At 38.6% G+C, this 1153433-nt stretch overlaps 3 protein-coding genes, 1 long non-coding RNA gene, 1 other non-coding gene and 3 pseudogenes across 17 annotated transcripts; 4 read left to right on the forward strand and 4 right to left on the reverse strand.

The window, feature by feature from the left end:
- Nucleotides 1-79342: 79342 nt before the first annotated feature.
- SF3B5 (splicing factor 3b subunit 5) lies at nt 79343-80073 on the reverse strand. The gene has a single exon (XM_008006772.3). It carries the CDS (start codon nt 79951-79953, stop codon nt 79693-79695), a length of 261 nt encoding a protein of 86 aa, XP_008004963.1. The 5' UTR covers nt 79954-80073; the 3' UTR covers nt 79343-79692.
- Nucleotides 80074-140606: 60533 nt separating this feature from the next.
- STX11 (syntaxin 11) lies at nt 140607-181618 on the forward strand. Of its 3 annotated transcripts, XM_038000764.2 has the most exons (3): nt 140607-141020; nt 141437-141743; nt 176320-178054. In XM_038000764.2, exon 3 carries the CDS (start codon nt 176325-176327, stop codon nt 177186-177188), a length of 864 nt encoding a protein of 287 aa, XP_037856692.1. In that variant the 5' UTR covers nt 140607-141020; nt 141437-141743; nt 176320-176324; the 3' UTR covers nt 177189-178054. The 3 variants fall into 3 exon arrangements, with proteins under 3 accessions (XP_037856692.1, XP_008004960.1, XP_072878646.1); XM_008006769.3 differs by lacking the exon at nt 141437-141743 and having other exon boundaries at nt 140608-141020; nt 176320-181618; XM_073022545.1 differs by lacking the exons at nt 140607-141020; nt 141437-141743 and adding an exon at nt 157191-164479.
- Nucleotides 181619-190268: 8650 nt separating this feature from the next.
- On the reverse strand, nt 190269-190883 carry LOC103240240 (translationally-controlled tumor protein pseudogene; annotated as a pseudogene).
- A 9859-nt stretch (nt 190884-200742) lies between these two features.
- LOC140713172 (uncharacterized) lies at nt 200743-206248 on the reverse strand. Its single transcript, XR_012095069.1, has 3 exons — nt 204437-206248; nt 202498-202885; nt 200743-201512 (listed from the first exon to the last, which is right to left on the reverse strand). It is a non-coding gene; the product is annotated as an uncharacterized lncRNA (long non-coding RNA).
- Nucleotides 206175-206257, forward strand: TRNAL-UAA (transfer RNA leucine (anticodon UAA)). The gene has a single exon. It is a non-coding gene; the product is annotated as a tRNA-Leu (tRNA).
- Nucleotides 206258-246411: 40154 nt separating this feature from the next.
- Nucleotides 246412-253635, reverse strand: LOC119625045 (single-stranded DNA-binding protein, mitochondrial-like; annotated as a pseudogene).
- Nucleotides 253636-273232: 19597 nt separating this feature from the next.
- On the forward strand, nt 273233-867273 carry UTRN (utrophin). 11 transcript variants are annotated; one of them, XM_073022551.1, is made up of 75 exons: nt 273233-273326; nt 279472-279642; nt 394314-394375; nt 412724-412816; nt 414399-414476; nt 414846-414938; nt 417147-417319; nt 419689-419804; nt 420499-420659; nt 425321-425524; nt 426829-427010; nt 427993-428143; nt 429628-429747; nt 433782-433883; nt 436732-436839; nt 437122-437301; nt 438139-438308; nt 442308-442431; nt 445788-445875; nt 450814-451055; nt 451218-451398; nt 453148-453293; nt 454621-454833; nt 464998-465111; nt 465897-466052; nt 471042-471212; nt 473400-473579; nt 476160-476294; nt 478316-478465; nt 479439-479600; nt 480827-480955; nt 481679-481852; nt 484059-484214; nt 489464-489634; nt 501236-501415; nt 504280-504408; nt 505025-505195; nt 506603-506764; nt 507191-507328; nt 512331-512522; nt 513372-513544; nt 521448-521598; nt 523509-523684; nt 527969-528104; nt 529701-529850; nt 533233-533308; nt 539142-539356; nt 541435-541552; nt 545507-545712; nt 547942-548096; nt 567738-567927; nt 673537-673709; nt 694816-694972; nt 730742-730871; nt 748165-748433; nt 751841-751987; nt 754776-754854; nt 757990-758050; nt 772032-772093; nt 774401-774475; nt 781964-782165; nt 794681-794766; nt 799338-799495; nt 809447-809613; nt 814662-814773; nt 833781-833917; nt 840947-840985; nt 841210-841275; nt 842143-842208; nt 849990-850148; nt 850510-850750; nt 853363-853474; nt 854954-855046; nt 861001-861023; nt 865262-867273. In XM_073022551.1, the coding sequence occupies exons 2-75, from the start codon at nt 279564-279566 to the stop codon at nt 865268-865270; spliced, it is 10305 nt and encodes a 3434-aa protein (XP_072878652.1). In that variant the 5' UTR covers nt 273233-273326; nt 279472-279563; the 3' UTR covers nt 865271-867273. The 11 variants fall into 11 exon arrangements, with proteins under 11 accessions (XP_072878652.1, XP_072878651.1, XP_072878653.1 ...); XM_073022550.1 differs by lacking the exon at nt 273233-273326 and adding an exon at nt 273333-273566; XM_073022552.1 differs by lacking the exon at nt 273233-273326 and adding an exon at nt 274140-274296.
- On the forward strand, nt 386874-394293 carry LOC103240234 (rhomboid-related protein 4 pseudogene; annotated as a pseudogene).
- Nucleotides 867274-1153433: the final 286160 nt, after the last annotated feature.

Here is a 1153433-nt window from a genome sequence, read left to right on the forward strand (position 1 = left end):
GCCGCCGGGATGGGCTACCTAAGCCTGATCACACATGAGAAACGCGACAGATGCTAGGACGCTGCAATAGGCCAAACTAACTTACCTCCTGTGCCAGCAGCGCCCAAGTGCAGCTGCCCAAATGTGAGCACTGACCGTGAGCCAGGCACTGTCCTAAGTACTTTGCAGGTAAATACGTGTAATCCTCACAGCAATGTTGGCAGAAAGGACCGTCTCACGGCTGAAGAAACGAAGACGCAGAAAGCGTAGACAGAAATAATTTTATAATTATGGGATCACACTATGTCTGCTTCACACAATTTCAAATTTTTCAATGTTACTGGAATTTAAGAAAAATAAACTGAAAGGAATCTCTATTGCCTTCTTCCCTAAAAGACGTGCTTTTTAAAAGGCCTATAAGCATTACCCAAAAAGATTAAGAGAGGTGTAAGGAGCTCACTACATGTTTGGGTTTAGACAGTTTCATAGCTCTGAAAGATGAAGTTAATTAGCATCATACACCTCCACCTACCTTTACCCCCTGCCTCTCAATTTCCATTACTTCTATTACTTTCAGCTTACTAGCAATGAGAACATTTGCAATTGCTCTGCAACTTTATTTTTCCAGATGTTGTCTTAATTCTCTCTTTAAATGAATTTGATGTTCACTGTAACTTATCCATCCCTGAATTTTTATTTTTATTTAGTTCTTGATGAACTGCCTTCTTTTTCAAGTCATATTCCTAAGGAGGGTTTACAGAGTGCTGCCATGGTTGAGAAAATCTGGCATTTTTCTCTATACATAAAGAAAAACTGAGTTGGGTATTTTCAATTCATACCTTCCTTCAAAACCTAACAGAACAAGATGACAACTGCTTTATTTATTTTTTTTATTATACTTTTAAGTTTTGGGATACATGGACAGAACATGCAGGTTTGTTACACAGGTATACACATCCCATGGTGGTTTGCTGCACCCATCAACCCATCATCTATATTAGGTATTTCTCCTAATGCTATCCCTCCCCTGCTAGTTCCCACCCCTCCCTGTGTCCATGTGTTCTCATTTTTCAACTCCCACTTATGAGTGAGAACATGCAGTGTTTAGTTTTCTGTTCCTGTGTTAGTTTGCTGAGAACGATGGTTTCCAGCTTCATCCATGTCCCTACAAAGGACACGAACTCATCCTTTTTTTATGGCTGCATAGTATTCCATGGTGTATATGTGCCACATTTTCTTAATCCAGTCTATCACTAATGGTTTCAAGTTGGTTTCAAGTCTTTGCTATTGTGAATAGTGCTGCAATAAACATACATGTGCATGTGTCTTTACAGCAGAATGATTTATAATTCTTTGGGTATATACCCAGTAATGGGATTGCTGGATCAAATGTTATTTCTGGTTCTAGATCCTTGAGGAATTGCCACACTGTCTTCCACAATGGTTGAACTAATTTACACTCCCACCAACAGTGTAAAAGCATTCTTATTTTTCCACATCCTCTCCAGCATCTGTTGTTTCCTGGCTTTTTAATGATTATCATTCTAACTGGCATGTTATTGATAAGTAACTTCAGCAAAGTCTCAGGATACAAAAACAATGTGCAAAAATCACAAGCATTACTATATACCAATAATAGACAAACAGAGAGCCAACACATCAGTGAACTCTGATTCATAGTGGAGACAAAGAGAATAAAATGCCTAGGAATACAACTTGCAAGGGATCTGAAGGAGCTCTTCAAGGTGAACTACAAATCACTGCTCAGGGAAATCAGAGAGGACACAAACAAATGGAAAAACGTTCCATGCTCATGGGTAGGAAGAATCAATATCATGAAAATGGCCATACTGTCCAAAGTCATTTATAGACTCAATGCTATCCCCATCAAGCTACCATTGACTTTCTTCACAGAATTAGAAAAAACTACTTTAAATTTTATATGGAACCAAAAAAGAGCCTGTATAGCCAAGGCAATCCTAAACAAAAGGAACAAAGCTGGAGGCATTACACTACCTGACTTCAAACTATACTACAAGGCTACAGTAACCAAAACTGCATGGTACTGGTACCAAAATAGATATATAGACCAATGGAACAGAACAGAGTCATCAGAAATAACACCACACATCTACAACCATCTGATCTTTGACAAACCTGACAAAAACAATCAATAGGTAAAAGATTCCCTGTTTAATAAATAGTGTTGGGAAAAACTGACTAGCCATATGCAGAAAACTGACACTAGACTGCTTCATTACACCTTATACAAAAATTAACTCAAGATGGATTAAAGACTTAAACATCAGACCTAAAACCATAAAAAGCCTAGAAGAAAACCTAGGCAAAATCATTTAGGACATAGGCATGGGCAAAGACTTCACGACTAAAACAACAAAAGCAATGGCAACAAAAGCCAAAATTGACAAATGGGATCTAATGAAACTAAAGAGCTTCTGCACAGCAAAAGAAACTATCATCATAGTGAACAGGCCACCTACAGAATGGGAGAAAATTTTTGTAATCTATCCATCTGACAAAGGGCTAATATCCTGAATCTACAAGGAGCTTAAACAAATTTACAAGAAAAAATCAAACAACTCCATCAAAAAGTGGGCAAAGGGTATGAGCAGACACTTCTCAAAAGAAGACATTTATGTGGCCAACAAACATATGAAAAAAGCTCATCATTACTGGTCATTAGAGAACTGCTTCACTGATTTTTGACACAGAAGATTTCTGTGGAAAGATCTTAATCCCATGTAATTTTCCTCTTGGAGGTGGCTTGATTTTTCTGCTTGGACACCTGAAAAATTCTTTATCATTAATATACCTCTTAATATTCCTATCTGGGCTATGCCTCTGTCAGTTATTCTAGATCAATTTTTCCCCCAGCGTACAGTATGATCTTCTAATTTATAGATTATGTTATTTTCTAATATCCCACGCATATTATATATCTGAATAAACTGCATTTTCAGGGCTGAGTGTTGTTTTTATCTACTTGTTCTGTGAACCGAGGTTTTTCAGACAAGGAGAGGTGGGAGAAAAGGGGATGTGTGGAATCCAGCTCAGACAGAGTATAAAGCTTGCTGGGGGAACTCAACCTTCACATCTGAGATTCCTTTAAGTCCTCTGGCAGCTGGACTTCAAGCTAGCCAAGGGAATATCCCATGCCTCAGAGCTTCAGTTCGTTTGCTCAGTTCAGCACTGTATCCCAGAAAGCGGGAAACCTTCCTGCTTCTGGCAAGATCCAACAGTGGTATGCAAAGGTTCCTCAACATTTCACAGGTGTGCCACTGCCTTTCCACATTGGAGGACATTTGTGAGAATTCTTAGGATTTGGTCTGATCATCTTTTTCCTCAACATGTCTTGCAGTGGTGGGTGGAGGGCTGGGCAGACATAGGTTCGTCTGTACACAAATCACGCCTCCATAGAATCTTCTGTTCTCTTTGCTTTTGCCATCAATTTTCAAAGTTTACATTATAAGGTTGTACTTTTTTCTTCTTTGGTTGCAGCATGTAAGTTTTTTGTTGTTTTCTTTCCTTTGGGAGATTTAATGTTTTGTTTTGTTTTTGAGATAGAGTCTCGCTCTGTCACCCAGACTGGAGTACAGTTGCGTGATCTCGGCTTACCGCAACCTCTGCCTCCCGGGTTCAAGCAATTCTCCTGTCTCAGCCTCCTGAGTAGCTGGGACTACAGGCATGCACCACCATGCCCAGCTAATTTTTGTGTTTTTAGTAGAGGCTGGTATGGGAGGTTGGGCGGGGGGAAGTTCACCATGTTGGCCAGGCTGGCCTCAAACTCCTGACCTCAGTTGATCTGCCTGTCTCAGCCTCCCAAAATGCTAGGATTACAGGCATGAGCCACCCTGCCTGGCTGATTTAGTGTTTTAATTTTGATTTTTTTAGTGCTTTCTTGTGTCGTCTTTATCCAGAAGTCAGTCAAGCAGTCTTTCTTTCTCACTGGTAATGAATTACGTGAAATCCTTTTTTATCTTTAGGTTATTTCCACAGTGGTCTCTTTGAACATGACTATGTTGACCTGGTAGCTGTGACACACTCTTTTTCCCCTAAGCTTTCCCTCGATGACACATGCTTTGGCATTACAGCATGCCCCAGCAAAGTTTCTGGAGCAGGGGTTGCAAACTCAAATCTCTACAAAGTTTAAAACAGTGAGGAACAATGGGACTGTGGTAAAGTGAAAAGGACATTATTTGTGTAAGGGGCAGATGCTCAGCTCAGGCCAATGACTACCATGTTTGAATTCAGGCCAGGGTTGCCACATCTGCATAATTTTCAAGGGAAGTATGCTAGCTAACATTTTAATATAAAATCTCCTAATTTTAGAAACACTGTAGAGGCCACATGAAGTATTTATCCAGGTCAAACTGGACCCAAGGGTTGCCAGCGTGGTCCCTGTTGTAGAGAGAACCCCCCAGGACAAATTCTGTAATCACACTTTTTCTTTAAGTATTTGGAGATTCCATTTTATTCTGCAGACTATTGAATGACTTCTTAAAATTTCTTTAGCAAATGCAGAACAAGAAAATTCATCTGACACATCTATAAGTTGATACAATGTGTCAAGACCCAACACTTTCAGGAACAGGTGTTACCAGGGGTGACAGCTATGATGGGGCTAAAATTAATAACACATGGGCAGATAGTCATACAGATTATGCCCACATTAACAAAATAATGGAGAGAGGAATGTTATTTTCAATTCATGCAAAAAGAACATTTGACAACCACACCCCATCCTAAACCAACTAGGAATGGAATGGAACTTCCTTAGCCTGATAGTGGCTGTATTTTATCCTATAGCTGCCATAACAAATTACCACAAACTGGTGGCATAAAACATGAAATGTATTTTCTGAGTCCCAGAGGCCAGAAGGCTGAAATCAAGATATCAGCAAAGGCCGCAGGCGCCATCTAGTGGCTCTAGTGGAGATTCCTTCCTCACTTCTTCCAGCTTTTAGTGACCATTGGCATTCCCTGGCTTCCTCGGCTTCCTTGGCTTGCGGCCACAGCATGCCAATCTCTGCCTCCATCTTCACAACGCCTTCTCTGTGCGTGTCATGTGGTTTCTCCTGTGTGTGTCTCTCTTATAGGGATAGACGTCACTGTACTTAGGACTCACTGAAATAACTGAAGGTGGTCTCCACATTTCAAGATCCTTAACTTAGTCACATCTGCAAAGACCCTTTTATTCAACTCAGGTTACATTCTGAGATTCCAGAGATTAGGACACAAACAAATATTTTTGAGGGTCATCAGTCAGTCCTCATGTCAAAGTTGATGTGGGCAAAATCCATGTCAGCTTTGCTGTTGAAATTGACAAGCTGATTCTAAACTTTATATGGAAATGAAAAGAACCTAGAAGAGAAAAAATCATCTTAAAAAGAAAAACAAAGTTGGAAGGCTAATTCTATCTGATTTTTAGGCCTACTACTATAAAGCTAGACTAATCAAGACAATGGGGTACCGGCTGGGTGTGGTGGCTCACACCTGTAATCCCAGCACTTTGGGAGGTCGAGGCGGGCAGATCGCTTGAGGTCAGGAGTTCAAGACCAGCCTGGCCAACATGGCAAAACCCCATCTCTACTAAAATGCAAAATTTGCCAGGCATGGTGGTGCACACCTGTAATCCCAACTACTCAGGAGGCTAAGGCAGGAGAATTGCTTTAACCTCAAGGTGGAGGTTGCAGTGAGCCAAGATTGCACCATTGCACTCCAGTCTAGGTGACAGAGCAAGACTCTCTCAAAAAAAAAAAAAAAAAAAAAAGACATAAGGGTACAGACAGTAGGGTACTGACAAAAGACAGCAGGGTACTGACATAAGAAAAAACAATATTGTATTGAGTCCAGAAATAGACACACACATAAGATCTATTGGGTTTTGTTTGTATGTTTGTTTGTTTGTTTTGAGACACAGTCTGGCTCTGTTGCCCAGGCTGGAGTACAGTGACGTGATCTCAGCTCACTGTAGCCTCTGCCTTCTAGTTTCAAGCAATTCCCCTGCCTCAGCCTCCAGAATAGCTGGGACTACAGACAGGTGCCACTGCACCCAGCTGATTTTTGTATTTGTAGTAGAGATAGGGTTTTGCCACGTTGCCCAGGCTGGTTTCAAACTCCTGGGCTCAAGTGATCTGAGCACCTTGGCCTCCCAAGGTTCTGAGATTACAGATGTGAGCCACCGCCCCCAGCCTAGATCTATTGGTATTTTGACAGAGGTATAACATAATTGCATTGGAAAGAGATAAATGGTGTGGGAACTCGTTACCTATATATAGAGAAAAAAAAAAAAGATCAAGTGAAATCTCAGACCTAAATAGAAAGCAGGAACTATAAAACTTCTAGAATCACCCTAGAATCACTTCTAGAATTCAATACAGTACCCATTAGCCATGTATGGCTATTACATATCTAGTCCAAACTGAAATTTGCTATAAGTGTAAAATATACTCCGGCTTTCCAAGATATGGTATTTTTAAAAAATGTAAAATATCCCATTAATTTTTCTATTGATTACATGTTGAAATAATATTTTAGATACATTGCATATAATTCAAATTAACTTAAACTATTTTTAAAACATGGCTATTGGAACATTTTAAATTACCTATGTAGCTCACATGATATTTCTGTTTGACAACACTGTTTCAGAAGAAAACCTAGGGATAGGCAGAGACTGACTGGGCAGGACACAAGAAGCAATGACCCTTAAAGAATAAACTGGCAATTGGATTTTACTAAAAATAAAACGTGATCTTTAAAGGAGACTATTAAGGAAAAAAATCCAAGCCACATGGGAAAAAATCTTCACAATGCATATACATGATATAGGACTTGCACTAAAATATTTGAAGGACTCAATAATACAATAAACAATACACTTCACTAAATGAGATGTGTGAAGGGCCAAGAAGCCCAAGAATGACATTAAATGTCATTTCCCCAATGATTAATGCAAATCAAAACTATAGTGAAATACCACTACATACCCACTGGAAAGGCTGAAGTTGAAAAGACTGACAATACCAGGGTAGGTGACAATGTGGGAAAACTGGAACGCTCACACATTGCTAGAAGAAATATAAAATGATACAACCACTTTAGAAAACAGTTTGAAAGTTTCTTATAAAGTTAAACATACTCTTATTATATGACCCAGCAATCCCAGTTGTAGATTTTATCCAAGAGAAATGATAACATGTCTGTGGAAAGATTTAAATGCAAATATTCATATTCTCTCCAAACTGATAACAACTCAATTGTCAGTAATAAAATGGGCAAACTGCTGATACTGTCAACACAGATGAATTAAAACAATAACAACAGTGTGCGGAGTCAAAGAAATTATATTGTATCATATCAGGGTTCTCTAGAGGAACAGAACTAATAAGATATATATATGTATATATACACTCACACACATATACATATATATATAAAATATATATATGAGTTTATTAAGTATTAATTTACATGATCACAAGGTCCCACAATAGGCCGTCTGCAAGCTAAGGAGCAAGGAGAGCCAGTCCGAGTCCCAAAACTGAAGAACTTGGAGTCTGATGTTAGAGGGCAGGAAGCATCCAGCATGGGAGAAAGATGTAGGCTGGGAGGCTAGGCCAGTCTCTCCTTTTCACATTTTTCTGCCTGCCTTATGTTCATTGGCAGCTGATTAGATTATGCCCTCCAGATTAAGAGTGGATCTGCCTTCTGCCTTCCCCAGACCACTGACTCAAATATTAATCTCTTTTGGCAACACTCTCACAGACACACCCAGGATCAATACATTGTATCTTTCAATCCAATCAAGTTGACGTTCAGTATTAACCATCATAATATGTAAACAACACATGGTCCCATTCATATGAAATTTTAGAAACACAAATTTATAGTCTTTCTAAAGCAGATCAATAATTTTCTACAGTGGAAGGAGGGGAGGTGTTGGGGAATTTTACAAGGTGATAGAAACATTCCACCTCTTGCTTAGTAAGAAGATTACATTGGGGCTATGTATTTGTCATACTGCACTGAATGATACACCTAAAATACATCCATTAGATTACATGCAAATCATCCTTCAATAAATGTCATTAAATTATTTCCTTTCTGATTTGGATAGGATGAGGAGAAATCACGAGATTGGTTTTATCTTATTACCAGCAATTTGAATTAGAATTGACCTTCTGCTACTTTTTTTGCTCTGAGCTTTTTCATTAGCACTCCTTTGTGCATTATTAGTCTGTTTTCTAACCTGCGAGTGTGTCAGTGGCAGTGACCTAGAGCCTTCTCTTGGACTCCTAATCCAGTGTTCTTTTACAATAACAAGCAGCCACAGTGCCTCATTATGGCATTTACAGTCTGCTAAACAGATTATGCACCATAAAAACTCAAAAAAATCTCTTAGTGTGTTCAACTCAACAGATATTCACCAAGTGCCTAGATTTAATTTTCTCTAATCACAATATAAATAACCCCTAAAAACCTATAAACGTGTAGTTTTTTTTTTTAAGGCTCATCACTTCTGGCCAAACTACCTCTCGCTAGTCTTAATGCTGGCCATTCTCAAGCTTCAAATCTCTTTTCCTTTTTTTTTGAAATGGTAATCTTGGCTCAGAGGATTCCTACCCCCTTCCCTCCTCTTGCCACTATTTGCAATGACTTCTCTATCTAGGTATCACTTCCCCACCAGGGCTCCCATGAGATCATCTTAAAATTTTTCCCCAAGCAAAACTGACTAATGTCCATTTCTATCTTCAAGTGACTGACATTTAGTGAACATAGAAGACCCACAAGGTGAAGTTTGGCGCCTCTACTAAAATGTCCTACTTTACGTGATACAGTTTTTCCATAGACTCATTATCGAGCCTGCTCAAGGGATGATTTTGGCACCTGCTGCTTAAATGTCCCCGCTAGTTGCCCCATCATCCTGGGCCAATTAGACAACCATGTGAATTATTCATTCAATAGCCTAGTCTTAGAATTCCTTCACTTCCTCCTAATGGAAAACCTCCTCTCCATTCAAACAGTTCCCTGAATCCATGGCAACCCCCTAGACTTCAACAACCAGGATCTGCTCTCCCCTAGAAATCTTCCAACTCCAAAATTCCCACCACTGATCATAACTTCCAGCTCTTCCTGGTTTCTCACTCTCTTACTCACAGAATGTTTACTCTGACTGCAGTGAGACTCTCCAGTCTCCACTGGACTCCCTCCTTGTTTCCACACCTTCCCTAGCCAGCCTACACCACAAGGTTCAAGACTGTAATCATTTTCTCACCACTGTCCAGATCTTGATATCCTGTCCTTGCACCAAACCAAACTCCAAAGCTGCAGCCCCACTAGTGAATGAGCACAGAAGGAATAATTTAGAAAAGTTACATTTTGTAAACATCATAGTAATAATGAATACATGAATTATCAATGGATGCTAAAACTACTGGGGGGAACATTGAAGAGGAATAGGATATCTACATAGTCTCTATAGTCTCAAAAAATTAAAGAAAGAAATTCTATCGTTTACAACAACATGCATGAGCCTGGAGGACATTATGTTAAGTGAAATAAGTCAGACACAAAGACAAATACAGCATGATCTTTCTTACATGTAGAGTATAAAAAAGTGAAACTCATAGAAGTAGACAGAGAGTAGAATGGTGGTTACCAGGGGCTGGTGGGGGTGAGAGGACGGGGTAGTGGGTATTGGTCAAAGGACACAAAGTTTCAGTAAGGAGGAATAAGTTCAAGATTTCCATTGTACGCCATGGTGACTATAATTAATACAATTTATTGCATACTTGAAAATTGCAGATTTTAAGGAAGTATTCTCACCACAAAAAATAAGTATGTGACGTCAAGGATTTGTTAATTACCTTGATCTAGCCATTTGGCAAGGTATACAAATATAAAAACATGTTAGACACCACAAAATATATTATTTTTATTCATCAATTTATAGAAAAATAATTTTAAAAAAAGTGATGTTCACTCTAACACTGATTTAAATTCTCTCTGCAAGAACTTTAAAAAAAGTTAATATCACCAATAATGCCACAAATTGACATGTACCTCCTAATGCGATATACTGATCAAGACACATCACATATGTACTATTCCTGCCAAAGACACACAAATTAAATCTTAGAATGATGGAGTAATTAGATGGACCAAAATCGAGAGACATTAGGAAAAAATAAAGAGCCAGGCACAGTGGCTCATACCTATAATGCCAGCAACTCAGGAGGCTAAAGTGGGAGGGTCACTTGAGCTCAGAAGATCAAGGCTGCAATGAGTTATGACTGCACCACTACACTCCAGTCTGGGGTATACAGAAAGACCCTATATTTAAAACAACAACAACAAACTAGACTATGTTGCAAAAACATCAATGTTATAAAGACAAAGGCTGAGATTTCAGATTAAATGAGATTACAACCACTACACTGAATGCAATACTTGATTCTAAAATTATCCCTGGATTTAAAAAAAAATGCTATAAAGGCCGGACACTGTGGCTCATGCCTGTAATCTCAGCACTTTGGGAGGCCAAGTGGGTGGATCACGAGGTCAGGAGTTTGAGAACAGCCTGGCCAACATGGTGAAATGCCATCTCTACTAAAAATACAAAAATTGGCCAGGCATGGTGGTGGGTGCCTGTAATCTCAGCTACTCAGGAGGCTGAGGCAGGAGAGTTGCTTGAACCTGGAAGGCGGAGGTTGCAATGAGCCGATATGGCACCACTGCACTGCAGCCTGGGCAATAGAGTGAGACTCTGTCTTGAGGGAAAAAAAAAAAAAATGCTATAAAGACATTGAACAACTGGATAATCTTGAACATGGACTCGACATTGAATAATAATATTGTGCTAATGTTAAATTTCCTGAGTGTAGTAATAGTCCTGTGGTTATGTAGGAGAATGTCATTATTCCTAGGAGACAAATGCTGATGTAGTGAAACAATCGTAAATCCAGTTTAACCTCAATCAGTTCAGCAAAATAAGTAGGTATTCTATATTACTGAATCTAAGTTGGGGGGTAGAGGAGCACATTGTACTGTTCTTCCAGCTTTTTGTTTTGAAAAATTTCAAAACCACAAAAAAGTTACTTAAAAAAAAGGAAAACCCTACAGCTCAGATTCAGCCACCTGATTATGATGTTCCTTTATTCAAGCTGTCAGGAACTGCTGGAACAACTCCCACAAATGTAGAAATGCATAGCTCCCGACTAAGGTATGCCCAATATTGACCAGAAATCTGACTGAATGTTTGAGTACCCATGCAAATAAGTATGTTGAAATCATAATCCCCAATGTGATTGCATTTGAAGATAGGGCCTTTGGGAGGTAATTAGGTTATGAAGGTAGACCCCTCATGATGGGATTAGTGACCTTGCACCAGAGAGCTCACTTCCTCCTTCTCTCCCTCTCTCTCCACTCTGTGAGGAAGCAAGAAGACCGCTGTCCACAAACTAGAAAGACAGCCCTCACCACACACCAAATCTGATAGCATCCTAATCTTGCACTTCCCAGCTCCCAGACTATGGGAAATAAATTCAGGTTGTTTTAGTCACCTACTCTATGGACACTTCCTTGTTTTTTGTTTTTTTTTTTTTGGCAGAGTCTCACCCTGTTACCCAGGCTGGAGTGCAGGGGCACAATCTTGGCTCACTGCTACCTCCGCCTCCCAGGTTCAAGCAAGTCTCCTGCCTCAGCCTCCCGAGTAGCTGGGATTTTAGGTTCAGGTCACCATACCCAGCTAATTTTTTGTATCTTTAGTAGAGATGGAGTTTCACCATGTTGGCCAGGCTAGTCTCGAACTCCTGACCTCATATCCACCCACCTCGGCCTTCCAAAGTGCTGGGATTACAAGCGTGAGCCACCATGCCCGGCCCCTTGTTTGTTTTTAATGTTAATTTTATTTATTTATTTTAGAGACAAGGTCTTACTATGTTGCCCAGGCTGAATTCAAACTCCTGAGTTCTAGTGATCCTCCTGCCTAAGCCTCCCAAGGTGCTCGGATTACAGGTATGAGCCACTGCACCTCTCCACCATCCACTCTATATATTTGTTTTATATATATATCAGCATGTATATATATATATACACACACACACAAAAATATATATATAAACAGATATATAAAACAAATATATAAATATATATGTATATATAAAACAAATATATATAAATATATATGTATATATATAAAACAAATATATCTGTTTTTATATACGTATATATTTGTTTTATATATATTTGTTTTATATATATTTATATATCTGTTTTATATATCTGTTTATATTTGTTATATGTCTGTTACTATATATATGTAATACATTTATATAATATATATCATATATAACATATAATTAATATAATATATAAAAATATATTTTATAATTTATAACAAATACATTTAATATAAAATGATAGATATAAAAAATATATATAAAACAAATATATATGTATATATGAGCTGGCTAAGACATACATGGTACACATGAGGACACAGGGTTTAGGGAGGTTAGGGAATGTGCCAAAAATCTTCCAGCTAGTAAATAATAAAGTTAAAACTCTCTTTGTGATTTCATAGCCTGTGCTATGCTCCTCCCAAAAAATCATTGAGACATGACAACTGGGCATAATGTAGAGCACAAAACAGAACTAAACGGGTAAGAGGTCAAACCTCTGCGGTTTGAGTGAGTTCATAACACATTATACTCGCTGAAGCTGCAAAAGGACTTCACATGCTGGATTTATTTAATAATATTGTAGGGTAGGATAAGAGTCTCTAAAAGTTCTATTTCATCAGGAAATTTTAGCAATTATTATTGTATTTTTGTGTTATTGGGCTAATATTAACATCTTTTTCAAAATTATTCCATCTATAGATAATCTTTAAGGTGCTGTACACTTTGTGAACCTTTCTAATATCATGTGGCAGCTTTCCTGTTCTGCCCTTCAGGGGACATTTTTGCAGGGAGAAAAACAACTTTTATAGAAATGGGACCTGCTTTTTAATGATGGAATAACTATATGGAGGAAGAATGTAGAGCAATTCTATATGCCAAATAGTTTCCTCATCTACTTACAAAGTTTGTAACACATGGTAAACATGGAGGCCATTTCTGAGATCCATTTGATTTTTCTCTTATTGTGATTTTAAAGTCACTGACTGATTTATTTCACTCTGGCAGGCCATCATAACAGTTGAGCTTTTAGGCAGTGGGAGTAATGAAATGCCACAAAGAAATTAAAGACTCTCATTGTCTGGACCACACAGTTCTTTTCCTTTGTGAAAGCAATTAGAATGGTAAAGAGAGCTATTGGTAGCATTCCAGGAAGGTTTCAAATGGTCAGGTAGTCATGGAATCATAAAACTGAAAGATACTGGCTCTCTGGGAGGTAACTTACTATTCCTATTTTATAGATGAGGCAACAAGAGTCTTGCTCTGTTGCCCAGACTGGAGTACAGTGGTTCAATCTTAGCTCACTGCAACCTCCACTCCCAGGCTCAAGTGATTGTTGTGCCTCAGCCTCCGGAGTAGCTGGGATTACAGGCACGTACAACCATGCCCAGCTAATTTTTGTATTTTTAGTAGACACAGGGTTTCACCATGTTGACCAGGCTGGTCTCAAACCCCTGGCCTCAAGCAATCCACCCGCCTTAGCCTCCCAAAGTGCTAAGATTACAGGCCTGAGCCACTGTACCTGACCAGCTTTAGAAAGACATATGTCAATATATAAATATAATTGTAGCTATGTGTGTATGCATAGGTTAGTATCCACCCTTGTATTTCCTAGCTCTGTCTACTGAGAAGGCCTACATACAGTGACACCCTGCTGATGATGAACATATATGGTCAGATTTCTATGTCTAACATTATTCTCCAATAAGAGGAACTACACCCCTTGGAGAAAGCATTCATGTGAGGGGTGGGCAGGGAATATACAAGATGTACCTTGATGATATGGTTTGGCTGTGTCCCCACCCAAATCTCACCTTGAATTGTAATAATCCCCATGTGTCAAGGGCCAGGCCAGGGGGAGATAGTTGAATCATGGGGGCAGTTCCCCCAAACTGTTCTTGTGGTAGTGAATAAGTCTCACAAGATCTGATGGTTTGATAAATGGGAGTTCTCTGCACAAGCTCTCTGGCCTGCCGCCAAGAAAGACGCTCCATGCTCTTCCACCATGATTGTGAGGCCTCCTTAGCCATGTGGAACTGTGAGTCAATTAAACCTCTTTCCTTTATAAATTAAGCAGTCTTACATATGTCTTTATTAGCAGCATGAGAACAGCCTAATACACTTGAGCATCCTGAATACCAGAAAGCAAGGAAGTGCTCAAAAATAAAAACAATAATGGTGATATGTCAAAGGGACACAAGGGCCAACCTGAAAGAGTTCCTAATGACCAAAACTGAAATCATCTGAGCAAACAAATAATTCATGTGCATTGAATTATAATCCAAAGTATAAAATAAACATCCATGTATATCAGTATTATCTCATACTGATATAAATAATTGAATGAATAAGTAAATAAATGAGAGGGAAGAGACAAATCCTATGCAGGAGAATTTCAAATGATTTATGTAGATACTCCGCTCTCAAGGAGATGAGGCATAACTCCCCATTCCTTAAGCATAGGCTGCATGTACAGCCCTCCTTACACTATTATACAGCACATACATTATGGAGTGGGGAGGGGTGACTTTGCCAATGGAGAAACCAGGCAAACATCACCTCAGCCAGGTGACCAAGGTCAATCTCAGCAGCGACAAGTCATAGTCACCGCTGTACCCTTTTCCTTTCTTTTGTAGTCTTCCCCCAAACCCCAGTCTAACCATGAGAAAAAACATTAAACACACCCAAATTGAGGGACTTTCTACAAAATACTTGATCACTACTCTCGAAAACTGTCAGGGTTGTCAAAAGAGAAAAGGAAAATGTGAGAGACTGTCACAGCCAAGAAGTCCCTAAGGAGACTTTGTGACTAAATGTAACGAGGAATCCTGGAATAGAAAAAGGACTTAGGGGGAAATGAGTGGAATCCATCCAAAGTATGAGGTTTACTTAATAATATGTATCACTATTGGTTCATTAATTGTGACACATGTACCATAGAAATGTAAGATGTTAATGCTCGGGGAAACTGGGTGCTAGGTACCTGGAAACTCTCCGTACTGCCTTTGCAACTTTTTTGTAAATCTGAAACTATTCTAAAGTAAAAAGGACACTTTTAAAAAACACCTACTAGATGGGCACAGTGGCTCACACCTGTAATCCTAGCACTTTGGGAGGCCTAGGCCGTTGGATAACTTGAGGTCAGGAGTTTGAGACCAGCCTGGTCAACATAGTGAAACCCTGTCTCTACCTAAAAATACAAAACATTAACTGGATGTGGTGGCGGGCACCTGTAATCCCAACTACTCAGGAGGCTGAGGCAGGAGAATCACTTGAATCCGGAAGGTGGAGGTTGCAGTGGGCCGAGATCATGCCATTGCACTCCAGCCTGGGTGACACAGTGAGACTCCATCTCGAATAAATAAATAAATAACACCTCCTTGCCCAAGTTCTACCTGAAGAGATTTGGATTCAGTCAGTCTGGGAACACTGCCACATATATGAATACTAAGTGACAACTAACAATGGACAAAATCTACCTCTAAAGAATTTCTCTGGTTTATCCCAGCTCCTTATTACTTTCCCGACTTATTCATTCATTCTTGTATTTGATAAGCATTTATAGAGGACCTAACATATCCTAGGACTCTATAAGGTACTGGGAATTAAACACCAATAAACCACTGTTTTGTAAGCAGCAGGTCACAACCCATTAGGAGGTCATGAAATCAAGCTGGTAAGTCATGACTAGCATCTTCTTCCCACTAAAAGAATAAAACCTATCAGAATCCAACTTATATAATAAAAGACTGGGTTGGAAAATTATTTGTTTTGTGTATGTTTGTGTGTCCTGGATATAAAACACAATTCTTAATATAGATTTAAAGCCAAAAGGGTTTGAAATCTACCATAATAAATTATGTTCCTGGCCTCAAGGAGTTTCGGTTTGGCAGAGGAAAAAAGACAAGTAAATCTTAGAAAAAATAGTTTGCTTTAACAATAGCAAAATAGAACTGTTGTCTACAGTTTATACAAAAAAATAGTACTGTGTTAACTAGTTCACAAAACCTTAGCCAAAGAAGTATCACAGCATATTTATACTTATTCATTTATAATTTATTTCACTGTATCTCCAGAAAGAATTTACAGCAGCTGTCTAGTTAAGATAGTCATCCCTGGCTATGAAATTTAGAGACCTGGGGTTCAACTGCCACATAAATCTTCTATACAAATAGCCTAACAAATTTCTGATGGTATATTCTTATAGAAACCCATGTTTTCCAATAATTCATCTATACCCAAGCCAGACTTGTCCAAATTTCTTTGCTTGTTGTTTCAAGTTAGAATAAATACGTATTTTCAATCTCTAGATTACATTCACAAGAATACTGTAGTGCTCAAGCTTAGTTAGTGCTTAATCCTTTGGATGCCCTGCAAACCACTGTAACTACTGGCAAAGCAGATAGGAACATTTATTTCTAAAGACAAAAAAAAAGAAAAGGTAGCTTTTCAATTTCAGACTTCCAGGTTAGATCAATTTGCTTAGACTTCTCAGTGCAAATTAAGCTCATCGATAAAACTTAGTATTAGCATTATTTTGTCCAGATGCAGTGGCTCACACCTGTAATCACGGCACTCTGGGAGGCCGAGGCAGGAGGATCACTCGTGTCCAGGAGTTCGAGACCAGTGTGGGCCACAAAGTAAGACCCCCGACTCTGGAAAAACAGTATTAAAAAATTAGTCAGCCGCAGTGGCATGCATCTGTGATCCCAGTTACTCAGGAGGCTGAGGTGGGAGGATCACTTGAGCCCAGGAGTTTGAGGCTGTGCGGAGCCACGATCATGCCACTGCACTCCAGCCTGGGTGACAGAGAAAGACTCCAACTCAAAAAACAAACGAACGAATGAATGAGAGAAAGGAAAGAAAGAAAGAAAGAAAGAAAGAAAGAAAGAAAGAAAGAAAGAAAGAGAGAGAGAGAGAGAGAGAGAGAGAGAGAGAGAGAGAGAGAGAAAGAAAGAAAGAAAGAAAGAAAGAAAGAAAGAAAGAAAGAAAGAAAGAAAGAGAGAGAAAGAAAGAAAGAGAGAGAAAGAAAGAAGTAGAAAAAAATTTATTGGATCTGCAGTACAATGTCTTTAAGAAGTGAAATCTGTAAGTATTCCGAATAAGAAAGAAAATTGCAGGTGAGGATCTTTTTGTTTCTTCCACGATCCCATGAGAAACAGCTAGAGAAGAAGAGAAAACAGGACAAACTAGTAGGAAGAAATAGAGAAGTAGTTAATAGGAGAAATAGAAGAATGCAAATACCACTCAAGAGTGAGGGAGTAGAACAAAAACAGCTGATATAACAACACTGACCTCCACCTCCCACCATCCTTCAGCACCAACTGCACCCATGGAAAAGGCCCTATAAAAGCACCACAGTAAAATTCTAAGACTGTACAGTGCTTTGATTTACATAAATATAACCTCTTGCTCCAACAGATGAAAGCTTCTTTAAGTGTTCTTGTTCTGAAATAAGGTCAGATATTTTAAATAGTCTCTTTACTGGGAAACACTTCGCTCTGTCAGGGAAATGTTAATCGTATTTGCTCAACTTACTATTATATATCCAATCTAATAATCTCCATTTCTCCAGTCTTGCAAATATGTACACAGATTCACATATAAGATCCTAAAGAAAGGATTTTGCTGATGCTTCCCAATTTTCTCAGAGTGTCTTTCATTTTGATATAAGAATATACAGATGCCTGGCAGCATTTGTTTTTGAAAAAAGAGAGAACAAGGAAATATAAAGTATTCAAAACTCCAAAAATGCACCGGATTGTCCCTTTGAAGTCTCAGCACCTCAAACAATTTAAATAATGGCTCATATGGTTCCTTACCACTCTTACTTATTATAATTTTATGCTATAACCAAAGCAGGCTTTCTTGGTGAAGTTAATTATTTAACTGTATGCAGTTACTATATAAGCCATTAACTTTTCAAACATTTATTCCTTTAGAATACTCTAACTAAAATTAACTATTACTCTTGTAAATGTTCCAAAGTATATTAGTATAAAACACATTATATCTTTTAAATTATGTATTTTAAAAGTCAGTTCTCTGTAGTCCCGTGAAAATGTTCTATCTTAATTGCAGTCACAGCTCCAAGGGTAAACACATTTGTCAAAGTTCAAGCTGAGCATTGAGACTGGCTGCATTTTACTGTGTGTAAACTGTAACTCAGTAAAGCTGATGGGGAAAAAAGACTCTATCAAGTGTGATGAAGATGTGACGAGAGTGGAGCAGGGAAAAGGGCCTAATTTTAAAAGAAAGTCAAATCACCAAGAATTTTAAAGGGAGAAATAAAGATTTACTGTTAAGTGCCAATTTTAGGGTATGGCTATAAAGTGAGCTGCATCTTCTCTCGGTGAAATACATAAAAGAGCACATTTCCTGCAATCCTGATATCTGTCTATAAAAGAAGAAAATCTGGATAAACTAACTATATTCAGGACAAAACAATGATCAGTTTTCTTTGCTCTACTTTTGGCTGCAGAGGGTGTAGAGAATATCAAATACCCAAAGTGAGTGGATCCAAAGCAAATGCGTGTTATCTGCGTGCTGAGACTACAATACCATCCATGACGCTGTGTTTTTTATTATAAAACTACATGCTTGTTTTAGAAGTTTTCAGAGACCGTAGAAACATTTTAAATAAAATAATGTCACTACCAAATTATAGTAATTAATCTGCCTTCCATTTTTTTCTCCTCTTTTTTTATATAATTGAGATGATCTGGAATAATTAGTCTTGATTCTGGTCTCAACTTGTACAAACATAATTCCATGACCTTCATTTGTAAACATTTTATTACTGTATGTTTTGAGGAACTTCCTGTAAATATTATTTATACAAGTTGCATAATAATCTATTGTGTAGCTATATCACAAGTAAAGCACTATTCTTCAGTTGTTGAACTTCTAATTACCTTTTTTAATTTATAAAGAATGGAATGAACATTTTTACATATAAATCTTTCAACATATTTAAAATTATCTCCTGTGGTAAGGAAGGCATTCCCAAGTTTGACACAAACCCCAACAGTCACAGAAAAATGAATAAATTCAACCATGTAACAAAATCAAATTCTCTGTATAAAACATACCATAAACAAAGTCAAAAGACAACAACAACCTGATGGGGTGGGAGCGGGGTAACTGTGATTCACAATAAAGGGCTAATTTCCTTAATATAGAGAAAGCTTCTGCAGATAAGTAAGGAAAAGATTAACTCAATAGAATAATGAACAAAGAATAGGAAAAGACACAGCTCATTTCGTGAAGAATAGAAAGATAGCTCTTAAGTCTATTAAAAGATGCTCCTCATCCTAAGAGAAATGCAAATTAAAATTATGCTGAGATTTTCCACTTATCAGATTGGCAATGATTCAAAAATCTTAACACATACTATGCTGTCTAGCATTTGGAGAAAGGCACTCTCGTCTCTCACATATTGCTGATGGCAGTAGAAACTGGTACAGCCTTATGGAAGGCAACCGGGTAATATCTATCAAAGGTATAAACACGTGCACTGTTTGATCTCACATTTCCACTTTTAAGAATATATTCCGTTGATAAACTAACATGCTCAATATGATAGAAGAACAAGGTTAGGAAATAAAGCTGTATTTCTAATAGCAAAGTTCAATAATAGAAGACATACATTTTAATACAATGGATATAAGTTCATACAATGGAATAAGGTACAGCTTTTTTTATTTTAATTTTTTTATTTCAATAGGTTTTTGGGAAACAGGTGGTGTTTGGTTGCAGGAATAAATTCTTTAGTGGTGATTTCTGAGATTTTGGTGCACCCATCACCTGAGTAGTGTACGCTTTACCCAATGTGTAGTCTTTTATCCCTCACCAAACCCCAACCCATTCCCCCCAAGTCCCCAAAGTCCAATGTATCATTCTTATGCCTTTGTGTCCTCATAGCTTAGCTTCCACATATAAGTGAGAACATGCGATGTTTGTTTTTCCATTCCTGAGTTACATCACTTAGAATAATTGTCTCCAATTCCATCCAGGTTGCTGTGAATGCCATTATTTCATTCCTTTTTATGGCTGAGTAGTAGTCCATGGTATATATATACCACATTTGCTTTATCCACTTGTTGACTGATGGGCATTTGGGCTGGTTCCATGTTTTTGCAATTGTGCTGCTATAAACATGAGTGTACAAGGATCTTTATCATATAATGACTTCTTTTCATCTGGGTAGATACCCAGTAGTGGAATTACTGGATCAAATGGTAGACCTACTTTTAGTTCTTTAAGGAATCTCCACAGTGTTTTCCATAGTGGTTGTACTAGTTTACATTCCTGCCAACAATTTATAAGTGTTCCCTTTCCACTGTATCCACACCAACATCTGCATTTTTTTATTTTTATTTTTATTATGGCCATTCTTGCAGAAGTGAGGTGGTATCACATTGTGGTTTTGATTTGCATTTCTCTGATAGTGATGTGGACCATTTTTCCATATGCTTGGTGGCTATTTGTATATCTTCTTTCGAGAATTGTCTATTGATGTCCTTAGCCCACTTTTTGATAGAATTGTTTGTTTTATTCTTGCTGACTTGTTTGAGTTATTTGTAGATTCTGGATATTATTCTTTGTCAGATATATAGATTGTGAAAAGTTTGTCCCACTCTGTGGGTTGCCTGTTAACTCTGCTGATTGTTTCTTTTGCTGTGCAGAAGTTTTTCAGTTTAATTAAGTCCCATCTATTTATATTTGTTTTTGTTGCTTTTGCTCTTGGATTCTTGGTCATTAAGTCTTTGCTTAAGCCAAGGTCTAGAAGGATTTTTCTGATGTTATCTTCTAGAATTTTTACAGTTTCAGGTCTTAGATTTAAATCTTTGATCCATCTTGAGTTGATTTTTGTATAAGAAAAGAAATGAGGATCCAATTTCATTCTCATACAAGTGGCTTGCAAATTATCCCAGCACCATTTGTGGAATAGGGTGTCTTTCCCCACTTTATGTTTTTGTTTGCTTTGTCAATGATCAGTTGACTGTAAGTATTTGACTTTATTTCTGGGTTCTCTAGTCTTTTCCATCGGTCTATGTACCTATTTTTATACCAGTATCATGCTGTTTCGGTGACTATGGCCTTACAGTATAGTTTGACGTTGAGTAATGTGATGTCTCTAGATTTGTTCTTTTTGCTTAGTCTCGCCTTGGCTATGCAGGCTCTTTTCTGGTTCCATACGAATTTTAGGATTGTTTTTTCTAGTTCTGTGAAGAATGATGGTGGTATTTTAACAGGAATTACATTGAATTTGTAGACTGCTTTTGGTAGTATGGTCAATTTCACAATATTAATTCTACCCATGCATGAGCATGGGATGTGTTTCCATTTCTTTGTGTCATCTATGATTTCTTTCAGCTGTTTTGTAGTTTTCCTTAAAGAGCTCTTTCACATCCTTGGTTAGGTATATTCCTAAGCATTTTGTTGTATTTTTTTTTGCAGTTAATGTGAAAGTGGTTGAGTTCTTGTTTCTCAGCTGTTCAATGTTAGTGTATAGCAGAGCTACTGATTTGTGTACATTAATTTTGTATACTGGAACTTTGCTGAATTCATATACCAGTTCTAGGAACTTCATGGGTGAGTCTTGAGGGTATTCTGGGTATACAATCATATCATCAGCAAACAGTGACAGTTTGACTTCCTCTTTACCAATTTTAATGCCCTTTATTTCTTTCTCTTGTCTGATTGCTCTGGCTAGGACTTCCAGTACTTTGTTGAATAGAAGTGGTGAAAGTGGGCATTTTTGTCTTGTTCCAGTTCTCAGGGGGAATACTTTCAATATTTCCTCATTCAGGAAATTTTTCCTCATTCAAGAAATTGGTATTAGGGTGATAGTGGCTTCATAGAATGACTTGGGGAGCATTCTCGCAAGATCTTCATTATTCCCTTTCTTTTGCTAGGTTTGGGTTTGGATTGTTCTCATTTCTCCATTTCCATGAGGTGTGACCTTAGATTGTCTATTTGTGTTCTTTCAGACTTTTTGATATAGGCATATAATGCTCTGAACTTTCCTCTTAGAAACACTTTTGCGCTAACCCAGAGGCTTTGATATATCATATTATCATTCAGTTCAAATAATTTTTAAATTTCCATCTTGATTTCATTGTTAACTCAACTATCATTCAGGAGCAGGTTACTTAATTTCCATGTATTTGAATGGTTTTGAGGGTTCCTTTTGGAGTTGATTTCCAATTTTATTCCACTGTTGTCTGGGAGAGTACTAATTTTGATTTTCTTAAATTTACTGAGACTTGTTTTGTGGCCTATCATATGTTCTATCTTGGAGAATGTTCTATGAGCTGATGAATAGAATGTATGTTCTGCAGTTGCTGGGTAGAATTCTCTGAAAATATCTGTTAACTCTATTTATTGACTTTCTGTCTTGATGACCAGTCTAGTGCTGTCAGTGGAGTATTCAAGTCCCCCACCATTACTGTGTTGCCATCTATCTCATTTATTAGGTCTAGTAGTAATTGTTTTATAAATTTGGGAGCTCCAGTGTTAGGTGCGTACATGTTTAGAATTGTGATATTTTCCTGTTGGACTAGCCTTTTTATCATTATATAATGTCCCACTTTGTCTTTTTTAACTGCTGTTGCTTTAAAGTTTGTTTTGTTTGATACAAGAATAGTCACTCCTACTTGCTTTTAGCATCCATTTGCATGGAATATATTTTTCCAGCTCTTTACCTTAAGTTTACGTGAGTATGTGTTAGGCGAGTTTCCTGAAGACAGCAGAAACTTGGTTGGTGAATTATTATCCATTCTGTCATTTTGTCTCTTTTAAGTGGAGCATTTACGCCATTTACATTCAATGTTAGTATTGAGATGTCGGTACTACCCTATTATTTGTGCTATTTGCTGCCTGAATAGCTCGTTTGTTTGTTTTCATTGTGTTTTTGTTATATAGGTCCTGTGAGATTCATGTTTTAAGAAGGTTCTATTTTGGTGTATTTTGAGGATTTGTTTCAAGATTTAGAGCTCCCTTTAGCAGCTCTTGTAGTGCTGGCTTGGTAGCAGTGAATTCTCTCAGCATTTGTTTATCTGGAAAAGACTATCTTTCCTTCATTTATGAAGCTTGCTTCACTGGATACAAAATTCTTGGCTGATAATATTGTTTTGTTTAAGAAGGCTATAAATAGGACTCCAATCCCTTCTAACTTGTAGGGTTTTTGCTGAGAAATCTGTTGTTAATCTGATAGGTTTTTCTTTACAGGTTACCTGATGCTTTTGCCTCACAGCTCTTAAGAGTCTTCCCTTTGTAGTGACTTTTAGATAACCTGATGACTATGTGCCTAGGCGATGATCTTTTTGCATGAATTTCTCAGGTGTCCTTTGAGCTTCTCGTATTTAGATGTCTAGATCTCTAGCAAGGCTGGGGAAGTTTTCCTCGATTGTTGCCTCAAATATGTTTTCCAAACTTTTACATTTCTCTTCTTTCTCAGGAATACCAATTATTCTTAGGTTTTGGATGTTTAACATAGTCCCAAACTTCTTGGAGGCTTTATTCATTTTTTAAAATTCTTTTTTGTCTTTGATGGATTGGGTTAATTTAAAAGCCTTGTCTTTGAGCTCTGAAGTTCTTTCTTCTGTTTGTTTGATTCTACTGCTGAGACTTTCCAATGCATTTCATATTCACTAAGTGTGTCCTTGATTTCCAGAAGTTGTGATTGTTTTTTATTTATGCTATTTCACTGAAGAATTTTTCTTTCATATCCTGTGTCATGATTTTGATTTCTTTAAGTTGGACTTCACCTTTCTCTGGTGCCTCCTTTACTAGCTTAATAATCAACCATCTGAATTCTTTTTCTGGCAATTCAGAGATTTTATCTTGGTTGGGATCCATTGCTGGTGAGCTGGTATGATCTTTTGGGGGTGCTAAAGAACCTTGTTTTGTCATATTTCCAGAATTGTTTTTCTGGTTCCTTCTCATTTGGGTAGAGGGAAGATCTGGAACTCAATGGCTGCTGTTCCGATTATTTTGTCCCACCAGGTGCTCCCTTGATGTGTTGCTCTCCTCCTTCTCCTGGAGATGGGGCTTCCTGAGAGATGAACTGCAGTGACTGTTTTTGCTCTTCTGGGTCTAGCCACCCAGAGGAGCTACTGGGCTCCAGGCTGTTACTGGGGAGTGTCTGCAAAGAGTCCTGCAATGTGATCCATCATCACGTCTTGCAGCCGTGGATACTAGTACCTGCTCCAGTGGAGGTAGCGGGGGAGTGAATTGGACTCTGTGAAGGTCCTTGGTTGTGTTTTTGTTTAGTGTGCTGGTTTTGTGTTGGTTGGCCTCCAGCCAGGAGGTAGTGCTTTCAAGGGTGCATCAGCTGCAGGAGTATAGGGAGGATACAAGCTTACCTCCTGCTGTGCAGCCCAGTTCCTAACAGGCCACAGACCGGTAATGGTCCTGGGAGTTGGGGACCCCTGCTTTATGAGACTCTAATGCCTGATGATCTGAGGTTGGACAGTTTCTTCCCAAAACCACCTGCGCCCACCCCCCAACCACTCCATGGAAAAAATGCCTTCCACAAAACTGGTCCCTGGTGGTGCCAAAAAGGTTGAAAACTGCTGATCTAGTCAGAAGGTCTAAAGGTTGTAAGACTGGTAGTAGTATGTGAACATCTTTCCCAGGCATTACAGAGAACATAAGATCCTTATATTTGATAACATGATTAAAAAGAGGTGGCATTATTTTGACTTGCATATACTGATTATTAGTGAGTTTAAGCATTTTCTCAAATTTTGTTAGTTCTTTATATTTGCCCTTTTGTGAGCTACCTAGTCATGATGACCTTTTCACCTTTACCTACTGGGCACAATGGTTTTTATAAAATATATTATACATTATATCAAGCTTCTCCCTACACCTTACTGCAATTTTTTTTCTTTTTTTTTTTTTTTTTTTTTTTTTTTTTTTTTTTTGAGACAGAGTAGCTATCCCTCTGTTGCCCAAGCTGGAGTGCAGTGACACAATCATAGCTCACTGCAGCCTCAACTTCCTGGGCTCAAGCGATCCTCCTGCCCCAGCCTCCTGAGTAGCTGAGACTAGCTGAGACTCCAGGCATGTGCCACCACACCTGGCTTTTTGTTTGTTTGTTTGTTTGTTTTGGTGGAGATGAGGTTTCACTATTTTTCCTAGGCTGGTCTTAAAGTCCTGGGTTCAAGTGATCCTTCCATCTCAGCCCCACAGAGTACTGGAATTTCAGGTGTGAACCACCATGCCCAGCTACTTATTGCAATTTTTAAGCCAGTTTTTATCTGCCTTCTAATTTTTAGCTTCTAGGCAGAAGTTTTAAGTTCTATGTGGTAAAATAGTGTCATAATTTCTTCTACCTCCTAGTTCAGTTTTGGTTGTGTTTTTAGGGTGTTTTTGTTTTGTTTTTTGAGAAGGAGTCTTGGTTTGTCACTTAGGCTGGAGTGCAATGGCACAATCTCAGCTCACTGCAACCTCCACCTCCTGGGTTCTAGCAATTCTCCTGCCTCAGCCTTCCAAGTAGCTGGGATTACAGGCATGTGCCACCATGCCTGGCTAATTTTTGATTTTTAGTAGAGACAGGGTTTCACCATGTTGGCCAGGCTAGTCTCAAACTCCTGACCTCAAGAGATCCAACGTGCTGGGATTACAGGCATGAACCACCATACCCAGCCTACCTAGTTCAGTTCTAAGCATTCTTTGGTTGCTACTATGTTCCAGGCAATTACTAAGTAAACCCTGAGAGGTAAGAGATTAAGAGGGATACCATATCGGGGGCAATAGACATGTGATAGATAATTCTATATGGCATGATAAGTGAACATGAAGGACCACATGCTACTATGGACACACAGATTTGGGCCACTTAGCAGAATTCAGTAGCAGAGCCCACATTTCTAGAAGAAATTATTCATTAGATGAATTTTAGAAGACAGGACACCAGCCAATAAACAAAATGGGAAGAGCATGCTAGGTAAAGGGCATACCACAAGAAGTGCACAGATATGTGAGTGACATGAGGACTACTGCCTGTAATTGCTAAAGCCTGAAATATACAAAGAATGGTGAGAGATGATGTCAGAGCTATTGCAGGGTCATCTTGGACTTTTTATCTACAGACCTAGGACGTAATAAATACTGGGTTTAAGCCACTAAGTTTGTGGCAATTTGTCAGGCCAGCAATAGAAAACTAATATGAACTTTGCTGCCTGGAAGTGGTGTGTTGTTGTAACAAATATCTAAAAATGTGGAAAGCCTTGGAATTGGGGAGTGGGTAGAAGCTGGAAGAATTTTGAGAAACATGATGGAAAAACCTAGATGTCTTCAGCAGACTGAAACACAGACAGGAAAGGTGGTACCAGTGAGAGTTCAGAAGGAAATGAGGAACACGTTACTACAAACTGCAGAAAGGATGATCTTTGTTATATACTAGTAGAATGCTTAGTGAAATGTGTCCTGTAGTTATGTGGAAAGCCAGAAGTGTAAATGGTGGACTGAGATATTTAGCTAAAGAGATGAACAAGTTTAGAACTGATCAGGTAACTTAACTGCATGCCAGAACAAAGTCCAACACTATTCAAAGGAATAAAACAAAATCCAGCATAAAACAATGTAAAATCACAAGGTCTACCTTCACATCAAAAAACTATCGGCATGCAAAAAAGCAGGAAGATAAGATCCATAACTAGAAAAAAAAATCTCTCAAAAGAAATGGTCATTTATAAGTCTGAGGTAAAGAAACTTGAACACAAAAACTGCTATTATAAATATGCTCCAAACACTCAAGAATGTAGAAGAACCCAGATAGAATTGCTAGAGATGAAAGATACACTATCCAAAATCAAAAACACATGGATGCTTTTACTACACTACAGGACATGGTCTCCATGTAGTACATACAAAACTGCAGATTTCAATTTTCATGGAGTGTTTTATACTGTTAATTACATCTCCATGCAGGGCTGAAAAGAATGACCTATGTTTACATGTAAAATCATGTTGTTGGAGGAGGGGGTGCCCCAGCTTAATGAACGCCAGCCTCCCTCCTGGGGTGCCTCACTCCAGGGCTCTTCCATCTTTCTTCAGCTGCCAAGGCCCAGGCTGACGACCCCCCATCCCCACCACACCCCTCTGGGCTAAAACCTCTAGGCCCAGGATTGCTGACTCAGGCTGCTGGGCACACAACCCCCAGGCTGACTAGAAGATGAGGCTCACTGCACACTCATCTCAAGGGCAGCAATGAAGGACTCTCCAGTTTTCCTGTTAACTAAGTAAGCCTCAAGTCCTTTTAGTGTTTGTTTCTCTTCGAGAAAATAAAAGACTTATTTGTTTCCTTTGTATCCTCCTCTCATTCAGGGGGTTCAAGAAATTATATGCCAGAAAGGAAGCATGGAGCTGATTCAGTCCTCCAGCAAAGAAAAGTGGGGGACCCTGAGGAACTGTCATTATGCAATAATGAACCTTGAACAGCCAAAATTTCATCTACAATATCAAACATGGAACTTAACTTTGGAGTTTATTTTATTCTAAAAATCAGGATTTCCCCCTTGCTTTTAAGATTGAAACAAATCTTCCTTGGAGGTGATTGTCATCTTACATAGCTGACAGTAATTTTCAGATTTGTGGAGTTTTGCAAGCTTTAAGTAAAGTAGATGAACCAGGCCCAATGCATCAGCTTTGTTTAACATCACTGAGTAGACTAATACTCCTCCCAGAGCCTGATCTAGGACTTCAGCTGAAGTCTTTCAGGTTTGGACAAAAATCTTTGAGTATTAACTTGGAAATAAGGTAAATTGATGGACAGGTATGTAATACATTGAGAACAGTTAAATGTTAATGATAGAATCTAATGGTAGGTATAAGGGCATTCACTATACAATTCAACTTTCCTGTACATTTCAAAGTTTTTCATACTAAAATGTTTTGGGGGCTGGGTGGTATATTAGAGTTATCTAGAGGCACATAACTAATAGGATAGATGTATATATGAGAGGGAGTTTATTAAGGAGAATTGACTCACACAGTCACAAGGTAGTCACACAACAGGCTGCTTGCAAGCTGAATAGCAAGGAAGCCAGTGGTAGGTAGATCAATACAAGCACCAAAAACTCAAAAATAGGGAAGCTCACAGTGCAGCCTTCAGTCTATGGCCAAAGGCCTGAGAGCCCCTGGAAAACCTCTGGTGTAAGTCCAAGAGTCCAAAAACTCAAGTACTTGGAGTCTGATGTTCGAGGGCAGGAAGCATCTAGCACGGGAGAAGGATGAAGGCAGGAAAACTCAGCAAATCTGCTCTTCCATCTTCTCCTGCCTGCTTTATTCTAGCTGTGCTGGCAGCTGATTAGATGGTGCCCAAGCAGACTGAGGGTGGATCTCCTCTCCTAGTCCACTGACTCAAATGTTAATCGAATTTGGCAACACTCTCACAGACACGCCCAGGAACAATACTTTGCATCCTTCAATCCAATCAAGTTGACATTCAATATTAACCACCACGGGGGCAAGAGGCTTTGTGTCAAATCCTTGTTGCTATGAGTGGTAAGACTAGAACAAAATGCCCAATACTCAAATTACCTTATTTTCTTATTTTTGCCTCTAGATATGATACCTTGTTTTTTTATATGTGTAATGTAGATCATTACTGATCTCACACGGTTGATGAGAAAAATGACAATGTTGAGCATTTCTGGCACTACTAGAGGCCCTCAAATCAAGGGTAGCCAACTGATGGGGCAAAGAAATTCAGGGATCACTGGAGTGGGCTGGTGAGAAACTTCTTTAAGGAGGTGGAGGAGCAGGGGCATTTCTGGGTTTTATTGTGCCCAGAGTGCCATCTGATTATGTGTGGCTTAGCCTGGAAACCCTCAACGCAGGACTCCAACCCCAAGAAAGTGCTTCAAGGACACCCCAGATGGATCCAGAGGGCAGCTGCAAGCCGACTTTTATGCTCTGCCTCCAGAATGCCTCCTTCCAATGCTCACTAATGCTTAGGGACCTGAGGAGAAGTCTTTTATGCCCAGAAATGACAACCACTTCCTCTAAGAATAGTCCATTTAGGCTATTTCATCTTTGCCAGTTTCATTTTAGTAAACGCAAGCCTTATAACAAAATCCTGAGGAAACCAGCTGTGAAATACACAGACTTTGTGCGGAGAAGTGGTACAAGTGTGCAATGCTTCAGTCTTAGTGACTGAGGACAGCCAGCCCACAAGCCCAGTACCAAAGGGGCACATGCTCCAAACCAAATGGGCAAAAATTCCACAGCTGAGCCTGCCCAGAGAAGGGGACCTGCTACACAATTCCTCACCCTTAGCACTTTGTGACATAGGACAATTCCTGCCACGTGACAAGACTCCAGTCCTGGGGCTGCTACCAGGTGCAAGTGGCGCACTGGAAAGAGCGTGGTGGACATCTAGGGGCCAACTCTAGGAACATGCATTTCTGATTCAGAATAGCTTTTTGGTTTTTGTTTGTTTGTTTGTTTTAACTTATGAGGCTTCTTCACTACTCAGGGACAAAAGAAAGCGGAAAGAATGGAAAAAGTGAAAATACAGAAGTTGTGCAACTTTCAGAAAACTGCTCTAAGACAAGCAAAAAGGGAGATGTGTTAAATGCCCATTATGAGACTATTTAACTAAACAGGTTTGAAATACTCTGTCGTAAAATGAAGGCCATCCTTAATGGTTTGTTCTTGGTGTTGGGCAAATCATAAAAGGACCAGACATTGCTGTGATGAATTATATGACCTGGAGACAGGCAGAAAGTGAATATACCACCTTCATTTGCACATGGAAAGGAAAACTAAAGGTAGTACCTTAACTCTTTCCTCTGCACTATCTGCTTGTGTCTTGTCACAGACCACGCCTGCATGTCTTTAAAAGCATGTAATATTTTAGTGCTTTAATTAAGGACACATGTAAAGGCAAGATTCTACCTGATAAAACACTGATTTTTGAGACTGAACTTTATGCTGCGATCAGAGGACCACTGAACCATTTAAACAGAAAGATACCATGACAGACAGCTCTCTAAAACAGAGCTAATCATTACCTAAAAGAGAAGTTTTAAAAAGATGAGAAGCCATGTGACAAGTAAGTCATATCAGAATGCAGTTTTAGGCCAGGCACAGTGGCTCATGTCTGTAATCCCAACATTTTGGGAGGCCAAGGTGGGACAATAACTTGAGCCCAGGAATTCCAGAGCAGCCTGGGCAACACAGCAAAGCCCCATCTCTACAAAAAAAAAAAAAAAAAAAATTAGCTGGGTGTGGCAGTGTGCACCTGTAGTCCCAGCTACTTAGGAGACTGAGATGGTAGGAGTGCTTAAACCCAGGAGTTTGAGACTGCACTGAGCTCTGATATGACTGTGCCACTGCACTCCAGCCTGGGTGACAGAGCGAGACTCCATTTATTTATTTATTTATTTATTTATTTATTTATTTATTTATTTTTGAGATGGAGTCTCGCTCTGTCACCCAGGCTGGAGTGCAGTGACCGGATCTCAGCTCACTGCAAGCTCCGCCTCCTGGGTTTATGCCATTCTCCTGCCTCAGCTTCCCGAGTAGCTGAGACTACAGGTGCCCGCCACCTCGCCCGGCTAGTTTTTTGTATTTTTTTTTTTAGTAGAGATGGGGTTTCACCATATTAGCCAGGATGGTCTCGATCTCCTGACCTCATGATCCGCCCGTCTCGGCCTCCCAAGACTCCATTTTTTAAAAAAGCAAAAACAATGCAATTTTAGAAGATATTTTAAAGGAAAATGATCACGATGGTGATAGTTTCATTTCTTTCAAGGAATACAATGCATATCAATATTATGAACTATAGTATATTTTTATTTCTATATTTTCTTAGCTATTTACTGTCTTTGTTTATAAAATAAAGTCACTTTCATAAGAAAACCCAAACCCAAACTACTGCTTTTGATGTTGTGCTATTGTACATAGAAATGTACACCGCAAAGTTCTGCAATGAAAAGCACAGTACTCTTGAGACTTAGCACTGCTTTGATTCATTGTTCAGGCTACAATTTCCCCCCTTAGAATGTAAGTAAAACTTAGTGCTTGTCACCAATAAATGGTAATACTAAAATGAACTAACTCCCACCTATGCAAAGAGAAAAATAATTGAAAAAATAAGCAAAGTCTCTGAGATCTGTGGGAACAGTATCAAGTTGTCTAACAGATAGTAGTTGGAGTCTCAGATGGAGGATAGTAATAGCATTTGACAAAATAATGGCTGAAAATGCTACACATCTGATGAAAGTGATAAGCCCACACAGATCTATGAATCTTAATAAACCCCAAAGCACAAAAAATAAAGCCATATGTGTTAAGATGGTAATACGACTGAAACTTACCTTCTTATTGTTTGTTTGTTTGAACTTGTGAGGCTTCTTCACTACACTAGGTTGCCCTATCAAGATTTTGGTTAATGTCTTTGTAGAAACTGACAAGCTGTTCATAAAATTCATATGGAAATTCAAGGGAATCAGAATTACCAAAAAATCTTGAAAGAGCATAACAAAGTTAAGGGGTCACCCTTCCTAATTTCAAAAGTTACTACAAAGCTACAGTAATCAAGACAATGAGGTACTGGCATTAAGGCTAGTTATAGATCAATGAATAGAATCAAGCATGCATAAATAAACCCATATGTCTGTACCCAGTAGATTTCTGACAAGAATGCCAAGATAGTTCAATGAGGAAAGAATAGGATTTTTTAATGAATGGATAAATAATGTGATATATCCATACAAAGAAATTCATTTGGCAATAAAAAGAAATGAAGTACTGATACATGCTACAACATGGGTGGCCTTTGAAAACATTATACTGTGTGAATAAATCAATCACAAAGAACCACATATTGTATGATCCCATTTATATGAAATGCCCAGAGTAGCCAAATCTAGAGAGACAGAAAATAGATTAGTGACTGCCTAGGGCTAAAAGTGATGAAAGGTGTGGGGATGATGACTAAAGGGTAAAGGTTTCTTCTTTGGGTAATGAAAAAGTCATAAACTTGATTATGGTGGAAAATGCACAACTCTGTGAATATACTAAAAGCCATTCAAAATGGGTGAATTGTATGATATGTGAACTATATCTCAGTAAGTTGTTTTTTTACAAAAAGAAAAGAAAACGACACCAAGATATATCATAAAATTGCTGAGAGCCAGTGATATTAAAAAATATATCAAAAGTAGCTCAGGGATAAGAGAAAGACATAAAGTAAAAACATGACCCACAAATTTTGGAGATAGGTTTGCTATTCCAGAATTACAAAAAGTTATTACAAATAAATAAGGAAGAGACAATCCAAAAGAAAAACGTGCAAGGCATATAAACAGGTGTTTTACTGAAGAATAAACAGAAATGGCTGTGAAACAAATGAAAAGATGGTTGACTTCATTAGTCATCAGATAATGAAATTTTAAAATATCACATGCTGGCCAGATGCAGTGGCTCACACCTGTAATCCCAACACTTTGGGAGGCAGAAGTGGGTGGATCACTAGAGGCCCAAAGTTTGAAACCAGCCTGGCCAACATGGCAAAACCCCTTCTCTACAAAAAGAATATAAAAATTAACTGGGCATGTTGGCACACACTTGTAATCCCAGCTACTTAGGAGGCTGAGACATGACAATTGCTTGAACCTGGGAGGTGGAGGTTGCAGTGAGCCGAGATCGTGCCACTTCACTCTAACCTGGGTGACAGAGTGAGACTGTGTCTCAAAAATAAAATCAAATAAAATATCACATGCCATTTTACACTCCCAAAATGAAAAAGTTGACAAGAAGAGATTTACATTTCTGGTAGGGGTATTAAATAGCACAACAACAAATTATACAACAATTTGTAATAGCGAATACAAAGGGGTATATACTAAATGCTACAGAAATTCCATTCTTGGGTATAAATCCTAGAAACATTTACACATATATACACCAGGATATATGTGCAAGAAAGTTCATAGCAAATCTGTTTGTAGTAGCAAAAGGCCAAAAGGTCCATCAACAAGAAAATTAATAAATCGTGGCACATAATGGCATTCTTTATGCCAATAAAAATGGATGAAATTATAGTTAGGTTCAAAAGGCAAGCCTCCAGATAATTTATATCATATAATTCCACATACAACATTCAACAACAAGCAAAACTAAACATATACAAATGTTAGGGAAAATGATGAACAGGGTTAGAAAATGATTAATATAAAATTACTGCACAGTGATAACATTTAATGAGAAAAAAAGAGGGAAGGACTTAGGGAGTGACCTACAGGGAACTCCAAAGTTCATGGTAAGTAGTAAATACATAATCAAAGTACTCAAAATAGAAAATATTTTAGTAATGTTTAACTAGTCAATATCTTATTTAAAACAAGGTCTAGGCCAGGCGCGGTGGCTCACACCTGTAATCCCAGCACTTTGGGAGGCTGAGGCGGGTGGATCGCTTAAACCCAGGAGTTCAAGACCAGCCTGGGCAACATAGTGAAACCTTGGCTCTATTAAAAAAAAACCAAAAATTAGCTGGGCATGGTGGCACATGCTTGTAATCCCAGCTACTCAGGATGCTGAGGCAGGCAAATCATTTGAACCCAGGAGGCAGAGGTTGTAGGATCACACCACTGCACTTTACCCTGGGTGACAGAGGGAGACTCAGTCTCAAAAAATAAATAAATATAAAAATAAATAAAACAATGTCTAAAAAATATTAAAAGCTACTAGGAGGTAGCCAGGCACAGTGGCTAACACCTGTAATCCCAGCATTTTGGGAGGCCAAGGCAGGCAGATCACTTGAGGCCGGGAGTTTGCGACCAATCTGGTCAACATGGCAAAACTCTGTTTCTACTAAAAATACAAAAAAAAAAAAAAAAAAAAAAAAAATTGTGTGGTGGCACATGCCTGTAATCCCAGCTACTTGGGAGGCTGAGACATGAGAATTGCTTGAACCTGGGAGGTGGAGGTTGCAGCGAGCTGAGATCACGCCACTGCACTCCAGCTCAGGTGACAGAGTGAGACTCTGTCTCAAAAACAAACAAACAAACAAAAAACCAATAGGAGATGAAGAAGTAAAGATAGCTAACCTTGGATAATCTTTAAAACCCTTAGGTGGGAAAAAGAGAGAATATATTAGTCAGAAAGGGATCTGTGGTCAAGAGAGAGTTTGACTTTATTCTTTTCCAGAACAGGAAATGCTTTGCAGACATATGAGCTGTAGGTTGAAGACCAATGAAAGTTAACAGTAGTAGAAGCCGTAGTAATAGGAAGAGTAAAAGCTAATATTTATTGAGAGTTTGTGGCAGATACTATTCCAACTTTATTTTTTTGGTATATACTTTAAGTTCTAGGGTACACGTACACAATGTGCAAGTTTGTTACATACGTATACATGTGCCATGTTGGTTTGCTGCACCCATTAACTCGTCATTTACATTAGGTATTTCTCCTAAGGCTATCCTCCCCCACACCCCCCCCACCCCAGGCCCCGGTGTGTGATATTCCCCACCCTGTGTCCAAGTGTTCTCATTGTTCAATTCCCACCTATGAGTGAGAACATGCAGTGTTTGGTTTTTTGTCCATGAGAGTTTGCTCATAATGATGGTTTCCAGCTTCATCCATGTCCCTACAAAGGATAGGAACTCATCCTTTTTTATGGCTGCATAGTGCTCCGTGGTGTATATGTGCCACAGTTTCTTAATCCAGTCTATCACTGATGGACTAAGTCTCTTTGTAGGTCTCTAAGGACTTGCTTTATGAATCTGGGTGCTCCTGTATTGGGTGCATATATATTTAGGATAGTTAGTTTTTCTTGTTGAATTGATCCCTTTACCATTATGTAATGGCCTTCTTGTCTCTTTTGATCTTTCTTGGTTTAAAGTCTGTTTTATCAGAGACTAGGATTGCAACCCCTGCTTTTTTTTTCCTTTCCATTTGCTTGGTAGATCTTCCTCCATTCCTTTATTTTGAGCCTATGGGTGTCTCTGCACGTGAGATGGGTCTCCTGAATACAGCACACTGATGGGTATTGACTCTTTATCCAATTTGCCAGTCTGTGTCTTTTAATGGGGGCATTTAGTCCATTTACATTTAAGGTTAATATTGTTATGTGTGAATTTGATCCTGTAGTTATGATGTTAGCTGGTTGTTTTGCCCATTAATTGATGCAGTTTCTTCCTAGCATCAATGGTCTTTACATTTTGGCATGTTTCTGCAGTGGCTAGTACCAGTTGTTCCTTTCCATGTCTAGTGCTTCCTTCAGGAGCTCTTGTAGGGCAGGCCTCGTGGTGACAAAAGCTCTCAGCATTTGCTTGTCTGTAAAGGATTTTATTTCTCCTTCACTTATGAAGCTTAGCCTGGCTGGATATGAAATTCTGGGTTGAAAATTCTTTCCTTTAAGAATGTTGAATATTGGCCCCCACTCTCTTCTGACTTGTAGAGTTTCTGCCAAGAAATCCACTGTTAGTCTGATGGGCTTCCCTTTATGGGTAACCCGACCTTTCTCTCTGGCTGCCCTTAATACTTTTTCCTTCATTTCAACCTTGGTGAATCTGACAATTATGTGTCTTGGCATTGCTCTTCTCGAGGAGTATCTTTGTGGTGTTCTCTGTATTTCCTGAATCTGAATGTTGGCCTGCCTTGCTAGGTTGGGGAAGTTCTGGATAATATCCTGAAGAGTGTTTTCCAGCTTGGTTCCATTCTCCCCACCATTTTCAGGTACACCAATCAAATGTAGATTTGGTTTTTTCACATAGTCCCATATTTCTTGGAGGCTTTGTTTGTTTCTTTTCACTCTTTTTTCTCTAAACTTCTCTTCTCACTTCATTTCATTAATTTGATCTTCGATCACTGATACCCTTTCTTTCACTTGATCGAATTGGCTACTGAAGCTTGTGCATGCATCACGTAGTTCTCGTACCATGGTTTTCAGTTCCATCAGGTCATTTAGGGTCTTCTATATACTGTTTATTCTAGCTAGCTATCATCTAATCTTTTTTCAAGGTTTCTGGCTTCCTTGCGATGGGTTCGAACATCCCCCTTTAGCTCAGAGAAGTCTGTTATTACCGACCTTCTGAAGCCTACTTCTGTCCACTCGTCAAAGTCATTCTCCGTCCAGCTTTGTTCTGTTGCTGGCTAGGATCTGCAAACCTTTGGAGGAGAAGAGGCACTCTGGTTTTTAGAATTTTCAGCTTTTCTGCTCTGGTTTCTCCCCATCTTTGTGGTTTTATCTACCTTTGGTCTTTGATGATGGTGACCTACAGATGGAGTTTTGGTGTGGATGTCTTTTTAGTTGATGTTGATACTATTCCTTTCTGTTTGTTAGTTTTCCTTCTAACAGGTCTCTCAGTTGCAGGTCTGTTGAAGTTTGCTGGAGGTCCACTCCAGACCCTGTTTGCCTGGGTGTCACCAGCAGAAGCTGCAGAAGAACAAATATTGCTGGCTGATTCTTCCTCTGTATGTTATTCTCTTTTCTTCTGTCTGAGGAGAGAAAAATTCTTCTACACTCTTTTAAGGCTGTCCCTTCTTATATGTTTATGTCTCTGTGATTACATTATAGGCTTATTCTATGGAATAAATATCTTATTCCTGCCTTGCAAAGAATAAGCACATGATATTTACACACATCTCTGGGTCAGGTGCAGTGGCTCACGTCTAAAATCCCAGCACTTTGGGAGACCAATGCAGGAGGATCACTTGAGGCCAGGAGTTTGAGACTAGCGTGGGAAACATAGTGAGACCCTGTTTCTACAAAAAAAAAATTTTTTTTAAGTAAATCAGGTGTGGTGGCACATGCCTGTTGTCCCAGCTACTCAGGAGGCTGAGGTGGTAGGATCACTCATCTGGGAGTTCCAGGCTGTAGTAAACTACAATTGTGCCACTGCACTCCAACCTAGATGACAAAGCCAGACTCTGTCTCAAAAACAAAACAAAGCCAAAAACCTTAGGGAACTGTATCTGTTACTCTTTTATTACAAATGATATCTTCAGGCAAAATCTACTGACAAACATTTATCAATTAAATGTAAAAATAAAATCTTAAATCAGCTTTAAAATAATTTGGTATATGATATGTAACAACTCTAAATCAATTTTAACAGTTTGTAATATGTAACAACTTAAAATCTAGACACCTACACACTATCAGATAATGTCTAGGAAATCACCTCAATTACGTACTTTCTCTAAGTTTTCTATATATCACACAATGAAATTACAATAAATTTCAGAAAACGATGAATCAACTCAATACAGGAAATCACAATCAGCAAAAGTACAGGACACAGGGAAACCAATAACTGCAACATGTATGTGCTTAATGAAAAAAGATCCATTCAGGCATATATTCAGATGCCAAATAGCTTCTACTAGTACTTTCCTCACACTAATTCTACTTTACTGCTTTGAATCCTTTTGGTAAACAATACCCACCATGCATGAGGCACACACACAATCAAATAATAACTAAGGACAGTCATTTACCCCTGTTTTTTTTCACAAATGTATCTCATTGGATGTGCTTTAAACCAATATGTTTCAAATGTTTTTACCACAACCAACACTAAGAAAAACATTTCATGTTGCAACCAAGTTCAAACATATTGTATTAGTCTGCTTTCATGCTGCTGATAAAGACATGTCATAACTATGATAGATAGTTAAGACTGGGAAGAAAGAGAGGTTTAATGGACTTACAGTTCCACATTGCTGGGGAGGCCTCACAATCGTGGTGGAAAGTGAGGAGGAGCAAGTCACGTCTTACATGAATGGCAGCAGGCAAGAGAGAGCTTGTGCAGGGGAACTCTCATTTTTAAAACCATCAGATCTCATGAGACTCATTCACTATCATGAGATTAGTGCAGCAAAGACCTTCCCCCATAATTTAATCACCTCCCACTGGGTTACTCCCACGACATGTGAGAATTATGGGAGTTACAATTCAAGATGAAATTTGGGTGGGGACACAGCCAAACCATATCACATATATTTATGAATTACAGTTTAATCTAATAATATTTACCTTACTACTCATGATGTACTGTAATATTTATTTTTATTTTTACTGGTTTCATTTTACCAAATTAAAACTTAAGAGTTTGAAAAATACTGCTCCAATTACTTTACTCAGATATTATTTTTAATGACATGATTATAGGTTGATATTCAGAAAAATAAGTATTTGTCCTAAGATCCTGACAGATAGCATATATGTCCTTCATTCAATACGGCAAGGAAAAGAGCAATGGCAAGAAAAAGACTACCACCAAAGAAGGGCAATCAGTCAATCAATCAATCAGTCAATCAACCAAGGCAGATAGAACATTTTTGCTGATATTCAATCAGGGTCCTTTAAAATTATGTGAGGCAGTGTGATATAAAGGATAGAGTACTGAATTTAAAATGTGTATACTTAGTTCAAGTCCCAGTTCTACCACTTTGGACAAGACATTTTGCAGAGATCTAATTTTTTCTCATTCATAATGAACTTGGGGCAGGGACTGTATTTCCTGTCCAGCACTCTACTCCCAGAGCTTAAACAGTGCTTGACATTTAATAGATGTTGTTAAACAAATAAATGGATGAATACATATCTTGTTCATATGGTTGCAAACAGGATGTCAAACAAATGCTTGATTTTTAAAAATTCAGTCTGAAATAATTGGAAACTCAATATGCTGGCAGCTTCACACTATGCTGATTAAGCGCTTTTCTCTTTCCACAACTCCTAAACCAAAAAAAGAAAAAAAAAAATGTGGGGAAGGGGTTGTGGAGGGACTGATTTTCTGTATTTTTCCTTTTCCAGTAACTAGTCCTTAAGAAAATAAATTCTATCAACAATGTGTTTAAATTCTCCACATCCAGGATATATGCAACATTGGTGCCCTCTTAGACCAAAAACGTAAAAATTGTACTACTCCTTGTTTAAACATTTAAGCCATTTAATTCTTTCTTGGTGTCATGAACTGAGAAGACTGAAGGAGTCACAGAAAAATATTAAAATCACAATACTATATTTTTTCAGGTTAGCATCAATACTTGTAAATGTTTTGATAAACAAGGATGAAATTATTTATTTTAACTGATGCTCATCTATATTGGGTCATCCTAATTAGCTACAACCACACATTGCCAGAATAAATGAATCAATCTTTTTTTTGAGATGGTCTCGCTCTGTAGCCCAGGCTGGAGTGCAGTGGCACAATTTTGGATCACTGCAACCTCTGCTTCCCGGGTTCAAGCAATTCTCCTGCCTCAGTCTCCTGAGTAGCTGGGATTACAGGCATGCACCACCACGCCAAGCTAATTTTTGTAATTTTAGTGGAGACGGGTTACACCTTGTTAGCCAGACTGGTCTCAAACCCCCGACTTCAGGTGATCAGCCACCATGGCCTCCCAAAGTGCTGGGATTACAGGCATGAGTCACCACGCCTGGCCTAATTACTCATTAATTCTTGAGTAGTTCATTCAGGTATAACATCTTGCTACCATCTATGAGGGATACAAAAGGTCCCAGTGCTTGTCATCTTAACATGATTTGTCATGAAACTACTCAATAACTGTGCAAAATACTATTTGATTAAATACAATAGACAGTACATCCAATAAGCCCCTATGGGATTTGGATAAAAAGGAATATACTACATTCATAAAGAAACTTACCACCTAAAAGTCTAGGCTTCAGGGATGGCAAATACATGGAAAATGATCAGCTATTTTCCTCATCCTCTACTATGTCAGGCCAGTTACTGATCATGGTATTCTTGCCCAGTGAACATAGTTATAACCTCAAGATCCTTATCAGCATATCCTTCTAGGCAGCTACAATAAAATACAATGAAACCTATTAGTCATCTCTGGGCTCAGCCTCTTTAAGAAGCTGCAGGAAAGTCTTTGGTTATATTAATTATCACATGAATCCTGTCCAAGTACACACCAAGAAGAACATCATCAACTTCAAAATCCATCAGGAAAGGGATATTCATTTCTCTATATGGTCTAACAAAATGACACTATTTAACTCTAGGTCTTAACTTACTTATGTCAAATGACAATTGTACTTATAAATTCAAAAAAGTACTTTATGATTACAAAGTCTCATTCTATAATGAACCACATGCATGAAATTATAAAATATATGCTCATTTTAACAAACAATACAAAAGTATATAAAGTAAAAACTGAAAGTTTACCAGCCCCTAAAATAGTCCATTCTTCAGAGATAACCAAGACTAAGTTTAGTATATATCTTTCCAAACTTACTTTTTACTTATGCAAGAAAACAATGTGTGTGTCGTATGTTTACTGCAGCACAATTTACAATAGCAAAGACATGGAACCAACCCAAATGTCCATTAATGATGGACTGGATAAAGAAAATGTGGTACATATATACCATGCAATACTATGCAGCCATGAAAAGGAATGAGATCATGTCCCTTGCAGGGGCATGGAATGAAGCTGGAAGCCATCATCCTCAGCAAACTAACACAGGAACAGAAAACCAAACACTGCATGTTCTCACTCATAAGTGGGAGCTGAACAATAAGAACACATGGACGGACAGAGGGCAACAACACACACTGGGGCCTGTCGGGGGTGGGGGGTGAGGGGAGGGAGAGCATTAAGACAAATACCTAATGCATGCAGGGCTTAGAACCTAGATGACAGGTTGATGGGTGCAGCAAACCATGGCACATGTATACCTATGTAACAAACCTGCATGTTCTACACATGTATCCCAGAACTTAAAAGAAAAAAAAAAAAACTAAAAAAGAGAGAGAGCGTGTGTGTCTGTGTCTGTGTGTGTGTGTGTGTGTGTGTGTTCATGTCTAAGGTGTACTAGAGCTAATTTCCTTACAAAATTATTTCTAGCAAAAGTATTTCTTTCCTAAACTTTAAATTTGTAAAAGAAATGCAACATGTAAATAATATAAATTTAATGCCATTTTATTCTGTACTTAACACAGGTCAGTGTTTGGACATGTACAAATTAAAACATGGGGAAAATGCATTAACCCAGAACCTTTTCAACATGAATTGTCATAATAAAGGATTCCATCCAAGTGTTATTGAAGCTCAAAAAATAGAACTTTCTATTGAAAAACACCCTTTACATGTAGTAGTGCCATATATTTTGAAAAAGAAATGTCTAATGAGCCCGGAGAGGCACATCCACAGATATTCATATCCACAGATATTTATGAAAACACACTTACCCAGAAACACAGTGCGTTCAACAGAGAAGAAAGCTCACTGAGTGCTTAGTTCAACACTTTCATTTTACATATAAGGAAGCAGACCCAAAGGTCACAAAGCCAAGAACAGAAGCAGCACCAGAACCACAACCCACCACGACTTGCTGTGCTTGTTATACAAAACCACACTGGCATTCTTTAACATGAGGAATTTTACTATACAGATGAGACTTATGGTTTAAACGGGGGTTCTTATCTGTACTAAATTGTTTTTGTCCCCAAATCTAGCTCCTTGATGCCCTGGGTGCCTCTATCGTAGGACCCCCAACTACCCTCAAGCCTGTGATTCTTTCTCCTCCCTCGAGTCTCATCTCAACAGTCTCTTCCATTGATGGCCCTTGTGCTGGTCTGCCCCTAACCCTGACCTTCACTTTCATCCTTAGCAAAGTTTTGGAGCTTAATAAAGGGAAATGTGTATGTGCTCATCTCCAGATCCAGAACCACAGTTGTCAGAGATATAAATCATAACGATAGGTGCCTTTAGGAAGGTGAAAGCTACATTTACATTATTAATGATAACAAGGCCTGGAAGAAAGAACCTCATCCCCATGAAAGATTACACAGCCACTGTCTTTATTTGGGTACTATATTCACACACACACAGAGATTCATGTTCCAAATACATGATAGTCCTGTGATTCAGGCTAAAATTTAGCCTTCAAAAGCTCATAAAATAGTGGTGCTCTTACTTTTGAAAGCAGATACACCCTTTTCATAATGATATATCAGAAGCTCAACATATAAGACAGAAGTACCACACACAAGTTAAACATGGTAAAAGATTACTCACTTTTCTTTCCCCATCCCTTCCTCCACCCCACCCCTACCTCTGAAGAAATCTAGAGCTCCAAAGGATCAGTTTGAGAATCACTACTTTATATATTTTAACACATTCACTTTTTTAAAAGCCTATTTTTTAAAGCAATTTTATGTTCACAGCAAAATTGAGAAGGAAAGAGACTTCTTACATGTTCCATCCCCCACACATGCACAGCCTCCCCTATTACCAGCATCCCCACCAGGGTGGCACTTTTGTTCCAACTGTTGAATCCACACTGACACACCATTATCATCCAGAATCCATGGTTTACATTCGGGCTCACCTTGATGTTATACGTTCTATGTGTTTGGACAAATTTATAACAGCATATATCTACCAATATAGTGCCATACAGAGTAGTGTCACTGCTCTAAAAAAAAAAAACTCCTCTGTGCTCCATCTGTTTAACCCTTTTTCACCGCTAACCCTTGATAGCCACTGATCTTTTTATTGCCTCCATAGTTCTGCCTTTTCTAGAATGTCATACAGTAGGTAGCCTTTTCAGGTTGGCTTCTTTCACTTAGTAATATGCATTTAAGGTTCCCCTATGTCTTTTCATGGCTGGATAGCTCTTTTTTTTTCTTTTAATTCAGACAGGGTATCGCTGCTGCCCAGGCCAGAGTGCAGTGGCACAATCACTACTCACTGTAGCTACTTCTAAAAATTTTTCTTTATGTTTCTTTATGTTGCCCAGATGTTGCCCAGACTACTGTCAAACTCTCGGGCTCAAGTAATCCTCCTGCCTCAGCCTCCCAAACTGCTGAGCCACTATGCCTGACTCTCATTTCTTTTTAGTGCTAAATAATGTCCTGTTGTCTGGATGAACCACAGTTTATTAATCCATTCACCTACGTATTGGTTGCTTTCAAGTTTTGGAAATTACGAATAAAGCTGCTATTAACATCCTCATACTGGTTTTTGTGTGGACTTCAGTTTTCAACCCCTTTGGGTAAATACCAAGTAGTGCAATCACTGGATTATATGGTAAGAGTATGTATAGTTTTATAAAAAACTGCCCAAAGTTCCGCCAAAGACATGTTCACTTTTACTAAACAACAAGAAGACCTACATAAAGACAAGGCACATGGCACTTTGCAAGCTGCAAATCGGTAATAACCAGCAGTATTCTATTTATCCTTGCTTGATAAAATGTAATGCTTTTACTTCTCCTAAACAAGTTGTTTATAAATATGTTGCTCTGTATTGAGTAATATATTAAAAATCACCTTTCTTCTGACCAGAGGCACCCTACATGTATACCTGGCCAAGGGCTGGCCCATCCGTGGCAGGGGGAAGCATGTGCCAGCACCCACGCCACTGCGGCATGCTGCATACCGCATACAGTGCTCCAGAGAATCCCACCCTTCCCTGCGCCGGCACCATTTCCCAATGTACTCGAAAGATTCCACACCCACAAGCTGATAAAAGATGCTACATTCCCTTCCATCTTTCTCTGAAAATGACACACCCATTAGCTTCATTGGCTCATGTCTCTTGCTCCTCTCCCCAAAAGCCCAGTCTAAGTAGCTGTGCCCCAAGAGAAAAGGAGGAAGTGGCAAATGCCATCCCATGCCTTCCACACCACCACTCATCTCTATTTTTTTAAAACTTCCACATGCTTCGTCTCTCTTCCTTCAGCCCAAAGTCCTCAGGTTCATGGACTCATGCAAATTAATGTCTGAAGGAACCTATTATTACTATTGCAGTTTTAACTTCGGCCAGATCCAAACCAAGATTAGGCTGAGCCAATGAATACTTGACCGTCTCTAATAAGATTGACTCCAAATTTATACACCTATACCAAAGCTAAAACTGGTGTCATTTCCAAAATATCACTTGTGCTAGGCCATCTTTGCATCACTATACAGGAATAACTGAGACTGGTTAATTTACAAAGAAAAGAAGTTTAATTGGTTTATGTGTCTGTAGGCTGTACAAGAAGCATGGTGCTGACATACGCTCAGCTTCTGGTGAGGGCTCAAGGAGCTCTTACTCATGGCAGAAGGTGACAGGGAACCAGCATGTCACATGATTAAGAGCAAGGTAAGGTAGGTGCCACAGCACCATACACTTTTAACAACCAGATCTTGCATGAGCTCATTCATCACCAGGAAGATGGCACTAAGCCATTCCTGAGGGATCCATCCCTATGATCTCAACATCTCTCAGCAGGCCCCACATCCAACACTGAGGATTACATTTCAACATGAGATTTAGAGGGGACGAATTTTCAAACCACATAATTCTGCCCCTGTCCCCCGAAATCTCATGTCCTTCTCACATTACAAAGTGCTATCATCTCTTCTCAACAGTTCATTAAAGTCTTAACTCATTCCAACATCAAGTCCAAAGTCCTAAGTCTCATCTGAGACTCATGACCTTCCATTTTTGGGCCTATAGAAGTAAAACAAATCATTTACTTCCAAAATACAGTGGTGGTACAGATATTGGGTAAACATTCCCATTTCTAAAGGGAGATATTGGCCAAAAGAAAGGGTTAATTTTCATGCGAGTCTGAAACCCAGCAGGGCAGATATTAAATCTTAAAGCTCTGAAATAATCTTCTTTGACTCCATGTCCTGTATCTAGGACACATGGGTGCAAGGAGTGGAACCCCAAGGCCTTGGGAAGCTCTGCCCCTGTGGCTTTGCAAGGTACAGCCCCAGCAGCTGCTCTCACAGGCTGGATTGTGTTGCAGCTTTTCTAGGCAAGAGTGCAAGCTGCTGGTGGATCTAACATTCTGGGGTCTGGAGGGTGGTGGCCCCCTTCCCACAACTCCACTAGGCAGTGCCCTGGGGGTACTCTGTGTGGTGGCTCCAGCCACACATTTCCCCTCCACACTGACCAGGTAGAGTTTCTCTTCAGGGACTCCACCCCTACAGCAGGCTTCTGCCTGTGCACTCAGGCTTTCTGATATGTCATTGGAAATATAGGGGGAAGCTGCCAAGTCTCCTTCATTCTTGCATTCCATGCACCTACAGGCTTAACACCACCTAAGGCTTATGAAACCTTGTATTCCCCAAAGCCATAGCCAGAACTCTACCTGGGGCTCTTTGAACCAAGACTGGACTGCAGCAGTGGAATGTGAGGAACAGCTTCCCAGGGTGGTGCAGGGCAGCAGGGCCCTAGGCCTGGCCCTTTAAGCCATTCTTTCTTCCTAGGCCTCTGGGCCTACAATGTGACTCAGACCTACAGGTCTTGCTAAGGTTCCTCCACCAACTGGGCAGGATTCAAGGGCCTTTGTGTCTGTTAACAAAGCCTCAAATCCTCTCCAGATACTTCCTCTCAATTCTCTTTCCTGGGGATACTGTGACCTCCTGCTCTGTAACCGCCCTTCTCAATAATAGGGAAGAATCACATACATTTTGATAAATACTACTCACAGCCCTAACCCTAACTGTAACTTTCCCAGATATCTTTAATATATTGAGGAAAGGTATTCAGCAAAATTATTCAGCAAATTGCTACCACCCATCGAAGCCACTCATGAAATCTATCACCTATTGTGAATTTAAGGGAATCTTGTCATTGGGTGCATTAAGCTTTGTCTTGCCATTAATAGTATTTTCCATCCCTGAGGCTGCCCTGTAAGTAAACCTGCTTTAGTCTTTTGGGGTACCTGGAGCCATTTTGAGAGATCAGCCTTGAAGTCCATTTTGGGATATAACCTCAAGGTTATTAGTACCTTTACTGTTTATTTCTCTATCCCTAATGCCACTTCACTGTCTCCAGGTGGCTAAGGGTCTGAAAGGTCATTTCCCCCACTCTAGCCAGAGCAAGTCCTCTTTACTCCTTTACGAAGCTTTCTCAAATTTTATGAGAACCCTCTGATCTATCTGTGCAGCCTACCAAGTTCCACCAGGATCAAGTAAAGTGAGATAAGAACAAGAGAGCAGCCACTCCTGAATGTGGCCTTTTCATAGCCAGGTGCCTCTGAAACATCATAGCTGTTAATCCTCACAAGTCTCCTATAGATCATATTATTATATCCCCATTGTACAAAGAGCAGACACAGCTGATTGAGGACCCTGTTCAAGGTCACCAGCCAGTAAGTTATTCAAACTTGTTTAGCCCATGTTTAACCTCCATACTATACTGTCTCCCTCTATATTTTGAAATAACTTTAAAACTACAAATCTACAGTTCTATTAAAATCTATATGAAAAAATGAGTCCCTGAGGAAGAAGTTGGCAGCCAGATTTGATTCACTTATTCCTTTTCTACTCCACACCTCCCACCATCAATTTTATCAAGTTCCTTCCTCCTCCTAATCTCCCTCTTCTAGTTATTCCTTTTTTTATTCTTCTTACGATTTTCCTTTTGTGCACCTCTCCTCTGTTTTCATTCCACCCTTCTGTAATTAACATAATGAGGACAAAAATGCCTACAACTTGAAAGTTCGTGCAATGAAAACAATGTATCAGTTATATTTACTATGAATGTAGGACACATTTTGAACTTTTTCTTTGTTTTTGTTTGTTTATTTGTTTTGTTTTTTAACCACCCCTTTATTGTGTTAACTTTAGACATAGCCGAGACTGTAACGAAGATGAAATGACAGAATGCTTAGAAAACTTAAAAAAGAGACATCACCGGCTGGGTGCGGTGGCTCACACCTGTAATCCCAGAACTATGGGAGGCAAAGGTGGGCAGATCACAAGGTCATGAGATTGAGACAATCCTGGCTAACATTGGAAACCCCGTCTCTACTAAAAATACAAAAACCTAGCCGGGTGTGGTGGCACACACTTGTAGTCCCAGTTACTTGGGAGGCTGAGGCAGGAGAATCACTTGAACAGGGGAGGCAGAGGTTGCAGTGAGCTGAGATCACGCCACTGCACTCCAGCCTGGGTGACAGAGCGAGATTTTGTCTCAAAAAAAAAAAAAAAAAAAAAAAAAAGACATCATGAAACAAAGTAATTTCCATTTTAGATGATCAGCACATAATTACATTAGAATGTTATCAGACTAAAACACACACACACACACACACACAGATTTGACTACACAGTGAATCCTAAATTCTATATGTGGCTAGTACAGAAGGCCAGTGTTTACCCATCCCTATTTTTGCCTCCCTTGGATGCTTTTCCCCCCAAACCTAGGGAGCTGCCCCTCTCTCTGGGCCATGCAGCACTTTGTTCATTTTCTACCTTAGTTATCATCATAGCCGGGTTATATTGCAGGCTGTTTTCACATTAGTCTCCCCAGCTTAACAGAGAGGGCTAGGGAAAAAACAGCATTTATTCATCTTTATATTCCAAGAATGCCTGGTACATGAAGATCCCCAATACATGTCTGCTGAATGATGGAACAGAAATTCAAATTTAGCAGGAAAACATGCAGCCTTCAGACAGACTGGGGTTACCATAGGGCAGGACACATAGGCGATTACTGGTTCTTAATTTGCTTACAGGAAAATAATCTAAAGCCTTTGGTTCTTGAGAATAGGAAGCAGAAATGGTGCATTTTTCAAACCATCCTCCACAGGCTGGAGCTGGCTCACTTTTCAACCTGCTGACAATTTTCTGAGTTACAGTTTACACCAACATTGTCACAGAGCTGATCGCCTGAAAACCAGCCCTCCTTTCCTTCCTGTGGCAAGGGTATCCTGCCATACTCCTCTCAGCGGAAAGATCACTTGCAGAACCAAAGAATGAATTTATTTGTTGCAACCTGCACCGGAACTTTGTATTATTCCAATTTCTCCCTTTTTCAAACACTTCCATAACCCTATTTCACCTCTATTACAAGTTCTCTGGGGCCACTTTACAGATGATAAAACTGGGCTGAAAATGTGTTTAAGGTCACATGAGTGGAACCCAGTTCTTCTCCTTCCTGATCCCTAACTAGGCGTCCCCAGCCACATCCCCGGGGCAGCTTTTACCAAAAGGCACAGGCCAGGGCTTTACCCCCTCATGTGATTCAGGACCTCTGGGGTAGGCCTAATAGGTGTGTTCTGAAAAGCTCTCCAGGTGCTTCTGGGAGGCGCCTTGGGTTAGGCAGCGACGCACAAAACAACATAAAGCCTGTCATATCATTATTTATTCCCTTAACACATCGGAGTTATGTCTTCTTTCAGTGGCCACAAAGATGCTCAATGTCACGACCTTTGAATAACTGCTATAGTTGTCACTTCACTTGGCTTTTTCAATAAAATGAACAGCTCCCGCGCTCCCAGACCTCTGAACACTCCGGAAGCCCCAGGGGTATCGCTGTCCTCGACACAGCCCGGGCCCTACAAACCCAACACAGTTGTCCACCTGCCAAAGTCCCCACGCCCACCACGGCGGGGCGTGTCCTGCCCGCCCCCATCAGGGGAGTCCTGCCCCCGAAATTATCCCGCGCACCGCCGGCAATCCGGGGGGATGTCACGGCCCAGGTCTCTTTTCTCCCGAAGTCTGAGGGGACCTCCCCGCCGCCACTCGGTCACTTTCTTCCTATTAACTCAGTCTCTAGTGGACGGGCTAAGCTGGCACTTGAGATTCTCCCGTTGGGGTGGTTCAGCAATGACCACCCCGCCGTCGGCGCCGACAGCCCCGCCCCCAGCCTCCGCAAGCACTGGACCCCGGAGGCAGCGACAAGCCTCGGCGCGGGGACAGGGGACGGCGGGGCGGGCGCTAGATGGCGGCTGTTCAACTCCCACGTCACCCGGCCCGCCCTCCGCCCAGCGCAGAAGCGAATAGTTGCAGACCGCGGGGAAAAGGGAAGCGCGCCCCAAGCAGCACAAAGGTGGCTGCCGGTGTCCCAAGCACCGACCGCCATCCCCAGCAGGACGCAGGCAGGAGCCTCGGCCAGGCTGCCTCGCCGGGCCCGCGGGCTCCGCGCGGCACGTGGGCACCTGCGACCCGGGTTGGAGCCCCTGCCCCTCGCTCCTACCTGCACGCCGCGCCCCGGGCTTCCCGCCCCGCTGCCAGCCCGTTCTCTCGCTAGCCAGTGCCTCACCTGCCCTTCCTACCGACCCGCCGCCAAGTTTCCCCCGTTTGGAAAGTTCTGGAGTCCGGAGCCCGTGGCCCACTGGGGCAGCTCCGAGGGCGGCGACCGGGTCCGGGCGGCCGCTGGGCGTGCGGCCCGTCTCCTACTCCGCGGCGCGGAAAAGGGGAAGGGGAGGAAGGGGCGGGAGCCTCGGCGGGGCGATCCCCCTCCGACCCCAGCCTGCCCGCGGTAGCCGCCCTGGGGACTTCTGCGCTATGATTATCCGCCCCCGCGTTGGGAACTTTGCCTCTCTTCCGTGAGACTCTTGTCATCGCCGCCCGCGGTTAAGAGTTGGGGCTCCGGGTCGGGCTGCTTCGGTTCAGATCTTGCTCCTCCACTTAGGAGGGTGTGATCTGAGGCAGCCTACTCTACCCCTCTGCAAAAGGAGGGAAATTAATAATAATAACAATAATAATAATTCCTATCCAGGGGCGAATCCACGTGTTGTGGGGCTTGAAACTGAAATAACTGTGAGTGGGGGTGGCGAATCCTCAAGGGAAGTATAAAATGAGATTCTGGGATTAGAAAGCATCTGTGCTCGTGAGGGGGCCCGAAGCTTAAGCTTCATTAGCTTCACGTCTCAAACTGCCTCTGCAATGTTCCTCATGAAACTAATTAAGTGCGAGAATTAAATGAGGTGAGCTGCGAACTGGGCCTAGCATAATGCGGGGCGCACTTAGCAGGTGTTGTTTATAGGGATCATTTCCCTGTAACTGGCCAGGTGGACCTGGGAGAGGAGGAAATAATGCTGATTGTCAGTTATGTGCCAGGTGTTAGAATACGTGTTAAACTCAATTCATATGCCAACGCGTGCGTAAGCAATATGCCAGTTTTATAGCTCAGAACACCGAGGCTCAGAGAAGTCACGTAACTTGCTCATGGTTTTACCGAAAACCCAATTCTGCCACGTTGCAAGGACCCGCTTTTTCCACAGTTCCATCTCACAAATATGAATATGTAACTATGTTACTATAACTTGTTGTTCGGGCAAGAGAAGAAGAAATTCCCCCATGAGAGAACTGTTAATGAATTTTCAGTGCAGAATTTCCCCAGCTCATGCAACGGCAAATGAAGACTTGCCCTGCATATGAAATACCCTCCTGGAAAATCAATCAATTTACTGAAATGTGTTCAGTTTACACATTTGCTTGCTCTGTTAGCACTTTGTAGTTTTTATATTGGTTATTAACACTACTGCATTTCAGATGAATGAGTTTATAAACTATCCTCAAAAGGCTTATAAACGAAGACAACAACATAAGGGAAGGAACTTTCCTTGTTCAAGGTACTTCATTCTTTTTCTCATTGAATTTCAACATCTCTATACTGTAGTTGTAATACCCTCAATTAACTGATGAAAACTCAAAAGTAGATTAAGTTGTCTAAGTTCACACAGATAATCAGGATTTGAACTCACTTGATTTGCCTGAATTCTAAACCTTAGCTCTTTTTTCTACACTCTGGGGTAGAAAAGAAGAAACTATTTTAAATATATGAAGTCAGGCCGGGCACGGTGGCTCACGCCTGTAATCCCAGCACTTTCGGAGGCTGAGGCCGGCAAGTTTGAGACCAGCCTGGCCAATATGGTGAAACCCCTTCTCTACTAAATATACAAAAAAAAATTAGCCAGGCATGCTGGCAGGCTTCTGTAATTCCAGCTACAGGCTGAAGCAGGAGAAGCGCTTGAACCTGGGAGGCAGAGGTTGTAATGAGCCCAGATTGGGCCATTGCACTCCAGCCTGGGCAACAAGAGTGAGACTCCACCTCAAAAAAAATAAATAAAATAAATAAATAAATAAATAAATAAATAAAATACACAAAGTCATTTATGTTTTGCAAAGTGGAAGAAAAAGAGTATATCAAATGCAGGTGGTTATTTTCTTAAGTTTCTATTGCAGGAGAACTATACAGAAAGCTTAGATCCACAACTTAGTTATTTAGGGTGAGGAAGGGAGAGTGCCTACTACAGTGCCAGGCACATTATAGGATATTTGTTGCAAGAATTAATGAATTCATAAAAGAATTAGTGAAATTCTTTTGGGTCTTTGGTTGTGCCTCTTAAGTCACAGCTTTTCAATATGTGCTTCTTATAAAATGCCAGTATCGTGAAGAGATTTTCCCCTTTACCTTTTTTCTCCCTCTTGGGTAATAAAAGGGACGAATCAAATTTTTAGGGTGAGCAAAAGGAGAGTGGAAGAAGGAAAGAACAGAGAAGAATAAAAGGATCGTAGGAATAAGGAGAAGGAGAATGAGACATATCCTTTCTCTTGCCTCCTCAGAGTGAAAAGATTTTTATATCTGTCAGAAACATGAATAAAACTGCAAAAGTGCATTAAATTTTCCAACTAAATTGTGAAATAGTTTGATTGTTATTGTATTATTGTAAAAGCAGCAATATTTTGTTAAGACCGAAAATAAACCTTGCACCCATGTGCACTCCCACCCCACAACATGTGAGTTCAGCTGTGGCTTGGATGGGGTAGACGGATGGGAGGTTGCACATTTAGATAAAGAAGGCAAGTTCACTACCTCTCCCTCAGGCGGGTAGTGAACTTTCATACAGGAAGTGAACTTTCAAAAAATTCAAAAACAAATTCAATAAAGGAAGTGAGAGAGGGAGGATACCTACAACTTTCAAGGAATAGATGATTTTTCCGAAATTTAGAGGAGGGAAGGAAATGATGGCTCTAATGAAAGGAATAAGAACTACCGTTCTAGTCCTTATCCAGGCAAGCTGACCCCAGTGCCCATGTTCTTTCGCCCATGCTGTTGGGCACTTCGCAGGAGAACAAGTTAGACCAACTGATCTAGAAATGGTAGGCTGGAGAATAGAAAGTGAGAGTGAGGAGGGAGGAGGAACTCTGGGTACTTTCTTTTTCTTTCTCTTTTTCTTTTTTTGAGTCAGAGTTTCACTTTTGTTACACAGGCTGGAGTGCAATGGTGCCATCTCGACTCACTGCAACCTGCACCTCGAGGGTTCAAGTGATTCTCCTGCCTTGGCCTCCTGAGTAGCTGGGATTACAGGCACCTGACACCACATTCGATAATTTTTTTGTTTTTTGAAACGAAGTCTCATTCTGTCACTCAGGCTGGAGTGCAGTGGCACAATCCTGGCTCACTGCAACCTCTGCCTCTCAGGTTCAAGAGATTCTCCTGCCTCAGCCTCCTGAGTAGCTTTCTTTCATACACCGAACTCCACACCAACCATTGAGTGATGGGTGTTGCTGTTAGCCACTCAATCAAAAGGAGCACAGACGCCGGGGGTTTGTGGTCCCAACGCCCACCAGCCGGTGCCAAAGAACCGTGTTCTTGGACCTCTGCCTCCACACAGACGGCACTCATGAAGGAGGCTCAGGGGTCATGTCCCAGTGCCTAAAACCTGCTCTCCTGGGTTGGGGAATGGGGTTAGTTCCAGCAGACACAGCCTCAATTCTTTGGTGAAATAATACAATCAAATCCTCTGTAGGTGCAGAAGATGAAGATCCTCACCACCTACCCTGTTCCACCTAAACAATGGCATGATGTTGGTAGTTAGGTTTAATCCACCCAGGTGCCTGGGACATGGGTGGCCTGACCCCAGCAGCTATCTCCCTGCCTGGGGTTCCAGAGTGAGGGCTGACAGGCTAGAACTCTCAGTGGCACCCCTGGCCACTCAAGCCTGAGGAAGTCAGGGCCTACAGAGACCATCATGAGAAATTTTCTAACATCTACATGTTTTTGTTGTTGTTGTTGTTGTTGTTTTGTTTTGTTTTTTTTCTTTTTTGGCTTTAAACACATTTCCAGGAACTCACATTGGTTACCAATGTAAGGGACCGCCTTAATGAACAAATTACTCCAAGGATATAGAATTCCCTTTCGTTGTCACAGCCTCTTTTTCTGCCCACCCTGTCTTGCTTCCTGTTTTAAAAAATGTCTTTGTGACCTTTAATCCCTAGATCCTCTTCCTACTTTCTTAGTTCATTACCTCCATTCTGACTTGCCTTACCTCTCCACTCACTATAGGTCAGTTGTTGTTGCTGTGGTTTTGTGTGTACGTGTGTGCACTTATTTCCTTACCACCATAAGCATGACTCTTCATTTCTTTGACTTCCCTGCATTCCCAGTCAGAAATCTTCCCTCATTCACTTGTTTTGTTACTTTCTCAAATTGTTACATGCCACTGGGACATCAAAAGAGTATGCTGATTGGATCTACTATGAATATAATTTCAGAAGAGCACATACAGCTTTTTAGCATCTTTTTCATCATCTCTTGTATTAGTCCATTTTCATATTGCCATGAAGAAATATCCAAGACTGGGTAATTTCTAAAGGAAAAGAGGTTTAGGCCGGGTGCAGTGACTCATGCCTGTAATCCCAGCACTTTGGGAGGCCAAGGTGGGTGAATCACCTGAGGTCAGGAGTTTGAGACCAGCCTGGCCAACATGTACTAAAAGTACAAAAATTAACTGGGCATGGTGGTGGGCGCCTGTAATCTCAGCTACTCAGGAGGCTGAGGTAGGAGAATTGCTTGAACTCGGGAGGTGGAGGTTGCAGTGAGCCGTGATCGTGCCATTACACTCCAGCCTGGGCAACTGAGTGAGACTCTGTCTCAAAAAAAAAAAAAAAAGAAAAGAAAAAGACGTTTAATGGACTCACAGTTCCACATGATGGCTGGAAAGGCCTCACAATCATGGTGAGGGGCAAAGGAGGAGCAAAGTCATGTCTTACATGGTGGCAGGCAAAAGAAAGTGTGCAGGGAAACTGCCCTTTATAAAACCATCTGATCTTGTGAGACTTATTCACTACCATGAGAACAACATGAGAAAAACCTGCCCCTGTGATTCAATTACCTCTCACTGGGTCCCTCCCATGACACATGGGGTATATGGGAGCTTAATTCAAGATGAAATTTGGGTGGGTACACAGCAAGCCATATCATCTCTTTATTACATTTTCTACCTTTGCAATTCTAAACCTTTTCCATCCAAGATCTCAACTTTTCCTCTTCTTCATTATCAACAGAGTGAGTTGCCTTCTTCTTCAAGTAGAAGTACTTCCCCCTGCAGCTTCCACAAATATTTTTGCATTTTTCCATTATTTATTTTTCTTCTTTCTTCTCTGAGAAAATGGTTCTCCTTGCAAAAGCTAGTTCCTGTGACTTCAACTCAAAACCCCGAACTTCACCAGGATTAGACTATCGGTTGTCACATTTTACTGGCATTTTCAGAGTCCTCCACTGTGTTGACTCTTGGGCCTCTGCTTTCAAGTTTATATCTTCATTATTCTTTAAATAATAATCATGAATATTAATATAAAATTTTCCAGCAGCTTTGCCACTTCCTGAAACTATTGACTTGTAGTTCAGTGCTCCCTTACTACCTGTGAAGTTTAATATTGAGTGTCAACTTGATTGGATTGAAGGATGCGAAGTATTGTTCCTGGATGTGTCTGTGAGGGCATTGCCAAAGGAGGTTAACATTTGATTCTGTGGATTGGGAAAGGCAGACCCACCCTCAATCTGGGTGGGCACCATCTAATCAGCTGCCAGTGTGGCCAGAATAAAAGCAGGCAGAAGAATGTGGAAAGACCAGACTGGTTTAATCTTCTGGCCTACATCTTTCTCCTGTGATGGATGCTTTCTGCACTTGAACATTAGACTCCAAGTTCTTCAGTTTTGGGACTCAGACTGGCTTCTTTGCTCCTCAGCTTGCTGACAGCCTATTGTGGGATCTCACCTTGTGATTGTGAGAGTCAATACTCCTTAGTAAACTCCTCTTATATATACATCTATCCTATTAGTTCTGTCTTTCTAGAGAACCCTGACTAATACACCACCAAACTTTGTCAATGCATGTCTCTGCCCATTACCATTGGTTCTTGTCCCTACTCACTGTGGAACCCCTTAGTATCCACACCTTGCAATCTGGCTTCCCCACCACTCTGCTTTAGCCATTCTTTGCAATCGACAGTGACGTCTTCTAACTGCCAAGCCACTGGGCTCAGTCTTTAGCATCCTCGACTTTTCCAAATGATTTACCATAAAAATGGTTCTGAACCATTTCCCAGGTTGATCTGTGTCTCTCCCTTCACATTCTCTTCCCAAAGTCTCTTTTATAAAAAAGGAAACGGGGGATTTTAAAATTAGCTACGTGATTTAAATTACTGTTATTACTTTTCTTTAACGGTCTTAGTTCCTTTGACGGTCTACCAGTTTGAACACTTCAAAACAAGCCAGACACCTGAGCATCTCATGTCATGCATCAATAATCCCAAATTAGGTAGAATTGTTGCAGGCTGAATGTTTGTATCCGAATGTTTGTATCCCCCCAAAATTTATAGGTTGAATCTTAATCCCCAAAGTGATGCTATTAGGAAGTGGGGGACTTTGGGAGGTAATTAGATCATGAGGACGCCACCTTCATGAATGGGCTTAGTGCCCTTCTAGAAGGGACTTCAGAGATCTCTTGCTCTCTTTCCTCCGTGTGAGGATACAATGAGAAGCCTGCTGTCTGGGACCTGGAAGAGGGCCCTCACCAGAACCCAGTCATGCTGGCACCCTGGTTTTGGAATTCCAGCCTCCAAAACTATGGGAAATAAATTTCTGTTGTCTATAAGCTATGCAGTCTATGGCATTTTTGTTATAGCAGCCTGAACTGAGTAAGACAAATTTTATATACTCTCTCAATCTTTTCTGTCTATACATTTGCTTGAGGAAGGAGGACAGGGCTCTAACTAGCCCCAAGGAAGTAGCTAATAACCCTAAGCAGAGGCAAAGCAATTATCAAGAAATTAAAGGAAATCCTACATGAAATTATCTGTCCATTCAAAGCTGTTATCTCTGCATTGAGGAAATAATTCCAGCCCTAGCAGAAAGTAATTCCTCCATTTGCTTCAGTGATTCTATATCTCCTGGCTCTCCTAACACTCAAAATATTTCTTTATCATCATTCTTTCCTCTTTTCCTTTCTTAAATGTGGTGGTCCTCCAATATTTTATCTTGAGACCTTTTCCTTTATCTTCGCTCATTCTCCTTTCCACTTATGTTCTTAGGAAGCACATAATAAATCACTTCCAGGCATACAGATTCCAAATCGCTAGCCCTTAAAGATCCCCAGTCATAAGATACCTGGTTTTTTTTTATACTGCCTGCTGAACATCTTGCCCTGCATTGCCCACCAGACTTTCTCACTCAACATTCCAAACTGATCTCAGCATCTTATCACTATAACTAGTTTCCTATTTCAATTTTCATAATTCCAGCAGCACTGCCATTCTCCTAGATGCCTACATTTGAAAACTAACTTTGCGCCTCTGTTTCTTCTCCGTCCTTCCCTCCCTGTATTGTATGTCCCAAAGCTATCGAAAGTGCACTTAGACTAAGCTTGGCATGTGTATTCTTATGATACCTATCTTATTCTGTTGGGAATTACACAGATGTGACCATTTTAAGGAAAATCCATAAAAAGAAATGAAATTTAAATAGTAGTATTTAGATACTTAAGTTAATATCAATGGTATTATTCATTCTACAAAAAAAAAAAATACTTCTGTATAACCTCTTGACAAATACGAGATGTAAAATTCAACTTCTACGTCTAATAATTTAATTTTTACAGGCTAAAATTACATGCAGTTATAACATTTTTGCCTACTAGAAGAAAATAGTAACATTTTAAAACTATATATCCGTCATTTGTCAGAGTAATTTTATTTTAATATGAAAAGTTTAAGCATACAAAGAAGAGAAAGTAGTAAAATGAACTCTCATGACCATTGCTCAATTTAATAAATACCAATATTTTGCCATGTGTGCATAATATATTTTTTCTTTTCTTTTATTTGTTAAAGTATTTAAAGCAAAACCCAGACATCAGCTTACTACATTCCTGTTTACTTTGTTATGCTGTTATAATAGTGTTATATAATAGAAGCATATAAGCATATCCATTCTAGCACATAAAGCATGTAATAGTGTTATAATGTAATTATAACACTAGCAAAATTGATGGTCATAACTTGGTGTTGTATAAAACCCATACTGTATTCAAATTTTCTCTATTGTCTCAAAAATGTGTTCTTACAACTGTTTTTTCTTTGGGGGGGGGGATATTGTTTTGTTTTGTTTTAATCAGGGGCCACACAAGTTCTACCGAATGAATTTTGTTGTTATTGCTCATAATTCCTTTTTAGTCTTTTTATTTTCCATACCATTAACTTCTGGAAGAAACCAGATCCATAATATTCAAACATCCCACATTCTGCATTTGTCTGTTTACTTCCTTGTGGTATAGTTTAACAACTTGTTCCTCTACTCTCATAGTTTCTGTAAACCGATGCCACTAGTTTTGTTTTTTGCATTTTGTATATTTTTCCCACTGCCTGTGGGCCACTCAAAAAACTACGTCTTTCAGTGATGCCTTTTTTTCCTGGATTCATCTAAGTTGGGTTTTGATCTTTCAATAGATACCAATTATGATGAATTAGTCATATTCTAGTGATTTCCCTAAGAATAGATTGATGCCTTAATGAGGGATCTGACAACACATAAACATGGGTTGAATAAAAGAAAATTATTTTAGAAGAATTCAGGAAATGACATTAATTGTTTTATATAGCTGAGTTCTTTGATTCAATATGCTGTACTATAAGAACATTCTCTGTGGTGTTATTTTATATATATATATATTTGTTTTTGTCCACTGTTCTGGCTCATACCTCCCATAAGCCCTTGCTACAGTCTTTGTTATAATGTTGGGTGTATTTGGCTTCAGGGATAGGCCTCTGTCTTTCTCCTGCCTTCCTTTCACTCTCCTGTTTCCCCGCGTCTCTGATAGTGGGTGGGTCTTAAGACCCTCCCGGGAGAGGGTCCCACCCTAAACCCTGGGGGAAGGAAAGCTGATGTTATGAAGCTTTCATAAAAAACCCAAGAGGATGCATTCAGAGAGCTTCTAAGTAGCTGAACACACTGAGGTGCCTGCAGGGTGGCCTCCAGGGAGGGCATGGAAGCTCCACGGCCCTTCCCCATAAGTCACCCTACACGCCTCTTCATCTATATTCTTTGCAGTATCCTTTATGATAAACTGGCAAGTGTAAATTAGTGTTTTCCTAAGTTCTGTGAGTGGCTCCAGCAAATTAATTGAACCCAAAGAAGGGGTCATGGGACTTGGGACTGATGTATGTGTAAAGGGAAGCAATCTTGAGACTGAGCCCTCAGCCTGTGGGATCTGAGATTATCTTAGGGTAAATGGTGTCAGAACTGGATTGGAAGACACCCAACTTGTGTCTGTTACTGGTGTGTGGGAAAAAAAATCCCACACATTTGATCACAGAGTCTTCTGTGTTGACTATTGTGTAAGAGTGGAGGGAAAATGTGGTTAGAGAGAGGTTTCTCTACTACATTCTCTTTTTCAAAATTTACTCATTTAAAATAAATAAAACACCTTCACATATCAATTATCATTTTTTATAATGAGAGCTGGGTTTTGAAGTTTTTAGAAGTAAAGATGCGCTAGGCCGGGCACAATGGCTCACGCTTGTAATCCCACCACTTTGGGAGGCTGAGGCGGATGGATCACCTGAGGTCAGGAGTTAGAGACCAGCTTGGGCAACATGGTGAAACCCCTGTCCCTACTAAAAATACAAACATTAGCTGGGCAAGGTAGTGGGTGCCTATAACCCCAGCTACTCAGGAGGCTCAGGCAAGAGAATCGCTTGAACCTGGGAGGTGGAGGTTGCAGTGAGCCAAGATCATGCCACTGCACTCCAGCCTGGGCGACAGACCGAGGCTCTGTCTCAAAAAAAAAAAAAGTAAAGAAGCACTTATTTTTGAGTGATTGGAGGGATTTAACTCCCTTATAAGAGAGCTTTCTTTACAGAAGTCTTTGAAGATCTAAAATGAAATATTCAGCATGAAGGACAAAAAGGCCAAGTGTAACAAGCAACTTTTTACCTAAGCCATTTCACTCTAAACTGGTCTTCAAAATGCAAACTCCAGTCTCCTTAGTGTTTTTGAAAGGCATGGTGGACCAAGGTAATGTGGCTAAACTTACACAGAGCTGGTCTAGATTCCTCCAAGGGCACTTATACCCATTATTTTGTGACCTGCTGCAGTTGCTATAAACTAATGGACTAGTTCCATCTGAAGAGACAAAAGAGGAAAATGCTAGACTCTTTCAAATCTCTCGATGGCAGGGGATTTCCACTGTTCTTCAACAGTTTTCTCAGGTCTATCCCACACTGCCCTATTTGGACGGGGATTCCCTAAAGTCCCTCTGTAACTGGAGAAGTCTGTAACTGGAGAAGTTTCCTGGGGCCACTCTGGAAGGGGACTCTGGCCTACACAAGCTGAGACCTGATGAGTTGCTTCTGCCCACCTCCCCACTTAGCCTACTTTAATGCAAGCTTTGCACAGCATGGAAATTAAGGGCAAAGAGGGCTAAGCTACCTAGATTCAAATCCTGGACCTGAAAGCCCTTGGAAAAGGGACCTAACTGATTTTTGCCTCTGCTTCCTTATTAAATGAGAATAATTCTAAAGCCTATTTCATAGGATTTTTGTAAAGCCTAAAAGGCTTATTACATATATAGAGAATGTAAACATATAAATGGTATATTGTAGGTACTCAATAAATGTAATTATGATATCCTTTATGAAATTTTCATATTCTTGAGTGTAGAGAAAATATTTAGAAACTATATCTTTATTAACAAGTTATATATATTTATGATAAAAATATGACTATAATATCTATATATACTTGGGAAATAAATCACCTTGTTGAGCTTCAGTTTTTATTTATAAAACACAAGATTACCCAGGCGAGATGGGGCTGGGCAATACAAGGGGAAGATGTAATCTGTGAAGGTCGTAGGGGTCAGTAAGGGATTGAAATCCCACGATATGGGTTGTCATACACCCACTTCACACCAGTTGCTCTTATTCTATGCCATCATTTCACAGAAACCTCCCACAAATGCCGAGTGGAATGGCATGATTCTCCTTATTGCAAGATGAGGCTATCTGGAAGGATCCAGTGACTTCCCCAGTGAGTTGGGGGTTACCCAGGCTTTTGTCTCTAAGGGAAGAGCTGTCACTCACTGCACAGGAAGCAGCAGGAGAATAACCAAGTCACGGTCTAAAGTTGGGACACCCAACTGAGATACAGATTTCTGCCTGCACCCATGATACAGGAATTCAGAATAAGGGTGAGATCCTTGTGGGTTCGTGTGATGGTGGCACAGCGATTCATGCTTGATAGAGAAGACAAAACATGAACACTTCTTTAAGACAAAACATGAACACTTTAAGGGCTTCTTGCACAAGTGAAGTGGTTGTGGAAATGTTTTCAAGGAGTAAATGCTTTTTTAATAGAGAAATTTACTTGACTAGTTAGCAGAAGTTTTTCTTGGGTTAAAAGTATTGCTGCTATTATATCCTGAAGCATCTGGCTGCCCTGATGGGGACATATGAGCGCTGCCACAGGCCTGGAATATCCCAGGCGGGTAAGAATAGCCCACAATAAGAGATGACTGCTGCTTGCTCTGCTGGTCACTGTGGTTGTCAGGAATGTTTTGCCTCAGAGGCTTAGGGCTGTCTCAACTTGGAGACAAAAGAACCCATTTCCTACTCCTGGCTTAAACCTTTGCTTTCTTATCTCCAGCTCACAGTTTTAAGTCTTTTGTAGTTAAAGGACACTTATCCAGGCAAGGATTTTTCCACCTCCTTGGAGAACACAGCCCTCCAGTGTCTCCTGCAGCCTGGAGCCTGTAACATTCTGGAAGCATGGAAGGCGTGGACTTGCTAGGGTTTCTCATCATCACACTAAATTGCAATGTGACCATGGTGGTTGAGTATTGGGACTGTCTCCAAACTCCTGCGCAGTTTTTGTTTCCATTGCCATGGTGGAATTGAGTCCTTCTTCTTTTTTTTTTTAATTGTACCTTAAGTTCTAGGGTACATGTGCACAATGTGCAGGATTGTTACATATGTATACATGTGCCATGTTGGTGTACTGCACCCATCAACTCCTCAGCACCCATCAACTCGTCATTTACATCAGGTATAACTCCCAATGCCATCCCTCCCCCCTCCCCCCTCTCCATAATAGGCCCTGGTGTGTGATGTTCCCCTTCCCATGTCCAAGTGATCTCATTGTTCAATTTCCACCTGTGAGTGAGAACATGCGGTGTTTGATTTTCTGTTCTTGCGATAGTTTGCTGAGAATGATGGTTTCCAGCTGCATCCATGTCCCTACAAAGACCACAAACTCATCCTTTTTTATGGCTGCATAGTATTCCATGGTGTATATGTGCCACATTTTCTTAATCCAGTCTGTCACTGATGGACATTTGGGTTGATTCCAAGTCTTTGCTATTCCTTCTATTATTTTTATTTCCATTTATTTCTCAGAGTATTGGCTGTGTTTTTATTTTTCAATGACAGAATTTTCTCCTCCATTCTGTCCCCTGTCCCCTCCACCACCCTTGCCCTTTCTTCTCTATCCAATTCTTTCTGCACATTGATTCTGGGTTAAACTTGTAGTGGCACAACTTAGAGCAAGTAAATCTCTGTGCAAAAATTCCCATTGCCCCCAGAACTGAGTTTTGGCTTCTTGGTTTGGGTTTGGCATTTTGGGCTCTTTTACAATCTGGCCTCCAACAGAGCTTCCCTTAAGAATGCTCTGCTCTTGACTGGCTTTATTCTAAGATACATATATATACTTCCACTTTTTCTTACCTTCTATTCTCTTTTTTCTAGAATACCCTCTCTCATTTATCTTTGTTGACCTGAGCCATATCCTTACTTAAATGCCAAGTTCAAGACCTACTTCTTTCAGGAGAGAGTCCCTATTCATTTCTAGGGGTCTGCTCTCTGCCAGTTATCACTACGTCTTCAGAAACCTTGAATCACTCACTTGTCTTCTTTTACCTACTCTCTTTTAGTAAATGCTGTATATAAGACACAGCAAATAGATGCTGATATGGTTTGGCTGTGTCTCCCACCCCAAAGCTCATCCTAAATTGTAGCTCCCATAATTCCCACATGTTGTGGAAGGGATCCAGTGGGAGACAATTGAGTCATGGGGGCAGTTTCCCTGATACTGTTTTCATGGTAGCAAATAAGTCTCATGAGATCTGTTGATTTTATAAGGGGTTTCCCCTTTTGCTTGGCTCTCTTTCTCTCTTGCTTGCTGCCATGTAAGATGTGCCTTTCACCTTCCACCTTCCACCATGATTGTGAGGCCTCCCCAGCCACTTGGAACTGTGAGTTCATTAAACCTCTTTTTCTTTATAAATTACTCAGTCTCAGGTATGTCTTTATCATCAGTGTGAAAACAGACTAATACAGATGCCTTCACTTTTCAATTAGAGTATAAATTCCTTAAAGGCAAGGTTTATATCATTTACTTTTATGTTATTTTTTATTTTTGCATCCTTACCATCCTGACAAAAACTGGCACTTTATTTCATTGAGTCTAAAATGCTATCAGATACAGGATGCACCATTATTTTATTTATCAGTAGGAGGAAAAAATGTGACTGCTTAACTGAGGGCACAATGCTTTCTTATGTTCTTTGAGGTATCAAGAGTGTTGATGACACAGCATTTCTTCAAAGACTTCATAAAAGAACTAAAAGCCATTGGTGCTGAGCTGTTCAGCTGACTGTGCAAGTATAGAGCAAGAGCTTTTTGACCCTTGCTTCAGAAATGTTGCTAAACATATCAGACTCACTACTTGTCCCTACCCCTCTTCCCATTACAATTTGAGTTCTGAGAGCTAAGAAAGTGATCCCATATTTGTCTCTGGATTTTTTCTCAAGCCACTGACACCCTTTTGGACAGGTCTTGATTTTGGAGTTTTTGACATTTGGGTAAGCACAGTCAAGCCATGTCATGACTGCCATTGGGCCAACAGTGATTATATGATGCTGCCTGATTTTGGAGATATAAAGATGTGAAGAAAAAATATGTACATCTTAAAACACAGGAAATGCAGTATGTAGCATGTAGTTGACAGACTGAATGCTTAACAAATACTATAAGTATCTTTAGGGGACAACTCTGGCTTAGTTTTGTCCAGCATCCATTCAGTCTTCTCCTGATAACTGTCTCCCTCTTTCTGTGAATGGGTCCAACCTCTTGTCTACTGTGGGCTTGGGTACCTCTGAAGGCATTGACTTTGCCTGTGATCCATGGGTGGAACATATGCCCATGGCTAAATTAATCAACATGTTGATGTCCCTGGCCACAATGCTTGGTCCAGGGATCATCTGGGATTTGAACCTGAAGTATATAGCTCTTGGAGCTACTGTCAGCTTCAGGAAATGGAAACAATACTGAGGAATCATAAATGAGAAATTAGCAGAGAACAACAAAGTTCCAGTCACATATTTGAACCGTGGATCTTAAAGCACCAAGACTGAAGCACCTGGATTCGTTGGTGACGTGAGCCCTAAGCTCTTTTTGCCTCAGTCTGTGGATCTCAATGCCCTTCTTTTGTAACTTAAATTATCTTGAATCAGAAGAGGGAAGATAAATCGCTAGGCAGAGAAACACATTCAAGAAATATTTATTGCTTGTCTACTGCATACTGGCACTGTGTTACATCCTGGGCTATAAAAATGAATAAAATCGTTTCTCCATTGAGGTGCTTCCTAGGTTGGAAGATAAAAATCTTTCCACCAACCTTGACCAGGTTAGTTTGGCATTTTCCTTGAACTCTTTTGCACACACTGAAAATGATAAATACTATATTTTGTATTACTGGCTTCATTAGGAGGAATTTCCACAAGTCTGCAACGTAAGAGATAAATTTGGACTTTCCTTAACCACATATTTGTGAGAAACTCCATGTTTTCCATAGCCATAATCTTTTTTTTTTAACAAAAAAATTAAGACATTATACCAATTTATCATGTGCAGCAGTGTGATCATGGCTTACTGCAGCCTCAACCTCCTGGGCTCAAGTGATCCTCCCATCTCAACCTCTAAAGTAGCTGGGACTATAGGCATACATCACCACATCCAGCTAATTTTTTTTTTTTTTTTTTTTTTTTTTTTGAGATGGAGTCCCACTCTGTTGCCCAGGCTGGAGTGCAGTGGCGTGATCTCGGCTCACTGCAAGCTCCACCTCCTGGGTTCATGCCATTCTCCTGCCTCAGCCTCCTGAGTAGCTGGGACTACAGGCACCCGCCACCACGCCTGGCTAATTTTTTGTATTTTTAGTAGAGACAGGGTTTCACCGTGTTCGCCAGGATGGTCTCAATCTCCTGACCTTGTGATCTGCCCGCCTTGGCCTCCCAAAGTGCTGGGATTACAGGCGTGAGCCACTGCGCCTGGCCTGATTTTTGTATTTTTTGTAAAGATGAGGGTTTTGCCATGTTGCCCAGGCTGGTCTTGAACTTCTGGACTCAAGCAATCTGCCCCCCTCAGCCTCCCAAAGTGCTGGGATTACAGGTGTGAGCCAGCTCACCCCTAATACTAGCTTTTAAAATAAGCAGTGCTGTTTCAAGGAAACTGTTACTGAAGGTATGCACAGAGACTCCCAAAGTGCTGGGATTACAAGCATGAGCCACCTCACCCAGCCTAACGTTATCTTTTAAAATAAGCACCACTGTTCCAAGACAGTTGTTACTGAAGATATCCACAGAGACAGTAGAGGGTAGTTTGAATTAAATCTTTTTTAAGTCTATGTACCATGCACTACCGATATTCAAGGTTCAGTTACTTGGTAAAATAGGAAATATTCTGCAGTTTAGGCTGAAGAATAAGAAACGATGTGTCACTTGAGAAATAACGCCTGCTGTACAAATAAATGCCATATTCCTTGCATTGCTTAACATGGCAGAGATAAGCCAACTGATGCTGCTTATTAATGTACTGGGTATTTGAAATTGCATTTTAGCATTCATATAACAGCCTGCCATTGAAAGATTTCAGTAATTTAGAACTGGTTGGAAGAAATTACACTACTTGAAACCCATAAAAATTAGTATCCTCAAGTGTATATTTGAAAAAATGAGTTAGTTAATATTAATACTAATGGGAATTTAAAAAATCAAATGCTAAGTGGGAACACAGGATTTTAGTAAGAGTCTTATATATGTGTAATATATTTGAATATTTGAAACCTAATAAATATGCACATATGAAAGCCAATTTATATTATGCGAATTGTCTAGGACCTTGTGTCTGAGGCAAAAAACAGGCTCTTATACAAATTAGAAATGATATATTAGAATTGAGAGATACTTAAAGACCATGTGGGTGCAGGGAAATCTTCATTTGTAGAGGAGGGCTAAATTGAATAGATCGAATATAATTTTCATGAAGGCGGGAGGTAGCCATTATCTCACAAAGAACAAATGTGAGGCAATTTTACAGGCTTTGACTATCAAAGAAACTTTCTGTATGGGGATAACTATGCATATATTATTGGCTCTTTTTTGAAAAATGGAAAGAGCTTTTCCAGAAATACAACAGTGACATGCACCACCCCCCAAATTTTATCTATTTACAGAATGAGTGTTAGGAGGTCACTTTGGCCTTGCAGTGCCCATGATGCTATCAGAAAGCTGTGCCCAGCTGGGTGCAGTGGCTCACGCCTGTAATCCCAGCACTTTGGAAGGCCGAGGCAGGCAGATCACTCGAGGCCAGGAGTTCAAGACCAGCCTGGCCAACATGATGAAACCCCGTCTCTACTAGAAATACAAAAATTAGTCGGGTGTGGTGGTGTGTGCCTGTAATCAGCTACTCCGGAAGCTGAAGCAAGAGAATCGCTTGAACCCTGGAGGCGGAGGTTGCAGTGAGTGGAGATTGTGCCATTATACTCTTTTGGAGCCAGAGCAAGACTCCGTCTCCAAAAAACACAACCTTTGACTGGCTCTCTGTGAATAGCATCCTGAGAGCTCCATCTGCCTTCCCACTAGAAACATTCCAAGAGTCCTGGCATGGATAGGGATGTTCTTTGAATCCTATAGAATTTGTAGTGAGCAGGCCAGGCACAGTGGCTCACATATGTAATCCCAGCACTTTGGGAGGCTGAGGTGGGCAGATCACTTGAGGTCAGTAGCTCAAGGCCAGCGCAGCCAACAGGGCGAAACCCCATTTCTACCAAAAATACAAAAAAATTAGCCAGGCTTTGTGGCATGTGCCTGTAATCCCAGCTACTCAGGAGGCTGAGACAGGAGAATCACCTGAACGCGGAAGGTGGAGTTGCAGTGAGCCAAGATCAAGCCACTGTACTCCGGCCTGGGCAACAGAGCAACACTGTCTAAAAAAAAAAAAAGAATTTGGAGTGATCAAAGTTGCTAACTTAAAGAGTGAATAAACCCACAAATATGGTCTCTCTTTTTTTCTCTCTCTTTTGAAAAATACTTTTCTTGGCCGGGTGTGGCGGCTCACGCCTGTAATCCCAGCACTTTGGGAGGCCCAGGCAGGTGGATCAGGAGGTCAGGAGATCGAGACCATCCTGGCTAACACGGTGAAACCCCGTCTCTACCAAAAATACAAAAAATTAGCCGGGCGTTGTGGCGGGTGCCTGTAGTCCCAGCTATTTGGGAGGCTGAGGCAGGAGAACAGCATGAACCCAGGAGGCGGAGCTTGCAGTGAGCCAAGATCGTGTCGCCGCACTGCAGCCTGGGCGACAGAAAGAGACTCCGTCTCAAAAATAAACAAACAAACAAAAACCCAAAAAACAAAACAAAACAAAAACAAAAAACCTTTTCTTTTCTTTCTTTCATTCGTTCTTTCTTTCTTTCTTTTCTTTTTTTGGACAGAGTTTCTGCTCTTGTTCCCCATGCCGGAATGCAGTGGTGCGACCTCGACTCACCACAAGGTCCGTTCCCAGGTTCAAGCGATTCTCCTGCTTCAGCCTTCTGAGTAGCTGAGATTACAGGCATGTGCCACCACGCCTGGCTAATTTTCGTGTTTTTAGTAGCGACAGGGTTTCACCATGTTAGGCTGCTCTCGAATTCCTGACCTCCGGTGATCTGCCCACCTCAGCCTCCCAAAGCGCTGGGATTATAGGCATGAGCCACCGCTTCCGGCCTTAAAAATACTTTTCATTAAATAAATTCACCACTTTTAAACTTTTTTTTACAGATTTTTGATACAGAAGCCTGAATAACCAGCTCAAATGCAGTTCATACATTAGGCATTCTCAGGTGCTCCTATGACAAATGAATAACGTCTACAATCTTTTTCTACTGTACCGGTAACAGTATATACATATTATTTAGCATTCAGTTTCCCATTAGTAATGTGTGCTTTATCAAAATAAACTTGTGTTATCAAACGAAGAACTCCTTCATGCACATATGCCTTATTTACCATCTTAAAAATTTCTGTCTGCATGACACAATCTTTGAGGTGTGTGAAATGTAATTACCACCGCATGTCTTAGTATATGAATTTTCAAGAAGTTCTAGGGCTGAGAGAAAAGGGTTAAAGATGTATTGGCTTCACTACACTAATAATCTGTTGTTTCTTATCACAGAACAGCAAGAAAGAGATAAGTGGGAAGAGAGAGAGAACAAAAGCCAGAGAACATGCTGAAGCGCTAGAGGAAAAAAATGAATGTCTAATCAGTTTTCATCCTCATGAGTGTGAATATGTTGGCTTTCCATAATTTGCCTTCCACGAATTTTAAGTCTATTTAAATTAACTGAAAGACAAGGTGCATATTGAGTCCTGTGGTCCCATGTTATAGTCATCACCTCCAAAGTCCTTACTGACATGTATTTACCTCAGATTTCACCTTCCATATATCAGTAATCGTTTTCTTCTGCATATGGGAAACATTTTGGTTTTAGCAATATATTTTTTCTTCAGGAAACTAAAAGAATAGTCATGTGATCCTATAAAAATGGGTATTGTGTCACTTCTTATTCAATCAAATATGTATTTTGAGATTTACTTGGCTTGAGACTTTCATTTTATTATGTGGAATTATCTTATAAGTACCGCGCGCTAACCGATTGCGCCACTGGAGCCACTTATTATGTGGAATTATCAAGTTATTTGAACATTTGGTATTTTCCACACATGCTTATTTATATGCTGACAATAGAAACAAGTGTGTATTTCTTTGAAAGATGTTGAGGTTAGAAAAAAAAACAACCCAAAACCTATGGTGCTTGTCAGACTTGATAAAACTAAAATCACTGAGGTGAGGTTGTTAACACATCAGAAAACATCAGAGTTCCACGTTGAACGTAAAAGGTAGAAAGATTCATAATCAATCCATTTTTAGCATTTTTCTGTGTCCCATCTCAACTTTACCCCATCCTCATTGTTCCTCATGAATTTGTTTGTTCATTTGTTTATTTATTCACTTATTCATCATTCAACAACTAGTTATTGTGTCCACTCTGTGTCGTGCACTACTCTAGAATCTGGAGATGCATTGGTGCACTACATTTTTTTTTTTTTTTTGAGACAGAGTCTCGCTGTGTTGCCCAGGCTGGAGTGCAGTGGCATGATCTTAGCTCACTGCAACCTCCACCTCCCAAGTTCAACTGGTCCTCCTACCTCATCCTCCCAAGTAGCTGGGAATACAGGTGCACCACCGTGCCTGGCTAATTTTTTACTTTTAGTAGAGACGGGGTTTCACCATGTTGGCCAGGCTGGTCTCAAACTCCTGACCTGAAGTGATCTGCCTGCCTTGGCCTCCCAAAGTGCTGGGATTACAGGCATAAGCCACCCTGCCCGGCCTATTACTTTTTTTTTCTTTTTTTTTTTGAGGAAGGGTCTCATTCTGTCGTCCAGGCTAAAGTGCAGTGGTGGCACAATCATGGCTCACGGCAGCCTTGACTTCCTGGACTCAACTGATCCTCCTACCTCGACCTCCTCAGTAGCTGGTACCACAGGTGCGCACCCTCTCACCCAGCTAATTTTTTTTTTTTTTTTTTTTTTTTTTTTTTTTTTTTGTAGAGACGGAATTTTGACATGTTGCCTAGGCTGGACTTAAGCTCCAGAGCTGAAGCGATTTGCCTGCCTCGGCCTCTGATAGTGCTGGCATTACAGGTGTGAGCCACCATGCCCAGCCTCATTTTCTTTATTAATTGTGAGTGCAGGACCTTGTTTTCATAATCTTTGTATCACTCTTTAGTGCTTAGGACTGTGCATTACATGGTCTGACTAGTATTGTCAGTCAAATATTTTTATAGTGTCTATAGTGCATTAAATGCTAAGCTACATAATGAATAGCATCAGCTAAAATTGTTGTTCTTGCTTCATGAGATTTTATCATTTAAAGCAGGGGTTCCAAACCCCTGCTGCAGACCGGTACTCGTCTGTGGCCTGTTAGGAACTGGGTAGCATAGCAGGAGGTGAGCGGTGGGTGAGTGAGCATTACTGCCTCAGCTCCGCCTCCTGTCAGGTCAGTGACAGCATTAGATTCTCATAGGAGCTTGAACCCTATTGTGAACTGTGTATGTGAGGGATCTAGGTTGCACACTCCTGATGAGACTCATGTGGAACAGTTTCATCCCGAACCTCCCACACTCACCCCCTCAACCCTCCAATCTCCCAATTCCCCAACCCTGGTTCATGGAAAAATTGTCTTCCACGAAACTGGTCCTTGGGGCCAAAAAGGTTGGGGACTGCTGATACAAAGTCCAAGTTAACCTAGCAGAAAAACACAAGAAATAAGACATGTCCAGCTCCTAAATTTCACAGGAAAATACACATTTTGCTCTTTCTTTTAAACTGATTTTTAGAAAAATTTATTCTAAGGCTGATACACTTTTTTTGCAAGATGAGATGGATGCAGTAAGGTTAAAGAACCTCTCTTGAAAGAGAGGCTGAGAAAATTAGAAGACTGGTTGAGGAATTTAGATAACAACTAGAAATGGTGGGAGGAAAAGGGGTCAAGCAGAGGAAAGGAAACAGGAGAAGCTGAGGTGGGTCCAGATGAAAAACGGACTGGAAGGAGCTGCTTTGTAGAGATTGAAGTGTTCAAGAGTCCCACCTCTTATTCTAACCAATTGATACGTGCTGCAGACTGTGAGATCCACAGAGGCCGTGACCCCGTTTGCCCCATTGCAGGTTCAATAAACGTGCGTTAAATAAATGGCTAAGAGTTAAGATTCTAAAAATAAGAAGCCTACATTCATATAATACATTAAAGCTTTGAAAACACATGACACACACCTATATACTGAGGACATTTTACCTGCATCTGAGGAGACATGTATGAGAATGTTCGTTGCAGCACTATCTGAAATAATAAAATGGTGGAAACATTCTAAGTGCCCTTAATTAGAGAATGCATGTATAAATTGTGTAGTATATTCCTATGACATAACGTTAAAAAGGAATGAACTACACAACTATAGCTCTCAACTTGGATAGATCTCAAAAATATAATGTGTGGGCCAGGCACAGTGGCTCATGCCTGTAATCCCAGCACTTTGGGAGGCTGAGGTGGGAGAATCTCCTGAGCCCAGGAGTTTGGTATCAGCCGGTGCGACATATGGAGATCCTGGCTCTACCAGTAATAAAAAGAATTAGCCAGGTGTGGTGGCATGCATCTGTGGTCCCAGCTAAGTGAAAGGCTGAGTCAGGAGGATTGCTTGAACCCAGGAGGCTGACGCTGTAGTGAGCTGTGGTTGCACCACTGCACTCCAGCCTGGGCGACAGAGTGAAACCCTGTCTCAAAACAAAAACCAAAAACTATATATATAAACTAAATTATGTATGTAATACCATACTGTATAATACCATACCTTATAATACCATATATAATTCAATTATATATATAATACCATATCTGTATATACCATAATGCAATTATATGTATAATATGTTGGCATATGTATAATACCAGTTATGTGTATAATACCATATATGTATATGTATATGTATACAACCCATACATATATAATACCATATATATCTACTTTAAACAGCTTTATTGAGATATAATTTACATACCACACAATTCGCCCATTTGAAGTGAACGGTTCAGCTGGGCACAGTGGCACACACATGTAGTCCCAGCTGCTCCAGAGGCTGAGGCAGGAGGATTGCTTGAGCCCAGAAGTTCAAGGCTGCAGTGCGCCATGACTGTGCCCATGAATAGCCACTGCACTCTGGCCTAGGCAACATAGCAAAACTCTGTCTCTAGAAAAATAAAATGAAATAAATTTAAAAACAAAGTGAACAATTCAATGGGTTTTGGTAAATGTATTATTAATTTTTAAAATTGCAGTAAAAATATATAACATATAATTTGCCATTTTAATTAAGTTTACAATTAATTCTGTTTCATTAATTACATTCACAATATTGTACAACATCACTACTATGTCATGATTATTTTGGAAATAATTTTCCATTACCCCTAAACAAAAATTCTGTAACCATTAAGCAATAACATGTTATTGCTTCTACACCAAACTTCTAACAACCTCTGTTACTTTCAGTCCTGATGAATTTGGCTATTCTAGGTGCATCATATAAATGAAATTATACCACAAATGTCTTTTTGTGCTTTGCTTATTTCATTTATTTGTTTTTTTCATGTCTTAAGTTCATCTATGTAGTTTGTATCAGAACTTCATTTCTTTTTTATGGCAGAATATTGCATTGTGGGTATATGCCACATTTTGTTTATCCATTCATCTGTTAGTGGACCTGTGGATTTCTTCCACCTTTTGGCTATTGTAGATAATGCTGCATTGAACACTGGCATACAATTATCTATTCCAGTCCTTGCTTTCAATCCCTTTGGTTATATACCTAGAAATGGAATTGTTGAATCACATGATAATTCTTTGTCTAGCTTTTTGAGAAGCTGCCAGATACTTTCATTTGTGTGTGTGTATATAGATGTATATATACATTTGTATACATACATATGCACATACATGTATCTACACAATGTATATATATGCACATATATGTATCTATACATATGTATATATATGCATATGTATTATACACACATATATTTTTAAAAGCATAATAACACTTCTACACATGGTTCCTAGATATGAATATATGTTTATAAAATCTAATGCATATACGGGAAGAACTTACTCATAGAAGTGATTACTTTGGTGGTGGGGGTAGGGATGAATATGAGGACACAGGAGAGACTGGGCTATAAATGGTCAAAGGAGACAATAGTTTTACCTGTAATGCTTCCTTTCAGGTTTAAAAAGGGGCATAGATACATAATTTGCAAATTGTTTTAAAAATAGAAAAAAGGGAAGGAACTTGGACAAAATTTGAGGTAGAGGTATCTCCATGTTATATTATTCTGTGTACCTTTTTTTGTTTAATCAGAAAAAGACAAACTTTTCTACAAGGTACACATCATTCGATTCTCATATCAAAATTGATGAATGAGATAGTATTAATACTAATGATACCGTTTTAAAGGCGGAATTCTGAAACAGACAGCAGTGGACCAGAACCAGAGATGAGTGCCCTAGTCTGCTGGCCCAGGGCTTGGAGGTGAGGAGAGGGGGGCTGAGGTGGTGAACACCCTAAACGCTTTAATGCTGTACCACAGGGCCTCAAATCACCTACTGTATTTTTCCTTCGTTTGTAATGTTACAAAGACACTTCTGCTTTAAAGGCCACTGTTTTTAGAGGAGACATGGAGGAAGCAAGGATAAGGTTCATTGAAATAGGAGAATAGAGTGGTAAGAGGGACGCCTAGAGGACAAGATAACAACTGAGAACAGTGGCTAGGAAATGAAGGAAGTGGAGACGAGGAAGGATTCTGAGCTGATGCAGATCACAGATAGCGCTTGAAAGAGCCATTCCTACCAGACCCTTTGTGTAGTGTGAGAGATGAGATGGACTCTTCAATGTCTTGGTTTCCTACCAGCACTCCCCTGGCTCCAGGTTTCGGTATTTCAGGGTTAATTTAGTGGGCAGGCATGATGGAGCAAATGTGTGTATCGCACATAAGGAAGATGTAGGACAGAGAGAGCTGAAAGAAATGTGCGACGTGAAATGAAAAGCCAGTTAAGAACAAATTGTCATCTCTCCAAAGCAGACCAACTGTTGGCTGCCAGATCATGCAGTACTGATACGTCATCAGTACACATCTTCCAGACATTAATAAAATTAAGGAACAAAATGTATTGGTTTTCTTCTTGCTCTTGTCCTGAAAAAGAATGAGCTGTAGATAGCTTCATAACTAATTTGTGCAATATAATTAATGTCTCCTTTCTTTGTAATATCTTTAATTTGCTAGTCTAAGAGAGGTGGAAAGAATCGGAGCTGAGAACAAAGAATTTCCATTCACAAACGTATTCACTTTCAGCGATGGAATTACAACCCAAGGAAAGGAAAGTTTTCTGTGGCTATGAGTTCCAACCTACACACCGCTGCCAAATTTATCTTCCTTGAGTTCAGGGTTGAATACATCATGTCTCTATTCTAAAATGTTTTCATTACCAAAAGCAGTATCCCTCGAATATTTTTCTCAGAATTATCTTTGTATTTCTTGAGAAAATAAATTCCAGGATTAAATAAATGTAGGAAATGATAGTCAAGCAAAATTTCTTACTGTAAAACTTTAAATAATCTGGAGCATGAATCTCCAAGGTATATGGCATTTCTGAAACTTATTTCAACAAAATAGTCCCCCCACCTTATCCCTAAAAACCAAAACAAAAACAAAATCAAAAAACCCCAAAAAACCATTGATAATTTTTCGAGGAATCAGAATTCTGTAAAACACATTTCTGGAAACCCTCATCGACCCCACGAAGAGACTGGATGCTAGTTTAAGTCCCTGCTCTACCTGTTACTTGCTGATTATATTGGGCAGGACCCTTCAATTGTCCTAATATTTTTGTTTATTAGTGTAATGGGATAATAACTTTCTCAAGTTTGTCATGAAAACTGAGATGTTGATGTTAGTCTTTGGCACATAGTGCACACATAGTAAATAGTAATTGTTATGTTATTGTTATCAACCTAGGATGTAGACCCTGGTTTTCCAGATTTATGAAAGCAGGGGCCAAAGGGTGGGAGGTCTTGTAAGCCATAAGAAGTTATTAGAAGTAATGGAGAGGGTTTTGTTTTTGTTTTTGTTTTTGTTTTTTTGAGATGGAGTCTCACTCTGTCGCCTGGGTTGGAGTACAGTGGTGTAATCTTGGTTCACTGCAACCTCCACCTCCCTGGTTCAAGCAATTCTCCTGCCTCAGCCTCCTGAGAAGCTGGGATTACAGGCATGCACCACCACGCCCAGCTAATTTTTGTATTTTTAGTAGAGACGGGGTTTCACCATGTTGGTCAGGTTGGTCTCGAACTCCTGACCTCGTGATCCACCTGCCTCGGCCTCCCAAAGTGCTGGGATTACAGGCATGAGCCACTGCGCCTGGCCTGGAAAAGGTTTTAATAGAGAAAAGGGATTTGAATTCTGCCCTTATGAGGGCAGCGAAGAAACCTTGCCCTAGTCTTAAATGTGTAAGTTTTGGCTGGGCATAGTGGCTCACACCTGTAATCCCAGCTCTTGGGGAGGCCCAGGTGGGTGGATCATGAGGTCAGGAGTTCAAGACCAGCTTGCTCAATATAGTGAAACCCTGTCTCTACTAAAAATACAAAAAAGTTAGCCGGGTCGGGTGGCGGGTGCCTGTAATCCCAGCTACTTGGGAGGCTGAGGCAAGGAGAATCGCTTGAACCCGGGAGGTGGAGATTGCAGTGAGCCAATGCCACTGCACTGCAGCCTGGGTGACAGTGCAAGACTCAGTCTCAAAAAAAAAAAAAAAAAAAAAAAAAAAGTGTAAGTTTTATTTCATTAGTCAAGGCCCTGGCCAAATGCCTTTCTCAATGCCCTCACCCAGTACCTCACTGGTGGTTTGCAATAATCTCTTCCTGTACATTCCTGTAGCCTTTTTTTCTAAATTTCTTTTTAGCATTTATCACTTGCTACTACATATTAAAATTATTTATGTGCTGCTATATTTATTTCTCCAACTACCATGCTTTCAAAGGGCCCACATCTTGTCCCATACTTTTAAGCATAATACAGTCATCTGTAAAATGATCACTAAAATTTGTCAAATGAAAAACGTGCCCAATTCTTTATAGTTTACAAAGTGGCTTTCTAATTACATCACTCTAAATACACATAGAAACCGCTGATTTGTCTCCGGAGTTATCAGGAACCTGCAAGTTTAGATGTTTTTCTGAAAGTAACTTCCATCTGAGTATCATCTGCTGCCCTCCTGTGTTTGACGCAAATATTATTTTATATGAGAACAAAAAAACAGAATGGCTCAATTAAATTTATTTGGAACGCACTTTTACTTTTAGATACTTGAAATGTTTTTCCACACAAAACAATTATGCTTCCTACTAAGATTATTTTTATTCAATCTTTATTCAATATATTTCAAATTACATTTTTTACTTAGGGTTATAGGAGATCTTTCATATTGGTCTGATATTCTTTCAATATAATCTACTAAACTTTTAGTATTTCGATTTTAAAAATCTGAGACAACTTATTTCAAATTATTCTAATATTATTTTTGTATGCTAGACCTACTTGGGCAACAGTACAAGACTTTGAAAAAACCTGCTTACTAGTTGTGTGATCATGTGCAAATTACTTTTCTGAACCTGTTTCATCTGTAAAATGAAGACAGTACCTCCCAAAGATCACACAAAACACTTAGCACACCATAAAAATGCTCAGTATGTTAGCTGCTATTAATATTATAGGAAGCATGTTTTCAGATAGCTCTTCTTTGGTATTACCTATTATGGTAAAGTTAAAGACTGCCTAAGAACATGAATTAGCATGGGCCCAATATATCACCTAGATTAAGCCCTATCCTTTGATAGTCAACACTTAAGATTTATTGGACACCTGCGATGTGTTAGACATCATTCTAGATACTTAGGATATATTAGTTTGTAAAAAAGACCAAAATCCTTGCCTTTGTGAAACCCCACTCTTCATGGAGGTCTTTAAGTTACTGACTTCCTTCTAAATTCTTACTGTACACATTACTCATTTCTTTATATATGCTATCCCATACCATATATCCAGTCCTTTCCTCTCTATCTCCAATGCAGGCTGTCATCTCTCTTGGTCTACTGCTATAGCCTTGAACTGGGGACAGGAGCTCACTCTAATGACACTTTTTACACCTTTATCAAGTTTTATAAGGATGGTGACTTAGTTTGACTGTGCTATTCTTTAAAGAGGAAAAAAAAAAATTTAGTGTTGACATTTTTATTTAATTGCCAATTATTACAATCTATCCTCTTTCACATTACCCCAGTCTACTCTCAACACAGCAGCCAGAGGGATCATCTGAAACCACAGTTCAACTGTTTTTCTTGAAGTGATGGCCCATTTCATCCATTTTTGATAAAATATCTGCCAAATACCCAAGTGTAAACAACCATAGTTTAATCTCCTATCGGTCATTATTTCCAGTAAAAATGGCAAGAAAGAAATCTCAGGGAAACTGTGAAGCCAAAACTATTTTCATAAAAGTAAGATTTTACTTGCCTTTCTTACCGTCAGCATTTGCACAGATGGTGCAAAAGCAATAGTGATAAAACTACTAGCACTTAGCATAAATCAATGGAGTGGCACAAAAATGTATTCCTGGTCATTGTATACTTCCTTGCCATGCACCCTCAGTAAAAACAAACAAAAACAAAAAACAATTCAGTTTCACTTAACAATGTGCTTGATGAAGCAGTAAAAATTACTAACTTTATGAAATCTTAACCCTTAATATGTCTTTTAATATTCTGTGTGATGAAACTGGTAATACGCATAACGCATTTCTGCTGCCTGCCAAAGGACAATGGTTTTCTCAAGGAAGAACACTTTTTATTATTTGAGTTGCAAACTGAATTGGCTTTTTTTTTTTTTTTTTTAAGGCACGTTTTTACATGAAAAAATAACAAACTGTATCTTGTTACTCAGACTTGGGTATGTATTTGGCAGACATTTTCTTGAAAATGAACCAAGTGTGCCTTTCTCTTAAAGGAAAACAATAATATTTGCCATCAATTTCATGCTTGATAGCTTGGTCAAGTTCAAGCTATCAAGTAAAAACTTAAACTTGTGGAAAACTTATACCTTCACAGTAGGTTTTTCAGTTTCCCAATACTATAAGACCTTCCTGAGACACATTAATCAATGTGATTTTTGATATATATAATGAATGTATCAACATTTGGAAGGCCTGTGTAACTCAGTGACCCGTTATTTTTCAGATGACTGATGCATGATGTTCCAAATCAGGTATGGGTAAAAGATCCATTCAAAGCTCAAGACAGATGAATGAATTTTAATGGAACAGAATAAAAAGTTCATTAAACCAGTTTCAGATTCCATGTTGTAACTAACCTTCAAGAAACTACCACTTGTTGGGTTTTAGTAGAATATCAAAGAAGTATATATACAAGTGTTTGAAAAAGTTAAATATTCCTCCCATACTAAGTATTTATAAGAAGTGGATTTTTTCATACTTCAACAAAAATTTCATATCCCAACAGTTTGAACACAAAAGCAGATATGGGAATCAAGCTGTCTTCTATTAAGCCAAGCACAGAAGACCTCTGAAAAACCAGTTTTTCTTAAAAGCCATTCTTCTCACTAAATTATGTCTTGGTAAATTGTCATTTTTCATAAAACAAGAACTTTTTTGTTAACATGAAATGGTTTTATCATTATTTTTACCATTGACCTGAGAATTGTCCTTGTTTTTCAATGAATTAAAACTTTTGCTTTCATATCTATGGTGAATATCAACAGCCATAATCCACGCAAACGGAGGCTCTTTGGTGTCTTCAACAATTTTCCAGTGTAATGGAAGGTAGGAGTAGTGACTCACACCTGTAATCCCAGCACTTTGGGAGGCTGAGGTGGGTGGATTGCTTGAGCCAGGAGTTCAAGACCAGCCCAGGAAACATGAGACCTCCATCTCTACAAAAAAACGAAGACATGCAAAAATTAGCCGGGCATGGTGGCCCGTGCCTGTAGTCCCAACTACTTGGGAGGCTGAGGTGGGAGGACTGCTTGAGTCCTGGAAGTTGAGGCTGCAGTGAGCCATGATCGTGCCACCACACTTCAGCCTGGAGTTCCAAAGCCACCACTGATCTAAGCTATGCCAGGTCATGTGTCTTCTTTGGGTAAAAACCTTCCAATGGTCTGGAGTGGTGGCTCACACCTGTAATCCTAGCACTTTGGGAAGCTGAGGTGGGAGGACTGCTTGAGGCTAAGAGTTCAAGACCAAGCTGGCCAACATAGCAAGACCCATCTCTTATTTTTAAAAACTAAAATTAAAAAACCCACAACCTTCCAATGGCTCCTCAGAGGTTCATATATTGTCCTACAAGGCTCTACTCGTTTCCCCCTCCATTACTTGTCCCTCTACTTTTCCCCTGGCTCACCGCCTCTAGCCATGCTTGCCTCTTTGCAGGTCCTCCAATAAACCATACATACTCCCAGTGTTAGTACCATTGCACTGGCAGTTCCCTCTTCATGGAAAGCAATTTCTCCAGTTTTCCGCATGGCTATTTCCCTCATTTCCCTAAAGTCTTTGCCCAAATGTCACCATCTTAGTAACTTGTGTATCATATTTAAGATTATGGCCCTACCAACTATTCCCACCTACACCACGTACATTGTTCTCCCCTCCCCGCAGCATCTTCTAACATTTACTTATTACGTCTACAGTGTTTGACCTCCTTTCTCCACCACCAGCATAATGTAAGCCCCAAGAACATGGGAAAATGCCTGTCACATAGAGCTCAACAAATATTTGTTGAATATAGAAAGGATGAACTCACTTGCCAGCTTGTCATTTCTGGAGACATGGCCACAAATTCCCAAGAAAAAGAAAGGGTGCATTTTAAAGAGGCCAAGGAGGACAATGACAGCAAAGACTGCAAAGACTTTTAAAACGGGAGAAAAAGAAGATGGGATACAATAACCACAAACTTCAATACTGAAGGCATTGTGGGCCTGAAAATAACGCTCTTGGGAGAAGTGGCAGTCGGGGAATTAATTATAATGGTAGACAGGACGGATTTAAGTACCTGACCACGGACACTGGCATGCACTCCCTCCCCAGACCCATTTCCCTCTCGGCTCTTTCCAGAGCCCTCCACCCTAACACAGGAATTTCACACCAAGAGACTGAATGATTTCTAAACTTTATGGAAAAAGCCAATGACAATCAATTAGCCAAAAATGAGACGCCAAATCCCATCTCATTCCAGCGCCACGCCCTCTTCTCAAACGCTTGCCGGCTCTAGGCCGTCTTCACCAGCACAGTTCTCAGGAGTTCTGCTGGTCTCCCAGTGCTATTCCAAAGGGTTCACATGAAGGCAGGTCAGGCGGGATTCCCCGGGCAAGCACTTCTGTACGCGGAAAGTAACAGACGCAGAAGCCATGGGGAGCCGGTCCTTTGGAGGCAGAAATAGTCGAAGGGACTGGCCAACCTGAGGAACACTGGGAGAGGTGCCCCGCACAGCGGTGGTAAAGCAGAGTCTCAGTTCTCCTCGGGCTTGTCGGCTGGCGGTCCACAAGGCTGAAGCATCTTCTCCATCAAGTTGAAGCGGACTCGCGCTTTGCTCTCATTCTCTGCAATGGCGAAGTAGTTGAGAAGGTCGAAGTGGCCCATGTAGGAGCAGTACGAGTCGCGATGTTGGTTCACCAGCCACTCCCACTTGGTGGTGTCGGCGTGGCCCGTGCCGATGTACTTGGACTGCAGGTGCTCCAGCTGGCTGTGGATGGTGTAGCGGTCCGTCATCTCGCCGCTTTCCCCTTAGTTCCCAGGACAGAGGACTCAGACAACAAGTCGCCGCTCTGGCGTTTCACGCGGGAGTGAGGCCACTGTGCGGAAGCTCCAGGACCGCGCCGTCGCAGAAGAATGGCGTCACGACGACTAAGTAGCGTAAGTCTCGCTCATAGGGCTCAAAGGCGGAAGCGGAAGCACATTCTGCCACGGAATTGGAGTTGCCGAGGCGACGCCACAAGTGTGTCGCCCCTGTAGAGAGCCCCGCCCCGTCAAAGAGCGTTGCATGATGGTCCACTTGATGGCTATAGGAAGCCCTTTTCCAACAGGGAGCCTTGCATGCTGGGACTTGTGGTCTTGGGAGTTCGTGCTCGTAGGCTTCTGGAACTCCTGGTCTCGTTTTGTTGAGACAGTCTCGCACTGTTGCCGGGACTGCAGTGTAATGGCGCAATCTCGATTCACTGCAACTTAACGCCTCCCGGGTTCACGCGATTCTCCTGCCTCGGCCTCTCCAGTAGCTGGGATTACAGGCGCACACCACCACGCCAGGCCAATTTTTTTTTGTATTTTTAGTAGAGATGGGGTTTCACTGTCTTTGCCTGGCTGGTCTCGTACTCCTGATCTCGTGATCCTCCCTCCTCGGACTTCCAAAATGCTGGGATTACAGGCGTGAGCCACTGCGCCAGGCCCCTGGTCGCGTTTTAAAAGTGATCTGGGGACCTAGTGGAGGGTGATGTCTGGGAGGTGGGGAGCATCCGTAGGTGGCTTGGGGCTGATAGGAAATGGGAAACCCAGGTAGGACTGGACTACAAGCAGCCCCGAAAATAAACTCTTGGTGTTTTTCAAAGCTATCATGGTAGCACAGCCATCCCTTCACAACCAGGGATGGATTACCCAGAAGTCAGCAGGCACAAGTTCTGGTCCCAGCTATGTCTCTTAGGAGTCTGTGGCATAAAAGAGTTATTTCAGCTCTAACCAGAGTGCTTGGTGAGCAAGTACAGCACCAATTCCCACACATTCCAGCTTCCACCTCAAGCTCCTCCTTCCTCTCTAGCCACTTATTTTGATATCCTCCCTCCAAGGCCTCACTGCACCCTACTTGGCCCTTCCATTCAGTGGGTTTTGTTGATTCAACCAACCCAATTGAAAATATTTGGGCAAAAAATCAGTCTGTTCGGAAGTGTAGACTTTTTAAGGTTATTATTCCCTGAACAATACAGTATAACAACTATTTACATAGCATTTACATTGTTTTAGGCATTGTTAAATAATCTGGAGACAAACTATACAGGAGAATGTGCATATGTGCAAATACAAGCCATTTTATATCAGGGACTTGAGCATCCTCTAGTTTTGGTATCCATGGGAGTCCTGGAACAAATCACTCACGGATACTGAGGGACAACTGTACTTCTCTGTGTTACCTGTTGTGCCCATCCCCATTTTCTTGTACAAGCTGTTCCCTCTACATGGAATGTCTGTTCCCTTGGCGAATACATCTCCCAAAAAGGCAGCTCAAATGCATCTCCTTAGAGTTTTCTCTGGCTGCTCCAGACAGATGTAAACTCTCCTTCCTCTTTGCAGGTTATACATCTCTTCCTTGTTATTGCTTTATATCCTACTGTTTGGTTTAATAACTTCCTTACATGGGTAGAAGCTACTTGAAAAAAAAAAATCCAAAACAAAAATTTGATAAATGGTTAAATAACTCTATTACAACAGAAGGGAAGGAAAACTTTACTAGGAGAGAGATAACTTGAAAATTATTTTACTCTGCTGTTTAAACTTTATTGGGTCAGGTTCCAAGATGGCCGAATAGGAACAGCTCCAGGCTACAGCTCCCAGTGTGAGCGACACAGAAGACGGGTGATTTCTGCATTTCCAACTGAGGTACTGGGTTCATCTCACTGGGGCGTGTTGGACACTGGGTGCAGGACAGTGGGTGCAGCCCACCGAGAGAGACAGGACGAGGCATTGCCTTACCAGGGAAGCACAAGGGCTTTCCTAGTCAAGGGAAACCGTGACACACAGCACCTGGAAAATCGGGTCACTCCAACCCTAATACTGTGCTTTTCCAAGGGTCTTAGCAAATGGCACACCAGGAGATTATATCCTGTGTCTGGCTTGGAGGGTCCCACACTGGAGTCTCCCTCATTGCTAGCACAGCAGTCTGATGGCAAGGTGGCAGTGAGACTGGGGGAGGGGCACCCACCATTGCTGAGGCTTGAGTAGGTAAACAAAGCAGCCAGGAAGCTCGAACTGGGTGAAGCCCACTGCAGCTCAAGGAGGCCTGCGTGCCTCTGTAGACTCCACCTCTGGGGTCAGGGCATAGCCAAACAAAAGGCAGTAGAAACCTCTGCAGATTTAAATGTCCCTGTCTCACAGCTTTGGAAAGAGTAGTGGTTCTCCCAGCAGAGTTTGAGATCTGAGAATGGACAGACTGCCTCCTCAAGTGGCTCCTGACCCCTAAGTAGCATAACTGGGAGGTACCCCCCAGTAGGGGCAGATTGACACCTCACACGGCCAGGTACCTCTCTGAGATGAAGCTTCCAGAGGAACGATCAGGCAGCAACATTTGCTGTTCAGCAATATTCACTCTTCTGCAGCTTCTGCTGCTGATACCCAGGCAAACAGGGCCTGGAGTGGACCTCCAGTAAACTCCAACAGACCTGCAGCTGAGGGTCTTGACTGTTAGAAGAAAAACTAACAAACGGAAAGGACATTCACACCAAAATCCCATCTGTACATCACCATCATCAAAGACCAAAGGTAGATAAAACCACAAAGATGGGGGAAAAACAGAGCAAAAGAACTGAGAATTCAAAAAATCAGAGCACCTCTCCCCCTCAAAAGGAATGCAGCTCCTTGCCAGCAACAGAGAAAAGCTGGATGGAGAATGACTTTGACAAGTTGAGAGAAGAAGGCTTCAGATGATCAAACTTCTCCAAGCTAAAGGAGGAAATTTGAACCCATTGCAAAGAAGCTAAAAACCTTGATAAAAGATTAGATGAATGGCTAACTAGAATAACCAATGTAGAGAAGTCCTTAAATCACCTGATAGAGCTGAAAACCATGGCATGAGAACTACATGACAAATTCACAAGCTTCAGTAACCGATTTGATCAACTGGAAGAAAGGGTCTTCAGTAACTGATTCAATAAACTGGAAGAAAGGGTATCAGTGATTGAAGATCAAATGAATGAAAGGAAGTAAGAAGAGAAGTTTAGAGAAAAAGGAGTAAAAAGAAATGAACAAAGCCTCCAAGAAATATGGAACTATGTGAAAAGACCAAATCTACATCTGATTGGTGTCCCTGAAAGTGACAAGGAGAATGGAACCAAGTTGGGAAACACTCTGCAGGATACTATCCAGGAGAACTTCCTCAACCTAGCAAGTCAGGCCAACATTCAAATTCAGGAAATACAGAGAATGCAACAAAGATACTCCTCAAGAAGAACAACTCCAAGACACATAATTGTCAGATTCACCAAAGTTGAAATGAAGGAAAAAATGTCAAGGGCAGCCAGAGAGAAAGGATGGGTTACTCACAAAGGGAAGCCCATCAGACTAAGCGCAAATGTCTCAGCAGAAACTCAACAAGCCAGAAGAGAGTGGGGGCCAATATTCAACATTCTTAAATAAAAGAATTTTCAGCCCAGAATTTCCAGCCAAACCAAGTTTCATAAGTGAAGGAGAAATAAAATCCTTTACAGATAAGCAAATGCTTAGAGATTTTGTCACCACTAGGCCTGCCTTACAAGAGCTCCTAAAGGAAGCACTAAACATGGAAAGGAACAACCGGTACTAGCCACTGCAAAAACATGCCAAATTGTAAAGACAATCGATGCTAGGAAGAAACTACATCAACTAACGAGCAAAATAACCAGCTAACATCATAATGACAGGATCAAATTCACACATAACAATATTAACCTTAAGTGTAAATGGGCTAAATGCTCCAATTAAAAGACATGGACTGGCAAATTGGATAAAGAGTCCATACCCATCAGTGTGCTGTTTTCAGGAGACCCATCTCACGTGCAGAGACACACATAGGATCAAAATAAAGGGATGGAGGAAGATCTACCAAGCAAGTGGAAAACAAAAAATAGCAGGGGTTGCAATCCTAGTCTCTGATAAAACGGACTTTAAACCAACAAAGATCAAAAGAGACAAAGAAGGCCATTACATAATGGTAAAGGGATCAATTCAACAAGAAAAGCTAACTATCCTAAATATATATGCACCCAATACAGGAGCACCCAGATTCATAAAGCAAGTCCTTAGAGACTTACAAAGAGACTTAGACTCCCACACAATAATAATGGGAGACTTTAACACCCCACTGTCAACATTAGAGAGATCAATGAGACAGAAAGTTAACAAGAATATCCAGGAATTGAACTGAACTCTACACCAAGCAGACTAATAGACATCTACAGAACTCTCCACCCCTAATCAACAGAATAGACATTCTTCTCAGCACCACATCACACTTTTTCCAAAATTGACCACCTCATTGGAAGTAAAGAACTCCTCAGCAAATGTAAAAGAACAGAAATTATAACAAACTGTCTCTCAGACCACAGTGCAATCAAACTAGAACTCAGGATTATGAAACTCACTCAAAACCACACAACTACATGGAAACTGAACAACTTGCTCCTGAATGACTACTGGGTACATAACGAAATGAAGGTAGAAATAAAGATGTTCTTTGAAACCAGTGAGAACAAAGATACAACATATCAGAATCTCTGGGACACATTTAAAGCAGTGTGTAGAGGGAAATTTATAGCACTAAATGCCCACAAGAGAAAGCAGGAAAGATCTAAAATTGACACCCTAACATCACAATTAAAAGAACTAGAGAAGCAAGAGCAAACACTTTCAAAAGCTAGCAGAAGGCAAGAAATAACTAAGATCAGAGCAGAACTGAAGGAGACAGAGACACAAAAAACCCTTAAAAAAACATTGAATGCAGGAGCTGGTTTTTTGAAAAGATCAACAAAATTGACAGACCGCTAGCAAGACTAATAAAGAAGGAAAGAGAGAAGAATCAAATAGACACAACAAAAAATGATAAAGGGGATATCACCACCGACCCCACAGAAATACAAACTACCATCAGAGAATACTATAAACACCTCTATGCAAATAAACTAGAAAACCTAGAAGAAATGGATAAATTCCTGGACACATACACTCTCCCAAGACTAAACCAGGAAGAAGTTGAATCCCTGAATAGACCAATAACAGGCTCTGAAATTGAGGCAATAATTAATAGCCTACCAACCAAAAAATGTCCAGGACCAGACGGATTCACAGCTGAATTCTACCAGAGGTACAAAGAGGAGCTGGTACCATTCCTTCTGAAATTATTCCAATCAATAGAAAAAGAGGGAATCCTCCCTAACTCATTTTATGAGGCCAACATCATCCTGATACCAAAGCCTGGCACAGACACAACAAAAAAAGAGAATTTTAGACCAATATCCCTGATGAACATCGATACAAACATCCTCAATAAAATACTGGCAAACCGAATCCAGCAGCACATCAAAAAGCTTATCCACCATGATCAAGTGAGCTTCATCCCTGGGATGCAAGGCTGGTTCAACATACACAAATCAATAAATGTAATCCAGCATATAAACAGAACCAAAGACAAAAACCACATGATTATCTCAATAGATGCAGAAAAGGCCTTTGACAAAATTCAACAGCCCTTCATGCTAAAAACTCTCAATAAATTCTGTATTGATGGAACGTATCTCAAAATAATAAGAGCTATTTATGACATACCCACAGCCAATATCATACTGAATGGGCAAAAACTGGAAGCATTCCCTTAGAAAACTGACATAACACAGGGATGTCCTCTCTCACCACTCCTATTCAACATAGTGTTGGAAGTTCTGGCCAGGGCAATCATGCAGGAGAAAGAAATAAAGGGTATTCAATTAGGCAAAGAGGAAGTCAAATTGTCCCTGTTTGCAGATGACATGATTGTATATTTAGAAAGCCCCATCATCTCAGCCCAAAATCTCCTTAAGCTGATAAGCAACTTCAGCAAAGTCTCAGGATACAAAATCAATGTGCAAAAATTACAAGCATTCTTATACACCAATAACAGACAAACAGAGAACCAAATCATGAGTGAACTCCGATTCGCAATTGTTTCAAATAGAATAAAATACGTAGGAATCCAAATTAGGAGGGATGTGAAGGACCTCTTCAAGGAGAACTACAAACCACTGCTCAATGAAATAAAAGAGGACACAAACAAATGGAAGAACATTCCATACTCATGGATAGGAAGAATCAATATCGTGAAAATGGCTATACTGCCCAAGGTAATCTATAGATGCAATGCCATCCCCATAAAGCTAACAATGACTTTCTTCACAGAATTGGAAGAAACTACTTTAAAGTTCATGTGGAACCAAAAAAGAGCCCAGATAGCCAAGACAATCCTAAGCCAAAAGTGCAAAGCTGGAGGCATCACACTACCTGACTTCAAACTGTGCTACAAGGCTACAGTAACCAAAGCAGCATAGTACTGGTACCAAAACAGACATATAGATCAATGGAACAGAACAGAGCTCTCAGAAATAATACCACACATCTACAACCATCTGATCTTTGAAAAACTTGTCAAAAACAAGAAATGGGAAAAGGATTCCCTATTTAATAAATGGTGCTGGGAAAACTGGCTAGCCATATGTAGAAAGCTGAAACTGGGTCCCTTCCTTACACCTTATATAAAAATTAATTCAAGATGGATTAAAGACTTAAATGTTAGGCCTAAAACCATAAAAACCCTAGAAGAAAACCTAGGCAATACCATTGAGGACATAGGCATGGGCAAAGACTTCATGACTAAAACACCAAAAGCAATGGCAACAAAAGCCAAAATTGACAAATGGGATCTAATTAAACTAAAGAGCTTCTGCATAGCAAAAGAAACTACCATCAGAGTGAACAGGCAACCCACAGAATGGGAGAAAATTTTTGCAATCTACTCATCTGAAAAAGGGCTAATATCCAGAACCTACAGAGAACTCAAACAAATTTACAAGAGAAAAAGAAACAACCCCATCAAAAAGTGGGCAAAGGATATGAACAGACACTTCCCAAAAGAAGACATTTATGCAGCCAACAGACACATGAAAAAATGCTCATCATCGCTGGCCATCAGAGAAGTGCAAATCAAAACCACAATGAGATACCATCTCACACCAGTTAGAATGGCAATCATTAAAAAGTCAGGAAACAACAGGTGCTGGAGAGGATGTGGAGAAATAGGAACACTTTTACACTGTTGGTGGGATTGTAAACTAGTTCAACCATTGTGGAAGACAGTGTGGCGATTCCTCAAGGATCTAGAACTAGAAATACTGTTTGACCCAGCCATCCCATTACTGGGTGTATACGCAAAGGATTATAAATCATGCTGCTGTAAAGTCACATGCACACGTATGTTTATTGCGGCACTATTCACAATAGCAAAGACTTGGAACCAACCCAAATGTCCATCAATGATAGACTGCGTTAAGAAAATGTGGCACATATACACCATGGAATACTATGCAGACATTAAAAAGGATGAGTTCACGTCCTTTGTAGGGACATGGATGCAGCTGGAAACCATCATTCTCAGCAAACTATCACAAGAACGGAAAACTAAACACCGCATCTTCTCACTCATAGGTGGGAATTGAACAATGGAAACACTTGGACACAGGGTAGGGAACATCACACACTGGGGCCTGTCATGGGGTGGAGGTAGCGGGGAGGGATAGCATTAGGAGATATACCTAATGTAAATGATGAGTTAATGGGTGCAGCATGCCAACATGGCACAAGTATACATATGTAACAAACCTGCACGTTGTGCACGTGTACCCTAGAAGTTAAAAGTATAATAAAAAATAAATAAATTAAAAAAAATAAATAATAAAATAAACTCTGTTATAACAAATGTTTCACTCCTAAAATGCAAAGAATTTTGTCAGGCATACTTGTGGGAGATGTATCAAACCTTAACATTTTGCCATTTTTCTATGGAGCCTGTTTTTTTGATTGCTGAAAGTGTGTATCCATGCACAATAGATGTTTTTGTTATGCATGTTTTAAAGCTCTATATAAATAACACTCTGTCTATATTGTTTAAAAAGTTGCTTTTTACCCTTGTCAGTATTCATGTTACATGTTGTGGAACTTTAGTTCATTTTTACTGCTATGTAGTATGTCACTTAATTAGTAAACCATAATATGTCCACTCTCTCAATGATGGGCATTTATTTTCATATTTTTGCGATTAGAAACAATGCTGCAACAAATATTCTCATACATGTGAAGGAGTTTTCTCCAGGGTAGTGGTCCTCAACCTTTTTGGCAGCAGGGACTGGTTTCATGGAAGAAAAGTTTTCCACGGACAGGGGTTAGGGGTGGCAATTGTTTTGGGATGATTCAGGCGCATTACATTTATTGTACACTTTATTTCTGTTATTATTACATTGTAACATATAATGAAATAATTGTACAACTCACCATAATGTAGAATCATCGGGAGCCCTGAGCTTATTTTCTTGCAACTAGACAGTCCCATATAGGGGTGATGGGGGATAGTGACACCCGAAGTGTGTTGCTTATGTCCAGTCTACTCTGTAATCTCAATTTGGTTGTATCACTGCAGAAAACCCTGCTTCACAAAGATAGGATGTTGGAAATGGAAGCAGGGTTTTCCGTGCTTTTGTGGCAATCTGAGGATATTCTGCCTTGACTCTAATCCAGAACACATGGAGATTTGAAGTTTCAAACATACTTTTAAAGGCACCATTATTTGCAGTCTCAAGCAGTTGATCTTCTAGTATGGGCAAAGTTGATTCACGTGTTTTTCTCACAAATGCATCACGGATCCATTCCTTCCCAGTCCAGAGGTCTTTTAGTTGGGAAGTAATGCCCAAACTCTTTTGAATGTGAGACAGATGATCATGCACCTGCTGCAAGAAAGAAGGCCCTGGCTCAGTCTCTTTCAAAATCTCTACTAATCTTTGAAACATCAAAAATCCTGATATTGACTTGTCACCCCCATAATTCCAGTTGAATTTGAATGCAACCACTTTATCTACCAACTTGAACACAGTTGTTCTCCTCTGAAGTGACAGATTGAATTTGCTGAGCAGGTTGAATATGTCACACAAGTAGGTTTTGCCGCCCATCCTGTGTAACTGACGTGCTGCCAGTGATGACTGTTTTTTAAAAGAAATCTCTGTAGCAGCTTATCTAATTCAAAAGCTCTGGCCAGTGATCTATCTTTAGAAAGCCATCTCACCTCTGTGTAGAAGGAAGATGAGTGTACTCTGCGTCCATCTCCTCACAGAGCTGTGCAAACAGACGTGAGTTAAGGGCATATACTTCAATATAGCTGATAATTTTAATCACATCCTGCAAAACGTGATGAAGTTCAGGTGACATTTTTCAGCTAGCCAGCGTTTCTCCATGAACAACACAATGCATAGATACATTCAGAAGCAACCTCTTTGACCCAAGTAGTGAAACCAGAAAGCTGTCCTGTCATGGCAACTGTTCTGTCCATGCATATACCAACAAAAAATGGCCAATTCAGTTTCCTGATGTGTAATCATTTAAAGACTTGAATAGTTCTGCAGCTGTGGTGTTGATTGGCAACAAAAGTACACATAACATATCCTCACACACATCCTCCTGATATTCACAAAAACAAGCGTTGTTGCCTTCTTGTCAGCATTGGTAGACTTGTCAACCTGGATTGTGTACCACGGTGACTTATTAATCCTCTCTAACAATAATGCCTCAATATCCTCTGCTATTGCATCAATTTGTCTAGTTGTGGTGCTAGCCAAAGAGGAATGTGTGTCTCCTTTTGAACTGCAGCCTTTCCTAAAAGTTCACAACAGATGTCCTCAGCAGCAGGGAGGATCAACTCTTCACCAGTAGTAAAGGGCTTCTTATCTCTAGCAATGTGGTTAGCCATTGACTGATGCTGTCAGTACAGACACACTTGATGCAGTAGGGCCTTCAATAATTGCTTCTGTTTGTGCTCATGTTTTTTTTTGTTTTTTTTTTTTCCTTTGAAAACCTCCAAAACCTGGTTTTTAATGCAAGTTTCTTGGTCTCCATGTGGTGAAACAGTTTTGAAGCTTTCGTAGTTTCAGTGGATAGCCAGTTACCAAGTATTATACGAAGTGAGCTTGGAGAATGTGAATAACATGTTGCAAGGAGTAATTTAAGTAGGACTCTTGGTATTTTCTTTTAAATACAGCTTTCTTTTGCTGGCGGTCTTAGAGTCTTCTGTCTCATCATTGGGTCTTTCTCCTTTTTGAAAGAAGCGCTCTAGTGATGTTTGTTTTTTGCTCATGTTGGCTGGGATTAGCTTGTGTGCTTACCAAAACTGTGACTGAGACAAGTGCCAGAAAGAAGCATTGATGGAAGTGGCAAATAAAATAAACGGTGGACCATCCACAGACTAAAATAAGTGTTGAATTGTGACTTAAAGCCTGCCACCAGATGCAGCTGTATAATTGAAGTACATCAACTCACTTGCCACTGTAAAGCCTGCCACCAGATGCAGCTTAATTGTCACTTGCCACTCACTGATAGGGTTTTGATATGAGTCTGCAAGCAATTGATTTATTATAGTTTCTTTACAGTCAAACCTCTGCTAACATTAATCTATATTTGCAGCTGCTCCCCAGTGCAAGCATCCCCACCTCAGCTCCACCTCAGATCATCAGGCATTAGATTTTTACAAGGAGTGCACCACCTAGATCCCTCACATGCGTAGTTCACAATGGGGTTCAAGCTCCTATGAGAATCTAATGCTGCTGCTGATCTGACAGGAGGCGAAGCTCAGGCGGTAATGCCAGTGATGGGGAGTGTCTGTAAATAGAGATGAAGCTTTTCTTGCTTGCTCACTGCTCACCTCCTGCTGTGTGGCCCAGTTACAGGGGTTGTGGACCCCTACTCTAGGGCATATACATAGGAATAAAATTGTTGAGACTTAGGGATGAGTGTCTTCAAGCTTTGCTAAATGTTGCCAAATTGCTTTACAAGTGATTGTACCAATTGGCTCTCCCACCAGCAGAATGAGAATTCCTTTTGCTCCAATACTTGGTGCTGTCAGATATTTTTTAATGTTTCAAGTCTGTTGGATGGAATGGAATTTCACTTTGGCTTTAATTTGCATATCCCTGATTAACTAGGGGGGCTGGAGGTCTTTTTGTTTATTGATCTATTGTATTTCCCTTCTGTGAATTGTGTATTCCTCTTCTGTGAATTGTGTATTCATATACTTTGCCCATTTCCTATTGGATGTTTGTATTTTTCTTGCTAATCTTCAGGAGCTCTTTTTTGAGACAGTCTGGCTCTTTCATCCAGGCTGGAGTGCCGTGGCACAATCTCAGCTAACTGCAACCTCTATCTCCTGGGTTCAAGCAGTTCTCCTGCCTCAGCCTCCCAAGTAGCTGGGATTACAGGCACCCACCACCACACTTGGCTAATTTTTGTATTTTTAGTAGAGACAGGGTTTTGCCATGTTGACCAGGCTGGTGTCAAACTCCTGGGCTCAAGTGATCCACCCAACTCTGCCTCCCAAAGTGTTGGAATTACAGGCGTGAGCCACCGTGCCTGGCCTAGGAGCTCTTTATATATTCAGGATACTAGGCTTGCTGATTATAAGCAATGAAAGTATCTTTTTCCAGTCTATGGCTTTTCTTTACCCTATCTTTAGGATATCTTTTGTCATAGACAAGTTAAGTTTAAAGTAGTCAGATTTATCAGCCCTTCTTTATGGTTTTTTTGCTTTTTGTACTTGGTTTAGAAAATGAAATCAATCAAAGCCCTTTCCTACCAAGGGGCCACAAAAAGAGTTTCCTTTATCATCTTCTAAAAGTTTTAGAATTCTTGTTTTTCATATTTATGACTTTAATCCACCTGGAAGATTTTGTTTTGTTTTGTTTTGATTTATGGATCTAATTTTTAATATTTCCTATTTGACTCTCTGGTTACCAGTGATAACCAATCATTTATTAAATAATACATCTTTTTTTCTACTTATTTAGTGCTTCTATTACATACTTATAGAGCTGGGCATTCTATTCCATTAGTTTATCTGTCTATACCTTTAATAGTAGCACAGGGTCTTAATTACTGAATCCTTACAATAGGTCTTGATATCTGATTGGGTGAAAGCCTGTACAACATTTTTCTTTCATAAATTTATTGACTAGTCTTGATTTTTTGCTTTTCCATGTGAATTTAGAATTGTCAGAATCCTTATGGAAATTGTGATAGAGTCTAACAAAGTCATGAAAATTAATCCAATACTATTTCTATATCATTAAGAATGATTCTAAGAATATGAGAGAATTCCTCACATTCAAAAGCCTTTAGAGGGAAATGGAAAATGCCCTTATGTGTATTAATTAAGAGTCAAGGTATATTAGTTTGTTAATGCTGCCATGACAGAAGTATCACTGGTTGTTTAAGCAACAGAAATTTATTTTCTCACAGTCTAGACCTAGACATCCAAGAGCAAGGTGTTGGCATGGCTGGTTTCATTCTGAGGTATCTCTCCTTGGCTCTCTCTGTGTCTTCACAAAGCTTTCCTTCTGTGCCTGTTTGTGTCCTAATCTCTTATAAAGACACCAGTCATATTGGATTAGGGCTCACCCATATGACCTCATTTTAACTTAATTACCTCTTTAAAGGCACTGTCTCCAAATACAGTCCCATTCTGAGGTACTGGGGGTTAGGAATTTATTTATTTATTTATTTAGAAGGAGTCTTGCTCTGTCGCCCAGGCAGGAGTGCAGTGGCACGATCTCAGCTCACTCCAACCTCCACCTCCCAGGTTCAAGCAATTCTCCTGCCTCAGCCTCCCAAGTAGCTGGATTACAGGCATGCACCACCATGCCCGGCTGATTTTTGTATTTTTAGTAGACTTGGGGTTTCATCATGTTGGCCAGGCTGTAGGATTTTAACATATGAATTTTAGAGGGACACAATTCAGCCATAATAGTTATAAACAGTGACATGTAATACATAAAAGAGCTTGCTTTTTACATATTTGTGAATTTAATTAGATTTATGAAAATAATTGAAATACTTGAAAAGTTTTATTAAATCAGACAATTGCAATACTAACAAGGAACATAAAATATATTAATAACTATGGTTTAGGCCTGGTGTGATAGCTCACGCCTGTAATTCCAGCACTTTGGGAGGCCAAGGTGGGAGGATCTCTTGAGTCCAGGAGTTGGAGACAAGTCTGGGTAATATGGTGAAACCCCGTCTCTACTGCAAATACAAAAATTAGCCGAGCTTGGTGGCCCGTGCTTGTAGTCCCAGCTACTCAGGAGGCTGAGATGGGAGGATTGCTTGAGTCTGGGAGGTTGAGGCTGCGGTGAGCTGAGATCACACTACTGCACTCCAGCCTGGGTGACAGTGAGACCCTGTCTCAAAAAAAAAGGAAAAAAAACCACTATGATTTAAAGTGTTTAAAATAGTTAAACTTTGGAGTAGAACTAAATTTTATTTAAAGTCCCCTTTAAAAGGACTGCTAAAATTTGCTAAACTTTGAAATAGATTAGGATTTTTAACTGAAGTTAAAAGCTTAAGGAAACAAAGGTAGTTTTGCAATTTGCAAGTTTAGTAGATTGAGCATCAGCTTTTAAAACCTAAATAAATGCCTGAATAGTACTTTCTACATTCCCCCAAATGATCCTTAAAGGCACTACAAAGCCTCACGTTTAATGAAGTCAGCTTTCAAATAGCATGAAAACCTTGCTGTAATTTTAATTATATTTAATTTTTAACTTGGAGAGAGGGATCATATACACATACTACATATTTTCACTTACCCTCCCCTCTCCCCTCTCCTCCCCTCCCCTCCCCTTCCCTTCCCTTCCCTTCCCTTGCTCTGTTGCTCAGACTGGAGTGCAGCTGTGGTGTGATCTCGGCTCACTGCAACCTCCACCTCCCAAATTCAAGCAATTATCATGCCGCAGCCTCCCGAGTGGCTGGGATTACAGGCATATGCCCCCATGCTTGGCTTTTTTTTTTTTTTTTTTTTTTTTTTTTAGTACAGACAGGGGCCGCCATATTGGCCAGGCTGGTCTTGAACTCCTGGCCTCAAGGCCACCTCGGCCTCCCAAAGTGCTGGGATTACAGGCGTGAGCTACCGCAACCTAAGTCTACTTTTCTTAATGTAAAATAAAGCTTGTATAATTTTCTCCATTCATATCTTTCCCATATTCTGTTAAGTTTATTCCTGGGTATCTGCCATGTATACTTATATTACCCGTGAATTTTAAATTATGCCCTAATAAGGAATATTACAATTTCTTACACTTGTTGACAATAAAGAATTTTGGTCTGGAAACAGCAATCTTATTGGCAAGACATGCCAGGAGAGCTGTGAGCATTTCCTACCCCAAGATATTACCTCAAGTCAATCCCACCTGTTAGGTTGCTTTATGTAACTATCAAATGTTGTCTCACTAGGTAACTTTGGGGATGAAAAAAAAGTAAACAGAAACCTTAAAAATAAAATTTTACAAATGTTGTCTTACAGTTCAGCATTTGAGTAAGGAAAAATATGCAACAAAAGATTCCACTGGAAAAGTGTATAGAATTTAAAATGTGTAAAGAAAAAATTACATATATTTTTAGACAGAAAATTATATTTTGTTGAATCTTTTTTTCAAGAAAAGTCTTCCTTGTCCTTCTTGGTCTTGTGTTGCAGGCTTTACATTTTTTAAAAAGCCATTTAACATTTTGAATAGTAAAGGCATAATCCACACATAGAGAGCTATAACAAGGAAAGCAGTATCTAACTTACACCATTTCTCAATCCCCATCTTTAATGAGTAACCACACTGTATTAGTTTCTTGTGTATCCTTTGGGAGGTTACATTCATGGATGTATAAGCAAATATAAATATATATAGTATTTTAAAATTCATATGGTAGCAAAATGCTCACCATAAATCTCTACTTTGGTTTTTTTGTGTTGGTTGTTTAATTCTGTTCTATGTTCTTTGATATATCATGGAAATCATTGCATATTAGTACATGAAGAGTTTCCTCATTCTTTTTTTTCTTGTATTATTGCCATATAATATTCCATTGTATGGGTGTATCATACTCCAAGTAACCACCCTTTTATTGATTACCGTTTATGTTGTTTCCACTGCTGCAATGAATAACTTGCTGCAATGACTAATACTATACATATGTTATATTGCACATGCACAAGTATATTCATAGGGTGAATTCCTAGTAGTGGAATTAGAGCATTAATTAAGACAATGAAACTACTGTTGTGCACACACTTAATGCAATCATGAATCTCTAACCATATTGCTTCTCAGTGAATTCCAAATGTCTTGGGCTACCAGAAATTACATTCAAATTTTATTATGATCTAAGAAAGACATGAACTTTAAATAGAAATTAACTAAAGTCACATTTCCCTTGGTGAAAAATTATTTTAGATATCGTTTCTGTCTGTAAGCAAGTATTAAGAGGACTTTCAATATGTCCAGATGTTGAAATAATGTTTCACACTAGGGGTCGCCAAAACAGTATTTAAGGCCAACAAATGGAGCAATGGTTGAGAATATTTTTATAATGAGGCACCCTTGAGCTTCTCAATCATGGTTCGCAGGAAAGACGCCTTGTGACTGAGATGCTAAAAATAATACTTTGGTGTGCTGTATTTTTAAAGGCAACTAAGACTTTGATAATTTAGGAGAAAAGGAAGCAACCATACCCTTATCGTACTTTGGGGACATTACAGAGTAAGTGGTGATGTGGAATTTAGGTGATATGGAATTTAGACAATTTTAAAAATAAATTTGCTAGTTATGATCTTATTTTTCTGTGATTGAAAATGTCTTTATCTTCTAAGTTTCTTTTTCCAACAATTGTGAGTTTCACATATCTGGGCAGATCTAGAACTCTCAATTTTTTAAAGGTTTTACCCCTAATTGGGGATATACTACAAGGTTTAAATTTTCTGTACTTTTCATATAACTTCTCCAGGGGCAGATATGATTGCCATGGGCCTCCATTCTACAACTCGTAAGATTTAATAGGCTGGTTCTTCTCTGTTCCTTAGTGATAACGTTAAATCACAGGCCAGTGCAATTTTAACACAATTTCTCATTGGAGAAATTTTACAAAGAAATATTGAAGCATTGTATGCATGTTCCATTTGTTACAGTAATATGAAATTTACTCTTATAATGGTATTTTTATGAGAACAAGTGTCTTAGTTCAGACTGCTATAACAAAATACCATAAATTGGGTAACTTAATAATAACAGAAATTTATTCCTCACAGTTCTAGAGGCTGGGAAGTCCAAAATTAACGTCCAGTAGATTTAGTGTCTGGTGAGGGTCTGCTTCCTGGTTAATAGACAGACATCCCTTCTCTGTGTCCTACTGTGCCTGAAGGGGCATGGGAGCTTTCTTGGGCCTCTTTTATGAAGGTGCTAATCCCATTCGTGACAGCTCTGCTTTCATGAGCTAACCTCCCAAAAGCCGCACCTTCTAATACCACCACCTTGGAGTTGAAATGTCAACAAATGAGTTTTGGGGAGACGCAAGCATTTAAAGCACAGAAAATAGTTAAGAGTCACAATTTATCATTTTCACAGTTTACCTAAGAGAGGGAAATCATCTTTAAATATATGGTGAGAAGAGGTTTGAAGTCTAAATAAAAGATTTAACTGAAGATTTTTTTGTATCTTCAGTAAAAAGAATAAACAGGGTGCTATGATAAAGAATAATGGGGAAGGAGAAGAGGCATTGAGGAGAAGGTGATTGAGGGAGGCCACTCTAGAGAGGTAACACTTGCATGTGTGCTGAGGAATGACAATAAGCCAGCTATGCCAAGAACTCTGGAAGAGCATTCCAGGCATAGAATAAAGGCCCTGAAGTGGGGAGAAGGTTGAAGGACTCTAGGAACCACCAGACAGTTGGAGCCTAGTGATAGAGAAATAGTTACATTAGATGAGGCTGGACATGGAAGCAGTGGCCAGGCAATTTAGAGTCTTGTTTGAGCTTTTAGTCTATTGGGGAGCAAAGAAAGTTTGAAGCCAGGGGAGCACTATGAAACCCTCATGTGCAGAAAGGGGGCTTTGGGAGTGAAAAAGAGAGTGAGCTAAATCCAGCTGCAATCATAATCTGTGTAAAGATGCGTGTACAAGACTGCCCTGTCATTTCAACCAACTCTTGTTGAACAACTCATTGTTCCAAACACACTGGCCAGAGATGTTTCTATCTAGAGTTATTTTTCTCTTTACTTCCTCTGCCTGGAATTCACTGTCTCCAGATTTCTATGTGGCAAAGGACCTTGGTTCCTTTAGGCCTTTGCTCACAATGACTTTTTAAATGAGTCTTTTTCTGGCCAAATTATCTAAAATTGTAAACCTGTCCCTCCTTTACCAATGTTTCCTCCCCTATTTCCTTTATTTTCCCTTTAGTATTTATTGCTAACATACATGTTTAACTACATGTAAATACATAAATAATGTTTTATTTATCATGTTTATTGTATGTCTCCTTACATAGAATATAAGGTCCGTGAAGACAAGGACTTTTGTGTTTGGTTCATGGTTCTGTCCCCAGCACGAAGTTCAGTGATTGACATAAGTACTAAATTAATGTTTGTGGAGTAAATGAACGAAGAAATGTTCATGACGGCCTCTTGAGTGATAGCAAAGGTTTGGAAACAACGTGAGTGCTAACAAAAAGGAATAATTACATAAATTGTGGTATAATCATAATATGTAGCTTTTAAGAGGCCCACACCTAGTAGATATAAGCAGGCATAAAAATACATCCATTTTATATTAAATGGGAAAAGGAAGTTATAGAAGTTATATAATCCTACCCTTTAAACACACACCACACACACACACACACACACACACTTGTGTCAGCATAGGAAAAGTATTGAAGGAAATATTAACATTGGCCTTGGGGGAATGAGATGGGTGATTAAGGGGAATTTGGTTTGAATCATGCAGTACCTTTGAAATAAAAACAGAAAAATAGACCAAACGAATGTTATTTAAAACCAAAATGTGATTCTACTCCAAGCCTACCAGCATGGATTAACATGTAAAATATTGACAGTATTAGAATATTGCTCTCTTAATGGGGTAGGCAGGAGATAACCAAAATCTCAAAGGATCCCCCAGGAATTAAAACTACTCACTTCAACTTCTCAACCGTCCTTTATCTTAAGCCTAAGAGATGTGGATTTGGGAGGAAATTTTTATTCTATAGAATTAACATCAGAGAAAAAGACCCATGACAAGGCTTTACAAAATTATGAATATACTATTTTTTTTTTATTGTTTTTGAGTTGCTTCAGTGACTTATCTAAGAGGATTGCATGGAACAGTCTTTCCTAGCTGAGTCAGTTCAGCTAAGATCCTTGAACAGCAATAATTACAAATTAGAACCTGGAGTCTGAAAATAAGAGGTGAAATGGATGGGATTGACCTTCTGTGCAAATATTGAACACTTCAGGTTCCTAATTAAAGATGTCATTCATTACAGTCTACCCAGGAGAAAAGTTGCAGGTGAACCCATAAGAAAGGAGCTGAGCTTATACTTTTCTTTGTAGCTGAACTTGAGCAAGTGTAAGATTTGTCTGGTTCCTAGGGAAAGTTTAAGGTCACTTCTCAATCGACATGGGGTAGTTGTTACATTTTGACCTTTTAGAACAGGTATGTGTATAGAAGTGATGACAGGTGCATTCTTATTAGTGTATGGTTTCTTTCATTTTTCACAAGTTGCACTTTCATAAAACAGAACCACGTTTTAAAATCTCCATGTAAATTTTTGCAACATTATTTATTTGTATCATATTTTCTTCACATTCATCTATGAGTGTTTCCTAACTTAGAAGCTCCTAAGGATCTGTGTTTAATACACTGTCTTCAGTGACCCGAAAAGACCATGATGCAGAAGCAAGCCCAATTTTTTTTGTTGTTGTTCATTTGTTTGTGGTAGCTTAAGACCAAAAAAGAATTTGGGGGTGGAGCAGATTGGCACTCACAGCCATAGCTAACTCCTTTTTTTTTTTTTTTGAGATGAAGTCTTGCTCTCTGTTGCCCAGGCTGGAGTGCAATGGTGCGATCTCGGCTCACTGCATCCTCTGCCTCCCGGATTCAAGCAATTCTCCTGCCTCAGTCTCCTAATTAGCTGGGACTACAGGCACATGCCATCATGCCCGGCTAATTTTTGTATTTTTAATAGAGACAGGGTTTCACCATCTTGGCCAGGCTGGTCTTGAACTCCTGACCTCATGATCTGCCCACCTCGGCCTCCCAAAGTGCTGGAATCACAGGAGTGAGCCGCCACCATGCCTGGCCAGCTAACTAATATTAAAGAAAAAATTATTCAATGATACTTGTTGAAGCACAGTAAGGAAGAATTTATTCAGAACCATCAAGATAGGTACAGGGATGACTGCAATAGTGTGTTGCAGTAGGGGAGAGAGATTGGGCTTAACTTCCAATACAGCCTGGGCAAGTGGGAATTTATAACCAAGGAGCAGGGTGGGGGTCAGTGGGTGGAAAACTACTAGGAGGAAATATCAGGGGTAAAGGGGATTCTGGCTAAATCAACCCAACAGGGTTCTTGCTGAAGATAGACCAGGATGATCAGACATCACCTGGAGGAGGATGGAAGACGAGGAACCTGATCAGATATCAAGGATGATCAGATTATCAAGGATAGGGGGTTCTGGTGAAACTGACTTAGCCGAATTCTTTTGCTAAAGCTGGATTTCAGAAGGAAGTGCACAGATGGGCCCAGGAGAAAGTTCAGAAACATGATTAAAGAATCTTTGTCAACCGAGCATGGTGGCTAAAGCCTGTAATCCCAGCACTTTGGTCAGGAGTTCAAGATCAGCCTGACCAACAGGGAGAAACCCCATCTCTACTAAAAATACAAAATTAGCCTGGCATGGTGGCACGTGCCTGTAATCCCAGCTACTCGGGAGGCTGAGGCAAGAGAATCACTTGAACCTGGGAGGCGAATGTTGCAGTGAGCTGAGATCATGCCATTGCACTCCAGCCTGGGCAACAAGAGCAAAACTCCATCTCAGAAAAAAAAAAAAAAGAATCTTTATCAGTGCCTATGGTGCCATTTCCCCACCCATTCTTTTGACATTTTCTTCAGCTTATGTAAGCCACTATGCAAAGCCGTTTCAAGTCTCCCTACTTCTAAGTAGATGTTTCCTTCTAAATCCCTCTTATAAAGACATTCTAGCAGGCTGCTGAGGACCACCTAAATAATGAACTTCAGTGAGTTAGCTGCTTTTGTTGTCTGAGGAACTTATTTATTCTGTTAGAAGCATAAAAATACTTCCAGTCAAAGCCCCATCCTCAAGATAGCGAAATTCTGCTTTGGCATCCTACCATTTCATCTCTATTTTTGGATCTCCTGATTTGCTAGATGGTCTTTCTATTTTGCTTAATCACTTGACTTAAAAAGGTAAGAAAAACACATGGAATTTTGTCCTAGCTGTAGTGCAGTTCTGCCCTGAGAGCAAGGCAAGAGTGGGGCTTTCCCCACACCCCTCACTTTAGAGGGACCTGTTTGGACTCCCCTGTGAGCGTCACCCTTCCATGAGCTGCAGAGTCCATGGATCAAGGGGACATACCCACCTAGGTCCACACCCCCATGCTCCCCACTCTCTCAACCCCTGGCTTGGACACACACAGATTAAGTTTTGAAACACAAATTCCAAGTATGAATGGTCCCAAGCTCACATCCAGGGCTTTGTGCAGGTTTCTTTCCTGCATCTGCCCTCCCAAAGGCTCACTTTGCTGCTCAGGTGCACAGCACTGGGCCTGCAGTGTGCCTAAGGAATGGCTCTTGGCTGGGGTGTTCAACTCGTGAACTCGAAGAGGTAGGTTGAGAAATTCCATCTGAAGAGTTTGGGCTTAGAGCTCCTTCCTAACTTAGAGATGAGTTTTTAAAGGACTCAGGTGTCCATCTTTGGTTCAGAAAAGATGATCTTGTACCTAAATGTCTCCCATGTTGCCATCCCAGTTCTGAAATGTCAAACTGGTAAGTAGCCTTATGGTCATAAATTGTATATTTATCAACAATGACTTGCTCCAGGTGGTAACCTCAGTTCTTTTGAAATAGAACATCTGATCTTGTGATATTAAAGCTTCTTTAACTTCTGATGTTAAAGCTGCTTCCTTTACTAAGTGAGTGACTTTTCAAATCAAAGATTTATATTTAAATGCAAAGCTGGTAAATTATATCATGCCACCAGTATGAATACTTTCATGTTAGGCTTAGGAATAATCTTTTTATGATTTTCTTTAAAGTGTTTATAATATTTAAAAGAGTTTGTCATATTAGACTATCTTACAGATGTCTTATGATTCCATTCATTTAAAACATGTAATTGACATAATTTCAAATTTTAAAAAGTAAGAATGTGAGCAAATGTGTAAGTGGCATAATATTTACGAGAAATGGATTTATCAAATTTATTACTTAAATTGGGATTTACAAGAGCCTTTGAAGTGCTGTGGAAGGTTTTAAAAATAAGATCATGGGCTTGCTTGTTCAGGCATTTGAAATGCTAAAAGTAAATCAAATATATTAAACCCATTAATACAGTTTAAAATGTTTAAGGGGGGTTGCTGGATACAAAAATCAATATTAGAAAGTAATGGTACTTCTATATTCCAGCAACAGGAAAATGAAATGGTCCACATATAAATGAATGCTTGATGTACAACAAAGGTGCACTGCAGGGCAGCGGGAGAAAAAAGTCTTTCCAATAAGTGGTGCTAGGACAATTGTGTACTATGCTAGAAAAAGATGAAATTGAACTCCTAATTCACACAAAACTAAATTCCAGGTGAATATGAGATCTAATGTGTTACAAATTGTTAAGTTATCCAGTGATTAACACAGAAGAATATCTTCGTGACCAGGGGGAGGGGTGGCGAAGGGTTCCTTAAATGAGACACAAAAAACACTAACCATAAAAGTAAAGATTAGTACAATTACATGAAGACAAAACACTTCTGTTCCACAAAAAATGTCATGAAAAAAATAAAAATACAAGCCATAGACTGACAGGAGATATTTGCAACTTATGTAACCAGCTAACAATAAAACAACAAAGCTTATTTCCAATCATATAAAGACCTCTTTTGGTAATTTGGTAAGGAATTTGGTAAGAAAAAAGACAGAAACCCAAATTAAAACTAGGCAAATGACTTGATTATGCATTTCACAATAGAGAAAATCCAAACGGCTACTAAACATGGAAAAATGTTCTTCACATAATTAAAAAACAGAGAGATGCTAATTAAAATAATAAGATGTCACTGAGTACCTACTATATTAGCAAACTTTTTAAAGTTTCATAATATTAAGTACTGATGAAGAGTTCTAATTTTTGGTGGGAATGTACTATAACTTGTACAGTCAGTTTCGTTTTGTTGTTTTGTTTTGTTTTTTGAGACAGGGTCTCACTCTGTCACCCAGGCTGGAGTGCAGTGGTGCGATCTCAGCTCACTTCAACCTCTGCCTCCCAGGTTCAAGCGATTCTCCCATCTCAGCCTCCCAAGTAGCTGGGACTACAGGAGCATACCACTATGACTGGCTAATTTTTGTATTTTTAGTAGGGATGGGGTTTCACCGTGTTAGCCAGGCTGGTCTCGAATTCCTGGACTCAAGCAGTCTGCCTGCCTCGGCCTCCCAAAGTGCTGGGATTACAGACATAGCCACCGCACTTGACCTGTACAGTCACTTTGGAAAACAATTTGGGATTATTTTACTGTGTTGCTTGGAGGAAGCATCACCCCTCTGGGAATCAGGATCTTTAGAAATAATTCCCCAAATAGGCCACTGGTAGTGATAGTGGGACCATTCCAACTTTCAGTTCGTTCCCAGTTCCATGTATTCTATATACTGGGAATACAGCACCATAAACAGTGGCAGATGCTTGAAGGTCTATTCAGTTACCTGAGGATAATGCCCTATCTATTGCAGGGTGTTGCCTCCAAGCCGGCACTTTAGCTGTACCTTCAAGAGGTAATTTCACTACTCTTTCATGATGGCAGTTTCTAGATGGTACGTGATCCACAACCACACGCCCAATGCCATACCTCCGTTGCTATGAAGATGGTCCTGTGGTTCAAAGACAATGTTAGGCGCCATCCCAGGTCAGTAGGTCATACACTTTATGAGCTTACACACAATGGAGATAGCTGAGGCACTACAGACAGGAAAAGTAAAAATGTATCTGGAATATGTGTCAATCCCTTTCAAGATAAAATATTTCTTTTTCCAGAGTTGAATGGAACTGATACAAACAATAGGCCACCAAGTGACTGGTTGGTCACCTGAAGGAAGAATACCGATAAGAAAAATAAGTTCTAGGGATCTGATATACAGCATGGTGACTATAATTGATGCTGTATTTTATACTTGAAATTTGCTTTCAAGATTGCTAAGATCTACTTACGCGTTTTTCTACCACAAAAAGGTAACTACATGAGATGATAGGTGTGTTAATTAGCTTGATTGTGGTTATCATTACACAATATTTATGTTTAAAATTTTTGTGTGTCAGTTATACCTCTATAAGGCTGAAGGGAAAAAGAAGGAATGGTCCCATATCAAGTACTCAGGAGTGATCTTTGTTGCTGGAAGATTAGACATTTAGCAGCAACAGTACGTAGATCAGCCATGGTGAGAGGGAGTTTGTATTGTTGCACCCAAGCTTCAGGGTTGCTCGGAACACAGCAGGAACCTGCTTCAGAGTCTTTTTTGTTCCTGACCCAAGTCAAAATTAGCAGTTTTCCAAATTATTTCAACAGTTTGTTGAAGGAGCCTTCCCAAATATACTATATATTTTGCCTCCAAAATGGCCTGTAAAGTAAGGTGTGACATATAGAAACTTGTTCTTTACCTTGGAAGGAATGTCTCAGCATATTCCAGAATGTTGATGCCTAAAAACTTTATTGAAGTGTGTGGCTGCTAAATCTTTGTAGTGTTTGTCTTCCTCCATTTAGATTACATGTCTTAATAAGATGTCCAGAATAATTGCCATTTCTTGCTCCTAAGGTCCAAATAACATGATGTTTTTCACTTAGTGACCCCAAGTGAAGTTCTGTGGAATGTTCAGATGGCCCAGAACCCTTTGCACTATCACTGCAGAGATCTAGAGAATTGACATAGTGCTTGGACAAGACCATGAGTGTATACTGTTAGCCATCCCGTGTGTGTGTCTTGTCCTGATTGATAGAGAGCAAAATGGAAGCAGATCAATAGCCACTAACCACACAAGTGGCAGTGTGAATCTGCTATAGTAAAGATGTCACATCGAATACAGCAGATGTCATTGAAGTTACTACTTGGAGAAGTTTGTAGTAGTTCAACGTCATATGCTCTGATTCACCTAATTTTCTAGGGGCCAGAATGGTGAAGTATATGGGGTTATAATGAAATCCAGCACCCCTACATCCTTTAAATTTCTGAAGGTAATGCTAACCTCTGCCATGTCACTCCTGGGATGCAATGTTGCTTTTGATTTATAGTCTTGGCGGTGGGGTGAGAACGTAGTTTCAGGGGCTTCTGTTTACCGTTCCTACCACAATAGCTCTTACTCTATATGTCAATGAACTAATATGAAGGTTCTGTAAAATCCTAATATATCTGTTCCAATTATACATTCAGAAACTGGGAAAATGACCTCTGTGTGGATCTGCAGACTGGAGGACACATGTGTCTAGCTAGGACTCCATTAATTACTTGACCCTCATATACTTCTGCTTTACCAAGAAGTCTGTGAAGATGCTTTTGTTCTCTAGGTATCTGCATCAATTCAGACCCTGTATCTAACAGTCATCATAAAATCCACGTATTCCCATTTCGAGAGCATGATACCCTAGTGTATAGCCAAAGACCTTTTGGGGAATAGTTAGAGGAATCACTACTGTATACATTTGTCCTGGTGTCACAAGGTCCTTCCTCATGTGGACCTGGCCTCTCTTTCAGTCAAGGGGAATGTTCTGTTGTGGGTTTGAAGACTGCCTTAGGTTTGAAAACTGGGCAAGGAATCCTGATTTTCTATTGGAGTAGCTGACCACAGTCTTCCACTCATCTACTCTTCGTTTTTCTTTTGATTTTATATATATTGAGCAATATCCTCGATGGCTACACATCTATCTTATCCCTTAGAACATTTTATTCTATTTTTTTAATGAACTGTTCAATTTATATGAATTTTTAGATGAGGCAAACTAATTATTGGTGAAATAAATCAGAACAATGATAGCCTCTGTGGCTGGGGACTTATTGGGGCATAAGACATCCTTTGGGGGTGATCAAAATGAGCTTTCTTCTTTTTGATTTTTAAATTGGCAAATTAAAATTGCATATATTTATGGTGCACAATATGATGTTTTGAAATATCAATGGGTTGTAAAATGGCTAAATCAAGCTAATTAATAAATGCATTCCCTCACATAGCATTTATTTGTGGTGAGAACACTTAACATCTACTGTTAGCAATTTTCAAATAAATAATACATTGTTATTAACTATAGTTATCTTATTGTACAATAGATCTCTTGAACTTGTTCTTCCTGACTGGCTGAAATTTTATATTCTTTGCCCCACATCTCGTCAATCCTCAGCCCTCTCCATGCTAGTTCCTGATAATCATCATTCTATTCTCTGTTTCTGTGAGTTCGACTTTTAAAAATTCCACATACAAGTGTTTTGTGTGGTATTTGTGTTTCTTTCTTTCTGGCTTATTTCACTTAACATAATGTCTTCCAGGTTCATCCATGTTGCGGCAAATTTCCTTCTTTTTAAGGCTGAATAATAAGTTTTTTGTGTGTGTGTGTGTGCAAGTGTATACATACCATATTTTCCTTTTTAAAGTTTTATTTTATTTTCATTTGACACATAATTATACGTATTATTTATGGAGTACAATAAGATGTTTTGATGCATGTATACATTGTGAAATGTTCAAATCAGGGTAAGTAGCACATCCATCACCTCACCTATCTATTTTTTGTTGTTGTTGTGAGAACATTCACAATCCTCTCTTCTAGCTATTTTGAAATATACAATACATTATTGTTAACTATAGTCATTCTGTTGTGCAATAGAACACCAGAACTTATTCCTTCTATCTAGTTGTAACATTATACCTGTTGACAAACCTTCCCCATCCCCACTCCTCACTACCCTCCCAGCCTCTGGGAACCATTATTCAACTTCTATGAGATCAACTTTTTTAGATTCCACATATAAGTGAGGTCAGGCAGTATTGTCTTTCTGTCCCTGGCCTATTTCACCTAACATAATTCTCTGGGTTTATTCATGTTGTCCCAAATAACAGGATTTTATTCTTTTTATGGCAGAATAGTATTCCCCTGTACATATGCATATACCACATTTTCTTTATTCATATGTTGGTGGACACTTAGGTGGATTGCATATCTTGGTTATTGTTATTAGTGCTGCAATCAACATGGGAGTGCCGATTAGCTCTTCGACATACTGATTTCATTGTCTTTGGATATATACCCAGTAGCGAGATTGCTAGATCATATGGTAGCTCTGTTTTTAATTTTTTGAGAAACCTCTATACTATTTTTCATAATGGCTGTACTAATTTAGATTCCCACAAACAATGTAAAAGGATTCCCTTTTTTTCACATCCTCACCAACACTTATCTTTCATCTTTTTTTTTTTTTTCCAGTTTCAAAATTTAATAAAGTGAAAACAGAGCTCCCATACAAAGGGAGGGGACCCAAAGGGGGTTTCCACTCCCTGCTCAAATGCCTGGGTTTATATCCTGATCATTGTCCCTCCCCCTGTGCTCTCAGGTGACAGATGATTGGCTATTTCTTTACCTCCTGTTCTAGCCTAATTAGCGTCTTAGTGAGACCTCTTTACTACCTGATTGGTAGGGTGTGAGCTAAGTTTCAAGCCCCGTGTTTAAAGGTGGATGTGGTCAGTCACCTTCCCAGCTAAGCTTAGGGATCCTTAGTCAGCCTAGGAAATCCAGCTAGTCCTGTCTCTCAGTCCCCCCTCTTAACAGGAAAACCCAAGTGCAGTTGGGGAGGTTGGCTGATGACCACTCTAACTGCTTCCTGCTGAATTGGGGCATAGTAGGAGTCGTACAGTTGAGATTTCCTCAGGAGGGGTGCCTTTGATGTCATTAACATCAGAGCATGGGCCAGCAGGCCAGTCCAGGGGTCCGTGGTAGATCTTAGTCATGGACGGCATCTGGGGCTCCATTTGAAGAACGATTTGTAGTTTTACAGCTTTGATTCTGGAAGAGACAAACTTAAAAAGGAGATCAAAGATACAGGGATTGAAATGTATGGCCTACAGTGCAGGGGATTATTTCTTTGGCACACTTCACAGGTCCTGACTGTCTGCTCGATAGTTTTGAAAAGGCCTGGTCCAGTAAATAATAATTTGGCCATCTGATGGGTGCTATTAATGCCTAAGTGAAAGGTTTGGTGAAGGGTTTTAAGTAACTTCCATTGGTTAGCTGCAGGCAAAAGTATTTTTCCTTCTTTGGTGGCTAGCCATCCTGAGGGGAGGAAACTATGTCCTTGTGAGGTTTCCCATTCTATTTCTTCTGTTGAGTACTGGGTCTTGGTTTCCTGGAGGGGACTACCCGATGCTAGGGGTCCTTCTATAAGCATTTCTAATGGAGGGTCCTGCCTTGCGGCTCTTTTGGCTTAAATATCCGTTTGGTGATTCCCTTCTATTTCCTTTTCCTTTCCTTTCTGATGACCCCAGCAGTGTAAGACTGCCACTTCTTTAGGTTTCTGTACAGCCAATAATAACCTTCTAATTGCTTCCTGATGTTTGATAAATGTTCCCTCGGAAGTTAGGAATTTCCTTTCTCTCCATATTACTGCATGGACATGGAGGACTAGATAAGCATACTTAGAGTCTGTATATATATTTACCCCTTTTCCTTCTCCTAGTTCTAGTGCCTGAGTGAGGGCTATTAGTTCTGCCAGCTGAGTGCTAGTTCCTGGAGTGAGGGGATTACTTTCAAGTGTTCCATTGTCACTGACCACTGCGTACACTGCCTTTCAAAGTCCTTTTTCTACAAAGGAGCATCCATCAGTATATAAGTTGAGGTCAGGATCAGTCAAGGGAACCTCTAGAAGGTCCCCTCAAGCAGCGTAGCTTTGAGCAATCACCTGTTGACAGTTATGTTCTATCTTTTCTTCATTGTTTGGAAGAGACGTGGCTGGGTTAAGAGTTGTACAAGTGCGCAGTAACAGCACTGGTCCTTCAAGTAATAAAGCCTGATATTTAAGCAAATGGTTGTCTTACAGCCACGAGTCTCCTTTTGCAGTGAGTGTGCCATTCGCATCATGAGATGTCCACACAGTAAGATGTCTTCCCTGTATCATTTTAACTGCTAGAGACTAAGACTCCTACTGCCGCCACTACCCATAAACAATGAGGCCAACCCTTTGCCACTATATCACTTTCCTTCCTTAGGTATGCCACGCGTTGCAAGCTGGTCCCTCGGACCTGTGTAAGGACTCCTAGAGCTATTCCTGTTTTTTCTGTGACATATAAAGAAAATGTCTTGCCCTGTTGGAAAGCTTGGGGCTTTGGTTAGGGCCTTCCTTAGGGTCTGAAAAGCCACTTCTGCTTCAGGTGTCCATCTTACTAAATGGGTATTGGCTTTCTGAGTTTCCTTAAACAGTGTATATAATGGCCTGGCTATTTCACCATACCTGGGAATCCACATTTGGCAGAAGCTTGTTTTGCCAAGGAGCCCTCTTAGTTGCTTTAGGGTTTTAGGATGAGGATAAGCCAATATAGGCTGGATACGTTCCTCACTGAGGGCCCTGTTGCCTTTGGATTGTTTTAGCCCTAAGTATTTAACCTGCTGTGAGCAGAGCTGAGCCTTTGGTTTGGAAATCTTGTAGCCACAGGTGGCAAGGAAATTTAAGAGTGCTTGGGTGGCTTGATGGTTCAAGGTTTCTGAACTGGTGGCTAAAAGTAAATCATCCACATACTGAAGGATAAGAGTGTCCAGGTATGAGAACTGACTCAAGTCTTGGGCTAATACCTGGCCAAATAGATGGGGGCTATCCCTGAAGCCTTGGGGTAAAACAGTCCTGGTGAGTCGAGACATTGGGTTCAAAGGATCTTCAAAGGCAAACAAGAATTGAGATGCACAGGAATGCAGAAAAGGGCATCCTTAAGGTCCAGGACTGTAAACCATTCTGTTTCCTCTGGTATTTGGGAAGGCAGAATATAAGCGTTAGGTACAGCTGGGTATAGAGGGACAACGGCTTCATTGATAATCCTGAGATCTTGCACTAACCTCGACTGTCTGTTGGGTTTCTGTACTCCTAAAATTGGAGTATTGCAGGGGCTATTGTGATTTTACTAGGCCTTGAGCTTTTAGGTCCTTAACAATCTTTTAGAGTCCTTGTTGGGCCTCAGGTCTAAGAGGGTACTGCCTTTGGTAGGGAAAGGAGGTGAATCCTTTAGTTTAACTTGAACAGGACAGGCATTCTTTGCTCGTCCATATTGTCCTTCTGTTGCCCAGACTTCAGGATTAATTCCTTCCTCAAGCAGGGGAAAACAAACGGGTGTTCCTTCTCCTATGTTCAGGTGTATACTGCTCTTGCTAGAAAGTCTGTCCCTAACAAGGGAGTGGGGCTTTCAGGCATAATTAGAAAAGCATGTGAAAAGAGTAAAGTTCCCCAATCACAACTTAGTGGCTGGGAGAAGTATCTAGTGACTGGCTGTCCTAGAACCCCATGGATAGTGACAGACCTGGAGGACAGTTGTCTGGGACAGGAGAGTAAGACTGAGAAGGCCGCACCAGTGTCCAGGAGACAGTTAACCTCCTGACCCTCAATGATCAAGCACACCCGGGACTCTGTGAGGGTGATGGCATGGGCTGGCGCTTGCCCTGGGCACCCTCAGTCCTGCTGCTGGATTATCTGCTTAGTGGCTTCTGACTCAGAGGACCTTTGTCCCCTGGGGCAGTGGGCCTTCCAGTGATTCCCTTGACATAAGGGGCATGGACGAGGGGGCGGCTTATTTTTATCTGGACAATCTTCTTCAAAGTGTCCTTGTAGACCACACTGGAAGCAAGCCCTATTAAGCATTTGATTTGCCCAGCTTTTCCCTTTCTAGAGCCTCCAAAGTCTGCTTGCCTGAGGGCCATGACTAAAGTGGTGGCCTGTTTTTTAAATCCCGTTTGTCCCGTTCTGCCTGCTCCTCCTGATCTCTAGTATAAAAAACCAAGGTTGCCAAGTTCAATAGGGTTTCTAAGTTTTACTCCGGGCCTAAGGTGTACTTTTGAAATTTTTTTCTAATGTTTGCAGCTGATTGAGTGATAAACTTATCCTTTAAGATAAGTTGGCCTTCAATAGAGTCAGATGACAGAGAGGTATGCTTCCTCAATGCCTCCCTCAGTCTCTCAAGAAAGGGAGTAGGATTTTCTTCCTCTCCCTGTGTTATAGTGAACATTATTGAATAATTTATAGACAGTTTCCTAGTTTTCCTTAGTCTTTCTAGCACGCAAGTTAGCAAATGTCTGTGGCACCAATCTCCATGTTCTGATTCTGTGTCCCAGTGAGGGTCTACACTGAGAACTGACTGCTGGCCTATGGGGAATTGTTCTTTTCTCTGTTGTCATCCTATTATTGACCTGACTGAGATACCAGAGACTGCCAAACTCTCGGGCTGCAGTTATGGCAGCACTTCTCTCATTTGGGGTTACAGTCTGACTTAGCAGTAACATTATATCTCTCCATGTCAGATCAAAGGACTGTCTTACCCTTGTAAAACATCAATATAGCCAACAGGGTTATCTGAGAATTAACCTAGGTCTATTTTAATTTCTTCATGTCTGAGAGAGAAAAAGGTACATGCACTCCGGCTGGGCTGAATTTTCCTCCTCCCACCGCTTGGAGAAGACATAATTGGGGAATATTGGCACTTTTTGGTTCATTGTTTACCCCTTTGTCTATCTTCTTTTGGACCATTTGGGTTGAAGGGGGGTCCTTATTAGTTGGGGAAGGAGTTGGGGAGATACCGGGGTAGGGAGGCAGACTCTGAGGGCTTCCTGTAGGGCATAAATCACACTTTTTACATAATTGCGAGTTGTCTCTTAATGAAAAGAAAGTTTGTACATATGGCACTCCCTTCCATTTGACTTCTTTTCTACAAAAGAGGTCTAGCTGTAATTTGGTGTTATAATTTATACTTTCCTCAGGAGGCCAGGTTTGTCCCCCTTGAAGAGGATATTGTGGCCTGGCGGTACTGCCGAAGAATATAAGTCATTTCTTTCTTAGCGTCTGAGGGTCAAATTGGTCCCAATTCTCCAGAATACATCTTAGGGGCATTTTTGCCTTGTGGGGAAAGTTTTCCATCGCTTTGGAGGTCCCTTCGTGGTCGCTAACATGTTACCAGGGGTTCTTGTCCTTAGAGCTCCCAAGATGGTGGTGGGCTGCTTCCAAGATGGCGGCAAGCCTCTTCTTCTCTGACTTGGGGTTCTTGTCCTCATGGATTCCAAGGGATGGAATCTTGGGCCATGCAGTGAGTGTTATAGCTCCATTAGAAGCTGTGGATTATGGAAGAGTACCATGGAACCCAGAGACTAGTGTTCAGCTAGATGAGGATGAAACCGGGCACTTAGCCATGCAGGAACAATGGCAAGCCTTTAGCCCGACTGGGAGCAGCAATGGGCGCCTCACTGGATCATGAGCACAGCAGACACCCTGCTGGATCTGGAGGGATGGAAGTCAGCAGCGGGTCTGCAATAGTGGCAAACAGCAGTGGTGTACAGTCAGCCAAAGCTCAGCTTGAGCTGTAACAAACACGGACCAGAAGAGTGTGCAGTGGCAAGATTTAATAGAGTGAAAACAGAGCTCCCATACAAAGGGAGGGGACCAAAGGGGGTTACCCTATCTTTCTTCTTTTTTGTAACAACCATTCTAAGAAATGTGAGGTGATATCTTATTGTGATTTCAATGTGCTGATGAATAGTGATACTGAGTTTTTAAAAATATATCTATTGGCCATATGTATGACTTTTTTTATGAGAAATGACTGTTCAGGTCCTTTATCTATTTTTAGATTGGATTATTTGTTTTCTTAGTATTGAGTTGTTTGAGGTGTTTCATAACATCTATTATTTGAGTTCCTTATATATTTTGCATATTAACCCCTTATCAAATGTATGGTATGCAAATATTTTCTTCCATTCTGTAGGTCGTCTCTCCACACTGTTTCTTTGCTGTGCAGAAGCATCTCAGTTTGATGTAATCTCATTGATCTATTTTTGCTTTTGTTGCCCCTGCTTTGGAGGTTATAGCCAAAAGATCATTGCCCAGACCAACGTCATGGAGATTTTCTCTTCTGGTATCTTCTAGTAGTTTCACAGTTTCAGGCCATATGTTTAAGTCTTTAGTCTACTTTGAATTATGTTTTGCATATGGTGTGAGATAAGGGTTTAATTTAATTCTCGTGCGTGTAGGTATCCATATTTCCCAACACCATTTACTGAAGAGACTGTTCATTTTTCATTGTGTTTTCTTGGCATCTTTGTCCAAAATCAATTGACAGTAAATGTGTGAATCTATTTCTGGGCTCTCCATTCTGTTCCATTGATCTAAGTGTTTGTTTTTATGCCGGTACCGTGATGTTTTGATTATTGTAGCATTGTAGTATACCTTGAAGTCAGGTAGTATGATGCCTCCAGCTTTGTTATTTTTGCTCAGGATTGCTTTGGCTATTTGGAGTCTTTCATGGTTTCATATGAATTTTAGGACTGTTTTTTTCTATTTCTCTGAAAAATGTCATTGGAATTTTGATAGGAATTTCACTGAATCTATAATTCACTCTGGGTAGTATGGACATTTTAACTATATTAATTCTTCTAATCCAGGAACACAAGATATCTTTCCATTTACCTGTGTCTCCTTCAATTTTTTTCATCACTGTTTAATAGTTTTCAGTGTACAGATCTTTCACCTCTTGGCTACATTTACTACTATTTTATTTTTTGATGCTACTGTAGATGGGATTGTCTTTTTAATTTCTTTTTCAGTTAGCTCATTGTTAATGTGTAGAAACACTACTAGTTTTTGTATATTGATTTTGTATCCTGCAATTTACGGAAACATTTTTTTTAGTTCTAAAAGCTTTTCCTCGGTGTCTTTAGGGTTTTTGGTGTATAATATTACATTGCCTGCAAACAGAGATAATGTTTTCTCTGATTTGGATGCCTTTTATTTCCTTTTCTTGCCTAATTGCTCTGGCTAGGACTTTTAATTATTTCACAGAGTTTCTGGTGGTCAGAAATCTGAGGGTGGTTTTGCTGGTTCACTGTTGGTGGTAACATGCTACTGTCTGGCCTCTGGGATCCTGTCGCCCCCATGACTACTACAGAACCCTAGTACTGAAATAGCATCTCTTATCATCAACTCTGGTCTACAGAGGAGAACCACCACTCACCTCAATGACACTGGTGTCCTCTACCAACAATTTCCTTATTGCCTTGATGCATAGAGTCCTCCATGCTCTTTCGGGAATCATATTTAGCTGATAAGTTTCCAGTTTCACGTAGTAGACCCTGTTTAGCATGCTCACGTTCCTGGGCCTTTCAATTCCTTTCTCCACTCTGCCTGGCAACTCTGGCACCTCCACTTGATTTAATATGGGCCATTGCTCTTAAAATCTCCTGAAGTCCAGCCCAGCTAGAACAAAAAATATTGGCTTGATAATTTATTTTCATTTCACCCATATATTTCACTAAACTTTCTTCTGGCTTAGGATTCAGCTGGAGTGTTGTGTGATCCTGAGCTCTGATTGGTGTTCCAATTTTTCCCATACAATTGAGGTTAATACAAAGTGCATGAAATCATTATAATCAGTTCAGTAAAAAGAACTGTGGGCACAAGAAGAGGTCAGAGAGAGCGCAGAAGAGGAACAGACCTGGGAACAAATAGCTTAAACTTACAAAAGAGCTAGCATGAAGTCCTGTTCTTCAGGAAGAAGTGTCTATATAAGGCCAATGTGAGGTCTATTTTCAGGCAATTTATTAATGTTAATTGAGAGCCTTTTCTTCGTTTCAAATACTATAGCCATATTTTTCCTGTATGCACTCAATAAACAGCTAGTAAAATTAGCCAACATGGACAAAAAATTAACACAGAAAAGGCCTGTGGTCATAAAACACATTAACTATTCAGCATTGAGACTATTTTTATTTCTATCTTCTGCCAGAAAATTAGCAGCAATTAAAACTATAATTTAAAAAAAATTTCCATATAGGCCTGAGAGGTTAAAATAGAAAGTTAAATAACATGAGTGACATACCAAATGACCCAGCAAGTGTTTGACTGAGATAAGTTTTAACACTTCTGCTAAAAAATTGAAAAACTGTCACTTCCTTGTTAGAGCTGAAAATAGCTCTTACAAATTGTTCTTCCTGATGCACATCCATATTAAGCTTTGTATTATTAACACAAATCACTCAAAACAATCCCAAATGGGACTTAGGGAGAATTGTGTAATAAATAATACTAGATTGTTGATAAAGCATTTAATCCAGTTTAAATGGGTGCTTTACCCAAAGAGAGCTGACTTGAGGTTTTTTCCTTTCCTGCTATAAATTCAAGGCTTACATACAAATTCAATTTAATAAATATGTATTATGCAGCTGTTAGGTAAAAATTCAGTGACTAGGTGCTCCCAGGACTACAGATATGAAGAAGAGGTAGTGAATACCACGTAAATTACAATGTAATTGTGGTAATGAATATGAAAAATGTATAATTTATTACAATGGAAGACAGCATAAAAACTGACTATTCAGTGAAGGGGTGGATTACTTTTAATGTGATGAAAAAGGAATTTATAAAAGAAATGATATTTGGGGTAGGTTTAGAAGTCTGTGCAGCATTTCAGAAGTTGGTGATGGCCCTTTAGGATGATCATTCTGGGGAAGGGTCTTTCTTTCATGAAACAGTCATGGAGAACGGAAAGCTTATGGTGTGTTCAGGGAACAGCCAGTAGAGGAGAGGAGGAAAGAAGAGAAGGAAGGAAGAAGAAAATCAAGCTGAAATGGTACTATGGGGGCTCTTAATGTTCCATTAAGTCAAATGGTTTGGACTTCATCTGTAAGTAATAGGGAGCCAATGAAGAGTGTGGGACAGGATAGTAATTCAATTCAGTGTGTACTTTGAATTGATGGCTATGATAGTGACTAAGGAGAATTAGAAAGTAGAGGCAGTTAGACTAGTTCGGTGGCTGTAGAAATAGTCTAGGTGGGAGATGAGGTCACATTTCAAAGGGCCTTGAGGAAATGGGCACCTGTGGCAGAGATACTGTGTTATCTCCCAATGTCTGTTTGTTCTTTCTTTCTTTACTTATAACCCCCTCACCTTTCATTGGGTGCATCTCCATTCAGAATAAAGATTAATCCCTCCCTCCCTTGCAGTCAGATGGGGTCATGTGTCTAAGGTCTGGCTAGCAGACATAAATGGAAGTAGTCTGTGCAACTTCTGCAGAATGACCCTAATGGAAGGGATTCACTTTTCTTTATTTTTTCTCCTTTCTGATGGTTGGAGGATGGCCATGGTGGCTACAACCAGAGCAGCCATTTGGGCCATGAAGTGAGTTCAAGGTGGAAACTAAGCACAACCTAGAAGGACCCTGACTCCCTGACACCCTAGTTTACCATACAGGACCTGGACTAATTCCCTCTGGAACTTTATCTGAGAGAAATAAACTTCTGTCTTGCTTAAGCCATTTGTTATGGTGTGTTTCTGTCATATGTAGCCGATGCTAATCCTAATTTTTACATTATCCATCCATAAACTGTGAAGAGCCACAAAAAGTTTTACACAGGGGAATGAAATGATGAATATCATCTATTGCAAGAGATTCTCTGCTCACCATGTCTTCAAAGAACTGGAGAGATGCAATGCTTCAGGCAGCAACACACCTTAGGAGGCCACTGCAGCCACCTGATTTGAGAGGGGACCTGGACTGAAACAAGGCAGCAGGAATGGGCTATCATTCCCTGAAGATGCCCACAGCCCTTTCACAACTCTCACGGTTTTGCTCTTACTATTCCTTCTGATTAAAAAGATCCCACATTCGGCCAGGTGCAGTGACTCACGCCTGTAATCCCAGCACTTTGGGAGGTCGAGGCGGGAGGATCACGAGGTCAGGAGATCAAGACCATCCTGGCTAACACGGTGAAACCCCATCTCTACTAAATATTACAAAAAATTAGACCGGCGTGGTGGCGGACGCTACTCGGAAGGCTGAGTAGTCCCAGCTACTCGAAGAATGAGGCAGGAGAATGGCGTGAACCCGGGAGGCGGAGCTTGCAGTCTCCACCCTGAGTGACAGAGCAAGACTCTGTCTCAAAAAAAAAAAAAAAAAAAAAAAAAAAAAAAAAATCTAACCTTCAAGACCTACCTAGTCCTGAAATGATCTTCAGCATTCTCACAGAGTTTTGTTTTCCTACAAAAGTTTGTTCATTCATTTCTTTGTTCATGCTATTAATGCTCTCTCAAATACATATATAAATCTGGTGGTGTCTTTCCTGGTTAAACTCCCTGGGCAGACAAAGCACTCCAAGAACTAACCATCATGGAGCACTTACTATGCACCTGGCAGATTGTTACGCCCTTTATATGCACTATCTCATTGAGGCCTCTAAACATCTCTATGAGGGGAGTAGCTTCTTTCCAAGAACCCTGGACTTCCCTCAAAATCAACGCTCTCTCCTGGCTACCCTACATAGGCAAGGGGATATGTTGTTGTTGATAGTGATGTTTCTGCCTTGGCACCTCTCAGGTGGCCACTGGGAAGGTGGCTGCCCCTAGAGCTAGAAGCTTCCAAAAGGTAATAGTTAACACCTTTTGTGTTTAGATTTCTGTATTGGCCGCAATTCTCAATAACAAATAAACTCTATGTCATTTATATATTTAAATCACTGATCCAACTTAACAGATATTTACTGAATACTAATTCTGAAATTTACATTCTGCAATTTATTTTGGTGAAGGAAATGAAAAATAACACTTTGATTTTCTTTTTCCATAGATTAGCCAGTTGTTCTAATACCATTTACTGAAAAAATAATAATACTTATTTCCCTCTCTGGTTTGAAATACTATATTAATCATTTATTTTAAACTAATTTCATATGTGTATGTATGTATCAGGATTTTATAAACTCAAATTATTCCTGGGAATATAACCTTGTAATTGTGTGGAGTTTTTAAAACTCTTTTTTTTAAGACAAGGTGTCACTGCATCACCCAGGCTGGAGTGCAGTAGTGCAAATTATAGCTCACTGTAACCTTGAGATCCTGGGCTCAAGTAATCCTCCCAGCTTGCTGTCACAGCCTCCCAAGTAACTAGGACTACCGGTGTGGGCCACGATGCTAGGCTAATTTTTAAATTTTTTTTTTTTTTTTTTTTTTTTTTTTTTTTTTTTTAAAGAAACAGAGTCTTACTATGCTGCCCGAACTGGCCTTGAATTCCTGGCTTCAAGCAGTCCTCCCACCTAAGACTCCAAAAATGCTGAGATTACACGCATGAGTTACCATGCCTGACCCTAACTATTCATTTTGGAATAATTATAGACTCACACAAAGTTGCACAAATAGCTCAGAGTCCTGTGTTCCTTTCCCCCCAGTGGTGACATCTTATATAACTACAATATCAAAACTAGGAAATTGATATTGGCAAATTACTGTTAAATAAGCTACAGCTATTCAATTTTTCACCATTAAAAAACATTCATTCACTATTATGGATGTGTGAATAGTTCTTTGCAATTTTATTCCAATAAACAGATTCACGTAACCACCACCACAATCAAGAAGCAGAACAATTCCATTACCTACTTCTTCATATTTGCACCTGGCCCTCACCTTCTTCCACCTCTTCACCCACTTCTCTGTGTACTGGCAACCTCTAACCTGTCTCCGTTTCTATCCTTTTGTCATTTCGAGAATGCTTTATAAGTAGAATCATTACTGTACATAATTTTTTGACAGTGACATTTTCCACTGAGCATGTTGCCCTTGAAGTCCATCTAAGTTGTTGCATGTATCAATAGTTCATGTTTTTTGGTTGGGCGTGGTGGCTTATGCCTGTAATCCCAGCATTTTGGGAGGCTGAGGTGGGCAGATCACTTGCGGCCAGGAGTTCAAGACCAGCCTCGGCAACAAGAAGAAACTCCATCTCTACTAAAAATACAAGAAATTAGCCACGTGTAGTGGCTTGCACCTGTGGTGCCAGCTAACTTGTGAGGCTGAGGCAGAAGAATCACTTGAACCCAGGAGTCAAAGGTTGCAGTGAGCTGAGCTCGTGCCACTGCACTCTAGCCTGGGTAACAGAATAAGACCTTGTCTCAAAAAAAAAAAAAAAAAAAACTTTTTTGCATTAGTAAGTAGCTTCTTGTATGGATTTGGCAGTTCATTCAACCATTCACCCATTCAAGGACATTTCGATTGTTTGCAATATTTTGCTATTTATAAATAAAATGACTATGAACATTGGTGTACAGATTTTTGTGTTAAGTTTCCATTTCTCTGGGATAAATTCCTAAGATTGCTACTGCCAGGTTATATGCTAAGTGCATGCTTTGTTTCATAAGAAATTGCCAAGTTATTTTCCAGAGTAGCTATACCAGCAATGTATGAGAGATACTGTTTCTCTGCATTCTTAGCAGCATTTAATATTATCACTACCTTTTTTTTTTTTTTTTTTTTTTTTTTTTAATGTGGTGTCTTGTTCTGTCACCCAGGCTGGAGTCAGTGGCATGATCTTGGCTCACTGCAACCTCTGCCTCCCGTGTTCAAGTGGTTCTCCTGCCTCAGCCTCCCGAGTAGCTGGGACTAAAGGCACATGCCACCACGCCCAGCTAATTTTTTTGTATTTTTAGTAGAGACGGGGTTCCACCATGTTAGCCAGGATGGTCTCGATCTACTGACCTCGTGATCCACCTGCCTTGGCCTCCCAAAGTGCTGGGATTACAGGCATGAGCCACCACACCCGGCCATATTATCACTACTTAAAAAAATTGTGATAAAATTCACACATCATAAAACTGACCCTTTTGTGATAAAATTCACACACCACAAACTTGACCCTTTTAAAGTGTGTAATTCAGCTGTTTTTAGTGTATGCACAAAGCTGTGCAGCTATGACCACTATCTAATTCCAGAATATTGTAATCATCCCCCACACACACACACGAACATATCCATAGGCAGTCATCCCCCATTCCCTGTCCCTCCTCTCATCCCCTAGCAACCACCAATAGACTTTCTGTCTCTATAGATTCGCCTATTCTGGACATTTCATGTAAATGGAATTTACGACCTTTTCTATTAATGCTATTTTTAATTTTAGTTGTTGTAACAGGTGTGTAGTGATATCTGATTGTGGTTTTAATTTGTATTTCTTTTATGACTAATAGTGTTGAACATCTTTTCATTTGCTTATATGCCATGAGTATTTCTTTTTTGGTGCAATATTTGTTCATATCTTTTGCCTGTTTTTTAATTGGATTGTTTACTATTGAGTTTTGAGAGTTCTTTATATATTGCAGATAAAAGATCTTTGTCAGACAAGGCTTACAAATAGTTTTTTTTTTTTTTTTTCAGACTGTAGTTTGTCTCTTTATTTCTCTTTACAAGTTATTTCACAGTATAAAAATTTTAGATTTTGCTAATTTATCAATTTTTCTCTTTTATGGATCATGCTTTAGATGACACGTCTAACTAAGAACTCCTTGCCTAGCTCTGTCTCAAATACAAAAACACAAAAGCAAAATCATAATCATAACCCACTGAAAGTTAGTGATATAGAGAAAAATCTCAAAGGAGCTAAGAAAAGAAAAAGCTAAAATGATAAGGACTTATGAACACAAAAAAGGAAATGACAGGCACTGGGTCTACTTGAAGGAAGAGGGTGGAAGGATGGAGAAGAGCAGGAAAGATGACTATTGGATACTGGGCTTAATACCTGGGTGATGAAATCATCTGTACAACAAACCCCCGTGACATGTGTTTACTTATATAAGAAACCTTCACATGTACCCCAAACCTAAAATAAAAGTCCAAGAAAAAAGTTGAATACATATAAGGATGAGATTATCATATTAAAGCCAGAATACATTGGAATGGCATCTTTAAAGTGTGAAAAGGAAGATACGAAAGGAACAATGAATATTTCCTTTCCTATATGCACAGGAAGTTGGTCTTCCACAGTCAGAGCTGGTTAAGCACACTCTGTAAGGTTGATGTCTGTCCTTATGGCCGATGCTGGCGCTGTGGGGATGGCTGTGGCTGATGCAGGGAAGAAAGATGGATGCCAAGAGGATGAGGAGAGCAAGAATAAGCTAAAGCTCACGGAGCAAACTGGAACCATGTCAGCTTCTGTTGCCTCGGGTCTTGGTGATGTGGGTGTCCTGCAGAATCTGAGATTCTTCATGAAGGAGCTAAACACACACTTGGGCCAGAAGTCAGAAAAGGTGAAGGAGGACCTTGGGGAAGGTGGAGCAGTTGAAGGCCTGGCTGCTGTCTCCCACCAGCAAGGAGATCCAGATGATAAATGACAACGTGTATGAGCTACAAAAATGTCTGCTTCTTCATTTCCTCTTAATCTCACATAAGACTCTCCCCTGTGATCCTCGCTAATCAAAAATGCACACTGAGGGGAATTTTAGGAAATGTAATTGAGCTTCACACTCACATGTAGTATTTCAGTTTATTTTAGTAAAATTTTAACAAAGTGGACATGGTGATAAAGATGTCTGGAAATGGCCAGGCATGATGGCTCATTTCTCTAATCCCAGAACCTTGGGAGGCCAAGGTGGGATGATCACTTAAGCCCAAGATTTCAAATCTAGCCTGGGCAACATAGTGAGATCTTGTCTTTACACACACACACACACACACACACAAATATATATATATATATCTCGGTGTGATGACATGCACCTCTAGTCCCAGGTACTGGGAGACCGGGACAGGAAGATTGCTTGAGCCCAGAAGTTCGAGGTTACAGTGAGCCATGATTGCACCACTGCATTCCAGCCTGGGTGACACAGCGAGATCCTGTCTCAAAAAAGGAAGGAAGGAAGGAAGGAAGGAAGGAAGGAAGGAAGGAAGGAAGGAAGGAAAGAAGGGAGGGAAGGAGGGAGGGAGGGAGGCTGAAAACCTTCTGGAAAAAGCAGCATGTATATCTGGTAGCTTTAGATTTGATTTATTGTGGTAACCATGGCCCAGAAATGTTTCATCAACCCTACTTACTGGAGAATATTATCTGGCTGGATCCCAGTAGAAAACAAGTCTTTCCCAGGTGGAATTTTGACAAAAATCTAGTAAATGTACGCAGATAGGGGTAGAGTGAAGCAAAGCAAGAAGGAAAATTGGGGCATTGGAAGAAGCAACAGTAGGAAGTCTTTCCCTCCCAGAGCCCCGTGCAGCCTGGAGCCAAAAGGAGCTGTAGTGTGCAGGGACCCTGCTGGTGCCAGAACCTTGGTGTCACCTGGCAAGAGTAGAGAAATACCCTGACCCAGCCTCATTCTGCCTTCTGATCTCCTGCCAAAGCCTCCCGAGGCTCCAAACAGCAGAGAGAATGGCCGAGAATGGATTTAGGAAGACAGAAAATAGCTGGTGCGAGTGATACCTAATTCAGCCAAACCTCTTGCTGTTTTACCAAAAGAACCTGAAATAGTTGTGACAATAAATAAACTCATGTAGGGTTTATATTTTCTGTGAAATTTGCTCTTTTTCACTGAAGCTAAACCATACTCATCATTTGGACAAATACCATTCATTTTCTTTTTTTCTCAAATGGAACATTGCCCTATAAATTATTTTCATAACAAAAAGTGACTCAACTTTAAATAAAAGTGATGTATGGAAATCTGCCATGTTCTCATTCATAAATTACTCACTATTACTCATAAATTTTCTGACCGTTAGTCAATTTCTCTAAGTGTTCTGAGTCACAATAACTCACAGTTAGGCACTGAAAATACAATTCAACTATTCATATTAGTACAATGGACTAATATGACATTCATGTAATAGTGTAACAAAGCCGTCAGCTCAATGTAGTCAAAGCACTAACTGCATCTAGTTCAAAAAGTTGGCAGATTTAAAACTCATGAATTCAATACTATAACAAAACACTCTCCGAGTGTCTTGCTCTTGAGAATACGTTTACAAGGCTCGACATAGTGGCTCACACCTGTAATCCCAGCAATTTGGGAGGCCGAGGTGGGCAGATCACTTGACTTGAGCTCAGGAGTTTGGGACCAGCCTGGGCAATATGGTAAAATCTGGTCTCTAAAAAAAAAAAAAAAAAAGCATGCACCTGTAGTCCCAGCTACTTCTCATTTGCTTTCAAATGTACTTTGTCTGATATTAATATAGCCACTCTAGCTTTTTGGTTAATTCATGTTAACTTGCTGTATCTTTTCTCATAACTTCACTTGTGTCTTTATTTTATTTTATTTATTTATTTTATTATACTTCAAGTTCTAGGGTACATGTGCACAATGTGCAGGTTTGTTACATATGTATACATGTGCCATGTTGGTGTGCTGCACCCATCAACTCATCAGCACCCATAAACTCATCATTTACATCATGTATAACTCCCAGTGCCATCCCTCTCCCCTCCCCTCTCCCCATAATAGGCCCCGTTGTGTGATGTTCCCCTTCCAGAGTCCAAGTGAAATCATTGTTCAATTCCCACCTATGAGTGAGAACATGTGGTGTTTGTTTTTCTGCTCTCGTGATAGTTTGCTGAGAATGATGGTTTCCAGCTGCATCCATGTCCCTACAAAGGACACGAACTCATCCTTTTTTATGGCTGCATAGTATTCCATGGTGTATATGTGCCACATTTTTTTAATCCAGTCTGTCACTGATGGACATTTGGGTTGATTCCAAGTCTTTGCTATTGTGAATAGTGCCACAATAAACATATGTGTGCATGTGTCCTTATAGCAGCATAATTTATAATCCTTTGGGTATATACCCAGTAATGGGATGGCTGGGTCATATGGTATTTCTAGTTCTAGATCCTTGAGGAATCGCCATACTGTTTTCCACAATGGTTGAACCAGTTTACAATCCTACCAACAGTGTAAAAGTGTTCCTATTTCTCCACATCCTCTCCAGCACCTGTTGTTTCCTGACTTTTTAATGATTGCCATTCTAACTGGTGTGAGATGGTATCTCATTGTGGTTTTGATTTGCATTTCTCTGATGGCCAGTGATGATGAGCATTTTTTCACGTGCCTGTTGGCTTATGCATGTCTTCTTTTGAGAAATGTCTATTCATATCCTTTGCCCACTTTTTGATGGGGTTGTTTGTTTCTTTCTCATAAATTTGTTTGAGTTCTTTGTAGGTTCTGGATATTAGCCCTTTGTCAGATGAGTAGATTGCAAAAATTTTCTCCCATTTTGTAGGTGGCCTGTTCACTCTGATGGTAGTTTCTTTTGCTGTGCAGAAGCTCTTTAGTTTAATTAGATCCCATTTGTCAATTATGGCTTTTGTTGCCATTGCTTTTGGTGTTTTAGTCATTTAGTCCTTGCCCATGCCTATGTCCTGAATGGTATTACCTAGGTTTTCTTCTAGGGTTTTTATGGTTTTAGGTCTAACATTTAAGTCTCTAATCCATCTTGAATTAATTTTCATATAAGGAGTAAGGAAAGGATCCAGTTTCAGCTTTCTACTTATGGCTAGCCAATTTTCCCAGCACCATTTATTAACTAGTGAATCCTTTCCCCATTTCTTGTTTTTCTCAGGTTTGTCAAAGATCAGATGGCTGTAGATGTGTGGTATTTTTTCTGAGGGCTCTGTTCTGTTCCATTGGTCTGTATCTCTGTTTTGGTACCAGTACCATGCTGTTTTGGTTACTGTAGCCTTGTAGTACAGTTTGAAGTCAGGTAGTGTGATACCTCCAGCTTTGTTCTTTTGACTTAGGATTATCTTGGCAATGCAGGGTCTTTTTTGGTTCCATATGAACTTTAAAGCAGTTTTTTCCAATTCCGTGAAGAAAGTCATTGGTAGTTTAATGGGGATGCCATTGAATCTATAGATTACCTTGGGCAGTATGGCCGTTTTCACGATATTGATTCTTCCTATCCATGAGCATGGTATGTTCTTCCATTTATTTGTGCCCTTTTTTATTTCACTGAGCAGTGGTTTGTAGTTCTCCTTGAAGAGGTCCTTTACATCCCTTGTAAATTGGATTCCTAGGTATTTTATTCTCTTTGTAGCAATTGTGAATGGAAGTTCATTCATGATTTGGCCCTCTGTTTGTTTGTTATGGTGTATAAGAATGCTTGTGATTTTTGCACATTGATTTTGTATCCTGAGACCTTGCTGAAGTTGCTTGTCAGCTTAAGGAGATTTTGAGCTGAGATGATGGGGTTTTCTAAATATACAATCATGTCATCTGCAAAGAGGGACAATTTGACTTCTTCTTTTCCTAACTGAATACCCTTGATTTCTTTCTCTTGCCTGATTGCCCTAGCCAGAACTTCCAACACTATGTTGAACAGGAGTGGTGAGAGAGGGCATTCCTGTCTTGTGCCAGTTTTCAAAGGGAATGCTTCCAGTTTTTGCCCATTCAGTATGATATTGGCTGTGGGTATGTCATAAATAGCTCTTATTATTTTGAGATATGTTCCATCAATACCAAATTTATTGAGAGTTTTTAACATGAAGGGCTGTTGAATTTTGTCAAAGGCCTTTTCTGCATCTATTGAGATAATCATGTGGTTTTTGTCTTTGGTTCTGTTTATATGCTGGATTACATTTATTGATTTGCGTATGTTGAACTAACCTTGCATCCTAGGGATGAAGCCCACTTGATCATGGTGCATAAGCTTTTTGATGTGCTGCTGGATTCGGTTTGCCAGTATTTTATTAAGGATTTTTGCATCGATGTTTATCAGGGATATTGGCTTAAAATTCTCTTTTTTTGTTGTGTCTCTGCCAGGCTTTGGTATCAGGATGATGTTGGCTTCATAAAATGAGTTAGGGAGGATTCCTTCTTTTTCTATTGATTGGAATAGTTTCAGAAGGAATGGTACCAACTCCTCCTTGTACCTCCGGTAGAATTTGGCTGTGAATCCATCTGGTCCTGGACTTTTTTTGGTGGGTAGGCTATTAACTATTGCCTCAATTTCAGAGCCTGTTATTGGTCTATTCAGGTATTCAACTTTTTCCTGGTTTAGTCTTGGGAGAGTGTAAGTGTCCAGGAAATTATCCATTTCTTCTAGATTTTCTAGTTTATTTGCATAGAGGTGTTTATAGTATTCTCTGATGGTAGTTTGTATTTCTGTGGGGTTGGTGGTGATATCCCCTTTATCATTTTTTATTGCATCTATTTGATTCTTCTCTCTTTTCTTCTTTATTAGTCTTGTTAGTGGTCTATTGATTTTGTTGATCTTTTCAAAAAACCAGCTCCTGCATTCATTGATTTTTTGGAGGATTTTTTGTGTCTCTATCTCTTCAGTTCTGCTCTGATCTTAGTTATTTCTTGCCTTCTGCTAGCTTTTGAAAGTGTTTGCTCTTGCTTCTCTAGTTCTTTTAACTGTGATGCCAGGGTGTCAATTTTAGATCTTTCCAGCTTTCTCTTGTGGGCATTTAGTGCTATAAATTTCCCTCTACACACTGCTTTAAATGTGTCCCAGAGATTCTGATATGTTGTATCTTTGTTCTCATTGGTTTCAAAGGATATCTTTATTTCTGCCTTCACTTCGTTGTGTACCCAGTAGTCATTCAGGAGCAGGTTGTTCAGTTTCCATGTAGTTGAGCAGTTTTGATTGATTTTCTTAGTCCTGAGTTCTAGTTTGTTTGCACTGTAGTCTGAGAGACAGTTTGTTATAATTTCTGTTCTTGTACATTTGCTGAGGAGTGCTTTACTTCCAACGATGTGGTCAATTTTCAAATAAGTGCAATGTGGTACTGAGAAGAATGTATATTCTGTTGATTTGGGGTGGAGAGTTCTGTAGATGTCTATTAGGTCCGCTTGGTGCAGAGCTGAGTTCAATTCCTGGATATTCTTGTTAACTTTCTGTCTTGTTGATCTAATGTTGACGGTGGGGTGTTGAAGTCTCCCATTATTGTTGTATGGGAGTCTAAATCTCTTTGTAAGTCTCGAAGGACTTGCTTTATGAATCTAGGTGCTCCTGTATTGGGCACATATATATTTAGGATAGTTAGCTTTTCCTGTTGAATTCATCCCTTTACCATTATGTAATGGCCTTCTTTGTCTCTTTTGATCTTTGTTGGTTTAAAGTCTGTTTTATCAGAGACTAGGATTGCAACCCCTGTTTTTTTTTGTTCTCCATTTGCTTGGTAGATCTTCCTCCATCCCTTTATTTTGAGCCTATGTGTGTCTCTGCATGTGAGATGGGTCTCCTGAATACAGCAAACTGATGGGTCTCGAATTTTTATCCAATTTGCCAGTCTGTGTCTTTCAATTGGACCATTTAGTCCATTTACATTTAAGGTTAATATTGTTATGTGTGAACTTGATCCTGTCATTATGATATTAGCTGGTTATTTTGCTCATTAATTAATGCGGTTTCTTCCTAGCATTGATGGTCTTACATTTTGGCATGTTTTTGCAATGGCTGGTACCAGTTGTTCCTTTCCATGTTTAGTGCTTCCTTCAGGGTCTCTTGTAGGGCAGGCCTGGTGGTGACAAAGTCTCTAAGCATTTGCTTGTCTGTAAAGGATTTTATTTCTCCTTCACTGATGAAACTTAGTTTGGCTGGATATGAAATTCTGGGTTGAAAATTCTTTTCTTTAAGAATGTTGAATATTGGCCCCCACTCTCTTCTGGCTTGTAGAGTTTCTTCCAAGAGATCTGCTGTTAGTCTAATGGGCTTCCTTTTGTGGGTAACCCGACCTTTCTCTCTGGCTGCCCTTAACATTTTTTCCTTCATTTCAACTTTGGTGAATCTGACCATTATGTGTCTTGGAGTTGCTCTTCTCGTGGAGTATCTTTGTGGCATTCTTTGTATTTCCTGAATTTGAATGTTGGCCTGCCTTACTAGGTTTGGGAAGTTCTCCTGGATGATATCCTGCAGAGTGTTTTCCAACTTGGTTCCATTCTCCTTGTCACTTTCAGGGACACCAATCTGACGTAGATTTGGTCTTTTCACATAGTCCCACATTTCTTGGAGGCTTTGTTCATTTCTTTTTCCTTTTTTTTTCTCTAGACTTCTCTTCTCATTTCATTTCATTCATTTGATCTTTAATCATTGATACTCTTTCTTCCAGTTGATCGAGTCAGTTACTGAAGCTTGTGCATTTGTCACATATTTCTCGTGTCGTGGTTTTTATCTTGTCAGTTCATTTATGACCTTCTCTGCATTGATTATTCTAGTTATTCATTCATCCATTCTTTTTTCAAGATTTTTAGTTTCTTTGCACTGGGTATGTAGTTTCTCCTTTAGCTCTGAGAAGTTTGATTGACTGAAGCCTTCTTCTCTCAACTTGTCGAAGTCATTCTCCATCCAGCTTTGATCCATTGCTGGCAATGAGCTGCGTTCCTTTGGAGGGGGAGATGTGCTCTGATTTTTTTAATTTTTTGAATTTCCAGCTTTTCTGCCCTGCTTTTTCCCCATCTTTGTGGTTTTATATGCCTTTGGTCTTTGATGCTGGTGATGTACTGATGGGGTTTTAGTGTGGGTGTCCTTTCTGTTTGTTAGTTTTCCTTCTAACAGTCAGGACCCTCAGCTGTAGGTCTGTTGGAGATTGTTTGAGGTCCACTCCAGACCCTGTTTGCCTGGGTATCAGCAGTGGAGGCTGCAGAAGATAGAATATTGCTGAATAGCGAGTGCTGCTGTCTGATTCTTGCTTTGGAAGCTTCGTCTCAGGGGTGTACCCCACCGTGTGAGGTGTGAGGTGTCGGTCTGCACCTAGTGGGGGATGTCCCCCAGTTAGGCTAGTCAAGGGTCAGGGACCCACTTGAGCAGGCAGACTCTCCATTCTCAGATTTCAACCTCCGTGCTGGGAGAGCCACTGCTCTCTTCAAAGCTGTCAGACAGGGTCATTAACATCTGCAGAGGTTTCTGTTGCCTTTTTTTTTTTTTTTTTTTTTTTTTGCTATGCCCTGTCCCCAGAGATGGAGTCTACAGAGACAGGCTCCAATAACTTCCCTCCCTAGACACATGGGGATTACAATTCAAGATGAGATTTGGGTGGAGACACAGCCTAACCACATCAACTTGTGTCAGCTCTGTATGGAGATCTTCTGTTAGTGCCTCCTTCATGTAAGTTCTCTTTCTCTCTTTTTCTTTTTCTTTTCTTTTCCAGGATCTCAGTCTGTCACTCAGACTGCAGTGTAGTGGCATGATCATAGCTCACTGCAACCTCTGCCTCCTGGGCTCATGAGATCCAGCCTCATGAGTAGCTGGAACTACAGTAGGGCACCACCACACCTGACTAATTTTTGTATTTTTTGTAGACACCATGTGGCCCAGGCTGGTCTTGAACTCCTGGGCTCAACCAATATGCCTGCCTCGGCCTCCCAAAGTGCTAGGATTACAGGCATGAGCCACCATACCCAACCAGTTTTTTCTTTTTTAATGCCATATGAAACAGAAGTGTATCTTACAAGCAAAGGTGTCTCATATTAAAGAAAATATAATTTTAACATTTTCATGTTACCGATTAGGAAACTGAGGCACAGAGAAGTTAGTTAGCCAAATTCAAACAACCAAAAATTTGTGGTGCAGTATTGCAGATTGGGTTGTCTAGAAAAATTTGCAGAGACACAGTTTGGGATATAAGATGTTTATTAGGCATCAACACCCATGAAAGGAAGATATTGGAGGCAGAATTGGGCAGAGGAAGAAGTGAAACTGGGATGGAGGACTGACAGATCCTCAATCAACCTGACCGGGAGCTCTGTAGCATACTGTGCTCATCAGAGTATCCTGCATAGAGTTGAGATGGCCCCAACTTTATCCCTAGCACAGGACACAAGCTGCTGGAGGAAGGTGTAACCTCAGAGGAAGCAGCTCTCTGTAGCCAAATTCATATTCAAATATATTCAAAATAAAGAGAATCACATAGCTAACAAGTGAAATACAAAACACCCAAATGACCTTTTTTACTTTTAGAATAAACTTTCGTGGCTGTTTCATCAAAACAATGTTAAATCAATGTTGTTTTATTATTATTATTATTTTGAGACTGGTCTCATTCTGTGGCTCAGGCTGGAGTTTGGTGGTGCAATTATGGCTTACTGCAGCCTTGACCTCAGGTGATCCTCCCACCTCAGCCTCCCAAATAGCTGGGACTACAGGCTTGCACCATCACACCTGGCTAATTTTTGCTTTATTTATTTATTTATTTTTTCTTGTAGAGATGGGGCCTTGCTCAAGCTGGTTTCAAACTCCTGAGCTCAAGAGATCCGCCCATCTCAGCTTCCCAAAGTGTTAGGATTGTAGGCATAAGCCACTGTGCCCCGTCTATTTTAATATTATTATTAATTTTATGCTTTTATTGTGCAAATTGGTTTGGATTTTATAGTTTTTTAAAGGGTCTACAGTCATAAGGAATTTATAGCTTGTTTATGTTTAGTAACACTGTGTTTATATTACATTCAGGTAACACTGTGGTAGAAATAATTTGTCAACACTGGGTGCCACATTGGTTTTATCTTGAAAAGGAACCCACTCATTAATTTGCAGAGATGCTGTGCTAGGTCTGTGTAATAGGTGTAAATAAATTATGTCTAGCACCCACATTTGCACAGTAATCAATTATGAATTCTGGTTTGCATGTGGGCTTTTGTAAATGTTTCTTTGTGACTAGGGATACAGGGTTGTGACAAAAGTTCCTGTTTCATAATTCACCTTTCTTCATCACTGACCTGTAGAAAAATAGGTTTTAAAGAAATCAGCGACAGCAGCATGTTTTCAACACCCTGAGTGATGCAAGCCATGTTAGACCCTACCAAAGATCACTCCTTACACCCGGGGCACACAAGGAAAGGAACTGAGAGGAACATCCGTCAACTTCTGCAAGGTATCAACAAGATCATCACCCACAGAGGCAGATGTCTCAAGGAAAGACTATCCCTTGAATCGGCGAGTTCACTGCTCAGACTTCAACCTGTTTACTCTGCCATTTTTGGTCAATTCATATATATACATACATGTATATGTATGTTTTTTTTTTGTTTTTTTTTTTTTTTTTTTTTTTTTTTTTGAGACAGAATCTCACTCTGTCACCCAGGCTGGAGTGCTATGGCATGATCTTGCCTCACTGCAACCTCTGCTTCTTGTGTTCAAGTGATTCTCCGGCCTCAGCCTCCCAAATAGCCGGGACTATAGGCACATGCCACCATGCCTGGCTAATTTTTGTATTTTTAGTAGAGATGGGGTTTCGCCATGTTGGCCAGGCTGATCTTGAAATCCTGACCTCAAGTGATCCTCCCACCTTGGTCTCCCAAAGTGCTGGAATTACAGGTGTGAACCACCGGGCCTGGCCCAATTCATCATTTGAAACAACTTGTTTTTTGTGGTGCCAGTATTGTACTTTCAAATTTTCTTCAGGGTCATGGAAGTTTGCTAGCAGGCTGTGGTCCATGAACTCACAGAAACTATAAACCATCCGTGAAGAAGGAAGGGGTCCATCTGAAGAGTGCCAAAGGGAAAAGTAAGACAAAGACATGGAGCAGCCTCCAGGGGATGAAATGGAGGAAAGGGAGGAAGAAGAGAAGAAAGCCAGATCTCAGCTTCTTGGCGTGGAAGTTCAGAGTTTCTAAATAGGTGGCACAAATTCATCTAAATGAGCAGAATATGGCTGTGCAAATGTTTAATGTATTTATGAAAATTATACTTTTTGAAAACTAATTATTCACATTCAAAACCAGTATTTCAAGGCTTGTGGCTAAACTATTATCTGTAAAAGCCATGGCTTATGTGTTACATTCTGTTTGTGCTTTTCTGTTTCACTTTTATCTGTTCTGCAGATGAAGGCAATGGTGCAAAAAGGAGTTTACCAGAATAAGTATTGAGTAACAGTCTGATCTTAAAATACTTTTGCAACTTGTTATGCAAAATCACAGTTACAGAAAAATTGGTTTCCATCAAGAGCTATTAAACGGATCAACTAGATTATCTCTAGCTCAGATTTTTTAAAAATCCAATCTCCTTCACAGAAAACTTTTGTTCTACTTGTATACATTAGAGCAACCAGTACATATCAAACTTCAGGCCTCTTACGAGTAAGCAAATATATCAGTTAAAAGTTTTTACTTAATTGAAATCTGGGTTAAAGTAAAGATGCAATAGTGTCAATTCAGGAATTGTAGGCAGGAGGACAATTTAACAAATACCAACATAATACAATTTTTCGCCACATGTTTTCTACCCCTATGGGTGTATCAAGCTTGGAAAAAGAAATGATCTTAGTAAATAACAAGAAGTTTGCTTTTTTCTAAGAGTTATCTGTTACATACTTTTCTTTTTTTTTTTTTTTTTTTTTTTTTTTGAGACGGAGTCTCGCTCTGTCTCCCAGGCTGGAGTGCAGTGGCCGGATCTCAGCTCACTGCAAGCTCCGCCTCCCGGGTTTACTCCATTCTCCTGCCTCAGCCTCCCGAGTAGCTGGGACTACAGGCGCCCGCCACCTCGCCCGGCTAATTTTTTGTATTTTTTAGTAGAGACGGGGTTTCACCGTGTTCGCCAGGATGGTCTCGATCTTATTTTTTCTAAGCTTACCTTGAGTTTCATATTACCCTTTTGTGCAGATAACAGGATGAAAAAAATCATTTGCTTTGGAAAGTCATTATTTTCAGTTTGTTGTTGTTGTTTTGAGACAGGGTCTCATTCCATGGCCCAGGCTGGGGTGCGTGGTGCAATAATGGCTCACTGCAGCCTCGACTTACTGGGCTTAGGTGATTCTCCCAACACAGCCTCCCAGATACACAGTATGTGGGACTACAGACACCAACCACTACACCTGGCTAATTTCTTTGTATTTTTTTGTAGAGACGAGGTTTTGCCATGTTGCTCAAGCTCATTTTGAACTTCTGAGCTCAAGCACTCTGCCCACCTCTGCCTCCCAAAGTGCTGGGATTACAGGCGAGAGCCACTGCCCGGCCTCTTCTGTGGTCTCTAACATTGTTCTTGAATTATTAACGGTGAAGAACCTGGATTTTTGTGTTGCACACTAGTATTTGAATCTGAAGTCTTCTGCTTGTTGTTTCCTGGACAGTGGACAGGAGGCTATATGGCTCAGTCTATTCCTCTCTTAAATAGGGTTGAGTTGTGTACATTTCACAAATTTGTGATGAGAAATTAAATAATATACAACAATGTGAACATGATACTTGGCACATTGTAACCAAAATAATAGTATTGGTTATCTTTAATATTGGTATCAGCATTATTAGGTTTATACTTTTTAATGATCTCATGTTTGCTAAAAATTGTACATTTAAAACAAGCTTCAAGGAATAAAAACTGTGTTCTCTGGTATGTGAGTAATGACGACTTGTTTGCAGTACTGAAACCTTTGCAGATTTCATCACATATCTAGAAGTAATTTAAAATATGCTTATTACATACTGAAATATGTAACACTTTTATTACATATTGAAATATTTAAAACTTTAACAATTAACTTGATTTTACTTTGTAAATTCCCATTTATGGGATAAAGAAAATGTGGTATATAAACACAATGGAATACTATTCAGCCACAAAAGAATGAAATCATGTCATTTGCAGCAAAATGGATGGAACTGAAGGTTATTATGTTAAGTAAAATAAGCCAGATATAGGCAGATTTCACATGTTCTTACTCATGGGAGCTTAAAAGTTCATTTCATCGAGGTATAGAGTAGAATAATAGATACCAGATGCTGGGAAGGTTGTGTGAGTGGAAAGGGGGATGAAGAGAGTCTGGTCAAAGGGTACAAATTACAGTTGCACAAAAGAAGTAAGTTCTAATGTTCCATAACAGTTCATAACTACAGTTAGCAACAATGTATTGTATATTTCAAATTAGCTAAAATAGGGAACTTGAAATGATTCCAACAAATGGAAATGATAAATACTCAAGGTGAAGAATGCCCCAAATACCTGGACTTGATCCTTATACATTCTATGCATGCAATGAAATATCATATGTACCCCATAATATGTAAAATATTAGGTACCAATTCAAAACACAAAAACATTTCTCATTTGTATGTTTCCATAAATTACCTTTTATGTAGAAAAGCTATATGCAAAAGATTTGCCTGTGAATCTGGGAATATATTTCTAGTCTGCTTGTACTGGAGAACAATTTATATGACATACAGTCTGGCTTCTTCATAAAGCTAACAAGTGGATTGAAATAATGATATGATAATATCACTAGGGAACATTTCTGTCAGGATTGTACTTATAAAATTTTCAGAGATGGGATTTAGAGACTATGCTCTAGCTACTAATTAAGAAAACAGTATTAGTTAAAGTCCCAAAGGGAAATGAATGGCATATTCAAATTAGGATAATTCAAGCAGAGGTTTTAAATAAGGGGTCTATCATAAAGATATGGACAGGGTGGAGGGGAGCTGTAATGGAAACTTTGACTGAGAATCACGAGTTTGGAAAAGTATCTGAAACCAGGAAGGGAGAGAGAGACATGTAGAGGAGACCACCTTAGAGGAATTGGGATGTTTTCTTGAGGGGCACACACGAACCTCTATTTGGAATAAATTTCCTGACCTCATTCCCTGCCCCTGGCCTCCTGTCAGAGTTTTCCTATTGGCAGGAAAGCTATGGGCACAGGCAGCTGTCAGAATAATCCATTCAGATCAGACTCCCAAGTCAGAGAACAGGTAGGAGGGAGGCAGAAAGTGGATTGAGGGGCAAAAGGAGATCTCTGCACACATGCTGATGCTATACAAATCTAGAATTCATTTGTTCTCATTATGATATTCACTTATGGTAGCAGGTGTTTACAAATCAGAGTAGTAGCTTTATAAACATGCATTAGACAAGATCCTTATAGGAATTAAATTTTAAGTCATTTTTTAAATAATAGGGAAAAGACCCTAGCTTAAAAATCTATGCTCTGTAAGAAAAAACATCTTTTCTAACTATTAATATGTGAGAGCTAGATAGATATTCCCAGGTCTTGTTATGTCTAGGTGCCTCCCTCCAAAAGGCTGTATCAGGGCCTTAATCTCAGTGCTTACTATGGTCATTCATTAAATTATCTTTCAACAAATATTTATTGAGTGTCTCAAATGGTCTAGGTATTGTGCTAGGCTTTAGGTAAAAAGGAGTAAGTGAAACAGACATAATCCTTGCCTTCTTGAAACTTATGATTTAGTAGGTGAGTTGAATGATATAGACAAAGCTTTAACTAGTTTTGTAAGTCTGCATTCACAGAGGTAATAAAGAGCAACAGATCCACATGACCACTGAGTGTCCAAATACGAAGTTTAAACATGAAAATTAGAGAGTTTACAGAGCAGTCGTTGAGGTACAAAAAAGTCACAGAGTTTTAAGCAGCATACTTTTTCTCTCCTGAAAGAAAGATCTTAAACTTAAATTTAAAGTTGGCCAGTTCTGGAAAAGCTCATTCAAATATTATTTGTAAGATGTCGAGAGGTGGCTACCAGAATCTCGAAAGTGCTGTCCAACATAGAAGCCAAATATTAATAACTGTCTACAATAATGGAAATATTATATTATGCACTGTCCAAAATAGTAGACACTAGTTATGGTGGCTGTTAAGTTCTTAAAATGTTGCTAATGTGGCTGAGGAACTGAATTTTAAATTTTATTTAATTTTAATTCATTTTGATTTAATTAGCCACATGTGGCTATGGTAAAGAACAGCGCAAATCTAGAGCAAGGTGTACTAACTGAGACTTGCTGAGCACAAGTTGCTTCATTTAACCTCATTTCCTTTTTGACAGGATTAATAACAGGGTCAATAATTTACTCATACAGTATCATGTGTCCTGCAGGGTATGAAATAGAAATCAAAGATAGCCTAAGGAAAGTAAGTGTTGGCAAGGAGGTGGAGACATTGGAACCCTTGAGCATTGCAGGTATAAATGTAAAATGGCTTGGTTGTTGTGGAAAATGGTATGGTAACTCTACAAAAAGTTAAACATAGAGTTATCATATGACCCAGCAAATTCATTTCTGGGTATATACCCCCAACAATGAAAGCAGGGACTCTAAGAGATATTTGTACGCTCATGTTCATAGCAGCATTAGCTACAATAACCAAAGGGTGGAAGCAACCTAAGTGTCCATTGACAGGTGAATGGATCAACAAAATCTAGTATATACATACAATGAGATATCACTCAGCCTTAAAAAGGAAGGAAATTCTGACACATGCTCCATACGGCCTGGATAAACATTAAAGACATAATGCCAAGTGAAATAAGCCAGTCACAGAAGGACAAATATTGTATGATTCCACTTACGTGAGGTAGTATGTGAGCAGTCAAATTCATTAAGGCAGAAAGTAAAACGATGGAATCTAGCCATTTTACTACTGGGTATACATCCAAAGGAAATGAAATCAGTATGATGAGATTTCTGCACGTCCATGTTCATTGCTGCATTTTACAATAGCCAAGATATAGAATCAACATAAGTGTTCAACAGTGAATGAATGGATAAAGAAAATGTGATATATATATATACACACAATGGGGTACTTTCAGCCTTACAAAAGAAGGAAATCCTGTCATTGCAACAACAAGAATGAACCTGGAGGACATTATGTTAAGTGAAATAAGCCAGGCACAGAAAAACAAATACCACATGATGACATTTACATGTGGAATCTAAAAACGTTGAACTCATAGAAGCAGAAGTAGAATTGTGGTTATCAAGGACTGAGAGAGATGTTAGTAAAGAAAAAAAGTAGAATGGTGGTTGCTAATGGTAAGAGGGAGGAAAGACTAGGGAGTTAGTGTTTAATGGGTGCAAAGTTTTAGTTGGCAGGATAAAAACGTTCAGGATGGTGGTGATGGTTACACCACAATGTGAATGTACCTGATTTAATGCCACTGTACACTTTAACATAGTTACAATGGTAAATTCTATGTTGTAAATATTTTATCACAACAATACAATAAGTTTAAACACATTCTTTGTCTGCAAAGAGTTCTCAAACTAGCATGAAAAAGAGAAATGGTAGTTGATACGCAATGACTATTTGACTGAGAGCCGTGAAGGAGTTGCACCTCAGAAGGGTGGCTGTGTGCGTTTACGAGCTCTGTAAATTAGGAACGGCACTAGTGTGCAGGATGATGGCTGCGGCTGACGGACCTCCATGCAATGGCCACACCCTGCACCCAGTGCCAGCTCTGCTTTATCTGAGCTTCACTCTAAGGTCCTTATCAGTCATCACCTCTGAAAAACTCCAGACCAGAGGGGAGAGCTAAGGTTTCCAGAAAATCTGTAAAACAAGAATAACCCAAGAATAAGCTGGGGTTTCAGCTGAGTGTGGGCAGATCAACTGCAGAAGATAATTTAGATTGGCCATACGCTAAACCCTGTCATCATGCGCCACCATGCCCAGCTAATTTTGTATTTTTAGTAGTGACAGGGTTTCTCCATGTTGGTCAGGCTGGTCTTGAACTCCTGACCTCAGGTGACCCACCCACCTTAGCCTCTCAAAGTGCTGGGATTACAGGCCTGAGCCACCGTGCCCGGCCTTTGCTTTTAATTTCATTGATAAAATATGTTATTGCCTCCACATTTACCAGCATCTCTGCCACACTTTCCGAGTAGCTGGGACATCAGGTATGCACCACCACACTCGGCTAATTCTTTGATTTTTAGTAAAGATAAGATCTCCCTATGTTGCCCAGGCTGCTCTCCAACTCCGGGGTTCAAGGCACCCTCCTACCTTGGCCTCCCAAAGTGCTAGGTTTACAGGCTACCACACTCAGCTGAGATTAACATTTGCATCCATGAGGACGACTGCCTGAAAAAGTAAATTGCAGATGGGGAAGAAGGGGAAGATTGCTGGGAATTAAGGGTGGCATTTTGGACATGTTCAGTTTGGAGTTGTTTTCTCCTGTTACCAGGGACAAACTCTTTCTTCTATTTTACCCCAAATTTCCATTTGTGCATTGGATTGCACACTTGCTCATCTACTCAAGAACATTGCTCCAGTATGTAACCCATATTTTCGCTCCTGTATTATCCCTCTTTCCTTTCCTTTTGGTTCATGCTGGTGAGTGTACAAACATGTATAACTTCTAAATAAAAAAAAACGAACAAACTGCTTTGACTATATGATTCCTTCCAGTTTCTACTCCATTTCTTTGTCTTCATCTGCCATTTTGATTCTTTCTGGGGTCACTCCAAATAGGCTTTGGTCATCCCCCACTAAAACTCTTCTTACCAAGCTCACCACTGACTTCCATGTGGCCAAGCCCATTGCTCAGTTTTGCATCCTAATTTTACACACTGTAGCAGCATTTGAAAGTTAATCGTTCTTTCTTGCAACATTTTTCTCATTTGGCTTCTGGGAACATGTTCTCTCTTGGTTTATCTATCTCACTAATCAGAACTTCTCATTCTCTTCTTTTTGATTCTCTATCTTCGTAACCTCTGAACTTCGGAGCATGCCAGGACTCAGACTTCAGACATCTCCATCCTGTCTGCACACCATCTATATGCTAAAGAACTCCAAATATATACCACCATCCCAGACTCACCTAACCAACCACCTTGGTGACAACTTGACAACTCCAAACTGAAGGTGTCCAATATGCCACTCTGAATCCCCAGCAATCTTCCCCTTTCTTCCCCATCCACAACTTAGACTCTTTTTCAGTCAGTCTTCTCCATGGATTCAAAGGTTAATCTCAGCTGAGCATGGTAACTGATGCCTGTTAACCCAGCACTTTGGGAGGCCAAGGTGGGAGGATCACTTGACCTAAGGAGTTGGAGACCAGCCCGGGCTAAAAGTAAAAAATTTGCCAAGTGTGGTGGTGCATGTCTGTAGTCCAAGCTACTGAGGGGGCTGAGGCAGGAGGATCACTTGAGCAGGGGAGGTCGAGGCTGCAGGGAGCCATGATCATGCCACTGCACTGCAGCCTGGGCAACAGAGTGAGACACTATCTCAAAAAAACCAAAAAACAAAAAAAAAAAACACCAAATAAAAATAAAAATGTCATCAGCAAGCACCCTCACAGACACACCCAGGATAATGTTTTGCCAAATATCTGGGCACCCCATGGTCCAATAAATTTGACACATCAGATTAACCATCACAGTTTTCTAACTCCCTGGCCTCTTTTCATCTTTGTCCTTTAATCTATCCTCAGCCAAATGGTAGATTAAAAAAACAACCAGCCACATCATTTAGCTTCTCTGTTAAACATTCTTCAGTCTTCCTATCTCAATCAATGTGAAATTTAAAGACTATCATGACTACCAGTGCCCTACATGCTCTATTCCCCACTCCTAGTCCCACTACCATAACTCTTCCTGGACTCTGTTTTGCCCATGCTGATATTTCTCCCAGAAGCCAAGCATGCTCCTGCCTCAGGGCGTTTACCTCCACTGATTCCTAGGCTTGAAATGATCTTAATCCCAATAGCTGCATTGTTTCCTCCCTCAATGATTCTCCTATCACAGAGGGCTTTGCAATATACCTATTTTTAAAAATATAACATACCTCATCCCTCTTATTTCACTTTCTTTTAAAATAAACTATTTTTTAGAACAGTTTTAGAGTTACAGAACAATTGCAAATGTAGTACAGAATTGCCATAGATTCCATTTCAGATTTCCCTATGATTACCATCTTACATTACATTCCTCACAACTAATTAATCAACCTTGATTCTTATTACTAATGAAAGTCCACACTTTATTTAGATTTCCTTAGTTTTTCCCTAAGTCCTTTTTCTGTCCCAGGATCCCACCCAGGATACCACATTACATTTCGTTTCACATCTCCTGAGTTTCTTCTAGGCTGCAGCAGTTTTTCAGACTTTCCTTATTCTAATTTTTTTGTAGAGACAGCATCTCGTTATGTTGGCCAGGCCAGGTCTCGAACTCCTGGCCTCAAGCAATCCTCTCGCTTCAGCCTCTCAAACTGTTGGGATTACAGGCGACAGCCATAAGGTCTGGACTGTACTGTCCTTACTTTTGATAACCTGACAACTTTGAGGAATATTGGTCCAGTATTTTGTAAGATGTCCCGCTGTTGGAAGTTGTTTGATATTTTTCTCATTATGATACTGAGGTTATGGTTTTCGGGGAGGGAGACCACACAGGTAATATGCCATATTCATCACATCATATTGACTACACACCATCAATATGAGTCATGATTGTTGACGTTGACTTAGAACATCTGGTTGGGGTAGTGTCTGTTGGCTTTCTCCATTGTAAAGCTACTCTTTTCCCCTTTCCACATTGTACTATTTTGGAGGAAGTCACTGTGCACAGCCTAGGGTAGATGATCTACATAAATTATTTGGAATTATTCTGTATAGGAGATTTGTCTCCTCTCTGCCATTTATTTATTTATTTATTTATATCAGTGTAGACTCATGGATATTTTTTACTTTGGTTTGTAATCCAGTACTACCTTGTTCATCTTTGGCAACTGGGAGCTCTTTCAGGTGGTTCCTGTGTTTAAACATTCTCCCATCAAGACAGGATTCATTTATTTTTATTTTTTATTTTTTTTCTTATCATTCAGTTGAGGCAGCGTCTCATTCTGTCGCCCAGGCTGGAGTGCAGCGGCGCGATCTCGGCTCACTGCATCCTTGACCTCCCGGCCTCAAGTGATCCTCCCACCTTAGCCTCCCGCGTAGCTGGGCTCACAGCGCGTGCCACCACGCCCAGTTAATTTTTTTTTTATTTTTTGTAGAGATAGGCTTTCACCATATTGCTCTGGCTGGTCTCAAATTCCTGGGCTCAAGAGATCCTCCCCCTTCGGCCTCCCAAAGTTTTAGGATTACAGGCATAAGCTACCGCGCCCGGCCCGATTTTTCCTTTCTTGAGTATCACTTCCTTACTTTTCAGCCTCAGCCTTGTTTTTCAAGGTGCTTTACCATCACCTGACACGATCCACACTTTATGTTTATCTCTTCCCATTAAAATGCCGGGACCTGGAGGGAGAGCCTTGGTAGTGTTTTTGAGCGCGGTGTTATCCTGGGAATACAAAGGGACGCTCAGTTGATATCCAGGGAATGATGAGCCGGGCGGCTGTTGAGGCCGACTGGAGATGGGTTGGCCGGCCGGGTTCTGGGAAGGCTGTGCTCGGCCTCTGTGTGACCGCAGGCTCCTCGCCCGCCTCCTCGAGGGTCCCGCGGATGCAGGACCTGCTGCAGCCTCCGCAGCCACACCCACGCTCAGAGACCGCTTCCAGCGTCCTCGCCGCAGAAACGCACCGTACTGCAAATGTCACCGGCGCAGCGGGGATTCCCGGGGAAAGTCCATCGCACTCCCTGCCCTGGGGACCAGAGGATGAGCGGAGGAAGTGTCTTGGGCGGCTAACATCCCACTCCCCGCGCCGGTCCGCGCCGCCCCGGGGAACGCCCCGGGGCTCGCGGGAGGGGCTGGAGCGAGTCCCCGGCTCCGGGCGGTCCCGAGCGCACGGACTCCGGGTGGGGCGGGAACCCGCGCTCTGTTAGCCGGCTGCTGCCGCGCCCCGGCGCTGTCATCCCGGGGCGGGGCCTGGTCCCCAGCTGTGGTAGCTTCCTAAGCGGCGGGGGCTGAGCCGGCGGCGCCCAGATGCGGCCGCGGCGGCGCGGAGCTCGGGCGGCTGTGGAGGAGCCCAGCCTCGGCCGCAGGAGGCGCCGGGAGCGGAGCCGCCGGGAGTAGCGCAACAGGTTTCCTTCCCCATCGCGGCGCCCACAGGGGACGCGCGCCCTGCGGGGAGAGAAGCTTCTCAGTTCGCGCTCTCGTTCCGGGTCCAGGTTTGTTTTTCTCTCCCTGAGCCCCCATTTCTCTTTCTGACCCCCCATTTCTCTTCCTGACTCTTCCCCGTGCGCGAAGAGATCCGGGAGGCGGGCGGGCCGGGGCGGGGGCACTGTCTGGGCCCGGGACCCGCGGCTGTGCCTTAGTTTGGATTTTGGATCTGGCGCAGGTCTTCACGCCGCCTCTGGGCACCTTCGGAAACACAGGATTGGGTTTCTCATATAAAGCGGAATGATTTTTTAAAATTACTTTTAATTTCAGAGGCTGAGGGACTTAGGATTTAGTGCTTCACAGGAATTATTTTAGGGATACCTGTCGGTAGGCTGCCTTTTTAAAGTGTCCACCTAAGACTACTTTTATTTTAAATCGAAAGACTGAAGTGTTTTTTTGTTATCACCTCTTCACTTCCTATTAGGGTGACTGTGTCAAAAACACCAGAATGGGTACTTCTTGACTTGAACTTGGCAGTGTCACTCAGTAGCCAAGAAAGACGGAGAAATTGATAGAGCCTTGGAGCAGTCCCTTCGCAGCCCACATAAGACTTTGTTTTAGAAAAATGGAGAGAAGTAGTGGCAATGCCTGCGAGAACAACGCCGTCCTGAGAGGGAATTCTGCCTTTTTCTAGACTCCGCTGACACCAGCTGAGATCTGTATTACTTCCTGTGGTTCTCACGCGCTTGTTTCAGCCGTTTCTCAGCAAAGGGAGGAGCTGTTATTTACAGGTATCCAAAAATGAGTCACAGGGCTGCTCTCTTAATTGTGAGACTTTGTTAATGAACTTTTGAAAAGCGAGGCTTGCTCTGTCTGTATTTAAAATGAGACTCTAGATGTGAAATGCCTGCCCTGCTGACCTGGGGCAGTGGTATGGGAAGTGACGATTGAGTTTTCAGTTTCCTAAGGCGCCTGATGTTACAACATGCCAGTAAAGGCCACTGGGTTGATTTAAGATAACCACTAAAATCATGTGCTTTGCCTCAGAAGCCCAAGAGAAAATTAATTTCATTATTCAATGACCATTTTGCTACCATTTTCCCTGAATGGTAGAAATGTATCATTTAATGTGGTGATTGTAAGTAACTCTCTAAAATCAAAATATTTCAGACAGTTTGTTTACTAAATTGGTGCCAAAACCACATGGTGCTTTTTGAAGCGGGTGGGTCCCAGCGGGAGCAGAGAAATTTAAAAGTTGAAGCTGACAGGCCCCACTGTGGTGGGTAGCAGCACCTAGGAAGGGACTGCACACTATCTCAACACGTTAGAGAAGGGAGCACCATCTCTACTGGAGCTGAGTTGAGCTGAATTCAGTCCCAAACAACAGTTAACAGGTACTTTCTCTGTGCCAGCCTCTTCCCTGAACCTTGCTTGTACAACCACGAATAATAGGATCCTGCCGACAAGATGCTAGGATAAATCTGTACCCAGAGTGAAGTTTCTGTCCCAATATAACTCAATCTGCTGGGCTCCAGTGTATTTAAAGAGTAAACCCAGCAGATTACCATCCCTAGATCATTGCAGTCACCTTTAGTTAGCAGCGTGACTTTTAGGAAATGGTATGACTAATTAATAGGTTGTTTTGTTTTGTTTTTTGAGACAGAGTCTTACTCTCTTGCCCCAGACAGGAGTGTAGTGGTGCAATCTTGGCTCACTGCAACCTCCTCCTCCTGCGTTCAAGCAATTCTCGTGTTTCAGCCTTCCAAGTAGCTGGGACTACAGGCACCCACCACAACACCCAGCTGACTTTTGTATTTTTAGTAGGGACAAGTTTGGCCCTGTTGACCAGGCTGGTCTCGAACTACTGACCTCAGGTGATCTGCTTGCCTTGGCCTCCCAAAGTGCTGGGATTGCAGATGTGAGCCACCATGCCCCGCCTAATACTTTATAAATTTGTAACACTATATTGAAGCAAGTTTTTTATCATTGTTTTTGTAGTTCAAATCAAGGTTTTTTTTTAGCACATTATAGCCTTGTGAGCCAAAATGAGTAAATCTACCATATCACAGTTTACTGTTGCAATTGAAATCTGCTGAGACACTTTTGAACTTGATGCCCAAGTATCAAGGTTTCCAAGTTTCCACAGTTTGCTAAGATATCCAACTAATAAAGGCAACACTGCTAAATTTCAGACAACTTTACCTTAATTTCCAAACTTTATTCCTCCTTTGAGCCCTAAAATTACTTTTTCTATGAGAAAGAAAGGGTTGAGTGTGTCATTCAGCATTGTACTCCCTGAACTTGTCCCAGGCTCAATTCATGAGAAGTGTCAGAAAGTGTTTATTGATGAAATAATGAACCTTCATGTAGGAGGATGAATTGGCAGGCAAGTGGAAGGCTCGGTGACCCAGCAGAAGGAACAGCACCCATAGAGAAGTGAAACAGCACTGGACATTCAGGAAACTCCAGCCTGTTTAGTGACAGCACAGAGCGAGGGCTGGGGAGAAGGAAGGGCCAGATCACAGAGGCCCCATGAGGGTTTATAGTACTGAGCCCTTTGAACAAGTGAATGATATTATCAGGTATGTGTTTAAAAAATTATAACAAAAACTAGAATTTAAAAAATCTTACATTAGATGACAGTGGCATTGACTTTAGGGAGACACCTCGGAAACTATTGTCATATTGCAGATGGGACATTAAAGAAGGCCTGAATCGAGCAGTGACAGTGCAGACGGGAAAAGAGGAAAGGGGCTAGTAGAGGTTTAATAGGTGGAACCCAGTCGGGTGTATATTTAGAAGTGGGCAATGAGGAGGTGGGAGAAGTTAAGATGACTCCCACATTTCTAATGAATGACTAGGATAAGAATATCCTACTCAGTGGAAGAGTAGATTTGGGCTAAAAGGTGGTGAGAAGCTCACACAGTACTTGGCACGTAATCAGTGCTCATTAAGATTTTTCAAATGAATGCCAGTAATAGCTAAAATTTGTTGAGTACTTATTATGGGCCACACACTATCCTAGGCTCACTGTGCGCATTAAGCCTTTTACTCCTCAGTACAATCCTGTGAGATAGGCACTCAAATTAACTGCTTTGACTGGTGAAGAAAGTGCAGTGTTAGTAACTGACAGAGTCCGAAATGGATCCCAAGCACTTGGTTCCATAGCTTGCGTTCTGAAGCACTCTGCTTCGATGTGCTGTCTTGATGAATGAATCAATGAAGATTTGGACTTTGTGGTAAGCTCAGGCTGAAGTCACTTTCCTGCCCCTAATAATTCTTCCTTATCCCAAGAATGGCCTTGATGCATAAGATGGGCCCTCAGTGTCCCTACTGTGCTACATGACATCCCACCTCCAACCTTCACTCCAAGAAATACCTGATTCATCTAGGAAGAAACCTGGAATAATCAGACATTTTTATCTTGGGAATTGAAACGTCTTAATGGAGACTCACAGTGTCTGAAGGTTCCAAGTGCTTCAGTCATTGCGTCTCCAGAGCTGCCTTGGTTTCCACCCATCCTAAACACTGATTGCTCAACTTTTCGTATTTCTCAGATGCACTCAATGTTTTGTTGCTAAGATCTTCCATAGGGAAGCAGAAAGGCTAGCAAGGGAGGCATTAATCTACAGAACAGGGTCAAATGGTGGAAGAACCACTAACAAATGCAGACAGGTACATAACAACTCCAGATCTTACATTCCTGACTTGTGATCTGCCTTCTGAATCCAATTTTGTTCTAATTTTACCTTGAAGCAGGTGCCTTACCTGCCTCTAACTTCCAGAATCTTATTAAGTGAGTCTGGCCCTGCTGTGTCTCCTGTCCTCTTGACTTTAACTTGGCAAAATAATTAAAGTATCTTGCATTCAGAACTTGCTTTCTATTTGGGGCACCTGGGTGCATTATTTAGTCTGAACAGCAGTATTTTGACCAACAACCCTGTCCACCCGCCCCCTGCCTCCCAAAAAAATGATCCCAACTCTTAACTGTTCTCATTGTTTGGTGATTCAACCTACCCTGACTTGGATTAATATCCTGATTTTTTGTTCAGCAATCAGGGACTAAGAATTGATCTAGGAAGAAACTGAAACAATCAGACCTTTTCTCCTGGGAATTTCCATTTTAATGGAGACTGTCTGAAGGTTCCTAGAGCTGAAACCATTGTGTCCACAAAGCTACCTTAGTTATCTTTTCCTCAAAGACCTCTACTTTGGACCATGTAAGGTTTAAAACGCCCAGTTAATGTTGTACCCAAACTGAATCAGCAAACTCACTTATTGAAGCTTTAAAATGTTCAAATGTCCACTTTGGGAGGCTGAGGCAGGAGGATTGCTTGAGTCTGGGGGCAGCCGCAGGGGCAGGGGAGAATGTTCACATACCTAAAACTTGAAGTTTTAAAATACGTTCTCCACACATCAATCACATGAATTGAATGTTTTGTTCAGCATTTCTTTAGATTGATTGGCAAATCAGCATATTTATAGTTGCCCATGAAATGAGAGTGACATGACCTTGCAGGGTAATAGAGCCCACATGTCTGCCCCTTGGTCTGAGCTTTTATGTGCCTGCCTATAATTCATTCAGTGCTCAGATGACAAGAAAGGGAAGGGTTTGGTTAATATTTCATGTGGGTTTGTCTTGGCTGTTCTATTCAACTGTGGTTTCCCTGAGAGAAGAGAATAGCTAGAGTTAGGGGCTCTGTTAAGCTACCTCTAAGACTCCTCCCAGTTCTAATAACCATTCTGTGACTTTTACTAATAATGAGACCGTCTGTCAGAGTAAGCCATTTCTTGGCACTCCTTCTGAGTTTATGGATACCAGACATTATCTGTGTATTTCATTCAACTTCTTTGTAAGGTTCCGTAATTTGGTAATTTTTAGAATGATGTAGTTTTAGAATTGGTAATTTTCAGTTGCCCTTCTTGAGCTAATTAAATGTGTTTAAAAAAAAAAAAAAAAAAAAAAAAAAAAAATTTAATCAATCTTTCTTTCTTTCTTTTATTCTTTCTTTTATTCTTTCTTTCTTTCTCTTTCTTTTCTTTCTTTCTTTCTTTCTTTCTTTCTTTCTTTCTTTCTTTCTTTCTTTCTTTCATTCTTTCTTTCTCTCTCTCTCTCTCTCTCTCTCTCTCTCTTCCCTTCCCTTCCCTTCCTTCTCTTTCTCTCTTTCTCCTTTCTTTCTGTCTGTCTTTCTGTCTTTCTTTCCTCAGAGTTTTCGCTCTTATTGCCTAGGTTGGAGTGCAATGGTGCGACCTCCGCTCACCACAACCTCCGCCTCCCTGGTTCAAGTAATTCTCCTGCCTCAGCCTCCTGAGTAGCTGGGATTACAGGGATGCACCATCACAGGTGGCTAATTTTGTATTTTTAGTAGAGATGGGGTTTCTCCATGTTGGTCAGGCTGGTCTCCAACTCCCCACCTCAGGCAACCCACCTGCCTCGGCCTCCCAGAGTGCTGGGATTATAGGCATGAGCCACCATGCCTGGCCTCATTTCCTTCTTTTCAGTGGATAGGACATCAAAATAATCCAGAAAATACTAAGTCTTCTAGAAAAGTATTTCCCATTTTGTATACTTGTTTTACTTGTTCCCTGTTCAAAGATGCAAAGAGATATTCCATTACTCCTTGCAGAACTTATTGTGTAATCATGTCACTTTCAGCTTTTCAGAATAGTGACATAGCTCTGTTTTTATCTTCCTATGGAAACAGTAAGCAAATAGTTCTGTCTTCAGTTTCAGTTTCAGGATTGCAGCAATGTGCATCTCTTTTCATGGTTGTATTTCTAATTTTCTATTATGTACTTCGTTATGTTGATTAGTGACCCAAATCTGTTGATTTGAGGTAAGTAGGACATAGTGTATTAGCTAAATTCCGTAATAGTACAACATTTCCCACCTCCTCCTCCCCTCTTCCTTGACTACTTCATGCTAAACCAACATATAATGATGTTCAGTTGATAATATTATTTAGCTGTTTATTGTTTATGAAGTACTGTCATATATATTATTTCTGTTAATTCTCATAACAGCCAGAAAGAATGGAAAAATAAGAATTCATTGTTGCTGTTGCCATTATCCACATTTTATAGATAAGGTGGGAAACACTTGGAGAGATTAAGCGACCACCCAAGATTGCCCAAGAAGTTAAGTGCAGAGTCCTGCTACATTATGCTGTCAGGACTTGACTGAAAGGCGCAAGTTCAGCGTCTCAGGTCAAGTTGCCAGGAAACAGACCCCGAGACTCGAGATTTCCATACAGGAGGTTTTTATTGGGAAGTGCTCTGCGGACAGCACACTAGGAGGAGAGAGGGAAGCGGGATTACACAGGGGGAGAAACTGAACTGTGGTGCGTGCACAACAGTGGCCTCAGCAGTGAGGAATGTGGAAGCTGAGATTGTTGTTCAGAATTGTTCTGCCTCCTGAGGCAAGAGGCTCAGCATTCGTACCCACATCAACTAATCATTGGATGCAGGCAGCAGCTCCCTTCAGTCCAGGGCAATTTCTGGAACTGGGAGCCTTCAGCAGCCTACCTTCCTAGTACCTGGGGGACTGAGGATCTTGATCTGGAAGGGGATCTGGATACCACATCGTTTACTACATTTGTAGCCAAGAGAGCATCCTCCTCTGCAAAGGCCTTGCTTGTGTCTGATGGCCCAGACCATCACCGTGCAGAGTGGAGCCCAGAAAGTTGTCATTTTTGTCCAAGACCCTTAAGGATTTTAGAGTAACTGACCAGAGAGCAAGACAAAGTAGTCTTAATCCCAAGAAGATTAGGAGCAGAAGAGCCAGGGAGAGTAGGCCGTGGTGAGGGCAGTAGTGGTGTTTAACAAAGAAGGCTAAACTCTGGCATCCAAGTAACAAACAACTGTGGCTGTCCAGACCCAGAACAAAAGTATGACACACACCAGTCCTTGCTGTAATGCTAAGCTTTAACATTGTCAAATGTTAAACAATTTTGTGATAGTGGGATTCCCCCCAATGTCTCTCTCGCTGTCTTTCAAGCCCTTGAAAGTCCTCAAACCAGTCCAGTGTGTCGTCTGTAGATTATAACCTCAGAATCTCACAATCTCAGTATGTAGTCTGTAGATTATAACCTGCAGAATTACCAAGGATATTTCAGTACAAAAAACAGGGGTAAAAGGAAAAAAAGAAAAGAGAAATAAAAGTCCAAGGTCCCATTCTAGATCCACTGGAATAGAATCTAGGGGTGGAACTCATGAAGTGACATTTTCAACACATTTTCCCCAGATGATTTCGATACATGCTATCGTTTGAGAACCTTCACCCTAAACTCTTAGGCCTTACGTGGTGACCAATTCTATTGAGATTTTTTCAGATTATCCAGAAGTCATGGGAACCATGAAACAGCAGAGGAGCACCGGAGCCTTAGTCCCAGCAGGCCTGGTATAGTGAGAGTCATTCCTTGTTTTTCATTTAAGTTCCTGATGTGGCCAACAGACAGCACAGCCCAAATTCCTTTGCTGGCCTCTGACCAAGATTGCAAGAGGGAGAGAGGTGTCCCTGGTTTGGCCTTATACTATCTTAGATAGCAGAGTGAGAGATGCCAAATTTTTTGAATAGTTGCAGATGGGGGACGGGCATCAGTGAACTTAGAGGAATCCGTAAACTTTCTAGGAGAATAAAGAAGGTTTCAGGAAATCTTATGCCAGAGGAAGCTTTGAGGTGCTGTCTTAAAACTTTAATAACTGTCTAATAGGATCAGAGATAACTTACAGGAGAATGTTAAACATTCATAAATGTGGGATAGTATATTATCTGATTCACTGACCTTGGCAATGACTTTTTCTTCGAAAGGAAAAGCACTTTTAAGCTTACCAATTGTTACTCCTGAAACACCAAATTGCTGTGGTTCCTACACATCCCATGCTTCGTGCCTTTGCTGAAGTTGTCTGTGCTTGGGTCCCTTTCCCTTCTCCCTACCAAGCTAACTCCTTTTAAATCTTTTAGGGTAAGCTCAGACACCACCTTCCCTCCCCTTTGGCCAGACTGACTTCTCAAAGTATTCCCATAGATCCCTCAATTATGGCATTTCTTATAATTATTCTCTCTAACAGCCTGTAAGAGCAAGAACAGTCTTTTTCATTTTCGTGTACGAAAGACCTAGCCTCATCAAAAACGAGGGAAAAAAATAACGATTCTGGTGAGCATATTTATTCAACAACTATTTATCGAGGCTTTTCTATATGCCAGGTGCTCTGGGGTACATGGTGCAGATACAACAGGTACAACTCCTGGCCCCATGAAGCTTATGGGCAAGCAGAGAAGATAAGTAACAATTGAATATGTTATCAAACAACTAGCAATAAAATATGGTGAGTACCAGAAAAAGAGAAGTGAAATTATAGAGCTGGAAACCCAGCCTAGTCTAAGGTCAGAGGAAGCGTTTCATTTTCCTGAAATATAATTTATATCAAAATAGAAGTTACGGGGTTGGCTTTGGTTACAAGAGACTACTTTTTAACAAAGGAAGATCTTTTGGTTGAGCTAGTTCAAAATTGATCGTGTGTGTGTGTGTGTGTGTGTGTGTGTGTCCAGTATGTGAAAAAAGAGAGTACGAGAAAACGACACTTTCATTTAATGAGGTAAAATAGGTAACAAGGAATGGAGAGGGAAGTTTCTGTGTGTCTCATTCAATGCACCATTGCTAGAAGGTACTTTGTTAATATTTTAATATGTAATATACAGTGGAAGAAAATAAATGTAAAGCTCTGAAAATCATGAACTTACATCACAGCCTTTTAAAAATTACTCTCAAGGATCTGATTACTATGGCCTAGGAGTGTGCTTGACAGGTTTGCTTTTGGGTCTTGTTGGAGACCGTGGGTGAAGTGCATTGCCCCAGAAGTCCATATCCACTGAGGTTTCTTATCTTTGCAGGTCACTTTTGAAGCCCTGGGTGAAGAGGCCACAACCCCAGTGTTGCAATTTTCAGCCTCCACCCAGCTTGGTGGGTCATGCTGGTCCTTTTTCTCCTTTTCTGGCCTGTTCTTGTTTTTTAAAAAAAATTATGATTTTTGAGAGACAGAGTCTTGCTCTGTCACCCAGGCTGGAATGCAATGGCATGATCTCTGCTCACTGTAACCTCTGCCTTCCGGGTTCAAGTGATTCTCCTGTCTCAGTTTCCCAAGTAGCTAGGACTACAGGTGTGCACCACCACACCCAGCTAATTTTTGTGTTTTTTTAGTAGAGATGGGGTTTCACTATATTTGGCCAGGCTGGTCTCAAACTCCTGACGTCAGGTGAACCGCCTGCCTCAGCCTCACAAAGTGCTTGGATTACAGGAGTGAGCCACTGTGCCTGGCCTTTTTAAAAATTATTTTTGTACCTGCTTATTTCTTCCCATAAATTGTAAGCTTAGGGTAAGGATTGAGACTTCCTGATTTTTAACTTTTGAACCTTTGCAGCTCTTCTGGCTGCAATTTATTTACATGTATTAGATTAAATAGATAAAGGACCTTAAGTTTAATATATAAGTTAGCAGACAAATCTTAGGTTGAAAAAGTAACCAGATTGGTTCTCTAGTGAGAACCTATTTCTTGTTTAACCTGACATCACAAAGCAAATAGGCCAAGTGCTAACATGTGCATATTTAACCTATGAACCTCTACGTTAAGTACTAAGAATACCAACCATTTGGCTGACTGCAGGGAGGGAGGGATTAATTCACCATAAAGTAGCACTTATAGATGTAGGTGGAGTTATGTAATGCTCCGCTGTTTCCCATTTAAGTGGATAAACATATACATACCATTCAGCATCTTGACCACACTGACACCAAAAAAAAAAAAAAAAAAAAAGGAACTAAAAATTATAGTGCTAGTGAAAATTTAACTCAGGCTTGAAGTGTGACTTCACGTGAATGGATGTGTGAGGTCCTGTGATGACCATTTGCCATGTATTTTCATATCTTTCCTCACCTCCTTTGGCATATTCCTTGGTTTATCTCAAGTATAACTTGATTCATGTTCTCATTTTTTGTCTTGCTTTTACCATAAATATTATATGAAGGAGCATATGAATGGTAAGGAAATAATTCTAGACATTTGTTCTTGCACTTTTTATTTTGTATAGGTTGAACTTGGTTCATTGCTGTAGTGTAGGTAGTGATTTTAACCACTGTGAATCCAGTTGAATACTTTATTAACTGCAAATGAGCTCCATTTTTATATTTTCATTAAGAATTTGAATTTTTAAATAAGAAACAATGATGGTAAAATGGAGTATTTTCTCTTTTTGAAAGTAAACTCGTTAGAGGATGAAACGTATTCCTTAAGGAATCGAAGTTATAATAGCGTCACTTCATCTGAAAAGATTAACAGTTAGTGGAGGAAAATCCTGTTTAGTCAGCATATTTTTGGTATTGTTTAATTGGAAAATTTACTTTTTTTTCCTTTGAGACAAAGTCTCACTCTGTTGCCCAGGCTGGAGTGCAGTGACATGATCTCAGCTCACTGCAACCCCCGCCTCCTGGGTTCAAGCAATTCTCGTGCCTCAGCCTCCCTAGTAGCTTACAGGCGCCTGCCACCATGCCTAGCTAATTTTTGCATTTTTAGTAGAGACGAGGTTCCACCATGTTGGTCAGGCTGGTCTCAAACTCCTGACCTCAGGTGATCTACCCACCTCAGCCTCCCAAAGTGCTGGGATTACAGGTGTGAGCCACCACGCCCGGTGGCTTAAGAAAATTTCTGAAGTTATTAACTGCCTTTTGCTGCAACTTCAAGTGCTGTGGATAGTTTGCCTTTCTGCTGACATCTAGATACCTGCACCCACCACTGTCAAGAGCAGCATAAACACAATAAATATTTTTATTCATAGGATGTTTTCTCTCTGAAATTCCTATTATTTGGAATTTGAATGTAAAGGACTGGACCTCTAAGCTCCTTATTTTTACTCTTATTTTTTCACCTCTTTTTTCTTTCTTTCTCCTTTATAGAAAAGGATCTTCTGTTTTTCTGCCTGTAAGATATAGGTCAGTGTGCTGGAAAGTAGGTGAAAGAGGAGGGTTTGAAGGTTCAACATTCCATGTAAAAATATTCACTGAATCGTCCTCTTTTCAGTTGGGTACCTCTACCGCAGTCTAGATTCTCTTTTACCCTGTTCAGAGTCTAATCTGTCATCTGTCTATTCTTCTGCCCAGGTGAAACAGAGGATGGAGGGCACTTCCACTTCTTTAAAAAGCTTCTATCCAAACCCAACTTGTTATTACCCCACCATCACGCCCTTTTCCATAGGTACTCGGCCTTTTATTATGAGTTCTGAGTCTTTAGGAGTTTATTTGATGGTGTAACTTTAGTTGCTTCTTGTACTTCTCCATTGTTCACTGAGGATTTAACTTTCTTAAATCTGCTAGACCAACTTTCGTTTTTCTATTTGCTTCATAATTTCCAAAATTGTGTTGCTGCTTTCTTCTCTCTTATTTATCCTAGTTGGCTTATGCCTTTAGAAAGTTCCTTTAGTGGAGTTTTGGAAGGGAGCAAAAGTAATGTTCAATTTGCTCTTTTATCCAGAATATAGAAAGCATCTTCAAAAATGCAAATATGTTTTCTGGATGGAGGAGTATATTAAGCTATTAGCACTTACAAGCAGATATATTCATCAGAACAGTTGTTTACTGCCTTAAAACGTAGAGGATGGATTATAGGCATGGGATGTTTTGATGGACAAATTTGAATTTGGATAGGGGATGGGAAAGGTTGAGGGACATCTCTGGTTGGAGAACATCTCCAGAAGGAAGGCAGGATAAGGTGGCATGCCATGGTGGAGTTTCTGTAGGCCAAGACAGGTTAAGAGCAGGTAGTAAAAAATTACTTGACTATTATTTATACATTTTCTGGTTGATATTCATAGAAAGTATGTATGTTTACCAACATGAGTGACAACATAAGTATTATCTAAGAAAATACCTGCATTTGTTGAGAACTCATTCACCATGTGTAAATAATTTTTGAGGTTCATTGTCTTATTCTAGTTTGCTCAGTGCTAGGAGTCCCATGCAGGCTTATTCGATTCTGCATCCTTATTTAACCACTAAGCTAGTCTTTGTGTCATAGTTGATACCAGTGATTGAAATTAATAAATTTGTTGTACGTACATAGAAAACTTTGGTTTCAACTGTGTCTATATTTAAAATATCTCATCAGTCTTTCAAATTTATAACATTTTAATTTATTTCTTTAAAAATGCTTTATGGGCTAGGCATCATGGTTTATGCCTGTAATTCCAGCACTTTGGGAGGCCAAGGCAGGAGGATTGCTTGAGCCCATGAGTTTGAGACTATCTTAGGCAACATAGTGTGACCACATCTCTACAAAAATTTTAAAACTTAGCCCATGGCGAGATCCCATCTCTACAAAATATTTTATTTAAAATTTTTTTTTTAAATTTTTGTTTTTTGAGATGGAGTCTTACTCTGTCATCCAGGCTGGAGTATAGTGGTGCAATCTTGGCTGACTTCAACCTCCGCTTCCTGGGTTCAGGCGATTCTCCCTGCCCCTGCCTCCCGAGTAGCTGAGATTACAGGCACTTGCCACCATGCCTGGCTAATTTTTGTATTTTTTTTTTTTTAGTAGAGACGGGGTTTCTCCTGTTGGCCAAGCTGCTCTTGAACTACTGACCTCAGGTGATCCACCCTCCTTGGCCTCCCAAAGTGCTGGTATTACAGGCATGAGCCACTACGCCCAGCCCCAAAATTTAAAAATTAGCTGGGTGTGGTGGCGCATGGCTTGTAGTCCTAGTACTCAGGAGACTGAGGTGGGAGGATTGTTTGAGCCCAGCAGGTGGAGGCTGCAGTAAGTTATGATTGTGCCACTGCACTCAAGTCTGGGTAACAGAGCAAGACCTTTTTTTTTCTCTCTCTCTCATAAAAAGGTTTATGTTAATTTTTTTTTTTTTTTTTTTTTTTTTTTTGCTTATCTAGAAAATATATTTTAAAAGTACTGGGACCACCTATCTTTTGTTCATCCAGCTAACCTCATCATATCCCATGCCTGGCACATAAATACTCAATAAATACTTGTTGAATAAATTCATGAAAGTCCCTGTCAGAGTAACCTATGCAGACATGTGTCCTGAAAGATGTGGATAAGACTATCAATCACATAGTCTACTTTATGAATATTACTTAAAAGCTCGTTAAAAGGCTTCCCAACTTGGTTTATAAAAATAAAATAAAGCTAATGGATGCCATTGTTTCTATGCTGTTGTGTATATTTTAGCTAATAGAATTGAGGTATTTTAATATTATGTTAAAATCAAATGATAAAGAATACTCAACAGTAAGTAAAAGTGAAAGTTACGGTATTTAAAGTTGTATGCATTTCATGATTTCTGGGAATTATTCTGCACGGATACTGATAGTCTGTTCATGAGAGAACAAATTATATTACTCTTTACAGAATTTTCTGCACTTCTGGATGTATAGAAAGATATCTACTGATTCCCATGATAAACATTACCAGTATCACTGCAAACATGCAACATCCCTTTTATCCAAATTAGAAGCTCACATATAAGGGAAAATTAAAATTCTGTTACTACTAAAAAATGTTTAAGATTTTTTCAATACCTATAGATGTTGAGTCTATATAACTTTATTTTATTTTATTTTTTATTTTTTGAGACAGAGTTTTGCTCTTATTGCCTAGGCTGGAGTGCAGTGGCACAATCTCGGCTCACTGTAACCTCAGCCTCATGGGTACCAGCGATTCTCCCGCCTCAGCATCCCAAGCAGCTGGGATTACAGGTACATGCCACTATGCCTGGCTAATTTTTTTTATTTTTGGTAGAGACGGGGTTTCACCATGTTGGCCAGGCTGGTCTCGAACTGCTGACCTCAGGTGATCTGCCTGCCTCGGCCTCCCAAAGTGCTGCAGGTGTGAGCCACCGTGCCCAGCCTATATAGCTTAAAAGAGCACAGTTGCTACATGGAACAGTTTTCATTTGGGGTAAATGTTTAAGAAATTTGATTGACTGCTTTTAAGTTGGTTTTGTTTTGCAAGGAGGTATTGGTTATTTGTCTTCTTTGACAGGTATAATGCAATATATTCACTTTGAAGAAAAATTTTCTTTACAATAAGTGAGTTTGTTTTCTTAGACTCTTTTATATAGTGAGTACAAAGCACCTATCTCCTGTCTTCCTGAAGTTTAGGCTGAATAGAGCATTAATATGCTGTCACTTGAGTCATAGGAGTAATATAAAAACTAATAATAGGATCATTCTTTGGTTTTTTAGAATCATTTTAGATCATATGATCTGCACATGCTTCCAAAGGTGTAGTACTTATAGTATCTTCAAGAAGCTAACTGATAAATTAACTGATTATGGATGGCAGTAGTTCAAAATAATAATTCCTAAGACTGTGTTTGTAAAATACTTTAAAGTTTATGAAGTGCTTTTAGGTACATAACTTACGTTACTTAACAACCAAAAAGTAACCCTTGTGAGGTAAGTAGAGTTATCACCATTTTACAGATGAGGAAACTGTCTGACAGAGATGTTAAATGTCTTGCTCAACTTTATGCAGCTAGAGATGGAAATGGGAATAAGCCCTTGCTTACCAGGCCAAGTACCCTTTCTCCTACATGGCATTTGCTTTTCAAATGATATTAGCAGCAGTAGGAGTATCTACGCTGTGCTTCTTGTTTGGAAATAGTACTTTTAAGGCTTCTATCTGTTAGATGAAGAAAAGATCTTTTCACTACTTGAATCTAAAAAACTAAACACAACCTATCACCACTAACAATGAAGCCTTATTAATTGGTGGTGGGGGTGAGGGGAATACAGCTTACCTTTATGAGACACTTATGAGGAAGAGATGTTCAATGTATATGTGATGCATTAAAATTGTTAACTTGTTTCCAAAAGAAAACCTAGCCACTAATTTTATAAACATTAAGTCTTAAAGAATATCACTCCTCAGACTGGCTTAGACACTTCAAGATTCTTTCGCAATGTGTGGAATTGGGGTAAACATCTTAAGATTCTTAAACATGAAAGCACACGTGAAGATTTTCTTGTATTCTAAAATTTCCTTTCCCAAGTTTCCCTCAGTCTTCCTTTCTTTCTCTTTTCTTTTCTTCTTCTTTTTTTTTTTTTTTTTTTTTTTTTGAGGTGGTCTTACTCTGTTGCCCAGGCTGGATGGAGTACAGTGGTGTGATCTTGGTTCACTGCAACCTCGGCCCCCCAGGTTCAAGTGATTCTCCTGCCGCAGCCTCCCAAGTAGCTGGGATTACAGGCATGTGCCACCATGCCCAGCTAATTTTTGTAGAGACGGAGTTTCACCATGTTGGCCAGGCTGGTCTCGAACTCCTGACCTCAAGTGATCCACCTGTCTTGGCCTCCCAAAGTGCTGGGATTACAGCCATGAGCCACCGTGCCTGGAACCCCCATCGCCCTTCCCACTTCCCTTCCTTTCCTTTGCCCCTTCCCTTCCCTTCCTTTCCTTTGCCCCTTCCCTTCCCTTCCTTTCTTTCCTTCCTTTCTTTCCTCTCTGTCTACCTCTCTCTTTCTTTCTTTTTACCTGACTTTACCTGCACAAAACTTTTGTTTATGGAAAGTACGGTGTGACTTGCCCTGTGGCCCTGCACCTCTGAGGGATGCCCCTGGGAAGAAGAAATCCTAGAGAGTTCCTGTGATTTTCCAGGCAAACAAACTAAATTTCACAGTAGCAGGATTGGTTCTTCTGAACACTGTCTCTTAAGTGTTCGCAACCTCTGGCATTGAAAAGAATCTGGAAGAATATGTATTATATTTTATCATTGGTTATTTTATAGAGTTATTATATATAGTTGTATTAGATGATGGAAAATTTTTGCTTTTCATGTTAAACAATTCTGTCCTATTTGATTTATTATTACAGGTTGAGTATCTCTTATCTGAAATGCTTGGGACTAGAAGTATTTTGGATTTCAAATTTTTTTGGATTTTGGAATATTTGCATATACATCATGAGGTATCTTGGGGATAAGACCCAAATCTAAACATGAAATTTATGTTTCATCATTGAGAACACTTGGACACAGGGTGGGGAACATCACACACCAGGGCCTGTCGTGGAGTGGGGGGCAGCAGGGAAGGATAGCATTAGGAGATATACCTAATGTAAATGACAAGTTAATGGGTGCAGCACACCAACATGGCACGTGTATACATATGTAACAAACCTGCATGTTGTACACATGTACCCTAGAACTTACAGTATAATAAAAAAAGAAACGTATGTTTCATATATACCTATCCACATAGTCTGAAGATAACTGCATACAATGTTTTTAATAATTTTGTGCATGACACAAAGTTTATGTACATTGAACCATCAGAAAACAAAGGTGTGACTATGTCAGGCACCCACATGGACCATCTGTGCTTGCTTGGTATCACTATTATTCCTGACTCTGAGTTTACATGCTACTGATAAGCTATCATTTCTCTCTCTCTTTTTCATTTCTTTTTTATTGTCTTTTTTTGAGACAAGAGCTTGCTCTGTTGCTCAGGTTAGAGTGCAGTGGCACGATCACAGCTCGCTGAAGCCTCAACCTCCTGGGCTCCGGTGATCCTCCCGTCTCAGCCTCCCAAGCAGCTGGGAATACAGGTGTACACCACTGGTCTCAGCTAATTATTGTATTTTGTTGTAAGGGTGGGATTTCACCGTGTTGTCCACGGCTAGTCTTGAACTCCTTGACTCAAACAGCCGGCCCACCTCAGCCTCCCAAAGTGTTAGGATTACAGGTGTGAACCACCACGCCTGACTGTAGTCACTTTCTTAGACTTATTCACACATAAGTACTTAATGGTAAAAAAAAAAAAAATAACATACCATTAATACAGTGAAAAAAATAATGTGTTCAGGGTAACTAAGCCCAGTAGCATCACCAAATACCTGTATCCACGTTAACAGCAACAACAATGGCAGGCTTTCAGTCTCCATGTGCAATTATGTATTTTGATTAAAAAGTTACTGTACACTATATTTTTTTTAGGTGAGAAGAAACATCAGTAATAGTTGAGGGACCAGAGAGTGGGTCCTCTGAGGATGAGGAGGCATCCTGCTGGATGGCCTTTTAAAATGTTTCCTCCAGAGTCATTTGCCTCATTAACATTGGTTTTTGTCTTGGAAGTCTCTTTGACTTTATAAACTGACATCATTTCTTGTTCTGTTATACACGCACACTGCTCTAGTCCTTCAATAAGCTCTTCACATATCCACTATGTCATCTATAGGCACTTTTTCTGCAGTGTTAATGGAATCTTCCTTGTCAGTATTATCACAGTCATTTTCATTGAGAACCATTTCAGCTATTTCATCATCGGTCAATAAATGAAGAACTGTAGCCTTCTTGTTGATGTTAAAAAAAACTTCATTGATATCTTCTTCCAGCTTACTGATTGACTCTGAAGGTATACTTTTTGCATTTGTAAGGAGGTCATACATCATTTTTTCTCTCATCTGATATACGGAATTCCTTCAAAGTCACCACCTTGTTCATCATCATCACTGAACATAGTCACACGCTGGAGCTTGTGCCACGTATGCACAACTGTGTCTTTAGTCACGTGTTCTAAACATTGGCAACAGCATATATGGCATCCTCTCATGCTAAACTCCTTTTGAAAATCTTCTACACTCATGCCTCTGTTCACTGCTGCTAGCATGCTGTTCAAGAAAGCATTATTTACTCCTCATTGATCTAAGGATGCCTTGTCACATGGATGAAGTAGAGAAGTCACGTTTTAGGGAAAGTACATGGCATAAACATTATTTTTTATGAGAATTTCCACTGGAGGATGAGCAGGACAGATGTGAAGGAATAACAAATTCTTGCAGTTGTCATCCAGTCTAACTTCCCTGCAGTGAACACAAGCTCCTGGTACCGAGTGCTTATGAAACTAATCATAAAAGATACCCCTGGTGATCCAAGCCTTTTTAGTAGCATGATAATGGGTTGATAAGAAATTCACTCCTTGGAAACAGTGAAGACACAAGCTTTTGCCTATCAGCCAGATTACACTTATGCATGCCTGCTGTATTAGTACATCCCAGCACAGTTGTTCTGTCCTTGGAATCCTTAATTCCTGTAGGGGCTGTCTCATCAGCTCTAGTCAGTGTCTTTCCGGGGCAATAACACCAAAACGGTGATGTTTTATCAGCATTGTAAACTTGTTCGGCGTCAAATTTTCATCAGCAATGACCTTGGCAAACTCATTAATGAATTTCTCTGCTGATTTGTGATCAGCAGATGCTTCATCACCACACGTCTTTGAAAATTTGATGCTGTGTTTTTTCTTAAATTTCTGCAACCAGCCTTTTGATTGTTTGCAGTTTCCTTCAATTTTCAGTTCACTGTGATAGATCTTGCATGTTTATGATCAGTATACCATTAAGTGGCATGTGTTCACTGTGAGGCTGATGGATCCACCCTTTCAATACATGATCAAGATCTTCATTTCTAGCTTTATACAGTGCTTTCCTCCCTCCCCCCCCTTCCTTTTTTCTCTCTCTTTTCTTTCCTTTCCTTCCTTCCTTCCTTCCTTCCTTCCTTCCTTCCTTCCTTCCTTCCTTCCTTCCTTCCTTCTTTCCAATGAGGTCTTGCTGTGTCACCCAGACTGGAGTGCAGTGGCACAATCATAGCTCACTTCAGCCTCAAACTCCTGGGCTCAAGTGATACTCCCACCTCATCTTCTGAGTAGCTAGGACTGCAGGCACACACCACCACACCTGGCTTTTGTTTGTTTTTCATAGAGCCATAGTCTCACTATGTTGCTAGTATTGAACTCCTGGGCTCAAGTGGTCCTCCCCCCTTGGCCTCCCAACACTCTGAGATTACAGGTGTGAGTCATCATGCATGGAGTGTTTACTATTTTTTAACATTAACTTTTGTTCATCATTTTCAGCATGGAACTTCAACAATTTATCTTTTTGTTTCTTCAGGTCATATAAGGTGGTCATTCCAACACCATATTTTTCTGTCTGGGTTCCCCAGTAGCTTGACTTTCTTTGCTACAGATAAACATAAATGCTTCCCCTTTTTCTTATCACTGTTACTCATAGAAGTATCTGCAGGCCTTTTTGACATTTTCAAAAATGTCAGAGCAGAGTATAAGCAAAGAGTCATAGTGATTAATACATGAAGTTCTTGGTGCCATGTGGGGCATGGTGGAGAATCTGCTGTTGGTGCATCCAGCCTGCTGTACATGTGCCATTTTATTGCCCTTTGTGTGTGTGTGCCCTTGTGAAGGGGTATCTGGGCATGTGAAGAAAAGATATACTGCAGCTGAAGGGGGATAGGAGGGTCTTTTTTTCCCTTGGGAACACTGAGTAAACTGTGTGTTATGTACTTACTTGTGTTTTGACTGCGACTTGTCACATGAGGTCAAGTGTGGAATAGTCCCCTTGTGGCCAATGCTCAAAAAGTTTTAGATTTTGGAGCATTTCAGATTTCAGATTTTCAGATTAGGAATGCTCAATCTGTATTATTATTATTATGATATTTTACAAAGAGCATGGGTTGCTTTAATAATCAGAAAGAGATATTTTGCAATAAAATCGTTGGAAGAAAGGTATTTCAAACCTCAAATAATTGAGTAATGCACAGGTATTAGTGTTCACTTATGATCATAGATGAGACAGAAAATAAACTGTTAGTAGTGTAATTAACAAATGCATCATTTACACAAATAGTTACTAACTCTAAATTAGTTATTTGAGGGAATTTAAATCACAGGAATACATGACCATAGGTAACATATACAGAGTGCTCACTCTCTGCCAAGGTCTAGTCTAAGAGCTTTACATGACTTACCTCATTTAATCCGCTCTGCTATCCTATGAAGTAATTATTTATACATGGGGAAGACCAGGTATAGAGAAGATGGCCTACAACAATACAAAACATAGCAGAGGCTTGAAAAGTACTCATCAGTTAAGAATTGCACTCATCTGTTGAGAATTGCCCTAACTGTTGGGAACCCTGAAACCAATGAGGAAACCCAGGCAAGACCAGGTAGCGTCAGAGGTGAGATGTGGATATGTCTCCACATAATTCCCCAGGCTTGAACACTTAGCCCCTCTCCTGTACGTCCCTGAGTAGATGTGGAGTTCTAAACTGATCCTACAGCTTTGAAAAGAAGTATTCTGATAGCCGTTAACATTTTGAAGGGGGTTAGTAAGGCCATAATAAACTTCTGAAATTCCTTAGAAACCTAGTTCACATCCCACTAATTTTTGCTGTTTTGGGCGTGGCAGCAGGAGACATCTCTGGTCCAGTCTTTGACAAAGAAGGAAACTTTGGGATGTGGCAGTGGAGTTGTGTTGTTTGGGAAGTTGCACTGTGCCTATGTACTGTTTATTTTGGTGAGCTGAATGATAGACTTGTGATATACTTCAAACTATCCACTTCCATTTAAAAACTGGCTGTTCAGGTTCTCAAAACCTCTTATTAGACTGAAACTCAGCCAAGGTTAAAACTGCCAAGTATCTCTGTACTTTCCTGACCCTGCTGCTCAAGGACTCCTATTTAGCACACTGTATTATCGAACAGCTTTTGCAGAGTCTTTGTGTGGAAGCTGTGTGTGTGTGTGAGATAATCTTTTTTTTTAGCATATTTTTTTTCTCCTCACCATGATTATGACCACAGTCTTCAAAAAAACAAACAAAAAAGAAGCGCTGTCTTCAGACATGTTAAGATACATGTGCTTTTAAAAAATGTGTATGCTTTACATTAACTTTTGCATACAATATGAGTAGAATATCACAAAGGTCTACTGAATTAAAATCAAGATATTAATATATACCTTAAGTCACAATTATTGGATAGGTGACATACTTCATAAGGACAACTATTTGGTTCATGTTGCTTATGTTTGTGTTTTAAAATCATAGTAATAAACTTTTGTTTTAAATGCATGACAATTTACTTTCCAGAAATTATAATTTATCCATGATTCACAACAGCCTCCAAGTCTTCTTTAAAGAAGAATACACCTTAAGGAGCATAGAGAAACACAAGGAGAGGTGTATCAGGTAGCTTTGTCAGTATAACAAGCCACCCCCAAATAACAATTTTCTGTTTCTCATGGATGCAAGGATTAAATGAGATAATCCATGTAAACCTTCCACAACAGTCTCTGGCAGATAGTAAGCACTAGTGCTTCTTCCACGGATCTCCCCGGGACTCAGTCATGCAGCTGTAGAGGTGGGTTAGCTGGGGGCTGGCCTAGCTCTCTGTACGGTCTTCATCCTCCAGGAGGCTAACCTGAGCTTTCTCACATAATGGTTTCGGTGCGCCCAGGGCGGATAAGGCCCAAGGTACTAGTGCTGTTGAAGCCTCTGCTTGCTCCATGTTTCCTCCCATCCTCTTGGTCAAAGCAAGTCTCATGGCCAAGGGTAGAGAAACTGATTCAAAGGGCAGAGAGACTGACACCACTTCTTGATGGGAGGTGCTGCTAAGAATTTGTTGCCATTTGTTGTAATCAAGTATAGTCTGTCGCTGACAAAAATTATTCACATTTTTCTTGCAAGACAAATATGCTCACTCCCATCCCAGGATTCCCCGAAGTCTCATCAGATTATAGTATTAGCCTCGAAGTCTAGAGACTCACGCCTGATCTGCATAAGATCTAGATACAGTTCAAACTCCTCAGAGATAGCTCTTCTTATGCTGATCCTCTTGATCCCAAGACAATGAACAGGCTGTCTTTCCCATACACATTCAACATATAATGATGAGATAGGAAAAGGATAACAAAAGTAGACACCCTATTAAAAAAAAATAAAGCCATTAACAGGATTCATATGACAATCACTGGTCCATAGCAATTCTGTCCAAGTACATGTTACCAGGTGCTCCTGCTCCTGGACTAGGCCATGTTCCTTGATTAGGACCCAGCTCTGCTTTTCAGAAGTGGTTTCCTGGTTTATAGTCCTCCACTGCTCTTGGCTCTACCCTCTGAAACTCTTCTTTTCCCACAACAAATGGCTTATTTTTGTTCCTAAATAGCTTTGTTGGTCTAGATCCTGATCATAAAAAGTTGGGGACCCAGAGGCCTCTTTTCCTTTGAAAAGTCTTTGTATTTTTAGGCCAAGGTTGTGTGTGTGCTTGTTAGTAAAATTCTCTTAAAAACTTTATGGATTTCCAAATAATCTAATTAGGCTCCATTCCCCTAAAACCTACGTTCATAATTGTTTTCATGTTAGACCTCTGTCTACTTCAGGCTGAGGGTCAGATTGTTTGAGACAACACACTTAGAGTTTTAGAACTCACTTTGTCTAGCTGAGAAGGTCTTCGAGCCACCTTATTCAATTTTACCAAGGTCTTTAAGGCCATTTCTTCCTTAGAATTGTTTCTTCCAGTTGAAGAAACTGGAGAGATAAAAAGTTTTTATTTTCCTATCTTGTGATAGGATAATAGAGAGAAACCAGAAAAGTTTTCTCTAAATAATGCTCGCAAACTAAATGATTCAATTTTTAGTTTGTCTATATCTTGCAGAACTTCTGTGTAGTTATAGACACACTCAAACACTTTCAATTGTCTGGAGATCTTTGCAGCGAGATGCAAAATTCATACCAACATTTTCAGCCTTTGGAGCTGCCATAGGCAACAGTGTTGTCAAGTGTTTGACTGCCTGTGATATGGGCTGCCTTTTCCCCTGACTGCTCTCGCTGTTTCCTCACCACTGCCACCCTCCTCTGACAGTCTGCATGCCGTCTTTCTAGTTTTCCTTAACAGTTACATCACTGCTTTTTGCCTGCTGTCTGGTGCCAAAGCCAAGGCGGAATGTTTTAGGTTTCTGTTCTGGCAGCGTGCCACTTCTAGGTACCAATTTTTCTGTCTCTTAGCTTATGCTGCATAAGAAACTGCTACCCATTTTGGTGGTTTCAAACACAACGATTTATTATTTTCACTTTCCTGTTGATTGGCTGAGCAGTCTTCTGTTGGGCTCTCCTCGGCTTCTTCATTTTCAATCTTTTGGTGGGTTAGCTGGTGGCTGTGCTCAGCCTCGAGCACTGCTCAGCTGAGCATCATCTTCCTGCAGGCTATCCCAGGCTTCGTCATACAGTGGAATTAAGGTACCCAATAGCAAGCCTTTTTGCACAAGTGCTTTTCAAACCTCTGCTTGCATCATATTTGCTAATATCTCAATACTCAAAGCAAATCTCAGTCTCATAGCCACCCTCAAACTCAAGGAGTTGAGAAATAGTCTGTACCTCTTGATCAGAGAAGCTGCAAAGATTGTGTAATAAGAATATTTTTATTTTTATTTTGAGACAGGGTCACGCTGTCATCCAGGCTGGATTGCAGTGGTGTGATCTCAGCTCATTGCAACCTCTGTGTCCCAGGTTCAAGTGATCTTCCAGCCTTAGCCTCCTGAGTAGCTGGGACTCCAGGTGTGTACCACCACAACCAGCTAATTTTTGTGTTTTTGTAGAGCTGGATTTTGCCGTGTTACCCAGGCTGGTCTTGAACTCCTGAGTGCAAGCGATCCACACACCTTGGCCTCCCAAGCCAGGATTACAGGTATGAGCCCCTATGCCTGGCCAGAAAAATTTTTTTTGCAACCTTTCACAAAGAGTATGTACAAATTCAAGGGGAAAGAATGGGGCCACCTAGGAGGTCAGATCAAGAATGTGGGATGAGAATAGATGCTCACCACATCATGGAAATAATCTTGGTTGATGCTTTCATGGTTCAGATACTATCTGGTACTACAATACTAAATTTAGGCCAGGCAAAGTGGCAGACATCTGTAATTACAGCACTTTGGGAGGTTGAGTCAGAGGGGGATCACTTGCGGTCAGGAGTTGGAGACCAGCCTGGGCAACAGGCAAAACCCCATTTCTACAAAAAATATGTAAATTAGCCCGTAGTCCCAGCTACTCGGATTTGCAGTTTCCGAGTGGATCACTTGAGGCCAAGAGTTCGAGACCAACCTGGCCAATGTAATGAAACCCTGTCTCTACTAACAATGCCAAACATTAGCTGAGCGTGGTGACATACGCCTATAGTTTCAGCTACTCAGGAGGCTTAGGCATTACTAAACATATGAGGCAGAGGCTGCAGTGAGCCATGATTGTGCCACTGTACTCCAGCCTGGACAACAGAGTGAGACCCTGTGTCAAACAATAATAATAATGATAATATAGTAAAATTAGTAGTTATCATTTGTTGAAGTCTCAATATATGCTACTCTCATGAAAATGCTTTATACATGTTAGAATTTTATTGCTATAAATGGAAATGGCAATTACATAAGAGTTTTTTCCACTTTGCTAATAACATTTTTTTTCTTCTGCCTCAGCCTCCCGAGTAACTGGGACTACAGGCATACGCCACCACACCCAGCTAATTTTTGTATTTTTAGTAGAGATGTGGTTTCACCATTTGGCCAGGCTGATCTTGAACTCCTGAACTTAGGTGATCCACTCACTTCGGCCTCCCAAAGTGCTGGGATTGTAGGCATGAGCCACCGCATCTGGCCTTAATAACACTCTTTTAATCATTATTTGTGTGTTAATATAATGAGCCTCTCTTTCCTCATCTTTACAGTGAAGGCACTGTGCAAGTTCATCATTAGTCTTTTTCTGCTCTCACTTCCTTTGATTTTACTTAACATGGTTGTTGGGTTGATTAAGGGAGGAACACAATAAGTAGCTGCCCCTTACCCGCCCGACTTCCACCCCCGTGGAGAAATAAGAAAGGAAAAGCAGGCAGAGGCCAGAGGGTCTCATTAGTGATGATAAAGACAAGGTTGGAAGATGTGGCTTACATCTGGGGGACTGTGCTTTCTGATCTTGAAGCCAGCATTAGCTGGATTTACCCTCCCTGGCCAGAGGTGATTTCACCCACCCCACCCAAGGGTACTGCAGAGACAACACAGTTTCTCTGGTAAACCCACTTTCAGGAAAAAGAAACAAGCAGCCAGGCTACTGCAGACAGGTTCTTCTTTTAGATTCACTAATTAGATAAGCAACTCCATGCCCCTTTGCAGGAGTAGGTGGAGAGGGATGCCAGAGAAGGGAAGAAACAGAGCAGAGAATATTGCTCCTTAACAACACTAGCGCCTCCCAACCTAGCACCTCCCCACACTAGCACCTCCCACCCTAACTCCCCCAACAGCTTCAATGCAGGATTGAGTGGAAAGGGCATGAACTCAGGACCTGGACAGATGTGAGTTTAAATCCTAGCCTTCTCTCTTACTCACTGGGTGAACTTAACTTTTCTGAGACCCAGATAGTAGTAAATTGAAAATGATGTTACCCTCCTCCCAAGGTTATTGTGAGGATTGTGGTGGATTTTATATCAGTTCTCCAGCACAATGACTGGTTTGGGGTGCACACAGTCTGTCACTGAGATTCATTTTTCTTTCCTTGCTTTACGGAGCGGGCTGATTCTAGAGGGCTACAGACCCACGCAGAAGCTTACTATTATTGAATGTTTGCTTCTCAAATTTCTTTGCTTGCCACAATCTGCAAAGGGAGTGAGACGACTGTCAGTGGTAAGTGGAGACAACTGAGGAAGGGTTTGTTATTTTAACTCCCAGGAAAGAGAAACATTTTAAATCAAATAAAACTGTATCACTACATGATTCAAAGATGTTAATAATGGCCATTTGAGTCATCAATAAATTGTGTCCAATACCCTCTTTTTTAAAAAAGCAAGGAAGTGTGTCCATACATTTTAGAAGAGGATTTCCAACAAAGATAAGTAGATGCCTTTGACATTTGAAGGGAGAAACTTCAGTTACTGTAAAGGTTACTTACATGGAAAACCCTCATGCATTGATGATGTTAGATAACTCAGATATTTCTGTACCTTGTATAAAAGATATCAGCCATATATAAGAATATTTTTTTTCTGGAAGAATTTAACATGAGTAACCAGGCAATGAGACTAGAATAAGTGGTTCAAAGGACACTGTTTACGAGAAGGGGGAATAGATAAAGGAATGTAAAAGCTCTGTGAACTTTTCCTTAACTGGTGTTATAAGCTGGAAAAGAAAAGTTCATTGATGATTCTGGAAACTCCATGGGTTTCTCCCTTTAAAAGATACTTCGTGGAATAGTTACAAAATATAAAGGAATTACTTAAAGGCATATACATTTTCCAACTGGACTCAAAATATTCCCCATCATTTTTTAAACATAGATCTTCAGTGTATTTTCCAGGCAAAATTTTGCTTCACATTCTAGGGCCAAAGGGAAATCAGATGTAAGATTACAACAACTGTTTCGGTTTGTAAATACTAATAGAGATACAAGTGGAAAAACTTGCATAGATGACTTGAGCCTGGAGCCTTGACCCTTGAGTGCCCCTGTCTTTATCCCTTAGAAAGCTCATCTACTGGCTGGACACAGTGGCTCACGCCTGTAATCCCTAGCACTTTGGGAGGCTGAGGCAGGTGGATCACAAGGTCAGGAGTTTGAGACCAGCCTGGCCAATATAGTGAAATCCCAACTCTACTAAAAATAGAAAAAAAAAAAAAATTAGCCGGGCATGGTGGCACACACCTCTAATCCTAATAGGAGGCTGAGGCAGGAGAATTGCTTGAATCTGAAAGGCGGAGGTTGTGGTGAGCCAAGATCACATCATTGCACTCCAGCCTGGGAGTCCTTTTTATTCTTCCTCAAAAAAAAAAAAGAAAGAAAGCTCATCTACTGTCCTTTCCTGTTGTGGCTTCTATGCACCCAACTGTAAACTTTATGTCTCCAAGTATCTGTGCTCTGTTATTTCACAGAGTTAATAATTTTATGGATTTTTGGAAAGTTGTGGTGACTTACTCCCTGTTTTTAGGGCTGTAACCACTGAAGTGTTGCAATGTTGGGGAAACTCTGATATGAAGAAACTTGTGTGGGAAAGAAAGTAGTGATTCTAGTGGTGACAATATTTCCATGTGTTAATCCAGATCTAAGAATTAGATGCTAATAATTGTTCCTAATAGAAAAGCACAATTAGGGAATACATTTTCTATTAGACTAACGATTTTAAAAGAAACTTGTGGGGAGTTTAGGAAAAAGAAGCTAGTGTACCTTTGTGGATTACAGATGGACCCTCAAGTCACACTTTTGGGATTTCTATCTCAACTCCATAACTGTGTGACTTTAGGCAAACTGCTTAAACTCATTAGGTCTCAAACCTGTAGACTGGGGATGATGATGATACCTCATAAGGGATAAATGAGTTAATACCTGCACATTGCTGGCACTGCATTTGGCATTTTACAAATACTTAATAAATGTTTACTGTAGAGCAGAATGTATGAAACCTACACAGGAGTAGCTGCTTTGATTTCCCGTGCATTTCTACAGAAAGCATCTGAAAGCGTATTGCTAAAAGTGAAATCCCAACTGCCCACTGGCTGTTTATCAACTGTGCAGATCAAACTGCCTTTTTCTGTTCACACACCGGCAGAAAATTCTGATTGAGGAAACTGAAAAGTGAATTATGTCAGAGGGCATCAAATGAGTAGAGTGATTGAAAAGTAGAGACTGTCTCCTCCAGAAATGCTTTGAATAACTCCTACCTGCTTTCTGCTTTAGAGCAAAGACAAAGCAAGAGACATTTAAAAATGATTTCTTCTAGCCTCAGACTTTTATCGTTATTAAACCATTTCAATTAATACTCTTCAACCTTTCAAATTTTGCTTTGAATGAGCCCTAAGACAATATTAAACGTGTTTTTGCCCAATGCACTTTAAGATACGATACAAGGTTTTTTGTTTTTGTTTTTGTTTTTAATTAACTTTGGAGCAGCAAGAAAACTAGAACTATTCATTAGGAACTTTTTAGTTTTAACCTGTAATGTTTAGATATTCAAAGAATAGTGTTTCCCTCTGTATCAGTCTGTTTTCATGCTGCTGATAAAGACATACCGGAGATTGGGCCATTTACAAAAGAAAGAGGTTTAATGGACTTACAGTTCCACATGGCTGGGGAGACTTCACAATCATGGTGAGGCAATGGTGAGGCATGGTGAATGCAAGAAGAGCAAGTCACATCATACGTGGATGGCGGCAGACAGAGCGAAAAAGATGCAAAAGCGGAAACCCCTAATAAAACCATCAGATCTCATGATACTTATTCACTACCACCAGAACAGTATGGGGGAAACCACCCCCATGATTCAATTATCTCCCACTGGGTCCCTCCCACAACACATGGGAATTATGGGAGTACAATTCAAGATGAGATTTGAGTGGAGACATAGAGTCAAACCATATCACCCTCTTAGATGTGTCATTTTAAATATGAAGAAACAGAGCACCAGTTTTACTCATTTGAGTGAAATTATTGTTTGTGAACCTGTTGGGGAAAGTCCGTTTGCTGTTCTTTAAGGGCTGTGTTACTATGGGGTATGCTAGAAAGGAACTGCTAAATTACAATGACACTGTACCTGTAGAATTTCCAGGTGCCTCTGGTGGCGGGGATTTGTGGGCAGGAGAGACTGGATGAGGTGGTTGAGAAAGGTGTACACAGGGCGACCCCATGGGGCTGTGCAGGTTGTGATCTCACCATGGATGAGAGAGGCTGGCAATCCAACCATGCTCAGCTCACCAGGCCACATGCCCTGGGGCAGGGCCGCATCCACTCACAGAAAGGGGCCCTTTCCTAGCTTTCACAAAGATACTGTATAAGCCCTACACAAAGCCTCATTAAGGCACCCTATAGACCAATAGTGGACCTTCTGATTTGTAATAGTCACTTTAATCATACTTTTACAATTGGTATAAAATTAGGACATAGGAGATATGTTATAGAATCTGAAAATCAGAACTTGGGTACCGTGGGGAAGTCCTGTATGGAGTGTATATCTTGGGGACAGGATCTGTTTTGCTTCTGAAATAACTGAATTCCATTTGCAAAGACTCTCTCTCTTTCTTTCTCTTTCTGTTTCTCTCTCTTTCTCTGTGTGTGTGTGAGACAGAGAGAGAGAGAGAGATGTGTGCGTGTTTCTGTATCTATAAGCTGATCCCCATAATAAGCTTCACAAGGTTTGCTGTGTGCCTTGAGCTGGTCTATATTGCGTATTCCCATATCTGAAAATTTCTCACTACTTGTAAAACCATTTTAACATCTTGCTGTGAAACGGGAAAAGGTTTGTTTCCTGGTTTTGGCAAAATTTGCTGAATGCATATGTTAGTCTTTTGGGGCTGCCTAATAAAGTTTCCCCTTTATGATCGGAGAGATACCATATATTTCATTTATAAATGGTTCCCTTAGAGGCATGTTGGGAACAATGACTTTCACAGTTGTTCTTTGTAGCATCCAGTGTCTTAGTTATTGATGTGTGATATGGTGTGGCTGTGTCTCCACCAAATCTCAACTTGAATCGTATCTCCCAGAATTCCCATGTGTTATGGGAGGGACCCAGGGAAAGGTAATTGAATCACGGGGGTTGGTCTTCCCTGTGCTATTCTCGTGATAGTGAATAAGTCTCATGAGATCTGATGGGTTTATCAGGGGTTTCTGCTTTTGCTCCTTCTTCATTTTCTCTTGCCACCACCATGTCAGAAGTGCCTTTCACCTCCCACTGTGACTCTGGGGCCTCCCCAGCCATGTGGAACTATAAGTCCAATTAAACCTCTTTTCTTCCCAGTCTTGGGTATGTCTTTATCAGCAGTGTGAAAACAGACTAATACAATGTGGTTGTCATCTGCACTCTTTGGTCTTCTGAGGTAGGCAGAAACCTGCTTTCTGAATTGTTCCTTCCTGATATGACAGAAAATTTTAAGATTCTATGTGCCAAATATAGTAGGCTCTTCAAAGCAGGATCTAGGTCTCAATGGCTAGAACATTTAACTAATAGAGTATCACCATCCTTCCTTGTTCCGTGTGAATGCTATCAGAGAATTTATTCATGTACCTGAGGGTGCCTCATCATAGTAAGCTCAGTTTTCTATTTTATTCATACTCTCCTGTAGTCAATGCCTGCAACAATTATAATTTTCCATCATAAAATGAAGGGATCAGAATAAATTATTTCAAATGTTCTTGATTCCTTTTCCTTTTGAGCTTCAGAGATTGTTTTTATGAGAATGAGTTTTCAGCTGCCTTTCTTATTTAGCCTCCATACCAGGGAGCCAGAAGGCAGTGCTTATGAAAGCTATCATCTTTCCAGTGGGGGAGAGAGGCCAGTAGCTACCCCTTTTCCTTCCCTATCAGTTTTTTGCTCATCGAGACTGCCCCCAAGCTATAGGAATTATTATAAGTTCTCCAGAATTGCATGATAATTATGAATAAAAAGCTGACATGGGTCAGGTGCAGTGGCTTATGCCTGTAATACCAGAACTTTGGGAGGCCGAGGCAGGTGGATCACCTGAGATCAAGAGTTTGAGACCAGCTTAGCCAGCATGGTGAAACCCCGTCTCTATTAAAAGTACAAAACTTAGCTGGGCATGGTAGTGCATGCCTGTAATCAAAGCTACACAGGAGGCTAAGGCAGAAGAATCACTTGAACCCGGGAGGTGGAGGTTGCAGTGAGCCGAGATTGTACCACTGCACTCCAGCCTGGGCAACACAGCAAGATCACCTCAAAAAAAAAAAAAAAAAAAAAAAAAAAGAAAAAGAAAAAGCTGACATGATAGGTGGGTATCTATGGAATGGGTCACAAATTTGGGTATGCATTACAATCAGCTGGAGATCATCCCAGGCCTACCAAATCAGAAACTCTAGGTGCCCAGGCATCTGTAATCTTTGAAGCTCTCCAGATGATTCTGTCACCTCCTGCAGACTGAGAACCACTGAGCTGCCATCATCTCTTTGTTCCTTTGTTTTCTCTTACACAAAACTTTATTGCTCAATGAAAAAAGGCTTAAGCAATTCCCCCTTCCTTCCTTATTGGATCTAGTTTTCAGTACAGATTATATGCATGCCTGAAAAGAAAATTAGAAAGCAGAAGCAGATTTTTGGTAGTTGGTTATCAATTTTCTTTTGAATCCTTTACCTCCATGCAAATCGAAGCAGGACTTATTTTTTAGCAACTTAATTAATGCAATTTACCAAAGTTTATTACACTATCCTTTATTATAATAGGACAGGAAGGTCGGTGGAATTGTCTTATTTTTCTTTCTCATTTACCATAGTTTTCTTTCTAGGAATTCATAGTACAGAATCAAGCTATGGGATATATAGGTTATTTTGATGCTCTATTTGTGCCCACTTCTATATTTTTGTAAAACTTCAGCAATGTATACACTTTTAACCTTTTAGGAGACATTCTTAGGAATAGCAGTCTCTTCATTGACTCTCTGTTGTACTTTTCCTAATGTTTGCTCCCTGGTGACCAGAAGACCTTCTGTGTCAGTGCAGGCAACTCATCTGAGGCTGGCTGAGCCAAGAAAGGTGGGCAGGAAGGCAAGGTGAAGGTCCCCTTCTCTCCTTCTTGACCACACCTCAATAGAGAATCTTTACATCTCCCGTACCCTTTCTTTTTCTCTTATTAGCACATTATGGACTTGCGCCTTCACACGAGCTTGGGCCCTTACCTGTTTTATAATTTGTTATCTATGAATTTATGGTTGTTCAATCTTGAGAAGGACTGACTGTCCCTGGACATCTTCCAAAACCATTTTCTATATGGTTGAATTGTACTCGACTCTTCATATTGTGATGAGATGATTTCCCCTAATAGCTTTTTAATGGCTCTAGGAGAGCAATATAGAGCACAGGACCTGTCTAGGATGAGCAGGATACCTACAAATGATCCCTAGTGCCCCAGGGCATGGCACAGTCCCTTATCTCTACCTGTTTCCTTTCATTGAAGTGCCTTGTAAGGCTTGGCCAAGATGTAAGGAAGGAAGGCATCTATCACCTATTCTTGCCTTGTTCATCAAAATGCATCCATTCCATCTCATCCACTTGTTGCAAGGTAGACTATATTGGGTACTAACTTAAGCAGATGGGTACAGCTCAACTCTATGCAAACTAGCTAATGTGCTTTCCCCATGTAGCACAAAATGTTAACTTGATTGCAATGCATAGACTAAGTTGCTAAGGAGTTAGTCCTTTAAACAAATAGTGTTTATTGTTTTGTGTGGGTTTTAAAATTATGAAATCTGTATAGACATTATAAAAATTTTGGAAAATACAGAAAAGCAAAAGGAAGCAATTTAAACCATGTATAATTCCACAACTGAAAGAAAACTATAGTTAACATTTTGATGTGTATTTTTCAAGTCTCTGTTTCAGAATGCTGCACATTCTCTTTCTCCATAACTACTTTTTCTGCCTAACAGAGTATAAATGCTTTTCATGCCATTAGATAGCCTTCTAAACTCTGTGACTTATGTAGAAGCCAGGACCTCATTATTGTGCATTCAACTTATTTCTGAATTTCTGTAAAAACAAGGTGGTGATTAAAATATTTAGAGCAATGAGTTTCATACACTTTTGCATTATATCTTTAGAATAAATGCACATGTCAAAACAAATGCACACTTGAAAAGCTTTTGATACATATTACTAAACTCTTCCAGAAAGATTCTATCAATTACCAATTTTTAAAAATAATTAATAGACTTTATTTGCAAAATCATTAAGTTGCAAAAACAAAGACACCACAGGAGTTTTAAATTAGACTTTTTTTTAATCTAGAAGAAAATTTAATTTAATTGCTTAGTTCAGCAGAACCTGAGAGAGGTCTCAGGACCCTGAATGATAATATTGATTATATTATTTTATTTTATTTCATGTTTTTAAGTTCCGGGGTACACGTGCAAGATGTGCAGGTTTGTTACATAGGTAAATATGTACCATGGTGGTTTGCTGCACGGATCATTCCATCACCTAGGTATTAAGCCCAGCAAGCATCAGCTCTTTTCCCTAATGCTCTCCCCTCCCCCGCCCTTCCCCGACAGGCCCCACTATGTGTTATTCTCCTCCCTGTGTCCAGGTGTTCTCATTGTTCAGCTGCCATTTGTAAGTGAGAACATGCAGTGTTTGGTTTTCTGTTCATGCATTACTTTGCTGAAGATAATGGCTTCCAGCTTCATCCATGTCCCTGCAAAGAACATGATCTCATTCCTCTTTATAGCTGTATAGTACAGTCTAACATTGATGGGCATTTGGGTTGGTTCTGTGTCTCTGCTATTGTGAGTAGGGCTGCAGTGAACATTCACATGCATGTGTCTTTATAATAGAATGATTTATATTCCTTTGGGTATATACCCAGTAATGGGATTGCTGGCTCAAATGGTATTTCTGGTTCTAAATCTTTGAGGAATTGCCACACTGTCTTCCACAATGGTTGAACTAATTTACATTCCCACCAACAGTGTTAAAGCATTCCTATTTCTCCACAGCCTCCACCAGCGTCTGTTGTTTCTTGACATTTTAATAGTCACCATTCTGACTGGCATGAGATGGAATTACCAGTATGTTTTAAGAGTTCCCAGAATGCTTACCCATTTGAAATATTATTGTTTTTAAAAAACTCATGCTAACTCTGTGGGCAAAAAAATTCTCAGTAGTTTAATTTGCATTTCCTTGTTTAATACAGAAGTCTTTTTTGACTATATTTTTATACTTTTGCTAAGGATTATTTTGTGCAGTGGTTAAGTGGTGCTGTTCTAAAGCCTGAGTGTTCACTTACTGGTGACCTTGAGCAAATTCCTTGATCTCCCTATGCTCACACCAACTCTGATAATGGCAGTACCTACTCATAGAATCTGTGTGAAGACTAAAGAGGGTATCACATGAAAGATGCCTAGACAATATCAGGCATATATAACATACGTTTATGTTCTCTGTCATTTATATCTTCTCTGAATTGCCCTTTCACTGTCTTGGGGTAAGTAGATTTTTTGGTAGCTTAGAAATATATATATTAAGTATCTTAACCCATTGTCTGTCGTATATTATAATTTCTCCCCAGTTGGTAGTTTGTCTTTCAATTTTGTTCAAAGTGAGGAAACAGTTGAATATCAAGAAATTCAGACCAAGTGAAGGCATAGTTCTGGTCCTGGATCTTTAATCTGCCTGTCAACCATACTGCTAGGAGAATCATCTTCCCCATCATTGAGAACGTCTGGTATTGATTATAGCCACCAGATATCAGAAATGGTGGCACTTTAAGCAGCTTATATTGTTATATTAAAAATCACCATCATAGAATAAAACTTCTGCTTAATTTATGTAAATGATGATCACAGTAGATGAAAGGCCATGGTTAATATTTCACCATTTTCCATTTATCACCAAATCCAACTTGTCAGCATTCCATTAGTGGTGATATAAAATGAATTACTTCAACTTGAAAGAAGCTTTTAATTTGAGACCAAGAACCCTGATAGACTGTGTAACCATTAAGTGTTATTACTTTTCCCCTCTTTGCTGCAAATTGTGTAGTAGAAAAGGAATCTTTCTCATCATGAAGTCTCATGTATAAACTCAAGATATTCCCTATATTAGCATATATACATGCTACTAAAAGTGGAAGTTTTTTACTTCACTGAAAAACAATATGGACATAGAGACTATTACTTTGCCTTATTAAGCAGAGGAATTACCAGAACCATCCTTGTAAAAACATGAACATTCTGCCTGAGCTGCCAATTTGTTTCAAAAAGGTATTAAAAGTGGGCAAACATTGCTGCTACATGATGAATGAATGGGAATGTGTTATATTATTGCTACTAGGCCACATATGATTGGAATTTTCCATATAAAAGCATTTTAAAAAGCAGTGTTATTTACAATGCTTATCATTAGGGAATGATATTGAAAAGAGGAGTCAGGAAACCTCAACTTCTAAATTTTACACTTAGATTTCTGTATTTTGTTGTTGTCATTTTACTTTAAGCATGTTTTACTTTTACAACATCTTTAAGAGAAAAAAAATTAAATCATGATTTGCATGGTAACTATTTTAAGAGTTGTTAGTATGTACAGGAGGGGATGCTTACCAGTGCTGAAATAGACACAAAATAGGCAACATTTAGATGTTGGCCCCAAGGCCTTGTAGATTGTCCTCAATTAAAAATGCTTAAATTTGCAAGTCTCTCTTCTTTTTTCTTTTTTTTTCTGTGTCTGTTTTAATTTGCGATGATTGAAAAACATAAAGCAAGAAAAAGAGATGGTTTCCCAATGCAATCTAAAATGTTAAATTGTTGATTGAGTTCTAGACGGCTATGATACTGAACTGCAGGTGCAGCCTTAAAATGCAACCGTTTCATGTTGTCCAGTCATCTTATTTATTTCCTTGTAAGCAAAATGTCAGAACATTTAGCTCCTTTAGTGCACTTATTTCCCACACCTAGGAATAAAAAATTGGGACTGCTGAGTAAAATGTTTAAGTTTCAATCCCTTGAAGGCAAATACTTGACTCTCAATAGAGAAATTTAACTGAATTATCTCTACTTGCAGGCAAAATGAAAGACCGGCTAGCAGAACTTCTGGACTTATCCAAGCAATATGACCAGCAGTTCCCAGACGGGGACGATGAATTTGACTCGCCCCACGAGGACATCGTGTTCGAGACGGACCACATCCTGGAGTCCCTGTACCGAGACATCCAGGACATCCAGGATGAAAACCAGTTGCTGGTGGCCGATGTGAAGCGGCTGGGAAAGCAGAACGCCCGCTTCCTCACGTCCATGCGGCGCCTCAGCAGCATCAAGCGCGACACCAACTCCATCGCCAAGGCCATCAAGGCCCGGGGCGAGGTCATCCACTGCAAGCTACACGCCATGAAAGAGCTGAGCGAGGCGGCCGAGGCCCAGCACGGCCCGCACTCAGCGGTGGCGCGCATCTCGCGGGCACAGTACAACGCGCTCACCCTCACCTTCCAGCGCGCCATGCACGACTACAACCAGGCCGAGATGAAGCAGCGCGACAACTGCAAGATCCGCATCCAGCGCCAGCTGGAGATCATGGGGAAGGACGTCTCGGGCGACCAGATCGAGGACATGTTCGAGCAGAGCAAGTGGGATATGTTCTCCGAGAACCTGCTGGCCGATGTAAAAGGCGCGCGGGCAGCCCTCAACGAGATCGAGAGCCGCCACCGCGAGCTGCTGCGCCTGGAGAGCCGCATCCGCGACGTGCACGAGCTCTTCTTGCAGATGGCAGTGCTGGTGGAGAAGCAGGCCGACACCCTGAACGTCATCGAGCTCAACGTACAAAAGACGGTCGACTACACCGGCCAGGCCAAGGCGCAGGTGCGGAAGGCCGTGCAGTACAAGAAAAAGAACCCCTGCCGGACCCTCTGCTGCTTCTGCTGTCCCTGCCTCAAGTAGCAGGCCGGCCCGGGCCGCCACCGCCCATCCCAGACCATGGAGCACGCTGGGAAGGACGCACCATCTCTGCCCTGCAGGGAGTTGCCCCAACTCTTTCCGGAACTCAGTCTTTAGAGAAGAAACGCGAAGTTCAAGAATTGCAAACAAGCCCGTGCTTGGAAAGATGGTTAGTTGATGCCGTCCGATGGTTCTTCAGTAAAGATAGATTTCTACAAAGTTGTGCAATGTCATTGTATGTCACCTTGCACTCTTAGCCTCTAGACAGAAGCCAAGTAAGGAACTGACGTTGTATCTAACTGTAGGGTGAATGTCTGAGGCCTGCCTCCTAATAAAGACTCAAGGAAGGAGTCAGTTGTTCATCTGCTAATAGAATGAACTCATGATGGAAACTTCAGTTCGTTTACTTTGCCCTGAAAATTCCCTGGTTCTGTTCCATTCTGAGCGAAATTGGCCTTGGGAAAAACCACGTTCTTCCTTTCCGATTCTTCATCCGGTCTATGCTATGCGATTCCTCCCCAAATATGGATCTTATTTCTGCTCATTTCCCCTACTTATTAAAATCACACCAAACACTTACTATTTTCTTATCTCTTTCACTTTTTAAATATCTTTCACCAGGTTATATTTTGGGATTATTTTTCCAAACATTTTTAAGCACTGAATCGAACAAGCACTCAAATTGAAGTATTAGTCATGTTTTATGTATTTTTCACTGATAAAAATTATTTAACATTTTTGTTTTTACTTGATTACATATGCACATATATTTGTAAATGTAAAATACTAATATTCACTAACGTATGTACATAATGATCAATTGGTTTAACTTCTTGTATGTAAGTATGGTATATAAATTTCAAGAAGAACACTTTTTTGGCTGTTGGTGTTGGTTTGCTTGTTTTGAGTTTGTTTCACTCCAGTTTGCCCCTTCATAGTCCAGTTTGGGTCAAAACTTCATGTTAAACAACTCTGCATTGGTTATAGTGGTAGACATATGACGGTAGAAAATGTATACAGAGCTAGAGACAACTAACATTCTTGGAAATACTGCTTTTGTTTTACTGTGGACCATTCCTTTCATGCATTGAAATGGAGAAATTTAAAGTAAAAGAATTCAGTTTTTCAAGCAAGCTTAATAAACATTACATTATACATATATTTTTATATATCTGTCTTGATCATTTAGTTTACTTTCTCAATTATTGTCAAAGTTTTTCTTTTTCCTTTTTTTTTTTTTTTTTTTTGAGATGGAGTCTCACTCTGTTGCCTCTGGAGTGCAGTGGCGGGACCTCGGCTCACTGCAACCTCTGCCTCCCAGGTTCAAGCGATTCTCCTGACTCAGCCTCCAGAGTAGCTGGGACTACGGGCACATGCCACCATGCCTGGCTAATTCTTTGTGTTTTTAGTAGAGACAGTGTTTCACCATGTTAGCCAGGATGGTTTTGATCTCCTGACCTCGTGATCTGCCTGCATTGGCCTCCCAAAGTGCTGGGATTACAGGCGTGAGCCACAGTTCCTGACCTTTTTTTTTCGCTTTTGAGACAGAGTCTCCCTTTGTCACCCAGGCTGAAGTGCAGTGGCATAATCATGGCTTACTGCAGCCTTAACCTCCCAGGCTCAAGTGATACTCGCACCTCAGCCTGCAAATAGCTGAGACTACAGATATGTGCCACCATGCCTGGCTAATTTTTGTATTTTCTGTAAACACAGGGTTTGCCATGTTGTCCAGGCTGGTCTCAAACTTGCGAGCTTGAGCAACCCGCCCACGTTGGCCTCCCAAAGTGCTGAGACTACAGGCCTGAGCCACTGCTTCTGGCCAAATTTTTTTCTTCTAGCTACTTGAGGCTGCCACATCTGGATGGAACTGAGTGGAGGGGGAAAAGAATGAAAAACTCAAAAGAGTTCCCATGAGGGTGTCTTGCTTTCTCTCCTGAGTTACAATACTTCAGCAAAATCATCAGGCTTTAGAGATATGGTGTAGTCTGCTAACTTTTTAATGCCCTTACCCACATTTACCATGTTTCCTGGCCTTCCTCTATGTCAACTCTTAGCTTTTCCTAATCATTATTTAATACACGAGTGAGTTTAGTAGTGATCATATTTCTCAGGTCCTTCAAAAGGCGGAATTTTAAAAGAAGTAGGAGGAAGAGTATACGAATTCTTTGGCGCTCACTCCCTGACTTGCTTATGGCCAGGACAATCTATCCCCTGTATCTAATTTTAATTTCATGGTTAAATTTGAGAATTGTGGAAACCAAGTTCCACAATGCTATTCTCAGATTTCTTCCCATTTCTTTTTCAGCTAACTCCAGGGATATGTATCACCTTTGACTTAATTCCCTTTCTCTAAGGGAAAGGGGAAAAAGTATTCACATAGCTCCATTGCGATGTTTTTTATAATGGAGGAGAGATATTGTAAATAGAGACTGCCAACCAGTTTCCACACAAAAAAAATTGAGTTCATAAATTTGACTTGTTTGAACCCATAAAGCATTTTCTTTGCTTAGAACCACTATAAAAGTAAGTGAGTTTTCAGGCTCTGTATACGTTTTAATTCCCCACATTTTATATTGGAGAGTTCAGTACAGACTGTACATCACTGCACCAAAAGAATGAGTGAACTGTTGCCTATGGAGAAGGAACACTTCTTCTTCCTGCTGTCTGGGAACCATCTCAGTGTGGCATAATGGTCAAGAGTACAGATTCCAGACCCTGTTTCTTAGATTTAAATCTTGACTCTGCCACATACTAGCTGTCTGACTTAACCTTAGTTTCTCTGTGCTTCAGTTTCTTCATCTGTAAAATGGAGATACTAGTACTTACCTCATAGAGCTGTTGTGAAAAGTAATGACTGAATATGTAAAAGCACGTAGAACAGTGCCTGGCACATGCTAAGTGCTTTGTTCATTATTGTTGTTATTATGTAATTTTCTCTTAGACTGAGAGCACTGTTAGTGACTCAAGTAAATTTATAGTTTTTAAGTTCAGAGGAAAAAGAGCCTTATTTTTTGTTAACAGTCTTAACAAATAATAACATGGAATAAAGAAACCAAGACCCCATCTTCTGTGAATATTAGGGCTTTTTTTTTTTTTCTGACAGTGATAAACCTGTTTTCACTCTGGCATTTCTATTCCCGTGTATATCCAAACATGTCCTGAAGAAGAAATGAGATGTTCCAGCAAAAACACATAAACAGGAAGTAGCTGTTCTGCTCAGCTTGGCAGGTGTTCTTTCCTAATTCTTCCCAAGCTGTGAGTCAGAAAGTCCTCGAAGGAGTTGTAGGAAGTTGTAGAGACTGGGTCACAGACCTAAGGGAAGGGATCATTTGGCTCACCGCACGTCCTGGCATATTCACCAAAGCCCTTCCTGGCTCTGACTGCCATGCCAGGCAGTGGGTGAAATGCTGGCTTTTTCCTTAAGAAAGTGTGTTCTAGTGCCACCAAGAGATGCAGTAGAGCTGGCTTTACCAATCTCATGATGCTTGCTTGGCAACTCTGAAAGCTGACATGGGCCAAGGGCAATTCTGCCAATTTCATACGCTAATATCTTTTAGGGTACAAAATGAAAGAACAAATCACAAAGAACAATAGATCCTTCCCGGGCTGAAGGTAAGAATCTTTTATAGCTATTTTAACATATACAGTGACTACTTTCTACTAGCCAAATATCAAATTCTACAACTCCAACCAAGCCACAGTTAATAGGTGGTGACAACTCCAGAAATGTCATAACTAGGAAAGGTGCTCATCTAGGGTGCATTGGTATCCAGGATGAGTTAGAATTTTTAAAATGTCAGTCATTCAAAAATATTTGAGCTGTGACATCACAGAAGTAATTTTAAGGCCTTTTAAGGGAACAACTTAGAAAGAGAACAGTGCTCTTTTTATATCAATGCCTTTACATTTATTTAAAAATAGTCCCAATGCTTTATACTGAAATGTCATATGCAAATATGTTCAGGCTCTAACATATAAAGTTCTAACATATAAAGTTCAGGAAACTGCTGAAGATTGTGTACAGCTTAAAAATAATAAAATAGGGTAACTATAGTGTTGATTTTATGTATAAATGCTATCATACTATATTTTGCCATCAGACATATTTCTACTCTTTTCTTTGAAATATGCAAAGTTTCTCCAACAGCAGCATGCAACTCATTCATTTGTAATCAAGATGGTAGTTTGAAACATCCAATTGTAATCAGAGCAACAGTTGACTTACTTTTGATAGCAGAATTGAAAATCATTGCAAGTAATAAAATGGGGCTATTAGAAATGGAAAATGAATAGGATCTACAATGTAACTTCATCATATAAATGATGAGTGTCTTTATTATCAACACGTGTTATTAAGAATGGGCAAGATGTCCTTATATACTAGAAGCTTTTGTAAAGTCATGTATCTATTGGTAATAAAGATTTTCTGAACTGATGTTCTGAGTGAGACTACAAAGGATGCTTTAAAACCAGTGATATCTGGATGGGCATGGTGGCTCGCACCTATACTCCCAGCACTGTGGGAGGCCAAAGTGGGCAGATGACTTGAGGCCAAGAGTTCAAGACCAGCCTGGCCAACATGGTGAAACCCCTTCTCTACTAAAAATATAAAAATTAGCTGGGCTTGGTGGTGCATGCCTGTAATCCCAGCTACCCTGGAGGTTGAGGCATGAGGATCACTTGAACCAAGGAGGCAGAGGTTGCAGTGAGCTGAGATCGTACCACTGCACTCTAGCGTGGGCAACAGAGTGAGAGCCTGTCTCATAAAACAAGCAAACAACAACAACAAAACCGGTGATGTCCTGCATAATGAGGATTGAGAGACAAGTCCCCAACATTATATTTTTAAATTCCTGATGTTTCTTTTTAAGTTCTATTTTATATTCTATTTGAAGCATCCATAGATACTTCTTGGACCTCTTCTATTTTTCTTAATCTATATTTCTACATTTTCATGGTCCTATAGGCAACTCTTTAGACATATCCACCCTTCTGTATCTCAGCATGCCATAATGTTTGATAGAGGGTAAAAATAACAGAGTATACACACACACACACACACTCTCACACAGAATCTACCATTGTCCCCATTCCCTGCTCCTTCTGTCTACCTTAACTTGCAAATGGCAGCATCAATCAACTGCCACCTGCCCAGGTCAGACAATTATCCTCTCTTACTTCCATTACTTCAGCAGCTTTTAATTGGCCTCTGGCCTCTAGTCTTATCTGCTCCAGTCTAATCTCTGTACGATGTTGTAGTACAGTCACAGTGCCTTTTTGTTGTTGTTGTCATTATGTTGCTGTTTTTAATTGCAGCTCCCTTCCTCAATGTTGGGAATTATAATTTGACATGAGATTTGGGTGGGTACACACAAAAACTGCTCATCCTTCCAGCCCCTGGCAACCACCATTCTACTTTCTATCTCTATGAGCTTGAATACTCTAGATACTGCATAGAAGTAGAATAATACAGTATTTGTCCTGTTGTGTCTGGCTTATTTCACTTAGCATTATGTCCTCAAACTTCATCCATCTTGTAGCACGTGTCAGATTTTAAAGCTCAATAATGTGCCATTGTAATATAGAGCACATTTGGTTTAGTCATTCACCTGTCAATGGACACAGGTTGCTCCCACCTTTTGGTGGCTGTGAATAGAGCCGTTCATCTGCTTAAAACTCTGTAATGGGCCGGGCGCGGTGGCTCACGCCTGAATTCCAGCTACTCTGGGAGGCCGAGGGGGGAGCGGATCAGGAGATCAGGAGATCGAGACCATCCTGGCTAACACAGTGAAACCCTGTCTCTACTAAAAATACAAAAAATTGGCGGGCGCCTGTAGTTCCGGCTACTCGGGAGGCTGAGGCAGGAGAATGGCGTGAACCCAGGAGGCGGAGCTTGCAGTGAGCCAAGATGGCGCCACTGCACTCCAGCCTGGGCGACAGAGCAAGACTCCGTCTCAAACAAACAAACAAACAAACAAACAAAAAACAACAAACACTCTACAGTGGCTGCCAATTGCTGTTGGGATAAAATCCCATCTCCTTAATGAGGTTCTTCCAGGCCCTGCAGGAGCCAGGCCCCGCTTACTTTCAGCTTCATCCCCGACAGGTTTCATTTCCTTCCTTCCCTCCTTCCTTCCTTCCTTCCTTCCTTCCTTCCTTCCTTCCTTCCTTCCTTCCTTCCTTTCTTCCTTCCTTCCTTCCTTCCCTCCCTCCCTCCCTCCCTCCTCTTTCTTTTTCTTTGCTTCTTTCTTTCTCTTCTTTCTTTCTCTTTCTTTCTCTTTCTTTCTCTTTCTTTCTTTCTTTTTCTTTCTTTCTTTCTTTCTTTCTTTCTTTCTTTCTTTCTTTCTTTCTTTCTTTCTTTCTTTCTTTCTTTCTTTCTTCTTTCTTTCTTTTCTTCTCTTCCTCTCTCTCTCTCTCTCTCTCGCCCCCCTCCCCCCCTCTTTTAGAGACAGGATCTTGCCTAGGCTGGAGTGCAGTGGCACAATTATAGCTCGCTGCAGCCTCAAATTCCCAAGTTCAAGTGATCCTCTCACCTCAGCCTCCTGAGTAGCTGGGACCACAGGCACGGGACAGGACCCTGGCTATTTCAGAGCACTGCACCTACCCGCTCAGTTACACTGTTTTGTAGGAGCTCCTTGAAGTGCATATTTAAGGACTGCATCACCCCCATCTTCATGGTGCTATGTGTGCTTCTGCTACTAAACTGCTTTTTTATTTTTAAGGACAACCAATAGCATCTTACTTGTTTTGGGATCTTAGCACTTAGTACCTTTTATAGGCATTTGGGTATTTGCATTCTGCATGCAGAAACAGAGATATTCAGAATTTGTTTTCTGCTATGAGTGGCTTTTTGTATACCTTTTTGAAGATGCTTATTTTACAGCATAAAGCATGGTATCTAGTTTCTCCTCCCAGAGATCTGTGTTGGGGTGCTAAGGCCAGGATGGGATTGGCGGGGGGCAGTGTCCTGAGAACAGGGGTGAGACTTGGTGAGAGGAGGGGACATGAGATTGGAGAAAGACTGCTTGGGAAGAAGTAGATCATGCAGGAGAATGGTCACTCTGAAAAGCTGAGTGGAAAGAGAATGAAGTTCTGAGTCACGGGCACCAAAGCCAGCAGAACTGGGAGCAAACAGAGCCTGGGATTGGGCACTGTGTGGCAGAGCCTGGAAGAAATAGATTAGTCAAGGTACAGACTCAAGTTGGATGCAAAGATAGTTGTAAAACTAAGTTTTATCTGCAATTGATTTTCTTTTTCTTTTTATTCTTCCAAACATGTAAAACAAAGTTTTTTTTTTTTTTTAAATTTTGGACAAAATGTGTTGGCTTGAGTTTTAGCTGGACATATTTTCATCTAACATGGCATCTAGTAGGGTAATTTGTACAAAGTACTTAGTTCCCTGCTCCTAATCATACAGGGCTGTGTGGCAGCTTTGGGCTTCAGTCCTGAAATGCCCTCAGCCACTGCAATCCCCCTGGTATGATAATGGCCTGAGATGCCTCAGTCCATGCCTCTGAATATGTCAGGGAACCCCACCACCTCTTACCCCACACGCATCCAGAGTGCTTATGAATCCATAATACTTACTCAATATAAAAATGTCTAACAGGCTGTAGGTTGTGCAGAATAGTAACAGCAAGGGTCTTCTTTTCCTGCAAGAGTTAAAGACCAAGGAGAGAATGGAGGACCCAAAATTGTCCTTGCTTGGAGCTGCAAGTTCTCTCCTTGCTGAAGCCGACCCTGCACGTCAACTGCCTGAAGTGCCTCACAGCCACCAGCAGCTGGGGCCCCAACTCTTTGAAAACATGGATTTGGGCCAGGTGTGGTAGCTCATGCCTGTAATCCCAGCACTTTGGAAGGCCAAGGAGGGAGGATCACCTGCGGGCAGGTGTTTGAGACCAGCCTGGCCAACATGGTGAAACTCCATCTCTACTAAAAATACAAAAATTAGCTGGGCATGGGGGCGCATGCCTGTAATCCCAGCTACTTGAGAGGCTGAGGCAGGAGAATCCCTTGAACCTGGGAGGCGGAGGTTGTTACAGTGAGTCGAGATCATGCCACTGCCCTCCAGCCTGGCCTGGGCAACAGAGTGAGACTCTTCTCTCAAAACAAACAAACAAACAAAACACATGACTGTGAACCAAATCAAGCAAAGAAACTTCAGGGTGTAGTGCCTATAAAAGGAATGTTACCCCCAGATAAAAACAAACTACTTAGATTCTACATGACAGAGGAATTTCTCTTGTGGGTAGGAATGTTTAACTAATTCATTCCTTGGCTCTGCTATGTGGTTTACCCCGGTCTCATGAACCCTTAGAAGGGCATAGATGAGGTAACATGGTTTCTCTTCATAATCTTCATCCACACCTTGTCATCTGGCTTATGGAAGAAACCTGTCAAACAAGAAATGTTGCCTAGTGGCAAGATGTTAGGACATGCAGTTACTAGGAGAAAGTAAATGGCCTGGGAGATGAAAGACGTGGCCATTTTTTTAAGGCTGCAACTCCACAGGAGGGGTAGTTTCTCCTGTTTTGGCTCACTGCATTGGCCATTATCAATATTTGAAGTGACTTTGCAAGTAGTTTTCCAAAAGGAAACCACAGCTTTATTAGAAAAATTTGCTTCTCTCTTCTCTGATAAGAGTGTCAGTGCCATATTAAAAATGACCTGGCAGAATATACTGTGGGTATGGGAGTGATAAGGAGAGATCCTTTCCTTCTTGCTAAGAGACAAAAAGGCTTAAAATAAATATTTTTGGAAGAAATAATCCAGTGATGTGAATGAGTTTGAGATATAAAATGAAAAAGAAGAAAGGAAGAAAGAAGGATGACCTGTTCCTAGACAGAAAGCAAGTCAGGGCCAGGCGTGGTGGCTCATGCCTGTAATCCCAGCACTTTGGGAGGCCAAGGTGGGTGGATCATTTGAGGTCAGAAGTTCGAGGCTAGCCTGGCCAACATGGTGAAACCGCATCTCTATTAAAAATACAAAAAAATTAGCTGGGCATGGTGGCACATGCCTATAATCCCAGCTACTCTGGAGGCTGAGGCAGAAGAATCGCTTGAACCCGGGAGGTGGAGATTGCAGTGAGCCAAGATCGTGCCACTGCACTCCAGTGTAGGCAACAAGAGGGGAAACTCCATCTCAAAAAAAGAAAATAATAATAAGTCAGAAAGCAAGAAAAACTTTTGCACTCAGAAGGGCAGACCAAGAAGAGAGGGCATGGCTGAGGTGGACCAAAACTTACAAAGTGGAAGCTGAGAATACAAAACACAGACTCTCCTGTGAACTAGTTCAGTTTATTTTCATCTGTGTACCAACAAACAGAAAGATCAGTAAACAACTTGCTTGGCTGATCTCGTCAAAAGGGACAACAGTTACAACTAGAAGTTGGTAAGTTGTTTTCATTTTCCTCTGTGTATGCCCTGTGAATATAATTTGGTAAAATTATATATTATGATAGTCTATGGCATAATATTGTCTGGGCTTAAATTCAATATCAGTGGGATAAAAATTTTGGAAATTTCTCCTAACAACTAAAGGTATTTACAGATTTCTAACTCAAAGCCTTTGCATTAATCACTAATTTGTGTGTTATTTTATTTTTCCTTTACTTCTTTTTTTTTTTTTTTTTGAGACGGAGTCTTGCTGTCGCTCAAGCTGGAGTGCAATGGCGTAATCTCGGCTCACTGCAACCTCCACCTCCTGGGTTCAAGCGATTCTCCTGCCTCAGCCTCTTGAGTAACTGGGATTACAGGCACAAGCCACCATGCCCAGCTAATTTTTGTATTTTTAGTAGAGACGGGGTTTCACCATGTTGATCAGGCTGGTCTCAAACTCCTGACCTCATGATCTGCCTGCTTCAGTTTCCCAAAGTGCTGGGATTACAGGTGTGAGCTACCATGCTTGGCCTCTTTTACTTCTTTTGTTAAAAAAAAAAAAAATTAAGGCCTGCCCTTTGTCAGTCTGATAAAATATAAATGCTATTCTTTTCTTTATCTTCTTATTGTATTACTCTTTAATAGGTAAAACTGGGAGAGAACAATGCTATTAATTCTATTTAGTCTATTGTTTATTTGCTTATTCTGCTTTTTTATTCAGAAGAAAAATTTAAGAACACGTATATGTTTTTCCACTTTCAAAATTGTCACAAAGTCTTAAAAACAAAGTAGAGATCGAGACCATCTTGGCTAACACAGTGAAACCCCGTCTCTACTAAAAATACAAAAAATTAGCCGGGCGAGGTGTTGGGCGCCTGTAGTCCCAGCTACTGGGGATGCTGAGGCAAGAGAATGGCGTGAACCCGGGAGGCGGAGATTGCAGTGAGCTGAGATCGCACCACTGCACTCCAGCCTGGGCGACAGAGCAAGACTCCATCTCAAAACAAACAAACAAACCAAAACAAAAAAAAAACAAAAACAAAAACAAAGTAGATACTGTGTTTTTTACCTCAAACGAAAACTCTGAGAAATAGAAATATACCATGTAGCAAGTAAGTAATTGAATTCCATCTTAAACTTTATTGTAAAAAACAAACAAAAGCAAATATCCATGCATTCAAATATATATTAGCAACTCCTCTGATTTATTTGACAGGAGAAAGAGGCTGGGATTTGCCAACAGCCCACATACTCTGTGTGGACTTGGTTGGCAGTTCTTTCCCCCTCCTTAGCTGTATCTGCACACTACACAGCAATAAATCATCAAATGTGCTTAAGGGGAGCAGGAAAATTTACTGCTACCCAGTGCTTGGTAGCATAAAAACACAGTTACCACATCCATTATTCATGGTGTTGGGTCAAATGTGTGAGGCTACACACTGCAGTGTGAAATGGCAAGGGATTCTACCCTTAACTCTTTCCTCCCTTTCTAAGTGATCTCATCTACCCTGTGGCTTTGCTACCTTAACCTGATAATTGCTAAACCTTTGTGGAGAGATAGTTGACCCTGATGACCCTGGCATCAGGGTGTTTAGTTTGACTGATAAGGAGCTGACACAGAGTGTCAACATCACCCAAGATTCCCACGTGCTGTCAGAATGAGTATGCAACGTCCCTAGGCAGATGGCATCCAAGCGAGACTCATTTTCCTTTGAGTGCACGACTGCTCTCATTCTCACCATTGGTAAAAGACTGTTTTTGAGTAGCAGGGGTCAGCTCATAATGGCTCCAGTTGGGTCTTACCCAAGCATAGTGTATTAGTCTGTTCTCACACTGCTATAAAGACCTGCCTCTGGTCTGGGTAATTTATAAAGGAAAGAGATTTAATTGACTCACAGTTCCATGTGGCTGGGGAGGCCTCAGGAAACTTACAATCGTGGTGGAAGGGAAAGCAAACGTGTCCTTCTTCACATTGTGGCAGGAGAGAGAAGAGCCAGCAAAGAAAAGCCAGACACTTATAAATCCATCAGATCTCATGAGAACTCACTCACTATCACGAGGACATCATGGGAGAAACTGCCCCCATGATTCAATTACTTCCCACCAGGTTCCTACCATGACACCTGAGGATAATGGGGATTACAATTCAAGATGAGATTTAGGTGGGGACACAACCAAACCATATCACATAGCATGGGATAATCAAAGACTACATGAGCATCATCCATATCCTACTGTCAACTTGACCTCTCTTCTTGAATGTCCCACAGGTTCCTCAAACTCACTATTCTGTTTTGCCTCCTATAGGCCTTCTTCATTCTGCCAGTTTAGAGGCAAAAACATCAAAATCACTTTCATTTCCATCATCTCTGTTCATAGCCAAGTGAAATTAAAGAATTATTTCCAATACTAAAAAAATTAATATCTATGGACTACTATATGGCTGATGTCATCTAAAATGCACACCAGATACCTGAAATGTAAAGACAACTATAATTTCCTGTCTGGATTTTTCTAATTGGCCCAAAAGGCAGTGGTTTATACATCAGAGAATTGTTTTGATTCACACTTAAATTTACATAATCCTTAATGTTAATGATTGCTCCTTTAATAAATGTCTGTTGTACAGAACTGTTATTAATTAATTTTGGTCCTACCTTGCATGCATATTTCTTACACATTTGTAAGGTACCTGGGACCAGCTTCTTGTAGACCTGTTGTCCCGGAATGATTTTTAATAGCTACTTATTTCACCTTCAGGAGTGTTTCTGTTTAGGTGATAAAAATTATATTGTCAACCAACATGCATATGATATGTAATCTGGATGTACCATTGTTTGACATTTTCTAAGTCCACTCTGCCCTTGGATTTCTAACCAGTTTAGTCTGAGACCCCATCCTGAGTAATTGCAGAAAGACCCTGCCTTTAGTTAGATTGTCACACTCTGATATAGAGCAGGTGGGGACAGAGGATGTGGGCTTTCTTCACTGCCAGGTCCCAAGCCCATATTTCTTGCTAGCAAAAAAAAAAACACAAGGTAAAATAAATATTCTTCACGAAGAAAGAAAAATTTGCCAGATGCAGTGACTCATGCCTGTAATCCCAGCACTTTGGGAAGCCGAGGCAGGTGGATCACTTGAGGTCAGGAGTTCGAGATAAGCTTGGCCAACATGGTGAAACCCTGTCTGTACTAAAAATACAAAAATTAGTCAGATGTGGTGGCAGGAGCCTGTAATCCCAGCTACTTGAGAGGCTAAGGCAGGCAAATTGATTGAACCCAGGAGGTGGAGGTTACAGTGAGCTGAGATCACACCAGTTCACTCCAGTTTGGGTTACAGAGCAAGATTCTGTCTCAAAAAAAAAAAAGAAAGAAAGAAAGAAAAAAAAAAAGAAAAGAAAATAAAAATTTAAAGAAAAATTATACAAGAAAGACAAAATTGACAAAAAATTGAAATTAAAATACAAGATTAAATATGAATGCAATAATGACAAGATAAAATAATTAGACTGACAATCCAAGGAAATAAAAAGCTATAAAATAGAATAAAAATATGAATTGGATTCATTAGTTTTGTTTTTTTTTTTTTTTAGTTTAAATGCATTTTATTTTTAGACAACCCACATAACAGGAAACAATGCCTCCACTCCAAATAAATCACAGTCAAAATAAATGAAGAGCTCAAGACGACATCAGTCCCATTTGTCTTAAGTCCTGGTGTTGTGCGGATGACAAGCAGAAGCCAGTTATGATGACAGGTGATAGATCCAAAGTAATTGCCAAATTTGTTAACATTTTTCCATTTCTAAACCATCCTTAAAGAAAATCATATACGGGGTCACACGATCTTCACGGTAGTCCAGTAGAGCAACCGTGCCATCCGGATTCATGTTTTCACCAATAAAGAACTGGTAGTTTTTGAAATTAGCAAGTATGTCCTTGATTTGTTCTGAAGCCCCTGTCATAAAAGGTTTTACTGTTTCTGGTCTCTGTTCTTCAAGTTTGCCTTTGATCGATTTCATGTAATCTTTGATGTACTTCTTGTAGGTTTCTTTTGTGAAACTTGTTTCCTGGAGGTGACGGTTCAGGACAATATCAACACCAGTGATTACTGTACTTTCTGTACCTTCGCCCTAGAGGCCTTCAGCAGAGGCATTTCCACCAATGAGCGAGTCATCAACGTTATCTTCTATCCTACAGACCATCTTCCCTTCCACCTCCAGGTACAGCCCGTTCACAACCTCCCAGATCTTGTAGATGTCGGAGAACATCTCATTGTGGCTGATGAGGTCCTGGTAGATAATCATGATGGCGGCTGAAGGGAGACAATGCAGCGCTAGCTTAGCAGGAGCCTGAAGCTTGCAGCGAGCGCGGTGCAGCCTGAGCAGTGCTAGGGTTGGGGGGGGGCGTGGGGAAGTTAGATTCATTAGTCTTTTATGAAAAATATAATTATGGATTAAAAACAGAAATTCTAAGCTGAACTAGGAATAAATATAATTTCAAAAGGATGTGAAAGTATTATTTTTAACAGAAATATAAATAAAGACAAAGTAGGAAAAACAAAATAGAGGCAGAATACTTAAAGAATAAATAAGTAAAATTGAAATGGGGAAATTAGATAAAATAAATGAAATAAGATAATATATGTAAAGTGCTTCTCACAGTAAAGTGATGTTGAGATGTTGCTCTATAAAACAACACTTATCTTTTATAAAATTTGAAAATTAAAGATGAGGGGATAATGGGGGGAGGAAGGAGTAAAGAGTCCTAGTGAAAGCAAACGAGGAGTCTTTGGCAAAATTTTCACTTAGCTTTCTCGAGAGTTAGGGACTGGATAGCTGGGAGATAGCAAGCGCAGAGGAATACAAGGTCTCTATCCCCTCTGTCCTCGTCCCATGTCCCCAGTAATCTTGCATCTCTTTATGGTATCCATCAGAGGGGACCCAGAGCTGTCTGAAAGAGCCTCACCACAAACTGGATTCGTTGACTTCACACCTGTCGAGCCACCAACTCTTTTCTTTGGAATCCATAAGAATAGCTCATGTAGGGATCCAGAAGTGCATTGAAAGTATTTGGTAGTCCTCAGTGTAAGCACAGATGGCTTCCTAGTCTCATCCTTAGATGCAAAAATATGTCCAAGTAGTAATGGTAGTTAGTGATAATATTCTGAAGATCTATGAGATGGCCATATTTCTTCATAATCTGTTTAAAGAATGGATTTAAAAGTCACCTGGAAGTGGAAGCATTTAACTAATGTTTAAATAAAGTTGTATTAGAATGTTGCTAGGAAGTGAGAGATTTATGGTAAAGTGAAAGTGAAGGTTCTATCAAGGACAAGAACACAATTTAGGAAAAGGAAGTATTAAGGTTCACACAATAATTTATATATATATATATTTGCACATACAAAATCTATATATGTATAAATATATTTCATATATAACTCCCCAACACAAGACAGCAAGTTCACCCTCTGGAGATAGGCTTACTTATAAAATAGAGATAAATATTAAGAAATCAAGCCAATAACAGGCGCTTAGTCAAGGAAGCAACTTCTAGGGAATACTTTAGATCTCTTCACTGGTCTACACATACTTGTATGAAGATTCAGCTAGGAATGCCTTTGACAGAAACTGTACTGTGATCACAGTGACCCTAAAACTTGAGCATGCTTCAGTATCACTGGACTCTGAGATGAAGATTCAGACATTGGGGTGGGGTCAGAGAATGTGCATTTCCAACAAGTTCCCAGATAATCTTCATGCTGTTGGTCAGAGGACTACACTTTGAGAGCCATAGGCTTATATTTAAAAGCATTTTCTTGTACAATTTTCTTGTACAACAAAAGATTGGAGGTAGGTGGTTTCTGGTTGGCTATGGCTCCATAAGGTCTTTAAAGGCAAAATCCCTTTCTAATTTACTGTTCTGACATCTCTGGGTATTAGCACCTTATCCATAGAAATGTGACCTCCCTGCCCCCCATCCTGGCCCTGTGGTCACAGCATTGCCAACACAATTCCAAGGCTTCCATCTTCACATTGTCAGATCCAAGAGAAGTTCCTCTTCAAAAGGTTAGTTTGTTTAGTTTCCTTATTCTCTACTTTCAAGGTACAACTTCTTTATCCTTTGTGCCTCCCTGCACCTGGTTCCAGTAAACAACTCTCCCACCGGTCCTTATCTACAGAGCCCACATCTGCTATTCACTCTGTAATTTGTCCCTTCCACTGTAACAGTTCTTCCTGCCAAAGCTGTCTTTCAAGTTAACCAATTGGGTTCAGTTTAGATTGTGTTGTCCAACTCCAGCCAACAGGGACAGGACACAGTAGTAGGGACAAGCTGCGTTAGGAATAAAAACCCTTTCCCTCTTTTATTCAGTGTGCTCTCATGGCAACTGCAAGAAGCACCCTTCTGCAGAAGTAAATTTGCCTTGCTGAGAAATCTTTTGTTTGAGTGCTCATTTTCTTTGTGACTCTAAGCGTTGCTTCCAACAACATGATCCTATTCAAGGCAGGAAGAAAAAGGGAAGGAATAGCAAGCACAAGGCTTTTACTTCCCAAGACTCTGTTTTTCAAATCCAAAAAGAAAATCCTTTCCAGAACTTCCAACCAGCTTTCTCTTATCTCTCATTGGCCAGAACTGGATCACACACCACTCTGCCACTGTCTTCCAAGCAATTACTGTATTGACCAAAGGGATGAGATGACAATTACTGGTTTACACTAATAGGGATTCATTCCCTGGGGCTGGAGAATAAGTCTACCTTCTCTGAAATTAAGGTGTCTCTGCCCACTGCCTGAATAAAATAAGATTTCCTTTATCAGGGAGAAAGGTGAGGAATGGCTGTTGGATAAGCAACAAAAAATGGCTACCAAAAGAGCCCACCTCATGCTGTAGCAGTTAAACAGCAAAAGAGCTAACATAACTAACTCCATTTTTGTTTAAGAGAGCTTTGCCCATTCTTACACATAGGCTAGGATAATTTTAGAGCAGTGAGACAATATGCAAAAACAACCAGTAAAGTCTAGGGTTAAAGGGGAAGTAAATATGGTTTGTTTAAGATTTATTATTTATTTTTAACTTTTAAGTTCAGGCTTATATGTATAGGTTTGTTATACAGATAAACCTGTGTTATGGGGGTTTGTTGTACAGATTATTTTGTCACCCAGGTATTAAACCTAATATCCATTAGTTATTTTGTCCTTATCCTCTCCCTCCTCCCACCCTTATCCCTCAAGTAGACCCCAGCACATATTGTTGCCTTCTTTGTGTTCATGATTTCTCATAATTTAGCTACCACTGATAAATAAGAACATGGAGTATTTGGTTTTCTGTTCTTGCTTTAGTTTTCTAAGGATAATGACCTCCAGCTCCAGCCACATTCCCACAAAACACATAACTTCATTCTTTTTTATGACTGCTTAGTACTCCATGGTGTGTATGTACCACATTTTCTTTATCTGGTCTACCACTGATGGGTGTTTAGGTTGATTCCATGTCTTTGCTATAGTGAATAATGCTGCAGTGAACATGCATATGTCTTTATGGTAAAATTATTTATAATCCTCTGGGTATATATGCCCAGTAATGGAATTGCTGGATTGAATGGTAGTTCTGCTTTTAGCTCTTTGAGGAATCACCATACTGCTTTCCACAATGGCGGAACTAATTTACATTCTCACCAACAGTGTATAAGCATTCCTTTTTCTCTGCAACCTCACCAACATCTGTTATTTTTTGACTTTTTATTAGTAGCCATTCTGACAGGTGTGAGATGGTATCTCATTGCAGTTTTGATTTGCATTTCTTTAATGATCAGTGATGTCGAGCTTTTTGTCATATGTTTGTTGGTCACAGGTATGTCTTCTTTTGAAAAGTATCTCTTCATGTTCTTTTGCCCACTTTTTAATGGGGTTGTTTTTTCTTGTAAATTTGTTTAAATTTCTTAGAGATGCTGAATGCTAGACCTTTGTCAGATGCATAGTTTGCAAAATTTTTCTCCCATTCTATAGGTTATCTATTTACTCTGTTAATGGTTTCGTTTGCTGTGCAGAAACTCTTTAATTAGATCCCATTTGTCAATTTTTGCTTTTGTTGCAATTGCTTTTGGCATCTCCATCATGGAATCTTTGCCTGTTCCTATGCCCAGAATGGTATTGCTTAGGTTGTCTTCCAGAGTTTTTGTAGATTTGGGTTTTACCTTTAAGTTTTTAATCCATCTGGAGTTGATTTTTGTATGTGGTATAAGGGAGGGGTCCAGTTTCAGTCTTCTATATATGGCTAGCCAGTTATCCCAGCACCATTTATTGAATACAGAATCCTTTCCCCATTGCTTGTTTTTGTCGGCTTTGTTAAAGACCAGGTATTTGTAGGTGTGCAGCCTTATTTCTGGGATCTCTATTCTGTTCCATTGGTGTATGTTTTTGTTTTTGTACAAGTACCACACTGTTTTGGTTACTGTAGCCCTATAGATAGTTTGAAGTTGGGTAGTGTGACACCTTCAGCTTTGTTCTATCTGCTTAGGGTTGCCTTGGCTATTTGGGCTCTTTTTTGGTTCCATATGAATTTTAAAATAGTTTTTTTTTCTTGTTCTGTGGAAAATATTATTGGTAATTTGATAGGAATAGTACTGAACGTGTAAATTGCTTTGGGCAGTATGGCCATTTTAATGATATTGATTCTTCCTATCCATGAGCACGGAGTATTTTTCCATGTGTTCGTGTCATCTCTGATTTCTTTGAGCAGTGTTCTGTAGTTCTCATTGTAGAGATCTTTCACCTTCTGGTTAGCTATATTCCTAGGCATTTTATTCTTTTTGTGGCAATTGTGAACAGGATTGCATTCATGATTTGGCTCTCGGCTTGATTGTTCATGTACAGGAATGCTAGTGATTTTTGTACTTTGATTTTGTATTCTGAGACTTCACTGAAGTTGATAATCAGTTTAAAGAGCTTTTGGCCTGAGACTGGGCTTTTCTAGATATAGAATCATGTTATCTGCAAACAGGTATAGTTTGACTCCCTCTCTTCTTATTTGGATGTCCTCTATTTCTTTCTCTTTCCGGATTGCTCTGGCCATAACGTCCAATACTATGTTTAATAGGTGAGAGAGGAGGACATCCTTGTCTTGTGCTAGTTTTCAAGGAGCATGCTTCCAGCTTTTGCCCATTCAGTATGATGTTGGCTGTGGGTTTGTCACAGGTGGCTCTTAATATTTTGTGGTATGTTCTTTCAACACCTAGTTTGTTGAGAGTTTTTAACATAAAGGGGTGTTGAATTTTATTGAAAGCCTTTTCTGCAAATATGGTATGTTTATGTGGTTTTGTTTTTAGTCTTGTTTATGCAATGAATCACATTTATGGATTTGTGTATGTTGAATCAGTTTTGCATCCCAGGGATAAAGCCTACTTGATGGTAGTGGAGAAGTTTTTTGATGTGCTGCTGGATTTGAGTTGCCAGTATCTTGCTGAGGATTTTACATCAATGGTAATCAAGGATATTGGCTTGAAGTTTCCTTTTTCTGTTGTGTCTCTGACAGCTTTTGGTATTAGGATGGTGCTGGCCTCATAGAATGAGTTTGGGAGGAGTCCTTCCTCCTCATTTTTCAGAATTGTTTGCATAGGAATGGTACCAGCTCTTCTTGGTACATCTGGTAGAATTTGGCTATGAATCTGTCTGGTCTTTGGCTTTTTTGGATTGGTAGACTATTTATTACTGATTCAATTTCAGAGTTCATTATTGGTCTGTTCAGGGATTCAATTTCTTCCTGGTTCAGTCTTGGGAGGGTGTATATGTCCAGGAGTTTATCCATTTCTTCTAGATCTTCCAGTTTGAGTCCAGAGAGGTGTTCATAATATTCTGTGATGGTTATATGTATTTCTGTGGGGTCAATGGTAATCTCCCCTTCGTCATTTCTACTTGTGTTTATTTGGATAGTCTCTCTTTTCTTCTTTATTATTCTACCTAATACCATTTTATTATTTAAAAAACAAACAAACAAACAAAACTCCTGGATTTGTTTATCCTTTTAATGGATTTTTGTGTGACTCCTTCAGTTCAGTTCTGATTTTAGTTATTTCTTGTCTTCTACTAGTCGAGACTGGTTTGCTCTTGGTTCTCTAATTCTTTTCACTGTAATGTTAGGTTGTTAAATTGAGATCTTTCTGATGTGAGTGTTTGGTGCTGCAAATTTCCCTCTTAACACTGAAATAGCTGTGTCCCTGAGATTCTGGTGTGTTGTGTCTGTGTTCTTATGAGTTTCAAAAAGCTTCTTGATTTCTGTCTTAATTTCATTATTTACCAAGAAGTCATTCAGGAGCAAGTTATTCGATTTCCATATAAGTGTATGATTTTAAGCATGCTTTTTAGTCTTGAATTCCATTTTTATAGTGCTGTGGTGCTGTGGTTGTTATGATTTCAGTTATTCTGCATTTGCTACGGAGTGTTTCATGTTCAATCATGTGGTTGATTTTAGAGTATTGTCATGTGGCAATGAGAAGAATGTATATTCTGTTGTTTTGGGGTGGAAAGTTCTGTAGATGTCTGTCAGGTCCATTTGTTCCAGTGCTGAGTTTAGGTCCTGAATATTTTTGTTAATTTTCTGTCTCAAAGATTTGTCTAATATTGTCAGTGGGGTGTTAAAGTCTCCCACTAGTATTGTGTGGGGACCTAAGTCTCTTAAAAGGTCTCTAAGAATTTGCTTTACAAATCTGTGCACTCCTGTGTTGGGTGCATATTTAGGATAGTTAGGTCTTTTTGTTAAATTAAACCCTTTACCATTATGTAATGTCCTTCTTTATTCTTTTTTTTGTTGTTATTGTTGGTTTAAAGTCTGTTTTGTCTGAAATTAGGATTGCAATGTCTGCTTCTCTCTGTTTTCCATTTTCTTGGTAGATTTTTATCCATTCCTTTATTTTGAGCCTATGTATGTCACTGCATGTGAGATGAGTCTCTTGAAGACAGCATACTATTGGGTCTTGCTTCATTATCCAGCTTGCCACTCTGTGCAATCAACATTTAGCCCATTTACATTCAAGGTTAGTGTTGAAATTTGTGAATTTGATTCTGTCATCATTATGTTAGCTGGTTATTATGCAGACTTGTGTGGTTGCTTTATAGTGTCACTGGTCTGTATACCTCAGTATGTTTTTGTAGTGGCTGTTAATGGTCTTTCTTTTCCATGTTTAGTGCTTCCTTCAGGAGCCCTTGTAAGGCAGGTCTAGTGGTAATGAATTCCCTGGCACTTGCTTGTTTGAAAAGGATCTTATTTCTCCTTTTCTTATGAAGCTTAGTTTAGCCACACAGGAAATTATCTGTTGAAATTTCTTTAAGAATCTTAAATATTGGCCCCCAACCTCTTCTGGCTTACAGGGTTTCTGCTAAGAAGTTCACTGTTAGTCTGATGGGTTTCCCTTTGTAGGTGTCCTGACTTCTCTCTCTAGCTGCCTTTAACATTTTTCCTTTCATTTCATCCTTAGAGAATCTGATGATTATGTGTCTTGAAGGTGATCTTCTTGTGAATTATCTTACTGGAGTTCTCTTCATTTCCTAAATTTGAATATTGGCCTCTCTAGCTAAGTAGGGGAATTTCTCATGAATGACATCCTGAAATATGTTTTCCAGTTTGATTCCATTCTCCTCATCTCTTTCAGGGACACCAATAAGTCATAGATTTGATCTTTTTACATAATCCCATATATCTCAGAGGTTTTGTTCATTCCTTTTCCTTCTTTTTTATCTTTTCTTGTCTGACTGTCTTATTTCAGAAAGCTATTCATTGAGCTCTGAGATTCTTTCCACAGCTTGGTCTATTCTGCTTTTAATATTTGTGATTGCATTATGAAATTCTTTTCTTTTTTTTTTTTTTTTTTTTTTTTTTTTGAGACAGAGTCTCGCTCTGTCGCCCAGGCTGGAGTGCAGTGGCGCAATCTCGGCTCACTGCAAGCTCCGCCTCCCGGGTTCACGCCAGTGTGTGTTTTAGCTCTATCAGGTTGGCTACATTGTTTTCTACACTGGTTATTTCGTCTGTCAGCTCCTGCATTGTTTTATCATGATTCTGAGTATCCTTGGATTGGTTTCCAATGTACTCCTTCATCTCAATGATCTTCATTCCTATCCATGTTCTGAAATCTATTTCTGTCATTTCAGCCATCTCAGCCTGGTTCAGAGCCCTTCCTGGCAATGTAGTGAGGTTGTTTAGAGGAATGAAAGCAGTCTGACTTTTTGAGTTGTCACTAGTTCTTTCTCATCTTGCTAGGCTAATGTTCTTTCAGTTTTTGAAGCTGCTGTTCTTTGGATGGGCTTTTTTCCTTTTATCCTATTTGTTGAGGCTCTTAAGGGTTTTATTGTGAAGGAAGGTGAGTTCAGCCAACTGGCTTCATTTCTGGAAGATTTTAGGGTGCCAAAGCTCAGTTCCCAACTCCTGGACTGTATGCTCTAACTCTAGGGGACAGCCTCAACTTTGTAATCTGTCTCCTCGAGGTTAGGAATCCACTGTGCTTGGGGGCTGATATGCTCCCAGGTAGCTGGTCACTACACTGCAATGGGTGGTGTTACCCAAAGCGTTTTCAGGATGGTGACAGCAGGACTGTCCGCGTTGTCACATGCAAGCAGCAGTGGCAGCATGGTGGGGTGGGGTGCATGCTTGTTGGCTGCAGCAGGGTGCTAGTGGACACCAGGGTGCCTGCCTCCATGTAGGCATTCACAGCTGCAGTGGAAGAAGCATGGCTTGAGGAGGAGGAGGGCCCCACTGGTAACTGTGCATGCAGTTGTGCTGGTGGTGGTGTTAGCATGGGGTTTGGGTGCTGATCAGCACAGGTCTGAGTATGCCATCTGTGCACATTCGTGCAGGTGGAGATGGCTGGGGAGGGCCTGCTGTTCTCTGTGCCTACTCTCACTCCAGTGGCAGTGTTGATGCAGGGGCAAGGCATTGGCAGGGACAGGGCTAGTGCGCTCTATGCCCACCAAGGCTCTGACTGCAATGGCAGTATGGTGGGGGAGGGAGGCTGGTGGGGTCAAATGCACTCCTGCCAGCAGCAGTGGTGAAGCAGGGTGCATGTGTACACACATGCTGGTGGGGCAAGGAAAGCAAAATCTGCTAGTGTGCATACATGCTGACAAAGCAATGTGGGGGGGTGGCCATGGGCCCCGGGGAAGCTACAGTGCAGGGAAGGAGTGGATAGACTGGTGTGTGACCATGGAGACCACCCCACTGCAGCTCTCCACTAGTCAGGTATGGTCCACCAGTGCAGAAGCTATAGGGTGGGCCCCCAGGGCACCCAAGGCTGCCCTGCAAGCAGACACTGCCAGGTTGGGGTCCCAGAAGGGGCCAGAAGACCAAGGATTACTCAGGTCAGACCAGTCCAGTCTAATGGGCAAGACCACCCTGCAGAGTTCAGGTCTGACGGTTCCCCTAGGACTAAAGTCTCCTGTGGGAGCTAGTGTGCCAGTTATCCTGGTTCCTCCACTCCTTGGTGGCAGCTGTTCCACCTGGTTGTGTCTTGTTAAAGATTTGTAGAAGCATAATGACCAAGGACAAATAATTTCCCAACCTCCTCAGACCCTCACTGCCACCTAGGTGTCTTCAGTCACCGGTTAACTTTTGATCTCAACTCCCTCCTCCTCCCTTTGCCCTTAACATAAAAAGAGCCTGAGATTTGTAATGACTTAAGATGGTATTTTAGAATACCAGTTCACCATCTTCTTGGTTTTGCTGGCTTTCTGAATAAACCTGCTTTTCTTCCCATTAACCCTCATTTCTTGTTTCTGGCTTAAGTGGCAAACCTGGATTCTGTTACAATGCCAGGCAACCAGCGGAGATATTTTACACACATATTTCACTAATTCTCACAATATTTTTCTCAGGTAGGAGTTAGTATTCCCACTTTACAGATGAGACTTGAGGAAACTAATAAGTTGTCTATACAGCTAGGAAAGAATTATGATTTGAACTAGCTCTACTGACTTGACAGTTTAAACAATACATTTACATTACTGTGCACTACTGCCTTTTATTTTATCTATAGTTCAGAAAAATTATTGTTATCATAATGAAAACCCTCTATTATGGAGAAAAGGCAAATTTATATCCTGCTTACCATGCAGGATATGTGTATACCATGCAAGATTTTATTTCATAAAAGTTTGAGACAAAAATGTTAATTCTACAATAAAGAGAAAATTCTGTCACCAAAAAGAATATATTTCTAAATGATAACACAAACCATAATTTCTATTACAGCAGGGACCCCTTATTCTTGAGGATACATTCCAAGACCCCCAGCAAATGCCTAAAACTGCAGATAGTACTGAATCTGATATACACTATGATACTGTGATCTGACCACCAAGAGGATTACTAAGTGACTCACAGGTGAGAAGTAGAGACAGAGTGGACATACTGGAAAAGAAATGATTCACATTCCATGTGTGAGATTTCATCACACTACTCAGAACGATACTCAATGGAAAACTTACGAATTGTTTGCTTTTGGAATTTTCCATTTAATATTTTCAAACCGCAGTTGACTGTGGGTAACTGAAATTGAGGAAAGCGAAACTGCAGCTAATGGGGTGCTGCTGTATAATGAGTAAGGCCAGGCAGAGTGAGAAGGATATTTCTAGAGTGTAATTTGGAGCTTCCTGAGTTTTGTACACTCACACTTGTAAGTGCAACTTATTCTTACTCCTTTAACTTTACTACTGTGTGTGTGGTGGGAAGATAGAATTTATGGGGGCCTTGGAAGAGAGTTAGGTAGGGAAGAGCAGGCATGGGAAAAAGCAGAAGAGAGACAGAAAATGGTTTAGCAACTTCAAAAGACAAGGGACCCCAATTCAATATGACTTGGATTACAGGGGTTGTGAATAAGAGGTTTCACATTCTACTTTATTTCTATATTGTTTCCATGTCATACAACGTTTACAACTTGCATCTGTTTCTGTAAAGATGTTTTCATTCTGAAAAGATTAAGAGAGAGAAAGATAAGCGTAGAAGCTACATTTCAGAGGATTCTGGAAAAAAAACAGAAAGCAAATAAGTAGGCTTGGAAAGTACAGGCAATCTCTTTAAGAATTTGAAAACAAATGCAAAAAGGAAAGTTGGATGTTATCAAGGTTAGCAGGATTACTCTTTCTTTTAAAATAGATGTGTAGAAACCCACGGATGCAAAGATGGGAACAATAAACAATGGGGTATTACAATGGAGTGTGAGAGAGTGGGGAAAAGGGTAGAAAAACTATTAGGTACTAAGTTCCCTACTTGAGCAACAGGATTATTAGAGGCCCTAACCTCACTATCATGTAATATATCCATGTAACAAACCTACACATGTACCCTCTGAATCTAAAATTTTTTTTAAAAAAAGAAAGAAAAATTTAAAATATATATAAACAGGCGTGGTGGCTCACACCTGTAATACCAACACTCTGGGAGGCCGAGGCGGTTGGATCACTTGAGGCCAGGAGTTTGAGGCCAGCCTGGTCAACATGGTGAAACCCAGTCTCTACCAAAAATCCAAAAATTAGCTGGGCGTGGTGATGTACGCCTGTAGTCCCAGCTATTTGGGAGGCTGAGGTGGGAGAATCGCTTGAACCTGGGAGGCAGAGGTTGCAGTGAGCCGAGATCGTGCCACTGCAGTCCAGCCTGGGCCACAGAGCGAGACTCTGTTTCTAAATAAATAAATAAATAAATAAAATATATATAAACAACTCTGAAAATAATAAAATAGATGTAAAGAAACAAAATATATGCCTGTGAGCACATCATCAGTGCTAGAGAAACTAACTTTGCCTAGTATTAGTGCTATAGTATTAGTATTAGAATTAGTGTATTATAGTATTATAGTATTAGTAGAGTATTAATATTAATGTATTAGTGCTCATAGCTGTGTAAAAAATAGCACAACATTTAGCAGCCTAAAGCAACAAATATTCATTATCTCACTTGGTTTCTGAGGGTCACGAAATCAGGGCTTAGCTGGGTGGTTCTGGCTCAGGTTCTCTCCTGAGGTTGCAGTCAAATTGCTGCCTCTTGTTACAGTCATCAGAAGGCTTGACTGAGGTGGAAGATTCGTCTCCAGGCTCGCTCATGTGAGACCTCAGGTCCTCACGGTGGTTAGTAGAGGCTTCCGTTCAGAGCCTCCATGTGGGACATCACAGCTGGCATCCTGCAGAGTGAATGCTCCAAGAGAGGGCAACCACAGTGGTAGCAGTAGTGCCTTTTGATGATTTCATCTCTAAGGTTGCAGACCATCACTTTCATTTTATTCTATCCATTAGAAATGAGTCACTAAATTCAGCCCGCACTCAAGGGGAGGAAAAGTAGTCTTCCCCTGTTGAAGACAGAAGTATGAAAGCATTTATGGACATATTTTTAAAACCATCGCAGAATGTATGAAGAATATCATGGCTTAAATAAGCATACATACACACTGAAAACTAGTTTAAATAGCGTGTTACATTTCTCAGTAAGAAGTATGTTAAATGCAGTTTCTTGAATGTGAAGCCATTTTGATGTTACAAAATCTGTCCTAATATTGACATTTACTCTCTAATATTGTCAGTTATAACAAATGCCATGGCACAGTGCTTTTCACATTTGGTTCCAACACTCAAGTGGGTATTTGTGATGCCTTGTAGTTGCCAGCAAGTTCGGCAACTTTTCCTATGCTTGCAGAATTTCTTCCATTTTCAGGACTGCTTCCTGAGGCAGAAGCCAGAACTTTCTTTCCTATCCACCCTTGCAGCAAGCATCCAGGGATGGAACTTCTGTTCTTCCACGCAGACACTTCCATGTATGATGTAGATTTGGAAGACGGCAGTATGGCCTTGAGTCCAGTTTCTAGGAAGGATGGAGTAAATGACTCCAATGATGGAATTAGACCTTGGACTCTCTCCATCTCGGGGTTCTGCTTCCTCCTGTGCCGGTTTTATCCTCAGATTGCCTGTCTCTACCAGTACTCCTAGTGCCTCATCACTGCACTCCCAGTTTATCATTCTCAGAATTTTCATTATCAATTGCTTCACTTAAACAAATGAACAAACAAACAGTGGTGCAAATAATGGCTACTTTATTATTTCCACAGATGTTGTGAATCAGGAATTGGAAAAGGATACTATGGGGACAACTTGTCTACCTGCATACATAATAATATGGGGTAATTAACTGGAAGGAATCAATGGCTGTGTGGGAGCAGTCACTTGATGGCTAGGGTCTGGAATCATCTGAAGGCTCATTCAGTCATATTTATAGCAGTTAATACTGCCTGTTGTTTGAGGGCAGTCACCTGAAACAACTACATGTGGCTACCTGGGCTTCCTCACAGCATGGTGGCTCGGTTCCAAGATCAAGTATCTCAAAAAAAAAAAAAACCAAAGTGAAGTACAGTTACAGCAACTTTTATGACCTAGCCTCAGAAGTCACATAGTATCACTCCTCCATAGACACAAGCCCCTTTCCAGATTCAATGAATGAGAACATAGACGCCATCCCCCCACATTCCATCTATTAATGGGAGGGGTGTCAAAATAACATTGGAAGAAAAGCATTTGGAATGGGAGATACTATTATAGTTCTGCTGTGTGGCAGGTTGTATTTTTCCAAAGATGACCAAAGATAAACTAACTTGTACCAGGCCCATCCTTAAATAGCAGCCAGAAAATTTTAATACAATTTCGAGGCTTCAGAAGGTGCATTTCTAAGGGATACCCTACGACGCGGCTGTGTTACTCCAAACTGTCTTATACTAGCAGCTTGTTGGAAGTTGAGTCTGGGATTAACAAAAATGTCATTCAAATAACACTGTGGTTTGAATGCGTCCCTCACACACCTACTTTACAGGGTTGTTAAGAAATTTTTATTTATTTTAGAGATGGAATCTCACCATGTTGCCCAGGCTGCAGTGCAGTGGCTATTCACAGGCACAATTATGACACACACAGCCTTGAACTCCGAACTCAAGCAATCCTCTGACCTCAGCCTCCCGAGTAGCTGGGACTACAGGAACGCAACACCACGCCCAGCTGAAATAAGATGATATATGTAAAGAGCTTAGAGCAATGCTTGTCACATAGTGGCATATTCTCAATCCATGTAATTATTGTCATTTCAGTGCCTTGAAATAAGCCATTTTTATGAAGTCTGTGGCCTCTGACAATTTGGCGCCATAGAATGGAGATGGAGGGTGGCAGTTGGCACTCTGGTGACTCCATGTCATCACCACGTGGCTGCCCCTTAACCCTGGCAGAGTTTAACTTCTCTTTCATCTCTCAGCACCCCAGGGCAAGGCCTGAGGAACTGCTCTTGCCTGAGCTCTTGTCCTGTACTCCGGAGGGCCGGGCCTGGCGCTTAGAAGGAGGGGTGCTATTGAGGTCAGGACATAGACGCAGGCTTCTGACAGCTTACAATGCTGTGTGGCAAAGTGTGAAAGTGGTGATTCTCCTGGTTACTATCTTGAGGCCCTCTCGCAGGGACAGTTCTATAGGAGCTGGCGGAAACTCCGAGAACCAGGGCTGCAGACTCGTGACAGCCCTTGTTCCCAGGGATCACAGGAGTTCCAAGAAGAGGCAAGACAATTCTTACAATGTGACCCAGCAGGAGAGCCATTGGTGAGGTGTCGCACAGTGAGGTTGGTGTGTGCAGTCTCCAGGCTGATAGAAGTTCTTGATGAAGAAGTCGCTGTTTGCACCATATGAACAAGGGCGTGACCGGATAATCATGTGGCTGCCGGATCCCAGCTCAGCCACCAGGCCCCTACCACTCCACAACACAGAGCCTGGGCTCTTCGTTCTGTGGTCGATATGAGGTCCTGGGTAGCGGGGAATGCAGTGGAAGTCCTGGGAAAAGGGATAACAGGACGAACTGAAACTCATGTACACAGAAAGGACGGAGAACACTGCAAAACAAGAAAAGGGAACAAAAATATCTCATTGCCTTGTAGGGTTGCGGGGGCAAAGAGGAGGCCACCGCACTGCATCCGAGGCGGTGCAGTGGGGATGGGCCTGCAGGCACCAGGAAGGGCGACTGCGCCACGCTCCCCTGCATGTGGCGTGGCACAGGCGACACGCACATTTCTACAAAGCTTCCCTCCCGTGTGACTTGTGGCACCTGCGAAGAAGAAAAGCGGCCCCTAGGGGCAGGAGTCCAGGAACTCTGCTGCTGTCCGGGCACCTCATTCCTTGAAGCCAACTCTGTTTAGAACAACACAAACTAAACGCCGCCCTGTGGGCCGCGTCCCTGCACCACCAGCCAGGGGCCTCCAGAACGCGCTCCCAGGAACCCAGAAGTTTGCTGGTGTGTGTTTGCGGCGCCCGCGCATCTCGAAACTGAAAGCGCAACTGGAGGGCCCGGAGTCTCCCCCCAGCCAAAGGCCCGCGAGCGCCGACGCCCCCGCCGAGAGCGCTCAGCTCCGCTGCAGTTGTCTTCACTGCCGCGGCGGGCCGGGGGCAACAGTGAGCCGCGGCGGCGAGAAATCGAAGTACCTGCGTGGCGGCCGCCCCAGCCCGGGATGGGAGAGCCGAGAGAGTGGCGGCGAAAACTCTCCGCGTTCTGGAGGGAGGGTGGGAGCAGGAGGAGGTAGAGGACGCCTTGTAGGCAGAGCGAAAGTAACGTCGCATGCCTATACCAGGATGGCCGAGTGGTTAAGGCGTTGGACTTAAGATCCAATGGACATATGTCCGCGTGGGTTCGAACCCCACTCCTGGTAGCTTAAGGTTTTTTCCTCGTAGATTATTTTATTATTTTAAAAATACGAATCTCACCGAACACAGCACGCCTTGGACATTAGAATTCCGACTTCTGGCTGGGAGAGGCGCAACGCTCACACGCAAAAACCTACTTCCCACCAAGAGACTGCGCAGGCGGCGGCCCGCGGAGCTCCGCTCACCTCCCCAACTGCAGGGCGGGAGGCGGCCGGGAGGGGGAGGGCTGTGACCTGGAGGGTATTTTTAAAACTGCCTCTGCAAAACAGTAAAAAATGCATCTCTCTTTTTTTCCTCTCTCTCTTCCTTTTTTTTACCCCCGTCAATGTTAATTTTGTGCGCACAACTCTTCTTTTAACTCCTAGAAGGTAGAGACTGTATCATCCTAGATGTAAAATGCACTCCAACTTGGGTTCGGCTTAGAATTTTTAAATACAGCGTGGTCAAGTTTTTTTTTTTTCCTTCTTCTTCTTCCTTTAAAATTGTTTGTTTGTTTAATGAAAGCCTTCTAAGAATTTTTAAAAGTTGCAAGCACACTGCAAATAACTTTTTTTCCTCTCTTGAATCCTTTAAAAGTAAAATACCGAGTCGATGCCCAAGTACTACTATTAAAATCAGGAAATTAACATTGATGATTTAATACCGTCTAATCCTCGGTCCCCATTCGGTCACCAGTTGTCGCAAGAATGTTCTTTATAGCAAAAGGCTCCTCTTCAGAATGATGCGTTGCATTTACTTGTCCTGTCTCCTTCGACTTCTTCCGTGTGGATGAGTTCCTCCGCCTCTGCTGACTTTCATGATCTTGACACTTCTGCTGACAAGCCAGCCGGTTTGTAGAATGTCATTTGTCAGTCTAGGTTTTCTGGTGTTTCCTCCTGATGAGATCCAGGCTCTCTTTATTTAGCAGTACTTCCACAGAAGCCATGCGGTGTTCTCACGGCAGCCTCTCAGGCTGCGTGATTTCAGTGTGACCTGCTTCTCTGCCAGGCTTCTCCTCTATAAAGTTACTCTTTTCCCTTTGTGATTAGCACATGTTTTAGAGGGAAGTGCCTTGAAGCTGTGTAATATCCCATGCCTTATCAAATTTTCATTTTATTCAATTATTTATGGAATTATAAGTTATGTACGTATGTACTCATGGTGCTCTATTTTAATTAATAACCATTCATTCATTTTGATGCTTGAAGTGTCTCAGATTGGGCCAGTGACAGCCCATTCAAGCTGACTTTTGACCTGTCTGCATTATTCTTTTTTTTTTGTTTTTGAGACGGAGTCTCACTCTGTCGCCCAGGCTAGAGTGCAGTGGCACAATCTCGGCTCACTGCAAGCTCCGCCTCCCGGGTTCACGCCATTCTTCTGCCTCAGCCTCGCAATTAGCTGGGACTACAGGTGCCCACCACCATGCCCGGCTAATATTTTGTATTTTTAATAGAGACTGGGCTGCATTATTCTTTAGCATGTCCTTACTTCCTACTCCAAGATAGTCCCGACTTACTTGTACTTTCCTGACCCAGTGCTAGAATCAGCCATTTTCCAGAGATCCTTGGTTCCTTTTAGTGGAGAACGGTATGTAGAAACCAAGGTCTCAATGCTAGGTGTGCTCATTGCTTTTGAGGTGTTGCTACTCCCAGGCCCTCTGGGTAGACAGAATTAAGGAGTGTGTGTGTGTGCGCGCACGCATGCGTGTGTGCGCACGCATGCGTGTGTGCGCGCACATGCATGTGTGCATATTTATCTATTTGTATATCTATATATCTGTATAAATATATATCTACGTTTATTCATATATCTATATGTATATCAAGGAGTTTATATACACCTCCAATTCTGATCCAACACTATAGACTTTGTTCTATTTTTTCTCCCCGTACATGTTTGTAACTCCCTGAATTCCTACCTTCCCAATGCAGATCTATACATTGCTTAAGCTCATTTAATGGCTTTAGAATTGAATTGTTCAAAAAGGAAAGAGAAAAAGAGTGTCTACATATTTTGGAAATAAACATCCTGCCAGCAACTGAGAACAGGCTCTGAACCACTCGCTGGTAGATACTTTGGATGTGCAGATAAATAACCTGACCTTTATCTCAGTGAGCTCAGATAGCAAGAGATAGAGATTTTAATAAGCCACATTTGTAATGAAAAGATAAGAATTATGCCCAAAGTGCTAAAGCAGTGGTTTGGGAAGGCCTGACTCTTCCTCAGAGAGTCAGCTTTAGTTGAGAAGTGAAGGAAGAGAAGCAGGGATGAGGGAGGGGCAAGGGGGAGAGGGAGACAGATGCGGGTGGGGTAAGCCACCTGGGAGCTAACTGGGGTCCCTGTGAAGTGTGATGTCCAGGATGCCCTGAAGGATTTGAAACAGAAGGAACCTGACGGATGTTACATTTGGAAGTATCTGTATCTACTGATGTAGAGAATCTTGGTCTGTCTTTATAGGCTTGGGATGGGGGACATGTTGAATTGGTAGAAAATATTTTGTGGGAAAAATTGTTTAATTCAGTTAATAACCAGTTAGACTGAGCTCAGTCTTTCTCTCTCTTCCTCCTTAAAAGCCCGGGATTTTTTTCCTTGAAAAGCAGATCTGTTATATTAGCCTTTTTATATATTTTCAAAGGTTCTTAAAACGTAGCAAATATACTGAAGTTAAATTTGAATTGTTAACTTAGTTTGAACTAAATTTAAATTGGCTTAAATTAAATTTGAATCAGTTAAATTTGGTCATTAAATTAATCATTAAATTTGTATACTGCCACTAAGCTTATAATGATTTTCTAGTAATTATTTTAACAAAAAGAACTTAAGTTAATCCTTTGAATTATAAAGTAACAGTGTGGATTTATAAACATTCTCTGTGGGTTTGAAGTAGTTGTAAGTCATTCAAAATTGTTTGATTATTTTCTATGGGGCTTTTACATAGATCTCTGTAGGAAAAGCTGTTACCAATGTATTTAAGCAGTGACACCTACTGGTTAATTTGAGGCAAATTTTTTGTTAAATTCTGTCTGCCTTATTCCGACTATAGAATTCTGATAATTTGCTCCACAGTTACTGTGTTTGGAAGCAGATTCAGACGATATCTAAGCCAGCCAGTAAATTGACTTTCTTTTTTCTCTTTTAATCATTATTGATAAACCTGCCATTGAAAATAATACTGAATCACTGATACAACTTGCAGGAGCCATTATTTTCGTTGTATCAATAGAAGGTTTATCGCACTGCATCTTCTTTGTTTCAGTTTATTTTCCAATGCCAAATCTGGCTATGAAGTTGAAGGATAATAGATATCTGGATTAGCCATCAACTTTAAAACACAGAAGTCAAGTTCAATTTGAGAGATCCTGAACAAGTAGCATTCTTGGTCCTCAGTAGGAAGTTGGAATTTAGAAACCTTAATTATTTCTCTTTTCATTTTACTTTCAAATACAATTACAGCTAGCTGAAGAACAAATTCAATACATGCTATGAACCTCACCCATATGTTAATTGTTCAAGTGGGATAAATGGTAATACTCCATGTTTTAATAAGTCTGTTTAGTTCAAAGATACTGTGTAAGAAGCAGAGAACATAATCCTAGGTGCCTTGCACCTCCTCATTACTCTGCTACCAGATAAAGGGTGATTGCAAACCAACCCAGCCTACATTTCATTTTCATCAAAATAGATGTTGTCGCCTCTGAACCATTTATCAGAGTGCCTGGCAGAGAGGAATGATTGATTCTATTATTGTTATTATATCATTTTAAAAGAAAATAACATTGAGACAGAATCCTAGGTTGTAGATTAGTATTTGGCAAAGGCTAAACTCAATATTAAGAGCTCTGAGGCAAAAAGTGGATGTCCCAGTATGAACAGGCTACAGTGGGCAGTGACAGCCTATGACTGTGGAATGTAAGCCAGCCAGGGCCAGAACTGTACACCAGTCAAGGTCAGCACTGGGTCCTTATAGAACTTAAACGAAAACTTCGTCCAGCAGAGTGTCTCCAGTACATTACATGCACTCAACAAATACCTGCTGAATAAGTGAACAACTACCCTGAAATCTACTGAGTATTCATAATTCATTTTGTGTTGTACACATATTAATCCTTATTCGGGGTATGTGTTTTAAAATGTACTGTGGATTTATTTTAATCAGAAACAGTAGGACACGACACAAAAATGACTGTCGTGAAGGAAGCAATTTTTATGTCACAGATACCTAGACACAGGAGTCACAGCACACCATGCAGGGCCACATGGCGAAGGAGTGGGGTCAGTCAGTGGCAGAAAGATTGAAGGGAAAGCATGAGTGACAATCTTTATTATGGGTACCAAAAAAAAAAAAAAAATAGAATGAATAAGACACACTAGTTGGTCACACAACAGAGTGACTATAGTCAATAAGAACTTCATTAAACATTTTAAAATAACAAACTGTGGCTGGGTGCGGTTGGTCATACCTGTAATTCCACCACTTTGGGAGGCCAAAGTAGGTGGATCACTTGAGCCCAGGGATTCAAGACCAGCCTGGGCAACATAGCAAAATCCTATCTCTACAAAAAATACAAAATGTAGCCAGGTGTGGTGGTGAGCACCTGTAGTCCCAGCTACTCAGGAGTCCGAGGTGGGAGGATAACTTGAGCCCAGGAGGCCGAGGCTGCAGTGAGCCATGATCACACCACTGCATTACAGATTGGGTGACAGAACAACACCATTTCTCAAAAATAAAGTAAAATAAAAAATAAAATATAATAAAACAACTAAGAGTGTGATTAGATTGTTTGTAACACAAAGGATGAATGCTTGAGGGCTTGGACACCCTATTCTCCTGATGTGATTATTTCACATTTCACACCTGTATCAAAACCTCTTATGTACCCACAGACATATACAGCTTCTATGCAACCACAACATTTTTTAAAAGTAAGAATGAATAAACAATAAGATTTTTTTAAACAGCCTTTATTGTGGTTATCGCAGAAAGAAAAGGGGCAAGAAAGGGTAAGCATGCTTAAGATTGGCTGTTTTGAGTAATTTCAGCAGGCTCTGAGGTGTAAGGGCTATTCTGAGTTGTCTCCTGTCTCTAGGAATTAGCTGACCTTGGGAGGGACAATCTCTGCCCAATCGGTAAGACCCCAGATGCCAGAGCATTAAAAATACAGAAAATTTTAAAATATAGTTAATACAGTGTGGGTTCAGGTATTCTCATACTTCTTTTACTTCTTTTCCCTCTCTTCTTCTTTCTTCAGCTAGGGTGGACCTTACCAAACAAGATTCAGAAGTCGGCCGGGAGCAGTGGCTCATATGTGCCATACCAGCACTTTGGGAGGCCGAGGTGGGCAGATAGCTTGCACCCAGGAGTTGAGACCAGCCTGGCAATATGGCAAAATCCCATCCCTACAAAAAATACAAAAATTAGCTGGGTGTGGTGGTGCATGCCTGCAGTCCTAGCTACTCAGGAGGCTGAGCGAGGGGATTGCAGCGAGAGGATTGCCTGAGACCAGGAGGTCGAGGCCTGCAGTGAGGCGAGATCACGCCACTGCACTCCAGCCTGAGTGACAGAGTGGGGCCCTGTTTCAAAAAAAAAAAAAAAAAAAAAAAAAAAAAGAGCATTCAGAAGCCCAAAGAGGCAACACTTAAGTAGTTTTTGAGTCATTGAGTCATTTCTATCTGGGTAGGCTAGACAGTACACTTGTGCAATTCAAGTTCTAAGTTTATCTTTGGGTTTAGGTTTTATTTTCAGCCATTTTATTCATTGCCATAGCATGGTAAGGTTGGCAGTTACTGAATAAGGTAACTTTTTTAAGTTGCATGGATAAGATGGATTATTAAAAAGAGTGTTGAATATTTGCCTGAATTCCACAATTTAATTTATATATAAACACAGAACTGTGTGTGTTTGTGAAATACACAGCATAGGTCCTATGAGGCAACACAAGAACTATGATTAGAAGTCTGCCAGTTCAATGTTTAATTGTAGCTACAACCCTTGGTAGCTGTGTGACTTTGGACTGGCTATTCAGTTTCTCCAAGTCCTTGTGTTCTCGCCTATGAGATGGAGTTGACAATAATAGTACTCATCAAACAATTCATTGTAAGAGATAAATGTAATGTTGAAAAAATGCTTAGAAAGTGCCTGGCATATAAAATGATCAATAGATGAAGCTATTGTTATACTTTAGTGATTCTTATAAAGCGTATATATGGATTGACTGTGAGATCAGTTTTGCTGTAAAGGCAAAAGTTGCTCATGGAATTGATTCTGTTGGATGTATATTATGTGTGTAAACTAAAAATAAAATTCTAAGTCCCTACCTACTAAACAGACCTCCTCTTAACCAAGGGGACCCCAGAGTAACCTTGAAAACTGAGTTGTCACTCATTGTGGGGTGAGAGGTCAGACATGCCTCCTCATATCCTCTTCCTCACTTACCAGGATCAGGCTTTCTTCCCTAAGGCCTAAACAGAAACCAGCCCTTTCAAAAGACTCCACCACTGACATCAACCAATGGCCTGACCCTGCCCCTCCTTTTGTGCCTAGTAAGAGACCACCAAGCATGGAGTGGTTCTGGTCAGTCTGTTGAGGAGGTACAGTAAAAGTTTTTGTGTACTCTGCTTTACCTTTTTTTTTTCCCCCCTGAGACAAAGAGTTTCACTCTGTTGCCCAGGCTAGAGTGCAGTGGCATGATCATAGCTCATTGCAACCTCAAGCTCCTGGGCTCAAGCAATCCTCCCACCTCATCCTCCAGAGAAGCTGGGATGACAGGCTCAGGCTGCCATGCCCAACTAACTTTTTCTTATTTTTCATAGAGACAGAGTCTCACTATGTTGCCCAGGCTGGTCTCAAAATCTTGGCCCAAGTGATCCTCCTGCTTTGACCTCCCAATGTGTGCTGGAATTACAGGCATGAGCCACCACATCTGGCCTCTGCTTCATTTTTTGCCATCAGAGGGCTGAAAACTGCATTCTGGGATCATGCTAATACCGCCATTTTTTGTACCTGGGACCCATGAAGGGGCATGAAGCTCAAATGATCATGCACATGTTTCTCCTTTCATAAGTGTGCATGAGTCCTCCTCTGGCTTATTAAATATGTATTCTATATTTGCCATCCTGCCCAGCATAAATTCCTATTCCCTTTGCCCCTTCCTCGAAATGTCTGTTTCTGGCTTGTAGCCTGAGGCTATATTTCCCAGCCTGTCATAATGGCCATCCTGCAGGCTGGAACTCTTTATGAGAAATAAAGCTCTCCTTTCCAAATTTAAGAACCTTATCATTCTTCAGTTGACAATTGTATTTGCCACAGCAATTGCAGGGGAGTATGAGATCATCAGCAAAATATATAATTTTTAAAAGAGAAAATTGGGAGGGGGACATGGATTGCATTCTTCTGACTTATTAAACTTTTTTTTCATTTAAAAGTTTTGAAATGTCTGATTTTTCATTATCAGCAACCTCTTCTTAAAGAAAAGTCCGGGTAATTCCATGAATAATTTCTGAAATAGCAGAGTTCTAAACTCTAACTTTTTAAATGTACAATAAGAGAGCTTATTGTTTCTCCCTGTGTATCACACCCACTGGGTTAGTCACAAATAGCTATATTAAGGATGTTTTTCACATTTTTTAAACACTAGCAATTTGGACCCACCCAGTTCAGCTTTTTAAATGCAACCCGACTTTAAAAAAAATTTTTTAATCCCACATAAGAAAAATAAGAAACCCGTATCACTTGGAAAATGTGCAAAATAATATATTTTGTCCTGCTTTTAAGAGCAGCAAAGTGCACCAGAGAGTATAAAGTGGAATTGAAGTCTATTATTATATAGGCAAGCTCTTTTACTGTGATTCAGTGTAATGCCGAATTCCATTAGTGCTCTACAAAGAACAACATGCACAAATCTTCTCTTTTAGCTGCAGATAACAACAAATGAAGTTTTAAAGTGGCCTAATGAGTTAAAGTGACCTCAATATTACACTAACTGAGTCAATTAGTCAATTTCTTTAGTCTCCTGTGAGTGGCCCTCAGATGAAAGTAAGATGAGGATGAACTTGTGTAAGTCTGGGTAGAGAAGCCAACTTGGGTGGATTTGGAGTAAAAAGTGTTTCCCCCACTGGATTTCTCTGTTCTGCTTCTATATCTCAGCACTGTGAGCCAGCCTAAAGGCTCCTTCCAGAACACACAGCTTTATTGCTGCCATTTACCCATTTTTTTCAAAATGTCTGGGAAAGTCTTGTAGAGAGATACAAGCACTGAAAGCTGGCAACCTCTAGTTCCAACTAGGCAATTCATTAACTCAATAAATATTTCAAAAGTGGCCAGGATGGGCATGTCCACCTTTGCTGGGAGCTGGGATATAGCAATGAATAAGAAGACAAGGTTCTGCCTTCATGGTGTTAAACAACTAAAATCATACAATTGATTATTTCATAGTTATTTCATGGATCTCTCCTTGAACCGTGGGGTACAGTTCAGAGCAGTAGAGAAGAAGTGGAGGCTGTTCACAGAAGTGATAGAATGTGAATGAGGGACAACCATTACTGGGAGACAGTCTGCATTCAGCCAAGGGAGAGGGAGAAGGAGGAGGAGGCAGAGAGAAGGAAGAGGGAGAGGGGGAGAAGAGAGAGGGAAAGAGGAAAAGAAAGAAAGAAGATAAAAACAGCCAGGTGCAGTGGCTCATACCTATAATCCCAACACTTTGGGAGGCTGAGGCAGGCAGATCACGAGGTCAAGAGATAGAGACCATCCTGGCCAACATGGTGAAATCCTGTCTCTATTAAAAATACAAAAATTAGCTGGGTGTGGTGGTATGCACCTGTAGTCCCAGCTACTTGGGAGGCTAAGGCAGGAGAATTGCCTAAACCTGGGAGGCAGAGGTTGCAGTGAGCCGAGATCACGCCATTGCACTACAGCCTGGTGACAGAGTGAGACTCTGTTTAAAAAAAAAAAAAAAAGAAAGAAAGAAAGAAAGAAAGAAGGAAGGAAGGAGAAAGGGAACATAAAAGAGAAGAAAAAAGAAGGTAGAAAGAAGGGGAAGAGGAAGGAAGTAGGGAAGGCACCTCCCAAACCTCCCTTGAATTTCTGATCTGTAAAATCAACCCCATCCTTGCATTTCCAATTTAAGACAGTAAATTCCTCTCATGTATAGATAGATAGTAGTTTGTATTGGTTTCTGTTACTTGCAGCTGAAAGAGTCCTGGCTAACTAATATAGCTTTTAAAGTATTGATATATATTTGAGTATCTTCATCAAAAGATTTTAAAAAATTGCAATGTTTCAGAAGGGGAACAGGTAATGGCTAAATGAGATTTAATCATGGGCTTGTTGAATGTAAGAGTTGGAAGGGATTTACTTGAACAAATCTTCCAATAAAACAGAAATAACCCACTGATCACTTCCAACAATGGCAAAGTAGTCTCTAAATCAGTGGTTCTTAATAGCAGTGGCGCTGGCCCTGGGAGACATTTTGGTAAGTATGGGAGCACTTTCGGCTTGGCTTGGCTTGTGGGGGCTTCTGCCATGAGGGAGAACCAGGGCTGCTGGACATGCTGCAGTATCTGGGAGTCTCACACAATAACTCATCCTGCAAGACTTTGGAATGTTCAACAGGATGGGTTAAAAGGCTGTTTATCTGGACCCACAGACTAACTCTATGTTTCATATTAAGCATGAAATATTTTTGCAAGCTTTCTTTATACAGTTAGTTTCGCAAGTACTACAGCTACCATGTACATTAAGGGAAAGTTGTACTTTGTTTTACTCAGAATTTCATCAAGAGTTAGTTCCTGGCTGAGCACAGTGGCTCGTGCCTATAACCCCAGCACTCTGGGAGGCCCAGGTGGGCAGATCACATGAGGTTGGGAGTTCAAGACCAACCTGGCCAACATGCTGAAAGTTGGTCTCTACTAAAACAAAAATTAGCCCAGTGTGGTGGTGCACACCTGTAGTCCCAGGTATGCAGGAGGTTGAGGCAGGAGAATCACTTGAACAGGGGAGGCAGAAGTTGCAGTGAGCCGAGCTCACGCCACTGCACTCCAGTCCCGGTGACAAAGTGAGACTCTGTCTCAAAAAGAAAAAATGTTTCCACATAGGAAAGTCACATCACTCACAGTAAAAGCAGCCATGGTATTTGAGTCCCTGGTTCAATACATCCATATCAGTGTGCATTTGCAGCTGCTATATTCCTGTGACTTGATGGGCTCTGTCTTTTATAATCATGCTCTAGCATTTACATACTGACTTTCATGACCTTTACCCTTTGGAAGGTGCAGATCAGTTCTTTTGGTTGAATGTTCTTCAATTTATGTTTGTCTCACACATTGTCATAACTAGATCCAGCAATACCACAAACGTGCTGCCATGTTCTTTTTAGTATATCATAGCAGGTGGCACATGATGTCAATTTGTCCCATTTCTGGTGATGTTGATTTTTACAACTTAGATAAGATGATACTGGACAGGTTTCTCCATTATAAACTTATTTACCACGTTTTTGTACTTCCTCCCATTAGTACAAGCATCCATTCATGATTTTTGTCTGAAACAATTATTCTTATCTACCTTACAATTTTTCTTAAACTGTGATTCTTACCAAATGATGATTTCTATGTCCATTATTCCTTCTACATTTACTAGTTGACATTACTTATTTGTTTATATCAATACTGGCTCGTGGATTCCTATTTTATTCAGTTAGTTTTAATCCATTATAATCATTACTAAAATTTAGTTGTTCAAATTTCCAAATTTGGCCAATAGGAGCTCCTTCAGGCTGGTTCTTGTACTCATTCAATAGTTTTCATTGAACACTTCTTGCTTTCTGATGCAAGTGTTCTACGCTCATCTAGAATGTTTCCCTCCGGTGGCCTTGAATCATTCCGATTTCCAAGGAGATGATTTCTTTAGAGGAAAATGGTATTTAGAAACCAAAATCTGGGTACCAAATATGTTCATAGATACTGGGATATCGTTGCTTCTAGTCCCTTTCAGCAGATAGGGCATTGAAATATATATATATGTATATCTACATACACCTCCAATTCCAGTACAACTGTACAGGGTTAACTCTAACTTTCTCCACTTCAATATTTGTACCTACTTTCTACAACAGTGAGAAATCTGCCTTCCATTGTCCCCACCATATTCACATAATCTCCCAATATGTAACCAATTTCCAGTCACATGGATCATCTCTTCTTCCTGGCTCACTCCACACCTGCTGGTCAAGTGGGTCTAGTCGGCTTGCTCTGGTCATACTGACCCAACACCATCCTTAACCCTGGGTCATGCCCAGATCCCAGGTAGCTATGATGCTGAACTTGATAGATCTCTTTTAATAGTCTTTATTTTAGCTATTTTAAGTAATTATTTTGAATTTTGATTATGTTATCCACTGCATTCACTGCCCCTCCTAGCTCTGGGCTATCAGAACATTTAATAAATTTTTATTCAAGTTGTTGATCAAATCTTGAACACAACTGGAATTAATTCCTGATGGAATTAATACATTAATACACACTTTTTGTATGTCATTGTTCGACTGGCTCCAAACTTATATTTAATGATTACCTGATCTGGCATTTATTCATTGTGACCATAAGAAATATCTGGAGATGTGCTTTCTAATACTGTGCCAAAATTCAATTACATTCTGGCTATGCATAGTAACCTTATAAAAAAATATGATATCGGTTTGGCCTACGATGTTATGAATGAATCTATGCTGGCTTCTACTACTCATCGCTTTCTTATGAGAGGGATTAAGTAACTTGTTCATAGTGCAGTTAGTAAGTGAAGACCTGAAATCTGACCCTAGGCTGATATATTGCTAAAACCTTGCCCTTTCCACAATGCCTCCATCCGTTTTCGTTGGGATGGGAAAAGGTCCTCCTTTTTCTGTTTTTATTTCTTGCCAATTTAATGAGATATTGTCAGAGTGCAGTTCTTGGCCCGTAGGCATGCTCAAGGGCACTGCTTCAGTTCCCTTGGGGTATACAGGCAGCCATTGTTTTTCTGTTCTTTCTTTTTCTATTTATTTATTTTTTTTAATTTAATAAGACAGTGTCTTGCTTTGTCGCCCAGGCTGGAGTGCAGTGGTGCAATCATGGCTCATTGTAATCTAGAATTCCTGGGCGCAAATGACCCTCCCCAAGCAACTATTCTTAACAGCTTCTTGAACTCTGTACCAAGATGTTCTGCTGCTGAATTACCCATTTGATGTACAGATTGAAACCTAAACTAGAAAGGCAGCTGTGAAGTCTCTTTATGAGCAAAGCATTTCTAAAAGACGATTAGGACTGTAAATTATTTGTCCATGTGAAATATTTATTTAACATTCTTTTACCCCTCAGAATATCAATATTTCAAATATTAAGGAGTTCAGCACAATTTTTTAGTTTGAAGGAGAGTTCAACATTTGTCTTTGTTTTCTCCTTTTTAAACACCTTTAATCTAAGGCATATTAAAGCTTAGAAATGCCAAAAAGTCACTTAAAACACACCCATATACTTGATAAAGGTGTCTATGCTAGATTTAAACAAGAGAAGAGAAAAACAATCTCCTTAACTAGAAGTGTTGTCTACTGAGGCTGTTTTGCTGGATTTCATAGAACGTTGTAAGTGCAAACTCACATTCTTGAGGTTGTGGTCGTGTTGAAGGGCTAAGTCCAGAGGAAGAGGAAAGATTCTGAACAAAGGAAGACTGAAGCTGACAAGCAGGGAGAAAAACCCCCACAGAGGAGTCTGTACATTCAAGAGAAGTGGTGGGTGTCCTCACTGGAATACTTAGAGATGCACTGCACAAAATAACAGAGGCGCTTCTGTGGGGACCATCACAAACTGGCAGCCACTCAGAAAAGTTCGCCCACCAGACTCAGCTGCTTAGGGCTGTCTGGCTCTCTGAGCTCCCGGGGTCAGGGCTAGCTGGCTGCTGTCTCTCAGGAAAATGGCCGGTGGGTCCCTAAGTCCTCATGGTGCACAGGATGCTACTGATGTGATGCATTTGAGGCTGAGCACGCATGAGAGCCCTTGAAAAGAACCCTGCCAGGCCATTCATTTCATTTCATTCATACAAATAAATTGTTTTTCCACTAAATCTTCATGCGAAACTAACAGTCCCATCCCGGTGTCCTCCAATCAGTCTAGATATTTTCTACTGGTTTTATTTAGTGTTCAGAAAACAATGTTGCCAAGATTGCTGGTTGCTCCCTCCCCTAATCTATTCTCCATTCCTTCTGTAGAAATTGCAGCGCGATGCTGAACTGGACACAAAGCTGCCTGGAATAAAGCCTGCATTGTCCAGCTTTTCTCTCTGCTGTGAACAGCAATGGCAATAAGTTCTGGCCAGTGACTTATAAGTAGAAGTGTTATTGGACAGCTTCCAGGTAAACATCCTCAGGACACCATGTGAGTGCCCATTGCCTGTTCCTGGGAACATGGATATGATGGCTGATGCTTCAACCATCACATTGCACCATGAGGATGGAGGCCACAGGCTGGGGCGGTTGGAAGACAAGAGAGCTAGAAAGAACTTCTTCCTGAGGCCTTGTTAAAGCAAAACAACCATCCCAACCCTGGATTATCAACCTTCAGACGCCCTTGAAGGCAGAAGTAAACTGTAATTTGGTGAAGGCTTCTTTTACCTGCAGCCAATGTTAATCCTACCTGATATTAATACAAATCATTATAAATATTAGTATGAGTATTAAAAATATAAGAAAGAAGTCACTAACCGTCCTCTGCATACTATTGCTTTAGCATTTTCTACGTATTACACATCCTATCAATTCTGCTATGAAATGATGGCCTACAGTTTAAGGAAATTGTCGGATTCCTAACCTGTCTACCTGAATATCAATTATTAGTCTGTTCTTGCACTGCTATAAAGAATTACCTGAGACTGGGTAATTTATAAAGAAAAGAGGTTTCATTGGCTTACGGTTCCACAGGCTGTACAGGAAGCATGACTGGGGAGGCCTCGGGAAACTTTCCATTGTGGTGGAAGGCCAAGGGAGGCAGGCACATCTGACATGGCTGGAGCAGGAGAGAAGAGCGAGGTGGGGAGGTGCTACAAACTTTTAAACAACCAGATCACGTGATAATGCACTCATTATCATGAGAACAGCACCAAAATGGATGCATACCCCCATGATCCATTCACTCCCCACCAGGCCCAACCTCCAACATTGGGGATTAGAACTAGACATGAGATTTGGGTGGGGACACAGACCTAAACCATATCAACTGACTTAGAAGAAAATGTGTCTAATTGAAAATACAGCCAATAATATGAACATTACTATGCCAAGCAGAGCAGACAACAGCTTGTATATATATTTATTTTTAAGTTTCTTTAGAACGTGGAAGGAACAAAAAAGTTTCTAAAACTGAAGGCTCTGGATCCCTCATTCTCTGCTTCTCCAAAGATCCTCAAATGTATGAGATTAAAACTCAAGAGAGTGGTAAGATGGGAGTCATCAATATATAGGTGGCAATGGAAGCAAAAGCCTGAGTACAATTATGCAAGAAGAGGGGATGGTGAGAAGAGGAACTTGAGAGTACTGCAGAAAGTGCATTTTTTTTTTTTTTTTGAGATGGAGTCTCACTCTGTTGCTCAGACTGGAGTGCAGTGGTGTGATCTCAGCTCACTGCAACCTCCACCTCCCAGGTTCAAGTGATTCTTGTGCCTCAGCCTCCCAAGTAGCTGGGATTACAGGCATGTGCCACTATGCCCTGCTAATTTTTATATTTTTAGTAGAGACAGGGTTTCACCATGTTGGGCAGGCTGGTCTTGAACTCTTGAACTCCTGATCTCAAGTGATCTGCCCACCTCTGCCTCCCAAAGTGCTGGGATTACAGGCATAAGCCACCATGCCAGGCCAAAAAAGTTCATATTTAGGTGATATTAGATATATCATTGGATATATCTCTGCACGTAAACTAATTTGGCTGGTTTTTGTTTGCATTCTGTGGCAAAGTCAGTTGTAAAGTCAGTTTTTGATTAGACTTTCCAAGTCCTTTGAAGTAACTTAATACTTGTGTGCAAGCCCAATCTGTGTTAGAGAAAAGCAAAACCAGGAAAGCAGCATTTTTTGGAAGGGAAAACCTTCTTTATATCAGGCACTACAGTCCTGCCAAAGTCTTTCTTTAGGGGCATCTGGGAAAAGGAAGGGAATCACTAACTCTAATCTTAACCCTGACTTGAATCTTCACATTGGCCTTAACCCGGGAAGGTATTATCATCTAAGCCACTTTTTTCATTTTATCTAGAATTGGTCACTTACACATGAAGACAGGCTGGAAAATGGGAGGGAATAAAGTTCCTGAGAAACTGACCTGCCTTTTTGGAGTTGGAATCAGAATGGAAATTTAGAACTTGGAAGACTTCCTGTTTTTTTTTTTTTCATCTGTTTATATTTTCTGTAATTATTTCCTTTTTGCGAATACATGGTATTTTGTAAAGTTCTCTATTCGTGTAAAGACAGTTTCTTCTTTTTATTTCTGTTCCTCAATGCCTTGCATTATTGCTTGCTAAATATATTTCACCATTTTATTTACTCCAATCTGAAGTATTGACAGCATTATGTGGCTTCCCCACATCCAACTCCAAGCTGCACATTTCACAGATAAATCACTGTAATTATTCACGCTCTTGAAAACGAACAGGAGGTGTAAGACCAAACTAATGTGCACCTTTAGCCCACTCCAATGACACTTTGGAAACTGACTGCTGGAACCCTTAACTTTGGCTCTGTATTTCCAGACCCTCCAGCAGTATGAGATAATTGAGGTTGTGGAATGAGCTGGGAAATTTTATTTTTCAAAAGCAACCAACCATACCTGTATATTTGTAAGGATTTTTATTGAGTCCTGCAGTGTCAGTCCTCAGGGTTGGCTAGTTCATCAACAAACTCAGAAACAAACAGAAAACGAGAGGTTTGGAATTCAGGGAGAACTTTCAAAGCTAGGGCTAGACATGTTTGCATTAGGTTGCTTTGTTTTATTTTTAGAAGGCAAATGTTTTCTCACGAGCAATTTTCTTAGGTAGCTTAAAATGCAATTATAGCCACAAATTTGAATCTTCTTTCCTTGAAAAAATGGGGAAAAAAGAAAAGGAAGATTGCTAAAAATGATTTCCTATTCTAGTATGAGGTAGAAAGAGCTTTCTAATATTTTTTTCCTCAGGTAAATGAACAAAAAATGACCCACGTAAGTACCTTGAATTGACTTTGTAAGGATAAAGGTAATCACTGTTTATGCTTAGGAAATGTATCACATTGGGACTTTAATGTTTAGTACAACCTCTTACCCCACCATAGTTGCCAAGTTTTGCTAAATGTTTTTTTCTGCTGGATAAGTTTATTGTTTCATTGCCGGGGAGCACCTCCCAGTCCCTTGGGAAAAGGCCTTGGTTCTCACAAGTGGTTCATATTTTAATCCTCTTTATTCCTGCCCTTTCTATTTTAAATGTTTTCAAAATGAAATCTCCAAATTGCATTCTATACAAGGAAATATTGTTGGAAAATACTAGGGTATAACTCATTCTCACAAAAGCAATTGTTTTAGATAATTTTAAAAAATCTTTCTTTCTCACAAGAAGAAGCTGAGAAAATAATTTCAAGAATTCCCACTCACTGAAGGCCGGTTTTCTGAAAGCTAATTTATCAAATAATCTGACATGTCAAATTTACATGAATTTACAAAGTTTACTAATAGCGAATTTAATAAGAATGTTAAATTCACTATGGGCTTTCACAAAATGTGAACTTTTCAAAATTTCAGCATCTACTATGGGAGTCCTTCAGTCCATACTTTCTTCTTAATATACAAAGTCATTTTGGCTAAATTCTGATTTACTTTTAGATGGTTTTAAACTTAAAATTTAAAACTGATAGAACTATGAAAATATTCCTGATAGGGCTAATAAACATGTAAGTAAAATGGATAAACCTGATAAGTTGGTCATTTGGCAAATTTGCTTGGTGTAAATTTGATGGGTGGTGACTGAACAAGACTTTGCCCCATTATACAGTGTAATGTGTACACTGCATAAATCCGGGGGCACCATTTACACAGAGTATAATATTAATTGGGCTCCCTGGAGTTGTGCAACACAGAGGCCCTAGATTTAACTTGGATCATAAGATGTCTGGCCCGAGCCAAGTGGCATGTTGTGAGCTCTGTTAACTAAACTAACAAGTCCAGTCTAATTTGGAGGAGCACACAGATCCTAGGAGTTCATAGTAAGAGGATGAAGGAGGGTCAGCAGCACAGCTTATAGGGTATGTGCTGCAGACTGAATGTGTATGTACCCACCCTAATTCATAAGTTAAATCCTAATACTCAATGTAATATTTGGAGATGAGGCCTTTGGGAGGTGATTAGGTCATGAGGGTATAGTCCTCATAAATGGGATTAATACCTTTATAAAAGAAGTCCCAGGGAGCTTCCTTGCCTTTTCTACCATTTAAAGACCCAGCAAGAAGACAGCTATCTATGGATTAAGAAGTAGGTCCTCACCAGACACAAAATCTGCTGGTGACTGTATCTTGAGTTTCCCAGCCTCCAGAACTGTGAGAAATAAATTTCTGCTGTTTATAAGTCACACAATTTATAGTATTTTTAAATAGCAGCCTGAATGGAACTAAACAGTATGTTAGAATCATCTGGGGGTTTTAAAGATCTTCATATTCAGGTTGTTCCCCAGACCAATTAAATGAGACTCTTTTGGTGGGGTCTGGGCATGAACATTTTTAAAAACCTTCTTAAGTGACTGCAACAAGCAACTGTTCTGTAAGAAAGGATTTGGCTGGCATTGTCTACAGTTCCAGAGAGGGAGATTTCAAATTCTTAGAATTCCCTTCAGTGATGGTAGTGTCTTTGTTATTCATGGTGGACCCTTGGATCACACCTGAGTTTACACTAAGGCAATGACTGAGAATGGGAACTAGGCATGCTGGGAAGACCAGCCATGTGATTAGAAGGTTGCGTCTTTGAACAACAGTGATATTAGTCCAACCTCCAGCGTGGGGAAAGTGGCTGGAGACTCAGTTCAATCATGTGGCCAATGATTCAATCAATCATGTCTATGTAATGAGACCTCAATTAAAACTCTGGGCACTAAGGCTTGGGGGAGCTTCCTGTGCAGGGATACTGACGTATCCTGACTCCCTGGGGAGATGGCATGGAAGTTCTGCATCTGGGACCCTTCTAGATCCCACCCTATGTGTATTGTCATTTGACTGGTCCCAGTTTGTGTCGCTTGAAATAAAACTGTAATCATAACAATAGTACTTTCTTGAATTCTCTAAGTCATTCTGGCAAATCATTGAACCTGAAAAGATAGTAGGAACTCCCAAATTTGTAGCCAGCTTGTCAGAAGTGCAGGTGACCTGGGGACTCCTGAACTTGCAGCTGGCATCTGAAATGAGGGCAGTCTTATTGAGGACTTCCTGTAAACCTATGGATTCTGATGCTAACTCTGGGTGATCAGCATTAGAACTGAACTGCTGCATCACAGAAGCCGAGTGTGAGAACCACTATTCTAGGAAAAGGTGGTTCAGAGCATCCAACAAGCGCTGCAATCAAAAGATTCATCCAGGATCAGAGCAGGGATTTCACTGGGGTACAGCTAGAATGGGGGTTTATGAAAGGAGGTAGAGGGCAGACAGAATGAGGCACAGTGTCTTGGCCTCAAAGTCTCATATGGGAATAAGAATAGAAATTATGAACCAGGACAAAAGGTCAGTGCCTATATATTGCAGGACACTATAGCTCACACTCAGATATGCTCCATTGTCCCCAGAAGCAGAGGACTTAGGTACAGAGCCAGAGGCTCTTTCTAGCATCTACGCCACCAAGAGTCATTAGAAGGAAGCTCTCTATTTAGCCAGGATGGGTCTTATGACTAGAGTGAAACTGAACCAGCTAGTGCTAGAATTTTCATTCATATAGCTGGATGCTCTGGGGCCAATTAGTACAAGATTTAAAGAATTTAAATTCTTCCAGTGAGTGAGTTCTTAAATAAAATATGCTGAACATATAATACTTTTAATATGTTTTGGTGTCTTGGATGTCTTTATAATGAAGATTGAATGAAACGTTCTTTTCAAAATTGGATTGTCACCAAGAAAGGTGAGCTGACCCAAGGCCCAAGAGATCCCTCACCCCTTCCATTGCGAGAAGACGGAGAGAAATTGTCCATGAGCTAGAAAGCAGATGTGTGGCCTTGATCTTGGACTTCCCAACCTCCGGACCTGTGGGAATTTCTCTTGTTTATAAGGCACCCAGTTTATGGTATTTTTGTTACAGCAGAAGGAATAGACTAAGACACACAGTTAGAATGCCTAATGTTCTAAAGTTCTGTGAGATGTATGGTGTCCATCTCCACCATGGGGTTATACATGCCGGCTCTGTGACCAGCCCTCACCTTGCTGCATGGGATTGGTTAAGCCCTGAAATGCTTGCCTCTGCAACTGTCTGTTTTCTTTGCTTTCTTTATTGATGAATGTTCTCTGCTGATTGATTCTTCTTTCTTTCTCCCTTTCTTTCTCTCTCTCTTTATTGCTTCCTTCCTTTCTTTCTCTCCCTTTTCTCTTTTGAGGCAGGGTCTCACTCTTGTCACTCAGGCTGGAGTGCAGTGGCACAATCACAGCTCACTGCAGCCTCAACTTCCAGGACTCAGGTGATACTCTCACCTCAGCCTCATAAGTAGCTGGAACTACAGGCATGTGCCACCATGCCAGGCTAATTTTTTGTATTTTTAGTAGAGATGGGGTTTCGCTATATTGCCCAAGCTGGTCTGAAACTCCTGAGTTCAAGCGATTCTTCTACTTTGGCTTCCTTAAGTGCTGGGATTACAGGTGTAAACTATGGCAACCAGCCTGATTCTTCATTCTTTACACGTCATTAACTTTAATCAGGTTACTGCCACATAAGGCCTGAGAGTAATTCTGTTTCTTTATCAAGGTGACTTTACACAGCTCTCCTCTGGTTTGTTATGTAGTGAGTTTATGTTTGCCTCTCAGAGGATAATTTTTAAAATTATCATTGTTGTTTCTTCAGGTATGAAAAATATTTTTACTTGTAAAATACAGAAAAACATAAAGTATAAAAATCATTCATAATTTCACCACCTAGTTGGAACTTAATTATGTTTTCTTGGGACAGGTGTGGTAGATCATGCTTATAATCCCAGCATTTTGGGAAGCCAAGAAGAAGAATCACTGGAGGCCAGGAATTCAAGACCAGCCTGAGAAATATAGCAAGATCTCATCTGTACAAAAAATTTAAAAGTTAGCTGGGCGTAGTGGCTTGCACCTGTAGATCTAGCTACTCAGGAGGCTGAGGCAGGAGGATTGCTTGAGCCCAGGAGTCTGAGGCTGCACTGAGCTATGATCATGACACTGCACTCTAGCCTGGGCAACAGGGAGAGACTCTGCCTCAAAAAAAAAAAAAAAATTATTTTCTTTACTTACAACATTTGTTTCTAGGTGGCTATGAGTATTCTGCTTTTAAAAACAACTTTAATGAGATACTATTTACATACCATAAAATTTACCTATTTTAAGTATACAATTCAGGCCAGGTGCAGTGGCTGATGCCTGTAATCCCAGCACTTTGGGAGGCCGAGGCAGTCGGGTCACTTGAGGCCAGGAGTTTGAGACCACCCCGGTCAACATGGTGAAACCCCATCTGTACTAAAAATACAAAAATTAGCTAGGTGTAGTGCTGCATGCCTGTAATCCCAGCTATTTGGGAGATTGAGGCAGCAGAATTGCTTGAATCCAGGAGGCAGAGGTTGCAGTGAGCTGAGATCACGTCACTGCACTCCACCCTAGGCAACAGAGTGAGATTCTACCTCAAAAAAAAAAACAAAAAACAAAAAACAAAAGCAAAAACAAAAAACACAAAAAACACTCACTAAATTGTGTGTGTGTGTGTTTGTGTGTGTGTGTGTATTTTTTTTTTTTTGAGACTGCAGTCTCACTCTGTCAGCCACTGGATTGCAGTGGCACGATCTTGGCTCACTGCAACCTCCACCTCCCGTGTTGAAGCAATTTTCCTGGCTCAGCCTCCTGAGTAGCTGGGATTACAGGTGTGCACTATCACACCTGGCTAATTTTTATATTTTTTGATTTTTTTGTTGTCGGGTTTTTTTTTTTTTTTTTTTTTTTTTTTGAGATGGAATTTGACTCTTGTTGCCCAGGCTGGAGTGCAATGCAGTGATCTCGACTCACTGCAACCTCCACCTTCACTATTATAAATAATGTTGCTGTGAACATTTATGTGCAAGTCTTTGTGTGGGTATATATCATCATTTCTCTGGGTCAATATCCAGAAGTGGAATTGCTGTATTGTATGGTAAAATTATGTTATTGTTTTTCGAGACAGGGTCTCACTATGTTGCCCAGGCTGGGGTGCAGTGGCAAGATCATAGCCTACTGTAGTCTTGAACTCTTGGGCTCAAGCAATCAATCCTCCCTCCTCATTCTCCCGAAGTGCTGGGATTACAAGCATGAGCTACGATACCAGGCAGTTAATTTATGTTTAATTTTTAAAGAAAACTGCCAGACTCTTTTGAAAAGTGGCCCTATCATTTAAAATTCCCATTAGCAGTGTAGAGTGTTCCATTTTCTTCACATTATTGCCCACACTTGGTATTGTCTGACTTTTTGATTATAGTCATTCTAGTGGGTGTGAAGTAGTAGCTCATTGTGGTTTTAATTTCCATTTTCCTAATAATTAATGATGTTGATCATCTTTTCATGTGCATGTTAGTTACTTGCATATTTTCTTTGCTGGTATGTCCATCCATTCTTTAGTCTTAAAAATTGAGTTTTTAAAATTGTTGATTTGAAGAAGTTCTTTATATATTCTAGATAATAGTCATTTGTTAAATATATGACTTGAAAATATTTTCCCCCATTCTGTGGCTTATCTTTTCATTTTCTTTTAAAAAACATTTTAAAATTTATTTTATTTTTTAGAGGTGAGGTGTCACTCTGTTGCTCAGGCTGGAGTACAGTGGCATCTTTTTAGCTTGCTGTATCCTTTAAGTCCTGGGCTAAAGTGATCCTCCTGCCTCAGCCTCCCAAGCAGTTGAGACTACAGGCACATGCCACTATGGCTGGTTAATTTTAAATTTTTTGTAGAGATATGTCCTCTCCATGTTGCCCAGGATGATCTTGAACTGCTGGCCTTAAGCATTCTCTCTCCTAGGCCTCCCAAAGTGCTGAGATTACAGGCATGAGCCAAGACAGCCTGGCCCTTTTCATTTCCTTAATGGTGTCTTTTGAAGTGCAAAAGGTTCTTCCTTTCTTCCTTTCTTCCTTTCTTTCTTTCGAGACGGAATCTCCGTCTGTTGCCCAGGTTGGAGTGCAGTGGCGCAATCGCAGCTCACTGCAACCTCTGCCTCCCAGGTTCAAGTGATTCTTCTGCCTCAGCCTCCCTAGTAGCTGGGACTACAGGCATGCGCCACCACACCTGGCTAGTTTTTGTATACCTAGTAGAGACGGGGTTTCACTGTATTGGCCAGGCTGGTCTCAAACTCCTGACCTCGTGATCCACCCGCCTTGGCCTCCCAAAGTGCTGGGATTACAGGCGTGAGCCACCGCACCTGGCCAAAATAATTTTTTACTTTTAATTTTTGTGGGTACATAGTAGGTATATATATTTATGGAGTACATGAGGTATTTTAATACAGGCATGTAATGCATAATAATCACATCAGGGTAAACGGGATATCCATCACCTCAAGCATTTATTCTTTGTGTTACAAACAAACCAGTTATACCGTTTGAGTTATTTTTAAATATACTATAAAGTTATTATTGATTATAATCACCCTGACGCACTACCAAATACAAGATTTTATTCATTTTTTCTAAGTATTTTTTGTACCCATTAACAATCCCCATTTTCCCCCCTTCCCTCCACTATCCTTCCCAGCCTCTGGTAACCATCCTTCCACCCTCTATTTCCATGAGTTCAATTCTTTTTATTTTTAGCCCCCACAAATAAGTGAGAACATGCAAAGTTTGTCTTTCTGTGCCTGGCTTATTTTACTTAGTGACTTTCAGTTCCATCCATGTTGCTGCAAATGACAGGATCTGAATCATACTCCATTGTGTATATGTACCACATTTTCTTTATCCATTCATCTATTAATGAAAACTTGGGTTGCTTCCTGATACAGTTTGGCTCCGTGTCCCCACCCAGGTCTTACCTTGAATTGTAATAATCCCCATGTGTCAAGGGCAGGACCAGGTGGAGATAATTGGATCATGGGGGCAGTTTCCCCCATGCCGTTCTAGTGATAATGAGTGAGTCTCATGTGTTCCAATGGTTTTACAAGCATCTGACATTTCCCCTGGTTGCACTCACTCCATCCTGCCACCCTGTGAAGAAGGCGCCTGCTTCTCCTTTGCCTTGTGCCATGATTGTATGTTTCCTGAGGCCTCTCCAGCCATGTGGAACTGTAAGTCAATTAAACCTCTTTCCTTTATAAATTACCCAGTCTCTGGTATTTCTTCATAGCAGCGTGAGGATGGACTAATACTCTTCCAAATCTTGGGTACTGTGAATAGTACTGCAATAAATATGAAAGTGCAGATATATCTTTGATATACGGATTTCCTTTCTTTGGGGTATATGCTTAGCCGCAGGATTGCTGGATTGTGTGGTACCTATATTTTAAGTTTTTTGAGGAATTTCGAAATTGTTCCCCAAAGTGGTTTTACTAATTTACATTCCTGCCAACAGTGTACAAGGTTTCCCTTTTCTCCACATCTTCAACAGCATTTTTTATTGCCTGTCTTTTGAATAAAAACCATTTTAACTGGGGTGAGATAATATTTCCTTGTAGTATTGATTTGCATTTCTCTGATGATCAATGATGTTGAGCACCTTTTCATAAACCTGTTTGCTATTTGTATGTCTTCTTTTAGTAATATCTATTCAGATTTTTGCCCATTTTTGATTGAATTATTAGATTGTTTCCTGTAAAGTTGTTTGAGCTCATTATATATTCTTGTTATTAATTCCTTATCAGATGGGTAGTTTGCAAATATTTTCTCTCATTCTGTGGGTTGCCTCTTCACTTTGTTGTTGTTTGCCTTTTGCAGTGCAGAAGTTCTTAACTTGATGTGATCCCATTTGTCCATTTTTGCTTTGGTTGCCTGTGCTTGTGGGGTATTACTCAAGAAATCTTTGCCCACTGCCCAGTGTTTTCTTTTAGTAGTTTCATCATTTGAGGTCCCAGATTTAGGTCTAGATTTAAGAGTTTTCTCAATGTTTTCTTTTAGTAGTTTCATGGTTTGAGGTCCTAGATTTAGGTCTTTAATCCATCTTGATTTTTGTATATGGCTAGAGATACGGGTCTAGTTTCATTCTTCCACATATGGATATTCCATTTTCCCAGCACTATTTATTGAATATTGTCTTTTCATCAATGTTCTTGGCATCTTTGTTGAAAATGAGTTCACTGGAGATGTATGAATTTGTTTCTGGGCTCTCCATCTTGTTCCATTGGTCTATGTGTCTGTTTTCATTCCAGTATTACACTGTTTTGGTTACTATAGCTCTGTGGTATAATTTGAAGTCAGGTAATGTGATTCTTCCAGTTTTCTTCTTTTTGCTCAGGATAGCTTTGGCTAATCTAGGTCTTTTGTGTTCCATATAAATTTTAGGATTCATTTTTCCATTTCTGTGAAGAATGTAATTGGTGTTTTTATAGGGATGGCATTGAATCAGTAGATTGCTTTGGGTAGTATGGACATTTTAACAATATTGATTCTTCCAATCGATGAACATGGAATATCTTTCTATTATTTTGTGTCCTCTTTAGTTTCTTTCATCAGTGTTTCAGAGTTTTCATTGAGAGATCTTTCATTTCTTTGGTTAAATTAATTCCTAGGTAATTAATTTTATGTGCATCTATTGTAAATGGGATTACTTTCTTGATTTCTTTTTCAGATTGTTCACTGTTGGCAAATAGAAATGCTACTGATTTCTGTATGTTGATTTGGTATCCTGCAACTTTACTGAATTTGTTTGTCAATTCTAATAATTTTCTGGAGGAGTCCTTAGGCTTTTCCAAATATAAGATCATATCATCTGCAAGCAAGGATAATTCGATTTCTTCCTTTCCAATTTGGATGCCCTTTATTTCTTTTCCTTGTCCGACTGCTCTAGCTAGGACTTTCAGTATTATGCTGAATAACAGTGGTGACAGCAGGCATCCTTGTCATGTTCCAGATATTAGAGGAAAGTTTTTCAGTTTTTCCTCATTCAGTGTGATACTAGTTATGGGTCTGTCATATACGTCCTTTATTATGTTGAGATATGTTCCTTCTATCCCCAATTTTTTTTAAGATTTTTGTCATGAAGAGATATTGAACTTTATCATATGCTTTTTCAGCATCAATTGAAATGTTCATATGATTTTTGTCCTTTATTCTGTTGATATGATATATCACATTGGTTGATTTGTGTGTGTTAAACCATCCTTGAATCTCTGGGATAAATCCTATCTATCATGATGAATGATCTTTTTAATGTGTTGTTGAATTCGGTTTGCTAGTATTTTGTTGAGGATTTTTGCATCAATATTCTTCAAGGATATTGACCTGTGGTTTTCTTTCTTTACTTTTCTGTCTTTTTGTTTTGTTTTGTTTTGTTTTGATGTTTCTTTGTCTGGTTTTGGCATCAGGGTCATACTGGCACCATAGAATGAATTAGAAAGTATTCCCTCCTCTGTTTTTCAGAATAGTTTGAGTAGGATTGGTATTAGTTCCTCTTTAGATGTTTGGTAGAATTCAGCAGGGAAGCGAAGCCATTGAATCCTAGACTTTTGCTTGCTAACAGACTTTGTATTATGGTTTCAATCTCATTACCTGTTATTGTACTATTCAGGTTTTGGATTGAAGAACTTCCTTTAGCATTTCTTGAGGGACAAGTCTGGTGTTGATGAAATCCCTCAGCTTTCGTTTGTTTGGAAAAGTCTTTTTTTTTTTTTTTTTGAGATGGAGTCTCGCTCTGTTGCCCAGGTTGGAGTGCAGTGGCACGATCTTGGCTCCCTGCAACCTCTGCTTCCCAGGTTCAAGCGATTCTCCTTCCTCAGCCTCCCAAGTAGCAGGGATTACAGGTGCCCACCACCATGCCCAGCTAATTTTTGTATTTTTAGTAGAGACAGGGATCTGCCATGTTGGCCAGGCTGGTCTTGAACTCCTGACCTCAGGTGATCCACCCACCTCAGCCTCCCAAAGTGCTGGGATTACAAGTGTGAGCCACTGCACCTGGACAGAAAAGTCTTTATTTGTCCTTCATGTTCGAAGGATATTTTTTGCTAGATATACTACTCTAGGGTAAAAGTTTTCTTCTCTCAGCCACTCTCTCCTGGCCTGTAAGGTTTCCACTAAGAAGTCTGCTGCCAGACGTATAGGAGCTCCCTTGTATGTTATTTCCTTTATCTTGCTGCTTTTGGGATCCTTTTTTTATCCTTGACCTTTGGGAGTTTGAGTATTACATGCCTTGAGATAGTCTTCTTTGGGTTAAATCTGCTTGGTGTTCTATAATCTTCTTTTACTTGAATGTTGATATCTTTAGGTTTGGGAAGTTCTCTGTTATCATCCCTTTGAATAAATTTTCTACCCTTATCTCTTTATCTCTTCCTCTACCTTCTCTTTAAGACCAATAACTCTTAGATTTGCCCTTCTGAAGCTATTTTCTACATCTTGTAGGTGTGGTTCATTCTTTTTCATTTTTTTTTTTTTTTTTTTTTTGTCTCCTCTGACTGTATATTTTCAAATAGCCTGTCTTCAAACTCATCAATTCTTTCTTCTGCTTGATTAAGTTTGCTATTAAGAGATTTAGATGCATTCTTCAGTATGTTAATTGCATTTTTTCAACTCTAGGATTTCTGCTTGATTCTTTTAAGTTATTTCAATCTGTTAAATTTATGATAGAATCCCAAATTTCCTCTCTGTGTTATCTTGAATTTCTTTGAGTTTTCTCAAAACAGCTATTTTGAATTCTCTGTCTGAAAGGTCACATACCTGTTTCTCCAGGATTTGTCTTGGTGCTTGTGGATGTTCATCGGAGTCTGGGCATTGAAAAGTTCAGTGCTTATTGTAGTCTTTCTAGTCTGGACTTGTTTGTGTCCACAAACAAGCCACTTGTTTGTGGCTTCCCAGGTATTTGAAGGGACTTGGTCCCCAAGCCCAATAATCCTGTGGTTCTTGCAGACTCATAGAGGTACAAACTTGGTGGTGTTGGATAAGATCAAGTATTCTCTGGATTACCAGGCAAGAAACTCTTGTTCTCTTCCCTTACTTTCTCTCCGACAGAGTCTGTCCCTCTCTCTTTCTCTTGCTCTCTCTCTCTCTGTCTCTGATGAACTGCCTGGGTTGAGAGTGGGGAGACACAAGCACCCCTGTGGCCACCACCACTGGGACTGTGCTTGGTCAGATCTGAAGCCAGCACAGCACTGGGTCTCACCCAAGGCCAGGTTTAACCCCTACCTGGCTACTGCCTGTGTCTGTTCAAGGCCTTGGGGCTCTATGATCAGCAGGTGGTGAAACCAGTCAGGCTTGGGTCCTACTTTTCAGGGTGGCAAATTCTCTCAGGCCCCAGGCAGGTCCAGAGATGGCATCCAGCAGCCAGGAACTGGAGTCATTAGAAATCTACCTGGTACTCTATTCTATTGAGGCTAAGCTGGCACAAAAAACCATGAAACAAGGTCCTTCTCACTATTGCCTCCCCTTTCCACAGGTAGGTGGCACTCTCCCTGTGGCCACCACCACCACAGTCCCACCGGGTACTGCCAAGTTACCACCAATGTTCACTTAATGCCCAAGGCATTCAATCAGCTTTTGATGAATGCTGCCAGGCCTAGGACTCACCCTTCAGGGCAGTGGGTTTTCCTCTGGTCCAGAGCAGGTCCAGAAATGCTGCCCAAGAGCCAAGTCTTGGAATTGGGGACCCCAAGAGCCCACCTGGTTCTCTAGTTCACTGTAGTTGAGCTGATACCTGAAGACTCTTCGAGACTCACCCAAGGCTCATGGCTTACTAGCCAGGTATTGCTGCTGGTTTTTGAGAGCCCGAGGGCTCTTTAGTCAGCAAATGATAAATCTTGCCAGGACTGGGTCCTTCCCTTCAAGGCAGCAGGTTCCCTTCTGGCCCAGGGTGTGACTAGACACATTGTCTGGGAGCTAGGACCTGGAATGGTAGCCTTATGACTCTCCCTGCTGCCCTATCCTTTAATGGCTGAGCTACTATCCAAGATACAAGACAAAGTCCTCTTTTCTCTTTGCTCTCTTCTGCTTAAGCAGAAAAAAAGAGTCACTTTTGTTGCTGCAAGCTGTGCTGTCTGGGGTTGTGGGAGGGGTGGAACAAGCACTTCCTTAGCCACTCTGACTGGTCTTCTAGGTCCACTGGCTCCATGTCCAGCACAGCACTAGTGCTTGCTTAGGAATTGTAGCTCTTGTGGCCTAGATGCATTTCAAGTTTATTTAGGACCTCAGAGCATTTTAGCCCTTGATGCTTGCCAAGGTCAAGTTCTGACTCCTGGGATGGGCGATTTCCCTCTGGCTAGGGCTGGTCTAGACTCTCCCTTCATAGGCAGGCATCAATAGAGTTTAACCTGGTTTTGCTTTCCACTGTGACAGGGCAGCACTAAGTTCACAGCAGGGTCCCACAATCGCTGTGCTCTCCTCCTTCAAGCACACAGATTCTCTCTCCATGCTATGCAGCCTTGCCAGGGGATAGGGGAGGGGTGGTGTCAGCAATTCAAGACTATCTTTCCTACCCTCTTCAGTGCCTTTTTCAGCAATTTAAAGTTAAAATCAGGTTCTGTGGTTGCCACCTGATTTTTGCGTGGAGAGAGTTGTTAAATTGGTGCTTTTTGTGTGTAGGTAGTTGTTAAATTGGTGTTCTTGTTGGGTGGACAAAAGCTTCTATTTGGCCATGTGGTTCAGTCCTCTTCCTTGATTACTGCAGTTCTATATGAAGTTTTGAAGTCGGAAACTTTATCTTTTTGCTTTTTAAATTATAACCACCACATGGTATGGCTTTTCTGTTTCCTTTCTTGATGTGAGCTCCCATACCTGGTTGCTATCAGTGTAAGCAATTATATAACTATCTCTTCTTTTAAAACCAGCTCATCTTAATTATATGCTTTGGTCTGGAAACCAAGAAACAATGTTTTATGTTGATATAATGTCCCCACCATGCATAGGCTACCAGCACAGAGAGAAGATAGAAATAACAGCCCCTGATAGTTTTCGAATGGAGAGTACTCTATCTCACTTACTCCCATGTTGACATATAAAGTTCATAACAAAGGAAGCAATTGTCTTGCTTTATTCTCTGGTCATACCTCACCCAGTGTACTGAGTTTTTATCTGGACATCATTATATGAATTTTTCTAGTAAACACAACTTGCTTTCCCTCTGGGACATGAATTCTATCCCCATGTAAAGCCCTGTACTGCTGATAAAGTTGTCTTTACTCCTTGCTTCTGACCAATGAGGACATTGCACTCCTTTGCTGAGAGTAATTGGTCCAGGAGAAAGCATCTGACACATTCGGAGCTCCTGAGACGCAGTGAGACTTTTTCTGGGATTTCTGAGAGATTCCCCTTCTTCTGTACTAGACTTGAGGTTGTAAGAAGGTAAGTCTGGACCTCTTTAACCATCTTGCTATGCTGAATGAAATGCCTGCCTAGATGTAGGCCCTTCTTAGGAGAAAACAGAGCTAGAAGAGAGACAGTAAATATTGATTCTTGGGTCTTCTGTGACCTGTATCAAATCATGCCTTCAGTGAATCTTACTCTGGAGATTTAAACTGTGCAAGCTAGCTTAAACTAGGTTTTCTGCCACATGCAACCAAAATAGTTTTAATTGATTCACACGGTTTAAGAGAGACACTGATAAATTAGAGCAAGCCCAGAAAAGAATGGCCAGGGGGTGAGTATGATCAAAATTGTGTCAGAGGGGGAAAATTGAAGGCTGTCTGGCTTGATGAAAGGAGGTCTAGTGTGTATGTGTCCCAAGAGACAAAGAATGATAATGGTGTGGGGGTGGATACTAAACATAGAGTCATTTTCCAATATGTAAGAGGGTTTCAGTGTAGAGAGTGATTAGATTTGTTCCACTGGGCTCCAGGGAGATAAATTGGAATTAATAATAGGAAGATCCTGAAAACAGATTTCAACTAAAAGTGTTAAAATTTTAACAGTTTAACCTTTCCTAAAATGGAATAAATTGCACTAATAATATGTCTGCTGTGTCTAGAAGGGTTTTAAGTGACTTATCAGAGATATTGCAGAGTGGATTCAAGCAACTTAATGGATGATGCTTTTGGAACTTCAGTTATTTGAATATGAGCTTCACAATTTTTGCCATATGGTAAAGACCTAAGTTGTATCACTTTTTGTGGAATATTTTCTTTGCATCAGCCCCCTTTTATGTCTAAATAAGTTTATTTTAAGATGAAACTTTAAATCACTACTATAAATGAAAAACAAGTACCAATGACCAAAAGTAAATAAAATAAAACAATGGGCCAGGCGCGGTGGCTCACGCCTCTAATCCCAGCACTTTGAGAGGCTGAAGCAGGCAGATCACGAGATCAAGAGATCAAGACCATCCTGGCTAACGCAGGGAAACCCTGTCTCTACTAACAATACAAAAATTAGCTGGACATGGTAGCATGTGCCTATAGTCCCAGCTACTCAGGAGGCTGAGGCAGGAGAATTGCTTGAACCCGGGAGGTGGAGGTTGCAGTGAGCCAAGATTGTGCCACTGCACTCCAGCCTGGGCCCAGAGCGAGACTTGGTCTCAAAAAAAAAAAAAAAAAAAAAAAAAAGTTATTCAGATCTAAATAGCAAAAATATACCTGTGATCTAGTTTCTCTTTGTTAAATGAGACATTAATACTTGAAGCTATGATAACACGCTGATTATCCCTCTTTCTATGTTCCAATGAATTGAAAGACAATTGAATGGGAAATGATCTCACTAAGCAATTCTACATTTATAATATGCCTATGTGCCACCTAAAATCATCAATCTATTTACACATTCTCAAAGCCCACAGTATGGAGGTGATTCACACTAGTGCTTCCTAATCTTTTCACAACTTGTCACACACACAGAACTATATTTGTTGGCACACTGGGGTAAAGTAAGGCAGCTGCTCATCATGTGAGTTAACTGGCCTAAGGGAGCTAACTCCAGCCCAGGCAGCACCCCCACCCCACCTGGAGCAGATGAGATGGATATATTGTCACACTGGTAAATATCCCAATTAATGTTCCATTAAGAGTTCTTTCTATGAGTCTATAGTTCTATACTATTAACTCTTTTAAGTATCTGCTTCAAACACTCCTTGAAGTAATTTCTTTTTCAGCATATGTCTGAGAGCTCACAGGCTGACTAAAGACCATCTCTACATCTTCTGGAAAATTCTCTTGTGAGATATTTTGTATCTCCCTTTACACATATGACAGAGGAGCGACACTGAAATCAAGTTGCTACGCTACAACAGGAAAGCAAATCCCCCTTGCTCCCTGACCACCAAATGAAACCAAAGACAGCTTCTTGGATTTATGCTACCCTTTTCCCTAAATGATACACTGGAAAATTTGACTCAGTAAATAAGTGTGTGTGTGTTTAAAGAAGCCTTCCTCATGATCCTTCTAATCTTATATGTAGAAATGCGCTTTAATTCTGAAAACAATTGGTTCATTCCAAACCAAACAGACAATCAGGTAGAGCACAATTGTGTTTAAGAGCAGTAGCTGGGGCTGCCTTATTTGGAAGAATTTGGAGTGTTGTTTGGGCTCTCTGCAGCGCTTTGACTGGAGAACATCTGATACCAATTTACAGATTCCATGATTCATTAAAGGATTTTGGTTTGTTCCTATTCCTTTAGTCCTCTGTAGTTATCCTAAAGATTTCCCCACAAACAGATTTCAGTATTTTCCTCAATGGAGATGTTATTTCTCTGAGTTTATTTGTGTGCGTATGTGTTCTGTGTAGTCTTTTTTTTTTTTTTTTTTTTTTCCTAGTTGTGGTGATTTATGTTACTGGTATGAGTCTTTCAAGTTCCTTTCTTGGGTGGGAGATCATTTTTGGCTTCAAACTAGAATGTCCCAGAATAACTGCTGGTTAAAAGACTTTTTGTGTATTGCAGTTTTAAGGAAGTCTCATGGTTGAAGTTGAGATCTATCTATAGACACCAAATAGAGTAGGAATATTTATATCCCTGATTTCTACTCAAGGATTCCCATTATTTCAAAAACATATTTAGCCCAATTCTTCACTCAAGCCTGGAAGAAGCAAAGCGGTGGGTGGCATCTAACGACATTATAGTAAGAGGCAGGATCATAATTCTCAGTACATTTCAATCACATTTCAATCTCCTGGGGACCTTGTTAAAAGGCAGATCCTGATTCAGAAGGTTGAGAATTGGGCCTGAGAAGTTTTTTTCCGAATGAATTCCCGGCTGATGCTGGTACTGCTAGGTCTATATAGTATTTCCCAAATTTGCCTGAATCTGACTCACCTGGGGTGGTTGTTGTACATGCAGACTATCAAATCATTCCCTTAGGAATTCTGATTCAGAAGCCTGAGCTGAGATTTTTAATAACCCTGCCTTCCAAGAGTCCCTCCATCCTCTGGTTCCAAGCTAGTACTTCAACGGATTTGATGGTACTCCTCTACTACTACGGGCAATTTCCTCCTTTCTCCCCCTACCTCCCACTCCTCTCCTTTTCTTCCTTCCTTTTTTCCTTGCTCAATATTTGTTGGGCATCTCCTGTGTTAAATGCTGGGACAGTTCTGAATAAAAGTGCTAGTCCCTGCCCTTGTCTAGTAGGGGAAACAGACAATAGTTAAGTAAACAGGCAGATAAACAGGAGAATTACAGTTTGTGACATCACTGGTAATTCGCGACTATTTGGGGCTGGAGGTATGGCAGTATGAAGAATTTACCAAGACAGTTGTAGGTAAAGAAAAGCAGATTTATTAGAGAAAGCATGAAAATATGTTGCAAGGGTGCAATGGGCAGGTCAGCAAAAAGGAACTGACTGCAAAGAGACAAAAGCTTGCCGGGGATTTTATAGAATGGTGTTTGTGCTGTGTGCTGAAGAGGGCTTTGTGCAGTATTGATAATGCCAAGGTTGCAGTGAGCTAACTTGACTTTTTCTATCAACCAAGGGTCGCTAGGTGTAAGAAGATCATGAATTATTTGCACAGGAGGGCTATGTGTCCTGCGCCATGGAACATCACACACCGGGGCCTATCATGGGGAGGGGGGAGGGGGGAGGGATTGCATTGGGAGTTATACCTGATGTAAATGACGAGTTGATGGGTGCAGCACACCAACATGGCACAAGTATACATATGTAGCAAACCTGCACGTTGTGCACATGTACCCTACAACTTGAAGTTTAATAATAATAAATAAATTAAAAAAAAAAAAAAAAAAAAAAAAAGAAAGGCAGGCTTATACGTTACCTGCCTTCTTTTGCTTTCCCTAGGTCCTGCCAGCCCAACTCCCCCTCCGTAATTAGGACTCCACATGTGATATATATTAAGAAGGAAATAAATACAGCGATGTGCTGGAGAGGGATGGGGAGGAGGTGTGCAACTAAACCAGCATCATCAAGAGAGCTCTTCGAGGAAGATAGTTAAGCTGAAATTTATATCCAATACTCCAGCCTAAGCCACACTACTTGTTGAATGTGCTCTGTGTTTGGGAGACCTACTGCCTTCATTCATGCTGTTTCTTTCACCATGAGTGCCTTCTCACTGACTCAATTTGCAATTATTTAAAGACCAACCTAAATGCCATCACTTTCACCCAGGTTTCCAGGCATATGTGAAATCTCTCCCCACTGAGATCCCAAAGCACCTGCTATACTTCCGTTCCTGTCTAGATCATTCTGCCTTAAACTGCAGTTGCCTTGTGATATGGGTGCATTTTGTGAGCACACACTATTTACCCATATTATCTCAAACTATTCAATAACACTGGTAAGTGATATTATTATCTCCATATTATAGATAAACAAACTGAAATTTGGGAAAGCTAAGTAACTTGCCTGGAACTACAGAATAAAGTGACAGAGCCTAGATTCAAGCCATGACCTCCCAGTTGATCTGTTTTATCTCTCATAGTAGGCCTTAAGCAACATGGGGGAAGTATTACATCTTTGTATCCTTAAGTTAAAAAAAAAAAAAAAATCAAGTTACAGAAGAGCGCTTGCATTTGTGTATCATAATGGAGAAAAGAACAAAAGAAGAAAACAGAATTCGCCTCCCATCTTGCGTAAGTTCCCCAGGGCTGCTGTAACAAAGTACTCCCAACTGAGTGGCTTAAACACCAGAAGTGTATTGTCTTGCAGTTCGGAAGCCTTCAAGTGTGAAATCAAGATGCCAGCTGCTCTGTACTCCCTCTGAGGACACGGGAGAGGTATCTGTTCCAGGTGTCTCTCCTGGTTTCTTGTAGTTCCTTGGTTTGTGGTGGTATAACTCGTCTTCATGTGGCAATTTCTATGTGTGAATCTCTGTGTTCATATTTTCCCTTTTAATAAATACATCAGCCATATTGGGTTAGGGGCCCACCCTACTGACTTTATCTTAACTAATCACATATATAACAACCCCACTTCCAAATAAGGTCACATTCTGAGGAGCTGGGCGTTAGGACTTCAGCATATGGATTTTGAGAAAATACAATTCAGTCTCTAACATTCTACTGTGTAGCTTCTATCACAATGCTGATCCCTAAACCAGGGAACCTGATGTAGTTTTCCTATTTGCCTTTTCCTAAAGGCAACACTGCAGAGGGGTGAAATGATCAATTTAGACAAGTTCAGGAGCTCAGTTCAAAACAATGGCCTCCAAAATTTCTGTTCAACAAAAGTGAATAAACTAATTGTGTACATCCATACAAGGAAATATTACAAAGTGAGTATACTTTTACATATAATTTATTGAGGTTTTATTACGTACCAAGAATTGTGCCAAATGCTTTAAATATGTAATCACAACAACTCAGTGAGATAGGAATAAGTAGCCTTATGATACAGGTTTTGGAATTCAGTAACACATACAGGGTTACCAAAATTGAAGCTGGTTTTGCTTCTGTCTTCAGTAGATTCAGTCAATCATGAAAGCAAAAGAGGTCACCTGCACAACATTAAAAGCTTGGTTTGCTTTAAGCTGTCACAACCTGTAATTCTGTCTGTCCCTCACTAAAGAGTCAGGCCATTACTGTGTAAAACATTACAATACCTACATATTAATTTGATAATACTTAAAAGACTTTACACAAATTATTCCAAAATGGGATAAGCTTGGAAAGTTTCAGTAAGTTTTTACAGTAAAAAAAATGAAATATTATTATCAATAAATATTGCTCTCAAGGAGGAAAGGCTGATAATTTAAGAAGGCCTAAATGAGAATAGGCCCAGACACAGTATTTCATAATGCAAAATATGTTAGAATGTTGCAAAGTCAAAAATTTAAATATAAAGTTCAACCAACCGCAAGGCACAGGTCACATGAATGTTAAGAGTATTGAATTAACTGAGCATGGCTTTTGCTTAATAGATTGCAAAATTCCTGGAGACAGGGATTCTCCCATCTGAGATTCTCCTATCTGACTCATCTTTGTATCCCCAACAATGTCCAGGACATTGCATATAACAGGCTTTAACACATTAAATTAAATACATTTTTAAAATAGTGGCTTATCTTTCTTGACAGAGACAAGAAGCATTTAAAGTTAAATGCAAGAAGTTAAAGAAAGATGGGTAAAGTTTTATCATGTGCCAGAAACTGTTAGAAGTTCAATCAGAGAATGAGACAGATTCTATTATCTCCATTTTAGAGATAACAGAACAGAAAGATTAAATAGCTCACACAACTGGAAAGTGGTAGCAGTGGGAATCCACACCTGGGCTGTTGACATTTACAGTTCACATTCTAAACCATTGCACTATAGTGGTAGATAACACGACTGGCGAACAGCCAGAGCTTTGTTTTCTGAGAAATTCATCAATAGAGATGTTTACTATCATCAACCTATCATCAAGAGTGTATGGGATGTTTACTATCATCAGGAGTGTATAGCTCCTGTTTGAATTCAAGAAATACAGTGTAGGGATTGAACACTCTTATTTTTGCCATTACTCTAGACCTAAGTTTAAACTCTGATTTTGACACAGCTTGGCTGTGTAACCTTGTGTATGTTACTAAACTTCTACAAAACTCAGCCTCACCACCTGCGTAATAAAGCTAGTTATTCCTACCTCACTGAGTTGTTGTGATTACATGTTTAAAGCATTTGGCAGAGTGCTTGGTACATAATACTCAATAAATTATATGTAAAAAGTATACTTACTTTGTGAGTAATATTTCATTGTATGGATATACACAATTTCTTTATTCACTTTTGTTAAACGAAAATTGCGGAGGCCATTAATTTGTACTGAGCTCCTGAACAAGACTCCAACAGATCAGATCAAACCAAAATGGAGTCACTCATGCGAAATGCTACATAATCAAGTTGAAACTTTAAGGAAGCAGATAGATCCCAAAACAAATCAGTTTTCCTGAAAACAGGAGATTCCAGTCTAGCTGAACCAGCATAATAAGGAAGTCCCCTCTGCTTTAATCCTTACCAAAAAAACAATTAGTTTACTTATTTTTTTCTTTTCTGTTTTCTTGCTCTCACCTTGCAACCCCTACTGTTGCTCAGTGGAGCTCTCATTCTATTTTGTAGAATGAAGGTTACCCTGATTCATAAGTCATGAATAAAAGCCAATTATAACTAAATGTGTTATAATGTTGTCTTTAGACACTGTTGGTGTATGCTTGGATTGTTTCTAGATTTGACTATTACTCATGAAGCTACGATGAACATCCTTGTTCAAGTCTGTACAGACGTATGCCTTACTTTTTCTTGGATAAATACCTAGCGTGGTGTGGGAGATATATGTTTAGTCTTTAAGAAACTGCCAAAGTGTTTTCCAGAGTGGATGGACATTCCCACTGGCAATGTATGAAGGTTGCAGTTCTTCTACATCCATGTCAACGCTTGGTGTGGTCAGTTTTATTTATTTATTTACTCATTTACAGAAATTTTTATTGTGAATTAAAACATTCCTAAAATTTATTATCTTAACCATTTCTAAGGGTACTGTCAGATAGTGTTAAATATATTCATGTTGTTGTGAAACCTATCTCTGGAACTTCCTCATCTTTCAAATCTGAACCTCTCTATATATTAAATAACAGCTTCCACTTTGTTCTGTCTCCCCAGCCCCTGGCAACCATCATTCTTTCTGTCTGTAAGAATTTGAATACTTTATTTATTTATTTATTTATTTTTGAGAAGGAGTCTTGCTCTGTCACCCAGGCTGGAGTGCGCTGGTATGATCTTGGCTCACTGCAACCTCTGCCTCCCAGGTGCAAGCGATTGTCCCACCTCACCCTCCTGAGTAGCTGGGATTACAGGTGTCTGCCACCATGCCCGACTAATTTTTGTATCTTTAGTGGAGAGGGATTTTGCCATGTTGGCCAGGCTGGTCTCGAACTCCTGACCTCAGGTAATTCACCTGCCTCAGCCTCCCAAAATGCTGAGATTACAGGTGTGAGCCACCGAACTGGCCTGAATTTGAATACTTCAGATACCTCATGTAAGTGGAATCATGCAGTATCTGTTCTTTTGTGACTGGCTTATTTCACTTAGCATATATCCTCAAGGTTCATCTATGTTGCAGCATCTATCAGAATTTCCTTCTTTATTAAGGTGGCATTGTATTCCATTGTATGTGTATTCCACATTTTGTTCATTCATGTGTCAATGGACATTTGGGTTCTTTAACCTTTTGGCTTGAAGAATCTGATGTAATGGTCATACTCATTATTGAGTATGATGAATAAGGATGCTATGAACCTGGGTGTGTAAATGTCTTTGAGATTCTGCTTTCAATTCTTTTGGATATATACACAGAAGTGGGTTTGCTGCATCACACAATGGTTCTAATTTTACTTGTTTTAGTAACAACTAAAACTGTTTTCCAAAGCACCATTTTACAACCATACTAACAATGCACAAGGGTTTCACCTTCTCCACATCCCTGCCAACACCTGTTATTTTCTGTTTTTTTTTTTTATAGTAGCTGTCCTAAAGAGTATGAGGTGATATCGCATTGTGTTTTAATTTGCATTTCTCTGACAATTATTGATACTAACCATCTTTTCATATGCTTTTGGCCCCATTTGTATATGATCTTTGGAGAAATGTTACCCATTTGTTAATTGGGTTATTTGATTTTTTATCATCGTTAAATTGTATATTATATATTCTGGATATTAACACCTTATCAGACATACATGTTTTGCAAATATTTTCTCACATTCTGTAGGTTGCCTTTTCCTTCTGTTAATTGTATGTTTCTTTTTTTGTTTTGTTCTGTTTTGTTTTGTTTTTTACCAGGTTCTCACTCTGTTTCCCAGACTGAGGTGCAGTGGCATAATCATGGCTCACTGCAACCTCAAACTTCTGGGCTCATGGGTTCCTCTTGCCTCTCAGCACACCAAAATTCTGGGACTACAGGAATGAGCCACTGTACCCAGCCTTGATTGTGTCTTTTAATGAACAAAAATCTTTAAGTCTGATGTATCGCTATTTGTTTTCCTTTTGTTGCTTGTGCTTTGGTTGTCAAAACGATTTCATATCAAATAAATCATTACCAACTCCAATGTCATAAAACATTTTCCTTGTGTTTTCTCCTAGGAGCTTTATAGGTTTAGGTATTACATTTAGGTCTTTAATCCATTTTGAGTTAATTTTTATATATGGTATAAGGTAAGAGTCCGACTTTTTTTTTTTTGAGACAGGGTCTTACTCTGTTGCCCAGGCTGGAGTGTAGCGGCATGATCATACCTCACTGGGGCCTTGAACTCCTGAGCTCAAGGAATCCTCCCATCTCAGTCCCCTGAGTAGCTGGGACTAGGGTATGAGCCATCAAGCCCAGTCTCTTATTACTTATTTGTTTTATTTTATTTTTCTTGCCTAATGACACTGGCTAAAACTTCCAATACTACATTGAATGGAAGCAGCAGGAATAAGCATCCTTGTCTTGTTCCTGATGTTAGAGGAAAACTTTTCAGTCTTTCACCTTGAGTAGGATATTAATGATGAAATTTTCATATCTGGTCTTTGTTATATTGAGGTAGTTTCCTTTATTGCTAGTTTGATGAGTGTTTTTATCATGAAAGGCTGTCGATCTTGCCAAATAGGTTTTTTTGGTTTTGCGTCAATTGAGATAGTCATGTGTTTTTATCCTTTATTCCGTTAATGAGTTGTATTACATTTATTTGTTATCATATATTGAACTATAGTGTATTCTAGAAATAAATACATCCTTTGGTCATGGTACATTATCCTTTTAAAATTCTATTGAATTAAGTTTGCTAGTTCTTTTTAAGGATTATTGCATTAATATTCATCAGGGATGTTGGTCTTTAGTTTTCTTTTCGTATGGTGTCTTTATCTGTCTTTGGAATCAGGTTAATTATATTGGCCTCACAAAATGAGCTTGGATGTGTTCCTTTTCTTTAAATTTTTAAAGAAAAATTTGGAGGAGGATTGTTGTTGATTATTTTTCAAATGTTTGATAGAATTATTCAGTGAAGTCATCTGAACCTGGGCTTTTCCTTATTGGGAGTAGTGTGGGTTTTTTGGTTTTCGTTTTTGTTTCTGAGAGAGTCTCACTGTGTCACCCAGGCTGGAGTGCAGTGGCACAATCTCAACTCACTGCAACCTCTGCCTCCTGGGTTCAAGTGATTCTCAAGCCTCAGCCTCCCAAGTAGCTGGGATTACAGGTGCTCACCACCATGATCAGCTAATTTTTGCATTTTTAGTCGAGATGGGGTTTCACTATGTCAGCCAGGTTGGTCTCAAACTCCTAGACTCAAGCGATCTGCCCACCTTGGCCTCCCAAAATACTGGGATTACAGGCATGAACCACTGTGCCCAACCCTGGTTTTTTTTTTTTTTTTTCAAAATAAGAACATTTTAAGTCTTGTCCTTAGAAACTATAAAGATTGTACATGATTTGGAATTGAAACTGTACCAAACAATGGTCCAAGAAGAATTACCCACTCTATGCCTTCTCTTTTGTCTGGTCCCTCAGAAATATAATGTTATCAGCTGTGATTGTTGCCTCATGTTATTTGTATCCAAGTATTCACCATAGTTTACCTCCCTCCCACATAACTTCTAGACCTCTTTTTCATATACTGATATGCCACATCTCTCAGGCTGGGTAGGAATACTGATGCTCTGTGCCGTGTTGACTTTTGACTGGCGTATCCATTTCAGCTAGGATTTCAAGACACTACGTCACCTATTATAGAAAAACTCATTTCCTTTCATGATCATACCCTAATAATCATATTCCTAATTAGCTCTTTAGTACTGTACATTATTTCTCTAATATTAACAACTAAATTAACCCATCTAAGCACCCATTTGCTATACCTCATTTTCCCTTGATTGCTATATCTCATTTGTGGGTAAAGAAAATATTGTGACTAGATTTTTTTCCCCCCAACTATTAAATCACAGGGTCTTGGCCCACTTGCCCAAGTAACTGCACATGATTCAGAGATCTTTCAAAAACCAAACTGCTAGATATTTTGGACTCATGTCTTACAAACTGACGAAGCATCTGCAATACAGGTCTTCAAAACACGGCTTCTGCTTTCTTTTCTTACAATCCAATCTTTTGTCTTTTTCTGATGCTCTAGCCTGGACAGCCTCAAGCCAGAGGATCTGTTGGGAGGTTTTTAATTACTGATTCAACCTCCTTGCTAGTTATTGGTCTGTTCAGATTTTCTTTTTCTTCATGATTCAGTCTTGGCAGCTTGTGTGTTTCTAGCAATATTTCCATTTCTTCTAGGTTATCCAATGTATTGGCATACAGTTGTTCATAGTATTCATTTTGTCTTAGTCTGTCTTTTGTGGCTATAATAGAACACTTAAAGCTGGGTCATTTATAAAGAAAAGAAGTTTCTTTAGCTTATGGCTTTGGAAGCAGGGAAGTCCAAGATGGTGACCACATCTGGTGAGGGCCTTGAGCTGCTACATAGCATAGCAGGTAAGGGGAAGGGGAAGAAAGCCATGTGAACAGAGACAAGTACAAAGGCCTGGGCTGGCTTTATATCTACTTGCTTTTGAGGTAACTAACCAAGTTCCTAGAGAACAGCATTAGTCCATTCGTGAGGGCTCCACACCTGCAACCCAAACACCTCTTACTAGGCCTCACCTCCTAACACTACTGTGCATTAAGGAATTAAGGTCTCAACACATGAACTGCTGGGGGACATAGTCAAACCACAGCACTCTAATAACCCTTTTCATTTCTGTGGCATCAGTTGTAATATCTCCTATTTCACTTCTGATTTTAGTTATTTGAATCTTCTTTTTTTTCCTTAATCTAGGTAAGGGTTTCTCAATTTTATTAATCTTTTCAGCTCTTAGCTTTGTTGATCTTAGCTTCATTGATTTTTAAAATAATTTTTCTCTTCTCAATTTTACTTATCTCTGCTCTAGTCTTCATTGTTATTTCCCTAAGATGGTAAATTTTATGCTATATTCCTTTTTTTTTTTTTTTTCCTGCCACAGGATCTTACTCTGTCACCCAGGCTGGAGTGTAGTGGTGTGGTGTGATCATGGCTCACTGCAGCCTCAATCTCCCTGTCTCAAGTGATCCTCCCGCCTCAGCCTCCTAAGTGGCTGAGACTATAGGTGCACACCATCATGTCTGGCAAATTTTTAAAAATATATTGTAGAGACAGGGTTTCTCTGTGTTGCCCAGGCTGGCCTCAAATTTCTAGGCTCAAGTGATCCTCCTGCTGCGACCTCCCAAAGTGCTTGGATTACAGGCTTGAGCCTCAATGATCTTTTAATTCTAAGGTAGTCTTTCAAAATTCTTTAAGAATTCACTTTGGGTACATTTGTCTCCTTTACTTTACAGGTTCACAGCTCTCAAATGTTGGCTCTGATCTGCTGTTGGAATTCTGAGTCAATTATTCTCACTTTTCTGTAGGAGAAGCAGCACTATCAAGGGACTGAAGTTTGATGAAGAGATATGCTCTCAACTATTTTTCAACTTGACTTTTTCATCATCACATTTTCAGATATTCATCCCACCAAAAAAAGGTTGTTGTATGAAATGATATTGTTCTCTTAATTTTTTAAAAAGGTAGCATTTATAACATTATTGTAGATACTCATATGTTTAACTTTGGAGATTTATTTTTCAAGAGCTTTATTTATCAACAATAAAACCAGCAATGATGTTACACTACCTCAGATGGCTTTAGGATGCTGATTGTGTTGTTGAAATTATACAGTCTAAACCACGGACGTGGCTACTTTTACACTAGTACTTTAAAAAAGCTAAAACCCCTCTTCGTTAAAACAAGTGAAACCTAAAACACTACTATGTACTGTATAATAGATAGCAAAAATGTTTCAAGACAATTAGACTTAGGTACAATTTGAAATACGTTTTTCTCTTTGATTCTTAATGATTACCAGTGTCAGGTTCTTCTCTGTTTTTGCCTTCAAAACCAGAAATTCCCTTTCTTTCATCTAATTATTCGCATTATAAACTATATCACTTTGAACACATCCAGTAACTCCAACTCCACACAGTGGCTTCATCTGCAATTTAAATCTCCATATCTCCCGTTATTCCTGTTGAAGGCTATTGCTTCAATGTAATTTATTCAACGTTTTTATTCAAAAGATATTATTAATTGCACATCAAACTATGTGCCAAGGCTCTGTACCAGAGACAGAATGGTGAATGGGAAAAATGTAGTCACTCTCGTGGAATTTATAGTGTAACTGGGAAGACAGATAATTGAAGAAGCAATTGTAAGATTGATGAGTATTATAATAAAAGAGATTCAGAATGTTTGTTATGGGAACATTTCTTTTCCCTCTGGGCTTCAGGAGAATAAACCACTGGGTTAAAAACTATGATGATATTTCCTCTCTAATTTCCTACTCCTGGCAACCCCAAAAGAAAGATTTCACATAGGGAGTATCTGCATTAAGAAATAGAAACCAGTCCCTTTGAATATTTTTTTCTTCCTTTTTAAGAAAATAGAAACATCCCTTTTAGCATTAGGCATATTTCTAGCTTACAGCTGCTCACTACTAAGATTAGGTATTTATAACAATTCTGTTAGTTTTCTCTTGGTGGCTATAGCTGTTCTTCACATTTTATAAACTATTACTGTTTGGGAGATACCTAGAAACAAACTCAAAAAATGATGGCATTCTTAGTTTTTAAACAATAGTTAAGGCAGTTGTTAGGTCATATCTACAAATTGGTTTCATGGGATACGTGAAGAGATTTTGTTGGTCTTAGATTTCTTGAAATGCCTGGGAGGTCTTAGAGAAAAGACCCTGTTGACTCTAAGGCCACGTTTACAAGTCAACAGTACAGAAGCGTTTTTGCTATGAAAGTCATTTGGCGGATCTACAAGCACAGTTCAGCCTGACAGGGAGTAAGTAAATGAACGGCTTGATATCTTCCAAAGAATCAATGGGCCAACCTCAACCCCAGTGTTAACAGCAGCTTGAAAAACAAAAAAGTGGGTCACATCTGGTTAAAAACACCAAAGGGAGATACTACTATTCAAAAGGGTATACTACTTTTCAAAAGGGTAACCTAGCATTATCTTTTAACCAGGACTAGGCCAAAAATAAGATAAGTTACAGATTTTCATGGAGAATCCTAATAGTAATTATGACAGGCTCAGAGATCAGCCCATTTATGTGAGTTCCTTTTTTTCTGTCACCCTCATTCACAGAAGAGGGGAGAGGGTTTTGGCACTCAAATCTTCTCCCAAACGCAGCCTCCTAACATCCCTGCTGTAAAGTGAAGAATCTGTGAGACGAAGTTAGCATTTCTATTGAATTCGTATATTTTTTGACTGACAAGGAAAAAATACAATAGACCTGGAGTAATCAGGCTGTACATTTGAGTGGATGTCAACTCCTTACGGTAGAAAGAGCCCCGAACTGGCCAGGCATGGTTAGCTCATGCCTGTAATCCCAGCACTTTGGGAAGCCGAAACTGGCAGATTGCATGAGTCCAGGAATTCCAGACTAGCATGGGCAACATGGCGAAACTCCTTTTCTACAAAAATATTTAAAAATTATCCAGGTTTTGTGGCACGTGCCTGTGTCTCAGCTATTCAGGAGGCTGAGGCAGGAGGATCACCTGAACCTGAGAAGGTAGAGGCTATGAGCCATGATCACACCACTGCACTCCAGCCTAAGTGACAGAGTGAGACCCTGTCTCAAAATTTAAAAAAAAAAAAAAAAAAAAAAAAAAAAGAAACAACAACAAAAAAAGCCCGGAACCCTGGGAAATGAGAAAATCTCTTAATTTCTCTGTCTCTCTCTTCTTGTTTTTTGTTTGTTTGTTTGTTTTTTGTTTTTTTAATGGACTGAATTAGAAGGCATGGTAGTTCATACCTGTAATCGCAGTACTTTGGGAGGCTGAGGCTAGGAGTTTGAGACCAACCTGGGCAACATAGCAAGACCCTGTCTCTACAAAAAATGTAAAAATCAACCAGGCATTGGCCAACATGGTGAAACCCTGTCTCTACTGAAAATGCAAAAATTGGTCAAGCATGGTGGCATGCACCTGTAGTCTCAGCTACTTGGGAGGCTGAGGCAGGATAATTGCTTGAACCTAGGAGGCAGAGGTTTCAGTGAGCCAAGATTGCATCACTGCACTCCAGGCTGGGCAACAGAGCAACTGTCTCAAAAAAAAAAAAAAAAAAAATTAGCCAGGCATGGTGGCTTGTGCCTGTAGTCCCCAAAACTTGGGAGGCTGAGGAGGGAGGATCAATTGAGCCAGAAAGGTTGAAGTACAGGGACCCATGATGGTGCCACTGCACTTTAGCCTGGGTGAGACAGCATGACCCTCTCTCAAAAAAAGAAAAAAAAAAAAAAGGTTTAACATCTGACATTTGAATAATTTGAGATACTTTAAAAATTCAGCTTCTGATTAGTGGTCTGGGATGGGAATGGGGTGGAGGTAGGTGGGACTGGGGTTAAGGATAGGAGTGTGGGTTGAAATGTGTTTTCTAAAAGCTCCACTCATGATTCTGCTGGGGGACGAGTCATGTTCTACTCTGAAGTGCTCAGGGATGATTTCAGGAAACACAGTTAATAGCCCACAAGTAATACATTTGTACTACCTGTACAAGTATTGCACTACATGAAGTTTTACAAACTGTGCTGAAAATATAATATTTGTTGCTCTTTCCTCCTATCTCCCAAAAGCTAATCTGGTTTGACCCCAGGGTTATATATAGTAATCACAATGATAAAGTTAATAATACTATAATTTACCATATGCCAAACACTGATTTCAAAATTTCATGTCTTCATGTAAGACTGTTTATAGTTCTATGGGATATAGTATGACTATTAGCCCCATTTTACAGATGAAGAAACCAAGGTAAAGAGAAGCCAAGTAACTTACGTATGACAACAGTATCACGCATAGCAGAGTATACCAGGTAGATTCAGGCTGTCTAGAGAAACCCAACTTGCTTCCCTCTAACATTGGGTGGCAGCATGGTTTTATGCAAAAAGGCTAGGCATTGGCATGAGACACTTACTCAAGATCTGGCGCAATCACTCAGTAGCTATGTCATCTCAGGTGACCTTCCTTCACCTTGCTAGGTGTCTTTGTCAGCTCAGACTGCCATAGCAAAATACCATAGGCTGGGTGATTTAACATCAGAAATTTATTTCTCATAGATCTGAAGGTTAGGAAGTTCAAGACCAAAGTGCCGGCCAATTTGGTACCTGTGAAGGGCTTCTTTCTGGTTTAAAGACAAACGCCTTCTTGCTATATCCTCACATATCGGGGAGAGAAAGGGCTCTGGTCTCTGGTCTCTCCCTCTTTATTAAGGGCACTAATTCCATCATGAGGTCTCCATCCATATTGAGGCAGGAAAATAGGGTCTGGAGGCAGGGAACATAAGGCCGATTCACACTTCAGCTATGACAGGAAACATCCTCTCCATAGGGCATTCGCTGAGCAAACGACTTTGTAACTTTATTTCATCCTGTCCATTTACATAAAGTGTACACCAAGTAACCAATGGAATCCTCTAGAGGGTATTTAAACTCCCACAAATTCTGTAATGGTGCCCTAGAGCCCCTATACTCGGGCCTGCTCCTACACTGTGGAGTGCAGTTTAATTTTCCATAAATTTCTTCATTCTTTCCTTGCTTTGGTGATGCGTTTTGTCCAATTCTTTGTGCAAGGTGCCAAGAACCTGGGCACCCTCCTCCAGTAACATTATGACTTCATTTAAACCTGACACTTCCCAAAGGGTCCCATCTCCAAATACCATCCCGTTGAGGATTAGGGCCTCAATATTGAATTTGGAGAGACACAAACATTCAATCCATTGCACTAAGATTCAGTTTATTTATCTGCAAAATATGTATCACACCTATTTATAAGGTTTGAGAATGAAATAAGATGTTTATAGGCGTTAGCCCAGTCTCGTAATAAAACCAAAGGAAAACATTCAAAATAGGTATTGACTATGTATCAGGTACTTTTGAATAAAATGTAAAGAATGAAAATCGCTTATTGAATACTATGTCTTCAGAGTTATGCTAAATGGGTTTATGTATTATATTCATTTAATCTTCCATTACCCTTATGAAGTAGGTATGATGAAAACTGAGGGATTGAATATTTTCCTGACGTCACAACTGGCAAATGGGAGTGGAGCCTACAGCCAGGGCATGCGCTCTGAGGTGGTCTGTTGTCTCTTTTTAGACAGAAATACGCAACAATTATTTAAATGTTCACAAAATAAATTTAAATGGATTTTTAATTAAAATAGTAGGAGAGAAATCCGTTTTTCACCTTTATGGTCACCTTCTCTGCTGATTAAAAATTGGGATACGTGCTCTTACAATGGGACAAGGTGGACAAAAAAGAACCCAGGAGTGGAATTCTTTTTCTTGCCTCTCTCTTCCTTCCACCCTCCCTCTTTGATGTCAACCTTCCACTATTGATGCCTGTTCCTCCATGTTTACCCAAGGCCAACTTTGAGGGAAGAAATGTAGCTGTGAAAACATTGGCCCTAGGGCAACATTCTTTTCCAGTGCTAGAATTCTTTAGTGTATGAGCTGTCGCCCAGCCCCTGGTTTTCCATCTCTGATTAGTCATAGGGTGTAGAAACATTTATACTCTCTCCTCCGGAAGAATTCTTCGGCAAGTTTTCCCACCTACATCCCAGCTTACACGCTGAAGGAACATCATGCTTAAACAGAGAAAAGCTAAGTTTTAGGGGAAACTGATAAACAAGCTGGGATTGAGTTTCCTTTTTAGGAATATTTTCTAGATTAAAGAAAATCAGTTCTACTCTTAATGTGTTAAAAATGTGTCATGTGTTGGTTATGGAATTTGTGCGAAAAACATAAGATGGTATTGAAGTGTTCTAAAAAAAACTGCAGCATCATCAGGAAACTATACAAGTGATATTAGAAACAAAAGCTCTGACAGAAAAACCTCATTTCAACAGAACCAGAAAAATGAATGCAACCACTGGATCTCTGGCAGGATCCAAACAGTTGGCTTCTCAAGGTAATCACTGAGAGGCTGGAGGTCAAGTTCAGGAAGGTAGCGCATAGAAACCACACTATTCATACAGCCAAGTGGAGACAGTTAATCGATCACAAAGAAAAATGAAAATTGCAACTTCTAGAATTTAAAGGGGTTAGTCCCTGGAATCTTGGCTCTGTTAATGGCATCGAACTCTCAGGTTAATATTAAACAAACCACACTCTGGTATTCACTACCTTATCATGAGCCAAAGGAAGATAAGCAAAATATGCAGGGCTTTGACACAGCTGGAGTGGGCCACGTAACTGAATAGCTCTTGAAGAGCCTTTTACTACTAGTACCTTTTACTACTAGTAACAAACTACTAGTACCTGGTAACGAATAATGTTTAGTGATGATTAAGTGAGTATTCTCACCAAAGAAATATGCAAAAATGTCCTCATATATTTTCGTGTCTTAATCTCTTTTCTTTCCAATCTATAATTTTTCTTTAGCACAGGTTTCCTCATTCACTTAGTTTCAATGTTATTTAATCTTTATATAAATAGCCTTAAATCCCATAGAGAAATCAGCAGGTCACTAAATACTTAAATACTTATTAAGAAAACGACAGAAGAAATTTTTTCTATCTCCCTCTTTCTCTTCTCTTTTTAAACGAAGATTGGTTGACAGTGGGTGATCTCAGGCCTAAAGTATTTGGCTTTCCCCATTGTTCAGGAGTCTGGGTAAGCCTTGGTAGGCGAGTGATCTACAATGAAGATGACAATCCCCACCCCCCTCCTTTGCATGTAGAAGTTGGGCCTTTGGGATTTTACAATGTGCTAACACTCTTAAAGACTATTCATATTACTGCCTTTTTGGTTGATAAATTTGTATATCAGGGTAGTTACTATAACTATTCTGAGCTACAAAATGAACTAGAGATTTTTGCAAATACACAAAAACTGCTCTTACTTCAGAAAAAAGAAAAAAAAAAAATCCCCCCAACAATCTCAGCTTTCATAATTAATTTCAAAGGACAACCATCAGAATAGTATTCTTTCCCCAAAGTGGGAAAATTGAAAAAAATATATATTTTAAAAGATTTTGGAACTGCAAAACAGACAAATGTCCCAACTTTTAAAACATGAAGTTAATAAACAGTTTAAAAATCTTGCTGAGCTAATTAATGCGACCTGTTCCCCAAACACTCGCTGTTGTCTTGAAGTTGAAGGAAGAAAAGGCTCTTTTTCCCACCCCTCCCCCATCCAGCAGGAGGAGCTGGAAATAGAGACTTGGTAAGTGGGCCCCGAAAGGGTTATCCCTTTCCAGTAAGCCTGGGTACAGTTAGTGCTACTAGGACAGGATGCTGGCTGAGTACAAGCCCGGCCGGAATTCCCAAAACAGAGGCACAGCTGGGGTGGGGCAGAAGCAGAGTCCTCCAAATTCACAGCTGCTACCAGTTTCAAAACTGTTTTTAGAAGCCGCAGGGCTGGGAGGGGAACAGGTTCTGTTCACTTAGTGTGGCTCAGTTTGCAATTCTGGGACAGGAGCCAGATAGAGGATATTCTCCCATAATTCTTAAAGACGATGTGTGCTCTCCGGAGAGATATAATGTTACAGACTATTAGAACTCGGTGGGCCTTGGGAGGTCATCTAGTGGATCCATCCACTTATCCTACAAGCCAGGCAGTGGAGGCTCACACCTGTAATCCCAGCCCATTTGGGAAGCCGAGACAGGCAGCTCACGATGTCAGGAGTTCAAGACTAGCCTGGCCAACATGGTGAAACTCCATTTCTACTAAAAATGCAAAAATTAGCTGGGCATGGTGGCGGGCGCCTGTAATCCCAGCTACTCGGGAGGCTGAGGCAAGATAATCTTTTGAACCTGGGAGGCGCAGGTTGCAGTGAGCTGAGATCGTGCCATTGCACTCCATCCTGGGTGACATGAGCAAAACTCCATCTCAAAAAAAAAAAAAAAAAAGTCTTTCCCCTTATCAGTCAGTTATTTAATGGACACATACCATGTGACCCTACATGGTGGGATCAGACAGCCTCTGGGCCCTCAAAGCTTATCATTTGTTCAGGAGACTTATATATAAACAGAACATAACTATACAAGGCAGTATCTGATATGTTTTAAATGATGGTGTTCTCAGTAAGTGTGAAGAATCCAAAGGACACAATCATTATGAGATGAGTACTCAGGAAAAGCTTCAACAAGAAGGTAGACTTGAGCTACATCAATATGAGTAGGCACTCCAGATGAAAGAACAGAGTGACCATGGGGGTGAGTTGTAAAAGATGTTCAGCAAAACGTGACTAGAAAAGTCTCAGAGTATCCAGCATGGGTTGGTATTATACTACAGATAAATGGCCATTACACATTGATATTATCAGATATTAGACAAATGGCCAGTTTTATCTTGTAAGCAATTGGGAGCCATTGAAGACTTGGATAACACGATTACCGTGTTAACAAGTTGATTTGATGGCAAAGTGTAGGATGAATTGAAGGAGGAAGAGTTGTTTGAGTGAGGCTAGTTAAGACGCCAGTGCAAAAGTTCAAGTACAAAGGCAAGTTCAAGTTTGGTGGTAGGATTGGACATTGATAATGTAGATATGTAAAAAAAATATAATGAACAACCAATGGAAATTTTTTTCTTTTTTTGAGATCGGCCAGGCTGGAGTGCCTAATAGAACTTTTTAATTGCCGGGTGCGGTGGCTCACGCCTGTAATCCCAGCACTTTGGGAGGCCGAGGCGGGCAGATCACGAGGTAAGGAGATGGAGACCATCCTGGCTAACATGGTGAAACCCTGTCTCTACTAAAAAAAAAGAAAAAATTAGCCAGGCGTGGTAGCATGCGCCTGTAGTCCCAGCTACTCGGGAGGCTGAGACAGGAGAATCGCTTGGTCCTGGGAGGCGGAGGTTGCAGTGAACCGAGATCGCACTACTGCACTCCAGTCTGGGCAACAAAGTAATACTCCGTCTCAAAAAAAAAAAAAAAAAAAAAAAGGAAAAAGAAGTTTTTAATCAATTAGATTTTGAATGTGAGGAAGAGAGGCAGGAATACTAGGTTCAAGCTGGAGTGACCAGAAATATGGTTCCAGTTGAATGGATTGGGTAAGTGAAGAGATGGAAATAATATTGAAGCGAATTTCAGTTTTAGATACGCCAATATGGAAAAAATAGACATCCGAGCAGAAAAGAGAAAGTCATTTAAAAAATAGAGAGAGCTGTACAACTGCAAGGCATTAATATTCAAAACATTTTTCAACAAATGCTTTTGGTTTCTATCTGCATCTTTGGGCATAGTTTCAACAGTATTGGTCTCACCAACTTAACCAGCTGAGATGGGAAGGATTAAATTGATCACAATGTATGACATACTCTTCATACAGAAGTTGAAGGCTTGTAACTCAAAGGTTACAAAATGTCACTTTTACTTTATAATAATGGAGAAATAATTGGAGACATAAAAGCTTTGAGTAATCTATTCAATTGAGAATATTCCTATGGAAAATGAAAAATGCAGTCAATGAATTTATGATTGTTTTTTGTTAAGCTGCTGGGTTTGAACATTTCAACCTGATGTTTTTCTTACGAAATAAATTTTAAAAATATTGTGTAAGATGGTTGTGTACTAACAGGGTTGGGATCAGATCAAATGAAGCTTCATTGTTTATAAAGTCACTTAATTTGCCACTATTGTGACCTAGAAATGTTGAGCCACAAAGCAAAGGGAGCTTTGTTAACTACGAAGTAAACAGGATTCTGTAGTTTTCCTCCTTTCTTTCTCTAACCAGGAAGGACTTATCCACTGGCACAGAAGACATAATGCCTAGGGATCATGAAACTTTTAAGAGGCCTATGAAATTCTACTAAATTTTACCTGAGAAGGAAAAAAATTGAAATACTTAAAGTTATATCAAAAACAATTTTAATACTGATATTATAGTGTGAGGGGCCCACATAGTCAAAGTGCCTAGGCCTCATGACAGTCATAATGCAGCCCTGCCTCCTGTATTTAAATCTTAGTCTTCAATTCTAACCATAAAACCATGGCTTTTTGCATTGTTCTGCATACATTTATACATTTTGTGATCCTGTTTTTTCAATTTTTATTAAAATATATATAAACCTTTTTTTTTTTTTTTTGAGACGGAGTTTCACTCTTGTTGCCCAGGCTAGAGTGCAATGGTGTTAGCTTGGCTCACCGCAACCTCCACCACCCAGGTTCAAGTGAGTCTCTTGCCTCAGCCTCCCAAGTAGCTGGGATTACAGGGATGCACCACCACACCTGGCTAATTTTGTAATTTTAGTAGAGATGGGGTTTCTTCATTTTGGTCGGGCTAGTCTTGAACTCCCGCCCTCAGGTGATCCTCCCGCCCCCTGCCCCGCCTCGCATCCCAAAGTGCTGGGATTACAGGCGTGAGCCACTGTGCGAGGCCCATAAACATAATTTTAATTATCACCAAGTTCCACAAAGTTTGCAAAGACAAATAGTCTCCCAACCCCTTATTTTCCATATCCCTTTTCCCAGAGGTATCTATTTTTAACTTTTAAAGATGCTTCATCCGATATGTAACTCCATTTCTCTAAGTAATGTACTTGTAATGTTACTTCTGTTTTTTGTTTGTTTGTTTGTTTGTTTTAGACATTATTGACTTCCCTTCATGAACATGAGGATTTATGTATCTTTTGTCCTTCACCCTTACCAAATAAAGTCATAGATACTTCTAAGCTACTCATTCTCCTTATTTAGATTTATCTTATTTCTGAATAACTCAATGTTCAGGGTTAACATTGCTGTGACTCTGTAGGCTATTCAGTGTCGAGCCATATGGGCAACGATGATGACTTTTTCTTGACTGTACAACTTGTAGTTTTTCCTCAGTTACGAATTGTCATCTTTCCTCACTTGCCCAATTTCCTTGTACACATTTATCCCTAATCCATATTCCCCACCAGATGGTTAAATCTTTTCTTTTCTTTTCTTTTTGAGACAGAGTTTCCCTCTGTCACCCAGGCTGGAGTGCAGTGGCGCAATATCGGCTTGCTGCAAACTCCGCCTCCCAGGTTCAAGCCATTCTCCTTCTTTAGCCTCCCCAGTAGCTGGGACTACAGAGGCCCACCACCATGCCCAGCTAAGTTTTTGTAATTTTTAGTAGAGACGGGGTTTCACCATGTTAGCCAGGATAGTCTCGATTTCCTGACCTCCTTATCTGCCCGCCTGGGCCTCCCAAAGTGCTGGGATTACAGGCGTGAGCCACCGCGCCTGGCCAAATCTTTTCTTGATACATTCATTCATGTTGGGTATTATCTCAGTTTTATTGTCTTAAGTTTCTTATGGAGCACTTGGGCCTAATAGTGTCCAGATGAGTTGCCCCCATGCTTGGTACATCATCCTGAGTAAGTGTGGGAATTCCTTTTGCATTTCTCCTATTTACATCTCTTTTACCCTGTAACTCTTGTGTTCCTTTTTCAAGACTTACTCCATTATTTTGGTGGTGCACATCCTGCAGTAACTCCTTCAGAAAAATATGTGTATAGGAGAGGGGTAAATTTTTTGAGTAAAAGATATGCACCCTCACACTTAGTTCAGAAGTTGGCTAGATATTTAAGACAATCCTAAGCAAAAAAAAACAAAGCTGGAAGCATCCTACTACCTGACTTCAAACTATACTGCAAGGCTACAGAAACCAAAACAGTATGGTACTGGTACAAGAATAGATATTCAGACCTGTGGAACTGAACAGAGAACTCAGAAAGAAGACCGCACACCTACAACCACCAGATTTGACAAATCTGACAAAAACAAGCAATGGGGAAAGGATTCCCTATTTAATAAATGGTGCTGGGAGAACTGGCTAGCCATATGCAGAAAATTGACACTGGACCCCTTCCTTACACTTTATACAAAAGTTAACTCAAGATGGATTAAAGACTTAAATGTAGGCTGGGTGCGGTGGGTCATGCCTGTAATCCCAGCAGTTTGGGAGGCTGAGGTGGGCAGATAATCTGAAGTCAGGGGTTGGAGACCAGCCTGACCAAAATGGCAAAACTCCATTTCTACTAAAAATACAAAATTAGCCAGGTGTAGTGGTGCGTGCCTATAATCCCAGCTACTCAAGAGGCTGAGGCAGGAGAATTGCCTAAACCTGGGAGGTGACCCAAATACCCATCGATGATAGACTGGATAAAGAAAATGTGGTATATACATACCCATGGAATACTATGCAGCCATAAATAACAATGAGATCATGTCCTTTGCAGGGACATGGATGGAGTTGAAAGCCATTATGCTCAACAAACCAACACCAGAACAGAAGACCAAACACTGCATGTTTTCACTTATAAGTGGGAGCTGAATGATGAGAACATATGGATGCATGGCAGGGAAACAACACATACTGGGGCCTGTCAGGGTGGGGTGGGTGTGGGTAGAGGAAGGGCATCAGGAAGAATAGCTAATGGATGCTGGGCTTAGTACCTAGGTGATGGGATGATCTGTGCAGCAAACCACCATGGCACATATTTACCTGTGTAACAAACCTGCACATCCTGCACATGTACCCCTGAACTGAAAATAAAAGTTAAAGGAAAAAAAAAAAAAAAGAAATTGACTAGATAGTTAATACTATCTGGATATTGGCCCGGCGTGGTGACTCACGCCTGTAATCCCAGCACTTTGGGAGGCCGAGGCAGGTGGATCACCTGAGGTCGGGAGTTCAATACCAGCCTGACCAACATGGAGAAACCCTGTCTCTACTAAAAAAAAAAAAAAAAAAAAAAAAACTATTTGGAAACTATTTCCCTTCGGAATTTTGAATGCCTTACCCCATTTTCTTGTAAATTCCTGTGTTGCTGCTGAGAAGTTCAGAGCCCTTTTGATTTCTGATACTTTGTATGCAATCTTCCTTCTCCCATCCCACTGGAAACTTTAAAATCTTCTCATTGACCCCATTGTCTAGTCAGTTAGGGTTGCTGGAACAAAGTACCATAGACTGATTGGCGTATATACAACACAAATTCTTATCTCACAGCTCTGGAGGCTGGAAGTCCAAGATCAGAGAGCCAGCATAGTCAGGTTCTGGTGAGGGCCTTCTTCTAGATTGCAGGTGGCCTTCTTCTGGTTGTATCCTGACTCGGCAGAAAGGGGGAAAAGCGAGCTCTGTGGGGTCTCCTTTTATAAGGACACTTATCCCACTCATGAAGTTCCACCCTTAAGACCTAATTACTTCTCGAAGGACCCACCTCCTAATACTATCACATTGGGGGTTAAGATTTCAACATATAAACTGGGGGCAGGGGAGACATAAACATTCTGTCCCTAAGTCCTGTGTTCTGAAATAGCTCTGTGATGTGTCTTGGTGTGGATATATTTTCATTGCTGGATACTCAGCGAACTGTTTCACGCTGCAGACATGTATCCTTCAATTTTCAGAAATCTTAAATTATTTCATTGATGAAATAATTGATTTTTCTAATCTATCTTTGAAGAATTTCTTCAGGACTGGCCTTTTACTTTGCCTATGTTTTACCTGTTATTTTATATGCTGTTTTCTTTCTTTCTGGGAGACGTCTTCGACCTTATCTTCCAATCCATCTATTGAGTTTTCATTTTTACAACGTTTAAATTTATTTTTTGTTCTCTTTATTTTGTTTCATTAATTTTTGTTTCATTAATTTAAAATCTTCGAATACCTCTCTCTATATATTATTATTATTATTGAAAGACGGGTGGGAACAGCCAGGCACAGTGGCTCTTGCCTGTAATCCCAGCACTTTGGGAGGCTGAGGTGAGTGGATTGCTTGAGCTCAGGAGTTCAAGACCAGTCTGGGCTACATGGCGAAACCCTGTCTCTACAAAAAAAAAAATGCAAAAAAATGCTAGTCATGGTGATACACACCTGCAGTTTCAGCTACTTGGGAGGCCGAAGTGGGAGGATTGCTTGAGCCCAGGAGGTGGAGTTGCAGTGAGCTGAGATTGCACCACTGCACTCCAGCCTGGGCAACACAGCAGGATCCTGTCTCAAAAAAAAAAAAAAAAGTGTAGGTCGGGCACAGTGGCTCATGCCTGTAATCCCAGCACTTTGGGAGGCCGAGGTGGGCAGATCACCTGAGGTGAGGAGTTCGAGACCAGCCTGGCCAACAAACATGGTGAAACTCCGTCGTAACTAAAAATACAAAAAAATTAGCCAGGCATGGTGGTGGGTACCTGAGATCCCAGTTACTAGGGATGCTGAGGCAGGATAATTGCTTGAACCAGGAGGTGGAGGTTGCAATGAGCCAAGATCACACCACTGCACTCCAGCCTGGGCGACTCAGTGAGACTCCGTCTCGCAAAAAATAAATAAATAAATACATACATAAAAAGATGAGAAGTTGTATTCATTCATTTTCGCACTGCTAATAAAGACATACCCAAAACTGGGAACGAAAAGAGGTTTAATTTGACTTAGAATTCCACATGGCTGGGGAGGCCTCTGAATCATGGCGGAAGGTGAAAGGTACTTCTTACATGGCAGCAACAAGAGAAAATGAGAGAAACAGTAAAAGCGCAAACTCCTGATAAACCCATTAGATCTCGTGAGACCTATTTACTATCACGAGAATAGCACAGGAACGTCCCTCCCACAACATGTGAGAATTCTGGGGATAACAATTCAAGTTGAGATCTGAATGGGGACACAGCCAAACCATTATCGGGGTCTTGCTGTGGTGTCCAGGCTGGCCTTTGACTCCTGGGCTCAAGTGATCCTTCTGCATAGCTGGGAATACAGGCATGTACCACCTTGCTGGACTCCTCTCTATAGATATTGATACTAATTTTAAAAGAAGTTTTACATTTTTTTTTCCTGACAGCCTAGTCTTTGTTTCCTTCAAGTTGCCTTTTGCTGTTTATGTATTTTATTTCAACATTTGTGTAGGAGGCTATCCTCAGATGTCTGATAATTCTTAATTGTCTGCTAATGATTAAGGGTATCACAATAAAAAGCCAAGCAGAAGCTCTCCGTACATGGGTGGCTTTCATTTCTTCATTGACATGGGTCAGCTATTTTGGTTTGGAACCTCCACTGTCTATTATGGTGTTTCCTCTTGGGCTGTTTGGATTCCCCACAGAAGGCACCTTCAGTCTCCTGTATGAATGGGGAAGGCCTGGCTCCCTGTATTCTGGTTGTCGTACTGGGAGAGGAGGGAGGTGGTGTCGATCCCCCTTGTGTTTGATACACTTCCCCTACCTTGACTTGGTTCCCTGGTTTAGAGATCCTCTGATTTCTCTGTTCGAAGAACACAGTTCTAATCTTCTTCTGGGGTTGCAGCTGCCTAGTTGTGTAGGGTGGGCCAAGGAATTGAGGAATCTAACTATTTCTTTCAACCAATCCTTTTGATCCTGTCCTCACCACCCTCCACTTCCAGGGTACTTGGTGCCTTCAATTCCTGGGCTTTTGCCTGACATTTCAGTGGATATTATATATGTATTTTTCTTAGCTGCCCTTGCTGCTAACTCAGGGTTAGGCTTTTTCAGACCCGCAAAGTCAATTTCCCTTTGGCCATGTTCTTTCCTCCTTCAAAGGTGTTGTCATTATCTCCCTCTCCTTGGAGTTTTATGCCTTAAAATAAGTCCTTTTGGTGTAGTTTCAGTAGGGTTTGGGAAGAAGCAAAGAGAGTTCAATCTCTATCTTTACCGGAAGTCACTGCAATTGAGTTTTTGATTATTAAAAGTTTGAACAGCCTCTTGTTGCCGGGGTAACATGGCGAAACCCAGCCTCTATAAAAAAATAAAAAAATTAGCCAGGCGTGGTGGCGGGTAGTCCCAGCTACCCTAGAGGCCGAAACATTAGGATCACTCGAACCCAGGAGGTGGAGGTTGCAGTAAGGTGACATCATGCCACTGCACATCAACCTGGGTGACAGAGGGAAACCCTGTCTCCAAGAAGAAAAAATATTTGAAGGCCAGGAGAGGTGGCTCATGCCTGTAATCCCAGAACTTTGGGTGAACAAAGTGAAACCCCGTCTCTACAAACAATACAAAAATTAGCCAGGTGTGGTGACCCATGCCTCTAGTCCCAGCTACTTGGGAGACTGAGGTGGGAGGATCACTTGAGCCTAGGAGGTGGAGGCTGCAGTGAGCAGTGATCGCGACACTGCACTCCAGCCTGGGCTCCAGAGACCCTGTCTCCAAAAAAAAAAAAAAAAAAAAAAAAAATGAGTATTTAGTATTTACTTTTTTATATAAATACAATAATTTATGGGGCTTTTGAAATTTTGGATAACATTTTATAAGCATCTATGATCATCTGGCTAGTCTTAACATAGTGTTTTTTGTCCTCTTGTGTTGCTGTAAAGGAGTACCCAAAGCTGGGTAATTTGTAAAGAAAAAAGGTCTATTTGGCTTGCAGTTCTGCAGGCTGTACAGGAAGCACCAGCATCTGCTTCTGCTGAGGGACTCTGGCTGCTTCCACTCATGATAGAAGGGGAAAGGCAGCCAGAGCGGGCAGATTACCCGGCCAAAGAGGAGAAGAGAGAGGGGGAGGGAGATACCAGGCTCTTTTTTTTTTTTTTTTTTTTTTTTTTGTTTTTGAGACGGAGTTTTGCTCTTGTTGCCCAGGCTGGAGTGCAATGGCACAATCTCGGCTCACTGCAATCTCCACATCCCGGGTTCAAGCGATTCTCCTGCCTCTGCCTCCTGAGCAGCTGGGATTACAGGTGTGCGCCTCCATGACTGGCTAATTTTGTTTTTTCAGTTGAGATGGAGTTTCTCCATGTTGGTCAGGGTGGTCTTGAACTCTCAACCTCAGGTGATCTGCCTGCCTCGGCCTCCCAAAATGCTGGGATTACAGGCTCCTTTTAACAAGCAGTTTTGAAGGGAACTAATTGAGTGAAAACTCGCTTATTACCTCAAGGACTGTACCAAGTGCGTCATGAGGGATCCTCCCCCATGAACTCAAACACCTCCCATTAGACCCCACCTCCAACATTGGGGATCAAATTTTAACATGATATTCGGAGGGAACAAATATCCAAACTATATTACACAGCTATTGCATTAACCTAGTATTTTGCAAACTTGAGTAATGTTCTAACCCTACTTAAGGAAAAATGAAATCTATAGATTCCTGGTGCCGAATTACATTATTTTAATTACAACATTATTTACATGTGTACAAACAAGCATCCACTATTTATTCTTACAGCTCTTGTCTAGTTGTATAAGCAAAGACAAAAAACCAATTCAACAAAAGCATGTATTTAATTCAAATTAACAACATAAATTTAATGTGACAGATTATTTTAATGGAGCAGCATTGCTGCTCTAAATATGAATATGGTGCTTATTGCTGTGTCCTGGGTTCTTTCAAGTTCTTCATCCATCTGCTACAATGTGTTGCATGAGAGACAAATTCATCCATCTCTCCCTGAATTTGAAACACAGACAAACCATTTTTCAGATAGCAAGATTTGTTGCTATACAAGCATGACTTAGCAAGAATGCATCTTTTACCTACTGAGCCTGCATCTGTTCTTATTATATTAGTCTCTAACAAATATGACACAACTTCATGATGCCAAGGGGATCATAAATGTGAAAAAGAATTTTGCTCTTCTTTTAATTTAAATGTATTTTCTGAGGAATGTTTGTGCTGCCCACATGAGTTGACTGGTGACACTAGTTGGTCCTTAGCGCTCTGGGAAGCTTTCCTGGAGAAGGTGACCTTTTTATCAAAGCAGGAAAATAGTATGTACTTATGTAGAATTACAGAAATGAAAGGCACCTTTTCCTGGATTTTCTTCACAAAGTAAGAGCAAATACTAGGCAAATAGAGCTGCCTATTGGGAGAAGGGCACATTTGATGTGGCAATACCATTTCATTCTCGGGCAGATGGCCACCAGTTTGAGGTCTGTGGTAATTTGATCTATACTGAAAAGCAATGGGACCTAATTTTGTAAATCAAAATAGTTGACTTTGTTAAAATAATCAATATCTTAAAATTGTCTGCATAACTCCAATATTTTCCTCTTTTCCTGAAATGGACTCCTTGGGATTTCCTCTAGGCTCACATAGCTAGAAATGCCCAGTAATCACTGGGAGGTATTACTTATCAGTGCATCAGATCCCCCTGCTAGTTCCCTGGAGAAGAAATCCACATAGTGTCTGGTCCTGCCCTCCAGGCCCTCAATGTAAGATGGGAAACTCATGTAGCCGTATTTATTTGAGACAGGGTCTCACCCTGTCACCGAGGCCAGAGTGCAGTGGCACCGTCACTGCTCTCTGCAATCTCGAACTCCCAGTCTCAAACGATCTTCCCACCTCAGCCTCCCAAGTAGCTGGGTCTACAGGTGTGTGCCACCGCACCCGGCTAATTTGTATTGTTTTATTTTTTATTTTTTGGTAGAGACAGAGTCTCAATATGTTGCCCAGGCTGGTCTCTAACTACTGGGCTCAAGTGATCCTCCCTGCCTCAGCCTCCCAAAGTGCTGGGATTAGAGGCATGAGTCCCTGCACCTGGCCACGTCTTTGAAAAGCAGAGTAAGAACACAGAAGAATTTGGCTTCCATCTAAAAGCTATGAGAGTTTTCTAGAAGGAAATAATGCTTGGTAAGGCAGGGCCAGTTGATTAATACCATAACTTGATCAAGCGCAGGTGTAAGTCATGTTGGCCATCTCTCCTCAATACACAGAGGCGGTGCCCAGAGGGAGAAGTCCCGGAAGCAGGGAGGGAGGTGGGGCGACGGGCCCTGGAGACACCAGATCCATTACAAATCAGCTGACAGTTTAGAGTCGGCTTTCCAGAGTGGCCTCAAAAACATTGAACTGACCTCATCCAGCTTTCCTGTCTGATGAGTTGCACTGCAGCAGGAGGAGGCACAATCCAGAGAGCGGTGTACCTTATTGCAAGTGAATTGCAAGGGTGTATCCAGGAACCTGAATCTTGCCTCTGGGAAAGGAAGCTGCAGAGCTACACTGAAGGTTAGGGCTCTTGCCAAATAGGCTGATTTAGGGCACATTCTAGTTCCAATAGCCAGCTGGAGTCTGGCAGGAGAACCAGTGCAAAACCAGACATAGAAGATGTCTGACCATGGCCTGGAAATCTAGATGGTGATCCTCCACCCCCTGCTTACCAGGCTAAGGCTGCAAATGTGTTTGGGTTAGCGTGTGTTAGGGAGCTAGGGAGACCATGCAGGACTCCAACAAAAGGAAATGTTCCTCCTGCCTCTTGCCACCGTTCATACATATTCCATGTCTTCCTTTGCCTGAAGCCCTCTCATAGGACTGCTCTTTTCCTGGTCAATTTTTATATTGAACTGGGCTCATTCAGTTGCAAGTGACAGAATTCCAATACACATGAACATTCAGGATAAAGGGAGTGATAGGGCACTACCGATGGGCATGGAAGCCAGCGACTCTTGCATCTTCAACTTTCTCTGTATATTTTTAGCTCCCAGTGCAATAGTTTATTTTTCTCCTTCTATAGAAGTGGAACTCCAGCCAGTAGTAGGAGCAGGAGAGGGGAATGGAGGGATTATGTCTCAATTTTATGTCACTACAGTTTACTAATTCCAAAGGAAAAAAGAAAAAGGTATCTTTCCCTTTCAGTGTTACCATGAAAACGCCTAGCAAGGACTATGATGGGCTTAACTTGAATCTCTGGTCCCTTCTTAGGCTAATTACTGTGGTTGGGGAAGGGGCCCCATGATTGGAGCCCACCCCCAGGCTAAGTGATTGACAGTCCCACAAAATGATTGACAGCCACATAAAATCTAATTGGAGCAGAAAAGGAAATCTCCAAAGGAAGGGATAATATTCCTTCAATAAGAGAAGAAAGATGCTGGGCACAGGCAAGACAACAGGTACCTTTTAGGATTCCTACTGAACCGCTAAGGCTCAGTTTGGGTGTTACTTCTTGGTACTGCCCATTCCTGTCCTTTCTATTGGGTTATGTGTCTCTCTTTTGGCTCATGTTACATTTTGGCTGTGCTGGTGTACCCTATTAATTTATAATTGTCTATCTATGTATTGGTCTTTCTGTGAGACAGTGAGCTCTTTGAAGATAAGCACTGTGGCCTATCCCATTTGCATATCCTGCTTTGCAGCAGATAATGGAAGTTCCAGGAACGTTTTCAATAAAGAATGAATGAAGACAATCACAAAATGGCAGCCAGTCCTCTTGAGTTAAGAGAAAGGGGAAAGGAACATAATAAAAGTAAAAAATACCAGATTTGGTGTAAATGCTTTATATTAACTAACTCATTTGATTCTCACAACACTTGCAGGAGGTATTATTCTTTCTACTTTACAGGTAGGAAGCTAAAGGTTAAGTTCCACAAACTTACATGGCTGATAGCCTTCAATATCATAATAAGCACTTAGGTAACTTAAATCTAGACCAGTTCTCTTTCAGCTACGCTTGCTTTCTTCCCCCGCCTCCTCCCCTCTTCTTCTGGTTAACAATGAACTCATGTAACATAGGCATCTTCTTTTCACTTCTTAATAATTCGGACATTTTCCCCCAATAGATGGTTTTATTTTACCTAAAGGTATTCCCTGATCTGCTTTGTGTCTTTCATTTGCTTCTTGGTAAAATCAGAGAGTTGATGTAAAGACTCTGTAAAATCTTTTTCAGCAACAACATTATAAAATTATACAAATTAAATTAAGCCAAGAAAAATTTACAAGTAGGATAAACTCAGCGTAGACCGTGTTTTGTTCAAGTTTACCCCGAAGGTGGTGCTCTGGGTTTCCCACCCTCCACTTTCTCCGCGTCTCTTGGGTTTCCCACCCTCCACCCTCTCTGCATCTCTTCCTTCTCTTTTTGGGGCTTCCTTCATTCTCCCATTTAGATCAATCAGTTGCTCTTCTCTGCCCAACGACTTAGTGCTTTTATTTTGCCCTTCTTTGGATTTCACATTTCAGCTCCCGTATTCTCAATATTCCTGTCCTCTTTGTCCTCTCATCATTAGACTTTCTCTTCAGGGCCTTATTTCCTCAGAACTGGGCCATGCTTCCTACCACCTGTGCAGGTTAAATTGCCAGGAATAGTCCTAGGGTGTTAACAATTGTAGGTAACCTCCAGGGTGGTCTGAATAGAATGAAACACTTGAATTCAAAGGGATAAAGATAATCATGGGTATTTCACAATTATGATCGATCCAGTATGGATTTCTTTTTTCTGGCAGGGTAATTTCTCGACCCCTCCAATCATCCAAAGTGACCTATTTGAGGCGAGCCCCCTAGAGCACAGGGCTCAAAGTGTGGCTCCTCGGCCATCCTGATCTAAACCTAAGCAGTTGCCTGTTAAACCTGCAACTTCCTGGGCCCCACCAGACCTACTCAATCAGAATTTTTCTGGGGAATGGCGGTCAATCTGAATTTAAAATATATTCTCTGGGTAATTCATGAGTGCACTAAGTTGTAAGGAACTCAGCCTTTGTGCTACTTATTTTCTAAAAGTTTCATGTGCTATTATTTTTTGTTTCTTTAATTCTATTACAAAAATTTATTTATATGATAAAATTTTATCAACTTGCACAAATACTAGATGTTTGACTGAAGAATTTACCAACAATACTCAGCAAAAATCCAGTATCTATTACACACAAGCTCCAGATTTATACTTTTTTCACCTGAAAAATATAAGAAAGGCTAAATTCTCTAACCTTTCCTCCTCTCTTAAATGCTTATATGTGGGGCTTTAATCATAGTCAATACTAAAGGTAAAGCTAAGGAAGTGTCTTGATTTTTTTATACATTGTGTATTTTCCCATGTCTACTGTTTAAAGAGAAACTGCATTTACACAGTCTTGCACAAAGTTTAGTGGCAAATGTTTTCTTTTTGGTTCTTATATTAGGATGCAGTTCCCTGTATATGAACAATATTTATGTGAATCATGTCTATATACACTATACACACATATACATATATCTTTATATATGAATCTATATATACACTACTCATATTATAATTTTCTCCTTTGTCACAGGCTTTCTCTCCTCCAGTGAACTAACTCTGTTTTCCTTAATTTTCACCGTTCTATGGTGACTACAGGGCAATTCTGACTTTGGGTTAACAGTAGACCCAGGGTCACATTCCTATCATTCTTTCCAGATGTTCTACAGTGAGCTGATCTTTGGGATGAGCAGACAAAACCCCACTGGGCATCCTCGTTGCAGGCCCATTACTTCAGAGGCCTGTCTCCACCGTGCCTCACCTAGATTCTCTGGATATAAAGGAAGATCCCACTGTGCTGTATGGAAATAAAGCCCTCTGTGGTCAAGATCGCCCACCAAATGTGGTTTCCCTACCAAATAAAGAAAGTGTTGGAGGACAGGACCAGCACAGGACCAGCTTGAGATCTCTTGATCATTCCATCAATAAGAATTCCTCCCTCTCTCCCTCCCGCCCTCCCTCCCTCCCTGCCTTCCTTCCTCTTCCTTCCCTCCCTCCCTCCTTTTATTTCTCTCTTTCTGTCTTTCTTTCTTTCTGACAGAGTCTTGCTCTGTCACCCAGGCTGGAGTGTAGTGGTGCCATCTTGGCTCACTGCAACCTCCACCCTGGGGTTTAAGCAATTCTCATGCCTCAGCCTCCTGAGTAGCTGGGATTACAGGCAGGCACCACCATGCCCAGCTAATTTTTGTATTTTTAGAGAGACAGTTTCTCCATGTTGGCCAGGCTGATCTTGAAATCCCGACCTCAGATGATCCACCTGCCTCGACCTCCCAAAGTGCTGGGATCACAGACGTGAGCCACTGCGCCCAGTCAACAAGAATTTCTTTAGCCTCTTTTGCTCATTATCTACAAAGAGCATCAGTCTCTGCCTGGAGAAGAAGGGCTAGAAACAGGGCACAGGTCACCAGGTAAAACTGGCTGTAAGCCACCATGGCTGATATGCGGGGCAGGTCACTCCTGCACAGAAGGTGGCTGTTGGCCTCATGTTCCATCTCTTACAGGAGTTGAGGAAGCTCGACTAAACATCTCCTCAGAGCTTACAATACCAGAAATCATAGGACCCTAAACGTGTTTCTCAAAATTTTTGAGCTAAAATGATGTATTAAAGTACTTTGTAAATTGTGAAGTGCGTCACAAATTTTAAGTGACAACATCCTCAAACACTTCAATGTGCCCTTATTATCTATTTTGAAGGAGAAAGTCTGAGTTTCATCAACTCAACCAGGATACAGTGAGTAAGAAGCAACTTCTGGTGTCTGCAAAATGATCAGTTAAAAAAACCTGGGGGCCTGGCGGTGGCTCACGCCTGTAATCCCAGCACTTTGGGAGGCCGAGGCGGGCGGATCACGAGGTCTGGAGATTGAGAGCATCCTGGCTAACATGGCAAAATCCCGTCTCTACTAAAAATACAAAAAATTAGACGGGCGTGGTGGTGGGCGCCTGTAGTCCCAGCTACTAGAAAGGCTGAGGCAGGAGAATGGCGTGAACCCGGGAGGCGGAGCTTGCAGTGGGCGAGATCGCGCTACTGCACTGCAGCTTGGGCAACAGAGAGAGACTCTGTCAAAAAATTAAAAACAAACAAACAAACAAAAAACAAACCCTGGCGTCCCTCTATGTGACCATACTCAGCTAGCACTTGATCTGTTCTTTTCTTATGGCATTTATCTCCCGGATCTTGTACATATTTACTTCTTTACATGCCTTATCTCACCTACTACATTCCAAGTTCTTTAAGGGTAAGATCACTATCAGATTTATCTTTGCATAATCCATAGAACCAGCAGACCTGACAGCCATAAACTGATGCTTGTTAAATTAATGAATGAAGTGAATGAGTAAAATCATACCCATTTCAAGTTAATCTTTTGGATTTCATTTGGCTTATACATAGAAAGTCATCAAAAGGAAGGAAACTGTCCTAGAAACCTTATAAGGAAGAGTCTCTTGGGAATCTCCTACCTACCCCCTCCCTGGAGCACTTAGGGATGGATGGGGGAGCCTTTCACTAAAACAAAAGACGAGTAAACTCTTTCTGAAAATTCCTTTAAGGCCCCTAGTGGTTTAATCTTTACTGCCGCGTAAATCAACTCAAATATTAAGCCAGCAATAAGCCGACGCTCGAGTATCAACCATGCTTTTCTCTGTTAATACGAACTAGGAACTCAGGCTGTTGTTTTCTTTCCCCTCCCACGTGTGCTGATCGTGTAAAACAATCACAGGAACACACGAGCAATGAAATGTGTAAATAAGAAAAATGCACACACATCACGAGCTCATTTCTTCCCAGATAGTTTTTGGTCAGTCTCTCAAGCTTCCCCATGTGCGTTTGCGTGTGCATATTGGAAAACAGAAAAATAAGGTCAGCACAAACACTACTTGTAATACAAACTAATGTAAGAGAAAACTTCTTTTTTAATATTAAAAACGACACTAGAGAAATAATGTAAAATAAATGTACGGTTGGAACTAGGGTTAAAAAAAATCAGCAACGTCAGCAAACTGAGATGGGGTGAGTTGGAAGGCAGACTGGAATTTATCTCTTAAAAAAAAAATCGCCCTAACTAGAGACCTGTTTTGCCTAGGGGGACGTGACTCACATTTTCAGATAATCTGAATAAGGGGAATTGTGTCTGCTCGAGGCATCCATTCCGGCTTAGGTCTCCGGACTCCCGGCTCCCGGCACGCACGGTTCACACTGGAGCGCGCGCCCCACGCCAGCCAAGCGCCTAGCCCGGCTGCTGCGGGCTGGGAGGGTGCGCAGGGCCGGCGCTGATTGACGGGGCGCTCGGTCAGGTGACTTGGGGCGCCAAGTTCCCGACACGGTGACCGCAGTCACTGCCGAGGCCCGGCCAACGCTGACCCTGGAGCGTAGTGGGGCTGATCTCCCGGAACAAAGTTGCTGGGCCGGCGGCGGCCGGGCGAGAGAGCCAAAGGGGAGCCGGAGCGCTGCAGAGGCGCGGGCCGGAGGGCTGGCGCTGATCTGCTCCCTTCTACTGGGGAGAGCGGACCCCCGGCTGCCCGGAGGCGAGCCTGTTCCCAGGGAGTTGGGGCGGCAACGAACGATCCAGCGGTCCTGCGCCCCACTCTCCCTCCTCCTCCGCCTGCGTTGGGCTCCAACAAAGGGGCAGGCCCGCAGCGGGGAGGAGGAGGAGGAGGAGCCGGAGGAGCGAGGCGCTCTCGCGCACAAAGTTGTGGAGTCGTTTTTCCTCGGAGGAGGGAAGCGGGCAGCAGCAGCCGGCCGCGGGCTTTCTCCCGCCGAGGGGCGAGGAGGAGCCTCTGGCTCCAGAAGCCGATTGGGGGATCACGGAGAGCGGCGCCCCCCTTCTTTTGGGTCATTTCTGCAGACGGAAAACTCTGTGGCGTTTGGCAAACTTGGTGCCTGCGCGCCTGTTCCAGGTTTGCGCTTTGACTGTTTTGTTTTTGGCGGAACTACCAGGCAGGAAGATTGCACAAGTAAGGGGCGTTTTCAGTTTGGTGTCAATTTCTTTTTCTTTCTTTCTTTTTTTTTTTTTCTTTAATTTCGGATCTTGTCTGCTTCTCCACGTTTTATTTTTTTAAAAAATACATCGCACCAGTAAACTCACACTCGCACACACCCCCGCGATTACTCCGTCTCAAACTCCTAGAGGAGCCCTTGGCCAGCTCGGGGTGCGGCGGTGGCGGCCGGCAGGCGAGGCGGCCCGCGGGCACCAGGTAAGCCCATGCATTATTGAAGCCTAGGGCTGGTAATGTGACTACAGCCCCCGAGGGAATGGGGCGGGGGCCGGGAGGAGGATGGCTTTCTGCGGTTCTTCCGCGTGGAGTCGGCGTCCCGAGCTCCTTCCCAAGTCCCAGAGTCGAAGATGGGAGTAACTTTTGCGTGCCCTTTCCTCGGGGCCTTAGTTTAGCTTCCCGCGGTGCGAGAGAGAATGCCGGAGGCGTGGAGAGCTGGGGATCCGTACTAGTTGTGAACGATTCAAACTTCTCTGACGGGCTCTGTACTGCCTCCCTGCTCCCCAATCCTCCTCCCCGCCGGGGTGACAGGGTCGCCCTCAGTGCATCGCGTGGTGCAGGGCGCTGGGCCAGTGATTTGCAAGAGGGGACGTGGCCTCCTAGGAGAGTCTGTCACAGACACCCGGGCCCGGGGAAGGCGGGGCCCCGGCGGTGTCCACAGGAGAGGGTGGGCAGAGGGTGACTGTGTGGTCGGCGGCCAGCAAAGCGCTTCCCAGCTAGCCGCCCGGCGGGAGCATGCTTGACCTCTGGGTGGTTGCTGCTCCCAAGGGTGGGACTCCGGAGAGTGTGGCGCGATCGCCAAGCTCCCTGCCAGCGGCCGTGGAGAGGCTGAGGGGACAGGAGGAGGGGGGCGCCCCATTGGTGTGTAGTCCGGCGCAGTCGCCGGCTGTCCTTTTCCGGACTCTGGGGATCTCTTGCTGCAACTGACAAGGTAATTCATGCCCCCCTTCGGCCCGGGGTCCGAGGCTCTGGTTGCTCAAGGCCACTTAAAAACCAACAAAGCACCAACTGAAGGCTGTGCAACTTTTAGATCGCAGATTGTTCAAAGGGATTTTTTTCCTCCAAGCCTCAGATTACGAAAGGGACTCATTCCAGTGCGTTTTTCAAGGAGGAGGGAGAAAACCTTGCCCGACCTCCCAGAGAGCCGTGGGACCAGCACTTTGTTTTACAATGAACTGCAGAGCCCGGGTTCTAACCCCACGACCCCGCTCTCTGAGGTGTTCGGGACAGGGCCTCATCTTTCCCAGCCTTCAGATCACCTGGATCACCAGGGCCTTGCGGGCCAGTTCCCCATGCCGCGGTTGGGAGGGTCAGTGCAGCGGTCGCGGCGGCCAGAGCGCACTGAGCGCTGGGGAGGCCGGATTCTCTAGGTCTGATCCGGAGCTCCCGGCCTCCCTACCGGGCGGCAGCGGCAGCGGCAGCATCCATTCCTTTGTAAATTGCACCGGCCTCAGGAAGTCGATCTGGGTCCTCCCGGTTCGTTGGCTGTGGGCATGGGAGACGCAGCCTGCAGATAGCTCAGGGTCAGGGGAGAGCTGGAGGAATGCAAAGCTTGTGGGTACTTCTGCAGTGACGGCCAGGGTTAACGTGGAACCATTCCCCGCCCCTTTTATCAGCCTTTATGGGACCGATGAGACAACACTTTAACTCTCCTTTGGGTGTTAACCTAAAATTTATTGGCCCTGTAAACAGTATTAATCACAGTAGTATTAACCTTCCCTGGAGCGCCTTTTTTTTTGTAAATGGTAGTTCTTGGCACTCACGGTTTTCTTTTACTGTGTTTCAAGCAGAGCAGGAAACTCTTGTCCGCTTGGCTTCCTTTTCTACTATCTCGAGCATTCCTAGGTTTTGGTTCCTAGAGTAAATTAATGAATAGTGTTTCCATTTACACAGCGTTTCCATCATAATGCACACTGTTGGATATATATGTGCTATATACGTAAAATATAGTACAAAATAAAAATTATATACATATATTCACTGTATAGTTCCTAAATCTTAAAAAATTAAAACATTAGTTTTGTCTTTAAGGCCATCACCTTATGTTTATTTTTTAAACACCTTATGTTTATTTCATACACTCTTGCCTTGTGGTCCATATGACAGCCGGAAGCATTCTGAAGGGAGAGTTAGTGAATATCGATTTGACTGGATCGGTTTCAGTAAGAACATCTGGCTAAACTTTACAGAATATCATTTTGAGGGAAGGGAAATCTAGGGCAGAGGTAACAATAAATTGCATTTATATAGGGCTTAAAGCTTCTAAAGCAACATCTCATTCATTGATTCTCAGTTTCTCACCTAGCCTTCTGTGAAGATGGTGTTCCCTCCGTTTTATAGGTGTGGAAGAGGGAGAGTCACACTGGGATACATTGTTCGTGGTGAAACTTTGATTCTGTCTCCTGAAAACCAAAGATGCTGCATTTGGCAATTAGAAGGAGTCATCGTCTGCCTTAAGTTTACTCAAATTCCTCTGGCCATTAATGGCAACAAGTAACCTCAGTGGCTATCAGTATTTAAATAGCCTTCTGTTATTCTTCTTTCTCCCCATTTTCCCCTGTACTCTGATCACCTTTTCTGCTGTATCTTTGGCAACCTGTAAGGGCTTTTCATTATCAAGAAGAGAAAATTTGAAAAATCACCTTGAGGAGAGTGTCAAGTGAAATATTATAGTGAAGAAATATTACTGATAATGTTCAAATGGAATATAGTAGTGTGTAAACAGTTTACTTTTCTCTTTTATGGGTGAATAAAGGCTTTGGGAAGCATAGAAGTGGAGATCTTGGCTAAGACCAGTTGTGAAGAAAAGCATTAGACTTACCACTCCAAAGTGATACACTGTAGATCTTTCCAGGAAAGAGAATTTTTCCTTGGGCAAACTTAATTTTCCATAATAAACTTTTATAGACATTCTTCTGAACAAAGTTTTTGGTTCTTGAATATAATAAAATACACTTAAGAATTTAGCAAATCCTTTATAGTTATGTAGTTGAATGAAAGAACGTAATCACATAATAATCCATAAATTTTTAGCAGTAGTAGAGCGTATAAAAAACGAAAAAAGTTTCTTAGACTGTCATAAAATCTGTCAGATTGATGATCCAATTCTTTATATCCAATTCTCTCTCTCCTTTTTTTTGAGAGGAAGTCTTACCCACGCGTTCGTCAAGGCTGGAGTGCAGTGGCAGCGATCTCGACTCACTGCAACCTCCACCTTCTGAATTCAACCAATTTTGCTGCCTCAGCCTCCTGAGTAGCTAGGATTGCAGATGTTTGCCACCATGCCTGGCTAATTTTTATATTTTTAGTAGAGACAGGGTTTCGCCATGTTAGCCAGACTGGTCTCAAACTCCTGATCTCAAGTGTTAGCCGGGTTGGTCTTGAACTCTGGACCTCAAGTGATCTGCCTGCCTCAGTCTTCCAAAGAGCTGGGATTATAGGCATGAGCCACCATGCTGAGCCCAACTCTCTTTTTGTCATCTCTGCTTATATAACTCAGAGGCACCTCAAGCTCTGCGAGTCCAAACCACATTGATGATTCCTTTCTCCCAGCCCACTATCCTCAGTGTTCCCCAGCTCAATGACTCACACTTCACTTAACTGCCGAAGCCAAAACTGGGGAGTCATTTTGCCCATTTTGCACATTGGATATGAATCCCTCATATCCAATCAGTTCCCAAATCCTATTGACTTTCTTTGATATCTAAATATCCCACATATTCACCCATTTCTTTCCATCTATTCTTGTTTAGACCACAATTGTTTCCTGCCTATAATATTACGATAGAAAGAATAGCACAATAAACACCCAGATGTCCTTTTTATTTTATTCTTTTAAATTTTTATTTACATGGAGTAGAGACAAGGTCTCACCACGTTGCCTAGGCTGGTCTCAAACTTCTGGGCTCAAGTAATCCTCTTGCTTCAGCTTCCCAAATTACTGTGATTACAGATGTGAGCTACCTCGCCTAGCCCCAGATGCCCTTAAACTAGTTTTCCCACTTACTTTTTTTTTTTTTTTTGAGATGGAATTTCGCTCTTGTCACCCAGGCTGCAGTGTAATAGCGCAATTTTGGCTCACTATAGCCTCCGCCTCCTGGATTCAAGTGATTCTTCTGCCTCAGCCTCCCAAGTAGCTGGGATTACAGGCACCCGCCACCACACCCAGCTAATTTTTGTATTTTTTTTTAGTGGAGACGGGGTTTCACCATGTTGGCCAGGCTGGTCTCGAACTCCTGAAGTCAGGTGATCCACCTGCCTTGGCCTCCCTAAGTGCTGGGATTAGAGGCGTGAGCCACCATGGCCGGCCTAGTTTTCCCATTTATTTTACAATATTTGCTGCATCTTTCTGCCTGTCTGTGTGTATATGCATATATACATCTACATACATATATCAAACTAAATATATGTATCAATATAGACAGATATATGCTATTCTGTTTGAGCTTAAGTTAAAGATGCCATCACACTTCATTGCTAAATATTTCACCATATCTCTTACAAAGACATTCTCCTGCTACAATACCATTAACCAATGTTAAAGAAATTTAACACTGATACAATAATATTGTCTATTACATAGTCCAAATTCAGATTTTTCAAATGATCCTCAAAATGTTTTATTTTAAAATTCTGAATTCAATCAAAGATTACATTTGGTTGTTATGTCTGTTTAGTCTCCTTTAATTCACAAAGTTCCCCCTCTCCCAGGTAATTTTGGTTTTCAAGACACTGACAGTTTTGAAGAGACCAGGTCATTTGTTTTGAAAACTAGCCACAGTCTAGATTTGTCTGCTTATGAGAAGATTCATGTTCAACATCTTGGCAAGGATATTGTGTAGATGATGTGGTAATTTTCCATTGAATTGCATGATGCCCCATGATTGGTTATGTTAATTTTGACCACTTGGTTAAGGTTAGGAATTTTTCCCCAACATATTACTATGAAAACATTCTCAGACATACAGAAGAGTTGCAAGAAATTTTCATTCAACATTCATATACCCATGGCCTAGGTTCCTTAATTAGCATTTTGCTATATTTTGCCATAGTCTTCACTGGTTCCCCACATATTACCGTGGTCTGCCTACAACCCATGATTTTTCTTTTCTTTTCTTTTCTTTTTTTTTTTTGAGACGGAGTCTCACTCTTGTTGCCCAGGGCAGAGTGCAGTGGCATGATCTCAGCTCACTGCAACTTCCACCTCTCAGGTTCAAGCAGTTCTCCTGCATTAGCCTCCTGAGTAGCTGGGATTACAGGTGCACACCACCATGCCTGGCTAAGTTTTTTTGGTATTTTTAGTAGAGACGGAGTTTCACCATGCTGGCCAGGCTGGTCTCAAACTCCTGACCTCGTGATCCACCTGCCTCGGTCTCCCAAAGTGCTGGGATTACAAGCGTGAGCCACCGTGCCCGGCCCTTGATGATCTTTTAAAAAGGCCAATTTGACAATGTTGGTTCCCTCTTTCAAACCATCTACTGGCTCCCCATTGCTCTTCAGATAAAGACACAAACCCTTGACCTGTTCTCCATGGTCCTGTCCCTGGTCCTGCCCAGCTTCCTCACCTGGTTCAACAGGTACACTTGTCTCTTGGCTGTCTTCCTTCCAGAAACACTGGCTTGTGCTCCACTCTTTGATGCTCCATGATTCCTTCTGCCACTTTGCATGGGAAGCTCTTACCTTTTCTCTTTGTGTTTCCCTTTTTGGCTAATTAAATTCTTATCATCTTTAAAGGCTTGGCTCAAATGTCTCTTCAAGAAAGCCTTCTCTAATTGCCCAGGACAGGTCAGATTCCTCTGCTGTATGCTCTTAGTACTTAGTAGAATATGCTTCTCCTTTGCTTCTTCTATACTTCTCCTTTGTATGATTTGCAGTCTATCGGTATTGTAATGAAATAATTCATTGTATAATTAATTGCTTAGTGTGTGTAAGCTCCATAATGGCAGAGGTTATGTCTCTTGTTGATAGTCATAACCCCATTCCCTGGCTCAGTGCTTTACACGTGATAGGCACTCAGTATTTGGTGAATGAATAGTTACTCTGCATAACTGTATATAAAAGATATAAATATGTTTTTTCAAGTCAGTACTTTCCCTTTTCCTTTTAGGTATTGATGTCAAGCTGAACCATCGTAGGAAGTTGAAAGTCTTAGAAAGAGGACTTGGTAAAGTTTTTGGATTATCTTGAAACTCAGGCAAGATGGCCAAGTATGGAGAACATGAAGCCAGTCCTGACAATGGGCAGAACGAATTCAGTGATATCATTAAGTCCAGATCTGGTAGGTAAAGGAAGCTCAAGACAGTTATGGATTTTTATGTATTTAGAAAACCTATATTTCTTATATTGATTTGCATTGTTCTTGCAAGCACTTCTTGGAGGTGAAGTTCTTTCGAGAAACTGAATTCTAACAAATGACTATAATTTTGTAAAAGGTATATGTAAAAGGTATAATATCTCTGAGTGTCCTATCCTTTCTTAACAGAATTTTGTCTCACTGTATGTCGACTGGCATTGCTTAGTGAAACTGCTGCTTGTAGCTAAAGGTTGTTCATTTGGAAGACTACTCCATTAAAACAAAATATAACTGAGCATTTTTCTTTCTATTTTTTGGAAAATGAAGGGATTATATGCTTAATGTAGGAAGTGCCACAGTTTCTGGCAGGAAAGATCCTTTCACAGTTTGATTTCATTGCCATATATCCTCACCCCCATCCCTGTTGGTAGCCATTCATAGGCCAACAGGTGTCCTACCTTGAAACATCTTATGAGCCTTCTCAAGGTAAAGTTTTCACCTAGGTAATCTAATAAACCAGACTCAGATTCATGGTTTTCACGTGAACAGTTAAATTGGGGTCCTCAGGATACCACCCCCTCCTCCAATCTTTTTATATAACTGAGTGCTTTTTGACTCTGGCTGTACAGATGAATCAACTGGGGAGTTTTAAAAAACGCAGATGCATTGGCTCCATTCCAGACCCATTGAAGAAAAATTTCTGTATTTTTAAAAAGCTTCAAATATGATTCTGAGACAAACTCAAAGGGGAGATATTTTTGAACAGGCAGAACACTTCTCAGCTTTGAAAATTACACAGAACTCCACCCTGAGTGTGAACACTATACTTAAGTAACTTTGAAAAGTTACTTTGAGGTATAAAATTACATCCAGTGTCACTTTAAAGACAAAAAAGGAACCCAAAGCCTGTATTTGCTGTGTGAACCATCTTTATGTTATGTTAGGAGCTTACTTCTTATTATGTGAAACTGTAGAAATACACAGTGAAAAGAAGATCTAAATTAACTATCTTAGAATACACATTTTCCTCCATGATACTTGTGTTGATGGATTGATAAAGATTTTAGTTATTGTAGATTTGGCTGTAAATATGTAGCAACTATTGAGTAGCTTGATGGGTCTTTTGAAGGTATAGCTTAATATCTTGTTTTAAAATATGCTTTGAGGATATTCTCTTCCTGTAAAGTTCTTTTTGTTTTAAATGTTTTAGTGGTATAAAAATGTAAGGGATTATTAATATCTTCTTAGGAGTACGGAATACATATTTAGACATATGTAAATATAACAGAGGAAAATGGAAGAGAGACGATTTAATGTCTCTATACTTGCCATTTTCCATAATTTGTGAGGAAGTATATTCCTAAATAGTTTTCTGAGTCAACCTACATTCTAGTAAGACCTTTGATATTTATAACTTGTACTTTAGCCATGTCCATAAAAGAGTAATTATCTAATTTCAGAATTACTGTGTATATATATTGAACATATAAACTCCCAAACTATTTAAATTTAAAATTATCTTTTAAAAAGGCTGACAAACCTCAAATATTGCTGGAGAACAGTTTGGCAAAAATGATAACATGTTTTTAACACATGCATACCGATTAACTGAGTAATTCTATTTCTAGAGTTTTTCCCTAGGCGATACATAAAAAGGTATACTTAAGAAATTGATCACAGTATCATTTATAATAGAAAACATTGTAAACACCATGAAAATCTAATATTAGGAATTGGTTAGATCGTTATTTCCCAAAGTATTTTGAAAAGATCAAAAGTTCTAGGACTGTAAATGTGTAATTCACAAAAGGATGTTATAGTCAAATAGCTTTGGGAAATAGTTGTTTAAACCTATTCTGTTTCTTTACTCTAGCACATCTGAACAGATCATACATGATCCCAGTAGAGCTCACTAAATTAGGTTATATCCATAAACTAGAAGATTAAGCATTCATAAAAAGTGATACCGGTGTGTGTGTGTGTTTGTGCATGTGTGTGTGTAGGAACATAGAAATGTGTTCTTGATATAGTAAGTAAACAAGTATGTATTATATGAAGTCATTTTTTTGAAATTTTTTTTTTAAAAATTAGTGAAGTATACAATAAATGTTAATAGTGGTCATCTTGGTGTTTGAGATTATTACTATTTTTTTTGATGATTTATATTTTCTAAAGTTCTTCAATGAACCCACATTACTAAGTTCTTATATTTTTAAAGATTATCAAATTGCTTAGGATGTTTAGATGCCAAGGTTATGACTATTACTTTTTTTGTGGTGGCGTCTACTTCAAAACACATTGAAAATGTGTTGTTACATAGCTCAGATATGAATCACATTCTTTTGGCTGAATTATGTTGCAAAAGCCAGTAGATAAATTTGGATTTGAATGAGCCCATTAGCCCCAATCTGGCTTCCTCTCAGGGACTTTTTTTGATTCTTTTAATGCAGATGCTTAGTATACAGAGGTAGTATTTCATGGTACTCCAAAATTTACATATTTTAAGGGATTTTTAGTTTAGATTAAGTCATAGGAATTGTCTACATATAATATATGTATTTTAAAGATCCTCTGTCTACATACTCTATGCCAAATTTGTTGTTTTTCCATTTTTTAAAAGGGAACACTTTCCTATAGGAAAATTTTGATCCTCATCTGCTCTTCCAGGTTTCTTTTTTTGGGGGAAAGTGGATGAGAGTGGGGAGATGGAGAGTGTGATTTCCACTGTCCAGATCCTTGAGTTTGGACAATCCAAAAGCCTGGCATAATAAAATTGCCACAATAAAAATATATATGCATTTTATGTTAAATTATTGTGATTTTTTTATTGCCCTCACTTAGTATTACTTTGTTTCATGCCATTTGTGAATATTATAATTTTTTTAATTTTATAATTTTAAAGCCATTCCCACCATCTAAACAAATAGGAAGTTATCAAGGGTAGGTAATGAAGTAGTTTCAAAATACAAAGCCATGTATTTATTTATGCTTGTAGTATACTTGCCTTGGGTTTGGGTGAGTTTTAGAAAGAAACTGGAAAGAATTTGATCTATAATGATCAAGGATTTGGTGTTGGGTAAAAGTAGACTTGCCTTTCTCTAACTTAAAGGCACATATGCCAAGTTCATCATCAAGGACTGTATTATTAACAGCCTTAATTAGTAGGCTTCAGAAAGCTCAACAAGTTAGTAAATATTTTGAAACAATAGGCCAAAGGTAAGAATTTTTAAAAAGTGAAATTTATTACCTGTAGAGTATGTGATGCAGAAAGTTCTGCTTGGAACATATTAAACATGAAATAATAAAATGGTTTGGGATACATATGCAATCGAAGAATATCCTCACTGCTATTTCATTCAATAATTAGCATACATTAAACCTAGTAACATAGAATAAGTCATCCTTTTCTGTTGCTGTCAGTGTTGTTGTGGTTTTAGTCCAGAGCACCATAGAAAGAGTAGACCTCAGGGCTAAGGACAGTGTGTCAGCTGGCTCCATGTGGAGTTCTTGACAGTTTGGGATTATAGACCCTCAGTTGGGAAAGAACTATTTGATGAATGAAATAGTTGGGCAAGCTTCACATTTTTGGATAATTCAATGTGTTCTTTAAGAGACCTTGGGCTGGAAACCTGCGTGTAATAATTTTATCATTTCTTCCTTTGCATTTTCTCTTCTTATCTAATCCTAGGGTCTAATTGTTGAGGGAACCTTAGAGGCCCTATAACCCAGCCATGCCTGTGATGTGCTCACCCAGTCTCTGTTTGCACACCTCCAATGATGGCGTCTCACTGGTGATGAAGATGATGACGATTCTAGCAACTTATACTTATTGAACACATTCTGTGTGCAGATGTGGTGCTAACAGTTTAATCCTCACAACCACCATTTTGCAGTTGATAAATGTGAGCCATACTGAAGTGATTTGTGGCACTGGCCTTCTTTCCATTTCTCCAAAGGCCCAGTGTGCCTGCCTCAGGGCCTTCGCACATCTCTCTTCTTCCATCTTTGCCTGGCTGGTTCCTTCTTGTCATTTAGATGTAGGCCTAATGTCACCTCTTCTGAGATCTTCCTTGCTGACTTTAGAAAGTAGCTCTCACAGTCACTCTTGACTGCATCATTGTATTTACGTTCCCTGTGTTGTTCTTACCACTCTCTGGCACCTTTTCTTGTACTGTGTGTTCTTTAATAGACTTCCCACTAGAACAGGGGTCCCCAACCCCCAGGGCCTTGACTGGTACCAGTCCATTGCCTGTTAGGAACCAGGTGGCACAGCAGGAGGGGAGTGGTGGCTGAGCAAGCACTACCACCTGAGCTCTGCCTCCTATCAGGTCAGCGGCAGCATTAGATTCTCCTAGGAGCGAGACCCTGTGGTGAACGGCACATGGGATCTAGGTTGCACGCTCCTTATGAGAATCTAATGTCTGATGATCTGAGGCGGAATAGTTTCATCCCAAAACCATTCCCCTCATCCCTTGGAAAAATTGTCTTCCATGAAACTGGTTCCTGGTGCCAAAAAGGTTGGGGACTGCTGCACTATAATTAACTCCCCGAGAGCAGGGACCAATACTTCCCTGGTACTGAGCCGAATGCCTGGCTCATAATAGGTGAGCAATAAATGTTTCTTCAATGATAAAGGCTATGGAGTCTGGAAGTGCCAGAGCTGGCATTTGAACTCAGATGATCTGACTCTAGAAACCCTGCATTTGACCTCTATGGAGTGCCCAATCTCCTAATTCACAAGGCATTTTATTCCATTGCTGCTGGGTGATTCTTTTTCATTTTGTGCCTAATTCTGTCCCTTATACATTTTGCACTGTATTAATTGTATTCATACAGCTCTTCTATCTCTTTTTTTGTAGTTTTCAGGGGTGGGACCCTGGGCTGTGAGGTAGACCTCCTCTGGACCCCAGGTTAGCATCTCAGAGCCCTGTCAAGGGAAGCCAATTGTAAGAGACACAGCCTACTGCTTCTGGCCAGTCGCAGCCTTTCTTGATTTTTGGCTCTAGTCTCTGTCATTCTCTGTGGAGTTAGCAAAGGGGAAAATACCAGAGGACAAATAGTCCTTTGGGTGGAAGATAGAGAAATGGATAATGTGTTTCTGATGTGAATTCCTTTTTCTCTTTTCTTCTGACTACTGCTCAAGGCTTTTAACTGGCTGAAGTTAAAAAAAAAAAAAAGGTAGTAAATTTCAGAAGGACTGACATTTGGCACAGTGGAGGTCTTGGTCCGATGCCCAGATAGGTATCTGTGGTAATGAAAGGGTTGATTGAGGAGTGTGGGAGAAGGAAGCAAAGAGACACCAGTGAAATAAAAATGAAACAAATTATTAAATATGAAATATTATACCTGGTTACATTTATAGCAAGCCTCCTGAAAATCTGCTATGTTTGGAAAGTAAAATTGATAACAAGATTCAGTTTTATGAAAATTCTGAGGAGGATTACCTTATTTGTTTATCTTTCTGAGACCTTTCTTGGGGAAAGACAGTGGTTAAGTTGTATTTAGGCAGTCATCCGTCTATTTCTTTCTTTTACATTTAAAGCAGTATCTGTGAGGGGATTTTTCTAAGCAGCTCAAGGGACTATGAAAAAATAGTTCATTTTTTGTTTCTTCTGAAGCTTTCCTTGGCTGGAATACCTGTGCTTTGAAGGGAGGTCTTTGAGCAGGTTTGTTTTTTTCCATGAGCCCTGGGGATTTGTAGTGATAGACAGTAACCCTGATGGAAATTCAACTCTGGCAGAGGAGGGCAGCTATTCTTGTCCTGCTTGTAAAAATATTCTCCATGTTGTTACCTCATTATGCTGAAGTAGTGCAATCATGAGAAAGTTTTTTGTATTAATGTGATTCTCATGACCTGTTACTATGGTTGTGAAACTTTTAGAAGAGATCCATTCATTACTGGAAAATGTAAATTGCTGAGGATGATTCTAAGCAAAGGAAGTACATTAATTATATAGACAGAACAGAGAACTCAATTTTATTGAACCTTATTTGAACCCAGAAGTTTGAACTAGATGCTGATATGATGATTTTATGGGAACAAGTCAACATGCAAGACCATTTGAGCAGTTGTAAATATTAGTTAAAATTTAATCTAAAGCAATGGAGAAAGGCTACTCTGCTCAAGTGGTTTCAGATGCATTGGCTAGATTTTTTTTCTCCCCTTAAATTGTGTGGAGGCATAGACATTTACTATGTTATATTTTTATCTTTTTATATGCCTTAACTGTTTAATAATAAACTTAATTCAATATTTGAAATATGAGGCAGTATGAGTTCTTAATATATATTTACTCTCGAGATGATGGCTTGTGGACTGAGAAATTGAAACCAGGTCCCAGTCCTTTCACTTTTACTTCCTGTGACACTGACTAGATTTGCACATGTCAATTCCAGGAAGCAGGTGAAGTTTCCAGTATCCATGTGGTTCTCCAATCTTTGCGTTTGTGCCTTTAAACAACCAAATATCTGAGGTTTATTTATATCCCGTGGGACTCTTCTATCAGAAGCACATTCTCTCGGCCTGGCTAATAAGGGAAATGTCTGTGTATGCGCATCTGGCAGCTAAGATTAAGGTTTATGGTGGTATAACCTCACCGTCACTTTTAAGAAATTAAGTGTAAAAAAAAATGCAGATCTGTCTTTCATAGCAGTGGAATTCAACAACACATAGAGCATGAGAGTCACATTTTTTGTGTGAACATTTTCACAAGAGCCTTTTTTGGTAGGTGGATGGGTGGCTACTTACATTCAGTTCAATCCTTTTAACATTTAATTGTGGAACAAAATCTTTTTTCAAAGTGTAGAAAAAGCGTATAAGGGCATTTCTGATGTAGCAGAGGAATCCAATAAAAAATATGACTTTGTGTCTCTAAAGTGATACTGCTTTGAAATTAACACATCTGTATAATTTCAAAAGTATGATCTCTTTAGATCTTTTTCTTTAATTTCATAGTCTTGATATTTGCAAATTTCTTCAACTCCATTCTCTAAGATTTTGGTATACAACATTTATATTCAAAAGACTTTTGGTGCAGGAAATAGCATTTTTGATGTTGATACTAATTGATTTGTTCACTTGCCCCTCAAAGGCTATGTGTGAGTCATATTATTTAACATTGATCCAGTCAATATGTAGATTTATGCACATGCTTTTATTTTGAAAACTAGGTTTTGAGCTTCTCACATATGATGTTCCTAATTCAAGCTTTATGTCAGAACCACCCTTCTGGATCCAGACTCAGTTATATGGGGTGGGGTCCCAGCATCTGGAGTTCTAACAAGTTCTGTGGGCTATTCTCTTTAGTGCTCTTAATTTATAAACAAGGAAGGCAGGTTTACAAGTCATAGAACCAAAGTGAAAGTGATCTGCATTTTAGAGGAGCAAGAAAAGCTACAATGTTTATTATTTCTACTTATAAACACTTTCCTTTAAATAATTTGAAAAGATAATAGATTTCATGATGTTGGGCATTTTTTCTTTTACACTGTATTTTGAAGAGTTTGGGTTGTGTTGGGTGAAGTTAAAACTGAGGAAAGTGGGTCAGGAGAGTAATGAAACCTGGTGTGTTTCTTATTTTGGCCCATTGAACCAGAAGATGATACCAATATATCTAGTGCCGACATATTTCTCCACTGAGCTCCTTAGTCATTGCTGCAATGTGTATTTAAGATCTTCTTGCTGTGAGCCTAACATCACATCTTAAACTCTTTTCCTGGGTAATGCATCACCTTCGAGTCTGCTGATGCATTCACTATAAAAATGTATTGTGTATATTTTCTAATACATTATTTCAAAGATAGATGTGTTTTTGAGTCATGGTGGGAAAAAATATCCTCACATTCATCCTCTATGCTAGTTTTCTTATCTTCTTTAGGATTAGAGAAATGTATTACATATGTATTAATATTTGTCTCCCTGTTTTTTAATTCTAAATCGGTGACATAGTTAATATAACTATGCTTGCTTTTGAAATAATTTGCCTACTATTCTTTAAAATGAGTGAATTTTAAAAGATGAATAGTGATTTTTATGTGAAGATGAATTAAAGAGTTAAGTGACTTATAGACCACCATAGCATTTTCCCTATGGATTTGTAAAAACAGCCCAGAAGTCTTGTGATTTTTTTTTTTTTTTTTTTTTTTTGAGCCGTAATCTTCCTCTTGCTCTGTTGCCCAGGCTGGAGTGCGGTGGCACCATCTCAGCTCACTGCAACCTCCGCCTCCTAGGATCAAGTGAGTCTCCCACCTCAGTCTCACGAGCAGCTGGGACTACAGGCATGTGTCACCATGCCCGGCTCATTTTTGTTTTTTTAGTAGAGATGGGGTTTCACCATGTTGGCCAGGCGGGTCTCGAACTTCTGACCTCAAGTGATCCACCCACCTCAACCTCTCAAAGTGTTGAATTACAGGCATGAACTATGGTTCCTGGCCTCTTGTGATATCCTTATATTCAGTTAACCAAACCAAATCAAGCCAAATAACAAACCCCACCCCTTTCATAGACCTTGGGTTATTTGTAGATCTTTGGGGTTATTTACCTGTCTTTTGAGCTTTAATCTTTTACCTCTTTGAAGATACAGGAAGGGATCTTTATTTCTTCATTGATAAAATAACCTTCAGAGTGACTTGAGATACATAATTGCTTCTTCATATATCATTGTGTGGTATTTGAGATCATGTCTCAAAATTCAATGAGACCTGCTCCTCAGGCAGTTTTAAGATTAAGGATCAAAAAGGGAGCCACTGGAAAGGTGTGAATGGGCTGGTAATCTATATTAGAACAGAGACTTTGGTGCAGAGTTTGGCCATGTTCAAGTGTGGAGTAGGTTTTCATGAAATAGGAGGAAGCCTTTTCAGATTTATTTGAAACTAAGAAACTGCAAAATAAAAGTAATAAAATCTACCCCCAAGCAAATAGACTTTAAAACAACATTTGGTCCTAAGTTGTATATGACCAGTTTCTTAAAGTGATTGTTATATTGCCAGTTTTGAAATTGTATTATCTTTGAAAATTTTAAATGTAAATATTATCTCAGAGGTGGGAGGATGAATCTCCATCTTATTTAGCGTTAAAGGCTCCTGGCCTTACCCCAAAGCCCAGCTTTTGCGGGAGTTCATAAATAAAACTGTGTGTGCTCTAGTTTACTCTGTTACGTCATCTAGTTCCTTTAGGTGATTAGAAAATGACATACTACTGCATATAAAAAATGTTTCTTTTTGTGTTTTTACATGTGATATCAATGGCCAGTTCTATAATGTTAACATATCAGATCCTTAATTATATATTAACTCCCATTTTGATAGTTTGTATAGAAAAATCAGAGTTGACTTGAATTATTTCAACTTGCATGCGCTTTTTCAAGATATGTAACCTGTTGTAAATTAGAAGAGTGTTGGTGTTTTCGGAACACACACATAGGCCTGCTGTCTCAGGGCAGCCTTGTTGGGCATTTGGTGTCAGACATATCTTATTGTGAGGGCCTTGGCATCATGGCAGATTGCTCAGAGAGGGGGACTGTCTGCATATATGTCTCAGGGAGACATTTAGGGAAGTCTAATGCTATCCTATATTTCTTTCTTCATTTTTTTTTTTTTTTTTGAGATAGGGTCTTGCTCCATTGCCCAGGCTAGAGTGCAGTGGCTCAATTTCAGCCCACTGCGACCTCCGCCTCTCGGGTTCAAATGATTCTCCTGCCTCAGCCTCCCAAGTAGCTGGAATTATAGGTGCCTGCCACCACGCCTGGCTACTTTTTGTATTTTTAGTAGAAACGGGGTTTCACCATGTTGCTGAGGCTGGTCCTGAGCTCCTAACTTCAAGTGATCTGCCTGCCTCGGCCTTCCAAAATGTTGGATTACAGTCATGAGCCACTGCTCGCAGCCGCCATCTAACTTTCTAACAGCACTGCCCTACCCTCCCCCTCGCCCCTAAAACCACCGTGAAGGAGGCAGAGGGCACCAGGTGAAGACTGCCCATGGTCCTTTTCTTACCTCTGTGACTTTGCTTGTTTTGTGTTCTGGGCTTGATTGTTCTCTTTCTCCCTGCGCCCCTAGTTTTTCAACCTCCATCTTTAAAACATCAGCATCAGTGCCACCAAGTGTTCTACTGTCTCTGCTCTCTCCATGCCAAAATCAATCTTTCCCACGTGTTCACTCTTCATTTCTGTTTGTGGCCCTTCTGGCTTGTGTATGTCTATATGTCTTTTTTCATCTGACTTTCTGATGCTAGCCTTTAGCTTAGTCCCCCCCCACACAGTAAGTGCTTAATAAAGACTTGTGGCCACGTGCAGTGGCTCACGCCTGTAATCCCAGCACTTTGGGAGGCCAAAGTGGATGGATCATCTGAGGTCAGGAGTTCGAGACCAGCCTGGCCAACATGCTGAAACCTCGTCTCTACTAAAAATACAAAAATTAGCCAGGCATGGTGGCACTTGCCTGTAATCCCAGCTACTTGGGAGGCTGAGGCAGGAGAATCACTTGAACCGGGAGGTGGAGGTTGCAGTGAGACGAGATTGTGCCACTGCACTCCAGCCTGGGCAACAGAGTGAGACTCTGTCAAAAAAAAAAAAAAAAAAAAAAAAAAGACTTGCTATACCTTTTAATGGTTTTTAAAAAAGTACACTTGCTTACATACATACCTCATTCATTCAGCAAATGGTTATTTGTTATTCATTGTTAGATGCTGAGCTCAGAGATAAACAAAACCCACCTCTGTTCTTAAGATGCTCTCAGGCTAGCTGGGAAGAAAGACATTAATAAACATCCCCACACAAACCAGGGAAACACGGAGGGAAGAAGGATAGGTTCTTGCTTTGGTTGGAATGAGGGTAGGTTTGAGTAAGAGAGCGTGAAAGAGGCAAGGAATTTGAGGTGTGTCTTGAAGGATGTGTAAGAGGCAGCCCTGTGGACAATGTGGGAAGAACAGTGCAGATTGATGGGAAAAGAGCAAGGCGTTTGAAGTCTGTCCCTGGTAACTGAGTGTAGCTGGGGTAATGGGAATGATGGGAGAAGCTGGGGTGAGATTTCAAAAGCCCTTTTGAAGCAGAGTTTATTTGATCTTTCCCTGTAAGAAGCCACTACAGGATTTTAGGTGAGTTAATGAATGGCTCAGAACTGTTTTTCAGAAAGATAATTTGGCTGGCAGTAGGAAAGATAAATTTGGAAGGTAGCAGAGTTAGGGGAAGGCAGGGAATAGGTAAGAATTGTGAAAAAAATTGAGGTTAAGGAGTATAAGGACTTGGACACGGAGTAGGGGAAAGGATGTGAAAAGTGGTTAGCAGTTAGTAACAGTGTGTGCAAAGCCTCAATGTAAACTTCGCCTTTGTGGGATCTGTTAGTTAGTAACAGTATGTATAAAGCCTCTAGGTACATTTCACCTTTGTGGGACTTGTTAGTAGCAGCATCTGTAAAGCCTCAATGTAAACTTCACCTTGGTGGGATTTGCTTTATGTTTTCAATCAGGTACATAGTTTTTCCAATCCTACTGTAATTCAAATTTTCAACACTTTCAGTTATTAGCTTTTCCTTTAGAATTACTTTTCTTAACTTGATCAATTTCTTAACCATTTACAGTTACTTCTACTTCTTACTGAAGTTGACTACTGCTGTTTTTCTCATAGTACCTCTTGGTCAGTTTATATAGGGAACTTCAAATTCAGTTCAGTTGCAGTAGGATCTGTATTTTTTTTCTATTCTGAAAGAAGGGTCATGCTTTAGGAAAAAGTTGATGAAAAGGAGAAAAGAGATGGTTTATTCATGTCTATGCAGTATATTATAATAGTTCTTTGAAAAAGTAGCAAAGAAATACAATATTAATCTCATCTTAAAGTGAAGGTAAAACTCTTACACAGCTAAGAGAAAATCTGTATACTAAAAGAGTTTGGAAAACTACTTCAGAGGAACTTTAATTGAAGGGTAGTCTAATGTGATGTTGTGAAGATAATGTCATCCTCTATTACTAATTTCAGCTTCAACAAATAGGATAGAATAAATGCAAATTAAAAATAAATTAGGAGCAGATGTTGAGAAATGTCTTACATTTAGGGAATAATTAAGTGGTAGAAAGGCCCTGGAGTTCAGTTAATAAAGCTGGGATGCTCAGAAATTATAATAATTCAGGTAACAGATGCTTTTCTTAATGTGATGCTCTGCTGTGGAGGTTTTGGGAATAGAAGAAAGAAGAGGCTGTTATTGTCATATTGTTTGTAAGTTCATCTTTCTTTATAGTCACTGGATAACTAAAATCTAGTATATGTGCTGGTATTTCAGAAATGGTGGTTCCTTTAACCCTCAAGAAAAAGCAAAAGTTCTCATTTGTGAACTCTTGCAAACATTCTTGGGTTGTCTCTTGGTGGTACCCAAGTTTTTGCTTTGGCCAGTAAGAGACTTTTGCATAGTGCTTTGTTGCCTTGCCTCTACAACATGTTAGGCTTGTGGATTGGCACATGGTGACTAAGACACAGTTCCAGTTGTCAAGTGTCTGTCACCTAGAGAGGGCAGGTACACAGGAATTTAAGAAAACAGATTAAACAGGCAGTTACACAGTTGTAAAAGTAAAAACAGCACAGATTGCTGTGTGAGCTCTCAGGAGGGGTACCTGACATCCCAGGGCTTCAGGGAGGGCATTTTGGAAGAGTGAATATCTAAGCTGAGATCTGAAAGAATGAGTGGGGATGTGGGAAGGCTGTTAAGGCAGAGAGAGTTGATGGCAAGAGGTTTGGAGGTGAGAATTGCGAGTTTTTCAATATGGCTAAAGCAGGATGCTGGGGAATGAGGCTGAGACCAGTTAATGAAGAGTGTTATAAACCATCTTTAGGAGTTTGGATTGTATCCTAAGCATAATGATGAATCTTTGAAAGGGCTTTAAAATTAAAAAAAAATTATTTATATATTTATCATTCAATCTAAAAAAATGTACAAGAAATGATATATCAGATATGCTGGTGCCCTCATTTGAAATTTGTCAGCTGTTAATATTTTGACTTTTTTTTTTTTTGGAACAGAGTTTTGCTCTTGTTGCCCAGGCTGGAGTGCAATGGCACGATCTTGGCTCACTACAACCTCTACCTTCTGGGTTCAAACAATTCTCGTGCCTCAGCCCCCCGAGTAGCTGGGATTACAGGCATATACCATCATGCCCAGCTAATTTTTTTGTATTTTTCATAGAGATATGGTTTCACCATGTTGGTCAGACTGGTAATATTTTTACATACTTGATTTAGGTTGTATTTTAAAGAGCTAATTATGTCAGCATAGATAAATCTTAAAAACAATTTGACTACAAACGAAAATCAGACTGCACAAAGTATTGAATGGTACTGTATATAAAGCTCATATACCTGCGGAAATTATTCTGCAGTGTTTATGTGTTCATATTATAAATATATAGCAAAATATAAAAATTTTTATGGAAATTATATAAACACTAGATTTCTTTAGAGATGGTGAGAAAGGAGGTTCTTCAGTTTTATCTATAATATTTAATTCCTCAATGAAAATAGAAATAGAATCTTAAACTAATATGAAATAATGCTGACTTGTGAACTGGGTGATGATTGTCTTAAGCCCAGTTCCTTGGAAGTAGAATTTGAGACACAGATTTGTGTGCACTTGAGAACAATTCCTGTTAATGAAAGAAATGAGGGAAGAAGGACTGGGCCAGGGAAGGGAAGAAGGATGGCCCTTCAGAGATTTCCCAACTTGAGGCAATGTCGTTGAGGCTTGGGACCTTTGCCTTGATGGGTAGGCTTTAGGCTGACCCTGGGAAGGAGGTGAGGTGAAAATTTGGGCAAGGCAACTTGGCCGAGGGCAGTTCCTGGAGGGATGCTCAGCTATGAGCCCTCAGCTGCTGGGGGAATGAATTTGTGCATTGCCCTGCCTGAAAGGCAGATCTGGATCAGGGATTCACTACAGTCATGGACCTTGTACCATTTTATTTTGCCTATTATTGTCTATTTGTATGTCTGAAAAATATGACATATTAAATTAAAAAAGCTTCCAATTTCTAGGAGCAGTACTCACCAAACTACCCGCCCCCCCGACACACACATACCCCACACCCTGCACACACTACACACCACAAACCGTAGGTGTAATGTCAGGTTACATACTTTCTGTTTTATTTTCCCTTTTATCTGTGTTTTTGGTTACTTGAGATGGCATCCTCTGTCTCACTCCTGGTTGAGGAAGGCCTTGCTGCCTCTGAAAGGTTGTGACAGAGGGCTGATCTGATCAGATTTGCTTTTTTGAGTGGTGCTCTAGAAGCCACGTGGAGCATGGATAGTGTGGGGTGGGTGCTGGATGAGACAAGGCTGGGGTTCTGGAGGACCTTTGGGTGGCTGTCACAGTCAGAGGGTAAGAGGCATTGAAGCCAAAACTGATTGTGAGGTAGCTGGGAAGGAGGAGGGGGAGAGTTTGGAAGCTTTAGGTAGGAGGCAGACCTGATAGGACATGGTGGTGTTCTTCCAATGATGGGTAGTAGATGGGATGGAGAGAGAAGCCTAGGTGTTGACTTTAACACTCACAAACAAAGTCTTTCTTTCTAGGTTTTGTGGAGAGGGCAGTGCATAAGGGGTTAGTAAGTGAAGTCCTAGTTTGAGTTTTGAGGTGCTTAGAGATATCTGGGAAAAATATGTAATATATTTATTTCTCTTACATTTATGAGAGTGGCTTGGACTGGGATCTGTCCTTGAAAACTGGCAGCTGGAGTCTTGAGTACTTTCGTCAGTCATTTTTTGAGCTCTTTGCAAGATAATGTTAAAAATTCAAGAGGCCGGATGTGGTGGCTCATACCTGGAATCCCAGCACTTTGAAAGGCGGACGCGGGTGGATCACCTGAGGTCAGGAGTTCAAGACCAGCCTGGCCAACATGGTGAAACCCTGTCTCTACTAAAAATACAAAAAAATTAAAAAAAAAAAATTAGCTGGGCATGGGGTTGTGCACCTGTAGTCCCAGCTGCTCGGGAGGCTGAGACATGGGAATCATTTGAACCTGGGACGTGGAGGCTGTGGTGAGCCAATATCATGCCACTGTCCTCCAGCCTGGGTAACAGAGCATGACTCTGTTGCAAAAAGAAAAGAAACGAAAAAAAATCAACAGCGGTTGCGTATTTTATTTCTCTTCGTATTTTCTGAGATATTTGACCCTAGAATGAGCATCTGCATGGTAGATGATGGCAGTGGAAGATGAAGAATTAAGAAGTGGTTTTTGATTTGTAATATTTTTTAGTAGATATTATTAGTTGATGCCACAGTTGCTGACTGTATTTATCTCCCAAGGGCATAGGAAGCCCCCTTGCAGATATCACTCTAGCTAGCCTGATTGGATGTTTGGGGAGGAAGAGAAGAGGTTAACAATAAATCCTGCAATGCGTGCAGAAGTTTTTACACTTGTGCTTCTGCATATTTTCTTGGAAAAAGGGTCCACAGTTTTCATTATATTCTCAAAGGAGATCTATGACGTAATGAAAAGTTAAGTCTTGTTAGAGGAAGAGTGACATATTATTAGGGTTATGTCTTCATAATGTTTCTGTTTTTCTGCAATTAAATTGGCAGTCCAATACCCTGGCATGAGATGAGGGTCCCACAGTTTTGCTGTAACTCAAATTCTGGTCCTTACTTTACTTCTACTGCCTCGAAGCCACCCAAACAAAAGACCTGGTTGCTAGAATTAGAGTGAGAAGACACAAAGTTTGAAGGGCAAAATTTCTGATAATGTTTGACCCAGTTTTGCATATAATGAATTTTTATTTGTTGATGAATCTTTCTCTTTTGTTGCTAAAAGTGGCAAATAATCAGACATAGATTACTAATTAACAGTCTGCCTCAGGCTTTTTTTTTTTTTTTTTTTTTTAATTAATGAAACTTGGGCTTCATCAAGCTCAGGTGGAATGGGTATCACAGTGCTTTATTTTTTCTGACATCAAAAGAAATTTCTTTGTCAAAGTGTAGATATGTTTGTTGTGACTGCCTTTTGTGTGGGTTCTTTTCTCCCAGCCCTCTCCTACTACAGGAGAGAGAGTGGCCCTTTGCTCCTCATTCCACATTCTGACCAGATCCCCTAGCTGCAATCTCTTGCCATTGGATTGAATCACCAACTCAACCTCATTGGTGAGATGTCACTCCCTCCCTCCACCACTCTGTCATTTCTCAGTGAGTTTAGCTCTGTCACTCTCTCTAAAAGTTACTCTTGTTTTAGTGATTTGGACGTAAACATTGATGATCCTTCTAATACTCTGTCCTCTTAATTTCTCCAAGTTCTCTTTCTAGTGATCTTGTCTCCCACTATAGTGGGTATATTCTGGCTGGACCAGGTCATTGTTTATGGTGGCAGCCCCTCTGTCATCCGACTTTAAGCGTCCCATTTTCTTGGTACTGAAACCTCTGCCTCCTGGGCTCAAGCAGTCCCCCCACCCCAGAGTAGCTGGGACTAAAGGCATGTGCCACCATGCCCAGCTAATTTTTGTATTTTTTTTGTAGGTAAGGGGTTTCACCATGTTGCCCAAGCTGGTCTCAAACTCCTGGGCTCAAGCAGTCCACCTACCTCAGCCTCCCAAAGTGTTGGGATTACAGGTGTGAGCCACCATGCCGGGCTGACTTTGCCTACTCTTGTCCTAAGAAAATGGAAGCAAACCAAAGAGGAATCCAGAAACTCCAATACCACATCTATCCTCAACCAGAACACACCCAAGGCCACCCTAACCGTGGACATGGTACCCATCCTCCTTTACTTACTCAAGGGCACCTCCCTTCTCTCTTCTGCATCCCTATGATTTCCCCTCTAGTGGATCTGCTTACAAACATGCTATTGTTTTTCTTCTAGCAAATCTTTACTTTGATGCCACCTGTCTCTGTAGCTACCACCCCATTCCTCTGCTCTCCTTTATGAAAGAGCTCCTCAAAGATTGTATATATCAACAGTTGCAGTTCCTCTCCTTTCATTTCCTCTTAAGACCACTCAAATCAGACAGACCCCCTACCAGTCCAGTAAAACTGTTCTTGTCAAAGTTGCTAGGGACCTCCTTGTTGCTAAATCCAGCAGTCAGTTCTCAGTCCTTACCTTACTCCACCTCTCAATAGCATTAACACCATTGATCAATCCCTCCTCCATGATGCTTTCTTCACTTGGCTTCTAGGACACCCCACACACCCCTGGTTTCCCAACCATTCTCTTTCGCTGATTCTTCCTCTTAACATTGGAGGGCCTAGGACCCAGTCCTTGGACCTCCTTTCTGTCCCCACTGATACTCTTTGTCATCTCACCAGTCTCCTGTTTTAAATACTATCTGAATGCTGGCTCAAATTTCTATCTCTAGCCCAGACCTCTTCCTCTGAACTGCACACTTGCATTTCCAGTTGTTTACTTCATATCTTCTATGTTGAAATCTGAAAATCTGAACTCCTGATCTCCCCTAAACCCCAAAGCTGATCCCACAGTCTTGCTTGTCTCAGATAAAGGCAATGTGACCCTTCCAATTGCCCACACCCCCCGTTTTGGAGTCATCTTTGTAGTCCTTTCTTTCTCTTATACCCACATCTAATGCAGCAGATCCTGCTGGTTCTGTTTTCCTAATACTGAATTTATAAGAATCTGGTCATATTTTAGTATCTCCACCACTACTACCCTGGTCTAGGGGACCATTGCTTTTTCCAGAATTGTCTCCTTACTCGTCTCTCTGTGTCCTCCCTTGGCCCATGGAGGCTGGTCTGAACCCCGCAGTAGAGGGATCCTTTTCAAATCAGAAGTGGATATGTAGCTTTATCTTTCCAAGTTTGCAGTGACTCCCCATTCCAGTTGTAATAAATGTGAAAGACCTTACAGTGATCTATAGGACCCTGGTTATCCTACTTGGCTTCATCTCCCCTTACTTGTTTGTGCTCATTATATGAGGCAGACACCAGCCCTCTTCTAGCAGATAACCTTGTGGCTAACTCCCTCCTCTCAGAGAGCTACTGTGCCAATTAAAATAGCAAATCCTTCCCGCATTAGCACTCTCCACCTACTTTATCCTGTTTTATTTTTTCCCATAGCATTTATTGGATCATATTGATTGTCTCTTTCCACGAGAATGCAGGTGTTTTGTCTGAGTTGAATCACTAGTCTCTAGAACAGTGCCTGGCACATAGTATGTGCTCGATAAATACATGTCGTGTGCAGAAGCAAATCACGTTTTTCATTGCTTTCCACAAGTGTGAGCCTGGGCAACATGGTGAAACCCCATCTCTACAAAAGATATAAAAATTGGCTGGACCTGGTGGTTCATGCCTGTGGTCCGAGCTACCTGGGAGGCTGAGGTGGACGGTGGGGATCACTGGGTGTGGTGGGCGCCTGTAATCCCAGCTACTGGGGAGGCTGAGGCATGAGAATCGCTTGAACCCAGGGGGCAGAGGTTGCACTGAGTTGAGATCGTGCTACTGCACTCCAGCCTGGATGACAGAGCAAGATGCTTTCTCAAACACAAACAAACAAACAAACAAACACACAAAAAACAGACAAGTATGCAATCCCTGAGCAAAATATCAGTTCAATCTTTGTTGTATCTTCACTGTCCTGATTGACTAGCTGCATGTCAGCGTTTAACTGTGTTTCCCAGATGCTCACGACAGATCACTTGATGTTGTTTTCAACAGGCAATCATGAAATGAGCAGACTGAGGTCAGTGTAGTATAGATATTTGTCAGCGTGGTTTCCAACTGCCTTTCCTCTTCGAAGATTGCCCTTTATTGTGTGATTATATTACATTTTTATTTGGCATGAAAATGCCCATTTAGTGAAATGATGGGAGTCGTCTTCCTATGAGATGAATTCTGGCGTAAGAAGCTTTTCTCAGGTGACTGAGTGCTCCAAAAGGCCCCAGGTTCTGGGGTTCTGGAAAGTAATGATGCGAATACTTCACTTTGTTATGTGATTTTTATTTTTGCCTTGGAAGTCTTTCCGCAAACAAGTCTTTGGTGGAGGCTCATTTTAGTAATGTGATGATGCATTGCTGATAGGTAGGCCGTGGCTTTCTATACAACAGGGTTTGGGGGGTGGGAATGGCAGGTGAGTAGCTCACCCCAGGCTTCTGAGGGTCCTTCATGTCTTTTGGAACACAATTTAAAAGTCACTGCTTCAATGGCTAAATTCTAGCAAACCTGGATGCCCTATTTTAAAAAAAGAGCTTACTTTAGTGTCAAAGAGGAACTAGGTTCTAGTTTTAGCTCTGCAGATCACCAGCTGTGTGACCTTGAATATGTCACTCAATCTGTCTGCACAATTAATTGATTTGTTTATAAGGTAAGGACTGTGGACTAGATGACCTCACACTGATCACTTTCTAAGCTCCAGAGAATCTAATTGTTAATGCTTAATTGTGAGAGCTGTGCTTGGAAAGGGCTGTGTTCTAGTACCTTTTTCCTCATCACTGTCATTTCAATATTATCGACACTGATCTTCACAAATATTCTGCACATCTGGATTCTTACCTGAAATATTGCTGTTGGGGTTATAGAAATATAGATTATGTGATGGTATTTAGGATAAGCATTTTTATCTCTAAAATGAATTAGATATCAGGGATGGCACAGTATTAGTTTACATAATATTTGAAAACAGTAATAAGAAAAATCCTGCAGGATTTAAAAATCTTATTAGTACTCTTCTGTAGAAATACTTTAGGGAGTGGTTCAGGCAGTATCAGGTGCTGTGGGTGTAAGCGTGGCCACTTGCTAGCTCTGTGAACCTGGACAAAGCTTAGCTGCTCTGTGCCTGAATAAAGTAGGGATAGTAATAGCACCAACCTCCTTGTGTTGTAAAAAGTAAGTGAATTAACATATATAAAGCAATTTGGAACATAGAAACATTCAATAAATGTAAGCCTTACCTCCATACGAATAATTATTGTAATGTGAGTTTATTTCTTTCCAGTCTTTTAAAATAAGCATTTAAAAATAGTTTTAATCATATTGCTCTAGGATAATTTGTTTTTATTTCTTAAATGTATACAGAATTTCCCCTTTTCCGCTTCTTTATATTTAATAACAATACATTCTAGGATAGACTAAGTCTTTTCATGGCTAATTGTCCTGTGGAATTCTTTTAGTTTTTCTCCTCCATGTTTATATATTTGAATGATTTTCTGGTAGAATTCTTAAAACAATAACTGTATCACACAGTAGCTCTCCTCTTCCATTTTATTTTATTTTACTTGCTGAGGCTGGATACTATATTCTTTTGGCTGAAATCACCATAGTGGGTTCACACAACTAATTTCCAGCCAATTTATGTAGATCATTTGCAAATGTATTAGTTACAGAGAGGCTCCATGGGCGTACCAAAGAAACCTCAAAATACAGTGGCTCAAATAAAATCAAACTTTATTTCTTTCTCTCCTTACAGTTCAGAGTTGGGGGCTGATGGAGGGTAGGAAGGTGGCTCTGCTTCATATGGTCTCTTGGGGATCCTGGTTCCTTCTCTCTTGTTCTGCCTTTCCAAAGTGTTGTTTCATCTTCTTGGTGAGGCTTGCCCCTCAACACTACGTCCAAGTTCTAGTCCAAGGAAAGAAAAAAGAGAAGTCAAAAATAAGCAATTTTTAAAAAAGTACATGGCCCTCAGGTTGCATTCCTAATTTCTTTTACATCCCACTGGCTGCTGCTTAGCCACGTGGACTCATCTTGCTGCAAGGGAGGTTGAGAAATGGGGCTTCCACTGAGCTAGAATTGTGGGGATGGAGGAGAAGAGCAGGTTTCTGATACTGAAAAAAAAAAAAACAAAAGAAAAGAAAATAGAAAGGAAGAATGGATAATAATAAATATACGTATACGTTTACAACAATTTCGTGGGCCAGGTTTGAATTTGGAATTCTCCAGGTCCTCATATTCTGTAACAGAACATGGTGGTGGAGAGAGCTGACCCCTGGCTCCAGTTTGCAGACTTTCCCCTTTGTCTGCCCATGCCAGCTCCATTTGGCACTGGGAAGGGCTTTGCACTCAAGTTTGTGGTCAGTTGGCCAAGCACCCATGGTCTCCCACTCTCCGCTACTTGCAAGCAGTAGTGTGGTCTACCCTTGGGAAATGAGCCCAGTGCTCATTTGAGCAGGGAGTACTGGGATCCTGTGCCTCTAGACCATTCTGTAGGACTTGCATATCCCCTTGGTCCTCTGATTTCTCTATTTCTGGGGGAGAGATGGGGATAGAAGAGAGTAGAGTAAGGCCCTCTAAAAGGCAGGATTTAAGGCAAGGTCCTCGCTTGTCTAGGTCTACAGGTGATGCTACAAAGAGAACGTTACATTGATTCAATTCTTAAAATTTTCCCTTTTCCTCATGCTTTTGCTTCATTAATATTCACATTTACGTTTTATAATATACATGTTATATCTTTAATGCACTAGGAGTAGAATATTTGGAAGGAAATGGAATGCTGTTTTAATGGATGAGAAAAGTAGGGAGGGACTCAGGGAGGTAGGCTGGAGAATATTCACTTATTTAGCTTAATGTTTTCAACAGCTTAAAAAAAAGAAAAAACAACCTTTGAGTGGCCCTTGTGATTAAATGGCAGCTTGCCCAGACTAGAGGGAGCCAGTGTTGGGAATAAAAACTAAGATTCACTTTGAAAATCTAGGAAAAAAAATGACTACACAAGTCATAAGAATGTGCTTGATGGCTTGGGTTGTCTGAGAGCAAGTGAAGTACGGCGCGGGCCTGGTTTCCACATTCCCTCTCTGCTCAGCCTTTTAGCTTCTAACCCTGTCCCCTCCCTAGAGCTGGCCAGTCCAGACCCAGAACCTGGATGCTGACCTCTTCAGGGCTGAGCTGTTGCTGTGCTCAGACGTCATGACAACTTGCTGCTGGGAAATGGAGCTGAGAGTCTAGCACAAAAAGCTGCTCTTGGTTGGCCAGCAAACCTCCTTCATGGCAAAACTCTCCATCCCTTATCCAAATCCTTGGGACCAGATAAGCTTCAGAATTTATGATTTTTCTTTTTCCCATTTCAGAAACGCTATGGCCCATATGCCCTGTGTTACATAAAGCCTCCAGAGGAGTTTGGGATAGCACCCTATCATCCAATATCTTAATAATTCTGCAGCAAAATAGATGAATATTTACACTAAGTAGAACACAAACAGGGTTATAAATAGCCTCAGGTCAGTTCAGGTCACATTGTGCTGCCAAATGGGTTATGAAAAAAGCCTTTGGTTTCCAGAACTTTTCAGATCCCGGCATTGTGGATAAGGGATTGTGCACCTGGTATGGTGACTGCTTTCTCAGTGTCTATTTGGTGCCACTTTACATGTATTGCATTTTAAGTCTTCACAACAAATATACCTAGGAAGAAAATACACACATATATATTTTTCCTTCTTTTTTTTTTTTTTTTTTTTTTTTTTTAACAGCTAAGGAAATAGGTTTTGTGAGCTTGAATGGCTTACACAAGATCAAGAGGAGATGATGTTCTTTGCATACAGAGGCCAGGACCCAGGGCCTGGGCACTTAGTGGGCTGTAAGAGTTTCTAATTTCCTTGTTTGAAACGTTGGAACGTAAGCCAGCCTGCAGAATCCTGTTTCACATTTAATGGTAGCTGAAAGACAATGCCTCAGTAAAAGTGCCATAGGTTGTAATTATCCTAACATTGTTTCTTAAGAAAAGGCATCTTAAGTTCAACCAGCGGGGTCAGGAAGTGGAGTCCTTGGCCTGACCAGTGGCTTATCTTCCTTCCTGGAGGGCTGACAGGGGCAATAGGTCAGTCAGGGCACTGTTCCAGGAGCCAGTGGCAGTGTGGGCAGCACTGTGGTGAGATGGGAAGAGAGAAAGGAAGGTTCGGGTGCTTGATGTCCATCGAAGAGGTCAGGGAAGGGGGAATTGGCTACTGACTGAGGTTCTGACACCAGGTGGACAGGGCCCGATGCCAAACTCTTGTTCCTATTCTCACCTAGAAATTGCCATTAGCTAGTGCTGCTGCTGGGCATTATTTTAACTGAGACCAAGGCAGCCCTTTTGGGTGGGCAATTAGACAAAGGCCGCCACTCTGGAGAGACAGTCTGATGGACACAGTACTTCGTGGGCTGTGCCTTTGTGCAAAGCAAAAGGTGTTCTTTCCTCCGTGCCGCTGTACTGGCTGGATTTCAGCCTCTTTTGCCACCTTGGCCTCGTGCCTTTATGCAGTGGACAGATTTCAGGCAGCTTGGCATTAGTAGGAATCTACCTGAAAAGCACTTTATATGTGTTTGAATCTTTGGCATGATTTGGTGATGATCTGGCCGAATAGGTATTACCATGATTTGACAGATGAGATTGTCATGGTGCTATGAGCTGCTGACAGTTGCCTCAGGGCTCCATTGCTATCTGGACAGGATGGTTCCCTGTGCACTCCTTCCTTTGAAATGGAAGAGGCAGCCAGGGGATTTCAGGATATATTTCTCTCAATTATTTCATTCTGCACTGCCTTCTCATCTTTCATGGTTGTATTACAAAGTGGGGCCTGGCACAGTTGCTCACGTCTGTAACCCCACACTCTGGGAGACCGAGGCAGGAGGATTACTTGAGGCCAGGAGTTTGAGACTAGCCTGGGAAACATAGTGAAACCCTGTCTCTGCAAGAAAACAAAAAAGTCTCTAAAAAACAAAACAATGGATGGACCGATATTGGTTCCTATTTGAATATATGTGGCAATTGGTGGCTCTTACTAACGCCATAGCTCTCATTCTGGTGGTTTGTGCGATAGTGGGCACAATGTTGGTGCCATTTGAGTTGAGAAACGCTGTCATGTTGAAAGAAAGCATCGGAAATGAGAGGGTCTGGGGAAATACATTAGTAGTATAGCAGTTGCTTTGTTTGCAGTCTCTTCGCTTACATTGCTTTCATTTAAAATTAACCATAATCTGTTAAACTTTTACTTCCAATAATGTATGGGTTCAGGAGTCTTAGCCAAGTCAATGTTTTTCACAGGAAGTATCTGGATATACATTAACTTTTAAAATTGTATCCAGTTAGTTTCACTATAAAAGTTAGCAAAGTGTGAATGAATTGATCGCTTGCTAATCTGGAGCACATAAGGGCAATTAATTTTAGATGGAGAAAATATTTCCTAAAATAACAGAGGGAGGCAGAGAGCTGGGTGTATGTGTTGGGCCTTTCAAATATATTATTTAATTTACTTCCTACAATAATTTTATGGGGAAGATATAATTGTCAGTGTTTCATAGATGAGGATATGCTTGTTAGGAGTTAGAGTACGTTTTTTGTCATATTTAAAAAAATGCCCCATCTAATTCTGAATTCTTACAGAGCGCCGCATAGGAAGTAGGATTTTGAAAAAACAAAAATCAACAACAATGCAGAGAGGAAGAAATGAGTGGATTGGTAAGATAAGGCCATGGGTAGTTCACAGAAACTGCTTGCTTTCTCTAACGTGCTCGCACGACTTGTTAAACTTTGGATGTAAATTTGTCTCAAAGTGTCATATTAGACAAAGCAATGAGAAAATGGTTAGTTTTAAGATTGACATAATTCATAAATTCTCATAAATACATTTGATAAAATGAGGCAGTTTTTGTTTCTCTTGGTTCTGAGGCCCCCCCAAAACTCAGAACCTCATAAATAGGACAGTGAATGATACGGAGGAAGCTATTTCTTCAGCTACATATGATAATCTAGATTAATACAACTCTCATTTGTGGCATCCCATACCGTAAACCAGTTACAATACAGAAAATCATTTTAAGAAAAGAGAGATTTCAGGAAGTTTGCCAACGATTTGCCTTAATCCTGGAGCCAATTTAAACATTCCAATCTGATATCTTTTTTTTTTTTTTTTGAGATGGAGTCTTGCTCTTGTCGGAGTGCAGTGGGGCCATCTTGGCTCACTGCAACCTCTGTCTCTCGGGTTCAAGCACTTCTCCTGCCTCCACCTCATAAGTCGCTGGGATTACAGGCACCCACCACCATGCCTAGCTAATTTCTATATTTTTAGTAGAGTTGGGGTTTCACTGTGTTGGCCAGGTTGGTCTCAGACTCCTGACCTCAAGTGATCCACCCACCTCGGCCTCCCAAAGTTCTAGGATTACAGTCATAAGTTACTGTGCCCAGCCCCAATCTGGTGTCTTGATAAATTATCAAATTGTTGTAATAGAGATTAGTACCTTCTCTTACCTTTCTTTTTATAAATTAATTTTTAAAAATAGTCCTCATCACACTTTCCTGTTAAGGAACCCTTTGATAGTTGATCATATTGCATGGTACTGTTTCCATTGCTTTATATAAATTTCTGCTCTCACAGTCAGTAAATCTGAACATAAGCATTTCTTTCTGGGCTTTGTTCTGTCCTTTCCTTTCCTGCAATAGCTTCCAGATGGGATTGTTTTCTTTTGACAAACCTCACAACTGTATGTTTCACCATTTTTTGACCTATTATCTCCTTTTGAATTTCATTTTTTGGCTTAGGTACTCTGCTTGTACCTGATTTTGTTTTAACACCCTGTGATATATACTGAAAATATTTCGCACTGTTAAGAGCCTGTACAATAATACTGTTAATGATGAAGTGCTGTGGACTTCTCTGTAACTCCCAATTCTTCAGGGGAAAATTTTCCTTCAGTGTATTCCGTCTTTCTTACTTCTTCGAGTTTATTTAGGGAATACCAAGAAATAAAGTGTTGCTTAGTTTAATTCCTTTATAATGTCTTTATTTTTATTTATTTATTCATTTCTTTTCTGAGATGGAGTCTCATTCTATTGCCCAGGCTGGAGTGCAGTGGTGGGATCTCAGCTCACTGCAACCTCTACCTCCTAGGCTGAAGTGATTCTTGTGCCTCAGTCTCCTGAGTAGCTGGGATTACAGGTACCTACCACTACACCTAGCTAATTTTATTTTATTTTGTTATTTTTTTTTTGGGAACGAGTTTCGCTCTCTCTCCCAGGCTGTAGTGCAATGGTGTGATCTCGGCTTACTGGACCCTCTGCCTCCCAGGTTCAGGTGATCCTCATGCCTCAGCCTCCCGAGTAGCTGGGATTTTAGGCACCTGCCACCACGCCTGGCTAGTTTTTGTATTTTTAATAGAGACGGGGTTTCATCATGTTGGCCAGGATGGTCTCGCACTCCTGACCTCAAGTGATCTGCCTGCCTCGGGCTCCCTGCTGGGATTACAGGCGTGAGCCACTGCGCCTGGCCTATGATGTTTATTGAAAATAAATCTAGCTGGGCATGGTGGCTCATACCTGTAATCCCAGCACTTTGGCAGGTGTAGGTAGGCAGATTGTTTGAGCCTTAGCAACATGGTGAAACCCCGTCTCTACAAAAAATACAAAAATTAGCTGGATGTGATGCCCGCACCTGTGGTCCCAGCTACTTGTGAGGCTGAGGTGGAAGGATCACTTGAGCCTTGGAGGTCGAGGCTGCAGTGAGCTATGATGTTGCCACTGCACTCCAGCCTGGGTGACAGAGTGAGACACTGTCTCAAAATAAAACAAACAAAAATAAATTTGCTTAACTTTTTTTTTGAATTAGAGGTAATTTTTATAATATTTAGTTAGGTTTTTTTTTTTTCCCTCATTTTTCTTTCACATTTTCCAAGTTAAGGTACTTGAATTTTACTCTTTCCATGTTGTGGCCCAGGGTAGTCTGTCTGCCAATCAGGCTGTTAGGTTGTGGGTCTGACATTTTCCTTGGAAATGCTGTTTTTGGGTATGTTAGACTTTCTGTACTTGTGTGTTGTCTTTTGGCAGAGACCTCGACACTTAAGGATTTGTTGATAAAATGGCAAATTGTTTCATGAGGCATTTGCTTGGTAGTAGACATTTAGATGATTGTTTCTCAGAATAACTTGGTTGACTAACATCTTTCTGCTTCCTGTCGTCATGATCACTTCTGCAAAGGAGGAAGCCTAGTACATTTTCTGGTAGAATTTTATATACTATAAGATTTAGTTGAAACATTGTTATGTTTCTACCTTCAGTTTTTGGTCCCAAGTTATTTTAAGTAATTCTTTTTTTTTCTTTTGAGACAGGGTCTCACTCTGTTGCCCAGGCTGGAGTGAGTGGCGCCATCTCAGCTCACTGCAACCTTGGTCTCCTGGGCTCAAATGATCTTCCCATCTCAGCCTGCAGAGTAGCTGGGACCACAGGCACATGCCACCATGTCCGGCTAATTTTTGTACTCTTTGTAGAGACAGGCTGGTCTCAAACTCCTGAGCTCCAGTGATTCGCCTGCCTCACCCTCCCAAAGAGCTGGGATTATAGGCATGGGTCACTGTGCCCAGCCTTAAGTCATTTTTTTTTTTTTGTTTTGAGACGGAGTCTTGCTCTGTCACCCAAGCTGGAGTGCAATGGCGCAATCATGGCTCACTGCAATCTCCACCTCCCAGGTTCAAGTAATTCTCCTGCCTCAGCCTCCTGAGTAGTTGGAAATACAGGCACACACTACCATGCCTCACTAATTTTTGTATTTTTGGTAGAGACAGGCTTTCACCATGTTGGCCAGGCTGGTCTCGAACTCCTGACCTCATGATCCGCTTGCCTCCACCTCTCAAAGTGCTGGGATTACAGGTGTGAGCCACCATGCCTGGCCTTTAAGTAAATTTTTAAAGGTGTAAATTCTGTGGACTCAGATAAAAATAATTATTCTATTATGTTTTAACAGATCGTTAGAATTGTGAAGATTAAATGAGTTCAAAGTATTTGGCTAATACTGTTAGAGGCTGTTGCTTTTGTTGTTGTTGTTATTACTATTACTATTACGTCCTGGCTTCATTCCTGCCCTCTTTCCCTCTTTGTATCGTTGCCTCTGACTGTCTCCAGGCTGCTGATAGTGAGAGGGGATGTCTCCCAATCCAGGTTGCCAGGTCTGAATGAATGGACTCTGACCCACGTTTCTGGCCACTGGAATTTTGCCTTTGTGAATGTTATAAATAGTAATACATATACAAAGAATGATTATGAAATAATAAATTATAAATTGGTTGGAATATGTCTGATGCTCAGACGTATACACACAATTTGACATTCTGGTTAGATTTCTCTGTGCAGGAAGCAAGGGAACAACAGAGCAGTGAGAAATCAAAGGAGAGAAGGGTATTCTGGGGCAAAGGACAGTTTCCATAGGTAGAATTACAGAGGTAGAACCATTAATCAAAAAAAACTAGTGCACCACTCACTCGATTTTCCACCCCTTCCTTTCAGGCATGGTCTGAGCTTTCACATTCAGGCTGATGATGAACTACCATGTGCCTCATTTAATACTGGGAACTTTTATTTACCCGAGTCTGCTTTTTGAAATCTGTTAACTGTTGAGATTCTATTTGCACCTTATTCACCAGATTCACTTATTGTCTTTCGCTGCTAATGGGGATGGAGTGGGGAGAGGTGCTCGTGGCAGGCACTCAGACAAGCTCGCTGTGCAGCAGTGGCTGTGAGGGCACAGCTGTTTGGAATCAGCTGATAATTTTCAAGCATCTCTAGCTCATCGTATTAAACACAGTTTCACATGTTTAGTGGTTGCTTAATTTTAACCTGAAACACTGTATGAAATAATTTGACGTATAAGAAGTATTGTAGTAATAAGAAGAGTAGCTTAATGGTTTTTCATGTTTTCTATGCCAGCCACTATTTAACAGTTTTACTATTATTCACACACATACACACCCCTACACCCATATACCCCCATATCTGGGTATATGTGTTTGTCTATATACACACAGACATGTGCATGTACACACACATATGAATTCATTTGATCCTCACAATAACCTTATAAAAGAGGCACTTCTATTATTGCCTTTTTACAGCCAGGAAGCCAAGTCAGAGAGTGGGTAAGTAGCTTGCCCAACACAGGTAATGAGGAACAGAGGTGGAATTTAAACCCAAGTGGCTGTGCCATACCTTTTTTTTTTTTTTTTTTTGAGACGGAGTCTCGCTCTGTCAACCATGCTGGAGTGCAGTGGCATGATCTCGGTTCACTGAAACCTCTCCCTCCCGGGTTCAAGAGATTCTCCTGCCTCAGCCTCCTGAGTAGCTGAGATTACAGGTGTGCACCACCATGCCTGGCTAATTTTTGTGTTTTTAGTAGAGACGAGGGTTTCACCGTGTTGATCAGGCTGGTCTCGAACTCTTCACCTCGTCATCCGCCCACCTTGGCCTCCCAAAGTGCTATGATTACAGGCATGAGCCACTGTGCCCAGCCTTTTTTTTTTTTTTTTTTTTTTTTGAGATGGAGTTTTGCTCTGTTTCCCAGGCTGGAGTGTAGTGGCGTGATCTCCGCTTACTGCAACCTCCACCTCAGGAATTCAAGTGATTCTCCTGCCTCGGCCTCCCGAGTAGCTGAGATTACAGGTGCCTACCATCACGCCTGGCTAATTTTTGCATTTTTAGTAGAGGTAGGGGTTTCACCATGTTGGTCAGCCTGGTCTCGAACTCCTGACTTCAAGTGATCCACCTGCCTCAGCCTCCCACAGTGCTGGGATTACAGGCATGAGCACCCGGCTGCCTATACTCTTAATCACTACCCTGGAGTACTTCTCAGTGCCCAGTCTGTAACTCTAAGCAAATGATAATTAAATAATTACCACAATATGCCCCAAGTTATTTTATTAAAAACAAATTTATGAAATGATACAGTTTTTTCACATGGAAACTGGTTTCTTTTGTTTACCTTGGATGGATGTTTGTTTGGGAGCTGACTGTTTTCATTTGTTAAATAAATATTTTAGTTGGGTGTTTATGTAGCAAGTGATCTTGGTGGCTCTCTGCAGTGTGTCCTGTGCTAGTGAGCACCTAGTGAGCATTCGTTGAGTGTGTCCGATGGATTTACTACACTCATCTGTGAACCTATAGCTCAGCTAATCCCCCTAAATCTGTGAGTGGCCCTTCCCAGCTGCCCTGCAGGGGACTTTGTGGAGCAGGAATTTATTTTGACCACCAAACTACCCTTGTGACTCATCACCAAGAGCTTTTATCATTCTCTGGTAGGATTTGGAAATTCAAGACACTTTAACTCAGAAATACCCTCCACACAGGGACTCATTAAATGAAACTAACATCCTGGTGGGCAAAATGTAGGAGAAGAAAAGTGGATTTCATGGGCCATTGTAAGTCACTGTCTTGAGCAGTGCTTTGTACATGGGGACTCTTCTGTGTATAAAGGATTAGCGAGCAGGATACACACAGGGAAATGTGTACGGAATGTGTGATTCTGATCTTTTTAGAGGCAAATCCAGTTTAAATGTGGAGAGTGGCACTATTTTGGCTTTCTAGCAATTCAAGGTCTAATGCTTACGTTTAAGTAACAAAGATGTTTGCATTGATGAAGCATAACCTTGGCAATTCTTAGATTTGGGGATTGGATTGACTATGTGTCCTTCAGTAAGCTATTAAATCATCATGACCACTAGGTAAATGGTGGATTAACTACTATAAAGATTATTTATGAGTATTCCAACATCATTCACCTGCATCCCCTTATCAAGACTAATAGACAAATTATTATCATTTGAATGAGAGCCAGAAGAGCCCTCCCTCCCTCCAATTAATGATGGGCTGGAAAAGAGCAAGGAGATCACTTTTTGTGATAATCTGTTTTGAATGTTAGGGAATTTTAAATATTCTTGTATCAGAATCCATGAAGCACATCATTAATATTTATTTTAAAAGTTTGCAGTCATTTAGTAGCAATTACTTTTATCTTTTTCTTAAGCTTTCTCAGAAACATTAAGATTTAAAGAAAATAAAAGAAAGAACACTTTATTAAAATTTCTCTCTCCATTGCTTGTTTTTTTTTTTGGTCATATATTAAACATATATCACAATGTGGGCAAAATATTTTTTACAAGCTTCCTTGATTGCCAGGGGATTAATCAGACTGGCTGTATGTGCCCTTTTAAACCAAGTACTTTGGGCGAAAGCTTGCAATTTTATGAATTCGTTGGAAAATCTTACTTATTAGCTTGGGAAGTTTTCCCCATCCTTCGGTAGCCAAAGACAATTTTACTGGGTTTTGTGGGGAGCATTGGTATCAGATGTGAAGTTCTTTCTGGTCTACAAGGTGGTCTTGAGAAATTATTTCTGTATTTCACCATATTACTATCAACAACATTTGTGTTCCTTTCAGCCAGGATGAGAATTGCTATCTGTTTTCAGAACTTAGAGGCAGACTTTTATGGGTCGGAGAAAGCTGAGCATTTGGGTTCTAGAAACCTTTACGTTGGGTGTATTTTTCTTTCGTTGTTAATATCTTGATACAGTTATAGATTTGCTTTAATACACATAGGTGAACTTCGAGTTTCTGTATTTATTTTAGCACACATTTTTAGGGATAAAATTTATTTAAATTTTTAATAAAACATTAATGCAATTTAGGATTTTCAGCACATAAAGTAAAAGTAAGTCTGCATCGAGGTCCCAAAATAGCAGCTGCAATTTGGCTGTATTGATTTACCAAGTCTAAAGTAAAATTTCACGTTTGAAAATAAAGGAAAGGAAAAGTAATTTTATGCTATGACTATAAAATTTCTCTCTCTGGGAAATCATTGCATATTTCAAATTGGACTTAATCATAAAGAGAATAATTAACTGACAGTTACAGCTGATGTTATTAATATTACTGCACAAAGTCTGGGTTTGACCATAAAATATTTAGCTAGACTATCTTTTGGAATTCAAGTCTATGAGAACCATATCTTGCTTGCACACTGCTGCCATGTGAAACTCAGTGCCAGTCTCATGGAAATGGGACCATTTTAGGAGTCTTCCTGTGTATAAATTAAAGAGAGCAGATCTTACAGTTAAAAGTGGTAGAGCAATTTGTGTTTATCATTGCTTGCTGTCATGTTGCTCCTATAATTACAATAAAAGAACAAAAAGGAATAAACTCCTGTGGTCAAAGGGAAGTGGAAATGAAATAGCCATTGCTGGGGAAGAAAGATGATGGTGGAGTGGCTTTCTCATGCATCTCACAGATTTTGCAAGCCCTCTGATTGAAAGTTGCCAGTACTGTTTGAGGTTGGGTCAGGGGAAAGTGGGAGAAGTTTGAAACTGAAAACTGAGAGTTTTGTTGAGAATCTTTAAATGGTGCACTTTGACTCTCAGAGCTTTCCCCTTCTTCCTCACCTGCACAGGAGAACAGAGATTTGTGTATTTTTCTGGAAAAACTGAACTCTGACTTGGGACCCTTAGCCCAGAGAGCATGGTAAGGCTCTGAATAGATATCAGGAAGATTAACTGACACCAGGAGCTCCCCTAGTTCCTGTCTGCCATGGCTTGAAGTGTCCCCCAAAGCTCATGTGTTGGAAAGTTAATCCCCAGTGCAACAGTGTTTGGAGGTGGGGCCTAAAAGAGGTGATTAGGTCATGAGAGCTCTGCTCTTGTTCTTGAATGGATTAATGTTATTATTGCAGGAGTGGGTTAGTTATCTTGAGAATGTCATTGTTATAAAAGTGAGTTTGACACTCTCTTGCTTACTTGCTGTCAGTACATTCTGCCCTTGCACCTTTCTCCATGGGATGACACAGCAAGAAAGCCCTGAGTAGATGCCAGTGCCATGCTTTTGGACTTCCCAGCCTCCAGATCCTTGAGCTAAATAAATTTCTGTTTATTATAAATTACCCAGTCTGTGGCATTCTGTTATAGTAGCATCGAGTGGACTAAGACAGCCTCCCATCGCCGATGAGCCCCCAATTAAAGAGTGCTTTTACTGGGAGTGCAGTATAGTTACAGCACGTAAATTGATTACCTTACTTTGAGCCTGCCAGTTGGTAGATGATACCCAAGCCTATGCACTGTTGAGCCTCATTTTGAAATGGGAAGGGCTGCTAGGAGTCAGCAGATGTTTGAAAGCCTCCACCAACAGAACCTACATTAACACAAACAAAAGGAAGGAGCCACTTATGGGAAACAGGAATTTGGCGTGTATCCTCAGAGAAGTAGGAAAATAATTGTCTTTGAAACAAGAACAGAATGTGATTTTAAAAAATCAGAGAATAAGAAAGAGATCTTGGAGATTAAAAGTGTGATGTCAGAAACAAGATCTCAAGTAGAGATTGGAAGAGTGGATATAAAAGTGGTAAGTAAAAAATATCTTATAAATAATGTCTGACTTGCAATCAGGAAGGAGCTTTAGAAGCATAGTATTTAGAAATGCATAAACTGTTGTCAGAAGAAACAGATAACAGAGGAAAGGGGATGCCCCAAGCCTGCTGCATTGTGTTGTCATCTTATTTTATTGAAAACAAACTTATGTGCATTTATTACTTTGATAAAAATTGAGAAATATATAATGAGATTGACTATACAAGTCATTTTATTAAAACATTTTATTGATAGTACAGAAAATGCTGCACTGTTACTTATTTTGGCAGTTTCATAAACCTCTGTGAATAACATTGTCCCTTAGGTTTTTTTTAGTAGCTCTCTTTTGTCAGCACCAAATTCTTGCTGTTGTCAGGCACAGTGATCTTAATATTTTTTATACTTTCTGCCAGGCCTGAGAAGCTTCATGGCTTTAGAAATCATCTAAATCATCACATTGTGTGTGTGGTTGTAAATATCCAAATTATTTTGAGGCAAGTTTCTCCTCTGATGTGACGGCCACGTATTTTCCATATTGCTGGTGATGGTGGGAGTGTTTTCTGTGAGACATTTTATACTCGTGGTATATTTAACTCGCCAGTAGTGAAATACAAATGCAAGGAACTTGGAATCCTGAATGAGTACTAAGAGCGAGCCGACTTTCAAGCTGAAATGGTCTCTTTCCAACATTTTCTGGCCGATACACCACTTTTAATAGTAAGTGGCTTCCTTCTGCTCTTCCCCTTCACTTGTAACCTTGCATGGCTGTTGTAACACAGACCCTCACAGAATCTTAGATCTGGAAGATGCTTTAAGGGGCCAAGCAGTCCAGTTATTTTCCCCTATGCCTGAGGAATCCCACTCAAGGGGGGAGAAAATGATTTTCTCAAGATGAAACTGTTCCTATGAGATGACTAGGGGTCCGAACTTGGCATTCTTTCTGCTTTTCTAGGCCACCTGGACCTGAAGGACAGTTCTGACTTTCCTTCAAATCTCATGCCATTGTTGATGCTCGTCTGGTGGATTTGTACCTGAGAAGGGATGTTTCAGGAGGGATTTTAGGCTTCTGTTTGCTGTGTGAAGTCGAGGGGATTTTGTGAGTATTCTGTAAGAGATGTGACGCCTGTGGATGAAAGCAGACAGATCAGGTCTACCTTGGGCTTGGAGTCTAAGTTTTAGAGACAGAAAACAGGGAGGGGGTGAAGGAGAGGGGAAATGGGAGGAGGAGGAGGAGGAGGGGTGCCAGGATCCTTTCTTTTCCTGTTACGCATTTTCCTTTTGGCGGGAGAGAGTGAGAAAGCTCCTGAATGTAACTGGAGCTGCTGAACTGAACTGGTCAGAACCTGTCTTAATTTGTGTAAAAGAAATGCTGTGGTATTTATTCTTCCAGAGAAGCCCGCGTAACGCAACAGGGCCCTCTGGCTGCCCTTGAGGTTCTGTAGAGCTTGGTTTTGGTGTCTTCTCTGAGCCTGTTTTCTGCTGAGGCAGCCTCTGGGTGTTGCCCACTGGCCTAACTCCCTTCAGGTTCGGCCTTTCCCCTCTCATCAAAGCTCTTTTTTCCCTGTATTTTAATGATTGGCTGATTAAAGCAGTTCATAGTAAGGTGTTAATTATAACTCTTTCGGGTGGTTATGTGTGTATATTCACAGAGTTGTTACAGAAGTAAGATGGGGCCGGGCTGCGTGTGGTGGCTCATGCCTGTAATCCCAGCACTTTGGGAGGCCGAGCGGGTGGATCTCCTGAGGTCAGGAGTTCGAGACCAGCAAGCAAAACCCTGTCTCTACTAAAAATAACAAAATTTAGCTGGGCGTGGTGGCGGGTGCCTGTAATCCCAGTGACTTGGGAGTCTGAGGCAAGAAAATCACTTGAACCTGGGAGGCGGAGGTTGCAGTGAGCCAAGATCACACCATTACACTCCAGCCTGCGCAACAAGGGCAAAAGTCTGTCTCAAAACACAAAACAAAACAAAAAAACAACAGAAGTTAGATGGGGCGGAATCCCCAACTGCTAGGCGAGAACTAGAACAACACTGTGGTGGAAATCGGAGTGTAATACATTCCGCAACCCCACCTGTCTGCTATCCTCCCTTTGCAAGCTCAGGGCCTTAATGGTTCAAGGATGAGTCTGTCTGGAAAAAAGGGGGAGAAGTTTCTTTCCTTTTTTTTTTTTTTAAACAAAAGAAAAACAAATATGTTTATTAAGATATGCGTAGTGCATACACATGGGAGTACCCAGATATGTGGAGTACTCCCATACACATGGGAGTACCCAAATATGATTATTAAGATATGCGTAGTGCATACACATGGGAGTACCCAGACATGAGTAATTCAAAGGGTTGGTTAGAACTGGGCTTATCTAGCATCTTAACAAAGGAATAATAAATTTTTAGAGAGGTGATGGAACAAAGGAAAAGCTTCCAGGTGTTACCGCAAGTTTCATCAAATCAAGAATATTCTTAGGAGTGCCAGGGGTGTCTCATAGTTGAACTGTTAAGTAACCCTTAAACTTGTTAATGTCTCTTGGGAATTTCTTCTTTTATAGTTGTTTTGTATTAAAACCAAGGAAATAAATATCTTTTTGTTTTAAAAATAGTATCTTAATTAATTTTATTTTGCACTGTCGTTTAAAGGAAATATTTCCTTTTACAATGAGTAAAAATACATCCATTCAGAACAAAATATAATTGTTTCTTGGTGCATCAGATGTTTATATATCAAGATAGTGATCTATTAATAGATTAGAGTTTTTATTCTTTATCTTCATCCCCCCTTCATCGCCCCCATAGACTCCTTTGGCAGTTTAGTGAAGCCAGACAAATTTTTTTTTGAGACAAAGTTTCGCTCTGTTGCCCAGCCTGGAGTACAGTGGCACTATCTCGGCTCCTTGCAACCTCCACCTCCCAGGTTCAAGCAATTTTCCTGCCTCAGTCTCCTGAGTAGCTGGGATTACAGGTGCGAGCCACTGTACCCGGCTATTTTTTTGTATTTTTAGTAGAGACGGAGTTACACCATGTTGGCCCGGATGGTCTTGAAGTCCCGACCTCAGGTAATCCGTCCGCCTCAGCTCCAAAAGTGCTAGGATTACAGGCGTGAGCCACCGCACCCAGCCCTTTTTTTTTTTTTTTTTTTCTGAGATGGAGTCTCACTCTATCACCAGGCTGGAGTGTAGGGGGCTGATCTTGGCTCACTGCAACTTACACCCCCCGGGTTCAAGTGATTCTCTTGCCTCAGCCTCTCGAGTAGCTGGGACTACAGGTGTGTGTCAGCATGCCCAGCTAATTTTTGTATTTTTAGGAAAGACAAGATTTCACCATGTTGGCCAGGATGGTCTTGATCTCTTGACCTTGTGATCCACCTGCCTCGGCCTCCCAAAGTGCTGGGATTACAGGCGTGAGGCACCGCGCCCAGCCTGACAAATATTTTTAAATGCATAAAATAGAGTACATGGCATTCCATGCATATAGTTACCAAAATACTGAAAAAGTCTGTGAGAGAGTAATATTTGCTATTTGATTAGTGTGTTCAGTAAGAACTTCTAGCATATCTAAGCTCTCTACCCTTCTGAAATAACAATGAGTCAAATGGTATTTTCAAGGTACCTGCTAGAGTTATAAAGTGATATGAAAATGGTTGTGATTTTTGATTTTGTTTAACACATTAAAGCTACCACTAATAATGTGTTTTGTGATCTGCCATCACAATGGAAGGAAATGCAAATTTCTGTTAGAGGTCAGTGAAAATATCTAATTGCTTTTCCTGTCCCAAGTTCATGGACCTCCTGCCTAGTAATAACTCCTGATAAAGATGATGGCTTAAAAAGAGTATTTGTTTCCTTAGACCTCAGCAATGACAGCAGTGTGCCACTGAGTGTTTTAAAAGAGACAACAATTTTAAATGGAAAGTAGTCTTGGGTGAGTGCCCCATATGCCAGGCACTGCCCTGGGTGTGGTTGACAAAATCGATGAGCTCTATTATGGCATCTGGCCTCTTGAGTGTATAGACTAGTACAAGAACCAGATATCAAACTGCAGAGCATACAGATAGTTATTTAACTGCTTCGGGGGTAGACATTCTGCAATGCTGTGATGACAAATCACTTGGGAACTTCACAGGGACCCGGAATGAGTGGTAGTTTGAGTGGTCAGGGAAGGCCTTCTTGAGGAAGCTATTCAAATCCATAGTTCAAGGTGGTGGAGGGCGCTGGCTGAAGGCAGAGCTGTGTGCAGGCTCTAAGTTGGCAGAACTTGGCCCAGAGAAAGCCTGAGTGAGGCCAGTGATTGGGAATGAAGTGAGCAGAAGGCTGTGCATTGAGATTGGCAGAAAGATGCAGTTTGCATTTCACTCAGTAGTATTTCTTATCCTGATTGAAGGGGCATGGTTTACCTCTTAGTTTGAGGGCATGTATTATTTAGTGCATTAATGGATGGATCCCTAAAAGCATTAGGAATTAGTTTGGAGTATGTAGGCTGAAAAATAGGTTATAAAATTGATGAGAACAAACTCTTGCAAGAGTTAGAAACATAAAAAATAAATTTTTCTAATGCTAAATTTCCTAACATTTTTCCTCACTCAGATTTCTATTTGGCTTGAATCTAAGAAAAACCTGAGGAGAAGAGAGGAAGGGCTTGGCTTCTCTGTATACCAAGCAATTTCAGCAGTGGTGTTTGTAGAAATGCATACCTTGCTGTTCCTAGGCAGATAAGTGTTGTCACACGTCTTCAGATTTTAAGGCGACAGGCTCCACACCTGGCAGAGGCTCAGACAGAGCAGACCAGGATTGGGCTCTTCACAGAGGCAGGAATGTGACCATTCTGGTCCGGGCAGTTGGGGAGGGAGGAATACATCTATCCACGGTTCCCATACTGTTTGACCCTGTTTTTCAATTTGACTCCATCAAAGCACATTCTCCAGCCGAGGGGTACACATCCCTTTGTGACTTCAGAAATCATGCACTGTTGGTTTGGGAGTCTTAGCTACATTTGGAGGACACGCTGAGCCGCCGAGAAATGGAAGTGAGATCTGAATCCACGAATGGAAATGGCAGACAGTCACAGGCAGGTAAAGAAGACTCATTGAAAATGTGGTTACTTAAATTTTGTCCACCTGTTCATTGAAAGGAAGCCTGGGCATGACTCTCTGACAAGAATTAGTGTGAAAATTACTGAGTTAACAGATTCTAAATTATTTTGTTCTCTGGGTGACCTAGGAAGTTTTTAAAAAACGTTTTTTTCTTAATAATGTTATGAAGTAAGATAGTTACATGTAAATAATCTAACAAGGTCAGTCATTAAAAACATTTTCTGAATATGATTTATTCTGCGTACTGGCCTCATAAATCATCTAGGATAGGACCACTGTCAGCCTCAGAGCCTAGCACAGAACCTGGCACTTAATGCGTGTTTGTTGAATATGAATGGATTGGGTCCACTGTCTAATGATACACTGTGAAAGTTATTCCATCACTTCTCTGTGATGGAAAAAGATTTGCCCAAAAGTGTGTGTGATATGAAAGTCGTATGGGGTAGAAATTAAACTGTAAATGAGTTAAGGAGCTGTAACCTTGACACTATTCCAAATCTCCAACAATTGAGTAGTTATTTAGTGCCCCTGCATCCATTTAATTTGTCCATTTATCTCTTGGTTCGTTCACTGTCATTTATTTCTCTCTGCTGGTGCCAAGTTACGTGATAGGCTGCTGGGAGGCAGACAAGCAAGATCGCTGCTTGCAGGCTTTCAAACACAGCGAGTCAGCAGCGTGGTAAGACGTGTGCTCATGATACATACTATGTGCTGTGGGACCACAGGTTAGGAAGGATAAACTCCTGGAGTTTTTGCTCTTCCTCGGAGGGTCAAGGAATGTTTCCCAGAGAAGTGACTTGCAAGTTGGCAGAGAGGAATGTGGAAGGGAGAAATTCCAGACCGAGGAGAAAGTGTTTGGAAAGGCAAATATTCAGTGAGTCATATGGTGAGATGCCATTTTCAAATGTGTAATGCACCTCCTTGCTCACTGTCCATCATTGCCCCATCCAGCCGCACTGGTCAGCTTTCAGCTCTGGGAACAACCTCTGTTTACAGGGTCTTTCCTCTACATGAAATACCGGTCTCCAGCTCTTGGCTATCTCCTTCTCCTCCTTCTGGGATTGGGCGTTGGATGAAATTGCACCTGCTCAGAGAAGCCTGTCCTGACACTCACCTGAAGCAGACTTTGTACTATTGTTCCCATGATCCACACTTGTCACCATTGTTCATTGCTTTTGTTCACTTGTTCATTTATTTTAGTGTTGATAGGTCCCCAAGACTGTGCTCTCCATATGGGCAAGGATCAAGGTTGTCTTGTTCATGATTGTGTCCATAGTGCCTTGTACAGTGTCTGTTCTGTAGGGGTGATAGATCTTTGTAAATGAATGAATTAATGAATGAGTGAATGAATGAATGAAAAGGCGGAGTCACTTAAAAGAACAAAAGCACTTGTAATGCACTTCCTAGTCCTGTTTATTCTTTGAAATTTGGAGTAATTCTTAACTAGCCACTTAGGATCTCCATTAAGAACCGTAGTCAAGACCTTTGGGTATTACCTCAAAGTAAAACAAAGTGGGAGTATTTTGGATCTTTGGAAGTTAACTTGAAAAAAATATAAGGACTCTTTAAATTGAATATATAGGGAAGAGATAACTCCTACTCAGAATACTTAAGTTACAAACACAGGAAAAATTCATAGATTAAAATAATTGAACAAAGAGTATCATTAAGTCAAACTGTTTTTAATAGTAATTTTGTAAAGTTATTTATGACACTGCTTTTTATGTGTATTCGCAATTCTCTAAAATCCTGATACTTTTGGTGATTTATTCTTATCTGTGCTCTGAATACTTTATTTTTATAATTAATATCATTATTTTTAACTTACTGAAACCTTTCAACTTACGTAATCAGTCATGTTCTGACGCTGATATTAAGCTTTTATTTATTTATTTATTTATTTATTTGAGATGGAGTCTCCTTCTGTCACTCAGACTGGAGTGCAGTGGTGTGATCTTGGCTCACTGCAACCTCCACTTCTGGGTTTCAGCGAGTCTCCTGCCTTAATCTCCCAAGTAGCTGGGATTACAGGCTCCCGCCATCACACCTGGCTAATTTTCATATTTGTATGTTTAGTGGAGATGGGGTTTGTCATGTTGGCCAGGCTGGTCTCGAACTCCTGACCTCAGGTGATCCACCCACCTCGGCCTCCCAAAGTGCTGGGATTACAGGTGTGAGCCACTGAGCTCAGCCTGGTATTAACCTTTTAATTCAATACAGTATTCCTGTAACAGACCTTCTCCTATCGATGGACTCATTTTTATTGCTCTTTGTTCTCTCCTGCTTCTGCCAGTTTTGAGAGCCCATAAAATGGCTTCCTTTCTACAACATCTTATCCCACATTCAGATTTTTCATATAGCATGTCACACACAGCTTAAGACATTTTCCATAACATATTATGAGTTGATGATTTCTATCACATTGAGGAAGATTTATCTTGTAAATTCTCTTATAATGGCGGGTAAAAAAATGTTATGTGAAATGGCAGATTGAAAGAAAGGAAAGCGTAAAGGTGGATTGCTTAAATGATTGTGATTTTTTTTCCCATTGGATCTTCTGCAGATGAGGATTCCCTGCATAAATCCCTCAAGGGGTGGCAGATCAGGCTTCTCAGTTTCAGCCAGGGATGGATGGTTTGCACCTCCTGATGTGTTCATCAGCAACATGATGAAGCCTGTGTCCTTGGCTACTGATTCCAACCTTTTGTTCTCTTCTTGGAGAAATGGGGAAAAAGATACACTTATATACTACAAGTGTAGATTTTGGTTATCTTTATTTGTGAAGAAATTTTTTGTTTACCTCTCATTTTATTCATTCGTTCAGTAAATATTCATCCACTTACCTACTATGTGCTAGGCACTGTGATAGTCACTAGGCATTAAAAAAGTATATTGATGATCAGTGCTAAAATTATTTTCAAACTATTTTAAGAGAGCACTCCTAAATTAAAAGAAATTATGTATCAACAGAGAAATGTCCTCCCCCCCCACCGACTTTTTTTTTCCTACAAAATTGCTACTGGCTAGAGAATGATGATGATTTGCACTTCTGACATCATTACCTAATGTTGGGTTTCTGTGCCTGGGCTCTTTATGCTGTGGAGGCAAATGGTGTTTTGAGTGTCTTAATTTCACTGGAACGCTGCACCTGTTGCTGGCTATTCTTGCATATGAAATCCAGGCCCTAGAGTCACTTACTTTCATTTCCTTTTCCTGCTCCCTCTTTCCGGTCTGTGTGTGTGTTGGGGTGGGGGTGGGGGGTTGGGGGGGCGGCAGATTAGTAGCTCCTGTGAAGAGTCACCACCTTCCTGTTCCGTGAAGGCTATGATTTTAGCGCCCCCAGGAGTTGTAGTGTTGCGTCACTCTGTCATCTGTCGCCGAAAGACTCATAATCCGGCAGCCTCAAGAGTTTGAGACGTGGGTTTATACCTGAGTTTGGGGTTCTGGGGGAGGGGTGAAGTGGAACAGGCTTTCAGCAGCTGCTGCTGCCACCCGATACCTGGAACCTTACTGCTGTTGAGGAACATGTATTTCCTCCTGGCTTCATCTGCTGTTTGGCTATGACTGAGGAAGACAGGAGGTATTGCATAGTATCATTTACTTTCATAAAAACAACTCTGACACCTCTAGGCTTCATGTTGGTTCAGGCGATGCTCTCGAAAGCCAGGGAGTTGCTTTGCCAGATGCGTGCTATGGCTGAAGGAACGGCTCAAGAGCTGGGACCTGGCCCTGAGGTTAAATCCACTCACAGTACGAATTTGATGTTTTACTTTGTGTCCTGAAACCTCAATAACCTTATTTTTCAAGTGAGAGTTGAAATATTGACACAGCTTAACTTGTAAGAATTTTGCAGGCATCAGTGAAAATAAATTGAATGCACTTTGAAGTTCAGAGATTTCTAAAAGTTAATACAGACCAAATTATATCCTGATGATCAAGTAGGAACATCCATAGTTCCAGTACTGTAGTGCATTGACAACCTCCAGGAAGTTACGGTAGCCTGATATTCCTAATTTTAAACCAACTTTGTCATGTTTAATTTATTCATACTTTTATAGATAGACAGATTTACTACTGGACATTCTCTGGCAGAGAAAAATTTCATGGAAAAAGTTTAATGTGAAATGGCACATAAGTGGTCCCGACTTGCAAGTTCAGGAATGGCTTGTTCACCACTGAAGACTGCCCTGGAATAAGAGAGCCCAGCTTTGTTCTTGTCTTATTTCTGGATCACCCTTTCTCCTTTGTACCTTCTGACATTGTTTCTGTGTTCCCTCCTCCCATCTGCCACCTGCTCCTTTGCAACTCTGTAGAGTATTTTAATAATAGGTTGTTTGTGCCTGTCTTGCCTCTGCAGTGCTCACTTCCACCTGTTTCCTCGGCCTCTGCCTTCTTCTTTCCCCCTTTTGGCATGCTCTGGCCTGCCTCCATAGTTGAACCTGATCCCTGAGGCAATGATATGGCAGATGCCTCAACTCTCCATCTACAGCACTTGTCTTGCCTGGCCTGGGAACCGGCTCTTTTACTGCTGTACTACATGGAACACAGTAGGCGCTTCTTAGACCTCTCAGGGGCCTGGCTCTCCCAAATGCTTTTTCCAGGAACTCTGGCCCTGTGAACCCACTGCTGAATCTCATAGCTCATAAATAAACTCTGAAGTGATGACTGTCATTTGAGTTCTCTAGTTCTCACCTGACTCCCTCTTAATATCATCCTGGAACTGTCTTGGAAACCCTGGAACTGATTTGAAATACCTCTGGTCAGTTCCTCAGCATCAGTTCTGTCTAATGAACACCTAGATTCTTCATTGTCTCTTCACTTTCTGCTCTACGTTGTCACAAGTAGATGATTATGTCTCATTCCTAAGTAGAGATAGGACACATGAGAGTGGGTGGGTGTGCCCATGGTTAGACAGGACTATCTTTGTGTAGTACCAGCTGCGGCAGGATCTACAGTGACTCACACATCTTCTGAGTGGCCAACATCCTCAGATTTGCATGTAGGCATTTGCAAGAGGAAGCACACAGATCCTGTGATCAGGGCTGAGATGCATACAGGTGTGTCTGCTGGACTGGGGCAGGTGGTGCTCAGTGGAAGAAAGGTTGTAGGCAGGGAAAGTGTTGCCTCATGGAGGGTGATCCTGATATGGTGGGAACTTCAATCCAGACTCTGACATCATCATGGGCAAGCCAAATGACAGTAAACAACCTTCAGGGCTTGGGGACATCAGCACACTCACCTGCAGAGAGCCAGACGGAAGACAGGCAGTAGCACAAGTTTTCTGAGGTAGAGATTGTGACTGTAGGTGGCCAAGGAACAAAATATTATGAAGACCACATTGGGGTTCATAGGCTGGTGACCCTATAGGACACTTGGTCACTTTTCCCACTGTGTGTGTGTGTGTGTGTGTTTTTTTTTTCCTGCCAACACCAAAGAGTAATCTCTAGGTATCTCTTCTTCACTCCTCCCCATGAAGCTTGAAAGTTCTAAAGCTCACCAGAAACTAGAAAAATTTTCCTCACTGTGACAGCAAGTGTGCTTCCAGAAAACTCACTTGCTGACCTTTGTTCCACAGTCCAGCAGGTTGCCACCTGATTTATAAAAACAGATTATGAAGAGAGTCCAGAAAAATTACTCCCTCTTTCTTTTTTTTTTTTCAAGTAGCATTTTAAAATTCCTTTCTTTTTAAAGTAGTTGGGTTGTTTTATTAATTTCATTCACTGTTGCCTTAAATGACAATTCTTGTCTCCCTGAAGAACTCTTGGCCTTCCTTCCTGCCACTAGAGTGAGAAGTTCTAAGCTAGAGGGGCCATCCCAGGGATGTCTGCTTTAAGCAGCCAGTCATGTAGGGTTGCGCCTGTGGCCCTGGCAGATTGGATCCACTTTCTACCAAGTTGGTGGCATCACTTGGCTTCCATGTAGTGTTTTTCTGTTCTCCTGCAGATCGCTGTTGGCCACTGGAGGCCTCACCCACTGAGTTCCAGACAGCTGCCACTTCCGTTTAGAAGCAGCACTGCCAGTGAGAAACCCTGCCACACACAACACACACACAGACACACACAGAGACACACATACAGAGACATACACACAGACACACACAGAGACACACACACACACACACGTGAGAGGAGGGCCACCCTGGGATGAAACCCTGAGTTCCCCCATCTCAACCCACTCCTTCTATCTCCTGGTGGAGGAAGAAGCTGTGTGCCCCTATTACTACCTCTCTGTACCTCCTCATTAAGGGCTTTGGTGCGATTATTGTCTCCCTTTTAATCTCACTACTTGCAGGCAGCTTTCTTGAGAAAGGTTATAATTTAATCCTGAAATACAATTTCTAGGAGTTTTCTTTTAAATTCATCATTCCAAGTAGGTGTCTTTGTCTGTTTGCACATTAGAAAATGAAACTAATACTTAAATGTGATTTTCCTGCTTTTATTGGTGTGCTATTTAAGGTCTGCATCTGACATCTGGCTCCGTGTGGTTTGGAATACTTTATTATTATTATTATTTTGAGATGGAGTCTTGCTCTGTCTCCCAGGCTATACTGCAGTGGTGCAATCTCGGCTTGCTGCAACCTCTGCCTCCTTGGTTCAAGTGATTCCCGTGCCTCACCCTCCTGAATAACTGGGATTACAGGCGCACACCTCCACACCTGGCTAATTTTTGTAATTTTAGTAGAGATGGAGTCTTACCATGTTCGCCAGGCTGGTCTCAAGCTCCTGACCTCAGGTGATCTGCCAGCCTCAGCTTCCTAAGGTGCTGAGATTATAAGCATGAGCCACTGAACCCAGCCTGGAATATTTTCTAAGCTCTTTGATAATGGCGGCTTAGATTTAACTCTCTCTGACTTAATTTTGTTGATTATAATGTCATTCAATTCCATTTGTATACTCACATGGAAACAAAGGCATGATTTCAGATTTCATTTATATCTTCATGCTTTGGAAAAACAAAGCATGATTTGGAGAAATCACTCAGCCCATTAAATACCATCCTTGACATTACTTTTTTGGGTTTGCGTGTTTTTAAAACAGTTTTTATTGGCTTTTGCTTTTTATAATTTTTTGAACCATATCAACAGTAGCATAATGAGTATCTTTAGACGTGCTGTTAAAATCATGTGAAAATTCTTTTCGTGTCAACACGAAGAGTTTTGTTTATAATCATTACTGTGATCAAGAACTAGGGTGGAATTTCCTAGCTAGACACAAATGAGTTTTAAAAAAAACCTGACATACTCTTCCATTATTGGTTAAGTTGTATTCTAAACAATATGAGTCTGATGAAGATATTAAGGGGAGTTAATTAGACTGTAAGACTCTTGAGGACAGTTGATGCCTTTTTCATTTTTGCATTCTTCTTGGGCACCATGTAGTTAATCAGTATAGTCATGGGATTGTAGGGAGCTGTGTGAACTGCATGAAGCAGATGAGACTCCATCCTCGCATGGGAAACCTTTAAGGATTTTGAGGTTGGGCAGGTACAGGTTATTAGAAAGATCACTCTGGGCTCTGTGGGAGAGTGATTCAGAGGGAAGAGCCCCTAGAGGCCCATGGAGCATTGCAGGTGGCTCTGCCAGGAGACCAGGTAGAAGATGTGGTGAGGGTGGGTGGGAGATGGATGAAGCTGTGGATTTCATAGGTAAAGATTCATCATCCTTCATCTGCAGCTACACTATTGAAGAAGACCTCTGAAAACCAGAAGGCGTTTTATTTGCAGTTCATTTGGCAGGAAAACTTGAGTTTGACCTGAACTCATTCGGTGTTGAAGCCTGACTTGAAGAGCTGGGACACTTTTAAAGTTCTTACGTATGTCAGGCATCCTTCATAAAACATATGTATTTGCTGCAGGGCTATGCATGTGTTTGATTAGGGGAAATTGCCCTGGATCTTGCTGTTTTTTGTTTTCACTGTAATATATGACTTGTGCTATATAACTTTTCTCAAATGGGAAGAGTTCTGGTTCAGCAGCACCCCTGGCCCTAGGGTTTTGGAAAAGAGGTTGTGAAACTATTTGATGTGTGTTTACAGGATAAGGTTGATGAAACTGACTGATAAGAAATGGAGGCAAGATCTGTGGAAGAAAAGAACATTTCTGGGAAGACTCAAAAGTTAATGATGACACCGCCTCATTAACATTGAAGGGAAGTAGAACTTTAGAAGGGGTCAGAAATATTCATTAGATAGGCATGATTTATTGAAAAGGATGCATCTTGAATTTTTGAAGTGTTGCTTGTGTGTAATCTTGGACTGAATCGTAGGCCAGAAAAAGGGGGCAATTGCAGAAATTTGAAAAAGACCTATAGATTAGTTCATAGTTTTGCTTCTATGTGAATTCTCTGGTTTTCATCATTGTACTCTGGTTATGTAAGATGGTAATATTTGGGGAAGTTGGACGAAGGGAATATGAGAACTCTGTGTACTCTTTTCTTTTTTTTCTTTACCACTTCTTTTATAAGTCTAAAATTATTTCAAGATAAACATTTGAAAAATGACAAAAAAAAAAGAGCTGTTTGTTATATCAGGGAATGGCATCATCCATGATGCTTTTAAGTAGAGAGTATCTATGAGCAGAAGTCTAGTTTTCTTGGAGAATTCGAAGTCTAAAAGTGCAAATTGGGTAAAATTTCAGTCAGGTCTTCACCCCCTCCCAATTTTTTCTTTTTAAAAAAAGCTGACCTGGTTTCTATTGTAAGATTAACTTTTTATATTCTGATCTGAGAAAAATGCTTGACTGTAGTTTAAGCGTACAAAGAAGAGTTCTAGGCCAGGCGTGGTGGCTCATGCCTGTAATCCCAGCACTTGGGGAGACCAAGGTGGGCAGATTGCTTGAGGTCAGGAGTTTAAGACCAGGCTGACCAACATGGTGAAACCCATCTTTACTAGAAATATAAAAGTTAGCTGGGCATGGTGGCATGCGCCTGTAATCCCAGTTACTTGGGAGACTGAGGCAGGTGAATTTCTGGAACCCGGGAGGCGGAGGTTGCAGTGAGCTGACATCACGTCACTGTACTCCAGCCTGGGCGACACAACAAGACTGCGTCTCAAGAAAAAAAAAAAGAAGAGTTATAAAATGGAGAGCTCATGGGAAGTGCCATAACTTGTCCCTTGCATTTAGTCTCTCTGGTGTTGGAGGGTATGGTTTCTCTCTAGTTCTTGTTTGTAGCTCTGCAAGATGAGGCATAGGTTTATTAGTTAGGACTGATAGTTATAATATGATGTTCAAAGCCAAGAGGGTTTACAGATAACAGGGAAGAATGAAGAAGATGTGTACCTTCATGGCCAAGGTCAGCTCGCCTGGATTTTGTGGTGCTGATGCTGCTGGGTGTATATTTTCTCCATGGAGAGAGGACTGGTTTCTGAATTCTTTTGCTTTCCTCTCTCACTTCGACACTACCTCCTGTAGTTTCAGCTAATTTGTTCTGTGGTTCTCTCTCCACTCCAATTCTTTCTTTCTTTTTTGATGAGAGTAGACCTAGGCTGGCAGCCAGTTGCTATTGAGCTATAATAGAGCTAGTGGTATGAACAAAATTTGATTACTGCTGTCAACACCAGATTGAATAAGAAAGTGCATACCCTAGACAGATACTTGCAACATAAATGGTCTATTGATTTCACAAGAACTAGAAAATGAGGCCACTGTGTAATCTAGCAGAACAACAGATCTGTGAATAGAGTGGGCCCTGACGTTGCACAACGGTTTTCAAAAGTGCCCTCCTATCGATCTTTTTAGAAGAACCTTCAGATAAACTGATTTTAGCTTCTGATTTTCCTCACCATCAAGTATTTACAGAAACTCCAAGGAAGCCTTTGCACTTGTGTGTGTGCAATCGTTTGCTTTTCCTCCATAGCATCTAGTTTGGAAGTTATATTGGCTATTACAGACCTTATTTGCTCCTGAGTTATCATGGCATTTCTACTTAGCTTAATACGAATGTTTTAGGAGTTTCCTACCATGGAAAGTTCTGTTTGACATATGAAAGTTCAATGGTCAGTTTCATAGTCAGCTCTAGGGCAAGAAATAAATAAAACAATGGATTACAGAGTATAGCCTTGCGACACGGGAAATTTTTTAGTAGATGGATGAGTCATATTATAAATATATGCTGCAAGGCCCGAGGTCTTACATCAAAAAATAAGGAAAAAAGTTTTTAATTTTTTAAAGTTAATAGCCTTCTGATATTTTCTTTGTTATGTTTTGTATAGTTTTTGTTCTGTTTAGTTTTGGGGGGATCAAAAAAATAAATACTAAAATAGAATGTTTTAGGAAAAAGGTAATTAACATCATTGTACATGAATTTGCTCTAACACAGTAAGGTCTGAAAAAAAAAATATTTTCTCTTTGATGTAGACTTGTTTCAATAATTACTATTCTCCCAGTACTGCACTTTTGAGAGGGAAGGAGAAATTGTTGCTAGTGTCTAGATCTTGACTTGTCTCCTTGGCTACCTTCACAATTTGAGATACTGAATCTTAAATCACATCTGGTTTAAAAATTCTTCCTATAAACAGTTATGACTATTTACTGACAAAAGGCTGCTTTTATTGTGCCTGTTTCTATTTCAGAGGAAGACACATAAAGACAGGTGGAAAGAACTGATTTGTAAAGATTGAAATGTCATATTTACATTCAGAATTTCATTTCCTTACCAGTTTTCAGAAGAACCCTTTGGTAGAGGAAACAGGGCCAACTTCTTTCACAGCCTCTTACTGTAGATAGAAATATGAAGTCCAGCAATATTTAGCTGGTGTGAACCCAGACAGCTGTACCAGGAACAATGTTGAAAATCTTTGATTCCTACTGGAAAATAGCCACTGTTAAAGATGCACACCTTCAGGACCTCACTTCAGGATTGTAGCCAGTATCCGTTCTGACTAGGTGGTGCCCACGCCTCTCTGGCTGTTTTGTGTTTTGAATATTTAGTCCTGATTCTAGAAATGAAGACATTTTTGGCCTATGGATAAAAGATGGGTTTCGATAGCCATTAAGGAAATGCAAATCAAACCACAATGAAATGTCACTTCATACCCAGTAGGATGGCGATAATAAAAAAGACAAATAATAACAAATATTGGTGAGGATGTGGAGAAATGGGTATCCACATACACTGCTAGTGGGAATGTGAAAGGATGCAGCCACTTTGGAAAGCTGTCTGGCAGTTCTTCCAAAGGTTAAGCATAGGGTTGCCATATGACTCAGCAGTTCTACTTCTGGGTACACACACACACACACACACACACACACTCATCCCACACCCAAGAGACATGAAAATGTATGCCCACATCAAAAACTTGTACACAAATGCTCATAGCAGAATTAACTTGTATTAGCTAAAAGATAAAAACAACCCAAATGTTCATGAACTGATAAACACATAATAAAATGTGGTCTATCAATACAATGGAATATTTTAAAAAGAAATGAAATACCCATACATGCTACAACACGCATGGACTTCAAAATCATTATGCTAAGTGAAATAAGCTAGTCACAAAAAACCATATACTGTACGATTTCTTTTATATGAAATGTACAGAATAGGTAACTCTAAAGACTGGAAGTAGATTTCAGTGGTTGCGTTGGGCTAAGGGATGGGGATCGATTGTGGTGATGGTTGTAGAATTCTTTGAAAATACTAAAAATCATTAAGTTATACAGTGTAAATGAGCTAATTGTATAATATATGAATTATATATCAATAAAGTTTGATGCAAAAAGAGATGATTGGGTATTGACTATGTGACATCATCTGTATCACTGCGCTTTTCCCGGTCTCCCTGCCTGTGACAGTCCTAGAAGACAGGTGAAGTCAGCCTGTCCATTTTACAGATTTGGAGACTGAGGCTGAGAGAGAGAGAGAGAGAGAAAGAGAGAGAGAGAGAGAGTATATTGCCAGAGTTGTACAGCTGCTAGTCTAAGGAAAATGTAGAGATGAAGAGGAGGAGCGAAGGGGAAGTACTGTCAGTTTCTCTTTTCTGTACCACAGTACAGTAGCAGGATGAGAGATGCCTTTGAATTCAAACCTGTGTGTATCCTGACAAAGATACATATTCTATGAAAAGTCTTTGATAAGAAGTAGAAAATTTCTATTTCACAACAAGCAAGAAAAAGAATGAGAAAAGGACTAGAAAGTAGATAATGATCATATGAATAATGATTTTCCTTGCTTTTTGCATGTATGTGGAGGACACATGCAGAAGTGACAGCAGGAGTTCGAGACCAGCCTGACCAACATGGTGAGACAATGTCTCTACTAAAAATACAAAAAAAAAAAAAAAAAAAAAAAAAAAAAAAAAAAAAAAGCCAGGCGTGGTGATGGGTGCCTGTAATCCCAGCTACTTGGGAGGCTGAGGCAGGAGAATCACTTGAACCCAAGAGGCAGAGGTTGCAGTGAGCCGAGATCATGCCATTGCACTCCAGCCTGGGTGACAAGAGTGGAAAAAAAAATTATGATAATAAAGAGAGCAAAGTGACCACAAAAGAGAATAGGCTGGAAAAATTAGTCTAAATGGTGGTCTCTTAGCTTATAACTGCATGTAGTTAGGTTTATTTTTTCCATAACAGCAATTTCTAAGGGATGAAGAAGAAATCCTTTTGAGTTTTACTTCCCCAAGGTATATATAGCTACTACAGTGAAATAATAAGCCCAATTTATTCTTTGAAGTATAGTTAATATGTAACGAAACTCCTAAGGCCAGTTGTATACCCAGGGCAATCACCTTCTAACACCTTTATTTATGTACACAGTGAGTAGGAAGGTGGGTGGAGTGCCCCTTCCCAGCTGACACTGTCAAAACAGGAAGCAAAGTTATAATCTCTGTCATAGGAACATGAATAGAGGCCCTTAGTTGTGACTATTAAAAAAACAAAAAAACCTACCTAAGGAGTTTTCACTGACTGCAAAGTGTAACTTCCTGTCTGGTGTTTAGAGGAGGTGGGGTTAGTTAGGTTTAGTCAGATCCTCTCATGAGAAAAATAAAAGCCACAAAAAAAAAAAAAAAAGGACATCCCAGTGTGCAGTTCGAAGGCTGCTTTTGTTGTCCACTTCCTCCACATCTTTTTCCTTGTCATCTAAGCAGATGTAGGTGATGAGCAGCCCGGCAGCCACCACGTTTCACTGGAAAAAGTGCAGATTGGATTTGCCAGGGCATGTAGCTGTCCAGGCTTGCAAGAGATTACCAGGTAAGTTTGTCAACTTGTGCTACTCCCAGCCAGTGAGGTTTTCATAGGAAGCGCCTCTGAAGACAGGGCTCTCTCGTTCACTTTTGTTAAGTAACAAAGCTTGGGACCAGGCTGGTGACGGGAACAGACAGCCTGTCCTTCCTGCTGCCACATCTGTTGTGGACCCTGAAGAGTAGAGACTAACGCTGTCTGCTTTGCACTTCTCTTCAGGAGGTGATAATTCACTAGAGTTATTAGCTTCTTTGAAAGAAGATTTCCAGGATCCCTACATTTGTGGTAGCAAATGTGCTTCACTTTACCTCCCTGTATTTTCAAAATAGCTTACTCTGTGCTGACCGTTTACTGCCATATAGAGAAGAAGCCTCCTTTGTGGTGTTGAGTATTGGTCGACCTCATCCCATATTGTATTTGATTTACTCTGTTGGCTAAAAAGGCGTTTTACTTCTTGAAATATTTAGTTTCAACCTGAGAAAGGGGAGAATAAAACATGTGTACTTTGAGGATTGTATAAGCGCTGGGGTTTCTGTTTCAGTGCAGGCTTCTCTATGAGACATGTATATGCGTAACTTCGTGTAGGGAAAGTGTCATGCACTTTTCTCTCGCTGAAGTTTACTTCCGGGGTGACTTAGTTTTTCTGATCAGTTTAGATGTTCATATCTTGTTTAATGTATACATGTGTGTACTGGTTGTATGAACTTTTGGAGGGAAAAAAACCCCAAGTGATGTGTTTTATTTGATTATACACATCATGCATGAATGTTGTCACTGTGAAAAACTTTGAGGCTGGTTGGTTTTCTTTTTTAATGTTTTTCTTTCTTGTGGAATTACTCTTTCCCTCTTAATGTTTTCCTTCTTAGCTTCAGTGAATGAGGTGGTAAGCAGTTGTAAGTGTTGTCTCTGTGGAGCAAATTCAAACCAAAATGATTGGAGCAGCTCATATTTTCTTAGTGAATTGGGTGTCTTGAACAAGTGGCATAGAAGATTGGTGTACTACAATTCTCATCATTAGCTGTTACTTCTTTCTTAAATAACCATGTGATCCCAACACAAAATCAAAATACCTCTCAGGGACCTGAATTAAAACTCCATGCGGGCCGGGCATGATGGCTTATACCTGTAATCCAAGCCCTTTGGGAGGCTGAGACAGGAGGATCACTTGAGGGCTGGAGTTTGAGACCACCCTGGGCAACATAGGGAGATTCCATCTCTACAAAAAATTTAAAAATCAGTCAGTCATGGTGGCATATGCCTGTGGTCCCAGCTATTTAGGAGACTGAGGTGGGAGGATAGCTTGAACATAGGAGTTTGAGACTGTGGTGAGCCATGATCATGCCACTGTATTCCAGTCTGGACAACAGAGGGATATCTTGTCTCAAAAGCCTGCATAGGAGCATCTATTGCAGACTCGTGACCTTTCGAAGATTTCCTTTGATTGTCACTAAATCCTCTCTCTTTCCCCGACATTGAGAGTCTCTGTAGTCAGCTAGTCTTCATCAAAGGGTCTTGCTACAAAGGGTCTGGGGTAACCATAGTGTTTGAAATCAGAAGACAACTAGAAGAAAAGTACAAACAAACCTTTAAATAATAAGCAGGCTTTGGCTGGGGGTGGCTCATGCCTGTAATCCCAGCACTTTGGGAGGCCAAGGCGGGTGGATCATCTGAGGTCAGGAGTTTTATACCAGCCTGGCCAACATGGTGAAACCTGGTCTCTACTAAAAATACAAAAATTAGTCGGGCGCGGTGGCGGGTGCCTGTAATCCCAGCTACTTGGGAAGCTGAGATGGGAGAATCACTTGAACCTGGGAGGCAGAAGTTGCAGTGAGCAGAGATCGCACCATTGCACTCCAGCCTGGGTGACAGAGTGAAACTCTGTCAAAAAAAAAAAAAAAAAAAAAAAAAAAAAAAAAGCAGGCTTTTAAATGAGTAGCTACAGTGTTAAATATATTTAATTGCTATGGTGGTTGAGTTCTGGTTCATTTAGATAACATTCTTTCCTGCTCTATGACCAATCAAAAGGCTTTTTAGGAAAATACCATTTTAAAACATAAAATGTATTTCAGTGCATGTTATTTTAATAAAAATAGAAAACCAATGTGTACATGATTTCGAATTTCACAAGGGCCTAGATTGTCATCAGTTATTACTGAACTGCATTTTTTTTGTGTGTCCATAGTATAGACTCTTTAGTGATCTTCTTAGAAATAAGGACATTAAATTTAATGTTAAAAATAGTATTTTCAGCCAGGCACAATGGCTCATGCTTGTAATCCCAGCACTTTGGGAGGCTGAGGAGGGCAGATCACCTGAGTTCAGGAGTTCAGGCCAGGAGCCTGACCAATGTAGTGAAACATCGTCTCAACTAAAAATACAAAAATTAGCTGGGTGTGGTGCTGGGTGCCTGAAATCCCAGCTACTTGGGAGGCTGAGGCAGGAGAATCGCCGGGACCTGGGAGGCGGAGGTTGCAGTGAGCTGAGATTGAGCCACTGCACTTCAGCCCGGGCAACAGGATGAGACTCTGTTTAAAGAAAAAAAAAAGATCTCTATCTCTATCACTATCTCTATCACTGTCTCTAGCTTATCTATCTATCTATCTATCTATCTATCTATCTATCTATCATCTATCTATCTCATCTCTATCTCTATCTCTATCATCTAGCTCTATCATCATTTTCACTACATGTTAACAATAATATCACTGAGATAAACCAAAGTTTTAAGAAAAGCTTGAAAATGTGAAATGAATAATTTGGAGGCATGACTGGACATTTAGACATCTATGAAGGCCCAGATGACTCATGTCTGGAAATTGCTGCTGCTCAGGAAACCACTCCTGGGAGCCCTGCTCGTCTTGCCATCCTTCCTGCTTTCTTGCCGGCCGACAGGACTCTGTGTCAGCTGTTTCCTTTTTAGACGGAAGGGTTAAAAGATTCACTACTTGGGTTCCCCATTAGAATGATCAACATGCTGGTGCCCCACAGTCAGAGATCGCGGCTTGATTGGACCGAGGCCCTGCTCTGTAGCTTGTCAAAAGCCAGCCAAAGGTGTCCAGTGTGGAAGGTACAGGGTAATGTATTCGTTCCCCACTAGACTGAAAGCTCCATGGGAGGGACTAGAGGCAGCTTCGTTACTGCTGCCCCCTAGCACCTGAATGTGTGCCTGATGTGCAGGAGCGGCTCAGTAGCTGCTTGTGGAATGAATGAATGAATGAGTTCCTTTGAGTAACAGGAAGTTGGAAGAAGATTGGACAGAGGCTTAGTTATGGTCTTTGCTGATGTAAGAGAGTGTGCTATGTTATGCTGAACAGTGGTTGTCATCTTGGAAGACACTCTAGGAAATGGTCACAGGGGAACAGGTGGCTGATCTGGGGGAGTGCTGAACAGACCTCTCAGAAGAGACAAGGCTGCAGGGCAGCGGTGTCCTTATGAGGCAAGGCAGGTTGAGAACTTTGGGAAAGAGAATTTCATCAGGGGCTGGGGGTATGTGTGTGTGTGTGTGAATGTGGATGTGAGGCCAGGTGGGGACACTCCTGGGAGAATCTCTTGAACTGTGGCTCATTCTTTTTTTTTTTTTTTTTGAGACAAAGTCTCACTCTGTTGCGCAGCCTGCAGTGCAGTGACACAGTCTTAGCTCATTGCAGCCTTGACCTCCCAGGCTCAAGTGATCCTTCCACCTCAGTCTCCCAAGTAACTGGGACTACAGGTATGTGCTCCCATACCTGGCTAATTTTTAATATATTTTTTTGTAGAGATGGGATCTCGCCATGTTGCCCAGGCTGGTCTTGAACTCCTGAGCTCGAGCGATCCTCCCCGCTCGGCCTCCCAAAATGCTGGAATTACAGGCCTGAGCCACCATGCCCAGTCATGACTTACTCTTAAAGGAACTCCAGTCTTTTGTGTTGGAACTCCAGGAAGTTGACGACCACACTCATCTATTCAGTCAGCATTTGCTACGTGCCTGGCATATGCCCAGCTCTGGGGAGGTATGGGGATATAAAAATGAAGGTGATTTTCTTCTTCCCCTGTGAAGGTTAGAACCTGGAAGGGATGGTGTGTGAAAGTGAATGCTAGGTTTGCTGGTGGCTGAAAGGAAGGAATGTGGTCATCTTTGTCATATGTTAGGGATTGCCTGACCCACCAGTTGACTGTATCCAAATAAAGGAACATAGAATTTGTAGTGATCACAGGGCAGTGATATTTGTCTGGGAAGGTATCTTAGGACTTGTAAATTTTTTGCAGATCTTAATAATTATAGAGAAAATGAGTAGGTGGTTAGGAAGGCCAGGTAACTATAACTTACAGAGGTGAGAGAATGAGAATTGTTAAGTTGGGAGAAAAAGAGTAGAAAGAGTGACATGGTACTGAGCAGTTTTGTTGTTGTTGTTGTTTTTGAGACAGTCTCACTCTGTTGTCCAGGCTGGAGTGCAGTGGCGTGATCTCTGCTCACTGCAACTTCCACCTCCTGGGTTCATGCCATTCTCCTGCCTCAGCCTCCCGAGTAGCTGGGACTACAGGCACCTGTCATCACCCTCGGCCAATTTTTGGTATTTTTTCATAGAGATGGAGTTTCACCATGTTAGCCAGGATGGTCTCGATCTCCTGACCTCCTGATCCGCCCGCCTTGGCCTCCCAAAGTGCTAGGATTACAGGCGTGAGCCATCTTGCCCAGCCCTGAGCAGTTCTTTAAGGGATAGGACTTGGCCCTCAAGATCTGGGTTTCCATTACCGCTGCCATCGGCAGGGTAAGTCACTGAACCCCTGAGAAGGGTCTCCCAACCAGGAGGATCACAGGATCTCCCAACCAGGGAGGATGCCCCAGGAGGATGTGGTCAGGGTTCATGATGTTACACATGTTAAAGTTCTTTGCAAGCTATAGTAATAGTTCCAGGTAAATAAATGGAGTAATAAATTATGTAAAAATTATAAAAACCTAGTCTGTTGATAATGGACTCTTTTAGGTAGATTCTAGGGTAGGAAATCAAACATTATATTCATCATGGTACTTGAAATATATTTAAGCTGAAGCTGTATACTCCATCATGTTTTTGGTATATTTTTCCTTGACATTACTTGAAAGGCATGCTTATGAAACTGGATTTGGATCTGTTTCATATTTTCACTTGGGTTCTCTGACCCCTACTTAGAGGGCACCAGGTGCTTCCTATTCTAACTGTTTGCAAATTCAAGACTTGGTTGGAGGGCCATTGAGGGGACTGGTGTGGGATTAGATAGGATCTGGACACAGCGACTCCCTTGCTCCTGCTCCAGTATTTTGACCTTCATTTGAACAGTTCAATGAACTGGCAACTCAAGTCGTTTTTTCCCACTGAACTAGAACGTTCATTGTTTTGCAGAGGAAGATGACTCATAGCCGAGTTCCGCCATTGTGCTAAAGTGAAATTTTAGTCTAGGACCACAGGAACATAGGCCAAACTTTCTGTCTGAGATGCAGAGTACTGAAACTTGGATTGTGAGCTGGGCAGGAATTCCTGTGGCCCTCTGTGTGGAGTTGCTCTCAAGGAAAAGGAGCGTTTAAATACATTTTTGACTTCAAATTTAATTTTTAGTAATATAGTTCAAATATCTTTTAAAATATCTTAAGTAATCAGACAGTTTTCTAAAAAAAAAGTAATGCAAAATGAAAATTCTACAAAGTAGAAAATTGTCATTTCCTTCCTCTCTCCAAAACCATTGTTAATAGTTTTGTTTCTTCTGCTACACTTGTTTTCTATGAATGCAAAAATATATGCCTCTATGGGTAAGCATGGCTTTTCTTTTTTGAACTAAAATTGAAACCATCCTGATTTGGTGGCATCCCACTTAAAAAATTATTAAAACCGCCTGTGTACATGGTATCTTAGCTTACTTGGGCAATCGCTGGGGCAAATATGCTTTTACTGTCAAATCATCATCTACAACAGATGACATGTAGAGAGATGAGATGTAGTCTATAGTCGTTTGAACTTGCATTTCTTTTTTGTGGAATTGAACTTCTCTGCATATGTTTATTGGCTCTTTGTATGAATTCTTCAGTGATTTGACTTTTCATACATATATTGCTCATTTTCTTCTGTTGCTTGGATCTCTGACTTTTATACTCTAATAATTCCAAAGGAAATTCCTACAAAATGGCAGATTTGGGATGACTTACTTGAATTTCTTTTGAATTCTAAAATGGTTAACTGCAACCTTAAAAGATAGATATTATTTTTAGATCTCTAGGACAGAGGTTTGAGTCTTTGGACTTAGATTCTGTAGTATTTTCTCTTTTTTTTTTTTTTTTTTTAAATTTATTTATTATTATTATACTTTAAGTTGTAGGGTACATGTGCATAACGTGCAGGTTTGTTACATATGTATACTTGTGCCATGTTGGTGTGCTGCACCCATCAACTCGTCATTTACATCAGGTATAACTCCCAATGCAATCCCTCCCCCCTCCCCCCTCCCCATGATAGGCCCCGGTGTGTGATGTTCCCCTTCCCGAGTCCAAGTGATCTCATTGTTCAGTTCCCACCTATGAGTGAGAACATGCGGTGTTTGGTTTTCTGTTCTTGTGATAGTTTGCTAAGAATGATGGTTTCCAGCTGCATCCATGTCCCTACAAAGGACACAAACTCATCCTTTTTTATGGCTACATAGTATTCCATGGTGTATATGTGCCACATTTTCTTAATCCAATCTGTCACTGATGGACATTTGGGTTGATTCCAAGTCTTTGCTATTGTGAATAGTGCTGCAATAAACATATGTGTGCAGGTGTCTTTATAGCAGCATAATTTATAATCCTTTGGGTATATACCCAGTAATGGGATGGCTGGGTCATATGGTACATCTAGTTCTAGATCCTTGAGGAATCGCCATACTGTTTTCCATAATGGTTGAACTAGTTTATAATCCCACCAACAGTGTAAAAGTGTTCCTATTTCTCCACATCCTCTCCAGCACCTGTTGTTTCCTGACTTTTGAATGATCGCCATTCTAACTGGTGTGAGATGGTATCTCATTGTGGTTTTGATTTGCATTTCTCTGATGGCCAGTGATGATGAGCATTTTTTCATGTGTCTATTGGCTGTATGAATGTCTTCTTTTGAGAAATGTCTGTTCATATCCTTTGCCCACTTTTTGATGGGGTTGTTTGTTTTTTTCTTGTAAATTTGTTTGAGTTCTTTGTAGGTTCTAGATATTAGCCCTTTGTCAGATGAGTAGATTGCAAAAATTTTCTCCCATTCTGTAGGTTGCCTGTTCACTCTGATGGTAGTTTCTTTTGCTGTGCAGAAGCTCTTTAGTTTAATGAGATCCCATTTGTCAATTTTGGCTTTTGCTGCTGTTGCTTTTGGTGTTTTAGACATGAAGTCTTTGCCCATGCCTATGTCCTGAATGGTACTACCTAGGTTTTCCTCTAGGATTTTTATGGTATTAGGTCTAACATTTAAGTCTCTAAGCCATCTTGAATTAATTTTCGTATAAGGAGTAAGGAAAGGATCCAGTTTCAGCTTTCTACTTATGGCTAGCCAATTTTCCCAGCACCATTTATTAAATAGGGAATCCTTTCCCCATTTCTTGTTTCTCTCAGGTTTGTCAAAGATCAGATGGCTGTAGATGTGTGGTATTATTTCTGAGGACTCTGTTCTGTTCCATTGGTCTATATCTCTGTTTTGGTACCAGTACCATGCTGTTTTGGTTACTGTAGCCTTGTAGTATAGTTTGAAGTCAGGTAGCGTGATACCTCCAGCTTTGTTCTTTTGACTTAGGATTGTCTTGGAGATGCGGGCTCTTTTTTGGTTCCATATGAACTTTAAAGCAGTTTTTTCCAATTCTGTGAAGAAGCTCATTGGTAGCTTGATGGGGATGGCATTGAATCTATAAATTACCTTGGGCAGTATGGCCATTTTCACGATTTTGATTCTTCCTATCCATGAGCATGGTATGTTCTTCCATTTGTTTGTGTCCTCTTTTATTTCACTGAGCAGTGGTTTGTAGTTCTCCTTGAAGAGGTCCTTTACATCCCTTGTAAGTTGGATTCCTAGGTATTTTATTCTCTTTGAAGCAATTGTGAATGGAAGTTCATTCCTGATTTGGCTCTCTGTTTGACTGTCACTGGTGTATAAGAATGCTTGTGATTTTTGCACATTAATTTTGTATCCTGAGGCTTTGCTGAAGTTGCTTATCAGCTTAAGGAGATTTTGGGCTGAGACAATGGGGTTTTCTAAATATACAGTCATGTCATTTGCAAAGAGGGACAATTTGACTTCTTCTTTTTTTAACTGAATACCCTTGATTTCTTTCTCTTGCCTGATTGCCCTAGCCAGAACTTCCAACACTATGTTGAATAGGAGTGGTGAGAGAGGGCATCCCTGTCTTGTGCCAGTTTTCAAAGGGAATTTTTCCAGTTTTTGCCCATTCAGTATGATATTGGCTGTGGGTTTGTCATAAATAGCTCTTATTATTTTGAGGTACGTTCCATCAATACCGAATTTATTGAGCGTTTTTAGCATGAAGGGCTGTTGAATTTTGTCAAAAGCCTTTTCTGCATCTATTGAGATAATGATGTGGTTCTTGTCTTTGGTTCTGTTTATATGCTGGATTATGTTTATTGATTTGCGAATGTTGAACCAGCCTTGCATCCCAGGGATGAAGCCCACTTGATCATGGTGGATAAGCTTTTTGATGTGTTGCTGAATCCGGTTTGCCAGTATTTTATTGAGGATTTTTGCATCGATGTTCATCAGGGAAATTGGTCTAAAATTCTCTTTTTTTGTTGTGTCTCTGCCAGGCTTTGGTATCAGGATGATGTTGGCCTCATAAAATGAGTTAGGGAGGATTCCCTCTTTTTCTATTGATTGGAATAGTTTCAGAAGGAATGGTACCAACTCCTCCTTGTACCTCTGGTAGAATTCGGCTGTGAATCCATCTGGTCCTGGACTTTTTTTGGTGGGTAGGCTATTAACTATTGCCTCAATTTCAGAGCCTGTTATTGGTCTATTCAGGTATTCAACTTTTTCCTGGTTTAGTCTTGGGAGAGTGTAAGTGTCCAGGAAATTATCCATTTCTTCTAGATTTTCCAGTTTATTTGCGTAGAGGTGTTTATAGTATTCTCTGATGGTAGTTTGTATTTCTGTGGGGTCGGTGGTGATATCCCCTTTATCATTTTTAATTGCGTCGATTTGATTCTTCTCTCTTTTCTTCTTTATTAGTCTTGCTAGCGGTCTGTCAATTTTGTTGATCTTTTCAAAAAACCAACTCCTGGATTCATTGATTTTTTGGAGGGTTTTTTGTGTCTCTATCTCCTTCAGTTCTGCTCTGATCTTAGTTATTTCTTGCCTTCTGCTAGCTTTCGAATGTGTTTGCTCTTGCTTCTCTAATTCTTTTAATTGCGATGTTAGAGTGTGAATTTTAGATCTTTCCTGCTTTCTCTTGTGGGCATTTAGTGCTATAAATTTCCCTCTACACACTACTTTAAATGTGTCCCAGAGATTCTGGTATGTTGTATCTTTGTTCTCATTGGTTTCAAAGAACATCTTTATTTCTGCCTTCATTTCGTTATGTACCCAGTAGTCATTCAGGAGCAGGTTGTTCAGTTTCCATGTAGTTGAGTGGTTTTGATTGAGTTTCTTAGTCCTGAGTTCTAGTTTGATTGCACTGTGGTCTGAGAGACAGTTTGTTATAATTTCTGTTCTTGTACATTTGCTGAGGAGTGCTTTACTTCCAATTACGTGGTCAATTTTGGAGTAAGTGCGATGTGGTGCTGAGAAGAATGTATATTCTGTTGATTTGGGGTGGAGAGTTCTATAGATGTCTATTAGGTCTGCTTGCTGCAGAGATGAGTTCAATTCCTGGATATCCTTGTTAACTTTCTGTCTCGTTGATCTGTCTAATGTTGACAGTGGAGTGTTGAAGTCTCCCATTATTATTGTATGGGAGTCTAAGTCTATTGTATTGTAAGTCTCTAAGGACTTGCTTTATGAATCTGGGTGCTCCTGTATTGGGTGCATATATATTTAGGATAGTTATCTCTTCCTGTTGAATTGATCCCTTTACCATTATGTAATGGCCTTCTTTGTCTCTTTTGATCTTTGATGGTTTAAAGTCTGTTTTATCAGAGACTAGTATTGCAACCCCCACTTTTTTTTGTTCTCCATTTGCTTGGTAAATCTTCCTCCATCCCTTTATTTTGAGCCTATGTATGTCTCTGCGTGTGAGATGGGTCTCCTGAATACAGCAGACTGATGGGTCTTGACTCTTTATCCAGTTTGCCAGTCTGTGTCTTTTAATTGGAGCATTTAGTCCATTTACATTTAAGGTTAAGATTGTTATGTGTGAACTTGATCCTGCCATTATGATATTAACTGGTTATTTTGCTCGTTAGTTGATGCAGTTTCTTCCTAGCCTTGATGGTCTTTACATTTTGGCATGTTTTTGCAATGACTGGTACCAGTTGTTCCTTTCCATGTTTAGTGCTTCCTTCAGGGTCTCTTGTAAGGCAGGCCTAGTGGTGACAAAATCTCTAAGCATTTGCTTATCTGTAAAGGATTTTATTTCTCCTTCACTTATGAAACTTAGTTTGGCTGGATATAAAATTCTGGGTTTAAAATTCTTTTCTTTAAGAATGTTGAATATTGGCCCCCACTCTCTTCTGGCTTGAAGAGTTTCTGCCGAGAGATCTGCTGTTAGTCTGATGGGCTTCCCTTTGTGGGTAACCCGACCTTTCTCTCTGGCTGCCCTTAAGATTTTTTCCTTCATTTCATCTTTGGTGAATCTGGCAATTATGTGTCTTGGAGTTGCTCTTCTCGAGGAGTATCTTTGTGGCGTTCTCTGTATTTCCTGGATTTGAATGTTGGCCTGCCCTACTAGGTTGGGGAAGTTCTCCTGGATGATATCCTGAAGAGTGTTTTCCAACTTGGTTCCATTCTCCCCCTCACTTTCAGGCACCCCAATCAGACGTAGATTTGGTCTTTTTACATAATCCCATACTTCTTGCAGGCTTTGTTCATTTCTTTTTCTTCTTTTTTCTTTTGGTTTCTCTTCTCGCTTCATTTCATTCATTTGATCCTCAATCGCTGACATTCTTTCTTCCAGTTGATCGAGTCAGTTACTGAAGCTTGTGCATTTGTCACGTATTTCTCGTGTCATGGTTTTCATCTCTTTCATTTCGTTCATGACCTTCTCTGCATTAATTACTCTAGCCATCAATTCTTCCACTTTTTTTTCAAGATTTTTAGTTTCTTTGCGCTGGGTACGTAATTCCTCCTTTAGCTCTGAGAAATTTGATGGACTGAAGCCTTCTTCTCTCATCTCGTCGAAGTCATTCTCCGTCCAGCTTTCATCCGTTGCTGGCGATGAGCTGCGCTCCTTTGCCGGGGGAGATGCGCTCTTATTTTTTGAATTTCCAGCTTTTCTGCCCTGCTTTTTCCCCATCTTTGTGGTTTTATCTGCCTCTGGTCTTTGATGATGGTGATGTACTGATGGGGTTTTGGTGTAGGTGTCCTTCCTGTTTGATAGTTTTCCTTCTAACAGTCAGGACCCTCAGCTGTAGGTCTGTTGGAGATTGCTTGAGGTCCACTCCAGACCCTGTTTGCCTGGGTATCAGCAGCAGAGGCTGCAGAAGATAGAATATTTCTGAACAGCGAGTGTACCTGTCTGATTCTTGCTTTTGAAGCTTCCTCTCAGGGGTGTACTCCACCCTGTGAGGTGTGGGGTGTCAGACTGCCCCTAGTGGGGGATGTCTCCCAGTTAGGCTACTCAGGGGTCAGGGACCCACTTGAGCAGGGAGTCTGTCCCTTCTCAGATCTCAACCTCCGTGTTGGGAGATCCACTGCTCTCTTCAAAACTGTCAGACAGAGTTGTTTGCGTCTGCAGAGCTTTCTGCTGCGTTTGTTATTGTTTACTGTGCCCTGTCCCCAGAGGTGGAGTCTACAGAGACAGGCAGGTTTCCTTGAGCTGCTGTGAGCTCCACCCAGTTCGAGCTTCCCAGCAGCTTTGTTTACCTACTTAAGCCTCAGCAATGGCGGGCGCCCCTCCCCCAGCCTCGCTGCTGCCTTGCTGGTAGATCACAGACTGCTGTGCTAGCAATGAGGGAGGCTCCGTGGGTGTGGGACCCTCCTGGCCAGGTGTGGGATATGATCTCCTGGTGTGCCTGTTTGCTTAAAGCGCAGTATTGGGGTGGGAGTTACCTGATTTTCCAGGTGTTGTGTGTCTCAGTTCCCCTGGCTAGGAAAAGGGATTCCCTTCCCCCTTGTGCTTCCCAGGTGAGGCAATGCCTCGCCCTGCTTCAGCTCTCGCTGGTCGGGCTGCAGCAGCTGACCAGCACCGATCCTCTGGCACTCCCCAGTGAGATGAACCCAGTACCTCAGTTGAAAATGCAGAAATCACCAGTCTTCTGTGTCGCTCGCGCTGGGAGTTGGAGACTGGAGCTGTTCCTATTCGGCCATCTTGCTCCGCCTTCTCTTTCTTTTTTTGGCTAATATGGAAGACGTCATCATCCCAAACTGTACTGAGACTAGTAATTATTTAGATACACTATTTTATTACATTTTCATATACTGATAAATTATTTCCATATGGATGGTAAGTCCTAGATTTATTTATGGAAAAAAACCATTTGTTTGTATATTTTATGGAACATGGAGTTAGCAGAAAGATGCTGTTGAGTTAGGCTTAAAATTAAGTCCTAACGATTCTACCTCCTGTTGTGGAACTGTTGTCAGTCTTTAAAGGTGCATCTTTCTAAAATTTTTTGCACATAACTTGACAGATTGCAAGAAGGATTATAATAATTGGTGGCTGTTTGCGTTAGAGCCTTTCAAGTCAATACAGGAAAAAATACATTTAGATGCTAAGTGAAGATAAGACATTAGTTTAAATGAGGCCCCGTATGTACCATCATATTGAAAATTTACCAGTTTGTCCTCGTCCTTCAATTAAGTTTTGTTAGTGATTTTTCACATCAAAGCATTGAGGTTGTAATTCTATGCTGGGTTCATTTAACCACAGATCCAGTAAATGGCAGGAAATAGAGAGCTATACAGGACAGCAAATGGCCTGCAGTTGCATGGAGGATATCTTTGAGGCAAGGTGCCCAAAATGTTTTGCTGGTTTCAAAGTTTGTATCATTTGTTCAGAAGGGTTTTTATTGCTTGCAAGCAAGCAGGAAAGCAAAGGAAAAGGGCACACAGCCGCCTCCCCTATGATTCTGTGCTGTATGACCTATTTGCCTTTGGTGCCTTATATAAAAAGCTTTATTTAGTCTGCAGAGAGGTTATTTCTCCAAATAGAGGTGAACTGTCATAGTAGTCTGGAAACGTGATAGATTTCAGTTGAATGCCGCTGATCCAAATACTTGGAGAGGCTGGGCTGTGTGACACTTGTAAGATAGGCACCTTGCACAGATTCTTCCAGGTCATTTGCAGTTAATCATCAGTAGAAATACCTCATCAGATAGCGATCCACTTGGCGCTCTGAGAAGCAACTCCTCCTATCGCACCGACACTGCTACTTTTGTTCTGGCTCAGCCAGTCTCTTGCTGGGAACCTGCTGCCAGAGTTAGTCTCTTGGCTTCTGCCCTGGCCTATTTTCTTGTTGACCTCTGGATTCTGTGCCTTTAGCTTCTCCTTGGACTCATTGGCCATGACTCTCTTTCTGGTATTAGTAGCTCCTGTATTGTGTTTGAGAGAAGAAATTTATTCCCCTAGCAGATTCACTTTCTACTGAGATAACTCTAACCCACCCATGCAATCTAGCATCTGCCAATACTCTGAGACCTGCTGATTGTTAATCAGTACTTATTATCTAACTCTGAGTAATGAGTGTTATAGCAGGAAAAGTAGAATCTTTTTTGTGTGTGTATGAATGTGGTTTAAGGCACTTTTGGGGACAGAGGAGAAATAAACATCTTGAAATGAATTATTGTATTTTATCTTTGCCCATGTGAATTCTTTAAAATAATTATTAAATTCTCACTTTGCTTATATGCATTAAAAATTTCATAGTGATGGTATTTAAAAGAGGGAGGTAACGGATATTTTGCAAGTGGGTTGAGGAAATGGTTCTTATTTTCCTTTTCACGTCCCATGGGAACCTTTGTATCTGTCTGCCTCCCTCCTATGCATTTCTCCTACTGTTGCAAGGAGGATCTCATGTTTTATGATGAGAATTTATTTGGTGACTAAGTGAAGTCTGCACTAGTTTTTTAAAAAGTCCTTGAGATTGCATTCTGTATATTTGCTGAATTTGTTACTAGGCCTTATGCTGCAAAATTTCTGAGGTTGTTCAAGGTAAATCTATGTCTTGATTACTGAAATAAAGTATTGACATTTATTTCCCATAATTTGGAAGTCATTCAGTAAATAAAATTTGCCTGGTGTTTTATAATGAATCATTTTTATCATATTGGGTTTGTGTTAGGAAGACTGTCAGCATTGATTTTCCAGTAGTTTTCTAAATTTTCTCATTTATTTATGTTTCTTCTTCTTCTTCTTTTTTTCTTTGAGACAGGGTCTTGCTCTGTCACCCAAGCTAGAGTGTAATGGCATGATCTAGGCTCACTGCCACCTCGACCTCCGGGGGTCAAGCAATCCTCCCATCTCAGCCTCCTGAGTAGCTGGAATTACAGGCATGTGCCACCACACTCAGCTAATTTCTCTGATTTTTTTTTTTTTTTTTTTTTTAAATTGAGATGGTGTCTCGCTCTGTCACCCAGGCTGGAGTGCAGTGGTGCGATCTCAGCTTACTGCAACCTCCCCCTCCCAGGTTCAAGTGATTCCCTTGCCTCAGCCTCCTGAGTAGCTGCAGGTGCATGCTACCACGCCTGGTTAACTTTTTGTATTTTTAGTAGAGATGGGGATTCACCATGTTAGCCAGGAAGGTCTTGATCTCCTGAGTTTGTGATCCACCCACCTCTGCCTCCCAGACTGCTGGGATTACAGGCGTGAGTCACCGCACCCAGCCCTTCTGAATTTTTTTTTTTTTTTTTTAAATAGAAACAAGGTCTCACTATTGCCAGGTTAGGGTCTTGAACTTCTGGGCCCAAGTGATCCTTCTGCCTTGGGCTCCCAAAGTGCTGAGATAACGGGCGTGAGCCACTGTGCCTGGCTATTTATGTTTCCTAATTACTGCAGCGCTCATTTTTCTGTCAACTTCAGCTATGCCACACATGACTAGGAATTAGAAATAAGAAAACAGTAACCAGCCTGGTCAACATGGCGAAACCCTGTCTCTATTAAAAATACAAAAATTAACTGGGTGTGGTGGCGAGCGCCTGTAATCTCAGCTACTTGGGAGGCTGAGGGATGAGAATCACTTGAACCTGGGAGGTGGAGGTTGCAGTGAGCTGAGATATTGCCTTTAAACTCCAGCCTGGGCAACAGAGCGAGACTAAAACAAACAAACAAAAACAAAAACAAAAACAAACCCAAGGAGCCAAAAATAAATGACTCAGTGAACATTTATTGAGCACCTGTGGTTTACTGGGTGCTGTGGTAGTTGTTGAAGGTGCTGGGATGTTTTAAAGTTGGTTTTAAACTTAAGGATTCTACTTACTGGCAGCCTAGAACCACTGCATATGCCTTGCAGAGATGATGGACACTTGTCTCCTGACCTGTGCAGTGCAGGCACATCGGTGAAGTGCCTTAGATTCTAATTTTGCAACTGTTTTCACACTTTGGTATCAGTTTCTAGATCTAAAGCAGCAAATGAGAAAGGTAGTGGGTGTGAGTACTGCTATAAACTGACACCCTGACAATAATGATATGCTTGTTGACAGGCTGATTGCAGAGGAGATGAAAAAATAAAGGGCAGGACAAAAATGTCTCAAAGCTCTGCCCCCTGGGTCAATAGGAAGCTATATTTTGCTACTCAAGTAGGCTAACATTGGAGAAATAATTAGCATGTGAAAAAGTTCTTCCACCGAAAGGACCATGCAAGTTAAGGCAGGTAGTTTGGTTTTCTGTGCTGCAGCATCCGACCAGGCTCTAGAATCCTGTTTTCATATTTTGTTGGACCCAACTAGATTAAAACAAAGCGCCTTTCTCTGGCTGGGTAGTGGCCTGAGTTAGGTGGTTTCCAGTGCTCTGATTGGTACTTTGGAGCAGGTGTCCAGTGAATTTCAGAAGCAGGGTAAATGTTCTTGGTATTGAGCAGTTCTCTGTTGGATGCCGGGCCTGTCCTCATGGTTCATGCTGCCCTTAGGTCATCAGCCATTCACTCCTACGGCCGGTTAAGGACACCTTCTCTATGAATTCTCTGCTGACCTCCAAGTGTGGGTTGGATGCCCCTCTTCTCTGCTTTCTCCTTCCCTGCTTGGATTAAATTCAGAGATTCTAAGATGTCTTCATCTGTCACAGCGTTCATGACGGATGTTACCAATCAGTGTTTTTGAAAACGAGATCTATCTCTGCACGGTGCTGTGAGATAGGTGGAAACCTATCTTTTAATAATATCTTCAGGTGGCCATTGTGGATGTTTGAGAACCTCTCCTTTAGACCATGAGCTTGAAGAAGGTCCTGTTCTTGTCTTTGAATCTTTAAACCTTCCCTAGCTCCTGGCACATTTTTCAGTTGCTCAAATTTTTTTGTTGTAGTTCAGTGAATGACATAGAATTCCTGTAATTTTTTTGTTGTTGTTCGGCGAATGAGATAGAATTCCTGTTACCGCCTGTGGAATCCAAATCCAGAAATGTGATCAAATGTCGCTTGAAGGATTTTCGACCATTTTTCATTTCTCTCTCTTTTTTTTTTGAGACAGAGTCTCTGTCACCTAGGCTGGAGTGCAGTGGTCTAATCTCGGCTCGCTGCAACCTGGGCTCAAGGGATCCTCCTACCTCAGCCTCCAGAGTAGCCAGGACTAAAGGCATATACCACCATGTCCCACTAGTTTTTGTATTTTTGGTAGAGATGGGGACTCCCTAGGTTTCTCAGGCTGGTCTTAAACTCCTGGGCTCAAGTGATACACCTGCCTCTGCTTCCCAAAATGCTGGGACTATAGGCATGAGTCACACACCCGGCCCATTTTTCCATGTTGTTTTGTAAATCAACATTATCTGAAACCTAAAATTTAATGTGGATATACAAAAATAGCTTTTCTTATTTTCTTGCCCAAGAAAATAATACTGTATCTTTATTATTAATATTTTCACCTGTTTTGAAATAAACTTTTAATTTTAGAATAGTTTTACATTTATGGAAAAGTTGCAAAGATGGTATGTAAAGTTCCCCAGTTACCAGTTTTCCCCACTGTTACCCAGTTTTCCCCACTGTTAACATCTTACATTACTATGTTACATTGATCACAATTAATGAACTGATATCAATATTATTATTATTAAAGGCTTTAAGAGTTATTGTTGAAGATTTATAAGTTTATAGATGAAATAATATTTAGAACACACCAGCTTTGAATTAGAAATATTTTAAAATTTAAATTCTTTGATTTGAAGGATTAAAACTTTTGAATTCTCATATGTTGTCATAGTTGGGAATATATCCACAAAACAAATAGACTAATTTTTGTGAGAATGGTTCTAAAACAGGTTTTTCAGGTGTCATTCACCTTCTGGAACCTTGAAAGGGGGAAGGTGACTTTCAAAGGCCAACATTCATTTAATCTATCTGTAGTACTCCATATGAATGGCAGTCACTACTTATCGACGTCTCAGGTTTTGTTAGATATGATATTTGTTTTAATTATTTATAGAATATTCAGGCAGAGGTTCTATTCAAAATATTTAACAGGTTGGCATAGGCCTCAACCAATCAGATTGCTGTTCACATAATCAGAAGCGATGCTGGCTGGTGAATGTGTCAGTCCTATTAAAGTCTAAAGTGTCCTAAAAATGTCTCCAGACATTGCCAGATGTCTTGTAGGTGGCAAAATCACTTCTGGTTGAGAACTCCTGATATAAAGTAGTTAGAACAGGCTGGCACTGCTCTAGTAACTGCTTTCTAAATATTCACTATTATTATTGTTGTTGGTATCTTTCATTTGTTATTTCTGATAACTTTTAAACATATACTACTTAGCCCCAGCACTTTGGGACGTTGAGGAGGGTGGATCAGTTGAAGTCAGGAGTTCGAGACTAGCCTGGACAACATGGTGAAACCCCGTTTGTACTAAAATTACAAAAATTAGTTGGGTGTGGTGGTGAATGCCCGTAATCCCAGCTACTTGGGAGGCTGAGGCAAGAGAATCACTTGAATCTGGGAGGTGGAGGCAGAGGTGGAGGCTGCAATGAGCCGAGATCGCACCACTGCATTCCCTCCTGGGCGACAGAGCAAGACTCCATCTAAAATATAAATATAAATATATATATGTGTGCGTGTGTATATGTGTGTATATGTATGTGTATATATAGATATGTGTGTATATATACACACATACATATACTGCTTAGCAAGACATATTAGGATTTCTTTACATAGTTAAATCACCACATGCATAAAAAATAAAGTCACATTTTTTGTAAGATTTACTCAGAATTTTTCAGAAACCCATAGGCTATTGTAGGAGGAAATGTAAGTTCTATTCTTGAGGGAGATTTTCAACTTTTTTTACTTGTCCTCACCTGCCATGTTCCTGACACTGCAGCCTCGAGAAAGGTTTGAGGCTGTTGGAGCACATGAGTGTGGAATTTGTAGACCACTTGTTCTTCCAGACTTCCTCACATCCACCCATAACCTGCTTTTAGTTGATAGTGGCTCAGCAAAGATAGGAGCCTGTACTTTGGCTTATACCAAATTCCCCTCATTTCCGCATGATGATATGTTATTAGTATCCTGATCCCTGTTATTTGTTAAGTTAAGCTGTGCTTCAGGAATCTCGGAAGATCACAGCATTTTGTTTACAGTGGCTTCATTTCATAATATATGCTCTGAGCAGGTGAGACTAGACTTAGAGACATTGAAGCCCAACAATTTAATATCCACAAAGAGTGTTTTATTTGTAGTCCTCCTATCCTTTCCTCTTCAGTGTTCTAGAAACAGATGCTTACATTGTGTAAACACTCCTTCTATTACTGATTCTACAGTATCCAATTTCCTATTAACAGGATGAAGATTTTGTTTTTTAATCCTCAAGTCTACGAGAACGGAGTAGTCAGTGGGATATGAGGATCAGATAAAAATCTCCCCATGTTAGAATCATTGATCTCAGTACTTTCTGCAGAAACTGACAGCCTTATTTTTTTTCCTCCTTTGAATCCACTTAGGTATTTTTGGGAAACATTCATTTGCTGACATTGGTTGATAATAATAATTATTATTTCAAATGAGATGCTGCTGGTAAAATTATTGTTAAGTCTACTCAACTTAGTAAACTTGTATCAAAAGCCAGGTTTTACATTTGGTAGAACAGAGACAGTCAGTTCCTTGCTGTAGGGAGAGGAAGGGTAGGAGCCTATGGCTGCCTCACCACCATCTTGTCCCCAACCATTCTTATACACTCTTTTGATTCAAGCACTTGGGCTTTGGAGCCAGACTGCCTGAATTTGGATTCAGCTACTTTTAACTGGGCAAATTGCTTAACTTTAAATGTCCGTGCTCCTTGCTGAAAAATGTGGACAACAAAAGCATCTATCTTATATGGATATTGTGAGTATTAGACTATATGGTAGTCCATTTAAGAAACATTCAGTAAATGTTGTTCATAGTAACATCAGTAATGTTACTACTACTAATATGGCTGCTACTTTTGATAAATTTAGAATAACAGTTTAAATTACCATATATATTAAAACTATGTAACAGTATAAATTATCTTAGTTGAAATACCATAACAGTGTGTGTATACACACACACACACACACACACACACACACACTTTTTATAATGGAGCTGCTAAAATGAATCAGGTTTAGCTGAATTGAAATTTGATTATTTTTGCCTCTTTACTGTAGATGATAGTGAGCCATGAAATAAGTAAAATACAGAAGGATGTAGATATAACATGTAGATTTTTTAGCCTTACATGAAACAGTTATAGCTTCAATTTAAAGCACCAACATTTGGTGGGGTCCTATGGAAATTCTTATTCATAATTTCTTAATATTAACCATCTTCTACTTATTCTATTAACTCTTGCGTTGTTTAAAAAAATTCCAGTATTCTTTCTTTCTTTCTTCAGTTTTTTGAGATGGGGGAGTCTCACTATGTTGTCCAGGAAGGCCTTGAACTCCTGGGCTCAAGTGATCCTCCCACTTCAGCCTCCTAAGTAGAATATTCCAGTATTCGTATCTTCATTGTTGAGTGCTTTTTCTTTTAAAAATTGTAATAACATTTTAAAAATTAGAAAAGAAAGAAGCATCCATTTCTATTTCTACCATGTTAATACAATAGTAACTTTCATTTGTTATTTTCCCATCTATTCTTTATACTCATAAAAATAATTGGAATTATGTAATATTTCTAATTTTTAGTTCTGGTGGTTTAGTTTGACATTACTTTATAAGCATTTTCCATTTTTTTTCTGTTAGGTAGTTATACTATCATTTATTAAACGATTTTCCTGTTTTCATTTTTAGTTTACTTCTAGTTTCAACATTATGGATAATAGTACAGTGAAAATTATCTTTATTGATCTGTTGAATGGACATAATACTAGTACCCTGGGGTTGTTGTAAGGATTATATGAGGGGATAGATATGAGGCAGATTTGTCCACCGTGATACAGTTCCATTTTGCTGTGGGAGCTGTCCTGTGCTTTGGGGATGCTGGACAGCATCCCTGGCCTCCACTCCCCAGTGGTGACAAACAGAAATGTCTCCAGACATCGCCAGGTGTCTCGCAGGGGCAAAACCGTTCCCGGCTGAGAACTACTGCTATAAAGTCAGCGGAACAGCCTGGCACTGCCCTGATGAGTGCAGTGTAGATATTTGCTACTATTATTGTTGTTGTTGGTACCATCCTTCATTTCAGGTATTCGTTTAGGTAAATTCCTAGAAACAGAATTTATGGGATGACAGGTTAGTTTTAGGGTTTCTGATATGCCCTTCAGAGGACTGTAACACGTTTAACATCATCAGTTTATATAAATATGTCAGTATCTCTGAGACCCAGCCAGTATTGAATTGTGAGTACCCAAAATACTGTTTTGTCTTCAATTTCTGTAATTACTAGTCATCATGAGCATTTATGATATTTTTTTTATTTGCATTGCCACATTTGAAGATTCTGGTGACAACCTTTGTCTACTCACCTTTTTTTTTTTTCCTCTGTTTTTTTTTTTTTTTGTTTTGTTTTTTTTTTTTTTTTTGGTTGCTCTGCCATTCAACAGTTAAAGTTGAATGAAATTCATCCCTCAGTAGCCAAGCCTGTATTACATTTCATTGCTTGATGTTTAACAACCTCTGAGTAGAACATTGATTCAGATCCTTTTGGATTATTGTGTTTTTCCCAGTGATGCTGCATAATATGAAACCTTCCAAAATTTAAATATAAGGATAATTTTGTGGAAAAGAATTCAACTCTGTATTCAGTGATATGTATCCTATAACAGAAATGATTGCCTCTGGTTTCAGTACACTTTTATTTCCCTCTCCTCTCCTCTTCTCTCCTCTCATCTCCTCTCCTCTCCTCTCCTCTCCTCTCCTCTCCTCTCCTCTCCTCTCTTCTCCTCTCCTCTCCCTCCTTTCCTTCCTTCCCTCCTTCCTCCCTTCCTCCTTTCCTCTCTTTTCTCTTTCTTCTCTCTTTCTCTCTTTCTTTTCTTTCCTTCTTCCTTTCTTCTTTTCTTCATGTCTCACTTGGTCACCCAGGCTGGAGTGCAGTGGCATGATCTTGTCTCACTGCATCCTCCACCTCACGGGTTCAAGGGATTCTCCTGCCTCAGTCTTCCGAGTAGCTGGGACTATAGGTGCCTGCCACCATGCCTGCCTAATTTTTGTATTTTTAGTAGAAACGGGGTTTCACCATGTTGCCAGACAGGTCTCGAACTCCTCACCTCAAGTGATCCATCCACCTTAGCCTCTCAAGGTGCTGGGATTACAGGCATGAGCCACTGTACCAGACCTTGTTTAAGTACCGTTTTAGAGATAACCCCAATCCTAGCTGTAGCAGAGGCTGCTGGTGACTCCACTCTCTGCCATCAGTACTTCTGGTGCACTGGGACTTCCAGCTGCCCACACCTGCATGACTTTGCCTGAGGGCATTCTCTGGCTGGAAAGTTCACACTCAGGGCTGGCAGGAAGTGTCAGCGGCCAGCAACCCATAGCCAGTGACTGCTGCTATAGTATAAATTCTCCAGCTCTCTTGCATCTCAGGTCAGCTGCTTTTGAGATGAACGTTTTATACTGCATCTCCAAGTTCCCAGTTGGGTTGTGATCCAATGGTAACTTGCTGGATAATGACCCATTTCTTATTGGCCGCCTTTCCTTCTTTGTCTCCTTTCTTTACTCCCTACCAGTGTTTCCTGGGATCACTTCTGAAATAAACTACTTATACTTGAATCCTTGTCTCAGGGTCTGCTCCTGGGGGAAGAACCAAACTAAGATATTAGCCAACTTTTCTTTTGACCTTGATTGATGAAAGAAGAGGAAAGATCAGACCAGGAGAATAGTTGTAAATATTTGCTTTGTTATTAAAAATATCAACTCATTGGAGCTGATTTATATAAAGTTAAATCTTGCTAGAATTGCTGGATTCCTTCATACATGGGTAGAGTGGGAATGCTGAGATCTTGGTGTGAGCATTCCATGCCAGGGTAGAAATTTCCTGCTTAGGCACTTAGTGAAGGAGCCAACTGAGGGAGGGTAGGTGATGTGCCCGCCCATCTGGGGCCACCCAGCGACCTGTGCACACCACCATGTAATCGCCCAGGACCCAGCCGTGTTGTTCATTGTACCCTTTTCAGACTGCTGACTTCCCCGAGCACTTGTCTTAAAGTCACATAGCTGTATTTTTCCTCTCCAGGAAAATGTTGAATGTATTTTCTAAATAGCTGAGGTCATTGCATGGTCTTCAGTGAACTTAGCTCCAAGTGAGTGTGACCTGGAGTGACCCAGAGTCAGTGCTGGCCAGCATAGGTTTCACATTTTCCATGTGAAAGCTCTTCTTTTGTTGTTTGTGATTAATAACTGGATAGGATATAAAGCCAAATGATTTCATTGTTGAACACAGACTTGAAGGTCATGAGAAACTGCCTGTTCAAATTACACTTTGCCAAGATGTGGAAAAAGGTCTGTATCAACACCTGAATAGTTTTAGAAATACAGCAGAGAAGGGAAAAAAAGGACATGCCATTTTTTATGTGATGTGAAAGTTGATTTCCACTCGATGCACTATCTTGGGTCCTTACAACATCTGACCTGTGAGGCTAAGGAGTTTGCACTGAGTCAGGACTTTAAAACAAAGGTGTAATGAGGACTTACTGTGTGCCAGGTCATTTAGAATGAGTTTTCTATGCCAAGTAATGTGTTCTATTTATGCTTATTTTGTTAAGTTCTCAGTTTTTCTTAGGTTTTGTATTATATGGGTTTGCTATTTTTAAAAAATATATTTTTAATTTTTTTGGGTATTGTTTGTTATTTGAAATATGATTTTTGAATAAGTTTTTCAGTACTTAGCACTTTTAATTTATGTTTTCAAAATATTTTTTAATGATTGTACATAATAACTGATGGACACACAGTTATTTTTTCTCTAAAAATAGAGAAACCATGGCACGCAAAACACAGTATCTTACAGAACCATATTTTTTGCTTGTTTTCTATGTGTTTTCTAGGCCTTTGAGTCAGATGTTAGGAAAGGGTCTATCCATCTTTAATTTTCCCACTTGGAGAAGCACTGAAATATTTCTATACAGATGTCCATTTGTATAGTGACCTGGTAGCTACAACTTTAAAATCATTTTGAAATTGACACACAGAGAACTTGGTTTTCCAGAACTGGTGAGGTGTAAAATGGTTGAGGACCGACTTGGCCTGGTCGGTCCTGTTTCTTTGTAGCATTATTACTATTTGTTTATTTTCTACATGGGCCTTACATCTCAAGATAGTGTCTAGGTCCCAACTCAGTTGGTAGGAATTTGTGTAGTAGCAAAAACTGCAGATGGTCAGGGATACAAACTCCTCAGTCAGCTCCCATTACAGTCTTTCCGTGTCTAAAACAAATAAAAGAAAACAAAACAAAAAAGGGAGAGGAGATCATATGGGCATGTATATATACAATATTTTGTTATAAATAAGGAATAAAGTACTATATGAATTCAAAAGGTGAGGGTGGGATGGGTTTAGAGCTGGGAGAGAAACCATCTAAAGGCTTCATGAAAGGGGGTACCATTTGCTGCAGATACTGATGGCAGCATTAGGACTGAAGCAAAATGTTCCAGGTAGAGGGCACAGAATTAATAGGGGGTGGCTATAGAAAGCATGCTGAATACTGTGCTAGGTAGGCATTTAGCCTTGTAGCATATAGATATATCTGAATTTAAAGGCAGTGGGTGATATTCGGAGGTTTGGAGTGTAAGATATTTTGTGATCAGAAGAAGGTGAATCTGTCAGAGGTGTTTAGGATGCGAAAAAGGATAGAGAGTATGGGAGGTTATTGTGGTACCTTGAGAGAATGCTATTGAGGGCCTGGATGTTGAGGTTGGTAGCCTGGGAATATCTGGGCCCTGTTGATGAATTAAATTGAGTTATGGCAAAGCTGTCCTCATGGATTTTAATATTTGAGATTCCACTTCTGAAAGCTGAGTTCACTCTTCTTTTCAGTGTAACTGTAATGGAAGGAACTTGGCGTGTGAGAGTCTCCCGGATCCTGTTAGGTCTGTGCTATTATTGGTTTGTTGATTAGGAACTCAATTGGTAGCTGCAGAAATTGCTTCTGATTGGGACCTGCTTCTCCCCACTGTTTCCCTTATGTTTCCCTTGAAAGGTAAAAGGAGTGATTTGGGTCAAATGTCTTTGTTTTGGGTCGGTTTGTGTGGGATGACTCCTGGTGTAGATTTTGTGTGTGGGTGCTAATGTACTTATAGCTAGCTGGGGCTACAAACTCAGGCACCTATGGCTTTGCTCTCCTTGCTTCGTGTTTTTACTTCTGATTTTCTGTTTCCCAGTTTGTGATTCACAAGCAGGGATGAATGACTGAGAAGTGTTGCAGAAGAGTGGGTGTATTTGTTTCATTTTGTGGTTGTTTCGAATTAGCACAAATTTGGTGGCTTAAAACAACACAACTTTAGTATCTTACATTTCTGGAGGTTAGAAGTCTGACATGGGTCTTACTGAGCTAAAATGAAGGTGTTGACAGGGTCATGTTCCTTCTGGAATCTCCAGAGGAGACTCTTTTCCCTGGTCTTTTCCAGCCTCCACAGGCTGCCCATGTTTCTTGTCTCATGGCGCTCTTTAGTCTTCAAAACCAAAAATGGTGGGTTGAGTCCTTCTCATGTGGCTCGTTGCTCGCTCTGCTATTCACCTGTCTCTTCCTTTTCCACTTAGAAGACCCCTTGTGATTGCAGTGGGCTCACCAGGCTAACCCAAGATAACCTTCTATCCTAAAGTCAGTTGATTAGCAAACAAAAACTTTCATCTGCAACCTCAATTTACCCCTTGCTGTGTAACCTAAGGTACTCACAGGACATGGGCCTCTTTTGCAAGTGGAGGGGAAGAGGATGTATTTTTCTGCTTGCCACATTGCATAGCTCTTGATTTTCACTTCTTTTAAAAAAGAGCATCTGCAGAAAGAATTGAGAGTGGTAGATAATTCTCCAGTCATTCCTGTTTTCTCCTGAAATAAATTTCATCACTTTCTTTTGGCAGTTGACTTAATAATTATTTTAAAAAGAATGTTAGAAGAAGCTTTTCCTGTTCATATGTGTGTTATGATGCATATGTCTGATGGTGGGAAAAAAGGGAAGGAATGACTCAAGTACTTTCAACTTTAGGGACAGCCTAGGATTGGAATTCTGGAGTAGATCATGAGGAGTAGATAGTCAACTTTCTTGTGACAAAAGCATGTACATAAACCACTTAGGGTTCTCCACTTTTCACACTTTATTCTGAAACTGCATGCTTCAGTTAATGTGATTTAATGGTTTTTTCTCAGTGTCATTGGCAGGATTGTTACTAAGCGACACACATTCACCACAGTGTTCAAATGTACTTGGAAAGAAAATGAGTAGCCAAACTGAAAGTGAGATTTAAATGACTCCTATTTTTTGAAAAGTGAAGAAGTTCAGAGATTACTTAAGGTATTTTTTTTTTTTTTTTTTGGTAATCTGTGGATTCAATGATCATTTCGTTCATGGAAGGAATTTTTTTTTTTTTTTTTTTTTCTGAGACCGAATCTCGCTGTGTCACCCAGGCTGGAGTGCAATGGCACGATCTCGGCTCACTGCAACCTCCGCCTCCTGGGTTCAAGCGATTCTCCTGCTTTGGTCTCCTGCGTAGCTGGGACTGCAGGTATGTGTCACCACGCCCGGCTAATTTTTGTATTTTTAGTAGAGACGGGGTTTCGCCATGTTAGCCAGGCTAGTCTTGAACTCCTCACCTCAGGTGATCCACCCATCTCAGCCTCCCAAAGTGCTGGGATTACAGGCGTGAGCCACTGCACCCGGTCTGGGAATTTATTTTCACTAACTTAAATATTATGGCAGCTGATAGAGATTTATGTGCATCACATTCTATTTCTGACACAATAAACCGCATAATCACATGAAAATAAAAGTTGATGTGTTAAATCAGTACAGCTCATGTTTATTTACTTGAAAGCCTGGAGAGTATACTCATGGGAGATGTTGCTTTCAATAAATGTTTACCTCTATATATTTTAACTTTGATTTTAAGTTCTCGGGTACATGTGCAGGTTTGTTATAGAGGTAAACTTGTGTAATAGGGGTTTGTCGTACTGATTATTTCATCACCCAGGTACTAGGCCTAATAGCCATTGGTTATTTTTCCTGATCCTCTCCCTCCTCCCATTTTCCAGCCTCTGGTAGGTCCCGGTGTCTGTTGTTCCACTCTATGTGTCCATGTGTTTTCATCACGTAGCTACCACTTAGAAGTGAGATCATGCGGTATTTGGTTTTTCGTTCCTGCGTTAGCTTGCTAAGGATAATGGCCTTCAGTTTCATCCATGTTTCTGCAAATAACATGATCTCGTTCTTTTTTATGGCTACACATATTCTGTGGTGTATGTGTAACAGATTTTCTTTATCCAGTCTACCACTGGTGGGCATTTAGGTTGACTCCATGTCTTTGCTGTTGTGAATAGTGCTGTAGTGAACATATACATGCATGTATCATCATGATGGAATGATTTATATTCCTTTGGGTTTACACCCAGTAATGGGATTTCTGGGTTGAGTGGAAGTTCTGTTGTTAGGTCTTTGAGGAATCGCCACACTGCTTTTCACAATGGTTGAACTGATTTACACTCCTACCAACAGTGTATACGTGTTGCTTTTTCTCTGCAACTTCGCCAGTGCCTATTTTTGACTTTTTGATAATAGCCATTCTGAGTGATGTGAGATGGTATCTCTACTTGCATTTTTTGTTTGTTTGTTTGTTTGTTTTTTGTTTAGATGGAGTCTCGCTCTGTCATCCAGGCTGGAGTACAGTGGCGCAATCTTGTCTTGCTGCACTCCAGTGAGTGTCTGCCTCCCGGGTTCAAGTTTTTCGCCTACCTTAGTGTCCGGAGTAGCTGGGACTACAGGCGTGTGCCATCATGCCCGGCTAATTTTTTGTGTTTTTAGTAGAGACAGGGTTTCACCATGTTTCCCGGGATGGTCTTGAACTCCTGACCTCAAGCGATCTGCCTGCCTCGGCCTCCCAAAGTGCTGGGATTACAAGTGTGAGCCTCTGTGCCTGGCCCCTCTACCTGCGTTTTTAATAAAGGATTATACATGAGTCAGAATTTGTTTTAAAATCCTTCCAAGATAATTATAGATACGTTACTCAGACCTGTCACTTTTTTTGGTTAATTTTACAGATGTGAATTTTATTTTATAGATATGTTGTTTTTATGACTTTCCTCAATTCTTATATAGACAATGCAATTGTTGTTAAATAATATCTAAATTATTTAGAATAATAGAATATTTTCTATTATGCATTTCTGAAAAATTCAAGTTACTGTTAGAATTAAGTAAGGATTTTGTAATAGACAAATAGATGTAGCGATAGCGTAGTAACCTACTAGGTTAGATACTGCCTGAATCTTTTGTTTTTATATGGATAAATTCTACTAGCTTTTATTTTTCAAGGAGAAATTTATCTTCAAGAAGACAGTTATTTGTTGGGTTGGGGCCAGGAGAAAAATCCTAAGAATGTGAAAACTCCTATATAAGGAGAAGTTTCTGTTTCTTTCTCTTTTTTTGAGATGGTGTTTCACTCTTTTGCCCAGGCTGGAGTGCAGTGGTGCGATCTCGGCTCACTCCAACCTCTGCGCTCTGGTTTCAGGCGATTCTCTTGCCTCAGCCTTCCCAGTAGCTGGGATTACAGGCACCCGACACCACGCCTGGCTAATTTTTGTATTTTTAGCATAGATGGGGTTTCACCATGTTGGCCAGGCTGGTATCACACTCCTGACCTCGTGATCCACCTGCCTTGGCCTTCCAAAGTGTTGGGATTACAGGTGTGAGCCACCGTGCCCCACCTTCTGTTTCTTTCATTACTGATAATCCTTAGTGATCTAAAGACTGAGATCCTATAAGCTTGTTGCTACTTTCCCTTTTCATGTCCCATAAAAAGTCATGGTACAGGCTGTTGGGAATTATCACATGGACATTGAAGATAATCTAATTCTGGCCATGGATTTCTTCAGTTTCTTTATCCTGCAGTGTGTAGAAGAAAGAAAACTGCGACATATGTCAAACCAGAAAGACATATGACATTAAAAGAGCAGTGAGCCTGGCACAGAGTAGATGCTCAATAAATGTTTTTTAAAGCAATGAACCAAATAATTTGTTTGTATATGTTAATTTGTTAATTTTTATATGCTGGATTACTTGTTTTTTGGCCTTAGGAAAGGAGTTCATGTTATATCTCAAGGAAAGAGAAACATATCTTTGCCATTAAGGAATATACATGATAAGCTTGGCTGGGTGGCTCATGCCTGTAATCCCAGCATTTTGGGAGGCCGAGGCGGGCAGATTGCCTGAGATCAGGAGTTTTGAATCAGTCTGACCAACATGGTGAAACGCCATCTCTACTAAAAATGCAAAAATTAGCTGGGTGTGGTGGTATACGCCTGCAGTCCCAGTCAAGAGGCTGAGGCAGGAGAATCGCTTGAACCTGGACAGGGAGGTTGCAGTGAGCCAAAATTATGCCATTGCACTCCAGCCTGGGCAACTCTGTCTTAAAAAAAAAAAGAATTATAAGTGATAAGGTTTTTTAAAATTAGGGCCAGTTTAGTGGCAATTTGGAAATTACAGATCAGGATCTAAGAGAGACCTAATGACAGTTCTTTTGTGACTTACAAGGTGTCTTTTTACTGTGTTTGACTTAAGGGATTTTGTTTTGTTTGTTTTGTCTTTTAATTTCTGTTTTGACCTTTCATAAAATGAGATCTTATAGAAGTCTCTAAAGATAGTGTTCATAAACTTTTTTTTGGATTGAGAGCTCTTTAAAAAATTGGTGTGGAGGATATAGAATTTCTGAATGTGCTCAAATTCGCATATGTGAGGACATGCATTATTTTTCTTATAACTTTAAGAAGTTTGGAAAGTCACTAATACTTACCCAGATCTGTTCATTTGTTCATTTTATTCATATTTGTTTATTCGTTTCCATGGCTTGTAAGGTTTGTAGGACCATCTGACAGAGTGCTACCCTTAGTTGTTTTCTTTCTTTTTAAATACAATATTGTATAGTTGTATTTTAAAAGTCAAACATTTCATCACATAAAAATTATACCTTGGACAGGGCGTGATGGCTCACGCCTGTAATCCCAGCACTTTGGGAGGCCGAAGCAGGCAGATCACGAGGTCAAGAGATCGAGACCATCCTGGCCAACATCTTTACTAAAAACACAAAAATTAGCTGGTTGTGGCGGCGCACACCTGTAGTCCCAGCTACTTGGAAGATTGAGGCAGGAGAATCACTTGAACCTGGGAGGTGGAGGTTGCAGTGAGCCAAGATCATGCCACTGCACTCCAGCTTGGTGAGAGTGAGACTCCATCTCAAAACAAAAAACAAAAAACAAAAAAAATTACACCCTACTCCTTCTGATATGGTTTGGTTGTGTCTCCACACAAATCTCATCCTGAATTTTATCTCCCATAATTCCCATGTGTTGTGGGAGGGACCTGGTGGGAGGTAATTGAATCATGAGGGCACGTTTTTCCCATGCTCTTCTTGTGATATTCAATAAGTCTCATGAGATCTAATGGTTTTATAAAGGGCAGTTCCCCTGCACATGATCTCTTGCCTGCCGCCATGTAAGACATGCCTTTGCCTTTCCTTCGCCTTCTGCCATGATTGCAAGGCCTCCCCAGCCATGTGGAACTATGAGTCCATTAAACCTCTTTTTCTTTATAAATTACCCAGTCTTGGGTATTTCTTCACAGCAGCATGCAAATGGACTAATGCAAGAAATTTGTACTGGTAGAGTTGGGTTCTACTAATTAAGATACCTGAAAATGTGGAAGCAACTTTGTTTTTTTTTTTTCTGCCTCAGCCTCCCAAGTAACTGGGACTACAAGCGCTGCCACCATGCCCGGCTAATTGTTTTGTATTTTTAGTAGAGATGTGGTTTCACTGTGTTAGCCAGGATGGTCTCGATCTCCTGACCTTGTGCGTGATCTGCCTGCCTTGGCCTCCCAAACTGCTGGGATTACAGGCGTGAGGAAGCGACTTTGGAACTGGGTAACAGGCAGAGCTTTGAACAACTTGGAGGGCTTCCCGGAAAGATGTTAATCCCCAAGACAGTGGGGAAAATAGTTCCAGGGCATGTCAAAGGTTTTCATGGCAGCCCCTCCCATCCCAAGTCTAGGAGGGAAAAATGGTTTGGTGGGCCAGGCCCAGGGCCCTGCTGCTTTGTGCTCTCCTGGGACTTGGTGTTCTGTGTCCCAGCCATGGCTAAAAGGGGCCAACGTATAGCTTAGGCCGTTGATTCAAAGGGTGCAAGACCCAAGCCTGGGAGGCTTATACATGGTGTTGGACCTGCAGGTGCACAGAAGTCAATAATTGAGGTTTGGGAACCTCCACTTAGATTTCAGAGGGTGTATGGAAATGCCTGGATGTCCAGGCAGAGGTGTGTTGCAGGGGCAGAGTGCTAATGGAATACCTCTGCTAGGGCAGCGTGGAAGGGACATATGAGGTGGGAGCCCCCACACAAAGTCCCCTTTGGGGAAATGCCTAATGGAGCTGTGAGAAGAGGGCCACCATCCTCCAGATCCCAGAATGGTAGATCCACTGACAGTCGTGCACCTGGAAAAGCCACAGACAATGCCAGCCCATGAAAGCAGCCAGGAGAGTCTGTACCCTGCAAAGCCACAGGGGTGGAACTGCCCAAGACCATGGGAACCCACCTCTTGCATCTGCATTTCCTGGATTTGAGACATGGAGTCAGAGGAGATCATTTTGGAGCTTTATGATTCGACTGCCCCTGCTCGATTTCAGACTTGCATCTATTCAGACTGTATTCATACTGAAAATTAAGATCAAGTGAGTTTTGCCCTTCTGCTCCATGGGATGTTTCTGTCCTCCCTCAGCTCACTTTAGGACATGTGCATTACTGTTTGACAGATGTACTGCCCCAGTCAAACTCCCCACCTAGCACTGTCCTGACTCATCCCTGCAAGGGGATCTCCTGACTCATCCCTGCACGGGGGCCTCCCACTTATTCTACATCTCTCATTTCTCTTCACTGTGCCAGAATAGAGTCAAGTTCAATAGGGTCTTCTCTCCCCACTGATTATTGTTTTTTGTTTGTGTGCATTTACTAACATGAGTATTAAAATATGAATTTATATTGCCTATTTTTAATAAATACAAGATGATATTATTCATATTGTTTATAGCTTTTGTTTTTCTTTAGCTAAATATACTGAATTCCTTTCCATGCCAGTATTAGTAGATCTAGCATGCTCTTTTAAATCCCCATATTACCCGTTATTTACCATGAACAGAATTCTACAGACATACTAAAGTTCTTTGCAGAATAACTTTTATATTTCACATAGCTGGTGGCAGAAATAAGGGTAGAGGAAGGAGTGACAGATTGGAGTGATATCTTAGTTGCTAAAACTCTGCTTTGTTCATCGTCTCAGAGAGTGGGTGCATAGGGCTAGGGGAGGCATACATTTTGAAAAGAGGGGGTTGTTGACTAAGAAATAGGCCTCCACCTAACAGAACACCCACTGTGACTATTTACCATGTTTGCATCTCAGCAAAAATACCATTTGTATTCTGAATTCCTTTGTTTCAACTACATAACTCAATAAGAAAAAAAGCTTCCTACAATTGAAAAGAATAGACAGTGTTTAAAGGCCAAGTTTTGCCTTCCTTTTAAGGCTGAATGTGCTTTATTTTAAGCCCCTCTTCCTTCTCAAGTTAAGAAGGGCCTTCTGGTATTTCTGTGCAAAGCATCAGTAATACTGTTTCTTTTTAAGTTTATCATTTTTAATCCTGCTTATTTTATTTAGTGCCTATTGCTCTAGCATCTAACGAGCTCAATGCTTCTGACAGTATATCCTACGGATGCTTGGGGACAGATTGCCTGGGTTGGACTCTGCTCCAGTTCTTATTAGTTGTGTATGTCAGCTCTGTTTTCCCATCTGTTAAATGGGACAGTAAGAGCCACAATAATACCTCATGGCTCTTATGAGGATTAAAATAAGATAATGCAAGTAAAAGGCATTCCAGAGGATGGGAGAAAATATTTACAAATTATGTATCTGATAAAGGTCTAGTATCCGCAATAGATAAAGAAGTCTTTTTTATTTTTGAGATGGAGTCTTGCTTTGTTGCCCGGACTGGAATGCAGTGGTGCGATCTCGGCTCACTGCAACCTCCACCTCCCGTGTTTAAGCAATTCTCCTGCCTCAGTCTCCCAAGTAGCTGGTGCTATGGGCATGCACCACCATGCATGGCTAATTTTGGCTAATTTTTGTAAAGGCATGGTTTCACCATGTTGGCCCGGCTGGTCTTGAACTCTGGACCTCAGGTGATATGCTCACCTTAGCCTCCCAAAGTGCTGGGATTATAGGCGTTAGTCACCATGTCCATCCAAGAATTCTTATAACTCAACAATGTAAAGACAAGTAACCCAATTGAAAAATGAGCAAAGGAATAGATACTTCTCCAGAAAAGATAAACAAATGACTAATAATTATTGCCCATGAAAAGATGGTCAACATCATTAGTCACTTAGGGAAATGCAAATCAATACCATAGCCAGATTTTTCTACTTTGCACCCACTGGTATGGATGTAATAAAAATGGAAAGAAATACGTGTTGGCAAGGATGTGGGAAAATTAGAACCTTATATTGCTTGTGAAAATGTAAAATAGTGTAGCAGTTTTGGAAAATATTTTGGCAGTTCTACAAAAAGTTAAGCATTGAGTTATCATATATCTCAGTAATTTCTCTCTAAGTTTTATGCCCAAGAAAACTGAAAACATATGTTCACACAAAAACTTGTACATGGATATTCATAACAGCATTATTCATAATAGGCAAAAAGTGGAAACAACCAAAATGCCCATCAGCCGACGAATGGATCAACAAAATATGGTCATTTCATATAATGGAGTATTATCCAGCCATACAGGAAATACAGGGCTGTTACAAGCTGCAACATGCATGGGCCTTGAAAACATAATGCTAAGTGAAAGATGTCTGGCACAAAAGGTGACATATCATATGATTCCATTTATATGAAATGTCTGCCACTGGAAAATCCATAAAGAGAGAAAGTAGACTAGTGGTTTATTAGGGCTGGGAGGCTGGCAGGGAATCGGGGAGTGACTGCTAATGGGTTTCTCTTTGGGGTGATGAAAGTGTCTGGAATTAAGATTGGATGATTGTTGCACAACTTTGTGCATACACTAAAAAAACACAGAATCGTACATCCGTTAAATCCGGATGGATTTTATAGCATGTGAATTATATCCCCGATGACAAAAAATAGGATAATAGTTGGGAGGTGGTACCATGCCGCTAGCATGGTAAGCACTCTATGTTTTAGTTATTTTTGCTGCTGCTGTCATCATCTTCATTGTTACTACAAAATTAATTTCGTTCATGATTCCTAAAAATATCCATTTCTTATGGTTATATTATTTCTAGTTCTTTTCTTCAAATTACACAAATATTAGGCACTCAGTGCTTGCAGAATATTTTCAAAGGTCTGCATTTGTGAACTGGTCCTGGGATGGAAAGCCTTTGAATTACTGTGGGTGTATGTGTTATCCATTTGCTTACACCGCATCTTCTTACTATAAAATAAAGTTCTTCTTGGCAGATCATATGGCATTTATAGATTTTTCTTCTTACTTTCTTTTATTTGATTTATATAATTGGGTACTCTCAACTCACATGATGGAGTGAAAGCAAAGAACCAAGAATAGGATAATGCTAAGGAATGCCTCAATCTTCTTTTTGTTTTTTATTTTTGGTTGAATAATTTGAGTTTATTTCATGGAATAAGGTAAATATTTTACATTTGTTAAAAACTCTATACTTTGTTCCACGTTCAGTGGATTACAAAAAGTACATATAACAAAACAACAAAATTTAAAAATTAATCAGTGGAGACAGAACCAAAAAGAGCTTGGATATTAAAATATAACTAAAAGATGCTGGGCACTGTGGCTCACTCCTGTAATCCCAGCACTTTGGGAGGCCAAGGTGGGCAGATCACTTGAGGTCAGGAGTTCAAGACCAGCCTGACCAATATGGTGAAACCCTGTCTCTACTAAAAACACAGTTTTGTTTTTTTTTTTAGATGGAGTCTCACTCTATCACCAGGCTGGAGTGCAGTGGTGTGATCTTGGCTCACTGCAACCTCCGCCTCCCGATCTCAAGTGATTCTCCTGCCTCAGCCTCCTGAGTAGCTGGGACTACAGGCACGCACCACCACACCCAGCTAATTTTTGTATTTTTAGTAGAGATGGGGTTTCACCATGTTGGTCAGGATGGTCTCAATCTCCTGACTTTGGGATCTGCCTGCCTCGGCCTCCCAAAGTGTTGGGATTACAGGCATGAGCCACCGCACCCAGCCTTAAAAATACAAAAATTAACTGGGTGGGTGGCCCGCGCCTGTAATCCCAGGTACTTGGGTGACTGAGGCAGGAGAGTCACTTGAACCTAGGAGGCGGAGGCTGCAGTGAGCTGAGATTGTGCCTTGCACTCCAGCCTGGGTGACAGAGTGAGACTCCGTCTCAAAAATAAAAAGTAACTAAAAGTAAATACGTAAAAAAAATTGGAATTCCTCAATCTTGATGAAATATCCTTTTCATGTTTTCTCCCATAGTTAAACAAGGAGTTTTTCCTTCTTTGGGGCAGTAGCTACATAGTATGAGACTTCTAGTAGTGCACTATGCTAATGTAATCACACTTGAATGTTTTTTGAAAATATTTTACATAAAATACATGTCCCAGATGGACTCTATTCTTTAGTTGGTTATCTAGACTTAACGTTTGGATTATGTTTGCTAAATGCGTCAGCCATATCCTAAGTGCTGTGATCCTTTATAACTATTAACCAATGAGACTGGGGGGCATTTTGTGGTTATAAGAGCTAAATGATATTTATGCAAGTGTGTAAACATTAATAACTCAGGGTTTATAGGCATGTTAGAATATTTGGTTATGGCTAGGGAAATGCACATTAGCTATCTAGCACAGATCTAAAAGTGATCTGGGCTACACCTTTCATTTCTGGATTTCTTTCCTCAAGTTTAAAGGGTGTTCTAATTTCAATGTTATCAATCTCAAGATCATTTCACAGTTTCCTGGTAGTTGGGCTTCATGGTGACTTTTTTTTTCCAGGCTCTTTGTTTGGATATGTGGCCTTGTTTGACTTGTCTTTGATTGCCATATATCTGTACCCCTGTTTGCTTTTGCCTGGCTACTGATTCTCAGTGTTTCACTTTGACCTTTGATAAAGCTGTGACTCTGATTCATTTTTAGGGGGATTCACCTGGTTGGAAGAATCTAGTCTTGCCCTGCCAGGCGGCTGCCTTGGTGTTGCTTGCTGGTTGGAATGTATCCATTGAAGGCCTTAGATGTTGGAGCCCTTGCTTCCTAGCTCCTCCTCTTTGTTTGAGGGTACCTCTCTTCTGGTCTAGTGCACAGCCTGGTCTATGTCAATTAGCACGTTCTGCCTGGCTTTTGATGGCATGTTTTTTCCCTCCCACATAGGGTAGCAGGCTTTTTGTATGTTGTAGTGGGTTTTTGATACCCACTGTCATTTTTCTTTTCTTTTTTTGAAACAGCACTTCACTCTGTCACCCAGGTTGAATGCAGTGGCACGATCACAGCTCCCTGCAGTCTTGAACTCTGGGACTCAGGCAGTTCTCCCACCTCATCCTCCCGAGTAGCTGGGACTACAGGTGTGCACCACCATTCTCAGTTACCTTTTTAAAAAAGTTTTTTGGGTCGGGCCCGGTGGCTCACACCTGTAATCCCAGCACTTTGAGAGGCTGAGGTGGGTAGATCACAAGGTCAGGAGTTCAATACCAGCCTGGCCAACATGGTAAAACCTGCTCTCTACTCAAAATAAAAAAATTAGCTGGGCATGGTGGCGTGCGCCTGTAATCCCAGCTACTCAGGAGGCTGAGGCAGGAGAATCGCTTGAACTCGGGAGGTGTAGGTTGCAGTGAGCTGAGATCGTGCCACTGCACTCTAGCCTAGTGACAGAGCGAGACTCTGTCTCAAAAAAAGAAAAAAAAAAGTTTTTTGTAGAGACAGAGGCCTCACTATGTTGCCCAGGCTGATCTCGAACTCCTGGACTCAAGCAATCTGCCATCCTCGGCCTCCCAAAGTGCTGGGATTATTATAGGTGTGAGCTACCATGCCCAGGCTTTCCAGTGTCATTCTAATTTGAATTTTTCTAGAATGATTTCTAGAATTTTTCTAGAATGATTATTATATCCTAAATATTTATAGCATTATGTTCTTTACTTTTTATTGCTTAGAAAAAAATAGTTTAGTGACTACTGGTAATTTGCAAATTAAAGAATTATGTATAAAATTGCTATAGGTGCCTATGATTAAATTCTTTTACCAAGATTTCACTTCTAGAGAACTGAAGAATTTACCAAAGTAAAAATGGTCTAGCTTTATTACTTGGTTTACAGAAATGAATAAATCATAGTTAATAGTACAGTATGTTAACAATACTGTATACTCTAAGCTACAGATTAGAAAAATATGCACCCTATTTGTCACAATAAATGAAGTGACCAAAGCTATAGTATTTCAAATCTATGACTATTATATATTTTTCTATACTGAATCACTTCTTTTTTTGTTTGTTTGTTTTTGGGAAAGAGTCTGGCTTTGTCGCCCAGGCTGGAGTGCAATGGTGTGATCTCAGCTCACTGCAACCTCCACCTCCTGGGTTCAAGTGATTCTCGTGCCTCAGTCTCCCCAGTAGCTGAGATTACAGGCATGCACCACCACACCCAGCTAATTTTTGTATTTCAATAAAGAGTTTCATCATGTTGGCCAGGCTGGTCTTGACCTCCTGGCCTCAAGTGATCTACCTCCCTCAGCCTCCCAAAGTGCTGGGATTACAGGTGTGAGCCATGGTGCCCGGCCTGTACCAAGTAACAATTATTTCTGTGTGCAAGAATATACATGTGCTTGTTACAGAGTTGAGTTTATCATATTCTGTCACCATGTATTTCCCATAAATCTATTAAGTTAAAATCTGTGCCACTTATCAAAGTTTGGTGTGATTACATATATATACATAAACCTATATGATCTTTGAATTCAGAGCCTTGGTGCTAGCCTGAGAGTCTGTGTGTATGAATGCGGGTGGCAAGAGTGAGGCATGGATGGTTGCTATTTTTTTTCTACCGGAGTGCCATTATTAACAGTTTCTTTTCTGGATAGTCGCTGTGAACACTGTTGTGGGGCTGCTCCCTGTGTATGGCTCTGCCTCAGGACCCACAGAGTCGGCTGGCTCCCAGACCTACTCTATCTCTGGTTACAAGTCAGTGTCTTATTTACTGGAAGTTAAGAGACAGGGCACTGTTGATTTACGCTGTGCTTCAGCATGCCCTTATTAGTATTTCTTGGTTCTTCCATCAGTGAGTCTCTGATTTCTACACCAAAAAATAATCTTGCACAGAGTCATGATCCTCCCTGTTTTTACAAAACACTGAGCTTTGGAAAGGGAAATGATTACTCATTACAACTCTAAACACTAGGATAAAATGTTCCTATTTAGATCAATCAGGGGCCAACTTAATTTTCTAATGAACTTTTAGATTGCTTTTCTGGTCTGCCTTTAGGGACTATGATTATACCAGCTTTTCTTCTTTTTAATGTTTCTAGAAGTCACAGTTTCATCTATGCCAAGAATTAAAGGATCCTTAAACATCTGAAAAAGATGAGAAAGACAGTGGATCATCTTGATGATGATGGTCCTGCAATTTTGCAGAAGGTTGAAAAGGCAATAGATATAACAGATGCATGTTCTTTTTATTGAAATGGACAAGTTAGAGGTCTACATTGAATACACACTGTGTTTAGACTTAATGAATACTTTAAATAAACTTATTCAAATATTTTTAAATTGACAACCTGTATTGGGAGCTGCATATATTATAGAGATCAAAATTGACATTTCTTGCCCTCTTGGGCTTACACAAAACAATATGTAATCAAATTAAGATAAGTACTGGGTGCACAAGGAAGGAAGACAGGTTGCCTTTAGAGACTGGAGAGGTCGTCCAGAAGTCTGCTCTGAAGAGAAGATGTTGAAAATTAAACCTGCAGTGTTCATCTGAATTAAGCAGGTTGAGAACAGGGTGAAGGAGGCAGGCATAGCAGCATGAACCAATAGCCTGAGGCAGGAAAGGGCTGGGTTTGTCAGAGTAACACAAAGGTCGGTGTGCTGGAGCAGACCGAGGAGGCTGAGTGTTTCAAGACAAGGCTTGGCATAGGAGTGGTCAGATGATTCAGGGCCTTATAAACCATGTTAATTTAGTTATTCCAAAGTTCAGAGAGTCGATTAGAAGGAATAAGAAGAGAATTTAGGAGACAGTGTCAGAAGTGTATTGGCTTTAGGTTGGAGGCAAGAGATAACAGTAGCTTGGACTGGGGGTTGACGGTGGAACTGAAGAGATGTGGATGGACTCAAGCTGTATTTAGGAATTAGAACCAACAAAAGTTGATAGAGGGCTTAGATTGTGGTATTAGAAGAAAGGATTCATTTCAGCATCCTGGCATGAACAAGTGAATGGATGAAAGTGCTTTCCCATAGTTGGGAAAGACTAGAGGCAGAATAGATTTGAGAGAGGAACAACAGTTCAGTTTTCTGATATGTTAAGGTTGAAGTGAGTCTGTGAGCTATCTCAGTGGAGATGTTAAGTAGGTGGTTAGATACATAGTATGTGTTTATCTCTTGCTGCATAATAAATTATTATGAAACTTAGCAGGAAATCTATATTAGTTATCTATTGCTCTGTAGCAAGTCACCCCAACATTTGGTGCTTTAAAACAACAAATATTTATTATCTCATGCAGTTTCCTTGGCCAGGAATTTGGGAGTGGCTTAGCTAGGTGATTCCAGTCCAAGGTCTGTCATGAGATTGCACTCAAGATGTTGGCCAGGGTTGCCATCATCTGAAGCTTGACCCAGGCTAGAGGATCTGATTCCAAGATGGCTTATGTACATGACTTTTGGCAGAAGGTCTCAGTTCCCTGCTGGCTCTTGGTGGAAGGCCACAGTTTCTCGCCACACGAACCTCTCTCTAGGGCTGCTTGAGTGTCTTCATAACATGGCAGTGAGCTTCTCCTAGAGTGAGAGATATGAAAGAATGCAAGGGGGAAGCTGTAATACCTTTAGTCTCAGAATACCCACGTCATCACTTCTGCCATATTCTATTCCATAGAATTCCGTAGAAGTGAGTCACCAATTTCAGCCCATACTCAGTGGGTGGGGAATTAAGCCCCTCACTTAAATGGACAGCCACCAAACTGATTTGTGAATGTATTTTAAAACCACCACACATGATTTTGTAATTCAGAAGAAAGGTTTGGGCTGGAAATAAGACATCAGGAGTTTTGCGCATAGTTGCTGTGGAGTGAGTAGATGAGTGACCACTTAGTAAAAGTGAGAAGAGGTCCAAGACTGATCCTTTAGGAAATCTGACTTATAGAGGATCTGCTGTGGAGGAGTGGAGGAGAAAGAAGAAATGGAATCTGGGAAGATGAGAAGAATTTTTCAGGCAGGGAGTGTTCTACTCAGTGGAAGCCTACTGGAATGTGTATTTGATTTTCATTTTTAAGAATTTATTCTCTAAATGAATGAAGAATGAATAAATAAATGTCATGTATATGTTCAAAATTTTAATTCTAAGTATGGTTATTATTGAAATGCTTATAAAATTAAGAGCAGAAATCAGCATTAGGAATGCATAATACCAGGTTGGGAGGTATTGTTAAAAATTATTTAATGTCCAGACAATAAAATACCTATGAAGTTTTAAAATGACATTATTAAAGAATATGCACTTAATAAACACAGATTTATAATGTATTTTAAATAAATATAAAATACTGTGTAAGGAAGAAGCAGACAAAAATGTCTAGGAGGATGTATATAAACCTGTTAATACTGGTTATCTCTGGGCAGAGGGAAAATTGGTGATTTAAATTTCTTTCATTTGGTTTGTCTAAATCTTCCCTAATAAATGGAAATTGCTTTTGTAATAAAATGTTTGAAAATATCCCCTCCCAAAATAAAGAAAAATAACGAAAATAATTATACTTGAAACTCAACTGAGGGGCCCAGCATGGTGGCTCACGCTTGCAACCCCATCACCTTGTGAGTCTGAGGTGGGATGATTGCTTGAGGTCAGGAGTTTGAGATCAGCCTGGGCAACATAGCAAGACTCCATCTCTAAAATAATTTTTTAAAAAATTATCTGGGCTTGGTGGCTCATGCCTGTAGTCTGAGCTACTCAGGAGGCTGAGGTGGGAGGATTGCTTGCTCCCAAGTCAAAGCTACAGTGAGCTATGATTGGGCCATTGCACTCCAGCCTGGAACCTCAAAAAAGAAAAAAAAAAAAAAAAACTTGATTGAGAAAAATTAAAGTAGAAAATTTGGCTCTGAACTTCCTGGCAGCCAAGACAAAGTGATACAAAGAAGATCTCTGATCTTTGTCAAGACAGCCTTCATTATGCCTGGTCCCCAAAGAGAGCAGAAGTGAGGCAGACACCTTGCCCTCTAAAGCAATTTCTTTCTTTCTTTCTTTTTTCTGTGGAAGGATTTCTTTTTTAAACTTTTAAGTTGAGGGGTACATGTGCAGGTTTGTTACATAGGTCAATATATATCACAGGATGGGGGTTTCTTTACAGATTATTTCATCATCCAGGTATTAAGCCTAGTATCCATTAGTTATTTTTCCTGATTGTTTCCCTCCTCCCAACCTCCACCCTCCAATAGACACCAGTGTATATTGTTCCCTGCTATATGTCCATGTGTTTTCATCATTTAGCTGCCACTTAAAAGTGAGAAATGTGGTATTTGGCTTTCTGTTCCTGTGTTAGTTTGCTAAGTATAATGGCTTCCAGCTCTATCCATGTCCCTATCCATGTCTCTGCAAACAACATGATCTCATTCCTTTTTATGGCTGCATAGTATTCCATAGTGTGTATGTGCCACATTTTCTTTATCCAGTCTATCACTAATGGGCATTTAGGTTGATTCCAAGTCTTTGTAACTGTGAATAGTGCTGCAGTGTCTTTGTAACAGAACAATTTATATTCCTTTGGGTATATAGCTTGATATGGCTTGTCTGTGTCTCCACCCAAATCTCGTCTTGAATTCCCAGATGTTATAGGAGGGACCCAGTGGGAGTAATTGAATCATGGGGGCAAGTCTTTCCTGTGTGGTTCTTGTGATAGTGAGTAAGTCTCATGAGATCTGATGGTTTTATAAAGAGGCATTTCCCTGCATAAGCTCTCTCTTTGCCTGCTGCCATTCATGTAAGATGTGATTTGCTCCTCCTTGCCTTCCACCATGATTATGAGGCTTCCCCAGCCACATGGAACTGTAAGTCCATTAAACCTCTTTCTTTTGTAAATTGCCCAGTCTTGGGGTATATCTTTATCAGCAGTGTGAAAACAGACTAATACATACCCAGTAATGGGATTGCTGAGTCAAATAGTATTTCTGTCTTTAGGTCTTTGAGGAATTGCTATGTTGTCTTCCACAATATTTGAACTAATTTACACTCCCACCAACAGTGTGTAAGCATTCCTTTTTTTCTTCAACTTTGCTAGCATCTGTTATTTTTTGCCTTTTTAATACTAGCCATTCTGACTGGTGTGAAATGGTATATCATTGTGTTTTTGGTTGGCATTTCTCTAATAATCAGTGATGTTGAGCTTTTTAAAATATGCTTGTTGGCCACATGTATGTCTTCTTTTATTTAAAGCAATTTCACATAAGCTACAGAGACGTTCTTAAATCTCGGGAAAAACAGAGGGCATACTTTTAAATGTAGGTTCTGTGAAGGCAGTTGTGTGGGCACAGGGCGGATTCCTATATGTGGCTTAGGTAAGCTTTGTGATGATGTCGTGTGACAAAGTGGTAAAGTTTTTAGTATCTTGAGAATACGGCAGTTGGTATTCCCTTAGACCAGATTCCTTCACATCTCTGGATGACTGGGCCCCATCTGATTCCTTAAGCCTGGCTGGAGTCAAGGAGTCTGTATTCTAAGACAGTTGTCCAGGGGATTCTGATGTTTTGCTTTATTGGGGAATTTGTGCAGTCTGCTATCCTTTTTGACTATGATGACAGTTGGGTTTTATTGAGAATTCACCATGTGACTCTTGCTGCATGCTGATTATTATCTTTAATTCTCATAACAATTGTTTAAGGGTTGTAATTTTACCCCCTTTGTATATAGGAGAAAAATAAATTGTTCAAGACATAAAGCAGTCAAAAAGCAGTTCAATAAAGTAGTTGGGAGCTGGGTTTTACCTTATAAGGCTGTTGGGATTAAATGAGATAATGTGTACAAAGTAGTTAGCCCTGTGTCTGGCACATAGAAAGCATTTAATAAATGTCAGTTTTATTATGAGAAAACATGATTTATGGATGGATGCTCTGATAGCATCCTTAGTGCATGCATCTCACTATTCCAGTCATCTGTCCTTCAGTGTTACATCTTAGATCGGAGTTATAGGACATGTGACTGGGGACTGTTGCATTTCAGGCTTATTTTATCTTATTTTCTTTCATGACACAGGGTCTCACTCTGTCACCCAGGCTGAAGTGCAGTGATATGATCATGACTCACTGCAGCCTCGAACTCTTGGGTTCGAGCGATCCTCCCACCCCATCCTCCCAAGTAGCTGGGACCACAGGCATATGCCACAATGCCCAGCTAAGTTTTGTACTTTTTGTAGAGACAGGGTTTCACCGTTTTGCCCAGGCTGGTCTCGAACTTCTGGGCTCAAGCGATACATTTGCCTCGGCCTCCCAAAGTGTTGGGATTGCAGACATGAGTCATTGCGCCCAGCCCATTTCAGCCTTATTAACATTCCTTTTACAGATCTGGAACATCCAACTCCAACTTGTAGACCAGAAATATTCCTGAATTTCTTTCCTCAGACTCATCTCAGTGGTGCCAGATTGAGTGAGGATTGAGTTTAGCTGCAAGTAAGAAAAACCCTTTTACTAAAGATTAATTAAGAAAGAACTCATTTTTCTCAAGTAAGCTTCAGTCTGTAGGTAGGCAACCCAGGGCTAGTTACCTGCTCAGGGAAACTGGAAGCTTCTGTCTTCCTGGAGGAAGCGGAAAGGCCCAGGGCAAGATGTTCATGCCAGCCAAGTCTGTTAATTTTTATCAGGGAACTAATAGTTCTCCTGGGTCTTCCACCCAATATACTTCTCCCCTCCTCTGGGCAGAATTGGGCCAAATGGTTATCTCTAGTTGCAAGGCGAGGTGAATATTTTAACTGGCCGCCTTGCTACAGGGGAAAAAATGGCATTAATCTTGTAAGTGAGAAGGAGAGAAAGGACGCTTGAGTAGGCAACTAGGATTGTCTACCATAGTGAGTTTCAGCAAATAGTTCTCTCTTAAATACCACGTCTAGAGGCATGGTCATAGTGAAAACAATCTGATTCTAGAATTCAGGTTACCTGTAATTATATTCTGAAAGAATGATAGGTTGAAAATATGAGTTTTAAAAGACAAAATTGGAACCAAGTACAGTTTCTCCATTTGTCTTATTGGGGAATATATGAAAAGTTGAGATAAATTCATCTCTTTTCTTGAAAAAAAATCACACGTTCAATGGACATGAAAAATGTTTATTGCATATGTTTTTTTCTCTATGTTTTATTTCAGTAAAATGTAGATAACATAAAATTTATTATTTTAGCCATTTTAAGTGTATGTACATCTTGTTATGTAACCATCACTACCATCCTTCTCCCAAATTCTTTTCTTATTGAACAACTGAAAATGTATACCCATTAAACCAGGGGTCCCCAAGCCCTGAGCCACAGATCACTACCAGTCTGTGGCCTGTTAGGAGCCAAGTCACACAGCAGGAGGTGAGTGGTGGGTGATCGAGCATTACCTCCTGAGCTCTGCCTCCTGTCAGATCAACAGCGGCATTAGATTCTCATAGGAACACGAACCCTATTGCGAACTGGGCATGTGAGGGATGTAGATTGTACATTCCTTATTAGAATCTAACTAATGCCCGATGATCTGTGGTAAAACAGTTTCATCCCGAAACCACTCCCCCACTGCCTCCCACACTGTCCTCTCGTGGAAAAATTGTTTTTCACAAAACTGGTCTCTTTTTGGTGCCAAAAAGGTTAGTGACTGCTGCATTGAGCAACAACTCCTCACTCCCCTCTCCTCCTAGCCCTTGGCAGCCACCATTTTACTTTCGCTATTCTAGGTACCTCATGTGAGTGGACTCATACCGTAGTTTTCTTTATGTGACTGGCTGTGTCACTTAGCATACTGTCCTCCATGTTCATCTATGTTGTAGCATGTGTCAGAATTTCCTTTCCTTCAAGGCTGGTTATTATTCCATTTTATGTAAATACCACATTTTGCTAATTAATTGATCTCTTGGTGGACACTGGGTTGCTTCCATCTTTTAGCTTTTGTGAATCGCTTCCTATTAACATGATGTACAAATATCTCTGAGATTCTGCTTTCAGTGCTTTTGGTTATATCATTGCATATGCTTTCTTCTCAGATCCTGTTTCTCCTTGACAGAACCCTAGATAATGGTGGTTAGCTTATTCTTGTCTTGAGGGAAATGCTAAAGTTTTGAGGAAAGATCATTCATCCAAATTTTTGTTTGATTCATTCTTGCTAACCTCCAAGAAAAATTTGTGATCATTGGTTATATTTTACACAATCCATAGGCTCAGGGAAGGTAGTAATTCTAGTGTTCCTAAAAGATGCCATTGCGGTGCTGCAATGCAGAAAAATGCTAGGTGTTGGGGTGTCATTAGGAAAGAAACAAGAAAGAAAACAGAGAACATTATCCTTCTTTTACAAAGCCATGTTGACTGTGCACATGGATTACGATCTGAGATTCTAGTCTCCTACTTAACTGATTTACCAGTGGAAGGTATTCCGGTGAAGGCAACCCAAGTCCTGGAGCGAATGCATTTGTTCCTTTTGTAAAACTGACTCAAGTGATCAGCACTCTTCACTCTAAAAAGATGAAAGTGGAAAGAAGACATACTTACCAGCTCTAAGCTTAATTATTTCAGAAAAGCAAACATAAACTTATTCTTCCAACCTTCAACTGTTATCTGGACTTTCTCATGCTTAAAAGACCAGCACATGTTCAAGACAAATGAGAGGAAGAGCTATTTTACACTGAAGATATAATTAGCAAGTTTGCAGTACCCAGTGATAGTATAGACTAAATTTACAAATTTTTTCTTTTAAAGGCAAATAAATGTCAGACTCACAGTAGACTGTTAAATAAAGATAGTGCTGATTTGGGGCAAAATGCAATTTTTTTTTTTTAAATTTTTGAGACAGAGTCTTGCTCTTTCAGCTCAGGCTTGAGTGCAGAGGTGTGATCTCGGCTCAGTGCAACCTCTGCCTCCTAAGTTCAAGTGATTCTCCTGCCTCAGCCTCCTAAGTAGCTGGGATTACAAGCGCACACCATGACGCCTGGCTAATTTTTGTATTTTCAGTAGAAACAAGGTTTAACCATGTTGACCAGGCTGGTCTTGAACTTTTGACTTCAGGTGATCTGTCTGCCTCAGCCTCCCAAAGTACTAGGATTACAGGCATGAGCCACTGTGCCCAGCCCAGAACCCTAATTTTTAACAGTGACAGGAAGTTAACATGATCATCAGGAAGGGGAGTGGCCTGTAAATGAGGTTTCTTGCACTTTTGCTCAAGTAATGGATTTTATCTGACCCCCTTGTCCAACCCTACCTGAATAAGCTTTTTAATTAAAAAATGCATTAGTAAGGCTGGGAGCAGTGGCTCATGCTTGTAATCCGAGCACTTTGTGTGGTGTAGGCGGGCGGATTGCTCGAGCCCCGGAGTTAGAGACCAGCCAGGGCAACATAACAAAACCTCGTGTCTACAGAAAAATACAAAAATTAGCCGGGCATGTTGGCGTATGCCCTCCAGGTACCTGGGAGGCAAAGGTGGGAGAATCACTTGAGCCTGGGAAGTGAAGGCTGCAGTGAGCCGTGATCATACTACTGCACTCAAGCCTAAGTGACAGAGTGAGACTTTGTCTCAAACAAAAAGTATTAGTAGTTTATGTGAACTTTTTCATAGTTATGAAAATTAAAAATAAGAATATGCATTTTTCAATATGAGACTAAACCTTTCAATTCTTGTATTTATTAACTTTCAATTTATACCCTTTGAGGCAAAGAGTTCTGTGCTTTATGGGCCAATTTTTAAACTGTGAAGTCCATGGGAACAAATTTTTAGCCCTGAGTTTTGAAGGGGAATGCAGTGTTCCTTTCTGACTTGTTTTTCCTGCTTATTATAAATATTTTTCTTGGACAAAGGATTGTATTTTAGCGGACATGCAATTTTACAAATTTAATTTTTAAAATGACTCTTCCTCCTTTTTTTATGAACTCACATTTTGTTTTTAACTTGTCATGGTGTATATTAAAACCAAATAAAGACAAAATTTTGTCCAAATAAAGACAAAAAAACTCAATATAAAAAAACCCAAAAACCACTTCTGAAATACTCCATTTTTTCTTATTTTAAAAAATGCTATTTATAGTAGTAGTTGGCATTTCATCAAAGTACATAAGCAAAGGACAGATACTCCTCATTTTTTCCCCAGGTTTCTATTCTTGTTCTGAAAGTGAATAAAATATTAGACTTTGGAGAAAGTCTAGGTAGTTTGGTGTGATCTGTTGGTAGCATTTTGCTTTGCCTTAATCTTCTATTTTTTTCTTCCCATTTTATTTATTTATTTTTTCGAGATGGAATCTCACTCACTTTGTCACCCAGGCTAGAGTGCAGTGGCGCGATCTTGGCTCACTGCAACCTCCGCCTCTTGGGTTCAAGCGATTCTCATGTCTCAGCCTCCTGCATAGTGGAAATTACAGGTACGTGCCACCACGCCTGGCTAATTTTTGTATTTTTAGTAGAGATGGTGTTTCACCATATTGTCCAGGTCTTGAACTCCTGACCTTAAGTGATCACCCTGCCTTGGCCTCCCAAAGTGTTGAGATTACAGGCGTGAGCCACCGCGCCCAGCCTTCTTACCATTTTAATAACTAATTATTTTGTCTTAAAATACTTGATTTTATTGCAAAAAGGGTATTTTAAATGATTCAGCTCCCTCTTCCATGGTGTTTCTGTAGTGAATAGACTGGAAGCTGGGAAGAAAGTGACCTCCATAAACACAGTTATTTACATTAATTCTCTCTCTGAAGAGAGAATTAGCTCCAAGTGGAAAACCCACTGGACAGGCAGGTGCAAATAAAGCAATGTAACCTGGCAAGTTTCATTTTTAGAAATATGTGGGCTTTCTCCAGTTTAGGAGCTTAGCTCATGGTACATTTCTCTCTCCCATCCTTTGGGATTTGGGAGCTCTTTCTGTTTTTGGTTGAGTGTTGGCATCTGCAGTATCTTCCTTCCTCCTAGATCCTTCCTGTCTGCATGTAACTACAGATATGCAGAAGTCTCCCTTATTCTCACCATCCTCCACCAAAGCAGACAGACTCACAGACAGACAGATCTTGTGTCAGCCCAGTTTATTTTTTAGCTGACAAATTCTCTTCCTTTCCTACTCGTCTTCATTAAAGTGGAGAAAAATACACCTTTTACAAGATGAGTGCATTAAAGACAAAATGTTACAGAAGGTATTACGTATTTATTACAAACTTAGAAAATATGGCTAACAAATAATAGAATATAAGAGTCAGAATCTTCTAATTTACAGATAGAGTGTTAACATTTTGGCTCTTGGCTTTCTGTCATATGTACACATGTATAAATGAAGCACTGTGTATATTCTTTAATGACCTGCTTTATTACCCCTTAATACATGGTGAAAATCCTTCCATGTCTTTACATATTCATTATATGTACCTTAATATCATGTTTTTAACCTTTTGTTTGTTTTTTTTTTTTTAGAAACAGGGTCTTGCTCTCTTGCCCCACTGGAGTACAGTGGCACAACCATAGCTCACTCCAGCCTCAAACTCCTGGGTTCAAGCAATTGTCCCACCCTAGCCTCCAGAGTAGCTGAGACTACAGGTGTGGACCATCATGCCTGGCTAATATCATTTATTTATTTATTTATTTATTTATTTAAGACAGGATGTCACTTGCCCAAGCTGGAGTGTAGTGGTGCGATCACGGTTCACTGTAGCCTCCACCTCCCCAGATTCAGGTGATCTTCCCACGTCAGCCACTTGAGTAGCTGGGACCATAGCGTGTGCTACCATGCCTGGCTAAGTTTTGTATTATTTTGTAGAGATGAGGTTTTGCCATGTTGCCCAGGCTGGTGGCTCAAGCAATCCACCCACCTGGGCCTCCCAAAGTGCTAGGATTACATGCATGAGCCACCTTGCCCTGCCTGCTAGTATCCTTTTTAATGGTTGTCTTTATGCATGAAAATATACTTTTAAACAGTTCTCATGGATGGACACTGGGAAAGCTAGCCCCCTGTGAGAGTTTGAGCTCCTTAGTGTGAAGACGCTCTCCTGTCAGTTCTAACGTTGCATTTTCCTGGTATGAATCCTGAATATCTGACAGAGGTCTCAGTTAACTTAGAAAGTTTATTTTGCCAAGGTTGAGGGCGTGCACTTGTGACACAGCCTCAGGAGGTCCTGACAATGTGTTCCCAAGGTGGTCAGAGCACAGTGTGGTTTTATACATTTTGGGGAGACACGAGATATCAGTCAGCATATGTAAGATGAACATTGGCTTGGTTCAGACAGGCGGGACAACTCAAAGTGAGGAGGGGGCTTCCAGGTCATAGGTTAATAAGAGACAGATGGTTGCATACTTTTGAATATCTGATTAGCCTCTCCGAAGGAGGCAATCAGATATGCATTTATCTCAGTGAGCAGAGGGGTGACTGAATAGAATGGGAGGCAAGTTTGCCCTAAGCATTTCCCAGCTTGACTTTTCTCTTTAGCTTAGTGATTTTTGGGGCCCCAAGATTTATTTTCCTTTCACACTGGGCTTCCTTGATAAGTTCACCTGAGTATCCTGCTAATCTCTCACATTTTTTGGTGCAAAGAGGAATTTCTTTCCTTAATCAGTTTCTTTCTGTGCTTAAAATTTTTTTTCACACTTTTTATTTTTTAATGGAGAGACACCATCCTTTAAGTTACCAAAGTTTTAGAAGTTTTTGCACTTCCGTTTCTCCTTCATTACTCTTTTTTTTTTTTCTCCTGAGATGGGGTCTGGCTCTGTTGCCCAGGCTGGAGTGCAGTGGCATGATCTCGGCTCGCTGCAACCTCTGTCTCCCAAGTTCAAGCGATTCTCCTGCCTCAGCCTCCTGAGTAGCTGGGATTGCAGGTGCCCGCCACCACGCCCAGGTAATTTTTGTATTTTTGGTAGAGACAGGGTTTTGCCATGTTGGCCAGGCTGGTCTTGAACTCCTGACCTCAGATGATCCACCCATCTCGGCCTCCCCAAGTGCTGGGACTACAGGCGTAAGCCACTGTGCCTGGCCTGTCCTTCATTACTCTTATAATAATTCAGTAGTCTAGTCGCAGCATGAGGGTGGGGGACTTGGAGTAATATTGGTCAAAGAATATAGTTTGACACGAGCAATAACTTCAAGAGATCTATGGTACAAGGTGATGATTATAGTTAATAACAATTTGGTGTATATTTGAAAATAGCATAGAGAGCAGATTTTAAGTGTTCTTATCACAAATAAATGGTAAATATGTGAGGCAAAAGCACTAATAAATAAAATTTTGTCTCTTAAGAGCCATAGAATCTAATTGAGAATAGAATGGGAGGCAGGTTGTATAATAATGATCATGCCCACCCACCTCACCAAGTCCCAGCAGCAACCTTCTCTCTTCAGTTCAATACCCATTGTGTCCATCTCCCCCTTTCTTGTCTCATTACTCCTCTACTCTTTCAGGCTCTCTGATGTCTAGCACGGGCAATTCTAATAAGCCTTAAACTGGCTTACTTTCTTCCGGCCTCCCTCCCCACAAGTCCATTTTTCATATTAATCTCACTAAAGCACCCTTCTGATCATGTCACGCTCTTGCTCAGGAAAAGCCAACGGCCCACACTGCCTGCTCATTTAACCCCTTGCTGTGGCCTTCAAAGTCCTCTTCAATTTAAATGCAGCCTGTTTGAAAATTCAGTGGCATCACAGCTCTGATCAAAAACCATCTAGCCAAAGGAACCTCTTCACAGTTGTGTCTGCATCATGTTTTTAGGACTTTGGTGTAGCTGTTCTCTCTTCTACAAATGGTTTTCTAACAATTTTTACATGCCTCAAACATAGTAATTCAAGGCCTAGCTCAAATGCAACCTGTTTGTCAAATCTTTCCCTGATCCACTTCTCATCCCCATCAAGACATATTTTTCTATGAATTTATGAATGTATCTGTACCTGATATATTAGTTATAATTTTCTGTTGTCTTAGTCCCTTCCCCACCCACCCCAGGCTGCCGGACCACAGCTTCCTTGAAAGCAACATCTGGATCTCTTTTGGGACTGACACATAGTAGATGCTCTGTAAATGTTATTATTTCTTTGTACAATGTTTTCCACAAAATGGTTGTACAACTAATTTTTATTAAATGACTAGAAAATATAAAACTTAAGACAACGAACATAACAAAGAGTTTGAAATAGTCCCAGTTCTTTTTTTTTTTTTTTTTTTTTGGACACAAGGTCTTACTCAGTCACCTAGGCTGGAATGCAGTGGTGCATTCACGATTCCCTGCAGCCTCAAACTCCTGGGCTCGAGCAATCCTTCCACCTCAGCCTCCTGAATAAGTAGTACTACAGGCATGTACCAACACACCTGGATACTTTTTTGATTTTTTGTAGAGACAGAGTCTCCCTGTGTTACCCAGGCTGATCTTGAACTCCTGAGCTCAAGGGATCCTCCCTGGATGGCCTCCCAAAGGGCTGAGATTACAGGTGTGAGTCACTTGCCTGGCCCCCAGTTCTTATTATGTCCGTTGATTTGACTAGAAGTCTTACAAAATGACATAAGACAATTTGAAAAACAGTTCATACAGCCTGCATTATAAAGTTGGTAAGGTAAGCTGCAGCACTGTGTCTTTTTTTTTTTTTTTTTTTTAGATGGAGTCTTGCTCTGCCACCCAGGCTGGAGTGCAGTGGCTCCATCTCGGCTCACTGCAAGCTCCGCCTCCCAGGTTCACACCATTCTCCTGCCTCAGCCTCCCAAGTAGCTGGGACTACAGGCATGCACCACCACATCCATCTAATTTTTGTATTTTTAGTAGAGACAGGGTTTCACCATGTTAGTGGGGATGGTCTCGATCTCCTGACCTTGTGATCCGCCCGCCTCGGCCTACCAAAGTGCTGGGATTACAGGCGTCAGCCCCTGCGCCCGGAAGCTCTGTATCCTTTTGAAGGTCAGTTAAAGTAAATGCAGCAATATTCTAGAGCTGTATAATTTGGTGCATTGTGTGCTGAGTTCCTGAACTGTAGATCGTCTGGATTGAGATGATGCTATAATTGTAATATACACCCAGGATTTCAAAGGCTTAGTAAGAAATAAAGACTATAAAATGTTTTTTCAAGATGTTTTAAAATATTGAGTATATGTTGAAATGATAATGTTTTGGAGATATTGGGTTAAATAGCACATATTACTAAGAATTCATTTTACCTGTTTTTTAATGCAGCTTTTAAATTTATGTATGTGATTTGCATTATATTTTTATTAGACAATATTGTCTTAGGGAGAAGATTTAGTCTTATAATCAGCAGCAGATAACTAAAATCCTCCAGCCAATGGCTGGAACATAGGACCTTTAGGGATCTAGCCTCCCAGACTCACTAGATTTTCATATTCTGTTTAATCAATGGTGGGGCATGTCTAGAAAATATTTTGACCAATCCTTGTTCATTGAATAACACTAAAGTCACCAGTGGGAGGATATTTCTAACATTCTAATTATGCCAATTATTAAGCCACAGTAAAAGCATATTTCTCACATTCATTAGATTATTTAACAAAGTCTCTGGTGTTGATGAAAATAAAGATAACTGACGCCTTTTCAGTGGCCCATTCTGGAGTTTAGCCTTTCTAATTAAATTATAGCTGAACTTCTCTGGAATGTTATACTGGGTTGGGACAAATGTGAGCCTCTAGTGTGGTTTGCACACTGGAATATGTGTGTCTTACTGTGACCGTGGCAAGCTTTTCTAGTGGTTAAGGCACTCAAGATAGCAACCTAGCTGTCTCCTTTCTTAGCTTTCCTTTCATAATTCTTCTTTTCCACTTTATAAAAGAAAGTCATACCTCTTACTCTCCCCAAATTTTACTGTGCTGCATTGCTGTGAGACATCAAACAAGAGGACAATTTAAGAATGCAAAACAAGGAACACTCCTTAAAATTTTTTTTAAATGATTGGTGCCTTGTTGTATCCAGGGCAAGGCTTTGTGTCCAGCTGCCTGCCTGCCATCCATCCATCCATCCATCCATCCATCCATCCATCCATTCCTCTATCTTAGAATGAGAATTCTGAAGTGAGATGTTATTTGGAAACACCTGTAACATGGTTTTTAAATCTAAAACCAAGTCAGACTCCTCTTGTCAGAAAATAAATCTGCTTTGGCTGATTAGTTTGACGGTGAGGACTACTTTTGCTAATTAGGTAGCAGAGGAGGCATTTTCTATTAATTGAATGAGCTAAATTTGCAACTCCTTAACAACATGCTAGAAATTACATCTTTTTTGACGATTTAAATTTATGATAAATATCAATTGTCAACTTTAAAATGTGCACAGAACTTCTTTTAGAGGTTCATGAACAAGAGTGTTTGAAGCTTCTGACTTAAACTAGTTTAACACAAGCATATTACACTTTGTATGTTGAAAGCTTTTAAAGTATATTATAGACATTATATAGGAAGTTTTAAGAAGGGAAACAAAAGATGGAAAAAGACAATCCAGAAGAGAAATGGTAGAAAGAGACTGACCCATATTGTGCAGGGGGCCCAGACTGGTACAGCAGGCAGACTCTGTGGCTGAGAATTCCAAGATGGCGGCCTGTGTCACGACAGGTCCAGAGAAGGGTGTTGAAAAAGAATATTCAACGATGCAGGACGGAGGGAGGTTTCAATGTTCGAAAAAGTAGAGCAGGCAGAAGGAGGTGGGTTCTGAAAATGAAGAGGAGAGAAAGAGGGGGAGAGTCTTTGCTCCAGTGATTCTCCAAATGATGGGGCGTAGTAAAGAAGGCTTGGCAGCTTTGTTTGAGGGGATGTTCATTGTGGCCCTTGAGGTTATCTAAAGTTTTGTAGATGTCTAATCCTGATGAGCTGGAGACACTTTTCTTTGACCCATGAGTTTTTCCAGGTTGCATTGTTCTTTGTTGCCACCTGGGGACTCTCCTGTCTGGCAGAATGGAAAGACCAGTGCCTTAACGTATGTGGATTGTTGTTGTCTGGGTCTTGCCTATCTCAAGGTGTCATATGGGCCCAGACACACAGAGGACTAAATTGAAGTAAGGAAGCAAACCAAACTATATTGCTGGTCCTTTTGATTCACTGGAGTTGTTGACTTCAGAATGTTTTCATTGGCTTTTACAGTGCTCATTCACTGCTTGATGCTTTTCCATTTATTATTGAATTATCATATATATTAATATATATGTGTATCAGTCTGTTTTTATGCTGCTAATAAAGACATGGTGGAGACTAGGTAATTTATAAGGAAAAAGAGGTTTAATGGACTCACAGTTCCGCGTGGCTGGGGAGGCCTCACAATTAGGGCAGAAGATGAAGGAAGAGCAAAAAGGTCTTTATCATGGCAGCAGGCAAGAGAGAATGAGAGGCAAAGGAAAGGGGAAACCCCTTGTAAAACCATCAACTCTCATGAGACTTATTCACTACCACAAGAACAGTATGAGGGAAACCACTCCCATGATTCAGTTACCTCCTACCAGGTTCCTCCCATAACACATGGGAATTATGGGAGCTACAATTCAATATGAGATTTGAGTGAGGACACAGACAAACCATATCAATATGTATTCTCTCACAATATAGTTTTTATTTGACTGTGATGACCCAGTGTCATGATCTTAGAAGACACATGGCATACAGTGAAAGGTTTCCTACATTAGCTCTATAGAAAATCATAGCATTCCTACATATGCATGCGGGCAGATATTTAGATATTTAAAGTGTTGTTCTCTTTTTCTTTGGATACTTTATACATTTTTTTGGTTTGAAATTGCTGTTTTTTGGATATTGTTTTATTCTATGAATATATGAGGAAGATCCCTCATAACATGAGGAAAATAATAAAGTAATTAAAGTGAGAAAAATATTATTTGAATAATTAGCTGTCTTGCAAGGACATATTTTTGCTGCTATTTTGACAAGTAGAACTTGTCATGAGAAAGTCTGAAGGTCAAATCACTGGAATGGTTTTTACATTCAAAATGTTTTCCCCATTTTTTTCGAGGCTCATACATCTAGAATTATATGTTCATGAAATAATTGCTTTTTCTTGAGATTTCTGTAGACAGTTTGTAGAACATAATAGATGTTTATTTGATAATAATGAAGAGACGAATTTGATTTCATAGAAATTTTCTATCGTAAGGTTAGCCTTTTGTTAATCAATAAAAAAATAGTTTTCTGTTGGCTTTTCATGACGGTGACTCATATCATTATGACTAATTCACTGTCTCCTAAATAATCCCTCCTTGCTCTATGACATTGCTAGCAATTTTAATGAAAATCTTCACTCCAGGAAAAAAATTCAAAGTGAAGTATTTGTATGTAAGGTTTACAGTCTCTACCCCCATAAATGGAGTCTGTTTTTCCACATTTGCAACACATATAATATGGTTGATAGAAAAGGTTTTTTTTTTTTTTTTGCAAAATATATTTCTAGAGGAAAGGTTTCAAACAGTATCAGATGCCTGTAAATCTTAGAAACATTCTTTCAGTTTAAGTTTAGCAGCTCTAGAAAGCGAAAGTAGAAGAACATTATCTCCTATATTCCTATACATTGTTTAAAAAAACTTGTTTGTTGAAAAGAAAATAGGTTAAGAAGTAAATAAACTAAAATTAGAAGATGGAATTAATGGTTACATTTAATTCTGAAAATAATTATTTTGAGAGTAAATCAATCATTTGGCAATATGGTATGGATTAAATGTGAAAAAGCAATTTCTGAACCCCAGCTTCTTCAGGTTAGCAAGCTGTTAAACTTGAACTCATTCAGAAAGTCTTCAGGAGGTCTCTAAGTTTGGGGGTTTCGTTTGGTAGTTTCTGTTTTCAAAGCCAGTCTTACACTAGGATGGCTATACATTTTTTTTTTTTTTAAAGAAAATAACAAATGTTAGCAAGGATAGGGGGAATTGGAACTCTCATGCATTATAGTGAAAGTGTAAAACGATGTGGCCACTATGGGAAATAGTTTGCTGGTTCTTCAAAAATCTAAACATAGAATTACCATATATTAACCTAGCAATTTCAAATCCTGCATCTATACCCAAATGAACTGAAATCAGGAACTCAGATACTTGTACACCAGTGTTCATTGTGGCATTGTTCAGAGTAGCCAAAAAGTGGTCAACTAGTGCTCCTCTTTAGACGAACGGATAAAGAAACTGTAGTTTATACATACAATGCAACATTTTCCACCCTTAAAAAAGAATGAATTTCTGATACAAGCTACAACATGGATGAAACCTTGAAAACATTATACTAAATGAAATAAGCCAGACCCAAAATGACAAATATTGTATGATTCCACTTACATGACGTATCTTAAATAGGCAAATGCATAGAGATGGAAAGTAGATTAGCTATTACCAGGGACTGGTGGCAGTGGGGACTTACTGCTTAATGACTGCAGAGTTTCTGTTCAGTGTGATGAAAAAGTTTTGGGAATAGATAGTGGTTATGGTTGTATAACATTGTAGGTGTAACTAATGCCACTGAATTGTATGATTTAAAATGGCTGAAATCACAAATATTGTTATATATCTTTTACCACAATTAAAAAAATCTATCAATGGGCCCAAAACGATTGAATTGTAAACTTTAATTGGGTGAATTATATGGTAGGTGAATTTAAATGGGTAAACTGCATGGTAGGTGAGTTGTATAGTAGGTATGTGGGTGAATTGTATGATAGGTGAATTTTATACCTTCATAAAACAGTTTTTTTAAAAAGAGGCAGTCTTGTGAGTAGGAGGAGAGCTAGGTAAGGAGACATGGATCCTGATTTGATTTATGGCACCATTCAACTGTGTGTCATGAGGGGTAAGCCCCTGACCACTCTGGTCACAGGACGGGATCCCATCAGGCACCCTCTTACATACTTCCTACTCCTATCCTCTGTGGCTCCGTGATAGTAAGGCGGATAGTTTTGGTGGGTTAGGTTGGTTCTCAGCTGGAACAAACATGATCCTCTGGCCAGGTGCAGTGGCTCATGCCTGTACTCCCAGCACTTTGAGAGGCTGAGGCAGGTGGATCATGAGGTCAGGAGTTTGAGACCAGCCTGGCCAAGATGGTGAAACCCTGTCCCTACTAAAAATACAAAAATTAGCCAGGCGTGGTAGCATGCACCTGTAATCCCAGCTACTCGGGAGGCTGAGGCAGGAGAATCGCATCAACCTGGGAGGCGGAGATTGCAGTGAGCTGAGATCACGCCATTGCACTCGATGCTGGGCAACAAGAGCGAAATTCCGTCTTAAAAAAAAAATTCCTCTGACCTCTGATGCTGAAAATGATGTAAATTCTAAATGCAGTCCAGATGTGGCTGTAGACATTCTAGAACCCCAAGGCTCCATAATTGCCTTCAGTTTTAGGCAGAGTGGATGGGTCACTGGGTCATGCTAGCAGAGCATGTGCTTGCTTAAGGAGGTTGATTTTTTTTTTCAAATAATCTCTATTTTATTACAAGAACATTTTTAAAGCATATATTTTAACTCCATACCCTTCTTCTTTTTTTACAGGCATAAACAGTTTTCAGGATTGAAAACTTCCTGAAATTTGGATTATCTTAGCCTTATTTTGACATCATTATATGCTATAGCCCTCTGTGTTTTCTTGTAGATACCACAATTATATTAAACATGTTCTTTTTTGTGAGGTATTGAATCTGAGGCTGAAATGAAGAGGTATTGATAAGGTTTGTTTTGTCTAGAATGCCCTTCCCATGTTTGCATGAACTATACTTCGTCTATTATTCAAGATATGTTTTAAAGCTTTCTTTTTTTCATTAAACCCTCTTTAACCTCCTCCTACATGGAAGTGCATTGAACACAGACTCCACAGTCAGTTAGACCTAGTTCTGTTTGTGGCCCAGCATTTGCTGGGTGGGTGATGCTGGACAATTCATTTACTTCTGCCTCAGCCTTCTTCTTTGACAAGCGGAGTTGTTTTCTTTTTCCTTCTCACTTCCACCATTTCCACCTCTCCTTGCCTTAGAGCGGAGAGGAGTTACTAGCAAAAAGACTGGCAGGCAGCATTGCCTGCTCTTTCCTGCTCACCATTGCTGATGATTGGCATTTGTATTTTAATACGATGTCCACACTCTGGAAAGGAATAATCTGGAAAGAAGACTGGGAAGTAGATGGTTTGCCTGTGTCATCACCACATTTTCCCTGTTCCCTAGGGTGGTGTACCTGCTCTTGTAATCTTCTTTAATTTCTGGAAGACCTGGCTTCGGAAGGTATTGTGCTGTAGGTTTTCCCAGGAGTTTTGTTTGCTTTAGAGGTTCTTAACAACCATCATTGCCTTGGAGCCTTTGTTAACATTTTGGGCTTCCTTGTACTAAACAGATTTGCTTGTCGGGCCACACTTGTGCCTTTTCACTTATTCTCACCAGGGACTTCCTTCACTGGGCATCTGGCTGGGATTCTTGTTGCATTAGTGCACACTCAAGGGCCTCTGAAGAGTATCATGGAAGCATGTGCAGGCATTTTTTTCCCCTCCAATTATTGGTTATCCAGGACAATGATACTACTTCAATTGTTCAGGCCAGTCTGCATATCAGGATCATTATCTGTATGGCAGGTCAGGTTATTATGAAGAAGCACCCAGGAGCTATGATGTATACATAGCAGGACTGAGAGAAGAGGAACAGCTGGCTAGAGCATGAAGAGCCAGCCTCTGGGATCGAGGAAATACCAGGAATAGCTCTCTGTCTTGCGGGCTTCTTCTCTCAGAAGAAATGAGACTATAACGGCTTCACAGGTTTGATAGCCAGTGAGGTGGCACAGCATCTTGGGAAGACATGGTCCACTTGTGTTATTATTACCCATCGGATTCATTCCGCACGCAACTAGTCCATTGTAAACTAAAGCAAAGTATGTTGTTAAAAAAAAAATCAACTTGTATTTAGCTTTTTACAGAGTGAAGCGAAAGTCTGTTTTAAATGTGGTTTTTAGCTTTAATAACTTCAATGTTTAAATGTGGCAAACTCACAAAAATATCATTTGAAATGTTAATTATCTAAACTTCTTGTACACTTAGGTAGTTTTGACAATTCTGAAAACTACATTTTTAATTTTAGCTTTTTTTAGGTCCTCTGAGGATGTCAGATTTTGAAAGAAACTCAGGGAGGTTAAACATTCTGTTTGAGAGCAGTCTGTCTCCTGTTGGCTTTGTTTCTTTGTCTACATATTTATAATATTTTACAGATTATTATATAATATTTATTATTTTCATTTGATATTTTAATACATATTGTTTGAATAAATGAATTAGTGTTTGGGTATGATTGGGTATGATGAAACAAGATAGCATAATGGCATAACTAAGTGTGAGTGGCAGATTTATATTGGGGGTGATCCACATGTAGGGCCCACCAAAGGAAGAAATGAGAGTGTGATCTGAAATACTTTTGTTGCTTCCAAAATAATCTTCTTTGCTAATGAGAAATTAGCTTTCTAGGGTGTGTTAAATTTTGTGTGTGTGAAAGAGGCCTTGATAAAATCAATCCAAGTTTAAAATCATCCAATAAGAGATTTCTTTCTTGGCTAAAGGTCTAGGTGCTTCTTTTTTAAATAGCTGCACTTTAGGGAACTCATGTTACATTAGTGCCAGCCAACTGGACACTCTTAAATTGCTTCAAATGGTGTACCAGAGGATAATGCTTTCTCTCTAATAACAGTGGAGTTTTAGAGGTGATTTGTGTGCTTTCATAGGGGAAACAACTCCTAATTTCTCTGCCACATTTCCAGTTTAGGATTTAAATTGAGATATGTTGCTACATTCTGCTAAAACAATTTTCAATACGCATTTGAGCTGGTGAAGTGAAAACATTTTCAAACCAGTTTCCTTGAAGATTTATCAAGCAGTTTTGTTGATGCATCTTGCTTTACTTCTTTTACCTATCACAGAAATAAAATTCCAGGCTAGGCAGCAGTGAAGGCCTTTGGATCTGTGTGAACATGTCAAAAGCATTTTAAGAAGAGTAAAATATTTAGAGGAAGAATTTGGAAAAGCAGCCTTAAGGGATTTAACACATTTTTCTTCTTCTAATTCAGTCTCGTGTTCATCCCTCTAATGGAGAAAGGTCATTAATGGATAAGATTTGCTAAGCCAGCAAAGGCTTTCAGAAACAAAATGGTTTTCAAAAATCCAAGTCTAAGGAAAACACTGGTTTGAATTTGGAAGCTTGAAAATACATTTGGAGAAGGTTTATGTGCAGTAGAAATTATACTCATTCACTTAATATTATACATATCTATTTATAATCAAATTATATGTAAGTTTGTTGTATTCTTACACATTTTTGTTTTGGAGAAGTTAAAATAACGAATTGGCTTGATAATGAGGATTGAAATAATTTGAGACTGTGGAAGTTCCATATAACTTTCTAGGCAGACAAAATGGCTGATCAGAATAGCATGACAGAAGTTTAGTTATCCTGTTACCCATCTGCTATTTTTACGCCCCCCAGATCTAGGCCAAGATTGTTTACCTTAATTGTTGTGATGTGGAGGTTAGTAAGTGTGGCAAGTTTGTTACATTTCAATCTCATAATTGAAAAGCCACAGGCAAATTCTTGTTTTTTTACCGAATTCCTGTCTAGTAGAAAATAAGAAGTATGTCTGTCTGTATGTGTGTGTGTCTGAAAAAAGGAAAATGCAAACTAGTCTTTGAAATATGTACACCCTTTCCCCCATTTTTAACTGTATCAAGAGAATGAATGCAGAAGTGTGTTTATAAACTTTGAAGTATTTTTGAAACATTTGGATGTTAGAAGATGTATTGTTTACAGACAAATAATTTATCTGTTACTTGGACTTATATTCTGACATTGACTTGACCCATAAAATAAAGACTATTGTTGAAACATTATCTTATTCATTTTTACAAACATAAGAATGGGAATCCATAAATTTGATTTCATTGTATATATGATAAAATGGAAAGATTATTGTCATTTGATAAGGTAAAAGTGCTCATTTCTTTGTCCACTTTATATCTGGGGAGAAACCTACATAGTATGAGATATTTTAATATGTTTTTGAAATAAGAAAGTTAAATGCTCTGGAAATAGGTTAAGAAAATGTAAAATGTAGTGAGATTTCTCTCTTATATTTTTTCCTTTTTTATGGCCTCAAATTCTTAAGTTGTGTGAATGTTATCAAATTAAGATAATTTAATACTTATTTTTGACCTTTCTATATTTTTTGTTCATAGGATTAAATAAAACTGCATATAACCAGATTTATAAAAATACATCCTTTTTAAGGTAGTGGGACAAATAATTGGATTTTCCAAATGCCCTAAACACTGATATTTAATATTAAATTCATTTTGGTGAGGCTGGTATAGTGCCTTCTTCAGGTTGATGTGTGGTGGTAGCCTTGTATTCTGAGTATAATCTCGGCTGTGTCCCTCTTTGATATGAAGATGGCAAAGGGTCATTCAGTGTGTAAGCACTTTCTCTTGGTTAATAAATGGCTTATGTGGCCTTGATTGGATAATATAAAGCTTGAAATAGGGATTGTTGCTGTCTTTGCTGTCCTTTTGAAGGAAGGTCACCTCTGAGCACCATTAACATCAAGGAGTTTCTTATACAGCAGTTTTGTTTTCTATACCACTTGCTCCCTTAGTGTCTTGGAGAAGGTCTCCAATTACCTTTATGGAGTTGTAAATGCGTTTTTTTTTTTTTTTTTTTTTCTGAAGCTGCTGCTATATTTATTCTGGGAATGACCTTTTAATTACAAACTCTCCTTCCACAAAGGGGTGAGGACCAAAGACCACAAACTGGGTGAAGTGGTAGATGAACGTCTAATGATCCTAGTAGAGGTTTGTGAGCAGGTCTGTATTTAATGTGGAATCGACGCTGGAGGGCCAAGCACACCTGGGCCGCCTCCATTATTATTTTGCTGTTCCGATGTGGGAGGCAGCCCAGCAGTATGAAAGGTGGCAGAGGAGGCAGGACACACATATGGGTGGAGCCACACCTTTCTGCACTGTTGTAGATACTCCTTGGACAGCTTTCTGAACAACTGATAGAGATTGTCAAAATGCTGTTTTGTAGGCTTTAAGACAACAATGACTCTTTTACTGGCTTTAACAGAAAATCGAGTGGTGAGGAAAGAGAGTATGATCTGAAGAAGTCCAATGGATATTTATCTGCCTTGCTTACACTTTTACTATAATCATTATAACAAGCTGGACACCAGCTCTTCGTCAAGTGATTGTCATTTATATTCACTAACCTTTACAGTACTCTTGCAAACTAGATATTATTTATCCCTATTGTACAGATGAGAACTGTGAGGCTAGGCGATGTTATAATGACCCAAGGTCACACAATAAATGGATTGGGACACTGTCTACTTGGTTCTAGAGAAAATCCTTTTCTCTTTTTGTTAGCCACACGGCCTTCTTATATGTAACCAAATCCTTCTACCCATCTTTAAAAAGTTCAGGGTGGTCAGTCTTTTAAAGTAACTTTTCATTTTTTATGACTTATAAAATTAATTTGTAATCAAAACCAAAATTGATAACGGTTTTAAATTCTTCTGATTTTTCTACCTGTAAAAGTTTGTATAGATCAAGATCATTAAAACCTCATGTCAATCTTACTACAGGAAAATGGGTTACAAGATTGACCATAAACCTTATGCTGTCATTCTAGAGGGTGTAGGACCAGTATGAAGAGGGAGGAAGTCACGAATTCCTGACTTTTTTATTGGATAACTTTAATTTTTGTTTTGAACATGAAGACATTTTGATTATGCTGAAATTTTACTTCAACAAAATGTAGCAGAAAGTGCTATGGGTACTAGCTGGAAAGTAGGTCCCTGATTCGATCCCGTAAACCTGGATTTGGTCTCTGATGGCAGGACTCCGGGGCTTAGGGTGAGACAGACTGGTCCCTCGGGAAAGGTGCCCGAGCCTCCCTCTGTTGTAGGCAGTGTTGGGCTCCATAGGTGAACTGGGCAGTCATCAGATTCTGCATCAGCTGCGCATCATTGTGCTCCAGGAGCTCGACTAATAGGACTATTTTAAACTCTTCGAGGATAGAGATAATCTTATTTGGTGCTTTACTAAAGGTACAGACTCTCATACTTTTTCCTTCTCTTTCTTTTTCCATTCCGCAGATGAACACAATGATGTACAGAAGAAAACCTTTACCAAATGGATAAACGCTCGATTTTCAAAGGTAACCGACACTTTCAAAAACTGATGGTTCAGATGCGTCATTCTGATTGAAGGAGTTTGGTTGGAAGTGCAGTAAATTTTCCCCAGGAAATGTCACCTAGCAGAAGTCTTCTAAGTATGCAGATACATTTATTCTTCTTTTATTCTCTTCTAAAATACGTTTAAATGGAAATTCTCACATACATAGTTTATGGGATGCTATTGACTTTTACCTGGCCTTCTCCAGATATTTAAGGCAACAATTAGCTGCTTTTGATTCTGCAAATCCTGGGTACATCTGGGAAAGGATATATCATTGGGAAAATTTTTGTGTTCTCTTGGTTAAGAGGATTATGATTTCATTTTGCCTGGTTAAAACCAAATGTTATCATTCAGGCAATCTTTCTACCCTGTCAAAAATATTTATGGATTTTTATTCTTGTGGATGTGGCTTATAATATTTATCTGCCTTGTGGTTTTTTTTTTTTCTCGTATACTTCCTTAATTCCACCCCCCCGCCCCCCGCAAAGATCTGCTCTTAGAATTTCTGACTATTTAGAATATAATCAATGCTTTAAGCAATAATTTTTCTTAGGGGCAGACCATGCTGAAGAGAGGAATTGTCAGTGCTATTTTCAAATCTGTTCTAATATGATTATCTCTTAGTTATTGGTGTTGGAATTTTGTGCACTAAGCCTCAGGTGGGAAGAGAGTTTTCAGGGTAACAGATTGTGTTACTCTTCTATAGCAAGATGAAAAATAGAAGTTTCTCAGAGAAACACTGTTATGGTCTTTTAAACAGTATAAAAGCTATTTTAATTAAGACTTGCTTTTCAAAATTTTTGGTTGCTTTTCGAAAGTTGTAAAGGTCAGGAATACAAACATTGGTATTTCCTGAGGAAAAAATGAGGATATCTGAAGATTAGCTTGAGTAGCAGCATAGTTTAAAAAATGCCCCACATCCCAATATTTATAGTTGGTTATTTGATTTCACTGCTTCTTAGGCTTTACAAGTTTATCTTGAGGGATATTTTATCTTGCCTGTGAGTATGTAAGGAATGTGAAAATTAACTTTGACAGAGGTTTAAAAATATAGAGAATTAGAACACAAAGCTGCTTGCATAATTGGCAGTTATATGTGTAGGATTATTCCAAAGCACATGTAGGCATATTTTGGTACATTTTAATTTGTTTTATTCCAGAGACACAGGTAACATATGTGCATCTCGGGCTTAACATGAATAAAAACTTTTGAACTATTCATCTGCATGTGACCATTTTCCAGAGAATGTAGTTTTAGTAACTGGGAGTCTGGATATGAGGTGCTTTATTCCAGTGGTTTCATGATTGCTCGTATAAGTAAGATTATTCATCCTGGTTATTCACGAGGATAACATGGGACTTGTTTAGATAGAACAAGTGAAGCAGTTTTTAGCAGCTTAATTTAGTCTTTGGGGAAGAATTGCCTTAGAACTAACTTTGAAGATTGTTTTGAAAGCTTTAAACTTGGTAGACCTAAGTTTAGAAAGCATTTGAAACTGGGTAAATTACTTTTTACCTATTTATGACAATGGAGAGCAATAGGTAGTACGATAGGACATGGAAAGGGTTTGCAGAGGAAGAGAGATGAGAACTGAGAAAGAATAATTGAAAAGAAAGTTCTCAATATTTATGGCGGCTCATTGACACCTTTAAAAAGACCTCACATAAAACAAACTCTGGTAGTACCAGACTAGTTTATTAAACGAACTTGATATTTAAATTTGTACATTTATAATGTCTATTATTTTGCAATATAAATGGGGGCTTTAAGTGCCATGTAAATTGTTTGCCCTGGGATATTTGTATTTCTTACCAAACTACTAGAAAAGACTTGGTAATTTTTATCGTTTTTAGTAAAAGTTACAGTTATGGAACACAGAACTTTTAGCTAAAAGCTTTTAGCTAAAAGTGTCTGTGTTAGTGTTTGGAGATGGTAGTTTCTGAGCTCAGTTTCTGTGTTAGTGTTTGGAGATGGTGTTTGGAGAAAAACTACCAAAAGTGGGATGACTCTGAAAACTTTTATTTTCATCTAGCAAGAAATCAAAACCTAGAAGGAATTTATCTGAGAAATTATGAATATTTGGAGATGGGAGGCTCATGGCAGTGACACTAAACATTCACATTATTTTTTCTTTCCTCTGGCTGTCTTAAGACCATAAGCTGAACTGCTTCCAATTGAGGATAGTGAAAGAGAGAGTAACACATTTCTAGACCGGGAGATTTCCATAGACTCCCATGTGGCTTAACCCTTGCTGAGCGGGGGAAAGACTGTATTTGTGCCTGGTATTACTAGGTAATGCAGAGGCTAGAACAAGAAAAAAAAAATCCCATTGAAGGGAATGAATTTTTTAAAATCCATGTCCTTTGGCACATTGTGGTGAGCTTTACAATATAATTTTTCAGTGGGTCCACTACTCCCCTACAATGTGGGTTCCTAAACAGAGCAACAGGGCCCCTGTGCTGAGAAATCCAAACAGACACTGATGGCACCTTCTGCCATTTAGGAATTTGTTTTAAAACAGGCATTTGTCTGGATATTTCCTTTGTGGCCTCCTTCCCATCAAAAGTCTCAATCAAACATTGAGTCTTGTTAATTCCAATATGTACATATATTCAAAATTGTCCACTTACTCTATGTAGAGTGACATGTCTCTTTTCTAAGTCATTGTTATTGGTGTTGAAAAAAATGGTGAGAGACTTTACAATGGGCAAGAAAGACTAGTGGGTGTCCTGTTACCTCAGGCATCTGAATTATCTCTGCCTTTAATTATTTTTGAGCTACATTACAACTAGGTAAGTTGTGGAAAATAGGTATGCAAGTGATTCTTATCCATAAAAATGAAAATTATTTGGAAAGCAGTTAATTATTGCTCCTTGGATAGACCAGTTTTTACATCTATTGCAAATCTACTTCAGTTTTCATCTTTCTTATATAAAACATGTGTTTTTAAAAATTTTCCCCTGAACTGGTTGTAACACCTTATTGGGTCCCTCATTAATTAATGAGTTAAATAAAGTCTTTAACACACATTATTATCACATCGGTTTGAGAGTGATAACCTTACCTTGTTTGAAAATTATCGTTGAATACATGGACCACTGTGAGAATCTGCTAATTGGTTCTTCATTCCATGCCCCACCTTCTCCATCTCCCTATCCTTTTTTTTTTCTTTTTTTCTTTTTTTTTTTTGAGACAGAGTCTTGCTCTGTCGCCCAGTCTGGAGTGCAGTGGTCCAATCTTGGCTCACTGCAGCCTCTGTCTCCCAGGTTGCAGCGATTCTCCTGCCTCAGCCTCCCTAGTAGCTGGGAGCATGGGCGCATGTCGCCACGCTCAGCTAATTTTTGTATTTTTAGTAGAGATGGGGTTTCACCATGTTCGCTAGGCTGGTCTCGAACTCCTGACCTCAAGTGATCTGCCTGCCTCAACCGCCCAAAGTGCTGGGATTATAGGCGTGAACCACCGCACCCGGCCTCCCCTTCCATTTTCAAGAGAGTATCTATAGTGTTTCTAAAGGGTAAACCTGAATACGTTTTTCTCTTCTGTAAGCTCTTTCATTGGGTGCCCATTGTCCTTTTTTAAAAAAACAAAATTAGAAATTGAAATTGTACATATTTTTGATATATAGTGTGATGTTTTGGTCTTACTTGGTTCTTAACACTCTAAATAGCTACCTCCCAATTTACTCCTAATTTTATTGTACTTTCCTTTCGCTCCCTCTTTATGCTTCAGCCACACTGTCTCTGCTTACCATCCCGGTGGCCTTCCTGGCCTTTGCACACAGTCCTTTCTCTATCTCTTCCTGGGCAGCTCCTACCCTTCCTTCTTGCCTGAACTTAAATGTTGCTTCCTCAAGGATCTCTTTTCTGAGCTTCCAGACTAGGGTAGAAAAGCTGTATACTATCAAAGTGTTATGATTTGAAGCACTTACCATACTGTAATTTAAATAGTTGCCAGTCTTTTTTCCTAGGTTAGGCATAAGCTCTGTGGGTGCAGGGACTGTCTATTTGCTCATTGGCGTATCTTTTGGCATTTAGTAGGTATCCAGTAAAGTATTTGTAGGCTTAATAAATAAATGAATGACAATGACATAGACATACATTGAATGTGCCTAATTCTATATGTTCACAAGCCACTTGGGGATGGTTGCATTGGAAAGAGACAAGAGTAGAGTTTAGGACTGAGTGCAACATGGCATGAATTGTGCTATGTCCTGGATATGAATACAATGCATCAGGGCTTTTGCTGCATTTTTCACAAAAATAAGCAAATCCAGCTATCCAAACTTTCCCTGTTTACCCGATTTCTTGGAGTTGTGCTGCAGTGATTGTTAAATGACCACTTGGACTTAATGTATATTATTGTTTTATTTACCCAGTACAGTTCTTCACATAGGATCTAACTACTACATTCACTGTGAAGAAAAATAAGACTAAAAACTTAAGGCTAGCACAATTCTTTTCTTGATAAGGGATTTGGTAAAGAACTTGACAATAATATCGATCTAAAACCATCTTTTAATTTGTAACTGTATATGAATATACAGTAGCCAAGACAGCACTCACTCAAAATATGTATTCTTTTTGCCGCAAATCCTTGTTAACATATCATAGAGTATACGGTGCTTTGAAATTCAAGGATCCTGAGAAGTCATAGTGTACAGTAAATTATGGCTCTTGGATTTTTAAAACTTATGAAGAGCTCAAAAAAGTGATTATCTAAAAAAAAAGCAAAAAAATAGGAAATTGAACACTTATTTCTGGATATCCTGCTCATTTATTTATGACCTCAGGCAAATTATTAGTCAAATTATTCAGGTCACCTGGTCTACATTTCTATAGCCGTAAGACACAATTGATCATTATTATCTGCCTTATATCATGAAGAAATATTGAGGCATTGCTGTGAAGTGTATAGGAGATGATAATTACTTAGGAATGCAAAATAAAAAACCTATCAGGTACCTTGAATTTGTGATAGTCCTGATCTGTGGATCTGTGCCACACATATAAACAGAAAAGGGAAAAAGCATTGGCTCATTAAGCCCATGTTCTTCCATTGTATGGTGTATATGACTTGAGTTTTTTGCCCCTTCTAAATTTCAGAGCCTCTGGTTTGTTAGCCGGCCGGTCTCCCAAGGGAGGCAGCAAAGGCCTCATTGCTTTGCTGTTGGGAAATTTGCTCTGACTTTGAGCCTGCATTTTCTTTGGCTGGCTTTCAGAGCTGCTCATCTGGCAGAGCTGAAAACACACAAATTGCATAAGTTATTTTATCAATTTGGTGAGACAGTTCTATAAAGAGGCTTCACAAATAAAGGTTAGGTAGAAAATATGCAAACTTAGAAATGCTGAACTTGAGTTTGTGCAAATTTCTGCTTTTCTCTTTTCTAAGACACAGATGAGCCAAGTTTTCATGTAAGTTACAATTCCAGATTTGAAATTTAAATTGACAGAACCTAAGAGAGAAAAGCTATGAAGCATTTTTTTTATGGATTCCAATATGGAGAGCTATTAAGATGCTTTCCTTTAGGAGACAATGAGACATTGCTTTTAGATATTGTTTTTCTACTTTTTTCGTGTTGGAAGTTAATGATCACTAAAATAGGGGTGGGAAAAGATGAGGAGAGAGATTTGTACAGGAGGTGCAATAAAAGGAACCCAAACCCTTTTCCATCTCTAGGTGTTCAATCTTCTCTTTAGTACTATAAACAGGCTGACAGGCTTCCTATGTGATGATAAATACCATCTGTAGTAGAGGCTTGAGCTTAAAGAGCTACACACTGGGTCTGCCATTGGTTTATTTCATGAGTATGCATATGGCAACTCAACTGATTGTTTTAGGAGCCATTCACATTCAAGTGGTTCCTTAAAAAGAAGTGTGAATTTGTGTTTATTCACTAATACCTCTAAAAAGAAAAAAATAAAATATACTCCGTATTCTTAAACACCAGCTTCCAGATATACTTTGGCTGTACTTATGCAAGCTTTGTTGTTGTTGCTGTTTGTTTTGTTTTCATTCAATTTGAATTTTTAAAATTTGATTTTTATCTCAAAATTGTTTGTAAAATGAACTTCACCTTGGTTAAAACTAAAAACAAATGATTAAAATTAAAACTGTTAAGTATTATTTAATATGCTATGCTTTGATGAGTACTTAATAAAGGGTTTTGATTCAGCCTATTGGTATTCATAATTGTGAAGCAAATTTGGTAGTCTTTATAATTGATGATCAGTTTAGAAATTGATCAACTGGGAGGAAATGACTATTCACCCTTCACCTAGGAAGGAGTGAGCAGGACCACCTTCCTTGTGCTTTTCCATTCAGCCTTTTGTGGCCCCACCATCTCTAGCTTCAGAGATGGGCTCTGGTGGTGCAGGGAAGGGTGGGCTTATGCCGGGGTGGGAAGTAAGGTATCATGAGGGGATTGCTGAAAGGTAGTGGTTGAGGGGAGAGAAGCTCTACCTATTACACAGAGTAAGGAGACACTGGACCCATTTCCAGCCGTATCTGGCCTGGGAAACTTTTAGCTGCAATTGCCACAGGTAACAATTCACCAGCCATGAGGGGAGTCACACTTGGGGGGAAGCTGACATTTATTTTTGTTATTATTTGTTGGAGAAATAAAAAATCCTACCAACACTGGTACCTCTTGGTACCAACATAGAATACAGAGAAAATACAATTTACAATTAAGTGTGCATGTATGGTTAAGTGCATGCAGGCAGTTGGTTAAAGACGACAAAGTCTAGACAGAATTTCACACAAATATTCAGTAAAGTAGGAGAAAGAACAATGAACACTTATCTCTGTGAGAGACAACTAGATGTGCCATGTTGTGATGGTTTCTGTCCACCTTCTCAACAACTCCTGTGTTTAACTTAACTTGGAAAACGAGACTGGATTTATCTATTTCCTGATCACAAAAATTGGGTCTATTTTGTTTTAAGGAGACACCCTAAGGGAAGGGAAGGAGCAGTGTAGCTGCCTCTCCTTTATATATATTGAACAAAGGAACTTTCATTTTATTTACCTTTACACTGTCAGAATCAGTGCATTGCCAGTGCCTCACCCTAGTCCCATGGAAGCCTATCTTTTGAAGGACTGCGTTCTTCAAACATTTCTACTGTATTGCCAGTTGTGTATACGTGGAATAAACTGTATTGTTTCCTGAGTTTGCCTACAGACCTTGCCTGGTATGCATGTGCAGTCAGAGCTATTTATTTATTTATTTTATTTCCGTAGGTTTTTGGGGGAACAGATGGTGTTTGGTTACATGAGTAAGTTCTTTAGTGGTGATTCGGTGAGATTTTGATGCACCCATCACCCCAGCAGTATACACTGTACCCAGTTTGTAGAATTTTATCCCTCACCCCCACTTCCACCCACCCCCTCCCACCCCCAGTCCCCAAAGTCCATTGTGCCATTCTTATACCTTTGGATCCCCACAGCTTCGCTCCCACTTATGAGTCAGAACTTACAATGTTTGGTTGTCCATTCCTGAGTTACTTCACTTAGAATAATGGTCTCTAGTTTCATCCAGGTTGCTGTAAATACCACTATTTCATTCCTTGTTAATGGTTGAATAGTATTATTCATATACTCTATATATACTATACTATTAGTATATATATAATATATATCTATATTATATATAAAAAAGATGCTTGCACACGCATGTTTATAGCAGCACAATTCGCAATTGCAAAAATATGGAACAGCCCAAATGCCCATCACAGGTGGGCATTTGGAAAAGGAGCCATTACACAAAAAGGATGCTTGCACACACATGTTTATAGCAGCACAATTTGCAAATGCAAAAATATTATATATTAATATATATTAATATATAATATATAAATGTATAATATATATAATAGTATATATACTATTTGTATAGTATTAATAGTATATACACACACACATATATATACACACACACTGCAATTTCTTTATTCACTCATTGATCGATGGGCATTTGGACTGATTCCATATTTTTGCAATTGCGAATTGTGCTGCTATAAACATGTGTATGCAAGCATCTTTTTTGTATAATGGCTTCTTTTCCTCTGGGTAGATACCCAGTAATGGGATTGCTGGATCAAATGGTAGTTCTACTTTTAGTTCTTTAAGGAATCTCCACACTGTATTCCATAGTGGCTGTACTAGTTTACATTTCCAGCAGTGTTCCCTTTTCACTGCATCCTTGCCAACCTCTATTGGTTTTTGATTTTTTCATTACGGCCATTCATGCAGGAGTGAAGTGGTATCGCATTGTGGTTTTGATTTGCATTTCCCTGATCATTAGTGATGTTGAGCATTTTTTCATATTCTTGTTGGCCATTTGTATATTTTCTTTTGAGAATTGTCTATTCATGTCCTTAGCCCATTTTTTTTTCTTGCTCATTTGGAGTCAGAGCTTATTCAGCCCCCAGACCTCACCTGATTGTCCATGGAGTACGCTAGTGGCCCCTGCCTCTGGCCACCAGGTATCTGAGCCCCACACTGGTTCCTTATCATTCCAGATTTTATCATCACTATACCGATAACTTACCAAAATCAAGGTAAACATTCTGTTACATGTCTGTGTGACTTGTGATTCCCTGAAAGATATTACTTGGTTTGGCATGTGTTTTACAGTATTTTGTAGTTCTGAAGGTAGGTGCACATTTACTGATTTGGACTGTTCTCTGCACATTTACAGTAAACACTGTAAATCATTGCTCCGTAGTTAATGTGGCATACTCTGTGATGATCTGCAACCATCTGTTTCTCTTGTCTCTGTCTCTCTCTTCCTCTTCTCTCCCTCCCTCCTTCCAAGCAAGCTTCTAAAAGGAATCTTTTTCAATTCTTAACAACTTGTGCTGACCATCCAGAATTCTTAAAGAGGACGGCAGAGAGATCTGCACTCACTAATTGTTTAAGTGACTGGAGCACATTTTGCTGGTTTTCTTTTGTTGAGGTGTGGAAGGAACTCATTAGGCATTATTTCAGTGCCCTTATTTTGCTTTCAGTCTTCTCTGTGGAAAGCAATGCTGTGTTTATTCTTTTACCATGGAGTTGAATCATAAAAGTAAATACTAAATACCATACAGTCTTCATTTCATTGATTAAGGTACACATTTTATAATTGAGATGAACCTAATTTTATAATTTTGCTTAGTCTTGACTAGAACCAACATTCTTTTGAAGACTTCTATTATTTAATTTATGCAATAATACATAAACTTTGTAAAAATTAGATAAAAGAGTAAATCCAAAGAAAAATTTTCAAACTACTTTTAATTCCACCACCAAGAGAAAAAGTGTAGCATTTTGTTGTATAATGGCTTAAAAATGTATTATCATATAAATATATTATCATTAACTAAGATGATGTTGTACATAGTGCTTACTGATGCATTATTATTAAAAAATTGAAGAATTACAAGAATGTAAAAGGGTGCTACATTTGTGTCAGTGTTGAGATTGGGGTTCATGAGTTAAAGATTCTAATTTGAAAAGATTGAGAAATATTGAATTATTTCTATTGGAATTTTTAAATTAACCAACTTCTTGCAAAAAACAGATGAGGAGGGGGAGAGAGAAAGAGACCATAAAATTTACAATGTTATCAGATACTGGGGCATCATTTTGAACTATCAGGGGCATCAGATTAATCTGAGATTAATCTGAGGAGTATGAATATATTATGATATGTACACTATGTATGTTTGTGTGTATATGTATACTGTATACACACACACACACACACACACATAGACACACAGTAAGTGATGGGACTAGTAATTGAATTAAATAGAGTGTCTCAAATCCTGTTTTGAAAACGGTGTAAATAAATAATAGAATAATCAGTGTCAAAGGGCTCAAATTTGTTATTCGTTTGTAAGATGACACTCATCAGACATATTACTTTTGAAAGCATTTAAAATATGTTATCTTCCAACTCTTTTTATTATATGCAGTTATAACTTGATTGCTTATAATGGGTTTAGGTAAGTCATAGGACAGATTCTGTCTCCCTGCTATATCTGCTTCTTTGTATAATTTTGGCAGTACCAAGCTAGATTTGCAAATTCACCTTAACATATTTGCCATATTATGTTAGTACTGTTTTTTGTTTATATCTACAGTCATGTGTTGCATAAGGATGTTTTGGACATTGATGGACCACATACATGATGGTGGTCCCAGAAGATGATAATGAAGCTGAAAAATTCCCATAACTTAGTGATGCTGTAACTGTCATAAGGGCATAGCACAATGCCATTTACTCGAGTGTATTAGTCTGTTCTTATGCTGCTACTAAAGACATACTCGAGACTGGGTAATTTATAAAGGAAAGTGGTTTAATTGACCCACAGGTCCGCATGGTTGGGGAGGCCATGGTGAGAAGCAAAAGAGGAGCAAAGTCACGTCTCTCATGGCAGCAAGAGAGACAGCATGTGCAGGGAACTAACCATCAGATCTCATGAGACTTGTTGACTATCATGAGAACAGCACAGGAAAGACCCACCCCCATGATTCAGTTATCTCCCACTGGGTCCCTCCCATGACATGTGAGAATTATAGGAGCTACAATTCGAGATTTGGGTGGGGACACAGCCAAACCGTATCATCCGGTATTTGTGGTGATGCTGTTGTAAACAAACCTACCATGCTGCCAGTTGTAGAAATAGCTAGCACATACATTTATGTACAGTACATAATACTTGGTAGTGATAACCAACAACTATGTTACTGGTTTATGTGTTTATTATAATTTTATCATTATTTTATTTATTTATTTATTTTGAGATGGAGTCTTGCTCTGTTGCTCAGGCTGAAGTGCAGTGGTGCAATTATGGCTCACTGCAACCTGTACTTCCCCTGTTCAAGTGATTCTTCTGCCTCAGCTTCCTGAGTAGCTGGGATTACAGGCATGTGCCACCATGCCTGGCTAATTTTTGTATTTTTAATAGAGACGGGATTTCACCATATTGGCAGGCTGGTCTCGAACTCCTGACTTCATGATCTGCCTGTCTTGGCCCCGCAAACTGCTGGGATTGCAGGTGTGAGCCACTGTGTCCAGTCCATTATTTTAGAAGGTATTCCTTCTACTCATTTAAAAAAAAAAAAAGTCAACTATAAAACAGCCTCAGGCAGTTCCTTCAGGAGGTGTCCCAGAAGAAGGCATTGGTATCATAGGAGACGACAGCTCCATGTGTGTTATTGCCCCTGAAGACCTTCCAGTGGGACAAGATCTGGAGGTGGAACACAGTGATATTGCTGATCCTGACCCTGTGTAGGCCTAGGCTAATGTGTATGTTTGTGTCTTAGTTTTTAATAAAAAAGTTTAAAAACTAAAAAAATACAGTTTTAAAAATTGAAAAAGGCTTATAGAATAAGGACAAAATGAAACAATATTCTTGCACAGATGTGTGATGTGTTTGTGTTTTAAGCTGTGTGATTATAAAAGAGTCAAAAAGTTAAAGAAATTGAAAAGCTTATAAAGTAAAAAAGTTACTGTAAGCTAAGGTTTATTATTGAAGAAAGAAAAATATTTTAAAAATAAATTTAGTGTAGCCTAAGTGTACAGTGTTTATAAGGTCTACGGTAGTATAGAGTAGTGTCCTAGGCCTTCACATTCATTTACCACTCACCCAGAGCAATTTCTAGTCCTGTAAACGCCATTCATGTTAAGTGTCCTATACAGGTGTACTATTTTTGTTTTGTTTTTGTTTTTTTTTTTTGAGATGGAGTCTCTCTCTGTTGCCCAGGCTGGAGGGCAGTGGTGCGGTCTTGGTTCACTGCAACTTCTGCCTCCCAGGTTCAAGCAATTCTCCTGCCTCAGCCTCCTGTGTAGCTGGGATTACAGGTGTGCACCACCACAATCAGCTAATTTTTATGTTTTAGGAGAGATAGGGTTTCACCATGTTGGCCAGGCTGGTCTCCAACTCCCAACCTCAGGTGATCCACCCGCCTCGGCCTCCCAAAGTGCTGGGATTACAGGCGTGAGCCACTGTATCCAGCCTAAAATCTTTTTTTTTTTTTTTTTTTTTGTTTAAATTTATTATTATTAAACTTCAAGTTGTAGGGTACATGTGCACAACGTGCAGGTTTGCTACATATGTATACTTGTGCCATGTTGGTGTGCTGCACCCATCAACTCGTCATTTACATCAGGTATTTTTACTGTAACTTTTCTGTGTTTAGAAACATGAATACTTACCGTGTGTTACAGTTGCCTGCAGTATTCAGTACAGTAACATGTTCTATAGGTTTGTAGCCTGGCAGTGATATGCTATACCATCTAACCTAGGTGTGTTGTAGGCTATTCCATCTCGGTTTGTGTAAATATACTTTATGGTGTTTGCACAATGATGGAATCACCTAAGGATGCATTTCTCTGACTGTATCCCTGTCCTTAAGTGACTCATGACTGTATTTGGAGTCTGAGTGCCGTGAAGTCAAGGGCTGTTTTTATCAGCCTTGGTTTTTGCATACTGTACGACAGAAAGTAGGCACTGATCTATCTCCCTACTGGAAAATCCAAGGCCCAATTCTGCTTCTGATTTGTTATTGATACAAAGAATTAGAATTTCACTCTTTTAAGAAATCCAAACTGTACTTTCTAAATCTTACTTCCTTATTCAATCTTTTATAGATTTTTTCCATTACTACTACTGTTGCTGAAAAACATGATCTGTGATAGAAATATTAGTAATTGTGCTTTGGGAGTATTGAAGAAGGGTAAGAATAATACAGTATCAGATCAGAGAGAGGGTGGGACCAGATCTCACAAGATTTTTATTTGGAGTTTGGATTGGATTTGCCTATAATGGACTCCCATTAGGGTAAATCAGGGAAATGACACAATGTGGTCTGCACATTAAAACTGGAATTATTCTGGCTCTTACGTAGAAGCAAAGAGATCAGTTGGCTGGAGCTGGAGTTCAGGCAATAGATAATGGCGGTTTGGGCTAGAGTTGACACAACGACCGTGGTAAGAAGTGATCACGTTTGGGATGTGTTTTTGGAAGTGGAAGGACAGGGCTTGTGGGTGGGTTAGAGATGGAGAATAAGTGAAAGGAAATGAATCAGGAATGACTCCCTGTGTTTTTGGCCTGAGCAAGAGTGATTATTTCTTGATATATGATATATTTGCAATTATTCATATTCTATAGTCCATGGATGTGTGAGTGTGTGTGTGTGTATGTGCATATTTGTGTGTGGCCTTTCTCCAAAGCTGACCAGTTCCTTAAGGCATTCCTCTTTGATTAATCCTATATTTCACCTATATGTAGTCATGGTGTATGCAGAAATTCCTCATCAGTCACCTTTGACCTGGTGTGCCTGTAGACACGATCTATTTGTTTAGCACAGTGTTTTAGGAAATTACAGTTATCAGGAGATTATACATATAAATACAGATTTCTACCTTCTTTTTAAAAATGAGAAGTTCTGCCCACAGTGAACCTGAATTCCCATATGGCCACTCTGGACTAGAACTGAGCAGGAGCTGCCATTTGAGCCTGCAGAGCCAGCTGATTTTCCAGATGTGCCTGGGGCCCATCAGGTTTGCTTCCCTCAAATGTGTCATCACTGCAGTTGTTTGCAGCCCCTGCTCCCCACGAGACACCCTGGCTTCTCCCCCTGCATTGTGATGATCGTTTGCCTTTGTGCTCTAACATTTTAAAATCCAGCAGCAGTGGTGTCCCAGCTGCAAGTATGAATGCTAGTCTCACTTGTCCAAATGGTGATGGGAGGGGGAGATGAGACTTGGGTACAGCCAAAGTTGGCCATGCCAGGGCTGTAGTATCTGTCATCTAGAGTCATGTAATGTGTTTGTGTAATTTTTTTAAAGTTAAATGTGACCCAAGGCTTATATACCCTTCAAGTTCAAGACTGTTCATTTATACTCTTTTGTATTTATTGGAAAACTATGGACACTGTCTTGAGAATAAGGAGAATGACCTGAACTTGGCATTTCCACAGGGCCAAGCACAAAGGAGGTATTCACTAAATATTTGTCCAAATGCATTATTCAACTGTATTCTCTTTGTCAGAGAAGTCTCTGCAAATGAGTCTTTGCAAAGATTTCAAAATCAAAATAAGAGGTTAACGGTCAGGATGAATCAGTTTTTATTTTTATTCATAGATGACTTCTGACATTTCCAAGCTGTTTCCCAGAGTGGATCCCAAGTTTACAGCTTGTGATACCAAAGCATCAGACACACTTTAAAGTTGCGTACTAGGAAAAAATAGTCTGCATTTTGAATTCATCAAAATGTAGTATATATCTTGTTGCTCTCTTTGGGAGGCCACTAAATATATCCCACCTACCCCAGTGATTAAATATTTTTTTCCTTATATATCCCAGTCCAGTGATGAAATATTTTCTTCCCTATCTGTCCTAGTCCTGTGCCTTCATAATTTTAGTAGCAGTGTAGCACAGATGTTGAAAACATAGATTTAGAGTCAGATTTTGTGGTATCAGATCCTGGTTCTGCCTCTCATTTGTTAAGTCACCTCCACATCAGTTTCTTCACCTGTAGAATGAAGAAGATAATGCTATTTTTCTTGAAATACTATCATAAGGAAATAAATAATACATCTAAATAATACAATTAAATCTTTATAAGTCTCTTAGAACATATCTGATACAGTGAATGCTTGCTATCATTATGTCTAAGAACATTTCATATTTCTACTGCCTGTTTCCGTATGGCCTATGAGCTAAGAATGGTTTTTACAGTTTTAGGTTGTTACAAAAAATCAAAAGAAGAGTAATATTTTGTGACATGTGGAAATTATAGTGTCTACAAATAAAGCTTTATTAGAAGATAGTCATTCCAATTGGTGTATTTGTTTATGTATTGTCTATGGCTGCTTTCATTTTACAACAAAAGGTAGTTAATTGTTTTTGAATGATGTATATTCCTGCAGATCATCATATGACACATTAATGAAACCTCAGACTTGTGAGATCTTTCTCTGTGAATTGACACTACCATGCTCTCACGTTCAGGGCCTGCTTTGCCCTCCTGCCTGAGATGAAGAAGTGCTTATTTGTTGTCTCAGTCCTTTTAGATACTGTTGATATTTTATTACACTTTTCTGCCAATAGAAAACACTAAAGTTATGCTTGTGATATAGTCACATCAACCATTTAATGAACATCTGTCATCTTAGTTTTTAACAGGTAAACAAATAGATGCAGAAAGGCCAAGTAACTTGCCCAAAATTCTATGACCAATAAGAGGCCTCTTGTTTACAGATGAGGTCATTGATGGATATCCATAATTATTTATAATATGAATAAATATTTATATTTCCTTTATATAATGCTGGTTTTTTTGTTGTTTGTTTTTTTGAAATACAGTCTTGCTGTGTTGCCTAGGTTGTAGTGCAGTGGCATGATCTCAGCTCACTGCAGTCTCTGTCTCCTGGGTTCAAGCAATTTTCCTGCCTCAGTCTCTCAAGTAGCTGGGATTACAGGTGTGCACCACCACGCCCAGCCAGTTTTTGTATTTTTAGTAGAGATGGTGTTTTGCCACGTTGGCCAGGCTGGTCTCAAATTCCTGCTCAAGTGATCCTCTAGCCTCGGCCTCCCAAAGTGCTAGGATTACAGGCATGAGCCACCGCGCCCAACCAGTTGTTTTGTATTATATTATTTTTTGGGAAGTGGAGAGTGGATTTGAGAAAGGTTACAGGATGCCCAGGTGTTATATTAGTTGCCCTTGCCATCATCAGTATTTTCTAAGATCCTTTCTATGCCTATATACCCCCATTTGTTTCTCCCATGTGCTTTACCTGTATGATATATTTTTGCTATGCCTAAGACCTGAAAGTGAATTTGGTTATTTGTTGGCTATTTTGCAGAACTGTACTTCTAGTTGGGTGGGGGAGGGGGATTAGAGGTAGGCAGGTGATGAAGGCCACTGCTGCCCATTGCTTTTACTGACAGTGGGTAGCAAGTCCTCACGGGACTTTCCCCTCAGGGAGACATTACCCCTTGCCTGGCTTCCTGGAGTTCTGCCTCTGGAAAGTGGTTCCTGCATCTTGCACATCTCTGTGTTATTTTGATTGATGGAAAAAATCTCTTTGACCCTGAATCCATTGCTGTCTGTGAAAAAGGCAGCTGGGAATAGAAAAGCAGCTTTGTTTCAGATATAAATAAGTAACAGTGTATTCTTTACTGATTCTGTGGTGAAAACTTTACTGCACTTTGCCTCATCTGGAGTATATGAACAATGAAGAAGGCACATACTAAAAATGATGAGTTGACGATACCTAATACTTATTTAAAAACAGATAAAGGGAGGGAGGGGAGCAATGGTTGAAAAACTATCTCCTGGGTACTATGTTCACTACTTGGGCAGTGGGATCATTCGAGACCCAAACCTCAGCATCCCACAACATACCAATGTAACAAACCTGCATATGAACTCCCTGAATCTAAATTTTTTAAAAGATAAGTAAATTATGCCTTGTAAAAAACTAAATCAAGTCTAGTTCAAGGGTCAATTCCTGTCTGAAGCCTTTGCCCACTACCTGGCTTGCAGTGCTCTTGGGGCCTCTCTCTCCTCTGTGCTCCTATAGCACTGGCACACTTCTCTGTTCCAGACCTTACACATCGCACTGTAATTATTATTCTCTAAAACAGAGTATCTCTTCCACCGAATGGTAAGCTGTTGAGTGTGCAGAAATGTGGAATCTTTATTCATCTTTGCAATTCAGGTCTCTTCAGGCATGCATGCGCATACCACGTGCGCGCGCGCACACACACACACAATAAAAACAGATAAGGAATCACGAGGGGAGGAAGGAAGGAGTAATGCCAAATTTTAGGAAACTTCAGAATGGCTCCTTCTTCCCCCTCCTCCATTTCAAACTCAGGGTAAAGTTTTGCTTCATTATAAATGATACATATTTATTTTTTAAAGTGAGAAATGAAGAAGATAAAGGAAGTATTCATTAAAAAATATCTATTATTGACAGGAAGTGAAACTGTTTTCTCTGTGGAGATTTTATTATACAAGGCAGTAATTTGATACAAGATAATACAACATTTATTAAATATTAAATTGTACTCTATAGTTTTCAGTGCATTTTCTTATAATGTTATATTATTTGATCTTTACAGTGACTTTCGATTTAAAAGTTTAGGTAGCTGAGCCAGGTTCACCAGGTACTTAATGGTCAAACTGGACTTAAAGCCGAGGCTTCCTGATTTTCTATGTGGTGATCGCCCCATTGCACAATAACCCATTGTGTCACAGACAGGCAAGGATCTACCAAACTTACAGCGAATGGAGTGGACTTTTCTGGCATCAGACACTAGAGCAGGATTATCTGTGGGAGTTGAGGCTATTTATCAGGGACAAGAGTTTAGGAATTCTATAAGCTTCAGCCGACAAAATCTTGGAGTGGTACTAGTTTTAAGCACAAAAAGTATTTAATTGTTAAGCCCAAAGTGCCTGAAGTGTTAAGAAATTAATAACCAGAAATACAGACTGAACACCTCAGCCCTGAAATTGATGACCAAATCACGTGCTCCCATAATGGAAATGCTGGAAGACATTGTCACACTGTGATGTGAAATGCAGTGATGAAGTGACAATCCTCATACTTTTTGTTGGCCTCTGCACCCGGATGTTGTAGGCTCGTTTACATTTTTAATGCATCTCCTTATCATTGCTTTCTCAGGAACATATATCATACTGAAGGTCTATTATTTTGTTATCGTTCATTGTTCTTTCTAACACTTTACTGTATATTTGTGTGAAATTATGTCCAGACTTTGTAGATTTTTTTTTTTTTGAGATAGAGTCTTGCTATGTTGCCCAGGCTGGAGTGCAGTGGTGTGATCTTGGCTCACTGCAACCTTCACCTCCTGGGTTCAAGCAATTCTCCTGCCTCAGCCTCCCAAGTAGTTGGGATTACAGGTGCCTACCACCACTCCCAGCTAATTTTTATATTTTTGCTAGAGATGAGGTTTCACCATGTTGGCCAGGCTGGTCTTAAACTCCTGAGCTCGCCTTGGCCTCCCAAGTGCTGAAATTACAGGCATGAACCACGATGCCCGAAGGCCTATCAATGTTAACAGCAGCTTGATTTGCTTTCTTTATAAGGAAAAGTGTAATTTATTTCAGCTTAAAATATTCTTTATGGGATTTGAAAATTTCTGTATTTGTACTTGCTTTCTATGAAAGACAAATTTGGATAGTCTGCAGATCATCCACAGCATTTTAATTGAGCAAAAAATGAAGCCACTCATTTATTTGCAGGTATATGTGGAGTTTCTGCTGTTGGCATACCCCATACTTTATTTGTGTTTTTCTTTTACAGAGTGGGAAACCACCAATCAATGATATGTTCACAGACCTCAAAGATGGAAGGAAGCTATTGGATCTTCTAGAAGGCCTCACAGGAACATCACTGGTGAGCAAGTCCTCTTTGTAAACAATGGAGTCTCCAGTCATTACTGATACTTGATGACCCACTGTGGGTACCCATTAAAGTGAAAGTATCCATTTTACTTTACATTCAAATGTAAAGGCTGAAATTGGGAACATTTTTAATGAAGTGTTTTAATGAGTGCTTTGATGCAACAACATTTTGGTTCTTCTGAGGGCTCTGTTTTTATTGAAGATAAAATTACCTTAACTGTTTATTGCTCTGATACAGCCCAGGATGAGAGAAATTACAAAAAAGAATGGATTTATAGAGAGGGCAGAATGTTTTGAACAGCAGAGTCTGGAGACAAACACATTGAAATTTTAAATATTTTTTAAAATAATTGTTCAGGCTGGGCACAGTAGCTCACGCCTGTAATCCTAGCACTTTGGGAGGCCAAGGCGGGTGGATTGCCTGAGCTCAGCAGTTCGAGACCAGCCTGGGCAGCGCAGTGAAGCCCCGTCTCTACTAAAATACAAAAAATTAGCTGGGCGTGGCGGCATGCACCTGTAATTCCAGGTATTCGGGAGACTGAGGCCTGGAGAATTGCTTGAACCTGGGAGGCAGAGCTTGCAGTGAGCCGAGATTGTGTCACTGCATTCCAGCCCGGGCAACAGAGCGAGGCTCCGTCTCTAAAAAAACACAAAAAGTTGTCAAAAACAATGACATCCATTTTTTATTCAGATTTTCAAGATTGTATTTTGTTTATTTATTTTTTAAATACACCTCTATTATTTTATGTGTAGGATACTCCATAGTCATGCAGAAAAAACTGCCAATGAAGAGGATGCATTTATGGGTACAAATGTTAACTCTAGAGGTAGAGGTACTATCACAGGACAGACATGCACTCCTGAAGATGAATTTCTTTCTTGCAGAAGTGTGGGGTGTCATTCTCTCCCTTTGCCCTCCAGGTGGTGGGTAGATAACTGTTAGACAGGCTGATCCCTCTCTCAGATAAGGTTCCCAGGCCAGTGAAGTAGAAAGAAGCTGCATAGGTTATCTTTCCCCGGGTGTGGATTCCCTGCCTTCCGAGGGCTCTTGTAATGCTACCTGGAGCCTGGGGATGGTGCCTCTGAATCCTCCTTGCTCTGTTCACATCTGTGCAGAATAAAGAGGCCACAGCTTCTCTAAAATCCTTCTGCAGCCATACCAATTGAGAGACAGGAAGCTTTGTTCATAGAGCACTGTTTTCCAAACTTGTCTGCCCATTAGAACTATAGGCAATCTTTTAAAAATCCCAAGTCCAGACCACACCCTAGACCCATTAAGCCACACTCTTTGGGGGTGGGGTTGGACTGAGGGATTGGTGTTTTTATGAAGCTGCCTAGGACATTTCATTGTGCTTGCAAGTTAGGGAACTGCTATCTTAAGATGTTGTTAGTTGAGGGATTTACATACTGTGAACACCAGCTTCCAGGGTGGTAACCTGAGACTTCAGCCAGAGCTCCTGCCTCTGAGGGGCCCTGCACCTTGAGCTGCTCTTCTGTGTATATCTCAATGTTAGTGTTTGTCAGACATATGGAGGGACAATCAGTTTTACTTGCTTTTGTGTTTTATTTTCCAGCCAAAGGAACGTGGTTCCACAAGGGTACATGCCTTAAATAACGTCAACAGAGTGCTGCAGGTTTTACATCAGAACAATGTAAGCTTGTAATGTGAGTTTTGGGGGTTTGTGCTGCCATCAGCATTATTTATTGTGAAACTCGCCAACTGCTTGATGCATTGGCATCCACTGATTCTTGTAAACATTTTTTATTATGAGAAATATTGAACTTTTTCTATGAGTGAAGAAACAGTCATGTGCTTTTTCTGATGGCTATGTTGATCTGTGGTATAAATAATACATTTTTGAGATTTAGGTTCACCTGATTCTCTAAAATGAAATTTCTCTTATCTCTCACTTATACTGCTGTCCAAATGTGCTAAAATGAAAACCTGGAGTTCTGTGAATAAATTGTCTTAAAAGTGTTTTTTTGTTTTGTTTTGTTTTTTGTTTTTTTTTTCTTAATAGGTGGAATTAGTGAATATAGGGGGAACTGACATTGTGGATGGAAATCACAAACTGACTTTGGGTTTACTTTGGAGCATCATTTTGCACTGGCAGGTGGGGAAATTTCCAATCACTTTTTAATAGAGATGGAAAATGTATTGTTTGTCTTTTGGTTTCTTAGGGCTGCCATAACCAAGTACCACAAGCTGCTTGGTTTGAACAACAGAAATTTGTTGTCTCCCAGTTCTGGAGGCTGGAAGTCCAAAATCAAGGCATCAGCAGGGTTGTTTTTTCCTGAGGTCTCTGAGGGAGACTCTGATCCATGCCTTGCCCCCAAATTCTGGTGGTTTGTCTGCAATCTTTGCAGTTCCTTGGCCTGTGATAAGATAGCTCCAGTGTTGCCGTGGTGTTCTCCCTGTGTGCATATCTGTGTCAAATTTCCTCTTTTTGTAAAGACATCAGTCATATTGGATTTAGGGCCCACCTTACTCCTGTGTGACCTCATTCTTACTAGTGACATCTGCAATTACCTTATTTCCAAATAGAGCCCCTCTCTGAAGTACTCAACATATTAATTTTAGAGAACATAATTCCACTCATAACAATTTTCAATGGAAGAGGCTGACAAAATGCCCTATTTTTGTGGTCTAGGAAAAAAAGTACGCACCTTTCTTACGTTAAATTTTAAAAATTGACATAATTTCATGTCCAGAAAAGTTGCAGGAATAGTTCAAAGAATTCCCAAGTACCTTTCACTCACATTTCCTAAATGTTACCAGTTGTCAATATTGCATTTGTACTCTCTCCCTATCTGCCTAAAATATTTACTGTGTATTTTCTAAAACCATGGCATTCTCCTAAAAACAAGAACTCTCATATGTAAACACAATAGCATACTGGTATAATAATATGAAATGTGAAATACTGATATTTAAAATGCCAATCATTGATTATTAAATATGAAAACTTAATATACAATTATTAAAATCAAGAAAATAACATTGAAATAATACAATTATGTAATCTACAGATCTTAGATTTTTGTCAGTTGTCCCAGTAATATCCTTAGTAGTGAAAGAAAATCTGAGATCATGCATTACATTTATTTTTCATGTCTCTTTAGTCCTCCTTAATCTGGAAGTTTTTGAGTCTTTGTATTTCATGATATTGATATTTTTGAAGAGTGCTGGCCAGTTATTTTGTAGAATATCTCTCTAGGTGGGCTTGGGCTTGGCTGAGGTTTCCTTATGATTAAGTTCAGGTTGTTCACTTTTGGCAAGGACGTGACAAAAGTGACGTGAGTTCTTCTTAGCGCATCATATCGGGGATAGGTGATGTCCATCAGTTCTTTTTCTGGCAGTGTTAACTTTGTTTGGCTAAGGTGGTATTTACCAAGTTTCTTCCCTGTAATTTGACTACCCTTTGTTATTAAAAGTATCGGGTGGGGATATACTTTGAGACTGTATAAATATTTAGTTTTTATCGAAGTTTTATTCATTAGTTTTAGCACCCATTCATACTTTTTGCCTGGACCAGCTATTATTATGATGCTTGATAGATCATGATTTTCTAATTTCATGATTCCTTCTACATTAGTTGACTTTCTACTTGTAAGGAAGAGCTTCCCCTTATTTCTTCTTTCTCTGTCTATCTTATCTCTCTCTCCATTCATTTAGTCATTTACATATCAGTATAGATTCATGGACATTTGTATAGGTTTATAATCTTTTACTAGTATTCATTTGAGTGTTCAAGTCATCCTAGATTTGGCCAGTGTGAGCCCCTTAAATTGGCTCCTGTGTCCCTTAGATAGATCTGTGTCATTCTTTGAGCACTTTCTTGAAACATGTTTACTAATTTAGAATAATAATTTAAAATGTTAGTTCTAGAGTATAATTGTGATTGCAATCAGGAAAGATACTTTATTTTTAGGTACTCAAAAGTTTTTCCTCTCTAATTTTTGTAGAAAGTAAACTTTTTTAAATTGAAAAGGTCTTTGTAAACACATAAACTATGACTTTCTATGACTATGAAAGTAGTGTTCTTTGTAACCAAACATAGTATATGTTGCTTAAGATATAGAAAACACAGTAATGTATAACAGTGAGGTAAAAATCACCTCAAATTTTGTCCCCCAAAATAATCACTGTTAAAATTTATTGCTCCAGTGTCTACAGAAAAATCTGAAGTAAAATGAATGCCAGTTATCTGATCCATAATGGTTAATTAGTGCAATATTGCTTTTTCAAAGACTTCATTGAATTAAATAGAAGTAAACGATTGAAGTATTAGTTATAGACAGGCCTGGTTTCTCTTACATAGGTGAAAGATGTCATGAAGGATGTCATGTCGGACCTGCAGCAGACCAACAGTGAAAAGATCCTGCTCAGCTGGGTGCGTCAGACCACCAGGCCCTATAGCCAAGTCAACGTCCTCAACTTCACCACCAGCTGGACAGATGGACTCGCCTTTAATGCTGTCCTCCACCGACATAAGTGAGACATTACTCTATCTAGAAGTGGGCTTTACAAATTCATGTTTCTTCTCTGCCCCTTTGCTGCCACCACTACTCCCTGAAGCCCCTTCTCCAGTCCCACTGCTCTCCTTTCTGCATATGTTCTACCAAAACCTTAAGAAAAGAAATATCATGGAAGAAAACTACCCATCAAGTCTTTATTTCCTTAGGACTTAAATGCCACAATACAAGGTCCATAGTTTCTCCTGCATATTTATGAATTTAAAAAATATGAAATAACTTACATAGTTCAACCCCAGTCATTCAGCACTAACTGATAATATATACAAAAAATTGTGTTAGCTTTTCTTCTCATACCGAAAGTAGAACTCTGTAAATTCAATGCATTCCCAATTAAAATAAAAAGTAGCCAAATTGTCTTTAATGAAACTTGTGAACAGATTCTAGTTATATAAAAGACGAGGCCCAAGAATAGCCAGTAGACTTCTGAAGAAGAACCAGGCTAAAATACTTTCCAAAAAGAAAGTATGAAGCTATATTAATTAAGACTATGCAGTACTATCAATATACACACCAATGTAAGCTGAACCATATGAAATTGCCTACGTGACTGTTTTGCTGTATAAGAGTGGTATTTTCATATGGTTCAACCTAATAAAATTAAGAACTCAGAAATGGCTCCATTACACAGGAAAATCTGATATATGCTTGAGCTGACATTGCAGATTAATAGATGGTTTGGACAATTGATTACCCATATATAAATAAATGCATTGGATCTTTACTTCACCACACTAAAATAATAATAATAATAATTTCTACATGAATCAGGGATTGAAATGCCAAAGGCAAAATTTGTTATGTTTTATTGTTGTTGTAAATGATTACTTTTCTCAAGTTTCATTTCCTCTATTTTTTTTTGCTGGTATATAAAAGTGCAATAGATGTTTCTACATCTTATATCTGGGAACTTAATCATTTCTTACACATTTTAGTAAGTTTGTCTCTGTAGATTGTAGGTTTTTTGGGAGAGGAGGGATTAGAATGTCCTAGAATTATGATCCTTTTATTTCTTCTGTTTTCTTTTTTGTTCTCTATTGTGCCTTGTCCTTCAATGCAGTGTTGATTTAAATTGGTGATAGTGAGTAGAATTTTTGTTGTTGATAACAAAAGGAGTGTTTTTAGTTTTACCATAAGAACAATGTTTTTTGTAGCTTTTTGGGTATACTTTTTATGAGGTTAAAGAATCCCTCCCTGCCAGTATTCATCCACTCCTCCTTTGTCAGTTTAAGAAGGTTGCCCTAGGTTTCTACTTGGTTAAGGGATTTTATCAAGAAAGTGTAGAGTTTTAGCCAATATGCCTTTCAATTTATTAATTAATTGATTCAACAAATATGCGTGGAGTGCCTTTTACGTGCTAGACACAGGGTATATGGCAGAGAACAAAACGGGCAAAAGTCTTAGTTCTCCTTGAGCTTATGTTCCAACAGAGGGAGATAGACAATAATAAAGTTGTGTAGTATATAGAAATAGTACACACACTGAAGAAAAATACATCAGACAACAGCAGAGGAGGCACCTGGGATAAGAGAGGCCAGTGGCTGTAGTGACCTGAGTTGGGGGAGTAATGGGAGATGAATTCAGGGAGGAAAGTGGGGGAAGTGCATCTCAGAAGGTGGGTGGATCTAACATGCAAGAACAGATACAGAATAAAGAAAATGATGAACTTTTGGGTAAGTCAAAGCAACAGTAATGTCCAATTTGTGGGATTAAAAGAAAACCAAGATAGAAACGAAATACAGTACTAGACAATATAGTAGCATGGAAGCGGGGCGTTGGAGGGAAACTCTTCCAATGTTTTTGTTTTAGGAATATCCTGAGAACAGATTAGAGCTGGATTTTGTGTTCTGCTAATCTTGATCTTTTAACTGAAGAATTTAGTCCGTTAACATTGATTGTGATAATTTATATATTTAGGTTCATTTTTACAACATAGTGTGAGCTGCTCATTTGTCTTATCTTTTCTGTGTTTTTTTAAATTTTTTATTTTTACTTTCTTATCTCTTTTTGTATCGGTAGGTTCCCCCTTACCCCCTTTTCTTCTGCTCTTTGGGAAATATTACATACTACTTCTAGTCTTAATGGTTACCACAGAAAAGAGCAGTCCTATTTAGCTAATACAAGATTCTTGGAAAGTATTATCTGTTATTTTCATATTTGTGAATCAATTTCAAGTACGTATTTGACAAGTCTTTGGAATATAAAAATAAACTCAAAAAATCCTCACAAATAAAAATAATCTAAAACTAAAATGTATTATAGTATAACAATGCCTACTTTGTTTCCACATATTTCATCTTCATTGCATTTTATTTGCATGGTTTTCAGACCTGATCTCTTCAGCTGGGATAAAGTTGTCAAAATGTCACCAATTGAGAGACTTGAACACGCCTTCAGCAAGGCTCAAACTTATTTGGGAATTGAAAAGCTGTTAGATCCTGAAGGTATTGTTCAGTGTTTAATTTCAGCCTTGATTTTACTTTACAGTTTTGCATTCTTGAAAAGCAGTGTTTCTTTGTCCTTTTAAAAATGAATTATGAGACCTGAAGAACCTTTTCCTTTTTGGAGTATAGGTGCAAGTCATTTTATTACTGACAGTTATTAATACTTTTGTACTTAGCAATTTGTAGGATCCTTTAGGTAGAAATTTAACTACAGCACTGGACAATAGTTAATCTAAATTAAGTAAGAATTAAAGTTTTAAGAAAATGTAATTATTAGATAAATTCAGTATCTGGTTAGTCCATTAAAAAGCATTTTTATGTGAGCTTCTTGCATGTGATGTAAAGACTTTAGTTATAAATATTGCAGGATTGAATTCTAGACTTATTTTCATAGTATGAATAAAGTCTGTATCTTTATCTTAAATGGTAACATATGGTAGCTTATCTTTGACCATTTTGGGGAAGCTTTTAGGGAAGACTTTAAAAAATGATATACTGAACAAAAATGAGTAATCCCTTTTGCCTTTGTCTCATATATTTTGAAGTGGCAATTTACTGAGCTGTGGTATTGCAAAGATTATGTATTAGGTATTGTTTATGGGTACTAAGGAGAGTTATTTTATATCTAATATTGAGAAATTCACATATTTTGGACACCTAATTTAAGCTGGTTCTTATATTCTTCCACTTTTAGATGTTGCCGTTCAGCTTCCTGACAAGAAATCCATAATTATGTATTTAACATCTTTGTTTGAGGTGCTACCTCAGCAAGTCACTATAGATGCCATCCGTGAGGTAGAGACACTCCCAAGGAAATATAAGAAAGAATGTGAGGAAGAAGCAATTAATATACAGGTACAGATAACATTTTATTAAAGTGTTTGGCTCGCCCTATTTGTTTTCTCCTAGGCAGTAGATAAAAACACTTTCAGAGGGTTTTTTTCTTGACTGAGAACTTCTTGGTTTCTCAGCTTACATTTGCATAAGAAGTTCAGTTTAGCAGTTAGCATTCTGTCACATTCATGTAATAGAAAAACCATAACTCAGTGGACTTTATTAAGAAGGAAAATACCTTATTTCACCCAGAAAAACTGGGCTGTTGATCATGCTGCTGCATGACATGCTGAGAATCTATGTTTTTACATCATCTGGTTGCCAGCTTTTATTTCTGTCATGTGCTAAGGATGGTTTTTCTCATATCAGCCTAGTTTTTGTTCTAAGTACTAATTGTCTTTCTTTTTTCGCCATTGAAAAAAAGATTTTTTTTTTCCGTTATATATCTCACAAGGGCTATCAAAATGTAAGCCTTATTTTCCCTTTCCTTTAGGAGCAGTAATGTATGGTAAACTACTGGTGAGCTTTTCATGAAGGGATTATGATGATTTCATTCATCAGGATATAAATGAATTTTTAAAGAGAGAAATAAAATCATAATTTATTTTCTTACTTAGTTATACTGTTTGAATGAATCCATATTTAATCTCATTCTGTTTTAGTCCAACCAGTCCTTGTAATTTATAAGATGAGAGAGTCTTAAGAGTTGGACCTAAGAAGTCACTTGGTTCAATATTCTAGTGACCAAGCAACCAAAACATACATGTAGATTTCAAAATTATAAGAAATACATTTCAGAGAGAAAGCAAGTTTGGGCTCCAGACCTTAAATTAATCCTGTTGCTACTTGTTTTGGGTTGTTACTTAAACTCTTAATCACAGTTTTGTCTGCAAAATGTGGTTAAAACCACCTACTTCATAAAGATAATGAATTCAAAGTATCTAAAATGACATTGATAAGCACTCAACAAGCAACAGCTATCATTATTATCATTTTTCTTCTGGATTTGTTTTGGCATTCTCATTTAACAGATTTCTTTAAAAAATTATTTAATTCTCATATTATGATACTAGTCTTGAATTGACACAGCATCCTTTTCCTTCCTCTGAGATTCAGAGAATTTACTTATTATTTTAAATTTTATTTGGGTAGTGTGTACCAATCCTTTTATTTCCCCCATTTCAAAAATAGAGTGATTTATAGAAAAAGAAAAAAACATTTATTGAAAAGAAAGGATTGAGAAATGAGGCCTGATTGTGAACCCACTCTTTTGAAGTGAATATCAAATGATGCTGACGAAAATTCCTAACTTACTGTAATTGAAAAAACTGCTAGGAAGCATTTGCATCTACAAGTGTAGTTATTATTCTACATTAATGATGCACCTTTTTAGATGGCTCAGATGATCTTCTGGGTTTGTTTTGGGGTTTTAGATTCATTTCCTTATTGCATTTTGTTAGAAGGTGGAGATATTTAGCTCTTATAGTTAAGGACCTTCTCTCTTAAAAAGGAGGGAGACTTCATTTACTTTTCATGATGTGCGGATAAAATAACCACTTATGTTTAGGGCTCAGGGTGGCATGATAAGAACTTCAGAAAACATTTGCTATCTGATTAAGTGCAAGTATATTAACACTAACGTCGTCATTTGCAAGCTTTCATTAGTGCCTTAGAGGCTGAATTACGCTAATTGAAAACTAAAATGTGATCAAGTTTTTTTTTTTTTTTTTTTTTTTTTTTTTTTTTTTTTGAGACAGAGTCTCGCTCTGTCGCCCAGGCTGGAGTGCAGTGGTGGATCTCAGCTCACTGCAAGCTCCGCCTCCCAGGTTCACGCCATTCTCCTACCTCAGCCTCCCGAGTAACTGGGACTACAGGCGTCCGCCACCTCGCCCAGCTAGTTTTTTGTATTTTTTTTTTAGTAGAGACGGGGTTTCACCGTGTTAGCCAGGATAGTCTCGATCTCCTGACCTCGTGATCCGCCCGTCTCGGCCTCCCAAAGTGCTGGGATTACAGGCTTGAGCCACCGCGCCCAGCGGTGATCAAGCTTTAATCATCTCTCTGACATAGCTTGCCGTCCACTACTCTCCTAATAGCCAGACTTCTTCTGCCCTGTTCTTTCTACAAACATACGCTGGTGGTCAGTGAATAATTCCTGCATTCAGATATTCACTCTTTAAATATCTGTCAGTTGAAAGTTTCCTCATGTGTTTGAATTAATACCATCTGAACATTTGTGTTTAGATAATGCCTTCCTTCTCGACCTCATGGATACTGGTGCCTATCTCAGTGACTTTTGGCTGGTCACAAACTGTCCTGGTTCTTAGATATTCTCATTTTAGTATAGAGGTTTGTAGCTAAATGATCTCCAGGGGTTATTTTAATTCTGCAGTTTTAGGATTTTTGGTCCATAACTTAACTCATTTTTATTTCTCTGTCTTTGGCACCATCTGTCTTTCAATTATCCATGGTTTCAACTCTGTGCTGATTGGCTCATTTCTTAACTCATATATTCAGTTTCCTGGATTCTTCACGTCTTCCTCCAAAATGTCTTTTGTGTGTGTTTTCATTCTATTCCAGCCTTCATACTAATTAAAGACTTCATTTTCTCCTGTAGTTTACAAGATGTGGCCTACCTCTGCTACTCTGCCCTGCAGTTAGAGTGGACTTTTTCCACTTTTTCCCCAAGATTCTTGTTCGTGCAGGTTCCCATCTGTTAAATGCTTCCCCACCCACCATTATATGGAAGGCTGCACATTTTTCCTCAGTTTAAATGGAGCCTTTTCAGAGAAGTCTTTTCTGATTAATCTATCAAAATACAACTCTCTGTCTGCCTGTCTCTTTCTCTCTCTCTATCTTGGTTTCTTGCTATCACAGTATTTTTGTAAACTGTGCTAAGAATTTTAAATTATATCTTAAGAGCATTGGGAAAGCCAGCGAAAGGTTTTCAGCAGGTACGTCTTATGATGGGATTACATTTTTGAAAGATCATTCTGGCTGCTGTGTGAGAAAAGGACTGTGGATTATGAAGGTGAGAGTGTTGGGTGGGGGAAAACAGTAAAGTAAAGGCACTTGTTAGCAGGTATTCCGGTTCAGAAGATGGATGTAGGTGGTCGTGGAAAGGGAAAGGTCTGGATGGATTTGAGATCAGTTTTGAAGGAAGGTCAGAATTACTTACATATTAAATGTGGAAGGTGAAGGAGAGAAGCCAGACTGGCTCCCAGGTTTGTAGCTGGAGTACCTTGTTGTAGGGAGGAGCTTCTACTGAGATGGAGAAGCCTGAGGAGGAACAATTGGAATAAAGTGAAGGGTTTGAATATGAACATGGTTTAATACTCCTAGGAGGCATTGAAGTAGAGAGATGAAGATTAGTGGGATACTAGAGTTTGGAATCCAGACTCCTAGGTGGTTCTAGATGGTTCTTTAAATCCAATAAGAGTAGATGAGATTACTCAGAGTATAGAGAGGGGAGAAAAAAGAGCCCAGGACTTAATTTGGGGGAGACTCATTACTTATGAGTCAGCAGCTGCTGTTGAACCAGCAAGAAACAAGGGCAGTGTCGTAGAAGCAGGGAAAGAAGCTTCCGGAAGCTGAGGTTGCTCAGCCTTGAGGAATGCTACCGAGGGCTGAAGCAAGGAACGTGGGTGGCCAGCTCTCTGGGCTTTCTTGGGCAGTTCTGATTTAGATTTGTTGTTCGAGCATAGTTATTATCAAAAATTAGTTTGTTGGTTAATTATATGGTCACTGTGATGATGATGCTGGAAAGGTCCGTTTGGCAATGGGAAGGTTATTGGTGACATTGGCAAAAGCTTTTTCAGTTGAGTCATGGGGCAAATAGCAAGTTGAAGTTAGAGGGAATGTTAACAAACCGTAGCTGTTAAATACCTGAGCATTTTTTGTGTTGTTCTCTATACGTTTCTGTACGTTTGAAATATTCTACTTAAAAATTATGCGTGAGAGTTGATAAAGTAGAGACGGAATGTAGACAAGTCTTAAAGAAGTCTTGCTCTGAAAGGGAATAAAAGAACTAGGGAGAGTCAATTTGGTTATAAGCTCTTAAAGTATATAATGAAATACTCAGTTGTTTAGAAAGAAGTTGAAAGAAATTTATTCCATGAGCCCTAAAAGGCCATCAAATAAACCAGAGGGCAATTGCCTAAGAAAAATACAATCAGTACAACAGCCTGTGTGGCTGTCTTAGAATGCAGTTCAGCAAAAATAATTTACCTAAGGGTCAAAGCAGAAGTCTAACTTTTCTTTTTCTTTAAATTACAGAAAAGGCCCAACATGCTGTAGCTCCTCTATGAAACTTTCCTGACTGTTTTAGCCTTTGTTGAACTCAAATATCATGCCTTGTTGGGACCATGGCATTTACAACTTTTCTAATAGCTGTTTTTCAATTTCTGTTCAGAAGTGATTCATGTAGGTTCTCTGTCCCTGACTATATCAGAATCTCCTTGAGTACAGAATTCATGAGTGCATGCTGCTTTTATACTCTTTGCTACCCTAGTGCACTTACTCAATGCTTCAGACTCATTCATGACTGTGCCCACCTGGCTCCTGAGAATTGGATTAGTGCCTAAGACAGAGTGGTGTCTACTTTGGGTTTGCCATACAGTGTGAGTTTGCTGAACACCTCTTGCTTTCATGGTAAGTGTGGGTTTTTCTTGGCTTTGTTTTTACAGAGTACAGCGCCCGAGGAGAAGCATGAGATTCCCCGAGCTGAGACCCCCAGCACTGTCACTGAGGGTGACGCGGATCTGGACAGCTATCAGATAGCATTGGAGGAAGTGCTGACCTGGTTGCTTTCTGCCGAGGACACTTTCCAGGAGCAGGATGATATTTCTGATGATGTTGAAGAAGTCAAAGACCAGTTTGCAACCCATGAAGTAAATATCTGTAGTTTCTTAGCAGGGTGTGTCCCCCACGGGATCTGAGTCTTAATTAGGGACTCTACTCTCCTATTTGTTATCTACCGAATTCTGTTCTTTGGGAAGGTCAATGGTTTATTTCAGGAACTGTGATATTTAAATAGTGCTTTGTTACATAATTGGTATGGGTGATTAAACTGTGCCTCAGAATTAGATTTTAGATTTTAATCTCCTTGTATGTTTTGGAGAGCCACTGATGGAAATCATTGCATAGTACTGCTCAGTTCTGAAGTGCATTGTTATATTTCAAAAGCGAAGGAGTGAACCAGTACACCAAATCTTTAAGATCTGAGTGTTCTCTAGGAAATGATTATTCTTTTTAATTGCATGATTAGACAAATGTCATACCCAGGGTTCCTGTATTTTTTTATATCTTAAAAGTTTCCTGCTCCTTTGAGGACATACTATATTACAGCATAGTGAATTTCACTATATGGAGATTTCTTTTGGTTAAATTTTTCTTTTGTATAAGTATGTTAATTGACAGATCTTATTTGTTGTTTTGGATAGAAAATAATATAAGTGGTAACATCTCTTAAATAATTCCTCTTGGGTGAGTATGGTATTTTATTTTATATATATATATAAAATAAATATTATATATATAAATATATATATAATAAATTATATATATATATATTTATATATATATATATTTTAAATAGAGTCTTACTCTGTCGCCCAGGCTGGAGTACAGCGGCGTGATCTCGGCTCACTGCAACTTCTACCTCCTGGCTTCAAGTGATTCTCTTGCCTCAGCCTCCCAAATAGCTGGGACCATAAACATGTGCCACCACGCCCAGCTAATTTTTTGTATTTTTAGTGGAGATGGGGTTTCACCATGTTGTCCAGGCTGGTCTTGAACTCCTGGCCTAAGTGATCCACCCACCTCAGCCTTCCAAAGTGCTGGGATTACAGGTGTGAGCCACTATGCCCGGCCTTTTATTTATTGTATTTATTTAGAATTCCATGTCCATGATCTATGAGTAGCGTAGTCAGCATTTACTTTAAAACAGCTGGTACTATCAGGTGCAACGTTGCTTGCTTTTAGCTATGTCTCTTTTAACTTATGGCAGGTGATTATTCCTATTTTCAGAGCTTAAAAAATGGGGTCAATGTCTGCACTGTTTGCACTCTACTAGGCTACCTTTTTTTGCATCACTGACATTTAGGTTAGGCATTAGCAATTTGTTCAGTTTTTTTTTTTTTTTTTTTTTTTTGCACTGAGTAACTCACAAATTATACCAAATGTCCCTTTCTAGGCTTTTATGATGGAACTGACTGCACACCAGAGCAGTGTGGGCAGCGTCCTGCAGGCAGGCAACCAACTGATAACACAAGGAACTCTATCAGACGAAGAGGAATTTGAGATTCAGGAACAGATGACCCTGCTGAATGCTAGATGGGAGGCTCTTAGGGTGGAGAGTATGGACAGACAGTCCCGGTGAGTGGAAAGCCAAGAAATGCACTTAATTCCACAGGCTGCTTTGCACAGTTGAGCTCTAGGAGATGTCTGCATGTCTGCGAAAGCGAGATGATTACAGAACTTGCCTCGGAAAAGTAAGACTCTTTTCTATGGGTAATATTGCTGGAATTTTGCATGATCTTTGTTTCCCCTTTGGTGTGCTAGCCATACCAGAAGGTAAAAGTTGGAATACAGAACTTAACAAAAAGGGAAAAGAGGACAGGCCTGATGGCTCATGCCTGTAATCCCAGCACTTGGGAGGCTGACGCGAGTGGATCACTTGAGGCCAGGAGTTCGATACCAGCCTGGGCAACATGGTGAAACTCTGTCTCTATTAAAAATACAAAAATTAGCTGGGCATGGTGGGCCACGCTTGTAATCCTAGCTATTTGGGAGGTTGAGGTTTGAGAATTCCTTGAACCAGGAGTTAGAGGTTGCAGTGAGCTGAGATTCAGCCACTGCACTCCAGCCTGGGCAACAAAGTGAGACTGTCTCCAAAAAAAGGAAAAGACATTTCATATGGGCAGTTACTTATTGGCAATATTAAAATCAGCTAAACATTAACTTGGTGTGAAGACAGGACTATGTAGTATTGATCTACTTTTCCATTTTGTAACTTTTATTTTAAAGCTTTCTCATGGTTTATTTTATTTCATGTATTGTATCTTCTGGAGCAAACTTCCACCTATTTAATAAGTAGGAATTCCTGACTGAAGAAATAATGATTCTGATATGAATACAGGGTGCTGTTATTTGCATTCTTTGTCTGCATTTAATGAACTCCATTTAGGAAAAAAGAAAAGTTTACTTTCCTGGCTTCTATATTTAAAGACTAAATGCTACCTAGAATGTTTAGACAAGGGTGTTTTCCCTTGCCCTGTATCTCTGGTGCCCAGAATGTGTATTTGACTTTGCAAAGGGAAAAGGCTTGTAGGAATAACGCTGTGCTCCCCACGGGCAGGCTGCACGACGTTCTGATGGAACTACAGAAGAAGCAACTGCAGCAGCTCTCCACCTGGTTAACGCTCACAGAGGAGCGCATTCAGAAGATGGAAACTTGCCCCCTGGACGATGATGTAAAATCCCTACAAAAGCTGCTAGAAGAACATAAAGTAAATCTGTCTCATATTTCTTTGATACCTTATCAAATATGAAAGAGCAGCACTTAGCATCTCAGAGGCTGATGATGTCTATCATTAACATGAAGTTGTAACACTTCTTCAGGGTTCTCTTCATTTAGTAGCTCACGGTGGAATTGATAGGGATGAGACTTTTCTGAGCCAGGGATAAAAGGGCAGGTAAAATTTTATATGTGATGTACAGTTTTCTTATGAAAGTACATAGCTTTCATACAACTGGAGAAGGGTTCTTTTGACCCTGTAAGTGGTGAAGAACCCTACCATGTTGGCGTTCACACGGTGTGTGGGTGAAGAGCAAATTCTGAGAGGTGTCTGTACCTAAACCTTTAAGGAGAGCTGTTTCTTTGTCTGTGATCCAGGAAAGCATCAGGCGTTACGGGAGGAACCGATATTAGTTGGGCTTTTAATTTGGTCACTAGTTTAGGAGATAAACTTTTCATAGTTAAGATAAGGAAAGGTAGAATAAAATATGCTCTCTGTAAACTGAAGACTTTTATTGATCAGTGAAACACTGAGGTAACTGATGCGTAAAATTTTAGGAATACATTAAACACACCTCTGAGAAGCTTGTGAGAACACTATTGATAGTGTTTAAATACATTTTCTTTCTTTTCTTTTCTTTTTTTTTTTTTTTTTTTTTGAGATGGAGTCTTGCTCTATCACCCAGGCTGGAGTGCAATGGCAAAATCTCAGCTCCCCCCTGGGTTCAAGTGATTCTCCCACCTCAGCCTCCCAAGTAGCTATGACTATAGTCGTGTGCCACCACGGCTAATTTTTTGTATTTTTAGTAAGGTTGGGGTTTCACCATGTTGGCCAGGCTGGTCTTGAACTCCTGACCTCAAGTGATCCACCTGCCTTGGCTTCCCAAAGTGCTGGGATTACAGATGTGAGCCACCATGCCCAGCCTATAAATTTTCTATACACATGTATCCAATGACTATGCTCTTCCCATGGAAAAGGTGAGAGAATCTAAGGTGTCCATACTTCCTTAGCCGCTTTATTGGGTAGCTAATCAGAGTAACTTTTGACTATCATGTAACATTCTACTTATCTCTTTATACCGTCCTACACTAGATAAAATGATTTCTGACTTGGTATATTTAAGCTCTGGACTTTTTTGCTTTACCACCTCTACATTTTTGTCTTAATTCTTAGTATGGACACTCAACTCCTTTATGCTATAAATTCTGAGGGAGGGTCAGAACTTGAATAAAAGTGGTGGTATCTCCATTTGCAGTCTGTTATAACATTGCATCCTCAAACTGCCTTTGTTGATAATGGAATGTAAAGATGTAAGATAGGATTAGTTTCATTAGTAGAACACTTGGGGTACTGACTGGAAATTTAAATACGATGCCTCATTAACTGTCCTTAATTACTATTGACAACTGAGTGCATTTTAAATAGGTAAATGTGAAAGAGTAGAAATAATGGTTTATCTTAATTTTTTTCTCTAGAGTTTGCAAAGTGATCTTGAGGCTGAACAGGTGAAAGTAAATTCGCTAACTCACATGGTGGTCATTGTTGATGAAAACAGTGGCGAGAGTGCTACAGCTATCCTAGAAGACCAGTTACAGGTAAGGGCCCTGTAAAGTTGGATAATCCTGAGGGACCTGTGATCTGAGACCCAATTACATATTGCTCTTGTTCTTCATGTACTTTCTCATTCTTTATCCAGAAGGGTAGAAAAACCTACCTTTGGTTGTATTTCCCAGTTGAGATTCTACAGTGTGTGGGCTACAGGAGTACCCAGGTATTGATTCCTTTACTTAAGCTCTTGGGGTGAATGAGTGAGACTGGTTGCAGTCCCCAGCTTCCTTGTCCATAATGACGAGATTTAGAAGCACAGTGTATTAGTCCATTTTCACACTGCTGATAAAGACACACCTGAGACTGGGAAGAAAAAGAGGTTTAATAGACTTACAGTTCCATGTGGCTGGGGAGACCTCACAATCATATCGGAAGGGAAGGAGGAGCAAGTCATATTTTACATGGATGGTGGCAGGCAAAGAGAGAGAGCTTGTGTAGGGAAACTCCCTTTTTTAAAACCATCAGATCTCGTGAGACTTATTCACTGTCACAAGAACAGCAAGAGAAAGACCTGCCCCCATGAATCAATTACCTCCCACTGGGTTCCTCCCTTGAAACGTGGGAATTGTGGGAGTTACAATTCAAGATGAGACTTGGATGGGGACACAAGCAAACCATATCATTCTGCCCCTGGCCCCTCCCAAATCTTACGTCCTCACATTTCACAACCAATCGTGCTTTCCCAACAGCACCCCCAAAGTCTTAACTCATTTCAGCATCAACTCAAAAGTCCACAGTCCAAAGTCTCATCTGAGACAAGGCAAATCCCTTGTGCCTATGAGCCTGCAAAGTCAAAAGCAAGTTAGTTACTTCCTAGATACAATGGGGATACAGGTAAAGAGTAAATAAATCTGTTCCAAATGGGAGAAATTTGCCAAAACAAAAGGGCTACAGTCCCCATTCAAGTATGAAATCTGGTGGGGCAGTCAAATCTTAAAGCTCCAAAATGATCTCCTTTGACTTCATGTTTCACATCCAGGTCACGCCTATGCAAGATGTAGGTTCCCATGGTCTTGGGCAGCTCTGCCCCTGTGGCTTTGCAGGAAATATCCCCCTCCGGACTGCTTTCATGGGCCAGTGTTAAGTGTCTGCGGCTCTTCCAGGTGCCAGGTGCAAGCTGTCAGTGGATCTACCACCCTGGGGTCTGGAGAACAGTGGCGCTCTTCTCACAGCTCCACTAGGTGGTGCCCCAGTAGGGACTCTGTTTGGGTCACATTTCCCTTCTGCACTGCCCTGGCAGAGGTTCTCCATGAGAGCCCCACCCCTGCAGCAAACTTCTGCCTGGATGTCCAGGTGTTTCCATACATCCTCTGAAATCTAGGTGGATGTTCCCAAATCTCAATTCTTGACTTCTGTGTACCTGCTGGCTCAACACCACAAGCCAAGGCTTGTGGCTTGCACCTTCTGAAGCCATGGCCTGAGCTGTACTTTTGCCCCTTTAGTCATTGCTGGAGCAGCTGGGATGCAGGGCACCAAGTACCTAGGTACAAGGCATGGGGACCCTGAGCCCAACCCACGAAACCATTTTTCCCTCCTAGGCTTCTGGGCTTGTGATAGGAGGGACTGATGTGAAGCCCTCTGATATGCCATGAAGATGTTTTCCCCATTGTCTTTGTGATTAACTTTTGCCTCCTTGCTGCTTATGCAAATTTCTGCAGCCAGCTTGAATTTCTCCTTAGAAAATGAGATTTTCTTTTCTATTGCATTGTCAGGCTGCAAATTTCTCAAACTTTTATGCTCTGTTTCCCTTATAAAACTGAATGCCTTTAACAGCACCCAAGTCACCTCCTGAATGCTTTGCTGCTTAGAAATTTCTTCCACCAGATACCCTAAATCATCTCTCTCAAGTTCAGAGTTCCACAAATTTCTAGTATAGGGGCAAAATGCTGCCAGCCTTTTTGCTAAAACATAACAAGAGTCACCTTTGCTCCAGTTCCCAGGAAGTTCCCCATCTACATTTGAGACCACCTCAGCCTGTATTTTTTTGTTTATATTGCTATCAGCATTTTTTTGCAAAGCCATTCAACAAGCCTCTGGGAAGTTTCAAACTTTCCAACATTTGTCTCTCTTCTTCTGAGGCCTCCAAATGTTTCCAACCTCTGCCTGTTATGCAGTTCCAAAGTCACTTCCACATTTTGGGGTACCTTTTCAACAGTACCGCACTCTGCTGGTACCAATGTACTATATTAGTCCATTTTCACACTGCTGATAAAGACATACCTGAGACTGGGAAGAAAAAAAGGTTTAATGGACTTAAGTTCCATGTGGCTGGGGAGGTCTCACAATCATGGCAGAAAGGAAGGAGGAGTAAGTCACATCTTACATGCATGGTGGCAGGCAAAGAGAGAGAGCTTGTGCAGGGAAAGTCCCCTTAATAAAACCATCAGATCTTGTGAGACTTACTCACTATAATGAGAACAGCACAGGAAAGACCTGCCCCCATGCTTAAATTACCTCCCACCAAGTTCCTCTCAAAAAATGTGGGAATTGTGGTAGTTATAATGCAAGATGAGATTTGGATGGAGACACAGGCAAACCATATTACACAGGAACTGATCTTATTAAGTGGCCACTGACTTCTTCTCAGAAGCACTTGAGGAGTTTGTTAAAATGTGGATTCCCAGGCTCTACCCAGAACCTAAATCTAAGTGAGGGAGGGGTGCAGTGAATTTGCAATGTAAGAAAAATTATGTGCATACTAAAATTTGAGAATTTCATCTAGTAGAATTCAATATCTCACTGTTTTCAGTAGATTAATATGTGAATTTCAACACATGTTATTTCAACACATATATTCAACACATAGTTTTGGAAACCCCCCAAAATTGCTTCTTTTTGCACAAGGCAATAGTGGATCTTTACAAGTCTTTAACAAATAAATTTATTGGTATTTCATTTGAACAATACTTAGATTTCCTGATAAGACATTGCCAATTTATTTAAATGTGATGCCTCATTAAGTGAGGCAATCCAAACTGTAATTTCATCACACGAGGTCCTTTTCCTTTTGTAATATTTAAAGTCAGCCAGTGTTTCCAAGACTTGTATGTGGTAGTTAGTTATTATAACCTGAGAGCTAAGTATTCATACCTTGACTATTTAGCAGTAAGGAATATGAGATTCAGAGAGGTTAAGTAGTCCTCCTGAGATTTAAATAGACAATGAGTTATCATGCTGAGACTAGAAATCTATCTTCTGGTTCTTAAGTTTTCTACCCTTTGCACTATGAAAAGCTTATTCTCGTATTAAGTATCAAAATAGTATAATATGAATTAAATAATTCTTGTTCACATATATATAGTACAAAAATAAATTTTAATATTTGTTAAGCATTTATAAAATTGTAATAAAATGATTTTGGCGGAAAAAATCATGAAGAGTGATTTTTTATAATTAATGACATTTATCTATTTAGTATTGCTGATACTAATAAGATTCTGTTGCTAGTTTATGTAACTTATGGGGAATTTTTTTATGGATCACATAATGTAAACAGAACAAATCATTTGATGTTTTTATTGTCTCATAAAAATTCTCTTATTCAAAACAGTTTTTGTAAGTTAAACATTTTTTATAATTTTGGTACTACAGAGGAAAATTTTCTTGTCATGTAAAAGAGAGTTAAGGAATATAACGGAAATGCTGGATTTTTTAGGTAAAAATTGGAAAAATTGGAAAAATTTGAAGCACAAAAAGTAGATATGTTTGCTGTATTTTTTTAATAATACGTAAAAATGTCATATTGTCATAAAAACAATTCAGACAATAGTTCAGACAATAGTTCTAGTTATGCTAGTTTCTAGCTATGTGAAATCATTTGTTTAATTCTATGGAAATTAGTTTTTCTAATTCATACATTTATAGGCCTAGTCTGTGTTATTTTAAAGAAACTTTTATAAAAATACTTTTTATAAGTTGCTATGCTATAATAAAGAATAATGGAAATCATGAATTCCTTCAAGGATTGTGATAACTCTCTCTTAAGGCTGTGTTGACAAAGGATGGTTTCTCCTTTTCCTAGAAACTTGGTGAGCGCTGGACAGCAGTATGCCGTTGGACTGAAGAACGCTGGAATAGGTTACAAGAAATCAATATATTGTGGCAGGAATTATTGGAAGAACAGGTATGAAACTGTTTTCCATAAGGGGCAAAATAAATGGTGAAAAGTAACCCATCTTTTATTGTGACATTAGAATAAAGTTGCCTTGTTTACTTTTCTTTGAAAGGGAAATATATAAATAATTATTTTAAAGATCAAATTTCTATCCAGTTGGTAGCTGATCATGAAGCTTATTCATAGAGATTATGTCATTTGACTCCATTAATTTGACCTGTTTTCATTACTTGGAATGTTAGTACTTGGATATGCTATTTTCATGATTTGTTTGACATTATAGTTATTAGTGAATTTGTGTTGGGTGATGTGTTTGAATTTGTGTCGACACAAGGCCTAGCATATAATTTGTGCTCAATAAATAATGAATTATGAATCCACTCAATACGTTATGAACTTTAATTCCCTAGATTTTTTCTTGATTTTTAACAAATATTGAAATTAATGAGAAAATATTATTTAGCAAAACCTTTGATTTAATACTGGGTTAATTGCATGTTTTTTCCACTAAGTGTTACCCCAGCAAATGAGCCTGTTGTACAAAGCTGCCACCTTAATTTTTCAACACGAGTGGTGGCTCTTTGCCCATTCTCTGTCCTTCTAGAAAAGCAACCATCGAAACAAAATACAAATAAGCAAAACTTTTCTCCCCAAATGCCAAACAGTTGTGGTTTAAAAAATAAGCAGATACTGGCAGGGCGGGATGACTCACGCCTGTAATCCCAGCACTTTGGGAGGCCGAGGCGGGCGGATCACTTGAAGTCAGGAGTTCAAGACCAGCCTGGCCAACGTTGTGAGACCTTGTCTCCACTAAAAATATAAAAATTAGCCAGGTGTGGCGGCGAGCACCTGTAATCCCAGATACTCAGGAGGCTGAGGCAAGAGAATCACTGGAACCTGGGAGGCGGAGGTTGCAGTGAGCCGAGATTGCGCCATTTTACTCCAGTCTGGGAGACGAGAGCAAGACTCCCTCTCAAAAAAAAAAAAAAAAAAAAAAAAAAAGGCAGATACTCTATTCCCACATCTCTCAGTGTCCATTTTGATTCTTTTAAATACTTTTCATTTCCATCTATAAGAAGCAACTATATTCTCTTCAGGGGAAAAAACCCAAGTGTATGATGTTTTGTGGCTTACTAAATATGGTGGCAGATAGTACATCTTAAAAAGTAGGTTGCAGAATTTGTCCAAATATAAATTGGTAATGACTACTTCCCCCTCCCTCAATCTGTGGTCAGATTTATCTTGTTAGGAATCACAAAAGGGACCTGATTCTGATTCCTGAAATATTTACATTTCACTTTACAAACATTTACATTTCACTTTATAAATATTTACGTTTATTGTGAACCTTGTATTTAGGCTGAAGAGCCTCATAGAATAGTTAAAATTTTACTTCAATAATGACAGTAGAAAGGCCGGGCGCAGTGGCTCACGCCTGTAATCCCAGCGCTTTGGGAGGCCAAGGCGGGCGGATCACTTGAGGTCAGACCAACATGGTGAAACCCGTCTCTACTAAAAATACAAAAAATTAGCCAGGTGTGTGGTGGGCACCTGTAATCCCAGCCACTTGGGAGGCCCTGGAGGCAGGAGAATCGCTTGAACCCAGGAGGCAGAGGTTGCAGTGATCCCAGATGGCACCACTGCACTCCAGTCTGGGTGACAGAGTGAGACTCTGTCTCAAAAAATAAAAATAATAGTAATAATAATAATTGCAGTAGAAGACATCGATTACTAGAGAAAACCATTGTGTTACTCTTCTATCCAGTAAAACAATTGCAAATTTGGAAATAATTTTAATTTGATGATAAGAAATAGTTTAAAAGTAGAGTGGCTGACCTTTCAATCGTGTTCTATAATGATCTGACATTTCAACTATGCATTTTGTGTGTGTATGTAGTATCAACATGTTCTGTCTTACGGCATCATTATTTATATGCATATTTTACCAGCCTCACTAGACTGAGGACAATATCCATATTTGTCTCTTATTTTCCCAATGTTCATTATTTTGGGGGGTGAAATATAGAGGCAAGGAATAGTTGTTAAATATTTAATTGATAAATAAAATCACTGAGAAAGGATTGATTCCATTGCAAATACAGAACCAGTTTTTTTCCCTCCCTACTAAATAGAAAAGGGTTTCTGCCCTAAATGCTACATTTTGGGAAAAATTATCACAATGTAGCTAGAATTGTTTTCCATCCCTTCTTCAGGATTATCTCTCTACATAATTGAATATCCTCTGCTTAGAAAACACGCATTGTTGGCCAGTGAAGTTTAAAAATTTTACATGGGCTTTGGGCGATCTTCAAACTCCCTCCTTTAATCATAATTGATGTTAAACCTTGAATGCTAGGGTGGATTTCCTACATGATGCCATGGAAAGACCATTGGTTTTGGGGTGCGGACCCTTGACCCAGCTCTGCTGTTAACTAGCCAAGTGATCTGGGACTTGTAACTTGACTTCTCTTTCCTCCCTCTCTAAAGTGAGGGGCTGGGACAAGACAATCTCCCAGCTTTCTTCTGCCTCTAGAAAGTTATAATGTAACTCCTTTGGAGACTTGCATAGTTGGATTTTCCCTTTTCCCTCCACTTATCTCCTTGAGAATTAGGTTTAATTCCCTAGGTATGAGGCTAATGTCAGATTGTTCTGCTACAAATCTGAGAAGGATAATATTTTAAAGAAAGGTATCTTTCTGGGTCATTTGTGCCTCAGACTTAGGTGTTTGAAGGCCTTCTTATCCCCAGGTAAGGGTGAAGCCTCTAATAAAATAAAAGTTAGAAATCTGGATGCATGATTTAATTGAATTATCAAATGATTCTGCAGATAAAGTTCAATTTTTGTTGTTACTTGTAGTGCTTGTTGAAAGCTTGGTTAACCGAAAAAGAAGAGGCTTTAAATAAAGTCCAGACAAGCAACTTCAAAGACCAAAAGGAACTGAGTGTCAGTGTTCGACGTTTGGCTGTAAGTCATGGGGTCGTCAGCATCTGTGTTGTAAGCCTATAATATCTTAATGTTTTCTAGCTAATGGTTAATACAATTTAGTGAATACAGATTACAGCTCATTACCTAGCGTTAGACTGCTGCCCTGTAACAATCTGGAACTACAAGTCTTACCTTTTAGCATAGTGAGCTGCAAAGCACGTACATTTTACTATAAAATACACATGTTTAAAATTTTTGGCTGAGGAAGGGAAGATAAAGTCCTGTTAAAAAGAGTCATCTAATAAACATCTGAAATACTAGATTTTGAAGGAAGACATGGAAATGAAGCGTCAAACATTGGATCAGCTGAGTGAGATTGGCCAGGATGTGAGACAATTACTTGATAATTCCAAGGCATCTAAGAAGATCAATAGTGACTCAGAGGAACTGACTCAAAGATGGGATTCTTTGGTTCAGAGACTAGAAGATTCCTCCAACCAGGTACTTTTTGATTTAGATGGTATGTTGTACCATGAAGTAAACATTTAAAATTTAAATGTTCAGGTTAGTTTTAATTTGTATGAAATAAAAGAGTAGTAGACAAACTAAAAAGTTGGTTCCTTATACCTGATGAAAAATTGACATGTGAAAATTGCCTTCAGTTTTCTAAAGTAAGTTTTAATAGATTCTCTTAATATCCTGTAATTTAATTCATAGTAACTGATTACACTTAGCCAATACATAATTTAAACATCTTAAATCTTAAGTAATCTTATTAATCTTAAAAATATTTTAATGAATTAGTCAAACATAAAGCATTGGTTTGTAGACAGATGTTCTTAGCAGCATTATTTATAATGGCCAAAAAGTGGAACAACTCAATTATCCATACACAGATGAATGGATAAACAAAATGGGGTGTATGCATACAATACAATATTATCTGACAATACAAAATAATGAAGTATTTACACATGCTACAACATAGATGAACCTTGAAAACACTATGCTAAGTAGAAGAAGCCAATCACAAGATTATATGCACTATGATTTCATTCACAGGAAATATCTACAAGGGGAAAATCCACAGAGACAGAAAGTAGATGCGTGGTTGCCACTGGTGGAAGTGGGGAATGGAGAGTGATGGTTTATGGGTATGGGATTTCTTTTTGGGAGTGATAAAATGTTCTGGAGACAGAGTGTGAGGATGATTATACAACTGTATAAATATACTAATAACCATTAAATTATATATTTCAAAGAAAATTTTATAGCATGTGAATTATATCTCAATGAAGTTGCTATAAAAATTGAAATTTTGGATGGCTTTTATTTCAGGTGACTCAGGCTGTAGCAAAGCTGGGGATGTCTCAGATTCCTCAGAAGGACCTTTTGGAGACTGTTCGTGTAAGAGAACAAGCAACTACAAAAAAATCTAAGCAGGAACTGCCTCCTCCTCCTCCCCCAAAGAAGAGACAGATCCATGTGGATATTGAAGCTAAGAAAAAGTGAGAAGAGATAGAGCAATTGTTCAAACTCAATATTGTACATACTGTATTTTCTACTTGGTGCCTATTTCGTACTAATCATTAATCATAGGCAAGTCTAGACATAATAATTATCATTATTATGAAAAGTCAACTACTGAACCACCCACCACCCCTGTCTTCTGAATATTCTACTTGGCACCAGCTAAGCATCTACTTGGATAATTTTATTTATCCTATGTTCAATTGGGAGAACTCTGTGATCAAACCTTTCTTTCTTCCTTTCCCGTCATTCTCCTTGGAACGATATGATTGTCCATGACTGTCTTTTTATTCTTTCTTTCACTGCTCACAACTCGACAGTTTTGCTTTAGGTAGACATCTCTATTTTTGGTGAATCTCTTTCCTCCTCTCACCATTAAAAAAATCCTTAATTCAGGGAAATAATTCATTTCTAGTGTCCTTTTTTCTCCTCTTTCTCCCTTATTCTTTTTCATGTTTTGTTGTTTCCTTTATTAATTTCTTTGTCAGATTAATTAACATATACTTTGTATTTGGCTTAAACATCCATCTTTGTCATAAAATATTTCTTTTAGTCTTATTGATTCAAAAGAAAACTCAGGATCTCTTGAAGAAGAATAATCACAGCTGACATATATCGAGCTTTTACTGATGTCAGCTATTCTATTCAACTCTACTGTGTGCAGGTACTGTACCTGACATGAACTACAGCAGGTAATCCTCAAAGCAGTCTTTGAGTAGTAGTGTTATTCTCTCCCTCTTACAGTAGAATCCTATGCTTGGGGTAAATGGGCAATTATTTTGGGCCTGAATAAAAATTATACGTTTCTGCAACTTAGCTTTTGTAAAGAAAGCAGCATTCCAGTGTTACCAGATGGTTTTTATTTTGATAATAAGTCTATGTTTCTGCCTCCTAATAGCATCTCCTTGTAGGACAAGCATACTTCTGAGTTGCAAGCAGCAGTTGTGGAACCTTTACTTTTGGAGCCAAGACAGCACAGGAAAAAGATGCTTCTAATGTTAATATTAGCATAGATCTCACATTTCCTCAGTGGATATTATCTGCCAGGTGTATCTGGCAGTGTATCTCTCCAATACTGACTTTGTGCATTTGGAAGCACAGAAGGTTGTCGAAGACTAGAGTACATAACTGTGAAATCTTAAACATGACTGTATTGTATAGGGTACTTTGTGCTGCAAGAAACAGAATACCGTGCCCAAAGTGTCTTAAACAATGAGATCATTGGTAATCCCATATTACAAAAGTTCTGGAGGTAGGGAAGTTCTGTTTTAATGGAAGGGTGTGGTTCAGCAACCCTTCATCTGCAGTCTCTTGTCATTCTAAGGCTTTTACCCTTACCCTTGTCTTCTTAGCAGACTTCTGCCCTGCTCTCCCTGATCCCCTGGTGCATGGGAAGTTGAAACTATCTGGCCTTTTGAGTCTCTGTAGTTGTGTTTTGGGGACTCCAACTACAAGGAAGAATTATGGAGAGAGGGTGTCTGTCGTGTGGGCAACCAGCTGCGAGGATGCCAGTTATTGACTCCACCACTTGACTGATGCAGACATTCCTTCAGTGAATTCTTGGATGAATAGAGGCTTGAATACATCCATTCATTACAGTTAAATCTCATTATTATAGAAAGGTCATTTTCATGCTCAAATTCTGCCACCTCTAAGTCTACCTACATGTGCTAGCTCTTTTGGAATGATAGGGAGAGCCACATAGCCTTTTTCAATATGTGACCTCCTCAGTCTTTTATATCCCAGTTTTTATTGTCATAAAGTGCAGGAGATCCTTAACCATTCCTATTAAAATGGTTTCCAGACCCTTTTATATCTTCTCTCTGCTCTGGAAATCACTATTAGTTTGCCTTAAAATGGACTACCCCAATAATCGAGGGCCTTAAATGACTGCTTAATGCAGTGCCTAGTTTAAAATATATGCTTAAAAAATGGCGGCTCATTTCCACTTCTCTTTGCTTGGTGCTGCTGTGGTGGTGGTTTTTACCAGCTCAGGGTACAGTGGGACAGTCATTTCCTAGAATGTAGATACCTGTTCCTGTGACCTGCGATCATTGCGTCACCCTTGCCTGTATTCAAAGCAGTTGCTGACTGAGTCTCCAAGGTCATTGTAAAGGTGTGATTTTTAGATGACAGTCTCTTCTCTGAAAGATTAAATAGAAAGCTGCTGTTAAGATGACAGGAGGAACGTATCCCTGTTTGAGCAGTACCTTGACCCCAATTATTTATCTAGAGCATCACAAAATCCCTCACATATTACAGGGAAAATCTGCCTTGATGAAAAGATAAAATATTCATAATTCACCGGAAACACTTTAAGCAAAGTTTCTCACAAGAATCAGCAGTAACGACTTGTGCTTAACGTACCGAGAAGCTCTGTGGGGAGGGTACTAGTTAAGAAGACAGACAGTCTCGGTTTGAATCCCAGCCTCACCCTTTGTTAGCTTTGTGACATGGGACAGTTATTGAAAACCTCTGTGAGTACACTGCCTTCATCTCTAAAGGGGATAATAATAGTGTATATTTCATAGGGTGCTGGTGAGGATTCCTTGAGTTAATAATAGACATAAAACACTTCGATCACATCAGTGATCGTGGCTCTTCTTGTTCCTCCTTGCTGTGGTTTTGACCAACCTTCTCAACACCTGTCAAACCTGTCCTTTCGTCTTCCTTCCCACTGTTACTATCTTAATTGTGACTCCTGTTGCTTCACAGCCTGTTCTCGGCTCTTGTCTCTCTTTAATGCTTTCTCCTTGGTGAACAGTAAAGGATAAATAGAATCATGTCAGTTCCATGCATAGAACTCTTCCTAAGCTCTCAGCTGCCTTTGGGTTAAGTCCAAACTCCTTAATACATCCTGCAGGGCCTTCCTGTAGCTGGTCCATGTGATTCTTGGCCACATCGTCAATTGTCCCTCCCTTGTGAGTTCAGTACTCATTATTCCAGACACGCCTAACTAATACTTGCAGTTTGCAAGATGTGATCTTCCCTTTGTTTGCTTTCCCTTGGCAAGGGAAATTCCTCAGTATAATGCTGTCGTTCTCCTCTAGGAAGCCATCTGTGCCCCGATTGGATTAGAAGCTACTCCTGTGAATTCCTGGAATTAGCACCTAGCAAATTCTTTTGTTATTGCCTGTTACTTTCCATTGCTTACTAGACTAGAAGCTCCTTGGGAGCCGAGATTTTTATCTGGTTCACTTTCATATCAAGAGTCCAACCCAATGCCTGACATTTAGTAAGGCTCAATCATTACATATCGAACAAAAGAAGATGTTAACCTTAGGAATGTCTGTACTTGTTCTTTGCTCACGATCTAACCAAATCTGGTTTTTATTATCTACAAGCATTTATAAAACTACAAGTGATTCTTTGTAAAGGTAATATATTAAAATATATAAATTTTATAAATATATAAAATCTTTAATATATAAAGTTTTAAAAATTGTTATTTAAGGCCGGGCATGGTGGGTCATGACTGTAATCACAGCACTTTGGGAGGCCAAGGCAGGCGGATCATGAGGTCAACCTGGCCAACATGGTGAAACTCTGTCTCTACTAAAAATACAAAAATTAGCTGGGCTTGGTGGTGGGCACCTGTTATCCTAGCTACTCGGGAGGCTGAGGCAGAAGAATCGTTTGAACCCGAGAGGCAGAGGTTGCAGTGAGCCGAGAAGCCATTGTACTCAAGCCTGGGTGAAAGGGCGAGACTCCATCTTGAAAAAACAACAGCAGCAGCAGCAGCAAATTATTTAATTATTTTCTTCAATTATTTATTAACCCTATAATATTGTTACTTTTTTCATACTTTTATTTGGAAATATATTATCTTATTTTGCATTGTTACCCTATTTATGGGTTGCTGCATTTGGGGGAGTGATAAAAATTATTCCTGATGAGCATTTGGGTTGCTCTTTCTGGAGTCAAGTAAAACAATAGAAGAAAACATGACAAATGGTCACCTCTGAATCTTCAAACAGGTTTGATGCTGTAAGTGCCGAGCTGTTGAACTGGATTTTGAAATCAAAACCTGCCATTCAGACCACGGAGATAAAAGAGTATATGAAGATGCAAGACACTTCTGAAATGAAAAAGAAGTTGAAGGTAAAAAACATAAACCACATATATCCTACTGCAAAAATAGTTCATCATGCTGGATTTTCTGCTGGCATAAAGACATTATGGAATTCAAAAGCCTCCTGTAAAATAAATGTAGGCAGAAGGTAGCTTTTAGTACATTGTAGTGAATTTTGAATCCATTCATGCTAGCTGTCATCAGATCCCTATTTGGAGGAGGGTTTTGTTTTCATCTTTATCAATCATGGAGATGTACAGTGAGGAACACTTCTTATGGTGATACAGTTAGTAGTACTACTTTTTAGTTAGTTTAGATCACTCTTAATCTGGTATCTAATAATTTATGACTTTATATTAACGTTATGCTGAAGATGTTTTGCCTTCAGAATACAACAGACTATTTTAAATCAAAAAGTGTCTTCAATATCTTTTCTTTAGAGTTGTAAAAAATAAATACAATTAAAAGGTGTGGGATCTTAGCCCTGCTGCTTTCCATGCTTATGTGTGTTTCTGAAGAGTGTGATGGGAGCTTGTAGAACTTTTTTGTCCTTGGTGCTCATACGTACGTCTCCTACACATTACTGCAGTAACTATTTGGGCACCTGGTGTAAGTCTGCAATGGTTTTTGTATCAACAGTGGAGTTTCATTTTTAAAGAGTTTGGAGGATATTTTAAAAACAAGATGTGCATAAATATCTAAGGTTTAAGTTGGAAAGTGGTGGGTGAAATGGGAATTGAGATGAGGCTGGGATTGCGGGTGTCTCCCTGCAATCACAAAGTCCAGAGGGCGAGGTGGTCTGAGCTCGAACTTGCAAGAAGGCTTAGGGCACACCAAGCACAGGGAGCTGTTTTCTTTGTCCAGAATGACGCACCTTTCTGTGTGGTTGAAATGTCCCCACTGCAGGAGGCTTCCCTTAACCTCACTAGAAAGAGTTCAGTGATTAATCTTTTGACTTCATGTGACTTTGGCCATGTCTCCATGAAAGCCCTTGCATTTATGCTGTTGTTTGTTTATATGTCTGCCTGTTTATATGTCTGCCTGTGAGGCCTTAGACATTGAAGATAATTTCCCATTGCACCCTTTTTATTCAGCACTTGATAAAGCTCTTGTAGCTCATGGAAGCGGAGTGTGATGATTGTGGGTGGGCAGGGGGAATGGGGATGTTGGTTGTGCAGGGAGCAACTTTATCAGAGCCCTCTCTGCACAGAGAGTTGGGAAAGCCAGAAATGGGGCCTGTGTTACATCATTTCATATGCTTCTCACAGTTCTGAAAGATGGATAGATGATTTTAATGATCACTGACCACCCAATTCTAAAAGATATTCGGGTGGCAGAAAATTTAGTAGTAACAGATCTTCATGGAACAAGTTCCACAAAGTATTGATAAATTAAAGTCTATCCTGTGACCCAGAACAATTTTACTGGCAGAAGTTGTTACTATATTTGGGGGGATAAAGTATGTAAGGCGTGATTGGTGTTCCTTTGTGTTTCATTTAATATTTATCTAGAAGTTCATTTATTTTGTTTCAGATGAGTAGTAACAGATGCCAAAGATTTGGAAAAAAATATATAAAATAAAGAAAATTTCAGCATTATTCTAATCCCCTATTTTTCTTGCAAACTGAGGAAAGATCGACTTATTTTTCTTCTTATTTTTATTATTTAGTGAAGGAGTATCTTGTTCCAACAGATGAATTACCTGGGTGGAGAATCTATAGTCTAGTCTCCTGCCATCTTAAGAGGAAGCAAAATATCTACTTGTAAAAAGGAGACAATTGCCTTTTTCTCAAGTTTGATGGTGACTTTTACATTGATCCTTAGTTAGACAAAAGTAAATGGTGTTTCTTAGAATCTCTTGCTAATATTCCTTGATCTTTGACTATAAGAAGGTTGTTCTACCTAGTCACAATAAACTTTGTGAAAATCAAAGTAGGATAACTGAATTTATTTGATAGCACTTACATGTAAAGAATTTAGAATTGGGATTCTTCTCTGGATTGTCTGGTTGAAGTAATATGGGTTGCTCAGAAGTTTTGATTTTGTTATGATGGATACTATTTGAATAGTTAATATATAAATATCAGTTGAGGATGGAGGAATGGGAGAAAATTCAAATACTGAGATGTGTGCACATATACTTGTGTTTGTGCATGTATACATGATTTTACTTGCTTCATTCTTACTAGTTCTGGAAAGAATTTTGTCTTGGGAATATCAAACTATAAAGATAAAAAAATGAAATTAAGAAGCATTTCTCAAACATAAAGAACAGAATGTGGGCTGGGCTTGCCATAGCTCACGCTTATAATTCCAGCACAAGGAGGGAGGATTGCTTGAGCCCAGGAGTTTGAGACCAGTCTGGGCAACATAGGGAGACCACCATCTCTACAAAAAAAAAAAAAAAAAAAAACATTAGCGGGGCATGAGCTTGCACTTATAACTCCAACTACTCTGGAGGCTGAGGTGGGAGGATCCCTTGAGTCCAGGAGGTTGAGGCTGCAGTGATCCACGATTGTGCCACTGCACTCCAGCCTGGGTGACAGAGTGAGAAACTGCCTCAAAGGAAAAAAAAAATGCTTTGGTTTGGGTTCTAAAGCATATTTTCTATTTTCATTATTTAAAAATTATGTATGAAATATGATTGTCTTTGAAGTTTACATTAAACCCTAGACTTAATATAATGCAAACAAACAATGCTGAGCCTCAAAATATTTCTATCCATTTTTCCTATTTTCTTTCTTTTGAGATGGGAGTTTTGCTCTGCTGCCCAGGCTGGAGTGCAGTGGTGCGATCTTGGCTCACTGCAACCTCTGCCTCCAGGGTTCAAGCAATTCTCATGCCTAAGCCTCCCAAGCAGCTGGGATTATAGGCAAGCACCACCATGCTTTGCTAATTTTTGTATTTTTAGTAGAGATGGGGTTTCACCATGTTGGCCAGGCTGGTCTCAAACTCCTGACATCCAGTGATCCACCCCGCTCAGCCTTCCAAAGTGTGGGATTACAAGTGTGAGCCACCATGCCCGCCTATTCTTTTGCTTGTTAGTTAATTTTTGTTCAGCAACCTCTGTCATAACACATTCAATTCTTTTGACTCAAATCATTATTTTTATGGCATGGCGAACTCAGTGTATGTATGTAAATAGATACACTGGATCTAAAACATAATTTTAATTATTTCCTTCTGATAGGAGCTTATAATTATCATGTACATTTTTTTCTCATAAAAGAAACCAATGTCTTTTAGTTGCTATGATTACTGTTTGAATTTACCTTTTCAGATTTAAAAAGAATGTAGGAGGGACATTAAACCTAAACATTTAAAACAGCAATATTATATTGAGAAGAAAGTTTGCAATATTCTTATGTTGGGACTTCATTTACAGGCATTAGAAAAAGAACAGAGAGAAAGAATCCCCAGAGCAGATGAATTAAATCAAACGGGACAAATCCTTGTGGAGCAAATGGGAAAAGGTAAAATCCTTGATTTTTTTTTTCCCCATATTTTTCAGATGGTGGCATCGAATAATATTACAGTTTGCCCTATTAAATATTTTGCTTTAAGATTCTAATCCTCTTTTGGCTAGATAAATGTTTTCAAAAATGTTTTTAGGCAGCAGAATCTTTTAAAAAATGAAATTTTATTCTGAAGCTGATTGTAAAAAAACAGATAAAAGCAAAGTTTTTCTGATTTTGTTTGGGATCGGGGCTGGACACCCTGATACCTTAGCAGAACAGTTAAAACCCACTAGCATAGTAGATTTTAAAACTGTATCCTTTGGGTTTATATATTGGGAATTTGTTTTGCAGGGGTGTAGCAAAAGCAAACTTTATTTGGCAACGTTTGGGAAATGAAGTTATATTAAATTCATCAGGAGTTTTTGATTTTTGGTAATGTTTAATGCATTATATTTACTATATTTATTTACTACAGTATTTTTATAGTTAAGTTTGATAAGGTGTTACTTGTATATGAAATTTTTAACTGTGTCCAAGGCTTTTTTTTTTTTTTTTGGCTGTAGCTCCCAATGACTTAGAATAAGCTAAAAATTAATATTCTTGCTGTGCAGTTTTGCATGTGAATCTCTCTTTGTTCTAGAGTAATGTTGAAAGACATTTCTTGCATTCCACGTACCTTGGTCTAATAATAGTTAGCACTTTGGAAGGCTGCTGCATCTCTCCTTGACACTCGTACAGATATCTGTATAGAATTAGGAATATTAGTTTGACAAGAGTCTTCAAAGCAGTAGCATTTAATTTTTTATTGTTTGACTTTTTGTTATGGAAAATATAACTACATAAAAGCAAATAGAATACTATAATGAACTTCCTTGTATCAGTTACCTAGTTCAATAATTGACAATTCTGCCGTTCTTGAATTATCTATACCTTTACTCGTTCCTCAGCCTCTCAAGTATTACTGTTTTTACAGTTTTCTTGGAAATAAATTTACTTACATTGAAATACATGACTTAGTTGTGCTGTTTTGATAAATAGATATACCTGTGTAACCTACACACACACATCACTATGTAGAAAATGTCGACCTTTCCAGAAAGTTCTCTTTCGGGTTAGTCACCTTCCTCCCTCCAGAAAACAACTGTTGTTGTTGTTTTGACCTTAGATTATTTTGCTTCCAGCCTTTAACAAATATGTTTATTTATTTAGTAGGTATACTGGATGTGTATATACACACACCCACAAACATATATACAAACACAAACATATATAGATACATACACATACACATAAAATACGGAATGTAAGCCATGTGGACAGTGTATGTCCATTTATTTTGAAATTATGCAAATGTATTGTCAATCCATATATTATTAATAAAGGTTAATTTCTTCCTTAAATAAATTAAATAGATTAGTATTTAATACTTTCTTTCAAAATCCATTCTAGCAAACTGTCTTAGTTGTCCTGCCTGTGGGCATCCCACTTGGAGGTTTCTCTTTCCAGTATTTACTTAAAGAGATCCAGAGACACAAACAGATGATAACTTCCCTTGAGATGCTGGTTCATTCAATAATGATAATGCATTGGATGTTGAATTTATTTCCTTTACAAGCATAGATTTTTTTACTTCTACCTCAGCAAGTGACTCTGACTTTATCTGATGTGAATATAGGATAACTTCTTTAATCTGTGCACTGAATTTACTCCCATTTCTGTCAGGTTTTCAGCAGTGTGGCAGAATTATGAAGATGGGGGAGACTTGATGTAGATGAGAAGTTGGTGCAAGGTGATGTTACAGTGAGAATAACAGTGATTGGGGGAATGGACGAACTTGGATTGTCCTGTCCTTTTCTAGTTTCTTATCCTTGGGAAAGTCTTGGAACCCTTGCGTTTCTTGCCTTGGTGTCTGGAAAGTGAGGGAGTTTATTAGCTGACTCTTAGCTATTAGTTTATCCGCTGACTATTAGTTTATTAGCTGACTATAGGCTTTGGTCCATAAAATTTTACCATAAACGGGTCCTAAACAGACACATTCTGGACATTGAATTCACATGAAAGTGCTACTTGCAAAAGGCCAAAGGCAACACTGGAGAATAGATGACATGGGGCTTTTGTCACCTAATATATACTTGTACAATTTCATAGGAAACATTTTATATTTTGTATTATCAATTGTTTTTCAAGCATTGGTGGAATTAGAAATACATTCCTTAGAGGACCCTAATTCTTTTTTGTTTTAAAGATGCATCTGTTTAAAAAAATGTTTTTAGGACAACAGTAGGAAGCTGAGAAATGGGGGAGCTGAACTGAATAAACTCTGTATGTTCCAGTTCAGTTGGGGAGGCATGTCAAATTCTTCAGTAGAACCCATGTTTGAATAATCATGTCACTGTTTTTCTGAAACCAGTTCCATCAAACAGCCCACCATAGCCAATTCTGATAGGTCTTTCCTGCCTAATGCATTTTAGGTAAGTTTTGAGATATGTCATCGAGCATAAAAATGTTTTTAGAAAATAAAATAGCGTGAGGCTGGGCGCAGTGGCTCATGCCTGTAATCCCAGCACTTTGGGAGGCTGAGGTGGGTGGATCATGTGGTCAGGAGATCAACACCATCCTGGCCAACATGGTGAAACCCCGTCCCTACTAAAAATACAAAAATTAGCTGGGCATGGTGGTGCGTGCCTGTGATCTCAGCTACTCAGGAGGCTGAGGCAGGAGAATCGCTTGAACCAGGGAGTTGGAGGTTGCAGTGAGCTGAGATCGCACCACTACACTCCATTCCGGTGACAGAGCAAGACTCTGTCTCAAAAATAAATAAATAAGTAAATAACAATAAATAAATAAATAAAAATAATTAAAATAAAATAATGTGTTTCATTTGACTTTCACAGCTGATATACTTGGTTTTCTTTGTTTAGCTTATCTTGTTCCTAGAGAGTCTCATCTAATAAAATACAGTAGTTGGACATCTAGATAACATGGCTTTATGAGTTGATACCCATTGTGGTTGCCTAAGCATATAAGCCCATGAAGTTTGGTGAAGGTTCTATGTTTTGTAAACATTTCCCTTGATTCCAATAGTGATAGACTGAGAAGTGTAAAGTCAAGTGAGACTAAGTGGCAGGAATGTGTTCTATTTTCTCTCTTTTAGATAATTAATAAAGTGATATGCTGTTGATTTTGCCTTTTGACTAGTCATTGTCTAAGAACTCTGTGTTTTATAGAAATAGAAAATTTTAAACTCTGGATCGCTGGGAGTAAAACAACTATTTTTAAAGACAATGGCAGTTTTCCTTTTATAAGATGTAAATTGTGTTTGAATCATTACTGGATATCACTGTAACCAGCAATATCTCAGGATTAGAGAAGGGGAGATTCAGATGTTTAAAATCAGTTTAAAGAGGCAAAATGAATGGCTTATAAGACATTGTCAGTGAAAAAATACCTGAAGTTGTTTTAACTGCCCTTGTTCTTGAAGTGAGCACCGCTTTCCAGTTTTCTAGATGAGTAGTGATAATTTTCCATCTCAGAAATTTTTTTTACCTACTTAATTTGCTTCCTGGATTAGTATAAATTGTCCAACCTAAAGATGATGTGCCTGGTGTTACTATTCCTTTGCCTAACTAGGATAGAAATGACAGGGTAAAGGCACAGCCCATATCTCCATTGTTCAGATTGTTAGGAAAATGGTGATTTATTTTGTATACTCTCCCCATTAACAGGGATAATGCAGCATGGCTTGTGGTGTGAATGCTTTGTTTATGTCTCATATTCTCTTACCTGAGAGATGGTGGTGAACAGTGAGCTTCTGCAATTGACATAGGTGACACATTCAAATTACAGCATGATATGCCCTCATTTATAATTTTTAGTGGACACAGTGTATTATAAAATTTTCAAAGTTTCATTGTCTGTGGATCATACATGACTTTTTGTTTTTATGCCTTTTTTTTTTTTTAGTTCAAGCTCTCATTATCCTGGGTTTTGATTATATATGTTTATAAAGCAGGATTGTTTATTGCCTTCCTACTCAGTAAAAATGTGAAGCCATCCTTTCAGTACGCATGTTCTCCTCTTAATAGAAAGATTCCTTTGAAGGTTTCCCAGACTTTTTCATAGTTATTTTAGAGGATTTGAAGGTATTTTAGATTAAGGGAAGGACTATGATAAAATCTATTATAATATATAACTTTATTATTTTTAGGAACATTCTCTAATTTTAAAAAATGTCGGACAAATAAAATGATAAGATTTCAGTAATAAAAGTGGTGGCATTGTTTTCCCTGATGTGTTTCTAAAGTAGATCATCTTATTGCTGCCTCAGTCTTTTGGTATTTGCTTATTTGTGTGCAAGGTCTCCAATGGGCTTGTGATGCTTCTAGAGCCTGGCTGCTGGCTTAATATTCCTGCACTCACCAGGTTGCTTCCCAGCATAAGGCATTCTCGCCATTCATTTCTTAATTTATATGACACTATGCTTTGGTCACCAAGACTTGAACTGCCTCCTAGTTTTTCTAGCCAGCTGTTGTTTTTTCTTAGGACAAAGGGTCTTCTTTCTGAAGTCAGAGGCCTAGACAGATCAAGGTAGTTGATCTTATTTCAGTGGCTCAGGTGATAAACTAGCAGAGTGGAAGCATGGCATGGATGGAAACATATATTACCTAGAAAAGGCAGTGACTGAAGTTCTACTGATGTGCCCTTTGCAATAGCTGCACTGCTCCTGAATCGTTATTTTAAAATGTCTTCCTTCTTTGGTCAAGGAATTGAAATAAGTGTAATTATTTTTAAGTCCATCATTATACATTTTTGTTGTTGTATTAAAAGGGACTTAAGAAAGTGATCATTATGTGTGATATTGCCTCACTATTCTGAATGTTAGAATGTTTAGAATAAATTCAAGACACATTTTGTAATATATAGACTGTTTGCTTGTTTTTCATGACTGCATAGAAGGCCTTCCTACTGAAGAGATAAAAAATGTTCTGGAGAAGGTTTTATCAGAATGGAAGAATGTATCTCAACATTTGGAAGATCTGGAAAGAAAAATTCAGCTACAGGAAGATATAAATGCTTATTTCAAGCAGCTCGATGAGCTTGAAAAGGTCATCAAGACAAAGGAGGAGTGGGTAAAACACACTTCCGTTTCTGAATCTTCCTGGCAGTCCTTGCCAAGCTTGAAGGATTCCTGTCAGGTAAGGGGCCAACTGTCTGGAACATGGAGTAATTCTGTGTGCAGTCCCAGAGTTAAGGAGGGCTTCTTGTATCATGAACTTCAAGTTAATGCTGCCCTGATTAACTTCCTGTGAGGATGTTCATCTTCAGTGAGTTATGTGACCATATTTTCTCTTCCTTAGCGGGAATTGACAAATCTGCTTGGCCTCCACCCCAAAATTGAAATGGCGCGTGCAAGCTGCTCGGCCCTGAAGTCTCAGCCTTCTGCCCCAGATTTTGTCCAGCGGGGCTTCGATAGCTTTCTGGGCCGCTACCAAGCTGTACAACAGGCTTTAAAGGATCGTCAACAACAGCTAGAGAATGGTAAACCCAACGATTTTAATATCTCCTTTCTCAGTGTGCCTTAATTTAAACATGACTCCCGACATTTAGAACTTGAGTACGCTTGCTTGCTTTGCACCAACCTTCTCCATTTTCCGTTGTGCCTGTATTGTTCAAAGTCTTAAAGTCTCCTATATTCAGATTCTTTTCCAGATTCATACCTTTTTGTAAATATATAGACAAGTTTCATGTGCTCTAAAATTGTGTCAGTAGGATACACTCCGTCATCCAGGCTGGAGTACAGTGGTGCAATCATAGCTGCAGTCTTGACCTCCTGAGCTTCAGTGGTCCTTCTGCCTCAGCCTACTGAGTAGCTGGGACTACAGGCATGCACCACCATGCCTGGCTGGTTTTTTATTTTTAGTAGAGCCAGGGTCTAGCTATGTTGCTCATGCTGGTCTAGAACTCCTGGGCTCAAGTGATCTTCCCACCTCAGCCTCCCAAAATAACAGGTGTTAGCCAAATTAACAGGTGTTAGCCTCCCAAAATAACAGGGATAGCACGTGTCAGTCAGCCATTGTACCTGACCTGGATGTAATGATTTGTAAATAGATTTTTTTTTTTTTTTAAAGAAACAGGTGCAATTTCTTCCTTTGGCTGAGGAGGCCACTTAATATCATTGCTAGGAGGATTAAAATGAATGATTCCTTACTTCTGTTTCCTCAAAATAGTTAAAGTTTTAGCAGTCCCATAGTCTCTTTTAAAAGAAATCATATTCCACTATCAAATTCAGAAAAATTTTAGAGTTCTTACTTTTGGAATACACTTGGTTTTGGAAGGTTCACTATTAAAGGATTTGAAAGCTCTTTCCTCTTACGTTACACTGTTTACTTCCTAGCTGCCATTTGAGTTAGGAACTGTGTTGCATTGTGCATTATTATTTTGGGTAGTGCACCCTGAAAAGCTCCACATGTAACCCAGCCTAACTTCAGCAATTGTAGATTGTGTGATGACTGGAAGTACCTGTATGTGTACATGCTAGGCAAATGTGTTGTGTTGCCTTTCTTCTGAAAGTGCGTCAGGACAGTGTGTCTTTGTTCCTTGAATTCAGTTATGTGAAGTAAATCTTTTGAGGGTACCTCTTTCTCCACTTATTGGTACAAACTATGCTTTCACTTTTGACAAGTAGGCAGTTTAACTTTTGCTGCTAGTTGATTTCACCTCTTTGTGCTTCAAGAGAACTCACTTTCTTTCCACACAAGTGTTACTTCTACGAGATTTTTACGTTACTGACTCAGGTAGGCACTGTTCCAGCTGGCTGTTTAGTCATTATTTCTCAGGGTACCTGGGCAGCATGGTGGCAGTATTTCCATATAATCTCCTCCACTCCATAGATGGGTTTGTCTACATGGTGGAGGTTAACAGCAAGACTGGTTGACGGGATCTTTGCTTTCTTTTATTCTTTGTGTAGCTGTTAAGGAAGAGGAGATTATATGGGACAAAAGGGACATTGTTGTTCCATCTTCAGAGAGACATTTCATCATAAAGAAATGAAGAAAAATTATAGTGGGTTAGTTAATATTTCAAATGTCAACATCCGCAGGAATGAAGTCACTGTCTGACTCTCAGAAATGCCAATGGAATGATCAATGTTATTAACAGAGATCCTTTTACATTTTAATCATGGGGTCTCCTTTGCCATGTATTGGAATTCATTTAGGATAATGGTCTATGTAATAATATTGGGTTCCTAACATGATTTTCTCAAATTAAATATTTTTAAATCAACAGAACTGAAGGGCCAACCTGGACATGCATATCTGGAAACATTGAAAACACTGAAAGTTGTGCTAAATGATTCAGAAAATAAGGCCCAGGCATCTCTGAGTGTCCTTAATGATCCTGCCAAGGTGGAGAAGGCCCTGCAAGAAAAAAAGGTAACATATATTTTCCATGTTAGAACTCTAGTGCTTCTTCTAATATCTCCTCTTACATATTTTGAAATGTTTTTTCAGAGATTAAAAACAATTGGTCAGTTTTGTTCATCATTGGTCCAAAAATTTATGTATGATTTGAGGGTTAGTTTGACCTCACATAAAAGAAAATACAGTTGTTAAATATTTTTTCATAGAAGAAAAGCATATATTCTCCTTCTGCTGTGATTAGCTTAAAGTTCTCAACCTGTTCATAATCTACTAAGCTATCTTTAATGAAATGAGGACTATCAGTCAATGTGTTGATGTATACTTTTTTCTGCATCGAATAGGAATATTCCCCTGGTCATTTAGTTGAGCAGCTTTATGGCTCTGCACTATTTTATCAGATGAAAAGGAGAGCAGCCATTGAGCACTGCACACTTGGCCCACACTTGCTGTGCCATTCCCTTGGTGTTTAGTGTTGAGAATACATTATATTGCTCACACACAACTCATGAAGAAAAAGCTTTAATTTTTATGATTATGCCTATTTTTTTTATGAGTTGTTCATGTTTTGTTTTGTTTTTTGATTTCCAACTTTTATTTTAAGTTCAAGGGTACTTGTGCAGGATGTGAAGATTTGTTACATGGGTAAATGTGTTGTCACGGTAGTTTGCTGCACTCCGTATCACGCCCAGGATCTATTAGCTCTTCTTCCTGATGCTTTCCCTCCTACCATACCCCACCCTCCAACAGACCCCAGTGTGTATTGTTCCCCACCATGTGTCCATGTGCACTCATCATTCAGCTCCCACTTATAAGTGAGAATATGCAGTATTTGTTTTTTTTTTTGTTTGCTTGTTTCTGCATTAGTTTGCTGAGGATAATGGCTTCCAGCTCTATCCATATCCCTGCAAAAGACATGATCTTTTTCTTTTTTATGGCTACATAGTATTCCATGGTATATATGTACCATATTTTCTTTAACTAGTCTATCATTGATGGGCATTTGGGTTGATTCCTTGTCTTTGCTATTGTGAATTGTGCTGCAATGAACATAGTGTGCATGTATCTTTATAAAAGAATGATTTGTATTCCTTTGGATATATACCCAGTAAGATTGCTGGGTCATATGGTATTTCTGGTTTGGGTTCTAGGTCTTTGAGGAATCACCACACTGTCTTCCACAATGGTTGAACTAATTTACACTCCCACCCACTGTTCTTTTTAGATAAAAATTCTTTCTAATGCATTTTAAAGTGACTTTTGACTTTATATAGCCCATTTTACTATTATCTGTGCAGACACATTGTTGTGCATATTTTTAATATTTTAAAACATTTTCCAGGCCCTTGATGAAATCCTTGAGAATCAGAAACCTACATTACATAAACTTGCAGAAGAAACAAAGGCTCTGGAGAAAAATGTTCATCCTGATGTAGAAAAATTATATAAACAAGAATTTGATGATGTGCAAGGAAAGTGGAACACGCTAAAGGTCTTGGTTTCCAAAGATCTGCATTTGCTTGAAGAAATTATTCTCAAACTCAGAGCTTTTGAGGTAAATCCAGAGGCCACTGGGAGTTTAAGTTTATTACAGAGTAAATAGTAATTATCTTGTAAGATTCACATATTTATTATTTGAATATTTTACATTCTTTCTAGACCCACATTTATTATGTATTTAAGTTGGGACTTAATCAAAGATGTACTTTTAATGTGCTGGAGAGCACATTTATTTCCTTTTGCCTGGAAGCAAAGTCAAAAGTAGAGTAAACTGGACCTTGAAGATAAGAGAAAATAGCTTAAAAATGGTCAGAATAATGTTTCAGGCATGGAGGGTCTGTGTGAAATACAGACTGTTGATTAGATTATAGTTGTAACTTGGTTGGGGTGGTAGAAATAGCCCAAGTAGTAGTAAATTGCTGAGTGCTTGAAACTACTTTTTGCAGGTTTTTGACATTTGAAGTCAAAAGTCAGAGAGAGTGGGAAGGCAGATAGTTCCAGGGACATGAAAATGCAATAGCAGGATCCTTCACTACACCTGAAAATATTGACAGAAGCAGCAGTGATAAAGTTTAAGAGGAAGGGATAAATGTGAGGACATATAAGGAGAGAGTCAATGTCAATAGAAGTCAGTGTCAGATAGGACAGGTTGGATTTTAACATTCTGCCCATAAGAAAAATGGAGAAGCAGAGTTTCCAGTTCACCTGGTATTTTAATAGGAAAGTTCTGGGTGGAGAATGAACCAATCACACTCTCTCCCTGCAAGGCTTCCTATCCTCCCAGTGACTCCTTACCTTGGTCTTTTTTTTTTTTTTCCCCCATCAGTCAGGGATCTTTGTCTTTTTGAAATTTCTTATTCACTGATGTATACCAAGATGTACTCTTAATGAGAGCAATACCTGGCACAGAGAAGGCATCCAATCAATATTTTTCAATGAATGAAATGAAATTAGCAATAGGAGATTTAGATTTAGTTATATCTCTATATATCTATATACTGAGAGAGAGAGATTCCCTTGGAAGCTAAATCCAAATATGTGTAGCTATATCTCTCTCTCTATAAATCCAAATATAGAGCTATATCTCTCTTTCTGTATATAGACATATATGTATGTATGTATACGTATATGTATGTATGTATATGTCTATATAGACGTATATGTATGTGTGTGTATATGTATATACGTCTATATATAGAGAGAATCTAGATCCAAATCTATATATATTTAGATGTAGATCCAAATATACAACATATATATCTACATATATTTGGATCTACATGTAAATATATATAGATTTGGATTTAGATGCTAAGCAAATTTGCAGAAGGAATGTTGCCCCCAAAAAAGTGCAAAGATTGAAAGTGAAGACAAAATTAATGAAAATGTATGTTTTGAAAATCAAAGTCAGAGAACACGTGGTAGAAGAGGAGCTGGAAGACCTCACAGATTAGTGTGGAAGGGATCCAGCCAGATTCCCTGAGTGGTCACCACTGAATTTGGAGGAGCGTTCTTTGACTTAGGAACTAATGGGTAGTTCCAGTGAATGATCAGCAGAAGACACAGATGGAGGGGTTGTGTGTATGTGTGGGTAGCTGTGTGTGATTGTAGTGACAGGAGGTAGTTTTTCTCTAGGTGTAACCTGCAGTTCTTGATGGAGATCTCATTCGAATAAACCAGTAATTAGGGAGAGAAATGTGTTTTGTGTGGCTTAGTATTTTTGACTCATTTACTTATTCATGTATGTATGTATGTATGTATCTTTTTTTAAGATGGAATTTTACTCTGTTGCCCCACGCTGGAGTGCCATGGTGCGATCTTGGCTCACTACAACCTCAGCCTCCCGGGTTCAAGCAATTCTCCTGCCTCAGCCTCCCGAGTAACTGAGACTACAGGCACATGCCACTATGCCTGGCTAAAGTTTTATTTTTAGTAGAGACGGGGTTTCACCATGTTGGCAAGGCTGGTCTCAAACTCCTGACCTCAGGCGATCTGCCCTCCTCAGCCTCCCAAAATGCTGGGATTACAGACATGAGCCACCGCGCCTGGCCCATTATGCTTTGTGATGGTCTCACTTCTCATCGTGTATTATCAGTTGTAATTGTTTCCAGCTTTCAAAATGAGCATTGACCTTTTCTATAATTCTAAAGTTTTTGGTTATGGTCCCAGCATTGGATTATCAGTGATTCTCAACTGGGGTGATTTTACCCTCCAGAGGATACTTGTAAATTTCTGGAGACATTTCTGCTGTTGGAACTCTGGGAAAAGGCTTCCAGTAGGTAGAGGCCAGGGATGCAGCTAAACATCCCACCATGCACAGGACAGCCTCCCACCAAAATAATCATCTGGTCCCAAATGTCAGTAGTGCCAACGTTTAGCAATGCCGCTTAAACATTTCCCATCTTTTCAAAAGATCATCCCTTTGTTTTCAGATTTAAGTCCCAAGTGTAAATGGAGATTAACCTCAGGGTTAGTCGTCTTCTGCCTCTTAAAAGTGTATCTTAGGGTTAGCTAAATGTATGCTAATATTTCAATATTGACCTTAATGAGAATAAATATTCTCCCAAAACACAAAAGAGTCCTGTGGTTATAGTAATCCAGCTTTAGGCTTTGGTAGGTTGTTGCTATTAATGTAGCAAATCCAGGCATGAAAAGTGGTCACTTGGAGTGTGTGCTAAATATTTATTTCCATTAAAAATATCCAACATAAACTATATGCGTCTGGATATTTAAGTGTTTGTTGTTACAGTAGCAGATTAAATGTCCAGTTATTTTTTTATTTGCTTCTTGTGTACTAACTGCAAGATTGTGGTTAAGGAATACAGTGTCTGTATCTCTTAATTGTATAACTCTTTCATTGAAATACAAGTTTTATTTTAAATTCATAAGAAAACTCCTTTTTTTGCTTTACAGGAATTGCTGGTTACTTAACTACTCATGATTTACTTGGGAAAACTTTAAGCTCCAGCCCTCAAATTATTAGATAATTATAATAAATATTTATTTGCTGATTATCATTGTTTTCCCTTTTTCAATGACCTGATAGATAATTTTTTAGGCATTTAATTATTTTTGTCTTTAAGGCATGAAGCACAGTAGGTTTTAGATTCAATGCCAATTCATAATAATGTTTCATAGGAATAAAATAGTTGACTTGTTTATTTTTAAAATGCATTTTTCATTATATGAGTAGCATTTGAAGCCTACACATTGGGAAGAAATTGAATAACACAGAAATTCTTACAGCGAACATTTAGAGTTCCTATTCTTCCCCAATACCATTTTCTTTCCTGGGGGCAGCTAATATTAACAGTGGATCCTTGTACATTGAAATTGGACAAGAAAAATGGACAAATATTGGTAATTCTTATAATTTTTCCCCACACTATGGAAACAAATGATATTGGAACTCTGTGAGGTACATTTAAATCTATATTCCAGATAGAGTTCGGAAGTGAATCCCACTACTTAATAACATCTTTCATTGATACAGCACATTTAAACTTTGAAGGTGTTTTCGTGGCTATGTGCTTGCTTTTTTCTGCTATCCTTCAATGTTTGTAAGTGGCTGTTAGTTGTGTCCAAATTTTAGTTTTCTGTTATTTGTTGGCATCATAATGTTTTTCCTCTGTTGCCTTCATTTCCTTTGTCTCCATGGCTGGTTCCTTTTGTGTATGTAGCGATTGGACCTACATATTCTTACTCATTGTGTCATGCCCAAATACATTCTTAAATTATTTTTATTTGTGCCATGCCAAAGCAATAACCTCCATTCCGGTACTTACGAGGTAAAATATTCATTGTTACTTTTATAAACTACTGTACCCCTTCCAGGTGACAAAACATTTGAAAATACATGAAATGGGTATTTCTTTTTTCCATTATTGATTTTACTGACTGGATTTTCCTGTGAATCATAGGGATAAAATATTATAAAATCCTAAGAGGCTGCTTATAGATCTCTCCTCACCAGCAGTAATATCTTTGGAATTAGGGGCTGCAAGGTATTTCATATTACGTATTTCCTTTTCCTTATTCAAGAGCTTCTGTCGTGTGTATAACTGGGAAATCATGAAAGATGCCCCCAAGGCACACACCAAACTGTCTTCTATTTTCCAGCACTCCTGTCTTTTCAGGCTCCTCCTCCAGCCCCTTCCGTCTGGGTTCAGGCTCTCGTGCAATCTCTTGCCCTGACAATTTCATTACCCTTTAAATCCGACCCCCACTTCCTGTCTCTTCTCTCTAGAATTCATCTTTCACACCAATACAAGAGGTGTACTTCTGAAAGGATCTGGTTGTCTTCACTATTAATACAAGTTAATACAAAGTGCCATTAATACAAAATGTCCCTTTCTTGCCCTGAAGCCCTCCCTGCATCTCCACTGTGAGCTGAATCAGGTGGGGAGAATACGGTGGGTCACCAAAGACCACCCTAGACTATAGCCTTTCTCTGGAAATGTCACATACTTGCTAGGAATTCACATCCTCCTCCTCCTCTCTGCTCATCTGTCTTCAGCCTAGCTCATCACTACACCCACAGCTAGATAATCATTCCCTCCTCTGTGATTCAACTGCGTGTCATTTACACCTTCACGACCCATCTCAGGCCGTCTTTTATTATGGTGAGAAGTGTGTGTCTCTCCTCCCACGAGGCATGAGCTCTTTGAGGGTTGGCTCCCCGTCAGGCATAGAGCAAGTTAGCAGATGTGAACGTAATTGATGTGTCGGGCCTCTCTAGTGAGAGTGGATTGATACAGTCTAAATGCCTGGTTATCCTAAGTGGCAGGACATCTGTGTAGTCATGCCTCTTCCTTCGATTGTTGAACAGTCTAAGGCACACATGAATGGACTTGCTCTGACCCGGAATCTGGAAGCGGGGGTGCTGGAGCTCCAACAGGCAGAACCAGGTTTTAAAAGTACTTTGGAAAGCATTTTAGGGTAAAAATGCAATACTTTCTAAGAGTAATATTAGTACAGATGATTTAACCCTGTTTAGGTAATATATAATTGATTTCTCATAAGGGTTTTTTTTTTTTTTTTTTCTCATTTGTAAACACATTTTACTTTACTGAAGGGAATATTCATATATTCCCTACCTTAGATTTAAGGACTTTATTAGTTTTGGTAAATAAGTGTAGTAGCAATGTCATTGTTTGTCTTCCCTACTAAGTGAGAGAGCACATTTTCAAGGTTGTGATTTTGAGGTTATTGAATATTATAAAGTGAAACAAAATAGGAACTTTGCTACCTTAAATTACTGTTTTAATTCTGGCTTCACAGTATTTTTTTTTTTTTTTTTTTTTTTTTTTTTTTCTGGTCTATGTCTTAAAAAGCTGTGGACATTCCAACAGATGGGGGAGGAGCAAAAAAAATTCCAAGAATTTAGCTGTAATCAAGTCTCCGGAGGTAGTTGTGTACCTTGGAATCTTACTGTCTTAAATCCAGATTTACCAAGCTTTAAATTACCTCCATCCTTAGCTGACAGGATTGGGGGTGGGAGATGATGTGAGACAGGATCAAAGGAATTGTTTTAATGACCTTGCAGTTCCTTTTCTGTGATCCCACAGCAGGGTGTTGCCCAGGTGAAATGCTTAGAAATCATTGCTTTTGAGCAGTGGTGGTCCATGTAGACTTTGACCCTTCCAAACTAGAATATTTGATATTTTGATTTTCAAAAAATACTGTATTAGTTATTTTATATTTATTTGAATATTTCTGAGTAAAAACAGGAATGAGAAATGGCTGCCCCAGATTAGTACTTAGTTTATTTTTTTTTTGCATGCGAAATAATGACATTTGCTTTAGAAATTTACTAGCAGTTTTTATATTTTGTTTTGGTTTATAAGAACTGAGTCCCTTAAAGAAGTGTGTGTGTTGGCTGGGCGCGGTGGCTCAAGCCTGTAATCCCAGCACTTTGGGAGGCCGAGACGGGCGGATCACGAGGTCAGGAGATCCAGACCATCCTGGCTAACACGGTGAAACCCCTCGTCTCTACTAAAAAATACAAAAAACTAGCCGGGCGTGGTGGGGCGCCTGTAGTTCCAGCTACTCGGGAGGCTGAGGCAGGAGAATGGCGTGAACCCAGGAGGCGGAGCTTGCAATGAGCCGAGATCGCGCCACTGCACTCCAGCCTGGGCGACTGACTGACTGAGACTCCGTCTCAAAAAAAAAGAAGGAAAAAAAAAAAAAAAAAAAAAAGAAGTGTGTGTGTGTTCTGTAAACAGATGGAGGTGAAGAAAAAAAATCATCATTATTGTAGATTAGAAGCCTTTAAGTGCATCAGCTGAGTAATTTTTAAATGGACAGAGAAACACTATTTTCATGTGAGCTGTTCGACGATCTTTGTAACCAACCTCTTTGCTGTGGAATTGTCTTAAAGATGAACTGCCTTTTGGTATGTTTGAAAAGCACAGGAAACATCTGCTACAGGTTGACTGTGACAATATTTTGCTCAGGGAAAGAGGAGATAGGATAGGGAGAATGGAAGGCAGAGCAGAGCTCCCTGTCTCCTGCCTTGACCCTCACAGCATTGATCTTCGGGACTTACAACCCTTCCGGCGCCGTGTGCCACGAGGTGGAAACGCTCAGTGAATCTGCAGCTGCCAAGCACTTCTGAAGGGTGGGCCTTTCCTTCTGTACCGATTCCTTCCCATGAGCTGTATTTGGCCAGGTCTGGCCAGATATATAAGCAGTAGCGATTTGAAACAGTTACTTTGAAACAGTTACAGGATAGAACACGCATTAATGTTGGCAGCAATTAAAAAAGTGGAATCTATGCTTAGGCAAACACGTGCTCATCTTGTCCGTTCATTCCTGTGGTTCCTCTGATGGGACATAAACACCAAAACTTGGATGCGGTAACTCTTATAGTCTTAATCTTGGTAATAATAAAGTAGTTAGTTTTGTAGATCTTAGTATAATAATCGCTACCATTTAGTGCATTCTTCTATGTGGGAATCTCTGTTTTTCAGAACAACCAGAGAAGATAGTTGTTATGATTCTAATTTTACAGATGAGTTACTAAGGCTCAAAGAAAAATTAGTTTCTCAAAGCCCCGTGGCTAGGCAGGTGCTGAGCTTGGTAGTCAGACCTTAGAATTTCTTTATTTGGGCACACTGTCTCTTTTAGAACACAGCATGGTCAGAATTACATGCAGGATTTTTAGTAGTGAAAATATTACAGTGTGTACAGATTCCCTTCTATTCCTTTCCTCACTGTTGGGATGATCCATTGGCCTACATGGCTTGTCTGTCTGTTGCTTTTCTCTTTCTTTTTTCTCACGTCGAAGTTTAAGAGGGAGAGAAGGAACAGATACATGTGAAATGTGTGTTCCCTCATGGGTCTTTGTGTGTCAGAGTGTGGGAAGGAGGGAGGAAGGAAGGCAGTCAAGTCCATAAAACTTCCTCATATGCCAGTGACTGGAGTAGTTAAGGCCATTTTCTCAAGTCAAAGCCAATTGTGGTTAAAACCTCCTTGAAATATAATGCTTCCATATACACTTTGAAAATTTTTGGCTGAGGAGACCGTCAGTTTTCCTTATTCAAAGTACAGTTAATGAATTTCCCAGTTATATAGCAGTAATGCATTTTTAAATTTTATTTTATTTTTTATTTTTTATTTTTTTTGCGACAGAGTCTTGCTCTGTTGCCCAGGCTTGAGTGCAGTGGCGTGATCTCAGCTTACTGCAAGCTGCGCCTCCCAGGTTCACGCCATTCTCCTGCCTCAGCCTCCCAAGTAGCTGGGACTACAGGCGCCGCCACCATGCCTGGCTCATTTTTTTTGTATTTTTAGTCAAGATGGTGTTTCACCATGTTAGCCAGGATGGTCTTGATCTCCTGACCTTGTGATCTGCCTGCCTCAGCCTCCCAAAGTGCTGGGATTACAGGCATGAGCCACCACGCCTGGCCCCAGTAATGCATTCTTTAACAGTGCAGAGTGGAGATTAGCAGTGTAGGAATCTGTGGTGACAACTTAAGCGAGAATTTTTAAAGTCGTATTTTATGAACTCTATGAATGTCTTCACACTTTCTCTCTTTTTGCACTTCTGTCTTTTTTGGATGCCCCACTCTACCCGCTCTAAGCATGTCTTCCCAAGATGCCTTCTATGCTAAGGTCTTGAAATGCTGGAGCAAACACAGAAATGACCTGTAACCAACTGAAAATAATTAAGGGTAGCATGGACCTGTGGAATCATGTCAGACAGACTGGAGAAGAGAGGAGGAGGCAGCTTGGGGGAAGTGTGCAATGGGACTGAAATGGCTTTCAAAACTGTGCCAAGAATAAACTAGATGCAGAGGTGCTTAAACAGGATGGTGTAATATTAATGGAGGACACACAGAGAAACCTAGCTGGATAAGCACTTTTTACTTGCCATCTTCATCAGAGAATGGCCTTCAAAACTAGAAAGTATAGAATAGTCATTACTGAGAGTGCTTTAGAGCCTGAACTAAGGACCACAGGCAAAAGCACTCAGAGTTCCTCCAGATGCATAAATCTGCATCCCAAGTGGGATTTTTACCCATGATCTCAGAGTCAGTCATGTCATAAACTTGTGAGAAATTACCAGAAAAATGGAGATGGAGAAATGTCCTAATTAAGAGGACACATTAGTTTTTAGAAGCTGAAGCTATAAAGTTTGATGTCAGTTCCTAGCCAAACTGTAAGATAAATAACTGACTAGAGATCTTATATGTGCTTAGGAAAGAATGTGGTGGTCACCAGGAATCAACAGGGATACCACTAATAGGCCTTGTCCAGACTCATTTCCTTTAAGTACTACTTTTCTTTTTTTTCTTTTTTCTTTTTTTTTTTTTTTGAGGAGGAAGACTAGATTATTGGATGCATAGAGTGATAACATCTCACATTTAGAGATGCTCTCTCATTTAGTTCAAATAATGCTCACAAATGAACATTCTTGGCAAGTCTTGATTTCACCAAAGTGTTTGAGATAATCTCTCATAACCTTGTATAAACTAGTTAGATCTTTGTGATCAATTCAAACATTATAAGGATCAGAATAGGTGGTTCTGGGTGGCATATTTTAAGGACATTAAAAAACTGATGTAGATTCCAGAGCATGTGGATCAGAGTAGTGAGCAATACCTAGATGTCATGTCCTGCAGACATCATGGAAGGAATTGGGAACATGTCATCAGCAGAAGACTGGAGAAAAACATGGCAGTTGCCCACCAATGGAAAGAAATGACTTTGGTATTAGAGCTCAAAAGCTCAAATTATATCTACTTATTTGCATTCTCTTTTTTTTTTTCTTTTTTTTTTGGGGGGTTGGGGGGCAGAGTGTTGCTCTGTTGCCAGGCTGGAGTGCAGTGGTGTGATCTTGGCTCACTGCAACCTCTGCCTCCCAGGTTCAAGCAATTCTCCTGCCTCAGCCCCCTGAGTAGCTGGGATTACAGGCGCCCCACCATGCCCAGCTAATTTTTGTGTTTTTAGTAGAGATGGGGTTTTACCTTGTTGGCCAGGATGGTCTCAATCTCTTGACCTCGTGATCCATGGCCTGTGTCTCCCAAAGTGTTAGGATTACAGGCGTGAGCTACTATGCCTGACCCTTATTTGCATTCTTTAAGGCCCAGTTCCAAAGTTACCTTCTCTCTAAAGCCTCTTTCTCTTTGCAAAATGTTTGCTTTCACATTTGTCTTTGAACCCTTATCACCATACACAGTAACTAGATTATGTATACAGTAGCTGCTTAATAAATGTTGGATGAAAGAATGGAGCAGAGCAGTGACTGTCCTGAGTTCTCAGATAAAAAGGCATCCAACGGCAGAAATGAGAGCCGTCTGTTGTATTCCCTCCACCGTGCTATTTGTTCATTCCTGCTCTGAGTTACTAACTTTAAAGAAAAATTGTTCTAAATTATATCAGAGAAAAATATTTTATAGCTGATTAAACTTAGAAATGCATTTTTTCCCTGTAATTTGCATTTGAAATCATACCTATTGTTTGCACTTAAGCAAAAAAAGCTAGTGTTTGGAAATTTTTAGAATGGTTACTAGCCTGTCGTCTCTTGAGGATTTTAGTCAAGAATGAAGAAAGTAATCATTTTCAAAGTTGGAAGCCTTAAAAAAAGAAATAAACTAAGTGAAAATGATACCATCGGAGCTTTAAAAAGTTGCCTTTGTTCCAGTGGCGGTAGATCTTGAGATGCAGTAGACTGAACATCATGGAGTAATATCCCCCTCCGTTATCGTGTTCGATTTAGGCTGATTCAACAGTCATTGAGAAGTGGATGGATGGCGTGAAAGACTTCTTAATGAAACAGCAGGCTGCCCGAGGAAATGACGCAGATCTACAGAGGCAGTTAGACCAGTGCTCTGTGAGTTTTGCTGATCTGGGGAATTTGTCATAAATAATGTTTTGTTCTTTTTCTATGTTTTTTCGCTGCTATTATTAAAATTGTGAGAATATAACATAGCATTAAATCTAGATAAAATATCTTTCATCATAAAGCTTTTATGACTTTATAGCTAATAAAAGAATGAAAGATTCTTCATGTTTTTACTTCTGGCCATGGTTATAGAATTTTGAGAGGTTATAGAATAGAGAACAAGAACAATTTTAGTTCATTAGACGTCATTGTATATTGCATTTCTTGTGCCACATGGTGAGGATTTAAAAAAAAAATGTAACAAATGAATTTGAGAAGTGTCTGTTCATCAAATTCATTTGTTAAGTATGTTTTTCTTAAATCCTCACCATGTGGCACAAGAAAAGCAATATACAATGACTCCACGTTGTGCACATGTACCCTAGAACTTAAAGTATAGAGAAAAAACAACCCCCCCCCAAAAAAAAACAAATGAATTTGCTAGTAATAGTGCATGCAGTTTATATTTGGTTAAATCATTAGGCTTCTCTACATTAATTAAAAGACTGTTTCCTGCTGAGATTCAAGTATTTCTGATCTAATTTGTCAGATGGCTATATCAAGCACCCAGGTGAAATGAGTTTCTTATGGCACAATATTTCTTAAGTAGTTAGAAGTAATGACTCTTAAGCAGTCTGCTTCTATAATATTTGCAGGGAGATAAGCAGACAAACTATAATTATGGCATCCACTTATATAGTAATGAACTCAACATGCATCTTTCATGTGTTTAGGCATTTGTTAATGAAATAGAAACAATTGAATCATCTCTGAAAAACATGAAGGAAATAGAGACTAATCTTCGAAGTGGTCCCGTTGCTGGAATAGAAACTTGGGTGCAGACAAGACTAAGTGACTACCAAACCCAACTGGAGAAACTTAGCAAGGAGGTGAGTTTTTCAACGTTGCTATCTGTGGTTTTCAAGAGATGTAGACTGTAGCTTCTCTTCACTGACTAAATGTATTATGACCCATCCGGTTTGAAAAACAATGGTCTAAAATAACTCCAGCATGGGTAGCGAGCTGGGGCAAGAAAAGGGCATCATTTTTTGAATTAAGAGAGGGTGCTGATTGTGCAGTTTGGCTCAGGGCTTACCCATTCTTGTCTTAAACCTGTCTTGAAACACATTTATGACACTTGCTTTACCCCTAAAACATTTGAGTGTGACCATTTATTTACTTAGCAAATATTTCTTAATCGGTTGCCAACTGTCAAGCATCATTCTAGGCACTGCAGGTGCAGTATTGAACAAGGAAGAAGAAACTCCTCTTAAGGAGCTTACATTCTAGTGAGGCAGATGGATAACAAATAATATCATGGAGGAGTAGCAAGGAGTTAGGGCTAGGTGGGTTATTTCAAATAGGAGGGTCAGGGAAGGACTTTCTGAGATGGGGACGTTTGAATAAAGAACTGAGTAAAGTAAGAGATTAACCTTGTAAGCTTCAGATAAGAACATTCAGGCATGGAGAATAGCAAGTTTTAAAACTCTGTGGTGGGAATGAACTTTGTCTGTTTAACAGAGAATGAAGGCAGTGTAGAGAGGAGTTAGTGAGTTGGAGAATGGGAATATTTGAGGTTAGAGGTAGGCAGAGGATGGATTAGCTCTGACCTTGGAGGAAAGGACGGGATTTATTTCAAGTAAGATATTACACAGAAAGGAATTTGAAGGGTTTGAACAGGGAAGTGACATGTGATATAGATCTTTCAAGGTCACTCTGGCTTTTTGTTTTGTTTCCTTTTTTTAGCAACACTATCTTGCTCTGTCACCCAGGCTGGAGTGCAGTGGCAGGATCCTTGCTTACTGCAGGCTTGAACTCCTGGGCTCAAGCAATCCTCCTGCCTCCTGGGTAGCTGGGACTATAGGTGTTCACCACCATGCCTAGATAATTTTATAAATACTTTTGAGCCAAATGCAGTGGTGCATGCTTGTAATCCCAGTACTTTGGGAGGCTGCGGTGGGTGGATTGCCTGAGCTCAGGAGTTTGAGACCAGCCTGGGCAACATGACAAAACCTTATCTCTATAAAAATTACAAAAATTAGCCGGGCATGGTGGTATGTGCCTATAGTCCCAGCTACTTAGGAGGCTAAGGTGGGAGGGTGGCTTGAGTCCAGGGGATGGAGGTTGCAGTGAGCTGAGATCGCACCACTGCACTCCAGCCTGGGCGAAAGAGCCAGACCCTGTCTAAAAAAAAAAAAAAAAATTGTACAGATGGGGTTCTGCCTCAATGCTTTGGGAGGCTGAGGCAAGAGGATGGCTTGAAGTCAGCAGTTTGAGACCAGATGCCAGTCTGGTCAGATGCTGCTGACTTCAAGCCATCCTCCTGCCTCAGCCTCCCAAAGCATGGAGATCACAGGCATGGGCCACTGCCCTCGGCCTCTCTCTGGTTTTCATGTGAGTAGTTTGCTCGGGGAAGACAAGAATGAAAATAGAAAGAATCCTTATAAGGTTACTGCAATCTTGGAGAGAGAGGATGACCCCATGTACTAGAGAGGCTAGAGAAGTAGTGATGGAGGGCATGAGAAATACTAGGTTTGAAAATAAAGAAGAGACCTAAGGAAAGAATTGGATGTGTGATAGGAGAAAAAGTGAACGGTCAAGCATGACTCAGAATTTTTGCAAAGCTTCCACTTTGTGTGAATTGTGGTGTCATTTACTGCAATAATGAAGGAGAAGCTTTTGTGGGTGTAGGTGAAATGATGACTACCATTCTGGAAGGGTTAAATTTGATGCTAGAAGCTAAGGAGGAAAAATCAGTAACAGGGAATATGGGGTCCCAGATGCTAGGTGGAGAAAACTTCACAGTGCCTAATGCTGAGGATTGCAGGGGCCAATCAAAACAGAAAATCAAGCTTTAAATTTGATAAGAAGGAGGCATTTAATAACCTTGAGTAAGTAGGGTCAGTGATCTGGTGGGAAAAATAATCATAGTGGAGAGTGTCAAGGAGGGTATGGGAACTGAGGAACTGGGACACCAAGCATAACCAACTTTGAGAAATTTCTCTTCAGGGGAGCAGGTAAATGGGTGGGTGCTGGTGATGGGAATCCAAAGAGGTGGTTTTGTTATTTTTTATAATGAGAGATATTAAATGAGAGGTATTAATGAGAGGACCTCTCATTTAGAAAAAAATGATGGTGCAGAAAGAGATTGAGATAGGAGAATTTCTCAAGTGAAGTCTGTGATTATGTGAGGGTGAGATCCACCATCTAAGTGAAGATGTTGCTAGAGATATGGTTTCTCCATGGTAATGGAAGGGAGGAAATGATATGGAACAGTAGAACTGGGAGGTATTCTGTCTCGATTGCTTCGATTTTTATTAGTGGAATAATAGTGAGGCTATATATAGCTGAAGTGAGTGACAAAGCAGTGAAAAATAGAAGTAAATGTGAAATATAGGCATACCCCACAGTCATGTGGATAGTACATATTTCTTAATAAAATGCTTTTGGCTAATATTTGTATCAGAAAAATTTATATTTGCATAACTGAATATTTTGCTTTGTTTTTGTTGTTTTACCCAACTAACTTATTTTGAACACGTTCAAATGTAAGGAAAAGTTAAAAGAATGATAAAAGGAGCAGCTGTATATCCATCCATTCAGAGACTCGCTAATGTTTTATCACCTTTGCTTTCTCTCTGCCCTTCTCTTTACACACACACACACACACACACACACCCTTTTTTTGGGTACTTTTGAACAGGAAATTGAAAACATCATGACACTTCACCCCTAAATACTCTAGCATGATTCTCCAAGCATGAAGGTATTCTTCTGCAAAATCACAATACCATGATCACACTTAAGAAACTAATAATGTCGTACTCTCATCTCTTATCCTAGCTAAATTCAATTTTTTCTCAATATGCCGTAATCTGATGGCATGTGCCTTAAGGAACTGGGGTTTTTGAGGAAATAAATAGAGAATGGTTTGGAAGTGGCAGTGAGGATCAAGGAAGGTGATAATTAGAAGTTTGTATCTTTGTCGATCTATCCATCCATCCATCCATCCATCCATCCACCCACCCATCCATCCACCCACATAAATATGACAACAAAGAATTCATTGTGAATTGCTGATTCAAAATACAGGAATAAATATATGGGAAATTTAAAGTGTCCTTAGGAAGGAGGTGTGAAAATTATCTAGAGCATTTCCAGACTATTGCATTGCATTGACTAGTACAAATGTTGAAGTAGTTTTGGACAAACACAATTTTGTCAAATTTTCATTTTGCGAAAAGAACAGGCATATAAAACAAATCAACAACAAAGATAGTTTATTTTGTCTATTATATTCATGATATCCTGTAAAACAGGAACATTTAAATGCCAAAAAATAGAAAGTATATATTCTCAGGATAATTAAAGATAATTTTGAGGATGTTTTGTTGTTGTTGTGGTAGTGTCTTTATTTTCTTCATTTGTGTTTGGATCTGTGAAAATTATATTGCTGACTAGTGTTCAAAAAGTACACATACAGAGAATTTTCTGGAAGTGGGGCCCAAGAATCTTTCTCTCTCTCTCTTTCTCTTTCTGTGTGTGTGCATGTATTTTAATGAAAAGCTTACCAGGTTAACCTGATGATCAGCCAGGCTTGGGAATGAGATTGTGAGTGTTGCTGGCACCAGTTCCTTGGTTACCCTGTGGGGACGGTGGAAGAAAAGCTCTTGTTTGGTCCTGTCTATTTTTATGCCAGAGATCCTATTTGGGGAGAGGGACTGGAGCCTCTATCTCTTGCTTAACTTTAACTTCCGTGAGAACCATCCAGTTCCTGTGCTGGCCTTTGGTTACTATCAACCTAGCAGCCAAGCAGGCCCTGGCAGTGTGGCCAGTACTGCAGCATTTAATTTGAGCATAAGGCTGAACTTGTCACGTAGGGGTTGGACTGTGACTGCAGAACGATGCCTTCTCTCACAGTAAAAGTGAGTTTGTTGTTATGGGGAAGAGTGCTCTGAAAATATTTCTTGACTTCTCTGAAATTTTTAACGAAGTTACTGAATCAGAATCAGACAACTATTTATTTTTTACTGTAACTTTTTTGTGTCTGTGTGGCATATACAAATATAGTAGATATCAAAACCAAAATTTTATAGAGCAGTATTTTGTGACATCTTTAATAGCAGCCTATTCCTCGCTGCTTTTTAAAAGTGAAATCTTAATGGGAAGTGCAGTTAAAAAGAAGAAAATGGACATTTTGGTTGCTTCTAGGCTTTTTTTTTTTTGAGACGGAGTTTTGCTCTGTTCCCCGGGTTGGAGTACAGTGGTGTGATCTCGGCTCACTGCAACCTCTGCCTCCCAGGTTCAAGCAATTCTCCTGCCTCCACCTCCTGGGACTACAGGCATGTGCCACCATGCCTGGTTAATTTTTGTATTTTCAGTAGAGATGGGGTTTTGCCATGTTGGCCATGCTGATCTCAAACTCCTAACCTCAGGTGATCCCTCTGCCTTGGCCTCCCAAAGTGCTGCAATGACAGGCGTGAGCCACCAAACCTGACTGACTTCTAGGTTTTTTGTTTTTCCTTTTTTTTTTTCATTATAAACAGTGCTACATTAAATTTACTTCATATATGTGCTTTTACTGTTATAGATTACTACATCTGGGACTACAGTCAACAGTTACGCGTTTTCAAAATTATAATAGATATTTCGAGATAAGAGTATTATCCAAATGTGGTGTAGAATTCCAGTCGTAAGATTATTTTCATTATTGCTTATATTCCACAGCATTAGCATGAAGTGTATGACATTTTATTTGAATTTTAAAGCATGGAATTTGTTGTGGAAAGTTATCACGTGCCTTTAAATATTAAGAGCTAAAACTTGACATTGAACACATTAACATTTGTTTATTTGGGGGAATGGTTTTTCCTTTGTAGATCGCTACTCAAAAAAGTAGGTTGTCTGAAAGTCAAGAAAAAGCTGCGAACCTAAAGAAAGACTTGGCAGAGATGCAGGAATGGATGACCCAGGCTGAGGAAGAATACCTGGAGCGGGATTTTGAGTACAAGTCACCAGAAGAGCTTGAGAGTGCTGTGGAAGAGATGAAGGTGAGGCGGGGACAACCAGTGCCAACAGGCTTCATGCCTCCCTCCTCCCTTTAAAACCAGCCCATCAATTGTCTCTCCAACTGTCAAGCACTGTGTGCACATAGCATCTTTCACAGTAGGGTTTTGAATTAAAAAAGTGTAACAGGGTAGCTGCTCTAATTTTAGCAGGGGAAGGAAGCCAGGAGTCCGAATGTATGGCTTGGCCCATGAGTTGAGTCCATGAGGGCCTGTGAGACAGGCTCTTAAGTTACACCTCTGGGAGGCTACAGAGAATGATTTAAAACCCTGTGGTAGTGGGCGTGAGGAAGAATGATCATTTTTTTAAATTGGGGTAAATACATGTAACATTGGCCATTTTAATTTTTAAGTGCACAATCCAGTGGCATTAATTGCATTCATCACTATTTCCAAAAATTTTCATGAAGAATTATTCTTTGCAAGGGGAACAAAAGAGACTTCCCAAGTTGTCTGAGGTTTGTTATTATTTTCCTTGTACTGATCTTCCAGGTAATACTTACGGCACATATGAACACCGACGTTTCATTAGAGCAGGTAGGAGTAGCGGTAGGAATGCATCAAGGAAGTTCTTATTAGTTGGATTCACTGGATATATTTCCTGTAAATGTGTACTCCTATGTTGATAGTCTTGAATATTCTCTTTTTATATATAATAAAAGAACTGGACATCATTCCCAAATTTCTAACACAGCTTCAACTGTCCTTGAGTGTTCAAGCCAAAGGAGATTGTGTTTTCAAAGCTTTTTTCCCCTATAAGCTTAAGCAACACAGTGACTGTTTTACCTCCAAGTTAACTTGCCTAGAAGTGTAACTAAAGCAAAAATCTCTGTGCAGAGTTTTTTTCAAAAAAGGGATTATGTGACATTCATACATTATTATACATGAATCAAAGTGAATACGACAGGAGACTTGTTGTAAGTGCAGCTCTTTTTGAAAGATTTAAAAATACTCAGTACATAGGTATTTTAAAATAGGCTACCATGTTAAGAATTGTCTCATTTATTATCTTTCTTTACACTATTGGCATTGTAGTTCTTTGGATTTTAAAAATTGTTATAGATGAGATTTGAGAAAAATGATATTTAAATATTTGATTGGGCAACATTTTATTTATTTTTATTCTTTCAAACAGCCATTAAGACTTACAAAACCACTACACCTAATTACTTTCCCCCAAAGTAAGGAAGTTCAAAACCATTAAATAGTAGAGAAAAGTAAAGGGGAAAGTGAAAGACTATTTTATTTTTATTTATTGCCATTGAAAATAATGGCATAAACCGCAATTATGTTTGTACCAACTTAATAGGTTGATTTTTCTGAATGTCAGATTGTTTATCTTGAGCACTGAGAAACAGCTATTTCTGGATCAGATCATCTCAGTCTAACTTTATCATTGAAATGCTATTAATTAGCAGAAGGATACATGTACCTGTGTTCTAGAATTTTTTAAAAAGTTTAAATTATTTAGAGAACCTTTAAAGATACTTCTACCATAGTGTACCTCAATTTTTGTGAAAATGTATTTATCGCAGTGTAATCTGCTCAGCCCTCCAGTGGTAATCAAAATTCACTCACTTAAATTCTGATCTTGGACCCAGACTTTGAAAATGCTTCATGTCAGTAAACATAATTGGGATAACTTATGTTAACACTGCTGTTATGAAATGAAAACATTTGTGGGGGCTGAGTACATTGGATGCATGAGTGAAATTTTAGAGTTAGCATTCTTATTTCAAAAACACTCACTGGGCTGGGTGCAGTGGCTCACGCCTGTAATCCCAGCACTTTGGGAGTCCGAGGTGGGTGGATCACCTGAGGTCAGGAGTTTGAGACCAGCCCGGCCAACATGGTGAAGCCTCGTCTCTACTAAAAATATGAAAATTAGGTAGGCGTAGTGGTGGGCGCCTGTAATCTCAGCTACTCGGGAGGCTGAAGCAGGAGAATTTCTTGAACCGGGAGGCAGAGGTTGCAGTGAGCAAGACTCTGTCTCAAAAACAAAAGCAAAACCCCACAAAGAACCATTCACTGTTACCTATATAATGTAGTGTTTTGACAGTTAGAATCATCAGATGTTTTAACTTTGGTTTAATTCTTGAAAAGAAAAGAAAAGAAATTGGTTACTGAGAAAGGGAGACGTTTTTCAAGTTCATCCATCCTTTCTTGGAACAGAGGGCAAAAGAGGATGTGTTGCAGAAGGAGGTGAGAGTGAAGATTCTCAAGGACAACATCAAGTTATTAGCTGCCAAGGTGCCCTCTGGTGGCCAGGAGTTGACGTCTGAGCTGAATGTTGTGCTGGAGAATTACCAACTTCTTTGTAACAGAATTCGAGGAAAGTGCCACACACTAGAGGTACATTATTATTATTATTATTATTTTTCAGTGATGTATTTCTGAGATCCAAACTCTGTAATGTTTTGGCCATTTTCAAATCTTGGAGAAAACTTCACTTTTCTTTCAAATTCTGCATCATAAAGGAAAAATAGTTATTGGGAAATTGTTTGATAAAAATGAAAGAGGGGTTAAAAATAGGAGACCAAAATCTGTCCCTAATTATCAGAAGGTTCTTGGGCAAGTCATTTTATATCTTCGAACTTTACTTTATTTATATGTGCAATCCAGGTTTTCATGTAGCAGATGATCTGTAGGGCCTGTTCCAGTCCAAAAACTGCAGAGCACATTGCAAGCCTCTCTTTTGTTTTGTTTTGTCTTGTCTGGTTGAGTACACAGAGAGGAATTATTTTCTTTTGAGTGGTATTAAAGTTCGAGAGTCATCTGAAGGAAAAACAGTACTTAAATATGTGACTGTTTTACTGGGCCTTAGATAAAATACCTTTTTTTTTTCTTCCTGGCCATTACATGTAAAATGTAGATGATTCTATGAAATTTTTTTAAACTAACAGTAAGGTTTTGCTTGTTTGTTTTTATAGTAGTATGACTTTTGTTATTGCTTGTTGGAAGATTTAAGAAGGCTTTCAATTTACAACAGTTTAATTTACATTCAACTTAATGTAAAACAAATATTTGTATTGTGGTAAATCCTGAAATGATAAAAAAATGGCAACTGCAATATTTAACCTAAATTCATTCATTACTTTGATCATTCATTCATTTGTAAATTCATTCATTGCTTGTTCTAAACCAATTTTGTGCTAAAATAAATATGTATCATTGAGGCAAGTTAGTAAGAAAGCTACTTGTTTTGGGATCCATCTGCTTCTTGGGAGTGATCTTCTTTGAGTCATCTTTGCTTTCCCATTAGAAAAGAGGTCATGCTTGCAACTGAGAAGATTTTTGGTCTGCTTTTTGCTTGTAGAAATAGGGGAATAGAAACTCTTTTCTTTTATTCTAATTCAGTGGTTGGCAAATTATGGCTGAGGATTTTGTTTTGTTTTGTTTGAGACAGGGTCTTGCTCTGTCACCTGGGCTGGAGTGCAGTGGTGTGATCACAGCTCATTGTAACCTCAAGTGACTCTCCTGTCCCCGCTTCCTGAGTAGCTATGACTACAGCCTTGCAATGCCACACCTGGCTAATTATTTTTTAATGTTTTCATAGAGATGGGGGTCTCGCTATGTTGACCAAGCTGGTGTTGAACTCTTGGGCTCAAGCCATCCTCCTGCCTTGGCCTACCAAAGTGCTGGGATTACAGGCATGAGCCACTGCACCTGGACTGGCTGAGGGTTTAAATCTAACTTGTAGGTTGGTTTTTGGATACCTGGTTAACTAAGAGTAGTGTATACATTTCTCAAGGGTTGTACAACACATAACCCCCTCCAAGAAGAATCTGTGATGGGAACCAAATGTGTCCCCCAAATCTAAAATATTTACTGTCTGGCCCTTTGTAGAAAAATGTACTGCCCCCGATCTGGTAAGCATACTTCATATGGAGTGTGGACCAGCAGATGCCTTCACTCATTTAGTACATTCAAGACGACAAGCCCAGGAGGCATCCAGCTGAATTCTTTCTCCTAAACTTACCACTCAAATAAGTTCCTCTTATAAGGGATTATAAATTTATAAATGTATCCACCCACTACACAACCCCTGGGTCCCTGCTCTGGAAACCTTAGAGGGGAATGAGTGATCAAAACCAATATAGTAAGAACAGTATAACTCCAGTTTTGGTAAAATGTGGCTTTCTTCTTATATTGATAAGGCCTCATGAACTTAGAAAAAAGTTGGGAAGGCTACCTTGCAAACCTTTTCAGTTAGCTCTGAGTTGGAATTGGGTGGCCCAGGAGATTTCAATTTTCTATGAGATAATTTTTTAAAAATTTACAATTGTAATTTTTTTCTTTTGTTCAAAAAACAATTTTTTTTTTTTGTTGTTGAGACAGAGTTTCACTCTTGTTGCCCAGGCTGGAGGGCAGTGGTGTGGCCTGGGCTCACTGTAACCTCCACCTCCCAGGTTCAAGCGATTCTCCTGCCTCAGCCTCCTGAGTAGCTGGGATTACAGGTGCCTGCCACCACACCCAGCTAATTTTTGTATTTTTAGTAGAGATGGGGTTTCACCATGTTGGCCAGGCTAGTCTTGAACTCCTGACCTCAGGTGATCCACCTGCCTTGGCCTCCCAAAATGCTGGGATTACAGGTGTGAACTTGGCCTTTAAAAAACAAACTAAATAATGTTTCTTTCTTGTTTTTCCTACTAACTATATAGTTGTATTTTTGACATTTAAATCAGATCATGGAATTTATTTTAAAGAGTGAGGCAGCCTCTTGCCCACTCTTTGCTCCACACCCCTCACCAATTGGTCTAATACGATTTTTTTTGGATTATTTTATTTTTGAAGTTTCAACTCCATCAGTTTTTGAATTCCTAGATATACTCACATCAGATGAAATTATTAGTGATTAAAGAGAATGTGTAGCACTAGATACACGATATATGAAATGGCTTTTTGTCTAATTTAAACTTTTTCATGCTTTAGGAGGTCTGGTCTTGTTGGATTGAACTGCTTCACTATTTGGATCTTGAAACCACCTGGTTAAACACTTTGGAAGAGCGGATGAAGAGCACAGAGGTCCTGCCTGAGAAGACGGACGCTGTCAACGAAGCCCTGGAGGTTGGAACCCACAGTCTCCATGGCATTTCTCTTTGTTGTGATGAGGCCACACGTGTTTACAATGAGGAATGTAATGCTTTATGCAGGCAAATGCATTTGCTTCCTCAGTCATTTTCAATGTCACTTGCATTTTCTTTCATAGCCTGAAGTGTTTATACAATCATGTGTATTTAGATTATTGGTGACCCACTATATCAGCCTCAAGATGTGGTTAGCTGTTTCACAATTCGTAAATTTTAGACATGTTGAAGCACTCTAGTGGTTTTCCAGTTTATTTTACTAGGCCCTGGACAAAGCTCTGCCATATGTTATTAGGACAACTGCTCTCTTGTTTTGTCAACAAGTTATTTTTACTCACTAAACACAGCACTGACGGTTTACAGGGGCTTCCTGTCTCTTACTTTCAGATGTTAGAAGTTAAAAGACAGTGGTTGAGGCATGGGATCTTGTCGTAGGAGCTTATCTTCAAGCCTGGACTTTGAACTCATTGAGGACAGGAAATGTACCCGATACCTTGTTATTCCTCTGTTCCCACCACAGTGTGTAGCACATGTTAATTTAATAACCGTTTCTTAAATGAAATACGATGCAAAGGGGGTGGGTCTGCTTAACAAAAAATAAAAGGGGAAGGGGTAGATATGCTTTTAAAAATGTCTTGGTACCATGTGGGAACTGAGTGGACAAAGGGATTGAAGGTCAGAAATGAGTAAAATGTGGCACTTACATTCCAGGAGATGGATGCTCTGCTAGAGAAAAGATGCCACTTCTCAAATACAGCGGAGTGAGAGACAGAGTGAATGAAAAATATGAAAAGCTTAATTTTTTTTCCTAATGTAAGAGTGAATACGTGTACGTGCTAGAAATATGGAAAATAAAGAAAAGTATAAAGCAAAACTCTAAGATAAACATTTTAAAATGGTTTGTAGATTTCTTCCTAACTACTGTCTTTTATATATGCCTACTAGACGGTAGTATATTGGATCAAAGGCTTTGGGATCTTTTATTTACTTATTTATTTTTTATTTGAGACAGAATCTCCCTATGTTGACCAGGCTAGAGTGCAATTGTGTGATTTCGGCTCACTGCAACCTCCGCCTCCTGAGTTCAAGCAATTCTCGTGCCTCAGCCTCCCGAGTAGCTGGGATCACAGGCGTATGCCACCACCCCAGCTAATTTTGTATTTTTAGTAGAGACGGGGTTTTACCATGTTGGCCAAGCTGTTCTCAAACTCCTGACCTCAAGTGATCCACCCTCCTGGGCCTCCCAAAGTGCTAGGATTAGAGGTGTGAGCCATCGCGCTTGGCCAGGCTTTGGGGTCTTAAAGGCTTTAGAGCCATGTTGGTATCTTACCTCTTCTTTTGACTGCATGTATGTAGGCAAGTTATTTAACCTTTCTGAGCTTCAGTTTTCCCATCTGTAAACTGGGAATAATTAGATTTATGTATATAAAAAGTGTTTATATAAAACAATGCCTCTTATTCTGCGTTTATTGTAGGAAAATGAGTACTTATTTTTAGTAACATAATTAACAAAAATTGAGATAATTTTGTTTGCATAGTACTGTCTCCACCTTTAAACTTTGTTTCAGATTGTAAACATTTCCTCATATAATTAATAATTATTTTTAACTTTTTATTATTCATTTATTTATTGTTTAGAGACGTGGTCTTGCTCTGTTGCCGAGGCTGGATGCCAGTGGTATGATATAGCTCACTGCAACCTTGAACTCCTGGGCTCAAGTGATCCTCCTGTCTCACCATCCCATAATTAATAATAGTTGAAATTATTTTTGTGAAATTATATCATTATATATCACGTGTGCTAATTGCTCATTTTTATGCATTTTTTAATACTGGGATGGATATTTTTGTGAATTAGTAATTTTCTTAATTTTTGGTCCTGTTCCTTAGGTAGATTTTTAGAAAATAGAATTACTTGTTTAACAAATAGACATTTTGAGGATCCTTGATACCTTTTGCCTTAGTAATGCATTATTATTTTTTTCCCCATCTCCATTCCAGTCTCTGGAATCTGTTCTGCGCCACCCGGCAGATAATCGCACTCAGATTCGAGAACTTGGCCAGACTCTGATCGATGGGGGGATCCTGGATGATATAATCAGTGAGAAACTGGAGGCTTTCAACAGCCGATATGAAGATCTAAGTCACCTGGTGAGAGTTGGGATGTGCATGGGTGTTGATTAGGTATTGATGAAGTGGAGCTGGCCCTAAGCTCTATATCACAGAGCTTTAATGTTGGGAAAATCTTTAATGTTGGTTAAAGTTGGTAACCAGTGCTCACAGGGGCATTGAGGGTATTGAAGTACTCACTAGGGAAGAATAGATCTAACACTCTAAGGCAGAATTTGATGATTAAAAAAATTATTTTTGAGATGATTTCTACTTGAAAAATATTTAATTTTCATTAAGGATCATATGATAGCTGTATATAAGAACAACAACTCATACTATCCTAGTAAATATTAAGGCCATGATATTTGACATAAGCTGCAAAGCCATAGTCTCTTAGTTCATATCTAGGTTGTAACATACATATTTGTATCACAAATTAGAGAAAGAGCACTTCTTTTATAGGAAGGTTGGGTATGAATATTAGGTACTTCCAAACACATATTAAATAATAACTGTTGATGTTCAGCCCATGAGTAACATCAAGCTTAAACCAAAAGTGCAGTAAATAGTAGTTCGATATGTATATACACCTATAGAATTTGTTTTAGGCTTTGGAAAAAAAGAGACTCTGATGTTTATGTATTAATAGACATTTTTCTTATGTTTTATATTCTTATTGGCAGACATTGCTGATTCCTAAAAATGCTTTAAAATTATAACAAATAGCAAATTTTTATCTTCTGTTTAATGCATCTTTTGGGAAACCTTTACATTTTTGTATTTCGACATTGTATATAGAAAGAAGTAATAATTAGTAATTCAGCTGCATGGTACATAAGATCCTAGTGGGACATTTTCACTGTTATCATTAGTAATTATTATTTATTTATAAAGAAGGCTAAAGTCTTGGAGGAAAGCTTTTCTAGTCTTTTCTTAATGGCCAGAATATATATATATTCTGCTATTTATATTTGTGTTGGGCAACTAATGATTCAATTTCTCCTCTGTGCAGGCAGAGAGCAAGCAGATTTCTTTGGAAAAGCAACTCCAGGTCCTGCGGGAAACTGACCAGATGCTTCAAGTCTTGCAAGAGAGCTTAGGGGAGCTGGACAAACAGCTCACCACGTACCTGACTGACAGGATAGATGCTTTCCAAGTTCCACAGGAAGCTCAGGTATTGCCATGTATTTGAGGGCTTCTGAGCTGTAAAGAGAGCTTATGTAGTTGCCTCCTCAACCATAAGAGAACCCCTCCTGCCATCCAAAACCGAGAGTCAATGGGAAAGATTGACTTACTTACAAGGCAGCATTTGGGTTTTGGAGTTCTCTTGCTTTCTGTGTGAGACTCTGGCAAAAGTCCTATATATTTAATTAAATTAAATTTATTTATTTATTTATTTGAGACAGAGTCTCACTATGTCACCCAGGCTGGAGTGCAGTGGCACGATCTTGGCTCCCTGCAACCTCTGCCTCCTGGGTTCAAGTGATTCTCCTGCCTCAACCTCCCAAATAACTGGGACTACAAGTGTGCGCCACCAGGCCTGGCTAATTTTTTGTATTTTTAGTAGAGATGGGGTTTCGCCATATTGGCCAGGCTGGTCTTGAACTCCTAACCTCAAGTGATCTGCCTGCCTTGGCCTCCCAATAATTTTTGTATTTTTAGTAGAGACAGGGTTTTGCCATATTGGCCGGGCTAGTCTCAAACTCCTGACCTCAGGTGATCCGCCTTCCTCGGCCTCCCAAAATACTGGGATTATAGGTGTGAGCCACTGTGCCTGGCTGAAAAGTCCTGTATATTTTAAATTGTAGTTTTCTTAGCTGTGAAGTTGGGACAATTCCTTCCTTATAAATAAGTTGTGAACATTAGAAACGACAAATGCAAAGACCTTAGCATGGGCGTCACGTACAATAGTCATACCATGCAGTGGGCCATATTATTATTATGCAAAAACTTATTATTATTATTATTATTTAGACGGATTCTCACTCTGTCACCCAGGCTGGAGTGCAGTGGCATGATCTCAGCTCACTGCAAACTCTGCCCCACAGGTTCAAGTGATTCTCCTGCCTCAGCCTCCCGAGGAGCTGGGATTACAGGCGCCTGCCACTGCACTTGGCTAATTTTTGTATTTTTAGTAGAGATGGGGTTTCACCATCTTGGCCAGGCTGATCTTGAACTCCTGACCTCGTGATCCACCCACCTTGGCCTCCCAAAGTGCTGGGATTACAGGCGTGAGCCACCGCTCCCGGACTACAAAAACTTATTAAAGCTTCTGTGGAGGTCAACATTATGTAAAATACAATATCATGTATAACACAACGATATAGAACTTTTGTATTGTCTCTTTTTATACTTAAGAAAACCAAAGGACATCCTCTCCCCTTTCCAATCTCTTTGTAGAAAATCCAAGCAGAGATCTCAGCCCATGAGCTAACCCTAGAGGAGTTGAGAAGAAATATGCGTTCTCAGCCCCTGACCTCCCCAGAGAGTAGGACTGCCAGAGGAGGAAGTCAGATGGATGTGCTACAGGTAAAGAGGGCCAGGAGCTTCCTTTTACTTTTCAACATGTTGGGAATTTTTTTTTTTTTAAAGAGAAAGAATTGATTACTTGGGCACCGTTGATATTCTTTATGATGTAAACCGTGGGATGGGAGTGATGTATTGAAGGTTGCATCCCAGGACAGCAGAAACAAATTGTTGCATGGATGGAAAAATATTAAATACGATTTTGATAATTGAGTTGAGAAACGGGAGAGTGAGCCAGATTAAGAAGTTAGCTTTATATAGACTTTTTCTTTAATGCAGAGCCTCTGTCAGTATTGTGTGACTGATACTGTGGGCAGGCCGAGCATGAATTGGGTGCATCATTTAGTTCTTTCATGGTCGATATGACACTGACTTCACTCTGAATTTTTGATGAAGGGCATTTTGAGTTCTAGATTCCTGAACAGTCTTTTTGAACATGAAGTTTTAATTCCAGTGAGGCCAGCTTTATCTAAATTTCTTATCCAAATCCATTACTTCTGAGATTGAGACACTGAATGTTGTAATTTTTGACACTGGGCTGTGCAGTTCACTTAGGCAATAGGGTATCCTCACCAAGTTTCATTAGGATTTTTTTTTTTTGGTCATATTACTGAATTTTTTTTTTTTGGTACTTTATGGTACAAATTTTTAGTAGTATGTATTATGCTCATGATGAGAGAGATAATCATCCTGATGGGAATTGCATATTTTCATTTCTGCAAACAGAGGAAACTCCGAGAGGTGTCCACAAAGTTCCAGCTTTTCCAGAAGCCTGCTAACTTCGAACAGCGCATGCTGGACTGCAAGCGTGTGCTGGATGGTGTGAAAGCAGAACTTCATGTTCTGGATGTGAAGGACGTAGACCCTGATGTCATACAGACCCACCTGGACAAGTGTATGGTGAGGTTGTTGGGTGATTGGCACATGCAGTGGCTTTTTCAGCAGCTGTTATGGCTTGGTGGTCTAGCAAGTACATGCTTAGTGTGTCCAATGATCACTAGTCTAGAGTGTGCTAAACATAAGGACTGATGATGGAAAACATGTTAAAAAATAAGAAGTGTGGTCTTTCCCTCCAAAGACATTAGAAGAGGTAAGAGAGATAGAGGAGGAAACTACAATAGATATGTATATAACATGATGACAAACAAAAACCAAAGCAAAAGAAACATGTCTTAATCATCATATGAAGTTAGGAAGGCTTCAGCAGAATGTGACTAATAAGCAAAGTTTTCAAGGATAAATTTGAGTTAGCTAGAAGAACCATACTTACAATGGATATCATAAAAATTCCATTTTCTAGGGAAATAGAAGTTCAAATAGAAATTTAAATCTTAAGATAGGAAAGAAGAAATGATATATAAGGCCTTATTACTTTTTTAGTCTTGAACTTTATAATTCAATTGAATAGAAATTTAAAAATAAAGTAGCTAAGGGGACACAATCTTAGAATTAGTGTTCTGCTTGAGAATCACAAAACTTAAGATGAGACTCTTTAGGATAGGAGAGATATAGGGTCAGTTCTTTGTGCTTTTCAAAACAAAGGATACCTTTTAATATATATGTGCATGTATATAAGTATTTATTTGATTATTGTGACATAATGGTAATCGGAGAAAGTGCTGTCCTTGACTTCATGGAACATAGTTCAGGGGTCTGTTACATGACAGCATCCTATGAGATGTTGAGATGATGATGTATGATGTCAAGAGAAGCTGTTTAGAATAAAGCTTTTTGGTTTCAGGTAACTAGGATGACGACAGCTCTGAATTTGACCTACAGAGCTCCGATTTCTTTTTTTATATTTAAATTTATTTTAGTTTTTAATTTTTGAAGACTTTAGGTTCAGGAAGTACATGTGCACATTTGATACATGGATATATTGTATGATGCTGAGGTTTGGGCTTCGACTGAACCCATCACCCAAATAATAAATGTAGTACCCAATGGGTAGTTTTTCAGCTCTTGCCCCTTTCCTCCTTCCCATCTTTTGGACTCCCAGTGTCTTTGCTTTTCATCTTTATGTGCATGTGTACCCATCATTTAACTCCCACTTATAAGTGAGGACATGTAGTATTTGGTTTTCTGTTCCTGCGTTAATTTACTTAGGATAATGGCCTTGAGCTGCATCCATGCTGCTGCAAAGGACGTGATTTCATTTTTTCTGGCTGTGTAGTATTCCGTGGTGTATTTGTACCACATTTTCTTTATCCATTCCCCCATTGATGGGCACCTAGGTTGATGACATGTCTTTGCTATTGTAAGTAGTGGTGTGATAAACATGGGAGTGCATATGTCTTTGTGGTAGAACAATTATTCTCCTTTACATATATACCCAGTAATAGCATTTCTGGGTTGAATAATAATTCTATGTTTAGTTCTTTGAGATATTTCCAAACTGCTTTCCCCAGGGGCTGAACTGATTTACAATCCTACCAACAGTGTATGGTGTTCCCTTTTCTCTCCTGCCTTGCCAGCATCTGTTGTTTTTGACTCTTTAATGATAGTCATTCTGACTGGTATGAGACAGTGTCTTATTGTGGTTTTGATTTGAATCAGAAATCTGTTTACTTATAATTATATACATCTTGATATATCGAGTTTTGTATTTTTTATTATACAAATAATATATGCTCATTATGGTAGACTTAGTACTTCCGAGAAATAGGAATAAATGTTAACAATTCCAAATCCAACAGACAGCAGTAGCCGGTGTTGGCTTTTTTTAGTCATAACATGCAAGATTTTTTTAAACGTAATTTTAATTGTGATAAACATTCTGTTTTTAGTCCTGATGTTTTCCCATTTTATGTAGCAAAAATATTTATATTATCAAGTACTTTCATAAACATTTAAAACATTTGTCTGAGATTTTAAAAGAATGAGCATCAACTCTATTAGTTTATTTTCTTGTCAGATTTGAAGAAGTTATTACAAGCTTGATTTCATTTGACTCGACCTTCAGACCAAATCTGAGAAAGATGATGGCCTCTGATCGCCATAGTTATGTCTTGGCTGTCAGTCTGCGTAAGCTGTGTTCTGACATGATGCCAGTTGGCAAGTTGTCACCACAGTGTGTAATTTGTCTTTTTCTTTGTTTGTTTTAAAGAAACTGTATAAAACTTTGAGTGAAGTCAAACTTGAAGTGGAAACTGTAATTAAAACAGGAAGACATATTGTCCAGAAACAGCAAACGGACAACCCAAAAGGGATGGATGAGCAGCTGACTTCCCTGAAGGTCCTTTACAATGACCTGGGTGCACAGGTAAGGAGAGCAGTCCCACAGCTCATTCCTCTCTCTCTCTCTCTCTCTCACTCACTGTCTCTCTCTCTCTTTCTCTCTCATGTATTTTTAAATTTCACTTTTTGGAAAATGCTTGTTTGAAAATTAGGAGATTCATATGTGTTTTCAATTTATTGTAATAATTTTTGTTATATTTCTTTAAATGTACGTGCTAATATTACAGTGATTCATAGTTACACAGAAATTTATTTTTGGCTAGGCACAGTGGCTCACGCCTGTAATCCCAGCTCTTTGGGAGGCCAAGGTGGGTAATGGCTTGAGCCCAGGGGTTTGAGACTAGCCTGGGCAACATGATGAAACCTTGTCTCTACAAAAAAATACAAACGAAAACCTCCAAAAACAAAACAAATTTCAAAAAAAAAAAAAAAAAAAAAGAGCCATGGTGGTGCATACCTGTAGTCCTAGCTACCTGGGAGGCTGAGGTGGGATGGTTGCTTGAACCTGGCAGGCAGAGGTTGCAGTGAGCTGAGATCACGCCACTACACTCCAGCCTAGGCAGCAGAGTGAGACACTCTTTCAAAAAATTTTATTTTTAATATTTAATTCAAGCTAATAGTTATACTTTCAATGGCTACTGATATTCCATTAAGTTATTCTAAGGAAACTACAAGTAATATATGTTCATTGTGGTAGACTTAGTACTTCAACAGAATACAAGGGAAACAATAAATGTTAATAATTCCAAATTTCAATGGATAGCAGTAGCCAGTGTTGGCTTTTTTCTAGTCATAACATGTAAGGTTTTTCTAAGTGTAATTTTAATTGTGATAAACATTCTGTTTTTAGTCCTAATGTTTCCCCATTTCATGTAGGAAAAATGGGAAATAATAGTCCCTGTAAAAACGCAAGTTATTGTCCTTAGATTCCTAAATAGTCTACTGAGAAATGTTAAAATATCAGGGCTCTAGTAAATAACCAGTGGCAAGAAGTTCACATTAATCTACGAGGATTTGAAATCCTGCCAAGAAATATCTCTAATTTGGGCATTTTAGTAAATCCATGCAGGAGTTGTTGAGCATTTATTGTGAGTGACTGAATCTTTGTCCTGAAACCAGGAGAGTAAAGAATGTGTGGATGTGTGAAACCTTAATAGGTAATATTGGAAAACCATGTTTGTTGGATCCTTCTTCAGTTAGGAAATATTAACTACTTCCAGTTGAGGTAATATTGAAGTTTCTACATAAGCCCAGAGAAAAACAGCTGAAATTTTGTTTTCAGTTGAAATCAGAATGACCGGTTTATGCTTTTTCTATGTGATTTTGATCTTACTTCCTCAAGTTTAAATTGTTGATGTGGTACATTTTGATGCATTACATGTCTGAAACGCATACCTTAGAGCTTCTTTTTGGAATTATACAGCTGGTTATTCATTAAATATTATTATATTTATTCACTGGACATTTTATGAATAGAATAGTATTGCTGGTTTTTGCACTATTTCTCCAATTGTGACTATAATTTTAGTATTAATTGATTTAATCATTTAAAGTTTCACTCGGCCGGGCGCGGTGGCTCAAGCCTGTAATCCCAGCACTTTGGGAGGCCGAGGCGGGCGGATCACAAGGTCAGGAGATCGAGACCATCCTGGCTAACACCGTGAAACTCCGTCTCTACTAAAAAAATACAAAAAAAAAAAACTAGCCGGGCGTGGTGGTGGGCGCCTGTAGTCCCAGCTACTTGGGAGGCCGAGGCAGGAGAATGGCGTGAACCCGGAGGGCAGAGCTTGCAGTGAGCCGAGATCACGCCACTGCACTCCAGCCTGGGCGACAGAGCAAGACTCCGTCTCAAAAAAAAAAAAACAACAAAAAAACAAAAAAACAAATAAAGTTTCACTCAATTGAGACTTTACTCTGTGTCGGGAATTATACAGTGCGGAGAGTGTGAGGAAAAAGAGACAGTGAGGAAAAAGGAGACAGTGAGGAAAAAGATAAATTATCTCTTTGTCTAATGGAACTTAGGTTAGTGAAACAGGAAAATATTGAGTAGTTACATGAAATGATGTTACATTATCAGTCTGAAGAGTTATGAAGAATGTACATGGTTCTTTAACAGTATAGGTAAAGAGGGATTTCACCCAGTCTTGGGTTAGGAATGCTTTCCTGAGGAGGTGATGCGTAAGCTGAGATTCAAAGTCTGGGTAGGAGTAACCTGGGTGAAACTAGAGGAGATTTCAAGACTGATAAAACAGTATATATAAAGGCTCTAAGGCAGGAAGCAGTGTGGCACATTTATGTGGCTAGAGCAGAGAGAGCCAGTGTGGGGAACATGGTGCTAGGGAGATGGGATGAGACGAATTCTTGCCAATGTCATAGAGTTTGTGTTATAGATTTAAATCTGTGTCTTAAGCAGTTATTGCACAGTTTTTAGTAGGAAAATCACATACGCAGATATGTCTTTTAAAGGATTACTCACTGCAGTTTGGAAGAGGAATTGGGGAGAGGCTGGAGTGGATGTGAGGAGACCAGTTAGGAAATCATTGTTGTACTCTTGGTGAAAGATGGTCGTACCTTCAACCAGGATGGACAGTGGAGATGGAGTGAGGGAACTGATTTCAGACATATGTAGGAAGTGAAATCAACAGGACTTGGTGCAGAAGAGAAGAAGGATGACTCCTTGGTTTCTGGCTTGATGATGTGGATAGTGTGGTCATTGAGATGGGTGCTGTAAGAAAAGATAGAGGGCCAGGAACAGTGGCTCACATCTGTAATCCCAGCACTTTGGGAGGCTGAGGGGGCAGATCACCTGAGGTCAGGAGTTCGAGACCAGCCTGGCCAGCATGGTGGAACCCTGTCTCTACTGAAAATACAGAAATAAATAAATAAATAAATAAATAAAATTAAATTAAAAAAAATAACTGGGTGTGGTGGCGTGTGCCTGTAATCCCAGATACTCGGGAGGCTGAGGCAAAAGAATTGCTTGAACCTAGGAGGAAGAATCGCTTGAACCTAGGAGGTAGACGTTGCAGTGAGTCGAGATCACACCACTGCACTCCAGCCTGGGCAACAAGAGTGAAAATTCCATCAAAAAAAAAACAAAAAAAAAAAAAAAAAAAAAAAAGGAGGCATGCAGAAATCACAGGTACGTATTGGACATGTTGACTTTTTTTTTTTTTTTTTTTTTCTTTTGGTATGTAGTCTTGCTCTATTGCCCGGGCTGGAGTGCAGTGGTGCAATCTCGGCTCACTGCAACCTCTACCTCCCAGGTTCAAGCAATTCTCCTGCCTCAGCCTCTGGAGTAGCTGGGACTACAGGTGTATGCCCCCATGCCTGGCTAAATTTCGTATTTAGTAGGGATGGGGTTTCACCGTGTTGCCCAGGCTGGTCGCGAACTCCTTAGCTAAGGCAGTCCGCCCGCCCAGCCTCCCAAAGTGCTGGGATTATAGGCATGAGCCACCGCACCTGGCTGGACATGTTGACATTTTAAGTACCTTTGAGAATGTTAATTGGAAATGTCGGGTACTCACATGATTATTCAGGTCTGGAGAATATATCTGGACTGAAGAGGTGGATTTTATGAGTCATCTGCATAGAGTGGTAATTAAAGTAATCAGGGATGATAGATTGTCTAGGAACAGGATATAGTGAAAGAAGAGGGCCCTTGACCAGGTCTTAGGAATTGTATCACTTAGTAAGAAATCTGAGGAAGATGAGCTTGCAAAAGAAACTAACATAAGCAGCAAGACATGGTAGGCACACAGGCGAGTGCTAGGTCTGGGAAGCCAGGGGATCAGTTGCCACTGGGGTCAGTATTGAACTTAGCAAGGGCAATGTCTGAGGAGTGATGGAGGTAGAAGCCAGAATGGCATGGCTCAATCCAAAGATTGTACCACCCCGGCCTTGGCCTTAACCTGTTTTTTTTTTTGTTTTTTTGTTTTTTTTTGTTTTTTTTGAGATGGAAAAAACATCTCAAAGATGTTGCCAGACTGTTGCCAGACTGGAGTGCAGTGGCACAATCTCGGCTCACTGCAACCTCTGACTCCCTGGTTCAAGCAGTTCTACTGCCTCAGCCTTCTGAGTACCTGCGATTATAGGCATGCGCCCCCACATTGGGATAATTTTTGTATTTTTAGTAGAGACAGGGGTTCACCATGTTGGTCAGGCTGGTCTCGAACTCCTGACATTGTGATCTGCTTGCCTTGGCCTTCCAAAGTGCTGGAATTACAGGCATGATCTACTGCGCCTTGCCGGTCTTAACCTTGTTAAGTTTCGTTTTCGTTATCCATAAAGTAGAAAGAGGTTTTGTGAATTTTTATTGCATACACGTGTAAGATTCCTTAGCACAACACAGAAGCTGCATTAAGAGCTTGGTAAATGTTAGTTAAGTTCATTTGCTTTCTGTCAACAACAGTAAGAGCGAAATATTAATAAGGTTTAGGATGCATAGTAATGTACTGTATTTTAAGTTTATTTGGTTAATTATAAAACATATAATTGTGAAAATGGTGCCATTTTCCCCTCAGATTGCTGTAATACAGTATTTTTTAAACAAACTTCTTTGTGGAGAGGATTCTAAGATATCATCTGTTCAAAATTATAATAGATACTATTTAGTGATTTTTAACTTTGTTTCAGCCCTTTTTATATGTGTTTTTCTCACTTAATACTCGTAACAGTCTTTCTTTTCTTTTCTTTTTTTTTTTGAGATGGGGTCTTGCTCTGTTGCCCAGGCTGGAGTGCAGTGGCAGGATCATGCCTCACTGCAGCCCCAGCCTCCAGGGCTCAAGCGATTCTCCCATCCCAGCCTCCTGAGTAGCTGGAACCACAGGCACATGCACCACCACACTAGATAATTTTTTGTATGTTTTGTAGAGACAAGGTCTTGTCATGTTTTCCAGGCTGGTCTCAAACTCTTGGACTCAAGAGATTTGCCTGCCTCGGCCTCCCGAAGTGCTGGGATTATAAGCATGAGCCACTGCGCCCATCCTCATACCAATATTTTGAGGGCTACATCTCTACAAATGTCACTTAGGAAATTAATGATAGAGCTAAGATGAAAACCCAGGATTGCCTGGCCCTTAACTACTACAGTATATTGCCTCCTTGCAGAAATGCAAGCTTAGAGGATTCTAAGGTGCTACAGACAAAGGTTATGTATGTCTTGGGAGTTATATATGAATCAGTTTGCATCTTTAGTTAATATCCTGATTCATTCCCATTTATGTTCATTCTCATCTCATGCTCAGTCTCGCCCTGTCTCTCTCTCCGTCTCAGGTGACAGAAGGAAAACAGGATCTGGAAAGAGCATCACAGTTGGCCCGGAAAATGAAGAAAGAGGCTGCTTCTCTCTCTGAGTGGCTTTCTGCCACTGAAGCTGAATTGGTGCAGAAGTCCACTTCAGAAGGTCTGCTTGGTGACTTGGATACAGAAATTTCCTGGGCTAAAGTAAGTTGCAGTTCAGGTGAAACACCAGCATGATGCCGGTGTAACGTGACATTTGTTCTGGGCGATCTGGGTGGATACCATGACCCTCCATTTCATATTAAGTCTAGCATTTTCTTTTTTTGCATTGTTTATCCACTTCTCTGTCCTAAGAAAACATATTTTTAAAACAATGATTATATTTTATTTTGTTTATAATTTCTACTTTTAGATTAAGGGGTACCTGGATAGGTCTGTTACATGGATATATTGTGTGATGCTGAGGTTTGGGGTATGAATGATCCCATCACCCAGGTAGTGAGCATAGTACCCACTAGGTAGTTTTTCAGCTGATGCCTCCCTCTGTTTCTCTCCCCTCTGCTGGTCCCCATTGTCTGTCGTTCCCATCTTTATGGCCATGCATACCCAATGTTTAGCTCCCACTTGTAAGTGAGAACATGTGGCATTTGATTTTCCATTCCTGCATTAATTTACTTAGGATAATGGCCTCCAGCTGCATCCATGTTGCTGCAGAGGAAATTTCATTCTTTTTTATGGCTGTGTAGTATTCCATGGTGTATATGTACCACATTTTCTTTATTCAGTCCACCACTGATGGGCACCTAGTTTGATGACATGTCTTTGCTGTTGTGAATAGTGCTGATGAACATATGAGTGCATGTATCTTTTTTGTAGAACAATTTATTCTCCTTTGCATATATACCCAGTAATCAGATTTCTGGGTCAGTAATCAGAACTCTGTTTGAAGTTCTTGGAGAAATTTCTAAACTGCTTTCCACAGAGGTTGAACTAATATATATTCCCGCCAGCATATAAAAGTGTTCCTTTTTCTCTGCAACCTTGCCAACATCTGTTATTTTTTGACTTTTTAATAATAGCCATTCTGAATGGTGTGAGATGGTATCTCATTATGGTTTCAATTTGCATTTCTCTAATGTTAGTGATGTTGCACATTTTTTTCATGTGTTGTGGGCTGCTAGTATGTCTTTAGTGAAGTGTCTATTCATTTTCTTTGACCATTTTTTAATGGGATTATTTGTAAAACAGCTCATTTAATAAGATATTTTTATCTTGATTCCAAAGGCATTACATTCATGGATCATCGAGGCCTTTATAGGTATTATGTTAATGTAGTACTTAAAAACCTAATTCACCACCTTCAAAATCAATGACACATATTTACAGAGTATTTACAAAGAATTGTGCTGACTTTAATTCTTCTTCAATAACATTTCAAAACCAATAACTAACCTTTCTATTGCAAACTTACAGATATAAAGAACATAGGAATAGAATTTTAAAAAATCAATACATGAGTTTTCTTTAGCTGTATACTTTGAAATCACAGAGATTAGAAAGTTGATTTGCTGGTTCTGGCTTCTGCAGTAGGCAAATTATTTGTAGTAGACAAAGAATTGAATGGAACATGAGTGGCTCTTTTAACAAGCCATTCTGTTTTCCTAACTCTTTCCTGAGAAAGAAGCAAGTATACTAGTGGGAAGTGGTGATTATAAAGATCAATACTGTGATCATTTATAATCAATTAATACTGATGTTGATATAAAACCACAAGTATCAGTTTCACATCCTCTACAGCTCTACACATGTTTGCTGTGGGCCTTGAGGAGAACGCGCTGAGAGGCTGTGGGATGACACAACTCCTACTTACTTTGAATGCTCTATGGAGATGACAGCTGGCAGAAAGTTAAGATAGTAGACACTGGAAAGACTATTCTCAGTTTAGAAAAAAGCTCATGAACAGCGTGATCATGCCATGAGCTGTGTGAGTGTGACGGAAGTGAAGAAAGGAATGTATGATGGAAATGAACATTGCAAGTCATTGTTGTGTTGTGTATGAATGCAAAACAAAGACACCAAACTTTATTTTTGTTAAATTCAAGTTTTTCAAGGAAATATTATCTTCCTCGTGCAGTACACTTTGAAAATCATTACGTTTTTATTAATAACATAAGTAATAGAAGTTATTTGAATGAAATTTGCCTAGTGTAATGCAAAGAAAAGGAGCAAAAATCACCTATAATTAAACAATATTGTTATTTTTTTCATTTTTTGGGGCACATATCGATGTGCACATGCAAAAGCATGTATTTAAAAATAAATTTTGTTGTAACTAGCATTTATTGACCTTCTTTTAAAAACTTACATCTTTAACATTTTTCTTTACCTATACTTGTTTTTGTATAGCATATTAGAGATATGTGTAGTATTTCATTCTTAATGTTTTTATTCTCTCATTTCTCTATTTATGTCCATTTAAATTATTACCATTTTCTCTGTTATAGATACTGCTGTGATGAATATACTAAACCATAGCATGCATTCATAATTATTTCCTGAGGATAAATTCTTAACCCTAAAATTCTTGGTCAAGGGACAGGAATATATCCATTTTTAAGTCTGATACAAATTATGCAATTGTCCTTCAGAAATCGTGCACCCACCACATGAGAATGAGAATTTCTACTTGACATCATGTTTTGGTTATTTAATTAGAACATTTTTTCACTAGTTTATAAGTCTTCTATAGCTCCTTTAAAAATACTGCTTTTTCCTCTAATTCTGACCATTTTTTTCAATCACCAAATTGGTCTTTTAATTTGGAACTTTTTATCTGTTCTGATTATCAATGCTTAGTGAGTTGTGTTTGATTGCAAAAAAAAATTGTTTTATTACTATAGCTTCCTTTTTTGTTTTTTTAAGCTTTTTTCTTTGGAAAAAAAGTAAGCCCTTCTGAATATTTTTTTAATCAACAAAATCCATCTTTTTCTTCATTATTTCTGCCTTTAGTGCTTAGAAAGACCGCCTCTACTCCAGGTACATTTAATTATTTACTTATTTTTTTCCACTAGCTCTTTTTTTTTTTTTTTTAATTGTTATACTTTAAGTTCTGGGATACATGTGCGGAACATGCAGGTTTGTTACATAGGTATACATGTGCCATGGTCGTTTGCTGCACTCATCAACCCGTCATCTACATTAGGTATTTCTCCTAATGCTATCCCTCCCCTAACCCCCCACCCCCTGACAGGCCCCAGTGTGTGACGTTCACCTCCCTGTGTCCATGTGTTGTCATTGTTCAACTCCCACTTATGAGTGAGAACATGTGGTGTTTGGTTTTCTGTTCCTGTGTTAGTTTGCTGAGAATGATGGTTTCCAACTTCATCCAGGTTCCTGCAAAGGTCATGAACTCACATTTTTAATGGCTACATAATGGCTACATAGTATCCTGTGGTATATATGTGCCACATTTTCTTTATCCAGTCTAACATTGATGGGCATTTGTGTTGGTTCCAAGTCTTTGCTATTGTGAGTAGTGCTGCAATAAACATACGTGTGCATGTCCTTAGAGTAGTATGATTTATAATCCTTCGGGTATATACCCAGTAATGGGATTTCTGGGTCAAGTGATATTTCTGGTTCTAGATCCTTGAGGGATCACCACACTGTCTCCCACAATGGTTGAACTAATTTACACTTCCACCAACAGTGTAAAAGCATTCCTATTTCTCCATATCCTCTCCAGCATCTGTTGTTTCCTGACTTTTTAATGATCACCATTCTACCTGGCATGAGATGGTATCTCATTGTGGTTTTGATTTGCACTTCTCTGATGAGCAGTGATGATGAGCTTTTTTTCATATGTTTGTTGGCCACATAAATGTCTTCTTTTGAGAAGTGCCTGTTCATATCCTTCACCTACTTTTTGATGGAGTTGTTTGTTTTTTTCTTGTAAATTTGTTGAAGTTTCTCGTACATTCTGGATATTAGCCGTTTGTCAGATGGGTAGATTGCGAAAACATTCTCCCATTCTCTAGGTTGCTTGTTCACTATGATGGTACTTTCTTTTGCTCTGCAAAAGCTCTTTAGTTTATAGATCTTATTTGTCAATTTTGGCTTTTGTTGCCTTTGCTTTTGGTGTTTTAATCATGAAGTCTTTGCCCATGCCAGTGTCCTGAATGGTGTTGCCCTTTAAGTCTTTAATCCTTCTTGAGTTAATTTTTGTATAAGGTGTAAGGAAGGGGTCCAGTTTCAGTTTTCTCCTTATGGTCAGCCTGTTTTCCCAACGTCCTTTATTAAATAGGGAATCCTTTCCCCATTGCTTGTTTTTGTCAGGTTTGTCAAAGATCAGTGAGTTATAGATGTGTGGTGTTATTTCTGAGGCTTCTGTTCTGTTCCATTGGTCTATATATCTGTTTTGTTACCAGTACCATGCTGTTTTGGTTACTGTAGCCTGATAGTGTAGTTTGAAGTCAGGTAGCGTGATGCCTCCAGCTTTGTTCTTTTTGCTTAGAATTGTCTTGGTTATATGGGATCTTTTTAGTTCCATATGAAATTTAAAGTAGTTGGTTTCTAATTCTGTGAAGAAATTCGATGGTAGCTTGATGAGAATAGCATTGAATCTAAAAATTACTTTGGGCAGTATGGCCATTTTCACGATATTGATTCTTCCTATCCATTAGCATGGAATGTTTTTCCATTTGTTTGTGTCCTCTCTTATTTCTTTGAGCAGTGGTTTGTAGTTCTCCTTGAAGAGGTCCTTCACATCCCTTGTAAGTTGGATTCCTAGCTATATAATTCTCTTTGTATCAATTGTGAATGGGAGTTCACTCATGATTTGGCTTCCTGTTTATCTATTATTGGTGTATAGGAATGCTTGTGATTTTTGCACATTGATTTTGTATCCTGAGACTTTGCTGAAATTGGTTATCAACTTAAGGAGTTTTTGGGCTGAGACAATGGGGTTTTCTAAATATACAATCATGTCATCTGCAAACCAATACAATTTGACTTTTTCTCTTCCTGTTTGAACACCCTTTATTTCTTTCCCTTGCCTGATTGCCCTGGCCAGAACTTCCAATACTGTGTAAATAGGAGTGGTGAGAGAGGGCATCTTTGTCTTGTGCCGGTTTTCAAAAGGAATGCTTTCAGCTTTTGCCCATTCAATATGATATTGGCTGTGGGTTTGTCATAAATAGCTCTTACTATTTTGAGATATGTTCAATCAATACCTAGTTTACTGGGTGTTTTTTAGCATTAAGGGGTGTTGAATTTTATTGAAGGCCTTTTCTGCATCTATTGAGATAATCATGTGGTTTGTGTCATTGGTTCTGCTTATGTGATGGATTACATTTATTGATTTGCATGTGGATTACGTTTATTGATTTGCATTGAACTAACCTTGCATACCAGAGATGAAGCCAAATTGATCGTGGTGGATATGCTTTTTGATATGCTGCTGGATTTGGTTTGCCAGTACGTTATTGAGGATTATCGCATTGATGTTCATCAGGGATACTGGCCTGAAATTTTCTGTTTTTCTGTGGTGTCTCTGCCAGGTTTTGGTATCAAGATGATGCTGGCCTCATAAAATGAGTCAGGGAGGAGTCCCTCTTTTTCTATTGTTTGGAATAGTTTCAGAGGGAATGGTACCAGCTCCTCTTAGTACCTCTGGTAGAATTCAGCTGTGAATCCATCTGATCCTGGGCTTTTGTTGGTTGGTAGGCTATTAGTTACTGCCTCAATTTCAGAACTTGTTGTTTGTCTATTCAAGGATTCAAATTCTTCCTGGTTTAGTCTTGTGAGGGTGTATGTGTCCAGGAATTTATCTATTTCTTCTACATTTTCTAGTTCATTTGTATAGAGGTGCTTATAGAATTCTGTGATGGTAGTTTTTATTTCTGTGGGATCATAGGTGATATCCCCTTTATCTTTTTTTGTGTGTGTGTCTATTTGATTCTTCTCTCTTTTCTTCTTTATTATCTGGCTAATGGCTTATCTATTTTGTTAATCTTTCCAAAAAACCAGCTCCTGGGTTCATTGATTTTTTTGAAGGGTTTTTTGTGTCTCTATCTCCTTCAGTTCTGCTCTGCTCTTACTTATTTCTTGTCTTCTGCTAGCTTTTGAATTTGTTTGCTCTTGCTTCTCTACTTCTTTTAATTGCGATATTAGGGTGTTGATTTTAGATCTTTCTAGCTTTCTCCTGTGGGCAGTTAGTGCTATAAATTTCCCTCTAAACACTGCTTTAGCTGTGTCCCAGAGATTCTGTTATGTTGTGTCTTTGTTCCCATTGGTTTCAAGGAACTTATTTATTGTTGCCTTAATCTTGTTATTTACCCAGAAGTTATTCAGGAGCAGGTTGTGCAGTTTCCATGCTGTTGTGCAGTTTTGAATGAGTTTCTTAATCCTGAGTTCTAATTTGATTGTGCTGTGGTCTGAGAGACTGTTTGTGATGATTTCTGTTCTTTTGCATTTGCTGAGGAGTGTTTTACTTCCAATTATGTGGTCAATTTTAGGATAAGTGTGATGTGGTTCTGAGAAGAATGTATATTCTGTTGATTTGGGGTGGAGAGTTCTGTAGATGTCTATTAGGTCCACTTGGTCCAGAGCTGAGTTCAAATTCTGAATATCCTTTTTAATTTTCTGTCTCACTGATCTATCTAATATTGACGGTGGGGTGTTAACATTTCCCATTATTATTGTGTGGAAGTCTAAGTCTCTTTGTAGGTCTCTAAGAACTTGCTTTATGAATCTGGGTGCTCCTGTATTGGGTGCATATATATTTAGGATAGCTCTTCTTGTTGCATTGATTCCTTTACCATTATGTACTGCCCTTCTTTGTCTTTTTTGATCTTTGTTGGTTTAAAGTCTGTTTTATTAGAGACTAGGATTGCAAGCCCTGCATTTTTTTTTTTTTTTTTTTTTTTTTTTTTTTTTTTTTTTTGCTTTCCATTTGTTTGGTAAATATTCCTCCATCCCTTTATTTTGAGTCTATGTGTATCTTTGCACAAGAGATGGGTCTCCTGAATACAGCACACTGATGGGTCTTGGCTCTTTACCAGTTTGCCCCTCTGTATCTTTTAATTGGTGCATTTAGCCCATTTACATTTAAGGTTAATGTTGTTATGTATGAATTTGATCCTGTCATTATGATGTTAGCTGGTTATTTTGCCCATTAGTTGATGCAGTTTCTTCATAATGTCCATGGTCTTTACATTTTGGTATGTTTTTGCAGTGGCTGGTACTTGTTTTTCATTTCCGTATTTAGCGCTTCCTTCAGGAGTTCTTATGAGGCAGGTCTGGTGGTGACAAAATATTTCAGCATTTGCTTGTCTGTAAAGGATTTTATTTCTCCTTTGCTTATGAAGCTTAGTTCAGCTGGATATGAAATTCTGGGTTGAAAATTCTTTTCTTTAAGGATGTTGAATGTTGGCCCCCATTCTCTTCTGGCTTGTAGGTTTTCTGCAAAGACATCTGCTGTGATTTTGATGGGCTTCTCTTTGTGAGTAACCTGACCTTTCTCTCTGGCTGCCCTTAACATTTTTTCCTTCATTTCAACTTTGGTAAGTCTGATGATTGTGTGTCTTGGAGTTGCTCTTCTCAAGGAGTATCTTTGTGGTGTTTTCTGTATTTCCTGAAGTTGATTGTTGGCCTATCTTGCTAGGTTGGGGAAGTTCTCCTGGATAATATCTTGAAGTGTGTTTTCCAGCTTGGTTCCATTCTCCTTGTCACTTTTGGGTACACCAATCAAATGTAGGTTTAGTCTTTTCACATAGTCTCATATTTTTTGGAGGCTTTGTTTGTTCATTTTCATTCTTTTTTCTCTAATCTTATCTTCACACTTCATTTTATTAAGTTGGTCTTCAATCTCTGATGTCCTTTCTTCCCACTTGATTGATTCAGCTATTGATACTTGTGTATGCTTCACAAAGTTCTCATGCTGTGTTTTTCAGCTTCATCAGGTCATTTATATTCTTCTCTAAATTGGTTATTCTAGTTAACAGTTTCTGTAGCCTTTTATCAAGGTTCTTAACTTTTTTGCATTGGGTTAGAACATGTTCCTTTAGCTTGGAGGAGTTTGTTATTACCTACTTTCTGAAGCCTACTTCTGTCAGTTCATCAAACTCATTCTCCATCCAGTTTTGTTCCCTTCCTGGCAAGAAGTTCTGATTCCTTGCAGAAGGAGCGGCACCCTGGTTTTTGGAATTTTCAGCATTTTTGAGCTGGTTTTTCTTCATCTTTGTGGATTTATCTACCTTTGATCTTTGATGTTGGTGACCTTTGAATGGGGTTTTTGCATGGCCATTCTTTTTGTTGATGCTGATGTTGTTGATTTCTGTTTGTTAGTTTTCCTTCTAACAGTCAGGTCCCTCCATTGCAGGTCTGCTGAACTTTACTGGAGGTCCACTCCAGACCCTGTTTTCCTGGGTATCAGCAGTGGAAGCTGCAGAACAGCAAAGATTGCTCCCTGCTCCTTCATCTGGAAGCTTCATTCCAGAAGAGTACTGGCCAGATACCAGCTGGAGCTCTCCTGTATTAGGTGTCTGTCGACCCCTGCTGGGCAGTGTCTCCCAGTCAGGAGGCACGGGAGTCAGGGACCCACTTGAGGAGGCAATCTGTCCCTTAGCAGAGCTCAAGTGCTATGCTAGGAGATCTTCTGCTCTCTTCAGAGCCAGCAGGCAGGAACATTTAAGTCTGCTGAAGCTGTGCCCACAGCTGCCCTTTCCCCCAGGTGCTCTGTCCCAGGGAAATGGGAATTTTATCTATAAGCCCTGGCTGGTGCTGCTGCCCTTCTTTCAGAGATGCCCTGCCCAGAGAGTAGGAATCTAGGGAGACAGTCTGGCTACAGCAGCTTTTCTGAGCTGTGGTGAGTTCTGCCCAGTTTGAACTTTCTGGAGGCTTTGTTTACACTGTGAGGGGAAGACTGCCTACTCAAGCCTCAGTAATGGTGGATGTCCCTCTCCCCACCAAGCTCCAGCATTCCAAGTTGACTTCAGACTGCTGTGCTGGCAGCAAGAATTTCCGGCCATTGGATCTTAGCTTGCTGGGCTCCATGGGGGTGGGATCTGCTGAGCTAGACCGCTCGGCTCCCTGGCTTCAGTCTCCTTTCCCGGGGCATGAATGGTTCTGTCTTGCTGGTGTACCAGGTGCCACTGGGGTATGAAAAAAAAAACTCCTGCTGCTAGCTCAGTGTCTCCCCAATCGGCCACCTAGTTTTGTGCTTGAAACCCAGGGCCCTGGTGGTGTAGGCACCTGAGGGAATCTCTGGGTCTGTGGGTTGCAGAGACCTTGGGAAAAGTGTAATATCTTGGCTGGATAGCACCGTCCCTCACAGCACAGTCCCTCATGGCTTCCCTTGGCCAGGGGAGGGAGTTCCCCAACCCCTTGAGCTTCCCTGATGTGCTTCCATGGGCTGAACCCACTGTCTAACCAGTTCCAGTGAGATGAACCAAGTACCTCAGTTGGAAATGCAGAAATCACTTGCGTTCTGTGGTGGTCTTGCTGGGAGCTGCAGACTGGAGCTGTTCCTATTTGGCTATCTTGCCAGCTACTTCCTCTACTAGCTCTTTCATAGTTTCATCTTTTTATCTTTAATGCATTAGTCTTTCTGGAATTTAGGGAATTTATGGTATATTTCATGAGGTAAGGCTCTAACCTTCTTTCCAAAAGGATAACCAATTATCTCAGCAGTATTGGTTGCGTAATTAACCTTGTCCCCACGGATTTGACATGCTAAGTTCATATATTCTTATTTTCCTGTTGCCTTTCATTGTTTTCTGCTCCACTGATCTGACCCTGTGAAATGTACCAGTGTTTAGAGTGTTTAGCCATGTTTTATAGTAAATTTTAACTACAGTTAATGGATTCCCTCTCTTTATGCTTCATTTTTGGTAGGTATCTTATATGAACTTTAGAAGTTTTATTGTTAAATTCTTAAATTCTACTGGAAATTTTGATTTGAATTGCCTTAAATTCATACACTTGTTTAGTGCAGAATTGCTATGTTTGTTATATTAATTCTATTTGGTAACATACATATCTCATTTTTCTCCCAAATTCTTTCACATTCCTACATAATATTTTGATTTTTTTCTTTACAAATATTATTCATGTATGCACAGTTTATTCCTACATATCTATTTTTATTGCTTTGTAAAAATATGCTTTTCCTTTTTTTACAGAGTGCTTATTGTTGGTACATAGGTGATACTGATTTTATATACTTAATTTTTAAACATCCATGGTCCTGTACTTATAAATTCAATTCGTTTTCAGCTGATTCTCATAGCTTTTTTAAGTAAAGACTGAAAACAATGAAAAATTTGTTTCTTTTGGAATAATATGCTTTTAAGTTTCCATTTAATCTTATTTCGGAATTGAAATAATGATGATATATACAAGACATAAATTCACAGCACGTTCTCTTCATTAGAGTTAATCAAATGAAAAATCAGTATGTATTAATAACATAACCACCATCTTTTTATCATTGTCTTTTCAGATTTAAGGAACATGCAGATTTCACAGCATTTTGATGTATTTGCACTTAAAGATTATGTAAAGTTATTTTCAATGCAAAACTTAAATAATATTTTCATTTCTGAATGAAATGGAAATAACTTATTCCATAACTTAAATATCACTATTTTCAATGTAATCTTTTTTACTATAAAAAAGGATGTGTACTATTTAGATGTAATTACTTGTAGTTCTTTTTTTTTATAGTTCTTAAATGCTATTCTAGTCAATCAGTATATACCCACTGAAGAAATGAAAGGTTCTTATTAATAATTGCTGAGAGCATGGATATTGGGTATCCTTTATTCCCCCACCCCCTCCACTAGAGAAGAACTTTGGAAAGTAGTATTTTAGTTCCTTCATAAATATACCAGTAATTGACATGGCCAAGTGAATGTTTAAACCTGGACTCACTTGTGATTTTGTAATTGGTATGCTTCCCAAGGTGTGATTTAATGTATAAATATAAACTTGAGTTCCTTAAAATTATTGGTTTAAATGTTGATTTAAAAAATGATCATTAATAGTAGCAGTAGGTTAGATACATGCTTATGCTTTTTGACTGAAAGAGCTTCGTAGTTTTAATTGTGGAACTCATGCTCTCTCTATAATTCTGTGACTATACACTTTGCCTGGTGAAACTTATGAATGTGCCAATCTCTTTATCATCATACTATCCAGAGTATTATCTTTGCACTTATGACAGTTGTAAGACCAAAGCTTAGACTTGCTGTTCTCTTGTGAATTGCTTATATGAAATGTTTTTTTGTAATGTTTATTTGAGATATTATATGTGAAATCAGCCAGCTATAAAATATTACCCTTGTAAGTACCTATAGTACACATCAATAGTTTCCTTTGGTAATCTAGGAGATAAATTCATTGTGAATTTTTTTAAGTTGTGAGTTCTAGGATCCTTCTGCTTTGCCAGCTTGTAGTTACTGAAAATGAAATTGTGCCTTTACATTTAGAGTGATGATGAAGGTAATTGGCATTCATATGTAATAAATGGATTTATATTTAAATAAATGAAATAATTGCTTTCCCACAACTGAGTGTATTAACACTCATTGGTATTTGCTGAATTACACATTTTGTTTTTCATTTGGAACTTAAAAATTCTCATTATGTTAATAAGTTTAGGAATTTTGTAAACTTTGTCAGTGTAAATTAGGGAGTCATGGACTACTTTGTATATGTGGCGGAAAAGTTTTTAATAATTTAAGGTTGTATACACTTTTATAATATTCTGAAGGATCAAGTATTTGATTTTTTTTTATTTTCTAGAATGTTCTGAAGGATCTGGAAAAGAGAAAAGTTGATTTAAATATCATCACAGAGAGTAGTGCTGCCCTGCAAAACTTGATTGAGGGCAGCGAGCCTATTTTAGAAGAGAGGCTCTGCGTCCTTAACGCTGGGTGGAGCCGAGTTCGTACCTGGACTGAAGATTGGTGCAATACCTTGATGGTATGTCTCAGGAAAAAATTAATGATGAAATCTCCTCTCTTCTAGTTATTTTTTAAATGAATACAACTTTGATTAAATTTCAAGTCCTATTTACTGTGTGTCACAGTAATATTTTGCTTGTGAATTAATTTCATTAGACTAGGTTTTGTTTTTTCTTTGAAAAGGTAATAATTAGAAATAATTTACAATGTTTCTAAAATATTCATGATCTACATGGAGTGAGGTACTTTCATATTTTAGTAAATGCACCTTGTTTCATTTTAATGATTTCATATTGTATTTAATTTTCATACTATCAGAAGCTATTTTTATATATAATCTTTATAGTGTTTGAATAATGGCATACTGGTTAAGAGCACAGGCTCTAGCATCTGATGGCCTATGTAAATTTTTTCACTACTAGCTCGGTAACATTGGTCAAGTTACTTAAACATTCTCTAAACCTCAATTGTTTAATTTGTAAAATGGACATTATTATATCTGTTTCATACAGTTTTGCAATGATTAATTATGAGCCTTAAACATGTAGTGCTCTTAAATAACCAATTAAATCACCAAAACAACCAATTTTAGATTTTGCTATAATTATAATTATTAAATATTGTATATGTGTTAGTCTTTGGTTATGCCACTACTCTGTAAATTATCTCATGGAAATAGTTATCATTTAATTTTTATAGTGGTTTTACGTTCCTATGATACTAACTGTGAATATATGGCCACCCCACCCTCCCCTGCTGAGGAAGACGTTATCATTTATATATATATTTTTTAATTCTGAAATTCTAATAAAATATATATAATTAAAAATATATATTTTTTTAATTCTGAAATACCTGAGATAGGACTTTTATCAAATTTATAGAATTACTAGGTAATGGATAGAGACAACAAGCATACATTATTGTGTGTTTGAATATTTATTTAAATTCATCAGGATGTGTAGGGCAGTGAAGAGCATGGACTTTGCTCTTGATATCTAACAGATTTATATCCACAGTCCATGACTTATTAGCTGTTTAACCTTAGCTAAGTTACTTAATGTTACTAAGCTGAAATTTCCATATATAGAGAATGAGAACAAAAGTATATACCTAACAGAGAATATAATAGTGAATATGAGATTCTTGGCTCATAGAATATGCTCATTAAATATTTTATATATTAATTTTTAATTACTATAATTACTAGCTTTATTTCACATTCTCATGGCCCTGATTTCTGTATTCTTCTGTCTATACCTTTCAAACTCTCCATTCAAGCAGTATCTTTCTAACGCTGTTAGAACATTTGATTTACCTGCTTGAAAGAGGTAAACAAGTCTGGTACTCATCAGTTCTTCCTACTTAGGATCCAGATCACTGTTGATATTTTCTCATATCATTTATTAGTTCACATTTTCTTTTTTTTAATGTTTATTTTAAATGCAGGGGCACAAGTGCAAGTTTGTTTTCTTTTATTTTTATGTCTCTTTTTGTTCACTTTTTTTTTTTTTTTTTGAGGCTGGCTGTCACTCTGTCACCCATGCTGGAATGCAGTGGTATGATCACAGGTCACTGCAACCTCGACCTCCCCAGGCTCAGGTGATCCTTCCACCTCAGCCTTGCGAGTAGGTGGGACTACAGGCATGCGCCACCACACCTGGCTAATTTTTGTATTTGTTTTTAGAGATGGGGTTTCACCATGTTGTCCAGGCTGGTCTTGAATTCTTGAGGTCAAGTGATCCTCCCATCGGGACCTCTCAAAGTACTGGATTACAGGCATGAGCCACCACACCCAGCCTACATTTTCTTTTTTCAACTATTTTTCATATTATAGATTAATAATTTCTTTCTTTGTAAAAACTTTTACTGTCTAAGCATTTTCCAGTTTCTTTTATCCCACAACATACAATTGCTAAATGTTAATTTCATCATAAGCCTCCTTACCCTTTTCGGTCACACTCTAACTTCTTGCCTTAGATTAACTGCTTTTCTCAGTCATAATCTGCTTAACTGTTGCTTCTGTTTTCAAATCTGTTCTGTCAAGCACGTTTCATGTCCTGCTTCAGGACATCTTGCTGTGGTCTATGCCAGATGTAATATTAAGGGCTGGTGATATAGAGGTAAGGAGACAAAAGCACTGTCCTTTAAGCAGAGCATACAGCATCTTTTTTTCAATTCATATTTTCATCATTTTAAAAAATTATTCAGTAAGTGAGTGTTTAAAAAATATGGGCCAGGTGCGGGTGCACACCTGTCATCCCAGCACTTTGGGAGGCTGAGGTGGGTGGATCACGAGGTCAAGAGATCAAGACAATCCTGGCCAACACAGTGAAACCCTGTCTCTACTAAAAATATAAAAATTAGCAGGGGGTGGTGGTGCACACCTGCAGTCCCAGCTATTCAGGAGGCTGAGGCAGGAGAATCGCTTGAACCCGGGAGGCGGAGATTGCAATGAGTCAAGATTGCCCAGATCGCACCACTGTACTGCAGCCTGGCAACAGAGCAAGATTCCATCTTTAAAAAAAAAAAAAAAAAAAAAAAAAAAGATTGAGGAGGGCAAATCAGATCAGTTGTAATATAAGAATGAGGAATAAGAGAGGAACTTGCATTGAAATTGAAAAAAAAACTTTCAACTTTTATTCTACTTCAACTTTTTATTGTGCTGTCTAAATCAGATAAATTTAAGAAGTGTTAAGCAGCATAGATGTGCATTTTTAGGAATGAGATTTATTCACTGAAGAAGAGCTCTGCAGGAAGGTGAAAGTTTTTCTTTAAATTCATGATACAGTTTGCTCTTTGAAGGTCTTTTAAATCTCTTTTAAGATTATCATCTTAAATATTTCATATGGTTATGTAAGCATTTTATTAATTCCTTTGTAGAACCATCAGAACCAGCTAGAAATATTTGATGGAAATGTGGCCCACATAAGTACCTGGCTGTATCAAGCTGAAGCTCTATTGGATGAAATTGAAAAGAAACCAGCAAGTAAACGGGAAGAAATTGTGAAGGTGGCAAACATAGAGACATCAGTAACACTTTTGGGGTGGAATGTTTTGTTGTCATGTTTTCTCTTGTGGAATGCTCTAGGTTACTTATGCTCTTATTCCTCCCAAGCGTTAGATTCATTAACATTTATTTTGATGGAAGAAACTGAGACAATAAGAGACAAACTCAATAAGAGACAAACTTGAATTGAAATCGAAAGACTAGTAAGAGACTTCAGCACAATCAACAAGAGTAAAAGCTATGCACATAAGATGCCAATGAGTCTTGCTTACTTCGGCATTCTCCACTGAGTGCTCCTTACTTCTGTATTCTCCAGTGACTCTTACTTACTTTTGTATTCTCCAATGAGTCTGTCTTACTTCTGTACTCTCCAATATGTCTTACATACTTCTATATTCTCCAGCAAGTCTTACCTCTGTATTCTCCAATGAGAGTTGCTTACCTCTGTGTTCTCCAGTGAGCCCTATGTGAACAGCTCTTGCCTGGTTGATTATGCTGAAATCTCTTACTGGGGATCCCAGATATTTATTTAAACTACCTTTCATTCTGTAAAAACATCACACTCATGTTTGGGTTTGATTTTTCCCATGAGATAATTTTGTGTTTTCTTATAATTAGCGTTTAGTATCTGAGCTGGATGATGCCAACCTCCAGGTTGAAAATGTCCGCGATCAAGCCCTTATTTTGATGAATGCCCGTGGAAGCTCAAGCAGGGAGCTTGTAGAACCAAAGTTAGCTGAGCTGAATAGGAACTTTGAAAAGGTGTCCCAACATATCAAAAGTGCCAAAGTGAGTAATTATGTTTTTAGAGTAAACCATTTTTCCTATGAGTATGTATCTAAATGATAGTCATACAGTATATACATAAACAATTTTTATTTTATTATTTTAATTTTATTGTTTTTTCGCTCTGTCACCCAGGCTGGAGTGCAGTGGCATGATCTCACTGTAACCCCCGCCTTCTAGGCACAAGCTATTCTCCTGCCTCAGCCTCCCACGTAGCTGGGATTACAGGCGCCTGCCACCACGCCCAGCTAATTTTTGTATTTTTTTTTTAGGAGAGATGAGGTTTCACCAACTTGGCCAGGCTGGTCTCGAGCTGCTGACCTCAAGTGATCTACCTGCCTTGGCCTCCCAAAATGCTGGGATTACAGGCGTGAGTCACTGCACCTGGCCAACGATTTTTAAATTAAAATATTTTCGATCACTTTTTCTTTGAATGGAATTTGTCCTTTTTTTTTTTGTGATTGTGCATATGAAGGAGAGAAAACAAGCAATTAGTATTGAAGAAAATAACCTATTTGAGAAAAGGTTTCAAAGACTCAATCAAAGGTTTGAATTGGTTATGAAATGATTAAACTAATTCCCAAGCTAGGGATAAATATTAAACCCTTTATTTTTTGGTCATACTCTATATATATGTTCACACTGCACACACCACAGAACTTGTTTTTTGTGTTTTACATGATGACAAATCTAAAAGTTAGATAATTTTACAATTTAAACCTAAGGTAGGAAAGTACTACCTAATTTTATAAATTTAAAAAAGAGCTTTATACATTTAATTAAGAGGGTAATAAATAGGAGCTTTATGAGAGAGTGCTAGTTTTCCCACACTTAGCCAACCTCAGAAGGTATTTATCTGCATTTACTTTTATTAAAAATGTTTTATTGAGTTTTAGTTAAATATAAAATTTTTCTATGTAGATGTTATCTGAAAAGACGACATTGAGAAATATGCACTTCTTTGACGTTTGTGTATGAAAATTCAAGGGGAATTCTACTGAGGAAACTTAACTGGGAGACATTCTGTGAGGTGTCCCTGCCCTAGGGGGCTGGGTGGCTGTTCTTCCTTTCTGAAGCCATGGTAAAGATGGTTTCTGGATCATGGCCATAGTTTCCTACTATGCTCGCATGTGGTCTCCAGATCCACGCCACAACACTCTGGGCAGCCACAATGAATTGCAACACTACATCACATCCCTGGCTAGAGTTTGAAGAAAATGGGTAATTCAGAAAAGTCTAAACTGGTAAAATCGTTGCCATATAAATGAATGAAACCAATGTTATTTGAGCTGAATAGGAAAGTCAATTAAAAAAAAAATGCTAGTTTCTCTCTTGACATACCATCTCTCTGATTAGTGATGGAAAGTCAAATTAAAAATCTATTTTCAGAGAATTCTTTTCCTTCTACAGTTGCTAATTGCTCAGGAACCATTATCATACCGATGTTTGGTCACCACTGAAACATTTGAAACTGGTGTGCCTTTCTCTGACTTGGAAAAATTAGAAAATGACATAGAAAATATGTTAAAAGTTGTGGAAAAACACTTGGAATCCAGTGATGAAGATGAAAAGGTTGGTTCAAGGAGATTTCAAAACCATGGTGTTCTCATTTTTCTTCTCTATTAATTTTATTTTTACATCAATGATGTTTACCCATATAATCTGTCAAACATGATGAAACAGATTCAAATGTGATTTTTTGATGTGTGTTGATGTAAGAGTCACATGATTCATGTACTGAAAAAGAAAATAGACACACTTTCTGAACTAAACATAATTCTTAGTATTATCTAATGTTTGCTAAACTCTCTTTGAGATATTTTATCTTCAAATATAAAATATTTTTAAACAATATAAATTTTTTGATCGTTCAGGTTAACATATCTTGACTTACACTATACGAAGTAGGTTGGTTTTCCTCTTTAGGAGCTGCTAGGAAGTGACCTTAAGCACTTTTCTTTTGAGTCATTTTTTTTTTTTTTCCTTTTAAACATTTAGATGGATGAGGAGAGAGCCCAGGTTGAGGAAGTTCTACAAAGAGGAGAAGAAATGTTACATCAACCTATGGAAGATAATAAAAAAGAAAAGATCCGTTTGCAGTTATTACTTTTGCATACAAGATACAACAAAATTAAGGTATTATGACTGGAGAGTCTCTGTTGCATTTAAATACCTTACTTAACTCTTGCCATTCAGATGTGTGATGCTGCATCACAGATGCTTTAAAACACACCAGCTGGAATATCATCTCCTCCTCTAGTGTGTGTTACTAGACGTGTTCATATTTTTGGATGGTGCAGAACCCCAAATAGAAATGTAAAACGTTATTATTGGCCATCTCTTTTGGATTTCTGATTGTGTATCAAACCTAAAAGAGATCTATCTATTTCAGAAGTGGCTTCCTCCAGTTCCTTCTTTTATTTGTGAAGGTCTTGGCTATGGCAAAAAAAAGTTTCTAGTTTAAAAATAACTAAATTTGTGAAACTGATGTAATCTGATTTATATTCTAGTAAAGATTCACTACCAGCTCCCTTTTTATTTCTTTATATTTTTCTTTTTTTAAAAGATGGGATCTCACTATGTTGCCCGGACTGATCTTGAACTCCTAGGCTCAAGTGATCTTCCTGTGTCAGCCTCCCCAGTTGCTGGGACTACAGGTGTGGGCCACCATACCCAGCTCCAGCTCTTTTTAAAGTGGCAATCTTTCTATCTGCATTTTCAGTGTGCTCTTGTTCCCTGGGGTCTGTTCTTTGGTAGTTCCTTCTTGAATGATTTTTGTTTGATGACTTTGGAAATTAAGTAGATCAATGATGGTACTGTAATTTTACTGTACCTTTTCTATGTTTAGATATGTTTAGATACATAAATACTTCCAATTGTGTTTCAAAAATTGCCTCTAGTATTCAGTACAATAACGTGCTGTAAAGTTTTAGCCTAGGAACAATTGACTATACCACATAGCGTAGGTGTGCAGGAGGCTGCACCATCTAGGTTTGTATAAGCGCACTCTATGATGTTTGCATGAAAATGAAATGACCTAAAGATACATTTCTCAGAACATGTCCTTGCTGTTACTAAGCAATGCATGACTATACTTTAAAAACTAGCCATTCTCTCAAGGCTGAAGCCTCAACATCCTTGTTAACTGTTTCTTGTTCCTCACATACTTTCTCACATCACACTGAGTAGGCATTAAAACCATTGGGTCTGCTTGAAGCAACATTCAGGTTTGAAACTCAAGTTAGATATTACTCTACCAGCTGCTTGTTTTATGATCATGAGAAAGTGACTTAGCTTATTTTACTTCACTATCCTTTCCATAATTTAGACTTATGATTTTCTCCCATGATATTATATCCCGTGGACATACTCTTAAGTCTGTTTTTTTTTCTCACTCTAGCATGTCCTTTGTATCTTCCTCAGAGTTATTCTCCCCCAAGTCATGGCTGATTATGTCATTCCTTCATCTAAGAAACTGTTTAGGAAAATATTGCAAAATACAGAAAAAGCTTTAAATGCAAGGTTCGTCAATATAACAACATACAAAGTCTTCAGTCTAACCCCTGGCTCCTATGTCTTTGATTTCCTGTCACTTGCCATGTAGGACAGCTACGCTGGTTTTCTTTACATTTTCCTAAACACATCATATGCACATCTGGGAACTTACTAATTTTATTCCCATTCCCTAGAGTGAGTTTTGTCTTTTTAGGTTAGCTGAAAAATGCATTATCTTTTAAGACTTAGCTCCATTTTTATTTCTAACTTCTGTCAGGTTATATTATAGTTTTCTGCTTTATTGTGACTTTTAAAAGTATCTTTCTTCCCTAATGCTTCTCCAAGTTCAGGCCATATCTTTTTCATCTTTGGGTCTGAAATCAGAAATTATTACTGGCACAAAATAGAAATAAGTTTTAAGCTTTTAATACATAAATAAATTTGTTTGTTAAAAGTACTAATGTATACTATACAAGCTAATTTCATTCTGGCTTTACTAACATTGGTAGGCCAACTATGATACATACTTCAAATCTATAGTTTTCAAACTGATATGATTCTTAACTGTGAACATTAGAATTACTTTGGGGAGCTTTAAAAAAACTACGGTGCCAAAATCTAATTCCTGAACCGGTTAAATCAGAATCTCTCAGGTTGGACCTAGGTGTGGGCATTTACAAAAGCAAAACACAAAACATTTGTAGATGATTGTAATGTACAATTAGGATTGAGAAGCCGTAGTTTACAGGACTCATTGTCTTATTTGAAATATGTTAAGTGACCTTTTCCAATTTGTTTACTAGAGTATTACTGTTTTTAAATTATGTATGAGCACTTTTTAAAGATATTAACCACTTGCCATAGTTGCTATAACATATTACTTATTGATATTTATCTTCTAAGTATTTTACCTTTAAGATGCAACCATTTAAAATTTTTGTTTAGCCACAGGTGACTATGTTTTTCTTTAGTGATTTTTTGGGGGTTCCTGTTTTGGGATCTAAAAAGTTTTTGTCCTCCAGAAAGTTGATGAATATTCAATTCTGTTTAGTTCCAGGTTTTTCCCATGGTTTGGTAAAAACAAAACTTAGAAATTTAATAAAGCAGTCACTTAAAAATCTCTTTCATCTGGACTTTGCTATATGATGTGAGCTACATCATGTAACACTGTCTCATGTCAGTACTGACCTCTAGTATATTTGTGTTTCCGTGTCCTAGGAGAATTCTTTAAAAATAAAATTGTCCAGAAGTAATGTCTCGGTCAGATCTTGAGGACATTTTTTTAGTCCTAGGGCATTTTGATTGATCACTCTGTTGGGGGAGAAAAGATCAATTTCAGGAATACAGAAAGCACATGTTTAAATCTTGAACTGCCTTGCTGCTTCTGTAAGAGTGTGAAGACTCAGAAAAATCTTGAATTGTCTTACAGTCTGAAAAGAAAAAGAGACTGTCTTAATGAATGTGAATTTTTTAAACTTGGAACTCTATGATACCTACTGACCTCCCTAGTTTATTCTAAAGCTTCAGGTACATGTGGTCTTGCAGAATGACAATCCATTATGTAACTGAAGAAGCAGCACAGGACTTCCAGTCTTCTAGTAGTAGCTGAGGTATAAAAGTGACTCTCAACATTTACGTATGTGACATGTATTATCTAGTGGTGCTAAATGAGGAAAGTACTACAAAGGTAAATGTCCTACAAGTATAATAAAGTAGTTGGATGTCTGAAGTTTTTTGGTCTTTTGGAAAACAGATGACCTTCCAGCAAAATTTTGGTTAATGGATGGGAAGCCAAGAAGGAAAAGGGGTCCCAGTTTCCTCTTTTACTTTTTTGACATGATGACTCAACGTAGAAACACTTTCTTTGAGCTATTTTCTTTTCCTTAAAGTTAAGAGGGAGAACAATTGAACCTAGTTTTCTGATCTTCCAAAATAAAAACATTGGCTTATTTGAAATGAAAATCTGAAAGAATTATTTTTGATTTTTTCTTTTCTTAAAAAATACTTAGCATCTTTTTATTTGTAGCTGGTTTCTGGGTAGATATGTTATTTATTTCAGCATTCTTTTATATTTGCTTAAAACACAGAATTTGCTTCCTTAGACATATGGGTAAACATCTAGAAATGCTTTCTGACTAAATTGTAAAAATGTGGCATTAGGATAATAAAATTAATCTTGGTGACAAGTATAATTAGTTCTGTTGTTAAAGTAAAAAAATCTATAGACCTGCTTCTAACTTGGCTATCCAGAACTGCCTATCAATTGATGAAAACAGTTTACAAATTCTGGGAGGCAGTAATGCAGTCCTCTAGGTTCAACACCATGTTATCCACTCAATGATTTTAGTCATGTGTCTTGAATTCATTTAGAGATTGCCTTGTAACCATTTTCAAGATCACTAACTAAATTAACATGCATTTGTGATCATTTTAACTATCATCTCAAATTTACAGTTGATTATAATTTTTTTAGAAGTTCAACATAGGAGAAGTGAAAGTGTCAAGGAAGGTACCTTAATTCATGAGCAGCTGCACTTTGGCCCTTTGGAAGTGGTAATAGACAGCATTTATTAAATTGTGGCCATCTAGGAGTAGAGGATTTGAACTCCTGAAGGACTGATGGTCCATCCCAGAGAGCACTTTATTGTTTAGAAAGCTCTGAGAAGAGGGCTGGGTGCATTGACTCATGCCTGTAATCCCAGCACTTTGGGAGGCTAAGGTCAGCTGATCACTTGAGGTTAAGAGTTTGAGACCAGCCTGGCCAACATGGTTAAACCCCATCTCCACTAAAAATATAAAAGTTAGCTGGGCGTGGTGGTGCACGCCTGTAATCCCAGCTACTCAGGAGGCTGAGGCAAGATAATCACTTGAACCTGGAGGTAGAGGTTGCAGTGAGCCCAGATCACACCACTGCACTCCAGCCTGGGAGGCAGAGCAATACTCTGTTCCCACCCCACCAAAAAAATAAAAATGAAAAAGAAAGATCTGAGAAGAGGATCCAGAAAATCTATATTAGGGCAGATGAGTAGTCCATAGAGCCTCAAGTCTGTCTAAATATGGCACTTCATGATCTATTTTCTCATGTAGGATATTCCTGCTCTGTAATATTATTCTCAGAGGTTAAGATTACATACTGAATTACCTGGATATTATTTTAATCAAAACCCTTTGTGCATTTCATGTTGTGTTATGGAAACATGTTTAACTTGCTTATATTTTTAGCAGTGAGGCGCAATTTTAAAATTGTGATATTTTTAAAAGAGTGAAATAATAATGGTATCAACATGTTTTATTTCATACGAAACTTTATGATTGGCAGCATATTCTCATTCTTTCAACAACTCAAGAAAGGAATTGTTATGTTTTTTGTTTGCTGAGTTTAGATGACATAGACCTTAAAGCCTGTCAAATTATTAACATACTTATGCTGTTTAATAGCATGCTGCAGATGAAAATTAGAATACAAATGGTTAAGGGTTTCTGTTGCAAGGTAGGTTTATAATATAAAACATTAAAACTAAGTTTTAAAAATTTGGTTCATGATATTTCATTCCTTCACACAATAGTCGTATATTTTCTTAATTTGTTATTATTCATTGTGGGGGTATTTTAATACTTTTTTTTTTTTTTGCTGTTTTTGTAGGCATTCCCTATTCAACAGAGGAAAATGGGTCAACTTGCTTCTGGAATTAGATCATCACTTCTTCCTACAGATTATCTGGTTGAAATTAACAAAATTTTACTTTGCATGGATGATGTTGAATTATCACTTAATATTCCAGAGCTCAACACTGCTATCTACGAAGACTTCTCTTTTCAGGAAGACTCTCTGAAGGTAGACCTCCTGGCACTGTGTTTGAATGGCCACAGTTAATGCAGAAGTAGAGGAAGAAATTTGATCTCATGCCTACTTAGATGGTCGATATCTTTTACAGTTTTTGCCAGGGGATTAATAATATGTATGACTAGTAAAGCTTTCCTATATTGTCCAAGAAAACATAAAACATTTTGAATTTTTAAAAAGTGGGTATGGATTGTTAAGTGTGCACAGTTATAAATTATTTGCAACATCAGAGCCTTCGTTTAAAATTAAACAGAGACATGGGCCACCTTCCTGTCTTGTAAACTAGATTGTCAGTTGATGTTAATTGTCGGCATTTATCAGGCAATCTATAATGGTTTAAAATTGGCCAGTTGTTGAGGTGTGGAATGGTATCTTGATTGTAAGTTAATTAAACTTTTAAATTCTAGCAAGGCATTTTCATGTAACTTGATTGCATTTATATTTAAAGTCACAATAAACTCACTGATAATATGGATTTGATAGTGCATTCCTCTCATTTAAACTAGCATTATTAGATATTTGAAAGTATCAGTATTTCCAGCTTCAAATGCCTCATTACCTATAGAGAATGTTACTGAAGCTTTTCATGTGTCATGTACAAATGCTACTATTGTGAGGATTTCTTTTCCTGCCATGAGTATATTATGTAGCATATTCCACACACTTTGGCCAAAACAGGGTATTATTTTTTTTAAAAAGTTTCCAGTTGTGTGATTAACAATGATTATGTCTCATTATTATTTCAAATGAGTGTTCTACAATATAAATTTCTGGTCATCTGTGATTCCTTTTTTTTGTTACTTTGCTGGATTTTGTTAATCTATGACAATATATTTTTAGAATATCAAAGACCAACTGGACAAACTTGGAGAGCAGATTGCAGTCATTCATGAAAAACAGCCAGATGTCATCCTTGAAGCCTCTGGACCTGAAGCCATTCAGATCAGAGATACACTTACTCAGCTGAATGCAAAATGGGACAGAATTAATAGAATGTACAGTGATCGGAAAGGGTAGGTGTAAATGAAATTAATGTTTAATTTTAAAAAATGTCTGCAAGTTCATGGGCCATGAAACAGGTCTTGTGGACATTGAGATTAATGAAAACATGTTTCATATCCTTGTAGGATGCCCTGTTTTTTTTTTTTTTTTTCTTTTGAGAAGGAGTCTTGCTCTGTCACCCAGTCTGGTGTGCATTGGCGTGATCTCGGCTCACTGCAACTTCTGCCTCCCAGGTTCAAGAGATTCTCCTGCCTCAGCCTCCCAAGTAGCTGGGATTATAGGTGCACACCACCACACCTGGCTAATTTTTGTATTTTTAGTAGAGATGGTGTTTCACCATGTTGGTCTGGCTGGTATCGAACTCCTGACTTCAGGCAGTCTGCCTGCCTCGGCCTCCCAAAGTGCTGGGATTACAGGTGTGAGCCACTGCACCTGGCTGTATGCCCTGTTTAATAAATTGTGATAAGTATAGTTCCTTAAAGGAGAAATGTGATCATATATAGATGACCATTTATAACACAATATCTTAATAATATGGAAGCACTTCTAATTTTTAGTGTCTAAATAGTGTCCATTCTCTTTAAAAAAATTAAATAAATTTTTCATTAATGTTCACTTTCTCAGCACGCTTGATAATTAATATGAGTGAAGAACAGAGGCAGCTACAGATAATTAGAATCCATATATAATATCAAACTCTTTTTTATAATCTTCTGTTTAAATGAATGCTTTTGAGCCTTCTTCTTACTAGATTTTGACCAGGCCTGTTAATAGGTAGAAATGAAAACAGTTGAGATTTTTGCCAGTAGCTGTGGATGTGATGGAAAGACAAATAAATTATGAAATAACCCAATGGAAAGTGCTGTATAAGAGGAAAGGGAGCACAGAATAATACTTTGGGTAATGAGAGACATACGCACAAAACTAGGCATCATGTTCCTTGTCTTTTTTTATTTTAGCCCACATATTTCAATGTGACTAATCCTTGAAAAGATAGCTTTTAGTGGCCTTTGGTATATTCATTTGTTAGATTTTACAAATTTTCCCTTTGTATGTTTGAAGAACATTCTTTTACATACATCTTTATCCGTACTTACATTTCTTTAGGTTTGATCATTAGATACAGACAAGTTTCTTTAAAAATAATGACATTTTAAACCTCTGTGTTATATCATGAAATTGGTTACTTTACCCCTGCCAACAGTATTTGTAAAAATGCCCTTCTTTTTGAGCCCTTACTAACATTAACAATTTTTTTTATTGTTTAAAAAAATCTTTGCCAATGTAATAGTGATCGATTACACCTCAATTTTATTTTTATTTTTTAATTTTTAGTGCTACTAATTTGTGTACATTAATTTTGTATCCTGAAACTTTGCTGAATTTATTTACCAGTTCTAGGAGCTTTTTTGGATGAATCTTTAGGGTTTTCTAGGTGTATGATCATCTTATCAGCAAACAGTAACAGTTTGACTTCCTTTTAACCGATTCAGATGCCCTTTCTTTCTTTCTCTTGTCTGATTGCTCTGCTAGGACTTCCGGTACTATGTTGAATAGAAGTAGTGAAAGTGGGCATCTTTTTCTTGTTCCAGTTCTCAGGGGGAATGCTTTCAACTTTTCCTCCTTCAGTATAATGTTGGCTATGGGCTAAAAGTCATAGATGACTTTTATTACCTGAAGGTATGTTCCCTCTATGCCAGTTTTGCTGAGGATTTTAATCATAAAGTGATGCTAGATTTTGTCAAATGCCTTGTCTCAGTCTATTGAGATGATCGTGTGATTTTTGTTTTAAATCTCTTTATGTGGTGTATCACATTTATTGACTTGTGTATTTTAAACCATCCCTGCATCACCAGTATGAAACCCACTTGAACATAGTTTATTCTCTTTTTCATATTCTGTTGGATTCAGTTAGCTAGTATTTTGTTGAGGATTTTTGCATCTATCTTCATCAGGGATTTGGTCTGTAGTTTTCTTTTCTGTTATGTCCTTTTCTGGGTTTGGAATTACGGTAGTACTGGCTTCATGGAATAATTTAGGGAGGATTTCCTCTTTCTCTATCTTTGGGAATAGTGTCAGTTGGATTGGTACCAATTCTTCTTTGAATGTCTGATAGAATTCAGCTCTGAATCCATCGGGTCCTGGACTATTTTTTGCTGGTAATTTTTTAATCATAATTTTAATCTTGCTGCTTGTCATTGGTCTGTTAGAGTTTCTGTTTCTTCCTGGTTTAATTTAAAAGGGATGTATATTTCCAGGAATTTATCCATCTCCTCTAGGTTTTCTAGTTTATGCATGTAAAAGTGTTCATAATAGCCTTGATCTTTTGTATTTCTGTGGCATCAGTTGTAAGATCACCCATTTTGTTGCTAATTGAACTAATTTGGATCCTTTCTCTTTTCTTAGTTAATCTCACCAATAGTCTATCAATTTTATTTATCTCTTCGGAGAACCAGCTTTTTGTTTCATTTTTTTTTTTTGTATTTTTTTGTTTGTTTGTTTGTTTCACTTTCATTTAGTTTTGCTCTGATCTTGGTTATTTTTTTTCCTTCTGCTGGATTTGGGTGTGGTTTGTTCTTGTTTCTCTAGTTTCTTAAGGTGTGACTTTGGATTGTCTATTTGTGCTCTTTTAGACTCTTTGATGTAGGTATTTAATGCTATGAACTTTCCTCTTAGCATTGCTTTTGCCATATCCTAAAAGTTTTGATAGGTTCTGTCACTATTATCATTCAGTTCAAAGAATTTTTAAATTTCCATCTTGATTTCATTGTCGACCCAATAATCATTCATGAACAAGTTATTTCATTTCCATATATTTACATGGTTTTGAGGGTTCCTTTCAGGGTTGATTTCCAATTTTATTCCACTGTGGTCTGAGAGAGTACTTGATGTAATTTTAGTTTTCTTAAATTTGTTGAGATTTGTTTTGTGGCTTATCACATGGTTTATCTTGGAGAATGTTCTGTGTGCTCATGAATAGAAAATATATTCTGCAGTTGTTGGTTAGAATGTTCCATAAATATCTGTTACGTCCCTTTGTTCTAGGGTATAGTTTAATTCCATTGTTTCTTTGTTGACTTTCTGTCTTGATGACTTGTGTAGTGCTATCAGTGGAGTATAGACGTCTACCACTATTAATGTGTTGCTGTTTATTTCATTTTTTAGGTCTAGTAGTAATTGTTTTACAAATTTGGGAGCTCCCATGTTAGGTGCATATATATTTAGGATTGTGATAATTTCCTGTTGAACTAGTCCTTTTATCATTATACAATGTCCCTTTTTGTCTTTTTTAACTGCTGTTGCTTTAACATTTATTTTGTCTGATATAAGAATAGCTACTCCTGCTTGCTTGTGGTGTCCATTTGGATGGACTATCTTTTTCCACCCCTTTACCTTAAGTTTATGTGAGTTTTTATGTGTCAGGTGAGTCTCTTGAAGACAGCAGATACTTGGTTGGTGAATTTTTATCCATTCTTCTATTCTGCATCTTTTAAATGGAGCATTTAGGCCATTTACATTCAATGTTAGTATTGAGATGTGAGGTACTATTCTATGTATCATGATATTTGTTGCCTCAATACCTTGTTTTTTTTTTTTTTATTTTGTTATAGTTAACAGGTTCTTTTGAAATTTATGCTTTTATTATTTTTTGAGACAGAGTCTTGCTCTGTCACCCAGGCTGGAGTGCTGTGGCATGATCTCGGCTCACTGCAACCTCTGCCACTCAGGTTCAAGCAACTCTCTGTCTCAGCCTCCTAAGTAGCTGGGGCTACAGGTGCCTACCACCATGCCTGGCTAATTTTTTTTGTACTTTTTAGCAGAGATGGGGTTTCACCATGTTGGCCAGGCTGGTCTCAAACTCCTGACCTCAGGTAATCTGCCTGCCTTGGCCTCCCAAAGTACTGGGATTACAGATGTGAGCCACCACACCTGGCTGAGATTTCTGCTTCAAGGAGATTCTATTTTGTTCTATTTCTAGGATTTGTTTCAAGACTTAGAGCTGCTTCTGTCTTGCTGGCTTGGTAGCAGCAAATTCTCTCAGTATTTGTCTGAAAAAGACTATTTTTCCTTCATTTATGAAGCTTAGTTTCACTGGATACAAAATTCCTGGCTGATAATTTTTTTGTTTAAGGAGGCTGAAGATAGGACCCCAATCTCTTCTAGCTTGTAAGGTTTCTGCTGAGAAATCTGCTGTTAATCTGACAGGTTCTTCTTTATAGGTTACCTGATACTTTTATCTCACAACTGTTAATATTCTTTCCTTCTTATTGACTTTAGGTAACCTGATGACCATGTGCCTAGGCAATGATCTTTTTGTGATGGATTTTCCAGCTGTTCTTTGAGCTTTTCGTATTTGGATATCTAGATCTCTAGCAAAGCCAAGAGGTTTTCCTCAATAATTCCCTAAAATATGTTTTCCATACTTTTAGATTTCTCTTTTTCCTTGGGAACACAAATTATTCTTTGTTCTTTTAACATAATCCCAAACTTCATGGAGGCTTTGTTCATTTTTAAAAATTCTTTTTTCTTTTTCTTTGTCAGATTGTGTTAATTCAAAAACCTTGTCTTTGAGCTCTGAAGTTCTTTCTTCTACTTGTTTGATTCTCTTGCTGAGACTTTCCAGTGCGTTTTGCGTTTCTCGAAGTGTGTCCTTGATTTCCAGAAGCTGTGATTGTTTTTTATTTTGCTATTTATTTCACTGGAGATTTTTTCATTCATATACTGTGTCATTGTTTTGATTTCTTTAAGTTGGACTTCACCTTTCACTGGTGCCTCCTTGATTGGTTTAATAATTGACCTTCTGAATTCTTTTTCTGGCAATTCAGAGATTTTATCCTGGTTTGGATCCATTGCTGGTGAGCTAGTGTGATCTTTTTTTTTTTTTTTTTTTTTTTTCCTTGAGATGGAGTCTCACTCTGTTGCCCAGGCTGGAGTACAATGGCATGATCTCCCCACTGCAACCTCTGCCTCCCAGGTTTGAGCGATTCTCCTGCCTCAGCCTCCTGAGTAGCTGGGATTACAGGCATGCATCACCATACCCAGCTTATTTTTGTATTTTTGGTAGAGATGGGGTTTCCGCATGTTGGCCAGGCTGGTCTTGAACTGCTGACCTCAGGTTATCTGCCTGCCTCGGCATCCCAAAGTGCTGGGATTATAGGCATAAGCCACTGTGCCCAGCCTAGTATGATCTTTTTAGGTGTTTTAAAGAACCTTATTTTGTCATATTACCATAATTGTTTTTTGGGTTTCTTCTCATTTGGGTGGAACATGTCAGAGGGAAGGTCTGGGACTCAATGGCTGCTCTTCTGATTCTTTTGTCCCACAAAGAGCTCCCTTGATTTGGTGCTCTCCTCCTTCCCCTAGGGATGGGGCTTCCTGAGAGCTGAACTGCAGTTATTGTTATTTCTCTTCTGAAGCTAGCCGTCCAGCAGAGCTACTGGGTACCAAGCTGGTACTGGGGAGTGTCTGCAGAGAGTCCCATGATGTGATGGGATCCGTCTTCAGGTGTCTCAGCTGTGGATACCAGCACTTGGTCTGGTGAAAGTAACAGGGGAGTGAAGTGGACTCTGTGAGAGTCCTTAGTTGTATTTTGGTTAAGTTCGCTGGTTTTCTATTTGTTGGCCCCCAGCCAGGAGATGGTGCTTACAAGAGAGCATCAGCTGCAGTAGTATAGACAGGATTAGGTGATCGGCAGGGCCATAGAGTTCCTAAGAGATTATGTTCTTTCTCTTTGGCTACCGGGGCGAGTAGAGAATGACCATCAGGTTGGGGCAGGGTTAGGTGTATCTGAGTCAGACTCTCCTTGTGCATGGCTTGTTGCGGCTGCTGTAGGGGATAGGGGTGTGGTTCCCAGGCCAGTGGAGTTATGTTCCCAGGGGTATTATGGCTGTCTTTGCTGCATAACACAGGTCACCAGGGAAGTGGGGGAAAGCCTGCAGCGGCAGGCCTCACTCAGCTTCCATGCAGCCCACGGCCCAAAAGGCCAGTCTCACTCCTATCAGGACCTCCTTCTGCTGCCACCCCCCAGCCCACCCAACAGCACTGGGTTTATTTCCAGGCAGCTGGTGAGCAGGGTTCAGAACTTGCCCCAGGTGACAAGTCTCCCAGCTGAGAGCACAAGCTGGTCTCCAGTTCCTCGGCTCTCCCATGCAGCATGCAGCAGCATTCCGCCTCCTTCAAAGGGTCTGTAAGATTCTCTCAGTTTTCCTGGTATGTTCCTGCAGTAGTTCTTGGGACAGAAGTCCACTGTGTGTCTGCACATGCTGCTGTTTGTCTAAGTGGGAGCTGCAAGTTAGTCCTTCCTTCTATCCACCACTTTTTTTCTCTCTTTCACTGATGATACTTTCTAAGTTTAATGTTTATATTTTCAAAGTCTTTAGATCTTTGAAACAGTCTTATAGCATCCCGAATTTGGAAATTGTGATTGTTGTGTAGTTACTGTGAATTTTTGCAAGTGACAATGAGTGTCTTAATATCATCTCATAGTGCCCTTTTTTTAAAGTGCTTTTTTTTTTCCATGCTTAATAGAAAATTGCTTTACTGTGGGCAGTATTAGCAAAATTTTAAAAGTAATTTTCATGGAAAAAGATGATATACACGTTATTTAGGAGTTATTGATATTAGGAGCCATTTTATTTAAAATAATATGTATCTTATTACATGAAATATAAATTTTATTAATATTGTTAAGATCTCAGCGATCATTTCTAAAACTCAGCTCCATTACTCTAAACAAAAAGATAGGAGAAAAAATTATTTAGGATCCTAGTCCAATAAAACTTTTTCTTTTTATACTTGTTTCATGTATTCTGAATATGACAAGCGCTCGGTTTTACTTTGCCATCTTTAGAAGAATTTGGTTTAAACAGAAATCTCAATAGCCCTCTGTCTCATTGCATAACTTGGGCTCTGCATGCAGTTTCATACTTTGCTGTATTTAGGTAAATGGGACCCTCAGGACCAGTGATTACCTGAAGTACGTTAATCTGCTCAGGCAGCCATAATAAAATAACGTAGACTGGGTGGCTTAAACAACAGACATTTACTTTCCTACAGTTCTGGAGGGCTGGAAGTTCAAGATCAAGGTGCCAGTAGAGTTGATGTCTAGTGAGGACTCTCTTACTGGCTTGCAGATGGCCACCTTGCTGTGTCCTCATATGAGAGGGCTCTGTGGTGCCTCTTCCACTTACTATAAGGACACCAGTCCTTTCAGACTAGAGCCCCACACTTATGACCTCTTTTAACCTTATTTGTGTCCTGAAAAGCTCGATCTCTAAGTACAGTCACATTGTGGGGTTAGGGCTTCAACATAAGAATTTTGATTGGACACAATTCCGTATATAACATATAGATAATGGAGTGTATGGGCATTTTGAAGTGTTTTGGCTTTTTGTGCTTTATTCTTGTCAGGAATTAAGTGTTCTGGTATTAAAATGACATATTTTTCCCCAAGAAAATAATGAATCATATTTTATATTTCATGGTATTTAAATGTTAAATGTATAAAGTTGGATGGGTTAACATGCCTACGACTAATTGATCCTGATTTTTCAAGCCAGAAAAGGCTACGTCTTTTTAGTTGAAAAGCTGCTCGAATGTGTGCATGAGTGTGTTCATGAGTGTGTGTGTGTGTATGTGTATGTGAGTGTGCATGTGTGTATGTATGAGAGAGAGGATTTGGTAGCTGGTGGTGTGAGCAGATTGCTTTGCCCTTGGTGTGATGCCTATATCTCTAAGAGGAATTATTACCTTTATCCCACTACGAAAATTGGTTTTGTGGAACAATAGGCTGTGAATTCAGTTTTTTGAAGTCTTTCTGTTTAAATGAGATTTGATTTTCTTTTTTAGAAAAATTGCTCCTAGGCAGTCCTGAAAAGTTTAGAAACCTATTTTATTTTGTTTGTTGTCCTCTAGTTATTTTGATAGGGCTATGGAAGAATGGAGACAGTTCCATTGTGACCTTAATGACCTCACACAGTGGATAACAGAGGCTGAAGAATTACTGGTTGATACCTGTGCTCCAGGTGGCAGCCTGGACTTAGAGAAAGCCAGGATACATCAGCAGGTGAGTGTTTTCTGTTAGAGGAGGGGAATTACATATATGGTTAGTGTATGCCTGTTAAGACAGATTTCAGAAGTAGGGACAAAATATATTATTTTTTCAGAAGCCAATGGACAATTTGTAATTTTTGTTCCAGTTCTTGTTACCAGTTATAAAAGTTTAAGAAATTGGTCAATCACAATTTTCAATCAAGATTTCAAAGAAATGTAAATAAAAATACTCTTTAGTGGGTAATGTGAAATACAATTTTATTTAAACAATTTTATATTTAGAATGCGATTTGTAAAATGTTATGCCTAAGACTATATTAAGAACAGAAAAAATATTTGCATGCCTCACCTGTATTTTTTGTACTTAAAACACTTAGGCATCTCATTTTTCTTTGTATCATTGATAATTATCATAAAGTAAATTATCCTGGAGCGACAGCAGGGCAGCTGCTCATGTAAGTCTAATTCAGTCTTGGGAAAATATAACACAAAGTTAGTTCTGCTGATGACAACAGCTCTTTAAAAATAACAATAGAAAGCACACACAATTTTAATTCTACCGTTGATAAAAATATTTTTTCCTTTATTAAATTTTTAAAATGTATTTTATTTAGAAGGACATGACAAGTTAAAGAGAATTCATTTATTTTTCTTATAAATGTGTTAATGTGGCCAGGCGCGGTGCCTCACACTTGTAATCCCAGCATTTTGGGAGGCCAAAGTGGGTGGATTATGAAGTCAGGAGATCAAGACTATCCTGGCTAACACAGTGAAACCCTGTCTCTACCAAAAAGACAAAAAATTAGCCAGGTGTGGTGGCGGGCACCTGCAGTTCCAGGTACTCGGGAGGCTGAGGCAGAAGAATCACTTGAACCTGGGCGGTGGAGGTTGCAGTGACCCAAGATTGTGCCACTGCACTCCAGCCTGGGTGACAGAGCGAGATTCTGTCTCAAAATAAATAAATAAATAAATAAATAAATAAATAAATAAATAATTGTGTTAATGCATTTTTCTTATTTTTGGAGTTACAGATAAGTGTTTAAATTTGACTTGAAAATATCCATTTAATCTGTTACTTAAACACTTGTAGGCCAGTGTATTAGTCTGTTCTCATGCTGCTAATAAAGACATACCTGAGACTGGGTTATTTATAAAGGAAAGAGGTTTAATTGAGTCATAGGTCAGCATCGCTGGGGAGGCCACAGGACATGTACAATCATGGTGGAAAGGGAAAGAAACATGTCCTTCTTCATATGGCGGCAGGAGAGAGAAGTGCTGAGCAAAGTGGGGGAAAAGTCCCTTATAAAACCATCAGATCACTATCACTAGAACAGCATGAGGGTAACCACCCCCATGACTCAGTTACCTCCTACTGGGTCCCTCCCATGTCATGTAGGGATTATGGGAGGTACAATTCAAGATGAGATTTAGGTGGGGACACAACCAAACCGTATCAACCAGTGAGGCAATATCTTAGTAAAATGCACATTTAGGTTTACTTGTATATGGTAGGACACAAGGATATAAGGATATGTTGGCGTATATAATTTTTTAAAGCAGTGCTTTCAAGTACTTGTTTGGAAGAAGATGAGCAACTCATTTTCATCAAACATGATTGATTCTTATGCTTTAATGTAAACAGCTATTATTCATTTTAGTTATTAGGCTGTCTTATTTCCTTGTATTTTACCTGATGACATTCATGAGGATGGGTTAGATTTCAAAACAGATTTCATTTAGCATGTTCATTGAAATATAATTAAATTGTTTTAAAATGCCTTTTTTTTTTTTTAAACATAAAATATCTTTCCAGGAATTTGTTTCTGTCACACTTAAATTGATACCACAATACTTGGGTGGATTCATTGCCTCAGAATCATTTAATTATTGGTGAAACTAATCTTGAGTTGTGCTCTGTTACAGGAACTTGAGGAAGGCATCAGCAGCCACCGGCCTAGTTTTGCAGCACTAAACAGAACTGGGGATGGGATTGTGCAGAAACTCCCCCAGGCAGATGGAAGCTTCTTGAAAGACAAACTGGCAGGTTTAAACCAACGCTGGGATGCAATTATTGCAGAAGTGAAGGATAGGCAGCCAAGGTGATTTAACTATGATTGTTTGCAGGCACAAGAGTGAACTTATTTTGAATAGAATCTTTAAAGATGCAATCCAATGAGTTCTTTTATTGTTTGACATTATAATAGGAATTCTACTGACATTTAAGACCTCTGCTGCCCACTTTCCCCCTTCCTGTATTTTTAGGCTGTCCATAAAGTCTCACTTTTCTACTCAAATATTACATATGTAAAAACCAAACACCTTTATTCCTTTTATTTACAACTGCTTATTATGATATGGTGATTACGGTGGGAATTTAAAGTAGTTGAAATAACTGAAACTCCAGGTTTCAGGTTTGAAAGTCTGGGTTCAAGATCAGACCTTCCCTTTGCTTATTTCCTGACTGAGCCTACCTTAGTAATCTGTCTCACTAAGTTGTTTTAGTGTCAAATGTTGTGTTCTATTCGTGCTTTGCAAATAATAAAGTTCTTCATCTATGTAATATACTAATATAACATAGTATTATTAATTTTTATGTCAGATTATGTTACAGTGACTCAGATTTTATTTGGGCATCTTCTGGTTGCAAATATGTTTGATTACCAAGGAATATAATGCGCAACACTATACACAATTTCCATATTTAAAATTATTTGACATTATTTTCTGAGACAGTCAAGATTGAATGAATGATTTCTACTTTGCTTCATGTATTTCATCATTAATGATCTTTTTTGTTTGTTTCTTGTTTGTAGTTTAGGGTTAAAAATTCCACTATATTTTTTTTCTGTTAATTTTAACTCTGTTGATGAAGTATTATTTTAGTGATAAGCTATCATTTTGTGAAAGGCCAATCTAATACTTTATCAGGTCCAGTATTATGCAACCTAAAATATTCAAGGATCATGTAACCTACAGTTGGTTTTCATTTAAAAAATCTATAATTTTGTGTGTTTTGTTAAGAGACAAATAATAATTTGTATGTTTTGGTTGAGAGATTACCACATGGCAGAAAGAGTATTTGGCACCTTGCACACATTGCCTTGTTTAGGAGTCATGACTCACCTCTTAGGCAACTATTAGGCCTTGTACAGCTTTAGAAACTGAGGCTAAGAGAGGCAAGGTTAAGTAACTTGTCCAAGATGTCATAGAAAGTAAGCGATCGTGCTATCTTATGCTCTCAAATATTACGCTGTACAAATTTAGAAAGAACACAGAACTCTCTGGCCAAAGTGTCTTCCTCTGGAAATGAGAACTATGATATCACCACAGAGGATTGTCATGAGGATTAAATGCAATAGTGTTTGCAAAATGTACATGCCTTGACTATTCATAGTAAACACTTAAAGTATCTATTTTTGATGAAAGCAAGTTAGCTTAGAACTTATTCTCTAAGCATATTGCTGAATTTTGCCAATGATTGATTAATGACTTGATCGATATTTATTGAGCTCTATGTTTAGCACTGAAGATACAAGTGTGATTAAGGAACTCTAAGAATAAGAAAATGATGAAAGAAAACATCATTAAAGAGATAAGAGTGTCACAGAGGCAGATATGATGGGCTGTGGAATTTAAGTGTCACAGAGGAAGTATGCCAAAGCTGAGTCTTAAAGCATTTATAGCAATTTCCTATAAATTTCTAAGCAGAAGAAGTAAAATAGCAGAGGTGGGAAGTATGAATGGCATCCTCGTGTAAGAGATCTGCAAAGGATTGAAAGGAGAGGAGGGTTCAATGACCAGGGGAAGGATTGGAAAATGAGGTCCCATAAGATCTTATATGTCATGCTATTCAGTTTGCATGGAGGGTCTTAGCTTGAAATGATTTATCTCCTAGACCTTTATTGCTTTTTTGAGACAGAGTCTTGCTCTGTCACCCAGTCTGGAGTGCAGTGGCATGATGTCAGCTCACTACAACCTCTGCCTCCTGAGCTCAGGCAATTCTCATGCCTCAGCCTCCTTAGTAGCTGGGAAGACAGGTGCCTGCCACCATGCTTGGCTAATTTTCATATTTTTAGTAGAGATGGCATTTCACCATGTTGGCCAGGCTGGTCTAGAACTCCTGGCCTCAAGTTGATCTGCTAGCCTTGGCCTCTCAAAATTCTGGGATTATAGGCATGAGCCACTGTGCCTGTCCTCTCCTAGACCTTTTTAAGGAAAAACATGTACCTGCTGAGAGGGTTTTAACCATAAATGCAGAAATTCTTCTAAAGATAGATCTCTGTGGAGTGTGGTAATTACAGCTGCTAAAACTCACAAGGTGAAGCTAATACATGTTTTTACTCATTTTGTGGAAGTGAAAAGAATAATGAATCTCTTCTCCAACAGCTTATATTTTGACTAAAACAATGTTTATCTTCATAAATTAATGCTAAACTTCATTTTAGGTTTGTAATCTATATTAAATTGGGACCATCTTGGGTAGATTGTATATATATTGTTAATAAAGTCATTGAAAATTATCACGCAGTTCAATTTGTTTTTGTATTGAGTGCCTGTAGTTAAGTATTTGCATAGTTCAGCAACCTGCGGAGTTATTTCTTCCCTTTTTTGGAGACAAGGTCTTGTTCTGATACCCAGGCTGGAGTGCAATGGTGGAGTCATAGCTCACTGCATCCTTGAGCCCCTGGGCTCAAGCAATCCTTTCACCTTAGTCTTCTAAGTAGTTGGGGCTGCAAGTGTGTGCCAACACACCCAGCAGATTTTTAAATTGTTTGTAAAAATAAGGTCTCACCATATTGTCCAGGCTGGTCTCGAACTCCTAGGCTCAAGTGATCCTCCTGCCTCAGTCCCTCAAAGTGCTGGGATTACAGCCATGAGCCACCATGCCCAGTGGGTTATTCATTAGTGAGCAATGCTTATCTTCTGTTAGAACATGAATTTATAATTTGTTTTTACTCTAGGAGGTAACATTTAAAAGGTAGATTATATTTAGCTAATTTGCAGATGAAAAATATTGGGTGACTCAAATATATCTTATTGAAATCACTTGATAATGCTAGTTTCCTTTATAGTTCTGTTTTCAAAGTACTAAATTAGTCATGATCATGAAACATTGGAAAGTGAAATTTCAACCGTTTTTTGGAAACAAAGGCCTATAATAATATTTTGGGTGAAGTCATTATTTAAGTTAAATACTTTTCACTATGGAGGGTAGATTACTTGGTTTAGTCTTAGTAATTAGTGCTATTGCTGTATTTATTTATTTTTAATCTCAAAGGAGCATTCTTTCTCGATGGATACTTAAAAATTATGATTTTGTAGTGATTTTCATTTTTTAAACATTATACATCAAATATTGACTGTTTATTAAATATGTGAGTATTATTTAGTATTTTATTACATATATTGCAAGATTATGTTATACCTTTTGTGAATAAAAATGAAAACTCCTAGCTGTAAAACCATAAATTCTTATTAGGGATGATATGACATAATTCATTTAAAAACTGCATTCAGTTTTTAAACCAGCAGTTAATCATAGCAGCTATAAAAATAAAGATACCAACAGGCTTTTAATAGCTTTCAAATCCTTTTAAAAAGCACATAATCTTATTTGTCATATGAGTTCTAATCATATTCCTATCTTTTGACAGATGGTTTATATTCTTATAAATGTTATTCTTACAACACTATAAAGATCTAATTGAGGCAGTTCCTTTTTTATATTCATTTGACTGTTTTCCTTGCATCATTTAAAATTTCTGCTTTTTGTCTACATCTTTTTGTAACTTAGTTCTATATTCAAATATAATGGTTATTTTAATAAACAAGCCAAATTCACATGTTTCTTGTCTTCCCTAATACTTGTAAGATTCTCGCATTCTTGGTACCTTGCTTTTTTCTTATTCTTTCTGTCCTATGAATAACGTATAGTGATAGTTACCACCTAATGTGATAACATGTCATATAATGATTCCTTTCAGTATTCGTGGAACACTCAAAGAGAATTATACTTTTTCCCTATTATTTTAGATAAAGACATTTTTCATGTTTTAAAAAATTTCCATTATGTTGCAGAGTGGTATCTAACTTTTAAAACATCTTTTGTATTGAATTTCTACATAATTTTTTATGATGAGGGAAGATAATAATCTTTAGTTTCAATGGTTTTGAATTTAATGAAGAAAAAACTTATTGGTCTATTATTAAGCAGTCTTTAGCATTGTAGAATACATAGTTTCACTTAAAAATACATATTAAAATAATTATTAGAAATTATTTATTTTGGGAAATATTTATTCAGGATATCCAAAGCAAATATATAACTTTCTGCTTAATTGGGCATTTTTTCCTCAATATTTTTAAATAATATATTCTTTTAGGCTGAAAGGAGAAAGCAAGCAGGTGATGGAGTACAGGCATCAGCTAGATGGGATTATCTGTTGGTTAACAAAGGCTGAGCGTGCTATGCAAAAGAGATCGACCACCGAATTGGGAGAAAACCTGCAAGAATTAAGAGTAAGTTGTTTATTTCTCTCTATATGCCTTTGGTGCCCAAACATTATACTTCAGAATCATATACTGCATGTCTGAAGAAGAAAAGGGAAAAGAAACTTGGTACTTTTTGGTAAATGTGGTGAACTTGAAAGAGGAATATCTTTTATTTTTTTTAAAAGCAGTTATAATTTTGGTCTTGCAGAGCTTAAACTTCACTTACATAAAAAGAACAAACTGTTATGGTGTCAGTATTAGACCAAAGGTTTTTAGGATATTGTAAACTGACTTTATCATTTTAAAATAAAATAGGGCTATGAAATACAGTTTTTTTGTTTTTAGATTTGGAAGACAATTACTGATTATTATCTATAAAGCTGCAAAACTCAACTTTATAGAAAATAATCAGTAATTATCGGAGTGAACTGCTGAGAAACAAAATGCAGCTTGCAATGGCTTTAGCATCATGGTTGTATTAATCAGATTTTCTTTGTTGGTTTGCAACTAACAAGTATTGTTTATGGTTGTATATGTATACAATCTATAAAAATTCATACATATATAGATGTATAAATATATCTAAATATCCATAAATTTTGTATTCATAAATATTTATTTTTTGTGTTAAAAATTAAAATACTTGTTGCAGAACACTCAACATCATATGCTCACATTTTTATTTTAAAAAAGAAATTGTGGGCCGGGTGCTGTGGCTCATGCCTGTAATCCTAGCACTTTGGAAGGCCAAGGCGGGCAGATCACAGGGTCAGGAGATCAAGACCATCCTGGCTAACATGGTGAAGCCCCATTTCTACTAAAAATACAAAAAAAAAAAAAAAAAATTTAGCTGGGCTTGTTGGTGGGCGCCTGTAGTCCCAGCTATTCGGGACGCTGAGGCAGGAGAATGGCGTGAACCCAGGAGGCAGAGATTGCAGTGAACCAAGATTGTGCCACTGCACTCCAGCTTGGGTGACAGAGTGAGACTCTGTCTGTCTCAAAAAAAAAAAAAAAGAGAAATTATGAATGTGTATTCATACATGTACAAGCATAAAAGTGTATGTGAAAGGTTACTTACTAATTCAATCAGAAATTTTGTCTATAAAGGAGTATGATTGAAACATTTTGAGAAAGAAACATTGAATAATGATGAAAAATATTTTGTGAAACATATATTATGTTTTCTTTTTAAAATGTGACAATATCTAACAAACTTCCTTTTTGTCTAAAATTTTCAATAGTTTCTTTGGGAATATCTTTTTTGTAAACAATTTGGGGAGAGTTAGAAAAGGTGGGACAGTATATTAGGATGGAATAGCAAGGAGGAGATAAGAACAGAATGTTAAATTAGCAATGTAAAAATAATATATGACCTGGTTAAGAGACAGTGAGTACCAGAGAGCACATTTGTGCCCAGGATTGCAAAAATACACACGGAAGGCACATGCTCACTCCCGTTAGTCATCATTTGTTAGCATGAGCTTAAGCTTCTTATAAGTTTATTTTTCACTTAACAAATTAGAAATTTACGTTTATATAATGTCAAAAAGGTTTCTAATACAGTTCTTGAACTTTCCTTTATCTGATTACCTTCTAACCACACCTGTCTTTTAACTTCTCCAGGACTTAACTCAAGAAATGGAAGTACACGCTGAAAAACTCAAATGGCTGAATAGAACTGAATTGGAGATACTTTCAGATAAAAGTCTGAGTTTACCTGAAAGGGATAAAATTTCAGAAAGCTTAAGGACTGTAAATATGACATGGAATAAGGTGTGTATAAAGTTACTATCACACATATCTCAAACTGATTGATTTTGTTGTCAGAGATGTGGGATCATGTAACTGCTTTACTTTCAAGTATATCCAAATGGGGCAAATTTTACTAAAGCTTACTAATGTTTATATTTTTTATCGATCATAGATAGAGGCATATATTCTGGAAGAATACTTTTTATTTTATATGGAACTCTTTGGCCTAGGGAATTTATACATTATATACTACATTAAATAATGAATATATGTTGGAATTAGGTAAGAAGATTCCAGTGATTATATTCTGAAAATGAAGACCTTAAAATAGCATTCTGAGCCGGGTGCATTGGTTCACACCTGTAATCCCAACACTTTGGGAGGCCGAGATGGGCGGGATCACATGAGTCCAGGAATTTGACACCAGCCTGGCCAACACTCTACTTTAGTAGAGTAGAGTGAAACCCCATCTCTACTAAAAATACAAAAATTTGCCAGGCATGGTGGCACATGCCTGTAATCACAGCTACTTGGGAGGCTGAGGCACGAGAATTGCCTATACCTGGGAGGTGGAGGTTGCAGTGAGCTGCAGTCACTCCACTGGACCCCAGCCTGGGTGAGACAGGGAGACCCTGTCTCATAAAACAAACAAACAAACAAACAAACAAACAAAAAAGAAAATAGCATCCTGATTTCGCACATGACTTTTCACACATGTATGTTTATTTTCAATGATTTTATTCATTAAATATATATTTACTAGGTTCCAGTGAAATGTAATGGCATATGACTACAAATACAGCTAAGATATTTTTCCCTCCTACCATTATTATTATTTTTTTGCCATTGAACTGTTAAAAGTAGATAAAATCATAGATTTTTTTTTTGTTGTTAGACCTAGTACATACCATATCAGAGTATGAGGTCTATATAGGACATTAAATGGATATATCTCTGTCCTTGGTTTGGATGGACTCCATATCAGTCATTTTCTCTCTCATCCTCTTTAAATGGTAGCCATTATCCTATAGCTAATGATGCAGGTGCTTTATTGATCTGGTCTCACTGCCTGTTGAGTCACTGTGATTCACACATGTGTATCTCTGGTCTGGACCTTTCTCCATACTCTAGACTTGCATATACAACTACCTGCTCAATATCTCTCCTTAAATGTCTAGTAGGCACCTCAAACTAACATACACAATCGAGCTCTTGATATCCTTCTCCCTTCTGTGCCTTCATGTACATCTCCCACCTTAGTCAATGGAAGTTTCATCCTTATTATTACTTAAGTCAGAAACATTGGAGTCAATCCTATGGTATATGAATTCTATCACAAAAAGAAGCGAAGAAAACCCCCAAACCAAAAACTATACCTCAGTCACCATTATCAGCTTTTTCTTGAAAGTGCATATCTACTGGATGGAGTTTATTGGCTAGCCAGATGGCTACATATGATAAGGCAAACGTAGCAGAGGTTTGACAGTTGTAGATGTCAGATGGCACATAGATGTTTCCACTACAATTCTTTCAACTCTTCTTAGGTCAAAAAACATCATACATTTGACTGCTTCTCATGACCCCCATTGCCACTAACTTGTTTCAAGCCTCCCATTATGTCTTGCCTTGGTGACTACAAAGTCTGCCCCACTGATCTCCCCTGCTTCTTCCTTTGCCCTTTGTTATTCTGTGCTAGACAAAGCCGTCAATATGATTGGTTAAAACACAGTTCAGATCAAGTGACTTCTCTGAGCAAAGTCCACCAATGGTTTTCTCTTGCTCAGGGTCAAAGCCAAAATGCATTTTTGGCTTATAAGACTTCTCATGGCCTGGCATCATCTGATCTCTCCTACAATATCCACAGCTCTCTCTCCCCTACATTCCTTTCCAGGCATATTAGGTCTTGTGTCCCTTGCCAGAAAGGCTGTCCATATTCAGTCAAAGCACACATATTTATTTAACACGAAGGGTATCAGTGGGTATTCTGCAGAAAAGAGAACAGTGGTTAATTTGGGTCCACTATGTCAGACAAAGCTAGTGCTTTTGTTATTGCAGGATTTCATGTAGATTTTAATATAATTCACTTTGGTGAATTTTGAATGTCTGGAGCCAAGAATGCTCATTGTGCAGAAAATCTCAACAAACATACTTTGGTTAATTCTAACATGGGATATTTCATTCATTCATACACTCATTCATTCACTCAATAGGTTTTTATTGGAGTCTCACTTTCTGCCAGGTATCATTTTAAGAGATGGGAATGCATTAAAGAGCACGGCATTCCTTCTAACTCAAGGAGCTTATCATGGATGAGACCAGTAGACAAGCAATTCTAATATCCAGGTACTGATAGGCACATAAAGGTGGAGCACCTGCCTGGCTTGGAGGGGTAGCTGTGGAGGGTTTTGTTGAAAAGATCACATTCCAGTTAATTTATGAAGGATGAATAAGAATTGGTCGGATGAAGAATGAGGGAAAGGGGAATGTAGAGAGAAGTGGCAAATGAAAGTGTCTAGAAGAAATAGAGAATGAGCACAGTGTATATATAGGTCCAGGAAGTAGCTCAATGTAGAATGAAAGGCTGAGGGATGTTCTCAGAGATGAGAGCCTGGAGGACTCACTGTGCATCACAAGGAATTTGAGCTCCGTGTTGCAAACAGTCTACCACTTTGAGGGTAGTGGGCAGCTATTGATGGGTTTTAAGCAGAGGAAAGTCATATTTTTGAAACATTGCTATAGCTTTACTACAGAGATAGATGGAGTGATCCTAAGAATTGATACAGAAAAATTAGAATCTTCAGAGGAGTTTATGAAATGGGTATCAGGGAAGACAGGGAAAAGGAATTCAGATTTGGACATGTCTGAATATCTAGTTCACAGAAAGGGCTGGACTGAAGATATGTTTTGGGCAGTCTTTAGCCTCTCAAAATAACCTCTCAAAACTCCATTTGATTCCTGAAACCTTTGGAAACCAGGACTCAGGGAGAGCCCAGGGTGAAGGGCTAGAAGAGCAACACACCTACCCTGGAGGATACTGGTATTTGATGGATGGGCAGAGGAAAAGGAGCTGGTGAAGGAAATTGAGGAGAGCCAGCCAGAGAGGCAGGAGGACAGCTAGAATTGCAGAGTGATAACAGAATTCCAGGGAGGGGGAGTGGACAGCATTAACTGGTACACATGGGTCAGGACAGCTAAGGACTGGTTGGTGTTTTTGATAGCAATGTCAGCGGAGTTAGGGGCTCAAACAAGATTGCAGTGGAGAGTGAATGTAGAGCCAGAAGTTTAGGTGGTTAGGGGAAGAAGAGTGGCAGAGCTGCCATTCAGAATAACACCTCCTCTTTTGAACTACAGTCATCTTTATTTATATAGTATTTTTCTCTTTCTGTTTGTCCTGATATGGTAGATTTGCAGAGAAGTGCCTACCACCCTGAAGGAGTGCATCCAGGAGCCCAGTTCTGTTTCACAGACAAGGATTGCTGGTAAGATATAGTTTATCTTTAACAAAATTTTTTAAAAAATCAATAAAGTAAAATTTTGTGATATGAGCCTCATATATGAATTAGAAAGACTTATTTAGTCACATTGTGCCATTTTCTTTATTTAGTCTACTTTCAATGATTTGAAGAAAACATCGTCTTAAACCCAAGACAAATTTGGCTGCCCAGTATGGGCAAGGCATTTGTTCTCACGGTAGATAAGGCTGGCCTTTCTCTGGACTCCAGGGCTACCTGGGCATCCACAGGTCCTGCTGAAGGGAAGATGAGAGGCTAGGTGCAAAAACTGGGGACTAGTTTTCTGGGTCCATGCAACTTTGCAGGAAATCAGCTATAACTTGCTGTGTTAATGTGAGCTTGGTTAGGATATGTAATTAGACCTTGATTGTGACTGAGAACAAAAGGCTTAGATATCCTGGGAGGCAGGTGGGAGATGGGGATTTAGAAGCATTCTCCATGCTAGGAGACAAATACTACTCACTTGGATGTGGAGAAAGAAGAATGTTTTCCACTATTTCCTTCTCTCTTTATCCAGATTAGATTGCAGGCTGCTGCCCCATAGCCACTGTCGCCACTGCCTTGTAGATTTTTTGAACAATCATGCCGTGCTCTTCCTCTGTTGAGTCACATGTCAAAACCCCAAATGTGACTAACTGTCCACTCACACCCTGCCAGCTGCTTCTGCTGATTCTTTTTATTGCTCCTCCCTGCTTTTTTTCTTCTCCCTCCTCCTTCTCCTCCTCCTTGACTTCCATGTCCACCTTCTGCTTTCTACCTCTTCCCTCCACCTCTACCTCTTCCGCCTCTTTTTTTTTTTCCAGTCCTGTTTATTTCTCTTATTCCTCTTATTTTTCTTTTCTTCTTCTCCTCCTCCTTCCCCTCAAGTTTGGAAAAAGTGATGAGAGACAAGATTTTCTTTTTTTCATTTTTTGAGATTGCAAGCTAATTGAGGGCCATGTTTGCGTTCTTTATTACTTGTCTTTCTGGAAATTTGCACAAAAAATACCTGGGGGCCTGATCAAGTTTCTTGATTAATATTCAGAACACTTGAGTTGACATTTGGGTACTGCTGCTTTGCAAATACAAGCTCAACTCCATAATCATAGAGAACGAATTTGATGCATTTTGTAAAATCGTCATGGGTTATCTTTCTTTTTAAAACTTCATTATGGTAAAAGAGCAGGGAAAATCTGAATACATATTTAGAAGTATAAAAAGCTAACAGTGAAGCTACAACTTCCATTAGGTGGATGGCTCATTTTTAACAAGTTATTTGTTCTTGGGACGGGCCTGAGACCTGAAGCTAATCTTAGTATGTCTCTCTCCTCCAATACAGTGTTTTAATGCAGTTCCTTCTTCTTTTTAACATTATATTTAGAAAATAAAATTAACCATTTTAAAGTGAACAATTTAGTGACATTTAATGCATTCAAAATGTTGTACAACCACTATTTCTATCTAGTTCCAAAATATTTCTATCACTCCAAAGTAAAACCTCTTACTCATTAAGCAGTTTCTTCTCATTCCCTCCTACTCCCAGCCCCTGGCAACTACCAATCTGCATTCTGTCTCCATGGATTTATCTATTCTGGATATTTCATATAAATGGAATCGTACGATGCTTCTTTCACTTAGCATAATGTTTTTGAGGTTCATCCTTGCCAACACCTTGCTGACTGTACTCATTTCAGAGCTATGACTATCTATCTCAAATAAGCACTCAGCACTAAGAGACAGTCCTACCATACTTTCTTCTGAGTACTCCTTGGTACTCATTTCTCAACTAATGACCTCATCTCATTTTTAAAGGAAGAAACAAAAACTTTTTTTTTTCCCAGATAAAATCTTTTTCATTTTCCCACCAGAGAATCCATCAAGCTACCTGAAGCTGTACTCATACACTCTACATACTTCCTTCCTGTTCAGAGAAAGGGTTATTATCTCTTTTCCTTTCTAAGACAAACTCCTCCACTTATGCATAGGATCCCATCTTCTTTGGGCTGCTTACATATCCTCTTTATCTAATACTCTACTGGATCATCCTTATTGCCATACCTTTTGATGCATGTAGTTCTAGTTTACTCATTTAAACTGATGTACAATATTACATAACATTGGATATACTACAATCCTGTAAATTCTGTTCTGTACCTATGCTTACCAGTCCCAGAACTGTAGACAATTTTTTTTTTTTTTTTAACTGTAGATGATTCACCCAGTCCTTAGGCCAATAAACTTGGAGTCAACCTCAACCCTTCTCTGGAATTAATATTCAAGCCATCAGCAAGTAGTATCATTTCCATGTTCCATTCTACCTACTTCCATGGTCTTGAACACCCTCATCTTTCTATCTAGATTGTTGGAATATACCCCTAACCATAATCCTGATTCTATTCTTGCCTCAGTGCTTCTCCATGACCTATTCCTCTGATAACAGATAGAGTGATGCTTTCTAAACATAAGTTTGATTGTGTTGCTTCTTTGATCACAGTCTTTTAATCACTTCCATCCACATAAATGAGTTCCAAAGTCTGGTCTTGGTCCAGAACACCATGCATATCTGCCTGTCTCTCTAATCACATTTCTTATTACTTTTCCCTCTGTTCATTCGGTTTCAAATACGCTGGTCTTCTTGCTGTTTCAAACATGCCAGGAACATATGCATTTCTGGTCTTTGTGCTTGCCATTCTTCTTGTCTTCCCCAAATGTTCTTCTCTCAGATATTTTCATGTTTCACATACTCACTTCCTTTAGTTCTTCTTCAAATATCCCTTTCTAGGATAGCCCTTTTATACCCACAATATCTCAGATACACCCTGTCTCTCTTTGTCTTCTTGTGTTGATTTTACTTCATGATACACATCCATTTTCGCTATAGAATGCAAGCTCTGGCCGGGCGTGGTGGCTCACGCCTGTAATCCCAGCGCTTTGGGAGGCTGAGGCGGGTGGATCACCTGAGGTCAGGAGTTCAAGACCAGCCTGGCCAATATGGTGAAAGTCTGTTTCTACTAAAAATACAAAAATTAGCTGGTGGCGGGTGCCTGTAATCCCAGCTACTCGGGAGGCTGAGGCTGGAGAATCACTTGAACCCAGGAGATGGAGGTTGCAGTGAGCCGAGATCACACCATTGCACTTCAGCCCGAACTTTGTCTTGCACACTCCCATGCCTTGCAGCATCTAGAATAGTACCTTACACATAATAGGTTCTTGATAGGTATTTGGTGAATTAAAACAATAAATTTTTTTAACTACAAAAAAAAGTTAAAAGTGAAGATTGGGCAGAAGGATGTGTGAGTTGTTCTGTAGGGTATGTATCTATTGACGGAATCACTGGGTTATAGCGTATGGGTGCCTTCTACTTCAGTAGTGCCATTAGGGTGCTGTCTAGATTACTTGACCCAGTTTACACTGACACTGGCTGTGTGTGATGGGTTCTTATTGTTCTACAACATTACCAGCACCTCAACACTTTGTTCTCAGGACCCCTTTACGCTTGTAAAAATTATTGAGGACTCTCAAAGAGCTTTTGTTTTTGTGAGTGATATCTATCAATATTTACCTAACTAGAAAACATTTCCATTAATTCATTTATTAAGTTCTTTAATAATAATAATAAAGGTTTTATATGTTAACAAAAATAGCATGTTTTGTAACATATTAGTATAAGATGCTGGGCACAGGGGATCATGTCTATAATCCCAGGAGTTTGGGAGGCTGAGGCAGGAGGATCACTTCAGCCCAGGAGTTTGAGACCAGCCTGGGTAACATAGGGAGACCCTGTTTCTACAAAAAATTTAAAAAAAAAATTAGCCAGGCTTGGTGATGCAGACCTATAGTTCCAACTACTCAGGAGGCAGCAGTGGGAGAATCACTTGAACCCAGGAGGTTGAGGCTGCAGTGAGCTGTTTTCATGCCTCTGCATCCCAGCCTGGGTGACAGAGTGAGCCCCTATCTCAAAGAAAAAACAAACAAACAAACAAAAAACCAACTATTTTCTAAAACAAACAAAAACCTGGAAAAGCTACAGTTTTATATTTTTTGAAATCTCTTAAATGTCCAGCTTAATAGAACACACCTGTATTCTTATTTCTGCTTCTGCATTTGGTCTCTTGTGATATCACATGTTATGTAGACTTAGATAAAACACACTGTACACTTGGGAGAGAATGAGCCTAAAAAGGCAAATAATATGCTGATGGTAATAGTGTAGGCATCTTGACCCTTGGAAGGGTCTCTAGAAACCTGGAGCTTCTCAGATGTCACTTTGCTGATGGTGGTCATTGGATATAGGGTATTTCCTTTTAATTTGTACTATCTCAGTTATAGATGAGGTCGAACATTTATTTCACATTTTTATGTTTATTGCCTTTTAAATTTCCTCTTTTGTGGATTGTCTTTAGACGATTTTTTAAGTTTTAGAAAAAGTATTTTGGTTATCAGCTCTTTGTGTGGAATGTGCATTGCAAATACCATCTCCTTTCTTGTTTCAAAGGCTTTTAAAATCTTTACTTATGGTGCTCTTTGGAATTCTTAACCATTAATGGTTTATTAATAGCTTCCCTTCTTTGTGTTTTGTTTGAGAGCTACTTCAGTCCTCTGAAGTAATAAAAATATTCCATATTTTTAACTAACAATTTTGTTTTTCATATTTGGGTCCTTAATCCACTAAGAATGAATTTTTCTATGGTGCATGTGAGGTTACAATCAGTCCCGTCTTTTCCCTGCTGCAGCCGTGAGTCACCACTTTATTGAGCAGTAAATTCTTCTTCATTGGTCTGTAATTCAGTCTCTGCCAAGGTCAGATTTCTCTGCCACCTACACACTGTGACTCTTCTCTTCTGTTGGTCTCTTTAAATGTCTCAGTCCATAATATACTGAGTTAATAATTATTAGCTAAATAATATAACTTAGTATCTGGGAAGGGCATATTCCTCTACCAAAAAAAATAATAATAATAAAATTGACTGTTTTTTGTCGTTTTCTCTTTTATATTAATTTTATAACCAGAAATTTCAATTAATGATTTTGTTAAGTTACACTCAACCCTGTTGGGATTTTTATTAGGATTGTGCTGAATTTACAGATTGGCTGTACATTTTAGAAAATTATTTAAGCCTCATCTAATATATCATACCTGAAGTCAGTTACAGATGGTTTTAGTTACTAATTCAACTACTTATTTTATCAAAACCCATCAATGTGGCAATGGATATTAAATACATACTTTTTTTGTATTTCCTGACTCAGTAATTCTACTTGGGAAATTTATACTAAGATAGGGATCAGAAATGTGCCACATACTCTACACAAAAAGATATTCCTTCCAAGTTTTTTTAAAATTAAAATAAAATTTCAGGAGCAATCTAAATATCAAAGGGTTAAATAAAAGTGAACATGGGTATAGGTTATTACATAGGTATTCACAATTGTGTTTAATAAGAATAAAATATGCTCACATTATAAAGTTAAATGAAAAAAGAATAAAAATTTTGAATAAGTTGGCTTTATAATTAAAATCATCTTGCCAAAATAAAATAATACTTCCAATTCTCCCACATTTGTATTTTTAGTTTTTCTCAGTGTCAGTGTTGATTACGTTGTAGAATGTTGCAAAACTGTTTCGTTGGCTTGATAGCTACCAAAGACATGCGGATATTACAGGTAATGCCATAGCCATTTCAGTATGAAAAAATAACCTCTTAGAGTTTTTTCACTTAAACTAAATTTTATTTAAATACACATACATATGCACCGTGACACCACCATAATTAAAACATCCTGTTGATTGATTTCTCTTTTGCTACGTTTTTTATTTCAGCTCATCCTAGTGTCCAAAAGGTGGTGCTAGTATCATCTGCGTCAGATATTCCTGTTCAGTCTCATCGTACTTCAGAAATTTCAATTCCTGCTGATCTTGATAAAACTATAACAGAACTAGCCGACTGGCTGGTATTAATCGACCAGATGCTGAAGTCCAACATTGTCACTGTCGGGGATGTAGAAGAGATCAATAAGACCGTTTCCCGAATGAAAGTAGGTGCATAGGGTAAAGGCTTGTCATGGAAACACCACAACCCAGAAGTAGACTAGATCTGTTTGAATCCCTTTTGTTTATTCTAAACTATGAGAGAATGAGGTTTAAAAAATTCTGTATCTGTCAAACAACCATCCAGGGCTAACTACAAAGCATAGAACCTTTCTTGCATTTATACTGTTGTGATATGACTTAAACTAAAGACCCAGTGCATTTTTAAAATCTAAAACTGATACCATAAAGCTAGGCACATTAGTATAAACATAAGCTGGTGTTAACATTTCATGCCTATTGTGTGATGTAGGATAATCTCCTAAAGTGCCTTTGCAACATATATTTCATAATGAGATTATTTTCTGATTTGAGAAGTCAGTATCTCCTATACTTTTATTACTATACATGTACCATCTAATATTAATTTGTAAAATTATTTTTCCCTATTTAGTGTGTGCTAAGTTCTGGGTTGCAAGTAGTACAAGGATACTGACAAGAATTTGGTAGAAATTAGGAATCGACAATAAAATAATAATAACAGCTATTGTTAACTTTTATTAAGTGCTTCATGTGTGCTGGTCATTTTTCTAAGTATTTTATACATGTTATCTCATTCAGTTATGTAATAATCTTGTGAGGTAGGTACTGTTTCTATCCCCACATTACAAATAAGCCCATACCGAGGCAGAGGCACTGAGTACATTTGAGTTGACAAATTACTGTGGCAAGGCAAGAGTCTAATAAAAGCCTCAGGACAAGTACAAGCAACCTGTTGGGGGAGCCAGGATGAGGAAGGGGATCCCTTCTCCAGTGATGGAAAGCAAACTGTGTGGGGTTTTGGTATCTAAGATAAAGTGATGACATTCCTGGTATAGGGAACAGAGTGAATAAAGTCATGTGGTACAGGAGGCACGAAGGACAGTAGGGCCAACATTTGTGCAATTAAAAAATATAGTGTGAAGCAAGGCAGGAAAAGCAGTTCAAGTTCCCTTTGTGAAGGAGTCTGCAGGCTGTGCAAAGCCTTTTGGATTTTTAGTCTGTAAGAAATTGGTAAGTATTTTCTTCTCATTTTTTTTTCTTTTTTAAAATTATGGCTAGAAACTCATGATAGCAATGCTCTGCTTTAGTAGAAGACTAGGATGGATTGGAGGCAAGAAATGCTTAAATCAAGGCAAAGAGCCCTTTCTGAAATGATTAAGATGATGCTGTTGCAATTAGTGGAAATAAGGAATAGAAGACATGGAGTGTGAATGAGAGTTTGAGTGATTTAGTTTCAGATGTGTTGTGGTGAGGAGTCCTTATGCCATTTAGAAGAAAGTAAGTGATCAACATTCATGTGCCCTGGGATTTAGGATTGAAAGATGTGAGCAATCATTTGACACCAGAAGAGTAGCTGAAATCTACAAAATTGGTGAATTTGTAAAGAGGAAGGACTGGGAAAAAGTCATTTGCCACTATTTGTATTTTTTGTAAATTGTTTTTTAGTCTCTTTGACTGTTATTAGTTCTGTACTGAAAACACATGATTTTCCTGATGTTGTTGCCATTTCTCCCATATTTATCATCACTGAGAGACAAACCACCTACAGCAGCAGTTTTTCATGTCTAAGAGGATTTAATTTATAGTTATTCCTCTTAGCACTTTTCTATGTCATCCCCAACCCTACGACATTAGTTTGTGTTCATATCTGACACAGAACACATATGCAAGGCATCAGCAGCAGCACTAACTGCTAATGGTTTCAGGGCATTTTTCAGCTTTTGAAGGGATTTTCTTTATTTAATGTCCTCAGACTGGATGTACTTGAGGTGTCAGTATTTTATTATTTCTTTTATGTGAAAACAAAAACACAGAGAGGTAAAGGTCCTTTTCTGGTGACTCAGGTGCTAAATGGAAGAACTGAGATTTGAATGCAGGATCTTTGACTTTAAATCATGCACTCATTTTCTGCCATGTTGCTGATGCCTCACTGTGCCGGAGAGAAGGAAAATAATGACAACTTTGATGTCAGCACATCTGTTTTGCTTATTATTCTTCTCATATGGCTTATTAACCTATCCGAATAATCATTTCTACTTAACAGATTACAAAGGCTGACTTAGAACAGCGCCATCCTCAGCTCGATTATGTTTTTACATTGGCACAGAATTTGAAAAATAAAGCTTCCAGTTCCGATGTGAGAACAGCAATTACAGAAAAATGTAAGTTTTTTTTTTTAAAGTTATGTATCATCATCCACTTTCCCTGCAAATGGTGACACACACACACATACACACACACACACAAAAAACCCCCCACACATTTTCAAAGATTATTCAACTTAGAGTAATAGTGTTTAATATTTGTTACTCTTTATTTATACAGAAACGTAGCTTTCCCTTGTTTTTATCTTTTGTGAACATTGTTACAATGACCTTATGAAGCCCTTAATTATTAAGATCACGACTCTTAAGTAATTACTTACACGTTGGGTTTTCTTCTCTTAACTTAGGCTTTCTTTTAGAGGTATAAAAAAAAGTCAGAGAAACTCACAAGAATGCAAATCCTTTCTCTCATTATACTGCATTCTCTAAAATCAGGTCTTACTATGTATTTTAACTCAACCCAAAATTCAGTTCACAAATACTTATTGAACAACTACTATGTGCTTATGTGACTGACATTAATTTGGGGATACTTTAGTTAAAAATGAGAGAAAACAACAACAAAAAATAAACATACAAAACAATAGCAAACAAAGATTCTTGCTTGGGGTTTGCATTCTAGCTCAGAAGCATCTAGCTTCTACAAACCCTTCTTAGTGGAAATGTACTACCAATAGCAAACGAAGTCTAAATTCTCAAGAGTCACATCTAGGGATTGTCACAGTCTGCTGCCACTACCCCTTCTTTCACTTCAGCCCTCAGCCCAGCCTGTAGTTATGCTGTTATTCCTTAAAATATCCTGACATTTCCTGGTCTTCTTACCTTTATTCACATTTTTTTTTTTTTTTTCTCTTGGCCTTTTCTTCCCAGGTGAAATTCTACGCAGCAGCTAAAATGTCACCCCCTTTGTGATGTCTTTCCCTCCTCTTCTGGTCCCTGGTGAATGTTAATTTCTATTTTTAGTTCCTTCTATGGCCTTTCCCCCCATAGCTTTATTATAGATCTCACAACTAGTTTAATTCTCTCTCCCTTCCATAGATTGTGAATATCCATCTTTCTGCCCCTCGGGCCTTTCACAGTTCCCAATACAAATTAACTACCCAATAAATGCTTGTGGCAAAATATAAACTGGAAGGATAAAGCCTAATCTTTCTCAAGGGAAGGAAGTCAGCTACTCTTCCTGTAAAAAGTATGTTTTGATTTCAAAAAAAATCATGGTAGCAACAAGGGTATTATAGGAGATACATTAGAAAAGAACTTTTAGTGTATGAAAGTGTTGGCTTATTTTTACTAAATACATTGTTTTCCTTCTTTTCTCTTTTTGTGAATGGATGGATTGTGCCTATTATGGAACTTTGGAGTGAGCCAGTTTCCCTCACATCACAGGGGAGCTCCTCTGCTCTAGTGATACCAAACTATTGACAAAACCATTTCCAGTTTGCTTTTTCTATCATCTTGATTTTTTTTTTTTTTTTTTATCACCTCTCTTTTTGTCCAAAACTTCTTTCAGGTGTTTGTTTGTTTGTGTATTCGTTTTTACAAGACTTTCCTTCTCCTAAATATCTTCCCTTTTCTATTTAATGTACACACTCTATTTTCTCTCTCTATATAAATATTTCTGTGTGTGTAGACGTTCTATAGCCTTCATCACTCCTCATTATATGAAAAACTCTTCTCAGTGGGAATGTCCTGCTACCAATAGTAACCTGGTTTTAGGGCTTAACACACAGTGAATGGGGCAATTTACTTACTTTTTATGACAAACCTGTGATATTTACTCTCGCTTGATGTCTTTGGTTTCATTTAATGTTAAAGGATTCTATTAGTAATAGAATTGGTCATAAGTACTTTATGTAACTTTTTAACTGATGGAACATTATGATAGTTTTGTCCTCTCTTAAGTTTAAAACTTAAGCAATTTATTTAAACAGCTACGACATCATAAAACAGATTGTCTCACTGAGCAAGTTTTAAAGAATGATATCACGTAAGTATTACTTAAGGTCTTCTGAACAACCTTAAGTTCATAGCTATTTTTTTTGCTTGTTTGTTTTTGAGATGGAGTTTCACTCTTGTTGCCCAGGCTGGAGTGCAATGGTGCAGTCTTGGCTTACTGCAACCTCTGCCTCCCGGGTTCAAGCAGTTCTCCTGCCTCAGCCTCCCAAGTAGCTGGGATTACAGGCACCCACTACCACGCCCAGCTAATTTTGAATGTTTGGAGAAAGAGGGTTTCACCATGTTGGTCAGGCTGGTCTTGAACTTCTGACCTCAGGTGATCCACCTGCTTCAGCCTCCCAAAATGCTGGGATTACGGGCGTGAGCCACCGCACCCAGCCAGTTGATAGCTTTTATGTTTTACTATAACCATGTATTATACCAAGAACTTTGCCAAAGTGTTCCATGATAACTCAGCTGGAATGTTTTGTTTTAGTTACATTCCTCCTTGGGCTGGTACTTAACTATAGCCTTTCTTTTTGTCTGATAATCAAAGCATCTTCCAGCAGTGTGGTTTTAACATTCTACTTACTTATTATCAGCAGGTTCTTGCAGATATTCTAAGTTATTGTTTATTAGTACCTCAGTTCAAGATTACAAACTAACTCTGAAGTGATTAATACAAAATTTAAGGCTGGGTGCAGCACTTACAAAAGATTTAAGGCCTCCCAGCACTTTGGAAGGCCGAGGCGGGCGGATCACGAGATCAGGAAATCGCAACCATCCTGGTTAACACGGCGAAACCCCGCCTCTACTAAAAATACAAAAAATTAGCCGGACATGGTGGCAGATGCATGTAGTCCCAGCTACTCGGGAGGCAGGAGAATGATGTAAACCCGGGAAGTGGAGGCGGAGCTTGCACTGAGCCGAGATCGTGTTGCTGCACTCCAGTCTTGGCGACAGAGCGAGAATCCGTCTCAAAAACAATATATACAAATAAAAATAAAAAATAAAAATTTAAGTTTCCAACTGGGCGCAGTGGCTCATGCCTGTATTCCCAGCACTTTGGGAGGCTGAGGCAGACAGGTCAGGAGTTTGAGACCTGGCCAACGTGATGAAGCCCGGTCTCTACTAAAAATTCAAAAATAGCCGGGTGTGATGGCACACAACTGTAATCCCAGCTACTTGGGAGGCTGAGGCAGGAGAAGCACTTGTACCCGGGGGCGGAGGATGCAGCAAGGCAAAAGCTGAGCTCGTGCCACTGCGCTCCAGCCTAGGCGAGGGATCGAGATTCTCGCTCAAAAAAAAAAAAAAAAAAAAAAAAGTTTCCTTAGATCTGTCTGTCTGTAAAACCATGTTAAAAATAGAGAAAGAAGAGAGGAAGCTACAAGAGAAATAGAGAAGGTGATAATGAGTAAAAGGACTAGAAATAAAAAACAATAAAAGAGGAAGGACAAGAACCAGTGTGGAATTTTTATGATGAAGAGCTGCTGGGTGCATAGTACATGAGTCTCTTTTCCTTTTAGTGTTTCTCTTGAACTTGAACATATAAAATTCCTTTTAGAAAATTTTCCTGCTACAGTAAAATAAATGCAAAAATATTCTTACACAGTTCATTTTCTTCTAAAATCAAGACTGCCTGAGAAAAATCTCCTTTGAGGGTAACAAGTGACTGAAGTACTGTTAAACCCTACCTTCATCAAACCAGGTCTATAAATACAACTATAAATACAAAATTAAATAGAAAATTATTTTCTTTATAATGTTTTGGTAGTATCTGTTTATAATAGTAGATATTTTCTTGTGAGTTGTTTTAGAGCACTGAAAATAGAGTTCAAGATTTTTTTTCTCAAGCATGGTTTCAGAAATATATCAATTGTATAGGATGGCAGATGTGTATTAAAATTCCTTTAAAATGTGTTTATCAGCTCACCTTCTTTCTTTTTTCTGTTCATAGACTTATTTGTGATACATTTGATATCTGGTATTTTTTCTTTCTCCTGAGAGTTACATGTTGGGATTTTTTTTTTTTTTTTTTTTTTTTTTTTTTTTTTTCATTTATAATGCTACCCTCAGTGGAAAGGGTCAAGAACCAGTGGGATGGCACTCAGCATGGTGTTGAGCTAAGACAGCAGCAGCTTGAGGACATGATTATTGACAGTCTTCAGTGGGATGACCACAGGGAGGAGACTGAAGAACTGATGAGAAAATATGAGGCTCGACTCTATATTCTTCAGCAAGCCCGACGGGATCCACTCACCAAACAAATTTCTGATAACCAAGTAAGACTCATCAGATATTTTTTGGCAGTATTATTTTGTTGGATACACTTTTTTTTTTTTCCTATTGTTCACTGTAATTCTTAACAATAGGAACCTGTCATGTTTTTTTCCTAAGTTCTTAGAGTATATATTGAAATTTATTGAGGAATTTGATCTGGAAGATTTTTCTGAAAAATTTCTGGAGGCGTAACAAGTAAGAATGTGCATGACTTTTTGCAAGTGAAACACACCCTCAAATCAGCATCTAGAAAGAGCACATTTTCAAGATTCCGGGGAGCCTCTTTTGCTCCCTTCTGTTCTGTATTAGTCTGTTCTCACATTGCTATAAATAACTACCTGAGACTGGATAATTTATGAAGAAAGGAGATTTAATTGACTCACAGTTCATGTGAGGGAGCTGCATTCCAGCCTCAGCAACAAAGTGAGACAATGTCTCCAATAAATAAATAAAATCTGTGGCACTTCTCCTTTCTATCTTTCTCTCTCTGTCTTGCTGCCTTGTAAAGAAGGTGCCTGCTTCTTCTTTGCCTTCCACTATTATTTTAAATTTCCTGGTGCCTCCCAGTCATGCTTCACTACATTATCTCAGCTCATTGCAAGCTCCACCTCTGGGTTCAAGCGATTCTTGCCTCAGCCTCCCAAGTAGCTGGGATGACAGGCATGCACCACCACACCCAGCTAATTTTTGTATTTTTTGTAGAGATGGGGTTCTGCCATGTTGCCCAGGCTTATCTGCAACTCCTGAGCTCAAGTAGTCTACTCACCTCGGCCTCCCAAGTGTCACACACTTTTAAACCATCCGATCTTGTGAGAACTCACTATCACAAGAACAGCACGGGGGAAATTCATCCCCATGATCCAGTCACCTCCCACCAGGCTCCTCCTTCAAATGAACATGAGATTTGGGTGGGGACACAAATCCAAACCATATTACTTACTTACCCTGAAGGTTATTTTTATTAATAAAATGTTCCAAGACTTTCTTTTGAGGGCTACTGTAGTGAACAAATCAGATAAGTTTAGTTTCCTTTAATGTCTTTTTAACCAAACGGTTTTATTAATTTCATAATAGCAAGCATCTTTTTTGTCATCAGGTCAGTTATAGAGTTGATAATATTGAACAACTATGGTAGTTTTAAAAGTGCTTTTAAGATTCTCTGTATAAAATTATAAAATAGTCTTGAATTGGAGATTTTGGTTGTGAGGTTATAGTTTGGTATAACATTTATTTGCCTTTCAGCTAGCCTAAGATAGAAGTGTATATCTGTGAAGAATTTAAGAGAGTATTCGTAGAAAACAATCGAAAATGTGGAAGTATGTTTTTATTCTCCACTAATGCAGACTTCACTTGGTTACAGTTTTAAAAGCAGGTGGCCAGTTATACGTGTTTCTGGATCATTCTCTGTGTTTGTGATATTGCTGATTGTTTCCACCAAGTGATTCCTAAGTCCTAGTGAAGCCCCTGACCCCTTAACTAGAGGAGTACAATTAAAATGATGTCAGTGTTTCAGTTATCATATTAGAAGATTATTTTCTAATCAGCAGTGTGGTTCTTTTCTTCTGAAACCTTAGGCTGATTTAAAATCTTCCCAATTGCTACAAAAAGCATTATATTAAAAGTGTCAGTCGTCATTTAGATTTCATGGTGAGTACCTTCATCCAGAGACTCTCAGAGGCTGAAAAACTCTATCAAAGAACCAATGCCAGTGGACAAATTCAGCATCAGTTTGGCTATTCAAGTAAACTCTCAGTAAACCTTGCTTGGCAGCTTGATCCATTCAAGTGGTTCTTTGTAAACACACCTTGTGATCCAGGGGCAAGTGATGGAAGATGTCCATGTTGTTGATCCTTCACGTTTCTCCAGGCATGTATGCAGGAACTCTCTCTCTATTCAGTCCTTTGTGACGCATGTCCCTGTAAGGATCAGAGGTACAACAGAAGGAATGAAAAAGGCAAATGGTTTGAGGAAGGAAAATATCTCAAAAAGAAAAAGATAATAATCTTGTAATATTGTCATCTATGTACCTGATCACTTTCTTAGATAGTTTCTTTTCGCTTCTCCTAATTTTGGTTTCTGCTTCATATAAGAAAGGATTTGCCCCCAGTCTGTTTTCATCTCATGATATCTGTATCTAAAGCATGTCAAAATCTGCTGGGAGTACTATTGTTTTGATGATACTAATTACTGAGTGACCAAGTCTAACAAACAGACCTGCATTTGCACCTCAGATACTGCTTCAAGAACTGGGTCCTGGAAATGGTATCGTCATGGCATTCGATAACGTCCTGCAGAAACTCCTGGAGGAATATGGGAGTGATGACACAAGGAATGTGAAAGAAACCACAGAGTACTTAAAAACGTCATGGATCAATCTCAAACAAAGGTAACTCTAAGGCCCTGGCAGGTGAATGTATATTGTCAAGTTGAGAATTTGATTGCTTTGGCTTTCTCATGGAAACCTGGCCAAACATGTGGCTACCGCAAGTACATTTTATGTTTTTTTGTTTTTATATTGTGATGTGCTGAGTTAGTATTATCATACTTAGTTCAGAATGTATGTTTATACAATACGTATTTGAATTTTTACAATGGAGTTTTGTTTTTTTTTGTTTTTTTTAATCAGCCTAAACCTTGCCAATGATTACATGCTCTGATTATCTTATACTCTTGGTATTATTTGGAATACACTTTGTAGTACACTGAATGTAAGGAGTGCAGGTGTTTACAGATGCATCAGGGTAATAGTATCCCTAAAGGTAATTGTAATAGTGTGCTATTTGGGTGGGGCGTCCTAAGTTGAGGACCAGACACACATGGATCCAACACTAAACCCCTGAAATAATCTATGTGCATTTAGGGTTTTAGTTAATTTACTATCTTTTTTCCCATTACTTTGTCTTGTCAGAGTATTTGGAACAGCCCAAAATAGAATGTGTTTACAAGAGAATTTTCTGTCACTTGAACACCTAGAATTTGAGAAACTATAAACAGTGATTAGCATCTCTTTAAGATTGCATATTTATATTCATCACTAGTAAAAAAAGATATTTACATCATGAATATAGTACTGGGAATGCTTGTGTCTAAGTGAAATTACGTGCATCGTTATCTATTAAAATGCAAGTGTCTTAAAACCAGTTTGGTATCAAAACACATCTATTTTGCCATGAATACAATGGGTATTAGAGCACTTTATATTCCTGATATATTCCTGATAATAAACTATGACTAAGCATTTAATAACATTTTGACATGGAGAAGTTTTATACATTTCCAGAATGTTATTTTTAGTTACAATCTCTGAAGCTCTGAAAACTCGAAGAAGAGAGTTGTGAGGACAGAATGTGAGGTTGAATGTGGTGTTAGATATACCTAGGATACTGGAGAAAATAAGATTGGGTTAGCAAAGACAAAACTTCGCAAGTGGTTAAAGCAGAGTGAGTATAATATTGGTCTTTCTAACATTTTACTACAACTTTTCTCTTTTATTATAATAGGTTATTTGGATATAGTAAAGATATCATAACTCACGCAGGGAAGAAGGTGAATTAAAAACAGCTTTAACCTTAAGAGATATAGTCCTTAAATATACTTTATCTTTGTGTTTCCAAAAGTTCCATGTACAAGAGTTAGGACTTGTTTTCCCTGTAACTTAACAAAAAATTGATCCCTTAGGAATGTGTGGCCTGGTTTATTTAGCACCTCCAATTCTTTTTTTTTTTTTTTTTTTTTTTTGCTTCTACTTTGTAAATATTTTAAGACGGCCTACAGCAGTAGTTGGATTAGATGGAAGAGGCAATTAAAAAGGAATTATATTGCAAGGCGATTTTTCATTTATCATAGCTAAGACAATCACAATGTTCCAGTTGCTTTGTAGTTACAAGTGGTTGTCTTATTGTTTTTCTCTGCATTTGATGGTGAGGGAAATAACTAATTATATTAATATTTAGACATGATTTAGATATATTGTTATCTATAAAGCAGGGAAAACAGAGCAAAACTGGCTCATAGGATCCCTTCACGAATGACAACTAGGGCTTTTATATGTAAAGAGAGTTTTCTCTTTTAAATACAGTGATATTTAAATTTTTAACTATTTTAGATGGACATCTTTGTAGAATATATAAATCTTTCTTTGCCTTCTTAAAGCTTGTGAATGTATATTTAACTTTTTTTTTTTAATTCTTGGTATTATTGTTGCAAAGATAGAATTAAAGAACTTTGATGGATATAAGTGACCTTAGAGTGCTTCCGAACCAGTATTTCTCAACCTTTCTTTACATTATTGCTTCCCTAAGGAGCCTTTGTAGACTCATCTCCCCCATGAAATTTTAATACCATGATATACTGTGTACTGTATGGTTGTGCTTTATATATAAAAAGAGTACATTTTTTCACCCTCCCCCTGAAAAGAAATAACCATTTATTACCTTTGCTGAGAATACATGGTCTAATCTAATGTTCTTAGACTCAGAGAAGTTAAATGACATGTTCAAAGTCATACAACACAGTCAGGATGATATTTTTCTATGCTAAATGGTAACACTCTTCATGCTCTGAGTTCTGAAGAATTGGCAGTAAATTTATTCAGGCTGCTATACTTTGTGAGATTTGGGGCTTTGTTTTGTGCATATGAATTTTGAGTATCATCTCATTGGCAGGCACTGTACAAGCTCTTCACACACATCATTTCGTTTAATCTTCACAACAAGCGCAGAAGAGAGGTAGCATTTTCATCAGTCCTGTGTTGATGAATAAATTGAAGTACAGAGAAGTTAAGGAATCACTCAAGACCACACAGCTTATAGTGGCAGATCTGGGATTGGAATTCAAGCTTGACTGGCAAGTCAGGCTCTTATCATCTCTAAAAACAGTTTCATTTTTCTTCTTTCAATCAGACTGTCAGCCTTTGCTGACATTCTTGGTGACTGCTTTGTGTACCCGCCTCTCAGTTCTGTCTATAATTCCGCTTACTGATTCTTATCTGTGTTGAGTTTAGAAGCCATATCAGATGAAAGATATGGACCTTTTTTATGCATAATGTAATGCACTCCAGTACATGGCCATCACACCCTGTCTAATGGCTGCTGAGAGGCCTTTTTACCATGGCTGCCCTCTTATCTTCCAGCCTATTCTGTATATACATCATTGTCAGCCAAATTCTGGAGGGGTGAAGGGTTGTTATACTTGCACATGGAATACTGTGCAGCATAATGTGTGAAGTTCAATATCATCTTTCAAAGGAAATGTTTTGTATAAATTGCAGTTAGCCTAAATAATTTGGCTATTCACAATTTTAAGTCCACAGTCCCTTATCTACAATGCCAAAATCTAAAAACAGCTTTGATAACAGAAAGCTTTGAATTGCCATGCGGGTATTTATTAAAGTCTTTATTTATTCTGGTTAGTGTGAATGGCCTTGTTCCTTGCTGCAGAAATATTAATGTGTTTGATTGCTTCCCCAGACCCTGTTCAGGGGTGGTAGTTAATATGGTTACTTTCATAATATTAGTATTCTAATGTTCAAAAAAATCTTAATTCTGAAACACAACTGAATCCTGATTTTTTGGATTCTTTGTACAATAGACCTGTCTCTAATGTTTCCAACTGATCTATATATCCTGACCACTACTTTTTTTTACTTACAACTTTTTTTTTCCTTCCATCTCTTAATGCTAATTAACAAATTTTCTAGTGCCTGTTGAGATAGTGATTGTTGAAATGTGTTTATAGCACAGTCAGTGTTGATGCCTGATTTGGGTCTGAAATGCTATTTTAGCTGTATATATTTTGGTACTCCAGGACCAAAATAACATTCTATAACACACACACACGTATTCACACATGTATAACTATGTGTGTATAGATGTGTTTGCACATGCATGTATATACAGGTATGTGTATATATATGCACACCCATGTATATGCACACACAGTTATCTACACTGAAGTATTGTAGAGGAAATGAGACAGCATAGCTGTGTGCTATAAACAGTTTCTTAGAAATCACTAATTACTCTGTCTTTTTCTCCTTGTCCTTATCCCATGAAGTCACATTTTACCTTGCCTATGTTAAGGTATTTCTAGGTTGGTACAGGTAGAACAGAAAGCGCAGAATGTAAGGAATATGGGGCAATCCTTGGTTAAAAGCCCATCTTATGCACTTGCCTTTTGTGCTAACTTGTAGGAAGTTATTTCAACTCACTGAGTCTCCATTTCCTTGATTCTAAAGTGGAGAACATGTCTAATATGTAGGGTTATTGTGATATCAAAAGTTATGTGTAAAAGTTCTTAGTAGGTAGTCTATACTTAAGAAAAAGTTGCCCAAACTGTCATCATCTGCTCTTTCATATGCCTTTCTGATAAATCCACTGCTTTTAGCCACATGCACTGTACTTTCTGTGGTTAAATTAGCAGAAAGTTGAGTCAGTTGTTTGTTCATAGTCGTTTCAAACTCTTTCTACTTTAATTAATGATAAAATACTTGATTGTCTGCTTTTCTGAGTGCAGTATAGATATTCTAAAACTTTGTTAACAGATGAAATTTCTTTAAAAATGTAGTTTCCTTGGTTTGCAGAATTATCACAGTTGCTGAATTTACCTTGCAATTAAGCATTTTCTGCCAAAGCAAAAATCAACCATCCTGGGAAGGAAAGGTACAGAATTTAAAAAGACACAATTTTTTTTTAGAGTGATTTTATTTATTTTATTTTATTTTATTTTATTTTATTTTATTTTATTTTATTTTTATGTTCCAGGATACATGTGCAGGACATGCAGGTTTATGACATAGGTAAATGTGTGCTGTGGTGGTTTGCTGCATCTATCAACCTATTACCTAGGTAGTAAGTCCAACATTCATTAGCTATATATCTTGATGCTCTCCCTTCTCCTGCCCCCTCCCTATGGGCCCCAGTGTGTGGTGTTCCCCTCCCTGGGTCCATGTGTTCTGATTGTTCAGCTCACATTTACAAGTGAGAACATGTGGTGTTTGGTTTTCCGTTCCTGCATTAGTTTGCTGAGGATAATGGTTTCTAGTTCCATCTATGTCCCAGCAAAGGACATGATCTCATTCCTTTTTATGGCTGTATAATATTTCATGGTATGTAGGTACCACATTTTCTTTATCCAGTCCATCACTGATAGGTATTTGGGTTGATTCCATGTCTTAGCTATTGTGAACAGTGCTGCAGTGAACACACACGTACATGTGTCTTTATAATAGAATGATTTGTATTCCTGTGGGTATATACCTAGTAATAGGATTGGTGGGTTGAATGGTAGTTCTATTGTTAGGTCTTTGAGGAGTGCCACACTGTCTTCCACAACAGTTGAATTAATTAACATTCTCACCAACAGCATAAAAGCCTTCCTATTTCTCCACAGCTTCATGAGCATCTGTTGTTTCTTGACTTTTTAATAATTACCATTCTGACTAGCATTAAATAGTATCCCATTGTGGTTTTGATTTGCATTTCTGTAATGCTCAGTGGTGTTGAGCTTTTTTTCATATGCTTGGTCGCATAAATGTCCTCTTTTGAGAAGTGTCTGTTCATAAGACACAATTATTTAATGTGGGAGGCACAAATACAGATTTATCCAGTAAGATAACTTTATTTTCTTCTTTTGAAATGGTATTGTCTTTCTCATTAATGTTTATTAGTTAATAATGGCCAGCTAGACATGTGGAGTGTATATAGTTTTCAAAAGGTTATTTAAAAATTGTGTATACTAAAGATTGATTTTGTAACTATTCTGAAAACAGGTTAAGTTTCAAAAATTTAATTTTGATTGATTTTCCAATTAATTTTGTTGTGTATTTGGAAGCTTCTATTATATCTGTTATTACTTTTTCAGTAATGATGTTTATTGTCCCTATAGATTAATAAAAATGAAGCTTTTTTCAGCAATTATTCTTTGTCCAATTTGGTCAGTTCTTTTTAACAGTCATCAATAGAAGATACTCATATTGGGATTGTTTCATAAGGCCTGATAACAGCCAGGCTCAACCTTCAAGCTCTTAAAACGAATGCTGTAGCAGCTGTTGTTCCCGAATGAATGGGCTTAGGTGAAAAGTACAGGTAGCCTTATCCTCCTAGCATGTCCAAAAATATGAGGTTCGGAGATTTGGGTCAGTCAACTTGATTTATCCTCTCGGAATCTTACTTCTTTCCCTGAAAATCACCTTTATTTTTCAACTTGTTTGTTTTCTCTGCTAGCATTTGATTTTTAGTTTTCCCTTCCAAGTTGGGAATAAAGCTGGCCAAAAAGAGAAGTATGAAGATTATAGTCTTCTATATTTTCCTCTTCTGTTATGTTGTTTTAATATCTCAAGTATCATTTTATTACTTTTTTTTAAAACAATCGCCAACAATGTCTTTGTGATAAATGCCTATGAATGTTAGTGTTTTCATTTTGTAAATATCAAACTCAAGCATGCAGATATTTTCTCAGCACATTTAGCTCCATATCAAACAAACTGAAGAGCCAATGCCCACAGAAACAATGCCCACAGTCTTTGTTTTTGTTTTCATTTGTTTCTTTTTCCATTAATTGATTAATCAACTAGTTAAACAAGTATTTATTTAGCTTCCTATTTGCCAAGCTCTGTGACCAGCCCTAAAGATTCAACCATAAATACACCTTGTTCCTGCTCCCAGGAAGCTTACATTGCTTAGGAGGAGCCATGCAATGCACGTAAGTGGTAAATAAGAACATAATACATAATTATAGGAGATTGTTTTGGAGGCGAGAGAAATTAAAGAGGTGCTATGTAAGAGAGGGGCTTAACTGAGGCAAATTTAGAAAGCATAACTTGGTGGCATTTGAACTGGTTCTGAAGGCTAAGAAGGAACCATCTGAAGAAAATTACAGAGTGAACAGCAAATATAAAAGTCATGAGACAGGAAAGAGCATAGCATGTGGTTGCAATATAATGAATATGATGGTAAGAGCTTGAGATGCGGTAGGAGAGGAAGGCAGAGGCCAGGTCGTGCGGAACTTTGTAAGACATGGTATATTAGTCCATTTTCATAGTGTCATAAAGAACTGCCTGAGACTGGGTAATTTATAAAGGAAAGTGTTTTAATTGACTTATAGTTCAGCATGGCTGGGGAGACCTCAGGAAACTTACAATCATGGCAGAAGGTGAAGGGGAAGCAAGGCACCTTCTTCATAAGGCAGCAGGAAGAGAATTGCTGAGTGAAGGGGGAAGAGCCCCTTATAAAACTGTCAGATCTTGTGAAAACTCACTCGTTATCACTAGAACAACATGGGGGAAACCATCCCCATGATCCAATTATGTCCACCTGGTCTCTTCCTTGATACATGGGATATAGAGGTTATAATTCAAGGTGAGATTTGGGTGTGGGTACAAAACCTAATCATATCACAAGGGAAGGAGTTTGGATATTAAAAGTACAATAGAAACTTATTGGAATTGTTAAGGAAGGGAGTGACACTGTCTGATGTGTATATATTAAAATTTAATCTCTCTGGATCTTATGTGGAGAATAGGTTGCTAGTAGGTATAGTAGAATAATTGGGAAGACCAGAAAGGAAGTGATGGCTGTGGTCCAGCTGGGACATGGTGGTCCCCGTGGCTATTGTATGCCAGTAATGATGTAAAGAAGATGGTAGATTTGCGATATGCTATGGAAGTAGAAAAGACATTTTGGTGGATTAGATATATGCCTTAAGGGCTTGGAAACAATCCAAGATGGAATTTTGTAAAAGGATGAGTGGTAGTACAATTCACTGAATTGGGAAAGGATGCAGGAGTTTTGAAAGAACAAAAATTATAAGTTGGGTTATGGTAAGTTTGAGATGCCTGTTAGATATCTAAGTATATAAGTTAAATAGGCAATTATGTATATATATCTGGAACTCAGACGTTCTAGACCTCAGATATGAATTGAGAGTTCTCAGCATTCACATTGGAGGTTGAACATGTGGGACTGGATGAGATCACCAGGGAGGGAGTGAAGATGAAGATGAGAAGGGCATGCCTGACTGAGTCTGTAAGGCCTAGGGTTTGGTGATTGAGCAAAAAAGGAGAAAAGAGCAAAAGGGTCTCAGAAAAAATTTCCAATGAAGTGGAAAAAAAAATTGCAGATTTGTCACTTTCAGAAATAGAGGGAGGAGAATATCTCTTAGAGGAAATGGAGATAGGGGAATGTTTCTAAGAAAGAATGTTCTACTGGGTTGAATTGGGCTGAATCATCAAATAAGATGACACAGTACACAATTTTGGGAATTCGACAGCTTGGACATTCCTGGTGATTTTGGAAAGAGCAATTTGGAGGAAGTAAAATGGCCGGAAGCTAGATAGTGAGATGAAGGTGAAGAAGTAGAAACAGTTTGTGGAAACAACTTTAGAGAAGTTTGTGTGAAGAGGGACAGAGAGATTGGGTAGTACTTAGTGTGGGGACTGTAGGGTAAAGAGAGTTGATTGACTTTTCTGTTAAAATGGATTATAGTAAATCATGTTTGCGTGCTTATGAGAATGACCCACTAGATGAGAGACTGGTGATCAAACATAGAGGGGACAAAGAAAGGAGGACAAGAAGGCTTTGAGAAGATAAGAAAGTGAGATTTAGAGAATTGGGTTTGGTAAGAACTGGAATGCACCTTTCATTATGACCAGAAAAGGCAACGAGAAGATGAGTTTAGATGTAGGTGAACTAGACCATTAGTGGTGGAAGACGAAAGGTTCTTCATGCAAGAACTGAGCTTTATGATCCATCAAGCACATTGTCAGTGAGGTTGGAGGTGGGACTAAGAGAAGTTGGAAGAGAGAGGATTGGGTTTAAAATCAGATCTTTGTGAGTGGGATGGAGAGTTTCCTAGGGTAAATTTATAGTATTGCTGGGCAGTAATGAGTGCCTATTTGTGGTTTATATTATTAAATGTAAGGAAAGGTAGCCCTGTTGAACTGCTCTTTATAGGATTCATCTGCCCAATGAGGCAATGAAGAAGAATGCAGATGGAAGTGGGAGAAAGATGGAGCAGGGAAGAGTAAGATCTTTGGAAATGAGAGGAGAACAGGATTGCCTCTGGTCCATAATGGTGTCTCATGTGTCCCTTTCTCTGGGTGGTGCCATCCCTCACTAGAGCTGTGGCTTGGCAACCAGATCTTGAATTGGATTTCAAACTTCACTTCCTCATTGAGGCAGTGGTCAACCTTTATAAATATATACAGTGCCCCTGAACCTGAAACTCAGTATAGGAACATAGGGGATACATATGTTGTACTTTCCACAGCAGGATTTTGCCTGGAAGATGGGTAAACAATAACCTGGAGGTAGCAGTGGGGAGCAGGGACGACCCTTATTCCAGCTCCTCAGACTGAGGCATAAAGGATCTGAGAGAAAAAGGAAAAAACGTCATGAAAAGTTTGCAGGGGACCCCATGCAGTGGCTGACGTCTGTAATCCAGCACTTTGGGAGTCCAAGGCAGGTGGATCACTTGAGTCCAGGAGTTCCGGACTAGCCTGGGCAATATGGCAAAACCTCATCTCTACAAAAAATACAAAAATTAGCTGGGCGTGGTGACACATGCCTGTAGTCCCAGCTACTAGGGAGGCTTAGTTAGTAGGTTCAATTGAACCTAGGAGGTAGAGGTTGCAGTGACCTGTGATCACACCACTGCACTCCAGCCTTGGTGACAGAACCAGACTCTGGAAAAAACAAAAAGTTTGCAGGAGAAATAATGGCCCTAAGGAAACTGGTTTCAGTGAAGACAAAAAGGGATTGGTTCGAGGAGATGGAAGATACAGTAGAGTCTGCTGATTGTAGAAGAAGAGCTCTAGAGCATGGTGGAAGAAGGGTTGGGGGAGTGTATTGGTGCAGACTGGGGAAGGTATTGGAGTTACGGTTCAATACTGGTTGACTAATAAAGACCAAATATCTGGTAGTGACTTAGCTAAAGAGGAAATAGGATGTGGTGAGGGAATTCCTCTCAAGGAAATGACTCTGTGGTCTTGACTATTCATTTCCTGACAATCACAGCCCCAGGAGAGATGCTCCTTTGGATTCGCAGGGCTGTGGGCAGGGATCATGGGGTAGCTGCAGGGCATTGTGGTGGGGCTGTCAATGGGGGTTAGCAGCTTAAGACGGGGTCTCCTTGAGTCCCATGCAGCGAATTTTCAAATATGATGACGATCTATCCTCTACGTAACCAGGATTGGTCACTAAAAGACCATAGATCTTTGGAAATACGTGCAGTGCCTGATTCTTCATTTCAAATGCATGTTTCCCATAGCATGCTTTAATGTTAATTTCCCAGGTAAGAATTATTTGAAAGAACAAAATTCCCTTGTGAAGGTGCTCATTGAAAAGTTTAAAGAATTGTTTCATATTAAGTTTTCTACCTGCCACTCAAACTACTGATGCTACTGTTTTTCATTCTAAAAGAGAGAAATGTATTTAAATCTTACACTAATGTAAAGGTCACCTTTTGAGCACACCAAAATTTGGCAACACACATCGATGGTTTTCCTAAGATGATCTTTTCATTAAACTCCTTAAAAAGAGAGACATACCTACTCACGTTCAAATACTCTTTTGACCAATTATAAGCAAATGCATAATTGATTAAATAATATATCTTGTAAATTAAAATATCAAGTATTATTTAACATCTTTAAAATAACATTTTAAAAAGGCAGGTATATCATGTTTTATTATGTTACAAAATGACTGTAGGCTATAGGGTATCATAGCTGCTTTTATTACAAAAATATCTTTAAAAAGCTAAGAGTTTACATTTTAAAAAATATCCTACTTCCCCTTAATGTAAACTATTATAAATCTGTCACCCGTGGATATCCTTAAATCTTTTATGGGAAGCTAATTATATTTTTAGTTGGTATCATTTCTTGCAGTAAAGACTTTTATAGTCTGTTACTTCTTCTGTTTGAAGTAAAAAAAAATATTTCTGCTAATGTTACCCTTCTAAACTTAAAGTGTTGTATCTTTAGGTTTTTTTGCCTATGTACTTTGTGATTTGTATATTTAACGAAAGTTTTAAAAATTTTTCTTTACCTTTATCTTTTTTTTTTTTTTTTTTTTTTTTTTTTTTTTTTTTTTTTTTTTTTGGAGGCAGAGTCTCGCTCTGTCGCCCAGGCTGGAGTGCAGTGGCCAGATCTCGGCTCACTGCAAGCTCCGCCTCCCGGATTTACTCCATTCTCCTGCCTCAGCCTCCCGAGTAGCTGGGACTACAGGCGCCCGCCACCTCGCCCGGCTAGTTTTTTGTATTTTTTAGTAGAGACAGGGTTTCACTGTGTTAGCCAGGATTGTCTCGATCTCCTGACCTCGTGATCCGCCCGTCTCGGCCTCCCAAAGTGCTGGGATTACAGGCTTGAGCCACCGCGCCCGGCCTTTACCTTTATCTTCTAGCCATAAATTCCTAAGCTTAAAACCATTTCTTTTCCTTTAACAGTACTCCTTCCCTTGTATTATCTCGTTACTTTTCTCAATACGTCCTCTAGCTGTGTTCTGATCTTTCTTGAGACGTAACAGTCAGAACTGCCAAATATGAAATCTACATCGAGAATCATAAACGAATGCAAGTTCAGTGCTGGATGTGATCTTAGAACTCTTCTGTGTTAATGCTTCCCAACCTTTTTTGCGATTGGCACACTACTCATCTATTCCCGTCAGTCATGTTTCGTTTACATGCAGCGATTCTTAATGAAGCTGATTTTGAAACTAGGGATGGAGGTGAGAGTGGAGGAACATTTCTAGTGGGTTTTGTAATTCCTGTAATGGATTATGTAGTTTTAAAAGGATCTCTGGAGATTTTGAAATGGGTCATTTGCTGATCCGGTACAAGCCCCTTATTTTAAGGATGAAAAAAATAAATTGGAGATTTGAAATGATTTATCCCAAGCCATACAGCTAGTAAATGGTGGAGGTGATAGAATTAGTTCATTGTCTTCTGAGAGCAATGTACAAATGGCATTAAAGGTAGTAGATTAGCCTGTGTAATAAAGTATGAATACATGTTCCTGAGACTCTAATTTCAGTGATTTTATTGACTTATGATATTATAATAAATCATGTGAAATTCCTTGAAAATAGATTAAAAATCTTGTAATATTGAGTATACCGTACTCTAGCCTAGGATCTAATTTTTAAAAGTAAGAAAAAATAAACTGGAGGTGGAGGAAACAACTGAGCTATAGTCTATTAGAAATTTTTATAAATTATATTAATTTCAAAAATCAGAATATAAAATAACATGTATAAACTATGATTTTAAATTTAAACATGTATATTCATTATAATAATAAGAAGTCAATTTGAACTGCTGTAAGTAGGGTTTGACTTTTAGTATGGTCATTATGTTTAGTAGTTGATTAAGTTTATGATAAAAATTTGATACCAACTATGTAGGCATTAAAAAAATTCCAGGACACTTATCATTAAATTTGACATTTGCATTCAATAAGCAAAAATAATTTCATAGTATTTCGCCAAATTCATACATGAGGTTAGGGAAAATATTTATTGAGTATTCACTATATCTTGATACATTTATGTGTGTATACCTCATTTTCTCCTGAAAATATTGCTGCAATATGGAGATGTTATTCCTATTGCTGTATAAGTTTATTCAATAAATACTTGTTGAGTTGCTACTGTATGTAGGTCCTGGTCCTACATATGCCGGATGCATTGACGAACAACAGCTTTAAACAGGCAAGAAGATATTTGCTTACCATCATGATCAGAGATACAATGAGGAAGGCAGAAAAGTGACCCCCAAAGAGATTATTCTGAATTTTCTGGGTGAGCCCCATTTCATCCCAGGAGTCCTTGAAAGTGGAGAAGGTGGGCTGGACCTGGTGGCTCACGCCTGTAATCCCAGCACTTTGGGAGGCCTGGGTGGGCGCATCACGAGGTCAGGAGATCGAGACCATCCTGGCTAACACAGTGAAACCCCATCTCTACTAAAAATACACACACACACACACACACAAATTAGCCGGGCATGGTGGCGGGTGCCTGTAGTCCCAGCTAATCAGGAGCCTGAGGCAGGAGAATGGCGGAGATTGCGCCACTGCATTCTAGCCTGGAGGACAGAGTGAAATTCTGTGTCAAAAAAAAAAAAAAAAAAAAAGAAATGTGGAGGAGGCGGCAGAAGAGTGGTTCAGAGAGATGTGATGTGAGGACTTCACCTGCTGTTGCTGGATTTGAAGGTGGAGAAAGTGGCTACGAGTCAAGGAATGTGGCAACTTCTAGAAGTTGGAAAAGAAGAGAAACCAGATTCACCCCTAGACCCTCCAAAAATAAATGCAGCCCTGCTGATAACTTGATTTTAGTCTAATGGAGACCCATGTTGATCACTAGCCTACAAAACTGTCGGACAATAAACTTGTGTTGCTTTATACCACAAAGTTTGTGGTTATTTATGATAGCAGCGATGAAACACCAACAGCCATGGTAGGGGAAACTATGGGATGCCTTGGGGAAGGTACCATGGTTTTGGAAAGTGTTTGCATCCAGGTCTGGAAGGTCAGTAGAAGTTAACCAGGTGGGACGGGGAAAATTAGTGGAGGCTGGAGGAGAGGAGCAGGAGGATATTTAAGGTAAAAAAAGTAAAATGTAGAGTTCTGGATGTGACAGAGGCAGTGACCTCTCAGAGTACTAATAATTGGTTCATTTTTGTAGATAAATAACATATGAAGTGTGAAGTGGGGAGATGCCTCCTGGGGAGTTGAGCCAGAGTCAGATCATGGAAAACCTGTGTATCAGGCAGAGTTTAGGAATGATGAAGACAATCCTTGCCCACGCGCTTGTGGCTAGTGAGCAATGGAGCTTTGTCTACCTTAATCCAAAATCCATATTTTTTAACCAACAAAGTAGACGTCTTTTCCAGAACAACTAAAATTTGTTTTTCTGAAAGGAAAGTATCCTACAAAGTGAATATTTTTAAAGTAGTATCTCTTTTCCCACTGATGATCAGTAGATAATTTGTCAATAGGTGCTCTAGCTTCTGGATTGAGAATGTTCCACTGGTGACCAAAGTGTGCTGCTGGAATTACTCTACCCAGTGGAATACTGTCTGAGGCCAAGTGCTCATGGTCTTCTTAGCTCACTTTTCCTTTGAAGCATGACCTTAGGTTGCCCACCTCCCCTCCTAGCCTGGTTCTTTATACTTGCTAGGTATCTAAGTATCTCTTACTCTTATATAAAGAGAATCCTTTGCCTTTACCCTTAGGGTTCTTAGACATTTACATCCTCTTCCCTAGTTTGGACATTCTCAGGGTTTAATAGAATTATTCTGTAATGATCTCTTTTTACATTAGCTGTTGCCATATAACCTATTATGTGCATATGAATATTTTTAAATAATAAAACAGAATTCTGATTATGGGAAATGAAGGTGTTTGACCTTAGTAAATTTTTTTAATGACTAAATGTTATATATTGAATGTTCTTAAAGGAGAATCACCTGTTTGTAGTGGATTGATTGCACATGTGCACTCCTCTAATCTTTGTTTTCTAGTGCCTTTTTTAGTACAGCCTTCATTTGGCTATTCTTAATGTTTTTTCTGTTGATGTTTTAAAAATAGAAAATATAGGCAGGGTTTGGGGAACGATAAAACATCAACCCCAACAACCACTGAAATTCTAGTGAGTAACTTCTAAATTTTAAAAATTAAAAAAGTATTCACCTATGATTACAAAACAAAAAACAAAGAAACAAAAAAACAAAAAAACCCCAACAACAACCACTAAGCACTGAAAGGTTTATAACAGAATATAGTTCTTTTCCCTCGACTCACCGCAGTGCCCTTCCTAGAGGCAACTATTCTCTTTACCTTTTACATTTCCATATTCTAAATAAGATGAGTATGCCATCATCTTTCAGTTCTTCAGTATTAGACATTGTCTGCTGACGTCCTATTTTGGTAAATACATAGGAAGTTGCTTAGGGATGCCACTGTTCTTTTCCCTGCTTCATCATGGAATTTTAGATAAATAAATATAAAGTGTTGACATTATTTTGTCTGTCTAAACATTATTACCAACTGAAAACTGAGGTTTACTATAATTTTGTTTCCTATGTGTTTGTTTTACCTGAAATTAATAATTGCCTTATTTTTATATGCCTAATTTTCTTTGCACCTATTGCTAATCCTCCCACATTTTCCAGTGACCTGACAGTACAATTTTCCACAATGCCAATCGCATTAAGCAGGCTATCACTTCTAATATTGTTCCTTGGTGACGTCTCTTCTGGAGACATGCTTTCTAGGCCTGCTACACAGCCATCATGCTGGGTATTTGCTTTGCTCCTACTTTACAATCTCTGCTTCTTGGATCTCATGGATGTTTTGTGTTATTTGTTTGTTTTTGTCTTTTTATTTGTTTTGTTCTTTGGTTTATTTGTTTTCTTCTTTGGGGCGATTTCCTGATTTTGTCTGTGCGTATCCTTTGTAAGTTTTGTCATGTTAAAACAGGAATACAGAGTGGTGGCAATGCTGAAGACAGCCCATACCTGCTCCAGTTTGGATTCACACCGTCTTTTCTGTGATCTCCTCTCACCATTAACAGGAGAGCCCCTTCTCATTGTTCAACTCCCACTTATGAGTGAGAATATGCAGTGTTTAGTTTTCTGTTCCTGTGTTATTTTGCTGAGAATGATGGTTTCCAGCTTCATCTATGCCCCTGCAAAGGACATGAACTCATTCTTTTTTATGGCTGCATAGTATTCCATGGTGTATGTGGGTCACATTTTCTTTATCCAGTCTGTCATTGATGGGCATTTGGGTTGTAAATAGTGCTACAGTAAACATACATGTGCATGTGTCTTTATAGTAGAATGATTTATAATATTTTGGGTATATAGCCAGTAATGGGATCACTGGGTCAAATGGTATTTCTGGTTCTAGATCCTTGAGGAATCACCACACTGTCTTCCACAATGGTTGAACTAATTTACACTCCCACCGACAGTGTAAAAGCCTTCCTATTTCTCCACATCCTCTCCAGCATCTGTTATTTCGTGACTTTCTAATGATCACATTCTACCTGGTGTGAGATGGTATCTCATTGTGGTTTTGATTTGCATTTCTCTAATGACCAGCGATGATGAGCTTTTTTTCATATGTTTGTTGGCCACATAAATGTTTTCTTTTGAGAAATGTCTGTTCATATCCTTCACCCACTTTTTGATGTGGTAGTTTGATTTTTTCTTGTAAATTTGTTTAAGTGTAGGAGCTAATTTTAAAGACATAGCATGGCTGGGCATGGTGGCTCAGCCTGTAATGCCGGTACTTTGGGAGGCTGAGGCAGACACATCACTTGAGGTCAGGAGTTCAAGACCAGCCTGGCCAACATGGTGAAACCCTATCTCTACTAAAAAAAATACAAAAATCTGTTGGGCATGGTGGTGCATGCCTGTAGTTCCAGAAGTTTGGGAGGCCAAGGCGGACCAATCGCCTGAGGTCAACAGTTTGAGACCAGGCTGGGCAGCATGGTGAAATCCTGTCTCTATTAAAAAAATACAAAAATTAGCCAGGTGTGGTGGCAGGCACCAATAATCCCAGCTACCTGGGAGGCTGAGGCAGGAGAATTACTTGAACTGGGGAGGTAGCGGTTGCAGTGAGCTGAGATCGTACCACTGCACTCTAGCCTGGGTGACAGAGCAAGATTCTGTCTCAAAAATAAAATAAAATAATATTATAGAAAGATTGTCATTCTGTAAATACTTGTATAAATAGGACTCAGGAATATGAAGGTACAAAAAGTTCTGCTGAAAGAGAGTTTATAGAATGGGTGGAAAAATACGAAAACTGTAATGTAGTTAAAATACAATTTAAGAATGAAACAAGATCATCATTCAAGGCCTTTTTCCAGGATCCGTGTGAATAATTGTTGTTCGAAGAGGATTATTGACCTTTTATGAACTCATGACAAGGAAACCTAACTGGGATGGAATGTTCTGGAAGAGGTAGTCCTTAACCTTTAAAGGAGTGGTAGGATTGTGGTAGGTTTACGATAAATGGAGAGGGTCAGCAGGACATTTTTATATGGATATAACATTTTCGTGTGGACACAGTAGTAAGAATATTCTAGAGAAAAAGGAGCACACCACTATTACCTAAACAGAGTATTGAAGAAAACTAGGGGATAAAGTTGGAGAAGTAAACTGGGATCAATTATGGAGGAAATTAAATTCCAGGTGAGGCAATTTGAATTGATTCTGCAGGTTAAGAAGTAAGCGCTAGGATGAAGTTGATGACATTGAAGAATGTCATATAAACAGAATGTTAGTATGTAATCTTTTATGTCTGACTTCTTTGACTTAGCAGAATGCATGTGAGATTCCATGCATATTGTTGCATGTATCAGTAGTTTGCTTATTTTTACTGTGGAATAGTATTGCATTGTATCCCTGTACCAAACTTTGTCTATCTGTATATAATACCAGTTGGTATTTGGGTTGTTTTCCGTTTTGGGCCATTACCAATAACGCTGCTATATTTACTGGCATACAGATTTTATATAGACATATGGTGGGTTTTTTGTTTGTTTGTTTGTTTGTCTGTGAGACAGTCTCACTCTGTCGCCCAGACTGGAGTGCAGTGGCAAAATCTTGGCTCACTGCAATCTCTGCCTCCTGAGTTCAAGCAATTCTTATTGCCTCAGCCTCCCAAGTAGCTGGGATTACAGGCATGCCCCACCACACCCACATAATTTTTGTATTTTTAGTGGAGAAGAGATTTCACTATGTTGTCCAGGCTGGTCTTGAACTCCTGACCTCAAGTAATCTGCCTGCCTTGGCCTCCCAAAGTGCTGGGACTACAGGCATGAGCCACTGTGCCCCACCTAGACATGTGTTTTTGTTTCTTTGGATAAATACCTAGGGGTAAGATTGCTGAGTTGTATCACTAATGTGTGGTTAATTTTATAACAAACTGCCAGCTGTTTTTCAAAATGGCTGTACTTTTACCTGCGATGTATTAGAGTTGCAGTTACTCCACATTCCTGCCAATCCTTGGTATAGTCATTTTCTTAAAGCCGTTTTAATGTGAAACAATGTCTCATTGTGATTTGAATTTACATTTCTCTAATGATTAATGTGCTGAGCATATTTTCATTTGCTTATTTGTCATCAAAACATCTTGTATGGTCATGTATAGGTTTAAGTCTTTTGTCCATTTTTTAAAATGATATGTTAAAAAAGATACTGCATCATTATAAAATTAAAAAAATGCCAAAAAGTACAAATAGGAAAGAAAACCAACTTAAATCCCAGCACCCAAAAATAATTGTTTGAATATTAAGTTAATATTCCAGACATTTCTCCCTCTATGTATATATACAGATAGAAGGACAGATGGATGGATGGATGAGTAGATGGACAGAGAGAAAAAAATACATGTAAATAAAGTCCATTAGATATGCTGATTTTTACTGTGATACAATTTGTATACAGTAGTTCCCTCTTATCTGTGGTTTTGCTTGCTGTGGTTTCAGTTACCTGTGGTGTATACAAAAACAAATCTTGAGAAAGAGGGAGATCACATTGGCAGAAGTTTTACACAGTGTATTGTTATGATTGTTCTATTTTATTATTAGCTATTATCATCAGTGTCTTACTGTGCCTAATTTATAATGCAAAAATAGGTATGATGTATGGGAAAAAACATGGTCTATATAAGGTTTGGTACTATGTGTGATTTCAGACGTTCACTGGGGATCTTGAAATGTATCCCCTACAGGTAAGGGGGCACTGCTGTATCACATACTTCATCAGTGATTTTTAGTATATTCACCATGTTGGGCAACAACCACTACTCTTAATTTCAGAAAATTTATCATCCTCCAAAGAAACTCCATACCATTAGTAGTCAGCCTCCATTGTCCTCCACTGTGCCATCCTAGCAACACCTAATTTACTTTCTCTCTATGAATTTACCTATTTTGGAAATTTCATGTAAATGGAATTTCGCCATATGTGGCCCTTTGTGTCTGGCTTCTTTCACTTAACATAGCATTTTGAAGGTTCATCCATATGGTAGCATGTGTCAGTACTTCATTCCTTTTTATGGGTGAATAATATTCTATGTATAGATATAATGTATTTTTGTTTATTAATTTCTCTCTGAATTTAGGTTAATTCTACTAGTTGGCCATTATAGATAATGCTGCTATAGACATTTTTGTACAAGTTTTTCTGTGGAAATATGTTCCAGTTCTCTTGGAATTAAATACCTAGGAGTGAAATGATTAATACTAATTTAAAAAATTGAGTTGTTTTCTTATTATAGAGCTCTGAAGAATATAAAGTTTTAAATGTTGAATATACAGGTGTGTGTATCTCTTAGCTCATATAACTCCAAGATAGCTCTGTGTTCTAATTTTGAGGTAGATTTAATGAAGGATTTATAGAAGCTCATTTGTCCAATGCATTCTAAATATTACTAAATAAGAAACCAACTTGTATTGATATGAATTGTTTAAAATATATAAAGTCAGCTGTTTCAATTATTTTTATCTTATCTTAAATATTTCTTCAGATTTCATTTCTTCCTAGAATTCATTTAGCCACTGACTGTATGAATATTTGTTGATATTGTCTTTATGTAAGTCAACACAAAAGGCAATTGCATTGACAGTCACTGACTGTATGAATATTTAATACTTAAAGGAGTGGTAGGATTCAGTGACTGGATGAATACAGTTGCCTTTTGTATTGACCTACAACATATGGGGGAATAATTTAACTTAAAATTATGAGCTGTAAAATGTAGTTATAATTATTTTATGATATGGATGTGATTTTAATATATTTATGGCTCTCCCCCTTTCACTCTTCTCAGAATTCACATGACCCCTCCACTAAGGATTATTCAAGACATACATACAAATAAATCTCCCAAATACCTATGGTGGCTTGAATAAAAGGTCCTTTGGGGGCTGCTTGTTAGTTTTTTATTTAGGGATGTGTGATATGGGATGTCACTACTGTAAGTAATGGAGCCGTGCTGTCATATCGTTACTTTCAGTATTGCTGACAGACAGAATGCCTTAGAGGCTGAGTGGAGGACGGTGCAGGCCTCTCGCGGAGATCTGGAAAACTTCCTAAAGTGGATCCAAGAAGCAGAGACCACAGTGAATGTGCTTGCAGATGCCTCTCATCGAGAGAATGCTCTTCAGGATAGTATCTTGGCCAGGGAACTCAAACAGCAGATGCAGGTAAGTGCATGGGAAACCACACCAGTACTTGTGTCTGTCCTGTGCACTTTTGATCCCTCTGCATGCAAATGTATTACCCTGAAAAGGTGAGGTTGTCACTTTATTCTCTGACGAAATCTGTGCTCTCCTGTGAATAATTGGTTTCTGGAAATAAGCTCTATCAGATCTTTTTACTTAATATTAGAGGGAAAAAACCCACCTTGTTTTATGGAAGTAATAAGTGTTTATTTAGAGTTAGAGGCTCACAGCTATTCTGCTTTTTGTCATTTTAAGCCCTATTACAGTTAGCTTTATTGAATCCTAAATTATAAGGGCATTTTCCCTTAATGTGAAGTTTTTTTCTCCATTTATTGTACATACTTAATATAAAAGCTGCAAAAGCTCTATGGCTTAGTTTATAACTAAGAATATTAGGCATGATGGTATTACTTTTATGTCATTAGCTTGATAACTGTGATTGTATGTGTAGTCTGACGTTCAAATATTTCTTCTACACAAAACGTGCTAATATAAAACTTTTCATTTACTAACATTAGCAGGAATCTTACGAAATACGTCTGAATCTTTTTCTGCCCTCAAGTAGTTCTGCTTCAGTGCTCTTGAACTTCCAGTTCAAAATCTGATACAGGCAGAGTGCGGTGCCTCACTCCTGTAATCCCAGCACTTTGGGAGGCCAAGGTGGATAGGTCACCTGAGGTCAGGAGTTCGAGACCAGCTTGGCCAACGTGGCGAAACCCCGTCTCTACTAAAAATACAAAAATTAGCCAGGTGTGGTGGCTTGCACCTGTAGTCCCAGCTACTTGGGAGGCTAAGGCATGCGAATTACTTGAGGTAATACTTGAGGCGAATACTTGAGGAGGTGGAGGTTGCAGTGAGCCAAGATTGCGCCACTGCACTTCAACCTGGGTGGCAGAACGAGACTCTGTCCACTCCCCAAAAAAACAAAACAAAAACCTGTTTCAATGGGGATGTCTCCTTGTCAACCATAGTATTACATCTGATTACTTTATACCATGCCATTCTCACATCAGTTTGACAATGATTATTTCTGACATACTTGTGAACACGTGTTCCATTGTCTTTTGTCTTTTGTTGTTGTTGTTGTTGTTTCGCCCAGGCTGGAGTGTAGTGGTGCGATCTTAGCTTGCTACCACCTCTGCCTCCTGGGCTCAAGCGATTCTCATCCCTCAGCCACCTGAGTAGCTGGGATTACAGATGTGCTCCACCATGCCCGGCTAGGTTTTGTATTTTTAGTAGAGATGGAGTTTCACCACATTGGCCTCGCTGGTCTCAAACTCCTGACTTTAAGTGATCCACCTGCCTTGGTCTCCCAAAGTGCTGGGATTACAGGCCTGAGCTACCGCGCACGACCTCCATTGTCTGTTGATGCATGTCTCCTCTTATCCCAGTTGATCACATGGTTCTTCAAGGGCAGAGATTATATTATGCATATTGTTGCCTACACAGTGCCCTGTGTGCAAATCCTAAGTAAATATTGACTGCTGTCTTTGTACCTTGACTCACCGTTATGAAACTCAGCATTGATACCTTTTTAAAATCCGTTCTTAGGAACTCTTTTCTCTTAAAACATCAAAAAGACTGTTTTGTAGAATGTCAACAAATGTGTGGATCTGGATGAAGGATACAGAGTCTTTCTTTGAACTACTCTGATTCTTACAATTTTTATTTAAGTTTGAAATTATTTTCACTGAAAAGTTACACAATGTGAAAAACAGATCTTTTTGGAATGAGCTTATTTATAAATTGTCCCTGTGCATGAAAACTCATGATGTTTTGCTATTGAGTTCTTAAGATTCATTTGATGAAAATTTCTGTTTAAATGCATTGCTGCTTGTTTCTTATGCCTTGCACAATACATTTGTGACTTGGTAATGAGTGTGACCAGGCAAGTATCAAAATTAAATCTGTTCCTTTGTCTCACTAGTGACACTATAAATGTTAATTGATAAAATATTCAGTCATCATCTGTATTTTAGGAGGTCATAGAGGACTCTTAAGTGTGGGTAGATGCTAGATTTTTTTTTTTTTTATGATTTAAACAAGAAAAAGCCTGACCTATAAATGTGCACAGTTAATTGATGCAATGGTTTTAATTTCAATAGCTATCTAGGCTTGAGTAGATAACAGTTTATACACAATGAGTAAAGGAGGCTTTAAATGAACCCTGGTAATGACCATCAGCGAAACACAGGCCTGTTCTAGAGTTTAATGTCTTCTGACATGTTTTGTCTTAGGATATATTCTTACCATGGCTAAGACTCTTCTCAATAGTTAATGAATATTCAAACAGTGGAAGACAAATGTAAATAGAAATGTTTAAAATCTTTCAAAATAAAAATAACTAAGCACAGGATTACTTATGGCAAACAGCATCAAGAAAGAAAGGTTGCTGATAAAAATATTAAAATACATTATAATGCTTTATAAAATGTATTATAATATGTTATTACTTTAGTGTTGCTAAAAATAGTCTCTTTTGGCTGGTAGAAAGTAATAAAGAGGACATTTACTAAGAGTCTACTAAAATTCCTTTGTTTAAAGATAAATATGTACATTTATGTTTAAAATGTTTCACATTACAGTAATTTGCATGATTTTTTCCTCCCTTGCGTCATTATTAAATGCTCTTAACGTGTTCTTTCCGTTCTGTTTAAAAAATATTCTATGGTTTTATTTTCAGCACCATATAGATAGATGATTATTAGAGATTCATTACCTTTTACTGAGTTTTTCTGAGGCAGTATAATTTTGATTTTTTATGGTGTTGTATATTAATGATTCTCCTTTTGTATGAGTGAACAGACATTTAAAATAGAAACTTGTTTGGAAATGGAGAGATGTTTGTTTGAGAAAATGACTGTAAAAAGCATGGCCAATCATAACAGAGAAGTTCTGGTGGCATGGTGGTGGCGGCGGTGGTGGTGGTGGTGGTGGTGGCTGTGGTGGTGCACAGTCTCTGTGCACTAAGGAAGATGGAATAAGGAGCTCTGTGTATCTGTGCTGCATGCACAGGATGTGTATGTAGAACTGCTTAGCTGACACATTCACTGTTTATACTTGCTTCATGTCTTGTGACAACCAGATCCAAGGCCTTCGGAGTATTTCATGAAGATAAAGCAGTTTATTCTATGTTCGGTTTAAGGTGAATCGTGGGTGAATTTTGATAAGGATAGTTCTAAAGCACATGGAAGATGATTAACTTTTGGGAGTATGCTATGATACATGCCATTCTGTTAAGGATGGATGATGATTTGGATTTATGTATCTATGTTTCATCGCCCTGCTGCAAGGCTGTTAGGTTTTATTCCCCAGCAGAGGCCTTTTGGCAAGAGAAAAGCCGATTCTTTGCAGACCTGCAGGAGAGACAAGCTCCTTGAGAACTGAGCAGTCCAGCTCATAGAGGGTCTTAAATGCCATGCAAGTATTTATATTTTAACTCAGTGGCAATGAAGAGAAGTCATAAAGGATAGTAACAAGAGTGATGCAATAGGATTTTTGCTTTATAGGAATTTAGCTGATGGTATGAGGAATGGATTTGAACTAGACAAGAGTGACAGAAGAGAGGCCTGTTAGGATACTCATGTAGCCCTCCAGGCTACAGGTGTTAATGACCAGAAAGGAGACAATGGCAGGGGTAGTAGATCTAATGACTCAGTAGTATACCTAGACTGAGGAAGGGGAAAGGCAGATTGCCAAGTGCTGTTAGAGCCTAAGACTGGGAACATAGAAGAAAATGTCAGGGCAGGGTTGCAAGTTAGTGGGAAATGTGTGGGGATGGCAATTTCATCCATTTTGACTTTGTTGAAATGAAGCATTGGAGTAACATCCAGGAGGAGATGCCTAATATACAGTTGTCACTGTGAATCTGTATTCAGATAAGAGTATTTGGCCAAAGATGCAGAAACTTTATTTTTTGCTTCTGTGTGAAAGCCCATTATTGACTTCCAACTAATTTATTAATTCAAATGCATTTATTCTTGATGTGCATGTTCATATTCTAAAAGATTGTTATTCTTTTAATTATATTTAAAAATTTTAGCTTTACGTTTGGCATTACCAATTAACTGAGATGCTCTGATTCTTTCCTGGGTAAAATCCTGAGTTCCTGCTTTCTGGAGTGTTGTCGTCGTGGGTGGCTGGTTTTGTTCACTAACAATTTATATTTTATGATTATTACACTTTTATCTCCTATGTTTGCTTTTAGCCTCATTTTCATCCTCTTGTTTCATATGTGCAGACTTTGATTATAGATTTTTTTAGATTTTCTCCAGTGCCCAGCTCCGTGCTTAGCACTGTGTTTGAGGGGTGAATGCCTATCTCATGGGGACTTCATCTGCTGGTTCTAGGACAAGATTTATAGCTTCATACTTATTTAATAACAACTTTCTTGGCATACAATTCACATACTATATGGTTCATTCATTTAAATTTTACAATTCATTTGTTGCTAGTCTGTTCACGGTTGTACAATCATCACCACAATCAAGTTAGAACATTTTCATTTCCTCAAAAAGAAACCCCTTCCCTTTACTATCAATTTCCCATTCCTCCCGGCCAATTCCCTCTCCCCTGAACAATCACTAATCTATTTCTATCTATTTGCCAAATACCTTAACATTTTGTATTCTATCCTTCGACTATGTTCTCCACTTTTGGCTTTACACAGATATGGTGACATTGTTAGCCTCACCAGAGGGAGGCAGTGTAGATTCTCGGTATGGACCTACAGGGAAAAAAGATACAGGCAGACGTCCGCAGAACACTGCATGATAAACACAGTTCTATAAGACCCAATAAAGTCGGCAAAACACTGCTTGATAAACACCGTTCTGTAAGACACAATATAGGACTTTAAATCATTCTAACATGAAGGACTAAGAAAGACAAATGAAGTAAAGGAGGAAAAACAAATACTTGAAAATACTGCATTTCTTTTAAAGAATCATGACAACATTAGACAGAGGTGAAATTGCAGCATTAGCCCAGTTACCAGTTTGAGCAGGACACTGATAATAAGCAACATCTGGGTTCTATATCTGGCTGTGCTCTTTGACCCAGTCATTTAATCATCCAGGGTTATTTTGCGCATCTCCTGATAGTACTTTACCCCAGTTGATGTTTGTAATGATATTCAGGCTGCAGTAGAGAATATGTCTCAAGTATGTATATATATACACATAAAACCACAAAATTCTGTACCGGGTTTTTATATGATTTAATTATGGCCTCATATTTCCTATTCATAAAATTAAAACAGCTTTATGGCAAATAAAATGAGATCATGAAGATGCTGTCTAAGGGGAAATGTGGCAATTTGGAATATTCAGTAGTCAATTACAGACTTTTAATTTTTTATTAGCTTAGCTGTTTAATTAGACAAATCCTAACCTATTCCATTTTTAATGGCTTTCCTTCTAGGCAGGCAGATGCGAATCCACTGGATCCCTCTGCTTTTAGGGTATCTTAGTCACATAACCCCTACAAGTATTTTTTGTTTTGCTTTATTGTTGTTGTTTTGTTTTAGGTGATCTTGGGCTGAGACCTGTCTGGCGGGTGATTTTTTAGCACTTAATGTATGGGCTGTTGTTATTAGAGTCAGGTGTACCCTTCTGCTCTTCTCAAGATTTATAACAGGGTCTCCTGTTCACTAATTCACAGAGCACAGCTAGAGCTGCATTTCTTCCATAGTGAATGTATCCCTCTTTAGAGAGGGTGAATGCTCCACTCTCTTAATAGAAACCAGCTGCAAGGCATGCACCGTGGTGGTGGCGGTGATATGTTGAATCCCTGTTCCCAGGGGATGTCTGCTTTCTATCTGCAGCTTTAATGTTTCACTTAATATCCTCTTTGGCTACTGAGCGCACTTCTCTCCCGCAGCCGGCAGCGCTTGGCTGCTCGACAACTTCCTTCATTTCTGGCCATGCCGGGCTGAGCAAGTGCTGGCTGTGAGCATCTGCTGGGGGGCTTTCTCCGTGGCGTTTGTCTGTGTTTTTTAAATTGCGAAGTTGAAGGAATACCAGCCTCCTTTTTCCTAGAACCTAACCCCCTGTATCTTTCAAATGCTTTCCTGGAAACGAGCATGCTCAGAGAACTGACAAATCATTGTCCAGTGACCGGGAGGAAATGATCGTTGCTCTTCATTTATAATGCAAATTCTGAGGTGTCTCCAGAAGTGTGGTAAACTTAAAATGATGGCTGTGGTGAGAACGTCTCTGCAGAAAGTTGTGGTTTTGTTGCATCGTTTACAAAGGATGGCAGTTTCTTCTCCTCGGTATCAGAAGCTCTGTAAGGTAACTGAGTGATTGAAAATAAGGATGCCGGGTGTCTGACAGTTGTGCTGTTTCTCAGGCTCTAAAAACTAATCTTTCAGGTTCTTATCAAGGAAGATTCCCTTTCTTAGTAACTGATTGTGAAATCTGTTAAAGTGAATTGCATAATTACATTTTGTTTAGTACATAGTTTATTTTGCAATTGACATAATCTTGTCTTCCGAGATGGGCTAGTGAACTGTTTGGAGAAAATATGATAGCAAAACTACTACATTCACTAAGACCTGTTACCTCTGTGGTACTTTGCAGTATCTTAATTAATCTTATGTAAATTTTAGTAAAATTCAAAGAAGAGTGCCAAATAATCTTTCAGTCAATTTTTAAAAAATGTTCCATCTTCTTATAGCTAATTGCTTTTTCAATTAAAAAAATTAAAACACATTTTTAAAAAAGATCAGACTTAATTTCATCATAAAACATCCCCATATTCTTGAATCTCCATATACTATAGTTACACTGGAAGAATTTAATTTCATTTGGATAGGTGAATTAAGTAGACTTACAGGAGGCAACTTGTTTGACAGTTGCAAATTTCTAATACTACGTCATCCTGAACATAAACCATTCAATCAGCTGCAGTATTTTTTTTAAGTCAGCTGTTATATGTTTGATCATAGTTTTATTCAAACTATGGTGATACTATGTCATTACTTGTGTCAAAATTAGAGTGTTTTGATATAAAAGGAGAGAATTATAATAGCAATTTTTATACTACCACAGTACTATATTCATCCTTCCTATCATATTTTTAGTACCGTTCTCAAGAATGTATCTTGTTGCTCTGTTAGCTGCCCAAACTCATTTGTGATCAAAACAACTGCCTCAAAGAAAATATTATTTTTCTGATGATATACAATATGGCATGTCCAGGCATCTAGATGATGCTTATGTGGCAGCAGATTGAGATGGGAAGCAGCATTCCATTAACTTTATTATATCACACTGTAATTTCTTACAATTTGGCCGATTAGATGTATTGGTGTCTGGAGACTTTTTTTTTTTTCCCCCCGGACGTTTTGGGAGACAGATTCAGGTAGTGGGGTATTCTTTTCAGAAATACTTAGAACTGAGTTTTCTTTGCATAAGAAGTTAATTAAAACTTAACGGAACTTAATTAATTCAGTTACAAAGATTTGTAAACCTAAGTATTTCAATGTGTTGTGTTTTGCTCCACTTCAAAGGATAAGTTTATCCTGGTAAAACATTTATGTTTTTCATGAAAAGGCAATTTTGATAATAGATAAGAAAAGCTCATTCACTAATTCATGTTATTTATTTTTTTTAACCACCAATATGAATATATAAAGCATTCTTTTTTTAAAAGAGCAGGATCATTTTCCTGATCCATTTGTGTGTGCACTTTCACAAAACCAAATATTTTTCTAAAATCCAAGGTATTAAGTTAGTGCAAAGTATGAAACAGCAGAAGTCAAGTACTGGAGAAAGTTGCTAATTAGTTTCCTAAGTCTACCTCAAATAGGCACAAGTTAAATCACTGAAGTCATTGGATAAATTACCATCAGAAGTGCTTTTTGGGAAGACTTCTTGATTTATAATTTCCTAAAGATATCACAAAAATTTAAATGTTTAGAATAAATGTTACTTATTTCATTTAGAAAATTAAAATTTACATTATTTGCTGTTGAAATACTATATTCCACGTAGTCTTTCACATATGCAAAATTAACAACTGCCTGGATAACGCAATGAGAAATGTACAATTCCAGAACCTTCCAGCAGGTGTCAGTATAATATGAGATTTTTGCCTAAAGAACTGGCAATCCAGATTAGGAAGCGGCACAATTACTATGAAATAAATAAACTAGTAACAGATAAATTTTATTTGTGTGGTTATATTTTGAAAACTGATCTAAGTTATTGGGCTATATTAATTTAATGAAATAAATAAAAATTTAGTTATAGACTTAAATATTAACAGTTGCCATCTCTGATATTGATAGAGGTAGCTATACCAGGCAAAAATACTTAATTATATTTTAATTATCAATAGTCCATGTGTCATATCTAAAAGTTTAAATAGGTTTGACATTTATTTGCTTTAAGACACTGTAAGTTCTCTTCCCATTAAATTGTAAATGCTGTCTTGACTTTCTGTCTCCTTATTCCTCCCACATTCTCTAAATTTAGTTTCTTAGAAAAGAAATGCTTTAAGTTTGTGTTTCTCCATAAAAATATAGAAACAGTCTATTGTAAATACATTTAGAGACCAAAATGAATGAGAATAAAATGTGGCATAATCTGAGGGAAACTTGACTATTTAAAATTCATATTGGCATTTTGAAATTCAGTGTCTGAATATTTTTATCCCCTTTTAAATTCCTCTTTAGGATCATTCTTTTTAGGTATTATTTGTTTAGTCTTTTATTAGACTTTTCCCTCTGTGGCAGCTTGTCTTTTCTGTTTATTTTCATACATCTCTTGTTTGTCAGAAGATAGTGTGTGCGTTACACGAGTAGATATTTGTGTAGAATATTCTCATTTTGTGGGTTTTCTTACATGTTTCAAAGAGAAGGGAGGAATGAAAAAAGGCATGTCACAGCTCTCAGAGTTAAAATATACTCCCCTCCCACAATCTATTTACACATTCACGTGTATTTTTTGCCTTTAAAAATATTTCTTCTCGGTTATACATCCAATAAAATTTGAGCAGGAAGCAAAAACGTAAGTGCTGCTTACTTGGACATATAATTAGCAGCATTGAAATTGCCCTGATGACCTAAAATCACCCTACACTGGATGCTAATTTTCTCAGATATGGTTTTGTTTGCTTAGTTTCTTTAAAATTTTCATGCCTATAAAATAATTTTTCTTTTAATAGAGCACAATAGAAACAAAGCTGATGTAAATGATTTGAAAAATAATATTGAATTTAATTTATTTTTATTATGTGATTACTTTGGGGTGTTTTATATCATTAAGTCTTTAGATTAGAAATGGATTGTTTGTGTTCGTGTTAAATCAGTAGAGATTTTTATAAGTCCTCTTTATTTTTTTCTTAGCGCCAATTCTGTAAAATATTTAACAATTGAGGGCATGGTAAAAAGCAGTTTCCTGTAAAGTAGATTGGAATATGAATATTATAGGAATAATAAGAAAAATTTAAAAATATTTAGTGCTGTAAATTGAGTTCTTCATGACTCAAGCGTTTTAGAAAATGTTGATTTAAATGATATAACTTCTATTTGCTTGAATGTGTGTGTAAATCATTTTAGCTTAAGTGGTTTTGGTCACCCCCAAACTATTCTGATCATGTTTCTTCAGCAAAAATATTTTAAACATCTAGTTGTATATAGATGTGTATTCATTTAAAAGTTATACACATATGCCATGGTGAAATCTTATATTAAATATTAGTAGTGTATAATTCTGTTCTTACTTTCTACTGTTGCTTTTTTGTACCCCAGTTGATTCTTTTTCTCTATGTGGTATACACACGCGATTTCAGTAACTAGTCATTTACATACAGAGTGAAACTATGGCTATTCTTAGCCTGGCCTTCTGGGGGGCTTGAGCTTTCAGTGTGGTGCTGATCTCAAAGTCTTCCCCGGAAAACTGTGTCTTCTGTGGTATTAAAGCAGCTACTTCTGAATATTCTGTTAAAAATAGAAAGAGACCAGAAGATTCTACCTAACAAGCCACGATTGACCAGCGATGTCTACAAAAGGCTTGCTTTGTGGCTGTGTGTGTGTGTGTGTGTGTTTTCATGTGTGGACAACACAGAACTATGTAGTTGCTTGTAGTGCTAATGAGTAATAGATAATGAACACGAAGGCACATTAATCTCTCAGCAGGTTTTCAGATTCACTGATGAAGGAAGGTCACACATTATTTTTCATCTACATGTATAGCTCCCTGTATTTAGAGGTAGTTAAGGTTGAGTATGTGTTTTTTTAGAAGACACTGAATGGAATGGTGTATTTTCGACAGGTTGAATTTTGTATTTTTTATTCTCAAACATTTCCCTACCTTTTTTTCACATGGAGAACCCTGCTCTCCTTGAACAATTAAATCCTGAAGTGATCCAGAGCGATGGAGATTTACTTTACCATGATCTGATTGTTGAGATGTATGTATTTTAAGGTCAACTCTTGGATTCCCTCAGTTTCTCTCAATAATCAACTCAGACATAGATTGTTTGAACCACGGAGCTCAGAGTCATAACCCTCTAGTCTAGAAGTTAGAATTCCCACTTGACCATATGAGGAGTTGTCTCTTGGTTTCATGAGAAAGTCTTGGTTGGATTAGTTCAGAAAGTGTGTGAAGGTTGATGTTTAATGGAGAAAAATGGCATATGTAGACGGGTTTGCCTCCATCTAACCCTCTCCATGGATGTCGTAAGTGTGCTTTCTGGGAACTGTAGGGATGCCCACACAGACTACTTTCTCTACTCTGCCTCTGTTTCTGCAGTTCCTAGTCAGGTCAAGATTACAGACAAAAGTGAGATGTGATCAAGGAGAAAACACCCGCACCCCTGCCTGCCACTATCAGATATGATTCCTGTGACTTCCAAGAACACAAGTGCCATTTTAGAAGGCTCTTGGACCTCTGTTTTGCTGTAGTTCCCCAAGTTGATGTGTGTTGTCAAAATTATGTTTTTAAAAAGTTATCCAATTAACTAACATTTTGTTAATCAGAAAAGTCATGCCATCAATGACTTGGATAAAGTCAATATAATTAACTGAAAGCAGTATAATTAGATCTGATGCAATGCTTTGTCACTCAATTAAAAATAACTAATACTTTCTACAATATACCATTTTAAAATTCTTTTATGGCCAAAATATCATTGTCATTGGTGTGTGTCTAGAAGTGTAATACTAGTACAAATCTAGAACAAATAGAAAGTGCTTCTGAGAGGGAATTGAAGTAGTATTAATGATACAGATAAAAGGTCTTCTTTTATTTGTAGAGTATTATGTGATAATTGTAACTTAAAGGGTTGATGATTTGTGTTTTCCTAGAGGCAAAGTTTATTAAATTTCAAGTGGAAATTTCCTAGCTGTAGGTACTGCTAGATTTTAAATGTGCAGACATCGCTCCTTCCTCTTACTCTTAACTGTGATCACTACCAACTTCTCTTAGTATATTTGGTAGTTCATTTTTAGTTCTCCAAAATAAGTAATTAGGAGAGTTCCTACCATAGAGATAAAAGAATGTAGAAAATGTTGTGCCATGGTGGCTTTCTTAGTTTCACAAAGCTTTTTCATTTCTGGGCGAGGTAAATGAGTCCAAATAATTGAAATTGGAAAGGATGTGAAGTGCATCAGAGGGTTGCTTTTCATTTTTCATCATCTAGTTTGTTCAGTTCTATGGAACTCTAAAAGATTAATTTATAACAAAGCTCACTTATAAAAGCAGACAGTGCCTTTTAATGCTTAATAAATAATAGGCTTATGTGAAACTGTGGCTTCATAAAGTTAAGCAAGAATTTTGGAAAAACATCACATGGAAGAAGATGTTGAACTGTCTGCACAATAGACAACTATTTTGTTTTTATTTTAACAGAATTAAGAGAAAAAATGATTGACTACAGCAATAGAATAACTGTTAGCTGTCATGATGGGAAAATACCTTGATACTGCTAGTACAGTTTCCTTACATTTTTAGTATTTTAGAGTTTACAATGTGTTTTCTCATATATTACATCATTAATAAATATAATATTAACAATATTACATTATTGTGTGTCCTAAGAGATAGGTAGAAAAGAAATTTGTTTTGCAAATCAGCAGGTGAAGGAACATGCCAGTAGTTGCTCAGCTAGTATGTGGTGCAAATTGTGTTCAACATAGGTTTTCTGCTTCAATAGCCAGTGTCTCTCTACATGTAATTTTAGATAGATCATTTTAGGAATTATGTTGGGATAAAATGGGTCATTCAGTATAGAAGATATAGAAAGAGAGATTACATTAACTAGAAAATAGATATTGTTTTGTTCTGAATTATCTCCATATGCATTTCCTTGTCTAAAGAAATTTAGCCTCTACACTCTCCTTTAAAACATGAGCTGGAGCATGAGGAGAACATTCCATGTTCCTTTAAAACGTGGAATTCTGGAGAATGAGGAGATGTTGGAAATCATCTGATTCAACCATTTCATTTTGGACATAAGGAAACAGAGATAGTCTATAATGGATGTTTTATTGCTGACAGCTTTTTTTTTTTTTTTTGAGACAGGGTCTCTGTCGCATAGGCTGGAGTGCAGTGGTGCCATCATGGCTCACTGCAGCCTTGACCTCCTGGGCTCAAACTCTCCTCCCGCCTCAGCCTCTCGAGTAGCTGGGATCACAGCTACTGTACATGCCACCACACCCGGCTAACTTTTTTGTATTTTTTGTGGAGACAGGGTCTCACTATGTTGCTCAGGCAGGTCTTGACCTCTGGAGCTCAAGCAATCTGCCTGCCTCGGCTTTCCAAAGTTGCTGACAGTTTTGAGTGGGTGGCTATGTACTTGTTTTCCTAGAAGTTTAAAAGTAAGGAAATATATTATTTTCAAAACTATTTCGATGTTCGATGTTCATGTATTGGCTATATAATTTTAAGGAAATAAAGATTTTTAAAAATGAGTTCATTTTACACTTTGGTAAGAAAGATGGATTGTGTCATTTCCATCCATATTAATATAGTTGTTTCTGGTTTTTGATTATAACTTAATTTGGTTTGGTTCTTAATAATACAAACATTAAATTATGTGTTCATTGAACCCAGTTCTCCATACCCAAGTGTAGTTTTTTATCATTATATTTAAAAGGATATAATAGCTCCCTAAGAAAGAAACTGAAAGGAGTCAACTAACTTAACAGACTGAGCTGTTTAAAATAAGAAAAATTTATATATATATATTTAAAAATTTAATTCAAAAAACATGTATTGAATGGCTGTCATGCACCAAAGATATGTGCTAAGCAGCATAAATGTAAAATGCAGTGTTGCATTTTCCATGGGGAACAAGGAAGTACAAATAAGTTGTTCTGAGGAATTTTAGTCGTTCATACGAGTCTAGTGTGAGACTAGATTCAAACAATTCTGGCTTTGCCACTTACCAGTTATGTAACCTTGGCAAATCCTTCCACATCTCTGTGTTTCAGTTCCCTTTTCAGAAGATAGGATTGGAATTAGTCTGTCTCTCTCTCTCTACACACACACGCGCGCACGCGCACACACACACACATAAACGGTTGTTGTAGGAGTTAAATAAGTTAATATTGATAAAATGGTAAAAACAAATGCTGGCACATAACTGCTGTGTGGGTTGGCTACTGTTGTTACAGTTACCACTATTGGTTGGGTTATTCTCCCACCTCGATTGAGTGTAGATCAAATGAGATGATCCACCTGACATGCCCAGCACAGTCTCATGTCTATTGGGTGTGGTGATGGTATCATCATCTTCATTATCTTTATCTCTGGAGTAACCCTTAAATCTTAACAAGGATGTTCACATTACAGTCAGCCAGAGAATTTTTCCAAAGGATTCATGCCCCCGCAGACTTTGACTCACTGGAGTTCAGATGCACCCTAGTCACCTGCGAAGGTGCCATAAACTCCTGCTTTCTTCAGGGAAGGAGAAAATAAATCTTTGTAATTTCCCCTGGGGTTATTTTCTGAGTTTCAGCTTGAGGAAATGCAACAAAAAACTTCCCTTGACCAGTGGGGCTTGTGATAGAAACTCCTGTAGGATGCTCCTCAATTTATGAAGCCTCTTCTGGATTACAGATTAGGCTCTGAGATGGCCCCTAAAAATCCAGTTAACCCACACAGAAACTGATATAATGCTGATGGACATAAAACTTCATATTAAAAAGAAGTCCTATTCCATTGCCAGAAACTAAACAAAGCAAAGGAAAGAAGTCGTCTTTACTGTGAGTGATACAGGAGGAGTGATACAGGAGCCTTAAAAAAAAAAGCTCTTGATTCTTGGCTCAAAAATTTTATAAAATGAGTTTTCCTTTTTTTCAGGGTAAATGTTGCAAGAGTTAAAGAGGTAGAGAAAAAGGGGAACTTCTTTAGTTGAAAACATTATCTGATCATGTATTTACTCTGGCTTCAGAATTTTACAAGACTACAGTGTAGCTGCATTCTGCAGGCCAGGGTGGTTGTGATATAGAAGTATGGGAGATGCTATTTGCTCTGTAGCTTTATTCTGGGATTTTATAACCTTCCTTTTACAATTAACACATCTTGAATGCTTTGTACATCATGAATGCTTTTTATGTCTTATATTGTGATTTTTTAAAAACAATGTAAATAAAATTCTGTTGAGTGGCTGCACCGTAATTTATTCAGGGAACCCACTATGGTTAGGTAACTAGGTTGTTACCAATGTTCTCATGATAAATAATTCCATGATGAACATCCTTATACATCATTAAGTGCATCCTGATTATGTCCAGGGTGTGTTATTAGAATAGCATAACTGGACCAAAAGAATCAGAACAATGAAAAGCTTTTTAAATTTTTAAATTTTTATTTTTTATTTTTTTTTTAGACAGAGTCTTGCTGTTGCCAGGCTGGAGTGCAGTGGAGTAATCTCAGCTCACTGCAACTTCTGCCTTCCAGGTTCGAGCGATTCTCCTGCCTCAGCCTCCCGAATAAGTGGGACTACAGGGGTGCACCACCACGCCCAGCTAATTTGTGTATTTTTAGTAGAGATGGGGTTTCACCATGTTGGCCATGATGGTCTTGATCTCTTGACCTCGTGATCCCCCCACCTCAGTTTCCTAAAGTGCTGGGATTACAGGCATAAACCACCCAGCCAATGGAAAGCTTTTGATATATATTGCCAGATTTCCATCTTGCAAGGTAGCACCTGTTTACATAACCACTACCTGCTTGAATGCCTAATTTCTTGTACCCTCACAGACAATAGGCAATACCAATTAAAAATATTTTATGAAGTTGTTAGATGAAAATCATAACCCTGTTATAGAATATAAACTGAAAACCTAGTCAAGTTGAATTATTTACCTGTGTGGGATCAAATATTCTATCCCAGAACTGTCTGAATTTCAGATACTGAGAACCCAATCACTATAGTTTCTACAATGGGATGTAACAAATACAGTATAATAAAACTAGAAGTTGTTTGAACATGGAAGAAGGGGCAGTAAAATCTGAATTTAGAATGTCAGAGAAGTATTTGGAGAAAATGTAGTACTAATATGGATCTTGAGGAGTAGACAGAATTTTAGTAGAGCAGAAAACTCTGGGAATAGACTGAATGAGTAAACATGTTACCAGATGCAAAGTCTTGACTGCAAGCTGTCCACGTTCTTGGTGCAATGAACAAAGAATTGAACAAAACACACAAACAAAGCAACAAAAGAATGAAGCAATGAAAGCACAGATTTTTTGAAAGAAAAGTACCCTCCACAGAGTAGAAATGGGCTTGAGCAGGTGACCCAAAAGACCTGATTGCAATTTTCTTTAGGGATTTTATTAAACTAAAAAAAATTGGTGACACCCCTAGGTACCCTTAGAAGCTTCCAATTGGTTACAATACCCTGTGTGAAAGAAAGATTGGCCTGCGACCAGTCAGAGGCTGAAGTGAAGCCTTGGCTTGTGACCAATCAGAGGCTGAAGTGAAGCTTTGCCTGTGACCAGTCAGAGGCATTTCCCATTTGTGGGGTAGGGTAGAGGGGTTTTGTAAAGAGAGGAGCCTCTGGCCCCTTGTCACTTAGGAATGGAGAGATAGGGTTTTCCTTTTGGTCCAATTCCAAGAACTCAGCCATGGCTTGGCCTTAGGCTCCCTGTCTCCAGACCCTCTTCTCCTGCCTCAGACATGGAGCACAAAAGTATGCTGATTCTTGTCCATCATACATGTCTGCAAAGTGCATTCATTTACATTTTTATATTAATTAAAAAATTTGCCCTTTTGATTGCCAGCTATGTATGCCAGATCTTTCTGTTTCCAAAATTTAGTTCATTTTCAAAGGAAAAATATTTGTGAATATTGGAGATACTCAAACACAGACAGCATTTCCGAAAAGGAATTCTAAAAAAGAAATTGCATAATATTTATATCTTTAAAATAAGGAATACTTCTTCAGAATGCCTCTTTTAAAGGAAACAGCCTTCTTTTGGATGTCAGTTTGGTATGGGAGTGACAAAAATGTTATACTTTTATGTTATGACTTAGTTGATGAGGGAATTACACAGTATTTCACATAAAAATGAAAAATAATTCACAGTAAAAGTCGGTCTGTCTAGAATTAAATTATAGATTTGCAGAACATTAGAGTTTATGGAAATTGTAGAAATGACTTGACCAGTTTCCTTATTTTATAAATAGGGAAGCAGTGCCTTAACATCTATGTAGAGCTTTACATAAAGCACTCTTAAAGTGCTTTAATATATTTTTTTTGTGCTGCCCAAGGTCATACAGCCCACTGGTAGTCCATATTTAAGCTCCCAGGAGATTACTCTAGTATGTTTCACTACATCTTACATGCATTTATTTTTGTAGAATTTGTATTTAAGTTTGCCTGGTACTATAATTAGCTATTTTGTTTCTGTTTGAACTTCTGAATTGTAAACTCTTGAATTTGGGGCTATCCCTTGTTTTCGAGTTCTGTGAACAAAACAGTATTTGTAAATATTGAATAAATAGCCTAAATTTCAATTTTTTCTTAGATTTAAAAATTAATACAGTAAAGCAGAAGTTCTATATGTTTTGACTCTAGTTTTTTTTTCTTTTTAAAATAGTTTTATTGTTATATAATTCAGTAAAATTCACTTAAAATGTACAGTTCAGTGTTTTTGGCATGTTCACAGGGTTGTGCAACCATCACTATAATCTAATTTTAGAACATTTTTGTCTCTTAGCAAAAAGAAATCCCTCATACTCATGAGCAGTCATTCCCTATTTCTTCCCACCTCACTGCCCCAGGCCTAGGCAACCCTGAACACTTTTTCTTTTTAATATTAGATTGGCAGTAAGATTTTGAAACCATGGGATTAGGTAAAAGTCATGGAAGTATAATTCTAATTTATTGTGATAAATTTACTACTTTATCTTGGAGAACTTGATAGTTTTGAGTTTTAATTCTTAGTACTATCTAGGGTAGCTTATGTTAAGTGATATGCAAATCATATCTATAAAATATGCACAGTGATGTACTTTTAATAGTAATTATTTAGAATACAATACAAGTAAAGTATAATGGGAAAAATGCTGAATTTGGAATCACAATATCTAGATTTGATTCCTTAATTGTTTGATCTTATGTAATGCACAAGTGACATAACAGTCCTCAGTTTTGTCTTCTAGACAGTGGGAATAATTTACATTCCAGATATTTTAGAAAGCTGTTATAGAACCAGTGTATTAATGTTTATGAATTTGCTATGCAGAGCTAGAGTATTATGGAAATCGAAATATTAAATTTCCTATAAATAAAAAGAACAAATAACAATCAATGACAATATTTACCTACATTTGATTTTCTCACCATTCACTGCTGAAATACTTTTTGAAAACAGTGACTAACTCAAAATTCTGTGTGTCTCAACTGAGGTGGAAGAATGTTGAATACTAACCACCTGAGGTCTTTCTGCAATGCAAGGTCAGTTCATTTTTCTTCTTTCCTAGGGCACACAGCCAGCTTCCATATTAAAGTACATTCTCTGCCAGTAAAATCATACTATTTCCAAACAACTTAGATTCAAACTGGGGCTACATAAAAGGGTCCATGTCTTCAGAGTGGGACTAATAGCTCCTGAGTCTGCAGCATCTAGACAAACGAAGTATTTTGAAGTCTTTATTCCATCCAAAATTAGGGTAGCTATAATTTTTAAAATCTATATGTTAATAATCTTAGATGCTGGGAAGGCTTGAGGAAGGAAGATCTTTCTTGAATTTCAATAATAATTAAACAGTCTGATAAATCTCAAATGGTTTTTGCATAATATGTTTTTTGAAAGTGTGATTTTCATAGGTGATGAATAACCTGAATTAATGACCATAATGACCGAGTGCTGTTTTTCATTAATTCTTGAAACAAAACCTAAATTGCTTCATTACACAGCCTGCCTTTGTGGAAGATCCTTATATGGTGTGGTGGTAAAGAAAGGGGAACATTTGCTCTGTTTTGAAGTAATTGCTTCTAATGGAAGCCTAATGACCTATTATGCTTTTTTCTAAAAGCTGAACAGTAAGCTTGATAGGAAGCTAGTGAAAGATTGGAGAAATTATATCATGTAAACCAAAATTTCAGGAAGTTGCATGTGGTTGAGAATCAATACCTCATTAGACAACTTAATAATTCAATAGTTAATTTATGCCAAATGTCATCCTTACTTTAAAAGCTGGAGTGATTTCTCAAAATGTGTCCACATCCTTGTGGGTTAGGGTGCGGGGCAGCTTCTGGTCAGCTGTCGTTCAGGTGTCTTACGTTTTTTCCGAGTTTCATATGCAGATCAAACAGGGCAGTGAGAGTAGAGTTTTCCTGTGGGTATTGAAATGATAACGTTTAATAACTTATGGTGACTTTGGATATTTTCAAGTTTAGCTTCCTAATTTTTTCAAGATCAGGAGACAGAAGCTTAAAGGAGTTAAGTGATTTGTCCTATAGGATTAATTAATAGTGGCAGTGACCAAACTGCGATGATATGGATATATTCCATTTTGGGGTTTCATGGGACTATACTACCAAAGTGTATTTTATATGTTTCTAATTTGGACTATTGATACAAAATGAATCAAATAATTAGAGTAAATGATTTATTTGAAGGTGGTTCCAAAGATTAATTAATGAAATATATCTCTTTAGATAAAACACATATGGTAACATCTTAACAGTTGCTGAGTCTGGTTGTCAGCATATGGGTATTTATTTTACTTTTTTTCAATTATTCTGTATGCTTGAATATTTTTATGATAAAATGTCTTATAGGTAACAATAACCCTCTTCTAATAAAACCTGGTCAGATTACTTGAACCCTTGCATACTTTACTGTTGAGCATCATAAAAGAATTTAAAATGCTTTTTTTTTTTTGTATTCTTCATGTTTCAACTTCAGATGGTGACAAGTGCAAAATGACTTAAAAGTGCCTTGGCCAGGTGCAGTGGCTCACATCTGTAATCCCAGTACTTTAGGAGGTCAAGGCGGGCAGATCATGAGGTCAGGAGATTGAGACTATCCTGGCTAACATAGTGAAACCTTGTCTCTACTAAAAATACAAAAAATTAGCCAGGTGTGATGACCCGCGCCTGTAGTCCCAGCTACTGGGGAGGCTGAGGCAGGAGAATAGCTTGAACCTGGGAGGCGGAGGTTGCAGTGAGCCAAGATTGCACCACTGCACTACAGTATGGACCACAGAGCGAGACTCTGTCTCATAAAAAAAAAAAAAAAAAAAAAAATGCCTTAAGTTACCTGGCAAGAAACATTTACGAGTCTGCAGCTTTCATTAATTTTGCTCATTTACATTTAAGTGAAACACATTTAAAAATTCATTTTTCCTTTTGCAAAAGCTGGGCATGCCTACTATAAAAGTTTGCAACTTTTCAAAGCATGAAATATGTAGGGTTGATACCCTCATTTATTATATTTTACTAATTCCTGTAGAAATGAGCAACACAATTGTCCTTTATGAAAGCTGTCATTCTCTAAAATTCAGTGTAATAGGAAAGTTGGTGTGTAACCTTATTTAACAAGGCTTGAAACTGATAACTTTTGTTGAGATAGGCACGGGGGCCCTTCTTTTGGTGTTAATGTAGTATCTTTTTGTCTTTCATATTCATCAAGGTTAGTAGAAAGTTATCAAGTTTGTATTCTTAAACTCTAGAACTATCCTTGTCTTTATGAAAGAAGCATAAACTTTGTCAAATGAATGATTTACTCATCATAAGTTATTGTAAAGCCCATTCATAACTATACCTTTTTGTTTTGCTTTTCTCATTTCTCTGAGTCGTTACTTAAAGCTAGTGCTTTATCATTTGAGTTAATCACATATGGTGTGATTCTTTTAGTACACATACTGTTGTTTTTAAATCATCACATTTTAAAACTCTTTATATCTAGAATTTTTACATTGCCAGATAACCTGAATTTTCCCCTGCTTATCTGGTGAAAGAATGACAGGAATTACAGTGTTCAAAACATACCATTGTTCCTTATTTACTGAAAATTATATGGAACAACATGTATCATTCTGGTTTCCAAGGATGAATCTGTCAACGAAGAGTCAAACTCTGTAATATTTGAAGAGATTTATTCCAAGCCAAATATGAGTGACCATGGCCCATGACACAGCCCCAGGAGATCCTGATAACGTGTGCCCAAGGTATTCAGGCTATAGCATGGTTTTATACATTTTAGGAAGAAAATAGACATCCATCAATACATGTAAGATGTACATTGGTTTGGTCCAAAAAGGCAAGACAACTTCAAGTGGCTTCCATGTCTTAGGGGGATTCAAAGATTTTCTGATTGGCAGTTGGTTGAAAGAGTTCTTCTAAAGACCTAGAATCAATAGAAAGGAGTGGCTAGGTTAAGATAAAGGGTTGTGGAGAACAAGGTTCTTATTATTGCAGATGAAACCTCTAGGTAACAGGCTTCAGAGAGAATAGATTGTAAATGTTTCTTATCAGACATAAAAATGTACCAGACTCTTAATGAATTCTCTCCTGGATAGGGAAAAAGACCTGGAAAGGGAAGGAGATTCTCTATGGAATGTACATTTTCCCCATAAGAGACAGCTTTGCAGGGGCATTTCAAAATATGTCTAAGAAATATATTTTAGGGTAAAATACTTACGTTTCTTACAGGACCTGCTATCTGTCATGTTGACATCTTATTACTACAGAGAGTCTGTTTTGTCAATCATAAGGTCACTGTATTAATGTTAATGCTAGTATTAATGTTAATGCTAGTATTAATGTTAATGCTAGTTAGCTGTGCCTGAATTCCAAAGAGAGGAAGTTATAATGAGGCATGTCCAACCACCCATTCCCATCATGGCCTGAACTAGAGTTTCAAGTTTACTTTAAAATGCCCTCAATCCAGAGGAGGGATCCATTCAGTTGGTTGGGGGCCATAGAATTTTATTTTTGGTTTCCAAATCAGAATGAATATTGCTAGACTAGAAATAACTCAAAGGTTGTTGGAGAATTTTAAAATGTATTTATTTATTTATAACATCTAGTTTGTGCTCTTGATTAATTGCTCTTAGTTAACCTCCTTGGTATTTAAATTAAATCAAAATTAGCAAATATTTACTGCAGTCTAGGAGAAATCTCATTTAAGGCACAAAGCACTGTGTAAAGCAGTAGAATATTTTCTTTACTAATAAAGGATAGCAATTGAAGACAAGGAATTAAGCATCCCATATATTTCCTGATACATACGTGATTTAATACAGATGTATTTGGGGAAATGGGGTGGTTGGTTAGGGCTGGAAGAAAGTGAGAAAGAGTATTCAATTAAATAGTTCTCATGATATTATTTTGTATTGAAAACATCTTTGAGAAGTTAAACAAATAATTAAGGTTCTTAACGAAGCAGTGAGGGGCACACTGGGTTGGAGGCGGGAGATTATCATTCTGGACGTAGCTTTAACTGTGGAGTGAAATGGATATGTCAACTAACTGTGCTGAAACTTGTTTTTTTTTTAAATCTCTAAGTTGGTTTTATAAGGTATAAAAAATGTTTTTTAGAAAAACCTCTGAATGTCAAAGAAGTATAATGACAGCTTGAATATGCATGTACAGCAAATCACTTATAATTTTGTTTGGCAAATGAAAATAGATTTCATTAGCTTTAAAATAGCATTTACGTTTTTACTCTTGTATATATTAAAAAGAAAGTGCACATTTTAAAAAATGTAGTAGAAAGAAAGGAAGAAGAAAATAAAACTTACCAGTTAACCATACTACTCAGAAGGGAATATTATTAATGTCTTAATTTCATTTCACTCTTCTCTTCTGTGTGTACACAGTCATACCCTCATCTTATCGCACATTGCTTTACTGAGCTTTCCAGCTGTAGCATTTTCAGAAATTGAAAGTTTGTGGCAACCCTTTGTGAAACAAGTCGATCAGTGTCGTTTTTCCAACAGCATATACTTTGTGTCTCTGTGTCACAGTTTGGTAATTCTTGCAATATTTCAAACTTTTTCATTATTATTATATGTTATTTTACCTAGTGATCAGTGACCTGTGATGTTACTATTGTAATTGTTTTGGGCACCACAAACCACACCCATATAAGATGCTGAACTTAATCGATAAACGTTGTGTGTGGTCCAACTGCTCCATCAACACGCCATTCATGCCTCACACTTTCCTTGGGCCTCCCTATTCGCTAAGACATAACAATATTGAAATTAGACCAGTTGATATCTTTACATTGGCTTCCAAGTGTTTAAGTGAAAAGAAGAATTGCACAATGCTCACTTTAAATAAAAAGCTGGAAATGATTAAACTTAGCAAGGAAGGACTGTCCAAAGCCAGGATAGGTCAAAAGCCAGGCCTCTTGCATTAAACAGTTGGCCAAATTGTGAATGCAAAGGAAAAGTTCTTGAAGGACATTTAAAGTGCTACTCCGGTGAAAACACAAATAATAAGAAAGCAAAATAGTCTTATTCCTAATAGAACGTTTTAGTGGTCTGGATAGAAGATCAAACCAGTCACAACATTTCCTTAAGCCAAAGCCTAATCCAGAGCAATGCGCTGACTCTCTTCAATTCTATGAAGGCTGAGAGAGGTAAGGAAGCTGCAGAAGAAAAGTTTGAACCTAGAAGAGGTTGGTTGATGAAGTTTAAGAACGGAAACCATCTTCATAACATGAAAGTAGAAATAATAAGCAGCAAATGCTGATGCTGAAGCTGCAGCAAGTTATCCAGAAGATGGAGCTAAGATACTTGATGAAAGTGGCTACACTAAACAACAGATTTTCAATGTAGATGAAACAGCAGCTTCCTATTAGAAGACGTCATCTAGCACTTCCATAGCTAGAGCAGAGAAGTCAGTGCTTGACTTCGAAGCTTCAAATGACAGACTTGGTTGTTAGGGGTTAATGCAGCTGGTGACTTTAAATTGAAACCATTGCTCAACTACCATTCCGAAAATCCTAGGGCCCTTAAGAATTATGTGAAATCTATTCTGTCTATACTCAATAAATGGAACAACAAAGCCTGGATGACAGCACACCTGTTTGTGCATGATTTAGTGAATATTTTAAGCTCAATGTTGAGACCTACTGGTCAGAAAAAAAAGATTCTTTTCAAAATATTACTGCTATTGACAATGTTCTGGTCAACCAAAAGCTCTGATGGAGATTAATGCTGTTTTCATGCTACTAACTCAGTATCCATTCTTCAGCCCATGGATTGAGATGATATTTTGATTTTCAAGTCTCATTATTTAAGAAATATGTTTCATAAAGCTATAGCTGCTATAGATAGTAATACCTTTGATGGATTTGGGAAAAGTAAGTTGAAAAACTTCTGGAAATGGTTCACTGCTCTAGATGCTATTAAGAGCATTCTTGATTAATGGGAGGAGGTCAAAGTAGTGACATTTACAGGAGTTTGAAAGAAGTTGATTCCTACCCTCATGGATCATTTTGAGGGGATCAAGAGTTCAGTGGAGGAAATAACTACAGCTGTGATGGAAATGGCAAGAGAAGTAGAATTTGAAGCGGAGTCTGAAGATGGGAATGAATTGCTGCAATCTCGTGATAAAACTTGAATCATTGGGAAGTTGCCTTTAATGGATGAGCAAAAAAAGTGGTTTCTTGAGATGGAATCTACTCCTGGTAAAGATGCTATGATTATTATGGAAATGATAATGACAGATTTAGAATACTACACAAATTTAGTAGATAAAGTAGTGGCTTTGAGAGGCTTGAGAGTAACAAATCCAGCTGTGAAACAAATTCTAATGTGGATAAAATGCTACCGAGAAATCTTTCATGAAAGGAAGAATCAATAAATGGGGCAGACAGGAAGAATCAATGAATGAAGCAGACATCATTGCTGTCTTATTTTAAGAAAATGTCAGTCAACCCTTAACTGAACAGCCATCAGATCAGGGCAAGACCCTCTACCAGCAAAAAGGTTATGATTTGCTGAAGGCCCTGATGGATGATCATTAGCATCTTTTTTGCAATAAAGTATTTTAAAATTAAGGTATGTACAGTAAGTCCTTCCTTAACACTGTCGATAGGTTCTTGGAAACTATGACTTTAAAAGAATGTCATATAACAAAACCAGTTTTATCATAAGTCAGTTGATATAAAGAAGAGTTAAATTCCTACAGCGTATTTTTTTTTTTTTCTTTATTTTGAGACTGAGTTTCACTCTGTTGTCATCCAGGCTGGAGTGCAGGGGTACGATCTTGGCTTACTACAACCTCCACTTCCCAGGTTCAAGCAATTCTCCTGCCTCAGCCAGCTGAGTAGCTGGGACTGCAGGCGTGCACCACCAGGCCCGACTGATTTTTTTGTATTTTTAGTAGAGATGGGGTTTCACCATGTTGGCTAGGCTGGTCTTAAACTCCTGACCTCATGTGATCTGCCCGCCTTGGCCAACCAAAGTCCTGGAATTACAGGCATGAGCCATCGCACCTAGACTCCTACAGCACATTTCTCATCACAAAAGATCACCAAACTTCTCAATAAAAACCAAAATACTTCTAAAACATTGAAGTTAAGGTATGCCTACATTTAAGAAAGATTAGTAAATAAAAGTGAGATAATTATTTACCCAGTTTTAGGTGAATCAATACCCAATTGAGTGATGTCTGTCATGGTGGGAGTAGATTAATAAAGGGGCAAATGTTTGCAAAGTGAAAATTCTCAATATCACCTCCTCCCACCATGCAATTCCAAAACATTCACAAACAAGCACTACTCACTGAACACTTTCAGACTACATGGTTTAGGGTATATGTTTTGCATGACGGTCGTAGATCTGATGAATTTTATTTGGCAATAATTTGTGTTGATTCATTCCTTAATTTTCCAACTTGCATATTCTGGTTCAGAGTTGTGGGTGGCTGGAGCCTGTCCCAGCAGCTCGGGTTGCCAGGAGGAAACCAGTCACGGCCTGCATGCTCTCCCATCACAGAGCGCACTCACACTCACGGTCATACTGACTCACACTGGAACCATGTAGACACAATAGTAAACCTAACATGCACAACTCTGGCACGTGAGAGGAAACTGGAGTAGACAGAGAAACCCATGTAGACAAGGGTAGAACGTGCAGACTCCATACAGACAGGGGCCCTGACTGGAAGCATTGTTTTTTCTCATCAATATTACAATGAAACAATGTTAAATTAAATGACCCTGAATGAAACAACATTATTCTAGGACCTGCTGTGTATTATTTTTCTTAGACGTAATGCTATTGCACACTTAATAGACTAGTTTAGTGTAAAACAGCTTTTTTATGCACTGGGAAACCAAAAAATTTGTGTGACTCATTTGCTTTGTTGTGGTGATCTGGAACCAAACCTGCAATGTCTTCAAGGTATGCTTGCATGCATGTAAAGCATCTTTGTACAAATTTAGAATTGTCTTTTATAGAATTCCTTTTGTTTTTATGGATATTGTTTTTTTGTTTGTTTGTTTCTCCCTAATAGTACTTTATAAGCATATTTGTGTTTCTTTAACTATTTTATGTCATATTTTTAGTGCACTGGTAAACATTCTGTTGCATTTTGTGTTCCAGACAAATAACTTTCTGATTTTTATAAGGTTGCAATGAATTCTTTATGCATAAATGTTTTTTTTTGTTTTTTTGTTTTTTGTTTTTTTTTGAGACGGAGTCTCGCTCTGCCGCCCAGACTGGAGTGCAGTGGCATGATCTCGGCTCACTGCATGCTCTGCCTCCCAGGTTCAGGCTATTCTCCTGCCTCAGCCTCCTGAGTAGCTGGGACTACAGGCGCCCACAACGCCCGGCTAATTTTTTGTATTTTTAGTAGAGACGGGGTTTCTTTTTCCTTTTTTTTTTTTTTTTTTGAGACAGAATCTCTCTCTGTCACCCTTGCTGGAGTGCAGTGGTGTGATCTCGGCTCACCGCAAGCTCCGTCTTCCAGGTTCACGCCATTCTCCTGCCTCAGCCTCCTGAGTAGCAGGGACTACAGGCACCCACCACCACGCCCGGCTAATTTTTTTTGTATTTTTAGTAGAGACGGGGTTTCACTATGTTAGCCAGGATGGTCTCGATCTCCTGACCTCCTGATCCACCCGCCTCAGCCTCCCAAAGTGCTGGGATTACAGGCGTGAGCCACCGTGCCTGGCCATGCATAAATCTTTAACTGTAACAAATGATTGTGTTTTGTTAGGATAGGTTTCTGTAAGTGTAGGTGCTGGATCAAAGGTTATACATCACGAGGTGGCTTTCCAGAGAGGCTATCCCAATGTCTGCTCCTGCAATGTATGAGAACACTCATCTCGCCATACTCTGATTAGCCTTGAATTTTATAATTTTAAAATCTTTGTTGATTTGAGCATTTTATGCATCAATCAGTGATTACTTGTAAGAATTTTTTCTTATTTTTATTGACGCTGCCCATGACAAATTGTTTATTTCCCTTGGGGTGGTACACATGTGTTTGATTTTTCAACACATGTTAACACCTCGCTGATGTTAAGAAATGCAAATTCCTAGGAAGGAGTTCTGTCATGAAGTTATGAGGTGTATTGTTCCCTAAGTATTTGAGAACAGAATTTCAGTCTTTGTTGTAAAAACTTTTGATATTTCATGAAAAAAGTAGACATTCCAATGATTTATTAAAAATACAAAGTCATTGATATATCCATTAGTTCCCAAAAAGAAAGCAGAAGGTACAAGAATGGCCCCAGCATTATTTAAATAACTGGTATTTTTAAGGGAATTTACTTTTATATTTTAATTAATTCGGAAATGGTCTCATCAACTCTTGACACAGCAGTGGTGTGTCAATACTCAGAGCCTCATATGATTTCCATCAAATAAAATGTTTGAATTATAGGGGTGTGTTTGAAATATGATGCTTTCCAAAATGTGAATTCTACCTCTGCATCCTGTCTCCATTTTTCTGCTTCCTTGTAATTCCAGATCCATTGGTCTTTAAAATTAGATACTGTTTTACATTTGATTATGTTACTTTGGAGCTCTATGAGCCCTTTTCACATCTAGGCAGTAGAAACAGTAATTCATATCTCTGAGCTCATAAGGTAAACCATGCATGGCCAGGTCTTACCCGGCACGTTGCCTACACATGTATAAGGTATACCATATATGCTGTAGTTATATTCCCTTTGGCCTTCTGAAAGTCATATAGGATTATGAAAGAAAAAGAAGAGTGTGAAGTGGAGCACCTTCCACTCAATTATGCATGATGTTTGTTGCCTGAAGAAATCAATTAGCCAATTTTAAGGCTTTAAAGAATTAAAAACTGCATGTTGTTACCATACTTAATAAAATTCTAGGCTGATCTGCAAGATTATGAGACTGACTCTAGACAAATATTAATTTTTTTAAACTCAGCAGCTTTGTATAAATGAATTATTATTATTCAACTAATGGTGTGTTCTTTCTATCATGAAGAAGTTGTCTTTTTCTGTCATGTATCTCCCCAGTATAGTATGTGGAGTATTTTGTATTTTTTTTCAATTTTTACTATTAAAGTTTGGTAGCATAAAAAGGCCTGGCATGGTGACTGATGCCTGTAATCCCAGCACTTTGGGGGGTCAAGGAGGGTGGATCACCTGAGGTCAGGAGTTCGAGATCAGCCTGGCTAAAATGAAGAAAACTGGTCGCTACTAAAAAATACAAAAACTAGCCAGGCATGGTTGCAGGCGCCTATAATCCCAGCTACTGGGGAGGCTGAGGCAGGAGAATCACCTGAACGAGGGAGGCAGAGGTTGCAGTGAGCCGAGTTTGCACCATTACACTCCATTCTGGGTGACAAGAGTGAAACTCCATCTCAAAATAAATAAATAAATGAAAGAAAAATAAAAGACAAAAAAATCACTAAAGTTTGCAAATATTTTATCTGATCCTAGTGTCATATAATATTTATGGAAGGATCCACTTGTCACAATATATCGTTGGCTTTCCTGCAGCTCTCTGGTGCTATTGAGTAAAACTCTATGGCCTTGAAAAAGTTCTTCCAATTACTAATGAACACAGGTCTGTCTTTGGAATGTCTTGAACATTACTCTTGGATCTTAGGCTAATGGTATCACCTTTGTACCGGGTCATAGGACCGTCTCAGTTAATCCTTTTTTCCCTGATAGTTACATATCCAAAATGACATGGTACAAAATTTGTAACAAAATCAAATTGTTCCTGCATTAAAATTTTATAGCACATCAGCCAAAGGTTTGCTATACACAGAATCACAGCCCTGATATCCAGCATTGGCATATAATAGGTATTCAAGAATACTTTATGAGATGAATTAGGATAGAATATAACTACCAGTTTGCTAGGCAGGGCATTGATAATAGAACTTCCTTTGCTATTTCATTATGAAACTCCAATTCCAGGTCTGTTCCCACTCTTACTTCATTGTGACTGAATAACTTTTCCAGTACCATTCAGTTTCGGCAAGCGATAACCCGTCAATTATTTGTATAAAATTACTAAGAAGTAAATCAATATTCTATTTATTGTGTCACCTCTATTTTAAAATGCTACATTCCTGTTTCTTGCAGCTAATCTCAGAATTTGTTAACTTCAGTGTGGGTGCCATTTTGTTGTTCTTGTTGTTATTCCATGTTTTATATCTAACAATTGAACTTAATACTTAAGTATAAAGTAAGAAATCTTAATTTCAGGTTTTGATAGTATAAATGCAGGCTAAGTTTCCTAATATCTAGGATTTTAAAAATTAAGCAGAAGAAATTATTTTGAGGATTTTATCACAGCTTTTTACTCTTATTTTGAATTCTCCTTATATTTCTTTGTAAATGTTTGCATTTTTGAGTGACTAAAAATAATTTTCAAGTTGTGTACCTATCTTAGTGGCATTTATGTCCATACTGCAAAAACTCTTTCTTGGAAATTTAATATGGTATATATTTTGTAGTTTTTTTCATGTCTTAACATTTTAATTTGAGGTTATTTGCTTGTTATAACCAAATGGAAATATATTCTAATTGTACCTTGCTGACCTGAAATGTGACAATGCAATGATTGGTGATCATAGATGAACTTAGTTTTATTCAGTACTATTTGTAAAACAACGTTTGACATTGGGAAGTTAAACAACTGATCTCTTTGTTATTTTGATGTGATGACATAATCCTACACAAAACACAACTTCAAATTATATGCAGCTTTTCCATGCACAGACATAATTACCAATACAAACCAAAAGACAGAGCGAGAGAGAGTGAGCTAGAGGGTGTCTATGACCTATAATAATTAGCATTTCCAGTAACAACATCTGTTGTTGACAATATTGGCAGTAGCACAGGAAATAGCAATCATTAAAATTAGCTAATGCTTAGTTTAAGTGCTATACATAATGTACTGACATTTTCAATATTTTCATCTGTTTTCAAGTTGCATCAATGCCTTGTATTATATTAAAAATGTCTCTCAGACCTTTTCTCAAATTGATCTGGGTCTTAAAGCAGTATTTCCAGTGGGTCAAAGTAGCATTTTTGCAAACTCATAGAAATACAGTATCTAATACTCTTGAATTGGATTCTGTAAGTTTGATCTTACATGATTTAGATACTGAGTTAGAAATTCTCTGTAACCTGCAACACACATTTTCCTAAAATCTCATTGTCTTAGCTTTCTTAAGTTTTTATCCTGGAATTTCTGTTTGAGGTTTAAGTACCAATATTAACTTTAAAAATTTAGTGAAGTGTAAGTCAATCAGAATAATTTTACAGGTGACCTGCGATCCCTCACTCAGAGAGAGATCTGTTACCCAGGATGCTTCAGGTGAGCTTCTGTAAGGAGGAGGGAAGTGAGGGGCTGTGGCTCCACCACATGATGTCCTTGGCCTCATTGTACATCCTTTACCCATTTATTTGCTGGTTTGTAAATATGTTAAAGTGAAAGAAGAAAAGTAATTTTCTCTTTAAAGGTAAAACTCATTAGCGAATCAACATTTGAATCATTTACTAAGATACATAGCCAAATTTGGAGTCTGCAAAATTGCTTGTGAGAATCAGTGTCGAGCCAGAAATTACGTTTCTGCAAATATTTTGATGAGCTGAAATATTTTCTATGTATGTCTTGTTAATCCTGTCTTTAACAAACTGGATCTCTGTTGAACCCTATTCTGGGAGACAGTGTGTACTGGAAAAGTGATTTCTGTGGCCCAATTTGGAAAATTCTGTAAATTATGTCTTCCTTTGGAGCCGCATGATGCACATTGTATTTTTAAGGCTACGAAAAGTTCTGCTATTTAACTTTGTTCATCTCAGTATTTTCTAAACATCTTCTTTTCTCCTGAGCCAACTTTTACCATGGAAAATAAGTTTAGGAAATGCTGTTTCTGTTATACTAACATTTTACTGATAATCTTATTTGAGAAAATTTGCAGAAAGGACCACAGGTTTCACTGGGTAAAGGCTAGTGCTCTGACTTTTTGGGCACTTTGTGACTTTGATGGTATTATCCTGATAGGCTTGGACGCTAGACTTTATCAGTACACTTAGAGAGATGGACACTCATCATCATGATCAAAATTCACCAAAAACTTCAGTATAAACTACAATACGTTTATTCATTTATTTTGGTAGTTTCTTGTCCAAAGACCATTGCACCCATGAATCTGTATAACTTAGAAGGTCAGAGATAAACTGGAAGAGGTTGAAACAAGAACAAGGACTGATGAAATACCCTTACTTTAGAGTGGCCTCATTTTGTTTTATTTGGGACTGTCTCAGCATTAGCATTGAAATCCTCTTGCTCTGAGAAACCCTTCAGTTCCAGATAATGCAGGATGGTCAATCACTCTACTGCCTTCTAACACAAATCCTGTGTTCCCCAGATTTCACTTTTATCTCTCCACATTAATGTTGTGATGGTTAGTTTTATGTGTCAACTTGATTAGGCCATGGTAGATGTTTTATGCAGTTATTTTATTTTATTATTTTGTTATTAGTATTATACTTTAAGTTCTAGGGTACATGTACACAATGTGCAGGTTTGATAGGTATACATGTGCCATGTTGGTTTGCTGCACCCATCAACTCATCATTTACATTAGGTATTTCTCCAAATGCTATCCCTCCCCCAGGCCCCCACCCCCAGAAAGGCCCCGGTGTATGATGTTCTCCGCCCTGTGTCCAAGTGATCTCATTGTTCAGTTCCCACCTATGAGTGAGAACATGCAGTGTTTGGTTTTCTGTCCTTGTGATAGTTTGCTGAGAGTGATGATTTCTAGCTTCATCCATGTCCTTGCAAAGGACATGAACTCATCCTTTTTTATGACTTTTATGCAATTATTTTTTAGAGATGAGATTAACATTTAAATTGGTCAACTTCTAGTAAAGCAGATTATCCTCCATAATGTGGGCGGGTCTCATCCAATCAGTTGAAGGCCTTAATAGAAAAAGACTGACCTCCCCAGAAGAAAAGGGAATCCTACTAACAGATGGCCTTTGGACTTGAAGAGCAGCTCTTCACTGGGTCTCCAGTCTGCTGGCTTATTCTGCAGATTTTGGATTTGTCAAGCCTTTGCAGTCATGTGAGCAAATTTCCTAAAATAAATCTCATCAGCAAGGTAGTGGAATAGGAGTTTCTCTGGCCTCATTCTGTGTCCGCCACCACCCCCCTGGCCCGCCCCCGCCGCCAGAAATTCAACTAACAACTATCATCAGGCAAGAATACCATTGTGAATATCCCAGAACTTGAGACATCCACTTGACCACAGAACTGAGAAAAGCTGTGACTGAACAATAAGCAGAACAGTTTTATTTGGCTGTACCACCCCTTCCCCAAGCTGGCACACACAGAGAATTTCCCTAGACCCATGGTTTCTACAGTGGGAAAAGTGAATTGGAGGAGGATATTCCATTTCCTCACCATTTTGGGACCCTTTGCCTGAGGGAGATGTGTGAAAGACATGAAAAAGTTATTGTGTGGCTATTTTAGAAAGTACTCGAGATAGGTTTTATGTCAGACATCCACACATGACCTCTGCCTCTATGTGCTTTGCCGGTTCCAATTTGTTTGGGTCTGAGAAGAGTAATTTCATCTTGGTATCTGCAACTTTGATACTACAAAGCAAAAACCTATAGTAGTTGCACAAAGTATAAAAAGAAAGGATTCAAAACATACAACCAAAGAAAACCAGAAAACCATAAAGGAAGACAGTAGAGAGGAAGAAGGAAACAAAGGATCTAAATTAGAAATCAAATTCCAAAATGGCAGGAGCAATTCTTACCTATCAGTAACTGCCTTGAATGTAAATGGATTAAATTCTTGAATGAAATAACAAAGACTGGCTCAATGAATGGGGAAATAAAGAATAGATTAAATTCTCTAACATAAAAAAACATAGAGTAGCCAAATGGATTAAAGAAATAGGAAAAGTAAGATCTAACCACATGTTGCCTACTACAGACTTGCTTTCCTAATTAGGATGTACACAGAAAGTGAAGGGGTGAAAAAAGATATTTCGCACACATGGAAACTCAAAGAGAGCCAGGGGAGCTATACTTACATCAGACAAAATAGATATAAAGTCAAAAACCATAAAAGATACAAAGGAGGGTATCACATAATGATAAATGTATTAATTCACAGACATAATTGTAAATGCGTATGAATGTAACATCAGAGCACCTAAATATATAAAGCAATTATTAAATGATCTGAAGGGATATGTACAGTGCAATGCTAATATAGCAAGGGAATACAATATCCCACTCTGAACAGTGGACAGATTATCTATACAGAAAATCAGTGCAGAAACTTTGGACTTGAATTGCATTATAGACCAAATAGACCTAACAGCACATTCCATTCTACAGCAACAGAATACACGTTTTTCTCAAGTGAACATAAAATAATCTCCAGAAAAGATCAGATGTTAGGCGACAAAATAAATCTTAACAAATTTAAGAGTATTGAAATCATATCAAGTGTCCTTTCAGATCACAGTGGGATAAAACCAGAAATCAATAACACGAGAAACCTTGGAAAATACACGAATATGTGGCAATTAAATAATATGCTACTAAACAGCCATTGGGTCACAGAAAAAATTAGAATGAAATTTTAAAATGCCTTGAGACAAAGAAAAATGGAAGCACAACATACCAAAACTTATGGGATGCAGCAAAAGTAGCAGAAAGGGGGAAATTTATGGCAATAAATGCCTATATCAAGAAAGAAGAAATATTATGAATAAACAATCTAATGTTGCACCTCAAGGAACAATAAAAAGAAGAACAAACTAATCTGAAAGTGACCAGAAGGAAGGAAAGAACAAATATCAGAGCCAAAACAAATGGAATAGAGACTGGAAAAATATAAGAAAAAATTCAACAAAATTAAGAGATTCTTTTTTGAAAAGATAAACAAAATCAACAGACCATTAGCTAGACTAAGTAAGAAAATAAAAAAGACCCAAAGAAGTAAATATCAGAAATGAAAAAGGAGACATTACAATTGGTACTCCCAAAATACAAAGGATCATAAGAAACTGAACAATTATACAGCAACTAACTGAATAACATAGAAGAAATGAGTAAGTTTCTAGACACACACAACCTACCAAGATTAATCATGAAGTAGAAAACGTGAACAGACCAATAATAAGTAAGGAGATTGAATCAGTAATAAAAATTCTTCCACTAAAGAAAAGGCCAGAATTGGATGACTCCTCTGCTGAAATCTACCAAATATTAATGAAGAACTAATACCAATTCTTCTAAACTTTTCCAGAAAATCAAAGTAGAGGGAATACTTCCGAACTAATTTTACAAAGCTAGCAATACAAAAGCTAGACAAGGCCCAGCGCCATGGCTCACACCTGTAATCCCAGCACTTTGGGAGGCTGAGCCACCTAAGGTCTGGAGTTCAAGACCAGCCTGGCCAACATGGTGAAACCCTGTCTTCTACTAAAAATACAAAAATTAGCCGGGCATGGTGGCAGACACCTATAATCCAGCTATTGGGGAGGCTGAGGTAGGAGAATCACTTGAACCTGGGAGACAGAGTTTGCAGAGAGCCGAGATTGCGCTATTGCACTCCAACTTGAGGGAAAAGAGTGAGACTTTGTCTTAAACAAAACAAAACAAAAACAAACAAAAAAACTATAGGACAATCTCCATAATGAACACAGGTGAAAAAACCCTCAACAAACTATTAGCAAACCAAATTAAGGAGCACACAAAGAGAGTCATTCACCGTGATCATTGGGATTTATCCCCAGGATGGAAGGATGGTCCAACATATGGAAATCAATAAATGTGATACATCACATTAACAAAGTGAATTACAAAAACCATATGATCATCACAATAAATGCAGAAAAAGCAGTAGAAACAGTTGATCAAATTCAACACCCTTTCATAATAAAAACTCTCACCATATTAGCTGTAGAGGGAATGTATCTCAACACAGTAAAGGATATATAGACAAACATTTAGCTAACATCATTCCCAGTGGTAAGAAGTTGAAAGCTTTTCCTCTAAGATCGGGGCAAGACAGGGATGCCCACTATCACAACTTCTGTTCAGCATAGTAATGGAAGTCCTAGCCAGAACAATTAGGCAACAGAAAGAAATTAAAGGCATTCTTATAGGAATGGAAGAAATGAAATTGTCTCCATTTGCGGAAGACATGATCTTCTGTATAGAAAACCCTAATGATTCTACCAAAAAAGTTAGCACCAATAAGTTTAATAAAGTTGCAGGATACAATGTCAACATATAAAAATCAGCAGTGTTTTCATGTACCTATGACAAATTATCCAAATAGAAAATTAAGTAAACAATCCCATTTATAATAGCAACAACAACAACAACAACAAAATACTTAGGTTAAATTTAAATAAAGAGGTAAATAACCTATATATTGACAGCTATGAAACACTGGTGAAGAAAAATTAAAGAAAACACAAATAAATGGAAATATATTCTGTGTTAATGGATTAGAAGACTCATATTGTGAAAATTTCCTTACTACCCAATGTAATCTACAGATTTAACACAATCCTTGTTAAAATCCCGGTGTCATTTTTTAAAGAAATAGAAAATAATCCTCAAATTTATATGAAACCACAAATGATCCTAAATAGCTAAAACAAATCTTGAGCAAGCAAACAAACAAAAAACAAAGCGAGAAGCACAATGCTCCTTGATTATAAAAAATGTTATAAAGAAACTGTAAAGAGAACAGCATAGTACTGCCATAAAATTGGCATACAATTCCACATTGATCAGTGGAACAAGATAGAAAACCCACAAATAAATCCACACATTTGTGGTCAACTGATTTTTGACAAAGGTGCCAGGAACACACAGTGGTCAAAGGACAGTTTCTTCAATGCATAGTGTTGGGAAAACTGGATATCCACATGTAAAAGAATGAAAGTAGACCCTTATCTTTATCTTACACCATAGGCAAAAATCAACTTCAAATCGATTTAAGCATTTGCTTAGATATAAGACCTGACACTGTAAAATTCCTGGAAGAAAACGTAGGGAAAAAGCTTCCTGACATTGGGTAAGGCAATGATTTTTTAAATATGACTGCTTACAAGCAACAAAAACAAAAACAGATAAATGAGATTGAATCAAACTAAAAAGTTCCTGCACAGCAAAGGAAGCAATCAAAGTGGAGAGACAACCTACAGAAGGGGAGAGAGTATTTGCAAACCATACCTCTGATAAGGTATTAGTAGTCAACATATATAAGCACTCAACTCAGCAAGAAAACAAATAAACTGGTTTAAAAATTGACAAAGTATCTAAACAGACATTTCCCAAAAGAAGATGTAGAAATGATCAACAGGTACATGAAAAAATGCGTAGCATCACGAATTATTTGGGAAATGCAAGTCAAAACTACAGTGAGATATTACCTCACCTCAGTTAGAATGGCTGTTGTCAAAAACGTGAAAGATAATTGATGTTGGAGAAGATACAGAGAAAAGGAAAAGAACTCATATATTGTGAGTGGGAATGTAAATTAGTACAGCCATTATGTCAAATGGTATGAAGGTTCTTAGAAAAGTAAAAATAGAACTACATACAACCGAGTAATCCCACTTCTGGGTCTTTATATACAAAGAAACTGCAATCGGTGTTAAAGGGATACTTGCACCCTCATGTTCATTGTAGCATTATTCACAACAGCCGAGATATGGAAACAACAAAATGTCCATTAACAGATGAATGGATGAAGAAAATGTGGTATATCACCATGATAGTATACTATTTATCCTTTACAAATGGGGGAAATCCTGTCATTTGTGATAGCATGAATGAGCCTGGCAGTCATTATGTAAAGAGATTGAAGTCATTTGTCAAGAATGATAAATACTGTCTGATTAAAAATGACCTGATCCTGATTGTGGTGGTGGTCCCACTACTGTATAGATTTGCCACAACTCATCAAATTGTGTACTTAAAATTTTATTTAAAAATAATTGTACTTCAATAAAGCTGACAAGAACCCCCTCCCCAAAGAAAACTGAGGAAGGAACTTATAAAAAATAGTAATACGATTCTCTTGTATTTTGTAAAATTAAATATATTCTAATGCATGTATGCAAACATATATATTTCCAACACTATTTTCTTTAATCTGACTTTTGCCATACTAAAAGTACTTATCAGATTGTCATTGATTTCTTCTTTCCTCCTCTCACCTGTGACTGTAGAAAAGAACGATTCTCTCATTATGAGTCAGAGCCTTTTTATTCCTTTTCTGAATTTTTAGTAATGACTCAACACTGAAGTCTTCTCCGCAGCTTAGTTTACCTGTCACTAATTTTACCAATTGTTGCAGGTATAGCCTGAAAGAATAGGTATAATGCTGGTATGTAATGCTTTTTCCTGCTTCTAAAAGGTGCTGTGGGGAGGTGTTGAGTGAGATTCATGGTGGTAAACAAGAATATAAATTCAAATGTTATCTTAAAACAGAAACAGTAGAGCACAGAGAAAAAATCCAACTGATTCTAGAAAGAGCAAATGAAGGAGAAACATGAGTGAAAAGAGTGGCTACCAAATCATAGGAAAAAAATACAAGAGTCCCAGGACCTTCCGCCAGTAACAGATTCCTGGGAAGGTTTCCAGTGAATTTTCGAACCTAACCACTAGGTTAAATACATCCTTTTAGTCTCAGCTCATCTTCCTAATTCAGTACAAGTTCTAAAATAATTGTAAGGTTTTCTCAGATATATGATGGATTACATGTCAGTTGCATATTCTTCAAGCAAAGTAAATGAATGAATGAACAATCGAATTGATAAGCAAAAGGAGCTAGGTATTCCCTGAACTTTGTTTGCCAGCTTCCTTTGGCCTGTGGTGCTTCCATTACCAGCAGCACTTCAGTTAGAATGATCTCTATGAATTAACTTGTAAATGAGAAAGTTAAATGTGCTTTTGCACAGTGGTGGTAAATATGTGGATGAATAAATTCTTTCTTGTACTCTGGGCTGTGGAGTCTGTGTAGGGTTGGAAGTATAGGCTTTTTCTAAGTTGTTCTCCTCTCAGGAAAGTTATTTACATGATAATTAAAGAAGTTCAGAAGCAATTTCTGACCTTAAAGAAAAATAACTTCTAGCTTTCAATATATGAATCTTTAAGAAACCCTGAACATTTCAAAGACACAAATTAGAGTATAGTCTAAATAACAGACCCCCTCTTTCCTGATGTTCATTTATAAGGTATAAAATATTTGACAGAAAAGTTGAGATACAGAAAAGATACTAAATTTCATGAAATATTGTTATGAATCAATCACAGATATTTTAGTTTATTTAAAAGTTTGTTTGTAATTATTCAGAAATACTTACGTTGAAAGAATGTCCACAAAGCACTAGATCTATAGTTTCAGTGGAGAGTCAGTATTATATATTATAAAATGACACACATCTCAATGGCACAGCTTCCTAGAAGTCATTTCCCGTATTACTTGGCATTAATCATTATTAATTCAGTTTCATACATGATTGGACATGATCTTTTAATTCTGAGCCTTCGTAAATATGATTTCCTCTGTCTGTTTAGACTGTTCTCTTTAGGCGTCCACTTGTCTAACTTCAGTTGTCATCTCAGGCATTACTTCTCCTGGGAAGCCTATCTCACTGCCTTTCCCTTTAGACACCTGGACTAGGAGTTTCTCTGTGCTCATATGATACCCTTTCCTGTCCTGTCTTTTTCATTCAGTTAGTTTCTCAATCCTTTAGCTCAAACCAGAACATTGTAAGTCATGCTTGATTGCTCATTTTTTCACCTACCCTTTGTATTCCTATTTGGTGCACCTCAGCTAGTACATTGGTCTCTGCCTCCAAAGTATATTCTTTATCATCTGTCTCTCTTCATTTTCATGGTTTATCCGTCAAAGCCATGCCATTTTATCCAGACAAATGGAGTAGCGATCTAAGTGTTCTTTTTGCTTCTAGGATTAATGTTCCTACAGTCTACTCAGCAGCCCCAGTGATCTTTTAGAAACATAACCCAAGCCATGTCAGTTCTTTGCTTAAAACAACCCAAAGGCTCTCATTACACTTATAATAATATCTAAACCCCTTACCCCGCCCTACCCGGTCCTGCATGATCAGGCAGGGCCATTTGTCTCTCTGACATTTTTTAAATTTTTAAACATCACTCCTGTCCCCTGGCCCACTGTATTTGGCTCTTTTCTCTTCCTTGTACATAGCAAGCATTCCTACTACAGGATCTTTGTACTAGTGTCTCATTATCCTGAAACAGTTTTCACTGATCTCCATGTTGTAACTCCTTCTCGGCAGTAGCATTGGACCCTAAGAATGTACAATGTTTTGTACTGTGTTTAATTCAGTTACTCTGAATCAGTGGGCCTTAACAGCATAGAGGTGAAATCTTGAATAATTTAACAAGTATTGATTCTGAACTATTGTTAAATAATTCACACGGTTAACTGTAATTACCATTATTGCTTAAGAACTACTTAATAAAGCAGGGTTTGTAGCTGGAATTTAAAGACAATTTGTTGGATACCTTTAATTTATAGAAATGTATAATAAAGATGAGAGAAATAACTGTTAGCAAATCTTTTGGATTAAGCCACAAGTCATTATAATTTGCAGTAGCAAGCCTTGTAATGCTAATGACAAATATGAGTCAGTTTGTTTCCTATGTACTCATGGATCAGTGGTTACTTCGGAAATTTGTGTTTTGTCTGATAGTTTTTTTTTTTTTTCCGAAAAGTCCTTTTTTAAAAAAGATTTTAAAAATGAAGGTGAATTTCACACAATCTGAGATTAGCCAAAGTGAACATCTTTGGTAGCCTTTTACTTTGATTTTTGTCTATATTATTATAGTTATTTAATATCCTCTAAAAATATCCAGAATGGCTTACCACTTCCTTTTCAAGAAAAGAATTCTTTAGTCTCCCCAAATCCTATGCCCACAGGCTCATTGTACAGTCTCTCTGAAGTCTATGCCAGTTCCGCTCTTATAAATTGTGAGCCTGTGTTTCTCGTGCCAGGTTCTATTCCAGGCGCAGGTGGGCATCAGTGCAGCCAGCCCGCCATAGCGTTCTACCACCTGGTGTAGAAATCTGTTAGGAATATGGGAAGACTATTTGTGGCCTTTATTGACTATTCTTTTGCCTTTGAATCTGTGAGCAGAAATCTATTATTGAATAAAGTCCCATGAATTCAATTCAAACCCTGCATTATTGATTTTCAAGCAGAACTTGTGCCATAATACTGTTATACTGTAGTTGGTTACATTCAGGGTCAATAGAAATGATCTCTTGAGATATCAGTGGATAATTTTCAATGGGATCAGTCAGGAATGTGTTCTGTATTCCATCTGTCTACACATTGTGAGTTCTTAATGATTTGATGCCACTTTTGGCTGAATTATATCCACCATGCCATCACTCTGGTGAGCAAAAAGAGAAGCATTCTGTGTTATACAAATGATATGTCTAGAAACATAAACTAAGAATGTTTTTCATCACCCACTGGCCTACCCATCCAATCCCTGCTATCAATTAACTATTCTGAAACCATCATCATGATTTCACATGGTATTTCCTCTATTTAAAGTAGTATAACTGTAAGTCACCTCAATTTGGTATCCAGGTTTTCATTTGGCAATCAATTCCTCTTGGCAGCCTCAGCAAGTTATATTTCTTAATACTAGACCTGCTGTGGTTATGTTTATGGAGACCAGAACTATGAGTATTGATTTATATTTGCTTTGAACATCTTCCAGTCTAAAGTCATTGTGGTTGTGCTTTGTTGATGAACTGTAGGAGATTGTCCTTGGGTTTGCATTGAGTGAACTTGGTCCCTGTTCTTCAGATCATTTCAGGAGAGTTGAGGTAGACTTCTCTTTAGGAAGGTGTTCTTTTTATTAAGCTCTTCGTAAATGTCCATCAGTCTTGCATAGCCAAGTTGTTGAAGCATGATCATCTTGCATTGAATAAACTGCACAGAGCTACTGTTCTACTGGGGAGTATCCTTGCAGGGGAGCATAATCTCAAATTTACTGCCACCCACTCAGTACCATGCAGAGCTTGCTTGGTAGTTCAGGGAGGATTGTTTGAAATATGCAGTTCAACTATTTTTCCAGATAATCAAAAAATCCATCCCTCAATTTAGCAGAACATTGAGAAATCCTTTACTTTTGCTGTATCCTATTGTTTCTCTAAAAGCTTGTTTTGATTAAATTGCACCTGGGTGTTTAAAAAGAGAATACATGTGAGTGCTAATGCACTTACATTGTAATTCAGAAGATGGACCTTTTTTGCAAACTAAATTAAAAGGTACAGAGACCATTCAAGAAGCCATCTGTCACTATTTGAAAGTTCTAATTAGGGTCATAATTTTTAAGGTCATTGTCATAAATTGGAAAATGGAAGCTTCGGGATATCCACTGGGGGTAAATTTGGAAATTTATTCAGCTGAAATTCTTTCTTTCAATTTTAAAAATTATATTTACTTTTTATTGATGATATTACTAAGTACAGTGCTTCCTTGAGTGTATTCCTTAATAAATATTTCTTCAATTTGTATGAATGCTTTGCCACAAACCAGTCTTTAGCTTGACATTTGAATTTAATCTTCCATGTATTAATTAGGCATGTACAAAACACATACCTATTAATTAGACATGCACTAACTGTACTTTGGTTACAGACTAAAAGACTTTAGAGTTGGTTTTCAAAATCTATTTGCTTCAAAGAATCTTAGTAGTGAATAGTTAATCAAGAAACTTTAAAACAAGAGCCCCATTTTAATTTTATTTATCCTTCTAGCTATTCGTTTATTTGACAGGTATTTATTTTTGTGCCTACTATGTATTTGGCACAATGATAACCTTTTCCCAGGTCTTTTACTCTGTTATTATTGTTTAAAGTTTGGAAACTAAAATACTCTATATTATATGTTATGTTACTTAAAGCTAAGCATGGTGCTGTATCATTCAACACAACAATAACAGCCAAATAAAGTTAGAACACACCAAATACATTTTATTTACATGCAAATATTTAAAATGATATATTTAGGTATAATATTTAACAGCTTTTATGTTCCTTGCATCAGAATTTGTATTCTTTCAAGAAGAGCCTTTTTAAAGATAAGGATTAAGTTGACCACGCATAACTTTGATGTGATTAAACTATTTGATCTTTTCAATAGAATCATTTGTTTTTGTTGACACTTAGCAAATAACCCATTATGTTAGATATAATTTCTTTGTGATCATAGTAAGTTTAGAGTCATAGATGACTACCTCGAGGTCTTAGTAGCATATTATTAATTTGCTATCTATGTGATTAAATAAGCACAACAAAATTCATTTCAAATTGGTCGATAAACACATTTTAATATTGTGCCAATAGACTCGTCAGTTTTGGGGCTATCATTATTAATTTTTAAATCAATATGTGGTAGTATGACCACAATGTCATATTCATTATAAAGTACAGCTGTTTTTTATGTCATCAGGATTACTTGGCATTTAAGCAGTGCCTTCTACTTTAAGTGATGCCATTATCCTTTGAGGACTCTGCCTATCAATTTGGTCAGTCTAGAAATGCAACTCATTATAGAATGAAGCAGAATAGCTGCTTACTGAAGCAGAATACACCTTTACAACCTCTTAAACAAGAAGCCCAATTTACCTTTAAAACTTTTGGGTGTCTACATGGACAAAGGTGTTAATGTGCCTTGTGAAATTTCTCAACGGTGAATACATTTTTTATTCTGTGCGATTTATTTCTGGAGATTTCCATTAATCTTTGTGAAGTTGCTGTGGAATTTGGTTGAGTTTGTCAAAATGTGCCAAAAATGTGAAGTATCCCAGTTCTACTAATTTTCTAACACAAAGTTAGATGGACAAAATTAGATGACAAAGGAGAAGACAAAGTTAGATGGACCCCATCAGAGAGAAGAGGACTTAAAAATGATGCCTTAATATTTGCCCCCATTTTGAAAGTGAAATTTTGTGAATTTCTATTGCAATTGAGTTAGAAAAAAGGAGGCATTTTAAAACCAGGTGGGTGACTCAACACTAGACCACCCAGGAAGGGCATTCCTTCTGTAATAGGAAAGGTCTTTAAACCTAGAGTACAGCATCCCATGTAATGTGTAAGTGTGGGTATTTCTGGACCTCTCTCCCAGATATCCAGTGTGTCTACGTGAATGTGTCTCTCTCTATCTTTTTTGTTAACTATGTAAATGGAGAGTTATGTATTGGATTCCTCTTACATCACTTTAGATGCCTTCTGCTTATATTGAGCCTGGCTTATTTGGAGTTAGCTTGTAAATTTAATGAGATCATTGTGATGGCCATGATTGCAGAATGGAAAATGTCACTACTATGTGCCAGTTTGTTTAAATCATTTTTAAGTACCCACCTGTGCTGCTAAACTCTCCATTTGCATTTTATTGGCTAATATGTTTTTGCTCCAGAGCCGGTTCCTTTAACTCTGATGCCTGGGTAAATTAATCGGGGTGTACATGCCATTGCCCTTTTAGCTTCTGCTCCTGTTCTAATAAAGGCTCCATCTGCTTAATTGGTAAACCTATGGGTCTTTCTTTTTTCAGAAAATCACTTTGGAGAAAAGCATAGCTTCTCAAGGGAAAGAAGAACCAGAACTCTTGAAAAATGTATTATTTCAGAGATGTTAAATTTCTACCATCACTGTGCTGAGATGTATGTAGTCAATGAGAAATAACATCCAAGATAATACTGGTTTTCTTACTACTTTTTTTCCATCTCTTGCACATCTCTATGTCTGTATTTCATGAAAACCTACCTCCTCTAATAGAGGTGTGGTGAGCTGGGGACAAGACAGCTCTGGGGATTTACCTATTATAGACAAACTCTTTACTTTTTTTCTTTTTGATCCTGCTGCCTTCTTGGTGATATTACTATGAGAATGAGGAGGGAATTAAGGATTATTGTAAAGCGAAATAACGACTTTGAGGTCTGAAACACTGAGGGAGAAGAAGGAAAAGAAGAGACATGGTAAGGATTCTAAGGAGGCATGAAAGAGGTTTGATATCTGGGATTCCCATTCTTTTTGTCTACAGCATACTTAGGTTGGTCAGGTGTGAGTGAGGAGATGCTTGCATAGTAAGAGCAGCTCCAGTGTGATATTAGTAGGGTTAATGATTGATTGTATGATTTCCAGCATTGGATCTAAGGGTATCATGAAGTCAGACTGTAACCTTGGACAAACTAGTTAACCTCTTTGGGCCCCAGTCTCTCCATCTATAAAATGAGAGTAATTAATAGTGGTATTACCTCTTAAGGTTGTTTTGAGAATTAAATGAGCTATTACAGGTAAAGTGCTTAGAAAAATGCCTATTTGTAATATTCGTTTTTACTAATAACTATTATTAGGAGTGGGAATAGCAATTTCAGTGAGTTAGAAAACATTAATTACGAACCATTTTAGAGAACAATAGTTGTTTTATTACTAATGTGAACAAACCATACTCTATATGAAACTTTTTATGGTTCTCCAGAGAAACCACGTATTTTTTCTGACTCTGTACCTATCCTTTTGCTTGGATGGCTTTCTTCTAGAAAGTTTTACTGATCCTTCAGGGCCCACATCAAATATTATCTTATCAGTGAATTGTCTCTCAACCCTTTCAGAAAGAATGAGTTTACGCCCTATCTTGGGCTCCCATAGCACTTAATGACTATTTTTAATCTAGCACTTATCTCACCATGATGCAATTCTCATCTCATGTTTGTGTATTCTCTCCTTGATGGGAATGCAGAGTCTTCTCATAGTTTTAATAATCAACATACGTAGCCTGTGTATGTGAAACAGTTGGATGTTGCTGATACTTGATTAAGAAAGGCATAGTAATTCTCATCGTGTTCACAAGTCAGACTTTCCTTATACCTCAATCACTGCCATATCTTTTACCTTGAATATGAGACTCCCAGTATAAGAGTGTAATAACTATCTGATTCATTTCCTAGTAATGCTCAAGGGAATTGTTTTTTTGTTTGTTTGTTTGTTTGTTTTTTTTTTTTGAGACGGAGTCTCGCTCTGTCGCCCAGGCTGGAGTGCAGTGGCGCAATCTCGGCTCACTGCAAGCTCCGCCTCCCGGGTTCCCGCCATTCTCCTGCCTCAGCCTCCCGAGTAGCTGGGACTACAGGCGCCCGCCACTGCGCCCGGCTAATTTTTTGTATTTTTAGTAGAGACGGGGTTTCACCATGGTCTCGATCTCCTGACCTTGTGATCCGCCCGCCTCGGCCTCCCAAAGTGCTGGGATTACAGGCGTGAGCCACCGCGCCCGGCCCACTCAAGGGAATTGTTAAGCTGATCTGTTTGGTTTATGGAAAAGATGTTTATTCTTCTTCCTATGCCTTCTCTTTTTATCTCCTTTGCCTCTTCCTTTTGTCCTTTTCCATCTCCTCTTCTTTTTTTTCCTCCTTTTTCTTCCTTCTCTCTCTACCTCTTCTCTTTTTTTTTGGTTATAGTTAGTTTATTTAAAGCTCTTGCTTATTTTTGCTCATCCTTAGTATAAATAGATCTTCATTGTATTCATGACATGTTTTATCACATGCTTCATGAAATTTTAATAAAGAGTTTAATATTTTCTATTATTTATACATATTTATATTACTTTTCTCATTACCATGAAATCAGTGTTTTATCTTACAATAGATTTTTTTTTTTTTTTTTTTTTTTTTTTTTTTTTTTTTTTGAGACAGAGTCTTGCTGTGTCGCCCAGGCTGGAGCGCACGATCTCGGCTCACTGCCACCTCCGCCTCCCAGGTTCATGCAATTCTCCTGCCTCAGCCACCCAAGTAGCTGGGATTACAGGCACATGCCACCACACCCAGCTAATATTTGTATTTTCGTTAGAGATGGGGTTTTACCATGCTGGCCAGGCTGGTGTCTAACTCCTGACCTCAAGTGATCTGCCTGCCTCAACCTCCCAAAGTGCTGGGATTACAGGTGTGAGCCACTGTGCCAGGCTGGATGGTATCTTATAATCAAGAAAAGATATAAGTATTATTATGCCATCAAAGTTAAGAATAATAGCCATTTATATATTTGTGGGATCATGTGATAAGAAAAATATACTGGTTTATTATTTTAGATGGATTAATAATGTGTCTTTTCTGATATCATTACAGGTACATTAGAAATCATCTGTATTGTAATGTTGTTTTACCTTATCCAAGGGGAAATAAAGCATGAACATTTATAGACTTTTATTTATAAATAGATTTTTAAAGTATGTTTTCTCACAAAGAGGAAATTTAGCTCTAGAAAACAGGAAAGGATTGTAGGAACTCCCATCTGCATTGGAAAGTGACTGTCACTCTCCTATTGGACAGTGATTGTTGTAGATGATACCTGTTTCATTCTGGATCACCTTTGTTTTTAAAATGAGAGAAAATTAATTAACAGAAAAGCAAGACTGTTGGCAACTCCATTGATATTAGTATAGAGACAGTGCTAGAAACACGGCATTTTAAAGAAACACAGTGGCAGTTCTCCCAATCAGCCAGATTTCTTACAGAAAATTATAAAGGAATCTCTTAGATAACTTATTTTCCCACTGGTGTTACTTTATCAGCCTAAGTAGTAGCTCTGTAAATAGAGGACTGAACACTTGAGTTTGGGTCCTGATTTTGTAATTAGCTGTGTGAATTGGGTCAAGTCATTTAGATTCTCTTGGCCTCAATTTCTTCATCTGTAATATGAGAAAGGTTGCAATAATTGATTTAGCAATATATTATATCAATCATAATAGAAATATTAGTGATGTCAGTGAAGCTTATGTATATAAATTTGTTTTTTCAGTCATTTAAGGAACTTAGATATAAAATACACCTTTAATTCACCCTTGGAAATTTTTTACAAAGTGTTTTATTTACAAATGACAGTGATAGCAAGAGTTAATGTTTAAGGCTATTTTGTAAATGACTTTAAATGATTCTAAGTACTTGTTACTCTTAACTACGTTGTTTCATTCATACATTGAAATAGATCGCCTTTGGAATACTGGCAGAGATTGCCTTTAATTTCATTATGGCACACAGAATTTAGTGAAGAAAAGTGGTAGTCCTCTTTCAGATAGGTTACTAAGTCAGCTGTTTGGAAGTCTTGGTGTAAAAATGTCTTAGAGCTTTGCAAGTTACCGAGATAGAAAATGTATTTAATTTTAATATTTCTAATTCACTATTTGCTTTGTTGGTGTTTAGATTTCAGTGCTTAAAAAATTATTTGCGAAATTTTTTCCCTTCATTCAACAACAGGTTTTACAGCCCAGCCTGGGAAAATTATCCTGCATTGGTAGGGGACTGAAAGATAGGAAGATGGAAAATACATGATACCCTTAATAATTTTTGAATTTTGAGTTTTGGAATTTTGGAGAGCAGATAAAACTATATCTCTGGGGCAATAAAAGAAGACAAGTAGAATAAAGTAATCTTCGAGAGACAGGAACAAAGTCTTACAATAATTCAGAACTGGGAGACTATTTCTATTTGGGAAAATTGTCCACCAGGTAAATGTTTTATGCTGGGTTCCTAAAGGTAGAAATGGTGGGAAAGAAAGAAAACAACATTGAGGGCAGAGGGGACAGCTTGATTAGTGGCTTGGGAATGGAATGAAGCCAGTGTTGCCAAGTAGTGTCTGTTAAAAGGAGCGTATTGGGAAAATGAGGACAGAAAGGTAAAATTAGGTCAGATAATACAGGGTTTTGAATTCTTGTCAAAGAATGTGAACTTTAGTCTAGATTTGAGGATATTACTGAAGGTTTTCGAGCAAGGGAGGGCATTTCTGTGCTTTAAAAAGATTAATCTGACCACAAATTATAACGTAATACAGAAAAGTAATAGGTGGAAAGAAGAGGGAGACCAAGCATGATGACAGTAAGAGCTTAGACAAGAGTCAGCCAACAACCAAAGAATGGAAATGTCACTAAAAATGGAAAAACCGAAGTAGATATGGGCAGTTTGAATTGGTAGAAAATAGCCACCGATACCTGGTTATCATGGGTGTGTGAGAGGAGAGGGAACATTTGGAGATGCTTCCAAAATTTCAGTTCAGAAGATCAGAAGGGTGGCCAGGGACCATTACCAGGAAAAGTGAAGTGAGGGTAAGGTTGGCTGGGGCTAGGTAGAAGGGGCAATGTGGAGGAGATGAGGAGTTTCTTTTTGGCTTCATTGACATCTTGGCTGCCAAGTCGGCTCTCCAGCTAGAAATGTGCAGCAGGCAGTGGTGATATAGTACTAAGATAGGATAGGAAGTCAGGTCTTTACAAGAGCATTTGAGTAAATAGCCCTAGGAACTTAGATTAAAAATCAATGCTTGATGAGGCAGTCAGTCTAGATCGTTTTTGACAGTGAAATCAAATACCATGAATACGCTGAGGGAGTAATGAGACTGAGAGATTTGTTTTTAGAAAAGAGAGCAGAATGTGTTTTCTCTCTGAGGGCAGAGTCAGAAGAGAGGACAAGATGAACAATATAAGAGAAGAAAATAATGCTTCTGAAATTCCATTTCACTTTCCACAGCAGTGGCTAAAATTGAAATTAAGGCACTCTAATGGCTACTAACATTGAATTATTGGATTGGCAATAAAGGCCCTAATGAAGTACTTTCATTAGGAAGAAAATATCCACATGTCTGGAAGAAATAGTGTGATGCCCCCTGGAAAGAAACCAGTGAATGTGATGTTTCAAGTGTACAGCAGCCACAGCAGGCTTCCATAATGCTAGGTCGGCAATGAATTAACAGAGTCAATTTCTTGTTAAAATAACTGTCTTTTGCCCTCATCAAATATTTTGGATACCCTTACTGGCTACCAGTCTTATGGAAAGCTATGTAATTATACTATTTTGAGTTAGATGTTTATGGTTTATGCTTTCTAGGGAAATTTGATCGGATAATCTTTTTGTGAGGTATTTATCTGTATATTTGATTCCTTAGCTTACCTGCGACTTCTTGACTTTGTTGATTTTCAGAATTAAAAACTTGAAAGAATTTTGTCTATTTTGGTTTATAAAGAATACTGGTTTAAAATCACAACCATTAGAATTCATTTAGATTTTTCAAAGGAAGTGGTTGAAAAGCCCGAGGACTGAGATAAGTTGGTGCTATGTTCAGTGAGAAGCTGGCAAATTTATGAAGGAATGTACTAATGCAAATACTTATGAATTGATTTCTTCTACATATTTTCCCTGGGACCCCTTAGTCATCTATTACTTATTAGACCTTTACCTTCTGTGCCGTAGAAGTAAACCTAAAGCACAGCCTTACTAAGATTATTTTTGCTTTCGTGGGGCCAATTGAATATATTTCATCTTCCTTTATATGACAAAAATAATTGAGAAACATCAAATTACATTTAATCGTTTTGAAAACATAAAACTAGAGATTTTATAAAGCCTTGTTCTAAGCTTGAAGAAAAAAAAAAATTTCTGACTGAAAAGTTTCTGTTGACACTGGACGGAGCAAACAATTTTCTTTCAGACAATATTTCTATAGCTGTATCACAGAAATTAGGGCCTGACAGTGACCAGTAGCCTATTTTTATTGCCTCAAACTTTCAAAGAAAGCAAATGTGGACTTTTGTATAGTTATTAATTAAAAATATGTTAAGCAGTGGTGGGTGTTTATTTAAATAATTCATGCAAATCTTGATTTACATTTTTAAACTAGTCTATTATCTCTCACCTTTTCAGTTTGTTTACTATGGTACTGCAAAAATTATTTCAACAAATATCTGAAAAACTCTCCTTATCACAGTTTCAGTAATAAATAGTTTGTTATCCCAACCATGGCTTTCAGAAACAGCTGCAGGTTTTCTGGGCACAAAGTATCACTCTCACCTCCTTTAAATCAGTTTCCCTCCTGCAGCTGGTTAAGGGCCAGACTAGAGAAGAACTCAGATGACATTCCTACCTCAAATGTGAATCTACTTTCCTCCTTGCCTTTCTGCACTTCTCCAATTCTACTCCACCTTCATGAGTTAAAAACAATTCCTCTTTTAAGACTGAAAAATCAGTAGATTTGATGACAGTGGGTTTGCACATGGCCACAGCTGCCTACAGGCCACTACGTTTCCCCCAGCACTGAGGTTGTTGCCTCTGTAGCAAGTTTGTGTTGTGGCTTTTGTTACACACAAATCACAGTCTGCATTTGTGGTACCTGCATGTCTCTTTTAGGCATTTCAGTTTGCAGCTCTGGTTTATATCTTATGTCTTTGTAGATCATTGAGAAATAAGATTTGATCTATACAGATAAAACACTGACCTAGTTTTAGGCCCCATTCAGTAATCTTTTCCCCTACCTGTGTGTCTGTGTGTGCGTGCGTGTCGGCTAGTTGGAGGTTAGGAGGCTGGGGAGGAGAATGGCACAGGGGGAGGATGAATGGGATGGGGGGTGGGGTGGGGTAGGATTGGGGGGAGAGTTGTCTCCAAGAGGAAGATGTTGGGTACAGTTGTGCTTTGCACAAGGGCATTGCATCTAAATGGTGTCATTCCCATTGTAAAGGCCAAAGCATTGTCAAAGGGAGTAATAGCTGCTACAGTCATTTATCAGTTTACTTTCTGTTTCTTCAAATGATTTCAGATAAAAGGCATTTTGAATAATATTGATAACCCTTATCTTTCTGTCTTTGAATTCGTTGCTCTATTTGCTTACTCTGACTATAAATATGATCTTTTTAAAAACAGTGGTAAAATATACAAAATATGGCATTTTAACCATTTTAAGTGTATAAATCAGTGGCATTAGAAACATTTACAGTGGTGCAACTATCACCATTAACCATCTCTGGAATTTTTTTTATTATCTGAAACAAATACTCTGTTCCCATTAAACAGTAATTCCCCACTTCCTCCTTCCCTCTAGCCCCTGGTAATGGCCACTCTGCTTTCTGTACCTATGAATTTGACTACTCTTAGTACCTCATACAAATGGAATTATACAATATTTGTCTTTTTGTGACTGGCTTGTTTCACTTAGCATAATGTCCTGAAGATTCATCCAGGTTGTAGCACGTTTCCACATTTCTTTCCTTTTTTTTTTTTTGAGATGGAGTCTGGCTCTGTCACCCAGGCTGGAGTGCAGTGGCGTGACCTCAGCTTACTGCAACCTCCATCTCCCGGGTTCAAGCGATTCTCCTGCCTCAGCCTCCTGAGCAGCTGGGATTATGGGTGCACACCACCACTCCCGGCTAATTTTTTGTATTTTTAGTAGAGACGGGGTTTCACCATGTTGGTCAGGCTGGTCTCGAACTCCTGACCTCGTGATCCACCTACCTCGGCCTCCCAAAGTGCTGGGATTACAGACGAGTCACCTCACCTGGCCAATTTTCTTCCTTTTTAAGGCTAATTATTATGTATATATCACATTTTGCTTATCTCTTTATCATCTATGGGACTTGGGTTGTTTAGACTTCTTGGCTATTGTGAATAATGCTGCTATGAACGTTGGTATACAAGTATCCATTTGAGTCTCTGCTTTCATTTCTTTGGGGTCTATGTAAACATGACTTTTTAATCAGATATTTTATTTATCTCTCAAAGCTTTTGTTCCAGTGTTCACTTCCTTTGAAAAATCTGCTTGCATATAATATTCTTTTATTATTGTACTCCTGAGAGGAGGGTGTTAGCCTCCCTTTTTTTGAAATGTATGCAGAACTCCAGTGCTTAAAACTTGCACCAGAAACCATTGGTTTCTGTCCCATAAGAATTCCACTGAAGTGCTTCTCTTTAGAAGCCCTTCTGAGCTGTTAAAACTGTGTTTCTTTAGAACTTTCAACATTTTCAGCTTTTCCTTGACTTTTTCTCTAATAGACATGCTTTAGTTAAAACTCTTTCATTCTGAGTTGTTCTCTGAACTGGATTTCGTGGCTTACTAACTGATATCCTAAATAGAATCATCCAAAAGAATACATAGAAACATTCTGTTGATTCCATTTTGGTTGGTCTGTGACTATTAAGGGTTCTTACAGTATGGTGAATTTCAGACTCCTCAGGGCTCCCTGAGGCTGAGGATCATAGATCTGATGATTCACAACTCTCATCTCTTTGGGATACAATCGTCATTGTTACAGAATTAAACTGCCTGGGGAGATAGGAGGTTCTGGAGTTGAGGACTGGTTTAACTGATCAGGGCATTTAACCCGTGTAGACATTGTACCTGTAAAATACGACAAATCTTTGGGCGGGAGGAATAAGGTTCTGCAACTGTTAAATTTGATTTAACAGTTTGATTAATGATTACTATGTATATGGAAAATTGATTATTACATTGGTAGCTCTCTTTATGAAATTTTCTTTTATTCTGAGCATGGCCAATAGCAGTACTTATCCACATTCTTGAAAATCTTTCCCATTGACCATGACGTACAAATCTTCATTGCTTACCTTGAATCTTAATATCATGCGCGAGCAAAGTGTTAGCATATTTGCTTATTTGCTCTTACTTATTTTTCAGAAGGTGCTACATATTCTTAGTTTAAAAAAAAGTAAAAAGGATGTGTGGTAAAAATCTAGCGTACTGCATCCTAAACGATGCATCATGACCATAGACTATCATTGCACTTGCAAGAGGCAGCCACTGATACCAGTTTCTTGTGTGTTCTTCCAGAGATACTTGCTGTATTGTCTTTTATTTTAAAGTGTGGCATACATACAGAACAGTATATAAAACATACATGGACAGCATGAAGAATCATAATGAAAACAATCAGTATTCCAAGTTATTGCTGATCCTTGAAAGCTGTCTGTGCCTCCTTGATCGGATCCCCCTTCTTCTCTCAAAAAGTAACCTCTATTCAGAGTCTTGTGATTCCATGTCCAGCAAGGAAGCAGGGATGTTGCATCCTATATGCCTAAGTGTTTAAGTCTAGAGACTAATTCCTTTAAGCATGGTTGGATTGTTCCTGGTGCTTTTGAACTCCAATGTAGATGTTTTCATATAATCACTGTGCTCCTCATCTGAGCTGAAACTTTGCTTCTGCTTTAGCCATGGCATGATTTAGATATGTGAAAGATAATTCCATACCTAAGACACCTTTGTAATTTAATTTATTTGTGTCATTTTAGGCATATTCTATACCTGCTAATACCTGCTAATGTAGAATGGAGATCTAGAATATGGAAGACAGTTTAAAAATTTTTAAAGCATTCAAAAGTGGCATTCTGGACAGGCGCCGTGGCTCATGCCTGTAATCCTGGCACTTTGGGAGGCTGAGGTGGGTGGATCACGAGGTCAGGAGATTCAGACTCTCCTGGCTAACATGGTGAAACCCTATCTCTACCAAAGATACAAAAAAAATTAGCCAGGCGTGGTGGCAGGCGCCTGTGGTCCCAGCTACTTGGCAGGCTGAGACAGGAGAATGGTGTGACCCCAGGAGGTGGAGCTTGCAGTGAGCCGAGATCGCGCCACTGCACTCTAGCCTGGGCGACAGAGCGAGACTCCGTCTCAAAAATAAATAAATAAATAAATAAATAAATAAATAAATAAATAAAAAATAAAGTGGCATTCTGATTGGTAGTTACTAAACATATATATTATGGGAAGGGTTAACATTCAAAAAGAGAGCTTTGTCTTGTTAATTTTCAAGCTTTGCTGAGGGCCTGTGTATTAGCCTATTCCCATCCTGCTAATAAGGATATACCTGACATTGGGTAATTTATAAAGGGAAGAGATTTAATTGATTTACGGTTCACTTGGCTGGGGAGGCCTCACAATCATGGTGGAAGGCAAAGGAGGAGCAAAGTCACGTCTTGCATGGCGGCAGGCCAGAGAGTGTGTGAGGGGAACTCCCCTTCATAAAACCATCGGATCTCATGAGACTTATTCACTATTATGAGAACAGCATGGGAAAATCCTTCTCCTGTGATTCAGTTACCTCCCACAACACGTGGGGATTATTGCAATTCAAGGTGAGATTTGGGTGGGGACAGAGAGTCAAACCATATCATCTTGATACAAAACAGGTCATTAATAAATATTTATTGACTAGAATTGAGCTGGAGAGTTTGTTATATGCATATTTAAGTTACTCTGCATACCATTAATATGTTTCCTCAGTTTGTAGGCCTGAAGATTAGGCTCGAGTTTAGTATTTATCTGCTTATGTGTCCTGTGCTGCAGCTGTCACCCTCCTTGTCCCTCATTCAGCCCTGATCTTTCGCAATAACCACCCCAAGAAGACTTTTCAGATTTTTTTTTCATCTGTATGTAGAAAAAACCTAGAAGAAAGAAGATACTTTTATTATTTTGGTTTTGGTTCTTCTCTCTTCCCTGCTTTGCCTTTTCTTCCTACATGCAGTGGTATTAGTGCTCATGTCCCCTGACCTCAGTTGAGGCAAAGCAGAGGGTGTCATATCAGTTGCAGTGGAAAGACCCTTCTCTCTCCTTGTCTATAGCTGAACCTGCTAAGTCATATTCCCTTCTAATATGAGGATGGAGGACAAGTTGTTTTTTTGTTTTTTGTTTTTTTTTCCTGAGACAGAGCCTTGCTCTGTTGCCCAGGCTGGAGTGCAGTGGCGCGATCTCCACTCACTGCAAGCTCCGTCCCCTGGGTTCATACCATTCTCCTGCCTCAGCCTGCCAAGTAGCTGGGACTGCAGGTGCCCACCACCAAGCCCAGCTAATTTTTTTTGTATTTTTAGTAGAGACGGGGTTTCACAGTGTTCGCCAGGATGGTCTCAATCTCCTGACCTCATGATCCACCCAAGTTTTTGAGATTGCATTGCTAAAGATAAAACCAAAAGAGAGAGAGAAAGAGAGAGAGAGAGAGAGAGAGAGAGAGATTGAGAGAGAGAGAGCGTGTGTATAACTATTCTTTTGAAGATGACATGGAACTATTCCTGAGTAACCTCCTGTTTGGCATTCATTTACTTCACCTGGCCAACTCAAGCAGTGCTGATCTTAGGATATCTTATTGTATAGCTTATATTCCAAATATTGGAGGAAAGAGAGGGAGTTTGGAAAGAAATTTTAGTTTAGAGAAGTTTTAAAATACTCTTGGCTCATCATTCTTTAAATACCAAAAATGACTAATTTTTAGGGATACATAATTAAGGAAGAAAAGGTTTTGTGAGGGAAAGCAGTGGCAGGGAGTGCTGAGAGCTTGGCGTATGTATTGGAAAATCGTAACTTAACAGGTAAGCAAGGATGTTGAGAGAGGCGCTTGTCATGATTTCAAAAGAGCGTGGAGTATTTTATTTCATATTGTCTACTGTGGATCAATTCTCCTCTAGTTTACTTCTTTTCACATTTCTTATTTGGGAGGGATTGGGCTCTATCTTCTATTTCCTTCTACTAAAAAAAATGTTTTACAAGTTATTCCACTTGGCATTGGGAATACAATAATATCACACTTCACTGAGGCATACTAATGCTCTGGAAAGAAAGAAAAAGAAGGAAAATTAATTTAGAGGGAACGGAGGTTAAATTTTCCATGGTGAAGAAATTCTGACCTTTTTGAGTAATCATAAAAGACTGACATTGCTACCTTTTAGATGTTAAGAAAAAGTCTTTCAGATACCTTGGCTTCTAAGGGACCTGGGAAGCACCAGGGTCCATCAAAAATGTAAAGACATTTATTAGAACGTGCATATCCGAAAGCTTTCTGAATTCTGTGGGAACCACATAGCTTTTAGATGATCTTAAGGGAACTAAAGTTGTACTGAGAAAACCCAGTTTCCTCCCAGTTTCCTCTTAATTCCATCCTATGTGAAAACAACTTGAGTCTCAACTGCACTAAGTTATGAAAATGGATCCTCTTTTTTAAAACATTTGGTTTTTGGTTATTCATATTGTCTATATTCTGTTCTATAATTGTATCCAAGTGTTAAATATATATTTATAAATATACTGACACTGAAAAAGAAATCAAAAGCTGAGAAACATTTGTGAATATGGCTGGAGAGTCTCAGTAAGATGGGGGACATCTCCTCAAATTGAAGATCTGGGAAGTAAGTAATAGAAATTTAAAGACAGATTGAGGTGCAGTTTTTTCTACTTTTTTTTTCTGAAAATTTCAGAAATATGAGAAGTGAAATAATAGCAAACATGACTCAGACCTTTATAAATGGTCTTTCTTGACAGCAGAGATGTACAGTTTTGTAAAGTATTGTCCTCAGTCTTAAACTGCAAAAACTCCCTTCTCTGATACCTGTGGTCTTATTTAATTTTTACCCCATCTTAACAGCAAAAGCATATCCATGATTTATTTTCACAAATGTTAGAAATACTGTGTAAGAATAGACTTAATTTTATATTCTCAACTTTCACCTTTTTTTTTTTTTTTTTTTTTTCTGAGATTGAATTCTGCTCTTGTTGCCCAGGCTGGAGTGCAATAGTGCGATCTCGGCTCACTGCAACCTCCCCGTCCCAGGTTCAAGTGATTCTCCTGCCTCAGCCTCCCAAGTAGCTGGGATTACAGGCAAACACCACCATGCCTGACTAGTTTTGTATTTTTAGTAGTGACAGGGTTTCTCCATGTTGGTCAGGCTGGTCTGGAACTCTTGACCTCAGGTGATCCTCCTGCCTCAGCCTCCCGAAGTGCTGGGATTACAAGTGTGAGCCACCGTGCCTGGCCCAACTTTTACCTTTTTAAAGTATGTTTTTAAACAATCAATAGTATATGGCATAATTTAGTATCTTGCCAATGCTTCATTGTTTATGTGCAACGAGGCATTTAACAAAATAAATTGGACATATATATTTATAATTATTTTACCTATTCCGTCAGATAGTACATTTCTTAAGGAATAAGGAAACTTGAAATATAACCCGCTGCTTGTCCATTTTGTTCACAAAATTTTTTTTCCTCAGAAGTGTGACATTGAATGATCTATTGTTTTGTAGTGAGTACATTATCTCAGTGAACACACCATTTCTTTCAGATAGTCACCAGAGTAGTCATCAAAAGGAAAAGCCATGTAAGTAACATTTAATGGGCTGCACTACAGTAATATTCTATCTGATGAATTGACTGCATGTTTTTAGTTACCTGTTAGACTAGTTTTCATTCTTTTCTTTCCCTTCGGTATGATAAATTCTTTTAAAAGGTTTTATTCAATCCCGGGAAACTGAAAATACTTGAAAAAATATTATTTTGCATTTGTCAGAAAATATTTTCTCACTGCTTGACTATCTGGTAATCTCAGGCATGGTTAGTATAGTGTTTCCTATGGCTAGAAACTTTTTAGGTTAGATGTGCAGGAATAGGCATTCTGCTTGCTTCTAAATGTCTAGCTGCACAGCTGAGTAAAAAAGCTCCACCTTGCAGTCAGAACAGGCTGCTCAGGGAAACTCCTATTGTTCAGCCCCATTCCAGCAAAATATAAGGTCATGCTATTGTAGCACAGTGTCTGAGCTGGTGCTGGTGCCTAGTGAGAACATGGACAGTCCAGGCATGGGATGTGTGGATCTGCTGCCTTCACAGTGTTCAAGAATTCAGGATTTTAGAGCCCAGTAAATAGCTCATGAGAACTTGGGTTTAGAAAATCTGAACTGTTGGGCCACCCTGAAGTATCTTGAATGGAGTAGCTTGGGTGAAGAAGTCCTGGTATCAGTTCGGGGCCCTTCAGATGAGCTGCCACCTTGTGACTGTCCGTCAGGGACATCTTTTGGCCATCCCTAGTTAGAGGTGCCATGAGGGTGACAACTAGGAGACTTTACTTGAATATGCCCCGACAGATGCATGCCTGCGATGGCGTAGATTCTTTCTGTTTCTGGCAGCACTGGCGCAGAATTAGGACTTAGGAGGTTAAGATTAACGGCAACAATAGTAGAAAATCTGATAATACATTTTTTATTTTGTAAAAATCTTTATTGCAATATAATTCACATTCTAAATAGTGTACCCATGAAATCGTGCGGTTCAGTGGTATTTCGTGTATTTACAGAGCTGTGCAACCATCACCACCCTCTAGCTATTATCTCTGAATCCCCACTTTTCCCTAGCTGCTGGAAACCTCGGGTCTACTTTTTGTTTCTGTAGATTTACCATTCTGGGTATTTCATATAAATAGAATCCTACAGTTTATAGTGCTTTATGACTGGCTTTTTTAACTGAGGATCATGTTTTTAAGGTTTGTTCATGTTGCAGCTTTTGTGGTACTTTCCTTTCTCTTTATTGGTGAATAATATTCCACCCTGTGGATAATCTACATTTCGTTTGTCCACTCATCAGTTGATGGGCATTTGGGTTGTTTCCATTTTTTGGCTATTCCGAATAATGCTGCTATGAACATATATGCACAAGTTTTTGTGTGATTTTATTCCTCTTGAGTAGAATTGCTGGGCCTGTTAATATGTTTTTAGTCTTTTGGATATATATGGGAATATTGTCACCTAGTATGAAATGGTTGTTAATCAACAATCTCAAATCTCCAGTTATTTGTGGTTTCCTTTTTTTTTTTTTTTTTTTTTTTTTTTTTTGAGACAGGGTCTTATTGTGTCACCCAGGCTGAAGTCCAGCAGCATGATCTGGGCTCACTGCAGCCTTGACCTCCTGGGTTTAAGCGATCCTTCCACCTCAGCCTCCTGAATAACTGGGACTATAGGTGTGCGCCACCACGCCTGGCTAATTTCTGTATTTTTTAGTAGAGATGACATTACACCATTTGGCCAGGCTAGTCTTGAATTCCTGACTTCAAGTGATCTGCCTGCCTCAGCCCTCCCAAAGTTCTGGGATTACAGGCGTGAGCCATCATGGCCAGCCTAGGCACCCTGCTGACTTAAAAAAAAATTAATAATTCACATTATTAAAATATCTAAACCTAGTTATTCTTTTCTTTGGCTGTGACAGGTTAGAAAATGATTATTTTTTTAAATATATGAATGTGATGACTTTTGACACTGTATTCGAACATTTATGTATAATTTGTATGTATGAATTTTAAGTACCCTAGAATTGAGTGTAATAGTGATAATATTTTTAAAACTGGAAATTTTTAAGATATAGTATGTTGTAAATCATTAATAAATGTTTCTATTCCATCGAACTATAAGCTGTCATAATTTGTTTCATACTTTCTTATGCTTGTAATTAGAGAAAATGTGGGACATATACACCATGGAGTACTATGCAGCCATCAAAAAGGATGAGTTCATGTCCTTCGAAGGGACATGGATGAAGCTGGAAACCATCATTCTCAGCAAACTAACACAGGAACAGAAAAAGTGCATGTTCTCACTCATAAGTGAGAGTTGAACAATGAGAATACATGGACACAGGGAGGGGAACGTCACACACCGGGGCCTATCAGAGTGTGGGGGGCTAGGGGAGGTAGAGCATTAGGAGAAATACCTAATGTAGATGATGGGTTGATAGGCACAGCAAACCACGATGGCACGTATATCCCTATGATACAAACCTGCACATTCTGCACATGTATCCTAGAATTTAACGTATAATAAAAAAAAAAGTTTTAAACTGGTTTATCTAAGAAAGTTTTTCTTTGATAATGAAGATAACAAAGAAAATAGATTTTAGCAGCAAAAGTATTCTTTTCTTCATATTTCCAGACATTTTAATACGTATTTACAGACATTTTAATCTTTATAACTCACTCCAGTGCTATAAATTGAGATTATAGTTGCTTGCAGTATAGGATTTACATCCTCCTTATTTTTTCTTCATTCATTCTCTCTTTCTTGAACTCTCATTCTCTCTCTCACTGGTCTTGTGAAAGAACATGATTGGATTTCTGCTTTGAGCTATCTTTAAGTTTGATTCCAAACTGTAATAGAGTAACCTTGAGGTTTTTTATTTTATTTTATTTTATTTTATTTTATTTTATTTTATTTTATTTTTTTTATGGTAACTATTTTGTAATGAAGTGGTTGAAGTCTTCCTTCCTTCCTTCCTTCCTTCCTTCCTTCCTTCCTTCCTTCCTTCCTTCCTTCCTTCCTTCCTTCCTTCCTTCCTCTTTCCTTCTTTTCTTTCTTCCTTTCCTTTCCTTTCCCTTTCTCCTTTCCTCTCCCGGCTCACCTCCCCTCCCTTCCACTCCCCTCCCCTCCCCTCCCCTCTGCTCCCCTCCCCTCTCCTCTCCTCTCCTTCTGACCCAGTCTTCCTTGACACCCAGCCTCAAGTACAGTGGTGTGATCTTGGCTCACTGCAACCTCTGCTGTATAGGCTCAGGCTATTCTCCTGCCTCAGCCTCCCAAGCAGCTGAGACCACAGGTGCATGCCACCACACCTGGCTAATTTCTTGTATTTTTGGTAGAGACAGGGTCTTGCCATGTGGCCAGGCTGCTCCCAAACTCCTGAGCTCAAGCCATGTAACTGCCTCATCCCTCCAAAGTGCTGAGATTACAGGCATGAGCCACTGCACCCAGTCAAGTGCTTCTTGATTTCTATCATATTGTGATGTTCAGAATCTAATGTAGTTATGTGGCCCTTAGATTACTTTGCCCTGTACTATCTTCTTTATTATTTTACATTCATTTATACTTCTAAATTACAAAATAAAATTATATTTTAATATAAACTATATATAAATCTAATATAGACGTTTACACTATGAAATAATGCACGTTTCTTGAAAGAGCAACTGTAGTAGTATATAGATGTTATAACGTGAAATATCTCCTGCCCTGTGGTTCTTCACTTCCTAAGTACCACACCCAAAATAACCACTGTTTCTTATACAGCTTTCCAGAACATTTTATGTATGTATATACAAGCACTTGTATTCGCATGCACGTTGTTTAAAAAAAAAAAAAGAAAAGACATGGTGTTTTTCTGTACATGGCATATGTTTCAATATCTTGCCTTTTCCCCTCCACCCTAATTGACATTGGATAATGATGTAACTAATTTCTGCTTTTCTGTTTGCTTTGGCAGCCAGGGAGCTCCAGGCTCATTTACACTTGCCGGGAGCCCTGTGCCCAATTATAGTTGCTACCATAGCCTCCACTTTCTGATTTAATTTTCTTCTTTTTCTGAATTTTTAAAAAAATCTTTTAAAAAAGTTTTATTATGGCTTCTTTACGTGAGCCTTTTAAACAACTTGAGTGAATAGGAAGATTCAGGAATTATGGCTCATAGAAGAGACATATTTAACCGTATGCATCAGACATTGTTAGACACTACGCTGTATTTGTATAACTTTAGTGTCTGGAAGCTCTAGATAGCAAGATAATATTTAGAAAATATTCTTTTCCACCATGTTAGTTAATTCTGAAATACTCCAAATGGTTAATATAGTTTATAAACTCAGAAAAACTTTTTATCTAATGAGAGCACTGTTTTAAAAAACCACTAATGATTTTCTAGTTGAAACGTTTGAAACAATTTTGAAGTACAGGGGACTTTTCTTTAAAACAGTGCTCATTATACTGGGAAGACAAGCTCTTGCGCATCTGTCATCCTTGTTGATATATTCACACTGTTTTTATTCTTTGAAATATATTTAAATAGAAAAAATAGTTCATGTTTTTTGTCATTCTTTCAGACCACAGTGTTTTGTTTTGAATGTGGTGAAATTGGTTTTGTTACTCTTGGGACTGCTTATCTCGAGGGCCTGGATGCTTCCTTTAAATAGGGATTCGGAGGTAGTAAATCACTAGAATTGTTATTTAACAGTCAGAAATTTTGTTTAACAGTCAAAAAATTTTGTTTACCAGTCAAAAATTTTGTTTAACACTCAAGAAGTCACTTAACGTAGGTCTGTCATAGGTCTGTCTTTGTTTGTCACTGTATGTAGAATTTCATAGTAGTACAACATCCGTTTTCTTAGCCAAGAGTTAGGTCTAGGATATATCTGTTTGGAAAATTGCATCAGAATTGATTTTCAATTAATCAAAGTTACTAAATGGTGCTCTGAGTTACCAGTGGCATTTAAAATTAATTTTGGAAGTTGCACATGTACTTTATGTGTGTTTTCTTTTTCTTGTATGATAGAATGGTATATATTAAGTTGTAGTTATTGCTTATGATCCTTTTAGAAGGCAATGGGGCTACTCAGGAGGCTGAGGTGGGAGGATCGTTTGAGGCCAGGAATTCAAGACCAGCATGAGCAACATAACGAGACCCCCATCTCTTAGACACTTTTTAAAAAAATTAGTCAGGCATGGCTCATGCCTGTAGTCCCAGCTACTCGGGTGGCCGAGGTGGGAGGATTGCCTAGGAATTCAAGGCTGCAGTGAGCTATGATCTTGCCACTGCACTCCAGCCTAAGGGACAGAATGAGACTTTGTTTCTAAAAAATAAAATAAAATAATAAAAATAAAAGAAAAGGAAGGCAATGATGTTCTGCATCAATGACAACAGCATGGGCATTGCCTAGATCATGGATGACCTTACTGCTTACCTCTCCCTAGATTTTACATAATTTCATCTTCCTGTCCATTGTACAATGACAATACTCTCCTTGAAGTGTCCTCTCCTCTGGATTTGTCATATACTCTTAGTTTTGTTGCTACATTTGGCCATTTTTTTTCACTAAAAAGTGAAAAAAACAAAGAAAAAATTCTTTGTTCACTTTCCTTTGCTCCGTGCTTAACTGATTTTCCAGATTTCTGTCTTTAAATCTCTTTCATTTTCACTGGATGTACTATTCCCAGGCTTCTGTAATGATCTGTTTGCTAATGACTCCCAAATCTTTGTCTCCATCCCGTAACTCTCTCCTGAGCTCTAAACTATTATATGCAACTGCTCACCGGACATACAAGTTTGTGATTCAACCGACCCTTTAAAACTCAAATCTGTTTCCCTTAGTATATTCCCTTGTTTGTTAATCTTGCTCAGTTACTCAAGCCAGAAATTTAGGTATCATTCTCGAATACTTTGTTTCTATTCCTTTCCACAGCCCATCAATCAATGAATGCACAGTCTTATTGCTTCTTACTTTTTTTTTTTTCTCATCTTATTGCTTTTATTTTCAGCATTTTTTTGAATCATGAAGCTGTATCAACAGACAAGGTGATCTGTGTTGTGTTAGGGCAGTCTGCACGGTGTTGCTGTGGGAGTTTCTATATGGAAGAGGGGCATTAACAAAGCTTTGAGATGCGAAAGCAGGCTTTCCAGGGAAGAGCATCTGCAGATAATTCTGAAGAATGTATTGATAGTATCCTGGCCATAGGGCCATGAGGCATTATCAGGGGCAGGAGAGAGGGAGGCTATTCCCAGGAAAGGCTCCAGCATGTGCCAGAGATTATGCAGACAACATTAAGATTTCAAAAAATGGCTCAATGAACAAAGTGTTTTTGGTTTTGAGAGCGAGAGAGAGAGAGATAGAGAGATAGAGAGAGAGAGAGAGTGAGAGAGACAGAGAGAAACCAAGGGATCATGATAGTTATAGTCAAATAGAGGAAGGGTTATCTTTTGAAAATGTGTTAGTTCTGTGATACCAGAGGAAGCTAAGACGTATCATGGAAACATCTCCCCCTCCACCTTAATATCAATAAGAAGTTGTGGAATCTAATGTTAATGAGATATAGTTCCCCATTGTGTCAGATGCTCAAAGATAAATCAGAATATACTTATCAAGTATATTATAAATGGAATTGAATTATTGTAAAGAGTAGATTAGAGAGGACAACCAAAGTCCAATCCTAAACATGATGCATTAAGTGTATCCCTTACTATAATACCAAAGAACCCCAAAAGCTTTACAGTGTCTAAACTCTATTTTACATCTTCCTCAGCTGGTATCATACATTTAATTTATATATTTCTATACTAAGATCATGAACTTACACCTTATTGAGAAATTGCAAGAAAAAAATATGTTAAGTTTTTAATCCCTTAAAGAGTATCTTACAACTTACAGATCTGAGCAGGGAGGTATATAATCAGGAGTACAGTTTATATTTGTTTGTTCAAAGCTCTGGTCTCCTGAAAATTGCTATGTAAAAGCTTGTTTTAACAACTGTTATTATTAGGGGTTTGTATAAAAGTCTGCCAACTTGGTCCCAATATTTATACTATAAATTAAAATGTTTTGAAAAGAACTACTTCTCAACTGTGATCATTGTTTTTGAAATCTATAATATACTAATTTTTAATTTTTGCAGTTGAAATAGATTTTAATGCCAGCTGTCTTTTGGTTATCGGTTTCATTGAAAGACCAGAAGTCCTTGAACAAAGAATATTTATTTCAGATTAATAAGTAAATAGAGTGAAATAAAATGTTTTTTTCCTTTGGAATTGAGGAAGGTCAGTTATTCATAATACAAACTGTGCACTAGATTGTATCTTAGGGTTCCTAAGTCATTCTCACCAATGATAATAACTCTGAACCCAAGAGTATCTGAGACAGTTCTCAATTAGTTTAGAAAGTTTATTTTGCCAAGGTTAAGGATGCACCCATGACACAGCCTCAGGAGGTTCTGAGGACATGTACTCAAGGTAGTTGGGTTACAGCTTGCTTTTATACATTTTAGGGAGACATAATACATCAGTCAATACATGTAAGATTTACATTGGTTCGATCTGGAAGGGTGGGACAACTCAAAATGGAGGGACAGGTGCTTCCAGGTCATAGGTAGATTTGAAAATTTTCTGATTGTCAATTGGTTGAAATATTATTCAAAGTAGAAAAGAATGTCTGGGTTACAGTAAGGGGTTGTGAAGACTAAGGTTTTATCCTGCAGAGGAAGCCTCCAAGTAGCAGACTTCAGAGAGAACAGATAACGGATGTTTCATATCAAACTTGAAGTCTGTGTTGATGTTAATGCTGGAGGGGTATAATGAGGCACGTTGACCCCGTCTTCCATCTTGGCTTGAACTAGTTTTTCAGGTGAACTCTGGAATGCCCTTGGTCGAGAGGATTCAGATGGTCCATTCAGATGGTTGGTGGGGGCATGTAGAGTTTTATTTTGGGTTTACATAACCCATTATGGAAATGATTCCTTGGCTCTAAGGTAATTATAGATTCTGGATGCCATGCTTATATTAAGTAAGATAGCAAAATGCTACTTTTAGAGTTTGAGTTTATCTTATGCTTTCAAAATTCAATTGAGTAGAACTCAGTTATTAAGGAAAAAGTACTCAAGACCGAATAATATTGCCATGAATGAAGCCGTTGATTAGTGATTGGTTGACTTTATGTTTTTCGGTTCACAGAAATATTGCTGAGGAATCTTGACAAAGGCAATGCAAGTGTTTACATGAATATAAAATTAGCAACTATATTTAGCTATAATTAAAATCTAGTATGGTATGTAAAACCTGTTTGTCTTTGACTAGAACTTATTCCAAATTAATGAGATCTCAAACGGGGCATAGAGTGTATGTCCCTTTTTGAAAAGATGATGATATTTTCTTAATTACTGTCTGTGTTTGGACTGGCCAATTTTGACCCAGTTAAAAAGCTGCAAAAGTGTGGTCTGCACTTCTCTTTTTATTAAGGCTAATTTTCCTTTAATTTAGACTACTTGTACAAATACTCAGTATCATGAGCCAGAAAAATTAACAGGTGTGGGTTTAATATGTAGTATGGGTCCACAGAAATTACGCTCATTGTATAAAGCCTAATTTTTTGTCTTAGTTGCCCTAGTCATATTTAGATCTTATTTCAAACCATTTCTTTTTCATTTTCTCCTGATCTGATTTCATTCTCACCTTAATATCTTTTTGTGTGTGTGTTTGCAATCTTTTGTTTTCCTAACTCTAATCCCAAGAGACAAAAGTAATACATTTTGAGGAATTTTTGAGAAGTTTTGTGCTTGCCTTTCCCTTTGTTCAGATAAGTTGTGCTGCAAATGGCTCCATTCCTCCTGTTTTGTACTAGTGACAGGAGAGTTCATCTAGAGATAAAATGTCACAAATCTGCGAACCTCCTCTACTCTCTCAGGGGACTATATAATGTCAGGTTTTCTTATGTATTTAATTTGAAATGCCTTCTTCATTTTGGGGAAATTACAAAACAGTGACACAATCTCCCCAACCCAAGGAGGAGATTTTCTTTTCCCAGTAGGGTAGTTGTTTTATTTTGAATATATAGTCTCCCCTAGAATTGAGGGAATAAACATTGGTATGGTTTTTTAATATTGATTTCCCTGGGTAGATTATATTTATGACTGTAAAATGTGTTATTGGATGTGCTTCTCAAATAGATTTTACATAATCAGAGAAATTTTGACCGTGAGCCTAATTTAATACTTTTTTGTTCCTTCTGAGTTTACATAAACTTTTTGCTTTTCCATGGAGTCTATCAGAATCCCAAATCCTCTTTTCCAGTCTTCTTTTCATCATGATCTTCAGGATATTTTTCCTGGAGTTATTATTATTATTTTATAGTATCTATATAGCTACTATTTTATAGTAGATTGTCCTGGAAAACGTATTGGTGCGTGAGAGAAAAGTTCAAAGCTAAACTTAAAGGTTCTGGGTAGTCAACAGCTCATGTCTCTATCAGAAGATGATGGGGACTAGAAAGTAACATACATGAATGGTTATTTTAAAACTAGAGAAAGAGTCATGGAAGTTGGTAAAGGCCACTTTAAAGGTGAAAGTTTAGATTTTGGTTTATCAGAGAGGAATGGAAACTGATGTATTTTAAGGAGACTATAAATATCCAAAGTGTAAGTTAAGGTTTAAAATATTGCATTTGAGTAAAACAAGAAGAAAAGAGTTTAACTTTTTCCAGTAAGAGAGTAGGTTGTATTGGATAGTTATGATGTTCAGATTTTTGTTTATTTTTTTTTATTTTTTATTTTTTTTTGAGACGGAGTCTTTGCTCTGTCGCCCAGGCTGGAGTGCAGTGGCACGAACTCGGCTCACTACAAGCTCCGCCTCCCGGGTTTACGCCATTCTCCTGCCTCAGCCTCCCGAGTAGCTGGGACTACAGGCGCCCGCCACCTCGCCCGGCTAGTTTTTTGTATTTTTTAGTAGAGACGGGGTTTCACCAGGTTAGCCAGGATGGTCTCGATCTCCTGACCTCGTGATCCGCCCGTCTTGTTTATTTTGTAAATAATTTTGTTTTGTTAAAAATTTGTGTTAATTGGGCTGGGTACGGTGGTTCATGCCTGTAATCCCAGCACTTTGGGAGGCCGTGGCAGGTGGATCACCTGAGGTCAGGAGTTCAAGACCAGCCTGGCCAACATGATGAAACCCCATCTCTACTAAAAATACAAAAATTAGCCAGGTGTGGTGGCAGGCACCTGTAATCCCAGCTACTCGGGAGGCTGAGGCAGCAGAATCGTATGAACCCAGGAGGTGGAGGTTACAATAAGCCCAGACCATGCCATTGCACTCCAGCCTGGGCAACAAGAATGAAACAGCATCTGAAAAAAAAAAAAAAAAAAAAAAAAAAATTGTGTTATTTTTGCTGAGGTGGTCCTGAGACTGTATCAAAAATTGCACCAGTATATTCTTCTAGAAATATGCACACGTGTTTTTTAAAATTGTTTTACCTACACAATTGAGTTCATGATGTTTGTGTCATGTCACATTTGTAATGCAGTTAATTATTTTTGTCATCTTCCTGAAAAAGGCAAAACCAATGGGAAATTTTTCTTCTTAATGTTGAGTCATGTATGACTAATTTGTATTTACCTTTGCAAAGCAGGGAAATATGTGAATAAGAGGCATGGATCCACAATTGCTGAAGCAAATCAATACATGTGAAGGAAAAGTAAAACCCTGTGTAGACCTATGTAGAAACCTTATACACAGAACTAAATGCTTGTTAAGTAAAATTTCTTAATCTTTCTCCCCTCATGCCATTTTAAATTAACTCTAAAATTAATATTGGAAAAGTCTCCCTGATTTGTTCAAATGGCTGATGCTTACATGTTATTTTGGATCCAGACATGCAAAATATAAGAGCTTCATACATAGGTTCAATACTTTTCTAAACTGAATTAGCATTTTTGAATAAAATACCAGGGTATTCAAAATGAATGCTTTTTATCTGACTCATTAAGTAGTAAAAATAAATACTTTATTACACATGTAATATGATTTAGTTTTACAAACTGTTAATATCATAATAATCTCAAGAAGTTCTAAAAATGGAGATAATTATGATAATCATAAAATATAAAGTATATGGAATTATATATTTGGCTATATATTAGTCACACATTTTTAGGGCCTAATTTATATGCTTTCCCCTGGCAGTGTTTTAGTAACATTTTTCCAGTGTTTTTCTAAAAAATAAACTGTATCATTTTGTAATTCTTAGTTTGTCAGAGAAACCAATTTTATCTCAACTTCAATAAAGAGTAATAATAAATTCGAATATAGTTGATATAAGACTTGCCAGTACCAAAATGGAGTGGTTTATGTCAAGCAGTAACAAAATGGAGCCAGGAGGCCATGAAGTAAGGGAGCTCACACATGTATGCCTACAATGGAACTTATCCCAAGAAATTCCTCAGAACCATAGTATTCCAGATAAGCTGCTTGCACAAGGAAATTTGCATAACAAGAACTGCTTTCACCAATGAGCTAATGTGGATTCCTGTAACAAGCTCCTGGAACCAGTGGTCTTTGTTTCAAAACAGTTCATGTGGACTTTTTTTCTTTCAGATCTTCCCCTTGCTTCAGCCTCTTTGCATGCACCTGTGGTCAGCCATAGAAAGCATAACCCAAATTGCAGTTTCTTGCTATTCTCAAGAAACTGTTTGTTGTGGAGAGCTGGTCCCTCTATTGTTTATTTTAGGCTGAGATTAGCATAGAGTTTTGTAAAGTTCTGGAGTTTTATCCATGCCGCGGATTAAATTGGATTCTATTCCCAAGTAATTTTTGTTCTTGAGGACACTCTAAGGAATTATTTGTGTCTGCCTTAATTATTAAAAATACTTTTGTTTATTCAGTTCAATAGAATTGTACCTTTAAAAATAGTTACAGTCCTTAGATACTGTTTTGTTATAAAGTATTCTGTTTTGAAGATGTCTTTAAACTTACTGACTTCAAAGATAACTTCTGCATTATTCCTTGGACTTTCCTCTTAGTTCAATTTAGAAGGAACAGAGAAACACAAACATTTAGGCAAATAATGGAAATAGGATTCATGTCATAAATTGATACTTTTCAAAATTAACAAGGTAGCAAATATATGGGTGATGTTAGTTTTTTGATTAATAACAAGAGACAGAATCTGAAGGGTTAGAGGAAACGTATAAGAACCTGAAAAAATAAAAGGAGCTGGAGAAGACACCCTTAAAGTTGATGATCAAGAAATCTGTGTTGTATAACGGGACTGTTGGGGCTCAAGGAGAACAAATTTTAAAAGGGGCAGGAGGTATGGAGAAAGCTGTGTTGGTGATGCCAGTATTATGGGCTCCTCAAAGCGTGGTTCTGACTCTGGCAAAAAGTGGGAGGTCAGAGCAGAGTTGGCTGCTTGTAATTGGAGTGGGGGAGAAAGCAACTCTTTAAAAAAATTTTTGTCAAAGTGGTATTCAGTGGTCCATCACATTGAATCAACACACCTTTATTGAAAACATATTATTTAGCACACACTCTCGGGGTTCATTTCTTTTATTCTCTGAACTTGAAATCCTTTTCTTGTTGATCTTTCATATGGGTCACTAAACAGATTCTATTTTAGCTGATTAACTAAATGGTAACAAGGCCTAGGTCTACTCCTTCGATTTTACTGTATACTTAACAGTTCACTTTGTCAGACTTCTACCCTCTCTACAAGATTAAGAAAATTAGTGGTTACAGTGTCATGCAGTTCTATTTGGCTTGAAAAGTTATTGAGGCATGTTTTTCCACCTTTTTAAACTTGATTTATTTATTAGAAGCATTCCCTTAAGTGTATGATGAGTCAACGTTGCTTTTGCCTGACTCCAGTAAAGTCAAAGCATTATTTAATTTAAAATGTGTGCATGTTAATTTCCTTTCTTAGCATTTAATTGGAGACTTTTTTCCACAGTTAGCTCACCAACATGTTACTAGGTTCCTCTGTGTGGCTGTCTGCTATTTGAACAGACAAGCAACTAATTAGAATAACAGAACAACATGACTATCATTCCTCCATTCTTACAGGTTATTTTTAAAAAGAGATTTTGCTTAAAAAGAGAAAATATATATTATTTTAAGGAAATATAAGATCCATACTCTCCTTGAGACATTTTTTTTCACTTCACCATGCCAACATTCCTTTATTCCCTATCATAATATCCATCAAGAAATGGGAGGTTTTCCTAAGGAAAACCTCTCACACATAAAAATTCAAACTGGGAAAGCAAATGTATCAGGGGGTGGCTTTTAATTTGACAAAAGATCTCCTACATTACAGAAGAATTTTCTGAAGATTACTTTATGTAGACAACTCCCTCAGTGTACCGAAAATCAAAGAATGTTCTACATTTTAAATACCTTTTAAAATGGGCACACCTGTTCCTAATATTCTTATGTAAATGGACCTATTTACATGTGAGACCAAATGTGGTGGGTAAATGAAAACCAATGTGTGAGTTACTCAAGTTTTGTTAATGATGTTAGAGAAATAGTCAAAATAGCTCATTCTGCTCTTGCTATACTATTTTGTCCAGCCAATCTCTCATCCTCCCTTCATCCTAATTCCAAAACAGAGGGTAGGAGTAAAAGCAAAATCTTATTCCAAAAAACACACACTGGAAAAAAAGAAAACTCTATTGGATAATACTCAGTTTGGATTTTGTTTTTTCCTGTCTAGTTCTTAGAACCCTTAGAATTGAGATAATTCACTGTTTGTCACTCAAGTAGGTTTTGAGTGAACTGATATATTTTATAGGATCCTTAAAGCCCATACGATTTATACTGGTCATTTCTGTCAATTGTGAATCTGCTCATACTTGTTCTTCATGAAACTATGGAATAATTGTTCATGTATTTTCGTGTGTTAACCTAAAAAGAAACTTAGGCTCTCCAGAGCAGAGGAGTTTATTTGAAAATAGCAGAGGATTGCGACCCAGAAAATGTGTACTGTGCCAAATCACAGGCACGTCAAAAAGGTTGGGACCAAAGGGAGACTTTTAAAGACAAAGAGAAGAAGTCGTCATAAACTGTTTGTTAAACCAGAAAGATCATTGGTTACAAGGGCTTGCTCTAAGAATTGACGACAAATCATTGTTAAAGACATCGTTACTAGACAGGTGTCCTTGTGCAAGCTGCTAATCTGGAGCTTTGCAGTCTAGGGGAATTTCCTTGCTATAAGTCCTGTTATAGACAAATGTGCAGTAAATGCAGGAATGTCTACTATAAGGCCTTTACAGGCATTTGTGAGTGAGGGCTCCTCCTTCATGGCCTTCCAACTCCATGTGCTAGGGTTTGACATAATTTATTCCATTTTGGTATCTAAAACTTTCACACATGGATAGTTCAGAATGGAAGCTCCTGCAAAATAATACTTACATATATATATTTTTTTCATGGTATCTAGTACCTGTGCCACATAGTGAATGCCTGAATAAAGGACCACATATATTACAGTTGTTAGATTTTCTTAGGGACCCTAATGTTTAAATGACTCATAATAAGCACTTACTATGTGATGATAAACACTATGCTATTTATGTCACCTAAACTTCTCACTTAACATTAACACAACTCTACACAGTTTGGAATATTACTGAAATAATCACTTTATAGCTAAGAGAGTAGAGTACATATGGGTTAAACTCTTGCCCAAGGTCAGACAGTGAGTTGACTTGAGTCTTCCCATGTTGTCACTGATGCATCTTCTCCTTCACTGGCTCTCGTTCCCATTTATCCCTGCAGTAATATAAAGAAACTACAGCCTTTCATTCCCAATAGAGTGAATATATACCACTCATTCGTTATCTTTCAATTATAGTGCAAGGGCGAGCAGTTTACCCTAATATCCATTTCTCGTTTGGTTGGGAAATTCACCAACAGAGCAGAAAAGCACAGTGGGAAGAGACTCAGGGGAAACATTTACAACTTTGAGAGAAACCCTATTTTTGTTTTAATGTTAAAATTTAACTTTTAATCCCTTTGTAGTATGGGAAATGATAAATCTTCTACCTCATTTCACAAGAGGGCAGCACTTTCTTTTAAAATTTAAAGTATGACCCAAAAAATACAATCAAATTAATGTTTTCCATCATAAAGTTAAGCTTGAATGATTTGCAGGAAGACGGGAGCCTCTCTGTCCTGGGGGAAATTTATGAGTTAAGATGAGTACAGATCTGCAGGGTAACTTGGGATCCTTAGAAAATGGAACGATGGATTAAAATCAAGCCCCAGAATTTTTGACTTGCAATTTGAATTGGAGATTATTATGGTAACTTTGTAAATGTGTAAAAGTCTGTCAAGTATCATGTCTTTCTCTTCTATTATGGCAAAACATGCAGAGTGAATCATTTTAATATATTCACATTGTTTTACTCTTGTCAAATAAAAAGTATTTATTGAGCAATGGTTTTATGTTTAGGATTCTATAGGTCATTTGAGGGACAAATAAATTTAACTTTTTTCTTAATTATTTAACTCTCAAAGAACTTAACTCCCTTAGGGTGACAAGGAAGGGAAAACACATTGCCAAAACAACCTGTAAACAAGCCAAGGCAACATGTAAATAAGGTACAGGGTAACAGTACAGCATAGTGGAAATGGCCGATTTGGATAGGAAATCGTTGAATTAGGATTATAATGCAGGGCTTTGAGTAGAAGGTAGAAATTGAATTGGACCTCAATGGATGGGTAAAATTTGAATAGATGAAAAAAAACCACGAGGAGGATATTATTTAAGATAATAGAATCCTGTCAACAGAGAAAAAGTACAAAGTGCATCAGGGCATGCTAGGAAAGTCTGTTGTTTAGAACATTGTAGGAATGATTCCTGGTATATAGGATAAGGCTGTATTGTGGCACCTTGAAAGTTAGGAATTAGGGCTGCATTCTCCAATACCATTGCCGCTAGTTGTATGTGACTATTTAAAGTTGAATGAATTAAAATTAAAATCAAAAGTTATTTCCCCAGTCACATCATTAACCACATTTCAGATGTTTAATAGCTGTTCTACTATTGAACAACACAAAGATGGAATATTTTCATTATCACGAAAGTTCTGTTGGACAGCACTGGATCACAGTTTAGTTATTTTGGGGTTGGAATATGGAGAATCATTAAAGAAACAGGGAATGATATGATAATATAAAGAATGTTTGAATTTTACTTCGTTTTATTTTAAACAGGGAATGATATGATAATATAAAGAATGTTTGAATTTCATTTTATTTTATTTATTTATTTATTTTTTTGAGATGGAGTCTCGCTGTGTCACCCAGGCTGGAGTGCAGTGGCACAATCTCGGCTCACTGCAAACTCTGCCTCCCAGATTCACGCCATTCTCCTGCCTCAGCCTCCCGAGTAGCTGGGATTATAGGTGCCCGCCACCACGCCTGGCTAAATTTTTCTGTATTTTTACTAGAGACGGGGTTTCACCGTGTTAGCCAGAATGGTCTTGATCTCCTGACCTCGTGATCTGCCCACCTCGGCCTCCCAAAGTGCTGTGATAACAGGTCTGAGCCACCGCACCCAGCCGAATGTCTGAATTTAAATCTGTAAGCCAGGAACTTAAAGGGAACTTCTTTTTTTTTTTAATCTTTTTTTTAATGTTAAGTGTTTTCTATGGAGCAAGAACAGAACTTGCCAGGTATAAACATTTTGTATAAGTGTTCTAAAAACTGTCATATTTAATTTCGATTTTAAATTAGCTACTAGTATACTAACATTAATGAGGAAATAGAAGGTGAGCTAAAAGAAGTAACTTTTTCATTAGTTTTCGAGCTCAGGTTTGTCATACAGCATACAGAACTTGAGAATACAGAGAGAATGGAGTCAGGAATTATGGCGCGAAGAAATCCTATGAGGAGATGTATTAGCTCATTTTCATGCTGCTGATAAAGACAGACATACCCAAGACTGGGTAACTTATTTTTTTAAAAAAAGGTTTAATGGATTCACAGTTCCACATGGCTGTGGAGGCCTCATAATAATGGCTGGAGGCAAAGGAGAAACAAAGGCACATCTTACATGGTGGCAGGCAAGAGAGCTTGTACAGAAGAACTCCTCTTTATAAAACCATCAGATCTCATCAGACTTATTCACTATCATGAGAACAGCATGGGAAGGACCCACCCTCATGATTTAATTACCTCCCACCAAGTCGCTCCCATAGCACGTGGGAATTATGGGAGCTACAATTCAAGTTGAGATTTGGGCGGGGACACAGTCAAACCATATAAGGAGGTAAAAGAGAAGTGAAGCAAGAAATATGAAAAAATATTAACATATTTTGATATTTAAGTAGTGTGTATATGTGGGTATATTAATTGGTGATTCCAAGTTGTTTTAAAGTTTCAAAGTTGTTTGAGATGTTATGTATGAGAAAATTTAGTAATTCAATAATGATTTTTTGTTGTCTACTATATGTTAGAGACTATTATAATTTCTGGGGCTACATCAATGAATAAAATAGCATTGCTGTTTAGCATTCATAATAAAAATAGCATTGCTATTTTAGGAATGGCTTCACTGATGTGATGAATATTTTATTATTCAATGTGGCTTTTAATAATTACTGGTCATAGGCCAGGCGCAGTGGCTCACGCCTGTAATCCCAGCACTTTAGGAGGCCAAGGTGGGCGGATTATGAGGTCAAGAGTTCGAGACCAGCCTGGCCAACATGGTGAAATCCCGTTTCTACTAAAAATACAAAAATTAGCTGTGTATGGTGGCACAAGCCTGTAATCCCAGCTACTCAGGAGGCTGAGGCAGGAGAATTGCTTGAACTCAGGAGGCAGAGGTTGCAGTGAGCCCAGATCACACCACTGCACTCCAGCCTGGGTGACAGAGCAAGACTCTGTCTCAAATAATAATAATAATAACTAATAACTAATAATAATAATAATTACTAGTCATTGATAAATTTGCATGTAATCTGTTTATATTTTATTTTAAATTTTTGTTAATAATAGTGTTAACTCTTAACAAGTTTTCATTGTGGTAAAAAATGAAGAAATATTTTAAAATATCATACACTCAGCTTCTCTCAAAATATTAGGTTTGTGCAAAAGTAATCATGGTTTTTGCTGTTAAACCAACATAAATAATATACTATAATAATACATTTTTAGAGTTTTTATCAATTTTTTTTTAAATATATGAAAACTGGTGAAACCCTCACCTCTGAAAAAGTCAGTGCAGGTATTCCTGGTATACATATAATAATAAGAAAGTCTTAATTGTCCTGTAACTAAAACCATCTAACTCTCAATAAATTTTTGTTGAAACAAATGCACAATTATGTAGTACTAGTCAATGTCTTTCTTGATAAGAGTGTTTGCTCAAGTGTTAGAGGAACATTCTACACAGAAAAATCAAGGTTCAGACAAGAGTTCCAGGGTCAAGCAGCTAGATAAGTGTCATAAAGGAAATCATGACACAGGTCTTTTGATTTCAAGAGTGTTATTCTTTCTTATTTATCCCATGAAATATATATTATAGGGCCGGGATGAAATAATACAAATAAGTCATCTAGTTTACATGTAACATCAATGAATATTTTCTCATACGATTAAAAAGTTTTCTTTATTGCTTTTCAGACTTTCATGGCAGTAGAATGATCTGACTCAATTTTTAGTGAGGAAGTTATGTTCCGATGACTTAAGTTCTTATCATCCTGAACTATATATAGTCTTTTCTATACCAATGTGTAGTGTTGTCAATTTGCGTGTTGCAAATATCTTCTTCCAGTTTTTGTCTTGCCTTTTTATTTTCTTTACAATATTTTATTTCAATAGGTTTTTGGGGGACAAGTGGTGTTTGGCTACATGAATAAGTTCTTTAGTGGGGATTTCTGAGATTTTGGTGCACCCATCACCCGAGCAGTGTACGCTGTATCTAGTGTGTAGTCTTTTATCCCTCACCTCCCTCCCACCCTTTTCCCTGAGTCCCCACGGTGTTGTACTTGTAAAGGCTCTATTACTTCCTAATTATTCCGTATTCTGATTTTAAAGTTAAAACAATCTCCAGATCAAATTCTAGATGGACATTGTACTTTAAATTCCTTGGTTTAGCAATTTCAAATGCAAAGCTTGAGATGACCAGACATTGCAAAGTCCCTCCTACTGTAGCTTAACTTATCCCTAAACAAGAACGTGGCTGATGTCAGTCTCAGATGGTGCTTCACCTGTGGAGGTTCATTTCCTTTAGTATTTTGTTACAGTAACCTTCATGGCACATAAAGCCTTCTGTCTCTGAATCTGACAAGCAGGGTCCAGGGAATAAGACTTAATCACTATCACAAGAACATCACGGGAAAGACCTGCCGTCATGATTAAATTATAATTTTCTTTTTCACTTCTGCAATTTAGATCCATGAACGAAGGTGCTATTCGTATTGCAGCATCTCTTTAGACACTAGTAGACTCTGGCGCTTTCACTCTGCCACAGTCTAGGTGGGATCACTTAAACCTACTTGAAAAATAAAGCGATGCTTCCATTGCCTGGACAAATCAGGCCAGACATTCATTTTCAAGTGTTATCAATGGATTTTATAAACATTCCAAAAAACTTTAGACCCTAGTATCACAGTATTAGATGACAATAGGGATACTCGTTTCCTTGGGAAGAGAAAAGCTTGAGTTATATAATACCTGTTTAGACACAAAGTTGTCCTTTAAGTAAGCGGGAGTTACTAGTTATAAAGTAACTTATGAGAACAAAAAGGCTTTGTTCTGTGTGTCCCTTGAGAAAAGCTTACCATTGACCAGCCCACTGCTGCAGAAGGCTTGTTTCTATTGAGTGCTGGTTTAGTAGAGTGTTAGACCATCTGGCACGTCAAAACTTCTGAAACTTTTAGAGGCAAAAATAATTGTCTCCAGCAGCATTAGCTTTCAAATGTAATGATGCCACCCTTTTTGGAATAGGTATCTACCCAGGAAGATAAATGTGTTTTACTTGGGTATTTTCCATCTATTGATTTAATTTTGTGTGAAAATAGTAACACAGGCTGTGGTGAAATTTTCACACAGTATAAAAGATATAACATTGAAATGTTCCATTCTAGACACTCAGCTCTCCAGTCCCTCCCTCGGAGGTCGTCACTATTGCTATATTATAGATCTTCACAGAAATATTATCTATACCTCATAGATTATACTTGGACGTAACTACATAACTATATCACTCCCCCCCTTTTAGGCAAATACATAGGATATATATTTGCATACATATTAGAGATTATTTGCTCTTAGAAATTGTCTCCCTCTTGGTTGGGTGCAGTGGCTCACACCTGCAATCCCAGCACTTTGGGAGGCCGAGGCGGGCAGATCATGAGGTCAGGAGATCAAGACCATCCTGGATAACACAGTGAAACCCCGTCTCTACTAAAAAATAGAAAAAATTAGCCGGACATGGTGGTGGGCGCCTGTAGTCCCAGCTACTTGGGAGGCTGAGAGAGGAGAATACTGTGAACCCGGGAAGTGGAGCTTGCAGTGAGCAGAGGTCATGCCACCGCACTCCAGCCTGGGCGACAGAGCGAGACTCCGTCTCAAAAAAAAAGAAAAAAGAAATTATCTCCCTCTTTTCCATAGTTGCACAGCATTTCATTATGTGAGTCTGCCATAACTTATTTGCCCAGTTACCTTTTCATGGACATAAAGATTGTTTTCAGCTCAATAAGTCAAGTAGGACTTGTCTATACACATGTTTGCAAATTCCTAGTCATAGAATTTCTGAGTTAAAGGTTATATGCATTTTAATATTTGATGGGCATTGTTAAATTATCCCCTACCCTCAAATTTGGCAGATTCTAATAATCTCTAGGAAATGTAATGGCTTAACATAAAGGAATTCTTCATTTTGTAGTCAGCCTACTGATTTCCATGTAAGCTGCATAATACATTGTGTTACCTGTCTATGTAGAACTCATTGCTCAGAGCAAACATCTGAAGGAAGAGAGATAAAGGTACAGAAAGTAAATATGACTAGAGGGGAAAAAAAGGATGATCGTGGTGTATGACTTTTTGTGAGAAACCATAGTTGTAAGTGTGAGTGGTTCATGTGGTTAAGTATTGACTGGTTATTGGTGATATTAGTGAAGATGGATCATGATTAGGGAGTTGAAGTAGGTTTAGAGTGTGATTTTGCAGAGAATCCAGAATGGGTTCCTAAGTAAGAACATGACAGGAACTTGGTTCAGAGTTGAAGCAGTAACTCCACAATGAATGGATTAGCTTCCAAGCATGAGAGAAATCCCACTGCTTAGTATTATACACAAAAATATAGCTGATTGTATGGGGTTAGTATGAACTTCCTCTGTGTTTGCCCAATGTTCAGTTCCTTAAATATGTATTCAGATTATAGGAACAATGCCCTCCTGGGGAAAGTACCAATTTTTTACCTGTGACTGAAAACAGCGCTTTCAATTTTGATTTGTTTTGACATTTTAGTTGCTGTTATTAAAATTTGTATTTTAATTTTGGCTTTAATTTTCTAAATCTGCATAGCTGAAAAAAACTGGAGAAACCTTTATGAAACATTTTGAAAACCTTTAAAAGCCTTCTTCCCAGAGCCCTGTGGATTTAGTTGCATATCCTACAGGCTTGTCAGTAGACATCTGGAATTTGAGACTTGGCCTCCTGAGATTGTTTCCCTCTTGTCTGATGCTGCAAATTTTTTAGGAAGTATATGGTTTGGAAGCATTAACTTGTCTTGGCATTATTTTTAGTCACCTAATAAAGTGCTGTCTGAATTATTAAATATTTAGAAGGTTGCTGAAGGCTGACTCCAGGATCTGGTTGGCTAATTCAGAAGCAAATCAGCTGGTATTTCTCTTCCTGAACCCGTACCCCACCCACCCATTCCCCTGAAGAAGGAAAAGCTCTTTGTGCCTCTTTAAATGTCTGTTGGAATCTTCTGGTTATGTGTTATAGAAAATATACTAAGTATTGAATCTTTTTCTTATGAATCCTAATTTTTATTTCTCTATGACAACCTGTAAAATTATCAAAGTAGATGGCATTATATTGAAGAGACAAACATTAAAAATAATTCTTTGTGTACAAAGCATAGTGCCTGAACTTCCTGGGATAAAAGGAGAGTTTTCCCTTTCATCAGGGGACTCAGGCCTCTATCCTTAGACTGAACTTTTTGCCCCTTAGGGCTGTATATTACCTTAAATAGCTACCAGCTGACACACTTCGCTGCTGGCTGATGTTGATTCGGAAGCCGAAATGTATGGAGTGATCTCTCCCTAATGGAACTTCAGTGGTAGAAGACAATGAGTTGAAAACTCAGATCACAATTAGGGTCTTAAAGCTATTTTATTTTTCAGTTATAAATCCCAAGTTAGAAGGGTTATGAAAAGGATAATTGTGTATATTTCTTTCACAAGAAATAAGCTGGATCTTTTTTTAAGTCAGAATGGGCTTAAAACAAATAAACTTTTCTCCCCATGCCAGAAGCTCCTCCTTTTAGTAATGAATAAGCCATGATGTAGCAATTTATGTGTAATCACCTATTGACCTTCCATATGCTTCACTTTAGAGACTCCTAAGAAGCTTTTCTTTTCTTTTCTTTTTGTCTTTTGTATTCGCCAGTATAAAGAGAAACCTGTTAGAATTTACATAGAAAACATATTTGATCTTTACAGTTTTAAAAATTGTGTTTAGTGGGAAGGGTGCCTTAAGATCCACTATAGGAGTAAGATGTAAAGTTCTTATTTGCCTGAACCGTAAAGAATATTTTATTGCCTTAATAAAATTACTAAATAGGTCATCTTTTAACAAATTGTATGAAATATAGTTTTTAAGTACAAAAAGTTTGTAAATTGTCCTACCCTTTGAAAGTTATTGGCAAAGCCATACACATAGCTCTCTTCACTTTGGCATTGGAATGTGGTTTTTATTGAGCAATTTAGATATAGATTTTATTGAGTCCATTGTTGAATTTTCCTGTGCTTCTCTGTGGTTCTCGAAACTTTTTGCTTTCTCATGAAATTCTATGTCTATGTTTGAAACATGGTTTATTTAGCTAGAGATTCCTGGGTTATTCAGTGTTGATCTGTTATAGGGATTGGTAGTGTCAAGCATATTCCACCTACTGAGGATTAGTGAATAATTTATTTGCACATTGGCTTAAATTGGGAAAATGTCAACCACTTCAAATGTCATCATCTAATTTATTAAGTCTCTCTGGTGATGTATTGCTTTCACTGGGCATCTATTTTTTGTTTTAATAATTACAAGATTACAGGTGATAGTGTATCAAAGAGTTGGTTGGTAGAAAAGGACTGTGGAAATGTAGGTATATTACCAAGATGATATTTTGTATACTGACTTTAAACTAAGAAAGTACTCTTTTTTTTTTTTTTTTTTTGAGACAAGGTGTCACCACTCTGGTTGCCCCTGCTGGAGTGCAGTGGCATGATCTTGGCTAACTGCAGCTTTGACCTCCTGGGCTCAGGTGACTCTCCCACCTCAGACTCCCAAGTAGCTGGGATTATCGTCACAGGCCACTACATCTGGGTAATGGAAAGTACACTCTATCTTATAGATATCAGCCACAAATTCGTGATGAAATGTGCTCACTTTTATTAAAGCAACTCACTTTTATTAAAGCAACTATCAGTTATCAAAGAGTGCAATACTTTTGAGTAGTATATTAAATATTTAGCTATTTGAATTTCACAGAATGACTTTGGATATTTACATGGATAATCTGTTTGCTTTTAACACTTAAAAAACAACATTTTTAGTTGCTTTCTTGTGTTTTCGTGAGAGTATAGTTACCCTGTAATTAAAACTAGTTAAGAATTAAAAAAAAAAAAATTCTTTCGAATGATCCCATGTTCTTTTGATGATCCATTTTTGAATATGGATCCACTGAGTTTTGTACTCTTTCTTGTAAAGAGGCTGCCATCAGCTGGGTGTAGTGGCTTACGCCTGTAATCCCAGCACTTTGGAAGGCCGAGCCGGGTGGATCACCTGAGGTCAGGAGTTCGAGACCAGCCTGACGAACATGCAGAAACCCTGTCTCTACTAAAAATACAAAATTAGCCAGGCGTGGTGGCGCATGCCTGTAATCTCAGCTACTCGGGTGGCTGAGGCAGGAGAATTGCTTGAACCCGGGAGGTGGAGGTTGCGGTGAGCTGAGGTCACGGCATTGCACTCCAGCCTGGGCAACAAGAGTGAAACTCCATCTCAAAAAAAAAGAGGCTGCCATCGTAGCTAGATTTGTCAATATCTTAGTTTTTGTTGCTGTATAACTGTATATAAGGGAGTTTTCGTTAAGTGTCTTCGTTTCTACCTTAGCAGAGGATGTCAGTTCTAAGAAGGTAGCTGATACAGAGGCAACAACTTCTGGATATTCTACTCTCGAATTCCATGGGAGAACATACTCTTGTTCCTTTCTCCTGTCCAGGACCCAGGTGCTTACCAGGCTGATAAAAGTTCCCTTGCTCTTATCTTTTGGGAAGAAGGCCTAATACAAAGGATATTCTTTCTTTTCCCTCATCTTTATGCCTTGGGTTTAGCCTTGGGTGTGGATACAAGATATTTGCAGCTCTAATAATAACATATCATTCTTGTCTTGTTGTAAGAGCCCTTTAAACAGAAAAGGGTCTACTTTAGAGAAAGACTATGGTATTCCCTGTTGTTCCACAGAGTTTTTGTTTAATTTACCCTTCTGATCTGTGCATGGGGGAATGGAATGGCGTGTTTGCACATGTCTCTGATCCCAGCCATCCAGCACCCTGGGTGGTAGCTGGAAGTTTGCCCAGCTGAGAAAGATTGTTCTTTTTCTCTCCCTCTTTTATTTATTTATTTTTGTGTGTGTGTGTGTGTGTGGTGGTGGTGATGGTGATGGTGCTTCTGGTTTCTTTTGTCTTGTATTTATGTAAAAAGTTTATTTGCTGCTCTTGAAAGATCTCAGCATGTGGCCCTAGAGTCTTTACACACCAAGTTCCCTGTGGCTGCTTTCCCTGTAAGTTTCTTCACCACAGTTCTAATGGTTGGTCTTCATGCGGGTGTCAGTGCTGTTTTGATCCAAACTGTAGATTATTTTTACCTGTGAATTTCTGAATAACCATTAGATTAACACATTTGTTTTTGAAATCAAATGTGCGTTGAGGTGAAACATGTTCTGCTAGAAAGCTCATAAAGCCATTTTTCCCCTGGGGACATGCAGGTTTTTATGAAAAAATAATGAAAATATTTTAAAAGCTTGTTAAAATTTGTATAGATGGGCATATGTAAAACACATGCTATTTAAATACTGATGAAAATAAGTTAGGAATGAAATGGAAAGAAAAATGATTTGCAAATCCAAAAAATAATAACATTGTATATTGTTCCCTGATTGGTTTTCAGTTTTTCTGGTGTTAAATGGAATCTCCTACTACCCATGATTAAATAAGTGCTAACAGTATTGATATTTAAGCAACTCATCAGCCCTTTAGAAGATGCATATTCCAATTTCAGTGTTTTCTCCCATTTTGGTCTATGCCCTGATGCAAAAAAGTAAACTTACTTGTATTAAAATTTACATTATTCTATTTGTGATAGTGTCACCATTATAAGCACTGCATCTTTATGATGAAATTCTGCATACAACTAGAGAAACATGTTTCAAATGGACATTTCTGTTATCCTTTATTGGTATACTGTACAGCTATGTAATGCAAAAGCAAAATCACATTTGCCTTGGAATGATATCCATAATATCGCTACAAAGAATTTATAATTTGGATTGGAGTTTTTTTCTTTAAAGTGATGACACTTAAAACTTTGTGGAAGATGGTATTTCTCTGAGTGTCAGTAGTAATTTAACATCAAAATGGAAGACAAATTCAATGTAGTTATTACTCATATTTTGAGTACAGTAGTTTCTCTCATTAAGTTTTATGTCAGAAACAAGTAAATTCCCTGTAAGAAAACAGTCTGAATGACTTTCAGTGGCATTAAAGAGATCAAAACACTTTAAAAGTATTTTCTTCGTCAGTTTCCTGCTAACATCTTTTTGAAAAGTAAAATTAATCAACGCGTATTTCCTCTTGTGATTTGTGTTGTTTTGTGCATTCACTCCCCTTTCTTTTCATGGGTTGGCTCCCAACTGGAACATGGAACCTGTGATCCATTCAAGATTGAGACAATGTAAGAGATAGAGAACTGACTTTTGGGGCAGGCAGGCCTCCAGGAAGTGGGAGTGAGCTTTCACTTCAAACTGTGTGAGGGGTGGTGGAAAGGGAGGATGCTGATTAAAATAATAAACAACTGCTGGAAAGAGAAGTTGATTACCACACTGCTGTCAGATCAGCCAGGGGAGCTGCCAGAGCCCACTGAGGCTACTCTCCCCTGCCACAAAGCCGGCAGAAGGGACTAGGAGATTTACTGTGAGAGCTTTTCTCTGGACAGACAGAACACCTTTTAAAACAACTTTAGTTCTGTTGCATTGACAGCATCCCTTAGGCCAGGCTGACCTAGGGAAATGGACTGAAACTAGCTTGGTGGTTACCATAGCAACCCAGGCTGCTGGTGTCTGGGAGAGTGAGAACCGGTGGCCTCTTGTCCTGTGTTTTGGTGTTTCTTCAGCTAAGAGTACACTCCTCCTTCAAACTCTACACAAGTCATGCTCTTTGAAAACTGGCTCTTTACCCAGGATTTTTTTTTTTTTTTTTTTTTTTTTCATTCTGAAATCAGTCTGAATGGAGGAAGTTGGTAATACTTGGCTTTTTTTTTTTTTTTTTCTTCTCTCATGCAAGTTTCCAGGATATAGCTTCTTTTTTTGCTGTGTGTAATTGAGACCAAACTCTAAGCTTGGGGCCCAGGAGAGAACAGTTGTGGCCTGCAGGTCATTAGTGAGGTGAGCAGAAGGGAATCCTGGGCTTCCCAGAGAAAGAGGAGACCATGCCAGCCTCGTGGAGCACAGCTACCAGGAAATACAGAAGCAGGTCTATTCCTTGCGAACTCCGAAGTCCATGAAAAAACGGACCCACAGTGGGGTGGCTAAAATGTCCCAGCGCAAGCTGCTGCCGCTGTTGATGGACCATAGCTCAAGGGCAAGACTTGTAAAGGATTTTACAAAGGATTTTAAAGTATAGCCAGAAAAGATACGGTGTTTAGAAGTTAAACGCTGTTGTCTGAAGGAAGTTTGCCAGAAAGATGTAGGCTTCAAGGGCTACTGGACAATGATTGGTCTGAACTTCAACTTACGGGAACTGCTGACAAAATTTGAAAAGGTATGCAGAAAGCAAACTTCATGAATGTACTTTTTTCCTTTCTTTCTTGCCTTTTTTTTTTTCACTATACATTTAGATAACAGCTATTCTATTGACTCTTTGGTGGTTTAGTGTAATTTATAAAGAATATTTGATTTTGCTCTCTCCTTTAGATATGCTTTTCAAGTAAAGGGCTAATTAGCAATTATTTCCTTTCGTCAGGAGGGCTTCTCATGATGCCTGTCACTTTTAGAATTCCACATCAGAAGAAACTCTTTGTACTCAAGTCAGCTGGTAATTTAACTGAAACTTCTTTGGAGAAAAAAAAAATAAAATGAGAATAAAATTAAAAACCAGCAACAAACACTGGGTATTGGTGCCAAAGTCTGACTTCGTAGGCATGGGTTCTGTTCTCCATACCCCTCAGGTTTATCTGTCCAGCCCCTGCCTGCCGTGCACTGCCCTGTACAGCCCTCTGCCTGGAGACTCAGCTCTGGGTGGCAGAAATCGCTTCACAGTGACAGTGGCACATCTGACCTCAGGCTTTTTATCTGAGCGTGTCTGTTTTAAACATGGAGTGCTTACATGCACTGTGAAGCTTTAATGCTTGGATTATTAAATGTGCATGTAGCTCTTTTTTCCATAGGAAGGCTCCTGGCACACTCTAGATGGAGTCTAGCCTGCCAAATACTACCTTACATTTATAGTTAAAACAGAAAACCTCCACATGCGTGTATGCACTCCTGCTCTCTTTAGCCTTTGGATGCCAAGCACCAATCTTCTTCCAATTTCCAGTCTTTAAAGAAAAAGAAAGGCAGAAAGGGGTGAAGTCCTCCCTCAGTTGGTATGTAAGTCAATTATTAATATTTAAAAAGCTGTGCTCAGTGGCTTTTACCGTGAATGCCCCGTGGTTCATTGCAAGTACAAATACTGCAGAAGCAAGAATGGATTGAGTCATTAAAAGAATAATGGGCTTTTTCTTACAAACCACAATTGCCAGAGGGAAAAGATACAGTATTATGCTATCTGAAAAGTTTGGAAGCTTTTCCAAAACAATTGCAGTCATTGCTTGCCTTTTGATGATAGGAACGTTTTGGTGTGATGAGTGTGGAGAGAGAAGAATTTAACTCCTCCTTGGTGGGTGCTCCCTCCTGGCAGTAGTTGTTTCTCCCAATCTCTGCCTGCACCTCTACTGTAATGTAAGGATTGTAACACAGGGCGGACTTCAACCTCTCACTTTAATATGTCGTTAAGCATCTAAATTCCTGAGAGTAAAAGAGGTTCTCCCTCAGCTTGCTCTCCACTTAGAAGGGGCGAAGAAAGCAAGGAATATCTTCCTTATGGCAGCTGGTAACAGCAGGTGACAAACTTTATGACCATAAAGAGGTCTGTTAGCTTGTTTTGTGTAGATTTGTCTGTTTCTTCCTGAAAAGGTATAGAGCATATGTTACATGAATGATTCATTACTTAGACCCCCTGAGAGGCAGTAATTGTGGGCAATAGCTGGACTTTTGTATTGTAATTGCTGCTATTAGTCTTAAAAGCCTAGGTCAGATACCAGGGGTTCCTGACCTGCCTCCACCTTCAAGCCATTTTACTGGCAGAGTTAGAAGTTCTGGTTATATTAGCATGTTTCCCCTTTTAACTCCCAAGCCTTAATATTTAAATATTTCTTATTTCTATTTTAGTAGTTGAGTTGACAATAAAAGATATCTACTGGCTTCTTCCTGTCAAAGGCTTGATTTGGGATTTTTATTTTTGTTTTTTATTTATTTATTTTGAGACAAAGGCAAACTCAAAGAAACAGTCCTGTTGTAATTCTCAGTCTGAAGTTCTCCATATATATGTATTTTTGTGTTAGTCACTTTTATAAAAACCTATGTGAAAGTTGATCTCTTTGCCATATTTTACTTATAGGAAATTGTCGTACATGGATGTATTCTTTCCTAAGTGTTAAAATCCTTTCCGTATTCTTACAAAATCTGTCTCATATATTGAGACGTTGCTTCATTGGTTTATTGGCAGGAAAACTGGAGTTACGGAAAAGTGTCAGTACCTCACACCTCTCAAATACACCTAACCACCTTCCCCGAACAAAGCAATAATGCCATTTCTAGGGAAAGACCAAGGCCTGCTGCTATAATGCAGAAGCCACAGGATCCCTTCAGAAGCTGAGTAACAGTCATTCTATATGCAGAGGCAGAGTCCCTTTACTCTCAATTCTCAGTCCTGTCTCTTTCTCAGTATTAGTAACCTGTTTCTAGAGAGAATACTAGCCTTAATGATTTACCACTTTTCATATCAGCAGTTGTCATTGTTCAGTCTGAAGTTTAGGTGACCACAGTGGAAAGGGGATTTTGCTATATTCCTGAAGCAATTTCAGGCTTTAAGAAAACGAGAGTCCGCTGCTGGACTAGTAGACTCAAATCCTGATACGCTCAGTAGTTGAGGCCAACAGCTGAGCAGCAGGCCTGCTGATGGTGGCTAATCTGGAAAGTTATAGACTGGTCAGATCATTAAAATTCCCAGGTGAAAGCAGACCTTCAGCATAACTTTAAGGCAGCAGTTTGTTTTTGAAGGTAAATTGAAAAGGATATTTTAGTTGATATCTTTGAATTTTGGAGACATCCAGTGGTTTTGTGATTTTTATTGGATATCCACTCATATAAGAATGTTTGGCATGTGGTTGAGCACCTGGTCTCAGCATGTGTGATGCTGGGCACAGGCAGGGTGGGCAGTTTCTAACCTTGGGTACTCATTTCTAGTCTTCTGGAACCAAAAAGGGCAAGGCTGGGAGTCTCTTGCAGGCAGGAAGTATTTTGTTCCTACAAGATGGCAACTCATTACAGATTAGGAAGTCCCAGTTGGAGGGAACCATGCCAACTCCAGAGTGGTACCTAAGGAGGAAGAACTTCATACCAGGGGAGGATGACCCCGTAGCAAGATGTGCCTGCCAGCAAGCAGGTCCTAATCATCTAGCGAAGTAATGAGGGATAAGAAGTTGTGACCACGGGCTCAAGGGTGACTATGGGAAGAGTTTGCACTCAAAGTTGACTGGTCCAACACACCACTCTGAGATCCAGCCTGTAGGTAGTTTTATTGCCAACCTGATTTTAATTAATTTTTTTTTTTTCCTGAAAGTACTTCCCAAAGGAAGTATCTGTCATGACTTTAGGGACTATTAACATACTGTCATACTTAAGCCATTTGCATTGTGTACTGTATTTCTTTTGTTTATTAGTCACAGAGTGTAATGGCCAATTTTAGCTCAGTGACATTTTGAGTGACTGTTGCCTTTTATTAATTTATTCAGACCTGCTACTGGATGATTAATGATAATGGTAGTTCTCTAAGGAATTTTTTTTTAATGTGTGTGTCTGCTGTGTGTCTGAGTGCCATTCTGTTAGTACCATTCTCTTGGTGACTCCTTGGGCAAAGATGCTTCCCATCATAACAACACAGAGAAAAACCACTCAATGCTGAATTTCTTTATGGCATTTACCTCCTTTTGCATGACTCTAATTTTTAAAATTACAATTTGAAGCTATACTGTATTGCTCAGTTTGCAGTATCTCATTTTAAAACAAATGTGTCCTCAATAAGATATAGTAAACACTTTTCAAAGTCTACTCATTTATTCCCTACTTAGCAAATATTTATGAAATATGTACCAGGTGCTGATCTAAGTGTATAGATGGAGAAGACATTGATCTTATGGCCGAGTGGGAGGATACAGACAAGGACGTTTTCAGTGAGAACTGCATAATTAAGCAAAGGCAGATGAAATTATAAGAGTAATAGTAGCCCTAATCTCGGTACTTGTGAAGTCTCTCCTGGAGAAATTACATTTAAACTGAGACTTAATAGATGAGTTTAAGTTGAAGGAAGCAAATAAGATTATATACCAATGTGTGTGCATGTGTGTGGCCCGTGGGTGGACTTGTGTCATGGGAAGAAATTGAGAGCTTTTGGGGTCACAGGAATTGCTTTGACATGGGTCAGAAGCTGAGGAGATGTATGCCCCAGGCTTGTAGTTTTAAACATTTGAAATGCAATAATTTTTCTCTGGGTTTTCTAACCTGTTCAGTTTTGATTACATGATTTGTTTTGTTTGTTCAGTTTTCATTACACTATCTGAGTTTGTTCCACTTAGTAATTTGACTGTTTTCTACTCTGTTGTCTTACGTTTTTTTTTTTTTTTGGGAGACGTGGATTTGCTGTGTTGCTCAGGCTGGCCTTGAACTCCTGGGATGAAGCTATCCACCCACCCCAAGTCTTACCTATATTTATCATCACAGATAACAGGAAAAGAACATTATTAGCATCAATTTCTTAATTTAGAAATGTTGCTGTAGACCACCTCTATTGTCAGTCAAAAATGTGATTCAGTAGAGTGATTAAAATCTTTGAGATTAGTTGTTGGAAGAAAATTTATAGAATAATAATTAAAATCAATAAATTAATTGAATAATTAATGGCAATTACTCACTATCCCAGAAATCTCACAAACTGTTTCAAAACATATTTACATGTGACATAACCTTTGAAGCTGATATTATTTGCTTATTCTATTATTATTTAAGTAATATATATGTATTTTTTTTTTAAATCATGATTCCTCATTTTCAAAACCTAAAGCTGTGGCAGTAATCCTGCTGAGCTCCTGATAATCAATTCTGAAATCCAGTCTAACTTTTGAAAGGAATGGTGGACTTATTTTCCCCTAATGATTAACTTTGTTTAGTTAGTCTGAGCTTTGGGACATGATAGCGAAATTGTTCTAACCTCGTTTCTTCTTCACCTTCAGGAAAGGCGTCAGAACTCCTTCAGAAAAAGCATCACTGTTGCCACATAAGGTTAAGTAGATAGGCGGTGCAAAAATAATCCAAAATTATTTTAACAAGACCAAAAAGGATGAATCCAGTCTAGCACCCATTTAGTTGTTGAAGACTTCCTGGTAGTACTGTTCTAAATCTCTGTTTCCTGTCAGAGATTTCAGACAGTTCTGTTTATTATAATGTGAGGAAATATTTTTGCTTACATATTTAAGCAAAATATGTTTTATTTTCATGATGTTTTATTAATTTGTTTTATAATGTATATCATAATTTGTTTATAAGGTTTTATAATCAAGCTACTACTTGTAGCTTTATAATCAAGTAGTAGCTTGACTATGAAACATTATAAACAAGTTATGTGATATACATTATAAAGTGTTTACAGTTATATCTCTATGGGTTGTATCATTAGAGAAATGTCCAGTTAAGGGCAAAACGTGTATTAAAATACTAATTATTAAATAAGTAAAAAGTAAATAAATAAATGTTTTCCCATATTTGTGAAGTTTATCTTGATCTGAATAGTGGGTGTTATTTACAGAAAGACTAACCATTTGTCAGGGAACCTCTGTGAGCTTTTGTAGCCATCTTCTGGAGGGCTGTTCTGAGAGTTTGCATCTTATACTTTGGATGGTGTTTTATTTAGAGAAAAGTGTGTAGTCCTATTTTTCTAACTCCTGGCTTTTCTTAACCTTCTACATTATACTTACATTATTTTAAAATACCTTTCAAGTGAATCCTTAAGACATTGCTTCTGCCCTGTTTTCAAATGTTAGTTCAACTGCTTGAATACTTTGCTGTGGCCCCTCTGTGCACACGAGCGGTTTATGTTAAATGCTTGGAAGAGCATTGCTTTGTGTTTCAAGATGGATTACATTCCCATAATTCATTATCAGTAACCATTTTGTGCTGTTTAAAGTTCAGAAGGGCTTGCAGGTGACAGAGGTAAGCATTAGTAGGGCCCAGTCTCCCAACTGTGCAGCGAGAGTCAGCCGTCTTTCATGGAACTTTAATTTATTGTAACATTTGACGCCACATCAGGGTCATGATCTGACAGCCTCCCATGCTGACTTCGTGAGTTTCAAATCAGTGCATCATTACATATTGATCTACGAAGAAACATGATTCATTAACTGCATTTATTTCTAATTTTTCAGTGCGAGCTTAGCCAGGACTTTGCAGTGCAGGCTTCTAAATTATTTTAAGTTCTCCCATTAAACTTTTTAAGTGAAGAAATTGAACAAAACGATTACTACATTTCCTTCCAATTTTTCAATTGTTTGGTTTTCTCCTAGCATTATAGTGGCCAATTTGCTAGTCAATCAAGATAAACCTATTAATCCATTCATACATTGATAATGTGTATCTATGTGTCATCTATCTACTCTGTTTACATTAGGCGCCTTCTATGTAACAGAGACTGCGAGGATACAGAAGAAATATTAAGGTGATTTTCTGTTTTGAGGAGCTCCAGGTATGTTTGGCAAAGTTAATATGCCACCAAATGTCAAATAAAACAAAATAATGTATGGGATTTCATTTTCTTTGATCACTTGTGGTGGTTGATTTTCTTCCCAACTTTTGATGATAATCATGTGTGGAAGGGTTTTCCACATTCTGAAAATTATATGCTAACATGAACATATGACCACTGGTAGCACAGTTAAGGAAACCTTTGTGGAACTGCTTATCATCCTTGGTTGGGCCAGCTATGTAGTCTTTTTTCATTCCCATTCTTCATGGTGGCTGGGTTGGAAAACACGTCGCCTGATCTGATGTGAGAAGGCAAATTTGCTTTATGTTCTTGCCACCCAAATGTCCTGATGTTGCGTATGCTCTTGTGAAACTTAGAAAACTATGCATCTTAATGCATTTCTTCTTCTTCCTCCTCCTCCTCCTCTTCTTCTTCTTCTTCTTCTTCCTCTTCTTCTTCTTCTTCCTTCCTCCTTCTTTCTTCTTTCTTCTTTCCTCTTTTTTTTTTTTTTTTTCTTAGAGGAAATCCTCCTCTGTCACCCAGGCTGGAGTGCAGTGGCATGATCTCAGCTCACTGCAACCTGTGCCTCCAGGGCTTAAGCGATTCCCTGCCTCAGCCTCCCGAGTAGCTGGGATTACAGATGTGCACCGCCACACCCAGCTAATTTTTTTCTATTTTTATTAGAGATGGGGTTTTCATCCTGTTGGCTAGGCTGATCTGGAACTCCTGACCTCAGGTGACCCACCTGCCTTAGCCTCCCAAAGTTCTGGTATTCCAGGCACGAGCCACTGCCCTGGCCTTTTACTTTTTTCTTCTCTTCAATATGAAAGGAATCAAATAGGTCAGACTACATCAAGATGTTTTCGTTTGAAGTTGTCTTGTGATTTTAGGTGTAGTTCATCGATAATGATGTATAGGAACTTAAACAGGAAATTTGAAGCCAGGTTCTCCTTGGCAATAGAGAGTGAAGAGGTGCCTTGCTCGTTGTATCATTGAGCTTCTTGAGAAAGATGGCTACCATACAGATATATACCAGTTGCATAAAACCATTGCAAAACACTATCTGCAAACCTTTAAATATGTCTCTTTAGATGTCTTAAAATGCACTTCAGGACACAAAAATAGAACAGTTGTATCAGGAGATGACACCAAAGAACTTTTCAGCAGAACTTCCCTTTTCCTTTTTTTCACTGAGAATTTCTATTTGGCACATCTCAAACTATGATTATAATGAGACTGCAATTTTCTATACATAGTGTTGCACAGCCTGAGAACCTTGAATCATTATCTGGCTCTGTTTCCCGGCTGCCCTATTCACTTCTGTTCTGCACTGCTGTGGGATAGAACTGCCTGTGAAATGCAAAAGATTCAACAATCTCCGAGTTTTTGTTCAGTGGTTAGGCCTAATTCTGCAAACTGCAAACCACACTTTACATTGGACCAGATTTGGGTTTGTCATTTGGGTCAGATAACCTCAGAGATCAATGGGTTTGCAAATTTGGACCATAAATCTTGCAGGAGCTGTCTATTAAACTTTGTGTTCATCTCACCCAGTCTCCAAATCTAACCCTATTAGTGTCATGTTAGACATCTCAGATCCCATCAGGAATAATACTAGGTCAGTGCTGCTCATTCACCTTATGTAAGTGATGTCTTCCTAACATGCTGATTGGGAGTAGTGAGGTGCAAAAGGCCCTTCCATGGGTGTTTCTGGTTACTGGAGGTCTATGGGTGATTGAAAAATAATCACTTAGATACTGGTGCCTAAGCCTGGATTCTTGGTAGAATGCGTGGATGTGCTTACTAGGAGTGAGTGTTATTTTATTTTATTATTATTTTTTTCTCTTTCTTCACCTTTTTTGTATTATTATATTTTAAGTTCTAGGGTACATGTGCACAATGTGCAGTTTTGTTACATATGTATACATGTGCCATGTTGGTGTGCTACACCCATCAACTCGTCAGCACCCATCAACTCATCATTTACATCAGGTATAACTCCCAATGCCATCCCTCCCCCCTCCCCTCTCCCTGGTAATGGGATGGCTGAGTCATATGGTATTTCTAGTTCTAGATCCTTGAGGAATTAACATACTGTTTTCCACAATGGTTGAACTAGTTTACAATCCCACCAACAGTGTAAAAGTGTTCATATTTCTCCACATCCTCTCCAACACCTGTTGTTTCCTGACTTTTTAATGATTGCCATTCTATCAGGTGTGAGATGGTATCTCATTGTGGTTTTGATTTGCATTTCTCTGATGGCTAGTGATGAGGAGCATTTTGTCATGTGTCTGTTGGCTGTATGAATGTCTTCTTCTGAGAAACATCTGTTCATATCCTTTGCCCACTTTGATGGGGTTATGTGTTTTTTCTTATAAATTTGTTTGAGTTCTTTGTAGGTTCTGAATATTAGCCCTTTTGTCAGATGAGTAGATTGCAAAAATTTTCTCCCATTCTGTAGGTTGACTGTTCATTCTGATGGTAGTTTCTTTTGCTGTGCAGAAGTTTTTTAGTTTAATTAGATCCCATTTGTCAATTTTGGCTTTTGTTGCCGTTGCTTTTGGTGTTTTAGACATGAAGTCCTTGCCCATGCCTATGTCCTGAATGGTATTACCTAGGTTTTCTTCTAGAGTTTTATGCTATTAGGTCGAACATTTAAGTCTCTAATCCATCTGAATTAATTTTTGTATAAGGAGTAAGGAAATGATCCAGTTTCAGCTTTCTACTTATGACTAGCCAATTTTCCCAGCACCATTTATTAAATAGGAAATCCTTTCCCCATTTCTTGTTTTTCTCAGGTTTGTCAAAGATCAGATGGCTGTAGATGTGTGGTATTATTTCTGAGGGCTCTGTTCTGTTCCATTGGTCTATATCTCTGTTTTGGTACCAGTGCCATGCTCTTTTAGTTGCTGTAGTCTTGTAGTATAGTTTGAAGTCAGGTAGTGTGATACCTCCAGCTTTGTTCTTTTGACTTAGGGTTGTCTTGGCAATGCGGGCTCTTTTTTGGTTCCATATGAACTTTAAAGCAGTTTTTTCCAATTCTGTGAAGAAAGTCTTTGGTAGCTTGATGGGGAGGGCATTGAAATTATAAATTACCTTGAGCAGTATGGCCATTTTCACGATATTGATTCTTCCTATCCATGAGCATGGTATGTTCTTCCATTTGTTTGTGTCCTCTTTTATTTCACTGAGCAGTGGTTTGTAGTTCTCCCTGAAGAGGTCCTTTACATCTCTTGTAAGTTGGATTCCTAGGTACATTTTTCTCTTTGAAGCTATTGTGAATGGGAGTTCATTCATGATTTGGTTCTCTGTTTCTATTGATTGGAAGAGTTTCAGAAGGAGTGGTACCAGCTCCTCCTGAGAAGTCGGCTGTGAATCTGTCTGGTCCTGGACTTTTTTTGGTTGGTAGGCTATTAATTATTGCCTCAATTTCAGAGTCTGCTATTGGTCTATTCAGGGATTCAACTTCTTCCTGGTTTAGTCTTGGGAGAGTGTAAGTGTCCAGGAAATTGTCCATTTCTTCTAGGTTTTCAAGTTTATTTGTGTAGAGGTGTTTATTGTATTCTCGGATGGTAGCTTGTATTTCTGTGGGGTCGGTGGTGATATCCTCTTTATCATTTTTTATTGCATATATTTGATTCTTCTCTCTTTTCTTCTTTCTTAGTCTTGCTAGCAGACTATCAATTTTGTTGTTCTTTTCAAAAAACCAGCTCCTGGATTCATTGATTTTTTGGAGGATTTTTTGTGTCTCAATCTCCTTCAGTTCTGCTCTGATTTTAGTTATTTCTTGCCTTCTGCTAGCTTTTGAATGTGTTTGCTCTTGCTTCTCTAGTTCTTTTAATTATGATGTTAGGGTGTCAATTTTAGATCTTTCCAGCTTTCTCTTGTGGGCATTCAGTGCTATAAATTTCCCTCTACATACTGCTTTGAATGTGTCCCAGAGATTCTGGTATGTTGTGTATTTTTCTCGTTGGTTTCAAAGAACATCTTTATTTCTGCCTTCATTTCATTGTGTACCCAGTAGTCATTCAGGAGCAGGTTGTTCAGTTTCCATGTAGTTGAGCGGTTTTGTTTGAGTTTCTTAGTCCTGAGTTCTAGTTTGATTGCACTGTGGTCTGAGAGATAGTTTGTTATAATTTCTGTTCTTGTACATTTGCTGAGGAGTGCTTTACTTCCAACTATGTGGTCAATTTTGGAATAAGTGCGATGTGGTGCTGAGAAGAATGTATATTCTGTTGATTTGGGGTGGAGAGTTTTGTAGATGTCTATTAGGTCCTCTTGGTGCAGAGTTGAGTTCAATTCCTGGATATCCTTGTTAGCTTTCTGTCTCACCGATCTGTCTAATGTTGACAATGGAAGTCTCCCATTATTATTGTATGGGAGTCTAAGTCTCTTTGTAAGTCTCTACGGACTTGCTTTATGAATCTGGGTGCTCCTATATTGAGTGCATATATATTTAGGATAATTAGCTCTTCCTGTTGAATTGATCCCTTTACCATTATGTAATGGCCTTCTTTGTCTCTTTTGATCTTTGATGGTTTAAAGTCTGTTTTATCAGAGACTAGATTGCAACCCCTGCTTTTTTTTGTTTTCCATTTGCTTGGTAGATCTTTCTCCATCCCTTTGTTTTGAGCCTATGTATGTCTCTGCATGTGAGATGGGTCTCCTGAATACAGCACATTGATGGGTCTTGACTCTGTATCCAATTTGCCAGTCTGTATCTTTTAATTGGAGCATTTAGTCCATTTACATTTAAGGTTAATATTGTTATGTGTGAACTTGATCCTGTCATTGTGATATTAGCTGGTTACTTTCCTCGTTAGTTGATGCAATTTCTTCCTAGCCTCGATGGTCTTTACATTTTGGCATGTTTTTGCAATGGCTGGTACCAGTTGTTCCTTTCCATGTTTAGTGCTTCCTTCAGGGTCTCTTGTAGGGCAGGCCTGGTGGTGACAAAATGTCTAAGCATTTGCTTGTCTGTAAAGGATTTTATTTCTCCTTCACTTATGAAATTTAGTTTGGCTGGATATGAAATTCTGGGTTGAAAATTCTTTTCTTTAAGAATGTTGAATATTGGCCCCCACTCTTTTCTGCTTGTAGAGTTTCTGCCGAGAGATGTGCTGTTAGTCTGATGGGCTTCCCTTTGTGGATAACCCAACCTTTCTCTCTGGCTGCCCTTACGATTTTTTCCTTCATTTCAACTTTGGTGAATCTGACAATTTTGTGTCTTGGAGTTGCTCTTCTTGAGGAGTATCTTTGCAGCGTTCTCTGTATTTCCTGAATTAGAATGTTGGCCTGCCTCACTAGGTTGGGGAAGTTCTTCTGGGTGATATCCTGAAGAGTGTTTCCCAACTTGGTTCCATTTCCCCCCTCACTTTCAGGCACAGCAGTCAGACGTAGATTTGGTCTTTTCACATAATCCCATATTTCTTGGAGGATTTGTTCATTTCTTTTTCCTCTTTTTTCTCTAGAGTTCTCTTCTTACTTCATTTCATTCATTTGATCTTCAATCATTGATACTCTTTCTTCCAGTTGATTGAATTGGTTACTGAAGTTTGTGCATTTGTCACGTAATTCTCATGTTGTGGTTTTTATCTCTGTCCGTTCGTTTATGGCCTTCTCTGCATTAATTATTCTAGTTATCCATTCTTCCATTCTTTTTTCAAGATTTTTAGTTTCTTTATGCTGGGTACATAGTTCCTCCTTTAGCTCTGAGAAGTTTGATCGACCTAAGCCTTCTTCTCTCAACTTGTCAAAGTCATTCTCCATCCAACTTTGATCCGTTGTTGGCGATGAGCTGCATTCCTTTGGAGGGGGAGATGCACTCTGATTTTTTGAATTTCCAGCTTCTCTGCCCTGCTTTTTCCCCATCTTTGTGGTTTTATCTGCCTCTGGTCTTTGATGATGGTGACGTACTGATGGGGTTTGGTGTGGGTCTCCTTTCTGTTTGTTAGTTGTCTTTCTAACAGTCAGGGCCCTCAGCTGCAGGTCTGTTGGAGTTTGCTTGAGGTCCACTCCAGACCCTGTTTACCTGGGTATCAGCAGCAGAGGCTGCAGAAGATAGAATATTGCTGAACAGCGAGTGTTGCTGTCTGATTCTTGCTCTGGAAACTTCGTTTCAGAGGTGTACCCAGCCGTGTGAGGTGTGAGGTGTGGTATGTCTCCGAGTTAGGTTACTCGAGGGTCAGGGACCCACTTGAGCAGGCAGTCTGTCCATTCTCAGATCTCAACCTCCGTGCTGGGAATCCCACTGCTTTCTTCAAAGCTGTCAGACAGGGTCATTTACATCTGTAGAGGTTTCTGCTGCTTTTTGTTTAGCTATGCCCTGTCCCCAGAGGTGGAGTCTACAGAGGCAGACAGGCCTCCTTGAGCTGTGGTGGGCTCCACCCAGTTTGAGCTTCCCAGCGGCTTTGTTTACCTACTTAAGTCTCGGCAATGGCGGGCGCCCCTCCCCCAGCCTCACTTCCACCTTGCAGTTAGATCTCAGACTGCTGTGCTAGCAATGAGGGAGGCTTCATGGGAGAGGGACCCTCCAGGCCAAGTGTGGGATATAATCTCCTGGTGTGCCGTTTGCTAAGACCCTTGGTAAAGTGCAGTATTAGGGTGGGAGTTACCCAATTTTCCAGGTGTTGCGTGTCTCAGTTTCCCTTGGCTAGGAAAAGGAATTCCCTTCCCCCTTGCGCTTCCCAGGTGAGGCGATGCCTCGCCCTGCTTCAGCTGTCACTGGTCAGGCTGCACCAACTGACCAGCATCGATTGCCCGGCACTCCCCAGTGAGATGAACCCAGTACCTCAGTTGAAAATGCAGAAATCACCTGCCTTCTCTGTCGCTCGTGCTGGGAACTGGAGTCTGGTGCTGTTCCTATTCGGTCATCTTGCTCAGGATCTCAGGAGTGAGTTTTAAATGAAGAAAAACACTCTGAGTATTTAAAGTATTACTATGTAAATTTTCACCCTGTTTATTTATTTATAACAAGAGAAACTTATGATGAGTGAAGCTGTCTTAATCCGTTTGAGCTGCTATAACAAAATGCCATAGACTGAGTAGTTTCTAAACCACAGAAATGTATTTCTCTTGGATCTGGGGACTGTGAAGTCCAAGATCAAGGCACTGGCAGATTTGATATTCTAGTGAGGGTCTGCTTTCTGATTCATAGGTATCGCCTTCTAGGTGGGTGTTCACATGATGGCAAGGGCAGGGCAGCTCTCTGGGGCTTCCTTTATCGGGGTAGTAATCTCATTCATGAGAGCATGACCTTATCACTTCCTAAAGGCCCCACCTCCTAATACTATCATTGTCAGGGTTAGGGGTTCAAAAAACAATTTTGGGAGGACACAAATATTCAGACTATAGCAGAGTCATATGAAGAAAAGCTTGAAAGTAGAAGGACAATAGAACTGCAGTGTTTAGGAGTTTGCTCTCCTTTACTAGTTCAGATTCATTGCCTGAAATGAAAGTTTTTTACTTCTCCAGTGAGCTCTTTTACTGTTCATTACCACTGAAAGCCATGGAAACTCACCACATCTTCATAGCTACCTCTGGTGCCTGTTTTTCTGTTTGTAGATGCACACTTACTTATGGTACATTAATGGCTGTCACACCAGAGTTAGCTACAACTAGGTTGCTTCCATTAAATTCAGGAGGAAAAGATAATTGCTAAACTAATAGATAGTTATGCTGACAATTTTATAAGGGAAGAGTAGTAAGAAAATTGGATAGGCACTCCATATCTGAAATTTGTTAGATTTATCTAATTATATAAAGAAACTTTGTGTAGAACTTTTTGAAAACTCAGAGAAGTATAGAGAAGAAAACTAAACTTACCTGTAATCCTCTTCTATAGAGATTACACTATTTTTGTTTTATAGTCCTATTGTGTATGTGTACAATTATACACAAATGCATATGCCAGTTAAAGTACATACTTTTAAAAATGAAATTATTATGATATATAGTTTTATATCCTGTTTTTAAAAATATGGTATCACCACTAATATATTATGATAGCTTCCACTCTTTTTCTCTAAAAACAATCAGTGTGTTAAAACATTTTTAGACATAAATCTTCTTAAGTTAGGTAATTTCAACATTTTTATGACTTTTTAAAATTGCAGTAGTTTTGCGGGGAGCAGGTGATGTTTGGTTACATGCGTAAATTCTTTAGTGATGATTTCTGAGATTTTGGTGCACCCATCACCCAAGCAGTGTACACTGAACCTAATGTACAGTCTTTTATCCCTCATCCTACCTCCCACCCTCCTGCTGGAGCTCCCAGAGTCCATTATACCATTCTTATGACTTTCTGTCTTCATAGCTTAGCTCACACTTATAAGTGAGAATATATGATGTTTGATTTTCCATTCCTGACTGACTTCACTTAGAATAATGGTCTCCAACTCCATCCAGATTTCTGTGAATGCCATTATTTCATTCCTTTTTATGCCTGAGTGGAATTCCATGGTGTGTGTGTGTGTGTGTGTGTGTGTGTGTGTATAATCACATTTTCTTTACCCACTTGTTTTGTTGACTGATAGGCATTTGTGCTGGTTGCATATTTTTGCAATCACAAATGGTGCTGCTATAAACATTCCTGTGCAAATGTCTTTTTCATATAATGACTTATTTTCCTCTGGGAAGATACCCAAGTGTGGAATTGATGGATCAAATGGTAGTTCCGCTTTTAGTTCTTTAAGGACCCTCCATGCTGTTTTTCATAATGGTTGTACTAGTTTATACTCCCATGAGCAGTGTAAAACTTCCATTTTTAACACATCCACACCAACATCAATTTTTTTAAATTTTTAAATTATGGCCATTCTTGCAGGAGTAAGGGGTATCATACTGTGGTTTTGATTTGCATTTCCCTGATAATTAGTGATGTACAGCATTTTTTCATGTGTTTATTGGCCATTTGTATATCTTCTTTTGGTCTATTCATGTCCTTAACCCAGCTTTTGATGGGATTATTATTTTTTTTTTTCCTTGCTGATTTGTTTGAGTTCCTTGTAGATTCCAGATATTAGTCCTTTGCTGGATGCATAGTTTGTGAATATTTTCTCCCACTCTGTGACTCTATGGGCTGTCCATTTCCTCTGTTCATTGTTTATTTTGCTGTGCAGAATCTTTTTTGTTTAATTAAGTCCCATCTATTTATAATTGTTTTTGTTGCATTTGCTTTTGGGTTCTTGGTCATGAAGTCTTTGCCTAAGCCAATGTCTAGAAGAGTTTTTCTGATGTTATCTTCTACAATTTTTATGGTTTCAGATCTTAGATTTAAGTCTTTGATCCATCTTGAGTTGATTTTTGTATAAGGTGAGAGATGAGGATCCAATTTCATTCTTCTACATGTGGCTTACCAATTATCCCAGCACCATTTGTTGAATAGAGTAACTTTCCCCACTTTTTGCTTGTGTTTGCTTTGTCGAAAATCAGTTGTCTGTATGCATTTGGGTTTATTTCTGGGCTCTCTAATCTGATCCATTAGTCTATGTGTCTGTTTTTATACCAGTACCATGCTCTTTTGGTAACTATAGCCTTGTAGTATAGTTTGAAGTCAGATAATAGGATGCCTCCAGATGTCTCCCTTTTGTTTAGTCTTGCTTTGGCTGTGTGGGATTCTTTTTGCTTCCATATGAATTTTAGAGTTTTTTTTTTTTTTTTTTCTAGTTCTATGAAGAATGATGATAGTATTTTGATGGGAATCATGTAGAATTTATAGGTTGTGTTTGAGAGTACGGTCATTTTCACAATATTGATTCTACTCATACATGAGCATGGGATGTGCTTCCATTTGTTTGTGTTGTCTGTGATTTTGTGTCTTTCAGCAGCATTTTATAGTTTTCCTTGTAGAGATCTTTTACCTCCTTGGTTAGGTATAATCCTATGTATTTTATTTTTTTTTACAGCTATTTTAAAAGGGGTTGAGTTCTTGATTTGTTCTCAGCTTGGTCACTGTTGGTATATAGCTGTGCTACTGATTTGTGTACATTCATTTTGTATCCTGAAACTTTACTGAATTTATTTATCAGATCTGGGAGCTTTTTGGTTGAGTCTTTAGGGTTTTTTAGGTATCTAATCAGGTCATCAGCTAACAATGACCGTTTGACTTCCTTTTTACAGATTTGGATGCCCTTTATTTCTTTCTCTTGTATGATTGCACTGTCTAGGACTTCCAGTACTATGTTGAACAGAAGTGATGAAAGTGGACATCCTTGTCTTGTTCCACTTCTCAGGGGGAATGCTTTTAACTTTTTCCGATTGAGTATAATGTTGGCTGTGAATTCATCATAGATGGCTTTTATTACCTTAAGGAATGTCTCATCTATGCCAATTTTGCTGAGGGTTTTAATCATAAAGGGATGCTGTATTTTGTCAATTGCTTTTTCTGTGGCGATTGAGATGATCATGTGATTTTTTGTTTTTAATTCTATTATGTGTTGTATCACATTTATTGACTTGCGTATGTTAAACCATCCCTGCATCCCTGGTATGAAACCCATTGGATCGTGGTGGATTATCTTTTTGAGATGCTGTTTACTTCAGTTAGCTAGTATGTTTTTGAGGATTTTTGCATCTGTGTTTATTAGTCATATTGGTCTGTAGTTTTCTTTTTTGTTATGTCCCTTTCTGGTTTTGGTATCAGGTTGATACTGGCTTCGTGGAATGATTTAGAGAGGATTACCTCTTTCTCTGTCTTGTGGAATAGTGTCAATAGAATTGGTACTAGTTCTTTGAATGTCTGGTAGAATTCGGCTGTGAATCCATCTGGTCCTGGACTTTTTTTTTTTTTTTTTTTTTTTTGGTAGCTTTTTAACTATCATTTCAATCTTGCTACTTGTTACTGGTCTATTCTGAGTGTCTCTTTCTTCCTTGTTTAATTTAGAAGGGTTGTATATTTCCAGGAATTTATCCATCTCCTCTATGTTTTCCAGCTTATGTGTGTAAAGGTGTTCACATTGTTCATGGTAGCCTTGAATCATCTTTTATATTACTGTAGTATCAGTTGTAGTATCACTCATTTCATTTCTAACTGAGCTCATTTATATCCCCTCTCTTCTTTTCTTGGTTAATCATGTTAATGGTCTATCAGTTTTATTTATCATTTCAAAGAACCAGCTCTTTGTTTCACTTACTTTTTGTGTTTTTTGTTTGTTTGTTTCACTTTCATTTAGTTCTGCTCTGATCTTTGTTATTTCTTTTCTTCTGCTGGGTTTGGGTTTGGCTTGTTCTTGTCTCTAGTTCCTTGAGTTGTGACCTTAGATTGTCTGTTTGTGCTCGTTCAGACTTTTTGGTGTAGACATTTAATGCTACGTACTTTCCTCTTAGCACTGCTTTTGTTATATCCCAGAGGTTTTGATAGGTTGTGTCACTATTATTGTTCAGTTCAAAGAATTTTTTAATTTCCGTCTTGATATCTTTGTTAACTGAAAGATCATTCAGGAGCAGATTATTTAATTTCCGTATATTTGTATACTTTTGAAGGCTCCTTTTGGAATTAATTTGCAATTTTATTCCACTGTGGTCTTCTGAGAGAGTACTTGATATAGTTTTGATTTTCTTAAATTTATTGAGGATTGTTTTATGGCCTATCATATGGTCTATCTTGAAGAATGTTCCATGTGCTGATGAAAAGAATATATATTCTACAGTTGTTGGGTAGACTGTTCTGTAAACATCTGTTAAGTCCATTTGTTCTAGGATATAGTTTAAGTTCATCGTTTCTTTGTTGACTTTCTGTCTTGATGACCCCTCTAGTACTGTCAGTGGAGTATTGAAGTCCCATCTAATTATTGTGTTGCTATCTGTCCCATTTCTTAGGTCTAGTAGTAATTATTTTATAAATTTGGGAGCTCCTATGTTAGGTGCATGGACTAATCCTTTTATCATTATATAATATCCTTTATTGTCTTTTTAGTTTTTGCTTTAAAGTCTGTTTTGTCTGATATAAGAATAGCTACTCCTGCTTGCTTTTGGTTTCCGTTTGCATGGAATATCTTTTCTAATCCTTTACTCAGTCTCCCAAGTAGCTGGGACCACAGGTGCATTCCACCATTTCCAGCTAATTTTTTTTGTATTTTGGGTAGAGATGGGGTTTCGCCATGTTGCCCAGGCAGGTCTCAAACTCCTGAGTTCAAGTGACCCTCCTGCCTCAGCCTCTCAAAGTACTGGGATTACAGGCATGAGCCACCACACTTAGCCATTTTTGAAATTTCTTTAAGTTGATTTTTACCTTTCTCTGGTGCCTCCTTGAGTAGCTTAATAATCAACTTTCTGAATTATTTATCTGGTAATTCAGATATTTCTTGTTGGTTTGGACTGGATCCATTGCTGGAAAGGTAATGTGATCTTTTGGGGGTGTTATAGAACTTTATTTTGTCATATTACCAGAACTGCTTTTTTAGTTCCTTCTCATTTGAATAGACTGTTTCATCGGAAAGATCTGAAACTCACGGGCTGCTATTTGGATTCTTTTGCCCCGTAAGATGATCACTTGATGTATTGGTCTCCCTCTTCCTCTAGGGATGGGACTTCCTGAGAATCAGACTGCAGTGATTGTTGTGCTTTTCTGCGTGTAGATACCCAGCAGGGCTACCGGGCTCAAATCTGGTCCTAGGGAATGTCTGCAAAGAGTCCTGTGATGTGATCTGTCCTCAGGTCTCCCAGCCATGGATAGCAGCACCTGCTCCAGTGGAGGCTGCAGGGGAGTGAAGTGGGCTCTGTGGTAATCCTTGGTTTTGTTTAGTGCTCTGGTTTCCTCAAATGCCAGTTATGCTAGCAGTGAAGTTGTCGTGTGAACAGACTCAGAACTTATGGTTAAGCTGATGTTTGGTAAGCAGTGGACTTAACTGTTGTTTTCTCCTTCTTTGGAGCAGGGTTGTTCTGTTATCAGTGACTGTCATGACTTGAGTTGGTTGGCCTCTAGCCAGGAGGTGGTGCTTTCAGGACCGCGCCAGCTGCACTAGTAGTAGGATGGTATAATATTGCCCTATGTTGGCCAGGATGAGTACTCAGGTCATTTCAGGTGATGGGTGAGGCTGTAAAACTCCCAAGAGCTTATGCTGTCTTGTGGCATTTGCAGTGGCAACTTCCTTCTTTAAAAGGGTCTGTGAATTCTTTTCGTTTTCTTGGTGTGTTCCTGCAGTGGTTCTTGGAGCGAAAGTTCACAGTGTGAGTCTCCAGATGCTGTTCTGTCCGTCTAAGCAGGAGCAGTGCATTAGACCTGTCTCCTATCTGCCATTTTCCTCAAAAGAATTTTAAGTCTGTGGCTTTTGATATAGATTACCAAATGTTTCCCCAAAATCTGAACCAATTTAAAAAAAATTTATAATAATTCTAATTTTACTTAAACTGCCTCCAAATTTATTTTATAAAGATAAACTTTTTTTTTTGGCTTTTTAATTTAATATTAGATATAAATAAATTATTGAAATTCCCAGATAATGCATGCAATTGTTTTGGATAAATCAGTGGGATAATATTTTCTTTTATATTTAGTTATCAAAATAGATTAAGGGCAAGTAAAGTTAGGGAGACTGACTTTCTTTGTATTTTCTTTATACTTATCCAGAAATTTTTCTGTTACAGAAGAATTAGATTGTTATTTACTTGCCAAATATATGTTTTTGTGCTTATTCCCAAGAATGATCTTTCATATCAATAATAAAATAATTAGGTTGATAAATTTAAGAATCGTTTTAAATCAAATAACATCACTTCAATACGTGCATAAAGGCTAGATCTTGTCAAAATCTTCCTCTCCCCTCTTTCTCTGTTTTTGTGTGTGCATAAGCCTAACTATATCAATTATTCTATGCTTTTGGAAGTATTTTTGCTCACAAGTTAAAAATTGTTTTTTTTTTTTTTAATTTTACTTTAAGTTCAGGGATACATGTGCAGAACGTGCAAGTTTGTTACCTAAGTATACATGTGCTCTGGTGGTTTGCTGCACCCATCAACCCGTCATCTACATTAGATATTTCTTCTAATGCTATCCCTCCCCTAGCCCCCCACCCCCCGACAGGCCCCGGTGTGTGATGTTCCCCGCCCTGTGTCCAAGTGATCTCATTGTTCAGTTCCCACCTATGAGTGAGAACATGCAGTGTTTGGTTTTCTGTCCTTGTGATAGTTTGCTGAGAATGATGGTTTCCAGCTTCATCCATGTCCCTGCAAAGGACATGAACTCATCTTTTTTATGGCTGCATAGTGTTCCATGGTGTATATGTACCACATTTTCTTAATCTAGTCTGTCACTATGGACATTTGGGTTGATTCCAAGTCTTTGTTATTGTAAATAGTGCTGCAATAAACATACATGTGCATTTGTCTTTATAGTAGAATGATTTATAATCCTATGGATATATACCCAGTGATGGGATTCTGGATCAAATGGTATTTTTGGTTCTATATCTTTGAGGAATTGCCACACTGTCTTCCACAATGGTTGCACTAATTTATAGTCCCACCAACAGTGTAAAAGCATTCCTATTTCTCCACATCCTCGCCAGCACCTCTTGTTTCCAGGGTTTTTAATGTTTGCCATTCTAACTGGCAGGAAATGTTATCTCATTGTGGTTTTGATTTGCATTTCTCTAATGACCAGTGATGATTAGTTCTTTTTCATATGTTTCTTGGCCACATAAATGTCTTCTTTTGAGAAGTCTCTCTTCGAACCCTTTGCCCGCCTTTTGGTAGGGTTGTTTGAGTTTTTCTTGTAAATGTGTTTAAGTTCCTTATAGATTATTGATATTAGCCATTTGTCAGATGGATACATTGCAGAAATTTTCTCCCATTCTGTAGGTTGCCTGTTCACTCTGATGATAGTTTCTTTTGCTGCTCAGAGTAATTGATAGATTCAGTGCTGTTCCCATCAAGCTACCATTGACTTTCTTCACAGAACTGGAGAAAACGACTTTAAATTTCATATGGAACCAAAAAAGAGCCTGTATAGCCAAGATAATCCTAAGCAAAAAGAACAAAGCTGGAAGTACTGAAGATTTAAAGACTATTATTTTCAGAATAATAAGAATTTTGGAAGCACTTGAATTTCTTATAATTTAAGGTGAAATGAACTGTTTTGCTTGAGAGAAACTCTTCCGTTAATATAAAGCTATAAAGTTCTATGCAGAAATTCCAATACCTATTACTGATTCCTAACATTTGCATTATCTATTTGCTTTTTTTTCTCTTTAGGACATCCAGGCAGAAATTGATGCCCACAATGACATATTTAAAAGCATTGACGGAAATAGGCAGAAGATGGTAAAAGCTTTGGGAAATTCTGAAGAGGCTACTATGCTTCAACATCGACTGGATGATATGAACCAAAGATGGAATGACTTAAAAGCAAAATCTGCTAGCATCAGGTCAGAATAGTCAATATCAAAATAAAAATAATGGAGTGGAGGGGGCAGATACTTGTGATTTTTGTATATCAGAAAGAGAAAGGGCAGCCGTACCACCGCTGCTACTTTATCAGAAGCAGTTTAAGATTTAAATGCAAAGCCTGTTTCCTTGAGTTATATAGTTCAAACTCTATTTGTGTCCAATACTGTCTACTAACTGTTCCAGACTATTCATAAATGTTCATATATTTTAAACCTAACAATACTAGTAATAATATTGTTAGCAACATCTGCTAATTACTGAGTGTTTACCTTGACTATGTACTTGTTAAGATCTTTACAAATGTTACTTTATTTAATAATAAAAAAAAAATCTTAGAAAGGTGGGTAGTAACATTATTCCTTCTATAAGGAAACAGAGGTTTAATGAATATAAGCAACTTGCCAAGTTTTGAGGCTAAGAAGTGCCAAGCCAGAATTTGAATCTAGATCTTTTTGACTCTTGGCAGTGAACATGTTTTGCTTAATCATGCTGTTTATATGCCTCATTCAAGATGTATTTATAGAAATTAAATATCTCTTATGGACACTAAAATGGAAAATTGATGATTCATGTCTGCATTTGGAGAGAGTAAAATTAAATGAGGATGAACCTTAGGACCAGAATTCTGACTAGGAAAAGACCTTGAAAATTACCCAGAGAGACAGAATGATTAGTGTTATTGGGGTCAAGAATATTTTAAGATCATATTTAATAGATAGTGGACAGGTCCTAATTAAATATAAATGTAGTGAATACTGGCTGAAAAATATGTTATTGGGCAAAAATCTAAAAGCAGAACATTGGCAGGAAGTCCTAGATCCGTTTTGTTTTGTTTTGTTTTTTGCAGCGTACCATGTGTACAACCTTTAAACCAAATGGCCTTGAATTTGACTCTGACTTTACTATTTACTCTCTGATCTTGAACAAACTACTCAGCCTCTTTGAGCCTTAAATTTGTTTATTTACAAAATCAGAATAGAAATATTTAACACTCACGATTGCTATGAAGATTGAATGGAATGATTTGATGGTTCCCTAATCTATGTAAATCCTGCCTAAGAAAGCATCTAGTTAAACATTTTTATACATAAAGTGGCTCAGTGGGTCTGCCTCCGCTGGTTTCAAGATTTAATGGAGAACAGAATCTTCAATGATTACCTATCATGAATGAATTAAAAAAATTTTTTTCTGAGATGTCTTTAAAGGTTTTTATTCTTCTGGAGCTCAGAGAATGGAATTTGCAGTTCCTCTTACATGTGAGGAAGGGAGCAATGTAGCATGGACATGGATGCTCTGTGTAAAGTTCCCATTGGAAAATATAACAGATCAGCATTGGCCAACTACTTTTTCTTAGTAAGAGAAGAAAATTTGGGAGGCCGAGACGGGCGGATCACAAGGTCAGGAGATCGAGACCATCCTGGCTAACACGGTGAAACCCCGTCTCTACTAAAAAGTACAAAAAACTAGCCGGGGGAGGTGGGGGGCGCCTGTAGTCCCAGCTACTCCAGAGGCTGAGGCAGGAGAATGGCGTAAACCCGGGAGGCGGAGCTTGCAGTGAGCTGAGATCCGGCCACTGCACTCCAGCCTGGGCGACAGAGCGAGACTCCGTCTCAAAAAAAAAAAAAAAAAAAAAGAGAGAAGAAAATTAGGGAGTACTATGTAGTGAGGGATTATACTTGTTTAAGACTTGAATTTTCAACTGCCTAGATCCCATCAGGTTGCAACTTTCCATTCCTCATAAATATGAACAAAAATATTTAAAATGTTAATAGTGAAAAGCATTCACTGAGCATCCAACAAAGTCATCTCTGCCAACAACCTAAGAATTCCAGAGCTGGTCCTAGTGAAGTGTACATGGTGCTAGGATTTTCAGAGGTTAGAGAATGACTTATTTAGGAGGAATAATTTAATGAAGACCTATAACATAAACAGATAAGTAAAAAGTTATAGACAAAAAATTTTTGGTCTTTCTTGGGAGTTATTGCCTAAGCCTATCATGACAAATTTTTGTTTTTTAAACTGGAAAGAAAGAACTTATAAACTACAGCTGGAATATTATGTAATAAGGAAGTTAATGTTATTTTTAGAAGACGGGGGAATATGCCTGTGCCAGTGGATTTTTGCATTAAGGTAGATCAGACATTCCAGTAAAATGTGATAATAAATTAATGTGATGATGAATTAAAATAACTTTTACTTTGATTAGTCACCTCAAGAGATTCAAGCACTTATTCAAGCATGTAATACAAACTTATTTCTACGCTTGAGACATTGCTATTAATAAGATATAGTCCCTACCACTAGAGGTTCACAAATCTGTTCAGATTAAGGTAGGGTCCAAAGCAGAGAGTGGTTACTCTCACTTCAGATGATCGAAGAAGGCTTCATAAAAGAGTTCATTCCTTAGCTGAGCCTTGAAACATACATAGTTATTCCCCAGATGGTCTAGGTGATGACTGGGGAAGGGTAACTAAGCTGGGGTCTTGAAATAACACTGTGCTTATATGAAAATCAATACATTAAGTCTGACTGAGACTACAGTTTGCTGCTGGTGTCATGGGGAAAAGACTATGGCTAACCAAAAGAGAGGGGTAAGAGACAAATCATTCATACCTATGTGTAACCAAGCTCCCTTCCACTGTGGATGGAATTGGGAGCCTTTTGAGTAACATGATTAAATTTGGGCTTTGGAGGAATCCCTCACACAACTATGGAGGATGCCTTGGATGAGCCCGTTCTGAAGAGGGGAGACCTGGTAAGAGACACTTTCAGCATCTAGGAAAGGGAAGAGAGATTGAGTAGATAATGAGTTCACATTGTTAAGGCACTGGAGAGACATCCAGGAGAAGATAGCCAAAGCCATTAGATGGAGATTTGCTCTTCAAAAGAGAGCAGTAGGTGAAATAGACAGATGGGAGGGGGTGTCCAGAGACAGGTGGCAGGTAACCATTTTGAGTTAGTTATTAGAGAGGGTGAAACATTAGAAGAGGGCAAAGCAAAGAAGTCCAAGAAACTCTAATACATAAGGAATGGGCAAAGGAGAGGGAAGCAGCAAGGAAACTGAGAAGTCCCTATCCTGAAGAGGGATGAGATCCAGGAGAGAATATTGTCAAGAGCCAAGGAAAGAGGGATTTCTAAAAGAAGTGCATAAGTAATGGTGTCAGCTGCTTAAAGAAGTGGAGTAAGATCAGGTCTGCAGAGTCCAGGAGCAATTAGAAGGGCTTTGGTGGCCTTTTGCCAGGGCCCCCCCCCCGCTTTTTTTTTTTTCCCCCCGGTTGAGGGAGAAATCTGATTGCAGAGGACTAAAGAGATAGAAGGGGAGGTGAGGATGTGGCAATAGAACTGAGTCTACTCAGTCTCATTATCTCAAGGAACTCATCTGTGAAGGGAAGAGGAGGGAAGAATGCATTTGCTGTATTAATATAGTTGATACTATTGCAAGTTTATAACAGCTGGTGGCTGTATCTATATCTATATAGACCTGTCTGTGCTTTTACAGAGATTCAGTATGGCATTGTAAAAATTTTTAAAATTTTATTTTTAATGTTTGTGGGCATATAGTAGGTGTATATATTTATGGAGTACATGAGATATTTTGGTACAGGCACACATGCAATGCATAATAATCACATCATGGCAAAGGTGGTGTGCATCCCCTCAAGCGTTTATCCTTTGTGTTATAAACAATCCAATTATACTTTTTTAGTTATGTAAAAATGTACAATTAAGTTATTATTGACCATAATCACCCCATTTTGCCATCAAATACTGGATCTTATTCATTTTTTCTATTTTTTATACCTATTAATCATCACCATTTCCTCCCCATCACCCCCCTGCCCCACCAACTACCCTTCCAGCCTCTGGTAACCATCCTTCTACTCTATCTCCATGAGTTCAATTGTTTTGTTTTTTAGATCCCCAAAATAACTGAGAACATTCAATGTTTGTCTTTCTGCGCCTGGTTTATTTCACTTAACATAATGATCTCCACTTCCATCCATGTTGCTGCAAGTGGCAGAATGGTAGAATAGTACCCCATTGTGTATAAATACATTTTCTTTATCCAATTATCTGTTGATGGACACTTAGGTTGCTTCTAAATCTTGGCTATTGTGAACAGTGCTGCCACAAACATGGGAGTGCAGATATCTCTGTGATATACTGATTTCCTTTCTTTTGGGTATATAGCCAGCAGTGGGATTGCTGGATCATATGGTAGTCCTATTTTTAGTTTTTTGAGGAACCTCCAAACTGTTCTCCATAATGTTTATAACTTACATTCCCATCAACAGTTCACAAGGGTTCCTTTTTCTCCACATGCTAGACAGCATTTGTTATTGCCTGACTTTTGGATAAAAGCCATTTTTGACTGGATTAGGTATGTTTAGCTAAAGGCGTAAATGATCTCTTCTTCATTTTTGTATTTTAAAAATGAATGAGATAAAATTAAAATAGCATATTTGTTATTACTTGCATATTTATAAAAGATAAAATGGTTTGTTATTTAATTTAGCCTCTACGTTTGCCAAAAATAGTGGCATATGGTATGTGCTCAGTAATCATTAGCTATTATTATTCTCATTGATTACCTCTTTGTTTGGCACTAATTGAAAAGACATAGAAATTCTCTCTACCCTGTGTTTTTCCCTCTTGGTTGGTAATGTTGGGGATTTCTAAGAAGGTCTTCCAAAACAGCTTCCCCCTTTGCTGGCTGGATTCTGAACAAGTATGAAACAAAGTGTGCTCAAGGGCATTCATCATGTGGCCAATAGAGAATTCAAATGCCATGTTAATTACTGATAGAGGCCAGATTGGAGGTGGTAACTTAGAGTGAAGGTGAGTAGGGCTGTCAACCAAACCCCAGAATGAGACAGAATCACCAGCAGTCACTGGGCAAGGTGGCTTACCAAGTGAGAAACCATACATGGAAGAGTAGAAAAGAACTCAGTATATGCATGGCCTGTTGTCAGGTGGTCCGTATGGACTGAGCTAAACATGCATGCCCAATTATTCTCCCTGAATTTACAGATCAGATTCGTCACTTCACCTCTGCAGGGACTCGGTGAGTTTCAGGGGTGGAGAAGAGACCGGAGTGTGCTTAGTGAGAAAAATCCCTCCCCAAGGAGTGGGAGGAGTGTTCTCATAACAAATCTGTAGAGGCAGTCCACCTCCCAGGCTCCTGCCTCCTTCATTGCCTACTGAAAGTGATCACTGTGGAGCACACTGTTCAGCCCTACTTCTCTGTTCTTTCCTCTCATTCCTTTAATGTACCATCTGCCCCTTATACTACCTTCTGTTGTGACACATTGTCCTATGTCTTAAATATTTCTTGAAACTCTTCCGTAACTTTTCTCTCTAAATAAATGTTGGGTTTCCCCTTAATTGCCTACTTTACTTGAAACTCTTCAACAGAGGTTAATTTCCTCATTTTCCTCACCTAGCAGCCAATGAGAATATTCTGAATCTTTACCAACTACTATGTACATCAAACGGTCTGAATACCAGCCATAAACATCAAATGTGGTGCCAGAAAACACTGGCTGAAAAGGGAGCCCTGTCACACAGGGATAAGAGGGACAATTGCCAGCCTCATTGTGACTTGTTAAGCAATACTTCTCCATCTGTCAACAACATCTCCTTAGAAGTGAATGCATCCATTATTCTATCCTTTCATCATCTTATTTCTGCTTCTTCCTGATCTATATGTAGGGTATGCTTTCTACATTCCTCATTCATTCAAGTGTCCCTTTACCTTTTTATTTTATTTTATTTTATTCTGAGAGTCTTGCTCTGTTGCCCAGGCTGGAGTGCAGTGGCACAATCTCAGCTCACTGCAACTTCTGCCTCCCGGGTTCAAGTGATTCTCCCGCCTCAGCCTCCCGAGTAGCTGGGATTATAGGCAGCTGCCACCACGTATTTATATAAAATATTTATATTTTATATAAATATATATATTTATATAAAAATATTTTTTTTAAATTTATATTTTTAGTGGAGATGGGGTTTCATCTTATTGTCCAGGCTGATCTCAAACTCCTGACCTCAGGTGACCCACCAGCCTTGGCCTCCCAAAGTGCTGGGATTACAGACGTGAGCCACCTTGCTCAGCCCCATTTACCTTTCATTCTCTATCCTTTTCTCAGCTACAGTTGTTGATGGCAATATCCGTATTCATAACTTTTTATATTTTGATTTCCAAGTTTCTTTTTACTTTACCTGTAAATGCCTTTATCCCTATTCTAAGTCCCATAGACCTGGTCACACTGGAAGTCAGTTAACATTTCCTGTCATCTTGGCATCCCTGAGATAATCAATCTCCAGGAGATCAAGGGCAGACTGTTTTCCAGAGTACACATTTTATTTTATTACATTCGACCTGGCCATGTGCATCCGAATGCAATTTGTTTTGCCCTATTAGTTAGTAAAGAGCCCTCTGTTGTATCAGATCAAATCAAATAAGAATTGTTTACAACCTCATCAGTAAAACAGCTCTCCTTCACGTTGAAGTTATGACTCTTATCCAGGGGGGTGCCTTCTTCATTAGCTTATTATATACTGGACCTATCTATCTACTATTATCTAACTTTATAGTTTTATCCAGTTCATTTTTATTTTTTACTTATTTATTTTTTAAAAGTTTTACAGTTTCAATAGCTTTAAGGGTACAAGTGGTTTTAGTTACATGGATGAATTGTATAGTGGTGAAGTCTGAGATTTTACTGCACTAGTCACTCGAGTAGTGTACATTGTACCCATTTTGTAGTTTTTTTTTGTTTGTTTGTTTTTATTTTTTAATCTCTCACTGCCCTAGTAACCTCCTCCACCTCTGAGTCTTATATGTCCGTTATATCACTGTGTATGCCTTTGCATACCCGTAGCTTATCTCCCACTTATAAATGAGATCATATAGTGTTTGGTTTTCCATTCCTGAGTTTCTTTACTTAGAATAATGGCCTCCAGCTCCATTCAAGTTGCTGCAAAAGACATTATTTTATTCTTTTCTATGGCTGAGTGTTATTTCATGGTATACACATACCACATTTTCCTTATCCACTCATTGATTGATGGACACTTAGGTTGGTTCCAAATCTTTGCAATTGTGAATTTTGCTGTGATAAACATATGAGTGCCATTGTCTTTTTGACATAATGACTTCTTTTCCTTTTGGTAGATACCTAGCAGTGGCATTGCTAGATCAAATGGTAGATGTACTTTTAGTTCTTTGAGAAATCTGCTTAGGGATTGTACAAATTTACATTCTCACCAGTGTATAAGCATTCCCATTTCACCACATCCTCATCGACATCTTTAGTTTTTTGACTTTTTAATTATGGCCATTCTGGCCAGGGTAAGGTGGTATCTCATTGTGGTCTTACCAGTGTTTGCCTGAGGATTAGTGATGTTGAGTGTTTTTTCGTATGTTTGTTGGCCAATTGTATATCTTCCTTTGAGAAATGTCTAATCATGCCATTTGTCCACTAAAGGATTATTTGTGTTTTTTCTCACTAATTTGAGTTCCTTGTGGATTCTGGATATCAGTCCTTTGTTGGGTGCATCATTTACAAATATTTTCTCCCATTCTGTGGGTTATTTTTTTTACTCTGTTGATTATTTCTTTTGCTTTGAAGAAGCATTTTAGTTGAAGTAGGCCCCATTTATTTATTTTTGTTCTTGCTAGATTTGCATTTGCTATTGGGGTCTTAGTCATAAATTCTTTGTCTAGGCTAATTTCCAGAAGAGTTTTTCCTAGGATTTCTTCTAAAATTGTTATTATTTCAGGTCTTAGATTTAAGTCTTTAATCCATGTTGAGTTGATTTTTGTATGTGGTGAGAAATAGGGATTCAGTGTCACTCTTCTACATGTGACTTTCCAGTTTCCCTAGCATCATATATTGAATAGCATGTCCTTTTTCCAATTCATGTTTTTGCATGCTTTGTCAAAATCAGTTGGTTGCATTTGGCTGTATTTCTAGGTTCTCTATTTTGTTTCATTGGTCTATGAAGATGCTTGATATAATTTTGATTTTTAAACATTAATTGAGACTTGTTTTGTGGCCTTTGTATTCTGGAGAATGTTCCATGTGCTGAGTTCTGGAGTAGAATGTTCTGTAAATATCAGTTCAATGCATTTGTTCTAGAGTGCAGTTGAATCCAGTGTTTCTTCGTTGACTTTCTGCCTCAATGATGCGCCTAGTGCTGTTAGTATAGCGTTGAAGTCCCCACTCTTAATGTGCTACAGTCTATCTCTTTTCTTAGGTCTAGTAGTAATTGTTTTATGAATTTGGTAGCTCCAGAGCTAGATGCACATATATTTAGGATTGTAATATCTTCTTGTTGGAATGATCGTTTTATCATTATGTAATGACCTTCTTTGTCCCTTCTTTGTCTTTTTTTTTTTTTTTTTTTTTTTTTTTGAGATGGAGTCTCGCACTGTCAACTGGACTGGAGTGCAGTGGCACGATCTTGGCTCATTGCAACCTCTGCCTCCCAGGTTCAAGTGATTCTCGTGCCTCAGCCTCTCAAGTAGCTGCAATTACAGATGCCCGCCACCATGTTGGGCTAATTTTTTTGTATTTTTAGTAGAGACAGGGTTTCACTATATTGGCCAGGCTGGTCTCAAACTCCTGACCTCATGATCTGCCTGCCTCAGCCTCCCAAAGTGCTGGGATTACAGGCATGAGCCACTGCACCTGGCTCTTTGTCTTTCTTTAAAACTGTTGTTGCATTTAAAATCTGTTTTATCTAATATTAGAATAGCTACTACTGGCTGGGCATGGTGGCTCATGCCCATAATCCCAGCACTTTGGGAGGCTGAGGCAGGCGGATAACGAGGTCAGGAGTTTGAGACCAGCCTGACCAACATAGTGAACCCTGTCTCTACTAAAAATACAAAAAATTAGCCGGGCATGGTGGCAGGCCATGTAGTCCCAGCTACTTGGGAGGCTAAGGCAGGAGAATTGCTTGAACTTAGGAGGCAGAAGTTGCAGGGAGCCGAGGTCACACCGCTGCACTCCAGTCTGGGTGACAGAGTGAGACTCCATCTCAAAAAAAAGGAAAATATAATAGCTACTACTGTTCACTTTTGGTTTCCATTTGCATGTAATATTTTCTTACACTACTTTACCTTGAGTCTGTAAGAATCCTTATGTGTTAGGTGAATGTCTTGAAGAGACACTTTAGTTTGTTTTTGTCTATTCTGCCATTATGTGTCTTTTAGATGGGAAATTTAGACCATTTGCTTTCAGTGTTAATATTAAGATGTGAGGTACTGTTTCAGTTATGTTTACTGTCACCTAGATACTTTATTTTCAGTATTGTTTTATTGTTTTATAGGCCCTGTGAATTTTATGCTTTCAAAAGGTTCTTTTCTGGGGCATATTGACCTTTTGTTTCAAGACCGAGAACTCCTTTTAGCACTTCTTGTATGCCTGGTCTTCTATTGACTTGCATATGTTGAACTATCCCTGCGTCTCTGGGATGAAACCTACTTGATTGTGGTGAATTATCTTTTTGATGTGCTGTTAGATTTGGTTTACTCGTATTTTGTTGAGGATTTTTGCATCTATGTTCATCAGAGATATTGGTCTGTAATTTTATTTGGTATGTTGTTGCCTGATGTTGGTATCAGGTTGATAATGGCTTCATAGAATGAGTTAGGGAAGATTTTCTCTTTCTCACCCAACACATAAGGATTCTTATAGACTTAAGGTCAAGAAGTGGAAAAATATATTCTATACTATTGAAAATCAAAAGTGAGGAGTAGTAGCTATTCTTATATTAGATAAAACAGACTTTAAAGCAAAAACAGTAAAAAAGACAAAGAATGTTATTATATAACAATGAAATAGTCAAACAAGAAGATATTACAATCCTAAATATATATGCATATGACAAATTCCTTCAGCATTTGCTTGTGTGAAATGCTTCTCCTTCATTTATGAAACTTAGTTTTGCTGAATACAAAATTCTTGGCTGACAATTTTTTCTGTTTAAGGAGGCTACAGGTAGGATCCCAATTCCTGTTGGCTTATAAGGTTTCTACTGAGTCTGACTTAGCAGTCTGCTAAGACTGCTGTTAGTTCAGTAAGTTTTTCTTTATAGGTCGCTTGATGCTTTTGTCTCAGTGCTCCTAGAAATGTTTCCTGCATGTTGACTTTGGATAGCCTGATGACTATATGCTTTCGTGATGTACTCTTTGTAGTGAATCTCCCAGGACTGCTTTGTGCTTCTTGCATTTAGATGTCTAAATCTCTAGCAAGGCTAGAGAAGTTTTCCTCAGTTATTTCCTCAAGTAGGTTTTTGAAACTATTTGGTTTTTCTTCTCTCTCAGGAGCACCAGTGATTCTTAGAGTTAGCCCTTTTACCTAATCCCATATTTCTTGAAAACTTTTTTCATTTATTTTCATTCTTTTTTCTTTAGTTTTGTTTGATTGGGTTAATTTAAAAGCCTTGTCTTTCAACAGGCTTTCGACAGACTTTTGATAAGGTTCTGAAATTTGTTTCTTCTACTTAGTGTAGTCTATTATTAAAACTTTCCACTGCATTTTGTAATTCCTTAAATATGTATTCTATTTCCAGTAGTTCTGATTTTTTTAATCTTTCTCATTAGAAAAATTTTCCTTCATATCCTGAATTGTTTTTAAAATTTCTTTATGTTGTTTTTCATTCTTCTCTTTTATCTCCTTGGGTAACTTAATAGTCATCTTTTTGTATTCTTTATCTGGTATTTCCAAAGATTTCGTCTTGGTTTAGATCTATTGTTGGAGAGCTAGTGTGATCATTTGGTGGTGCTATAGAACCCTGCTTTTTCATATTCCCTGAATTATTTTTCTGGCTCCTTCTCACTGCAGAAGACTATTTATTCTAATTATTTTTGAATTTATTTTAGATTTGACTATGTGTTCTTTTAAATTTCTTTTTCTCTCCTTGAGGATGTGACTTTAATGTTTCTAGTTTATTGTAAGCTAATTCAGCTCTGCATGCTTTCAGGGGTGAAGACTCTGCATGAGTTCCTTGGTTGTGGAGTCTTTGTATGACGGCTTTCTCAGATGCTCATTGTAGCAGTAATGTGCTTGGTGTGTCACTCTCCTGACCCAGTTTCCTGGCTATTCAGATGACACAGTTACCTGTTTCCATCTGTAGGAATGCTGATGTTACACATAGAGAGGGACTGTGACTCCACTCCTCATGAAAGCCTGAACCTAGAGGGCACTCCTCTTGTGGGGATACAGTCACCCCACTGTTCTAGGAAGGCTGTCTACAGGTGTACCCATGCTAGGCTCCTGTGGGAGAAGCCTCCAGGTGTATCTGTTATGGTGGGTGAAGGAGAGAATAAGTCCCCTTCTCCAAGACCCTTCACGAGCACCAGGGCTGCCTGACTGTTGGGGCAGAGCTACAGACTTTCTCCACTGAGCCCAGCATTACACCCATGCCTCTGCTGAAAGAAACTTCCCACAGGTGGAAATGTCTGGGACTCAAGGCCTGCCATCTTCATTCTTTTGTCATTCTTTTATCCCACAGGTTGCTCCCTTGATTTGGAGCACTCCCTCTTTCCCCTAGGAGTAGGAATCCCTGAGGGCCAGACTACTGTGAATGCTGCTGCTCCACTGGATCTAGCAACCCATTTGGACTGCCACAGTCCAAGCTAGTATGAGGGAATGTCTGCAAGGGATCCAGTGATGTGACCTGTCCCGAAGTCTCACAGCAGTGAGTGCCAGCACCAGCTCTGAGGGGGGTTGCAGAGGAGTGATGCAGACTCTGTGATATTCCTTGGTTATAAATAGACTTAGTGTGTTGGCTTTCTCACATGCCATGTGTAACAGTAATGAACAGGTCACGTGGGCAGACTCAGGGCCTCCTGATTAGCCAGGGTGATGCAGGTGATGGTGACAGCCGAGGTCACACAAGTTTTCCCCTTCCTGATGCAGTGTGATTCTCCTTGCAGATGCTATCATGGACTGTGTCAGTTGGCCTCCAGCTAGGAGGTGGCACTTGGAAAAGAGCACTGGCTGTGGTGGTAGTGGCGGGATTTATGCTTGCCTTATGTTAACCCGGGGAGGTACTCTGGTGTCCCAAGCAATGGAAGGGGCCGTAGAGCTCCCAAAAGTTTCTGGGGTTTTTTTTTGTGTGTGTTAAGCTACCAGGAGGAGTGAAGGGGCAAAACCAGTAGGGAGGTGGGTCAAGCAAGGCTCTCTACAGGCGGACGCAAGCAGCAGCTCTCGCGGGGATTGGAGGACATTTTGTTGGCTGCTGGGGTAGTGTTACAAGGAGGAGCACAGTTGCCTCTGCTGCACAAAAGAGTGCAAATGAGGAATGGGGAGTAGCCAGCAGCAGTAAGCCCCACCTAGCTCCTCTGCATTTGGCAAGGCGGGTCTCACAGCTGCAGCATTGCACTAGCAGCAACAGCTAGCAAAGTTCCTGCCAGTCTGCACTCAAACTCAAAACTGCCTTAGATCATAAGCCTTCCCAGTGGAGATGGAAACTGCAGGGCGTTCAGGCCATGCCCATCCTCATCTGCCCATGAAGCAAGGGCACCCAGCTCCTGTGCCCACTCAAGTTTATATCATGAATATCAGTTGGGAGCTTCTCTCAACCTGTGACCCCTGCCTGAGTTAACTGGCTGACCTCCACGAGGTCTCCTATGAGTTAGAATCAGGAATGACTTCCCTTCATACCTCTGGAGACTGGGAGTGCACACACAGCACATCCCAGTGTGGTTCCTTCTCATCTACTCCCCATTGCTCACTACATCAGCTCCAGAGCTGGATAGGGTTAAGGCCTTTTCCCTAACCTAGATTGCCAGGTTCCCCAGTGGGTGTGTATGTCCTGTAGGCAGTTTCTCCCTTTCTCACACTCTGGGGACTTACAATTTTTGGCCTGGCTCGTGATGTATGCTGCAGCCTGCTGCTTCTTTCAAACGGTCTGTGGTGTCTGTCAGTTTTCCTTGTTAAGTTCCTGTGTTGCTTCTTGGAAATAAGTTCACAATATGAATCTCTACATACTATTTTGTCTTTCCAAGTAGAAGAGGCATGCTAACAATGCTTCCAATCCACCATCTAGGGGAAAAAAAAGTTTTATTCACTTTATATGCCAGATCTACAATATTTCAACTTGATTTTTATGTATGTATTTATTTATTTATTTTTGAAACAGAGTCTTGCTCTGTCACCTCGGCCGGAGTGCAATGGTGCAGTCTTGGCTCACTGCAACCTCCATCCCCCAGGTTCAAGTGATGCTCAAGCCTCAGCCTCCCATGTAGCTGGGAATACAGGCACGTGCCACCATGCCAAGCTAATTTTTGTATTTTTAGTAGAGACGAGGTTTCGCCATATTGACTGGGCTGGTCTCGAACTCCTGGCCTCAAGTGATCCACCCTCCTCGTCCTCCCAAAGTGCTAGGATTACAGGCCTGAGCCACTGCGCCTGGCCCCAGCTTGATTATATTAAAATGCACATCCTCTGGTATTTTCAACTGTCAGATTCTCCAGCTTTTAAACATTTATTCCTTTTTTTCCTGAATTTTCACATCTTTCTTCTAATCTTTAGTTGATCAAACCCTTTCTCTTTTCAGACTCCATTAATCCCCTCTACCTAGTTTGGAGCCCATCATAAGATACTTCAACAGTGTCAGGACCTTGAATTTCCTTTCCCCTTTTAACTTCTTCTGTTTCCCAGTCTCTGACATTCCAATGTCCACACCCTCTCTATCCTTTGCCTTTAATCTTGGACTCTGCCTAGTGTTGCACTAGAAAGTGAAAAATGGTAACATTGGTCCTGCTATAATTTGATACTTTCTACTTACAATTGGTATTGTTATTTTCAATGATTTTCTATTATATTCACCACCTTGTCTATTTTATTTTTTAATTATTTATCATTTAGATTTCATGTTTATTTTATTTAACTTTTAATTTCAGTTCAGGGTACATGTACCGGTTTGTTATATAGGTAAACTAGTGTTATGGGGGCTTGTTGCAAAATTATTTCATCACCCAGGCATTAAGTCTAGTACCCTATAGTTATTTTTCCTGATCCTCTCCCTCCTCCCATGTTCCACCTTCTGATAGGCCCCAGTATTTGTTGGTCTCCTCTATATATCCATGTGTTCTCATCATTTAGCTCCCACTTATAAGTGAAGACATGATATTTGGTTTTATGTTCCTGCATTAGTTTGCTCAGGGTAATGGCCTCCAGCTCCATCCTTGTTCCTGCAAAGAACATGGTCTTGTTCTTTTTCATGGCTGCATAGTATTCTATGGTGTATATGTACCACATTTTTTCAATCCAGTCTTCTCATTGATGGGCATTTAGGTTGATTCCATGTCTTTGCTATTGTGCATAGTACTCCAGTGAACATACAGTGAACAGTGAACACTTGGGCATGTGTCTTTATAACAGAATAGTTTATATTCCTTTGGGTATATACCCAGTAATGGCATTGCTAAGTCAAATGGCATTTATGTTTTTAGTTCTTTGAGGAATCGCCACACTGTCTTCCTCAATCGATGAACTAATTTACACTCCAACCAACAGTGTAAAAGTGTTCCTTTTTCTCCTCAACCTCATCAGCATCTATTATATTTTGAGTTTTTACTAATAGCCATTCTGACTGGTGTGAGATGGTATGTCATTGTGGTTTTGATTTGCATTTCTCTAATTATCAGTGCTGTTGAGCTTTTTTTTTTTTTTAACATGCTTGTTGGCTGCATATATGTCTTCTTTTGAAAAGTGACTGTTCATGTCCTTTGCCCACTTTTTATGTTATTGTTTGTTTTTTCCTTGTAAATTTGTTTAAGTTCCTTATAGATGCTCAATATTAGACCTTTGTCAGATGCATAGTTTGCAACAGTTTTTCTCATTCTGTATGTTTACTCTGTTGATAGTTTTTTTTGCTGTGCAGAAGCTCTTTAGCTTAATTAGATCTCATTTATCAAATGTTTGCCTTTGTTGCAGTTGCTTTTGGTGTCTTCGTCATGAAATTTTTGCCCATTCCTATGTGTAGAATGGTATTGCCTCAGTTGTCTTTTGGATTTTTTTTTTATAGTTTTGGGTTTTACATTTAAGCATTTAATCCATTTTGAGTTTATTTTTGTATATGGTGTTAGGAAGAAGTCCAGTTTCAGTGTTTTGCATATGGCTAGTCAGTTACCCAGCACCATTTATTGAATAGGGAATCATTTCCCCATGCTTATTTTTGTCAGCTTTGTCAAAGATCATAGTTGTAGGCATACAGCCATATTTCTGAGTTCTCTGTTCTGTTTCATTGGTCTATGTGTATATTTTTGTACCAGTACTGTACTGTTTTGGTTACTATAGACCTGTAGTATAGTTTCAAGTCAGATATCATGATGCCTCCAGCTTTATTCTTTTTGCTTAGGATTGCCTTGGCTATCGTGCTCTTTTTTTGTTGTTTCATATAAATTTTAAAATAGTTTTTTCTAGTTCTGTGAAGAACATTATTGGTAGTTTTATAGGAATAGCATTAAATTTATAAGTTGCTTTGGGCAGTATGGTCATTTTAATGATGTTGATCCCTCCTATCCACGAGCATGGAATGTTTTTCTCTTGGTTTATGTTGTCTGTGATTTTTTTGAGCAGTGTTTTGTGGTTCTCCTTGTAGAGATCTTTCCCTTCCCTGATTAGCTATATTCATAAGTATTTTATTTTTTTGTGGCAGCTGTGAATGGGATTGTGTTCCTGATTTGGCTCTTCTCTTGACTGTTCTTGATGTGTAGGAATGCTAGTGAATTTTGCACATTGATTTTTTATCCTGAGATGCTGCTGAAGTAGTTTATTAGCTTAAGGAACTTTTGGGCTGAGACTGTGACGTTTTCTGGATATAGAATCTTGTCACCTGCAAACAGATATAGTTTTACTTCCCCTCTTTCTATTTGGTAGCCCTTTATGTCTTTCTCTTTTCTGATTGCCCTGGCCAGGACTTCTGATATTGTGTTGAAGGAGTGGTGAGAGAGGGCATCCTTGTCTTGTGCCAGTTTTTAAGGGGAATGCTTCCAGCTTTTACCCATTCAGTATGATGTTGGCTGTGGGTTTGTTGTAGATGGTTCTTAGTATTTAGAGGTATGTTCCTTCAATATCTAGTTTGTTGAGACTTTTTAACCTAAAGGGTGTTGAATTTTCTTGAAAGCCTTTTCTGCATGGATTGAGATAATCATGTGTTTTTTGTCTTATTTTGTTAATGTGATGAATCATATTTATTGAGTTGTGTATGTTGAACCAACCTTGCATCCTAGGGATGAAGCCTACTTGATCGTGGTAGATTAGCTTTTTCATGTGCTGCTGGATTTGGTGTGCCAGTGTTTTGTTGAGGATTTTTGAATCTATGTTCATCAAGGATATTGGCCCTGAAGTTTTTTTTGGTGGTGGTTGTGTTTCTGGCAGGTTTTGGTATCAGGATGATGCTGGTCTCATATAATGAGTTAGGAAGGAGTTCTTCCTCCTCAATTTTGTGGAACAGTTTCATTAAGAATGATATCAACTCTTCTTTGTACATCTGGTAGAATTCAGCTGTGAATCCATCTGGTCCTGAGCTTTTTTTGGGTCGTAAGCTATTTATTACTGACTCAATTTCAGAGCTCGTTATTTGGCTGTTCAGGGATTCATTTTTTTCTTGGTTTAGTCCTGGGAGAATATATGTGTCCAGGAATTTATCCATTTCTTCTAGATTTTCTAGTTTATGTGCATAAAGGTGTTCATAATATTCTCTGATGGTTGTATTTTTGTGGGGTCAATGGTGATATCCCTCTTGTCATTTCTGATTGTGTTTATTTGAGTTTTCTCTCTTCTTTATCAGTCTTGCTAGCAGTCTATCTATATTATTAATTTTTTTTTTTTTCAGAAAACCAGCTCCTGGATAAGTTGATCTTTGAAATGTTTTTTTTTGTGTGTGTCTCAGTCTCCTACAGTTCCGCTCTGATATCACCATGCCTATTTTAAAAGATTTTGATCCTTTTTAGTCCCCAAAGTCTCTCTCTGCAGGTGGCTTTCATTTTTTTTTTGTTTGTTTGTTTTGAGAATGAGGCCATCTGATTGATACTCTTTATACTACTTGGAGCATTTAATATGCATTGGTTCTGTATTCCACATTATGCTTTTATTGTGCTAAAGTTGGTATTAAATTTTTTATAGCATAAAATGTCATGGCAGGGAACATTTGCTCTGATTTATCATAATTTTTTAAAAAGAAAATGTCTGCTAAGATCATAATAACAGCTAATACTTATTGAATATTTATATGCTAGATCTACCCTAAGTGTTTCACAGTTATTACCTTCTTTGACCATGGTGTGGCCACTGGAACAATGTAATAATATGTGGCTCCAATACCACAGGTTAATATCTTAAAATATTATTTTTCGGTCTTTTTGGATAGCCGTGGTTAAACTTTTTAAATACTAAAATCCAACATGCTACATCTTGTTTAGCATCTAGAACAATACATACAATGATAAATTTCACTTCAATCTGTGTAAGAGAAGAATGCTATTGACTTAAAATGTCAGCTAGAAGACAGGCTGTCAGGAACTTTGATTATATTTTTTACTCACTGGAAAAATGTAAATTGGAATCACACTAATACGTTCTGTGCTGTGGATGACATAGGTTTAAATTTTCATGTTAAACTTATTTAATTTGAGATTATGTTAATTAAATATCCATTTATCAGCATAATGATGTTTAATATAGACCTTTATTAACGTATGGTTTCAAAGGCCAGCAAAATTGTCAAATCTAATGAAAACAGAGTTCAAAGATAAAATTCTATCTTCCCTTTCTTTTATGAATCTCTTAAAAATTCAGGGCACCTTTTTAAAAGCCCTTAGAGAAGATTAACCTTTAACATCATCATTTAAATCTAATGTTACCACATTTTACAATGTCATTGACACTATGTTTAGCCTTAGATAGTTGGTTTTCCTAACCGTGTTATAAAACTACTAATTTTTTTTTCCCCAAATCTGATAGAGGAAGATTCAACTGCTGTCTTTTTTTTTTTTTCTGGTTTATCTAGTGTAACACATTCCAATAGAACTTTCTCCAATGATAGACATTATCTATATCTACACTGGTTAATATAATAGCCATTAGCCATATGTGGCCTACTGAGCACCTGAAATGTGACCAGTGCAACTGATAACCTGAATTTCAAAATTTACTCATTGTATTTATCCTAAATTAAAATTTAAATAGCCATATGCTACTGGTGTCTACCATATTGGAATCATGGCTTTGGTGTTCTTTTCAGCACAGACTGAATTCTGAAGACTTGACTTTTTTCTCCTAATATGTCTTAATTCGTTTCCTGGGAGCAGGAATAATCTTTTAAAGTTGCCTGTTATTCTTGGACTAATTAAGGCATTTTCTTTCATTATAACCCAATTTATAGTTTGGAGATTTTACCATAAACCAAAAAATATGTATATGTATGTACTTTTGTAGTAATAATGCCAAATTGGACATTTGACTCTGGGTAGTCATTACACAACAGTGGATGGGATATCTCTACCAGAGTGGGTGCTCCATAAATGTTTGCTTGTACTGAGTAAATGAAAAACTGTATTTTATTTTAACCAGTGCTCCTTCTCACACTCACTCACACTATTTCCTTTTATATCTGTACACTGGGAGAAGGAATAATAACTTGCTTGAAGATGCAGTTTTTTTGAAAGGCAGAGAGGCTTTTGCTGATTTAAAACAGATATTGGTTTGTAGTTACTTCCATAATTCCTTTCTACTATTCTTAAATGATGAAGTACCATTTTTATGGGTCTTTACCTTCTAACACATTTTTGCATTACATTTTTTAAGAATAACTGGTCACTTAAAAATGCTTATAGAGTTGTAAAACCTGATTCACTTTTAAAAGGGGTAACTTGTGTAAAAGATATTCTGTAGTCTACATCATCCTAGGTTGATAATACAGTCAATAAAAGTGTTTATTGCTTTGTACATATCAAAGTACTAAAGGAGTGAACTGAAGCAGCCGAGATGTTAGAATAAGTCAATTGTCTAAAAATATGAATGCCCACAGATATGTTTGATAAAGAAATGTTTTAAGTGAAGATTTTGAAACTCTGGATGATCACTGGTTATCAATAGTCTTAGAGAAATTTAAGTTTTAAAATGTTTATAGGATAATTGAGAAAGTACCACTAGGCTGAACACAAATTTAAAGTTTCTTCCTACAAAGCATTCAACCTGTTGCCCAAGAAAAGGCTTTCATCTTTCAAGATGAAAGAATTCAAATGAAACTAGAACACTGAAGGCTACTACAGAAGCATGCATTTATTTGGGCATATGGTAGTAATCCACTAAACACATAGTTATAATCTATTTGAGAATAACCGGAACAGATTTGCCAGACAAAGATTCTGCCAGATCAACTTGCTTTTTACTATGGGAAATCAAAGATGTAGAGAAGCACACAAATACCAACGTTTTCTTTTTTATTTCGAAGCCACTTCAGCATTTCTTTTAAAAAGTATTGTCTTCATCCTTATAATTAATAGATAGTTCTTCAGATTCTAAATACTGTAAGTTTCAGTGATCAGTTTCATTATTTCTGTGCAGTCAAAAAAGACTGCATTGAAAAATATATTTGTGGGCATTTCAATACAATAAGTGTTTGGAACTCAATTTCAAAGGAATATAATATGTGACTTAGTTATTGATTAATGAGTGAAACTACAGACATTGAAGATGCAGGATCAAATCATCTGAAATAAAAGGCAGGGAACACGTATAAATATTTTGCACACGGAGACATTCAAGTGCTTCTTGACTGAGGACATCTGATTTCCAGCTGGCTTTTGCAATTAAAAATATTGGAAATAAATTGCAGTAGCTCAGTCAAATTTATTTGCTGCAAAATGGCTTATAACTACAGAGAGAATTTTTAGTTAATATAGTTGAAATTATTTAGTTCTGCTCTGTGACAAATGAAATTATTGTTTATCAGAGAAAGGGAATTACGTATTTGGCCTAAAGTTAATCAATATGAACACAGAAAAGCTGAAGCTCAAGCAGAATCAGGACCTTGTTAAACCATAGTTTTGTAAAATGAGTTCAGTTGTAGCACCTGTGGAATAAATAGAACTGATAGAAAATACAAGAAAATAAATTTTCTAATCATACCATTCTCAGAGATTTACAAAATGCTTTGAACTTCGTTCTGAATTTAAACGTTTTTTTTATTGTTTCACACTTAACTTTTTAAAAATCAACATATGCTGATTAAAGGCAGACATGTGCCTTGTTACACCTCTAAACCTCAAAGATCATGGAGAGTCACAGTAATTCCATTTCCCCAAGTTAAGGCATAAGTCCATATTCACAATCTGCCCTCTGGGGTGATGCAGGATTGAGTCAAGTCCAGTTCGATTCCTTGAGTCACTGGAATTGTTTCTGACTGATTCATATTTTCAAATCCAGCCCACGATGGGCCTGAGGCTGGATAAGTGGGCTTTCACGAGGGCCCTAACAAGAGCAAAAAAGGAACATGTGCGTAGATTTACACTTCTATTCTCAAGGGCCTTTGCTCTTATTGGAACCTTAACTACATAAAAATGTATTTCCTAAACATTTCCCTGATTATGGAGTTCATAATCTAAGAACTTGAAGGTACGTTTCTGTGTTAAATACAGAAATTATTATTGAAACAAAGACCTCACCTTTAAATGAGAATATAAAGTACTTCAGTGATTTTGCCCAACTGTTAAAACTTGGTTTATAATTTTACATTCTATCATGGACATCCTTCTTGAAAGCCTTCGTGGTGTATAGGTCTGTTTTAAATTTTGATAGTTATTACCAATAAATCCTCTGAATATTATAGCCTATTCAAAATAGCTGTTTCTTACAGGAAATGGATGTATGTGTGTATACATATGTGTAAATACATATATATATATATATTTTCAAGGAGTCACTCTCTTTTGTGGAAGCAAACATTACTTGGTCAGATGAGATTATTATGCTAAAGGAAAGTAGATAATTTTGTGAATGTAATTTGCATTTCTTAAATGTGGTTGTTGTTGTTATTATTATTATTATTATTTCTCAACAGGGCCCATTTGGAGGCCAGTGCTGAGAAGTGGAACAGGTTGCTGATGTCTTTAGAAGAACTGATCAAATGGCTGAATATGAAAGATGAAGAGCTTAAGAAACAAATGCCTATTGGAGGAGATGTTCCAGCCTTACAGCTCCAGTATGACCATTGTAAGGTAAGTGGATAACCTATAGTGAGTCGCTTAATTCAAATTCTAGTGAGGTAGATATTTGAAATAAAATTATAGGTAAGTATCAGAGTTGAACCAATTATCACAGGATTCCCCCCACCACCACTGTCTGCTTTTAATTATCAGTAGACATTTAAAGTGCATACATTGTTTACATTTGTATTAAATTAAGTTTTATCTTTACATTTAACTAAATTTTTTTTCAAACACTACCAGTATCTAAAGTATAATTAATAGGTTTTATAATCAAATTTTTTAAAATTTTATTTTTATTTTTGAGACCAAGTTTCACTCTTGTTGCCCAGGCTGGAGTACTGCAGCCTCCACCTCCTGGATTCAAGTGATTCTCCTGCCTCAGCCTCCCAAGTAGCTGGGACTACAGGTGCCTGCCATCACAACCGACAAACTTTTTTTTTTTTTTTAAGCCAGAGTCTTGCTCTGTCACCCAGGTTGGAGTGCAGTGGCATGATCACGGCTCACTGCAACCTCTGCCTCCCAAGTTCAAGTAATTCTCCTGCCTCTGCCTCCCAAGTAGCTGAGTCTACAGGCACCTGCCACCATGCCCAGCTAATTTTGTATTTTGTATTTTTTTTTTTTTTTTTTAGATGGAGTCTCACTCTGTTGCCCAGACTGGAATGCAGTGGCATGATCTTGGCTCACTGCAACCTTCACCTTTTGGGTTCGAGCAATTCTCCTGCCTCAGCCTCCCAAGTAACTGGGACTACAGGTGCATGCCACCACTCCTGGCTGATTTTTGTATTTTTACTAGGGACAGGATTTCACCATGTTGTTCAGGCTGGTCTCAAACTCTTGACCTCAGGTGATCTGTCTGCCTCGGCCTCCCAAAGTGCTGGGATTACAGGCATGAGCCACCTCAACTGACCTGAGAAAGTTTTTAAACTACAAATTAACTTAATCTTAAATTCAAGTCATCGAATCATAAGAAATTACAAACTATCTTGTTTATGTTTAATAAAAGTGAAAAATAAGGACTTGTAGTAAAAAAAAAAAAAAAAAAAGTAATGCAAATGAAGACCATACTATTTAAGATCATTTTATGTGTTTTACTTTTCTGAGCCAAGCCCTTTCTTTGAATTATAATTCTGCTCAAATTTCTATTCCTATGCAAATCTATACTTTTACTCTGATTAGCCAAAAGATATACTGAAATGTTATCAACTGACACATTAATTCTTAGATCCTTGTGTGATTAAATTTGTGCCTTGTTCACTTTCCATTGATTTCTTTATGCCCATTTTCTCGTATATACATATCATCTTGTTTTATTGTATTTTTTACTCCTCCCATGTGATGAAAGTTCTCATTCTAAATCTGGTCATTTTAAGGTAACATTATGATTCTATTTCCATTTTAAAAATGACAAACACGAATGCACACATCTACTAAAGGAAAATGTCATCTATGTAATAAGTTGCTTTAATACAAAATGATAAGACCCTGAAATTTATTTATTGGATTTTTGAACCCTTGTGACTAGATTATTAAAATTACCATTTGGGTGTATTTTTTTCTTTCTACTTGAAGCAGGAATATGATAAAGAAATAGCTCCAAGATAAGAAAAAGGAAAACACTGTTGATGTATGATACGCAAGATAATAATAATAATAGAAGATTTAAAATGACCAATTTAAGGAAATCACATTCTCTCCTAACTTTTTCTAACTTTTGCTTCTGTTAGTTATTCATATAGTATTCCCTTTTTGTGGGTTACAGTATTAGGGATGAAATAGAATAACACAAAGCTCTTCTAATAGATGTGCTCTGTAAGGAATTCAAGCTGCTTGTGGCCATATGCTAATAGTGTTTACTGAAATCCAAATGTTGAAGTATGAAATGATTTTCCTCTTCTGGCCTTAGCACATAAAGTACATATCCGCCTCTCAGTGTGCCCTGGCTGTATTTTGGCCTCCCTCCCAACAAGGTAACCTGGATTTAGGTTGTCTTTTGCTCCATTTTAGAGCACTGCAGGCGGTTGCTCTGCTTCAGTCCTTGAGACCTAAGCCTTTAGGTAATGGAGGTAATACTGATAATGATGGTAATACAATTGGTTCATTTATTCAGCAAGTGTTTATTGAGTGCCTAATATGAACCAGCATATTCTGGTCACTGGTGACTCAATAATGAACAAAACCAGGTTCTTACCTGATAGTGAGAGATGGACACTCGACAAATAGGCAATAAATATATGTGTCCCACAGTAATAACAAAAATAAAGCAAGGTCAAGAAGATAGAGGAGGATGTGGGATTATAGGCCAAGGTGCTATTTTATATGGAGAAGATCAGGAAAGTGTCACAAATCGGGTGATTTTTGAACAGAGACCTGGAGTGATGTAGTAAGCACTTAGCAACCCCTCTTAGAAGTAGAACATTTAGGGAAAGGGGGCAGAAAGCACAAAGGCCACAGAGCTTGCAATGTTTGGGGCATATTTGAAGAATAGCTTGGAGACCAATATGGTTGAAAATGTTTAACCAAATATGGTAGATAGGAGATGAAGCTGGGGTGGTGGGTGGGAGAAAGGGATTCAGATCATTTAGGTCCTTGAATATTCTTTCCTAAGGACTTTGGCTTTTACTCAATGAGAGAGGAAGCCATGGAAGATATAGGTGTCTATAGTGCTGTGATCTAATACTGTATGAAGAGTAGAATATAGAGGAGTTCAGCACTATTTCGGTAACCCAAGTGGTGGTGAATTGGAAAAGGGTATAGCAGGAGAGATGATGAAGAGTAACTACTTTCTGAAGACATTTGGAAAGAATCAACAAAATTTGCTGATGGACTGAATGTGTGGAATGTGAGAAGAAGAACCAAAGATGTCAGAAGTCAGAGATTTTTAGACAAAGCAAATGGAAAATGGAAGTACCATTTAGAGAGAGAAGAAAACTGCTGGAGGAGTGGTCTGGGAAGGAAATGTAAGAGCTCGATGTTTGACATGTTAAGCTTATAGATGTTTAAGCTGTCGGATATATAAATCTGAAGTTAGAAGAAAGATCAAGATTAGAGATCAAAATTGTCAGCCTCTGTATTAGCCCTGGGATTGGATGAGATCACCTATAGGGAGAGATTTTACCAAGGGAAAAAAAAAAATCCCAAGAAATGAGCCCTGAGAAGTCACAATTTTGGAGGCTGAGAAGATGAGGAGACTGAGAAGGAAGAGCCAGAAGGCTAGAAGAACCACGAGAGAACAGAGTCCAGGATGCCAAAGAAAGAAAATGTGTTTTGAAGGAGGGCATGATCACGAAGATCAAACATTGCTGAGCGGTTGAATAAGATGAGGACAGAAAATTAATCATCTCGAGACCATCTTGTTGACCTTGGACAAGAGGTGTTACAGTGGCATGATGGAGTTGGAAGCATGATTGGAGTAGATTCAAGAGAGAATATGAACCAAAGTACAGTAAACCATTTTAAGGACTTCTACAACAAAGGTAACAGAAAAATCAGATAGTAACTGAAGAAAGAATGTAGAGTCAAGTAGTGGTTTTATAACTCATTGCTGAGTAGTGAATTATGAAATAATATATTAATATGATTTCATTATTCAGCATGTTCTATGCTGGTAAGAATGATTTTGTGAAGTGGGAAGAATCAGTGACTCAGGAGAGAGGATACCAGCTCAAACAGTGAGAGGATGGGATCCATTGCACAAGTGGAGCAGTGGGTCTTAGGTCTGTCTGACTCCAAATATATTCATCATCCATTTAAAACCTACTTTACCGAATGACGTTTATGTCCCAGCACCATTCTAAGCACTGGGGATATACCCTCACGTTTTTGTTTTTGTTTTTACTTGAATCTGTTCCCTCTTTTTGCTCTATTACATCAATTTCCTGGCTTAGTTTATGAAAGAATTTGAGGTCACCTTTTCACCCTATCTTTTTCTTTAGCTGCCTTCTGAAAATGGACAATAAAGAAATGAATATTAACATATTATTCTCAAGAACGAATATTTTAGTGTATAGTGCTAGCTTTCTGCTAAATTAGTACTCAGTATAGATTAGTTGAATAAATTGATTCACAGAGTTTATAGAAAAAACCCTCCTCCTCCTCCTCCTCCTCCTCCTCCTGCTCCTCCTCCTCTTCCTCCTCCTCCTCCTCTATCTGCTTCCTCTAGATCGTGATACAGTACAGAAAAGTGTGCTGGGTTTGGGGTAAGCATTCTTTGTAGGTCATAGCTGAAGTCGCAGGGCTATAGAATTCCGTGATTCCTTCCAGGGTAGTCATCATGTATTAATAAGTATGTTAATTTTCATCATGTTTGACATTATGCCTACAGAAAAGAAAAACTTAAAAGCTTAAAACATGAATTTTCTGGCCGGGCACAGTGGCTGACACCTGTAATCCTAGCACTTTGGGAGGCCGAGGTGGGTGGATCATGGGGTCAAGAGATCGAGACCTTCCAGGCCAACATGGTGAAACCCTGCCACTACTAAAACTACAGCATTTAGCTGGACGTGGTGGCACATGCACCTGTAGTCCCAGCTATTCAGGAGGCTGAAGCAGGAGAATCGCTTGAACCCAGGAGGCAGAGGTTGCAGTGAGCCAAGATCACACCACTACACTCTAGCCTGGCAATACAGTGAGACTCCGTCTCAAAAAAACAAAAAACAAACCCCAAAACATGAATTTTTAATATTTTCTTTATAGGTTGTGACATTTGCTGTTGCTTTGTGAGTAAAAGTTTGAAAGTCCAGTGTCATATATACTATGGGAGTTAGGATTTTATTTTTTTTTCTTGTGACAACCCCTGATTTATTTATTTTATTTTACTTTTTTATTTTTATACTTTAAGTTCTAGGGTACATGTGCACAACGTGCAGGTTTGTTACATATGTATACTTGTGCCATGTTGGAGTGCTGCACCCATCAACTCATCAGCACCCATCAACTTGTCATTTACATCAGGTATAACGCCCAATGCCATCCCTCCCCCCTTCCCCCTCCCAATAATAGGCCCCAGTGTGTGATGTTCCCTTTCCAGAGTCCAAGTGATCTCATTGATCAATTCCCAGCTATGAGTGAGAACATGCAGTGTTTGGTTTTCTGTTCTTGCGATAGTTTGCTGAGAGTGCTGGTTTCCAGCTGCATCCATTTCCCTACAAAGGACACAAACTCATCTTTTTTTATGGCTGCATAGTATTCCATGGTGTATATGTGCCACATTTTCTTAATCCACTCTGTCACTGATGGACATTTGGGTTGATTCCAAGTCTTTGCTATTGTGAATAGTGCCGCAATAAACATATGTGTGCATGTGTCTTTATAGCAGCATGATTTATAATCCTTTGGGTATATACCAAGTAATGGGATGGCTGGGTCATATGGTATTTCTAGTTCTAGATCCTTGAGGAATCACCATACTGTTTTCCACAATGGTTGAACCAGTTTACAATCCCACCAACAATGTAAAAGTGTTCCTATTTCTCCACATCCTGTCCAGCACCTGTTTTTTACTGACTTTTTAGTGGTTGCCATTCTAACTGGTGTGAGATGGTATCTCATTGTGGTTTTGATTTGCATTTCTCTGATGGCCAGTGATGATGAGCATTTTTTCATATATCTGTTGGCTGTATAAATGTCTTCTTTTGAGAAATGTCTGTTCATATCCTTCGCCCATTTTTTGATGGGGTTGTTCGTTTTTTTCTCGTAAATTTGTTTGAGTTCTTTGTAGGTTCTGGATATTAGCCCTTTGTCAGATGAGTAGATTACAAAAATTTTCTCCCATTCTGTAGGTTGCCTGTTCACTCTGATGGTAGTATCTTTTGCTGTGCAGAAGTTTTTTAGTTTAATTAGATCCCATTTGTCAATTTTGGCTTTTGTTGCTGTTGCTTTTGGTGTTTTAGACATGAAGTCCTTGCCCATGCCCATGTCCTGAATGGTATTACCTAAGTTTTTTTCTAGGGTTTTTATAGTATTAGGACTAACATTTAAGTCTCTAATTCATCTTGAATTAATTTTTGTATAAGGAGTAAGGAAAGGATCCAGTTTCAGCTTTCTACTTATGGCTAGCCAATTATCCCAGCACCATTTATTAAATAGGGAATCCTTTCCCCATTTCTTGTTTTTTCTCAGGTTTGTCAAAGATCAGATGGCTGTAGATGTGTGGTATTATTTCTGAGGACTCTGTTCTGTTCCACTGGTCTATATCTCTGTTTTGGTACCAGTACCATGCTGTTTTGGTTACTGTAGCCTTGTAGTATAGTTTGAAGTCAGGTAGTGTGATACCTCCAGCTTTGTTCTTTTGACTTAGGATTGTCTTGGCAATGCGGGCTCTTTTTTGGTTCCATATGAACTTTAAAGCAGTTTTTTCCAATTCTGTGAAGAAACTCATTGGTAGCTTGATGGGAATGGCATTGAATCTATAAATTACCTTGGGCACAATGGCCATTTTCATGATATTGATTCTTCCTATCCATGAGCATGGTATGTTCTTCTAGTTGTTTGTGTCCTCTTTTATTTCACTGAGCAGTGGTTTGTAGTTCTCCTTGAAGGGGTCCTTTACATCCCTTGTAAGTTGGATTCCTAGGTATTTTATTCTCTTTGAAGTAATTGTGAATGGAAGTTCATTCATGATTTGGCTCTGTTTGTCTGTTACTGGTGTATAAGAATGCTTGTGATTTTTGCACATTAATTTTGTATCCTGAGACGTTGCTGAAATTGCTGATCAGCTTAAGAAGATTTTGGGCTGAGATGATGGGGTTTTCTAAATATACAATCATGTCATCTGCAAAGAGGGACAATTCTTTTCCTAACTGAATCCCCTTGATTTCTTTCTCTTGCCTGATTGCCCTAGCCAGAACTTCCAACACTATGTGGAATAGGAGTGGTGAGAGAGGGCATCCCTGTCTTGTGCCAGTTTTCAAAGGGAATCCTTCCAGTTTTTTGCCCATTCAGTATGATATTGGCTGTGCGTTTGTCATAAATAGCTCTTATTATTTGGAGATGCGTTCCATCAATACCGAATTTATTGAGTGTTTTTAGCATGAAGGGCTGTTGAATTTTGTCAAAGGCCTTTTCTGCATCTATTGAGATAATCATGTGGTTTTAGTCTTTGGTTCTGTTTATATGTTGGATTATGTTTATTGATTTGCGAATGTTGAACCAGCCTTGCATCCCAGGGATGAAGCCCACTTGATCATGGTGGATAAGCTTTTTGATGTGCTGCTGGATTCAGTTTGCCAGTATTTTATTGAGGATTTTTGCATCGATGTTCATCAGGGATATTGGTCTAAAATTCTCTTTTTTTATTGTGTCTCTGCCAGGCTTTGGTGTCAGGGTGATGTTGGCCTCATAAAATGAGTTAGGGAGGATTCCCTCTTTTTCTATTGATTGGAAGAGTTTCAGAAGGAATGGTACCAGCTCCTCCTTGTACCTCCGGTAGAATTCGGCTGTGAATCCATCTGGTCCTGGACTTTTTTTGGTTGGTAGGCTATTAATTATTGCCTCAATTTCAGAGCCTGCTATTGGTCTATTCAGGGATTCAACTTCTTCCTGGTTTAGTCTTGGGAGAGTGTAAGTGTTCAGGAAATTATCCATTTCTTCTAGGTTTTCTAGTTTATTTGTATAGAGGTGTTTATAGTATTGTCTGATGGTAGTTTGTATTTCTGTGGGGTCAGTAGTGATATCCCCTTTGTCATTTTTTATTGTGTCTATTTGATTTTTCTCTCTTTTCTTCTTTATTAGTCTTGCTAGCGGTCTGTCAATTTTGTTGATCTTTTCAAAAAACCAGCTCCTGGATTCATTTATTTATTTGGAGGGTTTTTTGTGTCTCTATCTCCTTCAGTTCTGCTCTGATCCTAGTTATTTCTTGCCTTCTGCTAGCTTTTGAATGTGTTTGCTCTTGATTCTCTAGTTCTTTTAATTACGATGTTAGGGTATCAATTTTAGATCTTTCCAGCTTTCTCTTGTGGGCATTTAGCACTACAATTTCCCTCTACACACTGCTTTGAATGTGTCCCAGAGATTCTGGTATGTTGTGTATTTCTTCTCATTGGTTTCAAAGAACATCTTTATGTCTGCCTTCATTTCGTTATGTACCCAGTAGTCATTCAGGAGCAGGTTCTTCAATTTCCATGTAGTTGAGCGGTTTTGTTTGAGTTTCTTAGTCCTGAGTTCTAGTTTGATTGCACTGTGGTCTGAGAGACAGTTTGTTATAATTTCTGTTCTTGTACATTTGCTGAGGAATGCTTTACTTCCAACTATGTGGTCAGTTTTGGAATAAGTGTGATGTGGTGCTGAGAAGAATATATATTCTGTTGATTTGGGGTGGAGAGTTCTGTAGATGTCTATTAGGTCCTCTTGGTGCAGAGTTGAGTTCAATTCCTAGATATCCTTGTTAACATTCTGTCTTGTTGATCTGTCCAATGTTGACAGTGGGTTGTTCATGTCTCCCATTATTATTGTATGGGAGTCTAAGTCTCTTTGTAAGTCTCTAAGGACTTGCTTTATGAATCTGGGTGCTCCTGTATTGGGCTCATATATATTTAGGATAGTTAGCTCTTCCTGTTGAATTGATCCCTTTACCATTATGTAATGGCCTTCTTTGTCTCTTTTGATCTTTGATGGTTTAAAGTCTGTTTTATCAGAGACTAGGATTGCAATCCCTGCTTTTTTTTTTGTTCTCCATTTGCTTGGTAGATCTTCCTCCATCCCTTTATTTTGAGTCTATGTGTGTCTCTGCATGTGAGATGGGTCTCCTTTATACAGCAAACTGATGGGTGTTGACTCTTTATGCAATTTGCCGGTCTGTGTCTTTTAATTGGACCATTTAGTCCATTTACAGTTAAGGTTAATATTGTTATGTGTGAAATTGATCCTGTCATTGTGATATTAGCTGGTTATTTTGCTCGTTAGTTGATGTAGTTTCTTCCTAGCATTGATGGTCTTTACATTTTGGCAAGTTTTTGCAACAGCTGGTACCAGTTGTTCCTTTCCATGTTTAGTGCTTCCTTCAGGGTCTCTTGTAGGGCAGGCCTGGTGGTGACAAAATCTCTAAGCATTTGCTTATCTGTAAAGGATTTTATTTCTCCTTCACTTATGAAACTTAGTTTGGCTAGATATGAAATTCTGGGTTGAAAATTCTTTTCTTTAAGAATGCTGAATATTGGCCCCCACTCTCTTCTGGCTTGTAGATTTTCTGCCGAGAGATGTGCTGTTAGTCTGATGTGCTTCCCTTTGTGGGTAACCCAACCTTTCTCTCTGGCTGCCCTTAACATTTTTTCCTTCATTTCAACTTTGGTGAATCTGACAATTATGTGCCTTGGAGTTGCTCTTCTCGAGGAATATCTTTGTGGCATTCATTGTATTTCCTGAATTTGAATATTGGCCTGCCTTACTAGGTTGGGGAAGTTCTTCTGGGTGATATCCTGAAGAGTGTTTTCCAACTTGGTTCCATTTTCCCCCTCACTTTCAGGCACAGCAATCAGATGTAGATTTGGTCTTTTCACATAATCCCATATTTCTTGGAAGCTTTGTTCTTTTTTTTTTTCCTTTTTTTCTCTAGACTTCTCTTCTCACTTCATTTCATTCATTTGATCTTCAATCATTGATACTTTTTCTTCCAGTAGATCTCGTCGGTTACTGAAGCTTGTGCATTTGTCACATATTTCTCCTGTCATGGTTTTTATCTCTATCAGTTTGTTTGTGACCTTCTCTGCATTGATTATTCTAGTTATCCATTCTTCCATTCTTTTTTCAAGGTTTTTAGTTTCTTTGCACTGGGTACGTAGTTCCTCCTTTAGCTCTGAGAAGTTTGATCGACTGAAGCCTTCTCCTCTCAACTCATCAAAGTCATTCTCCATCCAGCTTTGATCTGTTGCTCGTGATGAGCTGCGTTCCTTTGGAGGGGGAGATGTGCTCTGATTTTTTGAATTTCCAGCTTTTCTGCCCTGCTTTTTTCCCATCTTTGTGGTTTTATCTGCCTTTGGTCTTTGATGATGGTGACGTACTGATGGGGTTTTGGTGTTGGTGTCCTTTCTGTTTGTTAGCTTTCCTTCTAACAGTCAGGACCCTGAACTGTAGGTCTGTTGGAGATCGCTTGAGGTCCACTCCAGACCCTGTTTACCTGGGCATCAGCAGCAGAGGCTGTAGAAGATAGAATATTGCTGAACAGCAAGTGCTGCTGTCTGATTCTTGCTCTGGGAGCTTTGTCTCAGGGGTGTACCCTGCCGTGTTAGGTGTCAGGTATCGGTCTGCACCTAGTTGGGGATGTCTCCCAGTTAGGCTACTCAGGGGTCAGGGACCCACTTGAGCAGGCAGTCTGTCCGTTCTCAGATCTCATCCCCCGTGCTGGGAAATCCAGTACTCTCTTCAAAGCTGTCAGACAGCTGTCAGACTCCACCAAGAGGCAGAGTCTACAGAGACAGGCAGGCCTCCTTGAGCTGCAGTGGGCTCCCCCTAGTTCGAGCTTTCCTGGAGGCTTTGTTTATCTACTTAAGCCTCAGCAATGGCGAGCACTCCTCCCCAGCCTCGCTGCCGCCTTGCAGTTAGATCTCAGACTGCTGTGCTAGCAATGAGGGAGGCTCCGTGGGTGTGGGACCCTCTGGGCCAGGTGTGGGATATAATCTCCTGGTGTGCCGTTGGCTAAGACACTTGGTAAAGTGCAGTATTAGAGTGGGATTTACCCGATTTTCCAGGTGTTGTGTGTCTCAGTTTCCCTTGGCTAGGAAAGGGATTTCCTTCCCCCTTGCGCTTCCCAGGTGAGGGGATGCCTCGCCCTGCTTCAGCTCTCGCTGATCGGGCTGCACCAGCTGACCAGCACCGATTGTCCGTCACTCCCCAGTGAGATGAACCCGGTACCTCAGGTGAAAATGCAGAAATCACCTGTCTTCTGTGTCGCTCGTGCTGGGAGCTAGAGGCTGAAGCTGTTCGTATTCAGCCATCTTGTTCCTGACCTCCGGGAGTTAGGATTTCAACCCATAAATTTTGGTAACACATAGACATTTCAAACTATAGCAAGTAGTTTCATTTCTACACAGAATTGTTCTGAAAATCAAATGAAATAATGGAAATGGAAGTAATTTAGGAATAGTAAAGTGCTGAAGGGCAATATATAATTTTATTCAATTATGTATATTCTGTCAAAAGCAACCTTGTTTACCAATTACCAAGAGTAATGTTTTAAAATTATATTACATTAATTCATACTTAATATAAATCTACATTATTACAATTAGGGCTAATGATTATACATTTGTAGATTCAGAGCAATATTTGAAGAAATGTGATACCTACCTGTAATTATTTATCTTACTGAACATCATCAGTCATAATTATTGAACAGTCTAAGCATAGTTTCACCTTAGCCTTGCATCCAAGAATTCCCTTCCTAAGAGTTTATTTAATAGTTTTTGGCCAGTGTTCTAACATAAACATAAGTCTCTAACTTATCCTGAGTCTTTTCTTAAAATCAAAATCTCTTACGGTTGTGTAAGAGATTACTCTATATTTCAGGGCAGTATTTTTTTTCTTTAGGTCCTTGAAAATGTCTTTTTTCTCTGCTCTCATATTCTATTGATCAAGAAGAGTCTTTATTTAGTGTATATGCATGTATAATTTAGAATTGTCAATTACTGGACTGAAAGAACCCTAAGAAATAAGTTAGTCCAGTCCCCTTATTTATGGTAGAGGAACATGAGATCCATAGTATAGTTTAAGGAAACCTGAGTTTTCATTCCTCCTTTCCTCTCTTACTTTCATTTACTTACTATATGCCTGGCAGTTTATTTTACTTTTTAAGGAAAGATAGGTTTATTTTTAAAAGAAATCAATTTTCTATTTAAAACATACACAAGACAACATCTTTCATTTAGTCCTAAACTTGATTATGTATTCTCATTATAATATTCCAGTGACATTCTGGAAATACATTTCAAGGATGTCATCATAAACTTATTGGTAAATATCAAACAAAGCTACTGACTTTGAGGGAAAATTTTCAGTAATTTTTTTTATCTACCCAGAGATACTCATCCCACTGTATATCTGGGATTTTTCTGAACATTCTCAAATTTTAACAAAGTTATTTTTTTTCCATTGCATGCATCAATATGCTAAATTCTCCACTATAATCCAGGTAAAATAATGATACTGTGTGAAAACCAGTGTATTTTCTAATACTGCCCATGATAGAGTGAAATTACAGCATAAAGAGTAGCCAGGAACCTATAGTATAAACATTATCTGGCTCCAAGTATCTTGCAACAAATAGCTACTAATAGGACTATACATAACACATAGAACACAGCAATCCTGAATTGCAGTATATGTGTAAAACCATTTAAAGCATTTTTTCTCAAGCTTTTTTATCATTAACCTCCTTTTCAATTATAAAAATTAAATTCAAATTAAATTAAATAGCTTTAACTATAAATTTCTTCCTAATGAGAAAAATTAATACTAAAAGATTTTGTTGGGTAGGATGATTTTGGAAGGTCATAATCCATATCTAAGATTTTTTTCACTGCAAGAACCAATTTTTGTCTCCAGTTGAGAATGTAAGGGTTAAAGTTGAAATAAATTAAATAACCTTTAACTTTATTAAAGAGAAAAAAATCTAATGAGTAACAGTGGAGGTTGAGATAGTTGACTTCTAGACCATCTCTGTCCCATACTTGCTGTGCGATCAGGGAAGAAATCATGTCTCTTTATTTTCTTGTTTGGGAGAATACAGTAATAGCATAAAACCTAATAGCTTGGAAAAATCACTTAATCTCACTGGACTGAGTGAGGCTATTAATTGAAAGAATTGGTATACATCAGTTGTTTTCAATTCTGGCTGCACTTTCCTAGGGCATATAAAAGATATCAATGCTCAGTTATATTTACCGAGACCAATTAAGCCAGTCTCTGGAGGATATGGTCTCAACCTATAGTGTAAATCAGAATCACCTGATGGGCTTGTTAAGCCACAGATTGGTAGGCCCCACTTTCAGAGCTGCTGATTCAGCAGGTTTTGGGTGGGGCCTGCAAATGTGAATTATCAAGTTCTCAGGTAATGTTATGCTATTAGTCTATTGACCATACTTTGAGAACTGCTGGACTAGGCATTTTTGTAAGATTGAATGTGTGTGTATGCGTGTGTGTGTGTGTCCCCAGGTGGATTCTAATCTCAAAAGTATTCGTATAGAAAATTTCAATAAGGTTCTTTTAAGTTCTAGGATACTGAGATTTTAATATAATAAGAGCTGTTAAACATCAAGATGGCCTATAGAAAGGAGACGTATGGACAAATATCAACTTCTTGGTCAGTTTTCATTAAAAACTTGTTTCTTAAAGCCTTTTACAGTATTTTGTTGAAAATTAACTTTTTTTTTAGCTGCATATATAGGTCTTCACTTCATTTTTCAGTAAAGATAACTTATTTGGTTATCAGTGTCTCATCATTTGACAAGAGCAATGGAAGGTTTGGATAGTAACCAGCTGTTTTTGAATTGCTTGAAGAGAATCTTGTAAATTTGTAGTCCAGAGGTAATTCTGTGATTGCTTTGATACTTGAAATTGCAGCAGTGCTATAGGTACTGATTCTTTTACAAGACCATGTATAAACCAAGAAGTCTTCTGTATTTTCCAGTTCCGAAACTGAATCAATAAAAAAGAGTGCCATTTTTTAGATAAAGTATTTAGAGGCTTTGCCTTTGGCCTTTCATATTTTCCTTTCTTCTCTAGAGGCTCTGACTCCTTAGGCCTCTGACTCCTCACGCCTTCATCCCCTCTGAGTTCTTCTAGGATCTAAGACACGAGAGAGGTCCTGGTATAGAAGAAAAACACAGCCCCTGTTTACGTGAAATTTACATTCAAGGGAGATCCTGTGCTTATCCTTAAACTTAGAGTTCTTGTTCTCTATGTTTTGAGAAATCATTTCCCAAGAGGTTGTGGCTGAGCTGTGAACTGCACATTGTTATCCCAAAGCTCTGGTTGTCTTTGCCCAGTCATCCACTTCTATAACCCCCAATTTTTCTCCTTGGTGTTTTAGTCTGTCTTTTGGTGCTATAACAGAATGCCAGGGACTGAGTCATCTATAAAGAACAGATTTATTTGACTCACACTTCTGGAGGCTGGGCTCACAGTTCCACGGGCAGGGAAGTTCAAATCAAGGGGCTAGTATCTGATGAGGGTCTTCAGGCTGTGTCACCTCATGGTGGAAAGCACAAAGGCAAGAGAGTGTTCGTGACAGAGAGGAGATGGAAGCTGAACTTATCCTTTGAGCCCACTCCCTCTATAACTAACCCACTCCCACTGTGATAATGACATTAGTCCATTCATGAAGGTCCAGCCTTCATGACCTGATCACCTCTTAAAGGCGGCTCCTCTTAATGTCAGCACAGTGTCACTTAAATTTCATCATGAGTTTTGGAGGGGACATTCAAACCACAGCACTTTGTTATGATTCAGGCAAGCTTTCAGTTCATGTACCCATTTATTTCCAATCTCTTCTTTAAGGGAATATAGAACTCTTTTCAATTATAACATTATGATGTAGCTTTAAACGAAACATGAAATAACTTTTAAAACCAATTTTTTCAGGTATGTTTTAGCTTACTGAAATAAAGTTGCTTCTCTTTTCATTTAGTCTTGTATATTATTATAAATTCTGTTAGTATTTTTTCTGATCTCTTACTTTTTAGGTCTTTTCCTTTTTGTAATAAAATTTAAAAATCTTTTTAGCTACAAAAATCTCTTATCTTACAGCTCAAAAGTACGTAATTAGAATCAGTCAAGATCAAGTCTCAGATGGCTTGATACTAATATTAGCCAAGGTTTTTTATTCCCTAAAATTTCCCATAGAAAGTAGGGGACCTTGTACTTGATTTCTAATTCATTCTCTAATCTTAAGATAATAGTTTGAATTACTTTATTTCAAGCAACACAGTACTGATTAATTTGACATAAACTCTCACTGCTAATTTAAGATGTCTAAAGAATATCAGATGGAATTTTGTGAAGAGACAAAAAACTTAACACTAACTTAATTATTCCAAAATATATGATCTCATAAATGCAAGTTTTGAATGCCACTGTATACAACCTTTAGGGGTTGACTTATAGAAACTCATATATTCTAAGTCTTCCCATTCCTAACTATATGTATTCTAGTCCTTTATATGTACATAAATGATTTAATGACTCCTTTTCATAGGGGTAGTCTGTGATAATGGTAGTGCCAATCATTTCATTCCCCATCCATCCATCCATTCATCCATCCATCCATCCACCTATCCACACTATTCACCAAATGCCTTAATGTTAAAGTTGATGCTTATGTACGAAGAGCAATAAGGTACAGCCTCTGCACCTCGGTGATATATTTTAATAATTCCTATTACTAAAAGCCCTGTGCTTGTAGTTTGTTGGCTGTATCCAGAGAGAATACTTTACATTTAAATGTTTAGGTGATGGCTCTGAGATTTCCCTTTAGAATGCTACTATAAAGCAATGCTTTAATGCATCTCCTATGTTCAAACACCTAGCAGTTATAGATCAGATATAAAAAACAGAAAACCAAACATGGCATTGTGGGCTCTAAAACATGACAATCATTCTACAGGCCAGAAACAAAGCAGAAAAACAAACTAGCTTTTCTGCTTGTTGAAGCGAACTAGCTTTTCTGCTTGTTAGCTTTTCTGATGTTGATGCTGCTGGAAAAATGTAGCAGACCCTGGTGATGAGCAGGCAGGAAGCCTCATAGCAAAGACTTGGTTCAAAACCCTTCTCTTACACACGGAAATGAGTGATTCATAGATAGGCTTCCTTTCCTTTTGTAGTGTAAATGCCCCAGGAACTACTATTATGAAACATCAGTGTATTGTTGACCCTTAATTAAATGTGTATACTTTCTTGGGTGTTTTAACCAGTGTCTCAGAATGTTGATATATTTTCAGCAGCATCAATAATAAATACTTTGTTCAGTGCTTCAACAATACATAAACATTTGAGACCTGGGGCCTAGCACATAGTAAACACTCAGTAAACGGTGGCTGATATCTTTTCCCATAATTGGTGGGAGTCTTTTCTGATAGTTTTGATCATTTTTATTTTGTTTAAAACTATATAGGCTACATGAGCGGTTTTAACTCAGTAAAACTGTATTAATACCTGTTATTTACCGCCTAGTATAACCCAACAGAAATAACTTTCAATTACTGTCTAGATTAACCTGTCAAATTAAACAAGGGTCATCTTCCAGTCTTTGCAAGTAAAGTTTGGTAAACAGCACAATCATATTATTTTTTTCATGTAAGTACATATTTGATTCCTCCAAATGTTAAAATAAATTGCTACTTTAAAAACATGTAATGTTTTAAGGACTGTTTTAAAATAAATGGATAGGCCGGGCACTGTGGCTTACACCTGTAATCCCAGCACTTTGGGAAGCCGAAGCGGGTGGATCACTTAAGGCCAGGAGTTCCAGATTAGGCTGGCCAACATGGTGAAACCCCATCTCTACTAAAAATATAAAAATTAATCAGGTGTGGTGGTGGGTGCCTATAATCTCAGCTACTTGGGGGGTTGAGGCAGGAGAATCACTTGAACCCAGGGGACAGAGGTTGCAATGAGCCAAGATCACACCACTGCACTCCAGCCTGGGCAACGGATTGAGACTCCCGTCTCAAAAAAAAACAAAGAAGCTAACTTACTAATTAAATAATAAAATGAATGGATAAAGTTGAATCTTCCCATCTAATGACTTAAATCAAATTTTTAGTATCATTTTTGAAGCTTTGAAGAAGCTGAGGTCACGTATATGCAAATTCCCTTTCAAGAATGTGAGCTTATCGTTCAGTCAACAATTACTTATAATGCACCTACAATGTATATAGCATTTGTAATGTTATGGATTTACTCTAGTCAAATACTCTTGAGTGGATAAAATTGCAGATGCAGATTTTATTGTTCAATTTGCACTTCATTTTCATAACAATGTAAATATTAAGTTATATAGGGGCAATTATCAGAGCTCTAATACCCTTTCTCCAATAGAACGCATATTTGATGTTAGAAAAGCAAATCTAGAATAATTGAAAGTGCATGATTCAGGTGTAATTTCTTGTTTGTGTGTTCTTTCCCTCAGGGCTACCCTGGCTTTTGCTTAACCCGCTTGATTCCTATATTCAAGCTTTATTATATAAGACTCAGAACATATCTGGCCTTCAGCTGAATTACCAAGAAACATTAGCAAACTTACCCATTAAAATAACAAATTCTAACATTGTCTTTAAAACGACAACACCCTACCATTACATTTAGGCTGTGTGTGTGTGTGTGTGTGCGCGTGCAAACGTAGGTGTGGTAGAATTTTTTTTTTCCCTGCTAAAGTAATCGGAGACTCTGCCTGCAATTCTGTAATTTTGAGGTCTTGCTGTGTTAGAAGGTTGCCTACAGTGGGAAATTGGTCTTTTTCTGAAATTAAAAACAAATTAATTTCCAAGCTCCTCTCCAACCTTTGCCAATCTATGTTGACTTCCTCCTTATTAAACGCTCAGCTCCCTAAAGCCTGTTAGTTAAGCTGTTACTTGTGTGCAGGCCTGAAGCAGCGGTTCTCTCAGTGAGCCTGCACCTACCTGCCACACCCCAGTTGTCTGCACGTGGGCTTGTCTCCTAATCGTAATATGTAATATTGCAACCTCACCCCAAAGGGCCATAGAATATCCATGTTTAGAGGGAGAGGTGAGACAGCCTAATAGGTGTCACTCTCTGGTGGTAAAATTAAGAGTGGATCACAAATGTAGGCAAGAAACAGAGGCCTGTAAAACCGATGAACCCCTTTACAAAACAATCATTTTACTGCCTCTGTACATATTTAGCCCAGAGACAATTTATTTTATCTAGCAGTTCATGTATTCATTCAGGTTGAAACTTCTATATTGGACCTGATGTTTACCACATACTTTCCTAGGTGCCAAGCATGCATGAGTTTGTAAGACTATTTTTGCCGTCGTGGAGCTCACTTCACTGTCTAGCAGTGATGCAGGCATGAAAACAAGTAACTACAGTAGATATGAAAAGTGCTGTAATACAGGCATGGACACACAGCCAAGGAGACACGAATCACGATTATTTGTGCTTGGGAAGATTGGGAAAGGCTCCATAGAGTAAGATGCTTTTGAGCTGAAAGACACTTTGGAATAAATAAGAAATCACTAAAGGTTGTTGCCAAAATGCTTTAGGGAGAAAATCCTCCAAATTAGCCATGGCATGTTTTGGAGTATGCAATAGAGTAAGGGGTGCTGCTTACTTCCTTTTGTGATGATACATGGAATAAGGCTGAAAGAAGAAAATACAAGTTCAGCACCTAATCCAGTACCACATTAGAATAAGTACTAATTGAGGATCCCTTAGCTGAAATATTTGGGACCAAAAGTATTTAGATTTGGATTTTTTCATATTTTGGAATATTTGCATTACACTTCCCAGGTGACCATCCCTAATCAGAAAATCTGAAATCCAAAATGTGCCTATGAGCATTTCCTTTGAGTACCATATTGACACCAGAAATGTTTGGATTTTGGTATATTTTAGATTTTGGATTAGAGATACTCAACCTGTATTGCATATATTAGCTGGGTGAAGGAATACATTTATGTGTGCATGTATTTTAAAGAGTACAGGGGGCCGGGAGTGATGGCTCATGCCTGTAATCCCAGCACTTTGGGAGGCTGATGCAAGAGAATAGCTTGAACCCGGGAGGCGGAGGTTGCCATGAGCCGAGATTGCGACATTGCACTCCAGCCTGGGAAACAAGAGCGAAACTCCATCTCAAAAAAAAAAAAAATACAAGGAAGGATACTATTTTATTACTATGAAAAGCAAAAGAATTTCTGTCTCATTTTTAACATTGATATTTAGTATTCTGATTCAGGCATTATTTTTGATGTCCGTGAGGTGGAACCAAAATGAATTTTGTGTATTAACTGCTCATTGAGGGATGTTAACAAAACTTTCAAAGCACTATGTAGGAGATTTTTTTTTAAATTTATTTTGTCTGCATACCAATGGAAAGTAAGCCTGTTTTCTTTCTCTTTTTTCACATAGTTTTATTAGTGCTATCAAATTTAATGAGTGCTCTGCCCTTTTCTGCTGTCATTCTCTAATGACTTCAGATCCATATATGCTGATTTAACTTTGAAAGCAAGTTGGGAAAAAAGTAAATTACATTCTAGCAGATTTGTCTCATGTTTACATCATTTATTTTTTTCTGCTTATATTCTCCAGTAAGCAGTTAACTGCTTTTTTGAAACCAAAAGCTAAAGAAGCCTGCTGTACCAACAATACCACTATTTGTTATAGTTCAGCTGCCCTGCATTTAGGGCCAGCTTCTCGGGTGTCCCATGCAGTCACACAGGGCTCTGCTCTTACAAGGTTTCTGCACTTGGCTTAATGTTCTTCTGCTGCCATCTTGAGATTCTTAGTAATATTTGGACAAGGGACCCTGTCACGCTGAGGTCTGCAATCACATAGCCAGACCTGCTTACATTGCGAAGAACATTAACGTATATGTTCTGACACACGTAAAATGTAACACAACATTGAATGCCTCTTAAAACTTGCTTCAAGCATCTTTCCATCTCCTTCCAGGTAAGGAAGCCATCCTGAGCCCCACTCTCAGTTACATGCCGCTTATAATTTGCGATGTCTCTGTTTGTTAGTGTTGGCTGAGCTTTGTCTAGGGGTGGTGCATTCCAAGACCTCACCTTTCCTGTTGACTGATTAATTGTTCCTTGCACTCTACTTGACTTCTAGAACACTGCACTCTTCTGATGTTTTTCTTACCTCACGGGTAGCTCCTTCTCAGTTTCCCTTCCTGGTTCTTCCTTCTCTCCCCTGTCTCCTAAAATTGGAATGTGTCACTTGTCAGGCCATGTCACCTTCTCTATATTCACTCCTTCTTGGGTTTAAAAGTGCCATCTATATGCCAAGCACTCCCAAATATATATCAGTTTACATGTCATCTCTACTTGAGTGTGTAATAAACACCTCACACTTAATATGACCAAACTGACTCCCTGAATTGACCCCTATAACATGTTCTACCCAGTGTTCTGCATTTTGGTTGGTAGGAATCTTATTTCAGTTGCTTAGGTAACAAATAATAATCACCTTCAGTCCTGTCTTTCTCTCATTTTCAGTCTCTTAGGAAATCCTGTTGGTTCTCTGTTCAAAATATAGAATCTGAATCTACCACCTGTCACTCCTCTGTCTCTGGAAGTATCAGTCCAGCAACCAGAGTGTTCCTACTAAAATAAATCAAACTCTGCAGGGGCTTCCTAACTTATTCAGAGGAAAAGCCACAGTTCTTGGAATGGTCTACAAGGCCCTACCCAATCTGACGTACCCCCTACTCATGCCTTGCTCATTTCCTCTCTTGCTGTTTTTTCTCTTACACACTGGTTTCAGCCTCACTGGTCCCTTGCTGAGCTTTCAGTTACAGTGCCAGGCTGTCTGCTCTGCCACGAATGCCCCTCCTTTTTTTCTTTTTTTTGAGACGGAGTCTTGCTCTGTCGCCTAGGCTGGAGTGCAGTGGTGCCATCTCGGCTCACTGCAAGCTCCGCCTCCTGGGTTCACGCCATTCTCCTGCCTCAGCCTCCCTAGCAGCTGAGACTACAGGTGCCCGCCACCGCACCCGACTAATTTTTATTTTATTTTATTTTTTAAATTTTTAGTAGAGATGGGGTTTCATCATGTTAACCGGGATGATCTCAATCTCCTGACCTTGTGATTCGCCCCCCTCAGCTTCCCAAAGTGCTGAGATTACAGGCATGAGCCACCGTGCCTGGCCCAGAGAATGCGCCTTTTTTACTCAGCTTCTCTAGTTGAACTACAGCTCCCTCTGAGCACTCCTTCTCTCTCACTCTCTCTTTGTCTCCCTCTTTCTCGCTCTCTCTCTCCCTGCCTCCCCCCGACCCTTTTCTACTTCTTTCTGTTCCTATAGCATTTATCAGAATATAACACAATGACTTATTTTCTATGTCTTTTTTTTTTTTTATGCCTGGTACTCTGGATGCTCGATAGAAGTTGAATGTTGACTGAGAGAACTATACCCAAAGGGAACATGTCTTTTGGTGTGAATGTTCCTTTTGTCTCTTTATTTCTCAATAATTATTTTGTATTCATTTGCGTTCTAAAGAATATTAGATTTTGCAAATATTCCTACTTTAAATAGGAATCTTTAATAAAGGTTATAGCTGACATAGAAGTGTAAGCAATAATCTTTTCTCAAGAGCTAGAAATCATTTCAGTTACATATTTGAAATGTAAACAAATTAAATAACACAATTGCACTTTATGCCTCGATATTGTAGTCAGTTCAGAGGTTATCTTTTCTCTATCTTAATACTGCCTAAATCGTTCAACTCAATTCTTGAAAGATTGGAAAGATTTTTATGTAAGGGAAAATGAATTGGCATACCTTTAATTGTTTAGATAGTTTTAAAAATATATCTTATTTTTTTTAGCTGTACGTGCTGAATATTGCCAGATTCTTCAGTGTTTGTGCTTCTCTCTGTTGTAGAAATGTAATACCTTTGAAAGCTAGATGAGTAGAGATTTTTAACAAACACAGGGAGTAGCTTAAACATGTGGAGTCTCTCATTCAGTGACTATGTGGTCATGCATTGTATGTTATAAATAAATCTAGCCTGAGGTCACTGAAACAAAATATAAAGGGAAAGTTTTATGATTGTTACAAATATAAAAAATAGGCTTCTAAAACACATTTGTAATTCTTAATGATACTGTTCTTTGAAAGTAGTAATTTATTCAATGCTAAATGAGCTCAATTCTAGTGGGCATTCCTTTTTTAAAAGTATAATTTTTAATTATGAAAATAATAACATATTGCAGAGTTTATAAAATAAACAACAAAAACATGGCCATAATTTCATCACCATAACAACCCTTTTCTTTTTGCATGTTTACCTTTTGCATAGTTTCAGTTGGATGCAGAGTTTTTATGTCGTCTTTTTCGCTTAGATACATGTCATGCCTATTTCTTCACATTGCTATGTGGTCATTATCACAATAATTTTTCAAGGTTGCATAATGATCTCTAGTGTGGCCATATCATAGAACCTAAATATATTCCAGGTGTTGGAGATTTAAGTTTCTTTCAATTTTTTAAAAATCATAAATAATATTAAAATGAACACTTTTGTGTTTATAGCTTTTTTGGATCATTTTCTTAGGATTTATTCCCAAAGGCGAAATTCCTGTTTCACACAATATGAACATAATAATGACTCTTGATATATTGCCAGCCTACTTTCTCAAATAATCAAACCAATTTTTTGCCTCCAGCAATGTGTGAAAGTGAAGCTTTACTGTACCCTGGCCTGTGATTTCTCATTTTTGTTCTATTTTTAGTGATCCTTGTATTGTTAGCATTAAAATACTAGTACCTCATAAATGTGTAGAAATTTAGAAAACAATTTTGGAATATCAGACACCTGAGTCAAGGTTCTCTCCACAAAGAGGAAGAAGAGAACTGGTTCGATGTTTAGGTTAGTCATGCCTAGAAGGAAAGGAGAAAAGCTATCCATGGTTTGTTAAACACATTAGTTGAAAAAGTTTATTTTTATCCCAAATTAGTGTGTGTGATGTCATCTAGCTGACCATTTATACCTCCTTAGAGCACTGCTTTGCCCTTTTATTCTGTAACAAATTGATTCACAAAAAAACCACTACATTTATTTCTTTGCTTTCTAAGAATCTAAACTAATGTAAGAGTCTTGCAACACAGTTTTCTGCTTATGAAACATTTTGGCTTCATCTTGGAGAATCACATAATTCCCTTCTCTTCTCCCCTCCTTTCCCTTCCCCTCCCCTCCCCTCTCCTCTCCTTTCCTCTCCTCTTCTCTCTTTTTTCAGAGTCTCGCTCTGTTGCCCAGGCTGGAGTGCAATGGCTCGATCTCGGCTCACTGCAAACTCTGCCTCCTGGGTTCAAACGACTCTCCTGCCTCAGCCTTCCAAGTAGCTGAGATTGCAGGTGCCTGCCACCACACCCAGCTAATTTTTGTATTTTTAGTAGAGACAGGGGTTTCACCATGTTGACCAGGCTGGTCTCAAACTCCTGACCTCGTGATTCGCCTGCCTCAGCCTCCCAAAGTGCTGGGATTATAGGCATGAGCAACTGTGCCCAGCCTGAACCACCACAGCCAGCCCATTTTTTTCATAATTAAATAATTTAGCCCTTAGAAGAGTTAAGTCACCTACTTTCAGATGTTCCTGCAAATGGAGGGCTTTGTTCTGGTGTTGGTCAACTAAAGCTCTAAGTAAAATGGCTAGAACCTTCCTCTACAAGTAAGAGTAAACAGAGGCTTTGGAAAGAAATTCAGTCTGAGAGAAGAGCTGAGAAACATGGTAGAATTTTAGATTAGCATCATTTTAATAGTAATGGGCTGGGTGTGACTCTTCCTCCTAAAGCACTGTAATCCCAGTGCGATTACAGTGCTTTAGGAGTGATTAATCCCACTGGGATTACAGTGCTTTAGGAGGAAGAGTCAGGAGCATTACTTAAGGTCAGGAGTTCAAGACTGGCCTGGTTGACATAGCAAGACCCTGTCCCTACAAAAAAACAAACAAACAAAAAGCCTGGTATTGTGGCATGCAAGTAGTTTAGCTACTTAAGAGGCTGAGACAGAAGGATCACTTGAGCCTGAGAGTTCAAGGCTGCAGTGAGCTTTGATGGCATACCAGCCTGGGCAACAGAGTGAGACCCTGTCTCTTAAAAAAAGTAATTTTTTATTCTACAGCATTGAATAGTTTCAAAATATCTTTTCATTCACTGTCTCACCAGTGAAGTTAGTAAAATGAGAGATATGATTAACATGCAGAGAATTTAAGAGACAAACCCAAGTAAGGGCTCGTGGGTGCAGGATGGGTAAGGATGTGCCTGTGTGGTGTGGACTGGACTGTACCTAAGGCTTTGGCTGCAAATCTTTATCTGGTTTTACTTTACTGCAGAACGGCATTTTTAACATCTCCTCATTCATTCATACAAAAATTTATTGCCTTTCCACTATACCTGCTCTGGCACAAATTTCAGCCTTTCATGACGGCTCAGTCTGGCACCAGAGTCAGGTTAGCAAAAAGGTGACGGAGTGTGGTGAATGCTGGATCACTGGGAGGGAAGGCTGTGGTTCATGCTGCTGGTGCAGGCGGCATTGGAGCCGGATCCCTAAAGGGTCAAAAGGGGTGACTCCTGTGGATTTCTTTGACTTTCACCAGTGAGGGTCAATGAGATTGTTAAGAAAGCAAAACAACACAGATGTTGTCTTGAGACAATAATGTCTTCTATGGGGGCTGGAAGGGGAAGACTGCTTCGCTCTCCTGCTGCGGAGTTGCTCCATGCTGCTTTCTTCCACAGACCTACTTTGTATGAAATGCTCCCGTTTTGCAGGAGTTTTCCTTCCTTCATCCTCTTCTAACAATGGCCTCCTGAGGTTCCACATTTTCTTTTATGCCAGTTTATTTCTTTTTCATTCATTAATCCAAAGATATACTGAGTGCTGAAATCTAATGAGAAGGAGCACAGCTATTGAAAATTTGAAACAAGGCCGGGTGCAGTGGCTCATGCCTGTGATCACAGCACTTTCGGAGGCTGAGGCAGGTGGATCACCTGAGGTCGGGAGTTTGAGACCAGCCTGACCATGGAGAAACTCCGTCTCTACTAAAAATGCAAAAAATTACCTGGGCATGTTGGTACCTGCCTGTAATCCCAGCTACTCGGGAGGCTGAGGCGGGAGAATCGCTTGAACCCAGGAGGTGAAGGTTGCGGTGAGCCAAAATGGCGCAGTTGCACTCAAGCCTGGGCAGCAAGAACAAAACTCCATCTGAAAGGAAGGAAGGAAGGAAGGGAGGAAGGAAGGAAGGGAGGGAGGGAGGGAGGGAGGGAGGGAGGGAGGGAGGGAAAGAAAGAGAGAGAGAGAGAGAGAGAGAGAGAGAGAGAGAGAGAGAAAGAAAGAAAGAAAGAAAGAAAGAAAGAAAGAAAGAAAGAAAGAAAGAAAGAAAGAAAGGAAGAAAGAAAATTTGAGGCAAAAGTCTTCTGAATTGCAAAGACCATGAGGAAGAAATAGCTTGGCATGTTCTAGGAACAGAAATAAGGACTTTGAAGCTAGAGATGAGGGTGTATTAGGAGATGACATCAGAGAGTGGGGAGGGTCCAGACCTTGGGAGGAAGTTTAGAATTTATTCTAAGTGCAACAGGAAGCCATGGGAGGATTTTAAACAGAAGACAGGATCTGATTTATCAATCATTTTAATTTTGTAATTTAGAAAATTTTAAGAAAAGTGCATGCTAGCAAAGTTTGTTGTTTGATATACGGACGATTTGGATAATGGCTTTAGATTGAAGAAAGCATAGGAAAGAGTTGCTATTTAAAGAAGGGGGTTGACCCCAGGATTTAGTTCACACCCACATGTTTGTGTTTTGTCTGTTCTTAGCTCAGTCCATATGACCAACTGCTAGTTTAGGACAGAAGGGGTTAGCAGGGATTCCCCACTTCCCTCCAATTCTCTTAGACCCTATTTTCTTATTAAAAGATTTGCAGGATTCGGTCTCAGTCAGTGATGTCAGCAACCCAGCCATTGTGGTGAACTGATGGCACGCTTATGAAGAAAATGAAGAGCAGCTGATTGACTTCTGAGTATTTCTACCCTAAGCCATGCCAGTCACTTCTTTATACCTTCTTATCTTTTAATCTCTTTTCCTTCCCACTAAGTTATAGCAAGTGGGGAGAAATGTTCCCAGACATTAAAGGAGGATAATTGGGAATCTCTCTATAGATATTTAAAGTTGAATAAGCAGCAATACTCAGCTGCCTGGCACTCAGAGGCAACCTGTAGCATCCAAAGAGCACACTGAGTTCGAAGGAGTCAGAGAGTGGGATAGGAGGAAAGGTGTCTTCAATAAAGTGAATTCGGGCTCTTAGAAATTCTGTTGAGAATGGAAACTGTGATTTTTAGTAGCTACATTCTGATATTTACAATCAGGTCTTCATTAATCTGCCATTTCAAGAGCTTCATTTAGTTTAAGTAAGTATTTGGAAGGTACACAATTGGAAAAGCCATGAGAGACTACATTACCTTAAATGTATTTATTCTATTTGTTTTCTTGAGTTGCTTTCCACCTTATTACCTTTAAGCTAGTTACAATTTTTTTTTTCAACACACAGTTCGTGTGTATTTGAGAAGGTTGAACTCCCTCCCTCCTCTGTGTATTTATTCATAATGAGGCTCCTTGGTACCCCATGCGTACCTCTTTCAAAGATTTGTGGTACTTAACCACGTTCTGGGCTAGTATTCTCTCTTCCCCTTTAGACTATAAGTTTCTTAAAGAATGGGTTTATACCTGATTGTTGCCTTCTCTTATGCCTAGCATGTTTTTTATATATTGTATATATTTGTACTTAAAATTTTTTTTTTTTTGGTGGAAATATTTGTTGGAAAATCTATTACATACTTTAATGCTGCCTAAGGATGGGAGAAAATGTGAATGTTTTCTTTTGGACTCAAGATAATCATTGTGCTCTCCAGTTGTTATTTTTGACTCTTGAGGTATTTGGCATGATATCTTCTACTAAACACCTCAGAGCATACAGCTTCTAAAACACTATTTCAATATTCCCTTTGTTGTTGTTGTTTTCAGACAGGGTCTTGCTCCGTTGCATAGGCTGGAATGCAGTGGCGCCATCATAGTTCACTGTAGCCTCAAACTCCTGGAGCCAAGCAATCCTGCCTCAGCCTCCTGAGTAGTTGAGACTATAGGAGTCTCAGCTAATTTTTGTTGTTGTTATTGAGATGAGGTCTAGCTATGTTGCCCAGGCTGGTATCAAATTTCTGGCCTCAAACAATGCTCCTGCCTTGGCCTCCCAAAGTGCTGGGATTACAGATATGAGCCACCACAGCCAGCCTCGGTTTTCCTTTTTGAGATTATTTTGTATCTTCCCACTTGTTCTAACTGATGCTGGTCTACTGCTTGGATGCCAAAACTTCACTTTATACAGTTTGTCTGGGAGGGGAATTGAAGGTCTTTTCACATACCTACTACAGACTGAGCATCCTTTGTGTAAAATGCTTGGGATCAGAAGTGTTTCAAAATTCAGAGTTTTTGGAATTTTGGAATATTTGTGTATCCATAATGAGCTATCTTGTGAATGAGACCCAAGGGTAAACATGAAATTCATTTGTTTCAGATATACCTTGTACACCTAGCCTGAAGGTAATTTGATACAATACTTAAATAATTTCATGCACTAACATTTGTATACATTTGAACAATCAGAAAGCAAGAGTATCAGGTGTGGAATCATTTCAGCACTCAAGTTTCAGATTTTGGAGCATTTCAGATTTGGGGTTTTCAGATTAGGGATGCTCAACCTGTAGAATGCAAAATGCATAAGCTTTGCGACAGGTTGTCACGTAAGAGCACTTTTAGCTCAATGGCCAAGCCTCGAGTCAGCAAGTAGCCAAATGTCTGCTGCACAGAGAAGTATGTGGTTGCTAGGTGCCTCTCCCCTCAACCACAGGGACTCTTTCCCTAATTTCCTTGATAGAAAATATATTTACAGAAGCAGTCGCCCTCATTCTTCACTCACGCAGCTCTGACAGCACCGGTCTCTAAGCTAGGCATGCACTTGCCTCAGAGCCTTTGCACTTTCCACTTTCTCTGCCTAGATTGCTCTTTTGCCAGATCATGGCTTGCTCCCTCACTTCCTCCCAGTCTTTTTAAAAATATCACTATCTTTTGGATGCCTTCCCTGACCACTTACACAAAATATTACCAACCCTCATCTTCAACCCAGCCATCTCTCTCCTGCTTATCCTGTGTGGTACATTTTTATAATAATGAATCATGCCTCCCTGTGTCCACACTCCTATGCAGAGGGAAATGTCTGCTCTTGTGACCAAAAGATAATGTGCATTTTTCCATTCTCTTGAATCTGCTCTGGCTTCATGACATGCTTCAAACAATAGAATGTGACACAGTGATGTGCAAACTCTAAAGCTTTGCTGTCTCACATAAAAACACTTAGACACATGTAACCATTTGTATTTAAATCACAATTAGATATAAAATTTAAAATTCAGTTCCTCAGTTGTACTAGTCGTATTTCAGATACTAAATAACTGAGTGTGAGTAGCAGGTACCATATTGGAGAGCAATTAGAGACCACAGAGAGGGAAACTGAGGTACTCCAGACAATAGGCAGTGATGATTTCCAGTCATGTGAGTGGGGCTGTTTTGTCCCGCCCCACCCATTCAAGCTACAGGATGACTGTAGCCTCACCAGTAATCCCAGGTGGTACCAGCCAAAGAACAGGTCAAATTGCCAACCCACAGAATCATGAAAAATAATTGTCATTGTTTTAAGCTATAAGTTTTATATAGGTTTGATATACAATCGTGATAATGGAAACACTCTTCAATTCTAATGACTGACAGTAATTTGAAACCATGCCCTAAGGAGTTACCTCATGGGTGAGGATGTGACAAAATGAGGAAGACGGAGTGAATCCATACCATCCATGACAGTGAGATCAGTTCCTTATTTATCTAAAAAGAGAAAAGGATTTTTGCTATTACTAAAATAAAAACCAAAAGCAGACTGAAATACTTATTAATAGCACAGACTTAGTTTTACATCAAAAAATTATTACCAGTAATTTGCAAAATAGATAGTTAAAAAATACAGACCTAACTGGAATCCATTAATTATTTCAATTTAAGATGAACAGATTGGGTGACTTTGTTATATCTTGCTCTGACATATTTTGTAATATTAAATGCATAGTATTTAATTCTGAAAGCATTTATTCCTTAATTTATTATGCTCAAGCATTTATTGAGTGCTTTCCATATATGTCTAGGTGGGTACAATAGAAGATTTTAAATGATTAAGACCTGAATGTTACCATGGAAGAACTCACAATTTAATGGAGGGAACAGATGCATGGTCAAAATATATACATATTAACACAGTATAAGCTGTGTTAGAGGAATAGGAAGTGCTCTAGAAACACTGAGGTGGGAGCAGCCACCTTATTATTGCCTGTACTGAACATACAGAATGAGCTCTTACTTTGCAGATGCACTGGGGATAAAGACTAGAAAAGAAACAAATTAGGCCAGGCGCAGTGGCTCACGTCTGTAATCCCAGCACTTTGGGAGGCCAAGTTGGGTGGATTGCCTGAGCTCAGGAGTTCAAAACCACCCTGGGCAACATGGTGAAACCCTGTCTCTACTGAAATACAAAAAAAATTGGCCAAGCATGGTGGCACACACATGTAATCCAAGCTACTTGGGAGGCTGAGGCCACAGAATTGCTTGAGCCTGGGAGGCAGAGGTTGCAGTGAGCCAAGATCATGCCACTGCATTCCAGCTGGTGCAACAGAGTGAGACTCCATCTCAAAAAAAAAAAGAAAAAAGAAGCACATTACCTAGAGAATTGTTTTGGGTAAAAAACAGAATTATTGTTTTATTTTAACAATAACCTTATTGAGATAGTATTTCAATATCATAATATTTACCCATTTAAAGTGTGCAATTCAGGAGCTTTTAGTATTTTCAGAGAATTGTGCACCATCGTTGCTATCTAGATTCATAACTTTTTTTTTTTTTTTTTTTGAGACAGAGTCTCGTTCTGTCGCCCAGGCTGGAGTGTAGTAGCACAATCTCAGCTCACTGCAACCTCCGCCTCCTGGGTTCAAGCAATTCTCCTGCCTCAGCCTCCCGAGTAGCTGGGATTACAGGCTCCTGCAACCACACCCAGCTAATTTTTATATTTTTAGTAGAGATGGGGTTTCACCATATTGGCCAGGCTGGTCTTGAACTCCTGTCCATGTGATCCTTCTGCCTCAGCCTCCCAAAGTGCTGGTATTGCAGGTGTGAGCCACTGCACCTGGCCCATAACTTGTTTATATTCCAAAAAGAACATCCATACCAATAAGCAGTCATTCCTATCCCTCCCCTCACTCTCCAAGTTCTCCAGTCTTAAGCAACTGGCAGTCTACTTTCTGCCTCTATAGACTTGCCTGTTTGGGGCATTGCATGGTAATGGAATCTTACACTATGCCCTTTCATGTTTAGCTTCTTTTACTGAGCATGTTTTTAAAATTATTCCATGTTATAGCATATATCAGTATTTCATTCATTTTTATTAATGAATAAGATGTCATTCATTGTGTTATGGATATATCACATTTTGTTTATTCATTCAATAGTTGATGGATATTTGGGTTGTCTCCATCTTTTTGCTGTTATGAATAAGGCTACTATAAACATTCATGTAAGAGTGTTTATGTGGACATATGTTTTACTTTTTCTTCAGTATATACCTATGTGTAGAATTTCTGGGTCATGTTGACAATTCTGTGTTTAACAGTTTGAGGACATGCCAAACTGATTTCCAGAGTGGCTGTGATATGGGTTGGCTCTGTGTCCCCACCCAAATCTCACCTTGAATAGTAATAATCCCCGCATGTCATGGGAGGGACCCAGTGGGAGGTAATTAAATCATGGGGGCAGGTTTTTCCCGTGCTGTTTTTGTGAGAGGGAATAAGTCTCAGGAGATCTGATGGTTTTATAAAGGAGAGTTCCCCAGCACATGCTGTCTTGCCTCCTGCCATGTAAGACGTCCCTTTGCTCTTCCTTCATCTTCTGCCATGATTGTGAGGACTCCCCAGCCATGTGAAACTATGAGTCCGTTAAACCTCCTTCCTTTATAAATTACCCAGTCTCAGATATGTTTTTATTAGCAGCATGAGAATGGACTAATACTGGCTGCAATTTTACCATTCCACCAACAAGCATCAAGGTTCCTGTTTCTTCACATCCTCACCAAAAGTTGTTATTATCTGGAACAGAACTGTTTTGAATGAAAATATAAACTCATTAAAACAGAAAAATTCTAATTAGATTATGTTATATGTATTTAAGGGGGCCCATATATCAGTCACGTGATATTGGAACTTAAAGCTGAATGCCACTTTGTAGCTCTGTGTACAAAACACCTCGCTGGAGTCTAATGATCTTATCATTAGTGTTCACCAGGTGGTTGGGAAATGCAGGTTTTCTTTTATGTCTAATTGAGAGAGGTAAAGGGTGAAATGATTATATGTGTAAAGCTGTTGAAAGTTAAATCTATGTCTGACATACAATTAAATATAATTGAAATATGACAAATTGAATAACAAAATTAAATTTACAAAATAGGATATGAATGAAAATTATTACATGTATGCTGCTTGGTAGGATATTTGGGTGGTGCATTAGCATGAGGGCCAGAACCTCGTATTTGTGCTTACTTGACATGGTTCCCACCTGCCCAGGCTTGCCTCCTGTACTTCCCTACATTGGTATATCAAAGGAGTTCACGAGACATTCTCCAGCCAGCACCCTGCACAGAGAGGATTTCTTTCTTTTTCCTTTTTTTTTTTCTTTTTCCTGAAGCACATGAGTTTAGTGCGGTTAGGAAGGAAAATAGAATCTGACTCAGATTTGCTTTTAATGAATCCAGGAGACCTGACAATGATATATTATAAAAAACAAAAATAAAAATCTGACAGTACCCCCCAACTTGTCAGCGGCTTTCCATAGCCCATGATTGGGATGAGTGAGTCTCAGTGCATAAGTCTCAGTGCGTTGCAGTGGTCTCTGTGGCTTGACCGCTGCCCACACCTTCAGCTTGAGCTGCTGCCGCTCTCTGAGTACTGAAATGTTTGTAGTTCCCTGAGGGCACATACTGTGACACTCCTGCATTCTCTGCTAGTGTTTAGTTTCCTTTGCTGGGAGTACCTTCCTCTCTCTGCAAGACTCAATTTAGGCACCACCTCCCCCAGGAAGCATTACAGATCCCCCAAGGCTCTACTAGGTTCCAGACATGGCATTAATCTGGGTGCGTTGTTAACCATGCTGAACAAAAATGGAAAAAGTCTCTAGTCTAGTGGAGATTATATTTTACCTAAGAGAGAAACTGAACAAGAAATATAGAAATGTCACCTACCTTGCATAGTTGAAGGTGACAGGTCTAGGAAATACAAAGATAGTTAAGCAGAATAATGAGAATGGAAAATGTAGGGGATGGGAAAGGTGGAATACTGCATTCAATAAGGTAGGTGGATGGGCCTCACCTTCTAGACGGCCTTAAAAAGGATGAGGGAATCTGTGATATGGCTAAATCTCAGAAAAGAACTTTACAGGCAGAGCAAACAGCCAGCCAAAGAGATTACTCTATTGTCAGAGTCTCCATGTTAAACTAATAAAATTCCATCCATAAAGGAAGTTGATAGGTTGGTTTTCCAAAGTATCCTTTCTATATATAGACCAATATATACATATTTCCATTTCAATTTTTGAAATCTAAAATGAAGTTCAAAGACAAATCTCTCCTTTGCCCTCTTCCCTCCCCACACTCCTACACAATGCACATTTTGTGGACTATTAATAGTCTAGAATTCCTCGTCAGAAATTACTGTACACCTAAGTTGTATGGATCATACTGTCTTCTTTCTCCAACACAAGATCCGGATTTGCCTGTGAAATATATGCCCATAGTAGTTTTATATTTCCTGAGGGCCGGTTCTGCCTCTGCTCTTCCTTCTCTGAGTCATTTACCTTTATGTCCTGTCTTCTCTCAGTTTTTAATTTCTTTCCACATAATTGCCTATTAGTGTTTTCTGGTTGATCTTTTGTGCTAAATTCTAATTACCATTCTGTGAATTCTTCCTCCTATTTGATAAACCAGAGTGAAGAGGTGTTCTAAGGTCTTCACCTTCTCTTCAGTGGCTTGCATTAAATCTGTACATTTCTGAGACTTCCCCTTCCCCAGGAAGAAATCTAGCATAGCCCTTGCACAGCGTTTTAAGAATCTTTACTACTCCTGGGCCGGGCTCGGTGGCTCTTGCCTGTAATCCCAGCACTTGGGAGGCCGAGGCAGGCAGATCATGAGGTCAGGAGATCGAGACCATCCTGGTGAACATGGTGAAATGCAATCTCTACTAAAAATACAAAAAATTAGTCAGGCGTGGTGGTGGGCACCTGTAGTCCCAGCTACTCGGGAGGCTGAGGCAGGAGAATGGCATGAACCCGGAAGGTGGAGGCAGAGATTGCACCACTGCGCTCCAGCCTGGGCGACAGAGCAAGACTGTGCCTCAAAAAAAAAAAAACCTACTCCTAGATGGGTGTGGTGGCTTATACCTGTAATCCCAGCACTTGGGAGGCCAAGGCAGGTGGATCACCTGAGGTTGGAAGTTTGAGACCAACCTGACCAACCATGGCCAACATGGTGTAAAACCCCATCTCTATTAAAAATACAAAAATTAGCTGGGCACAGGGGTGGGCAACTGTAATCCCAGCTACTTGGGAGACTGAAGCAGGAGAATCACTTGAACCTGAGGTTGCAAATGAGCAGAGATTGCACCACTGCACTCCAGCCTGGGTGACAGAGTGAGACTCCATCTCAAAAAAAAAAAGAATGTTTACTGTTCCCATATTTACTGATTAGATTTGGGTTTGGGAGATATCTTGACCACTAAAATTAAAAAAAAAAAATTTTGCTATATTACCTACTATTTTTCACAATTTTTAAGTAGCATGATTTTTCATGTCATTATTTTATATTTTTAGGTGATTTTGGAAGTAAATGCTAGGAATATATTTATTCCTCTATAGCTTCGTGCTCTAACAACATAATAATCTAAGTTAAAGAACTGGCTCAAGACTTGTAAATGTGTATTTTTTTGGATTAAAAATATTTTTTTCCATTTCTCTTGTGTCTCTTTTTATTTCCATATATTAAAGTTTTAAGTGCCAGATGTATATAATCTTTTTTTTTTTTTTTTAAATTTCCTGAATGTCACATCCTGCAACTTCTTCACAAGCTATGTTTGTTAAACAGGAGATGGTGGAAGGTTTGTTATCCCCGCCCGCCCCCGCCCCTGCCCCCGCCCCCGCCCCGCACCAACCAACATAGTCATTTAATGCTCATCAGAGATAATTGCTCTGCGAATTTAGTTGATTTGTGCTTACCTTGCTGTCAGTGTTCGATTTTACGGAATCTAGGAAAGATATAGAAATGTACCTTTGCATTTTAGAGAAAGTTTTATTTTATCCTATATCCTGTGTTACATCACTATATTTTAATTGTGGATTTTTTGGTTCACTTTTCTCCTTTACTTTAAATTTTTTATCGAAGTAATAATTGCATTGTTTAAAAGTCAAATAATATTGACAATGCTTACACACAAAAAATAGTATTTATGTCACTCTATCTCTCACTAGTTCTTGTCAGCTCTTCTCATCCCTCCCCACCTGTGAGGGTTAAGCTACACTTTGGTTAGTCCAAACGCACTTTCCAGTACGCTTACCATGTTATGACTTATCTCCTCTATACACGCATAGGAAAATTATCGGTAATAGCGGTTTCTAGAGTAGTACTTGAGGAGGGTGACAGGCGGCATGTGCATGCTTCATGACCTTAGTCAATCAAACACTCTACTCTTGATTTACTGCTAAATCCTCCTTGAATCTTTCGATTTCCTAAAGGCTATCATGAGATTTTCTGGATATAGAAAATGTAGCCAATTAGTTTCTGTCAACTTCATTACCATTGGTTTGTGTGTGTGTGTGTGTTGCTTAGATCCACATTTTACATAAGAATACATATTCTGGTATTTCTAGATTTTTTCATTCTTACCTTTTATTGACAACAGAAGAAAAGGATCTAGCCTGCAAATACTATAACATCCCAACATAGTGATGTCAAATACTACTAAAAATTTTGTTGTCTTCCAAAGGAAATATTTTATTCATTCTAAAATATGATGAAAGTTCAGTATTTTAGAAAATAAAAGTCTGACTTTTCATAATAGGTTGTCAGGAAACTACACTGAAAGCAAAATATTAGAGCCAGTAGGTGGTTATGTGTTTAATTTTAAGAGGATAACAATATTAACAAATTCCATTTGGCAACAGCATTAAAATTGCACCTGAGAAAATCTTCATTTACTCTTATCTTGCAGCAGTCACTGAAGGAGTTTTGTTGTTTTTATAGGTGCAGGGGTGAAAGTTTAGCTCCACTTAAAAGAACAAAGGTGCTAAAGAGAAACTATTCTGAGAATCATAGATTTGCATGAAAAACCTCACAAAAGAAAAATAGTAATTGCCTCAGCATGAGAGATGGAACATATTTTAAGATAATTGGAAATTATTTTGTATGTGCTTTCATTGATTTAGTTTTGATTTCATGTATGTACTTTGTTTCTATCTCATTTTTTTTTTTTCTTAATGGATTCTAAATAATGTAAAACCCTTCAGAGACTCTTATTGCTACTTGTGAAATTACCTTTCTCTGTATCATTGGATGTAATTTTTTTGTCAGTCAGTCTTACAAGAAAAAAGTATCTTAGCAAAGGCTATTACATTTTTTCAATCTGACATTTGTGAAAAGCCTAAAAGTACATTTTGTGCAAATTCAAATACACTGTAACAATTTCCCTTAGATGAAAATTTTAAAGCTGTTTCTTTTTTTTGTACAGTTAAGTTTTACAGAAATTATCTTTTTTCCTTTGTATTTTTCTTCATTCATATCTATAAAATTTACATTTTGGCTTCTAACTTAGCTGAAATGCTTGCTATTAGTCATTTTCTTGCTAACTGTGGTCAGAAGTGATATAGTTGACGATGTCCCTTAATTTGGTGAACACGTGAGGTTACAAACTCAACTTTTGCTTCTCTTTTGAAAGGCCCTGAGACGGGAGTTAAAGGAGAAAGAATATTCCGTCCTGAATGCTGTCGACCAGGCCCGAGTTTTCTTGGCCGATCAGCCGATTGAGGCCCCTGAAGAACCAAGAAGAAACCTACAATCAAAAACAGGTGAGACTGATTTCTCCGCTACATCATAAAAACACATGCTAGGAGAACAAAAGACCCAAAATCAAGTAGGAAATTTCCTTATAGCATTTTAGTATCTAATATTTAAATCTTTTCTTCTAAGTGTTACTTTATTTAAATATGTCATTAATTAACAGATATCTAGATTCTTAAATTAAGAAAATAAAATTTTTGTATACCTCAATATCAATTTTAAAGGAAATTAACTGCAGAAAAAATGGATTGATCTAAAAAGTGTACTGTAACTATAAAAATAATTTCTGTAAGAAATAAAAATTTATATTTCTTATAAACCAGTTACATGATAAATAATTGCAAGTAGTAGTAGGAAGTTATTAAAATATAAAAGTAAATATATAAAATATTTCAAGGTCTATAAGTAAGATTACTTTTGATAATGACACACCAAAGTCCTTTCTTTTACAAGCAGACATTTCTTTAATTTTAAAATAACACAGTGTAGTGTTTATTTACTTTGACTTAAAATTTAAATGATAACTACCTTACTAGCAAATTTACTAGTAAAAAAAAATTTCTTAAATTTAAACATGTTATGTGATAATAATTGCAAGTAGAAGAAATTTATTAAAATATAATAGTAACTATATAAAATATTTAAATATCTATATGTAAGGTTACTTTTAAAAATGATACACCTAAATACTTTTCTTTTACAAGCAGACAACAGCATTTGTTTAATTTAAAAATAACCCGCCACTGCACTCCAGCCTGGGCGATAGAGCGAGACTCCGTCTCCAAAAAAAAAATTAAAAAATAAAAATAAATAAATAAATAAATAAATAAATAAAAATAACCTGTAACATTTATGTACTTTAGCTTAAAATTGAAACAGTAACTACCCTACTAACAAATAGCAATACATCATATAATAGAAAATGTGTAATGAATTCTGGGTCCATTGTATATCTGTATTGTGGTTTTTCACTGCTGACAATAAAATCATTCTGATACATTTTTTAAAATAAACATGCCATTCAAAATCATTTTTCATCATTAACTTCACATAGTAACAGCAAACCTGAAAGATTGCCTCTTACTGTGTAATTCATAAACATTTATTACTTGTAAGGGAAGCATAGTTGGAAAATGCTTTCTTTGACTATAACTGGAACTGGAGCGGACATATGGACAGGTAGCCATTTTCCTACTGAATCGTACGCAAGGAACCTTCTTCAGTCCGAATAAATTTCCCATCAAGACCATAATCTTTTTGACTCTCTGAAACTAATTCTATATATGTGTGTGTATGTACACACACACGCACACACACACAGAGCCCACTTAACTTGTCTGGCATTTCTTTTTATTTTCTGCTGGTGATATCACCGTCTTTCCAGTTAGCCTCCTAGAAAGCTAAGTCATTGTTGAGTCTTCCACTTTTCACCAAATCCAGTGGTCTACAAATCACTCATAATTATTATTTCTTTTCTTTTTCTTTTTGTTTTTTGAGATAGAGTCTCACTCTGTCACCTAGGCTGGAGTGTAGTGGTGCGATCCCGGCTCACTGCAACCTCTGCCTCCTAGGTTTAAGTGATTCTCATACCTCAGTCCCCCACATAGCTGGAACTACAGGCATCTGCCACCACGCCCAGCTAGTTTTCGTATTTTTAGTAGAGATGAGGTTTCTCCATGTTGGCAAGGCTGGTCTCGAACTCCTGGCCTCAAGTGATCTGCCTGCCTCAGCCTCCCAAAGTGCTGAGATTACAGACGTAAGCCACTGCACTCAGCCTTACGTTTGTCATATTTCTATCTTTGAAGAATTATTCCTTCTGAGTACTATAGTTTTATATATATATATAATATGTATACACACACACGTACATATACACACAATATACTCATGTACACACACATACTGCCATTAATTCCATAATTCCACATTCTCAGCCTTCTGTGTGTAGACTTGGAATAGTTTTAGGCAGAATCTGTTGCTACTTTTGGTAGCATCAGTCCCATTGCATTGTTCTATCATCTGTGTGCAGCACATACTATTTGCCCGTATATTCTCCCTTGTCCACTTAGTCTACTACTGATAAGTAAATCTTATCATATAATCATATTCATGTTTCTCCCCTGATTATATATCTTTCTTGACTTTCCATTACATACTGAAAAAAAAATCTTGGCCTCCAGCATGACATATTTTATTTTATTTTATTTTATTTTCATTTTATTTCATTTTATGTATTATTTTGCGACAGGTTTTGCTCTGTTGTCCAGGCTGGAGTGTAGTGGTGAAATCATGGCCTACTGCACGTCAGTGTCCCAGGATCAAGTGATTCTCCCACTTCAGCTTACTGCGTAGCTAAGATTATAGGCTATGTTTTTAAAAAGTTTTCGTAGAGATGGAATCTCATTGTATTGTCTACGTTGGTCATGAACTCCTGGGCTCAAGCCATCTTCCCCTTTTGGTCTCCAAAAGGGCTGAGATTACAGCCATGAGCCATATGCCCAGCCTAGCATAATATTTATTTTAAAAATCTCTGTAGACCAGGCGCGATGGCTCATGCCTTTAATCACAGCACTTTGGGAGGCCGAGGCTGGTGGATCATGAGGTCAGGAGATGGAGACCAGCCTGGCCAACATGGTGAAACCCTGTCTCTACTAAAATACAAAAAATTAGCCAAGCTTGGTGGTGCATGCCTGTAGTCCCAGCTACTCAGGAGGCTGAGGCAGGGGAATCGCTTGAACCTGGGAGGCAGAGATTGCAGTGAGCCGAGATAATACCCCAGCCTGGTGACACAGCCAAACTCTGTCTCAAAAAAAAAAAAAAAAAAAAAACTTTGTAATTGAAGCCCTCCTGATTTTTCAACAAATTTTTTACTACCATTTTTATAGTTCCATAACCAATCTATACTATCTACTTCCTTGAATGATTTTGGAACTGTCTTGTCATGGATGTGCTACCTTCTCTTCTTTCATCTTTTGAAGTTCTTTCAAAAGAACATTTTAGGGCTTGCTTATGTCCTTCATATACGATATTAGAATGGTTAAGAGCCTTAGAGATGAACTAGTCCAAGGCTACTCACTTAATAGATGAGAAAACTGAGGTCCATCAAGGAAAAATGAACTGCTCAGGTCTCAGCCCAGTCCTGTTGGATATCTAACATATGCAGCTTTTATTTGTATTGATTTTCAGATGTTAACATTTTCTTACTTTCCCTAAGTTCAGGAATCCAGTTTTGATCATTTTACAACCTATGCAATGCCTATGTATATCAGGTACTCAATAAAAGTTTCATGAAGGGTACATGACTGCCTGAGTAAATAAGAGGTATAAAGAAATTCATTTATTTATTATTCTGACTTTATATACAACCTATTACAAGAATGTTTTTATGAGCTAGATGTTTAACAATGATTCCTTTCTACTCCACTCTTCCCACCACCATCACCATATTTAACAACAAGGAAAATGAGCCCAGATGTCTCATGTACCCACAAAAATTTTACAAAAAGGAAACAAGCCCAAACTGTAGAGAATTCTTTGAAAGAGTTGAACTCATCAGTACTTACTTTTCCTCACAATCTTGAGTCTATAAAGAATAACTGTAGATGGAGAAACTGATATTATCAGCAGTAGAGTAATTGGATTATTGGTTTTTAAGACAAAATGGAAATAAACCCCAACTTTTCTAGAATAAGCGCTCAACATTTACGAAATTCCTTTCCTATATCTATCAAGAAACCCCTGCCCCCTCTTGCCACCCTGAGTCCATTCTTCCTGCAGTCTTTGCATCTTACCTCATGCCCCTCCATCTTCTGGGTTGCTCAGGCTAAAATCCATTGGCCGCTATTGGCTCCTTTGTCCTTTCGTCACCCAAATCCATTTTGTCAGCAAGTCCTGTCATCACTACATTCAAAATGTACCTAGAATATGATCCTTTATCACCACATCTACTATGCTCTCCTGGTCTAAGCCCCTTCTACCCCCTTGGATGATTGTAGGTTCCTTCAACTCATCTCCCTGCTCTGACTTTGCTCCCTTATTAGAGATTTCCAACACAACAGCCATAAGGAGCATTTGAATATGTAAGTCATATCATGTGACTCAGAGAAGTCAGATTCTTATAATGGCTCACAGACTCTATGCCAGGGGATGCCATGTTACGTTTCTGACCTGGTCTCTTATTATGGTCCCTTTCATTCCACTTCCTGCAGGTGTAAGCTCCATGAAGACAGAGAGTTATTTTTTTTTCCACTGCTCTGTTTTGTAATATTTAGAATACTATCTGGCACATGGTAGGTGCTTATTACATAGTGTTTGAATGAATACATACATAAGCTGAGTACTGTCCAAGATGGATAAAGAAGTATAAGACGTTCCTGAGGTTTCAATTTAGTGGGAGATCAAAACTAGCACAGAGGGTGAGAAGGCAAGCCATGTAAAAGTGTCCATACTCATGCGCTCAGTTGTGTCCTGAGGATTCTAAGTGATGTGGGCATTCCAGGAGAGAAAGACTCTGAGGGTCAGAGTGGAGAGGTTGTTTCCTGAGCTAGTCTTAGGCGTATGGACAGGTAGGAAGTGATTAAGTTCGAGAAAGATGGATGGCCATACTGGGGGACAGGATCCTTAGCAGAACAGCTCAGCCATAAGGAAAATGCAGCTGTATTTTGGGGAGTCAGTAGACAGCCTGGCCTGGTTGCCTGTACGGTAGATGGGGATGAGATGCTTGTATGTGCTGAACGGTTCAGACTACAGAGGACCTGGAAAGTCAGGCAGAACACTGTAACTTCATACAACGAGAAAGAAGGTGCTACTACAGTTTTGTTTTTTTAAGCTTGGGGAAAAAAATAAGAAGTGCACTTGTCTCATCCAATTTAAAATCTACCTTCAGTCAGCTTTTCTTGTCTCCTTGCTTCCCGAGTACTTTGCAAAGTTTATAAAAAGCTACTTTAGAGCAGTACAAACTGTTACATCACTAAAACTCCACATTATTCTAGACTCTCCTCAGTGGTCATTTAAGGGTTAAAACGATATTGTATAATTTTTTAAAAAGTTTCATGAACATTCTAGTTATGGATCATAGTGTTGGTGAGGAAGTCTATACATTTGGGCATTCATGTTTCAAATCCCTAATAAAATGTCTAGAAAGATGCACAGAAAAACAAAAAAAGATACCGGCTTTTGAGTTCTTATTTTACTGCGACATTCAGGATGTTTTAAGCCTCATGTTTTTAATACTACATTTGGGGGGCAAGAAAAAAAAAGTCATGTCAATTTAACTTTATGTTAGTTTTTTTGTTTATTTATTTATGATTAACAATGTTCATACTGCCTCCTTTCCTGACATTATTTTCTATAACACTGGCTGATGTTACCTGTTGTCAAAAATAAGTCAAAGAAAACTATCCATAATAGCTTTTATAGTTTCGTTGTTTACTATGACTTATGTACATCTGCTATTAGAAGCAGCAAGCATTTGAACATTAGTTTTCCTGTTTGATGCCGAAGTACTCAATGTTGGAGAGATTAGATCTGGAAGAAATCAAGTGATTTTTTTGGTTCTATTCAATAAGCATTTTGTGAGTATGTGATGTGTACCATGCTATAAAGACATACCAAGATGGAGTCACCTCTTTTCTTTTAAGTAACTATTCTAGAAAACACTTTCCTCCATGATTTTTACCTCCAATGCCTTTTTTTCTTCCAACTCCTTTAAAAATTTTTTCTATTATTAATTATCTTATAGTGTTGTATGTATTTTTAAGTATTTAAAAATCACTATTAATTGACCTTTCCACATTAGTTTCCTCCATACCAATCTTATGCCAGGCCTATTTCAATATATTCTTAATTGGCATTTCTCCATTAACATAAATCCTAAAATGATAAACCTAAAGCACAAACCTGTCACGAGGTTTCCTGGGGATAAAAACTCTCCGTAGTGCATGCCATGGGGTCTGAGCTCCTCCACCTGGCACAGAAGACTGCACAGCGTTTTGGCCTCAGCTTTTCCATCCAGCCCCACCTCGTGCCTCTCTTCACTCCACTCTTGAGGTTCATTGGAAGCCAGGCTCCTCACGACGTTCTGCAGGTAGTGGTCTTCCTTGCCTTTGCCCCCTTGCCCATCCCGGTCGTCTGCCTGTAGGTCCTCTGACCTGATTTCCAACGCTTGCTTCATTGGCCCGCGCAGCTGCTGGTCATCCTGCCGGCTCTGCTGGGGCTTTGTGTCTTCCTGGACGCTTTCCCTTCCCGAGCTCTCTGCCATGATTCCCTGGCACCCTGTTGTCTCTCTCACTGTGTTTTCCAATGTCTGTGTCTGAAGCTCAGCCCTTTCCTCTTTTTTTAGTGACTACCCTCATTGATGCAGAATCTGAAAAGTGTAAAAAAATGATCTGAGTAGCCAGGATGCAGATTGTATGGAAAACATAGTGCAGATCCTTTTCTTAGATCATGGGAAAGAAGCCACTGAAGTACTTCTCAGAGGTATTAACTTCTACTGTAGACACTGGTATGAACTTGATGTCCGGTGAGTGATAGGTAAGTAGCAAAATGAAGTGACAGGACAGGGACAAAGATTAATGGTGAAAAATAACTCTAGCAGTCTGACAGCAATAAGGAGAAAGAAATGATAAAAAGATATGCAAGAATCCTAAAATTAAACAAAACCAGGTAGTCTTTGGAACTTTCAACAGTAAAAGAAAACCGAAGCTGTGGATTATGGTGTGCGTATTTCTGAAAACAGAATATAAATCAGTTAAGAGAAGGCATAGGAACTTATATTATATTTTAGTAAATTTTCTTCCAAAATGGTAACCATAGAAAAATAGAGCTAAATGGGTAAAATGTAGCTCTTTGGAAAACTCAACTACTCAAATTTCTGCTTATAAATGGCTACTAAGTAAATATGATTTTTAGCTGAACTAAAATTATCTGAATCCGTGTAGAAATTTTGACAAGTTCACAACTTTGTCAGTAGTCCCTGACTTTTGTTTGAGCAATATGGAAATACTTAATTTCATTTAATTTGTGTCATGTCAATGTATACTTTTTCCTTTTAATGCAATCGAACTGTTTTTCATTTGATTTTAATCCCTAGTTTGCATGTGTTAGAAAGTATCACAGTACAACAGTCCCTCATCCTTTGCATTGTTCTTTGTACTTTTCAAGCCACTTTTATATTCATTCTCCTGTCTATCCCAATGAATTGAGCTGATCATACAGTATGATTTAAAAAAATAAATAAAAACACAAAGGTCAAGAAGGAATTATGGTGCTGACCAAAGTCATCCAGCTAATGAAAGGTAGATGCAAGAATAGATCCCTAAGCATCTATGACAATGACTTCCTTAACCTCTGGATTTTGGCTGGCTTTTGACTCATCCCTTCAATTCTATCTCCTCTGTCTGTGTTCACTGACAGCCATCTAGCCCCTAACTTCCTAACTTCTCCTTGATCTCAATGTCTAGAGCCTCTTAACCTTGCATCCGTGTTTTCTGGTCTCTCCCTTGTGCTGCCAACCTGCCCTGGCTGTTCTCAGTCCCAGATCAGAATTCCTGTGTGAACCACACTGCTGCACAATGAAGCTGTGCAAGACAACAGCCTTCACCCACCCCTACCCCCAGACCTCCAGAGGGAATCAGGGAATACTTGTGCCTTCTCTTCTGTTCATTACCTTCAGTTCAGTTGAAAAGTCAGATATGCACAGGGGAGTTGGTGCCTTCTGTCGGTCTTCCTCTCTCTACACCACATACAGATGCAGGCAGGCAGGCATGCACATGCACAGGCACCCACGACCAAACATATTTTATGATTTAAAGCTATCAATCACTAAATAAAACTGCTAACAATTTTATAGGCTATTTCACCTCTAAATGTGTTTAGAAAATTACGCAATTCATTGTATACATATGTATGGAGAAAACACCTGTCTTCTGCTTTTGATATTTTTAGATTAAAAAAGAGATTGCATTATTTTGTTCATCAGTTTCCTCAGGAATCGTCTTTAAAATTATTACAGTTAAAACATTACTGTTACTACAACTACTATTTTATTTAAGCTGCCATTTCCGTTTCAGTCTGGAGCAGTCAGTTTTGCTTAGTTTAAATATTTTATTAATAATTATAGAAAAACCCAGTTATTACCTAATTTAGTATACTTGTGAATGTATAGTTGAGTATAGTGGGTATAGTTGTGTATGTGTGTATATGCATATACAACTTTATATAGTTGTGTATGAATGTATATGTGATCAATAGTTAATAATTTTTCAGATAAAAAGTACATACGGGTTAAAGTTTTCCTCTTTGGTCCTTTGACAGATGGCTGTGTATATTTAGTAGTATTTAATACTTAACTCAGGGCATACTGTTTAATTTTTAAATATTTCCTGATATTTTAGAAAACCAAGTATTAAGAGTATTTTTCTTCTCTGTAAAATCTCACATATTTCGTGATCTAACAAAGAATTGGTAAGTGACATATTCAGTCTATTATGTCAGTCCACTTTATGCCAGTATTAGCAAACTTATGCAAATACAATTTCATAGTTATTAAATGAGTGAAGATTTGAAATTATATAGTTTAGTAGAAGTTACTTTTATATTCTCCATATAACTTAAGGTTACAACATTATTTTCTTGTATGTAATAAAATGAGTACAAATTACACATTAGTTAATACAAGTAATTGGGCTAGTAATACTAATGGGTGTTTTCTCCCGGGGCTTTTGTTTTCCTTATAACAACTTTATTAATTGGAGCCTCACTCATTGTAAATGACAGGCACACAGCTTCCCTAAGTGTAGGCATGAAGGGGAAGGCATCGGCCTCCATAACCGAACCACGGCAGAGACGTAGCTGACCACAGGGACTGGAATACCACCAGAAGGCTTTTCTCCATGTCTTCCTTTCTGCTTCTCTGTACAGGTTTTGATTTTCTTAGCTTTCCTATAACCGTATAGCTCACAACCTCATACCAGGAAGGGCTCACCCTTCTTTAGATCCAGAATATTCCCGGAGAGGGCTCTGGTTGACTTGGCTTGAGTAACATGGGACTCAGGGTCTGCTAGGATTGGCAGACCCTTTTCATAATATCATGCTAAATGGAGGAAGTATCCAATCCCATAAAAGAAGGGGAAAGTGAAAAATGTTGGTAAATGCAGACATTCCCAACAAGCCAGCATTTCACAGGTACTGACCATGTGCCACACACTGTGCCAGGAAACTTACCTGCCTTGTTTAATTGCATTCTCATAATAACTTCTTGAAGGTGAATACTTACCACCCATTCTACAGATGAGGAAACTGAGAGTCTGAGAGGCTTAGAGGCATACTGTCTTCTATGTGACAGAGCCAAAATATGAACTAAGGCTTATGTCACAAAACTTGATGCTCTTAAAACTGCCATAGTGTACTATCTTAAACTACTTCAATAATAGTTAGTATTTGTAGATATTCAGTAGAAACAACTTTTTATTTTCTATATTCTTCGATTTTAAAATAATTCACACAGTAATTGAACATGTTTATAACTCTTTGCTTTTTTCTTTACTGTTTCTCTTTCTTCACTGAAATACCACACTGCATAATGGAATCATAAACAGTTCACTGATTTCCTAACACTGAGGGAGAAAGTGTCTAGGCAATATTAGACTTTGTCTTTTTAATTTTCATATAAAAACTTGAAGTGTAAGTAATTGCTTTCAGGCCTATAGACGACGACAATAATTTCATTAGCTTCTCAAGTCCAATTTAGATCCATAAAGTTGTAATGCATGAAAAAGCACAGAAAAATAAAACGTTACTTTCTTTTCCGGTGTTCTTAACTACAGAGGAGTAATGTGATTTTTCACAAATTAAAGTTCTATAATATCTGTATGAATATAATGCATCTAGTCTTCAACTTTTCTAAAACGTAACGAGCCAGCTGAGTAAGCCCATCGATTGGGTAAAAATTTGGAAAATGTTTTTCATGCTAACTCCTACCGTAGTAATAAAATCTCATTTAAATAAACAACAGTCCTCATGAAGAATTATATGATAAAGGTAGTAGTAAAATCTCATTTAAATAAACAACAGTTTTCATGAAGAATTATATGATAAAGATTTGTTTGATGGACATAGCATTTTCAATTAATTGTTTACCATCTGTTACGTTCTCTAATCAGTGTTACAGCCTGTCATAAATCACATTTGCCTCATAAAAAGATGGCAATAGTTTACACGTGTGTATTTTATTATAATCAGCATCTGGGACATTACTTTCTGATTTAAACGTAAAGGACAGGAGGATACAAGGCTCTTTCACTGTGGTATAATGTACTTATTTTTTGTGATTGTTGTTGTTCTTAGTAGAAAGCTGGAATCTTCCAAGAATTGGAGGTTTTGTCATTTTTTAAGAAGTATAATCCTAGCAAAGGCATCAACTCTCCTCTTCAATTAATCTCATCACTTATTTTGGCAGTACATAAACATAAGCCATATTTAACTTATAAGAATGGCAGAGCATGGATAGAAAGCTCCAGACTTCTTTGTAGCTCGATCAATCACTAGGGGCTGTGTTTAGCTGGGAAGCAGCCTTGGGAGAGATGGGTGGTTGTGTGGCAAGAAATAAAAGACTTTGAATCTAAATCTCCTGTCCTTTGATTCTTGAAGGGGAAAGGGGAGAATTTTCTTTTTTATTTTCTTTTTCTAGTTAAAGATATTGTACAGAGATTGATTTGTGCATTTAACAAGTACGTTTTGAGTGCCTATCATTTGCAAGGGAGTGTTCTAGATACTCGGGATACAGTAGTGGGCAAAACAGATGTTTTTTTCCTTCTGAAACATTCTCAGCTTTTCCTTTTTCCTTTTGTTGCCACCCGCCTGCCCCCAGTGACCCATCTGTTGATGTCCAGCCCAAATGAATTAATTTGAATAAATCGCAAAACTGCCACTACTTGGAGGAAATTCAGGGATTATTCCTGAATGAAGAAAATGGAAAGATCTCAGGTTGCTTAGCAAGGCCGTGATTGTCTGTTCCGGGGACTCTTTGATCTTCCTGCTTCTTTCCTTGGAGTTGTGTCTGTCTAGTGGTTGGGCCCTGCTTCTTCCTCCACTCAACGCTGGGCTTACTTACTTTGGCCATTTCACAGGGAGAGTAAACCTTGAATATATTTAGACTCCAATTCTGCCTCTATTGACTTCAGGTCAGTGGTGCCATGTAGCTCCCTCCACAGTGTGTTTTGTATTCTGAGTTCCCCTCCATTTGTGTCCCCTCTCTTAATAACTTGCATTTCATATTTGTGGAAGGTAGTCCCTAAGTCTATTTACTTTTGAGGTCTTGATGTTCCCTAAATATATCTGTGTTCTTTTTTCTTTAAAAAAAAGAATTTGAGAAGCCCACTGGCAGCATGGATGAGTCCATGCCATCTCTATCATATCCATATTGAAAGATTTAGGCTGCATATTAACAGGTGAATCTGCTCTGAGTAGCCTCTTGTTGTTGTCATCCTTATAATTTATTAGATTGACATAATTAGAAGCACTAATCAGCCATGGCACTTGATGATGTACTTGTAATCTGGCTCATAATGAGTGGCTGTCATCAGTTATTGTACAGAGTAGGAAATGGTCAGGGCCCTCTCAAACACTGATTGAACATTTCAGAGTTACTCAATGGATCTTAATCACTTAATCAGAAAATTAGGAACTAATGTATTTCCCAATATTTTCATCAGAAACATCTTTTGGTCATGAGAAAAGAGAGAGAGAAATAGGAGGGGGGTAAAGAGAGAGAGAGATTGAGAGAGAGCAAGTCAAGTCTTTTCCCTTGAGTTCTTATTGGCTAATCAACCTGGTTTGCTTACATGAAAATCTCTACAGATATCTAAACCTCCCAGAGCTGGTTATAAAATATTAAAAAGGAATGGAAGAGTAACCTTCCTCAAGAGCCTACTGTGTGCCACACTTGTGCCAGTAGTTTTCTATGTATTGACTGAGGTTGAAAGAGACAAGGACTATATCTAGGATTATGTAACTAGTTAGTATTAGAACTGGCATACAATCTCCTAATCTTTTCTTCTATCAAATTGTCCAGCAGTAAAAATGCCAGTTGTGAATTTTTTTCTTTACTTGATTGTTTTAATATTTCCTCTTCATCTTTTGGTAGAATAAAACAATATGATTTTAGATACATGCAAAAAAGCAAATAGTATAAATAAGGTATTTGGAATTACCATACTTGAAATGACTTTGTAAGGTTGATCTTTCTATTTCACGATAGTTTTTTATAAGTGCTTTACACAGATGTGAGAAAGAGGAAGAAAAATGACGTGAAAATATGTCCACTTAAAAGTGTAAAATTGAATGTTCTCAATAAAAGGAGCGCTAAAAATTCTATTCAGTTCAACTCAATTAAGCAATTATATACTGAGGACACACCAGTCTCTAGACTGGCTACTGTAAAATCAATATGAAAGGAAAGAAAACATTCATGACATTGGGCTTTAAAACCTAAGAGTAGAAAAGCCACAATGGAGATTATAAATGTTGATATCATAATTGAGAAAAAAAATACAATACATATGGGAAATGTTTATTAAACAATAACACTGGGCTAATTCTAATAAATTTCTATCATTATTTCATGGGAGAGACATAGTTTCATTTTTAAAATTTAAAAGATAGCTTTACATAAGCACTCAAAGGAAGGTTTTTTTTCCCCTCTACTATTAAGATTTCTTTGAGATGTACAGAGGCTACACCTTCTTACATAATTGAATTGAGGTAAAATCGACTCTTGAAATATTTTTCTAGCATGAGAAAATAGGGTTTGCACTTGATAAAACTGGGCTGGGCAGGTCAAGTAACTGGCCTAGGAGCAATGGGCAAAATGGGAGCAGGACTGATTCCAAATCCTAGTCTCTGTTCATGGTCCAGCTTTGGTTTTTCACCTGCATTCTAGTGACGTATATTATAGTCTTTTTCCTCATGGTATAAAGGAGAGTGTGGCATAAATGCTGTGCCACTAATTTGCATATTTGAAGAAGTAAAGGTAATTGGATGACAGAAAACATCAGGATTAATCTTTCCTTTTTCCTCTCTTTCTTTGTCTTCTTCCTGTTTCTTCTTTCTAAAAGATAATTATCTGTGCTCCCTTAAATAGATTTGTAATGCAATAAATAAATTGATGTTTAAAATTATAAAATATGAATATAAAATAACTATAATATTCATATTGTATAAATATATAATATAAATAAATATAAAAGTTTAAGTAAGAGGCCAGGTCCAGTGGCTTATGCCTGTAATCTTAGACCTTTTTGGAGACTGAGGTGGGAGGATCACGTGAGGCCAGAAGTTTGAGACCAGCCTGGGTAGCATAGTGAGACCTCATCCCTAAAAAAAAAAAAAATTAGCTGGCCACTGTGGCACGTAACTGTGATCCCAGCTACTCAGAAAGCTGAGGTGGGAAGATCACTTCATCCAAGGAGTTTGATGCTGTGAGCCATGCTTATGCTACTGCACTTCAACTGGGCAACAGAGCAAGACCCTGACTAAAAAAAAATGGTGTGTGTGTGTGTGTGTATATATATATATAATTATATATAATATATACATAATTTTACTTATGTATATTATACATAAATATATATATATATTTTCTTCTGAGTAGCTGAGGGTATATGTATGTAATAAAAATTAAAATATAATTCTACCCTCAAATTTTGGCCAGTTCAATGGGAAGACCTGAAGGGAGGAGAATGGAGAGTGACAGGGTACACACACACACACACACACACACACACACACACACACACACTTTAGAGAGTAGGAAAGTGACATAGGAAAAAAAAAAGTCTTCTGGTCTCAGAACTGCTAGCAAATTTATTTGGTTTTCTCCTGCTGTTTCCTCTGTCTCTAGCATTAGCCTCTATTACACCTTTCTCAATGCAAATTAGATTACCCTCTTATCACTGAGCTTCATTTGCTCTCTGGCCTCCAGTATTTAGGGACTGTGCTCTGTGTGGGGTTGACCCAGAAACCCAGTGGAGTGAAAATGACCGATGAGCTTCAGCTACATGGTCCAGAGAAATCAATTTACGTGCCAATAGGCTAGCTGCATTCCATCCTGACAACCTGTTAGAACCACCTGGGGAGCTTTGGTATCTATCCATGGCAGACCTTACGCTGACCAAATCATTACCTTTTGGGGGAGGGCCCCTGGATTATCAACCTTAAAAACTCACTCAATCCCTCACTGTGAGGGTCGTTTCTAATATGACACCAGGGTTCTTCACTGGTGGAGAAGATTCTCTACTCGTGTAGGTGGGCTTTAGCATTTACCACAGAATACTTATTCAGAAATTCTCAAGTAACATTTGTCCTATGATTTTCAAATGAGAGGACTTTATTTTTTTAAGAATGCAATCATTTCCTTTTTTTTTTTTTTTCATTTTTTTTCTGCCTTTTGGATGTTTGAATTTATTTATTTATTTATTTATTTATTTATTTATTTATTTTACCCTAAATAGTCATACCTTCATATTTCACATGTTGCTGCTTCTTATGTGTTTCACAGACTTCTAGAACGTTTTTGTTTTGTTTTTTACTTTGCCCTGTGCTTGGCTTAAAGTATGCATTCAGCTGAGATTGTTGCTGCATTGGGAATCTCTTATTTTGACTCAAAAGTGATTCGTTAATGTTTCCTTTCTGGCAGACAGATGGTGATTGAACATAGAACTTTTCTTTTCTTCTGAGTAGCTGCTTGAGTGGGGACTATGTAAGAAATACTGCACAAGGACTGCTCAATCAATAGATTTTTACATTAAGGAAAGACAAAAATGTCAGAGGCAGTAGATGATGTTTTCTCACAAGACAAAGAACCCATGGGCCTCCCTGTGCCAGGTTATTTAATGTCTGACAGAATGAGTTTTTACTTTATCTGAGGAAAATTACCATAATTAAGTTGTCCATTCTGAAATGAGTATTTTTTTTTTTTACAGTAGTCCATGCTTAAGATATATTTTTGAAAAACCCCAAGTAACTTATTAACAAACACAGGTGTTTAATCATAAAAGTTACCACCTCATGAGACTAAGAATGATTTTTTTCATCTTAGGTATAGCATTTTATATTTATATAAAATGTATACAATGTAAGTATTATATATCATTTTTTAGATATCTTTTTTTTTTTTTTTTTCTGAGATGGAGTTTTGCTCTTGTTGCCCAGGCTGGAGTACAGTGGCACAATATCAGCTCATTGCAATCTCTGCCTCCCAGGGTCAAGCGATTCTCCTGCCTCAGCCTCCTGAGTAGCTGGGACTACAGGCGTGCACCACCATACCCAGCTAATTTTTTTTTTTATTTTTAATAGAGACGGGGTTTCCATCATGTTGGCCAGGCTGGTCTCAAACTCCTGACCTCAGGTAATCCACCCGCCTTGACCTCCTGCCAAAGTTCAGGGATTACAGGTGTGAGCCACTGTGCCTGGCCTAGATATCTTGCAGGTATAAAGATTTAAATAAAGTTTGCCTTTCTAATGATACACCGGCCTTCAGAGAGTTTCTTTCTCAGAAGCCTTTGCAATCCTGACATGTTGCATGTTTTAGGGCTTTTCTCTGGGCTCCTTGATGGTTACTTGAACCTGTTTCTCTAATTCACTTATTTTTTTATTTTTTATTTTTTTTATTTTTTTTGAGACAGAGTCTCAACCCTGTCACCCAGGCTGGAGTGCAATGGCACTGTGTCCACTCACTGCAACCTCCATCTCCTGGATTCAAGCAATTCTCCTGGCCCAGCGTCCTGAGTAGCTGGGATTACAGGCACCCACCACCACACCTGGCTAATTTTTATATTTTTAGTAGAGACGGGATTTCGTCATGTTGGCCAGGCTGGTCAACTCCTGGCCTCAGGTGATCCACCAACCTCAGCCTCCCAAAGTGCTGGGATTACAGGCATGAGTCGCCACACCTGACCTCTAATTCACTTATTTTCTTTCTTTATCTTGTACTGGTATGTTCAGCCTATCTACCGATTGTGATGTTTTCTCTTCTTTCCTTCAGTTCAGCTGCCAAGAGATTTTTGAAGTTTCCCTGTAGACTTCCACCACTTAAGCGGCACAACTCGTAGTTCTGTGGTTGCTAAATATCAATGTCTAGACTTTTCTGGAAATTTAGAGAGACAAACATATATGTTCCACCACCCTTGACTTGGCTTTTATATAATATTTAAATAAAGTCAGGCAGAACAATTTACACTGAGGATGAAAATTATGGTTTAGGAGAGCTCGCTTCTGTGCATTTTATGATGAAGTTCATCTTATGATGATCATTTTCCAAGTGATTTGGAACATTTTGAGGTGAAGTGGAAATTGCTAATGTGCTGTGTACTGAAAGATGAGATGTTATCACAAAGAAGAATGTGTTTTCTGTCTCAAATTAATGTACAGTTTATGTCGATTGCACTGCCTCTTTATTTGCAGCAGACGGTTAGATGCCACCATCAGACCAGCTAGATAGGAAAGGAAGTATTTTAAGGTGTAGAAGATAGTGAAGTCCCAGGAGTGTGGAACCGTTTGATTTCTATCTATATCCTTTGCTTCTCCTCTGGACGGTTCCAGCCCACATCCTGTGGCCTGTCCATGTGTTATGCCTGCTATTTTTATCTGAAAAAAGTTTATTTCAGGGATTGTGGAAGCCCCCTTGTTCTGTTACATACTTGGGGTGGTCCTTGAAATCTTGCTATCTTCCTGCTAAAATGTTTGTGGGCTGCAGATGATGCCCTTTATTAAAAAGAAACTGCCAAGCAGCCTTAGAGATGACCACTATCTAAGGTATGTTATTTGTCTTCAGTTATTTATTTTTAGAAACAAAATAAATTAATCTTATTTTCTGAGAGTTTTTGCTTATAATTTATAGTCATTCTTCATTAATTATACTTACCATTTATCTTGAGAATACTGAAATGAAAAAGTGTCTTTGGATTTTGTGTAACTAAATTTATGATAAAGAAAAATTGGTTCATTTCTTGTGTTATCTTCTTAGATTTCAGTGGCTTTATAAATACGTTAAAATTCAAAAATCAGGTCAATTTACTAATCTCAGTAACTATTTTATTCTCCTTTTGAGTGTATGATTAGGTGTAGTAGATAATTCATGGATGAAGTATGGAGAATTTTTTCTTGACCTGGACAATTTTTATCCTAGAGTAATTTTTTCTTACTTTTTCTCTGTATACCTCAGTAGCTATGGTAACACTCACGCTTGGCTATTAAGAATATACAATCAGACATCCAAATTATTCTTTTTCTTTTTTTTAATCACAGAATTGACTCCTGAGGAGAAAGCCCAAAAGATTGCCAAAGCCATGCGCAAACAGTCTTCTGAAGTCAAAGAAAAATGGGAAAGTCTAAATGCTGTAACTAGCAATTGGCAAAAGCAAGTGGACAAGGCATTGGAGAAACTCAGAGACCTGCAGGGAGCTATGGACGACCTGGACGCTGACATGAAGGAGGCAGAGTCCGTGCGCAATGGCTGGAAGCCCGTGGGAGACTTACTCATTGACTCGCTGCAGGATCACATTGAAAAAATCATGGTCAGCATCATTGTCTTTGAAAGATTTTTAAGAAATGTTTTCTTGTTAAATATAACGTAAATGAAGAGAGCCACACATATAAATTGTTATAAGGGATTGTTACAAAGCCAACACTTCTGCAGCCTCACCCATCAGGAGTCAGGACAGATGCCTTCCATATGACTCTCACCATTGGAACCTCCTGCCCCCAAATAACAACTAATGCAACTTTTATGATAATTTACATTTACTTTTATTTTTTATCCAACTATGCATCTCTAGGCAATATAGATTAGGTTTCCCTATTTTTAAAAAATATTTTTAATCTCCAGATTTCCCCTCTCTTCCTTTTTTCTTTTCTTTTCAGTTTATTTGTTAAAGACACTGCATTGTTTGTTTTGTATTGATTCCCAGAGCCTGGATTTTGCAGAGTTGTGTCCATATGGTATAGTCTCCAGGTTCCTCTCTACTCTATATCTCTTGTAAATTGGTGGTTGGAGATAGAGATTTAATCAAAAGCACACTCTTTTACTGGGAACTCTCATCTATAAATTGCATCTTTTTGTATATTAATGAAGAATTAGTTTAGCTATAAATTCTGTTTGTAGTCAGGAATTGACCAAAGCTATAGATGTTAGACCTATGGTTACCTCCCCTTTGGTCCCCATATTCTAGAACAGCTCCAGAAAAAAAGTTAATAAAATTTAGATAATAAGAGAGATAAGAGATGATTTAAAGTGTACCCCAAATCTCATTGACAGTGTAGTCAGATAAAAATATGTACTGAATTTTGCTAAATATTATTAAATATGTCAAAGCAACTGGAAAACAAAATCCTTGGGGATAATCAGATTATGTCAACTCCCTGAAATTATCGTTAATCATTCTTACTTACAGAGTACACACCTTCTGGCAGGAGAAGGGCTTCGGAGTCACACCTGCCAACAGACTGCCAGTTAGCACCTTTGATACTAGCAGATGTTCTGTTTTTATGGCAAGGAAGGCCACATAGTCTCTTATTCTGTTATAGGAAAGTGCAGTCATAACATGATAAATTGGTTCTTTATACTAGAACACACAGCAGTTCTGAAACCATTTTAAAACTTGCTTTATCTCAAGCCCCTTAATTTGGAAGCTCTTCAAAAACAAAAGATAAACTTTCTTGATACAAAGACTCCTCATTGCCATATAACACCTGACCATAAAATGAAAAACAAAAACCAAAGACCTTGTTTGTCAAAGCTTTTTAAATATTTTAACCTGTGGCTTATATAGAGAAACATTATTTTTGGAGAGGAAAAATTTAAATTTCTTTTTTGTTCCAAAAGATTTAAAGCCTGTCTTGAAGTTATATTCTATTGTTTTAAAGTTTACTATCTTTTGAAATAAAATAGGCTATTATTTGAAATTATATGCATCTCAAAACATTTTCTAGCATTTCATTTTTAATCTTTAATAGATAAAAAATAAAAAGATGTTGATTTTAAAAGCTAATTACAGTTCTTGAGTCCTCCAAGGTACCTACCCATGGAGAGAATATTAATGCATACAGTTAGAATCATGACTGAAGAAACCTTGAAGGATTTGAATTCTGTAATTGTTCTCAAATTGAAGCTGAGGGACCCCGGCCTTTTCAAAGTCCAGAGTGAAACATTCCCTTTGCCCACCCTAACCCACACCTCCTCCTTCCCTGTGCTTCTATATTAATTGTGAATTTTTTACACTTATAATGTCTCTGTTACCATACAACTGCTCTTCTTATTTAATTGTATTTGTGTGTTGGCTTGTGTGTGCACATTCTGTCATCTATTAAAATGCCAAATCTGCAGCAACAGAAAAAAACTACCTCAGCTCTTCTCCTTCCATATTGCAGCAATTCCCATGAATTTGTATGCTTCCCTTCTTCTACCCTGTCTTTGAAATGTTGATACACATGTTGACTTCAAAGTTCCAACATTCATAGTTCTTATGCTGACTCTAGTCTCTTAAAGAGCCTCCCTACTTAAAGAGTGGACAATGTAGAAATGATGAAACCTGAGGGCTGAAGCTAATGGGATGTTTATAACACCTACTACTTTTTTTAAATATACACTTTAAGTTCTAGGGTACATGTGCACAATGTGCAGGTTTGTTACATATGTATACATGTGCCATGTTGGTGTGCTGCACCCATTAACTCGTCATTTACATTAGGTTTATCTCCTAATGCTATCCCACCCCCTACCCCCATCCCTACTACTTCTAATTTAAGTTTGGTACATTATTAACTATAATTTTGCGGCCAATTTAAACCTAAACTGTTTTCCTTTAGTATCCCAGTTCTGTTCTCCATTCTGTTTTAGCTTAAATATTGCTCAAATATCATTTTGTGGGCCTCTGTCAATAGAAATTAATTCTGTCTCTTTTGGATTGCATGTCCTGTACTGAATAGTGAGCGTCTGTTCCCAAGCAGCTTCCATTCTTCATTGGGGACATCAAGAATATGGATGCTCATAATTACAATTTCTGAGTGTTCTTAGTGAGTTGTTTTAATGATTCTAGACCTTGCTCAGAGGTGGCGTTTGTCAATTCTAAGACTCATTTATCTTTTTTCCTGTAGATTCCACTCTTCCTGCCCAAGGCCTAACCACAGAATGATTAAAAATGATTTGGACAGGGATAGATCTTACCTCTTGAGTCTGTAATAGGCATTGGTTTCATGGTTAGGAATGTTGTTTCTGCAGGCCACTTTCTAACTTAATTTTAAGTGGAAACATGTTAAAATCAAGTTGTTGGATTTGGTGAAAAAATATTAAGGTAGCTATGTTAAAACAGAATAAAAAGAAAATATGAATACAGACTAAAGATAGAATCAACATTAGGTATCAGTGAAGTAGAAAATAATGGCAAACATTTTCCAGAGTAAACTGCATGTAATAAAAAGCATGAAAGGAAATACATAATCATTTAAATAAGTTTGAATTATTTTTCTCTTCACACACTTATTTACATTCTTTGGGTAATAAACAGTGACTTTTTGGTTCTTCATCCAAGTTACCGAAGACCTGAATTAAGTCAGCTGTTGTTGAGTGGGCAACTGTAGTTGATTTCCTCTGAGATGGCCTTGCCATTTATTTGGAAGTAGAGTTCCAGGACCCCACATATACCAAAATTCATGCATACTTCAAGTCCCACATTTCCCCGTGGAACCTGCATGTACGAAAAGTCAGCTCTCCATATATACGTGGGTCTCACATCCTGCAAATACTGTATTTTCCATATGTTTGATTGAAAAAACTCTGTGCATAAGTGGACCCAGGCAGTTTGGTTGAGAAAAATCTGTGCATACGTGGACCCATGCAGTTCAGATCTAAGTTATTCAAGGATCAGCTGTACCAGCTTTTGTTATATTCTTTTCCAATAATATATTTTTGGTTCTTTTCTTCTAGGCATTTAGAGAAGAAATTGCGCCAATCAACTTAAAAGTTAAAACAGTGAATGATTTATCCAGTCAGCTGTCTCCACTTGACCTGCATCCCTCTCTAAAGATGTCTCGCCAGCTAGATGACCTTAATATGCGATGGAAACTTTTACAGGTGTCAGCTTATTCCCTTTCGTAATGCAGGCTTACACCTTGGGTGGCCTTTAAACCCTACCTCACTCTTCTACCACTCACCGTTTTCTCTTTCTTTATTGATGGTATTTGATAATGAATTTAGCATGTGATGACATCAGGTATTTGTCTTTCAGTATCTTGAACCTAAAGGCCTCTTTCTTTATAGAGTTTAATTCAATTTTTTGGTGTACTATTCATATGATATTTGTGGAAAATTGCAAAAGGTTAAATAAATCACAGTAATTGAAACCTGTGTTAGGTCACAGAAACATTTTTCACATAATGGCTCATAAAGGAGTCATTTTTCTTACTTTCATCATGTATTTTTTTGTTCCATTTTGAAAAATTAGGAAAGTCTCTATTGTTTTTCTTCTAACTGGTTGCTATTTTCATATCTTTCTTATTTTTTTCAAGATAGCATATTTATACCAGTGGTGTTTACCTTTAGTTCTCAGATTTCAGCTAATGCAGTTGGTTTAATGACTGCAGACCTTATTTAAATATGCAATTTTGATGTAGCGCATACAAACATTTGAGAGATATAGTATTTTATCGTATAATAGATTTGCTGAATTAATTCAAATATCCAAGCACTCAATCGTTCATATTTTCTTAATGAAATTGAAAAAGTAAGAAATTAGTGTATAATATTTTACAATCTCAGTCTTTGAAAAGAGTGTTAATAACCTAGGATTACTAAAGCAAAATCTGTTAAATGTATACATGTTTTTCTAGTGGGTAAAACACAGAAATATTTGCTCTTTATTCTTTTTTTTTCTTCTGCTTTGTTTCTCTAATTCATTTTCTTCATGTGATGATTCTTATGATCCATCTTGATTTACTTACCATTCTATTTCTGTTATCACCATTCCAATTAGAAGTCAGGGAATATGTTATACTTGAAAGAAGATATGTATTCTGTCATCCTTATCTATGATCCTGGTAACCTCTAGTGCTCAGATGTTAGTTGCTGGTTGGATAAGAAGAGAAAAATCTATGCTGGTGGGCAACACTGTTGAATTACAGGAGTAATATTTTCTTTACTCATAAAGTGTGGCATTTGAATGCTTTTAGGCCTTAATGAACAAAGTGCATACTAATGCAATTTAAATAGCTAACCAGGAGGAACTAGTGCTGTCTAGGGAACCAGACATACACAGTTTCATTTAAGAACAGCTGCAAATGAGGTTGTCCTTCTAAGTGGAACAATAACTAGCATTACACGACCAAGGCTAGAAAAAGGAAATGGAAATGTCAGTAGGCTGTGTGCAGTTGTTAGTGATTTGCATTTAGTTTCTCAGTGTAGTAACCCTTTACATTTTCATAATGCAGATAACTAACTATAGAATGTGTATTTTACAAAGGCTGGGCATGGTGGCTCATGCCTGTCATCCCAACATTTTGTGAGGCTGAGGTGAGAGGGTCGCTTGAGGTCAGAAGTTTGAGACCAGCCTGTGCAATGCAGGAAAAGCCTGTCTCTACAAAATAAAAATTGAAAAAATTAGCTGGGTGTGGTAGTGTGCGCCTGTAGTCTTAACTCCTTGAGAGACTGAGGTGGGAGGCCCACTTGAGGCTAGGAGTTCAAGGGTACAGGGAGCTATGTTTGTGCCACTGGACTCCAGCCTGAGCAACAGAGTGAGACCGTGTCTCTAAAAATAAAACAAAAACAAAGATGTGGATAAAAGATGTAGAGTATCCAACCTGGGCAGCATAGTGAGACCTTGTCTCTACCAAAAAAAAAAAAAAAAAAACAACTTAACCCAGCGTGATTGCACATGCGTGTAGTCCCAGCTACCTGGGAGGCTAAGGTGGGAGGATTGCTTGAGCCCACGAAGTCGAGGCTGCAGTGAGCCATAATCGTGCCACTGAACTCCAGCCTGGGCAACATAGTGAGACTCTGTCTTTACAACAAAACAAAACCAAACCCCAAAATGTATATGAAAAAATATGGAGAGTATGTTAATATGCCTGTACAAACTTAAATATATGTCTCAACCCCAAGTAGAGATGATCAGATACAAATTTGGAGGAAAATAAGATGTTGCATACTCACATGTCTTTTCATTCTCTGTTTATCTTCTACCACCTCACTTTATCCTTCTAACTATCCACTATCTATGTACTGTCTATTTCTCTCTCTCTCTCACCATATATATATATGGTGAGATTTTATATATATATAAAATCTATTATCTAACTATCTAGTTTCCTAGGCTTCTTTTTCATTTGCTCCCTGTAACACTTTGTACCATCTTCCTTACAAAAGAGAGATGAGTAGTCACTGATTCCATGACCACATTTTGACTTTAGAGGCTTTAGAGACAATGTACTGCCTTAGAGGCAATGCAGAGTAACAGTTAGGGCACAGATTCTGGCACTGTATGACCAAAATACAAACAGGAGTGTTGCCACTCACTAGCTTTATGTCCTTGGGTACCTCTTTGTGTTTTAGTTTCTTAATCTGTAAGATGATGATAAAAATAACTTTTACAGTTATTATGAAGACTAAAGCGCTAATTTCTATAAATTGCTTAGAAGAGTACCTGACTTTGTTTACTCTTATTTGAGGCCAGGAGACTTTTTTTTTTTTTTTTTTTTTTTTTTTTTTTTACCATTACTCTGATACCTGAGACAGAGAAGGGGCCTATATAAACAATCATATCCTGGGCAATAACATCATTTATTATAGTCTTTAAAGCAAAGATATTATTAAAGTTATTGTTTCAGAATTAAATTATTTCCTCTGTCTCACATGTGCATGTGTACAGGTTTCTGTGGATGATCGCCTTAAACAGCTTCAGGAAGCCCACAGAGATTTTGGACCATCCTCTCAGCATTTTCTCTCTAGTAAGTACTAATAAACTGGACTGATCGCATTAATTGAATGAATTAGCATTTTCTTTCACTTTAATTGAAGAAGCTGTATTCCTTGCTATCAATATGTTTATTTAGATAGATGCATGTAAGGAGGTACTAACATCAATGAAAATATTGCTTAATGGTTATTATTCGTATTAATGTAATGACAGCTGAGAAGTCTTCAAGGTGGAACAGAAATGAATTCATCTTTAGCTATGGTTTTTCATTGGAATGTCTGTTATGATAACTAACATAGTATCATATCATCATTGCTGTGTCATAGGCAAAGATTATGAACTTTTTCATAATAAAGAAATCAGTTTTGTATTTTAAGATTTTAAATTAATTTTTCTGCTTAAAAAGTGCTTATTTAAAATACACCTTCAACTTTTAAAGTAAAAAAATCACTCCCCGTAAATCTTTAAGTGGGAAGATTTTGATTTATTAGGCTCACTGCGATTATATTTAGTTTTTCTTCTATTCAAGTATTGCATATATAGCCAAACGACCTATGTAGAATTTTATGTAATATTTTTCAACTGGAATTTTTAAATTTATAGACTATTCTTGAGATCTTGAATAAACAATTTGAGCTTCTACTTTATTTATCATTCACTGCTGAGGATACTAAAGAATGTAGGACTTATAGTCAAACAGATTGAGTTTAAACATTCATTCTGCCGCTTATCAGACCTGTGAATTTCTGAAGGTTGATTTCTGTGTCTTAAAATACCATATTACCTATTTCTTCTGATTGTTTTGAGAACTCAGTGACAAGGCATATCCAGTTACACAAAGCACCTAGCACAGTTCTTGACACAAATGCTTTCAGTAAATATTAATTCCTTTCCTTTCATTTCCTCTGGCAAATATATGTAAGAAAGCAATTTGTTTCATTTAATTCAATTTAAGTAAACTTTAAAACTTAGGACAAAGCTTGTTTCTCAATCATGACAGTTTTTTTGCAATTATAACCATAGAAATAGCTAAAAAATACTGTATCTTCTAACTAAATTGATTACATTTTATTTCCTCTTAATCTTTTTGTCACTATTAATAAACTGCCTTACCTCAGTTAAAGATTGGGCTTTTCTTTTACAATTTCAAGAATCTTAATCAGTTATTTCCTGCCCCTTCCTGCCCTGTACCTCTCTACCTCTCACCGTCCTCCCTGCCCCCACCCCTACCTCAACACCATATAGTTTTTCTGTTTCACAAACCTTAGACCTTAGCTAGTTAATCTTTGAGTGGTATAGGCCTTCCTGGAATATACTGTGTATCTAGATGCCAGGACACATTTTTAAAGTCCGGATACCATCAACGTTGATGAAGTAAATAGGTTTGCTGTATACTTATTAGATATTAAGTATTCCAGATTTCTAAAGCTCAGTTTCTCAAAATGTAAAACTATATACCAAGATCAAATGAAAGGGGAGTTTACAAAATAATTGAGACTGTATTTGCAGTTCTAAGTATCAGTTATCTTTAATATTGATGAAATGCTACACTTTCACCTAGCAATCACTGTCATAGTAGAAATCAAGCACATATTCTTTTGGAAGTGAAATATTGTGAAATTTACACACATTTCATGCAAGTCAAATACATGGCCTTGTATTATCTAACACTGAGAGTCCAAGGAGGTGGAAGTTATTCAAATCAAAAGAATTATTAAAATGAGTGGAGAAGTATAAACAAAGTCCCAATTAATAAATTTAATAATTGTTATCCTTTTCTGCTTAGAATCTTTGGCTTTATTATATTTCTTGGACTTTAGCCATGGTTATAAAAGAAGCCTGTTTAGTTAGGCACAAAATAAAAACTGACCTGTTAGCCTGGTGCCAACACTGAAATGAGGTTGGCTCTAATGAGAAATATAATGTACCTACTTCCTCATTTTCATCCCTTTTTTATACTTTGGTGGGCATAGATTGAGAAAAGAATATTTGCCTTTTATAAAGAGAGGAAGAATTGTTGAGTAGAAAAATTGCTCAACTGATATTCAGAAATTGAAATCACATCTGAGCTCGACATTTATTTACTGGCTATCACTCTTTGGGCAAGTTATTTTATCTCTACGCATTTAGTTCCTCATCTATCAAATGGAACTTTAACGTGTATCTTGCTGGCTTCCTTACCAAAAAGATATATTTGAAAATGCTTGACAAAGTTTAGAATGCTGAATAGTTGTAAGATATTAATGTGACATGAAATTGAGAAAAAAAGTATTGGTGACAACTGGCTACATGAGGATCTGATGATATTTGCAAAGTATGAAAATTCAAAGTATTATCTGAATGTTGGTATTTGTTCATTTAGCAAAATTCTTTTATGGCACTAAATTCACATGTACTATTATTCTTAAATAAGTCTTAAAATAATTGGTTAATGTAGGAATAATGTATTTTTTATATGTAAGAAGTAACTAGAATTGAAAAAAAAAAAAGTACCTCAATTAAAAAACCCCATAAAATCTCAATCATAGTAAGGTCTAGTGCAAAAGTAGGAGACTGGGCTCTCTGTGTGTTTCAGATGAAAGTAAGAAATTGGGATTTTTCTGCCTAGACGATTGCCTTAGTTCTTCACAACTTTTTGCCTATTTTTAAATTTCCTCTTTTTAAATTTTGTAGAATTGAATATATTTAAATGCCATCTGTACTCAGTAGCTCCTCCTGTGACTATGATGCAAAGTAAAGAATGTTATTAGTCATCTGGAAAATTCAGTCTTCAAAAATCTCATTTTTAATCTGGATATACCAGGTAAAATTAATTTTGGTTTTATCAAAAATATATATGGAGTACAGTTTCCAGATGGCACTAAGGTTTAAAATGTAGTATTTATACTACAATTTAAACAACACCATTTGAAAATTTAAAAGTATTTTTATCAACAGGTTAAATTAGTTGGCATTCGACCTTGAACCTGTATTGTTTCTTGTTTTACTTCAAATCAATCCTTAAAGCCATTTTTTGTTTGGCCCAGTGGATCTCATAATTATAGGAATCCAGCTCAGAAACCAGAGCAGTTCATTGAATTTGCTATAAAATGTTCAGTTGTTTTGCATTAAGGTGTAAGGCTTTTTGGTTTCCAGCGTTTCCAATAATCTCCCTTTGTTTCCTCAGCATCAGTCCAGCTGCCGTGGCAAAGATCCATTTCACATAATAAAGTGCCCTATTACATCAAGTAAGTTGATTTTAATTCTCCCTTATAATACCAAGAAAATCATGTTTTATTGATAACTTAAAAGGCTTCTCCCCCCATAACTTTTAAAAATGGAATTCAGTCCTGTTATCTGAAGGAAACTATGATATATTTAATGTTAAAAAGAAACTTGTTTTAACATGATAATTATATTTTTCATTTATTAGGTTAGGGATATAGGTGTGTTTAGCTGATATATTTTAAAGTAGACATTAAAATATTTGGAGACAAACAATAAGCTATGATGGCTCTACTGTACTCCAGCCTGGGCAACAGAGTAAGATCCAGTCTCTAAAAAATTAAAAAAAAAAAAAATTGGAGAAGATGACAGAATTTCAAAATACTCTTGACACAATGATATTTGCCAAACTGTGCAAATTCTAAGCCATTTTTCATCCTCCAAGAAAATCCATATAAAAATGTCTTATACTCTTCTTATTTTATTCCACCAGTAGGAAATAATGATTTATCATGAAACAGTTAAATATTGTCAAGTTTTTCTTTGTCTTATGGAAGTTATCTGCATTATTAGCATAGTCTCATCATTCTTTGATTTTGTTGTCCAATTAGTTTCTCCTTCTTGCACACTGTTTCTTCTTCTTATATGACATTTTATAAGTTTTGTATAATTTACACAGGCTCTTAGTAGGCCTTGATCCTTGGCTTAGGGCTATATATTGTCATGGAACAGAATGATAAAATACTACTTCTGCAGTCCCTTGTAGTGTAACTTAGTAAAGATATTAATTTACAGTGTGCTCTAGTGATGAGTCATAGTTCACCCTATTTTATGTGTCAGATGAACAGCATCATAATCTTGACAACACTTACTTATTGTCAGGAGACAGCTCTGTCTCAGGTTAGCTGTGTGACCTCAGGTAAGTCAGATGAAGATCTCTGGGCCAAGTTTCCTTTATATCATTTCTAACATGGAGTGTGATATCTCCAAAATCTATGCAAATGCTACTAATCTGCTCTTCCAATATACTTCCTGAAAACGTTGTGTGAAGTCCATGTTAGTGAAATAGTCTTTTCTTAATAAATTTTTATTTCAGTCTAAGATGTAAGCTCAGAGTAAAAAACAGGTTTGCCTAATATATAATAAATATAATAAGCAATATATGTTTAATTTTAAAATATAATAACTATAATAAGCAATATATATTATATTATCTTATGGGAGTTTAATATTTTTATCAGTGTATAACCTGCAATGTACTGAGTTGTGAACTGAATTGCGAACAAGGTATTGAAGCAATTGATTGGTGTCAAATTTGCCCACATAAGAATGGAAAGAGGTCAGACGCTGGATAAGTTGGCATGTCTCTAATGAAAGAAGATGTGATTATCTAACTGAAAACATTTAAAACTGTTTACATTTTTATTGTACATTGTAACAATAATAATAGTAATAGTGTTAGAGAACTTTAATTCGCTTGGGTGAATATTGACTTGAATTTAGTATTAGAAATTTAGATATAAATCTGATGTACTGTGGTAGACAAAATAATAACTGCTCCCAACCCCCGAAAGATGCCTGCATCCTAATCCCTGGTACCTATGAAAATGTTCGGTTACATTAAGGGAGAATTAAGGTTGTAAATGGAATTAAGGTTGCAAATCAACTGACCTTTAATTAGGGAGATGATTCTGGATTATCTTGATGGGTTTAATGTAATCCCAGTGCCCTTTAAGAGTGGCAGAGGAGACAAAGAGAGATTTGAGGATGCTAGCTACTAGCTTGGAAGGTAAAGGAAGCGGACATGATCCTTAAATGCAGGCAACTTCTAGAATCTGGAAAAGTTAAAGAAATGGGATTCTCTCTTAGAACCTCCAGAGAAGGAATACAGCCCTACCAACTTTGATTTTATCCCAGGGAGACTTTTTTGTAGCAGCAATAGAAAATTAATGCATGTACTATACAAAACTCAAGAAGGTCATGCAAATTAATTGAAATTAATTACTTATTGAATTGACTTAGAATGCATTATCATCTGATTTTTTAAAAATGCAAACTGGATCTAGTTTATGGATTTTACTAGATAAAGAAAATATTAAATCTCTTGCTTTATGTTTCTATCATGATTATCTGTGTGGTTTGGCACTTTTAAAGTCCATCCTTAATTTTAGCTCTTTTTTAAAAATGAATTTCCGTATATTCAGGTTAATTATATACAACTGAGAATTAAATTGTCTAAATCAGAATTTCTCTAGTTCAAAATGTTTATAATTTTGGAAGGATCTAATAGGATTGTGTTCTTGTTCTTATGGGGCAGAGTTCTTATGGGGCAGATTGGCAGAATAAAAGTTAGCTTTACCTGGCTTCCCATTGGCTAGAGCACTATTACCAGCTCCGGAAAATAGATATAATATAATGATGGCCAGTATTTTAAATAATAACGTTTAGGACTGTAGCATTCTAAAAAATCTTCTCCATCACCAGTAAAAGATTGGATTGTCTAAAATATATGTAGTTTTAGTGTTAAATGTCTTTTAAGTCTTTCAAATTTTTAGAAATGTGCCCATTTGTATATAGCAATTTCCCGTTTTCACAAAAGTTGTTTAACCAGGATCTTTCATTGTGTAATTTAACAGTTTATTTCCTCATGAAGAAGGAACATCAAATTCTAAAGGTAGAGTTATAAAAGCCAGTATTTATGTGTGAAGAATTGTTATGAAAACAAAGTTTAATTCCCAAATTAATAACCAAGCAAACGGTGAATGAAAAAGCTTTTAATATACACTTCCCTTTGCATGGCTTCAAAAGTAGAAGAAAAATGTTTAAAACAAATTTCGCATGATTGCCATGCAAGGAGAATTCCCTGGGGCAAATTTAGAATGTTTATGGCCAACAAAAAAAATAATATTCAGGTAGAAATATTCAGTGTTTTCAATGTTTAAGTATATCATCTATGTATTCACTGTTAAAATATGGCCAGAAAGTTGAAAGGAGACTAGGAAGGACAAATTATTTTTATGTCATATTTTAATTTTATAGATCACTTAAAACCCACTTTGATGGCTTCCCACGGCATTTCTGTCTCTCTAGGTAATTCTTTATTAATATTTTGAAGTGCACTGCGGTGGCTCCATGACTCATGTGTGTAGAAAATGATAGAATATAAATCTGAACTGAAAGAGTCTATATAGTATAAATCCCTCTATTCATTAATATCTTAAGTTAAAACTAGTCTATATAATATAAATCCCTCAATTTATTAATATCTTAAGTTAAAAACTAGTCTATATAGTATAAATCCCTCTATTTGTTAATATCCTGAGTTAATACTAACATTCGAAAATTTTATTTGCTGCCTCTAAGGTAGACTTTCTGAAACCGATCCAGTGATTTCTTTTCTCCTAGTATAGTGCAATGAGAGCTCATTGTATTCAGGGTTTAAGAACATTTAAAATGGGGCTGGGTGCAGTGGCTCATGTTTATAATCCTAATGCTTGGGAGGCCGAGGCAGGTGGATTGCTTGCCTCCAGGAGTTCGAGACCAGCCTGAGCAACATGACAAAACCCTATCTCTACAAAAAATTAGCTGAGCATGGCAACATGCACCTATAGTCCCAGCTACTCAGGAGGCTGAGGTGGGCGGATCACTTGAGCCCAGGAAGTCAAGACTGCAGTGAGCCATGATCACACCACTGCACTACAGTATGGGCGACAGAGTGAAACTCTGTCTCCTTAAAAAAAAAAAAAAAAAAAAAAAAGACAGAGGAAAAGAAAATTTAAAATGGTTCTTGCTGCCTTCACAATATACGATAATCTACCGTAAAAGCCAGATCTCTCTCATTGTAAATGTTTGGTTGTGTATTTTGCACAAGTTGTTCATTTCCTCAGCTAAAAGTTAACTTCCAGGGAGTATGAGGAATAAGAGGAATGAAAGCTTTGGATTCGGCTGAACTTTCTTAATGCATCACATTAATCATGTAAAATTCACCACTTCTCAGTTTGCCACAGAAATAATAGTAACATATAATAATAATAAATATTTGCTGTGGGAAATAATAATGATCATTGTAATAAATTACATTTTTGAACAGTCATTTGCCAGGTGCTGTGCTGAATCTTGTGCATAGATGATCACTTTTAATTCTCTCATTAGCCAAGTGAAGTATAGGTACTATAATTACCCGCATTTACGGATAAGGCTTAATGAATTATCAATAACTGCATTAAAAGTAGTTAATAAGCACACTTACAGCTTACTTGAGATTACATAGCCGGTAAGTAGAAGAGCTAGTGTTCAAACCCAGGGATTGTCTACACCTCCTGAACTCCTGATCACTATGCGGTGCTGTGTCCTGGCCCCGATATTAGTTGAGTCAGAGGATGGAAGCTTTTAGTCCCATGGAAACTTTGAACAGGATGAAGCATTATATTTAGGAAGGAGGATAGTAGCAGAGAAAGTATGAGCAAACATCTTTGCTTTCATACTGTAGACTGGTTACCATTTACTCTGCACCTCCCATGTGCCAGCAACTGCGCCCAGCTGTCCAAGGACAAAGCCCATGCTTTTTCCAGTACTCCACCCTGCCCTTGTGTAGGCTTTTCCATAGGCTAATTTCTACAGGAGGATCTATTTTCTAATGTTTAAAGCAGTTTCACACTGTGGTCTGGTAATGGAGAAAGGTGTTTTTTCTTAGATAGGAAGATGTCATTCCCACAGTCCTTGCCAGTTGGACGTTGAGAGGAGCTCTGAGGTGGGGAAACATATTCTTTGGCCTTCCTCTATCTTTCCCCATTCACATGGTCCGAAGATTTCTATCAATGGGTAGATTTAAGTATCTGTGGGTAAGATGGCCAAAAAAGCTGGCTTGTAAGTCCTAAGGGACTTGAAACACAGATGGTTCTCTATACCTCTGGCCTGTTGGTAAGTCGCAGTATTTAACAGAATTTAGTAAGGTATAGTTAGGAAATAAGGTTTTCCTTTTTCCTTATGACATCTTCTCTAAAGCCTGAGTTGTTGACTTTTCAGTAAGCCTTTAGTTTTGCTAAGGTTGACTATTCTGTTCCTGTGACAAGGTGTCACCATCACAATTTAACAATTCTATAGCTCGGTTTTTCCCACTGGAGTCTGAAGTGCACATGTTAATTCTTCATAGAACCCTTAATACAATGTACAATATCACACAACACACAGCTTTCATTATGAACATATTAGTAACCTCTGGTTATATATACCATGCATGTCACATTTTCTAAAACTGACATTCCTCAATATTGCAAAATATAACCAGCATAAACTTGTCTATATCTATAAAATTCACAGTCTTACATTTCTTTCCCTTGTTCTAACTCCCTCTTTGAGATGATCCAAATGAAGATTATCCTCAATTTATTACATCTCTCTTTTTACTTTTATTTTCTATTCTTGTGTCCATTATTGATAATCCTGCAAAGCTCTTTTAGACCCCCTCTCATTTCCCAAGGCCACCCTCTACCTGCCCTAATCCTTCAGTAACTGGAAGGAAATGAAGTTTGTAGTAGTTGTAAAATCTTGGGGAGCGAGTAGTTGATCTTTATTGCAGTCGTACAGTTCATTTGTGTAGATTATATAAACTTGTCTTGGCTGAACTACACATACCATCTAGAGGAGAGAATTCATGCATATTTCTTTAGAAGAAGTGTGTACCAGCTTAGGCAATACAGGAGAAATAGTCCTTCCCTAAAGAAAGGCAGAGAGGAGTATCAGCAAGGCAATCTCCAAATACTCAACCTAACAGGAAAATGAAAGCTAACAAAGTATGTGTAACAGCAACTGCAAAGAATTAACATAAAGCATTTTATCATTAAAGGTTATAGAAAACTTATCCCAGAACAGAATAAACCCATAACAAAGGTATAATTAACAATGAAAAAATAAACACAGCTCTCTCCAAAAGAGTCACTACAGAAGTCTTTATTTCTGCCTTCCCTTTTCCGTGAAGATGAGGGATGGTATCTTTTCGGTTCCAGTTTTTTAAGTGAAGAACTGTTGGGCCACACGTTGAATCTCTTTCCAGAAGTGGAGCTTGTGGTTTTGGTTTTAATGATAAAGAAATAAATGAAATAGAAGCATAAGAAAAATGTACTGGAGAGTCTGTTTTTCTAATAGTCTGTGACTCTGTTTTTATTGAAAATAAATATTTAAAACTCACTGGGCCAATTCTGCTGATGGGGTGGTAAGAACAAAATTGATCTATGAAAGAATGTAAGTACCTTAGGATCACTAAAGTCCCGGGCTTGGAGGGGCTTCAGATAAATGAGCATAAGCATACCTTGGCTAACTAAAAATCCAAACAGCAGAAAGCCTGCCCTGCAGCAGCCAGCAAACCATCACTGCAAAGAAATCTTATGTATTACTGGGTTCCTAGTTAATTGAGGTAATTTAGGTGGAATTGACATTGTCTTGGAGAGACATTAGGTAGTTCAGGACTTAAAATATCACCTTCACTGCCATTAATCTACATATTGTTGGGCCATGGAGTACTATTTTGGCTTGGAATCTTCTAGATTACCCAACTCTATTGCATTATAATGGCACCATCAGCCTTACTGGGCAATTTGATTTTTAGGGTAAGGGATACAGTTAGTAGAGTTCTACCATACAAGCTAGGTAGGATCACTGTGGGGCCATTCAGAGAGGGAAAAAAATACCTATACTCTATAAAGATTAAATTTTTAAAACTGCCATTGCAATTAGCAAAAGTACAGAAGTAATAATGTTTAAAATTGTAAAATAAATAGAAATATGCTGATTATAAAGTAAAATAACACAGTGAAAGATTTCATATAACCATATAGAAAATATTAGAAGTAATTAATCCCTGCTTTTAAAAATACATAAAAGAAAGAGATAAAGTAGTAATTTATCTTAAAATAAAAAGCTAAAAGCTACAAATCCAGCTTTTAAAAGCAAACTTAAAGGATACAGTGATCCCCTCAACTGTTGTGGGAACATAGTCCTGGTGTTAACACCTTCAGATGGGGGCATACAAGGCTCCCCAGGGCCAGTACAACAACCAGTGACCTACAGGAATTTGGCTGATGGTCTGAATCTCCCCAGTTTGAGAGTCAGGGAGATGAGGGTAGGGGTGGGTGGGAGGTGGGGTTCCCTATGAATTCTGGGCTCATGTAGAAATATTATCAAGCTAGAGGCTCCCCTGGGTTTACTGAGTATTTGCATGTTTATATTTCTAGACAATCTAGTACCCTCAAGACAATTATCACCTATCCCTCCCCTCGCACATAGGCACATCAGTTTTGATCATTAATTCTACTACTTTATTTAAAAACAAACACAAATAAACTTTGCCTTATTGTTTTGTAACAATGGTTCTATGAGTCATACATGCAATATTGACATCTTGTATTTTGGGGTGTATGGTATGGTAGCTTATTTTTATATAGTCCTTTCCATGTTTGTATCTTTAAATCTACTCCTGAGTGTGAAATTATTTTAAGTGTTATTTGTTTAAGAGACTGGGTCTCACTCTGTTGCCCAGGCCAGAGTGCAGTGGTGCAGCCATGGCTTATTGGAGTTTTGTACTCCTGGCCTCAAGTAATCCTCCTGCCTCAGCCTCCTGAGTAGCTGGGACTACAGGTACATGCCACCAGGCCCAACTAATTGGATTTCTTTTTTAGAGATAGAGTCTTGCTATGTTGCCCAAGCTGGTCTCAAACTCCTGACCTGAAACAGTCCTCCTGCCTTGGCCTCCCCAAATGCTGGGATTACAGGCATAAGCCACTGTGCCCAGCCTAAATGCCTTTTATAGTCAAATCCTACAGAATTATTCATTATTTACAATGTTGTCTTCCTGCCTCTGTCTTCATTATCATGAGATACTAATGGCATTTTTAAGGAAGACTCTAAACTTTTACAGTACCTATTATCAAGTGGGATCATATATCTTATTTGAATTTTGACAGAATGGTTTTTTTTTTTTTCTTGAAATCCTGACCTCCACACTTCTTAACTTTTCTCTTAAGTTAATTTTTTGTTTCTAAAAGTATATGGATTTCCTGCCTTTAAAAGCTTAGAGGACTGCAGACAGTGTTTGTGAGTGGATGAGGAAGTTGAATATAACCTGAGGAATATATAAGTTACTCCTACAGCTTTCTCACCCATTACCTCCATCCTGTCCCCAAGGGCTTTTCCACACAGGCACACATACCCACACCCAAACCCACACCCACACACAAGCACATGCCCAGAGTGAGAATCGATGTTATTGATGAGGGTACTCCACATTCTTCCTATGTTCTAGTCTTGGGTGAAACAGGGACTGAAAAGATTATAAATTCCAAAGTAAGTATACCACCTCTCAGATCTTTAAGAAGGTGTTACTCAAATAAATGATGTCATATCAGATTGCCAATATTTGTTTTCACTCTTCATACTTTAGGCAGCTGAATGCAAAATTGATTAGTTGGGAGCTCGTGCCTGATTGCTGTATATATCTAACTTCTATAAGTGTACATAAAGTAGATGTTAACAGAACCTGTATTTTGCTTGTGTCAACTTCCTTTTCTGGAGACTTCTGGTTTTCTCATAGCACCTCCCACCTTCTAATACACTCTACAACTTATTTACAGTGTTTCTCGTCTCTTATTTTTCCCCATCCTGAGGCATGGCCACTCCACTTGGCACCATGGAGTTCATAGCTAATATTTGTAGGACCAGTTTGAGTGCAGGAGAAAAGATAGAAGCCAAACAGAAGTAGCTTGAGTGGTGAATGGGACACGAGAAAGTAGATGTGGTACACTACTCATTGGTGAATTTTGTCTGTGAAGGAGAAAAAAAAGGTGATAACTAGCAGAAAATGTAGATTTGAGGTAGGTGTGTGTGTGCGTGTGTGTGTTTGTGTGTTTAAGGATGGCACGTTGTAAACATTTATATTCTACAAAGGATAGTCTTCTTGAAAGAGGGGTTGACAGTGCAGCATAAGAAATTTTTAAGAAATCATTGGGAAGAATTGGCCTTTAGTAAGAAGGGGGACAATTTCTCAGTTAAAGGGGGGAGAGGATGACAAACTGGCAGATGGAGGGAGGTTTCCTTAGTTGGTGGAGAGAGAAAAGAGTCCTCATCTAGTGGTATTTAGGTTTTCAATGAAGCGTGAGATAAAGTGAAATGATACTAAGGCAGAGAAAGAAACCAGTTTGGGGAGAGAGAGAGCAGTAGTGAATTTCTGTTTTGGAGTTTGGGAAGGCAAGTTTATTAGGGAATGTAGTGCAGTTGCTAGGAGTTGGACATTTGAGGTTTGAAATCACATATTTAAAGTAAAACAAGTCTGTCTGTTGAGTGATTTTCTCCAGTTGTTTTTATCTACAGCTGCTCAGGTCCAGAGTAGGCAAGTAATTGAGCTGATCCAGGCTTGGCAAGGGGTGAGAGAGAAGCAAGGGAGATGAGGTTATTTGTAATGATTCTAATGATAGACCATGGACTCAAATTTGGACAGATTCATCAAGAAATATTTTAAAACCTTAATTATGCAAATATACTTCCATATCAAGAGTCTAGGCTTAAAATGAGACTATCTCTTTAAATCCTGTTTCTATTACTTACTCTAGGACCTCAGGCAAGTTATCTAAGCACTCTCTGCCCTAGTTTTTTTCATCTGTGAGATGGAGACAGTATTGTCACCCAAATCACAGAATTGTAATCCAAATTGAATTTACACATAGAAAAAGTTTATCCAAAAAAGTTTACTTGGTACAAATTGAGCACTCAAATAGCATGTTATTACTGTGATTAATATAATACATCCTGACCTAGTATGTTATATTTTACTTTGCACAGCAAAGAAGAAATACTTTTCTTTCTGTGATTGTCTTATCTCAGGGCAATATACATAGTTCTTGTCCCCACATTTGTATTTTTACTTAACTCATCTTTGGTTTTGTTATGTTATATGCCTTTATAATTATAATTGGAATGGAATGATATATAGCAAACCTCACAAAATCCAGTTATAAGCATAAAATTGGATAGCTAGTAACAAGTATATTTGGTAAGTGTCAGTTTTTGGACAAGCAAGATGCCTTCTGATCATCCTTTAAGATTTCATGGAAAAATATCAGACCACTCTAATGAGGACAAATGGGTTTAAGAAGTATCTTCCCCAGAGCAGTCCTTTGCCCAGAAATCAATATTTTACCAGTCTATCAAAAGTGCATGTCCTTTGCTGTTGGTTCATTGTGTTACATATTAGGCAGTATTGCAGCACAACTTTTTTTGTTTTATTTGTTGGTGCTACAATCTTATATTATTTGTGTTTTACTTTCTGTGACCTATCAGTACACATTGTTATGAATAATAATAGGTGGAGGGATATACTACTTCTTAACCTTATGGGCTTAATATTTTGATAAAGTCCATAAAATGCAGAGATTATATGTTATCCCAGCTGGGGCACTTCAGAGTAAGGGGGCACACTTTTAATAGTTATACCAGGATGCTGATGTACCATTCCTGTATACAATCTAGTATAAAGCAGGATTTATGCTGCTTGAAGTATAGTTTTCAAAATGGGCAAAAAAATCTTGACTCTTTTATGAATACAAAAAGAGCATGTTTCATTTAACTCATAATCAGGGAACCAGTAAGAAGTTATAATAGGTTCCAAAGAGAATACAAAGTGTCACCTATTTATAGTCAGATTAGGGATGCTAAAATGAGTTTACCTCTGGACAAACTGGTCAATATCCACAGGACAGTAATCAATTGCATTCCCCTGGGCACAATTTGCATTTATATGGACAGAAATCATTTGCATTACTATCTGTTTTCTTCAGTTTGCAGAGCTTAAAATAGCTCAAAGAGAATTTAAGCTTTACAGGATACCCACTGATTTTTTGCCCACAGCAAAGACCTTCACAATTTTTCCTTTCACAGGCAAAACTGGATGGCTGGCCAGCCTAGTTACATGTCACATGTTCTCACTATTGTTTGCTTCATGTGATTTTGTACTTAACTGTTAATTGCTACTTTGTTGGGTTTTTATTTTTTATTTTTTTAATTTTATTCTTGGATAGATTCCCATGGCTGTTGCCTTTTAAAAAGAGGATTTTTAGTAATAAAATCATAATTTTATTTTAGAGCTTATCAAGCTGCACAATATGAAGTCCCACTCCCTGTTCATATTTGAGATTAATTAGAACCCAAGCTGTTGTTATTTTGGGGTAAAATGCTACTTTTATTCTGTTTTGGTTGCCTACTCTGGGAGAACTTCAGGCATTTTGGCAAGAGGAGCTGAGCTATCTGCAGCTGTTCAAATACTTTAAGCCTTTGGGTTCATTGTGGATTTTGCTTTAACCCTCTCCCCTGACTTTAAAAAAAAAAAAAAAAAAAAAAAAAAAAAAAAACAGCAGCCAACTGCATCTCCTGTTTTTTATTTCTGTTGTTTGGTAAGCGGCAGTTATACTTTTGTAACCAGAGGCTGTATTTATTTTCTGTGTTGGCAGTTCTGCCTAATGAATCAACTGGTATTGAATTCACAAAGGGAGATGCCCGTTCCCTCCCTCCATCTGTTTGCCAAATGTGTGTGTTCCCCTCAGCTCTCAATAGTGGTTTCACTAAAAAGAGCCATTAGCAAGTGGTGTTCACCTTGAATTCTCAGTTCTCAGCCTGACTGAGAAATAGTGGTATTTTCCTCTTGTGATTATGTAGAGGCTGTGTGAGGTGAAGACCCACACCTGTAATTCCAGAGAAAGCATATTTGTTGTTTAAATGTAACGTCTGGCTCTACATGACCGATGGCTTTAGTTTGGTTCTTGAGCCTTGGTTTGCTCCTTCATGATGAGATGTCTGTCTCTGGACAATACTGTTGTCATGGGGATTGAAATTCCCTGAAAGAGAAGACAAGAGATCAATGAATCCTGGTAGGTTCTCTCAGACTGGGAGCCCATGATGCCTTACTGGAATTGCATTACCTCCTCAGCAAATCCTTCCATACTTGTTGGTGATAGGGAGGAAATTTTTCTGAGACTCTGCATTTCTGTAAAGCTCTGAGCCTAATGATGAATACCAAGAATTTAGGTCAAACAACTTCAGTACCCACTCCATGGGCTTTGGAGCAATTTGGATCGTATCACTACCATCAAACCAAAAGGGTGGAATGGTTTTGTTGGTGTTCGGTAGTGGACTATGAAGTAGAAGTATTTGTCTCTGCATTGAAGTCAAGAATCTGGGTAGAGGAGCCAGACAACTTTGCAGCTCTTTCTAAGACAGATCTTCACATTGTAGTTATATTATTTTGTTTGAGATCTTGGAATTTCCAGGATACATACCCAGTTGCTAATATTTCCAGGATACATACCGAATTGCAAATACACACTTTAAATATTTTTCAAAGGTAAGTTTGAGTTATTTGGGGTTTTTGTTACCTGTGTGTATGTAACAGTGGTGATGTTCTTTTCCCAGTGACATGCCCCAGTTTTTGATATATTACATAGGCTTAAAAATTAATTTCTCTTGAATTTGATTTTATGAATGTTGTAATATCACTGTCTTAGGTACTATGCTGGTTCATTTAACTTACTAAATAATTTTATAAGAACTAAGTGTCATTTAAGAAGTCTTTGGAGCACTATTATGTTATTAATATACCCTGACCTAGATAAGGGGCAGTTAACTCTTTTTAAATGTAAAGCCACTGACCCACCAAAGTCATGAACTGTTTACCTAAGAAACTTAATTGAAGCATTCCATTTATGTTCTAATCTCAGTTTATTACCCCAAAAGCTCCATCTAACGTATGAATTAGTTTGGAAATTTACAGAAACAGAGAAAGTATACAACTTGCTTTTAAAGTGAAGAACATGAGGAACATAGTTTAATACATATTCAAAATAATAATACTGGTTGGAGGAAGCTGAGAAGAGGAACACTGAGTCAAAGTGGCAAGAGACACTTGCCTGAGGGGAGCGGGGAATCCAGATACACATGAAGAGAAGAAAGGGTAGATTTGCGCAGAGGATGGTTCGACTCAAGGTAGAAGAGGAGGGAGGCTCCGTAGATTGTGGGATGATGTCATTCAGAGTTAAACTTGTTTCTGCAGTCTTTGGAAATATGACGAGACTTCTAAAGGGTAGTGACTCTCACAGCACTACTTCTGCTGTTGGAGGATTTGTTCTGAATGATATCTACATCTGCTTAACAGATATGGGTGTATTCTGGAGCCTGCATTGATCTGGCCACATCAAGTCAAGGCCCAAGGGTTTGTGACAGTCACATTTTATATCTAGGTTTTAATTTTTAGTTTCAATTCTGTTTGAAATAGGCAAAGCAAAAAATTTCATTTGTCTTTTCACAATGTAGTTGCTCAAATGAAATTTATTATTAAAAAATTTTATAAAAAACTTTTGTATAGAGAGATGAGGTCTCGCTATGTTGCCCAGCTGGTGTCAAACTCCTGGGCTCCCATCTCAGGCTCCCAAAGTGTTGGGATTGTAGATGTGAGGCACCACACCTAGCTAAAATTTATTATTAATTTTTTTTTTTTTTTTTTGAGATAGTATCTCACTCTGTCACCCAGGCTAGAGTGCAGTGAAAGGATCTCGGCTCACTGCAACCTCCACCTCCCAGGTTCAAGTGATTCTCATGCCTTGCCCTCCTGAGTAGCTGGGACTACAGGCAACCGCCACCGCACCTGGCTAATTTTTGTATTTTTAGTAGAGACAGGGTTTCATCAAGTTGGCCAGGCTTGCCTCAAACTCCTGACCTCAAGTGAGCCACCTGCCTTGGCCTCTCGAAGTACTGGGATTACAAGAAAAGCCACTGTCCCTGGCCGATGTTTCAAATATTAAGTAATAATTGGGCATTGGGTTTCTGAATGGTTCATAATGAGGGTAATTTTGCATGTATTTTTAAAAATTTGAAAAAAAAAATCATTTCCACTTGGGTATTTCCTTTTTGGCCTATATGATGTCTTTTGATCTTTTGTTTATTTTTACAATTTTACCTTTTTCTTTCCAGCCATCAAACGCAGACCACCTGTTGGGACCATCCTAAAATGACCGAACTCTTTCAATCCCTTGGTAAGTGTTATTAATAGTAATTAATTAACCTAAACAACTGAGAACTGTGTATTCTTTTTCTTTTTTTTTTTTTTTTTGAGACAGAGTCTCACTCTGTTGCCCAGGCTGGAGTGCAGTGGTGTGATCTCGGCTCACTGCAACCTCTGCCTTCTGGATTCAAGCAATTCTTCTTTCTCAGCCTCCTGAGTAGCTGGGACCAGAGGCGCCTGCTGCCACACCTGGCTAAGTTTTTGTATTTTAGTAGAGACACGATTTTACCATGTTGCCCACGCTGGTCTCGAACTCCTGAGTTCAGGCAGTCCACCCGCCTCGGCCTCCCAAAGTGCTAGGATTACAGGCATGAACCACTGTGCCTGGCCGAGAACTGTATATTCTTAAATAGGAGCTAATCACCAGCTTTTCTTACATGGCATGTTAATGTTAAAAGAATCATGTCATTGACATTTAAAAGCAGTTAAACTTCTAAGGGCAATGCAATAAACAAGTATTGCCTTTCTTAGGAGAATTGTGTGGTTTGAAATCATGTGAGCCAAAAGGACTTGATTTACAGGGAGGAATGTAATTGTAGGTTTTACCTCCTTCGTATTGAGTCATCTTAACCTTCAGCTTTGCACGCAAAAATATATACACAAATATACAGTTACAATATAGCCAACTTCAATTCACTGCCTTAAATTTGCTTTTGGCTCACTTTTTATTTAGTACATGTCATCAACTTAGCTCACCTAGTTTAAATTTGTCTAAATTGTTAAAAGCTAAATTCATTTTTATACAAAAATGCAAGAAAACACAGATGAGAATTCCGATTTTGTTTTAATTTCTAGGGCAATGTGGCTTTCAACTTATTGTTTAACCTACTTCCTCTGTTTGGTTCAGTGGGTTTTTTTAAAGTTTTCTCTTTGGGTAGCTAAGGAGATGCTGGAGAGAAGAGCAGCACCTGAAGCCTCCCTCTCCTGTTTCGATAAAAGGGATGTCCCCTTTTTAATCTCTTCAAATATTGGGCTTCTGTGTGAGTTTTTATTTTGGTGGGTGAAGGGTCCTGCAAAAGTTGGACAAACAAAAGACATATCACTGGTTTGCTTAGCTTGCAAAACAAGGGGCAAATTTTGATGATATCTGAGTTTTCTTTTAACTCTACTAATCTCTGATACTCTGTCTTTAGGGGACGAAGAAAGAAATTGCAATATCTGTTGTTTCCAAAGAGTTGAGTATTGATTATAGGATCATTTTAACGAGATCTGCAAAAGTACAGAAAAACAAATCGATCAGGATGGGAGGAACATAGAATTAAGATGAGCTTCATGGATAGTGAGCTGGACAGTGTGGCTGGAAGAAAATGAAGTGTCCTTGGGGGAGATGCCCCTGGAGGAAAATCTCCTTTATTGGGAAAAAAAGGAAGGGCCCTCTGCCTACTGTGCAGTGCATTTAATAAGCTGTGCTTTCTCTTCATTACCTTCCTCTTTTTCCTACCAATGAACTGAAAGGGGTGGTACATTTTCTCACCCATCGTAAGGGTCATAGTGACACTCCTATAACAAAAGACAGGTCAACCAGAAAAGCACAAGAAATTTACTTAATCAAAGTTTTACCTGACATGAGAGCCTTCAGAAGGTCCAAAGACAACAGGGAAAAGTATCTATTTTTACACTTAGATTGAGTGAGGAATGGATGACTGCATTGAATTGTGATTGGATGAAAGGGTATAATTTAATGATAATAGACTGAGAAGGGAATTCCAGCAAGGCCTATCTGTTCAGATTCTTCTTGGCTTCTCCCTGCCACATATTCCTCTAGGGACAGGATATCTGTCGCAGGAGAATCTTCAGGAGAGAAGGGTGAAGGTCACAGTGAACTTGCTAGATTTTATGGCTTGCTTTGGGCAAGAGGAGTTCTAGTTTTTATGACCCACCTTGGGGAGGAGGAATTCTGATTTCTGTTTATCACTTTGGAAGGAGAAAGAGGGGCAGGAGACAAGAGACCCAGAGGTCAGAGAGACCTTACTTCTGAGGCCTTTCAGTCTCCTTCGTTTCAAAGTACTCAACCCACCATGTTCTGAGCCCTGAACACCTGTTTGAAAATACTTTCTTAGAATTTTCTGTGTAGCACTGCTTTGAGATGTATCTCAACATGGTCCTTATGATCATTTAATTTTTTTCTTGGATACATGTTGGGGAATTTGGGAGAAGACTTTTTATTTCAGGCAGACATAATATTTTTTCATCATCCAAAGTAACCAAATACATTCTTGGCATTCAATATATATTCAATAATAAGCCTATCTTCGAATTGTTCCTTTTTCTATTTCAGCTGACCTGAATAACGTACGTTTTTCTGCCTACCGTACAGCAATCAAAATCCGAAGACTACAAAAAGCGCTATGTTGTGAGTTATTCTACCAAAGTTAATCTATCTGTTACTTGAATTGCCTTTAAAAAAAAAAAAAAAAAAAAAAGAGAAAGATAAATGAAGAGGATGGAGTGTTTGCCGAGTTAATCTGGTTTTCAGTGTTCCTCACTCAAGGAGTTGGTTTTGTTTCTATAAATATTTTATTACTTGCCCCATCAGTGTGCAGTACTGAACACATGCCATTCTTACTTGGAGAACAAAATTAACCAAAACACAGGAGTAATGTAAAAAGCTTTTTCAAAAATTGTGCTGCCACCCAGTTTAAGAGGATTAAATCAAAGAAAGTATTAAGTCATGTGTTTTCAGTACCTTTTGCCCATTTGGAAGTGTAGAGTTCCATTTTGTCTCAATTTGTATGAGACAAATGTATATAAAGAAACACTAAAAAATCACATTCCTGATCTAAATTTGAACTGGCACCTTAACAAGTTAGATAAAAGGCTCTGTTTTCTTTTAAATATATCTTGAGACATTTAGTATTATCAATGCATTTTTCCTGTGGAGGATGTGTTCAGAGTGGAATTCTGTGACAGTCCTTTCATCAAAAGGATATTTTCCCCCCAAAATAACCTAAAATTAAGTAGCAATGTGAATACTTAGCATATAGATTTATGCTACCTGGATTCTATTTGTGGTTGTAGTTCTAATGATTGAGTCTACCCTAGGCCTTGTCAGATAGTTGATATGGAAAGTGATATTTACCTATTCTTTTAAGATAGGGTAAATTGAAAAGTTCCAAGTATTCTTGTTTGCTACCTTTTGTTAACCGTTAATATATGTCTAGGCAGTTCAGTGATGCTTTGAAAATTATGCTTTGAAAAATGATATGTTAGGGTTGAAAAATCTGCTCCTTGAAAGTCAACAGAAATTAGCAATAAATTTTAAGCTGGCTACATGAAGAGAGTTGAGGAAAGAGAGGTATAATGTCATTCAGAGAAAACAGCAATGCAAAGCTTGAAAATAAGAAAAGCTTAAGCTATATATGGAAGAGAGGTCTACAGGGCTGAAAGACACCTCCAGATAAGTCTATGCAAGGAAGAATGAGATGACCTTGACTCTTGCATAATCCACAGAACCTCAAAGATAATTAGCAGGTTGTAGTAGTTGCAGCAAGTGTTGCAGAATTACCAGGACAAATAAAAGAAAGCCACCACCCTCTGGCTACTGATCAGTATGTTGAGCGAAAAGGGAATAGGAAGTAAATTATGAACACACAAAAGGGATGTTTGGTCTGCGCAGGAGTCCGTGGTGACAGCAGTTTTGAAAGAGGCTCAGCTGCACCTCCAGGATCCAGCTGATGGGTCTGGAAGTTCTTCTCAGGCCTGATGAGCAGTAAAATAAGGACAGAAGACTCAGCCACAAAATTTCCATTGACAGAAGACTGCTTTGTGTCGTTATGAACATGGTCCCAGTTTTCAACAACACTTCTGGGTGGATAAACATATTAACACATTTGGTGTTTTCTTCTCTTGGTTCTTTGGGTTCCTAAAGAAAAAACCCCCCTCCCCAGCTCTTCCCCTCAAACCTGAGATGAATAGAAGGGACTCCTCCAACTTTTAAACTAAATTGATAGTGACAACCAAATGACAGTTAGAAAAGGGCTAGATTGTATTGGATTTCAAGCATATGAGGTGCTTTTTTCAGAGCCAACTGGCCTTCACTTTTCCCACTGCCTTCTCCCACTGCCCTCCAGCCAAGGCCTGTGGGCCACTCCTGGAGCTCACCAGTTTATTATTAATCTGCTTCTTCCTCTCCCTTCCTTTCCGTTTACTAGAAATACCCTGACCCTTTCTCTGCAATGGCCTGTAACCCTTTATTTCTCCCAAATACTGTTAAAGATTTACCTCTTTTGGAAACATTTACAAGCTAATCCTACCTGTCTCCATGGTTTTCCCAGTAGTTTATGATTGCCTGTAATAGCAGGTTCTCTCACCTTAGTGACAAGTGCTTGCCTTTGTGTGCTGGAATAATGTTAGGTGGATTGCCCTGTCTCCACTGTGAACTACTTTCAGTCATGGCTGTCTCTCATTATGTGCAAATCCCCACCCAGCATAAGGCAGAGGGCAGTGTCATTGTTCATTCATTTGTTGGGCCCCAAGATTGTGCAGGAAATAAAACATTATAAAGGGACTTGATTCTCACAATCAAGGAACTCATATTTGGAGAACATTGCACAGGGACCCAATGCCCTGCTTACAAAAGATTCCTGGTGCCCTCAGAACAGAATGGTCTTTGCCTGGCTCACCTCTCTGTCCACCTCCTTCCCTCTGCTCCACCGGGGTATCACCATTTCATCATCCACTTAGTGATAGAAATGGCAAACTGTATTCCATTCCTCCTGCCTAAAAAGCACTTGTCCTAGCTCTTTGTATAGGTTGGTGCAAAAATAATTGCAGTTTTTGTCATTAAAAGTAAGTTAGGGTATTTCATTAAAAGTAATGGCGAAAACCTCAATTACTTTTGGACCAACTTAATACTTCTGTTCTTCCCTTGGCTGGTACACTCATCCCTGTAGGTCTCAATGTTGTAGATCACCTCTCTTATAATGAGGTTTTCTATGGCTCCTCATAGAACTGTTCTTTTCCTTAGATGACACTTCTGGAGCTTCATTTAGGCACTAAGGCAAAGTGTCAGTCATAATTTTTAATATTCTGTTTATTAGTTATTGTTTGCTTGTCCATCATGGGAGGGATAAGTCTGTGTTCTTCTCTACTTAGGATCTCAGACAATTTCTGGCACAGAGCAGGGGTTGCTTAGGACACACTGAGTGAATGATTTGAGTTTGAAGGTTGTATAGCAGTACACCAGAAGACGTGTCCAAGGAGATTTATAGCAGCACTTTTTAATAGTAAACTTATTCAGATTTGGCATATTTATAAATATAATACAGCAACAGAAATCAATGAGCTAGTAATCAGCATCAACATTATTTAATCTTAGAACTATAAAATTAAGTGAAAAAATTAAATAGCAGAAAAAATTTCTACCACTTTGTTCCATTTACATGTAGTTCAAACCTATGCAAAGCTAACTGCTTTATTATTTAGGGACACATAGACACTTTTAAAAACTGAAAATGAAATACAAAGGTTAGTGGTTAGCCCCGTAATTGTAAGAGGATGTAATTAGGCAGGATTTCCAAAGGGCTTCCAAGATAGTGGTAACATTCTAATTTTTTTTAGCTGTGTGATGGACTAATGGGTATTTGTTCTATTATTTTCTTTTAGACTACATGTATGTATTTTCTGTATTCCTTTGTATTTTGATTTTGAAACTTTATGTGATAGGTAATAGCAGAGAAGCAAAAGAGAAGTATATTCTGAGGAGGAAGAGAGTCCCCTCATTATGAAGAAGGCAGGTTTCCTTGATTAGTGGGCATATAAGCCAGGCTATAAAAGGCACCTGAGATTTAGGCATGAGGCAGTTAATTGGGGATAAGAAGGGAAGGAGTTATCTGTGTGAGAATTAAGGTGTGGATGGTGTTCAGGGAACATCAACTTATAGAGTCTGAATGGAATAGCTTAGCTATTTGTCCAATATCCAGAAATTTCCTTAAAGTTAGTTTAGGTCAATTTGAAGGTCATTTCTTTCCTGAAATTCCTTTCTATTTTGTTCCTCAAGTTCTTATTGTGTTGTATTTCATGTTTGGATATTTTTCATTGTAGAATGGGAAGCCATGAGGCAGTTTCTTTATTGTGGGAGTTTACAGATAGGGCCAGAGGTGGAAGTATGCTTTAGGGAATAGCTAAGCAAGACCAAAGGGCAGAGAACAGAGAATGGGTAAATAGTTCAGGCAAAGGATGATCCAGGCTGAGCTGACTGGGAGTTGTAGGAAGGGAGATGAGGGTCTGGATTTTTAAGGCTGCCTGAGGGAGAACTGATGACTGGGGGAACTGCGTAGTTGGTAAATTGTGGAGGGTAGAAGGAGGAAGGATGTTAGGATATTTCATGGTTTGCAGATTGGATTTCATCATGACAAGAAGGCTAGGCCTTTATGGGTAGAGGTTCCTGAAAGAGAATTATGTAGCTCTTGTAGGGATCAGAGCAATGGTACGCAAGTCAAGTGTTGAGGCAGGAGATCAACAGGAGAAAAGAGAATCTGGAACCATCCAAAGAGAAGCAATAACAGAAGTAAGGGGAGTGAGTGAGGGCCTCAGGCTCACAGAGTGAAAGGCCAGATGTGAAACCTTGAGCTCTGCCTATATTTCTGGGGAAGAGGAGATAGGAGAAATGCTAAAATAATAATAACAAAATAATTAAAAAAATAAAGAATGGCTACATAGCTTGACACCTGGAGAAGTGTCAGAGAAGCCCAAGATTGGGTGCTAAACAGTGTTCATTGTTTTGCAGAGCGGGAGAATGATGATGCATTTCTATTCCATCCACTGTGCCTTATATGTGGGGTTAAAGAAACAGTCAGAAAGTTGGATAGAAAATGATTCTGCTGTTTGTTTCATTTACCACATGACTGAGCTGTCATTTGTCTCCCTTTTAAACGAGAAAATCTTAATCATAATTTTCTATGATTTAAATGCAGTCAGTTCTTTAAAGGTACGTAAATGTGACACACTTCAGGAAGATTTATGCTTGACTTAGGCACTAAGACAAAGTGTCAGAGTAAATCACTAAAAATTGAAGACATGACAGTCTGTGGGATGTGGCAAATCAGTGTCACAGCTACAGAGTGTATCACCAGGGAGACTTCAGAAAGAAATACAGGAACAGCCTGATGCAGGAAATGGACTTTTTGGAATTTGGTCTGTTGTCACCTGATGCCATGTGGCGATCCAATAGCAGTGCTGTGTTACTGGCATAATTGATGTTGGAATTCAGAAAACTTTGAGCCTTTTGGCCATATTTGAATATGTTCCTTGGTGTCTGTGGGGAGCTGTAGTTCCCTAGCTACTGCCCTTTATTAAACACTTTCCTTTGTCAGGCACTTTGCTTCTGCCCTCTAGAGGTTTATTGAAAACTGTACAGTTGACCCTTGACACCCAAAACTTAACATTAACAGTCAAAACATACTTGATATGCTATGTATTGTATACTCTTACTCTACAACAAAGTAAGCTAGAGAAAAGAAAATATCAAGAAAATAATAAAAGAAAATATATTTAATATTCACTAAGTGGAAAGTGCTCATCATAAAGGGTCTTCATCTTTGTCGACTTCATGTTGAATAAGCTGAGGAGGAGGAAGAAGAGGTTGGTATTGCTGTCTCAGGGGTAACAGAGGCAGAAAGGGTAGAGGAGGTGGCAGAGGAGGCAGGAGAGGCAGGCACCCTCAGTGGTTAACTTTAATTGGAAAAACTCCACGTGTAGGTGGACCCTCACAGTTCAAACTTGCGCTGTTCGAGAGTCAAGTGTACAGGGCAAAGAAACGAGGTAAGAATGACAGTGAAAATTCCAAATAGTTCTTAGTTTTTTTCTGACACCATCTCTAACTCATATGAGGATTATTTGACTTATTTTTTTGCTATTAGCTTAAGTTTACCAATGATACATTTGACATCTGAAGGAAATGAATTGTTTCGTTATCCAGACTTGTATGTTTTATGTTTATCTTTTTTTTAAAAAAAAAGAAAAAGAAAAAGAAAAAAAAAGTCTTCCCTGTTGTTTTTGAAATCATTTAATCTGTACGGGTTTAAAGCAGTTCTTTTAATTTGTAGATAACTTGAAAAAATAAATAATTCTATGTTAGTCAGAGAGCTAGCATGGACACATTTCATATATGTCTTTAAAAATTCAAAATTAGTAGTTATTGAATGGTTACAAATGGGTAAATACAAAAGAAGCTATTTGTTCATTTTAGTTAACTGTCAGAATATGTCATTTTTTTTGAGAGAACAGTTTTTGCATCAGACGAAGAGAAGTTGGTTTTATATGTATATAACCTTATTTTTTCTCTTTGCCTCTTATTTTTAATGCTAAAAAGTTAAATATATAACATATATGTGTATAACCAAATATTTTCTCTTTGCTTCTTATTTTTTAATGCTAAAAAGTTAAAAAATAAGAAAAAATAAGATTAGAGTTCTTCTAGTCTAATTTTCTTATGCCAAAAGCTTAAATACAGAGACAGAGAAAGAATTTTATAAAAACTGATTTCTATGAGCAGACCTTGAGTTAATGTGGGCTCTGATTTTCCTTACTCAGATGTTTAGATTTGGAAGAGTCATCTCTACAATCAATAAATGTATAGATACATGGTAGTTTGGTAATCTGCTTTGTCTGTCTGTTTTCAGTTAGTGAATGAATGACTCAAAATTGATTAAATAAAAAAAGATTTTGTCATTTTCATCTAAACTCCTCCTTCAGGCCTTTGCAGGCCTCCCCTTGGGCAGTGTGTGCCTGGCCCATGCATTTCTCCTGTTTCACTGTAGGCAAACAGCACTCATGAGTAAGCCACACATCACCCACACCGCAGTCCACCATTCCTTAGAGCCTCTGGGCTTGATTGAATTCTTGCCTTTTCTCAAGCACTTCTCTAAACCTGGAATTCTTTTCTTACTTCATGTGGATCTCTTGTATTTTATCCATTTTTCAAGGCCCATTTCAAATTGCACCTCTCCAAGGAGCCTTTTCCAGTTGTCCTTCCTCTCCTAGAAGTAGTAGCTCTAGCAGAAATTTGCATATTCTTCTCATAGGGCATGTTTACTCCTCCTTTTAGTAAAGCCATCAGTATGTCTTTGAGAGCAGGGGCTCTGCCTTTGCCTCCTGTGCACACCCTCCTGGCTCTATCACCAGCCATGCCTACCATAGATATGGTGCACATGAAGAGTAAGAATGGGAACAAATTTATGAAGACTAATGGATGTGGGGACTGTCCTGGGAAGCCCTAGTACTTCCTCTTAGCTACAGGTCACCTCTGTGTCAGAACATCATCGGAAGTAAACCAGATTATGGCCAGATTGTGACAATCTTATAGATCGGGCTTGATTCAGCAGGCAGTGGAGAGCTGTTATTTTTCTACAAAACCTGTTTTTCAGTAAACTTTGTGTGTAATGATGTACATGATAAAAAACTGCTTAAGAACAATTAGTTTGGCTGTGATACAAAGAATGAAGAGAGCAGTGCACAGGCTGTTTGCAGGAGTTAAGATGAGGAGAGCAGTGTAATATTTGAGATGTGTTGCCATTTGAAGTAGATTGAGAGATTTATGCCTTGCTACATTTAAAAGCAAAAAGAGCCTGGCAAAGGGAAAACCAGAAAAAGAAAGTAGGAAAAATTAATATTCCAAAGAGCAAAAAATGGGAAGCGACAGAGTCCAGATTCAAAAGTATGAAAGTGTGGTAAAATGTAAGAATAGAAATGTGTTTGTTTCTTTAAAAGCTGAAATTTAGCTAAAAAGGGTGGATTCTTAAATTGAAGAATCAAACTAAATACTTGAGACTAGAAATGCCTTTGTTTTTATGTTGTTATGTAATGTAATGACTGTACACATTCCTTCTTCTCCCCTGGTTAGTGGATCTCTTAGAGTTGAGTACAACAAATGAAATTTTCAAACAGCACAAGCTGAACCAAAATGACCAGCTCCTCAGTGTTCCAGATGTCATCAACTGTCTGACAACAACTTATGATGGACTTGAGCAAATGCATAAGGACCTGGTCAATGTTCCACTCTGTGTGGATATGTGTCTCAATTGGTTGCTTAATGTCTATGACACGTAAGTTTATATTTTTTCTCATTAAAATATAATAATTGAATGAAATATGTTAATGGAAAATGTCTGATTTTTAAGTGAATTTTTTAATAAGTGCTTTCAAATTACTTTCCCAGTGGAAATATTTATGTTTGTTGTTGAAAATGAATTATTTTACAAATCATTGAACTCTTAACAAACGATAGAACAAAAAAGAATGTGTATCTTTCATCTTAAAATTTTGCTTCAATTTACAAAGACTGTCAAATTTATAGTATTCTTTGTCAAGATGCTAGGGAAACAATATAGCTAAGTCCTACTTCCTTCTTGTTTCATAATGTCTCACAGTATTTCTTTTTTCAAAATAAAAAATCTTCTATTTATTGTTATAAATTAGAATAATTTATTAGCTCATAATAATCTGCTCTACAATCTTTGTAATCCAACTGAAGAGTGATTTGAATGGCAGTGAACAAGATAGTCTTTTAATATTCGCTTTATTTGCATAGTGGTTATGTGTGCGTGTGTATATATATATGGTGTTTTAAATAATTTATGCTACAGGACACTTTAATATCTGTCATTTAATTAGGTAGTCACTGTTACATAAAGCACACTCACAACTCCCAGCATAACTCATTTGCCATTAGTTTGACCCTTTTGAAAATGACAGTGCATTTGTGAAGTAGTCAGTTCTAGAAAGACCTACTGTGGGCTGACATTTCTGAAACATTAGGAATTACTCATTGTTCTGGTAGGGGGTTAAAGTATGCAAAGATGAAATAAGAAAACTAGAACTGGGCTGGGCGCAGTGGCTCATGCCTGTAATCCTTGGGAAGCCGAGTGAGGGGGGTGGATCACCTGAGGTTAGGAGTTCGAGACCAGCCTGACCAACATGGTGAAACCCCCTCTCTACTAAAAATACAAAAATTAGCCAGACATGGTGACGGGCACTTGTAATCTCAGCTACTTGGGAGGCTGAGGCAGGAGAATCTCTTGAACCCAGGAGGCAAAGTTTGTAGTGAGCCGAGATCGCACCACTCCACTCCAGTCTGGGTGACAGAGCCAGACTCTGTCTCAAAAAAAGAAAAGTAAACTAGAACTGTTGTTCTGAAATATTTATTACTTCTTTATGTTGGAAACATTCAGAATCCTCTCTTCTATCTTTTGAACCTGTGAGATAAATTATTGTTTACTATATTCACCCTACAGTGCTATAGAACACTAGAACTTATTCCCCCTACCTATATGTAATTTTATATCAATTAATGAAACTTTCCCTATCCTCCTCTCTCTATTTTTTTGATTAGAAAAATATTTTATCTTTCAGTATTCACAAATATCTTAATAAAGTCTTTCTAAATAATCAGCCATTGTGTGCTTGAGGGCTCTTAAGAAACTCACTGAAGCACGAGTCTCAACTACCATAATGAATATGGGATTTACAGTATCCCTGTCCAATATTTTTAGTACATTTCATTTTAATGCACATTTTAAGTTCTCCTAGGGTAAAATATTATCATTAGCCTTAATCCACCATTAAGTTGGCTCTTTAATAATTTAAATCCTCAAAAGATACTTTTTCATAGTAAATTCAGCAAAATAGTTGGACAAAGGTGTTTTAACTACAAAGCCTGTAACTTAACTTTTACATCCCAGGAAAATTGCTAAATTCATAGAATACTTCGGAACTCCATTCAGTCCTATAGAATATGGTAGAGGTATACATCTTGAACTACCTTTTAAGGAAGAACTGGGAAAGAGGTTCAGTTGCCTTCTATTGTCCATGGCTCTGACATACTGTTTTGGTTTTCTGGGTCTGCCATAAGAAAGAATGATAGACTGAATGGCTTCAACAAGATAAATGTATTTCCTAACAGTTCTAGACACTAAGAGTGTGAGATCCCAGGTGCTGGCCAGGTTGAGTCTTTATGGAAGCCACTCTTTCTGGTCTGCAGATGGTCGTTTTCTCCCTGTGTCTTCACAAGATTTTTCCTTGTCTGCTGCATGCTCATCTCCTTTTCCTCTAAGGACACCAGTCATATCAAATTAAGACACACTCTAATGACCTCATTTTAACTTAATTACATCTTTAAAGACCCTTTCTCCAAATGCAGTCACATTCTGAGGTACTAGGAGTTAGGACCTTAACCTATAAATTTTAGGGGACACAGTTCAGTGCATAATGCACACATATGCTCTTTTCACTGGACAACCCAAAGGGAATAGTGCCACTTGGTTGGGAGGAAGCAGTGTGTGAAATGGCATGATTCATATTCTAGGGAGTTAAATGTTGGCACAGTTCCACTTCCCACCATCAAATGGGAATGTGGAAACTACTACACTTTGCCAGTATTTCTCATTTAGAAAGACAGTATCTCAAAATTTCTCATTTTTCATTTCAAAGGAAAAAAAAATCCTTCAGGACTAATCTCTCTTCTATGCAAAAGAAAGATGGCAAAGACCATGCTGGATCAGAATGGTGCACATTCAATGTAGCTTTCTATCTTGGAAAAGAGTATTGGGGATTAATCTATGGAAAAAACAGTTACTCTTATGACAGTAGTGTCAGATGGCCAGAGCTGGTTGCCCAGGTTTCTCTAACAACCGTGATTTATTTTTTAATCTAAATAATAGTTATTAACTCTTTTCAACCAATAATTTTGAGAATCAGATAGAAATTACTATCTGCCCTCCAATTAGGACATTACAGACTCATACATCTGTGAATCTGAGGAATGGTACCTTGTTCTAACATTTCTATTCATTCAGCCGTCCTGACATTCACTCACTAATCATATATCCGTGGCTGCCTTCCTTCCTGTCATGTGATAGAGCCAGAACTGGTGTTTTCAGCTTCAGCCAGCTCTTAATAATGAGTGATGCACACGCAGATCACAGAATTCTCAAAGTAGAAGGATTTGGGGATCTTTAATTCTGCCCTTTTCTCTTTACTAATTGAAAACCTTACCCAGTGAGACAGGAGAATTTATCTACCTATTACATATTAGTCATAATTAAAGAACTAATATTCAGGATCTTTTGATAATCATTTGATTATTCTTATTATATTGCCATATCTAGGAAACATGGTACTTTAAGTAAACAGGTTTTTTTCCCAATTTTAACATGTACCCACCTCCTGATATTCTGAACTTTGTAAAAAAAATTTCATCTGTCGTGGATAACAATAATTCAGATTTTTGGTTCTGGTTGCTGTGTGGGTTGACAGCTACTTAACATTGGCATCTTAATTTTTCATCTGAAAAATTGAAATTGAAATAAAAATATCCACTCTGCTTACCACACAAAAGGTGATTATGAAGGACAAATGAACTAATACATGTAAAAAGTACTTTATAAAGATAAAATTGATTTCATTTATGAATTTGCAGCCTCAGTCATCTTCCCAGATTAAAAGATCTTAATTTCACAGTCTTCCTTCTGGATTTAATGGACATCAAAAGTGTTTAAATCATGATATAAAGCAACAGTCTGGAGTACTTGGTTTAAATATGTTTTTTTCCTACCAAAAATATTAACCTCATTTGCTGCAGTGTCATTTTTTCCACTGTTCCAAAGATGATATAATTTTATAAAGTAAATGTCTTTACAGTTAAACCAACTTAAAGAGTTGCCTATGAAAACTATCAGGAGACTAAATATTTCAACACTGGACTATGTCACTCACTAATATATTTTACTGTCTCCCTCTTGTCTCTCACATCCAGGTAGCTTATTTACATCAATGTCCTTTATTGTCTGGTCCCACATAACCTGTACAGTTTGGTCAACCAGTTAACCTTGATGCAAGTCTCTGTCCCACCTGAGTACATCTTATTTGTTTGTTTTGGTTTTGGTTTTTTTCAGACAGTCTCACTCTGTCACCAGGCTGGAGTGCAGTGGCACGATCTCAGCTCACTACAACCTCCGACTCCCTGGTTCAAGCGATTTTCCTGCCTCAGCCTCTCGAGTAGCTGGGATTACAGGCATGCACCACCACGCCCAGCTAATTTTTGTATTTTTAGTAGAGATGGAATTTCACCATGTTGGCCAGGATGGTTTCGATCTCCTGACCTCTTGATCTGCCCACCTCGGCCTCCCAAAGTGCTGAGATTACAGTCATGAGCCACCACACCCGGCCTGAACGTGTCTTATCTCTGATGCACACACCCCTGCCTCTATCCCTTTACTCAGGCTTTCACTGTGATACTTTACTTTCTCCTACTTGGGACACTCATGCCATGATATACCTTCTATGTCTGATTTTAGGTTTACCTTCTCTGTCACATGTTGAAAAACTAATGACTACGTATTAGTATAGACTACATAGTCAAACTACGTAATGACAACGTATCACATGACTACGTATTACTAATGATAGGCAGCCACAATCATCTTGTACTTGATTTTTGATTTCCATACATAAAGGATTGTCTCATATGTTTTCTAATTGTGTTCTTATCTTACCTTCCTCAGCTAGTGTATGAGTTCATCTGGGGTAGGAATTATGTCTTCTACTTTTCTCTTGGTCCCAACAGTACACAGAGCAATCCTGGTATCACAGTAAGCCTTCATAACTGGTGATGGTGTGATGACTGGGTGATTGACAGCGTCAGTTGTCTTCCTGATGATATTCCTTTTTTTTTTTTAATCTTTTTTTTTTTTTAAATACTTTAAGTTCTAGGGTACATGTGCATAACGTGCAGGTTTGTTACATATGTATACTTGTGCCATGTTGGTGTGCTGCACCCATCAACTCGTCAGCACCCATCAACTCGTCATTTACATCAGGTATGACGCCCAATGCAATCCCTCCCCCCCGCCCCCCTCCCCGTGATAGGCCCCGGTGTGTGATATTCCCCTTCCCGAGTCCAAGTGATCTCATTGTTCAGTTTCCATCTATGAGTGAGAACATGCGGTGTTTGGTTTTCTGTTCTTGCAATAGTTTGCTCAGAATGATGGTTTCCAGCTGCATCCATGTCCCTACAAAGGACATAAACTCATCCTTTTTTATGGCTGCATAGTATTCCATGGTATATATGTACCACATTCTCTTAATCCAGTCTGTCACCGATGGACATTTGGGTTGATTCCAAGTCTTTGCTATTGTGAATAGTGCCGCAATAAACATACATGTGCATGTGTCTTTATAGCAGCATGATTTATAATCCTTTGGGTATATACCCAGTAATGGGATGGCTGGGTCATATGGTACTTCTAGTTCTAGATCCTTGAGGAATCGCCATACTGTTTTCCTTAATGGTTGAACTAGTTTACAATCCCACCAACAGTGTAAAAGTGTTCCTATTTCTCCACATCCTCTCTAGCACCTGTTTTAATCATTGCCATTCTAACTGCTGTGAGATGGTATCTCATTGTGGTTTTGATTTGCATTTCTCTGATGGCCAGTGATGATGAGCATTTTTTCATGTGTCTGTTGGCTGTATGAATGTCTTCTTTTGAGAAATGTCTGTTCATATCCTTTGCCCACTTTTGGATGGGGTTGTTTGTTTTTTTCTTGTAAATTTGTTTGAGTTCTTTGTAGGTTCTGGATATTAGCCCTTTGTCAGATGAGTAGATTGCAAAAATTTTCTCCCATTCTGTAGGTTGCCTGTTCACTCTGATGGTAGTTTCTTTTGCTATGCAGAAGCTCTTTAGTTTAATGAGATCCCATTTGTCAATTTTGGCTTTTGCTGCCATTGCTTTTGGTGTTTTAGACATGAAGTCTTTGCCCATGCCTATGTCCTGAATGGTACTACCTAGGTTTTCCTCTAGGGTTTTTATGGTATTAGGTCTAACATTTAAGTCTCTAATCCATCTTGAATTAATTTTCGTATAAGGAGTAAGGAAAGGATCCAGTTTCAGCTTTCTACTTATGGCTAGCCAATTTTCCCAGCACCATTTATTAAATAGGGAATCCTTTCCCCATTTCTTGTTTCTCTCAGGTTTGTCAAAGATCAGATGGCTGTAGATGTGTGGTATTATTTCTGAGGACTCTGTTCTGTTCCATTGGTCTATATCTCTGTTTTGGTACCAGTACCATGCTGTTTTGGTTACTGTAGCCTTGTAGTATAGTTTGAAGTCAGGTAGCGTGATGTCTCCAGCTTTGTTCTTTTGACTTAGGATTGTCTTGGAGATGCGGGCTCTTTTTTGGTTCCATATGAACTTTAAAGCAGTTTTTTCCAATTCTGTGAAGAAACTCATTGGTAGCTTGATGGGGATGGCATTAAATCTATAAATAATCTTGGGCATTATGGCCATTTTCACGATATTGAGTCTCCCTATCCATGAGCATGGTATGTTCTTCCATTTGTTTGTGTCCTCTTTTATTTCACCGAGCAGTGGTTTGTAGTTCTCCTTGAAGAGGTCCTTTACATCCCTTGTAAGTTGGATTCCTAGGTATTTTATTCTCTTTGAAGCAATTGTGAATGGAAGTTCATTCATGATTTGACTCTCTGTTTGTCTGTTACTGGTATATAAGAATGCTTGTGATTTTTGCACATTAATTTTGTATCCTGAGACTTTGCTGAAGTTGCTTATCAGCTTAAGGAGATTTTGGGCTGAGACAATGGGGTTTTCTAAATATACAATCATGTCATCTGGAAACAGGGACAATTTGACTTCTTTTCTTTTCCTAACTGAATACCCTTGATTTCTTTCTCTTGCCTGATTGCCCTAGCCAGAACTTCCAACACTATGTGGAATAGGAGTGGTGAGAGAGGGCATCCCTGTCTTGTGCCAGTTTTCAAAGGGAATGTTTCCAGTTTTTGCCCATTCAGTATGGTATTGGCTGTGGGTTTGTCATAAATAGCTCTTATTATTTTGAGGTACGTTCCATCAATACCGAATTTATTGAGCATTTTTAGCATGAAGGGCTGTTGAATTTTGTCAAAAGCCTTTTCTGCATCTATTGAGATAATGATGTGGTTCTTGTCTTTGGTTCTGTTTATATGCTGGATTATGTTTATTGATTTGCGAATGTTGAACCAGCCTTGCATCCCAGGGATGAAGCCCACTTGATCATGGTGGATAAGCTTTTAGATGTGCTGCTGGATTCGGTTTACCAGTACTTTATTGAGGATTTTTGCATCGATGTTCATCAGGGATATTGGTCTAAAATTCTCTTTTTTTGTTGTGTCTCTGCCAGGCTTTGGTGTCAGGGTGATGTTGGCCTCATAAAATGAGTTAGGGAGGATTCCCTCTTTTTCTATTGATTGGAATAGTTTCAGAAGGAATGGTACCAGCTCCTCCTTGTACCTCTGGTAGAATTAGGCTGTGAATCCATCTGGTCCTGGACTTTTTTTGGTTGGTAGGCTATTAATTATTGCCTCAATTTCAGAGCCTGCTATTGGTCTATTCAGGGATTCAACTTCTTCCTGGTTTAGTCTTGGAAGAGTGTAAGTGTCCAGGAAATTATCCATTTCTTCTAGATTTTCTAGTTTATTTGCATAGAGGTGTTTATAGTATTCTCTGATGGTAGTTTGTATTTCTGTGGGGTCGGTGGTGATATCCCCTTTGTCATTTTTTATTGTGTCTATTTGATTTTTCTCTCTTTTCTTCTTTATTAGTCTTGTTAGCGGTCTGTCAATTTTGTTGATCTTTTCAAAAAACCAACTCCTGGATTCATTGATTTTTTGAAGGGTTTTTTGTGTCTCTATCTCCTTCAGTTTTGCTCTGATCTTAGTTATTTCTTGCTTTCTGCTAGCTTTTGAATGAGTTTGCTCTTGCTTCTCTAGTTCTTTTAATTGTGATGTTAGAGTGTCAATTTTAGATCTTTCCAGCTTTCTCTTGTGGGCATTTAGTGCTATAAATTTCCCTCTACACACTGCTTTAAATGTGTCCCAGAGATTCTGGTATGTTGTATCTTTGTTCTCATTGGTTTCAAAGAACATCTTTATTTATGCCTTCATTTCGTTGTATACTCAGTAGTCATTCAGGAGCAGGTTGTTCAGTTTCCATGTAGTTGAGCGGTTTTGAGTTTCTTAGTCCTGAGTTCTATTTTGACTGCACTGTGGTCTGAGAGACAGTTTGTTATAATTTCTGTTCTTGTACATTTGCTGAGGAGTGCTTTACTTCCAATTATGTGGTCAATTTTGGAATAAGTGTGATGTGGTGCTGAGAAGAATGTATATTCTGTTGATTTGGGGTGGAAAGTTCTGTAGATGTCTATTAGGTCTGCTTGCTGCAGAGATGAGTTCAATTCCTGGATATCCTTGTTAACTTTCTGTCTCGTTGATCTGTCTAATGTTGACATTGGGGTGCTGAAGTCTGCCATTATTATTGTATGGGAGTCTAAGTCTCTTTGTAAGTCTCTAAGGACTTGCTTTATGAATCTGGGTGCTCCTGTATTGGGTGCATATATATTAGGATAGTTAACTCTTCCTGTTTAATTGATCCTTTTACCATTATGTAATGGCCTTCTTTGTCTGTTTTGATCTTTGATGGTTTAAAGTCTGTTTTATCAGAGACTAGGATTGCAACCCCTGCTTTTTTTTGTTCTCCATTTGCTTGGTAAATCTTCCTCCATCCCTTTATTTTGAGCCTATGTATGTCTCTGCATGTGAGATGGGTCTCCTGAATACAGCAAACTGATGGGTCTTGACTCTTTATCCAGTTTGTCAGTCTGTGTCTTTTAATTGGAGCATTTAGTCCATTTACATTTAAGGTTAATATTGTTATGTGTGAACTTGATCCTGCCATTATGATATTAACTGGTTATTTTGCTCGTTAGTTGATGCAGTTTCTTCCTAGTCTCGATGGTCTTTACATTTTGGCATGTTTTTGCGATGGCTGGTACCGTTTGTTCCTTTCCATGTTTAGTGCTTCCTTCAGGTCTCTTGTAAGGCTGACCTGGTGGTGACAAAATCTCTAAGCATTTGCTTATCTGTAAAGAATTTTATTTCTCCTTCACTTATAAAACTTAGCTTGGCCAGATATGAAATTCTGGGTTTAAAATTCTTTTCTTTAAGAATGGTGAATATTGGCCCCACTCTCTTCTGACTTGTAGAATTTCTGCTGAGAGATCTGCTGTTAGTCTGATGGGCTTCCCTTTGTGGGTAACCTGACCTTTCTCTCTAGCTGCCCTTAAGATTTTTTCCTTCATTTCAACTTTGGTGAATCTGGCAATTATGTGTCTTGGAGTTGCTCTTCTCGAGGAGTATCTTTGTGGCGTTCTCTGTATTTCCTGAATTTGAATGTTGGCCTGCCCTATTAGGTTGGGGAAGTTCTCCTGCATGATATCCTGAAGAGTGTTTTCCAACTTGGTTCCATTTTCCCCCTCACTTTCAGGCACCCCAATCAGATGTAGATTTGGTCTTTTTACATAATCCCATACTTCTTGCAGGCTTTGTTAATTTCTTTTTCTTCTTTTTTCTTTAGATTTCTCTTCTTGCTTCATTTCATTCATTTGATCCTTCAATCGCTGATACTCTTTCTTCCAGTTGATCAAGTCGGTTACTAAAGCTTGTGCATTTGTCACGTATTTCTCATGTCATGGTTTTCATCTCTGTCCATTCGTTTATGGCCTTCTCTGCATTAATTATTCTGGTTATCAAGTCTTCCACTCTTTTTTCAAGATTTTTAGTTTCTTTGCACTGGGTACGTAATTCGTCCTTTAGCTCTGAGAAGTTTGATGGACTGAAGCCTTCTTCTCTCAACTCGTCAAAGTCATTCTCTGTCCAGCTTTGATCCATTGCTGACGATGAGCTGCGTTCCTTTGGAGGGGGAGATGTGCTCTTATATTTTGAATTTCCAGCTTTTCTGCCTTGCTTTTTCCCTATCTTTGTGGTTTTATCTGCCTCTGGTCTTTGATGATGGTGACGTTCTGATGGGGTTTTGGTGTGGGTGTCCTTCCTTTTTGTTAGTTTTCCTTCTAACAGTCAGGACCCTCAGCTGTAGGTCTGTTGGAGATTGCTTGAGGTCCATTCCAGACCCTGTTTGCCTGGGTGTCAGCAGCAGAGGCTGCAGAAGATAGAATACTGCTGAATAGTGAGTGTACTTGTCTGATTCTTGATTTGGAAGCTTCCTGTCAGGGATGTACCCCACCGTGTGAGGTGTGGGGTGTCAGTCTGCACCTAGTGGAGGATGTCTCCCAGTTAGGCTACTCAGGGGTCAGGGACCCACTTGAGCAGGCAGTCTGTCCCTTCTCAGATCTCAACCTCCGTGTTGGGAGATCCACTGCTCTCTTCAAAGCTGTCAGACAGAGTCGCTTGCGTCTGCAGAGGTTTCTGCTGCTTTTTTGTTGTTGTTGTTGTTGTTGTTTAGGTGTGCCCTGTCCCCAGAGGTGGAGTCTACAGAGACTGGCAGGCCTCCTTGAACTGCTGTGAGCTCCACCCAGTTCGATCTTCCCAGGGTTTTGTTTACCTACTTAAGCCTCAGCAATGGCGGGCGCCCCTCCCCCAGCCTCGCTGCTGCCTTGAGGTTAGATCGCAGACTGCTGTGCTAGCAATGAGGAAGGCTCCACGGGCGTGGGACCCTCCCGGCCAGGTGTGGGATATAATCTCCTGGTGTGCCTGTTTGCTTAAAGTGCAGTATTGGGGTGGGAGTTACCCGATTTTCCAGGTGTTGTGTGTCTCAGTTCCCCTGGCTAGGAAAAGGGATTCCCTTCTCCCTTGCACTTCCCAGGTGAGGTGATGCCTCACCCTGCTTCAGCTCTCGCTGGTTGGGCTGCAACAGCTGATATTCCTTTCTTGTGTTGTGACAGTAGAGTGGGGGTCATGCTTTAATGCATATTATTTTGACCATTTTTCCCTGTAGGGATCACTTTGTCCTTAGCCACATTCGTGTACTTGTCTCAGCCCATTCACAAAGCCTTCTGTTATCCTCTGCAAGTCTATTGTCTGACTGGGTCCAGAGAGTAAACATTTCCTTCTTTTGAAAAGAAGCAAACATTGTCTGTTTCATGTGATAATTAGGAAACTTCTAAAAGATATAAAGTAGAAACACAGTTTGTAGCATGACTCTCTGTAGGGTTAGTGTGAAACTAGTATTTCTGTAATTGTGAAAAATGAATGATTATATTAATTTAGAAAGTTTGCTTAGAAGGACTATGCTTATTTTAATATTAGGTATTAATCATTTCATAGGTTGATTCTGAATGTCGTATACCTACATACTAAGGGTTCAGTAAGTTTATTAGATATGATTTAATATAAATTACAAACTCTAGCCTATTGAGGGAGTACTTTGAAAATACATTGCACCAATCCCTAAGCACATTTTCCTTTCTTATTTATTGCATACTTTACATGTTGTAATATGCATACAGAAAATTCCTGTAGTACATATAATTGACAGTGGAGGAATATCAATTAGTATTACTAGTAAAAATATCAATAAAATCAGTGATTAAATATACTTTGGCAAGAAGACTGCATAAAATTAAAGTTACATGATTCAAATATTTATGTTTTTAAAATAGCACAAATTGTTAACTTTTATACATTCATATATTTATGTAAACTTTCAGTTACAGGTTTTAAGTGTGCTGTACTTGTGTGTTAAAAACAAATAAGAAAATTGACAATAAAAACCTAAAATGAAAACGGATGCTAAATCTGCAATAATAAAGATAGCAATAAAGGCTTTTTTTCTGGGCTATGTGTTATTTCATAGCAAGGATAATATCTTATTAATTTTTGTAATTATCTTCCAATTCCTAGGAGTGGGACTACTGTGACTAACATTTGGTAGATTACTCAGTAATTCTTTGATAAACAATGAAATTAAGAAAACTCTGTGCTTTTAAAGTTAAAAAAACATGTTTCATCTGGTCGACTTATAAGTGAAATAGAAATGATCTCTCCTTAGTGTTGTGTAAAACTATGTTCTAGTGTTGATTATTTAATACATTCTGGTTTTAATTATAATTTGATACTTCCCCAAATAGGTATTTCACATCTGTCTAAGATCACTGACTATTAAAATTGCAATAGTAATTTATAAAAACTGCATTGACAGAAAATTAACTACATACTGAGGGCTTGTAATTTGCTGAATACTTAAATACCAATATTTATACTTACTTAATACTTAATTACCAATAAGTATTCAGCAAGTTATAAGCTCTTAGTATATAATTTTCTTGTTTGTGTTCTTGATTTTAGATATATGATTAGATTTTTCTTGCTGTATGAAGTCACATGTATAAAGTGTGCAGCTCTAGCTATTTTGAATCTTGCATCTACAATTATTAACAGATAGGTTTAATTCATAGTATTTTTAAAGGTGAAATCTTTTCAGCTTTATAATTGTCATTGTCATTTTGCTTTAATTTGTCCTTCTTAGTTCTTGTGTCATGTGCAAAGTGACTTCAAGCTGTGTATTCTTCTAGACTTGGCCAAACACCCTGTTAATATATGTCATGAAATTACAGTATAGTTTTAATGCTAGTTGTTAAAAGTTAATAGAAAAGTTGCATCTTTAAGATATAATTAGTTTTAATGGTTTACCCCCAAGAAAGTAGATATTCATAAACAATTAACATGCTGTATATGGTTTTAAATGCATCTAATACATTAACATTCTTATAATTTTAGGGGTCGAACTGGAAAAATTAGAGTGCAGAGTCTGAAGATTGGATTGATGTCTCTCTCCAAAGGTCTCTTGGAAGAAAAGTACAGATGTATGTAAGAGCTTTCATATACCAACAGTGTTTTTAGTAATAATAATGATTATAACAATTTACTGGAAACTTACATTATATAATTTGTTAGTAGTAATAGTTCTCTCTCTTTTTTTTTAAACTTACTGTGCCTATACTAAGTTGGACAAAAGGTGGCAGTGCACAGACTTGGGGCTTTGTGTGAAATGAAAAACTGATTATAACTAAGAGATGAGGTGCCTGGATGGAGTGAGACCTAACTACAAATTATATTTCATTTAATTCTTAGAATAATCCCTCCATAATGTAAGCATTGGGATTTCCATTTTTCTGGCTGAGAAAATTAATGCTGAGATAGGTTAAGAATCTAGTCTAAGACTGCAGAGCCAATAAGGGATGGGGCTAGAATTAGATACTAGGTTTTTCTGACTCCAAAGCCCAAACTTTTTTATTTCTTTATACTTCCAATGCTTAAAAGAAAAAGATGAACTAGAACCTTTATGGACATAGATGATAATCCTAAATAAACATATTTTACCATTGTGACAAAATAAAACATGATTTTTAAATTTTTGTTATATTTAGATTTACCAAATAAATCAACAGTGTTCCTTTATCTGTCAGTTGATGAAAGATATCTTGGCTTTGGAAAAGGCTTGTGCTCAGGAGCCAAGGGGACCTGTCTTCAAATTTCTGCCACTTAGTAGCTGAGTGTCTTTGGGCAGGTTATGTGATTTCATTGAATATTGCCAACTAAGAGTATTCCCATTTTACAGTTCAAGAAGCTGAAATTTAGCAAATTTTCTTCAACTGAAACCTGAAGCTAATAATTCCTGCTTGGAAAAGAATTATGAGTAATGTTTAAGGTACCTAGAAATAGCAGTTGTTGAATAATTGGTAGCAATTGCCGCTGAGTCCCCAAACTCTTAACTACTATCACATATATTTTGATTTATTTTTGTCCATAAAATGTGAATTTGATCCCATCATGCTTATTCCCAGATGATTCTTTACAGAGAAATCCATACATTTGTGGGAGAGGATTAGGGATATTCTGTGAATAGAGAGATACTAAAAAACAGTAGGATATTTGATTATAGGCCCTGTAAACTTAGTTCAGTTTTGTGTCGTATGTGAACATGAGTACATTTTAATAGCTTTTAATTTCTGGGATTGCTGTGAGGTTATTTGATTTTGAATTTCAGGTCTAGACCGTGATGGCCTGTTTTTCCTACATAGTTTGGCAGGAATGTCAGTGAAGAGATGTAGATTTATATGAAATGAAAAGCTGATTGTAGGATTACGAGATGGGGTGCTATGACGGAGTGAGAGCCTAGTTAGCCATGCAGAAGGAGGCTTTGCACAGAGCTCTTGCTTTGTGGCACTTTATCCAGAATTTAAGTAGTTTTCAGAATCATAATCATGAAAAGATGTAATTTCCAAAGCTGAAGAAGTTATCATTTTTATAATGATCAGGAAAGACAAATGTTAATGAAAATATCAATGTTACAAAATTAGAAATGGATTTTTTATCATCTCTGATTTGGGGTTTCTTGTGCTTCTGAAATAATTAGGGTTCTCTGAAAGTAACAGTTATAGTGTAGAGCTTACTCTGATATATATGCAAATTCAACCTCAAAGCTTTCATTGTCTATAATTCAACATTAACTTTTAGATTTTGGCAGGGGAAGCAGAAGCCTCTGCAGTGAAATTTCTCATATTTAATTGAATCCACAAAGTATGCCATTTTAGGACTAATTAAATAAGAAATCTCTTGGGTTTTAATCTTTAATCTAAATCTTTACTGAGATATCCAGACTTTGGAATGTCCTGGGGTTTTGTTTTGCTTTTTACTTTGAAGACCTTCACCACTCTGATTCCAGTTTTTATTTCCCCCTTGATATCAGAAACTTCCTCATTATTATTTCCTTTATTAGAATTGATATTCCAGACAGTTTGCTCTTCAAATGCAATGGCAAGGCCGCCATTCAAGATCATTGGTATCTGTCTGAACATTGATTTTATTAATACAATGCCCAATGGCAGTGTCTTAACCCCATAACACTTTTTTCTCTTGGTCCTTTCCTAAGAATATTCCTTGTTTAGGTTCTAACAGTGCCCTGGTCTTTATGCTTATAGCTGGCTAGCTTCCTTGCCTCATCAAAAACACATTTACAGACCAGGCACAGTGGCTTATGCCTATAGTCCTAGCTACTTGGGAGGCTAAGGTGGGAGGATTACTTGAGCCCTGGGAGTCAGAGGCTGCAGTGAGCCATAGTCAGACCACCACACTTGCAGCCTGGATGACAAAGCGAGACCTTAAAAAAAAAAAAAAAGTACACATTTTCAAACCATCCTTTTAAATTATCATTAGCATCTCTTCTGTGCTGATTTATTAGAATTTGAGTTTTTAGATTATGACTTTCTTATTACCCATTCCTTTACCCTGACAGTGCTTTTTGTATCTGACTATAATGTTGAGAATGTGAACTTTTGTAGGAACTTTTATAAGGATTTATAGAAATATGTCAAAATGTCTAAGGACACTTTTGTCCTTATGTTTTGTGAGTAGTTTTACCTTAATAGTGGCATAGCGGTATAGCCCTATGCCTCAAAAGAGGAAAGTTGGGCATAGTTGATCTTGCTGAAAACGTACACTTTTATGTAAAGATTATTATACATATTCATCAACTTTTATTTACTTAACAGACCTCTTCCCAGGGACTGGTTTAAAATAAACATCATATTAAGACTACTGGATAAATATTTTTGTCTGTGATAGCCTTATTTTTTTTAATGGAAGAAACAAGTAGAGCTCTAACCAAATCTAAGTGAAAAAATTATAATAAAAATGAAATTTATCTTCATTGAATTTGCTTTCCCTATGTATGCTTATAATTAAAGCCATACTTCATTATAATTACTGTGTCAGTATCACTGAGCTTGGTTCAGTTTGAAATTTCACCATTGACGGCATTAGATCTAGCATTATATTCCTTATAAAAAGAGAGAATGGGCCAGGCACAGTGGCTCACGCTTGTAATCCCCAGCACTTTGGGAGGCCGATGTGGGTCAGATCACCTATGGTCGGGAGCTCGAGACTAGTCTGACCAACATGCGGAAACCCTGTCTCTGTAAAAATACAAAACTAGCCAGGCGTGGTGTTACATGCCTGTAATCCTAGCTACTCGGGAGGCTGAGGCGGGAGAATTGATTGAACCCGGGAGGCGGAGGTTGCAGTGATCCGAGATCGTGCCATTGCACTCCAGTCTGGGCAACAAGAGTGATGCTCCATCTCAAAAAGAAAAAAAAAAAAGAGAGAGAGAGAGAAAATGATACATTTTGATCTGATATCAGGTACTGTTTGAAAATATTTTTAGAATCCAATTAATATTTACTCCACTTTCTTCTATTCTTGGAAAATTTCACAAGAAGAACATTTAGATTTTAAGTGCTTTTGAATTTTTAGAATTTATTTCCAAAAAATATTAATTTCTATAATGAAATGGATTGTTTGTATTTGAAATTTCTTCCTCTTCCAAAAGTAACTTATCTTAGGATATTAGCTTTATTGTTGAAAATTATATAACAATTTTGATCTTCAAAGTATTGTATATGGTGAATAAAAGGTAAACCAAGAGTGGACAAAATAGAAGAGTTTTAATTTTATTGAATTAAGAGAATTATAAAACAGATCAGTTTTTTAATGAATGGAAAAAGCTAAAAACTTTGTGAAAATACGCACACATTTTAAAATTTGATTAAATGTATTTTGTTACATAAAGTAAAACAAAAACAGTGTTTATAGCTAATAAGGAATGGGAGACTGGCCCGAAAGAGAAAAAGCACACCATCTTGTACTTTTTAGTGCTGCTTATATAAAATAGATGTGAATGTAAAAGTCTTTAAAATAAGTTATAATATATGTACATTTAGTAGAATATTGAATTTAGGAGTGAACACAAAAAGTTGGTAAACCAATCTGTTAAAATTTGAAGGTTTGTTATTTAAGTTACGTTTATTCTTTTATTTTTTGTTTTTAATTTTTTTTGAGTTGGGGTCTTGCTATGTTGCGCAAACTGGTCTCACTCCTGGCTCAAGTGATCCTCTTGCCCTAGTCTCTCCAGTAGATGAGATTATAGGCATGTACCACAGCACCCAACTACGTCTATTCCTTTGACGAGTCATGAAGGAAGCTTTATTTTGGCTCATTCTTTCTCAGTAAGAAGGGAATTTCTTATGAAGGTCATAAAATCAATTCATATGGGCTTATTGTATCATTTTTAAAAGGAAATTTGTGTTTACTGATTTATACTATATATGCATGATTTATGTTTATATGTATATATATAACCCATTCTTGCAGGAACGGGTTAACTACATGCTTCTTAAAATAATCTAATATCATATGAAATGCAGAATATTAAGATCAGAATATTTAAGGTCATTGGAATTCAGGAGGCAACTAATCAGATTCATGTCCTTCTGAAATTTTTTTAATCTACATGTTTCAGTCCACATTACCAAAGATATATTTTAAGTAAAAGAACACTGTAGGCAGATGGAAGTTAACCTCTTGCCTCTCTTTGCAGATCTCTTTAAGGAAGTGGCGGGGCCCACGGAAATGTGTGACCAGAGGCAGCTGGGCCTGTTACTTCATGACGCCATCCAGATACCCCGGCAGCTAGGTGAAGTAGCAGCTTTTGGAGGCAGTAATATTGAGCCTAGTGTTCGCAGCTGCTTCCAACAGGTAAGCATGAAGGATCACTGGTATGCAGGATGTGTTGGGGAAGGGTTTTGAGGATGTTCTGAGACATGGAATAGGGAACTCGGGCTGGAGCCAAATGCTGAAAGACTTTGGGTACCATCCAACAAGTGGTATATTTTATCTCCTAAGGCTCATTTGCTTCAAAAAATAGCAACCCTTGCAAAGAGACTTGCTGTTTTTCTTTAATAAAAGCTACAGTGTTTAACCTGTGCCATTAATTGCTGTTCGTTCTGCCCTTTTCCTGGCGTCCTGTCCTACCACTCCTCTCCTTGCTCTCCACTTTCCAGCTGCACTGTGTTATTTCCTTGTTTCCTGCCTCAGCAGTGCCTTTGGACCTGCGTCTGCTGTTTAGACATTCTTCCTTCCCCATTGCCCACTAACTCACTTCTCATACCTAATCCTTATTTGATCTTTAGATTTTAGCTTTAACTCTCATATCCTCTGAAAATCTTTCTCTGACCTCTTCAGATAATGCTATATTTTCCTATTATATTCACCTTAATATCTTCCACCTCTTCCTTCTCATACTCAGTACAATTATAATTACACACTGAATTATATAATTCATGGATTAGTATTTGTTTCTTCTGTAGGAACCTAAGCTCCATGAAGACAAGGACTGTGGCTATCATTTTACTGTTGTATCCTGTCTTAGTTCGTTCAAGCTGCTCTAACAAAATACCATAAACTGGGTGGCTTTTAAACAACAGAAATTTATTTTCTACAGTTCTGGAGGCTGTCCATGATCAAGGTGCTAGCAGATTCAGTGTCTGCTGAGGGCCCACCTTCTAGTTCATTGCAACCTTTCTTGCTGTTTCCTCATATGATGGAAGAAGTGAATGATCTGTCTTGGGCCTCTTTTTTTGTTTGTTTGTTTTATACTTTAAGTTCTGGCGTACATATGCAGAACGTGCAGGTTTGTTGCATAGGTATACACGTGCCACGGTTGTTTGCTGCACCCATCAACCCATCATCTACATTAGATATTTCCCCTAATGCTGTCCCCTAGCCCCCCAACCCCTGGCAGGCCCCAGTGTGTGATATTCCCCTCCCTGTGTCCATGTGTTCTCATTGTTCAACTCCCACTTATGAGTGAGAACCTGTGGTGGTTGGTTTTCTGTTCTTGTGTTAGTTTGCTGAGAATGATGGTTTCCAACTTCATCCATGTCCCTTCAAAGGACATGAACTCATCCTTTTTTTATGGCTACATAGTATTCCATGGTGTATATGTGCCACATTTTCTTTTTTTTTTTTATTATTGTACTTTGAGTTCTAGGGTACATGTGCATAACGTGCAGGTTTGTTACATATGTATACTTGTGCCATGTTGGTGTGCTGCACCCATCAACTCGTCAGCACCCATCAACTCGTCATTTACATCAGGTATAACTCCCAGTGCAATTCCTCCCCCCTCCTCCCTCCCCATGATAGGCCCCGGTGTGTGATGTTTCCCTTCCCGAGTCCATGTGATCTCATTGTTCAGTTCCCACCTATGAGTGAGAACATGCGGTGTTTGGTTTTCTGTTCTTCTGATAGTTTGCTAAGAATGATGGTTTCCAGCTGCATCCATGTCCCTACAAAGGACACAAACTCATCCTTTTTTATGGCTGCATAGTATTCCATGGTGTATATGTGCCACATTTTCTTAATCCAATCTGTCACTGATGGACATTTGGGTTGATTCCAAGTCTTTGCTATTGTGAATAGTGCCGCAATAAACATACGTGTGCATGTGTCTTTATAGCAGCATAATTTATAATCCTTTGGGTATATACCCAGTAATGGGATGGCTGGGTCATATGGTACATCTAGTTCTAGATCCTTGAGGAATCGCCATACTGTTTTCCATAATGGTTGAACTAGTTTACAATCCCACCAACAGTGTAAAAGTGTTCCTATTTCTCCACATCCTCTCCAGCACCTGCTGTTTCCTGACTTTTTAATGATTGCCATTCTAACTGGTGTGAGATGGTATCTCATTGTGGTTTTGATTTGCATTTCTCTGATGGCCAGTGATGATGAGCATTTTTTCATGTGTCTGTTGGCTGTATGAATGTCTTCTTTTGAGAAATGTCTGTTCATATCCTTTGCCCACTTTTTGATGGGGTTGTTTGTTTTTTTCTCGTAAATTTGTTTGAGTTCTTTGTAGGTTCTGGATATTAGCCCTTTGTCTGATGAGTAGATTGCAAAAATTTTCTCCCATTCTGTAGGTTGCCTGTTCACTCTGATGGTAGTTTCTTTTGCTGTGCAGAAGCTCTTTAGTTTAATGAGATCCCATTTGTCAATTTTGGCTTTTGCTGCCATTGCTTTTGGTGTTTTAGACATGAAGTCTTTGCCCATGCCTATGTCCTGAATGGTACTACTTAGGTTTTCCTCTAGGGTTTTTATGGTGTTAGGTCTAACATTTAAGTCTCTAATCCATCTTGAATTAATTTTCGTATAAGGAGTAAGGAAAGGATCCAGTTTCAGCTTTCTACTTATGGCTAGCCAATTTTCCCAGCACCATTTATTAAATAGGGAATCCTTTCCCCATTTCTTGTTTCTCTCAGGTTTATCAAAGATCAGATGGCTGTAGATGTGTGGTATTATTTCTGAGGACTCTGTTCTGTTCCATTGGTCTATATCTCTGTTTTGGTACCAGTACCATGCTGTTTTGGTTACTGTAGCCTTGTAGTATAGTTTGAAGTCAGGTAGCGTGATGCCTCCAGCTTTGTTCTTTTGACTTAGGATTGTCTTGGAGATGCGGGCTCTTTTTTGGTTCCATATGAACTTTAAAGCAGTTTTTTCCAATTCTGTGAAGAAACTCATTGGTAGCTTGATGGGGATGGCATTGAATCTATAAATAACCTTGGGCAGTATGGCCATTTTCACGATATTGATTCTTCCTATCCATGAGCATGGTATGTTCTTCCATTTGTTTGTGTCCTCTTTTATTTCACTGAGCAGTGGTTTGTAGCTCTCCTTGAAGAGGTCCTTTACATCCCTTGTAAGTTGGATTCCTAGGTATTTTATTCTCTTTGAAACAATTGTGAATTGAAGTTCATTCATGATTTGGCTCTCTGTTTGTCTGTTACTGGTGTATAAGAATGCTTGTGATTTTTGCACATTAATTTTGTATCCTGAGACTTTGCTGAAGTTGCTTATCAGCTTAAGGAGATTTTGGGCTGAGACCATGGGGTTTTCTAAATATACAGTCATGTCATTTGCAAAGAGGGACAATTTGACTTCTTCTTTTTTTAACTGAATACCCTTGATTTCTTTCTCTTGCCTGATTGCCCTAGCCAGAACTTCCAACACTATGTTGAATAGGAGTGGTGAGAGAGGGCATCCCTGTCTTGTGCCAGTTTTCAAAGGGAATGTTTCCAGTTTTTGCCCATTCAGTATGATATTGGCTGTGGGTTTGTCATAAATAGCTCTTATTATTTTGAGGTACGTTCCATCAATACCGAATTTATTGAGCGTTTTTAGCATGAAGGGCTGTTGAATTTTGTCAAAAGCCTTTTCTGCATCTATTGAGATAATCATATGGTTCTTGTCTTTGGTTCTGTTTATATGCTGGATTATGTTTATTGATTTGCGAATGTTGAACCAGCCTTGCATCCCAGAGATGAAACCCACTTGATCATGGTGGATAAGCTTTTTGATATGTTGCTGAATCTGGTTTGCCAGTATTTTATTGAGGATTTTTGCATCGATGTTCATCAGGGATATTGGTCTAAAATTCTCTTTTTTTGTTGTGTCTCTGCCAGGCTTTGGTATCAGGATGATGTTGGCCTCATAAAATGAGTTAGGGAGGATTCCCTCTTTTTCTATTGATTGGAATAGTTTCAGAAGGAATGGTACCAGCTCCTCCTTGTACCTCTGGTAGAATTAGGCTGTGAATCCATCTGGTCCTGGACTTTTTTTGGTTGGTAGGCTATTAATTATTGCCTCAATTTCAGAGCCTGCTATTGGTCTATTCAGGGATTCAACTTCTTCCTGGTTTAGTCTTGGAAGAGTGTAAGTGTCCAGGAAATTATCCATTTCTTCTAGATTTTCTAGTTTATTTGCATAGAGGTGTTTATAGTATTCTCTGATGGTAGTTTGTATTTCTGTGGGGTCGGTGGTGATATCCCCTTTATCATTTTTTATTGCATCAATTTTATTCTTCTCTCTTTTCTTCTTTATTAGTCTTGCTAGCGGTCTGTCAATTTTGTTGATCTTTTCAAAAAACCAACTCCTGGATTCATTCATTTTTTGGAGGGTTTTTTATGTTTCTATCTCCTTCAGTTCTGCTCTGATCTTAGTTATTTCTTGCCTTCTGCTAACTTTTGAATGTGTTTGCTCTTGCTTCTCTAGTTCTTTTAACTGTGATGTTAGAGTGTCAATTTTAGATCTTTCCAGCTTTCTCTTGTGGGCATTTAGTGCTATAAATTTCCCTCTACACACTGCTTTAAATGTGTCCCAGAGATTCTGGTATGTTGTATCTTTGTTCTCATTGGTTTCAAAGAACATCTTTATTTCTGCCCTCATTTCGTTATGTACCCAGTAGTCATTCAGGAGCAGGTTGTTCAGTTTCCTGTAGTTGAGCGGTTTTGATTGAGTTTCTTAGTCCTGAGTTCTAGTTTGATTGCACTGTGGTCTGAGAGACAGTTTGTTATAATTTATGTTCTTGTACATTTGCTGAGGAGTGCTTTACTTCCAATTATGTGGTCAATTTTGGAGTAAGTGCGATGTGATGCTGAGAAGAATGTATATTCTGTTGATTTGGGGTGGAGAGTTCTATAGATGTCTATTAGGTCTGCTTGCTGCAGAGATGAGTTCAATTCCTGGATATCCTTGTTAACTTTCTGTCTCGTTGATCTGTCTAATGTTGACAGTGGAGTGTTGAAGTCTCCCATTATTATTGTATGGGAGTCTAAGTCTTTTTGTAAGTCTCTAAGGACTTGCTTTATGAATCTGGGTGCTCCTGTATTGGGTGCATATATATTTAGGATAGTTAGCTCTTCCTGTTGAATTGATCCCTTTACCATTATGTAATGGCCGTCTTTGTCTCTTTTGATCTTTGATGGTTTAAAGTCTGTTTTATCAGAGACTAGTATTGCAACCCCTGCTTTTTTTGTTCTCCATTTGCTTGGTAAATCTTCCTCCATCCCTTTATTTTGAGCCTATGTATGTCTCTGCATGTGAGATGGGTCTCCTGAATACAGCAGACTGATGGGTCTTGACTCTTTATCCAGTTTGCCAGTCTGTGTCTTTTAATTGGAGCATTTAGTCCATTTACATTTAAGGTTAAGATTGTTATGTGTGAACTTGATCCTGCCATTATGATATTAACTGGTTATTTTGCTCGTTAGTTGATGCAGTTTCTTCCTAGTCTCGATGGTCTTTACATTTTGGCATGTTTTTGCAATGGCTGGTACCGTTTGTTCCTTTCCATGTTTAGTGCTTCCTTCAGGATCTCTTGTAAGGCAGGCCTAGTGGTGACAAAATCTCTAAGCATTTGCTTATCTGTAAATGATTTTATTTCTCCTTCACTTATGAAACTTAGTTTGGCTGGATATGAAATTCTGGGTTTAAAATTCTTTTCTTTAGAATGTTGAATATTGGCCTCCAGTCTCTTCTGGCTTGTAGAGTTTCTGCCAAGAGATCTGCTGTTAGTCTGATGGGCTTCCCTTTGTGGGTAACCCGACCATTCTCTGGCTGCCCTTAAGATTTTTTCCTTCATTTCAACTTTGGTGAATCTGGCAATTATGTGTCTTGGAGTTGCTCTTCTTGAGGAGTATCTTTGTGGCGTTCTCTGTATTTCCTGGATTTGCATGTTGGCCTGCTCTACTAGGTTGGGGAAGTTCTCCTGGATGATATCCTGAAGAGTGTTTTCCAACTTGGTTCTATTTTCCCCCTCACTTTCAGGCACCCCAATCAGACGTAGATTTGGTCTTTTTACATAATCCCATACTTCTTGCAGGCTTTGTTCATTTCTTTTTCTTCTTTTTTCTTTTGGTTTCTCTTCTCGCTTCATTTTGTTCATTTGATCCTCAATCGCTGATACTCTTTCTTCCAGTTGATCGAGTCGGTTACTGAAGCTTGTGCATTTGTCACGTGTTTCTCGTGTCATGGTTTTCATCTCTTTCATTTCATTTATGACCTTCTCTGCATTAATGACTCTAGCCATCAATTCTTCCACCTTTTTTTCAAGATTTTTAGTTTCTTTGCGCTGGGTACGTAATTCCTCCTTTAGCTCTGAGAAGTTTGATGGACTGAATCCTTCTTCTCTCATCTCGTCAAAGTCATTCTTCGTCCAGCTTTGATCCGTTGCTATCGATGAGCTGCGCTCCTTTGCCGGGGGAGATGTGCTCTTATTTTTTGAATTTCCAGCTTTTCTGCCCTCCTTTTTCCCCATCTTTGTGGTTTTATCTGCCTCTGGTCTTTGATGATGGTGACGTACTGATGGGGTTTTGGTGTAGGTGTCCTTCCTGTTTGATCATTTTCCTTCTAATAGTCAGGACCCTCAGCTGTAGGTCTGTTGGAGATTGCTTGAGGTCCACTCCAGACCCTGTTTGCCTGGGTATCAGCAGCAGAGGCTGCAGAAGATAGAATATTGCTGAACAGCGAGTGTACCTGTCTGATTCTTGCTTTGGAAGCTTCCTCTCAGGGTTGTACTCCACCCTGTGTGGTGTGGGGTGTCAGACTGCCCCTAGTGGGAGATGTCTCCCAGTTAGGCTACTCAGGGGTCAGGGACCCACTTGAGCAGGCAGTCTGTCCCTTCTCAGATCTCAACCTCCGTGTTGGGAGATCCACTGCTGTCTTCAAAGCTGTCAGAAAGAGTCGTTTGCATCTGCAGAGGTTTCTGCTGCGTTTGTTATTGTTTACTGTGCCCTGTCCCCAGAGGCGGAGTCTACAGAGACAGGCAGGTTTCCTTGAGCTGCTGTGAGCTCCACCCAGTTCGAGCTTCCCAGCGGCCGGCTTTGTTTACCTACTTAAGCCTTCAGCAATGGCGGGCGCCCCTCCCCCAGCCTCACTGCTGCCTTGCCAGTAGATCACAGACTGCTGTGCTAGCAATGAGGGACGCTCTGTGGGCATGGGACCCTCCCGGCCAGGTGTGGGATATAATTTCCTGGTGTGCCCATTTCCTTAAAGCGCAGTATTGGGGTGGGAGTTACCCGATTTTCCAGGTGTTGTGTGTCTCAGTTCCCCTGGCTAGGAAAAGGGATTCCCTTCCCCCTTACGCTTCCCAGGTGAGGCAATGCCTCGCCCTGCTTCAGCTCTCGCTGGTCGGGCTGCAGCAGCTGACCAGCACCAATTGTCCGGCACTCCCTAGTGAGATGAACCCAGTACCTCAGTTGAAAATGCAGAAATCACCAGTCTTCTGTGTCGCTCGCGCTGGGAGTTGGAGACTGGAGCTGTTCCTATTCCACATTTTCTTTATCCAGTCTATCATTGATAGGCTTTTGGTTCCAACTCTTTGCTATTGTGGATAGTGCTGCAGTAAACATATGTGTGCATGTGTCTTTATAGTAGAATGATTTATAATCCTGTGGGTATATACCTAGTAATGGGATTTCTGGGTCAGATGGTATTTCTGGTTCTATATCCTTGAGGAATTGCCACACTGTCTTCCACAATGACTGAACTAATTTACATTCCCACCAACAGTGTAAAAGTGTTCCTGTTTCTCCACATCCTCTCCAGTGTCTGTTGTTTCCTGACTTTTTAATGATTGCCATTCTAACTGACATGAGATGGTATCTCATTGTGGTTTTGATTTGCATTTCTCTGATGGCCAGTTGACCAGTGATGATGAGTATTTTTTCATATGTTTGTTGGTTGCATAAATGTCTTCTTTTGAGAAGTGTCTGTTCATATCCTTCACCCACTTTTTTGATGGCGTTGTTTGTTTTTTCTTGTAAATTTGTTGAAGTTCTTCGTGGATTCTGGATATTAGCTCTTTGTCAGATGGATAGATTTTGAAAATTTTCTCCCATTTTGTAGGTTGCCTGTTCACTGTGATGACAGTTTGGTTTGTTTGTTTGTTTGTTTGTTTGTTTTGCTGTGCCTTTTGTTGCCATTGCTTTTGGTGTTTTAGTCATGAAGTCTTTGCCCATGACTATGTCCTGAATGGTATTGCCTAGATTTTCATCTAGGGTTTTTATGGTTTTAGGTATTACATTTAAGCCTTTAATCCATCTTGAGTTAATTTTTGTATAAGGTGTAAGGAAGAGGTCCAGTTTCAGTTTTCTGCATATGGCTGGCCAGTTTTCACAACACCATTTATTAAATAGGGAATTCTTTCCCCATTGTGTGTTTTTCTCAGGTTTGTCAAAGATCCGATGGTTGTAGATATGTGGTATTATTTCTGAGGTCTTGGGCCTTTTGTATAAGATCACTAACCCCATTCAAGAGAGCTCCACCCTCAAGACCTAATCATTTCCTAAAGGCTCTACCTCCTTGTACCATCTCCTAAGTGGTTAGGTTTTTAACATATGAGTTTTGCGGGACAAAAACATTCAGACTATTAGATTTCCTGCACTTTGAACATCATACCTACTTTAATAAGTATCTGCTAAATAACTGAATTAAAATGTCCTGAGTTCTTTTTAAGACAAGATTTTAAATATATATATATATATAAAAGATGTTATTAAAGTATCAGTTTTTTCTTTGAAACTATGCATACAAAAGAAAGATACACAAAGTTTTATACTGATCTAAGTTACTAATTTTAAACTGAGAAAGCACTTTAGTTTCTTTTTAATGTTTACTGCATATAAAGACATTTTAGAAATGTTACTACTGATGTTATACATATGCATAAAGTACAAGTCTACAGATATTTTGGCAAAGCATAGCCAGTGATTTATCATTGCTTGGGGAAAAAAAGGCTCACACCATATCTTAGAGGAGAATTGATGTCATGGGTTATTACATTTTATAATGGCCCTTTTTCTTGTTTTAGAAATACAAAAAATATCAAATGCAAATTCTAAATATGATTTATAGTCATACATGTAGGTTCACAGAATAACCTCAACAGCAACAGGAGGATGAAATTGTTAGAAAGTTTAGCTTTGCACATAGGAAAATTGCTTAGTTTTGGGACTTATAGAGGGATTGGGGAGTTTTATGTAATTTATCCTGATAAATTTGAAAATCCTGCAAAGTACATCCATAGCAATATGCTTCCCATGTGATAATATAATGGGACTGGAGCAGGACACACAAAAATGACAGCTTTTATTTAGCATTTATAATGGCCTTCAAGTTTGTAAAATTATCAGTGAGTCTTTCACAAGTTTTTACTGTCTTAGATGAATTTTTTTTTTTTTTTTTTTTTTTGAGATAGAGTCTTGCTCTGTCACCCAGGCTGGAGTGCAGTGGCATGATCTCGGCTCACTGCAACCTCCACCTCCCAGATTCAGGCAGTTTCTCCTGCCTCAGCCTCCCGAGTAGCTGGGACTACAGGTGCATGCCACCACGCCCAGCTAATTTTGTGTGTGTGTGTTTTAGTAGAGACGGGGTTTCACCGTGTTGCCTAGGCTGGTCTCAAACTCCTGAGCTCAGGCAATCTGCCCACCTTGGCCTCCCAAAGTGCTAGGATTACAGGCTTAAGCCACCACGCCTGGCCGAACGAGTTTTATAGAATTATTTATGTAAAAAGATTACTTTGAATTGGGTGGTTTTGGTTTTTGCTTTTGTTTCTTTCAAAAGCTGAGTATATTGAAGTCTTGGTATTTTTTTACTTCTTCCTATGTGACAATTTCTGCTTTTTCTACTCATAAGTTCTAGAATTTTCTTGACTTGAAGAACCTTAAAGCATTGTGACTTAACTGACAAGGAAAGAGTTACATAGTTTCCTCTCCTGCACAAATTTTCAGAAGATTATGAAGCAACAACACTTGCTACCTTTTAAATGAAGACATTTCCTTACTTTTAATATATATCTTTTTTCACCAGAATAACAATAAACCAGAAATAAGTGTGAAAGAGTTTATAGATTGGATGCGTTTGGAACCACAGTCCATGGTTTGGCTGCCAGTTTTACATCGAGTGGCAGCAGCAGAGACTGCAAAACATCAGGCCAAATGCAACATCTGCAAGGAATGTCCAATTGTCGGGTTCAGGTAAGGCGCGCCAGTGCTGGAGGAGGCTATTTTCTGTTTCCTTTGCGTAATCTCAGTGGTACGTCTATCCTCCATTCCCATTTGGAGGTTTGCCCTCTAAATAAATGGTATGTTCAGCATGTCTCATCTATCAAAAAGTAGCATTTCTTCTTATAACTACTACATGAAGCATATTTTATTATTGTTGCTATTATTATTTTCATTTACACTACTTTGGTCAGAACCAGAGATTTCTATGAATGTCCATTTACTTAGGTCACAAAAATGATTCATGCATGAAAATTGTATGGCTAATTATAAATAGATAACCCTGATGGAATTTGGTGAATATTCTGAGGTCTTTGGGGTCAAACTTAGCAAACAGGAAGCAATGTTTAATTACCAGCTGAGAAGTAACCAAATTACTTTGTGTTACTTCTGCCAAGTTTGGTATGAAGTACATTAACCCGACTTCTTCCCATGAGGAGCACTGCTGAATGCCATACTTTAATGTAATCAGTGTTTCAGACTCTTCAGTTTGTGACCCCAAAGCTGACAGTGCAGAGTCTATGGTTTGTCCTAAGGTGGACATCCTGATCCACTCCTCTTAACATAGGTATGCATTTGACCTCTTGAATATATTATATTTCTCTTCTGGGGGGAATCTGGAAAATAGCCCCAGTTTAATTTGGAAATCTTTTATGAAACAACATAAGCCTACTCAATAGGGAAACTCAAGATTTTATGTGTCTCTGTTTTTGTTTTTTTCTTTTTCTGACCAAGTCTTTCTCTGCCACCCAAGCTGGTATGCAGTGGCACAATGGCTCACTTCAACCTCTGCCTCCCGAGTTCACACGATTTCCCTGCCTCAGCCTTCCAAGTAGCTGGGACTACAGGCTCATGCCACAACACCCAGCTAATTTATGTGTTTTTAGTAGATACTGGGTTCCACTATGTTGGCCAAGCTGGTCTTAAACTCCCGACCATGTGATCTGTCCTCCTTGTCCTCCCAAAGTGCTGGGATTTCAGGCGTGAGCCACCATGCGTGGCCTTATGTGTCTCTTTTATTCGTACCTGAAGACAAAGTGCCAAGATGGTGATTCTCTGAGGGAGAGTCAAATCAGGAGGACTGGGATTGGTTGTTGTTATATATAATATAAGTATTAGTATCTTGAATTAAACAGAATTGCTTTCATTTGACTGACTTTATCAGCATAATACTTTGTATGAAGCATATCATTGCATTCTTTGTGGATGGCTAACATAAGAAATGGAAATTCAAAAGTTCTCTCACGCATTATGGTGTAGTTGGGAAGACTAAAGTATTGTGAGGTCAGAGGGCCTTGCTGCTATGCATTCTAAGAGGATGAAAAGATAGGTAGGTAGTGTGAAGTAGAGCGAGCATTAGCCTGGCAGACAGCCAGGGTAATAGATGCCCCAGTGGAAGTCAAAGCACAAATCTTGGAAGAGAAAAATGGTAAAGTCACAGTTTAAATGCAGCAGGGTTCTTGGAATGGCTGCATTTGGAGTATCTGGTAAACATAGGTGTACGGGAGAGGGAATAGCTGGAATGTGGCAAGGTCGGTCTACTACTCGGAAGATAATTCAAATGAGAGTCATCAAAGCTAATAATCACTGCTATTTATTGTTTACTTTATGCCAGACAATGTGCTAAGAGGTGTTGTATTTGTTATTTTAGTCACTTTTCATAAAAACTCTGTAAGATTGGGAGTATTACCTCTACCTAAAGGAACTAAGACTCCAAGATTAGTCAACTTGCCAAGGCCAGGCAGCTGACTGTGAAGAGACAAAGTTAGGATTCAAATCCAGATCGCTTTGGTTCTCCAGTTTGTGTTCTTAATCAAGATGGTTTTAAAAAGCAGATTAGATTTTTAGGAGAGGAGAGATTTAATATTAAGAAGTAATGAAATGGTATTGAAAGAGCAATTGATTTAAGTAAGTCATTAATTATTAGATCAAAAATATTACTCTGGATATAAACTGTAATGTGAAGATGGGAAATATCCACATTAATTGACTTGGGAAGAGACTGCCGTGTGTGTGTGTGTGTGTGTATATATATATATGTATGTATGTATATGTATAATCTGCCATATACGGTCATTGGTATAACCTAGAGATGCCATGAGGGACCATATTTCTCAGCATCTGATGGATGTGAAAAGTGAAGGACAGGATAAAATACTCTAAAAACATTAAATATTTGAGTGACCTTTAAAGTTTCATTTCTTAAATTAAAAAGGCCTGAAGCAACTATGCAGAATATTAAGATTTAACTGAGTTGTGGGTACATGGATGTTTATTATATTCTCCCTACTTTTCAATTAACTTGAAATATTTCAAAAGAAAAATATGTAAGAGCAATTATAAAGAGTGAACAACCTGAAGTGTTAAATTTCAAGGGTTTAAGTTTCTGCTAGTACTATCAAATTGACCTGTAGATGTCTCTATGACAGAGATGTGAAGTTGACAAGCAGATCAGAGATTAAGGTTATGGGAAGATATTCAGGAGACAGTGTATTGAGAAGTAGCTCTGGAGTCACTTCAAGTCCACTACTTGGACTTGAATCCTGGATCTATTGTTTGGCACTGAGACTTTGAATAAGATACTTGGCCTTCTTGAACCTGAGTTTCTTCAACTTCAGATTCTATGAATGTTTCCTTATAGTAGTAGTTAATACATGAAAGTGTCTAGGGCAGTACCTATCACAGAGTAGACATTCAGTAAATGTTGGCTTTTTTTGTTACTACCAATAACATCATTAGTGTGATAGTAGGAAAACCTATGAATGTATTGTTGAACATTTCCATTAAGTGGAAATGCCAGAAAAACCTGGACTCAGTAAAAGGCAGGATTAGAGAGAGGTATAGTAAGGGAGAGAACAGGATTCTTCAGAGAAGTAAAGAAGCATAGTGTTGTGGAATTCAAAAGAGAAGGCTTTAGCAAGTTGGTAGAGGTGTTAGGTGCATCAGAAAGATTCTTTGAATCAGAAGTCATTGGGAATCTTAGAGAGGATTCTATCCATGTCATAATAAAGATGGCTCAGGAAAATACATAGGCTAGTATGTGCAAACAACTTGTTTAAAAAATCTAACTCTAACTTAAAGAAAATATGTCAGGATATTGAAAATTGGAAGATGGTAAGTGATATATTGTCTTCCTTTTACTTGAATGTATATTTTTCCTGTTTTCTACATTGAGAATGTAGTACATCTAAAATTTTTAATTTTTGAATGAAAGAGAAATATGTCCAGAGTTGATACCTGGTTTAGGCACAAGGCTGAGCAAAGGTTTCTTCAAGCTAATGGTAACTTAATTATTGCACAAAGATTACCCATGAAGGGAATGAATAAAAGAACAATTCCAATAGTAAAATGGGGTCCAATTGGAATAGGCCTGATTAGCTTAGTTGTAAAAAGATGCATCTTTCTCTGTGTCTTCAGAGAATGAATGGAAAGGCAAATACAGAAATAAAGATAGAGAAATATGTCTATTGTAGAATAATCTTATATAATCTTAACCTCATTCAGACTGTCTATCAAGCTTCTACCATATATTTATATATATTTAAAATATTCATTTTCCCTGAACTTTTATAAATACTGCTAGAGGTTTTCACTAATTACCTCCAAATTAAATGTTAATGAAATCTTAGATTTACAGAGTGTTTTGTAAGCTGGGAATTTTTTCAGTTAGAATCATACACAGTTGCTTAATAGTGCTCGCATAAATAAATTAGAGCTTTAGTTCTCTTTCTTGTAAACAAAGTGAAGGTAGGTAATCCAAGACTGTTTTTTGTGCCCACCTGGGCCCTTAGCTCTGTTTTCATGCACTGTCATCCCTAACATGTGGCTTCCATCTTCAAAGTCACTTCATGCTAACAAAGTGACTCTTCGGGATGTCAGATTCATTTTTCCAGTGGGGAGGAAGAGGGAGCATGCCTCTTCCCAACTGAGTCAGTCCCTTGAAATTCCAATTAGAATCCCCACCTAATAACTTTGGTTTGTATTGCACTGGTCACCACCATCAGCAAGAGAGGCTAAGAAACAGCAATTTTCTCAAGGCTCATTGCTAAAATGTGCTAACAGCACAAGGATATGTTACCAATGAAAAAGGAAGAATGGCTATCTGCCAAGGGAGTATTCAGCAGAAGATAAAATTCCATTTAGAAAGAAGATGTCAATCATACCTGTCAAGCCATGCTGATAGACCAAGAGATGTTGTTAGTGTATGCGATTGATTCAAACCAGTAGCTTCCTTGGCAAAAGTAAACTGGCTGTAGTATATGCAGAATGATTTCCTTAAGATTGATTTGCAAGTGATTTTTCAGGTCATTCTAGAAGCTACTCAGCACTTAGTAGTTTATAGCCACACAACTTTTAAATTTTGCTTCCATTTTCATTCTGTTGGTTGTATCATTTAATTTTTTTCTGTAGATGTGGGTATAATTTATGTTCTTAGTTCTACCGGCAATGCTGACAGCATATATTTGGGAGAAGATGTTTTCCACTCAGACTGATAGAAACTGGTCATCTAAGGTTTTGCTTTTGTAAGTAAGATTCTACAAGTAGAAGTCAATGTGCAGTGTCATTCTTACGCCAGAGATTTTAAAACACCATTTCCATTCAAGGATGCATTGTGATAAAGGCTCTATTTTGTTTTTCCTTTGTTACACAGTATTTCTTGATTTCTTTTTTTTCTAGTGACTAATTTAAACCAAATATAAAAGTGCTCATTGTTAAAAACTGTATCTTTGTGAGGGAATTTTAAAATTCATTTCTTATTAATGGTGTAATTGATATTTTAAAATTTGATGTTTCAACTTAATAGATATAATTCTTTTCTTGTCCATCATTTTCCATTCATATTCAAACATTAAAAGAAATCTTCTGACATGCGTATTTGTCTCCCTTGAGATTTGAACTCCAAAATTTGATTTTTTTTTTTTTTTTTTTTTTTGGTAATTTGGATGAATGAAGTTTCTTACCGCAAATTTGGACTAAATAATAGTAATGCAAGACAATAAATTTTCTTTTCATTTCTCTAGGTATAGAAGCCTTAAGCATTTTAACTACGATGTCTGCCAGAGTTGTTTCTTTTCGGGTCGAACAGCAAAAGGTCACAAATTACATTACCCAATGGTGGAATATTGTATACCTGTGAGTACTAACCCACTGTTTTGTTTTTAATACATTGCCATTGAATTAACTAATATCTAAAATGTTATTGTTTATTTAGACAATCTTTTTTGAAAAAATATCACTTTGAAGATTATATTTTTTGTTTTAAGTAAACTCGTTTATGTTGAGTTAATTAGTGCAGAAAAAAATACTAACTTTTTTTAACATCTATGTTTTGATTTTAAACTTTTTTGGTAGCAAATTCTTTTAAGAGCTGATACTGACCTGCATTGAAAATGATACTATATAATGAAAAATCATGTTTCTTTTAGACATATTTATGCTTTCATAGTTAAATACTATATTCATATTAGCAAAAATACAGAAAATGGAGATATTAAAAATATAATTCCTAATTATAGCTCCTATATAAACTACCCTCTAATTTTTCCATGTCTCTGGTTTTAAGATTCTATTCATATTTATATTTATATATTTTGTTCCTGATATTTTTTACTCGACATTCCATTTTGTCACACGGTATAATTTTTTTTTAGTCACAAAATTTTTAATTGAGTGAATTACTACATTTTACCTAACCTTTCCCTTAAATTTGGACATTTCGTTTATTTTCAATTTTGTGATGTTACAAATAACACTTTTACAAGTATCTTTGTGAAGGTAGCTCATTCCAGATATTATATAAATTACATTGCAATAGAATAAAGCACTATAAGTAGGTTATTTGAGTCAATGAATATGAGTATTTTTTGTGGTCAAAATATTGATGTCAAGGTTTTTTTTCAAAAGAGGTTTATCCCACTTTACATTATTATCACACTTTGTTAAAGTTTCAATTTTACTTAGCCCCACCAGCATTGGATATAAGTTCTTGTTTTTCCTTTGATTTACAACTATTTTTTCTTGAAGTTATCCTCATGTTCTATTAATAGCTATTCTTTTACTTCCTTCCAAATAGTGCCCAAATGTATTCATCAAGCTGTCTATTTTCTTTGGTTTAGGGAATTGAGTTACTTTTTTGAATCATAAATTGACAGCAGGGCTGCAATACTTATAAAAGATATACATATAAATCTCACACTCATAGATATCTTATCTCAAATAAATAAGTGCCCTATGTATAGAGAAGAAATCTCTAGAAAATATTGCTGAATTATAATGGAGGAAGTGCCCATACCACGTAATAGCTTTAACCAGGAAAAAGAAATCTCCCCAAGAAAATTTGTGAGACAACATTTATTACTATTATTAACTTATTTATTCACCCAACAAATTAATATTGAACATTTTGTAGGTGTCAGGCCTTCTTGTCAAAGATAAACAAAACCAGACACTAGTTAAAATGGTAAGGACAGATTTTAATCAATAATACACTGATTATGCACATATACTTCTATTTGTACAGAGGTGACTAGGTGTTTTCAGGAGGGAATAGACTGGGGAAACAAAAGAGAGACTTGAGCAGAGGCAAGAAGGTGAAAACTGACCCAGCATTGGTCAGCATCAGTTCCATCAGACCAGCTGTGTCTGTGAGCTGGCAATTGTCAAGAGTTAGGATTCTACCATTCCAGAAAGACTGGGAGATAGGGGCCCTATCCTTCCTGATGATTACACTTCAGAGAAATGACTTTCGGGTCCTTGAGAAAGACACCCCTGAGTTGTTGGAGATACATACACATCTCAAAGGGACAGAGGAAGGATTCCCCATTGTAAGCCCTTTTTAGTAAATGTCCTAAGAAAGAGTGAGCAGGGACCTGTCTTCAGGTGTTGGCTAGAGCGAACAGTAAATTCTTTTGGCAGCTTGGAGTTTGTTTTTCAGGCTGACACTTTAAGAGGGCAGATGCCTTAATGATCCCCTTTTTTAGGGTATTCTAGGGATGTGGCCTTGAACTGTTAGGAATTATGTTCATGTTTGTTCAAGTTTTTTAATGGAGAAGTGGGTGGAAGGGGATGGACAAAATGATTTGTGCTGAAAATTTGCAGTTTTTATAGGTCAAGGCTTCAGTAAAGAACAGAGCTCACTGGAGGCCAACACAAATTTGGTCAAGGAGAGGATCCTTGTCAGTCATTTCAGCTCTGATAATGTATCATAGTATACCCAGAAAGACAAGATTGTGGACTTTCCTGCTACTCTCCCTTTAGGAGGAAGAATGTGTGAGAATGAACAAGGAAACAAATAAATGAGGTTATTATAGATTGCAGTAAGTGCCTTTAAGGAAATGAGTATATAATGAGATAGAATGATTAGAAGAGACACTTTAGATAAAGAAATCAGTAAGGTTTGTCTGAGCTGACATTTGAGTTGAGATCAAAGTTTGAGGGAAATTCAGGCCTGTAAAGAACTAGTAGAAGCATATTTCAGAAAGAAGAAACAGAACATCCAGTGGTGTGAGATGGGAAAAAGGTTAGCGTGATTGGGCTACAGAAAGTGGAGCCTGTTCCCCAAGGGGCACGTGGAAAGGAGCACTGGCTACACAACTGGAAGTGCCCAGTGCAAAATGAAACTGGGGGGGGCCCTTGTTTAACAATTATTAAGACTTCCAAAGTGGCAACATCAGAGCAGTAAATCAAGTTCAAGGCCCTTCGGATTGTAGGGCCCTGTGCAACTGCATAGGTCCAATATATTTGAAGCCCACCCTGAGACTGGGAAAGAGGTGGGTGTAACCAGGGAACAGAAAGAAACCGGGACAAATTTGACGAAAGAGAAACAATAGTAGAAGATGGAATTAAAAAGAAAGGCAACTATCAGATTGTATAGAACCCCAGGGATCATTGTAAGGAATTTGGATTGGGGAAAAATATCATAGTAATATTTACATGAGTAGCTATTATAGAAATTTAGAAAGCTGATTATAAAATGCTACTATCAAAATATCATAAAGTAAATATATGTTGTTATAGTAAAGATATATAAAATTACTCTTTTTCTTGGTCTTAAACGTATAATAATTCTTAATGGCTTTACAAAATACCCAAACAATTTGAAACCCACATATCTTCATCAGTTGTCATCCAGTGGGTTCATGCTTAAGAATCACTGATACACATTTGAATTCCACTTTCCAACTACCAATTTTAAATGAAATCTGTAAGTTACCCAAAATTGTTCTTGTTGCATAGTCTTTCAAAAGTCACTGTTACCATTTCCAAGATTGCAGCTTATCCTGCATTATACAAGGATAGCTTCATTTTTCAAGATATCCTTTGCCCATTTCTGAGGCTTTGTAGTGATCTTATCAACAGCCTACTTATAAATCATCTGTATGACAAGTCACTTTCTGCATTTGACCCTACAACTTTTTGTAAAATAACTAGAAGTATATATTAATTGAATCTTTTAAAAGATGCTTGCATTTAATAGCAATGAATGACCTGATTTAACTGCTTTCCGAAATTTCTTTTCGCCCACATTCTTTACATTTGCTCTACTGTTTTATTTATGGTTCATCCATCTTTTACTCAACATTTCCTAAAGTCATTTCATGTCTGCCTTAGTAAATGAACTCAAGTGTGGATTTGTTCAGGACAGTGATAATAAGCTGCACTTGAGTGTTAAATGGATCAGACTTTTCCATATGGACCTTGATGTTTACATTCCTCAGAGTGTGTCTCCCTTTTTGGTTAAGAAGATGCTCCAGTCACCTTACTGACTTCATCTCTTTCCTTTTCAAAGTCCTTTACAGCTGACTCTGAATGTTTCTATTTTTAAGAGCTTTCTGCAATTTGGAAACCTTATTTTAAATCCACAATACACCCTAAATATTTTGCCAATATATCTGCTTATAATTTATGGTAATGTTTGCCTTTAGCTGTAAGAAGACTAATGGTATATAAATGAAATATCATGACTCATGAAAGTGTTTTATGATATTGATAATTTATATATATATAAATTATCTGAAGAAATGTAGCAGAATTTTTATTTCTCTAGGAAATTACTTTTTGTCTTATTTCCCCCTACTATTCTATAATCCAAATTTGTACATTTAAGAATTATTTGGGTTGATTCCAAGTCTTTGCTATTGTGAATAGTGCCGCAATAAACATACGTGTGCATGTGTCTTTATAGCAGCATGATTTATAATCCTTTGGGTATATACCCAGTAATGGGATGGCTGGGTCATATGGTACATCTAGTTCTAGATCCTTGAGGAATCGCCATACTGTTTTCCATAATGGCTGAACTAGTTTACAATCCCACCAACAGTGTAAAAGTGTTCCTATTTCTCCACATCCTCTCCAGCACCTGTTGTTTCCTGACTTTTTAATGATTGCCATTCTAACTGGTGTGAGATGGTATCTCATTGTGGTTTTGATTTGCATTTCTCTGATGGCCAGTGATGATGAGCATTTTTTCATGTGTCTGTTGGCTGTATGAATGTCTTCTTTTGAGAAATGTCTGTTCATATCCTTTGCCCACTTTTTGATGGGGTTGTTTGTTTTATTCTTGTAAATTTGTTTGAGTTCTTTGTAGGTTCTGGATATTAGCCCTTTGTCTGATGAGTAGATTGCAAAAATTTTCTCCCATTCTGTAGGTTGCCTGTTCACTCTGATGGTAGTTTCTTTTGCTGTGCAGAAGCTCTTTAGTTTAATGAGATCCCATTTGTCAATTTTGGCTTTTGTTGCCGTTGCTTTTGGTGTTTTAGACATGAAGTCTTTGCCCATGCCTATGTCCTGAATGGTACTACCTAGGTTTTCCTCTAGGGTTTTTATGGTATTAGGTCTAACATTTAAGTCTCTAATCCATCTTGAATTAATTTTTGTATAAGGAATAAGGAAAGGATCCAGTTTCAGCTTTCTACTTAGGGCTAGCCAATTTTCCCAGCACCATTTATTAAATAGGGAATCCTTTCCCCATTTCTTGTTTCTCTCAGGTTTGTCAAAGATCAGATGGCTGTAGATGTGTGGTATTATTTCTGAGGACTCTGTTCTGTTCCATTGGTCTATATCTCTGTTTTGGTACCAGTACCATGCTGTTTTGGTTACTGTAGCCTTGTAGTATAGTTTGAAGTCAGGTAGCGTGATGCCTCCAGCTTTGTTCTTTTGACTTAGGATTGTCTTGGAGATGCGGGCTCCTTTTTGGTTCCATATGAACTTTAAAGCAGTTTTTACCAATTCTGTGAAGAAACTCGTTTGTAGCTTGATGGAGATGGCATTGAATCTATAAATAACCTTGGGCAGTATGGCAATTTTCATGATATTGATTCTTCCTCTTCATGAGCATGGTATGTTCTTTCATTTGTTTGTGTCCTCTTTTATTTCACTGAGCAGTGGTTTGTAGTTCTCCTTGAAGAGGTCCTTTACATCCCTTGTAATTTGGATTCCTAGGTATTTTATTCTCTTTGAAACAATTGTGAATGGAAGTTCATTCATGATTTGGCTCTCTGTTTGTCTGTTACTGGTGTATAAGAATGCTTGTGATTTTTGCACATTAATTTTGTATCCTGAGACTTTGCTGAAGTTGCTTATCAGCTTAAGGAGATTTTGATTTTTGGAATCAACCCAAATGTCCATCAGTGACAGGTTGGATTAAGAAAATGTGGCACATATACACCATGGAATACTATGCAGCCATAAAAAAGGATGAGTTTGTGTCCTTTGTAGGGACATGGATGCAGCTGGAAACCATTATTCTTAGCAAACTATCAGAAGAACAGAAAACCAAACACCGCATGTTCTCACTCATAGGTGGGAACTGAACAATGAGATCACTTGGACTCGGGAAGGGGAACATCACACACTGGGGCCTATCATGGGGAGGGGGGAGGGGGGAGGGATTGCATTGGGAGTTAGACCTGATGTAAATAACGAGTTGATGGGTGCTGATGAGTTGATGGGTGCAGCACAGCAACATGGCACAAGTATACATATGTAACAAACCTGCACATTATGCACATGTACCCTAGAACTTAAAGTATAATAATAATAAAAAAATATAAATAAATAAATAAATAATTATTTCATTAAGCTTAATAAGAGTTGATCTTCAAGAGACAGCATGACACAGATGATATTTAATGCCTGTCATCATTCTGTCTCCATATGTCCAAATCCTACCTTCTCACAAAAACGGCTCACCTCCCACTTTGTGTGTGAAATCTCCCCCAGATCCTCCAGTTTTACCCTCATCAAAGCACTTAGTTCAGAGGGCTCTGCCAATAGCCTCTACTTTACCAATTAACTTTTGATTCTATGTTCCCTTGTATCATTTTCTAACTGTGCAGTGTTTTTGTCTTCTCAATTATCTTTTTACCTCCTTGAGGACTGGGATGACTTTTATACTTTTCTCCCTGTATTAGTTAAATTTGCCTCATAGAAGCCAAATGAGCTCATATCTGAATTTATAAATACTAATTATAGAATATTAAAGCTGGAATTAAAGCTCTAAGAGATCATCTAACTTATCTTTATTTTGAAGAAAAAACTAAGTCTTAGAGAAGGTAAGTGGTTTGTGCAAAGTGGATGGCATGGATTTAGTGGCTTAACTCCATTAGGGAAACACACACACACACACACACACACACACACACACGCAGTTGGAAAATAGGAGTTTATATATATATCCTAGCTGGAATATTATGTTTGTTGAATACCTTTTTACATACCAGGCATTTTGTTAGGAGTTGGAAATACAGAGAAAATTTCATGAAGGAAAAAAAAATACCTCTATGTGGAGAAATTCAAGACTGTAATTTTTTTAGAATGATTAAAAATCAAGACAGTAGTCATTTTTTTTTTCATATTATCCATGTACCACATCTTTGAATTCAGGGATAATTTTTTGTAAATAAATAGTTATGTCTTATATTAAGATGTTCAGATTTAAATTTTTTAATTTATGATGATTTAATTTTGTTGTGAAAATTACCCTACTCAGATCTTTAAAATCATCTTTGTTGTAAGTAACCGAAATTTAATTCAAATGAGAAACATTTTTATATGTTAGGGTATATAAAAGATAGTGTGTGGTTTTGTTTTTTGAGATGAGATCTACTCTGTTAGTGAATTTCAAGTGTATTATCTGTAGCCACATGCTGTACATTAGGTCTCCAGAATTTATTTATCATATAACTGAAAGTTTATACCCTTTGACCAGTCTCCTCTTTTCCTCCACCTCCCAGCCCCTAGTAACCACCATTCTACTCTCTGCTACTATGAACTTGACTTTTTTTTTTTTTTTTAAGATTCCACATATAAGTGAGGTCATGCAGTATTTGTCTTTCTGTATCTGGGTTATTTCACTTAGTATAATGTCCTCCAGACTCATCTAAGTCATTGCAAATAACAGGATTCCCTTTTTTTTTTTTTAATGACTGGACATATTTCACTGTATTTTCTTTATCCATTTATCTGTTATAGGATACTTAGGTTGATTCTGTATCTTGGCTATTGTGAATAATGCTGCAGTGCACATAGGAGTATAAATATCTTTTAGAGATAATGATTTTATTTTCTTTGGATATGTATCCAGAAGTGGGATTACTGGATGATGTGATAGTTCTATTTTTAATTTTTAAAAGAAACTTTAGACTGTTTTTCATAATGACTGAACCAAAGATAGTTCTTCTTTAAATTGGAGAGTTCTTCTTTAAATTTCACATGATTTATAAAAGTTCATACAGTTGCCAACAGTGAGAGAGAACTGGATAGGGTTAAATACTAAGAAGAATGGAAAATGTTTAGAATAGCTACTAGGGTCAATCATGAGTCACACAAAGATGAGTAAACTGATTGCTACCTTGCCACAGGAGTGCAGCTGAGGTTAATTGGCAAGGATTTGTAGTTTATGACTCCATCATTGCTCAGCAGCTTTGGAATTAAAAGATGAAAAGTATATTTGAAGGCCAAAGGAGTGAAAAATTCAAAGATGTTAATGATACTGTGGTTGATTTGAGGTATCCTCATGCTGAAGAAATCTCGTGGTGGGATAAAGGGCTGGAGATCAAGATGATGGGGAAAGAAGAGGTTTATTTATAATATAAGAAGTAAGAAGAAGAGTCAGAAGATTCCAGTCAGTGAGAGATTTTTTCAAGTTAGAGATTTTGGACTAAAAGCTGTTTTAAGTTATGATGAGGCCTGGGGTATGGCCACACCCCAATGTGTGACTGAAGTAGGACACAGAAGGTTCTAGAAATGAGACGGCTTTTAGAAAGTCATCACTGCATCTCTAGAATTGAAGTGACAGACAGGTGATAGCCCTGTCTGGCATTGTAACATCAAAGGAGAGGGGAAGGGCACATTGGCTTTAGTAGATGAAGCTTAGGGGAAAAGGGTGTTTAGGAGAGAAAAAAAAAGTATTTTCTTCCCATCTTAGTTTCATAGTTGAGGCTCCTGTAACAAAAGATAGATTAACAAGAGAAGTGCATACAAATTGATTTATTATAAATTTTACATTACATGGAAGCCTTCATCAGGAAGAGAAGACCCAAAGAAACATGGAAGCCTGTGTATTTTTATGCTTAGGTTTGATGAAGAGTGGACAGTTGTGTAAAAGTATGATTGAATAAGAAGATATGACCTAATGCTAATGAACTAGGGGAACTTAGCAAGGCCTGTTTGTTTGGATTCTTCTCTGTGTCCTCCTGTCTTCAGTGATAAGGATGTTTCTTCCCTCCAGGAATAAGGAGGGCACCTCTCGATTAAGGGTCTTATGACCCTTTAGGTAAGAAGCGTGGGAGAAGGTCAGAGAGATCTTGCTACATCTGCTGTTCTCCTAATGTGCCATATTTGGAGGTAGTGTGTCCTGAACTCTCACCAAGTGTAAACATCCTTTTCTCTTGGTTTTTATGAAAGAGAGATTATACAGCCACTAACGAAAAACATTATATGGGAGATGGCATTATCCTGGGAGCATCAGGACTGATTCAAGGAGGTAGGTTGAAATAGTAATTATGAAGAAGATGTAAGGGAATGTGTTAAAGAACACAGAATCCACTGTAATGAAGAAAGAAAGGTAGATAGGCTGTGTGCATATGGTGAGGTACAGTAACCCCATCCATGGAGAGAAAATGTGAAATAGAGCAAGGTAATGGAGGAAATAGTAAAAGGAAAGAAGGAGGAAATAAGCAAGGAAAGGTTAGCCAGGATAGAAAGGTGGTTTGAGAGACATGTTTGCTCAGGGAGAAGAGATGGGATATTTGCAGAATTTTGTAGTTTGAAAGGTCAACAGCATCAGCTACTTCCAGCATTTCAATTGCAAGGGTAGATTCATTGTCAGTGTCATAGTTCAATTGCTGAGCTTTACATAGGACTAGTTTGTACTGGTAACTTCGATGAGTTTAGTGAGAAGAGGCGACGACAAGAAAAAAATACCTCGATGAGAAGCAGCATATTAAATTAATACCACTCAAAAGAGATTTATTTTGCAGGTTTTAAGCAAATACAGTTGTTTTTAAAGCAAGAGGTTCAAACGTATTCTTGTTAATATTGATTAACATATAGGGAAATACGCCAAAATTACATGTTTTCCATAAGAAGAATAATATTTTCGGTGAGAAGAATTACAATTTTGTAGTAAAAAAATCAAATTTCTTTTTTAAGTTAAAAGATAAATTATGCCTTTTTTAAATGAACTATATGCCACTGGCAAAAATAAAACTCACAGACAAAAACAAAAAACAAAAAGAACAAAGAAAAAATATCTAGAAGCAGTTGTTTTGACCAATCCTGTCCACCCCTGCCAACATCAATGTACTTCGTAAGACTATCAAAATCAAATATTTTTAAAATGCTGATTCATTCTTTGGAAAGCTCTACCTTGAGTTAGGAAAGTTTGGTTTTTGGCAGTCTTGTCTCTTCAGATGTGATGTGGGGTGTTTGCCAATATACTGAAAACGCAGCATCACGGCTGTTTCTTTGACCTCAGCATCCTGAAGTGGTGTTTCAGCTTCTGCTCACCTTATGTTGTTTTCCCAGTAGGTCCAGTGCGTTTAGATTTGTCATTAGCTTTTAAGGTGAGGTTTGGGCAAAATCCATTTTACTTTGGATGACTTATCATCCTACTGATTCTTGACTCCTTGGTGATTCTGCTAATGCTAATTTTTTTAGCTTCATATTTTTTCATTAGGACTTGAAAGTCTCTGAGCTTTCCTTACTGATTGCATCCTATCCATGGAATTCAAATGTGTCTGAATTTCAACTTGTTGAAATCATTGAAACTTAAATTAAAAACTGAGAGATTGTTTTATAGTTTTTTAAAAAAAAACCTGTTAAGAATGTCTTTAAAATAAGGCTTGTGATAATGAAATGTACCGCTTAGCAGTATGCGTACACCAGTTGGGACTACTGATTTCTATATTTAAGAAGTAACTCTTGCTAATGAGGGTGCTGTTGAACAATGATTTTAGCACTTGTGCATGATCCAAATGATAATGTTTAATTATTCTGCTTCTGTGCCAAATGACTGTGTTTTTTTTTAATATATAACCTTGATTTACCTCTTTGTAAGTCCTTGGTTTCCTCTGTATGTAACTTATTCGTATTTGTAATTGACAGTTTAAATCCACTGTTCAGAGCATTAAGGAATTAGTTAATACTGATATCTCAAGTTAAGAAGTGGCCACCCAAAAAAATTGTTGGGAGAATTAAAACAAATATTTTTTGTTTTGTTTTGTTTCTTTTTTTGTGGTTCTTTATCTTGTTTTGTTTAAATTGTTTGGTAATTAGAAGTTATGTGTTACAGGATTTAGCTTATTTGGTAGCATTGTAAATAGTTTCCTTTTGTGTGCTGCTTTGTGGGTCTTCAGGGATAATAGTAAGAGTCCTTTGAGCTGACCTAGTAAAGCCGTTTATTCAAGGATCACTTGATTATGAATACTGGGGGGGGGGGGGGGGTTAGCTTTTCTACATTCTAGATTCTTCTATACCTTATCCTTGCTGCTCCTTGTGATACATATTAGTGAAAAGGGAACTTTCAGCCATATATTAATGCTTTTGAAGTTCAGTAGTGCATAGACTTCAGCATAAAGTAAGATTATACACTTTGCAACATGAACAGGGACATATAGAAGGATACACATGCATTCATATAGAGATACACAAACTCAAGGAAAAGATACAGTAACTCTAAATTACGTCCCATGTGAAGTATCTATATTTGTTCTCTATCAAGGATAAAATGTCAAGAAAATTTAAAATTTCCTAACTGTATTTTGGTTGGTAAAATACAATCTCAAAAGTAAAAAATTATTTGATTTTGCCTTACAAGTGATTTTCTTTAGGGTTTTTCTTTAGGGTTTTGCTACAAATAGATGTATCATAGGGTCGATTTCATAGTTCAGTGATACTTTCCATATTTTATTCATTTATATTAGTTGGTGGAGAACAAGTAAAAAATTGATTAATTCTTATTATACAGGTAAATTTTCATTGTCTTACGGCTACTTAATAGCAGTACAGTGGAGTAAAGTACATTTTCAGAATTCACATGCCCACTTGTCTGTGTAGGTTCAGTTCTAAAATGTTTTTCACAGTGAGTCACCATCATTAGCTTTCCAGAAATGACAGTTTGAAGGACAACCCTAATTTGTATATGTGAATTTTTATGTGCTTGTTGAAAATCAGTCCAGAGGCATATGGGGAAGATGGTGGTAGCATGGCTTCAGAGTTTTTTCATATCTTTTGCCTTTGCCATTTTCCTTCCATTTCTAAAGTAGTTACATTTATAAAGACATTTGTAAAGAGAACGGCTAGACAGCAAAACTAAAATGTACAATGTTTGCAACCAAACTAGATGACAAGAGAGATCCAAAATAAATCCAGGTGGCGACAAGCCACCACCAGCCACAAAACGTACAAGACATCACTGCCTGTATGAGAGGAAAGAGAAGGAAGTAAGGGTGCCTAAGAACTGCATAGCCCCCAAAATAGGCAACAGATATTTAATGGAAAGCTGGCTTTAGAGCAGCGCTAAACCTGGAAGGGTTTCGCCATGCACAGAGACTAGGGTAAAAAGGTGTGACATTTCTAGAATGCTCTTGCCTGCTCTGGGCTCTCAGACTGGACCTATCAGGACTTCCTGCTAGAAAGAAGGTCTCACGCTGAGCAAAACTTCTGGGAACAGAATCAACATGGAGCATTTCAAGGCAACAATAATGAAAGGAGAAGGCCTAGTCCAAAATGTGCATGTGTGCTGGTAGAGGGTCTGGGGGAACAGGACCAGGAAATCCCAAACTCAAGTACTGCTATGAATGGAATGTATATATCTCCCAAAAATTCATGGGTTGAAATCTAGCGTGATAGTGTTAGGAGATGGGGCCTTGGAAGCGATTAGGTCATGAGGATGGAGCTGTCATGAATGAAATTAGTGCATTCATAAAAGTGACCCCAGGGAGCTTTCTCTTCCCTTCCACCATGGGAGGACACAGTGAGAAGACGGCTGTATATGACCCAGGAAGCAGACTCACTGGACAACAAATCTGCCAATCCTTTGATCTTGGACTTGGCAGTCTCCAGAACTGTGAAAGATAAATTCCTGCTGTTTAATTTAAGCCACTCAGTCTATAGTATTCTGTTATAGCAGACTGAATAGATTAAGACACATACTGTAATTGTAAATACCACACAAAAGCAAAAAAAGAGGAATCTCTGTAAAGTTTAGAAAAGCTTTCCTCAATCTCACTTCATTATAAAAGCTTAGGAAAATTAATTATACAACCAAAAAAAAAAAAAAAAAAAAATGAGGCACAAAAGTATCAAGACCAAATCTCATATAATGCAATTTTAAGAAAAAGAGATAAGGAACAAAATTATATTGTGACAAATAAAGCATGCCAGTGTAACTACTTTATGAATGGGGGGAAAATAGAAAAGTGAATCTATATTTTAATGTTTTCACTAATCATATGAATGGTAGTATTGGTATTAGTGTTCTAAGACTATTATGTACGTAATACGAAAAAAAGCAAATGAATAATTCTGGGATTGTCTAGGTCCTTCATCTCTTGTGTCCTTGAGAACCAGATTTTTGGTTTTGAAAAAATGAGTTAAGTTAAATCAGAAATTTGAATTTAAATCATCAATGTAACTTCAAGAGAAATTTCACCTTCAAATGCATATTTCCCAGCTCTGTGCAATGAAAAAGCCTATTAACACTGAAAAGGCCTAAAAGGTGTGCTTGGAACATCTTGTAATAGTAGCTAATAAGGAAGCTGTTGAAGACTGTTAGAGTCACATTAAAAGTTGCCAACTTGAACTTGATGTTCAATAATGAGAATTGCAATAGATTGAAGTCCATCAAATACATTACAATCTTTGAGTTCCTCATGATATTTAAAATGAACAAAAGCATTGATCAGCTTTGGAAAATGATAAAAAACCATTTCGAGATATTGAAAATTAGTCAACACAGTCAAACATTTATCCTGACTTTTCTAAATGAGCTGTACCACAGAGTACCTAAATGTTAGACGTGGTGATGTTTCTTTATAAAAGTATGTATTAGGCAGGGTTCTCTAGAGGGTCAGAACTAATAGGATAGATGTGTATATGAACGGGAATTTAGTAAGGAGTACTTACTCACATGATCACAAGGTAAAGTCCCACAGTAGGCTGTCTGCAAGCTGAAGAGCAAGGAAGACAGTTCGAGTCTCCAAACCTCAAAAGTAGGGAAGCTGACAGTGCAGCCTTCAGTCTGTGGCTGAAGGCCCCAGAGCCCCTGGCAAACTACTGGTCTAAGAGTCTAAAAGTTGAAGAACCTAGAGTTTATGTTCAAGGGCAGGAAGCATCCAGCATGGAAAAAGATGAAGGCTAGAAGACTCAGCAAGTCTGCTCTTCCATCTTCTCCTGCCTACTTTATTCTAGCCATACTGGCATCTGATTAGATGGTACCCACTGATTAGATGGTACCCACCCAGTTTGATGGTGTATCGTCCTCTCCCAGTCCACTGACTCAAATGTTAATCTCCTTTGGCAACACCCTCACAGACACACCCAGGAATAGTACTTTGCATCCCTCAATCCAATCAAGTTGACACTCAATATTAACAATCACAAAGTATTCTAATAATACATGAAAAATGAATGATAGGATGACACCATTTTGCAATTCCCAATGAATGGATATGGACACTTAGCATGAACAGCTGCTAAGATCACGTAAGAGAGATGACAGCTATTATGTGCCTCCTATAACACTGCCAAATACCACTAATTGTCTTGACAAAAGTCTGATGCATTATCTGGATAAAGTTGCAGATTTGCAGGAGGTTATCAAGAGGACAGACAAAAGTGCTGAACTGTACCAAAAATAGACATTCTGTAAAACCCAGACTCTGGAAAATTCTGCAGGTCAAATTGAGTTTTCCAACAGACAAACTGTAGGGAAATGGCAGGTGTGGAGGAGGGATCTGTAAATTAAAAGTGATTTAAAATATATCAGATTTTTTTAAAATGAGCAAAACCAGTTAAGGATAGACATTGGAGTGATAAAACTATTTTTAAAACATAATTCAAGTTATGAACTACTTCAGAAAATGAAGTTGATGGTAATAATGGAGAGAGGAAGATAATTGTCCCTGAAAGGGGTTCTCGAATGTGCAGCAGTGTTCTGTTTTCCGACTGAGGTGGTATATTGATAATATTTCATTAAGCCATACATTTTTGTGTAAATATTTTGTTTCACTTTAAGATAAAAAGAATTATAAAAATAAATCAGTCTAGCCACCAAAACTTTACGAATGGCTATCTCTGGATGGTCAAATAGCTGGCAATTTTTTATTTTTATTCCTTCATGTATATTTTATTTTTCTTTCTAGTTGTACTGACACCAAATATGTGTTACATATGCCATTTAAATATTTTTTAAGTAGCTGGGACTGCAGGCACATGCTATCCTGCCTAGCATTTTTTCTTTAATTTTTTTTTTTTTTTTTTTTTTTTTTTTTTTTTTTTTTTTTTTTTTTTTTTAGAGAGACGGGGTTTTGCCATGTTGCTCAGGCTGGTCTCGAACTCCTGAGGTCGAACAATCTACCCTCCTTGGCCTCGCAAAGTGCTGGGATTACAGGTGTGAGCCACTGCATCCAGCCTATTTATAAAATGACATTTTAATACAATTTTTTAAAAAACCAACCACATGTCATCTAAGCAGTACTTTATTTAATATGAAGGAAAAATTTAGGATGCAATATTAGATATTTTAGTCAATGGCGATGGATTCTTTCTCTTTCAAAACTTGAAACAGTTCCATTTTTCTAAAGACTCAGGTTTTCAGAAACATTTTTTTCCTTACTGAACTTGGTTGGAGTCCATCAAAGGCTTAGTGTGAGTTTACTTAGGCTTCAAAAATCTGATGATAATCTCCTGAGAGGCCATGATGGTTAAATAAGATTGAAGGAAAACAATTTATAAGGTGCAAGGTCCTATGCTAACATGTTACCCTTGTGTTTGATCTAATGGGATCTGCAAAATCTGTTCTCCTTTTCTTACAGGAATAAACAGAAACCGAATCTTCCAAGAAATGCATTTAAAATGTTGGGTAATTTGTGTAGTAATGAGTGTTCCTTTCAATTTTATCTTTCTATTGTAATATCAAAAGTTATTTGCTTAAAAATTAGAAAAATGTATTGTACCTAGTGTAAAGATAGAGTTGAGTTTGGTTACATTTATTATGGTAAGTGGGTGGTTCTCTTTTTTTCTTTGTTTCTTTCTTTTTCTTTTTTTCTAAACAAACCATTACTTTAGCATTTTAAAATAGAAAAATATTAGGTACTACCATTATATAATAAAAATCGGACCAAGTATATATAAATGTTTTAACATTTTCGGTGTAAAAATGGGTTAAATTCATTTTATTGGCTCTACCCCAGCTGAAGAATTACATTCTGATAACCTGAATATAATCTCTAATTCCTTGGGATGAATTGCTTTTCACTTTTTCTTTTAATATTGCATAAAGTTTGTGGCACTAGTGAGTTAATGCTCTTAGATTACAACTCTTCATGCTAGCTTTTCCCCAAGGAAATAAGCTATTTCTGAGTGAATGTGTACTATTTTAAAAAAACATATAAATATGAGTATTATTAGCAACTCTAATTTCAGTAACTGCTATAACTTTTTGGGACAGCAAGTAGTTGTTGATTATTTTGTGCATGGGATAGAGAGGGGTTGTTTTTGTTTATTGGTTGGTTTTGCTTTGGTCTTTCATGTCTTGAAAATATTTAGCTAAAGAATGTATGCTGTGGAATTGAACTTGCACTTCTGAATAATTTGTCATTTTTTCACAAACCAGATTTCATATTGGAACTCAGATATACATAAACTAGAAGAACTGATGCTAAGTAAAAGAAGCAAGTCATAAAAGACCATGTATTATATTAATTTGTTTATATGAAATGTCCAGAATAAGCAGATTCATAGAGAAAGTAGATTAATGCTTGCCACGAGTTGTGGGAGGAGAAGGGTCATGGGTACAGAGTTTCTCTTTGGGGTGATGAAAATGGTCTGTAATTGGATAGTGATGATGGTTTTTTTAACCATCAGTGGTACTGAAAACCGCTGAAGTGTAAACTGTACCATACCCTTTCTGAGGTACACTGGGTAAGGGGCCTGATGCCTTGCCCAGCTGGCCTTTTCTCCCACCCACTCACTCCACTCAGGGCTGTGAGTTGAAGACCTGAATATGGCTTGAAAGCCACTGGCCTAAGAGATCAAAACTTTTGCATTGCTAGGTATGGAGTTTACTCCCAAGTAAAAGCTGGAGTCCATTGCTCATTAAGTATTTCTCTCTATATTAACAGTGTACTAAGAGCAGACAAAGAAATAAATTGGGTCATACATACTTATCCTTACACACAGGTCTTCTTTATATATTTCTATTATGGAAACTTCTTTTTTTTTCCTTCCTTACCAAAACATTTAGGGTAAGCATATCTTTAAACTAAATTATCTGCAGTTGTGATAACCATTGCAAAAGATGTGAAAATCATTTATAGTAGATGATATATCCTTTTGGCTTTTTTCTGAAACCCAGATACTCCTTCTCTAAAAGTTTCCTTATTTGCTCCCAACTACAATCGGTTTTTTGTTGTTGTTGTTTGTTTGTTTGTTTGTTTTTCCTTTTCTGCCTGGTAAGAGCTGAATACCCTCAAATGGTCAGATCTTATAACAACCCTTTTTCCTCCACAGGGTTTCCTTGAATTATTTTTCTTTTCATGAATAGCTTTTTCTTCTGCACTTTTGCTTTGCATTTGGGAAGGCCTATATCCATATAACTGCAGATCATTATGTAGTTAATATTCAGTTATTCAGGAAAAGATTGGTCATTGTGAATCTGATGGCAAGGCCTGGTGATAGCATGGGGCTGGCACCTTGTTGCAGGTTTTTGTTTTGTCAATGTAAAAACTGATGAATTTTAAATGATAAGTAGCTGCAGCTTAATCATGCCTCATCTCTGCTTTGCAAGCCGAGAGAATCAAAAGTTCCCTTAATTATTTACTAGAAGCAGACATGTTTTGATAGAATGGGAACGGATAGAAAGTGGCAAAACTATATAGGGGTTGACTCAGAACTTAGTTGTTTTCAAAAATTGTTTGTTTTGCTTTGTTTTGCTTTTTAATTTTTGCCTGGGTGTAGTAGCTCACACCTGTAATCCCAGCACTTTGGGAATCTGAGGCAGGTGAATCACTTGAGATCAGGAGTTCCAGACCAGCCTGGCCAACATGGTGAAACTCCGTCTACTAAAAATACAAAAATTAACTGGATGTGGTTGTGCACACCTGTAGTCCCAGCTACTCAGGAGGGTGAGGCATGAGAATCTCCTGAACTTGGGAGGCAGAGGTTGTAGTGAACTGAGATCACGCCATTGCATTCCAGCTTGGGTGACAGGGCGAGACTCTGAAAAAAATAAAAAAAGTTTCTGTCCACAAAACAAGTTTCTGTGAGTCCTTGGCATGCATGTTGTGAAGGCAAAGCTGAAGGGCGGGGACAGGGAGCAGGCAGCAGGTAAGCAAATATACTTGTCACTCAGTTTCTGTGATTACAAGAAAGTTTCTCTCTCCTCCTCCTCCTCCTCCTCCTCCTCCTCCTCCTCCTCCTCCTCCTCCTCCTCCTTCTCCTTCTCCTCCTCCTCCCCCTCCTCCACCTCCTCCTCCTCCCTCTCTCTTTCTGTCTCTAAGAGGAGGTAATGAGGTATAATGAGTGGTAGGTTGAGCAGTCAAGTTGGAACCAGAGGATCATGGGCTTAAGTTCTATGCAGATAACGTAAACATTTTAAACACATCTTCAGAAGGATCACAGTTGATATCTGTATTGCAAAGAGAAACTAGAATTGTGATGTACAGTAGAAAACTGGGGCTTGGAGAACAATAGTTCATGGGATAGGATGATGGGGTAGGTGGGGTTGGGGTAGTGTTAGTCCATATCACCCTAAATGATTATCAAACTAATCATTTAGAAATACCTAAAGGAACAGTAACATTTTATACCACTATTAAAAATATAGTTCAGGTAAAATAATTATATGTCTACCTAGTTACGAAAGGACAAAGAAATCGACAGTATTCCTTCCCAAACGGAGCACCAATGTGGCCTTGCTCTTTCTTGCTTGTTTATTGTCTTTTCTTTTTCCCCACTAGAATATATGCTGGCTTGCGTGTAGCCAGCATGAGCTATATGGCTAATTTCCATTAACTCAGCTTAGTTAAAACCATATAATAGCCACAATACTCTGTCATCACTAAAGTAATAGCAAATTTAAAATTTTTTAGTGATAAGCACCAGCCAGTAGTTTGGAAAAATTTCCAAAACTAATTTTACTTTTTGGCCCAAGTTTTAAAATATTAGGGAAATGAACTAGTTATGGTTTATTTTCAACAGAGAATGAAAAATTATAAACTTATCACTGTATATATTTAGTGATGAGTTCTTATTGCCAAGTGTTTTCATGAGACTGTGCTTTATTTCAAAAATGCATAAAACTACCAAAACTGTTGACATTTAATTGCATCAATTTACATCTGCTCAGATTTTTTTATAGATAGCTATTGCCTTCCATTTTACTGAGAGAAGTGTAATTGTTTTCAACCTTATAGACAACGTCTGGGGAAGATGTACGAGACTTCACAAAGGTGCTTAAGAACAAGTTCAGGTCAAAGAAGTACTTTGCCAAACACCCTCGACTTGGTTACCTGCCTGTCCAGACAGTTCTTGAAGGTGACAACTTAGAGACGTGAGTTTGATTTTAATATTAAATCTAGTGTTAACATTTATATAAGATGTTGTCTTTTTCATGTTAATAACATGAGAAATTGTTTAATACCAATTGCATTTTAGAGGAAGTAGATTAAACGTGGAATCAGTCTTCACAACATGAATTTTTACTATTCATTTTTGACAGTGTCACAGCCAAAATTCCAATTTTAACCTTGCACATGTCCTTAACCTTTAAAAACATGTATTAATATGTCAACTTTAATACACACTGGTCATCTCTTTTGTTGGTCATCTCTTTTTCTTTTTAAAAAATACCTAAATTGTGGCATTATGTAGTCTTTCATTCTTTTATTTTCCTTTTTTTCCCCTTATGGGGTGTGTTTTACTATTTCTCGTAGTATGTTTTATACTCCTTTTGCATCTCTTTAATATCAATTTATTAATAATACTTAATCTGTTGATTCAGATATTTATGCTGAAATTCTAAAATATCACATTATGTTTCTAATCTATTTTTTATTGAAAATGAAGACAGCAAACTGAGATAGCTTCATATATTACATAAAATAGAAAAAAATTTCAATTTTAACCTTGCATGTGTCCTTAAGCTTTAAAAATATATATTAATTTGTCAAACTTAATACACAGTGGTGTCATCTTTTTTGTTGGTTATCTCCTTTTAAAAATACTTAAATTGTGGCATTATATAGTCTTTCATTCTTTTATTTATTTTCCTTTTTTTCCCTTATGGTGGGTATTTTACTATTTTTCATAGTATGTTTTATACTCTTTTTGCATGTCTTTAATATAAATTTATTAATAATAATCTGTTGATTCAGATATTTATGCTAAAATTTTAAAATACCACATTATGTTTCTAATCTATTTTTTATTGAAAATGAAGACAGCAAACTGAGATAGCTTCATATATTACATAAAATAGAAAAAATGTCTTCAAAGTGTGTAATTTGAGTTGGTTAGCATAGATGAAAGCTTCAAGATGGTGAAATTACTATGGGATTATAAAGCAAAGGGAATAAGAATTTATGGCCTGAAATGAAAAGAAAAAAACGTTTTTCAATAACCCAGAAAAAAATGCAAAGAAGTATTTTTAAGGCACTAAACAATTATGTGTTAGGATCAAAATAGATTTTAAATCTTTGAATTGCTTTTTCATACGTCAGCATAAATATTCCTGCTAAGGCCATTTTCTTGTGGTTGAATCTTGGGGAAAATGAGCTTTTATTACTAATCATCAACAGATTGCCTAGTTGTACAGCATAATGAAGCTCCAGTCAGAGAAAGACAGGGTCTCAGATGACTAGAGAAGAGAAACTCAAAAGTGTGAAGTTTTCTACTTTACAAAAAATAGAGAAAATTGTAGTAAGAAGTATACAAAATGTAAAGTGTAATTTTTGTGAAATGAAACTTTAACCTTCAAATTCATAGTTCATTTTATTTTGTACATGAGAGAAAATCAGGGAATAGTAATATTTTAGTGCATTGTAATAGTCAATGTCTCAAACATGTCAAAATAGAAGAATACTTTATTTGGTCTGCAGACCAAAATCGATTTTTAAAAAATCCCTGTAGACCTCAAACTTTGGTAAACTTATGTGCCGGTTTATCTCTTTTATTTGTGGAATGGCTAAGAAATGGAAGAAAGCCGGGCGCGGTGGCTCACGCTTGTAATCCCAGCACTTTGGGAGGCCGAGGCGGGCGGATCACAAGGTCAGGAGATCGAGACCATGGTGAAACCCCGTCTCTACTAAAAATAGAAAAAATTAGCTGGGCGCAGTGGCGGGCGCCTGTAGTCCCAGCTACTCGGGAGGCTGAGGCAGGAAAATGGCGTGAACCCGGGAGGCGGAGCTTGCAGTGAGCTGAGATTGCGCCACTGCACTCCAGCCTGGGCGACAGAGCGAGACTCCGTCTCAAAAAAAAAAAAAAAAAAGAAAAAAAAAAAAAGAAATGGAAGAAAGACCACAGCCAAAGCATAGGAGATACCTTTTTTCCTCTATAGGTAATGTCATGTGTGTGTATACAGAAAGAAATACAATGCAAATGCATATTTAGATAGGTCCATGTATAACACATACACATACAGAATGTAAGAAAAAATTTCAACTTTATGATTACTCTGCTTGGTAACAAACTATGTACACTTAAGATATATTCTTTCCACTTGATATCAAACTGTGTACAATTAAGATCTATGTCTTTCTAAACATTCCTTTGCATAGTATAATTTAGAAAAGTTGTTTTTTTTTTTTTTTTTTTTTTTGAGACAGAGTCTCGCTTTGTCGCCCAGGCTGGAGTGCAGTGGCGCAATCTCGGCTCACTGCAAGCTCCGCCTCCCGGGTTCACGCCATTCTCCTGCCTTAGCCTCCCGAGAAGCTGGAACTACAGGCACCCACCACCAGGCCCGGCTAATTTTTTGGTTTTTTAACAGAGAGGGAGTTTCACCGTGTTAGCCAAGATGGTCTCGATTTCCTGACCTCGTGATCCACCGGTCTTGGCCTCCCAAAGTGCTGGGATTACAGGCGTGAGCCACCACGCCCGGCCCCTAGAAAAGATTTTAATAAAGCAATTTCAGTTTAAAGAGAGCTATTCGAATACATTCAGGAACAGTAGACTTTTGGTCCTCTTTTTGATTTGTGGGTATGCTTTTATCCTTTCCTTCAAAAGCCTGTGTGAAGATTCTTATTTGTCTTAGTATCTAATGTATGTTTTAACTGTGCTGACGCCTTAGGATAAAGACAAAATTGTACCTTTTTTGTCTCCCATCCAATTAACCTTTGGAATGGATAATTCTGAGGCACAAAATTATTACTTGGTGCTTTAATTTATGGGATAATTTGATAGGTTTGAACTAAGTGATGTGCCTTTTAATCTTTTGCTAAACCGTTGGCATTTTGCATCCCAAACACCTACACCCTTCACAGGAATCATGCAGATAGATGTGTATTTTATACTCCTTTAAAACATTTTTAATTTGCCTTTCAATGTCAAAATAATCACTGGCATCAGTCATCCTATTCTGAGTGACTCTATTAGGTAAAAATTAACAGAAAAGCATGCCAAATAATTTTGTACTGTGATTTTGGGGTATAATTCTGAAAATGACTCACCTCAATTCATTCAATTGAAAATGAATATAAATTTTTAGTGAGAGGAAAGCATTTTTAGTGAGAGGAAACAAGAGGAAAAAGGAAGGAGTGTGAGCTTGCATCAGATGCCCCAAGATCCTTATTGGAAAGATTTATGAACTACTGGGCAGGTTTTCTTTTTTTAATCTTAGACCGAGCTCTCGGGATTTGATATAGTTCACTTTTCGGCTGAGCCCTTTCTAGTACAGGACCGCTTAATCTTCTGGTGTCACAATTTATGTGAGTGGGTAATTAAAAAGTTTGATTTTGTTTATTCTCCTATTTGTGGGAGGAGAACATTGGAGAAAAACCAGCAAAGTGGCAAATGTGTTAAAGTTATTTATGAAGCTAATTAGAATTTTCTTTCACTTCTTTCTTTTTCATCCTTGCAAAATATAACGTTTTATCCTCTGCCCAGTAATTGCCCATGCATGCATGGAGGAGGGGATTTATGGGGAAAATGAGTTATTACTAAAAGGGCGTAAACAAATCCATGCTAAGGTTTATTCAATTAATTTTATAATTATGCAAAATTTTTCAGAAAATAAATCAATAAATGAGTAGAGTTTGATTAAAGAATACTCCATTGAAAATAAACCTGAGGAACAAACTAAAATAGTAACAAAAGTAATTCAAGAGTTGTGAGAATTATTATTGGCTAAAGAGATAGATTGATTTCCCTAAAGATTAAAAAAAGTAAAATAGACACCTCTCCCTGGTATTGGTTAAAGGGGAGTAAATGAGTTTAAAGATTTTTTTTTTTAAGCCTTTGCTATAGCAAGAACCAAATACAATGCAAGTTTCACTATGGTTGTAGTTAACACCCGACTGGGAGGAAGTATGACAGCTAAGTTGAGACCTGAAAGATTAATAGTGCTAAGGGTTGTGTGTTTGGTGTGGGAGGTGGAGAGGGAGAGTTTCTGGTCTAAGGAAGCATTTTCAAAAGCTCGGAGGCAAGATAATTTCAGAAACGGGGGTGGAAGACTAGCAACAGTGGCAAGAAATGGCAGTGGAGAGAGAAAATGGAACTATATAATGAAGAGCCTTCTAAGCCATGCCAAGGTGTTTGGAGTTTATTCTAAGAGCAATGGGGAGTCACTGGGGTCTTTAAGTAAAAGCAGCAGGGATCCCACTTACCCTGCTCTGGGGCAAATGGATTGAAGAAGACAGAAGACAAAGAACAAGGAAGAGTCTACTGACAATTTAAGGCACTAAAAGGGTCACTAAGTTCTTCAAAGTCTGGGTTTTATATATAAAACTATTATATATGTATATAGACACACACACACACGTACATACACATATGTTTATATATATACACAAATGTATATATGTGTGTATATATATTAATATAATAGTGTGTGTGTGTATATATATATATTTTTGTTTGTTTGTTTGTTTGTTTTGTTTTGTTTGAAACGGGGTTCAGTTTTGCTTCCCAGTGGCACAATCACAACTTACTATCTCATTGCAGCCTCGACCTCCCAGGCTCAAGCGTTCCTCCCTGGAAATTCCTAGGCAGTGTGTGAAGGTGTGGGGGTGTCCCCCCAGCATTAAGATTGGGAATTCCTAGGCAGTGTGTGAAGTTGTGGGGGTGTCCCCCCAGCATTAAGGTTGACACTGAATGATCTGTCTCCAGACACAAGACTGTGAGTCAAGCAGAACAAGTTTTCTTGTATCAGTTTGTAGATTAAACTTCTGGATAACATTTTCATCCTCCCGAGAAGCTGGGACTATAGGCATCATGACACCACGCACAGCTAATGTGTTTATTTTTTGTGGAGATGAGGTCTCATTATGTTACCAAGGCTGGCCTCAGACACCTGGGCTCAAGCGATCCTCCCACCTCAGCCTCCCAAAGTGCTGAGATTATAGGTATAAGCCACCGAGCCTGACCTGGGTTGCATTTTACATGATACTAAGTGATCCTCTTGCCTCAGCTTCCCAAAGTGCTAGGATTACAGGCACAAGCCACCAAGCCTGGCCTGCGTTACATTTCATATAATATCTAAATATTTGTAGTAGAGTCTGATTTCTGGAATATCAGTGTGTGACTGACAAAAATCACCTGTTCTGCCCCCATGCTGGAGAGCAGAGATAGGCTGCATTCTGAAGCCTGGGCTAACACACACATTGGTCTTATTTCCAAGCCCTTTTAATGATAGGTTCTATCTATGCAGTTTCTTATTTTCCCCTTTCAAAATCAAATGAAAAAGCTTATCATTTAATCTTTTTTTCTACAAATCAAAATTCTCTGAAGTCAATGAAGCCCAAGGGTTTTTTTTAATCTTTATTTCTTTTTTTAGAAAATTTTCAACTATATAACAAAACTTGAGAAACCCTTTAGTTCGGCTCTCTACCCTGGCTGTTCTCATCTTAGGTCATGGATCACTTTTGTGCTAACTGGATTAAGTTCACAAGAACCAGTCAAATAATTTGACAGAGCTTTTCCAAGGTTGATTAAGATGAAAAATATATACACTTTTCTTCTATTTGAAGTTCATGGCATATGTTTTGCTACATTTGAATTTTAGAAATAATCTCTTTAGCAGTTACTGTTTTTAGAAAGTATATAGCTATCATTCACCTGACATTTAACATATTTCAGGGTTAATGAAGAGCAGTGACGTGGAAGCAGTATTGACTAATACTGTGTTGTTTTATTGTTATTGTATCTATTTTGCACATCTATAAATTAAGTTTACTGACAGTATAGATATTCTGGCAAATCGTGTGGATAAATGCCTGGTTCTGAAAATAGATCTCAAGAGTCTTAGTTTTTCATCCCAATAAGATAACGTTCAAAAGTCTTTGCTGTGCAGACATCAACCTGCACTTCACTATAGGAGATGAAGAGAAAAGTAGGCATTATACACACCTACTTACTTTTCCTAAGTAGGTGTGTATAATGGAAATAGGAGAATCAAGAAGTTTTGGAATAATTTTGTTTCAATCACTATTAGCTTTTGCAGACTTTATTTAATTAAATAGATAATTTCCATTGTACTTTACATTTTCTGCATTCATTTACTCTCCTTCCTCCTCAGAACGCTAGGGTTGGAACTAGCTTTTGATTAGGATCACTTGTTTTCGAAAGTATTTCATGGAGACTTGGGAATTCCTAGGCAGTATGCGACATCCCCAGCATTAAGAGTGACACCGAATGATCTGGCTCCAGACACAAGCCCCTGAGTCAAGCAGAACAAATTTTCTTGTATCAATTCATAGTATAAACTTCTAAAAAACATTTTTTTGAAGAAAATGTATCATGATCTCAGGAAGTTGCCTTCAGTGTTATTTATGATGTGACATTTTTGGTGGGATCTAGGGGTGGTATCTAGGTTGCCTGTTTGTTCAAGGGATCTGTGAGTTGAGGTACTTTGGGTACATCTGGGTTTGAATGTTTACATTTAAAATTAGATGAAGAACAGAAAAATCTAATTTTATTGTACCTCTGCCATCAACATATAATGTAGTGTTTCATTTTTAACTTCATCTTTCTAACCAAGTTTCTTCTCTAGGAAAAACAAAAATATGATTGCATCCCCCCCTTGGTATAATATAGAATATTATCTTTACAATTATTCTATAATTTTGAGTTATTTTCGAGCATTCTGGTTTTTTCCCCAGTATGACTGTTTAAAGATGTATTTGCTATCCTGTAACAAATATCCTGTAATATCTGTGAAAAGGCCCCTGCAGACTCTTGAATACACAGTGACTCCTCTAGAATACACTGTTACTTCTGTTACTTTTGATTTCCCCATGGTGGCTCTCAGGGCAACCACATATATGAGCGGAAGATAATTGAGAATCTCCCCACACCCCCAGTGCTTTTGTCTTAAATTGCTCTAAAGTGTTTGTTCTGTGACTTTTGTCTCCCTCTCCCCTCTTTGCAGTCCTATCACACTCATCAGTATGTGGCCAGAGCACTATGAGTGAGTATTCAGAGCCCATGTGCAGGAGAGGTGTTCTGATCAGTGGTATTAGCATGGGGGTCTTACTCAACTCTTGGTCTAAAATAATACTTCTGTGTTCTGGGTAACAATCCTAGTGGTTTGTTTGCATGGCAAATTCATTACTTAAGTAACCTAACATTTCTAATCATAACATCTATCAATACTTGGGCATAAAATTGTTGCTTTGTTTTTTTCCTTTAAAGCCCCTCACAGTCTCCTCAACTGTTTCATGATGATACCCATTCAAGAATAGAACAATATGCTACACGGTAAGAAACTATGATCAGAGCCCTCCAATGCACTGCCACCCAGAATGTATCTATTTCTAATTAATCTAATATCATTAGTATACCTTGATTTAAGGAATGCAGTTTTGCAGGAGTTATGATTCCAGTATATTTGGAATTTGGGCTCTTGTATTTTCATGATGCAATTTGTACTTCACCAAACACCTGCTATGTATTCTATGAAAAGTAAACCTAAATAGGGTGTGATTCTCCAGCTAATGAGAATCCAAACACTGTACAAACAGGATTTAGATACTGTAACCTAGTTTCAGTGAATGAAAGTGGGATTGCAGGTATTCTCAGGAGATGCTTCACGTATGAATTATAATATATAATTAAATTTATGGTAATGCTTTAGGATGCGGTTTATTTTAGAGTCTCTAAATAATATAATATGTAGGCTGGTCTTGATGGTGTGCACAAACTTTGAGAAAAGTGGTATATACTAGGTATCTGTGGTTCTAGTAACTAGCTATGCCTAGAAAGGTTAATTCAAGCATCATAAAATTGGTAACAGTTGAACTGGGTCTAGACCAACTAGAATTTCTAGGGGAAAGTCTTGGGCTGATGGAATAATATACTGAAAAGCATTGAGCTGGGAAAGAGCATGGTTTGTTTACTGAACTGCAGATGGGGGAAAGGGAAATAGGTGAGAAAGTGGAGAGACAAAGTTGAGGTTAGAAAGGTAGCTCAACATGAAATGTTTTAGTTTTACAATTGTGTTAGGAGATTTGGATCTTTCTATGTTTTGTCAGAATTTTGACAATTTAAAAATGATTAAGGATGTACATCCAATTGACCGTGTCCTATATGGCAACGTTGTCTAATCTCCTTATTTTTATTTTTCAGACTGGCACAGATGGAAAGGACTAATGGGTCTTTTCTCACTGATAGCAGCTCCACCACAGGAAGTGTGTAAGTAAATCATGAAATCAGTGCTTCCTGGGAAGGCTAGTTCTTGTACTATGGCTATCAGAAACAATCTTCACTGACATGGCTCTGAATCTTGACCCCAGTCAAAATTATTAAGTGTGGTTCCAACAATTTCTGCATAGATTTTATGCTTTCAAGCCATGGTAGTGTAAACTCAATATGTTTATTTACTTTGTTTCATATAAGTTAATGAAAAAAATCTTACATTTGTCAACTCATATACCCCAGGAAAATCAGATTGTTTTATTTAGAATGACAGGTGTATATATTCATTCCATTTGTCTTATATTTCTTATGAATTTAGCAAAGGTAATTTGACAGAATGATTGCCCTTTCTGTGAAATCCTCTTCCTTCCACTAGCTAACATTTTTTTTCCATAATATCTGCATTTAGCAACTCTGACCCACACGTGCTTAGATATATACTCCTACCCTTCATTGAAAACTGTTAACTCCTTTGCCAATGTTTTATTTTATTAGCAACTAAGAAAAGCCTCATTGACTTTAGAATACTAAAAAGGTATTATATACTAAAAAACTTTCTAGCCAATTATTTTATTTCTGATTTCCCCATATGTGTATATTCCACTTGGTTGTGGAACTTTCTCAGCAAATATTTTATCACTGATTATCCTACTATTGTGTGTCATCTTACTTTGGAACTTCTCATTTTTTGTGTGTGCCCTGGAATTCACATTTTTAATTCTGAATAATATCTAAAAGACTTAATACTGTCAAGCTTACGTGACTTACAAAGCTTTATTGTGGTTTGGATCTGATGGGAAGGTTTAAAATAGAAAAGTTGTCAAACATAGTAGTTGGGTGTTTTCACTAAAAAAAAACTATGGAGAGTGCTAGGTTAAAATACTTTAAGTGCTCAAATATAGAATGCTCTCTTTCCATATTTTCTAAACATTGTTTTATTTATTATTATGCATATAAATAAAAGTTATCAGGAGGTTTTTCAATTTCAAATTTCAAAGATCGCATCTTAATACTTGACTGTAATGTGGTAGAGATTTATACATTATCATTCATGTACTTGAGTGTGGAACAATTCCCAAATCAAAATAATAGTGTATTCATAATGTTTGTTTCATATTTAACCTACTAGTGTACATTTCATGTAAAGTAGTTAAGTGTCTTGAATCTCTCCTAAATCAACAAATTTCCTCAAGGCTGACCATAGCCAAAGCATTAAAGGAAATAAAAGATAATAATTCAGAACAAAATCTTACTTCTTTAAAATGTTTTGTCACGCCCTGTGAACACAGTAAAGGTAATGCTCAAATACTATTTTTAAATTTAGCACTGTTTCAGAAAAGATTAGCTTTTTTAAAAAAGAAAAGAAAAAAAGTCAGAAGATTAACAGTCAAATACATTTTAATATACTGTCATTAGATATATTAACTCATTCACCCATCCAACACATAGTTGTTATTAATATATACCTACCATGTAATGGTATGCTGGAGCCAATCGTGAGAGCTGATTGTTACATTTTCAGGATGTTTGTAAGCTGTTTGTTAAACAGAGCCTTTTGAAAAATAATTTATGTACATATATATATAGTTATAATTACATAAATTAGATTAAAACAAAAACAAAAGTAACTCTCAAAACTCAGCACACCCTAATGATTTTACTTCATTTCACTAATATCTATGCCCTTGGGATTATTTATTAAAAACTTGTCCATCCCGCAACCCACTGGCCACATGTGGCCCAGGACGGCTTTGAATGCAGCCCAACACAAATTTGTAAACTGTCTGAAAACATTATAAGATTGTTTTGTGATTTGCTTTTTGTTTTTTGTTTTTAGCTTATCGGCTGTCATTAGTGTTAGTGTATATAATATGTGGCCCAAGACAATTCTTCCTCTTCCAATGTGGTCCATGGAAGCCAAAAGATTGAATACTCCTGATTCATTATCTCTATCAGGTGGTGTGCAAATATGTATATTTTCCCAGTTCCACATTCAGTGAAGTCATGAACTTGAATTTGGCCATGATAAAAGTATTTAAATCACAGAAGTTGCAAATGCCACAAATTAAGGCCTTTTTCTCTTGGAGAACCTGTTAAACATTTACCAACTCATGACCGCCATGCACCCAATACTGCAATAGGTCTGTAGATACAGATAGTGTCTCCATGAATCTTATAGGCTAAAAAGGAAATAGATAAGAAGTCCTATCAGAAGAACATGATGAGGACATTTGTGGTAAACAGAATGATGGCCCCCCCAAAGATGTCCACATCCTAACCTTGAAGCCTATGAATATATTACTTTACATGGCAAAAGGGACCTTGCCACAGGTTTTTAATTAAGGACCTTGAAATAGGGAAATTATCCTGGATAATCCAGGTGGCCCCAATGTAATCCTGAGGGTCCTCATAAAGGGTAGGAGGAGAGCCAGAGTCAGAGAAGGAGACGTGGCAATGGAGGCGGAGGTCAGAGAGAGATCCCCAGGTGCTGCAGTGTTGACTTTGAAAATGGGGAATGCAGGTGACCTCAAGGTGCTAGATGATGTGAGGAGACAAATAATCTCCTATGAACCCTTGGATGGGCATTATTGTGAGTCCTATTTTATAAACAAGGAATATGACATCTAGAAAGATAAATGACAGTCCATGATCACTCATATATCTATTACAATTAGATATATGGCATGTCCATGATCACCCATATATCTATTACAATTAGATATATATGAGTATGTTCGATTGACTCTGGACAATTTAAAAGGAAATTGATGTTAAGAATACTACATATTTTTGAAGGAAAAATTGAGCAATGACATCTCAGGACAGGATAGGACTCATGACGGTTCTGGGGAATCTCAGAAGCGGGAACTCAAGGATGACAATTCCTTGGGCCATAACTATCAGGATGTCTTGCTTCATCTGCCATCTGCCATCTGCCATCTGCCTTTGGGTGACACTGGAAAGATAGAATGGGGAGGTGGGCTGTGGTTTACACAGGCATTGCAGTTTGCAGATCAGAAACCTAGAACAGAACAATCCTTAAAAGAAAGAAAATTATTATTTTTGTTTATGTCTTGTCTACTTTCAAAAGCTCATTGAATGAATCACGGGTTTTTGTCATCTGATATGTACTAATTTTGTAATCTAGATCGTGTGTACTATGTGTGATTTAACTGTAGTATAATTATATTCTATCTAATGGTATTTCATTGGTGCAAACCTATTATTTTTGCAACATTTTCTATTTTAGCACAAGACATACGATTGATGTTTAATATCCCTGATCTGGTACCTCATGTTCTATCTGCATTTAAAGAGTTTGTTCTTGGTTTTTACTATATGTAATTAAGAACTAGAATGTGTCTATTTTTATATTCAACTTTTAGACCTAATAATCTGTGAAAAACAAGACTAAAATTGTATGTTTTATATAAATGATTGTTAAATTCTTATTTTTGTGAAAACTGCCTTAACTCTCTTCCAGATACCATAACAAAAGAATGCAAAGATAGTGGGGATGATAATTATAATAATACGTTAAATTTTATCACCTTCCCCAAAGAAGTGAATCTATATGAATGTAGACAACAAAAATACATCTCAAATCTAATTTTGGCTGGTTTCACTATGGATAGTCAGTCTCCAAATCTTTAAAAAAAAAATTTACTTGATATTAATAGTAAGCACTGAAGTTAATCCATGAGGTCAGGTGCTGTAGTAAATGTTCTGAGGGCATAATGGTGGCTTGTGATCTTGGAGGAACTCTATGCCAGGATCTGTGGTCAAATCATGGCCACAAGATCAGCCAGGTAGCTTAGGGGACCCAAGTTTTCTTTTAATTCTTATATTAGTTCTTATTTTAGTCCTTATATTAGTTCTTATTTTAAATGTTTTCTTTCCATTGTTATTATTTTCTTTTAGGTATGTTATTGATAGATATCATAGAACTAATTTTTTGTTTGTTTGTTTTGTTTTGTTTTTGTTTTTGAGACGGAGTCTCACTCTGTTGCCCAGGCTGGAGTACAGTGGCGCAATCTCAGCTTACTGCAACCTCAGCCTCCCTGGTTGAAGAGATTCTCCTGCCTTAGCCTCCCGAGTAGCTGGGATTATAGGCGCCCGCCACCAAGCCCAGCTAATTTTTGTATTTTTAGTAGAGATGGGGTTTCACCATGTTGGTCAGGCTGGTCTGGAACTCCTGACCTCAAGTGATCTGCCCACCTCGGCCTCTCAAAGTGCTGGGATTACAGGCGTGAGCCACTGTGCGCAGCCAACTAATTTTTTTTTTTTTTTTTAACCTAATATTAGAATTAGTTTACCTCTTTTTTATCGTAATGCCTGAGATTACCATCTACTTTAGTTCCATTTTGAATTATCCTTGCTCATTCTTTCTTTCATTTACCGTGTATACAAAGTGCTTTGCCTGTACACATGAATGACCTGCCGGGTCATATGAGTGGGTAGGTTAGGACCGTAGATATTGCTCCATTGTCTTTGGACATTTAATATTAAGGAAAATAGGAGGCTAAACCTTTTTCCACCTTTGAACATGATTTACTGTTTTATTTTGATTTCTGGCAGATTGCTTGTGATACTTTGTCTTTAAAATACAGACATTTTCCAGGGATACATGTTAAGGTGCTTCTTTTGTCATTATTATTTTGGGGTACTCTGTCTTTTTAGTTTCTATACTCAGATAATTTTCATCCTGAGAACTGAGAAATATTTACAAGATGTTCTACTGAACTCTTATTTTGCTGTTTTATTTTATATCTACTATATCTTTACGCTTTGTCCATTTGTCCTATCCATATGTTAGAGCTGTTCTTTTGTCATCTTTTATCACCTCTCTCTTCACATGAACTCGGTGAGGTGCCTCCAGGCATCACTGACTTTGCGTTATATAATTCACTGCAGCTCATTGGTGTCCCAGTGGTGTTGAGCCATTAGTCTCACAGCTTGCTTCTGCCCCGAATAACACAGCTAGGTTTAGGGTGTTGGCCATTTACTTCCTATGAGGAAAATATACACATACACAGACCCATATCTCCCTGCCAGATTTCCGTTTGATTTAGATACATGAGCAACTGAAGAACTTTTGGATTGCTTTCAAATGCTGCTCTCTGCAGTGGTGCAGTACCCATACCCTCTTCTTCTCATCCTTCTAAACCCAGGAACAAGCATGGGGTTCTTCTAGAGATTCCTTCATTCGTTTTCCAGGGACGCTGCGTTTTCCCAGGAAAGAGAATCAAAGGATGATGCCGCAGCTTACTTCAATCCTTAACCCACTGGTGTTCCTTATTGCCAGCTTCTAATTGTGCTGTAAGGGTCCCACCCCATCCTCTTTTAAAATTTATTTGATAAAAGCAAGAAGGTCAGGTTAGGTACTTCTTATTATATTGTGGTCTTAACCAAAGTATATGACCTTTATTTAAATACATATGTACTCACATACATCTATATCTATATCTATATTTACATATTCTTAGAGGGAGGGAAAAAGAGAGGGGGTTTATTGATGAAGAAAGCAAAATAAATCAACAAGTGACACATCTGAACTTTTGCTCTGGCTGTTTGGCAAACATAATACCAAAATATTCAATTTTCTCATTTGCTTCATCTATCTCTCTGATCTCAATGCTTAGGACAAATCTTTTCTAGGAATTCACCAACTTTCTGATACAATTTCAAGTCCTTCTTTGTTAGAGTAAACTGCAGTAACACCGAGATGAATTTTCAAATCAGAATTACGAGTACCAGAGGTCTTCCCCAGCATCAGGTGTTACTCATCAGCTCAAGGGCACAGGTAATCTCAAGGCTCTGGTGAAGATGAGAGAGGCCCGGGAATGCTAGCACCACACCAGGTTCTTTCTGGCTGCATTGGGATGCTGTCTGACTCCAGAGTAACAGAAGAAGTCTCTAAGGGACGTTTGCAACCCCCATGGCTTACACAGGAAGGGGCTGCTTCAGTCATGAGGTAGCTCCATTTGATATTCTGATACCTACGTAACTGACATGAGGTTTTCCTGCTGCCCTATTCTGTAAAGCCATGGATTCCAGGACTTGTTTACCAAAAGCCATCAAAACAGACCAGGTGCCATCTGCCCTGGTAGCATTAGCCAAGAGATCTGGTATTTGCACATTTATAAGATCTCACTGGATCTCTCTTGTTAAAAGAAGACAAGAAATTCCGAGTCTGCCATTCATACAGCCAACAGACACATGAAAAAATGCTCATCATCACTGGCCATCAGAGAAATGCAAATCAAAACCACAATGAGATACCATCTCACACCAGTTAGAATGGCGATCATTAAAAAGTCAGGAAACAACAGGTGCTAGAGAGGATGTGGAGAAATAGGAACACTTTTACACTGTTGGTGGGATTGTAAACTAGTTCAACCATTATGGAAAACTGTATGGCGATTCCTCAAGGATCTAGAACTAGATGTACCATATGACCCAGCCATCCCATTACTGGGTATATACCCAAAGGATTATAAATTATGCTGCTATAAAGACACATGCACACGTATGTTTATTGCAGCACTATTCACAATAGCAAAGACTTGGAATCAACCCAAATGTCCATCAGTGACAGATTGGATTAAGAAAATGTGGCACATATACACCATGGAATACTATGCAGCCATAAAAAAGGATGAGTTTGTGTCCTTTGTAGGGACATGGATGCAGCTGGAAACCATCATTCTTAGCAAACTATCAGAAGAACAGAAAACCAAACACCGCATGTTCTCACTCATAGGCGGGAACTGAACAATGAGATCACTTGGACTCGGGAAGGGGAACATCACACACCGGGGCCTATCATGGGGAGGGGGGAGGGGGGAGGGATTGCATTGGGAGTTATACCTGATGTAAATGACGAGTTGATGGGTGCAGCACACCAACATGGCACAAGTATACATATGTAGCAAACCTGCACGTTGTGCACATGTACCCTACAACTTAAAGTTTAATAATAATAAATAAATTTAAAAAATAAATAAATAAATAAATAAATAAATAATTAAAAAAAAAAAAAAAAAAGAAATTCCGAGTCTGCTAGAAAGCATTTTCTTGCCATAAATATATCAACTTTGTTAGACGTTCACTTATGTCAATTACTAATTCAACCACGTTACTGCTATGTCTAGTTCATTAGATAATTAGTTAGATAAGTGGGACAACCTTCATGTATTAAATGTAGTTTCTTGTTCTAATGCAGAGTGATCAACCCTAAAAATGACCTGCTAATAATGTAAAGTATCTGTAGAGATGTTATAAATATCTACAATTATGATTTGTGCTGAGCTATTTAAATAAAAGAACATAAGGATTATAAACCCCATCATATGGGTTACAAATCATTTCAAAATTACTTTCAACTAAATTCTGAAGACAGTGAAGTCAGATGATTCTTAATTCAGTAGTCTTTTAATCAACTCTTTAGGCATGGAGTAATTGATTTTGTCTACAGTATCTTTTACACTAAATGTTGTTCCTTATTTTTGTTTTTTATGCTAAGATATCCCTTCTGAAGTTTGTGCGATAGAGCTTTTAGATGAAAGAAAAGCCTGAAATGTTGGCTCGTATAATATACATGCTCTGCTAGATGAACTTTTTCCTAGAGTTTTAAAAGGGAGGTCATGAAGACACTGAGCTCTAAGACAAACTTGTCCCAGCCACTATCCTGTCCATCATTATTTCTACTTCCTTTAAGTCCAGAAACATCACCATCCAGATGTGAGCCTCTGGGTCTGTTTCCTTTGTCTTGCTAGGGAAGACGAGCACGCCCTCATCCAGCAGTATTGCCAGACACTCGGAGGAGAGTCCCCGGTGAGCCAGCCACAAAGCCCAGCTCAGATCCTGAAGTCGGTAGAGAGGGAAGAACGTGGAGAACTGGAGAGGATCATTGCTGACCTAGAGGAAGAACAAAGGTGTGCTAGGCCTGGGAGAAGGAAATATGTCATCCTTTCTTTCATATGAATTTCACTGTAACCCCCATTTATTCTCTTTCCAAGACTATTGTCTAAGAAATCTCAGTGGAGTGAAAATTTGAGAGGACATTAACGAACTGGGATGCTGGCTGCAATACAGCAGCATTTGGGGGTTCAGTGATGATGTCTGCTGGGACACTTGCTTAAAACTACAATTTTATTCGTGCATGCTCATCCTACTATTAATACACGGTTTTATATAAGAGGAACTAGCATGAGCTAAATTTGAACTTCGCAGACAATTTTGGAGAGAAGATAATGCTCATAGTAGTAATTCTGTTTCTCCCTCTTTCTGTATTAGAAATCTACAGGTGGAGTATGAGCAGCTGAAGGACCAGCACCTCCGAAGGGGGTTCCCTGTTGGTTCACCGCCAGAGTCGATTGTATCTCCCCATCACACGTCTGAGGATTCAGAACTTATAGCAGAAGCAAAACTCCTCAGGCAGCACAAAGGTAGACTGGAAGCTAGGATGCAGATTTTAGAAGATCACAATAAACAGCTGGAGTCTCAGCTCCACCGCCTCCGACAGCTGCTGGAGCAGGTAGGTGTGTAGAATTCAGTGTCACACCTCCCCAGGCCAACTGTGCACTGCTGGGACATGGTCCAGGTGTCAGGAGAGGCAGACAAGTCCACTTTCAATTTCTTACCTCTGTAGTTAATTTAGACTGGCTTAGAAATTTCCTTTTACATGTAAGCATATACATCCTCACTAGCACACAAAAATGTGTTTGCCCAGCTTACAATGGAATTTCCCAGTCTTGTTTAACAATGAAGTCTGCCTCAGCTCTGAACTGTTTGAGAGAAAATATCCTACGACATATATCTTCCTAAATTATACCTGGGAAGCCTCTGTATTAAGGAGCAGCAAGAGACCTGAAATCAGCATTAAAGCTTTCTTCCAGTGAGACAAGACTGCTAACTCCAAGAATCATTGTTTTTTATTTTCAAGAAATTGAGTAAAATATGGTTATTAATTTGCTACTATTATTTTCTAACACTGGACCATGTTTTATGGGAGTTGCTTGCAAGCTTTCTGAACGATAAGAAATACAATTTACATTATGATGAATACATACATGTATGGAGAATACAAAATAATACTTGCCTTTATAGAGAAATGCCAGCTCTTATTTTCTGTTTTCCCTTTCTTCCTTCCTCCCTTTCTTCCTTCTATTTTTCTTTCTTAATGCTGGTCAGAACCTACTAAATTGATTCTATAACTCATCAATGAGTTATTGCATTCAGTTTTGAAAAACACTGTTCTTTGGGATATAAAAGAAGCATCAATACAGTTTCTGCCTCTCTGGTGCCTGCCATCTAGTTAGAGATCACAGCAAGATACTTTCATATATAAAGATACAGCACACTGCAGGGATTTAAGTGCTTGATGGCACATAGTAGTTAGGAATAGGAGTGATGTCTCAGAACTAGTGATGGAGAGACCTTTGCAGCAGGTGCAGAGACTGTAGAGTCCCAGCACAGGGGCCAAGAGCACCTCCCTCTTGAAGAATCCCTGACATCAACATGCATGTCATCTTTTGTCTTTCTCTCCAGCCTGTGCTGTGTGGAGCTCCTAGGCAGTATCCTAGGAGCGCCTTTCTCCAGGAATGATGTATTGTCTCAAAGCAGGAACAACTTTCTCTCCAGTGATTCTCTCAAATTTTAGAAAACTACCTTTTCACAGTTGTTCTCAGTCTTTTTAACTTATCAGGATAATTCAAAACAGTGTCATTTCTGCCTTACCTACACGTGGATCACTCTTTATAATCTGACCATACACTTTTCTCTATGTCTCTCAGTGTTTCAGAATTTGGGTGAGGCCGTTCAGTGGAAGGCTTACTTCGGGGCCTCCCAATCTCACATATTTGGAAAGTAAGAGTTTCCCAAAAGTGACCCAAGATGTGGGTTTCTTGAAGCCCTCCGGAATGTTTGAGTCTTACTTAGTGCCAGCCACATACATTGAAAAAGTTACATTTTTCATTCCATGAAATTGAAGTATCCGAATGGTGCTACGTAAGGGATGGATTTTCTCTTGCAATCTCTTGTTTAGAATATGAAGTGTTAGTGTTAACAGCTTAGTGCATAGATGGAATCGCTGCAGAAGGAAGCTGTGCTCAAAACCTTTATTTGCCATGGCTGGTTAATGCTCACAGGAGAGCAAAAGGCTCTTCTGTTCACTCTTGCCTTCCCCTACTCCCTCCATCCCATTAGACAGTGCTGCCTAATAGCTCATATGCCTTGAGAATCGCACAGTAATGCTTTTAGAGATAGCTGATATCCAAATGGCTCTCTATATCCAGGACTGCAGAGCTCTTATCTCTTCTAAACAATTTAGCATGATGAATGCCAGAAGTAGACGGAAAAATTCAACTCTGATAGTAAAAACTGACAGAACTACCAGGCTTCAACTAATATAGATTTAATGGAAAAAATCTGCATGAAAAAATTGTAACATCTGCATTCCCTATATGGTGGCTCGCACTTTCTAATTTGACTATATACTTGTCAGCATATCCATCACGGTATCAAAGATTTGTGTGAGTGCCTTTACGAAGTATTTACTAGGTGTCAGGCTGTTCTAACCATTTAAGAAATAGTCATTCTTCACTCCCCTCACAAAACCCTATAACACAGTACTATTATTACCCTCACCATTTTACAAGTAAAGAACTTAAGGTATAGTTTTCCCAGAATTACACAGCTTCTGAGTGGCAGAGTGGGAATTAGAATCCAGGCAATCTGAATCCATAATCATGCTTCTGACCACCCTTCAATATTGCCTTGAAATATAAGCTGATTTTGAAATTGAATAAATTTACTGTATTAGAAACCCAGTGCTGATATTTAAAATATGAGTGAAATATGCTTATGAATTCACTTAACATTAAAACAATAGAAAATTGAGGGACAAAAATGATATTGATAAATGAATCTTGCAGCATAACCAGGTGGATTCTTCAAGGTGTCCAAGCAGAAAGAGAAGGACCAAAGCCCCCACCACGCTGATGCTAAAATGTATTGAAAATATCTGAAGGCAAAAACCTCTATATGATTTAATTATCCATGGTGAGGGAGGGAAAGTTAAAAAGGAAATGTTTTTCCTTATGATTATTTGAATCTTTTCTCTGCTTTAACCCCTGAATGTGGTTCCAGCCTGAATCTGATACCCGAATCAATGGTGTTTCACCGTGGGCTTCTCCTCAGCATTCTGCACTGAGCTACTCGCTTGATCTGGATGCCTCTGGCGCACAGTTCCACCAGGCAGGTTGGTATCCCCAACACACAGCTCCTCTGCTGAGTCTGCTTTCTGCTTTGCCATTTGTTTGTGTTTCCTGTTAAGTAACATTCTTACACACTGGCGCCTTAGGAAGTAAGAGAGTTTTGTATTCGATCTTAAATAAGTGCAAATCCATTTCAACAATATCAGAAAGCAAACATTTTCAAATAAGCTATAATACACTTGTTTATATAATCTGTAGTAGTGGATTGAATTTTGGTGAAAGATGAAAAAACCTCCTCTTCCCTTTTAGAATGAACAAGAAATTAAATTATTTGCTTTGTGAATGATTTTTTTAGTACACTTTCTGTCTCCGAAATTTTATATTGGTACATATTCAGAACTAATAATATTATAGCAAACATTATTGTTTTCTCTGCCAAGGTCTGGAACTCATTTATTCACTTTTCTTCATCCTAGTCCACATAGACATTATCCTGCCTGTCCCATTAGAGGCAGAGGACCCATGCAGCCTATCCTTGGTCACCATGGGGACCTGTCACTGATGCTAGGAAGGACTCAGTAAACTAGGTGTTCACCAATGACATTTTGTTATCAATTAAATTAAAATTCTAGAATTTTATTGAGAACTATATATTGTAACCAAGTTAATTTGTTGGTTGGATATCTTTTGGTACATTAACCAGAAAAAATTTAAAATATTGGCCAGGTATGGTGGCTCCCGCCTGTAATCCCAGCACTTTGGGAGGCCATGGTGAAACCCCATCTGTACTAAAAATACAAAAATTAGCTGGGTGTGGTGGCACACACCTGTAGTCCCAGCTACTCAGGAGGCTGAGGCAGGATAATCACCTAAACCCGGGAGGCGGAGGTTGCAGTGAGCCGAGATCGCACCACTGCACTCCATCCTGGTGACAGAGGGAGACTCCGTCTCAAAAAATATATATATTAAAATATTAAGATTATTTTCATATTTTTTAAATAAGAGAATTATTTCGACTACTGATTATAGAATAGAAAATACATCCTAGTGAAAAGTATCTTACATAAGATGCCTTTACTTTTGTGGCAGGATAAACTGGCCTAAGCTGAAGTCTCCAAAAAGAAAGGAGGACAGAAAAAGAAATTGGTGGATTTTTTTTTTTTTTTTTTTTTTTGGTATGAAAAAATACCTGTGGTGCAAAAATAATAGATTTCTCATTCAAACACTGAAATAGTAAGACTATATTACTTGTTTTTCAGTCTCGTATTTTTCAGTCCCCTGGTGTGTGGATTCTTTCTACACAAACAAGCATCTAGTACATGTTCATTATATAAAATTATTTTACCGACACTCAAGCAAAAGTGTTTTGGGTATATTCCCCTAAAATTGTCCTTTGCAACGGGAACTCTTTTCACGTTGATATTTAGAGGCTGGTGGGAGCATTTCCTCCTGAATTTGAGTTTTAGTGGAAGGCTAGACATTAACTTGAGAAGCTTTGTTGTTCTCTGTATTTGCTGTCACAGCGGGAGAGGACTTGCTGACCCCACCGCATGACACCAGCACGGATCTCACGGAGGTCATGGAGCAGATCCACAGCACATTTCCATCTTGCTGCCGTGAGTAGGAAAGATCCCAACACCATAGCTGTGCGTGTTCCTTCCCTTTCTCTTTTTCTGCATGCGGCCCTTCGCCTTCTTCCTTAAGACAGCAAAAACCTTATTACAAACAGGACTGAATATTGTTTGAAAATAAGGCAAACATTATATAAGAAAATGAAGCTCAACCTAGATACTATCAAGTCACGGGAGTACAGTTGCAACAGAGTTCTGCTCTTTGAGATTTTTCAGTATGCCCGACGGGTGATCAAATGAAGACAAATAAAAATGAAGTCTGTTTTTAAGAAGAAATCATCCTCTTCGATGCAAGCTATCGTAAGGAACACATCTTAGTTCAAAGAAAAGCTTCCAGTGGCATGCCAAACAAGGCATGAAAATAGCCTTTCTAGTGTAATTCCCTCTGTTTTCTTCAAACATTGTTCTCCAGTGTCATCAGACTCTAGTGCAGAAAGGGATTATTTTCAGATTTTCCCTTTTTATTCCTGCTGGTTTCTTTTCTCGTGGAATAAAATAGTCATTGTATAAAGTCCAGACAATTTAAGGCATCATAGATTAGGACTTGTGAAATTTCCATCTGAACAACAAAGAGCCAGAAAATAACCAAATTCCGGGGGAAATTATATAATAATTCTTACTTATTCATTTTTTCCAAATGTTTTGTCTTCAGCTTCTTGCCACCTTGCAATTTTGGCTGAGCTCTCACCTAAAACACTTCTGGTATTTCTAACAGAATGTATACATACAAGTAAACTGTTTATATAAATAAATATATATATACACATACAAATATATAAATATATATAAATTACTCTGTGCTACAATTATATTTTAAATAATCTTTCAAAGGATACGAAGACATTATTTGTAAGTTTAGAGAGATTTACTCTTAAACTGATTTTAAATCCAAGGCAGTCACTAAAATAAGAACTCATGTAAAGCATAGCCTCTTATTTTACCCTTTTCTGTCATCTCCTTAGAAAATGCCATCCCAGGCTGGGCGCGGTGGCTCACACCTGTAATCTCAGCACTTTGAGAGGCCGAGGCTGGTGGATCACAAGATCAGGAGTTTGAGACCAGCCTGACCAATATGGTGAAACCCCGTCACTACTAAAAATACAAAAGTTAGATGGGCATGGTGGCATGCACCCATAATCCCAGCTACTCAGGAGGCTGAGGCAGGAGAATCACTTTAACCTGGGAGGCGGATGTTGCAATGAACTGAGATCATGCCACTGCACTCCAGCCTGGGAGACAGAGCGAGACTATCTCTCCAAAAAAAAAAAAGTCATCCGAAATGAGGAAAAAGAGATTATAAATTATCAGAAGTGTAGATGAATAATATATATTTACTTCATTTAAAAATTATTTTATAAGACTTTGTAATTTTTAAAATGCCATCATTAGCAGAATGTGAAAACAGCTATTTAAAATATAGTTCTGGACCAGATGTGGTGGCTCATGTGTGTAATCCCAGCACTTTGGGAGGCCGAGGCAGGTGGATCACTTGAGGTCAGGAGTTCGAGACCAGCCTGATTAACATGGTGAAACCCCATCTCTGCTAAAAATACAAAAAAAAAAAAAAAATCAGCCAGGCATGCTGGCACATACCTGTAGTTGTAGTCCCACCTACTTGGGATGCTGAGGCATGAGAATCGCTTGAACCCGGTAGGCTGAAGTTGCAGTGAGCTGAGATCCTGCCACCGCACTCCAGTCTGGACAACAGAGTGAGACTCTGTCTCGAAACAACAGCAGCAACAACAACAACGACAAAAATAAATAAATAATATATTTCTTTCTGAATTTTCAGGAATATTTGCCTAAAGATATATTATGGTTTCCACCAGCACATGAATATATCTATTTGTAGTTTGCCAGTGTTTTGTTTCCCAGGTTTTTATTTGTAGATTTACTCTGATGCTTCTCAAAGTTTGCAGAATCACATTTACACTATTTCAGTCTCCACACCCACATCCCTACCCCACAAAGCACATGCATGCATGTGCACACATATGTGCACACATATAGACACACTTTCGACTCTGTAGAGTCTCACAAAAGCTTAAGAGGATCAGTGAATGCTCACATGCTACCAGATTGTTGCTTATTTTCTAGGCTCTGTAACCACCGTAATAGACAAACTGATAAAAACTTGTTTATTAATTATAATTCAAGGTCAAATTTATTTAGAGGTTTTGATTTTCAGTTGTATGTTACTTAGTAAGTAGATAAAACCTCATCATAGTCTTTATGAGCCAGAATTAAATTCTTAAAGGAAATTACTTCTTAGTTCAGCTTGTACCTAAATAACCTTAATAATTAGTTGAAAACAAATTCTGTACATCAAAGCATGTTTAGAAGTTTTTATTTAAATATCATGGTGGACATTTTCAATTGTAAAAGTCAGTTGGTAGTGACAGCCCAGGTGGGAAATGTGTTTCAATATACACCTTGTAATAAATACAAAATATATAATTTCCATATTAAAAATTTTACTCTAAAAATGTAGAATTTTTTACAAGTTCCATTTTCTAAAGAATTTACTCTTAAATTTTTCTCAAGGTATATTCTGACATCTAGATTTTACAAAAGATTGACCCATGTGGCTTTAAAACAGAACATTATTAAAAATAAATAATCATAATTTAGAACAAAAATGAATTGTAAGAGGTAAATGTATGTATCTGTTTTTATGGCCTCCCTTTAAAGGCAAGTATAAAATTCCTATTTGTTGGGCATCTTGTTAGCTATTCGTTGATATTGGTTCCTGAGAGGAGTATACACAGTACCTTCAATGGGATCCACATCACAGAGATTCATCCTCTCCCCTGCATTGGTCCCATCTTCACAAATGTCATTCTCAGTGTTCAGAGAGTGGTTTATGGAGCTCTAAGATTCCTTAATGTTTATTAAGCTTGAATCACATTTGTCTAAAACTCAAAACCTACTGAAATGCAATGATTTCCTTTTAAATATGTTTGTATGTAAAATACCCATAGCCGTCTATTTGATAAAAAGCTGTTGGTTTAAAAGTATTGGTTTGGAGCAGCTGGCTTCGTGTTCTCATAGTCTTAACTATGCACATTCACAAATATTTATAATAGTCATAGTTTTCTGAATGAACATTACTAGTCATGTCTTCTTTTCAAGAATTCAAGCACATTCATGTATGAAATGATGAAAAGTGTATTTTAGAATCCTTTGAAATCTCCATGTTTTAAGTCTTGGCTTCTGAAAGTTCTGCTATTCATATTTTTTCTCTGGTATTATAAACATATACAAGATAGGGACAGCTTTCCATAAAAATAAAAGCTGAATTGACTTATTTATAAAATTGATACAGATTTTCATATTCTGCATATAATTATTAAAACTTTTAAAAATTGATGCAGAATAGAAATCATCATGGGAGGTAGACTTGGTGCCCAGTGCATGTTTCTTTCTCTTTTTTTTTTTTTTTTTGAGACAGAGTCTCACTCTGTTGCCCAGGCTGGAGTTCAATGGCACGATCTCGGGTCTCTGTAACCTCCATCTCCCAGGCTCAAGCAATTCTCATGCGTCCCCAAGTGGCTGGGACTACAGGCACATGCCACCATGCCCAACTAATTTTTGTATTTTTAGTAGAGATGGGGTTTCACCACGTTGGTCTGGCTGGCCTCAAACTCCTGGCCTCAAGTGAACCACCCACCCCAGCCTCCCAAACTGCTGGGATTACAAGCATGAGCCACCATACCTGGCCCCAGTACATGTTTCTGACTTGAGAAAATGATTACATTTTCTCGCTGGGAAGGTTTCCTTGAAGCATTCCTAGATAGTACTCAGAAGGTTTTGTAGGATTCATTTGTTCTTTCGTCCCTTTGAAGTTGCTCAGCCAGCAAATATTTTAATAAGCTTTTGTGATTCCCAAAGCTTACCAACCACCTTTGGAGAATTTATCTAAACAAATTGGATTGGCACCCTCCCAATGCCAAACCAATCCCTTGAGCCCCTGTAACTAATGAGAACTTTAAAAATGCTTGTCGCCAGCATACAATGAATTGATCTGCATGTTAATCTTGACTTTTATCCTTTATAGATTAAAAATTAACATGGCCCCAAATGAATTTCCACTCTTGGCAATCTTGGAATTAAAATGAAACTCTGTGTTCATAAATCCTAACTGTGTGAATTGCCTACTTTAATATAACCGTTTTTTAACTGTGTCTACACATTGTTGCACATAACACTTTAGAACTCCTTTGTCTGAATTAATATCCCAGTTGGTCCTGATCACATCCTTGAATTATGGCCTTTTAAAGTCTTTTTAAAATTATTTATGTTGAGTCTTAGAGCAGAGAAGCAAGCATTTCCGTCACTTCCTGGCAAGGAAATAAGGAAGGGGGTTTAACTGTACTGCCAATTAACAAATATGCATACTGACTGCAGTAACTATTTTTATTTTTTGGTATAAAATTTTTTTGTCCATTTTTTACTTATGTCCTTTAAATGTATAGAATACTGGCAGTAAGCCAACTAATTTTTGCTGATAGACCACCAAATGCTTTCAAAATTATTTTTGACCCACAGGCATATTTTTACTATGAATTGCCTGTGTTTATTAAGCTTGAATGGCACTCATCAAAAACCAAAAACCCACTGCAGCGCAGTGATTTCCTTTTTAAAATATTTTTGTGTGATTTGTTCAGGCGAATACCCATAGCCTTTTATTTGATAAAAGGCTATAAGGTTAAAAGTATTGGTTTGGAGCAAAATGGATTAGACTTCTGTCCAGGGTTTGGCTACTTGTTATATTTGTTACTTGCAAGAGACGCATAACTCTGTCTGTTTTAAAAAGAGTGTGTAAACCTATGGTGTACTTAATAACAATTCAACTCAGCTATCCCCTGGACACTGTGGAGCTCCACTCTTTTCTCCTGGATGTAACTTACAGATCTGGTAGAAATAGGCTCCTTTTAACCTGATATCTCCCCCAAATACTGGGGCTCACACTTTCCCTCCAGAGGTTATAGGAAGGGTACTCTTCATGCCTGCTCTTTTTTTCTCACATAGCTCCCGGCACACAGCACATGGTCACTGATGTCCTTTCTCCCACTCAGCATAGAACAGTGAGAGATGGAAGGAGTGCAGCATGCTAGATGATTAGGGACAACTCTTATTTGACCAAGAACATATGTTGCCATTATTGGGGGACAGATCTCCTCTTTTTTCTCCCAGCATTGAGAACGAGATGGTCCTGTAGCAAAAGAGGGGATGAAAAGCAGATGTGTTAGAGAAGCGATGTTAGTGGCTGCCCTTGCAATGCCCGCCAGATCGTCTTCACTGCCATGGGCTCTGGAACCAAAAAAGAATTGAGCTATCTGTGTGGAAAGGAGAATTAGATGCCATATTCTAACTTCTCCAGTGTTCCTAACTGGGCCCATCCGAGGCACTATTACTATCCCAAGTGTCCAGAAGGACACAGACGATTAGGCCAGTGCTTTCCTTGATACAAGTACTTGGCCACCATTTTCCTGGGCCTTAGGGTCCAGGGTGTGTCAAGGGTGGGTCAAGGGAGGCAGAAACCAAAAACTTATGCCTCCAGTGGTCCCTTGGTCAGAATTAGTACTCAGTAAAGTAAGTAGAACATGTTCTGTTCTGATACAAAAACCAAATACACAGTGTGTTTTAAATAGGAAATGAGATTTTTTGCAAGACTAAATGCTCAGTAAATGCTTTAGCGTATGCACTAAATCTTAAATCACATGGGATATGAGAAACTAACCAGGAAAACTAGCCCTCATTGAAGCATTAAGCTGGGGAAAAAAAAATGTGGGGTTTTCCTATTAGCATCCATTTAACAGCTGGGCTATTATTACCCTATGTAGACTGATACTTTCCACGCGTTTGCATGCCTGAAAGTTGGAACCAACAAAGTAAGGGAACTGCCATTAAGTGATTTCTTTTGTTTTCTCTTTCAGCCAATGTTCCCAGCAGGCCACAGGTAAGAGTTAATGGGTTGGTTGGCTCTATGTTACTGATCTCAACCTAGAGTAAGCAGATTATCCACCACTGATTTTACTCCTACTTTATTGTCCATGTAAATAAGTAAACTTACTTGACATTTAAATGTTAGTTGATTCTGTACAGCAGTTTGTCAGTCTGGGGGTGGGGGGTGGCTCCCAAGCCACAGATACAGAAAATACCATGTGTTTGATCCTTTGTGTTCTAACAGCTTTTTAATGGCATCTTATGTGCTACATAAAGTCACTCTAGATAGATTTGGCCACCACTGCTCTCTCAAATGTGTACTTAAGGTGGCTATCACAGAACACTGACCTAAAAAAAAAATGACTGGTACCACAGAGATGGTTTTGTTACTTTGAGGGGGAAAACATTTCAATTTTTTACTTAAAAATTTGCTGAGAACTGGTGGCAGCTATAGCCTTATGCCTTTTAGTATTTTCTATAAACCAAAAAGTGTATAGACAGGTCTCAATCAATTTAGAGGTTTACTTTGCCAAGGTTGAGGACACACCCGGGAAAAAAGAGACGTAAGTTTCATTAGGATTTGTAGCCTGTGTGTGGTTTTTTTGTTGCTGTTGTTTGTTTTTGTTTTTGTTTTTTGTTTGTTTGTTTTTGTTTCTGTTCCCCCCCCCAAAAAAAAAAAGGATTTTGAGGACTTCACAAAAAGGAAAGAGCAGGCAGGAGGGGGTGGAGGAACAGTCAATTATGCATTTGTCTCACGCTCAGTAAATCTGCATTTTATGTAAGATAAAGTATGCCCAGAGTAGAAGAAGCAGTCAAATACGCATTTTTCTCAGGGTGGGCGGAGAGATGAGTTCTAGTCCTGCCTTTGTCCTGTAAAGATAAGCTGTTAATTCACATTGGGTGAAATTCAACAAAACTCTTTTGGGTAAAGATTTGGGGGCCCTTAGAAATTTTCTTGTGAGCAATTTGTGAGGGAGGTCACTGGCCTTCTATCTTTGCAACTATCTGTGTAGGAAGGTAGTTTTTGTGTGACTCAGTTCCCACATTTAATTTTTCCCTTTAGCATAGTAAGTTAGGGATCCTGAGATTTTGTTTTCCATTCACATTTTCTATCACATACTTTTAGTAATAATGTGCCACAAAGTCACAGCAGCTTTGGAGAACATTTTCTTTCATAAACTTGTTTGCTAATCTTTTTGAAACAATGAACCTGCTGAATGATTGTCTTATTGGCAAGAGAGGCTAGGATCTTAACTAAAAGACAAGAGTATGTGAAGTAGACTAGGGGTGTGGTGAGCTGTGGGTGTTCTCTCCTGCTTGCTTCTGTTGTCTGAGTGAATTGGAAGCCAGGACTTCAGCAGGGAGTGAGGTTGGGGAGGAGGTGTCAGAGGTGCGAGGAGAGACTGGAGGATGTGTGATAGCTTCTTGGAGAATAGAAGAGCAGATGGCCTGGGAAATAGAGTGTGACTACAAGCAGCATTAAAGATGCCACTCATGAATTTAACATGAGGCCATTCTGCAGGGTTTTAAGTTGCCCTCTAGGCATATTCATGTTCATGAGCAGAGACACCAGAGTGAGCTGAGTATTGCATTTAAAAAGTTGAAGTTGGGGTTTGACAAAGTGAGCACAGTGATTCAAGGGAAGAGGCAAAGAAGTGATTAGAATGATTGAACCAGATGCTTCAGCTCAGTAGCAAAAGGAATGAGGAAATGTCCAGTGTGGGAGACAGAAATAAAGATGGGAGGATCAATGGATCCTATTATCAAAGGATGGATAAATTTGCAGTTGTAGGGGAAGTATGCTGTAGAGGTAGAGGTGGTTGTCAGAAGCTGGATTGAATGATATTGAAATTAGAGGGGTTGCCAAGTATTGGTAACGGTCCATATTTGGACCTTTGTGTGAATGGCTAAGAAGGGTGGAGGACAGGACCATTGGAGGAAAAGAGCCTAAAGATCCGAGAAGCCAGAGTGCTGGAAGAATCATCTCCATGGGTGTTGAAATCACTGACATTTAAAAACAGCTTTAGAGTGGGTGACATTGAGCCATTTTTTACTTCAAGAAGTGAAGGAACATGACCCACGGAGTCAGTAGATGACTGCATAATGGATTGGTGTAGTCTGATGACTTAAGATTCAAAGCTGGCTGTTTTTAGGGAGAAGAGAAAGAAGATATCCCAAAGGCCTCAATGAGGACCCAGGAAGACTTATGCAGTGTATAAGGAATGGGGGAGGGTAGGAGGGGAAGTGCTATGTGAGAGGGTTATGAGGGAAACTGTGTCTTCAGGTAGATGCAGATATTGATTAGAGCAAGTAGATGCAGGCAGCATTCAGAGAAGGGTTTGGGAACCTGGATTTTGCGGATCACAGGCCACATGACCTATAGGACAGGTTTCAAGAGCTAGGAAGGGCAAGGCATAGGGACACAAAAAGGGGTATGCAGATCTCTATATGACTAGAATACAGGTGATGGAAAGGCGACCAGGAGTCTAGAGCTTTTTAGGGTGGCCCATTAAATTAAGGATAAAGGGTAAAACGAGGTTAGTCCTGATGGTCCCCAGGTGGAATGAGGCTGTGAATGACAAAGGCAAGGAGGGAAGAGAGAGTCTTTTAAAATCCTCCAATACTTATAATACAAGTGCTCGGAATTTAAAGCAGAAAATGATCTTAGGAGGCCTTCTCCTCCTACTCTGTTTCTAGATTTTAGAAATTGAGTTTACAAAGAGCTAAATTGTTCCTGGTTATACAGCAACTTAGTGGATGAAGCAAACATCTAACTCAATACAAGAGGCCCCTTTCCCGTTTTCTTCCTTTCCTCTCCATTTGTTTTTCTGTTCTTTTCTTTACCCTTCAGCATTTTCCTTCTCTTCCCTCTTCTTCATTTATCATGTCTTGGGTCAAATGGAAATTCATGAAAATTATATATTTTCACATGGAGGATTGAGCTAATGCTTACATAGCCTGAGCTTAAATTTTTAGAATTCTGACACCTAAAAGGAGAAATATTGTGTGTCCAATTAATAGACACATCTAATTCTCAAGGATAATGGAGTATATAGACAGAATGCAAAACTCCTCTTGGCTTTATATTCAACATGAATCTGTGCCAGAGTTTCAGTTATCAATATTAGTATGTAACAAAATGTTCCTTTCTCATACAGAGTTAATCTCTCCCCTTCTGTGTCCTCAAACCACTTTGAATTTACTAGGGCTGTCACTTACCTCATATTAGAATTGAATGAGGCTGCCTGGCTGAGATATCTTCCATACTTGCTTCACAGGAGGGCCTCACCTCAGTACAATGCCTGGAACCCATCAATGTTTGCTGAATTTTTGCTCCCTCTAACATGGCAATCAAATGTTCACAATGGAGAAGCAAGTGTCTGAAGAATCCAAGTTTGTATAGTCATGGAGAATAGGCTCTAGGCCAGAGTCAAATGAGTTTGCCGCTTTCAGCATACCTGGGAAAAGGAGGGGCTCCGTGGGCAGCTTTTCCAGCAACAATGAGGAACATGCTTCCAGGGAGCAGGACTTTATGCTAAAGTCCCCCATAAAATAAGGTGTAAAGCAATTGAGTATCTTTCCTGAGAGTCCAGAATGGCGTTTTATGGTTTTTGAGGCATGGTCCAATTTGGATGATTTCATTTTAAAATTTTATTTACTTTTTTCTAATTTCAAAGTCCTTTTAGAAGACCAAAAGTTTGACCCTCCCTTCAAAAGGTTGATGCCACTTCTGTGAGTGTGGCCTGGATTTATATTGTCTCTGACCTGGGACATTTAACTTTAACTGGCACCACTGCACACACTTGGGTTGTGATTCCTGCCTTCTCTTCCTCTTCTCTGGACTCCAGCTTGAGATCAAGATGGGTTGGCATTGTTAGGGTACCCCCTCTACAGATGACCTCCCACAGTCCCCCAGGAAGACATGGGATATTTTCACCAGCCTCATTCACTCACCAGCCTCATTCACTCACCTCCAGCAGAAAGAAGTGAAGTCCTCTCCATTTTAACTTAGCTTCCAGCCTGGTCAAGAGAAAAGACTTTCAGACCTCCCTCTAAATCAGCTGCAGTGATAGAAAGCAGACTAGGTAACTTCATCATGAGAGGGAAGGACCTCATTGCAGGAAACAAAAGTCACATGGGAGTTAAGACTCCTGAAAGAAGCACTTTTATTTTCTTCAAGAATTGACAAATCTCTGCCTCCTGTGATGTTTCATGCAAATGTTCTGACAGTGCTATTTTCCCTTCCCACAGGCAATGTGATTCGGCCAGCCAATGTTTCCTGAGATACAGTGTTGCCCTTTTCAGCAAATGCCAATTCCAAGTTCCATTTAATCAGAAGCTCCATGGCTCCGTGGCCCACAGTGTTGAGTGCTGACTATGTGTTCTACTGAAAGAGTAAAACACTGCCTATCCAAAGAGAAATGGATATTTTGTTTTTATAATAACCATATATTATTGTTTTCTTCTTCCCTTTCTATGCAAGTGTAAATTAATGAACAGAGAGGTATTTGGAAATGGGAATACATTTGTCACGGATTTGTATAATGTATACAGCATTGGGAAAGTGGGTGGGGGCTTTCTAATATGATACCATCTTTTTAATAACTATGACAAAGCTTACATAAGAATTAGAAGACCACTTTACATTTTTACATTCCTTCTGCTGTTCTTATTAACGTTGCACAGTAACTTCATTATTTCTTTGACTCTTTCACCACAATGTTTTGGTTATTTATAATTTATCAGCCATATAACCAAATAGATCCCATGTATTTGTTTCCGTGATTTGGCCACATTAATAAATTCATAAATTTCGATCAAATATCTTATATATATACACATATGGTTTAAGCTACAGCCCTGTGTATGCCTTTTAACTTTATTTGACGTTGCCCATTTACTTCTTTGCTGTCCACTTGGATAACCGTAATAAAAATCCTATGGGCCTAAATGACATTTCTTTTGGGATATTTTTTCCTGCATTTTATTCCCTTTTTATGTAAGTAGGAATTAATTATTTATTTAATGTCTTAATCTATTTGATAAAGAAGACTACGTTATGATAATCTCAAAGATCATATTACCAAAGGTTGCCCACTTAAGCATGTTTTCATTTTGACACAGAAACAAACTTTAGTACAATCTTTCCTAGTTCCCATGTCTTAATTTTCATCATTATATGCACAGCACACCTTCACCTATGGTGATACCAGAACACATCATTGTCTTTAGTTTCCTTCAAAGATAATTTTATTGTTGTTTTGTATTTTCAAGTCCTTAATAGTTCTTAAATCTCCTAGTTGTTTTCTTACTGAAAGCGGCCACACATTTAGTGCACAGCTTGTTTTACCTTTTGGGTGAAAGATCAGATGTTTTTATACCCTTCACTTGATCAATATATTTGGAAAGAATGTTTATCAAATATGTCACTGCTTCTACAGAAAAATGAAATTAATGCTCACGTGATAGTACTTCCACCTACATCTTTGAGTGCATTCAATTAAGTATTTTGGTTTAGCTTCTGATTTAATGTTTAATTGATTCAGTTTAAACATGTTACTTAATTACCAAATGTAGAGGAACCAAAAAAAAAAAGTGAAAATAATATGTGTTGATTCAAACATATTTGCTTTTAAAACATAAAGACATTTTAACTTTGGGTTCTCTTTAGCTGGGATCTGGCCAGAAAGAGGCTTAAAGTTAGAAATTGCTATTATTTTAGAATAGGTTGGGTGGGTTGGGGGGCAAGGGTGTCTATTTGCAGCAGAGATATTTTGAAAAGAAGAAAATTGTTTTATATAAAAGGAAAGCCATGACCACCTTTCTACCTCAGATCCATCTTCATCCATTGCATTGGAAACTGCTTTATGCTGCTGCAGTCTGCAAAGTCTACAGCTTTTATCAGGCCATGTCATACCCAAGAAAGCACCTATTTAAAGAAAAAACAATTCCCTGAACTCTCAACTCCAAGTTGTAGATTTGGTGTCTTCCTTGTTCCTACTTTAAAAAGTCATGTATTAATTTTCTTTCTGCCTGCATTTGTATGCAAAATGTCCTCTATCTGCTATTAAGGAAAAGCTACGTAAAACACTACATTGTAACCTTCTAAGTAATAATAAATAAAAAGAAATATATTGTAGTAACAACAATGGGAAGTAAGTATGTAGTTCTTTTGAAATATATGGTAAAGAACTAATCACAGACTATCATCATCTGGTTACATATTGTATTTTTCATCCTGAATAAAAGTGATTTTAACACAAGATGACTTTGATATTCTTCAGCTGGGTTCACTGATAGAATCTGAGTTTTGAATGCACATTTATGAAATAAAGATATAGAGAGAGCCTGTATCTTGATGTATCTACATATTTTCCTGCAGTTTCTCTCATACACACTAATACAGTCTCCTGTTGCTCTTATTCCCTCTCTGTCCCCCATCTCTTACACATACATATAATTACATGATTCTCAATTTATTTTATAGATAGAAGGCTGTTTGATAAAAGTAATATTGGATGTAAAGATGTGTACATAAACCCTATTGAGTGTTTTAATAACTAGTTGCTATTGACATGAAGTTCCTTTCAAATCTACTTTTAGTTTCATGCTCTCAAATACTGTGTGATTTTTATCCAAACTAGTAGGTTTAATCAATTTCTGAAGCCATTCAGTGGGAAACAATGTTGAGAATCATGTTGCTTGATTCTAAAATTAAAAGCTGTCTATGAACTAGAAAAATCATCTAAAATATAATTTGTTAAAATAAAGAAGACTGATACATTCTGATGAACAAACATTTTAAACATCCTGTGTACCATTAAGTACTGCTGACATTAAGCATTCCTGAGAAAACACTTGATTTCTAGCAACTTGTTGACTAGGTAGCTGAAAATAGAAGTGAGAACAAACCAGTTTTGCTTTCATACTGCTGTGGTTTGAATATGTCACCCACAGTTCATGTGTTGAAAATTTAATCCCCAATTCCATAGTGTTGAGGGGTATGACCTTTAAGAAGTTATTGGATCATGAGGTTAGAGGTCATTAATGGATTAATGTCATCACAGAAGTGTGTTTGCTATCTCAAGTGGGTTTATTACGAAAGCATGTTGGGTTCTCTCACCTTCTCTTGCATGCTGTCTACCTTGTCATCTTCCACCACAGGATGACACAGCAAGACAGGCCTTACCAGATGCTGGCACCTTGATATTGGACTTCCCAGCCTCCAGAACTCTGAGAAATAAATTTCTTTTCTTTGTAAATTACCCAATCTGTGGTATTCTGTTATAGCAACACAAAATAGACTACAGACATATACTGTGCCTTCAGGTTGTTATATATCACAAATATATATATATATGTTACAATCAAGACACAGTATACTATATATACTGTGAAGGCATAGAGATAGATAGATGATAGATTAGATAGATATAGATAGATAGATAGATAGATAGATAGATAGATAGATAGATAGATGATAGACAGATAGATAATCTTTGTAGTTTGCTCTTGGGTAGCTTTTCTCCCACCCACATTCACTGTTTCAGTATGCCAGCTTTTTCAGAGGCCTTTCTAAATTCATTAGTGGAGAATTTAATGATAATACAGTAAACTACCACTAACACTACTACTTAAACCTATGAGTAGGGTCCAAGAGCTTCACTGACATATAACATCAGCTTATGTTTTTGTGAGGTTAATTAAGTGACCAGAAGGAGGCTGCTACGGAGAGCAGGAGGTAATCACAATTACATTGCATCCACTGCCTGTGGTATCAGTTATGTATTGCCACAGTCATGCTGCATGGGAGCCATAAAACCCATTCATTATAATAAACATTTATTTAGCTTATGGTATATGGGGTTCAGCTACTCCAGGCAGACTCTTCTGATCTCAATTAGACTTGCTCACACATTTGTGGCCAGCTTTGGATCACTTGAGGGCTCTGCTGATCTTGGCTGGGCTGCACTCAGGTCTGAGAGCTGACTAGCTGTTGACCAATGTGGCATGGTTAACCTAGGATGACTGGGAACACTTGGATGAGTTCCTTGATCCACTAGCAGACTAACCTAGGGATATTCTCATGCAATGGCAGAAGTGTGGGCATGCAGAAGGAGGCCTTTGCTGAAAAGTGGCACATCTTTACTTCAGCCAAATTCTGTTGGTCAAAGCAAATTACAAGTCTTGGTATGGGGAATACATTTCATGTCTGTACTGAGAGAAACTGTAAAAGTCCAGGACAAAGGATAGGTATAGCTACAGAAAGCGTAATGAATTGGTGGCCATTAGGTTTCACCATGTAAACCTTAAGATAGGCTAAGCGGAGAACTTGGAGCCAGAACATAAAGTATCCATTTCCTTAGGCTTCATGTCCACTGCTCCAGTGGACGGAAACAGCAGTAGCTTCTTTACAGGGGCGTCTTTTAAAACAAAGGTCAAGAAGATCAGCCCTTTCACTCCAAGCTAACAAAGCAATTTCAAAAAAGAAAAAACAAGTAGGAAAATTATCATGCCTGTGCCTAAAGTCCTAAGAGAAGAAGACCTCAAAACTTACAGCAAAATTAGGAAAAATAAAAATAGGAAAGAAAAGAAAACTATGTGAGAAAGGGAATAAAGATGCGACAATAAACTGCTCGGATGAACCTTTGTTCAGTTTTAATTGTTAAAAAATTTTAGTTGGAAGAACACACAACATATAGGAGGCTCCTCACTTTGACCAAATCAGTAGGGCACATGTGATACAGTGCCCCTTCCAAGGGGCATGTTTAGAAACATGAAATGTATTTGCACTTTGCATAAACTAACAAACTTAGCTCTAATTTCTCATTTTGGAGGCCTTCAAATTGTGGCATATTTTAGGGTATTTGCGGTTGACACATATGCTTAAATTCAGATATTCTTTTAAAGACAGCTGCTTTTTTGGTAGTTTTGAATTTTGTGGGTAATTAGGAGAAATGAACTGAAAATTTGCCTTCAGCTTGGCTCTGTTCTCATATATCTGTCCTCAGAAATCACAAATTTTGAATTTGTAATTGTATTAGAGTTCTCCAGAGAAACAGAACCAATAGGATAGATATAGATATGTAGAAAGAGATTGATTATGAAATATTGGCTGACATGAATGTGGAGGCTGAGAAGTCCCACCATCTGTTGTCTGCAAGCTGGAAGCCCAGGAAAGCTGATGGGTAAGTTCAGTCCAAATCCCAAAACCTGAGAACTAGGGGGACAAATGGTGCAAGTCCTAATCTCAGCCTAAAAGCCTGAGAACCTGGAGTGCTGATGTCTCAAGGCAAGAGAAGACGGCCTTCCAGGCTTACACAGGAAGACCAGATCTGCCCTTCCCCCCACCTTTTTGTTCTATTCCAGCCCTCAGTGGACTGGATGATGCTTTCACATTGGTTAGGGCAATCTTCTTTACTCAGTGTACCAATTCAAATGCTAATCTCTTCCACAAACATCCTCACAGACATACCCAGAAATAACATTTTGCCAGCTAGCTGGTCATCCCTTACCCCAGTCAAGTTGACACATAAAGTTAACCACCATAATAATTAAATGAGAAGAGTTTCCAGGTTGCCATGGGATGTAATTACACTTAGTCCTTGATATTATTTTTTCTAGGGCCATTTTTCAAAAAATACTAAAATATTGATTTTTAAATGTTTTGTTTTTTTCTTTGCCTAATTACGAATAGGAATTTCCCGGCTTCTCCTGTAACTGACTAAAACATCCAAGGCCAAGCATGGTGGCTCATGCCTGTAATCTCAGCACTTTGAGAGGCTGAGGCAGGAGGACCACTTGAGGCTGGGAGTTCTAGACCAGCCTGTGCAACATAGTGAAGCCCCTGTCTCTACTTAAAAAAAAAAAAAAAAAAAAAAAAAATTGTTTTAGTTAGGCAGGTATGGTGGTACTTGCCTATAGTCCTAACTACTCAGGAGGCTGAGGTGGGAGGATTACTTGAGTCCAGTAGTTTGAGGTTACAGTGAACTGTGATCACACCACTGCACTCTAGCCTGGGTCACAGAGCAAAATCCTATCTCTAAAAAATGATAAAATATCCAGTTTGGAATGTGACTGCCATGTAATAAATAGAACTATAAGAACCATTTATTTTCTCTCCTCCAACTCCTCCATTTTGAAGGTCTGGCTCCTTTGCATGCAGGTAAAAGCTTCCTCACATTTCTCTTCAGATATTTTATTCTTTTTTTAAGAAGAACAGTGCCATAGATTGATTGTCACAACCTATTTGAAATATTTTATAACTCTATTCCTTTAGTGTTTTGAGAAAGCATGTACTAATTCTTAAATTTATTTCTCATAATATTGATAACAAAAGGAATTCTATATAGCAATTATCAGAAATATGCCCTGTGAATAGGAACTAATTCTCTTGAGATTAGTCATTAAGTATCAGTTCTCTTTAGTTTTATCACCAACCATAGATAAATGGAGTTCCTGAATCAGAACAGCTTAGGACCAAACCCACACGTACAAGGACACCAGAGTGCATGTCACTGTATTTGTCCTAGCCTCAGAGACAAATTGTTTAGTTATTTTAACCTTACCTGGTTTTGCAAGTTTAAACACAGCTGTGTATTAGAGCAGTAAATTGTGGTCCTCATAGCACCCTCCTCAGAATCATCTGGAGTCTGGGCAGACTCTCCCCAAAAATACTGAATATGAACCTTCGCAGACCGTGCTCAGGAATCTGTGTTATATATGTCTGCTGGTTCCAGATAAATGCCACCAAAATAAGCTATTGACAGTACAAAGCTGTGCTATTTTTAAAAGCCATAAGAGAACAGTCCTTGACAGTTTTTGTGGCATCTCACAGGGGAAACGGCTTGATCAGGTTTGCATAAGGAGAATGCTGTAATAGTTGTAGACTGGAAGACATGGCAAGGCAAGGGTTTTCAAGCAAAGATTTGAAGAATCTTGGGGAAAAGAGCTGTTAGATAGTGTTGAATAATAGCTTGATGTTCATACAAGTGAAGTTTTAGAAAATTTTTGGAACAGATAATTAAGTTATTATAGTCATGATGTTAAGACAGAGGAATATCAAAGCTATATTACTGAAGATAATGAACTCATAACGTCATGTCAATGTAGGGAAAGCTGCATGGGTGTAAGATGCCTTTGGTTCTCAGCTTCTTCAGCCTGAGTTAAAGAATAAATCATTAATATCTGGAGGCAGGGTCAAGCCACACCTCCACCGCAATTTGCAGTGTCATGATTGTGTATTATATTCCCAGGATGGTCTTTTCAACCACTGTAAGTGTCAAGTTTTCCTGTTCTTTTTGTTGGATGATCATTTGTTGGACCGTTATATGGGACAATGGCTGCACAGAGTATGCAAAATGCTGGGGATCACAAATCCAAATTCTGCAACCCAGAAAAAGAGCTGCTATAAAAATGAGCTGCTGATTAAAGCTGCTCTGTTCTCAACCACCACTTGCTCAATTTCCTGAACCTTACAGGCCAGAGCTTCTATAGCCTTGGTGGTATTGCCTAACTCCCCTGCTAGTGTATGAAGTATAGTATGTATGATTCTCTTAACTTTTTGGACATATCTCTTGAAAGAGAAGAAAGTAATCTAGAACACTCCTTGAACAGTTATGGCTCCAAATCAAGTTGAAATTTTTAGCCTTCTTGAAATGTTATCAAACTATCTCTTTGTCCAAGAAAAAAACTGATTGGCCAAAATATATTCTGAGTGATATCAGAGATTATTCAGAAAGTGGACATCAGTTTAACAACACAAGGAGCCCCTAATCCAGACAGTAGCCAAAAATCCAATACTTATCACTGGGGGACCATCCAATAATCTTTTTTTTTTTTTTTTTTTTTTTTAAGCCAAAATATCCTTATGAAACACTGTTGAACCCTTGCCAAGCAATTCTGAACAATTTTTATACAATTCATCAAAAGTGGCAAGACACCAGACAATGAAATTTGTAGTACTGATATCATTAGATAGAGATAAAGAGAAGGGAAAGTGTGCCTTTTAAGAGCTGCAAAAGTTTAAGACAGCCACCAAGTATATACCCTCTGTTTCCAAGTTCTATTTCTGTGAAAGTTCAGTGACAAAGACTAGCTTTCATGAAAGTTCCCCGAATATAGTCTTGGTGGGGGTAGGAACCAACTTTTCTAGGTATGATATTGATATGTTTTGGCTCTGTATCCCCACCCAAATCTCACCTTGAATTGTAATAATCTCCACATGTCAAGGGCAGGACCAGGTGGAGATAATTGACTCATGAAGATGGTTTCCCTCACACTGTTCTCATGATAATGAATAAGTCTCATGAAATCTGTTGGTTTTTACAAATGGAAGTTCCCCTGCACAAGCTCTCTTGCCTACCACCACGTAAGAAGTGAGTTTGCTACTCATTTATCTTCTCCAACGATTGTGAGACCTCCCTCAGCCATGTGGAACTGTGAGTCCATTAAACCTCTTTGCTTTATAAATTACCCAGTTTCAGGTATGTCTTTATTAGCAGCATAAAGAACAGGCTAATACAGTAAATTGGTACCGGGAGTGGTTCTAGAGGAACACAATTCTAAGAATGGATTTATTTAGTTGGTTTCGGGGTTTCTGGAGGTGGCTGCTTCATCTTATTAGACCCCAAAATGCTAAGGACTTGACTTCTAATAGTGTGGAGAACACTCATAGTTCTTGGCATGAACTGTTTCGAGGGTTATGCAAAATAAATGCATTCAGTACTCTTAATTCACTGCTTGTGAGAGGCAAGGAGTTTAGTGACTCATTACACAATACTTTTGACTATTTGTGGAGAACCAAGGAATATAATTAAGTTGGTTGGTTGCTACTAAGTTCGCTAGGCGAAATGATGAAGGAAAACAATGAACTCAGGGATTCTAACTCCCTGTTCCAGAAGCATATACTGAGCCTCAAATCTGCTAAGATTGCCTGGAGTTAGAGTCTTATCTCCTGTAGAGAAAGAGCTGAAATTTTGGAAAATCAGACACAAGCTCTTATCATGTGAGTGACTGACCTGCAAAGAAAGGGGCGCACACAACCTCGCCAGATGTCTACTGTTAAAGTGAGTGTCAACTGGATCGGATTGAATTATGCAAAGTATTGTTCCTGGGTGTGCCTGTGAGGGTGTGGCCAAAGAAGACTAACATTTGAATCAGTGGACTGGGAGAGGCAGACCCACCCTCATTCTAGGTGGGCACCATGTAATCAGCTGCCAGCATAAAATCTGGAATGGAAAGGGTAGACTGGCTAAGTCTTCGGGCCTCCATCTTTCTCCTGTGCTGGATGCTTTCTGCCCTTGAAAACAGACTCCAAGTTCTTCACTTTTTGGATTCTTGGACTTAACCAGTGATTTGCCAGGGGCCCTTGGGCCCTTGACCACAGACTGAAAGCTGCATTATCAAATTCCCTACCTTTGAGGTTTGGGGACTTGGACTGGCTCCCCGGCTCCCCAGGTTTCAGATGGCCTGTTGTGGGACCTCACCTTGTGATCATGTGAGTCAATTCTCCTAACAAACTCCCTTTCATACATATGTCTATCCTATTAGTTCTGTCACTCTAGAGAACCCTGACTAATACAAATGTGATAAGGGTTTTAGATTTCCAGTGATCAGTTCTGTTGTGGTGTTTGCATCTAAAAAGTTATCTTATTGTTGAATCCTGGTACCTAAGAAGTCAACTAACTCATTACAAATAAATGATAGGAATAGAAGCAGAATATTTCCCAAAGGGATCGTGCACAAATGAAACTGTACATTTGGTTGTATGGCAGTTCTCAAAGAAATTCTAGCTAGATATTCAATTGAGACCTGGCAGTGACTAAGAATGCAAAAAAAAAAAAAAAAAACAAAAAAAAAAGAAAAAGAAAAAATTAGAAAGAGTTGCTTTGTAGATAACATAGTTAAAGGCAAACTGAAACAAGCAAAAGTGGAAACAAAATACTAGGAAAATAGCAAAATAATTCATTTTAAAGCTGATAATCTGTGGCCTTGTTCCATGAATCCAAGGTGTGAATTCAGAAGTCTTGGTGGAAGCTATTTCCTCCCAAATTCTGTTTATAGAGGTCAACTTGAGGTCTTCACAGGGGACTTCATCTTCCATTTCTAGGACGGTTTATGTTTCACTGAAAGACATGGCTCCAGAATAAACCACTTGGATTTTCACTGTCCTGCTAATTGTTAACAGTACCTCAAGGGGTCCTGTGGATCAGGGTTTTACGGCTGTCTTTATCTGATATTACTTCTAGAAGACCCATTGTTTAGGTTTTAGTTCATGTAAAGATAACTTAAGAGGCAGAAAGACAGCTCCCACCTGTTCATGGTAGGAATAAGTGTGTTGCATGAATCCCCAGCATTCTTTGCCATGGCTGCTTGCAATCGTGTAGCGGTATTCCTAAATCCATATGGACTCATACACTCCTGAGTAAGTGGCAGAGCTTTTCAAAGCTCTTGCTAAGCCCCAGTAAAATGAGTTTTCCATCACTAAAGTGATAAATAGTTCCCACATTTGGGAACACAAAATCAAAAAAAATTATTTTTGGCTACTATTAGAGTTGTTAATATCTGATGAAAGGCTTCAATCCAACTACAAATTAACAAATATTGATCAGGACATATTCAAAAGTCATCACAGAATGCATAGATATGAAATCAACTTGGAAGGGTTCTGAAGGTTGACTGTTGTCCATGTCCCATCTTTATAGCTTTTACTACGATTGTGCTGTTGACATATGAGACGTGTATCAGAGACCCTTGATCATTTTGGTAAAGTTTTGCTGCTGATGTTGACTGAGTGTAGAGGCAAATATGTCCTTGCTAGGGTGGGTAATTCCATGTAAAATTCTGCAAATTTCCTTTGCTACTGAGGGCCATCCGTAGAGTGCCTGAAATCATCCCTGGGAAGTTTGCAACTAGATATTTCCCAGTATCCTTTCTTTATGCTGGAGTCAAATCCTAGAATTCTGAAATTGCTTCTTTGAACACACCCAGATATTTGGTTTCCTAGGGTAGGATCCTTGTGAAGGTTGCCTGAACTCCTTTTGTACCAATTCCTACCTTATTATAGCTACTGCTTTAAGAAGCTTTAGCACACTCAAAATTCCTTTAATTTACGGAGCATTTTTGTTTGAGATTTCTACAAAAGTCAAGAATCCTTGTTTGTTTGCAAAGACTTCCAAAATTGTGAACTACTCCTAAAGCATTTCTACTCTCAGTGTGTATTTTAGCTCATTTATCTTTAACTAACTGTCAAGCTCTGATGAGGGCAATAAGTTTTACCACCTGGTTGATTTTGCTTCTACAAGGAGTCATATTTTAGGAACAATGTGAGATCTGTTACAGTAGGTTTTACCTAATATTATATTTTTCTGTTTAGTCTTATGATATGGTCCATCAACAAACAAAACTAAATCTTGATTTTCTAATGTAGTTTCTAGCATGTCTATTCAGGGAATAGAGAGTTTGAAAAGAGAGGTTAGAGAATCATAGGCGTCCATCTTTTAAAGAAAATGATGGAAGAGTTGCAGAATTCAGTAATTTATAGAGATATGCAAAGAAAGAGAGAGAGAAACAGAACTTCTAGGAGGTAAGCTTACTTACTGAGTGTTATTGTTTATTTTCAGTGAGAGACAAGGACCAGATAATGGGAGGGACCATCAAGTTTAAAGAAAATTCTAAAAATCAAGTGAACAGAGCTTCCCTAGTTTAGTTGCTGTGGCTATTGCCCCTGGGCAAGATGAGTAGACTTTTGCCACTGGGATAAGAGAGAAACTGTAGGGAGCTTTTGGTCTCTGATTATTCAGAAGAAGTTGAATTAGAACACGCAGGGCTTATTCAAATCTCTCACATTATATATAAATAGATAAGCTTATGATAATTAAGTTGGCATAGAATGGGATGTTATTGAAGAGTTAATTTTAACTTTTGAAAGGAGCGTTTGTGTTGGGGTTCTCAGAGAAGAGCTTTGGTTACCAAGGGATATAGTTTGGCTCTGTGTCCCCACCCAAATCTCATCTTAAATTGTAATCCCCATATGTGGAGGGAGGGACCTGGCTGGAGGTGATGGATCATGGAGAAGATTTCCCCCATGCTGTTCTCATTGTAGTGAGTAAGTTCTCATGAAATGTGATGGCTTAAAAGTGTTTGGCACTTCCTCCCTGTCTCTCCTGCTGCCTTGTAAGACGTGCCTTGCTTCCCCTTCATCTTCAGCCATGATTGTAAGTTTTCTGAGGGCTCCCCAGCCATGCAGACCTGTGAGTCCATTAAACCTCTTTCCTTTATCCTTTACAAAGTCTCAGGATTTTTTTTATAACAGTATGAAAACAAACTAATACAGGAAATTGTCATCAGCAGAGTGGGTCACTCTTATAAAGATAACTGAAAATTTGGAAGTGACTTTGGGACTGGGTAACAGGCAGAGGCTGGAACAGTTTGGAAGGCTCAGAGAAAGACAGGAAGATGAGGAAAGGTTTGAAACTTCCTAGAGACTTGTTGAATGGTTGTAACCAAAATGCTGATAGTGATACAGACAATGAAGTCCAGGCTGAAGCAGTCTCATATGGAGATGAGGAACTTATTGGGAACTGGAGCAAACCTCACTCTTGCTATGCTTTAGGAAAGAGCGTGATGGCATTTTGTCCCTGCCCTAGAGATCTGTAGAATTTGAATTTCCTAATTTGAATTTGAATTGAGAAAGGTGACTTAGGGTATCTGGCAGAATAAACTTCTAAGCAGCAAAGCATTCAAGAGATGACCTGGCTTTTTCTGAAGTGTACGATTATATGTGTTCACAAAGAGATAATCTGAAATTGGAACTTATGTTTAAAAGGGATGTAGAACATAAAAGTTCCAAAAATTTGTAGCCTGACCATGTGGTAGAAAAGAAGAACCCATTTTCTGGGGAGAAATTCAAACCACTGCAGAAATTTGCTTAAGTAACAATGAGTTGAATGTTAGTCACCAAGATAATGGGGAAAATGTCTCCAGGGCATGTCAGAGATCTTCACAGCAGCTCCTCCTATCACAGGTCCAGAGGCATAGGAAGGAAAAATGGTTTCATGGGCCAGGCCTAGGGCCTCACTGCTCTGTGCAGCCTTGGGACATCGTGCCCTGTGTCCCAGGTGCTCTAGCTATGGCTCCAGCCACAACTAAAAGGGACCAAGGTACAACTCAGACCATTGTTTCAGAGGGTTCAAGCCCAAAGCTTTGGTGGCTTCCATGTAGTTTTGGGCCTGTGGGTGTGCGGAAGCTAAGAGTTGATGTTTGGGAACCTCCACCTAGATTTCAGAGGATATGGGGAAATTACTGGGTGTCCAGACAGAAGTCTGCTGTGGGGTGGAGCCCTAATGGAGAACCTCTACTAGGGTAGTGTGGAGGGGAAATATGGAGTTGGAGTCCCCATGCAGACTCCCCACTGAGGCACTGCATAGTGGAGCTGTGAGAAGAGGGCCACCATTCTCCAGACCCCAGAATGGTAGATCAACTGACAGTTTTCACTGTGTGCTTGGACAAGCTGCAGGCACCCAATACCAGCCCATGAAGGCAGTTGTGGGGTCTGTACCCTGCAGAGCCATAGAGCAGAGCTGTCCAAGGCCTTGGGAGACCACCCCTTGCATCATCATGCCCTGAATGTGAGACATAGAGTCAAAGAAGATCATTTTGGAGCTTTAAGATTTAATGACTTCCTTGCTGGATTTCAGACTTGCATGGAGCTTGTAGCCCCTTCATTTTGGCCAACTTTTCCTAATTGAAATAGAAACATTTACCCAATGCCTATACCCACATTGTATCTTGAAAATAACTAACTTGCTTTTGATCTTACAGGCACATAGGTGGAAGGGACTTGCCTTGTCTCAGATGAGACTTTGGACTTGGACTTTTGTGTTAATGCTGGAATGAGTTTAGACTTTGGGGGACTGTTGGGAAGGTATGATTGTGTGTTGAAATGTGAGGATATGAGATTTGGGTAGGGCCCAGCATAAAATGTCACTATTTGACTCTGTGTTCCCACCCAAATATCATCTAAAATTGTAAGCTTAATGTGTTGAGGGAGGAACCTGGTGGGAGGTGATTGGATCATGGGGATGGTTTCCCCATGCTGTTCTCATGATAGTAAGTGAGTTCTTATGAGATCCGATGGTTTAAAAGTGTTTGGCAGTTCACCTCTCTCTTTCTTTCTCCTCTGCTGCCATGTGAGACATGCCTCACTTCTCCTTTGCCTTCCACCATATTTGTAAGTTTCCTGAAGTCTCCACAGCCATGGGGAACTGTGAGTCAATTAGATCTCTTTCCTTTATAAATTACCCAGTCCCAGGTAGTTCTTTATAGCACTGTAAAAATAGACTAATACATCAAGAATTTGGTTAAACCATACAGTGAAGTGGAGATTTTAAGAAAACTGGTAACTCCTGTATGCAGTGAGATCCAGGAATCTTCTTGTTTCTTAGTTATTCATCTGGAAAAGTTTTGAAAGGCCAAGTCTGTTAAGAGAGGATTTGAGAAAAGTCATATTAAAGGCAATGAACTTTACTTTGACAAAATTGTGACTTCTCTTTGGAAACCTTATGCCATCTCTGAAAACAGAAAGCAGATAGATGGAATCAATCTTAGAGCTCACCTCATCCTTAGAACAAAACATAAGGTCAACCACATGTTTGAAACCACCTTTGCAAAATTATAACAGTAAGAGAAATCTAACATCATCGGCTCCATCCTGGTTCTGACCTTCAAGCTGTTCTTAGTCATTCCTGGGTGTAGGCCAAGCTAACTTTGGGAGGAATTCAGTTTGTAGTTTAACCTTAAAGCAGGGATGATAACAAAACTAAACTGCCATTGTAAAAATTAATGAAAGGCCACAATGTTAGGATTATGAGAGGGGCCTGAATTCTGATAAGATGTAGTTGTAGCTTCTATAATCCCTTACTGATTAGGAATCATATGTCCAGAGGCTACAAGATTTGTGACTTTCTCAATTGCTCCTGTAGATAACATCAGAAAACCAGAGATTGATTTTCTTGAGATCTTTCTCAGACTGACCCCACTGGACTCATGACTTATGACACAGCTGGTCCTGTGACCCTTCTCAGAGGTGCACCTAGTGCATGAGGACTGTTTGCCACATCCCTATTTCATCCCAAACCTATCAGCAGCAGCCATTGTCTAGTCCCCTGCCCACTCTTGGATGTATATATACACATAGGTATGTTTCTGTGTGTGTGTGTCCTTGATGGGCTCAGCCCCAATAATGATATCTACAAATGCTAGAACATTTGTTGATAGAAGACTGATACCTTCTTCAGATCTGCAATGTGGGCTTGATTGAGATACACAGACATTGGTAAATCGATATTCAAATTAGCTATGCAATTATTATGAATAGGAGGACCCTTGGGGATTTCAGGAAAAGAACTACTAAGAGAATATTTAATTTGGCAACCAAATTTGCACAATAAAACACATCCTATGAAGTTAGCATATATGTGTTCTCATTAAGGAAAAAAACATACATCTTGGTTAAAAATTCGAGGGTGACAGTTATGGACTGGAACACAGGAATGTACGACAATTTTTAGAGACATCTACCACATGAGTAGTTTGTTCACATCAAAAGTGAGGTTGCATAACAGAGACAGGGTTTCAGTTTAATAGCACCATCTCTATCAATACAACAAATCGCAAGCTTTCCCTTTAATGTTTAGAGAAATTTCTCCTTGTGAGTTTCAGGGTAAAACAGGAAACTGAGTATTTGATTCCTCCCTGGAGTACCCTCATTGATCATCCACTTTATTTTTCTCCTATAGTTTCTTAGCAAATACAAAACAATTATTTTTCCAATGTCTTTCTGCTTACAGTAACTACCCATGACTCCATCAGAAGCTCCCTTCTCCCATATACAATGATGGGTATGGGAACATCTAGATGTATTATTTTTTCCTGTAAAGTCATAAATTTATCCTGAGTATTATTCTGTTTTTGGAGTAAGCCTTTTCCAAAATGTTCAATGAGGGATTGAAGGCCTGATAAAAAGACTATTTCCCAGTCTCACTTTTGCTTTCACATTAAATCCCCCATTTCTAGTCTTGATGAAAGGAGTCAAACTCTGTAAAATATTTGTAGAGATGTATTCTGACCCAAATAAGTGTCACCCAAATATATGTGACACAGCCTGTGGAGATCCTGAAAACATGTGCTCAAGCTGGTCAGCCGACAGATTGGTTTTATACATTTTAGGGAGTCATAAGACATCAATCAATACATGTAAGATGTACATTGGTTCGTTCCAGAAAGGTAGCACAACTGGAGGCAGGGCCTTCCAGGTCATAGGTGGATTCAAAGATTTTCTGATTGGGCAGTAGGTTGAAACGGTTTATCTAAAGACCTAGAATCAATAGAAGGGATTGTTGGGGTTAAGATAAGTGGTTATAGAGACCATGGTTCTTATTATGTAGATGAAGTCTCCAGAGAGAATAGATTGTAAAAATTTCTTATCAGACTTAAAATTTTCCAGACTCTCAGTTAATTCTCACCTGGATCAGGAAAAAAACTTGGAAAGGGAAAGGAATTCTCTACAGCATGTAAACTTTCCCCGCAAGAGACAGCTTTGCAGGGCAATTTCAAAATATGTCAAAGAAATATATTTTGGGTTAAAATATTTTGATTTCTATCAGGGCTTGCTATCTGTCACATTGGTATTTTATTGCTACAAAGAGTCTGTTTTGCTGGTCTTAAGGTCTCTTGTAATGTTAATGCTAATCAGTTGTGCCTGAATTCCAAAAGGAGAAGGATGTAATGAGACATGTCTGACGCTCTCTTTCCCATCATGGCCTGAAGTAGTGTTCAGGTTTGCTTTAGGATGCCCTTGGCTGAGAGGAGGGGTCCCTTCAGTTGGTTGGGAGGCTTAGAATTTTATTTTTGATTTACTCTAGTTTAAGACTATTGACAAAACATGGGGAGTGTAGGAGAGGGAAAATCTTTCCTTCTACATTTTTCAGTTCTCAGCTGGGCATTTTGTTACAAAAGACAGATTAACAAGAGAAAAACCAAGCAAGGTTTGTTTACATGTGTATTTCATACATACATTGGACAAAGTCTGGGAAGAGTAACTCTAAGAGGTGTTTAGAACTTGGGCTTTAATATCATCTTTAGCTAAAACAAAGAAAGATGGGTTTGAGGGACGTGAGTTTTGGGAAGATGACTAGAAAAGGCATGGTAAACAAGACTAAGGTTTGTTATGCAGATTTAAGTCCCAGACTTCTCCATTGGTGAGAGTCTCTTGTGATGTAGGTTATACTTCTTTTCCTGGTACAGAGAGGCAAACACCCTTAGATATGGAGATTTTACTTATATATGTAAATCTTCCTTTCAAAGGGTAACTGATAATTCCATTTTTGGAGCTTCTCCTGTGTCTAACTTTTCTAAAACTAATCAGCTCAAACTAACCCTTATGGTCAAGAGGCATACAGATGATCTTTGATTTACAATAGGGTTTCAACTTGTTAAACTCATTGTAAGTTGAAAATGTCCTAAGTCAAAAGGCATTTAATATACCTCACCTACTGAACATCATAGATTAGCCTGGCCTACCTAAACATGCTCATAACACTTACATTAGCATAGAGTTGTGTGAAATTATCTAACACAAAGCCTATTTTATAATAAAATACCTCATGTAATTTATTGAATACTATACTGAAAGGGAAAAACAGAATGGCTGTATGGGTACTAGAAGTACAGTATCTATTGAATGTATATCACTTCTGTACCATTGTAAAGTGCAAAAATCATAAGTAGAACCAATGTAAGTCAGGGACTGTCTGCATTGGGGGTGGTATATTCTAAGATCCTACAGTCATACTTCAGGGTGGCATTTTCTGGCCACCCACGGTCGCAAAGCTGATGGATGTCTACTTTGGGATATACCTCTGCATTCTGTCTAAAGGTGGTAAAGAACCTGCACTTTAAGTATACAATAAACTCATCCTTTCTTGCCTACAAGACTATCAGAGTCCAGCCTATTTTCACAAGAAAGTGTTTGGGGATAGCCTCCAAAAGACTGTGTTCCACACCTCTACCTTTTTAAAAAAACCCTCTAGATTCCTATGCAATTGGGGCTGTTTGGGGGTTACCCTTGAGACCTTCCTGTTCTGCCTATTCTTTTAATTTTCTGCATCTGAATTTCCACTAATGACTTAGTTAATTGGTACAGAACTGGACACACTGGTTTGTTTCTAAAACCATTCTACATTCCTCCACAAATTTCTGGGCTTTAAAAACTTTCTGAAAATGGCTATCAGCTCAGAGACCAGAACTCAAAATCAACCATCAGAAGTGAAGGAAACCAAAGTATTTCATCCCAAAATGTGGCTTCCTGGTATAGTGAGTATTTGGATTAAAGGCCCTTCAAAGCCAAGAGTAGTGGCTCATGCCTGTAATCCCAGCAATTTGGGAGGCCCAGGTAGGCAGATCATTTGAGGTCAAGAGTTTGAGACCAACCTGACCAACATGTTGAAACTTCATCTCTACTAAAAATACAAAAAAATTATCTAGGCGTGGTGGCACATGCCTGTAGTTCCAATTACTCAGGAGACTGAGGCAGGAGAATCACTTGAACCCAGGTGGCAGAGGTTGTAGTGAACTGAGATCATGCCACTGCACTCCAGCCTGGGTGACAGAGTGAACTTCATCTCAAAGATAAATAAATAAAGACCCTTCAAGATCAACAGATGCTAGAAGAGACTTCTGCCCATCTACATAAAAACCAGAGGGTCAAACCAAGGAGGACAATTATTTTTCTTCCCCTCCTTGTTATTTTATCTAATTACTTCCTGCAGAAAAGGAGACTGAAGAATGTAACCACACCTGGACAGACTCTTTTACAAGATAATGTCTGTCTCTCAGGTTCATTCAATTTTAAAAGAGAACCATTTATAAATTAACCTCTGTTCCCCAGCCTGTTCATTCTCCCTAGCAACCATTCATTGACCCTCATCAACATTACTTTTATTCTCTTTCTCCTCCCTGCCCTCTAGTAAAAGGCTATATAAGTATCTGGGTCCCATTGGGATATGTCGTTGGTAATAACTCTGTGGTCCTCCCTCATGCATGTTAACATATTTACATGCCTTTTCTCCTTTTAATTTGCCTTTTGTCAGTTGATTTTCGGCAAGCCTTCAGAGGGTGAAGAAGAAGTTTTCCCTTGGCCCCTACAGAAGCTTTCCCTTTTCTGTGGAAAAATTTAATAGTTGAGCTTTGGGGGTTTCTGGCCACCTAGGATGGAAGGGCAGTGTTTCAGAGGGAAAGATAGGAGCAGAGGGAAACGGGGGTGTGTAGTGTGGTGGAAAAGCAATGGCATGATAAAGACATCAGGTTCATCATGTGATTTGAGAGTATCAAAAAGGGAGATTGTTTTATGTTTTTCACGTTTTCTTATGTTTTGGCCAAGAGTGTTCTTAAGCAAACAATTTTGAAATTGGAATTCCTTTTAAATGCTTCCTTATACCAATCAAAATTTACAGACAATTGGATGTTCGAAATTTTTGGTTCCCATTAATTCTAAGGTGACTTGCAAATGAACAATTTTGATTATATCAAACTTCTCCCAAAATGACCATTGTACAGTCTGCCCCAAATATCCACAGGTTTCAAGACTGTTGGTTCCACATCTGTGGATCTAGCCAACCGCAGGTAGAAAATATTCAAAAAATATAGCATTAAACAATACAATAAAAATAATATAGTCCAGGCATGGTGGCTCACACTTGTAATATCAACACTTTGGGAGACTGAGGTGGGAGGATCACTTGAGCTGAGGAGTTTGAGACCAGACTGGGTAACATGGTGAAATCCTGTTTCTACAAAAAGTTCAAAAATTGGCTGGGCATGGTGGTGTGCATCTGTAGTCTCAGCTACTGTGGAAGCTGAGGTGGGGGGATCACTTGAACCTGGGAGGTGGGTAGTATAACAACTATTTACAAAGCATTCACATTGTATTAGGTATTATAAGTAGTTTAAAGATTAAAATTATACAGGAGGATGTGCATTGGTTGTATGAAATAGTAGACCCTTTTAAATAAGTTATATGAGCATCTGTGGATTTTTATATCTGCAGGGGTCCTGGAATCAACCCCCACAGACCAAGGAACAAATATAATGATAAATTATCCTTGGGGAATTATGACATTTTGAAAACTAAACTCATGATTTGAATTTGGAGTGTAAGAAATTTGATGCAGATTTCTTACACTCAAACTACAGAATTGGTCCAGATGTTACCAGAAAGGGTCCCAATTCAGAACTCAAGAGAAGGCTCTTGAACCTTGTGCAAGAAAGAATTCGGAGACAGGCTATAGAGTAAAATGAATAAAAGAATAGCTACTCCATAGGCAGAGCGGCGGCATGGTCTTCTCAACTGAGTATACTTACAGTTATTTCTTGATGATATGCTAAACAAGGGGTGGATTATTCATGAGTTTTCTGGGAAAGAGGTAGGCAATTCCCAGAACTGAGGGTTCCTCCTCCTTTCAGATCATACAGCGTAACTCCTGGATGTTGCCATGGCATTTGTAAACTGTCATGGCACTGGGGGGAGTGTCTTTCAGCACGCTAATGTATTATAATTAGCATATAATGAGCAGTGAGAATGACCAGAGGTCACTTTCATCACCATCTTGGTTTTGGTTGGCTTCTTTACCATGTCCTGTTTTGTCAGTAGGGTCTTTGTGACTTGCAAATTTTGCTGACCTCCTATCTCATCTTGCGACTAAGAATGCCTTACCTAGGCCAGGCCCAGTGGCTCACGTCTGCAATCCCAGCTCTTCAGGAGGCTGAGGCAGGCAGATCACTTGAGGTCAGGAGTTCAAGACCATCCTGGCCAACATGGCGAAAACTGTCTCTACTAAAAATACAAAAATTAGCCAGATGTGATGATGCACACCTGTAGTTCCAGCTACTTGGGAGGCCAAGGCATGAGAATCATTTGAACCTGGGATGCAAAGACTGCAGTGAGCCAAAATCTTAGCACTGCACTCCAGCCTGAGTGACAGAGTGAGATTCTGCCAAAAAAAAAAAAAAATTCCTTAATCTCCTGGGAATGCAGTCCAGTAGGTCTCAACCTTATTTTACACAGCTCCTTTTCAAAATGCAGTTGCTCTGGTTTGCATGCCTCTGACACAGATGAGATGCAGACAAAGAGATATGTGACTGAGACAAACCCTGGAAATCTTGGAACTGTTGGTCAAAGTGTGGTTTGTGTATCTCATGGCTCAAGCCTCCCAGCCTAAAGGCCAGACTGTCTTGACTGCAAACCCAACTAATTAGGGAATATAGAAATGCTTGGGGAAAAGATCATTTCCACAATTAGACTTCTGTGAACAAAACAAGATGAGACTACAGAAAGTTCTCATAACGTTTGGGTAGTGATCTGGGACAAAGTTTGTTCAAACAACAAAATTGAAACCACCTTTGCAAAGATGATGACAGTGAGAGAAGTCTAGCATGGCTGACTCCACCTTGTTTCCAGCCTCATAGACTGGCTGTCCTTGTTCATCCCTGAGCATAGGCCAAGCTAACCATGGGAAGAATTTAGTTTCTAGTTTAACTTTACAGCAGGGATGATCATAGTCCTTCCCTAAAACTGATCCCCTCCTTGTTCAGGGACTGAAATTCCCTTCGTAAAACTAATGAAAGGCCATAAGATTAGGGTTATGGAAGGGGCCTGAATTCTGTTAAAATGTAGGTGTAGTTAAAAAATAACTAGCCTTTATCTCCTAACTTGCTTTTCTACAATCCCTTACTGCTCAGAGTCATATGGCCAGAGGTCACAAGATTTGTGACTTTGCCAATTGATCCTATGTATAACATCATGATTGTAAAACTTAATATTGGTATTTTGAGATGTATTTCAGACTTTTGCATTCTCTCAACTGACTGACCCCACTGGGACTTGTGACTCATGACTCAATGGTTCCTGTCCCCACCCACCACCCAGAGTTGAACTCAGAGTGCAAGGATATTTCCACACCCTTACGATTCATCCCCAACCTATCAGCAGTGCCCATTCTCTAGCCCCCTGACTACCAAATTATCCATAAAAGCTCTGGTCTCTGAGTGCTTGGAGAGACTGATTTGAGTAATAACTCCAGTCCTTTGGCTTGCCCAGCCTTATGTTAGTTAAAGTCTTTCTTTACTGCAATAATGCTGTTTTAGAGAATTGGATTTATCAGTGCAGCAGGCAAGAAAAACCCCTTGGGTGTTTACAAATTCTGAGAAGAAACCTTTCGACCTTTCCAATCCATAGAGTCAGTTTATGAAGGAATGTGGGACCTCTGCTTGTCCTCTTTCCTGTTATAAATACACAACAAAAAGTGACAAAGACAGACAGAAACAAGTGGTTGTGTTGTTAATACTAAGGCAGTTTGCACCATTAATAAAAGTTTTCCAAATCTGATCAGAGAACAAATAATTCCTAAAAAGTATTCTTCATTCCTAAGAGTTAAACTTAGCATGTAGAAAACTCACCACTGGTTTCTGAGACAGTGGTGGAGAGGAGTTAAGAATTTGTGTTTCTTTCTTTTTTTAATATTTCATTTCATTGTATTTTAAGTTCTGGGATACATGTGCAGGACATGCAGGTTTGTTACATAGGGAAATGTGTGCCATGGTGCTTTGCTGTATGTATCAACCCGTCATCTAGGTATTAAGCCCAAAATGCATTAGCTATTTATCCTGATGCTCTTCCCCACCCTACCCCCGTTCCGAGAATTTGCATTTCTAACAAGTTCTCCCAGGGCTCAAGAAGCCACCAAGTATCTATTATTAAGTCAAGGATCTTGACCAGGAATCCTAGTGGGAGCTCTAAGCATGTCAAATACTGATTTCCTGAAAACAAAACAAAACACCAAAATAACCTATTGATAAGACGAAGCTGGTAATAAAGTACTACTTGACAGTCTTGAATGAGGAGTGCAAAGACAGGATGTATACATATAAGGGTTTGGATTGTGGTTTAAGACGGGTCTTTCAATACAGGATCTTTCAATTTTTGGAGTGGGTAAATGTCTTACTATAATAGTTTAGAATTTATAGGCATAGCAAGGCAAGAATTCCGAGGCAAAATCTTAAGACTCTGAGGAGTGAACAGATGGGTGATGCTATCTACGGTAAAATCGAACAATTTGATGTTCCTTTAAATTGAATTTTGGGAAGTTCCTGGAATAAACAATGAAGTTACTTGCAACTATTTTCTTCCTAGGCAAGAGATTATCAGATAGTAAAATCATGTAGACAAAGACAGTAAAATGCTAAAGTAATGTTAGTAAAATCATGTTAACTTTGACAGCTGTGTACAGGTAGATTTTTTATATATACTTATATATTTTATCTCCTTTGGAGCATTGCATATAGACAAAATGTAATTATCCCAATATTGCATATGCAATTGTCATATTATTGATGAAAATAGACTGCACATTTAGAGATGTCAATATTAAAATCTACTAGCAAACATGCAATTACTATGATTTAAATAATACTTATCTTCATTATAACTTCGTCTCATACATCACAAATTTTCATTGAAAATTACATTGTGATATTTGTGAGTCTAAGGAAACCTCATGTCATGGATAATTTATTTAGCAAGGGCCGGGGGTATTGTATTATGCTAGCAACTGAAACTGTTAATGCAGTGCACACATTTGTTTGAGTTCATTTTGAATAAAAAGAATTTTGGTGAAGGGGGTGAGAGGGGTGTTCTAATATATTTTTTAAAAATCCTAATAATCATTAATCAACTGAGAAAATGGTTGTCAAATTTTATGAGATAAGAGAGCTAATATCAGTAAAGTGGAATCTTCAGACCAAGATCTGATAATCCTGCTCAGCAGTATAGTCAGTAAGTTTTGCTTACTTTCAGATATTGATTATCCAAGTGTGTTTTGGGGACCATTGGCATTAGCATCACCTGAAAACTTGTTGATCTACAAATTCTTGGGCCCCACTTCAGAGCTACTGACTCAAAAACTCTTGGATTGGGCCCAATGATCTTGCTTTAACAGCCCTGGTGTCATGCGCGTCCATGTGAAGAGACCACCAAACAGGTTTTGTGTGAGCAATAAAGCTTTTTAATCATCTGGGTGCAGGCGGGCTGAGTTCGAAAAGAGAGTCAGAGAAGGGAGATAAGGGTGGGGCCGTTTTATAGGATTTGGGTAGGTAAAGGAAAATTTCAGTCACAGGGGGGTTGTTCTCTGGCGGGCAGGAGTCAGGGTCCCAAGGTACTCAGTGGGGAAGCTTTTTGAGCCACGATGAGCCAGGAAAAGGAATTTCACAAGGTAATTTCATTGCTTAAGGCAAGGACCGGCCATTTTCACTTCTTTTGTGGTGGAATGTCGTCAGCTAAGGTGGGGCAGGGCATTTGCACTTCTTTTGTGATTCTTCAGTTACTTCAGGCCATCTGGGCTTATACGAGCAAGTCACAGGGGATGCGATGGCTTGGCTTGGGCTCAGAGGACTGACATCTGGTATAGGGTCCAGTTTGAGAATCTCCTAATGTTAGGGCAGAATCCAATTGCTCTGATACAAAGATAGCAAGCTTCTTTTGAATATTCTTTTGAATATTTTGGGCCCCAAAGATTACAGGAACTGAAGAAACCAATTAGAAAGTCAATGGAGGCTGAGAGAGTTTGTGCTGTTTTATCAATTTAACTATACAAATATTTTTAACTATACAAATATTTTTAATTGAGACCCCATGCTCTTGAGAAAACCAATGTGATAAGAATAGTTTTTAAAAGGTAAAATCATGACTCATCTACAAATATAAATGAACGTTTAAAGATTTATTCCTTAAAGTACCAGTAAGATGTTAAAAACCATATAGTTGTGTTTGTATACTGGGGCAAAAATAACAAGGTCAAGATGAGATTTACAATTGTTAAACATTCGGACACATGAACTTTCTGAAGGCAAAAGCATAGACACAAAAGAATAGATGGGTATCCAATCCTTTTATGGAAATTGTAGGCCAAGACAAAGCATAAAAATTGATTAGGAAATCATTAGAAACTTACAAAAGTATTGGAAAAGAATTTCAAATTCATTGTGGTAAAATCCAAATTGCAAAATGTATCATTTTAACTATTTTAAGTGTACAATTAGTAGTATTAAGTACATTCACATTCATTTCCAAAACATTTTCATCATCCCAAACTGAAACTATGAAACTCGGTACCCTTTAAACACTAACTCCTTGTCCTGCATTCCCCCATGACCCTGGAAACCACTAATTCCACTAGTCTACAAATTTGCTTATTCCAGGTATTTCATATAAGTGGGATCATAAATATTTGCCCCTTTGTGTCTGGTTTATTTCACTTTGTCTTCAAAGTTCATCCATATTGTAACATGTATGACAATTTTATTCCTTATTAAGGCTGAATTATATGACATCATATGTTTATGATACATTTTGCTTATCCTTTCATACTTCTATAGATATTTAGGTGATTTCCATCTTTTAACTATTGTGAAAGTGCATTTTTTAGTAGAGTACTGGGAGTGATGCAGATCACAAGAGACTAAGTGAATAAAGAGGTTAGTTAGCATTATCTGTACCAATTCATGAGAAGTATAATTGTGAGAGAGAAAGGAAATGTGGTACAAGCCATGGAGGCATGCAATATCCCTTTCAATGGAGTGGTCCATATCACAGAAGGTTCTGACCTGAAGAGTGAAAGTGCCAAGATAAGGGAGAAGAAGTGAACCTAAGAGCAAGAAAGACTGCATTTGGAATCTTACTATTCTCTTTCCATTAATCCTCATGATACCCAAGAAGAACATAGAATTTAAGAAAGTTCAGTATCTGCTTAAGTGGCAGTTAACAAAGGGGGAAGCAGCTGTGAAACTTCACTTTGAAAACTCAAAGTTTCTCTTCAGATAGTTGACCTATATCCAGTCCACCAGTAATAGTCTTTTCTTGTTTCTGCCTCAGTCTTGGTCTCTCTTGGTCTCTCTCTCTCTCTCTCTCTCTCTCTCTCTCTCTCTCTCTCTCTCTCTCTCTCTCTCTCTCTGTTTCTCTCTGTCTCTCTCTCACACACACACACACTCAAAACTCAAGGACAAAGGGAGATGGATCTAATTGTCTAATTGACCAAACATTTTTTAAAGCCACATAAAAATTACAACACGTATTTGCCTGCAACCACACCAACTTGATCATTATTTAACACTGAGCTTCATGGGAAACAGGAGGGAAAAATGATGATTTTTAATGCTGAGAAAGTAATTTTGTTTTAAACATAGGAAGGAATTTTTCCGTTCCTAACAAGGAACACCCTGTGATCCTATGAACCGGAAACTTTCCTATTATCCATTTTTAAAACATCTAGTAAAATACCACCACGCAGTACAGGACTACAATATTTCACTGTTGCCTGGCCTAGGGTCACCATTCTCTCTGTGATTAGCAAGAACTAGGTGTTTTCTTCAGGGAATCATGCGATAATTCATTTAACATCATAATTTCTGAAAAAGTTTAAAAATGTACACATACCTATTACTATTGAATTCTTACAAATACATTTAATTATAGCCAATATTTAATAACTACAGAATTTCATTCTTTTATACTTTCATATATGACTTCCCCAAGGTAAAATCTGTCCTTAAATCTGGTCATTTATTAATTGCCTGGTGGCTGTCTAAACACTGAGGAGATGCATTTGATCACTTCCAGATTCCCCAATGTGTTCTTCCCTGGCACTTTACTAGAAATAAAAGTAATAAACCTCGCCTTTATTCAATGCTTACCATGTTCTTAGACACTTGTTCTAGACCCATTACATACCTTACTCCACTTCTCATAAAATCCTGCAGGATGGCTATTACGGCCCCATTTTGCAGATGAGAGAACCTGCTCTGCAAGGTTACTTCCTGAGCAGGTAACAGGCAAACCCGGGCTTTAAACCCAAATATATCTCACTCCAAAGTTGTGTTCTCACCTCAAAAACTAGCCTCTCAAAGAAGCAAGTATGCCACAGATAGTTTAACTAACATCAATCAAGTTAAAACTCCGATGAGGCAAGGACATCACAAAGTACATTTTGGGAATAAGTGTTTTAAGAGAGCTCCATGCTTCCTTCATACTTGTTACAAGAAGGTGGTTTAGATTTAGATAAACCAGGATGAGTATTTCTATCACTGTCCTCAACTCTCTCACATCAAGGACGTTCTGGGCATCGAGTGGTTACTTTTCTGTGTTCCACAGGTGTGGAGGGCTGAGTTAATCATAGCCTCTGGTTCATGTCACATGGTTTCCCGGCTTGGCCCCAGACCCCTCTCCTGTTTTTATCTGAGAATTCTCTTTTTTTTTTTTTTTTGCCATTATCCACTTTCCTTCTCCTCCCCCTACCACTAAGGCAAACACTTAATGTGTCTAATGTCAGCCTTTTACTTTATGTGTTTCTGAAAATGCTTACTGTGGTTTCTGTGCAAGTGTGGAGATGCTGAGGGCTCACCGTGAGGCATAAACCCTACACTAGAACCCCTTTGGGGTCAGGAACGGGGACTCCACTTGTGGCTCTGCCCCTCCCCAGCCAAGACATTTTAAAGCAAACTACTCGCAGTGAGCCTATCCCTTCATCCAAAAATAAGGATAACAATACCTTCTTTCTGCTCATAAAATAGTGAAAGCTATAAAGCCCACATGTGTGGTTTTAACTCAGGAATCATCTGTGCTATAAAAAGCGATGGCTGTTTTGATGGCCACGTTTTGAAGATGTTCTATGTAGAAGTCTGATTTCAGGCTGCCATGGACCGAGCTCAGTCCCCTGAAAATTCATATGTTGAAGCTTTAACCCACAATGGGACTGCATTTAAAGATGGGGCCTATAAGGAGGTAATAAATGCTAAATGAGATCATAGAGTTCTAATCTGAAATGACTGACATTCTTATAAGAAAACAAAGTGACACAAGAGCTCACTCTCTCCATGTGCTCACAGGGAAGAAGCCATGTAAGGACACAGTAATAAGGAAGCTGTCTGCAAGCCAGGAAGAGAGCCCTCACCAGAAACCAACCCTGAGGGCACCTTCATCTTAGACTTTTGGCCTTCAGAACTATGAGAAAATATGCCAGTCAGGCTGTGCTATTTTGTTATGGCAGCCCAAGCAGATGAATGTACAGACCCTCTTCTGCAATGTATCATTTGTACCAAAAATAAACACCTTTAAAAGTATGATTCCTAACCCTGGAATGTTCTGAAATGATAAGACATTCTCACTATGAAATTAATTTGCATTTTACTTAGTGTGTGCTAGATGGCACATTTGGAAGAGAGCCACAAATCAGGACTGCCGGTTCTGCTCCACGTGACAGCAGAGGGGTGAAGCATCAGAGAGAGAGGAGCTCTCACCAGACCCAATGAGTTAACACTTGTTCCTCCTAGGATGTGCTCCACAGCAACGAAATTCTGGAAAACCTGTTTGTTGTTCTCTCTAGCACCTAGAACAGGAAACCATAAGAACTTAGAAAGGTTTGCTTGGGTGGCAGGCAGTGAATTCACTAAGGTCCTTGTTCCCCCTAGTTCCTCCTTTAGCATGAGTGGACAAAAATATCATTTCTGGAGCTGCCAATATAATTGATAAAAAGTATCCAATGTTACTAGATGAGCATCTGACACCAGAATTCCCCTTAAGAAGAGAACTGGTTTTGTGTTCGGAAAAATACCCCATCAGGGTTTGTCAATAACCAGTGACATGTCATGAGCTCCTAGGAGTACAGCCATTCAATGGGAGACAAGGAGACAAATATATCCTTTATTCTGGAAAGGGTGTGGGAAGGGAGGTGACAGATAGAAGAGACAAAGACAAAGAAGACGGATGAGAGAGGTTTTGCCGATACCTGCATGTGGTGTGATAGGGCCCTTCCCTAAGACTCCTCGTATCTCCAGGAAAGTTAACTTCCCCACATGTATGGTGTGAGTGCATCTGTTATGAACTCGGGTGGAAGGTGAGGCTTGTGCCTGGGCAGTGATTGAGGCAGCTCATGTTGTCATGGTGGTGGAGACGGAAGGTGCCCGAGGCAAGTTAGCCATCAAAAATCAGGAGAATTCATGGTGAGGATTCCAGTTTGCCACAGGTCTTCAAAAATTTAATACTTACATCAAATTGACTTGCAAGGACTTTTGCTGACATTCAAACCACAGGAATAGAAGAGGGCCAGGTAGTCCCACATTTTTCAAACATCTGAATGAAGTGTGGAGGAATGTCCCCACTAAAATATTTTCAGCTGAATCCCATCTCTCACCCTGAGCTTTATACACCTACCTGGTTGTTTTTCCCTGGAAGTTTGAGTCTGTTAGAGGCAAAGTGAGGGATGAGAACCATGTTAGACTGGAGAAAGGGACACTGAGAAAGCCACAGAGATGCAGGAAATAATGACACAGGAAGACTGCCATGTAGCAGGCAGCCATAAAGTTGGCAGGGGTGACCATCATTTGTCAGGTAAAATACTCTCTCAAAGCTCCAACTGACTTCTGGATGCAGATCTAAGGAATCACTCATCTGAGCTGGGCACAGTGACTCACGCCCCTAATTCCAGCACTTTGGGAGGCTGAGGTGGGTGGATCACCTGAGGTCAGGAGTTGGAGACCAGCCTGGACAACATGGTGAAACCCCATCTCTACTAAAAATCCAAAAATTAGCAGGGTGTGATGATGTGCACCTGTAATCCCAGCTACTCCGGAGGCTGAGGCAGGAGAATCGCTTGCACCCAGGAGGCAGAGGTTGTAGTGAGCCAAGATGGCGCCATTGCACTCCAGCCTGGGCAATAAGAGTGAAACTCCGTCTCAAAAAAAAAAAAAGAAAGAAAGAAAGAAAAAGAAATCCTTCATCTGCCCTGTAGCCACAGCACGTACAAAATCATCCACAATATTCAGACATATTGGAGCCAACCGGCTATTGGTCTGAGATGATGCATCACTTTCCTAGATCTTTTCATCCTCCCTTCACTCTTTGCTGGCAGCAATTTTCTGAGGCTTCAGTGCAGCTTCTTCCTATGTATAATATGGCATGATTTTTAAATGGTGGTATCATTCTAAACTTTGGAAAAATAGAATTAGGAAGGATTGAAATGGTGTAGGGCTGGTAGTCTTGCACTGAGCTACCAATAAGGACAGAGACAATCTTTCTGATTCCTGACATTTATTTTTTGTGCCTCTCCTGGTGGATGATCCTGACCAGCTTTTAATCCAATACAGGAGTACAGAGAGGCAAGCAGTGTCTCTGTTTAGATGCTGCTCTTTCGCCTCTCATCTCTGCAAGCAAAAAAGTTTGACTTCTTTCTTTCCAAGAGTAATTACAGCTCCTATCAATTTTCCATGAGAAGATAGATGTGAAAAAAAAAAAGTGAAAACTTGATGGAGCAAGACTTGGGGTTCAATACAAATGTCACTTCCTCTCCTCTGTTTCACATTTCTCTTAGCTATAATGAACACATTCCCTTGGAGGAAGAAACCCAAGGCTAGCTGTGACAGAAATGGATATCAAGCAATTCAGGTTCATTGGCACACAAATGTTATGATTCCATTTCAGTAGACAAGAGGCACTCAGGGAGTCTTCTCGTTTTGTTATAGTCTCATCTCCACCCTTCACTAAGTTTACTTAATTGGAAATTAGAATTGAAATTATGAGGATAAGGAATTTTCTCTCCCCTTTAGGGCCATCACCTAGTATATATTTATTACAGTATCCACTTACAGAAAGATGGATGGGGCTAGGGGAGAGATAATGCTTCCCTGGAGGCAAATGAATACATTAGGGCTTTATCTTTCCCACAGACACAGGCACTGGGAGTATATGCAAAAACCTCCAGAGGCATTAATATGGAGCTAGGCAGACAGAAACTTTCCGGCAACTGGCTTCTTTCTATTGAAGTTGTGGTCATGTTGAAAGCCTGGTTTCGTAGTGAAATTGGTCACCAGCTATCAAACATCTCATGATGGAAAAGGAGGGAGACTATGGCTGAGGGTTATATGTGGTTCACAGGCACAATGTCAGAGGGACCCAAAGACTGGAGGAAGCCCACAAATGGTTTCCCTTCCCTTGACCTCTGATGATCTTGAAGATCTCTCCTCTACTCCACGACTGGAGACTGATAGGACCACGATTTCTGGACTGAGTAAAAACCAGCCATGCTGGGAAGTAAACACTTTATTGGAAATATGAAAGGGAAAATAAAACATAGCAAATATAATATGGATAAAACAAAATCAAATGTTCAGAAGTAGGAAAATAATCCATAGAAACATAGTACTCTTCCTTCATTGGTTTCGTACATGACCAATAACCAGTTTTGTCTGATACAGATGGCATGAGACAGCACCAGGAGTATCATCGTGATGGATGGTGACAGCTTTTGGAAATATTTACTGTGGTTTGCCAACAAGAAACACCCCACTGTTTTCCTAAAACTCATGGAGTTCAAGGTCAGCCTGTTGTGCTTGAAAGAATGCTTGGTAGAAATCCCTGCTTGTTAGCTGACACAAAAGACAGACATTTTCAAACGAGAAAGAGACATGCAATTGGGCATTGCTCATCTACTTTGATAGACATTCAGGAAAACAACATTGCCCACCATGTGGAAATAAAGCCTGCTTGACTTGTACCATTGGAGTCCTCAGCGTTTGACATTTTTAAAGGAGTTCAGCATTCCAGCCAGGTCAGAGTATAAGCCCATGGGCACAGAAATCCGGAAAGCCTTGCTGGTGGCTATTTTTAAAAATCATGAGTTTATTTATTTACTTTTGTAGAGATGAGGATCTTGCTACATTGCTCACACTGGTCTCAAAATCCTGGCCTTAAGTGATCCTCCTGCCTTGGCCTCCCAAAGTGCTGGGATTATAGGCATGAGCCGCCACACCTGGGCTAAAAAGCATGAGTTAAAAATAATTCAGGTAGTTCTGAGAAATGGGCTGACTGCTGGCAGGAAGGGCTGAGAGCAAAGGAAGTGTTGCTCAAAGCAGCCAATGGAGGCTGGGCTGCCAACATCAAGAACATCCACACATGACATCTGTTGAAGGGTTCAAGTCATGAATGTGGTTTCCTGGACTGGCAAGTGCCCAGGAAGAGCCACAGCCTGACCTTCAGGTGAATCAGGAAGGTGGGGTGTGCTGTGAACAAGGTAAGCAGTGAGGAAAGCAGAGCCCACCAGGGGCCAGGGCCTTCCTTAGAGGGGCCCTCTGGACCTCACCTACGAAACATGTAATTTCCAACATGCTGTCGCCCTGTGCCCAGGAAAAGACAGTTTTCACTGGTGCCGCATCCCCCTCCTTCTCTGTTAGAGGCTGAATTATGTCTTCCCAGAATTCAAGTGCTGGAGCCCTGACCCCTAGGACCTCAGGATGTGATTGTATTTGAGACAGGGCCTTTATAGAGAGGATTAAGTTAAAATTAGGCCATTCGAATGGGCTCCAGTGCAACCTGACAGGTGTCCTAAGAGGAGGAAATTGGGCTGATAGAGAGCCACTAGGATTGTGTGTGCACACAGGGATGGCCATGTGCAGAGACGGCCCAAGGGCAGCCACCTGCAAGCCAAGGAGAGAGGCCTCAGGGGACACCAGCCCTGCTGGCACCTTGATCTTGGCCTTCCAGCCTCCTGAACTGTGAGAAAACAAATTTCTGTTGTCTAAATCACCAGTCTGTGATACTTTCTATGGCAGCCCTGGCAAGCTAACACATTCTCTTTTTAAGAGCCTTTATTTCCTCCTCTTTCTCCCTTCTGTTTATTCCATATGAGGACACAATTTAAATAAAATATCTCAAATTTGCTTATACTAAATTATAAATCATCTTGAAATGTTCCCTTTCCCTGAGCTGTGCTGCTTGAATTAACACGATGCCTGATATGATGCTCAGGAGTGAAGAAGACGTAAGCGAGTGGCCAGGCACCAAGAAATATGCAGTGGATTCTGCTCCTTACTAAACAGACCCTAAACATCAACTCTCTGCCTCGGGGTTGCCCTGGAGCCTTAGGTCAATGTATAGACTGGGAAACTGACCTGTGTTTCCTGGCACACCATGAATGAAGTACCAGGCCTGGATGTGGGATGACAGAGCCCCTATTTAAAATCTTCCCCTATTGCAGGAAAACTCCAGTGGCCCCCCATCTCTCCCCTCATCTTCATTACAAGGAATCTTCGGCAGAAAATAAAGGAAATGATGCACATCAACTAGAGGTTCCACAAGGTCCTAGGAACCTTGAGTCAAACAGTCTGAAATATAAGAGACATTTAAAAATGTGAATAATGGCAAGTCCAGGAGTAGAGGAAGCTTCAGGTTGATTTCATGACTCAAGCTGTTCTCCCTCTCTTTCGTTTTCTTCAGCATCAACTTCATTCTAGCAGCAACCAGAAGAAAAGGAGAATGTGACTTCCTGTAGATTTTTCTTAGGAACAAGAAAACTTCTTAGAAACTTCTTGGAGGATTTTCAACTGCATCCCAGTTTCTGTAAATAAAGAAGGCTGCAGGAGGAAACAGATGCTAGGTAGTGACCAATAATACACACTACCTTGTCCTCTACTTCTCAGTTATTACCATATTTGAGAATCAAGCAGAACAATAAAGGATAATAGGAAATGGTGTATTGGGTTATGCCATTTGGTGGTCAAGAGCTTATAACTGCTTCCAGCAGTGGAGTTACCATGAGACCAATGGCATAAAGAGAGATTGAACTACCAGAAAAACACAAGACTTGTACCTGAAGACCCAAGGCAGGTCCATGATCCAGCTAGTCTAATTTATTCCACCTTAGTGACTACGCTTCTTTCTGTTTTCTGCTTGTCTTTGTGTATTTTATTTTTATTTCTCTCACTACTCACCCAGAACTAGAATACTAGTTAATTTTCTTTTACTTCCCCATGCAAGTTCTATGTAGAAATAGTCTTTGTGACCTGCCTAAGCAGCACCTTTTGCTCTTTATCTCTGAACTGCTACTGCCTAGCCTATGGCCAGGTTGCCCTTAGGTCAAGGGTTCACTCTGACCCCATCAGCCTTCACCTCTCCCTCTTCAGAAGAGGTCTGAGGGCAGAGCAGGAATATTGGCATATTTAGTATAGTTATTATACATCTCCCTTATGCTAAAAGCAAGCCTGTATTTAAATTCTCTTAAATGCGATTAACACCAAAAAAGGAAAGGGTGTTGTACTCCAAATAAAAATTAAATACAAGTCTAACATCATTGTCTTAAGTAATGTGGCATGTTCATTTCAGTGTGTAAGAAGGGAGAAATGTCCAAGGGCAGGGACTATAATTATTTATGTTTATATTTTATCTATTAGACTTTCATCATATTTTCAGGTACTGTGCTACTAAAGCATATTGGTGTATTTAAGGATATTAACTAAGTCGCCAAGCCCTTCATGTTCACTATTATCTAAGTGTTGTTCTTTCAAACATCATCATGAAGTTCAGAAAAAGGGAATAATGATGCAATAATGTAAAAAATCCTGATCCATATATTGTTCCTGCAGAATACTCAGCCACCACCCAGGTGGGTTTACCATGAATTAACTTTAGCTTCTCTCTCTTCCTCTCTCTCTCCCTCATACTCTATGACCCCAAGAAAAATCCAAAGAGAAAAATGGGACCTAAGGATGCAACTCTATCATTATTGTACATTGAATCCTTCTCAAGACATTTACTGAGAGTTTGTTACTGTACAGAGACACCAAAGTGCTTACTTTGACAAGATTTCATATCTTGCCTAACTGGACAGAATAAGTGCAAGATGAGGAAGGCACCAGCAGAAAAATCCACAAATACAAGAATGGAGCAGGAGGAGAAAAATCATCTGTTGAAATTCAGGAGCAGGTGTCAGTAGAGGTGGCAGAGGAAAATTTTCAAAGGGGAAAATTATGTTAAACTCAGCACAGACAGAGACAGGTCTTACACATGTTTACTCACAGCAGAGAAGAGGAATATTCTGGATATGGAGCAGACAATCAAGAAATCCTAAACCAACAGAGGAATAGGTGTGAGCCACCATGAGTTGAGTTACAAGGGCTACTGCTGTAATTAAAAGTTCAATGGCAATGATTAAGAGTGATTTTTTTCATAATAATAAACTAAAACTTCAGTTGACATTTAGTCAGAAAATGATTAGAATGAAGGCTAGTAAAGTCTGAAGCTGAATGAGCAAAAGAGAAGTGTGAACTTGAGTGGACAGAGTTCGTCAAAGTTTAAGATAAAGAAAAGCTCAGTGGGAGAATGAGAGTCGTATCATGATGCAGCAGAAATGAAGCTGGACCAGTGAAGAGGGCCTGGTGTGGTCTGATAAGCATAGTCTATTGAGACCACTTGTGCTAGAGACAGTCTGAAGCAAAAAATGTTAGAGATAAGGAGACACAATACATGAAAATCATGTGGAGCAGTGCCTTGCATCTAGGGAGAACGTAATAATGTTAGTTATTGTCAATACTGCACTAAATTGTCAGTATCTCAGTAATTACCAGACTTTTAGACTTTATTTTTTTGTGTGTGAACATGTACTCATGTACTTAGGTAGCTATTTCTTTTCCTGTTGGCTACTATGCATATCTGTGTTATCCTGAAATAGGTACATGACTTTTTCTATGGTGCAAATATGCCTATTACAGCTATGATGATTGCCTAGGGAAGTCTTATGTAATAAAAAATGCTTTCTTTTCTCTGTGTTAATGCAGTGAAAGCACTTACATATACATTTCTATTTTTCAGCAGGTAGAGAAAAAACACATACAGTTGAAACATTAAAGTCTTCCTGCCATTATTCCGTCATGTCCACTTTTCCATGCTGACTATCAAATGCTTTCTTGTTCCTGCTTGCTCACTAGCAATTAATTGGTTAGTCCAGTTGATGCCTTGCTTTTTAACACATTCCTGCTCACTTGTGAATATATTAGATATACAGAAAAGTTGGTGAAAAATCCTTGAAATTTTGTATTAAAAAGTCAATAAAAAGAGATTTCCTTAGGTAGCACATCAAATCCAGCTGAAGTGGCCATCTGCTTCTCCCTGGTGATAGATGGCCACTCAGAATGAATTGTGGGCCTAAGTAGATATTCAAGAAATTTATTTGGATATTGGATGCTGCTTCTAATCGTAATTTTCCTTAGCTTTTGTCTTTTACATCTTCCACATAAATAGTATTATTTTAAGAAACTTTTAAAGAAACTTCCATAAAAAAACAAAAAACAACAACAAAAAAACAAAAAAACAAAAAAACAAAAAAAAAATATCATGAGAGTAACACATTTGCAATTACAGGATCATGTCTTACCTAACCAAGTAATCTTTATCTTGACATCTGCTTTAAGATCGAGCACAGGGTTGTATAGTTTCCCTTGAAAGATTCCATTAAAATATTAGTAAAGGGATTTTAAAGAGCTATAAACTCACAAGGTAAAAAGAATGGAAAGAAAGCTACCAGCTGATGAAATATTTCAACAAATGTATGGTTTATTAACCAGGATTCTCCAGAGTAACACAACCAACAGGATACCTATGTATATGTTATGAGATTTATTTTAAGGAATTGGTTTATGTAATTGAGAGAGAATGGTAAGTCTGAAATCCATGGGGCAGGCCAGCAGCCTGGAAACTCAGGTAGAAATTGATGCTGCAGTCTTGAGGCAGAATTTGTTTTTCTTTCAGAAACCTCAGTTTTTGCTCTTAACGCCTTCAACAGGTTGAATGAAGTTGACCCACTTTGTCAAGGGTAATCTCCTTTATTTAAAGTGGACAGGGGCAGTGGCTCACACCTGTAATCACAGCACTTTGGGAGGCCAAGGCAGGCAGATCACCGGAGGTCAGGAGTTCAAGACCAGCCTGGCCACATGGTGAAACCCTGTCTTTACTAAAAATACAAGCTGGGAGTGGTGGTGGGTGCCTGTAATCCCAGCTACTCAGGAAGCTGAGGCAGGAGAATGGCTTGAACCTAAGAGGAGAATGGCAGGAATCTACAGTGAGCTGAGATTGTACCACTGCAGTTCCAGACTGGGTGACAGAGTGAGACTCTGTCTCAAAAAATATATATAAATAAAATAAAATAAAGTTAACTGATTGCACATGTTAACCACATTACGAAATTCTTTCATAGCAACACCTAGACTGTAGCAATAAATGGGTTAAATAAATGGGTTCTGTAGCCTAGTCAGCTTGACACATAAAACTAATCATCACATATAATGACTGATGAAGCAGGGAAATGAAAATTGTAAATGGCAGTGACTGCAACTCGAAAAGGGCTGATTGCTCTCTCTCTGCCAACAAAAAGTCACACACACACACACACACACACACACACCTGTTCCTATTCCTAAGCACAGAACACTTGGAAGCCGGAATATTGCTACCCTATGTCAGAATTTGTGGTGGACAGACAGTAAGTGATTTCCAATGATCACTTTCTAGTATTCACATCCTTGTATAATCCCTCCCCTTGCATGTGGCAGGACCTGTGACTTGTTTCTAACTACATGGTTATGGCAAAGGTTGCAGGATATCACTTCTGTGGTTCTATTACCTTAAAACTTTGTTTTTTAAGAAGATTGTATGCAGAGATTCTCCTTGTGGACATAATGAAATAAGCAGACGTGCCAAGGAAGACCACATAGCAAGGAATTGCAGGTGACTTCTTAGAGATAATAATGAGCTCTAAGTGAATTCTACCAACAGTCTGAATGAGTTGGAAAGCAAATTCTTCCCCAGTTGAATCTCTAGATGATAACTGATTTTTAAAAAATTCACCAATGGCGTGATCCTCTATGAAGAATATATAAAACCTGCAAAAAGCAGCTAGAAATAAAAAGTGATCCTTGCTAGGTTGTAGAGTACAAGATCAACATACAAAGGTTAACTGTAAACAAGTAACAAACAATTGAAAACAATTTTAAAACAAATCTGAAAAAATTTATAAGCAATATCATTTTACATTGCATAATGAATAGAAAATGCCTGGGTATCAAGGTGACAAAAGTTGTGCAAGAAACCATGTACAGAATGAGACATTGATGAGAGAAACTACAGAAGACTTAAACAATTTAAGAGATATACCATGTTCATAAATCAGAAGACAATTTTCTTCTGATGTCCATTGTCCTCAAGTTAATTTGAAGATTAAATACATTCCCAGTCAAAATACCAGCACAATTTTTCTGTAGAAATTGATAAGCTGATTCTAATATTAATGTGGAAACGCAATGCCAAGTATACAGAATAGTCTTTGAAAAGGAAGAACAAAGTTGGAGGACTTCTACCTGATTTCAAATCTTAAAATAAAATCTATAATAATGAAGAGAGTGTGTATTGGCATAATGTTAGCTCAATAGATTGATGGAACTGGATCCAGTCAAGAAATAGACTGAAACATATGGGGGCAATTGACTTTTTTTTTTTTTTTTTTTTTGAGATGGAGTTTCACTCTTGTTGCCCAGGCTGGAGTGCAATGGGCCCATCTCAGCTCACTGCAACCTCTGCCTCCTGGATTCAAGTGATTCTCCTGCCTCAGCCTCCTGTGTAGCAGAGATTACAGGCATAAGCCACTATGTCCAGCTAATTTTATATTTTTAGTAGAGACAGGGTTTCACCATGTTGGTCAGGCTGGTCTCGAACTCTTGACCTCAAGTGACCCACATGCCTCGGCCTCCTAAAGTGCTGGGATTATAGGCGTGAGCCGCTGTGCCAAGCTGGCAATTGACTTTTGACAAAATTACAAGGACAATCTAATGGAGAAAGGATAGTCTTTCCAAGAACTGATGATGGGACAATTGGATATGAAGATGCAACAAAAATGAACACTGTATATAAAAATGAACACAAAATAAATTATAATTCTGAATGTAAAACCATAAGCTAGAAACTTCTATAAAAAAGCATGCAAGAAATATCTGTAACCTTGGGTTAGGCAATTCGTGTTTTCGATATGACACTAATAACAATCAAAAAAAGAAAAAAATTGATAATATAATCTTTATCAAAATTATCACCTCTGCTCTTATAAACATATTGTTAAGAGGATGAAAACATTAGTGACAAATTTTCAAATCACCTATTTGATTAAAAAAAAAACTTGTGTCCAGAATACATAAAGAATCCTGGCCTGGCATAGGTAAACTGATTCTCATATTAGTTAAACAATTAGTTGGCTGAGCATGGTGGCTCATGCTTGTAATCCCAGTACTTTGGGAGGCCAAGATGGACAGATCACTTGAGGCCAGAAGTTTGAGACCAGGTCAGTAAACATGGTGAAACCCCATCTGTACTAAAAATACAAAAATTAGCTCAGCATGGTGGTGCATGCCTGTAATCCCAGCTACTCGAGAGGCTGAGGCATGAGAACCATTTGAACTCGGGAGATGGAGATTGCAGTGAGCCGAGATGGTGCCACTGCACTCCAGCCTGGGTGACAGAGCAAGACCTTGTCTCAAAACAAAAAACAAAAAACAACAAAAACAAAAGCATCCCAGGAACACAGTAATAGGAACAAACAAAACAAAACCCAATAAAGAAGTGCAAAAGATTTGAAACAGCACTTTACCAAAAGAGGTATATGGATGACAAACAAGGCTGTAAAAAGAAGCTTAACATCATTAGTCGTTAGAACAATATAAATTGAAACTATAATAAGATACCATTACAAATCTATTCATATGGTGAAAATTAAAAAGAGTGACCCCACCAAGCGTTGCTGGGACTATGGAGCAAACTTTTCTGGCGGAAAAGAATATGTTCATTATTTTGATTGTGGTGATGATTTTCTGGCACATATATTTGTCAGTATATATGGTTGTTAATAGTTTCTCTGCTTCTAAATGCTTCCTTTTGGTAAAGTTTCTCTTTCCCATTTCATAGGATTCTAATAAGGGTGACAATCAAAGGGGCACCTCAACCTTTCTGCCAAGTGGGTTCACTAGAGATTTTTTTTTTTTTTTTTGAGACTGAGTCTCGCTCTGTCGCCCAGGCTGGAGTGCAGTGGCACGATCTCCACTCACTGAAAGCTCCGCCTCCCGGGTTCACGTCATTCTCCTGCCTCAGCGACCCGAGTAGCTGGGACTACAGGCGCCCGCCACCACGCCCCGCTAATTTTTTGTATTTTTAGTAGAGGCAGGGTTTCACCGTGTTAGCCAGATGGTCTCAATCTCCTGACCTTGTGATCAACCCTTCTCCACCTCCCAAAGTGCTGGGATTACAGGCGTGAGCCACCGCACCGATCACTAGAGACGTTTTTGTAGAATGATTCAGATGTTGGAAGGAAGAGAGCCCAGCTCTTGATTGCCTAGTGCTGTTGAGGCATTGAGGGTCCTCTTTGCCACGGAGAGAGAGAGAGTGTTGGTTTAAAGAAAACCCATGGAAAAAAGCAGGGGGAAACGGAGGGCAAAGGGAAAATAAATCCCAGTGACATTGTTTGAATCCCCAGATTCAGTCATTCCTGAAGCCAGTCATTACCTTGAATTTCCCAAATAAATGAACTCCAAAATTCCCCTTTTAGGCTTAAGATAGTCTGAATCAAGCTTCTGTCACCACAACTGAAAAAAAGACTCATAAGATGCTGAATCAGAATTTGTGTCACTACAGGACGGAAGCTCATAATCATGGTGCCACACTGTCTTACTGAAAGTCCTAGTATGCAAACGACAGTCCAGGGAAAGTGTAGCTTTGGAAGGTAATATGCGATAATTAAACTAAGAGCAATGCAGACACACAGGGAATTACACCAATGTGTTTTTTAAATGTATAATACAGGGAACAGAGATGTCAAATAATTTAAGAATAATTCAGAAGCCTGCCTGAAGAATGGCATTGTAATGTCCTTTGGAGACAACAGAAGAACCCAGAGTAGAATTGTCAAGAGTGGGTCCTGTCAGACTGACCTAGCTTCCATTTCTGAATAAAATGCCTGCCAGGTAGATTAATGGGGAGTGTTTACCATAACTGAACATTCCAGACAGTTCAGCTTCACTGTTTGACCTTGGCAGAGGTGCATGTTCCCTTGGGCCCTCAACTTCCTCATCTGTGAAATGAGGCAATTTCAACATTTGCGTTCTTCAATTCCATAACTTAAAAAAAGGGGGGGATGGGGAAGAAAGATGTCTGGCTGATGGGCTGGAGGGGGTGGGATAAAGAATCCCCCCCACCACCCCCACTGGAGAGACCTACCAGGGTCCTTGAAGGCTGAATCATCCTCCAGGTAGTGGTCCCTTGACCTTGGCACTATGACATTTTGATCTGGATAATTCTTTGCTGTCAGGGCTGCCTTGGGCATTGTAGGATGTTTGCTAGCATCTCTGGTCTCTACCTACTCTATGCTAGTAACAATTCTCCCATCCCCAGTTTTGTAACAGCCCAAAATATTTCCAGACAAAGCCAATGTCCCCTGGGAGGAAAATCACTCCCACTTGAGAACTTCTAGAGGCTTAGTGATGGAAAGGAGTGCTCAGCATGGGGACGCTGTCAAGGAAGCAATGAGGCAGGTGGTAGTGGCATCTTAAAAAACAGGATCACAAAGGATCTTGGGGGACTTAGGGAGAGTGGTCAGAAGCAAACAGTCTGGTATTCAATAAGGTCCAGCCAAAGATAGGGCACCTAGGAAAACCAAAGTGCATTCCCTCAGAATGGGGAACATACACCTGAGTGTGACGGTGCAGGGTAAGAGCATGACTTATCAGAAGAGAACAGATTCAACTCCAAAAAACCAGCGGCAAAGAGGCAATCATGGATGCAGAAAAGGTCTTTGACAAAATTCAACAGCCCTTCATGCTAAAAACGCTCAATAAATTCGGTATTGATGGAACGTATCTCAAAATAATAAGAGCTATTTATGACAAACCCACAGCCAATATCATACTGAATGGGCAAAAACTGGAAACATTCCCTTTGAAAACTGGCACAAGACAGGGATGCCCTCTCTCACCACTCCTATTCCACATAGTGTTGGAAGTTCTGGCTAGGGCAATCAGGCAAGAGAAAGAAATCAAGGGTATTCAGTTAGGAAAAGAAGAAGTCAAATTGTCCCTCTTTGCAGATGACATGATTGTATATTTAGAAAACCCTATTGTCTCAGCCCAAAATCTCCTTAAGCTAATAAGAAACTTCAGCAAAGTCTCAGGATACAAAATTAATGTGCAAAAATCACAAGCATTCTTATACACCAGTAACAGACAAACAGAGAGCCAAATCATGAATGAACTGCCATTCACAATTGCTTCAAAGAGAATAAAATACCTAGGGATCCAACTTACAAGGGATGTAAAGGACCTCTTCAAGGAGAACTACAAACCACTGCTCAGTGAAATAAAAGAGGACACAAACAAATGGAAGAACATACCATGCTCATGGATAGGAAGAATCAATATCGTGAAAATGGCCATACTGCCCAAGGTTATTTATAGATTCAATGCCATCCCCATCAAGCTACCAACGAGTTTCTTCACAGAATTGGAAAAAACTGCTTTAAAGTTCATATGGAACCAAAAAAGAGCCCGCATCTCCAAGACAATCCTAAGTCAAAAGAACAAAGCTGGAGACATCACGCTACCTGACTTCAAACTATACTACAAGGCTACAGTAACCAAAACAGCATGGTACTGGTACCAAAACAGAGATATAGACCAATGGAACAGAACAGAGTCCTCAGAAATAATACCACACATCTACAGCCATCTGATCTTTGACAAACCTGAGAAAAACAAGAAATGGGGAAAGGATTCCCTATTTAATAAATGGTGCTGGGATAATTGGCTAGCCATAAGTAGAAAGCTGAAACTGGATCCTTTCCTTACTCCTTATACGAAAATTAATTCAAGATGGATTAGAGACTTAAATGTTAGACCTAATACCATAAAAACCCTAGAAGAAAACCTAGGTAATACCATTCAGGACATAGGCATGGGCAAGGACTTCATGTCTAAAACACCAAAAACAACGGCAACAAAAGCCAAAATTGACAAATGGGATCTAATTAAACTAAAGAGCTTCTGCACAGCAAAAGAAACTACCTTCAGAGTGAACAGGCAACCTACAGAATGGGAGAAAATTTTTGCAATCTACTCATCTGACAAAGGGCTAATATCCAGAACCTACAAAGAACTCAAACAAATTTACATGAAAGAAACAAACGACCCCATCAAAAAGTGGGCAAAGGATATGAATAGACATTTCTCAAAAGAAGACATGCATACAGCCAACAGACACATGAAAAAATGCTCATCATCACTGGCCATCAGAGAAATGCAAATCAAAACCACAATGAGATACCATCTCACACCAGTTAGAATGGCGATCATTAAAAAGTCAGGAAACAACAGGTGCTAGAGAGGATGTGGAGAAATAGGAACACTTTTACACTGTTGGTGGGATTGTAAACTAGTTCAACCATTATGGAAAACAGTATGGCGATTCCTCAAGGATGTAGAACTAGAAGTACCATATGACCTAGCCATCCCATTACTGGGTATATACCCAAAGGATTATAAATCATGCTGCTATAAAGACACATGCACACATATGTTCATTGTGGCACTATTCACAATAGCAAAGACTTGGAATCAACCCAAATGTCCATCAGTGACAGACTGAATTAAGAAAATGTGGCACATATACACCATGGAATACTATGCAGCCATAAAAAAGGATGAGTTTGTGTCCTTTGTAGGGACATGGATGCAGCTGGAAACCATCATTCTCAGCAAAGTATCGCAAGAACAGAAAACCAAACACCGCATGTTCTCACTCATAGGTGGGAACTGAACACTGAGATCACCTGGACTCGGAAAAGGGAACATCACACACTGGGGCCTATTATGGGGAGGGGGGAGGGGGGAGGGATTGCATTGGGAGTTATACCTGATGTAAATGACGAGTTGATGGGTGCTGACGAGTTGATGGGTGCAGCACACCAACGTGGCACAAGTATACATATGTAACAAACCTGAACGTTATGCGCATGTACCCTAGAACTTAAAGTATAATAATAATAATAATAATAATAATAATAATAAAAGAAAAAGGATAAAATATATTTAAAATTTCCAAAATTCCAAAAAAAAAAAAAAAAAAAAAAAGGCAATCATGATTTGGGGTGTGGAAGAGGTCATTTTTAATGACAAATTGGGAGGTTCTCTGTGGGTCTAAACTGGCTGCATCCTGGTCATGAGCCTGTGCTGAACAGGCGTCTGCTATCCCAGCCCTAGAGACCTAGGAGAAGTGATTGAAATATTGTCACACAGGAGCTAATAAGGTAAGCTCCTCAGGCTAGAGAAGAGGAGACTGAAATCACCTGATTTGGATGGATCGCTAAATTCAGCCCGGAGAAAACAGGGCCCACAGGCTGCGAGGGTTTCTGGTTTCTCCTCCCATCCCACTTCCTAGGGGCGGGAAGTTCTTCTTTTTCTTCCATTTGTCATTATTATTTGTACATTGAAAATTCACTTTGGCCCATTTCATCTTTGTTCCTTTCTCCTGATCATTTTGCTCACATTAAAGGGCTGACTTACTCTTGTTAAGTCTATGTAGAGGGCATTGAATTGAATCTTTATGTTTAGTTTGCTCACCTCTTTGTCTGGAGTCCTGTCTTGTTCTTGTTGAATGGCATGGGCAATTTAGTTAAAGTTTACTTGGGATGTTGAGTAAGAACTATGTCTCTGAGTACACACAAATATTCCAAAAAAAAAAAAAAAAAAAAAAACCAAAAAACAAAAAAAAACAAAAAAAAAAACAAAGGAAACAATTGTTGAATCTGCTTTTTTTCTCTCTCTTTATAGACATTATGAATCCTTCTCTCAACAAGGAGGACCGGCAAAGGGTGGGAAAGATAAATAACTAAATGTAAGAGCATGTCAGGACTATGGGAAATCAAGAATCACAAAATAGTTTGCTTCTGAGAGACAAAAGATGTGGTGTGTCAACAAAGAGGGGCATGGAGTCTGAAGTTCCAGACATGGCTGTGGGGGTGGCACGTAGGGGGTGGTTGCAAATTTCTTTGCCTTAAGCTGAGACTTAAGGGAAAATGTAATTTTTATTCTCCCTGCGTTAGTGATCATTTTTAGACCCCTTGCTCACTAAATAGCAGGAGGGATAAGATATGTGTGTGTAAGGGGGGAGAATTGATTTAATCCAATCCAGCAGTCTTAGTATGCTAAACATAGCATATTTCTCTGATTATATAAATAATTCAGGCTCATGGTAGAAAATCCAAATGATACATAAGAGTAAAGAAGAAAGTAAAAATCTCTTGAAATTCTGCCATTTTTCAGCAGCCACCAAGCGCGTATTGCTGCCCATCCTTTTGCTGATTCAGTAATTTGAACAGTCTCTCTGGGTTGAATGCTTGCATTCAGATCTTGTTGCCTTTGCTTCTCTTCACAGCAGTGCTGTCTGGCTGCACAAAGAGGCTTCCTGGGACTTCCTCCCAGCAGACGGAAGGGAGCCTCAGAGCTGCCTCCTCTGGTCTCTGCAGCATGACTTCTCACCCCTAGTCCCTGCTACCATTCATAGCTGAAGTTGGAGGCTTGTGTAATTCATGGTTACATCTTCCCTGCCTTGGCCAGAGTCCTTGTTTAATTGGGTTCCCCTCAGCTCCTGACCATTCTGAGTCTCTGGCACATCCTTTCTTTGGCTCTCTTACCTCAAGATAGGCAGAATGCAGGCCCTGCAATACTACTTGAGCTATTTTCCCATGACACCAGAGAGCAGGAAGAAGTTCTGCTACCTGTCCATGAACAGAGGACAGCTTCTAGATGATCTGTTTCAGAATCCAAATAGGATTTGAATTCCTGTTCAAAAGTCCACTGCTCAAGTCATTCCCCTCAACGTTGTCTGTACCACCTTCTATGCTTTTGCCCAAAACCTGGAGCAGTGACACTGACTCTGTGGCATCACTGTCTCTCATACCTCGCCGCTGCTGCTTCTTTCTTGTCTGCACTGTTCTGTTCTGCAGGGCTGGGATGGGTGAGCCTCTCACTGTCTCACCTTCAACACCATCCCCTCTCCTTTCCCACAAGCTATTATGCAGGATGGGGTGAAAAGAGAGATGCACTGGCTTACCCATCAGGGAAATATCAGGCTTGTTGTGAGGTGCTAATAAGAGGATGGTTTTGAGTCTTAGGATGGCCCCAGTGAAGAAAGAATGAAAGGAAATGGATTACTTCCCCAGAGGATCAGGTTTTCTATAGTATTCATGAAGATTATACGATTTCTCCCTCTCCAGAAGTTTTAAAATGAGATGTCTCAGATTTCATAAATCTGCCTCATTCCCTTTCCTATCAGGGAAGATGCTCCTGCTTTGTCCCTAAGATGCTATGGTCATCAGATAAGTCGGCGGTTTCTCAGGCACCACTTGGGGAGTAGCTGGAATTATTCACACTCTAACCCCTTGCACGTGGCTCAGTGCCTGGCACACAGTTCGCTCTCTGCAAACACTGTTTCAGAAGATTGAAAAAGAAATGATGGATAAGTTCTGTTCTACATAGCTAAAGTTTATTTTGTTTGAAGACTGAAGAACAAAAGAGACACCCCTCCAAAGTCATGGATGATTCTCTGAGTCTGTGTACACATTCCCATGGCTGGACAGCATTATATTAAAATCTGTCAATGTTTCCACACTGTCCACCAAGCCGGCTACTGTGCTAGGTACTGACATCTGTAAACATGTAATTTGTATTCTTCTGTCACCTGCAATACACTGAAGGAACATCCCTCGGGTTCACAGAAATTAGTTATCCCATAGGCTGGATGGATGATGGATAGGTGGCTTTTTCACCAGCCTAGCTAGGTTTGGAAAATGCCAGATGCCTTCACTATTCTAACGACGTGTTGGTACACATGATTAAAAAGCCAGAGGCAAGCTCAGAGCAGGAGTACAAAAACCAGACGTTTCTCCCCCAAGGGAGCTCTCTCCAGCCACCCAAGACTGCCATCACACTGGGATCTGTGATGTCCTTTCTGCTCCCCACCCTCCTGGAGAGAAACCTGGCAGACCTGCAACCTTGGAGCAAAGAAGCTTCCAGTCTGTTATTTTCACTTTTCTCAGCGGGGTTTTTCTCTGCCTAATAGCCCCGTTTACTCTTCCTGTTCTCTTTTAAAAGTCTGGCATTCAAAGCAGAAGTAATTCTGTTTTAAGAGGTTGCCAGGAAGCAACACGAAATCTACCTGCTTTTGAGTTTCATAGTCCATTTTGTTTCTTTCTCTAAGTAAAAGCAGGGCATTTGTCAGTTTGCGTTCCTCTGATATCTCCCTCTATTTTCTTGATTCTTCAGGCAGAACTCCCTATGTTCACTGTTCCGTCAATGAGGGTGGAAAGAACACTTAAGCTTCTTCTGCTCTATTGCTGGTCTAAAGCCATCCAGCAGCTGTCTTTGGGCCACTAGACAAATCTGGTCACAGCTCTGGGCCTATAAATGCACTGGAACATAGGCAATTAGTTCAGGGTTACCCTGACCACTTCTAGAGAGTTCTAGGACATCATGAGCATATTGTGAAAAAATATCTGGATCTCATTCTCCATTCTTGTCTTTTGCAACTCAGTCTACTTCCAGAAAGGTTAACTTTAGGGTATTACTTGTAAACACTCTAAGGAATATGATATTTTACATGTCTTTTAGCATATTATTGATAGGAACATCAGTTAATGTTGCTTCATTTGTTTGTTGTTACAGAATCCACAAAGCCAATTAGAAAGTTGCTTTTCTGGTGCCTCCCATTTCTTACAAATACATACTCCTCACTGCCTGAATATGTAGCTTAACTGTAATTAATCAATTTCAACTAATTAAATTGAAATTGAACACTGTATTAGTTTTGGTAGGGCTGTGATAACAAGCTACCACAGACTGGGTGGCTTACACAAGAGAAATTTATTTTTCATAGTTCCAGGGGCTGAAAGTCCCAGGTCAAGTTGTTGCAGGTTTGGTTTCTTCTGAGGCTTCTCTCTTTGACTTGCAGACAGCCTCCTTCTCATTATATCCTTATGCGGTCTTTTCTCTATGTGTGTGCATCCATAGCGTCTCTATGTGTCCAAATTTCTTCTTCTTATAAGGACCCTGGTCATTATGGGTTAGGGTTTACCCTAATGGCTTTACTTTAACTTAGTCATCTCTTTAAAAGCTGTATCTCCAAATACAGTCACAATCTAAGTTATTAGAAGGATTAGCACTTTTTTAAAAAATTTTTTATTATTATTATACTTTAAGTTCTAGGGTACATGTGCATAATGTGCAGGTTTGTTACATATGTATACTTGTGCCATGTTGCTGTGCTGCACCCATCAACTCGTCATTTACATCAGGTATAACTCCCAATGCAGTCCTTCCCCCCTCCCCCCTCCCCATGATAGGCCCCGGTGAGTGATGTTCCCCTTCCCGAGTCCAAGTGATCTCATTGTTCAGTTCCCACCTATGAGTGAGGACATTCGGTGTTTGGTTTTCTGTTCTTGTGATAGTTTGCTAACAATGATGGTTTCCAGCCGCATCCATGTCCCTACAAAGGACACAAACTCATCCTTTTTTATGGCTGCATAGTATTCCATGGTGTATATGTGCCACATTTTCTTAATCCAATCTGTCACTGATGGACATTTGGGTTGATTCCAAGTCTTTGCTATTGTGAATAGTGCCGCAATAAACATACATGTGCATGTGTCTTTATAGCAGCATGATTTACAATCCTTTGGGTATATACCCAGTAATGGGATGGCTGGGTCATATGGTACATCTAGTTCTAGATCCTTGAGGAAGCGCCATACTGTTTTCCATAATGGTTGAACTAGTTTACAATCCCACCAACAGTGTAAAAGTGTTCCTATTTCTCCACATCCTCTCCAGCACCTGTTGTTTCCTGACTTTTGAATGATTGCCATTCTAACTGGTGTGAGATGGTATCTCATTGTGGTTTTGATTTGCATTTCTCTGATGGCCAGTGATGATGAGCATTTTTTCATGTGTCTGTTGGCTGTATGCATGTCTTCTTTTGAGAAATGTCTGTTCATATCCTTTGCCCACTTTTTGATGGGGTTGTTTGTTTTTTTTTTGTAAATTTGTTTGAGTTCTTTGTAGGTTCTGGATATTAGCCCTTTGTCAAATGAGTAGATTGCAAAAATTTTCTCCCATTCTGTAGGTTGCCTGTTCACTCTGATGGTAGTTTCTTTTGCTGTGCAGAAGCTCTTTAGTTTAATGAGATCCCATTTGTCAATTTTGGCTTTTGCTGCCATTGCTTTTGGTGTTTTAGACATGAAGTCTTTGCCCATGCCTATGTCCTGAATGGTATTACCTAGGTTTTCCTCTAGGGGGTTTATGGTATTAGGTTTAACATTTAAGTCTCTAATCCATCTTGAATTAATTTTCGTATAAGGAGTAAGGAAAGGATCCAGTTTCAGCTTTCTACTTATGGCTAGCCAATTTTCCCAGCACCATTTATTAAATAGGGAATCCTTTCCCCATTTCTTGTTTCTCTCAGGTTTGTCAAAGATCAGATGGCTGTAGATGTGTGGTATTATTTCTGAGGACTCTGTTCTGTTCCATTGGTCTATATCTCTGTTTTGGTACCAGTACCATGCTGTTTTGGTTACTGTAGCCTTGTAGTATAGTTTGAAGTCAGGTAGCGTGATGTCTCCAGCTTTGTTCTTTTGACTTAGGATTGTCTTGGAGATGCGGGCTCTTTTTTGGTTCCATATGAACTTTAAAGCAGTTTTTTCCAATTCTGTGAAGAAACTCGTTGGTAGCTTGATGGGGATGGCATTGAATCTATAAATAACCTTGGGCAGTATGGCCATTTTCACGATATTGATTCTTCCTATCCATGAGAATGGTATGTTCTTCCATTTGTTTGTGTCCTCTTTTATTTCACTGAGCAGTGGTTTGTAGTTCTCCTTGAAGAGGTCCTTTACATCCCTTGTAAGTTGGATTCCTAGGTATTTTATTCTCTTTGAAGCAATTGTGAATGGAAGTTCATTCATGATTTGGCTCTCTGTTTGTCTCTTACTGGTGTATAAGAATGCTTGTGATTTTTGCACATTAATTTTGTATCCTGAGACTTTGCTGAAGTTGCTTATCCGCTTAAGGAGATTTTGGGCTGAGACAATGGGATTTTCTAAAAATACAATCATGTCATCTGCAAAGAGGGACAATTTGACTTCTTCTTTTCCTAACTGAATACCCTTGATTTCTTTCTCTTGCCTGATTGCCCTAGCCAGAACTTCCAACACTATGTGGAATAGGAGTGGTGAGAGAGGGCATCCCTGTCTTGTGCCAGTTTTCAAAGGGAATGTTTCCAGTTTTTGCCCATTCAGTATGATATTGGCTGTGGGTTTGTCATAAATAGCTCTTATTATTTTGAGGTACATTCCATCAATACCGAATTTATTGAGCGTTTTTAGCATGAAGGGCTGTTGAATTTTGTCAAAAACCTTTTCTGCACCTTTTGAGATAATCATGTGGTCTTGTCTTTGGTTCTGTTTATATGTTGGATTATGTTTATTGATTTGCGAATGTTGAACCAGCCTTGCATGCCAGGGATGAAACCCACTTGATCATGGTGGATAAGCTTTATGATGTGCTGCTGAATCCGGTTTGCCTGTATTTTATTGAGGATTTTTGCATCGATGTTCATCAAGGATATTGGTCTAAAATTCTCTTTTTTTGTTGTGTCTCTGCCAGGCTTTGGTATCAGGATATGTTGGCCTCATAAAATGAGTTAGGGAGGATTCCCTCTTTTTCTATTGATTGGAATAGTTTCAGAAGGAATGGTACCAGCTCCTCCTTGTACCTCTGGTAGAATTCAGCTGTGAATCCATCTGGTCCTGGACTTTTTTTGGTTGGTAGGCTATTAATTATTGCCTCAATTTCAGAGCCTGCTATTGGTCTATTCAGGGATTCAACTTCTTCCTGGTTTAGTCTTGGAAGAGTGTAAGTGTCCAGGAAATTATCCATTTCTTCTAGATTTTCTAGTTTATTTGCGTAGAGGTGTTTATAGTATTCTCTGATGGTAGTTTGCATTTCTGTGGGGTCGGTGGTGATATCCCCTTTGTCATTTTTTATTGCATCTATTTTATTCTTCTCTCTTTTCTTCTTTATTAGTCTTGCTAGTGGTCTGTCAATTTTGTTGATCTTTTCAAAAAACCAACTCCTGGATTCATTGATTTTTTGGAGGGTTTTTTGTGTTTCTATCTCCTTCAGTTCTGCTCTGATCTTAGTTATTTCTTGCCTTCTGCTAGCTTTTGAATGTGTTTGCTCTTGCTTCTGTAGTTCTTTTAATTGTGATGTTAGAGTGTCAATTTTAGATCTTTTCTGCTTTCTCTTGTGGGCATTTAGTGCTATAAATTTCCCTCTACACACTGCTTTGAATGTGTCTCAGAGATTCTGGAATGTTGTATCTTTGTTCTCATTGGTTTCAAAGAACATCTTTATTTCTGCCTCATTTCGTTATGTACCCAGTAGTCATTCAGGAGCAGGTTGTTCAGTTTCCATGTAGTTGAGCGGTTTTGATTGAATTTCTCAGTCCTGAGTTCTAGTTTGATTGCACTGTGGTCTGAGAGACAGTTTGTTACAATTTCTGTTCTTGTACATTTGCTGAGGAGTGCTTTACTTCCAATTATGTGGTCAATTTTGGAATAAGTGTGATGTGGTGCTGAGAAGAATGTATATTCTGTTGATTTGGGGTGGAGAGTTCTGTAGATGTCTATTAGGTCTGCTTGCTGCAGAGATGAGTTCAATTCCTGGATATCCTTGTTAACTTTCTGTCTCGTTGATCTGTCTAATGTTGACAGTGGAGTGTTGAAGTCTCCTATTATTATTGTATGGGAGTCTAAGTCTCTTTGTAAGTCTCTAAGGACTTGCTTTATGAATTTGGGTGCTCCTGTATTGGGTGCATATATATTTAGGATAGTTAGCTCTTCCTGTTGAATTGATCCCTTTACCATTATGTAATGGCCCTCTTTGTCTCTTTTGATCTTTGATGGTTTAAAGTCTGTTTTATCAGAGACTAGTATTGCAACCCCTGCTTTTTTTTGTTCCCCATTTGCTTGGTAAATCTTCCTCCATCCCTTTATTTTGAGCCTATGTATATCTCTGCATGTGAGATGGGTCTCCTGAATACAGCAGACTGATGGGTGTTGACTCTTTATCCAGTTTGCCAGTCTGTGTCTTTTAATTGGAGCATTTAGTCCATTTACATTTAAGTTTAATATTGTTATGTGTGAACTTGATCCTGCCATTATGATATTAACTGGTTATTTTGCTCGTTAGTTGATGCAGTTTCTTCCTAGTCTAAATGGTTTTTACATTTTGGTATGTTTTTGCAATGGCTGGTACTGGTTGTTCCTTTCCATGTTTAGTGCTTCCTTCAGGGTCTCTTGTAAGGCAGGCCTAGTGGTGACAAAATCTCTAAGCATTTGCTTATCTGTAAAGGATTTTATTTCTCCTTCACTTATGAAACTTAGTTTGGCTGGATATGAAATTCTGGGTTTAAAATTCTTTTCTTTAAGAATGTTGAATATTGGCCCCCACTCTCTTCTGGCTTGTAGAGTTTCTGCCGAGAGATCTGCTGTTAGTCTGATGAGCTTCGCTTTGTGGGTAACCCAACCTTTCTCTCTGGCTGCCCTTAAGATTTTTTCCTTCATTTCAACTTTGGTGAATCTGGCAATTATGTGTCTTGGAGTTGCTCTTCTCGAGGAGTATCTTTGTGGCGTTCTCTGTATTTCCTGGATTTGAATGTTGGCCTGCCCTACTAGGTTGGGGAAGTTCTCCTGGATGATATCCTGAAGAGTGTTTTCCAGCTTGGTTCCATTTTCCCCCTCACTTTCAGGCACCCCAATCAGACGTAGATTTGGTCTTTTTACATAATCCCATACTTCTTGCAGTCTTTGTTCATTTCTTTTTCTTCTTTTTTCTTTTGGTTTCTCTTCTCGCTTCATTTCGTTCATTTGATCCTCAATCGCTGATACTCTTTCTTCCAGTTGATCGAGTCGGTTACTGAAGCTTGTGCATTTGTCACGTATTTCTCGTGTCATGGTTTTCATCTCTTTCATTTCGTTTATGACCTTCTCTGCATTAATGACTCTAGCCATCAATTCTTCCACTTTTTTTTTCAAGATTTTTAGTTTCTTTGCGCTGGGTATGTAATTCCTCCTTTAGCTCTGAGAAGTTTGATGGACTGAAGCCTTCTTCTCTCATCTCGTCAAAGTCATTCTCCGTCAAGCTTTGATCCGTTGCTGGTGATGAGCTGCGCTCCTTTGCCGGGGGAGATGCGCTCTTATTTTTTGAATTTCCAGCTTTTCTGCCCTGCTTTTTCCCCATCTTTGTGGTTTTATCTGCCTCTGGTCTTTGATGATGATGGTGACATACTGATGGGGTTTTGGTGTAGGTGTCCTTCCTGTTTGATAGTTTTCCTTCTAACAGTCGGTACTCTCAGCTGTAGGTCGTTGGAGATTGCTTGAGGCCCACTCCATACCCTGTTTGCCTGGGTGTCAGCAGCAGAGGCTGCAGAAGATAGAATATTGCTGAACAGCAAGTGTACCTGTCTAATTCTTGCTTTGGAGGCTTCCTCTCAGGGGTGTACTCCACCCTGTGAGGTGTGGGGTGTCAGACTGCCCCTAGTGGGGGATGTCTCCCAGTTAGGCTGCTCAGGGGTCAGGGACCCACTTGACCAGGCAGTCTGTCCGTTCTCAGATCTCAACCTCCGTGTTGGGAGATCCACTGCTCTCTTCAAAGCTGTCAGACAGAGTCGTTTGCGTCTGCAGAGGTTTCTGCTGCTTTTGTTTACTGTGCCCTGTCCCCAGAGGTGGAGTCTACAGAGACAGGCAGGTTTCCTTGAGCTGCTGTGAGCTCCACCCTGTTCCAGCTTCCCAGCGGCTTTGTTTACCTACTTAAGCCTCAGCAATGGCGGGCGCCCCTCCCCCAGCCTCGCTGCTGCCTTGCCGCGAGATCGCAAACTGCTGTGCTAGCAATGAGTGAGGCTCCATGGGCGTGGGACCCTCCCGGCCAGGTGTGGGATATAATCTCCTGGTATGCCTGTTTGCTTAAAGCGCAGTATTGGGGTGGGAGTTACCCGATTTTCCAGGTGTTGTGTGTCTCAGTTCCCCTGGCTAGGAAAAGGGATCCCCTTTCCCCTTGCGCTTCCCAGGTGAGGCGATGCCTCGCCCTGCTTCAGCTCTCACTGGTCGGGCTGCAGCAGCTGATCAGCACCGATTGTCTGGCACTTCCTAGTGAGATGAACCCAGTACCTCAGTTGAAAATGCAGAAATCACTGGTCTTCTGTGTCGCTCGCGCTGGGAGTTGGAGACTGGAGCTGTTCCTATTTGGCCATCTTGCTCCGCCCCCCCTAGAGGGATTAGCACTTTTAACATATGAATTTTGGGAGGACATAATTCAGCCCATTACCTATACCAAAGTTTATTTTTGAATACTCTTTGTATTGAGTATTTTGAATACTCTTTGTATTGAATACTCTTTGTGCCAGCCACTGCAATAGGCACCTATGCTCTTCTTTAATCCTCACCATGATCCTGAGCTGTACTATTGATTTTCTACCCAGTCTGATACTTTAAGCCAGACCAAACCATCAATAGATTCACCCATAGGAATGTCAATAAAAATTTTCTGGAATTAACTTCATTTCTGAGCTACAGTACCTCTCACTTCACCCCCTGTATTAGTCAGGGTTCTCTAGAGGGACAGAACTAATAGGACAGATATATATCTATATCTATATCTTTATATGAGAGTTTATTAAGTAGTATTAACGCATATGATCACAAAGTCCCACAGTAAGCCGTCTGCAAACTGAGGAGCAAGATGAGCCAATCAGAGTCCCAAAGCTGAAGAACATGGAGTCTGATATTTGAGTGTGGGAAACATCCAGCACAGGAGAAAGATGAGGGCTGGGAGGCTAAGCCAGTCTAGACTTTTCATGTTTTTCTGCCTGCTTTATATTCTAGCCATGCTGGTAGCTGATTAGATGGTGCCCACCCAGATTAAGGGTGGGTCAGCCTCTCCCAATGTTAATCTCCATTAACAACACCCTCACAGGCACACCCATGATCACTACTTTGCATCCTTCAATACAATCAAGTTGACACTCAGTATTAACTGTCACACCCCTCCAGTGCTACAGCTTAATGTTTTGTTACCAAAACACCAAGGATTTTGTCTAGGTTCTTTGCCATGCAGAAAGGTAATCACTGAGACAATGAGTATTGCTAGGGAAGAAGGCTTTGTTTTGGTGCTGCAGCCAAGGAGAACAGAAAGTCAGTCTGAAATCCATCTCCCCACCAACTGAATTGGGAGATTTATACAGTGGGGAAGGAAAGTAAAACAGGAACTAAGGAAGGGTAAGGAAGTGCTTATGAGGAAAGAAGGGTCTGGCATCTCATTGAATGCAGGGATCTGATGAGTTTCAGTCCCTTGCCTGAGGGGGATCTCAGATGAGACAAATGTAAACTACAAGTTTTAAGACCAGAAGGGCCAATGTCTATGTTTATTCGAAAATTCGTAAACATAATTTCTATGGGGCGATTGGGCTGGTTTTGCCTTCACCCATGAACTTGGCTTTCAAAGCTGAACCTCCTGCATGATGGGCCTCCTGTGGCCTGCAGAGCTCCAATTCCTTCTTCATCGAGCCCAGCCCAGGAAGACTTGCTTTGCAGATGAGAAAAATGAAACAACTGAGATCAAGTGATTTTCCTAAGCTCACACTCCAGCAAGTGACAGAGCCATGAATCGCACCTCTTACTCAACCCTGCCTTCTTTTCTTTACCTCACGTAGCCCATAGTCAACTACAGAATCAATTGGAATCAATAACACTTGTGCTTAGCATCCCGAAGGCTCACATCAGACCTTTAAAAATACCCTTATCGATCCTAAGTGTATTAAATCAACTGATTTGTCAATTGGAGATAGAATAATTTCTTCTTTTTCTAGTGACATAAATTTCTCACCTCCTTTAGGAAGAAGCATAGAGGAGGAATTCTGTATGTTCATCCTGTTACCATTATGATTCCATTGATCAAATGGTGTGTTTCAAAGCTCTTAGGGATCAGTCATGAAATTTCTGAGGCTTTGTGAAGGTCAAAGCCCTTTGTGGTCAGCACCTCTTATTTCCATGGGTGATTCAGAGGTTTTCTTCATGAGTTGCCATAGCCTCACCTTTGATTTAAAATATTCAAAAAAGATGCTCTTAGTGTCTCTGATTTTAAAATCTATGATTCAGGGCCCTGTGCACTACTTCTTGTCATAGCCAAAACAGATTTTCTGAGGTTTTCTTTCATGATGAATTAGAAATTGCTCTTGGATCTGAATTTGATCTCTGCTTTTGGTAGTTTCCTGAAAGTTTCTTCTAATTGATGAACTAACTGGGAATCAGCTGATATGTGGCTTTTATGACAAGGAAAGTTTCCCTGCCTTTCTACTCCTATTTGTCTGCCAGGAGGAAATGTGCCTTGAGTTCTCTGAAAAACAAAAGATTCAGCATGGACAAACAAGTTTTCTTTCTATATATTTGTTAAATACACTTTCTTGAGAGTCCTATGTCATAAATAACATTAATTAAGTATCTCCTTATGCATTTATTTTTTAAAGCAATTTTATGGAGGTATAATTAACATAAGATACAATGTGTAATTTTAAGGAGAAAGTTTAATGAGTTTTGTCAAATGTAGAGATGTAAACATCACAGCAGTCAAGGTAGAAAGTCTGATCATTATTCCCCAAATTTCCTTCTCATGCTTTGCAATTAAAGACCACACCCAACCTCAGCTTTAGGCAAGAATGAATCTGCTTTCTGCAATTATAGTTCTTCCTATTTAGAACTTTATGTAAATGAAATAAACAGGAGTTCTGGATTCTTTGGGGTCTGGATTCTTTTGCTCAGCATTTAAAAATTTTATTTGGTGATTCATCCATGTGAATCATGTGTAACAGACGTTTATTCCTTTTTATCACTGAGTAATATTGCATTGTACAAAGGTAACACCATCTGTTTATGTATTTACATGTCTATTAATTTTTTGCAAAATAATTACTTGGTATGTAATACTGATAATTACTTGGTATGTAATTTATACTATTTTCTTGAGTTAATATTTAGGAGTGAAATTACTGGGTTGCGTGGCCAGCATAATTTAACTTATAGAAAACCGTCAAACTGTTTCACAAAGTGGTTGTGCCATTTTACATTCCCATCAATAGTATATGAGAGTTCCAGTTGGTCTGTATTCTCACTGACACTTGATATTGTCCATCTTTTCAATTCCAGTCATTGTTGTGGGTTTATATTATTATCTCATTGCAGTTGTAATTTTGATTTTCTTGATGACTAATGATGTTGGGTATATTTTCATGTGCTTTTTAGCCATTTTTAAATGTTTGTTTCAACATTTTCCCCATTTATATTAGGTTACTTTTCTTCTAATTGCATTTACAACATTTAAAAAATAAATTCTAGGTGTAAGTTATTTGTCAGATATATGTATTGTGAAACTTTTCTGCTAGTGTGTAGCTTACCTTATTTTTTTAATGTCGTATTTCAAAGAACAGAGGTTTTTAATTTTAATGAAGTCCAATTTATCAATTTTTCTTTTATCCTTTGTGCTTCCTGTGTTCTATCTAAGACGTTTTTGCCTATCATGGTTACAACGATATTTTCCTACATTATTTTCTAACAGTTTAGTTTTTCTTTTACAGTATTATCATTTACTTCTTTTTTTTTTTTTTTTTTTTTTTTTTTTTTTAAGATGGAGTCTTGCTCTGTCACCCAGGCTGGAGTATGATGGCATGATCTCAGCTCACTGAAACCTCTGGCTCCTGTGTTCAAGCAATTCTCCTGCCTCAGCCTCCTGAGTAGCTGGGATTTCAGGTGCCCACCACCACACCCAGCTAATTTTTGTATTTTTATTAGAGATGGGGTTTCACCATATTGGCCAGGCTGGTCTCAAACTCTGACCTCAGGTGATCCACCTGCCTTGGCCTCCCAAAGTGCTGGGATTACAGGTGTGAGCCACTGTGCCTAGCCTATAATTAAGTTTTTATGCTTAGGTTAATACTTCAAATTAATTTTGTGTGTAATATGAAGTAGGGGTGAAGTTCTTTGTTTGACATTAAAAAAAATTGTCAACTTTTGCAAACAATGTTTTTTGAAAGCTCTTTTCTTTCCCAGTTGGTACTTTTTCAAAAATCGGTTGACTGTGTATGTGTATATGCCTATTTTTGGACTCTATTTTATTACTCTGACCTATATTTGTATCTTTACTACAATAATATGTTGTTGATGATTTTTTTATTATGTGTCTTCAAAACCAAGTAGGATAAATCCTACAACTTTGTTCTTTTATTTTATTTTTATTCTAAGCCTTTGTATTTCTATAAAAAATTGAGAATATCATTACCAATTTCTATGATAAAAGAGTCTGCTGGGGTTTGGAATGAAGTTGTGATGAATCTACAGATTAATTTGGGGAGAATGAATAGCTTAGCAATATTGAGTCTTCTGGTTTGTAAATATGGTATATTTCTCCGTTTATGTTATTAGTCATTTTTTCAGTAATGTTTTGATATTTTTATTATATGGGTTTTGCACATATTTAGTTAAATTTATCCACAAGTAGGTCATGTTATTGATAGTTTTCTGGAATAAGCTTTCATATTTTTAAAAGTTTCACTTTTCAATTGTTTTTCTATAGTATTTATAAATACAATTGATTTTCTGTATATTTTCTTATATCCTGGGATCTTACTAAATTCACTTATTAGTTCTTTGTAACTTGTGGTTTCTAAAGGATTTTCTATGCCTGTGATTATGCCATCTGAAGATAATTTTATTTTTTCTTTTCAATTCATATGCTTTTTATTTCTTTTCTTGCCTCATTGCATTGACTACGCTGTTTAGTGCTATGTTGAATAGGAAGTAGTAAGAATAGAATACTTGCTTCATTCCTGATTTTAGGTGAAAAGAATTTAACCTTTTTTAAGTATGAAGCTAACTGTAAGTTTCTTTAATGAACACATACATACACACACACACACACACACAGACAGAGGTTTGGTCTTTCTTAGGTTAGTTTTTATAATTCTTTCAGATTCGATTTGCTAAAATGTCTATTTTGCCTTCATTTTCTTTGGCAATTGAGTAAAATCAAATTTATTTGTTTATTTATATGTTTATATTGGGGTGAAATTCATGTAACATAAAATTAACCATTTTAAAGTATACAATTTAGTGAGACAGTACATTCATAATGTCATTCAACCATCACCTCTATCTAATTCCAAAATATTTTCATCACTCCCAAACGAGACCCTGTACGTGTTAAGCGGTAACTCGAAATTCTCTCACTCCCCTAGTCCCTGGCAACCACTAATGGGACTTAACTATTCTACATAATTCATGTAAGTAGAATATACAATATATGACTTTCCATGTCTGGCTTCTCTAACTTAGTATAATGTTTTTGAGGTTGATTCACTTTGTGGCATATATTAGCACTTCATTCTTTTTTATGGCTAAATAACATTCCATTGTATGGATATACCGCAATTTATTTATTCATTCATTTATCCATTGATGGGCATTTGGGTTGTTTCCACCTTTTGGCTGTTGTAAATAGTGCTGCTATGAATATTTGTGTACATCTGTTTGAATATCTGTTTTCAATTATTTTAGAAGTGTATTGCTGGACCATATGGTATTTCTATGTTTAACTTTTTGAACAACCACCAAACTGTCTTCCACAGTGGCTGCACAATTTTACATTTTTACCAGGAATGTATGAGGGTTCCAATATTTCCATATTCTTTTAAATCCCAAAAATGTTGGCACTTGAATTCCAAATTGGCAGTGTTTCCTTACACTGTTGGCACTTGTTGGGATTCAAAAATTATTTTTATTATACCCATCCTAGGGGGTGCTAAGTGGTATATCCTGTTGTGTTTGATTTACATTTCCTTAATGACTGAAAAGGGCTATTGGCATTATGATAGGGATTGCATTCAATCTGTAGTTTGCTTTGGGGAATATTGCCATCTTGACAACTAAGTACTTCAACTCATGAACATAGATGTTTTTTCTTTTTTAGGTGTTCTTTAATTTCTTTCAGGAGCAATATTTTATAGTTTTCAGTGTACATGTCTTGTACCTCCTTGATTAAATTTATTCTTAATTATTGTATTCCTTTTGATAGTGTTCTCAACGGACTTTTTTCCTTTCCAGTGAATGTCTTTCATTTATTTTACTTGCTTAGTTGCTCAGGCTAGAACTCCCAATCTAATACTGAATACAAATGCAAAAGTAGGCATCCTTATCTTTCTCTTGATCTTAGGAACAAAGCTTTCAGTCTTTTACCATTGAGTATGATATTAGCTATGGGTTTTTCATAGATGTCCTTTATCATGTTGAGGAAGTTCTCTTTCATTTCAAGTTTGTTAAGTGGTTTTATCATGTGCCAAATGCTTTTGTGTATCAATTAAGATAATCTTGCTCATTTATTTTCCTTCATTCCTTTAATACAGTATATTACATGGATAGATTTTTGTATGTTGAACCATCCTTGCTTTCCTGAGATTAATTCTACATGGTTTACCTTTACTTTTGAAGGATATTTTTGCTAGCTGTAGAATTCCAAGTTGACAGTATTTTCTTGCATAAATTGAAAATATTATACCATTGTTTTCAAATGTGCTTTTATTCCCTTGATATAAAGTCTATAGTCATTCTTTTTTCCCCTGTCTGCTTTGTAATTTTCTCATTTTCAGCAGGTTTATTATGATGTGTCTTGGTGTGATTTTTGTTTGTTTCTTCTAATTGTGGTTTGTTCATTTTCTTGGATTTGTAGACTTATAGTTTCCATTACATTTGGAAAGTTTTTGTTCATAATTTATTCAAATAGTTTCTTACACCCATTCCCTTCCTGTGGGACTTTAATTGCATGTGTATCAGACTATGATATTGTTCCAGAGTCACTAAGGAACAGTTTTTTTAAAAAAAATATTTTTTCTTTTTTCTCTGTGTGCTTTAGTTTGCATAGTTTCTCTTGCCATGTTTTCAAGTCACTGATTTTGTTTTTTTCTAAAGCTCTTCATCTTCTCAATGTAACAAGGCTGTTGTTTTCTATGTTTTCTCTCCCTGTGTTTCAATATAGGAAGTGCCTCCAAGCACTTCTTATGCCATAGCTCATGAGCAATGACTTACAGGAGCAACACGGAGACTCCTCCTGAAAAACAGTGGGGATTCCAGCTTTAGCATAACAAGTCTATATATATTTTATATCTCACTACACTCAAATTTTAAAATAATCGGGTCAATAATCATACTCACTAACATTATATCTAATGTCAAAATTGTGCCTTTTGTTAATATAATAATTAAGTAAAGACTTTATAAACCTATGTCCATATAGCTATTCTAAGGGTTAATATAATCTTGTAATTTCCCTTTGCCTATAACTTGGAATATGATGTGAGAAGAGTAAGGTGTAGTTTGAAAACACTTTCAATTGTCTGGATTGAAAGAAAGCATTCCAGGTACAGAAAACAAATTGAGTCTGCCCGCAAATCATTTGCAGTATGAGATTTGAAGATCCTATTCAAAAAATGTTTTTTTCTCCCTATTTTTCTAGTTGACGGTCATATTAGCTCCTATCTTTTGTCAATGGTTCTTCTCCAGTTATCTTAGAAATATACCTGAAAAAAAGAGAAGTTGTTTTTCTTCCTATAAAAAAGGCACACTGAGTTATTCCTAGCAGTCTCTAAATGGCAACATTGCTTCATTTTCATAATTTACCTGCGATTTTCTGGGACTAATAAGTTATATTTTGGCCATAGACAATAAATAAAATTTGAAAGTTACAAACATTAATACTTCCAGTAATGTAAAGATAGAGAAAGTAATAATGGTTTCTTTGTTATTTCTTTTGCTTACTAATTGTGTCTTTATCAGGCATTTAATTTAAATTATAATTGTAGAATGAGAGTTATCTGTCTGCTGCTTTCATTTCCCTACCATATTTTCAGCTCCTTGAGGCAGGGCCATGACCATAGTTACCTTTGTCTCGCATGTCTGGTAGCATGTCTGACGAACGGTAGACACTTGTACTATATATTTAAATAAATGAAAGTTCAAAAATATTTCATTTCCTAAAAGTTTCACAAAGAAACATTGTCAGCTTCACTGTGGGAGAGTCACATGAGAGTTTATTGATGGTTCTCCACCATATATAAATTTTGCTAAATTTAAAAGTTTTTAAAGAGTAAAAACATACAACAAATACTTACATTACTGCCACCCAGCATTAGCAATGGTTACTATTTTATTGTATTCGTGTCCTTTAGATAGAATTTTAAAAATCACAGATATAGAGAAGGCCTTTTTTAATGGCCCCTGCTGTGGGTTTATGTTCTTTTTTTTTTGGAGTACATCCTCAAGTGAGGTCTGTTAAAGAAAGTTTTTTAGATTATGTCTATCTGAAAAGTTTTTACTCTATCTTCATTCTTTGCTAATTAGTAAATGATCTTAGACACACAGTTTTCTTTCAGTGATTTGAAGATATTATTGATTCTTCTCTACTTTAATTTTGACATTGATGTATGTGTGGTTAGTCTTATTCCCTCCATGTTAGCAAACAGCATTTTTTGTCTATTTTCTTTTAAGATTTTCAGGATTCCAAATACTAATTATGTTAGCTGTGGATCTATTTTATCTACCTTGTCTTGGATTAATAAATTCAACTATTCCTTATTCTGGCAGTTCATATCTTTCATCAATTTTGAAAAATTCTCAGTTGTATCTTAAAATAGTATCTCTTCCCAATGTCTCTATTCTTTCCTACTGAAACAATGTTTAAAAATGAAAAAGATGCATGTTGCATCTTCTCATAGCCTTTCTCTGTCATTATTTCCCTTTCATATTTTCTACTTATTCAATTCTTTTGATGAATTGGGCTACATTCTTGAGCTTGATTTTGCTTTTATTACTTATCTCTTTAGCTGCACCTAATTACTCTTTGGCTTATCAACTTAGATTTTAATTTTATAGATGAATTTACATTTCTTCCATAAGTATTTAATAATTTTAACTTTTGAACCTATATTTGCTAATTTTATTCTCTCAGGTTCTTAGGGCATTAAGTCTACTTTTGATTGTTGTGTTAGGTTTGACTTGTAAATAATTCTTTCCTTGTGTGTCTTTTATTTCAGAATTGGGAGCTCATGTTTTGTTGTGCATGATTTGTGAGACCTTGTTTACTTTATTCTTCCAGAGAATATATCCATCTCTTTATGTATGAATTATCACCATCTTGGAACTATTTGTATGCTGATTTCACTCCCTCTGAGTTCTCAGATGATATTAGTAGTGTAAGTTCAAACTCTAAACTGTATGAATACAGGCATGAGCTCTTAGGGGAAAATTTTTTTCTTCACCAAAATACTAGCTTTAGGCAAAGAAGAGATCTTGTCATATCTCTGGACTGATGGATAAGGTTTTTCTAATCCACTCTTTTATGGGAGCTAGAGCCCATCAAGAGTCGTGGCTTCATGAGAAGGTCTTTGGTTCTAATCCTTTGCCTCACATGAGCTCAAGGCCTTAATTCCTATTCCTGTGTGGCTGTTGGAGCCCAAGCCCTCTGATAATTGGACAATGCACCTTCACGCCATGCAGCCATGGCATCAGCTTCTGCTTGCTGCTTGCTTTTAAGTATCTTCTTTGTTCTAGCCCATGGGAAATTACTGTTCTTGGGAGAAATTTATTATGTTTTCCAAAATTTCTAGTTTTTTTTTTTAAGGGAAGAGAGTATTTCCCGTTATTGGTAGCATACTGCATTGCCAGAAATGAATGAGTCTATTAAGTTTTCTATGTAGATAATCTTATTTTCTGCATCGAATGACACTTTTATTTCTTCCTTTCAAGGATATCTGTAGTTTTTCTCCTTGATTAATTTGCCAGAACCTCCAGTCTTGAAATTAATGGTAATTTCATCATTCAGAATAAGGTTGGTTATAGATTTTGGGTAAATTTCTTTAATCAAATGAAGAAAGTTTTCTTCTAAACTCAATTCCTAAAAAATGTTTTTGAATCATAAATGGGTTTGAATTTATTAAGTGATTTTCCTGTATGTGTTAAAATCACTACTTTTTTCTCCATTAAACTTTGGATTTTCTAAAGTTAAGAGTTTTTCTAAACCATCAAATATTGATAGTTTTTCTAAAGCTGAATGATATGTTGATTTTTGGGATGAACTCAAATTGACTATGGCATAATTTTCCCTCCAAGTTTTTACTTTAAAAAATTCAAACCTATAGAAAAGTTAAAATCAGTAGTACAGTGAGCAACCATCTACCTTTGATGAAGATTTGTGAACTTTTTGCCACATTTGATGTCTTTCTCTCTCTGCATAAACACACACACGCGCAAACATCTATCAAATCTATCTATCTATCTACCTATCTATCTATCTATCTATCTATCTATATTTGGAACAGTGGTTTGCTATGTTGCCCAGGCTGCAGTGCAGTGACACAATCACGGCTCTTTGACCTACTGGGCTCAAGTGACCTTCCCATCTATCACAGCCTTCTGAGTAGTTGGGACTACAGGCACATACCACCATGCCTGGCTGTATCTTTTCTCAACCATTTGAAAGTAATTTATAACCACGTTACAATTCTATATATTTTAGCATGTCTCTCCTAAAGACATTTTCCAAAATTACTACAGTACTATTACTCAGGAAATTTTATTATATGCCATCCTTAATAAAGGACATTAAATACATTCCCTAATTTCTATTTCTATATTCAAACATAAAATATTTATGAAACACTGTTGCTATATCAAGCCCACAACCGGCCACAGAATAGAATAAAATGCAAAAGCAAAAATGTATTGTTTGATAGTAGAGAAGAATATATTGATAATGAAGGATAAAAAAGGTTAATTGTACAAGTGAAATTCTTGAGAAAGTAAGAGTGCATGAAGTAAACGGAGCGAGAGCCTGAGCTAGAGAAGGGAGGTTCTCTCATTGTAACAGAAAAGCAGTCAAAGGATGGGCCATGCACAGAGACCTTCGTGCAGGGATGAGGTTGTCTTAGGCCAGATATCGGCAAATGTTTTCTCTAAGGGATTAGACAGTAAATATTTTAGACTTTGTGGGCCAAGCTGCCTTTGTGCAACTATTCAACTGCCATTGGTGAATGAAAGCAGTCACAGACAGGACATAGACAAATGTAGCTGTGTTCCAAAAACTATTTTATAGACATTGAAATTTGAATTTTCATGTGTTCAAAAGAATTTTTCCCCAATTGTTAAAACTATAATTTGCAGACCCTGTTCTACACTGATGGCTACTATTTTTTCCATTATGTGTGAACCGGAGCCATCATCACCTGAAAGAATGGAGTGGGGATAAGAAGTTAAAATTGGAGGATGTTACAGAAAATCAGAGCCAGATAGTTAAAGTGGTAAAAAGATTTTATTAGGTTTGGTGCATTGGCTCACACCTGTAATCCCAATACTTTGGGAGGCTGAGATGGGCAAATTGCTTGAGTCCAGGAGTTCAAGACCAGCCTGGGAAAAGTGGTGAAACCCTATCTCTACAAAAAAAAAAAAAAAAAATTAGCTTGGCGTGGTGGCATGCGCCTGTGGTCCCAGCTACTCAGGAGGCTGAGGTGGAAGGATCACTTGAACCCAGGAGGCACAAGTTGCAATGAACCAATATCACACCATTGTAGTCCAACATGGGTGACAGAGTGAGACCCTGTTTCAGAAAAAAAAAGAAAGAAGAAAGAAGGAAAGAAAGATGAAAGAAAGAAAGAAAGAAAAGAAAGAAAGAAAGAAAGAAAGAAAGAAAGAAAGAAAGAAAGAAAGAAAGAAAGAAAGAAAGAAAGAAAAAGACGATTTTGTGTAGGAAATATTGTAATAGGAAAAAACAGACCTCAGGATTGATCTGGACTCAATTCCAAATACAAGTGGGAATTTATAGCCAAGCAGCATGTTGGGGTGGCAGCTAGGCAAGGTTGGTGGATGGAAAATTACTAAGAGGAGACATCAGCAAGGTGCAGTGGCTCATGCCTGTAATCCTAGCACTTTGGGAAGCCGAGGCAGGTGGATCACGAGGTCAGGAGTTCAAGACCAGCCTGGCCAACATGGTGAAACACTGTCTCTGCTAAAAATACAAAAATTAGCCAGGCATGGTAGCGCGCACCTGTAATCCCAGCTACTTGGGAGACTGAGGCAGGAGGATCGCTTGATCCTGGGAAGCCGAAGTTGCAGTGAGCTGAGACTGTGCCACTGCACTCCAGCCTGGGTGACAGAGCAAGACTTGGTCTCAGGGAAAACAAACAAACAAACAAACAAACAAACACCCTCAAGGGTTGGAAGAGTAGGAGGAATTCTTGCTAAACTGATCTAATGGGATCCTTGCTGAAGACAGGCCAAGGTGATCAGGTATCACTTGGGTGATAGCAGGGAAATGAGGATTTGATGAGATACCAAAGGTAACAGATATTAAGAGTGAATGATTCTTACTCAACTGACTTTGCTTTATTCTTGCTGAAACTGGGCTATGCAGACCTGAAGCAAAGCCCAAGCACAAGGCCTAGTTGAGAAAAGGGCTTAGTGGCGACTCACTAAACTTTGGTCAGAGAGGCTTTGTCAAGGGAGAGGAGAAGCTATTGAATAGTCATTTTGAAGAGAGAGAGATAAAATTTATTAAGGGTATATAGCAGCACTATTTTGCCAAATTAATTGTCAGTGAGTTGCATGGCTGAGGCGGGGCGGAGAGAAGAATAATTGGGGCTGAGAAACATCAAGAACCTGAAAAAATGTTGAAAATGGATGTTGCACAAGAAATTATGCCAAGATGAATGGTAGAGAGTTAGGCAGTAAAGCAATTGCTGAAGCAAGGGGGAAGATCAGGAGACCACGTGTGAGGCAAATAGGAGTGATCAGGGGTTTTGAAGTCAGCCAACGTGCAGTTCAAAGAGGGAGGTGAAATAATTTTTGTTTTGTTTTGTTTGTTTCCAAAAAGGAAAAAGGACCTCCTGCCTTACAACATCTAGGCACATATTTATTGTTTGTTCTGGTGGATGTTTCCATGAACTAAATATTCTAAATGAAATGCTTCTCTCTGGGTCTGTTTAGAACTTTTATACTGTCTTCTCATTCATTGTAATTCCTTTAAGGCCATAGTTCTTTTTGACTGTGTCATACAAATGAGAGACCACAAAAGTAGTTAGACCTCCCTATTCTTTATAAAATCCAAAGTAAAATTCAAAGTAAAGTATGTAAAGAAGAGCTTGGCTGCACATCTGCATTTTACTGGTAAGGTGTATGACTTTCTGTTTGTCCTGCCTCACAAGAATCAATAAGTAACTGCAAATACAACACACAGAAGTGGGAAAAAATGATTTTCTTTTTGTGCTAAAGCCACACTGATTCTTTTGGTAGTAGAAGACTAGAAATCACCCCAAAGAAGCTCTCTTGCTACAGTTACAAATCACAGCACGATTGTTGAGTTACACAGTATTCATTGACAGGCTTAGAAGGAATCAATGTGTCATACCACCCTTAGAAGGCAGTGAGCCCATGCTAGTTAATGATGGGCCTAGGCAAAAAAAGAATCGAAATGGTTAATTGTTGCAGTTCAACATCTGCTAAGCACTTGGGAGCAAAATGTTAAGACAAGGGCCAGATTCTTCACTGGCCAGATCCTTCATCTAGAAATTGAAAACTTATATGAAATGAACTTTTTGTAAGGAAAATAATAGAGTAGCATAAATGAGTTGAAAAGAACAAATAGAAAACCTGCAGAGACCAATGACCATCAGAGAAATCAAATGCTAACAAAAATTTCTTCCTCACCTACTCACCCACTCAAAAAATGCAGTAGGCTGTTTATAGGCAAAGTTTTGCAAATTTTCAAAGAATGGTTAAACTACATCTTTTTTAAAAAGTTCCTAAAAATATAAAAAGAGCTAAAGCTATCTGACACATTTTTATTACCCTGTTATAAAAACTGGAAAAAGTATAAGAAAATAAAATTGTGGGCCAGGAAATTGAATATAACAATGTATTACAAATAATCATCATAACCAAGTTGATCTATTGCTGAATGAAATGATAGTTCAACTTTAGAATAGCTGTCAATATAATGTTGCATATTACATGGAGATTAACAAAGAAGAGTCATACGCAGGAAAAAGCATTTGATAAAATTCAACACCAATTTATGATGAATCTGTTAGTAATAAAAAGTTTTAGCAAACTAAGAGCAGGGTGAAACTTCCTTAATTTGCTAAAGGATATATCAAGAATCAAAAACAAATGTGGTGCTTAATGGTAAATGCTTAGAATGTATTTCCATTAAATTTAGGAATAAGACAAGATGTCTGCTATTCCTATTTATATGTCCTAGTCCTTTCAATAAGAAAAAGAAATAAAATGAAATGTATGAAGATTGGAAAGAAAGAGGTAAAACTGTCATTGCTTGAAAATGCTGTTGTCTCTTAAGCAACAAACTAAGAGAATAAACGGGAAAATTCTTTGGGCTAAAAGAGAGCTCAACAATATGCAAACTTTAATAACATTTCTTTATACCATTAAGAAGTAAAAAATATAATGAAAAAACAATACTATAGAAAATAGATGAGTTATTCTCAGGAGCTAGTCTAAACTGTGGCAAGGCTGAAAGTTTAAAAAGATTAACTTTACCACAAGGGGAAAAGTGAAATCAGAAGAGAGAGTCAAACACTGGAATGTTTCCAATTACTTTGTCTATGATTGGTTTGCATTTAGACTCCTTTTCCTGAAGCAGGAGCTTCGTTATGTGAATTCTAATAACTCACACCAGCAGATCCTTCTGATTGGAATGCCCTCCCTAGTATCTGCTTAGTTATCTCCCACAAAGACAGCTCTTCCATGTTTTGGAAGCTCTTGCTGTGTCTCATTGATCTGTGTAGCTTTAGTGTCTAACACAGCACAATGTTGGGCACATAGGAGAAAGCTTGTAATATCTTTCTTTGTTGACTGTCTGATGCTCAGAAGAGGAAGTCTTTTTGTGTACATATTTTTATGTTTGTGTATTTGGTCACTTTGCTCAATATATTGAAAGTGTTTTGTGGCCAGGCACAGTAGCTCATATCTGCAATCCCAGCACTCTGGGAGGCCTAGGCATGTGGATCACCTGAGGCCAGGAGTTCAAGACCAGCTTGGCCAACATGGCAAAACCCTGTCTCCACTAAAAATACAAAAATTAGGCAGGTATGGTGGCGCATGCCTATATTTCCAACTACTCGGGAGGCTGAGGTGGGAGAATTGCTTGAATCCGGAAGGTGGAGGTACAGTGAGCCAAGTGTGCACCACTGCACCCTCCAGCCTGGGTGACAGAGTGAGACTCTGTCTCAGGAAAAAAAAAAAAAAAGTGTTTTTTTGTGGTGCTATGTATACGTGGAGAGTCACACGATGGGATTTTGTCTCTAAAAATAAGATAACTTGTAATACCCAGGAGACTACTTCTCTGCAGAACCTTTAAGCCAAAGATTCTGGGTTTGTGTTTGTGATGAAATGTACTTTTTTCTGGAAAAGGTTGAGTAGATGGGTACTTCAAAATAACATCAGGCCTACAGGCTACTGAAAATGTACCAATTCAAGGATTCTGTGTAGGCCTTCAATGCTTCGAATGTGAACTGCATACTTAGTCATTCATTTGGAACCATCTCTCAAGCTTTTGTTCTGAAGTCATCAAACTGAGATTGAGTTTCCTAATGCTGTTTTCTTCCTTAAATGATCCCTTTCAGTTGCTTCTAATAGAAGATTGCCTTTTCCAAAATGACTTACTCTTAAAAAGGGAAACTTCAAGGGAGTTGAGTTTTGCTACACTACTTGTCCTATAGTTTTGCTGGCATCTTAACGTATTCCCTTTTTCTTTTATGTTTTTTTAAATCCTAATAAAGATAGTAACAGTAATATATTATATTTATACATTGTTTTATAGTTTATAATTTACCATATATTTGAAAATTTAAAAAATCACTTTTTTCTTTTTTGCCTTCAAATAAAATCTTACTTGGAAGTTGATATGGTTTGACTGTGTTCCCACTCAAATCTCATTTTGATTTGTAGCTCCCATAATTCCTATGTGTTGTGGAAGGGAGCCAGTGGGAGATAATTGAGTCATGGGGTAGTTTCCTCCATAATGTTCTCGGTAGATGAGATCTGAGGGTTTTATAAGGGGAAACCCTTTTTGCTTGGCTTTTATTCTCTCTTGTCTGCCACCATGTAAGATGTGACTTTTGCCTTCTGCCAGGATTGTGAGGCCTCCCTGTCACGTGGAACTGTGAGTCCATTAAAACTCTTTTTCTTTATAAATTACCCAGTCTCAGGTATGTCTTTTTCAGTAGTGTGAAAATGAACTAATACAGAAGCTTAAAATGAATGAATGGATTAAAGAACTGAGATGCTCAGATTAAAGAGCTGAGATATTCAGGTTAACGTGTGTGTATGGTAGATTGTGGGAATGAAATTATGTCTCAGTGGACTAAGGGCTCTACCACTTTGAGCTGCATACATCAAACTTCAAAACCACTGACATATACTATTACCACTACACTTCAAACTACATAGGGCAGGCATTTTTAATTCAAGTTTTTCAGACAACTGAATTTAAGCAATTTGTTTAAACTCTTACACGTGATAAGTACCAGAGCCAAGATGGGGGCTGACACGTCATCAAACAAACTCAATACTCTTTCACAAAAATGACAGATAATTATAGTCTGGATGGAAGTGAATCTTACATATGATATGAGTCACATATATACATTTTAGTTGAAGTTATTATACTTGTAAATATTTTTCTTCAATTAAAAATTTGTACAACTTTTTAAGTAAATTGTGGCACATACATTTAATGGGCAGTTTTGTAATCATTAAATAGAATTAAGCACTCTATATATACCAATATAAAATAATTTCAAAGACCTACTATTCAGTTTTTTTTTTTTAAAATTTATTTATTATTATTAAACTTCAAGTTGTAGGGTACATGTGCACAACGTGCAGGTTTGCTACATATGTATACTTGTGCCATGTTGGTGTGCTGCACCCATCAACTCGTCATTTACATCAGGTATAACTCCCAATGCAATCCCTCCCCCATCCCCCCTCCCCCCTCCCCATGATAGGCCCCGGTGTGTGATGTTCCCCTTCCTGAGTCCAAGTGATCTCATTGTTCACTTCCCGCCTATGAGTGAGAACATGCGGTGTTTGGTTTTCTGTTCTTGTGATAGTTTGCTAAGAATGATGGTTTCCAGCTGCATCCATGTCCCTACAAAGGACACAAACTCATCCTTTTTTATGGCTGCATAGTATTCCATGGTGTATATGTGCCACATTTTCTTAATCCAATCTGTCACTGATGGACATTTGGGTTGATTCCAAGTCTTTGCTATTGTGAATAGTGCTGCAATAAACATACGTGTGCATGTGTCTTTATAGCAGCATAATTTATAATCCTTTGGGTATATACCTAGTAATGGGATGGCTGGGTCATATGGTACATCTAGTTCTAGGTCCTTGAGGAATCGCCATACTGTTTTCCATAATGGTTGAACTAGTTTACAATCCCACCAACAGTGTAAAAGTGTTCCTATTTCTCCACATCCTCTCCAGCACCTGTTGTTTCCTGACTTTTTAATGATCGCCATTCTAACTGGTGTGAGATGGTATCTCATTGTGGTTTTGATTTGCATTTCTCTGATGGCCAGTGATGATGAGCATTTTTTCATGTGTCTGTTGGCTGTATGAATATCTTCTTTTGAGAAATGTCTGTTCATATCCTTTGCCCACTTTTTGATGGGGTTGTTTGTTTTTTTCTCGTAAATTTGTTTGAGTTCTTTGTAGGTTCTGGATATTAGCCCTTTGTCAGATGAGTAGATTGCAAAAATTTTCTCCCATTCTATAGGTTGCCTGTTCACTCTGATGGTAGTTTCTTTTGCTGTGCAGAAGCTCTTTAGTTTAATGAGATCCCATTTGTCAATTTTGGCTTTTGTTGCCGTTGCTTTTGGTGTTTTAGACATGAAGTCTTTGCCCATGCCTATGTCCTGAATGGTACTACCTAGGTTTTCCTCTAGGATTTTTATGGTATTAGGTCTAACATTTAAGTCTCTAATCCATCTTGAATTAATTTTCGTATAAGGAGTAAGGAAAGGATCCAGTTTCAGCTTTCTACTTATGGCTAGCCAATTTTCCCAGCACCATTTATTAAATAGGGAATCCTTTCCCCATTTCTTGTTTTTCTCAGGTTTGTCAAAGATCAGATGGCTATAGATGTGTGGTATTATTTCTGAGGACTCTGTTCTGTTCCATTGGTCTATATCTCTGTTTTGGTACCAGTACCATGCTGTTTTGGTTACTGTAGCCTTGTAGTATAGTTTGAAGTCAGGTAGCGTGATGCCTCCAGCTTTGTTCTTTTGACTTAGGATTGTCTTGGAGATGCGGGCTCTTTTTTGGTTCCATATGAACTTTAAAGCAGTTTTTTCCAATTCTGTGAAGAAGCTCATTGGTAGCTTGATGGGGATGGCATTGAATCTATAAATTACCTTGGGCAGTATGGCCATTTTCACGATATTGATTCTTCCTATCCATGAGCATGGTATGTTCTTCCATTTGTTTGTGTCCTCTTTTATTTCACTGAGCAGTGGTTTGTAGTTCTCCTTGAAGAGGTCCTTTACATCCCTTGTAAGTTGGATTCCTAGGTATTTTATTCTCTTTGAAGCAATTGTGAATGGAAGTTCATTCCTGATTTGGCTCTCTGTTTGACTGTCACTGGTGTATAAGAATGCTTGTGATTTTTGCACATTAATTTTGTATCCTGAGACTTTGCTGAAGTTGCTTATCAGCTTAAGGAGATTTTGGGCTGAGACAATGGGGTTTTCTAAATATACAATCATGTCGTCTGCAAACAGGGACAATTTGACTTCTTCTTTTCCTAACTGAATCCCCTTGATTTCTTTCTCTTGACTGATTGCCCTAGCCAGAACTTCCAACACTATGTTGAATAGGAGTGGTGAGAGAGGGCATCCCTGTCTTGTGCCAGTTTTCAAAGGGAATGTTTCCAGTTTTTGCCCATTCAGTATGATATTGGCTGTGGGTTTGTCATAAATAGCTCTTATTATTTTGAGGTACGTTCCATCAATACCGAATTTATTGAGCATTTTTAGCATGAAGGGCTGTTGAATTTTGTCAAAAGCCTTTTCTGCATCTATTGAGATAATGATGTGGTTCTTGTCTTTGGTTCTGTTTATATGTTGGATTATGTTTATTGATTTGCGAATGTTGAACCAGCCTTGCATCCCAGGGATGAAGCCCACTTGATCATGGTGGATAAGCTTTTTGATGTGTTGCTGAATCCGGTTTGCCAGTATTTTATTCAGGATTTTTGCATCGATGTTCATCAGGGATATTGGTCTAAAATTCTTTTTTTTTTGTTGTGTCTATGCCAGGCTTTGGTATCAGGATGATGTTGGCCTCATAAAATGAGTTAGGGAGGATTCCCTCTTTTTCTATTGATTGGAATAGTTTCAGAAGGAATGGTACCAACTCCTCCTTGTACCTCTGGTAGAATTCAGCTGTGAATCCATCTGGTCCTGGACTTTTTTTGGTTGGTAGGCTATTAATTATTGCCTCAATTTCAGAGCCTGCTATTGGTCTATTCAGGGATTCAACTTCTTCCTGGTTTAGTCTTGGAAGAGTGTAAGTGTCCAGGAAATTATCCATTTCTTCTAGATTTTCCAGTTTGTTTGTGTAGAGGTGTTTATAGTATTCTCTGATGGTAGTTTGTATTTCTGTGGGGTCGGTGGTGATATCCCCTTTATCATTTTTAATTGCGTCGATTTGATTCTTCTCTCTTTTCTTCTTTATTAGTTTTGCTAGTGGTCTGTCAATTTTGTTGATCTTTTCAAAAAACCAACTCCTGGATTCATTGATATTTTGGAGGGTTTTTTGTGCCTCTATCTCCTTCAGTTCTGCTCTGATCTTAGTTATTTCTTGCCTTCTGCTAGCTTTCGAATGTGTTTGCTCTTGCTTCTCTACTTCTTTTAATTGCGATGTTAGAGTGTCAATTTTAGATCTTTCCTGCTTTCTCTTGTGGGCATTTAGTGCTATAAATTTCCCTCTACACACTGCTTTAAATGTGTCCCAGAGATTCTGGTATGTTGTATCTTTGTTCTCATTGGTTTCAAAGAACATCTTTATTTCTGCCTTCATTTCGTTATGTACCCAGTAGTCATTCAGGAGCAGGTTGTTCAGTTTCCATGTAGTTGAGCGGTTTTGATTGAGTTTCTTAGTCCTGAGTTCTAATTTGATTGCACTGTGGTCTGAGAGACAGTTTGTTATAATTTCTGTTCTTGTACATTTGCTGAGGAGTGCTTTACTTCCAATTACATGGTCAATTTTGGAGTAAGTACGATGTGGTGCTGAGAAGAATGTATATTCTGTTGATTTGGGGTGGAGAGTTCTATAGATGTCTATTAGGTCTGCTTGCTGCAGAGATGAGTTCAATTCCTGGATATCCTTGTTAACTTTCTGTCTCGTTGATCTGTCTAATGTTGACAGTGGAGTGTTGAAGTCTCCCATTATTATTGTATGGGAGTCTAAGTCTCTTTTTAAGTCTCTAAGGACTTGCTTTATGAATTTGGGTGCTCCTGTATTGGGTGCATATATATTTAGGATAGTTAGCTCTTCCTGTTGAATTGATCCCTTTACCATTATGTAATGGCCTTCTTTGTCTGTTTTGATCTTTGATGGTTTAAAGTCTGTTTTATCAGAGACTAGTATTGCAACCCCCGCTTTTTTTTGTTCTCCATTTGCTTGGTAAATCTTCCTCCATCCCTTTATTTTGAGCCTATGTATGTCTCTGCGTGTGAGATGGGTCTCCTGAATACAGCAGACTGATGGGTCTTGACTCTTTATCCAGTTTGCCAGTCTGTGTCTTTTAATTGGAGCATTTAGTCCATTTACATTTAAGGTTAAGATTGTTATGTGTGAACTTGATCCTGCCATTATGATATTAACTGGTTATTTTGCTCATTAGTTGATGCAGTTTCTTCCTAGCCTTGATGGTCTTTACATTTTGGCATGTTTTTGCAATGGCTGGTACTGGTTGTTCCTTTCCATGTTTAGTGCTTCCTTCAGGGTCTCTTGTAAGGCAGGCCTAGTGGTGACAAAATCTCTAAGCATTTGCTTATCTGTAAAGGATTTTATTTCTCCTTCACTTATGAAACTTAGTTTGGCTGGATATGAAATACTGGGTTTAAAATTCTTTTCTTTAAGAATGTTGAATATTGGCCCCCACTCTCTTCTGGCTTGAAGAGTTTCTGCCGAGAGATCTGCTGTTAGTCTGATGGGCTTCCCTTTGTGGGTAACCCAACCTTTCTCTCTGGCTGCCCTTAAGATTTTTTCCTTCATTTCAACTTTGGTGAATCTGGCAATTATGTGTCTTGGAGTTGCTCTTCTCGAGGAGTATCTTTGTGGCGTTCTCTGTATTTCCTGTATTTGAATGTTGGCCTGCCCTACTAGGTTGGGGAAGTTCTCCTGGATGATATCCTGAAGAGTGTTTTCCAACTTGGTTCCATTTTCCCCCTCACTTTCAGGCACCCCAATCAGACGTAGATTTGGTCTTTTTACATAATCCCATACTTCTTGCAGTCTTTGTTCATTTCTTTTTCTTCTTTTTTCTTTTGGTTTCTCTTCTCGCTTCATTTCATTCATTTGATCCTCCATCGCTGACATTCTTTCTTCCAGTTGATCGAGTCGGTTACTGAAGCTTGTGCATTTGTCACGTATTTCTCGTGTCATGGTTTTCATCTCTTTCATTTCGTTTGTGAGCTTCTCTGCATTAATTACTCTAGCCATCAATTCTTCCACTTTTTTGTCAAGATTTTTAGTTTCTTTGCGCTGGGTACGTAATTCCTCCTTTAGCTCTGAGAAATTTGATGGACTGAAGCCTTCTTCTCTCATCTCGTCGAAGTCATTCTCCGTCCAGCTTTGATCCGTTGCTGGCGATGAGCTGCGCTCCTTTGCCGGGGGAGATGCGCTCTTATTTTTTGAATTTCCAGCTTTTCTGCCCTGCTTTTTCCCCATCTTTGTGGTTTTATCTGCCTCTGGTCTTTGATGGTGGTGATGTACTGATGGGGTTTTGGTGTAGGTGTCCTTCCTGTTTGATAGTTTTCCTTCTAACAGTCAGGATCCTCAGCTGTAGGTTGTAGCTGTAGGAGATTGCTTGAGGTCCACTCCAGACCCTGTTTGCCTGGGTATCAGCAGCAGAGGCTGCAGAAGATAGAATATTTCTGAACAGCGAGTGTACCTGTCTGATTCTTGCTTTGGAAGCTTCCTCTCAGCGGTGTACTCCACCCTGTGAGGTGTGGGGTGTCAGACTGCCCCTAGTGGGGGATGTCTCCCTGTTAGGCTACTCAGGGGTCAGGGACCCACTTGAGCAGGGGGTCTGTCCCTTCTCAGATCTCAACCTCCGTGTTGGGAGATCCACTGCTCTCTTCAAAGCTGTCAGACAGAGTCGTTTGCGTCTGCAGAGCTGCTGCGTTTGTTATTGTTTACTGTGCCCTGTCCCCAGAGGTGGAGTCTACAGAGACAGGCAGGTTTCCTTGAGCTGCTGTGAGCTCCACCCAGTTCGAGCTTCCCAGCAGCTTTGTTTACCTACTTAAGCCTCAGCAATGGCGGGCGCCCCTCCCCCAGCCTCGCTGCTGCCTTGCCGGTAGATCACAGACTGCTGTGCTAGCAATGAGGGAGGCTCCGTGGGTGTGGGACCCTCCCGGCCAGGTGTGGGATATCATCTCCTGGTGTGCCTGTTTGCTTAAAGCGCAGTATTGGGGTGGGAGTTACCCGATTTTCCAGGTGTTGTGTGTCTCAGTTCCCCTGGCTAGGAAAAGGGATTCCCTTCCCCCTTGTGCTTTCCAGGTGAGGCAATGCCTCGCCCTGCTTCAGCTCTCACTGGTCGGGCTGCAGCAGCTGACCAGCACTGATCATCTGGCACTCCCCAGTGAGATGAACCCAGTACCTCAGTTGAAAATGCAGAAATCACCGGTCTTCTGTGTCGCTCGCGCTGGGAGTTGGAGACTGGAGCTGTTCCTATTCAGCCATCTTGCTCCGCCCCTACTATTCAGTTTTAAAAAGCAAATCAGAATAGTGCTATTATTTGTGTAAAATGTATGTATGTATGCATGCATGAGTGCATATGATTGTGTCTAGAATATGATGGAATAAATAAACCAAAAACTATTGGACACTAATTTCTTCCAGGAGGGGAACAGGATGACTGGGGATTAGGAGTTAGAGGGAAAATTTTTTTTCACTGTATATCATTTGGTGCTGTTGAAATTTTGTACCATCTGCATTTAATCACAAAAAAGTAATTATTTTATAGAAAAATTTGGTCTATGACAATGTTTTGCTAAGGACTATTTTCTGACCATCAACCATACCAGGTTCCCCATATGTTCTGATGTCATTATATGTCGTATCTTTATTCATTAATTTTCAATTAATTATTGAACTATTTTTGTGATTTTAAAAATTTTTGTTTTTTCATTATATAGTGATAAAAGGATCAATTAAACAAGAGGATATAACAATCCTAAATGTATATAAACCAAACTTCAGACCTCCTAGGTTTATAAAACAATTACAACTACAGCTAGGAAAAGATGTAGACAGCAAGACAATAATAGTTTGGGACTTCAACACTCTACTCAGTGATCAGCACTAGACAGATCATTGTGGCAGAAAGTCAACAAAGAAATACTGGATTAAACTGCACTCTAGAACAAATGAGCCTAACAAATACAGAACATTCTACCCAAGAACTGAAGAATATACATTGTTCTCATTAGCACGTAACATGTTTTTCAAGATAGTTCATATGATAGGGCACAAAACAAGTCTCAGTAAACTTTAAGAAACTGAAATCAAATCAAGTATCTTCTCAGAAAAAATATTCTCAGCAGAATAAAGCTAGAAATTAGTTCCCGAAGGAACCTTCAAAACTACACAAATGCGTGAAAATTAAACAATCTGCCCCTAAATGATTTTTGGGTTAATAATGAAATCAGGATGGATATTAAAACAGTTTTTTGAAATGAATAATAACAGTGATACAAGTTATCAAAATCTCTGGGGTTCAGCAAAAGAGGTGCTAAGAGGAAAGTTTATGGCACTAAACACTTTCATCAAAAAGTCAGAAAGATCGCAAATTTACGACCTAATGTCACACCTCAAGAAACTGGAGAAACAAGAACAAATCAAACCCTAAACTCACAGAACAAGAGAAATAACAAAAATCAGAACATAAATTGAAATAAACAAGAAATGCAAAAATCAATGATATGAAAAGTCAGCTTTTTGAAAGGATAAACAAAATTGATAGACCACTAGCTAGATTAATGAAGAAACAAAGACAGAAGATTCAAATGAGTGCATTTAGATTGAAAATGGTGATATACAGAAATACAAAAGATTATTCCAGACTACTATGAGCACCTGTATGCACATAAACTAGAAAATCTAGAGGAAATGGAAAAATTCCTGGAAAGGTACAATCCTCCCAGTCTGAATCTGGAAGAAACAGAAATATTAAACAGACTAATAATAAACAGTGAATTGAATCAGTACTAAAAAAATCTGCCAATCAAAACAAGTCCAGGGCCAGATGGATTCATAGCTGAATTCTAGTAGACATTCAAAGAAGAATCGATACCAATCCTTTTGAAACTATTTCAAAAGATTGAGAAAGAGAGAATCCTACACAACTCATTCTATGAAGCCAGTATCACCCTGACACCAAAGCCAGAAAAGGACATAACAAAAAAAGAAAAGTACAGATCAATGTCCCTGATGAACATAGATGCAAAAATTATCAACAAAACAATAGGAAACTGAATCCAACAGCACATCAAAAAACTATCATCAAATGGGCTTCATCAGGGATGTAGGGATGGTTGAACATATACAAATCAATAAATGTGATTCATCACATAAACAGAATTGAAAGCCAGAACCATATGATCATCTCAATATATGCAGAAAAAGCATTTGACAAAATCCAGCATCTCTTTATGAAAAAAACTTCAACAAAGTAGGCATAGAAGGAATATACTTCAAAATAATAAAATCCACATATGGACAAGCCCACAGACAACATCATACTGAATGGGGAAAAGTTGAAAGCATTTCCCCTAAGAACTGGAACAAGACAGGGATGCCCACTTTCACCACTTCTGTTCAACTTAGTACTAGAAGTCTTAGAGCAATCAGGGAAGAGAAAAAAACAAAAAGACATCCAAATTTTAGCAGAAGAAGTCAACCTATTGGAGAAGAAGTCAACCTATCTCTCTTTGCCAATGATATGACTTTATGCTTAGAAAACCCTAAAGACTCTTCCAAAAGACTCCTAGATTTGATGAATGGATTCAGTAAGGTCGCAGGTTACAAAATCAATATACAAAAATTGGCAGCACTGCTATACAGCAATGACCAAGCTAAGAATCAAATCAAGAATGCAGTCCCTTTTACAATAGTTATTTTTAAACAACCCTAGGAAATACTTGACCAAGGGAGTGAAAGATCTCTACAAGGTGAACTACAAAATATTCCTTAAAAGGCCGGGCGCGGTGGCTCAAGCCTGTAATCCCAGCACTTTGGGAGGCTGAGACGGGCGGATCACGAGGTCAGGAGATCGAGACCATCCTGGCTAACACGGTGAAACCCCGTCTCTACTAAAAAATACAAAAAAAAACTAGCCGGGTGAGATGGTGGGCGCCTGTAGTCCCAGCTACTCGGGAGGCTGAGGCAGGAGAATGGCGTAAACCCGGGAGGCGGAGCTTGCAGTGAGCTGAGATCCGGCCACTGCACTCCAGCCTGGGCGACAGAGCAAGACTCCGTCTCAAAAAAAAAAAAAAAAAAAAAATTCCTTAAAAATTCATAGATGACACAAACAAATGGAAATACATCTCACGCTTATGGATTGGAAGAATCAATATTGTGAAAATGACCATACTGTCTAAAGCAACCCACAGATTCAATGCTATTCCTATCAAAACACCAATGTCATTTTTTCACATAATTAGAAAAAAATCTTAAAATTCATGTGGAACCAAAAAGAGCCCAACTAGCCAAAGCAATCCTAAGCAAAAAGAACAAATCTGAAGACATCATTTTATCTGACTTAAAGTTACATTACAAGGCTATAGTAAACAGAATAGCATGACATTATTGTATATGGGGATATGTATGTACACTATGTAATAGTATATATATATTATATATACTTTTTATATATATACTATTACATAGTGAATACATTATATACTATTCTGCCATAAAAAAATAATGAAATAATGTCTTTTGCGGTACTTGAATGGAACTAGAGGCCGTTAACCTAAGTGAAGTAGCTTCTGGAATAGAAAACCAAACACTGTCTCACTTATAAGTGGGAGCTAAGTTACGAGTATGCGAAGGCATGCAGAATAGTATAATAAACATTGGAGACTCGGAACAGGGAAATAAAAAAATAAAAAATAAAAACATATTCTTAGGATTACGTGATTAATATCAATCTCTTTCACAAGACTGTAAGATCCAAAAAGTCAGGACCACATGTATTTTTCTCTTTTTATCCTACCAGAAAAAAATTGTACAAGCCTTGAAAATAGGCAAGAGATGTCTGGGTATCCTTTCATTGGAGTACTGGGCACTGTCTAGTGCAGAGGTCCCAAAGCCCCAGGCCAAGGGCCAGTACTGGTCATGACCTGTTAGGAACTGGGCCACACAGCAGGCAGTGAGCAGCAGGCACGTTGCTGAAGCTTCATCTGTATTTATAGCTGCTCCCCATCACTTGCATTACCACCTGAGTTCTGCCTCCTGTCAGATCAGTGGTGGCTTTAGATTCCCATAGGAGCACAAACCCTACTGTGAACTGTGCATGCAAGGAATCTAGTTTGCATGCTCCTTAAGAGAATCTAATGCCTGATGATCTGTCACTGTCTCCCATTATCCCCACATGGGACCATCTAGTTGCATGAAAACAAGTTCAGGGCTCCCACTGATTCTTTACTGCTGGCTGGCACAAGATGTGTCATAGCTGGAGCTAATCTCATGAAAAGAAATGAAGAAATACAGGATAAAATTTGGAAAGTGAGATATATTTGTTTTTAGAATAAAGTAGCTCAGTTAATAAGGCTGAGTTGTATAATTATGATAATAATGGTGAGTTGCATAATTATTTCATTATGTATTACAATGAAATGATAATAGAAATAAAGTGCATAAAAAATGTAAGGCACTTGAATCATCCTGAAACTATCTCCTTCCTCCCTGTCTGTGGAAAAATGGTCTTGCATGAAACCTGTCCCTAGTGCCAAAAAGGTTAGGGACTACTGGTCTAGTGGACCCTTTGCAGCTCCACTCTCTAAGTATCTATCTTAGCATTATCAATGTTCTAAGAGTCTGCATCTTTGATCATTTTTCTACTGACTGAGCTATCGTACAGTTTTATATGCGTAGAAGTTACAGAAAACAGATAGCCATGCATGGGAATGCAAAGACAAGGTCTTATCTTATAGTTTATGTTTTATCAAAGAGATAATGGTCAAAACATTACATTTTATTGCCATAAAGGATATTAACCAGCTTTATATTTATTAACCAAATTATTTCAGCATTTCTGATTTTGTACGTGGGTGTGTGTTTGTGTATCTGTTCTTCAAATTCTCCTTTGAATCAGTTTTTAATATTTTACTACTTCCCAAGTCAGAAAGTGTGAAGGACCTGAGATGTTACCTTATTTGCAGAAACACCAGATTCTAGGCAGGATATCAGACCTTTGCCATTCACAGCAATAACAGTGTAGCACTGGTTTTTCATGTCCAGCATCGTATTGGATGGTGCCATGACAGCCAGATGGTTATACCTCTAAGTACAGGGGATTGTACAACAGGAGAGAAACTGCAAAATTATGAAGCAGCTTGGAGCTTGTACAGAAGCTGGAACATCTACTCCCTCTTCCCCGCTAGAGAAAGACAGAGATACTAGTTTTTACTTGGTTTTCTGTAACTCAGAATGTAAACAAGTCTTGTCATGGAAGAGGGGAAGGTCTTTTCCCTGGAAAATAAATATTTGGTTCTGGGAGAGACGTAAAATATTTTATTCATCTTGGAATCGGAGCAAGTGTCTTCATCACAAAGAAGACAAACAACTCCATTTTCCCTTAATATGTGAAAAGCAAATGCTCGGGGGAGGGAAAAAAGGAAGCCTTCTCTGTCGTTAGAGCATATTAATTGCTATGCTAAGGAGACACATACTGTGCAAGAATGCTAAATAATAGAGAGAGGATTACCTTCCGACAGTTATCTTATTAATAAGTTGAATAGAATCTTTAGTATGTATTCATTTTGTAATTACGCAGAAGTCAGAATTTCAGACTTCAGAAATTATTTTTTTTAAGAAATCCTAATATTCTTAGTACCCAGCACATAAAAGTGTTCAATAAATATTTATTGAATAAATAAAAAAGTGAATAAAGAGGTAAGAATTCATTTTTTTGTATTGTCAAAAAAGATTATGGAACCTTAACGATTTAAATAATATTACATAAAACACCACCTATTTTTTTTTTCTATTTTTATTGGTAGAACTTGGGAAGTAAGCATTACTAATTGAGCTACTTTATTCTAAAAACAAGTGTACCCCACTTTCCACATTTTGTCCTGTGTTTCTTCATTTCTTTTCATGAGATTAGCTTCAGCTATGACGTATCTTCTGCCACAGCAGTAAAGAAGGGCTTGATGATCACATGTGACACTTTGAGAAAGAAAAAGGGTCTAAATAGGCAACTTCCAAATTCCCTTGATTGTAGTTTATATTGATTAGGACTCTTTTGCTTGCAAATAAAAAAATCAATTCAAACTACTCTAAGCAAAAAAAAAAAAAAGAAAGAAAGAAAGAAAATTTATTGGACAGATTTATTTGAGGGTAATGAAGCAACTAGACCTTAGGAACCAAAGTAAAGATTGCAATGCTGCAAGGAAGCCAGAGCCCTTCTCCATCTCTCATTTCTGCCTCTTCTGTACATCTCTTTCATGACTCTCTCTCACTGCTTTCTTACAGGCTCTATGGCCTTGTATAAAATGGCTGGTACCTCGTGCTTCCAGGTAGTGGTTACTTATCACAGACTAGTGGCCCGGTGGGAAGGTGGGAAGCAGCTTTCTTGTTCTCTCAGTCTAAAGAATTGCTTTTCCAATTGCCAGGACAGGAACTGCTTGCTGTCTCAGGCATTGAATTAATGAGACCACAGTGTTTGAGGGTGGGGTTACACACTGTAGAAATGTGTCAGCTTCTGGGGTAACCTTGTGGGTAGCAGAAAAGGAAGTCATTTCTAGAAAAGTAGCATTAGACAATTTAATAAGTGTTCATTAGAGTAACTTTTAAAAACTATTTGTGAAGAAAAGAGACCATCAACTCAGCAAACTAGAAAAGCATAAAACAGGGCACAGGCACAGTCTGGTAATGAAGAAGGAGAACAAGGAATGTAAAGTTGTGGAAAAACAGAATAAATGAGACTCAGAGGGAAAATGGAGAAGGTAGAGCTTTTCCAGTGGGTTGATAATGGTGCTTGTGTTTTCTTAGAGGTGTTTGAAAGCCTAATGAACAAAGTTTTAAAAGCATTTTGCCCTCTCATACACTGTCTAATATGACTTCCTGCAAAGCCAGAAAGATTCTATATCTATGCTATCCAATTTAAGAGTGCATTAGCCACATGTGGCTACTGAATGCTTGGAATGTGACTAATTTGACTGTGGGAATGAGTTTTTAATTAAATTTAATTTTAATTAATTCACATTTAAATAGCCACATGTGGCTAGTGGTTACTAGATTGGATAGTGCAGCTTCACACCTGATGGACTGAATATCCAGACCATGGCCACGCTATAGATAAAAACACAACGCTGACTCATTACAGAGAGTGATCTGCCCAGGAAAAAGCCAAGTCAGGTTTGCATGAAGTCAGACCTCTAAGAACAATCCAAGAAGTCAATCACCCCTGTAACATTTAGCAGAAAAAAACCAGGACTTTAATACAGCTCCCCTCTTTTTTGTCACCACTTCTCATTTAGGACCAACCAGAGAAAGCCAAATATACACCCCTAGCTAATCATATGATGTGCTCCATGATGGGTTAGGCTGCTCCAGGCCTGCAGTCTCTGATCAGGGCACATTTGAAATCTCCTTTCTCTATTCCAAGCTTTTCCACCCCTTTGTCTGCCTCTGAGTCTCTGCCAAAAACATGAGCAATGGTGGCTGACTCCTTTGGTTGTTTTCTATTTGGTTAATATTTACTTTCCACATAGCATTGATTTAGTTAGTGAATTCTATTTATGCCTGTATATGTTACTTAATTGTTTTGGCACATGCCCGTCAGTGCTGTATTTTTATGGTATCTGAATGGGAAACCACTATGTCATAGGGATTTATATATTTTTTAAAATTCACAAAAACACAAGTTATCCTTAATGAATATTTGGGGATATGTACATTCAGTAGTCCCCTTGTATTTATTACATGTGCCCATTTATAAGTGTATAAATTAGGGTTGCTGCATTTAGCAAATAAAAATACAGGAGACTCAGTTAAATTTGAATTTCAGATAAACAACACATTAATTTTTGGTGTACATATATCTCATGAATTATTTGTCCTATTATTCCACAATCAATTCATTGTGTATCTAAAACTCAAATTTAACTTGGCATTCTGTCTTTTCTCTGGCTGCCCTGGTAATAGATGTTCCTCCCAAAGTGTGACTATGTCTCCAGTAGCAGCTGTGGCTGAGAGTGTGCCCAATGTCTGCTTTTCATGCAACCTCACTCTGGCCAGCTTTTATGTAGGGCACACACCTCAGGAGAAAGAGCTGACAGAACCAGAAATGTTCCCATACATGTTGCTTCACCACCATGCCTCTCTTTCCTTCAGCAAACAGGAGAGGTAGGAGAGGAAGGCAGAGCAGAGCACTGGTAAGTTCTGCATTTGCTCCAGGGAGGCAGGGGTCCTGGAACACACAGAATCCCCTGGACACAGCCCTGTGGGCCCCATGGCATCTGTGCTCTGTTGGTGCAGTGCTGTTGTGCAGGACTCGGAGGGATATTCTACAGCCTCTCTAATCCTTCCAGGGACCCAGAAATGCAGTTGATCTTGATGAATGTGGATAGGCTTCTATTTCTGCCTTATCTCCTTGATCCTAGCTCAGCACAACTGCAGAGCTCACTCTTTTAAATTTAAGTTTAATGAGATTTTACTGTGTGCCAGGCATTGCTCTAGTTGCTAGGAATTTTGCTGAGGATAAGATAGATTAGATCCCTGACACTAAAGATCTTATATTCTAGTCTGAGAGAAAGATAATAAATGAATAACAAGTAAATGATTATATAGGTACCTGCTGATAATAAATAATATGAATAAAACATAAGCAGGGTAAGTGGAAAATGAATAAACTCAAATGCCAATTCCTCCTCCAAATCATTAAAATGACATGCAAAGCAAAACTGAGTTTATCACTACTGCAGAAAGATGACTACTACCTTGACAAAATCTTAGGAGGGTCTTGGAGGGGAAGAGAAAAGGTAGGATATTACCGAGTTCTTAAAATCTGGTTTAAGACAGGTCTTTTAAATGTCAGGCCTGATTGAGAATGGACACAGAAAGGCTTGGGTTTGGAAGAGTGAACTGTGTTTGATGAGCCCAGATGAGCAATCTATTGATCTGAGAAAAGGAGATTTACTTGAATGAAAACTAGTGTTGTTTGGATAAATGGACATTGGGAAGTTCCTGAAAGAAACAATCACAAGATCTGCAACTTCATTTTCCTGAGCCAGGGTTTTCTGGAAGAGTGATGTCCTGTTGCTGCAGACAGTGAGCTGTGTGGTTGAGATAGTTTGAGTGCTGGGGGCTATTTCAGTTGGTGTGGTCAGGGAAGGCCTTGTAGTTGATGAAACCTTAGTAGAGGCCTGACTGTTGTGAATGGTGACCTGTGGGCAGCTCTAGGAAATTCAGCATTCTAGCCAGAGAGAAGAGCCAGGGCGAACCTCCTGGCATGGGAAAGATTTTGAGTGTTAGAGGGCCAGCAAGAGAAGCAGGATGGCTGGGGAAACCATTGAGCAAGGGGGAGGTTACTTGGAGATTAGTCAAGACCTTCCCAATACTAGGAAGAGTTTGGATTGAATTCTAAGGGATATGGGAAGTCATTGATGGTTTTAGAAAGAGGAGTTATCTGATTTACAGGGTTAAAGGACCACTTTGGCAGGAAGACCAGTAGGAGACTTTTGTAGTAGTCCAGGGGAGGGCAGGTGGCTTGGTCTTTGGTCATAACAGTGGAGGTGATGAGAAGTCACTGGTGTACTAGGAGTTATCCTTGACTCCTCTTTTCCCTAACATCTCATATTCAAGCTATCTACCTTCAAAATATAACTCCTGGTATTTTGACCTGAATAATTGGCTGAAGAGCTATTCCATGTTGTTATGAACTGTGTGTGTTCTCCCAAAATTTATATATTGAAGTCTATATCCCAGTGTGACTGTATTTGGATACAAGTCCTCCAGAAAGGTAAAATTAAGGATATATGGGGTCATAGGATAGGTCGGTCAGCAGGACTGGTGTCCTTATAAGAAGAAGGAACACCAGAGATCTCTTTCTTTCTATTCACAGACTAAGGAAAGGCTATATGAGGATACAGCAAGAGGGCAGCCAACTACATTCCTGGAAGACAGCCCTGAAACCAACCCTAATGGCACCTAGATCTTAACTTCTGGCATCTGGAACTGTGAAAAAATAAATTTCCATTGTTTAAGCCATGCAGTCTGTGGTAATGTGTTAGGGCATCTCTAGCAAATTAATATGCCATGTAATAGTATATAGAAAACTCTGGAAAGAGTAGATTTGGGCATGGTGGGAGCATGGAGTAAAAATAAACATTCTCCTTGTGGAAATGGTTGTAGGTTATATGAGTTTTAAAATCAGAGTAAAGGATGTTGAGATATAAAGGAGAGAGTCAGTAATGTGTGGCTTTGAGATTTGGATTTTTCTTTTCTTTCCTAAACATCTGACTGTACCACCACTAGCCTCCTCCATTTCTGCCTTCTGGAAACACTATTTCTGTTATGCCATTTCTCTTCTTCTTATTGAACACTACTTTCTGTGAAGGATTTGCTGTGATGTGGTATAAAACTCTTTGGACTTAGGCCAGGAAGGGTGGCTCACTCCTGTAATCCCAGCACTTTGGGAGGCTGAGGCAGGCAGATCACGAGGTCAGGAGATTGAGACCATCTTTGCTACATGGAGAAACCCCGTCTCTACTAAAAATACAAAAAAAAAAAAAAAAAAAAAAAATAGCCGGGTGTGATGGCGGGCACCTGTAGTCCCAGCTACTTGGGAGGCTGAGGCAGGAGAATGTTGTGAACCCAGGAGGTGGAGCTTGCAGTGAATTAACTCACCACACTAAAATGTCATTGAATAATATCAATAAACACATACATTTTTACTGTATGTGGATCACGCCACTGCACTCCAGCCTGGGCGACAGAGCGAGACTCCATCTCAAAAACAAAAAAAATCCAAAACTCTTTGTACTCTGGGTTCAGGTCCCATCTCTAACCCTTACTATCTCTATAGCCAGGGTGTCTTGAGCGACTAATTCACTTAACCTCACTGGCATCAACCTCTTCACCTGAAATATGAATAAAGATATTTACCTTACAGGCTTATTATGAAATAACAACTGTGCATGAGAAAAAATGAATGTAAAAGCATTTTATAAACTGAATATAGCAATAAAAATGTAAGTGTTTATTGATATTATTCAATGACATTTTAGTGTGGTGAGTTAATTTCCTAGGAATGATTCCATATAAACTGTAGAGAAAATACTTGACCCATGAAAGACACGTCTATTGTTAATGATGCAAGGGAATTTCTGTCTATTCTACTTCACCAAATCTCTTCATATAAATGAGTGACCAATCTACCTACCAATGAAATCAGTTTCATCCTAAATTTTCTATGGAGTGAATCTCTTGTCAGGACAGATGGATTCCAAAATTGAGCGTTAATCTGGGATGGTCCTTGGCTTTATGCAGGAAAGAATTTAAGAGCAAGCTGGTGGTGTTAGAAAGTAATCTTTTGTTGAACAGTACTGCTCCTTGCAGAGAAGTTCTAATCATAGGCAGTGCACCCAGATTTATCAATGTATGAGCTCTTGGCAAGTGTATTTGTACTGACTTAAACCCACTTTCAGTTACATGTAAATTTAGAGGCAAGTCAGTACAAATTGAGGGGCGGGTTATTTGGAACTGTCTAAGAAAGAGACAGTAACTTAGGGGTTGTTGGAATGAAAAGAGGGGGTAACTTCCAGGTTGCTGTCATGGCATTTGTAAATAGTCGTGGCACTAGAGATTGCTTTCATTGCCATCTGCTGGCTCCTGTTGGTTTCTTCACTTTATCCTGTCTGGACCAGATCCTGATTTGGTTTGCAGGGTTGTGTCCAGAAAACCAGCCTGCTGGTCTCCTACCTCAGATCTATTTCTGTTTATGAACTAGACTGACTTGCTCCTGAAGATATAATACAGACTAGAATATAGAGTTTGAGATTTCTAAGATGTTAAAGAATCCTTAGATATATTGTCTAGAGATGGCAAAATTGCAAATTAAATTACCTATCCTTTGGCTATGAAAGACATTAGTTATTTACCAGAGCACATTTGTCCACTAAGCCCTTAATAGCCTCAAAATCATTTTCTTTATAGTATACAGCCTCTACCATTTGGTTTCAGCAGGAAAATTTTATTTGCCATCTGTGATTCCTTTCATTATGCAGATAGAGAAACTGAGACCTTAAGAGGTAATTTGTCTAACAGCATGCTTAATGCTTTCAGTGATGCCAAAAATACCTAAGCAGGAAACTGTATTTCTATATATGGAAAACGAATGTACTTATTATAAATGTGCATACCCCTTCACACCTCACCACACATATATACATGATTGTTCATTTGAAATCTTTTTTTCTGACTGAAGATACCCCTAAGGAGGCTGGAGACACCAAAAAATCTTAACTAACATTGGCAGTATTGAAGCGCTGCCTTCTGAGAGAGATGATGTTTGTCTTCTACTTAATTGATTATTAAGTGAATAAAATAAAAGTAAAAACAGAAATCACTAGATACCTGCAGGTTGTTGTTTGCTTACTGTATTACAGCCAAGCTCTGCCATTCTTAAATCTCTTTTAACTCTTAAAAAGGCAAGCAGAGAGGTTTCTTCTCCTTTGATCTTCTCTAGGGCACTGATACATTAAAGGATGCTATGATGTCTCAGACTGCCAAAATATAACACTAATAACACTGTGTACTCTCCAAACACAACATTCTTCCTATAATATCTTCCCTTGACAGACATAATTACTTGAATCATCCACAGGGGCCTCTTAATGAAACTTTCTGTTTGTGGCAACTTTTGTTTCATTTAATTAGCTGTCTGCATGAGCAGTGCATGAAGGCAGTTGTTTTCTTACACAGGAAAGGAAAATGTCAATTCATTTCTAAGGGCGAACTAAATTGAAGAAACCTATATTAGAAGAATCACTTTCTATTTGGATTAAGCAAGCTGTCAATATTGAAGCTCCTATGTTACAACACTTTTGTTGTCATCTAACTTCAACCTATGTATGTACAAATATTTCATTAGGTTACTCCTATAACAGGACATTAAAATAGGACTCGTCCTATCTTTCAATTGAGGCCAAAGACACTAGATGTCACCTTCTAAAATGAATTGTAAGTCAGGTCACTGATGGAATGACTCTCAAGCCATACGATTTTTTTTAGATCTTTTTAATGATATAAAAAGTGGCTGGTATTGGGCATCGTAAGTAGAATTTGGAGAAGACTTCTTTGCAGTGATCTATCTTGTTGAGTTCAACCTATGAAAGGAAAGAGTGTGTATAAAGGAAGCAGTTGCCTGCTAATCCCAAGTCTAGTGTGAAAAACTACAATGGGATCACATTGAGAACTTGATATGGAATCTCCGTAGGCTTTGAATCAAATTAGTGGGGCTTGGCTCATGCTTGAGAAGGCTGCAGTAGCTTGTGGGTTAGGAGTGAACTGTCTGTGAAAGCACTGCCTTCATTCCAACTGCAGACCAGAGGGCATGATTCCTAAGGACCAGATATGGGAACCACACTAATAATGTCAGCCTTAACTCATTTTAAAAGTGACTGTGTTGGAGGGATTTCCAGTTACAGTAGCATAAAAACATTGGCGAATCCTTTTAGCCAAACTGAACAAAATTGTCAAAAGAATAAAATATTTCCAGGCACTGGACCATAGAGCCCAGAGTGTGTAAACCACTATTTGACAATCACATATTCTTAAAAATCTGGAGTGCTTTGGGAAGGAAGCGCAGACATCTATGCCCTTTGGCTTGGGCTGCACCCATCCTCCCTCCTGCCCCAGCACAGTTGACAAGAAGTATAGTTTTACCAGTGTGGGGCTGTCTACAAAGCCCAGCAGCTTTATTGCCAGAGGGGAAAGAATCAATTTGAGGAAAAAGACAAAACCCCATAGCTATGTCGGCTAAAAGTAAAGAACTTGGTAGAATATAAATGGGGAGGACCTGTAGCTTTGCTTGCCTAGATCTGTGGTCCTGGTTAGGGTGAGCAGTGAACTAGTAAAAATTTAACAAGATGGCTGGGCATGGTGGCTCACACCTGTAATCCCAGCACTTTGGGAGGCTGAGGCAGGTGGATCACAAGATCAGGGGACCGAGACCATCCTGGCTAACATGGTGAAACCCCATCTCTAATAAAAATACCAAAATATTAGCCAAGTGTGGTGGCGGACGCCTGTAGTCCCAGCTACTTGGGAGACTGAGGCAGGAGAATGGTGTGAACCCAGGAGGCAGGGTTTGCAGTGAGCCAAGATCGTGCCACTGCACTCCAGCCTCGGTGACAGAGCAAGACTCTGTCTCATAAAAAAAGAAAAAAAAATTAACAAGAAGGTCTTGAAGAAAAAGAGCTATGAAAGTCCTAAGATATACTTTTCATATATCCTTTGCTTACTGGGAAACTACATTTATGCTAGCTTTATCCTAGCATAAAGTATAAGTTAAGGGAAACTTACTTGCTGCAACTTGGAATGTACTTCCCAGCCCATATACAGATCAATGAACAGAAGGAGGAAAACTTATGGGCTTGAGGGGTTTGAACACAACCCACTCTACATTATTGGCTGACTATTAAACTGCCGTTATAGGAATAACACCTAGGAAGCCAGGGTAAAATAGAAAAATAAAAAGAAAAGAATACAGAATGGAGACATCAGTAGGTACATATTGTTGGGGAGACAGACGGTGGAGTTTATGTCCAAGCAAATTATTAAAAAAGTAACACTTGGAAAAATAAAACAGAATCTATAGTTGCTACAATTATGAGACACACACAGAAACAGAGAAGTGTGATTCATACTAAAATAAAACCCAAAACACAGTTTATAAAAACAGACTCAGAATAGGTCTAAGTGTAAGCTTTAGCAGAAAAATGCTTCAAGGCATCTCTCATAGATATGCTCAAAGAAGTAAAGAAAAATATTGTGATAATGACTCAATAAATAGGGAACCTCATGAGAAAAATAGAGAATCTAAAAAGTCCAATAAAAATTCTAGAGTAAAAAAGATCAATAACTGAAACAAGATATTCACTAGATGGACTCAAGAGCAGATTTGAGATGGCAAAAGAAAAAATAGCAAACTTGAAGTTGGATAAATCTGAAGAACAGAGGGAAAAAAAAGAGAAGACAAATTAACAGAGTATTAGAGTCCTGAGGGGCAACATCAAGTGTATCTATATAATAATAGGTCTTATAGAAAGAGAGGAAATAAAGAAAAAATGTTTTCAGAAATAATGGTAGCCAGGTACACTGGCTCATGCCTGTAATCTCCGCATTTTGGAAGATTGAGGTGGGTGGATTACTTGAAACCAGGAGTTTGAGACCAGCTTGGGCAACATGATGAAACCCTGTCTCTACCAAAAAAAACCAAAAACAAACAAACAAACAAAACAAAAAAACCCTGCAAAAATTAGCCAGCCACAGTGGCATGTGCCTATAGTCCCAGCTACTCAGGAAGCTGAGGTGGGAGGATTGCTTGAGCCCCGTACATGGAGGTTGTAGTGAGCCAAGATTGTGCCATTGCACTCCAGTCTGGGAAGCAAAGTCAGACCCTGTCTAAAAAAAAAAAAAAAAGAAAGAAAAGGAAAGAAAAAAAAAGTAAATGGCTGGAAGCTTCTCTAATTTAATGAAAACAATTTACAAATCCAAGAAGCTGAACAAATACCAAGTAAAATAAACAAAAAACACCCACTTCTAGACATCATAGTGAAATTGATGAATGTTAAAAATAAAGATAAAATACTGAAAACAGCAAGAAAAAGTGACTCCTTATATACAAGGGAATGAAAAACAATGAATGATTGACTTCTTCAAAACAATGGGGTACAGACGGCAGTGGAATGATGTATTCAAACTGCTGAATGTAGCAAAACTATTCACCAAGGATCCTATACCCAATGATGTATTCAATGATGTATTTTCTCCCTGTTCATTCTTTTTTAAAAATTTAAGGTGAAACAAAGACATTCCAAGATAAACAAAAACTGAGGGAATTAGTTACTGGCAGATCTGTCCTACCTGAAGTACTTAAGAAACTCTTTCAGGCTGAAAGAACTGATACTGGATGGTGACTGAAATCCAAAGGAAGAAATTAAATATGCAAGTGTATATGTATAAAACAGATCTACATATACATTTATTACATATAAACACACACATATGTGGGTGGGTGTGTATGCATGTGTATATATACACGTACACACACACATTTTTTCTCTCTTTTCTTCTCTAAAGATGGCTCTGACCTGCCAGATAAGGGGCCAAGCAACAAAAAGCAAGGACAGAAATGGAATGAATCAGGGATGGTTAGCTAGAGAAGCCGACTCTGTGAATCAAGATAATTGCAGTCAGGAGGTCCCTAAAGGAGAGTCTCTAACAAAGGCACGAAATAGCCCTTGGAGATAAGAATCAGCTTTAAATATTTGCTAGATTCAGAGAGAATGAAGGCAAGTTAAAGTAGCAGTAGTCAAGAAATTTCGAGTCCCCCTTACCTCTCCTCCCAACCTCTGCTTCCATTCTGGCAAAGTCTGAAATATTAGTTCAGTGGGGAGAAGAAACCATCCTTCTCTCCAAGTGGCAGGCAGCCTACCTATGCCTGGCCCTAACCTAGGGTGAGCAGGGGATAGGGTGATAGGGCTTATCGTCCAAGCAGGATTGAATGGTGGGTTAATGTTGAATCAGATAATTTTTATTACTGAATTGTTTGTGAAGTAAAAGATCTGAAGAACTTTTTGCTACCTGAAAAGGGCCAGAGCGGGAGTTGAGAACCTGCTCATTCAGAAACAGAAGATATTCTACCCTCTGCCCCTACCCAGTAAGGTTAAAGGGCAAGTGGGAACCAAAAGTAAAGTTCCTTTTATGAACTCATCCCAATCCTCCTGCATGTTACATGTCCGTACACTTCCCTGTTCTTCACCATCATTAAGATTTCTAGTTCCTCAATCCTTTCTTTTTTTCTCCTTGTTTGTTCTTTTTATGATTTAACATTCTTCCCTCTTTTGAGCAGACTTCAAAATTTGTTACTTCAATCAGTTCTTCCCTATGTTTTCAATGGTTTCCTCCATTTTTCTACCACACAAATCTTGTAGTCAATCTAATCTAACTGGTTTTCTTTCTCCTTCTATAGATGAATTAATGAATAGTAGAGAAAATAACACATCTGGATCCTTGGTACCAGGATCGTTTTAATGGCCTGTGGCTTCAGATGAGCCACTTAAACTGCTGAACAAGAACTTTGTCTGCCTCTGGTCAGTTTCCTTTGCCATTCACCCCAGAAGTATCATGGATTTTAACTGCTGTGATCAAGTTCCTCATTCCACCCTTGCACTTTCTTCTCATAGCTGTGAGGCTGTTGTCCACGTCCCAAAGATAACTGAAGTTGAAGCGGGATGAACTCCAGGCTCACTCACATCTTCACTTCTTCCTCTGTAGCCTTAGAGAAAGAAGCTTCAATTTACAGCTGATCTCAAGCTCATTCATCCTCTCCCATCACTTCTATATTTACTACTCTTTGGTATTTTTAAACTTTTTCCTCTTCACTGACTTCTCAACACCTTGTGAACATGAGAAAGCTGTTCTCATTGTAAATGAACTCCTCTGCTGGGCCTCTATATTTCTTCAGTCAAAGCCCTATATCAAGGCACCCCATTGCAACCAAGAATATTGAAAAAGTAGTCTGCACTTTCTGCCTTCATTTATTCAGAGCCCATCAACTCCTCACATTCCTAGAAATGTATGTTCACACTTTCCAATTGACAGACACATTGCTGTTTTCTCATCTGCTCTGTGAGATTTGATAATGTTGAGGGCCCCTTCCTCCTGTAGATCCTTTTCTCCTTTGGCTTCTAGGATACCCTCTGTATTAGTCCATTTTCATGCTGCTGTTAAAGACATACCCAAGACTGGGCAATTTAGAAAAGAAAGAGGTTTAATGGATGTACAGTTTCATGTGGCTGGGGAGGCCTCACAACCATGGTGGAAGGCAAGGAGGAGTAAGTCACATCTTACATGGATGGCAGCAGGCAAAGAGAGAGAGCGTTTGCTTAGGGGAACTCCTTTTATAAAACCATCAGATCTCATGAGATTTATTCACTACCACGAGAACAGCACAAGAAAGACCTACCCCCTGATTCAATTACCTTTCCATGACACATGGGAATTATGGGAGTTATAATTAAAGATGAGATCTGGGTGGAGACACAGCCAAGCCATATCACCCTTCTCCCCTGGATATCTTTCTTCTTTTTTGATACTTTGTTTCTGTTTATTTCTGAGCATTTTGTCTTTGGACTTTGATCCTTTTACTCTATATTTTCTCCCTAAATGATATCACCTAATCTTAAAGTTTTAACTGCAGACCTATAATAACCTGGGCCTCTGTGTGTTCAAGACCTTGGACATCTTCACTCAGATTTCCATTCCACCGGCACCACACACATGATGTGTCTAATGCTCATTATCTCATCCCAGCACACATGCGTATAAGCCAATAGACAAATGTCTTGTTTAGCTTGGTGACTGGCCCCATCTATCACTTTGCTATCCAAGCCAGGCACCTGGCATGAACTCTCACCTATCTAATTTACTTCTCCTCCATCTACCCATATTCAAATGATTTCCAAATCATGTAAATTTTAACATCTTGATGTCTAGCCCACACTTTTCAATCCCTTCTATTACAGTCTCAGTCTTGGCCCCCAAAACCTGCCTGTACAGTTACTACACTCTATTTGTTTCCACAACTCTGCCAGGCCAAATGTTTTTGTATGCCCTTTGCTGATGAAATATCTTTAATTCCTATGGCTTTCATATTAAAACTTATGTTTCTTACTAGGCTGGTAAGTCTTTCATGATATCATCTCTGTTCCCCTCCTCAAAGTTACCTCTTCAGACACTGCCTTGTGTCCTTTCTCCTCAATACTACAGCTCTTTTTATTGTGATGGAATTATTTGTTTTTCCTCAAATCTACGGTGTGTTTCATGTTGCCAACCCTTTGTACATGCTGTCCCCACTGCTTCTCTGTCTTTTTCCTACTCACTGCTCACCTTTCAAGTCTCAGGATGTTCTCTTCTCTAGCAGAACTCTTTTTTTTTTGTTTGTTTGTTTTGTTTTTTTTTTGTTTTTTTTTGTTTTTTTTTGAGACAGAGTTTCACTCTTACACCCAGGCTGGAGTAAAGTGGCATGATCTTGGCTTACCACAACCTCCACCCCCCGGGTTTAAGTGATTCTCCTACCTCAGCCTCCAGAGTAGCTGCGATTACAAGCACCTGCCACCATGCCCAATTAATTTTTGTATTTTTAGTAGAAACAGGGTTTCGCCATGCTAGCTAGGTGGTCTCAAGCTCCTGACCTCAGGCAATCCACCTGCCTAGGCTCCCAAAGTGCTAGAATTACAGGTGTGAGCCACCATGCCCAGCCAGCAGAACTCTTTTCTTCCTCCTTTTGCCCTCATTCTATTCTGTTGACATCACTGTGTCAGTTTGTGATTCAGTCGACTTTTCTGTAAGGTTCCTGGGGGCAAAACCTCATCTTGTTCATAACTGCATACATAGCACAGAGCACAGTACCTGTCACTTAGGAGGCACTCAATCAGCATTTCTTTAGTATAATTGAATTAATGGTCATAAATTTATCTGTGTCTAGGTAGCAAATGTCCTTCTCTTCTCATCAGCCATTTTCACTCAGGTTTTGTGTAGGGGTCAGGACTCACAGCCTGTCTTTCAACAGGCCCCAAATTTTATATCTTGGGGAAACTGGGAAAAGAGTCAGGGTGCAGGTGGGCTTCTAGATCTTTCTCTGGGTCTCTGTGCTGAGACCCTTCAGTGAGTACACAGGCATCAGTTCAAGTGGGAAAGGTGACACCCTGTGATTGCTTTCTCTAGTTATTCATGTATTTTAAAAACAAATAATCAAGAATTTTGGAATGCATGGCCTTCAATTCCAGTCACTATTCTTATGCAGTGCAGGTCATCTGAGGTTCTTAAACTAATTGGGAAATGTAACTGAATGTCCAGTACTGTGTCTTCATTTTCTTTAGAGAAACAAAAACAAATGAGATTAAATGACTTGCCAAAGGAGATCTCTTAGCTGTTGGTGAAATAAAAAGAAATGTTTATTCCTCTTCTATCCAATCCTGGTCCCCATCCCCATATCTTTTTAAAAAACGGGAAAATGAAATTGGGTATTATGGAAAGGCTCTTTTCAAAGTGCTAGTGTTTTAGAGTTATTATAATTTTTTTTTACTTTATTCACTCTCTTATCATCCAAAGGATATTGGTTGACCAGACTTTGCAGAAGACACACTGCTACATTTGGGACTTGAACTCGTCTAGAGCTAGCCTTAAGTCTGATCCTGGTTCTTAGTGGCTGTGTAAACTTAGACCAATCACTTAACTCTGCTAACTCTCAGTTTCTCATCAGTTGAACTCATTTGGAGGGAGTATAAAAAGATATGATTGACTTTGACCCCAAATGTTTGTTCTTTAACCAGACACATGTGCATAATAATCTCCAGACTAACAGTACCACAGCATAAAGAAACTGTCTCCAAACTCTAGTTCCATGTTAGAAGCATGTTTCAGTGCAGGAGAAGGGGATGAGTCAGAACAGTGAGCAAAGCATTGAAAGTTCAATTGAAACCTAAAACATTGCAACTTTTGATTATGGAACCATTAATTTTATTTTAACAGATTCAAATTGTCTTTTTGGTTCAGCAATGGTAGAAGAAATTGCCCTCTTTAACTAAATCTCTTCCCATCCTTACCTGTTTTTCTCCATTGCCTCTCTCTGTGGTGGCTGTCATCCTGCAGCCTAAGCCCTTTGTTGGGTGTTTATTTTTCACAAACTATTAACCTGTCATGCCAGCTTATTTTCTACCAGCTACTTCTATAGAACCTGGAAAGCTTGTTGGTCTAGTTGATAAAGTTACAGCCCAAAACTCCATATTTCTAGAGATCTAATTCTGGGACAGAAAATCCCTGGCTGGCTGACTTAAGGGAAAAAAAAGCATTTGTTATTATTTTGTTCCATCTCACTCTCTTTGTAGATTTGACATAAATATACCCTAAAGAAGGGCTGACGAATACTCTCAGTATTGATAATTCAAGATAGTTTATATATTTAATGCATATTAATAAAACTGTATCCTTCTTTTTTCATTTATTTCTTGCTTGTCCCGCCACGCCTGTAAAGACTGTCAAACACACATTCTGGAATCACAGCACAGACGGTGCTGGTGAGGAAAGACTGCTGAGCAAAGTACCTGAGCCTCCCTGGCACGGTCTATTCTGTCTCTGGCCCTGGCACCCACCCCAGACATCAAGGACCAAATCAGAAAGATTTAGTTCAGGAAGCAAATGTTTACTTTTATTTGAGGTAGAGTATACCAAAGGCCTGCACTGTTTCCTTTTAGCACTGGAAATCAGGTAAGCTGGAAGGGATTACCTGGAGTGGTAACCCCTCTGTCAGCCCAGGCTGAGTCAAGCAGAAGCCTGACAAATGGCAGCCGATGGCACTGTTACTTTCACTGTAGCGTTGCTTTTTGAGAGGTATGGAATTCAAAACAAGTAAAGGAAGGGTCTTTCTAATTGCTGCTATCTTCCAGCATTAGAAATACACAGACTAGAATCTTGAGGTCATTCTTGGAAGAAAGTGCTGAAATTAAGCTGTCAACCTTAATGCTAAATGATTATTTTGCCTTCTGGATTATGACTAACAAAAATTTATGGAAACCCAGTGGATCATGATTTTCAGGAATTTCTCTTCAGTTGCCTAACATCCCCTTCTGGGCTTGGTTCATTGACCTTAGAATTGAAGATAAAGTTTAAAACGAGTTGATGGGTGCAGCACACCACCATGGTACAAGTATACATATGTAACAAACCTGCATGTTGTGCACATATACCCTAGAACTTAAAGTATAATAAAAAAATAATAAAAAATATTTTTAGGAACTATTTTGTAAAAGTCTTTAATGATGGTCAATTATGACATGTTAATCTTAGGTAAAAGCTTTGGAATGATGTACCATACAATTCAGGAACACAGAAATATTAAAGCAGAAATCATGGGATTTAGGGAAACAATGGTGAAGGGATGATATACTAAGAAGTAAACTGTTTGAAATGGGAGAAAAATCTTCAAGAACTCAGGGTCCCTGACAGGGCCAAAGACAACTAAAATAGAAAATATTGATTGAAGTAGTTGCTGCTTAGCCCTGGGATATTTTTCAAGTACATTTACTTCTGTGATCCAATGCCATCAGAAATACGAAGGACACTGAGACGTGTCTGTGAATCATTCATGAGATGACTTTAAAGTGATCTCTTTAATGAGTGATGCAACTGGCTGACTAGTGTAGGGCCTCAGTGGACTGGCTTAGATTAGGTCTGCCAGGGAGAGTATTCAGTGACCCAACACATGGAAGAAAGTTCTCCCGTCTCATAAGAGCTGCAGGGCATGAAAACTCTCTGTCTGAGATAGCTGAAAAACACCCTTTTGACTTTGAGAAGAGACATTTTAAAAGTGGGGATGATTGAAACAATGTGTTTCAGGAGAAAGAGACGTAAAAGAAATGGATTCCACACAGAGCAAAGACTTTCATCGCATGAAAGAGACAGAAATGAAAAACGATGTGCGTGGCTCTCCCAGAAGGCCAGATAATGTGGTTTTCTAGTGAGTGGAATAAGGTACTGTGTTTTCCACACCCTACATTTTCTCCCAAGATTCCAGGCTCCAAGCCCAAACTGACAGTATCTATGTGATACCTGAAGCCTTTCACCTGTCTCTAAATTGCACACACAACAATCACCTCAAAATGGCCCAGGAGAGAGCTTGATTATCTGAGAGCATAATCAAACTTTGGAGAGAGAATGGCCCCACAGACACTTGCACAGCAGTCTCACAACTTCCACATTCTCTGTCTATCTCTCTGGTGCCTTCTGTGGCCAAACCCAAACTCCTAAAACTCTTACCTCACCCACACAGGACTGTCAGAGGTTCTGGCAGGTGGTCATAATATTGAGTTTGGAAACCTTGGCCATTGCTTGGGTTAGCCTACTACTATGTTATCTAGCAGTTGTATATCATAATCTGGGCCTATTAGCAACATTTTAATTATTTATTTGTTTATTAACTAATTTTGTTATTTGCTAATGTGAAGTGAGAGCACAGATGGCAAATACAGAATGCCTGAAAAGTATTTAACTACTTTTCACTATCTTTATGCTCATCACTCAAGACCAGCTGACCATCAATTCTCACCTGGGTTATTTTGATTGTCTCTAATTGGGCCTTGCCTCTGCCCTTTGCCCCCTTTCAGTCTATTCTCCACAGTTGGCAGATCTTGTGAAGACATTATCCCGATAATGTCGCTCCTCTGCTCAAGAGCTTGCAATGGCTCCTTATTTCAAAGCCAAAGTCCTTTCAATGACCTCTGAGGGTTGGGATAGCCTGGCACCTCACTAACTTTCTCTTCATCCCCTACTGCTCTTCTCTGTGTTGTCTGTGCTTCAGCCATAATAGCCTTCCCACTGTTGTTCAGACATGCCCAGCCTTTGCACTTGCTGGAATTCCTGCCTGGAATGGTCTCTCCCTACAGGTCATTTCCCAAAGTCACTTTTTAAAGGACTTCCTGTTATTCTAGCTAAAATTTCACCCTATCCCCAACACTTCATCTTCTTTTCCTGCTTTATTTTTCTCTTTACCATTTGTCACTATCATCTGTTGTCTTGTCTCTTTTATTGTCTGTTTCACCCACTAGAGTGTAAGTTCCATGAATGTGAGGATTTTGTATGATATCAGCAAAACTTAGCCTATTATTTAGTATAGAGTAAGAGCTTATTAAATTAATAAATGCTTTGTTCATATTCTTCTAACTCGTAAGGAACAATTTTCTCCCTTTTCTCTGTATTTTTGAGGACGTTACCATTGTCTCTATACACCCACTTATACTCTCTTTTTCAATACTTAAGAATGAAATCCTTGAAGGTACAGAGCCCTGGGAAAACTGTTGTATTGTAACATTACTAGTTGATGTAAGTACACATTTTGGCACACCCTAGGGGCTCATGTACACATATTCAGTTAGATTTTGCTGCAGTAAGTGTCTTGAGCATCTTAACCGAACTTACCTTGAACTGACAGTGTGTTAAATTAAATTTGATACAGGTCCTTCTTGAGGACAGTGTGTTCTTCTATGTCTTCTCTGTGGAAAACACTCCTAAGAAAAGTTAAGTGACAAATTGGAGAAAATATTTGCAAAACACTTTCTGATAAAAGACCGATATCCAAATACGCAAATAATCCTTAAAATTCAGCAACAGGAAAACAAAATTCCCATTAAAAATGGGCAAAAGATATGAACAGACATCTCACCAAAGAAGATATACAGATAACAAGTAAGTATATCAAAAGATGCTTTGCATCATATGTCATTAGAGAATTCCAAATTAAAACAACAAGGAAACATCACTACCCACCTATTAAAATGCCAAAAATCCCAAACACTGACAATATCAAATGCTGGCTGGCATATGGAGCAGCAGGAGCTTTCATTCATTGCTGGTAAGAAGGCAAAATGTTACATTCATTTTGGAAGATGGGTTGGCAGTTTCTTACAAAGCAAGGCATGTTCTTACCATATGATTCAGAATTTGTGATCCTAAGTATTCACCAAAATGAGTTGAAAACATAGGTCCATACAGAAACCCACACACCAATGTTTGTAATTGCCAAACTTGGAAGCAATCAAAATGTCCTTCAATAGGTGAATGGATATACAAACCATGGTACATTCATAGAATGGAATACCATGCAACAATAAAACAGGAAATGATCTATCAAGCGACAAAACGACATGGAGAGACCTTAGATGTCTATTACTCAGTGAACAAAACCAATCTGAAGAGGCTTCATAGGGTATGATTCAAACTATATGACATTCTGGAAAGGAGAAAACTATGGAAACAGTAAAGAGATTAGTGGTTGCTAAGTCTCAGAGGGAGGGATGGAGGGAAGGATTGATGAAGCACAGAGGAGATTTAGAGTAGTGAAAGTATTTCATGTCATAGTATAATGGTAGATACATGACATTATGCATTTGCCAAAACCCGTAGAACTCTACTACACAGAGTAAATCCTAATGTAATCTATGAATTTTAATTAATAATAATGTATCAATATTATTTCCTGAAAGTAACAAATGAACCGTACTAATGCAAGATGTTAACAATAGGGGAAATTGGTGAAGGCCGGTTGCTCAAGAGAATATGGGAACTCTCTGGTGGTTTCTTTTTTCAATTTTCCTGTAAATCTAAAATTACTCTTTAAGAAAGTATATATTTTTTAAAAAACAGAGGTCTTTCATGAAGGCAGTGCATTCTTTTAATGTAAGGTCATGGATGGATAAAAGGAGGAAAAGAGTGGAATGAAGATGTGAATTTAGAAGTGACTGCAAAGTGTCATTTCAACCTTCATTTGTTAAATGGCCTTGTTTCTCATCCTCCTGGGGAGAAGCCTATTCTTGAGTTGATTTTTCATTTATCCGGTATAGCAGACTCCTGTGAAGATCATTTTGGAAAGTCCTGATATCAGTCAGAGTTCTTCTCTCTGATCTGATAACATAAAAATATCTAAGGTGGGAGGCTGGCCAGGTGAAAATGGAGTCCCAGAGCCAAAAAAGACTTTAAATTTGATCTGTCTTTGTCATGATCCCTGACTGTGAAGAGGCATGTTCCATGAAGGAAGGACTCAGCCATCCTCTGCCTCATCCTGACCTTGGGCCCCAAGAGAACATGTAGAACTCAAGCTTGGTGAACACCTTCCTAGAACATTTATACCTTGGAAGACAAAACACAGACCTTTTTCTTAGGTGTTCTGAAAGGCGGGCTAGTGAGTTCTAGACGGACTCAAGCAGGTTTGAATCTGGGAAATGCAGATTGAGGCCACATGTTAGAGACTATTGGCTGAGTTTTGGGATTATTACTAAATCAGGAATAGCCCGAGGCTCTTTGGTATCCTGCTGAATCCAGGAGTAGGCACTGGGGCTTAAAGGAAACAAAAAGAATATCACCTCTTCCCTCAGACAGTATATTAACCAGAGTGCAGCATAAAGTTCCCAAACATGCTCTCTAATTAATGCCACAACCAAACATTAGCCTCTGGGCTTGGAGGAAATCAGCACCCCTCAAATACTGAAGGAAAGGAAAACATTCTTTTTGATGATATATTGGTGCTTGCTTTTTGACAAAGTTATTAGCAAGATGGGCTATGACCTGAGCTATATAACAGACCATTAAAACCTCTGAGGAGAATTTTATTATATCCACACTGCCAGTCAATGTCAATGAAGGTCAAGTAAGATATCTGTTCTTGTGAGACACTGAGCAGTGCCCAGCCATGACTCTGTGGGCAGTTACAAGAGTGTATGTTTAGAAGTTGCTTTCCTAATAGCTAGGAAAGGTTGCCCTGTCATGAGCACCCATATGTACCCAACCTCTCCTATGGAGGCTGGCGTGAGCCTGCATTTCATGCTTTTTGTTTTCTGTAAGCATTAAAGAGAAATTTCAGATTGCACACTGATGTGGTTTGGCTGTATCCCCACCCAAATCTCATCTTGATTTGTAGCTCCCATAATTCCCACGTATTGTGGGAAGGACCTGGTGGGAGATAATTGAATCATGGAGATGGACTCCCCTGTACTGTTCTCATGGTAGTGAATAAGTCTCACAAGATCTGATGGTTTTATAAGAGGAAACCCCTTTTGGTTGGTTCTCATTCTGTCTTGTCTGCCACCAAGTAAGACATGCCGTTTGGCTTCTACCATGATTGTGAGGCATCCGCAGACACGTGGAACTGTGAGTCCATTAAACATCTTTTTCTTTATAAATTAGCCAGTCTCAGGTATGTCTTTATCAGCAGTGTGAAAATGGACTAATGCACTCACAAAGCAATCTTTCAAACTTTTAAAACCTGCCATTTAATTCTCCCGCTTAAAACCCTTGAAGCCTCCCAGCACTCTTACAGTGATGTTCAGAAACTTCCATGGGCCTCTGGAGTCCTACAGGACCTGACTGCTGCCCTTCTTACAGTGTTCAAGTCACAAAAGACATTCTCTTTGGTGCTTGAAAGGCACTAACTGCTCATCCCTCTGTTGGGAGCCTCTTTCCCTGGCACACTCCTTCCGCCATTCTCCTAAGCCAGGATTAATTTCTGCTCATTCTTCACCTATCAGGTTAATTGGCACTTTGAGAAGAAACTCCTTTCCTGACATCCCTGAAAGTTAGGTGCTTGAGGTTTTGTAATTATCGCACCCTGTGCATTTTCAACCCCCTCATCTTAGTTGTAATCATTCTGCCAGATCCTCCTAGATGAGCCTATAGACTCCATGAGGGGAGAGCTGTTTCTGTCCTAGGCTCTTCTGTTTAGGAAGAGTCTGCTTCTGTTCCTAGCACAGGCTCTGGCACAAAGTAGGTGGTTAAGAGGTACTTTCTGAAGATTGAATTATTTGTAACCTTGACCTTAGTCATTTTAGTTTCCTATGTGAATAGTATATCAAACATGGTATATTAAAATTCTCTGAGGGTATTTTAAGCTTAACAAAGGGATCTTACTATTTTTTTTTAATGTGAACAGGCAATAGTAAAACTCTAGCGAAACAAAATTGAAAGGAGAATTCGGTCCTCATGCTTCGGAGAGTAAGCAGCTCACCATTTCAGAGTAGGCTGAAAGATGTTTTCCTCTTGCCTCATACATCAGTATATTACAATTGGCAGACTTTATGAATTCACTTCTCTTCTGCCGAAGGATCTTAGATGTGGTCTAGTATACTTCTAAGTGACACTATAAAGAAGGGCGCACCATCATATTCCAAAAGTGGGGCTGCTCTGTGTTCACAATTTAGTATGAAGGGTAGATATCCAGAATGTGCCACCTTCTGAAAAGCTAATACTTTTAGGTTCATATCCTAGTATTTTGGTTGCTAAACCTCTTGGAGTTCTGAGGAGAAGAGTTTGTGTTCCTACATTTGATAAAGGTAGAACTCTTCCATCTGCTGAAGGAGGCAAACATCAGAGATGCTTCCTCATCCCACCACTTGGAGACCTAAGTCTGTTTTTGTGAGGAGGAAGAAAAGGCCCTTACCATCTTAGAATTCAGGATCTCAGTGCCATGAACTGAATGATTGTGTCACCTGTTGACATCCTCACTCCCAATACTATGGTATGAGAGGTGGAGCCTTTGGGAGGTAATTAGGTCATGAGAGTGAAGCTCTCAGAATGGGCTTAGTGTTCTCAGAAGAAGAGATGTGAGAAACAGATGATCTTTCTCTTTACTATGTGAAGATACAGTGAGAAAGTGATCATCTGCAAACCTGGAAGAGGGCCCTCACCAGAATCTGACCATGATGGGTCAAGATCATTAGAACACTCTGATCTTGAATTTCCATCCTCCACAACAGTGAGAAATACATTTCTGTTGTTTAAGTCACCCAGTCTATGGTAATCATAATAGCAGCCAAACTGACTAAGACCCTTAGTAATATCTGTGATTAGCTCTTCTGAGACTCACGAAGAGACGTGATACAGATTATGATATTTTATATGCTTATAAATATATAATATACTAGTGTTTATTAATGTATCAACATTAGAGAGCTTTCTGATATCAACATGTATATACTTCTTATTTAGTAAATTCAATACTATGAAGCTAATTTATTTTTCCTTGAACATTGGAAATTTTTCCATGCCTCCATATGAGTATTAGTTTTGATTTTCTAGAATTATAATTGCAAATACAAAAAACACAAAAGACTGGAATAAATATTAAAGACCCAAAGGCATAATCCAAAAGTTTAGTTTTGCCCCTTTAATGATTAATCTGAGCTTATTTTCTCCTAATTTATTTCTTCCCTCTAAAATTAAAAGCCAGAAAATTCCAACTGAGTAAGTCATCCATTTGAGAAGGTCTATTTTTTTGAGGTAGGAAATTTTGTCAAAAAAATAACAGATACAATAACTAACTCTTCAACTATGCCTCCTACTGTATTCTATCAAGTTGAGTTTTCTTTAGTTAAACATAGATGCAGGATAACAAAACTTCCAAAACCAAATTCACCTAGTATTTTGATGTTTAGGATGCAAAAATTTTTATAGAGTTTGGGAAGCAGGTTTGTAAACAGATTTTGTTTTTGGGTATGCATGTGATTCTTTCATCTCAAACAACTCCTTATGAAGAATAGCTTTCATTTTATTAATAATTAATAAAGGCTCTCTATACTTGTGGTTCTCTCTGCCCAGAATACTGTCTCCACAAATATGCACATCTCATTTTCTTACCAACTTCAGGTAGGTCTTTACACAAGTATAATATTATCTAAGTAGGTTCTTCCCTGATAGCCTTATGAAGATTTGCAATCATTCTCACTCAAGTTTTCCTATCCTCCTTCCCTGCTTTATTCTCTTCATAGCACTCATCTCATCTAACATTCCATATATTTTACTTACTTATTTTATTATTCTCTGTGTCCTGTAAGTAGAATGTAAACTCCACAGGGGTGGAGATTTTGTACTTCTTTGCTTTATTCTCAGAACCAGAATATTGCTTATCATAAAGTAGACACTCAGTAAATATTTATCAAACACATTTTATCAAATCTTTCTCAGCAATCTCAAAATTAAAGGTTTCGTTTACTGGTTGTTTGAGGAGAGGGTTGGCAATTCATATAGAGAAAACCAAGCTCATTGGCAAGGGGCCCATAGTGACTGTCAAAGTGAGTGGTCTCATGGACTGTCAAGTACACAGATCACCTGTGTGTCACCCAGAAAGCACAGTAAACTTGCCATTTGCAGAACTCTGAGATTTCAAAATTACTGAATAGTTCTGGCAGTTAGATAAAAATTTTGTTTTACCAAGGGTGGCTTTAGTAGATGTAGATTTTTCTTTTAAGAATGGGTAGTGTTTTTCCTTCCATATATTCTTTCAGAAAGTAAAAATTCCATTATTTAGCTTAGAAAATAGAAATTCAATAATAGTCCATACCATAAGGGAGAAGAATGAATACTCCACCTTGTTCGTATATGTGTGCATGTAAAGTTGAACTCAGTTGAATTTTCATGTTGTACTGAAATATTTCAACAGGAAGAGAACACAAGTTTGCTCTCTTGGCTCTCTTAATTGATGTTTCATTCTATGATAAATGGATTTGTTGTCCTGGGGCAGCCTCCATGAGTTTAAACTTAAAGGTATTCTTTCTTTCATTTTACATTTAGGCATGATACAGGAATTCAATTGTGCATAAAATATGTTACTTTACATACATAAAAAAATCTAGACATTTTCAGATGATTTGACTTTTGCCTTGCTTCTCCATTGCTTTCTGCCATGATTGTAAGTTTCCTGAGGCCTCCTAGTCATACTTCTTGTTAAACCAGCAGAACTGTGAGTCAATTAAATCTCTTTTCTTCATAAATTACCCTGTCTCAGGTAGTTCGTTATAGCAGTGTGAAAACAGACCAATATGTAGGTGATAGTAGCAGAAATTAAGTGCCACACAGAGAGGAAGAAGCATGAACCCACAGAAACTGGAAAGTCAGCAGCAGTGAAGTCAAGAAAGAAGCCATAGACCCAGCATCTGGGAGAAGAGCTGAGGCACAGTAGTGGCAAAGCCTGGGTGAAAGCAAACAGATCTATAGCTGAGGAAGGGTTAGCCTGTGGAAGGGAGGCCTGGAAACAAAAAATAGCATTAGCACTATTCAGATTCTCAATGACTTATCAGTTCATGATATTGCAAACTTCATGAGGCCTGCCTGTCTGAAATTGATTTTCTTCCCAATAATTCTTGCCGTTTAACTTTCCCTGGAGCTGAAAAACATAACACTGAAAATGGATTTACTGAGCCCTCACTTTTTGCCAGAGTTGTTTTTCAAGGATATTCGTTTTCATTCTTGAAACTATTCTTTGAAGTAGGTACTTTTATTAATCTCAGTTTACAAATGAGAAAATGGAAGCAAGAAATGTTAAATTAGCTTGCTGGAAATCACATAGTGCTTAGGGAGGAGAGCTTGGAATTCTAATGTGGTAGAAAGATTTACAGCCCAGGCACTAATTGACCATGGATACTACTTCTATATGGTTGAGATGTGTCCTCTGCATTTCCATGTTTATTATTCTACTGCTCACACCCCACAGCCCACCATATTCTTGTTTATATTCTTGGCAACCCAAAGTTCACAACAAATCTAGAGATCTGCCAGTGTGAATCACTAGGCAATCAATTTAAACTCCCTTTTTGTAGGCATACTGTAAAAGGTATTATGCTAACCCCGCTGTTAATGTACCAGGCCAACTCCTTAGAATATAATGCTTCTCTTTGATTTGTCTCCAAGAAGAGTGAGGCTCCTATCATAGCACATCCTGTCCTAAATTCCAGCGAATTGTTGTCTAGCTCTTCGCCTAGATTTAGATCTCCTTAGAGTACAAATTGTTTTTTTTTGTTTCTTCTCTTTGATACCTCCCACACTGCCTAAGACAAAGTAGATGTTCCAAAATGGTTCAGTGAATTAATTCAATGCTTTCTTATTTGTACTCCAGGCTACAGATGTATATTCACACTCTGTTCCAGCCTACCTTGGGAATAAGCCAAATGGTAAATAGAGTCAATGGAGAGGTTATACTGGATTCAAGGTGGTTTTTAACCCAGAATGCTAATATGTAGGCACTGAAAAAATTACTTTGACATTAGAGACAGAAGGACAGACCAAACACTTTGGGTCAAGATCTATGTAATTGAGTTAGTAGTACATACTTAAAAAATAATACTTTTATTTGTATAGTGCTTTAGAGATAGAAAAGTATTTTCATTTAAGTTGTCGAATTGGATACTCACAGTGTACTTTTGAAGATTTATTGTTCCCAGTCTTAAAGACTGTTCCTTACTCAATTAAGGCAGACAGCCATGTGGGCCAGTGAGGTCTCTCTGCTGTTGCAGGCCTGTGTATCTCCCCACTCTGCGGGTCACTGGCAGCTCTGCCTAGAAATCCCCAGGACTGGGGTGAGGTAAGTGTAGAGATGGAGGAGGTCCTTCTTCATTCCATTGTAACCTCCCAATGGGTTCACCTTGCCCACTGCTTAGACATAGTTGATTTCTCAAGACAGGGGAATTGCAATAGAGAAAGAGTAATTCATGCAGAGCCAGCTATGTGGGAGACTGGAGTTTTATTATTTCTCAAATCAGTCTCTGTGAGCATTTGGGGAGCAGAGTTTTTAAGGACAACTTGGTGGGTGGGGGAAAGCCAGTGAGCCAAGAATGCTGATTGGTCAGAGATGAAATCATAGGGAGCTGAAGCTGTCTTCTTGAGCTGAGTCACTTCCTGGGTGGGGACCACAAGATCAGATGAGCCAGTTTATCTATCTGAGTGGTGCCAGTTGATCCATCAACTGCAGGGTCTGCAAAATATCTCAAGCACTGATCTTAAGAGCAGTTTATGGAGGGTGAGAATCTTGTAGCCTCCAGCCGCATGACTCCTAAACCACAATTTCTAATCTCGTGGCTGATGTTAGTCCTACAAAGGCAATCTAGTCCCCAGGCAAGAAGGAGGTCTGCTTTGGGAAAGGGCTGTTATTGTCTTTGTTTTAAACTATGAAGTATAAACTAAATTTCTCCCAAAGTGAGTTCAGCCTACACCCAGGAATGGACAAGGACAGCTTGGAGGTTAGAAGCAAGATGGAGTCCATTAAATTAGATCTCTTTCACTGTCTCAGTCATAATTTTGCAAAGGTGGTTTCACTATCTGTGATCAAACCTCTGGAATAAAAGTGACAGGTGATCGTCTCTCCCCTGGGCACCACCTCCTCCTTCCATTCCTTCTGAGTCTTCTCCAACCCAACACATACTCAATCAGGATGGAGTTGGAAACAAATTTTGCTAAAGGTTCAGACTTCAGAGGAGATTGTAGCTTTACCTAAAACTTGGCCTTCCAGAGTAGGGTGACCCACATGAGACCCCCACTCTTGCACACTTTCGTCTCAGTCCCCTCTCCTTTCTAGGCTGCCTCCCCCTTCAACAACTTTTCTAGCAACCCCAACACCTTTCCTTGAGAATCTCCATTAGTCTCCAGGTGGAGATGCTTCTACCACCATTTCTCCCTCCTGAAACTTTAGCACGACACTAATTTTGGAGATTCGTCTCTGCTCAGCCATTAGTTTTTGAGGAGGGAGACTACAAGCTATAGTCTTGCAAGTGATGACGGACATGGGAATTTCAAATCCTCTTTAGTCTCCCCACCAGAGATAGGCAGGGAAATTTCCTCACAAGTTTTCCTGAGATGCCAGAACACATTGTCACAGTTAAAATTACTTTCTCCTGGATAATACCGTCATCCCTCAGTATCCACAGCTCATGGATATAAAAGTCCTTATATGCTCAAGTTCCTGATATTAAATGGCACAGTATTATATACATAAATAAAAAATAAAATTGTAAGCTCCTAATCAACTGAATGGACTCTTCCACCCCCTAGGCAACAGAATCCTAAAGAAAATCTGAAAAACTAATTCAGGCCATGACAGGAAGACAGGGTTGGACTTATCTGTTACACCCTCTTCCCTTTGGAGGTTAGGCACAACTGACCAGGACTAACATTAAAATAAAGATCATAAGAAAAACAGACTCTTTGTAGCAATAAGATAACCAGCTCCAGCCTAACTCTGGTATAGCATCATGTGAAAGATAGCAGGTTCTGGAGGAAATTATTTTACCCCAAAATATATTTTCTCTGTCGTCTTTTGAAATGCCCCTGTAGAGCCATCTCTTGTAGGGGAAATTTGCATTCTGTAGAGAATCTCCTTCCCTTTCTAGGTCTTTTCCTGATCCAGGAGGTTTAACTAACAGTCTGACACATTTTAAATTTCAAAAAGAGACATTTACCATCTATTATATCTATTCTCTCTGAAGCCTGCTACCTACAAGCTTCATCTACATAACAAGAAACTTGGCTTCTACAGCTCCCCTATCTTAACTCAAGCATTTCTTTAAGCTGACTTCAACTCTCTAGGCAAAGTTTAACTTTCACCAATTGCAAATCAGAAAGTCTTTGAATTCACCTACAACCTAGAAACCTTCATCTCCCACACCACTTTGACATGTCACACCCTTCCAGGCCAATGTGTACTTTACGTGTATGGATTTATGTCTTTGCTTCTAACTTTTGTCTTCCTAAAATGTATAAAACCAATCTGTAACCCAACCACTTGGGTCACATGTTCTCAGGATCTCCTGAAGCTGTGTCCTAGGCCGTGATCACTCATATTTGGCACAGAATAAGTCTCTTCAAACATTTTACAGAGTCTGGCTTTTTTGGTCAACTTATATAACCTACGCACATCCTCCTGCATACTTTAAGTCATCTCTAGATGACTTATAATACCTAATACAACGTAAATACTACATAATAATTGTTATATTGTATTTTTTGTTTGTATTCTTTTAAATTATTATATTGTCTTCCTTCCTTCCTTCCTTCCTTCCTTCCTTCCTTCCTTCCTTCCTTCCTTCCTTCCTCCCTCCCTCCCTCCCTCCCTCCCCCTCTCCTTTCCTTTCCTTTATTTTCCTTTCCTTTATTTCCTTTCCTTTCCTTTCCTTTCCTTTCCTTTCCTTTCCTTTCCTTTCCTTTCCTTTCCTTTCCTTTCCTTTCCTTTCCTTTCCTTTCCTTTCCTTTCCTTTCCTTTCCTTTCCTTTCCTTTCCTTTCCTTTCCTTTCCTTTCCTTCTTTTTTTCTCTGTCTCTCTCTTTCTTGAGAATCTCTCTCCCTCTTTCTATCTGTGGTTGGTTGAATCTGTGGATGTGGAACCCGTGGATATGGCAATTGACTGTACAGCCAAATATCATACAGAGAAAGAATAGCCACCCTGACCTTGAAGAATAATAAACTCTATCATTATTGCAAGAGGCTTTGACTCTTTCCTGAGCTTGGATCAAGTTACAAGAACCTCTACTAGGTGCAAACTGGTTTATCTTTGCCATCCAGGAAGGATGACCCAATCCAGATTATTTTTAAAAATTTCAGGTCTTTACTTTTTTTTACACCAAATCCCAACCCCCTCACTCAAGGGAGTGGGGTAGATTGATTCTATCATAGTGCTAAGAAAATGGAACCATAAAGAAATTAAGTGAATTACCAAGCAATGGCAGATGTAAGACCTACATATCTCCCTCATAAATATTAATTGTGTACTTTGCAAGGGATTTGCTGGCAGCTCTGAGGAAACTTCTGATGGTAAATTATTGAATCTATTTGTTGATCTCATTTCTACATTTCCTTTCCAGCTCCCTTTAAAAAAAGTGTTAAATATATTCAAAAGCTCTTGATTTAGAATGATCAGAAGGTAAAGTTGCAAGCTGGAAATTTTTCTTAAATAGGAAACTGGAAATTTCTGAAGACAATAAGGCAAATATTAAATATTCTTAATATAATAGCTTTTTTACAAGTTCTCCACAGCTGATGTTTATAGCATTTGTATCTCCTCCACTGATACTGTGCCTTGCATGTGGTAGGAACTCAACTGGAGAATTCAATACATGATTTCATTGAGAATGTTTGAGTAAAATCATCCCAGATGTCAGACCCTTACCTATAGTATTCAGGCTAGGTCAGTTCACCATCAACCAATTCTGCTCAGCCTTTAAAATTATTTTTAAAAAATCAAATTACATGAAAGTAAATGTATTTATCATAATCAACAAGATTTAAAACATTTCCCACTTTACTTTTGGTGAGCTCCATTTCTGGCCAAAAAAAATTCTGGCTCATTATTTTCAAAGTATTGCCTTGCCTAAGCAGGTGTGCACACAACTTCCTTCCTCACTCAGCTTTTCTGTTCAAGTCTAAGGATAGTTGTGTTTTTTTAAAAAAGTCCTCACTTTGCCTCCCTCCAAAAATCTCATTTTACCATTGCCCAGTCTCTTTCCTCCCCCACTGTGTATGTCTCTCTCCCTTCCTCTTGTATTTATTGTACATCTATGGAAAGTAGAATTTCCCTTGGCGAATGCTTGATAAGTTTGTTTTACCCACCATTTTATGTTTTGGGAATTGGTCTTTTCACCTCTGCCAGCAGCGTCAGCATTGCTGGGGCATATTTCCAGATTTTTAAGGAAAGTAGCTCTGTTTTCGAGCTGAGGGTAGTGGACACTCCCCCACAATTTTTTTTTTTTAAATCAGATTGGTAAGTGTGCCACAGGCCGGCTATGACCTGTGGTGTCTTTCTAGCAGCCATGAAAGAATGTGGCTGGCATTCAAAAACATTGCTTTCAACCTCAGGTCCTTGGAGATGAAGGTGAGCCTCGTGATGAGAATGCAGACTCTGAGCAGATCCTCCGGAGGGATAGACAATGGAAGGTGGGCCTGAATCGAGCAAACGTTTGTAACAGGATGGCAAATGAGACTATTCTTGCTGGTTTGCTTGTGGTTGAGGCCTCAGAAATAAGAACAATAAGTGGTAAATACCCCACGTTCTAAAGAGGGTGCTTGATGTATCCAGAAGATGAGGATTTCCTTGAGATAAGTGACTGGCTGGCTGTATTGCCCTCACTGGGAGAGGATGGTATTGGATTCCTTGCTAGCCCACCAAGAGGGGAGCTGAGGGCCTACAGAGATGCTCTTTAAGTTGGGAGGGATGTCTTCCAGGGAAGAGACTGCCATCTCAGTCTTCTTCTCATGCCCTGTACATTAGGATGCAAAACTTGGGGGCCACATGCCATTCGGGGATGGCCCTAGGATCAAAGCAAAGAATGGAGAGAAGGTTCTTGGAGAACTATTCAGGGATGACGCTAGGATCAGAGCAAAGAAAGGAGAGAAGGTTCTTGGAGAACTGGAGCTATGCCTCCTAAGCTGGAGTTTCAGAGATTGTGTCTGGTTCTTACCTGGAAAGGGCAAAGGTGAGAAGCTAGCTGACATTGCCCCTGATGGCAACATGAAAGGAGAGGGCCACCTGCATTTTCTGATTTGGCAGACAAAGGGGCTGGGTATTTTCCTGAGAGCCAGAAGAAGAACAAAGCAAGGGTCAGGCTTGAAGCGGGTCCCACTCCAATGGGCTGTCTGATCCCAGGAAGGACCCCAGCAGAGAGAGCTTACCTGGGGCAAACACTGGCAGCAAGAATGAGGGGTTTGGCTAGGGGTCCAGCCAGAGACCACATAGGTCATAGAGACTATCTGTGAGAGGTCTCTGTAAAGAGGGGGCCAAAGGGGTTTTGGAATTGACCCAGGAAAGAAAGAACCAACAGTGGAACAGAGGACTTTGTGGGGATAGTTTGTTATGATACTAGTTAAGGGAGCCATTTCCCTCCTTCCTTCTTTTTCTTCTTTTTCTCTTTATTTTTTTTTCAGACAGAGTCTCACCCTTTGCCCAGACTGGAGTGTAATGGTGTGATCTCAGCTCACTGCAAACTCTGCCTCCTGGGTTCAAGTAATTCTTGTGCCTCAGCCTTCCGAGTAGCTAGGATTATAGGTGCACACCACCAAGTCTGGCTAATTTTTAAAATATTTTTGGTAGAGACGGAGTTTCACCACATTAGCCAGGCTGGTCTCGAACTCCTGACCTCAAATAGTCCACCCTCCGTGGCCTCCCAAAGTGTTGGGATTACAGGCATGAGCTATTGCATCTGGCCCTCCTTCCTTCTTTCTTCTTCTGTTTTCCCTCCTCCCAAACACCAGAGGTAGCACAGTGAGATGGAAGGAGGAAGGAAGGAGGACGGTGAAGAAATTGTTCTGAGGTGAGGCAGGGCCTGTCCCTTCCTTTCTGCAGGCTCAGGTCAGGAGGCAGAAAACTTTAAATTGGTTAAGAGTGAAGTTTGATGTTAGACAGAACTAGTCTGTTTATCTTAAAAGATGATACTGTTTATTATTATGTGAAAAGCACCAGAGAAACTATGAAATCTGCCCAAGAAAGAGAAGGAAAGGCAAACATGAGAAACAGTAAAGATTCCTTTTTTTTTTTTTTTTTTTTTGCTCTGTACCCTCAACTGTGCCTGTTGTATTCAATAAGTATTGTTATATGTTCTTCCAAAAAGTTTTTGAAAAGAACTTTACATCAATTTATTTTATTACTGTTGAGAAGCCCTCATGACCAGACTTCCTTCAACATGTTACACCTTAAATAAATAAAAGGTGTTCTGAATAGTTGGGAAGGGATTGTTGCTGTTTTAAATAATGATGATTTGAAAACTCACTACAAACTTTTCTAGCATTTGCCTTAGATGCTTACCAGTTCCTTTTGGTTAGGCGGTATGGCATCTCAAGTAAAAATGCTCTCTGAGACTGCAAATATAGCTTGGTGGAATTCAGACAATGACTCACGGCCTTGGTCCTTGCTAGAATTTCACTTTACATAACACTACACATTGTTAGGAGTTGTGAAGAAGTTCATTATCTTCCTGTGAATAGGAATACAGGGGAACTACTTATTTCAAGTTTTATCTTAGGTCGCTTTCAGTGATCTTTTAATCTATTAGATTGGTGCAAAAGGAATTGCAGTTTTTGTCATTGAAATTAATGGCAAAATCTTCAATTATTGCAATTACTTTTGCACTAACCTAATAGTTCAACTTTGGCTTGGCCATATGCCATGTACCTGCATGTAGATAACGCCTGTGGGCTTAAAGAAAATTTAACTGTGGTGAGTTGAATAATTTATTGGGAGTTGATATTCCACATTTTACAATTAAAAGAGAATTTTGACATTCACTGTTTGGAGACTGGTTCTGAGGTTGTCTAAACCTCTAACTTACAGTGACAAAACTAATATTAGGCTCACATGAAATAAATTAAGTCCCTAAGCAACTAAACTTTAGGACTTCTGTGAAACATGGAAATGTCTGAAGTGAAGGCTTTGTAAATGGTCCTCAGTACACACACTGAGACTGTTAGGCCTACCCCATGCAATTGTCAAGATGACATCTGTCTATCATCTATCTATTCATCTGTCTATCATCTATCTATCCATCTATCTATATGGAGACTTATCATGAGGAATTGGCTCACATCATTATGGAGGCTGAGAAATCTCATGATCTGCCATCTGCAAGCTGGAGATCCAGGCAAGCTGCTGGTGTAATTCAGTCTGAGTTCCAAGGCCTGAGAACCTGGGAAACTAATCGTGGGAAATCACAGTTGAAAGGCAGGAGAAGAAGAGATGTTTCAGCTCAAGCAGGCAGGTAGGAAAAAAGGAGCAAATTCCTCACCCTCTACCATTTGCTGTATTCAGGCCCTCAGTGAACTGGACAATGCCCACCCACATTTGGGAGGATGATCTATAGTCATGCATTGCTTAACCATGAGGATACTATCTGAGAAATGCATTGTTAGACAATTTCATCATTGCACAAACATCATAGAGTGTACTTACCCAAACTTAGATGGTATAGCCTACTACACACCTAGGCTATATGGGACAACCTATTGTTCCTAGGCTGCAAACCTGTATAACATGTCACTGTACTGAATGTTGTAGGCAATTGTGGCACAAGTGTAAGTATTCATGTATCTAAACATATATAAATATAGAAAAGATACAGGAAAAAAAAGTTATAAAGGATAAAAATAGTATACCTTATAGAACACTTACAATAAATGGAGTTTGCAAGACTGAAAGTTGCTTTGGGTGAGTCAGTGAGTGAGAAGGCCTAGGACATTACTGTACACTACTGTGGACTTTATAAACACAGTACACTTAAACTATACTGCATTTCTAAAAAAAGTTTTCTTTGTTCAATAATAAATTAACCTTAGCTTACTGTAACATTTTTACTTTTCAAATTTTGTTAACTTTCTTACTCTTTTGTAATAACACTTAGTTTAAAATATGAACACATCGTACAGCTGTTTGTATTTTCTTTCTTTATATCCTATTCTCCTTTTTCTATTTTTTATTCTTATTTTTTTCTTTTTCTTTTTCTTTCCTTTTTTTTTTTTTTTTTTTGAGACGGGGTCTCACTCTGTCGCCACGGCTGGAGTACAGTGGTGCGATCTCAGCTCACTGCAAGCTCCACTTCCCAGGTTCGTGCCATTCTTCTACCTCAGCCTCCTGCCTAGCTGGGACTACAGGGGCCCCCCACCATGCCCGGCTAATTTTTTGTATTTTTTAGTAAAGACGGGGTTTCACTGTATTAGCCAGGATGGCCTCGCTCTCCTGACCTTGTGATCTGACCATCTCGGCCTCCCAAAGAGTTGGGATTACAGGTGTGAGCCACCGCACCTGGCCTTATTTTTTCTATTTTTAAGTTAAAAAATTTATTTTTTTTCCTTTAAAATTGTTTTGTTAAAAACTAAAACACAAACACTACGTTTGCCTAGGCATGCACAGATTCAGAATCATTGATATCATTGTCTTCCACCTCCACATCTTACCCCACTGGAAGGTTTTCAAGGGCAGTAACAGACATGGAGCTGTCATCTCCTATAACAAAGCCTTTTTCTGGAATTCCTCCTGAAGGACCTGCCTGAGGCTGTTTCACATTCAACTTTATTTTTAGTAAGTTTTTAGAAAAGCAATTGTGCTACGACCTTATGATGGCTACAATGTCACCAGGCAATAGGAAATTTTCAGCTGCACTTTAATCTTATGGGACCACCATTGTATATGTTGTCCATCCTTGATTGAAATGTCATTGTGAAAGTACTTTACTGAGTGTACCCATTCAAATGCTGGTCTCATCCAGAAACACTCTCACAGGCACACCCAAAAACAACACCCCTCTTACTCAAGTTGACACATGAAATTAACCATCACACTATTCCTCTTCAGAAAAGACAGATTGGTGAAGTTCAAATACAGGAAGACATGTTAAGCAAAGAATAAATAATTTTTCTTTTCGTAGCTCATGTGGATAAAGGCAAATAATTAAGTATAAAACATGTCATCTAAGATTTAGATTAGACAAAATAAGAACACATTTAAATAAGGATTGCTAAGAAAGAGTGTCAATTCTCTCATGCCAGGACTGGTTGTATAGCAAAGGCAGCATTCTGGTTTTGATGGTGGGGTTTAAGTCACAACGGGCAAATGAATGGGCTCTGGAAGTTCATCTGACAAGCTCCACTACATCCACTACAGCAGGGACGGTACTGATATTCCGCAAACATGCCAGTTTGTGGTATAGAAAGGTCTGTGAAGTGCCAGCCTGCTTCTCCAACACTTCTACTTGTGTGTGTTGAGAGAATTAAACAAATTTCTCATTTTAGCTGAAACTAGAACCTGGGTTTAAATGTTTTCAATCTGAACCATTTTTCCTAAAGAAATTCATGATAACTTTCACATTCAAAATTAAAATCAAGAGGCTAATTTGTAAAAAATTGTTTAAAAATCATTAAACGTTTTACTCATTTCCATTTGGGAACAAGGTGCCTATTTGCAAGTCTTAGAAATAGGTATAACCTTTCAGAGAGTCTTCTGGAACACACAATTTTAGAAATTGTAAATGTACATGCCATTAAATATGGTGTTCCTTTTAGGATATGTAGTTACTGAGTAAAAATCTAATATCCTACAACCCAAACAATCATAATGAAATCCAGTCTGTACTCCCAGTTAGGTGATTCAATGAAATCATATACGATGAGCTTGTCATCATGAGAAATAGGAAACAGGAAATGCGAATTTCTATTGTGCAAACAATATCCTTAGGAAAAATATGATCATAGACCAATGAGTCTATGAAATAAAGTTAGAGTTTTAATATTAACTTACATATTTATATAACTAACTTTTCCTGTAAAAGCATCATTCACTTTGAAAGTTCCACATTATAATTTTCCTAGGGTTATGTAATCCTTTAACCCATTATTTAATATTCATTAAAAAAGACTCTTAACCTATTTACCTTACGAGACAGTTTATGAATTACTTATCCCTAAAGTATTTTCCATAATCAAAAGCAAAGGTTTTCTTTCTTTGCATCAAATGCTATCTCCATTTTTTTCCCACTAACCCATGCTACCAACAATTCTCTTTTTGTATTTTTATTGGCACCTTGAAAGAATGTATAGACTATAGCCATGTCCTTCTGGGTCTCCTCTTTTTGACGACATAAATTTATCTTTCCCGGGCTTTTTGTTTGCCATCTCATTTGACTGCTGGATCATTCTGGGCTGTCCTTTGCATCTCCAGGGGTTATTATTACTCACGTTGGCCAGGTTACTGAGGAGATCAGATGCACCTGAGAACCTTTGTCCACTCACTTGTAGCCCTGTTCTTCTTATACCTTGGGCTTACATCAGACACGATCTCAGATCAGATGGAACTTAATAGGTTCTTTGGGTCCTCATATTGGGAGCAAGAACAGCTGCTTGTGTCACTGGGTCTGGCCTAATGAGTTATTGGGAGACAGAAGATCCAGCACCTTCTTTCCCTAGGACATCCTGCAAAGAATCTTTGCTGCTTTTTCCTAATGCTTCACCAAAAAGAAGGCAGAAAGGCAGATGCTGAGAAACTGGTGCCTCCTGGAGCTTTGATTGTATCCTGAAACCAGGGCTTCTTCCTTATGGTAAGCAAGAGCTGTAGGCTGTTGTTATCAAATCAGCTTCATTACATCATAGTCATGCTATAAAGCAAAGAGGCCATCACAAGTATTTGAAGAAGTTAAGATCAATACCTTGGGAATTCTGGAATCCTCTACACATTCCTAAGCTTTGTCTGACTCTTCCATAAGGAACTAGTAGAAAATGTCATTGCATCAGTGGTGTCTAGTAAATGTTTCACAACAGGCTTTCTGAAAACAAAGAAACAAACGAAGTATACATACATATATGTACAAAAGTTTATCACAAATTTTATTTATTTATATGTATATTATATTTATTCGTGTGTATAGCATACAACTGACAAAAATAATAAAATACACATATTCTTTATTGTAAATTGATTTTCATAGAATGCTGTAGCTGATATTTGCTGAAATTGTTATCCTTATGTAGCCAACCTGTGGTTGCAATTGATAAATGAAGGTAGTTCTGATATGAATGTTGTTTGATATTTTTACAGGCATTAATGAGTAAGACAAAAGTGAAATGAAAAAATAAATATGTGTGCCAGAATTTTTAGTGTGTTAATGATGTGAGCAACTCGTTTGCTTCAAATACTGGGAGAATAGTCCTCAATATTTTTGTGCTCTTCACATTGTAATGGCACCAGACATATAAGTTTAATCTGCATTATTAACATGTTTGTCATCACATTCTCATGTCTAGACTATCAGAAAAAGCATAAATCAAGCTCTGATTGGTAGCCACCATGGCCAATTTAAAGCTACCAACATAACATCACTGATTGCAGAGTTGTGAAGAGATACACAATAGCACATCAGCATATATTATTCCTTCCATACAGATATACTAGACATAAGGAACCTCAAAGGCATAGACAATAGGAAAATGTAGTTAAATAATTAGGATATGATGAATTTGGAGGTATTTGTTATCTTTGCTTTTTAATTTTTTATTTTAAATTATTGTGGATATGTAATAGTTGTACATTGTTATATTTTTAATAATTCATTTGATTATAAGTATATATAATTTAACCTTCAATAATGGCTTTATTTAATGACTGACTCACGAAAATCCTGAAAAGTTAGTAACTGGCTCTTGTAAACCTGTGCAACTGGGCTTCAGTGCACCACTGGCCATAGCTCATGAGTATTAAAAATGTTATCATCATGGGCAATTCGAGCTGGCATGGCTTTGAGGGATCATCTTGTTCATTACTTGTCCTTGATAAGTGTGGACTCTGATGTGTTGCTGTTTGAATAGGAGACTGTATCAGCAGAGTAAGTTCTGATCTGGTTCCCAGGTGTCCGTGGTGTGAATCACTGAGAAAGCATCTCTACCATACATGGGCCCTTTTGAGGGGAATGCTGGCAGGGGAGTGGTAGCTCTTGATGAGGGCTGTTAGGAGGGTAAGCTTTAAAATGCCAGGCCAACATCTCTTCTCATGTGCCACACTCCATGTTATGTGTATGTAGGGAGTGGAAGTTGGGTGGAGAAGAAAGGAGATGTTGAGAAGTTACATCCTGCAACTCAGGACTCTAAGACTCTAAGGCAATTGTGAGCTTTGGGAATGTCTGAGTAACCCTCAGAGAAAAATACTCTCTGTAAATTCAGAGGCAATCAGAGATGACGCAATGAAATGATATGGCTCTAGGGGAGAAATAAAGTTTCAAACTTGTGATTATGTATAATGGGAGAGGGAAAAGTTAAAATCATCAGTTCCAGCTGGGACTGGAGTCATAGTAGCTAAGAACAGTTAATATGTACTGACTTCCTGCATATTTATAATATGCTAAGCACTTTACATGTATAATTTCACTTAAACTACACAACCACCATTTAAAATACTTTTCTCACCAATTTTCAGAAAGGAAAACAATAGAGAAACAGGTTGAGATAGGAAAACTGTTGTACAAGGTAATAAGCAAAGCAAAGACCAGAGCTGGAATTCATAGAAATCACAAACTTTTGAATCACGAATATACATAGTTATGATTCCTTCCATTAGCTCTCCATGTATATGGACCAAGAACAGCATTGAGTTTTCCTGGTTAGAGGAGGGTAGCAAAGCAAAGGAAGTGGGGTGGGCGAGAGAGTGGTCCTTAGTTCTCTGGAATATTTATCTATAACCAGCATGAAAAAGGGGACCCACCACTTCTACTACCATTAAAGCACTGGGCTAAATACCACCATCACCACTCTTATGGATTGAATATTTGTGTTCCCTCAAAATATATGCTGAAACCCTAATCCCCAATGTGATGGTATCTGGAGGTGATTAGGTTTGATTCAATCATGAGGGGGGACCTCATGATGCAATTTGTGCCCTTATGAAAGAGGAGTGTCTCTCTGTTTTCCACCATGGGAAGATACAAGAAGATGCCCTCTCCAAACAAGAAGAGTGTCCTTACCAGACACCCTACAGTGCTTGATCTTGGACTTCCCAGCCTTTAGAAATGTGGGAAATAAATGTTTGCTATTTAAGCCACCCAACCAAACACTTATTAAGTCTATGGCAATTTGTTATAGCAACCTGCTCTGACTAAGACAACCACTGCCTCAAGCAGTAACAAAGTACTATGAAGTATGAAAGGGTTATCAACTCCAGGGGCCCAGACAGCAAGACTGAAGAAGACTCTAATCACAGTTCCCTCAATCCAGTCTCCTGGAATCATGTAACTATCTATCTTTATAGAACACATTTTTACCCAAAGACTAGTATAAGAGAAACAGAGACAAATGACTGCTGACTGTAAGACTAAAGATAGGGTTTAGGTGAGAAGCTGAGGAGTGTCTGTAGCAGCTCAGGCTCTGACCACCTGAACCTCCACTCTTAGCAGAGTGGACAAGAAAAAGAGTACAAACCTGTCCAGCAATGGCCTATGCTGTTTCCTGCATGGGTTTGCCTTGACTGTTGTCCTGAGTAAGTAATTTGAATTTAGTATTTTCTCTACTCCTTGTTTGCCCTCTCAGACCCATTACCACATTCAAAGTGGCAAAACTACCTGGCAACAATATTATTTTTATTTTACAAATTATCTTTTAGCTTGTTTCATATTTTAAAAATATAGCTCGTTATAGCTGTTACTGTTGTGGTTTTGATAGTTAGCCCCCAAATGCAATTCTGATGAAAAGGGTGAAGGAAAAAGGGCCGCTTGCTACTATCGTACATGACAGTTTAAACATGGCCTAAAAATTCTTCGCCACTCCTCCTGCTAGCAGATGGGGTCCACATCCCTTCCCTGTGGAACTGGTTGGATTTGTAATTTCTCTGACCCCTAGTGCCATGGGTCAGGTGGTGATCCCTGAGGCTAGGTCAGAAAAGGCTGTGTGGCTTTTACCTGTCCTCTTGGAGCTCTCTTTTTTGTATGCTGCCACTCAAAACCTAGCCTCTGCGCCACAAGAAACTCAAACTACATGGAGGAATGACTTGTTGGTGTTCTGTCCACAGTCCCAGTCAAGCCAGCCTTCAACTCACCCTAGCCCATGCACCAGCCATGCAAATGAAGAGGCTACTTTGGAAGCGGCTCCCCTCACCCTCGCTGCTCCAGTTCTCAGCCTAGGAAGTCTTTCTGGCTGATGCTCCAGACAATGTAGGGCAGAAAAAAAGCTGTCCCTACTATGCACTTTCCTACAAAATCCTACAAAAAAGTCCTTGCCTACAAAATCTGTGAGCATAATAAAACTGTCATAGTTGTATGTTACTAAATTAACAAAGGTTTAACACATACGTAACTGGAATACATACCAAAGAAGTATCTCTGCAAATATAAACATTTGAGTGCCTTTGGTATACGCAAAATCACTATCACATGCTTGCTCTGTATATTCAGAGGGAAGAATTGCTTGGGTTATTGGCTTCTGGAGAAGTGGTAGATCCATGAGTGAGAGTCCCTCACATCAACCTCTTAGAAAACTAGCAATGGCCTAACATTTCTAGTTATAGTTGCTACAAGAAACATCAGCACAACGAATGAAGATGGCCCCTGTTATTACTATAATCCTTATAATAAAGGTCCTGGGCCCCTATTTTTACTGTTGTGTTGATTTGGGCTTATTTCTCTATCTTGTTATTCAGCAAATACTTGAGTCTGAGTGTTTTGGGGTTATTTTTGTATCTTCTTATCCTATCTGCATTTGAGTCTCTGCATGTCTGGGGTACGTAATGGTGGCAGACATTCAGAGCAGCATTTGTGTGTACCTAATGGCAACATGAAGCACAGGCAATGATAACACCTGACCCAGATCACATACAGAGTCAAAAGGCTCGCCTCTCTGATTGCTCCCCAGATAACACTAGAAATGTGATTAGTGAGACCCAAATGATCTTTGTTCCTCTTTCTGGGATGATCAGACCCAGGAAATTGTGTTGGAGCAACTGTGGTTGAAAATCATTCTGCGGGTAGGGGATTTCTATTTTCAGGCTTCCAGGATGATCTAACCAAAGTGAACTATGTAGGCCGGGCACAGTAGCTTATGCCTGTAATCCCAGCACTTTGGGAGGCCAAGGTGGGTGGATCACTTGAGGCCAGGAGTTCGAGATCAACCTGGCCAACATGGTGAAACCCAGTCCCTACTAAAAAGACAAAAATTAGCTTGGGCAGGAGGTGGAGGTTGCAGTGACCCAAGATTGCGCCACTGCATTCTAGCCTGGGCGACAGAGCGAGACTCCATCTCAAAACAAAACAAACAAAAAAACAAAGCAAACAATGTATTGAGAAAAATGTGCAATGGATGCCCGGTTTCTACAGTTGTAACAGTATCAAAGTTAATTGTGTCTTCTACAAGCAGTTCTCTGCTGATATTTTATTGAGTGGCTTTTGAATAAAATTTCACTTTTTTTTTTTTTTTTAAGGAACTGAAAGACTAGGAAAGGAGGTACTGATTTGGGCTTGGTTATATGCAAGGTTGTTTGGATTAACCTCTGGGATAAATAGGCCTACTGGTTTAATATAACAACTGGTCATTTCCCTCAGTAGTTGGTTACTTATTTCTAAAGAATTATTCAGCACTATTATTGAATGAAGATGCCAGTGTTATGTAACATTGTTATAGTCTAGGGCAGATCTATTATTAATAATACAAATAAGCAAACATTTACCAATAAATAAATTAAACATTTGCATTATTTACAATAAAAAACATTTCCAGGAATTCTGATTGCTTTGGAGTTCTTCATACAATTATGGAAATCAGAGAAGTTTCTGGATACCATGTTAATTTAAGGAAAATAAATTAGTGCATCTTCTGGGAAAACCCTCATTAACTGAAACTTTCTTCTAAACATAAAGGTGGACCGGTGAAGTAGACACGACTCCTGGTTTTTGCCTATGCACAATTTGCCATGGCTAGATAAGAAAGAGAATCTCCTTCTCCCTTTGTAGGCAATGATCACACATCTCAGTTTGCTTGAGGTGGCGGTACACATTTATACTTGCTTTCCTGAAATACCTGTAAGTAGAATCTCCTTTCACTCTCAAAAGTGTTTTGGTTTGGATGATAAATTACATGGTCCCTCTTATTCACAAGTCCAGGGGAAAAGCTCTCTCCCTCACACATATTCCCTTGGTGGCAGATTCCCTTTGTTCGCATGAATCACAGGTCACAGCACGGAGTCCTACGCCTAATTTCATTTCTCCTGTGCAAAACAGAATTGATTGAATCTGTATTCCCCTTGGTTTTCACTATAAAACTAAATTACCTGTAGTTAAAGCCCAGTTTATCTTACTTGTATGGATTAAATGCCTGTGACTTTTATTGAACATTTTCTGAGATTTGTTAAAATTTTGCAAACATATTATTTGTAATCATTAAAGGCTTATTTTAAATATAGTACTCTAGGATGAACTAAGAACTGTTTTCCACATGAATTTCTTAGTTTCAAGTGGACTGAAAGACCAGATCCAGTATAGTTGGAAGAACATCAAATTTGTGAACTGGAGTTCCATGCTTCAGTTCATACTGTGTCCCACATACTGGTGGAAAATAGATCCCAGAGTGCCCAGGATGGGCCCAATTTATAACTGCTCACCATTGTAGTTATTAAGACTGCTCCCTTTCATTCTCAAAAATATCCTGGTTTAGAAGATAAATAATGTGGTCACCCTAATTATCAGCCATATAGAATCAGGCAAATCACTAAGTATTTGTGTTTCCATCCTTCATTTGCAAAAAAATCACTCATCTCAGAAAGCTATTTTCAGGGGTGAATGAGAAGGAAAACACAAGTGCTTTAAAACATACTAGGAAGTGTGAACCATTAGACAAGCTTCCTATTTTTCATCCTCCTGCTCTGTGTCTGAAAGACACAAGGATTTGTGGACTTCTTGAAGGTGATCCTGATTCTTGCTCTCAGCAGCAGATATTGCACTTTCTATTAAAGGTTCAGCCAAAAAAATGGGCAAGACATTTTTTTCTTTTCCTCTGGCTAAGCTCTCCACTACCTTTCATCCACACCACACTCATTCCTGCTTCCAAATCTTTCTGCATGTTCTACCCACCTTGTGGAATATCTAGCTTCTCATTATCACTCTCACTTTCTGTATTCTTAGCTAAAGTCCCATCTCAAACCACATCTTTTGAAAGAAGACTTCTGTGAGTATGATCAGGGGCTTGGAGGTGCCATCTATAACTCCTCCCTACCAAGATTCTGGCCAATTAAGTTTAGGTACCAAAAAAAAAGAAAAAAGAAAGAAAGAAAGAAAAAAGCCCACAAAAAACAATAAATAGGAGAGGAAGCATCGCTTTATTCATTTGGGAAAGCACATGTCACCATCCAGAGCTCTGGTAATGGCTGGAATAGCACTAGGCTGGAGTGGAGAATTCTAATTCCTAGTCCAGATCTAGATCTTGAAACTTATCTGCTTAGGTATGCCATATGTGAGAGAGAAAGAGTAAAAAGAAGAGAGGAATGAAGAGAGATGGCCTTCAGAACTGACTGAGCCCGCTGCTTAGAAGGTGACCTCAAGCCTTCCCACATTGGAAATGATGCAGATAATTTCTTTCACCCTAAACTAATCATTCTGTCTTCAAACCACATTTTAACTTAGAGGTAAAATTGCACAGTTTAATTGTTTCTTGGTTGTTTCACGTAAGTCAGTTTTTAAATTGTGGCCATCATCAGAGAAATGCAAATCAAAACCACAATGAGATACCATCTCACACCAGTTAGAATGGCGATCATTAAAAAGTCAGGAAACAACAGGTGCTGGAGAGGATGTGGAGAAATAGGAACACTTTTACACTGTTGGTGGGATTGTAAACTAGTTCAACCATTATGGAAAACAGTATGGCGATTCCTCAAGGATCTAGAACTAGATGTACCATATGACCCAGCCATCCCATTACTAGGTATATACCCAAAGGATTATAAATTATGCTGCTATAAAGACACATGCACACGTATGTTTATTGCGGCACTATTCACAATAGCAAAGACTTGGAATCAACCCAAATGTCCATCAGTGACAGATTGGATTAAGAAAATGTGGCACATATACACCATGGAATACTATGCAGCCATAAAAAAGGATGAGTTTGTGTCCTTTGTAGGGATATGGATGCAGCTGGAAACCATCATTCTCAGCAAACTATCACAAGAACAGAAAACCAAACACCGCATGTTCTCACTCATAGGCGGGAACTGAACAATGAGATCACTTGGACTCGGGAAGGGGAACATCACACACCGGGGCCTATCATGGGGAGGGGGGAGGGGGGAGGGATTGCATTGGGAGTTATACCTGATGTAAATGACGAGTTGATGGGTGCAGCACACCAACATGGCACAAGTATACATATGTAGCAATCCTGCACGTTGTGCACATGTACCCTACAACTTGAAGTTTAACAATAATAAATAAATATATAAAAAAAAATAAAAAATAAAAAAAAATAAAAAAAATAAAAGTGTGTGGCACCTCCAAAAAAATAAATAAATAAATAAATAAATAAATAAATTGTGGCCATATTGCCAGTTCCTGAACATCACTGATTAATTCTTCATGTCTTCAGCATCTTTGAGAGAATCTAGGATAAACATGGCTCCTACTAGAAAATTAATACTTATTGGTTGAATGATTGAGTTGCAGGTTTAAATCTTATGTTTGGAGGGAAAATAAGACCCTTTCTGATTTGATAAGATCACATAGCGGGGCTGTCCTGCTAACGCTGATAATACCCTTGTTGTTATTTTCCTGTAAAAAAACCTGATGGCTTCCACTCCTTAAAAAGAGGGAGAGAATGCTGAAATGATATCAGCAAACACTTCACCAAGCACTTCACGCTCCTGAAAACACAGGAGACAAAGCATGGAGAATCATTTTAAATGCCAGTGGAAAAGGTCAGCTCACTGATCAACAGACTCATCTCCTTTCCTCCTATACCTGTAACTGAACCCTATTTCTCAGATTCCTTTGCATGTAGGCATGGCCATGCAACTGGGTTCTGGCCAATGGAGCGTTGGTAAATGTCCTGTGGACCACTTCTGGCCTGGTCCACAGAAACTTCCTGTATAGGACCTTCCACATGATTTTCCTTCTGCCTGGACAAAGGAAAAGACCCACAGAGAAACTCTGACAGTCCTGATTGGAGGGTATTCCTTGAGAACCTAGTCCCTGAATTAGTACTCGAGGGAGAGATACTCAAAAAGGAACACTAGCGTTGGGCTGCGAGAGAAATAGACTTATTACTTTGAGTTGCTGAAATGAGGTTTACCTGTTAACAGCAATTGGTGTGCAAAGGCTTGCTTCTTGTTGTTAGAATAACCAAGGTATTTTTTCCCTCATAAAACTATGACACAAATAACAATGACTACAGAATTCACTGATTATAAATTGTACCTGGATTTCAGAGAGGTTACAAAGTGGGAAAAAAAAAAGTGCATCTTAAGAGTTGATAAAATAGGATAATTCAATATTTCGGTGTTTGCTTTTTTTTTTTTTTTTTTTTTAAATACCACCATCTTGGCACACCTAAGCAAATACCCATAGCCAGCTCCATGAAGAATGGAAAAACTACTGTTTCTGATAATCAGAATGTAAGCTCCTAGAGGATTTAAAATTTACCTATCTTATTCACTCTCATATTTCCAACATCTAGAACATCAGTTAACACATTGTAGGCATTCAGGAAAACTTGTCGATTGAGGGAAGGATGTCCAAGTTACTGGCAGCATGTGGGCCTGCATGGGGAATGGATTCTTTGTAGTTAAGCTCCTGGGAAAGTGAATGACAATGAGGGTCACATATTCAGAATCCAGAGTGATTTGATGAGTCGCATGTTTAATGTCGTCATGGTGCAATGCACGTCTGCAGTGCTTCTGAAATAGTGTTCAGAGGCAGGGCCTGGCCTTACAATGAAGACTCTTGAGGAAATGCCTCAAGACTTCAAAAGGTGTGTTTATTTATTGATGTGAAGTATGATCTTTCTGGTCTTCAGTGTTTAAAAATCAATAAAGCAGTTTGATCTATTTGGCTCTGAATAATTTCAAGTGTGTGCTTTGTTTCTGATGATTGCCTTTTAGGTCTCCTTGAGGAAGTCGTTATGTCTGAGAGCAAGGAACACACCATGTCAAGAGTTTGTCCTGCTCAGACATGCCTTGAGTTGGCCTTTTGGGGCAGGGCAGTAAGCAAGGACTGTGGCTTGCCCATTGCTATATCCCCAGTGCCCATTTTAGCACCTCACACAGAGTTGGTGCTCAATGCATAATCAATGAATATGCTGTGACTATTATTTAGAATGACTGAATGGATGACTCAAAACTGAAAACTGAATCGACTTCTATCTGGAGTTTGAACATAATATTAGCCCGATTTTGTTTGAATGTTTATTATGAGTCAGGCACTTTACATATATTATCTTGCCTAACGTCAGAAGAAAGTACTGGCATTATCTCTATAGGACGGAGGAAGAAGTAGAGACTCAAGGGAACAAGTCATTTTTACAAAATCACAAGAAGATAGAACTCAGGTTGAGCTCAGGCTAAGCCATTCTTAACCACTTTGCCTAGTTCTTGAGAAATGGTGCACTTTGAGCACTGGAATAGCATTATAACTTCAAGATGACCCAGCTCCAACTATGCAAATTCATACCTTCTTGGTGTAGGAGCTTGACCTCAAGTTAATGAGCCTGAAAGAGAAGTGAGTAACATTCTTTTTTTGAGAAAAATTGGTCCAGTTGTGCTCCACTTTTTCAGCCTGAGCCATCTGTGATAGCAGGTGAGGGTGAGCAGAGTGATCCACCCCATGCTATCTCTTACCTCAGCTGCTGGGCATCGATAGTTAATTCTAGACTCCTGTTTATGCAGCATAATATTACAGGCTCAGAGTAACTAAAACATTTATAAGAACCCAGACTTCTTAGAGCTGCTAGAGGCAGGTCTCCCTGGGAGATGAAAAGATTACAATGTCATTGTCCTTTAAATGATAACAGGGCACTCATGATTTTCTTTTAACCTGAAAGGAAAATCAACACATTTTATCCTGTGACACAATAGAACTGGGACTTATATTTCAAAATGATCATTGCTGACATCCTGTTCCATGTGCCACCAATTTTTGTTCAGGCACCTAGAATTTGTTTTTCCTCCAGGAAGTTGGAGTGACGTGTATACATCATTCTCTCACCCAATGTTACACTTATTCATAGTGTCAAACTAGTGGCAGATCGAAATTATTCCATAAGTGCTGCAAAAACGTAAAGTATTTTGTGTTTCAGATTGGTCAGTAAACACAGAATCTCTCTTTTATTTAGTGCCAGGAGATAAACTCATGAGATCCCTGATTATTTGTCTGGCAGCAGTTTCTGTAACAGTAGTTTCCAGTGTTCTTTGCAAAAGCTGTGAGTGCAATGTTTACTGTTCTCTGAGTGCTTGTCGGAGACCCAGGGAGTATTTTAAACATGATGATTCTATCCAGAAATTTTCATGGAGGTACAAGACTAACTACGGGTTTCTGATTACGGGGCAGGAGGAAGCATTAAAGAAACCCAAGTGCAAGACAGAACACTATTCTTTTCCATTAAAGTATTTCCACTCTGATATTTGGCCTTAACACTGATGAAAACAAAATGTAACTACTTAACTAGAAGCAAGTCACTCTTTATAGTGTTATGAAAAGGAGAATATGCATACATATGTTGAAGGGTGTCATGGACTATCCTTTGAAAGTATTCTCAATGGGATGGGCACAGTGGCTCATGCGTGTAATCCTAGCACTTTGGGAGGCTGAGGCGGGTGGATCACCTGAGGTCAGGAATTCGAGATCAGCCTGGCCAGTATGGTGAAAAGCTATTTCTACTAAAAAATACAAAAATTAGCTGGTTGTGGTGGCAGGTGCCTATAATCCCAGCTACCTAGGAGGCTGAGGCAGGAGAGTCGCTTGAACACAGGAGGTGGAGGTTGCAGTGAGCTGAGATCATGCCACTGCATGGCAGCCTGGGTGAAAGCGTGAAACTCTGTCTCAAAACAAAAAGGTATTCTCAGTGAAAATAATGTCCTTAATACCTTCCTTAGCTAGTGTCATGCCTTTGCCTATAATGATATATATTTGTTATTACCCTCTCTGCTTACTGGGGTGGCATTTAGAAATAACAAGTATTTCATATGGAATACTGATATTATAATGGGCATGAATTTGCAGTCATAAACTCAAATCTGGGCATGCAAGACATGTTACATTTCTTTGTTGTCAAATAGTCCACTCTGAATCCACCTCTTGTCAGGCTAATGAGAGAGAAGCTGGTCATTACATGGGACTAGGAAGTTCCCAGTTAATTAGAAAACAGTAGCAATAGCAATAGTAATGACAAAAGACTAACTTCAAGGTGATCCCTCCAGTTTTCTGTAGGATCACAACTGTTGAAGTTTTTGAAGTCCTGAGAAGTCAGTGTCTATGCGGCTTCCACGTTTCACGTGGGTGAGGAAATGTTTTCATGCCAAGATGTCAGCTTCCTTAGGCACAACTATTAGTACTTTTTTTCTAAGGCATCTGTTGGGCAGGGTCTGTTCCTTGTATTTTCTGATCCTGTTGATTTTACATTCATTGGATGCGAGGTGAATCTATTATAAAGCTAATAAAACTAGGTTCAAGACCCCTCGCTTGCAAAAGACGTTCTCAGGTCATTGGATGGGGCCCAGCAACATATTCACATGATTAGTTTTACAAAATTTTCAGAAGTGAAATTTTTTGATTACAAAAGACCACTATGTCTACCCTGATTTCTTTTTATTTTTTTTTTAACTTGTATATTTTAAGTTCATGGGTATATGAGCAGGTTTGTTACATAGGTAAACTTGTGTCATGAGAGTTTATTATATGAATTACTTTATCAACCAGGTATTAAGACTAGTACCTGTTACTTATTTTTCTGGATTCTCTCCCTCCTCCCAACCTCAACCCTCCAATAGACCCCAGTGTGTGCTTTTCCACTCTATGTGTCCATGTGTTCTCATCATTTATCTCCCACTTATAAGTGAGGACACGGGGTATTTGGTTTTCTGTTCCTGGATTAATTTGCTAAGGATAATGGTCTCCAGCTCCATCCATGTCCCTGCAAAGGACATGTTCTCATTCTTTATTTTTGACTGCAGAGTATTTCATGGACTCTACCACATTTTCTTTATCCAGTCTTCCATTGATGGGCATTTACGTTGATTCCATGTCTTTGCTATTGTGTATGGTGCTGCACAGGCAAACATTTCATCAGATGAAGACAACAAAAGCAATGGAAATGAAAGCAAATTTACAAATAGGATCTAATTAAATTAAAGAGCTTCTGCATAGCAAAAGAAACTATCAGCAGAGCAAACAGACAATCTACAGAATGAGAGAAAACTTTTGCAAACTATGTATCTGACAAAGGTCTAATATCCAGCATCTATAAGGAACTTTAAATTTATAAGAAAAAACAAAAAGTAGGCAAAAGATAAGAACAGACATTTCTTTTTATATATATTATTATTATACTTTAAGATCTAGGGTACATGTGCACAACGTGCAGGCTTGTTACATAAGTATACATGTGCCATGTTGGTTTGCTGCACCCATCAACTCGTCAGCACCCATCAACTCGTCATTTACATCAGGTATAACTCCCAATGCAATCCCTCCCCCATCCCCCCTCCCCGTGATATGTCCCGGTGTGTGATGTTCCCCTTCCTGAGTCCAACTGATCTCATTATTCAGTTCCCACCTATGAGTGAGAACATGCGGTGTTTGGTTTTCTGTTCTTGTGACAGTTTGCTAAGAATGATGGTTTCCAGCTGCATCCATGTCCCTACAAAGGACACAAACTCATCCTTTTTTATGGCTGCATAGTATTCCATGGTGTATATGTGCCACATTTTCTTAATCCAGTCTGTCACTGATGGACATTTGGGTTGATTCCAAGTCTTTGCTATTGTGAATAGTGCTGCAATAAACATAATTTTGGCTTCTGTTGCCAATGCTTTTTGTATTTTAGTCATGAAGTCTTTGCCCATACCTATGTCCTGAATGGTATTGCCTAGGTTTTCTTCTAGGGTTTTTATGGTGGTGTTAGGTCTTACATTTAAGTCTTTAATGCATCTTGAGTTAATTTTTGTATATGGTGTAAGGAAGGGATTCAGTTTCAGCTTTCTACACATGGCTAGCAAGTTTTCCCAGCACCATTTGTTAAATAGGGAATTCTTTCCCCATTGCTTATTTTTGTCAGGTTTGTCAATGATCAGATGGTTGTAGATGTTTGGTGTTATTTCTGAGGCCTATGTTTTGTTCTATTACTCTATATATTTGTTTTGGTACCAGTACCATGCTGTTTTGGTTACTGTAGCCTTGTAATACAGTTTGAAATCAGGATAGTGTGATGCCTCCAGCTTTGTACTTTTTGCTTAGGATTGTCTTGGCTATGCAGGCTTTTTTTTTGGTTCCTTATGAACTTTAAAGTAGTTTTTTCCATTTCTGTAAAGAAAGTCAGTGGTAGCTTGATGGGGATAGCATTGAATCTATAAATTACCTAGGGCAGTATGGCCATTTTCACGATATTCATTCTTCCTATCCATGAGCATGGAATGTTCTTCCATTTATTTGTGTCTTCTTTTATTTCATTGAGCAGTGGTTTGCAGTTCTCCTTGAAGAGATCCTTCACATGCCTTGTAAGTTGGATTCCTAGGTATTTTATTCTCTTTGTAGTAATCGTGAATGGGAGTTCACTCATGATTTGTCTGTCTGTTTGTCTATTATTGGTATATAGGAATGCTTGCGACTTTTGCACATTGATTTTGTATCCTGAGACTTTGCTGAAGTTGCTTATCAGCTTAAGGGGATTTTGGGCTGAGATGATAGGTTTTTCTAAATATACAATCATGTCATCTGCAAACAGAGACAATTTGACTTCTTCTTTTCCTAATCCAATACCCTTCATTTCTTTCTCTTGCCTGATTACCCAGCCAGAACTTCCAATGCTGTGTTGAATAGGAGAGGTGAGAGAGGGCATCCTTGTCTTGTGCTGGTTTACGAAAGGAATACTTCCAGTTTTTGTCCATTCAGTATGATGTTGGCTGTAGGTTTATTATGAATAGCTCTTATTATTTTGAGATACGTTCCATCAGTACCTAATTTATTGAGAATTTTTAGCATGAAGGGCTGTTGAATTTTGTTAAAGCCCTGTTGCCTTTTGTCAAAGGTCTTTTCTGCATCTATTGAGACAATCATGTGGTTTTTGTCATTGCTTCTATCTATGTGATGGATTATGTTTATTGAGTTGCATATGTTGAACCAGACTTGCATCCCAGGTATGAAGCCGACTTGACCATGGTGGATAAGTTTTTGATGTGCTGCTGGATTTGGTTTGCCAGTATTTTATTGAGGATTTTTGTGTCAATATTCATCAGGGATATTGGCCTAAAATTCAATTACTTTTTATTTTTATTTATTTTTGTTTTAGTGTGTCTCTACCTGGCTTTGGTATCAGGATGATGCTAGACTTATAAAATGAGTTAGGGAGGATTTCCTCTTTCCCTATTGATTGGAATAGTTTCAGAAGGAATGGTACCAGCTCCTCTTTGTAACTTTGGTAGAATTTGGTTGTGAATCCATCTGGTCCTGGATTTTTTTTGGTTGGTAGGCTATTAGTTATTGCCTCAATTTCAGAACCTATTATCGGTCTATTCAGATATTCAACTTCTTCCTGGTTTAGTCTTGGGAGGATGTATGTGTCCAGGAATTTATCAATTTCTTCTAGATTTTCTAGTTTATTTGCATAGAGGTGTTTTTAGTATTCTCTGATAGTAGTTTTGTATTTTTGTGGAATCTGTAGTGTTATCTCCTTTATCATTTTTTATTGCATCTATTTGATTCTTTTCTCTTTTCTTCCTTATTAGTCTTGCTAGCAGTCTATCTATTTTGTTGATCTTTTCAAAAAAACAGCTCCTGGATTCATTGATATTTTGAAGGGTTTTTTTGTGTCTCTATCACCTTCATTTCTGCTCTGATCTTAGTTATGTCTTGCCTTCTGCTAGCTTTTGAATTTGTTTGCTCTTGCTTCTCTAGTTCTTTTAATTGTGATGTTAGGGTGTCAATTTTAGATCTCTCTTGCTTTCTTTTGTGGGCATTTATTACTATAAATTTCCCTCTACACATTGCTTTAAATGTGTTCCAGAGATTCTGGTACATTGTGTCTTTGTTCTCATTGGTTTCAAAGCACATCTTTATTTCTGCCTTCATTTCGTTATTTACCCTATATTCATTCAGGAGCAGGTTGTTCAGTTTCCATGTAGTTGAGTGGTTTTGAGTGAGTTTCTTAATCTTGAGTTCTAATTTGATTGCAGTGTGGTGTGAGAGACAGTTTGTTGTGATTTCTGTCTTTTACATTTGCTGAGGAGTGTTTTACTACCAATTATGTGGTCAGTTTTAGAGTAAATGTGATGTGGTGCTGAGAAGAATGTATATTCTGTTGATTTGGGGTGTAGAGCTCTGTAGATGTCTATTAGGTTTGCTTGGTCCAGAGCTGAGCTCAAGTCCTGAATATCCTTGTTAACCTTCTGTCTCGTTGATCTGTCTAATGTTAATAGTGGGGTGTTAAAGTCTCTCATTATTACTGTGTGGGAGTTTAAGTCTCTTTGTATGTCTTAAGAACTTGCTTTATAAATCTGGATGCTCTTGTATTGGATGCATATATATTTAGGACAGTTAGCTCTTGTTGCATTGATTCCTTTACCATTATGTAGTGGCCTTCTTTGTCTCTTTTGATCTTTATTGGTTTAAAGTCTCTTTTATCAGAGACTAGGATTGCAACCCCTGCTTTTTTTTTTTTTTTTTTGCTTTCCATTTGCTTGGTAGATCTTCCTCCATCCCTTTATTTTGAGCCTATATGTGTCTTTGCATGTGAGATGGGTCTTCTGAATGCAGTACACTGATGGATCTTGGCTCTTTATCCAATTTGCCAGTCTGTGTCTTTTAATTGGGGCATTTAACCTGTTCACTTTTAAGGTTAATATTGTTATGTTTGAATTTGATCCTGTCATTTTGATGTTAGTTGGCTATTTTGCCTGTTAACTGATGCAGTTTCTTCATAGCATCAATGGTCTTTACAATTCGGCATGTTTTTGCAGTGACTGGTACTGGTTGTTCCTTTCTATGTTTAGTGCTTCCTTCAGGAGCTCTTGTAAGTCAGGCCTGGTGGTGACAAAATCTCTCAGCATTTGCTTGTCTGTAAAGGATTTTATTTCTCCTTCACTTATGAAGCTTAGTTTGACTGGATATGAGATTCTGGGTTGAAAACTCTTTCCTTTAAGAATGTTGTATGTTGCCCCCCACTCTCTTCTGGCTTGTAGAGTTTCTGCCAAGAACTCTGCTGTTAGTCTGATGGCCTTCTCTTTGTGGGCAACCCTACCTTTCTCTCTGGCTGCCCTTAACACTTTTTCCTTCGTTTCAACCTTGGTGAATCTGACAATTATGTGTCTTGGGGTTGCTCTTCTTGAGGAGTATCTTTGTGGTGTTCTCTGTGTTTCCTGAATTTGAACGTTGGCCTACCTTGCTAGGTTAGGGAAATTCTCCTGGATAGTATCCTGCAGAGTGTTTTCTTACTTGATTCCATTCTGCCTGTTACTTTCTGGTGCACCAATCAAACGTATATTTGGTCTTTTCACATAGTCCCATATTTCTTGGAGACTTCGTTCTTTTCTTTTCACTGTTTTTCCTCTAATCTTGTCTTCTTGCTTTATTTCATTAATTTGATCTTCAATCACTGATATCCTTTCTTTCACTTGATCGAATCAGCTGTTGAAGCTTATGCATGTGTCATGAAGTTCTTGTGCCATGGTTCTCAGCTCTGTTAAGTCATTTAAAGTCTTCTCTACAGTGTTTATTCCAGTTAGCAATTCATCTAACTTTTTCAAGGTTTTTAGCTGCCTTGCAATGGGTTAGAACATGCTCCTTTAGCTTGGAGAAGTTTGTTATTACCAACCTTCTGAAACCTACTTCTGTCAACTCATCAAACTAATTCTCCATCCAGTTTTGTTCCCTTGCTGTTGAGGAGCTGCGATCCTTTGGAAGATAAGCGGCGCTCTGTTTTTCAGAATTTCCAGCTTTTCTGCTCTGGTTTCTCCCCATCTTTGTGGTTTTATCCACCTTTGGTGTTTGATGTTGGTGACCTACAGATGGGGCTTTGGTGTAGACATCTTCTTTGTTGATGTTGATGCTATTCCTTTCTGTTTGTTAGTTTTCCTTCTAACAGTCAGACACCTCAGCTGCAGGTCTGTTGGAGTTTGCTGGAGGTCCACTCTAGACCCTGTTTGCCTGGGTTTGACCAGTGGAGGCTGCAAAACAGCAAATATTGCTGCCTGATCCTTCCTTGGGAAGCTTCATCTCAGAGGAGCACCTGCCTGTTTGAAGTGTCTGTTGGCCCCTACTGGGAGGTGTTTGCCAGTCAGGCTACATGGGAGTCAGGGACTCGCTTGAGGAGGCAGTCTCGACCGCCATGCTGAGAGAACCACCACTCTCTTCAGAGATGTCAGACAGGGACATTTTAGTTTGCAGAAGCTGTCTGCTGCCTTTTGTTCTACTATACCCTGCCCCCAGAGGTGAAATCTATAGAGGTAGTAGGCCTTGCTGAGCTGCGGTGGACTCCACCCTGTTTGTGCTTCCTGGCCTCTTTGTTTACACTGTGAGTACTCAAGCCTTAGCAATGGTGGACGCCCCTTTCCGCATCAAGCTGCAGCATCACAGGTTGATCTCAGACTGCTATGCTAGCAGTGAGCAAGGCTCCATGGGTGTAGGACCTCCTGAGCCAGGCACGGGAGGGTATCTCCCGATCTGCCAGTTGCTAAGACTGTGGGAAAAGTGCACTATTTGGTCAGGAGTGTACTGTTTCTCCAGGTGCAGTCTGTCATGGCTTCTCTTGGCTAGGAAAGGGAAATCCCCCACCCCTTGTGCTTCCCAGGTGAGGCAACATCCCATCCTGCTTCAGCTCACCCTCTGTGGACTGCACCCACTGTCCAACCAGTCCTAATGAGATGAACCAGGTACCTCAGTTGGAAATGCAGAAATCACCTTTTTTCTGTGTCAGTCTCACTGGGAGCTGCAGACTGGAGCTGTTCCTATTTGGCCATCTTGGCAGACATTTCTTAAAAGAAAACATACATGCAGCCAATAAGCATATGGAAAAAAGCTCAGTATCATTGATCATTACAGAAAAGCGAATCAAAACCACAATGAGATACCATCTTACACCATTCAGAATGGCTATTAATAAAAAGTAAAAAATTAAGAGATGCTGGCAAGGTTGTGGAGAAAAAGAAGTGCTTATACACTATTGGTGAGGGTGTAAATTAGTTCAACCATTGTGGAAGACCGTGTGGTGATTCTTCAAAAACCTGAAGACAGAAATACCATTCAACCCAGCAATCCCATTACTAGGTATATAACCAAAGAAATAGAAATCACTCTATTATAAAGACACATGCATGTGTACAGTGATTTCTTTTCATGTTAGATGGCTTTAGAGTGCTTCCTGGCATTATGGAAATCGTACTAAATGGAAGTTGAATCAAGGAAATATTTAGTTTGCTGAGGTCATGCTGAGTGCCTTCTGTGTGTGATTACATTATTGCTCTTCATATGAGTATAGGAATGGTTTCCAGAAATGCTCCCATGATTGGCTCAGTGTTGAAAACAGTGGTGCAGGACCAGATGTTGATTGTGACATAAACAGATCCTAAGGCACTGGAAGTATGTGGGTAATGAAGAAAAAATGAGGTTTGAAAAGTTTGGAGCCAGAAGCTATTCTATGGGAAATTCTTCCAGTTATCAGATGTTTAGCATTGAAGCAATTCTTGCTGATAATTAGTCAAAAAATTCTCTAAAGGGAATAAACTTGTTAATCCATTATATGCAATTATTTAAATATCACATACATTTTTATTTTTAAGCTAAAAGCATGAAAATATTATTACTCAGAATATTCGTATTTGTAGCGCAATACAAATACTTTCCACATAGCAGTGCCATAAATATTAAATTCTTCTAAGTGCGAAATCACGTTTTATGCCTCCCAACAAATGAGCTCATATCTTAGTATATCCGAGGCATATTGTCCTGAAGTAATTTGGAGATCCCAGATGAATTGACATTCAAAATTACCACCAACATTTCAAAACACCCTGAAAAAATAAGTGGTCCAATGATGTGCTATACATATTTATCATTATGTTAATATACTTAATATTAGAAAATTATTATTACTCAACTATAGAGCTCATGACAATATGCTAGTAGGCTAAAAATAAGTTTGAACTGTTTTTTTACATACCTTAAATTCAAATTAATTTTGTACATTGTTATCCAGAATTATTAACTACAAAAAAAGCCAGATACTATGGGAAGAGAATATTCTAATGGAAGCCAGAAAATATAATAAAAAGACAATCTTGGCAAAAGATAATTTGGCACAAAAGACAAAATTTGGTAACATGTCAAAAACTCTTTTATTGTAACTGAAACTAAGAATTCTGATGGTCAAAATCATAAAAAAAAATCATGATAGACAAAACAAACAAAAACATGAACAGATAATAAGGATGACAACAGAAGAGGTAAAGAAATGAATAGACTCCCACGCTGTGAACAAAAAGTAGAAGGAAAATGAAAGTAATAGCAAAGAAAAACATAATTTTTATAGTTACCAGTGCATGATGGAATTTCAATAACAGCTTTATGGAGAAATTAATTGACTTTGATAAGTGGCATGTTTGTCCTGATAAATGTACCCCAGCATGGTTTCATAAAAGAAATTTGTTTCCCTCTTCAAATTGTGATGCCAATAATAATGAGAGAGTTTAACAAATATACAAGGGACAAGAGAAATATCTTTAAAGTTGGTATTATGAACAACACCAAAAGAAAAATGTTCAAACTGTTTTGAGATCCCAGCTAGTGAGTCTAAGATAAGATGTTGTATATATTGTGTGATTGATAATGTGTTTTAATAGGCATACATAACTTCCTGAAAGTCAGGAAGACTCTACAGACAAGCAGGTACTGGAATTACATATCAATAAAAAACAAATGCACTAGATACTACCTTGAAGAACAGAGAAGAGTCAGTTTTATTATTAATGTTTAGTATTGTTCTTAAACATTTAAAAGAGTGGTTATGCCTATTTTTTTACTGTAATTGGCAATTTATAATTGTATCAATGTTATAAGGTACAAAGGGATGTTATGATTTATGAACATAATGTGGAATAATTAGATCAAGCCAGTTAACACATGCATATCACTTATTTGTGGTGAGGACATTTGGAATTTATTATCTTAGCATTTTGAAAAGTACAATACTCTAGTATTAACTATATCTACCATGGTGTGAAATAGAACTATAAAAAATTTCCTCCTGTCTGAGATTTTGTACCCTTTGATCATCATCTCCCTATTTTATGCACCCAACAGCCTCTGTAGCTACCATCCTAGTCTTTACTTCTATAAATTTGATCATTTTAGATTCCATATGCAAGTGAGATCATTTGGTATTCATCTTTCTGTGCCTGGTTTATTTTACTCATCATAATATTCTCCAATTCTATCCATGTTGTCACAGATGACAGAATTTGCTTCTTTTTTAAGGCTGAATAGTATTCCATTGTGTATATATGCCACATTTTTTTTATTCTTTCATCTGTCTATGTCCACTTAGGTTGATTCCATAAATTGAACAGTGCTGCAATTAACACGAAGAGCAAACATATCTTCAACAAACTGATTTCAAATATTTTGTGCAAATACCCAGAAGTGGAATTGCTGGACCACAGGGTAATTCTATTTTTAGTTTATTGAGAGACCTCCATATAGTTGGCAAGGAGGTAGAGAAAGAGCAACCTTGTACCCTGTTGGGGGGTATGTCAATTAGCATAGGCATTATACAAAACTGTATGGCGGTCCCTCGTAAAATGTCTGTTCAGGTCCCTTGTAGCAATCTTGTCATTGATTTTTTTTTCTTGCTATTGAGTTGTTTGAGCTCCTTATATATTTTGAATATTAACTCCCTATCAAAGTTATGGCTTGAAAATATTTTCTCTCATTCCATAGGCTATCTCTGCATACTGAAAATTGTTTCCATTACTATGCAGAAGTTTTCAGTGTGATGAATCCCATTTATCTATTTTTTGCTTCTATTGCTGGTGCTTTTGGGGTCAAACTCAAAAAAATCATCACACAGATCTATGTAATGTAGATTTTCCTCTCTATTTTCTCCTAGTAGGTTGATAGTTTCTTGCCTTATATTTATGTTTTTAATCCATTTTTAGTTGAATTTTGTAAATAGAGTGAGATAATGGTTCAATTTCTTTCTTCTTCACATGGATATCCAGCTTTCTCATCACCATTTATTAAATAGACTATAATTTTCCTGTTGCATATTCTTGGCACCTTTGTCAAAAACCAATTGTTCAAAAATGGATGGGTTCATTTCTGGGCCCTATATTCTGTTCCATTTGTCAATGTGTCTATTTTTTTTTTTTTGCCAGTAATGCTGCTTTAATTACCATAGCCTGTAGTATGGTTTGAAATCAGGTAGTGTGATACCTCTGGCTTTGTTTATTTTTTCTCATGATTGCCTTGGCTATCTGTATTTTAGTTTTATTTAATTTATTTTTTTTTGTGGCTCCATATAAATGTTAGAATTTCTTTTTTTCTATTTCTATGAAAAATGGCATTGAAATTTTGATAGGTGTTGCATTGAATTTGTAGATCTGCTTTGTAGTATAAACGTTTTAGAAATATTAATTCTTCCAATCCATGAACGTGAAATATCTTCCCATGTATTTGTGCCTTTAATTTCTGTATTAGTCCATTCTCATGCTGGTAATAAAGACATACAAAAGACTGGGTAATTTATAAAGGAAAGGTGTTTAATTGACTCATAATTCCACATGGCTGGGGAGGCCTCACAATCATGGTAGAAGTCAGAGAAGGAACAGAGGCATGCCAATGTGCATTTGAGAAGAATACATATTCTGATGCTATTGAGTAGAATGTTCTTTATATGTCTTTTAAGTCTGTTTGGTCTAAACGATAAATTCCAATCTTTCCTTATTAATGTCTTTGTTGGAATGAACAGTCTTTTGCTTAAAGTGGGGTATTAAAATTTTCCACTATTAAAGTATTGCAATTTATCTCTTCTTTCAGATTCTTTAATGTTTGCTTTACATATTTGCGTGCTTCAGTGTTAAGTGTATATATTTGAAATTGTTATATCTTCTTGATGAATTGACCGTTTTATCATTATATAATTTTCTCCTTTGTTTCTTTTTACAGTTTTTGACTTAAACTCTATTTTGTCTGATACAAGTATAGCTCTCACTGTTCTGTTTGGTTTCCATTTGTGTGGGATGTCTTTTTCTACTCCTTCACTTTCAGTCTATGTGTATCCATGAAACTTAGATGAATTTTCCTGAAGGCAGCATATAGTTGGATTTTACTTTTTTATTCATTAAATCACTCTATGTCTTTATATTGAGAATTTAATCAATTTACATTTAAGTAATTATTGATAGGTAAGAACTTATTACTTTTTGAAAATTACTTTCTAATATTTTGCAGATTCTTTCTTCCTGTCATGTCATCTTCCCTTATTGTTTGATGACTTTCTTTAGTGGTATGCTTTGAATCCTTTTTATTTTTGTTCTGTATTTCCACAGAATATTTTTGTTTTGTGGTTACCATGAGGTGTGCATAGACCATGTTGTAGTCATATCAGCTTATTTAAAGCTTATAACAACTAATTTGCCTGCATACAACTCTACACCCCTCTATTTTATGTTTTTATGTCATAATTTACACCTTTTTGCAATGTGCATACTTTGATAATTTATTTTAGATGTGTTGGTTATTAATAGTTTTGTTTTGTAACCATTGTACTAGAGACACAATTGCCTTACATGCTATCTTTAAAGTTCTAGAGTACTCTGAATATGGCTCTGTTTTACTAATATTATTGAATTTTGTGCTTTCATGTTTCACATTATCAATTAGCAGCTTTTTGTTTTAGTTTGAATAACTCCTTTTAGTAATTCCTGTTAGGCAGGTTTAAGGTGATAAACTCTCTTAGCTTTTGTTTGTCTGGGAAAATTTTTATTTCTCCCTATTTTCTGAGAGACAGAGTTGAGGGATAAAGTATTCTTTGTTGGCAGGATTTGTTTTCACCACTTTGAATATGTCATTTCACTGTTTATTGGTATCCAGAGTTTTGCTGAAAAATCTGCTGGTAGTCATATTCAAATTCCTTTGTATGTGTATGTGATGTGTTTCGTATTATTTACTAATTTCAGAATTTTTTTTCTTTTTCCTTTTTTTTTTTTGAGATGGAGTCTCACTCTGTTGCCCAGGCTGGAGTGCGGCAGCATGATCTCAGTTCACGGCAACCTCTGCCTCCCAGATTCAAGTAATTCTCCTACCTCAGCCTCCTGAGTAGTTGGGATTACAGGCACGCAACACCACTCCTGGCTAATTTTTGTATTTTTAGTAGAGATGGGGTTTCACCATGTTGGTCAGACTGGTCTTGAACTCCTGACCTTGTGATCCACCTTCCTTGGCCTCCCAAAGTGCTGGGATTACAGGCATGAGCCACCACACCCAGCCTGTCTTTGATTTTTGATAGTTTGATTATTATGTGTTGTGGTGTACTCCTCTTTGGGTTGCAATTGGTTAGAGACCTTTACACTTCCTGTGCCTGGGTGTTGGCATCTATCCCCAGATTAGGAAAGTTTTTGGCCATTATTTATTTTGATATATTTTTTTTGCCCCCTTTCTCTTTCTTCTTCTTCGTGATTTTTAGTATGTGAAGGTTTGGTCTCCTGATGGTGTCTCATAATTCTCATAGGCTTTTTCCATTCTCTTTCATTCTTTTGTCTTTTTGTTCCTCTGAATAGGTAATTTCAAGTGTCTGTCTTCCAGCTCACTGATTCTTACTTCTGCTTGATCAAGTCTTCATTGAAGCTTTCAACTAAAGGCTTCAGTTTAGCCTCTGTATTTTTCATTGCCAGGGTTTCTATCTGGCTCTTTTTTAATTGTTTCTAGCTCTTTATCAAACTTCTAACTTTTTTTCTTCTATTGCCTTCAAATTTCATTTAAAATTTCTATCTGCATATTCTTGAGGTTCACTGAACTCTTTATGAATACTATTTATAGCTCCCCATTTTTTGGAGTCTGTTATTGGATCTTAATTAGTTTCTTTTGGAGATTTCAAGATTCCCTGAATTTTCTGATCCTTATGTCCTTGTGTTGCTGTCTGTACACGTGAAGAGACTGCCTCATTTTCCAGCCTTTACAGGGGTTCTATGGTGAGGATATACTTTCATTATTTAGTTCAGATTGTGATTCTGGAAGGGTCAGCTTGTAATGACACCAGGTGGGGAGAGCTTGTTGTGAATTCTCTAGTTGACTGGCCCACTGCCTTTGTTCTGATAGTTGGGCTACTGACTATGCTCCACTGTTTGTTGAGGTTACTGGCTAGGTATTGCTATCAAGTGGAGCTGCTGGCTGGGAATTGTAACGGATTCTTATCAGATTGATCACAAGATGTATTTCTGGGCAGGGTAATTATGCTCTTTGGGATCTACAGTTGTGCAGGTCTGCAGGCTAGACTTTGAGGATAGGTAGAATTGTTGCTCAGGATAGGTGGTATCAGAGGCTATGATCCTTAGAAATGCATGATTGAGGATTGTCTCACTGCTAGGGTGGAGATGTGTGTGGTGAGCTTTTGGCTGAGTTCACTGGCTGTTTGACCTACTGGGTCAAGCAGGTTTAACCCTTCTGCAGGTTTAACCCTAAGATCAGTGAGGTGAAAGTCTTTTTGCCTGGAAAGAGTATTGGGAGTGCTTTTTGGCTGCGTGGAGCTACTGCCTGACTTCCTGAGTCAAACAGACCTAGCCCCTTTGCTTTCCTGAAATCCGTAAAAGTAGGAGTCTCTCTGCCTGGGCAGAGTGATTGCCAGGCTTTTTGGCTGGGTGGAGCCACTGCTCGACTGCTAAAGTAAGGCTGGTCTCTCTGATATACTTATCTGAGATGTGGGAAGGTACACGTCTCCCTGCCTGGGTGTGGTCATCAGGAAGGGCTCTGAGACTACGCAGGAAGACTAGTAGTATAGGAACTCAAGCTAGGTTGTACTTCCCACCATGCTTCTGAAGGGGATCAGCTCAGTTTTGTAGGTGGGCTATGAGGTTTTCAGATATCTCTGATTGGCAAGAATAGCTGACAGGAACACAGAGGTACTACCAAGATCTGTGCACTGGTCACTGTGCCTTCTTTCTTTGTTTCTACGTAACTCCACCTGGTCTACTCATGCCATTTTTCCTAGTGTTTCCCATGAAATGAGACTAGAGTGAGCTGCCCAGAAAGCATCTTCGAATGCAAGGAAAACTGGATGATTTCCTCAGCTTCTCTTTTCCCCTTGTAGAAATTGTAGGCCCAAGAAATTCCTCTCAATCTGGCACCATGTAGACTTGGAAGAGGGATGAGGCAGCATAATCAGTATGAGACTGTTTTCCTCATCCTTCTAATGAAAATTTCAACTAGTTCCATGGAAAACGTAGGTGTCTCAGGCTTGTTGCCAAATGTTGGGGTTTTCAAAGGATCTTCCAGTCTACAGATACTTGCTAGATAAACTTTCTGTAAAGGGTGTGGAACTAGAGACATCTTATTTTGCCATTTTTCTGATGTCATTCTTCCTATCAAATTTTTAAGTGAAGGGCTTTCCCCTTCAGAGAACACAATGAAAAATAGTGTTCTTTAAGTAATGATAATTATTGAAATAATGCATATTACTAAGTAAATGCTACATTTGATTTGTTTTTGTATGAACACTTGGAAAAAATTTCAAAATGAATGACCAAATGTGCCTTATTATCCCAATTTATTCATTAGAATTAAATAATGGGAAAACTTATAAAAATAAAGTATTAAATCAGGTAAACCAGATACCAAAAATTACTATATTATTATAGCATCTACACAAATGTGATCAACTGGTTATAATCATGTGCTACTGTTTTCACTGAAACCTCATGAATGACTTTTAAATATTTCACCAGCCAAAAATTCTCTGTATGTAAAAGGGATAAGTGGAATTCCTGAATATGCTCCTGGATTATTTAATAATCCAATTAACGAAGAGAAGTGACTCATATGAACACATTAGAAAAATATTTAAATTTCTTGCCACTTTAAGATGAAATAGTGACTTTAATGATCATATTATAAATGCATAATACAATACTACAATGATGACATCAATGACAAACTGGTCAATGAGTATTATTAAATGAACGGTATTTAAGATTGATCGCAGTCAAAGAAAACTTGAAATGACCTGATATCTTACAACTCACATAAAAAAGAAACTTGAGAGAAGTTTCCTGAATTTGACAATTCAAAAAATTAACATGATATTACCAAAATAATTTGTAAAGCTGAAAGAAAATTTTTTAAAGTTTAAATAACGACTAAAGACAATAATGCATCAAAATTCAATGAGCTCTGCTAGAAGAAAGACTACATTTTCTACCTTTTCTATAGAAAATTAACAATTGTCGCATGAAAAAGCTATCAAAGAGTATGCAGCTAATAAACATAAGCAAAAATAGTATAATATAGGTGGGTAGGGCAGTTCATAAATAAAATTTTTATAATTTATTTATGTATTTATGTTGCTTTCTATTTTTAAATGCCTTTAAAATATATAATTTGTTGTGTTTTTCTCCTTCTAAATTAATTTTCTTCCTTAATTTTGTATTCACAACTTTGTATTTTTTAAAAAAAGATTCTGTAAATGGTATGCGACTTAGACCCGTGAAACCTTTGGTCTGTCTCTGCTCTAATCTTAGGCTTCCTTTTGGTTTGGGAAGGTATCTTCATTTTTCCTCTTTGAACCTTTTCCTTCTTGCCTGGAGCCAAAGACAGAAGGCCAGAAAGCAACTTCTGTTCTAGGGGTAATGATATTTTTGTCCCCTGGAGCACTGGAGATCAAAAGATTGGGGAGAATGCAAGGAAGGGAGTAGAAAATATTGTGAGAATATTTACGAAGGGAAAATATACTTCCATCTAGCATTGTGCCACACTTGGATGCCTGCCCTTTGCTCTACCAGCTCCCTGATCTGCTATTCATTCGCCATGACGTTCAGAGTAATCTCTAAAAATTAAAGAGCTAAATGAATGCCTTACTTAGTCATGTGACTTGTTGATTTATTTATCGGGTCCCTGCTCTGCCTGCACAACACTGGGCTGTCCACAAGTGTAGATTTCAAAGGTCTTAGCTTTAAAGATGAACCTTAGGCTAAGTGTGGAGGTTGGAGGTGGGGGCTTAGGTGGTCCCTGGAAAAGCTATGTCTTTTTCTACTTTATATGCTAGACTTTGATATGATACAAGATTGTCTGAAAGAAGCTGCTAGTGTTAAGGATTTGGAAAATCATTAATCTTAAAGACATTTTAAACCCGTGACTTCCAAGGCTTCTTGAGATCTAGTCCAACTTCTGTCCCAGGCTCACTGTTGCCAGCCTACAATATGAATCCTCTATTCCAGCCACCGAAAACTGTTCCTCTGTTGTCAAACATGCCACACTCTCTCCCTTCTGCCTTGCACATGCTCTTCTTTCTCTATGAGTGCGTTTTCTTCGCTTGTTGGAGAGAAAAACTCCCTTCACCCTAAGTCTCAGCTTAAATGCTGCCTCTGCCCAGTGCCCCATTCCCATTTCCTCTTTCCCTCTGGCAAGTCCATGCAATGATTTATTTATTTGAATCAATTTTGGCACAGGACTCCGACATTGTCTCATAGTTGTTCATCCAGTTTCCTAATTATGAGTTTTTCATCAGCTCTTGTCCTGTTAATCTTGTATCTTTGGGACCTAGCTCGGGATTTAGTATACAGCAGTGGCTCACAAGAATTAAATGAATGAAGAAAAGATAAAAAATAAGTGAAGCTAAACTAAACATATTTTTCAAGTTTAAGTCATACTTCCCTGAAAAAGCATTTCCTGAGTTACAAACCCCTAAGTTGTGTTCGTACTAAACAGATGAATTGTGAGCTGCCTTTATTCTCTTCTGCCCCTACCTGATTCAGACAGCCTTTACCTATCCACATGATATTCCCTTCTGCTCAGTTCTGGGAATTGTATGATGCAATAGTTCTTCACTACCAATTCCTTCTATCCTTTGAAATGAGAGCATGCAGAGGATGTATTTGCCCATTTCTTTTTAATGATTTTTCCCCAACACTTATTTTGCTGTGGAAAATCTAACCTTCCTTCTTTTCAGGTGTCTTAGATCAGTCCCCTTTCTCTTCCTTTGTTGTGTTTCTGAGATGATATCCTCAAAATACTGCATGGCTTAAGAGTAATGTAAAGGCTACCCTTTTGTCAAGAAAAGAGAAGGTTGGTTTGAAAATACTTTTATGCAACAAATATTTAGTACAGACAGTGGTAGGTAATGGGGTCATAGAGGTGACAGGGACAGAGAGCACCCCTGACATCACGAAGCCAATAGTCTAGTTGGGGAGACAGGAATAAAGAGCTATCCAGACAAGTGACCCTACTATGATGAAGAATTAGGATTGAGGTAAATGCATGAATGCCCAGGGCACTATGTTACTCAAAGAGGACAGCCCTCTGGTCTGAAGTTGTGAAGATGAATAAGGGTCCTGGGTAATGTGAAGAAACTGGGTGTAGGAGGGGGAGATTTAGAGACTGATGAAGAGGCGTGTCCAGAAACCTTGAGCTCAGAAGAGCCTGGAAAGGTTGAGGAAAACAAGAAGTCTGTGAGGCAGAAGCAGAGCGGGGTAGAGAAAGTGGCAGGAGACAAATTTCCTTAACAGAGCAAAGCAACCAAACCATCCTGTCAGCCTTGAAGCCCTTAACACTCTCCAGAGGTTCTTCTTCAGATTAACTTTCTTTTCTGTTTTGTTTTTTTGTTAATTATGGATACAGTGATTGTATGTTATCCATCCCCCTCCTCAAATGTAATGCATTTTTGCTATCATATGGACTATTTAGGCATCTGCGGGCTAATGTGGAACTCTGACATCATTTCTGTGTTTGCTTCTAGGGGATAATTCTTCCTGAAATCCAAACAGTGTCCATACTCTTCTGGTGGACCTGTTTTTACATTGGTGAGTGCCTGTATTACTAGACAGGTGTCTTATCTGTGATGACTGCTGAGGGGTAAACATTAAACTCATTCTGAATAGAAAATGATAAGCTCCTTCTGCCTGCCAGAGAAATTGTGGTTTTCATAATTTTATTGCTGAAGAAATAGTTGTCATGGCAATAATTTGTATGACTTTGAACAGCCATTGGGTATGTACTGTGAATGGTGAGCTTTCAATGCACCAAGAAAGCACTGCCTGATGAGGATTCTGCTCAATGCTTTGTTGGAGGTGGTATATTTTCCTGGTTTTTGTGACATAATTGATTGAGTCTTCACAACTTCAGGTGATTTCTATATGTATTTATTTAAAGCCCTCAGGATGATCCTTATGTCAGAAATTGTTCATTTGCTACTTTGTGCTTTAAGCTGGTGCTCAATGCCTTCAGTCGTATGGGTTGGTAATTTGCACCTGTGAGATTCACATCTTAGCACCTCTGAAATAATTTTACTGAATCCAACTGTACTACTTCATACTCGCATTGCTATAAAGAACTGCCTGAGGCTAGATAATTTACAAGGAAAAAATGTGTAACTAGCTCACGGGTCTGCAGGCTGTACAGGAAGCAGAGTGGCATCTGCTTCTGAGGAGGCCTCAGGAACTCACAGTCACGGTAAAAGGTGAAGCAGGAACAGGCACATCATATGAGGAATGCAGGAGCTAGAGAAAGAGTGAGAAGGAGGAAGTGCCGCACATTTTTTTCTTTTTTTTCGTTTTTTTTTTTTTTTTTTTTTTTTTTTTTTGAGACGCAGTCTCACTTTGTCGCCAGGCTGGAGTGCAGTGGCGTGATCTTGGCTCACTGCAACCTCCACCTACTGGGTTCAAGCAATTCTCCTGCCTCAGCCTCCCGAGTAGGTGGGACTACAGGCACGTGCCATCACACCCAGCTAATTTTTTGTATTTTTAGTAGAGATGGAGTTTCACCATGTTGACCAGGCTGGTCTTGATCTCCTGACCTCATAATCCACCCTCCTCAGCCTCCCGCAGTGCTGGGATTACAGGCGTGAGCCACCGTGCCAGGCCCACACACTTTTAAATGACCAGATTTCACGGTAACTCACGATCCCTGTAATTCAAACACTGCCAACCAGGCCCCACCTGCAGCATTGGGGATTATAATTCGACATGAGATTTGGGTGGGGACAGATAGCCAAACTATATCACCAACAAATATTTTTGAGTGCCTACTATGAGCATGACACAATTCTAGGCCCTGCAGAAGATAGAATGGACATGAAGACACGTGCCTAAAATGATAGCAGCTTAAATTTTTAAACCAGATATAGGCATTACCTGATGTTATGATTAATATAGAGTAGCCTTACTATGAATTAGAATTTGTAGCACATGCTACATGAGAGTAAGGTTGGTGTGTGGACTGGAAGTCACAGGTGAATTTTCTATATTCCTTTCTGGTTCATTTTCTTACCACTCTCCTTGTAAACAAGAGGCAGCGTAATGTTGTCACTAAGAGTAGAATCTGGGATGCTCCATTTAAGCACTTTCTAAATCTTCTTTGTGACCCAGTTTCCCCCTGTAAAATGATGTTATAAAACTATTTTCTTTAGGGATTCATTTTGGGGTCTAAATGAGTTGGCAAATACAAAATTCTTAGAGCTGTGATAGTACACACTAATATTACCAATAAAGGATGGTGGCACATTCAGGCACATTTGACATATCTTGGTTTCCTGATTTAGTACAACTGTGGCTCTTTCTAATCAGTAAATTGTCTCAGAGAGATGGACATATTCATTTATTCATCCATCCATCCATCCATCCATCCATCCATCCATCCATCCAGTAGTTATTTATTCAGTAATCATAAATTGGGAGCCATAGGTTTAGGTGCTGGACATATAGTAATGGATAGACAGATTGAGTGAAGGAAGGAGCAAAATCAGTGGTTGTAGCCTTTGAGGATTTCATGGAGAGTAAAATTGCAAAAGTAAATGTGGGGATTGATATCAGGCCACCAACATTTTATTTTTCCAAGTAAGGATGTTAAAAAGAACCAATTATCATTTGGTATCACCATATTTTAACCCCCAAACAGCAAGAAAAACATAATACCAGAATAAATGAGTCTGTAAAGTGAAGTAAATTTATGTTGGGAATACGGGTTGACTCTGTTTACCTGGCACATGATAGTGCTCCATAATAATCTGTTGAATGAACATGCCATTTCCTCATTTTCCCCAGGATTTTGCAGACCAAAGAAGCTTTATGTGCAGACCAATATTTAGGAGGATGGGAGAAAATGGGCTTCCAGTTGTATGTTTGGATTAGAATTTGCAGACATCTTTTATTTCATACATCTTCAAGGAAAAAAACTGGATGGAAAGGTGTACGTTTATCTAATTAACAGATGGTGGTGATTAATGGCCAAATAAAAAGGGTTATTGGAGATAAGGCTTAGAGTGTTCTTTTACAAGTTATGGGAATTAATTTTATTTCATAAATCAAAATTTTTATGAGTGTTCTGATCTTTATATGCTTTGTAGTTGAGGGTTATATTCCTGAGACTTTAAACAGAAGCTTTGTGGTAAACAGTTAAAAATCTCAGAAAGCACACTGCTTGCTCTCAGTAAGGATAACAAGACAGGTAAAAATTGAGAGACATTTTATTCACCAGGATAATCTTTCATCATTGCCTTTTGTTCACTGTGATCCTATTTTCAAGGAATGTTCCTATTTTCTCATCTTTTATTCTTTATCTTTCCAGAACCCAGTTATAATAGATTTATGTCAGCAGGATGCTTCCTTCCAAGGCTTGTTAGATACTACCAGGTGCTACATTTTTTCTTAATTTTAACCAAGGCTGAGTAATTTTTTTTCTAAATAATTTGATTTCCACTGGAACCACTGACCAGAAAATGGTTGTCATCCAACTGATTTCTTAAGGTTGAAAGTAACGGCATTTCTTTACATGTGTTTATGTATACTGAGGGTGACTTTTTGCTTTTGAAAAGTACCAAAACTTGAAGAACAGCAAATTAATGTGGGATCAGCAAAGGAAAAGGGTGTACCTCTCTACCTATGACTGTCCTTATAAACTTGGACTTTCTGGGGCTAGGAGAGGCTGACTTATGAATAGCATAGAATCTGTGAGGAAGAGGTCAAGTTGCAGACTGCAGGAATGGGGAGTCGGATTTCCTCCGAGTAAGAGAGTTTCTTTCTTCTTAAAGTCTGTCTTAAGTGAGCAGTGACTGATCCAGATGACCGTACTACCAAAGTCCACCAGTTTGATAACAGCTTCTTTGAGACACAGAAATCAAATTGTCTTCAATCAAATGGCATTACAATTATTTAAAATTTCTACTTTTTTTCCAACTTTCCTATTACGAAAATACTTTTATGATTTCTGAAATGTCACTAACACAAAGAAATAGTAAATGCTTGAGGTTATGAATAGCCTAATTACCTTGTTTGATCATTATGCATTGAGTTCCTGAATCGAACTATCACATGTACTTCATGAAAATGTACAACTATTATATATCCATAATAATTAAAAAATTTTTTAAATGGAAGAAAAAATTGCGTCCCTTTTATAATTAAAAGGTCAAGATCAGGAATTTGTGTCAAAGACCTAGTTCAGCTGGGGACAGTGGCTCACTCCTGTAATCCTAATCCCAGCATTTTGGGAGAACAAGGAAGGTGGATCACTTGAGGTCAGGAGTTTGAGACCAGCCTGACCAACATGGTGAAACCCCGTCTCTACTAAGAAAAAGAAAATACAAAATTTGCTGGGTGTGGTGGTGCATGCCTGTAATCCCAGCTACTTGGGAGGCTGAGGCAGGAGAATTGCTTGAACCTAGAGGCAGAGGTTGCAGTGAGCTGAGATCACACCATTGCACTCCAGCATGGGCAACAAGTGGGAAACTCCATCTCAGGGAAAAAAAAAACAACAAAAAAAAGCTAGTTCTTAAAAAGCAGTACGCATTTTCACTCAAAATCTACTTACCTTTACTCTAGACACCATTTTAATGCATTGAATTGAATTATTTTGTTAGCACATGTCACTAAAAAAGGAGTAGGCAGTAGAGGGTAAAGAATGTGCAGTTGTAAAAGAAAAGGTTCCATTTATAACTTAAGAAAAAAATGGAGCCTGATGCAAGAAAGTGGCAAAATATTCTAAATTGCAAACATTATAAAATAATCTCATTCATTCTCATAAGTATAGGGGCATAAACCTTACTATTGTTTGATTCTCTTCTCCATAAATGCAACATTATATCTAGCACCTTTTGATTAAGAAGACAAGATGTGGCCGGGCGCGGTGGCTCAAGCCTGTAATCCCAGCACTTTGGGAGGCCGAGACGGGTGGATCACGAGGTCAGGAGATCGAGACCATCCTGGCTAACACGGTGAAACCCCGTCTCTACTAAAAAATACAAAAAACTAGCTGGGCGAGGTGGCGGGCGCCTGTAGTCCCAGCTACTCGGGAGGCTGAGGCAGGAGAATGGCGTGAACCCGGGAGGCTGAGCTTGCAGTGAGCTGAGATCCGGCCACTGCACTCCAGCCTGGGGGACAGAGCTAGACTCCGTCTCAAAAAAAAAAAAAAAAAAAAAAAAAGACAAGATGTGTGTAACATGTCAATTTTTTTTTATTTTAAACATGTTTAAAAAGAAATTTAAGAAGAAACTGTCATTATATGGGTAGTCTTTGCTTCTGCTGGGGAGTTTTGTTAAGTGAAATATGTTTGTAAGAGACATAGGATTATAGATAAATTTATCACAGCTCTCTCCCCAAAATCTTCTCCTTTTCTCTTCTATAATCACGCCTCTACTTAGGAGTTGAGGAGAAGCAGCCAAAGAAAAAGTTACCAGACTGAAGCTGCAGGCCTATTTTATATTTTCCAAGGAAGAAAATGTAGAATATTCATTCTTCTTTCCATGGTGACATCCTTTAGAATCTAAAAGAAAGGCAGGATTTATGTTCCATGGGTAGTGATCAAAGCAGACACTACCATTTATTTTCTAAATTGCACTATGCATGAGCTACCCCAATATGTTTTCTCAGGCATTTTCCTGGTTTATAACATTTCCACATCTTGATGGCTTTGTACTACCTTTTTACGGTTTCTCAAATCAGGTCATCTTAGCTACAACATAACGAGGCTTGGGTGTAAGGGACCAACTCAAAGCCTCTTTTTCCATGACTTGGTTATTTCACTCATAATGATGTCTGCATTTTCTATCTTCTGGAATACTTGTAATTTATGCTACAGAACTTAATCCATTGTTAGCCACTGGATTCCACTGTAGCTTTTCCATTCTCCTATTCATAGCACTGAGATTGGTTCAGATTATAACCAACACAAGGGTAACTCACAATACTTCTGAATCACTCACAAAGACAAGCTCAGATCTATGCATACAGTTACTGTTCAGTAAATGTATGATCATCAGTTAATGTATTACAATGTAAGTTTAAGAGGGAACCAAATAAGAAAATGTATGGAGAACTAAAGACATATGATATGCACATTATCATATTTTGAATAAATTTACATATTATACCATACCTTGAATAAAAAATAACTTAATATGGCTAAATATATCAATTTATTTTGCATCTAAACTGCTTACTTGAAATTTCCCTGATTATCAACACAGATGTCAAGAACTACATTGGTGCTCACACTAACATGGGTAAAACATTGTGAAGTTTAAAAAGGGTTCTATAAAGTCTCTATGGATCTGTATACTTTCAAACACTAGGCAAAGATGATTCACTTTATATATTCTTTACTGCACATCTGTGTCCTGTGATAATTATACTAGTTATAATCTCTTCTTATCTCCACCCTGAGAGTAGGTTTTTCTTTTTTTGAGACAAAGTTTTGCTCTTGTTGCCCAGGCTGGAGTGCAATGGCACAATATTGGCTCACTACAACCTCCACCTCCCAGGCTCAAGTGATTCTCCACTTACAATTCAAAAAGCAGCAACAACTGCAGAGGTATATTTATGCTTAATCTTGGCCTAAGGTTTAGAAAATTGTCCATGGTACAGGAATTAGTACTGTCTTTTCTTTTTAAATTGTTGTGGATCTGCACTACTTTTGTAAAATACAGTAAAAATGAACTTGAATGTTGTCATGATGTGAAATTTCTTTTTAAAAGATTTTATTGTAAGTTGACAATTTATATTTGCATATGTTTATGGGATACAAAGTGATGTTATGATCTATGAATATAATATGAAATAATTAAACCAAGCTAATTTACATATTCATCACCTCAAATAGTTATCACTTATTTTTCTTTCTCTTTTTTTTCTCTACAGCCCTCACTTGGCCTCTCTTACTTATCATTTTTTTTTGTGATATGAGCATACGAAATGTACTCCTAGCAGTTTTGAAATGTACAATACACTATTGTTGTATAAGTCACCATGCTGTGCAATGACGTTCAATAAAAAGTTTTTCCTTCCAATTGAGATTTTGTACCCTTTCAATTTTTGTGCTTATTTCATTGCACATCAGTAACAAACAGTTTGCAAAGTGGTATAAGTCTGAAGATCAGATGAAATAGCACTGGTTTAAAAGACATTATGCTTAAAGGCTTTGCCTGCAATCACCCTATTAAACTACTGAATGTCTCCAGGAATCATGTAGGCTGTGGGAATCTCCAGGTCATGGAGAACAGTCTTTGTCATTAGACAGAACTGGCATACTAGTTCTTTCTCTTCCCTTTGGTAGCTCCCTGTCCACAGGTGTCTTATTTACCTCATTAGCCCCAGCTTCCTTATCTCTAAAATGGGGATACTAACTATATTAGCCAGTTAGGGTCTACCTAGGAGACAGAAGCTATGCAGAAGTTTTAGAGGAGAAGTTTAGTATAAAATTATAAACTATAACAGGGGATTTATGTGATGAGGGATTGGCTAATAGGATATGAAGAGAACTCTGTAGAACCCAGGAATAATAGATGTGAAGAGCAGCCACTACCCCTAGGGTTGAGATAGAGAGCCCAAATAAATGACCTCTACAAGGCTGAGCTTCAGATATCATTGAAAAGGAGCCCTCTAGGGCTGTGGCTCACTGGATGGCAAAGAGCTCATTGTGGTGCCAAGCTTGCAGAACTTGCTGGAATCCACTGTCTGAGGTTCCGGGGGAATTTTCTATAAAGCTGCCTGAAAGGTATCAGGGGAAGCTTCTGGGTACTCAAACATGGAGTCTGTCTAATTCTGCTTCCTAGTTTCCCTCCCAAAATGTCCCTGATTCTAACTACACTTTGGTAAGAAGCAGGTCAAGTCCCTGGGTAGAGTGTGACAAATTCTCAAGTCCCTTGAAGATTTTTTTAGAATCTGGGGGAAGTGAGGAGAGAGCGAGGGAGGTAATATAGCTACTAAAAATGTTGAGGCTGTTCTCCAAGAGGATTTAGGGTTCATTTTCAGCAACATGCTGAAAATATGATTAACTTGTTGGTTTCTAAGCTACATCCCAAAGGAAATATTAATTTGATTTCTTCGGGTTGCAAGAAACATAAACCAACCCTTCTGAGCTTAAAGGAAAAAAGAATTCATTGGAAAGATACTACGGAAGTTTGTTAAATTACAGGGAGAATTTGGAGTTCCTTCCCAATTCCAGGTGGAAGAAAAGGTCCTTGTACTACTATGGGGTTTCAGCAGCAGAAATTAATGTCTCCTGTAGTCAAACTCATGAACTCAACTCAGTTCTAGCAAAAATCAGTCCCCAGACCTCACAATAAGGTATAGGAGAGAGGCTCTGACTGATCCAGCTTGGGCAAGATGGATACCTTGCCTGGATTGTCCAATGATGGCCCAGGACACAGGGTCACATAGTATGGTCTTGACCAGCAGAGGGTTGAACAGAGTAGCAAGGCTAGAACTGGAAATGCTGACATCCTTTTGAGCCAGGCAGTCAGTGAAGAGGGCTGCAGAAAGAAGTTTTACTTGTAGCCCAGTGTTGCTAATAAAACATTGAGAAACTATCTGAGGGCAGCCAGACCTGTTCCCACAAGTGATAGCTAGTTTTCATTTGAAGATCTTCACTTGGTGACAAGCCAGATTTCCATTTCCATCAAATGAAGCCTGGCAATAATGAACATCTTCCTGATAACTCTCGTCATGTTTTCCCAAGGAGCTGAAAATGGTAATTAATGCAAAAGCTGTGTTTATTGGTTCGTGAAATTGAGTGCGTGCCATCCTTTGATACTGTGTCTCCTTGAAAGTGAACGTTTGGGAGGGGGCGGGAAACACACTGCACATTAAAGACTTAATTTATTTGACAAGATGCTGCAACAAAGACAACCTCATGTATATGAAAATCCTGGCTCTTCCCTGCTTTGCCAAAGTAGAGTTGACAGAGCAAGGAATAAGTGTCTTCCCCATTCCCTTCCCTCCAGAGTTCCAACCCCCTCCTTCACATTGCTCTTAATAAGGTAGCCACAGGTTTGGGATGACATTTTCTATTTCACTCTAGGACACAGTTCAGATTTCATTCCCCCAACTCCACTTACTCAGAGTTCTTAGTAGGAGGCTGAGGTGAGCAATTTTGTCTGATCAATTCCTCAAGGCCCTCAAGGGGGCACCAAGGCATGGAGGGCTAGAAGAAAATAAGAAACTGTGTTTAAGAGGAATTCTAGGACTAGGAGCCTCATAGTTGGAAACTCCAAGTCTCCTCTTCCTTTCAGCATTTTAAGTTACGAGTTTTGGTTGTTGCCAAATCTGTATTTCATAGGGTTTATGATCAAATATTAGTTGTAATGGGAGTGAAACAGATGCTGATGTGAGGCTCTAAGGAATCTTACACACATGCACACAAATACATATACACCTACTATGCACATGCACATCTCACACACACTATCAGTACATAGAGCCATACCACATATACACAAACCACTCACAAAACACAAATGCATGCATTCACACAGGTGCAAACACCCTTAGGCTAAACAATATTACAAATACACACATTACTCATGTGCACAAACACAAGGCACATCGCAAACATATGGAGTCACAACTATGTACATTCCTATAAAATACACTCAAATACTCTACAAATATACACATTACATAATATTAGGCACACATATCGCAAGCCCAAACATACATCCATGCCCCACATATTATACACACACAAAGATACTCACTCTACCATGTGCCACAATGTGGTTATCTCCTACACATTCCCCCCAATACATATTCCATAATACACCTCCCAACATACCATATCATACTTAACACTTACACAACCACCCATAGCCTTGTGTCAGATGTGGTTCATGATCCACTACCCTAGTAGTGGTAGGGTGAATAAAGGCCCTCAAGATGTCAGGTCCAGCCGGGCGCAGTGGCTCAGGCCTATAATCCCAGCACTTTGGGAGGCTGAGGTGGGTGGATCACTTGAGCCTAGGAGTTCCAGACCAGCCTGGCCAACACGGAAAAACCCCATCTGTACTAAAAATACAAAAAATTAGCCAGGTGTGGTGGCAGGTGCCTGTAATTCCAGCTACTTGGGAGGCTGAGGCAGGAGAATGACTTGAACCCAGGAGGTGGAGGTTGCAGTGAGCTGAGATAGCACCACTGCACTGCAGCCTGGGTGACAGAGCGAGACTGTCTCAAGAAAAAAAAAAAAAAAATGATGTCAGGTCCTAATTCCTGGAACCTGTAAATGTTACCTTATCTGGAGAAATGTTCTTTGCAGATGTGATTACTTGAGATGGGGAAGATTATCCTGAATTATTTGGGTGGGCCCTAAATGCAACTATATATATCTTTATAAGAGGAAGGCGGAGGGAGGGAGCACACACATACACGATCAGGAGGCAATGTGGCTGAAGAGAAAGAGACCAGAGTCACAGGGCCAGAAGCCAAGGAATGCTGGTGGCCATTGGAAACTAGAGGAAGAACTGGGTTCTTTGAGCAGACGTCTCAAAACTTAGGTAAGCTTAGGCAAGAGTTGGAGACTTGGAGCAGAAATAATAGGAAAGGGACTTGAAGAATCTTGAAATTTGAGAACTTTTAGAATTGGAAAAAGCAGACATTTTTGAACTTGAGACACTAATAGTAATAGAAAGAAGTTCAAACAACAAAGACCCATTTGAAATTTTTAGTTAAACAGAAGCCTTACTCTTGCAGCACAGAACATATAAAGGATGTTTCCTCCTTGCTGTGTTCTAATTTTCAGATGGCCACAAAGGAGCCACCAGAAAGATGAAAAAGAGTCATAAGGGCAAGAAAGCCATGAAATTAAGCAGTGCTGAATTGTTTGTCAAAAGATCCTGGCGCCTGGAGGTGAATAGAATCAATTGGATCAGAAATCTACTAAGATTTTTAGTAAATTGCATTGGTAAAGTCATCACAAGCTGTGATTTTTAAAAACTGGCATTCGTAAATCAGCCTGAAGACTCCCAAATTACACCAGCAGAACACAGGTTGCAAAAGCTGTGTAGGCTTCAAGGAGAGAACACTTCTCAATGCTTAGTTCAAATATAAAGATAATAGAAAGCTCACAGGGAACAGAGCCGGGGGCCACAGAGAACTATGGACAAGAGAAATAAAGCCGAAGCAGAATCAAAGCAACAGATGTCTTCCATTGCTAAGGCAGGGGGTCTACATTGTTTCTTCCTGGGAAGATTTCTTATGGCTGCAGACCATGGATGCTAAGTAGCTCCCATTCTTCCCTTTACCTAAAAGAAATTTTAATTGGAATATAAATCAGTGGCCCACGAGAAGATACATATATCTGTCCCTGATGGAGAATGTTCTACACCACCAGACACAGTTACCGGATGAGACTTTAGGTCGACATCCTTGGAGAGGTGGTGAGGCATAAAGTGGGTGCTTTATGTGTAGGAAGAAGGATATATCAGAGAGGCGGGCTGTGGCCAAGATGGCTGGATGCCAATAAATACTTTACTTCCCTTTCCATATTGTAACTGGGAGATGGTGCCTTGCCAGGAGCCACCATTGGCAGTCTCACCTGTTTCAAGTTGTGGTCATGTGATCAGTACTCACCAACAAAATGTGAAAGAAAGTGATGTGTATCATTTCCGGTTTAAGAAGTGAACATGCCTTCTCTGCTGTCTCTTTCTCCTTCTGCCTGGAGGCAGTAAACTCTGATATCTGAGGAAATACAGAGCCAGGAGATGGCAGGAGTGAGAGTCCCTGAATTACTGCACAAGGGGCAAACTTCCACCAATCAGAAACGCTCACATTGGGCTGTGACACAAGAGAAAGAAACATCTTTTTTGTTAAGCTACTATATTGTAGGATTTATTTATTATAGCATTAGTATATTAGTATTAGTATATTATAGCATTAGTATCACACTAATGCATATATCATATGCACATACCACCTATACACACACACGTACACACCACATACTACTCACAGTCACATATGCATACATAAAACACACATATTTTCTTATGCCTCATTGGGAGCCTCAGGGACTTCTATGCTGTGCCAATACATGCACCAGGAGATCCTTATATCCATGATACACTGGATCATTGAGCGGATAGTTATACTTGAGAGAACAAGTTATTGATTAACAGAGTGATACTGCAGTTTGGGATTTATCCAAAATACTTTGCTCTCTTGAATCTTCTTTCTTTGTAAAGGTCAACAGCCCTCTTGCTATACATGAATATGGGTGGAAGAGGAGTTGAAATAGAAGGAGATTGTACTAGTTCATTTTCACATGGCTATAAAAACATCCTGAGACTGGGTAATTTATATAAAAAAGAGGTTTAATTGACTCGCAGTTCTGCAAGGCTGGGGAGGCCTCGGGAAATGTACAATTATGGTGGAAGGAAAAGCAGACGTGTTTTACATGGTGGCAGGTGAGAGAGAGTAGAGGGGAAACTACCACTTATAAAATCATCAGATCTCATGAGAACTCACTTACTATCATGAGAACAGCATGAGGGAAGTCACCCCCATGATTGAATCACCTCCCACGGGTCCCTTCCTTGACGTGTGGGGGTTACAGTTCAAGATGAGATTTGGGTGGGGGCACAAAACCAAACCATATTAGAGGTGAACTGGGATACTAGAACTGGGAATTTACTCTAGGATTTACTCTCGCAATCTCTCCCCTCACTCCCTTTCTCTGTCACACACATACACACAGTCAACACTGACCTCTTTCCTCAAACATAAACCCATACCTCCAACTGTCTTCTGAATTTTTTTTTTTTTTTTTTTTTTTTTTTTTGAGACAGAATTTTACTCTTGTCACCCAGGCTGGAGTGCAATGGTGCAATCTCGGCTCACTGCAACCTCCACCTCCCAGGTTCAAGAGATTCTTCTACCCCAGCCTCCTGAGCAGCTGGGATTACAGGTGCCCGCCACCACACCCAACTAATTTTTTTGTATTTTTAGTAGAGATGGGGTTTCACCATGTTGGCCAGGCAGGTCTCTAACTCCTGGTCTCAGGTGATCTGCTTGCTTTGATCTTCCAAAGGCTGGGATTACAGACGTGAGCCACCTTGCCCAGCTTGCCTCCTGAATAATTTAATGTTATCTTAGAATGGTAAGCACAGTATGTTCAAAATTTAACTCATTTCTTCCTCTTCAAATATTCCTCTACTTAGTTCCTTATCAGCTGCATAAGCCACAATTTTTCCTCTTCTATCCTCTCTATACAGTTAGAAGTACTAAACACTATTGTTTCTAAACTAACTTTCTCTAACCTTCTTACTCTCTTCTCCATCCCCACTGCCAGAGCCTCAATTCAAGCCCTCATACTTTTCCACCTGTAGAACTGCAATGGAAATTCTTCACGAATCTCTTTCTATCCTCCATAATTTTCTTCCAACATTCAGCTGGCCAGCATATCCTGTCACTGGAGTAGACTAATTTTTCTAAAACATAAACCTGAGAGTAATGTTACTTAACAATTTTTTAACAGCTTCCTATTGTGTTCAGAATGAAATCTGATGACTTTAGCATGGCACAAGAAGGTTCAATGGCTTGGTTCTTGCTTGCTTGCTTGCCTCCCAGTCTTGTCTCCTGCAAATTCCTCAGGAGCACCTGGAAATTCAGAGATACCAGTCTGTAGTCCTTGAAAGACAATACTTTGTTCTTTACACAGATCATTGCTATGGTCTGAATGTTTGTGCCTGCCCCCATTCATATGTTAAAATTCTAACTCCCATCCCCACAAGGTGATGAATTAGGAGCTGGGGCCTTAGGGACTTGATGAGATCAGGAGGGTAGAGCCCCCATGAATGGGATTAGTCCCTTTATAAAAGAAGTCCAAGGGAGCTTACTTACTTCTTCCACCATGTGAGGATGCCATGAGAATATGGCCATCTTTGAACTAGCAAGAGGACCTTCCCAGACTCCCAGTCTATCATCACCTTGATCTTGAACTTCCCAGCCTCCAGAACTGTGAGAAATAAATTTCTGTTGTGACCCAGTTCATCGTACTTTGTTAAAGCAGCCTCAGTAGATGAAGACAATCTTGTGCTATCCCTTCTGCATAGGATGCCCTTTTCTTGTCCTTTTCATCTGCACACTGTTTTTTGTTTTGTTTTGCTTTGTTTCTAGAAGGCAGAGTATATTCTACTTCTAATCATTGTGCAAGATCCCAGTCTGAAGTAAATGCTTTTCAAAAGTTTTCTTGACACTCCTGAAATTCCTTTCTCTGTCCTGACTTCCTTCTCTAGTTTCCACATAACATTCTGTATTCAGCTTTAAATTTTGGGTGGATTATCACACTGTAAGGTCACTATGTATTAACCATGAATTGTTTGAAGGAAAATACTTGGTATCCCCAGCACCTAGAGTAGTACCTTGAACAAACTGGGCATTCATAATTACTTGTGAACTGAATGACCAGGCTCAGTGCTCCTATCACATTTTATACATAATTTCCTCACTGCCTTGTGATTATTTTCTTTTTATGTCTTTCTCTACTACATTATAAAACATTCCCAAACATTTATGCAATTCCACACACAAAATAAGCACTATAAAAATGTTACTTGATGCTGTCAAACGTAAAATTTTTGGTATATTTCAAAATAGTTTTCAAGGTAAGTATTTATTTTAGAGTGTAACATAAAGGATACATAACCTGTTGCTATTTTCATGGTGACCATAAGATTTAGAGAGGGAAAAAAACTTCATACTAATTTTATAAGAACGTCCTCTTCCACAGTTATTTTAATTTTCTTAACTTTTCAAGATGGTTCCTAACAAATATAAGAAGTTGTACCAATGTCTTCCTAAGGGAAATGGAAGAAGCAAGAGGATATAAGAAAAAAAAGGAAAGGATGAGAAAAGAATGAAGGAAGGGAAGAGAGGAGAGGAAAAAGAAAAGTATAAACAATAGGTACAGGTGTTCCAGTTCATAGGAAACTCTTAAAGGTATCCTTACACATATTTAAAAACATACGTAAATGTTTGTACATTTGAAAGAATTGATTACAGGTGCACTAGATGTAACGCTGACCTTAACTTGCAAATGTAATATTTATTAGAGGAAATGAATGTGTTTTATTCCCCCATTGGTTAATATCACGCTTTGTTATATATGACAGTGAATGGGCACTATTTTAATACTGGAATAAAAGAAACATCAGCATTTCCAGCACATCTTAAATGCATATTCACAGTAGATGAGAATAACAAGTGATTTCTGATTTTTTTTTTCTAATCTGTTCCATTTTTACATTTTAATGAACACTTTAAATTTTCTGTTTAAGTCTGTTCTGGCAGTTTTGAATTATTTTCTCTGGGAAAATGATTAAGAAAGAAAATCTTTGTTAGGAGAAGAGCGTGCAGTAATATGAATTAATCAAACACAAAGAAAAAGGATTAAATTCGATGAAGGAGCTACATTCCTAAATATTTTTTCTATCTCTTCAATCAAGACAAGGGTCTTTTTCTTAAGAGCTTACAATCTAATTGGAGAGAGAGAGCACATACCTAACAAGATGAATGGCTCTAGGGGGAATCCAGATGAATTGTCCAGACAGTAAATGCTACAGATTTCAGAATCTGGAGAAGAGCCCAAAAGCCTAGGTGGCTAAGTCTTGAACTGATCTTCAAAGAAATGAGACAGGGGATCTTCAACAATGGAATGTGACTATTAGTGAGCATAGGGTTTGTTTTGGGGGTGATGAACATCTTCTAAAACTATGGCGATAGCCGCACAACTCTGACTATAATAAAAGCCATTGAATTACATATTTTGAATTGATGTATTAAGCAGTATATGAATTACATCTCAGAAAAGCTCTTATATTAAAAAAATATTAGCTATGGTCTTGGCATCAGTTACAGAAATGGGGACTGAGGCTGCTAAGGACATTATGTTTTCCTCTTTTTCTTTCCTCTACTTTTTAATAAAAGGGATGGTGGCAGTGCTTAACTTTACAACTGAGTTTCATAGTCACTAGTCCAACAAGAAATTACATCTGAAATATATGTAGATAACTGCATATCATGAGGAGTCCCTGAATTATTGAGATAGACATAGGGATAGACACAGAGGTTTATATCTCCTTTCTTTAGGGCACATGGGAACAACTTTCTACAAACAATAGTTACAACATATTAGATGGAAGCTTGGTGGTGTTTCATAGGAGGAATAGATGGCTGAATAGTAAAAATGGATACAGAATAATCAATTTTTGGCCTATTTTACTGTCACATTCAGTCTTCACTCTCCTCTGACTCTGGTCTGTATAGCAGGTTTGGGGAGGGAGGGATGACTTCTGTACCTTGCATTTCCCAGGTTATCATCACCACTGGCTTCCAGATTGGTTTGGTCAGTAGGAGGCGCTAGGGGAGACTGGTGGACAAGAAGAAGTGAGAATCTAGGGTACTTCTCTCCCTCTCTTCCTAACTTGAACAGCTTCCCTGGGAACAGCTGCATCTTTTCTGTTGCTATAGCTTCTGGCATAGTTCTAGTTTCTTCTGAGTGAACTTAAATTTTGAGCTTTCTACAAAACTTCCTCTCCTCATCCTTCCAGCTAAGATTAGCAGTTGCTAATCTGTGTGTTGCCTCACCATCCCTTGTGCTATGATCTAAATGTCCCCCCAAAATTCACGTATTGGAGCTTGATCCCCATTGTGGTGGTCATAGAGATGGGACCTTTTGGGATGTGATAAAGTTGTGAGGACTCTGCTCTGAACAAGGGATTAGTGCCTTATGAAAGGGCTGGAGGGAACTAGCTTGGGCCCCCTTTGACCTTCTATCTTCCACCTTCCACCATATAGGGACACTGTGTTTTTCACCTCTGGAGGACAAAGTGGTAAGATACCATCTTGGAAACACAGAGACCCAACCCTCACCAGACACTGAACTTGCCTTGATCTTAGATTTCACAGCCTTCAGAAAAGTGGAAAATAAATTTCTATTATTTACAAATTACCCATTCTGCTGAATTTCGTTATAGCGGCAGAAACAGACTGAGACATCCTGTCTTGCTTTTCGTGTCTTCCATAACCTGTGAACCAATTTCCTGTAGAAAGTTCTTTCTGTTTAAAGTATTTTTAGTGGTTTTTAGTTTTCTGTTTGGATCCTTAAACTGACACAGCATGAGCAGTGAGCAGAGTAAATGTGGAATGAACACACTTAGTATATGGAGAACTGGAAAAAATGAAAACCAAAAGAAATGCAGGAGGTAGAGGCATTTAGGTGAAGACAATGAGATTTATTTTAAAGTGTAGAATTTGGGAAAATATGGTGGTAATGAATAACTACCTCAAGTATAGGAAGAGGGTTGGGCATTGGAACTGGAAATACAGAATCTGAGATCCATTTCTAAGAAATGAGCACTTAAGTAAAGGCAATAGCAACAGAAAAAATTAATAAGGGGCTGGGCGCGATGGCTCTCGCCTGTAATCCCAGCACTTTGGGAGGCTGAGGCTGGTGGATCACCTGAGGTCAGGAGTTCGAGACCAGCCTGGCCAGCATAGTGAAACCCTGTCTCTACTAAAGATATAAAAAATTATCTGGGCATGGTGGCATGCACCTGTAATCCCAGCTACTCGGGAGGCTGAGGCAGGAGAACCCCTTGAGCCTGGTAGGCACAGGTTGCAGTGAGCTGAGATCACGCCACTGCACTCTAGCCTGGTGACATACAGCGACTCTGTCTCAATAATGATAATGATAATAATAATAATAATAAATAACAAGGAAGAATGTATTGAAGGTGAAGTAAAATAAAAGGACATGGAGAGAAGCCTGAGGAGCTGTGGAGGTAGACTACTGAGGAGCCAATAAAGGGCTAAAAAGATTTGTCACAAAGTTAAGGAGAGAATCTGCTTAGCAGTAAATGTAATCTCATGGAAACCAGGCAAGAGAGATAATGAAGAGAAAAGAGTTAAATGTTAGATAATGCAGGGTAGTCAGGGAAAAGGAAGACTGAAAGGGGTTACTGAGTTTGGTAATGAGGAGGTTACTGATGACCTTGAAAGTGTGATTTTATTAGTAGTGTAATGACTGATGATGCATTGCCAAATCATTAAGTAGGTAGAGAAGAAATCAGGATTAAAAGTATACAGAAATAATTTGATTATAGACATTTTCCAAGAAATGGAAGATAGAGCTAGTATAGCAGCTAGAAGAGGTAAGATAGGCAATTCTAAATTTATTTTTAAGAAAATGTTATAACTAGATATACTTGTAGATGAGAGAAAAAATGCCAATGGATGTTATGTGAACATAGGAATAAATTGCCAGGGAAAATGAATAAAACTGGGTTTAGGACACTGGGAAATGGATATACTGGGCAAAATGTAAAACACGTGTTTGGAAATAAAAAGTAATATATATAAATATAACAACATACATTGGAGAAGGAGTGTATGCAAGCTTAGAGAGCTTGTGATATGTAGCCTGGATCTTGACTGTGGAGATGAAGGTGTTGGGCTATGGGAGGATGTGAGCAACAGCTGTGGTGAGGATTTAAACAATTCAACTACAGATAAATAAAATGTTGATGAGCAGTACTGAGAGCCTGGTTCAGGTTAAAGGGCAAAAAATCCATGAACCGTGGTGTCATCAGAGACACAGGTGGGTAAGGTTAAAGGAACGTTGGTGGATAAGGGCAGGTTTGTGAAATAGTGGGCATGGTAAGGGCCAACAGCATTTGATTACCATTTGAACCAGTCAACACGGAAAGTGTTAAGTGAAGGCTGACACCTAGTCTATTGCACTGATAAATGTCTCTGTGGGTGGGGTAGGTGAAGGATGATGAGCTTGGCTTATGACTTCTTAAATTTAAGTAAAATTGTCTAGCACTAGGCAGTTGGAGGTGTTGGACTAAATCTCAGAGTAGCAGATGAAAATCGTGAAGCTAAGAATTTGTATGAGAGTTTTGTGATAAAAAAAATATAGAACAAGAAAGTTAGAATGCCAAGGACTAAACGTATGACCACATCTGAGGAGTGGAGAGGAAATGAAGTCTGAGAATATGTAGATACAAAGAATTAAAAAAATTTGCTCAAATGGAAAGTAGCAGTGCTTTCTCTCTAAGTTAAATTTCCCAAACTCAATGTTTTACAAGTGAGACTACTATTTTTGTCCATATCTACACATTTGCATCCCTAATAGACATCTTGCAGAGGATGCTGAATGACCCTAATGTTTTTCCACATTTAAAAAGATGAGCCCATTCACTAACTGAAAGAGAAATTTCTACACATTTCTTGTAATAGGTACATTCATGGGTGACAAAGCACACTGAAGGTTGCTAGAGTTGTATGTGTAAGAGCTGAATGGAGGTTGAAAGAGCAAACATGGTGTTGCCACATTCAACTCTTCAAATTCTTTCTTGAAAATTAGAAAGATGACTTTTCTGTTCCAAGTGCTTTGAAATAGATTATGGCACTGTCATATTTTCTCAGAAATTCATTGTAGCCTAAGACTACACCACAGTGGCTAAGTTTTTTCTAAGACATCTCATGCATAGATGAGTCGAAATTTTATTCTATTCATCTAGCATAAGCTCTTTAAACATAAAAAGCTCTGATTGCTCAGAGTTTACAGGTTTTTGAAGCTGTAGGTAACATTATGGTAATACTCATCTCCCATCCCTAATGGAGTCAAGGCAAAGTGCTTACTTATATCAGGGGCCAATAACAAGGGTGGAAGTAGGAGTAAAGGTTATGTCAATTTCACATAGGAAACTTTTTGAAATACATGTGTTCTGGGATCTCTCTCACTTCCCCACTGTCCCCTTCCCAAAACAGAAACAACTTATATTTATCTTAGGATACCTCTTTGTACTTGTTTAAAAGAACCTATACGTCAACAATAAATTAAACTTTCTGCTATAAGGAAAAGGTCCTGGCCCAAAGATCTAGAAGCATCCAAATATCACTGTGATAGCCACACAGCAATTTCTACAAACTGATAGGTTATTTTCTGATTTCAGAAGGAAATTTTAGCTACGTAAGATGATGCTTCTATTTGATAGGGCTCAGATCTGCCTTCTTCTCTCTAATCTTCCCTCCATGTGTGGCTCAAACCACCACCATCTCGAGTCTGATTATCAAACTTATCTCTTAACTCGGTCCTTACTTCTAATAATGTTCATGCAAATTCATTTTTTTCATATTGTTATCAAAAATAGCTTTTTAAAACACAAATTGTTAATATCATCATCATTTATTCAAAAAGATTTGTTGAGCATCATTAGATGCCAGAAATACAATAATGATAAAAAGACAGTTCAATGAGAAAGACACACAGTCAAGTACTAATAATTACACTGAAGAATATGTAAATACATAACAAAAGTACCTGACCTTCTGGGGATGTCAGAAAAAGTTAGCCTGAGGAAGTGACAATGGAGGAGAGAAGTGGAAACTATGGAGGGAAGATAGCTTAATCTAGACAGAGAAGGCAGCAAGTGCAACAGCGTTGGGGTGGGGGCCCAGTATATGTATGAGGAGCTGAGACAAGACCAGCATGGCTGTAGCCCAGGGAGTGAGGGGAGAAGAGATGGGAAATCCAGCAAGGGCCAAGTTATGCAAATTATTACTGACACTTTTTAAGGTCCTTAGTTTTCATCATAAGAGCATTGCAAAGTAACAGGTTTTAAATACAGTAAAGATGGAATTAGATTTGTACTTTTTATCAGCTTTTGCTTCAATGTGAATATCAGATTGCAGGAAAACCAGAGATTTGGGAACACCAGGTAATACTTTATCACTATAATCTAGATGAGAAGTACTAGAAACTTGCACTGGTGTGGTGACCATTGAAAAGGAGGTAAACTGAGGGACTGGAGAGACATTTAGTAGTGATCTGTTGACAGAGTGAGTATGGGGATTAAGGTGATTTCATATAAAAAATGCTACATATATTTCTGGTTTATGAAACAGCACAGATGATAGCAACAGTCACCAGAATATGCAGCACCAGGTGAGAGCTAGGTTTGGAGGGAAACTAGATGTACTGGGTTTGGATATATTGAGTTAGAAGTGACTTTGACATTTGTAAGTTTAAAAATGTTTACTGGCTTCCCATTGCTCAAGGAGTTAAATCGTATCGCTTCAAAGTGAATTTATAAAACTTATGTGATCTACATTCCATGCTCACCTTCTGTCATACTCATATATTCCATATTCCAACCATTCTGAGTTAGTGGAAATGTGGTGAAGGCCCTAAGTATTTCACAGATTCATGGCTTTGCAAATACTATTACTTGGATTCAGCAGCTCTTTCCCTGTGTTCCCTTCTGGAATGCTGACTTACCTCTTGTTTGTTTTTCAAGACTCAAACATCATCTCCCCTGAAAAGAGTTATTTTTAGTTTTTCTCTAACATTATGTGTGTGTGTAGATGTATATGTGTGCAATTATTTATGATTGTCAATTTACGAGTCTTTCCCACTAGATTGTGAATGCCTTGAGTTTGGGACTGTGTTTCACTCATTTTTATAAACGCTGTGTGTAGTAGCCAATAAATACGTTCAACGCTGGAATGAATAAAAAAATGAATTTTGAATTCTTTTTCTTATTTCCTGGAAAATATTTTAAAATATAGACTACTTTTTGTTAATACAACTAGGAACTGCTGATATGACTAAAAAATTTGAACTCATGTACCTATGAGTGATTTACATTAACAATACTGAACTAAAGAATGATTTTTTTTCTTGCCAAATCAAAAGTAAAAACTCCAGTAAAAAACTCATAATATGTTTCCTGAAATTTGTAGACTATCATTTTCACAAGTCCTTGAACTAAAAGCCAAAACCAATATTAAAAGGCAGCATTTTTTAAAAGTTTTTTTCTCATTATAAAAATGATATATGCGCCCTGGGAAAAATACAGAAAAGTATAAAACATATGAAATGTAAATATAACCCCAAGACCAAAGGAGAGTCACTTTAAATATTTTATTTGTAAATCTTTCCTGTCCTTTTCCTGTGCAAGCACATGCATTTTGCCAGCTTTCCTAATGGAGAAAAATATTAGGCCCAAAGTGGGTATTCCAAGCCACTTTTAAAACTGGCTATCAGAGTTGTTATGTGTTAAAAAATGCATGGAGGTTTTCTAGATCTCTCCAGGGCCTGTCTCTCCTGCTTTCTCTTTTTAGGCTGTCACAGGTTAGAGGACTAGTCAGGGCCAGACTGGCTCACCTTAGGCAGGTCAGCCATTATCCCTCTCTTTGCAGAAATAAATGCCCTTGGTAAACTCTAAGAATCAGGTTTAGAGGGAGGTAGTGAATGACCACACTTAGTCTTCAGGGTCTAAGCTGTGTGCTCCGCACAGTTGCTAACAGCCAGCCTTGCTGTATGGGGGACAAGTACTGGGAGTTACTGACTCAAATATGGGAATGACTGAGTCATAATTTGAGTCAGATTTAGTTTCTTATATAGACTTCCCTAAAGAGGCATGTCAGGAGGGCAGGTTACTTTTAAGAATTCACTTGTTCATTTCTGGGTTTCCAGGACATATTACTATCCAAATGCACTTGAAACATTACATCTGCATTCCAACTGTGGATCTCATAGTATTCAGGGACAAAATGGTGACCACAACATGTGGTACAGGTGAAGGCAAAAGAAGGCACAAATCATACATAATTTTAGCCACATAGAATGCCACAACAGTGTCTGAAGGATCATTAAATTATACAAACATACACACACATATATGCACACATATATTATATATAATTATACATATAAAATATATAAATATACACATATATACACACATTCACACAACCAAAAAAGTAGCTCTGGACCTAGGATATTTGTCAGAATTATTTCTGTCTATTTTAGAGCAACTTAAAAAAATCCCAAATGTTACCCAAATGTCAGGGATTTGGTTTAGGGCCCATTGCTTGCCTCACAAAAAGCCAATCACTGAGACAATAAGTGTTGCCAGGAAAGAAGATTTTAACCAGGTGCTGCAGCTGAGCAGAACAAATCAGTCTCAAATCCATCACCCCAACCAACTAAAATTGGGGAGTTTATATAGTGAGGAAGGAATGTAAAATAAGAATTAAGGAGGGGTAAGGAAACAATCATAAGGAATGAGGTTTGGTGTATCATTGTCTGGATGTGGTGATCTGGTGAGGTTTAGTCCCTGGCCTGAGGATCAGTTTCCTGAGGGAAGAACTCAGATGTGACACACACAGATTTCAAGTTTTGAGACCAGGAGGGTCAATCACTATGTTTATTCAAAAATCTAAATATAATTTCTATGGGACAATTGGGCTTGTTTCACAAATATGTTTGTTTTACTTTTGTTAGATTTTATAAAATGACAGCATTTAAATCAGTAAGTATAGTTTAATTATAATATGTCTGAGTGGTTTGCTAATTACTAGACATCATTTTCAAAAAGCATTCATTCATTCTTTGATTATTCACTTGGTTACTTGGCTGAGGAGAAATATAACAGAAATTAGCTGTGAATACCTTAGGTTAGTTTTCAAGGCAACATAAACACAGTCAATATTCTCCTTGCCCTGTCTGTGTCTGTGCCTCAACCAAGCATCTGCTCATGCATGGCTTTAGCAGTTTGCAGATACTTTATTTATGACCCCGTGTCCCTATTTGCTTTCCTACCCTGTGAGTTACAATGAATTTTGTGGAAAGCTAAAAAAGAAGAGAGCAAGGACAAAACATCAAACCCACCACAGTGCTTCAGCCTCTCCTGGTCACATCCTAGTCAGAGCCATCCTTACATGCATCACATCTCTGCCTCATTTTCCCAAGCCCTCCTTATCCAGAAGGCCGTTGAAGATTTAGAGATGACAGTTGTGTTACAAAACCCCATTCTGGGGAGATGGCAGTCTGTTTAACTGAGTCAAGACATTATCAGGTTTCTTTTATTCAGAGGATCTGAGAGGGCTCCTTCCTGTGAAGTGTGAGCCAAGCAAATGAGTCTAAAAAAGTATTTATCAACATAGTTGCTGCAACCTCAGACCATGGCTCAGAAGCACTCGCTCTGTCAGGAGAGCCATTGAGCAAAAGGGCCCAAATGGTCTCCTTAGAGTTTTCTTAGCTTAAAGTCATCTGGTTTTCTTATTAAGTTTCCTCCTCTATTGTGTGTGTGTGTGTGTGTGTGTGTGTGTGTGTGTGTGTGTTTAATGTTTGTCTTCGTTTTCCTTGAAATGGTAATTTTAAAATTACTCAGAGTTATGTTATTTTTGTGATTATCCCTCCTTTCACTCCAAAAGATGAGTCTTGTTCCATCATTGGTTCTATAGGGCAGCAGAAATGCCATCCCAAAATATGCAAAGAAGTATTTTGAGTATTGATAAGAAGTATTTTGAGTTAAAGGCATTAAAAAAAAATAGCAGATTCAAAAAGGGCATTCTGACTTTCCATTTTCTTCCTGAAAGCAGGAGATAAAACTCCCCTGTGAAAGGTGTGTCCCCCTGTGCCAGGAAGAAGGAAGGTATTTTATCATCAGTGATGGGGGTCAAGATGAGATAAATCTGCACAAACAACTCTTGTTAAACCAACCCTTGTCTTCCTAGTTATTTTTCCACAACTAACTACCACAGCCCAAACCCTTTTCTAGTCTGTGTTTTCACAATTTACTGCCCTTTGTCCAGCCTGGCACGTAAGTTTTTGACTCTAACTGCTTCTTTGGGTCTTCATTTCTCTTGTGAGGGCTCCCATGTATATATGAAAATTACTAAATAGTGTTTGCTTTTCTTCTGTTTATCTGTATTTTGGTAGTCAGAGTTACAGAGCCCTGGCCTGAACCTAAGATGGGTCGGAAAAAGGTATTGCCTCCCCTACGGTCCTTCTTTAAATAATGTTATAGTCTTATGTGTAGAGAACTTAGGCCATAACATAAATGCAGGTATAATTTTATGCTAATGATTCTTGATATATATTAATCACCTTAAATTTTTTCTAATTAAATAAAAGAGTATCACCTTAGCTTTTGAAATATTGCTAGATATCTATTTTACTGTTCAGTTGTTATTTATTTATTTTAATCAACAGATAAAAATTGTATATATTTATTGTATACAGCATGTTGTTTTAAAATATGTATACATTGTAAAATGGCTAAATCAAGTCAATTAACATATGCATTACCTCACATAGTCACCTACTTTTTTTTCGGTAACAACACTTAAAGTCTACTCTTAGCAATTATCAAGAACACAGTGAATTATTATTAATAAAGTTGTCATTTTGTACAATAAATCTCTTGAATTTATTCCTTCTGTCTAACTAAAATTTTCTGTTTTGACCAACATCTCTCTACTCTCCAATCCACTATTATTAGATACAGAATAATGTAAAGAACGTTTGTATCTGTTCGGACTGTGTGTGCCAAATTAATGACACCTAAAAGTTTTTGTAGTTAAAAACAAAGCACAATAAGTACCCTGGACATAAAGATTATATTACCCAAAGGAAGATATCTGTAGTATATCTGTGATGGGTTGCCCTGATTCCTTCTTGAGGATTGAGGCAATTATTTGTAAACTTTTAATTTTAATTTATTTTTATTTTTAATATTTATGTATGTATGTATTTATTTTTTGAGGCGGAGTCTCACCCTGTCACCTGGCTGGAGTGTAGTGGTGATATCTCGGCTCACTGCAACCTTGGCCTCCTGGGTTCAAGCGATTTTACTGCTTCAGCCTCCCTAGTAGCTGGAACTACAGGTGTGCACCACCATGCTCAGCTAATTTTTGTATTTTTAGTAGAGACGGGATTTCACTATGTTGGCCAGGATATTCTCATCTCTTGATCTCGTGATCCTGCTGCCTTGGCTTCCCAAAGTGCTGCGATTACAGGCGTGAGCTACTGCACCTGGCCAGGTAAATATTTTATTCATGGAACAAATAGTTTTTAAATGTCTAATATATGGCAGGATAGGGAATAGGACAGATGTGGTCTTTGGCCTCATTTACCATAGACAAAGTAGATGCCTGTGGAACAGGAGATAGACTTAATGACTAGTATGAGAGAAAAATGGAGGATAATGTAAGGAACTTATATTGATGATAATGTCCCACGTTTTATTTCTAGAATGGTAGAATAAGAAGGCAATTTCTTGAATTTAAGAAGTTTCTTTCATTATTGTGTGAAAAACAAAAATAGTATTCCAAGGGCACACAGTTTTAGTTGGTTTGTTATGAGTCTTTGATACTAGCTTTCTCAAGGTTGACATCACTTGATTCTTCATGGCTAGGCCCCAATTCAGGTCTTTTCTGACCATGTTTTTTCACTCTTCATTTTCATCATAGCACTTGCTACAATTAGTAATTGTAGTATTTATTTCTTGTCTGATTTCCCTTCCTCCCCAAATGGTTGGATGCATATATGTTCTATTTATTTACATATTATCCAGCAACTATTACTATATGGGTCATATAAATTGTTCTGAATAAATACTTTATGAATGAACAGATAAGCAGAACCCATGAGACAATGAAATAAAGTTGATTGTTCTGATTGGTCTACAGAATTTGAATGATGATCTCACCTTCTGGATCACTGTCTATTAAATTATGATGAATGAAGTTCCAAGAGATTTTATTAGTTGATTCAGTAAGGGTCCAACGGTCAGATAAGTTGAGCAATCATTGAATTAAACAAATGTAACTGGATTCCCTTATTGCTGGATTCCTCAGAACTTTTAATATCCTAATATACATGTGACTCTCTACAAGGGAGACACTGTTTTCAGAATCCTGAAAATTATTTTGATGTAGAAATTTTTCTTTCAGGAAACACTTGAAACTCCATGGGATATAGTTTGGAAAATGCTTGCCTACTCTGTTATCAGGTGAAACCTATAAAGCGAGAGATCAGAGAGCTTTGCAATCTAATTTAGCAGTCAGCAAGAGTTAGTTTGCCTGGATCTGATTCAAAGATGGTCTCAGGAAAGCCCTGAAGGATAAAATTACCAGGACAGGTTGTAAGTTGTATTCCCAGTCTTTTGGGATTCATAGACTTTTGTGTAAAGTTGCTTTCAGTTTCAGCAAAGGCCTCTCCACTCTGGGCATGAATAGAGAAATAATTAATCAATGCCCTGCCCTGCTCCTTGTTGGTCTGACTTGTTGCCTATACTGCACCCCAGAGGTTTCCTGTGTTCTTCAAGGTTCATCCTGGTAAGATTGCCGTCTGCTGGAAAAATCTTTGCACATACTTGTAAGTTTTTTCGCACACATAGCTTGCTGGTTTTATTCCTCCCCGTAGGAATCACATATCAATACACTGCATAGCAAGAGATTCTTTGAGATCAAGAGAAAGATGTTCTCCCAGTCTCTGAAATTTGTGCTCAGAGTCTATCTCCCTGCCCGGTGGGTCCTTGGCCATTGGATCCTGCACAGTGGATATTCTCCCTTTCTGAGTCTAGCATAAGATTCTCTGAGTGACAGGCACAGACTGTGGTGCAGTTCCACCCGGCCCTCCACTTTCTGCAGATGCTCTAATGGGCTACTTGTAGAGAAACTTCCTCTATGGAGAGCTCCTATGGCCTTAATGTGGCCACCATCTGAGAATTCTCCTCTCTCCTGCTGACCTTGGTCTTGAGGTGACCTCACGGACTCACGTCTTTCCAGAGCTACACTCATCTGGAATGGCAGACGAAGGTGTATAGAAGGTGGCCTTCCAGACACTAGCTGCTTCCATTCAGCCTGCACGATACCACTGTCATCTCCCAAGGCTTATTGACAGCACTCTTACCCACTTCTCCAGAGTACCCTATATCCATGCATTACTTATGTAAGTAAAATTTAGTCTGACATCAGCAGCAATCTTCAAATTCTCCATTTGCTTTTATCCTGATTCTAGCCTATCCAGATCAAATCCAACCCTACAACTATGGAAATGAAGTCCCCTAGCATGGTGACGAGTGCCACCTGTCACAAGGAGGGGTTACAGTATAGGTCACTGCTTCCTCCTTTTCAGAAAGTACCCCTTAGCTGCTGGGAGTTACTAGTGATACAGTCTGCTTTAAGGACATGTTGACATTCTATTGAGGGAGGCCATTTTTGCTTGGAGTGGCCAATTCTTGAGCTTTAAACAGGGAACATAGCATCATTCTGTCATGAAGTTGACTCTTTATTTCATTTTTACTTTTAAATCCAACAAAAAAGTATTGGAGATGTAAATAATCATTTTTTTCGAAGTGTTTCAACCTTATGAAGATTTAAGATATTTTCTTCTTAAAACAAGTTATTGTGAGAAATACCATAATAAAATATTTAATGTGCCTTGCACATTCCTTCATACGTATTCACATATTAGATAACCAGTGAATTTTAACTCTTTTCTCTTTCTTTCTCATATATCTAATGCAAAGAAAATAAAAATATTTGCCCCCAGTATCCAGATTGCTGTACCAGAACTCAGACTCCTAGGTCAGAATTCTAGCGGTTGTAAACTGTGAATTCCAATTCTTCCATAGGGTACACTGGCGATAAGAAGGAAGTTGAGTGCTTCTCTTTTGAGCCCTAATTTTATATCACTGAATAAAAATGGAAGAGTCAAACTGCACAGACTGATTATTCACTTCCCTGTGTCTCATTGACATGCAGCAGAGTTAATACCTTCTCATTCGCAGCCCTTCCATTACAGTGGCCCATAATCTTTTCTTTCTGCAAAGGAGGCAAATAGTATTCTTGATCCTGATTACCTGGATTAAAACTGAAAAACCTCTTCAGGCTGATGTCCTAGAGAAATTGAAGAAGTTCCCTGTCTATTTGAAATGACTTAAACTGTGAGGCTGGAACAAAGGAGTCATCTCTTCGATAATCATCTCCCCTTCTTGTCACTCAGAGTCCAATTAAATACATGATGACCTGATCTTTTGTCAATTGTCAGCAGATCTGGATTTCATTTTTAATCAGCCTGCACATCATGTGACCTTTTAAATTGTCTCTTCACCCTTTGCTTTGTCCATAAATATGATGAGAGTGGGAGTTGAAAAGAGTAGGTTTAAGAATAAGATAAATATGCAGATTTCTATAAGCATTTTTCATATTCTTTTGAAATCACGACTTCTCTTTCCTCTGCAAGAATAATTATGCCAGTCATTTAACTTGTCAGGACCACTGAATGACTTCTGAATGCTGTGGGAGTCTTCCATTCAGGAAGATGTTTTAAGGACTGATTTTTCTTGTTTTCACTTCTATTCCTATCTTTAACACACATAGTTTCCATTTAGCCACCACCAACAAAAACCCAAAAAACCCCATAAGTTTTACCTGGAAATTGATTGCAGTGGCGGGCGGGGGAAGTGCGGTGGGGGGGAAGGTGAGGAAATAAATGCTTGAAAACAAGGATGCATTGTCTTTTTTTTTTTTGAAAGATTTAGGAGTCTCCTCATTTGTGGGTGTCACCTCGTAATGGGTATTTCTATGCTACTAGGATTAGATGAGTTATGATTCTTTTTCTCAAGAAGAAAGTCCTTGACTCAGAGGGGGATCTAAGTCAAGGGGACATCAGCAAAGCAGACTGCGATGTGAAAAGAGACAGGAAGTAAAATTCAGTAACCTTCACCCAGACAGATGGGCAGCATTCTTTTACACTTAAGAAGAAATTACACTTCAGTCACACCCTCTAGCACAGGGATCAGCACCTTTTTGAAGGAAGTTTCTGGAAGCTGAAGTATTTTCTGGCAGGGCTGCAGATGTCCCAGCACCCTGGGAAGAGGAGAGTTTATCTGTCATCTTTTCTTACTTTCAACTCGAATGGAAATGGCAGTTTTTAATTATGTGTGCCAGGATCAAGAGCAAAATAATAAAGGAAAGCTAAAAATAGCTTGTAAGACTTTTATTTTTAGTAATATGACCTACCAGGTATTCCACTACCCTCCCTTTCAAAAAAAAGAAAAAGTCACTAGGCAAAATTTAACAAGACACTTTGATTGCATAGCTGAGTTTCAAAGACAGAAAGGGAAAATTTGCACAACTAGGAAGCTAAAAGTCATAGCTGAGTTCTCTTAGGGGCATTAGCTAGATTTAGTGACCAGGTTTTAATTGCCCTTGGGGGAGACAAAAACCTGGACTCCATAAAATGGGAAATCAACTAACTGCATAGAAAACCACAATCACAACACATAGTGAAAAGATGAACTGAGAAAAAAAAAAAAAAATATATATATATGTATATATATATACACACACACAACCACATATATATATGTATGGTTACCAGCAAAGGTAAAACTATCTGTCATGGCCTTGATGGTGGATGGAAGAAAAAAAGTCACCTCCGAGAATTTGTAACTATAGTCCTGGTCTCATTTCATTAAGTGTTTTGAAAAGATAATGTTTACCTATTGAGAAAACTTGAGGTGATAATGTCCATTAGCGTTGTCCCCTGGAGGCAGTAAGCAGAAACAAATGGAAATTTTTTCAGCAGGGCCACGCTCTCTACACAGGCCATGAATAAGTGTCATTGGAAGTTGCAAAATACGAATTTACATTTCCCCAGAACTTCAAATAACAGATTCCTGAGATTCACATTATTTTCTTTAGAGACATAATAGTTACAAATAAAAGATGAAATAAAAATATGATCAAGATATTATGGAATGAAGCAGATAGATTTGGAAAATAATAAAAATATAATTTCAGAAGATGAAAGATATAATTGCTGTAATTAAATACTTTACAGGTTAAAGAACAGATTAGACACAGTAAAGAAACTGTGAACTAGAAGCTACAAACAATGAAATCTAACACAATACAGCAGAAAGAGATAAAAATAATAAAACACATGACAGAAAGATTAAATGATAGAAACTGAATAAGAAGCTCTCAGCTGGGCATGGTGGCTCACGCCTGTAATCCCAGAGCTTTGGGAGGCCGAGATGGGTGGATCACCTGAGGTCTAGAGTTCGAGACCAGCCTTGCCAACATGGTGAAACCCTGTCTCTACTAAAATTACAAAAAATTAGTTGGGTATGATGGTGGGTGCCTATAATTCCAGTTACTCAGGAGGCTGAAGCAGGAGAATTGCTTGAAACTGAGATGCGGAGGTTGCAGTGACCTAAGATAGTGCCATTGCACTTGAGCCTGGGTGACAGAGTGAGACTCTGTCTCAAAAACAAAACAAAACAAAAACAAAAAAACAAACAAACAACAACAAAAAAACAAAAAAAGAAGCCCTCACAAACATTTAACAAGTATTCAAAATAGAAAAATAGAGAAAATGAAAGGTAATATTTAAAGAGATAAGTGAGAATTTTCCAGAATTGAAAACAGATCTATGAAACAAGAAAGAGATCTACAAAGCAAGATCTACAAAACAGGAAAGTCCTAAGCAATATACATTTTTTAAAAAGAAATCCTCCTATAAATACATTGTCACACATGGTTAGTAGACTAAAACTATCACAAAAATGTTCTTTACAGAGGAATTTCATGTGATTTTTTTTTCTTTTTCAGTTCAATAGTAAGAATTGGTATTTTGCTACCAATTAGGCCATGTTCATTCATTAAACAAACATTTGTTGAGTGCCTACTATGGTCCAGGTATTGTTTAATGTACTGGAAATAGAGAAGTGAACAAAAGTGGCCAAGTCTGTTGTCATGAAGCTTACATTCATTCAAAAAGTCATTCACTAACTGGCTGTCTTGTGCAAGATATTTCTTAAAAGAGACCTGCACTTTCAAAAAAAATTATTATTGAGTCAATAATAATTTCTTAATTTTTCTTTAAGAAATTTCTTAATCCAATCTGTCACTGATGGACATTTGGGTTGATTCCAAGTCTTTGCTATTGTGAATAGTGTTGCAATAAACATACGTGTGCATGTGTCTTTATAGCAGTATAATACCGTTTTCCATAATGGTTGAACTAGTTTACAATCCCACCAACAGTGTGAAAGTGTTCCTATTTCTCCACATCCTCTCCAGCACCTGTTGTTTCCTGACTTTTGAATGATCGCCATTCTAACTGGTGTGAGATGGTATCTCATTGTGGTTTTGATTTGCATTTCTCTGATGGCCAGTGATGATGAGCATTTTTTCATGTGTCTGTTGGCTGTATGAATGTCTTCTTTTGAGAAATGTCTGTTCATATCCTTTGCCCACTTTTTGATGGGGTTGTTTGTTTTTTTCTTGTAAATTTGTTTGTGGCACATATACACCATGGAATACTATGCAGCCATAAAAAAGGATGAGTTTGTGTCCTTTGTAGGGACATGGATGCAGCTGGAAACCATCATTCTTAGCAAACTATCACAAGAACAGAAAACCAAACACCGCATGTTCTCACTCATAGGTGGGAACTGAACAATGAGATCACTTGGACTCGGGAAGGGGAACATCACACACCGGGGCCTATCATGGGGAGGGGGGAGGGGGGAGGGATTGCATTGGGAGTTATACCTGATGTAAATGACGAGTTGATGGGTGCAGCACACCAACATGGCACAAGTATACATATGTAACAAACCTGCACGTTATGCACATGTACCCTACAACTTAAAGTATAATAATAATAAATAAATTAAAAAAAAAAGAAATTTCTTATTTTTACTTGTTCATTTAAGAAGATTCCATAAAGAAAGCTAAGAAAATGTTATAAGATTAGAACAATACTTTCACAATATCATCACATTTGATAGCATTTTTGCTGCTAAATTAATGATATCTGAAAAATTTCTGCCAAAACATTCTACTGAGAGTTGACGAAATATGAGATAATTAAATTTAATTTAATAACAAAATCTGTTGGGTAATCATATCTTAATGGTTAAAGAAATAAATAAGAAATTGAGGTATTGAATCTCTAGAGTCTACTTCAAATTGGCGATAAAAGTATCTGAAAGCTCAAGGGTAGAGACTGTGTTTGTTTTCCTGTAGTGTTCTATTCCCTGCATGTAGCACAATCCCTGGCATGAAATAAGTGCTCTGGAAATATTGATTGAATACTGTGTTGTGAATGGATGACCATTGCAAGTCAACTAAACCAAATTGTACCGTACAAGGCCAGTCAGAAAATGAAAATCAAAATAAAATGTATTTTTTTTTCTTATTACATTTTAGGAGACTATAGAAAATAAAGCAGAACACAGGAAAATACTTTGGATTCTTTAAATGAAAATTCCATGTGAATCGAACTGTGATGATGATTATTACAGTTTCACATTTTATGATCTGAATGAGTTATTCACTCGTTTGTATTAAGTATAAGCATAAGGATAGAAAATCTAGTGCCTGATCATTCTTGTCAAGAAGAATCACCTATTGGCAAATCGTCTGTATTTGGGATTAAATGGTGAAGGCAGTGTGTATAATGTAAAAGAAAATTAAATATAATGGTTAAATAGAATGGCTAACTCTGATAAAAAATATCCTTAACATTTGCTGAGCACTTCAATTTTTTGGTAAGAAGATGAGGCTCTGGATCAGCATAAAACAAAATAAATTTAAGGCATATTTGTGCCAGAAACTTCTGTCTGCATTTTTCAGTCAAGAATAATCATATTGTAATCCTGCTTGAGATCAAATTAATCTCAAAAAGAAAGTTCCCAGGGGACAAAAAGGACATTTTTTTAGCTTCTTGTGGACAGCATCTGGCATTGTGGGCACCATGTGCAGGTCTAGTTCACTGTCTCCGTTGCCACTGATACTGGTGAATTAGAATTCAGGCAAGAGGGTAGCTAAAGTAATCTCAACACAAACTGCTAAAGCAATTATGCAAATCAAAACAAATTATCCAAGTCAAAACAAACAAACAAACAAAAACAAACAAACAAACAAAATAAAACTTGCCATGTAGGCCAGTTACCCAGAAGGAGTATAACCCCAAGTAGGAGAAAGCACACATATCTGAGTAAACTCTTAATTACTAACTTTAAAGAGTGAGTATTATCAAAGATATTGGGGTCACAGGTATGTGGAGCAAGTGCCAGTGAGTTAGTTGTTGGGGGGTGGGCGGTTATTTGAACTAGCCTGGGGATTCTCTGGATGCAATTTCTATGTTGAGGTATCATCATTGGAAAACACAGAAATGATATCTTAACTTTTCCAGAAGACCCAGAATAATCTTAGGCACTATTAACTAATTCATCAGGAAGAAAGGGAGTTTTTTTCTTTCCCCAAATAAGGACGGCAAACAGAATTCAAATACTTTTCACAACCTTTCATCATTGTGCTGTTATAATGACTGAAGACACATTGGGTTTTTAATTATTAGCAATCTGGCTAGCACTGCATAACAAAGTTTACTTGCTAATTGAGATGAAATGTGTTTTGTCATCAGCAAATTGAAACAATATTGTGTATGCGTGCTACAATATTTATGTCTCTCTTTTTCTAGCCTACTATGAAAACATCATTAGTTTAGCACCATTTGGTCATCGTAATCTCTCTTTGTTTCATAGTAATTCCAAAGGCATCAAATATTCTGGTGCAATGCACTCAATATGTTGAGCTGTACTCATTAATTTTGGAAATTAAATGGTTATGCTTATTAACGTGAGCTTTCACCACTCTTCAAGCTTTCAAAACTGAATGAAAAAAATGGCATTACATGAATCTACATTTGGAAAATGTGAATATCGTCAGTGTTCTTTTTTGGGGGAAGGAGGGATTCTTCAAGGGCAAACAATTGTTTCTGTTCTATATGCATAGGTTGGAGAGACGCAGCTTATCAAAAAGACAGGAAATAAAAGAGCAGGGTAACTCTTATAGATCTTCAATTTAGAATGTTTGAATTTTTGTGCCCAGTGTATGTATCTTTTTTGTGGTACATCTGAAAGTCACAGAGATCAAATAGGAGAGGGTTTTAGGAGGCACATAGCCTGACGGTCCAATGTGTTGCTTATGTCCAGTTCCTTAAGGCCTGAGTTCTCAGGGTTGGGAAAGAGACCGGACAATATATATTTTTGGATTTCAATGTATTTTAGGTTGGAATATCTTTTTTAAAGGACATGGGAATGACTAGATAATTGGTCTCAGTGTCACCTCTTGACCACAGTAGATGTGTTTTCTCTTTAAATAAGTGAATCTAGAAGAAACGACAAAGGAGCGTCCTCCGTTTTGTCTCAGGATCCATGTACCCTGACATAGCATGGAGGAGGAATGTGCCAGGACAGATGAGAACAAGCCATTGGTAAAAAAGTTTCAGATGAATTGTGAACTCTTTTTTACTCTCCGTATATATCATTTTTTTTGGCAAAATCTATAGCATTGATATTCATGCTTTTTAGTTTCTGGCACTTCTTATAAAGAAAGTTTATTGGCTTTACCTGGAGAAAGAATTATGCTGATAGGCAGTATCCAGTAGTGACCTGAACAATTTTGTCCCCCATACTATCTGTCATCTTTGTTTTCATTTGTCTCTTTCTATTCCTTGAAGAAATGTGACTGCCATATTCTGGTGGCCTTCAGTGTAGTTAGGTGACTCTCATTAATACAGTCATTGTCTTTGCTAAAAGATGTTACCCTTTTGCTGTTTATATCATTAAAACATGCTTGTCTTAGGCTTAGGAAATAAAAACTCAGATTTGGCCCAGAAAAAGGAGAACTTACTGTGTGTCGACATTTTTACCATTTTCTTCTTTTAATGTTCATAACCACTACCTGTGTTATAGTTTTTACAGTGGAATAAAAAATCATTTTACAATTCATTTCCAGACATTTCAGAACTATCTGTGAAAAATTATTAGAATTGCTCATAAGGGATAATAAATATGATTTTGTATACAGAATCATACATATTACAGAACTATAAATATCACCAGTACATGATGCATGCAGATGAGTATATAATAATATAGTGTATAGATGTAAAATAAAATTTACAGTGTTTTCTAATTATATAAAAGGCAGCCATATGGCCAAACATGTAATGTTAAATGTAATATAATATCTCTACTTTACAAAAGAGATCATTAAAACTCGGATGGGTGCCCCAAGTCATATAAGAAGCAAAATTAAAATGTGTAATAATACATTCTGAATCCAAAGCTGGTGTCAATTTCTGCCTAGTTATTAGCCTTTAAAGGCTTGTAGAAAGACAAAAAGCAGGTAAATGCAATAACTTTTCATAAGATAAATGTATCTGACTTATATTTTTCAGTATGGAAAATTTTTCTATTTTGTTCACTAGTGATTTTCTATTTTGTTTACTAGTGATTCCAAAATATTTCTTTCTTGTACCTGCTGCTTCTCATAACATTATTTTTTTGAACAGCTACCATGTCTCAGCCAATTTCTTCTCTCTTTTACCACGGATAATTTAGATAACACATAATTTGTGTTGGAAAAAAACTTCTCTAGTTGTCGCACTATCTATCTATATTTCTACTACCTTTTTCCAGAAAGGATTTGAATTGTCCAATCTACATCCTGAAGACATGTTGGCTCCTTAAATATTATGTGAAATCAGACATTAACAATAAGCATAGCATTTAATACAACATTACCTGGAAATTATGTTCATCATCTTTTGTTACGGTAATTAATACTGTGACCACTAGCCAAGCAAGACCAGGAACACAGGTGTATCAAAGTTAAATTCATTAGTGTAACTAATACATATCAAGGCTACTGTACCACGTTTCAGAAAAGAGGGAGTTAGGCAACAGTATTACTTGTAGGTTGGAGCTAATTACAGGCAGGTCTTCTGGAGTTACTGGTCAGAATTTGTAAACTCGGGTGTTTTTGAACAGTCAGAAGGCTTATGAATCCAGGAAAATTTAGATCGGTTTATCTGTGGTTTTATCTTGGAACATATGGGTCTGAATGGGATGAAAAATGTGATCTTAGATAATTTGCTTCCATTTAATGATTTGGGATACTTTACCTGTTTTGTGAGTCAGAAGACAGTTTTGCAAGTTGATTCTATATCCGTTCTCAATAGCAGAATAATCTAGTGTTGGCAGTTTTATTCTGCAGAGATAAAATATGAGATTCTTCCTTCTTAAATAGTTGTTTATTCAATTCATTCTTCAAATATTTATAAACTATCGATATGTGACAGATACTGTGCTATTGCTGCATTGCATTTATAATCTAGCTAGCAGTGATTTAATTATATGATTAAAGCAACCATCATTTAGCTTTTCCAGCTGTGTCTTCATTTTTAAAAAAGATTATCTTTAATTGAATCACCAGCTAATTCATATGAGAAGATACTTGGAGTTTACCTACTGTGGCAGAGACTGCCAACCGACTTAGCCATATAGGTCTTGATTTGTAGAGGAACACATGGCTACCTGAAATTATAACTTCATTTCTCTACTTTTTGTAGTGAGATGTGGCCACTTGATGAAGTTATGGCAACAAGATGTAAGTGAAAATGGTATTTATATTCCAGGAAGCATGTACAATGCAAAGGAAGGATGGATACTCTCCTCAAAACTACCTCCATCCTGCTACCCCAATGTCTGGAATGCAGAAGTGATGGCTGGAGTTTGATCAGTCGTGTTAGCTAATGAGGTAGAATCTATGTGATAAGGATGGCAGAGAAACAACACAGAAGAAAACAGTGTCTTTAAGGATCATTTAATCCCATGGTCACTTCCCTCTAGAATTCATTTACTTATGCAAGAAATATGTGTTTATCCTGTTTGAACCATTTCTACTTTGGACTTTCCATCACTACTTTAAGTTGGTTCTGCTCAAGAGTAAAATAAGCAAGAATTAAAATTATCACACATAAACCCTTCCACCTGACTCCTGGAAGGGACTACAGCTGAATATTTAAAGCTTTAGAAATTTTCAATTATGAGATTGTACAAAGCTTCTGAAATAGCACCTCTTATATTTTAGAAAACTTTGCAGATTTGAACTTATTTGATCCTTATGGCAAATTCATAAGGGAGACAGAAAAAGTACTAATGATCTCATTTTAGAGACAAGGGAACTATGACTCAGAAGAATTATCACATATCCAAATTCATTTAGTGTATTAGTAACACTTCCAGAGCTAAAATCCAGGCCATCCATGGCCCAGAGATTTTTCTACTGCAATTGTTGAACTCACCTTTTTCTCTAGCACTCAATAATCGTGAGAGGTAAACAAAGACACTACATTTTGGTAATAGCTACTTAAATTTGAATTTAACCCACAACTGAAATAGGAAGTTTTATCTTTTTGGAGGCATCCAACTAGAAAAGGTTAAATCTGGGAGTCCTGGGTTCTAACTCTGAGACTATATACAAACTTGACTTCTTGTTTGTTACATGAAAGGGATAAAAATGATTATCTCTAAGGAATACATTCTCTCTAGGGTCTCATCCAGCATATATACTCTCTGATCAGCTAACCCATATACACCTGTCTGCTTCCTATTTTTGGGAGAAACCTTAAAATAATCTAAGAATGTTTATTGGTTTAAAAAAATGACAATGCTTCCATTAGATATTTGGGGCCACTCTACTGCACGAATCCGTAACTGAGAATAAATATCACTAAAACTTTGTATGAATTGGGAATAATTCAATTTCTGTTAGTTTTCATGGAAATAGGGTTGCCATATTTAGCAAATGAAAATACAAGATACTCAGCTAAGTCTGAATTTCAAGTATACAATGAATAGTTTTTTAGTATAAGTATGTCCCTTACAATATTTGGGAAATACTTATACTAAGAATTATTTATTGTTAACCTGAAATGCAAATTTGAGTGGGTGTCTTTGGTTTTATCTGGCAATCCTACATGGCAGGTACTACAGACTGGCTCATTCACTATTTAATTCAGCCTCCTTCTGGTGTATTCCTATGACATGGAAATGTATAAGGCATTTTACATATGATTTAAGTACTGTCAGTCTGATGTGCTTGTTCAAGACTTAAATTCAGAACTGAGTTATATAGAAAAAGAGGACAGGAAACCCCATCTTACTGAGTAAGTGCAGACCTCACAAAGGCAATGTTCTTCTGAAGATAACACATTGTAAGCAGAACTTTCTTGTTTTATAAGCTGCTTCCTGGTCATGGCAGGAGAAGCAATTATTTCAGTGGTCCAAATATATGTGGTACATCCTTGAGGATCATCCCTACAAACTCAACTAAGAGTCTATTTTTTTTGGTCTTGATTCTATAATAAATTGTCTTGATCCTGTAATAAATTCTGTTCTGCTTAAGGTATTTGGAAAAATTTTATCTGCTCTCTGACTAGACTATGACTGATATCATTGCTAAATTAATTTAAATAGTAAAGAAGAGAAAAAAAGATGTTCTCCTTCATTTTTAATCTTATAAATATACCATAAAAATGAACATTTCTTAAAGAAAAATATATAGCATTCATCAGACCGCTGTAAGTAATTTTATATTTTGACTTATCCAACAAATCATTTTTGTGATTCTTTCAGTCCTAGTTCATATACAGATGTCATTTTTCATATGGTAATCAGAAAGCAGATAAAATTTTACATTCTACTTTTCTCTCTTAACATGATGCCATAAATACTTTCTGTGTTTACATAGTTTTCATAATTTTTTGATGACTGTATAACAGCTCTTGTGGTTGATGTATCATAGTTCATTGAATTATTCTCTTATTTTTGGATGTCAAGAGTTTTAGCCATTATAAATAATTTTGTAGTTAATAAGAATTTTTATTCTTCTGCATAATTTCTTTCTGAATTATTTTCTTAAGATAAATTCCCAGCAATGAGATAATTGGGTCAAAGACTGTTGAACGTTCTGTTGTCTTAAAATGTTTTTTCAAATTGCTTTCCACAAGGGATTTGACAATTTTAAATGGGTGGCAAATTTTATTGATGCCTGAATTAAGGGAAGTCAGTGAAAGCTTAACATCATTCAGAACATATGCGACCTAGCAGTATACGACCCCCCCACACAGAGGAAAAATGCATGGAACTTGTGGCAGTGACTATAAACAAATAACAAACAATATGAGAAAGCTGTCTTTTTAACAGAACACCATTCTCTCTGATTCTTTAGAGGAAATATATTTTATTTATTTCAGTTTTAAAAAATGTCTTTGCATGAGGAACCAGGAGTAGCCTTTCTGGCCTAACATCTCAGGGTCTCATTTCTCCATCCTTTGTTTCGTATTCCATAAATGGAGCAAACCATCAAGAATAGATTACTTTGATTAACACATATTAACACTAAGTACTTACTGTTTGGTTTCAGATTTGGCTCAGAAATATTGCTGTTAATATCCAAAATATATAAGCAACTCCTATAACCCTATAGCAAAAAGTCAGAAATATCCAGATTAAAGAATTGGCAAAGGAACTGAATAGACATTTCTCTGAAGAAGACACATAAATAGCCAGCAGGTATGTGAAAAGGTGCTAAACATCAACAGTCATCAGAAAAATGAGATAACAATGAGAAATCACCTCACACCTGTTAGGATGGCTATTATAAAAAAAAATGAAGTGTTGGAGAAGATGTGGAGAAAAGGCAACCCTGTACACTGTTGGTGGGAATATACATTGGTATAGCCACTATGGAAAACAGGATGGAAGTTCCTAAAAATAATTAGAAATGGAATTACCATTTGATGCAGCAATCCTGCTTCTGTGTATATATCCAAAGGAAATAAAATTAGTATCTTAAGGCTATATCTGCATTCCCATGTTCATTGCAGCATTACTCACAATAGTCAAGAAATGAAAACAACCTAAGTGCTCATCAACAGATAAATGGATAAAGAAAATGTGAGGAATATATATAATGGAATGTTATTCAGCCTTTAAAAAGGGAAGGAAATTCTGTTACTTAGGAAAACACAAATGTGCCTGGAGGGCATTACATTAAGTGGAAGAAGCCAGACACAGAAGGACAAATACTACATGATCCTAATTTTTTGAGAAGCCTACAAGTCAAACTTATAGAAACAGAGAGTAAAATGATAGTTGCCCAGGGCTAGGGGGAGGAGGAATTTGGGAGGTATTTGCCAAAAAGTATAAAGTTTCAGTTACACGAGATAATTAAATCCTAGAGATATCATCTACAGCATGGTGCCTATAGGTAAAAATGTTGCATTGTATACTTAAAATTTTGATAAGACAGTAGATCTTACAAGGGTGCTTTTACCACAAAAACATAAATAAAGAGGGCAGGAGGAAAAAAATATTGCTGTTGACTCTACTGCAATACATAGCTTTCTTCTAGTGTGGTAAAAAGAGACAGGAACTTTATTTTTTTTTCAACTAAACTGCTGTTTCGATTTAGGTATAAAAATTTTCAAATCTGGAGTTTTGTCTCAGTTATTAAATTTAATCAAGGCTTAGACTAAGTTTCCATTTTCTTATTTTCCTACCAAAATTATCCCAAGGTAGTTTTTTAAGGTGTTCAACTCTGATTAACAGAAGGCCTTTTTTAGGAGATGATTCTTAATGTAGAACTTCCAACGGTTAATTCCCATTGGAAGATAGTAATTTTGAACCATCAAAATTTTGAACCATCAAAACAGAAAAGAGTTTCAAGCATCGGATCTTATGGCATGCTGCCATATAGATGGAAAATTTTTTGGGCGGAACTGATTACTTAATTATGATGTTAGCAACTTTCCTCAGCGTGGTCTGACTCCATTAGGCAGAGGTCAGCAGTTGGTTTTCTGTAAGGGCCCATAGAGGAAACATTTTCAACTTGGTTGGCCATACAGTCTCTGTCATGACTATTTAATCTGCCTTTGCAGTGTGAAAGCAGCCACAGAAAATATGTAAATGCAGGAATATGGATACGTTCCAATAAAAGTTTATTTACAAAAACAGGCAGCTGACCCATTTAGCCTGCCGGTCATAGTTTGCTGACACCTCACTTAAGGAATGTGGCTTTAGGTGACCTCCAGCAGTAATCCCACTTTGTTTCAGAAATCTCTCAACCCTAATAAGATTATCAACTTTACAGTTAAAAAAAATTCAGTAAAAAGTAAAACTTGGTGTATTAGTGTGTTCTCATGCTGCTAATAAAGACATACCCAAGACTGGGTGATTTATACAGGAAAGAGGTTTAATGGACGCACAGTTCCACATGGCTGGGGAGCCCTCACAATCATGGCAGAAGGCAAAGGCGAAGCAAAGTCATGTCTTGCATGGTGGCAGGCAAGAGAGAGAGCTTGTGCAGGAAATTCCCCTTTATAAAACCATCAGAGCTCATGAGACTTATTCACTATCACAAGAATAGCACGGGAAAGACCCAGCCCCGTGATTCAATTACCTCCTGCAGGGTCCCTCCCACGAGACATGGGAATTGTGGGAGATACAATTCAAGATGAGATTTGGGTGGGAACACAGCCAAACCATATCATTTGGTTTAAAAATGAACTCTGATGATAAACTAAAAAGAAAAAAAGATTGAGTATAAGATCATTTCGAAGCAATAAGAAAGGACATTGATGCCTAGAAATAAACTTGGAAAAGTTATCAAGAATTCGAAAGGTTTTCAGAAATGGATTCCCTCAAAGTAGGTAATGGCAACTATTGGTCTTTGGAATAACACTCATGTCCTCACTTTGCCGTCATATTTCCTCTCAGTGTCAATCAATCTACCAACAGTTAGTTGTTAACAAAAGTGAGTGCCCTTTGGGCAGCGCTTTTCACTGTCTAAAGTAAACCAACATGCCTTGACCTCATGAGGCAGAGAGCCAACATTGCACATGGCACACACTCACTTCCATGTGCAATCCCTGTGGGACTCTGAGAGGTTGAGTCTCTGGAGTGGGTTGGAACGAGTGGAAGTAGAAAAGTCCAGAGTTCAGAGAGCTGTCTTGAGTAACACACCTAAATGGATAGTAAATACATTAATTGTTTTAATTCTACGATTCTCAAACATGACGTTATTCTGCCTCCTTTAGGTTAGGTAGGAAACAAGGTCTTTTTTCCTTTTTGTCCTATTCATATAAGCAAGCAAGAAAAAGTAAAAACTAGAATACTTTCTGTTACTATTCAATGTGACCAGATATACTAAAGATGTATGTCTAGGCACCTTTAAAAAATGGCTCAAGAGACACCTGAGAGATAATACCCTTCTGTGCATAGAAATATGCTGTTTGTTCACACAGGAAGCAGCAAAAGCAAGCATCCCTCCAGTGCACAAAACCCTAGATATGAAAACATGGTGGAGCCAACAGAGGACACTGATGCTGCTTGCCCTGCCCTCAGGAGCCATGCTGTGCATGTTCTCCTCCGTTTGAGCACCATCCTGTGGCTGCTCCTCTGTGTCATTAGTTCTCCGACAGCTGTTTTTCTTCTCCTCCTTAGAACTGTCTTGATTCTCACTCCCCTCTGCTGTGCCTTGGTATCTGTTCTTGGTTCCCTCTTGACTTGATCACAATGAGAGATGTTATCTTTTCTTTACATTGCAGTTGCTTTTCTCCAAATTTCAGTGGTGGAGGTGAATGTGAAGGTGGAGAATGACTGAATGAAGTCACAATGTTGTCTTTTCTGGCTCTATCACCCTCCAGGCTTCATGGGAATGTTTCCTTTTGGAGTCCTGGCTCTCAGGCTCTAAAATTCCCCAAATGATAAAATATCAGAATATACTGATATACTCAATGTACGCTGGTGCTAATACAACTTTGCTGAATTTTAAATTTTGCCAAGTAAGGACAATTTAAAGAAACCAAAAAACAAAAAAAACCCTAAACAACCAAAACAAATAATAACTGCTACAATAACTGTCATTTTATAAAAGAAAGCATTTTTAACACCTCAAGTAGGCCATACTCTCAGAAGAAACAGTGCCTTAAACTGAATTTACTTTATTTTACAAAAAACTCACACATTGTCCTTATATTTTTCACTTTGCCTCTGACAGCTTATAACTTAATTCTGAGTTGGCCCATGTCCAGTGCCTGGTGTTTGGGAAGCACTGGTGTAATGGAAAGAATATTATCTCTGGAGTCAGACAGATCTGGCTTCAAATCCTGGCTCCTACACTTGACATTGAGTGAGTCAGAGGACAGGTCTGAGGCTTCCCCAAGGGAGGGAGTGGCCCAGGTGCTGTGCATAAGGGTGACAGAGTGTGTCCCTCATTCCTGTCTTCTCTGTCTTCCCTTTGTCCTTTATGTATAATTTATCACCAACAGCAAGAAATAAGCAACTTCACCATGAAAGTTATTTTTAAGTATTTTTTTTAATTGAAATAATCATATTGGTTATTTGAAGTACAGCCTTTCTATACATTTAAAAATACCAATTAGTAAAAATGACTTGAGTGATTTAAATATCAGGCTCTATAATGTTTTAAACAGTTGGTGAATAAACCAAACAAAAACAAAATAAGGGCCAGGTGTGGTGGCTCATGCCTGTAATTCCAGCACATTGGGAGGTCAAGGCAGGCACATCACTTGAGGTCAGGAGTTTGAGACCAGGCTGGCCGACATGGTGAACCCCATCTCTATTAAAAAACTATAAAAATGCCTGTAATCCCAGCACTTTGGGAGGCCGAGGTGGGTGGATCACGAGGTCAAGAGATCGAGACCATCCTGGCCAACACAGTGAAACCCCATCTCTACTACAAATACAAAAATTAGCAGGGCATGGTGGCGGGCGCCTATAGTCCCAGCTACTCGGGAGGCTGAGGCAGGAGAATGGCACAAACCCGGAAGACGGAGCTTGCAGTGAGCCGAGATCGCGCCACTGCACTCCAGCCTAGGCGACAGAGCAAGACTTCGTCTCAAAAAAAAAAAAAAAAAAAAAAAAAAAAAAATACAAAAATTAGCTGAGTGTGTGGGTGCCTGCCTGTAACCCTTGCTAAAGGCAGAATAATTGTTTGAACCCGGGAGGTGGAGGTTGCAGTGAGCCGAGATCGTGCCACTGCACTCCAGCCTGGGTGACAGAGTGAGAGTCCATCTTAAAAACAAACAAACAAACAAACAAACAAACACCAAAGCAAGAACCATGGAGTCAATGCAGTCAATTCCTCAGACGCTGGGTGTATCAACTGATTCGGGATCTTCTGAGCTCTCCTCTTGAGAGCTTTATCCCTGGCCTGCCGTCCTTGGCCTTCTAGCCAAGTTCAGTAAGAATCCTGCCAAGCTAGTTTAGCAGAAGTCCCGTCACCCCCAACCACTGATATCTAACCAAATTCCTTTTCTAATTTTTCATTCACTAGGCCCTTACCCTTCCCATTGGCTATAAATCCCCAGCTGCTTCGGTTGTACCCAGAATTGTGTTCCCTCTGGGAACAGACTTGACCCCTATTGTAATCGTCTTAAATAAAGTCTTCCTTGTTTGTTTAACAAGAAAAGAAAATGCAGTTTTTCTTTGCCATAGCCCAAACCCACACCATATTGGAAAGAGGTCTTCCTGGGAGAATGTTTAAGGCCGTGTGAAGAATTAACCTCAGGAATCATCAGTTCCAGAGTTTATAAATTTTTATTTTTATTTTTATTTTTAGTTTCAGGGATCAATATCAGGTGGAATTGTTCTAATCCGATTACCTGGGGGAAGAGAGAAGTCAATTTCTATCACTAGGGGATAAACTATTATTTTGGAAGGGGATTTTCAGAAGAAAGGTCATCCTTTTTTCATTCATGAAATGTTTATTAGATCATTTACATTACTATAATTATTTTTCTAGTGCTCAGAAGACTAGCAAGGAGCCTTCCTTGAGTGCCTTCACTGATGACAGGTTTGTTATGGGTAGAAATGCTAGAGGTTGGAGGTTTCCTCCAGCACCTGTCAGCATTGATATTGCTATTAGTCATTAACTCCCCCCAACCTTTTACTTTCCTGCTACTTCAAATTTGGCCTTCTTTATTACTGAAGAGAAAGGAATGGGCATTAGGTAGAAAAAGTGGTTCAGAAAGTTCACTTTTCTAGAGCTGCATTGTACCTTTCTGTCATAAAGTTGCATGTATTTTTCTGCCATGGTTTACAGGTCTTTTCAAAATATTGCTTGCCACATACGGCTTGAATCCTCTTGTCTCATTCTGTGGCTTAGATTGCTAACATGACAGGGTTATTTAAAGGAAGAAAAAAAAGTATTTTTCAAAGTCACTGGAAGCTTTGTAACCATGAGAACATTTGGGGATGAGGCAGTTCAATCAATCCAGTGTGCTCATGTGAGCAGAGGCCTCCCGGGCTGCTCATTGTGCAGATTGCTCAGACGTTAGAGGGCTTTCTGCGTTGTTTGCAGGACCATTTTCCAGTAATACTGGAAAAGAATAACCTGAAAGACTTCTTTAAAGATTCTCCAACTCTTAGGTAAAGTGAAGTCTGAGAACTGGGGAAGTAGAGGTAAGTCAGTCAGATGTATGAAAAACAGAAACATTGCAAGTGATATCACTATGATTTGTGCTGGGGCTTGCTTTTGCAGTTGGCAGCACTGTGCCTGCATTTGGGTAAACTGGCCTCAGATGAATCTCAGCGGAGCCTGGGCTCTAATTCTGTGGTCTGAACAATGAACTCCTTTCTTGGCTGTCCTCTCCCTTTCATGTTGGGGGCTAAATCTGAGTGTTTTATTGTTGAAGATCTGGTGAATGGTTTTTCATATAAAAGCCCCAATATTTAATAAAACACACTTTTCATGTTAGTGGAAATGCTAGTTATCAGCCATGCACAGTGGTTCACGCCTGTAATCCCAGCAGTTTGGGAGGCTGAGGCGGGCGGATCATGAGGTCAGGAGATCGAGACCATCCTGGCAAACATGGTGAAACCCCGTCTCTACTAAAAATACAAAAATTAGCCAGGCGTGGTGGCGGGTGCCTGTAGTCCCAGCTACTCGAGAGGTTGAGGCAGGAGAATGGCATGAACTTGGGAGGCAGAGCTTGCAGTGAGCGGAGATCGTGCCACTGCACTCCAGCCTGGGTGACAGAGCAAGACTCTGTATCAAAAAACAAAACAAAACAAAGCAAAACAAAACAAAACAAAATGCTAGTTATCAATACCAGTGGAAAAAGAGACTTCTTAAAAATATAGTTTGAATGAGATTCCTGTCTTGGTTCTGTCCTTATATATGTTAAAGATGTTTAGATACGGGAATGTTTCTATCAGTGTATTCATTTCGTGGGGCAGCCGTAACAAAGCACCACAAATGGAGTCAAACAACAGAAATGTGTTTTCTTACTCTTCTAGGGACTAGAAGTCCAAAATCAAGGTCCAGGAGGGCCATGCTCGCTCTTTCTAGCTTCTGGTGGTTGCCAGTGTTCACTGGCATCCCCTGGCTTGTAGCTGCATAATTCTAATCTCTACCAATGTCATCACATGGCTGTGCACCTCTGCATGTCTGTATTCACATGGAGCTTTCCTCTCTGTTTATGTCTGTCTTTGTTTTCCTTCTTCTCTTCTAATTAAAAAAACGTGTTATATTGGTTTAAGGGCCCACCCTACACCAATATGACCTCATCTTAATTATATCTGCAAAGACCCTATTTCCAAAAAAATTCAAGAAATATTTGAGGGAGGGGGTCGCAAATTCAACCCACAATAGAAAGTACACCTCATCTTTTTCAACACTTGCATAATATTTCATAGTAGGAATGTACAGTCATGCGCTGCATAAGGACACTTCAGGCAATAACAGACCACATATGCAATGGTGGTCTTGTAACATTATAAGACCCTGTAACTGTACCTTTCCTATGTTTAAATCTGCTTAGATACACAAATATCTACCATTGTGTTCCAACTGCCTACAGTATTTAGTAGAGTAACATGCTGCACGGGTTTGTAGCCTAGGAACAATAGGCTGTACCATAGCCTAGGTATGTGGTAGGCTTGATCATCTAGGTTTGTGCGAATACATGTTATGATGTTCACACAACCACAAAATTGACTAATGGGGCATTCTCAGAATGTATTTCTGTCATTAATCAATGCCTGACTCTGCATGGTTTATACAATTATTCTTCTAATACTATTCAGGTTGGTTCACCAGTACAAATAATGCTTCGATTTTATCTTTCAGCCCTTCATTGATTTAAGTATTTGTCTATTGATTTGTTGTTTTCTCATCTTCCTATTGGAATATAAGTGCTCTGATGTCAGATACTGTGTTTTTCTTTTTCATTGCTGTCATTCCAGCTTCTAGCATAATGAAAGGCATGTGGCCAATGAATAAAACATTGTTGTCCACTTATGTAAGTAGTATAAACTTTGGAAGTTAAACATTTTGAAGATGCTGCCAAGTTGTTCTCAAAATCAGCTGTACCATTTTACATTCCTGTCATCGCCCATTTCTCTATGTGCTTACCACACTGTATATTACAGTATTTAAAACTTTCACCAATTTGATGGTTAAAAAAGGCTATTTCATTATCATAAAATAATTGTATTTTTAACTTGTTTTGCAAATCTACCTGATTCTAAGCTCCTCAAAAGCAGAATGGGTTCATAGATATCCTTATATTTTCTGCAACTGCAGTCTGGGGCATAGCAAGTACACAATAAATAGCTACTGAGGTTATTAGGCATCCATTTTTGAACTTTTCATGTAATTTTTTTCCTCAGTCCTGCAATAGTTTCCTATGGTTGCTATAACAAATTACCACAAACTGGGTGACTTAAAGCATCAGAAATTTACTTTATCCCATTTGTAAAGGTTTAGAGGTCTAAAATCAAAGTTTTGGCAGGACCATGCTTCCTCACCTCTTGCTAGCTTCTTGCTGACCACTCTTGCCTCACCCCAGTCTCTGCCTTTGTCTTCACATGGCCTTCTCCCTTGTGTCTGTCATCTTCCTATAAGGATACCAGTCATTTGGTTAGGACCCACCCAAAACTCATGTGTATTAGTCTATTCTCATGCTGCTAGTAAAGCATGCCCGAGATGGGATAAACTGTAAAGGAAAGAGGTTTAATTGACTCATAGTTCCACGTGGCTGGGAGGTCTCACAATCATGGCAGAAGGTGAATGAGAAGCAGAGTCATGTCTTACACGGCAGCAGGTAAGAGAGCTTGTGTAGGGGAACTCCCATTTATAAAACCATCAGGTCTCATGAGACTTATTCACTATCATGAGAACAGTATGGAGGAAACTGCCCCTGTGATTCAATTATCTCCACCTGACCCTACCCTGGACACATGGGGATTATTACAATTCAAGGTGAGATTTGGGTGGGGACACAGCCAAACCATATCATCGTGTCTACCTAAGATCTGTGGATGTGGCCTTATTTGTAAATAGGGCCTCTGCAGATGTACTCAAGTTAAGATGAAGTCACACTGGTTTGGGTGAGCCCTGATTGAATTGTTATCGGGAAGTTCTTAGTCTTACTTGGGAGAAAGAGTTCTACCAAGAGATAATTTAGCCACCACGAAAGAGAATTTATTGGAGGAAAATAGAGAGCAAAGAGTTTATTTAGAGAGAGACAGCATACTTTGAAAGATGAGGCAGAGCAGGCTGCTGATAAAGAGTATGAGCCCACAGCTGCCCAACAGTTCTGCTTTGGGTATTTATGATGTCAGATGTTTTTCTTGAAGTTCCCACCTCTGTCTTAAGTCTCTGCCTTTTTTCTTTGTCTAGTTTTCCCTCTTCTGCCTTAAGTCCCTGCCTTTTTCCTGCCTAGTTCCCACCCTAAGCTTGTGGGACCCCACTTACTATTAGTTGGTGCATACACGTTGGCCTGGTGTTGGATCTGAATTCTACCTAATGGCTGCATTGCTCACTACTGCCACGCCAGGAAGGTTGTACGGTGGTCAGATCTATACTTATTGCACCTGAGTATCTCTTAGGAATTTCCCCTTTGCCCTAACCTGTACTTATGGTGCCAGCATATTTCTCAGGAATTTTCCCTTCTGCTCTCTTTCCTTTCTTATTAGCATGTACCTAACAACGTTCTGACATTTTAACTGCAGAGTGAATGATTATTGGTGCATTTGAAAAAGCATTTCCTTCTGCATAGGTACTTCCCTTCATCTTTAGAAATGTTAGCTCATTTCTAACATGCATGTTTCCAGTGATCTCTGGGGTGTGACATTTTCCTCACTTTCCTCAAGGGCTCCCTGCCCCTGCTTATGTCTAGCTATCTGCCTGCTCTAAAAGACTGATTGGTATCTTTATAAGAATAGGAAATTACTTAACCCAGTACAAGACCTACAGAATTTCTCACTTCATATCTTTCTAGATTTTTGTGGTTATCTCCATAGCTCCAGTGCCCTGAAGATAGCTCTTGACATCAGGTATCAAAACTTCCATAATTTTCTTTTGTCTCTGAATTATGACCTCAAGTCTTTAATGCCCTTGACCATTGCCTGCTCTGCAGTGCCTCCCTGCTCCTCAGTTTCACACCAAGGGAAATGGCTTTTTGCTCCATGCAACTCAGCTAAAAACAGCAGAGATGACAATGATCCCAAGTACCCAACTCCCTAGAGTGAATCCCTCAAGACTGTTTCTTTTCCAATGAGGACTAATAATTTTCCTACACAGACTTCTACCTTTTCCTCAGATCCTTGTCCTTTGAAGCCTGAAACTGGTGTAAATGCTAATTTGAAATTAACATACAATTTATGTCTTTGCTAACTTCCCTTGGCTTATTTCTCACTTCTTAAGTAGGGCTCTCATAAATATCTCAGGCACCCATTTGCTTCCTTTTTAAAGAACCTATCACTCTTTTCTTCAGATCACATTGAACATATTTACATTCTCTCTGGCTTTTACATGTGTGGGGGGTAGTGGTGGTGTGCATGTGTGCAGGTGCATATAAAAAGCAAAGGAATTGGACAAACATATCTGCAATGTCCTCTTTAGCTTAAGTGCTTGTAAAAGCAATAGAAAGTACTCATCCAGAAGCAGTCTAAACAGAAGATAGTCTCTCTGTCTTTCATTGAATTTCAGAAGTTTCTAACAGGGCTCACTCTTCAGGGAACTTTGGTTTAAAAGACAGTGGAGCGCTTGGTCCCACAGGGTACCACCTCAAAGATTATTCCTTTTGCCGGCAGGGGACAATATTGTCGGCCAGTCATTGTGACTCTTTTCATTTGCATGTAGCTGCCAGGTAACTTTGCTCTGATTAAGTAACCTCCTTTTAGGTTGCTGCACATCACATCCATAAGTGGTCTGCTTGTGTTTCTGATCAAGCCATAGCTAAGCAAAGCAACACCACCTGAAGGAGTGCTTCCTGAGATCTTGTGGAGGAACTCTTTTCTTTTTTGAGACATGGTCTTGCTCTGTTGCCCAGGCTGGAGTGCAGTGCTATGATCATGGCTCACTGCAGCCTCAACCTCCTAGGCTCAAGCCATCCTCCCATTCAGCCTGCCGAATAGCCGGGACCTCAGCCTCCTGAGTAGCTGCCACCATGTCCAGCTATCTTTTGCATTTTTTTGTAGAGACAGGGTTTTACCATGTTGCCCAGACAGGTCTCAAATTCCTAAGCTCAAGTGATCTGCCAGCCTCAGCCTCCCCAAGTGCTGGGATTACAGGCGTGAGCCACTGCACTTGGCTTTCTGGAGGAACTTCATTACATTTCTTACATGAACACTTCCCTTACCAGCTCACAATACCTAATCAGGGTTCACTGCTATTTGAACCCTTTAATTTCTTCCCTGTCTTTCTTCTTCCTCAAATACTTATTAAACTTCTATTCTTTATCAGTCCTGGGGCTAGAAACAAGTGAGAAAGATTAAAACAAGATGTAGGATTTTCCCCAAGAGACTGAATGTACGAATGGGTAATGGTGAGAGCATATACAGGACACTGACTCACGACCTCTGTAGCAAACAGCACAGGAAACCAGACAGTAACCTCTGCAGCAATCAGCCCAGAATGGTCAGAGCATTGCTTATGACTGCCAACTTTCCTAGTTTTTGGCTCTGCTTTTAACTCAAGACCAAACAGAAAACCAAATATGCTCCCCAGACCGCTATCACATAAGAGGCACCACTTCTATTTAGCTCACCCCTAGCTTCCGCATGCTAATAACTGCTAATCAGAGCAGACCTGACACTTTCTATTTTGGGAACTGTAAAGCTTTTCCACTCCCTTGCCTACTTTTGTGTCTCTGCTAAATGCAAGTGGTGGTGGCTGACTCCCTTGCTGCAATAAGCTCTGAATAAGCAACTCATGCTTATTCTCATTCGAGTGGTGGTCTTTGGTTATTTCCATAGTCCCTCAAGGAACTGTTAGAAGATAAACTTAGGCATGTTAAAATTTTTAAGATTTTATTTTAGCATTTAACAATGCATGAATCGAGAAGCACAGGACTGCACATGGTTTAGCATTTCACTGTAGAGGTGAGGGTTGGTGTGAGAGTGAAGAGAGACAGTTTTATAAGATGTTCGTGGAAGAAAGACAAAGAAAACATATTTGATTAGAGTAGAAAGTCCTTAGTTAGAGATTACTTGGCAGTTTCTGATTGATAAATTCTCTAGTTTCATCTTACCATTTATAGTGGGCTTCAGTTTGCTTACGTAGGAACTTACACCACTTGACTGCCCCAGTCTAATGGCCTTCTAGTTAAAAAAAAATATTTTTAACAATTTCCTCCTTTTGTCTGCCACTCACTGATGAGAGATTGGGCAAAACTGGAGCATAAGCACATCTCTGCCACAATCATGTCTGCTTTGTCTTGGTCTCAGCATGGAACTCATAACTCGCGACATCAGACTCATTGGTAGAAATATTCCTTTTGTTCATTTTGTTTTTTGTCGCTAACCACAGGGAGACCATCTGTTGTACTGTTGATGGCTGCAAACATGCATTTAAAACCCTTGAGAGAACACAGTGCACCTGGGAGATTAAATGAGGGCTATCAGGAAGATAAATCCAAGAGACTGGAGTATGCTGCTTAGCCAAAGTTTTCAGAAACCAAACAAGCTAACATTTCTGTGGAAACAAAACAACAACAACAACAAAAACAGGTTAATGAATATAACTCAGTCTCTGTGTTCAGAAGGCAGTTAGTCAAGAGAATGTTTAGATTTCAGCTCAAAGCATATTTTCCTAGTTTGCAGTCTGAATGTCACTAGTTACGGCATCAGGCATCTTGGTGAACTCCCTGAGAGGGCCATACAATATCAGGCCCAAAAGTTGTCCTGTGAAATTTATGTTGAATAGTCTTGCTCCTGCTTGTAGGGTTTTGTGAAAAGTTAAGTTCATATATAAAAAAATTTCAAGAACAATGAACAGGATAAATCTGGTATCTATGAGGGTGTAGCATAGTTTTTTACTGAAACATTATTTTTCTCTCTACCGTTGTCCCTGTATTTAACAAAGAAAAATCACAGTAAGACAAATTTTTTTGTGAAATAAGTCATGAAACGTGGACTGATTATTTACATAAGTGTAGCAAGTCTAGTGGTTGACCGTATAGGCTCCTTATTAGGGTGCTTTGCCAGAACTTTTAATAAAGACTTTCAGATTCGAATTTTAAAAGCCTCTTCAGACTAGCAAGCCATGTCAAGAACTTGTCATCAAACTTTGCCAGCAATACATATAGATTTAGGTAAATTCCTCTCTTGAGGTCTTTAAAATATTTTTTACAGTTTTGGGCCTTACTTTCATAAACTAGGGAATCCTAAAAGCCAAATACTAGGCCAATTTTTTCCAAGAACTTTTTTGCCTCCATAAAGTCAATCCCAGTTTTTTAAAACTATCTGGTCATATCTAAAACTATGCGTATTCTTAAATATGACATTCCAGTCAAAGCTTTGGTAATATAATGAATATTTCCAATTACGTCCTGTTACAAAGCAACTAATTTTTATTGAACTTATGCAAATAACTATATTGCCATGAAAATAAGAATATTTTATAATTTCTGAGTTCTGGAGGGTTGAGGTAGGGAGAAAAATGTACGTTTCAATTTTGCTCACAAAGGTATACTTTACCAAATTGCTGTAAGCTATTGGTAACTTAAGAAAAAAGAAAAATATTTTCTTAAATCTTGAAAACATTAAAGAACTAGCAATGTTTCAAACAAAAAGGCCATGAAAACCCATTTTTTTTCATCTGTTCATGCACTCCCATGTAATTAATTCTTGTTCTGCTTGATGTGAGCAGTTTCATAAACCGATCAGTTTCTTCACTAGAATTCTGGAAATTCTTACTCATTTCAATGGCAAAATCCTTAAAATTAGAAGCTTGTACTTGTCAGAGTCTTTTTTATATATCTCCTTGAATATAAAACACTTTAAAATTATAATTGCTTACAAAAGCTTTCAGTAAAATAGCAGAATAAAACAATAACTGTCTATGAATGACAAGATTTAAAATGACCATGGTAAAAGATCTGATAAGAGTTGATTACAATGCAATTGATAAGAAAATTTTATCATTTCTGTGACATACAATATTTTAAGATAATAACTAGAATTATGACTGAAAGTTATATCAAGACTATCAGATTTTTAGGAATTTCATACAATTTCTGGAACACATTAATAACTCATCCATGTAAATATAACTCAAAGAAAGTTAAATATCACTTATTTTTTGTCAATACTTCCCATGCAATTTAACACATCAATAACTCAAATTAGTTTAACATCTCTCCTTTTATAAGAAAAGAGAATAAAGTATTTTGAAATATTCTGGGTCCCCTCTAGAAGCTCCTAAAGTTAATTCAAAGTCAAAAAGACTTAATTTAGAATTTGATTTTGGCTCAAACAAAATCAAAAGGTTTAAATACTTTATTAAACAGGATCATAGTCTACTAGGAAACTAGAGTCATTCATTTAACCAGAGTGATAATTAAAATACCTTAAAAGCAAATAGAGAAAGTTACCTAGTTGTAGAAAATCTTAGCTCTCTCAATAGAGAGGACTCAGTATTTATTTTGAAGTAATCAAAGACTGGAAAAAGACAAAAATTATTAACTATTTTAATAAGACACAAAAGTCACTTCCCTTAATTCTATTTTTAATTATCATATTAATTAGAATTCTTATCTTCTCATAGCTTTAATTTCTAGTAAAAATTGGGAAGAAATTGTCAACTTTCTGTCACATTAGCATTCAGTAGATTAGCATCATTTTTATAATTTTGAGAAGTGTCAGCTTCCTCATAGTACAATTTTCATTGTGGCACAAGAAATGTTTATTAACTGACTCAAATGTTTTTAGTTCTTCTATAATAAGCCAAATGTGAATAAGGTTAAACTTATTTTCAGTAATTAATAGGATTCAGTAATTTACCTTATTTGGAAATGATCTAGATTATTTAATGAATATTCATAATTTAACTTAGCAAAACTCTAAGGGTATAAGGTATGAAAGAGATTTGGAAAGTTATTTTAACAGACATAATAAAAACATAATTATTTTTGAAAGGTTTATTTATAAATGTTTACTTCTCTTATGGTTATTTAATTCACTTCTATTTAACAATTATCTTGGATTACTCTTAAAATTTATGAGACAGAAGCTAGCCATTAGACAAAGCTGGCTAGTATCTCAAGTTTTTTCCCTGATAGCTATTTTTACATCGTGCACATGTTAGGCAGTAGTTATCATGAAAGCAAGAATCCTAAAAAAGTTAAATATATATATATATTTTTTGTAATGCTGTGCTAGATATATATGAAGTAATAAACATTGCATCCATTTTCACAATTGTTCTTAGATAGAAGTTATTTATAGTTCTAGCATCTTAAACATCTAGTAGAGATAACATAAATGCATTTGATTAATAAATCCATGTAAAACAAAAGTTGTGTATTTGCATTATATATAATGCCAACACTCTAAAGACATTCTTACATTTAATTAAACCAATATACTTTAGGTTTTATTTACTGAAGATTATATCAGATCATGTAAATTTAAAATATTTTGGGTTAGTTCTTATTTTTCTAAGAGGCTAAAGAATACAACATACAAGTGCTTAGTTTTTCTTTTAAGTCAATTAAATAGAACTTTTTAATAAATTAATTTTGACATTAGCATACAGAGGTAGAAAAATATATCACATATGTGTAACATACATAGACATACATGAACATATGAACAGAAGCAAATCTTATAGCTTTCATTCTGAAATTTTAGTTATGATCCAGGTACAGTCATACAAAACTTACTAGTTTGTAAATAAATATCTGGATGTGAATTCTGTTTCTGGCAGATGGAACAAAATTACCTGTCCTAATATCTAAAACTTTTGACTAACATTTGTAAAGCAGATCTTTAAAATTTCTTATTTTCACTTTGTAAGGAGTCTTTAGGAGGCAACTTTTTATTTTGTCTTTTAGAAACCTATGCATGATAATCAAAAATACATCTCATTGTTTCTGAGGCATTTGGGATCCCTCTTTTCCTTTGGTGAACTCCACAGATGAGCAATTTTGATTAGGTTAAAACTTCCCCACTGTGGCCACCAAAATTCTAAATTATTATTGGCAAAGTTTACCTATTTTTCTAGAAAATAATAGGGTCCAAGGTGGAGTAATCCAGACTCTCTGGATTTGGATAAACCCGTTATTTAAATCTACTTAGTTATTTCACAGATTCTTCCTAGATATCTTTCCATGATCTTTCCTGCCTGAGGCCTCTTACTGGACCCAGTTCAGGTTTCGTTAGACCCAATCTGATGTTGAACCCAATATGACTTTCAAATCTAGTCTGGATTAAAAGTGATCAGATAAACTACGGGTGCTTGACCCAAGTTGTGGAACTTGTATTTGAGAGTGGGTGCTTACTGACTGACCTTTGGTGCAGCAAGAAAAACAGTAAGCACAGTGGTCTTCCGAGGTACCTATGCTTGTTTGTTCATTACTCTGAGGGTCTCCATCAGCACCCTGGTCCTCGTTTATGACACCAGAACTGTTAAAAGATAAACTCAGGTATATTAAATTTTTTTTTTTTTTTTTTTTTTTTTTTTTGAGACGGAGTCTCGCTCTGCCACCCAGGCTGGAGTGCAGTGGCCGGATCTCAGCTCACTGCAAGCTCCGCCTCCCGGGTTCACGCCATTCTTCTGCCTCAGCCTCCCGAGTAGCTGGGACTACAGGCGCCCGCCACCTCGCCCGGCTAGTTTTTTCCTATTTTTTTAGTAGAGACGGGGTTTCACCGTGTCAGCCAGGATGGTCTCGATCTCCTGACCTCGTGATCCGCCCGTCTCGGCCTCCCAAAGTGCTGGGATTACAGGCTTGAGCCACCACGCCCGGCCTAAAATTTTAAAGAGTTTATTTGAACATTTAGTGATTCATGAATTGTGCTGTACCAGACTGCAAGCAGGTTAGCATTCCACTGTTCAGGGATGAGGTGATAGAGAAATGTTTATATAACATTTGCAGAGCAAGACAAAGAAAATATATTTGATTGGTTACAGTGGAAATTCTTAGACGTCACTTGACAGTTTCTGATTGGTAAAGTCTGTGGTTTCATTTTACTGTTCATGTTGGGCTTTGGGTTGCTTACATAGAAACTTAAGGTACAGCAGTCTAATGGCCTCCCAATTATAACCTTTTCAACAGATCTACAGCCTAGTGGAGAGAAATACTATTAAACATAGAATTTTCGTATACTAAGATAAAGCAATAGAGTTGTATAGTAAAAGGTATAGGAGAGGCAGCAAAAAAGGGAGTAATACATGTTTCCTTTTTTATTGATTATTTGATTGTATTACTTTACTTCATTTTTGTTGAAGAATGTTGGAGTGAACTTTAGGGTTCTAATACATTTCTCAGGAGAGCTATGCTAATTTGGTGCTGAAGAAGCCAAGGACTGTGGAGAGCATTGAAGCCTCATTAGATAGAGTGACTGCCTCTTGAGTACATCCTTTGACACTGCTCAACTTACATCTAAAAAGCAATAAAGGATGCTACAGTCACCAAGATGTCTGTGGCCTTTCCTTCTTCTTCCTTTCCCTCCATTTCCAAGAGAAAGACTTGCTACTTCTGGATATACCACTTCCAGTTCATGGGAGTGGCATGACAGATTCCTAAATGAGTTGTAAAGGTAAAACGTTGTATTAATATGCATATTTGTATTAGTCCATTCTCATACTGCTCTGAAGAAACACCTGAGAATGGGTAATTTATAAAGGAAAGAAGTTTAATTGACTCACAATTCCACAGGGCTGGGGAGGCCTCAGGAAACTTACAATCATGGTGGAAGGGGAGGCAAACACGTCCTTCTTCACATGGCAGCAGCAAGAAGAAGAATGAGTGCCCAGTGAAGGGGGAGGCCCCTTATAAAACCATCAGATCTTATGAGAACTCACTCACTATCACAAGAACAGAATGGGGAAAACTGCCCCCATGACTCGATTGTCTCCACCTAGTCCCTCCCATGATGCATGGGGATTATGGGAACTATATTTCAGGATGATATTTGGGTGGGGACACAGCCAAACCATATATCAATATATTTATATATTCATTCAATGGTTTTAAGAACAGTTTCTCTTTGAGTTGATTGTTCTCTTTTAATAGAGATTTCCCTGATTAAAAGAAAAATTAACTATTGTCAGCTTTAAATAGGAGAATCATAGACAGGGCTGTGATGGAAGGAGAGCCTTCTGAGGAAGAGCTGTTTCTGTAGACTTACTGTTTCTGGGGACAGTCCAGTGGTGAGCACATGGTCTTCCTACAGTAGGGTTTTTGTAAAGGTTGGGTATTGTTAAAGAAATTCTGGCTTCCTCAGAAAACAATGATACAGATTTTGGCTTGTCATTCCTCCTAGAAATTGAAGCTTTCTGGAATAAGCCCATCCATCAGTCCGTGCAAAGCAAATGGCCTTGTCCTGCCATATGGGCCTCATGATAGCTATTGCTTCTCCTATCTACGTGCCAAGAACAAACTGAGTGTAAAAATTGAGAGTCTAAAAAAATTCAGTGGCTGGGGAATTTCCATCAAATGTTTTGACTGCCGTGCAAAAAGGGCATGATGATGTAATAATCCCTTTGTGGGGAGGAGGGAGTGCAAGGAGCCCTGATAATAGAATTTTAATAGCCTAGTGTTCATTTTTGTAAAGATGTTTGATGATTGCAAGCTAAGGTGATCTAATGCATCTATCTTACTTTTTGCATATTCCTCTCACTAGACCTGGGCAGGCAGTTCCTAAGCTGGACACAATTTTCTAGGCGCAAGGTTAGCCTGAATACGCCAATGTTGCTGCTGAAGCCCTAATTCTCTCCTGCCATGACTAAGCCCCTTTAAAATGGCACATTATTCCTCTTTAAATATAAGTGTGTTTATATTTCGATTGTAGTTAAAATTTGTGGGCCTAAGTATGTCTTTTCAAGAGGAATTTACTTTATTCTTTTCTAATCTTTAAGCCCTGATTTTTAAGTTTAACTCTCAGGGAAGAAATTTATTTCAAGTTTGGAGAGATGCCTCCCTACAGCCCACAAGAAGTGCTAAGAACTCTTATTTTTTTAAATAATCTATTTTCTTATTCACTGATTAACCTGTTTCTTGAGTGTCAGTTCTTATAATTATTCCTTGGTGTAAAAGATCAGAGCCGTAATGAAAAGTTTGAGAAATTTCACTCACATCGTCTAGAGGGGAAGTTTGATGTTATACTCTTATTATTGGATTTCTTATTCTCTTATTTATCATATAAAGATCCTCAGTGGTAGAGTGGAAAGCATTCTTAACATGAAGTCCGATTACGTTGTTTTATTATCATTTTATAGTTATACAAATATCAAATGTGCAAATGTCAATCATCAAGTGAGTGACAGTTTTGCTACTATGAGGAATTAAACTCCCTGAGACTTGGTTTTAAAAAAATCTGTATATTAAAGATAATAGTGTCCAAACCTAATAACCTCACAGGGTTTTTGGGAGGAAAAATATAATTAGTCAAAATACTTCATGATTAGTAATGTGTCCCACAGTCATATTATTTTGATAATAATTTTTATCATCATGATTTTTAGAATACTTACATTTTCGTGGGTACATAGTAGGTATATATATTTACGTGGTACATGAGATGTTTTGATACAAGCATACAATAGGAAATAAGTACATCTTGGAGAATGGGGCATCCATCCCCTCAAGCATTTATACTTTGAGTTATAAACAATCCAGTTACATTATTTAAGTTGTTTAAAAATATACAATTAAGTTATTACTGACTATAGTCATCCTATTGTGCTATCAAATAGTAGGTCTTATTCTTTCTATTTTTTTGTATCCATAATTCTTAGAATACTTAATTTTTATTTCATAGACATGTTTTATGGTGCTGCCCAGATTCCTCCTGTAGGATTAGAGTGCTTATTTATAGCTGCTGGAAGGACTGACACAAGATGACACTCAGCTGTCACTCTTACTTGGAAGTTGTCTCAGTTAATGTCATACCCCACTCAAGGTCATACCTCTTTTCAGAGACAGTCCACATCGATGACTAATTAACCCAGTAATATAAAAGCTTGATCCCTAGCCTCAACCTGGGACACCACTAAACGGCCAGACAAATTCTAGAACTTCACTGGAGGTCAGCTAAAACATTCACTGGGACTTCATCACAGCTCACTTTCTTCCTCTGTGAATCTTCCTTTCTTCTGTTCCTTTGCACAGATGTTGGCTCCAAGACACCTTAGTTAACATTGTACACATTCATCTTTCTACCAAAGTCTATATTCCAGAGGACTCAAATACAAAACTGAGTACCAGATTCATGAAAGTGGAGGTTGAGAAGGGATTTTAGAGTTGGATGGCCTACTGTCCAGTTGGAACATGGAACTATTGGTGTGTGGAACACAGATAGCCCATGGCACTAACAGTGAAATTATTTAAATGTTTACTGGTGATGAAATGGGATGCTATACTGATGAAAGTTAATTGTACCATTAGTTGGTGCCATGTGTCAGGAATTTGGGAACTATACGGATGGTTGAATCAGGCAGCTATTGATAATATTGCATTCTGAAAAAAGATAATTCAAAGCTAAGAGTGATTAATTGTTGAAAAAAGCCAAATTTGAAAGCCAGAGGGCCTCCTTAGCAGCCTATAAAGAGGTTCTCATTTCCTTCAGTGGAACAGCAGAGAAAGCAGAAGGCCACCCCTGCCTTCTCAAAAAGTTCAAAGAAGGTTGAACTCTAAAACAAGCGGGGTCTGGGCCGGGTGCAGTAGCTCATGCCTGTGATCCCAGTACTTTGGGAAGCTGAAGTGGGCGGATCACAAGGTCAGGAGTTCGAGACCAGCCTGACCAACAAGATGAAACCCCATCTCTACTAAAAAAATTCAAAAATTAGCCAGATGTGGTGGTGCACGCCTGTAATCCCAGCTACTCAGGAAGCTGAGGCAGGGAATCACTTGAACCTGAGAGGTGGATGTTGCAGTGAGCCGAGATCACACCACTACACTCCAGCCTGGTGACAGAACGAGACTTCATCTCAAAAAAAAAAAAACAGAGGGGATCTGGCCAGGCGTGGTGGCTCACACCCGTAATCCCAGCACTTTGGGAGGCTGAGGTGGGCAGATCACCTGAGGGCAGGGATTTGAGACTAGCCTGACCAACATGGCGAAACTCCATCTCTACTAAAAATAAATTAAAATGGATAAATCTCTACTAAAAAGAAAATTAGCCAGGTGTGGAGGCAGATGCCTGTAATCCCAGCTACTCAGGAGGCTGAGGCAGGAGAATCTCTTGAACCCAGTAGGCGGAGGTTGCAATGAGGCGAGATCATGCTACTGCACCCCAGTCTCGGGGACAGAGTAAGACTTTGTCTCAAAAAAAAAAAAAAAAAAAATCAAAAAACCAAAAAAACAAAAAAAAAGACTGGTCTGCTATGTCGAAGTAAAAGCCCTGATCAGAAGAGAATAGGACCCTGCATTTAGGATGGAAACTTATGTGTTGAATGTGCATGTAAATCTTATATCCCTAAGTTCCTCTGAGCCTACAGAAGTAAAAGACTGGGACTCCTTTCTTGTTTGAAGAGCATTTGGAGGCCTCTCTTTTGGAAGACATCATCTGCTCCCTCAGGATCTTCCCTTCCTGGCTACTAGAGCAATAACTAGGCCAAAGGCAGGGCTATGCAGGGTCTTCCAGTGGAGGAAAGGGAGTAATCACTGAAGAATATGGGATTTCTGGACAATATGTACTAGCAGGAGCTAGAAGAGCACATGTGCAACTGTATGCTGAGGGTGATAGCCCAAGAGGTGGCATAACAGAAATTTAGATAAAATAGAACTTATCATTAGAGAGTGCTCTTTCAGGATACAGAATTTAGCACCTTGAAAGCATCTGGAGATGCCATGAATGTTCTTCTCAGATGGCTCTCAGAAGTATAGAAAATGCTGTGGTCTGCACCAAGATAGATGGAAATGCCAGAATTCCTACAGCAGACAATGAAAGAAGGAATGGAAGGTTCAGAAAAATAGACTTGCTAGAGAGGATATAATATGTAGTTCTGGGAATTCCACTTGATGCCTATATTCTGTGGATGTGCCCGAGGGACATGCCATTGGCCATACCCGTGAGGAATGCACTGGTGAGAATGGAGGCAGCATCACCGAGAAGTTCAGGGCTGACATCATTACGGGTCGTGTCTTCCATCTGTAATGCGAGATTCCATTACAGATTCGGGCTCAGAAATGGCAATGGCAATCACAGGATCCTGAAAAAAAAAAAAAAAAAAAAAAAAGAATCCAGATAGCAGCATGTCACCCTCTCAAGCCAAGTGGACCCAATTATCATAATTAGTGGCAGCAAAGGGGCTTGACTTAAAGAGAGTTATCAAGATGGTTAAACACACCTACAGGCAAAATAGACGGCAACCAACAAGTGTACTTGAACTTGTACAGTCAATGGAAATCAAATTGGGTAATCAGGAAGCTATGAGCAGCTAATTCAATAAAATGTCACAATTCCTTAACAGATTTCTGGACCTGAAACAGTTTTCGAACCCAGAATTTATTGACTGAAAGAAAGGCTAGGTCCCCTGAGAGACAGACCATGCAATACTGGCCAAATGTACCTAGTCATGATCTTCCCAATCCTTCCCCGATGGTACTTTCCGCCATTTGTGGGAGTAATTATAAACTGAGGAAAGAGCAACACCCAAACATTTTGAGGTCTGATGGACAAGGATCTGAGTTACTTCCTGGAGACTTGAAACCTGTTAGAGTAGGAGCATTATGTGTATCTGGTCCAGCTTATGATAGGTTCAATGGGTCCTTAGATGAACCTATCATTTACTTTCCTGGGACCCAAAAGTACACACACTAGGTAATTGTCATAATCCTCCACTCAACCCAACTTCGTCTTTGGCCTATGAGGTAAAACTATTATAGTAGGAATAGTCAGGTGAAAATCCCTAAAATGTTCTGCTACCCTCCTTAGCAATAATAAATACTGTGGAAAAAAAAATCTTATCTTGGGGTATAGGGCAGAAATGAGTGCCTTTTTTAAAGTCCTAAAGTTGTCTTGATCCCACCATATCTCCATTTAACTTAGCAGTTTGGCTCCTTCAAGTACCAGACTGGCCCTAGAGGATGATGACAGATTATTGCAAATTCAACTCAGTAACTGATAGGTCGCATATACTGTGCTTGAAGACATATCTTTGCAAGATTGGACTAACACAGCTTCAAGTACTTGATATCTGACCACTGATCAGTCACATGTATTCTTATTATTTTCATCTCTATCCAAAAAGAGGAACAGAAAGGGTTTGTGTTTAAATGGAGGTTAGCATTTGCCATTTTGTTCCAATGTTATGTCACCTCCTCCTCCAGCTGTCAAATATTGACCAGATGACCATACTGTAGAACATTACACTGGTCTCTGTAATGATAATATCATGCTAAAGAGAATGGATAAGCAAGAAATTGCTATCATGGAGAACTCTGTAAGGACTCATTCTCCAGAGAATGAGCAATCAAGCCTGCAAATGTTTAGCAAGCCTATACATTCTCCGCACCAGCACATCTCCTGAAAATGAAGGACAAATTATTCATTTTGCAACTTCTACCATAAAGAAGAAAGGCCAGCGTGTGGCAGACCTGTTTGGACTCTAGCTGCAGCATATTCCACACTTGGGAACACTGCTCTGACATGTCTATATAGTGGGTAACACAAAAAGCTGCCAAATTTGAGTTAGGTTCAGGGCAAGAAAGGATTCACTAACAATCACCAAACAGGCTTCTGTCTGAAAACACCATTAAATGCAGAAAATGCAAAGCTTTGACAGCAAAAAGTGGGTGAGGCTACTCTGCAATATGGGCTAGGTGAGTGGGCAGGCCTTGTGGTGTGAGAGATACTGGTGGAGGGGACATACCACAGGGAGTTTATGGTAAGCCCCTGCTGGGGAAATTGTGGTGCATGTGTGCAGGGCTTTAGAGCAACAAAGAAGCAGAGAATCACAATTTTTGAAAAACACTTCATCATATCTCTGGGCCTTAGTAGAACAGAACACCTGACCATGGGCACCCAGTGCTCATGTGGACAGAGGTATCCATTATCAGCTAGGTTTGTTCAGACCCACTAAGTCCAGGTCAGGCACATTCAGAAGCTAACTTTTCATAGGATAGGCGATGTTCATCTAGGATGACTCAGAGACATAACCAGGAGCATGAGCAAGCTAGATGAGCATGTGGGTTGGACACCCATTTTCCCACCACTACTGGCTCAGTGCCTCCCTCTCAGTCTGCATTGGTGGTAACATGGGAAAACCTTTATACAAGCTGATGGAAGAGGAAAATGCCCAAGCAAAGTTCACAGAAGGCTTAGCTGAAAATGGACAGTGGCTGCACTACAGTACAATTCAGGTATGTTCTTGGGTAGAGCTTCAGGCAGTGCATCTGGTATTCCTTGTGGCTAAAGGATGAAACATATACAAACACATGAGTGGAGGTTCATGCCTCAGTTGACTGGCCTGGGTCCTAAAAAGAGACAGATTAGAAGACCAGGAACCAAGAGAACTGGGAGGAGAGGCATGTGGGTGGACCTTCGATTAAACACCAATTGTGAAAATTGTTATATTGCCTATTAATACCCATCAAAGGGTATACGCCCTGGAGGAGGCACAGGACAACCAAATAGAGAATTGAAATCAGTCAGCTTCTGTTCTATTTAATCCAGCGCTGTCACACAGATGCATGAAATGAATAGTCATGACTGCAGTTGTGGAAGTTCTGCATGGGCCCAACAGCGCAAGAAGGCTGATTGAGCTGACAATACATTCTCAAAATGCCAGTGGCAGAGATCAATGTTGAGCCACCAATACAGTTGAGATACCACTAGCATCCCTTGGGAAGACCAATATCTACTTGTGGCATGTGAATTACATTTGAATCCTTCCACCCTGGAAGGAAGAGTGATTCCTTTTTATAGAAATAGACACATATTCCACATATGGATGGTTTGCCTTTCTTGCCTGCAGGGCTCCCACCAGCATCACCAGCAGGGGCCAAGAGAGTGTTTGATTCCCAAGCAAAAATCCCACTGCATCAGACTAGTGGACACACTTTCCAGCAAAGGAGGTACAGATGGGAATCCATGACTGTAGAATTCACTGTTGGTGTGTTACAATACCCAGTAGTGCCAGACAATAGAACGGAAGAACAGTTTATTGAAGACACAGTCGAAAGACTAATTCAATGGTAATACTTTACCAGGATGGGGCCCCATTTTCTGGAATGAAAATTATTTTATTTTATTTATTTATTTTGAGACGGAGTCTTGCTCTGTCGCCCAGGCTGGAAATAGAACTAGGACAGAATTAACATTCGCATTATTTTTCTTTCATTAAATGTCTTTAGAGCAAGAAGTCCATGAGAATAAAAAAGATGCTTCATTTTCCCTACTGAGCCATTTTACGAAGGGGCACGATGGAGAGTTAGGGGCAGAGAGGGAACAAGAATGAAATCATACTAATGGCATTTAATATGAAATAATGTACAGTTAGAATTCTGATAAATTTGTCACTTCCAATTTCAAAAATTAGTCTTCATAGAAAAAATGTTAGTGATATTTGAGGAAGGGTATTGCATCATTTCAAAAATAAATAAGGGAAGTTACTTTAGATGTTGTGCCACCATTTAAGAGTCCATTCTTGCCGACAGGGAGCAGTGGCATGCTGCATGATTCAGTGTGCCCAGAAACTGCCACATGGGTGGGATGACAGGAAGAAAGGAGTTTATCGATGGACCAGTGGTTTTGAAAGTGAAGCCCCTAGAGCAGCAACAATGGCAACATCTGACGACTTGTTAGAAATGCCCCACTGCCCCACCTGTACCTGGCCTACATGACCCAAACCCTAACCTACCAAAAATACTATCCTATGAATCCCATTGACTTTGGCTGTCAGTTTCTAAAGTTTCTTGTTTTTCTTTTTCCAGATTGTTGTAGTGTTGTGAGAAGAACTATTGCCTCAGATCTTGTGAATATAGCTTATATGTGTTCAGTGCCTGTGGATTGCAGAAAATTGGAGTCTCTTTGCCTCAGTTACAGTTAGTTTGTAGTTCATGGTATCAGTTGAGGTTTACACTGCTGGGTTTCTACCCAGGGGCCAGACAGTAGAAGATAGGAAAGGGGATGTGGGGTTGGAAATGCAGGTTAGGATGTTGCTTTAAATGATTGCACCTTGTTGTCCATGCATCCTCTTGAAACTTAGTGAATTTTTTTGTGATAAGAACGATAAAAAAACCTTTCTGGGACAAGTATTTTAATCACATTTAATCAAATGTAGTCAAAATTTTGGTCTTTTAACAGAACTTTTTTAATAGACATGTTTCTATTGGAAATTAACTAGAATATATACCTGGTACAAGGAGTCTACAGATATCTCCTGACTTACTGAGTGGTCTAAATCTAATTAGACCAGCTGCATACAATCTGGATCAAAAATTACGCAAATGTATTTAAATTCTGAAAGGAAATAGAGCAGGGCACAGAAAATGTATCCGCTTCTTCTCCCATTTTCTTTGTCTTCATAAATATTTTGAAGCTTAGAAAAAATTCTCTATCCAGAGACATTTCTAGTCATTACTCATTTGTTAAGTAATGTGCCATTGTGTGAGAAATACAGGCATTAAAACCCATGCACCTGTCACATAAAATAATAATATTGTAAAGGTGAAAAGTATTATGTCTTCATTGAGTCTCAAAGTACTAACACACTAATAGTAAGATAGCATGTTAATTAATCACCAACATTAATTGAATAACTAATAAAACCTATGTCATTATAACCTTTTATTCCCAAAGCCACTCAGCATCATTTAAGAAGAGAAAAATGGCTAATGGAGTACAATTAAATATATACTATTAAATCCTTTAGGTTTTTCCCACTTTTCTTTAAAGTTGTGTTCATTCTAGTGAGCAAGTAGGTATGAGGTTGATTTTAATCTAAATATGATTTCTCAGTTCCTAAAATTTGATTAGCAGTTGGTTCTCTGTATAGAGCTGACCACTAGAGTACATGTTGTTTTGACCAGGAAAATGAGTAAGAAATGAGGTTCTAGGTCAATGTCATCATAATCAGCATATTTCATTCAGCTCCATCTTATTCAGGTGTCCATGCAGCTAACAGTCAATTTCTACCCAGTCCTTGAAACTTTTCATGATCACCCAACCCCACATGATCCCCTGCTTTCTCTGTACACTTGTGTGTACTGTTTACTTGATGCTGATTATATACTGCCTTGAATTTAGTATCTATTATGTCTTGTCTGAAAGCTGAATTGCAGGTCCCCTGAAGAAGGAAAACTCTCTTCTAACCTGTGCATATTAGTGTTATCACTTGCATGGGGGTGCCAATAAGGCTAATAGTTGATTTCTCAACAGAATCCTCACAGACCAGGAGAGAGTGAAATGATAGAGTCCAAGTTCTAAGTGATAAAAACAAAAACAAAAAAAAACAAAACAAAAAAAACCCAAAACAAACAAACAAAAAAACTACCAACGAAGAATACTTTACTTTACAAAGCCATCCTTCAGAAAGGAGGGTGAAATAGAGACTGTCCCAGACAAACAAAAGCTGAGGGAGTTCACTGTCACTAGATCTACTTTACAGAAAATGCTAAAGGTAGTTCTTCAAGCTGGAAAGAAAGGCTACTAATTATTAGGTTGGCGCAAAAGTAACTGCAATTCTTGCCATTAGTTTTAATGGCAAAACTGCAATTACTTTTGCGCCAACCTAATATAACATGAAAACATGTGAAAGTATAAAATTAACTGATAAATGTAAATATATAATCAAATTCATAATACTCTAATACTAACCTACCCATTAGAACCATAGCATCTTGTATAACATTATAAAAATGTACAGCTTCCTACTCACTTAAACATTTATTGTTTTAATGTACTATACTCATAACTTCCCTCAAAGATTTCCTCATAGCAAGAACAACAAAATGTTTTCCCAAGACTCAGAAGTCATGCAATTCAGCAGTCTTCTAGAGAATGTTGTTCTCTAAGGCATGCTTGAAATGAAAGCTATAAAAAGAGAAAAGAGACTATTACAGAATTAAGCAGAAGTAAATAGTGCCACATCTCCAAAGACTGTATACATAAGTAAAGAAAGCCAGATGGTCCTCTTCATTAAAAAGATATGAAATTTGATACCAACATGTGGAAAAAAATTTGTTTGTCAGCTTTTCTTCAATTCTAAACTTCACCTTATATTTGAGGTTAAATTGATTCTCCTAGAAAATTCTTCAAACTTTTAAATGATTCTATAGGGTTTATTTTTAGGGGATCAAGCTACTGTTGTCCTTGTGTGTGTCATGCCTTCCTGACTTTGGAATATTCCAAGCTCTTTCTTTTTGAAAGTTTCTATTTTTTAAGTTTATATAAACCTGTATTTAAAATCTTCTTTCATGTCTTATTTCTGTATTTTTCTCAGTATCTAAAGATAGAGTTCCATGCTTCTCTGTTTCTGCTTCTTTTTTCTCCTTCTGGACTCACTGCGCTGTCTTTCCTTATTGTTTGTGTGTATTCTTGCTGTTAATAACTTAAGATATTATTTAATATATTATTGACTTTATTGCTTAATGTCAATATCATACAAAATTATTGTTAAAATTTTGCTATTGGGGTTAAGTATCATGTTCTTCTTATAAGGTGAGAATTAGTGTTAAAGTAAAAAAGTTCTATCAAGACCTTATCTACACTGGCTGCTTAATGTATGATACTCATAACTCTCACATTGAGAATTAAATTGTGTAAGCATTCCCAGAGGCCATGTACTTGTGGAGGAGGTAGTAACTAAATACTCATGGGCCCCTAGGCAAGCAGTGCATGGGCTTCAAGGAACCCAGAAACCCTCTAAAACACAGATTTTCAGTGTCTGAAATACGACAAATGTTTGTAATTCCTGAGAGTTGCAGTGATGTAAAGTATATGGAAGCTGTCTGCTCATAAGGCAATAGACTTTATCTAAATTTATTCTCAATTATTTGGACATGCATCCTTTTGCAGTTCTGTCACTCGATCTTTGTGATACTATATGCCACTCTTAAAAGTCTGGTTACTGGCATTTTACGCTATTTCATTCAATTCTCTAAGGGAATGTCATTTCTTCATTTCAAAATTTGCACCAAGGCAAGTGACTGAAGTTATTAAAATGAGTTAGAGCTGCTAATTTTAGAAGCTCAGCTGCAGAGATCTTTATGATATAAGTCCAGAAGTAGTTCAATTGTGTAGGAGTTTGTAACTCCATGTCCATGTGCCCCTAAGGATCAGTGTATGGCCTTCATGGGGACCAGGAACCCTCTGAAATGTTGAGTATTTGTGCATCTGTTCATTTTTTTCTAGATAGCAAGTTGATTATTTTGTCATATTCACTATAAGATTAAGAATCATAACCTTGAAGGGAGGCAGCATAGGAAACCTGCATGGAGACTTTAGTGTGAAAACTTGTGTTAATTCATTGACAAAAGCCTAGCCAATAGTGACTCAGAGGAATCTGGGTGCCAGTGCCATTTACCTTAGGAAACACAGTATTTCCAAATGTATAAGGTGAGGTTGTGATGGTGTAGACAATTCTACATCCTATCATTTCCCATTTTGTGGTAGCCTATCAGCACCCAAATGTGACATTTCTTTTAAAATTGACTTAGTCATCTACAGAACCACAGTCAAGGGAGGCACAGAGGAAAGAAATAATTGCTATCTTTCCTTCCAAGCCAACAAAGCCAGTTAAGAGAGAACGTGCTGGACTTAGGAAAGATTTCTTGAAAGAGACTGCTGATGCTTTTGCTATCCCTTGTATCAAGTTTGTGGGAAGATTCCCTAAGTGGGTTGAAGATGTTTTGGAAAGTTACAGAATCCAATCTTCAGGCAGTGGGAAGCAGTGAAAGTTTTGTCTGGATATTAATTGGTTCTGCATCCAATAGGAAATAAAGGCCCAGTGAAATTCTTTTGGCTGTCTCATGGTACTCTGGATTTTTCCAGCTCAGTGCAATAAATAAAAGTCAAAACACCATCTTGCCTGGAGAAGAAAATCATAATATTTATAGGCTTTAGAACACTGGGATTTTTAAGGCTGAGTAAAGTACTCTCATGTTGTCTGCTGTGTTTTTCTCCTCATTCCTATCTTTATTTTTTCCTGATTCTCCTCTTTCTACCCCTCTTTTTTTTTTTTTTTTCTGAAATAGAGATAACTGATGAGGACCCTGAATTTTGCCAGTAAAGTTACAAGATGGTTACTCAAACAAGTTATCTTGTTCAAACTCCTACCACTGTGTGAATTTATTCTGAAACATTTTAAGACATGATTGTTTTAAGATTTGCTTAAGCACCACCAAATGGACTGATATGTTACTTCAGCTTAGCAGGGTTTTCGGGGTTTGGAGGTAGCTCTTAGCTCCTCTGTGCAGGGGAATGAGGAGGAGTTTGGGGCATCAGATTCAAAATCTCCTAGGCTGATTAGATGAGTATAGACTGGCACACTCCTTTACTTGGAGTTGGCAACTGCCCTTCAGATGACCATGGACCAAAGAGCTATTACCTTTCCCATCTTCTTCCAATAAGTACACACTAGTCTCCAAAAGAAGTATAAGTTGTCCTTTCACTGATTTCTTTCTAAGTGTTCTGAACAAGAGCAGAGTTTGAATATCTGGAATTAACTCCTGGTAAAACATAGGTTCTCCTGTAGTGAGTCTTTCTTCAGAGGATGACTCAGGTGGATACCCCTGCCTTCCATGATGCTAGCCTTCTCCTGACAATCCTTCTCATAGTCCCTCCCATGCAATCCTCTTTAATCCTTCACTGTTCAGTGTTTACGCCATCTCTCTCTAGACACACCCAACTCACCAGAGTCTTTGCTCAGTCCCATGTATAGTTCCAGTCTAGTCTTCGGGTAGCTTGAGTGGATGTCAGCAGAGCTTTGTCTGCTCTAACAGGTACTGTCTCCTTATGGCTAAAGGGGACTTCTGGTTGTAAGGAAGATGGGTTTGAGATAACAGAAGGTTCTCTTGTTCAAACTTGGCCCAATAACAGAGCTGTGGTCTCATTTATTTCTAGAAATTTTTGACACAAATAGTATTTTTGACACAAATAGTATGGTGACCTTGATAACTGATATTTTCTTTCAAAAGTTTCCCAAGTTTAGTCTACATAAGAAATGTTTACTCTCAGTGTTTATGCCCTTCTTTACTCCTATTGTTAAAAAACTAATCTTCGTGATTTTTTATGAAAGTGAAAAATTTGGCCGTATGATGTACAGAAGCATGATTCCCCTTTTTTTCATGCACCCCTTCGCCTCCTATCTCGATGAGGCACGCATTAGCTGACAATGCTTTTGCATTTCTGACAAATGGCATCTTGTTTCCAAATTTCTCATTAGTTCTCAAGCTTCATCCTTTTAGCACAGAAAGGGATTTTAGTGCTTCTTGCCAAATGAGAGATTATGAGACACAGATTCCTTAGACAGTGTGACCAAGGATGTTGTCAAGTCCTTGATGCATTGGAGTTTTCTAATATCCTTGTCATATGGGGATGGAGTAGGGATATACCCATCTGAAGTCTTGGTTATCAGTTTCTACCTTGTCTAAGGTAGATTTATGATTTGGGGATTCAAAATCATGACCAAGTTATGAATTAAGTTCAGGGCTTGGAGAGAAGCTGTCATGATGTTTAGTGTGATCCAGACATTAGCCAGAATTGTTGTCATAGTACAAATTCCCTCAAAGTAGAATTTGATGTATTTCACTGGACATAAACAATGCATGGTAATACATTCACATGAACAGGTGAATGCTCTCAGAACCCTTTAAAAATGATAACAACCTACCTTACATTACAAATCTCAAAAGATATATGTAATGATGATCATTTAGGAAGTTAGAAAAAAAGACAGACTAACAGGAAAGAATAAGTCATAAGTATATAGAGCATCTTGGGAAAGATGACAAAGCAGCTGGCCACACAGTGAGTGAAAAACAAAATATGACATTGAGTGTATATATTATAAAATGGGTTTTGTTTGTAACTGTGTACAAAGCCTACAGAACATTTGCATAATTTTGTTTCCCATTTTGGTTGATGTTTTAAAATCGATCTTTTAAACTAAAAGTGAGGTAAATAATTTTGCATTTTTTCTAATTTTCCCAACTGACTATGTATGATGATTGTGTTGTGAGTGAGTCATTGTATTTAACTGAAAACATCTCTGGTATTAAAATTTCATTCTTGTTTCCTAAGAAATCTTAATCAAAATAATAGTAACATATTCTCACAAAGGATAGTCTATAAACTGATGAATTACATTATTCATATGCCACAATATAATAATCACAAGACCATTACACTTCATAGAATACTATGTCCAGTGACAATACCTGCGATGATGAGATAATAGCAGCCATGAGCACTCCAGGTAGGAAGGAGGATGAATCATTGAACAGGCATTATTATCATTAATAAACTCTATGAATAAGGTAACATGGTTTTCATCACTACTGCTATTGCAGATTGTAGATTTGTTTTCAAAGTTTAAATTGGTGACTACATAAAACTAAGAACAGTGCCAACAGAAGTAATAAAATGTTTGTAAGTTAATCCATTACAAAAGCCTGGAAAACCAGTCTTTGCTAATTGCTCTAATGCCTGGCCTGGATATTGACATTTAGTGGGTAACTGCTGAAATGAAATAACAATATTTTCCAAACAGTGATTTGGAGCCTGAATGATTCCTGCACACCCACTTGGCGATGCATTCGGCCATGGGTAGCAGATGGGTGAAGATGGTGGTTGCCTTCCACCTTCAATATCCTATTCAAATCTTAACTTCCTTTGAGTTATATTTCAAGACTTTCCTTCTCCAGGAAGCTTTCCTTGGCTCCTAGACCCTATGTGCTCAGTTCCCACAGTGCTTATTATTTGGACCATTCCTTTCAACACTTAGGTACATACTGCCTGATATTGATGGCCCTTTCCACAAAGATGATGTTTCTTGAAGTCAGAGGCTATGCATTATGGTAATTTTTTATTTTTCAGTGTACACAGCATTATACACACTCAAAAATTAGGCGAATTGTATGCAGATGATATAATTACAGCATTTTCAACCTTATGATACTACTTAATTCAAGTCCTAGTTTTCCAGATAAGAAAAATGAAGCCAACAGAAGTTCTTGCTCAAGATCTTATGACTAATATATAAGTTAAAAATAATCCAAGCACATCATTTGCTTAGGAAATAGGTGTTTCATTCATGTTCTTATTTAAACAATTTGTTTAGTAAATAAACTTCCCTTTTCACCAGCATTGCAGAATTGTTTCTCATCCCTACTACTGCTGGGATCAGTGAGGATGTGATATATTTGCTGTTGTCTTTAGAACACTGATGCTGTCATTAATATGTATCAACACATTTGCCAATGCTTATACACTTTCTTTTTCTAACTTGATGGTTTTGGGCTTCATTGTGAAGTCTCCATCCTTTGTTGCAATTGGAATGATTGCATCTCCGCTCACATAGAGCTTTGTTTCTGCCTGGACTTTATTGCTTACCACAATTAGACCTGCATTGTGATTTGGTGAATAGACGTTTGTCTCCCCTACTATTCTGGGGCTCTTTGAAGGTGGGGAATCACATAATGATCATCTTGGTTTCTCTATAGCAGCTAGCCCAGTTCTTTGAATACAGTAGAAACTTCATAAATGCTGAATAAATTGTTTTGTTCAGTCTAATGTAATGAAATGATAATTACAAGACTGTGTTTCTGAAATCAGGCATTTTGCATGAAAATGCTAACCAGAACCTCTTGCCCACTATTTGAAGAGGAGAAAGAATATAATATATGGCAACACAAAACAACCCACCAATTTCCTAAAAGATAACTAAACCCAGAAAAATGTGTAGGTAGAAGTAACTACCATGTTAGGAGTAAAAAGCTTAAACATCACTTTCTGATCACTAATTAATTAGGATGTTAGTAATGACTATGTATACAGTAACATGTACAGTTTTTATACCACATCATAAATATTTTGTTTATGATAAGGCATAGAAATGAACACACATCAATAAATAAAGTTGTTAGGGAAAAAACAAAAAGTTACAATAAAAAGTTCATTTCTTGTAATAAATTCTTCATCATCTGCAGCTTGAAAAAAGTTGAGAATTTAACTGGGGAGAAGGATTGAAGCAGTGGTTTGTCAAGGGTTATGGAAAGAGGTGGTATGAGGAGTTGCTGTGCCTAGGTGACTGTGTTGGTCCCCTTGGGCTGTGGTAACAGAATACTATTGACTGGGTGGCTTATACACAATAAGAATTTATTGCTCACAGTTCTGGAGACTGACAAGTCCAGATTCAGTGTCTGGTGAAGGCCAGCTTCCTGGTTCCTAGATATTGCCTCTCACTGCGTCCTCACATGGTGGAAGTGGGGAGGGCACTCTCTGGGACCTCTTTTATAAGAATACTAATCCTATTCATGAGATTTCCATCTGTATGGCCAAATCACCTCCCAAGGTTCCATCTCCTAACACCATCACCTTGGGAGTTAGTATTTCAACATGTGGGGAGGACACAAATATTCAGACCACAGCAGCGACAAGACAATTTTAGGCAAACTCTCAGAATCAGAGGAACCGATAAAGAGGCACCATGTTCCTGAGGCTATTCGAAAGGCTCCAGAACAGGAGGTTGTGATCAATCTGCCGGGGAGCTGGTTGAGGCTTTAGGATGAAAAAATGCTAAAAGCAAACAACTTTACTTACTTCAAAGAAAAAGTTTTAAACAGAAATATTGTCATATCACCAATATGTTTCAGCGTAATATTTGTCACTGCCTCTGCATGACTCATTGTGATTTGATCCTCTCTTAGGGTCTCCTCTCAGCACCACTAACAGCTGAGACACTCACAGCCTGTTTACACTCTTGGTGATGCTGTGCTTTGAGTGTAACTTAAGACTTCTTTCTGCACATGATGTTGTTAATGATATTGTAATGAGTTTTGGTGACATTCATATAAAAATTTTCCTTATCATTGTTAACAAAAAAACACTGTTTTGTGTGTATGTGTTGAAATCTAAAAGGGAGTTTACTGAGACATTGCTCATATGAGAGATATATGTGAAATAAGAGTGCATTATATATGCAGTCTCAGTTTGCCTTGTTCCATTTCAAGGGGTATATAATTCTTCCAAAGGAATAAAATTCTCACAGCAAAATGATTTTGAATTAATCAAGTCATTAAAATATTTATTGAGGACATAGAATGTTTATAGCAGAGTCAAAAGGATTGTGGAGTGAATCAGGCAAGGATTTTGAGATAAGACCTGTCCAGAATCAGCTCCATCACCTCGTGGGAAATGATCATTTCTAAAAGCAAGTTGTGGGGTCCACATAGGAGTGGGGGCTTGTGTCACAGAGAGAATAGCTGCATCTGGATGGAACTGGTGGCGTCTTCTGGGGTAGTGGCAGACTTCAAGCATGAGTATGATCAAGCCTGCACTCTTGTTTAAAAGCAAATTCCCTATTTAGGACTAAAGATATTCTTAGAGGAGTAGGGGAGAGGGTGGTTATTTATGTCTGTGAGTTTGGAATTCAGTAGTAAGTGATGACTTTACATTGAATTATTTGTCCTCTGCCTCCAAGGCTCTTTGAGGCCTGCAGCAATCCAGGGATAGTGTTTTAGCCTGAGACTTTAAGATAGAGGAAATCTACAGGCTTCATAGTTATGAAGTCGTCTATCTTCAGCTCCCCAAAAGAAGGGAGACAGGAGTTGAAAACTATAAACACACCATAATATTTTGACTGGTTAGTTTGAAATCACAGTGACTATGAATTCATGCTGGTTGAACACAAATTTGGAGACTTTAATCCTTACAAGGGACTCTGCCTTAACACTGTGTGAACTGGGTAGGTACAGATTTTCAGAACACAGGAATTAAACAAAACCATAGCTAGCACCTACCATCAGTGGTGAGTATGTGCACTTTGCTTCTTAGCATCCATTCCCCCTCCCACATTGTCTTTGGCCACCATTCCTCATTCTCAGTCACTGGGTGCATGGCTTTGACCTCACTGCTCTCTCAAAGGATAAGTCTGGACTGTCCATCAGTGGGTCTCTTTCCCTCAGTCAGAGTGATTGGATCAGGGATATCATGTCACACCAGTAGACTGAATTAGATGTTAGAAGAAATCTGTTGGGGCAGCCCTGAAGAGGAAGTTCCCTCTTTCTTCTATAAGGAAGAAAGAAAGTCCTCTTTTTCTCTTCTTTGAAAAATGTAAGGAAGCAAGGGCCAGAACTAATATGGCATCTTTTATTGTTACTATTTTTATTTTGTATTGATTGGTTCTTGTTTTGGCTTCCACAGAAGGAAACTTGGAGCTTCTAAAGGATGGAGTGGGTGTATTGGTTTGGGGCAGAGCAGGCTGGGGTGAAGCAGATGCTATGGCAACGTACAAAGAGAGACCAGGCCCTTGGTGATATTGAGGGGCTACTAAACTAGGCTTTACCTAAAGCTGGATCCTATGTCTGCACTTTTATGTTCAATGAGCCATTATATTTATTTTTTTGTTTAAAACAGGATGAGTTGGACTTTCCATTTCTTGCAACCAGAAGAATATTGATATTGCACCTGATGTTAAGAAAATAAAATTAGCTCCATCCTGCTAACTCCTAGAGCTGATGCAACAGGGATTACAAACTGCTTAGGAATGAGTAAGACATGAGAATGAGTGAGCTATGTTGTTTAATTGCTTCATGACTCATTTCAAGCATTTTAACGTTTACAATTTTAAGAATACTAAATAACATCATGACTTCTCTTCATTTTTATTTGTCTTTATGACTGGTGACAGAAATAATGGCATCTAAGTATTTTGAAACAGCCTGTGCTTAGAATACTTGAGATAACTGGTCATAGTTTATTCAGGCTATAGAATTGTGTAAAGCAGACAACCTTAACGCCACGTCACTATTGTTGGTTTCATTTATCATGGACCATTTATAATTGGTCTCATACCTTTTAAATGGAATAACCCCTTTTCCCACGTTAACTACATCATCTAGAAGAATTCTGAACTGGTCATGGTGGAGGATGAAGGATAGTCCTGACTTTGTCATGTTGTAAATGTCTTGGGCATTGGTTTTTCATGACTGTGTGTGTACATGCATACATGTGTTCAATATGAGTGTGGGAACAAGGAGGGCCAATCAAATTTAAAGTAAGACATAAAAATTAGCAGAAAATGACTGCAAACAGAGTGAAGAAATACATCTTATACTGGTAGAATGACTTATCTTCTGTGTCAATGCATCTGAAAATGTCTTGGAAAATACAAATGAATCCACTGAAGAACTTTAAATTAATGAGAGCTCAAAAAGCACGTGAATCAAGAGAAATGCACAAATATCAATACTTCTTTATACCAGTGACAGCTGTTAAGCAATTGTAATGGAAAAAATTTCCATCTGCTCTACACATCCAAACCATTAGCTAGTTATGAACCAACATAAAAAGAGATGTGTAGGTTCTATATGAAGAAAAGGACAAAAGCTTAAGAAAGATATAAAAGAAGATTGGGGTATTTTTTAGCTAGATGGAAGAAATCACTATTTAAAGCTATAAATTCTTCTTAAATTAACGTAACATTAGTATAATTTAAATTCATATAACTTCTTTTCATAGTTGTTTTAAGAAGGGTTATTTTTGTCTAAATACCAAAGAGTTCTTCTCCTTGCCAAGCCCTAAATTAAATAATAGGAGAGAAGAAGGAAGGGAGGAAAGAAGGGAGGAAGAAAGGAAAGAAGGAAGGAAAGAAGGGAGGAAAGAAAGAAAGAAAGAAGGGAGGGAGGAAGGAAGGGAGGAAGGGAAGAAGAAAGGAAGAGAGAGGGAGGAAGGAATAGAGGTAGGAAGGAAGAGAGGAAGGGATTAGGGAAGAGAAGGAGGAAGGAAGAGGGGAAAGCAGGGGGGAGGAAGAGAAGAAGGAAAGAAGGAAGAGAGGGAAGACGGAATGGAGGAAAGAAGGGAGGGAGGAAGGAAGGAAGGGAGGGAGGAAGGAAGGGAGGGAGGAAAGAAGGGGGAAGGAAGGAAGGAAGAAAAGGAAGAAGGAAGGGAGGAAGGAAGAAAAGGAGGGAAGGAGGGAGGAAGGGAGGGGAGAAGGGAGGAAGGAAGAGAGAATAGGAGGGAGGGAGGGAGGAAGGGAAGGAGGAAGGGAAGAAGGGAGAATATTCTAGGCTTTCTTTCTCCTTGTTTCCTCATCTGCTTCTGGAGCCTGGGGTTCGGGATTTATATGGGTACAGGATAGGGGGGTGTGGTGGGCCAAAAGGCAGCTTTTTGAGCATGAAAACAGAAAAGTTTGTTCCCACTTAGGGCTGTAGGTCTCCGGGCTTGAGGGTGGAGACTTTGCCAGGGAAGCACCCTCTTCTACCCAGTATTCCCTTGTCTCCTGTCTGTATCATTTCAGTTATTTTTTTCCCTAGTATGTTCAATTCAATTTTTAAAAACATTAATGAAGGTCAGGAACCATAAATCATGCAACTTTATGCACAACTACAGAGGAACTTCCTATTTGTAGTACTTCTACAAAGTTCATCTTAGAAATGCAGGAATTCTGATAAATTCTCATTTGTACAATTTCTATCAGAAAAGGAAAAAAGTGTGATACATTTATAGTTACACATACTGCATAATTAAGGATTTTCCTGGTAAAAGAGAACTTTCATTGAGACAAGACATCAACAAAAACCAACCCTACACTTAAAATTTTGATAATTGAAGACTCTTCTGTAGACTACCTGATGGCTTTATATATGCCTTTCATTGCTTTGTTTTTTTTTTTTTTTTTTTTTGCAGATAGTAAAATGCACATATTGTTTATTTTGTTTTTTTTATTTATTATTTTTTTAAAATTTATTTATTATTATTAAACTTCAAGTTGTAGGGTACATGTGCACAACGTGCAGGTTTTCTACATATGTATACTTGTGCCATGTTGGTGTGCTGCACCCATCAACTCGTCATTTACATCAGGTATAACTCCCAATGCAATCCCTCCCCCCTTCCCCCTCCCCATGATAGGCCCCAGTGTGTGATGTTCCCCTTCCCGAGTCCAAGTGATCTCATTGTTCAGTTCCCGCCTATGAGTGAGAACATGCGGTGTTTGGTTTTCTGTTCTTGTGATAGTTTGCTGAGAATGATGGTTTCCAGCTGCATCCATGTCCCTACAAAGGACACAAACTCATCCTTTTTTATGGCTGCATAGTATTCCATGGTGTATATGTGCCACATTTTCTTAATCCAATCTGTCACTGATGGACATTTGGGTTGATTCCAAGTCTTTGCTATTGTGAATAGTGCTGCAATAAACATACGTGTGCATGTGTCTTTATAGCAGCCTAATTTATAATCCTTTGGGTATATACCCAGTAATGGGATGGCTGGGTCATATGGTGCATCTAGTTCTAGATCCTTGAGGAATCGCCATACTGTTTTCCATAATGGTTGAACTAGTTTACACTCCCACCAACAGTGTAAAAGTGTTCCTATTTCTCCACATCCTCTCCAGCACCTGTTGTTTCCTGACTTTTGAATGATCACCATTCTAACTGGTGTGAGATGGTATCTCATTGTGGTTTTGATTTGCATTTCTCTGATGGCCAGTGATGATGAGCATTTTTTCATGTGTCTGTTGGCTGTATGAATGTCTTCTTTTGAGAAATGTCTGTTCATATCCTTTGCCCACTTTTTGATGGGGTTGTTTGTTTTTTTCTTGTAAATTTGTTTGAGTTCTTTGTAGGTTCTGGATATTAGCCCTTTGTCAGATGAGTAGATTGCAAAAATTTTCTCCCATTCTGTAGGTTGCCTGTTCACTCTGATGGTAGTTTCTTTTGCTGTGCAGAAGCTCTTTAGTTTAATGAGATCCCATTTGTCAATTTTGGCTTTTGCTGCCGTTGCTTTTGGTGTTTTAGACATGAAGTCTTTGCCCATGCCTATGTCCTGAATGGTACTACCTAGGTTTTCCTCTAGGATTTTTATGGTATTAGGTCTAACATTTAAGTCTCTAATCCATCTTGAATTAATTTTCGTATAAGGAGTAAGGAAAGGATCCAGTTTCAGCTTTCTACTTATGGCTAGCCAATTTTCCCAGCACCATTTATTAAATAGGGAATTCTTTCCCCATTTCTTGTTTATTTTGATGGGTTTTGGCCAATGTATACACTCCTGTAAACCATTACTAAAAATAAGATATAGAACATTTGCATCACTCAAAAAACTTCCCTTATGCCACTTTCTAGTCAATAATTCCTATAGAAGCAACAATTCCTTTGATTTTTATCTCTCCAGATTAACTCTTACTGTTCTATAACTTATAAAAGGGATCACACATTGTGGGATTTGTGTCAGGCTTCTTCTGCTTTTGAGATTCATCCATGTCTTTTGTGTGTATCAGAAGTTTTCTTTCTTTTTATTGTTGAGTAATTTTCCATTGTGTAAATATGCCATAATTTATTTTTTCATTCTTCTTTTGATGGCCATTTTGATTTTTCCAGTTTTGGGCTATTATGAATAAAGCATCTGTATGTATTTTGTACAAGTACTTTTCTTGATAGAAATTTTCATTTTACTTAATTAAATTCCTGGGAGTGTTATTGGTAAAGCATAAGGTGGCTGTATTTTTAAATTTACTAGAACTTGCCAAATAGTTCTCCAATGTAGTTGTGCTATTTTCCACTCTCAGTAGAAATGTATCCGATCCAGTTGTTCAACTGGATGTATTTTTACATTTTAGTCATTCCAGTGGGTGTGCTGTCTCCACACATTTCAAAACTTGTTTTTCCTCCACTACACAAATATATCTGATGCTAGGTGTCTACAGAACATGTTATCTGTGGTCTTACCTTTTTATGTAATGACTCGGCAAGTCAGCACTCAGGACATTAGGAGTATTCCTGGAAGTCACTGCTAAATGAAGCTGGCTAGCAATACCTTAACTGTATCTGCAAGTAACTGCAAATGACAAAAATGTATCCAACTAAACATTAAATTTCTTTCAGTACTAACTCCGTTTTGACAAGGTCATCCTAATGACCCTTGGTCACTACAACTGTATTCAACAGAAGAAAAGGTATGACAGATGAGAAGGAGAAGTGGAAAGTGATAGGTTTATGAAACAACCACAGGTAAAATATATTACTCTACACATTTTATAAAAACAGATGACAAGTTGGACATATGTCACACAGGCTCTTTAAATGGGCCTGCAAAAGGAAAGGATACTGAAACTTAAGATTCTTTATTGTCACAGTTAGGTTGCCAGTGGAAAATTGAATAGGAAGTTTCAAAGAGTGGTTAATCCTGGGGGAAAAACTCATGAGTTAACTTGGTATTTAAAACATTGGGACTGTGTATGGTCATTTAGGCAATGTTGAAAGCAAAACTTCAGACAAATTAAATTTAACAGAATTTAATTGAGCAAATAATAATTCATGAACAGGTAGTTCCCAGAACCAGAATGGGTTCAGAGTGACTCTGGGACTGCCATGTGGTCAGAAAGACATTAAAAATGCTCAGCATGTTTGTACTGGTGATTTCACTTCCAAGAATGTCTCCCATGGAAAAAGGTATGTACCCAAAGATGTTCCACCACTTACTTTTTTCATATTAAAATGGCAAATGGGAAAATAAACACTAACCACTTAGTAAGGAATAAATAATAAATATAGGGCAATGATGAAGTGACATCCAGTCCTTACAAATTAATCATATTTTTTCTGCACATCATTTATAATTTTTAAATTGAGTTATAGCATACATCAAGTTCACAAATCTTAAATACAATATTCACTGTATTAAGTGAATATACAATGTTGTGGGAAGTCAAGGACCCTGAACAGAGGGACTGGCTGAAGCCAGCGGCAGAAGAACAAAAATTGTGAAGATTTCATGGACATTTATTAGTTCCCCAAATTAATGCTTTTATAATTTCTTATGCCTGTCTTTGCTGCAATCTCTGAACATAAATTGTGAAGATTTCATGGACACTTATCACTTCCCCAATCAATACCCTTGTGATTTCCTATGCCTGTCTTTACTTTAATCTCTTAATCCCGTCATCTTTGTAAGCTGAGGAGGATATATGTTGCCTCAGGACCCTGTGATGATTGCGTTAACTGCACAAATTGTTTGTAGAGCATGTGTGTTTGAACAATGAAATCTGGGCACCTTGAAAAAAGAACAGGGTAATAGCAATCTTCAGGGAACAAGGGAGATAAGACTTGGAACCTAACTGCCTCGGTGAGCCAGGCAGAACAGAGCCATATTTCTCTTCTTTCAAAAGTAAATAGGAGAAATATTGCTGAATTCTTTTTCTCAGCAAGGAACATCCCTGAGAAAGAGAATGTGCCCTGAGGACAGGTCTATAGATGGCTCCCTTAAGGAGATCACCTTTTATGGTAGAAGCCAAAGGGATGAAATAAGCCCTGGTCTCCCGTAGCGCTCCCAGGCTTATTAGGACGAGGAAATTCCCGCCTAATAAATTTTGGTCAGACAGGTTGTCTGTTCTCAAACCCTGTCTCCTGATAAGATGTTATCAATGACAATGCGTGCCTGAAACTTCATTAGCAATTTTAATTTCACCCCATCCTGTGGTCCTGTGATCTTGCCCTGCCTCCACTTCCTTTGTGATACTTTATTATCTTGTAAAGTATGTGATCTCTGTGACCCACACCCTATTTGTGCACTCCCTCCTCTTTTGAAAACTGCTAATGAAAACTTGCTGGTTTTAGGGCTCGGGAAGCATCACGGGACCTGCTGACATGTGATGTCTTCCCCGGACACCCAGCTTTAAATTTCTCTTTACTCTTTCCCTTTATTTCTCAATCCAGGCGAGACGCCTAGGAAATAGAAAAGAACCCACTATAAATATCGGGGGTGGGGTTCCTCCAATAATACAATATTCACTGTATTGAGTGAATATACAATATTCACTTATACTTAATACACAGTATTCACTTACACTTAATACAGTGAATATTATATTTAATTACATATTTTTAAAATTATTTATTGATTTATTTGTTATTATTTTTGAGATGTAGTCTTGCTCTGTCACCCAGACTGGGGTGCAGTGGCATAATCTTGGCTCGTGGCAATCTCCACCTCCTGGGTTCAATTGATTCTCATACCTCAGTCTACCAAATAGCTGGCATTACAGGTGTGCACCACCACCCCCAGCTGATTTTTTTGTATTTTTAGTAGAGACGGGGTTTTGCCATGTTGGCCAGGCTGGGCTTGAACTCCTGGCCTCAAGTGATCCACCTGCCTTGACCTTCCAAAGTGCTGGGATTACAAGCATGAGCCATCATGCCCAGCTGAATTTCATATGTTTTACACAGATACACCCATGTAGTGAACACCCTGATAGGACATTTTTAGTATATCAGAAGACTCCTCATATCCCCTCCCAGTGAATACCTCTCCCCAAAGGTAGCTGCTATTCTAATTTTTATCATCATTGATTAGTTGTGCCTGTCTTTTAACTTTATGTAAATGAAATTGCACACTACATACTCTGTGTCTGTCATGTTTGTTGGTGCATGTGATTATAGTCAATTCATTTTCATTGATGCATGGTAATCCATTTTATGAATACATCAAAATGTATTAATTCATCCCATTGATGGCTATTTGGATTGTTTCCAGTGTGGAGCTATTGTGAATAAAGATATATATAGTCACATTTTTGAAGGATAATAATATCTTTAAAATGTTAATGATAAAATGTTAATTCTAAAAACCAGGAAACACAAATCTGATGAAATGTGGTAAAATTTTTAAAAATTACTTGCACTGAAAAAAAGATAAGAAAGAAATACATGAAATAATGGACTGTGGTTTATTCAGATGGTAGGGCTATAGACAAGATTGTGTGTGAAATGATATTAAAGCTGAATTCTATTTCAATTTTGATAAAATGACCCTAAAGTCTGGGTATTATATGTGGATTCAGGTGGTGAATGTTCTCTTCACATTTTGGCTACAAAAGGACTGATGATGAAGTGCCTTAGGAGGTTAGAAATAAGCAAGATAATTTATCTGGAGAGAGGTATGTTGTGCTGCAGTGGGTTGAGGAGGGATTTCCCCCAACCTCAAGCTTCATGAAGGAAGATTGATAAAGAACATTGGACAGCTTTATATGCATTACAGTGGTCCAGTATCTGACACAAGGAAGCAAGGACATCATTGGAGTTCTCCTGTGGTGTGATTTGGTGCTACTCCTGTCTCATATCCTCCATGCCTTGGTCTTTCAAAGATTCTGTAAACTAGAATAATAAATAAATAGATTTTAATATTAAATAAATAACTTTTATAAATTTTCCTGCTTAAGGTAAAATATTTGCACTAAGAAGAAAGTGTACTTCAAAGCCCCTTCCCTCTTCTTCCCATAGAAATGTATGTATTGAGTTACCTGAGCCTGGTGCCATTGACACATTTAATGAACAACCCATTGCTCAAGAAGCAATCTCATGACGATCACTGGGTTTACAGGGAGGAAATACACAGAAAATGCTGGTGTGTTCTGGACATTGAAAGAGTTATACTTCTTATTTTTAATCCATAAATTATACATCCGATTTGTGCACAAGTCTTTTGTGAGCTTGCTTTATTATGAATTAATCCTAAGAGATGGACATATTTGCTATGTGCTGACAAAATCAAGTTGCTTAACTTAAAAGTTACCATCACAAACTGGGCCATGTCACATTTTTTTGAGTTAGTTGGTCCCTTGTAAAGATACAGCCTGGCCCACTTTTTGGTGGCACTTTGATATTGCCATGAGATTTTCCTTTCAATATTTACAGTTATTAATATAGGTTCAAGAAATATTACCCATGTGACCATTTTGGACATGTTGAGCAGATTAATGAAACGTACTTTCTAAAAAAGATAAACTAGTTCACCTTTAACAAATTTTTTTTTCTATATAATGCTTTAAAGTTTTAATTCGATCCAGGTAATTGTTTTCCCTTTGTGAGCCCATCCAACCTAAATAAAAAATAAAAAAAATCAGTCTCTTTCAAAGTCAAATTCAGGTTTATAACTTTACATGTAAAGTGAAGAAGAGAGGCAATGGAAATGACAAGATAGATTTGGACATGGACTAGATAATCCCTCTCAGATAGTAAAACAGATCTTTAATTTGCAGAATTCTTTTTACTGGAATGATTCCCCTTTAATATTTAAACAATCCTATTGAGTGTGATGAGACTCTGTGAACCTGAGTTACGTAGTCTTATTTGGGCAGTTCATTACAATTTCTTCTGTATTCTTTCAAGTAATTGAATCAACTTAAAAATTTGCCTTGGTGACCAAGTAAATAAGAAACTGCTTGTTAAGAAAGAGTGATTTAGATCTGATGACTGTGAGTCAGTCTCAAAAGGCACTTCTATAAAAAGCGTAAAGTGAAAGCGTTCAAGTATACTGCAGAGAATTAACAGCAAAATTAAAAATGGCTTAAGAGGGAATAGAAAGTGCCAGAACCTAGAAAAAGCCCTTAACAGTCATGTAGGAAGCATTAGAAGTAACGTTAGCGGTCAGAGTGAATGGTACCATATGGAAGATTTGTTCTACAATAATCCCTAAAACCAGACATTTCAGTCAATTGGTCTTAATTTAAATTTTATGGGACAATGTCAGTTGATTTAGGAATTTACAAATAGTTAGACGTGAAGAACATAGCAATTGCATTTGGAAAATGATACGACGGTATCTATTAAAACTAAGTATATACATAACCTATGACCCAGCGTTTCTTTTTTTTTTTGAGATGGAGTCTTGCTCTGTCATCAGGCTGGAGTGCAGGGGCATGATCTCTGCTCACTGCAACCTCCACCCCCTGGGTTCAAGCGATTCTCCTGCCTCAGCCTCCCAAGTAGCTGAGACTACAGGTGCCCGCCATCACCCCTGGCTAATTTTTGTATTTTTAGTAGAGATGGGGTTTCACCATGTTGACCAGGATGGTCTCGATGTCTTGACCTATGACCCAGCATTTCTACTCCTAGATATATACCCAAGAGAAATGAGTTCATACACCCGCAAAAATCTATGTGTAACAATGTTCATAGTATATTTATTCACAACAGCCCCAACTGGAAACAACCCAAATCTCCATCAGTTGGAATGGAAAAATAAATTGTGAAATATTCTTATAATGGAACAAGGAAAAAACAACAAGAAGAAAAACTGCAGCTCCTCATAACAAAATGGATCAATTTCATAGATATAATGTGACAGTGAAAGAAGCCAGAAACAAAAGAGTACAAATTGTATGCTTATATTTTCATAAAGTTCAACAGTAGGCAAAGTTAAGTCATCACAGGAATCACCCGTGAGTGAGGTATTGACTGGAAAGGGACATGAGGTAACTTCCTGGGGTTCTCTATCTTGACAGCATAGTGGTTGCCCAGGCATACACGCATGAAAAGTTCACTGAGCTGTGCACTTAGAACTAGTGTATTTTATTGTATGGTATACTTCAATAAAACCCATTTTTAAAACTAATAACGAAGTCAGTATTCAGAGAGAATAATCTAGTCATGCAACCCATTACAAGGTTTTGGTCAACAATGGACCACATGTATAATAGTCCCATAAGATGACAGTAGAGCTGAAAAAGTTATATCACTTAGTGATAGAGTAGTGCAATTATTTTAAAAATAAGTTCAGTGTAACCTAAGTGTACAGTGTTTATAATGTCTACAGTAGTGACAGTAATGTCCTACAACTTCACATTCACTCACAACTTACTCATTGACTCACCAGAGAAATTCCAGTCCTGCAATATTTATTGACGGTAAGTGCTCCATATAGGTGTATACATTTTTTCTTTTATATTGTATTTTTCTGTACCTTTTTTACATTTAGACATGTTTAGATACACAAATACCATTGCACTCCAAATGCCTGCAATATTAAGTTCAGTAACATGTTATATAGATTTGCAGCTTAGAAGCAATACATTGTACCATCTAGCCTAGGTGTGTATTAGGCTATACCATCTAGGTTTGCATAGATACACCATGTGATGATTGCACAATGATGAAATTACCTAAAAATGCATTTTTCAGAATGTATCCTCATTGTTAAATAAAACATGAATATGCTTGATTTCATGCCTCTTTGTTTACCACTTCTCAGCTGGATAATTTCTACTTAGTGAAGAAATAACTATATTATCAAATGAACATTATTAAATAGAACCAAAGGCTAATTGGCTATGTGGCTACAACTCAGCTGCTGGATGATGGCTCGTCATCGGTAGGAAAATCTCTTGTAAACACTATATTTCCTATCCCTTAAAGCTGGTGTTGTCTATAGCCTTTCATATTATATCATCTGCCTCTTCCAGAATGGTATTTATCAGACTCAAAAACAATAGAAACCCTTTTCTGAAAGAAATCTTCCCATTAGTTTGACTAGCTATCATACTGGTTTCATGAGAGTATCACTCAGGTGTAAGTTCTATGACTTTGTTCATTCAAGCAAATTCTTATCTCTACTTAGAACTGCTGTGCATTTAATTGATATAATTTAAAACTATTTCCAGTTGTATTAAACATTAAACAGCATAAAGACCCTCACTAAATGCTGGCACCCTGCTCTTGGGCTTCCCAGCCTCCAGAATCATAAGCCAAATACATTTATTTTCCTTATTAAAAAAAAAAAAAAAAAAAAAAAAAACTATGTATTTGCTCTGAAGAATAAGTTAAGGGAAAAACAAAAACCAAGCATAGAAAAGCAAAAGATAAAAAATACCCTTTCAAACTAAATACAAAAGAAGTAGTAGCCCAAGTGTGGTGGTTCATACTTATAATCCCAGTGCTTTGGGAGACTGAGGCAGGAGGATTGCTTGAGGCCAGGAGTTCCAAATATTGACCAGCCTAGTCAGCATAGTGAGATCATGTCTTTTCAAATAAAAAATAATTAGCTGAATGTGGTGGTGCATGCCTGTAGTCCTAGATACTCAGGAGTCTGAAGTGGGAGGATTGCTGGAGCCCAGGAGTTCAAAGCTACAGTAAACTATGATCATGCCACTTCACCCTAGCCTGGGAAACAGAGTGAAACACTATCTCCTTTAAAAACCCTGAGAATAAACAAACAAATTTTAAAAAGTAGTAGTACAGTACATGGAAAGTACTAATTAATTGAAATAGGCACTTGCCTGACACGTTGTTTTCATCACAGGTAAGTCTGGACTATGATGCTGAGAGATTTCCATCAACTAATTCAGGAACACATTGAAATAAAAAATAAAGCTAAGATTTTGTTATCATTTCTCAAGGTTCATAAGCCTTTTGTATTGATGATATCAAGTGGGGTATTATAATTTGTCAACCTCGGGCACATTTCTGCAAGAAAGATTTAAACTTGCATATTATCCTTAGAAATGAAAAATATGAAATCTGTAACTGGAATGTGATCCAAAATGACTATGGATGTGGCCCTTATTCTGAATGAAATAGAGTATCAGTCTCTGGGATCTACTTGACCAGTTGCTATCCTTATAATTTTGGAAAAATCACTTTTTATATCAGATAAAAGAAGGGGAAACAGAATTTATAACTAAATATTCCAGAAGAATAAACTCATGCCCTCATTAACTTCTAAACCCTCTGAGCCCCTCAATATACATAGGAGATTGATTCCAGGACCCCCTTGGATACTAGAATTTGAGGATGCTCAATTCCCTTATGTATAATGGTGTAGTAGTTCCAGATAACCTATGCACATCCTCCTGTGTACTTAAATCACCCCTAGGTTACTTATGATACCTAATACAGTGTCTACACATTGCTTCATTCAAGTGGGTTCAACAAAGTACTCAGAGTGTGGCAAATTCAAATTTTGCTTGTGAAACTTTGTGGATTTTCTTCCAAATATTTTTCATCCATAGTTGGTTGAATCCACTGATGTGAAATCCTTGGGTACAAAGGGCCAACTGTACATATAAATAAATAAATAAATAAATAAATAAATAAATAAATAAAGCATAAGCCCACAAGGACAAAGAAAATGGAAGAAGTACAACAGGATTGATATGCAAGCAAATATCTAGAGAAAGAAAAGCATGTGAATGTGCAGTCTCTAATTTAGCAGTGTAGAATCAGCTGAAACCTAAACAAATGTGGATGGGGCACCAACGGGATGCAGGTACATGCTCATCCCACTGGAACTGGAATGATCCATTCCTGGAAGGTGAAGGTAAGTGGAGGTGCTAAGAACAGGAGAATCAGTCCCAAATTGTATAAAGAGCAGGCAAATCTTTTCAACTCCATTCCATATGCCATGTAGTCAGTTAGCTACTGCTATTCCACCTGGAAGAGGAGGAGCAGCTTCTCCTCCGGAGAAATGTAACTGGAGGAACTGTATTCTTGGAGCACCAAAAACATTAAGGGGCAGCAGCAAATTGCTAAAAACCAAAGGATTATGTAAAAGTCTAAAAAAGTCATTACATTTCTTACCTCATCTCCCATCTCTGTGCCCAAATGCTAGCTACCAAGTTTATAACTTTCAGTTTTTCTTCATTGGCCAAGGAGAAAAGACAAACAGATGTCGTCATTCAGATTGTTTACTTGAAACATCCTGATTTCTCCTTAATCACCATATAGAGAAGCAATAAACTATTAGTGCCCCGTTATTAAACATGAATGAAACACTAAGCATCCTGGATATGTGAAGAAAGCTTTCAATACGAAATAAACAAAATAAACAGAAAGAAAAAAGTAAGAAAAACAACTGAAATCATTTAAAACCCATTTACAATATTATTTTGGAAAGTATTATATCCATTAATTGAGAAGAGAATACTATTAATTGGTACTAAAAATAGAACTTTTAGAAAATTAAAAACAGAACATGATAGCATAAATTTCAAAGAGATAAATAGAAAAATAAAACACAGAATTTGATAAAATCTCCTGGAAACTAGGGGTAAAGTACAAAGAGGTGGAAAGCAAGAGAGGGAAAAAATTAGAAGAACAAGAAAGAAGGCACAATATCTGATGAGCAGAATTTTAAAAAATAAACAATAAATAAAATGATGGTGATTGGAGGTGGCGATCAAAGAGATAATATCAAGTATGTCTTCATATCAAAAGGCCCCACTGCATGTCCAGCACAATGAGGAAGAACTTCCATCATCATATAATTTTCACATAGAACTAAGGAAAGGAAGGGAATCACAAATGATTGTGTGATCAGATTGTGGATCAGATTAGCTCTAGACTTTTCAACAATGCATTGAAATTAGAAAATAATGAAATAATGTCTTCAAAATGTGGAGGAAAAGTTCTTTCCAACCTGGGATTCTATATCTAGATAAATGAGTGTAAATGTGGAATAAGCTCATTTTCATATAGGTAAGGTCTTCGAAATTTTTATCTCATCTTCACATATTTTTTTCTCATCAAGCTGACAGAATCATTGTTCGATAAATAAATTAATAAAAAGGAAAAAAATAAAATCCATCAAACAGAGAATTCAACACAGAGAAAGAAAAAAGCTAATGACTAAAGGAAGTTATTCTAAAGACACCTGGTTATAAGGGAGACAGAGTAGCTGGCTTACATGGCACATACTGGATCAGGGGGACAAAGCCTTCAGGAAGAATTTCTAGAAAGAAAAAAAGTGGATGTGTTAGTGTTTCAGTTCATTTGTGTTGCTATAATGGAGTATCTGAGGCTCAGTAAATTATAAAGAAAATAAGCTTATTTGGTTCATGGTTCTGCAGGCTGTACAAGAATCATGCTACCATTGCTTCTGATTCTAGTGAAGAACTCAGGTTGATTCTACTCATAGAGGAAAGAAAAGGGGAGCCAGTGTGTACAGAGATCACATGGCAAGAGAGGAAGCAAGAAAGAGAGGAGGAGGTGCCAGACTCTTTTCAGCAACCAACTCCCTAGGGAACTGAGAGTGAGAACTCAGTCACTCCCATAAGGATGGCACTGAGCCATTTGTGAGGGATTCACGCCCATGATCCAAACACCTCCCACCAGGCCCCACCTCCAACAATGTGCATCAAATTTCAACATGAGAATTGGCAGGGCCAAATAAATCATATCCAAAACAGAGTAGTTAGATTTCCTGATGTGGTGATTTTGACAGTTCTGTTGAATATTTGGGAAAGAATTAGTGATAGAAACACACAGAAATTAAGTAAAAAATAAAATAAAACACACAGAGAGAGAAGGTACAATCCCTAACTTCCAGAAAAATAAAACTATGTAAAAGAAAAGTGATGTTGTTATTGCATATTATGTGGCTCAGCATAATATACAATATGTAAAATATTTATAAGGCAATAAGGATGCAAACACTGAATATTGAGAAGAGGCAGAAAGGGAAGTATGGATGTACAGGTTGAACAAAGAGTGCCATGGTAGATTGTATTTTCCAAAGGTGGCCCTATCATTGCTTCCCATCCATATACTCTTTTCTAATGTGACCTTGTCAATCTCCCATCAAGAGATGGAGTCCAATTTTACTTCTGGTGAATCTAGACTAAACTTCTGACTTAGTTGTTGCTGACAGAATGCAGTGGAAGTGACACTAAGTGACTATTGAGGCTAGGCTAGCGAAGGCCTTGCAACTTATGTCTGTTTCTACTGGAACTCCTGCTATCAGAGTCTCATCTGTCATATAAGAAATTTGCTTTCCCTGAGTCCACAGGGCTGGACATACCACGCAGAGAGGGATGACATATATGACCACAGGTTTCAGCTGTTTCAGCACTTAGTCATCGGAGTCATCACAGTCCAGACATGAGATGTGTGAGTGCAGAAGTCTTGAAGATTTCAGACTTAACCACTGCCTAACTGCTGCCACACGAAGAACCCTGAGACAGCCAGACATGTCTAGCTGCACGTAGTTGTACCACACAACTGTGAGAAGTGGTAATAATTGATTGTTGTTTTGAGCGTTTATGTTTTGGGGCTGATTTTTATAAAGCAATAGGGGAGCCAAACAAGTGCTAAATCCTATTTTTCATAATTTAAAGTCCAAAAACAGCAAATAAAGTCATCAAGAAATAGTAGCATAAGCATATTAGTTTAGAAACGTAGCTGGAAATAATACAAAGCATAAGAAAAAAAACCTCAAGCACGTAAAAGTGGTTGTTCCTAGAGAATAAGATTTCTAGGGTAAGTACAGGTGAAACAGAGGATCACTGATTTTAGCTGTAAGTCTTATAGCACTATTTAACTTGCAAAATTAAATACTCATATTTATTTGATAAAAATTAAATTTTAAAAAATGGGGTATCTACCCTGCCTAGGAATCAGACATCACAAGTGCAAGATTTCCCAGAGTTTATGAGCATGAAAGCACTTTGAAAACTCGAAAATACTATCAATATGTGGCATTTTACCTATCATTGTTTTTAATTTCCCATTCTGTCTTCAAACTTATTAAACAAAAGCTTGAGAAAAATTCAGTTTAATTTATAATGAAAATGTGGGTTCTAGTACCAGTTTTAAACTAAAATGTTCAATCCAAGCCTCAGTTTTCTGACTTATTAATAAAGAATTGAGTAGGAGTGGACATGACATTGAAAAAATGTTACAATATTTAGCATCTCTGGAACTCTACCTTAGAGCTCATCATTGCTAGGCTCTATATTAGATTTAAAATAGTCTAAGACAAGAATTCTCCACGTTTGGTTCCAGGAGCCCTGTGCACTCCGTAAGTCACTGGGGACCCCAAATAGCTATTGTTTATGTGAGTTACAGCCTTTGATAATTACTTATTAGAAATTAAAAATGGAAAATTTAAAATATGTAATTTCTTTTAAAATGGCAATAATAAGCCCATTACATGTTGGAATATTTTTAATAAAGAAGAATTGCTTTTCTAAATAAAACAATTTAATGAGAAGAGTGGGATTGTCTTATTTTATTGCAAGTTAATGTTGGCTTAACAGACAAGGGCTATATGATATTTGCTTCTTCATTTAATCCACTGCAATATTGCACATTAAGTAACCTCTGAAAACTCCACTGCACACTTGTGACAGAATGAGAGTGAAAGGGGCAAATAATGTCTTACTATTACCATAAAATTGATTTATTCTCAGGGATCCCATGAAAGGGCTTTAAGAGGATCTCCAGGTGTAAGACATTAGAACCCCCAGTTTGCAACAATGAAATGCACTGACTTCAAAGAAATTTAAAGAGTGAGCTTCCAAAAAGTCAATCGGTCTTTAGAAAGTCAGTAGATATACATCAGAGATGAATCATTTTTCTTAGTTTTAAAAGTATAGGTCTGAACAGAATGTATCAATGAACTTAGGGGAGCAGCAGCATGTGATGGTTAAGAGCCCTGTCTCTGGAACCAGACATCAGGGGTTCAAATCCTGGCCCTATTATTTATCAGCTGTGGCAACCTGGGCAAGTTAATTAGTTCCTCTGTGCCTCCAGGGTTAGTATCAATGTTAAATGAGTCAATATCTTTAAATCTTTAGAATATTGAATAGTACATAATCAATGCTAACATATATTTATGAAATAATATAAATTTCTTCCAGGAAGAAAAGTCAAATTCAGCTTATTATGTAAATACTGACCATAAACACAGATCCTGGGTTCTCTCCAGGCTTTACCACCTGTGAATCACATGGCCATGGGAATTATTCAAACATCTGGACCCCAGTTTCTCTGAGCGTCCATCCTTTACATGACAGACGTGAGTCTCAACTGAGATGACAGTTACGAAAGCTTTTGGGGAAATGTTGAGTCCTATGCTGCTCTGCAAGTGTAAAGGGTTATTCTTGTTCATATTCTTACCTGTATGATGATCAGCTTTCTGTGAATATATTATGATTTTTGTTAACTTCAAGTATTCCTGGTCCTCTTGGATTTCCTTTGGCTTTGGATATCAGAAAGGCAATGATTGGAATATTGTTTTCTCTGCCTCTTGGCATTTTGATTTCTGCTTTCTGGGTAGTGTTCCCTTCCAAAATAACCTCATTGGGAAGCTTTTGGATGTGTGATTTAGTTTTCACATCATGTAATATTTTCTGAGTTTATCAGTCCCCTGAGGTCTCCGCAGGACAGAAGAGGAGAGAGACAAAGCTCTTAGAAATACCATTATTATTGTAATTATTCACTAAGGCAGAAGGTGGTTTTATCTTAGATTCAAAGCTTTGCTGGGAGGAGGGAAGAGAGAGGAGCACAGAGCCAGCGAGACTGTGAGCACATTGGCTGGAGATGTTCTAACCATATTGGAAGGACAGGAGGTCACAGAAAGTCTGGTCCCATTCCATCAGCTTAGATCTGAGGGAGAGGAAGTGGACAAGACAACTGAGCATTCAATCTAATGGAGCCAAAGTCAAGCCCTTAAACCAGGCTAGCCATGTATTTAGCTTGAGCTGAAACCAGGAGCTTAGATTCTTTCAGAACTCAGAGGCCTATAAAATACAGTACAAAACTTTTTACATAACAAAATCTCCCACACTTCCTACACCTCTATTCCCATCATGGAACTATATGGAGTTTCCAGAATCTGCTGTGCTCTTTGCCCACTTTTCCTTTTTTCATGCTAGGGCTTCTGCATGATGTGCCAGCTTTTAGGCCTGGCAAACACTTATTTTTCTTTCAAGACTCAGGTCAGTTGCTAGCTCCTTTGGGACTCCCTAAGAAAAATTAGGTACTTCTTTTTGATCTACTAATAGCATCTCAACTTAACTTAAAGGCCCTAGGGCATTTATTTATAAATGTTTGACTGACATATCTATTTCCAAAATATATATTTAAACGGGAGAGTTCCCTGACCCCCTCGTGAGATGTGCAACAGGGGTGTGGCTCATTTATTTGGGCTCCATGTGCTCAAACCTCTTATGGAAGAGGAGCACGCAGGTGGGCAGGTGCAGGAGCCAAGGAGCCATGGAATCTGACCCCATTGCAGTGTCTAGGGGTGTTACAATGCTTTTTTAGCCCTGCTGTCTGGGGACAACTTAAGTGTTAAACAGCTCAGTGAAGAGTCAGTGTGACAGCCTTTTTGGGTTCCTGCACCTAGTGTCTCCTGAATTCTTGTCTGGCATCCAGGAAGAATCAGGTCACATGGACTTGAAGGATGGTGAATGTGGGGATTTTATTGAGTGAGATGGGGAGCTGGAGAGGGGATAGAGTAGGGAGGTGATCAACCATCAACCTGGAGTTCAACCATCCTACAGCTGATCTCCTCTCTGACCATTCCCAGTTGAACTACTCTCAAAGTTCAGATGTATCTTCTCTTCTCTCCTTCTCTGCCATACCAGTCTGCTGCTCTGCTGCTTTGCTGCTCTTCTGCTTATGGAGCCTGGGATTTGGGGTTTATACAGGCACACAACTGTGAGCCGTGGTGGACCAAAAGGCAACATTCAGGCATGAAAACAGGAATGCCTGTTCTCTTTTAAGGCCATGGGTTTCCAGTCTCGAGGGTGGGGCCTTTGCTGGGGAACTGCTCTCTTCCACTCAGTATTTCCCTGCCTCCTGTCCATATCAGTATTAAGATTTTTGTGGATAAGGGCTCTCATTGAAGTATGCACATATCTAAAAACTTAAGAGCATTCATAGTTCATGTTGGAATACTAATAAATGTTTGCAGAATGAATGCATAACAAATGCCAAGAATGCTATATGTCTGAAGTTTTCCTGTAGGGCAAAAATGCTGAATTACTGATGCAAGCTTCCCTTCTTGGATCCTGGTAATCAAGCTGCAGTGTGGCTACTAGCAGGAACACAGGCACAGTGATAGTGGCCATGTGGGAGCTGTGTTGGTGAGGGTGAAGTTCAGTTCCTATGAAGACTATGGCATAAGAGTGGCAGTGGTGCAAAGGGGCTAGGCAGAGAAATTGCGATTCAAAGGCTCCACCTACCCAGCATGGTTTAGATTATTATTGTTAAAATATACCCCAGCTGACAGACCAAATGAACACCCTGTGGCTAAAAGGAGACACACCAGAAATGGAATCAAATGTCCATAGCAGGGAGAAGGGTTGATCTGGTACCCCTATATTATCAGCTGCCTTAAGGTCTTCTTTCCTGTAACTAAACAAAAACTAATTCTTGAAAACTGTCAAAACAGCTACAACTGGGAGTTTCCCAACTGATCTGAGTGGACAACCCAACTGCAGCCAACTGAACTGCCCCCACCCCTCCTTGTGGCCCCACTAGCAACTCCAACTGGATAGGAGACTGACCTTGCAAACATTCTTGCCTGATAAGCAGCCACAGACTTCAACTCCGTTTCAGCCAGCTCATGGAGAATGTGCAAATATCTTTCTGCTCTTTAGTTCACATTTTGACATAAAATTTCACCTTACTTTAATGTTAAAACTTCACCCAAAAATAAGCACAATATTTCTGTTACGTATGTTTGCCTACTGCCACAGGGCTTGACTTCCCTCATAAATATTCATAGACTTCCTCCACACCTGCTAAATACACATCTAACATGGCCCCCGAAAGACGTAAATGCCAGTTCTTCCTCTCCCCACTTCAGAGTGCACTTTCATTTTACACCAAAGACTGTGTCTTCCTTATTTTTAGATTTTGTTTTGTTTTGTTTTAAGAAAATAAAGCTCTTCCTTTTTCCTTCACAGATCTCGTGGTCTTTTGTTAACATTATAAACATGTTGATTTCAGTCAGAATCCAAGAGGTAAGAAGGTGCTGTGGATGGAACTTGGGCTTTGGGTGTCAAAGCCCACAGCTAAATAGATGCCCAGTTTTGGACGAGTTATGTAAGTACATCTAATCTCAGTTTTCTAGCTTTAAAACAGATTTAAAGTTAGTAAGGAATTTTAAAAATTAAAGAGGATAGATTTTGCAGTGCTCCATGTACAAATTTCAGCTCAGGCACTGACTTAAGTCCTAGGACTGCATCAGTTTTCCCCTCTTTAAACAGGAATAAAAATAGTTTCTGGATGGTTATAAGCATTAAATGAGTGAAAGCACAGAAAATGCTTTCCATAATGCCTGACATAAGACCTTAAAAAGGGTAAACTAATATTTTTATTAAAAACTGTGTAAAGGATCAGCACACAACAAAAACATATTAACTCCCTCACCCTTCAATATGGTGGACCTTGACCTAGTGGTCAATTAATCTGATAAAGGTTGGATAAATGCAGTGTATAGAAATGTGAGCTTCCTTCTTCCTTTTCTCCCTCTCTTCCTCCCTCCTTCCCTCCCTTCCTTCTTCGCTGATTGAGAGCATTTGAAACTGCACAGAATTTTGCCCTACTAGAACACCTGTTGGGCTTTGCACAATCCAGGCAAATCATCTTCCTATGGTGGTAGATTTCCTGTGGAGTCTGAGGATAAAAATGGCGAGGGGAAGGCCTCTTTCCTCTATGTTAAATGAATATGCATTTTCTTCCCAGAAAAAAAAAATGAAATACTGCGATGAAGACAGTGTGCTTCAGAAACTCATGTTCCTGCTCTCCTGTGACTCTCATGGTAAATCACAAGCACCTCCACACTGATGTCTTGGAGAAAACCACATTGGAGCTAACAAAATGCAGTTTAACTAAAAATAGAATCACAAACTTTTAATCTATATTTTAAAAGTGTGTGGTGGGAATGGTAGGGTCCTGGAAGTGGGAAGGAAGGAGAAGAGGCAATATTAGCAGCTCAGGTAGAGCTTCTGCTCCTTTTCCAAGGAGCACTTAAATGCTGAGCTGATGACTGAGCCCTCGGCTGGGGACAGCCTGCTGTGGTGTTCGGGCTCACGTGGATCCCCAGCCTTTCTAAACCTAAATGAACTCTTTTTCCCCCTGGAGCCTGCCGGAAGCCAGAAAAGGACCTCTCTTCTATAGTATGGGAGAGCTGCAGGGTTCAGGGGATTAGCAAGTGGAGCACTGCAGCTTCAGCTTCAGAGGGTTGGATCCAGGCAAGATAGTTAGAAATATCCCAGGGATGCCTGTCAGCTCTTCAGTGGCTTATGAGAATTGAGTGTGGGTAGTGGCTAAGTTCCTTTGAACACATTTTTTATAAGTCTACAAAAGTCTACTTTTGGTTCTTGACTATGCTATAGTTTCATATGTGTTTACTCCAAAGTCCTAAAAACATTGATGGGGGATAATTATCTAAATGTAAACTATTATTGATATATTAAGATCTGAATTTATAAACACATTTTTATTTTGATAGGCTTATCCAATTTATCAGAAATGGTACCATTGTAAATATTAAGATAGCCTCTGATACTGATAAACAAGAATAAAGTAAGCAAAGGCACAGATCTTTGCTCAGATGGAAACCAGTTGTGTGGTTTTACTAATTCATTAATCCTTGACTGCCATCAAAGGCATAGTTGCATTATCTGTTGATAGAATTTATCGTAGTAAGAAAAGACCTCTGCATTCAGGTAGAGTCATAAGTGTTTGTGCAGATAAATATATGCTTCTAACAGGGTGTTCCACCAATGCTTTGGAGAGTAAATACCCATAACTAGAGCAAATTGAGGATAAAGTGCAATGCTGGCTTATCCAGTGAGCAGAAGCTCTTCAGTGGGACTTTTATTATTATTATTATTTGCAGAATAACTTTTAAATAATTTGTTTTATAGTTTGTTCAGAACAACTCTCCTTATCTAAAATACTTTTAAAATCATGGTCTGAGTCATAAAATCCCACTTTAACAATTTTAGATTCCCCTGGGTTCTACAATCAGTTCTATTGCTACCGGTGTAATCTGGTGCAGTCTCTTCCTTTCTTTGCGTTTAATTTCGTGAGTGTGAAAATAGGATTCGATCAGGACTGAACTAAATGTTTAATCAATTGTCCTTCAGCTCTAAAAATAAAAGAATAAATTCTTTGTAAACAAGTTCAGGTCACACTGAAGAGAATTTACCTCTCCACCTAAATAATTCATAGACACCAGGAAAAAGTGATCCACTCATTCGATCCAAGTATCCTATGTATTCTCAAACTATTTTTGATTGAAGTAGAAGATAGGGTGTTTTGTTGGATGTTTATGAACCAGAATCACAGTCTCAGTGGGAAATAGCTGGCACATTCAAATGGACACATTTAGGAGAACTTAGGTGGAATAACTATTTACATAGACATAGGTAGGATTAAAGAATGTCAATTAGGTATGGTAGACATCCAAATAAACAATATTAGGAACTGTCACTTACACTGGGACTGAAGGGTAAGAGGACAGAGTGGATACCAGGACACAGAGGGAGACCTATAACACTAGCATAAGAAAGGGCCACTGGACAGGTGCCATAGCCTTCAGAAGGAGGGAGGCAGTCATTGCTGACCCATGGCCCCACAAGAAAGGGCCATCTCCTTCCTCTCTCTGAGCTCCTTTCTGCACCTTCTATTGATCAAATCTAAAGCCAGAGAAAAGGGATCCTATGAATATGACCTGTATTATTCAGGATTCTTTAGAGAAACTGAGCCAATGGGGTGTGTGTGTGTGTGTGTGTGTGTGTGTGTGTGTAGAGAGAGAGAGAGAGAGGGTGAGATTTCAAGGAATTGGCTGATGTGATTGTGGGGACTGGCAAGTCTGAAGTCTGCAGTCTGTCAATCTGGAAATCCAAGGAGTAGTTGATGTTGCAGTCTTGAGTCTAAACGTAATCTTAAGGCAGAATTCCTTCCTTCTTGGAGTATTCTGGTCTTTTCCCTTAGGCCTTCACCTGATTGGATGAAGCCACTCACACTATCAAAGGTAATCTGTTTTGCTCAAAGTCTGCTATTTGAATTGTTAATCACATCTAAAAATCTACCTTCACCGATCACAACATCCAGATGGTATTTGACCAAACAACTGGCAACCATTCTTATCTAAGTTGATGCATAAAATTAACCATGGCAATATCCACATAGGTCAGCATTCAGGAGTAGGGAGGGTTGGAAAAGGTAGAGAGAGGATTAGAGGGGAGGGGCCACAAACAGAATATTCAGCAACCTCTGTATAGCAATTCCATCAGACTTCCCATTCTTTTTTTCTGTACTTCCTGAGGGTAGTAAGTAGGAGTATTTTGCTTACTGCTGGCTTCCAAGTGGCTAGTCCAATACCCGGCACATAATATAGTAGTTTCCTCCAGAATATGGGTTGAATTGACTTGAATACTTTAGAAGCAAGTTCTGAGAAATGTGTGTTTAGTGAATTTTCCCCAGAGAGTAGCAATATCTCAAGAGCAATTTGCAAAGCAGGTAAATGCCATCACAATTTTCTATCAGCTTTTGAGCATAGGACAATGCACCACATCAGATTAATCAGATGTGATCATATCTGCTAAGGCTCAAGATTAGATGACATTTCCAAGCTTCACTCTTTGCCTTATTAATAGAATAAACTTAGTCGTTGAACTGGATGATCTCCCATGCTGGCAAAGACTTTAAGTTGCTTCCTTTGTAACCATGCAATTATATAAAGGACTGGCTATATTGCTAGGGGATGATGGAAGTCATTTATCAGGTAAATAATCTTGAAAACAATCTATTCTTAATGGCCCACACCTGCTAGGAATGTGACACCAGATTTACTCCTAACAAAGAAATGGGCTGGAAATCAAAATGCCTCTTATATGCCTCGTGACAGTGAAGAAAGAATGAAAACAGATAGAGTTTAAAAGACTTCAATAAAGTGTGCCCTAGATTATTTGACACGTTATTTTTGAGCTCTCTGAATGGTTGTTCAAGAAAGTTACTGAAATATTATCCATTGAGAATTTTTTTTTTTAAGTGGGGGCGGGGGGCGGGGGCATCTTAGTTTGATCGTCCTGAAACCAGGAGTAGTGAAAGGTGAAAAGGAGCAAAGACAGTCATAGGTCATCTGATGAAGGAAGAAGGGTATCTCCAAGGCCGTTGTGTCACTGAGGAGAATGGTAGCTATCAATCAAAATGCCAGTTTGGCTTTGTGCGTCAGTTGGTTCTGATAAGCATCTGTTTCTTATTTCTGTTGCTTTCCTGGTTTGCTCTCCAAATAAGCAGGTCCTTTAACTGGAAAATTAGCAATTGGCCCTCTGAGAATGAAGTGAAAAGAAGTATGTAGATTCTTCATGCAGACACATGAGACTTGGGTGGTATTGCTTCTCCTATGTTATCAAAAGAAATTGTCTTACAGGGACAGCCTGAGGCTAAATGTGTGAAGTGGCTAAAGGTTGTCACATTCTCTTTTTGCACCTGCCTCTGTTCCTCTTCTAAAGTCCTTGTCATCTCCCCAACATCCTCCCAACACGTGCACATGCATCACCCCCACCCCTCAACTCCTGCAGCTGTCCTGAGTCTTATTCCTACAGAGCCTAGTGAAGCTATTTCTCCACTAAGCTGGGGCTGTTGAATTTCTCTCTGTGTCCCCAGGGCTTAGCCCAACACCTGGAATCATGAAAGTGCTCAATAAATCTTTCATGAGTGATGGAAGGTTCAATAAGATGTTAGATAAAAGAGGCTCAGTCACTTCTGGAGGGAGAGGTGTTTACAATTCAATAAGACATTCTTAAAGCTAGAGCCTCTAATAACAGAATTTCTGGCAATAGGATGGGTGGTGCATCACATCAGGAACAGGAGCAGCTAGCTTTGCCTGGCAATGAAGAAGTCATGTCGTATACTGCCTGTTGTTTGTAAGCAGAAGGCAGCTCCTGCATTTCTAGGACTCTGGGTTCTATCTCAATCCAGGGCATCCACTCACAGAAGGCTGCCACAGCTGGCACCAGCTCTCCTCTGCTCCAGAGTAAACCAGGGGCAGAAAAATGATGCCCCTCTATCCAGTCCTATGAGGAAAGCATGTGCTAAGATACTCAGCAGCAATCTGGCCCCTTGCTGATACCACTACATGTGTCTAATCACCCTTCTTCTCCAGAGTAATTGTAATGATGAAAAGGAAACTTAGCATGACTAACTCCATCTTGCTCCTACCCCCCAACCCTCTGTAGTGATCTCTTTTGGTTAGCTGCTTTTGCTTATTTCTGAAAGTAGGCTAAGCTAACTATGGGAGGAATTTAGTTTATAGTTTACAGTGAGGATAATAATAGTCCCTTCCCCAAACTAGCTCCCAAGGAGATAAGGAAGATGTACACACAAATAACAATGTTACATTAAATATCTATAGGAGTAATGTGACCTGACCAAGGGCAAAGAAGTTTCTCAACCTCCCTAGATCCTCACTGCTGCCCAGATGTCTTTGGTCATTGGTCACCTGTTAACTTCAACTCCCTCCCTTCTCCTGCTTACCCTAACCTAGAAGGAGCCTAAAATTTGTGTTAACTTAAGACAGTTCTTTAGGACACTCATCTGCCATCTTCTTGGTTTGCTGGCTATTGGGGGAACCCATCCCCAATATTTCAACATAGGTTCTTTCTATTATACATAAATGTTAGCCAGCTGAGAAATAAAGAGAAAGAGTACAAAGAGAGGAATTTCACAGCCAGGCCACTGGGGGTGACATCACATATCAGTAGGACCATGATGCCCACCTGAGGCTCAAGCCAGCAAGTTTTTATTATGGGTTTCAAAAGGGGAGGGAGTGTAAAACAGGGAGTAGTTACAAAGATCACATGCTTCAAAGGGCAAAAAGCAGAACAAAGATCACATGCTTCTGACGGAACAGGACAAAGGCAAAGCAGAGCTAGTGATAAGGGTCTATGTTCAGCTGTACACTTATTGTCTCGATAAACATTTTAAACAACAGAAAACAGGGTTCGAGAAGAGAGAACCAGTCTGACCACAAATTTACCAGGGCAGAGTTTTTCCCCACCCTAATAAGTCTGAGGGTACTGCAGGAGACCAGGGCATATCTTAGTTCTTATCTCAACCACATAAGACAGACCCTCCCCGAGTGGCCATTTATAGACCTCCCCCAAGGAATGCATTCCTTTCCCAGGGTATTAATATTAATATTTCTTGCTAGGAAAAGAATTTAGTGATATCTTCCCTATTTGCATGGCCATATATAGACTCTCTGCAAGAAGAAAAATATGGCTCTTTTTGCCCTACCCCGCAGGCAGTCAGACCTTATGGTTGTCTTCCCTTGTTCCCTAAAAATTGCTGTTATTCTGTTGTTTTTCAAGGTGCACTGATTTCATATTGTTCAAACACACATGTTTTACAATCAATTTGTACCATTAACACAATTATCACAGGGTTCTGAGGTGACGTACATCCTCAGCTTACAAAGATAACAGGATTAAGAGATTAAAATAAGACAAGCATAAGAAATTATAAAAGTATTATTTGGGAACTGATAAATGTTCATATTAAAATGAAATCTTCAAAATTTTTGTTCCTCTGCTGTGGCTCCAGCCGGTCCTTCCGTTCGGGGTCCCTGACTTCCTGCAACAGCTGGCTCTTGAATAAAGTCACTTTCTTAGCCTCAACACCCTGTCTCTTGACTTACTGGCTGTGGTGTGGTGAGTGGTATGAGCTTGGACTCAGCTACACAATCTGCTGTACCAAGTTGACTCCAGATCCATGATTAGACCTATGTCTTTATTTCACATCAGAACCTAGCAGAGTATCTTCCAGATAAAAGTTGTTAAATAAAAGATTTTTTTTTTTTTGCCTGATTGATGTCAATTTGCTGCTTAGAACTATACATTTTTAACCTCTGGTTTCCCTAAGGAAGTTACTTTTGCATTTTCCAGTGCTTTTTTAAGTTTCTGGTTAAAACATTACATATGTAAATTATTGATTAAAATATTCTCCAGTGACTTCTTATTTTATCAGAGAGTTCTTTGCCAACCAATGTGCTAAAGTTAGATGCCAGCATACTGAAATGCTGACCCTCATCCCAGCCCAAGGCCCTACAGATTGGGCTCTAGGTAGCTCAGGTCCTTGGTCTAGTTGCCTCTGACCAGCAACAGAATCTCTGTTTCACTCAACTTGCTGTTCAGATGTTTTCATTTTCTTCATATGCCATGATGTGGGGGAAAACAGTTGGAAAATATTGCTCTTCAGCAGGGTCTGGCATTTTTTTTTTTTTTTTTTTTTTTCTGTAAAGAGCCAGATAGGAAAGATTTAGGCATTGTGGGCCATATGGTCTCTGTGTTAACTAACTTCTGTCATTGTAGCATGAAAGTAGCAATAGACAATACTGAACTAATGGGCATGGCTGTGTTCCAATAAAACTATTTACAAAGATAGGTGGCAGAATGCAGATTTGGCCTGAGGGCCTTAGTTTGCCGTCCTCTGCTCCACAGGGTGAAGTTCATTTCCTTGATACAGTTGATCTTCCCATGCTCTTGTTCTGGTATCCACTTCAGCTTCATCTTTTCTACAGGCTCAAAGGTTCCATGCCCTGGGAAGCAGTCTCCCTTGTCTCCAGGTGTGTGTCCAGTGTCTCTGCACCCATAGCACCATGTTCACACATTTTCTCACTTTCATGTGACAACATGTTGGAGTGTCTGTCATCCCCATCAGACTGCAATATCCTGGATGGTTGGGGGACTGTATATATCTGTATCTATTAGACATAGCACAGTATCTGTCATATCACTGTTTATTGCATGAAGTTCTCACTGTTTATTGCATGAAGAACATGGCAGCAAGGATAGATAGAAGGAAGGAAGAGGGAAGGGAAAGAGGAGCAGAGGAAGGAAATAAGGGAGCATTCTCTTTCTGGTTGAACGTTGGAAGTTTCATTGTCTCCAAGGAATATGCATGTCAGAGAAAGGTGTTGGTGACAAAGAAAGGCAAGTAAGAGTGGTAAAGAAAATGAGCAGGTGGTAGATTTAGGGAGAAGGTGGGGCCAATGGCAGAAAGAAGTTGTCTGAATTCTACAAAGTTCAATGGGTGCTATTGAGCCTGCATTATATCAGAATCACTTGATGTTATCCAAGATAAACCAGCATCATAAAATATATGCCTTAAGTGGTGAAATAAAAGGTTACTGTGGCAAGATGCTATTTAGCAATGCATTTCTAGTACCTCTGGGGCTCTAGAATTTATGACAAGCAAATGAACCAGAAATAAATGAAACAAAGCAGTAACAAGGGATGACTACAAACTACAATTCAGTTAATAAGATACCTCAATTATGAAGCAAATCTAGTAGCCTTATGAATTAATTTCTTCTTCTTCTTTTTCTCTCGCCCTCCTTTCCCGCTTTCTTTCTCAAGTTATTTCCACATTTCCCTTGTAGTACAAATAATCATATAATGGTATTTTCTGTATACCACAATCTGGAGTGAAAACTTTCTCATCTTAAAGAAAAGTGCAAAGTTTCATGAGCTAACGATAAGTGTATCACGCTAAGTCATATTTCTTTAATCACTAGGGCTTACCCCCATGTATTTTTAGTCATGAGTAATACATAGTGAAATTTAAGGCATAGAATGTATAAAATGCCAAAATTAGAATGTTATACCTCTATTCACGCCATAATTTGTACCTTGTAAATAATGTACTTCCACACACATACATCATTTCCATTTTTTCTTAAGATCTGAATATTATATAGATACTGTGAGCCCAGCAAATGGGTCATATCTATTTAGCAGTAATATCTACTGTCATATTACTATAATAATGTACTTTTTCTTTCTGTTATGCCTGAGACTTTGAGAAAATCTTACTCAAATGTCTCAGCTTTGTATCAGTTATATCATTAGGTACACAAGGACAGGTCTGAAGAGATGCTTCTGCTAAACATTTGAAAAAGTGGCAGGGTCTTTGAGACCAGTGTGAAGGCAGCAGTGGGAAATAATGAGAGCTTTCTAAGGGTAGATGGGGCTTAGGACACAGTTGGGTTTCCCTAGTCCAGTGACTAATATCCATGCACAGATTGTTCTTTAGGTTCCAAACTTGATTCATTATAAAAAGAGCAATTGCTGCTTGGTCCAGGAGTAAACTTTCCAAAATCATATATATCCATTCCACGGGCTCCACATAGGATTGAAGCAATTTTTACCAAATCTACACAGAGGTTGAAACTACATATTGGTCTATAACATAGCTTCTAGTCAATTTCAACTTACAATAATAGTGCTTCTGATAATAGTGAGCATATAATTTGACAACACATAGGAGCAGTAGTTTAAATTGTATCATCAGCAGATTATTCTCTGCTTTGCTTGATTCCTCTACTATTTATTGTTATTCAAAAACATGCCAGTGCACAATACATTTTATAAGTCCTAAATGTATACTTTATTGATGGAAGTGAAGCTGATTTAGTACACAAATACAAAAAGGTCTCCGCAGTTGTTCTAAATCAGTTAACCCAGGACACGTCCATCACTGCCAAAGAAGAAACTATTTCTGGCTGCCACTCATGCTTGACTACACCTTGTCAAACCCACAATAAAACTTTTCCTCTCATATTTCCCCAAAATTGGGAGATTATTTAAATTATTCATTGCCAGGTAAAGCACACATTAAGCTCAGCTTCTGCCAGAATGTTTGTTTGTTTCTGCTGTCGGTTATGCCCCTAGGATACATTGACTTTGAGCAGAGGCATCATTTGAGGGCACTTGGGTAGTAAATCTTCCTGGAGTTCTTGGAGAAAGCAGTATATCACTGGCCAAGTGAGATTTGCCTTTTATTTAACCAGCAACACAATGAAAGCAAATGTTTTCAGCATCAGCATTTCCCTTGGCCTAATACATGTTTTAATGTTCTATAACTTAAATGATTTTAATGGCCTAAAAATCAGTAAACAAGCACATAAACAAGATGTCGAGGAAATTTTCCTTCAGTGTTTTTCTTTTCAATGCCATGTTTGGGGAGAAAAAAATATAATTTCTATATCTTGAAGAAAATATTCAAGCCCCTCAAGTTATTCCTGGAAGACATCAAGAGATATTCATTATCTATTATTAGTATCTAAGAGTTAATATTTATTTAACCTTTACTACGTGACAACATTTGTTTAAAATGTTTTGAATGTTTAAAAATGTTCTGAATTCTTAGTAAAAAGGCTCTATAAAGGAGAAGCTTTTATTATTATTATCTCCATTATATAGATGAAGAAATGGAGGGAAAAAGAGGTTAAATAATTGTTCAAGGCTCTACTATCGTTAAGTAAGGGAGGAAGCTCAAACTTGGACTTGTTCCAGAACCTGTCCTCTTAGCCACTATGCGACCTTGCACTCTATCAAGGTAATGACTGGTGGCAGAATAGACCACCCCAAATATGCCACTTCCAGAAACTGATTATTTTGAGCTAAAGATAAGTGAGAAGAAGCAAATACAAGAAAAGCTATCTGTCCTCCTTCATTTGCCTAAGAGCAGGACATACATTTGTAAAGATATCCCCACTTCCCTCTCTATCAAGGAGGACAGAAGTGAATCACCAGAGACAAACTCTCAACCCTTAACAGCTCAGCAGAATTTACTTAAAAGACTTCACTAATCAGCTTTAGTAATCTTCCATTGGTTACTCCTATGTATTTACCTTTCCATAATTTGCTGCCCTAAACACTCAAAGTCCTTTTCTTTTGTCTTGTCACTTCTCTAAAATTTATTGTCCTTTTGCTAAGATGCTATAAAAGCCCAAGTTCTAACGACCCCTTCGAGTTACTCATCACTGAGATCTCTCACGCATATGTGCAATGCACATGTTACAAACTTCCGTTTGTTTTTCTCCTATTAATCTGTCTTTTGTCAATCTAATTGCATAGGGCCCCAGTTAATGACCTAAGATGGGTAGAGAATAAAAGGATATTTTTCCTCCCCCACTGTACCATGTGCAGATGGCTTGTATGCAATTTTGCTAATATCTATCATGGCAATGAAGTAGGCATTATCACCTTCCATGTTATAGATGAGGATTGTGAGACTTATCATGACCAGAGGGCTTGCCAGAAGTCACATAGCTCATAAGTAGTAGATTTAGAGTTAGGACATTAATTCTGTTTTTTTTTTTTTTTTTTTTTTTTTTTTTTATTTCTTACACTGTAACCCCTCCACCTCCCAGGTTCAAGTGATTCTCCTGCCTCAGCCTCCCAAGTAGCTGGGACTACAGGCACGCACCACCATGCATGGCTAATTTTTGTAGTTTTAGTAGAGACAGGGTTTCACCATGTTGACCAGGATGGTCTTGATCTCTTGACCTTGTGACCCACCCGCCTAGGCCTCCCAAAGTGCTGGAATTATAGGCGTGAGCCAAGGAACCCGGCCATTAATTCTGTTTTTATGATATTATAAGCATCATTCTTTCCAAGACCACAAACTTTGACTCATTTTAGTGCTACTAAGATGTTTGGTTTTCACTGTGCATGCTAAGATCTATTGTAGAAAGAGGAACAATTTAAGGCTAATTCTAGAGCTTCCAAAGAAACTTTCCAAAGGGCTTTGCATTTCACAGCAGAAATTACTAATTAAATTTAGGACTACATTCCCAGGGTGCCTGTAATTGTAAATTGTAGCTCAGAGACAAGCCCTGAGCTGTGGTCATCCTGGACTGGACTGGTTTTCCAAAAAGGCCTTTGGGAATGTAAAAAAGGGTAGCGAAGCATTAGGAAAGTACCTAGAATCAGGATGCAGAGCCTATGGAGGTCCTGTAACAGTTTCACAAAATCAGCTGAAAATGGGTCAAAACCCATAAATGCAACTAGATAAAACTTGTCCAAGTTTTAAAAATCAACTGCATTTGATTTTTTGGGTTGGGCTTTAGGATGGTGAGTTATAAAAGACAACTAGTTTGTTCCAATATTTTCATTTACAACTGCCATACAAATAAAGTATGTTATGTTACTCTTGAAACATCCTAAAATAATCTCTTTTCTAGAACCAGCAGAACCAAACTTCTAAACTACCTTGGGCAACATGGTGACAGTATGAGTGAAAATCAGGGGTTGTTGTATAAAAGCTGAGAGTTATTCTATTCAGTGGTTTATAATTTATTCAGATATTTTTACAGTGTTTTTCTGTATGAAGGCACAAATAAAAGGGATAAAAAGACAAATATTTTAAATGTCTAGTAGTAATGCTAAAAATAGCAGGAAAAAACCCCCACAATTAGACAATTGAAGTTTAAAAAATAGCTGAAACTCCCTATCCTAGTAGGGCACCTCAGTTGACAATGACATTGCCCTCTGAATGGCAGAAAGGGAGCTGGGCTAAATGAGACTGGCAGAATGTTAAAAGCCTCTGTAGGTTCAGGCTTTCTATTTACTACAGAGACTCACCTTTGGTTCTGCAGAGTGGCAGAAATCCTCCAACTTGAAGGACAGGGTTAGCCTTAGGCAAAATTGAGTAGTAGGTGAAGCTGATGTTGGTTGTTCACCTTCTATTTTCCACATTTCCCTCTCTCTCTAGGAGGCTCCTCCCAGACATCTGTTTCCTTATAGTGTTAGCCCTCTAATAAGATCCTTCAATCAACAGAGACTCAAGTGTAATTCACCCCAGTATCTTTTTTAAAAGGCAGGATTGAGGGTGGAGGTGTGAATGGCAGAAGAAAGGACGACAAAACAGAGCCCATCGCTATAGTTTTTGAAGTGCTGATCACAATTCATTAGTGGGCAAAGTATTGTTTTACAAAGTTTTACTTTAGTTGTTGTTGTTGTTGTTGTTGTGTGTGTATACACTAAGTGGCAATGAGAACTGTATCTCAAACTGTAGGTAAAGAACATTTGCAGTTTAAGGCTGTGTGGTTAACAATTTAAATTTGTGAGCCAGCATGCAATAGTTGAAACCCAGCTATGCAACTGCATTTTGTGACTTTGGGCAAGGTTTTTTTAAAACCCATTTGTGACTTAATCTTCTAGTCTCGAATAGATATAATTCAGGGCCTTTCTTATTCCATTTCAGATGCTATAACAAAATACCATAGACTGGGAGGTTTATAAACAACATAAATTTATTTCTCATAGTTCTGGAGGCTGGGAAATCCAAAATCAAGGCACCAACAGATTCAATGTCTGATGGGAGCCTGCTTTGTGGTAACAGAAGGACTCTCCTCCCAGGAATCTCTAGATCTGGCAGAACCAAGACATTCCTATCCTCTCCAGGTAAAAAGGGTAAGAACCTGAGCTCAGAAATGCCTGTAGCTATGCCCCTCTACCCCCATTTGGAAAAACTACTCTGAGAGAACAAGTTGACCACAGAAAGACATAAATGGAAGAGATTGGAAAACAGTCCTGAAACCAGTATCACTCCTGTTCTTTTCAGTTTGGTTTTATACTCTTTTCTTTTTTTAAACTTGTTAGTTTGACTTAGTTTTCTGTCCCTTGCAAACAAGAAGCCTTGTTAATGGGATATTTGTTTTAGACATGTAAAAAGTAAAGTAGAGGTTCCTCTTCAAAGACTTTCCTCCCCATCTAATCAGCAATAAATAGTAGCTTCTCATAGAAGAAAAATGTATTCAAAGACCTGTGCTAACATTCTTAAATATCTGCTAGCCATAATAAAGAAATCAATGTACTTTATGTTCTTAGCTCCCACAATTTAGCCTAAATATTTGCCCTGGTATGCTTATACTGTTCCAAGCAAGCATTAGGTCATAGCCTGGTCCTCTTCCTTATTTGAAGGTGTTTTTACCTTTCTCAGCATTCCACAAGTTACTTCCTCCTTCTTTTGTTCTCCTCTGCCTTTGCCTCTTTAAAAAAGTTCTAAGTTGCTAGCCAGTCAGGATAAATACAGAATGTGAGGTCCCATTCCAGCCAGTGGAAACCGGACACAGCAGTAAGGTGGATGTATCTAATTATAAAAGACCCTGACTCCTTTGCTTGGTGTACTCTTGAGCAAAACTGCTGGCAAGTGTACCCCTTCTGCAGAAATTAAAACAATGGCCTTGCTGAAGAAATTAAAGTTATGTTCAAGTGCTATTTCTTTATGGCACCGAAGAACAAGCATTTCTGACAGACATCTTAGAATGGATGATTTTGCTGACCCTCCTCTTTCTTTCAAATGCAATCCATTGGCAAATTCTGTTGGCTCTTTCTTCAGTGAGTATCCAGGATTCTGCCGTTTCTTACTAATTCCAGAATGACTACCATATTTCTAGTTACTATCACTTTCCCCTGGATTTTTGCCTCCTACCCAATCTCCCTTCTCTCACCTCTGCCCTGCTGTACTCTTCTGCCAACAGCTAGAACTCCCAACAGTTCTAGAAACTGAAAGATCTAGAAAAGGTAGATCCTTTTACAACAGTCCCTTCTCCAATGGAAACACTCCAATGACTTTTTGTCTCTCTCAGAATAAAATTCAAAGTCCCTATCACGGACTTGAAGGCCCTTCATGATCTGACCCCTCTTGATCCCTCTGACCTCATCTCCATTACTCTGTCCCTTTCCCTCTGCATTTTATCCATACTGGCCTCTTGTATGTGCCTGGAACACACCACACACCCACACATCTTAGCACCTAAGCTTCCTTTGCAGGGAAGACTCTTCTCCCAATCAGTTGCATTCCACCCCCTACCTTCTTCAATCAGGTCTCTGCTCAAACATCACCTTGTCAGAGATGCCTGTGCTGCCCAAACTAAAACAGCTCTTGCTCCCATTTCAGTCTCCATTCTCCTTACTCTGTCTCATTTTCTGGTAACACCGACCAACATCTGTCATATTTAAAATGTACTTGTTTATTGCCTTTCTCCCATTAAGAAATCCCTAAAGGCAGGAATCTCAGCCATTGTGCTATATCATCAGCAGCTGAAACAGCTCCTGGCACCTAGGAGGACTCTGAATATTCTCAGCATAATGCATGTATGTGTGGGTGAGTAAATCCTTGACCTCACTCCAGAGAGAAATCAAGTTAAATGTACCTGGCTATGAAAGCAAGCAGGTGCAAACAGATATTCATCAGTTATTGCACATAGTACCTCAGATAAGCATTGGGAAACCCAGCCATTTGTGAACTGCATAAGTGTTGCTGGTCTCAGGAAACAGTTTCTCAGTCTCTCCTATGAAGACAGTGGGAAGGACATCAGCCAGACAATCCAAGTGGTGCTAATAACAGTGGTAACAACGATCATAAGTTCACATCCTTCTATAAGCACCTACTCTACAGTCAGACACTTTTCTAAGTGCTTTGCATTTGTTATCTGATTTAATGACCACAGCAGCCCCATGAGAAAGGTTCTACTAGAGATGGAATATTTGTATCCCTTCAAAATCTTTATGTTGAAACATAATCTCCAATGTGGTGGTATTAGGAGATGGAAGTTTGGGGAGGTGATTAGATCAAGAGGGTGGAGACCTCATGAATAGAATTTGTGCCCTTATAAAGGAGGCCCCAGAGACCTCGCTCATCCATTCTGCCATATGAGGTTACAGCAAAAAGACAGCCACCTTATGAACCAGGAAGCAGGCTCCCCTCAGACTTTGAATCTGCTGGTGTCTTGATCTTGGACTTCCCAGCCTCCAGAATTGTGAGAAATAAGTTTCTGTTGTTTATAAACCTCCAAGCTTATGGCATTTCGTTATAGCATCGCAAATGAAATAAGAAAGGCTCTGAATTAAGATTAGGACATTAAGTCACATATGGGCTTTAAAAAAAAACCTTTTCCAAAGTCACACAACTTAGTTGCATACTTGGGTTTTAATATTACATGCTGGATCTTATTGAGGGCATTCTAAGGTAGCCGACCTCTGTCCATGGCCTCACTTTAGCCCTTCAAGAAAGAACACAGACCAATTAAGAAGCTACAGACTTGCTGCCTGACACTGTGTGAATTTGGGGGAATTTCCGCTATTTGGATTGGTTAAGAAAGCAAAGGATGGGCAGCAGTCGGCACTAGCTTTCCTTTTCAGGGCTGTAAACAGTCTAGGACAGGAAAAGAAATGGGCGTTTGCATTGAGAAGATTTGAGAATCAGCAAATGAGGTTTGACAGCTGAAACTCACCCCGCTGAGATTGGTAAGGACTGTTCTTGTTTTTGAAATGCTTTCACAGTTTACTTGCTGTCTACGATAGTCCCTGAAAACACGTAAGGCAGGAAACTAGCTGCCACCCACCTCGTCTCCCCTCATCAGTCCTAAATGTTTGAAGTGAAGGAAAAGAAGATTCAGAGAGAATAAGTTATCAATCAAAGTCAGAAATATATAAGACGTGAGAGCTTCAGGCTTGAGTTCCTCAATCTTCTTACCTGGACGCAGTGCTCTTCTAAATTGCGTACAAAACCATATTTGATTATCTGTATATTCTCTAAAGTAAAATGTTGATAATTCAGTTATTTTTCTTAAGCAGCTTACCAGAATGTGGGATTGCTTTCTTTGACAAAAAGAAAACAAAACAAACCACCAGGCAAAGAAAAAGACACTAGACAACTCATAGGCTGAGAAATGCAAATTGCTGCAAAAAAGTATTGTAGGAACTATTTTAATATACTTTGGACAAAAACATCAGCACCATAATTAATAATAAGGTTACTAAAAGAACAAAGGCTCTGTAAAATACCAGACCAACCAACCAACCAAACAACCAAACAATTACAATAACAACAGCAACACTCCAAACAAAAAATTCTGTAGCAAATAGAAAGGACAGACATTCATTCTCAGATCTGAGCAGCCCCCTTTATAGGGCATGATGCCCACGGCATTGCCTTTGGATGTCAAGGGCAGTGATCTGACCTGGGGAGACAGGTTAGTCATACAAACCAAATTTTTCTAGAATGTTTGTGAAAATTTTCATTCAATTTTGCTCAAGGCAATTTCTGAACTGACAGCAATGATAGACACAGCTTTCGGAGCTTTGTTTTTCTGAAGTCTAGACAAAATATATGTATTTTAAAAAATATCATGCACAATTAATCTTCCTGTTGCAAATGGCTATGCAGTTCACAGATTGATAATCTGGTTCTTTACGAGTAAAGAAGCTCTGAAATTTGTTAATGTGAGCGATTCTCCTCATGCCATCGTATTTCCTATCAGCTTGGCATTTGTTTCTTAATTCATTCACACTTTCACTCCTCTCTAACTTTAATTCACTAAACCATTTCATGAGTGCCTACTATGTACAAGGCTTAGGCTACATTGGACAGGATTTCTGCCTTTGGGAACTTTATAGTCTCATGGAATATGAATGCTGTGGGTGGGTGAATTCTTTGGCTAATTCATGTAGCAAGCCACTAAAATAAAATCTTTGCTGTTGGCTTGGGTTGTAAACAACATATAGAATATTCTGTAAAGCAAGTCAGTGTCAGTCAACCCCTAAAATCCAGTCTTCTCGTTTTTGTAGTTTTCTTTTTTTCAGTAGTTCTCATTTCCTCTCCAATTATGAGAACAATTAGCTTGAAATAGATATTTATCTATTGAAAGCAATTCCAAATAGATTTTGGTCTGATCTTTCATCTGCTACTGCCAAACTCTGCCATTCAGGTATAGATGCTTTTGATGTAGATTTTACAGTTTCATATTTCATATTTATTTCTTTGAGTGAGGTAATAATTGTTCCAAAAGATTCATTTTAGAAAAATAAGGGCTTCATTTATATCTCGCCTTTTTTGCTTTCCCAAGACTTTCAGACTAATTTTCTAATCTCATTGCTTGTTCTTAAAACCCATAAAACAATATTCACCATTTGGAAGCTCTTTTTCAAAAAGAGACAGGGTAGGGGTAATGGAAATTTTTTTTATCTTAGATATTATGACTGGAAAAGTAAGCAAGAAAACTTAGGTTATGATAGTCTATGATTTTCTCCTAATTAGTGTCCATCTGACTTACTGAGGTTTTTTTTTTTTTTTTGAATTTTAAAAGAGCAGTTAGTACTCAACTACTGTGGCATCTATGTGGACTTCAGAAAAGCCATATAATTTTTTGGCTTATTTGAATTAACTCTGAGCCCCAAACCAACAGTGTTTTATTCTTCCTGCAATGTAACTGATGCATGTGCTAAAATTTTGAAGTTTACATGGCCTCTTTTATAATTATCCTGACTGATTATCTACGTCCATATCATCAGCATTTAGATCTTACCTACCTAATTTAGGAGGTATAAAAAATATTCACAAACTTCATATTTAAGATCAAAGATTGATCCTTTTGTCTTAAAAATAAGTAAATTGCCTGGAATTGCTGTCATTATTTTGACCCAGAAAGGATACTCCTTGCTGACCACTTCATCAAAATGGTGTTTATCATTAGGATTATTGCTCATTTCATATTTGGAACATGAATGATAACTGAGAAGTATCATGTCTTTGAGGTTCTATATTGTTGTGGTAGTTAGATGTTATGACTCTGTGGCCCCATTTACCCATGTTGCAGTCATAACACAGGACAGGATGGAGTTTGTCTTTCTGATATACTGGCTCATTTGACATATTCAAGCAACCACTCAATTTCAGCCTTATTAGACAAGCACAGTATTTTTGTTACACACTCAATTCCACTTTAAACCCCTTCTGCCATTGTTCCCTTCCCCTCCCCAGTAACAATTTGTCTTCGCCTCCTCTGTAAATGCTGCTGTGCAACCCTGCTCCAACTGTGAACTCTAAGGAAAAGTGGTGTCTACTGAAAAGCCCTGGGGTTAAAAAAAAAAAAAAAAAAAAAAAAAGAAAAAAAAAAGAAACTAGAACTAGTACATAGAGGGATCCACTCTGTAAGTCAGTCAAGTAAAATGCCTTCACACAAGATAAATGAATTCAAATTTAGAACCCAGATAGAGGTGCCTGGCTTTCCATACCAGATGTGGATATGGGACCAGATACCTTATATTATTTTACTCGGTAACAAGGTAAGTGGAGTCTGAGTCACCTAGGAACTGGCCTTGTCCTCTCACAGACGAATGGTATCCATGAAGCTGCTGAAACACATTCGTCGTATGTTGGTGGACACATCAACATTTAGGAATTGCTTTGAAGAACTTAGGGAAAAGGCCTCTTCTTTTTCTCAGAGCTGTAGGCTCTCAAATACACTTCAAGATTCATATCTAAACGCCACATGGAATATCTGCTAACAGTTACCAACAACATATATTATGATGCCAGGCGAAGCTGCGTGTCCCTTGGTAATTCTCTACTGTCATCTGTGACTACATCAATCTCGCAAGGTTATATGGCGCCATATTTCCGAGAAGCAATGAGGGATATGTGTTTGAGATCCCTTTGAATCTCTTTTATCTTCCATTTTGTATCATACAAGGTGACAAATTCTGCAAAATATTTTGAAACTGAGGTTTGTTTTTTGGAGGAAATGTTTATTTGAAGCATATGGTTATAACACATTTTAGGTATACTCTTGTGTAATATGTACAATGTTTTCCTAGGGAAAATATTCAACACAATTTTTTCTTATGGGCGGAAAATCAAATGAAGAGTTTTAGGGATGCAGAGAGGTCTGAGATAAAACCTCATAAAGAGAGAGGGAAATATAATTGTGTGGGAATATCTAGATAAATTAGCTGCTGACGAGTTTAGCTTCTCAGTTAAAAAAAAAAAAAAAGAGTTTTCTTTGTTTTATCTCTTCCATCTTTTCCCCAAATACAGGGGAAAAATCTTTCAATATCTATGCTTTAAAATGTTCCTCTTACAGTCTAGTTTGAAAAAAAAAGTCAAACTTACAGAAAATTTGAGAAAATAGTATAATCAACACCCGTATGTCATTTACTCAGACTTACCAATGATTAACATTCTGCCACATTTACTTTCTCTCTGTCTCTCTGATGACTTGATTATACCTTTTAATGTTAGTTGCAGATAATCATGAAACTTTAGCCCTTGATATTTCAATAAATATCCTCTAAGAACAGTAACTTTCTCTTACAAAACTATAAGACAATGATCGAGTTGATATATTTAACACGATCAATATTATTTAATTTATAGCCCATATTAACATTTACACATCAATCTCAATAATATTCTGTACAGTTTCTTTTTAATCCAAGATCCTATTAAAAATCATACATTGCATTTAGTTGTCCTGTTAAATATACTAGCTAAGGCATTAGAAGACATATCCTTTGGAAATACTTCTATTTGACAGTGCCTTTAAAAAAACTTTGCGAAGGAACCTCAATCCTTCCTAATAAAAATGACCACGAGGTTTGCTTGCTCTCCATGTGAACAGTGCCCCTTGCTGTGCTGCTTGTTCTATCTAGACCTTTCTGGTAGCTCTCTATCTCATCATCAACCTAATTAATCTTGCCATTAAGGAAAGGTACTTATCTTGTGTTTTATGTGTATAGGACTATTATTTCCTCTGAGATGAGAAAGATCATATATAAATCTAGGCCAAAGGTTGGCAAACATTTTCTGTAAAGAACTATTTTAGATTTTGTGGGCTTAAAATTTTCTCTGCCACAACTACTCAACTATGCTTTTGTAGCTGGAAAATAGCCATGAACAATATGTAAGTGAATGGGAATGGTTGTTTGCCAATAAAACTTTATATACAAAAGTAGTCATTGGGCCAGGGCATGATGGCTCACCCCTGTAATTACAGCACTTTGGGAGGCCAAGGAGGGCGGGTTATTTGAGGCCTGGAGTTCAAGAGCAGCCTGGTGAACAAGGCGAAACCCTGTCTCTACAAAAAAATAGAAAAATTAGCCAGGCACAGTGATGCACATCTGTAATCCCAGTTATTTGGGAGGCTGAGGTGGAGAAGTGCTTGAACGGAGTTTGCAGTGAACTGAGATGGCACCACACTGTACTCCAGCTGGGGTGGCAGAGCAAGACTCTATCTCAAAAGAAAAAAAAAAAAAAGCAGGCATTGGTTAGGATTTGGTCCCTGGACCATAATATGCTCACCTCTCCTCTTGGCTCACCTAAGCTAGTAATAAGTGGTAATAATTAAGGAATTATCCTTCTTGGACAACTTAATTTTATGTTTTTATGTTAGCTGCAGCATTCTGGAGATAGTAATTTTATAGGTAAAATGTTTTGCCTGAACCTTGGAAAATATGTAGCTGGACTTCAATATATTCACAAACACAAGTTTAAGAAATTATTAAGAAAGTCTCTGCAAAAGAGAAACAGTCTTTATAATGACAGACTATTCAAAGATTTTTATCCACATACAAGAAACAACAAAATTAGAAAATTCGGTTGGAAACCTCAGACTCACATTTTAAAACTGCTATTTTAACCTACCGGTATGTATTTCAGGGATTGTAGCAGGTTAGTGGGAAGTAGGCTTTACCAGGATAGGCGGGGGGTTTTCAGGAACCTCTAATGGTGTCAAAATATGGCCACATACTCTGTCTACACTGGAGACTGGTCTAGCTGGCCTGCTTAGCTGCTCTCTCTCCACTTGCTCAAATACGCAATGGCATAAAATGTGCAGACGAGGCTGGCAGGTAACCCACGGTTGTGTTCTGATAAAGAAGAGCTATTTCAGTGCTTTCAGTAGCTGAATGTCATTCTGCTTCTGTCATCCTTCTGTCCCAAATTTCTGCATTTGCTTGTGTATACTACTAAACAGAAAAATAGTATCACTTTATTTTTAAGTATAATTCTTTAAACTTAAAATTTAGCATCCATATAGAAAATCAGCACAAATCATAAGTTGCACTTAGCTCAGTTAATTCTTCCCAAGTAAATATACCTATGTAAGCACTACTCAGATCAATAAAGCATTACAAACACCCAGTAGCTTAACTCATCATCCATCCCAGTCATCCCCTCCACCAAAGGAGACCACTATTGTGACTTCTTTTTCATAGATTAACTTCTGGCTATTTTTGAACTTATACAGTTGGATTTATGTAGTGTGTATTTTTTGGTATCTGGCCTCTTTTGCTTGTGAGATTAAACCATTATGTAGCAGTAATTTATTCATCATTGCATAGAATATTCTATTATATGCGTATTTCACATTTCACTTACTTATTCTCTGTTGATGGAAATGGAGTTATTTCTAGATGTTGGCTTACACAGTTAATGCTGCTATGAAGTGTTCATTCATGTCTGTTGGTCTTTTGGAACACAGTACACAGACATGGAACTGCTGAGTTGAGGGTTCTCTGTATACTCAGCTTTGACAGGTGCTACCAGTTTTCCACAGTAATTACACCAATTTATGCCCCCACCAGGTGCATGAGAGTTGCAGTTGTCCTTTTGAAATTAGACTATTTTTCTCTTATTGGCCTCTAGAAAACCTTATATATTTTAGACACAAAAGTTTTTTGGGGGGTATATATTGCAAATACTTTCTGCTGTTCTATGACTTGCCATTTCAGTCTCCAAATTGCATCTTTTGATGAATAGATGACCTTGATTTTAATAGCATTTGATTTATCAGTCTTTTTCTTTGTAGTTAGTGTTTCTTGCACTTTGTTAAAAAAACTTTGCTTATTTCAAAATAAAAAAGATATTCCTCTATGTTTGCTTTGGAATTTTTATAGTTTTACCTTTCATATTTCATTCTTCAGTCTACTTGGAAATAATATTTTTGTGTGAAAATAATATTTTTGTGAAGTAGAGGTCAAGATTCTGATATTACAATATGGATATCCAATGGACTAATAGAAATAAATTTACTATTTATTGAAAAGACCATTCTATCCTTATTACACTTCTCTGTCAACTTTCTTATAAATAAATGATCATATGTGGTTCTCTAGTCTGTTAAACGTTTTTATTTGTCTATATTTGAGCAGTTATCACGCTGTTTTAACTAATAAAGCTTTGTTATAAAAATTTTAATGTCTGTTATGTAATTCCAACTTTCCAACTTCAAAATTGTCTTGCCTTTTCTTGGCAATATACATGACTATTTAGCTTTTAAACATTTTTTTTCAATAATGTTTTATAATTTTTGTGTAAAGTATTTGGATATCTTCCATTAGGTTTATGCATAACTATTTTATTTTAGAAAGTTCTCTTATCAGTGATATCATTTAAAAATTTTTGGTTTTGATCGGGTGCAGTGGCTCACACCTGTAATCCCAGACTTTGGGGGGCCGAGGCAGGCAGATCATGAGATCAGGAGATTGAGACCATCCTGGCTAACACGGTGAAACCCTGTCTCTACAAAAAATACAAAAAATTAGCTGGGCAAGGTGGTGGGTGCCTGTAGTCGTCCCAGCTACTTGGGAGGCTGAGGCAGGAGAATGGTGTGAACCCCGGAGGCAGAGCTTGCAGTGAGCTGAAATCACGCCACTGCACTCCAGCCTGGGCGACAGAGCGAGACTCCATCCCAAAAAAAAAACCAAAAAAACAAAAAAAAAGAAAAAAAATTGGAGTTTGTTTTCTGCTAGAATGTAGAAATTCTAACCATGTATCTCGTATCCTTTCTTATTAAATCTAGTAGCTTTATTTATTACTTCTAATAGCTTACCCCCACAAAGTGTAACTACTATTCTGAATTCTATCACCATAGATTGGTTTTGCCTAATACATTAACTTACCACTTTAATTTTTTTTTAATTGTCATACGTTATTGGGGAACAGGTGGTGTTTGGTTACATGAGTAACTTACTATTTTTAACAGTAGATTTCCTTGAATTTTTTTACATAGAGAATCATGTGTTCTGCAAATGGTGACCACTTAGCTTCTTTCTTTTCAGTCTTTACATTTAAAAAATTTTAAATACTACCTTACTACTTTGATTAGGATTTCTATTACAACGTTTAAAGGAAATGGAGATCTTTGTCTCATTTCTGATCACTCAGGTACAAAGATTTTAATATTTCATCATTAACCATGATGTTTGGTGAGAATTTTTGTAAATGACCTTTATTGGAATAAAACAAAATTTCTTTTATTTCTAGTTTACTGAGAGTTATTTTATTTAAAAAATATGATCAATGTTAAATTTAAAAAGTTTATTTTAATAATTTTTTTTGCTTACATGGATAAATTATATAGTGAATTCTTAGATTTTAGGGCACTGGTCACCTGAATAGTGTACTTTGTACCTGAACTGTAGGGTTTTTTTTTATCCCTAGGCCCCTGTCATACCCTGCTTCTGAGTCTCTATAATCCATTACAGCATTTTGTATGCCTTTGCATACTTATAACTTAGCTCTCACTTATAAGTGAGAACATACAGTTTTGGTTTTCCACTCCTGCATAAGTAACTTCACTTAGAATAATTTATTAAATGTTTTTCCTGAAAGTATAGAGATGATCATATGGTCTTTCTGCTTTATTCATATAAACTAAGGAGTTGAGTTAATTGATTTTTAAATGTTGAAGCAACCTTGTATTCTTGTAAAAACATGAATTTGATCATAATTTTTACGTATTTTATGTATCACTGTATCCAATTTGCTAATACTACATTTAGAAATTTTCCATCTATATTAATGAGAGAGACTGGCTTTACATTTTTATTTCCTGTAATGTCTTTACCAGGTTTTTGTATCAAGGTTACGCTGTGCTCATAAAATTAGCTTTGAAGTATTTTCTCTTTTGTTCTACTCTGCAAGAATTTCTTCTGTAAGATGGTGTGACTTCTCTCTTAAATGTCATAAATAATTTACTTCTGATGTCATCTGAGTCTTGAATATTTTGTTGAAAGGTTTTAAATTAAGAATTTTATATGCATATCATACACATATGTATGTAAGTATATATTTCTTGTGTCAGTTTTAATATTTGTAGTCTTTAAGAAATTTTGTCTATATTTTCAAATGTATTACCATAATATTAATAGTACAATCTCCTTATGTTTTTAATGTCCATAAGTTTTGTAATTATGTACCATTTCTAATACTAGTATTTATAATTTGTTCCTACTCTCTTATTTTTTTCTTTATCTATCCTATTAAGATTTACCAATTTTATTATTCTTTTCAGAGACTAACTTTAGGTTTTGTTAATTGTTTTCTATTATACATTTGTTTCTATTTCAGTTATTTCTACTCTTATCAACATTGTTTTCTTCTACATTCTTCAGATTTAAATTACCATTCTTTTTTAATTGCTTGAGATAGATCTTTATATAATTTTTGGATTTTTTGCTTTTATAATACATATATTTAAGGTTATACATTTTCCTCTAAATATGGCTTTAGCTACATCACATGAACTATGTTGTGTTTTTCTTTATCATTTAGGTAAAATATTATCTAATTTCCATTGTTACCACCTGCAGCTCCAAAATAAGATAATGTCTTGAGGGAAAATGTGGTGCAGAATGTAGGCTTACTTCTTTGAGGTTACATATTCTCTCTCTCTTTTTTTTTTTCTTTGAGATTAAGTCTCACTCTGTCACCCAGGCTGGAGTGCAGTGGCGCAATCTTGGCTCACTGCAACATCCACCTCCCGAGTTCAAGTGATTCTCCTGCTTCAGCCTTCCAAGTAGCTGGGATTATGGGCACACACCACCATGCCCGGCTACTTTCTGTATTTTTAGTAGAGATGGGGATTTCACCATGTTGGCCAGGTTGGTCTCGAACTCCTGACCTCAGGTGTTTCTTCCACCTCCGACTCCCAAAGTGCTGGGATTACAGGTGTGAACCACCGTGCCTGGCCTGACATTACATTTTCTTAAGGATCTTGGCCCCTCAAGTACTGAATGCTTTTGTATACTTAAACTTTTAACTTCCAAAAGCTAAAACCACGAGTTTCTGCTCTGTTTCTGACTATTGCACTACATATGAATCAACAAATACCCAGAAAGAAAAAATGGTGGAGCAAATGAAGCAACTCAATGTGCCTCCCTTCTTTCCAGGATCTGTCACTCTCAAATGTTGGCTACCTTTGTTGCTCTTCCATCTTTTAGGAACTGCTATTTTTAACATATTTTATTTAGTGTTTACAGATGCTCTCATTGGGAAAGCTGATTTGACTCAGATATTCTATCACACTAGAAGCACAAGTCGCCTCCTCAAATAACTTCTGAGCTGGGGAGAATATTAGAGATTAAGTAGAAATCTCATCATTGGTCAAATGCTACAAATACTTAGTGACAGAGAACTAGAATCTGTAATTCTTGATTCCTTATAAAATAAAACATGTGTGGGAACGTGGTCCCAGGGTCATAGACATGGCAGCTGGGACTACTTATTCTTCTCCATAGTCTTGGCCTTAGGGGCAATCATTTTCTAATCCTGTAACATCCCCCAAAAGCTCCCACTCTGTGAATCTAAATTATAATACAAGAAAAAATACACCCTCCAACTGTACTCCTAAACTGTCAACCTACAGATATTTTATGAAGCATATGCCACATATTAGGAATTGTGCTAGTACTGCGGTGACAAAGATGAAAAGCACAGATTTTTTTCTCATGCAGCTAACAGTAAAGAATGGGAAAGAGATAAGCAAACAAACAACAAGAAAATAACTTCCATGGGGATATAGAAAACATTCAATGAGTGCACTGCTGAAGGAGCAGTGGAATGCCTGGGGAGTTGAGGAAGATTTTCCTAAAAGGTAGGAGTGAAATAAGATTCCATGGGAAACAAATAGGAGAATGGAATTCCAGGAAAAGGAAGCAGTATGTGCAAAGGAATAGAAATATGAACGAGTGTGATATGTTTTGGGAAATCTATAAGGCTTTTTTCTTCTCCTTGTGCTGAACTTTAAAGTGCAAGGTTAGATAAAGAGGCTAGTAGGTAGATGGAGGTAAGGTCATCAACAAATGGGTCAACTGATAGGAGACAAGTTGGAGAATGGGTCTCAGACCTGGCAGGGGGAGAGTTTGGTTGACTGTGTCAAATTCTCCTTTGGGGTCCAATGAGATAACAACTATCATGAGTTCTACTTGAAAGTTATTAATATCTTTAGCAAAGGAAATTGAGAAGAATTAGTTAATGCAAAAATCAAGTCTAAAGTCAGATTGCAATGGATTGAGACATAGATAGAAAGAGAAGATATAGAGATATTCAATACAGTACTTTTTTTTACTTGGCTGTTAAAAAAGGAGTTGCTTTTAAATAAAAATACAACTAAGAAAGTCAATGTAAAACTAATTTAAATTCCATAAATAATATGCATTCACATTCTACCCTGGATTTTCAAAATTTAATATTATGTAGAAATTGAAATCGGGCTAATGATCTCTAAAATAGCAAAATTAACTTGCGAGAAATGGTTTCCATATAAGGTAGGCTCCCTGAATGAGCCTTGCTCTCTCACCTCTTCACGTACTCCACATACACATTCATGAACAAGGAGGCTCTCTCTTCATTTCTTCAACATGAGACAAGCATATGTTGAAGGTCAAGCCTGATGCCTGGTGCTGGGGATACAAAGGGGGAAAAATAGACCCAGATCATGTTTTCCTCCTATTTCTTTCACAGAATCACAACAATAGAATTCTAAGGGCTGTGAGGAAAAGGTGCAGAGTGCTATGGAGATAACAGGGGATGCAAATTTGTCTGAGGGTTGGGGAGAGTGTGTAGGAAAGACATTCCCAAGGATATATAGAGTGTGACAATGATATGGTTTGGCTCTGTGTCTCCACCCAAATCTTATCTTGTAGCTCCCATGATTCTCACCTGTTGTGGGAGGGATCCAGCAGGAGATGGTTGAATCATGGGGTTAGGTCTTTCCTGTGTTGTTCTCCTGATAGTGAATGGGTCTCACAAGATCTGATGGTTTTAAAAATGGGAGTTGCCCTGCACAAGTTCTCTTTGCCTGCCACCATCCACATAAGATGTGACTACCCCTCTTTGCCTTCCACCATGACTGTGAGGCCTTCCCAGCCATGTGGAATTGTAAATCCAATAAATCTCCTTCTTTTGTAAATTACTCAGTCTTGGGTATGTCTTTATCAGCAGCATGAAAACAGACTAATACAGTAAATTGATACCAGGAGTGGAGTGTTGCTGAAAAGATACCCGAAAATGTGGAAGCAACTTAGGAACTGGGTAACAGGCAGAGATTGGAATAGTTTGGAGGGCTCAGAAGAAGACAGGAAAATATGGGAAAATTTGAAACTTCCTAGAGACTTGTTGAATGGCTTTGACAAAAAAATGCTGATAATAATACGAACAATAAGGTCCAGGCTGAGGTGGTCTGAGATGGAGATGAGGAACTTGTTGGGAATTGGAGCAAAGGTGACTCTTGTTATGTTTTAGCAAAGAGACTGGCAGCATTTTGCCCCTGTCCTAGAGATTCATGGAACTTTGAACTTGAGAGAGATGATTTAGGGTATCTGGTGGAAGAAATTTCTAAACAGCAAAACATTCAAGAAGTGACTTGGATGTGGTTAAAGGCATTCAGTTTTAAAAGGGAAGCAGAGCATAAAAGTTCTAAATATTTGCAGTCTGACTATGCAATAGAAAAGAAAATTCCATTTTCTGAGGAGAAATTCAAGCTGGCCGCAGAAATTTGCATGATTAACGAGGAGCTGAATGTTAATCCCCAAGACAATGGGGAAAATGTCTTCAGGGTATGTCAGAGGTCTTTATGGCAGCCCTTCCCATTACAGGCTGGGAGGGCTAGGAGGAAAAGATGGTTTCGTGGACCAGGCCCAGGGCACCCCTGCTCTGTGCAGCCTAGGGACTTGGTAACCTGCATTCCAGTCACTCCAGCCATGGCTGAAAGGGGCCAAGGTACAGCTTGGGCTGTTGCTTCAGAAGATGGAAGCCACAAACCTTGGCAGCGTCCACATGGTATTGAGCCTGCAAGGGCATGGAAGTCAAAAATTGAAGTTTGGGAACCTCTGCCTAGATTTCAGAACATGTATGGAAATGCCTGGATGTCTAGGCCGAAGTTTACTAAAGGGGCAGGGCCCTCATAGAGAATCTCTGCTATGGCAGTACAGAAGGGAAATGTGGGGTCAGAGCCTTCACAAAGAGTCCCTACTGGGGCACCACCTAGTGGGACTGTGAGAAGAAGGCCACCATCTTCCAGATTCCAGAATGGTAGATCCACCAACAGCTTGCACCATGCGCCTGGAAAAGCTGCAGACACTCAATGCCAGTCTAAGAAAGCAGCTGCGAGGGAAGCTATACCTTGCAAAGCCACAGGGGCAGAGCTGCCCAAGACCATGGGAACCCACCTCTTACATCAGTGTGACCTGGATGTGAGACATGGAGTCAAAGGAAATAATTTTGGAGCTTCAAGATTTGACTGCTCTGCTGGATTTTAGACTTGCATGGGGCCTGTAGCCCCTTTGTTTTGGCCAATTTCTCCCATTTGGAATGGTTGTATTTACTCAACGCCTATACTCCCATTGTAGCTAGGAAGTAACTAACTTGCTTTTGATTTTACAGACTCATAGGCAGAAGGGACTTGCCTTGTCTTAGATGAGACTTTGGACTGCGGACTTTTAAGTTAATGTGGAAATGAGTTGAGACTTTGGAGGACTGTTGGGAGGGATGATTGGTTTTGAAATGTGAAGCTATGAGATTTGGGAGAGGCCACAGGTAGAATGATCTGGTTTATTTCTGTGTCCCCACCCAAATCTCATTTTATAACTCCTTTAATTCCCATGTTATGGGAGGGATCTGGTGGGAGATGATTGAATTATGGGGGCGGGTCTTTCCTGTGCTGTTCTCATGATAGTGAATGGATCTTACGAGATCTGATGGTTTTAAATATGGGAATTGGCCTGCACAAGCTCTTTTTGCCTTTTGCCATCCATGTAAGATGTGATTTGCTACTCCTTACCTCTTGCTTTCCCACATTATTGTGAGGCCTCCCCAGCCATTTGGAACTATAAGTCCAATAAATCTCTTTCTTTTGTAAATTGCCCAGTCTTGGGTATGTCTTTATTGGTAGTGTGAAAACAGACTAATACAGACAAATTCAAGAAATCCAAAGGAAGAGTAGGAGTTAAGAAGGCAAAAGGGGAAAGTGTATTTGGGGTTGGAGGGGAAAGCATTTTAGCATAGGTGGTGATCTGTGGTAGGAGTACTGAAGTTGATGAGTGAGTGACCTAGGCAGTAGTGAGAGCAAGAGTCTTGTGGCTTCTTTTCATGGTTTTGAAAAACCATAGAAAGGGTTTCAGCAGGGGAATGACATAATCAGATTTTAACTTTAAAATATTCTTGCTGAAAGAAGAAGTGATTGGAGGTGTGTGGTAGTGATAGTGGAAGAAGGAAACAGTAAAGAAAATCTTAAAAATTGAGTGAAATCAACAGGATTTTGGTAGATTAGTGAGTAAAAGCTGTTAAGGATTGTGGTATATAATAAGCATAGAAGTCAAGAATGTTAGAAACATTCATGAGAAACATCAAAATGAGCCACCAAGGATATATTTACTAAATTTATAGAATTCTGTTTCCATCTATTCATATGTCATAAGATGATGATGTTAAATCTGGCGTAGTTACCTGATTGGGTATTTGGCTCAAAGGCAACCCCACAAAGGTACTTGTGCAGGATTTGGGTAGCAAAGGGTGTGGTCACCTCTAGAAAACAACACTCTTTGTCCTCAGCAGAATGGCTGGCCAGAATCAACAGGAGATGCTTCTTTTATGCCTTTCCCGCAAGTGAGCTGAGTGTTGCTTGCAGCTGAATTAGAGTAATATATTTAAGTGGCCTGAGAATGTTACGGTAGACAGATTTTTCCCCCATCCCTGATTGTAAGTATTCATTCTCTAAGACTTTATTTGTAGACCAAATTGGGAACTTGTCTCCCTTATCATTTTAGATACATATTTCAAACAAATGATCTGTTTCACTCGGTTGAATTGGGTACTATAGAGAAATCTATACCTGCAATGGCAAGATGTGTTAATTCTTATAGGCTGGTGTAGCACCAGTTATCACATGTGAGTAGTTATTGGTCAATTCAGTTCCATTCAATCAACATTGATTGAGCATCTAACGCACCAGGCACTGGGTTATGCCCTAGAGATACATAAAGGTCCGTAAGAAATAGTCATTGTCTTTGAGGAATTCATAGCATAGCAAGGAAATAAATATAAATAGATAATTTTGTTGAAGTCACTTCTCTTTATAGAGGACCTGCTATATTTGCTGCTCTTATTACTATAATGGTACTCAATAAGCCACTGAATTATGAGCTTAGTCACACTAGAATGTGCATCTTCCTTTAGGATGCTTAAACAAAATACAGATACGAGAACTGAGTTGATACCATGCAATTTTCTAATCAGGCCTATGATGACAAAAGTTCCCTATAGAGTTATCTTGGCTGCCACTGAAAACATAGCCTTTTATTTTTAGACCTCACCTCCAGTTTTTCCTCTATCTTTAACTTCTTTTATTTTTATAATATTTTTTTAAAATATAAAATATACAGTAGGAGTATATTTTATGAAATACATGAGACGTTTTGGTACAGGCATGCAATCATGGAAAATGGAGTATTCATTCCTTAAGATATTTATTCTGTGTGTTACAATCTAATTATACTCTTAGTTATTTAAAATTGCATGGATTTCTCTTCACTATACTGATTTCCTTTCTTTTGGGTATATACCCAGTATGAAATTGCTAGATGGTATGATAGTTGTAGTTTTAGTTTTTTGAGGAACCTCCAAGCTGTTCTCCATAGTGGTTGGACTAATTTACATCCACACCAACAGTATACAAGGCATCCCTTCTCTCCACATTCTTGCTAGCATTTGTTATTGCTGTCTTTTGGATATAAGCCATTTTAACTGGGATGAGATGATGTCTCACTGTGGTTTTGATTTGCAATTCTCTAATGATCAATGATGCTGAGTACCTTTTCATATGTTTCTTTGCCATTTCTATGTCTTCTTTTGAGAAATGTCCATTCAAATCCTTTGCCCACTTTTAAGTCAGCTTATCAGATTTTTTCCTATAGAGTTGTCTGAACTCCTTATATATTCTGGTCTTTAATCCCTTGTTATATGAATAGATTGCAGATATTTCTTCCCATTCTGTTGGTTTTCTCTTCATTTTATTGATTGTTTCCTTTGCTGTTCAGAAACTTTTTAATTTGATGTGATCCCATTTGTCACTTTTTACTTTGGTTGCCTATTCTTGTGGGGTATTACTCAAGAAATCTTTCCCCAAACCTACGTCCTGCAGAGTTTCCCCAATGTTTTCTTGCAGTAGTTTCAAATTTTGGTGTCTCAGATTTAATTCTTTAAACCATTTGATTTGATTTTTGTATATGCTGAGAGATATGTGTCTAGTCTCATTCTTCTGCATATGGATATCCAGTTTTTCAACCACAATTTATTGAAGAGACTGTCTATTCCCAAGTGTTTGTTCTTGGCAACTTCATTCAAAATAAGTTCACTGTAGATGTATGGATTTGCTCCTAGGTTCTCTGTTCTGTTCCATTGGTCTATGTGCCTGATTTTATGCTAGCACCATGCTGTTTTGGTTAATATAGCTCAGAAGTATAATTTGAAGTCAGGTAATATGATTCCTCCAGTTTATTTTTTTTCTTTAGTTAGAATAGCTTTGGCTATTCTGGATCTTTGGTGGTTTCATACAGATTTTAGAATAGTTCTTTTCTATTTCTGTGAAGAATGTCATTGATATTTTGATAGGGGTTACACTGAATCTGTAGATTGCTTTGGGTAGTATAGACATTTTAACAATATTGATACTTCCAATCCATAAACATGGAATATCTTTCCCTGTTTTTGTTGTCCTCCTCAATTTCCTTCATCAGCATTTTATAGTTTTTATTATAGAAATCTTTCATTTATTTGGTTAATTCCTAGGTATTTAATTTTATTTGTGACTATTGTAAATGGGATTAATTTTTTGATTTCTTTTTCAGATTGTTCACTCTTGGCATATAGAAATGTTACTGATTTTTGTATGATCATTTTGTATCCTACAACTTTACTGCACTGGTTTATCAGTTGTAATAGTTATTTTTGTGAAATGTTTAGGCTTTTCCAAATATAAGATCATATTATCTGCAAACAAGGATAATTTGAGTTCTTCCATTCCAATTTGGATGCCCTTTATTTCTTTCTCTTGACCAGTTGCTCTAGCTAAAACTTCCAGTTGTGTTGAATAATAGCAGTGAAAGTGAGCATCCTTCTCATGTTCCAGATTTTAGGGGAAAGGATTACAGATTTTCCCTGTTCGGTATGATACTCGCTGTGGGTCTGTCACATATGTGTTGAAGTATATTCTTTTTATAACAGTTTTTCTTTCTTTTTTTTTTTTTTTGAGATGGAGTCTCACTCTGTCCCCCAGACTGGAGTGCAGTGGTGCGATCTTGGCTCACTGCAAGCTCTGCCTCCCGGGTTCATGCCATTCTCCTGCCTCAGCCTCCCAAATAGCTGGGACCACAGGCACCCACCACCATGCCTGGCTAATTTTTTGTATTTTTAGTGGAGACGGGGTTTCACTGTGTTAGCCAGGATGGTCTCAATCTCCTGATCTTGTGATCCGTCTGCCTCGGCCTTCCAACGTGCTGGGATTACAGGCTTGGGCCACTGTGCTTGGCCTATAACCAGTTTTTTGAGGGTTTTTATCATGAAGGGATGTTGAACTTTATCAAATGCTTTTTCAGCATCAATCGAAATGATTTTTGTCCTTCATTCTTTTGATATGATGTATCCTACCAATTTTTTTGTGTATGTTAAACCGTTCTTGCATCCCAGAGATAAATCCCAGTTGATTATAATGAATGATCTCTTTAATGTATTGTTGAATTCTGTTTGCTAATATTTTGTTGAGGATTTTTGCATCAATATTCATCAGGGGTATTGGCTTGTAGTTTTCTTTTTTGGATGTGTCTTTGTCTGGTTTTGGTATCAGGGTAATACTGGCCTCATAGAATGAGCTTGGAAGTATTCCCTTTTTGTCTATTTCTTGAAATTGAGTATGATTTGGTATTAATTCTTCTTTAAATATTTGGTGGAATTCAGCAGTGAAGCCCTCAAGTCCCAGACTCTGCTTTACTGGAAGACTTTTGATTATAGCTTCAATTTTGTTATTTGTTATTGATATGTTCAGGTTTTGGGTTTCTTCCTGGTTCAATCTTGGTGGGTTGTATATGTCTATGAATTTGCACATTTCTTCTAGATTTTCAAATTTGTTGGCATATAACTGCTCATAGTAGCCACTAATGATCCTCTGAATTTTTGTATTATCAGTTGTAATAGCTCCTTTTTCATCTCTGATTTTATATATTTGAATCTTTTGTGGTGTTTTTCTTAGTCTGACTGAGGGTTTGTTCTCTTTGTTTAACTTTTAAAATAACCAGCTTTATGTTTCATTGATCTTTTTATTGTTTTCTTTATTTTAATTTCATTTATTTCTGCTCTTTATTTTTTTTTCTTCTACTAATTTTGAATTTGGTTGGTTCTTGCTTTTCTTATTCCTTTAGATGCATTGTTAGGTTGTTTATTTGAAAGTTTTCTTTTTCCTTTTTTTTTTGGATGTAGGCACTTCACTCTGTCCCATAAGCTTTTGATATGTGTTTTTATTATCATTTGTTTCAAAAAAAATTTAAATTTTCTTCTTAATTTCTTCATTGGCTGACTAGTCATTCCATAGCATATTGTTTAATTTCCATATATTTGTATAGTTTCAAAAATTTCTCATTATTGATTTCTGATTTTATTCCGTTGTGGTCAGAGAAGATGCATCATATTATTTAAATTTTTTGAGTGGTTTAAGAGTTGTTTTGTGACCTAACATATGGTGTATTCTTGAGAGTGATCCATGTGCTTAGAAAAAGAATGAGTATTCTGCAGCCATTGGATGAAATGTTCTGTAAATATTTATTAGATTCATTTGTTCTATAATGCAGATTAAGTCTGATGTTTCTTTGTTGATTTACTGTATAGAAGATCTGTCCAATGCTGAAAGTGGGATGTTGAAATCTCCAGCTATTATTGTTTTGAAGTCTATCTCTCCTTTTAGCTTTAATAATATTTGTTTCATATATCTGAGTCCTCCAGTATTGTGTGCATATATATTTAAAATTGTTATATCCTCTTGCTGAATTGACTCCTTTATAATTATATAGTGACCTTCTTTGTCTCTTCTTATGGTTCTTGTCTGGAAATCTATTTTGTCTGATATGAGTATATCTACTCCTGCTTTTTTTTGGTTTGCATTGGTGTGGAATATCTTTTTCTATCCTTTTATTTTCAGTCTGTATGTGTCTTTATAGGTGAAGTGTGTTTCTTGCAAGCAATAGATCAATACTTTCTTTTTTTTCTTTTTCTTTTTTTTTTGAGATGGAGTCTCGCTCTGTTGCCCAGGCTAGAGTGCAGTGACACGATCTCAACTCACTGCAACCTCCACTTCCCAGGTTCAAGCAATTCTCTGCTTCAGCCTTCTGAGTAGCTGGGATTACAGGTACCTGCCACCATGCCTGGCTAATTTTTGTATTTTTAATAGAGACAGGGTTTCACCATGTTGGCCAGGCTGGCCTTGAACTCCTGACCTCAAGTGATCTGCCCACCTTGGCCTCTCAAAATGCTGGAATTACAGGTGTGATCCGCTGTGCTAGGCCCACTCTACATCTGTTGATTGAAGAGTTTAGTCCTTTGAAATTCAACGTTATTATTGACAACTAAGGAATTACTCCTGCCATTTTGTTTATTTTTGTTATTTTTTTTTTTCTGGTTGTTTTATGGTTTTATCTTCCTTCTTTCTTTCGTTCCTGTCTTCCTTTCAGTGAAGGTGATTTTCTCTGGAGATATGATTGTTTCCTGCTTTTTGTGTGTGTGTGTATCTATCTCATGTTTTTTGGTTTGAGGTTACCATCAGGATTGTAAATACTATCTTGTAACCTTTTATTTTATTTTATTTTTATTTTTTTTTTATATATAATAATGTATTATTATTCATATACACTATATATAATTAGAATTAGCACAATTATGTTGTATTACTTTAACAAAAATATGAAAATCAATGTTATCTGAAATTATGCATCATTGTGTATTACTTTTCTATTACATAAATGCTATTTTTTTTTTCATTCTGTTTTTTTTTTTTTTTAATTTATTTATTATTATTAAACTTCAAGTTGTAGGGTACATGTGCACAACGTACAGGTTTGCTACATATGTATACTTGTGCCATGTTGGTGTGCTGCACCCATCAACTCGTCATTTACATCAGGTATAACTCCCAATGCAATCCCTCCCCCCTCCCCCCTCCCCATGATAGGCCCCGGTGTGTGATGTTCCCCTTCCCGAGTCCAAGTGATCTCATTGTTCAGTTCCCACCTATGAGTGAGAACATGCGGTGTTTGGTTTTCTGTTCTTGTGATAGTTTGCTAAGAATGATGGTTTCCAGCTGCATCCATGTCCCTACAAAGGACACAAACTCATCCTTTTTTATGGCTGCATAGTATTCCATGGTGTATATGTGCCACATTTTCTTAATCCAATCTGTCACTGATGGACATTTGGGTTGATTCCAAGTCTTTGCTATTGTGAATAGTGCTGCAATAAACATACGTGTGCATGTGTCCTTATAGCAGCATAATTTATAGTCCTTTGGGTATATACCCAGTAATGGGATGGCTGGGTCATATGGTACATCTAGTTCTAGATCCTTGAGGAATCGCCATACTGTTTTCCATAATGGTTGAACTAGTTTACAATCCCACCAACAGTGTAAAAGTGTTCCTATTTCTCCACATCCTCTCCAGCACCTGTTGTTTCCTGACTTTTGAATGATCGCCATTCTAACTGGTGTGAGATGGTATCTCATTGTGGTTTTGATTTGCATTTCTCTGATGGCCAGTGATGATGAGCATATTTTCATGTGTCTGTTGGCTGTATGAATGTCTTCTTTTGAGAAATGTCTGTTCATATCCTTTGCCCACTTTTGGATGGGGTTGTTTGTTTTTTTCTTGTAAATTTGTTTGAGTTCTTTGTAGGTTCTGGATATTAGCCCTTTGTCAGATGAGTAGATTGCAAAAATTTTCTCCCATTCTGTAGGTTGCCTGCTCACTCTGATGGTAGTTTCTTTTGCTGTGCAGAAGCTCTTTAGTTTGATGAGATCCCATTTGTCAATTTTGGCTTTTGCTGCCGTTGCTTTTGGTGTTTTAGACATGAAGTCTTTGCCCATGCCTATGTCCTGAATGGTACTACCTAGGTTTTCCTCTAGGATTTTTATGGTATTAGGTCTAACATTTAAGTCTCTAATCCATCTTGAATTAATTTTCGTTTAAGGAGTAAGGAAAGGATCCAGTTTCAGCTTTCTACTTATGGCTAGCCAGTTTTCCCAGCACCATTTATTAAATAGGGAATCCTTTCCCCATTTCTTGTTTCTCTCAGGTTTGTCAAAGATCAGATGGCTGTAGATGTGTGGTATTATTTCTGAGGACTCTGTTCTGTTCCACTGGTCTATATCTCTGTTTTGGTACCAGTACCATGCTGTTTTGGTTACTGTAGCCTTGTAGTATAGTTTGAAGTCAGGTAGCGTGATGCCTCCAGCTTTGTTCTTTTGACTTAGGATTGTCTTGGAGATGCGGGCTCTTTTTTGGTTCCATATGAACTTTAAAGCAGTTTTTTCCAATTCTGTGAAGAAGCTCATTGGTAGCTTGATGGGGATGGCATTGAATCTATAAATTACCTTGGGCAGTATGGCCATTTTCACGATATTGATTCTTCCTATCCATGAGCATGGTATGTTCTTCCATTTGTTTGTGTCCTCTTTGATTTCACTGAGCAGTGGTTTGTAGTTCTCCTTGAAGAGGTCCTTTACATCCCTTGTAAGTTGGATTCCTAGGTATTTTATTCTCTTTGAAGCAATTGTGAATGGAAGTTCATTCCTGATTTGGCTCTCTGTTTGACTGTCACTGGTGTATAAGAATGCTTGTGATTTTTGCACATTAATTTTGTATCCTGAGACTTTGCTGAAGTTGCTGATCAGCTTAAGGAGATTTTGGGCTGAGACAATGGGGTTTTCTAAATATACAATCATGTCGTCTGCAAACAGGGACAATTTGACTTCTTCTTTTCCTAACTGAATCCCCTTGATTTCTTTCTCTTGCCTGATTGCCCTAGCCAGAACTTCCAACACTATGTTGAATAGGAGTGGTGAGAGAGGGCATCCCTGTCTTGTGCCAGTTTTCAAAGGGAATTTTTCCAGTTTTTGCCCATTCAGTATGATATTGGCTGTGGGTTTGTCATAAATAGCTCTTATGATTTTGAGGTACGTTCCATCAATACCGAATTTATTGAGCGTTTTTAGCATGAAGGGCTGTTGAATTTTGTCAAAAGCCTTTTCTGCATCTATTGAGATAATCATGTGGTTCTTGTCTTTGGTTCTGTTTATATGCTGGATTATGTTTATTGATTTGCGAATGTTGAACCAGCCTTGCATCCCAGGGATGAAGCCCACTTGATCATGGTGGATAAGCTTTTTGATGTGCTGCTGAATCCGGTTTGCCAGTATTTTATTGAGGATTTTTGCATCGATGTTCATCAGGGATATTGGTCTAAAATTCTCTTTTTTTGTTGTGTCTCTGCCAGGCTTTGGTATCAGGATGATGTTGGCCTCATAAAATGAGTTAGGGAGGATTCCCTCTTTTTCTATTGATTGGAATAGTTTCAGAAGGAATGGTACCAGCTCCTCCTTGTACCTCTGGTAGAATTCAGCTGTGAATCCATCTGGTCCTGGACTTTTTTTGGTTGGTAGGCTATTAATTATTGCCTCAATTTCAGAGCCTACTATTGGTCTATTCAGGGATTCAACTTCTTCCTGGTTTAGTCTTGGAAGAGTGTAAGTGTCCAGGAAATTATCCATTTCTTCTAGATTTTCCAGTTTATTTGCGTAGAGGTGTTTATAGTATTCTCTGATGGTAGTTTGTATTTCTGTGGGGTCGGTGGTGATATCCCCTTTATCATTTTTAATTGCGTCGATTTGATTCTTCTCTCTTTTCTTCTTTATTAGTCTTGCTAGTGGTCTGTCTATTTTGTTGATCTTTTCAAAAAACCAACTCCTGGATTCATTGATTTTTTGGAGGGTTTTTTGTGTCTCTATCTCCTTCAGTTCTGCTCTGATCTTAGTTATTTCTTGCCTTCTGCTAGCTTTCGAATGTGTTTGCTCTTGCTTCTCTAGTTCTTTTAATTGCGATGTTAGAGTGTCAATTTTAGATCTTTCCTGCTTTCTCTTGTGGGCATTTAGTGCTATAAATTTCCCTCTACACACTGCTTTAAATGTGTCCCAGAGATTCTGGTATGTTGTATCTTTGTTCTCATTGGTTTCAAAGAACATCTTTATTTCTGCCTTCATTTCGTTATGTACCCAGTAGTCATTCAGGAGCAGGTTGTTCAGTTTCCATGTAGTTGAGCGGTTTTGATTGAGTTTCTTAGTCCTGAGTTCTAATTTGATTGCACTGTGGTCTGAGAGACAGTTTGTTATAATTTCTGTTCTGGAGACCCATCTCACACGCAGAGACATACATAGGCTCAAAATAAAGGGATGGAGGAAGATTTACCAAGCAAATGGAGAACACAAAAAAGCGGGGGTTGCAATACTAGTCTCTGATAAAACAGACTTTAAACCATCAAAGATCAAAAGAGACAAAGAAGGCCATTACATAATGGTAAAGGGATCAATTCAACAGGAAGAGCTAACTATCCTAAATATATATGCACCCAATACAGGAGCACCCAGATTCATAAAGCAAGTCCTTAGAGACTTACAAAGAGACTTAGACTCCCATACAATAATAATGGGAGACTTCAACACTCCACTGTCAACATTAGACAGATCAACGAGACAGAAAGTTAACAAGGATATCCAGGAATTGAACTCATCTCTGCAGCAAGCAGACCTAATAGACATCTATAGAACTCTCCACCCCAAATCAACAGAATATACATTCTTCTCAGCACCACATCGTACTTACTCCAAAATTGACCACGTAATTGGAAGTAAAGCACTCCTCAGCAAATGTAACCTTTTATTTTAAGCTGATAACAACTTAAAACTGTTGGCACAAGCAAACAAACAAGCAAAAAGAAAACTAATAAAGATTCTATACCTTCACTTCATCCTCCTGCTTCTTAACTCTTCGTTGTTACTATTTATATCTTATTGTACTGTCTATGTCTTGAAAAGTTGTTGTAGTTATTATTTTTGATTGGTTCATTGTTTAGTCTTTCTACTTAAGAGTAGTTTATACTCTACCATTACAGCATTATAATATTCTGTGTTTTTCTGTGTACTTACTATTACCAGTGAGTTCTGTACCTTCAGGTGATTATTTATTGCTCATTAACTTCCTTTTCTTTCTGATTGCAGTACTTCCTTTAGCATTTCTTATAGGCAGGTCTGGTATTGATGAAATCCCTCAGCTTTTGATTGTCTGGGATAATCTTTATTTCTCCTTCATGTTTGAATGATAGTTTCACCAGATATACTATTTTAGGGTAAAAGTGTTTTTTTCCTTCAGCACTTTAAATAACCACTTCTTTCTTTGCCTGTAAGGTTTCCACTGAAATTCTGCTGCCAAACATATTAGAGATCCATTGTATGTTATTTGTTCCTTTTCTCTTGCTGCTTTTAGAATCCTTTCTTTATCTTTCACCTTTGGGAGTTTGATTATTAAATGCCTTGAGATAGTTTTTTGCAGGTTAAGTTGGCTTGGTGTTCTCTAACCTTCTTGTACGTAGATGTTAATGTATTTCTCAGGTTTGAAAAGTTCTTTGTTATTTTGTTATTTTCCCTTTGAATAAACTGTCTACCCCAATCTGTTTCTCCACCTCCTCTTAAAGTTCAATAACTCTTAGATTTTCCCTTTTGAGGCTATTTTCCAGATCCTTTAGGTGTGCTCCATTGTTTCTGATCCTTTTTTCTTTTATCTTCTCTGTGTATTTTTAAATAGCCTTTCTTTAAGCTCATTAATTCTTTCTTCTCCTTAATCAATTCTGCTATTAAAGAGTCTAATCCATTCTTCAGCATGTCAATTGCATTTTCATCTCTAGAATTTCTGCTTGATTTTTTTTAATTATTTCAATATCTTCGTTAAATTTATCTAATAAAATTCTGATTTCCTTCTCTGTGTTATCTTGAATTTCTTTGTGTTTCCTCAAAACATCTATTTTGAATTCTCTATCTGAAAGGTCACATATCTGTTTCTCCAGGATTGGTCCATTGTGCCTTACATAGTTCATTTGGCGAGGTAATGTTTTCTTGGATCATCTTGACACTTGGAGTCATTCATCTGTGTATGGGTATCAAAGAGTTAGGTAATTATTGTAGTCTTCACAGTCTGGGCTTGTTTGTACCCATCCTTCTTCAGAAGAGTTTCCTGATATTTGAAAGGACTTGGGTCTTGTGATCTAAGCTGCATCCGCTTTAGTGGGACCCTAAGTCCATTAGCACTGTGGTTTTTACAGACTCATAGAGGTACCACTTTGATGACCTTGGATAAGATCCAGAAGAATCTCTGGATTACCAGGCAGAGATGCTTGTCCTTTTCCTTTCCTTTTTCCCAAACAAATGGAGTCTCTCTCTCTCTCTGTTCTGAGTCACCTGGAACTGTGGGTGGAGTAACACATGCAGCCCTGTGGCCACCACCCTAGGGGTCAGACCTGAGGCCAGCACAGCATTGAGGTTTATTTGGAGCCCCACAGCATTTAGCCTATGGTGGTGAGACTTGTGGGAAATCAAATTCTCGCTGGGACTGGAAATTTTCTTCTGGTTAGGGCTTGTTTAAATACTCACTCTGTGGGTGGGCATGAGTTGAATTTGGTTTGGTTTTTCTTTCTGCTATAACAGGTCAGCATTGAGCTCATTGCTTCATAATTGCTGTGCTTTCCCTCTCCCCACACGGAGAATTGCTCTCTGCACCATGATGCTGCTGCCGGTTGTTGGGGGAGGAGTGGCATTAGTGATTCAAGTCTGTTTTTCTTACTTCTTCAGTGCCTCTCTCAGAGATATGAAGTTAAAACCAGGTACCATGAGTGCTCACCTGATTTTTGGTTCTCACAAAGTTGCTTATTTTTTGTGTAGATAGTTGTTAAGTCTGTGTCCTTGTAGTGGGGGACAGTTGGTAAAGCTTTCTATTCTGCCGTCTTGCTTTACCCCTCTCCTGAATCTATCTTTTACATGAAAAGTTTGGTCTACTCTATTTAAGTTTGGCAACAGGAAAAATACCTACAACCTCATTCTTTCTCATGGGATAGGTAAGAAAGGACTAGACTCACAGAGGAACATCATAAACAAGGACATATGGGAAAGATAGTACTTAAGTTTCTGCCATTCCAATGACAAACGAAGGGAGGGTCTTGCTTATGTTCATTGATACTTGCTTGCTTTGATACCCATGTGCTCAAGACATCATTTGGGTATGAGTCTTGGGTAGGTATAAGAGATACCAGCACTCTGAATCTATCATGACACTTGCTGCTGCTCTCACACGCAAATACTTCTTCTGTTAGATTTTTCTGTAGCTTTTCAGATACTCTTAGAAATGTGTGTTAGCTGAGAGATGCCACAATGTAGTCATTTCTCATTAACATGGGATGTTTCCTTAAAAAATGGCAGCTAGTCATGTGTTTTGTATGCTTTTAAACTGCTGCTGGTTCATGATGACAAATTCCAAAATAATTTAGTCATTAATTATCTAGCTCTTGTTAACCTCACCAACCTCACCTTCTACCTTCAAGTTCCTGAAACTTTCTGAATTTTGAATCTCTGAACACATCAGGCCATGTCATATCTTTGTGCCTTTACACAGGTTTCTTTGTCTGCCGAAAGTACTTTTTCCCCAATTATTATTCTGACTATTTAAAATGTGATCTCCTTTAGAAAGTTGTTATGCTTCTTACCAATATTTTTGATTCTTTTGCCTTTCCAGGTAAATAAAAGACTATACTTCTCTATTCCCTTAAACTTAGGTACGGCCATGTGACTTGGCCAATACAGTGTGAGAAGTTTACTGTTCTCTTCTGCTTGGAAACGTGTAAGAGCCCATGCCTGGTTCTTTTTTCCCTTGCAGAATCAACTGAAGAGGCCATGTGTTCAAGATGATGAAGCTACTGAGTGGCAAATCTTCCTTCAGCCGTGGACCAGTGTGTTACCATATGGAGAAGAGTTACCCAGGTGGGTGATCAGATCACAATACAGTAGAATTTGTATAAGTGAGAAGTAAATCTCAGCCCTGTTAAGGCCAAAAGAGTTTGAACTCATTTGTTACCATTGCACAATCTGCCCCATCTTGACTGATAACACATACCTAACTCATCCAAGAAGATTTACCTGCTAACTCCGTATTCACACAGCATTTTA

Source organism: Chlorocebus sabaeus, chromosome 13, assembly GCF_047675955.1.
Source record: "Chlorocebus sabaeus isolate Y175 chromosome 13, mChlSab1.0.hap1, whole genome shotgun sequence".
Taxonomy (NCBI): domain Eukaryota; kingdom Metazoa; phylum Chordata; class Mammalia; order Primates; family Cercopithecidae; genus Chlorocebus; species Chlorocebus sabaeus.

Excerpts from the sequence above, each read along its gene's own strand:
- UTRN (XM_073022546.1), top strand. The coding sequence starts at position 333,902 with ATGATCAACATGCTGGTGCCCCACAGTCAGAGATCGCGGCTTGATTGG. Across the intron at positions 567,928-673,536 it reads AACTCAAACAGCAGATGCAG|GACATCCAGGCAGAAATTGA; the intron begins GTAAGTGCATGG and ends TTTTCTCTTTAG. Across the intron at positions 841,276-842,142 it reads ATAGAACAATATGCTACACG|ACTGGCACAGATGGAAAGGA; the intron begins GTAAGAAACTAT and ends TTTATTTTTCAG.
- SF3B5 (XM_008006772.3), bottom strand. The coding sequence starts at position 79,953 with ATGACGGACCGCTACACCATCCACAGCCAGCTGGAGCACCTGCAGTCC.
- STX11 (XM_038000764.2), top strand. The coding sequence starts at position 176,325 with ATGAAAGACCGGCTAGCAGAACTTCTGGACTTATCCAAGCAATATGAC.